This window comes from Notamacropus eugenii, chromosome 1 (genome assembly GCF_028372415.1).
Source record: "Notamacropus eugenii isolate mMacEug1 chromosome 1, mMacEug1.pri_v2, whole genome shotgun sequence".
Taxonomy (NCBI): domain Eukaryota; kingdom Metazoa; phylum Chordata; class Mammalia; order Diprotodontia; family Macropodidae; genus Notamacropus; species Notamacropus eugenii.
In genome coordinates, this window is record NC_092872.1 from 78,345,916 (window position 1) to 79,418,152 (window position 1,072,237).

At 42.3% G+C, this 1,072,237-nt stretch overlaps 27 protein-coding genes, 3 long non-coding RNA genes and 3 pseudogenes across 126 annotated transcripts; 15 read left to right on the forward strand and 18 right to left on the reverse strand.

The window, feature by feature from the left end:
* Window positions 1-7,700: 7,700 nt before the first annotated feature.
* On the forward strand, window positions 7,701-18,626 carry DNAJB5 (DnaJ heat shock protein family (Hsp40) member B5). Of its 2 annotated transcripts, none has more exons than XM_072606617.1 (4): window positions 7,701-7,814; window positions 12,533-12,777; window positions 16,263-16,864; window positions 17,114-18,626. In XM_072606617.1, the coding sequence occupies exons 2-4, from the start codon at window positions 12,567-12,569 to the stop codon at window positions 17,345-17,347; spliced, it is 1,047 nt and encodes a 348-aa protein (XP_072462718.1). In that variant the 5' UTR covers window positions 7,701-7,814; window positions 12,533-12,566; the 3' UTR covers window positions 17,348-18,626. The 2 variants fall into 2 exon arrangements, with proteins under 2 accessions (XP_072462718.1, XP_072462715.1); XM_072606614.1 differs by lacking the exon at window positions 7,701-7,814 and adding an exon at window positions 8,529-9,206.
* Window positions 16,133-55,379, reverse strand: LOC140502462 (uncharacterized). Of its 2 annotated transcripts, none has more exons than XM_072606609.1 (4): window positions 55,248-55,379; window positions 38,572-38,608; window positions 25,659-25,722; window positions 16,133-25,428 (listed from the first exon to the last, which is right to left on the reverse strand). In XM_072606609.1, the coding sequence occupies exons 1-4, from the start codon at window positions 55,299-55,301 to the stop codon at window positions 19,062-19,064; spliced, it is 6,522 nt and encodes a 2,173-aa protein (XP_072462710.1). In that variant the 5' UTR covers window positions 55,302-55,379; the 3' UTR covers window positions 16,133-19,061. The 2 variants fall into 2 exon arrangements, with proteins under 2 accessions (XP_072462710.1, XP_072462709.1); XM_072606608.1 differs by lacking the exon at window positions 55,248-55,379 and adding an exon at window positions 41,487-41,766.
* Window positions 44,958-48,225, reverse strand: LOC140529003 (small ribosomal subunit protein uS7m pseudogene; annotated as a pseudogene).
* Window positions 55,380-55,406: 27 nt separating the features above from the next.
* On the forward strand, window positions 55,407-60,273 carry SPATA31G1 (SPATA31 subfamily G member 1). Of its 3 annotated transcripts, none has more exons than XM_072606611.1 (2): window positions 55,407-55,664; window positions 57,372-60,273. In XM_072606611.1, exons 1-2 carry the CDS (start codon window positions 55,464-55,466, stop codon window positions 60,270-60,272), a joined length of 3,102 nt encoding a protein of 1,033 aa, XP_072462712.1. In that variant the 5' UTR covers window positions 55,407-55,463; the 3' UTR covers window position 60,273. The 3 variants fall into 3 exon arrangements, with proteins under 3 accessions (XP_072462712.1, XP_072462713.1, XP_072462714.1); XM_072606612.1 differs by having other exon boundaries at window positions 55,424-55,759; XM_072606613.1 differs by lacking the exon at window positions 55,407-55,664 and adding an exon at window positions 56,671-56,930.
* Window positions 60,274-83,695: 23,422 nt separating this feature from the next.
* LOC140502520 (transitional endoplasmic reticulum ATPase) lies at window positions 83,696-124,643 on the reverse strand. 6 transcript variants are annotated; one of them, XM_072606619.1, is made up of 29 exons: window positions 112,189-112,631; window positions 110,059-110,149; window positions 109,561-109,692; window positions 108,963-109,153; window positions 108,488-108,647; window positions 108,061-108,191; window positions 106,243-106,389; window positions 105,809-105,960; window positions 104,685-104,751; window positions 103,912-104,255; window positions 103,497-103,585; window positions 103,102-103,281; window positions 102,622-102,745; window positions 95,799-95,910; window positions 95,474-95,646; window positions 94,065-94,207; window positions 93,286-93,416; window positions 92,522-92,653; window positions 90,993-91,095; window positions 89,925-90,058; window positions 89,701-89,836; window positions 89,308-89,420; window positions 88,521-88,685; window positions 88,314-88,436; window positions 87,824-88,036; window positions 87,312-87,620; window positions 86,874-87,029; window positions 84,738-84,892; window positions 83,696-84,368 (listed from the first exon to the last, which is right to left on the reverse strand). In XM_072606619.1, exons 1-29 carry the CDS (start codon window positions 112,444-112,446, stop codon window positions 84,263-84,265), a joined length of 4,470 nt encoding a protein of 1,489 aa, XP_072462720.1. In that variant the 5' UTR covers window positions 112,447-112,631; the 3' UTR covers window positions 83,696-84,262. The 6 variants fall into 6 exon arrangements, with proteins under 6 accessions (XP_072462720.1, XP_072462719.1, XP_072462721.1 ...); XM_072606618.1 differs by having other exon boundaries at window positions 103,102-103,272; window positions 112,189-112,461; XM_072606620.1 differs by lacking the exons at window positions 104,685-104,751; window positions 106,243-106,389; window positions 108,061-108,191; ... (3 more) ...; window positions 110,059-110,149; window positions 112,189-112,631 and having other exon boundaries at window positions 105,809-105,920.
* An 89-nt stretch (window positions 124,644-124,732) lies between these two features.
* Window positions 124,733-135,266, reverse strand: PIGO (phosphatidylinositol glycan anchor biosynthesis class O). Of its 6 annotated transcripts, XM_072606633.1 has the most exons (12): window positions 135,172-135,265; window positions 133,116-133,615; window positions 131,163-131,306; window positions 130,728-130,851; window positions 129,970-130,129; window positions 129,401-129,580; window positions 129,010-129,144; window positions 127,620-127,875; window positions 126,886-127,092; window positions 126,325-126,539; window positions 125,739-125,809; window positions 124,733-125,437 (listed from the first exon to the last, which is right to left on the reverse strand). In XM_072606633.1, the coding sequence occupies exons 2-12, from the start codon at window positions 133,612-133,614 to the stop codon at window positions 125,308-125,310; spliced, it is 2,121 nt and encodes a 706-aa protein (XP_072462734.1). In that variant the 5' UTR covers window position 133,615; window positions 135,172-135,265; the 3' UTR covers window positions 124,733-125,307. The 6 variants fall into 6 exon arrangements, 5 of the variants coding, with proteins under 5 accessions (XP_072462734.1, XP_072462731.1, XP_072462733.1 ...); XR_011966550.1 differs by having other exon boundaries at window positions 126,325-126,543; window positions 127,620-129,144; window positions 135,172-135,266; XM_072606630.1 differs by having other exon boundaries at window positions 124,733-125,217; window positions 127,620-129,144; window positions 135,172-135,266.
* A 496-nt stretch (window positions 135,267-135,762) lies between these two features.
* Window positions 135,763-136,801, forward strand: LOC140502713 (uncharacterized). The gene is made up of 2 exons (XR_011966552.1): window positions 135,763-135,922; window positions 136,172-136,801. It is a non-coding gene; the product is annotated as an uncharacterized lncRNA (long non-coding RNA).
* Window positions 136,511-140,609, reverse strand: STOML2 (stomatin like 2). Its single transcript, XM_072606655.1, has 10 exons — window positions 140,418-140,609; window positions 139,765-139,902; window positions 139,406-139,505; window positions 139,034-139,092; window positions 138,852-138,953; window positions 138,506-138,640; window positions 138,016-138,160; window positions 137,819-137,898; window positions 137,323-137,451; window positions 136,511-136,816 (listed from the first exon to the last, which is right to left on the reverse strand). The coding sequence occupies exons 1-10, from the start codon at window positions 140,460-140,462 to the stop codon at window positions 136,679-136,681; spliced, it is 1,071 nt and encodes a 356-aa protein (XP_072462756.1). The 5' UTR covers window positions 140,463-140,609; the 3' UTR covers window positions 136,511-136,678.
* A 60-nt stretch (window positions 140,610-140,669) lies between these two features.
* On the forward strand, window positions 140,670-145,514 carry LOC140502706 (uncharacterized). The gene is made up of 4 exons (XR_011966551.1): window positions 140,670-140,777; window positions 144,497-144,746; window positions 144,855-144,948; window positions 145,424-145,514. It is a non-coding gene; the product is annotated as an uncharacterized lncRNA (long non-coding RNA).
* ATOSB (atos homolog B) lies at window positions 143,145-159,558 on the reverse strand. 13 transcript variants are annotated; one of them, XM_072606637.1, is made up of 13 exons: window positions 159,116-159,238; window positions 158,020-158,113; window positions 155,252-155,563; window positions 153,338-153,444; window positions 152,468-152,627; window positions 150,112-150,254; window positions 146,608-147,561; window positions 146,112-146,170; window positions 145,788-145,893; window positions 145,459-145,617; window positions 145,093-145,161; window positions 144,791-144,966; window positions 143,145-144,572 (listed from the first exon to the last, which is right to left on the reverse strand). In XM_072606637.1, exons 7-13 carry the CDS (start codon window positions 147,484-147,486, stop codon window positions 144,419-144,421), a joined length of 1,602 nt encoding a protein of 533 aa, XP_072462738.1. In that variant the 5' UTR covers window positions 147,487-147,561; window positions 150,112-150,254; window positions 152,468-152,627; window positions 153,338-153,444; window positions 155,252-155,563; window positions 158,020-158,113; window positions 159,116-159,238; the 3' UTR covers window positions 143,145-144,418. The 13 variants fall into 13 exon arrangements, with proteins under 13 accessions (XP_072462738.1, XP_072462740.1, XP_072462745.1 ...); XM_072606639.1 differs by lacking the exons at window positions 152,468-152,627; window positions 153,338-153,444 and adding an exon at window positions 159,445-159,558 and having other exon boundaries at window positions 159,116-159,145; XM_072606644.1 differs by lacking the exons at window positions 152,468-152,627; window positions 153,338-153,444 and adding an exon at window positions 148,281-148,404.
* A 17,860-nt stretch (window positions 159,559-177,418) lies between these two features.
* On the reverse strand, window positions 177,419-179,063 carry LOC140523308 (alpha-aminoadipic semialdehyde dehydrogenase pseudogene; annotated as a pseudogene).
* Window positions 179,064-183,088: 4,025 nt separating this feature from the next.
* UNC13B (unc-13 homolog B) lies at window positions 183,089-527,987 on the forward strand. 6 transcript variants are annotated; one of them, XM_072606704.1, is made up of 40 exons: window positions 183,089-183,431; window positions 255,240-255,269; window positions 299,045-299,144; window positions 321,065-321,182; window positions 322,404-322,527; window positions 332,899-332,972; window positions 337,495-337,552; window positions 381,363-381,597; window positions 395,457-403,568; window positions 406,304-406,627; window positions 408,350-408,440; window positions 482,130-482,176; window positions 486,000-486,078; window positions 488,653-488,727; window positions 488,979-489,198; window positions 495,056-495,283; window positions 496,098-496,239; window positions 497,329-497,498; window positions 498,482-498,597; window positions 500,280-500,443; window positions 501,253-501,403; window positions 502,901-502,969; window positions 504,515-504,604; window positions 505,033-505,164; window positions 507,900-508,027; window positions 508,702-508,787; window positions 514,246-514,372; window positions 514,561-514,657; window positions 514,980-515,123; window positions 515,536-515,613; window positions 516,117-516,194; window positions 516,500-516,588; window positions 516,832-516,984; window positions 517,152-517,275; window positions 517,501-517,557; window positions 517,923-518,003; window positions 519,885-520,032; window positions 525,677-525,769; window positions 526,118-526,277; window positions 526,395-527,987. In XM_072606704.1, the coding sequence occupies exons 1-40, from the start codon at window positions 183,410-183,412 to the stop codon at window positions 526,678-526,680; spliced, it is 12,900 nt and encodes a 4,299-aa protein (XP_072462805.1). In that variant the 5' UTR covers window positions 183,089-183,409; the 3' UTR covers window positions 526,681-527,987. The 6 variants fall into 6 exon arrangements, with proteins under 6 accessions (XP_072462805.1, XP_072462761.1, XP_072462775.1 ...); XM_072606660.1 differs by lacking the exon at window positions 395,457-403,568 and adding an exon at window positions 394,583-394,633 and having other exon boundaries at window positions 183,107-183,431; XM_072606674.1 differs by lacking the exon at window positions 395,457-403,568 and having other exon boundaries at window positions 183,107-183,431.
* LOC140502745 (uncharacterized) lies at window positions 505,456-511,046 on the reverse strand. 2 transcript variants are annotated; one of them, XR_011966557.1, is made up of 4 exons: window positions 510,939-511,046; window positions 510,144-510,255; window positions 508,403-508,937; window positions 505,456-507,781 (listed from the first exon to the last, which is right to left on the reverse strand). It is a non-coding gene; the product is annotated as an uncharacterized lncRNA (long non-coding RNA). The 2 variants fall into 2 exon arrangements; XR_011966556.1 differs by having other exon boundaries at window positions 505,456-508,937.
* A 1,978-nt stretch (window positions 527,988-529,965) lies between the features above and the next one.
* LOC140502759 (phospholipid-transporting ATPase FetA-like) lies at window positions 529,966-691,243 on the forward strand. 19 transcript variants are annotated; one of them, XM_072606760.1, is made up of 31 exons: window positions 530,069-530,154; window positions 563,105-563,187; window positions 565,114-565,190; window positions 578,094-578,189; window positions 579,903-579,953; window positions 598,082-598,140; window positions 609,102-609,215; window positions 610,025-610,123; window positions 613,403-613,464; window positions 616,601-616,673; window positions 617,206-617,276; window positions 618,367-618,449; window positions 619,075-619,233; window positions 622,388-622,476; window positions 638,431-638,627; window positions 652,068-652,276; window positions 654,897-654,940; window positions 660,713-660,878; window positions 668,061-668,249; window positions 668,813-668,928; window positions 672,650-672,814; window positions 674,677-674,788; window positions 680,679-680,784; window positions 681,340-681,487; window positions 682,047-682,230; window positions 683,096-683,319; window positions 684,409-684,492; window positions 686,572-686,817; window positions 686,969-687,107; window positions 688,799-688,929; window positions 690,060-691,243. In XM_072606760.1, the coding sequence occupies exons 3-31, from the start codon at window positions 565,148-565,150 to the stop codon at window positions 690,255-690,257; spliced, it is 3,657 nt and encodes a 1,218-aa protein (XP_072462861.1). In that variant the 5' UTR covers window positions 530,069-530,154; window positions 563,105-563,187; window positions 565,114-565,147; the 3' UTR covers window positions 690,258-691,243. The 19 variants fall into 19 exon arrangements, with proteins under 19 accessions (XP_072462889.1, XP_072462913.1, XP_072462923.1 ...); XM_072606763.1 differs by lacking the exon at window positions 563,105-563,187 and adding an exon at window positions 547,849-547,972 and having other exon boundaries at window positions 530,075-530,154; XM_072606750.1 differs by lacking the exon at window positions 563,105-563,187 and having other exon boundaries at window positions 529,987-530,154.
* LOC140502880 (ADP-ribosylation factor 1 pseudogene) lies at window positions 627,202-629,331 on the forward strand (annotated as a pseudogene).
* A 61,185-nt stretch (window positions 691,244-752,428) lies between the features above and the next one.
* Window positions 752,429-796,195, reverse strand: CIMIP2B (ciliary microtubule inner protein 2B). Of its 3 annotated transcripts, none has more exons than XM_072606918.1 (6): window positions 795,930-796,195; window positions 780,883-781,100; window positions 780,489-780,685; window positions 780,297-780,348; window positions 780,003-780,191; window positions 752,429-779,572 (listed from the first exon to the last, which is right to left on the reverse strand). In XM_072606918.1, exons 1-6 carry the CDS (start codon window positions 795,956-795,958, stop codon window positions 779,460-779,462), a joined length of 798 nt encoding a protein of 265 aa, XP_072463019.1. In that variant the 5' UTR covers window positions 795,959-796,195; the 3' UTR covers window positions 752,429-779,459. The 3 variants fall into 3 exon arrangements, with proteins under 3 accessions (XP_072463019.1, XP_072463012.1, XP_072463022.1); XM_072606911.1 differs by lacking the exon at window positions 795,930-796,195 and adding an exon at window positions 781,682-791,858; XM_072606921.1 differs by lacking the exon at window positions 795,930-796,195 and adding an exon at window positions 781,682-791,849 and having other exon boundaries at window positions 752,429-757,929.
* RUSC2 (RUN and SH3 domain containing 2) lies at window positions 757,091-779,422 on the forward strand. Of its 2 annotated transcripts, none has more exons than XM_072606729.1 (11): window positions 757,091-759,071; window positions 772,954-773,640; window positions 773,980-774,165; window positions 774,428-774,571; window positions 774,983-775,059; window positions 775,365-775,539; window positions 775,715-775,820; window positions 776,985-777,031; window positions 777,418-778,210; window positions 778,451-778,588; window positions 778,687-779,422. In XM_072606729.1, the coding sequence occupies exons 1-11, from the start codon at window positions 757,091-757,093 to the stop codon at window positions 778,886-778,888; spliced, it is 4,536 nt and encodes a 1,511-aa protein (XP_072462830.1). In that variant the 3' UTR covers window positions 778,889-779,422. The 2 variants fall into 2 exon arrangements, with proteins under 2 accessions (XP_072462830.1, XP_072462838.1); XM_072606737.1 differs by having other exon boundaries at window positions 772,954-773,607.
* Window positions 796,196-797,634: 1,439 nt separating the features above from the next.
* Window positions 797,635-804,390, forward strand: TESK1 (testis associated actin remodelling kinase 1). The gene is made up of 10 exons (XM_072606887.1): window positions 797,635-798,797; window positions 799,020-799,141; window positions 799,236-799,284; window positions 799,616-799,762; window positions 799,957-800,039; window positions 800,314-800,404; window positions 801,195-801,278; window positions 801,452-801,541; window positions 801,784-801,901; window positions 803,082-804,390. The coding sequence occupies exons 1-10, from the start codon at window positions 798,078-798,080 to the stop codon at window positions 804,005-804,007; spliced, it is 2,430 nt and encodes an 809-aa protein (XP_072462988.1). The 5' UTR covers window positions 797,635-798,077; the 3' UTR covers window positions 804,008-804,390.
* CD72 (CD72 molecule) lies at window positions 802,436-813,299 on the reverse strand. Its single transcript, XM_072606900.1, has 9 exons — window positions 813,073-813,299; window positions 811,883-811,990; window positions 811,529-811,603; window positions 810,727-810,816; window positions 808,764-809,114; window positions 806,682-806,857; window positions 806,035-806,126; window positions 805,152-805,280; window positions 802,436-804,664 (listed from the first exon to the last, which is right to left on the reverse strand). The coding sequence occupies exons 1-8, from the start codon at window positions 813,152-813,154 to the stop codon at window positions 805,157-805,159; spliced, it is 1,098 nt and encodes a 365-aa protein (XP_072463001.1). The 5' UTR covers window positions 813,155-813,299; the 3' UTR covers window positions 802,436-804,664; window positions 805,152-805,156.
* A 35,266-nt stretch (window positions 813,300-848,565) lies between these two features.
* On the forward strand, window positions 848,566-854,246 carry LOC140502943 (uncharacterized). 5 transcript variants are annotated; one of them, XM_072606928.1, is made up of 6 exons: window positions 848,566-848,652; window positions 851,188-851,596; window positions 852,064-852,120; window positions 852,810-852,854; window positions 853,458-853,553; window positions 853,650-854,246. In XM_072606928.1, the coding sequence occupies exons 2-6, from the start codon at window positions 851,257-851,259 to the stop codon at window positions 854,003-854,005; spliced, it is 894 nt and encodes a 297-aa protein (XP_072463029.1). In that variant the 5' UTR covers window positions 848,566-848,652; window positions 851,188-851,256; the 3' UTR covers window positions 854,006-854,246. The 5 variants fall into 5 exon arrangements, with proteins under 5 accessions (XP_072463029.1, XP_072463031.1, XP_072463027.1 ...); XM_072606930.1 differs by lacking the exon at window positions 848,566-848,652 and adding an exon at window positions 849,523-849,611; XM_072606926.1 differs by lacking the exon at window positions 848,566-848,652 and adding an exon at window positions 849,618-849,831.
* On the reverse strand, window positions 854,157-856,898 carry SIT1 (signaling threshold regulating transmembrane adaptor 1). 3 transcript variants are annotated; one of them, XM_072606937.1, is made up of 6 exons: window positions 856,772-856,898; window positions 855,875-855,935; window positions 855,615-855,750; window positions 855,413-855,471; window positions 855,240-855,301; window positions 854,157-855,144 (listed from the first exon to the last, which is right to left on the reverse strand). In XM_072606937.1, the coding sequence occupies exons 2-6, from the start codon at window positions 855,906-855,908 to the stop codon at window positions 854,902-854,904; spliced, it is 534 nt and encodes a 177-aa protein (XP_072463038.1). In that variant the 5' UTR covers window positions 855,909-855,935; window positions 856,772-856,898; the 3' UTR covers window positions 854,157-854,901. The 3 variants fall into 3 exon arrangements, with proteins under 3 accessions (XP_072463038.1, XP_072463037.1, XP_072463039.1); XM_072606936.1 differs by lacking the exon at window positions 856,772-856,898 and having other exon boundaries at window positions 855,875-856,001; XM_072606938.1 differs by lacking the exons at window positions 855,875-855,935; window positions 856,772-856,898 and having other exon boundaries at window positions 854,812-855,144; window positions 855,413-855,509; window positions 855,615-855,746.
* A 4,634-nt stretch (window positions 856,899-861,532) lies between these two features.
* On the forward strand, window positions 861,533-866,106 carry CCDC107 (coiled-coil domain containing 107). 3 transcript variants are annotated; one of them, XM_072606934.1, is made up of 6 exons: window positions 861,587-861,851; window positions 861,936-862,069; window positions 862,154-862,217; window positions 862,301-862,382; window positions 862,465-862,571; window positions 865,912-866,106. In XM_072606934.1, exons 1-6 carry the CDS (start codon window positions 861,629-861,631, stop codon window positions 865,992-865,994), a joined length of 693 nt encoding a protein of 230 aa, XP_072463035.1. In that variant the 5' UTR covers window positions 861,587-861,628; the 3' UTR covers window positions 865,995-866,106. The 3 variants fall into 3 exon arrangements, with proteins under 3 accessions (XP_072463034.1, XP_072463035.1, XP_072463033.1); XM_072606932.1 differs by lacking the exon at window positions 865,912-866,106 and adding an exon at window positions 862,663-864,390 and having other exon boundaries at window positions 861,600-861,851; XM_072606933.1 differs by lacking the exons at window positions 862,154-862,217; window positions 865,912-866,106 and adding an exon at window positions 862,663-864,390 and having other exon boundaries at window positions 861,533-861,851.
* ARHGEF39 (Rho guanine nucleotide exchange factor 39) lies at window positions 862,961-867,667 on the reverse strand. 4 transcript variants are annotated; one of them, XM_072606925.1, is made up of 9 exons: window positions 866,800-867,667; window positions 866,593-866,687; window positions 866,384-866,504; window positions 866,121-866,236; window positions 865,234-865,304; window positions 864,943-865,071; window positions 864,663-864,771; window positions 863,357-863,445; window positions 862,961-863,202 (listed from the first exon to the last, which is right to left on the reverse strand). In XM_072606925.1, exons 1-8 carry the CDS (start codon window positions 866,929-866,931, stop codon window positions 863,370-863,372), a joined length of 849 nt encoding a protein of 282 aa, XP_072463026.1. In that variant the 5' UTR covers window positions 866,932-867,667; the 3' UTR covers window positions 862,961-863,202; window positions 863,357-863,369. The 4 variants fall into 4 exon arrangements, with proteins under 4 accessions (XP_072463026.1, XP_072463025.1, XP_072463024.1 ...); XM_072606924.1 differs by having other exon boundaries at window positions 862,961-863,199; window positions 864,542-864,771; XM_072606923.1 differs by having other exon boundaries at window positions 864,542-864,771.
* A 14,043-nt stretch (window positions 867,668-881,710) lies between these two features.
* Window positions 881,711-890,102, forward strand: CA9 (carbonic anhydrase 9). 2 transcript variants are annotated; one of them, XM_072606939.1, is made up of 11 exons: window positions 881,711-882,185; window positions 884,056-884,085; window positions 884,605-884,775; window positions 884,990-885,132; window positions 885,238-885,330; window positions 885,823-885,889; window positions 887,622-887,779; window positions 888,153-888,318; window positions 888,413-888,439; window positions 889,362-889,443; window positions 889,909-890,102. In XM_072606939.1, the coding sequence occupies exons 1-11, from the start codon at window positions 881,804-881,806 to the stop codon at window positions 889,970-889,972; spliced, it is 1,383 nt and encodes a 460-aa protein (XP_072463040.1). In that variant the 5' UTR covers window positions 881,711-881,803; the 3' UTR covers window positions 889,973-890,102. The 2 variants fall into 2 exon arrangements, with proteins under 2 accessions (XP_072463040.1, XP_072463041.1); XM_072606940.1 differs by having other exon boundaries at window positions 885,826-885,889.
* Window positions 890,103-891,485: 1,383 nt separating this feature from the next.
* Window positions 891,486-902,997, reverse strand: TPM2 (tropomyosin 2). 9 transcript variants are annotated; one of them, XM_072606961.1, is made up of 12 exons: window positions 902,881-902,973; window positions 902,298-902,347; window positions 901,907-902,024; window positions 901,388-901,589; window positions 900,319-900,444; window positions 896,939-897,072; window positions 896,714-896,831; window positions 896,442-896,512; window positions 895,666-895,741; window positions 895,211-895,273; window positions 894,954-895,023; window positions 891,486-891,677 (listed from the first exon to the last, which is right to left on the reverse strand). In XM_072606961.1, exons 4-12 carry the CDS (start codon window positions 901,499-901,501, stop codon window positions 891,595-891,597), a joined length of 855 nt encoding a protein of 284 aa, XP_072463062.1. In that variant the 5' UTR covers window positions 901,502-901,589; window positions 901,907-902,024; window positions 902,298-902,347; window positions 902,881-902,973; the 3' UTR covers window positions 891,486-891,594. The 9 variants fall into 9 exon arrangements, with proteins under 9 accessions (XP_072463062.1, XP_072463051.1, XP_072463049.1 ...); XM_072606950.1 differs by lacking the exon at window positions 895,666-895,741 and adding an exon at window positions 896,102-896,177; XM_072606948.1 differs by lacking the exon at window positions 895,666-895,741 and adding an exon at window positions 896,102-896,177 and having other exon boundaries at window positions 902,166-902,347.
* Window positions 902,998-911,458: 8,461 nt separating this feature from the next.
* Window positions 911,459-949,924, reverse strand: TLN1 (talin 1). Of its 15 annotated transcripts, none has more exons than XM_072606987.1 (58): window positions 949,835-949,884; window positions 941,836-941,998; window positions 941,383-941,480; window positions 940,954-941,083; window positions 940,694-940,846; window positions 940,300-940,442; window positions 940,018-940,145; window positions 936,367-936,427; window positions 935,600-935,704; window positions 935,219-935,374; window positions 934,709-934,810; window positions 934,469-934,545; window positions 933,793-933,973; window positions 933,585-933,698; window positions 933,374-933,482; window positions 933,010-933,218; window positions 932,689-932,787; window positions 932,352-932,402; window positions 931,608-931,775; window positions 931,036-931,330; window positions 930,178-930,344; window positions 927,630-927,758; window positions 927,242-927,358; window positions 926,972-927,085; window positions 926,489-926,623; window positions 926,110-926,238; window positions 925,823-925,925; window positions 925,428-925,636; window positions 924,824-924,943; window positions 924,376-924,573; window positions 923,981-924,120; window positions 923,643-923,736; window positions 923,399-923,488; window positions 923,182-923,304; window positions 922,286-922,429; window positions 921,670-921,831; window positions 921,301-921,441; window positions 920,969-921,150; window positions 920,740-920,872; window positions 920,313-920,414; window positions 920,062-920,232; window positions 919,813-919,962; window positions 919,603-919,704; window positions 919,396-919,515; window positions 917,741-917,887; window positions 917,477-917,643; window positions 917,086-917,269; window positions 916,879-917,004; window positions 916,678-916,794; window positions 914,413-914,598; window positions 914,198-914,305; window positions 913,545-913,650; window positions 913,204-913,328; window positions 912,963-913,088; window positions 912,789-912,851; window positions 912,502-912,684; window positions 912,185-912,313; window positions 911,459-912,065 (listed from the first exon to the last, which is right to left on the reverse strand). In XM_072606987.1, exons 2-58 carry the CDS (start codon window positions 941,963-941,965, stop codon window positions 911,934-911,936), a joined length of 7,683 nt encoding a protein of 2,560 aa, XP_072463088.1. In that variant the 5' UTR covers window positions 941,966-941,998; window positions 949,835-949,884; the 3' UTR covers window positions 911,459-911,933. The 15 variants fall into 15 exon arrangements, with proteins under 15 accessions (XP_072463088.1, XP_072463085.1, XP_072463068.1 ...); XM_072606984.1 differs by lacking the exon at window positions 949,835-949,884 and adding an exon at window positions 949,493-949,508 and having other exon boundaries at window positions 941,836-941,995; XM_072606967.1 differs by lacking the exon at window positions 949,835-949,884 and adding an exon at window positions 949,044-949,289.
* CREB3 (cAMP responsive element binding protein 3) lies at window positions 949,265-955,485 on the forward strand. Of its 4 annotated transcripts, XM_072607017.1 has the most exons (11): window positions 949,265-949,553; window positions 949,879-950,055; window positions 950,678-950,815; window positions 950,958-951,126; window positions 951,266-951,336; window positions 951,511-951,603; window positions 954,141-954,247; window positions 954,353-954,421; window positions 954,553-954,637; window positions 954,765-954,846; window positions 954,977-955,485. In XM_072607017.1, exons 3-11 carry the CDS (start codon window positions 950,678-950,680, stop codon window positions 955,270-955,272), a joined length of 1,110 nt encoding a protein of 369 aa, XP_072463118.1. In that variant the 5' UTR covers window positions 949,265-949,553; window positions 949,879-950,055; the 3' UTR covers window positions 955,273-955,485. The 4 variants fall into 4 exon arrangements, with proteins under 4 accessions (XP_072463118.1, XP_072463137.1, XP_072463127.1 ...); XM_072607036.1 differs by lacking the exon at window positions 949,879-950,055 and having other exon boundaries at window positions 949,383-949,553; XM_072607026.1 differs by lacking the exons at window positions 949,265-949,553; window positions 949,879-950,055 and adding an exon at window positions 950,143-950,351.
* Window position 955,486: 1 nt separating this feature from the next.
* Window positions 955,487-974,614, reverse strand: GBA2 (glucosylceramidase beta 2). Its single transcript, XM_072606997.1, has 17 exons — window positions 973,941-974,614; window positions 969,105-969,196; window positions 968,705-968,820; window positions 962,437-962,655; window positions 961,997-962,236; window positions 961,305-961,407; window positions 960,810-960,963; window positions 960,515-960,640; window positions 959,109-959,281; window positions 958,857-958,961; window positions 958,572-958,679; window positions 957,341-957,492; window positions 957,083-957,189; window positions 956,761-956,903; window positions 956,509-956,624; window positions 956,218-956,409; window positions 955,487-956,115 (listed from the first exon to the last, which is right to left on the reverse strand). Exons 1-17 carry the CDS (start codon window positions 974,225-974,227, stop codon window positions 955,807-955,809), a joined length of 2,742 nt encoding a protein of 913 aa, XP_072463098.1. The 5' UTR covers window positions 974,228-974,614; the 3' UTR covers window positions 955,487-955,806.
* Window positions 974,615-974,704: 90 nt separating this feature from the next.
* On the forward strand, window positions 974,705-981,994 carry RGP1 (RGP1 homolog, RAB6A GEF complex partner 1). 4 transcript variants are annotated; one of them, XM_072606998.1, is made up of 9 exons: window positions 974,705-974,799; window positions 975,359-975,493; window positions 976,017-976,153; window positions 976,630-976,713; window positions 976,817-976,966; window positions 977,350-977,496; window positions 977,859-977,986; window positions 978,235-978,424; window positions 978,926-981,994. In XM_072606998.1, the coding sequence occupies exons 1-9, from the start codon at window positions 974,723-974,725 to the stop codon at window positions 979,147-979,149; spliced, it is 1,272 nt and encodes a 423-aa protein (XP_072463099.1). In that variant the 5' UTR covers window positions 974,705-974,722; the 3' UTR covers window positions 979,150-981,994. The 4 variants fall into 4 exon arrangements, with proteins under 4 accessions (XP_072463099.1, XP_072463101.1, XP_072463100.1 ...); XM_072607000.1 differs by having other exon boundaries at window positions 974,724-974,808; XM_072606999.1 differs by having other exon boundaries at window positions 974,748-974,799; window positions 975,324-975,493.
* Window positions 979,276-980,392, reverse strand: MSMP (microseminoprotein, prostate associated). Its single transcript, XM_072607049.1, has 3 exons — window positions 980,275-980,392; window positions 979,907-980,015; window positions 979,276-979,576 (listed from the first exon to the last, which is right to left on the reverse strand). Exons 1-3 carry the CDS (start codon window positions 980,390-980,392, stop codon window positions 979,396-979,398), a joined length of 408 nt encoding a protein of 135 aa, XP_072463150.1. The 3' UTR covers window positions 979,276-979,395.
* Window positions 981,995-1,016,943: 34,949 nt separating the features above from the next.
* NPR2 (natriuretic peptide receptor 2) lies at window positions 1,016,944-1,035,651 on the forward strand. Of its 3 annotated transcripts, XM_072607060.1 has the most exons (23): window positions 1,016,944-1,017,169; window positions 1,017,697-1,018,414; window positions 1,019,358-1,019,563; window positions 1,025,405-1,025,518; window positions 1,025,825-1,025,960; window positions 1,026,775-1,026,869; window positions 1,027,357-1,027,489; window positions 1,027,728-1,027,812; window positions 1,028,368-1,028,488; window positions 1,028,848-1,028,922; window positions 1,029,127-1,029,204; window positions 1,029,388-1,029,492; window positions 1,029,596-1,029,667; window positions 1,031,681-1,031,840; window positions 1,032,072-1,032,227; window positions 1,032,487-1,032,655; window positions 1,032,828-1,032,974; window positions 1,033,263-1,033,386; window positions 1,033,621-1,033,689; window positions 1,034,527-1,034,701; window positions 1,034,776-1,034,874; window positions 1,035,094-1,035,185; window positions 1,035,364-1,035,651. In XM_072607060.1, exons 2-23 carry the CDS (start codon window positions 1,017,748-1,017,750, stop codon window positions 1,035,427-1,035,429), a joined length of 3,144 nt encoding a protein of 1,047 aa, XP_072463161.1. In that variant the 5' UTR covers window positions 1,016,944-1,017,169; window positions 1,017,697-1,017,747; the 3' UTR covers window positions 1,035,430-1,035,651. The 3 variants fall into 3 exon arrangements, with proteins under 3 accessions (XP_072463161.1, XP_072463178.1, XP_072463169.1); XM_072607077.1 differs by lacking the exon at window positions 1,028,368-1,028,488 and having other exon boundaries at window positions 1,016,992-1,017,169; window positions 1,027,357-1,027,493; XM_072607068.1 differs by lacking the exon at window positions 1,028,848-1,028,922 and having other exon boundaries at window positions 1,016,992-1,017,169.
* A 101-nt stretch (window positions 1,035,652-1,035,752) lies between these two features.
* Window positions 1,035,753-1,037,756, reverse strand: SPAG8 (sperm associated antigen 8). Its single transcript, XM_072607092.1, has 6 exons — window positions 1,037,009-1,037,756; window positions 1,036,739-1,036,907; window positions 1,036,530-1,036,575; window positions 1,036,312-1,036,423; window positions 1,036,085-1,036,144; window positions 1,035,753-1,035,942 (listed from the first exon to the last, which is right to left on the reverse strand). The coding sequence occupies exons 1-6, from the start codon at window positions 1,037,459-1,037,461 to the stop codon at window positions 1,035,823-1,035,825; spliced, it is 960 nt and encodes a 319-aa protein (XP_072463193.1). The 5' UTR covers window positions 1,037,462-1,037,756; the 3' UTR covers window positions 1,035,753-1,035,822.
* Window positions 1,037,757-1,039,344: 1,588 nt separating this feature from the next.
* On the reverse strand, window positions 1,039,345-1,044,621 carry HINT2 (histidine triad nucleotide binding protein 2). Of its 2 annotated transcripts, none has more exons than XR_011966762.1 (5): window positions 1,043,957-1,044,598; window positions 1,040,115-1,040,255; window positions 1,039,884-1,039,988; window positions 1,039,681-1,039,753; window positions 1,039,345-1,039,498 (listed from the first exon to the last, which is right to left on the reverse strand). XR_011966762.1 is itself a non-coding variant. In XM_072607104.1 (5 exons), exons 1-5 carry the CDS (start codon window positions 1,044,538-1,044,540, stop codon window positions 1,039,407-1,039,409), a joined length of 483 nt encoding a protein of 160 aa, XP_072463205.1. In that variant the 5' UTR covers window positions 1,044,541-1,044,621; the 3' UTR covers window positions 1,039,345-1,039,406. The 2 variants fall into 2 exon arrangements, 1 of the variants encoding a protein (XP_072463205.1); XM_072607104.1 differs by having other exon boundaries at window positions 1,044,469-1,044,621.
* Window positions 1,044,622-1,072,237: the final 27,616 nt, after the last annotated feature.

Here is a 1,072,237-nt window from a genome sequence, read left to right on the forward strand (position 1 = left end):
TAGGACTAAAACTAAGAATCACCTACCCAGCAAAACTGAGTATAATACTTCAGGGGAAAAAAAATGGCCTTTCAATGAAATCGAGGACTTTCAAGCATTCTTGATGAAAAGACCAGAGCTGAAAAGAAAATTTGACTTTCAAACACAAGAATGAAGAGAAACATGGAAAGGTAAACAGCAAAGAGAAGTCATAAAGGACTTACTAAAGTTGAACTGTTTACATTCCTACATGGAAAGACAATATTTGTAACTCTTGAAACTTTTCAGTATCTGGGTAATGGGTGGGATTACACACACACACACATATACACACAGAGCACAAAGTGAATTGAATAGGATGGGATCATATCTTAAAAAAATGAAATTAAGCAGTGAGAGAGAAATATATTGGGAAGAAAAAGGGAGAAATGGAATGGGGCAAATTATCTCTCATAAAAGAGGCAAGCAAAAGACTTTTTAGTGGAGGGAAAAAGAGGGGAGGTGAGAGAAAAACATGAAGTTTACTCTCATCACATTCCACTAAAGGAAGGAATAAAATGCATACTCATTTTGGTAGGAAAACCTATCTTACAATACAGGAAAGTGGGGGAGAACGGGATAAGGAGGGTGGGGGGGAGGATGGAAGGGAGGGCAATGGGAGGAGGGAGCAATTTGAAGTCAACACTCTTGGGGAGGGACAGGATCGAAAGAGAGAATAGAAGCAATGGGGGCCAGGATAGGATGGAGGGAAATATAGTTAGTCTTACACAACACAACTATTATGGAAGTCATTTGCAAAACTACACAGATATGGCCTATATTGAATTGCTTGCCTTCCAAAGGGAAGGGGTGGGGAGGGAGGGATGAAAAGAAGTTGGAACTCAAAGTTTTAGGAACCACTGTTGAGTTCTGTTCTTGCTACTAGGAAATAAGAAATACAGGTAATAGAGTATAATGCTATCTGGCCTTACAGGACAAAAGAGAAGAGGGGGACAAGGGAAGGGAGGGATGATAGAAGAGAGGGCAGATTGGTGATAGGGACAATTAGAATGCTCAGTGTTTTGGGGTAGGGGTAGGGGACAAATGGGGAGAAAATTTGGAACCCAAAGTTTTGTGAAAATGAATGTTAAAAGTTAAATAAATAAATTTTTTAAAAAATGTAAACTCATTAATGGCAAGGATTATCTCAGTTTTGTATTTGTATCCTTAAAGCTTAGCAGCATGCTCTCTATAAAGTAATCACTTAATGCATGCTTTTTCATTCATTCATTCATGCATGTATGCATTCATCCATTCATTTATTCATTCGTCTCTTGGTGGTCAATCTTTTGATGATGAGCATCTCTAGACATAGCTAGTCTGGCACTTAGTGTCAGGCACTGGGGCTAAGCAGTTTACAAATATTATCTCATTTAATTTTCACAACAACCTTGGGAGGTAGATGCCATATATTACCCCCATTTTACAGTTGAGGAAACTGAGGCAGACAGGAGTTAAGAACTTGCCCAGGATTACACAGCTAATAAGCATCTGAGGCCATATTTGAACTCTGGTCTTCCTAGCTCCAAGACCAGCACTCTCTCCACTATGCTACCTAGCTGCCTCCAGGAAAATATATATGGCATCCTGTTCCCACATTTAATTTTTGTGAATCAATGTTATGTCCAGGCAATTGTGAGCAACAAGTTTCATTACAGTACAATCACTCTTTGGTTATTTTGTTTGTTTCAAAATCAGGAATAGATTTGTGCTGAGCCATTCCTGGCTGTGTTCCTTTATGACCAATACCATGACATTTGGTTAGATACAAGGATTACTGTGTGAATGGGGTTAGTGGTCGGTATGTGAATTTAGGGATTGCTCTGAGCCCAGAGCTGGAGATCAAATCTTCATTTGCAAAGCAATTCATGCCATCACTATAGACATCATTTTCTACTGGATTTTGGAAAGATGACCTATTGATTTTGAGAAAGAATATGTCTGATTGTGTGGCTGTGCCTGGGTGAAATGTGCTTGATTTTAAGTGTATGTGTGTAAGCATAATTATCTTTGCATTCTCTCTGGATGGTGCATGCTTTGTAGGACTGGGTCTGCGATACAGTGTACCTGTAACTACGCGTCTATTTGTTCTGATTTGAAAGCCTCAGGGTCTGGAAGCACTTTGAAGATCACTGTCTGATTGAGATCTGGGCTCTCTATAGAAATAGAAATATAAGTGCCCTTTCCACTGTACCTCTGGACTCTATATATAAATAAACAAACAAACAAACAAATGTTCTGAATGTAAATGATTTGGGAACTGACAGATGCAGGCAATTAGTGGCCAAACCTTGTCCATTCTATCTCTACAATATTTCTCACATCACTTCTCTTCATTCACATGGTCATAACCTCTGGTTCAGACCTTCATCACCTCTCACTTGCGTTACTGCAATAACCCAACAGGTCTCCCTGTCTCTCCCACCCTCCAATCCATCCTTCACAAAGCCACCTAAAGCACAAGTCTGACCAAGTCACTCCCCAGCTCTAAAAGCTCCTGTAGCTGCCTCGTCTGTAGGATCAAACTCAAGCTCCTCCATTTGACTTTTCAGGCCCTTCACTCTCTGCCTCCAGCCTCCCTTTCCAGACTTATTCCCCTCTTTCCCTCACTCACCATTCTAGCCAAATGGGCCTGCTGGCCGTTCCCTGTAAACAACATTCCTTCTCCACTCCCTATGCCTTTGCTTGGGCTGTCTCCAGTGCCTGAAATGCCCTCCTTCCCTACCTCATTGAATCCCTCAAAGCTCCGATCAAGAGCCCTTACTAGAGGAAGCTTGTCCTGATGCCTCCAGTTTGTATCCAACTACCCCTCTTCCCTAAAGGTGGCCGAATGTTGGGACTCAGATACTGTTATGCTCCTGGTGGATTGTCTTATTTCATATATATTTTGTTGTATATGCATGTTATTCCCTCCTTCTCCAGCTCCTTCCCCCTCTCCTCTATCCCCACCCCCAGCTTTCTTCTTCAGGAAGCAAATGACTTTCATTTTTGCTTTGAATCCACAGTGCCTAGCATAGTACCTGGAATTTAATAAATGATTTCGTTCATCTGTATATAGGGATAGTGGATAAAGTTGTAGCCAGATTTAGGGGTCAATCTCTTACCAGGATCAGGCATATGATATTTAGACTCAAAGCTCTCAATTAGGGCTGAAAATAGCGGCCACTTTGTGGCCAAGGCTTGGAGTTAGTCGCTAGAGCTGACTTCAGCTGTGGATTATATTAGGTGACATTTTTAGTCAGCTTAGATTGGTCAGGATTAGGAATATATTGTTCAAGTTCAGCGATTACTCTTTGACTGGGGCGAAAGGATCAGACTACGGAAGGAATTCATAAATTAGCATATGGCTAGGATTAGGAATCAGTCCGTGGCTGGGGTTATAAATCAGTCTAGAGTCAGAGTAAGAGGTCAGTTTATAGCCTTTTCAAGGTGGTCTCTATTGGTAAATTAGAAGAGGGAAAAGGAAGGTGGTGAAAAAACAGGTAGTGGAGGGAGATGGGACATATTAAAGACTGAAAACAGCCAGGAATGGGATTCAGCCAACACCAGAGGTATGAACAACATCCAAGAATCCTAACACTTAGCCCCTCCTCAGGGAGGGGAACTAAATTGGGTAGAGGAGAGCTTTTTCTCCACTTTTAGGCCTTATCCTTCCAAACCAGAGCTTCCCAACCACATCTTGGGTCAGGGCTGAGTTGGGGAAAAGAGGTCAGATATAAGATAAAGGACATAACAGTCCCTTCAATGGTGGAAAAGAATCCTTTAAATTTTTCCCTACTCCCTATTTCTTCCCTCTTCCCTCTGAAGGAGTTGGGGCTCATTTCTCTTTGAGACTGGGCAGGTAAGGACAATGTATGGGGATTCGGGCAGCGGAAATGGACAGATAGGAGGGACAGACAATCTCCCAGTCAGTGCTGATAGAAAAAGGGGTGGAGGAAAATGCCACAGGCGACTCTCCCTCTCCCTATGATTGCTTCATCTCCCTTGACAACCAGGGCCTTGGCAGCTGCTCCACCCGCCCCCAGAACTTAGCAACCGTGGGAGCCCCTAGCAACTGCTGCCATGGCAACAGGGTAGGAAGCTGAGTACAAGCTGGGTGATGCGGCCCTTGGGCACCCCCTCAGAGCCCCCCGCCAAATGTGGGGTGGACTCAGGAAGTTATAGGGAAGCAGTGGGAAGAAAGACGGACAGGCCCCAGAACTCATGATATCCTGGTCCTTTGCCCCAAACTCAAGCTTTCCCTCTGCTCCCACCTTTAGATCTCCAACATTATTAGTTTCAAAGGGATTAGAAATGGGGGCACAGAGGTCTGAAGTGGTGCCATCTCTTACAACTGCACACAATATCACAGAGATCATACATGCAGAATCACATATAATGTCATATCCACTCATAACAGACACAGTCACCAACACATGTTTACATATTCACATTCATTCTTTCACGCAGATCTACAACCATACACAAAAGTTGAATGCTCAGGCACACACAATTACACAAAATCACCAGCAAGTAAATCACACAAAACAGATGTATCACATCATTCAAGTCATACACAACCACAGATGGCTCAGAGACAATAATCTACACACAGGCACACTTAATCATATCATTACACAGTGACATAACTACACAATCACAAACCACACACTCTGGTACACAAAAACATACTCATAGGCAGATTTATTTAATCACATATACAGCGTCAGAGTCAAGTAGAGTTAATAACTAAAGATACAATTCATCAGGGAAAAAGACAAAAAACAGATACAAGTTCACACAAATCCTGTTCTCACGTTGCCCCTTCACTCTATCGCCCCCTGTTCCCATCTTCCTTTACTGGCCCTCTTTCTTATCCTCTAGCACTACCCATACACAGACAAGTGACACGTGTGTGCCAGACAACCTAGAAATCCACCTTTTTGCCCTGACCCTATTACCACACCACTAGCCTATCTGCTCTGCCCTAGTTCTCCCAAAGCTGTCACAAAGGCCCATACCTAAGCCCCTTGCCCAGATTGTCAAAGAAGAGTGCCCAGGGCAGGGCAGCCTATAATACTAGTGTTTCTGTCAGATACACACAGGTGTATCTGTATGCATAGACAGAGACCTAGCTGTATAAGTACACACTGACATGCATATAAATTGAATCTACACAGGCACATGAGCACACTGAATCTACACTGGCATGCACACACACACACACACACACACACACGCGTATTATTAAGCCCTCCAAATCAGAAGGATTGAGCAGTCAGTTTAGAGGATTTGTGAGAAGAACCAAACAGGAAGCATCCAGGTCAAGACAACTCCTTATAACCTTTACTCACAGCTAGAAAGTGGTACCAGGTCTTGCCCCCCTTCCCGTCCTGCACCTCTCACCAAAGCACCCTTTTTACCCCATCACCTTCCTCATTTCATCGTCCCTTTCACTTGATTTCACCCAATTCTGTCTGCTCCCTCACTCTCATCTTCCCTTTTCCCTCAATCTCCCATCACCTGCACCATTTCGTTACACTCCTCACTACCCCACAGAAATAGATGGTGGTGAACAAGGGAAAGTCAAATGAAGAAACCTTCTGGGATTCAGATCTCACTTCCATCTCTACAATGCAAACCAGGACCGGGTACTTTTAAGGTCTCAGGTTCTGGCTCAGTCTAATGGGCAAATTGCTTTTTCCTTGAATCTCTTGTCCCTGGAAAAAAGAAGAGGATGGAAAAAAAAAAGAGGCCCCTGCCCTTAGGGAAGCAGTCGGCATCCCATCTCCCTGGTCTGCCTAAAGGTCCCTCTGTCTCTCAAGGTGCCCCCATCCCCCTCTTCACCTCCCCACCCCCTCCCACGCCCCCATCTCCCGCTGGCACAGATGGGCCCTGGGAGACAGTGACGTGTGCGCCAGGCACTGTGTCTGCTCAGGCAGCTTCCGATGGCAGCCACCCCCGCAGCTCTACTCCCCCAAACCCCAGGGATTGGAAGGGGGTAGACAGGAGGATGGGAGACAGGAAGACAGGAAACAGGAGGATGGGAGATTAGGGGGTAATGAGATAATGGAGGAAAGCAGGGTTGAAACAGGGTTGAAAGAAGGGCAACTGAGACAGGGGGGAAGAGGATATAAGGTGAGGGTTAAGGTCAGCGATGCTACATCTAACCTGGATCCGTGTCAAGGCCGGGGAATCTGAGGCGATGTCAGCGTCAGGATTCAGAATCTACATTTGAATCTGTGTAGGGAATCTAGGTTTGGGTCAGAGTGGGGAATCTGGGTCTAGGGAGAGGTGGAGGGTTATAGGACGTTAGAGATGAGAAATATTAGACCCAGAAAAAGTGAAATGATTTATTTGCCCAAGGTCACAAAGGCAATAAATGAAAAAGGCAGGATTTAAACCCAGTTCCTGTAATAGAACTCTTCTGAGTCTAGGTAACAGCGAGAGGATGGGACCAGGTGAGGGCGAGAGTTAAGGGGCATCTAGGGGCTGGGTCGGAATCGAGCACAGGGAGGGATCTGGAGTGGAGCCTGGGTCAAGGTGGGGGATCTGGGACAAGGCTGTGGATAGGGATCCGGGTCGGGAGGGGGTTTGGGGGCTGCATCTTGTGTCGAGAACAGAAGTGAGGAGATGAAACTGGGTTACGGTCCGGGTTACTGGGGTACGGGCAGGTTCTGGTCGGGGGCTAGGATGACGTTGAGGAGCTGCCGACCCCATTAGAGGAAGGCAGGGATGCCCTCACCCCCACTCTCTTTCCCCAGTCCCTAATATAAGCGCATCCGTTACGGGTTCCCCGAGTCCCCAGGCAAGTCCTTTAATCAATTCAAGTCATCGCCCATTGCTTTAATGCCCTCTAGGCGACATGCACTGTGTGATACGAAGAAAAAAAATGGAAATAGAGCCTGCCCTCAGGAAGCTCGTTGTCTGCTGGACAGCGACTGGGAGTGGGGGCAGGGACCGGCGGGAGGGGAACCTGAGACTGGATTTGTGGGCGGAGTCAATGTGGAGTTCCCTCACTCCCACTCCTGCCATCGTCGACCTCTTGAACCCATACCATGGACTACAGCTCCCAGGGTCCATTGCGACCCAGCACCCATTTCCCCACCCCCCACCCCTCCCCCGAGAGGCTAATGTTTCTTTTGAGGGGAGGAGGCAAAAACACCCCAAAGCTCGATCTGAGGCGGTCTCGGAGGGCAGGGGTAGCCGCGTTCCCTTTAAGTCCCGCCTGTGACGTTGCGAGGCTTCCAGAAGGTTCTCTAGGGACTAGTAAGGCGGCCGGCATGTTCCAGCTCAAAGGCCTGTCAATTGCGCTGGTGGAGAAATGCCAGCACTAACCAGAGGCGGGGCTAAGCCCTTCATGTGGACCAATGCAATCGAAGGGCGGATGAAGAGCCCGCCTTCAGCCCCCTTCACCAATGAACTTGGCTAGTGGGCCAGGAGGCGTGGTTGACTGACTTCTGAGAGCTCCAGTCAGAAGCCTGGAATTCGAGCCTTGTGCAGAGGAGGGGTCGGCCGCAGGCCGTCGTTGAAAGTAGGCGTCCGTCCCCCCACGCCTCCCTGTGCCCGCTTCTCGCTCAGTACCGTCCAATCAAGTCAAGGACCGTGCTGAGTGGCGGGTGTGCCGCGCAATGGCCGGCGCGGGGGCGGGGCCCTGGGGGCGGGTCTCCCCCCAGTCCACCCACCCTTCTCCTCTCCGTCAGCGGCCGGTGGCTTCGGTCCCGGGTGGAAGCGGTGAATCCGGGGGGAGGGGACAGGACGGGACGGGACAGCGGCTCAGTCTGACCGACCGCGGCGGCGCCCGCAGCTTCTCACCGGTGAGGGCGCCGCGCCGGGGCCGGGCGGGGGTCGGGGGGGTCCTAGGGCCGCGGGGTCTGAGCTCCAGAGGAGCCGGAGGCGCTGCTGGATCCGGTAGTCGAAGGGGTCTGGGGGGTATCTATCGGTGGGTCTCGTGCGTGGGAGCCTAAAGAACCGATCTGCCGCCGGGTGGGAGGCCGAGCACCTGCGCCGCGGGGAGCTGCTGGAGGGCTGGGGGCCGTCGTCGCCGCCGCCGCCGCCGCGGGGACAGCTGCTGGGGTCGGGGGCCAGGGGCAGGGAGCCGCGCCGCCGCTGCCGGGAGCTCGGGTTCCAGGACCTGCCGAGTCCACCCGGGAACGGCAAGTCCCAGGGGCGCTCCCTCCCAGGCTGGACAGCTGATTGCTGACCCCTGGTTGCACCCCTGAGTGTCCAGCTGCCTGGGGTCTGGGAGAGCCCGAAGGGAGGAGAGGGAGGGGAGGACCGAGGGGACTGAAGACTAGACATGCCCCACCACGATAGGGCCCCACAGTCCTCCCCTAGGCTCCCAGTGGGGGTGGGAGTGAGGGGCTGGCAGGGCGAGGAGGGGTACGGTGGAGCCGGGGGCTGGCGCTAGGCTGGGGGTGGCTGGGAGCGGTCCCTGTCACTGTTGGGCCCCCCCTACCATCCCCTCCCCCGCCAGCCCCGCCTTCCCCCTGCCCCACAAGCCCCCAGTGACATCACCACTCTGCACTCAGCCATTCACCCTGGCTGTTGGACTTAGGGATCCAGGGAGAACCCTAGCCTCCCCCCCACTCTTCTCGACCAGTCCCCCGCCCCCACCCTTCCCGGAGCGCCTTTTGTCTGAGGCTGGCCCCACCCAGAGACCAATTAAGGAGGAGACTCTGCACGTCAAGTGACTTCATTGAGCAGGTTCTTGGTGATTTGGGGTCAGGCTCTCCCCGTTGAGTGAGGATCCACGCTGCTCCTCTCCATCTCACACTCACAATCATATACGGGCACACACACTAATCCACTCTCAAGCACAGTTATAATCTCAAATACAGCCAGCCAGTAGCCACACGAGAGACTGCTTCTCTGGATTCCTTTCTCCCTCCTCACCCTTTGAGGTCTGACAGTCACTGACTCTTCAGTGGGAAGCCAGAGAAAGACATGTGGCCCTGAGGAGGATCTGGCTATTGAACTACCTGGTGGACAGGTGGGTGAGGGCAGAGAAGAGGGGTATTGCTGGGCATGTTTAAGCGCACCGGGCTCTCCTGCGCACCCCCAGCTGCTCCCCCAATCCAGACAAGAGGAGGTTTCCGGAGCTTCCCACACTTCTGGGGAGAAGACTTCTTAGCCAGCTTGATGTTTAAAATTCAGCTGGAGCCGTTAAAACTGCGCGCATGGACGCTGAATGGGTTTGTAAAGTTTCGGTAAGTCCCTTTAAAAAGTATTTTCACCTTCTGCCTCGATGGCAGAAAGACATTCATCCTTTCATCATACCTCACCATTTTTCACCTCAAGTGTCTGGTATTTCATTCACGTCATATTCATCTTCTGATATTTCATTCTCTTATATCTCCCCCTTTTCCACCTTTTTTCTCCCCCATATCACATCCTCCCATATTTTATTCCTTAGGATTTCATAACTCCAATATATCATCTGTATCTTGTATCCCCTCATCCCATCTTACATCCTCTTAATATCTCACATCTACCATATCTCAATACCCTCGTATATCCTGATATCTCCCATCCCTTGATCTTCCATATCTCACAGTTCCTCATCCCCCTATATCCCCTCATTCCCCAAATATCTCACAACCCCTTGTCGCTCATATCTGGCAATCGCTCTTCCCCCCATATCTTTTATCCCTGATCTCACATCCATTCATCCCTCCATATCATATCTACTCATCCCTCATATATCTCTCATCTATTCATACCTCACCTTTTATTTAACGTGCTCCTATATTATTCCCCATTCCTCCTATTCATATCATCCCAGTCATACCATTCTTTCATATCTCACCCCATCTCACACCCTTCCATTACACATTCCAACTTACATCCATATTTCACATCCCCATCTATCTTGCCCTTGCCATTTTTATTTCATTTCCCCATACCTGCTTCCAGTATCTTATCAAAGACTTATTTTATCCTTCCCTCCTTTCATATCAACCCTAGTGGTCCTGTTCCACAAGACCTTGGAGATTCTTTGTCATCTGAGCACATGGTGGAGGAGAGAGGAAAGGAAAGCAGGGCCCCTCTAAGCTCTTACCTGCTAGCCTGGAAAGACATGCTAAACTTGCTGGAGGGGAGGGGGGGGTTCCAAAAAAGCCTGCCCTTCATTTCTCCCCCACCCCCAGGGAGAGGGAGGGGCGGTGGCATCGGGGTTTCAAGGGCCCTTTTGAGCTCAACTTATTTGGCAGTTGGGCTCAGAGGTAACATGGGGACAGCATAAGGATGCTGAAGATTAGAACCTGTTTTGTTTGTCCTTTGACATGGAACTGCTGTGATGCCTCACCTGTGAGCTGGCATTGGTGGGTGGGGGAATGACACCCAGGCCCTGAGTAACCATGGGGTGGGGAGGCCTGGATGATGGGGGAAGGAGATGTGGGCTGGGACAGAGATGACAGCACTCCCCCTGCCAGCTCCTTCTCAGATTTTACTGCTGCTTCCGAAAATGGCTGCCCACCCCCAGATGCACTTTCTTTTCTGTGTGCCCTCCCTACCCCACTTCCCCCACATGCCAGTGATTCAAAATGGCAACCCCCAGCTTGTCGCGTGGGGGGCCGCCGGGAGCTGTGCAGTTTGGCATGACGTGCTGGTGGAGGGAGGGGTGCCCGGGTTCATATAAATGCTTCTCTTTCGTACAAAGAGGCTCCCAAAGGCATGAGTCAGCCCAGCAGCTGCCAGCACTGTGGGGGCAAAAGCTACAGCCACTGTAGCCCTGCTAGCCCAGGGCCTTGGAGACAACACTGCCTCCTCTCCTACCTGAGAGAGGTAGCTTACAGGGGCTGATACCCTCTCTCCCACTTGCCTTCCCCCTCCCTAAGTCCCCCTCAAGTACTGGTGCTAGGAGGTCATGAGGGCAAGAGGCAGTAGCTATGGCCTTGGCCCAGGGCATTGCTAGAAAGGCTCTGCCCCTGCCCTGGCCATTGGCAGTGATTGTGCTGTGCTTTAGAAGAGCCAGAGAATGACTTTTGGCTATTCCCCAAACAGAGCCCCAGCCAGGAACAGGAAGAAACCCTCTCCTCTCCACAATATGCACATCCCTATGGACACACACATGTACATGCACTTGTGGTGAAGAGCAGTGGAAGCTATGACTGCCCTATGCCATCGGTGACCAGATATCCCTTGATCTAGGCCTGGCAGATGAGGCCAATGGGGAGAACTGGGGCTTTGGCATTTCATGCTAGGTAGACACTGAAGGCTGGAATTGAACCTGGGTAGGCCAACTTCACAGGGCAAGATGTCTGAAACAGGAGGGAAGGACTGTCCCCTGTAGGATTAGGTAAAGGGTGGGCTTGCAGACAAATGAGGCCAGAATAGGAGGGAAAAGGAACTTCACCTCTCCCAGGTTGCCTCTGCATCAGAATTATGCCCACTGTGTGTGTTTTTTGGGGCAAAAGAGTGGAGTAGTGAATGAACTGAAGTGCTACCTTAGGGCAGGGAATTGATCCTCATGCTGATGGAGACAGAAGTTCCTAGTTCCTTTGGCAGGGGCTGTGACTCATCCTGTCTTCATGGACTTGTAGGGATCAAATCACATATGAATGTGAGGTTGGGAATGAGCAGAATAGAACAGAAACCAAGGAACTCTAATGGGATCTCTTACACCCATGGCCTAGCTTACCAAGACAACCAGCTAGCTCAGGGATGGGCTATATGCCTCTTCCCCCAGGAGGCTTTTGGAAGAATATTTTCATAGAATCATGCCAAAGTTCCAGTATTGGCCCTTTCAGTCCAGCATTCAATCCCAGATAGGTGCTACCATCTAATTCTGCATCCCCCTGGGGATCACAGCATCCCTGGGACAACCCAGCTGGGACAACCTAGCCCAAGATACCTTCCCTTCATTTCTTGTCCCTGTGTGGCATGAGCCAAATTTAATACTAAGTGAGCTATATACCCCTTTAGCAGTATTAGCCACTGTTCTCTCTCTTCCCAGCAGGTTGTGGGAACTAATTGTTAGCCTGTATAACCTTACTAAACATACTTCCTACCCTCTTCTATCAGCTGGTTTTCTAGAGATCCAGTGGAGAGATGCCTTTGAGGCACTGGTGCACAACAGACGTCTTTGATCTGGACAACTCTGAGACTTGACTAATGAATCAGGTCTCAGCTGGGCCCCACAAAGTAGGCCACAGCCTCCTCACTTTCCAGCTCTTGCAATTCAGGGCCTAAAGCCAAAAACATGCTCTATTCAGCCCCTGAGCTGGAAAGGGCCAAGTGATTGTGGTGATGGTGGGAAGAGCTTCTGGAAGTTAAAATTTAGAGCAGGAAAGGTTCTAGTCTCAGCTCGAACACTAAGGAGTCAGGTGACCTTGGAAATGAGTTCATTTTCCTAGGCCTCAGGGTCTGATTCTAAAGAACTTTATTATTCATCTAATCCAACTCTCATTTTATAGATGAGGAAACTGAGGCCAAGACAGGAGACTTGTCCAAGGAAGGGTAAAATCAAGGGGGAGGTCAGAAAGGGGCCAGGAGACTGAGGACTGTTTTAGATCTGGCCCTGGGCTTCTTTCAGGAACAAGGAGGCCAGTACTGGTCCAGTTGCTGTAATGGGGAAGGATTACTATAAGATTCTGGGTATCCAGTCTGGAGCCAATGAAGATGAGATCAAGAAAGCATATCGGAAGATGGCCCTGAAGTATCACCCAGACAAGAACAAAGAACCCAGTGCTGAGGAGAAATTTAAGGAGATTGCAGAGGCTTATGATGTGCTGAGCGACCCCAAGAAACGAGCCGTTTATGACCAGTATGGGGAAGAAGGTAAGAAAGCCCTTAGCTCCTCAGCACCTGGCCCCGGGCAACCCTGTGGGTGAATGGTACCTGTTCTCACTGAAGAGAACTGTGTGACCCACTTCCTTCTGAGCTCCTTAACAACAGGGCAGAGGCACTGCCATTTGGGTGCTGAGGCTGAGAAAAGGGTCAGAGGAAGACTGCCTCATTGCTTCCCTGAGCCTGGTGACCCCACGTGCACTCTGGCTTTGGCAGGCTAGGGCTAAGACTCTCACTAATAGCAAAGGAAACCAGCTACTCTGAATATTCTAAGCCCCTGGGACCCATTTCCTTTACCCTGGATCCCCTAAACTCTCTACTCACCACCACCATTTGGCCAGTCTTCACAATTTAAGGCCACACATAACACAGGCACAGAAGTAAGACACAGGATATGGCCACTCTGAGGCCTGGGCCTGGAGAGTCTTCTCCCAGCCTTATTAGGCCATCCCTGAAGTCAGTGCTGCCCCATTGGATGGGAAAATGGGGAAAGGCACATAACATTTGTATTCATCAGCATAGAGTTTTAGCCTCTGAAGGCCTCTATATAAACAGACTGGGGCCAGGGAAGAGTGAAAGATGTGGCCTCTAGCCCAGTATCTGGCAAACACAGGGACCAAGGGCACCTGAGATCCTGAGGGAAGCAATCTGCCTGCCTGCCTGCCAGGGTCAAACAGGAGCCGAGAGTCACTGCTAGGACCAGGTCTGGAGTGTGGCAGCCAGGACTAACCACATTTTTCTTTTCCAAATTAAAGAATGGTGCTATCAGGGGGTATCTATCTACTCCACAATTCCAGAGCTCCCCTGCTGCTGTTTTGGGGAGGTAGAGATTATCATTGGCATCATGCCCTCGGGGCATGGGGTAGCCAAGAGTAGGACAGCAGGTTTATATCAGGGAGTAGGAAAAGCCCAAATAAAGCTGAAGGAAGAGTGGCCCTGGCAGTACCCCGTAGCAAATCCCACAAGCATGATGTAGCTGCTAATTCTGGTCTTTTCAGGGCCCCATGGTGCCAGCAACAGACACCTGTTAGGCTATATTAAGACAACACTGTCTCAAGTGGAGCCTAGGGCTGCCCTCCCCAAGAGGAACCTTCCTTTCCTTTCTCTGCCCTCCCCTTTCCCCTTGCCTACCTCTTTCTCCCAGTCCTTTGGACACTCCCTTCCTAGACCCACCACCTCTCTCTGATTCACTAGGAGTCTCCCAGAATATCCAAAAAATTACAAGGAATACCAGAGCAGAGTAGTGTACAACAGAGGTGTCAAACTCAAATAGAAACAGGGCCACTAATCCATACATAAGGATCCCTGTCCCTGCAGGTCACACTGACTGTCTTAAAATGAAATATTATCTATCTCTTATTATAATTTTTACTTTGTTAAATATTTTCCAATTACATTTTAATCTGGTTTCTGGCAGGACTAGAGTGTTGTATGTACACTCCACAAACCACCATGTGGCCAGGCCTGAGAATTGCATCCACTCCAGGGTCCTGACCTAGGCAAAAGTCCAGCTGCATGGGTAGGAAGGGAAGAGGGAGGGCGCCTCCCACCTCTCTCCCCTGTGGTTACCAAGTTTGACCCATGGGTCCCTATGGCTTATACCATATCAGGGATTAGAGGTGAGGCAGTTCCTAGAGAGATGGTGACCATGGAAAGTCTCTGGACCCACCCTCTCTTTGCTCTCTCCCTTTTTACACCCCTACCTATCTTCTTTGGATATGCTGACTCTCCTTCAAGGAGTGGGGAGGAGGTGCTGGACTAAGACAGTGAATACCACTTACCCTAGTCTGCCAGAGTGCCAGAGGCTGGTAGTATTTCTGGCTGCCATTCCAGGCTGCCTCCTCCACAGCCACCCCCACAAGAAGCCTGTCGTGCAGACAGACCAGGAGCTGTGAGCTGCGAACGGCTGAGGACAGCCTGTTCCCAGCCTGCCTATTGGGAATCCCAGGAGGAGGGGGGGGGAGAGGTTGAAGTCTTCACTCTCTTGATCCAAGAGCCCCCAACCTTGATTCTTCCCCGAAAAGTGAAACCTAAACCAGTCCTCATGACCCTCCAGCCTTTGCCAGGGAAGTAACAGGCTAATTTGGGCTCTGCCTTGCAGGAGGGGGGATGGAAGGAGAGGAGGGTAAGAAGAGTGCAGTAAACCTGCTGGAAACTCCAGGTGAAAGGCTCCCCCCAAAATTCAGTCCCTACCGCTCTGAAACCAGTGTGAGGAATGAAATTACAGGAAGGGGGATAGCCAGCCTTTGACTTCCCAGTTAAGTGCCACGGCACATGGGAGTGAAAAGGCCTTATAATGCCATTTTGCCATTCAAATACTTGGTATGGGGCCATGGGCAGCATTTGGAAACCTCCAGAAAAATGATTCCTCCTTGCTATGCTCATGAATATATTCAGCAAGTTTGTTCCTCTGGGCCCTGAGGCTTCCCCCCATAGGGACTGGAGAGGGAGGAGGATTGGTCTTCCCCACCAGTCATATCTCAATCTGGCTCCCACTGTTGGGGAGGGGGTGGGGTGGGCACAGAGCTGCTAGAAGCCTTTTGTGCGCCCTAGGCAGTGTTTGAAAATTGCTTCCCCTTTTGTGTTACTGTTCACCAGAAGCTTTGAGCCTCCACTGTAACTGTAACACATGCCACTTATCAGAAAATAAATACCTAGCTGCTGTGGAGAATGGAATTTTCTGACATTAAAAAAAAAATCTGCTTTTACTAAAAAAAAAATTAAATACTCAAAATATCAGCTACTAAAAAGTAACCCTTGGGTTTCACCATAACTAGCTACCCACCTTGCCTACCCTTGTTTGCCACTGGGGAGGGGCAAGGAAACAATTAGAAAGTCCACCAGCAACCCTTGTGTATTACCAAGGACCTTTCTTGGAATCATTACCACCCTCCTCCACTCCTCCACTTCATGGCCAATGAATGTCCTCTTCTCTTAGGGGCTAAACAAGAATCTAAGAGTTATTTTTCCTAATTCTCAGTGTATGAATCAGAGGCAAACAACACTCAGCCTCTCAGGTTCCATCTCTCAACCAGTTTGAAGGAAGGACTTTGGACTGTTTGAAGGGCATGAGAGTTCATGCGGTACACAGAGCATCACAGACTTGTCCGGAGAACTGGGTTTTAATCCTATGCTTACTCGCCGGGTTACTTGGGACAAATCATTTCATGTCTCGGAGACTCGGGTGGATTAGACTAAATAATGAAGCTTCTCTAAAGATGGGAGGGATCATTGTTATCCTCAAAATCAGAGAGTACTTTCCACACAAAGCAGAGAGCTGCTAACCTTTCCCCAGCAGTCTTTTTCAAGGGAAGGGAGAAGGATAATATCCAGAGAGCCAGCAGAGTATCAGGTAGCTCCGAGGAGCGATCTGTTTAAGGGTGGGGGGTGGGGATGGGGTAAGAGGGCCAGAAGCCCAACTGGAGGATGTTCTTCTGTACTAACCTCCCCTCCACCCCATCCCCCTCCTTGCCCAGGCCTGAAGACCGGTGGTGGCAGCTCTGGAGGTTCTGGGGGTTCCTTCCACTACACCTTCCATGGCGACCCTCACGCTACGTTCGCCTCCTTCTTTGGTGGCTCCAATCCCTTCGACATCTTCTTCGCCAGCAGTCGTACCACGAGACCCTTCAACGGCTTCGACCCTGACGACATGGATGTGGACGAAGACGACGACCCGTTCGGCGCCTTCGGCCGCTTCGGTTTCAACGGGCTGAGTGGAGGCCCCAGACGCCCGCAGGAGTCCCTGCACCCCCGGAGAAAGGTGCAGGATCCCCCTGTCGTACACGAGCTGCGCGTGTCCCTAGAAGAGGTCTACCACGGTTCCACTAAGCGCATGAAGATCACTCGGCGGCGCCTCAACCCAGACGGACGGACGGTTCGCACAGAGGACAAGATCCTACACATCGTCATCAAGCGGGGATGGAAAGAGGGCACCAAGATCACTTTCCCCAAAGAGGGCGACGCCACGCCGGACAACATCCCCGCCGACATCGTCTTCGTACTGAAGGATAAGCCCCATGCCCACTTCCGACGAGATGGGACCAACGTGGTCTACAGTGCCCTAATCAGCCTCAAGGAGGTAGGGTGGGACCTCGTCCGGGACTCCCGAGCCAGAGGATGGTGTGGGATGGTCGGGGATGGGGCTCTCCCTAAACCCCCCCAGCTCCCTGCTGGCTAGGGTCTATAACCACCCCAGCCCTGTCCCCTATTTGCTTGCCTTTGTCCGTGCAGAAGAGCCATGAGGGTGCCATGCCCACCCCCCACCGCCCTTCAGAAACCCGTACCCCCTCCTCTCCGCCTCGCCTTCATCCCCTCTCCTCCTCCCCAGGCGCTGTGTGGCTGCACTGTGAACATTCCCACCATCGACGGCCGAGTGATCCCCCTACCTTGCAATGACGTCATCAAGCCGGGCACTGTGAAGAGACTGCGCGGGGAGGGGCTGCCCTTCCCTAAGGTGCCCACCCAGCGGGGCGACCTCATAGTGGAGTTCAAAGTGCGCTTCCCGGACAGGATAGCCCCGCAGACGCGACAGATCTTAAAACAGCACCTGCCGTGCTCCTAGGCCCAGCCCCGGGGCCGGCTCCGGCCTCCGCAGCAATACCGCCCTCCGGCCGGGCTCCGGCCGCCAGACTGGCGACCCCGCCGCCCTCCCGCCCCGCGGGCAACCTTTTTCTAAAATGCAAAAAAGCCACTTTTGTTTTCAGAAAGGCTGTGCTGTCTAGGGTGGGAAGTGAGGGGGGGAGGGGGGGGAGGGCTGCCCCGGGGCCAGGGGGCGCTGTTTTTGTCCCAAGCTTTGAACCCAGTGTGACTGCTCCCGATGGCTGGAGAGTGACTTGACTGTTACCTGACGATCTGATCTGTAGAGGTTTCCTATCCAGGCCTGTAAATAGCATGTCGTTCCCCTACCCGCTGCTGAGGTCCTTCCTACCCTCCTTGCTCGCCCCTTCTCCTGCCAAACGTTGGGAGGGGAGAGGGGCACAAACAGGACACTCTTACCCCACCATCACCACACGGGGGGAGGGGGGAAGGATTACTATTCACGTGTACTCAGTCATGTACACTTACATACCTTCCCACATATTTGTGCACACTTACTCTGGGATTGGGGAGGGGGGTGGGGAGGGCCACTGAGCACGAGACACTTTGTATTTACCAGGGGTGGAGTTTGCTGAGCTGCCCGTGGAAGTGGGACTGGGAGGCAGCTCCGCTTCACCACACATGCCTCAAACACTCTCCCTCCTTGGACAGCCACACCTTCCCCATGCCAACCGGGCCTGCAGGCTGTGAGACGTGGGGTTGGGCTGAAGGGAAAGCGCCTGGGTACCACCTGTGTTTTAGGCTTAACTAAGGGGCCGGGGACGGAGGGATTTTTACCTTTTTGTACTGGGCAGCTCTTTGGTGCTGCTAGCCTTGATCCAAAAGGAAGGGGATTTTGAGCATTCCCCACCTTCTGGGAATTCAGGGTCACAGCAGCGATGCCCTGGCCTCCCTGCCCCAGGGCTTCAGCCTTGCCAGAGCCCCTAGTCCACTCCATCTCCACGCTTCTGGGGTCCATTCCCTGGCCTATGGAGCTGTACTTGTCCTGTCCCTGGAGTCTGGGGAACCCAGAATATCCCATCTTGCTGTTCCACACTGTACAACTGTATATTATCCTGGACAGCAGGGAACCCTGGAGAAGGGGTCACTGACTCTGGCCTGGTCTGTGGCTCACCCGAAGGAACCAGGGTGGGGGCTTTCTTGGCTTCTCTCATTTGGATGAGCCCCTGAATGTTTTTATAGTAGTTTTTTTGTATTTTTTTGTAATGACAGTATTATGAAAAAAATAAAGTATTTTAAAAATAGACTATCTGTGAGCCACGGCACTACAGGGAAATGGGGGTGGCAAGAAGGGAAGGAAGAGAGGAGAGGGAGGGAGTATAATGGCCTCTCAACCACCAATCCTCTCCCTGGCTTTTCCCCCGCCAAACTTTTAGAAACCAGTTAGGAGGCTCCCAATCACCAACTCCAGGTGTGAGCTGCCCCCTAGTGGCCAACGGATTATTCCGAAGACCCAGGAGCTGACCTCAAAGGGCCTTCTTGACCAAAAGGCTGCTTTCAGCATGTATCTCTTAGGCAATCCAACTAATTCTCCCCTCGCCCTGACTACCCAAAGCAATGCAGCAAACACCGGTAGGGGACAGAAAACAGCTACTCTTGTTAGAAGAATAGAATGTATTTAGGAAGGATAATGCCCTTAACACAAATGGTAACCATTGAAGGTCAAATAGCGTCACGTGTCATGAGAACAAGTCATCTCCTGGGAGACTGGATTCTCTTGGTGGGAGCCAGAATACTCCATACTGAGGAGAAGGGCCTGGGGATCTCCTGTGAAAGGAGTAGGGTCCCCCAAAAGGTGGCTTGGGATAGTGCTGGGAGTGTTCTAGAGTCCTGGAAAACCTTGACCCTCTATGGCGATATCGGAACTGATCTGAAGAGACAGACACCTCACTAGCAATGGAAGCTAGTGTCTCAGGATCTAGATGCTGATCCCTGAATCTCACAGTTTTCTTCATTTTTTTAACACTTTTCTCCCTGTCCTGGGCCTGCCTCTCCCAACTCAAATTCCAGTGGCCTTCGGAACCTTTTCCATGGCCTCTTGACTTACTGTTACCTGCCTGAGCCCTAGCAGAGGAGACTGCCCTGAGCTCCCAGGATTTACCACCAGTGGGCTCTGCCTGGGTCTCCAGGATTTGGAGCTCCCTTTCCTGTTGCTGGTTCCCTTCAAAATCATACAGCTCATCCATCAACCCCATCTTCTTCTCTAAGATCAGACCAACTACTGTCATATCTTCTGGAATTGGAGGAATCCCATTGCCAAAAGGAATCCCACTCCCTTTGGAGGGAGTCTTGACCATGAATGTACTTTGCTCAGTGATCTCATCTATGGCTGCCTCTTTCCTAGGGATAGGCTCTTTTGTCCCTCTGATTTTCTTCTTAGGACAAAGCCACTTGAGGAAACTCTTTATCTTCTCTGCTAACTTGATCTCTAAAGGGATTTTGCGCTGGACTACTCCCTTCTGCTTTGAGAACCCTAAAATTCTGCTCCTAGGACCCTGAGGTGGCCCCCTACTATTAGAGGTGTGACCCTTCAATAAATCAGGGTCATCTTCCTGTCGTTCATCCCTCATTCCCTGCTCTATTTGGGATTTATTGAGGCTCCCTTTTCTCTGAGATTGTGTCCTTTGTTTGGCCTGGCTTTGGCCTGTGATCTGAGATGGAAGTTTCTGGTACTCTGTCAAGCTGGGGCTTTTTCCTTCCAATTTCACAAGAGTACCAGGTCCCTGAATATCAGTCATATCCTCATGCAATTGCCCCAGAGAGTATGACGGAGGGACCTCAGTGGTCTGAAAACCAAGACCATGGTGCGGGACCAGAGAGTTCGGAGTATGGTTCTCAGAGTAGCTGTGTTCTACTACTCTCAGGTTGAACTCCTCCTCATCAGTAAGGTGTGGGTTAAAGATAAGGCAGCTTAAATCCTGGGTATCCAGGGTTCTTAGAGAGAGGGCTTGTCCTTCCGCCAACTGGGTCTTTTCTTTGCTCACTCTCCCATGTGAAGGCCCTGGAAAACTTTCAGAGTCTTCAGCTACCTCAGAATCTTCCAGCTGAGGAAAGGAAGGGATCTGTCTTCTTGTGGCCATTTCTCTGGACTCCCTCACTCTTAAGGGAATTCCCAAAACCTTCTCCACCATCCTTTTCTTCAGGTGAAAATTTAGCTTAGAGAAACTGATGGATTTGTTTAACACACAACAGGAACTCTTAAGGAGGCAAATACTTTTTCCATTCTCTTCTCTCTCTTCATTCTTCTTGATGAAGGGAAATACCCTTTGCCCCTGTATTCCCTGTCCTTGAAATTGCTTCCTGAAACTGGGGGCTCGGTCCCTCTGTCTTGGAAGTAAAGCTGGATGGTTCATATTCAACTCTAAAATTTCCCTCCTAAACCCTGCCTCAGTCATGTGCCGTCTGGGTCCTCTATCCATTAAGCCAGGTCTAGGGGAAAATGTATTCTCTTCCCAGTCACCCCCAGCCTGAGGTGCTTCCCACAATTCCTTCCCAATATTCCAGGAAGCCTTCTCTGCCTCTAAGATATCTAAAACAGCAGTTGAGGCCTCTCTGGCAACACCACCTACCCAGATTTCCTGATGGTTTCTTTCCCCTACCATAGTATCAGGCCCCAGGCCCTTGCCTACAATAGGGGAAGAAATTTGAATTGAGGGATTTTTTAGTTTAAACAGGTAGATGGATTCGAGGACCTTTTTGGGCAGGCCCCACTTTAGCCGAATATGCATATGGCGAATGTGGGATTCAAGGATGTTCTTAGTCTCTGGATCAAGGAATGAAATGTCCTTGCATGGCTCTACTTCATAAACCATTTCTTCAGTGGGTGAAGAAGCCCAAGGTTGGGGCTGTGGTTGAGGTTGGGGTGGTGGTTGAGCCTGGATTTGTGGTCGGGCCTGGATTTGTGGTTGTGGTTGGGGCTGAGATTGGGTTTGAGTTGCTGTGTCTTCCATAGATAGAGCCATAGGGACAATCTCTTTCATTTTCAGTTGTCTCTGTGGTGGGTGAGTAGGCTGTAATGATACAGACCGACCCTTTGCACTGGCCCAGGAACGGCTCACACTCTCAGGAACCACCTTCTGCTGGATTGCCACACTCTTCTGAAGAAAATGCTTCTGCAATGCCTCCTGTTGGCTTGGGGATGGACTTTTATCAAGATCACTCTTTGGGCTCTCCTCTGTGTGACGAGCTGGACCCATCTCTGGAATTACTGCTGATGTCACACCTAAAACAGCTGTTGAGTCACTTACTGCATCTTTTTTGTCAGAGCGCTTGAGGCCCTGGAATGTAGAAGGCTTGGCCTTTCTAGGCCTTGCTGAGCCTTGTTGAGGTATGGTCTGAGGCACAAGGTGTTTGATAGAGTCTTCAACCCTGCGGGCCAGGCCCCAGTGGTGTTGGACAAGTCTCCTTTGGAGATGGGTCTCCAGTCGTTTCTTTACATCTTTGGATAAGAAAGAAAGCTCCTGGGGCCAGTTGGAAATCTGCATCTGGGGGCAAGGGGACTTATGGACCTGGGGCAGCTGGAGAGGCAAAGGGTTAAAGGCTTCATGAGATCTCTGAACAACATGGGGCACACCCCATAAGGACTGGAGCTGTTTCTGCAGCAGGTGCCATTCCAAGGCCTGGAATTTGGGCAAGTAGATAGTTGGGATCCTTACTGTGGTCTCTTCAGGGTCAATTCTGAAGGTCCTGATTTGGGGTAGGGATGTGGAAGGAGATGGGGTTGGGGGTGAGGTCACTGGTGGAGTTGAGGGTGAAGGTGGAAGTGAGGTTGTGGATAGGGGTGGAGATGGTGGTGAAGATGGTCGGGATGAGGTTGAATATGAGGTTGGAAGTAGTTTTAAATGTTGGATTGAAGAAGGCAGAGTAGGTCGACTTGCTGAGTTGGGCAGGTAGAGGTAGGAAAGATCATTGAAGAAAACTAAGGGATTGTCCCCTGGTGGCAATTTGATGGTGGTCCCTAGCCAGGATGGGGAGCTAGACCCCATGTAGGTTGTCACCAAAGATTCACTGTGCAGAGAGGGGAGACCCCAGAAAAGCTGAATACATTGTCGATTATGACTCACTGTGTTTTCAGGACCCCACCCAGGCATGGAACAGAGTCTGTTCAGGAAATGAAGGGTGGTAGGGGATAGGATCAGGGATACAGGGTTATGGGGCTGCTGAGAGTTGGGCATCTCCTCTGGTTTCACACTATTGACAAGGGACCCTTCAGAATGCAATAAAGACTGGTCTGCCCCATGGGCACTACAAGACTGTTGATCTGGGGTCCACAGATCTTTAACAGATGACTGTGTGTCTTCCAGAACTAAAGACACTTTCTTCAGTTCCCTGCTATGGAAACATGATGAGAGATCTGGCCTAGGTTTGCTAGGTGGTTCCTTTTCCTTCCAAATATGGAGTGCTCTCTTTTCTGTGATGTGCGTCTCCAGGAGCTCCTGGGCACTTGGGCTGAGGAGTGGGACTTCATTAGCTTCTGAATGCTTCTGGGCTCTGGCATTTGTAGCCTGCTCAGAAAGCTGTAGTCGAAAAGGAACCAAGTTCTTCTGCCTCTCTGAGGTCTTATTGTCACCTGGCTTTTCCTCTGGCACAGGAATGGGCAGAGTCCCCTTCTGTTCTCCCTTTTGTCCCCTTTTGTAGGGTTCTGATAGGCCAAGAGAAAGGGGCTCCCGTTGGGAACCCCAGGGTACCAAATAAGGAAGCATTAAGAACTCTTGGGAATTCTGCCTTTGAGAGGAACCTGAAGAGGTTGAACATGATTCATCAATGTCAGAGGTCAGTGGAGCTGAGATCATCAGAGGAGCATCATCTGTGGATAAGACTTTTGGAATGATGCTTAGAAGGTCTGGTTCTTCACACGTAGCTGGTGCTAAAAGAAGATTTGGGGGCCTTGGAGTGGGGGAAGATTGTTGGGGAGGCTGGAAGGCTACTAGTGGGGTGGGATTCAGAAAGATGTTGGACTCCTTGGTGTGCATATGGTCCACCAAGGGTTTTCTACTTGGTGTGGGAGTGTGAGCTGGTGAGGAGGGGTGGTTCAGTAATGGCATGTGATTTACAGGATGGGAACGGGTCATGGGAGGACTGTGGACTACAGGAATGGTTCCAGCTAGTGAAACTCTAAGAACCTGTGAATGAACTGTTTCATGTAAGGTGGTGGTGGTGGCACCTACAGAAGTGGTTTGAGTTGTGGGATGAGCATGGGCTCCAGAGGGAATGCAGAACAATGAGGATCTAAGAATCTGTGAGCAAGTTTTCTCTTGTAAGGTGGGGGAAGCCTGTGAGAAGGTAGGGGTCACAGAAGTGGTAGGAGACGTAGAAGAGATACAGACTTGAAGAGACGGATGAACCACAGAGGAAGTACAGATTGTGGAGGAGGAGGTAGAAGCCTGGGGAGGGGTGTGGCTAATAGATCCAGTGCAGGTGGAGGGGAGATGGACCACAGAAGAGGTAAAGGTGTCTTCAAGTGTTCTGGCTCTAGATGAAGTGTGGGCTAGAGAGGCCTTTGGTGCTACTGATGAGGTATGGAATCTTGAGATCCTGGCAGGTTTTGTTGGTGGGGAGGGAACTTTTAAGGAGGCTATTAAAGGGGTAGGTGGAGGTGAGGAGGAACCAGAGCTCCTTGAGAAAATGGGGACCATTGAAGGATCGTTTGAGGAGGTAAAGGTTGATGAATGGGTGGGGGCTAAAGAAGGAGTAGAAACCACAGAAGTGGTGTAAGTTCTTGCATAGTTGGGGTCCACTGAGGTGGGATGGGCCACATAAGGAGAGTGACAGAGTTGGGGATGTGCCTTTAGGTAAGCAGGGTCTATTAAAAATGAGCGGTCTAACGCTGACGCTGGCGCCATGGAGGGGATGGAAGCAACAGAAAGGGTGGGAGGGACAGAAGGGGCAGAATCAAAAGGAGGGGCGGGAGCAAAAGAAGGAGTGGGAGTAAAATAGGGGGCGGGAGCAAAAAGGGGGGCGGGAGCGAAAGAAGGAGTGGGAGCAAAATAAGGGGAGGGGGGTACAAAAGGACCAGGAGCCATGGGAGGGACAGGAGTCACAGGGAGGGTGGGAGCAAACGATAGGGTGGGGGTAATAGGAGGGGTGGGAGCCAAAAGAGGGGTGGGAATGATGGAAGGTTGGGGAGCCACAGGAGGGGTGGGAGCTAAAAGAGGGGTGGGGATAATAGAAGGGGGAGGAGCCACAGGAGGAGGTGCTGCTACAGGAATGGAGGGAGCCACGAGAGCAGGGGGAATCACAGGAGTGGGGTGAGCCACGGGAGGCCGGGGAGCAGTAGAAAAGGTGAGAGCCACAGGAGTGATAGTAGAAGAGATAGGAGCTGAAGATGGAGGAATGGTGTCTGATTGGAGATCCAATAAGGAGGTGTGGGTAATGCACTGGCTAGCTGATTCCTGGGGAATCCTTGGGTTGGCTGAAGGAGCAGAGACTGCTGGGATGTTAGGTTTTGTGGAGGGAGTTTGGACCACGGGTGGGGCCAGTGAGAGATTTGGCTGCAATGAAGATTTGAGAGCCCCTGAGAGTGTAGGTGCTAACGAAGGGTCCAAGACCACAGGAGAGGTGGTTTCTGTGGCAGCGTCCGTCGTCAAGGAAGTGCGGACAACAGTGGAGGTGTGAGCCAGTACGGATATATGGGTCCTGGAAGTAGTACTGGACTGTGAGTAGGTTTGGACCCTGATGGGGGATTTGGCCTGAAAAGGAGTGGTAGCTGAAGACGAGGAATGAGGCAGGGAGAAACTAAGGTCCATTGGGTTGATGGGAGAAAGTGAAAGGGTATGAGCAGGTAAGATATTGGTGGCAAGTGAAGAAGAGGGATTCACTGAGGAGGTGTGTGCTGATACTGTGTTCTGTGAGGGGCTGGGGACCAGCGAGAGGTTGGAAGGCAAATTTAGAGATAGATCTGATGGCAGGGCCCAGGAGGCCAGTTCAGGCAGAGTGGATTTGAACAGCAGGTCAGCCTCCAAAGCCACAGAATTGCACACTTCACAGCAGGGGTCTGTGCATAGCATCTGCCGGACTCCGCCCTTCTCAGAGAGGTTGGCTTTGTGGCTGCAGGAAACAGGAATGCCTAGCTGAAGGCTGGAGAGGGTTGAGGGGCAGCAACTAGGGAAAGGGCATTTGAGGTAACCCGGTCTCTCCTGTTTCCCCCCTCCCATTCCCCATCCCATAAACCCCCTCACTACATATCCCCCTCATTAAGTCTTTCATTCTCTTCCGCCCCCACCCCCATGGACACAGAAACCTAGAACTGATGTAGATGGGAAAAGGGGATAGGTCACCTTTTCAGGATAGATGATGGCAGCTCCCTGGGGCTATCAATTTCTTCCTGGTAAGCTCTCCAAGCTGTGAAACCAGAAAAATAATTTAAAATTTACAGCTGAAAAATACATCTAGGTTGTGTGCTGGGTGGGGTAGAATTCTAGGTGACATGGAAGGGTCAGGAGATACATTGGGAGTACACACTCCCTGACAACCCTATGTTAATTCCCAAGTTCCAGTGGGCCAGGATAGGGCAATAAGCCACTACCCTGCCTTCTATTGCCTTCATTCCCAGAATAAATGAAAAGCAGGAAATGTGTTGTCCATATTGTGGTTTGCCCAACTCAGGAAATTGCCCCAACTTTGGTTTCCTTCTGATGAGCCCCTCCTTTGGGAACTTCCTTCTCTCAGAGGCACAGGTCGGCCAAGGACCTCCAGAGACTGGAGATGACATCCTCACTCGAGAAAACGAAGGAATCAGAATTGGGAAACATGATGGAGGCATTTGAGTGAGATCAACAAATGGAAAAACAGAAAGGATATTGTCACCCAAGTATTGTTATCTGGCACCCAAAGAAAGAAAATAGATAAGAAATTTCAGAATTTTCAAAATTCAGAAATTTCAAATAAAAGAAATTTCAGGAAATGACTAGATAGTTCAGTTGGAACAGAGGTCTGCCTGATCTACAGAGGGGCTGGATCGGTTTAATTCAAGCAGCATTTATTAAGGCCTACTCTGTGGATATACAGACAAAAGAAAAAAGAAGATGTCGGCCCTCAAAGAACTTATATTCTATTGGAGGAAAACAATATGTACGGGTAATTATATTTAAAATACCGACAAAATTAATTGAAAGGTGAGTTGTTCAAGATAGATTTCTTCCTATTTAGGGTGGCTTTTGAGGTAAGTCTTGAAGGCATAGTGGGATTCTAAGAGGGGAAGGGAAAGAGAGAAATCATTTTCCATAGGTATTCCAGGCATATGGAAAAATCTATAGAAAGGCCCAGAGGGACAGACAGAGTGTCCCATATGGGGAACGAGAAGTGGAATATTTTAGGCTTAACATGTGTGAGGGGGATTCATAGGAAATCAATCTGGAAAGACATGATTGGAGCTAGATTGTTAAGGGCTTTAAATGTCAATCGGGAGCTGTCATTTTATTCTAGAGGAAAATACCCCTCTTCCTAATTACCCTGTTTAGGGCAACTCCATTCTTCCAATTATCTAGATCTGAAAGATCAGAGTAAGAGAACAGGTATTTATATAGCACTTACCATGTGCCAAGCACTTTTTTTTTTTACTTTTACTTTTAATTTTTTTTCATTTTCAACATTTATTTATAAGATTTCCAAATTTTTTCTTCCACCCTCCCCTCCCCCTTCCCTAAGACAGCATGCAATCTGGTATAGGTTTTTTGTGTACAATCATATTAAACATTTTCACATTAGTCATGTTGTGACTAAAGAATTAGAATAAAAGGGAAAACCCATAAGAAAGAGAAAAAAGAGAAAATAGTGTGCTTTGATCTGCATCCAGACTCCACGGTTCTTTCTCTGAATGTGGATAGCTTTTTCCATCTTGAGTCTTGTGGGACTGTCTTAGATCATTATCTTGCTGAGAAGAGCTAAGTCTATCAAAGTTGGTCATTGTACAACGTCACTGTCACTGTGTACAACGTTCTCCTGCTTCTGCTCACTTCACTCAGTATCAGTTCATTTAAGTCTTTCCAGGTTTTCCTGAAATCCACCTGCTCATCATTTCTTATAGCACAATAGTATTCCCTTATATTCACATACCACAGTTTGTTCAGTCATTCCCCAATTGATGGGCATCTCCTCAGTTTCCAATTCTTTGCCACCACAAAAAGAGCTGCTATAAATATTTTTGTATATGTGAGTCCTTTTCCCTTTTTTTATAATCTTTTTGGAATACAGATCTAGTTGTGGTATTGCTGGATCAAAGGGTATCAGGGTTTACAGCCCTTTGGGTATAGTTCCAAATTGTTCTCCAGAATGGTTGGATCAGTTCATAATTCTACCAACAAAGTATTAGTGTTCCTTTTCCCACATCTTCTCCAACATTTATAATTTTCTTTTTTTTGCCATGCTGGCCAATCTGTTAGGTTCGGTATGGTACTTTGGCAGTTGTTTTGATTATTAATCAATAGGAATTTAGCACATTTTTTCATATGCCTATAGATAGTTTTAATGTTGTCATCTAAAAATTGTCACATCCTTTGACCATTTATCAGTTGGGGAATGACTTATGTTCTTATAAATTTGACTCAGTTCTCTATATATTTTAGAAATGATGCCTTTATCAGAGACACTGGCTTTAAAAATTAAGCACTTTTTTAAAGCAATATTATTCCATTTGGTCCTCAAATAACCCTGTGTGGCAGGTGCTATTACTATCCCCATTTTCACAGTGGAGGAAACTGAGGCAAACAGAAGTTAAATGACTTGCTCAGGGTCACACAGCTAGTAAGAGTATGAGCTCAGATTTGAACTCTGGTCTTCCTGAAGCTCTAGGCCCAGCACTCTAGAGACTGCATCACTAGATGCTTCTACCATTTTCAAATATTCCCTCACATCCAATAAGTTGCAAAGTCTTACTAAGTCTACCTCATAACATCTCTCTTTTCTCTACTTGAAGTTCTATCTCACCTCTCACCTGGACTATTGCAATAGACTCTCCTGTGTCTCATTTCATCTCTGATCCATCCTCCATACAGCTTCTAGATTTATATTCCTAAGGCACCTGACCATGACACCACTGTGCTCCAAGAGCTCCAATGGTCCTCTTACCCTTCAGATAAAAATGCCGGTTCTTCTGGTCAGCATTTAAAGCTATTCATAATCTCTCTCCAAACTAATTTTCCAGATTTAGGTATGACTCTCCTTCACATGCAATGGTCTGGACAAACCAGTCCATTTACTGTTTCTCTCCCAAAAGATTCCATCCCTCTTCTGATGTCCCTTCCAACTCTCCAGTTCTGTTGTTCTATTAATTTCTGTACCTTTGTGTAGTCTGTCCCCATGCCTGGAATGTTCTTTTTCTTCTCACTATCTCCAGGAATCCCTTCCTTCCTTTAATGCTCAGCTCAAATGCTACCTTCTACATGGGGTCTCTTCTCATCTGCCCAGCTACTAGTGCCTCTTCCCCCTACCACTTCCACCCCAATATTTACTTTGTATTTTCTTAAATGGTTACATATTTTTCTCAATAAAATATTAAGTTCCAAGAAAACAAAGACTATTTTGGTTTGGGTTTTGGGGATGGTCTGGGGTTTTTGTTGCATCTGCAGAACTTGACACAGAGTCAGTAGCCCTTGGTACTTGTTAATTATTAATTACTTGATTGACAATCAGCCTTATGCTTTAGAAAAATCAGTTTCACAACTGTTTGAAAGATAGGTTAGAAGGAAGTAGAAAGGAAACCAGTTGATCAGGAAGCCATTATAATGGTCCAGAAGACAGGCAACAAGGGACGATATAAGGATGGTGTGTCCATGTGGGAGACTTAAGAAGGGAATGTTAGGTTCAGGAAATGTTTTGGAGGTAATTTCAACAAAACTTGGCAACTGGTTGACTATGGGGGGAGGGGTAAGGGAGAATCAGAATTAGTTGAGACAGACTCCAAGGTTGCAAAGTTGAGTGACTGGAAGATATCAACCTTTAGGTTGGTGGAAGGATTTTTAAGGAAAGGTAATAAGTTCATTTTGACCATATTAAGTCTGAGAAGGCTATGGAACATCCATATAGATTGAGATACCCAGTAGATAGCTGGAGATGTGATTGTATTTGTCCTTCATTTTCCAAGAGGACCATGACATCAGCAAAATGATGACATGACTTGCAGTTGACTTTGATTTGAGTGAGAGAGGGCTGTGCAAGGTCACCAGCCTCACTTTCTCCTCCAGAGACATCTAGATCCAATGATCAGATATTCATCAGGATGACTGGACATAACCCAGGACGCAATGGGACACCCCAGCCTTTTTAGACTACGGATTTTCAGGTACTCACTTAGAGTGAGGTATTGCCCATTCAGTAAATAGGCCTCTTTAAGTAGTAGTCAAGGGATGACCTATTTAATTAGAAAAAAGAAATCAAGTTGAGAGGGAAAAACCTACAGGGTTGCTGTTCCAAAGAGAAACAGTTACCATATGCCAGGAGGGACCAAAAAAGCAGCTATTCAGTAGAGCTATTGTGGTCCAATCTATGGGCTTCAGAGTGAACTGGGTTTAATGTTTTAGGAAAGAAAGAAAGAAAAATAGAAAGATAGAAAGAAAGAAAGAAGGAAGGAAGGAAGGAAGGAAGGAAGGAAGGAAGGAAGGAAGGAAGGAAGGAAGGAAGGAAGGAAGGAAGGAGGGAGGGAGGGAGGAAATCTAGCCAGGAAACTCCAAGTTAACTGGGCAGCTTCTGGCCACCAAAATTTACTTTCCTTTTGTAAAGGAGAAGGAAAGGGAGAGGGAGAGGACTAGCTGAGTTACCCAGCTAGCTAGGTCCCCATTCAGGCAGCTCAGTCTACTCACAGGTTGTGTTTGTCCTTCGTTTTCAAAGAGGACCATGACATCAGGATGATGACATGACTTGCAGCTGACTTTTGATTTGAGGGAGGGAAGGCTGTGCAAGGTCACTAGCCTCACTTTCTCCTCCAGAGCCATCTGGAGATGTGATATTGCAGCTCAGGAGAAGGATGAGGACTGGCTATCTAGTTTTGGAAACCATTGTAATAAAGATAAAAATTGAACGAATGGGAACTAATGAGACCGCCAAAAGCAAGTAGAAAGAAAAGAGAAGAGGTTATAGGACAGACTCTTGGGGAACATACATGAAAAAGAGATGACTAGAATTATGATCCATCAGAGGTGACTGAGAAGGAATAGTCAGTCAGGAAGGAGGAGAACCAGGATAGGGCAGAATCATGAAAAAAACCGAGAGGAGACAGTACCAAGGAAGAAGAGATGGTCAACCGTGTTACACAATTTGGAAAGCTCAAGAAGAATGAGGATTGAGAAAAAACTATTGGATTTAGCAATTAAGGGATTACTGAACCCAGTGACAGCTTTTGGGCATATACCCAAGTAAATTAAAGACTAAGATGAAAGTCCAATATTTATTCAAATACTCGTAGCAATGTTCTTCACAAAAGCAAAGAATTGGAAATAAAAAATGATGGGATATAAGAACATAGTAGAATGCTATTGTGCAATAAAAAATGACGAATATAAAAAAAACCAGAAAAATGAGAAGAGTTGTAAGAACTGAAGCGGTGTGAAATGAACAAAGGCAAGGCACACACATACACACACATATATATAATATTTATATGTACATATATGTGTGTGTGTATGTTTGTATAGATAGATATACGTATGTAATGACCAAAACACTGTACATGAAAAGGTCCATAAAAACAAGTCAAACTGAGTAAGTAAAAAGCTAGTGATGACCCTGGGGGACTCCCAGGACTGAATATTGTATATATTGTCAAGTGCATCTACTGGGTCAAAAGTTTTTGCTTAATTATTTTTTTATTGGAAAGGAGAATTCAGTCTTGATGAGAGGAAGATTTTCTTTTTCAATAGAATGTACTTAATCACTGGAATGGGTCTGGGATCTCATCAATTCTGAGTATTCTATCCAATGATTCAGATCACAACCAATCCTCCAGCACCTGTCTATGTCCTACCAAAAGTTCATAATAGGAAGTTTACATAATAGGAAGGCTAGAGGCCCTCCTCAGTTTCACCTGATGAGAGTACCACTGGAAAATTCCAACTGTCCATCTGTTATCTCTTGCCCTCCATCAATCAACAAGCATTTATTAAGGAAATCATAATACAGATGATTTTCAAAACTAGCTATGTAGCCATCATCACTCTTCTGAATGTGTGCCATTCTTCTGCCTCAGGCCAGGCACCATGCTAGATGTTAGAGAAATAGTCAATGAAACAAACCCTACGCTACAGGAGTTTACACACCAAACGGGGTTGGTGACAAGTATAGTTAAGTATTTAATAAATGATTCATCTATCTGTCCCCGGGGTTCAGGTACTGAGAACCAAGGGCCATATTGGGAAGGGGGCAATTTTCCCACATATTTGCAACTCTGTGGACTTTCATTAGCCATTCCAAAGTTCAAAGCTTCTCTCTTTTACCCTGTCTCTCTTGTACTCTGCCTTTTTCTACCCAGTCTCCCAGAAGTCTCTCTGACAATCAGAAGTCATGTTGCACCACGAGAGTATCCTTCAAGGGACCATTCAATGTACCTGGGGCCTGGGGTGGAGGAGTTATAGCTATATTTGTATTGCTTCCCACCTGACTCCCATATGGATAGGAAGAGACTCAACCAAATAAGGCATTTGAGGTGACTCCAAAAATAAAATAGATTATTTTAATTACATGAAATTGAAAAGCTTTACCCTAACACAAAATCAACACAACAGGATAAGAAGAGGAGCTGGTAACTGAGGGGAAAAAAAATCTTTACACCAATATCTCTGATAAGAATCTGATATAGACATAGAAATAGACATAGATATAGATATATGTAACTAAAAATAATAAAAGCCTTTCTTGATGGATAAGTGATCAAAGGATAAGATCAAACAGTTCTGAATAAAAGATTGCTTTCCAAGTAACTAATAATAAAAGAAATACAAATCAAAAGAACTTTGAGGTTTTACCATACACCCAGCAAACTGACAAGGATGACAAAATATGGGAGTAGTCAGTGCTAAAAGGGTTATGGTAGGCACCCACACATACACATATAGATGCATACATACATATACACTTATACATACACTGACAAACAGTTAGTAGAATTGTGAATTGGTCCAACTATTCTGCAAAGAAATTTGGAATTGTGCTTTTTTTAAAAAAGTGACTGAAATGTCCACACCCCTTTGACCCAAATATCCCACTGTTAGGCATATACTACAAGATGTTCAAATGGAGAGAGATCTAATATGCACCAAAATCTTTCTAGCAGAACTAGAAAGAAAACAGATGACCATTGACTAGGGAATGGCTCAACAAAATCTTCAGGCTATGCATGTGATGGCATGTTGTTCTGCTGTAAGAAATAATGAATATGCTGAATACAGAGAAACCTGAGAAGACTTCTATGAACTGGTAATAAAGTAAAATAAGCAGAACCAAGAAAACAACGTACATAATGGCAACAACAATGAAATTGAAAATGGAAAGAATTAACAGCAAAGCAATCAAAACAGAATGCTCCAAAATATAATGACCAAGTTCGTCCCAAAAAATGAATTATGAGGTGGAAACCCCCTATTATGGGGTTTGAGGTATGGTTGACTTACCTTCTCTTTTCAATGATAACAAGCTCCGCCCTGGACTGCAATTCGGATATTGATTTCATTTTCTTCCCCTGGGAAGAATGTATGCAGTGTGTGTGTGTGTGTGTGTGTGTGTGTGTGTGTGTGTGTGTGTGTGTGTGTGTGTGTGTGTTCGAGCTCATGAACTCTTGAACACACTAAGCACTCTCTCTTTGTCAAAAGCATCTAATTTCTCGGCACACCTTAATGATTTCATCCTTCCAAAGTGGAAGACTCCATAAGGAGAACTGCTGTTCTGGACCTAATTCTCACCAACAAGGAGTATTCGGTTGCTGAAGTAGAAATAGCAGCAACTGATCACTCCACCTTAGAATGTATAGTAAGGAAGAAAAATGGCTAGGCATATTTGACACACACTTGAGATTTTTAGAGAGTATGTCATTTCAAAACAGTCAAAAAAGGAGACATAGTTTACATGCCGCTGGGAAATAAGATATACAGGCAGTGGGGTATAGAAATCTATCTTGCCCTACAAGAAAATAGAGGGGATGGGGATAAGAGAAAGGAGGGGTGTGATAGAAGGGAGGGCAGATTGGGGGAAGGGGTAATCAGAATGCATGCTGTTTTGGGGTGGGTGAAGGGGAGAGATGGGGAGAAAATTTGGAACTCAAAATCTTGTGGAACTGAATGTTGAAAACTAAAAATAAATTAATTTTTTAAAAAATGAGACATAGGAACACAAATCATTTAGAGCTTTAAGGTCATCTAATCCAACCTTTTTGTGTCACTCCTAGTTCCTGGGCTGTGCTTACAGATAGCATTGCTATGGAGATGGAGGCAACATTTCCAAGGAGTCACACCCCAAATATTCAATGCAGCCAGTGAACCCACAGCTTTAGTTTGTGCAGCTAAGGCCAAATAAATACTGGGGAATGCAGACGAGGTTTGAGACACCCCAGTGATCTTTGGATGACATCACTGGGCAATTGGTCAGGAAGCAGAGGCAGAGGTGGGAATGAGGCTGCCGCTGGCCATGGAATGAGGTCATCTTCTTCTGGTTATTTATAACCAGAAGTACTTGGGGGGTGGGTGAGTCAAGGAATGCTTAATAATGGAGAGGGGAAGGGAATGCCAGATGACTCTCCTCCACAAATGGCCCCTGAATGCAGCTGTTCCCTGGGCAAACATGAAATTGAGAAGTCCAACCTTGCCCAAAGCCTGCCCTTGGGAGTGAAGACGGCAGACCCTTTTTTTAAACCAGAACAGCACTCAGCTGATCGAAGTTTTTGTCCTGTTCTGTCTTTCATCTTGATTTCCTGTAATAAATGCAGTCTAATCTTTAATGTATTGGGCTTTCCTTTCGGGGGCCATGGAAAGTTGAGAAAGATAAGCATGTCAATAAGAAGTAAAAACCAAATAGAAGTCAATTCTGAATTTTATATATATATAATATAACATTCTGAAATGTTATATGACAATGGTTTTACATTTTTAACCGTGGGGGTCAAACTGAGATAGAAATAGGAGCGAAAACAATAGGAGATTGTGATCCATCCAGGCCCTGGGAAGCACCCAGTGTTGGTGGTCACCCACCCAATCTTTCCTACTCTAAGGAACAGGTGCGTCTGCATAAAGCAGGGTTCTAACCCAAGAGGTCCATGGATAGATTTAAGGGCATCCATGAACCTGGATGAGAAGAAAACTATGTATTTTTATGTAATGCATTAAAATTCATTATTCTAAGGAGGAGTCTACAGATTTCATCAGACTGTCCAAGAGGTCCATGATGCTAAAAAGCTAGGAAAATTTCCTGTACTTGTCCACAACAGCAACACCACTACTTCCTCTCCCTTCACTTATGTTTTCTGTTGTAGTCTTTGGTCAGGAAAGTACAGAATTTTAAAAGTGGCTAATAAAAATAATTTAGCAGCTAACATTTACAAAGCACTTTAAGGTTTGCAAAATGCTTTACAAATATTAGCTTATTTTATTCTCACACAAATCCTGGGTTAGTAAGTGCTATTATTAAGCCCATTTTATAGATGAGGAGCCTGTCCCAGACAAGAGTTAAGTGACTTGCCCACGGTTACACAGCTAGTAAGTGTCTGAAGCTAGATTTGATCTTAGGTCCAACACTCTATCCATTGGGCCATCCAAATGGGAAATAGTATGAGAGTTGCTAGATGCCTAAATGAACTCAAGTCATCAGGCTAAGACTAAACACATCCAACAACACTGAATTAGACAATATGATTGCTGCACAACTGTCAGTGATCTTTAAAAGACCATGGACACTTTGACCCACATATATCACTACTAGACAAATAGCACAAGAAAGTCAAGAGAAAGGAAAAGGTTCCATTTTTACCAAAGTATTATGACAGTATTTTTCATAGGATTATAGATTTAGAGCTGGATATGTCTTTAAAGGACATTGAATCTAACTTCTGTATTTTACAGATTATGAAACCAACAGAGTTGAAGTGATTTGCCCATGGTCACACAACTAATTAGTGATGAAAGTGAGATTCAAACTCAGGTCTTTTTGACTCCAATTCTAGTCCTCTACCCACCATGCCCCTTAGCAGCCTACCATGCCACTGAGGTGCCCATCCATTGGGGAGCAGCTGAACAAACTGTGATACAAAATCTAATGAAATGTTATTCTCATAAGAAATGATAAATAGGAAAAATTCAAGGAAAGTGGGAAAGATTCATATGAAATGATGCAGAGCAAATTAAGCAAAACCAGAATTAGTTACATGAGAACTCTACCAGGACAAAGGAAAGACAATGGAACCTTGAATCAACACAATGACCAGTTGTAATTTGCCAGGAGAGGATGCCTACCTGCTCTCCATGGACTATCAGTTCAGAACAAGGCGTATACTGTCAGACTTAGCTCATGTGTTGATTTGTTTCACTTATAGGAATGGTTCCATAGCGAGAGAGGGAAGCCATAAGGAAGTGACAGTGATATAAAAAACTGATATATTTTCTTTTAAAGAGTAAGCATGGAAAATGGAAGAGTTATCAAGGAAGTGGAAAAAGACAAATGTCCTGACTTTCTAGAAAGGGAATAAATACAATGGAGTCTGCAAGCTATCAACCAGTGGGCTTGATTTAGATTCCTGACAAAATTCTAGAACGTATTATTCAAAGTTTGGTTAACAGACATAGAAAATAGGAAACAGGAATCACAACAAGTGAGAATGGCTTGACCAAGAACAGATTGTTTCCTTTTTTAAAAAGAAGTAAGTTGTATATATGGTTTACTTAGACTTTACAAAACAGTTGAAAAGTGCTCATGGTGTTCTTGGGGACAAGACAAAAAGTTGTTGTTTTGTGGCTTGGCTGGATCCAAAGAGTAGTCAACTCAGGAGGAAGGGGAGGGGAGGAGAGAATAAGCATTAATTAAATGCCTACTGTGTACCAAGTACTATGCTAAACACTTTACAAGTATCTCATTTGATCCTCACAATAATCCATCCTACATTTGAGGAAACTGAAGCAGAGGTTACGTGACTTGCCCAGAGCTACACAGCTAGAAAGTGCCTGAGGCTGAATTTGAACTCAGGTCTTCCTGACTCCAGGTCCAGCACTGTATCAAGTCCTATGGATTGCCCTAGTGATCTGTGTGTGGTCCTGTTCTGGTTGACAGTTTTATCAATGACTTAAGACATAGAAAACATGTATATTCTAATTTACAGATGACATAAAGCTAGAAGGGATCACTAATACATTGTGTGACCAAGTTGGAATCCAGAAGGATCTCAACAGACTAGAATGCTGAACCAAAAGCAGTAAAGTGAAATTTAATAAGAATGAATGCACAAAGTCTTATACACGGGTTCAAATAATAAACTTCACAAATACCAGATGAGAAAGGCACGACTAGATGAAAGTTCATTTGAAAAAGATATGAGAAAAATGGCAGATATTCAACAGGGAGTAAAAATAGGTCTGGGAGTGCTATGGGAGAAACATTCCCCGTAGTGCAATGGAACTTAGTTGGGAAATCTAGATTCTGGTCTCAGTTTTACCACTGGCTAGCTGTGTGACCTTGGGCTGATCCCCTTACCTTTCCAGGCCTCATGAAATGAGGGGGTTGGAATAGATGATCCATCAACCTCTCAAATTCCATGATCCCATGAGACTCTTTTTTAAAGGTAAGTGAGGAGAGTAGATCAGAAGTTCAGGATAAGACATGTACCCCTTTCCACTTCTTCTTCTGAAAATAGCTTTCTGCTTTATTCAAAGATGGTTTCCATTTCTTTTTAGCTCCAAAGTTATAAGACCATGGTTGACCTTTCAGGAACATTTGGAACCCAAAGATGTCTAAATATGTCAGCTCTGACTTAGTGGTGACGTATATATGAAGAGCAAACATATCATCCTGCCCCACAAGCCCAGATGAAATCAATGTTTATCCAACTGTAGTTGTGGAAAGTGGGAGGGGAGAAGATAAGGAGGGAGAGGGATGAATGTATAGCAGCTGATAGATACTATAGTGGGCATGTGAAACATTGTGGAGCTAATTCATTTCTTCTGGTCAGATTCTTTTTTTAATGGAAACCTCCTACTTTTGATGGATTTGTTCATTCAATAAACATTTAATTTATGGTTGATTTTTCCTCCCCCCCCCCAAAAAAAAGATGAAAAGTCAATGGTAGAATATAGCTGCTAAAGAAATAATTTCATACTTGGGTTCCATTAAGAGAGGCATGTGGTCCAGAACCAAACAGGTGATTAGTCCCATTCATACCATGCCATGGCAATATAGTGTTCAGTTCTAGGGGCTGCATTTTTGGAGGGTCATTGATAATAAGCTAAGGAAGAGCCTCAAGGTCATGCTATGTGAGGGATTAGTCTTAGGGTCTTCCCTCTGAGATTGCTTCCAATTTATCCTTTCTATATCTTATTTATACATAGCTCTTTTTTGTGTTAACTCCCTCATTGGTGTGTGAGCTCCTTGAGAGCATGAACTGTCTTTCTCCTTTCTTTGGATCTCCAGAGCTTAGCACAGTGCCTGGCACATGCCAACCACTTAGTGCTTATTGACTGACTGGAACAGTCTGGAGGAAAGGTTTTTTTGGGGAACGTGATAACTGTCATCTAAAAGACTTTCATGTAAAAGAAGAATTAAACCTTTGTTTGGTCTCAGAGGACAGAACCAGGAGCAATGGGCAGGCAGGTATACTGATGCAGATTTAGGCTTGACATGAGATAGAACTTCCTAATAATTATAGCTGCCCCAAACTGGAATCAATTGCCTTGGAATTTTGGATTTCCTTTCACTAGGTTTCATGTAAAACCTTTATGACCATTCATTGCATATGTGGTACAGGGGATTCTTGTTTGGGGGTGGGTTGAGTTAGATAGTCTTTGATACCCATTCCAATTCTCAGAGTCTGTGACTGGGGATGGAAATGGGAATAAAAATTGAGATGGGGATGAGGATAAGGATGAGGATGAGGATGGGAAGGTGAAATATGGTTGGGATGGACATGGGGTAGGGGTAGAGACAAGATGAAGTGGACCTGGGAATGAGAATGGGGATGAGGTGGGGATAGGCTAGAGCCTTAAGGGGATGAGGACAGAAAGCATAGGACCTTACCTCTCTCTGCAAATTCTCTGCTCTTTGGTCTAAAACGCTGAAAGACAGAAATGAGGAAGGGGTTGGGAATCTGTCTGAGTAGTTACAGAAGTCTCACCTAGAACCAAAACCCTTCCCCAAAGGGCCTAATCTCCCAGTCTGATCTTACTTACAGCCTCCTGTGCATGGAAAAGAATCAGCACCAAGGAGGCTAGGCTAAAGGAACGGGGGTAAGGGAATTCCTGATTTGACTCCTGGGCCATCCAATCATCAACAACTTCTTCCAAATAGCATCTAATTATAAATTAGAATTCTCTGATCAGGCTGTTTACTTTCAGAGATATCCATAGGTATAATAAAGCATTTTGCAACCAGTAAAGCACTCTGTAAATGCTAGCTACTATTATTATCATAAAGCATGCACACCTGGCCTATGCTTTAAATACACCTGTGAAAATATCCTCAGAGAACCTAATAGTCTGAGACTCAGGAAATAATAAATAAAATTAAGGGAACTTTCAAAGCTATAAGGTGAGAAAAATATACCCAACCACCATTCTTCCCTCCCACTACCAACCAGAAAAGTTCCTGGGCTAATGGAAATTACTTTTTTTTTTTCAGATTAGAAGCTCTTAGGTCCCCCAAGGCCCACTCACCACATCCATTTTTCCTCCGCCATATCTCTCACAACTTATCTCTTCTCCTTTCTACTCATGACCACTACCCAGGTCCCCATCACTTCATACCTGGATCATTGTACCTGTGTCCTATGCATTCTCTAAGCTTCCAATCTGCTACTTTTTGTTTTAGAAACAAAATGTTTTATTCAGTCATTTCAATTCTCACCCCACCACCACCACCTTACCCCCATCTTGATCAACCCAATGACAAAGAAAAGCAAAAACCTCTAGTTTAGTGACCACATCTGGCAGTGGATACAACACTCTGCCCTAGAATGAGTCAAAAGGCAAGATTTATATGCTTTATGGGGCCTTTACCAGTTTTTCAGTTACTCCAAGTTCCATATCCTTTTTGTCATCACAGCTCATAATGTTATCTTGGTCTAATTTATTTTCTTTTTCATCAGTTCATGTGAATCTTCCTATGCTTTTCTCAGTCTCTTCCTGTGTGATAATCCATTACATTCACCTACTTTTTCTCCATCACTCAATCTACCATCCCAGTATCTTTTCTGGGTTAGGAAAAAAGAGTAATGGTGAGGAGTGGGCATATGCCCAATAATAATAGGACCACTCAGTCAAAAGGTATAGAAGGATTGGATACTTCTATTGTCTAATTCCAAATCACTATATTAGGTGGCTGAAGTCGGAGTTCCACCAACAGTAAATTAATGTACATTGTCTTTCCATTGTTTTTTTACCATCTTTGCCAATTTGTATGATATAAGATGGAATCTTGGGTGTTTAAATTTGTATTTCTCTTAGTATTAGTGATTTGGAACACATTTTCAAATGGTTCTATACCTCGCTTAGCCCATCTTTCATAAGACTGACTGCCATACTGCAGCTATATCCATCTCTGGAGCAATTTGGATCTCTACTGCCTGCCTGTCTCTAAAGGGTGGAGAACTACTTTGTGGGTTACAACAAGCCCTTAGTTTAATTTCATTCCAGCAGAGCCCCAACCACAGGGGTCTTGCTGTCCAAGAACCACCCACCACAGCCATTCCTACTGTATCTGTCACATCTCTTTCAGAGCAAATACCAACAGCAAATCTTCCTTTATATTCTAGGTAGTTTCAAAAGGCTTTAAAAATTCTTAGCATGAATCTCCAAAAAGACCACAAGATGGCGATATTACTTCAGAAAACATAGCTCTTTTCTCTGGTTTTCTGAGATTATCGTTTTAGTGTTTCGGTCCCTCTAGCCGCCTCTTTCTTCTTATAGAACTCATTGATTATTTGTTGTCCTTTCTTCGACAGCTTTATGTTCTCTCTCTGTCTTTGTTTGGAAAAGCTGTTAAAGAATATTTCCTTCTCACATAAAGTATAGTGACTTTTTTCTTTGAATTCTTCGTGATTTTTTCCCCTTAACTTGCTTCCTGCGCATCAGTGAGGTCTCTCAACAATAAAACAAAATTTAATGTTGAACCATACAATGACCAAGCTTGGCCCCTGAGGAAGAGATGAGAAGATGATAGAGGCAGAAAACCTGGAGTATGGAGTGTTGTATATCCTGCCAAACACAATCTGCTGGTTTTGCTGATATTCTGTGTGTGTGTTTGTGTCTCTGTGTGTGTGTGTGCCTGTGTGTGGTGTGTATGTATGTGTGCATGTCTGTGTGTGCGTGTGTGTGCGTGTGTGTGTGTGTTAATTTTTGTTACAAGGGAAGGTTCACTATGGAGGAACCAAGGGGAGTGGTATATTCAAAAATGCAACAAAAAAAAAAAGACATTACTAATAACACTTAAAATAATAACAAATAAAATTCAAAGTTACTCCCCCAAAAGAAAGAAGGTTCTTAGTCTTAGGCCTATAAGACTATGGTGCCTGTCAGACCAATAGATTTTCAAAATCAGATAAATCTCCCATCAGATAAATGCCTGTCTTCCCTTTCCTCATCTCCTATAACAACCAGTACAAACATCTAATTGAGGCTTGAAGAATGACTTATGGGGAATTGGTCTTCAAGAGACTCTGTGCCTTCATTTAGGGACCCTTTCAGTGGATGCTAGGTCACTCAACTTCAGGATTTTACTCTCACTCTTTATCAGACATTCTCTGCCTCTAAAAGGATCAAGGCCCTTCAATTATACCTAAGTTACCCAGGGGAGTCTGTGTAAATTTAGGGAAAGAGTTTTAAAAAGCAATGCTGAGAAAATGAATTCGCTAACCTGAGTCAGAGTCAACCTAGAAGATAAGGGAGAAGAGTGGAAAGAGAGGGAAAAAGAAAAGCTAGTCTCCAAAGGAGACCTACCTCTCTGAAATGTCTGTTCCTCCTAACACGGGGTACAAATTGAGACCGTGAGAAGCGATAGATGCACGCAAGGAAGAGCATGAGGCAGCAGAAGTAGAGGACTGAGCCAATACCCCCAACTGAAGTCAGTACTTGCTTCATCAGCATATGTACTATATCCCAGATCTCCCCAAAGTCATTTAATAAAAGGTTACTGGCATCCATCTTCTCTAAGGTGCAGCACCAACAAATGACAGAGAATATCTCACTCTACGCAGAGTTACAGCTCTGCATCATAGGGCTCTGGAACTTGGGTCATGGAGACTGTCATAAAGGAAAATTTCTAGGAAGGGGGAGGGGGAGATCAGAAGAATATGGGCAATGCTCCTCCTCACATCATCGTACCTCCCCATCTTTCCCCTTTCCTCCCCACCCTTTTTCTGGGCTCTGGAACTTCCTTAGTTAGCCACCATAATGATCTTACCTCCAGCTACCTCCTCCAGGGAGTTTTCCCTGATTATCTTCTTCTATTTTCTGTCTCACCAGAAAAACCCCCTGTGTCCCCTCAATGTGTTCATGTAATCATAATGCCATTGTTTTTGAGGTAATTGGGGTTAAATGACTTGCCCAGGGTCACACAGCTAGTAAGTGGCTGAAGATGCATTTGAACTCAAGTCCAATGCCTTATCCACTATGCCACTGAGGTGCCCCAATCATAATACAGTTATAACCCACAGCTCTAGATTTACATAGACCAGGTTCAGTCTTGGGAAAGAGGGGAGACTTGTACCCAAATCCTAATTCTGCCTCATTTTGCCCCACCAAGAATTTTCTCTGGAAGCCTCAGAAGATCACTCATGTCGAGGGCTGATATAAGTTAAAAGGGTCTCCAGTTCCCATGAAAATATTCTAAGAAACTATACTGAACAAATGAGAGCTTTTATTTTACACCACAGAAAATGAAACATTATGAAGGATTCAGTGGTTCATAAAGAGTAGCTAGAAAACTCCCCTTTCTGTGATTCCCTTCTTCTACCCCAGGAATCTATATCCTTTCCCATCTTTATAGCATTCCCTTAAAGGTTTGCATTTCCTCTAGAAGGAAAATACTAAATAGGAAACCCCTCACCTTCCAGTGAGTACTACTTTACATATCAACACAGTTCTCTTAGTTTTTTAATCTTTAGATTAGCTAGGTGTCCCTGGGCAAGTCATTTAGCCTTGTTTGCCTCAGTTTCCTCATCTGTAAAATGAACTGGAGGAGAAAATGGCAAGTCACTGTAGTATCTCCACCAAGAAAACCCCAAATAGGGTTATAAAGAGTCAGATAGGACTAAACAACAGGAAAACCAGCCTTTTCTTCTCTGTCCCTTTATTTTATCCTAAGTCCCACAAGAACATCTGTGTGAACTGGAGAAAAAAAAAGTGTAATAGAATGTAGAATGACATAGAACAAAGGGAGAAACTGAGAAGAATGAATTAACTATGAAGGAACAGGGAGGAGAATGGAAGGGGAGGGGAGGAAGCCCTTCTGTAGGAAATCTGACTAGGTCCCGTTACGTTAAAGAAGTGCTTGTTCCTCCTGAACTGAAGATGATAGACAGATTTATTGAAGTGGTAGAGGAGGAGAAGCAGCAACATGCTGCCCAGGAGGCAGAAGCCAGAGCCAATGCCTCGGACATTCAGGACCGGTCCCTGGAGTGGTTCTATCGTATTCCAGGTCATTCCAAGATCCCTCAGGATGAGGGGACCGGCTTCCGTCCCAGTCAAAACTTAGTATCCACCAAGACATCTCGGACACTGAGAATGCCCCACCCTAGCCTGAATTCCAGCTCTGCATCACAGGGCCTGTGGAACCAAGGCGAGGGAGAGTGTCATGCAGGACAAGAAGGGGGCAAATCAGGAGGTCGGGGATAATGGTTCACACACACATCCTTTTCCCTTATACGCCTACTCTTTGTCTGGATTCTTTGAGGCTATCAAACAAAGGTAAAGGTTCTCCTTTGTGACTTATGGGAGTGCCCTCCTATATTGGGTTTTTAAGATAATGTGAAAACTGTTTAGGGGTCGTTTTCTTCCCCCAACCCTTAACTGGAGAGAGGGAATTATATCATTAGATTAACTCAGGAGTTCTTAGCCTTTTCTATGTCATGAACCCCTTTTGGCAATCTGATGAAACCTTTGGACTCCTGAGAACAATGTTTTTAAGTGAATAAAATAAAATACGTGAGATTACAAACAAAACCAAATATATTGAAATACAGTTATCAAAAAAAAAATTTTTTTAAGTTCACAAACCCCAGGTTAAGAACTTTGGGCATTAAGTAATATTAATGAATTCATTTTAGCTAATTAACATGAGCTGAATACCTTAATTCTACCACTGATAACCTGAATGAGAGTGATTCTGAATATTAAAAAGTTTAATTTGGCAGTTTTCTGGTGGGAAAGATATAATTGCCTGAGACCATGTGCTAGAAGAAATGCAGATCCAGAGTGTGCCAAGCTAGGTAGCTAGTTGAAAAAAAAAAAGAAAGAAATTAAATTCACTATAACCTGTTATGGTAGGGAAAGGGGGGTGGGAGGGGGAAATAGAGATGGGGTAAGGTAAGTGCTATTACCATCCCCACTTTACAGTTAAAGAAACTGAGGCAGATAGGTAAGTGACTTGCCCAGGGTTACACAGCTAAAAAATGTCTAATGGATTTGAACTCAGATCTTCCTGACTCTAGGTTCAGTTCTCTAACCACAGTGCCATCTAGACTTGTGATTTTTTTTTACACAGGGAACTCCTAGATAAGGAAATTTCTTTCTTTCTTTTCTTTTCTTTTTTTTTTTTAGTAGTGCTAGAAACCGGGTTTATTGGGGTTTTTTTTATAACTTTTGGGCAAAAATGACTTGGGGAAACAAGAGTATTTTGTCCAGACAAGTTTTAATGGGCTGCTGACCAAAACACTGGTTCGGTGTGGGATTTAAAAATACATATACACATAGATAAGTAATTTATTAGGAACCAGCATTGGACTTTTCTAGCAAATGTTTTCTAAAGTGAATGCTGCTTCTTTTTTACAAAAGCCAAAGGTTCATCTGGAATCGAGGCAAAGGAAACAGCTTTGCTCATCTGTGGAGCCCAAGCCAGGAAGAAAATGTGACAGATGGGGGAGGGGAGCCCAAAAGGATGGCACAGCTTACATAATTCTATACTCACATGCCTCCCCTACACATTTTACCTGTCTTTTACCAAACGGTACTAAAGGGATGCTTTACTATAATTCCGGTTAAGAATAACTGAGGTGGCTGGGCTACAAGAGAGGAAGTTTGAAGATGTTGCTTTCTAAGCTCTAAAACCACTCCTCAATTTGAGACCTGCCACCTCCCCCAGTGGTAAAAACTCAATGACCTTCCTCTACTCAGGTTGATCTTCCCAGCAGCAGAAGGGCAGAAGGGTGGAGCAGTGGTACCAGATTCTCATGGCTCAAGCCCTCCCACGCTCTACCACCATCAATAGTGGGCAAAGGCTCGGTTAGCCTCTGCCATCTTGTGCAGGTCATGTTTCCACTTGACCACAGAGCCTTGGTTGTGAAAGGTCTCTAGTAACTCATGAGACAGCTTTTCTGCCATCAGCTTCTTCTCCCGGAATTCTTGAATCATCTATTTCACGGCCAAGAATTGCCAGTGTCTGTCAGTCAGAGGGACTGGGACCTGATAGAAGCAGCCACCTTTAAGGATGCTGACCAGTCAGAGGATAGGCTGACAGTTCCGTAGGTTCTGGTGGAAGACGGTGAAAGGGTTTCATTCAATGGTCTTCCACTCCTCAGCTTTGGCTTCATGGTATTTTTTTTAAGTTGCTTCCTCTTGAGGGTTTCCAGCGTCTCAATTATCAGGGACCTGGCCAGTATTTAGTTTCCTCCTTTCATCATCCTGTTGGTGAATTTACTGATTGCTGGGTCCTCAGACAAAGAGCTTGTCTTTGATGCTGGGGAAGCTTTGAAGATCTGTGTGGTTCTGAGATCCTACTCAAACTTCTCCTTTTCTGTCAGCTCCTCCAAGGGCTTAAGGTAGTAGTCTTTCCCAAATTGGGGTTCTTTATAATTAGCATCATAGCAGCTCCATTTCACTTGTGTCCATCTGTAAAGGGGGAGGGTGGTCTGTGTGATCCCCAAAGTCCCTGTCTGCTCTTGCCCCTGGGGTGAAGCCAGGGCCCTACCTGCCCCTGGGCCAGGCTGCGCCTAGCAGGACTGAGATGGAGATGGAGATGGAGGTGGTGATGGAGATGGAGAGGAAGATCTTGGCCTCCCTCCCTCCCCATCATCCCCCAGCCTGGGGCAGGTTCCTCAGGGACCCGGTGCCCAGAGCCACCAACAGGCACACACTCAATAAGGAAATTTCTTCTATCAATGCCAGTCAGTATCTTCTCTGCAATTTATAATCTCAGAGAAACGTCAGGTTAAATGACTTTCCCAAGGTCACACAGCCGGTATCTATCAGCAGCAGGTCTGAATCTAAATTGTCCTAGTTTTGATGGCATCTTTCTACCCACAATATCGTGGGTTTTGCATCATTTCTCATTTTGTATACTGTCTTTTTCTTTGTAAATAAACCATGACCTACAGGGACTGGGCTACCTAGTTATCATGACAACCATTGACTTACGGGAGGGGGAAAGTATGATGAGAAGCCGATGTGCCAGATCTCTAAATTCAGGGACCAGTGAAAATCTGAAGTATGATGCCTGAAGATGGGATTTACAAAGAAATGAAGGGGGGAAACCTTAGGGCCAAAATTCATGTGTTGCCTAAATAGGGTTAAAGCTTATCTGTGACCTAGATATTTTACAGTAAGCAACTCGATTTAGGGGCGTGGGAGTATCCCCAAGATTAATGTCTATTTTCTATGAATTACTTTACCAGGCAGGTGTACTGGACACAGAGGAAACCTGTTTGCTGAAAGGAGCCAATCAGGAGCTTGGAGTGAGTCAAAGTCTTGCTCACTCCCAAACGCCTTAGCTAGTGTTCTCTGGCTGACCTTGCTGAGCTGTACCTACCCCCACCCATACCAGCCCTGCGGTCAATTATTCCTGCAAAACATCCTGCTTCTGGGTTCCACCTGTTCATTCTTTACCCTAACTCCTCCCCCAACAACCTCCCCTTTGTGGGTTTCAAGCATAAATTGCCTCTACCTTTACCTCTCCTAGGCAGTGGGCTCCTTTGTACTTGTACTTTGCATCAGAGCACTAGATGCTAGAAGCTGATTTTCCTCTCAATAAGATTTTTCTGCTGTGAGCTCAGCTTGCAATCCCCTGCATAATGAGGGGTGGGCCCCCTTGACAAGGGCAGTGCCGATGATACTCACTTATCCTACCTCTCCTAGAAAAGTTTCCCTGATTACTCATCCATTTTCCAAATCACCAGCAACATCTCCAAGGGCAAGTCAACGGCCCCTTATGTGTTATAATTGTCAAAAATAGTTTACATAAATGACATGATATATCAAAAATCTCTTGAGCCCCTGGGGCAAAATGGTAAATATAAAGTGTCGATACACCAGTTAAATCTGCTTTTGTATTTACATTGAAGTCAATGAGTTTCAGCATATAAGATGTCATCACTTTGCAGGATTCTTTGTCCATTCATTCCCATTTGCTTTTCCTTTTATGTGGTTGTAGTTACTTTATATCTTTCTTCCAGGTCTTCTTTTTCTACTTTGAATTATTTCATAAAACTGTGCCCTTTGATCTGAATGGGATACATGTCCTTTCCTTTTCCACTAAGAGGTCCCTCTCAGCTCTGGTCCCATGCAGGTGCACCAGGTTCAGCCCTTGGGGAGTCTGACCTTCTATGGAGAGAGGGATTGAGCTCATTCTCTGGTTCTTTATATCCCAAATGACTGCAGAGATGCAGGGAAAAGTACCCCAAATTTAGGTTTGGCTAATATCTAGGCTCTCCTCCAAAAGGGGCAGTCATGAATCATGTATTGTCAGCTATTTCGCATACGTGAAATAGCACAAGAGACTCATGAGCATGCATTAGCAAAGATTTAAACAAGAAACAGTAATAATTTAGTGCCGTTATACTCTCCCAGAATTTTGATATTTAAAACATCAAACATGAAGCAGTTTTCAGGACCCTAGTTGTCCCAATTCATATCAACTCTGCCTTGTCTAAAACACTCTCTCAAGGTCTATATCTCCTGGCAAGTCAGAGGTAGAGCTCTTGGTCTATATCTTCTGCCCAGATGAGAGGTAGAGCCCTTTCTCTTGCTGGTAGCTATCCTCTCCAATGTAGAAACTCCCCCTGCCTGCAAGTCAAAATCAACTGAAGGACCTAGAGTTCCTCAACTGAGAAATCCGAGCTTTCCAGATATCTTGAATTCACAAGATTGCCTCCAAAGTGAGAAACATCCCTCTCAAAATTGTTGCTCAGTCCTCTATACTCAACAGAAAAAAAGGATAGAAGAAGCAACCCCAAACCCAGCTTGGGCTCATCTAAATTAACCCATTGCATTAAATACTAAGGGCCTATAACCACCATGCTGGTTATAGATCACCAGACTCCTCCCTTTGGCTGACTGATATTCCTGCTTAATGAACAATGAAAGTAGCTGCTTTGTCATCCCAGAACTCAGGTCTTTCTGCACTGAACCTCATGTTTCCCTGGACGTTGCCAGGAGTTCTCAGTACCCATTCTATAGAATGACCTCACTGGACCATCCCTGAATATGCAACCCCACCACCACAGTTATATTCCTCATACTTGTCCATCTTAATTACCTTATTTTGGTACATTAATGATGGAGCCATGTGATCTGAACCCCTAAAAGGAAAAGACCATGCCTTTGAAAGCAGCGCAGTCCTTGAATTTTGTCATACAGTTTACTAGCCCAGATCAATGCCTTTGCCCAAGGTCCACTCCAGTCCACCACTTAATTAGCTTCCTTGCCACTCCTTAATCCCATCCAGATCTTCTCACAGTCTTTTTCTGTATAAAAGTACCAATCTTAACCCCATTAAATTGTGCAGATTCACTAGGAATCTCACCTGCTTCCATTGGCATCACAAATATGACAGATTTACTAGAAATCTTGTCCTAGTGTCATAATAAGACCTCACTACTCTGACCAAAGGGCTTGAATGGGTTGAATTCTCCCAAGGCACCCCCATCCCCAGCACCCCCAACTACAACATTGCTATACCACAGCTTATTTAATCCCTCTCTTAGTGCTGAGCATTGAGGTCCCATTCATTTACATGCATTTACAGATAAAGCTGCTGTGAATCATTCTGGACAGATATTTATTTTTTGTTGGTGTTTTTGATAACATTTTTCAAGATATTTTCCCAACGATGAAATTATTGGGCCAAACTGGTCCACAACTATATTTGTTATTTTTAATAGTATTAATAATGATATTTTAATCGTAATCATGTCTTAACAGGATATATTTGACAGCGAATTTTTTTTTCTGAAAGAGAAATGTGTAAGATTATTACGAAGCTATTTTCTCATGGAAAAAGTCTAACCAGTAGGTGGCACCAGAATTTATCTGGTAGCTACCTGCATCGTGGGTATGGTGCTCAGGGCAACATCAACAGGTTTATTGGATTAGTTTTGTGAACTCAAATCTTTAAAATGTTGACAAATCCAATGTGTGAAGGTGTTATGCTTGACCGTGTTTATCTGTTACAGTATTTGTTGGGTGTTTTTTTTAAATGGGTTGGGGGGATTTTGGAGAGAGAGGAGACTATAGATGGCAATGTGTGCAAAAAACAAACCGTCTAAGATAGAAAAGGGGGACACAAACATTTTTAATGCTCAGAAGAAAAGAAAAGGAAGTTCAGAAAGAGACACGGATAAGCAAGACAACTTTTGTCAACCTCAGTCCTTGGTCCATCATTTTATTTCTCCCAAAGTTGGCGATGTTGAGGTTTAGGAGTGCTGGGAACCCAAGATAGAGATAGGCAGGTCCTCCCAAATGAACTGGACCCAAGCCTCCTTTCAACCAAAGATAAGATTTATTAAAATGCCAATAGAGGGTGGGCACAATTCTAAAAATCCACCATATTGTTCAGGCTCTTAAGGAATCTAAGCATTGGCTAGACACTTAAGGAATCTGCACATTTGTGGTGTTTGCATCCACAAGGAAGCCTGATTGAATCCGAGCCCTTTAATGGAGGCAAGATGGATTTTATATACAGAAAGACCGTGGGAAAGATCTAGGAGTGGCCAAGTAGTCTGGGGTGACTGGAAGATAATGGAGAAGGGCCCAGAAAACCAGGGATTTGGGGCTGGGGGGTGGGGTGGAGCAGGGTGATCCGGAGGTAACAGACAAAGAAAGGCTGGGAATTGGGAGATTAGGTGTAGGCCACAATGGAAGGCCAGTTGAGAGGAATGGTTCAATGCCTTGGGTAAACCAGAGACTTGACCAAGTGGGAAAATTCAAGGAGAGTTCAGGGGAAAGTTCAAGGGGGAGTTTCCAGGTCCCATAAACAAATGGGACCCAAATTCTTTCGGGGTAAGGGGAGAAGGTCTAGCCTTGAGCCTGTACCCCATCATTGACAGATATGCATGGGAGGCAGTCTGGAACTGGGCTCCCGTTGGAGCACATAGTTTTTAAACCTTTCCAACAGGGGCTGATACCATTTCATCATCATTTCATTTCAGGACAGAGGAAATACCTCTTCAGTCAGACTGGCCCAGGATTTGGGCTATCTATACAGAAGATTCTGTCTTTACTCAAGCCTGAGCGGAACACAATGGGACTTCTTTACCTTCGACTAAATTGAGAGCTTGGGTCAAGGCTTGGCCAGGATAAGGAGTCAATGTAATCTCATTTTCAGAGATGTCCTTCTAAAGAAAAACTGCACTTAAAGTCAGGACTTTGCAAGAAGGGGACTGGGGGAAGATCTGAATCTCCAGATAATGATTATTAAAAATCATTTTTCATGCTTTGAAACTAGGATGCTAAATGTATTATATACTGTGTAAAAAGCAAGCTGTATGTAATGGAAATTCATGGTTTTATCTGTAGTCCTTTTTTTAAATTCTTTTTATTTGGAAGTCCCCATGTTTATCGATGTCTGTCAAAGTCAGAATGACTATATGTGTGTGTTTATATATGTATGTCTACATTACATACTTATACACATAGATACATATAACATTTTTTTTAAAGGAACACTTATTGCTAGACAGAGAAAATGGAACATTTATCACTTACTATCCAAAGATATTAGTGAAATTGATATTCTAGGGATATTGGTTATCCAGTGATAAAAGTGTGATTTCATGTTCTTGTAGGTTTTCATTCTTTGTTTTTGCAAAGGAACATTGCCATCACAAGGCAAGTGGATTGCTTATGGATTGAACTTTAAATGAGGCAGAGTTTAAGTGAGTTATCAGCTGTCCAAGTCCATGACAAGACAACTGGCTAAGGCTCAGGATGCCTTTCCAAATTAAGGTATTTCCCAGGTCTCAGTTTGTCTGAGGCAAAGCCCATCCCCTTGACTAAGGGCTAGGTAAGAGATCAGACAAAAGATGGTCTAATTTACTGTCACAAGATATCAGTCTGAGAGGGTAAGACCCTCAAGAGTTTCTGGCCAGAACAGAAAACAACTGCTATTTATTTATACTCATTCTAAGCCATCACAACCTAAACAATGAGCCACAGAGGTTTGGGTTGGGTCTGTTACTGGCCAGTGAAAGTCAGAGTCATTTGTGATTTCATAATAAAAAGTTAAAGAGTACGCCAAATCACAAAACTAATAACTGCCATGAAAGTGGACCTGGAGTCAGATAGACTTGATTTCAGATCTGGCCTCTTCTACTTGCCAACTGAATGGTCTGCTCTCCCCATTCCCATTCCCTGGCTCTTGGATTCATTCTGGGAGTTACCAGAGCTGAGGCTAGGGAGCGCAAGGCTTTGACATTGCTAATGAGGTGAGCAGGGACAAGTTGCTTGAACAGTTCAAATCTCAATGAGATCATTCATAAATTGACAATCATAATAATTGTACACTACCTTCCAGGATTGTAAAATTTAAATGGCTATTTTTATGTGGTTTCATATCATCATCCTCAATCATCATTATCATTATCGTCACCATATGGAGAATTTAGGTCCTTAGGTAGATACCAATCCAGTCTATAGTACAGCTTGGGTTGAGATACATCATATGAGGAGATTTCCAAGATTTCATTTAATTCTAAATTCTATGGCTTATTCTTAAAAAAAAAATTGCTGGGGAGAGGTAATCAGGGTTAAGTGTCCAAGGTCCAGATAACCCAAATTTGGGAGCTAGTCTGATCAAAGAGGTATTTCCTCTGTCCATAGATGAAATGAAAATGAAACAGCTCCTATTGAAAAGATATATAACCTATGCACCCCAACCCCTAAATGAGCTCTCAGTTCCAAACTCTTAGCTCCCATGCAATGCTTAACCCCCCACTTTGAGAGAAATGGAACAAGGACTACTCAGAAAACCTAACTCTGTTAGTATTTCTTAGTCCCCACTTTTGGAGGCTGACACTGCTAAGGAGTGCTTTAGGAGTGTTTTCTATGTCTTCTTTCAAACCATGCTTGTTCTTAATAATTTTGATTTTTTTTGGTATGCATGGTCTCTTCTTTCTATTTATATTGTTATAGTCAATGCGTGTATTCTCTGGTTTATTCTAATTAATTTTTTTCAAGATAGGGATGCTAAAATATGATTTTAGGCCAGCCAAAGAGTAGGGAGAGATTGAGATCCTGGAGATGAAAGGGAAAGCATGGAAGTGAAGTCCTCTATGAAAAAAAAATAAAGGCAGAGATAAAGATAATTCTTTGAGGCTAAATGACTTCCCATAGGGATCTAGAGAGTTGGGTTTAAAATATATATATATACATATATTTATATATACATTATTATCAACATAATGTAACAGGCTTACAGGTAAGCCCCTCCTTTGTTCATGGTAGATTCCTGGGACTCATATAAAAATTCAAGACTAAATCTGTTTCTAAGTGAGACAACATGCAGAAGACTTGTTGATGCCAAGTTGTCATCCATTCAGGCCCTATGGAGAACCACTTTCACTAGGAGCTACTGAATCATCTAGAGACGTTGAGATAGGAACAAAACCCAGAGGGAGAGAAGCAATCAGCCTATAAGCAATTGTTAACACCTTCCAGCGTGTCAATCACAGTGCAAAGCCCTTTGCTAGGAGCAAAATCACAGACTTGTCCTTGCTTGAGAGATCAGGACAGCCAGCATTGATGAGTGGCAAGGAAAGGAGACACGACAGAGAGAATAAAACACACAGATCTTAGCCCTGCTGCAGTAAAAACCAAGTTAGGGCTTCAGGTTTACAGGTTGTTGTTGTGTTTGTCCTTCATTTTTGAAGATGACCATGACGTCAAGATGATGACCTGACTTGCAGTTGACTTTGATTTGAGTGAGAGACAGGGTAAATGGAAATTAAAGAAAGACCTAATGCTTAATTGAATTCCTTAGGCCTTTAACTTGATGCTACTTGGCTATTGCTAATGTCAACATACACTCTAAGACACAAGAACAATAGTTAAAATTTCTACAGCACTTTTTGGTTTAATATTATATCATTTGATCCTCACAATCCTGGTTGGTTGGTGCTATTATCCCCATTTTAAAGATGAGGAGCTTGAGGCAGACAAAAAGTTAAGTGATTTACCCAGGCTCTAACGGCTAGCTGGACTCATCCTGAGTTCAAATCTAGCCTCAGACATTTACTAGCTGTGTGACTCTGGGCAAGTCACTTAACCCTGTTTGCCTCAGTTTCCTCATCTGTAAAATGAGCTGGAGAAGGAAATGGCAAACCACTTCAGTATCTTTGCTAAGAAAAAAATGAAAAGCAGTCACAAAGAGTCAGATACGACTTGATACAACTACTATTTCTAAATAAACTGATCCTGTAGCTGGGAGAGTTCAGAAAGATTTCCTAAAATAAAAGTACCTTGGTTCAAGTTCCTCTCAGTTTTCTCTAGAGGAGTTGTCCTTAACCCTTTTGTGTCATGACCCTTTTGGTAGTCTACTGAAGTTAATAAACTCTCTCAGAATAACACTTAACACTTAAAACAAAATACATTGGAATGCAAAGGAAACCAATTATATTGAAATAGTTATCAAAATAGTTTTAAAAGTTCAGAATTCTTGAAGGAGGTTAGACACATAAATTCAAGCACTCACATGTTCACACTGGTGTGAATTTTGTGTCTTGGATCACTTTGGAAAGTGTGTCTCAGCAGCCCAGACAGCATCCTTGCCCATCGCTACCATAGGAAGGGTTTATATTTATGATTATGATTTTGTACGTTAGCAGATCAGTCTAGGTTTGGACAGTCATAGCTACCTTGCTGTATAATTTGTAAATAGGATATACAAATTTAGAAGTATGACCTTTAGAGTTTTGTTTTTTTTTTTAAAGCAGGGAGTGCATTCAATTTAAAATGCTTATCCATTTTGTATGCAAATACTCTAAAGTTTTGTACTTAACAGCTTTCTACCCTAATGTATCTGGTTTCTTTTTAAGAAAAGAATTTGTGTATGTGGAATAAACGTTCATTCATAATTATCTTTGCAAAATTTTAAAAAGAGTTCATGGACCCCAGGTTAAGATTTTCTGGGCTAATGTTTAAAATATAAAATTATTATAATATCTTCTTTTTTCACAATTTGATTTGTTATATGACCCCCACCTTCTTAGTAAGCTTATCTCCCTCCTAACATTGAGAAACCCCAAAGGAAAACACATTCCCATTATAGTTTAGAATACATCTACTTGTGAAGAGCCTTGAAAGGGATCATAAACTTAGAACTGAACAAGGTTATCTACTCTAACTCCATCTTATAGATGAGGGAAATGATTACTAATAACTAATGATTTCAGAAGATTCAGAGTTCCCCACCTTTCTCTATTCTCATTTCAAGACCTCAGTCATGGAGAGTTGAGCTAACTTCTTCTATCTGATCCCACCCAACCTTACAAGGAATCTCTAGACTTAGGTGAATTCCATTGAGTCAAGCTTGGACAGAAATAGACACTTTTGTCTAAATTGGATGGAGATGGACTCTTTTGTTTAAGTTGCCAAGGCTGGATGTGGTCTGGGTATAGAGACAGGCTTCCTGTCCATGATGTCACTCTCAACCCCTCATTTATTCTCTCATTAATTGTCAACCAATCCGGTTTGATTACTCTTGGAAGGGTATATAGACTGAGCAATGATTGTCTTTGATCTAAGAGAGACAGCCAAAGGACCATCCTTTTATTAATAAGCATGCTGACCTTATTGATAAAATTATTAAGTTACCCAGAAACTATGTCTCTCGAACCTTTTTAATCACCACATAGTTGGGAAATTGAGAGTCAAAATGGTAAAGGGCCTTTCCCAAGGTCATGTCGTTCAGTTTTATCTGACTCTTCATGACTCCATTTGGGGTTTTCTTGGCAAAGAATGTTTTGTTATTTCCTTCTCCAATTCATTTTATAGATAAGAAAACTGAGGCAAACAGGGTTAAGTGACGTGCCCAGGGTCACACAGGACACAGGAAGTGTCTTAGGCCAGATTTAAACTCAGGAATATGAGTCTTCCTCAGGTACTCTATCCACTGTGCCACCTAGCTGCGATGTCCAAGGTCAAACAGGTAGTATGTACATGTAAACATTAGATCCAAGATTCAGACCTAGGTCCCCTGACTCCAAATCCTTCATTCTTTCCATGGTACTTGTAGCTAAGGTAAATCTGGTGTAGCTAAAAAATAATGGAGAGTACCTGAAAGTTTTGGGGTTTTTTTGATGAAGGAGTAACATGGTCAGATCTCCGCATTAGGAGTGCTTTTGTTTGCTGTATGAAAGTCAGATTAGAGAAGTGACATACTCTAGAAGAGTTCTTCAAGCTCCAACATTCCTTGATTCTGTAGAATATATGACATCAGTGGAATGTGTTGCTGTTTCCATGGGCCTCTGTGAGAAGATGGAGTGAGTGAGAATGCTCACAGCCAAGGCCCAGCTTGGACTGATCTGGGGGGGTATAAAGGAAGTTCTGCTGCCATTGGGGTGCTCCCAATGTGGCTGCAGTTGCCCCCAGAGTCCTGGGAACCTGCTGATCCTTCTGCTGTTCCTGATTTGGCAGTTTCGGAGAAATCGTCACCAATGGCTCACAACCAAGCAGGATAGGGGTCAAAGCAGCGTGAGTGACTGCCATCCCCCATTCCCAGACACAAAGTGACCCCCAGACACAAAAGGGCAAAGTGGATTATTGCCATCCCCAAGACCCAGGACAGGGTGAGGGACCACTTTCTATTGGATATAAAGCAAAGTAAATGACCACTGATCTCCCGGACATAAATCGAGATAATTATTGATGTCTCATTACAGGGCAGGGTTTGTGGCCACTGACCACCAAATATGGTAGGATGAGTGACCACTGATTCATAGACAAGGTACAAGGCAAGTGCCTTTGTGGGCACCACATTTTAGGAAAGACATTGAAAAGGGAGGTAGCAGAGTAATGCACAGTGAGAGTGAGCAGGAGATTTGGGATTAGAGGACCAAAGTTTGAATCTCAGTTCAGTTACTTGTCTATGTGATTCAGACAAGTTATTTAAGTTCTTTGAACCTCAGTTTCCTCATCTGTAAAACAAGGAGATTAGACTAAATGACCTCTAAGTTATCTTCCAACTTCAGATCTATGATTCTATGACCCTAAGCTAGCCAGCAGCCCAAGGATAGGACAGTGAAATATCTTGTTAAGATCATATCATCTGAGTATCCTCTGAGGAAACAGGGAAGGTTGAACCTAGAGAAGAGGAGGTTGAGAGGGGAATGATATCCATCTTCATGTAATAATACTAACTACTATCATATGGAAGAGGGTTGGACATAACTCTGCTGGGTCCCCAAGGGTGGAACTAGCAACCAAGTGTAGAAATTTCAAAGAAGCCAATTTAGACTGGGCATAAGGAAGATTCCTAGCAATGAAATCTAACTCTGAGAAGAATCTCTTCCAGCTCTTAGATTCTGGTGATTCTGCCATCACTGGCTCCCAGAAACGGAGTGACCATTGACTTTAAGACAAAGTGAGTGACCACTGACCCATAGATATAAGGCAGAATGAGAGACCATTGACTTCTGGACATGGGGTAAAAAGGAGTGACCCCCCCCCCAGTGACCTCTAGGATACAAGGTATTGTGACCACTGACTCCAAAATAATATATAACAGAGTGAAAAATCACTCACTTCCCTCAGACACAAGATTCCTTCAGAGTGAGAGATTATTGACTTCTGGACACAAGGCAGGGTGAATGACCATTGACCCCTTCCCCAGGCACACAGGGAAGAGTGTGGGATTGTTGACTTCTAAACACAGGGAAAAATGAGTGATCATTGACTCCTAGGACATAAAGCAGACTGACTCTGTTTCATGTGACCACCAGCTCCGAAACATAGGACAGGGTGAGTTACAGTGACTTCCAGATGCAAAACAAGGGAGAGACTCTCGACCCCTGCACACAGAAAAAAAGATGGCTCCTAGGACCCGAGACAGGGCAGATAGAGTTACCACTGACCCCTAGAAATAGGACAGGTGAAAACCCACTGACCCCTGACATGGAGATGCTCCAGTGACCTGTAACGCCAAGACACAGTACAAGGTGATTGTAGACCAGTAATAAGGCAAAGGAAGTAACCATCAGACACACTGTAGAGTGACAACTGCCCACTGGGCACAGGGTACGTCAGGTAACCACTGCCCTCCTTGACACATGGAAGGACTGTGTAAGTGGCCACTGAGCCCTGCCCCCAGACAAGGGGCAGAGGAGATTGAGTAATGACCACTCTCCACCCCCAGGCATGCCTTCCACTCTGATGTCATTCACTTCTCCTTCTGCTCCCTAGGTCCTTCCATTTCTATTCCCTACCTCTCCTAACTTCCCAGAGAGAGCCCAAAGCTGGCAGCCCCAGAGGGGGAAAGGAGATCAGTTCCACAAAGAGGAAGAGGAAGAAGACAGAGAAGAGGATGAAGAAGAGAAAGAGGAGGATTTGTTGAGACAGATGAGGCTAGATCCTCAGTGGTATTTCCACCCTAGGAAGATGGAGGCTGAGCAGAAGGCCTCTTTCTTCCAAAAAGAGACCTTAGGGACACTGAATGAAGATGTGGGGAACCTATACCCCTCAATCTTGGGTCCCCATGGGGAATACCAACCCTTTGTGGGTTCTAAAGAATTCCCAGTTAAAACGGTGATACCAGAGCTGATGCCCAACTCTCACTACCTTCACAGCCCTACTAACCTGATCCAGGCCCCCACCTCTCTTTGTCCCCTATCTACTTCAAGTGCCAAGGCAAAAGAGAGTATCCAACTTTTCTGGGGTCTCCCTTCTCTTCACAGTGAGTCCTTGGGGGCCATTTTCCCAAAGTCATATTGCAACTTTCCCACTGGGGCCACTAACGAACAGTTGCTTTCAGACCCTCCCATTATCTTCTTCAATGAGTTTTCTTACCTCCTCCTGCCCAACCTATTAGTTAAAACTGTGTCCCTTCCTCCCCCATACCTGTCCTTGAGCTCTCCCCTCCCTGTCTTGCATGGAAACTGTGAAGTTGCAGAAATGGCATCCCCTGAGTTCCCAGATGGACCAGAAGTAGCATGGTGGGCCTCTGAGTCCCAAGACCCAATCCTAGATCCCCAGCTACCTTTACTTTCTCCCCAACATTCCCCAGTGAAGCCTCAACAAGTTGACTTTATGGAAGTCACAAAAGTGATGACTTCAGATGCATATGATGTCCCTGGGCCCCAGGATGTACAACAGAGTAAACTACCCTGGTCCCCCAAATCTCCAGCCCAAACCCTCAGTCCACCCTCAGTCCTCCTTCCTGAACCCCAAGGTCCAGTGGAAGACCCCAAAGTGATAGTCTCTGAAGTCCTATTGGGGGACCAATGGCAGATCCAGTTTCCCCAGGACCCTGACCCCTCAGCCCCAGCCCTCAATGCATCCCCACCACAACTGCTTATACCTCAGGAAGCTAGCCTCATGGGAGCCTGGAATGAGACTGCCCCCATGATTCTGCATGGGCCTAAGGCTTCATGCTATGACACCCAGCAAAGTGAACTCCCTTGGGATGTTGGGACTCCAGCCTCATGCCTTAGCCTACCTGAGCCCCAAGGAACTGATCCCACAGAAAATCCCCTTATGATTCCTCATGTACCTGAGTTCCCATGGTATAACATGCAAGAGAAAGAACCTCCCTGCCCTGCTGCACCTCTAGCCCCAGTGCTTAACATGAACTTGCAGAGTGAGCTGCAAGGAGCCAGCTTCATAGAAGTCCCAAAAGGGTTAATCCCAAGTTGGGACAGAATGCAGACCCCTCCTCCTTGGACCTCAGGCCTGTCTTCTTTCCCCCAGGCTGAACCCCAAGAAGTCAACTCTGAGGAAAGTCCTGTCCCTTCAGCTAGTCCAGTGCTCCCAGGATGGGGAGTCCAGCAAACACATCTTCCCTGTACCCTAAGGCATAATACCCCTCCCCCGGAGTCCCCATCCCAGACCTGGCCTACCACTTTGAGGGTGCCAGCTGAAATGCGAGAGGATGAGCACCACCCACCAGGATCCTTCACAGGAGCTATGCTCCCAATGTCCAAGATAGTGACCTCCATACCCCAGGAGGAAGGAGCAATGGGAGAAGCACCTCTCCACAGCCAGGGCATCCTGGGTCCTGGGACTGAAGGTTGTCCCTGGATCAAAGAACCCAGAATCCAGCTTAAGAAAGCCCAGTGTAACCCTGGTTCCCCTTCCCTAGCTCCCAGTCCCCCATTCCCTGGTCTATTTTTTCCTAGGACCTCCAGTCAACAAGATCTCTGTTCTCTGGCTACCCCCTTCTACCCCACAACTTGTCAGATTCCGGCTCCCAACCCTACCTCCCAAGGGGCTCTAGGAACCCTGTCTTCTAACTATGCCCATGTCCAAGCAAAGGCTATGTCTCCAAATGCTCAGCCCCTACACTGCCATCCTCCTGCTTTCCCTCAGCTACTGCTACAGGAACTTTCTAGAGATGGGCAAGGCCCTGCCAGGGAGGGGAAAAAAGTCCCCTTGATGCCTCCCCAGACTCCTGACCTCCAGGCCACCAAGGTCCCAGAGCCCCAGTCCCTGAGTCAGTACAAGGCCAGGGCAGCTACCAAAAGGCCATGTGCGCCCAGGAGGGCAATACGAGAGGGGTCTGAGAAGTCAGATCCACCAGCCCCAGACAAGAGTCAAGCCCAAGCCTCAGTCCCCAGTCGGAAGAGAGAACACTCTAGGAAACCTAAGGCTGGAGACCAGGGAGGAGGGGACGCAAGGTGGGGAGCATCGCTGTCCAAAGGAAAGAGTCACTCCTCAGAGGCCAAGAAGCTTACAAGTCACCTTCCTGCAAGAAAGTCCTTGGTGTCACCACATCAGGCAAGCAGGAATCTTTGTCAGACCACTTCCCACCTGGATCTACTTCAGCCTTCTCCTAAGGCTGAGACTTCCCAAGTTCTGCCCTCACAGAGCCCTTCAAAGGGTCAGAGAGTGGGTGGTGGTGACAGCTCAGACTCTAGACACCAACAGAACCATTCCCAAGGGGGAAAGTTTCCCAGGAGGGAGGCAAGGAAAAGGAGCTCTTCTAGTTCCTCTGGCCCAGCTAAGAGAGGCCTAAAGAAGTTTCTAGAAGGACTTCTGAATAGCCTAAGTCATAGCCAAAGAGATCAGTCAATGGAGTGTCTGCAGGCAGTAATGAAAATAGCCCAAGGGTCTAGGTCTAGTCAAGCCCTGCGTCTGACCCCCCAATAAAGAGAGATCTTGTGTAACTCCAGTGCTACTGTTTCTTTCTAGGCCAATTCTAGAGATCAGGGTGGAAGAGAAAGGACTGATTCCCTGTTAGCCATTTGGGTTCTGACCTTTACATTCAAAAGATCCTTGGCTCAGAAAACAAATGCGAACTTAAGTGTTTTGAAACTTTGAATTTTTCTCAATCACCAAGCATTTACTTTCTCCCCCCTGCCCCCAAACCCTCCATTATCCATGGAAAAATAAAAAAAAAACCCTTGTAAGAAATATGCACAGTTAAGCAAAACAAATTCCTACATTGACCATGTCCAAAAACGTCTCATTCTGCCCTCAGGCAGCTAAGTGGTGCTGTGGATAGTTGGAAGACCTGAGTTCAAATCCAGCCTCCCACATTTACTAGCTGTGTGACTGTAGGCAAGTCACTTAATCTCTGATTGCCTCAGTTTTCTCAATTAGAAAATGGAGATAACAGCATCTACCTTTGGGGGAGGTTGTGAGGATCAACAAAGATGATAAAAAGTGCCTGACACGTAGTAGGTGCTGTATAAACGCTTATTCCCTTCCTATCACCTCTCTGTCAGGAGGTAGATAGCATGCTACATCAGTCCTTTGGAATCATGGAAGGATGGTTGACCGTTGCATTGATCAAAGTCTTTAAGTCTTCCAAAGTGGTCTTTACCACGTTGTAAAAATCATTCTCCCAGTTCAAAAACAAGCAGTTTTGACCAGCTCGGCTTTACAGGAGTTGCCGTTCCAGCCATCCTGAGCATTGACACCATTCCTACTCTGATTCTCTTTTCCTCAATGTAACTAACATCCTGGAAGAAAGACATGCCCCAGATCTTCTCCCATGACCTCTCCCCTGGCCCAACTTGTTGAAAAACTTTGTCCCTTCCTCTTCCACTCTGGCCCTCATGCCTCCTCTCCATATCCTGACTGAGAACTGTGAGGTCAGAGAGCTGATAGCCCATAGGTTCCCTGCTTGAGTCCTAAGGTCCATTCATTGTTCTTAACTATTTCTGAATTGAAGGACTCCTGACGGTATCCTTATAGCCCAGTGCTATGTTTTTCCCTCCTCCTTTGTTAACCTGTCCTTGTTCCTGTCTTCCTTATGTGTCTTTACCATGAAAGTAGATGGTGGGGGGGTAGGGGGAAAGGGTGATCCTTGCCTCATGCGCACATTAATTTGAGAAAATCTTCACCCTAATTTGAGAGCATGTATCCTGGGTGTGTATTTTGGCATCTTGTTAAAAGGAAAACTGGCAACTTCAGATTCATTTCTAATGACTGGAGCTGTCTCTAAGATGGCTGGCTAGCTGAATTTCAGGAGAACAGGTTCTCCTTGTAAGAAATTCCTCTTAAGCTAGCCTGTAAAGGAAAGTAAAAGTTGTTACTGTGCCCTTTTGCCTCTTTTTTTCCTTTTCAGAGGACAGACTAGTGCATAGTAGAGCTGGGGGAGGACAGGGGCTGGGTGGGAGCCTGAAAACATATTGCCTCCTCCCCTCCGGACACTGGTAATGACCACCTTGGGTAGATGAGGTGGATGAGCTCATCTACATGGCCTGCAAGGAGAGAGCCTAAGAATGGACTTTCTCAGCCCAAAGATGGCAATGGCTAGGGTATGGTTAGATTTCTTGAAGAAGCACATGAAAGAGGCAGATATGTGCATTCCCACTTGACCTAAGAAGAATATCATAAGTGATGTTCCTGAAACCTAGCCTTTTTTTGCAGGGGTAGTGGTGGGGGTGGAAGGAGAGTTCACTTTCCTAGGTAATATGAATCCTACAATCTAACCCAGTCAGAGAAGGATTTCCTGATCAGTGGCAGCCATGGGGTTGCCTTGTGGGTAAACCCAAGTGAGAGAGACTTTACCTATATATCTGTCTGCTTTTCTCCTCTAGTTCAGTCCTTAATCACTTCTGCTTAGACTATTTAAAGACCATAATTTATGAGTTCTTAACTTGGGGTCTGTAAACTCTTTTTAAAATATTTTGATAGAGGACCAGAGTCAAGGTGGCAGAGTAAAGGCAGGGAATCACCTGAGCTCTCTCCCAAACTCTAAATACCTTTAAAAATGACTCTAAACAAAGTCTATAGTAGCAAAACCTGCAAAAAGATGAAGTGAAACAAATTTCCAGCTTGACAACTTGGAAGGTTAGCAGGAAAGGTGTATCAGGATGAGGGAGGAGTACAGCCCAGCACAGGCTGCGCCAGTGCAGACTGGGCCCCAGAAATCACAGAGAAGGCCTTGGGGTGACTGACTGAATCACTAGCAGCAGTGATCATTTCCAGACTTCTCAGTTCGTAGAAGCCAATGACCACTTAGAAGGTCAGCAGGAAAGGTCTGTCACAGCTGGGTAAGAGAGGAACACAGTCTAGCACAGGCCAACAGCACAGCCCTGGCCCCAGCAAACCAGGAGCAGACCTTGGGAGTGACTGAGATGGCAGTGGCAGTGGCTACTTCCAGAGGTCCCAGCCCACAGATGGTAAGGACATCAAATAACTGGTCAGAAAGAGATTACAGAGGTCTTTTTGCTAGCATTGAGAAAGGACTCTATTGCTTTGCCCATACTTGGATCCGGGTGGCAGTTCTAGGGTGAGGAGGAGTACTGGCATAGCAGAGCTTGTGGCCACAGTAGAAGGGGGAGCTTCCTCACAGATGCAGGGTACAAAAGAGTGCTTGTGGTCATTTATAGACCAGAGCACAGGTCAGGAGATCAATAAATGTCTCTCTTTAGATCAAACCACCTTGAAAGAATTGAAAACTTACAGATCCCTAGAAGTATCTTTGAAAACAGCTGCACAAAACTCCTGAAGCTTGGGACAGTATACTCTCCACCCTGGAAGCAGAGCCTTACTTTAACAAAGACTTACAAGTCAACTAATTGGCTGGGAAAATGAGCAAACAAAAGAAAAAACTGACTACTGAAAGTTTCTATAGGAACAAGGAAGATAAAGTCAAAGCTCCTACATTCAAAGCCTCCAAGAAAAACATGAATTGGTCTCAGACCATGAAAGAGCTCAAAAAGAATTTTGAAAATCAAGTAAAGAGAGGCAGAGGAAAAATTGGGAAGAGAAATGAGAGTGATACAAGAAAATCATGAAAAATGAGTCAAGAGTTTGGTAAAGGAGACACAAAAAAAATGCTGAAGAAGAAAACACCTTAAAAACAGATTAGGACAAATGGTAAAATAGGTCCAAAAAGCCAATGAGGAGAAAAATGCCTTAAAAAGCAGAATTGATCATGTAGAAAAGGAGGTCCAAAAGCTCACTGAAGAAAATACTTCCTTAAAAATGAGAATGGAGCAAATAGAAGCTAATGACTTTATGAGAAATCGAGAAACATAAAAACCAAAGCCAAAAGAATAAAAAAATAGAAGACTGTGAAATATCTCATTGGAAAAACAGCTGACCTGGAAAATAGACCCAGGAGAGGTCATTTAAAAATGATTGGAATACCCGAAAGCCATGATCAAAAAAAAGAGCCTAGACATCATCTTTCAATAAATTAGCAAGGAAAACTGCCCTGATATTTTAGAACCAGGGGATAAAACAGAAACTGAAAGAACCCATCAATCACCCCCTGAAAGAGATCCCAAAAGGAAAAGTGTCAGGATTATTATAACCAAATTCCAGAGAACCCAGATCAAGGAGAAAGAAACAATTTGAGTATTGTGGAGCCACAGTCAGAATAACACAAGATTTAGCGGCTTCTGCATTAAAGAATCAGAAGGCTTGGAAGATGATATTCTGGAGGACAAAGGAGCTAGGATTACAACCAAGAATCACCTACCCAATAAAACTGAGACTAATCCCTCAGGGGGGAAAATGAACATTCAATGAAGTAGAGGACTTTCAAGTATTCTTGATGAAAAGACCAGAGCTGAATAGAAAAGTTGACTTTCAAATACAACACTCAAGAGAAGTATAAAAAGGCAAACAGGAAAGAAAAATCATAAGGGACTTAATAAGGTTAAGCAGTTCACATTCCTACATAGGAAGATGATATTTGTAATTCATAAGACCTTTCTCATTACTAAGGTAGTTAGAAGGGGTATATATAGATAGAGGACACAGGTGTGACTTGAATATGAAAGGATGATAACTAAAAAGTAAAATAAAGGAGTGAGAGAGGAATGTACTAGGAGAAAGAGAAAGGGAGAGGTAGAATGGAAGTAAATTATATCACATAAAAAAAGCAAGAAAAAGCTTTTGCACTGGAGGAGGAAAGAGGGTAAGTAGGGGGAGAGAGTGAGCATTAGAACTGGCTCAAAGAGGGATAAAATACACAATGGGGTATAGAAATTTATCTCACTATAGGAAAGTAGGAGGTAAAGGGGATAAGAAAAGGGCAGGGGGTGATAGAAGGGAGGGCAGATGTGGGGAGGGGGTACTAAGAAGCAAAACACTTTTGAGGAGGGACAGGGTGAAAGGAAAGAGAGAATAGAATAAGCAGGGTGGGCAAATAGAATGGAGGGAAATATAGTTAGCAATAATAACTGTGAAAAAATTTTGAAGCAAGTTTTTCTCATAAAGGCCTGATTCCTCAAGCATATAGAGAACTGAGTCAAATATACAAAATTGAGAGCCATTCTCCAATTGATAAATGATCAAGAGATAAGACCTGTTTTCAAATGAAGCAATCAAAGCTATATAAAAAAATATTCTAACTCACTATTGATCAGAGAAATGCAAATTAACACAATTCTAAGGTACTACCTCATACCTATTAGATTGGCTAATAGGACAGAAAAGATAAATGACAAAGGTTGGAGGGAACATGGAAAAAATGAGACTTTAATGCATGGTTGGTGGAGTTGTAAACTGATTCAACCATCATGTAGAGTAATTTGGAACTATGCCCAAAGGGTTATAAAACCATGCGTACATTTTGATTTAGTAATACCACTACTAGGTCTAGATCCCTTAAGAGAAAACAAAAACAAAAAGGAAAAGAACCTATATATACAAAAGTATTTATAGCAGTTCTTTTCTGGGAGTAAAGAATTAGAAGTTGAGGGAATGCCTATCAATGGGGGAATGACTGAACAAGTGGTGGTATGTGATTATAATGGAATACTGTTGTATGAGGATGCTCTCAGAAAAATCTGGAAAAACTTGCATGGGTCAATGCAAAGGGAAATGTACTGAGTGCAAAGTAACAGCATTATTGCAAGATGATCATCTGTGAATGACTTAGCTATTCACAGCAATATAATGATCCAAAACAACTCTGAAGGACTTAGGATGAGGAATGCTATCCATCCTCAGAGAAAGAACAGATTGAAGCACACTTTTTTTACTTTATTTTTCTTGAATTTTTATTTCTGGTTCATGTTTTATTTCACAACATGCCTATTATGAATATGCTTTGCATGACTATATATGTATAACCTATATCAAATTGCTGGTCTTCTCAAATGAGGGGGTGGAGGTGGGGAGGGAGGAAGGAAGAGAATTTGGAACTCAAAGTTTTAAAAATGAATGTTAATTTTTTTTACTTGTGACTGGGAGAAATAAAATGCTAAATAAAACTTAAAAATAAAGTATTTTGATAAGTATACTTTGATATAATTGGTTTCCTTTGTAATCTTCTGCATTTTATTTTAGGTATTGAAAAATATTATTTTAAGAAGTTCATAGCCTTCACTAGACTACCAAAAGGGTCCATAATACAACAAAGTACAAAAATTGAGTTCCCTCACCAATGGTTGGTAGAGTTGTGAACTGATCCAATCATTTTAGAGAGTAATTTGGAACTATGCCCAAAGGGCTACAAAACTGCATAATGTTTTACCAGCAATACCACTACTAGGTCTATGTTCCAAAGAGGAGGGGAAATGACCTATTTGTATGGCAAAGAATTGGAAATGGAGAAGATGCCCATCAATTGGGGCTGAATAAGTTGTGTCATATGATTATAATGAAATATTATTGTGCCATAAGACATGATGGATTCCAGGATTTCAGAAAAACCTGGAAAAATCTATATGAACTGATGCAAAGTGAAGTGGGTAGAACCAGAAGAACATTGTACACAGTAATAGCAATATTGTATGATGATCAACTGTGACTGACTTAGCTGTTCTCAACCATACAATGATCCAAGACAATTTCAGAGGACTCGAGATGAAAAATGTTGTCTGTCTCCAGACAAAGACTTGATGGAATCTGAATGAAGATGGAAGCATGTTATTTTTCACTTTCTGTCTTTTTTTGTCTTTTTTATGTCTTTTTTCCTTTCTGTTTGTGTCTTTTTTCACAATATGATTAATATGGTCCTACATTTCGCATGATCAAACATGTTGAACCTATACCAAATTGCTTATTGTCTCAGGGAGAGGAGAGGCGAGGGATTTTCCTAAAGCACAAGAGTAACCAAATCATGGCTTGTTTCTCAACAAATTCCTGTGGCTCACTATTACCTCTAGGATCAAATATAAACTTACTCTGTTTGGCAGTCAAGGTCCTTCACCACCTGACTCCTACCTACTTTTCTGGTCTTATTATATATTGTTCCTTTTCACAAATTCTACAGTCCAGGCAAACTGTCCTTCTTACTCTTCCTTACACATTCTATTTCCTGTTTGTGACTCTGCACTGGCCCTGTCTTGTGCTTGAAATTCCCTCCTCTTCACCTCCACATCTTTGTATCTCTAATTTCCTTTAAAGCTCAGCTACATTGCTTCCTTCTATGTGAAACTTTTATTTATCCCTCCCCCCCCGCCCCCCACCCCCCACCCCCCACTATTGCTAGTCTCCCTTTCAACAAGTTTTATGGAGCGTATTGGGAAAGTTTAGGCAGTAGCTTCCCGGGAATAATAATTAATCCCCACATACATACAGGAATTTACTGTGGTAGGGTGACAAAGATGAGGAATCATACAAGAGAGAAAGGATGGGAAGGGGAGGAACCCAGGAAAGTGGTGAATTGCCTGAGATCAGGAATTCTGAGCTGCAGGAGAGTTGAATCTATGAGGTATCTACAGTGGGTAGAGAATCAAATTTCTGACCTGGACAAGTTAAGGGAATGTAGGGGAGGCAGAGAGAGAGAGAGAGAGAGAGAGAGAGAGAGAGAGAGAGAGAAGGAGAGAGAGAGAGAGAGAGAGAGAGAGAGAGAGAGAGAGAGAGAGAGAGAGAGAGAGAGGAGAGAGAGAGAGAGAGAGAGAGAGAGAGAAGGAGAGAGAAAGAGAGAGGGGGGGGGAAGGAAGGGGGGAGGGAAGGGAAAAACATTAGAGTCAAAAGATTTGAGCTCCAATTCCACTTCCGTCATTACTACTTAACCACTGTGTGATCTTGAGCAAGCATCATGACCCCTCTGGGCCTCATTTTCCTCACCTGTAAAATGAAGCTTGAACCAGATAACCTAGGGCATCCCTTGCAGCTCTAAATTTATGTTTTTTTGAAATAGTGGAGGAAAACAATCATGTCCTATTAGGAGGCTGCCTAATTACCTATCTTTAACAACTGTGGGCAGCTAGGTGGCCTTGGAACCAGGAGGATCTGAATTCAAATCTGGCCTCAGACACTGTGTGATCCTGGGCAAGTCACTTAACCCTGTTTGCCTCAGTTTCTCATCTGCAAAATAAACTGGAAAAGGAAAGGGTAATTTTTGCCAAGAAAATTCCAGATAGGGTTCCAGAGAGTCAAACATGACTTTTATAGCAGCAATATGGTAATTATCCACTAATACTTAAAAACTACTTTCTAGCTCTTTGAAATGAGAGAGGATGAGGGGGAGCCAAGATGGCAGAGTAGAAAGATACACATATGCTAGCTCTGAACCCACAGCCCATAAAATACCTCTAAAGAACTCCCAACAAATTCTGGAGCAGCAGAAGCCACAGAACAATGGAGTGGAGGAGATTTCTGTTCCAGAGAGACCTGAAAAACTGACCCAAAAGGTCCATCGTGCACCGGACCCAAAGCCGAGCCCAGGCCATGGCACCAAGGGAAGCAGATCTGAGAAGGCTTCAGGGACAGAATCTCTAGCGGCCATGCAGGTCCCTCCACCCACAGGCAGCAAAGGTCAGTGAGAGGGTCTTTTCGGCTTGCGGAGAGGGGAGCGGGGTGTTCCCATAACTCAGGCCCCCTCAGGAGGCAGCAGCGGAGGAGGCAGCAGACAAGGGCTCCCAAAGCAGGCAGGAGCCAGGATCCATTGTTGAAGGTCTCCACATAAACCCCCTGAGGGAACTCAGCCCCACGTGGCGGCCCTGCCCCCACCTGAGCACCTGAACTTAATCTCACACTGAATAGCAGCCCCACCCCCGCCCAAAGCCCTGAGGCTGGAAAGCAGCATTTGAATCTCAGACCCCAAGTGCTGGCTGGGCGGATCTGGAGGCGAGGTGGGGGTGGAGAGGACACTCAGAAGTCAAGTCACTGGCTGGGAAAATGCCCAGAAAAGGGAAAAAAATAAGACCATAGAAGGTTACTTTCTTGGTGAACAGATATCTCCTCCCATCCTTTCAGATGAGGAAAAACAATGCTTACCATCAGGGAAAGACATAGAAATCAAGGCTTCTGTATCCCAAACACCCAAAATAAACATTCAATGGGCTCAGGCCATGGAAGAGCTCAAAAAGGACTTCAAGGTGGAAGAAAAACTGGGAAGAGAAATGAGAGAGATGCAAGAAAAGCATGAAAAGCAGATCAACAGCTTGCTAAAGGAGACCCAAAAAAATGCTGAAGAAAATAACACCTTGACAAATAGGCTAACTCAATTGGCAAAAGAGGTTCAAAAAGCCAATGAGGAGAAGAATACTTTCAAAAGCAGAATTAACCAAATGGAAAAGGAGGTTCAAAAGCTCACTGAAGAAAATAGTTCTTTCAAAATTAGAATGGAACAGATGGAGGCTAATGACTTTATGAGAAACCAAGAAATCACAAAACAAAACCAAAAAAATGAAAAAATGGAAGATAATGTGAAATATCTCATTGGAAAAACAACTGACCTGGAAAATAGATCCAGGAGAGACAATTTAAAAATTATGGGACTACCTGAAAGCCATGACCAAAACAAGAGCCTAGACATCATCTTTCATGAAATTATCAAGGAAAACTGCCCTGAGATTCTAGAACCAGAGGGCAAAATAAGTATTCAAGAAATCCACTGATTGCCTCCTGAAAGAGATCCAAAAAGAGAAACTCCTAGGAACATTGTGGCCAAATTCCAGATTTCCCTGGCCAAGGAGAAAATATTGCAAGCAGCTAGAAAGAAACAATTCAAGTATTGTGGAAATACAATCAGGATAACACAAGATCTAGCAGCTTCTACATTAAGGGATCGAAGGGCATGGAATACGATATTCCAGAAATCAAAGGAACTAGGACTAAAACCAAGAATCATCTACCCAGCAAAACTGAGTATAATACTTCAGGGGAAAAATTGGTCTTTCAATGAAATAGAGGACTTTCAAGCATTCTTGATGAAAAGACCAGAGCTGAAAAGAAAATTTGATTTTCAAACACAAGAATGAAGAGAAGCATGAAAAGGTAAACAGGAAAAGAGAAGTCATAAGGGACTTTACTAAAGTTGAACTGTTTACATTCCTACATGGAAAGACAATATTTGTAACTCTTGAAACTTTTCAGTATCTGGGTAGCTTGTGGGATTACATACATACATACACACACACACATACACACACAGAGACAGAGAGTACAGAGTGAATGAAATAGGATGGGATCATATCTTAAAAAAATGAAATTAGGTGGTGAGAGAGAAATATATTGGGAGGAGAAAGGGAGAAATGGAATGGGGCAAATTATCTCTTATAAAAGAGGCAGGCAAAAGACTTTTTAGTGGAGGGAAAAAGAGGGGAGGTGAGAGAAAAACATGAAGCTTACTCTCATCACATTCGACTAAAGGAAGGAATAAAATGCACACTCATTTTGATATGAAAACCTATCTTACAATACAGGAAAGTGGGGGAGAAGGGAATAAGCTGGGTGGGGGGTATGATGGAAGGGAGGACAATGGGGAGAAGGGAGTAATTAGAAGTCAACACTCTTGGGGAGGGACAGCATCAAAAGAGAGAATAGAAGCAATGAGGGGCAGAATGGGATGGAGGGAAATATAGTTAGTCTTACACAACATGACTATTATGGAAGTCATTTGCAAAACTACACAGATTTGGCCTATATTGAATTGCTTGCCTTCCAAAGGGAAGGGGTGGGGAGGGAGGGATGAAGAGAAGCTGGAACTCAAAGTTTTAGGAACAACTGTTGAGTTCTGTTCTTGCTACTAGGAAATAAGAAATACAGGTTAAGGGGTATAGAAAGTTATCTTGCCCTACAGGACAAAAGAGAAGATGGGGATAAGGGAAGGGAGGGATGATAGAAGAGAGGGCAGATTGGTGATAGTGGCAATTAGAACGCTTGGGATTTTGGGGTGGGGGGAGGAGAGAAATGGGGAGAAAATTTGGAACCTAAAATTTTGTGGAAATGTATGTTAAAAGCTAAATAAATAAATTAAAAAAAAAAAAGAAATGAGAGAGGAAACTCACTCCTACCGTACTTAGCCCCAGCCAGAACAATAGGTAGCCCTCTAATAAATCAAACAACTGGATTAAGAAGAATTACAGGACCTGGACTCAAAACTGATTTGGAAGGTCCAGTGTTTCTTCCACTAGGTGGAGATCAGGAGAAAACTAAAAGACAGTAAACTTGAAATGGTGAATAGACCTTGCAAGTTCTGCTTCCCAGAAGAAAGAGGAAGGGAAGAGAGCCTGATCCAAGATCCATCAGTCCCTTTCCCATTTTCTGAGTCCTTTAGCTACCCCAGCAGAAGTGGCAGTGCAATCAGCTACCCTACCACTGCATTCAGCTATGAATGGTTATAAAGAATGTCCCACAGGACTCCCATAAGAACTATTCACAAAACCACCTGCGCTCTCATCCCCCTCTAGGCAATTCTGTGCCCTGTTCTCCTACCAAACATATGCAATTTGTGTAATAATCATCCCTCACACTGGTGGAAAAGTCACCATCTCCCTCCCCTCCACTTCCCCTAAGGGCTGGCCAATGTCCCTCACCAGTACTAATGATACTAGAAAAATATGAGATGGTCAATTTGAGGATTAAGTCAGGTCTTCAGGGCCAGATTGGCTCCACTGTCTGGGTCTGTCTTCTAGTCTCTGGCTACACTTCTCTGAACCCAGCATCATTTTGCACCAATGGATGCCACCCTCATGTTACCAGCTTCCCTTGTCACAATCCTTAGACATACTGGTCTCTTGTGACTAATCCTCTACTACAAGCTTTCCATTGTTTTTTTAAACTGGTCATGTTGAAACTTGCTGGACCCATGCACAAGGCCCAAGGGGACATTGTTCCAGAAGTAAACATAGATTCTGTTCTGTTCTGGATTCATTGCTTTTACAGTTGTGTTTTATCAAAAGTCTTCTCTCTGTTTACACAAAAATATAATTTTAGAATTTTTCTCACTGGCATAGGCATTTTTCATACTGATTATTTTCCTGAAATTAAATTATCCTTTCATTCTAGGTACAATTCCCACTTGGTCATAATGAATAATTTTTTAATATGCTGCTACGTTGTTTACCAATATTTCACTTAAACTTTCACCTTAATGGTTATTAATGATATTGTCCTATGGTGTTCATTTTTTCAGTCCTGTCTCTTTTCAGTATTGAGGATCAAAAATTTGTTCCTTTTCCATATAAATAGGCAAGCTATGAATACAAAGTGTTATTACAGAGAAGTCATGTATCTAACCAAGGACCATAACATACTGAAGAAAGGAAAGACATTCCATACACTGCGTCCTACCAGATCTTTTCTTATAAACAGGCTGACCTTGAATTGGAGGGGTTGGCCCCTCCTTTTGACCAAGTTAAATCTCTGTCCAACTCATATAATATTCCCATATACTCTCAAAAGCCCACCCAGTTCACCAAAAGACATTCACTTTACAGAGGAAGGAAACTGGAAAAATGAAATTATTTTCCTGAAGTCCAGTTACTGGTAGAGCTTTCATTCCCCAGATTCAAAGGCGTGTCAACCAAAGGGGTTGCTCTAGGCCTCTAGATCTGATAGATCCCAAAGCCTCATTTTGCATAGGAATTGCCTTGCAAGTAATGATTCTTATTTGGGGGTAGGATGGATGAGAAGGGATGTCACTGAGGGCCTTACTTCTGCCCTTGGGCAGGTGCTCAATTGTTCTATGCACGTTTTCTTACTTCTTCCAGTCTAAGTTTTATTGCCAATGTGTGTGTATGTGTGTGAATGCACACATACACACATATATAAATATATACACACATATACATGTAAAGAAAATTTTAAAAATTTTAGCCTCCTTTACCATATTTGTCAATTGATTCTATCTCCATCACAATTCTTTCCATCCTTCAAGACCCAAATCAAATACTACTACATCAAACTTTGCAAAGCACTGAAGCAGAAAAATAGCATTAGTTTGAAGTCAGAAGACCTAGGTTTGAATCCTGACTATCACCAACTAGTGATATCACAAAATTTTAACGTTAAAGGGGTTCATAAAGGCCATCTGGTCCAATCTGAACATAAATCCCTTCTAATGCTTATCTAATTTGACAAATAGTTGCTCTACTAGAAGACCTTGCAAATTAAATGAGAACCAATTGCCACCTGTGATAGTCCATTCCACTTTTCATATATTTAATTATAAAGAAGTCTTTCTCTTACATTAAACTAATTTTTAAAATTTTTTTTATTTTAAAATAATTTTTATTTATTTTATTTTTAGCTTCCCACAACTTTTTTTTTGTAGCTTCCACAATGTCATAATATAACTTTTGTAATTTTCACCTACTTTTGCCCTATGGGGCCTAGAAAAATAAGTTCACTTCCTCTTCTAACTATATATATATAGCCTCCTTTACCACTTATGAGTCATAATTGGTGCTTCCATCAAATTCATCTACCTCCTCTCCTTCTCCATTTCTATTTCTGATACTTTCTCCAGGTTCAGAGAAATTCCAGTTTAATTTGCATGTCCTGGTTCAGCTACCACAAAGGAAGGTGGGAAATAGAAAAGCAAGTGGAAAAAGCACTAGTACTGTGTTCAGATCCTGCCTCTGATGCTTGATACCTGTGTAACTCTGAGAAAGTCATTTAATTTCCCTAGGGCTTGGTTTTTTGTTCAGTTGTTGTTTAGTCATATCTGACTTTGTGACCCTATTTGAGGTTTTCTTGGCAGAGATACTAGAGTGGTTTGCCATTTCCTTCTCTAGTTCATTTTACAGATGAGGAAACTGAGGGAAACAGTTAAGTGACTTGCCCAAGTTCACACAGCTAGGAAGTATCTGGGGTTTGGTTACCTTATCTGTAAAATGAAGGAATTTAACTAGATGACCTATGAGGTCCATTCTAATTACCTTTCTAGCTGTAGGTCTATGACTCTTCAGATAACTGGAGACTGCTATCATGTCTCCCCAACTCTTTTCTTGTCCAGAATAAACATACATGGTTCCTACAAAAAAAAATTTCATAAGGCACGAACTCAGGACCCTTGACTGTCATGTTTGCTTTCCTCTGGACACTCTCCAATTTATCAATGTTCTTACTTTAAAATGGCGCACCCAAAAGGGAACTCAATTACTCAGGTGTGATCTAACTAGAGAAATGTCATATAACATTTTGAGGCTTCAGTTTCCTCATCTGTAAAATGGGGATAATAATGTCCATCTTGTGGCTTCATTGGGTTGTTGTGAGGATCAAATGAGATTCTCAATAGGTTCTGTCCTCAGCTATAGGTTCTATCTAGCACTTTTATCAAGACTACATCTGGATGATAATATGAACATGTAGTTACCAGTTCTGTAGATGCCACAAAGCTGAGAAGGCTAACTAAAAAAAACAAAAACAAAAACAGCCTTTGATGACAGAATCAGGATCTAAGTTAATAAGTCAAGATAGGAGGTTGAATATAATGTATTTGTCCTTCGTTCTTGAAGAGACATCAAGATGATGATGTGAATGAGGAAAGGCTGTGCAAGGTTACCAACCTCACTTTCTTCTCCTGACCTATCTGGATCCAGAGCCCTCCCACATTCAAATCAGTCAACTACAAGTCATGTCATCATCTTGATGTCATGGTCCTCTTCGAGAACAAAGGACAAACATAACCTGTGAATGAGTAGCAGCTCTCCTCCTCCGTCTCCTCCTCCTCCATCCCACCCACAAAAGCTGCCTTTTTCCCTCTGGGCTTACTGGTTACATTTCTCGCCCAAAGAATTTAATGAGATAAAACTGAACAGGATCCTCACACTCCTTTACCACTTATTAGTCATACCTGGGGCTTGTATCCAGTTCAGCTACCTCCTGCCCTTCTCCACTTTTATTTCTGACACTTGCTCCAAATTCAGAGAAGTTCTAGTTTAATTTGCAATGTCCTAGTCCATTGACCACACATGAAAGTGGGAGATAGAAAAGCAAAAGGAAAGAAAGTGGGAGCATCTTTCCTATCCTCCTCAAAGCTGGGTTAGTCCATGGGCATAGCGGGAGGCACCTCACCCAAGTGTTGTAGAAAAGAAGAGACACAGGAAGAATTCCCCATGACTTAATTGAGCAGGGAGGGTGAAGCTGTGGGACCTAAATTTCAGAGCAGAAAGTTCTGAAGGATCTAGATAAAGGTGTATCTTGAGGCCTTCCCAATTGAACCAGATTAAAATATAATTGGGAAATCTTTAACAAAATAAATAAAAATATATCAAAACAAAAATTGATAATGTTAATTAGGTGGCACAGTGGATAGAGTATTGGTCCTGAAGTCAGAAAGACTCATCTTCTTGAATTCAAATTTGGTTTCAGTCACTTACTAGCGGTGTAACCCTGGGTAAGTCATTTAACTCTGCTTGCCTCAGTTTTCTCATCTGTAAAATGAGCTGGAGAAGGAAATAGCAAACTCCAAATGCCAAGAAAACTCCAAATCAGGTCACAAAGAATCAGACACGACTAAAACAACTAAGCAACAACAAAGTCAGTAGGCAGCCCACAATAATCCAGAGACATTTTGGCCTTAACTATCTCATTCTGGGAGAGCCAGAGTAGTATAATAGAGAGCTACTCTCAGAGGCAAGAGAGACTTCAATTCAAGCCCTGCCTCTGATTCATACCGGTGGTGGGACCCAAGACAAGACACTTAATCTAATTTAATTCCTAGGTGCTTCCAGAAAACTCTTAAGACTAGAATTTTTAGGGTAGGTGCCAATCTGCTCCTGGAGAAAAAAAATTTTTCACTTGAACCAAAGAAATAATAGTTCTGCTTTCCCTCCTCTTCCAAATTATCTATTTTTTCTATTTTGTAAAATTTATGAACAGTGATTACATTTCCAGGGTAATGTAACCTTACCATGTAAAGATAACCCTCCATGGAATATCTAGAACTGACACTATCTCTTGGAGGCAGTGAGGGTTCAGTAGGGAAAGAGCAAACAGGAAAGCAGGACAATGGAAGAAGAGATGGCCAAGGTGGTAAGCATTTGCAGGAGATCCAAGTAGAGATGAGAGATCACAATGCCTGCTGAAAAATGTTCATCCTTCATTTTCACTTGAGAGTGAATTGGAAGGTGCAGATGCAGTGACGTGCCAATGGCCAAGGCCCGCACATCAAAATCCATAGCAATAGAGCAACTCAGCAACAAGTGAGACATTGGACCCTGTGAAGTGAAGCAAATTTAGGTCTTGCAGCTCACACCACATCCAGGGAGTTACTGAGCCATGTGGATCAAGGAGCTTTGACCCACAGGAAAGAAAGGGGAGGGAGTGTCTCAGCTCTCTAGCATACCCCAAATTCTTCCCCTTTGGCAGGAAAAGGGACACATAAGGTAGCTCTAAGTCAGAAGAAAAGCATAGGTCACAGTATAAGTGGAGGAGGACCGCTGGAAATGGAAGATTATTTTCTTGACTACACAGGGTGTTCTAAAAGCTTTAGTGCAGCTGTCAGTTTAAGGAGCTATTAAAGACTTTTGGGACACTATATGTGGGCTCTAACATGAACTCTTTCTGCATTTTTTATTGCCTTAAATGCGTCATATCTTCATTTTTCTTGTCGCCCCATTCATCTCCTTGTGAAGGACTTGTTGGAGCTAGAGCTCTCTCTTTAGCTTTCTGCTTTCATTAGAATGGCAACTGGTACCTTTTTTTTTTTTTTTTTTTGCATATGTGTGTGTGTGTGTATGTGATTTTAGATGGAAGAAGGAATGGAAATTTAATCTACCTGCCAGATTGTGGGTGGGTCTTAATATTGTTCAGATCTACATGATGCCAGCTGGGAACCTGTTTCAAAATCTTCACCCAGACCCTTGGAGACACTACTACAAGCCTATTGATTTTTCATACAAGTGTTGAATATTGGAACCTTACAAGTTCAAAGAAACCTTGAAGGTAATCTATCCAAAATGTGAATTTCCCATCTCCAACATCCCTGACACACAAACATCCAGCCTCTGAAATGAATACCTCCAGTGACAAAAACTTACTCAATTTTGGGTCACTATAATTATAAGGAGTTTCCTTTTTAAGCTGAAATCTATCTCCCTACAAATTCTACCCTTTGGTTCTAATTCTGGTCTTTGCAGTCAAGTAAAATGCATCCAACCCTCCTCCTTAATTTGAATATCCTTCTCATAGCGATCATTTACCCCCCTCTCCCATACTTTATCTTCCAATATTCAAGATAAAAACATCCATTACAGTCCCTTCAGTCAATCCTTGATTCCATCATCCTGGTCACTCTCCTTTGTACAAACTCTGTCTTGTCAACAAGGGGGCTAGTTGTCAATGTCCTTTATAACACTAATGCCCAGAACTGAATGCTGTACTCCGAATGCGGTCTGGCTAGAGGAGAGGGTGGTGCGGTAGTACTGTTATCAATACTTTTCTTCCGGATGGCTGCTGGAAGTCAGGCATCACTTATCTATGGCATTCTCCAAATCTACTATTCTAGTCAACTGATCTTTGGGATCTGTTATTTCATCAGCAGCTTCTATGAGTTCAAACTCCTTCCAGGGCAGAGAAGGTGAAGGAAACTGTTATGACATTTATGAAGCACTCTGAGACACAATAAAACAAAACTACTTGATGCTTCTTGTAACCAAGTCCTTATCGGCAATGTGCTGCAACTCGCTTACACCCACAGTACATCTCCCCATTCTGTCCTTTGGGGAAGGAGTTGGAACATCTACCCCATGAAGACTGGGCCAGTTTTTCCTTAAAAGGCAATGAAACTGTCTTCAAGATTTTACCAATCTAGGGGACAAAGTCTGGGATGACTGATGTAGCTTCTTGATTGCACAGCACATAAAGAGTGTGTGTGTGTGTGTGGTGTGTGTGTGTGTGTATGTGTGGTGTGTGTGTGTGTGTGTGTGTGTGTGTGTGTGTGTGTGTGTGTGTCGAGAGAGAGAGAGATGGTCCTCTCTCTCCATGACATTCCTTCAGTATGGTATAGTGCAGGGGTGGGGAACTTGCAGCCTCAAGGCCACATGTGGTCCTCTAGGTTCTCAAATGCAGCCCTTTGATTGAGTCCAAACTTCACAGAACAAATCCCCTTAATAAAAAGATTTATTCTTGAAAACTTGTACTCAGTCAACAAGCTGAACCCAAGGACTTAGAAGGAAGGCCACAAGCTCTCCACCCTGGGTACAGTGTAAAACAGATATCAGACTTGTAAAGGGCATGCAAAACTCCCTGTGCAGCCTAAACCAGATTAAAATGTAATTGGGAAATGTTTAAAAAAATAAAGATACGACATAACAGCATCTACAACATTGTTAATGTTAATTTGTGGTTTTCTAAGTTAATATGCAGCCAGAAGAGATCCATTTCCATTTCAGTTTGACAACACTGACAAAAAAACCAATAAAAACCATCCCCAAAACAATACAGCAAAGCACCCCACTGCTTCTTAAGGCAGAGGATTAAAATTCTCCCTCTGACCCTTTGTTATCTTTGAGCCTGCCACTGCGGCAAATGCAAAGGCAGGGGAGCTATAACCGGAGAATCAGTGCTGTATCTTTGCCAAACATTTTTTTCACATTTGTGAAGTAAACCGGACGAGAAACCAGTTTGTGCCTTCAGTCCACCGCACCGCATTACTATTATGTACCCAGGCTCCTCTGCCAACTGGTCTAGTCCTGACACTTGGCAACCCCCTCTTAAAGACTGTAAGTGGGTGTACATGCAGAAGGGTTGAACCTTTGCTCATGTCACTCACTGGCTGTATCTCTCAAGTTCTTGGGGCAGGTGGGTCTTTGGTGGTTTTTTCCTAAAGGGAGCAGCGGAGGGTTGTAGTTCCTGGCAATAATAATAAACTACAAATAAAAATAAGCTTCATTTAGCCAAGAACAATCAATGGGTGGTGGTATCTTTGTACAGTAGATTCTCCAGAATGTCTCTCCTGAATCCTGAGAAGAGCAAAGAGGAATTACTCTCTTACAAATGCCTGGCCCCAAACACATATACTTGGGAATTCACAGGATGATACTACTCCTGGTCCCCACCATGGATCTCTGACTTAAAGGACCCCAGACACCTTGAGCCCCTAGCTCCAGGTCACCCCGAAAATGGGATAGGGAGGCAAAAGTACAGAATGCATAGTCTTGCCACACAATAATACTATATAGTGCCTACCATGTGCTGGGCACTGTGCTAAATGCTTTATAATTACTTCATCTGATTCACATAGCAACTTTGGAATGTAGGTACTATTATTAGACCCATTTTACAGATGAGGAAACTGAGGCAGACAGAGATTAAGTGACTCACCCAGGGACACATAGCTAGCTAAGTGTCTCAAGGCCAGATCTGAACTCAGGTCTTCAAATTCCAGGCTGGTTGTCTATTCATTGTGTCACTTCAATGCCTCTAGAGCCTAATTATCAACAGACTCCTTTCCTCTATTTCTCATCCCCCATTAGGGATTCTCATACGCTTACAAAGGGAACTACCATCGAACAGTGATGGAGTATAATACAGGAGGGTAGAATATTCCAGAGGATGAGATCATAATACCAGAGTGCTGTAATTCCAACAAAAAAAAAAAAGGAAAGGGGGACCACAGATTTAGAGATGGATGGTACCTTAGAGGCCATGGAGCCTAGCATTTTAAGTTTATGAGGAAACTGAGGCAAGGAGAGATTTGGCTAGGGTTTCCGAGTAAGATTTGAACCAAGGCCTTCCTAGCTCAAAGAAATTAGTCATCTATCCACTATATCACACTGGTCGTGCAATGGTATTTCCATCAGTCCACATGTGCTTATATAAACATACGATGGCCTAAGATAGATAAAGGCAGACAGGGTCAAGTCAGAAGTTAAGCCAGGAATCACCTTGGCCCACCTCTCTTAAGGAATAATCTTTGGTCAAGCCATCCTCTAGTTTCTTACATTTCTTGGAATGAAAATGAGGCTAGGGGAAAATCATTGATTTAAGATTTAATTAATAGACAGGAGCTAGACTTCAGCAGCTAGGTGGTGGCACAGTGGATAGAGCACGAGGCCTGGAATGAGGAAGTCTCATCTTCCTGATTTCAAATCTAGCCTCAGACATTTGCTGCCTGTGTGTCCTCTGGCAAGTCACTTAACCATTTTTGCCTCTGTTTCCTCTCCGTAAAATGAGCTGGAAAAGGAAATAGCAAACACCTTCAGTATTTTTGCTAAGAAAATCCTAAATGGAGTCATGAAGTCAGTCAATGGATACGACTGAACAACAGACATTCCTAACCCAAGAGTTCCTAACCTTTTCTGCATCATGGACTCCTTTGGCAGTCTGGTAAACCCTATGAATCTTATGTTTTTAAGTGCACAAAATACATATGATTAACAAGGAAACCAATTATACTCAAAAACCAAACAGAATGGAAAGTTGTTTTTTTTTTAAAGTTCACAGACCCTGGGGTTAAGAAATCCTGCCCTAATCCATTCTTTTACCTTCTTTAAGCAGGATAGACCCTAAAAATAAGGAAATATTTCCTATTAACATTCATCCATTCATGTATTACTCTACTAGTCACTGAAGACATTTCTAACATAGCGTGTGGCCTCAAGGAGTCTGAATTGTCAGAAGACATATACACAAATAACTAGAACAGAATTTAAAATATATGAAAGATCAGAGAAGTAGAGATTCTGGGTTGGGAGATCATTATTTATCTGGAGGGTAGGGATATGTAAACCAAAATTCATGGATGTGAGATTTTTGTAAAGGGTATTTTAACAGTTGGCAATGTAGAGAAAGTCTATTCCAGGGATGTGAGTTGGCCAACAAATGTACTTAATGGGGCAAAAGATGACAGAAATGCCTAACAGTCCAGTTTGACTGAACGTAGTGTTTGAAAGAGTAACTGGAAATAAGGAACCACTGTGCATGGCAGTCCTATGATCACATCATGCATTAGGAAGTCCATTTCAATAGTGGCATAAAGGATGTTATCAGAGAGGTGCTTGAAAAGTGGTGGAGAACTGATCTGAGATATTGGGGGCAGAGACCATGAGGAGTCTTACTTCAAAAAAGACAGACTGGGGAGTAAGGACTAGAGGGGCTGTTGGCTGTAGGAGTGAAAAGGAGAGGACATATGAAAAGATATAGCTTCAGCAGAATCAACAGAACTTGGCAAATGACTGGGAAGGAAGCGGGGTACCAAGAGATGAATGGTCAAACTATATGAACATAAAGTCCTCAAAAGAATTGCAAAACATAAAAGGAATGTTCCAAATCACTATTGTCTAAGCCACGAAGACGACAGAATAGGAAGTCAACGTCAGAGCAGTTGTGGAAAGAGGCACCCTAATGAATTTTTGCTAAGCTGTGAATTGAGACAACTATTCTGCAAAGCATTTTGTAATTATGTGAAAACAAGTGGCTAAATTATCTAACCCAGAGATTCCTCTGTTAGGTATAAAGCCCAAGCTGGACAGTAACAGTAACAAAATACTTCTAGAACTATGTTTTGTGATAGCTATGTAGATGCCCATTGTTTGGGGAATGGCTATACACACTGTGGGACATGAATGTAATTAAATATTCTGTAACCGATAAATCCAAATAGACAAGTTTGGAAAGAACTTAGTATGAAATGATGCAAAGTAAAGCAAGCAGATCCAGAAAAACAATATACATAATTGCTACAAAATGTAAAATGAAAAAGCCACAAAACAATCCAAAACGCTTCAAAATTAGAATGACCAAGCCTCGCGCCAAAGAAGAGATGAGAAGATATTTCTCTTCATTTGTTTGCAGAGGTATGGGGACCATGGATATGAAACAATGCATAGGATATCAGAGTTTTCAATATGTTGATTTCTAGACTTCTATTTTAAAAACTATTATAAAAAAGATGGCTCTCTGGAAGGTGAGGATATCAGTAGGAAATATAAGTGATGTAAAAATTAAAGATATCAAACAATTTTTTTTAAAGCTAGATAGAGATGAGAGGGGAAGGAGTCAAAGATAATTCTAAGTTTTTGAGAATGGATAACTGGGAAGACAGGAATAGGGAAGTTAGGAATTAGAAATGCATTTGGTAGGAAAAGTTGTTTTTAAGACATGTTAAGTTTGGGCTGTCCAATAGGCCTTTGAGAATGCAGGAGCCCAGGGCCAGAGTCTAGAATAAATGATTGATTAAAAGGCATGACAAAAGCCAAAGTAGATGAGAGCCCAAGGGACTGTCATTTCTCCCACCCCTATTAAGACTATAACTTGCTAACAAAGATTTATTTTTCATAATCACTGACCCCTAGCCCAGAATCTAAAGGCTAACAGCTACTATTCAACCCTTCCATGAGCTCCCCCTTCTAATCACCAGCACAACAGCATAAAGAGTGTTACCCAAGAACCATCCTTGGGCACCAGGGACTGTCCATTGATATCTCGCTCACTCAAAAACCAGAGTAAGAAAATATCAGGATTATAAGTGTGCACCCCATTCCATTAGGAAAAAACTTTCATGAGTACATTAATTATCCAAAGCCAAAACATCATCCTCCCTGATCTAAAGAACTGAGCCCATGATCTTACCTAGAGACAAAAAGATAGCACTTCTTTCTGGAAAATACTTAAAATACAACTGAGTCTCCAGTTTAGATTTCACTACTTACCAGAAGTCTAAATCACAATCTGAGATTATTCATCTACAAGATGATCTGCTCATACGTAGTCCATCTTACACCACTCACCTCACATTTTTTTGGAGAAAGCATTTTTTTAAACTGTGAAGAGGTATAAATATAAGTCACTTAGCTCAGTGGTAGTAATGTGGCAAAGGGAGCAGCTTGAGTCAGGAAGACCTGAGTTTGTCTCCCCTCAGACATATGACAGTCACAGCCTGGCAATGCGTGAGGCACTCAAGAGGGTTCTCATAAGTTTGTAATTTCCATTTCTTACCGGGAAACCCTTACGCTAAAGGTTCTAAAACTTTTTGGTCAAAGGAACCCTTTACACTCTTAAAAATTACTGAGGATGTCCCCCAAAGACTTTTCATGAGTTACATCCATCAATATTTTTAGAAATTATGAAAAATTTTGACCTTGCAAGACCCCTGAAAGGATGTCCGAAAACCCAGACCAAACTTTGAGAAACACTGACTTACATCAGTAAAGTAGACATTATGGAGAAAGATCCATATTAAAATGAATTGCCTGAACTACTAAGCCTACCTACAAGTAAAATAAAATTGCCTCAGTTTATTTGCTTCAGGTAAAATAAATGCCAATACAATCTTCCCTGGAAGGGCTTCACAGGATTGACATTTCTGTGATATCTCTGAACTAGCATATCTTAGTTCAATGCAGGTTTAAAGTAAGACACGGTCTTTTCCAGTCTTAAGGGTTAAGGCCCTGGAGGCTGCAGGCATTCAATTAAGGACCAGAACTAAAGTTACGTAGAAACAGGAGCCAGAATGACAGAATGACAGGGAGAAATTCTAATGGTGAATTATATACCAACAAAGTCAATACTTTGCCTTGGTCTCATACTAACAACTTACCTTGTATTTTTCCTTTTGCAACTGATTTACTTTCCTGGGTTCCCAACAACATTTTCTGATTAATGGGGAGTAGGAAGGCACAAGGAAAAAGAATATATTGCATTGATCCCTAATAGTGGTCCACTTCCATTACCCAGGCTCAGATTCCCCCAGGGAAATATAAGCAGCAGAACAAGAGAGGGTCATTTGCTTTTTCAAAAACCAGTTCCTTCACACGGTTTAGACTGGGGAGAAATGATGACCGAATGAGTCATGGTTGTCCCTCCATCCCCAACCAACGAAATGAGAAGACAAAACAGCTCTGGAAAGAAGTTCTTCCCAAGTCTTGCCTGGGTTTGAGGCACTACCTTAGTACCCTCCCTCCCTACATGTATAAGCCAGGGGAAGATACCAGAAAGAGCTTCCAGGGGAAAGAAGGAGGAGCAGGGGCCAGGACTCAGGCTGTGTTTTGACCCAACGTTTATTGTCCTTTTACAACATGTTTTTGGTTTAGAAACTGCTTGTGATTAGTTAATTTATTTTTCCAACATTAACTCAAAAGCATGTAAAATAAAATGAACCTACTCACTATGTAAACACCCAGCAGCTGTGGCCCTTATCCTGGTGTGGACGGGGAAAGAAGGGACAGCATGGGCAGCATGGAGTGAAGTTCAGGCGCTTTTATTACTGCCGGGGGCTGGACGCTGGCTCCCTTGCTCACGCCCCACACAGGCCACCCCGCCCGCTGTACCCCACCCCAAACTACAACAGAAATGGCGCAGGCTCAAGGCCCCGAATTCCCTGTTGGTAATTCACTCTCCGCCTCCCAAATGAAAATCGCTTTTATTTTATCGCTTTTGTTTTGTATTTTTTGCAACAGAAACCCCCTGTCCAGAGTCTGACTGCAGCTTAACTGTTCGGACTGAGGAATGGAGCAGGCCCTGGGTGCCTCCAGTCCCTCTCAGGCAAGAACCTCCCTCCCCCAGGGACCGAGGCCAGGCCAGCTTGCTCCGTGGCCAGCCGCTGCCGCTTAGCCATACAGGTCATCGTCATTGTCTTCCGTGTACACGTTGCCTCCTGTGCCTCCTCCACTGCCCTGGCTGGGGCCAGCCCCGCCTTGGTTCCCTGAGGGGAATCTGCAGGCCAAAAGAGCTTCATTAGGACCTGGTCAGAGGCAGCCTCCTCCAACCCTAAGAGACTATCTAATCTGACCCATTTATTGATAGGACCGAGGGTAAATAGCTTGCCCAAGGTCACATGGAGAGGGAGAATTAGAAGCCTGATATGGGGTCCAGGCAAGTTCTGCCATGGGCCAGGTCCCTTCTACTGTACCTTCTTTCTCTGGCCACCCGCCCAGCATGACCAACTCCCAAGCAAACAGGTGCTATTCCATCTTTCTTTAGCCGGTCCATTTTCCCTTTTCCCTCCCAATGGTCTAGAATGTCTACAAGCCAACCCCCAAGTTCCTGTCTCGGATTTCACCTCACAAATCCCATCCCTCTTACCTGAAGCTGCCAAAGCCCCTGCTCTGCTGAAGGGTCTGGGCAAACATCTCATATTTCCGGATATCATTGTCACTGACAGAGCGGCGGGCAAAGCGCATGGCCTCTTCAAAGTGGTCCCGGCGGATCTCAGGGACTGGGTCATCCTCTTCTACCTCCTGCAGGGTTGAAAGAGGTGAGCAGGGGTTAAGGCCTATTAGGGTGTGCCAACCTCGGCTCTCCCTTTCTGCCCCCTTCTCCCTTAAAGAGCTCAGGGCAACTAGCACCTCACACCTGGTAACAGAGGTTAACCCAAGATAAGGCCCAGGATCCAGGTGGGTCCCACAGTCTTGCTGTGCTATACAAAGACACAGCATGAGGGGCTACTGAGAATCATGCCTAATGCTGTCTTTAAAATGGCCAAACACCCTCCAAATTCTCTGTAGTGATCCATTACATCAGATGGGTAAAACCTCCTGGGCAGCTATATAACCTTCATGATTTGCTCACCTACTTTGCAAAGTGTGTGTTGGGGGGTGGGGGTGTAGGTGTGTGGGTGTGGGTGGTCCAAAAGAGTGATTCCCCCAGTGTCCCACTCAGAGATTTGGTCTTCCCAATCCTGAGGTCACAGCACTCTTATCTACCATACAACAAGGATGCCTCTCAAAAATCTCTCTGCTGACTGGACAGAAGACAGAGACAAAAATAACTATAATTCATGGCAGAAGGTGGCAGAATAAAAAAAATGCTCTGAGAATTTAGGGGGAGGAAGCAATTCCTTACACTGCTGGGGACTGCATAGAGAAGCTGGCATCTGAGCAGTGATTTCAAGGCAGGATAAGACTAGGAAATGACAAGCAGTATGTTTTGGTTACAAGTCAAATAATTTAAGTCAAAGAATATTAAAGTTGGAAGGAACTTTACAAAAAGAACAGTATAACATGAAGTCAGGAAGTTACTGGATCCAGACTATGGAGGGTTTTAAATAATAGTTTAGAGTTTACTTGGTAGACGAGTTTTTCATTTTTGTTTTTCCAATATGGTCGGGCATGTGTAACAGAAAGATGACCTTGGCAATGGTGTAAAGGATAGATTAGAGTGAGGCAAGACTCAAGAAGAAAAAAACAAAAAGTGCTTTCAACTATCTAGGTGGTCACTGGAGTTTGAAGCAGGGTGGTGGGTAGTGGGAGAATAAAGAAGGGGATGGATTCGAAATACCACCAAAGAATCAAGACAACTTAGCAATTAACTGCATGTGGAGGGTGAAGGAGAATATAGAGTCAAAGATGACTTGGAGGTTTTGAGGTGGATGACTAGGGCAATGATGATGATGATGCTATAAATATAGGAAAATATATTCCTATATTTAGGGGTGTGAGGGGGTGGGGAAGATAAGCTGTTCAGTTCTGTTCACACTGAGTTCATGCAGAAGATATGTTACAATAGAGTTCGAGAATGAGTTCAGGATTAAAGATACAAATGTAGAAGTTATCAGAATAAGAGTGATAATTGAAATAAACTGAATGGCTAAAATACCCAAGGGACAGAAAGCAAAGTGGACAGATAAGGCCAGAGGAGGAGAAAAAAAGGGACTAACAGAGAGCCAAAAAGTCCAGTTTAAATGTGAGGAGGGGAGCTATATCCAGAAGGACATGTTCGTTTGTCAAGTACAACATCAAGGTCAAGGAAAAGGCAGAGTAAAAAAGCCACTGGGTTTGGTGATGAGACAGCTGATAGCTTTAAAAGCCATTTCAGTAAAAGCACTGGTGAAAGCCAGATTATAAAAAGCATTGAGGAACATGTGAATAATGAAGTTACAGCAGCAGTTTGGTGAAGGGCTAAAGACAGAACAATAGCTTGAAGGATATATAAAGGCAAGGATTTTTCTTTCAAGGATTAGTACTTTCCTTGGTAGTCAAATGGAGAAAATTAGTGTAAGAGAAGGAAGCTTGGAAGTGATGAGATCAAGGAGTTGGTACAATGGAACAAAGGAATACATGAAAACTTAAGGAGGCTTTCACTAGAGGAATAAGAGACTGCCTTGTCTCCCCATCAGAATGTAAACTCCTTGGTGGGAAAAGTCCTATAATATATATGCCTCAGGAGCACAGTACTGTTCCAGTGTTCCTTAAAGCCTGATGAAATGGGAAGAAGACTTACCATGGCAGAGGGGTTGGTCTGCCTTTCCCGCTCTCGTCGGATCTCACTCTCAATGGATTCACGGATAGCCAGTTTGCAAGCACGCTGGCAGATCTCTGTCAGGTCGGCCCCAGAGAAGCCGTTAGTCATCTTGGCCAGGAACTCTAAGTCTACATCCTGTACAAAGTCAGAAAGCAAATTCAGCACTCAGACCTGAAGTCCCAAACAGAAGGTCCTCCTTCCCCTGCTTCACCCTAATTCTTCCTTGTATAATGACCATCCCAGACCCTGAAACCAGAATTCACAAGAAATTTACAAGGGCTACCTAAGGAATACTCCAAACATGGTCTAAATATTTCTGTTGGTAAAACAATCTGGGAGGACCACTTTCTCACCACACCAGGCTGCTGTAGGAAAGAGACATGGTTGTCAACTTATCCCCCAATCCCTCTAACTCACCTTGGCAACAGGTGACTTTCTCAGGTTGGCCTTAAGAATTGCAACACGGGACTTCTCATCAGGCAGAGGTATGTAGATGAGCTGGTCCAAGCGTCCAGGCCTTAGAATTGCAGGGTCAATGATATCAGGCCGGTTGGTGGCACCAATGATGAACACGTTCTTCTTTGTGGACATACCGTCCATCTCTGTCAGGATCTGGTTGATGACTCTGTCAGCAGCACCTCCTCCATCTCCAATGTTGCCACCACGAGCCTTGGCAATTGAATCCAGTTCATCAAAGAACAGAACACAGGGGGCAGCTTGGCGGGCCTTCACAGAAGAATGATGTGCAGAGATATGAACCCTTGCATAGGCACTCACTCCTCCCTCCCAAAGACTCCTTCATTCCCACATCCAATGGCTTTGGTTAGATAATGCTGAGATGGTTTCATAATTCAGTTTGAACACACACCACCCAGTCAGTTTGGAAATCCATAGGGTAAGTAAGAGTCTTGATCCAACACAGGGCTTACCTTGTCAAATATCTCACGGACATTGGCCTCAGACTCGCCAAACCACATGGTGAGAAGTTCAGGACCCTTGATGGAGATGAAGTTTGCCTGGCATTCATTGGCGATAGCTTTGGCCAATAGGGTTTTTCCACAGCCAGGGGGTCCATAGAACAGGACACCCTTGGAAGGTGTCATACCAAACTTGAGGAACTTGTCTGGATGTTCCACAGGGTACTAGATGAAAAAAGAGCTCAGAGTCAGCCTTTAATATGAGGAATTGGGAAGAGAGATTAATCAATAAACACCTCCCCTTCTGGGAATAGAAAAGCCAAGTCACACACCCAGTTTGTTTCAAACCAACAGTCTCTCACATCCAGAAAACTCAGGTTCCATTCCAGGCATCCAAAAGTAGGCTCACTTGCTACCACAACCCCTGGAGAGTAGGTACTAGAAGCCTTACTCACCATTCTGCAGAACTCTGTACCACTCCTAAACTTCAAGACCCCCTCACCTGAACGAGCTCTTGAAGCTCCCGCTTGACATCCTCCAGACCACCAATGTCCTCCCAGGTCACCTGTGGCACCTCCACAACAGTCTCCCGAAGTGCTGAAGGATTGCTCTGGCTCAGGGCCCACTAGTGCAGGAGGAAAGAGCTGGAATAAGACTGTTAAAGGAACAGAAGGAGAAAGAAAGAAGGAATTATGAGGGGTACCCTTACCCGGAAGTCATCCATGGTGACAGCCAGAGAGTTCATGACTTCAGCATCAATGGTCTCATCCTCCAGGTCAATGAGGTCCATTTTCTTTCGAATGGCCTGCAGTGCTGCCTCTGAACAGAGGGCTGCCAGATCTGCACCTACATGTCCGTGGGTCTCATTGGCCACCTGTAGGCAAAAGGATTATGTGGTTAGAGTCCACCTCCATACCAGAAGTCCTCTTACTTCCTGATTGTGCAGCTACTGTTTGAAAAGAAGGCTGCTCTCACTCCATACATGCCAGGCCTCCTGGAATCTCTTGCTTATTTCCTTCTCCATAAGTTCCTCCTGCTATGATGTAGTCCCCTAGCCTTCACCTCTCAGGACACAAGGCACTAACAGATTTGCCTTCAGGATTTCAACTGTTCTATTCTCCAAGTCACAAGCTGCCCATTACTGCTCAGGGGACACTTTACACTTGTCAAACTCAAGGCTCTCAGTGACTGGGGCCTTGACACACATCAATGTTTCCCTTGCCACAGTCTTATTTTGACTGTTACCCACAACACACACCCATGCTGAGTAAACTTATTTCAAAATAACCTCAAAATTGCTTTTCTTTCCATACAAGTTCACTGAAGATCACAGTTTAGTTCCCAAAGTTCAGGCCTCTAGCTATATCTCTGGTCCAATAAGTGCTCCACTTCAACAATCTACTAGAGTCCAGCTCCAGAGTCACTGGGGCTCAGCAAACTCTCCCCTCATCCTTCTTGTAGATCCAGATCCCTCTGCTTACCCCCTAAGGTCTTACCTGTTCTAGGTCTACATCATCCGCCAGCTTCATGTTCTTGGTATGAATCTGCAAAATCTCCAAGCGTCCTGTGGCATCAGGAATTCCAATATCTACCTCCCTATCAAATCGACCTGTGGGGATGTATGTATACACAACTCAATCCTGGGCTCTGGTCACATGTGCCTGCCCCCTTCCCAATGGAAACGTGGGTAGAAGGGAGGGCGCCTATTGTTATGTGATCTGGGGAAGAAAATAAAAGGGGAGGAAAAGGGAAAGGGACCAGAAGTTCAGGAAAAGCAGTGGCAGGAATCTGTTACTACCCAGCGCAACATGCTAGATCTTAAGATCATACATATGATCCTATGATCACCTAGAGAAGAGCATTCATCAGAAATACCAAGGGATCATTACCAAACCGTCTAAGAGCTGGGTCAATGCTGTTGGGTCTGTTGGTTGCTGCCATAACGATCACATGCGCTCTCTGTTTCAAACCATCCATGAGAGTCAATAGTTGCGACACGATTCGACGTTCTACCTCTCCATGGGTCTGTCAAAGCACAAGGTCCCTGGTCAATATGGGCAAGCTTATACCCCAATTTCCTTCACCTGAGTCTTCTCTCCCTTAGAGTCCATACCTTCTCTCTCTTGGGAGCAATGGCATCCAGCTCATCAATGAAAATTATGGCAGGAGCATTCTTCTCTGCCTCTTCAAAAGCCTTCCTCAGGTTGCTCTCTGACTCACCAGCCAACTTGCTCATAATCTCAGGACCTGAAGAGATGCATCGTGCAAGCAAGGATGAGGTTGGTTTCTTCTCCCCAAAGAGAGGAAGCCACAGGATCTGTTCACTACCCTGGCCCAGGCTCTGTCACAACAACTGAGAAGCTCCTCCAGTCACTTCTGACAGACCCTAGGCTGGGCAAACAGTCAAGACCATGAAGGAAAGCCACACTGCTCATTTTTCCCTGCTATGAAAATGAGACGATGAGGATGCTACAAGAAGAGGAAGTTAAAGGAGACAAGTTGGTAACAACTGGCTTGCCAGAACATCTGCCTGAGAATTTGATGCAGTGGTCACTCCCTACATCAGGTTACTTTTCCTATGACCCCTCCCCTCCATCCTCAGAGGATGCAGGACCAAGTGGATGATGGAGTATTCATGGCCTCCCTGACCTTACCCAGGTACTCTCATCTGTCCCTAAAGAGCCAATTCAGCATTCCCATATAGCTAGGGCAGATAAGGAAATAATTCTAATTTACCTGCTGACTCCCCCCGCACCCCCCAAACTGTTATTTGTCCTCCTATTTCTTGAATTGTAATAGAAGACAATCCTGGAGGCAAGGACATACAAAACACAATTAAAAGAGCCCTTCAACGCATGCCTATAACCTACTAAAGCCATTTGCCTTCCCTGGTAGGGTGTGTATTTGAATTAAGTCACACCCTATCAGGAGAAGCAAATGCCCTATGTCCCGTACCCCCTTTCAGAACCAGTGGTTCTTACCTCGGTCTCAGGTTTAACTAAACTGAGGGGGAGGAGTCGAAGGAAAGAGAGTGAGTGAGTGAGGAGTGAGTGAGTGAGTGAGTGAGTGAGTGTGTGTGTGTGTGTGTGTGTGTGTGTGTGTGTGTGTGTGTGTACACATGATGAGGAGACATCACTAAGAGAAAGATCCAACTCATCTAAGAAAGAGCCAAGTAACTCACCATTGATCAGAAAGAAAAATGCTCCAGTCTCATTGGCCACAGCTCGAGCAATCAGGGTCTTCCCTGTGCCTGGAGGCCCATAAAGCAGGATGCCCCGAGGAGGCTGGGAACAGGCACAGAATAGGTTAAAAGGAGTTAAGCTAGCACCCACACTGGTTCTCTTCCCTCCCTCAACTCTATCTTTCAGAAGTTTAGCAAAGGCTCCTCATATTAGGGATGGGATGAAAAGCTTAAACCTGACAACAACAATGAGTCCTTAGTAGCAAAAGCAACAGTGTGACTCACTATTCAGCCCAGAGGAGTAAGTTGTTCACAGTGAAGGCACTGGAAGGGGAGAGAAGACAGGGAAAAGGTATCAAAAATTCTGGGGCATGAACTCAGAGGGTTCAGGAGCTAAGAAACCTTAAAAGTAAGACACAATACTTTGGAAAACTTTAGTCAAAGATTCCAGAAACTTCTGGAACCAAAAGGTGACCTCCTCCCCAGACTTCATGAAGGTGACCATATCAGGAAGAACAAATACCAGATCTTAGAGGTCTCTAAGGATGCAGGATCCAACTCTCCATCACTGTCCCGTAACCCCAACCCTTGATAAATTCTTCTAACCATCATCTCTATTAAGCCAAACCCATTAAAAAGGATCTTAGAGGCCACCTGATGCCTGCATTATCATCAAGATGAGAAAACCAAGACTCAAAGAGGTAACTTTGACTTGCCCATTGACCTAGTGTTTCCTTCTCCATGACATGAGACACAAGAGAGTAGCAGCTCAGTACTCCCTCACACAAACCGCTCACCCACCATAGTACAATCACTAAGTTGTACATGCATTCATTATTGAGTTATGTACTTCATGCAAGAAGCTGTGAGGAATATACAGATGAATGACACAGTTCCTAAGAGCTTTCAATCTAGTAATCCCAAACTTTTTCTTCTTCAGGCTAATCATCAACTTTAACCTAGATGATTTTCCCATTGCTGTACTTCTCTTTGACCCCTTTCTCTAAACCCATTCCAGTCCTTCCATGACCTGACTTGGATATAATATTCAAATTAGGGATTCACCTAAAGACTACTTCCTGGCCTCCACTCACCCCATTTCTTCTAAGTCAATATTATGTTAGGTTATTAATTAAAGTGTCAGTGTGGAATCAGACTCAGTTTGTACTCTGAACTCCAGGACTCACATCTACCTCTATCCAAGGCAATCTTTCCCAAAGTATAAACCTTGGGATCCTACCCCCATAATTACATGCTTATTTTTACACCCACTTTTCTAATGACCAAATTTATTTCTGTCTTCTGAAAGACTAGGAAAATCAGGCTAGTATCAGAACCTAAAATTTCCAGAAGCATATGTAACCAAGGCATTAATAAAATGACTGCAGACCAACCCTTCTATGGGATACTACTCACTATCCCCCTGCAATGTTTTTCACTCCCCCCTTACTTTTCATTCTTTCACAAAGTACAACTTGAAAAAGCTCTCTTCCTGGGCAGGGCCTTATCTGAAGGCAAAGGTCAAATACCTTTACACCAATGGCCTTGAAGAGGGCTGGATGTCTCAGTGGTAGCTCCACCATTTCCTTTATCTGAGCCAACTGTTTCCGGCAACCACCAATGTCATCATACCCCACTTCATTGAGGGATTCCTCTTCATCCTGGGTGAAATGAAGATGTTAGCAAGACCAAAGATTCAAATTCATCCAATGTCAGAATACATGGGGGTATAGATTATTTCAGAGAAAAGGAAGGCCTTGAGAAGAACAGATTTCCATAAGATATCCTGGTCCTGGATCCAAGAGATTCAAGGGAAATTTCCCCTAGAAAAATTCTCTAACACAGCTATTTCTACTGGCTGATGAAAACAATTCTATTGGAGCTTCACTTCAAGAGTTCTAAAGGTATTACTCCTGGAGAAGTTAAACTCACTGTGATCCGAGTATCTGTCCCCAAGTGTTTCTTCTCAAATTACCCTATCCAATTGTGTTCACTACAAGAAACCATCAGCCCCAAAGGCTACATTCTTCTGATTCTTGGCCCACACCAAAGCCCTTACTTCGATACCAGAGGTAAAACCAGGGAAAACTATCCTTATCTCAAGGAGCAGCTTAGCTTGGGCCCATACCTGAGGATGGAACTCTTTAGCCCCTCTAACTGCCACCATATCACTCCCAACCTAAGAACATTCTACTAACATGAATTCTCTACTCAACTTCCTCAGTACCCCACTCCAAACCATCCTACACACTCAAAAAAATTGATGAGCTTTCACCATAAGGGTACAGCTTACCTCTCGTTTGATGGGCTCCCCTTCACAATGGATCACTGTATCTGGAGCAACAATGCAGTAGGGGCTGGGATCTGTCTCCACCACTTTGAATTCCACAGCACGCATTCCACCACGGACAAGGAAGATGTCACCTGTAAGATCATTGTAGTATATAGTTACTGCAGGTAATAATAGTACATGGATAGTAAGCTAGAAAAGACCAAGTGTGAGTTCAACCACTAACACTGAGACCCAGAGCTCGGAAAGCACGTGGGTTCCCGTGTCCTGACACTTGGTTAAGGGACAGAACATTCATCTGGACTTAGAAAAACCTCTTTGCCACTTGGATACCCTGTACAGAAGAAGGAAGTCTTTCCAATAAATGATCAGTTTTTGCCATAGATGATTAACAGCCTAGACTTGAAACCAAACAAGGAAGAATAGCCAGTATTAGACTTTCACATAATACAGGCAGGAGGAACCATATACTCACTAGGAACCAGAATTAGGCAAACTGGCAAAAACCTTACCTAGGAAGGGTGTTGAGGGCCACCTGGAACCCAACCACCACCAAGGCCTAGCCTGACCTAAGAGAAATAAAAGAAGTAGCTTTCTCTCCTGGGGTACAGGATATTCCTATCTGAGTGGGGGCAGATAGGTGTGAGAAGTTAGAGAGGGAGGTCAGGAGTTAAGCATCTTCTAGAGGTCATGGATATCTGCACCAAATAACCCTACCTATAATCAAGGCACTGCTATGAAAATGGCTCTACTAGTTTTATTTCCTAAAACCCTTAACTTACCTTTCCGGATGGGTCGATAAGCTTCCAGGAAGTACGGCTTGAGGTACACCTCAAAGAGATTGCCGGTGATGCCTTCCACCGTGTCATCGATGGGCAGCACATGGATACGTTTGCCGTACTTCACATCTGGGCACGGCTGGATGCTGAGGACGACAAGCAGACTCCACGTTACCCACCACACTGCCGCCCCAAGCACTGGGTGTCGGAAAGGGCCTGGTACAGAGAGCTGATGGCAAGTGAAAGAGAAAAGGCAGGGACGGCTTTAGGTGAAGAGAGGTAGGAGAGTGGAATGGGAGGGAGGGTAGGAGAAAAGGCAGGAGCTGAAGCAAGACATCATACACCCAGGGCCCTGGACTCCGAGGGGAAGAGCGAATGCCAGAAATTCCAGATGGGAAGCAAGATTAAGGATAATGACTCTTACTGTCACTCAAGGGAAGCAATATGGGGAAAAAAGAGCAGCTCTTCAAAGGGAAATTGTTAACCTCCTATCCCACTTCCCCTTGATGTCTTTCATGGCCTCACTTAACAAGGAAGTTTGGACCAGGAGTGGGAAAGTGTAAATGAAAGAATAGTCAGTTAAACACGAGAAACAGAGCCCCAATAACAGTCATTATACACATGGATGCAAATATACCTCCACTCTATGTGTGTCTCAGAAGCATGCCTAACGGATCTCTTTAGCCCTAGTCTCCTAAGAAAAAGATTAGATGACACTCATAGCCAGGAGAAAGTAACTAAATACACCAAAATGAATTAATACAGAGAGTGAGAACCCTAGTGTAAAAGGCAATGTGAAGATTTCAACCAAGGATTGGACAGAGGAACCTGACTGGAACAGAAAGAAAAAGCAAAGGAAGGTCACTAGAGACCACTCAACCATGACCAGTACTACACAAGCCTCTTCCCTGTGACAGCTGGTTTTTTCTTAACTGATTTCCCTGGGGTCAAAGTCTGACATACACAGGCTCTCTCTTTTATTCATCATCACAAGATTCCTAAAATTCTTGGCTAATATCCTTCCCCTTAGTTCTCTACTACCCAGCATAAGAACACAGAACCCTCAGCACAAGCAGAGGCAGAGAGACACTGCAAGAAAAACTATTAGTCTGGGTCCCTAAGCAAAGTCACAAAGCCCTGGTTTTCTGTGAAATAGTGAGACATTCAATTTGAAGCCATGGTGTAGGAGAATTTACTGGAGCCAATCTCACACCTTTCACAATCATCAAAGTGGTTGCTGGGAACTTAGGGTACCTGAATCTTCCCTCCTCAACCTTGAATTGAAGCTTCAAGCTCCCTTCCATGGTAGAAAGGAATGTTTATGATAGGCTGACTTGTACCTATATAGTCCTACCCCACTGCCCAGATCTCTTTCAGGTCTCCCTCATTACAGGCCAAGGATCCTCACACACCTGATGACATCCCCCAGGCGCACTCGCAGGTTGTTTCGGACAACCCTGTTCATGCGAATCTTCTCATCTGAGCATGTGTCATCAGAAAGGACAATGCACACAGCTTCCCGTCTCTTTTTGCCTTTAAGCAACACTGTGTCACCTCGGAAGAGCTGCAATTCATCCATCTTGGCCTAGAAACAGCATGAGAATCACTGGTCAGTAGGTGGCAGCCCCAGTGAGTAAGCACTAGTCCAACTACCTGCAGCCCCTGTCCCTGCTGACCACTTTTCCCATTAATGCATGAAGTATGGCTGAATAAAACAGATCAGCAATATAAATTTACCTGAGACAGGGACACCACACTGTTGTCTTCATTAATAGCTTCATCAACAATTAACCTATTGGGGCGGTTCTTCTGCTTGAGAATAGCTGTTGATAAGTCATCTGCCTTTGAACTGGAAAAGGAAAATCAGTTAGACTCCAAGGCCACATCACTCTTACCAAAGGGCAGTAGTTTTCAAAGTATGTTCTGGAAACCCTAGGGGTTCCTGATAGCTTGTCAGGGAGGCTTTAAAGTCAAAATTATTTTCACACTACTAAGATGTTTTAATTTCTAATGCGGTAAATGCTGATAGCTATAACTCATATAAACAGAAGTTCTCTGGGGTGCTCAATACATTAGAGTACAGTCATAATAACAAGTTAGAAGAGACAAAGCCCATAAACTAAGCATGAACACTGACCTATGCAAAACCCATCACCACAAGTTTTCACAGTCAGTTTACTGTGGGTATATACAAGTGTTTTTGCCTCAAAGACAGAAAAAGAACATAAGAGACCTAGCCTCAAAGGTTAATAATGATACTGTTAGCTATGCACGCATTTGTTCACAGCACTGTTTAAATTGCTACGTAAGAGAAAAGTTCTTATAGATTTGGGTGGTCAAGTAGTATGGCACTGGTCTTATAAACCAAAGATTATGGGTTCCAACTCCATCCATTAAAACTTCTTTAAACCAGCAAATTTTGGGGAGGCAATGTATGGGATAGAGCACCAGACCTGGAATCAGAAATAATGGGTTTGATTCCTGCCTTTGGCAAGCCACATAACCCTTCTAACCCCAATTTCTGCATATGGAAAATTATGACCCTAGCTTCAATGACTTTTGAGATCCCTTCCAGTCCATTAGGTTCCAAACAGAAAAGTTTAAAGTAACAATTTCCCCCAGGTCTCAGAGAGGACCCTCTTTCAGGCCATCTAGGGCTTTAAACCCCTCAAAAAGATTCTCAATACCCCATAGTCTTCTACTGTCAGGACCCCATTTTAAGCCTTCCCTAATGACTTCTATCAGCAACTGTAATAACCAGTCCATGGACTATATAAATTAGCAAATTTGTGAAAAAATAAAACAACAGAATGGATTAAGTCTGAAGTGTCCAGAAAAAAAATTCACTCCAGATGCACAAAACCATCTTGGAAGTCAACAAAGTGCTACTAGGCAAAGAAGTTTCACAGGAAGTTGAGGTACAGGACATAGCTTAACAGAGCTAGTCAAATGTCAAGTGGTTGAAACTAAGAAATAAAGAAACAGGTGAATTTCTCCTTTTCATCTAGGCCTAAAAATCAAGACTGTCAAGGATAAACTAGCCACTCATTCTACATACTTCATAAAAATTCAAATCCTACCAAGCCCTGCTCCAGCACCAATCAGCTAAGCTTAGGGATACTGTTTGATTTAATTTGGACAGGACTTTGGGAAGGATTAACCAATTCCTTTTTGATCAAGACATAGAAAGATAACCTTAAGCCCAACTGATGAAGGAAAAAAAAAAGCTCTTACATCATAACTTACACGTCTGTTGGGCGATACTCTCAGATTTCTGCATTCTCGCTCACACACACACACACACACACACACACCCCTCAATAAAGCTGTAAGACTTTTGCTAATTCTTTCACATAAAACACAACTCTTGCAATGAGCACCCAACCCAACACTATTAGCAGAAAAACCCACCTATGCAACTAATGTGAATAATGTTCTTCTAAGTCAGAGAAGAGAATTATGATTATGCTGAAGGATCAGTATACCTACTGCCAAGCAGGATTTAAGTGCCAGCTCAGCAGGCACTGAACCCAACAGGGCCCTCTTCCCCAACCTGCCCCTCCCACAATAGGGACCAGAAGTCAACTGTCTCTAAGGTACAGCCATCTTGTTGCCTTACTAATGTAATTGGAGCAGTAGCATAAAATAAAGGGGCAAGGGGAATGAACATAACTTTTAAAAATGCAAAAAATGCCATTAGGGCAAGTTTGTGCTGTAAGTTACCAATAACCCTAAGATAAGACTGGCTTCCCCAAGGGCAGCCTGCCTCTCCCTCAGAATGAGGTCAAGTGGGCTGCTAGCCCCTAAAGGGATCCAAAGTCTATGGTCATCTAGTCCAATCCCCTTTTACAGATGAGGAGTCTAAAGCCTGGGGAAGCTAAATGACTTGCCCAAGGTTTCACAAGGAGTAAGCACTGGCAACATTTTGAACTCATGTCCTCTGACTCTAGAGCCACTGCTCTCTAACCTTTTACCACGCTGTGTCATCATCCACCAGCCTTAGCTTGACTCAGACCCTAACCAAAGTCATCCTGGGTCCCCACTCGGGGCTCTATGACTTCAGAGGACCAAAATGAAGTCTGAGATAAAAGCCACAAACATGAGGAGGGTTCTAAAGAGCAACATGATGATTTAAAAACCAAAGGTTTATCTGAAAAGTCAACAAGTTCTCCAGCATGATAAAATAAATGCTGAGGGGGTAGCCTTACAAAGGTATTTAACAGAGAATCACTACAGTAACTAAGCAGTACTACTAAACTACACCTTACTTCAGAGAGAAAGGGCAAAGAAGAGTAGAACTGCAGTAAACAGGGAAGTTACAGTAAAGCGCACTGGACTTGGGTCAGGAAAGCACAAATTTAAATTCTCAACTATTTTCTAGTGGATAAAAGGAGCATAATAATGGCATTTCCCCTTCCTAGGATTGTTGTGAAAATCAAATCAAATGTATATGTATATCACGTCAACATGTACCAATCGCATACTACGCGCAAAGCCCTGCACCGGGTGCTGGAGATGCCGAACAAGACGAAAAGGGCTTGGCAAACCTTAAAGGACTACGTGAATGCCAGGTAGTATTAAAACGTCCCCAACGCTGGAAAACTCCGATACACTTACTCTTGGAAGTGGCGAAGAAGGGCAGAGGACGAAGACTGCCTCTCAGCCCCGGGCGCTTACAATTTATTTTAAACCTCACATCCCTGACTCCGGGCTAAGAGGGGGTCACGGATGCCCAGGGAACGACGTTCTGGGCGGACTTCCTCACCATAGGGAACACTCCCACCAACAAAGCTGGCAGCTCGAGCCGTCCCCACCTCCGCCAACACCAGTGGCAGCCTCCATTCAAAGACTGGTAATAAATAGAAAGACTGAGACCGTGACGGACCGCGGGGAGAAGAGAAAGAAAGGAATAATACTTCCGCAGCTCCCAAGAAAAGGAAGCCAGATTCTCATCTGCATAACAAGAAGCGAGCAGGCCATTTAAAGGGGCCGGAGCGGTGCCCCACCCCAATCGATGGGCTCTCCCCGCCCCCTAAAAAGCGGCAAGTCCGGCTACGACCACGCATCCGGAAAGTGATTTTAGCACCAAGATGCCCCCCGCCTTCGCCGGCGGCGTGCCCCCCGCACCGGGCGTGCGCTCCCCAAAGGAGGTAATAACCTCGCCAGGCGGCCTCAGTAGCCGCCCCGGCACGGCCCACTTAATTTCCCCCAACGGGCCAGTCCTCACGTGGCCCGCCCCCCCACCCCCCCGGCCGGCGGCGCTGGGCCCGGCAGCGCACAAGCACCGGCCGGGGCCCCGAGGAACCACCTCCTCCAGCCGAGGAAAGCCCCGGCGCCCTCGCACACCTCCCCCTCCTCCCCTCCTCCTCCGTCCGCAATCGGCGCGGCTCCCCCAGAGGACGAGCGCAGGGCAGGTGTCCTGGGCCCAAAGCTCCCGGCAGGCGGCGGCGGCCCGAGGGCCGCACTAGGCCCAGTGGGGCCGGGCCCCTTCCTCCGCCCACTGCTCCCGCGGGAGCCGCCGGGGCCTGCATGACACAGCAGGATCGGGATCTGGCCCGGGCCGGGGCTCCCAGCGTCGCGTGCCCGCCGGGCCGGGCTCGAGGACGCGCGCTGGAGAGAGGCGGCCCGCCTGGCCTGCGGCCCATCCCCAGCGAGAACCGCGAGGGGGGCAGGGGCCTACCCGGCTCGGCTGCCCGCCCGAGGCCCGGGGCCCGGGGCCCATGCGCGCCCCCGCGGGGGGAGGGGACGAGCAGGGGAGACACTTACTCGGCTCCCGAGGCCATGGCGCGCGCCTGTCTCCCGGCCGGCGGCGCGCGGGTAACGGCTACGAGGGGCTGGCGGCGGGCGGCTGGGCCCGGTGGGGCTCGGCTCTCCCAGGCGGACGGTAGCGGTTCCTCCGGGTGGGCTCCCTCTCGCTCTTCCCACAGAGGCGGCGGTGGGGAGGGCGGGTGGCTCGGGCTCCGGTTTCGGGAGAAGGAAGCGCTGGCGACTACGGCGGCGGCTGCGGGCGCTTCAGGGAGACTGAGCCGAGAAGAGCCGAATCATCGGAAGGGGAGAAGCACGCGGCACAGCCAATCAGCGCCCGCGCTGCTGGCCCCCTCCCTCCCCTCCGTTCCTCTCCCCGGCAACCCGCCACGATCGGCCAATCAGAAAATTCATTCGTAGATCCGCGCCCGCCCCTGGGGTGCAACACGCCTGGTAACGCAATGGTCATTGGCCACGGCGCTACGCTTCCTCGGCGTACTAGGAAGCGCAGCCAATTAACAGGAAGGACGACGTCAGATGGACAGGCGATAGGAGGGAGCTTGCTTTCTCTGTAGTGTACTCTCCCACTTGGCCCCAGTTCATTGGCTCCGAGGGTTAGCGCTCCAGGGTTTCCCAGCCGACGTTAGCACAATGGCCTGGGTCCTCTTGCCTACCCTATTCCGCTTATCGACCCACACTCCAACCCATTTTATTCCTGTCACCCATCGCAATCCCCACCTGCTTTCCAGGCATCTCTAAATCGTACCAGTCTAACTGCCTTCGCTTTCCCTGGAAGATTCCCCACCACCCTCTAACCCTGAGCCCTAATCTTCTGTCCTATCATTCCAATCCGATTTTGTCCAAAAACCAGTCACTTCAGGCCTCTCACTGACCTCATTGCTATAGGCTGTCACCCAGAAGCCCACGTACCCTTTAACCCTTGCGTCACTCAAACCCTGACCTGTCCCTGAGTCCCCTGACCCCACGGCTCTGCCTCAGACTTCAGAATCTCTCCCTCCACCTCCCCTCACTGCCCCACCCCCCATGCTGTGTGCACTTTCCTTTGGTTTAATTAGGTCATCTTCTCACTCCCCAGCCCAAATATTTCTCGAGAATAGCCCAAAACTACATATCCCAGCATACACCGCATGCCCCTTACTCCTCCATAACACTGCATGCTGGGACTTGCAGTTCTTGACCCCAAAACTAAAGTCACCTTTGAACCTAGGCCCTGACACTACTCCTGTCCCAAGAATGGGGGAGGGGAAGGTAGCCCTTCTAAAGCACCAGCCCGCTGCCATGACTTCACCACCTGAATTTTCTCCTTTCTCTCTCATTCATCCTCCTTTTCATAATTTCTTCTCCCTGGAAATCCCCAAGTAACTCTTGCTTTCAGTTCTAGACTGGCTTTCTCCCAGACCTGACTGCTGCAGACTGATTTTAAGGAAGTACGGTGAAATAGAAAGGGTGCTAGATCTGGAGTCTGGAGACACGGGTCAGAATTTTACCAGCTGCGTGGTTCAGCTTCTTCACCAATAAAGGAGATACCACACAGCTGCCTCACAAGGTTGTGAGGAAGCGCTGTGCAAGCCTCTAAACATTACATAGATGTCAACTGCGACTACTGCTGGCCACTGGGTTTCCCTGTATTCTGCTTGGTCTTCTCCGTTAGACTGGTTCATTTTGGAGGACAGGGATCATGTTCCCTTTTTATATACTGCCCTAAGGTCTAACTCAGGGCTCTTAAGAAAAGAGACAGGTCAGAGTGGCATAAAGACCAAACTTCAACCTGTAGGGGTTTTTTTTGGTCTTTGTTTTTCTGATACTATCTTCACTGAAGAATAGAAAGGAAAAACCATGACCTCACAGTCATCACTGACCTTTCAGGAAAGCCCAAATTCCTCTCTCTCACACAGCCAATTTATCCTGGGTAGCTTATTCGTTCATATTTGTCTGCATGCTCATGTCTTTCACGTTCCTGTGGGCTCCTTGAGAGCAGGGACTGTCTTTACATTGTGTGTGTATCCCCAACACAGCACAGTGCCAGGCACATAGTACTCACTTAATAAATATTTTATTTAGTGACTGACTGATCACCACCACAACACACAAATGCTCAAGTGTTACTACTCAAGAGGTAAGTGAAGGAAGAAATCCGATAAGGATAGGGGAAATCTCCTCCAAGAAAGAATCCCTTGGAGAGTAGGGGACTGTCTTCCCAGTGTGGCCCAGTGTCCAGAGACAAGCACTTACATGCCAGAGGTAAAGAATAGGGACAGACAGACCAATGGAAGATTTTACTGGAAAAAAGGAAAGGGAGTAACAGGTACCAAAAAAATACAGTGATAAGAAGACTGACATCTAGAAAGATGGGAAGGGGACAGAGTGATCCCTGAGACTCATCTCTTTATCCCTATGCTCCCCTCCACTTTGAGTGTTGAAGGAGAATGACCAAGAAGATCAGCCAAGAGACCAGGGACATGTCTTTCCCCAGCCTTATTGAAGTCCCAGCCCTAGGCCACTCCTCCTAGCCCTAGCCACTCCTCTAGGCTAAACTAGAAGACAGGCCCAAACAGAGAAGATCTCTGGGAAGCCAGGATCAAATGACCATTAAGGTCATGTGGACCTCTGCAGTGATTTCCGAAGCTCTTGCAAGAGGGACTCCTGCTCAGTGATTCGAATCCGGCTCATACAGAATTCTAAATACAGAGGGAGAAGACTGGAGAGAAGGAGAGGAGCATCAGAGAGGAACAAAGGCAAGATGGCTCCCTCTGGGTCCACCCCCACAAGCCCACCTACCAGCCCTCAGTCTCACCCCTCAGAGTCATCCTGTTGCTGGTCATCCTCGGCCTCTAGCCTCTGATAGATTGCAATGGCCTCTTCCCTCCGCTCTAGCCTCCACAGGACATGCAGCAGATGTAAGGAAGCATTTCGGTCACCTGCGTCACCCCCCCAATCTTCATTAGTTTTTAAAAAATTCCCCACAAGAGACTTCCCCCATTATATATCACAGAACCCCCCAGAAGTTTCCACCAGCCTGCCCACAATAGATATAAGAGCACACCAGTCCTACACACAAGCTGGCAAAAGAGAGAAACATATCCACAACACACATGTATCTGTGATCACACCTGCAATGCCCACCTTGGCACTGTCCATGTGTCTGTGTAAATAAATATACATTTCATATGCCAGCATACATACTCTACGTGCAAAAATTGGGCACTACTATACATCCCTCCGGACATACCTATACACACACACCTCTCCATGAGACCATGCCACCCATCCATACCTGGGAAAACCTGTACACCAAGGAGGAAATCCTGTAGAGCCCGGGCATCCTGGCCTCCTGCTACCCATTCCAGCCCTCGGCAAATTAATGTCACCGCTTTCAGCCTCTGAAGAACCTTCACAGGTGGGTGGATCTCGAAAAGGAGCTCATCTTCACTGCTGGAGATAACATCTACCCTCCCTGACAAACAAGTCAGGAACTTGCCTCACAGCCAGAAAGTTCTCAGGCAGCTCAACATCCATACCCTGTCTCTCTGGAGCCCTGTTCCCAGTTCATCTATGTCTACCCATCTTAGCAAAGCCTCTCTCTGGAGAACACCCCAAGCCCTCTACAGTATCAGAAGCCACAGGAAACCCAAAGGTAGTGGGAAAGAAGAACTAGAAATTGGGGCTCACCTCCACTGGAACCTTGATCTATATCTCCACCTGCATCTTGATCCACAACCCTGTTCAGAGGCTGCACTCGGAAGAGTAACTCAAGGCACCTAAAAGGGACGAGATAATGTGGGTCATGGATGCCTGTGGCAGTTCAGTGAAAGTTGGTGAACCTCTTCTCAGAATGTTTTTAATTGAAGGAAATGCTAATTTTCAAGTAGAGTTTAATGAAAATAAAGATGTATTTCCCCCCCCTCCCAAGTTTATGGAACCCTGAAATCTATCCATGGACACAGATTCAGAACTTCTGCTCTACGAAGGAGACAGCATATGGGGCCAGACTTTTCTACCCAGAGTCCCAAGAATCCCATGTTAGTAAAAAGTCCCACCCTGCCACTTCCATTCCCACCTACTATACACTGTATTCTCCTCTCACCTACTAAACTCCTCCAGGGCTTTCCTCCGGTCTCCCAGCCCAGCATGGGCCTGACCCTGAAGTAGGTGGGCAACTGAGGCCCACAACAGGCAGAACAGATGCTCTGAGGGATTCTCAGAGAGAGGTGGGACTGAGGATAGAGCAGACCTGAGGCTAGGCTCCCCTTGACCCAGCTGCAGTTTCTGGGGGACCAAAAGTGCTATCCGGCTAAGGAGTTCTTCACACACAGTCAATGAATCTTGGAATCTGCCCACAATAATCAGTGCTGCTGCCGTCTCCAAGAAGATCTCAGGTACACGAGGAGCTTGAGAACCACCAGACAGGAACACAGAACCCTGCGTACCCTGAAGAGATATCACCACCATTTGTGACACTTCTCTGATATTGTCCATACTCTTTCCTCAGACCCAGGCCTTGTGGACTGAGGAGCAAAGGTCTAGAGATTCATAGTTCCCTTCCTAGCCTTTAAGGGACTCCTCCTTCTAAGCTCTTCTCAACATTCCCCTCCAGGAAGCTTTCCCAGACTCAGCCTACCTCAGCCTTGTAGCACTTAGCACAGTGCCTGGTTAGCACATCCAGTGCTTAAGCATAGTGTCTGACACATAGTAGGTACTTTATCCCCAGACCCTGTACAGTGCCCCACATGGAGTAGGCTAATTGGTTAAGAGATCATTCACTTCATGAGAGGAAGATGGAGCTATTCTACTATGATCCAGATGGAAAACAGGCATATAGCTCTTTTCTATCATTCCAGCCCAGCCCACCACACACACCTGTGACACTGATCCATCCAGCAGTAAGGCCAGCAGGTCCAGGTATTGCTCCACAGCCTCCTCACTCCTAAGGATCCATAGCATGGTGACCCTCTGCCCCCTCTCTCCCACGGCTCTGTCCTTCCCACTACCCTCCCAGGCAGGAATGATCCTGACCACCCATGTCCCAGTGACTGCTGTTATCTACTATATGGATTTTTCAGGACCATGACTTCCCTTCTTTCCTCCCCCAGACACCATTTCTGAGTCATGGCCCTGCACTGGAAGAAGGCATGCTCACATTTTGTTTCTTGGCGTTTAATTATTCAATGGTTAGCAAGAAAAACAAAGTTTGGGGGGAATGGGGAGAAGAGAGAAGGAAACAAGCATTTACTAAATGCCTACTATGTGCTAGGCACTATGCCAAGTACTTTACAAATACTACCTCATTTAGTACTGACCAAAACCCTGGGAGGAAGGTGCTATCACTATTCCCATTTTACAGCTAAGGGAACTGAGGCAGACAGAGGTTAACTGGCTTGCCCAGGATCATTCAGCTGGAGTCTAAGATTGGATTCTAACTCAGATCCTCCTTCCTAACTCCAGGCCCAGTGCTCTACCCACTGTGCCGCCCACAATTAGAGCTAGGGGAGGGAGAGAGGTCTATCATCTTCTGTTCAAGTTGAGATATACGTGGTGTCTGCATCTCTAACCACCTTACACCGGAGAAATGGGGCAGGATCACAGGATAATGAAGTGAGAAGGCAGAACTGGGGGCAGGCTGAGGACAGGGGCCAGGAAGAAAAGATGCTGGAGGAAGGGTATTTAGAGGCAGTCTCTCATAGAATAAAAGCTCTTGGGTAGACTTGGGGTGCTTGCTCCAGTTCCATCACTAATTTGCTGTTTTTGACCTTGAACAAATCAGCTTTTTCTGATGCTGTTTCCCCACCTGCAAAATAAGGGGGTTGGACCAAACAGCTTTGAATTCCATTTATCTTTGTACCTCCAGCACCGAGCACAGTGCCTGACCCTACAGCTATCATCACTGCACCAGTGTGTGCTGACTGATGTTACCTCTAATAGTCTATGGTCCAATAGGATCAATGGAGCTAGAGACAAGGAGAAGAAAAGGGATACACCAATACCTGCCTGTCTGGAGACATCTGCTTGCCAGCAGGTGTTTGGCCTGGCTCTGGGTCCCACAGTAAAGAGAGGAGGCAGGACTGGGTGGAGTGATCAGAAGTTCTACCCCAATAGGGAATAAGGGTGGCCTGGGGCTGTGAGGAATACTCAAAACCTGTGAGAAACAGTAGATGGTAAAGAAGGGCCTGACCCTACCTACCCATCCCATGGAATGGGATTGCATTCCTGTCTTTCTCCCAAGGATGCTGTTCCCTGCTATGGAGCTAGGAGCTATAGGGCTTCCTCTCTTCCTACTGAAGCCTTGCCTCCCTCCAGCACCCAAATGCCCAGGCTCCCTGCCCTGAGGGCAAATGAGAGAGACTGTCCAGGCTGAGTGGGGCAAAGGGGAGCCCCAGATCCAGAGCACCAGGCTGGACTCCCAAACCCACAAGCACACCTCTACCAGTAGCTTTAAGCTGTCCAGTTCAGCTGTGGTGTGGCCAAGCTGTCGATAGAGTTGGGCAGCCTCTAGGAGAGGAGGCCCTTGGCCCGGGCCTGCTTTTAGAGCCTCAAGAAGATGCAGGAGTGCCCTCTGTGGATGGCCCTGGGACAGAGAAGGAGAAAGGTAGGAAAAAGACATGAAAACAAGATCCCAGGTCACTTGCTGAATCCCCTCTTTCATGAATCCTAGCCTACCCAGAAAACCTTCCTACTCCATGGAGCCCCTACACCGAAATATATGGGTCCCTGCAGAATCTCAGCAGAAAAATACCTGAGGCCACTTTGCCCACCCAATCTAAAACTGAACAAAGATCCCCCTCCATAACATACCCAGCACAGGGTCATTCAGGGTTAGTTTGAACACTTCCAGTGATGGGGGACTCACTACCCCCTGAAGCAGCCCATCCCACTTTTGGACCACTGTAACTGAGATGAGGTTTTTTCTTCCATTCAAGTCTAAATCTACTTCTGCAACTTCCACCAAGTATTTCTAATTCTGCCTTCCAGGAAACACAGAACAACTCTATTTCCTCTTCCAAATGACCACTCTTCAGTATCTGAAGGCAGCTGTCATGTCACACATAAGTCCTCTCTCCTCTAGGCTCCACATGCTCAGATCCTTCAGCCTCTCCTTAGACACTCTCCATCCCCCAGCTGCCCTCCTCGGGATATTATATCCTCTGGGTATTTCTAGTTTATCCACGTCCTTCCTAAAATGTGGCCGTCAGAACTCCACATGGCACCCCAGATGCCAGGGATGTGGCATTGCCTCCAAGGCCTCACTGTCATGCATCTCTCACTGTGCTCTAACACTGGCATCTCCTCTTTATCAACGTCTTTTCACATGGGCGAGTTGTTCTGAGCAAACAATTCAATGGACGTCTGCTAAACGCCCAGGGGCTGTCTGCCTAAAACAGGGATAGTGCTAGCACCTGTCCCACAGAGTGGTTGTGTTTTGTTTTGTTTCCTAAACAAGCAGACATACAAGTACAGAATGTACATGAAGTAGTATGATAGTTTCAAAAGCTGACGTTAACAACTGGGCACAGTCAGGAAAGGGCTCCTGCAGGCGGAGGCACCTGAGTTGTGCTCAGAGGAGGCCCCAGAGTCCACAGCGTGAAGGGGAGGAGGCAAAAGCTGAGCTGCGTGGGAGATCTACAAGGCCAGCTTGCCTGCAAGTTCAAGTGTGTCAAGGGGTACGGTAAGACTGGAAAGATCCAAGGAAGGAGCCCTTTCAAACCATTGTCCAGTCATGTCTTCTCCACCTTGTACTTATAGACACATGGACTCTTTAGACCCAAGTGTCAACATTACATTTCATTACGTTAAATTTGGCCCTAGCCTATCTGGATTTAACTGAATCTTGACTGTCACCCAGTGTGGCAGGTATCTATCCCTTCCAGCTTTGTTTCATCTGCTAAGTGTGCCACTTGAACCCAGGTTATTGTGATAAAAATGTTAAAGAACACAGAGCCAAGCACAGATCCTTGGGCCATTCCATATTTAAACATCAAACTATTAATTACTCCTCTTGGAGTCTGGCCATTCAACAAGTCCTGAATTCACCTATCATCTTCTATTGTCTAATCCATATCATTCCACCTTTTGCAAAACGACAGCTTAAGAGACTGACAAATACCTTTTAAAAAATCTAAGTATATCTGCAGCATTACCCCGTCTAGTAGGAAATGAGATCAGTCCGATGACCCCCAGTGTCACATGAAGCTCAGCCTCCTCTCCCCGCAATGGAGGGCCTTTACCATTTTCCCATTACCATTTTCCGAAGGCAAGCTCCCAAAGCTGTGTGGACTTGAGCCAGCACAGGACGGGGACACAGGCTGAATGCTGCTTTCTGCAGGTTGCTCAAGGCTAATGGCAAGTTCCCCACATGAAGCTCTTGAAGACCTGGGAAGTATCAGGAGGGAGATCTGTTGAAAGGGGCTGGCACTGGGGGTGGGAGGTGAGGCTGAACCCTTGGGGTCTAGGTTAGAATAATATTCATACATGAAAACCTACGAAGAAGAAAGGGAAGGGAAATGAAAAACGGGGAAGTTAATTGCAAAAGAGACTGAGACCTCCACATAGGTGAGGGGCATATGCTTGGCAAGAAAGGGGAATATGCTCTACGAGAGGAACTCCTTGGGGCTAGAAGAATATGTAACTCATTTCCCTTTATGTCTTGGGGCTGGCTCTCTGCTCACCTTGGTGGAATGCAGCTGCTGTAAGAAGGACATCCCTCAGACTCCTGGCATCCTGCAGGGTCATTGGAGCATCCACCTCTTCAGCAGGAGGGTCCCACACACTTAGCAGTGACAGCAGGTCCTCAGTAAGTCCAGGGAGAGGAACCCCACTCTCTTTGCACTTGTTTGGTAAGAAACTGGGGTCAGAGACCCCAAAAGGCCCAGAAATCCAACCAACTCTCTCCCAGAGAACCCCTACCATTGAGCCACAGGGGGAACTCTCTTCTGCCCTTCCTCTCCTTTCACTAACCCAGCCTCACTCCAATCGGAGCCCAAAGCTCTTACATCTCTGCTTCCCCAAATATATCCCATATTGGGGCAAGGTATACTCAAAAGGTCAACACAATGGAGAGGTGCTCAGAATGGAAAAGGGGAGAATTCGTGGGGGGCAAAGGATTGGGAAAAGGAGCTCTGGACATATACCACTATTTCTCACCTGGCTATTCATCATGGTACACAAGAGTATAGCTAGGTCTCCAAGATGGTTATCTGTCAGCCATATGGCTCCTTGAAGGCCCACCAAGTGGTGTAGTGGGGATAGCATCTCAGAAGGTGTGAAGGGGCTTTCAAAGATGGTCTTCCAGAAGTCCCCTGACTGGGGCAGTGGCACCCCTTGGGCATTCAGCACTACAGAGCCATATAGGGTTAGAGTGCACTTAGAGAAGCAAAGACAACTTACATGATCCTTCCTCATGTCAGCTCACCCCTTTCCCAGATAAATTGTGGCTTTTGCTCCCCCATCCTTCGTTCCAACCTGTCCCACAGAAGGGTCTACACTCAAGAATGAGGAGCACAGAAGCTCATCTATGAACAGAAGTCATAGGTTGTTGTCCCATAGACAGGCCCATAGGTAGTTGGGGAGAGGGACTGAGAGAACAGTTGAGAGTCTAACCAAGGTTTAAGGAGAGGTTACTGTGAAGTGTATGTGTGCTGGGGAACTGGGAAGTTCCTGGTAAGGGAAAAATTGGTTGGTGGTGGTAGTGGTTGTCAGAATAGTGCATCAGTTGGGGAATGAATCAGCATCTGGCTCTCACCTCTTTCCAGGCCCTGTTGGATGTCCAAAGCATGATCCTTCATGAATCGTTGGGCCAAGCCAACCTCCAGGGTCAGGGTATTACCTAGGACAGTCAGCTCCAGAGGAAGGACAGAAAGAGCTGAAGGCAGCCCTAGAGTCATACATCAGGAATCACTAAGAGCTCCTCGAACCACACCTTCTCCCCTGTCTTTCCCCAGAGTCAGTAAATTCCCCCTTCCAACAAAGAGAATTTCTACCACCTCCACTTAAAAGGCCTGAGCCTCACATCTGGAAATCTGGCCCACTCTAAATGAACTACCTTCAACTGAGGCAAACCCCTCCTACTGCACAAAACTGTCATTTGAACAAAATCAAAAACTCCCCAGGGGTGCAGAAACTAGGCTCTCTTATTCCCTGTTCCCCAAAAGGGATAATCTCTGAGAGTCCTAGAGACTAAGACCCCTCACTCTTAATGTCCTTCTTCCCCATTTTGATTCCATCCCCACTACCGTCATACCCTGTAGCCTGCGGAGAAGCCCCCTGAACTTCTCAAGAATGTGATGAGCAGCTTGCTGCTTCAAGGACTGTCCAGAGTCCCGAGCCACCACCTGATAAACAAAAAGCTATCACTGGAGGTAGTCCCACCCCCAACCCCCACAGCACCTGAGCCCTGGGAAAGGGAGAAGCCAGAGACTGAGGCCTAGGTTCCAGGCTAGTAATTAAAGATACCTCTCTTGGGTATGAGGCCCTGAAACTGTCTAGGCTGCTGTTTCTCTGGGGAGAGCAGAGGAAGGGTCCAGCAGGGGGCAGAAGGAAGGGTTAGATGGGGGATCCAAGCTGGCATGGGTCTTTAGTGGCCCACCTGGGTGGTTTGGTGAGAGGGTCAGTGGAAAGCTCACAGCAGACCTCAAGAAGGCACTCAGTGAAAAGCACTGGGAATACTCTGAGGGGTGTCAGTCCCTCAGGTAGGGGAGAAAGCTGTCAGTGGAGGGAGTTGTGGGAGGTGGGGCCCTAAGTGCCCAGGAAATTGTGGGTGGGGGGACCTGTGAGTGCAGAGGAGCTGTCCTGGGGACAGGCTGTCAGTGGGAGGAAGTGTTCAGTGGAGGGGGAGCTGTCATGGGGGGGTTATGATGGAGGAGCTGTCATGGGGGGCTTATGATGAAGGGGGAGCTATCACTGGGGGTTATGATGGAGGGGGAGCTGTCATGGGGGCTATGACGGAGGGGGGCTGCCAATGAAGGGGCTTATGACGGAGGGGGAGCTGTCATGAAGGGGTTATGATGGGGGGGAGCTGTCATGAGGGGGTTATGATGGGGGGGAGTTGTCATGGGGGGGTTATGATGGGGGGAGTTGTCATGGGGGGGTTATGATGGGGGGGAGCTGTCATGGGGGGGTTATGATGGAGGGGAGCTGTCATGGGGGGGTTATGACGGGGGGAGCTGTCATGGGGGGGTTATGATGGGGGGGAGCTGTCATGGGGGGGGTTATGATGGGGGGAGTTGTCATGGCGGGGTTATGATGGAGGGGAGCTGTCATGGGGGGGTTATGACGGGGGGCTGTCATGGGGGGGTTATGACGGGGGGCTGTCATGGGGGGGTTATGATGGGGGGGAGTTGTCATGGGGGGGTTATGACGGGGGAGAGCTGTCATGGGGGGGTTATGATGGAGGGGGAGTTGTCATGGGGGGGTTATGATGGGGGGGAGCTGTCATGGGGGGGTTATGATGGAGGGGGAGCTGTCATGGGGGGGTTATGACGGGGGGGAGCTGTCATGGGGGGGTTATGACGGGGGGGAGCTGTCATGGGGGGGTTATGACGGGGGGCTGTCATGGGGGGGTTATGACGGGGGGGAGTTGTCATGGGGGGGTTATGACGGGGGGGAGCTGTCATGGGGGGGTTATGACGGGGGGGAGCTGTCATGGGGGGGTTATGACGGGGGGGAGCTGTCATGGGGGGGTTATGACGGGGGGGAGCTGTCATGGGGGGGTTATGATGGAGGGGGAGTTGTCATGGGGGGGTTATGATGGGGGGGAGTTGTCATGGGGGGGTTATGATGGAGGGGGAGCTGTCATGGGGGGGTTATGACGGGGGGGAGTTGTCATGGGGGGGTTATGATGGAGGGGGAGCTGTCATGGGGGGTTATGACGGGGGGGAGCTGTCATGGGGGGGTTATGACGGGGGGGAGCTGTCATGGGGGGGTTATGACGGGGGGGCAGCTGTCATGGGGGGGTTATGACGGGGGGCTGTCATGGGGGGGTTATGACGGGGGGCTGTCATGGGGGGGTTATGATGGGGGGGAGTTGTCATGGGGGGGTTATGACGGGGGGGAGCTGTCATGGGGGGGTTATGATGGGGGGGAGTTGTCATGGGGGGGTTATGACGGGGGGCTGTCATGGGGGGGTTATGACGGGGGGGAGCTGTCATGGGGGGGTTATGACGGGGGGGAGCTGTCATGGGGGGGTTATGACGGGGGGGAGCTGTCATGGGGGGGTTATGATGGGGGGGGCTGTCACTGGGGGTTATGACGGGGGGGGCTGTCACTGGGGGTTATGACGGGGGGGGTGCTGCCAGTGCGGGCAGCTGCGGCAGGAGTGGGCGGGAAGGGGGCGCTGCGCACGGGACAGGGGAATGGCTGGGCCGAACCTTACCCGCCACTGCCGGACCAGTCCGTCGTTCTCCTCTCTCCACAGAGCAGGGCAGGCGGGGGCAGCCGCGGGCGCGGCGGAGCCTGGGGACATGCTGCCCCCGGCCGCCGCCGTGGTGTTTCTCGGGGCTCCTCCCGAGGCCACGTCCGGGCCGGCTGGCAGAGCGGAGACGAGCTGGGGGAGACGCGCTGGGGGAGACGCCTCGCGGACCCGGGGGGCTCCCGAGGCAGGAGGGAACACCCGGGAAGCAAGCTTACACATGCGCAAACCGCAGTCTGGGGTGGGCTCACCGGACGTGCTCCCCGCCCACGCAGGCTCCCAGGTCGCAGCGGATAGGCCAATCCGGTACAGTCCGCAGCTGTGATTGGCTGTTAAAGAATGGGCGAGGCCCGCGGGAAACTCGAGGACGGCATGGTGGGAACGCCTCCTCAAGGAAGAAGGTCTATTAAACTATTTAAGTATATGGTGGATGATGTTGTGGGGTCGATTGCGAGGTCAACCTAACCTCCCCTCCCCTCTTCGCTTCTCCTCGCGAGTAGCCAGGGGTAAAGAAGTTCTGTCCCTGAACGACCTCCCTCCCGCCCCCAAACCATACGTCCCAACATGCTTCAGGAGTTCACTACTTTTCAGGGCATGCTGGGAAGTGTAGTCTTGAGTGGATAGCTGTGCAGGCTTGTTATTCCTGGGGACCGAAGGCCTGAGTCACCAACCTGGCACTTCACCAGCTCCTGCACCCACCCACTAGAGGGCAAACCCTTACACCACTTTTTGTAGCTTCCCCATTCAAACTCCCACTCCTTCCCAAGTCGCATATCCTGTCCCCAGTAAATCACATTTCTCAACAGCTAATTACACTTAGACTTCAGCTTCCTCACCATGTGCCCCTTGTAACCTGGAATGCCATCCCCTACAGAAGCTTTCTTCCGACTGACTTCCTAATGTCCAAATGCACTGCCTTGGGTACAATGCTTACTCTCTGACCTCTACTGCTTCTGTCACTGTCGAGTATCCTTTCATTCTTGAAAACATCTTCATTTTCATTTAGACAGTAGTAGTAAAAGTAGCATTTCTATAGCATCTACTAAGTGCCAGTCACTTTGCTAAAAACTGCAGAAATATTATCTCATTGGAACCACAGAAGAATCCCGGGAGGTAGGCGCTATTTATTATCCTCATTGTACAGTTGAGGAAAATGTAGCAGACAGGTTAAGTGACTTACCCAGAGTCATACTCCCAGGAAATGTCAGAAGTCACATTTGAACTCCAGTCTTCCTGACTCCACACTCAGCCCCTCAATAGGTGGCACAATGGGTCAAATGCGGTATTTGTAAAGAGCCTACACAGCGCCCCTTACACAGGGGCATGTTAGGTGCTTAATAAACACTTGTTCCCTTCCCCATTGGTCACAATGCATTCTGTTTAATTCAATTGATATTTATTCAATTCATCATGGCTAGACCAGCAGTTGTTCTGAAAAGGACTGGAGGTAGGGGGGATTTTGGTCGATTGCAAACTCAGTATGAGTCAGCAGTATGATGTGACAGCCAAACATGAATGGCACCTCTCGCTGCATTAGGAAGTGCACATGAAGGGAGGTGATGATACTGCTATACTTGATCCTTATAAAGTTTCATCTGGAGGATTGTATTCAGTTCTGGGCACAGAGGTTTAAGGATAGTGATAAGCTGGAGTGTCCAGAGGAAAGTAACCATGAAGGACCATGAGTTCATGACATATCTGTTGAGGTTCAGGAGTGCTCGGGACCCCAAAACAGTGACATGCTGGGTCCTGCCTGAATGAATTCCACCCAAGCCTTCTCTTAGTCAAAGTAAAACAAAGTTGATTAAAGATCTGCCATAGTGGGTAGACTCTTAAGGAATCTTAGCATTTGTGATGCTTGTATTGACAAGCAGGCCTCAATGACTCTGAGCCACTTCATGGAGGCAAGATGGATATTATATACAGAAAGACTAAGGGAAGAATACAGGGTTGACCAAGTAGTCTGAGGGGCCCAGGGATGGTCTTGATGGGAGTGGTCAGTAGCCTGAGGTGTCTAGAGGTCAGAGTATTATCTTGATGAAGATCTTGATGAGAATGACCTCTAACTTAGAGAATTAGATTTTGATAGGATTGAGGGTGGGAAGTAGTAGAAGGAAATCAGGAGGTAAGAAATTTGGGCATAGAGATAATGAAAAGCTTATAGCCTCAAGGGAATGCCAGATCAAGTGAGGAAGATCCAAGGGAGAGTTCACAGGGGCTCCCAGAGCCTATACCCCATCAATATCCAGTGAAGGAACTAGGCATGTTCAGCTACAGAAAAGAAAACTCAGGGGGATATGATAACTGTGTTCAAGTATTCGTGGATGAGGAACTAGACCAGGAGTAATAAAGAGGTAGGAGTTAAAAAAAGGCAAATTTAGGTGCATTATAGGGGAAAAAAACACAAAACTTCCTTAAAATGAAAGCAGTCCCAAAGGTTTATCTCAACAGGAACTAGATTCCCACTCCCTGGAGGTTTTCAGGAAGTGGAGCTTTTTTAATGTATAAGTTTATCTTAAATGGATGCTGAGAGTTCTTCCAACTCTCAAATTCCATGATTCCATAATCAATCAACAAATTTTAACTGCCTACTTTGTGCCTATGAGAAGCAGCATGCTATATTGGTTAGAGAGATTCCTTAGGCATTCAGCAGACCAGAGTGTAAGTCCTGCCTCTGAAAAACACTGACTGTGACCCTGGACAGACCACAACTTGTCAGTGCTATAAGCAACTAACTATCTACGACTGTAAGTTTCAGAGAAGCTGCTGACCAACATTAGTAGAGGGAGATTCCTCATACAGGAATTCTCTGTATCAGTGGTTCAGGCCCTATCCCTATCCCAATTCTTATGTGTCATAGACTCTTGCTAAGTACAGGGGAATATAAAGATAATAGTGAAAAGGCCCTTCCCTAAAGGAGTACATATTCTACGTTGCTCATACATTGGAGGACACAAGGCCCCTGCCTAAGAGCTGCCTTCTGGACCCTCCTGGCTTAAGAGTGATTATCAGCAGTAACTGTTGCTGTTTCCCTCCCAGCCTGATGTCGATTTTTTCTATGCCTCACAAAAGGGCCGGCTACTTCTTGAAGAGACCTGTTCACTGAATGGGTGTGATCTTACCCTAAGTGAGTTCCTGAATAGACCTTGGCCTAAAGGGGCCAAGGTCTCCCATTGCATCCTGGGTCATCTCCAGTCATCCTGAGGAATATCCAGTCACTGGATTCAGATGGTTCTGGAGAAGTGAGGCTGGTGACCTGCACAGCCCTCCCTCCCTCAAAACAAAGTCAAGTCCAAGTCATGTCATCATTTCTCTGATGGCGTGGTCCTCTTAGAGAACAAAGGACAAACACAAACACAACAACAACATATTCTATCAGAGAAGACAATGTGAACACTGACAAATACACACGCAAAATGAATACAAGGTGGCTTTGGGAGGGAGCACACTAGCATCTGGGGGAGCAGTTGCCAGTATGTAGAAGATGGTACTTGAGTTGTCTTAAAAGAAACCCCCGTAGCTTGGGGTGAGACTGCCTGGTATAAGTGACAGCTAATATGGAGAGAAGAGGAAACTGGATTGTCATGTGGGTAGAAGAGTAAGTAGGTAAGTTTGGCTGGACCAAGGGAATGGAGGGGAGTAAGGTGTCAACAGGGGTGGAGTACCTGTGGCCTCAGGGCCTCATAGTGCCTTCTAGGTCCTTGGGTGTGGCCTTTTGACTGAGTTCAAGTTTTACAGAATAAATCTTTTTATTAAGCAGATTTGTTCTGTGAAGTTTGGATTTAAAGAGACACACTTCAGGACCTAGAGGGTCACAGGTGGCCTCAATGCTGAAGGTTCCCCACCCTTGTGTAAGATGATGGGAAAAGTAGGAAGCGGACAGGTTATACAGAAATTTAAAGGCCAAACAGAGTTGTTTATATTTGATCCTAGAAGGAAGTCACTAGAATTTTGTGGGAGGTGGAGAGGAGGAACAGGAGGATGTAAAATAGTAAGACTATTCACTTAAAAAACTCACTTTGACAACTGTGTGGAGGATGGAATGGAATGGGTAGAAGCTTGAGGTAGGGGGTAGGAGGTAACATTGACCTAAACCAGGGCAGTGGCTATAAGTGATAAGGAGAGGATTTACTCAAGATATGTCAAAGAGAAAGAAATGACAAGATCTGAAAACTCTATGGGGTAACAGAGACTGAGGAATGAAAACTAGGTAGTACATCAGACAATAAGCAAGTTTGAGGTAAGTGTGGGTTCAAGGGAAATGATATTGAGTTCTATTATATATATATATTGATTCTGAGATAACAATAGAACATCCAGTTCAAAATATCCAATAGGGAATGGTAAGAACTAGAGCTCAGGAGAGAGACTAGGGTTAGATATATCCATTTGGGAGTCAATGACTCCCAAATTGACTCCCATTTCCATAAAATGGTAATTGAACGCATGATAGCTGATGAGGTCATCAAGTAAGTGAGTATAAACAGAAAAGAGAATACAGCCTATAACAGGAGCTTCAGAGGTAAATGCATATTTAGTGTTCTGGAGTTTCAGTGATTGAAGACTTAGGAAAAGTCAGCTAGGCAGAAGAAAATGCAGTGTTCAGAAGCCTTAGGTGATCAATAATGTCAAATACAGTTGAGAGATCAAGAAGGATGAGATCGGAGAAAAGGCCATTTGACCTGACAAACTATCAATGAAACTTTTGAGAGAGGAATTGGAGTTGGGTGATGAGGTCAGAAGATTGCAGAGTGTAAAAGGAGGGGAGACTGAGGCATAGAGTGTAGGCAGTTTTTCATAGGAGTTTAACTAAGGAGAAACATAGGATCATAGCAAGGATGGAGAATTCTAGTGAGGGTTTTTTTAAGATGTGAGAAACATGCATTCTTCTAGACAACAGTTATAGGGAGAGATCAAAGTTTAGAGAAAGGGGAATAATAACTGGGGAGGGGAAGAGTTGAGGGCAAAAAGATAGGATAGTGGATCAAGGCTAGATGTAGAGGGCTTGGGCTTGGTAAGAAGGGCCACTTAAGAGTCTACTATTTGCAAAGCACTGTATTAGTTGTGGGAACAAAGCAAAAAAATTTAAAGTATTTTAAACCTCAAGGAGTTTGTATTTTACTAGGGGACAGAACATATAATCAGATTACAAGGTAAATTTAGGAGGGAGAGAGAATTAACAAGTGGGCAGAACAAAGAATGCCCCCCATGGATGCAATGCCAAGAGGTAGCACCAAATGAGCCTTGAAGGAAGCTAAGGATTCTAAAAGGCAGAGGTGAGGAGGGAATGAAGGCCTGTGGGACAGCACAAAGGTTGGAGGTGGAGTATGAATAATCTACTTAGGCTGGAACATAGAATGAAGAATGGGGAAATTATTAAAGGCTAGCAAGGTAGGCTGGAGCCAGATTGTGGAGAGCCTTAAATGTATTTTTATCTTGAAGATAATGGTGAGCTACTGAAGGTTTTTGACTCGGGGGAAGGGGTGATATGGCCAGATTTATGCACTAGAAAGATTATTTTGATATGTGTGAGAATGGATTAGAGATAGAAGAAACAAGAAGCAAGGAGCCTAATTAAGAGGATTTTAACAAGATGAGCGATATGCAAGGCAGTGGCTACGTGAGTGGAGCAAAGAGATGAAAGATGCTGTAGAGGTAAAAAATCAACAAGATGACAATTTCTCCCACTTCCTACCAGCTGCACTGCTTTTGGACTTCATCATACCTTCCTGCCCCAGAAAAATCATTTATCCTGCATGACTGAATCCCATCGGTGACCTCTGCCCTTCTGACTGAGGGGTGAAACAATGAGCTCCAAAACTTCCATCTAAGGAGGGGGCCTCTTTCCCAGCTGCCACATCACTTCTGAACTTCATCATGGCCCCATACTGGGTTCTTTCCCTCCTACCCTTTTCAGCTTCCTTTGGTGTTGTCTTCCCCAATTAGATTGGAATCTCCTTCCAGGCAGGGCCTATCTTTTTATTCATGTCTGTTTTTTCAGCACTTAATGCAGTGCTTGGCACACAGTACTTAAACGTTTATTAACTATGGAATAATTGGCTGGGTGTGAGGAAAAAGAGCAAAGAGCCAAAGATGACCCTCAACAATGACTGGAGGGATGGTGGTACTCTCAAAAGGAAGGAGTGGGCTGAGTGGAGGAGTGAGAAAATTGTTTCTGTTTTGGGAGATGTTGAGTTTCATATGCTCAGAAGTCATTAAAATGGAGGTCCCCCAAATGGTAGCTGGCAATTAAGAGAGATTATGGATGGATATATAGAGGGATTTGATAGTTATCTGTGGAGATGATTTGAGAATTTTAATAAATAATTACACCTGTTCTATGTCAAGTATTGTGTTAGGTGCTCAGAATACACATACAAAAAAATGACCTGGTCATTGTTAAAAATGAAACAATCCCTACTTCCAAGAAATTTACTGAATCCAAGAGTTTTCCCAACCCACCTCTCTCATAATTTTCTTTCTGTGCACCTCCTATTTCCAGTTACCGAGGGTCATAGCTTCAGTCATCTTTAACTCTTCCCCTTTCTCACTCCCCACTTCCAATCAATTGCCAAGACTTGACAATTACATGGAAAATATAGAGAAAAAAGAGATAAGAAGATTCAGAACAAAGCTTTGAAGATGACAACCACAGTTAAGAAGCAGGACGCCATCCTGTCTCTCCTTGCTTTGGATGTCTTCTTCTCAAGGCTAAATTACAAGTTCTCTTCTTTTTTCCCCAGATCACATTTTCATAGCCCAAACTGATGTAACAGGAAAGCTATCAAACACCTTGACCTCTGAAACCTCAGCTTTGGTTACTCAAAGTCTGGAAACTAGGAAGCGTTTCAGAGAAAAGCACAGTTGTAATAACAAATTAAATGGGAAGATCTTTCCCATCCATTAAAAGGTTCATGTGACATGCTTAAATCACATGGAAGCCTAAGTCACAGGTGGTGGGAGAAGCTTGCTGAAGGAACAGGAAGGGTAGAGCAGAACTGAGAAGTTGGTCAGGCTAGTCAGAGCTGGGAAGGGCACAGGCAAGCAGGCCCAGCTTGTGGGAAGGAGACTTGGGAATGGATTTGTTCCCTGAAGTAATAATGTGAATTGACTTCTTGGTTACTATGACAGATTTGGCCTTCTGGTGTCTGAATAAATGTTTTTCTTCTGCCTTCTATATGGAGAGTCTGTTGTACTTTGTGATTCAGAACTATGCTGGCATATTCATAGTCACTGCTAGTGCTGTGAACATTGCCTTGGCAATACAACAGTCAACAAGTTTTAAGAAGCGCAGTCCTTGTTACCTTCAAAGTGGAGGATCTGATTTCTCTTGAAATGTTCTGGATTTACAGACACCAAGATATTTAAATTCAAGAGTGAAAAAAGGTAACTACACACAGGTACCCCACACCCCTTATCTCTTGTACCTAGACCTTACAGGGAGATATAGAACAACTTTTTCAAACTTTTAGGATGAAAAGTCGTTGCTTCTGAAAGGTAAGTTTGAGTCCCATAGGTTCAATGTTTCATTTACAAGCACTAGATGGTATTGGTTGTTACAGATTTGAGAACCATTACATTAGATCTGACTCTATCCTGCTCTCCTTCCCTCCAAGCATATATGAGCTCTCTTTATTTATGTATACACACACACAGAGCATATGAAAAAACAGGCAAATATAGGTGCTAATGGTGGAGTTTTAGGTACACAATATAATGATTGACATAGCTCAGAAGGATTTCCAGGTTGTCTCTCCCACAATATTTTCTTACTTCCCATAATAGTAATCTTAGGTTAATTTCCTGACAAGATTGTGTATTTAATAGGTAATATGTTGCCACTGAAAGTTTCTGAAAAGGTGAATTACATAGGGATGTACTTTAGGAAGATTACCCAAGAGAGGAAGTAAGATAAATTGAATGACTGAGGCCAAGATTAGCATGCTGTTGTATGTTGCTTCTCTCCAAGAGAGAATGAGTGCCAGAATGACTGATAACAATGGGCATGGAAAGTAATGTGATTGGAGAGACGTTAAAAATACGGACAGAATTTGGTCACTGATTGGATGAAGGGATTGTTCAGAGAAGCTAAATACAATATTGAGGTTTCAAGCCTGAATGACTGAGTGTGCCATTGATAGGAAAAAGGAAGTCAGAATGACAGAATCTCAGACTCAGAAAGGATCCAACCTGTACCTGAAAAAAATCTTTTCATGACACTGCCTACAAGCGTTCATCCAGCTTTGTCTGAAGACTTCTAATGAGGGAACACAATAACTACCATGTCAGCCATTTGGATTTCCTATTATTATTAGTTTTTTCCTAACATCAAACCCAAAGCTATGACTTCCTCCCATTGTTCCTAGTTTTGTCTTACCGGCCAAAAGAACAAGCCTGGTCCCTCTTCCACATGATGGACCTTCAGATGTCTGGAGGTGGCCAACATGTCCCTACCTGCTTGAAGCTTCTATTCTTTAGGTCAAAAATTCAGTTCCCTCAGGCAATCCTCATACAGCTTCATCTTAAAGACAACCACCCTTTCAATCACAATTTTTCAGTCTAGATAGTACAGGTTGTCAAGATCCTTCTCAAAATGTGGTCCTCAGGAAGAAACATGGTACTCAGTTCAACAAACATTTAGCTACAACAGGACAATCACACTTCCTTGCGTTCTGGACACTCTGCTTCTCAATGTGGTCCAAAAGCATGTTAAGAGTTCTCGGTTATTATGTTACACTGTTGACTTTGAGATGTAAGATCATTAAAAACTGCAGATCTTTTCCACACAAACTGGTTTTTAGAAATGCCTCCTTCCATTTTGTAATTATGAAAATAATTTTTGAATCTAAGTGTGATAGGATTAGTAATTTTCCTATATAGCCTTTCTAACTCTAATATAACTTCTTCACCTCTGTGCAATCTGATTGACCTTGGTATTCCTAATGCACCTTCCTAGTCTAGGGGCATAAAAGGTCCCAGGTACAAGTAGTGGTTACTTCTCGGACTTGGTGAGCACCTGAGATGTCACCAGTCACCATGTCCTACTGACTGACTTGAGTTTCCAGATGGAGATGAGGGCCTATGTTCAGAAAAGCTCGTGCCAATTTATCTTTGTTGCACATCCTTGCCTGTCCTAAGGCAAAGTAAAACTCCTCCTTTGCTAAATGTTCAGTGACTTGCAAGTGTCTCATTTTGTCCCAAAATGAACCTGAACTAAGAGAATACTGGCTTTAGAAAGCCCCTCCCACACCACCAAGGGTCAGGTTTTACTTTCGTTTCTATCAGAAGCCTAGAATCACTGCTAGAACACTTCAGAGGTTATCTCGTACAACTCATACCTTGCCAGAAATAACCTCCACATCCCTGACAAGTGGTCTTCCATGCTAATTGGGGACCTCAAGTAAAGGGAGTACTACAAAGGCCTCACCTCACTTTTAGACAGCTCTATTGCAAAATCTGTCCTTTCACTGATGTGAAATATAGCCTTTAGCTTCTTCACCCTCAGGCAAATTGGAATGTCTGATTGTTTTTCAACACAAGCCTTCAAATAAACAATAATTATGACTCCCCCTCACCAGTATTGTTATCTTCTCTAGTCTAGATATTCCCAGTTCCTTCAACCTACTTCCCTTTTCATGGTATGGTTCTAGGCCACTTTACCATCTTGGTCACCTTTTGGTGCTTGTTAAAGCGTAGCCCCAGAACTGAACACAATAGTCCAGGTATGGTCTCACCAGTGCAGAGAATAGGGAGACAATCACCTTTCTTGTTCTTGACATAATTTTTTTTTCCTTCAGCCTTAAGATCACATTGTTTGTCTCATCTAACTATAGAGCAAGTGCTAAGGCTGGAGGCCCTGGACTTTCTGTTCAGGCAACTGACTTAATAGGAATGAGCCTAACATATGGTACAGACACATAATCTGCAAAGGTTCATCTTCTGAATGGGTATTTTCTTTTAAATTGACCTTAAGGATGCTAACAGATGAATAATCAAGGGTATCAGCTTGGAGGAAGCAGAAGGGGCACAGAACACAGCCACTGGTCACAATATGAGGAAAGAGAAAAGGAACAGTAAACATCTATAAATCATGCAACTCCAGAATGGTATTTAAAGAGCACTCAACAGGGTCAGGAGATGTGTTCTAAACTTGGTCTTGCCACTAACTCACTCTATGGCTTTGGGCAAGTTACTTCCTCTATAAGACTATATAATCTCTGAATTCCTTCCAAATCTCACATTTTGAGACAATCCCCTAACTCTATCTCCATTTTTCCCCAAATCAGACTCTATGAAGGGATTCTAATGATTATCTGTCTCATAATCCCAGAGAAGGCTGTAATCGCTTGAGTTGGAAAAGGCATATGTTATATCCTAGAGTTTAAGGGAACACTATCGAATCTTCTCATTGGAGGGCAAACTGGACTAACTTCAATATAACCCAACATCTCCAGCACACAAAAAGCACCAACTTTTTCTCTTATAACCATGTCCTCTGAACCTCTAAGTGTTACAATGCCTTAAAATAACAACAGAAGAGGCAGATAACCTATCCCCATCCGTCCCAGTTGAGGACATTAGAGCCAAGAATACAGTCAGTATCCACATACTATAAGGTTCTCGTATGGCTCATACAGCTGCCTCTCTCCTCATTTGCTGAGTAGCACACCATCAATCTAGTGAGGCTAACCTATGGATTTATATACTACCCCAATAACAGTGCTATAAAGGCTGAGGAAAGGAAAGCCTGAGTCTCTAGGCTAGGAATTCTTAACCTAGGGTCCATAAATTTGTTTTTAGAAACATTTTTATAACTTTATTTCAATATAACTTGTTTCTCTGTTATACTATGTATTTTATTTTATGCATTTAAAATCATTATTCTAAGAGGTCCATAGGCTCCATCACAGCTAGTAGTCCATCACACAAACGTTTAAGAACCCCTGCTCCAGCCCACCCCTTTTCCTTTTTCTTGAACCTCCATTCACAACTCCCTGCACTTTGGGATATAGAACTAAATTTCATCTTATAAGCAGCTCAGTATTTTAGCCTATCAAGATGGATTTTGGATTTTGGTTGTGATCTAACATATTAGATATCTCTCAGATTTCTAATGTCTGCAAATTTAATAAGCATGTCATTTATAAATATAAATATAAAGTTATAAATTTATAAAAATGTTGAATAGTGCAGGATAAGAACAGATTCTTGGAGAGCTGCACTAGAGACTTTCCTCCAAAGTGACACCCAGTCCATTATTGACTACTTTTTTTGCATCCAGTCATTAACTCAATTCCAAATTTACCTAACTGGATGGTAGTCTAATTCACACTTCTCTTATTCACACAAGGATAGCATGACCGCAATTTAAATAAATCAACTTACCTCTCTGGGTCTCAGTTTACTCATCAGGTGATAGAATGCTGGGGCTGGAGTCAGAAAGACCTGAGTTTAAATCTGGCTTAAAACTCTTTCTAGCTGTATGACCCTGGAAGAATTACTTAACCTATGTCTTAGTTTCCTCAACTATAAAGTGGAATTTATAATAGCACCTTCCTCCCAGAGCTGCTGTTAAGATCAGATAAGATAGCATTTGTAAAGTGTCTAGCACAATGCTTGGTACACAGTGGTACTTAATAAATATTTGTTCTCCCCACAACCTCACCTTCATAAAATTGAAAGTGTTGGACTCAAGGTTTTTTATTTTTCCTTACGTACCTTTTGTAGATTTTTGCACAGTAGGCACATAAACATTTGAATGACTGAAAGGAGGATAAGACAATGTGTAGCCAGATGGTGGAGCACTTTGAGGAATTTACAATAGACAACAGGAAGCTAATGAAGACTAAATTTCAAGTAGGTGTCAAAGCTTTTTAGGAAGATTATCATAAGATCATAAATCTGGAGATAAGAGACCTTAGCAATCAGCTATTTCCTAATTTTAAAGATAAGGAAATTCAGAACCAGTGAGAAGCTATTTACTCTAAGACAGACAAGTCGTACATACCCAGGTAAGGGCAGAGGACATCATGGAGAAGGGAGAGCCTTCTAACAGGGAGACCAGTTAAACCAGTGCAGAAATTCAGATGAAGGGAATGAGGGCCTGGACTAGGTTAGGAACAATGAGAGTGAAAGACTCAATCATATGTCAGTCTCATGCTGTTCTATGACTCTGTGTGAATCTTATTCTTCCACCCAGCATGCCCCACCCCACCCTCATTCCTCTCCCCCTTCAAAATGTAAACTTCCTAAAGGGAGGGCCTGTACCTTCTTTTGTGATATCCACAGCATAACCTCACATGGTGCCCACACTGAGTATTGGTACTAAGCAGATTCACTGAATTGAGGGAGTGAGGGCTACAGACCCTGGGGGGGTCTGCAATGTGGCAGGAGAGAAGCTGACTGGGACAGGACAGAACTGAGTACAGGCAGTATTCCCTCCCAGCGAAGTCCCACCCCACAGGACAGAGGTATGTTCCCTCCAGCATCTCTCTTTCTTGCACACATACACATTTCTCCAGTGTTTTATTTCACTCTGGGCACACATAGCAGCTTACTTCCCCCACCAGGCCCTCACCCCAGATTTCTCCAGTGTGTCAGGGTCACATTAACCCAATCTCATTGAGGGAGAGGCAGAGTCATTTTGCTTGGTCAGGCTAAGAGAAAATCACTGGAGAGAACAGGGTCAGGCCCAATGTTTCTATGTAGCTGCTTGGCCTACTCCAGCCCTTCCAGAGGAGAGAATTGCAGCACAGACCTGAGTTCTCTGCCTCTCTCCAATCCTGAATATGAAAAGCCCAGTGAAGTCACTGCTATCATCTGGCTCCACAAGTGTGTGACCCATTGCTACAAGCCCCCTGAGAGTGGGGTACACACTCTGTCTGGAGTAGAGGATGCTGGTGACCCAGCTACAACCAGGGCAGTACAGGTCTCCACAGAAGTGGGTTGAGTCCAGCCAGAGGTCCTGCTCAGCAGGTTGTCTCAATCCTCGAACTGTAGGACAAGTCACATAAAGGTGAACTCAGGGCTTACTTGCCCTGGGAGAATAAGGGAAGGTTGGTCCCAAGGTCCAGGTGACAAAAGCTACCTCTCCTGGGACAGAATGAGCTGTTTGAACCAGGACCCCACAGCTCTGTCCACCCACATCACCAGGGCCACACCCAGAAGGAGAGCTAGACTGCTCACCACAAAACCCACAGCTTCAAAGATGAACCTACAAGCAGAGATGCAGGGACATTAGGATGATGCACCAGGATAGGGGGACATTAATAGAAACTAGTAGGTTCAGTGAAGGCTAGCCTTTTCTGCCCATTCTCTCTCCCTCCTTACTCTGACACTCTGGAAGGATATACCAGGTCACCACCACCCATCTTGTAGAAGGTACCTCTCTCCATTTGCCTTTTACTTTGCATCTGAGCAGAAAGAAACCCAACGAAAATCCTCCACCCATCTTCTCATCCAACTGTGGACCCCACCCACCCTATATTCCTCCCGTATTGAGAACAGTCACTCACTTGGGAGCAAACACCTTCCAGACCATGAGATGCCTCCGAAGTATAGAAGCTGCCAGAACAGAGGCTAAGACCTTGAGGGGAAGAGGGAATGGATAAGAGAAGCGTGAGGATAACTAGGATGGGGGATGGAAGTATAAAGAGGAAAAGAAAGATGAGAGATGAAACTCTCAGAGGAGAAAAGCAGAGGTGCCTATCATAGAAGCAGCACTGACTCATGTTCTGTGGGCCCAGCTTCTACTTCAGACTTGTCCACTAACTTGTCCACTAACTAACTTAGGGAAGTCATTTAACCACATGAATCACAGCCACCTCATGGATAAAATGGTGATTTTAAAAGTTGTTAAAATTCTGCAATTCCTCATCTCATCAGAGTCCTGCATCCTGGGGATAATGCTAAACAAATTACTGCCCCCTCACTTTGAGAAAGAAGTGATAGTACTACTTTTTCCCCCAAAAGCACCAATAGGGCATAAAAAACCAGACTGTAAAGTGGTATATAAAAGTTAGGAATTACTAACTCTTCAGCTTCCTTCCCTTGAAATCCCCAGCTGTATCAGTTAAAAGCATACCAGTTAATCATACCCACCTGTATACCTAGGATAAAGAGGTACTTGAGGCCCAGCTGCAGGAGAGCAGCATTGAAATGGTAAGGGGCCTCCCGGAGACGCATCTCCATCAAGGGCTCCTCCTCCTTTTCTCCCTCCACCTCAGCCCCACTGGGTAGGGGCTTCTTCTTCTTCTTTTTTGCAGAGCCTTGGCCCTCACACACAAAGGGCCAGAGCAAGAGCAAGGGGCAGCCAACTGCCTCCGAGGGTGAGGGAAACATAAGTCTGAGGTTATCTTAGGTTTCATAAACAAGCCTTGATCCCCACAGGACAGCCCCACCCTGATAATTCTGTGCTTTAGCCAGATCAGGCTAGGGGCTTGACAAAGGATGAGGCTTCTCTCTAACAAAAGAAGTTTCCCAGGGGCCTGTGTCTCATCATTCCTTGGCCAGAAGTTTTACCCATTGAACAAATGAGATCAAAGGATGGACAGAAACAACAAGGTGCTTCCCTCCACCTTTGTGCCACCACTACCACCACTGCCCTCTAGAGTCTCAGGCTCAGTCCCAGGAGTAAAAAATGGAGGCTGGGGGATGAGATACCTGAAAAAAGAAGGTGGGAGGCAAAAGTGTTGGCCCCCACGAGCAGAGCAGGCAGCACAGGGGATGAACCATGCCCCTCAGGGAAGCCCACAAAGGCAGCATTCCAATGGATAGCTGGAAAGACAGGTTGATGGCCTGTGGAGTAGAAGGTCTGAGTGGCTGTGAGAGCCCAAGCGGAGATGGCTAGCCACGGCACAGAAAAGGGACCTGGAAGGAGACACACAACTCATCACCTTAACATTGTTACCCTGCCCCCCCACGCCACAATGTCACATGATTTCCCTGTACCCTGCTACATGAACATTACTTCCTATACTCTGATCCTGCCCCCCACCTTGCATCTGCCTCCTATGCCTAGTCACCCTGATCTAAAATGCCCCTTCCTCCCATAAGGTCACAGCCATAGACAAATGGTCACCTAACTGCCTAGAGAACCAGTGGGGTACAACTTCTCCAAAGGAAGCAGTCTTGGAGAGGGTAGGGGGCAAGTGTGGAGCAGGGGAGAGCACTTGATCCCTTCTTCCTCCCAAATTCTGATAGCCTTTGAGATCTAGTGAAGGCAGCACCATTATGGAATGAGACCAGATGTAAAGATCACTGAAGTAGGCCTGCTATTACTAAGGATAGGACAACTTCTATCCCAGCCTCGCTGGTTCACCTGGGAGTGTAGCTGTCCCAAGGGCAAGGAGATGGATATTCTAAGGGAATCTACAGAGGACAGCCTTGCTGCCTACCAGAACTTCCAGCAGGGGTCCCAACAGCAGCGGCGAGCAGCTGTAAGAGTAGGAAACTCTGCAGGAAGAGGATCAAGAAGGCGAGGCTGATCCGCTCAGTGTGCAGCAGCAGCAGTGGGAAGGCCAGCAGGGCAAGAGCGGTCACCACGGCAGCAGAGTATACACTCCCCAGCCCGTAGGCAGCCACCGCCATTGATGTCTGGCCCCCACCCCCGGTCAGCTTCCCCCTCAGTGCCTCCTGCATTCGACGGTAGATCTGAGGGACCACGTAGTCCAGGTCAGCCTGGGAGGCTGGGGGTCCCACAAAAGGGACAATGATGGGGTTGGAGCTACTTGCCCCAGTCTTGACCAATACTGTGACAGGCTGCCAGAGTAGCAGCCCTAGTCCTATGGCCGCCAAACCCAGTACAGCCCGTGGCAACCCTACCACAGCCCCAGACACCAGGGCTTGTAGCCTGGGAGGTGCCTCATCTGAACCTGAGGCCAGTGCCCAGTGGGCAGCAGTCCCCAGTGCCATCAGAGGCAATCCCCAGCGCACAAAGAGGACTGGAGGTGCAGGGCTATTAAGATTCCCACAGCGGCGTAGCCAAAATCGTACAGATAGGACCAGCACTCCTAGTGCCCCTAGACATGCCCCATACCAAAGGTTCTTGGCCTGGCCACCACCCATTGCAGCCAGAGGAGCTAACCAAGGTGATGACTGGCAAACAGGTGTCTCTTCTGGGCAGCGATGGAAGAGACTGGAGAGGCGTATACACAGGAGCAGGCCAACCAGTAGCCCCAGGGCCCGTGGACCCTCCCGCCGCATTGTGGATGGTGTGGGGGAGCTGAGACAAGGAGCTGTGGGCCACCCTGTCAGGAGCCGGCCCTCCCAATGCAACTGAGCCACTAGAAAAAGGGACAGTGAACGCAAAAGGAAGGGGGCTGCCCAGGCCTCAGCAAGGACAAAGCTGTCAGAAAAGAGGGCAGCAGAGCGGAGGCACAAGAGCACCATGATGGGCAAAGGGCCTGGGAGAAAGACTGCCATTGGCAGCTTCCCCCTCGACTTTACAGCCCACAGGAAGGTCATGAGGGAGATGGCTGCTCCCCCTGCACACAACAGAGTTGGCTCTAGCCCACTCCCTCCTGCCATCAGTCCCCCAGCTAGCAAGACAGTCCCTCCCAGACCCCAGGCCACAGACCTTAGGAGCAGGTAGTGGAAAGGGAAGTCAGGGGAGTTGGCGAGCCCAGAGGTCACTAGGCAGAGAAGGCAGGTGGAGGCCAAGAGTACAGTGCCCACTATCATTCGGGCTGGGCGGAAGCGAGCCCATGTCTCTGTGCAGGCTCTCCGCGCCCCCCGCAAGAACAATCTCAGCTGGGAGATCAGAGCCTGTATGTCGGCCTCTCTGACCTCTTCAGCCTCCAGCTGATCTAACAGTCGCTCATATTCAGAGGATGCAGAGGAGAAGAGGTTCTGAAGGCGCTGAAGCTCCTCAGGGGGCAAGTCCTGGGCAGCTAATGAGTAAGCATGAAGAAATCGGGATACCTGGGAGAAGGGAACGTGGAAGAAAATGGGAAAGAGAGGTATAAGGCATGGGATGGGAGTGAAGGGGGAATAAAACAGATGAACAGACCTCCAGAGAGCCCCAGGGATAGAATCCACACCTTATATGGGATGAGGAGGGACAGAAATGGGTCAGAGGAAGTATGAGGATGACAGGGTCAGCTTGTGGGCTTTTGTTCAGGTTTATAACTCCTAAGCCAACCAAGTCCCTGTCCCTAGGGAGCGCTAGCCCCTCTACCTGTTGGGCATTGAGATAGTAGGCTGAGGCCTGGGCAAGAGCTGTAGCAAGAGGCTGAGTATCTCCTTCCCCTGAAAACAGGTCCACCATCACTTCTCCTATGTTTCCAAAAGGTATGGGCAGGCCAAGCAGAAGGGCCAGGGTCGGCACCAAGTTCACCTGAGGAACCACTTCTGGGTCCTGGAGGCAATAAAACCAGAGGGAAGAATGAATCAGTGGAAAGGGCAGAGGGAAAAGGTGAAGAAGAAAGGCCACTTTATAGTCCTAGCTTAGAATACAAAGATGGAGAATGGGGGAAAGAGCATTTAAAGGTGATAGAGATGAGTAAGAGTGTGTGTGGGGGAGTAGGATATCTAGAGAGAAGGGGGAAGTGATAGGAAGGTGGTGAAAGTATGAGGAGAGCAAAATTATATCTGGAGGGGATAATGTGGAGAAGGCTTGTAAACTGTGAGGAAGAGGATGAAACAGTCACCTAATGGACACTGAGATCAGAAAGAGAAAAAATTCAAGGGGGCCAAAAGGAAACAGGAAAGACCTAGGCAAGAGAACCAATGGTTTACTGCACTTACCTTCAGGGGAGTCCTGGAGAAAAGGGGCAAAGGGCTGTAGAGAAAAAGCGCAGCCATGACTTCTGGCTTGCTGTCCCCACCATGGTCTCCTGTCTCTGTCATTCCATGATCTCCAGCCACCACCAGCAGTGTATCATTCTCCAGTCGCTCCACAAGGGTCCTGATTGCAGGGCACCGAACAGTGGGGAAAGAGAAGGGGCCACCGGGAAGATCCTAGCCTGGTGACCCCTGGCAGTCCCTAAAGAGAATTCTCAAGGATTTGTGGTTTTACAAAGTACTGTTACCTTGTTTGACCCTGACATGATAACTCAATGAGGCAAGCAGAGTAAAACACTTTCCTATTTCACATATAAAGAAACTGAGGTTCAGAGAAGTTAACTGTTCAGTCTAAAGTCCCATAAGTAATTAAGTTCCATGACCCTCAGGCTAGTTTTCTATGGGATCCAACTTACTCCCCAGAAAGATGAAACCAGGGACAGCAGAGTATTAACCAAAGTCCGAGCAATGAATTTCTGGTCCCATAAGAACTTCAACAGAGACCCAAAAGATACCCAGAAAACTTCTCCCTCTCCCCCAACCCTATTCCCACACCATACTCTCCCCCGGAGAAAGGAAGGCAGTCTCTCTGATCAGATCATGCTCTGCTTCAAACTAAAACACACACACACATACCATTTCCTAGGTTACTACTATTTCTGTTCCATAATCAATTAGGCCCTACCTCCTGCCCACAACTGAAGTTCTCTAGTACAACTTACTGAAGCATCTGGTCCATCTGGTTGAGCTTCTTGGCCATCTCAGGATGGTGGGGACCATGTTTGTGGCCACAATGATCTACACCCAGGAAGTGAGCAATCAGCAGGTCCCAGTCACCTCTGTCCACTGAAGAGACCAACACTGAGAAAAAGAGCCTTATATCCCTCCTCAATTTCCCAGTCTTTAATATTTCTCTACCAAGGGACACATATTATCCTTATCACCCAGGGCAGTACCATCCAAAGGACCTCAAAGCATTACATCTTTGCCCCTCTACATACTGTAGCTCAAAATCAGATCCTATGTATGTCGGATCTATTTCACAAATTGAGTACTGGCACTAGCTTCTGAGAACAGGACCCAAATATAAGACTGATCTATCCCCACCCCTCCCTTCCATCAGAGTTGAAGTCTGGATCCCAGTTGGGATTGCTCACTGGTAGGGTAGAGGTGCTCCAGAATGCCATTGTCCACAGTGTGTAGATCTTTGACATTGAAGGATGGGAAGAAGAAAGCTTGAGAGAAAGCTCCTGGGAACAGGCCCTCCCAAGTGTCGTCCCCCATAAAGACCACTCGTTTCCCTGTGGCATTGGGAGAATCAGGGAGATGTCAGGCACTGAGCAAAGGAAGGGACCATATGAAAACTGTTTTATAGTGCTGTTTCATTCTACAGTTCCCTCTTTTTTCCTTCTCCCACCAACACAAATCCTTTGCTCTAATCATGTCAGTCTGCTCACAAGGCTCACTGTCACTCTTATACCCCAGCCTTTGCTTACATCATTCATCATCTGTAATACCCTCCCCTACTCATTGTTTATCCAAATCCTAACCATCACTACAAATGCATTTCCAGTTGTATCTCCTCCAGGATACCATACTGGCCATCCTAATCCACCAAATATCTGGAATGATGATTCTAGTCCGATAAAGCATAAATACCAAATGACATCAGTCAATGACCACAAACAATCCCATCCATCAAACAGCTCACATTTCTTTTATTGTTCTCTACAGTTCATCTAACTGATGGCACTGGGGATATTTCATAAAAGAAAGTCATTTTCCTCAACTCTGCTGTAAATTCCTTGGAGGCAGGGACCATACCCTTATTATTGCAGCAATTGCCTGAACAAAGCTTAGCACAGAGCTGAGTACACAACAGGGACTCAAACTGCCTGATAAAGTGTAGAGAGACAGATAAAACAGTAGGAAAGAAGCCCAAGATAAAGAGGAAAGTGGAGATTCTGTGAGGAGGAAGGTAAGGCATGAGAGCAATCTGTGTAGTATATTGGAAGAAGGAACTGGAGGTAAGATTGGAAGTAAGAACACCTGTGACCTCAAGTCACAGCTCTTCCACAAATTAACTGTGTGATCTTAGGCAAATCCCTTCACCTGACCAGCAGAGTTCATCCAGAAAATGAAAAAAATTCATCCAAAAAACTGAACTAGATCAGAGGTGGTTCTATGTTTTTTGTGTGCTATGGACCTCTTCATCAGCCTGGTAAAACACATGAGGCCTTTTTTAGATTAATGTTTTTAAATGCATAAAATGAAACACATAGGATTGCAAAGAAAATAAATTACATTTAACACAGTTAACAAATATATATTTTTTAAAAAGTTCATGGACCCCGGGCAAGGAAATCCTGGACTAGTTGGTCTCTAAAGTTCCTTGCCACACTAACCTCTATGTCTTAACAGCAGTTCAAGTGCTTTGAGTTTATACTCAAGGGGTCTGAGCTTAAAGTTCAATGTGAATCAACAGTGAGACCAAAAAACCAAAAACAACCCTGTGATTTTAGGGTAAATTAAGAGAAATATGTATAGTTTAAACACCAGTAACTAAAAGAAATATAACCACAGGAGGTAACTGTACTCTCATTGTACTCTCTGGCCAAACAACACTTGGGAATGTTGTGTTCCCTTTTGGGTACCATGACATCAACATTAAAAAGGACATTAACAAACCAGTATACGTACAGAAGAGAATGACTAGAATAATGTGTGAAGGTCTGAAAATCATTTCCTATAAAGATGGATTAAAAGACCTGGGGACATTTAACCTAGGTAAAAGAGTCTAAGGAAGGTGTAATAGCTATCTTCAAATAGCAAAGGACTATCACAAAGAAGTATGTTTACTTTGTAGTTGCAAAGAACAGAACTGGGCACAACAGGTTTAAGTTTCAGAGGTAGACTTTCTGATGATTAGCATTGCCTTGGAAGGTCATTACTAGGGGTATAAAAGCAAATCTGGATGGCTACTTGTCAGAGTGTTAGAGAAGGGATTCCTCCTTGAGTGGGAGTTTGGTCTAGATGGTCTCTTTCAACTCTAAGATCCTAAGAAGTTAACGTTCTAAGATTCTAATATTCCATAACCTTATTAGACTGACCAGTGTTGTTGAGCTGAGCAATGAGGTTATCTTCTTGGATGGCATAGCTAGCAAAGTTGCTCCCAGCATCAATGAAAGTAGGTAAAGAGCCTGTGGTGAGGGCCTTGAGTCGTTGCATGGTGGTGGTGGGTGGATCAGCCAGGAACCGGTAGAGGCGAGCATGTTGTGGCTGGGTTTCCAGAAGGCGCTGTATGGAGCCCAGTCTTCCTAGGAAAGGCTGCGGGGCAGGAAGGCCACCTGGCCAAGGCTGCACAAAATCGAATCGAAGTGCATCTATCAACACTACCACAGCTCGGGAAAATCGGGGAGCTGTCCAGCAGGTCCCTGGCTCACCGCGGCCACCTCCCACCAGAGGTCCCTTTCCAGGCAGTTCCTGACAGCTGCTATGATTGGTAAGCTCCAACCGGGTGAGCAGGAAGCCACTGGTGAAGAGGGCAATGCCAGCATAAAAGAGGAAGCAGACCCAGGCCAGGAAAAGAAGTACCAGGGCTTTCAGCATTCTGGAAATCAGGAAGACAGACATACATTACTTAGGTTCTCACTTCTTGCTCACTGAAACTCTTGTGCAATCTCTCCTTCAATCTCTCCCTTCCTATATTTCTCCCCACACTGTTCCTTCTTCTCCCACCTCTCTGTTTACCCTCCTGTAAATCTTCCAAGGCAGACTAATCAAGGACAGTAAAGGTGCAGAAAACAGGTCCTCCCTTCTTCAATCAAATTCCAGTTCAAAGTCACTACCTAACAAGCCTTCCTTGAGCCCATTCTCTAACTCAACAGCACAACGTCACCTTCCATTCCAAATTTGATGGACTATTATAATTATTGAATACAAATAATTCTATCCTGCTTGACATGGGCTGTCTGTAAAATTGACTAGATGGCCTCTCTGGTCCCTTCTCACTCTAGATCTATGGATCTAATGATTCCCATCAGACTTGAGAAATTCCTCCTAGTGAGGGCCTCCTTATTCTTTGGTTAGAAATTACCTACTCTAGCAACTGGGCCTATACCAAGAAAGCAGGAGATTAGGTAATGATAATAATAGCGCCTATCTCCTGGGGTAGTGGTGAGGATAAAAGCAAAACATGTGTAAAGTGCTTTGCCAACCTTAAAGTACAACGTAACGTTAGCTATTATAGTATTGTCATCAGACAGAACAAACCTCTGACAGTGAGGGTTGGATGATGCAAGGTGGCATGTGTCTGATTCTTAAAAGCAGTACTGGCTGAAAAGAGGGAATGGGTGTTCTGAGCATACAGGACCCCTGTCTCGCATTTTATCGCCAATTATGGGGTCTAGGACCATACTACATAAGTAGCATGAAGAAACTGGGATACCCCGAGAGAAGGGATGGCGGAAGGGCAGCTGTGGGCCGGGGACGGAGGGCGCACCAAAAGTGAGACCCAAGACATCCCCAGGAGCTCCTTCTCTCTAACCACCGACAGGTTCGGGCAGTCGCAGCGCGGGGCCCTCGGCTCGGAATGCTCCCCCAGAAGCCCCGCCCGCCCCGCCCTCTGGGGTTCAAAGTCACCCTCAGCCGCGTCCCACGCACAGGCCACACCCCCACCTGGAGACAGGAGGCACGAGGGACGGGGAGGGGAAGCGGGTGGAAGATCGCCCAAGGTGGAGGTCGGGGAAGGGGCACCCAAACACACCAACAGGAGGAGAGGGACGGAATGCCTGGGAGGAAGCGGGGTGCTGCGACAAGGCCGCTGGGGACCACGGCAGGGACGAGAGCTGGGGGGTCGGGGGGGAGTGGAGCGCCTTAGGAGCGTGGGTGACAAGGGGTGGGGTGCGGGCGCATGAGGACACGGAAGGGGGAGGGATGGGGGGCAGGAGGGAGCGCGCGAAGGGAAGGCCGAGGACCGTCGGGCACACCTGCGGCAGGAGGACGACGGACAAGGAGGACGGACGGGACGTGCAAACACAGGGACCCCAGCTGCCCTCCCCGCCGCGGGGAAGGGGGTCAGGAAGCTGGGACTACCAAGGGGCGTCCCTCCCACCCGGCCAGGGGCACCAGGGGTCCCCGGCGAGATCCCTGGGAACCCTCAGTCACCTATGAGCAGCACCGCAGGCAGCCGGAAGCAGAGCGCTAGGAGCCGGAAGTGAAGCCTCGCTTCCCCAATCCCCACTTCCCCCGCCCACACACCATAGAGAAGAGCGCGGACAGAGCTAGAGTGGAGCGCAGTGCCCGGAGCGCCCCCTGCCGAGGACACAGAGGCGTACACAGAGTTGAGGGAGCGATGGAGAGAGACTAGAGGTGGGGGTGCCAGGGAAAGACTGGGGGCCTCCCAGAAATCACGAGTGGTGAAGGGATCTTCTTTCTAGTCTTGGCACCCCCAGCAGCACAGTGCCTGGCAATAGGAGGCACCTAATAAACGTTTCTTAAATAAATTGTGGGCTCCAACTCCTTCCTCACCTCCAAATCACCATTTTAAGTTGAATTGTGAGGTGAGGAAGTTCTAAAAAACTTGAAGGTCCTTTCATACTGCACACTTCCCCAGAGATAGCACTTGTCAAGCCTGTGACACCCCAAATGGCTATACTCTGGCCAAACCCCTCACTAATTGGGGGCCAAACCTCCTTCTAAATAGGGGCAGGAGGAAAGAGATTAAATGAGGAATCGTGTGGCTTGTGTGGAGGGGACTCTTCAGTTGTCTTCTTTTCCCTTCCATCAGTGTTCATGCCCTTTGCCGTGTCCAGCTCTAATTAGGTCAAACCTCAAAAACAAAGGGAGAGGAAGGAGAGGCTACTGCAGAAATCAGGGTGAAGCAAAATCAGGCCCCTGGAGTGGACCTATATGAGAGGTAAATTGATGCATATGTTTAGTTAGGGTGGGATTGGTCTTAAATCTGTGGAGGTGGAATAAAAACAACAGAGTTCCTCATACAAACATATAGCCTCCTCCATAGGCAGTTGTATCCCATAAATTTAACCTCTGATCTCCCAAGGCAGCATAAAACAGAGATTTTTCTCTGTGCCGTGCAACATACCCACTCCTACATGGGTAAATGAGAAAGCAGGGGGCTATAACAAGGATCCCACTTTCTGCCCAGGTCTTCTCAGCAATATGATGCAGACCACAATCTCCAGCACGCATCATGAGTGAGGCCACTCAGCATGCTGGGAAACAAAGTCTAGTCCTCCTCCACTGACAGTTCCTTATAGGAGGAAGAGTGAGTGGAATGCAGAGGCAGTATGGAGTTTCCAGTGTTCCTTTTAAACCCTCACACCTGCCATACTTGCCATAACAGTATCAACTTCTGAAGGAAGAAAAATGCTCCCAGACCCAACATGAATATGGAGTGTGCAGAAGAAGGGTGACCCACGGCCCCACAAACTGTAAAACCAGTTTCCTGAAATTTCCCCAAACTCCACAGCAATGAGGCTGCTTCTTGAAGGTGTCCCACTAGATGTGTTTATTACATGATTAAAGTTCAAATAAAAAATAACCAAGATCTTGGCTGAGGGATCCAGAAATGTTGCGGGCAGGGGGTAAGGTGGGTCCTAGATCAGCAGCCTCCCCCAGGACTCCCAGGTTCCACAGGCCAAGCCAGGTTCTGCTAACTCAGTTTTACACGATCCAGCTCTTCTTCCAGACCAGTGCTCGCACGCTGGGCCACCCTGATGCTTCCATCAGAGGCTGAATTTGGTGCTTCAGTTGTGGAGGTTTTGGCAAGGGCTCCATACACACCCATAGCCTGGGATTGGAGACAAACAAGGTTATGAGACTGGAGTGGGTATTACTGGGTCTAAAAAATAGGGCAGGGGACAGATTATGGAAATGGGGGAATAAGAGACAGAAATGAAGGAAACATAAAGATATGGGAAACCAGGGAGAGGAGATGCATGTAACTATTGTAGGCAGAGGACAGACAGTAAAAACCTTAAGCTTGACTCACTCACAGGCTGAGAAAGAGAAGTAGGAACTATGGTGAAGAGTCATTCATATATGTGAGGTGGGGAATGGGCATTTCATTGGGAAGGAAGGTACCCAACTTGAAAATGAGAAGGACAAGGCTATCTGCTGTCTCTCCAGGAAAATTTAATTCTTTTTGATTGTGGATGTGAACCTCAAAAGGCCTTCAGGAAAAGGGTGAGAGATATTGGAAACAGTCTCTGGAGGGCATCTCCCTGGAGTGACCTCAGAGACTACTTCAATTTCTGGTGGAATTTAGCTAAAATGGGGATGTTGAGGGATTCTAACCTGAGCCACCATGCTGGTGACATCTCCAGGATTAGAAGGTAGTAGGATGGTGTTGGAATCCTTTGCCAATTTGGAGAAAGCGCTGACATACTGTTCTGCCACTGTTAGGGAGGCTGCTGCATCTCCATTCTGTAGTCACCAAGGGTACAAGGTCAGGAATTGCAAGAAATATAAACAATACATAAGGGGTCATTGGGAAATGAGATTAGGAAATATGGGATAGGTGACATCAGGGGTCAGAGGAAACAGGAAATCAGGAGACCACAAGGATTTCGAGTCAGAGAACATAGGTTTAAGGATGCATTTTAAGAATAAGTCATGGAAAGTGGGAGGTCACAGATCATAGGAGATGTGAGGTCAGAGATGAGAAGTTCAGGTTAGAGGGACCACAAGGTCAAGAGAACCCCCAAAAAGTACATAGGGGAGCACCTGTGGCTGTCCTAAAGAAGGTGTCAGACAAGGAATCTCCTACCTCATCTCCGATTAATTCACTCACTTGTTGTGTCAGAGCTGATGCCAGGATCCGTATAGCCTCAGCTTTGGCCTTTGCTTTGGCCAGCACTGCACTGGCCTCTCCTGGGGGAGGCAAAAGCTCTGTGTCAGGGCAAGGGAAAATGTGTTCCTGGCCAGTCACTATAAGGACACTATAAGTCTGCCCAGATCATACCTTTCTTTACTCACACCATCACTGACCTGCTGCCTGGTTGATCTGCTCAGCTTTCTCTGCCTCAGAGGCCAAGATCTGTGCCTGCTTCTTTCCCTCAGCCACATTGATGGCAGACTCCCGAGTTCCTTCTGACTCAAGCACTGTTGCACGTTTCCGACGTTCTGCCTCTACCTGGAAACAGGGCCATCCCACCCCACGGTCACTGAGATGACAGACCTAGCTCTCAGGCTATCAGGGATAATACTCAGAGACATAGCCATGCTCTTTCATCCCAAGGTCTCAGGGGTGACTGAATTTGGGGGGTTGAAGAACTTGGATGTGGAAACCACAATCCCTGCAGACAGAATCTCCCCAAGAAGATGAAAGAGCAGGGATTGGGGCTAAAAACCAGGAAATCCGTTGCCCTCCTCACTAGACATTTGAAAAGGATGGTTCTTGTCTCTATAACCAAAGACCGTTCTAGGGTTTCCTGCTCTGGGTTGCCCCACCTTTCCCAGAACCAAGCCTTCCTCCAACCTGCATCTGCATGGACTCCTTGACTCGAGGAGGTACATGGATGTCCTTGATCTCATAGCGGAGGCAGCGGATACCCCAGTAATCAGAGGCCTGATTGATGGCATCTACAATACTGGCATTCAGTGATTCTCGTTCCTGGTATGGAAGAAAGACCACAGGTAACATATTTCCTCAGTAGGAGCCCTGTCCTAAAGAGCAAGGATAGGCAGACAACCTGACACCCTTCCTTGACTCCCCCTTACATCATCAAGACACCAAGGGAAGACTAAATACAGCAAGGTATGTATAAAAGCACCTTTACACTCTTACCCCCAGTGACCAAAAGCTGTGACCTGACTCCACTCACTCGGAAAACTTTATCCAACGAGAGCTTTCCAAGCTCACTTCTCATGGTTGTCTGGGCCAGCTGGGTAACTGCATACTCCGGATCTTCTACACCATAGCTTGCCTAGGGAAAGGTTGGTGATAAGGATCATGACATCCTGAGGGCACAAAAAAATGCCCACAAATTTGGAAGTAGGAAAGCACCTTGTAAGGGTCCATGATGCGTAAGTAAAGGACTCCATCAATCTGTAGCGTCACATTATCTGGGGGAAGAAGAAGGGAGCAGGTCAGGGTCTTTTATCCCTTGGCTTCCATTCCATACCTCTCTGTTACCCCTAAAGCCCCTCCTTCCCTCCCTGCTGTACCCTTTCTCATTTCATTTCTTCCTTCCCCCTTTCATCTCCCCATCATGACCTCCCAGTTGCTTCTCAGTTCTCCCATGTTCAGAGTCATTTATGTTCACATTAACTAAGAGTTGCCCACACTCGTTATAAATATAGGATGACAGTGGTCGCTCTCCTTTGAGCCTTGGCACCCTCCTTGTGCCTCTTGACCAAGGAAGGGTACCCTCCTCACCAAGGGTTACAGCTGACTGTTCAGGCACATTGATGACAATCTCCTTGAGGCTCTGGACATATCGTATTCGATCCAGCACAGGGATTAGGATGTTCAAGCCCTGGTTAAGGATGGGAGGAGGAATCAGGGGCTGTGGCAGGAATTAAGACCCTGAAGGAACAGTCCCTACCCTAGAGCATTCAGTCTGTGGGTGCTTCTAGATAACCCACGAGTGTGGTCTCCTCCACTGAGAGAAAAGACTGCCGTACCTTTTCTATTTGTACCCCCATTCCTTGGTACGATGCTTTGCCTACAGTAAGTGCTAAATAAATGCTTTATTCGTTCTTTCGCGATCAGTGCTTCCCCCCCAGCAATCTCACCGGCTCCAAAATACGGTGGAACCGACCCATCCGCTCCACGACCCACGCCTCTTGCTGGGGCACGAACAGCACCACCGTATTTCTGGGCAGGCCCGAGGCTGCACGGTGCTGGGCGGGGCCCAGCCAGGCTCTGGGGCGCTGGAAGAAACGAGGGTAGACATGAAGGTGCGGGCCAGGACGAGGGGCAAGGAGGAGCCGGGAGGAAAGGGGGGAAGCGACTCCCGAGCCTGCAAGATGCAGCCCTGACAGGGGTCGGCTCCGCGGCGCGGGGTACCGGCTCCATGGCGCGGGGTACCGCAGGCCGAGAAACGCTCCCGGAGGGGGCGGTAACGGCGCTGACACACGGGGTGCGGCTCACGGCCCCGGGAATCTGTAGCTGGGCCTCCTAAAAGGATGGGGGGATGGGCACGGGGCGGCCGGGGGTGGGGGTTACAGCAGGAGGAGCCCCCAGGAAGGCACGAGGCTGGCCGCGGCAGGTGGCACGGGGGTGGGCGGCCGGAGGTGACCCCGGCCCACGCGTAGGGGTGTGATCTCTGACCCCACGGTTTTCCCTTAACAGCGACCTATCCCGCCCCCACCTTCCCCAGGGAGTAAAGGGAGGAGGGGCACGACCTCTGCCTCCGCTCCCCTGCGGTCGTGAGCCTCATTCTCACCTTGAGCACCAGGCCCCCGGCCCCCCGCGCCACGCGCACTAGCATCTCCCACCACCGCCACGGCCACGGCCTGACCTCCGGAACCACCGAGACTCGGCCTAGAACGGCGCCTCCCCGTCGCCGGAGCGCGTGCGCCGCCTTATACGCCCCTCCGGAAACACTTCCTTCTCCCGCTTGGGCTTGAGCCAATCACGGACGCTCGGCAGTGCAAGGCCCAAACGGTTCCCCGGAAAGCGGCATCCTTACCAAGATGGGTTCCGGAGCTGACTCCTGCCCCGCGCCGTGGCCCGCTGCCTCGGACGCGCAGGCCCCAGCGGAGACGGTCCTCGGGTTTCCAGCCTCCCTGGAGGAAGTGTGCAGGTGACCTGGAAGGCCAGACCCCTAACCCTTCTCCAAACCTCCCTTTATTCGCCTCCTGAGATTGTTGGGCGGTAGGGGGAGGCGGGGAGGGTTGCTGCGGTCTCCCAAAGGGAGGCGCTATTGCGTTGCCATGGTGATGACCCGTGCCCCTCCCCCACACCAGTGACCGGCCTGGTTCCCCGTTGCTATGGTGACCCGGCATCCTCAGTTGCCTGGTGACCGAGTCTTGGCGTCCCCTCGCCGCCGGGCTTTCTCTCACCAGAGTGGGCAGAGCCCTGAGGGCCACGCAGCTCCATCTAGAGCCCCAAGTGCTGGATCTCCACTTGTCGTGCCTTCGTTGTTTGTCCTGGCGTAATGGAGCCAACCTTTCATGCTCGGACCTCCCCCTGAGCCCCTAAAGCCTCACCTCTAGGGCCCTTCCCCTCATCCCTCTCACCCCTGCCCTCTCCCCACTGCCAGAGCTCCCGGCTGGACCCTGCACAGTCTGGCACGTCACATTCCTAGCCACGACCGACGCTCCTAGACCTAGACCCTAGATCCCAGACCCTAGACCCTAGACCCCAGACCCTAGACTCTAGACCCTAGATCCTAGACCCCAGACCCTAGACCCCAGACCCTAGACCCTAGACCCCAGACCCTAGACCCCAGACCCTAGACCCTAGACCCTAGATCCTAGACCCCAGACCCTAGACCCCAGACCCTACACCCTAGACGTAGACCCTAGACCCCAGACCCCAGACCCTAGACCCTAGACCCTAGACCCTAGACCCCAGACCCCAGACCCTACACCCTATACCCTAGACCCCAGACCCCAGACCCCAGACCCCAGACTCCAGACCCTACACCCTACACCCCAGACCCCAGACCCTACACCCTACACCCTAGACCCCAGACCCCAGACCCCAGACTTTAGACCTAGACCCTAGACCCCAGACCCCAGACCCCAGACCCTACACCCTGCACCCTAAACCCCAGACCCTACACCCTAGACCCCAGACCCCAGACCCCAGACCCTACACCCCAGACCCCAGACCCTACACCCTACACCCTAGACCCCAGACCCCTTACTGGGCTTTCCCACACTTCTCCTGCGGTTGCAGATTCCTGGAATGTTAAATTCCCCACAGTCCTGCCCCCACCACCTTTCCCGGCTGGATTCTTGCCCATCATTTAAAGCCACTCAGATAATATCGATTGATTGAAACCTTTCTGTGTTCCACCCTTTCCAGCCCCCACCCCCCAAGTTGGTTTCCTTTACCAATTTTATTTGGCTCAGCCCATCCTTAGGTTGTCATTGTCATCTCTCCCTACTTGGTTCTGAGCTCTGTGTAGTATTCATAAGGTTGTGTTCATATTTCCGTGGGACCAAATTGTCGCTAGGGGATGGTGGTATTAAGGGAGACAAGGTCAAATTTAGCCTGGGACACTTCCTAGTTATGTGACCTCATCTGTCCAATGGCAAGGCTGTCATGAGGATGAAATAAGATACTTGTAAAGTACACAGTGCACGGCCTATAGCAAGCCTATATAAATGTTCCTTATTATTAGGGGAGTGGAGTCGATCCCTCTCTAGGGTCTGTCATAGTTTTACATACAGAAGGTGTTTAATAATTACTGAATTTGAACCACTGGGAGAACATCTAGATTAAGGAACTAGTTTCCAAAAATTGAGATAATACTCCAGGCATGAATGAGGCCAAAGAGCCAATTACTTACGCTCAGCGTAGAAGTTCAGATTTATTAATGTTGAGACCCTGAGCAAACAAACATGGCAGGGTTTGGAGCAATCTCATGCTTCCCCTCCTTCCAACACAGCTAGGTGGTCAGAGTGGACAGAGTGCCATGGGCTCAGTCAGCTCAAATGTGACCTCAGATCTTTATTAATTGTGTGACCCTGTGTAATCTGCCTCAGTTTCCTTAACTATAAATTGAGGATCATAATAGCACTTATCTCGAAGGGTTGCTGTGAGATGATGAGGTAGTATTCTTAAAAGCATTTAGCACAGTGCCTGTCACACAGTAGGTTCTATATAAATGCTAATTATTATTATGAAACACCCAACCACGTCCTTCCAGAGATAGGTCCTATCTTGTTTCATTGAATACTCCCCAGCTTTCAAGTCTGTTTACTATGTGCCTTATGATCTTGAAAAATGAATTTCATCACTCTAGGCCTACTTCTTTTATAAAATGAGGGAGTTACAGATTTTTCTCTAAGGCTCCCTTCTAACATTATAAGTTATGCTAGGAAAGCACCATTAAAAAAGCCCTGAAGAGTTTCACAATATCTGCCCTTGATCAGTCTCTTTCATTCTTCCAAGGTCTGTATTCCCCACTCAATCTCCATCAGAAAACGTAAGGTTCAAGTCATGTCTTCAAACAAAAATTTATTAAATTTCTTTTTCTTTTCTTTTTCTTTTTTTTTTTTAAGAAAAGTACCAGGTACAATTTATTCCTCTGATTTTCAAGTTTCTGGAAATGCTTGTTCCCCTAAACTCATCCCCAGGAGGCAGGGCTGGGGCTGAGCTAGGGTCCAGGATAGGGTACAGTCCAGGGGGAACAGACAGCCAGCAACCACAGCAACCACAACACAAATGTGCAGGGGCTATTCCTCCCCCAAGCTGAGGTAGGTGGGTCAGAGTCTAGGGCTCAGCCTCTCCCCAGGCAAGAGGTGGGAAGGAGGAGAGCCCTAGTTCTTGGCTCTGACTCTGTTCCCCTAGCCATGCCTTTTCTGCCCCAAACACACACACTCACTGTTCACTCAGGACCACATACACACACACACTCACTGTTCACTCAGGACCCCAAGGGTGGAAGGGGCAGATGCTAGGGGGAGGAGCAAATTGGAGTATAGAGCCCACCTTCATCCTCATTACTACACGCACGCACGCACGCACACATGCACGCACGCACACATGCACACACACACAACTCACATTTGGTTTCTGGCAGGCATCATGGGGCAAGGGAAGGGAGAACAGGAAGTAGGGAAACTAGGTCTTTGGCTACTGACCCAGTCTCTTCAGGATAACACCTCTACTCTGGCCCTCAGGCACATGGAGTAAGGCCACCCCCATAGCATTCTGCTCTCCTCTCCTCTTCCACCTAGTCTCACTGCCCCTAAGGGAGGGCAGCTCTTTTCCTCTTAACAGAGATCAGTATGCTCAAGCCTGGAGGTTAGGGGAGTATTTGAGATGGGTGGAGCAGTGTCAATTGTCAGGTTTTGGAGGTCAACAAAGCCATCCCAAATGAATAAATTATAAATTAACAATAAATAAAACGCGATGGCCCCCCCCCCCCCACAATGGGAAGGGAGAGCTGCGTGAAGGGTGATGGGCCTGTGTCCCCAAGGTCTACAGAGCATGGAGAAGGCCCCACCCCTTACAACTCCAGACACCATCTAGGGTAGTGGCTGTGAAGCCAAAAGGGAGGGGAGAGAGTGCGGGTGAACCTGGAGCAGGGCATTAATTAGCTGGAAGATGGAGAACAGGAGTTTCAAACACCAAATGGTCAATACTTCAGCCTTGAGTACAGCTGTCCCTTTAATTCAGGCCTGGAGGACCTGCCTCTCTCCTCAGGCCCACTGAGTCCAAGACTGAGTAGGCCGGTGTCCTTGGAAAAGCCTGAAATCATCAGGGCAGTCAGGGCAAAGGTGAATAACGAGGATTTTGGGGGGCCTCTGTCAAGGCCTGCAGCTCATAGGGGAGCCCTGTGTCTAGTTCCAGGCTCCGGCGGGAGAAGAGCAGGCGGATGTCCCCATGTAGGTACAGCCGGCCAGAGCGAGAACTCCGGAACCTGTTGTGGGTATAAAGGATAAAGAACCAAGATGAGAATCCACATGGACAAGGGCCAAAGTGAGGTCTGAGACAGGAGAAGATGACTGGATTGGAAAACTACAGATGATCAAAAGGGAAAGAAAAGAATTGGGGAAGAGATATGAAGACATAAAAAAAGCCTGGATCAATCAAGGTAGGAAAGACCTGAGTTTTCCCTACTATATCCTTGACACCTACCTGAGGTGCAGCAGGTAGCAGAGGAGGCGGCGAGTGGGGCTCACACTCCCCTGCTCACCCACAGGCACCAGGAAGAGTCGATGGCGAAGGAAGGTCACATGGGCAGCAGGCATGTCCGAGAAGTCAAAGGTCACAAGGAACATCTTCACCACCGTCTGGTTAGGATTAAATAAGGTCTAGGGGGCAGGGGGAAAAGGGTCAAGAAAAATTCCAGGGGGCCATCCCCTCCCACACTAAACTCCACATTGTGGGGTTAGGAAGGGCCTACTACCACCCATCTTCTCCCCAAGGGGCAGACTCACCACTTGAACGGTGCCCGCCTTGGGAACGCTATAGCCCTTCCTCCCCAGAGGGTTCAGGTCCACGACGCCCTGGGGATTCCAGAGGAGCCATGGAGCCATCAGCTAAGACCAAGGTCCCCAGGAGCCCAGAGTCCCCCCTTCCATCTCAGTCCCCCAACCTCTCATTGCTAGAACCCACTCCCTCCTCAAAGCCATGAGCTCCACATCCCTTTCCAATCACCAAAGCTCTTAACCCCAGACGTGTCCATCAGATTTCAGAGAGGGGAAGGAGGGGAAAATTTGGCAAAAGCTGATGACTGTCCTGCCACTCTCCTTCCCTTCCCCCTCCTAGGCCTCCCATAACCTTCCAGATCAAGCAGTCCTTACCAGGAAGGGGGCAGGGGCACTATGCTCAGAGACATCAAAGAAGGTGACAGCAACAGGCAGGGTGACATGCTGGGGACAGTAGGAACCACTGGCCCCAATCTCAGCAGTGAAACCCTCAATGTGGCCAGATGGTACAAATCGACCTCGAAGCAATGACTCCTAGATGTCAATAAAGGACAGGGTATTAAAGGAGAAAAACCAACTTTTTCCCACCACTTCCTTAAAACAATTTCCCTAGGGCACCTCTCTCCATGGAAATCTCTCCCCTTACTAATCCTTCTCTCCCCCTTCACACCTAAAGCCTTTCCAGAACCCAAGGGAGTCAGTACCTCAAAATTGCCTAGCAGGGTACGGCTGACGGCAAGGGTAGGAACAGGGGGGGCACTGGGAGAGATCAGCAGGCCTGGCCCCTTCCGGAAGCTTCTCAGGGAGCTCCTTAATGGGGGAGAGGAAGAGGATTATTCAGTAGCTCCCTTTCCCTCCAGCTTCCCTCCCTACCACCTTTTCTCTACCACTATAGCATCCATCCCATCTTCCCCCCATCCCCAGGGGCTTATTGGACCAAATACCCATGACCATCTGCAGAAAGAGAAGGAGCAACCTTGTGCCAGACTGGCATGGAGATGTTATAAGAAATAAGGTCAAACACTCACAGTTTTAGACGTCGGGCACCTTTCAGCCTTCGCCCTGTAGGACTGCAGTCTGCCAATCCCTGCAAAGGACAAGGAGAAGAAAAGAAGGCCAAGACTGTTAAGAGGAGGAGAGTCAGAACATGGGGTGAGGGAGGGAGGTGGGGGCTCAGAGGGCAAAAATTCCCATTCAGGACAGCTCTGCCTAAACCAAACCAATATCCTCAGAAAGCATTAGGAGAAAACAGTCAAGGTCAAAGTATGAAGATGAAACAGGACTTAGAATATCTGCAGTGGATGTGTGGGCAGAGACGGAACATTAATCCTGCCCTTTATCCCCAAAGTTCACCCAAAGGGACACTAGTTCCAGAGGAAAGTCTCATGTCGTTATACATAATGGCTTGATTATTTACATAGGGCTAGATGGATTGGATTAGAGCAGCACTCTCTGACCAAACAAATAGAGGGCAGTTACAAGACAAATTACAGCTCCATGCTTCCTTTCCAGCCTAGGGCTCACCTGCATTGGCTCCCTGGATATGGGCAGCAGGTGGTTCCAGAACGGCGCAGCTTTGGCATCAGTACTTCGGGCAGCTGGGGGAGGGCCAGAAGGAGCTGCCCTGTGCCTTCGGGGGGCTGGTCCCTCATCTCCAGAGTTGGCATCAGGGGCCTCTCCAGCTGGGAGCAGCCTCCGCTTGGCAGGACAGGGCCCTGGGGGGGCTGGGCCTGGGGGAGTATGTTCAGGGCTGTGTCCATTGGCGGTGCCAGGGGGTTCCCCAGGCCAGGGGCTGCTCCCATTGCCCATCTCAGGTCCTCGGTCCTCTTCCCCTTTCTGTGCAAGACTGTGCAAATCAGCATCAAGTATGTGCAGCTGGCCAGGTGGTGCCACTGGCCCAGGGGCCTCCCCCAAACCCCCTTTTTCCCCAGGCCCTGGGGGGCCCCAGTCTCTGATGTGCAAAGTGCTATAGGAAGCATGTGGTAGAGGCCCAGGGGAAATCCAGGCTCCTGCAGTCCTAGGTGGATTTGGGCTGTCCCGATGTTCCACAACCTGGAGGCCTCGGTGGGAGAAGTGCTGGCCTGCCCCTCCAAGCCCCAGGCTGAGCCCAGCATCCAATGGCCCTACTGGGGCTGGCTCTTCAGGGGTCTGTCCTTCCCTACCCGCTGTTCCTGGACCTCGCTTTGCCTCTCGGACACCTTCAGTAGGGGGTCCTGGCCGCTTCAGGGCCCTACGGGGTTCAGGAGGGGAGAAGACAGACACCTGGTAGACTCCCTGGGACACAGTCCCTCCTGCTTGACTGAAGCCCATGAGTAGCCCACCCCTCTGGCCCCCCTGCCCAGCTGGGGGCTGGGAGGGGCCAGGCTCAGGGGATGGCGTTGGTTCCACCTGCACGTGGCGCATGGAGTTCCCCTCAAGTCAGAGCAGTTCCCCCAGGAGGCCTTTGCTTTGGGCCTGGGCTGGGGGTCCTGGGCACATCTGGAAAGTAAGAAGAAAAGGAAGGGAAGTTACTATCCTGTTCCAGATCTGCTACTTGAATTGCCCCTTTGTACTATTAGATGGTCACTGGAAGCAAAAGGTATATGAGTAAAGGTCATGTCCATGACTTTCAAATCCATTTCTACATCTCTGGTCTTTCACTTGGACTTTAGGCCAACACACCCAGCTGCCCAAAAGACCTCTTCACACTGAACAGACCTACAATAAAACTAATCTTTAACCTGAATTTTTTACTCTTTCTCATCTTCCCCATTTCTTTCCATGGCAACATCCTCCTCCCAAAATCAAGGCTAGAAATCTAGTTGACATCTTCACTTTCACCTCTTTTATTTAATTTGGCCCCTATTCATCTTTCCTTCCTCACACCTGACCTTTCTTCAATATTCCCAGGGCTACCAACCTAGCAGCCTACCTTACCTTATAATTTATCAATGCAATAGCCCCTTACCAAGTTTTCCTGCCTCTAGTCTCCCCTTGCTCCATGCTGCTGACAACCCTTCCTAGAACATTGCTTTCATCACGTCACCCCATGCTCAAGAACCCTATAGCCTCCAACATCAGATCCAAAACCTTGGCTTTCACAGGCCTCCGCTGATTGGCTCTCTTCTCCATCTCTATCCAACTTTTTATCTCCCCAATACATACATTCTGATCAAGCAGAGACAATCTATTTACAGCCTTCCTTTCTGCTTCCTTACCTTCGATACGAGTTCTCCTTTTACAGCATCATGAGACCTTAGATTCAGTGCTGGAAGGGGAATGGGAATCCAACTCCTTCATTTGACAGATGTGTGGAGACTGACTCCTCTTAGGCCACTAAAGCTGGTGTTTAAGGCAAGATTTAAACTCAAGTCTTCTTGACTCCAAATACATTGCTCTAGTATCTATAACTCCACCTAGTGCCTTACTTTCCAGCTAGCTAGAAAGCTCTTTATCCTCTTCTCTACCTACCCAATTCTTAGACTTCTTCAATACCATATCAATACTCATCACATCTATAAAACTTCCCCAAATTCACTGTATCCTATAATGCACCTTCTTTAAGCCTTCAGCATACAGCTTGTGCCACATTTCCCATATGTTTGCCCACAGATTATCCTATACTTGATTCTCAGTTGTTTCATGCATTTAGTTTTCCCCCTAATTAGATTCAGTTCAATATTTATTAAGCCTTTACTTTGTGCAGGACATTGTGCTAGGCATTCTGGTGAACACAGATGTTAAAGAGACATGACCTCTCCCTACCCACAATGAGCTTACAATCTAGTTGGGAGGGAGAGGAAATGATAGTTATACAAATAAACATAAGACAAGTTAGAATAAAATTGCTATGAGAAAGCAGAAGGAAAAGTATATTTCCAAGGGTGGAATTTTTTGGGGGGGTTGGGTGGTGTAAGGGGAATAGGAAATCAAGGCAGGCATTATAGCAGAGCTAGTACCTAAACTGGGTTTTAAAGAGAAGAGGGATTTTAACAGAAATATGGAGTGGTGGGGAAAAGGAGATATAATATATTATAGGCAGAGAGGACAAGTGTAAACAAAGGCAGTGAGTTAGAGAACAGCTAGAATGAATTTAATTGGAGGGGATAGTACATAAAAAGAAATAATGGAAAACATGACCAGAAAAGAAGGTTGAGGCCCATTCTGTGAGGGCCTGGAACCCCAGGATAAGGATCTTGGAGTTTTGGTCAGCAATGAAGAGGTCTTAAGGTTCTGTTTCAAGGGCAGAGGCTGTATCTTTCATTCCTCCTGCATCTCTCCTAGTACCTAGCATAAAATGAGGCATGCAGAAGATGTTGTTTAGAGTAGACATCCCTCACAACACTCCTCTCCTTGAACCATTCAAAGCCAGTAACAACATCCTTTTACTCCAGTTCGTGCCTTTTCATATGGTAGTCTCCCTACCTGGAACACCTTTTCTACTCATGGAAGTATGGTGTATCTCTTCAAGTCTAACTTGAAATTCACCACCTTCAAGAGGCCTTGCTTAATCCCACTTCCCCATCACTCCTATGACTCTTTATCTACTGCAGTCACTGAGAATGTCATCCATAGCACAGCCAGGTCCCACTTAGTTTGAATAGCGAACTTCCCCCCTGGAGTGGTTCCATGTATTTGAATCCAAGCTTACTGGAAGTTATAATTATGTAAAATATGTAACTGGTTCTAGTTCAATGGAAATATGCAATTACTTGGAGGTGGGGGGAGGAGAGGAATCATCATGTGCACTAAGAACCTGGATGGAGATGATTTTGTCCTCGATGCTATTTTTAACTTTTCTCCAGTATCTTCTTGCCTAAGGCCTCCATCTAGACTAGAAATTCCTTGAGGGGGAGCACTATCCTTTTCTGCATACATGCAGTTCCACACTTAGTATGTGCCTTCATACACAGAAGAATATCAGGAAAAAGAGAACTGGCCTTGGCCCAAAAGGATTTTCCGAGTGAGGAAGAAATCCAGTCCCTGTCCTGGAGGAGAAAGATATCTTTATTTAAGTATCTATCCATCCTTCTGAGACCCAGCACTCACCACGCTGCAGGGGGGCCCTTTCCTGGCTCTCTAATCCCCCTTTCCAACTGCTCTTCTCCACTAGCTGGTAGTCTGGCCCATGCCCACTCCACTGGCACGGTCACTGCCACCATCCCGGGCAGCTCCTTGGCTCAAATGGGACTCTAAAGAGAAAAGCAGAGAGATGAGACAGGATTCAAGTCAAGGCCACAAGGCCAGGTTCTCTTTAACCAAACCTCCCCTCCCTAAGAGAAGTAAGGAACTCCCAATGACTGCCCCCAAACTGGATTTATTTAGGTTATTGAAAATAACATTTAGAAGGATTTTAAATAGGTGAGGGATTGTTATGTGAAAGAGGGATTAGATTTATTGTAATTCAAAAGGCCAAACTATGATCAGTAGGTGGAAGTTTCAAGAAGGCTGATTTTGGTTCAGTAGAAATAGCTTTCTAATTAGGTCTACACAACAATGAAACAGCCTTCCTTACGGGGACGGTGATTTCAGTGAAAGCAGAGGTTGATTAGGCACAGGTAAAGAGATTCTTGAAAGTGGAACTAGACTATGACCCCTAAGATCCCTTCCAGCTCTAAGATTCTATGCCCAGTTCCAGTGGTAACTGGTATAATAACCAAGCCTGTCTGAGCCTCAGTTTCCCTACACCCCTGCCAAGCCATCCACCATACAGAAAATACTAGACAGAGGCAACACTGTCCCCAGTCTGATTCCTCCTGTCAGCCTCCAGAAAGAAACTCCATACCTAGAGCACCAAGGCCATAGAGAGGTCGATTGTCTCCACTACCGTTCCCCCCATCCCCCACTTCCCAAGTTGCAAATTTCCAGACAGTTTTCATCCTTTCCTAGCCCCACCCCCACCCCTACTCCCTCTTCTCAGCCCCATTCAGGGCTGGGGCTCCTCCCAGTTAGACCCTACCCTTCACTTCCCCCACAGCCTTCACTTAGTTCCCTGGCTCTCTAAGCCAGCGCTCTGGCAGGCAAGCTGTCTCTAATAGGTTCCCAGGCAGCCTGGCTCTTTAACTGGAGGCTGTTCCCAAGAAGAAAGTAGTTGGTGTTTGAGGGAGCTAGAAAGGACAGTCATTCCCAGGGCCTGCCCCTCCCCCTAGGGCACTGTAAACCAAAGATAAGGCAGTCACAGAAGAGGGCAGCAGTGCTGGGCTTCGGCCGAAGATACCTAAACCCCACCCCCTTACTTCAGAGGGGAAGGCCTCCACCCCACCCCAAAATACTCATACACAAACTCACACAAACAACTTCAACTCTGAAGGTGGGGTCCCTTATACTCCAGGACAGTTGTGTTTACTATTTAGGAAACAACCTGCACACTAAACGCAATTTCACACTCACTAATTTGTCCCACATGTGTTAAGACCCACACCTATCCTCAGCCCTACCACCTGGCTAAATAAATCCTACACTCTAGAGCCCTAAGAGCAGGGACTGTTTCCCTTCAGGTAAGGCAAAACTGCCTACTTTGTTCCTAACACAGGTGATTCCCCTTCCCTGGAAATCTAGGCTATCTACCCACAGTTCCCCTTTTCTTCTACAAGTCTGTCAGTCCTACATCTCCTCTCTACCTTTCCAAACCTTATCCCATAGTGAGGTGAAGCTGGGATCCATTGGACCATTGAAAAGGTCCAGGGTTTGGATCAGGGGGACTTGACTGTCCCTGGAAGGCAATGGTGAAAGGAAGTGTAGGAGGGCGACATCAGTATGGACTAGTGTCAGACAAGTTTTTATGGATTAGGTGGAAATTGAGCTGGACTTTAAATTATAGGTAGAGTTCCAATAAGAATTCCTTAACTGCTCCACCTCCTAAGGTCTGTTAGAAGCTGAAGGTTCTCTCTTTAGCACAATTCAGGATTTTAACATTTCTGGGGGGCAGGGGTGTCTCCAAACTAAATTTTGTGTTTTCTCTACTCTGCCCTCCCCTCCCCCAGCCTAGCACTCCCTTCACAAAGAAGATGCTAAATGAATATCTGTTGCATCGAATTCTTCTCCACCCAGCTAACGTATGCCCTGAGGAAAATGTCCTCAGCCTTCACCCCTACAGCAATTATTTCAGGTCACGCCCCCACCCCCACTCAGCTTCTGACTTTCCAGGGACTCGGTACACATCTCCTAGGGAAGCCAGGTGATGACACGGTGCCCCAGGTGACCCCAGCATTCTTGGCATCTGATCATTACCTCAGTGCCCTTTGGAGTACCAGACCCTTTAACCAGACCCTTCCTGCTTCTCTAAGCATGGAGCCGGTCTGGATGTAGACCAGGACTCTAAGCTGACTCATAAGGCCGCTTGGGAGGGGTTCCTCTGTGTGTGGGGGAGGGAGGATGGGATTCAGTGGAGAGGCATGGACCTCACCCTCTGTGCAGGAGGTGGGAGCCCAGAAACACCAGCTGGTGTCAAACAGCTGTGCCCGTCTGTGTGGACTGCAAGGACTGCAGCTCCCAGCATGCCATGGGCACGTCACCAAAAAGGACTACAAGTCCCAGAACGCCATGGGAACAGCACTTTCAGACACCTGCTGGGGCCAAAGTGAGAAGTACTGGGGGAGGGCAGAGCAGGAGCCTAGTCCCAGCCTCTTCCTTCCTCCCCTCTCTTCCCCTCACCATAAACTTTAAACCTGCCCACTTCTGCTCTTGACCAAGTCAGCAAAGAAGGGGGGGAGGGGGGAGAATATGGAGAATGGTTCTGCTACCTGATCAGTCAGGGAAGCACATATTCAGAGAGCTAGCTGCCAGTCTTTCCCCAGGATCTCTCCTTCCTTTTAGCTAGGTTCCATTCTACATCTCCCTCCTTGCTTCTGAGTTCATTCTCCCTTATCCAATTAGACTACGACCTTCCATCAACATTCCAGGGTCCCCAATCTGAACTTCAAATCCCCAAACCAAGTTTCCTAAGTCCCCATCCTCTGCTATTAACCACATACCCCAGACCAAACCACCCCAGCCCACTTTTCCTCATCACAGTCCATTCAGGTTCTTCATCCCAGCCCCCAGAGTTGATTTCCAATCTTAACTTCTCTCCCATTCCAACCTCTCTGGTCCTTCTTCATTCTCTTCAGACCAGATCTTCCAACCTTCCACCAGGCCTTCTGATTCCTCTGGCTCCTTACACTTGGTCTCGGCAGGTTCTCCCCACCACTGGTCTCTTAGGACCCTCCCCGCAAGTTGTCCTTATTTAGAGGAGGTCTCCCAGCTGGACCCCTGAAACGCAGCCCTGCAAACTCACCCCGTTCCCAAACTGTCTCAACTGCGGCTGCCGCTGTTGCTCCTCCTCCTGGGTCCCCCTCCCCTCTGCTGGCCCCCAACCCAGACAAAGGGTGGATCGGGCTCAGTCTGTGAAGAGGTACGGCGCTAGCGGGCTCGGTCCCCGGCACTGGTCCCAGCTCTCGCGGCCCCCCAGCTGCTGTCGTGCCCCTCCCAGCGCCGGTCCCTCCCCGGGGCCGCTCCGGCTCCGTGCCGCCGGCTCCGCGGCCCCTCTGACTCACAGGCCATTTCCTACCAGCTGATGGGACCGCCCCGCCCAGCACCCCCCAGGCCCAGGGCCCGTCCACTGCACCGGACACGCCCCCTCCTCCCGACCACACCCCTTCAGCAGGCCACGTCCACGTTCATTGGTCCGTGGGGGGCCGGCCTCCCCCCGACCTCCGTTGCAACCACTTCGTCAGGCACGCCCTCTCCTCCAGTCACAAGTCCATTGGTCAGTAGCGCCGCCAGCCTACCCAGACCAACCCCGCCTCCTACATTAACCCCTCACCCGCCATGGGTTCCCAGCTGAGCGTTTCTTTCCTACCCTTTACCCTTTTAGGGAAAGATAGCTTTGGGAGCACACAAGTCCTGGTTTCCCTGGAAGCTGGAGACCTCAATCCCACTTCTGAAGAAAATGGGAGGTCCCTGAATTTTTCGAGACAGAATTAAAACAGCTCCTAAGAGGGGAACCTGCATCCAAGTCACACATCTGTCTCTTTTGGCCTACTTTGAGAAAGTTACTGAAACTCTCAGTGCCTCTGGAAATTCGCTATGACTAAATCGCAAAAAAGATGCCAATATGCATTGGTAGAGGGAGTTTCCTCACCTGGAGTCCCTTATACCTAAGAAATTATAGGTCTGAACAGAAAAGAGGACTGATTTTTCACTTAAGCAGAGCCCTGTCCCACCCCTAGCCTTTTGACCTACCCCTCTCAGCATAAAGCTTTGGAGCCTGTGGGTACTTTGAAGATTTGGTGAATGACCTCAAGGAGCTCTTCTAGGTCACACTAGGATGGAGGTGAATTTCTGACCTCCAGAGGAGGAAAGATGTTGCTCAGCGTGGACCCCATTTCTATCTCCTCTTTCCCTTGTGTTTGGGTCCAACAACTCATTGCCAAGTTGGAAGAGGAGAATGGAGAAGAGGTGGAGAAGGGGAGAGAAGGGGTAAGGAGAATAAAAGGATAACTTGTGTGTCACTGAAATCCTCTGGCCCCCATTCCAAGATTAAAATGCCCCAGAGGACCCAACACTAACTCCATAACTTGTCCTAGAAATCTTGGTCACTGGCTCTGAGGAATAAAGTACATACCTAGATAGTATAGATTGAGGGAGCAGTTGGGGGGAAGAAGAGGGCTCATAGCAACATCAAAGCAGAAGGAACCTGGAGAAGCTGCCCTGCTCTCAGTGGTGGAGCTCACCTCCATGACTCACAGCTCCCTCGAAACTCTCCGCCCTTTATCTACCTGAGTCACCAAGGCCCCGGGCCTAGCCCAGGCCTTGACTGATTAAATGATGGCGCAGCCCTCAATCCCAATCAAGTGCCCTCTACCCCCAAACTCCTCCCCCAAGTGTCTCCTCCTGAAGGCAGTTCTGCATAAAAGCCCCCATTTGGTTCTAGTTTGTGGGGCAGAGAAAACCTTAAGGCAAATCATGTCTATGAATCTGCAGAAAACTCAGAGGGGAGAAGTTGAGAGCAGAGGAAGAATAAAGAAAAAAAATTATCCCCTTCAAAATACAAAACCCTTCTCTGTTAATATAGGCATACTAAACTGCTCCCAATAGCAGTGAGAGATCAGCCACCTAACTCCAAAGGCTTTAGGTGCACAAGGGTCATTTTCAGGGTCAACCCAAGGAGACAGTTAGCACTTTTCCTTCCCAGGCACCTAGTCCTTACATTATTTTCTTCACTTTGTCATTCACTTTGTCATCAGCTCTCCCTTCCTGGTGGATCCGGCAGAAGAGAAAGAGCTTCAGGATAGGGTTTTCTATCCGGTGAGATAACAAAGAGGATTGAGAAGGTTCATCCTTCCTCCTTGCCCTGCCAGTTACTCCACCACCTCCACAGACACCACAATCTGGCCTTAAGTAGTATCAATGATGCTGATGCAAGAGGAACCCAGAAAAAGGAAGATGCTGAATGGGAAGCCTGGGGGGAAGGTGGAGTATTCAGGGTAGGTTCCCTAACAGGTAAGGAGGCATTCACAATCTGAAAGAAAAAGAAGCTTTGCATTAGGGTTAGGGAAACCTATTCCTGACAGAGTCCTAGCTTAAGCCCTGACTGACCCTCCCCCTCTTCCCCCCCATACCCTTAAGGGTCCCAGGAGAGGGGAATATTTTACTTTCTACTCTCTTCCTCCTATGCAGAAGAAAGGAAAGTAATTGATCCTCAGAGCAACCAGGCTTCCTTTTACCCTGGTCTGGGAGAAGGCAGAAGAACAAAAGTTGAGTCTCAGTCATCTCGGTCTTGCTTAACCTACCCTATAACAGCAAAGAAGAGGGCCAAAGAAACTCACTTCCCTGTAGTAGCTTAATCCACTCAGAAGGATCCTGCTCCCAAGGAGATATAATAATCTAGGACTATTCTCCTCCCCCAACCCCATCCTCAAACTAATACCAGATAGGAGTAAATCCCACTGAAAAGGTACTGCCTTCTTCCCCAAGGTCATGCCTATGCTGTCCTCAAGCCAGTATCACTAGTACTCACTCATCCAACTCCCTGCTTGTTCCAATCTAGTTCTACTCTCTCTATGGTCATTTAAGGGCAGAAATAACAACTTGTTTAGGGGAGAAGACAGAGATGCTACCTGGGTTCTAGTCCCTGCTTTGTTACTATCTTGACTTTGAACAAATTATTTCTTCTCTCTGGGCTTGTTTCCTCATCTTTAAAATAGGATGTTAGACTAGATAATCACACCTTACATGTGCATAATATACTTTGAAAAGCGCTTCACTAATCATTATGTCATTTGAAACTTACCACAATCCTAAAAGATAAGCAGGGCAAGATACCAATTATTCTCATTTTACATATGATCCCTAAAGGGCCCTTGAAGCTCTAAATTCTATCATACTCTAAGTTACCCATTGCCTAACAAGATATTCAGACTGTCTGTCTCTCCTACCAAAAAGAGTGGACATTTAGGTAAACCAGCTCAATCCCACCTTCCCCTTCCTCTAGCCAGGGACCACACTTCTAGCATTATCTAACAGGATCTCTGATGCCCGGCCCATTTGGGCAGCCTGTGCATTCCCCAGAAGCTTCTGAAACTGGTAAAACCAGGCTATCACTACCCTCTTCCAGTGATCCCCTTCCCCCAACAAGAAAGCCAGAAAATCTTTCTGCCCTAGGCCCACCCTCTCTCTAAGAGACAGTCGGGGAAGCAGTGTTGCCATGGCAATCTGGTCGTCCTCATCAGGCCTCAGCCTGTTTTCCCCACCCCCCACCCCTCCCCCCCACTAACCTGCCCCCCTTTGTTTAGGTCTAGGGCAGTCTTGTCATGTCACTGACACCATAGGCTGCTTTACACATGCATCATTCATCTCCTCCTGAAGCATCTCTTGCCCCCAGCTAAAACCCCTCCTCATACCCCACCCCCAATCAGAAAGGGAAAATCCTTTAATGCCCTTATGGAACAGCCTTCAGTACCATACCAAAGTCTCCATAGGGATCCAAGAGTACTCACACCTAGGGGAAATAGGGCCAAACATTACAACCAGTAGTGGTTCTTGCTCTACTAGGTGGGTGGAAGGAGAGAAGAGTTTTTCAAAAAAGAATGCAACTTCCTTCTTCCCTTCTATAGCTGATGTTGAGAGCCCCACTCTCTTCTAGGGCTCATGCTCTAAGGGAAAATAACCTTTGCACTTACAGAACATAAGCTTCAATGTCTCCCACAAGGACCCAGGACATCCCAGAGGGTGGGGCTGAGTGAGTATTCAGCAAGTGGTAGAGGCCTGGTTTCTACCCAGAGAGCTCCTGGCCAGGAGAGGTCTGCTATAATGAGAAGGGTTGGGCCCTATGGACACAGCTTGGTACTGTGGAAACAGTACTAGATCTGGGGTCAAAAAATACTGGGTTTGAATTCTGGCTCTGCCACTTACTACCTGTATGACTTTTGGCAAGTCATATGAATTCTCTAGGCCTCAGTTTCCCCATCTGTAAAATGAGAGGAGGGGTGGTTCTAGATGACCTCTAAGGGTTTCCTTCCATCTGTAGTTCCATTGATCTGTTACCAGGGTCTCTGGGTCCCAAACACCTGAAAACAAAGCTTGCCCAGGGAGAGCAAGAACCAGCCAAGTCCCAGGCAAGGAAGGAAGTGGAAATGAACACACCCAGAACAAAGGGGCAGGGCAAAGGAAGGTCCGGGACAGGGGGCAGGGAGGACAGGGACCAAGGCTGATATTGGTGAGGAACAGAAAATGGGGGTTGAGGGAGGCTCTTAAGAGGAGCTGGGTGCTATTGAGAGTAGGACCAAGTAGAAAATGGAGGATGAGTGAAGAACAGATGTTGGGCGGGTGAGAGGGAGAAGGCTCCCTAGAGATATCATGGACTGAGAAAGAGACTTTAGTCATTATTGGATAATCTCACAGTTGGTAGAAGTGATCATTCCTCAAGCCTTACACAGGGCATACTGACAGGATCCCCCCCGGGGCAACAGTTCTCACCCATGTGAGAGCTCAGCACCCCCCAAGGCCAGTGGGGCTTTGTGCTGAAAGTATCTTCTCCCTCCCTGGTCGGGGTTTCCATGGGTACTGGGAGCTGAGGAGAAAGTAGGGGCACTTTGTGGGCACAAAGCTTGCTAACTTTCACTACTGCCCATTATCAGTCTCCTACGAATCAACCCTTACCCTTTCACTCCAGATGTATCCCTCCCTCAGTTCCTCTTCTACTTCCTTCTTCCTTCTGGAGTCCCCTCATTTTCCTCATGCATACACTCCTGCCTCCCCACTATTCTGTTCTTGTAAATTCCAACATATGGCCTCTTATAATATTCCTATTCACAAAATACTGCCCTACTCCTCTCCCCTTTCTGACGCATTCCCCAACTCTCCACCTCCCTCTCTTATGCCATTAAAGCCCTCCCCTTCCAGGCCAAACCTTTTTATTTTGTTCCCCTCTTTCTCACACAAAGGAACCCCTTCTCTTCATACAGTGATGTCCCAAGGGATCTTCCACAGGTTTATCCTTCCACCTTACAGAGTCATATATCCACCCCAAGCACCTTCTCACTGGGCCCCTTCTGCCTCACTGGGATTGGGCTAGACAGGGCTGCCCCTGAGACTTGCCAGATCCCCCTCCTCACACAACTGACCCCACCTTTCACAAGCCCCTTCTCTCTCTTCATATCATTCTATCTACAGGCTCCTTTTCTTTTGTCATACAGACACTCTATTTCCCTCTTTCAAGCAGCCCTTCCATTTCACTCCACAGACCTCCCCCTCCGCCCGGGATGCACCCCCTAAATACCTTCACTTCTTATTCACAGCCCCCTCCACAACCCCGTTCCCGCCTCAGTACCCACCTCCAAAGCCCCCTTCCTCTCCTCCTATAGTCCCATCCTCACAGACCCCTCCCCTTTCTATCCCAGCGCCCCCTACAGACCCCTCCCCTTCCTCACACAGTACCCCACCCCTTCCCTTCCTCAAAACCCCTTGGATCCCCTCCCCCCTCCAGCTTTCCCACAGACCCCTTTTCCACCTAGCCTTCCCCATCCATCTTCTCCCCCTTATGCAACAACGCCCTGCATCCCTCCTCCCTCACCTGTAGCTCCAGTGGTCGATCCCCTTGCACCTAGTGAGGGGCAGGGACAAGAGAACAGGGGGGTGGGGGCGGTTACTGAGCAGCCGCAGCCTCTGCCACATAGCCCCTCCCTTCCCCTCCCCCAGGTCCGCCCCTTCCCTTCCTTCCTCCCTTCCCCGATCCCCGCCCCTCTCCCCTGCAGGTTTCCCCCCTCCCCAGCCCCGCCCCGTCCATCCCTGACTCCGATGGGCCCCACCCTGCTCCCTCGGACCCCGCCCCGCTGCCCGAGCTCCGCCCCACTTCCCGGGCTCCGGCTGACCGCTCGGAGGACTGGACCCCTCCGGGCTCACCCTTGGGCTGGCTCGGAGGCTCTTGATTGACAGCAGCGGTCTAGCGGCCCAAGCCGGCCTCCTGCTGCGCTGAGCCAATCGGCAGCCGAAGAGCGCAGCGACACACGGGGACTGCCTCAGGTCCCGCCCCGGCCACGTGCGGCTTCTGTGATGACAGATCGGGAGGGGGTGGGGCCTGGCCTTTGAGAGCTGAGCAGGACCCCGAGGGGTGGGGCTGGAGGCCGGTAGCCTGCGGGCAGTCCTGCGGCGTGTCCGGGCCAGTGTAGGCGTGTTGTCCGGGACTCGCAGGGTCACCTGTGCTCACGCTGCAGCCCGTGGGGCCCAGGTGAACTGGAGCACGAGCCTGCCCTCCCTCTCCTCTGCGTCTCTGCCCCAGCCTGGTGCAGAGGGGTCAGGTGCCCAGGAAGGGGAGATTCAAGTTGTAGCAGGGGCTGTTAACTGGTTTTGGACTCCGATTTATTCCTCAAATTAGCTCTAGAGTTGAGGAACCTGCGGCCTCGAGGCCCATGTGGCTTGACTGAGTTCAAGTTTTACAGAGCAAATCTTTTTATTAAGGGGATTTGTTCTGTGAAGCTGGCTTCCGTGTAAGAACCGCCCTCGAGGACTTCCTTCGGCCTCGAGACCACAGGTTCCCCATACCTGACTAATCCTTTCCATTTGGAGGCGCTGTCCAGTGGGGTAGTGTAATTCCTTGTAGGGAATCCTTTATGAGGCAGGGGATTTTATTTGCACAGGTAATGCTAAAACCTCAAAGCTGAAATAGAGGAACTCCTCTTAGTACAATTCCTTACGTCTTTGAAGATGACGGAACTTGACACTCAGAAACCTTAAGTGACTTGCCTGTGGTCATACAGGTCCCAAGTCCTCTGGTTGCAAATCATGTTCTTTTCATTATACCATGCAATTCAATAAACATTTATTAGGTTCCTACTATGTGCATAAAGCCCTGTCCTCCGTGCTAGAAATAGGCTTACATACTCAAATGAAAACCAACTCAGCTCTGGCTCTCAGGGAGCTTGCAATGGAATTAGGGGAGGTAAGACTAATAAATAAGATACAGATAAAAGGTGTTAAAGGGGAAAAAAGACATCCAGACCAGGAACTTCTCAATTTTTCTTTTTCTGTAGAGTCCTTGTTTTCTTTGTATCCAGTGAGATATATATGTATGTATATATGTGTGTAGGTATATGTATATATACACATACATACATATATGAAGAAAGGCTACTTTGTATTCAATAAGGCTTTCAAATGAATTTCACTGTTACTAACCACAACAGTTGAGGATGTGTGGAACAGTGGATAGAGAGCTGACGAGCCTGGAATCAGGAAAACAAGGGTTCCAGTCCCTCTTCTGATACATTATAGCTTTGTCCCCTTGGCAAGTCATTTGATTCTGTGTGAGTGAAGTAACTCCTTAGCACTTATCTATTAAAACAGGGACAGGCTATGATCTTCATAAGTGTAGGAAGTGCTTTACCCTGAGGAAATTGAAGATTCTTCCTACCACCACCACTGCATCTATATAAAATGGGAAAATGGTAATATATGCGCAAGAAATTATATATATTCATCCTACCGAAAATGTTTGTTTACTCATACGCTGAGTCATCTAATGAGATTCACTCCTTGCATTGTCTTGGTCCATCTCTCCACACTCCCCTCCCTCCACCCCCATGCTTCTGGTGTGGGCCCTTGATCTACAGATTAAGAACTACCAGTCTAGACAAGGGCAGCTTGGTTTCGAAGTGGATAGAGTGTGGGGTCTGGAGTAAGGAAGATCTGAGTTCAAATCCTGCCTCAAACACTATCTGTGTGACCCTGGGTAAGTCACTTAAGCCTGTTTGGGTTGTTAAGAAACCCTTTCAGTTTCTTCATCTGTAAAATGAGTTAGAAAAGGAAATGACAAACCACTCTAGTATTTTGGCCAGGAAAACTCCAAATGAGGTCATGAAGAGTTCGACATAACTGAACAATAACAAGTGTAGACAAGTGAGAGAGGCAGCTAGGTTGCTCAGTGGATAGAGCACTGGGTCTGGAGTCAGGAAGACCTGAGTTCAAATCAGGTCTAGATACTTACTAGCTGTGTGGCCCTGGGTGAGTCACTTGACCTCTGTTTGCCTTAATCCACTGGAGAAGGAAATGGTAAATCACTCCAAGAAAACCCTAAATGGTAAATCAATAAAACCCCAAATCACTCCAAGAAAACGCCAGAAAACCCCAAATCACAAAGAGTCGGACATGATTGAACAACAACCAAGTATAGACATGATGCTACATTGCCACGGATGTGTGCACTAGAATCGAAAGAAGTTGGGCCTCTGCCTTGCATCAGTCTTAGGAGCTGTGTGAATGCAAATGGAATGGAATAAAGGTGAGGAAGTGTCTCTGGCAGCCTGCTAAATAGCTTACCCTGGGATGCCCATCTCCCAGCTGCCTGAAGATGGCAGCATAGGGCAATACAAAACAGCAATGAAATGAGGGCTGGCCTGAAATTGAAATCCAAGAGACTTTTTTTTAAGAGTATCCCAGAAGGTATGTAAGAGTTTATAAGACTTTTGGGTAAATGTGTATATCTGTGTGCATCTGTACAATTCATAGTATCTGAGTGATTGTGTGACTCTAGAATTTCATTCCGAAGTGATTGGAATTTTGGGTGTTATAGGTTGGGGAAAGGGAAGAAGCATTTATATGGTGCATATTATGTGCCAAGTACTATGATAAATGGTTTTTTTAAACAAATATCATCACATTTGATCTTCACAACAACCCTGGAATCTAGATACTATTATCTTCATTTTACAGTTAAGGAAGCTGAGGCAGACAGAGTTTAGGTGACTTGCCCAGGGTCACACAGCTGATAAGTATCTGAGGATGGATTTGAACTCAGGGCTTTTCCATTCCAGATCCAGTGTTCTATCTATTGCATCCCCAGCTGCCCAAATATATTCTAGGTAAGCTTTGTTCCCAGCTTTGGGTTTCTATCCTCACCTGATTTCCTATATTTCCAGTCCTTTCTTTGCTTAAGGAAGCCTGAATTTTTGAAAACTGGAAATAAAATGAGTGTTGGCTGTTTGAGTAGGGGATGGTAGGCCTCCTTTGAGTGAAGGTCTACATTTTTTTCTTGAATGAAGACTCATTTCTGGTATACCACCCAAGTGATATCTGCTTGATGTCTCAAGCCTTTGGGTAAGAAATTTAGGACAGAGTAGCTGCCCATGGGGCTTCTCTTTTCTTCAGATATTCATGCTTAGCCCCAGAGATTTTACAGGTCCACTGTCTCCCTTTCCCCTTTCTTCTTCCCATTCCAATCCAACTGTCACAACAAATTCAAAGCTCCGTGTATTTGTTGTATTTCTAGAAGTTTCCATTCTGAGTCAGTAGGTTCTTCAAAAGGAGTGTTGAGGAGGGGGTAGAAGGAAGGAATATGTCAGTTCCAGGAGTTGCAATTAATTCCTAGGTTTTTTTGATAACTTCTTCATATTGACTCTTATCCTAACTAAACCCTAGGAATAAGGATTAAATCCTGACTGTAGGAGAAGTCCTGGTTTTGCCTGAGGAGAACAAAATGAACAAACAACCCCAAAAGTCAATAGGTGTGATGACCCTTCCTTGAGCGGGTGGGTGGTTCAGTGGACGGAGTCCTGGGCCTGGTGTCAGAGAGACTGAAGTTCAAACTGAACCTCAGAAACTTACTAGCTGTGTGATCCTGGTCAAGTCACTTAACCTGTGACTGTCTCAGTTTCTTTAACTGTAAAACTGGAACAATAATAACACCTACCTCCCAGGGCTGTTGTGAAGATCAAATGAGATAATATTTGTAAAGTGTTTAGTGAAATTCTTGGCACATAGTAGGAGCTTTAAAACAGGTAATAATAAGTAGGAGCTTGTTTCTCCTTTCCCCCATCCCCACCCCTTGAACTATCAGTTAACCTGCTCATGGCTCTACACCAACCAATCTATCAACAAGTGGCACAGTATTTTATTTAAATACATTACTACTCCTGCACTATCTTTTAAATTTGTCTTCTCTGTATCTCCTTTATTTTCACATAGCAAACAATCTAGTAAGCCTGCCTAAATTATCTCAATAGTCTCCTGACATCATGGTATTATTTCTTCTTCTTGCCTCTCCTCATTCCAATCCATCCTTTGCACTATGACTGTAGAATTATTCTTTATGCACAGATTTGGTAGTCCTCCCTGTCACAACTCTTCAGTGGTCCCCTAATTGTTTATCAGATAAATTTTAACTCCATCCTACAACAGCGATTCACAAAGGGTGGGTAGAATATGAGGGTTCTTTCAGAGTTCTAGAGTATTGTGTGGAACTTCTACTTGAAAGCCAATGAGAATGCTCAGCTGTTAGTATGCTCAGTGCAAAGAATAATACTGTGTTGTGAACAGCAGAGTAAGAAAACCAGTGGCCTAGAGTGCCCACCATTGTCTAACTGTGTCTTGCATTATGTTTCAAAACCAAAGTTCTGTGCCCTGACTATGTCCTTCACTCCTCTCTATCTCTTCTTTTGCTTACATCATTCCCTATGTCTGAAATAGGCTCCCCTATCCAGATCTGTACCTATTGAAATCTTATCAGTGCTTAAGCATCCAGTTGAAATGGTATTTCTTTTAAAAAGTCTTCCCTGAACCCTTCAGTTAGTTGAAAATCATCTTTCCTTTTTCAGAACTTGTACTAGCTCTTTTTATTTATCATTTTCCCTTTTGTAGTATAGTTATTTGTAGATGAGTTTGTCTCCTTTAAATGATGATCTAGCTTAAAGACGCCACTTGGCAGATGCCATAGGGGCTGGTGATCCACACCCTTCTAGTACTGAACCCTGTCATTGTGGTTTGCCTGGGGTTTCTCCCTATTTTTTGTTGGTTCATCAAAACCCCACCTGATCTACTCTGGGGACAGTGTTCCTTTTGGACCTTATCTAGGACTTCTTTTCTCCAAACAAAAAGTCATGTAATGCACAATCACAAACTGAGTATAGGACAAGTAATTTATTCTCACTCAGAAACTAATGACAAGACAATCACAAGGTCCACCAGTAGAATGGTTAAAACAGAATTTAGTAACAATTTATTACTACTAGTACAGTTGGTACCAGGAGACGAATAATCATTGTTTGTTGGGGGTTTTAAAGGATGGTTAAATTAGTAGTGTTATATTTTACCATGGCATTGTTCAAACAGCTTGATCTTTTTGGCTTTCTAGATTTCTCTAGCCATCAGCCGCTGCTACTCTGGACACACTAGCAGGTCATTCAGGACCTTTTGGGTTTTTTAGCAAGAAGAAGATTGTCACGTGATCCCATCCGGTTGCTGCTTAGTCACTTAGGAAAGGAAACAAAAGAGAGACAAAGGCGAGTCCAGAGAGTTAAGTCCATATTCCACATGGGGAGTGGCAGACCCCAATACGATTATGTTCCTCACTGGAGATACATCTTGTCATCTGGAAAGAGGTATCCAAGAAACCAGCAGCTAGAAACTCTCTCTTCTTTTAACATCTGTGGTCATCAATTCTTCCAGCTTAGCAGTCACTTAGGCAACTGCTGACTCTCTCTGTCTCTCTCTCTCTCTCTGTCTCTCTCTCTCTCTCTCCCTCCCTCTCCCTCCCTCCGTCTCTCTCTCAATATGGATATAAATATACACACATATATACATACATACAACACATACACAAAATCAGTTAGGTGGTAGAATGCATAGAGTGCTGGGCCTGGAATCAGGAAGACTCATTTTCTTGAATTCAAATCCAGCCTCAGACACTTACTAGCTGTGTGATCCCTGTTTGCCTCCAATTCCTCATTTTTAAAGTGAGTTGGAGAAGGAAATAGCAAACCACTCTAGGAACTTTGCCAAGTAAACTCCAAATGGTGTCAGGAAAAGTGGGATATGACTGAAAAATGACTAAACAACAACTTTCCCTCTGTATACATATATATGAATACATACATATATGTATGTATGTCTGCATGTGTATATATACTTACACATACACACACGTGTGCACAAATATCTGACAGTGTTCTGTGTATGTATAATGGACCAGATATGCTATAAGTTTTATCCATTCTACTTTAATCACATTTTTTTACTCCAATGGCCACCACCCTAGTTTAACCCTCTTCACCTCTGTTGTTGAGTCTTTTTCAGTCATATCTGACTCTTCATGGTCCCATTTGGGTTTTGTTGGCAAAGATCCTAGAATTGTTTGCTATTTCCTTCTCTAGGTCATTTTACAGATGAGGAAACTGCATTTGCGCAGGGTCACACAACCAGTAATCGAGGCCAAATTTGAATTCAGGAAGAGTAATCTTGACTCCAGGCCTGGAGCCATTCTACTCATGTTTTCACTTCTAGCCTGGATTACAACAGCATCCCAATTGTTCTACCTACATCCATTCTCTTCTCTCTTTAGTTCATCTGCCACATGGCAGCCAAACTGATATCTAACCTATTTTTAATAATTCACAAATATTTCCATTATGATGATGTGGTATCTTCAAATAACTCAAGGCCCTAAAATTCCCCAGATTGTAACCCATCTCTGATTAGATTGTTGCTTAAAGCTCAGAGAGGTCAAGAGATTTACCCATGATTACATAGCTAATAAGCCTCAGAGGCAAGATTTGAACTCACATCTTCTTATATTCTAGGTCCAGCACTCTGTCCATTATAATACACTGTTTTCATATAGTAGTTATCTAATAAATGTTAGTTGTATTGAATTAAATTATGGATTAATTGAAGAGTTAATTTGGAAGCCTAAGTACGTACTTTTTTTAAGCAAACATGAAAATAAAAAATGATCATACATAAAACTACAAACGGTAGCTCATTTACAATTTGTTGAAAAACACATATATTAATGTGACATGTTTTAGACTTCATGTGATACTTAGAGGGAATCCCATATAAGTAGTAGAATGGATAGAGTGCTAACCCTGGAGTTAGGAACACTTAAGTTTAAACCCCACCTCAGGCACATACAGCTGGTCAAATCATTTAACCTTTGCCTGCCTCAACTTCCTCATCTGTAAAATGGGGTTAAAAATAGCAGCAACCTCCCAGGATTGTTGTGAGGATCAAATATGCTCATATTTTTTAAAGTGCTTAGCATAGTACCTGGCACATAGAACATGCTTAAGAAATATGTGTTCTTTTCCCTGTGCTCCCTTTCCTCTTCCCATTTGGGCCACTACTATAGTGTAAGCAGTCCATATCAGCCAACATACCGCCATTCTTCAGACTACAGAAAGACATGGCATCACTTTATCATTTCCCCAAGGAAGAAGTTGGACAGTAAGTGTTAGAAAATATAAGCAACAAATCAAGTGGTTCTGCCAGAGGTTTTCTGCTGTACTCATTCCATGCCACCACAATGGCTCTCCTGTTGATGGGTCTGCCTACCTCAAGTCTGTCGCCACTCCAATCCATCCTCAATTTAGCCATGAAAGTGATTTTCCTAAAATGCAGGTCCGATCAAGTCACCCCCCGCACCTCCCCCCCCAGCCCCCAACTCCAACGCTCCATAAACTTCAATGGCTTCCCATTGCTTCTAGAATCAAATACAAAATGCTCTGTGCAGCATTCAAAGTCCTTCATAGCCTAGTGTCCTCCTGCTTTTCCAGTCTTTTTACACCTTACTCCTTGACAGTCTTCAATCCAGTGACATTGGCCTCCTGGCTGTTCAGTGAGTAAGATAATCCATCTCTCGACCCCAGCCATTTTCTCTGGCTGTCTCCCATGAATGGAATGCTGTCCATCCTTTGCCCTGACTCTGACCTCCCTGCCTTCCTTTAAGACCCAACTAAAATCTGGCCTTCTACAGGATGCCTTCCCCAAATTTTCTTAATTCCAGTGCCTTCCCTCTGTTAATCCTGTATACAGCTTACCTTGTATAGATTTGCTTGCTGTCTCCCCTATTAGACTACAAGTTTCTTGAGGGTAGGGACTGTTTTTTGCCTCTTTTTTTGTGTACTTAGTACTTAGGGCAGTGCCTGGCACATAGCAGGCACTTAATAAATATTGATTGATTGAAGTAAAAAAAGGTCATGCTGGTAGGGCTCTGAATTTAGACCAGAGCAGGCATTTCTAATCTGGGAGCCATTAACTGTTAAAAAAAATATTTTGATAACTGTATTTCAAAATATAACTTATTTCTTTTATTATCGTATGTATTTTATTTTATGCATTTAGAAACATTGTTCTCAGGCATCCATAGGTTTTACCAGACTGCCAAAGGGGTCCACGACACATGAAAAGTAAGAATCCCTGAAATGAAGGTTGATAAAATACTACTCCAAATATCCAAATATAAAATGTGTACTATGGCTCAGACTCCTTAGATCATGTCTTCACTTTCCTCTCATTGCCAACAAACTCCTCAGCTTCTAATTCACTAGGACAGAAGGAATCAACAGATTATGGCCCCATATTCTACTTAATATGTGAAAATTTAAGGAAGAGAGTTCTGCTCTCCTGCTTTGAAAACTCTGCCTCTAAACATATCCTTCAAAAGTGTCAGGTTTGATCTCTCAGCTTTTCTTTTTGGAGTGTTAGATGAACGATTTGAAGTACTCACTCTCCCTCCAAAAAAAAAAACAAAACCTAAACAAACAAAAGTCCAAACACTATAATTAGTGAAACAAAACAACTCATTAATGTAGGTGTTTGATAAATGCAATTCCCTGATCAATCTGATGAGCTTATAGAAATGATAAACCTTTATTGGGACATTAACTGCATCTCCCTGTGGTGTAAATGAGTTGAGTCTGAATTGATTGGCTCTTGGAATCACCCCTTTTTGCTTGGTTTGTAAAATGAAATGTTAATTGAAGAATGAAGTCCTCTTTTAAAGAGAACAGAGAGCATAACAGTTAAGAGTGACTTGGGTAGTCCCATATTTTTAAATTGTCTCTCCTGGATCTATTTTCCAGGTCACATTTGTGATACTTCACATTGTCTTCTATTTTTTCATTCTTTTGGTTTTGTTTTGTAATTTCTTGGTTTCTCATAAAGTCATTAGCTTCCATCTGTTCCATTCTAATTTTTAAAGAACTATTTTCTTCAGTGAACTTTTGAACCTCTTTTTCCATTTGGATAATTCTGCTTTTTAAAGCATTCTTCTCCTCCTTGGCTTTTTGGACGTCTTTTGCCATTTGAGTTAGTCTATTTTTAAAGGTGTTATTTCTTCAGCATTTCTTTGGGTTTTCTTTAGCCAAACTGTTGACTCGCTTTTCATGATTTTCTTGCATCTCTCTCATTTCTCTTCCCAATTTTTCCTCCACCTCTCTTATTTGATTTTCAGAGTCCTTTTTGAGCTCTTCCATGGCCTGAGACCATTGCATATTTATTTTGGAGGTTTTGGATGCCTTGACTTTTAGGTCTTCCTCTGATGGTATGCATTGTTCTTCCTCATCCGAAAGGACAGAAGAAAATAACTTTGAAGCTGTCTTTGGTGTTTGTGGGTTGAGTAATCTGGGAACCACAGCTGTTCCCTGTGATTCCGCCCCCCCAAGGCCTACTCTGGTCCTATTCCTGCGCCGCCGCAGCCGAGGCTGGTCTGGGCTCTGTGGGCTGTGGCATGCCCTGCGCCTGGTGTGATAGACCTTTGTTGTTGACCTTCCAGGCTGCCTTGGGCTGCAAATCTCTTTCACTCTGTCATTTTGTGGCATCTGATGCTCTAGAATTTGTTTAGCATCATTTTTTAGAGGTATTTTATGGGCTTTGGGGGGAGAGCTTTTACAGGTCCATCCTTCTACTCCACCATCTTGGCTCTGCCCTCATTAAGAGTGACTTTGGGACCCAAGGAAGTCCTGCTCTACCCCCAGGAGCCACTAATGGCTATGTTAAGGAAGAGTTTTATGGGAATTCTACATGGTCCAAGAGAAAAGTTTCTAGATTCCAATTTCGTGAATCCCAGCATCCTCAAAGGGAAATGGGAGCCTTCCTGGATAATGTTGAGACCTTGGAGAGCTATAGAACCAGCCTTCAACAGAGAGCAGGGGGGTCATTTCTGTACAATACTGAATTCTTGGAGAATTTCAGAATCTAGCCTTTCAGAGAGAGAAAAGTATAGTTACTGAGCAGCACTAGCTTTGAGGTTCTTTCTCTAGTACCCTCACATTCAAAAATTCTGAATTCTGATCTTATAGTAAGGGGAGGGTTTGTTCCTGGGCAATGTCATTCTTTTGGGGAGAAGAACAAGTAGCTCAAGGAAAGGACTAAAGCCTTTACAAGGATGAGTAAAAAAGCTCAGACTTTGCCAGTTCCTGCTACAATGAGTTATTTGGAGAGAGTAGGTCTAACTGGGGAAAGTTCATTTTCCTTCCAGGGGAGTTTAAGCTCTCAAGATAGTATCATTAAACTGGAAATCTATATGGTCCCTGGGGTGAAAGTAGGATTAACCAGAATCTCAGAGGGATTGCCTATCTAGTGAGTCCAAGTGTTTTACCCATTAAGGGGATTTCAAATCCTTATGTTAGTTTCAGTAAGTCTGGAAGCATGTATGGTTTCCCAAGGTGATAAAGGGACTCACTGGAATGTTAGGGGGTTGTTTCCTTAGCAACTTCAATTTGTTTCTGTTCTGAGGGCAGTCAGACTTGCATGGTGATGCTATAAACTTGGTGGGGGTAGGAGGAGGAAGTATAGTATCCTGAGGGCAAGTAGAAATCACTGGAAAGGGAGGAGGACTTTTATTAATTGTTTAGGTGAATTCTTTATTAAGGTTTTTCTTTATTTTTTTAAAACATGAGGGTTAAAAAAAGATTGCCTTGTATCTATTATATTAGTTTTTGCTTTGAGTTTCTATCTACTACTTTGGAGAGCTAAACATAAGCTATTGATGTCCTCTTATATTTTCTCACCCATCAGTTCATCAACTGCCCAAACTCCCATTACCTCCATTTTCACTCTACCTCAGCCAGATAGATGGGTGGTCCTATCAGATCAAAATATCCCATAATCATTCTACTTCTGTGAACCAGAACTCTGAGGTTCCTCTTTTAACCAAGACCTCTTATTCTTTAATCTCTCCTTCCATCTCAAACCTATCCTTTTTCCTCACAATTATTTCTAGTTCCTCATCTTTTATCTTTTTCCAGTGTGTAAAGAAGTAATTCTTTCATACAGTTAATCACAGAAAAGGGGTCAAATAAACTAAAAATGCATCAATGCTAGGTGATGTCTTTATGAAGTATAAATTAGTCCCTTGAGGGAATCAGAAAGAAAAAACGCCACAAGATCAAGAGTGACAGCCCACAACCCCAAGAAATCTTTAAGAGTTGGTTCAATGAGTCCAGGAGAGAAACACAAAGAGAAACAGCTTATGATGAGACATGGAGCTGATGGAGTGGAAGCATAGACTCAGGTGACTACCACAGAGAAAGAGACCAGGTCTCTGGGAATGAGGCTGGTTGGGCAGATTGAACAAAAGGAATGTCAGAACAGAAGCTATATTGCTAAAAATCTCCCTAGTACTACAGATCCCAAATTTGTAATCCTACACATTCTTTGTCTATTGAGAATCTTTTGTGAAAGGTTAAAGTCTTTCCTTCTGGGCACAAGGAATGTCTGTTTACCTTTGTTTTAAATATTTGCCTTGCATTTATATGAAGTATTAAGTATAGGCCTTTGCTAGTCTGAGTGTACTTATGAGACATAAGGCAATTGGTGGTGGTGTTGGGAGTGAGTATCCCCAGGGAAGAGTAAGATCTATCACAGAGGTGTTGTTGCCAGAGTGCTATGTCTGGTTGGAGGATTAGAGTGACAAATAATAGAATTACAGAACATTTAATAAAACTTCACAGAGTAGAGAAGGAGGATTAACTATACTGAAGTCAAATTGTCCAACACAACCTTTCACCCCTCTTCTGGCTTCTCTTTCCTCCCTTCACCATCTTGACCATATGGTTGACCAGTTCAACCATATTCTATCAGTTATCCTTCCTTGACTTCCTTGCCCCCTTTCCCTTATTAATAGTCATGCCTTGTCAAACTCCAAACTTGGGTTACCCACATGGTCTTCTTTCTTTGTTTCTACCCATCTGCTACTGAATACTTTTAGAGAAAGTAACACAAATGTTGTTCTTATTGAGTTATTTTCAGTTGTGTCTGATCCTCTGTGACCCCATTTGGAGTTTTCTTGGCAAAGATACTGGAGAGGTTTGTTATGTACTTTTCCAGCTCATTTTATAGATTAGAAACTGAGGCAAACAGGGTTAAGTGAATTGCCCACAATTACATAGCTAATAAGTATCTGAGGCCAGGTTTAAAATCAGGAAGATGAGTCTTGCTGACTCCAGGCCTGACATTCTATCCTCTGTGCTACCTAGTTGTCCCAACACAAATGTAATCACTAGAATTTATATCATCTAATCTCCCCTGAGTCCTCCATGTTGGGCAGCAGTTCTTTTACTTTTCCATGATTAACTGTCACATTCACCACAGAAGCTATTTTGAACTACCTCCTCCTTCTCTCTCTCAGCAGAAGACTTCACCTCCTACCTTACTGAGAAAATAGAAATAGGGAAGTTTGGAGGAGTGCTGGGTTTGAGGGAGCTGGAGTTTTAATTAGTTCTGTGTTGGATGTGTTGATTTTGAGATGCCTAGGAGACTTCCAGGTGGAGATGTCTGGTGGGCAGTTGGTGACATGGGACTGGATCAGTTCAATAGAAAGATTATATAGAAATTTAGACATCATCTGCACAAAGATACTTGAACCTATGGAAGTTCAGGAGATATTCAAGAGAATATATCTAAGAGAAGAATCCCAGCTAAGTCCCTAGAGAACATACTCTCTAAAGGGATAGGAGATAATAATAACAGCTAAAATTTATATAGTCCTTACCATATGTCAGGCACTGTGCAAAATGCTTTACAATTATTATCTCATTTCATCCTCACAACAACCTTGGGAAATAGGTGCTATTATTATCCCTGTTTTACAGGTGATGAAAATGAGTGGTTAAGTGACTTGCTTAGGGTCATACCACTAGTAAGTGTCTGAGGTTGGATTTGAAGTCAGGTCTTCCTAACTCCAGCCTGGCATTCCAATCTACACTGCCACCTAGCTTCCCCAATGGATGATGGATAAACATTCTCCCACCAAATTAATTTCTCAGTGTGGCATAGCCAATGGAAGAGTTAGTTCTTCATCTGAAGAAAATGGAATTTTGGTTGCTGGGTTAATTCATTGTTGGACTGGGTTAGACAGACCTCTCCTCAGTGTGTGCTAGATTGCTGTGGCTACTGGGGAACTCTGCTATGGAGTCTAGTTGTTTTACCTCTGATGGTTCTTCCTTACCTCTGAAGTCTACCAGGTCCTTACCTGGTCTATTAAGTCTCTGATGTCTATTCACTCAAGATCAAAAAGAAGTAATACTCAAAAAAGATAGAAGATATGACACTATGAATTTATGACTACATAGTAACCTTGGGTGGGGAGGGAGGGGGAGAGAGAGAGAGAGAGAGAGAGAGAGAGAGAGAGAGAGAGAGAGAGATACTGGGGGGTAGAGAGAATTTTTGCTTGTATCTTTTGCATACATATTCACTTCTGGCTCAGCAGACATTAAAAGAGTTTTCACCATGATACAGTAAGTCAATAAGAAACAGATATTGAATACTCATACATTCTCTGGGGTTAGAGACCCTTCATCATCATGTGGAAGCAGGCTCACCAAACCTTCACAGAGATTGCCAGAAGGCAAAACATGCTGCACATGCTTCAAGAACTTGTGTCTTATAGGTCAATTACCCTCCCTTATCTTGGAGAATGACAGGTAGTGGCCTAGTCTCAGGGCAGGACTCTCTAATGCCCTTACTTTCCTCAGGATTGGGGGGCACACCTGAGCCAAGCTGATTTTAAACTGTATATGCTCATTTTCCTTTAATATCCGTTAGGTATGGGGTTTCACATCTCTAAATGCACTAGCTGCACTCTCATGATGATTTCCTATCCAGATTTCTCACCCTACCTTCTAAGCTTCATTTCTCACCAGCTGTGCTCTTTTGGACTGGACTCTATCATGGCCCCATCATCAGGAAACTCATCTTTCTTTCAATATTTTGTACTTGCACCTCATTAGTTCACTCTGCCTTTCTGATTGGAGGGCTGGAGAGAGCTGAGCAAAGAACTTCCCAAACCTCCCTCTAAAGAGAGTTCCTAAGCCAGTCATCTCTTCATTTTCCATGAGCTTTACTTCTTTGGACTGGACTATTTCATGACCCTATTAGCTTAGTACCTGGAACAGGATATTGAATAAATGTTTATTGATTGACAGCATAATTTAGGGCTTCCCCTAATATTTTTCGTCTAAATTTTTCCTGCCTCCTTTCCTCCTTGGTATCTAAAGAAGGAATTTTTGACCTAGGGATCACCTTCAGTCTGGGTGCCACCAGACCTTGACCTCTTGCCTTGCTCTCATCTCTTAAGGAGCTTATGCCATGCTCTTTTGTGGTGTAAGGCTTCTGGGGATGTAGACTTGAACCTAGCAAAGCTAATTTTTTCCCCCATCTGTTTGCAGTTTGCTCCAGTTTTTCCTTTAGGAAGGAAGGGATTGTGTAAACCTTTGTAAAAACATCTACTGCCTCACAGGCTTCCTGTTTTTGAAGACATACGGACCAAGGAAATAGCCCCTATCTTGATTCCAGGCATCTGGAAGTGTGAGCAACAGGTAGGAGGCAGGCCTGACATAGCTGGAGAAACAATATGTGAACCTATGAAGTTCTTTTAAACCATACCCTCTGAGAGAACAGTTCCTGAGTATCCACCCCCACCCAGTATATCCTTGCAGGGCCAGCCCCAAAGCATTTGAGTAATATCTAAGGAAATGAGAGAGTAGTCAACAAAATACTTTTTAAAATGTCTTTTTGACATCTTTTATTTTTATATCACAGTCATTTCTGGATGTATTCTTCCTGCTTCTTCCCTCCCCCCTACTTCTACTGAGTCTTCTCAGTTAAGCAAAACCAACTGACACAATGAATGAATCTGATAGCGTATGGAATATTCAACACCAGTAGTTTCCTCACTTCTCTACTGTGTGGAGGAAGGTGCTTTCTCATTTTTTATTCCCGTAACTGGTTATTACAATTGATAAGCATTTGATTTCACTTTTCTAGTCATTGTGTATATGTTATTCTATTGGTTTTACAACATCCTCTTTTTCTTTTCTACTTTTTATATGAAAATGTGCTCTTTTTTGTGTTTGTTAAATTCATTCTTCATCAATTCCTGCAACACTTGTCATGTTTCTCTGAATTACTCATATTTGCGATTTACAGTACAATAACATTGCATTACATTCATAGACAATAATTTGTTCAGCCATTCCCCCCAATCAATAAAAATCCACTTTGTTTCTAGTTTTTGCACAAATGCATCTAAAATCTACTCTATATATCTTTACCTGGCCTTTCAAGATAATTTTTATTCCTTTAATATCAGCAGCATTTACAAGAAAAGAATGATAGAATCATGGCATCCCACTTGGAAGGGATCTCAGAGGTAATTTGGACCAATTTCTATTCAAATCATGATTCACATCCAAACATTTTTGACAGGGAATCATCCCCTTGTGATAAAGAGGTTGAAATTATTGTCTCAAGTGAGGTTTTTGCAACATTTCTACACTCACAAAATCATAGAATTTTAGAGTTTGGAGGAATTTTTAGAGGCCATCTATTCTAACCTATATGTCCATTCTATTTATCCATGTTCACCTTGTCTCCTCAGGGCCCTAGAATCTTAGAGTTGAAGGAGATCTAAGAGGTTATATAGCCCAGACTGCTGCCCATGCATGAATTATTTCCATAGTGTCTCTGATAGTGGGTTATTCAATCTCTGCTTAAACACTTCCAGTGATGGGGGAAACTCCACATCCTAAGGCATTCCTTCAGTGGTGGATAGTTTTAATTATTATCAGATTCTTTATATAGAACTAAAAATCTACTTCCTTTTAACTTCTACCCACTGGTTTTGGTTTTGCCCTAACTGAGCTGCACAGAATGAGTCTGTTTCCTTTTTCTTCTCAGCAGCTCTTCAGTTGTTTGAAAAGAGCAATAATTTTCTGGCTAGGATTCTCTTTTCCAAGTTAAACAGTTCTATTTTTTTTAACCCTGGGCAATAAAGAAGTGCATATCTTTGAAATTTTTTTGTTTTTGTTCTGAATTTGACTAACATCAAAAAAAGAGAGAATATTGCCATACCAAAAAAAAAAAAAGAATAGAGAAAAGGATTATTATACACAAAACCAGGAATCACTATTGCATACAGATTGATTTTTTAAAAATATGTAATAAAGTCAATGTTACTTTCAAAGTTGTCCTATTTATCTGTGTTTCCTTCTGTACTTTTTGTTATACTCTGTACATTAAGAAATGCTTCAATTATCTTTTTTCTTTCTTTTATCCTTTTTGGGGGCAATACTATCAATAGTTCCCCTCTCATCTGAAGTCTTCTTCCCAATTAAAAAAAATTCCTTGTAACTAAAACAAAACCAAAACAAAGCAAAATCCATGATTCTTGTAACTATAACCTTGATTCCTAGCCAAGCCCAGAATATTTTGTATGAGACTCTTCTGATAGGTAGAGAGAATGCTGACACGACATTGCTTTACCCTGTGAGAGGAGGAGTTGGTTTGAGAGCTTTAGAGAGAAGAGATTTTCTTATTTTTTTAAAGAGAAAATATTTAATTATTTATTATTGCTAGGAAATTCATTCTAGAAAGAAAGTATTTTAAGTTAGTTATATGATATTATCTTAGTGTCCCAAATTGGAACTTTATCTGTCTCTTAAAAAATACTTGAAATTAGCACTGTACAAAAGAGGCCACAGCAATTCAAGTCATAAGGCATTCCAGGAACATAAGCAATATATCTCATTGAGAAGTTACTGGTAAAAACAGCAATTAAAAATGTAAGCAACTTCAAACCCCAGTACAGATACCATCTGTTTTAGGCACAACAGTTTGAAAAACCACTGTACACTGCACAAAAGAATATGAGAGGCCAAACTTTAAACAAGAATTATACACAATTATTTAGAAAAATCATCTGAATGCTGCTTATCTTCCTATAGAAAAAACTCTTAAGTCCAACTTGATCAAGGTTACTTGCCTAAGATGACCTGAAAATGTGCATGCCTGATTGAAATATAAAATATTAGTATTATCATGATATTTTTAGAACCTTTCATATAACTATTGTTAGCATTTACAGTTACACTCTAACGTATAGGAACTTATATTGGAATCCTTAATCATATGGAATCTCAATTAGTTTCAGTTATAAAAAGTGAAAAACCTGGTGATCAAAATAGATTTTCTTTATAAAATTTACAGAAGTTTTATTTCAGTGATATTCTGCCCTGATTGTAAACTTGAAGGGGAGGAATTATGTTGGGCCTATATTGTAGAAATCTACTTTATATTAGAAATCCATGGATCCACATGACTTCAAGACTAAATTGATGATCATCACAGTGATCTGTGATGAGACCTATATATACCTCTAAATCTGCATGTAGTAATATTTATTTCATATTATCAACAGTACCCATCACAATACTTCTAAAAATCTAAGCCACCATGGTATAACACTTGTCAATACAATAGAGGAGACTTTCACCATCAATTTCCTGTTTACAAGATTCTTTGATAAAAATGGTAAGTTTTCACTCGAAGTGACAGGAATGACTATAGAAATAGGCAGGTTAAAAAATCTGTTTTATCTAAGGTCTCTTATCAGAAACATGGTTATCACTTCCCCCTGTCCTGCAAATATTGTTCAAGTTTATTAACACTTATTTTCTTTTCAGAACGGATTAGTCAGATTTTCACTTTTCTTAGGCAAATGAATGTGCTGATTTTAAATCCAAGATTTGCCTTTAAAAAAGAAAATGGGAATTATGAGCAATTCCAATCCATTCTTCAATAAATAAATGCCTTCTGTTTCTTTTGCAACTTTATTTTCCACTTTCAAATAACAAAAAGAGGCCCATGATTTGTTATCATCTTAAAAAGGTAAGTGTGGAGGTCATATAAACCCAAAACATTGTTACTGAAACTTGATTCCTTGTGCCAGAGGAAGGTCTTTACTGTAGTTGATGGTGCAGGTAGATAGTCTCATATATTACTTCCATGAATCACTTCCCAATTCTCTGCCACCACCAGTATGCTTCTCACCTCCAAATGCACCTCTAATCTCAGCACCACTTGTGGGAATATTGACATTTATAATGCCACAATCTGATCTTTTAAGGCCCAAGCCATTGAAAGATTCTACCCAAATCCTTTGTGAAGATACTACTTGAATGACCCTGTTTTACTTCATTATTCCATGTATAGACCTCTTCTTCATTCTTGAATTTTAAACATAAAGGATAGGAGGAAATGTCTTTCTGTGCACAACGGACACATCATGATCAAGACCAGTCACAATTGTTGGCTCTACGTAATTTCCAGGGCGATCTGTAGTCTTCCCACCATAAACCACCATGCCACCTTGCTTTTTGGCATCTTCCACTGCACCAAGGAACATGTTTACTGCCTGTTTGGTGAGGAGGGGCCCATAGAGAACATTAGAGTCCCATGGATTTCCAATACGAATTTGTGGATATGCTTTTTTAAGCTTGCCCACAACTTCATCATGGATGCTTTCATGCAAAAACAATTGTCTAGCAGTTGTACATCTTTGGCCCGCTGTCCCCACAGCTGCAAAAAGAGTCAAAGGAACAACTAAATTGAGGTCTGCATCTCCAGAAACAATAATAGCATTGTTTCCTCCGAGCTCTAACAAACTTCTCCCAAACCTCTCCTGTACCATGAATGACACCTGTTTTCCCACTTGGGTGCTTCCTGTGAAGGGCAGCAGATCTACCTGGTCATCTTTGGCCATTGCTATGACAATATCAGCACCACCACATGTCATGGAATAGACTGCACCAAGTAAATTGTTGTCTTTCAAAACTTTGGCTACTATCTCTGTGACAGCTACACTAATGAGTGTACATTAGCTACACTAATGTTGGTGCTCCTTTCCAGAGGCAGACATTCCCACAAATCAGAGCAATGCCATTATTCCAGCCATACACAGCTACTGGGAAGTTGAATGTAGTGATAATTCCGACTAAGCCCAAAGGATTCCACTGTTCAATGAGGGCATGGCCAGGTCTTTCTGAAGGCAAGATGGGTCCTCCAGTCATTCATGATAAACCAACAGCATAGTTGCAGATATCCACATACTCCTGAACTTCTCCAATACCTTCCACTAAGATTTTTCACATCTCCAAAGATACCAAGTTTCCTAAGATTTGGATCTTCTGCTGCAAGTCTTCCCCAATCTTTCTTGCTATTTCTCCTTGTTTAGGGGCTGGAATATCTGCCCATATTTTCCAGGTTTCTTTGGCTTTCTTTAGTGTTTCTTCATAATCTGCCAGAGTGGCCTGATGGACTCTTGCTATAGGCTCATTGTTAGCTGAGCGGTAGCTTGTAACAACCTCTCCTCTTCCGCGCCAGGCCCCATTATATATGCTTTCATTTTCTTCTTTCAGTCCTAGATCTTTCAACCAGGAATACTGGGGCTGATGGATCAGCAAAGTAGACATAAGGGCAGCAGATTTGTGGCAGTACCTTAAGATCTTTCTCCGTCTTAGGATGATTTTCCCAAGATTTTCTTTTTTGAAAGAGATATTTGTTATGCCAGACTCTCTTAGGGACCAAGTCCAGGCAAATGAAGAAAGAGACATATTTTGGAAGTGGCAGACATGTAGGAGAAGCTGGCTCCTTCCAATCTACCTTCCTAGAGACTTAGAGAATTATCCCTTGGGTGAGATTGGGACTTCTTTTTCTTAGCTTAAGGTGAGATACCTTGTTTCCAGCAGCAGAGCTCATTCATGCTATGTGTTTATATTCTAAACAGTGTTTCTTTCTGATTTCTGTTGGATATTTGCTTAAATATATTGGTTTACTTGCTATTCACTATTTGTGATGGTCTTTTATGCAAGATGGGAAGCATTTGATGGGAAGAAATCAAACTGGTAAGTTTAAGCAAAGTTTAAGGAGGAGTGGCCAAGGAAGCTAGAGGCTTTTATTTTCAATGTTTTACCTCTAGATAAGAAATATTTAGGAGGGCATATAGATATAATTCCAGTTCAATAACCCTCCCAGAGATTGGGGAACAGATCTCAGTTGGTGGTACTCCAGGGCTTACTCACCTCTCTCCCTGGAGGCCATTGCCAGTCATCCTGACACATGTCTTGCCACTGGACTGAAGGAGAGAGTGAGGCAGATGACTTTGCACAGCCCTGCCTCATTTAAATCCAATTCACTTGCAAGTCAAGACATCACCCTCCTGATGTCATTGATCCTCTTCCAGAAAGAAGGATGAGCAACTACAACAGCCTTTCTCCCTAGCTATTGTGCTGGCTCTCTTCCTCTCCTCAGAGGGACTTCAGACCTCAACTTATATCTGAGCCACATTTATACAACTATAACCTCTGTCCCAAAGTCCATTAGCATAGGACTCCCTCCTCATTGGTGGAGATGAATGTCCTGCCCTGTGTGAGGAACAGGTCAGAGTTGCCCTCTTCAAGACTTCTCAAACTTCAGGTTTTCCTTGAACTTTGAGGCACTTCTGGCTTCCAACTTTAAGAAAGAAGATGGAAAGAAGCCAACCACTTTACATTGCTGAAGGAAAGGACTCTGGGAAAACACGAGAGGAGGCAGCAATCTCCATCATATCTCTATTCCCAGCTAGATACAGTAGAGCCTTCAGGAAGTTTCCCCTTTGGGTGAGATCCAGAACCCTGTCTTGATTGAGCTGAGTTTTCTTGCTCCGAATAGGACAGCTCTTTCACCCTGCATTGTCTGGTTTATGTTCTCCTGTGTATGCCTTCTTTGATTTTTGTTTTGCTACAGTTTGAATAAATGAGTTTTCTTTGCTATTCACTATGTGTGTTGGTTGGTATTTGGTATTCCAACTGGTATTTGGTGGGAAACGGGGCTAAGCCTTGGCTATGGAGCTTGAGGTCCTTCTTTCCCCCAATAATAATCAGACAGAATATTCAGAAGTTAGATTGAATTATTATTAACTATTAAAGGAGCAGATAGATATAATTTGATACCCCCTCTTTCTGAGGAGAGCAGAATGACCTCTGGCTCCAAATTCCTGCTTTTCATTCTAGCAGGAATTAAAGTCTCCCTTGGAGAAGGGTAGGGACAGAAGAGGCTGGAGATATCAATTCTGTCTCCTTTCTGAGACAGGTGGTTCTCTCTAGCTGCAGATGTCTTCTATACAACCAAGGTGGATATACCCATATGATTATATGGGCAGCATAAACACTACATAACAAGCACAGTCAAGCAAAATTAATTCACACCTTTGCCATGTCCAAAAATGTATGTCTCATTTAGTTCTTTAGGTCTGTTGCCCCTGTGTTAGGAGGTAAGTACTATATGTCATTATCTGTCTTGATTTAGATGTATAAATCCATGTATATGTTATCTCTTCCCTAACATGTAAGAAGCTGTTCAAGATTAGGGCTATGTCACCTAGAGTGCTGCAGTAGCCTTTAGATTGGTCTTTTTGCCTCACTTCTCCCTACTCTTAATTCATCTTCCATACAGCTGACAAAGTGATTTTTACTAAATTGTAGGTTCTAATAGGTCTCTGTCCTGCTGTATAAACTCTATCTTTAGGACTGAACATAAGGCTCTCTATCTTTAGGACTGAACATAAATCCTCTGATGAACATTTAAGGTTCTTTATAATCTGTCCCCTTCTTTTCAGTCTTAGAGTAGACCTAGTCTAGATGCAGTGATATAGGTCTACTTGCTTCTCCTCAAGTGGGACTCTCCATCTTCCATTTCCTTGCCTTTGAATGATTGTCTCTCATCTCTGGAATGATCTCTGTCATTACTTATACTTGGAACTCTGATTTTCCTTCAAGTTTCTGCTGAAGTACAACTACACTATAAGAGGCCTTTTCTGATTCTAGAATTGTTAGTTCTCCCCCTCTCCACCTCCCCTCACTCCAGGAATTACTTCCTATTTACTTATTCATATACATGTTTTCTTCTAGGAAAAGGCAAGCTCCTTGAAGGAAAGACACCTTTTGTCTTTGTATAGCCAGCCTACTGCACTGCCTGGTACATAGTAGGTGCTTAATAAATGCTTGTTGAAGGGAGAAGAGGACAAGATACAGCCACAAATAAATATAATTCAAGTTAGAACACGAGAGATGCCACCAGAGAGTTCCAAAGTGCTGTAGAAATTCATGAAGAGTAAATGATTTACCTAAGGCGCCACAGTCTTTATAGTTTTTCAATAGGGAAAGAGGAGGTACTTCTTTCTTACCATTCCCCAGACAGGGATACAGAGGCACAGAGAGTGGAACATAACCTGGTCAGGCCCTCTCTGCAGGAAATCAGAAGTCAATTTTTCTTTTTCCAGGGGAGAATATTTCTAGGGGTTTCTGAGCTCTCTCTGTTAAAACAAATATTGCTGAGTAAGTATGATTATCTACTCCTTCAGCCCTGACAGGCGTGGAGAAAGGAAATAAGGAGAGTTTACAATATCTGAACTAAAAGGGATCTAGTTCCAGTTGTGGAAACGGAGACCCAGAAATGTGAAGTGATTTCCCCAGCTTCTTCACTGGTCCCCAGTCCCTGAATTTTCCGTGGTACCATGTTACTTCTGCCAATCATTTTTATATTTTATTTTTTGCCTCACTGCTTGACCATTTTTTTTGGACTAAATACTAACTCTCCGAAGCGGATAGAGCACTGGTCCTGGAGTCAGGAAGAACTGAGTTCAAATTCGACCTCAGACACTTATTAGCAGTGTGACTCTGGGCAAGTTACTTAACCCTGTCTGCCTCAGTTTCCTCATCTGTCAAATGAGCTGGAGAAGGAAATGCAAACAACTCCAGTGTCTCTGCCAAGAAAACCTCAAACTGGGTCACAAATCGTCGGATCCGACTAAACGACGGAACAGCTTCCTGAGAGCGTTATCCTGAAGCTGGTTCTGAGGGGGATGGGCCGTCGTCTCTTCCGTTATTCCTTAGTGCCAAGGCACCTAGGAACTTTAAGGAAATGCACCTGTAGAGAGAATAAACCCCGCCCAAACAAAGGCGACAAGCTGAGATTCTTTCTAAAGCCTGGTAACCGGCCTAAGGGAGGGGGTGGTAGAAGCTCCATCCCCGAAGTGGGCGGATCAATGGACTGCTAGGCTCCTCCTCCTCCAGGTGAGGGGAGAGACTCCACCCCTCTTTGCTTTGGAGGTACGCCCCTACCCTAGAGAAGCTTGGGGGCGAGTGGGCCGCTAGGGATGAGAGCATGTGCGTGTGCATGTGTGCGTATGTCTGCGTGTGTGTTTGTACCTGGGCTGGTTCTTCGCCGAAGCCACACCTACACGGTGAGCCATGCAAGACCCTGCCCCTGCCCTGCCAGACCGGCCGCCCAGGGGGCGGGGCAGGGCAGCCTTGGGGCGCTGATTGGTTAGGGACAGGGTGGGCCGGGGCGTGGTGGCGGGGCCCGGACTCCGCCGGGCTCTGGAGCTCAGCCTGGAGGAGGGAGGAGGGAGGAGGGAAAGGAGGAGGGAAGAGGAAAGGGGGGAGGGGGAAGGGGGGAGGGTCGAGGTGTGGGATAGGGCGCGCTCCGCCGGCTCCCTCCTCCCTCCGAGATGGCGCCGCGGCGCCTGCCCCCGCCCCTGCCCCTGAGCCTTCAGCCGGTGGTCGCGGCCGCCCGGAGTCCACTCCGCTTCTGAGGCGCGGGACCAGGCGGGGGGCGGATCTCGGGGAGCAGCCGGCACCGCCCGCTCGGGGCGGGAGCCATGAGGAGCGGCCCCAGCCGGAGCCGGGGGGCCGGAGGAGAGCGGTAGCCGGAGCGGCAGCGGCACCTGCTGAGGCGGAGGAGGAGCGGGCAGCGGCGGCTCCGGCCGCGCCTCTGCCGGACCATGTCTCTGCTCTGTGTGCGGGGTGAGTGAGGCCGGCACCCCCGCTTACCTCCCTGTCCAGCTCCAAACTTAGCGGGGCTGGGCTGTTAGCCCCCTACTCGGACCCTTGGGGTGCTGGGCTACGGCGGCATCCATCCCACCTGAGGTCCTGGGGGGCGGGACTATTGTTGGAGACCCCTGCCCAGACCTCCGGGGTGCTGGGCTACGGCGGCATCCATCCCACCTGAGGTCCTGGGGGGCGGGACTATTGTTGGAGACCCCTACCCAGACCTCCGGGGTGCTGGGCTACGGCGGCATCCATCCCACCTGAGGTCCTGGGGGGCGGGACTATTGTTGGAGACCCCTACCCAGACCTCCGGGGTGCTGGAGTACCGTGGCATCCATCCCACCTGAGGTCCTGGGGGCGGGGCTGTTAGAGACTCCTACCCAGACCTCCGGGGTGCTGGGGTACAGTGATATCCATCCCCCCAGAGCTCCTGTGAAAGCTTATTGTAAGATTCTTTCCCCACTCCCACCCCATCTGAACTCCCGAGGGAGCTGAGAGATGTAAGATTTTGGCCTCTTACTGACCCCCATATGAATACCTGCAGCAAACTCTTATTATTATAAGATCATTCCCATCTGTACACTTTGGGGAGATAGGTTTTTGTAAACCCATTCCCTCCTCAACATCTGAACTTCGACCTCCACCCCCTTCAAACTCTTGAAGAGTTGTAAAATTTCCCCTTTCCCCAACTCTTGGGGAGTAGGGTTGTTATAGAGTGGCCTCCCAAACTGTTAGGGAACCAGGTTACAGTAGTTATTAACTGAAGTTTATATACTACAAAGGTTGCAAAGCATATTACATAATTTATTTCATTTAACTTTCACAACAGTCCTGTGAGGTAGGCACTACAGGTCTTTTACTGATGGGGAAACAGGTTCGGAGGTTAAATGACTTGTCTGTCCACAGTCACACAATTAGTAATTGTCCATAGTCATACAAATAGTAAATTTCAGAGGTGGGATTCAAACTTAGGCTTTATGACAGCTTGTGATATGTAGTCCCTTTTCCCCCATTAAAAAAAACAAACCAAAACAACAGACCACCCCAAACAAATTAAAAAAGGCACAGTAATTCTAGTGGAGTGGTATTTTTCATTCTTGTAGCTTCACTCCTGGAGAGTTAGAACGCTATTTTTTTCCTTTCCTGTTTCTTTTTAGACTCTTAGGGAAGACAGTTGTTAGTTACTGTCAGTTTCCTGCCCATTCCAAGCTTCTCTGTTATATTATTGTTGGCTAGTCTATAGCTGCATCTTTCTATGTCCTGCCTTGCTGTCCAGTGGTTGATGGTGTGGGCTGGGTCCTGGAGTGATTAATAAATTGACAAGGCTCATTTTGCATCATTCCTGCCTCCACCTTTTCTTTCTCCTTTCTTCCTCCCCTACCTTTTTGAAGAAATAGGAAAAAAAACTGACAGCAACTTTACCCTGAGCTTTATCTTTTTTTTTTTTTTTAACAATACAGCTGTTACTACTAGATAAGGAGTAGTATGACCCAGTGGAAAGAGCACAGAAGTCAAAAGAAATGTTTTGAATTCAGCTACCTACATACGTGACCTTGGGCAAGTAACTTAATCTCTGGGCCTTGGTTTCCTTATTTGTAAAATGAAGAGGTTGGACGAGTTGACCTCTAAAGTCTGTCCTAGCTACAAATCTACGATTCCCCCTCCCTTCCCTCCATTGTTTTTCTGGGTTTATACTCCATCTCTTTTCTCATTTCCTCTTCCTTTTGTAAGACTACAGTCTAGATTACTCCCTTGCATGATTTGATCAGGTGTTGTGAAAGACTGTCCTTTCTGGGAAGAGTGTAGGAAGGTGTGTTTTACTCTCAGTCCCTTCAGAACAACTCAGGGGATGAGAATCCCTGTTGTAATTTCACTAATGACTTCTGCTGTAGTGGGTACAGATATTAGGAGGTAAAATGTGCTTGAAATTATCCAGGATATAGTTTTTGGTTTTAGGAGGTTGTATATCTGGTTGCAAAAATCAAGTCACCTGTTGCACCTGGTCTTAATTTACAACTAAAATTTGGAAAGTTCATTGATAGCATTCATTGATAACCACTGATAGCAAAGACCTCCTGACTTATTCTGTGTTCAGAACAAGGGGCAGATAAGTGACTTAGCTGTATGAAATTTCCATTCTTTATTTCTTCATGGAACCTCTAAGTGAGTGCTCCATTGGAGAATTTTAGATACTGAAGTGTTGTTTGGCTCCTCTTGATCCTCTCCCCTCTGCTGGCAGATGGGAACTTCCCCCCTCCCCCTCTCCACTCTGCTCTCTCCCACGGGATTATTAAATCCCCATTAACCCAGTCCCCAAACTGGGCCTTGGCTATTTCTAGAGATTACATAACACATTGTGGTTTTTTTTCTTTTTCGTTTTAATCTTGATCTTTCATTGATGAGGATTTTGCTTTGATTTTGGTGTGTTTTCCCCTCAATAACTAGAGATTCTTTGTTTACCGAGAAGGATTACTGACATCTAAGCAACAAGGTTTGAGTCGAGAAGACCCTCATAGTGCACCCAGTTTCCTTTTGTTTGTGTTAAGGACGACAGTGACAAAAATCCTGAATGATTTGAATTAGTCTTATTCTCCTGCAGTAATTGTGTTGAGCGATACTACTTTAATTACATAAAGCTGCCTATGCCTCTAGTGATTATGCTACCAGAGATAGAAACAGGTTGCCTCAGTAGTAATCAAAGCATGATAAAACTAATTCTTATGACTGGATTATCAGGAAGAAACTTTCTTAAATCCTCTTAGATTAATGAGAAAGTCTTGCTTAGATTTCAGTTTTCTTTGGTCCCTAATTAAAGTTTAGCAATTCTTGGCATGTGGAAATTCTACCTTTTAGAGCACTTGGATTGTTTCCATTGTCACGTTATTTTATTTCTGTGCCTCTTATTTTGTCTTCCGTCTGGTTACAAACCTCTGTGTAACAACCCTGTGTCACAAAAGATTATTAGATTGTGGATCAAGTCACATTTGTATATAGTGATACAAATAGAGATCAAATATACAAATTTGTAAATATAAAGCTATATCTCTACATACAAATTAAAGCAGCTATCTTTTAAGGAAAAGGTCACTTTAATGTGTTACTTAAATATCATGGAAAAATGCTTTGGGAATGGAGAATAAAACAAAATTCCTTTCAAAACTCAATTATTATATTTAATCTTGATGGGGATACAAAGGACAGGCAGATGATGTAGTGGCCAACTTGTTGATCTTGGAGTCAGGAAGATCTGGTTTCAGATCCCACCCCCGCCACTAGCTGTGTAACCATGGGCAGGTCATTAAAAACTTCTCTGAGTCTGTTTCCCCGTTTGTAAAATGAGGAGTTTGGACTATGTCCAGTTCTAAGCCTGTACAGTGATAATGCTATGAATGTTAAGTATACCCTAAAAGCAACTTTCTGTGGTAATAGTACACAACTTTGGAGTAGCAGTAGTCAAATGCAAACAATAGCTAATTTACTGCAAAAACTAATTGAAAGTATCATCATTGTTGGTGCATCAGTTTTTGTTCAAGTATCCCCCTTAGATGAATGATGGAAGATTCCTTTTTCTTTCTACCCCACCCCAATTAAATCAGTCATAAAACCTTGTTGACTCTTCCTTCCATATAACTTCTGCCATCCTGTTTCATCCTTCTGGCCATGTATGCTTAGATGAAAATAATAGATTTGTTTAAAAAATAAATTTTTATTGACATAATTTGTATTTATCTAATCTAAATTTCCCCTGGACTCCCCACCTACCCACTTTCCCTTCCCAAAGAGTCATCTGATATGACATAGAATTTTTTTTTAAAGAACAGCTACAGTAGGCTTATAATAGCCCTTCTAGTCTTTCTCCAATTCATCCTGCACATCTAATCTGAGACAAGCTATTTGTTTGCCTTGGGCAAGGTTTGAAAGTTGAACTCCCCTGTATTTTAAAAGTATGCCCCCTGTACACTGTTTTCATTGAAAGATTTGAATCTTCACTGTAATACGTGACTTATCACAAAATAAATACCAATATGTCATTAAAACTAATTTTTTGGCACTAAAAGTGTGCATTTATTAAAATATATTTAAAAGCATATTTTGATACCCTTGGTAGCTACCTTTCTCGCTTATAAATAGTCTTATTACTATAATAAAATAAAGTGCCACATTCATGGTGAAATTTCCTTGCTCAACCTTTAATAGCTCCTCCCTCACTAGAGGGTTAAGCCAGTTTCTTAACCTTGGATTCAATCTGACCCCAAACTACCCCTCTAGTTTTGTTACCCACAACTCTTCTAGAGGAATTTTTTGCTTTGCCTTTATTGTCTATTCACTATCCCAAAGCCTGTCTTTTTAATTGTTGACTTTGGACATCGCTCACGTTATTTTCATAATGTGGAATCTTCTTTTAATTATTCTTCCTTTATCCAAGTCTTATCCATCTTTTAAGACAGTTTTAAACCTAACATTCACTATGTAGGCTTTTCTGACTTCCTCAGCCCACAGGAATCTCTTCTTTCTTTGAATTCCTATAGAACTTATTGTTCTACTTAGCAGTTAATCATGTGCTGCTTTTGATATACCTTGCATTGTTTTGTGTTGTACAGTATAATCTCTGTGATAAGGGCACTGGTTAGACCACGTATGGAGTTTCATGTTCAGTTATGGGCATCCCATTTTAGGAATGATATTGACAGATTAAAAAGTGCTCCAAGAAGGGCAACTAGGATGGTGGTGAAAATATGGAAGCCCTGGTATATCCATTTGGAACGACTGGAGAACCTGGAGATATTTATCCTGGAAAAGAAAAGAGGGCTAAATGGACATGATAGCTGTTTTGAACTATTTGAAAGGCTGTCACATGAAAAGGAATTTGACTTATTTTCTGTGACTTCAAAAAGCAGAATGAGGATAAATGAGTAGAAGTGCTAGGGAGGCAGATTTAAATTGAATTTAAAGATGCATTTCTTAATATTTAGAGTTGTCAAAGAAAAAAAGAATGAGCTGCTTTCTGGGGTTCATTGGAAATATTTAAGCAGAGTCTGGAGGACTATTTCGTTTAGAAAATACTCCTGCTTTTGGCGGGAAGTTTGATTAGATGATCACCACTGGCAAGGAATTTATATTTGTGTTGTGCTGGACTAATCCTTAGAAGCTGAAGATATTTATCTTTAACCACTCATTAAAAATACTTGTGTAGATATTACGGTAATTAGTCCTTTTTGGGTGCCCATTCTACTCACATGCTTACTTGTTGATATATTCCAAATGGGTGCAGGTAGGTGGTGGTGGTGCTATTGCCAGAGAGTTCACAGAGCACCAAATGGCACAGACAAACTATGAGGTGTTCTTACCTAATACTTTCACATCCTAAGGAGTCTCCAAGCAGCCACTGTGACTTTAAGTTATTATTAGTTCTTTGGGTGGTTTAATCTCTCCTACCAGATTGTTCAGTTGTCCAAGTAGAGAAGCCTTAATGTGAAGGAAATAGTCAACATTGGTGAATGAATATGTTTCACAATGTATGTTGATACATTGTGGAATGATTTTGTGACACTGCTTAATCTGAACAAAATTGCATCAGCATTTTCTGCCACAATATGGAATGCTTAGGGCCTGAGAATCCTCAGTGTTCTCCAGCTTGGGATGTCTCTTTTTAGAGGTCGTTTCTTTGTTCCAGAGCTGCAGATTCAAGCCCTCCAAGAGTCATTCTGAAGGTTAATGGGACTTCCCACAGTGAGATAGATACTATGTTGAGTACTTTTACAGGGAAGGTAAAGAGTTTGGGAGGAGGGTATTCTCAAGAAGTGTTGCTCAGACTCCCTGAGAGGAGGAAAAATAATGACCAGTGAGTACCACCTGTGATAAACCCATTTTTGTTTTAATTTAGTAAGTCTGAGAAGGCAATTGAATAGATTTGGTATTAATTAGCAAATTAGGAAGACTACATAAAACTGAGGTTATTTTGTGCTATTAGATTAAAGTAATTGAGATTATTTAGCTAGAAAAAGAGAAGAGTGAGGGAAAACTAAATTTTTTAATCAGTCTTGCACAAACACACCCAGTGTTTGTCAGTTTTTAAAAACTAGTCTGCCCCTCAGTGAATATTGAATGGTAATTGATCCAAGCAGACTAACAACAAACCTTTTAATTTTGATTACTTGGAAATACCTGGTAAGCAAATTTACTTGTGATAATTTATAGTAGGTCTGTAGGAGTGTATGTGTACACTGTAATGAAATAGTTCTTCCTATATGGTTGAAGATTGAATGGGATTATTTCTCTATGCTTACTATATATGTGGCATTATAAACTTGCAAGATGTTCTGGGTGAGCAGGTTGGATGGAGGGGTATGGATAATGTGGGGACTATAAGCCATGACTCACCATTTGAAACTTGGAAAAGCAGTGGTGCCAGCAAGGAGTTGGTGAAGATGTGAAATGTCAAATTGAACTTGGTGGGTGTCAGTCAGGGCTATCCTTGCAAATATTTAGGATTCATGGTATCTAGAAGCATATACTATGGAAGTGGCTCCAGAAGTGACACTAGCTTGAAAGTAGAAAGGAGCCGGGAGTCAGGATGGAGATTTTGGGAGACTAAACTGATTGGAGCAGTGGTTTTCTATCGAGGAGTAATGGGAAGTAGGGTTAGACAAGTAATATAGTATCAAATTATGAGTGCCTTACTGATAGAATAAGGGGTTAGTATTTGGTCTCATAGGCAGAGAGAAACCATTGTAGATTTTTGAACAGAGAATTTATTTGATGAAAGCAATGCTTTAAGAAATATTGATTTGTCATCAGCATGAGGAAAGAATATCAATCAGGTAAGATGTAATTGGAAAGAAGTGGACCAGTTGCTTAGGAAGACATGCCAACTGCTCTATTGGAACCTATTATATATAATATATACACACATATGTATTTATACATATATACACACATATATACATACGTGTATGTATACACACACATATATAAAATACACACACACAAATACAACTATAAAAAGATTTAGGGAGGAAAGACCTCCAGGACTATTATAGATCTTCTCTGGAGAAATTATGGGAAAGGCATGAGCAAGAATTGTTCAGGTTGAGAAGGTGCTGGTACATTGCAATCTGTTCCTTTGGAGGAGTACCCACTTTGACAGATTATAGATTCACTGAGGTAACAAGGTGTTGCTACCAGCATACAAAGTGGATCAGAACTGGGGGAAAACTGGAAGCCCTAAAATTTATAGCTGAAGAGATTTAGAGTAGACATGAATCAAAATTTCATGGTGAGCACTGAAATGGATTACAAAAGGAAGCTTTCCAAGAGATTAAAAACAAAACACAATAAGATTTATGCCCTTCTGCCTAGAATAGTTTAGGTGAAGCTTGTCTAGGTAAAGGAGTGATAAACTGGGATCACTGGCTGCTTGAGATGTTCCATCTTAGGTTTCTGTGAATCTGTTCTGTGGCTATCAAACAGTAGAGTATAGTGGAGGCATTTGATAAAATATTGTATTCAATTCAGTAAATGAATATTTCTTGTTACTTGTTCATTTTTCTGTTTGTATTTGTGGCAAATAAAATTTGATTTCCCTTTAGGCTATTGCTTGTTGTTTGCCTTTAATTCTCGAAGAGGAAGACTATTGCTATGCTCAAAGTATGAAGGTAACCTATTGGACTAAAGGGAGAAGAGGAATCTTGTACACAACGGAAGTTTGTGTTTTTGTTTGTTTTTTACCTGGCTGGAACTCAACTTCAGTTTTTTTTCTATGGATGATGGAATCAGGACTCAGTTTTCCATTTGGGTTTATATGTAAAGAATTTGAAATGAGGATGGGGAGGGAAGGGAATAAGCATTAAGCACCTACTATGTGTCAGGTACTGTGCTAAGCTCTTTACAAATATTATCTCATTTGATTCTTACAACAGCCTTATGGTACACTAATACTCTGTTGGTGCAGCTGTGAACTAATTCAGTCATTCTGGAGAACAATTTGGAACCATGCCAAAACGGCTATAAAACTGCGTACTCTTTGACCCAGCAATGCCACTATTAGTTCTGTACCCCAGGGAGATCAAAGGAGAAGGACCTCTATGTACAAAATATTTATGGCAGCTCTTTTTTGTGTTGGCAAAGAACAGGAAACAAGAGGATGCCTCTGTAAGTGAAGTGAACAGAGAGAGAACAGCAGGATATATTGCACAGATTATCAGCTATGAAAGACTTAGTAACCTTCAGCAGTGAAAGGATACAGTGATCCACCACAGCTCCAAAGGACTCATGCCGTACAATGCTATCTGCCTCCAGATAGGGAGCTGATGGACTCAACTTTCAGATTGAAGCATATTTTCCCCTTTATTTCTCTTGCTTTCTCCTCTCCGGCCCCCAGCATAGCTAATGTGAAAATGTTTTGATGTCTATGTATAATGGGTATCATTTTTCATGTCCTCTCAATGTATGGGAAGTTGGTAAAAGGAGGGAGAGAATTGGGAACTGAAAATAAAACAACTGCAACTACTCTATGAGCTAGGTGATATCCTCATTTTACAGTTAAGGCAGATAGGTTAAGTAACTTGCTCCGGGTCATACGGCCAGTAAGTGTCTGAGGTCAAATTTGAACTTGGTTCCTGGTTCTAGGTCCAGCACTTTATCCACTGTGCCACATAAAATGTGAATCGGGGAAAACATACTTGTCATAAGAAATAACAATTCCATATAAAAGAAAATCTAATTTTTATTTTTCAGTGGCTGTTTCTGTTACTGAGTTTTTACATAGTAAGGACTTGTTGGAGGCTCTAGAGACCAGATGCGTTTATAGATTGCATTGTGTCATTGGTCTTTTCTTGCAACTGTTTGCCTTATTAATTTCTCAGTGTTTACTTGTGAGTGATAAAGGGATGGTGGAAGGTAGAGGGCAATGAAGATGATCTGCCTAGCAACTAGGGAAAGGGTGGAGAGTAGAACATGTGAGAAGATAACTCAAGCAAAAGTGAGGTGGGATGAAGGTGGTCAAATTATTTAACTGGCTTATAAATTATTTCTATATTGAAAATGAGCTAGGCCCAGATAATTTGACTTTGAAAAGGAGATGAACTAGAGAAAGAAAATACTGCTTGTTAAATTATGGTAGATAAATATATCATGCAGATCTAAAGAAAATAATCCCAGTACTTCCTTTCCTAAATTGCAGAAGTGGGGCAATGTGGATATAGAATATTGAATATATATTCAGACTTGGTCATGAACTGGTTTTGAGTAACTTCTTTTTCCTTTTAAAATCTTTGTTACAAAAGTAGATCGTATATTTGGAGACATGATATAAAAACAAGAGGCATCAAGATGAAGAGAACAGGTGCTATTCTACTGCTTTTGTTAAGGATACTAGAATGCCTATCCAACACGATAATAACTGAGATTAATGTGGGAATCGGGTAAAAAATCCTTGGCAAATTGAGTTAAAGTGTATCTTGACTTTTCAAAGGCCTCACCCAGCCTTTGGATAAATCTCTGGCCAATAAGAAGAGTAAATATTGTTGATGGATTTATAGACCAGAAAACATCTGTAGAATCCACAAAATACGACATGTACCAAACTAAGCAGTGTGGTTTTGTGGAAGTAGGAATCGTTCCACTGCACAATCCACTTCCTCCGAGCTTCTATTTTCTTATCTGTAAGTGATGATAATACTTGCCTCATCTCACCCAGATAATTATGAATATTATATTAGGTAATGGATGTGAAAGTGTTTTGTGAAAACATGTACAAATATAAAGCTATATCATTACAGACAATAACAACTGATAATTTAAGCATGGTAATACACAGTGCTTCTTTGGGGAGAAAAATTGGAATATTAAGTTAATAACAGATTTCCCACTTGGTTCTACATAGATAAGGGCTGGCTCATCATTTGGAACTTGCAGAAAATAGTAGGGGAATTGGGACAAGTGTGGGACCAGGTCAGATTATAGTGATGTGTGCCACATTCTATGTGGTTTTTGGTAATTTATTGAGCCTTATATTAGGAATTTACAGGAAATGAATTTCTGGAAACTAGACATTGACTGTCATGCACCCCTGAGTGCTAACATTTTATTAATATCTATTTCTTACTTTACATTCCTTCATTGTCTTGTAAGCAGGTTGGATTACATTATGCAAGAAGCTCTACTTGCTACATTTGTGTATATCTTTTCTTTCCAAATGAATTGTAAGGTCCTTAAAAGTCTGTTTCTTTTCTTTTTTTTCCTATCCCTTTTAGTATCCAGTGTACTGCTTTGTGCAGAGGAGACTCTCACAAATGCTTCCTGAATAGGTAAATCACATGGTGAACAGGATGGTTATAGTCTGAGCAAAGTTATGAAAAAGTTCAAGCTAGTCTGCAGGACCCACAGCCTCCCATTTCTACATCTTCTTCATCCATCATCCTCTCCCTTACTTTCAGTCACTTCTTTCACTTATTATTTAAAGCACTTAGCAGACCTTAACACACAATATAAATGTTGTTGTTATTATTATAATTGCCCATTAAAACCCATTCACAGGAAGGGACCTGACAAACTCACTCTAAGGTATACCTTTTTCAGTGGTATTGTATTTAACCAAAAGACAAAGTTTTAAGCTAAAGAAATTGATCTCCTCCTATAGAGTCTCAGGCAGTAATGAAATCTGTAGAGAGATGGGTGTGGGTATATATATGTCTCTTTAGCTCCTTGAAAACATATTGCTAAACTGTTGTTTACTCTGCCTACACATAAGGCCAGTCTTGTATCTTAGGTTTCAAGGATTTAGAACTAGAAGGTTCATCTAATTTATTTTGTAATTTTATAGATGATGAAACTGAACCTGAAAAAGACTAAGTGACTTTTCCATGGTCATGGAAGTAGGAAGTGGCAGAAATGTTATTTGAATCTGCCTTATGTTCCATATCCTGTGTTCTTCTCACTATATGATAGTTGCCTCTACGGAAGAAACTTGTCCTTAATTTCAGTTCACATTGGGCAATATTCTTCCTTTTGTCAAGAGCCCTGGGCTGGTTTCCTGGTTTCTTTTTTAATGGAAATTTTCCTCTACTTCCCTCTCCTCCTACCCCACCAAAAAGCCCATCCTGGATTCTGTTCTCTTAAGGTAACTTTCTTGTGGTAGCTTGGCACTGAGCCTTCCAGAATCGATCAACCTTTTAGATCTCATTCCAATGACTTGACTCTCCTTATTTTCTTAGAACAAAATCATACTTGCTCTCTCTCTCTCTTGCAGCATCAATTTCCTTTTGGGAATAGATCTCTGACTCTAGACTCTCCTCCCCTGGGGAAGTGTAGGCTGATGTATTTTTGTTTGTGACTTCATATATGTAATCATATTGCTCTACTAAATTAAGGTTAAATTTTTCTTGAAATATAACTAAGAATTAAAAGCTACCTATGTAGCTTATTTTCTTGTGGTGTGGATTCTAATTGTGAAGCCAGGATTATAGTACATAGGACTTAAAGAGTAAGAGTTGACAGTTTATGAGAAATTAACTGATATTTTAAATGTACTACTTGTGTTCTTTGCTTCAGTTCAATATCAATCATAAGAAAATGAGGTATTTAAGGAAAAAAGCAGAAAAATCGTAAGCTTCAATTTTCTTTGGATAGGATCATAAACTTTGTTTTCTAGCCATACTTGGAGGATATTTTCTCAAGATTTCTATGGCTCTCGAAAGTCTTCAGGTAGGACTGAGCTATACAGGTGATAGAACAATTTGTGTCTGTGTGCTGGTGGTAGATGTGTCTGTTTTTTAGATTATTAATCCTGAGGATCATAGATTTAGAACTAGAAGATTCCTTGGAAGCCATCTTGTTTAATCCTGTCATTTTACAGATGAGGAAATTGAGGTTCTGGGAAATTAAAGTTATGCTCAAAGTCGTACTGGTAGTATCAGAGATGGGATTTGAACTTAGGTCTTCTGACTCCAAAGTCCCATGTACCATGTGGGATTTCATGTTAATTAATTTGACTTTGTATGTATCTGTGTTTTTTTAGTCACTTCATATAGGATAAAAAGATCATGGATTTCGACTAGTTTAGAGCCAAGATTCAACGCCAGGTCCTCTGACTTCAAACCAGGACCTTTTCCACTACATGACTCTGCCACCAATCATTGATTGTCCCACACTTCTTCTTCCTACTCTCCTTCCCATTGATTAGACAGCATATGTTCAGGAAATGTAGACTAATTTTAACATCTTGGGCAATGCATAAAAATGTCTTTTAGGGCCAAATATAAACATTTTATATAGGTCTGTGCTATGACTTTTCTTTAGTGGAGTGAAATAATCAAGACTTTGCAGAGTCTCACAGTTAGATGGAATATCTTAGGCCAGGACTGGGAAACCTGTGGTCTCAAGGCCACATGTGGCCCTCTAGGTCCACAAGTACAGCCTTTTGACTGAGTCCAAGTTTTACAGAACAAATCCTTTCATTAAGGGGATTTGTTCTGTGAAGTTTGGATTCAGTCAAAGGGCTGCACATGAGGACCTAGAAGGCCACATGTGGCCTCAACACCACAGATTCCCCATTCCAGTCTTAGGCCATCTACTCCAACAGATAACTTGAACAATCATCTTCTCTAAAACATATCTGACAAATGGTTGATTGTTCAGCCTTAGCTTGAAGATTTCATATGAATAGGAACCCACTACCTTCAAAGACAGCCCAGTCTACTCTTGGGCAGGTTTAATTATTAGGAAGTTTTACTTTGTATTGAGCCAAAATCTGCCTCTCTGTAACTTCCATCTATTGTTCTACTTTCTGCAGCCGAGCCAAACAAGCCTGGTCCTTCTTCCGCATGGTAGCCTTTAAAAACATAATGAGAGTAGCAGACTCCCTTTCCTGGTTAGATCTGAAGACCCTTTATCATCCTGGTCATTCTTCTCTGGACATCCTCCAGGTTATTAATGTCTTTCCAGAACTAAATACTGACCAGGAGAGAACGGGAAATGAGCTGTCTTTTCTTTCCTTGGTCCTAGAAACTATGGTTTCCATAAAGTCACTTTTGCTTTGTTGGATATTGTATCATGGTATTTACTCTACTGAAACCCTCAGATCTCTTTCAGATACATTGCTAGTCACTTAATCCTGTTTATATCAGTTTCTTCATCTGTAAAATGAGCTGAAGAAGGAAATGGCAAACCATTTTAGAATCTCTGCCAAGAAAACCCCAGATGGGGTCGAAAAGAGTTGGACACACTGAAAAGGAATGAGCCACAGCAAACTAGTTGGGATTTGCATTGATAGAGGGAAGATTGCTGTGCTGAAAAAATCCCAGATCATTTGAGTAAAGAAGTATTTGATAATTTAAACAGATTGTAGGCAGAGTTAAAATAGTGAAGGCAAATAGATGGTTCCCAAAGTTTGTTGTCTTAATCAACAGATAAATCAAAATTACTGGTACCACAGGTATCTTCAAGTTAGACTATGTTGAGTATTTGGAAGAAGCTGACTTTGCAGGGTGAAAGAGATTGTTTGTCTAAGGCTCCAGATATTTCATTGGTAGGCCAGGTTGGGCCAGTTTTATTCTTGTGAAGTATAGCATATATTAAAATGATTAATTTGTAGGTTACATTGACATAACCAGTGTAAGATTTGTCAAGCTTAAGTGTCACCTTCTATGTGAAACCTTTCTTGATTCCCTTTACTCGTAATGTTCTAACAAATTACTTTGTATCTCTTTTGTATCTAGCTTTTCTATACGTAGGTACACTCCTCCCAGCTCGCGTTAGCACTGGCATATTTGGTCCTCAGAGGGTATTCTAAAAGTAATCCTATGGATGGTTATCCTTGTAATGTTGTAGCTCATAAACCCTCACTGCTGTGATTCTCCTTTACAAGTTAAACTCAAGTTTTTTTAGAAAAGGTATTTACTGAAACAACATAACAAAGACAATAATTACAAAATATTTCCCCATCAAAACTTGGGGTACATTCTTCTGTAAATATACCTAGAATATGTAGGGGACAAGAGTGGGCATGAACTTAAAGTAATATGGTATTTGGGCATTGGTGTAGGAAAACCAAGGCAGTTCATAACTCTTGATAATATTTAATATAAATTTTAGACTTTAATACAGGTCAAAGAAGAGCCTGGACCTAATAGTCTCCTTTGTTTAACTTAGAGGACACCTTTTGATGTCAAGCAAACAAATGGGACTTCCTTACTGACCCTTCTTCTGGCGTCTTAGTGATAAGGCCTGGGTTGTAACTTCAGCTTTGTCAACTCTGTTAAGATACCACAACTTCAAAGGCCTGTGTAGGACAGGAAGCCTGGTGGGATTTTCTTATCATACATCACCAAAGACATATGTTTACCATAGCCTGGAATTGCAAGGCCCAACAGATACTACTTTGTTAATTGTCTTGTCTTACTAAATTTATGATTTTTTTAACTAAGAGAGTTCCTTTCTCACGGCAAAACGTATATAAGCCAGAAGATTTCTGCCCTGGGTAGCCAGAACATCTTTCTGGCTCCATAATGCATTGTGTTACCATTTCCTTTAATAGGGAATTGATTAATTAATTAATTAAATCATAAAATTATGCATTTAGCCTGTTGTCTTTTCTCTAACCAAGTTTTCAGGTTAACCCTCTGGAAGAGTAGAAACTCAGTGACTGTTCTTTTGACTGAGAGTCCTTCTGACGTTTGCTGTGGGGTCTCATGTGCTGGTTGAATAACTGTGCTACTCCACAGGCTGGCGCCTTACCAAGCTTGTCTGTTTCTGGAATAGACAAAGCAGGTCACTTGTCTGTTGGTCTACTGTCAGACTGGGCAGGGCAGATGATACAGCCACTGTAGTTTTCTGGACACGTTGATATGTTGGATTTCCTGAACTCCCACTTTGATGTACATCTAACAGCCTTCGCTACTTTCAGCTTCTTGCTGGGCTGAGTGTTGTTACCGTGCTCTCTTCAGCTAGAGTGTTGCATTCTTTTTTTTCAGCTGATCTGATAGGGTATTCTTTCAACAAGGGCAGGGACCTTTAGTCTAGAATTGGCAGAAGTCCATGCAGGACTTGTCTCTGAGCTTGGCCACTTTCTGAAAAGGAAGTCTCATGTTCCAGAATCCTTTTTGGGTTTGAGAAAGTTCTCTCACTGAGGCAGTCTGTTTTCTAAGGGTGATCAGTCACTTAAACTTTGAAAAGTCCTGTCCAGTCTTATTCAGGGGAATGGGTGGGGACAAAAGTATTAAGACGGTCTGTGCCCTTCATGAAGTTCTTTGTTTTATTGGTTTCTTTTTATGTGAAGTTGAGCCATTCCAGCCTCAGATCTTTTCTAAGGCATACAATGCTTAATTGATATCTGAAAGCCTTCTCTTTTACTTTTTCATGTCTCTTTTTCTTCACATACTTGTTTTTCTTGAAAGAATGTAAACTTTTTGAGTCTTTGAAGTGAAGGACTGTTTTACTTTTATCTTTGTATCCCGACATCTAGCACAGTGCCCAGAAAATAGTAGGTACTTAATAAATGCACCTTGAATGGCTGAATGTTCAAGTAAGCTTGGGGATGATCTGATGAAGGCACTGACAAGATTTAGTTCATTTTAGGTCTTGGAGGATGCGTATTGAAGGAGTTGGAATGGGTATGAGTTGAAAAATCGGGTGAGTATGAATAGGGAAGAGCTTAGAGCATCAAGTCATTGAAAAAGTAGCAGTGACTATGGTGGAAGTGAGGAAATCGAATTACTTAGAAAGTGAAGGTTATTGGTCTGTAGTCTACAAGCAGTGAAACTTTTGGTAACAACTTAAGAACAAACTAAAATTTTAAAAAATGATCACGATAACACCTTTCTATTGGCTACTTATACTTCTCACAAGCTTTCATACGCAGTTAAGTCATGTGATCCTTCAAAATTGTGAGAGCCTTGAAAGGACTGTGTAGTTAAAAAAAATCTTTATGTACTTGCCATAGGGGTTCTTAACCTTTTCTGTATCATGTTGTCCTTTGGAAGTGTGGTGAACTCTTTGAATTCCTTCTTAGAATAATGTTTTTAAATGCATAAAATAAAAAAACCTTATACAATTACAAAGGAAATCAGTTATATTGAATTTTTTCCTCCCATCTACGTACACAGAACCCTAAAATCTATACTTGAGCCACAGGTTAAGAATCTCTGACTTAGAATAAGGATCTATATAAAGAATACTTAATAAGTATTTGTTAAATTGAATTGATCCTTCTGCCAACCCTAGAAAGTAAAGGTGGTCTTTATCATACCCAGTTGATACTTGTAGCATTAATTTGATGGTCAGTGTTAGAAGTGAGCCTGTCTAACAAGCCCCCAACAGTGAGAAACATGCTCACCTTGAACAAAGGACAATATCTATTGTGAAATCAGAAAAGCTCTTATTAATCTTTATGTCCATTGCCCCTGAATGGACCGGTAGCCTCCCCAGTAACTACAACATGTTCAGAAAGATGGAGCTTCTTATACTGTTTTCTTAACTTTGGATCTCCTGCGATACTGTCCCCTGGCCATGTGACTCCATGTTCTCCTCTCTGATAGGCCCTTCCTCATATAGCTTCTTGAGCCTGTGCATTAGTTTCTGACCTCTAACCTGTCCATGCTAGGCCACAGCCCTTATCACCTAGGACTGTGGAAAATAGAACTTCCTTGTTTCCCCACAAAATCCCCCCTTTTTTCTTTATTAAAATTTCTGTTTCCCCACCTAAATCTAATCAATACCTCCTCATATTCTTTCCCCTATGAATTTTTCCCTTCATCTATCTCCCCTTCATATGAATATGGGTAGGTAGCAAAGTTGACTGACGCATTGATAAATTACAAGGGGGCAGTCCCCTTTCATAAGTACAAATACAGAGATTCAAAATACAAAGGTACATCAATGAATTGTCCATTTAGAGGTTCCATCTCATACAGCAGATCTGGGGAGGAGCATCATCTGATGCAGTTTTCTGGTCTGGATGCTCCTTCAAGCCATCTTCAGCATAACATCTCCACATCTTCTTCCCTTTATCTTCTTGTAGAAATCCAGATGTCCACTGTCCTACAAAACTGACCTTAATACAATTTTAGATGACCATTTTACTCTTTATACTTTTATACTTTACACTCTTATCACTCTTACAAAATCAAAATTGAAACTTTGGTCAGTTGTCATGATTAAGAAATTCACATTAGTACACAGTTTTTACATTTCACATTAATTCACTATCCATTTCCATCAGGAGGATGAGATTTCTTTAAGGAGTCAATAACAGGCTCCAGTGCTTACATAAATACAATAAATAATCATTTTTAACACAGTACATATCACATCGTAAAACAGTTTTACCTTCTGGTCATGTGATGCTCCTTTTAAAGCATTTACAATATGGACCACAAACCATTTTTCTTTTAACATTAACCAAATAAGACAAAAATAATGACTGTGTATGCTAACTTCACAAGCCCTTGACCTGATTGTCTCCATACTATTACTAAGAGTTAAAGGACCCTAAATTTATTATTGTTGGTCTAAAATCCTAAACCTAATAGCTTAATTTTAAACTTAACCTCAGATATTCCCCTACCAACAATCTATTATTTAATAGATTTGGTATTAAGCTTATAAAACTTTTGATTATAAGAAATTACCACTAAGAGCAGGGACATTACAGGGAAACAACATCTCCCTAACTTTGTGTCAATTCCAGGCAAGAGTAGATTGACAACTGGCATTTAGCCAGGTTTAAAGTCTGCCAGCTGTCAGTGGGGAAACTGAGTCAGGAGAATCCTACCTCAGTCCAGGCTGAACAGCCACTCTCTCAATCTTCCCATGAGATCACCTTTTTGGAGTTCATACCAGCATCTCACAGGCTTACTGGCATCATGGATCAGTGGTTCAGACAGTCTTTGTTGCTATCTACACCTGGCATTAGATTCAGAAGAACGGTCAGTTAATAGTCCCATAAAATTTTAAAATAGCAAGCTCCAATAATCAGTTTCATATATGACTGTAATTTCGCATTGGCTAAGGAACATCTCTTGAAACAAGTCTTAAGTAGCTTACATGCCTTTCTATACTTGTTCTGGTTCCTGATTAAATAACAATCATAAGATCAAATTAACCATTAAAATGTTATTGGTTATTGCTCTAATAGATTTACATCTGTTTCCCAAACTACTCTGTCCCTTTGTAACCATGCTCAATCTAAAAGAATGAGTGATATGTATGACAAGTTCAAACGCTACCTTCAGCTTATGTTCATGAAATGAATTCAAATCAAAACAGACATTTAATTTTTCTATCAATGTAAAACATTACCAGCTATTACCTGCCTCTAAGAAACTTAGACTGAAATTCTTTTCCCCAAACTGAAAGTGTCTCCAATTTAGTCTCAGTAATTAATTCAGTCAGTTGTATTTACCCAATTGGTCTTTGTAACATGTAAAGACCTTATTCCAAGTTGGGGCATTTGTCTATTACACCAAAGAGTTTTAGTCCTATTTGTCTAAAAGGGCCCTGGAAAACCTCACCTTGAAAACTCCTTGGCTTTCCCGCATGAACTGGCTCTCCTGAGGCCCATGAGCTTTTCCCTATCACTATGCCCTATCAATCCAAATCTCCAAGTTACTGGCCACTTCTATCAAGAACCCCCAGACCACCTGGGGCCACTCCTGGACTCCTCCCTCAGTCCCTCTGTAGGTAAGATAACAAACGTTGACCTTCTTTAGCTGAAAGAAGGCTTGGTTTGAATTCATTTGAGCAGGACCCAGCATGTTACTGTTTTTTGGGGGGGTGGCCCCAAGTACCCTTAACCTCAACAATTCCATACAATTATAGTTAACTTTAAGTACCAGTCTTGTTCTATGGAACAATGACACAACATCACATTTTGGTTTTCTTTTCTTTACCTAATCATTCCCATTACATTCAGAAAGAATATTCCTAGGAATTTTATCTTTCACAAGACCATATCAGTGTTCGGCCTTGAGGCCGAAGGGCTACCCGAGTCTTACCTTACCTGTCGCAGGTCTTTGGCGGCCAAACCGGATAAATGTATTGAGAGAAGAGACTTTCCAGAGTCGAACAAGGGTTAGGCTTTATTCAGGGTCTTGGTTACATGTGCAGGGTGAATTCTTCCTCAGGAGAGAGGAATCCTCCTCCTCCCAAGGAGGCAAAGATCGTACAGCAAGAGAATGGGAGTGGGAGAGGGGAGGGACCCTCTGCCCTTTAAGGGCCCCTCAGCTCAAAGAGCGCCTTCAGGCTTTCCTGACCCTACTTAAGCTGTCCCGCCGCATAGTTTGCACCTGAATACCGTGCCTGCTCTCAGCCTTTAGCTAGTCAACAACAGGTGTGCTCAGACCATGGGTTAATCTCAAGGGTGGGATGCTCTTCCCAGCAAGTTTCCCACAGGGAAGAGGCGGAAATGCACGAGATAGCCTGTATCTCATGCCTCAATTCCCAGCTGTTCCCTGGGGGGCCTCATGAGAACTCTGAGGTTTTAGAAGTCCTCACCTTTACCTGCCCGAGACTGTCCACATGAAACTGAGCTTACACCCCCAACATATCAGAGTGCCCATTTACCCAATTGATTGAAAACAGCAAGATTCCACTACTTGCATTGTGCTTACATCTTAAACTATCTGATATGATTATAGAAACATGCCATGAAGATGAAAAGCAAGGACCTAATAAGATATCATCTCTACTTTATAGTCAGACTCAGAAATAATCAAGTGGGAAAGTATTCCTTTTTGAAGGAACATAATGGGGAAACTGAACCAGAAGGATCCCATCCCAGACTGAGGACAGGATTGTGCCCTGAGGCAAACTTGTGCCTGCAAAAGTGACATTCCTCTCTGAGTACAGTCCCAGAGGCTTATGCATTAGATTACAGGTTTCACTAATGAAAAATTTTACCAGGACTTATATCTTAAATCTTAAATTTGTCCTAAAAACCAATCACTAGAGATTATTTATCACCAAACAAATTCCTTATTTAGGAACTCCCCATATAAACAGTTTACACTTTACATAAGAGATTACAACTTTAACAAAGTGAGGGGCCACACCACTTGGGTAATCATTTTATACTCTTGAAGTGTTAGGGACCCTGGGTGGCGCTCGCCTCTCCTTCGATCAATAGGAAATAGTTAACATCTCTTCTTTGAGCATCTCCAGTTCAGATTAGATCTTAAGAAGTCTTTCTGTAATGACTGGATTTCAAAAGGAAAGAGGGATGGGACCAGGAGGCTTTTTGTCTAAAAATTATCACAATGCTTCCTGGATCCTTAAAACTCCTGGCCTCCCTTATCTTGCCCCTTATCTTCCAATCTTCCTAAAACCTTTATAACAAATTAGCTTACAAATATAGATTTGGTATGTAGGCTTTTCAAAAATCATACAAAAGATTTTTCAGAACATTTCTTCATATAACAAGTATCTTCCTCTTTTAAGAACAATTTACAATTTATCATAAAACTGTCGTGAACCTAATTGGCAAAAATTTTAAGATCTAAAACCAAGGCCTTTGCACATTTGCGCGTAAGCTTTCCTTTACAAACATACTTTGGTAAATGCTTGATTCATAGCAAAAACAATTTTAGTTAAAATTTTCTTCTTAGCAGAAGTCAACTTTTTAAACTTAATACATCCTTATATGAAACAGGCTTGAAAATCACACCCATATATAAAAATATATATGTATTTTTTTCTAAGGATTCTCATTTTCTCAATAGGAATTCTGGAACACAGGAACTCTTATGCAGAATTCATAACAGCTTCTTTAGCCAATTCATCATTAATTTAACAATGCAATTTATAATATAACAACATTTAGATTTACTTAAAAATTTAAACTATTTAAGTTTACTTAAAACTTAAAAATAAGCTATTACTCATTCTGATGAATGAATTTCCATATCACCTTGCACGGTAATTCATCTCCTTACCACCATTTGAGTACACTCTGTCACCCTGATCAGATGTCATCTCAGATTTGATTGAGCTATTGATTATATTAAATCAAGTTACATGATTTTTCTGCCTTCTTAAAATACTTCCTGACACTCACTACTTACTGAAACCATTTGAAAGTAACCCATCCCAAACTGTTCAAGCCTTCTTATCTGACTTTCATATCTTCAATCAAAACCCTTATTCTTCTTTCCAAATCTCTCAATCCCATTACTCAGATTATCCAGTTCCTCCCATCTTAATTATAACTGTCTGCACTGGAATCCCCTTCTATCTTAAATCTACCATTATATAGCAAACATCAGCATTTTCACTGCTTATTTATAACCAAATATAAATTTCAAATTATCACATTTCTATCACATCCTTTTAAAACCTCAATCTATATATAACAAACTCCAAATTTAAAAATTGTGTAACAGCTACGTTAGATTAATGTTGCATCTAACATATACCCACCCTTGTGTTAAGCACTTTACAATCATAAATGCTGAATAATAATATCTTTTTCTGCTGAATCCTGATAGGAAGAGTATTCTCAGATGCTGCTTGTTATTCCTTCAGGACAAATTTTACCTTGAAATCATGTCAAACCTGGATTTATAATCACTAATGAGAAACATTTTAGCACTCTTTTTGAAAAAATAGTCTTGCTGCTTAAAAGGAAACTTTATAACTTCCCATAATCTCTTTTTATTCTACTTCTTTAAAGAACTGAAAAGCCATTTCCAGCTCCCCTCCCCTTTCCCCCTCTCCAAAGTCCACTAGACTAGGAGCTTTCCCAATTAACTCAGACTGGGAGAGGGTAACCTCTCCCTTGTGCACATGATCTGAGCAAAAGGACAGAGTTAATGCTTCTAAAAGAAATCACTGAAATTCCAAAGTGAATTTGCAATTTTAAACACATTGTCTTCTGTTATCTGATGTATTTACTTAATTTAAACATAATGTACAGATTTTAGCTTTGCGATCCCATTAAATCAAAACTCAACTTTTCACACCAGACTGCCAGTATTTTACTCTGCTGATTTCCATTACAAAAGAGATCCTTTAGGTGAGATGGGGAATGGTCTGCCACTCCCCTATCTGAGGTGGGAAGACCTTCCCAGATTAAAAAAATACATTTTGAATCAGATTAATTAAAGAGCCTTTTTACCCAAGCAAAAGGGCCTAAATAATTTAATATTGACAAAGTGTGACTTCTCAACATGAAGCTTGGGAGCTTTATAACTAATAGTAATAATTGCATATACAATAATAATATAGTACACAGCTTTTAAATGTTTAAATCCAATAACCTTCCATAACTTTGTCTATTGGTTTCCTAATCAGGCTAAACATTTTCTTAAGTGGGATGGGGGGAGGGAACACATGGTATGAGCACATGGATACTCCACCATCCTACCCATATCCGCCCCATCTTTTATGTTTCAAACGAACTAAATACTCATCATTTCTTCCAGTTTCTTTGTTCTTTAAGAAGAAACTTAGAGGTTAAGAATCTAACAATTTAACTTATCTAAAGAGCTACACGTTTTTAAAGTTAAATACTCTGTGGAGAGCAAAAATCTTTCTTTTCACCTTCACAAACCTGGCCAGGGTTTAGAATGCAGAAAGATATTTTTTAAAACAACTTTCAAAAAGTTTTCAAACTCTCTATTAACACCATTCATGCCACAGATCAAGCCAAACAGTAAAACATCTTTTTTCTCTCTTTCCCTCTCTCTCTCTCTCTCCAGCCCATTCAGTCCTCTCAGGCTGCTGTGATCAGGGAGGGAAAGATTAAGAGATATCAGAATTCCAAGGAAAAAGTCCAGCTACAGCCCTAGTTATTCTGGCTGGCTGCATTTACAATTTAACAGTACACTTCACAAAGACAAACACAGAACAGATAGAGCATTACAGTTCCTCTCTTTTTAGGAAATAAACTAATTTTAGATTAGACTGTTCAAAATTCAGCTGTTCATGTCAATTTACTCTGACTGATTCCAAGCCAACTTCAGAAGAATCCTTCCCAGAATCTAGATTCTTTCTCTCCCCTCTTTCTCTCTGCTCTCTCTCCAGAGCAGACAGCAGAAGGAATATAGCCAGTATTCCTTCAAATGGGCTTCCGAAGGAATACCCAGAGGATTATTCATCCCCTCCCTGGTACCATTATCTTAAGAGCACTCACTTCCCATTTTAGGACTTACGCTCTGAAGGTCCTGAAGGAGTGATCATGCCTAAGATGCTGAGGCAGACAAAGCAGTACTTAGCCACTGATTTTCCTTCCCTTGTTCAAGTCCCCCCGACTTATGCTGCCTCTGCTCATGCAATCCATTGTTTTAGCTGCATTCCTGAGTTCACAACAATTCCAAACAGTCTCGGAGAAGTTAGCAGTCAGAAGAGGGGAAATGTGCCTATGGGTGTTTGGACCACTGAAAAAAATCAATGGGTGTGCTCCCATCCCCCACAAGCAAGATTCCATCCTAACCTTTCTGATGCTAAAGATCCTGGATGAGCCCCCAAGAATTGTTAGAAGTGAGCCTGTCTAATAAACCCCCAACAGTGAGAAACATGCTCACCTTAAACAAAGGACAATACCTGTTGTGAAATCAGGAAAGCTTTTACTAATCTTTACATCCATTCCCCATGAATGGACTGGTAGCCTCCCCAGTAACTACAATATGTTCAGAAAGATGGGTACTGTCCCCTGGCCATGTGATTCCATGTTCTTCTCTCTGATAGACCCTTCCTCACACAGCTCCTTGAGCCTGTGCATTAGTTTCTGACCTCTAACCTGTCCATGCTAGGTCACAGCCCTTATCACCTAGGACTGTGGAAAACAGAACTTTCTTGTTTCTCACAGTCAGTTGTATCTTTTCCATTTTCAAAAAATTTGGAGGTGTGATTTTCTTTATTTTTTACCGATACCTTTCATTTTTATATCACTTTCATTTCCAAACATTGCCTTCTTCCCTCAATCAGAAGGTCATCCTTTATAACAAAGGTTAGCAAAAGAAAATTCAGCAAAACTTAACACATCATTCCTGATGTCACAGTATATACAGTGTTCCACATCCGTAGTCTCTAACATCTGCAAATGACAAGTGCAAATCTGGGGCAAGAAAAACTTGGGCATTATAATTATATAGTGTTCTTCTTCCTGCCTTGCTTCTTATTATAGTCATTCTATCTGTCTCTTTCCTGGTTTTACTTTCGTCATTGCAGTAGTTCATGTAAACATTTCCATATGTCTCTGAATTTTCCATCTTAATAATTTCTTATAGTGATATAACATTTTATTATATTCTTGTATCACAGTCTATTTAGTCATTCCTCAATCAATGGGTACCTTCTTTGTTTCAGTTTTTTTGCTATCACAAAAAAGGTTAGAATGAATTTTTTAGTACAAAGAATATAATTTCAGTCCCTTGATTTGTAGGAGGAGCATAGAATAGACATTGTTTATTATAGGATCAAGTTGGAAGGGACCATTTGTTCCAATTACTTTATTTTCAACTACTTTCATTTCAATTGAAGCTTAGAGTGATTTGTTCAGGGTTATGCAAGTAGTGAATAGAAGAAATGGCATTCAAATTCAGGTCCAGAACTAGAGTTTATTACACTGTGCCAAGGTCTTACCAATTTTCTAGTTAAAATATACCAGAACCTCTGGTTTTGGCATACCCTAGACTTGGGAAAATTGCCAATGACACTTGGTGACCGCAGATGGGCTGGACTAAGGTGGCGATCTAACAATTCATTTAAAATAACAGGAAGAGCACCTAAACCTTCCTTTGGGAGCTGTTTGAAAACATGGTGTTTTTCCTTGTGACCAAAAAGCCAAACGGACAGGGCAATGTGGGAGATGGTATTAATTATTGCATAAATATTCCAGTCTGCTCACTATTAGGAGCTTACTTTAATGAAATAAACTTACACAGAGAACTAGTATTTGAAGACTTCTTGTCTAACAGTTATTTATTCTGTTAACACCTGTTGCTTGATGGAGTAATTTTGCTGTTGCCTGAGGAACTCCAATTTATATTCCCTTTCCTGGTCTGCCCTCCTCAGGGTGATGACAGATGCTCTTGCATCTGTATATCTGTGAATACTCTTTCCATATTCCATTTAGAAGTTTTGAAATTTTGCAATATGAAATATTTTTCTTTTCCCTTTCTAGAGATCTGTGTTGATCCCTCAATAGCTTTGCTATTGACTGTTAAAATTATGTTACAGTCTAACTTAGGTTGTAAGCTTCTTGTGGGCAGTGATTTTATTCTACATAGTACTTCTATGTAGCCAATACAGGATCTCTAGCCTAGTACTTGGATCCACAGATATGTACTCAACAAATTTTTTCATGTGTATTTGTGTGAAACGGAATTTAATGACTGCTGGCTTTTCTTCCAGAATATTTAATAATTATTTCTTCATCTCCTATGTAATTAACATGTTTTATTTTATAATGTGGTCATTTGCATACACAATATCTCCCCCTCACTGGGCTGTAAGTTTCTTGAGGGTAATGTTTGTCCTTTATTTATCTTTTTATCACCTTTAACGTCTGGCGTAGTGCTCTTCTCCTCACAGATGCTTAATCAGTGTTTATCATACTAAATCAGAATAATGAATTTTTATATTGTTGGTATTATAATTGTAACTGAGTTACAAATGGAGTTTAGCCTAATGGTTTTATGAACAGAACTTTGGGCACCAAAATTAAACCATCAAACTGGATGATTCAGTTGGTCCTGTCCTCATTTGTCTTCTTCCTCAGGTGACTGAACAGCTAAAGCTTTTAGCAATTGTATATTGTAGGGGAGAGATAGATGAACAGTGTATCAATGTATAATCAAGCTGAAGTTATTTCTCACAAGTGGCTACCATAGAAACCAGTTTGTATATTAAGGTAAACTGTGCTCTGGTTAAGGTGTATTTATTTAGGGGGAAAAAAGAGATAAATTATAACTTGTAGTATGATTACTTTAGAATTAGTCATTGGCTTTGTTTCTTGGCTAATTGAGGTTTGACGTAAGTGCTTATTGTTTATCTTTTGTTATGAGAAGGATTTTATAACTAATACATTTTGTTTTTATAGAAATAGTAAGATCTTTTATTGTATAGGTGACAAATTGATTATTACTGAATATGTATTCCTTTGATTATGGTATTGCTGTTCTTGCTAAATTACAGAAGATAGTTATGCAGTAAACATAATTTTCAAGAGAATAGCAATGAAAAGTGTAGCAAATAATAGAGGGTAATTAATAGTGAACTCAGTTAAAGACATTAATGCATTGCACATAGGAGATGGTGTATAAATGTTTGTTGCGCTCAAAAGTCTGTGAACAGTATGAATCTAGAATATATCATTCCTAAAAGTTTCTGAAAGTGTAGGACTGATAGCACTACTAACACTTGGCAAATTTGTTCTGATTTGTTAGAAGTCTATACAGAGGTGAATTTTCCCTACTGCATCCCTACATATTTACCTTTGTTCGTTGAAACATTCACTGAACTTCTGATATGGTCCTAGTTTCTCCATCCAAGTCATATTCAGGTAGCTCCTGGGGGAAGCAGACTGGAGAGTTTGGCCCTGGTCCCATTCAGCTGTGTTTGTATAGAACTGGCCTTGATCACAGGGCCTGTAAAAGCTTTTTGTTAACTTAAACTCCTCTTGGGTATGGAAGAACTATCTTTCTGAAAAAATCAGTAGAATAAAAAAAAAATTTCTTAGGAAGATAATTTAAGGATATAGAGAACAATGAGTTTTCTAGGAATTGAGGATAGACTGATACAATTCCAGGCTTTCCAGTGAAGTTAAGAATTAATTAAACTACATATAAATATGAGTTAAGATGTATCCAAGTTGGGATTTGGTTTCATCAGAATGCAGTTTACAAAATTTCAAATGCATAAAATTGATCAATCAGTTATTTATTGGATGCCCAATTTATGTCCAACACTGCGAAGACAATAGAAAATTAATTTGTTTTATGTAACTTGAAGTTTGAACTGTAAGGAATGTTCAGTCTAAGTATTAAATTTAGAAAAAAAGTATGAATCAATCAGTACTGTCCTAATATGTCTCCTTAGGGTCATAGATCTAGAGTTGCAACAGAAATGAGATATGATCCAATCCACTACCACTCCTTTTATATAAGAGTAAACTGACTTGCCTACAGTCATCTAGGTAGTAAGCTTCAGAGGGAGTATTTGAACCCAGGTCCTTTGACCTCAGAGCAACAGCCCTTCCTATTGTATTATACCATAGTGATTAGTAAGTATAAGGAAGAAATAGTGAATCAGCCTTGTTGTCATCTGCAGAATCTGATTGATGCTTTTGTTTGAAAGGAGCCATTGCATATCCAGAATAGCCTAGGTTCAGCTGGGATTAGCTAATGTATGAGTGAGTGAGAGAGAGAGAGAGAGAGAGAGAGAGAGAGAGAGAGAGAGAGAGAGAGAGAGAGAGAGAGTGTGTGTGTGTGTGTGTGTGTGTGTGTGTGTGTGTGTGTGTGTGTGTAATTCTTATGGCAAGGTCAGACCAGCAGGAATTGTGACTAGATATATGGAGAGTGCTTGTGTTTAGAACTGATACATAGTTCCATTCTAATCCAATATAGATTTAACTACCAACTGTGTGCTAGTCTCTGTTGTAGGTCCTGAAGATACAAAAACAAGACAAAAACTAGTCTCTCCCTCCCCCCTCCCACCCCAGAGCTTTCATTTAGAGTGAGTGATGCAGGATTCAGCATGTATGCAGATAAATGTATGCATGATAATTGGAGGAGGAAGAGAGTTTTAACAGAGGGATCAGGAAAGACTGCTTATAAGGATGGAGCACTTGAGTTGAGACTTGAAGGAAGCCAGGGATCCTAAGAGATAGAGGTGAGGAATGAGAGATAGATTCTTTGCCTGGCGAAGGTACTTGTGCAAAGAGTCTGGAGAGGGAATGTTGAGGTTGGGGAAGTTTGGGTGGAACGTAGAGCACCCAAAGGCAACATTGTGAAGTAGCCTGGAAAGGTAGGCTGGAGACACATTGTAAAATGCTTTACATGCCAAGCTAAGACATTTGTATCTTATCCAAGAGGCAATAGGGATCCTCTGAAGATTCTTGAGTAGAGAAGTTACAGGGTCAGAGTTGTGATTATTCTGATAGGTATGTGAAAGAAGATGGATCAGATAATGTGGAAATTGGAAACTGAGAATCTAATTAGGACCCTGATGAGAGGTGGTGAGGTTGTGAACTGGGGTGATAGCTGTATGAACGGAGCAAAGGTGGGAGGAGGAGAACGAGCATCTATTAAGTACTTACTATGTGCCAGGCATTGTACTAAGCCCATTACAAATATCTCATTTGATCTTCACAATAATCCTGGGAGGTAGAGGCTATTATTGTCCTTATTTTGTTCTTGTAGTTGAGTCATTTTTTAGTCACATTCAGCTCTTTGTGACCCCGTTTGGAGTTTTCTTGGCAAAGATACTGGAGTAGTTTGTTGTTTCTTTCTCCAGCTCATTTTACAGGTGAGGAAACTGAGGCAAACAGGGTTAAATCACTTGCCCAGGGTCATACAGCTGGAATCTGAGACTGGATTTGAATTTAGGTCTTCTTAACGCCTCGCCGGGTACTTTGTCCACCGACTGCTCCCTAAGTAGGCGAGAACAAGTGCTCTTTCCATTCTTGTACATTCCATGTACAAGGAAATATATTTTAGACCTCCCCCTCCCTTACTTTGTAGCCTTTCCTTACCTATAGAGAAAATGAGGAACATGATGATATTTACTGCTGGTGCTTTTGACAAATGAGTAGCACAGGATAGGAAAATTGTAAATTGCTCCAGGTATGCAGAATAGAGTTATCCCTTCCACATCATGGGGTTAGGGATGCAGTGTGCATACGATCGGGAAAATCCATGTAAAATTTTTTGGCTCTCTGTCCATACAGGAGAAGAAATCTGAATTTTTTCTTTTTCTTTTATAGGATATTGATGTTATACAATACTGCAAATATGTTTTATGCATTTCTGAGTTTCTAAACTTTTTCTGTGTTATCTGTGGCTTCTGCAAAACCCTCAAAAAGTTTCCATTTAATTTCTTATGCCAACCTGAGATTTGCTGAAACCATGATGGGGAAAGTCACCATGTGGAAAGGATATCGTGAATCCAAACGATTGTTCTCTTTTTACAAGTCATTAGCTCCTTGTCTATCTCTTATCTTCAGAAAATTCAAATCCAGCTTCATGTACTGATAAGCTGTGCATTTAACCTTTCTCTGTCTCAGTTTCCTCAGCTGTAAAGTTGGGATAGTAATAACTTCTACCTCTCAGTGTTGTTGTAAGACTCAAATGAGATAATATTTGTGAAGTGCTTAGTACAGTGCCTAGCACTGTTGTTGGTGGTGTTCAGTTGTGGCTGACTCTTCGTGATCCCACTTGGGGTTTGCCCTTTTCTTCTCCAACTCATTTGACAGATGAAGAACTGAGGCAAAAAGGATTAAATGACCTGTCTAGGGTCACACAGCTCTAAGTATCTGAGGCCATACTTGAATCCAGGACAATGAGTATTCCTATCTCTAGCCCTGACACTCTGTCCACCTCCCTACCTAGCTGCCCCACCTGGCACCTGGTAGATACTTAAGAAATACTTATCCCGTTCCCCTTTCTGTTTTCCCATTCCTTCCTTCCCCTTCACTTCTGAACAGGTAGCCTGAGGTGTTGCCGGTGACTCTCAAAGGAATCTCGAAGTCAATCTAAGATAATGTAATTCATTTGGAGAGTGCTTATTTATGAATAAATGGGTCTGTGATGTCATTTCTCAAGACATAAGAACCACCATGTTTCGCTTAAGAACCATCATATTTCAGTGGTAAATATGCCACTGAATGGAGAAGACCAGCTTTAGTATGAGTAGGTGATATAGGAGGATGGGGTTTTCTAACAGAAAGAGGTCCAAGTTCAACCTGGCTTCTAGTTCTGGACCTGTTGCCTGTTGCTAAGTCACTTGACACCTTTCTGCTTCATTTTTCTCATTTGTAGAGTATTAATGGCTACCCTACCTACCTCATAAGATAACATAATTTTCAGGGGATTAAAAGATCATGCAGAAGCTAAGACACTGCTTTGTGTTTATTGCCTGCTCTTCTCCCAGAAGCACTCTATACTTCAGCCAGCCTGAATATACTTTTCCTTTTCTGTTTTTGAGTCTTTGCTGATTGTTTCCCCTTCATCTACAATCTAAACTCTTTCTCCAGGTGCTATCCATTCAAATCTTGCCATTAAAAAAAAATTCAGTCCAAATGCCACTTTGTTCTCAAAGCCTTTCCTAGTCACCATGCCAGAAGGGAACTTCACCTTTTCTGAGTTTCTGTAGCATTTTAACTATACTGTCCTTAAAGGGAACCAGTCCATATAGGGTTACCCTATATTTTAACTACTTATGTCATTTCTCTCCTACTAGATTGTGAGTTCCAAAAGGGCAGGAACCATATCTTCTTCTATTGTTGTAACATGTGACTGAACCTAGTGGCTTGCACTTAGACACTCAATACATTATGTTTGGATGAATTAATGCAATCTAACATGTAATCTGATTCAATTTAATAACTCTTGATTAAGCATCTACTATGTGTAGGCATTGGGAACATGAAGACAAGAAGGAAACATTTCCTGCCCTCACGGAACATATAGTGTACTGGAGGATATTACATATATATGAATAAATAAATACAAAGTATACACAAATGACACAAAATAACTTCAAGAGGGAGAAAACCATAACTATGAGGGATTATTAGGAAAGGCCTTATAGAGAAGATAGCATTTAAACTATGCTTTGAAGGAACATGGGAATTTAGAGTCAGAGGTAAGGAGAGGGTACTTAATCCAGAAAACTGCCTCTGCAAAGACAGAGACAGAACAGAATGTCATGTGAAGGGAGTAGCTAGCAAACCAGTTTGACTGCAATAGAGAATGCATGAAAAGGAGTACAAGGAACTAAGGTTGTAAAGGTGGATGGGAGCCAGATTATGGAGGGTTTTAAAATGCAAATTGAATATCTTGTATTTTATCCTAAAAGCAAATAGGGAGAAGTTTTTGGAGCAGGAGAGTGACATAGTCAGATCTGAATTTTAGGAATATCAATTTGATTGCTGTATTGTTGTGTTTGTCCTTCATTCTCGAAGAGGACTATGACACCAAGATGATGACATGACTTGTAGTTGACTTTGATTTGAGTGAGGGAGGGCTGTACAAGGTCACCAACCTCACTTTCTTTTCCTGAACCATCTTGGTCCAGTGGCCTGATATTTCTCAGGATGACTGGAGATGGCCCAGGATGCAATGTGAGACCCTGGTCCTTTCAGGACTAGGTCTTATAGCTTTCTCATTTTGAGTGAGATACACCCATTCAATGAATAGGCTTCTTTAAGTAGTTTCTCAAGGGATGACCCCTTTAATAAAAAAAAAAATCAAACTGGGAGAGGAAGATCCTCAGGGTTCCTGGGTAAAAGAGAAACAATGACTATTTAGTTATTACATCCACTCTGTGCTAGGTGGGTGGGGACTTGACCAGTCTATGAGCTCCGGAGTGAATTGGGTTTGAGGTTTGATGTTTGAGCAAGAAATGTAGCCAGTAAACCCAGAGGAAAAAAGGGAGGAGGAGGAAGAGGAAGAAGGAAAAGATGATGATGATATTGGAAATGTGAGACACTGGAAGCTGGGAGCAAAACTGTAATTTAAGAGGGGCCAGGCATGGCTTTGCCCAGAACAGGTAACTGATAGGTCCTGACAGCATCTTCCTTCAGGGTGTGAAGCAGCCTTGATTTTCACTAGTGTCTTCAACAGGTTCCCCCTTTTTTTTCTTGCCCAACTCTACTTAATTAACTGTCTCTGGAGTCTCACTGGTACTCTTGCTCTATTACAGTCTCTTCCAACTGGTCCTGGTGTCCATTCTGGAGATGGCCTTGAAACAATAACATGATATGATGGCTGGTTATTTTCAGACCTATGATCATGTAAAAGATATTGCTTCAAACACAGGTTGTAGAAAGATGACTTTCAGAATTGCAGAGGGCTTCTGTGACACTTAGTTCTACTTTATTATGGTACAAAACTCTAAATTTATAATGGAGTACATAAAATCATTCGTATTATAAAAATCATGGAAACAAACATTTTAGGGACTATTACTGTGATTATTTTAAAGACTGCCTCAAAGGCCAGGGGATTTCAGCATCATTCTTGGAAAGCGTTGTGCTTGTGAAATCTTTGTGCATTTTGATAACCGTTTGGATGACATCCAAAAATGACTGAACAAATTTAGAGATGACAAAGCTGTTCTCCATGTACCCCTGTTAGAGAGGAATCCAGCTGACGGTTTTGTGGGCATTTCTGCTATACTGAAGATGAAAAAAAGAATTATTTTAAAATGTAAGATAGGGTAATATCTCAAAGCCTATATGGACGGAAACAAATGGTATGTGGCTCAAAAGAGGACGATGCTTCTAAGTAATCACATTTATAAAGTAAAGATCATAGGAAGAGGTACAAATTGTCAAGTTTAGCTCTCCCCATGGATTCTTTCCAAGTTGTATATTGTTATAACCTTTGACGTGAAAACTTTTTCTGTTGATCCAAGACTTGTCCTACTAAACAATTTTAACTAACAAACAAAATAAGCAGAGTAGACACTTTGAGGTTTCCCAGAGTGTACTTACATCTGTCCTCTCCCCCCTCCCCCAAGCCACACGCTGCTTCTCTACACTCTTTTTCTTTCAGTTGTTTGCCACAAATCTTAATTTTGCTAGTTACTACTCTGTCAGATAGGCCCAATAATTGGACTATATAGTTTGTAAGGTTCCTTCCAGCTCTAAATCCTAAAGTGATTAATTGGTACAGATCAGTCAAGGAAAATGAGGACTGAGAAAATTCACTGGTATTGAAAATGATTTTGAACATTAGCATGACCATTCTCATCGCTTACCCATTTTCATGTTCTGCCTGTGACAGTAGCAATGAGGATGATTTTTGGGAGGTCATGGCTAATTCTCCATGATATCAGCCTTAAAGAATTATGAACATTCTCCAATAACCCATTATAAATCCAGCTTCCATGAATTAAAAAAATAATCTTTTTATTCTGAATTTAATGAACACCAAAAAAAGATATTTTTTAGCTAGTTTAACAGATACAGATAAAGAGGATTATATATGAAAATGCAAATCTGTATTCATCCTGCTTGCATTAAAAAGTATATAATAAATTCAGTATGTTACTTTCAAAGCTGGCCTGCTTGTTAGTATTTCTTTCTGAACTTCCTTTTTTAAAAATTAATTTATTTCTTTTCAGTTTTCAACAATCACTTCCACAAGTTTTAAATTTTCTCTCCCTCCCTTCTTCCCCTCCCCAACACAGCATGCAATCTTATGAGTTCTGCACAAACATTCATATTAAACACATTCTCACATTAGTCATGTTGCAAAGAATTAAAATAAATGGGAGAAACCATGAGAAAAAACAAACCAAAACAAAATATAACACAAGAGAAAACAGTCTGCTTCATTCTGCATTCTGATTCCATAGTTCTTTCTCTGGATGTGGATGGCATTTTGCTTCAAGAGTCCTTTGGGAATGTTTTAGGTTGCTGTGAAGGGCTAAATCCATCAGAAACAGTCCTCACACACTGTGGCTGTTACTGTATACAGTGTTTTTCTGGTTCTGCGCCTTTCACTCAGCATCAGTTCATATAAGTCCTTCCAGGCCTCTCTGAAGTCCTCCTGTTCATCATTACTTAACAGCACAATAGTATTCCGTTATATTCAAATACCACAACTTGTTCAGCTATTCCCCAGTTGATAGGCATCCCCTTGATTTCCAGTTCTTGGTTACCACAAAGAGCTACTATAAATATTTTTGTACATATGGGACCTTTTCCCATTTTTATGATGTCTGTGGGATACAGTCCTAGAAGTGATATTGCTGGGTTAAAGTGTACGCACATTTTTGTAGCCCTTTGGGCATTCTTTCTGAACTTCTTTCGTTTCTTTCCTGAATATTTTTTCTTTTTTCTTTTAGGTAATTGGTGTTAAGTGACTTTCCCAAGGTTACACAACTAGTAAGTGTCTGAGGCTGGCTTTAAACTTAGGTTATCTTGACACCCGGGCCTGCGCTTTATCTATTGCATCACCTAGCTGTCCCTTTCCTGAACATTTTTGAAAATGTTTCAAATATCTTCATTTGTTTTCTATGTTTGTATTTATAACATACTTTTGAATCTATATGGTGCATTGTAAGGTCTGCAGTTAGGAAGATCTGAATTCAAATCTCGCCTCAGACACTAGCTGTGTGACCCTGGGCAAGTCACTGAACCCTATTTACCTCAGTTTCTTCTTCTGAGAAATGAGCTGGAGAAGGAAATGGTAAACCACTCCAGAATCTTCACCACGAAAATTCCTGTTTGCCTCAATTTCCCTATCTGTGAAATGAGCGGAGAAGGAAATGGCAAGTCACTTCAGCGTCTTTGTCAAGAAAACCCCAATTGGGGTCATAAAGAATGAGATGTGACTGAAAAACAAACCACCACTTTTGAAGCTAATTTGTGTTTTTATCCTCCTTATGTTCTCTAAATTTTGTTTAAAATAGTATTCCCTTTTATTTAAGAGCAAAAGAATATCTAAATTTTCCATGTAGGCTTTAGGAGATGACTCCCCATTTCTAGGATCTGAGACTTAATGAATGTATCTGTGTATATCCTAAATCTTTGATGACTTAATAGACATAGATAATTTCCCTATTACTATTCAGGCCTTTAACCCTTGAAATCTTATTTTCATTCTCATCACTACTGAAACTCCTCTCTCAAAGGTCATTAGTGATTTACTAATTATCTAGGTAAATACCATTTATCGGTCTTCCTTTTCTTGTTTGTAAACTTGATATTCAGTGACCATTCTTTCTTTAAAACTGATAGGTCTCTCATTATATAGATGAGGAAAAAAGATTTGAGAAGTGAAGTGATTTGCTCCAGGGCACACAGTAGCGAGAAGCAAAGCCAGGATTCAATAGGTTACTAATACCAAGTCCAATCCCTTTTCCGCACATTTTGCGTGCACACACACACACACACACACCCTTTCTCCCCATGGCTTCATTATACTGTCCTGATCCTTCCTTTACTCTCTGATCACCATCTTTCTCTCCTGCATTGGAGTCTGTCTCCTAAGGATGGACATTATTGGAATCACATAATCGTAAAACATTATGACTGCAGGAGCCCTTACAGATTGGCTAAATTCAATTCCTTTTATATATGAGTAAACCGAGACTCAGAGAGTCTAAGTGACTTGTCATATGGTACAGCAGTGACACTTCATTGTGGTCTGTTCTCATGGATTCAGATGTCATTCCATACAGATAATTCTTTGTGATGCTGTTGCTTTTAACCTCAGTACTTGGGTCTCCTTACTACGTAGATTTATGCATCTAAACTGTAAGGTGATTCTTTTCTTTGCAGTGGATTTAATACTGCTTTTGAATATGCATATATACATATATTGTGTGTATGGGTGTATTTGTATGTGTATATCTTTGTTAATATAGATGAACATAGCAACATTATTAAACAGCACAGCTGAGAATTAGCTGATAGACAGTGGCAGAGGGAGGACACTGGACTAGGGTTAGGAGTCCTGGATTATAGTCTGACCTTTGCCCCACACCAGTCATATCACCTTAGAAGAGAATGTGAACATCTTTATTTCCTCTTTTGTAAAGATACTACTGCCTCTCCTGCCCTGTTTATGTCAAAGGATTGTGGGGATCAAATGAGATAATGTATGTGAAAACACTTGAAAAGCTATGAAGTGCTACGCAGATGTGAGGTGGCAATGTTATTATTTTAATTTCTCTTATAGAGCAAATTTAGCATTTCTTTAGAAATGAACAGCAGGGGACATTTTAGCACCTTTTCCAGTGGTCTTTCATTACTGTCTAGTGGGGTTTAACTCCAGAATTTTAATAAAATTCTATCTCTAGGGTTCTGCGGTCTATCAAACATCATTTGCCCTAGTGCAAAAGATTATTTTGAACCATCACTATTAGTTGGGATTTATGCAGTGTTTTAAGGTCTACAGCATTTACATACCTTATCTTATTTGATCCCAACAATAATCCTATGAGGAGGATACTATTATTTTTTCTATTTTGTTGATGAGGAAACTGGGCCATATAGTAGTTAAGTGACTTGACCATGGTAACACCACAAGCATTGGAGGCAGAATTGGAACATAGGTTACTTCTACTTCCAAGGTTAATATTCTTTCCACTCTGCCATGCTGCCCTTCTAAGGAATTTTTGTGATTGTCCTCTTATAGCCTGTTACTGAAGGGATTCTCTACCTTTCACTTTCAATCAACAAGCAGTTATTAAGCATCTTTTATGTCCCAGGCACTGCAATAGGTTCTGAGGATACTAAGACAAAAGCTGGACAGTCTCAGTCATCAAAGAACTTAAATCTTACTAAAGGTAGCTAAGTGGTATGTAGAATGCTGGACTTGGAGATAGGAAGACCTGGGTATTTGTTAATTGTGTAACTCTGAGCAAGTCATTTTACATCTCTTAACCTTCGACTGCCCATCAGTAAAGTTAGAATAATGACAGCATCTGCTTCACAGCGTTATTGTGAAACTCAAACCAGTGTAAAGCACTTTGTAAACCTCAAGGTGCTATATAAATGCTAATGATCATTGGTTATTATTATTATATGTTCACATATGAATACAAATTAATTTGGGTGGAAGTTAACATTTGGAGGACTCAGGAAAGGCTTCTTGAAGAAGGTGGAGATGAGCTGAGACTTGAAGAGAGCTAAGGGTTTCAAGAGGTGGAGGCAGGAAAGAAGAACATTCCAGGAGTGGAGGAGAGTTTTTTTTTTTTTTAAACAGAGACGTGAGATGGAATGTTACATATACGAAAAACAAGACTAATCATAACATTTATGCAGTAGAAGGCAAGAACAGGAATAATAAAAATATAACAGTGTACATTTTCTCACCAACGTATATAATAACTGTGGAGCAGAGGAGGCACAGAAACCTAGCAGAGAGGCACACGAATAGGAAAACCCAAGTTTCTGAGGGGGGACTTTAGATGACAGACTTTGATGTGCTTGGTCTCTTTAGAAGGGAGTCTGAATAATTTTTCACCTGATTGGGGAAAAAAAACTATCTATGCCATCTGTTTTGCTTCTGATCCTCATACCTTTCCTGCTGGACAGTCACTTCTCTGCCACTTTTGGGCAGCTGAACCAGTGACGTGCTCCTTTAGCACACAGCCACTCTTGATAGGGTGCTGAGAAAAGTGTTACACTCTTTCACTGACAGAGGACTACTAAGTTTATCAGATCTGTTTTGGGACTTTGTGGTATTTTTCCCTCTCAAGCTATAGATAATGATAGGGCCATACAGCCTTTCTCCAATCAGCTCCTCAAATAGCAGGGGTGTCTGTTTTCACCAGTCAGCTCTCAGCAAGTCTCTGCCTCTGCTCACAGCAAAGCAAAGCAGATGTAAAGCCTGTCTGTGTACCCCACCCTCTCTGTATCTCCTTCTCAAACTAGTGTCAGTAAAGGGCTACACAGGCAATACTTGAGAAGTTTCTCCTCTCAGGCTGTGGATGGTGGTAGAAGGAAATAGGCCCTTCAGGAAGTAGCACGTCTCAAATTTCTTCCAATAAACTACCAGCAGTTCCAGAGTTTATCATGCTTCATGCATCTCTCTCAGTTGACTCAGTCTTTCCCCGGTCATTCAGCTCTCAGCAAAGCAATGACTCTTCCAATCAGTAGAGCATGACTGTCTCTGGTCAGCTGTTTCAGTTTGAAGCAACTCTTCTCTCCTGTGGCATCTCTGATTCTCTTGCACTCAGCTGTACCTTCTACTTCAATTGTTACCTGCTTGTTTCTTAGGCTCTCTTAAACTTAGTGACACACCTCTAATATATAGTATGAAACTGAAAAATTCTATCTTTCTGTTAAGTGTGCTTCCAACAGTTCTTATATAATCTTCCCATAGCCCCCATGGTTATACAGTTTATAGTTTCTTAGTTTTAACTTTCAAAACTTTGACTCATGTGCCATGCAGCCATCCTTACCTCAGACAGTGCTCTGCTGTCAGATTCTCCCAGTGTATTTATCTGACAGTTCTCTCAGGTTTTCAGCACAGTCTCTGTTTCTCCTCAACATTTTACCTGAGAGGCTATGTTTCTTTTCAATCTAATTTTATTAGTTTTCTTACACAAGTGTTCTTTTTCTGCATCTTTCAGCAACTAAAATGTCCACACACAAAATGTATATAGTATCTTAAGTTAGCACTGACTATCCCTCTAGTTATTTAAGTTGTTCTTCATTTCTTGAAGTAGTATTTTATAATTGTAGTTATACAGATCTTAAGTGTGTTTGGAGGGATTTACTCCCAAATACTTTATCCATTTTGTAATCATCTTGTACATGACTGTCTGTCATTCCATCTTTGATTTTGTTATTGCTATAGATAAATGCTATTTAAATTTTTTAAAAATTACAAATGGAATAACCAAATACAAAAACAAACACACATAGAGAGTAAAATGTGTAACATGTTACCCTGCCTCTTTTAAGCAAAGTAAGACCAAACTAATAAAAAAAAGCAACATTTGTTCTGTGTTCTCTAAAGTGTGTGTGTATTTGTATAGTTGTAGTTAATCATGTGTGCTGTTCTGGTTTCACTGATCTCCTTTTCTTACTTTGTTTTACTTTTATATGCCTTTTGCACTTTATAGGTCTTTGAAACTGAGATTCGGAGAGCTTGTGACATGTACAAAGTCATGTGGTGATGGGGTGGGGGGACAAAGCTTGGACTAGGTTCCCAGTCAGCCACATCATGGTACTGATTACATAGATAGTTAATATATAGCAATTAAATTAATAGCAGTAGGGGTTGGGGATAGAAATTTTATTGTGATTACCAAAAACTTATTGGAAATTCCTAGAGAGTAGAGTGGAAAAACCATAGAGTCAGAGTCCAGGTTCCATGTCTTCCACTAATGAACTATATGATCTCAGAGAACTTACTTAATCTTCTGAGTCTCACTTTCCTAATCTGTAAATTTAGGGAGTTGGAATTAGATTAAAACAGTGTTTCTCAACTGCCAGTCTGCAAAACTTGGTGTGCAAAACTTTTACTCTGCAAGAAATTCCTTTTCAAAACCTATAAATTTACAAATATGACTTTTCTTGCATCTTTTTCTATTTACGGCTTTCTCTTCCATTTTCTTAGGCCCCAACCCTTTGAGCCAAGGCAAGCAGTGGCATTGAAGCTGTAGAGGGAAGACCTGTTCTTTGTGAAGATAGATATTTTAGTGGCCCTCAGTATACTTTGAGTTGTGAAAAACTGGATGCAGATGATCTCTAGCATCCTTTCAAGCACTATAAGTCTACATTTCCAAGAGGAATCCTGGCCTCCTACTTTGCTTCTGTTCAAGGCTGGTCATGGCTCATGGTGTAGGTGGAGTCAATGCTAGCAATAGTAGGTTGTCTGGAAGGCCAGTTTTTTAAAAAATGATTTTAATATTATTTTATTTTCTCATGTAAAGACAATTTTTAGCATTCATTTTTACAAGATTTTGAGTTCCAAATTTTTCTCTCCTTCTCCTCCTCTCTTCCTAAAATGGTAAGCAATTTGATATAGGTTATATATGTGCATTCATGCAAAACATATTTCCAATATCAGTCACAGCTGTGAAAGAAGAAACAGACCAAAAGGAAAAAAACATGAGAAATATAAAGTGAAAAAAAAGTGTGCTTTTATCTGCAGAGTCCATCAGTTCTTTATCTGGATATGGGTAGCATTTTCCATCATGAATTCTTTGTAATTGTCTTGGATTATTGTGTTGGTTGTTTTAATTTGCATTTTGCTAATCAAAAGTGATTTAGAGCACTTGTTCATGTGACTATAGATAGCTTTGATTTCTTTGTCTGAAAGCTGCCTGTTCATATCTTTTGACCTTTTAACAATTGGGGAATGGCTTGTATTCTTATGCGTTTGACTCAGTCCTCTATATATTTGACAAATGTAGCCCAGAACACCTGTTCTTGGGTGTTCTATGTAATAGCTAGATCATGTTCTAACCAGAAAACTTGAATAACCACTTGAGACAGTGAAGAGTATGTCATCTCTAGAACTAAAAACTTTTAACTGTTAGTTTTTCTTATATAACTGTATCTGCTTTAAGGTAATATATTTCTATTACAATTGTAAAGCTTAAGGGGCACAGAAGGGTAAAGGTGGTGTCAATTAAATAACTATGCTAAACAAACTGAATACCTGGAGTAGATCACAGATTTGGGGTTGGTGTGTCATGATCCAGAGGCTCAGTTTTCAATAACATAATTAGGCTTTTGGTAGGGCAGTTACAGATGTGGTAGGACTATAGGTGATAATGTAGTACAATAGTATGTAGATAATTTAGTTGGTTCCCCTGCAATAGTGATCCCTTTGGGATTTTTTTTACCTCTCCAGGGAGGGAACTTCGTAGGTAGCACAGTGACTAGATTAATTACAATACAAGCAGTGGCCCTATATCCTCTGTCCTTGTCTCATTGGAGACATGTCCCTCTGAGCTGCATGGATATCTTTTGAGTGGTGAGAAGGCAGCAAAATGTGGGTAAGAGCAAAAAAGGTCTAGATTGAGAGTTGACAAGCTTTAATACATAGGCATCCCTGGATGAGATTGAGTGGGGTGCCACCAGTCTCCCTAAGCTAGGTCATCCTTGATAAGATTGGCTATCTTGTATACATATATGGATTGGCTATAGATTGTGTCCATGAGGGCTACATCAGGCCTTAGCTGATCTTTTATACTATGCTACGTGATATAATCTAGTTACTAACTCTTCCTACTATATCTGAATCTGTTCATTAGAGGCTATCTTTCACTGGAGATACCTTCCAGAATTATCCTAAGAAGTCTTCGTATTAGTCCAATAGGACACTGAGTGCTGAGTGATTTAGAGGATTCCTTCATCTTTGAAGCAATTGAGAAAACTTTATTTTGAGACAGTCTGAGGGCATGCATGTGGGTTAAAACTAATGTGAAGCTATAGCTCTAGTTGTAGGAAGCTAAAGTTTTTCTGCATTCTTGGAGAGCTTCTTGAAGGAACAGATAAGACAGGATACAGACTGTCATAGACTGAGTTCTTTCCTTGACTTGGGATTAGAGAATTTCCCTGTGTGACCTTGGGTAAGTCCTCTCTGGACTTCACTTTTCTCATCTATAAAAGGAGGGCTTGGCTTATGTGAACTTGAAGGAGTTTCCTTTTAGCTTTAAATTTCTTTGATCTTAAACAGGATCTTTCTAACTCTAAACATGTCAATTCAAGGTGAATTCTTTCCCTTGTTTACCTGATCTTTCCTCAGAAGGTGTTAATTCCATTCATAGGGCCATATTTTTTTTATGTTGTAGGCATGATGTTGATAATGGCCTCTATGGTAAAAGGAGAAGATGGGGATATCATTTTCCAACTGTCTTGACTGGAGGCAGCCCAGGGTTCTAGAATAGATGCTGTTGATTGGGCACTGTTGTTGTTGTTTCATGTCCATACATTTTCCTGAAGCAGCAGAGGGCAATAATGGTTTGGTTGAGCAGCTAATCATAGGAGTTATGCCAGGACCATGGGAGCTATGCCAGGAGAGGTAGAGAAATTCGTAGTTGACACAAACATAGGTCATATGCCTTTTGGCAATCTGTTGCCATTGCTCCTAAATTCTTAAAGGGACAATAGTTTGTTGAGTCCCAGGACCTGATATTTGACCCAGAAGTAAGGAAGGATACACAATTAAGGAACAATACAAAAAATTTACTTAGAGCTGTAATAACAGTGTCAGGAAAGGTTAAGTTCAGAATGAGCTGAGATTTTTGGAAAATGCTAAGGATGATTAAAAGGACTTTTAAAGGTATGTTTGGAACAAGGAGAGTAAACAGAAAGATGAGGTACCACTTGGGGAAGATGGTACAGTGTTAACAGGTGACAGATAAAGAAGTATTATTCAAATGTTATTTTGCTTTCCCTTTCTCTTTCAAAGAGAGTAAATTTCAAACTGAGCAGAGGAAAGTTAACGTTAGTTCCCACTTAACCAAGATAAATGAGGGGATATAGCAAGAAAGCACTTAAATATTTTAAGTAAAGTTGTGTCTCTTGGTCCAGATATATTCCAAGGAACTGAAAAATTAAAAAACTTCAGATATGATCACTGAGCTATGGGGGAATAGTAATTCATATTTCTAGCTGAGTCTTCTAATTCGTGTATGCCTTCTACCAGTTGGACTAGAAGTCTTTAAGTTTGTCTCGCTTTATGATTCTATCAAACTATTATCCCCATATTACAGATGAAAACTGAGGCTTAGAAGGGTTATTGCTCTGCCATAGTCACATGCTAAGCGTCTGAGCTACAACTCAAATTCAAGTCTCCTGACTCCAAATTGAGCTCTGTGGTCAGTACACTGAGTGTGTACATTCAGTACAGCTGCTGCTTATTGTGCATGATGCCAGAGGCATTGGTGAAAGACGGGGGCCAGACAACAACATTTATCATTTTTACCCTTTTGTAAAACAGGAACTTTTTTTTCCACTTCCAGAAAAAATCTGGACTGGATTATTATTCTTTTGACTTAGTTCACTTACGGAAACAGTAAGCTCTAGGAGCTAGTGTTGGTTGCTAAGAACAAGTCATGACCAATGAATCACTTGGTCTTTTTTGGTACTTATAAGACTGCTAAACTCAATTGAGCAAACAGTTATTAAATGCTTGTGTTCTGGGCACTCTGCTGGGTACTGGGGATACCAAAATAGAAACACAATAGTCCCCTGCTTCCAAAGAGCCTACAATTTTACTGGTAGAGAAAAAAATATGTAAAACAAATAAATAATGCAAAAAAAATAGAGGAGCTAGAGAATCACTAATCTTTAGGAGGCATCAGGAAAGGCTTCATGGAGGAGGTAAAAATTGAGTTGTCCTTTTAAAAATTTTAAGTTTTTTCAGTGAATAAAAATCTCTTTTCTTTTTTTCCCACCTCCCTACAATGAAAAAAAAACCACAAAACTTTTGTAACAAATACGCATACTTAAGCAAAACAAACTCCTATATTAGTCATATTCCCTAAAAATATACTTGTGAATTAAGTCTTTTGTTTTTTTGGCCTCTTAGTGATTTATTTATTTTTTGGAAACATAGTATTTTTTTTCTGGTTTGACATAAAGTTTTATTTTTTTTGACATTTTATTTTTTTTAAATTTATTTTCAGTGTTTTACAGTCACTACCATATAACTTAGATTTTTTCCCCCTCTCTGCCCCCTACCTCCTCCCTCCCTTCCCAAGACAGTATACAATTTTATATAGGTTTTACATAGATATTACTATTAAATACATTTTCACCATAGTCATGTTGTGTATAAGAATTAAAATGAATGGGAGAAATCATATAACAAGCCAAAACGTAATACAAAAGAAAATGATCTGCTACATTCTGCAATTGAATTCTATAGTTTTTTCTCTGGATTTGGAAAGTATTTTACCTTAAAAGATCATTGGGAATTTTTTAAGTCCTTGCATTGCAATGAAATTCCAAGTCTATCAGAAAAAACTCTCACATGCTGTAGTCGTTGCTGTGCACAAAGTTCTCCTGGTTCTGCTCCTTTCACTCACCATCAGATCATATAAGTCTTTCCAGGCCTCTCTGAAGTCTTCCTGTTCATTATTTCTTGTAGCACAATAGTATTCCATTACATTCATATATCACAATTTATTCAACGATTCACCAATTGATGGGCATCCCCTTGATTTCCAGTTCTTGGCCACCATAAAAAGTGCTGCTATAAATATTTTTGTACATGTGGGACCCTTTCCCATTTTTATGATCTCTTGGGGATACAGTCCTAGAAGTGGTGTTGCTGGGTCAAAGGGTGTGCACATTTTTGTAACCCTTTGGGCACGGTTCCAGATTGCTCTCCAGAATGGTTGGATCAGCTCACACCTCTACCAGCAGTGAATTATTGTTCCAACTCTCCCACATCTTCTTCAGCATTTATCATCTTGCTGTTTTTTCATGTTAGCCAGTCTGATAGGTGTGATGTGGTACCTTAGAGATGTTGTTATTTGCATCTCTCTAATCAATAGTGATTTACAGCATTTTTTCATATGACTATAGATGTCTTTAATTTCTTCCTCTGAAAACTGCCTGTTCATATCCTTTGACCATTTATCAATTGGTGAATGACTTGTATTCTTGTATATTTGACTTAGTTCTCTATCTGTTTTAGAAATGAGGCCTTTTTTACAGACATTAGTTGCAAAAATTCTTTCCCAGTTTTCTGCATCCCTCTGAATCTTGGATGCATTGGGTTTGTTTGTGCAAAAACTTTTCAGTTTAATGTAATCAAAATTATCTGTTTTGCACTTCATAATGCTTTCTATCTCTTGTTTAGTCAAAAATTCTTCCCTTCTCCATAAATCTGATAAATACACTATTCCTTGCACCACTAATTTGTTTGTACTATCAGTTTTTATACCTAGATCATGTACTCATTTGGACTTTATTCTTATGTACGGTGTTAGGCATTGGTCTGTGCATACTTTCCGCCACACTTTTATCCAGAAACTGATTATATTTTAATGGACAAGAAAACAACTTGCTACTGATAAAAGAAGTCATTCCTGAATAGGCCTTGTTTCTCCCATCAGACTTGCTAAAGTAAAGAGCAAAATTAGCACAAAGATAAGAGCAGGAATTAAAAAAAGATATGATATACAATTAAAAGAACTCTAACCTGATCTAGTTCAACAAATTGCTACCCCAAAACACAAATGTATCTGTGATCTCACTGAGTTGCAGGTTTCTTCCAACAACACAGATTGGGATCCATCCATGTCTGCCCATTTTGCTCATCTCTCTTTCTAAAAATTTAATTAATTTATTTTTAGATTTCAGCATTCATTTCCACAAGATTTTGAGTTCCAAGTTTTCTCCCCCTCTCTCCCCTTCCGCCACCCCAAGACACCATGCATTCTGATTACTCCTTCCCCCAATCTGCCCTCCTTTCTATCATACCCCTCCCTGCCCTTATCCCCATCTTCTCTATTTTCTTGTAGGGCAAGATAGATTTCTGTACCCCATTACCTGTGTTTCTTATTTCCCAGTTAAATGTAAAAACAATTTTTAACATTCATTTTTAAAACTTTGAGTTCCAACTTTTCTCCCTTCCTCCCTCCCCACCCATCCCCACTGAGAAGGCAAACAATTCAATATAGGTTATATATGTGTAGTTATGCAAAAGACTTCCATAAAGGTCATGTTGTGAAAGACTATATTTCCCTCCATCCAATCATGCCCCCCATTTATTCTATTCTCTCTTTTGACCTTGTCCCTCCCCAAAAGTGTTTACTTCTAATTACCCTCTCCTCCCATTTGCCCTCCCTTCCATCATCCCCCCTCCCGCACTTATCCCCTTCTCCCCCACTTTCCTGTAGTGTAAGATAGATTTCCATACCAAATTGAGTGTGCATGTTATTCCCTCCTAATGCCAAATATGATGAGAGTAAGCTTCACTTTTTCCCTCTCACCTTCCCCCTTTTCCCCTCCATTGAAAAGGATTTTTCTTGCCTCTTTTATGAGAGATAATTTGCCCCATTCCATTTCTCCCTTTCTCCTCCAAATATATTCCTCTCTCACCCCTTAATTTTATTATTTTAGATATCATCCCTTCCTATTCAACTCGCCTTGTGCCCTCTGTCTATATGTATATAGTCCCTTCAACTACTCAAATACTGAGAAAAGTCTCAATATTATATTATTATTATTTTATATTATATATTTATATTATATATTATCTTTCCATGTACAAATGTAAATAGTTCACCTTTAGTAACTCCCTTATGATTTCTCTTTCCTGTTTACCTTTTCATCCTTCTTTTGATTCTTGTGTTTGAAAGTCATATTTTCTATTCAGCTCTGGTCTTTTCATCAAGAATACTTGAAAGTCCTCTATTTCATAGAATGACCATTTTTTCCCCTGAAGTACTATACTCAGTTTTGCTGGGTAGGTGATTCTTGGTTTTAATCCTAGTCCCTTTGACTTCTGGAATATCATATTCCAAGCCCTTTGACCCCTTAATGTAGAAGCTACTAGGTCTTCTGTTATCCTGATTGTATTTCCACAATACTGAAATAGTTTCTTTCTGGCTGCTTGCAGTATTTTCTCCTTGACTTGGGAACTCTGGGATTTGGCTACAATATTCCTAGGAGTTTCTCTTTTCAGGTCTCTTTCAGGAGATTATCAGTAGATTCTTTCAATATTTATTTTACTCTCTGGTTCTAGACTATCAAGGCAGTTTTCCTTGATAATTTCATGAAAGATGATGTCTAGGCTCTTTTTTTTGATCATGGCTTTCAGGTAGTCCCATAATTTTTAAATTGTCTCTCCTGGATCTATTTTCCAGGTCAGTTATTTTTCCAGTGAGATATTTCATATTATCTGCTATTTTTTTAATTCCTTTGGTTTTGTTTGGTAATTTCTTGATTTTTCATAAAGTCATTAGCTTCCATCTGCTCCATTTTAATCTTTAAGGAATTATTTTCTTCAGTGAGCTTTTGGATCTCTTTTTCCATCTGGCCAATTCTGCTTTTTAGGGCATTCTTCTCCTCATTGCCTTTTTGGATCTCTTTTGCCATTTGAGTTAGTCTGTTTTTTAAAGTGCTATTTTCTTCAGCAATTTTGGGGTCTCTTTTAGCAAACAGTTGACTCATTATTCATGATTTTCTTGCAGTCACTCTCATTTCTCTTCCCAATTTTTGCTCTACTTCTCTTACTTGATTTTTAAAATTCTCTTCCATGGCTTGAGACCAGTTCATATTTTTCTTGGAGACTTTAGATGAAGGAGCTTTGACTTTGTTTTCTTCTGTTTGCATGTTTTGGTCTTCTTTGTCACCAAAGTAAGATTTTATAGTCTGATTCTTTTTTTGGTTTTTTGCTCATTTCCCCAGCCATTTACTTGACTTCTAAGCTCTGTGTCAAAGTAGATCTCTGCTTCTGGTGGGGGTATAGGGGTGTACTGTCAGCCACTGGATTCCCCCATAATCTATGGGCCTAGAGCTCCAGAAACAGTCCCTGCCTTTGCCCCTGCTGCTGCTGTGGCTGCCTCACAGGTTCCTCAGTCCCCTCCCCACCCTACCACCCTGGGGCTGGGGCCTGACCACTCTACTTTCCTACACTGGTCCCACAGGCATTTCCCATTGACCTTCCAATTTTTCCCCAGCATTTTTGGGGTCATGAAGTCTGGAAACCACCATAGGTGTGAGAGATTCAGTCTCCCTAAGGTTTGCTCAGGTCTTGTGTATGCTGGCATGGCCCATGCTGGACTGCGCCCTGTGTCCTGCCCCCTGTGTGGCACAGTGACCTTCCCAGTGACCTTCCAGGCAGTCTGGGGCTAGAGATTTGCTTCACTCTGTCGTTCTGTGGGTTCTACAGCTCCAAAATTTGTTTAGAGCCATTTTTTACAGATATTTGACTGGACTTGGCAGGAGCACTCTAGAAAGTGCTTGCTGTTACTCCGCCATCTTGGCTCTACCCCCTTGTGAATTAAATCTTGAAGGAACTTGAGGATTCTAAGAAGAGAAGGTGAGAATACAGAACCTTTTAGTCATGAAGAGCATCCTCTGTGAGGGTATAGGACCAGGAGAGGGATATCAGGCTCAGGAAATGCCTGACACATTGACTCTGTGACAAACAGTAATATGACATAATCATAAAATGGTAGATAGGAACCAGACTACCAGGGGTATCACATACCGGGAGACGTTTTCTCTTAGAGGGAGTGGAGAGCTCTCCAAGATTTTTGAGAAGATGAGTGTCATAGACCTCTCACATGCTGTATTTTATGTGAAAAATACCTAGAAAGAAGAGGGTGGAATAGTATGGAGAGAGTGTGGGCCTTAGAGCTAAGAAGGTGACCTAGTTTAAGCCTTACCTCTGATCCATGCTAGTTGTGTGACTCTAGGCAAGTCATTTAACCTCTCCATGCCATTGGCAACTCTCTGTGACTGTAGATTATTGAGTAGTTGCTGATATGCTTTGCTAGAAGGAGGGTCCTCACCAGGAATTCCCTATACTGATGAAATCACAGGTCCAGTTCTCTGATTTCAGGGAGGTGAGTGGCTGAGTCCTTTAGGAAAGGAATTTGTCTGTATACCAGAAGGATGGTAATCTACCAAAAGTACCAAGGACAAATTTGTTCTGCACCTTCTCCTATACCCTCTAAAGTCAAATGGGGCAGCAAGATGGAATGGATGGGATATAAGAGAACAGAATGTAATTCTGGCTGCATCACATGTGTGATCTTGGCTATGACATCTGACTTCTCCACATTTCTTCAGGTAGCATTCTCATTTTAAAGAAAATTCTGTTACCTGTTTTCTTACCCTTTAGCGTGTTTGTGGATGGCATCATTGCTTGTTAGCTCTAATGTGTTCCTCTTTTTATTATGAGAATAATCCACTTTGAAGCCATAGAACTGTACTGATAGACACTAGAGTTATGATATCTGTTCTGTTGTTGCTCAGCACTAATTTAGTTGGTTTTAAAAAAATTACTTTTGCCCTTTTTTATGATTTTATCCTTTTAGAAATTTTTTTTTTTTTTGCTGAATAAGAAAGACTGTGGGTGTTTAGGGAACTAGGTCACTGGCCGCAGTTGTCTGTGCAATGTCAGTGTTAATAGGATTACTTTCTCATAATCTCATGAACGTGAATTAAATATTTGATTCTTATCCCCACTGCTTAGCTCAGAGAAGCAGCTAGAAGAAAGACTTGAGAAATGAAGCAGCAGGCCAGAATGGGATTTGATGTAGCCCTTCTTTCTTGAGTCACTGTGCTTTAACCTTGTAGAATCCATTCTCTCTCTCTTTTCTCCGTGATGGGGGCATCTTGAAATGCACAACTTTCATTCTCAGGAGGGGAGTTTAAGGAAACTCAGCATATTAAAAGGATTCATTCATTTTCCCATTTTTTCTCCCTAAATTCATCCCTCCTCAAAACTTTCCTATTTCTCTTGAGGGTACCACCATTCTTCCAGTTTTATCCAGTGTTGAAATCTTGAAGTCATCCTTCTCTCTTGAGTTTCTCTCATTTCTCATATTCAGTCTTTTGGTAAGGCTTATCAATTTTATGTCCCTGACATCTCTCATGTCTATTTGTGTGTGTGTATAAATATATAGAGATATAGAGATATAATATATGTACAAATATATAGTACATATTTATGTATCACATATATATACATATAAAGGCATGTACACAAATACACACATATATAGATATACGTATTCAGTTCAGTTGTGTCCTATTCTATGTGACCCCATGTACAAAATCCAGATTTTCTTGGCAAAGATACTGAAATGATTTGCCATTTCCTTTTCCAGTGTGTTTCCATTTTACAAATGAGGAACTGAGGCAAATAGGGGTTTAGTGACATGCCCAGGGTCAAACAAGCTAGTAAGTGATTGAGACCAGATTTAAACTCAGGTCTTCCTGACTCCAGAACCTGTGCTCTATCCACTGTACCACCTAACTGCCTCATCTATGTCTATATGTATGTGTGTATATATATATATATGAAACGTTTTTAATAAATAAATAAACTACACCTGCATTCAGGGCATCCCTGCAAAGGGTATTAGATAGGAATAGACTTTCTGCAGTAGATCACATCTTTATAGTCATACAACTGAGTGAAAAAGAATGCAGCATCCTCTAAGGAAAGAATGAGGGAGAAGGAATAAAACCAGCATTTATTAAGTATGTACTGTACCAGGTAGTATGTTAAGCACTTTACAAATACCTCATTTGATCCTCTCAACAACTTTGAGAGGTCGGTGCTGTTATCTACATTTTACAGCTGAGGAAACTGAGGCAGACAGAGATTGAGTGACTTGCCTAATAAAGTCCCACAGCTGTTAAATGTCTGAATTTAGATCTTCCTGATTCCAGGTCTTGCAACTAATCACCGTGCCTCCTTGCTGCCTTTGTTTTTGTTTTTTGTTGATGATGGAAAAAAAAAAGCATTTGTTTCAGAAATCTCCACCTTTTAAAGGCTTTCTGACAAAGCATCTTCTATATATAACAGTTGTGGGTGGAAGGCAGAGATAAAAGGGACTAACTTTTGCACCACTATCTGCATTATCTGCAGGTAATGATAATCAGAATACAAAGGAACATCTAGCAATTCTAGAACCCAATGCAAATTCGTTGAGGGAACATGGGAGTGGAGGTTTATAGATCTGATGAGAGATCGCAGGGCCAAAGAGACCATAGGAACAACAGGGCCTTTTCTATTTTAGGAAAGCCACCAGCAGAAACAGTGTGGGACTGGACTAAGGAAAGTTCATCTGGATTGCAGAAAGAATCCTATCTCTACCAGAATGCCCCAGTAACACTGACAATTACAGAAATTCCCCAGGAAAATTGTTGTGTAAATCTCTAATACCAGCAGCACAATTTGGGGCACAGAGGACAGTCAACCCCCCTGGAGTTATGGTCATGCTAGAAGAAAAGATTCTATCCCTTAGAATCCATGGTACTCCTCGCAACATGGCCTATGACCCACAATCCCCAACCCTATCTATGTATGACCCTGGAGAAAGCAGGAAAGATGGGAAAGAAAAAATAAAGCAATGGCCTGAGACAAATTCAAGGAAAGGCATACCTCAAAAACTAGACTCTAGGAATGTGGACCTGAGACTGGGTACTGGAGTAGAAGCAGTTTCACTCATTGTTGGCATCCTGGGGCAAATTCCCCAATTGTCCTTCCATGATTTATAGTCATATCAGTCAGTACAAAACTCATTAAAAGCTAACTTTATTTGACAAACTTAATAGCATACTGTAGTACTCCGCTACATCAATGAATGGATCTGTGATCTCATCAATGTTGTCATTTCTCCCAATGATAAATTTTGCAACTCATCCATACCTACCCATCCCATTGGACTCTTGTACACATTCTCCCATAATTCCACTGGGGGACAGATGTCTTGATAATATGAGAGTACCAATGGAGTACACAAACTGTCTATCAGTTATCCGTTGTGCCTACTATATTACTAGCCCATTTTCTTATTTTGGTCATAGGATTCTTTGGTAACATCTATTATGCTACTTGCTCTGCATAAATATTTATTTATAATTTATTATACCTGAGCTAGCCCATCATGTATCACTCCATTATCCTTTGGATAATGCTCACCTTCAGTTTTTCAGAGTCTGTAGCATTTCATGACTTGCCAAAATATTGACATTAAAAAGATGAGCATTTCTTTCAAGGCTAAACTAGGAGTAATTAAAAGAATTATGCACTTATTTTGCAAATCAGTATGTTTTCCTCGTGTTCATTTCTGGATGCAATTCATTATGCATCTGAAGTGTTTGTCTTAGACATATGCTGAAGGATGAGCTCTGTCGTTTACACAACTACACTAAACATCATAGTCTAGAAAATAGTCATTCTTTATCCACTTGGCTTTCCTTTGTGAAGTTATACCAAATTCTTTTGAGTAATTATGGATATTATGCTTTACAACATTCCAGGATTTGATGCAATCAGTATGATGTAATTCACAAACTAGAGCATGTGGGAGAACTCACAATCTAGAGGGAATGTCTCTGATTAGGACTCTGCCTTCCACCCATAACTGCTCAGCACCCAAGGGCTCTTTTGCTCATAGGTGGGCCATGACATCTTTTGCCTCCCTAATATGTCAAGGCCATGCTACCACTGGTCCTTTGACTAGCTCAGTATCTGCCACATTTCCATTTGAGATAATTTCAGTAGTGTTACCTATAAGATGAACTTGGATATTGCTAGAATTAATAATGAAGCAATTCTGACTCTATATATTGCTGTTTGTGTGCATGGATGCCATGGGAAACATGCCAGTCAATGCTTAAATTGTGATCTCTTATATAAAATTTTACTTTCACTCAGCAGGTTAGATTTTAAGTTATACTAATTGTGATAGATTCGCCATTCTAAAGGTTCTGAAAGAGTATAAAGATTTCCTTACATGGAAACCATCTTTGTTGGGAGTGTGGGATACGATGTGAGTGGAGAACAGATAACAAGAGATATGCAAATAGCTACTTTAGGTTGAGGTAAAGGAGAGAGAGAGAGAGAGAGAGAGAGAGAGAGAGAGAGAGAGAGAGAGAGAGAATATGTATGTAGTGGAGGACAAAGAGAGGAGAGGGAAGAAATCATGAACAGAGAAGTACACCTTAACTGTTGTAGTACAGCTGTGGACTGCTGGTAGATAAGAGCATCTTTTGCAGCCAGGAGCACGGCATGGAGGATGGGTTGTTCCAAGCAGAATTATTAGGTAATATGAATCAAACAGCAGACGTACTAGGCTTGGTAAACAGTGGCTAAAGCCACACACCAAAGGATGGTCATTTTACAAATGGCATAAAGAGTGTTAAACCTTAGGTACATTTGTTATTTACAGTATATCACTTTAGAATACGTGCAACAATAGGTTGTCTGACCCTGTGACTATGTCTTTATTAGCGAACGTGGTAAATAACATCAATGATGCAAGAATTAAAATTCATTGTTTCTTGATTACCTGCCTCACATGTTCTTTGTACATTTTAAAGAACTATATAAATATAGGCCGTTATTATGACTTTGGATAAAAGTACTTTAATGCTGTAGACATTCATTTTGAGAACACTCAGGAATGAAGGAAAAGCTAACACAAAGACTCATCGCACCATTGAAAGTGTTTTCATTGCTTCTTACCTGAAGGTGAAGAAAAACAACCTTAAGTATTGACTCAATAAATGCCTGTCTTTTGTGTCAGTGATATTTACACGTCAGAGCAAATTGTAGTCAATAAATGAAGCATTGGTGGTAAAATAGTAAAGCATTTATTAAATGCATGCTAAGTGCAGAATTCTGTAGGGGAATACATAGAAAATTCACTATAGTTCCTGCCTGTCCTTGGGGAATTTATAGTCAGTTTGGAGATGCCAAAGCAGACACATGAGATGACATGAGACACGTTGCAAAAATCCTTATCAAGGATAAAATGCAAATGATCAGGGTTTAGTTGACATTGATAAAGGAAGCTTCTTGGGGATGGGAGGCTGTATGTAAGGAGAATAGTAAGGAATATAGAATAAGGAGAATAGAGGTCTTTTAAAAGGTGTTTTGGTGATAAGCTTTACTACCATGTTAAAAGGATAGGTTGGCACTAAGCTTTGACTGCTCCCATTTCTCTCTCTTCCCCCATGCCTTGGTAGAGCATGCCCATAGGTCCTTTCCCCTCCCCTTGAGACAAACGCCAGTAATCCTAGGTGCAGAATCTATATAGGCCTATGTTTACAAGAAACTAGAGTAAGCTTCCTATTCTATACCTCTAAATTCATAGTTTCATCCCTAAGTCTTTTGCACCAGTTTCTGATGAAGACATAATCCTCTTTGCCCCAAACTAACTCCACTGCTTGTCTTCGTGAATCTTTACCCTCTTGTCTCTTCCAGAATTGTATCCCTTTGATCGCCCCCTCTTTCTAAGGCAGGTGATGGGACAGTGAACAGAGTTCTGGGCCTCAAGTCAGGAATTTTAAAATTGACCTCAGACACTAACTATGTGACCCTAGGCAAACCACTTAACTTCCACACTACCTCAGTTTTCTCAACTGAAAAATAGGGATAATCATAGCACCTACCTCCCAGGGTTGTTTCGAGGATCAGATAGATAATACTTATTAAAAGATGCTTAACACAGTGCCTGGAACAGAGTGTATGCTATAGAAATACTTATTCCCTTCCCTTCCCTGTCTTCAGTCTCTCTCCATCTGTAAGCTCCTCCCCATTGCCTGCAAACATGCTTGTGTTCCCTCTCCCACATTTCCAAAATGAGCTTCATTTTATTCTACTGTTACCCTAAATGTCCACCCTTCTGCCACTCAGCTCCCAGAAACAAGCCGTCTTCATTCATTGTTTCTGCCACCTCTCTCTCATTCACTTCTTAACTGACTACAATTTGGCTTCTCTCCCCCAGTTACTGTTGAATTTTCAGTTGGTAAATTGGATGTTTTCTCCATTCTCATACTCAACCTCTCAGCAGCATGTAGCACTGTTGGTTATTCTTTTCTCCTGGGTCTGCTCTCCTTACTGAGTTTTCAAGATACTGCTTTCTATTTTGTCTTCTTCCCCATCTGACCATTCCTTTGATGGATGACTATCTCCTGTCCCCATAGAGTGGATAGTCCTTAGAGCTCTTTTTTGGGCCATCTCTCCAACTCTCTCTACTGCTTCCTTTTTCTTCCTTTCCCTCTTCTTCTCTTTCCATCTCCCTCTTTCCTCTCTGCTCTCCCCCAAGTGCCTTCCTTCCCCTCCTGTCTTTGTGCATTTTATATGGTCTGATCCTGCCTCCCTGACAATGCCTAGAATGCCTTCTCACTTTATCCCTGTTTCTTATACTCTCTACCTTCATTTAAGGCCAAACTCATATGCCATCTGATCCCCCTATTTGGTAGTGTAATCCTTCTTCAAATTATAATGTGTGAATGCACATACGTATGTGTGTATATATATATGTGTGTGTGTGTGTAAACATATATGTGATATATAAAAATATATACACATATACCACATATATACACTTATATGCATATATCCTTGAAATTAAAAGATAAACATATATACTATATAACAGTATACTATATATTAGTCTTTTAATTAAAATTTGACTCATCTTTTAATGAAAAGTTAAAAATATATATTACTTAACATATTACCCTGTAACATATTAGTTGTGCATCATATACCCAATGTATTTTATACTCACACACATATGTCATGCTTCAGTCTGTGTTTAGTCAATATCAGTTCTTTCTCCGGAGGTGGATCGTGTGCTTCATCTTTAGTCCTTTGGACCTTCTTGTATTGCTGAGAAAAGCGAAGCCATTCACAGGTGTTCATTGAACAATGTTGCTGCTGCTGCATACGACTTTCTCCTGGTTCTGGTTCTGTTCACTTCACTCTGCATCAGCTTATATAAATCTAGGTTTTCCCGGAGTTGTTCTGCTCCTCATTTGCATTACAATCATATACCACAGATTGTTCAGTCATTCCCCTTTGGCGGGATGGGCATCCCTTTGATGTCCAGTTCTTAGGCAGCACAAAAAGAGCTGCTGTAAGTATTTTTGTACAAAATAGGTCCTTTCTCCATTTTTTGGAATGTCTTTGGGATACAGACCTGGGCATGGCATTGCTAGATCAAAGGGTATGCACAGTTTTGTAGCCCTTTGGGCATGATTCCAAATTGCTGTTCAGAATGCACAACTCTACTGACAATACATTAGGGCCCCAATTTTCCCACATCCCCTCTAACATCTGACATTTTCCTTTTTTATCATATTAGCCAATCTGATAGACGTGAGGTGGTGCCTCAGAGTTGTTTTATTGTTCATTTCTCTGATCAGTAGTGATTTAGAGCATTGTTTCACATGACTATACATAACTTTGATTTCTTTGTATATATTTTTAATTAAAAAGTAAGTATATATAACATAAATACTATATATTTTTAATATGAATATAGACATGTGATATATATGCATAGAGTACATATATATGTATATATACACCGCAAATTATTGTGTGTGCATATGTATGTGTACACATGTATATACATATACATGTATATCTATACATATATACATGTACATACATATATGTGTGTACACATTTCTTTTAAGTGCTTGTTCAGTAGAACAGAAATTCCCTGGAAGGTAGTTAACTGTTTTTCATGTTTATGTTTTTGTGACCCCAATGCCTTGCATAAAGTAGACACAATAAATGGTGGTTCTCTTGTATTGGCAATACCTATTAGAACCAGTATGTATTGAATATTTTGCATTCTGCCTCTTATTTTCCATGCATTCAGCAAATACTTAGAGTCCATTGGACACTTCATTTAGTATTGTGGGAGAAACAAAGATAAGTGATTCCCAACTTCAGACTTGCCGTCTAATAGGGTGTGATAAGACATAGACACAGATAAATATCATATAAATTAGAGTAAGTGCCTGAGAGAGTATAAAGTACTATTCTGTTGGAGGAGGTAAATATGGATTACTTTTATTTATGAGGATTAGGGAAAGCTTTTTATAGGATTGTAGGGTTACTTGAACTGGATTGTTTGAGGGAAAATTATTAGTTGAGTTTTGTATTTGTTGAATTTGAACTGTGGAACATCTGGGGAGAGATTCTTTGTATGTACCCAGAGACGGAGGTTTGACCTTTAAAGAGATCAAGGCTAGAGATATGGATTTGTGAGTTATCTATGTAGAAGAAAAAGTTGAAGCTATGAGAGTTAATATTCCTTTTGTATATTGTCTTTCCTTATTAGATTGCAAGCTCCCTGAGGGCAGGGAGTATCTTTTTTTATATTTGTATTCCCAGCCTTTAGTACATGCCTGGCACATAGTAGACTTTTGATAAACGTTAATTGGCTGACTGACAATGAGATCCCTGAGGGAGAAAATGCAGAGAAGTCTAAGGACAAAAAAGCTTGGGAAAACCTGCCTTAAGATTTTAGGAAAAGGTTAAATAGGTGAAAAGAACCCTTTCAAATTCATCAAGCCTTTTATTAAGTGTGGTCTCTGAAGGCTAGGAAAGGGTGAGTATTCAGAAGAAGGTGTCATGCTACAGAGAAGGGTCAAGGAGGATGAAAAAAAGGCATTCTTGGACTTGGGCCAGTAAGTTATTGGTATGTAGGGGAAAATAATTAAAAAGTGATTGTAAAAAATCATTCACAAAATTTTCAAGGCTTTCCCTTCTATTTAGATGGCATCTTATTCATTTTTTATCATTTATTATTTTTTTTTCCATTTTCCTACAACAGATAATCCTCACTACTATCAAAAATGTTTGAAGCCAGGGTAATAGATTCAAGAAATATTCTTTCCAATATGGGTTCCATCATTAGAAGCCACTTAAAAAAAAACTATAGTACTTATTGTGTATTTGTGGGAAATAATGAAACATATCCAGCTTAGTAGTATCACTAGATCAGTCTGGGAGAGGAACTCCCACAGGGTTTCTGGTCAAAACAGAAACAATTGCTGTTTACGTTCACTCTGAGACTTGGGGCCTGAACAATAACCAAGTGTTCTCAGATTGATTTTTTAAAAAAAACTAGGTAAAAGAGGCCATTCTTTGCCTTATTTCTTACCTAGCCTTAATCACTGACTGGTGTTGCTTCAGTCAAACTGAGACTTGGGGAAGACCTTAGCTTGAAAAAAGACCAAGGTTTCCCCTCTGCATCAGAGCCATCTCCAGTCCTGATCGATATCTAGCCACTGGTCCAGTGTGACTCTGGAGGAGAAAGTGAGGCTGGCGACTTTGCACAACCCTCCCTCACTTAACCTGATGTCGTGGTCCTCTTCTAGAATGAAGGACGAGCCACACCAAAAGGGCTTAATAAAGGTTTTTTTCCTTGCTGTCTTCCTCAGGTGTAGAACACGCATTCTCGTGTCTGTGACTTTCAAGTTTTGCTTGTGCTTTGCCCTTCTGTGTACTTTCTACAGCATATTAGTTTTCTCATCCTTCTCTGCTGCCCACCACTTGTCCTTTTATCTCCTGTGGGCCACACTAAATTGGACTACGACTTCTAAAATTTCTTTTCTTAGGTTTGTGCGGTGTTTTGAATCGAATATATAGGTTGTTAAATGAAGGATATGAGCATTTAATGTTGGACTTTGCTAATTAGGATCAATCTACCTGTCAGATCTATGGATAAGGGAAGAATTTATGATCAAACAAGATAGAAAGAATTGCTAGATGTAAAGTGGATCATTTTGATTACATTAAATTTAAAAGTTTTTACACAAATAAAACCAATGTAACCAAGATTAAAAGGAAAGGAGAAATCTGGGGAGGGGTGGAATTTATAGCAATTGTCTCTGCTAAAGAATTCATTTCTCCAATATATAGAGAACTTATTCAAATTAAAAAAATACAAGTCTTTTCCCAGATGTTAAATGGTTAAAGGATGTGAACAGGCAGTTTTCAGACAAAGAAATGAAAGTTATTGTCATGTTAAAAAAATGCTTCTGATAACTATTGATTAGAGGAATGCAAATTAAAACAACCTAAATCACCAGCATTCCTATATATCACAAACAAAACTCTGCAAGAAGAGAGTAAAATATACCCCATTTAAAATAACTCTAGACTGTATAACATACTTGGGAGTATAAAATATCTGCCAAAACAAACCCAGGAACTATATAAACAAAATTATAAAAACTTTTTATACAAATAAAAAATTAGATAAAATAAACCCACATAAATCATTGACACTTCTATATATTACTAACAAAACCCAATAGGAAGAAGATAGAAAAAGAAATTCCATTTAAAGTTACTGTAGACGTTAAAAAATATTTGAGAGTCTTCCTGCCAAAACAAACCCAGGAACTATATGAATACAATTATAAAACACTTTTCACACAAATAAAGTCAGATCTAAATAATTGGAAAAATATCAGTTGCTCATGCGTAGGCCAAGCTAATGTAATAAAAATGACAGTTCTACCTAAATTAATTTACATATTCGGTGCCATACCAATCAAACACCAAAAAGATTTTTTATGGAGCTAGAAAAAAAAATTAACAAAATTCAGCTTAAAGAACAGAAGGTCCAGAATATCAAGGGAATTAATGAAAAGAAATGCAAGGTAAGGTGACCTGGGCATACCAGATCTTAAATTATATTATAAGCAGCAGTCATCAAAACTACTTGGTACTGGCTAAGACATAGAGTGGGGGGATCAGTGGAATAGGTTAGGTACGTAAGACACTGTAAGTCAATGACAATAGTAATCTACTCTTTCATGTACCCAAAGACTCCAGCTTCTAGGATAAGAATTCACTATTTGACAAAAACTGCTGGGAAAACTGGAAAATAGTATGGCAGAAAATGGATGGAGACCAACCCCTTATACTGTATACCAAAATAAAGTCAAAATGGGTATGTGATTTAGATATAAAGGCTGTGATACTGTAAGCAAATTAGGACAAGGAATAGTTTACCTGTCAGATTTATGGAGAATGGAGGAATTTATAACCAAACCAGAGATAGAGAACATTATGAAATGCAAAATGGATAATTTTGATTACATTAAATTGAAAAGTGTTTGCATAAACAAGGCCAATGCAACCAAGATTAGGAGGGAAACAGAAAATTGGGAAAGAATTTTTACAACCAGTATCTCTGATAAAAGCCTCCTTTTTAAAATATATAGAGAACTGAGTCAGATTTATAAGAGTAGAAGCCATTCACCAATTGATAAATGGTCAAAAAATATGCATGGACAGTTTTCAGAGGAAGAAATGAAAGCCATATGAAAAAATACTCTAAATCACTATTGATTAGAGAAACGCAAATCAAAACAACTTGTAGGTACCACATAATTATCAGATTCAGTAACTGTAAAACAGGAAAATTGTAAGTGCTGGAGAAGATGTGGGAAAATTGGAACTCTAATTCATTGTTCGTGGAGTTGTGAACTAATTCTGGAGAGCAATTTGGAATTGTGCCCAAAAAGGCTATAAAATGTGCTTACCCTTTGACCCAGCAATATCACTTCTAGGGCTATATCCCAAAGAGATCATAGAAATCGGAAAAGGACCCACATGTACAAAAATATTTAGACAGCTGTTTTTGTGGTGACCAAGAACTGGAAATTGAGAGGATGCCCATCAACTGGTGAGTCACTGAACAAGTTGTGGTATAGGAATGTAACGGAATGCTATTGTGCTATAAGAAATGATGAGCAGGCAGACTTCAGAAAAACCTGGAAAGACTTATATGAACTGATGCTGAGTGAAGTGAGCAGAACTAGAGATTGTGTACAGAAACAGTCACATTGTGCAGTGATTGACTTTGATACTTGATAGACTTAGCCCTTCTCAGCAATGCAAGGACCTAAAACAACTACAAAAGACTCATGATGGAAAATGCCATCCATATCCATCCATATCCAGGGAAAGAGTCTGAATGCAGATCAAAACATACTATTTGCTTTCTTTTTTGTTTTGTTTTGTTTTTTCTTTCTCATGGTTCTTCCCATTCATTGTAATTCTTCTATACAACATGAGTAATGTGAAAATATGTTTAATAAGAATGTATATGTAGAGCCTATATCAGATTGCCTGCTGTCTTGGGGAAGGGGGAGGGGAAGAAGGCAGAGAAATTTTAAAACATATGGAAGTGAATATTGAAAACTAAAACTAAATAAATTAAAAACAAATAAAATCAGATTTAAATAAATGGAAAAATATTAATTGTTCATGGGTAGGCAGGGCCAATGTAATAAAAATGACAATTTTACCAAAACTAATTTATATATTCAACTCCTAAATTAAATTATTCCAAAAATTATTTTACTGAATTAGAAAAAGATAATAAAATTCATTTGGAAAAACAAAAGGTCATGAATATAAAAGGAAATTGGTTTAGCACTGCCAAATCTCAAACTGTATTACAAAGACATGATTAACAAAACTATCTGGTACTGACTAAGAAATAGAAAGGCAGATCAATGGAATACAGTGGACATACAATTTACAGAAGCAAATAAACTTAATGACTTTGTATTTGACAAGCATAAAGACTTAAGATTTGGGGATAATTCATTATTTGATAAAAATTATTGTGAAAACTAGAAAGCAGTATGGCAGAAACTGGGCATGAATCATTATCTCACACCATTTACCAAGACAAGGTTCAAATGGATACATGATCTAGATATAAAAAGAAATTTTACAAGAAAATGAGGACATGGAACATATTACTTGTCAGACTTATGGATAGGTGAACAATTTATGAATAAGCAAGAGATTGAGGGCAAAATTAGGCATAAAATGGATAATGTTCATAAGTTTAAATTAAAAAGGTTTTGTACAAATAAAACAAATATAGTCAAGGAAAGCAGAAAATGGGGAGAAATTTTATAGATAGTTTATCAGATTAAAGTTTCACATATAAAATATATAAAGAACTTTGTCAAGTCTGTAAGAATATGAGTCATTCCTCAACTGATAAATGGTCAGTGGATATGAATGGGCAGTTTTCCAATGAAGAAATCAAAACAATTTATGGTCATATAAAAATGCTCTAAATCATTATTGATGAGAAATGCAGATTAAAACAACCTTGAGATACCATTTTACACTTACCAGATGGCTAAAATGACAGAATGGGGAAAGTGATGAATGTTGGAGATGATGTGGAAAAATTGGGACACTGATTCATTGTGGGTGGAATTGTAAAATGATCCAGCCATTCTGGAGAGCAATTTGGAATTATGCCCAAAGAATTATTAAACTGCCTATACCCCTAGACCCAACAGTACCACTACGTGGTCTGTTTCCAAAGATAGGGAAAAACCAAAAGAACCTGTGTGTTCTAAAATATTTATTGCAGCTCTTTTTGTGATGGCAAGGAATTGAAAATTGAAGAATTCCCATCGATTTGGGAATGGCTGAATGAGTTGTGGTATATGGTGGTGATGGAATACTACTGTGGTCTAAGAACGATGAGCTCAATGATTTTTATAAAAACATGGAAAGACTTGCATGAATAATGAAAAGTGAAATGATCAGAATGAAGAGAACATTGTATACAATAATAGCACATTGTTTTAAGAATGACTGAGCAAATAAATGATTTTGTCTGTTATGAATATAAAAATAAATTATAAGGGAAATATGAAAAAATATACTATCTACATCCAGAGAAAGAACTAATAAATAGAAGTAAGTATAGAATAATTCCATATATCTATATCTATATCTATATATGCATCTTTGAAAGGAATAGCCAGTTGTGCGTAGGAGATTTGCAATTTCATGTACAATCATCTTTTTATTATACTGTGTTATAGAAATGCCTTTTTGATTCCATAAATTAAAAATAAATTTAAAAAAATTACAAAAACCCCTCTGTAGTACCACTTCACTCCTACTGCATTGACAGAAATATGACATAAAAGGAGAATGACAAATATTGGAGGGGATGTGGAAAAATTTGGACACTAATGCTCTTTTGGTGGAGTTGTGAAGTGATCCAGTCATTCTGCAGAGCAGTATGTAACTATGCCCAAAAGGTAAACAAACTGCATACCTTTTGACTCAGTAATCCTACTACAAGGTCTGTATCCTATTTTTTAAAAAGAGGCGAAAGGACCTATTTGTAAAAAATATATTTATAGCAGCTCTTTTTGTAGTAGCAAAGAATTGGAAATTGAGGAGATGCCCATCAATTGGGAATGGCCAAACAAGTTGTGGTGTGTGATTCTAATGGAATACTCTTGTGCTATAAGAAATGATGAACAGGATGATTCCAGAAAGACCTGGAAAGACTTACCTGAAGTGATGCAAAGTGAAATGAGCAGAACTAGGAGAACGTTGTAAATAGTAGCAAACAAACTGTATGATGAGTAACTGTGAGTGACTTGGCTCTTCTCAGCAACGCAGTGATCCAAGACAATTCCAAAGGACTCATTATGGAAAATGCTATCCATTTCTAAAGAAAGAACTGATAGAGTCTGAATGTAGATTAAAGCATACTGTTTTTCACTTTCTTTTTTCTTGGTCTGCATTTTCTTTCACAGAATAACTAATATGGAAATATATTTTGTGTAATTGCAATGTAAAACCTATATCAAATTGCTTACCATCTTAGGGAGGGAGGGAATTTGGAACTCAAAATTTTTAAAAAATGAATGTTGAAAAATTGTTTTACAGGTAATTGAGAAGAAATAAAATATTTTAAAAAATTAGGATCAGTCAGTCAATCACCAAATATTTAAGTGCCTACAATGTACCAGATGTAGAGATACTGGAGACTGGGGATACAAAGACAAAAATAAAACTGTTCCTGCATTAGAAGAACTTTCATTCTTTTGGGGGAACAACATGAACACAAAAAAGTAGGTATCAAATATACACACAGAGTAAATTCAGGGTAAATTCTGAGGTAGGAGAAGTTACAGTGGAGAAATCAGAAAAGCTCTCATGTAGGGGGTAGTATGTGAGCAGAATTTTAAAGGAGTTTATAAGAGGCATTGGTGAGAAAGGGGTGCATTTCAGGCATGAGGGAAACCTATGCAGAGGCACAGAGATGAGCAGTAGTAATTCATGTCTGAGAGAGAGCAAGGACACAGTTTGACTGGACCATAGAGTGCATGAAAGGGAGCTATGTGTGCTAAGTCTGGAAGGGGAGGCTGGAGTCAGATGGTAATGGGCTTCAAGTGTTAGAAGATTTTGTATTTTATCCTAGAGGCAGTAAAGCAGTCCCAGGAGTGTCTCCAAAAGGGGAATGGTATGTTTGAACATGTGCTTTAGGATATTAGTTTGGCAGCTAAATGAAATAGTTGTACTAGTTGATCTTTTAAGTCTATTGTCAGCTATAAAGGTTTATGTGTAGAATTTCTTCAAAAGTCTGCTCAAGTAACAACCTTCTACGTGACATCTTACCTGATCCTGCCAGCTGCTAGAACGCCACCCTCCCAATTTACCCTGTTTTGATTATAGTTATTTATGTGCAAGGGGCTTCTCCTGATAAAATGTAGGTTTTTAAGGTCAGAGTACATAGTAAGTGCTTAATAAATGCCTATGTTTTGATTGGTTGATGCCTCTGTGCTTCTTATTATCTCTAACATGATTCCATTTGTTCTTCCAAGTCTTTGAACAGTAAACTTCACCTGTTTTCTGCCTATTGAATATCTTTAAAAATATTTTTATTAATGTATTTTGATTGTTATACATAATACTTTCCTTTTAAACAAAAAAGCAGAATATTTAAGGAGAACTGACTTACAGTATGTAACATTGACCAACCGTGGTCCACCATCTCTCAGTGAACTAGATGATATGTTCTCACATGAATTATCAGAACCATTAATGATTACTTGCACTTGATTTGTTGGCTTTTTTTTGGTCTTTTGATGTGATCTTCAGTTACATTATTTTGACGTATTGTTCTCTCTGTTCTGTTTTCTTCATTCTGCATCAGTTCATCAAGTCTTTTGAGACTGAATTTCCTTGAATTCCTCATATTTACCAGTCTTTGTGTCAGTGAAGTATCCTATTACATTTATATGCCACAATTTGTCCAGCTATTTCCCAACTAACATGCACCAATTTTCCTAGTTTTTGTTGCTACAGCAAGAGTTACTATGATGATTTTGCCATATGAGTATGTTTTAGAAGCTCTTTTGTTCTTCCTTCTCTTGTTTTCCTTTAGGAAACTAAAGTGAGAAGAGCAGCCACTTTTTCTCTTACTCCACCATATTCGATCTGTCTCCAATGTCTCATTTTTACCTTTGTAACATCTCTCATATATCCTTCTACTTTCTCCTCTGTTGCTGCCACCACACTGGTATAAGCCCTTATAACCTCATACCCAGACTGTTGCAATAGCCTCTTTGTTGATTGTCCTGCCTCAAATTCGTCTCCATTCCAGTCCACTCTCCTCTCAGCTGTCAAAGTGATCTTCCTAAGCAGAAGTTTAACCATGTCACTTCCTAATGTGACACTGTACTCCATTTTCTGACAGGTCTAATTGTTGGGAAGTCCTACCTAGCTACCACATATCTCTGTGAAACTTAGGATCATAAAACATCAACTGCATGTCACCAGATGTGGTAGTAATGGCCTTGAGGGTTGATGACCTCCTTCTCTTTGACCTTGGTTTGATTTCCTGAGCAGAGAACTTCATTAGGGCCAAGGGGAAGGAAGTACACTTGAGGATAAAAATTATTACTCAGGTGTGAGATGGGGGATGACAAGACCCACATAATCCCTGAGTGTCTCGTGTCTATGGATCTGTTCTGTGATAACTTTAGGATTTAAAAACTACTGTCGTAAGCGAGGAGAGAAAACTCCTGTTTCACGTGGTGGGAGGAAGAACCCTCTTGGATAGGTCAATTTTGGCTCCATTAAAAAAAAAGAAAATAGGTAGAAAGAGAAGCCTGGCAATGAAGAGAACACAGCGGACTAACTAGCAATTTGAGTCTTGGTCCTGTTCTTTTTCTAAAGTATTTGGGATATTTGTTTATTTTTGACTCAGCCTCAGACCTGGTCAAAAGGAAAGAGGGAAATTGGGATTGTTTTTAGGTCGCTCTGGAGCACAGGTCCCACATTGGGATAATAGAAGGAAATCTCAGCTCTAAATAAACCCTGTGACTGTCCAGTGGTGGATCTGGACCACTTATTTTGTCTTTGTATCCCCATAACTTAGCACAGTGTCTGGAACAAAGTAAACATTGAGAAAAAGCTTGTTGCTTGATTGTCTTCATGCTAGAAATATATGTTTCCCCAGATCTTAGGAGACAAAGAGTAAGTTGGAACTCTTGGAAGTCAGAATGAATTTCCAGGACAATTTTTGTACAGAACTAGAGCCCTAGAATTGGCCCCGAGCCAGAACTATGTAACCTGAAGGGATAGTAATTGTTGGGAAAGGTTCTGACCGGTTGAACAATTATTCATTTTGGGTAGCTCCTCTTCATCCCTAGCGAGCAAGCAGTTCTTAGTTCCTGTGTCAGTCTGGTGAAGGATACGGACCCTTTGTCAGAATAAGGTTTTTAAGTGCATAAACTAAAATATGTAGGAAAATACAAGGAAAATAGTTGCCAAAATATGTATTTTTTAAAAACTTCATAGATCCCAGTTTAAGGACTCTTGCTGCAAAGAGTAGATAGAGCAAGAAAAGAGGTACAGATATGGCAGCAAATGAAGTTTGATAACTGAAGAAAGACTTTGGGCAGAGGACTTTTTCCGTTCCATCACAGACTTCTGTGCATAGAATATATCACAATATCTTTAGCTGCCAATTCCCATGGGGAGAATATATACATGCAACGTTTTGTTCCAATCCCTGTGCTGGTACAAACAATGGATGCCATATGTCTTGAGGTGTTTCTTCCCCTGCTGAAACCAAGCTGTGGAAAGGAGAAGCACATTCAGATTAAATCTTCATTTCCCTGACTTGGTTACAAAATGCCTCTCTTATGTCACCCATCCCTTATCATATTTTTCTTTCTATATGAAAATGAAGTAATTTTTATAAAAATGAAGATTTAGGAAAGTTCATTACATTACATATTAAGTTATTTTATAGTCCTATATTAATTACTTCAAGTAACTTTGTTGTATTCCAGCAACAATTCAGTGGATTTAATTTCCCTGGCTTTTTGCTCTTATTTTATACTTTCTCTCCTTGGAGACCTGGTCCATGCTGATTACTCTTTTTTGAATATTCATTGGGTTATCAGACCTTTCTATTTGACTATCTCATTGTCACCTTAACCTAAACATGTCTAATGCTGAATTAATGGATCATCTTTATACCTCCCCCTCCCCCAAATTTGTACCTTCTCTCAGTTTCCCTATTTTTTATCAGCACCACTGTCGCTGATGTTTATAACCTCAGAAGTATCTTCGATAAATTCCCCTTTGTGTTCCATATATCATATCATTGCCATATCAAAAGTTTTTCTTTCAGAAGCAATAAATGCTTTTGTCTATAATGTCACACATTTGTTTTTTCTTTTCCATTTCTGCTATCACCCTAGTCTACGCCATCATCGCCTTATGCTTGGTTTGTTGTAATGGTCTTTTAAATGAACTCCTACCATCCCTCTTTTCTCTCCTTTATCCATATCATCTTTGCTAAAATAACAATTACATTATATTCTCCCATATTTAAAAACAAACAAACCTTCTATGATTCTCCATTATATCCTGTATAATATTCAAATATGCCTGTCTGCCAAGGCCCTTCATAATTTGGTTTGAACCATATTCTGCTGGAATATCTACTGAGAAATATTCAGCATTCCTTCTTTCCCTGGCTCTCTCACTCATTCCTATAAACATGAGGTGGCTGGTACTTATTCAATAAGTAGTGGAAGTCTATAATCCTGTGATTAAAACTTATCTTCTGTGTCTGCAAAGCAATCTTTTTTTTTTTCAGTGGAAGGGACAGAATTTCTGAGGTTCTAAATATTTTAGAGAAGGAAAGACAGAAAAATCTAATATAAAACTGGTAGGAAAGTAACAGATGAGCAATGAAAAAGATCTGTCAACGATAGAAGAGATGTCACAGGCAGTGCATGATTAATTGGCGTTTGAATTACATTATGTAGATAGTTATTGCTAAAGTAGTTCAGAGGAAGGGAGGCATTCCTTCAAGCTGATGTTGGGGTGGGGTGGGAAGTGGGGGGAGGGCTTTACAAAAGAGCTGAACTTGAGCTCTGCTTTGGATTTATTTATTGGGGAAAATTATAGTCACTTGGGTCCTTCTATGCCTTTGTTTTCAGAAGTCTGCTTTGATCTTCTCTAATGCTGAATACATTTATTAGTTGACTGAAAGCCATTTGAAGTTTGCCAAATTCTTCCTTTTTACATAGATGCATAGGTTCCTTTTGATGGGCTACTATCTTTATATGACTTAATATAAAACTCCCTTTGATCATGTTTCACCAATTTGCCTTCTAGAAAGAACTGCTCTCAATTTCTGCTTTCATAGCTGTGTAATACTACTGATTTTCAGTTCATTTCTAGGAGTTTATCCTCAACTCTTCATTTTATAACATTTTTCCTATGCCTGTCATGTGATGCTTTCCGTTTAGATATTGGAGCTACAGGGCTTTCTGAATGTGGATGAGTGAAGCTAGTTGGTAACATGAAACATTAATCAAATATTCACAAGTGCTTTGATTAGTAAAATGCACAGGTGTTTCTGTTTCTCTGTTTTTCTTATAGGTCATGCAGTCTGTGTGGTTCTGTGAAAAATCCTGGTGTAAGCAGGATTGGATCAAGGACTGGCCCTACCACTTAATATTTCTGTGACCTTGGGCAAGTCCCATTACCTTATCTCGCTACTCTTTGGTTTGCCCATTTGTAAAATGAGGGGGCTGGATTAGATTTCTAAAATTCCTTTCAGATATGTATGTGGTTGAGGCAAAGAATGGAAGTGTGTAGCACTTGCAGCTTTGGTAAGAAAGGGGACATGAAGCCCTCAAAAGTATTCCAAGTTACTCTTTAATTTGAGATTTATTTTATGTAATTGTGGCCACTACTAAGAGATATTTTATTTGTTCCATGTTGGTGAATTACCAGTCCTTTAAATCATGTTGGGTTTATTTAGTGTGTAATCTCTTGGGCATCTGTTCCACAGTGGGGAGGAGTGGGATTAGAGGCTTGGGGAAAAAAGGAATGTATGAAACAGTATATATATATATATATATATATATATATATGAAACACACTAACTGAGGAGCTGTGGTATAGTGTGAGTGGAATCTCCTCTTTCTTGCCTCTTTTCCTTCCCTACTTCTTTCCCTTTCTGGCTCCTGTTCATAGGATTATTAGAATGAGGAAGAAAGGAAGGATTTCTGTGTGCACAGGAGGAGGGGATATCTATGCTAATCAGATCACAAATCCATCTAAGTATCTAAAGAACCTTTCTGTGGGTGACTTTTGTTCCTTTTGACAGTTGTCTTTAGCGATGATTATAAGAGAGTGTGTGTGTGTGGGGGGGGTGCGAGGGGTGTGGTAGGGTTAGCTTAGGATAGTTTTGGAGCGATAAAGGACAGTTGTATGTGTGTCTGCATTATTCCTGCTTACATGCTGATATTTAACATGATTGCATGTGGCTAAGGAAGGAAATGTGATGTGAATAAAATTGTTGAGCACTGATTATCCAGTTGAAATTGAATAGCAAAAATTTTTGGATTCTACACCTTCTAGAAATTCTTTGGGCCCAGGAAAGATCGATAGTAATGATAGTGATAAATAATGACTCATATTTGTATAGTGAAGTACTTTCTTCATAACACTCCTGTGAGCAGATAGGATGAGTATCACCCCTCTTCTACAGATGAAAAAACTCAGACTTAAGGAAGTTGTGATTTGTCCTTGGCTTATAGCTAGCTAGCAAAAGGTAGATTCTGGAATAAAGGATATTAGAGATGATCCAGGATTTGATGATTTTGTATAGTGATCACCATACAGATGGGAGAAAGTAATATAAATGAATTCAACAAACATTTATTGAGTAATGCTATCAATGAACTAAGCATTTATTAATACTATGTGCCACTTGCTGGGCTGCTAGATGCTGAATATACAAAGAAAAAAATAGTTGGTGTCCCTAAGGGAACTGTTATCATGTGTACATATCATTATTTCACTCCATCTGGGCTAATCCCCAGTTTGCTCTTACAGATTCAGTTGGGAGGCATGATTGCCCCAAATTCATGGTACTTCATGGGTCTGTAATCCTAAACTATATAATTCACTAGCCCCTACCAGTATGTTTTCTTTCAGTAGTCAGCCCATTGACACAATTAATTCAAAGCCAAGGTAATTACTGAGATGACATGGTAACTACAAAACATTACCCCCCATAAATCTGAGATGTACACATTGGTAGGAAAAGTGGATTCATTGACCTAGTGCAGTAGTAGAGAGATGGATACCTAGGGAACATATATAGCTAAGTCAAGTCATGCCTGTTTTACTGCAGAGGCCCACTGCCATTTCCTTCTCCTGAGAAGGTTGTTTAGTTGGGCTCCATGGGCCTGTACCTCTCTTCAATTCCACATTTGATTAATAGGAATTTTTTTTTCATGATTCCCCAAACTTACCCTCCTGCCTCAACTGGGCTTTCTCCTGGTTAGGTATGGGGTATCTTACTAGGTGAGTAAGCTATCCTAATGAAATGAGTAAATGAGATGTCATGGTAGAAAAATAGTCTAGAGATGGGGAAGAACGGGATGAAATTCATCTACTGTGACTATATAGAAAGGGAAAAGTGTGAGTCAAGGCTGTGAAGGTAGGTTAATAATCTGAAGTAACTTGGAAAAGAGTATTTTCCTCAGCATTTCTTAAAATCTTCCTTAGATGCTTCATCATGACAGGAATATGATGTTAGGTTTCCAAAGTCCATGCTGTTGAAGCATAAGCTCTAGCAGGTAGCATAGCAGTGAGGAGAAGTGATGAACCTGGAGTCAGGAACTCCATGATTCAGATCATACTTCAGACACTTATTTGCTATATAACCTTGAGTAAGTCATTTATCCTTTCTGATCCTCAGTTTCCTCATCTGTAAAATGAAAGTACTAGAAATGAGACCTTTAAAATCACGTCTAGCTCTTAGTCTATGGCTCTATGGCCCTACCAAGTTAGAAGAACTTCAATCATGGGCCTGGTTGTGGATTACATGTCAGTTGTCTAAAAGACAAGCCTAACTAAAGATGCTTACCTGGTTTGGCTGCCGTGTAGTGAATTTTTCAGGAAAACAACTTGGGTATACTTAGGCATAGAGAAGTACCATGGGTATTTAATAAAGGGGAGTATCCCCATCATTTGCTGATCAACTTACGAGTCTTCAAAGTAGAAATATTAAAATGCTTCCCTCCCAAATAATCTAACTTTAAGTTTTTAGAACATTATAGCTTAAAAAAAGTCACATCAATTTCAATGTCAAGTTAAAAATTAAAAAAACCTAAAATGTATTTGAATGAAAAGAACTTATTTGATAGTTAGAAAAGGGGGAGGGAATCCAAGCCATTTGGACCTATGTGTGAGAAAGGAAAAGTCAGAAAAAGTACATTTATTGCCTGAACTGGAATCTGCCAACTGAAAATGTATTGATACTCTCAGTTTTCTAATATATGTTTTCCAAACATAAAACCAGACACCAAGAGCTGTAAGAATGGAGGTAAAAAGGAAAGAAAGGGGATGACAGTGGTTAAGCTCTCTTGCTTTTGCCCTTAGTTTCAATGGGGAATTTGCATTATATATTTCTACTTCACTGGAGAGAGGCTATACTGGGAGTTGCCATTTCTACTTTCTGCAGATACAATAAGAATGTGGTTATATCCGAATGCCAGTATGAATATACCACAGAGTGTGAAAAGGGGAGTAATGTATAACAAAATTGGAAAGGTAGCATGAAGCCAAGATCTGAAGGGTTTTTAAAAAGCAAGTAAAGAAATTTATATTTGATTGTTAAGGCAATGGAGAACCATTGAAGTTTATTGAGTAGGGAGATGTCATACTTAGATCTGTGCTTTAGGAAAATCAGCACTTAAGTGATAACCCTATGACTTCTGTTAATTCATCTTTTGGACTAATTCACTCACACCTGAGTTATTTTTGGGGTGATCATGTAAATTAGAATAATGAAATACTGTATGTAAAATGCTTTGCAAAGTACATAGATGTATTGTGTCAGTTATTATTGGCTAATGTAATTGTTATTTTGGTATATTTTTCAGTCTTCTGTCAATGTTAGTAGAGTGTGATTCCAGATAGCTATTGTAGCATTTCCAGACCCCTTTCTTAGCTATTCTTTCCAATGAATTAATGATGCCACTCTTTTCTCAGTGTTATGGCCGTATCCCTACCCTTGACCTTCCAATGTTCCTGGCTGTTCTGGCAATAGCCTCTCATTGTGATGTTAGGAGGAATCCCTTTCTATGTCAACAAGTGGCAGTTCCTTCCATAAGGGCCTGCTCTCCTATATCCTTTGCTTGCCCCTATTTTCTTCCCCTTGGGTGACTGTTTGTGAAGACTTATGGAGTGACAGACCCAACACTTCTGTTTTAATCTTGAGTTCCCTATAGTTACATAATTATATGATGCAATGTCACGATCTGTGACAAAGATGCTCACTCTGTCCCTTCTTCTTTTGCAGTTAAAAGAGCCAAGTTCCAGGGTTCCCCAGGTAAGGCAAATTTTATATTATTCTACTTTTATTCTATAGTAGAACTTGATTTGGCCAAGTTGTGGTGTGCTGTGTATCTCTTTACAGGGTTCTTATTGTTAAGTTATCTCAATGCTTAGAGTGTATTGACTTTTATTTTAACCACTTTATTGATTCCTTTTTGTTTTTGGTACCATCCATTTCTCTATATACTCTTACCTTCTCCTTTGTAACAAGGAAAAAGATTAATCAAAACTGGCCAACAAAATGACTACCAGGTCCAGTAGCACATGTAACATTCTGTACTTGCTAGTCCCTCGTATCTCTTTAGTGAGAGAAGTGTCTTTTCATCATCTGTTCTCTGGGATTAAGATTGGCTTTTGCAAGTAATCTGAGTTCTGATAGTTTATTTGATGTTTACGTTTTTGTCATCATTCTGCATATTTCCCTCCTAGTTTTTTGTTTGCTCTCTCTATTAGCTCATACAAGTTTTCCCATATTCTTCTGAATTCTTAGTTCATTTTTCTTTATGGCACAATATTATTTCATTGCATTTCTCTTCCACAATTTGTTCATTCAGTTGATGGACCTTCCTTGCTTCCTTTTCTTCTATGTTTCCAAATAGTTTTCCAGAACAGTTGGACCAATTTATAGTTCCACCAATAGTGTAGTAATATGTCTGTCTGCCAACAGCCCCATCACTACTGACCGTTCTATCTTTATCATCTTTGCCAATTTAATACATGTGAAGAGAAATATTAGCTGTTTAAAACTGCAGTTGTCTTATTATTGATTTGGGGCATATTTTTTTCATGATGACTTGCATTTCTTTGTTAAAAAATATCATTCATATTTATTGACCCACTTATCTTTCTATTGGATAATTACACATATGTCAAATCCTTGTATATCTATTTTTGTTTAAATTTTTTGTTTATTTTTAGTTTTTAACATTAATTTCCATAAATTTTAAATTTTCTCCCCCTCCCTCACTCAATCCCTCTCCATGACAGGATGCAGTCTGATATAGGCTCTACATATACATTCCTATTAAACATATTTTCACATTAATCATAGAAGAATTAGAATGAATGGGAGGAACCATGAGAAAGAAAAAAACGAAACAAAATAAAACAAAATAGTTTGCTTCGCTCTGCAGACAGACTTCATAGTTCTTTCTCTGGATGTAGATGGCACTTTCTATCATGAGTCCTTTGGAATTGTTTTAGGACCTTGTATTGCTGAGAAAGGCTAAGTCTATCAAAGTCAGTCATCACACAATGTGATTGTTACTGTGTACAATGTTCTCCTGGTTCTCCTCATTTCACTCAGCATCAGTTCATGTAAGTCTTTCCAGGCCTCTCTGAAGTTCTCCTGTTCATCATTTCTTACAGCACAATAGTATTCCATTACATTCATATACCACAACCTGTTCAGCCATTCCCCAGTTGATGGACATCCCCTCAATTTCCAGTTCTTGGCCCCACAAAAAGAGCTGCTATAGATATTTTTGTGCATGTGCGTTCTTTTCCCATTTTTATGATCTCTTTGGGATACAGTCGTAAAAGTGGTATTCCTGGGTCAAAAGGTATGCACATTTTTATAGCCCTTTGGGCATAGTTCCAAATTGCTCTCCAGAATGGCTGGATCAGCTCGCAGCTCCATCAACAATGAGTTAGTGTTGCAACTCTCCTACGTCCTCTCCAACATTTAACATCTTCCTGTTTTGTCATGTTAGCCACTCTGACAGGTGAGATGTGATACCTCAGAGTTGTTTTGATTTGCATCTCTCTAATCAATAGTAAATCCTTGTATATCTTGCATGTCAGATTTTTGGTGGAGATGTAAACATTTTCTCCATTTGACTGACAGTTTCTCTTAGTTTACCTTAATTGATTTTGTTTACACAATGATGGTTAATTTTACATAATTAACATCGTTTATTTTGTCTTTTGTGACCAAACTTCTCTGTGTTCCTCTGTTGTAACTATCCCCCATCCCCTTCTTCCTTTTCTTTTTAGAATACCTAGTATTTTCAGCTTAAATAACACCCCCTACATGAAATTTTTCCCTTTTCTCCCCAGTTGATAGTGCTGTCTCCCTAAAATGATCTTTTATCTATTTTGCACATAGCGTCCCATTGTATTGACAGATTGAGGCTTCAGAGAGTACCTGAAATTTCTAGTAAATGTAGCCCCTTATCCTCCATCCAATGTGCTCTTTATTTTTAATCAACCAGTAGAATTCTTTTAACTTTTTTAGAAAAGGGATTCGTTGAGAAGTTAGAGAAAGGAAAGTAGTTACAAACACATTCCTTTCCTCTTCCTACACTGCACACATAAAAGCCCTGAAGAGAAAGGGCTTAATTAAACTACTCTGGTAGTGAGGTTCATATGTAGTGGTCGCTTGTGATCAAGAGATACCTCTTGATTCCTGTCCCCAGAATTCCTTTTCTCTCTTTGTGGAGTCCTTGTGAGGTATCGTTTAGGTTTAACTCTTTAATGGGCTCCAAGGATCAGTGCCTTTCTAGAATACTTAACTAATAAATACTTCTCCATCACCCAGGCTCATGATCACTAAATTACTGTCATCCTTGAATGATTGACTATCTTTCCACCTCCATCTATAGGTGCTTCTGTTGTGAGGGAGCATCCAAAATGTGGTTCCTACTACTACTGTGTCTGTTTACCAGTAGGACCTCTGGTTCTGATGAACCTCAGGATCTCCCAACATAGATCACCACCTGGACAGCTCTAACTCTGGTTACTCCTTCTCCTAAGCTCAGGATAGAATAAACACAAGAGAAACAGAAAGTACCTCATGTTCATGGACACGGTAGTGATTGACTGGGACATAAGGCAGTAATTCCTCCCCTCACATTCAGCAGCACATGGCAGTTCTTGCCTCATTCCCCAAAAGTGAGGAAAAAAGAAAGAGATCTGCAGGATGCTCTTTTTGTATTTGAACTCAGTTCTGGTTCAGTACCCCCTAAGCCACCTGTTCTTCTAGCTCTGCGTCCAGCTAGAGGACTTTTCATCAATATACAGTACTAGCTCCTCAGTCACAAATGGCTAGGTATAGTCTCTCTCTCAACTTGCCATACAATTGCCTAGGCTGGAGGGAATATCAATGTATGCTTCAGGGACATTACATGTATATATGCATATATATATATATGTACATGTTGTACAGATAGATTGTAAAGTCTTTGAGGGCAAGGACTTACTCATTTTTGTCTTTGTATCTCCAGTTATCATCATCATGATAGCTAGCATTTATACAGTGCCTACTGTATACCACACACTATGCTAAATGCTATACGAGCATCTCATTTGATCCCCCCAATAACCCCAGAAAGTAGATGTTATTATTATTCCCATTTTACAATTGAGGAAACTGAGGCAAATGGGTTAAGTGACTTGCCCAAGGACCCAAAGCTAGGAAGTGTCTGAGGCTAGATTTGAACTCAGGTCTTCCTCGCCCAGAGTTACAACCACTGTGCCACCTAACTGCCTAGCACAGTGCCTGGCTCATAGTAGGTGCTAAATAAATGCTTATTGATAGATTGATCCGCTCTATCATTCTTTAGTGAGTTCTTTCCCTAACCAAAGTGCTTACAATTTAACAAATCGTATTTATTATCCAGTTCTCTCTTATGGTGTATGCTTAGAACAGATCCATAGCTAATCACCGAAATCAGAGAAATTGGAGGAAGATACCTAATTGTGTAATCATTTTCTCTTCGTTTTTTTCTGAAGCACTCAGCTTCCCTAAGTAGTGCTGCATCCAGACACAAAGCTCTTTGAGATGTTGGAAGAAATTAAAACTCAATTTATATTTTAATCACCTTTGATTTTTCTAAAGGAGCAAATAGCCTGCTGTGTGCCCAGGGACTATTCAGTGATAATCAGGTATGGCTGATTATTCAATCAAAGATAAGTAGCATGCAGACTCAAGAAGTTGGGGACTGGATAATGAAATATGGTAGTAAAGTTATTGTTATGTCTCGAATTACTATTTTATTGAATGTTAACTGTCTGCTTTCTCAGTGATTAGGGTTACTGGTAGTCTGGTTAGATTAGTTTTCATTTTGCAATTATTATTTTGGTGTATGAAGAGTGGGAAGGAGGAAGGAGGGGTGTGAGATGAGTTTCTATAAGGATAACCCCATTCAACTAATCCTGATACTTAGAGGTCATGGAGAGGGTAAGTAAGCACATGGATAAGGACAGGGCTGGGGGCATTCAGCATTTTAAAGAGTATTTGAGATGGGACCGTACTGAAGGCTATTTAAAAACACACACAACACACCAACCAAACCTCAGTCATCATAGGATGTGGGACACTATTTTGGAATTGGTTTATATTAAGACACCAAGTGTGGGGAAGATACTATTTGTATGACCTTTAATGGTCACAAAACACTGTGCATTTATTCAGTTTATAACACAATACCTTTAATGCTTATTCCTTGTAGAGTACAGTGCTACATGTTGTTAATTCCTTGATGAAATCAGATATATTCTTTCTGCTCAAAGAGCTTACAGAATCTGATAGGGGGAACAAAATATACAGAAACAACTATAAAACAAATCAGACAGTTAAGGCAAAGGAAAATTGGTACAAAATACCGAGAGAAAATTGAGAGATTACTTTTATCTTGAGAGAAAGGGGCAGGGGAATTTCTTGAAGGAGTGTGGTACCTTGGTTGAACCATGAAGGAAGGGACAAATTTCAAAAGGCAGAAATATGAGGGAAGGGGAAAGTCTCTTTCAGGAATATGAATGGCATGAGAAGTGTGGACAGCTGTGTGTGTGTGTGTATGGTGAATAATCCAGATTTGCTGGAACTTAGAATACTAGAACTGGAGTGCTTACAAAATAGTGAGGCTGAAAAGGTAGCTTGGAGTCAGACTGTGGAGGGGTTTTGAAGCCCAGGATAAGAAGTTATTTATTTGGAAGGTGATAGAAAACCGATGAAAATTTTTAATTAAGAGTAGTGAATGGGGAAGATTACAAAGTTTTCATGGATATCAATGTGAAGGATAGTTTGGTTGGAGGGGAGAGACCCTGATGGCCAGATGACCAGTTGAGAGGACATCATGATAATCCAAGTGAGAGATTATGAGGGACAGAATTAGAATGGTAGTTATAGAAAAGTAGAGGAAGTGGAAGTAATAGATGGAAGAGAGTCAAACATGATTGGTGCTGGGAATATGCCCATGATAAGAGGCACCATGGTATAATGGATAGAATGCTGGACTTGGAATTAAAAAGCTTTAAGTTCAAACCTCAGTTCAGACATAACTTTTATTAGCCTTTTTAAAAAAATAATAAGATGACAATAATTTGTACTGTAGCACTTACCTCACAGAGTTGTGAGGAACAGATGAAGTATATAAAGTCCTTTGTAAACCTTTAAGTGTTCTATATTATTTTAACTGGTAAAAATAAGGGACGGGACAAATTTTGAGAGAATAATGATGTTTGGACATGTTGAGTTTGAGGAGTCTGTGATATATACAGTTGGAAATATCTATCAGACAGTTGGTAACAGATGATCTTATTTGATCTGTGACTTTAGGAGATAGGTAGCATAAGTAGTATTATGCTGATTTTATTGTTTTTATTTTCATACTTTTCAAAAATAGATGTAGAGAGCAGATTTTATAAATCATAGCTCAGTGAGCAATTTAGCTTATTGGAAAGTTGATTCACTCATTTTTCTGTAAATTTGTTGGCACTTCACAGGTTTGGATTTTCAGGCATAGCTTCCATATGTCCCTGTTTCATTGAAGGTCAACTGGGCAACCCTTGAAAAGTTATCTTCTACTTTTGACTTCTGCTTGTCTTCTCTGTTCGTAGCCTCTCCTTTCTATACTCCCTTCTTCCATTTTTGTCAGTCTCTCTCCACTTCAAGAACTCAGTGGGTGATGTTTCTTCACTCCATATTCTCTATCAAAATAGGATAAGACCTAATATCAGTCACTAATACTTGTGGACTCATTCATTCATTCATTTCTTTCATTCAGCATTTATTAAATACCCACCATGAGACAGGAATTGTTCTAGGCATTGAAATTACAGAGACCAAAACAAAACTAATACCTTATTTACTCTGTATGTCCTGCAGCTTCCTTTGTATTTTAATCTAATAATCATGAAGAAACATATCTTTTTCTAGTTCTACCATCCTTGCTTTGCATTTTTCCTTTTATCCATAACTATTTGTTCATTGTATTAGAGGGTTCCCGGCCTCCCCTGTTTGCTAATTTTCTTTTACCTATAAGAGATCATATTCTTGTGGATGGCTTTTTGGTTGCTCTTTAAGACTGTGAACAAGTCACCTAACCTCTCTGAGTCTTAGTTCCCTCATCTGTAAAATGGAGATTAATAATATCTTTAGTCTTTACCTCATAGTACTTATTGTGATTCTTAAGTGAGCTAAGATATGTCAATTGCTTTACAAACTGTATGGTACTATTTAAATACCATCTAGTATTATTTTGTTTTTTCACCATTACATATTAAGTAGCCATCAATGAACTATGTTAAGTAGAATTTTTCTTTTAAATAACAACTTCCAATTACATTCTTTTTTTGTTTCTTTATTTTTAGATTACGACATTCATTTCCACAAAATTTTGAGTTCCAATTTTTCTCCCCATCTCTCCCCTCCCCCCCATCCCATAACACCTTGCATTCTGATTACCCCTTCCCTCAATGTGTCTTCCCTTTTATCTCACCCCACCCTTTCCATATCACCATCTTCTATCTTTTCTTATAGGGCAAGATAGATTTCTATACCCCATTATCTGTATTTCTTATTTCCCAGTTATATGTAGTAACAATTCTCAACGTTCATTTCTAATACTTTGAATTCCAGTTTCTCTCCCTTCCTCCTTCCCCACCCATACCCTCTGAGAAAGCAAACAGTTTAATACAGGCTATATATGTGTCGTTTTGCAAAAGACTCCCATAATAGTCATGTTGTGTAAGACTAACTATATTTTCCTCCATCCTACCCTGTCCCCCCTTTATTCTTTTCTCTCATTTGACCTTGTCCCTTCCCAAAAGTGTTTACTTCTAGTTACTCCCTTCTCCCATTTGCCCTTCCTTCTATCATCCCCATCACCCCACTTGTCCCCTTCTCCCCTACTTTCTTGTAAAGTAAGATAGATTTTCATACCAAATTTAGTGTGCATGTTATTCCCTCCTTAAGCTAAATGTGAAGAGAGTAAGCTTCACTTTTCCCCTCTTACCTCCTCCCTTTTCTCCTCCGTTGAAAAAGATTTTTCTTATCTCTTTCATGAATGATAATTTGCCCCATTTCATTTCTCCCTTTCTCCTCCCAATATATTCCTCTCTCACCCCTTAATTTTATTTTTTTTTATAGATATCCCTTCTGATTCAACTCAACCTATGCTCTGTGTGTGTATGTGTATGTATGTGTGTATGTGTGTGTGTGTGTATGTATTATCCCTCTACCTACCCAAATACTTAGAAAAGTCTCAAGAGTTACAAATATTATCTTTTCATATAGGTATGTAAATAGTTCAGTTTTCATGCTTCTCTTGATTCTTGTGTTTGAAAGTCAAATTTTCTCTTCTGGTCTTTTCATCCAGAATGCTTGAAAGCCTCCGTATCATTGAATGACCATTTTTTCTCTTGAAGTATTATACTCAGTTTTTCTGGGTAGATGATTCTTGGTTTAATCTCAGTTCTTTTGACTTCTGGAATATCCTATTCCAAACCCTTCTATCCCTTAATGTAGAAGCTGCCAGATCCTGTGTTATCCTGATTGTATTTCCACATTACTTGAATTGTTTCTTTCTAGCTGCTTGCAATATTTTCTCCTTGACCAGGGAACTCTGAAATTGGCCACAATATTCCTAAGAGTTTCTCTTTTTGGGTCTCTTTTAGGAGGTGATTGGTGGATTCTTTCAATATTTATTTTGCTCTCTGGTTTTAGAATATCATGGCAATTTTCCTTGATGATTTCATGAAAGATAATGTCTAGGCTCTTTTTTTGATCATGGCTTTCGGGTAGTCCCATAATTTTTAAATTTCTCACCTGGATCTATTTTCCAGGTTAGTTGTTGTTTCAGTGAGATATTTCACATTATCTTCTATTTTTTCATTCTTTTGATTTTGTTTTGTAATTTCTTGGTTTATCATAAAGTCATTAACTTCCTTCAGCTCCACTCTCATTTTTAAAGAACTATTTTCTTCAGTGAGCTTTTGAACCTCCCTTTCCACTTGGCTGATTGTGCTTTTTAAAGCCTTCTTCTCCTCATTGACTTTTTGGACCTCTTTTTCCAATAGAGTTAGCCTATTTTTGAAGCATTTTTTGGGGTCTTTTTTAGCAAGCTGTTGACTCGCTTTTCAAGCTCTTCCATGGCCTAAGCCCATTGCATATTCATTTTGGAGATAGTGGATGTAGAAGCCTTGACTTCCTCTGATATAATGCATTGTTCTTCCTCATCCAAAAGGATGGAAGGAAATACCTGTTCACCAAGAAAGTAACCTCTGTGATCTTATTTTTCCCCCCTTTTTTGGGCATTTCCCCAGCCAGTTACTTGACTTCTGAATCCTTTGTCAAGAGGAGGGTCCTTGGGTTCCTCCTCATCCCAGGACCATGATCAGGGCTGAGATTCAGATTATGCTTAGTTCCCCCAGAGGCTTTAGGCCCGAGTGCTTCACAAATGGATGCTACTGCCACTGCTGTCTGGGGTCAGTACTGAGGTGGACCCTGCACCCCTCTCACCCAATTGGGAAAGCCCTCTCACTGACCTTTGAAGCTTCCTTTGGCACTTGTGGGTTGAGGGATCTAAGACCTTCCCTGCTGGGGATTCTGCCCCGGAGGCCTGTTCTGGTTCTGTTCCTCCCAGTGCTGCATGGCTAGGGCTGGGCTCCACTCCACATCTTGTGCAATAGACCTTTTCTGTTGGTCTTCCAGGTTACCTTTGGCTGGAAATCACTTTCGATCTATGGCTTCTACTGCTCTAGAATTTGTTGAGAGTCATTTTTTATAGGTATTTTGTGGGCTGTGGGGGAAGAGCTAGAATATGTGTGTCTTTCTACTCTGCCATCTTGACTCTGCCCCCCAATTACATTCTTAGTAAGCATGGTAAGTTTTAGGCTATTTATCATGTATTGCCAGGTTACTTCCCTGAAAGTTAATTCTCTCAACAAGCATTTATTAAGTGCCTACTCTGAGTTTGAGGTGCCTCTAGAAATGTCCAATACATAATAGTTGATGTGAGATTGAAGCTCAGGATAGAGGTTGGGGCTGCAGATAATAGATCTGAAAGTCGGTGTCGTAGAACTGATAATTGAAATCATGAGAACTCATAAGTTCACCAAAAGAGAGTTTATGAAGAGAGAAAAGGTCCCAGAACAGTTTTAGGGGACACTTGCCACTGGGGGATGGAACAGAGATAATGATTGAGCAAAGGATGCTGAAGACAGGTAGAATAACCAACAAAGATTAACGTCTCAAACTGAGGGAGGGTAGGGAATATCCAGGAGGAGGAGATAATTCACAATGTCAAATGATGTAGAGAGGTCTGGAAAGAAGAGGACTGAAAAAGATCATTGGCATCGTTAAAGAGATTAGTTTCAGTTGGGTGGTGAGATAAGCTAGAATTCAAGAGTTTGAGAAATAAGTGAGGGGAAAAATTAGAGGCAATGGGTATAGATGGATTTTTTAAATAGTTTGTCTGTGACAGGGAGGAAAGATATAAGAGAGCTTGAGAGAGGACCAAGTGGGAAAAAAAAAACCCTTGTAAAAGATAGGGGAGACCTCAGCATGTTTGTAGGCAGCAGAAAGGGAGCAGTAAGATTGAAGATTAGAAGTGAGTTTGCAGGGGGAGGTATGAGAAGAGACAGGAGGGTATGGGGTCAGTAGTACAAGCATAGGGGTTGACTTTAACAATGTGAAGAGCTATTTTTTCCACCAGGGACTGGAGTAAGGAAGGATAGAATTAGGAATGTTGTTAGGGTGGGTTTTGAGAAGGGGGAGTTCAAGACGCATGGTCTGTATTAGTGAAGAGTGGGAGGAAAAGAGGGAAGTGAAGGTGTGTGATGCTTGAGGGAAGACACTGGTTTTTCTCCTTTCAAAGCAATTATATACTTTTCTTTTTAAAGAAAGCCTCAGAGAAAGGGAGAAATGGAATGGGGCAAATTATCTCTCATAAAAGAGGCAAGCAAAAGACTTTTTTAGTTTGGGGAAAAAGAGGGGAGGTGAGAGAAAAACATGAAGTTTACTCTCATCACATTCCACTAAAGGAAGGAATAAAATGCACACTCATTTTGGTATGAAAACCTATCTTACAATACAGGAAAGCGGGGGATAAGGGGATAAACAGGGTGGGGGGGGACAATGGAAGGGAGGGCATGGGGAGGAGGGTGCAATTTGAGGTCGACACTCACGGGGAGGGACAGGATCAAAAGAGAGAATAGAAGTAATTGGGGGCAGGATAGGATGGAGGGAAATATAGTTAGTCTTATACAACACGACTATTATGGAAGTCATTTGCAAAACTACACAGATTTGGCCTATATTGAATTGCTTGCCTTCCAAAGGGAGGGGGTGGGGAGGGAGGGAGGAAAAGAAGTTGGAACTGAAAGTTTTAGGTACAACTGTCGAGTACTGTTCTTGCCACTAGGAAATAAGAAATACAGGTAAAGGGGTATAGAAAGTTATTTGGCCCAACAGGACAGAGGAGAGGATGGAGACAAGGTGTTTTGGGGTGGGGGGAGGGGACAAGGGGGGAGAAAATTTGGAGCCCCAAATTCTGTGAAAATGAATGTTAAAAGTTAAATAAATAAATAAATTTAAAAAGAAAAAGGAAAAAAAAAAAGAAAGCCTCAAAGCCAGGATGACCTGAGCTCAAATTCTGCCTCTGACACACATTAGCTGTGTGACCCTGGGTAATTCTCTTAACCTTTCAGTGGTCTATGCAATTCTTCAAAAAAATCAGTTGCAGAGGTGCTGATCTGTATCGCTAAAAGTAATTTTCCTACCTGGACGTTTCCTATACAGATAAAATCATAGATCTAGTCCTAATTTCTTAATTTTTTATTGCTCTCTCTTGCTTTTATATTGGCATTATCTTACAACATGTACCTCCCTTCTTCCACCGAAAGAACCTTCCTTTTAAACGAAGAATAAAGGAGAGGGGGAAAAAAGAAGTCCAGCAAAACTAACCAGCACATCAATTAAGTGTGACAGCATATGCAGTGTTTGACACTCATAATCTCTTCCTCTCACTCCCATCACACCAAGTAGATGATGTATGCCTGTTGTCCAAACTATAGGCAGTTGAATTTATATTCCATACATTTGTTTCATTTACATCTATATCTTGTATAGGCAGTGCACAATGACAATGAGCTGGGCCCCAAATTAAGCAGGAATATGAGAATGAGCTGGTTTGCCTTTGGGAAATTGTACTAATTTCCTAATAACTTCTAATAACTCCATACTTCCTGAAATGAAAGCCTTTTTGAAAAAATATTCTCCTTCCACTGATGCTGTGTGGCTTTGAGTCATGGAATACCAGTCTCTGCAGAATTAAAGTTGAGGGTCATTTTTTGGGCGATTAAGGGGTGCATACTGGCGTTAGCAAATAGTTACCCATGAAAAATGGTGCAGAAGTAACCTACAGAATGTCATCAGAGAGATAGGTACTTGGACAAAAGGTGAGAGGGTCACAGAGTCAGCATGAGGGATAACAACATGTTTCATTGGCATTGCCAGCAGTGTCAAGAGGACTAGAGGAAGGGCGCCTCCAAGTTGGGTTGATGCTCATGTAAGATTTATGAGGGGACTCTGGGCAAGAATCACATAAGATGAGAGGGCAGGGATGGGTTATGATCTTCATGGATCATTGAAGAGATTGAAGAGCTCATCTCATTGAGCTCTAGTCCATTGAATTATTGAAGTAAAATGCCTATTCATATGCATTGACTACTCACAGACGATTGGTCATTACTCTTCTACACTTATATCGATGTGTTTTCCATAATTTCTCTCAATCTACTTTTGGCTATGTTGTTCATTTTGTGGATGTTAAAAAATTTCAAATAATTAAATGCACCTATTTTTGGTAGAAGAAGGCAGTATCGTATAATGGAAAGAATGCTGTCTCTGGAATCAGAGGACCTGTATTTAAATGCCAGCTCTTAACACTTACTACATATATGATCTCGGGTGGCCATTTCACTTTTTTGACCTTCATTTCCTCATTTCTAAAAAAAAGGAATTTGGTCCAGGTACACTTTGAAGTCTCTTCTAACTCTTAATCTATGATCCTGTGATATTTTGTCCCTAACGATTTCTTCCATTTGTTACATAAATTAAAAATTCCATTTTCCCATTTTGAGACGAATGTTATTTTTCTTTATTTTAATTTTTTAATGGGTTTTCTTTATGTCTAATTCATTGAACCCATTGGGATTTCTTTTTTTTTTTATTTTTTTTATTTTTTTAATGTTTAACAATCACTGCCATACAATTGTGATTTTATCCCTCCCCACCCACCCCCCACTACCTCCCTCCCTCCCCACGACTGCATACAATTCTGTATAGATTCTACATATACTTTCCTATTGAGTATATTTTCACTATAGTCATGCTATGTAGTCAGACTAAGATAAATGAAAGAATCCGTATAACAAATCAGAACATGATACACAAACAGATACACATACACAAACATGATCTGCTACATTATGTGAGTGACTTCCATATTTCTCTCTCTGAGTGTGGAAGGCATTTTGCCTTGAGGTCCACCATTGGGATTTTTTTTTTTTCAGAAGTTCTTGTGTTATTACAAAAATCTAAGTCTACCAGAAAAAACTCTCACACACTGTGGTTGTTGCTGTGCATAAAGTTCTCCTGGTTCTGCTCCTTTCACTCAGCATCAGGTCATATAAGTCCTTCCAGGCCTCTCTGAAGTCTTCTTGTTCATCATTTCTTATGGCACAATAGTACTCCATTACATTCATATACCATAATTTATTCAGCCATTCCCCAATTGATGGACATCCCCTTGACTTCCAGTCTTTGGCAACTACATAGAGTGCTGCTATAAATATTTTTGTACATGTGGGACCCTTTCCCATTTTTATGATCTCTTGGGGATATAGTCCTAGTAGCGATATTGCTGGGTCAAAGGGTATGCACATTTTTGTAGCCCTTTGGGCATAGTTCCAAATTGCTCTCCAGAATGGTTGGATGCGCTCGCAGCTCCACCAACAATGAATTAGTGTTCCAACTCTCCCACATCCTCTCCAGCATTTATCATTTTCTTGTTCTGTCATGTTTGCCAATCTTATAGGTGTGATGTGGTACCTCAGAGTTGTTTTGATTTGCATCTCTCTAACCAATAGTGATTTAGAGCATTTTTTCATATGATTATAGATAGCTTTAATTTCTTCCTCTGAAAATTGCCTGTTCATATCCTTTGACCATTTATCAATTGGGGAATGACTTGTATGATTATACATTTGGGTCAGTTCTCTATATATTCTAGAAATGAGGCCTTTATCCCCGAGCTTAGCTGTAAAAATTTTTTCCCAATTTACTACATCCCTCCGGATTTTGGTTGCATTGGGTTTGGGGGATTTCTTTTGAAGAATATATTGTGACTTGTTACTTGTCATAATACTATCCAGTTTATTGAATGATGGTTCTTTTCCCCAATGCTTAATATCTGTGAATTGATCAAATATAATTTTTGTATATGCTTGATTCTTTTTCAGCAATCTTTATTATTTTCCTTTGATTTATTTTCTCATTTTCTTGACTGACCAAGACCAAGTAATTGTGAGAATTACTACTTTTATGGTGTGTTTTAAAATCTCACAGGGTGAAAGCCTCATAATTCCACCTTGATATCTTTGCCTGTTTTTCCCCTACATAAATCTTTCTATATATACAGCTCTATACTTCAACTCCTTGGTATTTTGATTGTTAATGCATCATATGTATGTATATATATGTATATAATTTTGGGAATTATTGATATTGCATTTTCTTAGCCATGTGTACTTTTGTCATATCTATTTTAAATTATATTCTTATAAATGTCTTCTGTATGTCATGAGAAGTTGATATGTAAATAGATAAATTTTATTAAGTGATAGTTCTCTTTTTATATGATTTTTTTATTAGTGGCATATGAGAATGAAGATAGTTTTTATGCTGTATTCTCTACATCCTTACAAGAGTAATTTATTATCTCTATTTTTTGTTGATCTTTTTGGGGTATTATCATGCTATTTGAAAATTTAACTTGATTGAACAATGATTTATTAGGTGCTTACTATGTGTAAGGCACTGTGCTAAGTGTTATGGGGTATACACTTAAAAATAAAAACACCCCCTGTCTTCAGGAAGCCTACATTCTGTTGGTAGTGGGGAGGATACTACATATAATGGGCAAGTAAGTACAAGATGGAAGTTAAAGGATTGAGAAGTAAGTATGTGATGAGAAAGTGAAGGCAGCAAGTATAGACTATACTTTCTAGGGGTTTGACAAAGCAGGTAGGTAGGATGTGAGATGATGTTGTTCAGTTGTTTCAGTCATGTCTGACTCTCTATGATCCCATTTTGGAGGTTTTCTTGGCAGAGATACTGGGGTGGTTTGCCATTTCCTTCTCCAACTTGTTTTACAGATGAAGAACTGAGGCAAGCAGGGTCACACAGCTAGTAAGTATGTGAGGCTAAATTTGAACTCAGGAAGATGAATCTTCCTGACTCCAAGCCCAGCACTCTATCCACTGCACCACCTAGCTGCCCCTATGAGATAACACCTTCAGGAAATGTCAGGTTAAAAGTGAAGGTTGTTATTTTTTTAAGGATGGGCATGTTTGTTGGTAAGTTGGGAAGGATACCCAGTAGAGAGGGAGAAGTTGAAGATTAGAAAGAGGGAATGACTGAAGGGCTAAGACTAGCTACCAGAAGGAATGGAATCATGGGCATAAGGTGAGCTTTCATATGGAAAAAGACTACTTTTTCCTTGGAGGCTGGACTAGAGCAAAGGAGAGGGTAGGTGAAAATGTAGAAGTCATATAGGTGAGATGAGTGAGCACATGGTGATTGGTCTCAATAGCCTCAGTTTTATTGTGCTACTCATTGACTTGGAGGGATGAGGAGATGGTGTTTGGGTCTTAAGAAAAAATTTGGAACAGATTTTGTGGGGAACATGATAGTACATCAAAGACAAATGAAAGTGTTGTCTTTCAGTGGGGAGTGTCCAGTTGAGGTTAGTTAACATGAATTGGTCATGGATCCAGTCAGCATTGTTGTATGACTCCCTTGAACATCATTAGCAACTCCAGAATAGGAGAAGGTAGTTGGCGCAGGGTATTACTGGTAGTGGGATAAAGGGGAAAAAGCCAAAGGGGTCCAGGACAATGGACTGTTGAACTGATTAACTATAGGGACCAAGACTATGAAGGGAAAAAATCAGGGCCATAGCAGGGAGAACAGACTAGGATAACAGAGAGGACTGAAGGGCACAGTAAAGATAAAGCATAGGTTGATGAACAGTGAGGCAGGGAGAGAGATGAAAAGATAAGATCATGATCAGAGAAAATTATTTCTTTTCTTAAATATACAAAAGAAAGACAATTTAATAAGCATTTTAAGATACCTCAAAACAGTGTATTTTAGAGACCAAGAAATAATTCAATTTCTTTATTCAGCTTTCTGTTACATACTATATTCAAACTTTAGAAGGGTTAGTGAGCTAACATTAGGTTACAATGTTTGGACATATATATATTTTTTTATTTAACTTTTAACATTTATTTTCACAAAATTTTGGGTTACAAATTTTCTCCCCTTTTATCCCCTCCCCCCCCCAAACCCAAGCATTCTAATTGCCCCTGTGACCAATCTGCTCTCTCCTCTATCCTCCCTCCCTGCCCTTGTCTCCGTCTTCTCTTTTGTCTTGTAGGGCCAGATAGCTTTCTTGACCCCTTAACCTGTATTTCTTATTTCCCAGTGGTAAGAACATTACATTTGATCCTAACACTTTGAGTTCCAACTTCTTTAGCTCCCTCCCTCTCCACCCCTTCCCCTTGGAAGACAGGCAATTCAATATAGGCCATATCTGTTTAGTTTTGCAAATGATTTCCATACTAGTTGTGTTGTATAGGACTAACTATATTTCCCTCCATCCTATCCTGTCCCCCATTACTTCTATTCTCTTAAGATCCTTTCCCTCCCCATGAGTGTCGACCTCGGATTGCATTCTCCTCCCCATGCCCTCCCCTCCATCCTCCCCCCCACCCTGCTTGTGCCCCTGTCCCCCACTCTCCTGTATTATGAGATAGGTTTTCCTATCAAAATGAGTGTGCATTTTATTCTTTCCTTTCGTGGAATGTGATGAGAGTAGACCTCATGTTTTTCTCTTGCCTCCCCTCTTTATCCCTCCACTAATAAGTCTTTTGCTTGCCTCTTTTATGAGAGATAATTTGCCCCATTCAACTTCTCCCTTTCTCCTCCCATTATTTCTCTCTCACTGCTTGATTTCATTTTTTTTTTTAAGATATGATCCCATCCTCTTCAATTCACTCTGTGCACTCTGTCTCTATGTATGTGTGCGTGTGTGCATGTGTGTGTATGTACTCCCACCCAGTACCCAGATACTGAAATGTTTCAAGAGTTACAAATATTGTCTTTCCATGTAGGAATGTAAACAGTTCAACTTTAGTAAGTCCCTTATGACTTCTCTTTGCTGTTCACCTTTTCAAGGTTCTCTTCATTCTTGTGTTAGAAAGTCAAATTTTCTTTTCAGCTCTGGTCTTTTCATCAAGAAAATTTGAAAATCCTCTATTTCATTGAAAGACCATTTTTTCCCCTGAAGTATTATACTCAGTTTTGCTGGGCAGGTGATTCTTGGTTTTAGTCCTAGTTCCTTTGACTTCTGGAATATCCTATTCCATTCCCTTCGATCCCTTAATGTAGAGGGTGCTAGATCTTGTGTTATCCTGATTGTATTTCCACAATACTTGAATTGTTTCTTTCTAGCTGCTTGCAATATTTTCTCTTTCACCTGGGAATTCTGGAATTTGGCCACAATGTTCCTAGGAGTTTCTCTTTTTGGATCTCTTTCAGGCGGTGTTCTGCGGATTCCTTGAATATTTATTTTGCCCTCTGGTTCTAGAATCTCAGGGCAGTTTTCCTTGATAATTTCATGGAAGATGATGTCTAGGCTCTTCTTTTGATCATGGTTTTCAGGTAGTCCTAGAATTTTTACATTGTCTCTCCTGATTCTATTTTCCAGGTCAGTTGTTTTTCCAATAAGATATTTCACATTATCTTCCATTTTTCGAATCTTCTCGCTATGTTCTGTGATATCTGTCTTTCTCATAAAGTCCTTAGCGTCCATCTGTGCCATTCCAGTTTTGAAAGTTTCTTCATTGAGCTTTTGAATCTCCTTTTCCATTTGGCTAATTCTGCTTTTGAAAGCATTCTTCTCCTCATTGGCCTTTTGAACCTCTTTTGCCAATTGAGTTAGGCTAGTTTTCAAGGTGTTAATTTCTTCAACATTTTTTTGGTTCTCCTTTAGCAGGGAGCTGATCTGCTTTTCATGCTTCTCTTTCATCCCTCTCATTTCTCTTCCCAGTTTTTCCTCCACCTCTCTAACTTGATTTTCAAAATTCTTTTTGAGCTCTTCCATGGCCTGAGCCCATTGGGTGGGCTGGGGCACAGAATCCTTGATTTCTGTGTCTTTGCCTGATGGTAAGCATTGTTCTTCCTCATCAGAAAGGAAGGGAGGAAGTGTCTTTTCTCCGAGAAAGTACCCTTCAATAGTTTTATTTCTTTTCCCTTTTCTGGTCATTCTCCCCAGCCAGTGGCTTGACCTCTGAATATTCTCCTCACACCCACCTCGCCTCCTGATCCTCCCAGCCAGCGTTTGGGGTCTGAGATTCAAATGCTGCTTCCAGCCTCAGGGCTTTTGGCGGGGGCAGGGCTGCTATTCAGTGTGAGATTAAGTTCAGGTGGTCAGGTAGGGGCAGGGCCGCCTCTCAGGCACAGTTCCCTCAGGGGGTTTATGCACAGACCTTCCACAATGGATCTAGGCTCCCGCCCACTTGGGGAGCCCCTGTCTGCAGCCGCCTCTCAGCTTCTGTCTCCCGGGGGGGCCCGAGCCATGGGAACACCCCACTCCCCTCTCGACCCGCCAAAGTCACTCTCTCACCGACCCTCATCACCTGTGGGTGGGGGGGCTTGTGCCGCCGCTGGATATCCCGTCCCTGAAGCCTGCTCGGATCTGTACTTCTCGTAGCCCCGGCTGCCGCAGGTCTGGGCTGGGCCCCGCGTCTGCAGCGGGACGGACCTTTTGCGAGAGGTTTGCAGGTCCCTCTGTGGGTGGGGGGACCCGCGTGGCTGCAGGATATCCAGTCTCCGTAGCCCGCTCGGATCTTTTCCTCACGGTGTCGCGGCCACTGCAGGGCTGCCCTCTGCTCCCAGTCCCGGCGCCCAGTCCACAGCGCGAAGGACCCCCCACGAGAGGTTTGCAGGTCTCTCCGGAACAGAAATCTCCCTCGCTCCAATATTCCGTGGCCTCTGGGTGCAGAATTCACCGTGAGTTGGTCCCCTCTAGCCGTTCTGTGGGTTGTGGGTTCGGAGCTATGTGTATGTGCGTCTTTCTACTCCGCCATCTTGGCTCCGCCCCCCGTTTGGACATATATTAAGGATGTTATTTCTCTCTCCCTCCCTAAAATAAAATAGAAGTAAACTACAATGATTACTAGTTCTAGCTTGAAGGTCTAAGGTATCACAGTATTGATTATACTTAGAAGGGAAGACAATCCTAAACTTCCCCTTAAACAGCATGTTTATACCATACATGTTTTTTTTTTAAAAAAGTGATTTAACAAAAATAAAGAGAACGCATCTGAAAATATACATCAGAAGGAATGAAGACATCAAGCATTTTCTCAAGATCTCATACAAAATAACTTATTCAGACTGGTCTGGAAAACATGTTCTAGTTCCATGTTTTGGAATGCTTAAATTCACTTCTTCCATGCATGATGTGTCATCATCTCCTTGAAGAGATGGCATTTCCTCAGTTATAGCTGCCCTTTGACTTCTGGAATATCATTCCAAACCCTCTGATCCCTTAGTGTAGAAGCTGCTAAATCCTGTGTTATTCTGATTGTGTTTCCACAATACTTGAATTGTATATTTCTGGCTGCTTTAATATTTTCTCCTTGACCTGGGCACTGTGGCTACAATATTTGGCTACAATATTCCTAGGAGTTTTCCTTTTGGGATCTCTTTCAGGAGGTGATCTGTGTACTCTTTCCATTTCTATTTTACCTTCTGGTTCTAGAATACCAGAGCAGTTTTCCTTGATAATTTCTTGAAGATGATGTCTGAGCTCTTTTTTTGATCATGGTTTTCAGGTAGATCAATAATTTTAAAATTATTTCCCTTGGATCTATTTTGTAGGTCAGTTGTTTTTGTAATGAGATATTTCACGTTGTCTTCCATTTTTTCATTCTTTTGATTTTATAATTTCTTGATTTCTCCTGAGGTCATTAGCTTCCATTTGCTCCATTCTAATTTTGAAGGAATTATTTTCTTCAGTGAACTTTTGAACCTCCTTTTCCATTTGGCCAATTCTGCTTTTTAAGGCATTCTTCTCCTTATTGGCTTTTTGGACCTCTTTTGCCATTTGGGTTAGTCTATTTTTAAAGGTGTTATTTTCTTAAGTATTTTTTTGTGTCTCCTTTAGCAAGCAGTTCACTCATTCTTCATGATTTTCTTGCACCGCTCTCATTTCTCTTCCCAGTTTTTCCTCTGCTTCTCTTACTTGATTTTCAGAATCCTTTTTGAGCTCTTCTATGGCCTGAGACCATTTCATATTTTTCTTGGAGGCTTTGGATGGAGGAGCCTTGATGTTGGTGTCTTCCTCCTGTTGTATGCTTTGATCTTCCTTATCATAAGAAAATACCTTTCCACCAAGAAAGTAATCTTCTGTAGTCTTATTTTTTCCCCCTTTATGGTCCCCAAGTTTCAGGGGTTTTGTGTAGCTGTTTTCAGAGATATCTCTTAGGACCTGTAAATTTTCAGTTCTTCCAAAGTGGTATGATCAAAGGAGAGGTGTTTATTCCTCTCCTGCCCTGCGCTTTGGTGTGTGAGCAATCACAAGCACTTTTTTCTGCCCTGGATCTGCGAGTAGGATTCCCCCTCCACAGCCACCACCAGCTTCACCACACCAGCATTCCTCCTTACTCCAGCATGACCACCCAGGACTATGACCCAGACCATTTGCTCAGTTCTCCCACCATCTGTAGACAGAGAACCCCAGAAGCAGTTGCCACTGCAGCAGTGGCTACCGCCACCCTTGGCTGGGGCTGGACCACATTCCTTTCTCACCCAGATGAGAGAGCTTTCCCACTGACCTTTGAAGATGTCTTTGGCGTTTGTGAGTTGAGAAGTGTGGAAATCGCTCCAGTGATTCAGCACCCTGAGGCCTGCTCTAGGCCTGTCTGTGCCAGCACAGCCCATGTTGGGCTGCCCTTTGCCCTGAACCTGGTGCAATAGACTTCTCCTGTTGGCCTTTCAGATTGTCTTGGGCTAGAAATCTGTTGCTCAAGAATTTGTTTAGAGTTGTTTTTACAGGTATTTTGAGGGGTTTGGGGAGAGAGCTTAGGCAGGTCCCTGCTTCTACTCTACCATCTTGCTTCTGCTCCCCCAAAATTATTATTTCATTTAATCCTCACAACAAGTCTGTGAGGTAGGGGCTATTATTATCCTCATTTCACAGATCAGGATACTGAGCCTGAGAAAGGTTAAGTGACTTCCCCAGGGTCACACAGCAACCTAAAACTGGATTTAACTCATGTCTTCTTGACTCTAAGCCAGGTGCTCTATCCAGTGCATCACCTGTCAAGTAACTTTGTTGTTCAGAGCAGGAACTAGAAGGGTTGATGCTAACGATGGATCTCCTCTAAGCACAGTTCAATCTTTTAATTGGCATTTATTAACTTCCAATTATTTGCCAGGGCAGCCAGGTGGCACAGTGGATAGAATGCTGATCCTGGAGTCAGGAAAACTCATCTTCTTGAGTTCAAATCTGACCTCAAACACTCACTAGCTGTGTGACCCTGTGTAAATAATTTAACCTTGTTTTCCTCGGTTTCTTCATCTGTAAAATGATCTGAAGAGGGAAATGGTAAAGCACTCTGGTATGTCTGCTAAGAAAACCCCAAATAAGATCACAAAGAGTTTGACATAACTGAAAATGACTGAACAACAACATATACCAGGCCCTGTGCTAAGCATTAGGGATACAAAGAAAGAAAAAAGACAGTCCCTGCTCTCAAGGACCTTACGTCTACTGTGGGGAACAACATGTCAACAACTGTATGTAAACAAGATATAGACAGAACAAATTGAAGATAATTTCAGAGGGAAGACAGCAAGATTAAGGACTGCGAAAGGCTTTTTGCAAAAGACTTTTTGCAAAAGGTAGGACTTTAGCTGGGACTTGAAGGAAGCCAGGGGAGCCAGGAGGCAGAGTTGAGGAGGAAGGGAGTTACAGGTTTTGGGGGACAGCCAATGAAAATGCTTGGAGGTGAGAGATGGAGTGTCTTGTTTGAGAAAAAGCAAGTAGGCCAGTGTTATTGGGTTGAAGAATATAAGGTATAAGAAGATCAGAAACATAGAAAAGAGTCAGCTTATGGAGGGCTTTAATAGGTCAAGGAACTTTATTATTTGATCCTGAAGGCAATAGAGGAGTCACCAAAGTTGATTGAATGGGAAGGAGGGGCTGTTACATAGTGAGACTTTCACTTTAAGAATTTTAATTTAGCTGTTTTTCTTGTCTTTGTTCTCATTAGGGTAATTTCTAGGTCTTTTATAAGCACACCTTGGGACTGATGTTAGAGTACAAATATGATGGCTCTCTGTTTGATGATGTAAAGAACATTGTAAAAGAATCTTTGTAGATTTTATACAATTTTCTTCTGTTTGTTGTCCTGTCATTTTGATGCATAAATGTCCTTTGTTTATTTGACTCTCTTGTCAAACTAAAATCTGTTTTATGGATGAGATACTACCCATCTTTGACTAGTACCAAAAAATACAGTTTCCAGGTCCTGGCAATATGAGTCCAAGTCATTTTCTAGCCTTTGTCATATTACTCTTCTTTATATATTTTATGTTTGGACAAACTAGACTGTTTGTCTTCCATACTCTTCCTGCCTTGTTTGTGTCTTTTCTTACGTACTTGTCTTCCATGTCTAGAATGAATTTCTCATGCTCCCCACAATCTTTCTCTTTTTAAGTCCCTCCCTTTCTTCAAGACATAACTAAGATGCTACTTACTCCAGGAGCTTCACCTGACAATCAGGGAAAAGTGATCAATTTCTCTTTAAATTTCTCTTAGCATTTTCTACAATTGCTTTGTATTTATCAATCTCTCTTATTATCATAGTTATTAGGCTACTTGCTTTTTCTCTTAGATTAGAAGCATCTTGACGATATATCTATTTCTATGTCCTTCACACAACAGATGCTTATTAAATGTTCCTACCACAACTTCTTGCACATGATAGATGCTTAACAAATGGTTGTTAAATTGAATTGTTTGAAGTCTCTTTGCTGCTTTTGATAAACATTTAGTTTAGTAATATAGGCTGTTTGCAATTTCCCTCTTAGAGAGCATGAGCAACATACTCAAGGACACAATGAAACGCAGTCTAAAGAATTATAAAATTGATGTAAGCAGTTAGAAAAGGATGATAGACAAAATATTCATTTGTCAGATGAAGGGTCCAAGATAAGTAAAAATATTCGATTATTCCAGAAGCACAGGCATACTGAAAAACCTGTTTCCTAGGCTGTGCTTAGTAACCATTCCAAGGACAGGTAATTAATTGATTGATTAACAGGCTGACCATAAATGTAACGAACACTAAGAAGGCTGCTGGTCAGGCCATAATTTTTCACACTTGTGTAACAGAGCAGCCACATCTTAAAAAACAAGTTGCAAAATCCTTATCTTATTTATATAACCAGTACATAAATCTTCTTACTTGGTCAGTGGCCTGGAACATAGACAGAAACCAGCTTCAACCTGGAAGGTAAAAACAAAATTTGAAAAGATAGAAAGATAAGGGAAAAAAAAGAATGAAGCTTGGTGGGAGGACAGCTGTGGTTCAAGAGAGAAAGAACTCTGAAGTTGGAGTCAGAGGATCTGGGTTCAGACTTGTCCTTCCCATTTATCTATATGACCTTAGGCAAGTGACCTAACCTTTCTGGGGTTTAGTTTCTGAATCTGTAAACATGAGGGAGTTGGATCAGATGACCTCTCATATCTCTTCCAGCACTAAAGCTATAATTATCTTAAAACCATGCATTTTGGTAAACCTCACCTTCTTCATCTTTTGTTCTAGCCTAGGGGTTCTTAATCTGGGGTCCACAGACACCCAAGGGTCCATCTGTTCTTTCATTGATAGATGGGGGGATGTCTGTGAATGTAGGTGGGAAAAATTACACATTCATTTTCACCATCCTTTGTCTTCCATTGTAATTTTATATGTCTTAAACAATTAAAAACATTCTGTGAAGGGGTCCATGACACAAAAAGTGTTAAGAACTCTTTTTCTAGAACATCTCCTAGGTCTACCCTTATTAGAGACTTTGTAAGGGCCACTGTGAAACTCATTTCCATATTGAACCAATCTCTTGCACAATCAGCTACTTCTAATGACTAAAAAGAATGCATCTCTGCCTATTTGAGTTCTGTCTCTTTGGATTTCCTTAAAATGCCTATTTTCTGTCTGAGGGGTATCTTCATCTCTAAGTCATTTTTTGAAGGAGACAATTATTTCTGAGTTCAGTGAATGAAGTTATTCCTTTGACCCATGTATGAGAGAATTCCTGTTACAAGAGAACTCATCCGGAGGAGCCAAGATGGCCGAGTAGAAAGATACACATATGCTAGCTCCTAACCCACAGCCCATAAAATACCTGTAAAGAAGAACTCCCAACAAATTCTGGAGCAGCAGAAGCCACAGAACAACGGAGTGAAGGAGATTTCTGTTCCAGAGAGACCTGAAAAACTGACACAAAAGGTCCATTGTGTACTGGACCCAGAGCAGTGCCTAGCCCTGCCTTGGCTGCATGGCACTGAGAGGAGCATATCTGAGCAGGCTCCAGGGACAGAATCTCCAGCGGCCATGCAGGTCCCTTCACCCACAGGCGCCAAAGGTCAGTGAGAAGGTCTTTTCAGTTTGCCGAGAGGGGAGTGGGGTATCTCCATAACTCAGTCCCCCCTCGGGAGGCAGCAGTAGTGGAGGCAGCAGCAGAAAGGGGCTCCCAAAGCAAGCAGGAGCCCTGATTCATTGTTGAAGGTCTCTGCATAAACCCCCTGAGGGAACTCAGCCCCACGTGGTGTCCCTGCCCCCACCTGAGTACCTGAACTTAATCTCACATTGAATAGCAGCCCTGCCCCTGCCCAGAGCCCTGAGGCTGGGAAGCAGCATTTGAATCTCAGCCCCTAAGCCCTAGCTGGGTGGATCTGGAGGCAAGGTGGGTGTGGAGAGGACACTCATAAGTCAAATAACTGGCTGGGAAAATGCCCAGAAAAGGGAAAAAAAATAAGACCATAGAAGGCTACTTTCTTGGTGAACAGATAGCTCCTCCCTTCCTTTCAGATGAGGAACAACAATGCTTACCATCAGGGAAAGACATAGAAGTCAAGGCTTCTGTATCCCACATATCCAAAATAAATATTCATTGGACTCAGGCCATGGAAGAGCTCAAAAAGGATTTTGAAAATCAAGTTAGAGAGGTGGAGGAAAAACTGGGAAGAGAAATGAGAGAGATGCAAGAAAAGCATGAAAAGCAGATCAACAGCTTGCTAAAGGAGACCCAAAAAAATGCTGAAGAAAATAACACCTTGACAAATAGGCTAACTCAATTGGCAAAAGAGGTTCAAAAAGCCAATGAGGAGAAGAATGCTTTCAAAAGCAGAATTAACCAAATGGAAAAGGAGGTTCAAAAGCTCACTGAAGAAAATAGTTCTTTCAAAATTAGAATGGAACAGATGGAGGCTAATGACTTTATGAGAAACCAAGAAATCACAAAACAAAACCAAAAAAATGAAAAAATGGAAGATAATGTGAAATATCTCATTGGAAAAACAACTGACCTGGAAAATAGATCCAGGAGAGACAATTTAAAAATTATGGGTCTACCTGAAAGCCATGATCAAAAAAAGAGCCTAGACATCATCTTTCATGAAATTATCAAGGAAAACTGCCCTGATATTCTAGAACCAGAGGGCAAAATAAGTATTCAGGGAATCCACTGATTGCCTCCTGAAAGAGATCCGAAAAGAGAAACTCCTAGGAACATTGTGGCCAAATTCCAGATTTCCCTGGTCAAGGAGAAAATATTGCAAGCAGCTAGAAAGAAACAATTTAAGTATTGTGGAAATACAATCAGGATAATACAAGATCTAGCAGCTTCTACATTAAGGGATCGAAGGGTGTGGAATATGATATTCCAGAAGTCAAAGGAACTAGGACTAAAACCAAGAATCACCTGCCCAGCAAAACTGAGTATAATACTAAAGGGGAAAAATGGTCTTTCAACGAAATTGGGGACTTTCAAGCATTCTTAATGAAAAGACCAGAGCTGAAAAGAAAATTTGACTTTCAAACACAAGAATGAAGAGAAGCATGAAAAGGTAAACAGCAAAGAGAAGTCATAAGGGACTTACTAAAGTTGAACTGTTTACATTCCTACATGGAAAGACAATATGTGTAACTCTTGAAACTGTTCAGTATCTGGGTAGTTGGTGGGATTACACACACACACACACACACACACACACACACACACACAAACACACACACACACACACAGCACAAATTGAATTGAATAGAATGGGATCATATCTTTAAAAAAATGAAATTAAGGGGTGAGAGAGAACTATATTGAGAGGAGAAAGGGAGAAATGGAATGGGGCAAATTATATCTCATAAAAGAGGCAAGCAAAAGACTTTTTAGTGGAGGAAAAAAGAGGGGAGGAGAGAGAAAAACATGAAGTTTACTCTCATCACATTCGACTAAAGGAAGGAATAAAATGCACACTCATTTTGGTATGAAAACCTATCTTACAATACAGGATAGTGGGGGAGAAGGGGATAAGCAGGGTGGGGGGGATGATGGAAGGGAGGGCATTGGGAGGAGGGAGCAATTTGAAGTCAACACTCTTGGAGAGGGACAGGATCAAAAGAGAGAATAGAAGCAATGGGGGGCAGGATAGGATGAAGGGAAATATAGTTAGTCTTACACAACACGACTATTCTGGAAGTCATTTGCAAAACTACACAGATATGGCCTATATTGAATTGCTTGCCTTCCCAAAGGGAATGGGTGGGGAGGGAGGGATGAAGAGAAGTTGGAACTCAAAGTTTTAGGAACAACTGTCGTGTACTGTTCTTGCTACTAGGAAATAAGAAATACAGGTAATGGGGTATAGAAAGTTATCTGTCCCTACAGGACAAAAGAGAAGATGGGGACAAGGGAAGGGAGGGATGATAGAAGAGAGGGCAGATTGGTGATAGGGGCAATTAGAATGCTTGGTGTTTTGGGGTGGGGGAGGGGACAAGTGGGAAGAAGATTTGGAACCCAAAATTTTGTGAAAATGAATGTTAAAAGTTAAATAAATAAATTAAAAAAAAATAAGATGAGAACTCATCCTAGCTCACCTGAGATTGATCACATCATCAAGTTCTCTGATGACCCAATTTTCTTCTTCCCCTTCACCCTACCAAAGGTATGATGTTGCAGAATCACAGAATATTAGCAATATAAAGATTCCTAGGGATCATTTGATAATGATGATGGCAATAATAATAGCTAACATTTATAATGCTGTAAGGTTTGAATCTCTAATCCAGTGCCTTTATTTTATGGCTGAGGAAACAAACAGTTCCACAATACCTTAATATCTTTAACAAATAGTAAAAATAACAGACATAAATTTCCATCAAAGGAAGAGGATGATTATTCCTTTATACTCTTTTTTGATGGCATATAATTTCTTTGAACCTCTTCTTAGTTGGACTGATCCAGCTGACTGACCATTGATAATGTGAAGAACATAAAGCCCTGGTGACATGTCAGTGTTCTTCTGTATTTACTAGGTACGATGTAGAAACAGGATGTCTGGTGGTCATGCAGAACTCCATGGTGAATTCCATCTTTATCCAGAGCCCGTTATGCATGATGTCCCTTCACTTTTTTTGGCCAGAATCAGCCTTTCATTTTTTTTTTTAAATTTCAAAGTCATCACGTTCCCTTCTGATCTGCTCATCACTTCTTCCTGTTTGAAATGTACCTCCAGTAGTCATAGTACAGAAGGGATAGCTGCGTTTTTGGAATGATCCTATTAAGGAACTGAGTGAGGTCTCTTGTTTGCCATCTGCTCCAAAAAGTCAAGATGTTATTTCACAGAATGGCAATTTCTAATTTCATCATGACTTTAGCTCTTTTGAACCTTGAAAGGTCAGTGTCTCTAAATCAGTGAGTATATATTTTTTTAAGATATCAACACAATATGGATTAAAACCCTAAAAACAGAGGGGTGTTACTACAGTATTTAAAATGACTCCTGATTATCTTACAGTACCAAAATAATTTAATCCAGTAGTTAGATTGGGTTTGCCTGAGGTGAAGACAAAAATGGCTCAGCAAGTGTACTTGTAGCTTTTTCCTTACTTGATCTCTCTGGAAGGTTCTGTAAATTCCATTGTCATTGACGTAGTACCTAAATCTGGAATGTTTCTGACAGTTTTGTTAAGTGCCTTTTCCCACCACTAGGACTCTGGGTATTTTAAGTTATACAATAAGTAAACTGTTAAGCACCAAAAATTACACATCAGATGTTGCATGTGAAGACATTCTAAGTTGTTGAGGGGACAGTTTATATGTACGGTTAGGAAAACTACACTTTAGAAACCTGACTGTTAAGAGTCATGGAATTTGGACTCTGTAGAAAGAGAAAGAATGGAGCTGGAAATAAAGATTTGGGAGTCTTTGAACAGGATAGATCGCAGGATCATAGATTTAGAACTGAAATGGACCTTAGAGATCGCTGAGTCCAGCCTTCTTATTTTATAAATAGGGAAACTGTGGTCCAGTGAAGTGACTTGCTCAAAGTCATACGGCAGGATTTGAACCCTCTGATTCTACATCCATTGCTCTGTGTATTTCACAGTCTCTTCATTTTCATTTGTTTGTAGATGACAAATTTTGTAACTCCCAGAGGAGTTGCAATCTATAGCAGTGGAAGTTAACCACATACCAAGGAAATCATACCCCAATCTTATCTTTTATACAACATAATCACATATGAGCTATTTGCTCTAGCCAACCTGCTGGATTATTTATTATTATCATTATGCCTCTAAAGTTGTCCTGGGCTTTTCTGCCTCTGAGTCTCTTCATATAACTTATGCATTCTTCCTGCTAAAAATGCCCTCCCCTGATTATCTGTACCCATAGGTAATTTTCAAACCATCATTCAAAACCCACTTGATTTCCACCCCTTTTCCTTTACCATTCTTGTTCATAATGTTCTTTCATCTAATTGTTTATTACTGCTTTTTATTTTAAATTAACTTTTCATGTGTGTGACTTAGCTTGTAAGCTCTTTGAGGGCACGAATACTGTTTTATGTTTTGTGTCTTTCATATTAGAGTTGGTAGCAGTTCAGGACTGACTAGCAGGTTTCTGACTCAGCAGGACCCATCTACCAGTTTTCTCAGGTCAGATAAATAGAGAAATAGACAGAGTTTGAAAAACTGCATAAAAGTCACAAGTCAGATTGAATCCATGTGAATCAGAAAATGTTGGACAGTCTCAAAAGTCTATGTAGATGGAGTTTGGATTCAGTATCTAGCAAGTCAGAGATAGGGCAATAGAAAGCAAAGAGACAACCTGGAACAGAAGCTGTTATTTTCAGCCCACATTTATACTTTTAAAAAATATTTTATTTTTCCTCAATTACTTGTAAAAACAATTTTTAATAATCATGTAAAAAATTTTTGAGCTCCAAATTTTCTTCTTCCCTCCCTCTCCTGCTACATCTTTGAGAAGGCAAATAATTTGATATAGGTTATACATGTGCAGTGATACAAAATACATTTTCGTATCAGTTATGTTGTGAAAGAAAACACAGACCAAAAAACCCCCAAGAAAAGTAAATTCTTCAGTCTGCATTCAGACCCTACCAGTTCTTTCTCTGGAAGTGGATAGCATTTCTCATAGTAAGTCCTTCAGAATTGTCCTGGATCATTGTTCTACTGAAAATAGCTAAGTCATTCAAAGTTAATATTGTGCTACTGTGTGCAATGTTCTCCTGATTCTGCTCATTTCACTTTGCATAAGTTTATGTAAGTCTTTCCGGGTTTTTCTGAGAGTATCCTGCTTATCTTTTCTTATATCAAAATAGTATTCCATCACAATCATATACCGGTAACTAACAAGCCATTCCCCAATTGATGGGCATCCCCATAATTTCCAGTTCTTTGCCACCACAAAAAAGAAGCGTTATAAGTATTTTGGTATGTATAGGTCTTTTTCACTTTTATACTTTAGACTGTATGTTTTAGAGATAGGGATGTGGAGTGGGCAGGAGAACCAGGACTCCCAAGTGTATGCTTGCTTCTAGAGAGAGGGTGAGAAATCCCACAGGTATAGTTTGTCCTTGATTAAAACAGGGACAAGTTATTAGATCTCCTAGGAGTTTTTCCAACAGTGTACCTCTTGTCCAACTGTTTTCTATGCAGTAGGAACTCAATAAAAATTTAAGTGTGCTCCCATAGGTGTGTTCTCAACAATATCCTGGTTGTAGGAGAGTATCCCTTTAGTATAGTGCAAGGACCATTTTTTTAGTCTACAAACTCAGTTTAAAATAGATCTAGTTCTGTGCTGATGGAGATTTAGATACTAGGTTTATGTTAATATCCATCCAAATCATGAATATCAAGTGTCAGAGAGAGCTGCCATTAAGACTCCATTGGTCCTTATTTTTATTGGTTGGGCACCTTCAATTTCTTTCCAATGTGGCATGTAATCTTGGTCCAGCCTGCTTCCTCAGGTATCTGTCTGACTTGCTGGCTCAGGAAGGAGTGAAATCAGAACATTGCTGACCTCTCCTTGGAAGACCATTCCTCTGGGAACCACTTTCAAGCTGTAAAAAACCATCTGTTACTATTGCTTCTGTGGAAAACTCTTTGTGGCTGTGCCTACAAAGCAAGAGTGCTAGTATTATTCTCTTGGTAATAACTGTCTTTATATCCGACACTGAAAATACTGTTCTGCCTACTCCCAAATTCTTTCATTTCTCTACACAGAAACTGCTTCAAGCTCTTAATAATTTTTCCTTGGTTTCTTATTTTTCCATATCTTTAAATAATGACTGATATTTATATAATATTGCATAATATTTTGAGCCTTGTTGTAGTCCTATTAGGAAAATACCATGGATATGATAATCTACACTTATTTGTTTTCCAGATGAGTGAAACTGAGCTTAGGATTGTTAAGTGACTTGACCAAGGTGACCCAACTAGTGAGTGTCAGATGCAGGACCAACCATTCAGCAAGCATCTGTTAAGTATTTAACGTATGCCAGGCTTTTGATTAGTTGCTGGGGATATGAACACAGTTAATGAAATAATCCCTACTTACAAGAAACTTACATTTGAACAAGGACCTGGTTTTCCTGACTCCCAAGTCCAGTGCTCGGTTAGGTATCAAATTGGGTATAGTATGCTTAGAATGATAACCACTATTGGAGCAAAACTTTTCATTCCTAATCTATAGTCTATGTCCTAATATAATTGACTGGCATGAATTGCTCCCTATTTGGAGATATGGGGGTCACTGACTGAATGAAAATGAATAGCACCTGCTTTGTTGATTGTTCATTTCAAATACAGTTTCTCTTCCCTTATCCTGCTTTTTCTCTACCTGATTTTCCTATCTTGTATTCTGTAGAAATGCAGGATTCTCATCATTTAGTTATGCATAAATGGCATCTGTTTTAACGGATTAGATTTTGAAGAGTAAACACAGAAGAACTGTGGCTATTTGGTGTATAACTTTCTTTGCTTCATAGTGTACAAGTTCTGGGAAAAAAAGCCAGTCAAAAGTAGAATAATAGATGTTCATCAGAGTAAAACCAGATCCAGATACTAATGTAATCAGCAAGTCCCACTGTAGTGGGGTCTCTGATGTGTACAGGAGAGATGACATATTTCTACCCTTTTATGTATTCTCTGGTACATATATATATGTATGTATGTATGTATATATATATATATATGTATGTATGTATCACCATGTCTGATGTTTATGATTTATGCAGTAAACTAGATAGAGGGCAAGTGCTGGTTGCTTCATCACACCACTCTCATCTGCTGAACATATCTGTACTGCTTCATTTTGGATCACAGGAAGAACTAGGAAGAATGGGTAAAAGTTAGAGGAGGATCAGATTTTGGTTTCCCATGAGGGGAACACTTCCTAACAGGTATCCAAAAGTAGCACGGGCTGCTACCCTCAGAGTGTTGACTTCTCATTCATTGTATATCTTCAACCAAAGCTGAATGACCATTTCTTGGAGATGTTCTAGAAGGCACTTCTGCTTCTGTTGTCTTGGGAACAGGTGTTATCACCTAGTTGGGAAAGGTATCATCAATCTAGTAGATCGAATCTCATGCCCCTTACTAGTGTCCACACATATGTTAGGACCCATAGATTCCATTCATGAAATGTCAGTATGACTCAGGGCAGGGTGGTATAAATTTGATTGTATCTTATATAGAAAAACCTTTTCGTTTTCTTTCTTTTTTTTTTTTTTGGCTGATACCTCTGTATTTTCCTTACCTTTTTGTCAGAGGTCCTAAAGCAGTGTTTGATTAAGACATGGGATGGTTGAAGTGAGGTTTAGAATGCCTGACTCTTGATAATCAGTCTATGGGCTGGAATCTGTGAGACTCTTTCATATGTATATTCCTGGAGTTAGAGAGCCCATACCTCTACACAAATGGCCATTGTCTACATAGTTATTGTTCCTTGGGAGTTTGGACAAACACATTCAGGCAGCAAATAGCCAAACAACAACAAAAATTCAAACCCAGAGGTTCCCTTAAGTCTGTCCATAGCCTAAGGACGGTGCTAGTATACACATTCGCCCTAAGAGACAAAATGTGCAGGGAAAACAATGTTAGATTTAGCCTTAGGAGACCTGAGTTTGAGCCTTGGCTCTGCTTCTTACTACTTGTGTACTAATTTTGAGCAAGTACTTGAACTTTCCTGAGCCTCAGTTTCCTTCCTAATTATAAAGTGAAGAGGTGGGACTGAATGATCTGTAAGGTTTTTTATGATCCTGTGACTTCAAGTCTAGATCTCTACTGTACTCTACTGCTGCATTTATGAAGTCCCTTGTGTGCTGTAGTGCTCTAGTGACACAGGCCTCTTAGCTGTTCTTTGCACAAGACACTCTAGATTCTGAGCATGACTGTTCCCCATGTCTGGATTCACTCCCTCCTCATTTCTGCTCTCCTGGCTTCCCTGACTTCCTTTAGTTCTCAACTAAAGTTTCCCCTTCTGTAAGAAACCCTTTTTGGTCTCCTTCAATGCTAGAACCTTCCATGGCTGGTTATTTCCAGGTTATCCTGTATATCTCTTGTTTGTACCTTGTTGTTTGCAGTTGTCTCCCCTATGAGGTGGAGAACTTCTGGAGAGCAATTACTGTGGTTTGCTTTCCTTTGTGACTGGAGCATTTATTAGGCCTTTAATTAAATATATATTGACTATTTATTGTCGGTGATGCTAGGGGAGATACAAAGCTTAGGTATTATAGTTCCTGCCCTTTTTGAGCTCACAGTTTCTTAAGGGATGTAACATTCACAAAAAATTAAAATACAAAGCAGAGAGAGACAGAGAGACAAAGACAAGCAAAATGCCATGGTGATTAGAGGAGGGGAAAGTCATTACTGAGAAGTAATCAGGGAAAGCATTCTGGAAAAGGGGATATTTAAGTTGAGTTTCAAAGAATTAATAGGCAGAAATGGAGAGGAAGGACTTTTAAAAATTCTTTTCTATTTTCTGACTAGGCAAAGATATTTAATTTGTTTTATTATTTCATTGCAGATGATTCTAACAACCGTTCCTAATAGTGTTTTAAGTTGACTTTTAAGTTAGTATTTATAACAGTCTGTGCTTAGCTTATCTTGTTACAGCCAAGTAGTTTTATATGCATTTTACTCTTCCCTGTGAGTTTTGGGTTTTTTTTTTGTATTTTTGAGTGCTTCTACCCTATCTTGGAATCGTTTTCTCATTTTCACAAAGTTCTGTGTTCTCGTCTTGTTTCTTCCCTTCCTGTTTTTGAAATCATCACTATACTTGGTAGCTATTTGTTTGACAAGGGTCTTTATGTAACCCTAAAACTAACTCTAGACTCTAACAACTCTAACCCTAACCTTAAAACCTTGAATTTTTTAAATAATTAAAAGGAGCAAATGTGATAAGTTTCTTAGAGTTTCTTAGAGGCTGTAGAATAGGTTAGTCTGGAGGGTTGTTTTAAGACCTAACAAAGAAAACCGACTTTAAGTGAAGATTTACAATTCTTTTAGTGTTTTGAGACACAACAGAATTACAGAACTGAGTGCTCTAAACTACATAATATAAGCTCCAGACGAGCTCAATTTGAATCTGATGTAACTTAATTTACAAAATAATAATTTGTTATTCAGTTTGTCTAGACCCCAGTTTAGTCACAAAATTAAATTATTCTTTCATCTCCATTTTGTAAGATGGGAATAAGTGACTCTGGTTTCATTTTTGACTTCTCATATGACCTTAGGCCAAATCACTTACCTAACCTGTGTCTATTCATACATAAGTAAAATTGGGAGGAATTAAACACACACACACACACACACACACACACACTCTCTCTCTCTCTCTCTCTCTCTCTCACACACACACACACACACACACACACAAAACCAAACATTGACTCTGTTGCAGTTGGTTCCTGGTTCTTGCCTTTTAAAAGGAAAGCATTTGAAATCACTAAAACTTTCTGGACCTCTTGCTTTGTCTCCAACATTAATGTACTAAACAACTGTCTTTAAGGGCGTATTGTGTGTAAAGCTCTGTAAAATGAAATTTGATTAGGTGATCTCAGCCCTTCAGCTAAAAAAAATCCATGGTTCTTGGAATATTCACATTTGTTTGGTTTTTTACAAATATTCCTCTGTGCTGAAATATGTACTTCTTATATCATAACGTTGATATTCTTAAAAAAAAAACTTATTGTCAGCTTTGAGTTACACTTAACATTAAATGGCATAATTCAGCATATTCTTCTTTTCTTTGCTTCTACTCCATAAGAGTTGAGTCTCCTTCCTGAAGCTCTATCCCCTAATATTATGTGTATGTAATAGACTCCAGCCAATCTTTTTGAGGGCAGTAAAAGCTGCCTTTATACAAATGCAGGGGTTGGTGAGTTTATAAACTCTGTGTGGCTAGACAGAGACGTGTCTATTCACATATACACACACATATTCGGTCCATTTCCTCTTACCTATGGTCCCTCTCCCTTCACTCTCCATTTGTGCTATTGGAGCTTGAGGGTACCTTTAGAACTGAATCTCTTGAGGACAGAGAGGGGACCTGCTGTAGCCTTTCTGTGGCTAATTCTACTTTGATGTATGAAAAATGCAAGAGACACACTTTATGGATAATTAATCATTTCATTAATTATGATTAGTGATTAGTAATAAAAGGATTGGTCATTTGACTGTCTCTTGTGAACCAAAGATGGATCATGGTGGCCTTTGCTGCATATATGCCCTTGGAAGAGTGGGTGTTCCAGACAGATGGCTATCAACTCTTGATTGGTTAACAGTTAATGAGAGATTGAATATTATAATGAGAAGTTCACCTATTCTAATGAGAGGCTGGGGGACAGGACATAATTGATTATATCACTCTTAAGTCTCAGACATCCCCAGCTTTGGGCAATGTTGACAAGAATCTATCCCCACCCAAGCCTGAGAAGAGCACAGTGGGCTTCCCCATTTGAGTGAGATCTGAAGAATATTGAGGAGAAAGTTAAAACCAGTCTCATTATCAGCGGTGTCTTTCAGATGTTGGCTGAATAACCTACAAGGGACTCATGTCTGAATGAAGAAATAGGAAAGAAAATAATCCTGGATCTCCCCAGCAGTAAATGGTAGTTAATATAAAAAAGAAATAGTCATTTTTCTCACTGACTTCCGGCTGAGTAAGCAGGCAGGAGCTCTCAGCTATATTGAGTTTCTACTCTCAATCCAGGATGAACTTGCACCTTTGACCAGCCTGCCCCAGCTTTCTCTGCCCAGATATGTTTATTCTGGTCTCCTGTTTTAACCCAACTTTCTATCTTGTGTTCTTGTTCCTTGGTCTACTTTATTGATTATAATCCTACTAGGATTCCTAGGTTTACATTTTAATCTATTGATATTGATCAGAACTGTTGTAATTGCTCTCATTCACTCTGAAGCTCATTCTTGGCTTAACTAAACAGTCATTTAAGGAATATTACCCTATTGGTGACATCCTGATCCCAGAATGATTAGTAGGCACACATTCATTCATTCAACAAACATTTACTAAGTGACTACTCTATGCCAAGCACAATGCTGAGCTCTGGAGATACAAAAAAGAGGCAGTGACAGTCCCTGCCCTGTCTAATGTGGTCCCCCTTACCACCTGCCAGAATTACTGCAGTAGTTTCTCATTGGCCCCCTTGTATCCAGTTCTTCCTTTTGTCACTCTGTCCTCTGTACAACTACTGCCCATACCATTTTTTTCCTTAGGGAGCTTCAGTGGCTCTCCACTGCTTTTAAGATCAAATACAAAATCCTCTGTGTATTTTGCATTTAAATTAACCCACCTGATTTGGTTCCATTCTCACCCTGTGTTTCCAGGCTGACTACATGTTACTTTTCCTCATTCACTGAATGTTCCAGATGCAATTGAAGTTTCCCATATGTGAAATCCCATTTGCCTTTTTCTGTGCCTTTGCACTACAATTCTTTTCCTCCAAGAAGCCTTATCTGATTCCCCCATTTGTTACTCCCACTCCAAATCATTATGTAGTTATTTTGTATATAACCTATATTTTACCCATCTGTGAACACACTGCCTTCCCCTGGTGAAATATAAGCTCCTTGAGAACAGGTACTGTCTCACTTTTGTATTAGTATCTTAACACCTAGCACTGTATTTGACACATAGCAGAATTGTAATACATGGTTATTGATTAGACCCTGACACTACAAAAGTAAAGATATAATCCTTGAGCTCAAGGAACTTAAAAGAGTGACATGTACATAAATTACCGTGCAGGGTGGAGTATAATGAGTTTAGGGTCAAGATATAAAGAATTCAAGACAAATGTAGGTGGGAGAGAACTTGCCTCCAGGAGGATCAGGGAAAAGGTGATAGATATCTCAGCTGAACCTTGAGGGAAAAGAAGGCTTTGGACAGGCTTGAAATGAAGGAAGGCATTCCAGATTTGGGAGACAGACTACATTAGTGCACAGAGGCAAAAAGTGGTAGCTGGAGCTTGGAGAAGAGCTCTTAGTCCTGTCTAGCTGGAATATAATTGTATAAAGCTAGTTTTGCAAACAAAATGTAAAAGTGGTAATACACAGTTTCAAATAAAGTATGGAATAAGATAACTCCACCAAAGAAAGCATATAAAAAAACAATAAAAATTATGAGAGACAGTGTGGCAGAGTAAATAGAGAGTTGGCCTTGGAACCAGGAAGACCTAGGTTTAAAGTACTGCCTCAGACAACACTGTGTAGCCCTGGGCAAGTCCAAGCCTTTCAGTATTCCAGGCAAACTTTATAAATTATAGAAAAGATGCAGGCCTGCACTGGTAGTGGGAACCTTCTTACCTTGGAGGTCCCTAGACCAATGAACTCGCAGGTTCAGTCTCTAGTCTAAAAATGATTACTATGATTAATATAAAAATGTTCACTGACTTTGGACCCATTATTAATTGTTATCTTGTGAATCTTTCTTTATGTATATATGTATACACACATGTATATATAATTTATTTTTAGTTATCCACATTCACCTCCATAAGATTTTGAATTTTAAATTTATTCTCCTTACCTCTCCTCCCCCCTCCCCAAGATGGTGGGCAATATGATATAAGTTCTACTTATACATTCATATTAAACATATTTTCACATTAGTCATGATATAAAGAAGAATCAAAACTAATGGGAGAAGCCATAAGAAAAGAAAAAAATAAAACAACAAAAGAAAAGGAGAACAAATAGTATGCTTCCATCTGCATTCAGACTCCAAAGTTCTTTTTCTGGATGTGGATAGCATCTTCCATCGTGAGTCTTTTGGAATTGTCTTAGATCCCTGAATTGCTGAGAAGAGCTAAGTCTATCACACAGTGTGGCTGTTACTGTGCACAATGTTCTCCTGGCCCTGCTCATTTTGCTCATCATCAGTTCATATAAGTCTTTTCAGGTTTTTCTGAAATCCACCTGCTCATCATTTCTTACAGCACAATAGTATTCCATTACATTCATATGCCACAACTTGTTCAGCTGTTCCCCAGTTGATGGGGATTTCCATTTCTTTGCCACCACAAAAAGAGGTGATACAGAATATTTTTGTACATGTAGTCCTTTTCCCATTTTTATGATCTCTTTGGGATATAGACCTAAAAGTGATATTGCTGGGTCAAAATAGCCCTTTGTACATAGCTCCAAATTGCTCTCCAGAATGGTTAGATCAGTTCACAACTTGTGGATCTTTCAATAAAGTAGCTTAAAAAATTCATGTGCTTGGCCAACTACATATATAAAATTAACTGAATAATTAATTACTAAAATAATTATTCTTTATACTTGCCCAATCTGCCAGGATATATGCACTTTTAAAAAAAGCATATTTACCTGCTAAAATTTTAAAAATTTATTTCTAGCATTCTTTTCATTTTATATTTTGAGTTCCAAATTCTCTCCCTCCCTCCCACCCGTTTCCCCACTGAGAAGGCAAGCAAAATGATATCAGTTATACATGTGAAATCATATAGAACATATATCCACTTTAGCCATATTGCAAAAAAACCAAAGGTAGAGAAAATGATACTTTAGTTTGCACTCAGACTTCGTCATTCTCTTTCTAGAGGTGGATAGCATTTTTTCATCATGAGTCCTTTGGATTTGTCTTGGGTCATTATATTGCTGAGAACAGCTAAGCCATTCACAGTTGATCATCATCACAACATTGCTGTTATTGTACTCGATAATCACCTGATTCTTTTCACTTCATTTTGCATAAGTTCATATACGTCTTGCCATATTTTTTTTTTCTGAAACAACTCTCCCCCCCCCACCATAGTTTCATGTAGCATAATTGTGCTCCATCAAAATCAAATGTCATTATGGGGTCAGCCGTTCTCCAATTGATGACTATCCCCACAGTTTCCAATTCTTTGCCACTGCAAAAAGAGCTGCTATAAATATTTTTGTATATATAGGTCTTTTTCCTTTTCCCTTGCTCTCATTGGAATACAGACCTAGTAGTGGTATTTCTGGGTCAAAGGGTATGCACAATTTTATAGCCCATTGAACATAGTTCCAAATTGTTCTCCAGAATGGTTGGATCAGTTCACAGCTCCACCGAGAGTTTATTAGTGTACCTATTTTCCTTCATCTCCTTTAGCAGCTATCATTTCTGATAGGTGAAAGGTGGTATATTAGGGTTGTTTTAATGTGCATTTTTCTAGTTAATAGTGATTTAGAAAATTTTTTTATATGTCTTTTGATAGCTTCAATTTCTTCATCTGAAAACTGCCCTTTGACCATTATCAATTGGGAAATGACTCTTATTTTTATAAATTTGACTCAGTTCCCTATATATATTTGAGAAATGAATCAGAGAAATTTGCTGTAAAATTTCTGATTATCTCTTTTAATTAGGTTTATTTTTGCTTTTGTTTTGTCTGAGATCATGATCGCTATCCCTGCCTTTTTTTTTACTTCAGTTGAAGCATAATAGATTCTGCTTTAGCCCTTTATTTTAACTCTGTGTGTGTCTTTCTGTTTCAAGTATGTCTCTTGTAAAAATAACATTGTTGAATTCTCATTTCTAATTCATTCTGTTCTCTGCTTCCATTTTGCAAATGAGCTTATCCTATTTGCATTCGCAGTTATGGATTCTGTGTATTTCCCTCTATCATTTTCTTCTGTTTATCCTTCTGACTCTTTTTATCTTGTCTCTCCTCAAAAGTCTGTTTTTCTTCGAACCACTGCCTCCCTTAATCTGCCCTACTTTTTATCATTCCTACCTCCCTCGTGTTCTCCTGTCCTCTTCCCTTCCTGTTTCCCTATTGGGTAAGATAAATTTCTATACTCAACTGAGTGTACATATATATTCTTCTCTCTTTGTACATATATATATTCTTCCCTCTTTGAAGCAATTCTAATGAGAGTGAGGTTCACACATTGCCCGCCATCCCTCCATTTTCTCCTCCTCTGTGAAAGCTCTTCTTTGTGTGTCTCTTGTATGTGAGATTTTTCCTTTTCTCCCAGTGAGTCCCTCTTTCTCACTCCTTTATTTGTTAATGAGATCATTGCAACATGATCAACTCACACTCATGTCCTCTCTCTATGTAGACTCCTTCTAACTGCCCTAATAATAATAAAGACCTTAGAAATTACATGTATTATCTTCCCATATAGGAATGTAAGAAGAAGAATGTAAGAAGTTTAACTTTATTGAGTTATGACTGCTCTTTCATGTCTGCCTTTTTATGTTTCTCTTCTGTCTTCTTATTTGAATGTCAGATTTTCTATTCAGCTCTGGCCTTTCCATCATGAGTGCTTGAAGTGCTTTATTTCTTTAATTGTCAATTTTTCCCCTTGAAGAATTATACTCAGATGATTCTTGGTTATAATTCTACCTCCTTTGCCTTCCAGTGTAAAGCATTCCATTCCTTTAATATAGAAGCTGCTAAATTTTGTGTCATTTTGACTGTGACTTGAAATATTTGAATTGTTTCTTTCTGTCTGCTTGCAATATTTACTGATCTGTAGATTCTTTTGATTTCTATTTTACTCTCTGGATCTAAGATACTGGGGCAGTTGTCCTTTATAATTTATTGAAATATAACATCTAGGCTTTTCCTTTTTTTGTCTTCGTCTTCATCTTCTTTTTGCTTATGGCTTTCAGACAGTCTAGTAATTCTTAAATTATCTCTGCTGGATCTATTTTCCAGGTCAGTTGTTTTTTTCCAATGAGATAGTAAACATTTTCTTCTTTTATTTTTTGACTTTGTTTTATTGTTTCTTGATGTCTCATGGAGTGATCAGCTTCTACTTGCCCAGTTCTAGTTTTTTGGGGATGATTATTTTCTTCAGTGAGTTTTTATACCTCTTTTTCCATTTGACCAATTTTGCTTTTTAAGGAGTTCTTTTCTTCAGTGAATTCTCATAACCTCCTTTTCCATTTGAGCTGTTCTGCTTTTTAAGGAGTTGTCTTCAGTGAGCTTTTGTGCCTCTTCTTACCATTCAGTTTTTTTTTGAGATGTTATTTTCTTTGGTATTTTTGTGTGTGTGTGTGCATCTTTTACCAAGCTTTTATTCTCTTTTTGTAATTTTCTTGCATCACGCATTTCTTTCCCAGTTTTTCTCTACCATGAAAGATCTTTAACTCTTCTTGGAATTCTTGTTGGACTTGTGTCCAGTTAGGATTTTTCTTTGAAGCTTTGATTGTAGTTGTTTTCACATTGTTATTTTTTTCTGAGTTTATGTCTTAGTCTTCTTTGCCACTGTAGCAGCTTTTTATGGTTTTCGTTATTGTTGTTTGCTCATTTTTCCAACCTATTGCTTAACTTTGACATTTATGTTAAAGTTGGACTTGCTTGTGTGTGTGTGTGTGTGTGTGTGTGTGTGTGTGTGTGTGTGTGTGTGTGTGTAGGGGGTAGTTAGGCACTGTCTCAAGCTTTTTGCCCTGCTGTCTTCGGAGCTAGTTCTTGGGGTGGTAGTGGTCTACAAGTTTTCATGGCTTCCAAGATGGTGGGATCTGGGGAGAGATGTAATCATTGATTTCCTTGTCTGTGCTCTGGTCTTTACTCAGGAAGGTCCCTTGTTCACTTGTAGTTCTCTTGGCCCTGGACGTATGATCAAGTCCCCTCCTTTCCTGCAGCTTCAAATGCTAGAAAGCACTTTTTGCCTTGGAATTATATCAGAAGCAGAGCGGAATAGTGGGTAGAACTGACCTTGGAGTCAAGAAGACCTGGGTGCAAGTTTTCCTCTGACTCATACTACCTGTGTTAACATGGATGAGTCAGTTTCTTAGTGCCCCAGACAATTCTCTAATACTGTAAGTTACAGCTGACCATCTTTTTGTTTGTATTTATCCATCACTTGGCACAGTTCCTGACACAAAGTAAGTGCTTTATAAATGCTTGTCGCCTGTGAAATCACAGATCTAGACCCTTTTCTCCCCCAAAAGAATCTCAAACAACTTAACAACAACCCCTAGAAAATTATAGTATGAATTTTTAAATGGATCGTTTATGAGCTATTAAGGAAGAAAGTAGTGACCGCTAGGAGCCAGCATGAGCTCATCCAGAAAGGACCTTCAGACAGTTAGGGAGGCTGTTGCTTTCTCTTCTAAACTATTTTTTTTTCTTTCTAGCTCTTTTCTTCAGAGATTTTATTTCATTTTAAAAAATCTTTTGCTTCATTTCTTTGAGGTGTTTTTATAGGCCTTGAAGGAAAGGGAAAATTTATTTTTTCCCCTCTGTTTGCTGTGGTAAGATACAGTTATTTTCCTTCTTTTGGGGTATGTGTAGATCTATAATAATTTCTTATACTTGTCAGTGTATTCTTTGTTTACTCCTTTAGGACTTTGTATCACAGCTAGGGTCTACCTTGTGTTGAGTGGTTGGTCCAGTTTGGTTCTAACCTGGATTCCTGGGCTGACCTCCATCTCTCATAGTTAGGGCTCCTGGATTTTTGAGGTTCAGAATTCAGTATCTTCAGGGCCCTCAGTGGCATCTCAGGATAGAATGTTAGGGATGTGAGAGCCCCTAGATTGTTCCTATATGAGTGCTACCATAGTTTCTAGTTGCTCCCTCGGACTTGTAAGATCTTCAATGTGAATTTCTAATAATTTTAGGACTTTTTCAGGGGAGCCCTGTGCTCCTGCTTTCTCAGGTCCACTTCTAGTCATGCTGTCACATAGCCCACTTGTTTACCTATACTGGCTTTGACTTTTATGGTGGCCTCCTCTCCTGTTGTCTGTGGGCTTTTGGCTGAGGTTTGTGTTTGGGTCATTCTGAGGTAGAAATTGTCACCAACTATAGTTTTTAATTGGATTTCTTGATTATTATTTGATCAGGTGCAAATTTCAGGTTTTTCCTGGATGAGGTAAGTAGAAATTGAGCTGCCTGCTTCCATTCAGGAAGGCATGTTGGCTGGAAATTTTTTTTTTATCAAATGCTTTTATCAAATGCTCAGATGAATCATATGTGCATGATTCTAAAATGTTCAGAGTATATGCTTTGGTTGACTTGATTATATCAGCCTAATTTTCCGAAAATGTGTGAGAAGACTGATCTGGTAGTTACTGCGAGGGGCCTAAGGCAGTTCTCTCCTATCTTTGAAAAAGTTTACTGAAGATGGAAAAAATCTTATTATGGGATGTCTTTGTGGAGATTGCTAGATTATTGATAAAAATAATCATATAGCCAGAATTTTCCTAGTTAGTACAAATTTTAAGTAAAAAAGTATATTTTTAATGAGGCTTGCAGAAAGGGAAATTCTTTTTTAAACTACATGTCCTGATTTTTGGCTTGGAAAACATGTCCCTATAATTGTAGAGGAGTACTCAGAAGTATAATGTAGAATATAGTCATGCTCTTTAGTTTACCCATGACTAAGTTGACTAAATTACTTCCTATGCCATTTTTTGCATGGCTGTTATCACAAATTATCTTAAAAAAACTACCATGGACCTTATGCATAAACAATCTCAAGGACTTCTTATTGCTAGATTATCTTAGAAGAGAAGTTAAGTGCTCTTTGGGCTCTGAATAGTTAGACTTCCCTTTCTATTGTGCCTTATTTCCCTACCTATATTTATTATGATCTCTGTAAAAGCAAATCCAAGATAATATGCTTCTTTGTTATTTCATAGTATCCTACTTACCACAGAGGCTATGAATATTTGTTGATTTGATTTTCTTTCCAAGGTATTAATTTAGCCATATTTTCCCTTTAAAAAGTGAATAATTTTCAGACTTTTAAATATTTTCATTGGAATTTAATTTCACTTTTCCATGAAAATTCTGCTATGTTACACCTCATCATGACATAATGGTGGCCTGTATTCTTGAAAGCTACGCTGATGGAGTGATACACTATGAAAAGACTTTAAGTGCTGGTCCAGAAATATTCTCTGTCCTTTGAGCACCAGACTAAGTTCAGAGAGACATGTGACCAGAAAGTTGGCAGTCAAGTGGTCTATTTTTTTTACCATGACAATTCATGAAAATGACTATTGGGGCATGGAAAGGTTTGATGTTGCACTCTTGAAATTCACTTAACTTTTGAAGTATTAATTAAAGGCTTCATGGGACTTATGTTGTAATAATTAACCTCTTCAATCTTCAACTTTTGCATCCTTTTCTTTAGAGAAATTTAATACGTATGTAACCCTGAAAGTACAAAATGTGAAGAGCACGACAGTCGCAGTTAGAGGGGATCAACCTTGCTGGGAACAAGATTTCATGTTGTAAGTATCCAGTGGCAGCGGCTGCTTATGTATTCCCTTACCCCTTAGAGTACAGAAATGGAGACTTGGGGCTTGTTCTGGGTAGGATTTTTGTTTTTGGCATTATTCAAGCATTTGTTATAATCTTTAAAATTTTCAGTACTATCTTTGGCAGATGTAGGATGAGATGTAGGAATAAAGATAAATGCACTTATCATATAAATGTATTTCTTATCATATTGGCACACTGAATCGTCATTCTGTCCGGCTTTACCAAGCAATAGCACCACAGCTGACATTTACGTAGTTCTTTGAAGTTTGACCTTTTATCATGTAGACATTAAGGTTTCTTCTAAAAAGGGCAGAGAAAGAACATGTGTGGAATATTGGTAAAATAGCTGAAGAAGAAACACAACACATTACAGAAAAATGCTTAAGGAGGGACGTGGACTGTTTTGTGGACTGAAGACAAAATTGGTCTGCAGATAACTGTGCTGAGGGAACCTGTCTGAGAGAAAAGTTCTAGCTAAAGTAAAGATGAATATAGTGTACTGTACCCATCAGCTCATTTGCAAATTACTTTCAGAGTTTTGAAGGAAATAACTGATAAACTATAAATCAAATAACTGTTTGGGGAATATGGTATGGTGTCTGTTGAGGTTATATGAGGGAAGGAGAGAGAGGAGAGGAAAAGCTGTTTATAGAAGATAGAAATTTGACAGGAGCTAAACAACACTGACAACAGGAGCTGTTTGATTGGATGAAAGTGTTGGAATCTAACTGGAGAATGGCTGTATCCTTTGCTATTTGAGGAGCTGCCTGGGCTTATTGCCTTCTAGACCCATCTCTAGCTTTAGAGAGGGGAACCTTCTCAGGGATGTTTGTGTTACTCCATTACCCTCAGTAACTTAAGAGAAAAAGGAGGAGAGGAGGAAAGGTGAGCTTTACTCTTTTGCTGGAAACTGTGTATATATATATATATATATATATATATTTGCTGAAAGAGCACACATCTTTTTCAATACCATGCCAAAGGTTCTTGGGTTAGTGGAAAGTGTCAAAAAAGTGGATTTGTTCAGTAAGAGAACTGTGAAGACTGGAAGGGGAATAGAGTAGAGAAATGTTTTAATGAAGTAGGCAATCTCTAAAGGATCTCAAGGACATCAAAGCCTGTAGCACAGATTTGTGAATTGTCTTAGGACATGGGTTTCTCTACTTATGTGCTTCACTACTAGAATGCCACAGAATGTCACGGACATAAATGCTACATTATTGTTGCATTTACATTTTATTCAGTAAATATTAGGATTCTTTTTTGTTACTTTCTCGTTTAGTAAATGTTATATATTTGAGTTAATAGTGTTATTGTGACTGATTTTGTATGATGAGAAGCATACCAGTGGGGACTCAGGAGTTACTGTGAAAACAGTAGGAGTGTATCTCCCCCTAACTCCCTCATACACAAACTAGAGCTACCCTAATGACCCTGAGAGTTGAATTGTGGCATGGTTGTGGCTCTGACTGGCCTCCCTGCTTTGAGAAAACTCTCCAGAATGACCAGAGTGGAAACAGGTTAGAGATGAGTGAGTCAGCCCAGAGGGAAAGAAGGGATGAAATGTTAGCACTGTGCCCAGGCTATGTCAGTAAATAATATGTACAGAGTAATTCTTTGCAGGGAGAGGCAGGAGTGAAGGAACCAGTATATTGGTAGGTCATAGTAGTTCTCATGTAGGAGGTAGCAGTTGAAGTAAGCTTTGAAGGAAGAGAGGGATTCCAAGAGGTAGAAGTAAATGAAGAGAGAGCACCTTTTAGACAAGGGAGAGGGGCAGGAGGTGGGGCAGCCATGTGGCTAGAAGAGAGCCTGTGCAAAGGCACAAAGACTGGAGATGAGATGTCATTTATGGAGAAGAGCAGAGCAAGGAGGGCAGTCTGGAAATGTGAGGGGCACAAAGTGATTTAGAACAATTCTAGAGAGCTTGGCTGGGGACAGATTGTGGTGGCTTTAAATGGCAGACTGAGGAGTTGGTATCTTATCCTGTAGTAGAGGCAGTACGGAACCACTAGAGCTTCTTAAATGATTGAGTGACATGGGCAGGCCTCTGCTTTAGGAATATCATTTTGGCAATTGTGTGGGAATAGTTTAGGCCAGCGAGAGAAGGGATGAGTTGAGGCCAGTGAGGAGGCCATTGCAGTAGTCCAGATAAGAGGTGATGACCTAGACTAAGATGATAGCTTTATGAGTGAAATGGAAGATGGTAGATTCAACAAGAGAGGGCAGATGGTTTACTGAAGAGAGAACTGAGGTTCTGAGAAGTTAAGCCACTTGCCTGATACTCTGCTATTTTTTCCTCTAGTATCTATTAATGAGATGTCCTAGATGAGCCACAAATTTCATTAAGCTGTGGTAAAGAAATATTCTGGTTCTTCAGTTATCCCATTGTTCAAAGTATTAGAATCCTGAAATCCTTAGATGATTCAGAAGACCATTAGGAGAATTTTGAATCTGCAAATGAGAGTCGTTACCTTTAGAAAGTCGTATCTAGAGAACTGCTAAGCAGAAAACCAGAGCTCTTACGCCTGTGGAATTCTACTGAGGTCATATAAGTGTAAGTGTTGAAATACCACAGCCATCTAGATTAACACAAATGGGTAAACATGCAAGGATTTATTTGTTAAAAATAAATTACCTTGGAACTTCAGCCAACTGTTTTGTACTTTTGGTTTTTCTTTATTTTTACCATAGGAAAAAAAGTCCTGATTTTCCTGCTCTAGAATCGGGGAGGAGCTCATAATGGTGCAGCTCAAGAGGCCTACATTTTTCAGGGATCAATCCTATCTTGTGAATTTTTAGAACATTGCTGCTTGAGATTTTTTTTTGTTGTTGCCATGTTGTACTTTCATTATTAAAGGCAAAACTAACTCAATGAAAATGTCAGTTTGGAGATACTTCTAATTGATAGTGCTCATTTTGTTGAAAAAATATAGCCTGGAGTTTTACTCTTCACTTAGGGTCTGTGAATTTATTATTTTAATATTTTGATAAGTGTATATCAATATAATTGGTTCTTTTGTTATCGTATGCACTTCATTTTATACAGTTAAAAATATTATTCTGAGAATGGCCTATAAGTTTTACCAGTCTGCCAAAAGAGTCACACAGAAAAGGTTAGGAACTCCTATAAAATTCTAGGACATATTACTAAAGAGGTGACTAGTGATGATCTAGAAAAGGCAACAGTGACCATCAAAAACAGATCTTGATATAATATTTCCTTTTTTTCAATTATGCTAGTAAGCTGGTAGATTAGGGAAATATAGTTTATCTATATTTTATCAAAACATCTGACAATGTCTGTCATGCTTTCTAATGGAAAATATGGTAAAATATAGTAGACCCAGCTGCCTGAATGGGGACCCAGCTAGCTGGGTAATTCATCTCCTCCTCTCCTGCTATCTCCCTCTCCCCTTCCTTGTCTCATTAAAGGGGCTGTCCCCTGACTGCTTTTTAAACAGGACTATTCACTGTGAATGGGCATTACCCTAAGTGAGTACCTGAATAGGCCTGGGCCTAAAGGGGCCAAGGTCTCCTGTTGCATTCTGGGCCATCTCCAGTCATCCTGATGAATATCTGGTCCCTGGATCCAGGATGACTCAAGAGGAGAAAGTGAGGGGCTGGTGACCTTGCACAGCCCTCCGTCACTCAAAACAAAGTCAAGTTCAAGTCATGTCATCTCTGGTGGCATGGTCTTCTTCAGAAATGAAGGACAAACACAACGATAACAACAATAGGCTGAATATATTAGGAGAAATCTTAGGATACAAATGTCCTATGCTTGGTTTCAGAACATCACTTTCATGAATACAACATGGAGGAGGTACGGCTAGATAACTGTTCATTGGAAAGATCTTGGGGTAGGAAGGACGATTAGTAGATTGCAACCTCAGTAAGAGTTAGTAGTCTTGTATTGCAGCCAATAAACATCTTGGGTTTCATTAAAACAGACATTAATTATATTGGGGATTAGGTACATGGTAGTCCTATTATATTTCGTCCTGGTCAGATGGTATATATTGTGTTAAGTTTTGTAGGAAGGACATTAATTTTAAAAGTTGGAGAATATAGAGAGGAGTGAATAGCTTTGAGATCATGCTACAACGGGAGAAGAATTTATATAGAAGGGACATGATAGCTGTCTTCACGTATTTGAAAAACTATCAAATGGAAGAGAGTTTAAATTCTGTTTTTCTCTGCCTATTTATAGAGAATAGAATTGGGAACAATGGGTAGAATTTACCAAGAGACAAATTTGGGCTTCTTATAAGGAAAAACTTGCCAGTAATTAGAACCATCCAAAATTGAAATGGGCTGCCAGAGGAGGTCATGGGTTTTCCTCTGTTGGATGTCTTCAAGCAAATGGTGGATGACCATGTGTCAGAAACAGAAGAAATTCTTTTTCTCATATGAATTAGATGGCCTTTAAATTCTTCTCCAGTTCTCAGGTTCTGTGCATCTTTCATGTTTTCCTTTTATTCTCTAGGTAATTGGAAGATAATGAAGTTTTTTTGAATAAAGCAGTGACATGATCAGACATGCACATTAGGAAGATTACATTGGCAATGGTATGAAGCATGGTTTGGAAAGGAGAGAAAACACAGCTAAGGAAATTAGTTAGGAAGCTATTACAATACTCTAATATATAATATTCTAAATAGCCTAAACTGTAGTGGTGCCAATGTGAATTGAAAGAAGGGGAATAAATGTGCAAGGGATTATGGAGATAAAATTGTAAGATTTGGGAACTGATGAAATGTGGTGGAGAGGAGTACAAAGGAAAGGCAAGAGCCAAGAATGACTGAGATTTTGAAACCTGGATGATGGTATCATTGGCAGAAATAGTGAAGTCTGGAAACAGGGACAGATTTCATTTAGATATATAGTTTGGGGACTTATAGGTAGTAATTGAAAGTGATAATTAAAGCCAGGAGAATGGATGAAATCACCAAGGGACAGAGTCTAGAAAGAGAAGGGATGAGGCTAAAGACCATACATTGATGGAGAGAGGATGATTAGCTACTCTTTTTTAAAATTATTTTTTATTATAAACTTAATAAATAAGAAACATGAGCATTCCAGTATATAAAGAAAAATTTTAAAAGGCGTTGCAATTCAACTTCTGTTATGTACAGTTTATTTTCTTTTGTAGAATTCAAATTTAATATGGTAGCTCTAACATTGCTCTGCTTTTCCTTCTGCTCAAAACTGAGGCAGCAAGGCATAGTGGATAAGGCACTGGATTTGGAAATAGAAAGATGTGGATTAAAATCCTGCCTTAGATATTTACTAGCTGTGTGACCCTAGAAGAGTAGTTAACCTCCCTATGCCTCAGTTTCCTCATCTGTAAGATGAGAAAATTGAACTCAGTGACTTTTACATTACCTTTAAACTCTGCATCTGTTCTTCTTATCTTTTTTAACCTTTTGTGAAAAAACTTAATTTTTTTGCATTCTGAGTTCTGAACTGCTGTCTCCCTCCCTCCTCATCCCACACTAGAGAAGGCCTCCCTCCCTCCCTCCCTCCATCTCTCTCTCTCTCTCTCTCTCACACACACACACACACACACAATCATACTTGGTATTCTTCTGTTTATCAATTCTTTCTCTGGAGGTGCATAGCATCTTCCCTCATAGATCCTTTGTAGTTGATTTGAGTATTTATAATACTCAAAATAACTTAGTTGTCCACAATTATTTTTCAAACATTATTGCTATTACTGTATGGGATATTCTCCTGGTTCTGCTCATTCCATTCTTTGCTATTTCATGTAAGTCATTACATGTGTTTTCTAAGATACACCTGCTCATTTTTTAGAGCACACTAGCATTCCATCATAATCATATGCCGTTACTTGTTTAGCCATTCCCCAATTAATGGGCATCCCCTCAATTTTCAGTTCTTTGCCACCACAAAGAGAGCTGCTATAAATATTTTAGAATATACAGATTTTTTTGTCCTTTTTCCCTGATCACCTTGGGAAACAGACCTAGTAATGGTATTGCTGGGTCAAGGGGTATACAAAGTTTTATAACTCTTGGGCATAATTCCAGGTTGCTCTCCAAAATGGTTGGATCAGTTCGCAGTTCAACAAAGAGTGTATTAGTGTCCCAGGATCCTCTCATCTTGTAAGATGAACTAATCTTAATGGAGAAGGAATAGTCTTATTGGCATGAGGGAAGTGAAATAGGAGGGGGGAAATGCAGTGAAAGCCAAGAGAAGAGGGAGTATTCAGGAAGAGTAGGTGGTTAGCAGTCTGACATGCTGCAGAGAAGCTGGGGAGAGTGCGGCCTGGAAAAGATCATTCAATTTGCAACCAAGATGTCATTATGGAAACTGTTTTCTCTACATTTATCAGAATGGTGGGTTTGAAGCCAGAATGGAAAGGTTTGAGGAGTAGGCAGTGAAGAAGTGAAGGCAGTTAGTATGAGTCAGCAATGTGACTTGGAAGCCAAAAAACTGAATATGATCTGAGGTTACATTAAGAGACATAGAACCTTTAGAACAGGGTGATCATCTCAATATATGATATCCTAATCAGATTGCATTTGGAGTATTTTTGTTGAGTTCTAGGTGTCACATTTTTACAAAGGTTTTAAAAAACTGTAATACGCACAAAAGAGGATGACCAGGATGGTACTAGGATTGGAGACCACTATTCCATAGGAAGACTTGTTGAGGGAATTTAAGATATTTAGTCTGAAGAAGAGAAGACTTTGGAAGGGGGAGACATGATAGTGATCTTTTAGTACCTGAGAGGGGTGTCATGGAGAAGAGATACTAGACTTGTCTTCCCTAGCTTCAGAGGATAGTACTGGGTGATGGGTAAATGCTGTAGAGAATCAGATGTTCAGCAGACTTTAAACAACATTTAGATGTCCAAAAGCAGAATGGTAATTTGAGGAGGGGGAAAGAATAACTAGGATTAGAGAAAGCTTAATGGAGTAGGTGGTAGCCTTGAAGGAAGATAAAGATTTTGAGGGGCATAGATCAAGAATGAGTACATTTTAAACTTGTTTAAATGAATGGAGAAGGCTGGTAGCATGTCTTGTATGGGGAAGAGTGCAGTTCACTTTGACTGGCAAATTGGAAACCGAGAATAGCTGAGGAGCAAATATAGTAGTCAAGGTTAGAAATTATAGGGACATGAACTAGGGTGATGGAGAAAAGAAGAGAAATGCCAAAGATATCATGGGGATTGAATTTCTGAGTCAGGCAGTGTGGTGTAGTAGATAGAGCATTGTATTTGGATTCAAGAGAATCTGGGTTCAAAACTCGCTTCATATATGTACTAGCTGTTTGACCCTGGGTAAATCACTTAACTTCTGTGCTTCTGTTTCCTTTTCTGTAAAATAAGGGAATGGGACTCACTGACCTCTTGATCTCCCTATCTATAACACTGACTTGGCAACTGATTCAGTATGAGGTATCTGACTTGGCAAATGATTGCATATGGGGTATGATGATGAGGGAACAATCATGGATGATTGAGATTATGTTCCTGGGTGAGTGTGGGAGGATGATAGTACTTTCAATGAGAAAAAAGGGAGTTTGGAAGAGAATCTGATGTGAAAGAAGAAATATAATACATTGTTCTTTTACTTTATTACTAACAGGATTTCTAAGTAGAAATGTTTTAATTTAGCTATGGTAGTAAGTAATCAGACTCATCTATCTAGGGGAAACTGTTAATTGGGAGTTATTTGAAGGTTCATAAAATGAAATGTTTTTTAAATAATAAATTTCAAGTACATGAATAGATGTGTCATGATTGAAATAGTTTTTATTTTGAAAGACAACTAAATTACGAGTTATATAGTTTATTTCATTATGAAGAGAAAATATGTGTATGGTATTAACTTTAAAAAACCAAAACTTTTAAATAGAATATGAGACCCCAAAGACCAAATACATGTCTTGTTTAGACTGCCATTCTAGAGAAAATGTAGGAGTACTTTTGGACCTGGCCCAAGGTAATTCATGGCAGTTACGGCACTGCAGGAAACTTGTATACAATGTGATAATGGTTAATAATACCTCTACAATTCCCTGAACGTATTGATGTGGATACTCCCCCCATTGGTACAGATGGCAACACATCTTTGCCTGTCTTTCTGTAAATCCTCTATGCAAGATCTATTGAAACCTCTTGAAAATTTTTTCTGCTTTTTAAAAATCTTAAACATATCAATGTAACACTTAGGCTGTCCATCTGTTGTCAGTCACATATGATATATGACGATGACCTGGCCACTTCTTTTTATAGTGATCCACCTCCAGGGTGATGTCTTTTAGGCCATTCCTTATCTGCAAGTCATCATCGGTAGTGTGCTGCAACTTACTCATATCTATTATGCATCTTTCCGTTACCCTTTGAGTCACCTAGAAATTAGATTCTTTTAAGTTGTGGTGTCCCATGATTTCTAGTCATATTGGTGTCAGGTTTTTGAGGTAGTGAATATTTTGAAATCATTGAAATTATCGTACAATTTACGGAGGACATTTCAAGTCTATCTCTTCTTTTTATTCAAGTCTAGGCCATCTCATTGTCTTTGCCTATACATTTTTAGGTCAAAGCAAAACCATTTAATAAACTAGTATGGAAAGTAGCAGTAGGATATTTCCCCTGTAAATCTTGTGGAATACACAAGTACAGAAATTTCACACACACGTATTTGCATATAGATTTACATTTTCATGGATTAACTTAGTGCATTGCTCAATCAGTCAATATTTATTTAGTGTCTATTAGGCCCTGTGGTAATGGGGAAGACAACATACAGATATATCCAAAGCAAGCTATATAGGATAAACAGGAAATAACTAACAAAGGGAAGGCTTCTGGTAAAAGATGGGGTTTTAATGAGACTTAAAGAAATCCATGGAGGTCAGTAGGTGGAATGGAGGAGGGAAAGCATTCCAGGCAGCTAGAGAAAATGCTTGGAGCAAAAAGATGGAACATCCCTTGTTTGTGGAACAGCTAGGAGGCCAATGTTACTGAATAGATGAGTATGTATTGGAGAACAAGATGTAAGAAGAATGAACAGCTTGGAAGGAGCTAGGTTATGAAGGACTCTGAATGCCAAACAGAACATTTTGCATTTTGGAAGCCACTTAAGTTTATTGAGTGTGTAGGAGTGGGGTAGGTGGGGTGACATGATCAACCTGTGCCTTAGCCCTTTGGAGGGATGTTGCAAAGGTGAAACTGAAAGGCCTTGGCAATAGCTTGGATGTGAAAGGTGGGAGAGAGTGAAGAAATCCATGATGAGGTTTTGAGCATGAAGGACTAGGAGGATGGTGTAGTCCTCTATAGTAATAGGGAAGGTAGGAGGGCAGGAGGGTGGGATTTTGGGGGAAAGATAGTGAGTTTTTTTGCTTTGTAAATGTTGAAACACTAGGTAAATGACTGCTACTCTTATTAAGTGTCTATTGTTTGAAAATAGTCTATGAAGACCTGTCCATTCCCTTCTTGTTTTCAACAAACATATCCTTGATACGTAATCATAAAGATTTTATGATATGTTTTTAAAATTGATGCCTGAGTGCTGTTAAAATTTTGTTGTCTCCAGTAAGGAGGCTCCCTAATATACTTGGTCATGGCCAGCCACTCTTTCTGACTTTATCTTCTTTACTGTCCTTGCTATTTACTCCTAGTACACAGGGTACAGAGAGAGTGGATTTCAGATGTGGTGGATCTATCATTGCTAATGTTCTGCCGTTAAAAAGTCACTGATGCCATGGAAACACTACGGAAAAAAAGCCACTCCTCAATAGATAAAGGGTCAAAGATGAGAATAAACAGTTCTCAAAAAAATTCCCAAATTATTAACAACCATATTAAAGAATGTTCCAAATCCCTAATCATGAGAGAAGCATGAATCACTATGACCCTGAGGTTTTACCTCCCACCCAGCAAATTGGCAAAAATGACAAAAAAATTGGAATGTTTAATGTTGGAGGGGTTGTGGGAAAAATAGGCACACTAAGGCATTGTTGGTAGAATTGTGAATTAGCATGAATGTTTTGGAAAGCGATTTGGGATTATGCAAAAATAGTGACTAAAAGGGACGTTGACCCAGAGATTTTATTTCTAGATTTATACTCCAAGCAGGTCATGATAAGAAGAAAGAAGCACCACTTTTTGTGATAGCAAAGAAATGGCAACAAAGTAGGTGTCCATTCATTGGAAAATGGCTAAAATCGTGGTGTATGAATGTAATGGAATATGCATTGTAAGAAATGATGAATATGACGAATACTGAGAATCATGGAAAGACTTACATGAACAGATGAAGAGTAAAGTATACATTGTTTTCTTGGTTCTGTTTACAATGTAAAAAATCCAGCCACACACAAAAAAGTGAATGTTGCAAAATTACCAAAACAAGCATGGTTCCACAAAAGAGGGATAAGAAAGCACTTTTCAGCCCTGTCTCTTCTGAGATGGGAGGCCTGTCAGTGTGATACGTTGTACATATTTTCAGACTCTTTCAATATATTGATCAGTTATGCTGATGCTTTTTTTGTCTTTAAAAATATTATTTTTTATATGGAACGGCTCTCAGAGAGGGGGAGGGGAGAAAAGTGTGGTGATGTAAAAATCAAAGGCCATCGATAAATACTTTTTTAAAAAAGGAAACTGTGGCAAATATATTTAATTTTACTTGTATTTGTTGTCCTTCTATTTTAGCTGTGCATATATTCTTGTGATGATCGATTGAATGCCAGTCTTTTAGGAGGCTTAATTTCCCCTCAACTTCTTTTTGTTATTTTTGGGGTGATACTGCTTATAATCTTCCATCCTCTTATGTAATGTTTGGAAAATGAGATTGTGCTTTAAATTTGTTATGCAGGGCTGCCTTTTTTCTCTCTTTGGACAAAAGATTGTGTTTCCTCACTGACAAGGTTTGAGGATTCCTCTACGCTTCCTCATTGTGGTGATTTTTTCCCCCCGATTAAGGAAGCTTTTCTTGAACTGGTAATCAATGCATCTAGTTAATGCCTTTGCTTTTTATTCCTTTAAAGTTTTATTTTTGTAGCTAACAGCTTAAACAGTCAAATTAGAGTGACTAGAATCACATGAAATTGGGGGGAGTATCTTTTCATTTTTCTTCCTTTAGTCTAATATAGTGTTTTTGATTTTTGTTGATCAGATAGCAAACTGACAACTGATTGGCAAATGTCTACCGTTATGAGAGATTTCCTTTTAACATTTATCACAGATCACGTGCATGGTAGTTGTACTATTAGTATTGATTGAGAAGTTTTTGTGATGACAAAAAGCTGCTACATATTCTGTAACACTTTAAAATGAATTTGTATATTATCAATCACAGCAGTTTCTATGCATGGTGGGAAAATAATACATATGTGAGACATAATTTATTCATCTTTAAAAGGTATGTTTGCTTACTTTTTCTGAGTCGCACTGAATATTTTGTTGGTTCTAAATAAAGATTAAAAGGCAGCATCTAGAGAACATATGGCGTTGCAACTCTCTTACATAACTGTAATTCCAGCAACTTTGTCTCCCACCTATGGTCCTTGATCCACAGGTTGGGAATCCTCGATGGGGTTAGTTTCGTTGTTTGTAATTTTGTTTGATATTCACCTTGTCTAGCCCCCAACAGGTGTCTTTTTGAAGAAAGTGTACTATGAAAAAGTGGTGCAGCAGCCTTTTCCTTGGTCTCCCTGCCTCAAGTCTGTCATCATTCTAATTCATGCTACCCCCTGCTACCAAAGTAAATTTCCTTAAGCATACACCTGACCATGTCAGTCCCTTACTTCATCAGCTCTAGTGACTTCCTGTCATCATTAGGAGAAAACATAAACTCCTCTCTTTAGGTATTAAAACCCTGTTCCACTTGGCCCTGATCTCTCTTTTCAGCGTCGATGGGCATCCTGTACTCTGTGATTCAGCCAAACCGACTTTCTCTCTGTTCCTCACTCGTGACATTCCATCTTTTATCTCTGTGCTCTTGCCCTGGACATCTCTCATGCCTGTAGTGCACGTCCTCTTTACTCTGCTTCACAGACTCTTTCTTTTCCATCAAGACTCTGTTAAAGTATTTGTTTGTGCATGAAGTCTTTCCTGATTCTCTCCATAGTCCAGCTAGTCATACCTTTCCTCCCAAACTGCCTTATATTTAACTACTGTGTATTTATTCACCCTCTCTATATTTTGTCTATATGTGTGTGTATATACATACACACACAGACACACTGACATACATGTCTTCTTCATTAGAAAGTTAATGCCCTAGGGATTACCTACTTGTCACTGTCAAATGAGACAATGCCTGTGAAAGAGCCAAGTAGCCGTAACTTGTCATATGAATAATGTATGCCATCAGAATTATTTTTATTGTACTCAAATTATTATGTATGGATTTTATGGACAGATGATTGAATAAAACATAATTCACTAGAATAGAGATTAAATTATCTAAAACAACTGGTAAGATTCTGGGTATGAAGTTAGTATTTAATAAATGCTTAGTATATGAATGAATATACTAGGTAGAATGAGAAGTAGTATAGTGGAGTGAAAAAAGCACTAGAATTTGCAATCAAGAGAGCCCTGGGTTCAGATACAATACAATGGCTGCACTAGCTGCCAGACTTAACTGAGGTAATTCACTTAACCTCTGAGCCTCAACTTCTTGATCTGAAAAGCAGTGGTGATAATACCTACTAAAGTACCTAACTCACAGGTTTTTGGGAGGTTCAAGTGAGATGATGTTTTTGGTTAAAGTCAGAGCACCGCAGAAATATCATTTGTTATAATTATGGTTATCCATTCATTCTTTTCCTATCCTTCTTTAAAAAAAATTCAGTTCTCTCCTTCCTTCTTCCCCTCCCCCACCCATTGAGAAGACAAGAATAATAAAATCCATTCTAAATACACAGACATGCAAAATAAATATACTCACTAGCCAGGTTGCAAAAAGAAAGAAAGAAAGAAAATGAAGGAATGAAATAGAAGAAAATATGCCTCAATGTATACTTCATCATGAGTCCTCTGGAATTATGGTTGATCATCATGTTTATCAGAACTATTAAGTCTTTCGGAGTTGGTTATCTTACAGTATTACTTTTATTATACAAATTGTTCCCTTGATTCTGCACACTTTTCTTAACATTAGTTTATACAAGTCTTTCTAAGTTTTTTTTTTTTAAACCATCCCCTTCATAATTTCTTACAGGATAATAGTATTTTCTTGCATTCATATATTAAAACTTGTTTCAATTTGTTTTCTCAATTAATGAGTATCCCCTTAGTTTCCAATCCTTTGCTACCGCAAAAGGAGCTCCTATAAATATTTTTATACATATGGTTCCTTTTCTTATTTCTTTGATCTCTTTGGGGTATAATCCTAGTAGCAACATTACTGGGTTAAAGAATATGTATAGTTTAGTAGTGTTTTTTTGGGGGGATGGTCATAGTTCCAAATAACTTTCCAAGATGATTGAACTACTTCACAGATCCACCAATAGTGCATTAATGAACCTGTTTTCCCATAGCCCTTCCAGCCTTTGTCATTTTCCCTTTTTATTATGCAATCTCATGGGTGTGAGGTGGTACCTCATAGTTGTTTTAATTAGCATTTCTCTAATTATTAGCAAGTTAGAGCTTTTTTTTCATATAGCTATTGATAGCTTAGATTTCTTCCTCCCAAAACTTCTTATTCACATCTTTTGCCTATTTATCCATTGGAGAATAACTCTTGTTCTTATAAATTTTACTCCATTCCTTACATATCTTAGAAATGAAACCTTTATTAGAGAAATATGCTGCAAAGATTTTTTTCTTAGTTTCCTGCTTTTCTAGTGCATTGGTTTTGTTTATGTAAAACCTTTTTAATTTCGTGTAATCAAAATTATCCATTTTACATCCTGCAAACCTTTCTGTCTTTCATTTGGTTGTGAACATTTCCTATAAAAGTGTCAGGTAATTTCTTACCTGCTATATTAATTGGCTTATTATATCAGCCTTTTATGTCTAAATCATGCACCCCTTTTGAGCTTGTGGTACGAGATGCAGGTCTGCACCTAATTCCTGCCAGGCTATTTTCAGTTTTTCCCACAGCTTTTGTCAAATAGTGAATTCTTGCCTCAATAGTTACAATATTTGAGTTTATCAAACACTAGGTTATGAGGCTCATTTGCTTCTACATGTTGTTGTTCAGTTGCTTTATTCATGCCTGACTCTTTGTGACCCTATGTGGAGTTTTCTGGGCAAAGATGATGGAGTGGTTTGCCATTTCCTTCTCTAGCTCATTTTACAGATGAGGAAACTGAGGCAAACAAGGTTGAGTGACTTACCCAAGGTCATGCAGCTAGTAAATATCTGAGGCCAGATTTGAAATCAGGAAGATGAGTCTTCCTGACTTCAAGCCTGGTACTCTTTCCACTGTACTATCCAAATACCCAGTTTCACTGATCAATCTTTCTATTTCTTACACAGTACCAAAATGTTTTGATGATCGCACCTTTGTAGTATGGTTTGAGTTCTGGTACTGCTGATCTCCTTGTTTTTTTCATGAATTCCTTTTTTATTTTTGACTTTTTGCTCTACCAGATGAATTTTTGTTATGCATTTTCTAGACCTATAAAATAATTCTTTGAAATTTAACTAAGTAAATTAATTTAGGTGATATTATTAATAAGTTTAATTGGCTTACCTGCTCATAAACTACTAATATTCCTCCAATTATTTAGATCTGTCTTTATTTGTGTAAAGAGTTCTTTTATAATTGTGTTCATGTAGTTCCTGAGTGAATCCTAGCAAGTAAACTCCCAAGTTGTTTTAAATGAAATTTTTCTTCATATCTTTCCTGCTAGGTTCTGTTCGGTGTTAGTTTTTTGTTTTTGTTTTTGGCCTTCAATAAAATATGATGATTTGTGTGGGTTTATTTTTCTGTCTTTCAGCATTGCTAAAGTTAATTATTTTGATTAGTTTTTTTAGTTGACTAGAATTCTGTACATAAACTATCACACCATCCGCAAAGAGTGATAGCCCTAGTTGCAGGCAAGACAGCAGAAATGACATGTGTCTTATTCTGTTCCCACGTGATTTTTATTTCTTTAGCTAGGTTTCTCTATTTTAAAAGTTTTTCATTCTACAAATCTTGGAGATTAAGTGTTTGGTAAAGTAGCATCTATTTAAAATATTATTATTATATTTTCTTGAATGAGAATCTCATTATTGTGAGTTTTCATGAATAAACTAGAATTGGGAAGGAAGTTACTAAGAGCTGTTCCTGTGTCAGAGTTGTACTTGCCCTTATGGATACTTGAGTAGGTGAAATATTTTTAATGAAAATACTCTGAAGCAGAATTATCTTTTAGCATAGGTACTTTTGCATGACCATTTCCCCTTTTTCACCTGGCCTTTCCTGTTTTGTCGGAAAAGATGTTAAGTCTAAAAGGCATTGTTTCTAGGTAGTCTGTAGGGTAATCACAGTAAATTCTTTAACACTAAATCAGTTCATGTCCATCAGACACATGGTTCCCCTAATTCACTGTTGGTGGAACTGTGAACTAATCTAATGATTTTGGAGAGCTATCTGGAATTATGTTCAAAGAGTTATTAAATTGCCTATACCCTGTGATCCAGCAATGCCACTACTAGGTCTGTTTCTCAAGATGATTAGGGGAAAAAGAAAAGACTCTATATGTCCTAAAATATTTGTAGCCATTCTCTTTGTGGTGGCAAAGGACTGGAAATTGTGGGGATGCCCATCAGTTGTGGCATGGCTGAACAAGTTGTGGTATACGATTATGATGGAATAATGCTGTGCTATAAGAAGTGATGAGCTTGATGATAGAAAAATGTGGATAGACTTGCACAAAATAATGAACAAAATGAGGAGAACCAAGAGAATATTGTATATAGTAATAGCAATATTGTTTGAAGAACAACTTTGAGCAACTAAGTCATATTGATTATTATATATACCCAAATTAACTACAAAGGACCTAAGAAGGAAGATGCTATCTGTATCCAGAGAAAGAACTAATAAACACACATACAGACACACATACACACACACGCACACACACACACACACACACACACACGGTAGCCATCTCTAGTGAGGGGGAGGGAAGAAAAAAATTACATGGTTATTATATATTTAAAATAAATTTATTATACATTTATAAATTATAAAATTATATATCATATATAGGACTTTATAAATTTATTATATATTTAAAATAGCAAGCTATACATAGTAGATTTGTAGTTTCATATGCAATCGTCTTTCTATTCTATGTTATAGAAATGCTTCTTTTATTTCTTAAGTTCAGAATAAAATAAATTAAAAATAAAACAAAACACAGGGACCCCAGACTTAGCTTATTCTTTCCCTTCCCCTGAATAATGCCATTGGACTGGTGCCATCTTGTGAAAGATTTTTGGGACTTTAAAGTTCTTCTGAGGTTGACGTCAGAACCAGAGGAGTCTTTTTCTGGTATGACTTAGAACATTATCCTCATTTTATTACTTCTCAGTACGTTATTATTTTGGAAAGTCATATCATTATGAATGCTTAAGTAGGTGACTGTGGAAAAGCTAGTTCTCTGAAGGTATGGGTCAGAGTATCAGTTAGTAACATCTTGCAGTGACTGGGGGATTAGAGCTAGTAACAATTATTTGAGATTATACAGTAACCAAGTGCTGAAGATTATTTTATTTTTCATATTGCCACCTTTGCTTCTGTAATTCCACCCATTCTTCCTTTCTTGATATTTTACCTCTAAAAGGTTTGTGAGGGGGAGTGGGTGTGGGATCCCGAGTTGCAGTCATCTTTCAAACTTCATTAATATTTGAGATACTTATCCCCATTTAGTAAGTGACTCATCCAGAATCACTGAATAACATTAACAGTCTCTGGAAAAAATTAACTGAACTCTAGATCTCTTAAGATTTTTTCTTTAGCAGTTCGTTACTATTTCCAACAAAATAATACTTTAAACTAAGCAGCTTGTATTTTCAAGAAAGAGAGAAAATGAACAGTTAAGTGGGACAATGGAAAGACAACTGAGTTCAAATATGGCCTCATATATTTACTAGCCATGTGACCCTGGCCAAGTCACTTAACCTGTTTGCCTCATTTTTCTCCTCTACAAAATGGAGATAATAATAGCACCAACCTCCCAGATTCTTGTAAGGATCAAATGAGAGTGCGTTTGTAAGTGCTTAGTGTGGTACCTGGCCACACTGTCTAGTAAGTGCTATATAAATGTTAGCTATGACGATGATGATTTGTAAATGATTAAAAGTTGGGGTTTATGTTTAATATTTCTTTTGCTTTTAAATTTTAGGTTTCAGATACTTACCTTTGAGTCAAGAAAGGGACTCGGTAGCCTTGGAATGCATTAAGATTCAGTTCTCCTGCATCCCTAAATTAAGGGAGAGAAGAGATAGAAGGAGTCAGTCAGCCAGTGTGTAAAGGAGTTACTGGTGATTAGCTCTATCTACAGTCTGTCATTGCCAAGTGCAAGTAGCTGATTTTCTTTTAATTCAATCTTCTGCCCATCAGCCTATTGAGAACAAATGGTGTTCTGCCTAAAAATGTCTCTGTTGGCAATGTGGATGTTATTTCAAAGTAACCCCTCCTCTCCCATTTTTCAGTTCTCAAAGCATTTTGCTTTTGCAGCTACTCAGCATTCAGAGACAAGGGGGGCAGGGCCACGGTGGATGTACCTTCTCCTAGATAAACATCTCCAGCAGCATGAGACAGAGGGCCTCCTACTCAGTCTAGTCATTACTTACCTTCTTCTCCTACCTTTCAGTGAAAAGCTGTGGCCTAGGCCCAATGGTGAATCTTCTTTAGATTTTCCTTGCATCTTCCATTATCTTGCATACTTGCTGACATTTTTTGCCACTTCAAGGACTCTGGGTTCAAGTCAAGAAGCATTTATTAAGCACCTTTTCTACACCAGGCATTGTACTAAGCCCTAGTGATACAAATAAAGGCCAAAGACTCCCAGGCCCAGCTCTCAAGGAGCTCATGGTCAAATGGAGGAGACTACGTGCCAACAACTAAATGCAAACAAAATGTAGCCTGGATAAAATAGAGATAATCAATAGAGAGGTAAGGCACTAACTGTAAGGGAAATTGAGCCTGATTAAGATTAGTTGTGCTGAATTGTCACTAGCTATGACCTCTTTACCCAGAGTTATGCTCCTCTTACTTTCTCTGGTCATTTCTTTCTCTTTCCTTTTATCATCAACTTTTTTTAATGAACAGTCTAAGGATGAAGAAAGCAGAGGGAAAAGGATAATATACAGAGTGACTGCAGTTGTAAAAATGAAGGGTGAAGTAGCAACAAAACTCAGACAGTCAAAGCTAAAATGTAGATTTACTGCGGTTGTAGGGATGGAGATGGGAAGAGAGCTGCAATTAACTTGGATCTTAGACTCCTGATGAGGATTACATGGAAGCAAAAGCCCAAATACTGGCAGCAGGAACAGGGAGATTAATCAGTGTACCATGCTGCAGTCAGGAAGAGAGGGGTCTAACTCTCCAACAAAGGCGTGTGCTAGACTTGAGCAGGCCCTAAATCTGAGCAGCAGAGCTTCAGATAGGAGGAAGCTGTCACTAATCACAAGAGACGCGATCCGAAGAAGTGTCGTCACGTATAAGGGTGCACAGGACGTACTGTGGTTTCTTGTCTTACATGGGTGACACTCGTTATCAGGCATACAACAAATGTTTTTGACTTCCAGGCTCATTACTGAGTTCTGATAGTGCTAAAATTGTTGTAGACTTTAGGTGATTATTGACCAGCTGTGGTACACGTGGAGTCTGGGATCCTGGTTCATTTGCTGATTCTTTCTAACCCCTCAGAAATAGATTTTCCTTCTCATTTTAGAAGTTGTGGGTGTATTGGCCATCTAGTCCAAATCCCTCATTTTACAGATGAGGAAAATGACTCAGAAGGGTTGAAGCTTGCCCTGGACCACATGGGGAAGTAAGTGGTAGGCTCAGGTTCCAGACTCAGATCCTCTCCCCCAATTCTAAACACACTTTACTAGGCTTCTTCTTCTCCCCACCCCAGCCCATAGTGTCTTTGCATCCTTCTGTTGCTGACTTCCCTACTGTCTCAGAAGAGATTTCTCTCCTCTTAGAATCCTCCATCTGTGTCCTTTGTACTTCTCCTAAGCACTGCGTTATGAATATTCATCCATTCCCTTTTCAATAATGTTAATTTTATACAATCTTAGAATTTTAGAGCCAACAAGGACCTTAAAGATAGCATACTTTCCTTGTTTTCAAACATGTATAAAACTGTTGGAAAATGCCTTCGTTTGACCTTACCTGCTTTATAGGATCACAACAGATAGAACTGAAAGGGACCTTAGAGAATATCTAGTCCAACCCCATCTCCTTTTACAAATAAGGAAACTGAGACCCAGGGAAGACCCACAAAGTGAATACACAGTTTATAAGTTCATATCTAATCTTATTGCCTGTTCCTAGATTGAAAGCACCTCAAGGACAAAGAAGGTAATAATATTTTATTTTTGATCCCTCACTGTCAGAAGCTATAGTAGGTGATTAATAAATGTCCATCAAATAAAGTCTTGCTTTTTGTTCATTATGTAAAAATTTGGAGCCCTGGCTAGGGTAAGGTCTTTTAAATACTTGTGAAGTATGTGATCTCTTAGATTGGAGCAGCTCTCACTTACTCTGAATCTCACATTCAGTTAGCCCAAGTTTTAGGTACTTTGTGGGTCAGAATTTACTCCAAGTCATTACTTGTGAGCCTCTACCAGTCTGTTGAATTTTACTAGTAACACAGGGACAGAGTGAGAGGGCCTACACATAATGGGGTAATTTGCTTTACTATTACAAAGCTGCTAACATTTTCTGTTCATGTCATCATGTTGCTTTCTCCAAACCTGCTCCCCACCAAGCAAGCCTTCTCAACCCTGCTGAGTCTCCATTTCCTCAATCTGTAAAATGAAGGCATTGGACTCAATGGCCCATATGTTCACAGTTTCTAAAATAATTAGGAGGGAATTCTGGTTTTTTTGAGGGGTAACAAGAATCAGGAGTTGAACCAACATTCCAGACTATCTAGACTTTCAGTGCTCTCTGCTGAGCTTTAAAGGTTTTGCACCTCAGCTACGCCCTGCTGGGTGCTCCCACTGCTTCCCTCCAAGCTTCAAGACTGTCCCAACTGGTCTTCAACATAAATTCAAAATCACCTAATGATACCCTGTCCAGCATTCACTAGAGATGGCAACCCTCTTCCATCTTCTTGCTATTGTGCCCCAGCTGGAGTCCTCCCCTGAGGACTCAGTGCCATTTGCTATTCTGATGTCATCTCCTGCCAATATTGTGATTAGAGAAGCCTTTATTCAGCAGAGCAGAGGTAGAGCTTTCCTCATTTAACCTTCTCAGCCAGTGGCTGTAAAGTTCTTCTCAACCAGAAGGTAAAAAAGGTCAGGCCAAAATCAGTCATGTTCTTTGATTCTTTTACATGAATCAACCAGTATCGATTAAGTACCTAGTTTGTGCCAGATACTTTGCTAGGTGCTGGTATTCCTAGAACTCTTCTTAGATTCTATCATGCTTCTCTGACTAGGCAGATATTCCTTTTCCCTCTCTGTTTCCTCAGATAAAAGAATCTGAGTAATACTGTGGTGAGGGCAGTTTTTAATCTACCACTCATGTTTCTCTGTTCTCCTCAAGCAGAAATGACTGTGCTCTCTAGAGAAGACTGAAAAGGCTGGTGACCTTTGTCCTGCTTCCTCAGGAAAACTTCAGCCTAGTTAGTCTCTCTGAGGTTTCTTCATGCATACATTCATAGAGATGGTAGTTCCCAGCAGTTAATCTCTCAACCTGTCTGCCCCACCTAGTATGGGGCTTTTTTTTCACAGTGAGAATAATTGCTAAATGTTTGTACTTCTTGAGTCAACTGGGCAAATCACTTACTCTTAGTTATCTTAGTTATCTCATCTGTATGATATGTGGGGAGGGGGCTCGATGCCTGCTAAAGTCTTCTCTAGGGCCCAACCTCTGATCCCATGATCCTATGACCTGTAGAGGTGAGGTGTGTGGTCTCATTCTTATGAATCTCTAGGATGTGGATGGGCCTGGAAAGATATTAGGGAGAGAAATGGTTTCTTTATCATCAAGGACAGCTGTGAAATAATAGTCGAAAGAAAACTGGATCTGAACTCAAGGAGACTGGTTTGAGTTCTAGCTTTGCCAATTGTGTGCTACCACTCTTTTGGGATTGTTAGGAGAATGAAATGAGAGTATAAATGCAGAAGTGCTTTGAAAAATACAAAATATATAAAGTCAGATGGTGGTGTTTAGGTTTTTTCATGTGTATATGTATCTATACACACATATGTGGTGTGTGTGTATGTATATTTTGTTTGTTTGGACCTATGATTATATAAATTATGCACACTAGAAAACTTCCAGTTTGGAGACCTACACCAATTCATTGGCAGACAGATGGGCAGCTGTCTGTATTTTATATTCTTAGAAGAGTTGCCTGGGTCATCAACAGGTTAAATGATTTTTACATGGTCATAAACTAATATAATTGCAGCAGGGTCATAAATACAGGTAGGTTTTCTGGACTTTTAAGGTTTAATTCTCAACACACTACCCTGTCCTGCCTTTTGTGTATAAAAGTATAAAATATTTATACATTTGTGTATAAATGTATAAAATATATATCAGAATTTCTGAGACTATTCCTCCTTAAAAAATGTTCAACAGAGGGCTTCTGAGTTTCCTTCCATTTCTAGATCTATGACTTGTGACGTATGTAAGTAAGAAGTAGGTAGGTTTTGTTGTTGTTTTTTTTCATAGTGTCTGGATCTCCTCAAACATCTATTTTTTCTTTCCATTAGTGAGATCAGTCGCCTGGACCTGGGTTTAAGTGTAGAGGTATGGAACAAAGGCCTGATTTGGGACACAATGGTGGGCACTGTGTGGATTGCATTGAAGACCATCCGGCAGTCAGATGAGGTTAGTTATCTGTGTTGCCTTTCTTTGGAGTTTGTCTTGGTGTGAGGTTAATTCAGTTCTCTTCTGCCTGAGATATCATTCCTCTTTAGTAAATAGAAATATCATTTCATATATGAGAAACTGATTACCTAAAATTCAACCAGAGTGTGTGTAGAGTGAATGTGGAGCCATCTTGAGCAAGAATCTGAAAGGCTTGGTTAAAGGGTTTCATACTAAAGAAATGCCCTTCATGAGCCTTTTGCACCATGTGGAGATGCTAAAAATCTTGTAGGGATGAAGCACGGTAAAAACTACTCTATTTAAGCCAAAAGAATTAGAACAGAAATTCTTAACTTTTTTTAACTAAAAAAAAAAAAAGAAAGGTTTTTCGTGGACTCCTTTGGCAAATTCTGATAGAAGTTATGACCCCATGGAGAAGACTTTAGCGGGCATCAAGCCCCCTCCCCACATATCATACAGATGAGATAACTAAGATAACTGAGAGTTAGTGATTTGCCCAGTTGACTCAATCAGTACAAACATTTACAAACAAAAGGAAATGGATTATATGGAAATATACTTATTAAAACACATTTACAGACTGCAGGTAAAAGATCCTTGCGTTAAAGGAAAGTCAAGGTGAAGAGTAAAGGAGAATCATGATTGCTTTCATAGAGCATACATGATTCTCAGAGACTCCTGCTGATGGGATGCTTGGGTGCATGTGCTTGGACCCCAGTTCTAAAATCACATTTCCCTTTAAAAATCACATTTCTCCCTAGCCTCAAAATACTACTTCAGGCAGTTTCTCCCCAGCCCAAGGACATAGCCTGCCTCAGCAACAACTGTTATCTCTCTTCCTGCTACAGCAGCCAGCTACACCTACAGAACCAACTATATGCTGACTGAACTGGTTGTGCACTGGGTCATAATGACATTTACCAATCACATGTATCTTAGACTTGGACATACGTATACTCCCTTACATTTATCTTGTCTAACAAGACATTGATGAGAGCCAACCCTCACCATTAGTTGACTTAGTGATGTTTCAGGCCTAAAACCACACCTCCAGGTAGCCCTGCCCTCCTTGGGCTATTTCCTGATGAATTTTGGGTAAAATACTTTTGCAGTAGATACTAAAAGTGCATGTTCCTTTAAGAACTGACTACTCCTTAACCACTGCCTAATCCCAGCCCAAAAAGGACTTTAAAGTTTAATCTTAGGTTTGTGCTCATTTAGGAAGGCCCTGGGGAATGGTCTACTCTGGAGGCGGAAACATTAATGAAAGATGACGAAGTCTGTGGAACCAAGAACCCAACTCCCCATAAAATTCTGCTAGACACAAGATTTGAATTGCCTTTTGGTAAGTACGTTTGGTTATGGTTTTGACCAGTCAGCACACATTTCTATATTGTTTTAGAGTTATTCTAACAGTTATTTGCATGTATGGATATCTTATCTCCTCAACAACGTTTTATGCTGTCTTCAGGGCAGGGAGGCTTCTTGCTGAACAAAGATTGGCCTATTGAATTGACTTTTCAAAATGAACTGAGGTATGAGACCTCATGAGAGCTTGCTTTTTAAGAAGTTTAGTTTGGTAGAAATATTTATCATACAGTCACTTGTGTTGTTCTACAGATGCCACCTTTCCCAGGAGCATCATTAATTTGTTCTATTTTAAAACATTTTAATTTATTTATAGTCTTGAAATCTGCATGTACATACATTCTGTTTCAGATTTTCAAGTTAAAAAAAAAATTGAGTAGTGCTAATAAATAGCACAGTAACTAAAAAGACAAAGACCAGCTGTTGTTTCAGAGACTTTTTATTTTCTGAGCTGCCTAGGAATGAGAATTTCAGTAAGAATAGCATTTTTGGGCCCTGTATTCCAGAAGAGGCTAAGGTTGCAGCAAGGCCTTAGGGACTGACTTTCAACATCACCTCTAAGAGGAAAAGAAAACCTTCCATTTATTTCCCCATCAGAGAAGATCAGAATCTTGGGGTTTGGCTCAGACAGAAATGAAACCAAAAAAAGGGTTGATACAACTGGATGGGAGAGATTTAGAAACTTATTTTTAGAAGAAGCTAGAAGGGAACTCATTCTAGATGAAAATAAATGCCATGAATAACACCAGCATGGAGATAAAATAATCCCCCACTCTAAGCTAATCAGCATTACTGAAGTCGGTTTTTGGAGGAGACTTCTCTTAGGGGTGCTTCTGCTGTAGCAGCTGCCCTTGCAATGGCTTTGGCCTTCCCTGCTCCCTCATGCTTGGAGGAAAGGGAGCTAGCTGGAGGGTGGTGTCTCAGGACGAAAACTCCCCATGAATTTCCCTTTCTAAAGTCACAGTCCCTTCTATGGTCATATGACCATAAGACAGAGGACCAACGTATCAGGTTCAAGTACAGGTGCAGAAGGAGAAGCCTGTGCTGTTTGTGTTGAAGCTGATGGTGGCTCTACAGCAGGTGACTCTGAATGATCGTACTCTTTGTGAAGCGCTTGGTGGTGGCAGTTGGTTATGGGCCGGTGAATATCCGTCCCATCTGCCCCTCCCCCCCAGACTGCTTTTGGAAAGAGAAGGGTCAGAGACCTTGTGGTTCTTAATTGCTTTGACTGCCTCAGGGCCTCGTTTACTTACTTTGTTGTGGCCACCACCCATTCTTTTTCTGTTCTAACCCAAACCTCCCTGCAGTTTGTCTTCCTGTTATATTTGTAAACAATTTTGGTTCCCAGCATCAGGTTTGGGGATGTTTGTAACATATTCAATAAAAAACAAATATTTGTTCAGTACTTTTTAAAAAAAACATTATTCATTCTTTCAAAAAAATTTTAAGTTCTACATTCTTTCCCTTTCTCCAGCTCCTCCCCACCCATTGTGAAAGCAAGCACTATGATACCCATTATACTTGTATAGTCATGCAAAATGTATTTCCATATTAGCCACATTGCCATAAAATCAAGAAAAATAAAGTGAAAAATGATATGCTTCAATATGTACTCAGAATTCATCGGTTCTCCTGAAGCATTTTTCATCCTGAAGTCTTTGAAATCATCAGGGTAGCTGTGTCTTTCACAGTAGTGTTAAGTACCTTCTCTATATGGAGAATTATTCTAGACATTGTAGGATATACAGAAAGAATAAGGTGGTATGATCCTTGTCCTCTTGGAGGTCTGCTAGAAGAGCTTAGGACAGTGCTTGGAATATAGGTAGTGCTTAATAAGTGCTTGTTGACTTGAAGGAATGTGGGTAAAACAGAAAATCTTATGAATGATTATTTCCCAAGTAATTCTGTAAGATACATATGACAGTCATGGAATCACAGGATCATAGTGCTAATAGGAACATTAGAGGGCAGAGTGCTTCTGATAAAATTAGAAATGCACTCCCACAGAAAGGAATGCTGCAACAAACGAAAAATGGCAGATAAACCCATATTTGCTTTGTGTTTTAGAACTAGGTGCTTTGGACCTCTTCCCCTACTCTACTAGGCTTCTAGAGTCAGCCTCTGTCAGCCTTCCCAGTCCAAACACACATCTCCCATATCTAGCAGTTACTTGACTCCACTGGCAGAGTTCCCAGTTCTTAAATCTATTCTTTCCTACCTGGGCAGTTATGCTCTCTAGAGGAGCTAGTTGGTAATATTAGATTTGATCAGGAGAATCATAGAATATTAGGAGTTGGAATAGCCACGAGAGCTCATTTCACTCCTCATTTAGATAAACTGAGGCCCCAAAAGGTGAATTGACTTGTTTAAGCTCAATCTATCACATGTGCCTTGTACCTAATAAATATATATATGAAATTGTTTAACTTGAATAATATATAAATAGATGTTTAATAAGTATATATGTTTACATAATATATATATTTTAAAATATATAAATATATATGTTTAAATTGAATTGAGTTGCTGATAAGACTAGAATTAGAATTCAAGTTCCCTGATTCCTAGTTCAGAATTCTTTGCACTATACCATTCTCAATCACAACCTGAAAATTGCTTAAACTCTGAGGTAAATTTAGGACTTGGTGGCACTTGTTTCATCAAGTGCCCAAGGGCCCATTTCCTGGGACCTTTGATCATCTTACCTTGTAGTGCTGTGAATAAACACAAGAAAAAAGATCACCATGAAGATAATTGTGGTTTAAGAAACTGCACCTTTTGCGGAAGTTAAAGAAGTAGAAAATTCCTATCAGGAATCTGACAAGATCCTCCAAAGTATGGAGGATCCGAACCAATTCAATATATACCTTGACATTTGGTGATTTCAGTTCAGAGATTTTAGGTGGGGGAGAATGACAAAATGTTAGAGAATATAATTTGGCATCAAGAAATGAAAGAAACTAAAGGCTTGTAGGTTATTCAGATGCTTCATGCCTATATGGTATGAATACTGTCTTCAAGAGCGTAATTGGAAGTTGTCAGACATTTTAAGAATCCAACTATGTTAGAAAAAGTGAAATTTACTACAGATGTGAAATGATTAGCTCCTGACGTGATTCATTTTTCATTCAGCTGCTTGTGTGTAGTCAGACCACTGACTGCTTGGAGTGAGCCAGCATCAATATTTTATTACAAGAAAAGATGAATTGGGGGTGTAATGGTTAGAGTGCTGGACCTGGAAGTAGGAAGACCTGAGTTCCAACCCAACCTTAGACCTTTACTAGCTTTGACCCTGGGCAAGTCACTTAACCTGTCTCAGCCTCAGTTTCCTTGTATGGAGGTAATAATAGTAACTACCTCCCAGGGTTGTTGTGAGGATCAAATGAGATGATATTTATAAAATACTTGGCAAACCTTAAAGAGCTCTATAAATGCTGGCTATGAAGATGATGATGATAAAGCCACTATATACAATTAGAAGAGCTTTAACCTGGTCTGTTTAAACAAGCTTTTATCTCTGAGAAACAGGAACTTAACAAAAGTAAAGACATGGACTTTAAATATGACTATTTCTTTGAGAAGTTTATTGATTATAAAAGATAACTAGAATAAGGATCAAATGGCCCAGAAATTGCACCAGCCAGCGACCCCTTGTGCTCCTTAGGGAGTGGAAAGGCAGTCAAAGGAAGCACCAGCTTGGTGTACATGTTTATTTGCATAACATTGCAGAGGAAGGTAATAGAAGACCAGAAGCAATTATCAACTCCGAAAACACTGAAAAGAACTGGGAGGTGGGGTGAGGAACAAATTTTTTCAGAAATCTTGGTGTGAGATCCAGCTAAACAAGATCATTCTAATGGAATTTCTAGATGAAATCAGAAAGAGAATAACAAGTAACTTTGAAACTGAAGAAATCTCTCAATATTTCCATAGTGACTGATGTTCATCATCAATCGTAGTGGAAGCAAATTTCTCTGATAAAGGTCTAATATGCAGGGAATTAACATAAATATAGAAGAACGGAAATCATTCCCAACAGATACATGGTCAAATGAAAAAAGGATACTGTCAGTAACCATATAAAGAAATGCTCCAAATCATTAATAAGAGAAATGAAAATTAAAGCATCTCTGAGCTTCTCCCTACATATGTCAGACTGGTGAAGATTACAGAAGAGGAAAGCATCAGTTGTTGGAGGAAGGACAGGTACATTTGACACCGTGTCAAAGTTTCTATGGGTTGTTATCATCTCTGTGCATATACTTTCCAAATCTGTATATCTAATTGTAATCTTTCTCCTGAACTTCACATCTACATTACCAATTGCCTGATGAATAATACCTCCATCAAATTATCCTTTAGGCATCTCAAATTCAGTTTATTGAAAACCAAACTTATTATGTTTTCCCTCCAAACCACTCCTGCCTCCAAATTTCCCCATTTCTGTTTGGAAGACCACCATCCTTCCAGGCCACCCAGGTTTGTAGCCTTTGAGTCATTCTTGTACGAGCCTTTTCCCTTATCCCACATCTGGTCGAGTTTGAAAAGATGATTCTCTCTCCACACTTATTACCTGTTTCCTTCTGTCTTCTTACATGGACACTACTGTAGTTTAGGCCTTCCTTACCTCTCACCTAGATCACTGCCATAGTTTAATTATAATTAGTTCCTACTTTTAATTTCTTCCCTTTCTAATCCATCTTCCACATAGATGCCGGAATAATCTTTCCAAAGTGTAGATCTGACCAGGATACTCCTCTTAAGAGGCTTTATTGTCCCTCTTACCTCTAAAATAAAATACAAACTTCAGTTTGTCACTGAAGCCTTTTACAATTTGCTGTCAGCTTACCTTTTTAAACTTACTTCATACTATTTCCTTTCATGTATTCTGCATTCCACAAGCTGCCTTACTTGTGGTTCCCTGAATTTGATGTTCCATTATTTGCTATGGGTTTCTGACCGTGTTAGATGAGAGTCTTGAGGGACTAAATGGGGATAGGAGGAGGAAGGGTTAACAGAGGAAACAAATTTACAGAAAAGTTTAAAGCCAAAGGATAGAACTGAACTTAAATTGGCCTCTGTCACCTTCTGGTGTAGTCTGACTGAGAGCAAGATACTACCATGTTGATAGTCACTCAGATTCCCAACCTCAGGAATTATCCTTGACTTTTCCCTCTCTTTTATCCCCTACATCCGACCAGGTACCAAGTTTGTGTGATTATGCCTCTGTACCAATTCTTGGGTCCATCCTTTTCTGGCCAGTCACATAGCCTCAGCCCTTGTTCATGTCCTCATCATTTACCATTTGGATTATGGAGTTGCCTCCTAATTAACATGCCTACATCAATCTCTTCTTTTTTTTTTTAATCTTTTAATGCATCTTCCACACAGCTGCCAAATTGAAAGTCCTAAAATACAAATATGCCTTCATCTTCAGTGGTTCCCTAGCCTTTGGGATAAAATACAAACTCCTGAGCCTGGCATTTAATGTAGCTTTCACCTATTGTAAGTCTTATTCCATAGCATTCCCTTTTGTGATCTCTCCATTCTAGACAAACTGACCTTTTTGTGCCTTATACAACATTCTGTCTTCTCCCTTTCTGCTTCTGATCACTGTGTCTAGAATGTACTCTCCTCATTACTGCCCCTTAGAAGCCCTAGATTCCTTCAAAGTACCAGTGTCACCTCCTACACTAGGCCTTTTCTGATCCCTCAGTGTTCAGCATTCTTTCTCCCATGAAACTGCTTTGTTTTCATCTGAGTGTGTGTTGTACCCCCTCTGTACTTTGTAAGCTCTTTTCAGGCTGGGACTCATGTTGTTTTTGATGTCACTAGCACTTAAGCACAACACCCTGACGTATATGGTAGAGGGTGTTTAAGAAATTTTTATTGAATAGAGAAATATCAGAAAGGATTTGCTTGCCAAATAAATATCTTCCTAAACATTCCGTTAAGATTTTCACATGAAAATACTGCAGGCTTTTAAAGAAAATCCATAGTCTAACTCTTCTCTTTTAACTAACATTAAAAATAAGCATGTTAGTAAGCTCCATGGGGAATTCTACCTTGCAGGACACAGATAGATTCTGTGACTATGAAGGCAATACTGTTTTACAAAAATATCACTGTTTCTAACTGGCTGACCTATAAAGTTTCAAGAGCTGAAAGCAGTCCAAGCCAAATTTTCTCATGGTTATAGCTCTGGTTGAATCATCTTCAAGTTGAACTTTAAATGACAATTTTAGCATTAGCTCAGGAGCAGGATATAATGAAGCTGGAATTGTGAACTCAAAAAGAGTCTATGAACTCAACTGGCTATGGTGATCAAAGAAAGTGACATACGAAACTAAAGTGACCCTTGCCTAATGCCCTGGAAGGGTCACTTAGACCTGGTATTGAGTGTAAGAGACTCTGCCTCCAAATAGCATACAATAAAGCTTTTTCGTTCCTTGTGGGGATGACTTGGGGATTTCCTAGATTGTTTTCTCAGGTGAAGAAAAGATAGAGACTGGAGAGAGTGAAATTAGATAAGGGTCAACCTCAGTAACAGGATCCTTAACTGGAAAGCAGTGTGAAGGAAAATTGCACAAAGGGATGCTTAGTGTTGGTGTCTGGCAAGAATATCATTGAGGTGAGCTCTGCCAGTGGCACAAGGCTACCCACTGGATGTGAACCCAGGGGAAAATAGGCACAGGTTGAAAGAATGGACTAAGTGCTTTAGATGCAGCTGTGTAGAACAGTAAAGCCCCTAAGCACTTGCCAAATGCTGGGGATACAAATAGAAAGGAGAAGACAATTCAACCCCCCAGGGAGTTTATAGCCTGATGAGAGGAAAACACACCACATGTAGAGGAGTGGTGGCAAGGGAAGAGCATTTCATTTTGACAAGTTATAGGGATGGTCAGTGAAGCTATCAGGGAGTAGATAGATATGCCTTTCCTAGGGGCAATGAAAGTTGAATGGATTTGGGTTTAAGAAATGGAAAGAGTGATGGGCCCATGGCTGAGAACTAGAGTGAGGCATGGTTGGGAACTGGCCCAGATATAAGTGGATAATAGAGGTAATCACCAGTCAGCATAGTGGGGCTCCTCCTCCTGACCAAGGTTAGAAAGTAGAAAATTGAGGAGTGGGGAGTGAGTTAGTATGAAGCTGGTCAGTGAGGGAAGGGAAGGATGACTGGGGCCAGGCTTGAACTCGATGTAGGAAAAATGCAGGACTGGAGCTCTACAGAGAAACTGTGGCTAGAAATATAGATTTAGACAGTTCCCCCAAAGAGATGCTTACTGAAGTCATACGAATGAATGAAGAATCTCTTCGTAGAAAGATTTGAACATTGTCAACTTAGAACTCTTACAGGAAACAGAATCAACCAACTATGAAAAATCACAAGTATTAAAGATGAATTAGTTGGGGGTACCTTGGATAATTTGAATGTGTTTTTGATAAAATGTAGAGCTAAGAGTGTGCTAGATTTTTTTATATCCTTAATTTTACTAAGAGGTGCAGTTTCAAAACACAGATAACATATGTATATAGGAGATTCTGGGAAAATGCTCTCTGTAACATCTTCCTTCTATCCATCTGTCCATTCATTAATACATCCCAATCATTTCTGGATATTCCCACCTTTCCTCCCCCACCCAGGCTTTTCTTGTAACCTAATAATGAAACAAAACAAAAAAACTTCATAGTTAGTTGTAGCCATTTGATACAGTGACTATATTTGATAACACAGATGACATTCTACATTCATAGTCTTCCATATCCCTAATGAAAGAAATCAGGCACATGTCTTCATCAGCCCTCAGGGGACAAGATTATGGTTATAAACATGGAGTACAGTTTCATTTTATTGTTCCTTTTCTTTACATTTCTGTAGTCACTGTGTATATCGTTTTCCTGATTCTGTTTTCTTTGCTTTGTGTCAGTTTATTCAGGTCTTCCATTTTTCTCTGAATTCCTTATTTCTGGCAAATAATAGTATTCCATTATGTTCATATTCCACAGTTCAGGTGTTCCCCAATTGAGGAGCACCCATTTTCATTTCCAGTTCTTTGCTATTACAAGAGTGCTGTTATGGTTATTTTGGCATGTTTCTTGTTCAGTTGTTTCTGACTTTTCATGACCCCATGGACCAACTCTCTATGGGGTTTTCTTGGCAAAGATACTGGAGTAATTTGCCATTTTCTTCTCTATTTTGGCATGTACATTACCTTTATTTATTTATTTTTTTGCTCTGTTCCAGGTGTAGCCCTCATACTCCTGCACTATTTTCCTCTCCCTTCCTCTCCCCCTGTAGGATAAAAAAATTATCTTAATAATCCTTATTTCCTTTTGCATAAATCTTTATGTTTAGTTATAAATATCGTTTATTGCATGTTTGTTCCAAGAGGCATGTGTAGACTCTCTACTGTACTAGAAGTATAGTAGTACTAGATTCCTAGAGAATGTCCCTTGACCTAATGGAACTTATATTTAAGACAGATGTGTTAATGAAATTTCATCTCCTCTAAGTAGTAAGTCAGCTAGCATTTAACTGCCTTCTGTGTGCCAAGCACTTTACTAAATGTCCAGGATGCACAAAAGAGCAAAAAACCGATCCCTTCTCTCAAGGAGCTCACAGCATGCCAACAACTATATACAAAAAAGATGCATGTGTGCACGCACACACAAACACACACACACACACGATAAATTAGAGATAATCTCAGAGGGAAGACACTAAGGGACTGGGAAAGGTTTATTGCAGAATGTAGGATTTTAGCTGAAACTTGAAAGAAGCCAAGGAAACCAGGAAGTAGAGATGTGGAAGGAGTGTAATCCAAGAATAAGGGGATAGCCAGTTAAGTTACCCAGAGTTAGGAGATGGAGTGTTGTGTGGGAGTCAGCGTCACTAGATTCTAGAGGACAGTAAGACTGGAAAGGTAAAAACAAAGGGCATTCAAGGCCGCAGAGGATTTTATATTTGATCCTGAAGGGTAATCAGGAGTCACTGGAGTTTATTGTGGGGGGAGGCCGTGAAGAAAGTTGTGTGTTTGTGGTGACATGGTTAGACCTATGGTATGGGAAGATCAGTTTCACAACTGAGTGAAGGATGATTTAGAGTAGGGAGAATAACCAGAAGGCTGTTGCAATTGTCTAGGTGTGCAGTGTTGAGGGCCTGCGCCAGGCTGGGTGGGAGATGTTGTAAAGCTAAAATTGACAAGATAGACTGACAACAGACTGGATGTGAAAGAGAGAGGAGTCAAAGGCCCCGGTAATAGTGATGATAGTGGCTAGCATTTATAGAACACTGTAAGTTTTGCAGAGTATTTTATGGATATTCTGTCATTTGATCCTTAACCACCCTGTGGAGTAGGTGCTATTATTATACCCATTTTACAGATGAGGAAACTGAGGCTTGTCCAGGGTCACACAGCCAGGAAGTGTCTGACGCTGGATTGGACCTGACTTTTCCTGTCTCCATCCTTAGTATGGTCTCCATTATTACCATCTGTTATTAAAGGAAATGGATGAAATCTGAACCAGCCTGAAAAGTTGCAGGGTTTGTTATTGAGCTTAGAGAATGTTTTCTCCAGGGTGGAGAAGCAGCATGTTCTCCTAGAAGGATCAGCGTGCTCTGGATCAAGACACCTGGGTTTCCAAGTCCGAGCTTCACCACTTTTAGGCAATGTGCTTTAACTCTGTAGGCTTCAATTTCCTCATCTGTAAAATGGGAACGATAATACCTGCTCTGGCTACTTCATGGTTTTTTCCAAATTGTTATGAAATGGAATAATGAATCTGACAGCACTTTGTAACTCTAAAGCACTGTAGAAATGACAGTTCTTATTGTCGTTACCACTGCTGCTATTGCCAGAACCATGCCAAAGTCACTGGTGGCAGAAAGGAAGTTTGTGCGTTATTTTCAAAATGCACTCATTTTTGTTATTTCTTCTTTGCAGTTGATTTTTGCCTTTTAATTGAAAGTGGGCCCAGTTGAATCATCTCCAAAGTTGACTCAATCTATTTGATGATGTCTATATGTTCTGTCTTCATGGTGCTGAATGTATTGGTCATTTAAAAAAACGACCAATTAAAAAAATTTAAATTTAATTTAAAAATTAATTTAATTTTAAAAAATTATGAAAAAATTAAAAAATTGCCTATTGTTATAAACTACAAGAGATGTAAAAACTAAATCAAAGCATTAAACTTTTTTAACCCAAGCCAACTAGTCATGAGTTGTTTTTGTTTGTTTTTTATGTCAAGATCTCAGCTTTCTAGAATGGGAATTTGTTGGGCCTGTTTTGACTTCAAGTGATAGGATAAACTAGCTTTTGTCTTTGTCTTTTTCTTTATGTGACAGATATTCCAGAAGAAGAAGCCAGATACTGGACCCACAAGCTGGAACAAATCAATGCTCTGGGGACTGACGGTGAGGTAGGGACTGTCATTTCTGTAGTACCAAGAGGGATTGGAAAACATCTGGGGTGCCTACATAATGTAACTAGGGGTCCTGGTATTTGGCCTTAGTAACTGAAGGCTTGAGGACAGATGGGTCTTCTGGTGGTCAGAATGCTTTTGGCCAATAGGAAAAACAGAGATGCCATGAGTGAATGTTCTTGAATGGTGGCATGGATCCAAACTGTTAGGAGATAGGGAGACCATAGAGAGAAGAGACCTGACCCAGAAGACTTGGAAATTGTGCAGAGTGAGAAATGCAGTTAGAGTAAGTATGGCTCCCTGTCTGTCATGGGGAAGTAGTGTGGAGAGTGGGCATGCCTTTCCAGTTACAGGGGCTGGGGAAAGTGCAGAAAAGGAGAGACAATGAGGAGGGGAAGCACTGTTCCTGGCTATCAGAAAAGAGAGAAACAGAGTGGTGTATGTCTCTGCCATCTTTAGCTGAACTGTCGAACAAATATTCAGTAAACAAATATGCTTACTTTGTGCTAGGCATTTTGATAAATGTTAAGAATACAAAGAATAAGTGAAAAGAGCTAGATTTCATTCTAATGGGGAAGACAACATGTCCTTATATAGTTATATATGCAACACACACAAAGATAAAAGTAACTTTAAAAGCAGTGGCAGTTAAAGAGCCTGGAAGGACATCCCGCAGAAGATGGTACTTGGACTGAGTCTTGAAGGAGGAATTATAAGGAGTTGAACATATGGTGGGAGAGTGTTCTAGGCATGGGGAAAAGTCAGAGCAAAGATATGGAGGTGGAGGGTAGACTGTCTTGTGCAAGTATGGCTGACTCCTGGAGGGCATGGAGGAAAGTAATGTTTGAGAAAAAAGGATGAGGTTGTGAACAGTTTTAAATGCTGAGTGAAGGACTTTACATTTAATCCTAGAGATTATAAGCTACCATTGGCCTTTATTGAGTGACAAGGTAACATGGTCTGATCTATGCTTTAAGAAAATCATTTTGGTCACCATGTAGAGGATGTACTGGCATGGAAAGAGACTCGAGAAGCAGGGAGAACAGCCTGAAGAACATTGTTCAGTGCAGAGATGATGAGGCTCTGAACTGGTGTGAACAGGGAGAAGGAAGAGCATGTGAGAGATAATGTGGAGATTAGGCAACTGACTGGAGAAGTGGGGTGAGAACGAGTGAGGAGCTGAGTATCGTGACTGAGAGAATGGTGGTGCCAAGCACCGTCTGAACAAGGCTCAGGTTTTTGGGAGAAAACATGAGTTTTGCTTTGGGTATGTGGAGCTGAGATGCCTACAGTACAATTCAGTTTGGAACATCCAATAGGCAGTTGGTGGTGTGGAATTGGAAGTCAGGAGAGAAAGTGTAACTTTTGATATGTAGATTTGGGAGTGATCTGCTCAGAGATAACAGTTAAACCCATGGAAGCTGATGAGATCATCCAGTGAGAGAATATAAATGGAAATGAAAGTAGTCCCAGGACAGAGGTTTGGGGAATACAATTGCATGGCATGACATGCATGAAGATGCAGCAAAGGAGACTCAGAAGGTCTTCATTCTCAAAGAGGACTGATGACATCCAGAGGGTGGTGTTTTGACTTGCAAGTGAATTGGATTTAAAGTGAGGCAGAGTTGTGTGTAGTCATTAGCCTTATTCTCTCCTCCAGAGCCACTGGAGTACAGTGACCAGACGTAGATTAGGATGATTGGCAGTGGCCCTGCATGTAGTGGTAGACCTTGGCCTAAGAAGGAAGAACCAGACAAATAGGAGAAGGATCAAGAAAACAACATCACAAAAAGTCATATTGGAGAGAGGATCCAACAAGAAATGTAGCCAATGGTATTAAATACTGTGGAGATTCGGAGGGATAAGAATTGAGGTGGAAAAAACCCCATTAGATTATCTACCACTAACAGATAAAGGAAAACTTTGGAGAGAGTATTTTTAATTGTATAATGAGCTCCAGAGCCAGACTGCAGAGGTTTATAAGAGAGTGAACAGCATAGGCTTCCCTTGTCCCTCCCTCCAGAGGTAATCTTTGGATGCTTTCAACTGGCACATTGTTTTCTGTGTTAAGAAGTTCTGTGCAGTCTTTTCTGTATTTCTTGCATTATGGCCGTCAGGTTTTTTGACTTTTCATGCTCTTTGGGGAATCCTATGATCCTTAAAGTTGTCTTTGTATCTTGTCTTTGAAATCAGTATGTTTCGCTTGTATAGAGAATATATCTTCTAACGTTTTTGCCTTTCGATTTTCTTGTTCCAGATTGTCTTTCCTTTCCCCTGATTTTTCATCTTGATGGAGATGAATCTGGAGAGCTTGTTAGCCCACAGGCCTTTCTCCCTAGATTTAGAACAAACGCTTTGTGATGGTTTCTTAATAATTAAAGTCATATTCTTTAACACTAACCTACTTCAGCTGGTTACAGGGGCTGAGTTATAGGTAATTTACAAGGCTCCTCTAATGGATAATAAACTCAATCACTTGTTTTGGCTGTAGAGTCTTGAGGCAAGTGAAATGCCTTATGGTGCCACTGTGCCTTTACTGCCAGTCTTTGCAGTGGCGCATGGGTGCTGTATGCTGCCTTCAAATACAATATTATCTTTTTTCCTAATCCTGCAGTCTCCTCTAATTCATTTAGGATCTATCTGGGCTCTTTATCTAGGATCTTTTGGAACCCCTATCTTGAAAGCCAAATTTCCATAATCTATAACTGGCTGAAGTGCTTCCTATGTGGCCAGTTGCCTGCATATGGACCAGTAAGGAGTAGGAACAGAGTAGTCCTTTATAACTGCTTAATAAATAAGAAAATACTGAGGGTTTAGAACTCTTTCATCTTTTAGGTTCAAAGCTGATTTTCCAACTTTGAGTGGTGGATAGTAAAGACCTTTTCATAGATAGAACAACTTTTGGTTTTTATGTTATTATTCTGGCTCAGAATTACTTGTTTAATAGTACCTGAGAGAACAGGAAGTACTGAAAGTAGGCCTCAGGTAGGGAGTGGCAGAGAAGAACCTCCCCTGAAGGGATTGTTGGCATCTTATACAACCCAATAAACATTTGTTAATATAAATTGCCATGACTAACATTGGACAGAACAGGACTATATTGAGCCTCAGGGAATTATCTCAGGCCCATGTATTATTTGGAACGAGTCATTAGGTTTGTCTTCAGGAGCTTTTCATAGTTGAAGCAAAATAGTTTTACCAGTACTTTCATGTAGTGTGATTTTAAAATGTCTTTGGCCTCTGATCATTGCTTTCTGAAAGAAGGAAGTAATAACCTTCCCTTTTGCAGAAATACAAATCTAAAGATTAATTGGGCATTGTATAATCTGATCTTAACCTACTTCTCCTACCATATTTCCCTTCCACGTATCCAGCTAAACTGGTCACCCCACTATTTCCTGAGATGTGATGCCCTTGATTAATCCCTTTTTTCCTTGTCCCTTCTGCTTCTTCAGATACTCCCCATTCTTCAAGGTTTTGATTCAAGCACCTTTCTCTTGAAACTTCTCCTGATTTTTCTTGCCTTTAGGGCTCTTTTTCTTTCCTCAGTCCTCTTAGCTTTTGTCTGTACCATTCATTTCACAATTATTTGTGAACTGCCTCGGATTCTAACCCTAAATGCTCTCTGAAAACCTGTTTTTTTGTCTTGAGTTCTTAGTTGATTTTTGTACTGTTGTTGAGCTTTTCAAGATTTATTTTTCCTTTCCACTGAGTTCTATAAAGCTCACTGCTGGCAAGGACCTTCTCTTAAACACCTTTGTAGAAGAGTACAGAGCACAGAGTTGAGGCAGAGAAGGTACCCAATGAAAGCTTATGGAATGACTGTTAGGTGATAAGAGGCTGTCAGATTGGTTCCTCAACCATAGCTGCCTGATGAATGTTCACTTGTTTATGCTTAAAAGACATTTGAGCTCAGCCTGGTCCATAAATAGCCTGTAGTCAGGCACCTGGTGAATCATCCAAGGTAAAATGGGGGATCACTTGTTCTTGCCACCTTGTACCTCCACAAGGAGGTTCCCAGTGCCCTGGGAGCCCCTCTGTTTGGTAGAAAACTGTGCTGTCCACTCTGAGGACCTGCTTCACTTGGAGGCCTCCAGAGGAGAAACCAGGAAATCCGCTGTTGTCCTGCTATGTCTGCACCTTGCAGAGTGACCAGGGGAGGAGGTGGTAAGAAAGAGAAGGAGACTGTCAAGTGAACAAACATCCTGCTTTCCTGTCCTCTTTGGCCCAGCCTTTCCAGCTGCCTGAGGGTTGTGAGAACACTTGTGTCCCAACAAGGCCAAACTCACTTGAGCTGTCTCATTGGGAACGTGTCAGCTTGCTATAGGACACTGGTAGGGAAGAAACCTTGCAAGAGATCTTCTCCCTAAGAGGGAAGGAGAACATTTCATGGAACATTCTATTTCAATTCAATGCTAGACTTTATCCTAAGCGAATACTGAAGAAGTAGCTGTGATTTTTTTTTGCCTGTCATGTGTTGGACCTCTTACACGATGTGTTTTTCTTCCCCTCTCTCTAGTATTCCTTCCAAGAAGAAGGCCAGAAGAAGCTACTGCCCATTGCTGCCACCCAGTGTTGTGAGTGAGAAACTGTTTTCTCTTAAACCCTATATAATTTCTCCCTACCCTTGCATTCGCTTCCCTGGCTCTCTGCAACGAACAATTACATTTGTTGGGAGGAGTTGGAGTGGGTAGTAGACCAGCAGAAATTTCATTTTGCATACCTGTACCCACCTGTTGGCCCTGGGATCTCTGGGAGGACAGGTTGTTCGCCAGGGAATAATAACCCTGCAGGGAATGGTTGTATCCTTTTGGGCGTATGACAAAGGAAAAAAAATGACCTGCAGGCTTTGTTAAGTTGGAGATAAAGCTAAAGCTCAGCCCCACTGCTCTTTCTCCTGCTCTGCTCACTCCCATAGCAGAGCTGTGTAAGGGCCCAAGTAAAGGCTTCTTGATTTTGCAGGGTTGGGGAGGGGAGCAGCGAAATCCCATTCAAAGCATACTATCTACTAGGATGGTGGGAGAAGTTGGATAGTTTGGAGACTTGTAAATTGTGGTGTTTTGTGGTCATGGCGATGATACTGGTGGTGAACTAGGGTTGAGTAGTGATTTTTTTAAAGGAATACTATGAAAAGCTTCTCAAATGACTCCTTTGGCCTTGGTGAATTTTTGCCACATGCAGGATTTAGGCAGTCCTACTGTTTCTGTTGAATGAGTGAAGGGAACTTATCCTTATTATCCCTTCACTGAATTCTTTTCTTAGGAAGGGTTTTGCATTATTTTTTGGTAAGGACAACAGTCTCAGGACTGGAAGGGACCTCAGAGGTCATTTAGTTCTATGGCTGTGGAATATGTCTTAGGCTGTCACCTGGTCGTTCTTCTGCATGGATTTTCACTGTCTGTCTTGGTTTGGAGGGAATGCTTTATTAGGAAAGGAATGGTACTGGGAAATAGCTGTTAAAAAAAAACCCAAACCAAATCAAACAAAAGCCATCAATAAAAAAAGCCATCTGGTTCAACCTACCTGTGTTTAGGATTCCCTTCTATATAAATGAGTTCATTTCATGAGGCATATAAAGGCCAACGGTGATGTGCCAGGCATTAAGTGCGTGAGCACAGTAATAGTGATAATAGCTGGCACTTACATAGAGCTTTAAGCTTTGTTGCATACTTTACAAATAAATAGCATCTCATTTTATCTTTATGACAGCTCTGTGAGGTATTTCCTATACCCATTTTACAGATGAGGAAACTTGAGGCAGACAGAGGTTGTGACACAGTTAGCAAGTGTGTGAGGTCTGATTGACTCAAAGTCTGGCTTTGTCCATTGAGCCACCTGTGTACTGCCTCATGTCTCAACATTTCCTGCCCTTGAGGAATTTGCATCCTGTCAGAGGAAAACAGTGGATACCTAGAAAACGATATACAAAATGTGTATAAAGTAATAGACATTTGGGGACAGGTCTAATGTGAAGGGCTAACAATGGAGCAGGGGTTCCTGAGGGCACAGTGGGATAGGGACAGAGGAGGATTTAGGGATGGCATTGGTGGTGCTAAGGAAGGGAGCCCAGTGATCTTTTCTTACACTTTGGAGTAGCTTGACGTAAAACAGTGGAATGAAATTAAAAAAAAATTTTGTTACTGTCTTTTGTTTTTATATTGTCTACCTTTTCCCCAATCTCCCTTCCATCCCAGAAAGCCATCTCTTATAACATAGACTTTTTAAAAGGGGAAAAATTGTTCAATAAAACTAACTAAAATATTGAAAAAAGCCTAAGATTATATAGTGTTATATGCTCCTCATCTCCCATCTCTGTAAAGAACTGAGGGGAGGAGACTTTTCATATTTATTCTCTGGGATCAAGTTTGGTCATTATAATTTTATATTATTAAATTTCAATTGTTGTACTTTCCATTTATATGATTATAGTCATCGTGTATGTTGTTTTTGTTGTTATTTCATTTGCATAATTTTGTGTAAGTGGAATGGAATTTAATGAAAATAAATGTACAGACCTGTGTTGGGATTCAAGGAATCAGTCACACAGGTGCTGAAGCGGCAGTGTGGCGTAGGGTTTGGTTGATGCTTGATTACTGAGGGAAGCTTAGTCTGAGCCAGTACGGCGGCACAGATATCCAAATAGCAAATACAGTAAGAGAGGCATGGTATCCACACCAAGGTAGATAAATCTCACTGCACTCTTTGCTTGCTTTGTTACATCTGGAGTATTGTGCTCAATAACAATGTTCAGTTTTAGGTACTACAATCATTTTTTTATTTTTCTCTTCTTTTTATTAAAAATGCACTTATTATTTGTTTATTTTTAGCATTCTTTTTTAAATATTGCTAATGTTTCAAATTCTCTCCCTCCTTCTTGCCCCTACCCTACCCATGGAAAAGGCAAGCAATATAATATCAATTATACGTGTGAAATCACACAAATATATATTTTCATATTAGCCATGTTGCAAAACAAACAAGAAAAACAAAGTGAAAAATTATGCTTCAGTCTGCTTTCAGATCTCATTTTTCATATTCATATGAATTTCAAACATATTCAATTTTATATTCAGATTTCATAATTTATGCAAATTATGCAAAAGTTCCTTGTCTGGAGGCGGATAGCATTTTTTTATCATGTCTTTAGAACTGTCTTGGATCACAGTAGCTAAGTCATTCATAGTTGATCATCTTACAGTATTTCTCTTACTGTGAGCAGGGTTCTCCTGGTTCTGCTTACTCCAGTTTGCATCAGTTCATATAAGTCTTTCTAGGTTTTTCTGAAAACAGCTCATCTTTTCTTATAGCACAGTAATATCCCTTTACAATTCTTAGCCATCATAAAAAAAAGCCGATAGAAATATTTTTGTACAAATAGGTCTTTCCTCTCCCCTCCCCCACTTTAAAATCTCTTTGGGATGTAGATAAGGGTACACAGTTTTATAGCCCTTTGAGCATAGTTCCAAATTGCTCTCCAAAATAATTGGATCAATTTACCACTCCAACAACAGTGTATTAGTACTCCAATTCTCCCACACTCCCTCCAACACTTATTATTTTCTTTTTTTGTTGGTGTTGTATTTAGTTTTTTATAAGCAGGAGGTGATGCCTCAGAGTTGTTTAAATTTCCATTTCTCCAATCAATAGTGATTTAGAGCATTTTTTCATATAATTATAGATAGCTTGATTTCTTCTGAAAACTGCCTATTCATATCCTTTGACCTTTAATCAATTGGAAAATGGCTCTTTATTTTTATAAATTTTACTCCATTCCCTACATATTTGAGAAAGGAGGTACAATATTTAAAGAAGACCCGATTGTGTCCAGAGGCAAGACACACAAGTAGAGCAAAGGATGTGAAAATAGTGCTTTATCATTGATATTTGGTTTTTTGAATTGTTGAAATTTGACTTTTTTTGAGCCATGTCCTAGCTAAAGTAACTGGTAACATTTAACCTGAAGAAAATAGGACAAGACTTGGGGGTGTGGATAGAGAATATAATGGTAATTTTCTAAATATTTAGAAGGTTGTGATCTCAAAGAGAGAACAGACTTATTTTCCCAAAGGCAGAAGTAATAATATGTATAATGATTTTGTGATTTCTTTGGTATAGCCTATAGTCTTAGAGAGCTGTTAAGATCACTGAGAGGCTTTTTTAAAAAGTCAACAAATATATACGTTTATTTATATATATAGAAAGAAAACATTGATAGTCTAAGAAGATGTGATGTATTGTCAATTACCTTGACCTGAGGTATAGGGAAGATTGGTTGTATATCTTGTATCTGCCTGCTCAGGTAGAAAGGAAAGAATGAAATTTTGCTAAGTGCCTATTTTTTAAGATTTAAGTTAGTAGAAGAGTGGGGAGGAGGATGAGCAAGGCTGGGTGATTATTTTCCTAGGAGCCTTTGCAGGGGGAGTGGAGAAACAGGACCCAGTATTTCATTAGACCAGGAAATATGGACAGAGGAATCTGCTGGATTGACTCGTACGAGTATGGGCTCTATTTGTGCTGATTTGTACCTGAGCTAATCGCTAGTTATATCTGCTGTAATCACAAGCTGGGGTGTATTGCTCAGTGGAGAACTATGGTAACACCATCCCCTGCTGCTCAGAAAGACAGTATCCATAACTAGATGAGGGAATCACAGTATTCAGTGTCAATGAACTCAGGTATTTCTGCCCTTTAATCCTTTTGCCAGCTTTTTCTGTTAATGTATTTCTTTCCTCAGTCCTAGGTCACGCAGTCATAGGTAGAACTCAAGCCTAGGTTTTCCTGGTTTTCAGGCCAGCTTTCTATGTCATGCTGTTTCTAGATAGTACTGAAAATAACGGTACCATCATTTCATATTTCTAGAGTGTTTTAACATTTGAAAAACATCAATGTTTTTCTTCACATCAACTGTGTGAGGTGAGTAGTAAAATATCCAGGAAGATCAATACAGGAAGGCAGACTTTGACTCAGCATAAGCAAGACTGTTCTATCAATTAGAGCCAGTGGCAGTTTTTCAACAAGTGAAAGGGTGATTTCCAGCCATTGATCTGGAGCAGAAGGGCACAGTTGGAGAAGTTGGAGAACCGGGCCATTTTTGTGATCCAGTCATGAGAAGAGAGGTGCTGAGTCCACAAGCATGAAAGAGAAGTCCGAGAAGGGTTATTCTGATTAGCTGATTAAGATCATGTACAAAGCAAACTAATATGTGGGGGTGTCCACAATTGAGAGTGTGTTGTTGTCATTTAGTTGTGTCAGATTCTTGGCAAAGATACTAAAGTGGTTTGTCATATTCTTCTCTGATGTATCCCCATTTGCAGATGGGAAATTGAGGTAAATAGGAATTAAGTAACTTGCCCATATTCATACAGCTAGTATCTGAGGCTGGATTTGAACTCTGATTTTTCTGACTTCAGGCCAGGGCTCTATCCACTGCACCACCCAGCAGTCACACAAATGAGAATAGTCAGAACCTACAGATATTAACAATGTCTTTGTGACTGCAGACCTTTTGAAGGTGCAAAGAGATTCTTTTGGTCCTGAACTTCCTGGTATATATGGAAGCTGGACTCTAATGCCAGGTTGAGTTCTGATACTACCAATGGAAAGTGATTAAGGAAAAGGCACTTGGGAAGGGATAATGAGGTACTGGTTTACATTCACCTTACAGAGATCTTCTCAGGTGTGGTGGTTTAAAAAAATTGTGTGTGGGGGGCATAGATGAACAATCCCAGAAATGATTTTTCCCCTTCTTCCTTTCCAGGGAAATCCCCCTTGGAAATGATCTTGTTTAGTTAGAACAGATGGAGATTGGGTGATCCCTGTTTGTCACTGACATCAACACTGAGGGGAGGGGTCAGTTTAAACATTGGCCTCAGTCCTTGTTTAAACTTAAAAATAGCACTTTGTATTTCCCTTTCTAGCAGTCCTTCCCATCTATAGCCATGTTGGGTGTGGCTTAGAGGTATTTTTTTTCTCTTAATGATATCCCTGATGTCAATACCTCAGCTCCTGATGGCCTGTGTTTGCGCATCCTCATTTTTTAATGAGGGCACAAATGATATCTTCTCCAGAGCTAGAATAAATCTTAGAGGTCATTTTGTTCAACCCCCTCATTTACAGAGGAAGAAACAGCCCCTGAAAGGTTAAATGACTTTTCCATGCTTATAGAGGTTGTTAAGAGGCAAAGCTGGAATTTTAAGTCTAGTTCTCTCACTGGAAATAAAGCACATTTTTCATTATACCTAACACTCTTTCCCCTTCTGCCATTCTCAGGAGCTATTTCCAGGCACCTCCTTTAGGATTATAGATTCTTTAGGAAAACAGCAACTAGATTACAAACAGTTTTGGCTCTGTTCTGTTTTAGTTTTGTTTGCTGAAGGTTGATGTTCATGGACAAAGACGGTGGGGTGATGTATTTGTGTAATTGAAGGGTATGAAAGTCTTCCTCTTTTTCCTCCTCTCATTACTTCCCTTTATTTTTGATCTTCTGTCTTCTGATCAATCTGTCTTCTCTCTGTCAAAAATTAGATTTGGCCTTCAATTGTTGTGGAAGGACTACTGCATAGCTCTGTTTAAACTTGTACTATTAAGCCTATGAAAATCAAACTCTCTAACATATGAATTGGCTGATGAGTTGCAATTCACAGTTCTAAGATTATCTACCAAATGGGAATAGCCACAAAAGCATTGGTGTATGGCATTCAAGGTTCATGCTTTTTCACTGTATTCTAGCTAGCCCCTTGCTAATGTAATTCCAATTCTGCTTTAAGGTCAAGAAGGAAAAATATTCTCCACATGTATTCCAGGCAGAATGGACAAATAAAGTCTGAAATAAACTTCTGTTTTCTTTAGTTAGATGCACCATGTTGAAAGAAAAGATCAAGGTAAAATTGGTGCCTTGGCTTTGTTTATTTTCACTGTTTCCAGTTCCTCACTACCTAACCATTCTTTTTTTTATATATATGTATTTAAAATTTTATTTATTTTCAGTGTTCTACAATCACATACCATATAACTTAAATTGTTTTCCCTCCCTCCCCCTCCTTCCCTTCTACCTCCCCCCTCCATCCCTGAGACAGCACACAATTATAATTATATAGGTTCTATACATACATTTCCTATTAAATACATTTTCACCATAGTCATATTACATAGAAGAATTAAAATGAATGGGAGAAATCATATAACAAATCAAAACGTAATACAAAAGAAAATGATCTGCTGCATTCTGCGACTGAATTCCATGGTTCTTCCTCTGGATGTGGAAGGCATTTTGCCTTAAAAGACCATTGGGAATTTTTTAAGTCCTTGCATTGCAATGAAGTTCTAAGTACCAGAAAAAATCCTCACACACTGTGGTTGTTGCTGTGTACAGAGTTCTCCTGGTTCTGCTCCTTTCACTCAACATCAGTTCATATGGGTCCTTCCAGGCCTCTCTGAAGTCTTCCTGTTCATCATTTCTTATAGCACAATAGTATTCCATTACATTCATATACCACAACGTATTCAGCCATTCCTCGCTTGATGGGTATCCCCTTACCTAACCATTCTTTAAGCTATAATAATCTGATTTCTGTCCCACCACTCTGCTGAAACTGCTCTCTGCAAGGTTATTAATGATTTTCTAATTACCAAATCAATGACCTTTTCTTAATCTGTATCCGTCTTGACCCACTCCTTATGGTGTTTGCCACTGTCAGCTCTACATTACTTAAAACTTGCTTAGGTTTTCATGAATACTTAAGCTTCCTGGTTCTCTATCAATATCTTTGACTCTTCCTTCGCAGCCTTTATTTTCTCTTCTAGCAAATGTGGCTATTCTCCAAGGTTCATATAGTCACCAATCAACCAACAACATTTTATTAAATGCCTGCTCTGTGTCAAGCATTGTGCTAAGGACGCAAAGACCAAAAAAAAAAAAAAAATTCACTGGGGCAAGTCACTTCACTCTTCTATAAAATTCACAGTTTGACCAAGAGTTTTTTTGGAGGGGAGGGGAGAAACTAAGAGATTTTAAAGAATTCTCCAAACTCTAATGTTCTTTTTCTGTGCTTATGATTTTCAACTCCCTGCTAGATATTTCCCTTTGGACATTTTGACATTGCTTCTAACATAACAAATCTAAAACAGAATTCATCTTCTCCCTCTAAAACTGACTTTCTCCTCTTGGCAACTGAATTGTAATTAATGGTCAGTGGTATTTTAATTCTCCTAGTAACCCAGGCTCCAAACTCAGAGGAATATTTGACTTCTCTCTCCCTTTTGCTTCTCACATTCCTCACTCACTAAATTGATTCTTCCCACGTGATATGTCTCACATCTCTACCTCCTTTTGTTCTGGTCCAGGACCATATCACCTTATATTTGAACTACTACAATGGTTTTCCAACCCATCTCCCTGCTTCTGGTTGTCCCTACCTCTGAGCCATTCTGAATGCCACCACCAGTATAATTCAACAAATAATTTACTGAGTGTCTACTATGTACATCTCACTGAGTACTGAAGTGCCACTTCTTTGTTCAGGAAGTTTCAGTGCCTTACGATTATTTATAAAATAAAGTCCAAATTCCTTAGGCATTTAAGACCTTCCATCATGTGGGCCCAATTTACCTTTCCAGTTAATCTCCCACTTATCCATTGCCCACCTTCTCTTCACTCAGAGGAGCTTGTTCTTCCCAAACATGCTATCTTTTTTTTCAGTCTCCCCTTCCTCCTTTATCATCTTCTTTTATCTGGTTCCTATCTATCCATCAAAGATAAGCTCAAATGAACCTCTACGATGCATGTCTTTCCTGATTGCTTTAAGCAGCCTATGGGGATAAATCTCTGACTTTCTTTCTAGAAGACTTGTTAACGACAGCACTCATGTGGTCCTTACATGTTTTCTTGTTTTCCTATTTATATTTTTATTTATATGTCATGTCCCGACTGAACTGCAAGCTCCTGGAGATCATAAACTATGGCTTAGAAGGAAAAATGTTTGGTGAGCCTACTTCATGACTATTCATGTTCATAACAGTAATGGAAGATTGGTATAGATTGTGATGAGATCCTTCAGCTATTAGACCTCTTTATGTGCGTTTTTTTGGTAGTATCTAACTCAACAATTTATTTTCAGGATTAGTATTACTGAGGAGGTTAGAAATCTAAATCTATAACTGTGTTTTATCTTTAGTTCTCTTTGACCTCCCCCTTGGCGCCCTTTATCTTGCTCTCATATCTCTACCTCCCAGAAAACCAGCTCCCCTTTCTCCTTTTCTTCATCGCATCAAAAAGGCTTTGATCAAGCACCTCTCTGTACTTGGTGCTTTGACTGGCACTGAACAAAAAGCAAGATAAATTCAAAACTTGGCAGTTTTTGAGTAGGCAAACCTGATGGCTTAAAAGGTCATATAATATAGACAGTTAAATAAATCCTGAGTCAGAATTAAAATTAAATGCTTTATACAAGTAGCTGCTAAGAATATTTTGGAGGGTGAGGAAAGGAGTCACAGGAGTTGTCCAATGAGACAAAATGGAATTAGAGAACTGGCTCTTTTCTAGTTCAAGAGGGGAAGCATTCGTGGAGGTGATTTTCTGGAACTGCTTGAATGGAAGAAAGAAAGGGAAGGTTCAAAGGTGTAGAATGTTTTAGATTGTGGGTGCCATTAAGAAACCTCAGGGCCAAAGGTGTAGGTGGTAATCTATTCAGGGAAAGTCTATTTGAATGAATAAAACAGTATTTAGCACTTATTAAATACAACACACTATGTTAAATTTTGGGGACACAAATTCAAAAGACAGATAAGCCCTCCCTTCTGAAAGGGGAGACGATAGTATTATTATTAATAATGTCAATAAATAATATTATATCACTGTAAGATTTGCTAAGAGCTGAGATATCACAGTTGATATCAACAGTAAGTGCTATTATTTTTCCCATTTTTGAGAAAATGGAGCCTGAGAGGTTAAGTAACCTTGCCCATGCTCACCCAGTAAATGTCTGAGTTAGTTTATGAACTCAGGCCTTCCTGGTTCCTAGTCCAACACTCTGTACTTTGTATTACATAAGTTGGTACAGAGTCACCTCACAGGGTACCTCAAATTGGCCAGGGAAGGGTGAAGTCACAGGGTTGGTGGGTGGAGCCCAAGGGTAAACAATTGGCACTCTCATTTCAGAAACAATGGTAGTCTGTATTTGACTACTTGGCTCTGGATCCACCTAGAGGTGAGATGAGCTCAGTTTTTAGGGTGAGCCCTATTGCCTTGTCTCCACAGCTTTAAAAAGGTTGACTCTTTTCCACCATCACTCCCTCCTTCAGCCAATGGTCAAATTTTAGTTGTGATGAAGACGTGTATGTACTCCAGATGGCTTTGGACTATGTCACAATTTGGCCAAGGTTTATTTTACCTTATTTTTTAGGTAGGTCTGATCAGGCAAAGACTTCTCATTGTTAAATTTGTTAGCATCTGCCAGAGAATCATGGTAATACAGGGTCAGGACGAAGACCAGGAAGTGCTTCAAATTTTTATTGGAATTTTTGCAAATAGATTTTGGTCTTGTATTGGACCATTAAGAATTTGCAGCCCTAACTGGTTGAGATTGCTTTCATAGATTTTGTCTGCTCTCCAAAACTGGTAAATTAGCTCTTCTGTGCAGGGCTTGCAGAAGAAAGCCCAGGGGTGGTTCTGAGAGAATTCCTCCTGGGTGTATGGGTTCTTTCCTGAGAGCCCGGCAGGTGGTGTGTTGCCGTCTCTTCATCAGCCAGGCTGTGAAGCTTGCATAGACGCCAACGGGCTGACAAAAGTCTGCTCTGTTCTCTTTCTTCAAAGCCTTGATTTTTATTGTTGCTTCTGAACAATTTGTCAAATCCAATGTCAGATTTCATCAGTTGGGGTAGTAGGTGATGCTGTACATTTCCTCGGATTGCTCCTGGCAATGACGAGTTCCATCATAATCAGTGAATCTCTTTACCCCCTCCCATCCTGCCAGCCACGTCCACCTCTAAGACATATCTGGCCAAGGGCAGAGGTTTCCTTCCATGCAAGTGATTTTGCCTCTTTTTTTTTTTTTAATTTTAAGGAAAGCAACTATTCTTCTTGAGGAGAGCTATCACCACTTCTGTCTTAAACTGGGTACCTGAAATTTCTAGATTTTTTTTTTTTAAGGGATTTGGGAGACAAGGAAAATCTAGACAGAAATCCAGGCTTTTATTTTTAAAATGTACATATCATCCCATGCTTCACTTTAGTTATTAATTTTGACCTTTTAATCAAGTATATCTTTGACCAAGAAGGCTGACATGTAAGAAAATGGACTGATTTGAGTTTTCATTTCTTTTATTTCTCTGGTCCACCCTTTGGTAGAAAGGAAATACACAGTGAAATTATCAAAGGCAGAGAGATGAAACAGATTCTATGGCTAGAATTTATAAACTAGATCTGCTCCTGAAGAGTTGAAAGCCTGTTGCAATTGAATAAAAATTCTATTTTTGGTTGGTTGAAACAATAGGTTTAGTATTTGAACTACTGTCACAGTGAGCTCATCTTTCTTAATCAAAGACTTGCAGGCTAAATAATCCTAATTCCTTTCGTTTTTTTCTTCTATTTTTCAACCATCTGATCTTTTTCATTATTTTTGTTGGTACCTTTTACACATTCTTTGTGTTTGAAATTATGCTATTTCAACCTGGAAACTGGGCTCTTGTTATCAAATACTAATTAGTTTCTAGGGAGCCAAGTTATACAATATTCCAGTTTTGGAAACTGCACAGCTACTAACAATACTGTACGTTTCTTGTGACACATTTTCTATGAGCTTCTAACCCTTTCTTGATTAAATTTTTTTTTGGAAAGCCTGCAAATATTATTGTAATTTGTGACATAAAATCATCAATGACCTCAGTTTTCATTTGGTTCTAATATAGTGCTGCCAGAATATTTCTGCAATTCTATAATAAAAATGTGTTTTATTATGTCTCCTATGAATGAAAAGTTTGGCAGTAGGAAGCTGTGAACTGAAGAGTTCTTAAAGTGCTCACATTTTGTCTGAAATGTTTTTGTTTTTTCTAATTTATTTATTTCTAGTTTTCAACATTCATTTCCACAAGATTTTGAGTTCTAGATTTTCTCCCCATCTCTCCCCTCCATCCATCCTAAGACAGCAAGCATTCTGATTACCCCTTCCCCCAATCTGCCCTCCCTTCCATCACACCCCTCTCCCTTCTCTTATTGCCATCCCCTCTGTTTTCTTGTAGGGCAAGAAAGATTTCTATACCCCATTGCCTGTATGTATATCTTATTTCCCAGTTGCATGTAAAAATAATTTTTAACGTTTGTTTTTAAAACTTTGAGTTTCAACTTCTCTCCCTTCCTCCCTCCCCACCCATCCCCACTGAGAAGGCAAGGTATTTGATATATGTTATACATGTGTAGTTATGCAAAAGACTTCCATAGAAGTCATGTTGTAAAAGACTAACTATATTTCCCTCCATCCTATCTTTCCCCCCATTTATTCTATTCTCTCATTTGACCCTATCCCTCTTCAAAAGTATTTGCTTCTAATTACCCCCTCCTCTCATTTGCCCTCTGTCTGAAATTTTAATATCTCTTTGGATCTGCCTTAAATCTTTCCCCATTTTAGTTCATCCTCTACTGAGCTGCCAAAGCAATTTTTCTAAAGTGAAGATCTGACCACATCACCTTCTCACACCCACTCAATAAACTTAAGTGGTTCCCTATGACCCTCAGGATCAAATAGGAAATTCCCTCCCTCCCTTCCTTTCTTTGTCTTTTCTTCCCTCCCTTCCTTCCCTCTTACCTATTAACCCTGGGTCTCACTTAATATTGAAATTTTGTCCTAAAGGCCACTGGATTTTAAAGGATAAAATAAAATCTTCCCAGAAACCCTAGAAAAATAATTAGCTTAACTGAGGAGTGTAGTTGGCAGAAGCTACTGGAAGGTAGCATTCTTTTTCTTCTGGTGGAAAATTCTTTCATTTCTATGGCGCATGTGGATTTGCAATAATTAGGGCTTTTAGGTACCAGGTCAAACCACAGTGATTGAGTTTAGTGGTAAATGGAATGCTATCAGTCAGATCTTTAAGGGATTTCCAAGAGCTAGTTCGGTTGCTCATTTTTGTCTTAAAAAAGTGAAAGACTATTTAGTGATAAAGTAACATAATCCCAGTGGAAGAACTACCATCCATCTCTAGATTTCTTTTCTGAAGCTTTGAGATTTGAGAGGAACAATGAAGGGAAAGCATATATATGGCAAGTCCTAGGTAAAAATGAGATGTCAGTGCTCAGCTTTCCATTCCCATCTTTCCAAAGGCCTATTCCTAGTTGCACTTTGGTTTTTTTTCTTTTTCACTGTTAACATCAGGAAATAAGATAAGGGTAGGGATAGAGTGCTATGGAAGAATTAGGTAACTTATTCTCTATCCCCTCAAGGAGCTTCCAGCCCAGTTATGGAGAGAGTGCAATGACTCAGAAGTATTTGTAGTTGTTTCCCCATTCTGTAGCATATTTTGAGCTGTTGCCCCCAGAAGATAGATGTATAGATAGAGATATAAAACCGAGTTACATATTATTTCCCTTTTGGATGTCTGAGAGGAGTTGTTTTTGTTTGGTTTATTGTGTCAGACAAGATTTTATAACAGTTTAACTACTATATTAACTATTGTGTTGGCGTTAAAATAACCTCAGCAATTCGACCTCCATATTACCATGTTAGTATGAATATAGGTGGCCCCCAAATATGGGCTCCACCCTTAAAATATTATATACTTATGCATCTTTTTGAGTAGAAGAAGGGAAGCATAGTAGAAAGAGAGCCAGCCTTAAAGCCAGGAGACCCTGAATTGAAGTCTTGCCTCTTATAAATACTGATTGTGAATTGAAGATGATGATACCTAGCATTTATATAGTACCCACTATGTGCCAGGAGATGTGCAACCTGAGGAAAAGGTGCTATGATTATCTTTATTTTATGAATGAGGTAGCTGAGGCATAGAAAGGTGAAGTGACTTACCCAGGGTTACACAGCTAGAAAATGTCTGAGGCTAGATTTGAACTCAGGTCTTTTTGACTCCAGGCCCAACACTCTGTACACTATGGTGTCATTCCACTGCCTTGTGTGACCCTAGCCAAGTCTCTTATGATCTCGGTACTCTAGACAACCCTCTAAGACTATAACAATGAGAAGATGCTAAGCCTGTATTGTTAGAAGAAGTTTCCTTTCACCAGTGAAATCCAAGGTCTAGTCCCTAGTTCTATCTTTGTTTTTTCCTTTAGCAAAGGTGTTTACTCAGATGGTATAGTTAGGACAATAGGTACAAAGTATTTCTTCCAGCTCCAGGGCCATAGTCTCTTCTCATACCTTGGACTTTAGAGAGAATGGTCCCAGAATGATCACAGGTTTTACACAGCATTATCCTCACCAAGTTCATGTCCAGATTCGACACTGTAACCTCAGTCGCCCCTGGGATGAGTCCTGAAGGTCACTGTTCTTCAGGGCATCAGTGCTTTGCTGGTTGACAGTATGGACTATAACCCCCAGAGTCCTAGACCTTGGGAGGCCCCTGGAGGTGCACTTTCCCCACCTTCTGAAACTCACACAGGGGCTAATCCTCCAGATTAATCTTCTTCACAAAAGAGTAAAAGAGAAAAAAAGGAAAATATAACGATAACTTTATATTTAAAAGGAATTGCAAGTTGTATATAATAGATTTGGAGTTTCACATGCAGTCATTTTTTTTATACTGTGTAATGGAAGTTCTTGTTTTATTCCATAAATTAAAAATAAAATAAATAATAACTGAAAAAAGAACACATTGTAAGGCAAAGAACTGAAGCTCCCATTTTACATATTGGGGTGATATTGATATCCAGGTCTTATCTATCCAGATATCTGTCTCCCAGATGGGAGAAAGCCACATATCTCTCTTCTTATATCATTATCTCTTACCAGATACCATTAGCAACAGTGTCAAACCAAGGGTAGAGATTTACCAAGCTGGAGCAGCCAAACAGAATGCTATCCTTATCTTTTTTAAAAGGGGAAATATATATGTATATGTTGAAAAGTATTATCAATTGTAAGACACATACAGGTTTAATACAGAACAGATTGGAGAAAGTATAGCTTAAATTTAGATTTATACTTTAAGAGGTCTATGATTTCATTTACGTTAATACTCTTCACCAGCACAGATTGCAGCATTTTAGCAGATAGTCATCAGAGAGGCAGCATGGACCAGTGAAAACAGTGCTGGGTTTGAACACTAGCTAAGCTGCTTCCTTCCTGGGCAAATTAATTAACCCCTCAAAGTTTCAATTTCCACCTCTTGGTAAGAAGGGTAAGAAGACTAGATGACCTGTAAATTCCTTCCACCTCTAAATCTATGAGTTTGTGATCCTAAATGCAAAATGCTTAGTAATAAGGTAACAGAATAAGGAAGATATGAGAATAGTAGAGAAGTTAACCTAGGAAATCATCCAGAAAGACATGAGTCTTGTGCCGCATCTTGAAAGCTATTGTAGAATCTATTGGAAAGAGCCTCAAAAACCATCGAATCTAATCTGCCCTTGAATAAGAATTCTTTCTACAACATCCCTCATAAATTGTTATCCAGCCCACCTTTCTGGAGCATAGATTTTCCTTACTCTCCCCATCCCTCTCCCCATTTTTCTACCCAAGCACAGGTCCAACTCTGCCACCATCCCTCTTTTTTTCTCTTCCTCCTCCTGTTCCTCTCCCTCCCCCTATTATGTTCTCTTTCTGCCCTCGGGTTCCATTGCTCCACTCCTGCAGTATGATGCACATGCTGTTAGTTCCCAGGCAGACCCAAAGTTCCTTCACTCAGACTTTAGCACCAGGATTTCCCTGTGTTCGAGAGACAGGAAATAAGTGGATACCCTCAGATCATGGAGGAGAACTTAAAACCAAAGAATCCTCATATCAGATATGGGGGAGAATGAGCTTTTAGACTATTGGAGAGTTGGACATTTCTTTTAAAATGTATGTGAATTTCACTGGGGAGAAGGAGGATGAAAGTAGTGCTTAGTATCATGGGAAACAATTGGCATTGATACTGATTATAGATACTGGAGAACTAACAGAGAAGAGAAGTTCTAAAGATTTAGTTTGTGTAAAAGTAAAAATAATTACAGTCATTTACATCAACTGCTTACCATTTATGTCTAATTGCTGTGCAGCACAATAACAATTATGTAAATCATTAGATGTGTCAGATAAACTGGTTTAAGTATTATTTGATTACTATACTAGACCTCTGCTAATACAGTAGTAGTATCCTTTGTAGTTTGTTGATCATACAGCTTGGTCATCTGTTCACAATTTAAAACAGAGTTTTGTTGGGGAGCTGTAGAAGATGGTGAAGAATGAGTAAAGGAATGGTTTCTAGAAATATTAAATAAATATAGGGTTACTTCAATAAGCAAATACTCTGGCAATTAAGCTTTTACAGTGTTTTTAAAAAGCAAAAAAAAAAAAATCTTGTTGAATACAGCTGCAATTGTGATGTCATGGAAGAGCATGGACAGAATCAGAAAACCTGACTTTCAGTCTCAGTTTTGCCACTGTGTGCCCTATTGCAAACCACAACTTCTCTGACTTTTAGTTTCTTTAATGATGCTTTTAAAGAGCCTGAAATGTCCAAAGAAAGAGTTTGTGTTTGGTCCTAGATCAAGGTTTCCTAGCCTCTTCTAGGAGCCCTTTGGCAGACTGGTAAAGCCTATGGATCCTTTCTCCAAATCATGTTTTTATGTCTTTGTTTTTTCAATAGGGAGTCACTAGAGTTTATTGAACAGGGCAGTGAGATGGTACACATACCAGCTAAAAATAAAATGTAGGATGGTATGTAATTAATCACAAAATAGTCTGTGGAACAGACAGTAATGAAAGAGTTGTAGAAATTATGATCTCTACAAGTGGAGAAATAGAGTGATGTTTTTTAAATGCACAAAATAAAATACGAAGGAAATCAATTATATTGAAATGCAGTTATCTATATATCTACATATATGTGTATGTATATATATACATACATGTATATATATATACACACACATATAATTAAAATGTAAGTTCATGGACTCTGGGTTAAGAGTCTCTATCCTAGAAGAAAAAAAAGAAGTAAAAATAAACACTGGGGTTTATTGAACAGGGAGTAGGTCAGACCTTCACATTAAGGGGGTGGAATGCTGTGATGTCTCAAGGGTTTTTTTTTCTTTTCTCAGGAGAGAGAACCAACATTAAACACTTGAAACTTTGCAAAGGCACTGCAAGCTCACTGTGAGTCAGCAGTGTGATGCAATTCCCTCCCCCCCAAAAGTTATTGCAGTTCTTGATTGCATTAATAGAAGTATAATATTTAGAATAAGAGAAAATATTAGATGTACTGTTTTCTGTGCTAGTTAGATCACATCTGTGTACCATTTTTTAAGAGGGCTGTTGACAAAACTCAAAGGGTTACCTGGATGATGAGGAGTCTGGAGAACTATGACACAAAGAACACTTGAGGGAACTGGGGGTATTAGCCTGGTGAATAGAAGAATTAGGATGGAATATGATAGTTCTCTTCAGATCTGTTGTGGACTGTTAAGCAGAACAGTTTGTTATCCAGAGGCATGGCACTCCCATGGGTCAGATGGGCCAGGCAATAAGTGCTGACATCAGCAGCCATGAGAGAAGCAAGGTAGTGTCCACCAGAGAGACACGCTAGATGTCAGATCAGGATCAATATTCTAGCTGCCCCACTAGACCAAGAATTAGGGGCTGAGGTCAACAACAAGTATTCATAAACTCAGGCAAGGACCTTGTCCCTCTAAGGTCCAGCAGCAAGAAAGAACTACAAATGTCACGGTAGTCAACAGTTTGCTTCATCCCATTAGTTTTTATATGCATCATTCGGAGGCAAAGACCAGTTCCTAACTGTGACTCTCCTGAGGCTTCTAAGTGAGGGTTGAGACGCCCCAGTTGTAGTGATGACAGAGAGTATAGGGAGAGTGTGGGGCTGCCAGGCTAACCTTTTTTACACATTACTTTTATCATATCACTCTCCTATGGAAAAACTTACAGTCAAATCATAATCGCTAGCATTTGTATAGGATTTTGAAATTTGCAAAGCACTTTACATAGGTTATCTTTTGCGGTCCTCAATCATGGAAGGGAGATACTATTATTGTCCCTGTTATACAGATGAGGAAACTGAGTCTGAGAGAGATCAAGAGACTTGCCCACAGTCTCTCACCCAAGGTTATGCAATTAGGAAGTGTCTGAGGCAGGATTTATACTCAGGTCTTCCTGAGTTCCAGTCCCATACACTATTTATGGGACCACCAGAGCTGCCTCTAATTTCTGCCTACAACCAAATCCAGCCCTTGGCTTTATATAAAGCTTGGCTTTACAGGCCCTACTACTTAGTCTCACTCTTCTTAAGCTATCTAATATCATAGTATCCCTGAGCAGCCAACCACTACTCCATTTAGGATGACTGTTATATTGTTTTTTTGAACATGCGATGCTCATTCTTGTATCTAGAGGTTTATGTTATTTCTACCATCTAGAATCACCTATCCTCCACTTGCCTAAATTCTATTTTGACACATTAGGAAATATTATCATGTTTTCTATACTTAGCTTTGCAGATTTTGGTCTTCCAGCCTCCAACCTTTTTCCACCTTAATTCGTCCTCCATACCACTGCTAAAGTGCTTTTTTCTAAGGCTCAGATCTATCCATATCAGTTACTGGCAATGACTTCTTATTACCGCCAGGATCAAATATAAATTCCTTTGTTCAGCATGTAAAGTGCCTGGCCCTTCTTCCCTTTCCTTATCACACACTCTGTCGGCTGTACTGGCTTGCTCTCAAAGAACTCCCATTCTAATGGAGGAAAACAATATCTATGGAAGCTTTCAGCTGCAAATCAGATGGAAAGCCCCATAGGACTCGGGGCAAAATAGAGGTGAGTGCCTCTTCTTGAATATCGTTTCCACTGATAAAAGCATATTGGTTTATCATGCTGGAACATTTTAGAGTATCAAAAACTTTGTCTTTAATGGATGTGACTGTAGCTTCTGCAGGAGCAGTTGCTAGCCTGCATTTGCATCAAAGTTGCTCCCAAGTTGATAACCTTGGACGTTTGGCTGCAAGGCTTTTAGCTCTAGGATTCTGAGCTGCCTCTATCATGGTCCAAGTGGAGATAGTGGTCAAGGTGGTGCAGGTGCTTTGACTTGCCTGGCACATGCTGCCTCCTCTCTCTCTGTCAGGGTGCCTCACTGCTTTAGGCAAGTTGTCTTGCCTGCCCTGTGTATGGCATGGCATGGCATTTAGTGGAGATAACTGGCCCCTTCTCCATGGGAATTGCCTCCCTCCATGGCTTTGAAGTCTGAGCCAGTAGCTGTTGATGGCAGTGATAAGGAAGGAGGACCCCTTCTCCACAATGATTTCTCCCCTTAATGATAGTTTCAGGCAGTGGGCTGGAAGCAGGTTCAGTGGCCCAGGGGGTCCTACTATTCACTAGTTGGGGGACTGCCTCTACAGTGTAGATGGATGATAACCTTTATTCCCCCTGCCTTAGTTGACAGTCTTTGTGAGTTAATGTGTCTGAAAAAAAATCCATTATCTAACGACTAGCCCTTTGGTAATAAACTTTTCTGAACTTGTCAAACCTGGGCCTTAGGCCACAGGTATTATTAGCTAGGGTAGTACCATCAAGGAAGCACTGCCTCTAAATCTCACCCGTGATAATTACTACCTTAGTGATTTTAGGCAAGTCACTTAATCTCTGTGGGTCTCAGTTTCCTCATCTGTAAAATGAGGGGGGTAGAACTAAGTGGTCCCTTCTATAGTTCTTTCTCATTTATCTTGAGATTAGTTACAGACCCAAACAAAAATACCAGAGTTGTGCTCTATTTTGAGGAAACACAGGGTCACTTCCACACCATGATGAAGCACTGGAATAAAACTCTAGTAGAGGTAACAGATTTAAATGATACACATAGAACAAGTTGTTTGATGTACAGTTTGGTAACTTCCTCATTAATCCTTAAGAGTTATTAATCATAGCTTACTTTAAATCTGTCCTATTGTTACATCTTGAAGTCTTTGCTTGAGATCAAAAGCCTTCTCTGCCTGTCAGTTTCAGGCTTTTGGATTACAGTGCCTTCAGGCAGCTCTGCCTTTCAGCTCTCGGCTTTGGGTGCTTTGAGTAATCATTCATTCTTTCATTCTCCAAATATTTACCGTGTCTACAATGTACAAAAGGGAGAGGCACTTTGCTAGCTGTTCATTCCTCTGACTTCCTTTTTTCCCTGCCCAATGCTGAAGTAATACCTCATTTATTTCAGTGCCATCTGGGATCCCTCTTTGATTTCCCTCTCTGGGATATGGCTTCATTCCTTTTACTGTCACCATCTCTACCCATCCTTCAAATCTTCCCTCTTTTGTGAAGTCTTTCCTCATTATTTCAGCTCATACAGATATCTTTCCCCTTTAAATCTGGGTTTAGCAAAACTGCTGATGAAAATAAAATTAGGAAGACAATGATATTTCACAGTGCTTTCTCAGCTGTAGGTTCTTTTCTACTGTTTTCTACGTGAACACAAATAGGGCAGTGATTGTTTCATCTACTGTCTTCAAAAGAACAGGAATGTTCCACATAAGTATATACCATTATTATCCTCTGCAAACTAAATGGCATCCAGTACAATTTAGTAATTGAAAGGGCAGTCCAGTAATTGAAAAGACAGATGGCAGTTCTCTCAGAAGCTATGACAATGTTATTAACTTGCTCTGGCATTCTGTTGTCATGGAGAAATTAACTAGTGCTGGACCATTAATTGGTGTTTGCACATGAAGCAACTGGGTTGCTTGGGCGTGTTGCTTCACAATTATCATCATTATTTTAAAATATGACCATTACTGATTCATGGGATTTCATGTAGCATAAACAAGGTGAAATAGATGAGACAAGAATGCTAGTGTGGTACAGAGAATGAAGAAGGAGGGCAAGATGGTGGCAGTTTTGGCTCCCACACTATGGAGATCACTCTTCTTCCAGAAAGTGCTTTGGTTCAAGAGATGACCAAGTATGGTTTATTTCTTACAGAAGGTTTTTCTCCCTTACGTGTTTGGTGAGCAATTGGAATTCATGGGCTATGTTCTGATAGTCTGAGATCACTCTGAGTGTGCAGTGGAGAGAGGAGTGGGAAGAAGGGACATTTGGAAGGGCTAATCCAGAAAGTTATATCAGGAAGAAAGTTCTTCCCTTACTGTTGGAGAAGGAATTAAAAAATAGGCTTGCTGAATCAGAATCATGTAATGGTTTTTGGAAGGAAAAAATGAGTTTTCAAAATAAAATCATCTGCTTCCTCGTCTTTTATATGTGGTGCATATTTGAGGTTGGGAAGTGGTTGGATTAAATTATCTACAGCATCTTCTGTACTGCCATAGTGGTTGTTATATTCAGTCATTTCAATCATATCCAACTCTTCGTGACCCTGGTTGAGGTTTTCTTGGGAGAGATAGTGGAGTGGTTTGCCATTTCCTTCTCCAACTCATTTTACAGGTAAGGAACTAAGGCAAATATGGTTAAGTGATTTGCCCAGGGTCACACAGATAGTAAATGTCTGAGGCTGAATTTGAATTCTCTTCTTCCTGACCCCAGGAACTGCGCTCTGTCCACTGAGTCATCCAGCTGCATTCTATATATGCTATAATGGTACACAGACTTTAAGAATCTGAACACCATTTATAGGATTTCCCTGCTGCAGGCTGCTATGTAACCTCATTAATTGCTTGATTGACAATCTTTTATTAGGCTGTAAAATGACTCACTCAAGCAATTTTTTTTTTTAAGTTTGACTAGTGACGCAGATTACACTATTTTTTTTTATTACAACTCAAGAAGTCAGGTGCATAATCTTTTTGCTACATTCACTCATTCATTCACCCATGCATCAGGAGATGAGATATATGGCATTTTGAGGTTTTACTGTCCATTGCATTGTGGCAAGTCAGATATGCTATGGGATTGATGGCAGAGCTCATCTCATGCTTTTTATTTTACTGTGGGTAATTAGTATAACAGCACAGATTATTTAAATTTCATAGTCTATCTGCTTTCATCACATACCTTGATTGAGTGGTAGGTATTTCTGCCAGAAGAAACTATCTTCACAGTCTCCAATGTTCTTTCTGCAGAGTCTCACTTTAAAAAGGATATGCTCATTAGCTCCTCCTGATTCTAACTTTTGGTCATGCATACCATCACCCCCACTCCCAATTAAGCTTTGTAGTATGTTAGCACAATATTTTCTGCATCATCATTGCTCTGTATTTTTTATATTGGCTCTGCAGTCTTTTAGTTAAGCTTTTGTATGCATTTATTATTGTATGCATTTATCATTATGTAATATGCTTGCATATTACACATTATGAATTTATCATTTCTATAGTCATAGTGTTCCATCATGAACTTATTTAGTTTGTGATCTGGGATATTTGCAGTCTAATTTACAGTTCCGTCCTGATTCTACAAGTCTTTCATAATCTCATGTATATCATTTTGTGTCTGCACGTCAGTGACACAAATATCTAAGATCTACAGTGGCTGTCCCAAAGACTTGATTATTGCCATAGCCTGTTGAGTTGAAAGCATTTCCTGGGAGAACCAATTGTGAATTCTGACACTATCTTTCAGACCCATCATTTCTTTGCTAAAGCAGGTCTATAAAAACTAGAGTGAATAGTTTTAGACTTATTATGCAACTCACCTTCACTCAGTTAGTGGTAGGCCATTAATTGGAAGGGATACCAGCAGTAACAAACCTGCCTGATGTATCATGAACCGTCTTAGGATGTTGACAGATTTCTCAAGGCGATTATGGTTCGTTAGTACCTGCCAGAATCCAGAACTACTGAAGGTATCAAATACTTTTATAAAGCTATTGAATAAGATGTGGAGACCTGATGTTCTTCCTTAGATTTCTTTTTTGTTTCCTGTGGGACAGAAATCATATCTGCTATACCATTTTGTGATTCAGAGCCCTTAGTGTTTAACAACTGCAAAAGGTAATATAGGATATTGTCTAGGGCTCTTCTGGCAGTGAAAAGAAATTAAGTGGAAATGCTTTTTTAACCTTTTATTCTTGAAAATAGCAGCACCTTGGAGTTCATATAGAATCTCCTCAGCATTATTTGTATAAAGGAAAAAAATAGTCTGTCTTCCTGACTCATCTACATTGCCTTTCCTCACCCTGAAGGAGATGGTCATTTAGGGATGGGGATTAACCAGCCTTGTCACCCAAGCATCTATGTTGATCAACACAGGCTGATTTCCACAAAGATTATGATAAAGTTTCATATCCCTTTTGCTTTCTTCATCTTCAGTGTGGAAATAGTGGCATAACGGATAGAGCGCTAAACTTGGAGACAGAAACACTTGAGTCCCGATATTTATGCTGTCTGACCCTATGCAAGTCACTTAACCTCTCTGAGCTTCAGTTTTGTCATCTGTAAAATGTGAAAATAATGGCACCAACATCAAAGATGCATCGTGAGGATCAGATGAGTTCCTTATGAGATATGTAAAGCACAAGTGAAGTGAGCAGAACCGGGAGAACATTGTACACAGTAGCAGCAACATCGTGCAATGATTAACTTTGATAGACTTGCCTTTTCTTAGCAATGCAAGGATCTAAGACAATCCCAAAGACTCATGATGGAAAATGCTATCCCCATCCAGAAAAAGGACTGTGGAGTCTGAATGCAGATCAAAGCATGCTATTTGCATTCTCTCTCTCTCTTTATTTTTTTATTTCTTCTTTCTCATGGTTCCTCCCATTTCTGATTCTTCTTTACAACATGACTAATGTGAAAATATGTCTAATATTAGTGTATATGTAGAGCTTACATTAGATTACATGCTGTCTTAGGGTAGAGGAGGGGAGGAATGGGAGAAAAATTTGGATCTCAAAATCTTGTGGAAGTGAATGTTCAAAACTAAAAATAAGTGAATAATTTTTTTTAAAGAAAAGATATATAAAACACTTTGCAAAACTTAAAGTGCTATATAAATGCCAGCTATTATTATTGCTAATATTACTGTTATTATTATTAGGGAGAAAGCTGTTAAAATGTTGCTGTCTCTCTTGGATTCTCTCCCTATTCATGATCTTCTTCAGAGGCCAGTCAGTAACAAATCTAGAGATTATGTGATTACCTTAGTCTATAATGATCTCTTGCTGCTTCTGACTTGTATGCCTTTTGGACTTAGTAAGCCTTACAGTCCTGTCATGTACTGCCTCATTAGTTCACTCTTTCATGTGTTAGCCTTATTTCCCTATCTAGATAATAAACTCCATGCAGGCAGGGATGGTATGTTATTTCTTTATATCTCTCATGGTGCCATTCATATACTAGACACTCAATAAATATCCGTTGTCTGAATATGGTAGGGTACTTTATCCTTTGTTTAACTTGCTTTGGCAATCATAAAGCAGTAAGTATCTCATGTAGTTATTGGTAGCAGTATCTGCAGATCTACATGTACTTAAGAAATTGTAATCCACCCTTACAAGTCACTGAGAAGCTCTTAAAATCTTAGTGCCTTTGTTTGAGTCCGTTCACTTTACTTGCTGAACATATTCTGGTCCCTAGTTCCTATAAGCATAAAATCTCATTTGCAAGTATTGGGTTATTGTTACACGCTGAGCACCATGTTTCGTCCTGTGAGCCGTAGAAGAGTAGTTTAAAGCATGGTCTTTGCTCTCATGAAGCATACATTCTAGGAAAGCAGGTAAAACTAAAACATCTAAAGAAATCAGAAAACAGTGAGGTGCCAATTTATGTAAATAGTGGTATTTAGGAATTTGTAAATGATGTTATTGATTGTAAATAATTTTATGTAGGAATTCAGAAAAGAGAAAGATTAATGGGGTGTGGAGTAATCAAGGAAGACTTTCACAGAGGAAGTGGTACTTGTGAGAGTCTTGAAAGTTAGGTACAATTTAGATAACAGAAAAGTTGGGCAGCGCCATCTAGGGAACGACAAATGGGAAAGAGCATGGCATGATCAGGAAATTGTGAAAGGTGGAGTTGCTTAATATTTGTTGTTGAATTGGATGATGAAGAGTAGTTAGAAATGAGGTTGGATAGGTAAGGTGGGACTTTTAAATTGAGGAGTGCCTTGAAAATTAGTATTTAGTTTGGACTTGATGTAGTAAGCAGCAAAATGTTATTGAATAGGAGAGTGAAATACTGGAAGCAGTATTTTTGAAAGTTTATTCTCTCCCAACCTCCATTTTATCAAGCATACTATCACCAGACTACAGGAAGGGAATGCAATTAAGAAACTGTTGCTATGGAGTAGGCAGGAGGTGATGAGGCTCCAACTAGTAACATGATCTTAGAGTTCAAAAACACCGTAGAAGTCATCTTTTTAAGCCTCAGTTTACTCCTCAATAAAATAAGAAACTCACTATATGATCTCACTACTGTTCAGATTCTAGGATTTCCCTTTCTTTATAACATCCCTGAGAAAGTGATCACCCAGGTTTTACTTAAGCATTTCTAAAGGTAGAAGAACTCATTGCCACCTGGGGCAGTCCTACCCATTTTTGGACATCTTGTTTTTAGAAAATTCCTCCTTATTTTGAATCTTCTAGACAAGTTTGCTCATTAGCTTTATGTGCTATGAAACTAAACAAACAAAATTCAATTCTTCCACATGATGATGTGGCTTTTGATATATTTGAAAATAGCTAATGAGCCACTCTAATGTCTTCTCTTCTCCATGCTAAACATCCTTCTATCGTTCTGCATTTGACGTGTAAGCACATATAGATGTTACACACACAACCTTTGCATTACTGACACTTTTCTAGCCAATTGGCTTACTGGTCACATGTGGCGGCAATATGTTTTGAGAGGAAGGTGCAAATATGAGTCATTTCAAAAGAAAGAGATAACAAGCCTTGGTGTTAGATAGGGGTGTGATGGAAAAGAAAGAATCAACAGTGACTCCTGGGTTTCTAGCCTGGGAAATTGGAAGAATGGTGATATCCACTGCAGATCTGAGATTGTTGGAATCTCAGCAGTTAAATTTAAATGTGGAAGAAACAGTCATGCTCTGCTTTTATGTCAGTGGAACGTTTCAAATACTGTTTGCAGAGAGTGTGAGTGACATATGTGATCTGGTTGTCCTAGCATCTGGACTTTTAGGTCCCACTGTACTAGAGGCTTATTGTGTATTCATTGGTAAGAGCTGTAGTATGTGAACAGAAGATGTTCCACTCCCTAGGGAAGTGGATATCATTACCTCTCTAATTAAAATTATAAACTTGAAATCCATTTAGATTGTGGGAGTCCATTTAATATGTGTGAATGCCCATTTTGAGAATGTTGTTCATTTTGTATTAAAGCTGTTAGAATGCTCAGCATTACCAAGGGAGCACATTTTAACATAGCCTTTTCAAAATGATGTGTTTTATAAAATGTCTTCTATTTCCCTGGCTTACTGTGAACTTATAACCTGGTCATCAAAGGGTATGTGTGCAACAGATCATTGATTGAAGGAGAAGTAGCAACTGTGAATTCTGCAAATTAAAATAACTCTGAAGTTTTACCTCATACTCAGCAAATTGGCAAAGATGCTGAAAAATGAGAATTGTCAAAGTTGGAGTGGTTGTAGAAAGGCTGGCACGTTAGTGAACAACTGGAGTTGTGAATTGGTCCAGTCATTCTAGAAAGCAATTTGGAATGATAAGAAAAAGTTACTCTAGTGTTCATACCCTTTCACAAAGAGATTCCATTGCTAGACGTGTACTCCAAAGAGGACAGTGGCACAAATATAGGCCTAATGTACAAGACAATTGTTACAGCAGCACTTTCTGTAGCAGCAAAGAACCAGAAACAAAGTAGATGCCTTTCAGGTGGGGCATGGCTAAACAAATCCTAGTACATGAATGTAGTGAAACATTATTTTCCATATGGAATAGCGCATATGATAAATATAGAGAAATATTGGTAAGACTAATATGTACTGATACAAAATGAAATAAGCTGAATCAGGAACAATAAACATAACAATATAAATGGAAAAAACGACAACAAAACAGTCCAAATGAAATGCTAAAGAAATGTTATGACCAAGCTTGGCCCATTATAAAAATACATGAAATGAAGAGATATAAGCCGGTAATAATGGTGGCTGTTGCTGGCATTTACATAATGCATGAAGGTTTGCTAAGTGCTTGGTGTGCTGTCTTATTTGATCCTCACATCAACCCTGTGAGGCAGTTATGGTTATCATCATCATACTCATTTTATAGATGAGGAAATTGAGGCATAGAGAGGTTAAGTGGCTTCAGCAAGGTCACACTTAGTAAGTGTCTGAGGTAGGATTGAACTCGGGTCTTCTGATTCCATGTCCTGTGTTCTATCCACCGTACCACCTAGCTGCTCTTGGGTGCAAACTGTGGGTGTGGAGCAATGGACATAATGTCTGACTTTTTTGATATGTTAGTTTTGCTTTACAATTTTTTTGCCCATTTCTTATTCTTTGTTATAAAAGACTGCCATCTGGGGGGAGGGATGCATTTGGAAATGAGGTGATAACAAAACAAAAGATATCAATAAAAATTATTTCTGAAAAAGAAACTGATTTCTCTCAAGGTTCTAGGGTAGTACTTATGACCTCTTTCAAATTATTCAAAAAAAAAGATAGAGAATTTGGTGCTTAAAGCTGCCAGTGAGGCAAAGGGTATGTTTAGTGTTGTAGAACTAGATTTGGAATGGGAAGAATGGGATTTAAATCCTCACTCTTTCACTTCCTACCTGAATGACCTAGAGTAAGAAAGGAAGTCTCCTTTCAAGGCCTCAATTTCTCCATCTGCAAAATGAGGACAGGCATGCATGATCTTTAAGTTCAGAAGCTATGATCCTATGTCTGAGGACTACCAGCTCTGAGCCCTGGAAAATGAATTTCCTCCACCTTAGAGGCTGTTGGATTCTTCATGGGTGGGGGTTGTTGGGATTTTTCTGGTGAAAATTTTTCTGGTTCTGTGCCTACTGTTCACTTTTTCTGCCACAGATCTGGACTGGAGACAGTGTTCAGTTCAGATGCCAGTTTCTTTTTTAAATATGCTTTGAGCAACACACTAGGGCATTTCTCATTTTGGGTCCTGAGGCTAAATGTTGATTCCACTTCTAATTAATTCTTCTAAGAAATCTCTTTGTACAATATCTAGGGCAGCACCATGCATAATAAGGCCCTTAATAAATGTATTTTGATGACAGTGGTGATTCTCAGAGCTTTCTTATGGCACCCATGTATGGAACCAAAGAACCCTGAAAATGAATAAGTTGGAATATGTTTGGTCACTTCTCTGACTCAGTTTGCAGATTTGCACCAGCATTTAATGTAGCTACAGGGGGAAGGGTGGGGAGAGACATAGGCATAAAGTTCATCTTTCTTTAATACTTCAGCTCAATAGTGATGAGTTGTGTTTTGAGGAAGAACTGGAAAGACTTAGTTATAAAAAGACATAAGAAATACCAGCACTTGGTCATCCCAATTTTCCGTGTAGAGCAGGAGGGGATAGGATTGTAGAATCATCGAATTTGGAGTTGGAAGAATCTTGCATTCCAGGCAGTTCCCTTGATCTCTCACCCATAGGTTTCTCTAAATCTTCTTGAACTTATTTTTCTGTCTGGTCTGCCTAAACATTTTGGTAGTGAATTTCGTAAGTTTACCCCTCACCCTATGAAGCTGTTACCTTCTTTAGTTAGATAATTAGATATTGTGATGTCCCTTTCCTTTATGATGCCTTCCTCAGTGACAGATTCCATCCTGCCTGGTTTTGGGTCTCCTTTTGGGTCTTGGAATGGGAATGCTGGACTGGATTCAAAATGGAAATCCCCTTTTGATCTTTTGACTTTCTCACTTGGATGACCATCCTACTATATGGGAGAAATCTTTCAAATGCTTTTTTATGTGTTGTATCATTGACCCTCAACTAATTATCATGCATCAGATGGATTCTTATGGTTTCATGCTTAATGTAAGGTGAAAGCAATCTGATTACATTAGCTATACATACTCCCTTCTTTTGGTAAAGTAACCTTATTAAATGGGTTTTGTTGGTTTGTTTTGGCAAAGCTTTTTGTGATATAAAAGGATAGAGACATTTATTTTCTTATGAATTTTATTTCCTTGTGGGCAGCTAGGTGATGCTGTAGATAGAGTGCTGAGCCTGGAGTCAGGAAGTCCTGAGTTCAAATATAACTTCAGACACTGAGTAACCGTGTAACACTAGACAAATCACTTAACCTCTGTTTGCCTCTGTTTCCTCATCCATAAACTGGGGATAATGATAGCACCTGCCTCTCTGTGTTGTCAGGATCAAATGAGAAATTTGTAAAGTGCTTGCCGCAGTGCCTGGCATACAGTAGGTGCTGTGGAGATGTTAGTTATAATAATTATTAAAATTAGACTGCTTGCAGCCTGGAATTATAGTTATTTGACCAAGAGTCCAAAGGTTAGGATCAGGGTATGTGAACATGTATGAGTGTGGGCCTTGCATGTATGTGTTCTTGGGAGGGGGGTAGGAAGGAGTGCTACAGAATTTTCAGTAACATGGTTCGCATGTTCCATGTAGGGTAGAGAGCCAGTTTTCTGGGAAATATTTAATTGTGATTTTTGCCTCAAACATAGAAAAGTATTTGAGGCAGAAGTGACTGAAGTCATATCCTAGGCACTACCAGAAGTATCTAGGTAACCGTGGCTAGAGTTTTAGACTTGGAGTCAGGAAGACCTGAGTTCAAATCTTACCTCAGATACTTATTAGCTATCCTCCCTCTTTCTCACTCCCCATATCTAATCTGTTGTCAAATCCTGTTAGTTTCATCTTCTTAACATCTCTCCAATACACCAGCTTCTTTAATCTGATATTGCCATCACCCTAATCTGGGTTCCTATTTCCCTGTACCTGGACTATTGCATAGCCTGCTGGGGTGGAGGTGGGGGTCTACCTGCTTCAAGTCTCTCCCCAATTCTAGTCCATCCTTGATTCAGCTGCCAAAGTAACCTTTCCATATCAAAGGTCTGACATCTCACCCCCTACTCTGAAAACTCTAGTGCCTTGCTATTACCCTCCAGGATCATACGCAAAAATCCTCCATTTGGCATTCAAAACCCTTCAAGCCTATACCCTTATCTTTCTGGGTTTCTTATACTTGACACCCTTCATATATTTTGTAATCCAATGTTACCAGCCTCCATGTTGTTCCTTAAACAAGACACACTCTATCTCCTGACTCTGAACATTTTCTCTGGCTGCCCTCTGCTGAAGGCTAGAAAGATAGAGCAACCCCAAGACTGCAGTTCTCCATGTGGGCCATCCAGAAAAGAATTCACGGACTCAAGCATTCTTGAGGTCTAGGTAGTAAAGATTTATTATGCTTTTCAGCAGGTAAGAGTTCTTACAGAAACTGCAACCTTAGAGGGACACAGTTAAAGTTTATATAGGATATTCTACAGTAAGATATGTGCCAAACATGCTACCTAGGTCATTCAGGGAGGGATTAGGGAATGATTAATTCTTAGAGGAACATGCACTTTTAGTATCTACTGCACAGGTGTTTTACCCAGAGTTCACTAGGAAATAACCAATATGGTTTTAGGCCTGAAATGTCTCTAAATCAACTAATGGTCAGGGCTGACTGAGGAATACCCAGGCTGCCCTCATTGATAACTTGTTAGATGTGATAAACGTAAGGAAGTATACATGTGTTTAAGTCTAGGATGCATATGATTGGTCAGCGAATAGTAAATGTCATCATGACCCAGTACACAGCCAGTTCAGCCAGTACACAGCTGGTTCAAACTAATAAATTCTATAGGGGCAGCTGGCTACTGTAGCAGGAAAAGAGAGATAAAGGCTTTGCTACACGCAGGCTTGGGCTGCGGAGAAACTGCCCAAGGCAGTATTTTGAGGTTAGGGAGAAATGTAATTTTTAAAGAAAAATGTGATTTTAGAATTGAGGTCCAAGCACCCCATCATCCCCCACACCTGGAACGTTCTCCCTCCTCCTTTCTGTTTCCTGACTTCTTCAATCCCAGCTAAAATCCCATCTTCTGCAGAAAGCACTTCCCAATCCTCCTTAATTCTAATGTCTTCCCTTTACTGATTTTTTTCAAATTTATCCTGTATATAAGTTGTTTGTACCTAGTTGTTTGCATCATTAGACTGTGAGCTCCTTGGGAGCAGAAAATATCTTTTTGTCTTTTTTTGAATCCCCAGCACTTAGCATTGAGCCTGCCACACAGTAGGTACTTAAGACATGTTTATTGACTGAGTAAAATTCTGGGCACATCACTTAACCTCCTGAGGACCTTTATTTTTTCATCTCTAAACAAGAAGAGTAATAATAGCACCTGCTTTCCCAGGTTATAGTGAGGATCAAATGAGATGTCTGTAGAATGTTTTACAAACCTGAAAGCAGAGTTCTTGAAAAGAAACTCTCTAGCAGTTCTCCGAACAACACACACACACACACACACACGCACACACACACACGTACCCATGCACATGCAGGAAATAGCCAACTGACTCTTTGTGACCCCATTTGGGGTTTTCTTGGCAGAGATACTGGAATGATTTGCCATATCTTTCTTCAGCTCATTAAATAGATGAACAACTGAGGTAAATAGGGTTAAGTGACCGGCCAGGGTCACCCAGCTAATAAGTGTCTTTGGCGCTGTTTGAACTCATGAAGATGAGTGTTCCTGACTCCAGGCCCAGCTGCACAGTGTCACCTACCTGACCTCACAATATTCCTAGCTAACCTAGTTTGTGATACTTTATAACCCAGCCTGGCTTTTTGCCTTTATTTTTATTCATTGGCTGCATGAGGCATTATGCTGAAAAAGTTGAAATCTCTGAGTTTGCGTTTTTTCAACTTTGGAGCCAATTATAGGCAGGGGCTGAGCCCCCTTCCCAGAGTGGTGCCCTTCAGGAAAGGGATTCCCGGGGCACAAAGTAATTATTTTATATTCAAGGAAGGAAAGAAGGCATTGCAGCTTGCCTGCGGCAATCTTGGTTGATGTGCACATTCTGAGGTTTTACATGATTATTTGGTTTCCAGTTTTCTTTTCAATTAAGTAGTTATTCTCAGACAGTTGCTGTTGCTATGGAAACTGTGCTACTGACTAAGAGTATTTTCTTAAAGCCATACTCGCCTCAAGCATAGGGTACTAAATATTAGGGCCCTTGTGATGAAAAAAATACAGTGAATCTTTAAGGATAAGAAATGGCAAATAACCCATACCTCCTCTTTCATAGAGGGGTTAGAGAAGAAATGCCCCCCTCAACACAGGGAAGAATTTATAGATTAAAGTGGGTTCTGGGTTTGGAGTCAGAGAAATGGAGTTTGAATCCAGGCTCTTCTGCCTACTCTGATGTACCTCAGACGTAATTTCACCTCATCTCTGAAATGAGGGGGTTAGATTAGATGAACTTTAAGGTAGCTTCCTGCTTTAAAGTATGATCCTGTTATGCTGTGATTTTAGAAATCATAGATCAAAATTTATTTTTTAAATTTATTTTCAGTTTTCAACATTCATTTCCACAAAATTTTGAATTTCAAATTTTATCCCCTTCTCCCCCCACTTCAGGAGAGCATGTATTCTGATTACCTTTTCCTCCAGTCTGCCCTCCCTTCTATATCTCCCCCCCCATCCCTTTCCCTTCTATTTTCCTGTAGGGCAAGATAGATTTCTATAACCCATTGCCTATATATCTTATTTCCTGGTTGCATGTAAAACCAATTTTTAACATTCATTTTTAAAACTTGTAGTTCCAGTTCTCTTCCTTCCCCCGTCCCTATCCACCCCCATTGAGAAGGCAAGCAATTTGATGTGGGTTATACATGTGTAGTCATGAAAAAACACTTCCATAATAGTCACATTGTGAAAGATTAACTATATTTCCCTCTATCCTGTCCCACCCTCCATTTATTGCATCCTCTACTTTGACCTGTCCCTCTACAAAAGTGTTTGCTTCTGATTACCCCTTCCCCCAATCTTCCATCCCTTCTATTATCTCCCCTTTCTTATCACCTTCCCCTTTGCATTCCTGTAGGGTAAGATAAACTTCCATACCCAATTGAGTGTGTATGTTATTCCCTCCTGAAGCTAAATCCAATGAAAGGAAGGCTCACTTATTCCCTCTCATCTTGCCCTTCTTCCCCTCCATTATAAAAGCTGTTTCTTGCCTCTTTTATGTGACATGATTTACTATACATTCTATCTGTCCCTTTCTCTTTCTCCTAGTACATTCCTCTCAACACTTAATTTTCTTTTTTAGATATCATCCCTTCATATTCATTTTACCCTGTGTACTCTCTCTCTCTCCTCCATACATACATACATACACACACACACACACACACACACACACACACACATATACATATATTCTTTTCAACTATCCTAATACTGAAAAAGATCTCATGAGTTACAAATATCATCTTCCATCTAGAAATTTAAACAGTTCAACTTTAATAAGTCCCTTATGTAATTCTCTTTCCTGTTTACCTTTTCATGCTTCTCTTGATTCCTGTATTTAAAAGTCAAATTTTCTATTCAGCTCTGGTCTTTTCAGCAAGAATGCTTGGAAGTCTTCTATTTCATTGAAGTTCCATTTTTTCCTCTGAAGGATTATACTCAGTTTTGCTGAGTAGGTAATTCTTGGTTTTAATCCTAGCTCCTCTGACCTCCAGAATATCATATTCCAAGTCCTTTGATCCCTTAGTGTATAAGCTGCTAAATCTTGTGTTATCCTGATTGTGTTTCCACAATATTTGAATTGTTTCATTTTGGCTGCTTGTAATGTTTTCTCTTTGACCTGGAAACTCTGGAATTTGGCTACAATGTTCCTAGGAGTTTTCCTTTTGGAATCTCTTTCAGGAGATGGATTATTTCCATTTCTGTTTTGCCCTCTGGTTCTTGAATATCAGGTCAATTTTCCTTGATAATTTCTTGAAAGATGATGTCTAGCTTCTTTTTTTAATCATGTCTTTCAGATAGTCCAATAATTTTAAAATTATCTCTCCTAGATCCATTTTTCAAGTCAGTTGTTTTTCTAATGAGGTACTTCATGTGTCTTCTTTTTTTTTCATTCTTTTGGTTCTGTTTTATAACTTCTTGATTTCTCATAAAGTCATTAGCTTCCATTTGCTCCATTCTAATTTTGAAGGAATTATTTACTTTAGTGAGTTTTTGGACCTCTTTTTCCATTTGGCCCATTCTGCTTTTTAAGGCATTCTTTTCCTTATAGACTTCTTTTGCCATTTGGGTTAATCTAATTTTAAAACTGTTATTTTCTTCAGCAGTTTTTGAATTTCCTTTAGCAAGTTGTTGACTCATTTTTCATGATTTTCTTGCATCACTCTCATTTCTCTTCCCAGTTTCTCCTTTACTTCTCTTACTTAGTTTTTTAAATTATTTTTAAGCTCTTCCATGGCCTGAGACCAATTCATATTTTTCTTGAAGGCTTTAGATACGGGAGCTTTGGCTTTGTTGTCTTATTCTGGTTGTATGTGTTGATCTTCATCACCAATGACGTAAGATAATACCTCTTCACCAAGAAAGTAAGAATCTGTAGTGTTTCTTTTTCCCCCACTTGTTCATTTTCCCAATTACTTGACTTTTGAACTCTTTGTTAAGTGGGGGGCTCCAGAAGTAGCCTTCAGCAGTGGCCACTGCTGCTCTGAGGCCGGGAACAGACCATGCTCCCCTCTCAGATAGGTGGGACATCCTTCCCATTGACCTTCAAATGTATCTTTTGTGTTGGTGGGTTGAGAAGTCTGGAAACCACAGCAGCTACCAGCAATTCAGTCCCCTAAAGCCTGCTCCAGTTCTGTCCATCCTGTGTGTCCCACACCAGACTGCATTCTACTCCTAGCCCAGTGAGATAGAACTTTCCTGTCAACCTTCCAGATTGTTTTGGGCTGGAAATTCACTTCAGTCTGGCATTTTGTGACTTCTGCTGCTCTAGAATTTGTTCAGTCATATTTTACCGAGTTTTTGAGGGGTTTGGGGGAGAGCTCTAGCAAGTCCTTGCTTCTACTCCACCATCTTGGCCCATAGATCAAAATTTACAGCTGAAAAAGACTTTAGATTCATTGCATCCAACCCCCTCATTTTAAAGATGTGAAAACTGAGTCACAGAGAGGTTAAATTGCTTTATCTGGATTGCATAGCTAGTAAGTATCTAGGGGGTTCAGGTAATGAGGAGGATTTGAACTGAGATCTTACTAGTTCCAAGACTGTGCCCTGTGGTCAACTGATTCTATGCTTGCACATATTTTTTTCTTTAATTTGGAAGTAATTAGCATATTTGTTAACTTTTATTTCCTGATCTTTTTATTTTAGGGCAGTCCAGGCAGTGAATCAGACTGTTTGTTCTATGTAAGATCAAGCTCTTCTTTCTTGCCAATGGAGGGCAACAGAAGTTTGGGAATGGGTAGGCCTCATTCTATCCCTCTGTCCCATGCCCAGAATGACTAGCCCTTTGTAGTTGTGGGGATTCATTTAGGGACTTTCAGGAGCCAGTGCTTCACAACTCCAGGATCTTGTTAGGAGCTTTCAAAGCTCAGATCTCTGAAGCTCTTATCGGGAACCAGATCAAAATTTGGAGGCTATACCTAAACTGGAACCAGGTCCCATAGATCCGGAATTTCAGGTAATTTCTTTCCTACCAGCAGTCTTCTGTTGACCTTCTTATGGCCCAAGATGACTTGGCCTTATTCCTTCTGCCTGTTCTCAACAACATCTTTGGCTGTTATTATATACTAGTTGCCCCAACAGAGTTCCTAATGGAATAAGCATTTGGCTTGTTTATTGAGTTATTTTAAGGGTATAAAAAAGAACAGTGATATATATTATCAATCATAATCATTCTACTAAGTAGTTGGTTAACTGATTTTTTTTTAAATCAGAAAGTAATAAGGATGTGTTTGTTGGAAAGTGACTGATATGTCAAAACAAAATGCCTCAGTAAAAAAAAAAAAGAGTATAAATGTTGTCTGTTTTCATGGAGTCTTTGTAAAGGAGTATTAAGTTCTAAGTTGAGTTACTTTGGGATTCTGACAAGCAGTTGATGTTCTAGTTCTAGGAAGAACTAAAGGTGAGTCACTTAGTGTATATGCACCCTTGCCACTTCCAAGGCTTCTCACTTCATTGTTTGTGGTAGTCCCAGCCATGTTGTAGAATTAAAAGATGAATAAATGACCATCAACAAAGATTTCCTTGAAGCTGAGACTTCCCAGTCTGAGGGAGATCAATATAGATAATAATGTGAGCTGATAATAATGTGACTGTGCTCTGAGAATCACTCTAGGCTAAGAAGAGGTCTAAATTAGAAGAAGCAGTAGTTTTGGGTTGTTTTTCCATATCTTTTGAAAGTGACTTGGGAATGACCAGGAGACGTATGTCTTGGGGAATAGTCTTGATGCTTAGGAGAAACAGGTACCTTGTAAGTTATGTGATATCAGTGCTTTATAAGCGGTATTGATGACAAGTCACAACCTCTCTGGGTCTTGGTTTTCTCATGTAAAATGAGGAGGACTGGACTGTATGTTTTTCATTGTAATTCGGTGATTCTGTGTCTAATAAGATATTTTACTGGAAAAAATAGTTTTTTCGTTATTTCTGAAGTTTCTTTTTGTTCTTCTTCCTTGCTGCCTATTGTGGTTTCCTCAGGTAACTGGACCTCTCTGGGATGGGGAGAACCGCAGAGTATGTAACAGTTTTAATTCTTTTTAAGTTTCTTAGTCCTTCCTTTTATCATTCTTCTCCCCCTTTATGTCTTCCTACTCCCAACCCCAAGAATCTAGCTCTTCATGCATACAAGCCTGATACTAGGTTATCTTTTCCTCATTTGTGTTTCTTGGCATAACTGCTTGAGGATGGAATGGCATGTGCACTGGTGTACTTCCAGTTGGGCTTCCTAAAAGCTTTTTGTATCAATCTTAAAACCAAATTGACAGTTTCTATAGCTAACAAGAACTCCTCTGCCTGACATGTCTACAAGGTACTGTCTGCACCAACCAGAGTGCAAATCTTCACATGTGATAACAGATTCATGGTTTGGGAAGCAGATGCAATGACTGGTGTCCTTGTAAATTTCAGGTAGGTTGAGTTCATCTCCTGCATTCTACCTCAGCTGGAGAAAATGGACTGAGGGCAAGGAAGTGGCCTATTGGTCAGTTTTAAAAACAAACCCACTTGGCAAGATGACTGAATGTATTTCTGGCCAAAGTCCATTTTTTTTTTGTAGCAATGAGTGAGATGGCCTTCACTTCTTCAAAATTGCCTAGTTTTAACAGACATTTCCAGCAGCCTAGTTTGGCATCTTTGATCTGAGAACCCATAAACCTAAATTCTGTCTTTTCAACAGAATTCCTAATGCAAGACTGGCTAAACCCTTTGTCTGACAATCCTAACTTGGTCATTCCACTGGTTAAGTTCGGTCCATTAAAGCAATCTAACAGAATGTGGTCAGAAAGATGAGTTCTGGGCTCTAAATGAATCTTTTAAAAAAATTTTGTTTGATTCTAACCCAAAACATTTGTCACCGTCACTGTAGTCAGTTTTACTCTGCTTTTGGGTGACTGAAAGTTTTAAAATATAATCATGGAAAAAGAAATTGAACATTCAAGGAAAATTTATTTGAGTAATGGTTACTCATTATTTCCAATATAGCCTATGCTTTCCCATCTCTCTGCCTTTTCTTATGCCATGTTTTCCTGCCATGTGCAATGACCTCTCTCTCCCTCTTATCTTCTTATTCTCCTGCAGGCCCAACTCAAATGTGACCATAAAGACTTTTCTGACCTTTCCCAGGTGAATGTGTAGACTCCTGTGTCATTTTGTGCATGTATTTATTCAATTGAGTTCAACAAATACCCATTATCTGCTGGGTTTATCACATTGTAATCACTTGGAGCCATGTGTTATCTCCTTTACTAGCTTATAAATACCTTAAGGACCAGTACCATGTCTGATATGCTTTTGTACAGCTCCACAATGCTAGGCACACTGCTTTGCATGCATTACGTGTTAAGTAAATATTTGTTGTGTGGATGAATAAGTGAACAAGTGAATTTTCTCAGTCTGGTGGGGTTCTTTTATGTCCCTAGACTGGTCATTTGTAGACCGAAGCCTTTGCCTTCCAGTTAGATGACAGATCCCAGTTTTGGTTGGGACTGTTCTACGGTCCCACAGTCTTTTTTCAGTATAAATAGTTCTTTCAGCTAACTTACAGGAGGGGAAGCAGTATCCTTTCTGAACAGGAACAAATCTCTTAAGCAAATTGGGTGGTTGTGAAATTTCCCCATCCAGTTCTTCCTTTGGTATGAAGCCATTATTCAATTGGTCCCAGAAGAATGATGCCAAAAGCATGATCTTTGGAGGCATTTAGGATGAGAGAAGAAGATGTAGGTAGATCCATTAGCTCTTTTCTTTTCCCCTCTTCCTCTCCTTTCCACTCTTCCTGCTTTCCTATTCCTTGTCTTCTCCTTCCCTCTTTTCCTTTCTATTTGCTTCCAACTTTGCTTCTGAGAAATTAGCCTTTACCTCTTTTGTTTAAACCATATTCTAAGCTTCCTTGGGAATATTGGGCAATCCTTCCAGATTGTCAAGGGAACAAATACTGAGCAGTGGTGGAAGAAGAAACTGAGTTAGTACATGGGTCACTTGTCTTGAGCCCAGCACTCCTACTGAGGATCTTAATTCTCACTGCTGAATTTGTCTCTGAATTTGTTTTTTTTTTGCTCCTTCTTAACCCTGCTTCCTGGAGCAGATGGGGCTTATTTGCCATCCTCCCCGACCCCCGCCCCCCCCCCCCGCCCCAGGCCTTTTCCCCTAAAGATTCTCTTAACTGTCATCTTATACATGTTCTAATACTCCCTCATGCCAAAGTGTGTATTTGTGTCTCTGTTGTATCAACCCTACTTTTCTTCCCCACAGAGAAGCTATTGAGCTGTCTGTATGCTTGAAGAGTCCAGAACTGAGAGAAATCCCTCTTTTCTGCATCCTTTCCCTTTACATGGGCACTAAGCTCATAGAAAGAGAAACTGATTTTATTCCCTGATTTTTTGGGGGAAGAGGGGACTTGGGGGGTGCATTTCAAACCAACAAACACATCAGGGGATAAAATAACCATGGCCAAGGTCTCTCTTTCCTTGCTAATGCATGTCAAGTTTCTTGAACAGCTTTTGTTGACCAGGTAAAAGTACAGGTTTCCAAATTTAGATGCCTTTGAGTTCTGGCTACCTGCTATTTTAAGTCTTTGTTGTACTGTATGTGCCTGAAGAGGCTGTCTTGTTTCAGCTAGTAAGTATTAACAATGTAAAGTTCTTGAGAGAGAGCCTTTCTGTCTTGAACGATTTCTTCCCTGAGATTTTGGTAAGCCTCTTTTCATTCTTTAATGAAGCTCATAGGAAGGCTTTGCAAATTGGAGAGCAGAACAATCTAATAAGCCCTTATATTATCCCATAGCCCTTTGAACAAGGCATGTTTTAGTTATGTACACATAAATACATTGTCTGCCTTGTGGAAGATATCCTGTGACTGAGGTGACTTACTCAGTCTCCAGTGCCATGCACCACTAGAATATTGTCCCAGACTAGTCACAGTGACCTTCTCACATGGTAGCTTTTTCCCCTGGAGAACAAGAATAACTTTCAACATCTCTTGTGCCTTTGAACAGATTGTGGGTATAGTTTTAGTCAAGTCTTTGCTGATTTCTTCAAGATTGGAAATTCAGATCCCAGGTATTGACACTTTTTTTTACAGTGTGGACATCTAAAAGGGTCTTTAGGGTACAGTGCAAAGTGTGCTGGATTTAGTGTCAAAAGAGCTAGGGCCAAATCTTGGTACTGCCATTTGGGAGGCCTTGGACAATCATTTAATCTCCCTGGGCCTTGGTTTCCTCATTAAAAGAATTTAGTTCAACGAGATGATTTTAAAAGTCTGTCCCAACTCTAAATCTGTGATCTTCCATGTAGCTTCCGAATACTAATCTCTTCACTGTGCATCATGCTAACTAAAGACATTGGTGGATAATGGTATGTATTGTATGCTTTGCATATATTGTATGCTATTGTATATACAGGGACAATTAAAGCTGTAAGAGGGATTCCCAACCAAGACCTGAAAGGCTGTCCTCCTAAATTTTCTGATATAAGGGCATTTGTGAGCAAGATAAAAAAACATTTTTAAATTTTAAATCCCTCTAAGAAGCCAAACGTTAATTTGATATATTCCACCAGAATTTTAATACTCAGTTTTTGAAATGGGAAGAGTTAATTCCCACAAATGACATGACATCTCAGTAAATGATCACTGAGCCCCACCTCTACCATCTATAAGTTCTATGTCAGGTATCAATCCCATGAAATAATCAGTGATGAAGTACTTTGTAAACTATAAAAGCTCTGTAACTTTTTATCATGAGTAGTATTGAGTGACAATTTAAAATGTTTTTCAATCTTTTGAAATCCTATTTATTTTGTTGCAATGATGCTGTTGGTTTGCTCAACAGATGGCTATTAAGTAAGAATTTCCTAATGGTATAGTAAGGAGCAGGAGTCTGTGTGATACCTTTACTCTGAGGGCAGGCAGATAGACCTGATTGCCTTTGGAAGAAACTGAGAGTTAACCTTGAGACTTCAAAGCTAGATCTATGTTTTCAGTGAGTGAAAACAATGTAAAACAATAGGCTTTTATGAGTGTCCTGCATCAATAAAGCATTCTCCATCTACAAGTTAACGTTGCATGTGGGAAGAATGTGTGGCTGGAGATATCATTGAAACCAAATCTCTATTTAAAAACCTGTGACTGCCCTTATTTTGATCCCGGCCCAGCTTGTCAGAATTAATCCCATTAGGTGATTGACAGAAGAATTTCACACGGTTATTCTTCCATGTCAGATAGTCCCGTGGGGATGAGTCATGCAAACTTGCCTTGCAGCTTTTCAGGCTCTGTTTAGATCTGATGGTAATTTTCAGCTAATACTGTGGCTGTGGTTATCCTGGTGGTGGTCAACATGGGTCTTGTGGGCATTCCTTTTTGTTTTGTGGTTTGTCTGCCCTTTTTGTGGGCATTTCTTCTTGTTTTGTGCTGCGTCTGCCCTGTCCTTTTCTCTAGTTCCTAACTAGTAACTTGCCAAAGAAGAACTAATTGCCTGGGACCACTTCTCTTAGACAGATGAGTAGCAGATGTCAAAGGTAGTGTCAGAAATGGCTTCCTTTTTTAAGAGTGACAACAAAGAGCTTCTATGTTGAGCTGCCTTAAAAACACAGTATAATCAGCCTTTATTTTTGCACAGGACTAAGTCTGACTGTTGTGCATTTTAGCTGACACATTTACAAAGGCTGTTAATTTTAATTTCACCCCATGAAGTGAGAGGCAGAGAAAATTCAGTTGAATAGTAATCTTTGTTGTCAAGTAAACTTGGCCATGTTTTCAACATCATATTGAATGATTTAATTTACATTTTTTTCCCACTTCTCCCTGATTTCAGCCCAGTACTGCTCTCTCCCTCAGAATACAGCAAAAGGATGATTCTTTCTGAGCTGAGTTTAGAGTTTGAGGAAACATTTCTGAAGCTAGACAAGTCAGATTCAGGCAATAAATATTATGTGTTAACTGCATTCCAGGCATGGTGCTAATACCAAAAAAATAAAACAAAACAAACTCAAGCAAACCCACGAAAGACAGATCCAGCTCTCAAGAGATCATAGTCTAGTGGGGGAGATAACATGCAAATATCTACGTACAGACAAGATAAAATAAATCATAGATAATCTCCAATGAAAGGCACTAAAAGAAAGAAAGACCGGGAAAGACAATAAGATTTCCGTTCCCTGAATTTTAAACTGATTGTTCTGAATTCTTAGGGCTTAGTTTGGATTACGGTACCTTCAGGAGCCCTCACCATTCTTTGGTTTCTGCCAGATATTTACTTTGATAGAATTATTCAATATATACATTTAAAACACCTGAGTGAAAATTCATCTTCAGACATTTATTAGCTGTGTGTCCCTGGACAAGTCACTTAACTTTTGTCTACCTTAGTTTTCTCATCTGTAAGAGGGGCACAATAATAGCACCTATCGCTAAGGACAGTTGTGAGGACAAGATGAGATAACATTTATGTACTGCTTTGTAAGTATGTAAGTGCTGTGTAAATGCTATCATCCTCCTCCTCTTCTTCATACTGATGTATTGGAAATCTTTCTTTAGGTCTCTTTGTGTTTTATAGGTACTAGAGCAATACTTGGGCTGATGACCAGCCCATCTCTTCTTTTACAGTCATACATTTTCTTGATAATATTCCTTATGCCACTTCTTGCATGTGGATCATTTTTGGAAACATTACAAACTAATTGCAACCTTCATGCATTATTCCATTGTCTTCTGGGTCACTCACATCCTTTATTTTTCAGAGATTATATTATTCCAAGATTCACAGCCACATATTATTTCCAGAAGAATTTTTGTATGTCTCAAGTCTAGTTTTATCTATTCTTTTCTTCTTCTAATTTAATTCTAAACACAATTCATTGTCCATTTGTGATGCTTGAGCATTGCTGAACACAGTGCCTTGCACATGGTATGGTTGTTGTCCTTCATCTTCAAAGAGGACCAAAATAACATCACCACGATAAAGTGAAGTTTCAGTGTGTCCAGTTGTGGCTGATCAGACCAATACGAGCTCGGGATGCTCTACCACAGGTTGGGCACAGATAGTCCGTGTGAATATTTGGGTAGATATTTCAAATTTGCACCTGGTAGGTATGCAATAAATACGTATTAAATTGAGTCCATGTACTGTGGTCCTAACAATAGAAATTGGGGAAAACAAGATTTTATTATTTCTCCCCAAAAATGATCAAGATGACAGTGATTGCCACTCTATATGGCTAAATTCTCAAAAGATTTTTACAAAAATGAATGAGATCTTTGCATGTATTAATGGCAGCCTTGATGGAGTTCTGAAGAGGAAATAGGCACATTTTTGCAAATATTTTCTGTAGCAGATTTACATCTTTACAGCTTCACAGTTGAACTAAAGACAGAGAATAAAGGCTCCTTTTCTCTTTATCATTTATCAATTATTAAAAACCAAAAAGGGGGCATTACTCTTGGTAGAGAAAAATCAAAATGTTAATTTTTTTCCTCCTAAGAGTCTCATATATATGTATATATATACACATATATGTCAAGATCATTCAAGATTCTTTGACAACACCAACAACCAACTTTTTAACAACTATCTGAATATTAATGCCAAGTGAAGCATAAAACAGGTTGAATGTATGCAGAGTAAAGTGGTCGCCACTGAAGTGGATGTTGTCTTACCAAAGTCCAAAGTGAAAAGGGATTCCCTATACATTAGGGATTGTTCAGTAACCGTGTCTGGGATCCACAGGTCTGTGGATGGATTTCAGGAGATCTGTGAAGTGGGATGGAAAAGTTATATCTTTTTACTAATTTCTAACTGAAATTAAACATTTCTTTTAGTTATAAATATAGGTAACAAATATTCTGGGAAGGGGGCTAATAACACAAAAATTGTTAAGAGCTCCTGTAGATGATTAAATCCTCCCAGTGCTCCACTTTGCAAATGATATGCTGATTTATGATCAGGTGTCTGTAATGGGGGATCCATGATTGCTAAAAAGAGATTACCCAAAAATTCTTATGGGAGAGGAGAGAGACAACTAAATAGACAAAAATGCCCATTGTCCAGACCATGACATTTAATTTGTGAAAATGTCAAACCAGAAAATTCTGTCTTCCTCTATACCAAGAAAAGGATGCACCAAGGTAGGAAGGACCACCCCTTACTACCTCTTGTCCCCACAAACTTTTCTTGTTTTAAATGGAGAGTATACACAGTTTATTGGAAAGAACATTAAACTGGAAGTCAGATAATGTAGATTGGAATCTTGGTTCTTTCATTTAAGAAAAGTATGACTTTGAGGTTGTTCATATAAGGTCCTATGATTTTGAGTTGAAAGGAATCATAGAGCATCTACTCTGGCTCCTTCACTGTATGGATGAGGAAACTGAGTTCCAGAACAGATCTGTAACTAGACATGTTTGATAATTAGGGAGTAATTTGAATAGGAACAAAGGATGGAGCCACAGAAGAGTTTTTGTTGTGGATGAAGTGGTATCTGAGCTCACCATGTGGCCACATGTAGTCTCATGGCTCAGGCTTACAATTCAATGATTTGAGAACAAGGAGGCCTTGAAGGACTAAAGCCTGAGGACTAAGTATTGTGAACTAATTGCAATTATTCCTCAGCTTTTGAGGACGCTGACAGTGCTGTGGATGATCGAGACAGTGACTACCGCAGTGAGACCAGCAACAGCATTCCTCCTCCATATCATACTACTTCCCAACCCAATGCCTCTGTTCACCAATTCTCCGTGCCAGCCCAGTTGCAACAGCAGCTGCTTCTTCAGGGTAGCTCTCGGGACTCCTGCAATGACTCCGTTCAGAGCTATGATTTTGATTACCCAGAGCGGAGGGCTCTCAGGTGGGTACTGTGGGTGAAATTGTATGTGTGCATGTGCGTGTCTGTCTGCATCTATCTTTCTTTCTGTAGTAAAGTAGAAAAAAAAAATCACTACCTCTGGAGGTTGAAGTACTTCCCACCAGAGGCAGCTAGGTAGCAAAGTGACTAGAGTGCTGGGCCTGGAGTCAGGAAGATTTGAGTTCAGATCTGGCTTTGGATATGTACTAGCTGTGTAACCCTGGGTAACTCACTTAACTTCTGTTTGCCTTAATCTACTATAAGGAAAACCCCATAAAGAGTGTGGTCCCTGGGGTCACGAAGAGTCAAACATGACTGAATAAAAACAAAAATTAATTCTACTTCTGATATTTGCTACCCATATTATTTTGGACAAATCAGTTAACTTTCCTGGGCCTCAATTAATTCATCTGTAAAATGAGGGGGTTTGACTAGAGAACTTCTCCATTTGTGATCCTATTTCTCTGCAATAACTTCATCTAAATAGTCCCTTGATGGGAGGAATCTGGGAGTTATAACTGAAAATTCAGTTGAAAATACAGAAATGTGACCTCCCAAGGTCACCCAAGGGTGCTTTGTATAGAGTGTCTGGACCTATTCCTTTTCATCAAAATCTTTCCCTGGGAACTTACTGAAAAAAAAATGCCCCAAACTTAGGCCAGTTCACCATACCATGAGGGTGGGGATTGGCCTGCAGTGGTATGGAAGAGCCTGCATGTGGGTAAATTTACTGTACTAGATTCAGCAGCATTACTTGGAAGTCTCTTTGTTTACAAACAATCTAATTGAGCTAATCTCTTCTGTTTCTAAAATAAAAGCTTCTATCTAATGATCTTATCCTGTTGTTCATCTTGCCACACTGTCATCAGTGGAACAATGGGCATCTGTTTCTAAGAGAATCGATCATTTAGGCTAACCTGGTTTAATATTCTCTTTAAGGATCTTTCCAAGGAACTTTCTTCACATGACTATCTTAGAACTAAATTCTGTTTCTTTGTAATCGAATCATAAGGAGCCACAAAAAGGCGTCTCCCTAGAGTTAGCCTCTTTTAAACTGTATCTTGTACATACATGTAAATATGTATATGCTGTTTCCCCCATTGTAGTGTGAACTCCTGGAAGAAATGATTATTGAATGATTGGTTAAATCAATTAGTCATTTGGTTTCATTAGTTGGTCACTTGGTTTCTAAAAGTTTTAATTGTTCTTGGTAGTTCATTTTAGTTCCTGTCTCTCCTCCTTCCAATGCTGATGAGATACACATTCACTGGAATTTCTTCCACTGAGATTATAACTAAGCTTATGAAGGATGACAGATATTCTAGTTTAAGCTTGAGTCATAATGTCCTTTCATTTGCTGAGCTTCTCTTACTTGGGAGGCAGAGACATTTTGAAATTCATTTCTGTAACCTTCAGTTTCTGTTCTCCTAGAAGAACAGAAACTTGGCACCACAGCCTTTCCAGTTCCAGGTAAGGGAAATCATTCAGTCAATAAGAGTCTACTGAACACCCCTGGATCCTCAGCACTCTACTAGGTGCAGGCTAAGAATCACTAAAAGTGTAAGACAACCCTCTCCTGAAGGTCCTAATCAGGAATTAATTGGGGATAAAAGACTAAGACACATTAAACAATTAGAGAGCAAGGAAGTCTTAAATTCTGTGGTATTTCCTATCAGGACTGTAGGAGTTCAGAGAAGAGAAGAATCTTTGTGGAGTGGACATCTAGGGAACAGTCCTCCTTATTTTGCTGTAAAAGTTCCCTTAATATTCAGTGATTAAAATTGAATACTTTAAAAAACTTAGTTGAAAATTTCCTATATAATTTTAGAGTAAATCACACCATCAATCAACAAACATCTTAAAGTGTCTGTTATATGCCAGACACTGTGCTAAGCCCTGAGGACACAAAGGCAAAAACAGTCTCTGTTCTGAAAGTGTTCGCAATCCAAAACGCACACACACATTGTGATGAGAGGGGAGGCACTAGCAATTGTGGGTGAGAGATGCATAGAAATGCTTCTTGAAGAAGGTGGAACTTGACCTGAGTCTTGAAAGGAGCCAAAGGAATACAGGTTGCTGAGAGGATGAGGGGGAACATTCCAGACATTAGAGACAGCCAGTGAAAATGACCAGAGTCAGGAAATAGAGCATCATGCTGGCAGGAGTTGAGAGCTGAAGAACCTCATTTTTTGCATTACTCTATATCAATATTGTCAGGTAACTTTCATGAATAACAATTGCCTGCTTTTTGAATTCTTAAATAGATTTAAGAATTATGGAAAATAGCAACACTCTATTATAAAATACCCTGATTAATTATTTTTAATTGATTCAGTATACAAGATTGCTGTTAGTTTAATAATCCAATGATCATAATTTGGAGAGTAAGATAATCAAAGCCTTTGACCCAAGTTAGTCATTAATTTATTTTCACCAAACAATTATTAAATAGTCACTCTGGGTATGGTACTGGCTAAAGCCACATGCTACCTGCTATCTTTGAGTTACAAATGTCAGTTTTTTGAAAATAAGAGTAAGAATGGGTCCGTATTAATGTAGAATGAACTGTGGATAGATTATACCAAGGAAGAAATGAACCAGACTCATCAACTAATTAAGGGACCTTGAAAATCATCTAATGGAAAGAGAAGGTCAGACCCAGGTTCAAATCCTTCCTCTATCACTTAGTTCCTCAAGGCCATAGTTCATCTGTAAAATGAGGGATTTAGAATCTTATCTTTTTTTTTTAGATGAAGCTATTTTTTTTTACATTTATTTAGTATTTAATTTTTTCCCAAGTTTCATGTAAAAACGATTTTTAACATTTGTTTAAAAAACTTTGAGTTCCAAATCCTCACCCTTCCTTCCTTCCAGGTTAAGCCACCCACCTCAATGAGAAGGCAAGCAATTCCATATAGGTTTTACATGTACAGTCATGCAAAACATATCCATAATAGTCATGTTGTAAAATAAAACATAGACCAAAAAAGCTGTCAAGAACAATAAAGAAAAGTATGCTTCAATCTGTATTCAGGCACCATCAGTTCTTTCTCTGGGGATGGATAGCATTTTTCATCCTAAGTCCTTCAGAGTTGTCATGGATCATTGTATTGCTGAGAACAGCTAAGTCATTCACAGCTGGTCATTTTATAGAAATATTGCTATTACTTTGTACCCTGTACATTTCACTTTGTATCAGCTCATGCAAGTTTTTCCAGGTTTTTCTGAGAACATCCTGTTCATCATTTCTTAGAGTACTACATCTTAAAGCATTCCATCATAATTGTATACCACAGCCTGTTAAGTCATTCCCTAATTGGTGGGCATCCGCTCAATTTCTAATTCTTTACCCCCAGAAAAGAGCTACTGTAACTATTTTTATACATATTAAGTCCTTTTCCTTTTTTAAAAATCTCTTTTGAGATATAGACCTAGTAGTGGTGTTGCTAGATCAAAGAGTATATATATGCATGGTTTTATAGGCCTTTGGGCATAGTTCCAAATGGTTCCGTAGAGTGCTTGAATTAGTTCGCAATTCTGCCAACAGTACATTAATGTCTCATTTTTCTCATATCCCCCTCCAACATTTGTCATTCTGTCCTGTTAGTCAAACCAATAGGTATGAGATATAGTACCTCAGAATTGTTTTAATTTGCATTTCTCCAATCAATAGTGAGTTAGGATATTTTTTTGTACCACTCTAGATAGCTTTAATTACTTCATCTGAAAATTGATTATATCTTTTGATCATTTATCAATTGATATCAATTTATATTGACAAATTGATATCAATTTATATAATTAATATCAGTTGATATCAATTTATCAATAAAAGATCATTTATCTTAATTCTATAACTTTATGACATAATATAAAATTTATAGCATCTCTAACATATAAATATATCTAACAATATGCATATATAGACACTAATATATATTATGAAATATATATATATGCTATCAACATATAACATATAAATATGTTAGAGAAATGAGGCCCTTTATGAGAGAACTTGCTTCAAATTTTTTTCACAGTTATTATTGCTAACTTTTTCCCTCCATCCTATTCCCTCTACCTCAGTTTATGCTATTCTCTCCTTTCACCCTGTCCCTCCTCAAAAGTGTTTTGCTTCTGACTACCCCTTCCCCCAATCTTCCCTCCCTCTCCCCTTCTGCTTTCCTGTAGGGTAAGATAGATTTCCATACCTCATTGCTTGTATATCTTATTCTCTCTATGAGCCAATTCTGAGAGTAAGGTTCACTTCTCCTCACCTTCCTCCTCTTCCCCTCCACTATAAAAGATTTTTCTTGCCTCTTTTATTTGAGATAATTTACCCCATTCTGCCTCTTTCTTTTTCCTCCCAGTACATTCCTCTCTCACCCCTTAATTTATTTTTTAGATATCATCCCTTCATTTTCAAGTAACACCTGTGCCCTGTCTATATACACTCCTTCTAACTACCTTAATAAAGGTCTTTTGAATTACAAATATCATCTTCTCATGTAGAAATATAAACAGTTTGACCTTATTAATTCCTTATGATTTCCCTTTCCTTTTTATGATTCTCCTGAGTCTTGTATTTGAAAGTCAAATTTTCTGTTCAGCTCTGGTCTTTTCATCAAGGGTGCTTGAAAGTCCTCTCTCTCTTATTGAATGTCCATTTTCCCCCTGAAGGATTTTACTCAGTTTTGCTGGGTAGGTGATTGTTGGTTATAATCCTTTCTCCTTTGTTCTCCAGAATAACCTATTCCAAGCCCTCTGATCCTTTAATGTAGAAGCTGCTAAATCTTTTGTTATTCTGACTGTGACTCCACATTACTTGAGTCATTTCTTTCTGACTACTTGCAATACTTTCTCCTTGACCTAGAAACTCTGGAATTTGGCTATAATATTCCTGGCAGTTTTATTTTGGGATCTCTTTTGAGAAGTAATTGGTATGTTCTGTCAGTTTCTATTTTACCCTCTGGTTCTAGAATATCAGGGCAGTTATCCTGATAATTTCTTGAAAGATGATGTCTAGGCTTTTTTTTTTTTTGACCATGTCTTTCAGGTAGTCCAGTAATTTTTAAAATTATCTCTCCTGGATCTATTTTCCAGATTAGTTGTTTTCCCAATGAGATATTTTACATTGTTTTCTATTCTTTCTTTTGGCTTTGTTTTATTGCTTATTTTCTCATGAAGTCATTATCTTCCATTTGTTCCATTCTAACTTTGAAGGTATTATTTTTTTCTGTGAACTTTTGGACCTCCTCTATTTGGCCAGTTCTGTTTTTTAAGCTGTTGTTCTCCTTGTTGACTTTTTTTTTTTTAACTTCTTTTGCCATTTGTCCTAGTCTGTGTTCTTAAGGTGTTATTTTCTTCAGTATTTTTTTGTGTCTCCTATACCAAGCTGTTGACTATTTTCTCATGATTTTCTTGCATCACTCTCATTTCTCTTCCCAAGTTTTCCTCTACCTCTCTTACTTGATTTTCAAAATCCTTTTTGAACTCTTCCTTGGCCTGAAAGTAATTCATATTTTTCTTGGAGGCTTTGGATATAGGAGCTTTGCTTTGCAATCTTCTTATGATTGCGTATTTTGATTTTCCTTCCTTCTGTAGTCAGAGTTTTTTTCCATTGTTTGCTCATTTCCCTAGCCTATTACAGGACTTTTAACTCTATGTTAAAGTAGGGTTCTATTCCAGGGTGGAGGGTGCACTCTCCAAGCCTCAGGGGTTTTGTGCAGCTGTTTTTAGAGATGCTTCTAGTAAACTGTAAGTTTTCAGTGCTGGAAAGGTGGTATGATCTAAGAAGAGGTGTTTTCTACTTTCCTTGCCTAAGCTCTGGTCTATGAGTGACCACAAGCAATCTTTTCTACCCTAAAACTGTGAGGAGAGTCCTCCCTCCACTGTTGCCACAAACTCTGCTATGCTAGTGCTTTTCCTTGCCCTGGGAACTGCCACCCAGGACTGGGACCTGGATCCGAGCGTGGGCAATGCAACAGAGTCCTTCCTCAGTGCTAGCATAGACACTCCTATAATCTCCTTCTGACCAGTTGTTTGACCCCCTTACTATCTGTGGGAAGGGAGCCCTAGAAGCAGCCACTGCTGTTGTGGCTACTGATTCAGTCACTCCCAAGGCCTGCATCTGGACAGCTGGGGCCAGGCTATGCTGGCAGAGCCTGTGCTGGACTGTGCTCCACTCCTAGGCATGACAGACCCTTCCTGCTGACTTTCTAAGGTCTCCCTGGAGTATGTGGGTCAAGAATTCTGAAAACCACCACAGCTGCTAGCAATTCAATCACCCAGACGCCTGCTCTGGGCTCACCAGGGTCCAGTCTGTGCTGGTGTAGCTTGCGCTGGACTGCACTCTTCTCTCAGCTTGGTGCAACAGAGCTTTCATGCTGACTTTGTAAGTTGTCTTGGGCTAGAAGTTTGTTTCACTCTCTTTTTGGATTCTTCTGCTCTAGAATTTGTTTAGAGTAATTTAAAAAAAAAGTATTGGGAGGGTTTTGGAGGAAAGCTTAGGCAAGTCCCTGCCTTTACTCTGCCATCTTGGTTCTGCCCCTTAAATCTGTAATCTTATGATCTAGTTCAACTCCCTTATTAATGAGAATACTAAGTTAGTTTGCTACAAAATCAGGACATAATACAAGGGGAAGGGAGTCATAGGTGAGAAGTTCTGAGACTGGGACAGATCGAATGAATTCACCACTTTACCAAATGAAGTTCCAGGAGACATGAGAATTCAGCAGACGTGGACAGATTCCTAGTATTTGCCAGCAACTAAAAGAACTGTTTTCTTCAAGCCTCTGTCTTCTAAGCTTGCTTGTCCAATAACTAACGAACATCTATTGGTAGTGATGTTATCATGAATAAGTACACAGTCTCTAGCCTCATGGAAATTTCAGTTTATTAAGGCAGATAAGACTCATATACAAATAACTCTAATACAAAATGGCATCTGATAAGTACATAGGAAAATATTTTTAAAGTCCTCTGAGCATTCAAGAGGAAAATTTATTTCAAGTGAGGGGAATGGAAAATTTCATAAAAAAGGTTACATTTGAGAAGGGCATTGAAGGATCAATAAGCTTTCAAAATGTGGAAGTAAGTGGTGATAGTGGAGAACAAGGTACATTCCAAGTACAGAAGGGAGTCATGATCAAATGTTTTCAAGTAGGAAAACTGAAACAGACAAGGCTAACTATGTCAGCATATTATTATTGGTCCTAAAGTGCAAGTGTATAAGGAGCAGTACTAGAAAGTCAAAGCAGTTAAGCCTGTCTTAAACTGACCCGGGGAAAAAGAAAACCTGCAGGACCAAAGTTGTAGCAAGTGGTTTTCAGAAGCAAGCATGCATAACCAGAGAGGACAAAGGAAGTCCGGAACTGGACCGTGTTGTTCCTGACTTTTTGTATGTACACCCGGAACTAGAGAGGGCAAGTAAGAAAGACAGGGCTCCTTGAAAGATTCTAAAAAGGAATGAAGGACTTTGCCAAAACCTGGCAGCAACACCTCCAAAGGAGATGGGGGAAAAACAACTAGCTGTGGCTCCTTGGCTCTATGGACTACTGATAATAAGAATCTGCTAGAAAAATGACCCATTTGATGACTTTCAATTCATATTACCTAACTATGACATTTTCAAACAACACAATTTCTACTGATTCCCCACAGAGAGGATCAAGCTATATGAATTTCTTTAGTGCTTATGGAGAAACCTTATCTTTAGTCACAGGTAACACAGTTGAAAACATAACTGACATAGGGAATGGTATAAAATAAAAGAAACCTGGTCACTTAACACTTAGCCTGGTGTCTGGCATGTAGTAGACCTTTATTAAGTATATGTTAACGATTATTGAAACTTAAATATGCATATTTCATCACACCATAGAACTTTAGAGTTAAGAGGGATTCCACAGATCACCTGCTGCAGTCTCATGCCTGACACATTAATAGCTTCTTGTGATACATGAAAAACCTGACAGACAGAGTTTCTGAGTAATTTATAATCAATTTATTAGTTAGGCTAGCTTAACTATACTGATGGTCATTGGTTTCTCTTGGAAAACCCAAGACAAACCATGGAGAGGTTGAAAGCTTTAATGTACTTTTAGAAAAGGGAATGCCCCTGACAAATGAAAATCAATCCTTATAGGCTGACATTTAATGAGGAGGTGAGATAGAAGTCTTCAGTTTTTCCTGCTGAGAATGTGATTTGATCTTGAGACTCAGTGCCCTCCAGCAATCTGAAATCCATCTCCATTCAGACCACTCTGGTTGGCTTTCTCCTTGAGCTTGGTTACCTTAAATTCTAATGGAGGATTATAAAGATGGAGTTCATTTCCTCAAGGCAAGAAATGCCTAGATTGGATTCTGTTCATACTCTAAACAGAAGTATGGTCAAAATTGAAGAACTCTTTCTGGAAGGAAAGTTAGAGCAGTCCTATGAATCGACTATGTCTTTCAGAGACTGACTGACCTTTTATAAGGTCTGGGCCTTAAACAATGAAATGAAAGGAGAAAAATCTGGATTCTGATTTAATAATTTTTTATTAATATAATAATAAAATAATAATTTCTCTCACTCTATAACATCCCAGGCAGGTATTCAACCTATTTGTTTTCAAAACTTCCTGTCACAGATAACTCTTCACCTCGTATAGCATTTCATTTCATGTGTATACAACTGTAATTGTAGGAAATTCATCCTTACCTTGAGCAGAAATCTGCCTGCCTAACCCCTATTCATTGGTCTTAATTCTAGGCATAAGCAAAGTAAGTTATATCTAATGGAATGCCCACCAGGATCTGGATTCAGAGATAGATTTCAGCAAAACATTTGACGAAAAACTCTCATACAATGCTGATGGGTAAAATGGATAAGAAAAGCAACAATGATAGAGCTTTATGGTTTGCCAAACACTTTACTAATGTTTTCTCATTTGATCTTGTGAGGTAGGGCCTCTTCTTATTGCCTTTTATTTTATAGATGAGGACGGACATTAAGTGACTTTGCCCATAGTCGCACAGTTAGTAAGTAACCAAGGCTGGATTTGAATTTCGGTCTTCCTAACTTTAAGTTCAGTGATCTATCCATGATGCCACTTAGCTCCCTGGACGAGAGTTTGGGCTCAATGATAGTCTAAGTTAGGTAGATTTGGAACTGATTAAATGACAGTACCTAAAGTATAATCATTAATAGGTCAATATCAGTTTGTAGGGAGTGCTGCAGTAGAGAGCTCCTGTGATGTGTCCTTGTTCATCTTCATAAGTGCCTGAGATGATATACTTGTCAGATATATAATTGGCACCACAAAAACTGGAGGGATGGCTAATTTTGTGATCTGTGACATCCCGTATTTTGTTAATTTTGTTTTAAAGAGATTGCTAATATTACACAATGAGAGTGGATGACCAGTAAAGAAGATTTAAATGGGTCTTTTACTGTAATTTTTCATAATAATTTATATATACTATTGCTGGTTAGCTCAGTGTGTGAGAGCTACTAAGGTCAAGGTCATAGGTTTGATGTCCTCTTGACCTAGTTAATTTTGTTTTGTTACGTGGCCATAGACTGTCTCTCTAACTCTCTCCAGGTGACTTACAAACATGTGCCTTTGATCACAAGGGGTACCAAATGAGAGCTGATGGATCTGTACAAACCCAACTTAACTACCAGTGGCGTATTCTCATTCTTCATTCTCCTTGACTCCTGTACAACTTTTGACGCTGTTGATCAGCGACTTCTAATTGACTTTTTTTTTCTTTTCTTGGTTTTGAAGACACTACTGTCTCCTTGTTCTACCTCTAACCACTTCTCTTGGTCTTCATCTTCTTCTTGTCCTTTAACCCGGTTGTTTTCCAATGGCCTCTTTTATTCTCTTGTTAGACTCTCTTTGCAATTTCATTCATTCTCAAGGATTCAAATACTGCCTTTATGCAGGGAACCCCCAAATTTATATCTCCAGACTGGATCTGTCTTTCTTGGTTTAGATTCACATTTCCAACTAGCTGCGCAAGCTTTCACATGAAAATTCCCCTGTCACCTCAGACTATTTATATGTCTCGAACTGAGGTTTTTACCTTTATACTTAATCTTATTCTTTCTGATTTTACTCTTTCTGCCTATGCTACTTGCATTCACATTGTCTTCTGTATTAGAAAGTTTGGGATTGCCTTTTACTCTTTCTTTTTCCTCGTTTTCATCTGCATTTTCTTACCAAGTTCTATCAATTTTACCCCAATAATATCTCTTGCAACATTATCTCATGTTTCTCCTCCCTCCACTTTCCTACGGGTTATATCCTCTGTTACCATCTGTCAGGACAACTGGAATACAAATTTACCGCCTCTCTTCCTCCCTCCAAACTGTCCTTCCTGCTGCTGTTAGAATAATCTTCCTTACATATGTTTCTCCACTGCTTAAAAACTTTCATTGGTCTCCTATTCCTTATTGAATTAAGATCAGACTCATTTGCCTGACATTCAAGGCTCTCCACAATTTGGCACTAACCTAACTTTCCATCCCTCTCTTATATAACTCCCTTTCATTTCATGCTCTAGCCAAATTGGTCTACTCCTTGTCTCCCTCACATTCCCTGATTTCTCCTCCCTGTATAACTTTTGTTCATGTTATTCTTCATTTCTGAATTGTCCTGATAACCTCTTGAGTTCCCTATCCATCCTTTAAAGCTCAATTTACTTTCTACCTCCTCCATGAGGCCTTCCTTGATCATACCTAGTCAATAACTAATTTTCCCATAGGACCTCATGTGGTACTTTGTTTTTAAAATTATGAAACAAACTTAGCATGTAATATTGTATATTATAATAATCTATGTCTGTCCTATGTCCCTACTAGTTGACAAATTCTGTGAGAACAGGGACTGTCTTATCTAAAAGTGGTATCTCCCCCAGGACCTCATATGTCTTACTGATGTCTTGTTTTTACATTACAAACATTTAAATACAAGGAAAAAATAACAGATTACTCCCACTCTGTGACAGGTCTCTTGTAAGAAAATAAAACTAAAGTTAAATAAAACTAGTAGTGCAGTGACCTCATCTGAAAATGCATGCAACTTTTCACCTCCTACCTTTCAATTTTCTTTAAACTAACAAATGTATTTCCTCTCACTCTTACTCCATTAAAAAAAACAAGAAAATTGCTTATGACAATAAGCAGAGTCAAACGAAAAAGGTCTCTCGGTGACTGTAAACTAAAGTGTATGGCTAATTCTTCACTCTCAATCCATTGCATCTCTGTTATAAATAGCATGTGTCTTCATTAGTTCTCTGGAATCATGAATGGTTGTTGTATTAAACATAGTTCTTATGGCTTTCAAACTTGTTTGCCTTTACAATGTTGCAATTATTGTATAAATTGTTCTAGTTCTACTCATTTCATGCTTTTTCAGTTTATAAAAGTCTTCAAAATGGTTCATTTTTTTGGTATTAATGTCCTAACATAAATTATTCCTCCTATTCTGCTTACTTTACTCTGTTCAAATAAATTTTTTCTTCTATAAATTTTCTGGCTTTTTGAAATGATCTGTTTCCTTATGTTTTACAGAACACTCTATCCCATTCATATGCCACAACTTATTTAGTCATTACACAATTATGTAGTTAAACCTCAGTTTTACAGATGAGGACATTTTAAGTCCTAAAAAGGTCCAGCTACTGACTCACGATCCCAGAGATAGTACTTGGCAGAACCAGGAATTAATATGTCTCTTCTGATTCTAAGCTCTGCAGTCTTTCTTTAATATGTGGAAATGCAATTAATGCTATCTCCAAATGTGATTTTTTTTTTTTGCTTTAAAATTAAGCCTATTCATTTGGGTCCTTGTAATTATCATTTTTTACACTGGGGGATGGAGTTGTACAATTCATTTTTTTCGTACATGCTAAGGATGAATATCTATCACAAATTTCTGGGAAACCTTTAAAATATTTTCCAGAATGAACTTCTTTTTTGAGTACATCCAAGTACTTTTGAAACATAGTGACTTGTGCAAAATTAAAGGTATGACTGTCTCTTCATTAAAAATGTTAGCTAATAAAAACTCAAATCGCCAAATGTTTTTATGTATGCACTATATATAAAATAGTGCAGTGAACTGCTTGGCATCATTGTGACTAGTTTGGATTGATGTAGGTACTTGAAAATACTAAATACTATTTCTTTACAGATATTCTCTAGAACAAAATTTGTGGTAAATCATCTGGGCTTTCTCCTGTGATTCCTGATTAGTAAATTTTTGTTAATATGCTTGATTCTACAATTAGACTCAGTAATTATTTTTAAATAGCTAAATTGTTTCATTCACTGAATAGTGATCTGAGAGGCCAGGAGGAGCATATATAGATTTCAAACCTTTCTACCCTTGGTCAAACATCAATTCCACATGATGTGATATGTGAAGGACGCCTTTTTTGGATTTCCTGAATTAACTTGCTTCATGTAGCCAACTTTCCTTCCTTTTATTTTGATTTACAGTACAAACACTTGAAGAGCTTAGTGACTAATAACATTCCTCTTTACTCTTGTTTCTGTTTACTTTAGAGACAATAGATTGTAGACTCTATCACCAGTAGGTGTCAGTTCTTTTGTTGAGTATAATAAGTAGATATGCTTCCTGGGAAGCAAACAGTCTGTAAGTTTGAGAAGTAGTTTAGACGTCAGTTGACAGCTTAAAAGCCATTTGTACTTGCAGTTTATTTGGCTGTTGTGGAGTGACATAGTGATATCTAATTTCTAATATGACTCCAGCTATTGATATGCAGCCTTCTGTAATTTAGTTAGATTTCACAAAGAACAGGAGTTTATTAATATTAGTTTGTCAGATTATGACATTTTGACAATAGTTTTTGTTTTGGTTCTGATAGTGTAACACGTTTGATAAAGTCTGGTACATGCTGACAAGCAATGATTATTTTCGTTGTTTTAATTTTTTTTTTCTTTTCCTTTTTCCTTTCCTTTCCTTTCTTTTTAAAGTCATGCTTTAGGTCATATCCCTGGCTATATGGACTCTGAAGACTTACTTAGGCAAGTGGGCAATCATATTGGTGTTTCTTTAAACTTGAACTTGTCTTTTATAGCCATATAACTATTGGGTTAATTGGGTAAAAACCAATGAATGTAGCATAGGTCTGTTTGAAATAATTAGCTCCAATATTATAAACTTGCAAATTTATTTCAGGCACCAATAATATAAATTTATTTTGTTTTTTCACTGAAAGAATTAACTTTAAAGCCTAAGAGAGACAAAATGTGGTGTATGCATACATGAACAAATTTTTCCTTTCAGTTATAATTATCTTTTTCAGACTTAAATTATTCTCTTTAACTTCATAGGAATGACATTGCTTTAGGAATTTTAATATATGTTTTCTTTGAACAGCATTTACTGTTTTATTCATTTTGATTGTTTCATATACGTTGTACAAATCAGATTGACAACATAACTTTTATCTTTCTTATAGAATATTTATTAAACTTTTTTTCTCCTTTTCTTTCCCTTCCTTTACCTTTTATTTTTCTTCTTATACACCAGACAAGATTCAGTAGTTACAAATGAAAAAATTAAGATCATTCCAGCTTTCTCCAGACCTGGAGATGAAGAACAAGAGGACATATATGAGAATTTAGGAGAGCAATTCATAGAAGGATTTTTAGAAAACAGTCATAAGAATTGGCAGGAAACAAAGCTAAAAGAAATAGAAACCCTTTATAAAACTAATGAAAATGATCACCATCAAGAAAAAGCAAATCATAAAAATTGGCAAAAGGTAGAACTCCAAGAGCAACATAGAAAATTTGCTATCACACCAAATTTTGGTATTGAGTCAGAAATACTTCCTGTTTCCAGATACCCTAAGGAATATAATACAATCGACAGGAGAAGAAAAAAGACACTTAGATACAATAGTTGTGAAGACAGTGAAAGAAGTCAGTATGATCCTAGAAGCTTGCAATCTCATGATTCTATCTCAGGTACTAAGGTAATAAGTAAATCTGAAACTAAAAATAAATTCTCAGGATATGCCAGTGCTGAAAAATACAACTTTTGCCACACTGAAAAGAATAAACAAATTTACCCTATTTTGCGTCCATACAAAAATGGGCTTTTAGTTAAAAGTGGCAAGTGTGCTACCAAGTTGGAATGTGACGACTATGGCTATTCAAGTTGTCTTGAAGCTTGTGAAAAGGTAATTAGCTTAGAAGAGCCCAATCCTAAATTTACTCCTGTAGGTACCCCTGAAGAATCTGATAGCAGTGCTTCTGATGAACTGCATTGTTCCCTTATTTCACCTGATGAGCTGCATAAACTAGCTTTACTTTCAATGTGTCCATCAAATACCTGCCATTATGGAGAGTATATTGAAAACTCTTATGTAAGAAATCCAGCATTCTCCCCACAGAGAATCAGTTATGATGCCAAAATACATAAAGTTAAAGGAGAAAATATGGGAGGTCACATGCAAGAGTTGGTGCCATCTCCTACTGAGGAAACTCAGGAGGAATATGTTGATACCATGGATGAATTACAGTATTTAGTGGAAACGGTGTCTGAGTACTTAGCTGAAAAGGAAGAAGAAATCAACAAATTTAGTTCTCTTTCAAAAACCAAAATAAAATATGAACAGAATAGCACTTTTGATATTGTAGATCAGAAACCACCAGTAGAACAATTACCACCTTTCCCCACTCAAGAGAGGGGCAAGGACTACAAAGTCAAGACTCTTCCCCTCCCTGAGTTGACTGGAGTGAAAAACACAGTTAGCTCCTTGTTCAGTTCTTTCACTGAAAAGGTGGGCTCAGGCACAAAGCATCTCTCTGTGTCTGTGGAAAAGCTTGTTTCCTTAGTTCCTGAGAAAGCAGAAATCTCTCCTCAAAAGGAAAATAATAGTTCAGATTCTAGACCTCAAGCCAATTCATTATCACCAAGCCTAAAAACAGGTGACCAAACAGAAAAAGACCTTTCAATGCATTCTCCATTACTCTTTCAAACAAGTGACAATGCAAATGCTGTCAAATGGGATACAACCTCTGAAAATGATTATAAAAATACTGAGAGTGTGACTCAGAGTCTTCAGGATTCATCAGAATCCATCAGAGTCCAATCAGATCCATCAGAAAGTACTATAAAGGACTCACCTTTCTCACAGACTCAGAGTTCAGTCATGAGCTCAATTTTTAATATGATAAATCCATTAAAGTTGTTTTCAGAAAAGGAAGAAACAAAAAAAGAAGTTGACCAGTGTATTCTAACAAGAAAAGAAAGCCACTTAAAGATTGAAGATGAGTCAGAACAAAAGGAAGCTACTTTAATAAATGGCAATAATTGCAGTCTAGTGTTAGATGCGAATTATAGAGAGACTATTGGCCAGCTCCAAGTTCATCCATGTGAGGATTTGCCATCTTCAGGAGTAACCAGTGAACTTCTAGACCCAGTTAGTTCTTCCTGTGTGAAAGGAAGCTTAGAAAACGTTTCAGAAGGAGAAACATGTACATTTGTACCTCACTTATCAAGTCAGCAAGAAGTATGTGCCAAAGATATGCCAGGAGTTCCTTGTGGATCAGTTTGTACAAACGAAAATAAAAGGAATATAAGTGAAGAGACTTCTTTACCACCTTTAAAGCTAGACAAAGTATCTGATGACAGTTTTTTCCTTAGTCCATTAAAAAAATCCTTTAGTCAGTTTTTTCTTACTTCCCCTGAATCATCTTTAAAAGAAGCTTCATTTGGATCCATGGAAGTCCACCAGTCTGATGTTTCAGAAAGCAGTCCAAAGAAAGATAAACGCTCATTTTCCTTCAGTGGGAAGCTACATATTCCATTTTGGGGCTCTCTTGGTAGTTCCGAAAAGCAGCAGGATTTAAAGGAAAATGGAAGCATCTTTCCTTCTTTATTTAAATTTGCTTCCACTGACAACATTACAGCCCCTCCAAATCAGTGTTGTCATGACCCACCATTAGTTGCTGCTGAAGAACCTGAAAACAGTTGCCCAGAAGTTTCAAAAAATAGTTTAACAAAATCTGATTCAGTTGAAACTATTTCCAATCTTTCAAATGAGTTTAAGGATACACAAAAAATCCACCAAAGTAAGCACAAACTAGAAGATGGAAATCAATATGATAAAGATACCTTGAGCACCCCTATAATTGTACCCAAAGAATGTAAAGTTTCTAATTTTTCAGGAGGAAGTAAGAATTTAAAGCAAAAAACGAGAACCTCAATAATGTCAGATTCTTCATTAGTTTTAAATGCTGACTTCTCAAAATCATCATCAGCCTGTGAGACTAGAGAAGACGAAGTCATGGTTGATACTTCTAAGAAAAGCACTAGACAAGACCTACTTTATGGACAGTTGAGATTTTCTTCTGAAAATTCGCTCAGTCCACAAGAGTTAAATGTGAAAAATGAAAGTCCCCATCAGAGAAATAATAGCCCAGGTTTACTTTCTGGAATATTTAAGTTTGCATCAAATGAAAATGTCATAAATGGTAAACCAAATAAAATAAAATCCAAGTCTCTAGATTTCAGAAAATGGTTGGATGTAAGTAAGCATTCTAGCTTTGATGAAATGCCTGTGAACTCAGATGAGACTATCAATCAAAAGAATCATGTTGAAAAGCAAGAGGCTTCTAGCAATTTGAAAAGCTTCTTATCTTTGCCTGAAAAGAAAGATAAAAGCATACAAGTAAGTGAGTCTTGGATAGATGAAAACCCTACAACAACAAATAAACCAAATGAAAAGTACCATGTTTCTTTTGACTATCCTCTTTCTCATAGTATTCCTAGTGCTCAACAGGAACTCATGAAGAAATCTTTATTTAGAGAGCAATTTCCTCACCAAATTCCTGGGCCAAAACTACAAGAAAATCCAAGAGAGTTGAGTTCATCTTTACTGAAGACTAAAATTATCTGTGCATCAAACTACTACCAGACTTTTGAGGACATGAATGGTCCTTTGAGTTTTGAATGGAATTCTGGCATAAAAGACTTCTCTGGAGATCTCAGTGAAACCATGCAACCAGTTTATTATGTTTTAAAGCAAAACACTCTTCCACTAGCTGAGGTTTTCTCCTGCTCTCAGTCAGATAGTTCAATAGCTAATCTTTGCCCAAAAGACCAAAACACAAATACATTGGAATGGAGAACAAATCTGGATGGTGTTGACTGCAATGAGTTGCCGTATGAATCACTTGACCAGTTAGCATTTCACGAAGACTATTCATTAAAAGGGAGTATGTGGGCAGCTAACTCAGTGAATGGGAACTGTAGTCATTTTCCATTTTTTGAAGCTAATAATAAATATTTGTTTGAAGAATTACCCATTGACTTAAGTTATTCTTCAGGTTATAACCATACAATGTGGACTCTAGTTGATCAAGAGTCCTTAAAAATGGATGAAACTTTTGCATTTTTAAGTTTTGATTATGAGTACCATGAATGGTTGTCATGGCTTGAAAATGGAATATGGTGGCCATCAGAGGATGGGGAATATGGGCATTATGTGTACAGTGATGGCCAATATATCTATTGTCTGCTCACTGATTCTACTGGGCAGTATGTATATGTATGTGGACCTGATTCTTCTTTTCAAGAATATTTGGATTATGATTTCCAGATGGATGCTATATCAAATGCTATGTTAGATGATAACATGATTGCTTTATGTGGCTTCAAAGTCCTTCTTGGTAGTGAAGATGAATTATTGTGGTGTGGTGAAGAGAAACCATTAGATGATTCTGCTGATAAGCCTCTTGATTTGTCTATGGCATTGCAAAGAAGTGACAAATTAATAAATATAAATTTTGAAACCTTTTCAGAAATGTTTGAGGAATCAGCGTATTGCCAAAGTGATCAGCCATTAGATTTTTCAGGATATAAATTTAAGAAGTTCAAAGTAGCTTTGGAACATGAAAAAGAAAGATATGAAGATCATGAGGAGATCCTTGATCTGCGAAGTCAGTCCAAAAGACTTAGGAGTAGGGATTTAAATGGAGAGACTCAGATGAGAGAGAAAGATAAAAGGCAATCTATAGATGAAAATACATCAAGTGGAAATTTTGATTTTCATATGCAACAGGCTTCCTCTAAACTAGCTGTACCTTTGATTCTTCCTGAAAACACAACCACAAGTCCTAAGGACATAGCAGAGAGATTGCCCACAAAAAAAATGACTTCTTTTTTTTCTACTTTGGGTGATTTGGTGGGAAAGACTTTGAATTATGATAAAAATGAATCTGTAGAGACTTCTGCCATGAAGAAAATGGATATAGAGTTACAATCAACTGAATTACCAAATGATTACCCTCCAAGTGAACTGTTTGCAGTGAGCTCGAAAATTGTGGAAAAAACTCCTCCTGAGAAAGATGCAAAGAGACAAGTCATTTCTAATATTAGTTTAGAAATTAGTAAAAATCAAAAAGAATCATTACCTGTAAATAAAAATACTCATGTGAAAAAGCAAAGTTTGCTAAGATCAACTTCAGAAGTAAGCCAAATAACTCCCGATGTTAAATCAGTTGGAAAAGAGCATAAACTTATTACAACTGATCCTATGCTAAACTCTTTTGGATCTGAGTCTGATAAAAATAAACAGAAAGAATGTAAACTTTCTGAGAGCCAATCTTCCACAGAACCAGAGGGAACACTATTTAAAAGTGCACTGAAACTTTTTGGTCGGGGAGAAGATTCTTCTGTAACTACAGCAGCAGATAAACCGCAGGCATCTGGATTTTTTGACTTTTTTAAGACCCAGAGTAATAAGGGCAGTTCACCAAACCCAGAAAGTAATAGTGGTAAAGAAGGAAAGGCACAATCATCAGAAAAGAGAGAGTCTATAGGTATTTCATCTCTCTTTGGTTCCCTTGGGGATCTCTTTAAAGCAGATGTGTCCCCTTTACAGTCAGCTGAGAAAGTCTCCACTCCTTCAAGTATTGATAGCCAAGAAATGATCACACCAAGCACTAATATCATGCAACCAGCCAGTCAGGATGACAATGTACTTCCTTCCACACCTATTTCTTTATCAAGAAAACCTAGAGCTAGAGTCCTGAACAAACAGACCACTATCCATGAGAGTGGGCCAAAGGAGCCTTTAATTGGAGAGAACCAAAGGCAGAATAGTATAGGAAAAGGTGTATTTTTAGAAGATCAGCCACTGAGTCCAACTCCCTGTATTAACCATCTTGAAAAATCATCCAAAGACTCTTCATTGGAACATGGTGGAGATTTGTCTTTAGTGACAATGGAGGATTCAAGAGATAATCAAAAATCTTCTGATGCATTGCATGGAATTAGTTCAAGCAAACAAGATGAAATTTTTGACAAAGAAGGGAATTTTTCAACCAAGAAAAACTCCACATCAGAGCCAGAGTTTCCAATGAGCAAGAGTATATTCTCTTTCCTGACTGAATCAGAAAAATCTAGAAAGCAAACTCCTGCTACTAGCCCAAGTGCTAAATATCAAGAAGGAGAAGGGTTATTTAAACTACCTTCCTTCTTTTCCTCGAGGGGCTCTAGCAGTAAGAAAAATGTCTCTCAGAGTAGCTCCAGTTTGGGTTTCTTTAATTTGTCTTTCTGGGATGAAAAGCAGCAAAATATCGTTGAGAAACAAAACTTTGTCAACGTACCTCCAGTTACTTCTCAACCCTCTAAGCCACCAAGTGTAAAAATGGATAGGCAAGGAAATTTAAATGAAAACATGGATATCTCACCCATGGAGGCACTACATGAGCAGAAAGAGGCTACCGGTACTCTCCTCAGCGGCACCAAAGATGTCACCTCTGATGTCGTCAAGTGTCATGGAGAAACAAAGACCTATTCACCAGATTCTCTGTCTTTGAGTTCTTCATTCCAGGTTGTCCAGTTACAGAAAGATAGTTCTTATTCTCCAGAACCTCAGGAATCAGAGAAAACATTCCTTATGGACAAAGAAATTACAAAACCCCTTATGGAAATGCCTTATGAAAAAGAAGGTTTGGATCAGAAAATCTCTACTACTGATTTTCTATGTGACTCCTTTTCATATGATATCCACATATCTGAAAATCTAAATGATCTTAGTGATTCTACTAACATTCAAAGAAATGAGAATTTTACAGGGGACCATTTGAATTTGCCAAAGAAATCGCTTAACCAAGCAATTGATAAAGATAGCTTTCAGCAAGATCTTGAACCAGCCACTTTCTCTGATCAGTCTGTGAATACATTGAGTTCACAGAACAAACCTATAGAAGTCCCAGAAGGAAATTCAGTTTTGGATTCTTCAACAGAAATATTTTCAGGCTTCATAACTAAAATGAAATCTTTCTCTGGGAGAATGAGTGAATCTCCCAAAACATTCTCTGGACTTTTCTCCCCATCTCAAATGACAGAAGGAGCTTCTCAGTCTCCAAAGAAAAGTTCCTTCTTTGGTCTTTCATCCAGTATATCATCTCAGACCCTCACAGGAGATTTGTTTAGCATATTCAAAGGTCCCAAGCCAGAGACTCATGGACAAGATCCACATTTCCAGATGAATTCCCAGCTTCCAGAAAATTGTCCCAGAGAGATTGTGGAATCAATACCCAAAAAGGAAGCCAAGAAAGAAGAAAACCCAGAAGCTCTTCCTTTGGAATCAGCTGTCAATGACCCTAAAAGTGCAGGGGACAGTGAAAAGTCAGAAGCTTTGACAGATGGCTCTAGATTGGAAATTGAAATAGAGGAAAATAAAACTCTTCTAATTGAACCCAAAGTGCCTGAGTTAAATGCTTCTGATTCTTCCATTTTGGGGAATGATGCTGGGATGAGGTTATCACCTCTGAGTAATGTAAAAGAGAATGAGGCATTGCAAGGTACCAACATGGAGCACACATTCGAAACAGAGAATACTTCAGTTACGTTACAAGTAGATACAGACCCTGCCTGCATAACCAACCAGACTCCCCTTCTAGAACAGGTGCTCATTTCTGAACCTTCTCTAAATCACACTCTCGAGTTGGTGTCAGACCTGCCATCTGCTCAGACAAGTCAAGACTTGTTGGAGTCATGTTTAAGTAATGAATTAAGGACTGAATATACTCAGGATGATCAGGCAGAAGTCAGTTTGTATCCAGCCAGCCCAGGTAGCACATCAGAGACCAAAGGACAACTGGAGGAACAATTAGGAATGTGTGCCATCCCAGAAGCAAAGGAAGATACTGGCCAGTCCCATTCCCTGAAGAACCCACCTGCTGTTCCCCCTTCAGAAACAAGCCATCAGAAATCTATGTTTGACATTCCAAATGTGCCCCATTTGCCAAAATTTGATTTCCTGTCCTCTGCTGCCAATCATGGTAAATCACTTGGCTCTTTCTTTTCTCCTTCATCCTCTTTTGGGAGTAGAGCATCAACAGAGTCTGGCTTCATGTCAGGTTTTAAGAAGTTTTCAGTTCTGTTTGAAGGAAGTAGTGAAGAAAAAGGAAATGCAGTAGATAGTGGCTTAAAGCTAGGATTTGGAAAGAGTCTAGATGTTTCATTTCTGCGGCAAAAGGAGAGCAAAGGGAGAACTGCTCAAGGGGTTCCAGAGGCCCTTCCTACAGTCTTAGTAATAGACAGTGGTCAAGGTCATAGCCAAAGTAGAGACAATATGGCTACAGAATCTCTTGATGTATCTGCAGCTAATGTTGAATCAGTTTTATCCTCCAGCAACCTGGAGGTCATGCAGAATGCATGCATCAAAGACCTTGCAGGGCCTGAAGTGGTTAATAACAAGCAAGAAACTCTAGTATCTGAGGAGCATCTTCCTAGCAGAACTGTCATCTCTTCCTCCATGGATCTCACAGAAGAGGAAAGCAAACTTTGCCCTGAATCTGAGCTACTTCAGCAGAAGGAGAAGCAAGAGCGAGACATTTTGCCTGACGGAGGGCTTCTTACCAATGGTGACTCCTCATGCAAGCCTCAGCTGACAACATTGAAAGGGATCATGGAATCAGTGACTGAGAAAAGGCCTGTTCTCCACAAAGGCATAATAAATGGTTTCAGGCAATTGACCATTTATAATGCAAGTGATGTAGAAGTAGATCTAGGACTCTGTGTTATCACTCATAGCCTTATTATTATCCTGCCTACTTTCTTATGTCTGTGTTTAATGTTAGAGGTAGGTAAGATAGATAGTCAATGTGTCAGCTTCTCCAGCCTGTTACCTTTTTACTTGTGGTGCTTTTGTGTTAGCTTATCTTCCCCGTTCCCTCTGGGGCTGTGCTCCTGGGTATACAGCCTTGAAGAGCTTAGTCATTTTCTCATTTGCCTCATTTACTGACTTAAAAGAGTCTGCTGCTAAAGAGCCTTACTCTGATGCTTTGGGGGAAAAAAATCTATATTGCATAATGAATGAAAAATAGGGTCAGTGTGGATGGCAGGGAGGAATATTACTAGGAAAAAATCAAGTATTCCACATGAGTATCAGTGAAAGTGGGCCTGATTATTTTGTTGAGTCTAAGCTACTTAGTCAAAACATCTCTTGTTCTGTATTTGGGGGACAATTTTTTAAAGTCTTCTCACTTTTCAGTCTTCTACGGTACTTCCTCCAGTGGCAGTGAAGGTGCTAGATGCAGCTGGATGTGATGTACAGTAAATAGTGACAATAATAATTCACATTTATATAGCACTTTAAGATTTACATGGAAAATCTACACTACTCTTAACTCATGTCCCTCAGCTGCTCAGATCTATTCTTCTCCTTCCTTCCATCAGCTTTTGGTTAGGATAATGGGCCTTTGATGTCCTTTATCTAGCTGTCACTGCCCTTGGGCCCAAAGAAAGTTATAGAGCCCAAGGGAATTCTCAGGTGAGCTGGGTCAGCTCTTCTCACAAGGCTAGAATGCTGTCCTTCTAGACAGTGGTAGAAGAGATGGACTTGTCTTTTGCTGTTCCTATTGCAGGATTTAGGTACAAGGGACAGTGTTGGTTTTTTGGTTTTTTTTTTGCAGGAGAGGCACAATCAAGTGCAAATTAAGAATGTTGCCTTACCTTTTGTGCCCAGACCAACTGAACTGGAATGATTATATCCTTTGTAGAAGTAGAGACCAAGGTTGTTCAATTTATGCTTAGGAAAATGCTCAGTGCAAACCATGACATAGCTCTTTTCCCGGCAGCATTAACCAGGGTTATTGGGAGTGGCCCAAGGATACTAGTTTTGAAAAAACACTCTAATTTCTTTCTTTCCCATTAGATTTTGCTCTCAAAGTAGGTAGAAGCTTGACTGCCTCTGTCAGAAAAGTATCTTGCCTGCCTTCCTCCATGGGAAATTCACCTGGTTCTGTTTTTACAATGTCTTAGCCAGAAGAAAAGAATGATTGGGGCTGGGAAGAAATAAACTGACCTGTGCTATAGCTGGTCTTTTTTATATCCCAAATCTAGATTTTTCACGTCCTGTTGAATTTGTGAAGCATCCCTGGGCTTCCCAACAGGAAGACAGAAATAATAAGAGGACATCTTATTTGGCCTACCAGCAATGGGCTAGCCTGCTGTCATCCTTTGAGTAGAAATGCATTATTTATCTCTGAACTGTTTGGTGTGAAATTCCAAAGATAGGACAATGCTGTGGATTTGGTTAGTGAATAGTCAACCTAGGTTGTTAGCCTGAGGTAGCTTTCTGCTGTTTCTATTTTTCCTTCCATGCTGCCCACCTTGCCATTTGTTCACTGTGCCAACCCCTTCCTCAGCTTCCTTCATTCACCATAATTATCTCCTGCTGCAAGGTGAATTGCTTGTGGGGGAATGGAGGAATAAAGTGTAGAGGAAGATAATATGAATGTTAACACTAAGGGTAGGGGTAGGGTGAGGAGATCTGTGAGCCTGGTACAGGAATAAAGACACCTGACTTGGTTCTACCTTTAAAAATGGAATATGCCCAATTCATCCAAAGATGGGCCGTGTCCTACAAATAGATGAGTGACCTACTGTGGGAATGCTGTCTGTCATGGATATGTGTTTGTGATTCTTCCATGATAGTCAAGATTTTTAGTTGTTTTATTCAATATAACAAGATCATCCACTTGTGGAGTTCTTTCCATGACTTATCTCAGGGTGTGACTGACAGCAAAATAACATAAGAATTAATAAGAGTAACATAAGAATTAATTATTTACATTTTCTTTGGAAGGAGAAAAGGGAGACTCCACTTCCATGAAACAAAAGTTTTCTCAAGGGATCAAGATCAACTGAGGTTCATTTGGAGAAATAGTAAAAAATTTATACAATTTTAGATCATTCCACTTCCAATGTTCTAACCCACTCTGTGGGAAATGGAAAATGAACATAAAATTGAATTCATGATAGCCATTGGATAAAAGTTTCCTGAGAAGATTGTGAGGTAGAGGGAAATATTTAGGTAAAAGTGTTATACTGTTTTAAATGATTCTTGATCTTGTCAATAGAAATATAATATGCAGGTAAGATAGTCTTTGAAACTGGATACAAGGCTGATGTTAAAACTTTTGGAGAACCCAGGAGTCAACTCCATTTTATGTTTTTCCTCTACTGTAATTTTTGTTAATTAGAAAGTAGTTCTACTATACTGTGAGGTCTTCCCACTGAGAACCCTAATGTGAAATCCCCAGTGCTACTGTATGAAAGCAACATTTCCTCTGTTGGTTCTTAAGCTCTGCCTGGGCACTAGTTTATATTCATTTCCTTTTTCCTGTCTAACTTCTGACTGTGTTTTCCTCTTCTTCTCACAGCCCCACTGGCAGTAGTAGGTATGGTTCCTCCTGTAATGTGAGTCAAGGAAGCTCGCAGTTGAGTGAGCTGGACCAGTATCATGAACATGTTCATAGCTCAGAGCAAGATGATGACCACCGAGAAAGGGACTCAGTTCATTCCTGCCACAGTACTGGAAGCTACACAAAGGATGGCCAAGCAGGCTTCGGGGAACAGGAGAAATCGCTGGAGGTGACCAGTGAAGCTGAGAAGGGAAAAGCTTGTGAGCCAAAGGAAATGGTTAAAGAAGATAAAACATCTCATCTTCCCTTACAACTGGAGCCACATAAAAGCCCCCAGGAGAGGTAGGTGATTTTTACAGCAAGGGAATTTTCCCAGTTTGCAGATCTGACTCCATCATGGTAAGATATTTCTTCTCCATTCCTTCCACCTGACTCCTTCCCAAATCACATAAAAACAACCTCGTAGATCAGCTGTTGGTGGGCTGAACATGAGTCCCTTAGACTTTTGTAGTCTGTTGGGATGCTGCCGTTCCATAGGTGGTCACTTTATGGGGTCATCACTGCTTTCTTGTGCTGGCAGGTCCTGACCTTCTGATCTACCTCAAATTAACTTCTTTGGTTCCAAAACTGACCCTAAAGCTATTCAGAAGTGAAAAACATTGGGGAATTACCCTAGAAAGTAAGAAGAGTTTGGCCACTGTTGGCTGCCTTGTGGATTATTTTTATGGATTCAAATTCTGGTATTTCTTAAATTCTGATAACTCAAGACACAGCTATTAAAAGTCATTCAGAAGGTCTTTACTGACTCCTCTTCCAGAAGAGCATAATCTTATATTAAGCAATCTGGACTTATAAGAAAGAAAATAGAAAACTTGACCTTTTCAAATCCATATAGGAGCTAAGCCCATAAATAGTGTATTGTCACTGCCAGGCAGCATTAGTCAGTTGGGTAGCCAGGAGTAGCTGACAGGTGGTGGAGGGGGGGTGGTTGAGGGTGACTAAAATACTTGATATTTTGAAGCAGAATAACAAACTCTACCCATCCCTCACCTTGAGTCCTGGAGCAGCAAAGACCAGTCACTTGACAAGTGCATGTGTAAAAGAGAATGGCATGTCTATCATGTCCCAGAGCTAACTCTAGTTTCGAGTACTTTTCCAGAAAAACAAAGCTGCCTTTTGTTTTCTCCTTCCCTCTGTCTAGTAAGCATCCACTCTTTGTGAATATTCACCAGACAGGGATAGGGGAGAAACCAAGGAGGCTAGGCTTTGGTATCATACTTCCAGTCAGCAAGTGGCCCACATCTAGATTAGACCAAATATCCTAGCCTTGTTTTGAATAGTGGTGGGGACTGTGGTAGGACAGGTGTTAGTATGGCTGGATGCTGGACACTTCTCTGTTATCCCAGGGTTGGGAAGAAGGAAGTGAGTTACTGCTAACTGAACATTATGTACTGTCAATAATAGGAAATGGGACAAAATGATCTGGCCTAATGTAATATAGTCATCTCTCCCTACAAGATTTTTGGTTATCACAATTGTTTGCTTCACAGAGAAAGTTCTTGAGGCTTGAGAAGTTCTTTCTCTGACTTAGAGAAAGTTAATGGCAATGATGGGGCTGAAATCCTTAGTATTAGGACTTTGTGTTTAAGATAAATGTCGACAACCATTCCATAGTGTCTAAGATCGGTTGTCCTTAGACAAGGGACATTTGACTTCTCTGAGAATTAAAGAATTTCTCCAGTTGAGGTGGAGAGCCTAAGAAGGAGGGGGATGCAAGTGGATCAATGACAGGTTCTTCTAATCTGTCTAAATGGCTCTGATCACTGAGTTGCCATCTCATTGCCCATGGCATAGTTTGCCAAATCTCAGTCTAGTGTTTGGTCTCCAAATAGTGAATAAAACAGGGGTGTGTGAAAACAGTTGATAAACAGTAAGCTATGGAAAGAGTCAGATGAATGTTGCTATTTGATTTTGGATGTTTCTTAGTTGTCGTAACTCTTACTGAATATCCTTATTTTGTGGGATGTTCTGTTTCTAAAAGAGCTTTTTTGTTTTTGTTCCAAGTTGTCCTGAAGAGAATCACTCTTCACCATTTACCCAAGCTAGAGCACATTGGATGCGAGCGGTTACCAAAGTCCGACTCCAGCTACAAGAGGTAGGGAAGCTACTGGTGTGGTATGGATTAAAACTTCTTATCCTTTATGCATGAAAAACTTATGGCACTCATTGAGGGCATTTCTTGGTGAGAATGTTGGAGAATAAGAAAATTGTTAGTTTTATCATACACTGCTTCCAAGAGGACTTGGTCAAAAAGCTGGGAATTGGAAGGGAAGAATCCATGAGATCTGAACTAGTTTTTAACCCCTCCCTGAGTGTTTTGGGGTGACAAGGCATTAGCTTTCTTCTTATCGCTATCAAAACAAGAAAATCAAATGAATATGATGTCTCAAGAATATGGAGGTGAACTTAAATGCTCACCTCCAGAATCATAGTTGCTTAATCAAATGTACCTGTGATATCATCAATTCAGAAGTTCCCTCTAATGCAACAGATTGCAGTCCATTCATTCCTGCTCATCATGTATGTATGTCTCTTGTTTATGTCCTCCTGCATAGTCAGCAAAGGAGGGGTCCCCTCCCCCAGTATGTGAAAGATTTTCCTTAGTTTATTCTGACATCATAAGAATATCAGAGGAGCACTCTGTCTGTCTACTTGTCATCCCTTGCTTTCTTATTCACTGGTTATTTGTGAATTACATATGGTTATATGTCTTCTTTCACCCACCATGCACCTTTCCATTGCTGTCTGTGTGAGATTCATTTTTAATTCTATAGGGATAATTGAATTTCATATTTTGGTGCTATATGAGTAAAATTTTAGTATTGACAAGATGGCCCTTTGCTTTCACTGGAATCTTGGGGTCAATAAAGGAAGTTTGCCTGCCAGTCCTTCTTGTCGTGTTCCTATCTGGGTCCATTTTGTTGTCCATCTGTACTGTCTGTCTCAGAGGTGCATCCTGTTAAACTATTGCCACAGAGTATCCTTCCAAATGCACATTAAAATTTGGGTATTAGATATTCTTATATTTCCTTTGTGGATGGTCAAGTCAAACTCCTTTGAAGAAGAAAAGAGAACAAAGATAGGGAAAGCAGCCAGATTGGACTAAGTATATATTAAGGAAATCGTGCTAAGAAGCAACACAATCCAACAGGGCATTGAAGAAGGGAAGATATCAAAAGTGCAGGAAAAATATCAGACTTTATTAATGTCATAAAAAGAACCAAAATAGCATAAGCAGTTACCATCCTACACACCTCCTCTGCTGTCCAAGATCCCATTGTGTTTCTTGTTGATGGTGAAGCCTTTGATTTGGCAGAACAAATTTTCACCTTATAGACTGTTTTACAAAGTGTCTCCCACCCTATGTCAGAGTCGTTCAAGACTCTTTAAAAGATGTAACAGCAGAAATAGTCCTACCAATGATCCTCTGATAATAAGCAGGTGAGACATAAAACAGGGAGAGAGATATGTGCTTGCCAAAAGTGTTTGCCATTGTAATGGAAGAGGTAGAGTGCTGAGTCTACGTTAAAGAGGGATTCCAATGGATAGGAAGGTCCTTCTTATGCTCCTGTTTGCATGTGGCATTGTGCCAATTACATCAGTGAAGAACACTGCAGATCCTCCTAGATGAGCTCTTGATGGACTTTGACCCAGCCATTGTTGTTCACAAAGTCGTTTTATTCTGGTCCAATCTAAATTCTTTTCTCAGGGTTGTGGGACTCTGCAAGACTCTCGCAGTCAAACCATTTTTTAATTTATTGGGGATTAAACCTTTTTGACCAACTCCCTGATTCTGGGTCTTTAGCTGTTCAACATCTGTTTTCTGTGAATCTCCTTTCCTAATTTCATTGTTCAAGAGCCAAGACATCACAATTGGAAACATTTGATTTTATTAAGGCAATAAATTTTTGATTAAAAAGTGAGAGACCTTGTATCCAGTGGCAGATTTGAAATTTTTAGGAATGTGCTAACTTTACAGTCAGGTAGGAGAGTCTGGCATTTTTTTCCTTGTGCCAACAGTAGGAGTTATCACTGCTCACAGTTAGGAGAGGAAATCTGCAGAGAGCCTCTGAAAAGACAAGATTGCCTACCATGATTATAAAACAGCAGGACCCTTTGTTTCTGGGTTGTGCCTGAGAGCACACTTTGTTGCTGTCTCTTAGGAAGTACTGAAAGACCTTTACATGAACTACCTTGCAAAGGAAGTTGTGTCTTCCTAAATCAGATGTTTGTAAACTTTCTCCATTAGTATTCTTTGCTCATTCACAGGAGAGCATGAGCCCCAGAAAAAATGGTGGAGGAAGGCCTTTATGAGGCCCATAGCAAGACTATCAGGTTTGTTCCCAATTTTGGAGTTTAGTGTTGCCTAATGGTAAATGGAATGGTTTGGGTGTCTTGAGTTCTGACTCTGTCTCTGCCACTAACTGGCAGTGTGACTTTGGGTTCTTCCTTGGGTTTAGTATTCTCATTGGTCAAATGAGTAGATTAGATTAGAGGACCTGAAGAGTTCTCTTTAGGTTTTCAGTACCTCTCTCCTGGACTATTTCAATAGCCTTCTCTTTGATCTCTCTGCCTCAAGTTTCTCCCCATTTCAGTCCTTCCTCCACACAGCTGCTGAAGTGATTTTTCCTAAAGCACAAGTCTGACCATGCCACCCTCACCCCACTTAGCAGACTCCCATGTCTCCCTGTTAGCTTTAGGATCAAATGTAAACTCTTACTTGGCATTGAAAGTTCTTTACAACCTAATTCCTTCCTATTTTTCCCATCTCCTCACAAGTTACTTCTCTGCACTTACTCTGTGTCCTTTCACACTATTGGTCACTCTCTCCTAGATATTCTCTTCTCACCAGGTTTTTGGGATAGCACTGTCTGCTGGTTCTCCTCCACCTATCTGATCACCCCTTCTCAGTCTCCTTTCAGATAATGCCCTCTAACTATAGTGCCCCTCAGGGTTCTGTTCTGGGCCCCCTTCTCTTCTCCCTCTATGCTACTTCACTTGGTGATCTCATCAGCTTCCATGAATTTAATTACCATCTTGATGCTAATGATTCTCAAATCTACCTTTCCTGCATCAAGACTCTTGGCCATTCCCATCCATCCTCCATTCAGCCACTATGGTGATTTTCCTAAAATGCCGCCCTGATCATGTCACTTACCTTCTCAATAAACTTCAGTGGTTTCCTATTGCCTCCAGAGGCAAATACAAAATGCTCTGTTTGGTATTCAAAGCCTTTCATAGCGTAGCCTTATCTACCTTTCCAGTCTTCTTACACATTACTCCCAGACACATACTCATCAATCTAGGGACATTGGACTCTATAAATAAGACACGCCATCTCTCAGCTCTGAGGATTCTCTCTGGCTGTCCCCCATGCCTGGAACACTCTCCCTCCTCATCTCTGCCTCCTGACTTTCCTGGCTTCCTTTAACTCCCAACTAAAATCCCTCCTTCTACAGGAAGCCTTCCCCAGCCCCTGTTAATTCTAGTGCCTTCACTCTGTTAACTATTTCCTGTTCACCATGTATATAGCTTGCCTTGTATAGATGTTTACATGTTGTCTCCTTCATTAGATTGTAAGCCCCTTGAGGGTAGGGACCGTCTTTTGTCTCTGTATCTCCAGTGTTTAGCACAGTGCCTGGTGCTTAGTAGGAGCTTAATAAATGTATATTGATTGATTAATTGATGTTCCTCACACATGATTCTCTGTCTCCTGTCACTGTGCCTTTGCATTGCCTGTACCCTGTGTTTAGACTGCTCTCTCTACTTACTTTTACCTCTTGAAATTTGTGTTTTGTTCCAAGACTTCATTCAAGTACTACCTTCTACAAGAGCTTTTCCTGAAAGTCTCTTTCCCTCTAAACTCCAACTACTAGTGCCTTCCCTTCTAAGATTATTTTATAGCTATGTTGTTTGCATCTTGCACGTACATACTTATGTATATGTTATCTCTTCCGTTAGAATATATATTTCTTGGAGGCAGAGTGTGTTTAATTTTTGAGGTTTTTTGCACAGTTCCTGGCACATGATAAGTGCTCAATAAATGTTTATTGAGTTATTTATTGATTCAAGATATAATACTCCAGCTATAACCTTCTTAAATTTTCTCCTGTTTTGCAATCAGATTGTTAATGTATTATAATGAAATTGCTACCGTAATGTTGCAGTAAGTGTAACCATCAGACAACAGTTCAGCATGTTTCTTGTCCTGCTTCACTTTGATCAGTCCCAGGCTCCCTATGCCTGTAGCTACCCCATATGCTCTGTCTTGGACCAAATCCTCCTGGACCAGTCTTAGCTCCATTAAGCTTCATCCCAGGCTCTTCTTCAGCCTCCTCCCTCTCATGCTTTGTGCCTAGAGTATCTCTAGCTGCTGTGCTCAAAACCTATATCCAGGTGCCTCTGGATACCTATGACTGCCTGTACTTCACTTCACTGCTTTGAGAATTCTATGGCCTCCACTCACCTAGTGCACTTTAGCTATTTGATCTGGCCCTAGACCCTAAACATCCCATACCTCTAATCATCAGACTTTCCTTCCTGACTTAATTACACTCCCTTTAGTCCCAAACCATTCCCCAGGCCTCTCCTAAACATGGTGCTGCCTTAGCTCTACTTCATGCTAAAGTACCTAGAGTTCTCTGCTCTTTTCTACATTGTGCTCTGTCCTAGCCTTGCCACCTCTTTCCCTGGGACCACCCCAGCTATCCTACCCTGGTCTGCAAGTGATATATATATATATATTACTGTGTTCCTTGGCCTCAGTTACCCCTTTTCCTATTGATTTCACTCAAACTGTATTTTTGTAGACACATTCAATGGAAGAAAAAGTATGGCTATGTAATTTATCCTGAGGAGAATGAGTTACAGGGATCTGTTGGCTTTGTGAATGCAAAGTGCTATAGCAGTAACTAGCTTGCTTTAACTGTCAAAGTGTATTCTTTCAAGGACCTATTCTGTCCTTCCTTCCTGCCCAATCAAATAATAGGTAGCCTTTGGAGATACTGAGCACTTTACCATCAGCTCAAATGGAAGGGACTTCTGATGGAGTCTGATGCCTTTCCGGTGGCATCTCCCACCCAAGAAGAATTTGCTTCCTGATACTGATGCTGGACAGGTGCCTTCAGGCCTAGCCCGCAGCATCTCTTCCTTGGTGACCATGTGAACAACACTCTTTTGGCTTTTTCTGTTGCCTAAGTAGAGACTTCAGAAGTGACATCTGAGCTTAGTATTTATTAGAAAGTCAGGGCTTCTAAGAGGTAAGGATAAATTGAAGTTTAGGCACTAAATCAAGCATAGAAGATGAAACTGAAGACAGATAGGGAAAATGAATACTGAAAAGTGACATCATTTTATACGATCATGGTTTTAGAGCTTAGGCATTGTATAGTACAGTACTCTCACCTTACAAATGAGGAAACTGAGGTCCAGAAAGTTTAAGTGACCTGCCCAATGTAGCACAGGTTGAAACTGGGAGAACCAGTACTCAGACCCTAATCTTCTGGCTCCAAATTCAGCACCCACGAATCCAAATCCAGCAATGAAATAAATTAAAATTGGTTGAAGGTGCCCTTTCATGACCACATCTGTCTCTTTAGATGCCATCATTTGTTTGTGTCATTAGAATTTTCTTTTAGAGAACATGGTATCCTTCTTAAGCAGACTTCCCATGAAGAAGCTTAGATCATGATGTCATACCAGCCCTTTTTCAGATTTGGCAAGCACTATGTGCCAGGATCTTTGCTAGGTGCTGGAGATACAAAGGCAAACACGACATGTCCCCTGCCCTCAAAGAGCTTACATTCCATTAAAAGAAATTAGATAGAAAGTTAAGTACAAAATTTATACAAAGCAATTCTCAGGGAAAGGGCCCAGGTCTTTGGGGAAATTATTCATGATAGAACACGGGTTCCAGAATGGGCAGTGCAAGAGCAGGGAAGCGAGGAAGAGAGGACAAAGGGGCTGTACCTTTCTTCCAAAATCTGGAACATGTATCATTTTATCTGTCTTATGAAACTCAAGGCCGATGTGGTTACTTGCTCCATTTCTTCTCATCCTGATTGGTCAGAATAAGGGGAGAAATATAGTTTTCCCTGGTTGCTTCCTCTGCCTTCTGAAGTGTGCCAACATGTGTTTTTCAGTGTCCTTCTTTCAACAGATAATGTTCTAGATGTTTAGATGAATTTCCTCCTCATCGTTCTGTCCTCCTTTTAAGTCCATTTTTGTGATTTACTTCTGTGTCTCATAATCTAATTCCTTCTTCTGGCAGTGTTGAGCTGGGGTGGCAGTGGGAGGTTTATAATATACTTCCATTACAATATGACTTATGTTTTTACTCCTTAGCTCCCTATCCGGATGTCTCCTCCTATGCCTCCTCCTCCTAACAAATGGATTTCTATGTGGCAGTGTGATAAGAAATGTCACTACAATGCCCCTTCTGTCCAATTAGTTATCATTATTATTAGGGCAACACTTCCAAGTCACGTATATAATTTCACATTAGTTATGGATCATTTTCTCTAATTGGAGTGGGGTGCTGCCAGTTCATAATTAATACTCAATTAAGATCCTTTGTTGAGTTTTGTAGGAGATAAACTAGGAGACTTGTCACATTTGCTACTTTATGAACAAACCCAGGTTGATGCATTAACACAGATTGGGCTCTAAGTAAGGGAAGGGGGCTTTGTTTTTATCTGGGCAATTATACTTACTTTAAAAGGGACAAGTTGAACCATTGCATGAACTTTCACAACGAAGGCTGATGCTCCCTGTGTTTGTCTCTCTCTGACCCTCTGCGTGTATACCACATACACCTATGCAGGCCTTAAATGGTCAGACAGAGGAATACAGGCATTCACTGTGAAGGGGTTGTGAGTCATTTGGTATCAATTAGACCTCAAAACAGTATGTACTGGTCAGTTTTTAATGAGAACACACTGCTGTAATTGTTCTTGGTTTTGTCAATTGACTCAGCATGAAAAATATACCTTGAAAATTAGATTGCCATCCACCTTTGCTGACCACATGATTGACCAATGAGTCGCACTATTGTTCCTACATCCTTTCCTCCTGCTTCACTGAGTGGCCAAAGATTGGCTAGCACCAAGAAACAGACACCTGTTTTCACACACAGCATGTATGAATCAGTTTATGACAGGCAATATATTCTTTTCTGTTTCTCTTCCTTTTAGAGGGGGCCAGTGGGCTGGATGTGACTAGCTGCTTGGCTGGCAGGGGCTAGAAAAAGAAAACTGTCAGGTTTTCAGCTGTCCTCATTGCTCTACAGCAGCTTTACAGACATGGAGAATGGGAGAACTATGTCTGTGTGCCCTTTCTGGGTATCCCTGTTATTTTTATGGTGAAAAGAAGGATTTAAAGGTTAAAGCCATTGAAGAAAACTTGGCAATATCAATCCATCAACTTATTTTTGACATTATTTTCTCCCAAGTTTCCAGTTTTCCCCAAAACACCTTAATTTTTGTGGTATGATCTAGTTATGGGAGATTGGCGGGGGGGGGGGGGGGGGGGGGGGGGAGTACTTAAAGCTGGTGAAGCCAGAGCCAAAGGAGCAGGCTTCAGCCAATTAATATTTTTTTAAATAAACTTTTATTAATATCTTTTGTTTTCACTTTGCCTACATTTCCCCCTGTATTCCTCTCCCTCCCACAACCCAGAGAGCTATCCCTTATGACAAAGTTTTGTTTTCTTTTTTTTAAAGAGAAAAAGAGAAATGAGTCAGTGTTGTTTGAACAAGGACTGCTGTCCCCTCTTAGTACTAGACAAAACCACTTAGTCGGTTCCCCAAACCTCTTAGCAGTCTTGGATAGCCTTTGGGTACTCTGGAGAAAGATTTTTCTTTATCTTAGCAGAGGGTCAGATACACTGTTAAATTATTTATGACCTAATGTAATATTATGACCTAATATTCTCTACATATTATATAAAAATAAATTATTTTATTTAGCCGGTCTTTCTCTTGATAGGCTTTTCTCCAAGAGAGCTGAGGGAGCTAGTAGCAACACTGTGTTGTGGAAAAAGCCCTGGCCTTTGAATGAAAGGGCCTTAGTTCCTCTCAAAGATCCACTCTTTCTGGTATTTCTATAGACACCAGACTCATTCGAAGGTTTCTTTATGTCTTTGCTCATATACTCCACTCTGTCACCTCTCCCTCCCCATTTCCCTTCTCTGGTAATGACAGGAAGAAAGAAGAAAGAAATCCCTATGAGGTGGATTTGTTGGGATATTTACGAGAGGAGGGGATACTTGAGCTGTACCTTAAACCAAGGGTAGGATTTGAATAGCTGGAGAGAAGATGGGGGCTGGGGCAGGGCATGGGGTAGCCTATGAGCAGGGACATAAAGGAAGGTTCAAGGGAGTCTGTTGTTCATAGAAAACCAGTCTGCCTTGAGCTGACATCCAGCAAGGGAACAGCTATGGGGTTCTTTTTTCTTCTTTTATCCTCATTAATCCTCTCTCCCATGAGAGTTCCTTTCATGTTGCTGTACTGGAGCCAACCAACAAAAGTTTGCTGCAGTACATTCTATAATGTCTAGTATATAGAGAGAGATGCATATAGATGTGGAAATAAATATGGAGATATATATGGATATGCTTGTTGCTTTAGGATTTTTGTAGGTACAAATGCCAGTTTGCCTCTGGGAATGTGAACAAATTTATATTACTTGATAAAGGGATCATACATACACACCTCTCTCTTTCTCTGTGTGTGTGTGTTTATTTGTGTGTATGTGTATGTATATGTGTGTATGTATGTGTGTATGTACATATGTATGTATTTGCTGCTAAATTGATAAGTTGAGGTTTTCTCCCCTAAGGTCACAATTCTAGTACAGTTTCATCTCATCTTACTCAGCATTGCTATACAGAATCTCAAGGGAAAGTTATAAATTCTATCAAAGACTCCATTGTCCTTCCCCTTTCCCTCCATCCCAGCCCTCCACTCCCCCCACTCCTTCCCCAGCAAGCCTCCAGCCATTTCCCTTGAAGACAGAAAAAGCTATTTAGAAGATAAAGAAAACTCCTTAGGATACTTTGAGTACTTTTGCTTAGCTATGCAATTCATAGCAATTTCACTGTTTTGCCCTAACTGCAGTGAAGCTCTCCATTTAAAACTCTGATAATACTCATCTCAGCCCAAATGAAATTTTTCGAATCACCTCAGTTCCTACAGATAAGATTGCCACATCCTAAGTGAAAATAACAAAGAAAAAAGCCTTTAGATCCTTCATGGGCCATCATGTTTAGCTAATTATTGCCCCAGTATGCTGGGAAATAGAAAATTGAAACATTTTACTGACATGCCCCAGAAAGGACTTAAAAAAAGAAAAAAACTGATGAGCCATCTTTGGTACTAACACCTGGGCGTTGTCCCTCCCACCCCTGCTAGCCATCTGTGGTGTAGCTTCCCTTCTGCAGTGCTGTTTGCCCTATCTTTTGTGCTAACCTCTTCTGAGACTTCTGGGTATTGTCACTCAATCCCCAGCTGATCTGGGGCCCCAGGCCACTGTGCTATCCAAACAGTTGGTTGCATCTCCCCCCACACCAGTTATTTGTAAGTATTTGTAAGTAAGTTATTTGAAGTAAGCTACCTTCCTTCCCCATCCTTTTTTTCTATTAGTTGATATAATATACAGACTTTTGTGCTGCTTATATTATTGGGAGAGATACAGACCTGGGGAACATCCTATCTCATTTACAGCCCTTTGTAGCTAACCTCACTTGGCTGCACAGTATCCTTTGCTATACCTTATTAAGGTAAATGATGCAGAGGTATTCTGTTTATTTTTGTGTCAGTTAAGTACTTACAGAATCATTCATCTAGAGGGCAATTGCTGCTAAATGTAGGAATTAAAATGAATGTGAGAAGCTCATCAAGTCTTTTTAATTATTTTCTGTGAACCCCAAAAGTAACCCTCTCTAATTGGAAAGGGGAACGCTAATTCAGATGCATATTTATCCCTGTAAGTGAAAAAGTTATACTGTACAATCTATCCCTAGCACCCAGCATAGGACTGGGCTGGCAATAGGCTTTTACCAATTTCTGTCAATTGCTTGATTAAGCAAGTATGTTGGATCTCCGGGCACAGAGTTTGAAGCGTAGATTGAGTAGTTTCTGCTTTCGGGAAGTTTACAGTCTAGAAGAGGATTTGACATCAGCAGAGAATCTCAGAAGAGGTCCCAGAGTTCATTTGTCAACAACATGCTTTCTTACTATTTCATCATTTAATATAGGTAGTTATACTACATAATATTACTTAAGTACTTTAGAAAGTTACAAAACCAACTGTGCTCCCCTCTTCCTAGGCATCAGGCTTGCAGCTTGGGTGTCCACCCCACATATCCAATCGGTTGCCAAATATTGTTCCTTCCACCTTTACGATATCTCTTGTATAGTTGTTAATAATAATAACAGTTAACATTTATTCAGTCCACTAGGGGCCAGGCACTGTGCTAAGTGTCTTACAATTGTTATCTCACTTGATCCTCATAACAACTCTGGGAGGTAGGTTATATCATTATCCCCATTTTACAGATGAGAAAGCTGAGGCAAACAGGTTTCAGGGTCTTGCCCAGGATTACATACATAGCTAGTAAGTGGATTTGAATTCAGGTTTTCCTCACTTCAGGCCCAGTACTCTAACCACCTGTACCACCTATAGGGCACTTGCTCTCCACTCACACAGATACAACTGGTTCAGGCCCTTGTTACTTCTTGCCTTTCTGGTCTCCCTGCCTCAAGGTTCTTAGCACTCTAATCCACCTTCCACTTGACTGCCAAGGTAATTTGTCTAAAGCACTGGTTCTCAAACTTTTTGGTCTCAGGACCCTTTCACTTTCTTAAAAATTATTGAGGACCCCAAAGAGTTTTTAGGTATGTATCTATTGATATTTACCATATTAGAAATGTTTTAAAAGTAAATATCTCTTGATATTTACCATATTAGAAATTAAAACTGTTGTTAAAATATTTACTTGTAAATTCATAGCCTATTTTAATGAATAGATAACTATATTATCCTAGACAAAAATGAAGTCAGAAGAATGACATGGTTTTACTCATTTTTAAGATATCTTTTTAACACCTGGCTTAATAGAAAAACAACTGCATTCTCATAACTGTATTTGCATTGTCAGTTGTTTTGGTTAAAGTATATGAAGATAATTCAGCCTCACACAGATATGTGGTTGTAAAAGAGAATATTTTAATAGCCAATAACATGAAAATAGTTTGACTTTGCAGACCCCATACTTTGGGAACTTTACAACCTGGCCCTCCCCTACTTTTATAGTTTTTCTTATTTTTTACTTCTCTCTCTCTCTCTCTCTCTATATATATATATACACACACACACACACACACACACACACACACACACACACACACACACACACACACACACACACACACACACTTTATAACTGACCTTCTTGCAATTCATTGAACATGTAACTGGGAGACTGGCCAATAAGTCCCACCCTTATGAGCCTGCATAGAGTATATACATATTTAGCTAATGCAGTACTCCACATGGCAGCAGGCTTTCTAGCTTCTTCTATATGGAAAATTGTATCAGCTGAGCAGACTGAATATACTCTATTTAGGCTGTATCTACCCTTCAGGGTTCTGGGGGTAGCCTGAGGAGTTGGAATGCCTTTTCTTTAATACCATTGGCTCTCAACCCCCCATTTCATTTATGTTTCCTTCACTATTAGTCTCCAGTGACTATAGCCCCAGTTCCATATACACTATTTAACATCAATGAACTTTTCCAAAAGGATATTTCAAAGATATGGCAAGAACAGAAGTACAAACATTTCCCCCAAACACTTCAGGGATACACTCCCCTCTACTTCTTCGATCTCTGGGGAGAGAGTGGGCCCAGAGCATACTGGCTGTATGTGGGGGTTTGCCTGGGACAGCATTAGAACAGAGAATTCCAACTCCTCCGAGCTGCCCCTGGAACTCTAAGGGGAAGATATAGCAGCCTGGTTCTGGGATAGTGAGCTCAGAGAATACTTGCAATGAGTTTAACTCTCTACCTCCCTGCTTTTGCACTGGCTGCCTCTTCATCTCTCTGCCCCTTAGCGTCCTTGGCATCCTGTCAAATTTATCCTTCTGCAGGAGGCCTTTCCTAGTCTCCCCCTCACTCCCCAATCTGCTAATGCCTTATAATGTTCCTCTTATATTGCCTTCCATCTAATGTCATATATCTATAGGTATATTATACATGAATATATCATATCATATATGTATATCACACAAACATACATATGTAATATAGATATTATACACACATTCTGTATACCTAGTTACTTACATGTTGTCTTGCCATTAGAATATAAGCTCCTTGAGGGCTGGGATTGTTTCTTTGTGTCCCTAGGATTTAGCCCAATGCTTGGCATGTAACAGGTGCTTAGCAAGTGCCTGTTGATTGACTGTGAACTCAGAGAAGATCATTATCAACCTGAGAGATCTAGCAATGCTTCTTGGAGGAAATAACATTTGAGTTAGGTACAAAGGGTGGTTAGGGATTCAACCTGCAAAGAAAGAGGGAGATTCACTCCAGGCACCTGGAATTTCCTAAGCAAAGGCATGAAGGTATAAGAGCACAATGTATGTTTTAAGGAAGTGTTTTTCAGTTTAATAAAGCATTTTTAAGCACTTCTTATATACTAGATACTGTTTAAGCACTGGGGATACAAATACAAGGGGTGGAATCCAGAGCCAAGGCAAGAGTAGGAGCCTTCCCCAAATGGTATCCCCAGAGAGGGAATCACAAATGGAGAAGAAGGTCGAGTGGATAGCGCGCTGGCCCTGGAGTCAGGAGGACCTGAGTTCAAATCCAGCCTCAGACACCTGACATTTCCTAGGTGTACGACCCTGGACAAGTGATTTAACTCTGGCTGCCTCCAAAAGAAAAGAAGAAAAAAAATGAAAAGAAAACTCCAGGTTAGAGGTTTCTCAGGGTAGCAGTGCAGCAGGTGAGGAAAAAGAGATGTAGTCCAGAGAAAACTGAGTGAGGCCAAATGGTGGTTGTCTTTCCCCAAATAGTGGGTTTAGGCAGGGAATTATCAATAAGAAGAGAATCCCAGGTCAGATGTTTTCCAGAGGGGCAAAAGTTTGATACGAATATATAAAATGGCAAAATTGATATGAGATAAATATGAGAATAGTGAGGACAAGGTGTAAAGTTGTGGTGCACCTTGAATACCAGGCAAAGTGAATTTGACCCACTTGGTGTCAATGGGCCAGTTCTTTCACTACATCACAAGGAAGCTGCCCCCAAGGGGTCAAGACAGAAATCTGGTGGACTCGGGCCATGTTGACATAACCTGGTCATCTCGGGGCATAAAAACTCCTATTCCCACAAGAATCCCTGGCCCCTCAGACTTGGGGGATGTCCCAAGTTGGGTCCAGTAACTGCACCCTTAAAAGGCAGCTGTATGTAGTGATCCAGGTAGATATTTCTAAGAGCCCATACTACTACCCTGTAAGTAACACTGCTAATGTTAGTGTCAAAAATAACCACAAAGTCATGAGAGATTAGGTGAGCCATATTATTTACAGAAATAATGTAGTGAGAATTCAGTGAGCTTAAGTTGTTAGCTCATTGCCTGTAAGATCCCAAGAGTGGAGTTCATGGCAAATATGTGGGGAAAAATATGGGAGAACTCCCAACACAGTGCTCTTCTGGGACATTATATGTTTGTTCCCATGTGCCTAGAGGTACTACTCTGTTGTGGCTCCTAACTGGAGGCAGGTGGCTAGGGGAGGGTGCCTCCAGAGAGTTTTCTCACTAGAGGGAGGGCTCTGGGCTTATTTCATGACAAGAGCTAGCTCTCCTGATTTGTGGATTTGGGTTTTTTGTTTGTTTCTTTGCCACTTTTGCTATCTTTTAGCTCTAAAGCCTGTATATTTGGCTATGCAAAAAATCTGATACCCATGAGTCTGGGCTGCAGCACAAAGGCAGGCCTGACCCTTGAGAGAGTTCTTCCCTCAAATCTCTGCTTTATAATCTCTCTCCCTGCTTATATTACACTATTCAGCTTCCCCCAGGTCTAAATGAAGTCAGCCTTGGAGCTCCTGTCAATCCTTCCACACATCCCACCTCCATGCCTTCTCCTACTCTGTCCTTTCCACCTGGATTGCCGCCTACTCCACAGACACCAAATTATCACCTCCCAATGTTCAAATCTTGATTTTTCCTCCTGGAGATTTTTTCAAATAAGGTTTACACTCATGTCCATCTCCACCCACTCTACCAATATGGCTGCCTGGTTATCATCACCATCAACTAGCATTTAATGGAGTACCTGCTCTGTGCTAAGTATAAATCATGGTTCATGCCCTGAGTAGCTTAGTTGAGATGGGAAGATAGGACATCTGTTTAGAAAGATGATTAACTTTACATGACAGCATATGATGAATGCCTGATGAGGGATCCAATCAATATGTATGACAGATAGAAGGAAGAGATTGTGGCAGGAGTAATTAGGAGAGGTTTCCTAAAGGAACGTAGAGGACCAAAAGATTGTATTGTTTCAAGTTGGAAGGGACCTTATGATAATATAATGCAGCCTCTTCATTTTATAGATGAGGAAACTGACACCTAGAAAGACACAGCAACTTGTAGCATGTTATAATGCGTGTTCATCCTTTGTTGCCGAAGAAGACTATGCCATCAGAGAAATACTGATGTGACTTGCACTTGACTTTGTTTTTTGTTTTTTTTTGAGTGAGGGAGGGCTGTACAAGTTACTAGCCTCACTTCTCCTCCAGAGCCATCTGAATCCAGTGACCAGGATGACTGGAGATGACCCAAGATGAGGCTATTGGGGTTAAATGACTTGCCCAAGGTCACACAGCTAGTGAATATCAAGTGTCTGAGTTGAGATTTGAACTCAGGTCCTCCTGACTCCTGCACTGGTGCTTTATCCATTGCACCCCCTAGCTGCCCTGTTATAATGGCAAGATCACTGTCTTTGTAGTCAAGAGAAACCTGAGTGTGAATCCTGGCTCTGATACTGATACCCTGATACAGTCATGTAACTCGGTGAATTAAACCTCTCTGAACCAGTTTCCTTGTTTGAAAATGATGGTAAAAATACTTGTGGTATATACCTCATAGAGTTGTGCGAAAAGTGCTTTGTAAACTTTTTAAAGTGCTATTTATATAGTTAGAAATCATTTTGTTAATAGATTTTATTCATATCTTTTGTTTTTCATCTCTTAGATCTCCCCTCTTCTCCTTTTCCCTCCAGAGAGCTAGCTCTTACTATAAAGAATTAAAAAGAAAAAAGTGATAAAAATTAAATAAGATTAACCCATGAATGAAACAAAATCTAACACTATATGCAGTGTTCCATACACTTCTGCAGAAGAGTGGGGGAGGTGTCTTCTCATCTCTCTTTGTGGTAACCAAGCAGTCTTTGTCATTTTGCACCACTCATTTTTTATTGTTTTATGGCAGTTCTTTCCATTTACTTTGTTGAAGTTATCATGTCCATTGTTGCCCAGGCCCTAACCAGCTCGTATTTATATACGGTGCTTTAAGGTTCAAAGAGCACTTTACATAGATTATCTCTTTTGTTTGTCACAACAGCCTTGTGAGATGTGTGCCATTAATATTCCCATTTTACAGATGGGGAAATTCAGGCAAAAAAAAGGTTAAGTGACTTGTGTAGGATCATGGAACTAGTCTCTTAGGTAGGGCTTCCTGACTTCAAGCTGGTTGCTCTATCTACCATACAACCTACCTATATGAATGTAACTGAGGTATAGCTTTTGCTCAGTGTCACATAGGTATTAATTAGAAAAATTGGGTTTTTTTCAGGACCTTTAGTGATTTAAGGAGAGAGAAAGGAGAAGTTCATTTCAGCCAAGGAGATATTGTAATCAAAGATATAGTAGCAGGTGTGGATGTCCATACTATGTACTCAGGACCTAGGTAGACAATCTTGGCTAAAGTACTGGATTCACGTAGGAGCATATCGAGAAAAAGACACTGGAGAGGTAAATTAAATAAGGGCCAGATTGTGGCAGGGTTTTAGGGCCTAGGTAAGGAATTTAGATTTTATTCAGTAATAAGGAGTCACTGAAGAACCTAGGGTAGAAGACTGACATGTCCCAAGTGTGGCATTTTAGAAAAATTAAGCTGACACTGGTGTTCAGGATGAGTTGTAGTGAGGAAGGGCTAGAAAGAGAAATAATTAGAAAAGTGTTTTACTATAGGTATGGAACAGTGTACATATTTTCATATATTGATTTTTTTCTTATTTTTTTCCCTTTTTTCCCTTAAAAATTATTTTTTATATGAGATAGCTATCTGGGAGGAGTAGAACAGGGATACAAGGGGAAATTTAGGTGAAGCACAATAAAAATATTAATAAAAATTAATAATAAAAAGAAAAATGTTGCTATAATCTAGATTTGAAGTAATTAAGGCTTAAACTAGGGGAAATCTGTGTTGCCTGTAATATATCATAGTGCTAAAAATAAATCTGTAAAGCCACATGTATGTGCACCCCCAATGTACTTACTTTAAAGAGTCAAACTGGTTAGAAGGTCAGTTTGAAAATCTCTTCCCACATAAATGGAAATCAGAATTATAGGATTTATTTTGAAAGGGGTAATTTACTTCTTTCAGTTACACACAATCCTTGATTGATAAATTTATTGATAAGTTAGTTGTTTAGAACTCTGAATGTATTTTCTCACAGAAATAACATTACAATTGTATTTGGAAGCTATTGATTGGGTGTTTATGCTAGAAACAGTGGAGTATTTAAAGACATTTAAGACAGTTCTTACCCTCAGGAAGTTTACAGGTAGAAGGGACAACCTAGATCATTTAGCGCAGTCCTTTTATTTTATAGATAAGGAACGAGGCTCAGAAAAGTGAAGTGACTTTCAAGGTCAGTCATTCAGTCAACTAGATTTTATTAAAACACCTTTGGTATACTAGGCACCATGCTAAGTGTTGAGGATACAAGAAAGGCAAAAGACCATTCCTCCTCTCGAGGAATTTACAGCCTAATGGGGGAGACGACATGTAAACAATTATGTGCAAACAAAATATCTAAGGATAAATTAGAGATAATTAATGTAAGGAAGGCACTAATATTAAGAAGGATTGGGATGGGCTTCTTTCAGAAGGAAGGATGCCAGGAGATGGGGGAGAGGAGATAAGAGTTTTCCAGAAGTGGGGAGCAACCAGTAAAAATGCTCAGTTAGAAAATGGAATGTTATATGTGAGGAAGCACAAGGAGGCCAATGTCACAGAATTACAGAGTATGTGGTATGGGCAGAGGCAGGGGATGTAAGGTGGAAGAAGACTAGAAAGATAGGATAGCCAGTTAGTGGCAGAATCAAATCTATTACCCAGCTCCCCTGCCTAATAAAGGGGAATAAAGCAATAACCTCGGTTATGAAAAGGGACCAGCTCTTAAAGCTGGAACCCAGATCTGATTTTACCCAAGGTTCCTTTCACTATGCTTGGTTGTTGTCCTTCATTCTCAAAGACGATCAACATGATATCACTATGCTGGGGTTAAGGTAGAGTATGTCCAATAGTGATTGATTGAACTAAGACGAGCTCATAAGTCTACCATATGAACATTTGGAGTGGTGATGTCTCTAAATTTGGGCATCTCATGTTTCCTTTGAGCTACTTCAATTCTACGTTGGTCATAGGGCACAGCACTTTCTTTGACTGGAGCATGCCATGCTGAACAGTCCTGTGCCAGTGTCTCCCATGTCTCACAGTTGATGCCAAAGTTCTTCAGAGAGATCCTGAGTGTCCTTGTATCGCTTTTTCTAACTTCCATATGAGCAGTTGCCTTGTGTGTATAATAGTCTTTTAGGCAAATGTATGTTTGGCATTCAGCCAGCATGGCCAACCCATCAAAGTTGTACTCTCTGCAGTAGAGTCTGAATGCTTGGCAATTCAGCTTGAAGAAGAACCTCAGTGTTTGGTACCTTATCTTGCCAGGTGATCTTCAGAATCTTTTCTTAAGATAATTTAAATGGAAACAATTCTGTTTTCTGGCATGGCATAGGTAGACTGTCCAGGCTTCACAGGCGTACACTAATGAAGTCAGCACGTGGCCCTGTAGACCTTTAATTTAGTAGACAGTCTAACACTTCTTCTCACCCTCACTTTCCTCACTTTTGCCCAGGTTTCTTCTAAAGGGCCATACCCTAGAGCTGCTGGAATGATAACACCTCACTGCTTGTTCATGGAAATGACGGTATGAGACCTGAATCCCTAAAAGGGAACCTTGAACTTTCCCACAAATTTCAGCAGCCCAGATCCCTGGCATTTGCCTGAGGTATCCAGCCCACCTCAGTATAATCCTTTCAACTGTCCTTTCATGGACCCCCTGACCAAGCCCAGCCCTTCATTCTCTGTTACCTCCAGATCACCTCAGGCTTCTTGCTGCTCTTTGATCCCATCCAGATTTTCTCACAGTCTTTTTCTGTATAAAAATATCATTCCATCCTCATCACTTCCTTAAGAATCTGGCCTGCTTGTATTGGCAGCACAAATACTGCAGACTCACTAGGAATCTTGCCCACCCAATTAGTGTCTTAATAAACTTGCTATTTGAACTGAAAGAAGGCTTGAGAGGTCTAATTCTTTTGAGGCAGATCCACTCTGCATTTTGGGGTTCCTAGCACCCCTATACCACATCAGAAAGAAATTATCCCATCAGGGGAAGAATCAACTCTCAAAGCTTAACACTGACCTGGTCATGTCTGAGCTTCTTATGATATGTAGGTATTTTGATTCCATACTTGTTGATTCCGCATACTTGTTAGGAGCCTACTCTGTGAAAAGCATTGTGCTGTCATCCACCCTTTAGCTTTCCTGAGCCTATATTATTTCCTGAATCTTAAGGATTATTATATATGTGCAGCTTGGAACTCTTTATAACTTATAGAAGACTGTGTTCCCTGAGATAAGGGAATTCATATTAATGTGGGGAAAAGAACTCAACATCTGAGATCTTATATCTGTAACATTTGTGATGCTAAAAATACCTTATCTGAGATCATAAAAGTACCACCTAACCTGATGTGCAAACTTCCTCTCATGGGCAAAGTTTTAACTTTTTTGGAATTTGGATAGACCTGGCAATAGGCCTGGTGGAAAATGCTACCATTTGAGGGGAACATCTGAGGAGCAGCCTGAGTTGCTTCATGATTCAAAACACAGCCATCTTTGGCCAGTTCATAGGTTCTAGACCATGTGTGGATTTTGAACCACGCAAAAATGACTCAGGCACTCAAGGTTTTTATATTAGAAAATTTGGTGGAAGAAGTATGGGAAACAAGGAAGTAGAAAATTTGGGGGAAGGAGAAGGAAACTGGATCTGTGATTCCACTGCTCTACAGAACTCCCACCAAGGAAACCCCTTGTGCTAGTGCACATCTGCACTTACTTGGCAATTTTTATTGTCTTAGTGAATTACCTGAGGACGCTGAGAATGTATGTGATTTGTCTGGAGTCACACATCTAATATGTGTCAGGTAGGACTTGAACCCATGTCTTTTTGGTCTTCCGAGGTCAACTCTTTTGCCGCTATGGAATATTAGGTACCAAATAAAGTTGGGTTTTTAGCCTCAAAATAAGCTCCTTTCTTTCTCTCCTTGGAGCTTGTTAACAGAGATTAGGAGAGACTTCCTTTACTTCTTTCCTTAACATGTTTCTCCCTTTCAGATATTGCACACGGTATGTAGAAAAAAGAACCTGTTAGGTCCTTTTATTTCTCACTGGGAAAGTGCCACACTCTACTACTTATCTGTGATGGATGGGTTATGCAACCTTAATGACTCCTGGCCAGGGTCCTTTGCCACCTTTGCGTATTTTTGGCTGTTGTTCTCCAAAGGCTCCCCTCCCTTTGCTTTGCTGGGTCTTGGGTCCTGCCTGGGGCCCAGAAGCAAGGCACTTTCTGAAAACAAACATTTCTCCTCATTTCCTTTTTTATTTATCCTCTAACTCACTGTGACAAGCTGCAATGATGTATTTGGTGTGAAAGGGCCTGAGGGCCAAGATGTACAAATGAAATGTCTTCTCACTTTTGTCCATGGGTTCAACACTCTTAAGCCTTTTCTAGGCGTAATAGAACAGCATTTTGCTTTGAGTTGTGAAGGTTTGTCGAGACAGGGGTATGTGTACGTGTCAGGCTTGAGACAGCAGCCTGCGTCTTACAACTTGAGCAGAGGCCAGGCTTCCCTGAAGCTGCCTTCTATAAGATCCCTTTAGGATTTGATCATATGGGTCCAAACTGCCATTCTTCTGTATGAATCTCTGCCTGACATTCAGTCTAATGGATGTCCTCCTCCCCAGCACCTCTAGTGACTTTACTCTTTCCTGCTTCCCAGTCCATCTCCTCTGCTATCACTTCACTTTCTTCTCTTTGTGAAGAACTAGTTTACCTATTCACTGTCCCTCTACCCTCCATCGTGCTGCTGAACTGAAAGCCTGACTCACCTCAGCCATCTGCCTTCTCTTCTCCCACTTGAATGCTGCTGAACACTTGGAGGAAGTCACACAATGGAGACAGCTACAAACTTGTTATCTAATCTGTCCTTCATTCTCTGACTGACCTTCACGTTCCCTACAACAATTGTTCCCACAACTTCTCTCTACAGACCTTCTATTGCATTCACTTCATCCCTCCCATCAGAGGACTTCCTTTTTACAGAAGCCATGAGTCATGAGCTCACTTTTCTTTCTTATTATATACTTCATATCCCCTTCCCCCCTCCTTTGCTAGATATAGTCTCTGATCTGAATAAGAGGCATCTTCCTCTGTGCCAAGGCCAAGCCCTCTGCTTTTATCCTGGAGCTCATTCCTTTCCATCTCCTTAGAGAACTTGCCTTTACATTATTTTCTTCTCCCTCTTTTCTTCCCCAACCCCTTTCTCTTATCTTTATTTTTTCCTTTCCTTAATGCCTAGTACAGAGCCTGGCCCATAGTAGGTGCTTGGTAAATACTTGGTGATTGTTTGAATAATATCTAAAGCTCCAGAGAGATAAAAAAGAATGAAGACTGAGAAAAAGGCTTGTTGATTTTAGAAATTAAGGGATCATTGGTAACTGATTATTGACTTCTTCCTTGCCAATTACATATATGCTCAGGTTATGCCTTCTTTGCTGCCTACAGATTACTCCCTTCTTTAAAAATTCTTCATTTGACCCTGCTGTCCCTTTAATCTATTATCTAATATTTCTTCTCCCTTTTAGTGCTCAACTTTTAAATAATCTTTTACACGTTGCCTTCATTTCACCACCCACTCACTTCTCAGTTGCCTGCAATATGACTTCTGACCCCACCAACCAGCAGAAAATGCTCTCTCCCTGGTTACAAATGATTCCTTCATTTATAAATCCAATAGCCTTTTCTTAGTTTCCATTTTTCTTGACCTCCCTATAGCTTTGGATACAATTCAGTCGATCAACAAGTATTATAAAGTACCTATTATGTACTAAGGATTCTGTTAAGCATTGGGGGTACAAAGACAAAAATATATATGTATGTGTACATGGTGTTGTTCATTTGTTCAGTTGTGTCCAAGTCTTTGTGACATCATGGACCATAGCACACTAGGTCCTTCTATCCTCCATTATCTTCCAAAGTCTGCCAAGCTCATGTTCATTGCTTCCATGACACTATCTGTCTATCTAATCCCTTCTCTTTTTGCCTTCAGTCATTCCCAATATCAGGAGCTTTCCCAAGGAGTCCTGTGTACTCATTATGTGGTCGAAGTATTTCAGCTTTAGTGTTTGTCCTTACAACGAGTAGCCTGAATTAATTTCTTGAATATTGGCTGATTTGATGTCCTTGCTGTCCAAAGGACTCTTGAGGCTTCTTCAGCACCACAGTTTGAAAGCATCAATTCTGCAGTGCTCAGCTTTCCTTATAGTCCAACTCTCACAAGCATACATTACTGTGGAACAACCGTAGCCTTGCCTATGGTGAGCTTTGTTGGCAAGTTGATGTCTCTGCTTTTTAGTATGCTGTCCAGCTTTTCCATAGCTTTCCTTTCAAGAAGCAAGCATCTTTTAATTTCATGGCTGTAGTTGTCATTTACAGTGATCTTTGAGCCCAAGAATACAGGATCTGATGTGGCTTCTATTTCTTCTCCCTCTGTTTGCTAGGAAGTAATGGGATCAGTTGCTATGATTTTAGTTTTTTAATGTCTAATGTTAATTTCAAGCCAGCTTTTGTTCTATCCTGTTTTACTTTCATCAAGAGACTTCTTCACCTTCTGCCACCAGAGTGATACACACACACACACATACACACACCCACACATCTGTATATTTGAGGAAGGAGAAAGAAGTGAAAACTTAGAGGTTTAGAGAAGGTTTCATAGAGGAAGTAGTACCTGGACTTGCAACTTGAAGGCTAGAATTCTGAAGCAAAATGAGGAGTCCATTCTAGACGTGGGAGGGACAGGTTAAAGCCAGACTACTGTAAAGGTACTTCCTAAGTGGTCTCTCTCCCCATCGAGTCTCTGTAATCCGTTTCTCACACAACTGAAAAACAATCTCCCCAAAACACAAGTTTCACTACATCAGTCATCTGCTTAAAAATAATCAATGACTTCCTGTTGCTTACAAGATGAAATATATACAGTACTTCTTGGCCTAACTTTTAACGCCCTTCATATTCCAGCTCCCACCTACTTCCCCAGACCTATTTTCACTTTACGAGTTCTGTTTCAACCAAATTTATCGGATAACTCTTCCCAAACTTGGCATTCCATTTCTTACCTCTGAATTCTCACAAGCCACCCCATATCTGGAATGCACTTTCTCTTTGTCTTTGCTTCTCAGATTGTTTATTAACATCAGAAACTGGAAATAACATTAATAAAAGAGGCTTTAATATTTGCCTTGGTGTTAATACCCTAAGGATTATGGGACTTTTTAGTCTGACTCTAAACTTAAACCTTTCAGTCAGGGAATAAATATTCATTAAACACCTACTATGTGCCAGACACTGTGCTAAGCACTAGAAATACAAATGAAAACAAATACAGTTCTGAGCCTCAAGGAACTTGCAGTCTAATGCCGGAAAGACAACACACAAGAGGAAGCTGAAAGTGGGATTGGGGTTGAGGGGAGGAGGTGCCCACTAATTGCAGGTAATGTGGCTACAAATGGTACCCTAGATGTTAAGAAGAATATTAAGGGTTGCTTTTCCAGTACTTTGCGAGGCCCCTCCAGGGTGGGTGGGGGGGCTCATTCTGTCACTCATCCTGTAACTTGGGAGCACCCTACAGTCCTTTTCCCCTTATCTTGAAATACCAAAAACTTCTCCTTAACCTGTAACAAAAGAATTGCTTTTTTTCTCCCTTATCCTGTGTTCCTCCTGACTCTAATCCTTGACCTGTGTCCCCCTGCCCTTATATTTAATCTTTAACCCACCATAAAACCCTAAAAACCTTCCTGTCCTTAATCTTTAACCATAAGAAGACCCTAAAAATTTGTAGGCTGTATAACTTTCGGTCTATATAAGCCTAGTCTCACAAATATCAGTACGTTTTACTCAGCCCTGTGACTACAGTAAAAGGTCTGTGTGCTTTTTCACATAAATAAAAGCAACTCTTGATGTCTAAGAGAATGATGTCTAAGTGAATTCTTTCATACTCAAACCACTCTCCCAACTTTGACCTCATCACAGGGACATGATAGAGAGTTCTAAAGAAATCTAAAAGCAGTGTAGCTGGTGGAAAATGAGGAGAAAAACTTCTAAGCACCCCTCCCCCCATCACTTTAAGTAGAGGCCTTGGCACTCATGACCCTGCCTTCTAATCAGAGGGGCAGAGGGTACTGATATGTGAGCACCAGCAGATTTAACAGGCTTGGCTATTCTATATTCCATTGAATTATCTCCACTATTAGAATGTGAATTTCTTGAGAGCACAAATTGTCTTATTTTTCTATTTGTTTTTCCAGAGCTTAGCACAGTGCTTTGCACATAATAAGTACTTAATAAATAAATGTTTCATTTATTCAGAATCCTTATCTTCCTTCAAGGCTCAATTTAGGTGCCACTACTTCTATGAAGTCTTCCTTGATCTTCCTGGTTGTTAAGAGTTTTCCCACTTACTCCTTGTAAGTTTTCTTTTGTCCTATACTTATTTGTGTACATTTTGCATCCCATCAGTGAAATGGAAGCTCCTTGAGGTCAGACACTATTATTTATTTTCAGTTTTGTGTCCTTGGGGTCTAAAACTGTGCCTTGCATTTAATGTTCATTTGACTGAATTGCCAACTGTAGGCCAAAGAGCTTGGCTTCCATTTCTTGCAAAATTCTAGATGGATTATCAAAGAGCTGCTTCGTGACTATCTAGAAAAGGAAGGAAGCATCGTAAAGTACAAGCATGACTACATCTAGAACAAATCATGCCAGACTAACCTGGCTTTTTTAACAGGATGACTTGACTGGGAGGTCAGGGAAAAGCTGTTGATAATAGTTTACCTAGATTTTAGCAAAGTGTTTAATAAAATATCTCATGCCACTCTTGTGTAAAGATGTAAAAATGTAGGCAAAAGATCAAGTGTAGTATCTGAGAGGAATAGCCAGACTGTAGAATGCATGAAAGGATAGGGGAGTAATGTCTAATAAACCCAGAAAGATGGTATGGTAGTCAGATTGTGAAAGTCTTTAAGTGACAAATTTGCTTTTTATTCTAGAAGTAATAGGGAGTATGGGGATTTTTGTTTTGAGAATGATATGGTCATACCTGTATTTTAGGGATATTAATTTGGCAACTCTGTGGGAGCTGAATTTGAGAAGGGAGAGATTAAATGGATGCAGGAAGCCCAATTAGGAATCCATGTTGCAATAGTGCAGGTAAGAGGAGATGGAAGCTCAGGGTGATGTCCATATAAGTGGGGATGGGAGAAATACTGAGGCCAAGATCTGGTCACTGATTCTGTGAATGTGAGGGAAAGAGAGGAATGGAGATGGATTCCAAAGCAGGACATACCATAAACATTAAAAGTTATGAGAGAAGTTACTGTTTTTCTGTTAATAACTAATTGTTAAATTAGGATTAAGGTTTTTCCTTTCTGTTTCCTCATTCAGGACCCAGCCCCTGTAGGTCATTCAGCCAGTCTCTGAAGGCAAGACTGATAGATGAGATTGCCCAGATTCTCAGGGAACATGCTGTAGTCTGCACCAGACCCCATCTAACTAGGAGATCTTACTTCTATTTAGAGTATAAACAGAATCTAATCTAGTTATATTAAATCCTTGTCCTTGCACCCCTCCATTGGAGTTTAGGGTAACCCAGCTCATAAATCAGCCAGAGCAGTCTGGGTAGAGATGGATTCCTTTTCCAGATTGCTATAAGTGACTGAGTCAAGCCATATTCTCAGACTGAGGAGTTGAATGCTTTTAGCCCACATCCTCATTTGAAAAGCTACCTCCTTGTTATTTAAGCATTTAATGATCTCCAGCCATGATTTTGTCTTTGGTTACTTAGAGAGTCCACTGGCTGTCAATTTATTGTCAACTAGCCTAATTAATAAATTGATTATTAATTACGCAGAAACTCTGTCTCTTGGGCTTTTCACTCATCTCAGTTACATAATAAAATATGTAAATAACAATCGACAGCAATAGAAGAGATGTCACAAGGCTATGTGATTAAATACCAAATGAATAGTATAGACAGTAATTACTAAAGGAATCCATAGAAAAGAGCTATCCTTTCAATCTGGTGTAATCAGGAAAAGGTTTATGGAAAAATTCCCAGGATATTCTAAATTGAGAAGATTGTATGATGCCAGGAAGCTCTAAGAACTTATTTCTGGGACCCAGAAACTTGATATTGGCAGGAGGGAAGAGTTTATTCCATCTTTTGTTTTTATACTGATAAACTGGGCATGGCATAGTGAATAGGGTATTTGATCCAGTAATATCTTGCCTCAAATACTTACTGTTTGTTTCTGATGAAGTTACTTAACTTCTCTGTGACTGAGTTTCCTCATTTATAAAATTAGAGGGTTAGAATCCATGATTTTTGAGATTCTTTCCAGCTCTCAATCTTTGATTACAAAGCACTTACTGCATGGAAATTAAATGGCACCAAGATCTTCTGTAATACTTCTAGAGCAGTGGTGTCAAATAGGAATATGGGGAGGGGGACACTAAATGGTGTATAAGGATCCCTGCAGGCTGCATTTTATTTTAGGAAATTATGGTCTATTATATTTTTACTTATTTTATTAAATATTTCCCAATTACATTTTAATCTACTTGGCCACATTGTAGAGATTTGCAGTAATGGACTTTGAGTAGAACCTTCTGTTCTGGAGGGAATCAATAGGTTTCATTTTTTTAAAAACTTCTACTCAGCTTAGGTTTACCAATAATGTGCTCCAAATAAGGTCCTGAAACACAGCTGGAAGGTGAGTGACATGAGGTTTTGAGTGAGTGAAATTACAGGAATGAGTCTAGGCAAGTACTCTACCTAGAATCTTGAGACTTCTTACTTCCTATTCCTGGTCACATTCCAGGATATTGAGCAGATGTGTCTGTTCAGTACGCCCCCAGAGAGCATTCAGAAATAGTCCTTTGAACATAGGCAGAGATGACGGGCAAGAAGAATCTTTTAGATTAAAGCTAGTGTCCTGGAGGCTGTTGTAATGAGGGATAGGCTGATGACTCACAAAGGTGTCCAGGGTGGGTGTTCTGTGTGCTGAGACACAATTTCTGAGAACTACTTGGTGAAGACCTGACCTTTAAGCTAAGAAGGTGACTAATGCTATCTGGGGAGGGGTAGTATAGACAAGGAAGCTAAGGAGGTCAAGTGGAAAGTGACCAGAGCTGTTCCTTTTATTCTTAGGTCTCATTCATTCATTTAAGAAGCATTTGCTAAGCTCATACTATGTGCCAAGGAGTGTACAAGTCAGAATTAGTACAACTACAATACATACAACAGAATGAGTCCCTGGGTTTGGACTTGGAATCAGAACCTTGGTTTCAAATCTCTGCCTATAAGACCGTGGAAAGTCACTCAATTTGTCTAGATTTCAGTTCTCTCATTATAAAATGAGTGACTTGGCCTAAAGGATCCCTCAATCTCTTCTACCTCCAAATCTATGATCCTGTGGAATAGTCCCTGCGCTTAAGGATCTTGCAATTTCCTGAGTGAACTAGGTTTTAGTACTTTCAGATAAGACTGCCTTCTATATGGTTTCCTAGGACCAGGAATTTACCTCAAGGATGCCACCTTCTGAACAAACTTCTTGTGACTCAAAAAGAAGGAGGACCAATGAAATTCCTACTAATAGAGGAAGTTCCAGGGCCTGATGAATAGCAGCACCCAGTTGAATTTATACAATTTTAAGGGAGGCTGTTCTTCAATAACTTTACTATAATATCCCTAGGCCAGCAACTTATTGGGGGCAGCTGTCTTTTGTTTCCTAATTTCAAAACCTTAGGAGGTGATTAGACTGACCATACTCAGTTACAATTAACATAGATTTATTAATTACTTAATGCCATTTATTGTAGTATAGTGGATAAACTTTATCTACTATAGTCTCTATAGTCCAGTACTGGGCTTAGGAGTAGAGAAGATCTAAGTTTGGGTCCTGCCCCAGATATTTATTAAATATCTGACTCTGGACAAGCTTTATTTTCCTTGTATGTCAATTTCCTTATCTATATAATGAGGAAGTTGGATTTATTAACTTTTAAGATCTCTTCTAACTCTAAATCTATGTTCCTATGATAGTCCCATGTTCCATCAACTTATCTTAATGACCTGCTGAGCTAGAAATGAATTGATTGAAGGGGACAGGTTTGGAAAAAGTTAAAACCCTTCTTTTTTTTTCTTCCCTCCTCCATCTCCCTTTACTAGGAGCAAAAGGTCCAGTCTACGGGGCAGAATAGCACCAGTGAGCTTGCCTTCAATTCTTGGCAAGATTCTTATTATTAAAAGGATAGTTAGTGAACATTTTAAAAGAAGTGGTGATTATATAGAGCCAATGCTTTCTAACAATTATAGCTATATTAAGATTAAGTGGGACAGGTACACTAATGCACTGTTGGTGAAGTTGTGAACTGGTCCAACCACTCTGGAGAACAAATTGGAATTATGCCCAAAGAGCAATAAAACTGTGACTATCCCTAAAGAGATCAAAGAAAAGGGAAAAGGACCCATTTGTACAAAAATATTTATCACAGCTCTTTTTGCGGTGGTAAAGAATTGGAAACGGAAGGGATGCCCATCAATTGGTGAACTGAACAAGTTGTGGTATATGATTGTGATGGAATACTATTGTTTTATAAGAAATGATGAGCAGGATGGTTTTAGAAAAACTTGGGAAAACTTATATGAACTGATGCAGAGTGAAATCAGCAGAACCAGGAGAACATTGTACATTGTAACAACATTATAGTGATGATCAACCATGAAAGACTTAGCTACTTTGAACTAGACAACAATCTAAAACAATTCCAAAGGACCCATGATCAAAAATGCTGTCCACCTCCAGAGAGAGAACTGATGGACTCTGAAGACTGAAGCATACTTTTTTTTACTTTATTTTTCTTGTTTTTTTCCTCTAGTACGGCTAATATGAAAATATGTTTTACATGACTTCACATGTATAATTGATATATTGCTTGCTTCCTCAACAGGCAGAGGTATGGGAGGGAGAAAGATAATTTGGAACTCAAAGTTTTAAAAATGTTAAAAAAAATTTTTAAAGATTGAATGGGCTGATTCTGAAAGTAGCTTTCCCTTTCACTAGAGATCCGCAAGCAAAGGCTGAATGACAAACAACTTGTCAGGTAGGTTCTTGGTCAGTTACTGGTTCGAATAGATTGCCTCTGAGTTTACTTTAAACTGAGACTCTGATTTTGTGATACTCTGCATTATTCAATAGTATTATGTTCACATCTGGGTGCCGTATTTTAAGAGGAACTTTAAAGTTTAAGCCTATATAGTGAAAGGTATTTTTTCCCTAATTTTTCCAATTTTATCGAAGGAAGGATTAAAGGTTTCATGTTGAAATGGTTAGCCTGAGGAAGAAAACAACTTAGTGGAGGCATAATAGATCTTTCTAAATATTTGAAGAGCTGTTATTTAAAAGAGAAGCATATTTATTTTATGCTATTTTGAAAGAACCATAACCAGTGGGTAGAAGTTGCTAGAAACAATTTTTTTTTGCTAAATAAAAGGGAAACTTTCTATCTCTTCAAGAATTAAAAAACGAAATGGACTACCTTGAGAAGTAGGGAGCTCTTTATTGCTAGAAGTGCTCAAGCAGCAGCCTCACAAGTGGATAACCACTTGTCAAGGATATTATAGAGAATATTCCTTTATTGAATAAGAAGTTGGGCTAGATGAAGTCTAACTCTTTCAGCTGAAAAGAATTACAATGCATAGCTCTTTGCAAATTAAATTAGATTCAATTTAGTAAAATATTAAGCATTTACTGTGTGCCAGGCATTGTACTAAGTCTGATGAATATCTATAAAAACAAAAGGAAAGATAAGTCTCTAAGGAGCTTACTTTTAAGGGGGGAGTGGGGTAACAACACATAAAGAGAACTGAAAAGGGAGAAGAAGGGGAGAGGTACCCACACAGGTAAAAGTCCAGAGCATCAGGAGCAAAGACAGGATAGAAGTGAGAGTGGTCAGCCTGGGTCCTTCCTCAAATGGAGGTTCTAGGCAGGTCCAAGTGGAGGAAGGGGCCACAGAGGTGGAGGTATATTCATTATGAGCAGGTGACCAGGATTTGTTGTTGTTGTGTTTGTCCTTCGTTGTCAATAAAGACCATGCCATCAGAGAAATGATGACATGACTTGCGCTTGACTTTGTTTTGAGTGAGGGAGGGCTGTGCAGGTCATCAGCCTCACTTCTCCTCCAGAGTCATCTGAATCCAGTGACCAGATATGCATCAGGATGACTGGAGATGGCCCAGGATGCAGTGGGAGACTTTGGCCCCTTTAGGCCAAGGTCTATTCAGGAACTCACTTAGGGTGAGGTAACGCTCATTCAGTGAATAGGCCTGTTTAAGAAGTAGTCAGGGGATGGCCCCTTTAATAAGACAAAGAAAAAATAACTAAGTCAAACTGGGAGGGAAACAGCAATTGCCAGCGATTATCACATTGGTATCATCTCTAATCCATTAACATCAATTAGTTTTTCGCAGGGGAATTTTGTTGAAAATAATGCAGTAAGGATCAAAGTACCAAAAGATCTACACAGACCCCTCCAATCATCCTTCCCACTCCTCACGCTCTCTATCAGGACACACTCTCCCTTCTGCTACTCCATTTCTTGAGCAGAGTTGGCTCAGATTTAAAGTGTGTGCTATGAACATTCATCCCACCAAAATCTTAAGGTGTTAAGATGTTACATAGCCTCTGGACAGGTTGCTCCCCTTCTTGAAAGGTACAGCATCTCCAATGCCTGATTCACTGCTGGATTGGATTCTGCTTGTTCCTTCTCAGTGCTATGCTCCTCTCAGGGGTTGACTGCTGGCAAATTTTCATGTAGACTCCAGTTTCCTGACCTTTGGTAGCACTCTCAACTTTTCAGAGCTCACAAGGTTGTAGCCCAATTCTCTCCAACTCCAGCACTCATTCACTTAATAGAAGAGAGAACAGACAAAAAGGTAAAGAAATAGAAGTACCATGTGTTCGTGAGCTACACGGTAACCTAAGTGGGGAGTTAGGGCCAATGGCCAAAGATCCCTTTTATCACCACTAGGAAATTTGGTTAATTAGTGCCTCTTCTATGCTCTCTCAATTCTGGCTCAGCTGCTGATCAAAAGACTTCATGCAGTCCACAGAGAAGAAATCCTAGGGAACAGGGCTTGTTCTTTACCCAATATCATACACTTCCTTTATGTCTAATATTTTTCGCTCAGTACTAAGAACTCACATTTATATAGCATGTTAAGACTGATAAATTACTTTCTTCATAACAGCCCTGTGAACTAGGTAGTATAACTATTATTATCCTCATTTCAGAACCAAGAAAACAAAGAGTCTAAGTAATCTGACTATGGTTTCACAAGTAACTGAGTGTCAGAGCCTGTATTCCAACCCCAGTCTTTCATAATACACTTCTTTTTGAAACAGACCCACCAAACCTTCCACATGAGCAGTCAATAGACGGACTCTATTACATATTTTCTCGGGACTTGGCCCTCATTGGCCAATTCTGCCAATACAAAATAGATTCTGTGATGAAAGGCTCCTCCCCGCCCCCCCAAAAAAAGGAAGGAAAGAGACTGAGTTTCATTGTAGCTAGTGGGAAACCTTATTTTTAGAAGTGCTTTAAACTCTATGTAAAAGAGTTTCATATATGCTCTTCCTTCCTATTCTCTATCTGTTGAAAGTTTCATGTTTTCTTAGTGATTATAAAGTTGAAAATTAAAAAAAAACAGCTTTGTAACTGTCATTTCTCTTCCAGTGCCTCTTACCCTGCAGCTAGTAGCAAAACTATGTAGAAAGGCTCTGTCTGACTCTGAGGAAGCCAGAGGAGGGGGAGGTTTGGCCACAGTCAGTCTTGCTAGGATTTACTAATGCTTGTGGAAGCATAAACCTGGTTCTGTCGGTGGGGTACAAATCAAGTTTCTTCAGGTTCATGGAAAGAGTAAGAAAACACTTCAGAAATGCAATTAGTAGGGGAAGGAATTCCCTCACAGAGTTTCTCCTTATTCTTTGAAATAATCCCTGAAAATTAAGGAATTGGACTAGATGGTTCTTAATGTACCTTCAGGCTCTGAATCTGTGACTCATTATCTTTAATCTAATTAGCCACACCAAAGGGGTTGCAATTTGAATTAATGCTGTTTATGGTCAAGAGGTTTTTCTTGAAACAAACAAAAAAGCTGTTCAAGTTTCCCAACTCTCTTATTTTTTAAAACATTTATATTGACAATTTATTTTTATGTCATATGCTCATTTTAATTCCTGCATTTGGTGTCAAGTACCTCTCTAAATGTGTGATTAGTGATAAATCAGCACCCATGCTAGGAAAGATAAAGGGAAAAAATGCACAAAACTTAGATGCCCATATGAGATATTTACCAAAGGATATTTTATAAAGTAGATAGACTGAGGTCTCAAAAGGGCTGGGGATGAGGGCTCAGGGATGGATTATCAAGGAAAAGTGTTTTGAAAAAGGTAAGACTTTGACTTGGCCCTGAAAGATGTGTAGTATTGCACAAGCTGAGAGGAGCAAAGGAGTTCTTCTATGTGAGGGAAACAGAATTTGAACAAATGTATGCCATGTGACCTGGAAGAGAAATAAAGCTAACTGGGTAGTTTCTGAAGTAATTCATAGTATGTGAGAGCTGACAGCCTGTGATGTCAGAGAGAAAGGTGAGAAAGAATTAGTTATGAGACCTGTAGGAATTTGTAGGATTTCAGATACAAGAAATGAGGGAGAATAAGAAATCAACAAAAAATCCATGAACCAGAGGTGGAGATGATACCCCATCAGTAGATGTGGTATATCAGGAGGTGAAAGGCCTACAAGTCCTAAAACGTCACATGTCTGCGCTGAAAGTGGTTTCCCAAAATTCTCTTGGCTAACCTCCTACCTCAATACAATTAGCCCACATACATATCTGTCTTCTCTTTTGAGAATTATCAGAGGAAGCAATCTTAGCCATCATTATTCTCAGACTTTTTGTTTGCTTATCTTTAAAAAAATCCTTGCCTTTCAGGTAGTTCAGCCTAGCATTTCCTTTTTGTTGTTCAAATAGTAACTGGAACACTGGGGAAAACTGATTTTGAATATCTGAATTTTTGGATCTGGGAAAGGGACCAATTGTTCAGCATTGGGGGAAGACTTGTTTTGAAGTAAAGAGAGTACTCCTGAGGCAGGAGCATGAGAGAGGTCAACTTTCAAAGTATTATGCCAGCCCCTTGAGGCCACTGCCAGCTCTGTAGTAGTACCTGGCCAAACATCAGAATTGTTGGGAACAGAGATGTAATTCCTTGGTGAATCCACTCTTCTGACCCCCTTACAGCTCTTTCTTTTAATTTAGGTTAACTGAAAATGGGGACCACTTATATTTCAGCCAAGTAGAATTTGTTTTGGCTTGTTTTTTTCCTCCTTCTGTTACTGCTTACATTTACCACCATGACTGTTGTCATGACTGTCTTTATGACATCTGACAATTTTAAAAGAGTTCATTCTGAATTCCAGCTTCAAGGAATATGTTCTCTTTCCCCATTCTAATTCTGCTTTCACCGTCACCCCCCAAAGACTCTGAGAACATATTGTAGCCAAGGGGTAAAGTTGTCTCAATTTGTAGATGAAGCTTTTATAGCTGAAGACAAACAGGTAATTTGTTACCAAATTCTTCTTTTAAAAGTATTTGTTTATTTTACATATTCCTTTTAGTTTTGAGTTCCAAATTCTCTCTGTCACTCACACTCGCCCCTCACCCCGTTGAGAAGGCAAACAAAATTATATCAGTTATACATGTGAAATCATGCAAAACGCTTCCATATTAGCTATATCACAAAAAAAAAATAAAGAGAGAAAATTATCCTTCAGTTTGCATTTAGAGTTCAATCAGTTCTCTCTCTGGAGGTGTATAGTATTTTTTCATCATGAATACTTTGGAATTGTCTTAGATAATTGTATTGATCAGAGTATTCAACTCTTTCACAGTTACAGCATCCTTGTAATATTGCTTTACTCTGCACAATGTTGTCCTGGTTCTTCTAACTTCACTAGGAATCAATTCATATCGGTGTTGCTGTTTTTTCTGAAATCATTGTCCTTGTCATTTCCTGTCACATAGCAGTGCTCCTTCACATATTATGTAAACCTAGTGGTATTCCACAACTTGTTCAATCATTCCCCATTGATGGGCATCCCCTTGATTTCCAATTCCTTTCCATCACAACAAAAACTACTACAAATAAATTTGTACGTATGACTCCTTTTCCTTTCTCTTTGATCTCTTTGGGGCAAAGATCTAGTAGTGATATTGTTGGGTCAAAGGGTATGCGTTTTCATAGCACTTTAAGCAAAGTTCCAAATTGTTCTCCAGAATGATTGGACCAGTTAATTATTCCACCAGCAGTTTATTAGTGGAACTATTTACCCCTCTTCCGTTCAGCATTTGTTATTGCTGATAGATGTGAAGTGGCACCCCAGAGTTGTTTTAATTTGTATTTCTGTGATTTAGATGATAGTGATTTAGAGCATTTTTTCATGACTATAGATAGCTTTGACTTTTCCTTCTGAAAATTGTCTGTTTATATCCTTTAACCATTTAGCAATTGGGGAATGGCTCTTATTTTTATAAATTTGACTCAATTCCCTATATAAAGCCTTTCTCAGAGAAACTTGCTATGAAAATTTTTGATAATACTTCATTGTCTATGGTACCTTTTAGCAAAATGTAGTTTTTAAAAAAAATAGATCTATTTTTGCTTTTGCTTTGAGATCATGATTGCTGTGCCTGCCTTTTTTATTTCAGCTGAAATGTAATAGATTCTGCTCTAGCCCTTTGTTTTTAACTCTGTGTGTGTTTCTGTTTTTAAGTGTCTCTTGTAAACAATACGTTTTTGGATTCTGATTTCTAATTCATTCTTCTATCCACTACTGTTTTATGGGTGAGCTCATCCCATACACACTTAATGGTTCCTAACTGTATATTTTCTCCTATCCTATTTTCTTCTTTTTACACTTCTCTATGTTTTTTTTATCTTGTCTCTCCTCAAAAGTCTGTTTTGCTTCTGACTACTATTTCTCTTAATCCAGTTGTTTTTTTATCACACACACACACCCATATTTCTTATCCCCTTCACCTCCTAATTTCCTATTGAGTAGATTTCTATACCCAACTGAGGGTATATTTATTTTATCAATAAATAAATAATAATTTATAAATAAATAAATAGATATATTTATCAATAAAGTTCAAGCACTGCCTGCCACCTCCTCTATTTTCCCCTCCACTATGAAAGCTTTCCTTATACACCTCTTTTATGTGAGATAATTTCCCCCATTCTACTTTTCCTTTTTCCTTTCTCCCAGTGCATCCATCTTTCTCACCCCTTCATTTAAAAAAATTTTTTTTAGGGATTGTCCAACATTATTGGCTCATGCTCATACCCACTGTCTATGTACTTTTTTTCTAACTGCCCTAAAAATGATAAAGTTCTTAAGAGTTAAAAGTATCATCTTCCCTTATAGTTTATATTTGTAAACAGTTCAACTTTATTGAGACCTTTATGATTACTCTTTCATGTTTACTTTTTTATCTTTCTCTTGAGTCTTGTGTTTGAATGTCAGATTTTCTAGTCAGCTCTTGCCTTTTTATCTGGAATGCTTGAGATCTATCATATCTACCTTATCCAGAGTTTTATTCACCACCTTAACTTCTTCCTTGTATATTTTGAGGTTAGATTTATCAAGTTCAGTGAGAGGGAGATTGAGGTCCCCTATTAGTATAGTTTTGCTGTCTGTTTCTTCCTGGAACTCCCTTAACTTCTCTAAGAATTTGGATGCTATACCACCTGTAGCATATATGTTTAGTAATAATATTGCTTCGTATGTCTATGGTGACTTTTAGCAGGATATAGTTTCCTTCCTTATCTCTTTTGATTAGATCTATTTCTGCTTCTGCTTTGTCTGAGATTAGGATTGCTACCCCTGCTTTTTTTCATATCAGCTGAAGCACAATATATTCTGCTACAACTTTTTACTTTTACCCTGTGTGTATCCCCCCATTTCAAATGTGTTTCTTGTAAACAACATATTGTTGGATTATGATTTTTAATCCATTCTGCTATCCACCTCTGTTTTATGGGAGAGTTCATCCCATTCACATTCACAATTATGATTACTATCTATGTCTTTCTGTCCATTCTCTTTCCCCCCAATTTATGCTTTTAGTTCTCCCTTCCCCTCCACAATAGTTTTAATTTTTGACCACAGCCTCCCTCAGCCTTGCCTCCCTTCTTTCAGCCTCTCTCCCTTTTACTCCTTTTTCCCTTACTAATTCTTCCCTCCCTTTTAGCCTCCCGTCCTTTTTTCTGACCCCCTTTCCCCTCCTACTGCCTATAGAGCTAGATTTTTATACTTAACTGAGTTTGTTGTTCCCTCCTTGAACCAAATCAGATGAGAGTAAATCTCAATGCTCATCTCTCTCCCCTCTTTCCCTCTACTGTAATATATTTTTGTGCCTCTTCCTGTGATGTAATTTGCCTTTTTTTGCCTCCTCCTTTTCACATCTCCCTTTGCACCCTTAAATCATATTTTTACCATCACATCATTTACTTTATACCCACTTCCTCTATCTATGTATATTACTTTTATATATCATAATAAATACACAGTTCTCAAGATTAACAAGTATGGTCTTCCCTTACAGGGATGTAAACAGTTTGCCCATATTGAATAACAAGTTTTTTTTTTTTTCCCGTTTACATTTTTTTATGTCTCTTTTGAGACTTGTGCTTGAAGATCAAATTTTCTATTGAGCTCTGGCTTTTTCATTAGGAAGGTCTGGAAATCCCTTATTTCATTGAATGTCTATTTCCTTGCCTGAAATATTATGCTCAGTTTTGCTGCATAATCGGTCCTTGGCTGTAGTCCCAGTTCCTTTGCCTTACAGAATTCCTTCGATCTTTTAATGTAGAAGTTACAAGGTCCTATGTGATCCCGACTGTAGTTCCTTGATCTTTGAATTGTTTCTTTCTGGCTGCCTGCAGTATTTTCTCCTTCACTTGATAGTTCTGGAATTTTGCCACAGTATTCCTTGGTGTTTTCAGTTTGGGATCCCTCTCAGGTGGTGAATGGTGGATTGTTTTGATGACTATTTTGCCCTCTGAATCTAGAACCTCTGGGCAGTTTTCCTTGATGATTTCTTGGAAGATATTGTTCAGGTTCTTCTTTTCGTCGTGGTTTTCTGGTAAACCAATAATTCTTAGATTTTCCTCTCCTGGATCTATTTTCCAGGTCAGTTGTTTTCCCTTTGAAATATTTTAGTTTTCTTCTGTTTATTTATTCTTTAGATACTGTTTGACTGATTCTTGATGTCTCTTAGCTTCTACTTGCCCAATTCTAATTTTTATCAAATTTTTTTCTTCAGTTAACTTTTACATCTCCTTTTCCATCTGTCCAGTTCTTCCTTTTAAGGTGTTATTTTCTCCATTTAATTTTTGTACTTCCTTTTCCATTTGTCCACTTTCTCCAGTTAGGTTTTATACTTCCTTTTCCATTAGTCCAATTTTCCTTTTAAATTCTTCCGTGATTTCTTTTTTTGTATTTTTAAAATCATTGGCCAGTTTTTCTTCCACTTCCCCAATTTGGCTTTTAAAATCCTTCTTGAGCTCTTCCAGGAATGCTCTTTGGGCCTGAGATCAATTTATATTCTCTTCTGGGAGTACAGTCTCAATGCCGATGTCTTTGATATTTGTGTTTTACTCCTTGTCCACATAGGAAGATTCTATGGTCTTTTCTTTTCTGGTTTGCTTCTTGCTCATGATGATCACCCTTTTCCTGACTTTTAAAGTGGATCTCTGCTTCTGGGGCACAAGGGGCTCTGTCCCACTGTACTTGTGCTTAAAACTTGTGGCTTTGTTTATTGTGGCCTCTGGTTTTTTCATGTAGAATCTAGAATGCTGTAGCTTACCTGTGGCTGAGTTGGCTGATATGCCAAAGTAGAGGCTAGGTGAAATCTTTCTGAGTTTCCCTGGAGCTAGCTGAGTTAAGTGTGGGAGAGAGGTGGTCTGACCACAGGAGGTCTCCTGTCCTGAGCACAGGCAGGCTCAGTGGTTGGTGAACTCGTGTTTGCACTAGTGTCTTCCCTATTCCCTTGACTGTGCTGAGGCATGCTTGGGGTCTTGTTGTTGGTGATTGTGGGCTCCACTCCCCTGGGGCTCAGGATCTCCTTCAGGTTCGCTGATGTGGGGCTATCTGAGACAGCTCCAGTCCTGTACTGATCCCCTTCAACCTCAGCAAGAGGGACCCCCTTGGTGATTTTCCTAGCCTCATGGGCTAAGAGACTGTTTACCCCTTTGGCTGATCTCATTGTTCCAGGATTTTTCCTGGGGAAATATTCTCTGGGTTTTTCAAGATCAGCAAGAGGAAGAGTAGAGGATTTACTGAACACGCCACCATCTTGGCTCCCAGAAGTTCAAGTAGGTGACTTACAGACATTTAATCTGTGGGCTGATAGTCTCAGGAGAGGCTGCTGCAAGTACTTGGGATTCTGCAGTTCTTTCTCTCTCAGTTCTACTGGACTTCTGTCCTGGGTTGACGTGTTTGAGAATACACTGTGTGACTGCTGCTTCCGATCACCCAGGGATTCCTGCTTAGCTTTCCTATGGTGGAGTCTGCTCTGGTACAGCCTGTGCACTGTGCACTCCTCCAGTTCTGTGCAACAGATCCTTCCCATCAACCTTCCAGTCTGTCCTGGGCTGAAAATCTGCCACAGTCTGTCTCCTGTTGGATTCTGCCACTCTAAAAGTTGTTCAGATTCTCTTTTTAGAGGTATCTGAAGGAGCTTGTCTTACAGCTTAGGTGATTAGTTGCTCTTACTCTGCCATCTTGGTTCCACCTACCAAATTACTTCTGATAAAAGTAGTTTTAGAAAGGACTTATGTGTATTCTGCATTTCTATCTGATTATAGATATAAATTGTCCTGATTCAGCTATCCAAAAGTGTTCTTCACCATTTCATTTTTTAGAAGGAATTTTTAAAAGTACTAATGATGTGACAAGCTGAAAATCACGAACCTAACATTAATGAGGTATTTGAGAGGAGCAAGGAATTTAAAGTGACAGCACTGTCCAGCTTGCTTGATATGGGTAGCAGTGTTGCTCTGCTATCAATGGGGTATTGGCTTTAGGACAAATGTTCTCTCAATGACAGGACTTGTGGCAGACTGTATAGCCAGTGGAGAATGCTGGCTAGGAAGAGAGGGAGTGTTGAAGCATATTGAATATAACACTTAAGGCAGAGACAAGTATGTACAGAAAGCTTTTTATACATCTTCAGTGCTATATAAATATGAATTATTACATTTATTGTAATAACTATCGGCAATGGACGTGAAAGGAGTTATGGCAACTTTTTGTTCTTTATTTTAAAAAGTTATTTGGCATTGTTTTTACATTATTGTTGTTTCCCAATAACCCCCAGTCTCAAAGTATGCTTCCTTATATGAAAGAAAAACAGTTAAGACAAATAGATGGACATATCAGCGATGTTTAACAGCATATATGGCGCTCTACATGTGTAGTCCATTCTCTTTTCACTGAGAGGAAGGGATATATTTAATCATCAGACCTCTGAGATAAAAATTGGTCATTGTATTAATCTGCATTCTAATGTCTTTCAGTAGCTTGTTGTCATTGTATATGCTATTTTCCTATCTTTATTCTGCATCAGTTCATGGAAATCTTCTCTTGTTTCTCTGAATTCCCCGTACTTATCATTTCTTATAATATTCCTTTGCATTTGTATGTACTACTTCAGCTATTCTGTAGTCAGCAGACACTCACGTATCAGTATGATGTAGCGGGGACAGAGCACTGTTTTTGTAGTTAGAAATATCTAGATTCAAATTCCCCTTGTCATCCCCATCAGCTGTGTGGCCATGGACAAGCCACTTAAATTCTCTCAGCCTTGGTCCTTATCCACAAGAAAAGTCCCTTCTTCTGGGTTATAGTCAGGCTCAGATGAAACAATAGTTATATAAAGCTTTAGTAATAACAAATCAGCAAAGAGAAGAAATAAAACCTCAAAAGTGGGCCCACTTTTTCATTTGTGAGAAGCTATATTTTTGTTGAATTTTGTGAACAAACTGAGGTGTCAAGGCCTAGAAAAATGATGCTTGTGTCTGCCATCCTCATGCTTGTTCTAGCAGCTGTGGGCTGTGAGGAGGCAATGCCACCATTGCCAGTCTTGCTATTGCCAATATCAATCTTCTCTTTGTTTCCCTAGTACTGAACTGGCTTCTGCTTTTCCTGGAACGAGAGCTTCCAGCCATATGGGATGACCATATCCATTTCAGCCTTCCTTTGTTGGAGATCCTGTGTTATGGGCATGAAAGAAATTACCATCACAGCCTTACATAGGTTTCCATGCTAATGAGGTCTCCTATACTGAAAAAAATAAACTAATTCAACTTTCTTATTTCATAGATAAGGATACTGAGGCCCAGAGAGTGAAATGACTACCTCAGAACCAATAGTGAATTAATAGTGGAGCTAAGACTCAAACCCAGCTCTCCTTGCCCACAAAAGTATTTGCAACACATGATGGTTGACTTTGACTTCTCCATCAAAGGAATGATTGTGTTTATAGTCAGCGGTTGGGGGAGTAATGAGGCTGTCTCTATAGATCATACTCTCTATGGTTGGGACCAAGAATTTCCTCTTTGTAGAATAGAAACTGGAGAACGAGTTAGCTGATGAAGCTTGTCCATAAGAAACTGATGACCATTTCTTAATTTTATATCCAAGTCTTTTCAGTCCAGAATGGTGTCTGACTATGTTGTAGAATTAAAATTTGTCAGCACTTCATGATCCTCAGGTTTTTAAACATAGCACAAAGAATTAGATTTCTGGTTATTTGGCAGCCGTGTGATGGCTCATTAGGTGCTGTGACATTTTGTAAAGGATTTGGACTAGATAAATTATCACTCTTCTGTTGTTGTTCAGTCATTTTTCAGTTGTGTCCAACTCCTTGTGACTGCATTTGGGATTTTCTTTTTTTTTTTTCTTTTTATTTATTTATTTATTTATTTATTTATTTATTTATTTATTTATTTATTTAACTTTTAACATTCATTTTCACAAAATTTTGGGTTACAAATTTTCTCCCCTTTTGTCCCCTCCCCCCCCCAAACACCAAGCATTCTAATTGCCCCTATGACCAATCTGCTCTCTCTTCTATCATCCCTCTCTGCCCTTGTCTCCATCTTCTCTTTTGTCCTGTAGGGCCAGATAGCTTTCTATACCCCTTTACCTGTTTTTCTTATTTCCTAGTGGCAAGAACATTACTCGACAGTTGATCCTAACACTTTGAGTTCCAACTTCTCTTCCTCCCTCCCTCCCCACCCCTTCCCTTTGGAAGGCAAGCAATTCAATATAGGCCATATCTGTGTAGTTTTGCAAATGACCTCCATAATAGTTGTGTTGTATAGGACTAACTATATTTCCCTCCATCCTATCCTGTCCCCCATTACTTCTATTCTCTTTTGATCCTATCCCTCCCCATGAGTGTCGACCTCGAATTGCACTCTCCTCCTCATGCCCTCCCTTCTATCATCCCCCCCACCCTGCTTGTCCCCTTAACCCCCACTTTCCTGTATTGTGAGATAGGTTTTCCTACCAAAATGAGTGTGCACTTTATTCTTTTCTTTAGTGGAATGTGATGAGAGTAGACTTCATGTTTTTCTCTCACCTCCCCTCTTTATCCCTCCACTAATGAGTCTTTTGATTGCCTCTTTTATGAGAGATAATTTGCCCCATTCAATTTCTCCCTTTCTCTTCCCAATATATTTCTCTCTCACTGCTTGATTTCATTTTGTTTTAAAGATATGATCCCATCCTATTCAATTCACTCTGTGCACTCTGTCTCTATGTATGTGAGCGTGTGTGCATGTGTAATCCCACCCAGTACCCAGATACTGAAATGTTTCAAGAGTTACAAATATTGTCTTTCCATGTAGGAATGTAAACAGTTCAGCTTTAGTAAGTCCCTTATGACTTCACTTTGCTGTTCACCTTTTCATGGTTCTCTTCATTCTTGTGTTTGAAAGTCAAATTTTCTTTTCAGCTCTGGTCTTTTCATCAAGAATACTTGAAAATCCTCTATTTCATTGAAAGACCATTTTTTCCCCTGAAGTATTATAGTCAGTTTTGCTGGGTAGGTGATTCTTGGTTTTAGTCCTAGTTCCTTTGACTTCTGGAATATACTGTTCCATGCCCTTCGATCCCTTAATGTAGAGGCTGCTAGATCTTGTGTTATCCTGATTGTATTTCCACAATACTTGAATTGTTTCTTTCTAGCTGCCTGCAGTATTTTCTCCTTGACCTGGGAACTCTGGAATTTGGCCACAATGTTCCTAGGAGTTTCTCTTTTTGGATCTCTTTCAGGCGGTGTTCTGTGGATTCCTTGAATATTTATTTTGCCCTCTGGTTCTAGAATCTCAGGGCAGTTTTCCTTGATAATTTCATGAAAGATGGTGTCTAGGCTCTTCTTTTGATCATGGCTTTCAGGTAGTCCCATAATTTTTAAATTGTCTCTCCTGGATCTATTTTCCAGGTCTGTTGTTTTTCCAATGAGATATTTCACATTATCTTCCATTTTTCCATTCTTCTCTCTTTGTTCTGTGATTTCTTGGTTTTGCGTAAAGTCATTAGCCTCCATCTGTGCCATTCTAATTTTGAAAGAACTATTTTCTTCAGTGAGCTTTTGAATCTCCTTTTCCATCTGGCTAATTCTGCTTTTGAAAGCATTCTTCTCCTCATTGGCTTTTTGAACCTCTTTTGCCAATTGAGTTAGGCTAGTTTTCAAGGTGTTAATTTCTTCAACATTTTTTTGGGTCTCCCTTAGCAGGGAGCTGATCTGCTCTTCATGCTTTGACTTCATGTCTCTCATTTCTCTTCCCAGCTTTTCCTCCACCTCTCTAACTTGATTTTCAAAATTCTTTTTGAGCTCTTCCATGGCCTGAGCCCATTGGGTGGGCTGGGACACAGAAGCCTTGATTTCTGTGTCTTTGCCTGATGGTAAGCATTGTTCTTCCTCATCAGAAAGGAAGGGAGGAAATGCCTGTTCGCCAAGAAAGTAACCTTCTATAGTCTTATTTCTTTTCCCTTTTCTGGGCATTTTCCCAGCCAGTGACTTGACCTCTGAGTATTTTCCTCACACCCACCTCACCTCCTGATCCTCCCAGCTCGTGTTTGTGGTCTGAGATTCAGATGCTGCTTCCAGCCTCAGGGCTTTTGGCGGAGGCAGGGCTGCTATTCAGTATGAGATTATGTTCTGGTGCTGAGGTCGGGGCAGGGCCCCCTCTCAGGCTCAGTTCCCTCAGGGGGTTTATGCACAGACCTTCCGCAATGGATTCAGGCTCCCGCCCGCTTGGGGAGCCCCTGTCTGCAGCCGCCTCTCAGCTTCTACCTCCCGGGGGGGGGCCTGAATTATGGGGGCACCCCACTCCCCTCTCGACCCGCCAAAGATACTCTCTCACCCACCCCTGTCACCTGTGGGTGGAGGGACTTGTGCGGCCGCTGGAGATCCCTGCATTTGGGATTTTCTTGGCAAAAATATTGGAACAGTTTGCCATTTCCTTCTCCAGCTCATTTCATAGATAAGGAAACGAAGGCAAACAGGGTTCCATGACTTACCCAAGGTCACACAGTTAGTAAGTGTCTGAGTGCAGATTTGAACTCAGGAAGATGTCTTCCTGAATCCAGGACTCTGTCTATCTACTGCACCACTTAGCTGCCCCCATCACTCTGCTAAGTTTCTTCTTTTCCTAGTTACCACATGCACTCAGATGAACAGGAGAGGATTCAGGAACAAGGTAGTTTTTTTTGGCATTAGATTCTTCTCACTTGTGTTTTGCCTTATACAGTTTCTTAAGAAGTTTCATAAAGGAGCAGTAGTATTGAAAAGAAACAGGGTTTTGAGTCACTTAAATCAAGTCAGTCTCCTTGTGAAGCAGCAGAACAGTCTAACCTATTAGATTCCAGCTTGGTCAAAGTCACATGCACCAATCGCTCTATATTAAATTTTCCATATCTACTTAAACTTTGGTTTCTTTAGTAGAGAGAGGAAAGCAACAATGACCATCACACATAAGACCTGAAGAACAGCAGAGAATGTCTACTTGATTGAATTTGTACTTAAAATGTGTACTTGATTGAAAACATTTTGAATTTGTCTGTGTCCATGTTGTTCCTCAGCTCCCTTCACCACCAGAATGTCACCTCTTTGAGGTCAGGGACTGTTGTTATTTTTGTCATTGTATTCCCAGAGTCTGACATATGACAATTGTTTAATATTCATTTGATGAATGAATGAATGCATTCTGACTCTTGTAGGTAAGTGGAGGTGCCAGTTGGCAATCGTGTGGATGTTCAGAATGGCAACTGATGCTACAAACTTGATAATGAAGAGGTTGACACTATATTGCTTGATCTTCAGGGATCTCTAAGGCCTTGGACCCTAGGTGGAAACAGACCCTTCACTTTCAGCTCAATCTGGTTCTGGGCTTGGACAGTTGACAGATTGATTTTTGAGAGACAAGTGAGAGAAAGTTTATGGGATATTCTTCCAATTATCTTTCAGTTATCACTTAGCTGGTTTTAGTTAAAGGTGGCATTTAATATGCCAGGTGGCCTTGTGACTACCCCACTCTTGAATCTTTGGTCTGCCTGCAGTTCTGAATCTTCCTTTAGCTTATTTTCCCACAATTTTGCTTCAGTGTCATTGTCATAGAATGAATTTCCATCTTGACTTGTCTATCTCTAGGCAAAAAGCCCTACAAGTAATTTAAATTGTGAACCAGACCTTCTGTATGTCAAAGTATGTCAGTAATTCCAGATGAATGCCTTTTTTCTTTCTTTTCCTTAACCCAGTCTGTCTTCCTATACAGTATCTTATTTGATCCTTACATCAGTCCTATGAAGGAGACAGGACAAGTGTGATTGTTGTGTCCTGTGTTGTATATGTAGGAACATGGTCAATAACCATAGTTTCTTTGAATATTAGAGCTGAAGGGTAGGTTATTAGTTATCTAGGTCCTGTTTTTCAAATGCCAGGACTGAGGCCAAAGCAATGAGGATCTTTACAGAATCAGTATTCAAACATGTCTCTTTCAATTGAACCATACTGCCTTAGTCTAAACATTCATTCAGATGTTGATCAAGGTTAGTCTCACTGCCCTATGGAGAACAAGATTTCTTCGAAGAGAGTTGTCTGTGTTAGATCTTTAAACATGGATTTGTAAAAATCAGAATGTTAATAGGATCACGGATCTAGAACAAGGAGGGTCTGGCCCCCTAGTTTATGGAAACTGAAGCTCAGAGAAGTCAAGCTGAAATATCCCTATGAGGAATGAGTGCCTTCAAACATATACCTAGAGAGTCTGTGACAGGAGTCCTGCCTATTTTTAGTTTATTTGAAACCATGAAGAAGGGATTTAAAAAAAGATGATGGGATGTGCTTGATACTCAATTAGCTAACTCTTACCTGAATGGGTACATAGTAAAGCTGCTCAGGGAGATTAGCTTCAGAACAAAGAATAACCTTTTAATCAGAAATTTCCCGTGGATGTTCAGAGAAACTTTCGTTGAAGTTTTGCAGTAGATGAGGCTCTCAACTGTCAGTCATTCATGGGACACCCCAGGGAATGCAACTGGAAGAGCCTGGCCATCTTGACCTGATCTTTGTCAAAGGATTTTCCATCTGGATAGATAGAAATTTCTTTTAAGGCATAAAAAATGAGTGTGTAGCTTATTCCCAACATCCTCACCCTCACCCTAAGTATACTGCGACTCGTTATGCTATGTTTCACTTGGACATCTCATACACGCTAAGCACCTGTCCTGAGAAATTCATTCAATTGCTTTGTTAAAATGAATGATCAGACTCATGCCTGCCTCTTAACTTCATACAGGATGCTTTTTGCAGACTCTGCTTAACTAGAGCAGGTGGCCTGTGTTTTCCAAGGGGAAGAGATGTGTATGCTCCCTTGGAAGTGCCCCCAGAGACTAGGGGAAATCTTTCCATGGCTCATGAGCCAGAATTAATAATAATTCTGGGCAATAATAATAATAATTCATATCCACATAGAACTCTACATATCAATTTTCACAACTCTCTTGAAGAGTTAATACAAGCATTGCTATCCCCATTTTGTGTGAGGAAATAGGCAGAAGAGTTTAATTCTTAGACCTAGTTCTTATATTCACATTAATTCTTATATTCATGTAACTAGTTGAATGGAGGAACTGATAGTTGAACCCAGGTCTGTTGAATCTAATCCAGGTTTCTTTGTACTATGCTGGTTTTCTTCTTCATGCATCCAGTAAGTTCCTAGGTCTCCTGGGCCCAGGGAATCTGGATTCTGGCTCAAGCAAGAGAAATTAATTTGATCTAGTTTTTCTGTGTTTGGTGGTAGGAGTGGGGGTGGAGAGAGAGAATTCAGATTTAATGAGCCTTTTCTGCATTTTTGTGCTTCTGACTCTTGGCCATACCTTTTTTCCCTGGGTGAAGTCCAGGGAACTCCATAGCCAATTGACTATGAGTTCCACTGAAATCTGACAGTATTCAAATTTTTGTTACTCTGAATCTGGAAATAGTTTGGTTTTTTCTGTCAATCCTCATCTTCCCTGTCATTCTGCCAGCTCCCAGCTGGGTTGCTTTGCTGCAAGGAGTTGGCAGCATAATTAGGTGGAGGGTTCAGAAATGAGCTGTAGGGTTTTCTTGGAATATAAATTTCTTACATCACATGAGGGGGAGAGATGTAATTGGAAGAAGACAGCAGGGAAGTGAATGCTATCACTGTAATCAGTGCTTTTTTACTTGTAGGTTTAAATAAGTTAAGTGAATTGGTATTCACTTAAAAAGTTGTTTTTACGTATTGAATTAGGTTGTTGGAGTCTTCGCTGAGATGACCGAGGTCCCTGCAATCTAAATACCAAGTCCCAGGATTAACAGAAGTGCTTCCTATGGGTGCAGAGTTCTGGGGGCTCATTCTCATATCAGTGGAGCAACATTTTTTTTTCTAAAAGCTTGTTTTCCAGGATCCTATTCGTGGATTGTGAGTGGGGGGTGGGGGAAAGACAATGTAAAAAATTTTTGTATTTCATTTTAAATTACTTTTGAAACTTAGGAAGATAAAATAGGTATTTTATAGCACATAAAGCTTAACTGTACAGTACTAGGTGAAACTTGAAACTGAACAAAACTGCAGGTGTAAAATGCAGAATCCTTTATTGCATCGGTGAACGCAAGTTGACTACTGCTTTGTATCTGTGCACTGCTAAAAGGGCTTGGTGGTGGGTGGATAGTACAAGTCACATTTTGTAACCACATTGGAAGGAGAACATGACTGTAAACTGGAGAGGTGTTTATTACTTTTACAGAGCTTTAACCTTGAGATTGAAATATACAGTGTACCAATTTATAATACAGGCCTTTCAATAAATTTACCAGTATGTCTATTGGTAGGACCAGCTTTTAAAAAAAACATTGCATATAGATCATTGTTTGACCTGCAACTTTGATCTAACTCCTATCCCTCAAGGACCCTGGTAACAAGAAGGCTTCAGGGGTTCTGGGACTCTGTGAGACCAGTTCAGAAGTTTGTAAAATTAACAGTGTCTAGTCCCTCCGTCTCTCTCTCTTTTCTTAGTACTAGCCTCTCTTTCCTCACTTCAGTATTAACTCTGTAGTTAACTAGGTTAATTATATTTTTTCAAACTCCACCCTTGATTCCTTTACCCCTTTGTCTTTGCGTTTGTACCTTCCCCATCTCAACCCTGGATTCTCCCTCTCTGTGTGCCCTTTTTGCTCCTACTCTCAAGCTACTGGGTGTAGCTAGAGGTAGTCAAACAACCATGATGACTGCATCAATTACAAATTCAGCTGTTCTCTTAAAGACAAAAATCTTTGAAAGGCTTAAGAATTCCGAATGGCAGTTACCACCCACAAATTCAAAGTTTTTCTCACCTCCTAACAGAGAGGTAATGTATTTAGGGTACAGAATGTGACATTTTTTGGACATGGTCAGTGTGAGATAACAGATATGTTTATAACAAATATATCTCTTTCCAGGGTATTATTTTTCTTTTCTTTTTCCAAAGGGGGTGATGAGGTAGGAAGGAGAGAAAACTGATTTTTGTTCATTAAAAAAAAAAGAATTAAAAAAATCAAAGCCATCTATTCTCAACTGGGCCCTCATTGCTGTGAAGCAATAATCATTTTATACTTTCCAGACTCACTGCCACACTCACTGAAGAAGTTCTTATAAGTCTTCTCCTCACTCTGGAAACCTTCTATGTTACCCTCACCTCTATATTTGCCAAGGACTTCACTTCCTGTTCTGCTGAGAAAATTGAAGCTATCCATTTTGACCTTTTTCATCTTTTCTACTCTATTTTTCTGAATCTTCACCCATTCTCCCCTTGTTCTTTTATTACATTCCCTGAGGAAGAGGTAACCCTTTTCCTTGCCCAATCTAACCCTTCTACATGTACTTTTGATCCCATCCCTCTTACCTTTGAGAAACTCTCCTTTTTAATAATGTTTTCTGTGATTTTAAATCTCTCCCTATATCTGCTAGCTTCTTCCTTGCTGCCTACATACGTGCTCAGTCCTTATTCTCCCTCTTATTCTTCTGTAGTTTTCAGCATTGTTGACTATCTCCACCTCCTGAATATTCCCTACTCCCTTGCTTTCCATGACACTGTTCTCTCCTGAGTCTTTCAGTTGTCTAACCATTCCGTCTTGGTCTTGACATCCTTCATTCCTTTTTTTGTGAAATGCTTAACATGGGTGTCTTCTATAGCTCTTTTCTGGTTCCTCTTTTCTTACCTTCTCTCTGTCTCTGTGTGTCTCTCCCCCGCCCCCTTCCTTTCTCTGTCTCAGTGATCTCAGCAACTTCCATGGGTTCAATTTAATAGCTTTCTGATGATGACTTCAGATTTGTATATCAAATCTGAATCTCTCACCAGAGCTTTAGACCCAGATCATTGTAACTCAGCATTTCAAAAAGAGAACTCCTCTTCTCCGTTAAATAACCCCACGCCAAAATTGCTATTCTTGTTGAGGTTATCATTATTTTCTCTATCACTTGTTTGCCATTTTGTAATCATGCATAATTCTTCCCTCTGTCTCATCCCCAATATCTGATTGCTAAGTCCTCTCCATTCTATCCCCATGATTATCTCTTGGATCTGTTAAAGCTACTCCACTCACACTGCTGCCAACCAGGTGCGGTCTTTTCTCCCCTCTTGTTTGGACTATTTCAGTAGCACTTATTGGTCTTCCCTGCCTTTGATCCCTCCCTTCTCTGATACATCTTCCATAAAGTCACCAAAAGAATCTTCCTAATGTAGATGTCTAGCAGTGCCCCTTACCTACTCAAAAATCTTCAGTGATTCCCTATTATCTCTGAAATAAAACCTAAACTCCTTAGCCAAGCATTTTAAGTCCTTCTGTAAATCTGGCTCCAACTCAAGTTTCTAACCTTATTTCATATTTACTTCCCTTTATGTATTCTGTGTTGCAACCAAACTAGTTTACTTATTGGTCTCCATTTCTTTGTGTTTGCCTATACTATTCTCAATGCCTAGAATACACGCCCTCTTCAATTAACCTAAACCCATATCTTTTATGAAGCCTTCTTCAACTATACCCTTTTCTGTCTTCTTTTTAATCTTAAGTGTCTTCCAATTCTAAAACCTTTGATCCTAGGTCAGGATATACCAAATTTGTAACGTCTCAAAAGATCAACATAGGTTTAATGGTAGGGGTGAGGAAGACGAGTGGCAAAACCCCTTGTGCCAGCCTGGGTCCTGCCTTTTCCCCCACCCATGCCAGAAAGCATCTTTGTGGGGCAGTATGTGGAGATTAGACTTGGAGCCAGGAAAATCTAAGTTGGAGTCCCTCAGACACTAAGTACCTTTGTAAATTTGGGTAAATCATTTAATTTCTTCCAGCTTCCTCATCCTCCTCCCAACCCCCTAATCCTTTATAATCTCAATCCCAACCCTCCCTAGTTCCTATTCCATCTTCCCTTTTTATCATGCCCTCTGGATTGATTGTTTGTTAACAAGCTGCTCTTCATTTTTGACCTCTTTCTTTCACATTCCTTCATTCTTCCTTTGTTCAATAAAACTTAACTTTTTCCTAAAGACACAGTAGCTATTGGCATCCTCTGTAAAATTGACCATTCCTTTTTTCATATCCCTTGATACACGGGACCAAAAAGAAGTCATCATACTTCTTGTTCCTGACTTCTATTTTCAGACTCTGGCAATGGTCTGCCAGCATCACTCAGGACCCATCTCTGTTCATTTCGAATTGACTCCATTTTACCCAGGTTTGGGTTACTATCATCTATGACTCTTTGGTTCACTCTCTCTCTCTCCCTTAATAGGTTCAGTACCTGGTTCATGCTCTTCTTCTGACCCATGCTGTCTTTGAATGCCTTGACCTCAGCTTCTTCAGTGACCACAACCGTTGTTTTCTGTCAACCTCAACCACTCACAAAAGTGGCTCAGTCTTAGATCTGACACTGCCTTACTCAGCTTTATTTGTTCCAGGCGGCAGAATTTCCAGCTATGATTGCTTGGAATGCTCAGGTCTCTGTTTCTCCAGTAGACAAGTATACTTAATAGGTTGGTGGATAAATGAATGAACAATGATTATCTTGTCACAGTAAACAATCAGAAGATTTGTGAAAATGCAATTCAAAGCTTGGAATGGATATCTTAAAAAAAATTCTTTCTGTTGAAAACAGAGGCCCAGTTTTTGATAAGAAGAAAGTAAGGCCAGCATTTTATTCCTAGCATCACTGGGCCCCAGCCTAGTCTCTGCTTTTTTAGGGCTACTGTTTTGAGAGTATTCCTTAGGACATAGGCAGGTGAATATGGAGTTTTTTAAGCTGGATTCTTCTGGGCTTTGGCAGTCAACCACAAATTCTTTTGGATGCCTTATATTAGGGGAACCTGGAACAGCTATCTTGTGTGCAGTGCTGTGAGTGGGTAGAGGGGTGGACCTAGAATTAGGAAGATTTGAGTTCATATCCAGACTCAGACACAATAACTGTGTGCACTCATATCCATCCATCCTCCCTCCCTCCCTTCCCATCTTTCTCAACAAGGTTTCCCCCTTGGTAGCTTGAGTTAGTGTTTACATTTCTGTAAGAATGGAATTTCAATGACTTTCCATTTAACATTAAAGCAGTAACCATTGCTCTTCACAGGGGTCTTTCCTTCATCTCTGCTTCTTCAGTTACAACTCTGGTTCCTTCACTCTCTTTTGCTTCATCCAATCCTGCTTATTATGTCTCACATCTTTTCCTCATTTCTAATTCTCATTCCTGGAGGAAGCCAGATGACACAGTGGATAGAGGGCTGGTCCTGAAGTCAGGAAGACCTGAGTTCAAACCTTCCTCAGACAGAGCTCTGTGTGACCCTGAGCTATTTATTTATTTAACCCTTCTCAGTCTCAGTTTCCCCATTTATAAAATGACCATAATAATAGCACCCATTTCACAAGGTCAGTGGAAGGATCAAATGAAATAATATATAAGATCTTTAAAAGAACACTTACTAATTTTTTTGACAGTCCACTCAGCTTGTGCAACTGCATGTAAGGAATTTTAAAAGTAAATTGTAAGCAAACCTGAGGAAGGATTGACAAAATTGAATGTGGAGAACTTGAGTTCAAGTTCCAGAATGATCACTTATTCTTTTTGTGACCTTGAGCAAGTCCCTTAAATGACCTGAACCTCAGTTTAGTTTTTTTATATGAAACAAACGTGGGCATTGACATTAGCCCAGATGACTCCTGGGTCCCTTCTTGCTCTAGTTCAATGATTCTCTGTCTCCAGTTGCTTCTCAGCTTCTGTATAGTTCATTTAAGAATCAAATAGTTGATCCTTTAATCTTTTGCTATCTCTTAGTGAAATCTTCCTGACCTAAAGAAGGGTGGCTTCTATAAAATCAACGTATCAGTGATTATTTTGCCCTATAAACATAATCAATCCCCAAAGCTAAATAGATGGGTAATAAAGGAGGAAAAGGAAGGGTCATCTGTCTCTCTGGGTAGCTTTCTCTCTCCCTCTCCCCAATCTGTGTATGTGCATAAATTTTTTTTTCCCCAAAAAGACAGGAATGAAGAGAGGAAGGTTGGGGGAAAGAGTAAGACATATATATAGCGAGACACACACAGAAGGGTGTGTGAGAGAGTGAGCATGGTGGGGCGGGTTGTGGGGGGGCGGGATGTGTATGCTGCCTGCGCCCTGGAAATGTGTGAGAAGGGCTGGTGCTGTATGGGAGGTTGCAGGCAGGAAGCAGCTGGAGAGGAGGAGGAGCCGCGGCAGGAGCAGGAGCTACCCTGCTTTCTTTCTCAGTCTCAAAGCGCCTGAATCAATTGAGTTAGAATTACAGATCAGATCCAGCTGAAGTTTGGCTGCCTGTCTGCAGTGGGGAAAAAGAGCGGTGATTCCAGTGAGTGACCAGAAGCCTCCCTGGAGATCCTTCATAAGACGGAATTTCCTGCCCTGCCTTTCATCTGCTGGATTTCTGGGCTGTGCCCTATTTCCTATCATCAAGTTTGCAACCGCTCCTCGACAGGGAGGCTGCTTGGCACTCGAGCCTGTCGGTTGGGTGCAGCTAACAGTAGCTTCTTCATTCTTCTTGCCAGGCATGCGATCAGGAATGGGCTTTGTCTTTGTTAGAAAGTTCATCATGTAGCTTCGGTGTACCATTGACAAGTAATTCTCCAGGATGCCTTTCTTTTAAGAGAAATCACTTGCGTTCTGTAGTTGAGCTTTATTTTTCCCCCATTTTCTTTAATCCTCATTTTGATTGTAGTAGCAAGGTAAGTGTTGTGGAGTACCATTGGCTATACACAGCAAACTGGGACAGGAACAAAATATTATTGAGAGAGAGTGACTGTGTTCATTATATAACCAGCTTGGGGATCTGCTACTGTGGATGTCATTCTGGCCAGACAGATGTGTCAAGTTTGGGCGCTGAGAACAGCATCTTTAAGTAGGCAACATGTGTATAGATAATTGGGTACCTTGTTTTTACATATAAAAGGCATTCATTAATGATGTGCGTCTGTATACAGAAGTGATTTTCCTTGTTTATCCACATGTATGCTGATAGATAACCTGTCAATTTCATATGTACCCATATGTTTATATAGATATAATTCATTTTCATGTGTGTACATGTGTATGTGTATATATATACATATATGTATATATGAATGGTCTGTGTATTGTGTGTATGTGTGTGTACATACATATATATATATTTCACATACATATCCATACAAATATAAGTTTCCTGTGTCTCATGGATATATAGTAATAACCATACATCTCGTGTATGCACGTGTGTATGTGTACAAATAATCCAATCATGGGGGGAAGACCATCAACAATTAACCCATCCATTGTATATTTGTATACAGATAAGTTATCAATTATATGTATACACAAATATGTGGATATAGATTATCCACCTCAAGGAGTGTTCATTTGTACAAATAAACTATTCATCTATGTGTATGTATAAACTGGCTATATAATATATATGTTCCTGTGTACAAATAATCCATTCATTTCATATGTGAGCTTATATAATCAACTTATCTTGTATGTGTATACATGGGTGCAGATACTCCATCCATCATCTCACTTGCACAGTGGTACTTGGTATATCAATTGAGCTGAGGTTGTACTGTTGTCTGTAAAAATCTCTAAGACGGTAAAGGAGGGGTAGGGTATTCTTTATAATAACTGGGTTTACCTTGTGATTAGACACTGGAGTGGGGTCATTCCTAGAGTGGATATTTCCCCAAGGAATCTAGAGGTGTAGCAGGACTGAGGAAGGTGAAGTCCTAGAGGTTTGCTACTTTGGGCTTTTATAATGACTTGAAGCTAGATGGGTAAGATGCAATAGCCAGAGTTGATATATTGAATTGCCAGCTGGGAGTCAAATAGATAAGACAGGGATTTATGTGAGGCACCAGGAGGCAGGCTTTTACCATTGAGTCTTAAGGTCCATGTAGGTCCTGGGATGAAAGCTTATCTAGTTGGACGTATCCCTCTCCCTGTGCTGTTGCTGAGTATGGAGTATGAGTGATTCAGCCAGGGAATGTTTCCTCCAGAAGAACTGGTGGGCTGGGAGTGAAGAGGGACTGGTGTTTTCCCTAGGACTCCATGAGACTGAGTATTGCAGTTGAATCTGGTCTTCCTTCAGAAAAACACAAAATCACTTAATCTCCCTGAGCCTCAGTTTCCTCATCTAAAAATGAAGTTGAACCAGATGGCCTCTAAAGTTCCTTCCAGCTTTAAGTCTAAAATTTAAATTTAAAAATTCCTATAAAGATACTGGAGTGCAGAGAGATTGAGACTTTATAGGCTTTTAGAAGGCAATGATGCTGAGAAAAGAACTGCATCTCTAATCAGAAAGTGGAATTTGGGGGGTAGTATGGACAGGACCATTTTAAAGCTTAATTTAATGTAGCTACAGAATTGAGGTCTGGTGGGCCTTGACCCATGGTCAAAGAAAATGAAGTCTGTCCCCAGTCAAATCGCCCGCAGCCTATTTCAGGGCTGTTGTTATCCACCATTAATTAGCCCATATAAGCAAATGGTTTAGGTTTATTAGCAAAACTATTATTACTAATAAACTAATAATCCTCTACAATTGTCTAGACTCTAGTGTAAAGGTTCTTAACCTTTGTGTGTGTGTATGTGTGTCATGGACCCCTTTGTTGGTCTGGTCTTCTTCCCAGAACCTTATTTTTGAATGCACAAAATTAAATGTATGTGACTACAAAGGAAACAAATTCTGATTTATCAAAATATAAAAAGTATTTAAAAAAACAAACTCATAGGACCCTGGCCTAAGAATCCCTTGGTCCCATACTTTACAATTTACAGAGCACCTACATGTTCTCATTTATCTTCACAACAATTCTATGAAGAATGTACAGCAGGTACTGTTACTCTTTTGTGCAGATGAGAAACCTTATGGGACTTGCCCTGGTCATTGATGCTGTTTACTGTCAGAGCCAGGATTTCTGCTTTTCCCTCCAGAGTCACTATGCTCCATTATTGCTTTTGATGAGAATTTTTCCTCTGCTTTGGAGCATGGAAAAGTTGTTCTGAAAAGAGAGATGGGGCTGCAGAATTTCCAGGTTCTCAGAGTTGTACAACCAGCTCAGTGATCAGCCATTTGAAAATGCTGGGCCTATTCTGTTTGGAGCAAGGGACTTCCTTTGGCCAGTTGCCACACTGTTGGGTCTGGGTCCAAATCACTCATGTAAGTCCATAAGACTGAGTCTTTCTCAGCTTTACCAGTTTCTCATTTGCCATGTGTTTGGGTACAGAATTTCTAAAGGCACATGCTTCCTACTCGTTCAGGGTTTGAGAAGGTGGAATGGAATGAAATTCTAGGGTCAGAGATCATCTTAGCCCTCTCTGAAAGCCAGTGCTTCTGGTAGCACCAATGTGTAGGATCTGCTTTGGACGCCTGTCCCAGACTTTTATCAGCATGGGTTGTTGGGGTTCCTAAGGCGTGAAAGGACTTCAAGTAGGCTTCACATTTATCTTTCTGCTATGACTGCTTTCCTCTCTGGGGAGAGGATTGTATGGGTGAAAATCAAACACAACTTTCTGAGGGCAAAAATTCTTAAACTAAAGGAATTTTACCCAGGCTTCAGGCCACAAGCCACATAAGGGTAGCTAAAGGTCTGCAGAAGATTAATAAAGATTCCTTAAATATACATTATTCCATCTCTCAGCCAAATAAGGGGCGGATGAGGTAGAGGTGACTTTACCACTATAGCAGAAAAAATCACCATGTTGTCATATCCTCCTACCAACATGAGCATACCAAAGATACATCAGAGACATTCACTAGCTTTACTGCCATCTTCATTTCCTTTTTTGGCTCCTAGGGAAGGTTGGAGGAGAGAGGAGATAGAGAGGAAAAAAAAACCAAGTAGCCTAGAATGCTTTAGGGCCTCACAGTCTCTCTCATTGGTGAGAGAATCTTAGCTTGGGATCTTAGGAAAGAAAGAAAAAAGGAAGGAAGGAAAGTAGGAAAGAGGGAAGGAAGAAACCATTTGTCTAGAAGTAAGCACTCAATTCGGGAGGCAGAATGGTATAGTAGAATAACACTAGGCTTGGACTAATATTTTTGCTGCCAATGACTCCGTGATCCTGAACAAATTACTTCTCTATCTATATATCAATTTCCTGCTCTATAAAATGAGAGGCCTGAACTAAATGATTTCCAAGATTCCTTCAAACTCTAAAGTTATAGGATTGATTATGTTCCTGTCCCTGCCTATGCCACAAGGGTCAAGGAGAAGATGGGACATAAAGCAAATCTTGGGCGCTTTCAGGGAGCTGGCAACATAAGTTGATGGGAGGAAGGCAGGAACAGAGAGTTAGGATGGGAATGACTGGGAAGGTAAGGAGACTTCATGAGAACATTGGTTGCCCAGATGAGCAAAAGGTAGGCCCAAGGTTGGGAGGGAACTGAAGACTCATTTGATCTCCTTCACAGTGTGGTCTGCAGTCAGTCCAGTCTTACAGACTGTGTAGGGTATGTTGGTAGAGGTGGTCTGGAAGTTGCTAGGGAGTGGACTGGCCTCCCTTTATTAGGGCCTGTCAGCTCCAAGTGTCCCCTTCTCCATCCAAGGTTGGTTCCAAAGTATAGTAAAAGTGGGTGGATTGATCCTTTTTGATTAAAGTTAATCACTGTCCTCTATTTGAGACCCTTTGATTTTCCTATTCAAAGATGCCCAATGCCTTTCAGGACCTTGGTAGGTGAAAAAGTCTCTAAGGCAGTTGGGTAATTGAAAGGGATGGTAAGAAGTATGTTGTACCATGAATACTTTCAGAAAGAGGGAACAGCAAGTCATTAACTACCACTGACTGGGTTTTTTACCATCCAGAGCTAATTCTCTAAAAGGATGTTTTTCTGGACTTGACTAACATCATGGTATAGTGGAAAGAGGACTGGCCTTAGCTTCCTCTTCTGAAAAATGAGAAGGTTGGACTAAGTGACCTCTGAGGTTCCTTGTAGCTCTAAGTCTATGATCATGTGATCTGTGATCCTCTAAGCTTGCCTTTGGTTCTTCTAAGGCCACATCAGTAGCTTCTTAAGGGAACTTTTTAAAAAGATTCCCTGGAAATGGGTGATTGCCCTAGGTGGGGGCTGGGAACAGGTTGCTATGGCAGCCCTGACTGGAAATTTCCTGCTCCTCTCCAGTGTGAGAAATCAAGCAACTCTTCTGTGTTGATATAAGAGGTGATAGGAAAAGTATCTGCAGCACCTTTGATTGACTCTGCTCCTGAATTTCCAGAAGGGGAACCAGGAAGAGAACCTGAAGCAGCTTGGGTGCAAGAGCCTCTCTGGCCTGCTGTAGCCCTTCTGCTACTTGCATTGTAGAGACATTCAGTTGGCCTAGGTAGTTTTCACCTCCAGAATTAGAGCAAAGTCTGAAATAGCTATCTAAACAATGGGGCAATTTGGCAAGAGATCCAAGCCTGTTTATAGATCATAATAAAGAGTGACACAGAATTACATGAATCCTCACTGAGGTCCTGACCAATCTGTTTACAAAGGTGATAGCCAGGAAGGACCAGCAGGGATCTCATGGTGGATATCAGTGTCTGCAGTTGCTCATCTGTGTTGCTGGTGTTTGGAACCATCTTGGATCTGATCTTCATTTCTGATCTCTGCACTTTTGACTGAGGTTTTCTCACTAATTATGCATGTCAAATATATTCTCTGGAGAAGGTCAGGGAGAATAGATAGATGTAGTTAGGCTCCAAATGCTAGCAAATGTTTTCTTTTTACCTAAATCTAATCTAAGGAGGATTTGTAAAATGGACAGTAGAAGCTCTTGGTTCCTTAATTTTGTGTAAAATAGTACTTTTTTTCCTTTTCCCTCCTTTTCACCTTCCTCCCTCCCCTCCCCTCCTCTCCCTCCCCTCCTCTCTCTCCCCTCCCCTGTCCTCCCCTCCCCTGTCCTCCCCTCCCCTGTCCTTCCCTCCCTTCCTCTGTCCTCCTCTCCCCTCCCCTCCCCTTCTTTCCCCTCCCCTTCCCTATCTTCCCCTCCCTTCCCCTGTCTTCCCCTGTCCTCCCCGTCCTCCCCTCCCCTCCCCTGTCTTCCCCTCCCTTCCCCTATCCTCTCCTCCCCTCCCCTGTCTTCCCCTGTCCTCCCCGTCCTCCCCTCCCTTCCCCTATCCTCCCCTCCCCTGTCCTCCTCTCCCCTCCCCTGTCCTCTCCATCTTCTTTTCTTCTCTCTCCTATTTCTCTGTCTATCTGTCTGTCTCTTTCTTTCTCTCTCTCTCTCCTCTTCCATAATAATAGCCTACTTCAAGGTTTTGCAGAGAACTTCACATATAACACCTCGGTTGATCCTCACAATAATTTTGTCAGGTAGATGGCATTATTACCCACATTTTTCAGATAAGAAAATTAGGGTGCAAAGAGATTCAGTGACTTTTCTAGGGTCTCAGAGCTAGTTAAGTATTGAGGCAGGTTCTGAACTTGTTTTCTTGCCTCCACATCCAGTATTCCAGCCACTGTTGCCTCCTAGATGCCCAAAGAGACTGCTGGAACAGACCAGCTAGCACTCTGCAAACCCTGAGGCTTTCTTCCTGGGAAAAGGATCATCCCATGGCACAAGTGGGGAGACCCAGAGCCAAGTCTCAAAAAGGAGGCAGATAAAGGGGGATAGTTCCTGAGGAACGAAGCATCTGTCCTTTAAAAAGTAGGCAATAAAGGAGGAGGAGGAGATGGAGGTGGTTATTTTGGTCTGTGTGTATTCAGAACTGCATCCCTGCCTAAGCCCTAAAGATCTATGGTTCCAGTGATGAAGAAAAAACAACTTTTTCTCAACCAGAGCCAGAGAAAGCTGTAGTTTTGGTGCACACTTTAGTGGCATTTGGATGAAGCAACAATGAAATAGCCAATATCTGCTGCTCTGATGGAAATATAACTTTATCTGGGAGTTAATAAAGCAGCAGTTCTTCCCCTTGTCTATGTCATGGACCTCTTTGGCAGTTTAGTGAAGCTTAAGTCTTTAAAATAAAATAAATAGGATCATAAAGGAAGCCATTCATATTAAAGTACATATTAAAGATTTTTTTTTAATTAATGGACCCTGGGTTAAGATTACTCCTGTGCTAGATGGAGCTGGAAATTGATTAGCTTCTCAACCCCCATACTCCTGGCCTAGGTTTTGCAATGAGAAGCTGCTGGTTGGTAGCATGGTATAGAGTGGCAGCTAGGTGGTGCAGTGGATAGGGCACTGGGCCTGGAGTTGCAAAGATTAATCTTCCTGACCTCAGACATTTACTAGCTGTGTAACCCTGAGTGAGTCATGTTTGTCCCAGTTTCCTCTTCGGTTAAAATGAGCTGGAGAAGGTGCCAAGACAACCCAAATGGGATCATGAAGAGTCAGACTCGACTGAAGAATGATTCAACAATAGGGCAAAGACAGGGAGACCTGGGTTCTAGGCCTGATTCTGTCACTAATTCACCATGTAACGCTGGGTAAGTTGACTTAACGTTTTAGGGTTTTATTTTCCACATATATTAAATGATGAGACTGAACTAGATGACCTTTCAACCCCTATATCCATGACTGAAAGTAACTTCTTAGTGTCTAGGCTCCCTTTGTGCTGATATTCTCATCCAGGTTCTGATGGCTAACCTACATTTAATTCATAGGCTCTAATTCTAGATAGATGAAAATAGATCTTGTTAATTTTTTTCCCTCTGAGACTAGAAAATGCTCCTGGAGGACCTGAAGGCTCCTCCTAGCTCCAAGCTAACTCTCTCTGGTCCACTATGCCTCAGTGAAGAAAACAGGACACAGACTCAGTCTTTCAGGAACTGTCAGTAGTACAAAGGACACTAGAATCCTGGTTATATTTGATTCATCGTATAAGTGTCTGGCTAGCTGGAGTGGCCATCCACATCCTGGGAGGCTATGTCAGTCACATTTACAGCAGCATCAGATTAAGCTCCTCCCTACCAGATTCATTGTAGAATCAGTGCTGTCCTTTGCTGGAGGGGAAGGTTGAGGAGGGTTTGCCACCATGCCAGAACAAGTCATGAGAGCAGGTTTTGTCCTTCTCTTTTTCCCTGTCATGACTGATGTCCTTCCATACATTTCTGTGTCACTGAGGGAGCATTTGCTGACACATGCCCTGGCGCATCTCCTAGATTCTCAGATAAACCTTGCTTTGCTTTCTCCTTACTTTTGCATCAGGTTTTTGGGGTTGTTTTTTTTTTTTTTACTTTCTTTTTGTATTTGGAAATAATTCCTTTAAAATGAGGTCTTGTTGAAGCCCAGTCCTCCACAAAGCAGAATTCATAGTAAAGTCACAGTAAGTTCTCTAGAGAGAACCCTCTGAGGAGTTTGGGCTTCTGAAAAAAGGTCATCTCACTCTAAGCTATTTCTGCCTGTAGGATGGATCCCAGCGATGCTTTAGTAGTTAGCCTCATCTACTTTATAATTCATAGTTATTGAAGCCTTCAAGGTTTTCATGACACTCAAGATAGATCACATCATTATGTAGAATGAAAGAAATTTCCTGTGGAGTAACTCGAGCTATAACTTGGCTCAGTTATCAGTGATGGAACAAAGTGCAAAAAGTTCATTTTTACCTAACCTAAAACCTTTTGTCACGCCACATCAGAAGGTTGTGCTTTGTGTTGGTTGATGATGCCGGAACCACTGAGAGTCTTCATTTTCTTTTCAACTAGGAGTTTTGGTGAGGACTTAGGAATTCAAAGATATACTTCAGTTTTCAATCACATGCAGCCTAGATCAGTCATCCTGTTTGGGTTCATGGGTGTTGTCTCATTTTGTGCCATCTTTTGTCTGTATATTTGAACAGTATCATTAAAATGTATGTTGGTAACTATGTAATTTGAGCTCCTTGCATATTCATTCAGTTCAATTCATTCATTTGTTTATTCATTCTTTGGGTAGTCCTTAGTTCTCTAATCTTATGTGATTTTAATATTAAGAAGGCACCGTTACTCTGAAGCCACCAGATTTCCTTCCTTTATCCCCTAAAATTGTAGGAAATTTTACTCCCCAAAATGAAGGAGGTCCTGGAAGACTTATCTGTATCACAAAATTTGCTTTTTATTTGGCATTAAAAACTGCAGTGAAGACCAGGGTTTGAGAGCTGTAGGCCCAACATTCTTAGCTAGGATTTACTGATAGTCCTGAACTACAGCAGGAACCCTAAGAGATGAAGCCAATTCTATAGACTGCATCTGATGGATCTAGGTTTTCACTATTGCATTTTATTTAACCTTGCTTCTCTTTTTATCTTAGTGCATTGTTTTTCCTCTCTTAATAGTTACCTGGTAAGAAAGTCAAGCTGGGATCCAAAGGCATGTGTTGGACTTGAGAGCTAAACACATCTCTTTTGGGCAGCATGATGCACCGGCCTCAGTGCAGCTGCCAATGATGTTTGCTAGGAATAGATTGAAAAGATCAGGACGTGGCATTGCCTTTCCAAGAAAATCTCTAGGAAGCATCCTGGCCAAAAAGAAGGGGAAGAAGCAAAAACCCCCTCAGGCCCTGAGGGAAAAAATGAAGAGGTTATTGCAGGAGCCTCAAGAGGAAAGCTCCGCACACCCAAATACCTGCTCAGAGCATTCCTCAGCTGATTCAGGGTCAACTGTGACAGTTTGTGACATCAGGAATAAGCCCTCAAGCCCTATTGGGGCCCCTCCTCAGGACAGGAGTTTGCTGCCTACTTGCTGTGGGCAAGTGGTCACAGTTAGCAGTGGGAAGGTAGAAATGACCTGCAGTGATTGTTTTGGGCAACACACTAACCCTGGGATAGATGGAGCCCAGTTGGGTAAGAGGCAGCTCAATCCTTCAAAGCCTGACTCTGAGGACCTCTCCACTGCGAGTCCTGCCATTAGCCAGCAGGAACTCCCCGAAAGGGAAAGACACAAACCCTTTCCATCCAGAGGTGACAGCCCTAGACAGCAGCCAGAGCCCTCTGGAGATGTGGTGGACTACATTGTGAAAGAGCTACAAGGGATCAGCCGCCTCCAGTTGGAGATTGCTGAGCTTCAACAGCACCTGAGCCTGGTTAAGGGCTCTGTGGATGAGGTATCTAGCTGTGTGGATTCAGTGCTGAGTGAGATTGAAGGATTGCAGGTGGGTGGCAGTCCTTCTATAGCCAAAGCTTGTGTAACAGGGAAACCCAAGGAGTCCCATGTGGAAAGCCCCAGGGAGGAACCCACCTTGTATTTTTATGGCCTTCCTGAGCAAGATGGGGAAAATACCACAGAGCTTGTGAACAGCTTCCTGGCCAAGCACCTCTGTGTTAATGGCATCCAGTGTAGCAGGTACATCAGGGATGCTTACAGGGCCAATGTGGCTATGGGCAAGGCTCATGATCCTAGACCCATGATTGTCAGGCTTGTACACCCAGAGCAGAGAGACTTCATTTTGCAGAAATCAATCCTCTTACAAAGTGTAGGGGTCCAGATTGCAACACAGGAAGAACCCGACTGGTCAAAGGGCTGGAGCCCTCAGATGGAGTCCATTTCATTGTTGCATCAAGGACTACAGGATCATCGCTGGCGCTCTTTGAGCCTTGATGAAGGGGTTCTGCATGCAGATAAAAGGGACAAGGCACAAAAAACAGATGCCAATTGGGTCAAAGCTCAGAATCAAAGTTGTTATTCCCAGGGCCAGAAGCTTTGTTTTCTACCCAAGGTCACCCTAGCAAAAAGAAACAGTGTGGAGTCTGGGCTTTTGGAAGAAGCTGAGAAAGCGGCCCAAATAGTCTTTTGCAGCCATGGAAACCAGACTGGGCCCCAGAGGGAGGCCCTTTCACCTATTTTGCAGGAAACTAAGGGCTCTCTCTTAGAGTTCATCCCCAAAAAAGAAGATTCCAGGAAGGCACAGGAATTTCCAGAGCAGAATTGTGAGAGACTCTTGCACACAGGATTAAAAGAAGTTGAATGCAGCATTAGGGAGGAAGCCAGCCACTGCCCATCTCCCGAGGGTACCAAAGCAGAGAAAGGCCACCTGTTGGGTTGTGGAACAGGACTTGAGATTCTAAGCCGAGAGCAATTAAATTCCCTTTTAACAGATGAGTCCAGAAGGCTAATGACTCTAAGTCGTGAAGGCATGATGGATGAAGTTACCATAGGACCTGAGGCTTTCAAAGACATGGTTCATATTGACTTAAATGAGGAGGAGGAGACTGCTGTGCAGGTCCTTAGGGATGTTTTGGATAGCTCCACATATGTTCTGGATGCGTCACAGGAAGATGGAGATGGCACAGACGTGAAGTTTTACACAAATAAATTAGGAAAAGCAATTCACCACTTCAAGTCAGCCCTTCAGGGTGTATTTCAGAAGCTGGAGAGCAGTGATTCCTTCAGTCCTGAAGGCCTAGAGAGCAATGAGAGTGGCTCCCAAACTGATGACAGTGATGGGCTACTGCAGATGTTGAGCCCAGGGGGAGACAGAGACTACTTGGTGGAAAGCCCCTCGAGCAGAGGGAGTGAGAGCTTGGCTAGCGATGCTGCAGCCAGTGAATTGGTTGTTTCTAGACATAAAGAACAAGTCAATCTGGACCATAGCAGTCTTTCTCCTGCTTCTAATGACTCTCTGCTCTCTTGTTCATTGCCATGTTCAGATTTGGATGTCTCTTTAGGACAGCTGAAGCCCATGTGCAGCCTTGGGGATGAGACTTGTTCAAGGCCTCAGGAGCCCAAGGATGGGAAGTTGAGCCTAGATCAGGTGTGTGCAGAGACCATATACCTCAACAAGTGCATCAACAACTTCAAAAATGTACTGAGAGAAAAGAGACTGACACAGAAGAGACTTTCACAGGAATTAGTTAAGGAAGCAAACTGTCTTTCAGCTGAAGAAATACATTCAGGTACATTAAATCTATTATGGTTAAGACCTTGGCTTGTTTTGCAGCATTTTCCTTTGGCCAGGACTGGGCATTTGAAAGAGTGTGGGGGTGGGTGGACTTGTCTCAGCCTTGCTGTTCAGATCTCTAACCATCAAAACCCACCTGTGTTCAGAAACCTTCACTAGGTCTGAGGAGAGAGAAGAAAGGGATGCAAAAACAGTAAGAGGAAAAAATACTTGTCTACAGGGAGTTCCCAGTCTAATGGAGACAAGAGTACATATACATGCAAGAATCAGATGGGTCAGGGATAGGGACTAGACCTGTAATTTTATAGGTATAGGGAACTTGCAGGTGGGGAGAACTCAAGTAGGCATCTTATCTTTAGTTATAGTTGCCTAGAGCACTGAGAAATCTTAGTGACTTGCTCAGGCTCACACAAGCCAGGATATGTCATGGGCAGGACTGGAACCCAGATCCTGGCTTGGAGGCAGGTTCTATAGCCACTGTTGGATAGTAGCTTCTCAAGAACCCAAAGATAAATACGAATAAGAGCCAACTACAGAGTTGTTTGGAATTATTGTTAGAACAGGACATCCACAGTATGTGGTTGTAACACAATTTAGCTAAAATGAAGACATGGTTGTGAAATAGGTCTGAAGTCCAGCCTTCCAGCAGTAAAATAGAAAGTCAAGTGTCATTCATAGCCCCTTTTCTCCATTTCTTTCCTATTCTCCTAGTCCCTGACATGATATGGTTTGGGTTTATTAAGTGGTTTAAGAAATTATATGAGGCTTTCTGGCTAGGAAAATGAGGATGAGTGATGTAGAGAAAAGACTTAAAGAGGAGCAATTCAGGAAGAGTATTTTGTCCAGTAATGACAGGACGGAAGCTCCATTTTCCTTTTTGTTTAGAGAGCAACTGCTATACAGAGATCAGGGTAAGTACTTGCTAAATATATTTATTCCATTTGGGGCGTTATACCTAGATTGACAAAGTACCCTTGTTCTGGGCCATCAGCGAGAACACAGAAGTAGCTTTGTGAGTATAACTGCCATCCCAGGCTCAGCCTGCTTGGGAACATAGCTTGGTAGTGTTAAGGGGAATTTTGTTGAGATAATGTTAGAGTGAGTAGAACTGGCTGTTTTTGTTTTGAGGGGGAGGATGCAGTGGAAGGATCACAAGTCTTCACTGAGGAGGTGGGTGCTGTTGTGAAGTGTGACAGTGTTTTTAAGATTATAGTGGGCTGGTGTGAAGAGCTGTGAAAGAAAAAGAAGAGGATGTAGGCCTGGTCCTCAAGGGACTTACAGTCTTCCTGGGAGACAAGACTCACTCACATGAAACAGTAGCGAACCATATCAGTCAGTCAGCATTTATTGAGTGCTTCCTGAGTGCCACGAAATGTGCTAAGATCTGAGGATACAAAAAATGGCAAAAACAATTCCTATTCTCAAGGATCTGTTCTAATAGGAGTTGTAACATACAAACAAATAAGTATACCACCCAATTCAGAGTATGTGGAAGATACAAGGTGATTATGGAAGATGACTCTCCTTATGTGCTAAATTATTTGATACAGATCAAGTCTATGGTTCAGGCTAAATCACTTAACCTCCCTGGGTCTCAGAGTATTTATCTGCCAAATGAGGTTGGGGGGACAGAGATTGGGGTTGTTCCATGTAAATGATCATTAAAGTCCTTTCAAATTTTAAAATTCTCTGATTTGATAACTGTAAACATGGTAGGAGCTTTTAGAAACAGGAGAGCAATGAGGCTTAGAGTAGTGAAAGAAGACTTCTCAGAGAAGAGACCTGAAGAAAGGACAGAATCTGTATAGGAGAAGGCAGAAGTTTTAGGTAAAAGGAACAGTGTGCGTAAAAAAAAAGCATTAATGGCACTCATGGGATGGTGCGCAGACTGACCTTCATAGAACAGAAGGCGAGTGGATTGGTTATTAGGGAGATCTACTGAAAACTCCAGCGGCGCCCTGTTGCCTATAGGTTTAGATGTAACCCTCTGTTTGACACAAATCTCTTCCCAACCTTTTCCCTTCCTACTCTTCCAGTCTTCTTACCCTTGACTCTTCTGGTACTCTACAATTCACCCATCCCTTCTGGTCTCCTCACTGTGCTATACACAGAATATGGTAGCTGTCTTTTTCCTCATATCTTTGCATGGTCCTCTATCACAGGTCTCCTTCAGGACTCAATTCAAGCATCACCTTCTACGTGAAGCCTTCCCTAGTCCTCCCAGTCAATGGATCCTCTCTCCCAAAACCACATTGTATTCATTTTGCATATTTTCTGTATGTATCTATGTGTATCAATTGCTTTCTTCATTAGAATTTTAGCTCCTCAGGATTGGAGAACTATTTATTTTTCTCTGCATCCGTAGCATTTAGCTTATTGCCTGAAACATAGTAAGCACTTAATGTTTGTTAATTGGTTAGGAGGTCAGATTATGAAAGGCCATCACATGAAGAGTTTGAATTGGATCCTACAGGAACCTGGGAGCCATTGGACTCTTTTGAGTAGATCATTTATCTGATGAAAACTATTGTAAACAGATTAATCTGGCAGTGGTCTACATCATGAATCAGAGGAGAAAAGAAAATCAGCTTTGGGCCAGTAGAGTGTGAGATGATGAGGGGCCCAGCCTTAGACAAGTAGTAGTGACAATGGAGATGAGGGAAGGGTTGGGTTAGTGGAAGAGCAACCTGACTGCTTTATAAAATTCTTTAAGTGGGTTCATCATAAAGGCCTAAATTGGTCCTGAAAAAACTGTTCCTGTGGGGTGGGGGTTGGAGTAGAGGAGAATATGTAGAGGATAATAGCAGGAAGAAGAGAACACAGGCTGCCTCTTTCTCACCTCCAGCTGCTTAAGAAACCAAAGATAAGGGAAATGCCCATCATCCTCCCTCCAAAGAAAGATGGAACTGAAGTTCTATTGGAGAGTCAAACGGGGAGAATCACATCTTATGTTTCATCCCAATTACAAACGAACTGCTATGCACAGTGTTGATTTTGGAAAATAAACTTAGGCAAAAATATCAAAACTACCTTCTTTGGCTGATGATTGGACTTTCCAAAGAGTATGACTTTATATATCAGTGATATGCTCCAGGGATGTTTTCTCCATTTCCATAAGGCTACTCATTCTGTAAGGACTGAAGCTTGTCTCACTTTGAGATCAGGGATCCATCCACAAAACTAACTCTGCCCAGATTCTGGCTAGGTAGTACTTTTGACCTGCTCCTTTCTCCCTTTTGTGTGTTGTATATATTTGCCCATGGTGAAGCAGCTGTCCTAGAGGAGAGAGTAGTTTTTATCTCACGAAATGAGGGGGCTTCAAGCCAGAATAGGGATTCGTGACAAACATAATTTCTTCAAACTTGAATTCATGCAAATAGCATATGCTCTACTCCTTTGCTGTCAGCTTTAAGGGAGACAGACCTGTGTACAACCAATGCTCTAGCCTTTTTAATGTACTACCTTGACCATTTTATTCTCCTCTTGCTTCATTGCCTTCAGTGGTTCCTTATCACCCACTGAATAAGTCCAAACTGCTTGACTTTTGACATTCAAGGCCCTTCACAGCCCCAGAAGCAGAGAGGGCAATAGAGAGGGAAGGAAGCTATCCAAATCTTAGACATTCTTCAAGGCCAATCGAGTGTCATCTCTTTCATGAAGTCTTTCTTGACAAATCCCAGCTGCTATTGCCAGATTTATGTTTTGACCTGGAGGCACCTTTTTTAGCTGACTGAATCCCAGAGTACCAACTCCATCCAGACAGCCAGCTGGTTTTGGATGGCACACTGATGTGAGGCAACACTGGGGTGTTAGGCCAAAGTATTCCAAAGGATTGTCTAAATACACTAATTTTAGAGTAAGCAGGTAAGGCAAAGGAAAGGGGGAGGCAGGTACTCTATACATGAATATTCACTAGATATTCCAGCTGGCTCTATATGCATATTTCCTTTCCTTGGATGGAGGCCTAGTCTAACTTGCTCAAATCTCACTAATACGGAACTTAGCACATTCTACCTTGTGTTGTAGCTATGTCTACATTTTATCTCCTCTCCTGAACTGTCACATCTTTTATTATATGTCTTTCTCCCCCTCAGGTGTCTTGCACTTAGTAGGGTTTCAATAAATATTTATTGGATAAGTGAATGAAATAGTGAAAGAAACCTAAATGCCCAACTGGCAGACCTCCTTTTGAGTAAATGGGCAGGACCCTGTGGCAAGACTCCTGGACACTCTTCTGAGATGCAGTGATCCCTAACTTTGGGAAGCGTGGGCACAGGCTCTTCTCACCGTATAGCCTTATTGATCTCTTTTGTACCGGCTGAGAAAATGAGAGAGATTTTGTGGATACATTTAAGATAAATTTAGGGTGAAAGGAGAGGAGAAAGAAGTCAAATGGGCTTTCTGAAGGGGAAACGAAAGGCAATTCTCATTAGGCCCTAGGGAAGAAACATGCAAGAAGCTCTCTTAGTCCAAGAATTTGGTCTAGGGAAAGGTCTCTATGACTGAAAAACAGAACTAACCCTCTGGTCTTTCTGTTGCATCAGGATTCCTTTACCATATTCTTTCTTATATATTCACTAGAGCTGGCAAGCTAGGTAATATGCCCAGGCAATATCTGATCATCCACTTTCACTGGAAGTGGAGTGAGGGGAATTGGGGAAACTTCAGTCACTCACTCTGATGTCTTCAGGTGGCCTCTGGCCTGGTCTTCTGTTGTTCAATGCTTCTGTTGTCCCAGGACAACCATCATAGTGATGTTTCTTGAAGGAATAAATGAGAAAGTAGGACGCCCTTGGCCCTGAATGAAAGTAACTTGTCCTTGGGGTGGAGTTGGCCTGGATACTGCAGAAGAGCCTGCCTTGCTTCAGAGCTCTGAGGCAGGAAGTTTGAGCTTCCCTGGAGGAGTAAGCAAAGCAGGCCCTGTCTTCATCTCTCTCAGAGGAACAGTAGGAAGAGGGAAACAAATAGGCCCTGTGTCCCAAAGTGACACATCAACTCTACCATTAATGCAGCTTCTGAAGTTCCTGCTTTCCCACCAGCTGTTGATCAGAAAGTAGCTATTTTCCCAGGCAAGTTTCACAAGAGAAAATTTAGCTGAGGTGACCACACTCACACCCATGAAGCAATTGGAGGACAATGGTGTGTTGAACTGTGAGAACTGACTGAATGTAAATAGGAGTTCAGAGAAGAGATAGAGCAGTGTGAGCCTGAATAGTTGGGGAAGGCTTCATGGAAGAGATGGGATCTGAACTGGGCCCTAAAGGGAGGGTAGGATTTGGACAAGTTGAAGGAGGCAGGAGTGAGGTGGGACATTCTAGGTCACTGGATGATATGACTATATTATTTGTTGTTTAAATAGGTAGGAGGTACTTTTTTCATAAGAAACTGTCTTGAGTGGTTACTACTACAAACTCAACCCCAGGATCTAGAGCTTCTCAGTTGAGTTGTCAAGATTCCAGCTGGGACATGTGGGTGAGATCCTATGGATGGCTTCTATTTCCTGATGGGTGAAGGATTCAGCTATAGAGTGTATTTGACCTAAATCTAGAATGAGGTTATACGGCCTCTGAAAAAGCTATGATTCTGGTCTGAACACCCTTCTGGGTAGTGTTGGGTCTGTGATCGCCATTCCTCTTATCCCATGAGTATGTCTCTAACTACCTCACTCTAATTGATGGAATGAATACCATGGAGGAGAGAAATGAACACAACATTCCTATCCTTTCATGAGAAGGTCTTTCTCTAACTTTGTCCCTGAGGAGCTGACAGGGGCATGTGATGAATTGAGGGGATCAGGATGGGAGTACATCATTCTAAATCTCCTTTCCCTTCCCCTCCCAGCTCCCCAGAACCCAACTATCTCATCCTTGGGCTTCTTGGAGAGTTGGCAACCAGTTTAACGTCTCACTGATGTGCAGAAATTTGCTCTAATCTCTTTCCTCTCTTTTCCTCTTTTTATCTTCTTTCTTTTCCCCTTACAGAAGGAAGGCAACAAGCTCTTCAGGTCATGTCTCATGGCTCTTTGTTTGTCCCCCAGCTGGGGTGTGCATGCTTTGTGCATGCTTGTGCCTGCAAACACTTTGTGTCCTCTCTCCAAAAGTGGTGTTAATGCATGTTCAGACGCTTTGTGTCCTTCCTGCGTTCAGCATGTTTGGTTTCTGGCAAAAATTCTTGGGTAGCAAATAACAATGTTTGGTGCAGGAGCCACCAGGTCAGAAAGAAAACTTAAGCTTCCATTGACTTGTTTGTTCTATCAGAGGACAGAGGGAGGGAATACACATTTCTATAGGGTCTGCTATATGTGATAGGTCCTTGTGACAAACATCTCATTTGATTCTCACAGTAACCCTGTGAAGCAGATACTGTTATTGTCCCTATTTTACAGTTGAGGAAACTGAGGCAGAGATTAACTGACTTACCCTGGGTCACATATCTAGTAAATGTCTAAGGTTTCATTTGAATTCAGGATCAGCACAGAATCTACCAGTAATCAGAACTGAGGACTTTGAGGGACTACTGTGCTCTTCTACTATTGCTTCTTTTAATTAAAAAAATTGTTATTTTTGTAAACGTAGTTTAAATTTCCTCTGGTATTCTACCCTCCCCCTTCTCAGAGAGCCATCCCAAACAGCAAATACATTTTCCATTACTTCTTTTTGGAAATTCTTCACCTGGTGTTTGTGTATCCTACCTAGAGCCAAGACTGAGGATAGATAGGGCGAACAACTTCCATGGGTGCCCCAGAGAGACATACGTAATCAAGAATGTTTTTAAATATTTATTCTTATAAACACACCCATTTGCAATGCCAGAAAGCTCCACTCTTAATGCTATTTATTTTGTGATAAGTCAAGATGTTTGGATTAATTTTCAAAGCCTCAGCGTAAAGACCACAACACAAATGGGACATAATTATCCGTCACAAGGCACATACTTTCAAACTTTGCCCAAGTTACTCTTAGCCTAACTCTTGAATCCTTCACTTACCTTGAGTGCACTCACAGCCAGAGCTTGGCATCTTTGTGCCTACCTCTCTCCCTCTCCTCACCTTGCCCGTTGGAGTGTTATTTCACATACATTTTAATTGCCAGGAGTTTAAGCCTGAGGGCACCCAAAAGGCTGCATGGATGCTGAAGTTTAGGGCAGGTTGGGCAAGGAGAGAAAGGGAAGGAACCGTAGCCCTGGTACTTTGCTCTGCAGTTGGCTCCCTTAGTACAGTGTTTGCCTTTGGTTTGCTGAAGAGACTTGGAGATTCTGGAACATGTTTTCACCCAGACTAGCAGACTCTAGCAGTTTGAAGTGTTTGTTTTGACTCTTCACATGCTAACTTTCTCCAAGTGCTTTTTTAGCTGTTCCTTTCTTGCTTTCTTTGAAATTCCTTCTTTCAGCATCTCACTTCAGGATTCAGTAGAATCGCCAGAGAGAATGATCCAGGTTTAAAGACTGGTGCCGATCCTCCTTAGAAGCCTTTGATCAATGCCTAAATTGTATATGATGGTATATGATTGTTCTCAACCCCCAGTGTGAGTCCTGGCCAGAGCTCAGAAACCTTTCAGAGTTTGGTACCAGTGAGGCAGGTCCTAGCCAGTGGCTTTGAGAAGGTAGTGAATGAGTTCATGTGCTGAAGGTGGGATATGTTCAAGTTAACACAAGCCACGCCATGGTAGGAGGTTAAGGGGAACCTAAAATAATTCAATGGATATCTGGGCCTTGAGCCTTAGCCCCTGATTGGAGCTTGGCCTTTATAGTTCTGCCTGCTTGCCCTGTCCTTGACAGCCTGAATGCCCTGACCTATTCTGAGACTGTTGATAGATTTTCTTGTGACCTCAAATAACATATCCTTTGGAAAGTTGGGGAGTGGGATGCAAGGAGAGCAGCTGCTCATTCCAACCCTTACCCTCTTGGAGAGGTGGGTTTAGGGCTCTCTACTGAGCTCTCAGTTATGCACCCTCCCCCTCATTATCACCCCTCCTACCCCCATCCCCCATCTTAGGTGGTCCTGGATCCCTGGTGAGCTCTTAGCTGTACATCGCTCCCATCCCCAGGTGGTCCTAGGGCCAGTCCCCTCCCCACTCAGCTGTGTATCCTTCTCCCATCCCAGGTGGTCCCAGGGTCTCCTACCAAGCTCTCAACTGTGCATCTCCTGCCTACCCCCCATCCCTATCCCAAGTGGGTATTTTTTTCTGGAAGTGTTCATATGTGAGCCAGGCAGCTTGGTTTTTCAGGTCATTTTTCCCTTTGACTTTCTCAGTGGCCCCAGTTCCTGATAAAAGGTACAAATGTTAAGAGGGTAGAGAAAACACCAGCTTGGCACTGGAAAATAAATTCCTGCCTTCTGTCCTCCCCAACCTGTTCTTCTAATGAGCACCAGCTCTGGGACCTGCCTTTGCATTGTTCAGGTCTATTTGGGAATCTCTGGTAACAGATCTTCCAGTGAAAAAGAAAGTCATCTGGTGTGGTGGGAGGTGTGTGTGTGTGTGTGTGTGTACGTACTTATGCCTCTGAGCCCCAGCTTAGCCCAGGGAAGCAGATGGATTAGAAACAAGCTGGCTACTGAATGACCAACCCTCAGCAAGGTCATGCCAGTCTCCAGGAGCATGAGGGAGTTTATGGACCAAGACCGGGACTGAGGCAAGAGATAAGGGGTAAGTCCTACTTTCCCTTGAGAAAGGACAGAGAAATACTTCTGAGCCAAGCTCTGGGAAAGTCTGGATGTTCCCATTATCTATTGCTCCGGGCCTGGCCTACAGCAGCAGCATTGGCCTCTAGCCTATGTTTGCAGGAGATAGTGAGATCCCAGTGGTGGCAGCACACATTAGATTGTACCCCCAAAATTGTGAGGAGACATGTTCAGGTTCTCACGTCTTGGCTTTTGTTCCTGGTGGGTTCATTCACCTATATTCTCTTTTCCACTAAATTTAAATGACTTTAGTTCCAAAGCTATAAAACTATAAGTTGTTTTAAATTTGCTGTTTCCTTCCTGGTCCCTGACAGAGTTCATTGGCATTTATCTCCCTTTGGAAGCCAGCTTTGCATATGATTTGAAGATCTGTAGTTAAGTTGCTCTCTATGGTCAAGACCAGCTTCTCCCCCTCCCTTCACCACCATCACCACCATCACCACTACACCACCATGACTGGTTTTCAGCACAGCCATCTGGGCTTTCCCTAGGAGGGTATACCCTCATAGAAGAGGATAGCTGGTCTGAAGGAGGCTAGTGCCCATACTCAGCTCGGCCTTAGGACTGTCAATGATGGTACTTTGTGGCACCTGTTTCAAAGTTAAAACCTCTGCCCCATGGTCTACCTCTCTGTGGCCAAGCACAAAAACTGTCATGGCTTTGGTCCCCACTATAATCTCTAGCTAAGATAATTCATTCAGCAATCATCTATTGAATGCTTACTACATGAGAAGTGCTGTGTTGGAGTCAGGTGAGATACAGAAATGAAAAGGATATGGTCTTACTCTCAGGTAGTTTCCGAAGTATGGAAGAAATCAACCTTTGATCAAAGGAAGGAGCCTTGGTTTGATGTTGGTTGAAGTTAGAATCATTTTGTTTATCTTAGGGTCTTTGTCTTCATGCTGAGATGAGCCTTCATCTATAAATTTTTTCCCTATCTTTGGATGAGAACCACTTAGGGATGTTCTTATCCTAAATAAAGCAAGAATCTTCTGTGAAGTGTGGGGTATAGCAGAGAAGAGTGAAAACATTTTTTTCTGATTATTTTTTCTGAAGAACAGATGCACTGAGCAGACTCTTGAAAATCTCTACTGAAGCATCCAATGGGTAGCTACCCATGGTCCATGTCATTACAACCTGCCTTTCCTGGCATCAGGCAGAGATATTTTGGGGGTGGAGTTGTTATAACCAGGCACACATTGCTAGTGGCTGTGTCTCTGTGTCTGTGTGTCCATATGTTTGTGTGTTGTAAGTTGCATGAACAACATTCTAAGAGAACAGATTCCTGGGTCTCCCTCCACCTGTCCTATTCCCAGCCTAAGTTATAACTAAAGTTTTGTCCTTCTTATGATCTAACTTGACTTTTTTTTTCTTTTCTGAAGGCTCCTGATGATGGTGACCCCTCCAGGCAGCTGTGGCTCCCAGGCGGGTAAGCGCTTCCTGAGATGTTCTTTTCCTAAGATGTTTTTTTTTTTTGCCTATATTTTATATGAGGCAGAAAATAGGGCACTATAGATTGGTTCCCATGACTTTTCTTGATTTCTGACCCCTGGTGTCACAACAGTGAGTAGTACAGCACATTGGAAGAATGGAGAGCCAGGAAAAAAAGTTTCATCTACAAACACTTTCTTTTTGATCACCACTAACAAAAAAAATAGCTTTCAAATCAATGTTACTTAGAACCAAGTCAAAGAGAGGAGAATCTTGGGGCCAAGGCCAGGGGAATCCTAGGGAGAAAAAGGACCTTTGCCTTATGTGGGATTCTTTGCTGGAATAGATCCTTGAACTGGAAGAGACCATGAAAAAATCTGTTCATACACTGACCTTTGAAGCAATTAGATGGTTAAGCCACTAGGTTCATCTCCTCTCTTCCAGAGCATCACCAAGTACAATTCCACTCTCTTCATTGGCTGCCTATCTGCTAATATTTAACTTCCCTCATACCTCTTAATAAATTCTTTCTTTAAAAAAAGGTTTTATTGGTATTTGTTGCATTATAAACGTTTATGGATTACTCTCACTTCACATGAGGTCTCTTGTAACAAAATAAAACAGTTAAATAAAATGAATAATACAGTGACCTCATCTGAAAGTGCATGCAGCATTTCACATCAATAAATCCCCTCTTTTTTTATTTAACAGAAACGCTTCCCATCCCCACCTCACTGAAATAAAAGAAAAATTTCTTGTAGCAAATATGCATAATCAAGCATGACAAATTCAATGACTGCATATGTGTATAAACATGTCCCATTCTGTACCCTATTTGTCATGTCTCTATAATGAGTAGCATATTAGTAATTTCTTCCTTATTTCCCTAAGAACCTTTTTTTTTCCCTTTCAGACAATTTCCTCTTATTCACAACCCAGTGATCACACTTCTCTCATCCAAGTCCTCGACATCCCTAAGAAGGTCACTAAATTCCTTCTTAGTCCTGTCTTCTCTAGGTTACACACTCCAAAGTTGCAGACTTCAACTTGCCTCCCTGAACATATTCCCCATTCTCCTTCTCATCTTTGCCCCCTTTTCACTGACTCTCCTGACACTTACTACCTATTTGACCTTGGGCAAGTCAAAGCCTCCCTGGGCCTCAGTATCTTCAACTGTGAAAATGAGGAGGTCCTATTGAATGGCCTTTAAAGTCCCTTCTGACTCTGGTTCTATGATCTTATTGTCTTTTATAGAGGTGGTCAGGCCTAAAAAATATCACTTAAATCAGGACAAAGAACACATTCAACACAGTCCTTACTCATTCTGTACTTGTTAATGCATCTGAATGTCATATGGTATTATGTCACAGTAGTACTACGGTAGTGTCTTAAACTGTTTGTGGTCAGCTCAGCCCTTTGAAATGTTTTCTGATTTCCTAGTGATTCCATCTGGAATTCCTTGACTCAAGATGGTATGTGTTTAAGCTATTTTCCTATGCAGCTTATTAATATCATATTAAATGTTGGCTAAGGCAGAGCTAACTCCTGCAGCTAGCTGTGTCTGTATCCTTTTACTCAAGCCCAGTTCTTTGGCTTGCCTCTGGTTCCCCAAGAAAACCCTAAAGTTCTGACTTCCTGTGGTAACCACAGATTCCCTCTTTTTCCCCAGTAGCCAACATCATCCCATGACAGTCCTCAAAATGAGAATTCCAAACATGATTTCAACTAGATTCCTGTGAAATTCTCTTGAAATTACATGCATGATCACTTGGAAATTGAACAGAGCAGTAGCTTCAAGAACCAGCGTTGATGGTGGAGTTATCATGTGGCATTCCATACTGAGCCTTGGTCTACCCTTACACCTATATTACCTCTCCTCCTTCCAAGGTCCCAGAGTCCCAATGGAGAGAGCAAGGGACTAGACATGATTTAAAATCTAGTAGTCATTGTTTTACTACCAAGTACTAATAGCAACCTAACTCTGAGGCAATATGGTATAGTGGCTAGAACTCTGGACTTGGAGTCAGGAAGACCTGGGTTCAAAATCCCACCGCAGCTACTCACTATCTTTGTGACCCTACATAAGTCATTTAACCCTTCTGAGCCTTACCTATAAAAGGAAGAAGTTGGAATTAGTATCCTTTCAGTTCGCTCCCTCCTTTTTTCTCTCCTCCCTCCTTCTCTTATTCCCTCTATCTTTCGTTCCTCCTTCCTTCCTTCCCTGTTGTGTCCTTCCATCTCTATCTCCCTTCTCTCCTTTTCTCTTGCCCACCACTCTTCTTGTCCACTAGAATCTGACTCCAATGCTGCCTCAGCCAAGCACAGGCATAGCAGTGAGCCTGCGTTCTTCTGGCTGTGCCAATGGAACCACAAGATCTGGTACACCCCATTAAGCTGGAAAGTCTTCGATCATGTGTCCATTGATGGCGTATGTCTGTTATCTTAGGAGCAGCCTTGCTGAGTTTAAGGTGCCTTACAACTCTAAACTTTAGTTTAGTTGCCTGATAGTGAATTTATAGAGGATTTCTAATCTACATCATTGGTGTGTAGAGGAGTGTTTCTGTGCTATCAAAATTACAGTTCCTTGAAACACTGAAACTCTACTGCTCTGTATTGTCCTTTGTTTCATGTGAGTAGATCTATTTCCTAGATGTATTGTATTGTATTGCTCCTTGAGGGAGCTTGTTGAACTGAATATAAGAAAATCCCCTGTTTCTCTATCCCCACAGTTTGTTCCCAGCCTATCCCTAGTACTGTCCCCAATGCCTAGCCTCCATGTGTATAGTAGTGACTCTTCAGGAGTTATGAGCCTGCAAAGTTGAAATAAGACTGTATCACAAGTCCCATAGAAAGCTATATGCAAAGTGCTGAGGATATTAGAATACCGTGTTGGACAGTGATTTCGGTCTGTGCATGCCAAGACTCTGTTTCCTACATATAAGCTGCCCACTCCCTTGGTTGCCTTTCCTGGTTCTCTTGATTTAGAAATGTTCCCCAGGAGGACAAGCGTGATGATTGTCTTTTTTCTTCTAGCTGTTGGGAATGTAAGGAGGGAGTTGAGTCATATTATAAAATTCTTAAGGACTCATCTCCTAAAACTGTCCAAATCATACCTTTTCTTAAGCAGGAATTGCAGTTGGGGGCCAGTGCCTGTGACCCAACCCTAAGAGTTGACTATGGAGTTTTACAGTTTGAAATTGTGGCTTCCAGGAGTTTATTCCTTCTGTGAGTCTTTCACTAGCCAGAAGCCATAGATTCAAGAACTACCCACTTGATGATCAATAGATTTACTCAGAGTCCATCCGTGTGTCAACCGTGTCCACCATACTAGGTTTGGTGGAGAATTTTAAGAAAAGGAGAAAAGATGGTCCTTGCCTCATGGCTCTCACAGTCAAATTGAAAAGAGACTTGTGCATGCAGCAAGTAGTAAACATAGCCTACAAGAAAGGAAACTATTCAGCATAATATTCAGAATCAGATTCCTAACAGTCATCTGTTCATGCCACATCTGAAATGTGCTGCCTGGGGAGACACTGAGCTTCCCATTGTCGGAGATGTAGAGCCTGAGGCTGAATGACCACCTGCCAGGCATGCTGACTCCTACATGAGCTGGGAAGTTGTCCTGAAGGACCTCTGTGGTTTCTTTCACCCCTGAGGATCTGTGCTTTTATCTCCTTTTGCCAGCTCTACTGAAGGCCTTTGGGCAGTGGAGAAAATGACAACAATACAACAAACCAAACGAGGTAAATGGAGTGGAGCTTCCTCACATCAGGGGAATATTAGTTCTGAATTTCCCTCTCCCTTTCTGTCTCTTCTCCTAGGTCGGCTGGTGGGCTCTATGGCATTGACAGCATGCCAGACCTGCGCAAAAAGAAGCCACTTCCCCTTGTCAGTGACTTGGTAAGAGTTGTTCACACCTGCTCTCAGAAACAGACCAAGATACAAGGGATCTCTCATTGAAGAATCTGACATGTGTTGGTCACTTGGTCTCACTTTTTATGATGACTGAGTTCCCAGCAATGGCCTGATGACAATTTGCTAATGACTCTTTTGAACATATACTAAATAGCTCTCGTGGAAGAGACTGGCCTAGTTGGTGCTTGACCCTTCCCAAAAACATGTTTTGAGAAGAAACCTCAGTACATGGCCTCAGTGGGGCCCAAGTCTTTCTGGGAACACATGTGGAATGGGATCCTAGCCCATCAATGGGGCAAATCTGGGAAATGAATCTTCAGTGACCCTGTTTTTTTCTGGAAGCACATAACTGGCCTCAGAGGAGCCCTTTGCCTAACCTCTATGTATACCCAGGAATTGTACTCTCAGCTGTCCTCCCTGGTCAGGATCTATCATTGGGATACATTTGGGCTGAATACTAGGGGATTAGCCTCCACACTTTCTAGGTTTTCTGTAAGACTCCTAGATTATATTGAATTGACATTTGCCCCTTAACTACATACCTAGAGACAGAGTTTGAGGATTTGTGCACTTGAGGGGTTAGTTTCCTACTTGGAGTAGTAAAATTTATCTCACACAATTAGACTTCCTATAAAACATGAGGGTTTCTGAGGGAGTTGGCTCTGAAGCTGAAAGGTCAAAGGATTCCTTCCAGTCTTTCCTATTGCACTAGACAAGGTCAACCCTCTTCTCCCTAGGTCTTCAGGATGAAACCTTTTCCTCTCCCTTCCTTTTCTTTCCTCCCTCCCTTCCTCCCAGTATATACCTCTGACATGCCCTTCAGTCAGGTTTCTGGGGCTAGAGTTTCATTGCCATCTAAGCTTTAATGGTTGGGTGACATGCTTCAAAGTCACACATTGAGTAAGGACACATTCAGACCCAGGTCTTATGCCTCCAACTCCAGATTTCTTTCCACTACATTGTGTTTCCTCTAGAGATATGTGCTATAGAGACTCCGCTATGTCTCCTCCAAGGTCGCATAACAGGTTCTTTCCTACTTTCTGCTAAGAATCAATGAACTCCCCTTCAATTTTTTTTTCTCCTTTCCTCCTCCTTATACCTTTCCTCTTGTAACTTCTTCTTGGGTGCTAGTCCAAATCCTATGACATGGGTGGAGAATTTTGGTCCCTATAGCTGCCCAAGCCAGTAGTATATTTTCCTATTGGACTGAGGGGTTGAGACTTTGTCTGTTTTAAAAGAAGGTAAAACACAACCGTCTCTGTTTTGAAACCACTAAGCTCCTTTTCCAGATGACTTCCTTTCTTCTTTCCTTTCTTTCAGTTACGCCTTCAAGCCTGGTTCTCTTCCTGCTCAGTCAGACACCAACTATCTCTCTCTGGAGAGGGTTTGCCTAAAGGCCCCTTCCTCCATGAAGGGTACTTCTTGCCCTTCTCAGGGATTAGGACTCTGGATTTGTCCCTACTGTGCCTATGCCAAGGATTAAGAGACCTGTAGAGGTCGCTCTGGCCCCTACATTTAGCCTGCAAAATCCTCCTTGGCTCTCCTGTCCCTTATTCTATCTACATGGGCTTTCCTTTCATCCTTTCTGGACCTGGTTTTCTAGGCATAATATTGGACCCTTATCCTGTCTCAGCCAAGAACCTCAGACACTGTGATACCAGCACCTCTAGTCCTTTATGTTACAAAACCCTGTCCTAGCACAGAATACAAGTTCCTGAGGTCTAGGTTTGAGACAGGTTTGTCTGAGAACAGAAGGGGTTTTGGACAGAAGGTCAGTGGCAAACCCTGCTTGGTTTATGGGACATTAATATCCTATTGTTCCTTTCTCTGCTCTCCTCTCAACAGGCAATGGTGAGTGTTCTCAGAGTTCTCTCCCTCCTTAACATCCATAGACCATACCATTGTGTATCCTTTCCCAACTTTTCCTCATTTTAGTTTGATATTATGAAGTGTGCTTGTAGCCACCACTTCACTGACATAAACCAGCCCTTAGCAGGGCAGGTGACTGTCCTTGGGGTAAGGCCTTAGGACTCGCTGGAAGAGCAGCTGGCATTCATTTTTGGTTGCTTTCTTTGCTGCCCATTGGATTTCTGAATGCTGTCATTTTTTCTGGGGGCTTTGGGTCCTAGGGGTTGGTACCCCTAGGTAGGGGTGAGGAGTAAGTAAAACTCCGAAGGGTGATTTTGGAATCACTGTTTTCAGTTATGATCACTACATGTGACTTAGACACATTCAGATACAAGTTTCTGAACCTTAGCTCTTGTCCACAGGCAGCTTTAGCTCTTGTAGCCCTGAAGAGGAAAACATCTTAGAGCAATGGGGGAAAACGAAGCCCTGTAGACTATGTGCCTCTTAATAGTTTGTGGTATTCCCTAAGACACTGAGACAAGGGAAAGCCAGCAGGAAACTTGGCTTGGGGTCCTATTTCACTGGAATTTGGAAGCAGTGAATGACAGAAGCCTGTGTTGGGAACAGAGTTGAAAGGATCCAGGCTGGTAGTCTGGTTCCCTATATCTACCCCAGCCTTTGACATGGTTGATGTGTTGTCTCTTTTCACAGTCCCTGGTCCAGTCCCGGAAGGCAGGAATCACTTCTGCACTGGCCACACGGACCTCCCTCAAAGATGAAGAACTGGTAAGCATTAGTTGACTTTAAGCTACATTTCTGTTCTGGTCTGAGTTTTGGGCTCTGGATTAGACTGGGCCAGGCCAAGCTAAGACCAATGACACTATCACTGGTAGCTCCTTTACCAGGTCTGAAGGGAAAGCCAACTTCTCCTAAGAGTCTTGATTGGTTATTTAAAAAAAAAAATCTTTGCTCTAGGATTTCCCTTCCTAGAGCTAAAGGCAGCCATGATGGGGTATGGCATGATATATGTTTTTCAGAAATCTCACGTGTACAAGAAAACTCTTCAAGCCTTGATCTACCCTATCTCCTGTACCACTCCTCACAACTTTGAGGTGTGGACAGCCACCACACCCACCTACTGCTATGAATGTGAAGGCCTTCTGTGGGGCATTGCCCGGCAGGGCATGCGGTGCACTGAGTGTGGGGTGAAGTGCCATGAGAAGTGCCAGGACCTGCTCAATGCTGACTGCCTACAAAGTGAGTACTGCTGCCTGGGCCCACATGGACTGGGGGTGGGCTGAAGATGGTGAAGGCTCTGGGGAGGCAGCATCCTCCGTAGTGACTGTTCTAGCAATGTGATTTCTCCTTGTACTATTGCCAAGGGGATGCTCTGGCATGGTCCTTCCAGGCCCATTTGAACTGAAGTTCTTGCACCAGGAACTCCTTAGGCAGAGTTTTGGGGGTATTGTTATCTAGTGACTGCTTTTAATACTCTCCCAGGAGTCCCTTGGAAACATCACTGCTGGTCTGCTTGGGTCTTGGGGGTGCAGTTTGTGGTGGGGAGAGGATGGGCAGAGGAATTGTACCTGAGAGATGTGTTCGTACTTCACTGCCATCACTTCCCAAATGGCTTCTGTAAACTCAACCCAGCATAGCCACCAAGGAGGCAGAAGAGTGCCTATGGTAAATAGTGGGCACATGGCTATGGGACTGTCATGATATACCTCCCACAACCCAGGCCCAGGAGCCAGAAAAGGTAGTAGTTACTCTAATTCATCAGTAGGGTCTCCCAGACAGGAAAGCCAGGGGTAGAAATTCTCAAAGAACCAAGGTCAGGAGAAAATGTACTCCTTTGTGCTCCAGACTTCCCAAGTCAGTGACTGGAACTGTAGCTTTGTTAGATATGGGTTTTGGAAAAGTGCTAGAGCTGAGAAATTGGAAAAAGGAAAAGTGGAGAATTCATTTAGAAGGAAATGGTGAAGGAGATGGAGTCTCCTCTCTTGTTCTGTTCTCACTGTGGCTGAGTCTGAGTAAGAGCAGGGTCTGGGTCATTTGGGATTCTTCTGTCCTCACCTTCAAGCCCAACATGAAAGCTGTTTGGAAAAGAGGGAGTTGATTTATTTGAGCTCTCAGATTCTTACAAATTAGGTTGTTCTCCCTTTTCCATAATAAAGATGCCTGAAAATGAAAAAGAATGTTAAGGCACAGAGCCCTCTTGACAGTGTAAATCCCCCAGGCATATTCTGTGGTACTAGAACAGATAAATGTAATGGGGATTAATCAGGAAATCTCAGAGGGGTTGGGCATGGTACCTCATGGAGGTCTTCAAAAAGCTTTTCATCCTCTTGAAGCTTCAGGAAAAGTCAAATCAAATTGGACTGATTGCTACTTTTCAGTTAGCTCAAGGGATTCAGGGCAATGGAACAATTTGTGTGTAAAACATCCTGAACACGATCAAGTGTACAACTTGGGGTTATTTACCATGAAAGTACTACTCCAAAGAGCAGTGCAGTTTCTTAGCTACAGTGTTCCAAGGTCTAAAGACCTGGGTGAAAATTCTCACTCTGCCACTTATTATTCGTGTGACTTTGGGCAAGTCACTTAATTTCTCTGGGTTTCAGTTTCCTCAGTTGTTAAAATGAAAGGATTGGATTTGATAACATTGAAGGTCTATTCCATGTCTAAATCTATAATTCTAAGGATCCTTTGCATTTCCATGTGTTCCTTGCGTGATAAGCACTTGGGAAGAGGTCAAGAGCCTACAGGTTTGTCATCTCTGTTTCCCACGAGTCTGTGTGGGTCTGTGGTTAGGACTATTACTGCCCCAGAGCCCAAACACGGTCTATTCATAGAAGGAAAGGGGTCTTTGTAATGAGGGTAGTGTCACAGATTCAAACCTAGTGTGTCTTACTTCAGCAGCTGAATTCAGTGCCCTATCACCATAGAAAGGGATGCCTGTAGCATGCACAAGAATATATCACACCGTTTTTCCTCTCCCATTGGGCTGCCAGTTTTCTTCATAGCTATTACATAATGTTTCTGAAAGAGAGCGTTGCAAAGTGGAAAGAGCTTTGGATTTGGAGTCAAAGGACCTGTGTTCAAATCCCAGCTCTACTCTTCACTAATGTGACCCTGGATAAGTCGCTTAACCTCTCTGGGGCCTCAATCCGTCTTTTTGTCTCTGATTTGAGGGGTTTGGATTGGATGAACTGAGTTTGATTACAGCTTTAATTCTGTGGTCCTGTAATCATGTTTTCTTTTCTCCATGACCCGTTGTAGAATGGGATCTAATCTTTCAGCTTCTTCCTTGCTTTTTTGTCTCTGATGCAAGCATCAAGTCCCTTGTGAATTTCTAAGGGTTTTTTTTCATTGCTAGTAACACTTAAAACAGGTCGGTGGTAAAAATAACAAGTGTGGAAATTACAAGAAACCTTCAAAGTCTCACAATAAAGTTTATCACTAGTATTCATGGGAGTGTATGTAAAGATAGGCCTGATCTTAGCTCCTCTCTTGGCCTTGTCACTAGCCCACCTTCCTTATTCTTGCTTTGAGAGCAAACAAATATCACCCAACCCTCTACGCATTTTTTATTTTTAAGACCAAATCCCAGTCCCTTTTCCCTTCAAGTAAGGAAGTCTTCATCATAGACTTTCTCCATTTTTTCTTTCTCATACAATTCCTCTAGAATCAAAGAAAAATGTAGATACTGGTGGTATGCTTCTTTAGTTGCCTAAAGTACTCAAATAATATTAACCTTAGAGGAAACTGATGCTCTTTAAGTCTGCATTTTCATACTTCACTTGGATAATTTTCTGAGAAGTGCCCTATGGATGAGGTATGAATGTTGAGGATTTCACTTGTGTTTCTAGGTTATAGACTATTTAAAGTATTAGTTCTTTGAAAAATTCCTCTCCTGCTGCTCACAGAACATAGAAATGTAGCCATGGTGTCATGGAGGGGCAGTGAAACAGCGAAAACAATACTGGGTCTTAAGTCCAAAGAGCCAAGATCCAACCCCAGCTCCTTTACTTACTAGTTACATGGTCTTGAACTATTTGTATGATCTACTTCTCAGTTTTCTCATCTGTAAAATGGGGATAATAATGCATGTACAATCTACTTGGTTGGATTGTTATTGGGAATACACTATGGAAACTTCAAAGCACTCTATAAATACGAGTAGTTGTTGCCATTGTTGTGTAAGAAATGGATGTGCTACTGAAGTTAAAGGGTCCAAAAGTGGTGTGTGAATGAGAAAATCACAAGAAAGCATGGAAGATTCTTTAGGGAGTATATCAGAGGACAGTTTGGCAGAGTTAACCCACCGTGACAGGATGGGGACAAGGTGATTATTACTCTATAAACACTGGCATGAGTGGAACCAAGTTTTAGGTCTAGCATAATGACGTTGGTTTCCAGGCTGCCATAGATGGAGCTGAACCTCAGACCAGACGCCTTTGCAAAGTTAGGGCCAGGCACTATGTCTGAGGTTACCCTTAGGCTAGCTAGCTGTATGATAACATCCCTGTTCTTCTGGCCCCAGGGCTGCATTTCTGCACAGATAGGGCATTTGATGTTTTTCTTTCCTCTGAGGCCTTTTCCTCAGCTTCAGTTTGGGAAAGCAAAAGTTTGGATGGGACCGTAGCTACTTTTGCATTCCCTTTTGGAGGAGCTGGGTTCCTAGCTTCCAATGAAATAGCCCTGGGCAGGACAGCTGGCCTCCTGTGAGATTGGATGTAGGTGAACTTCATCAGTAGGGGGTTCTGAACTGCTGTAGACTGTTAGGATAAGAGATTGTTCCTTTTATCTCATCTGGAAGAGAACATAGGCAGAGATATTTGAGGGAGACAGGTATGTTAGTTTCTCCCATGGGAAACCTAATTCCAGTCTCATACTATGGAGGAATTGTAGGTCCATTTTAGTTCTCAGAGCATCCTGGGAAAGCCTTAGTAGCCTCTCTGTGACTATTGAATGTCTCTGAAATGAAATCCATGTGAGATATGACAGCCAGTACCATTTCTAAGGAAGATGACCTCAAGCTGTATCCTTTTCTTTGTTTATACTGTGTCCCCACAGCTATAGGAGTCCTTCAAATGAAACCCTATACCATGAATGAAGTTGGACACAGGATGTAGGAGTCCTGTAGAAGAGTAGGGAACCCAAACATAAATACTGAAGTACTTGCTGAATGAGGATATCTAGACAGAAAGTATAGTCTGGACTGGCAGCAGATCTTGTTGCCCAGTAGTATTGGGTGCCCCAGTGAGTGGCTAAGCTTCTGAAAGCTGATAGCCCAGGAACATTTGAAGTGATGACAGGAGGTAGTTTTGATTCTAGAAAACTCACTCTGGAATCACAAAGAGAGAGGATCACAAAGAGAGAGGAATTTGACTCGTAAGGAATTGGTATTATAGTGCCAGGGAAAATTCTGAGGGTGCTAAGTGCATGCATAGTAGCCATCTGTCACCATTCTTTCACTTACCTGAGTCTGAATCAGTACCATCTTGGCCACTTGTGGATCTGACATTCATAGGAAAGAAACAAAAACAAAATTAAAGGACTTGCTTTATAGGACCATTAAGGATAGACCAAAGTGAAGCATCATTTTATAAGGATGTCCGAATTAGTAAACAAGTATTTATTGAACAGTAGGTCCATATTAACCCTATTCTAGGCACTGTAGGGGATACATAAGAAATATAAGACGTAATATCTGCCTTTATGAGGCTTATAGTCTAGTGGGGAAGCAAGGCTTGCAGGAAACTACAGACAGGCTAGATGTTGGAAATTTACTTCTCAGATTTTGTTGAAGTGATGGCACACTGTGAGGAGAATGTTTCACATAGTGTCACACATGATCAATGTGTCAGTTTGTTTTACTTAATTGAATTTTCTTTATTACAAAGAAAATCTTGCTGAGTTTGGGTAGAAGGTCATAGAGGGGAAAGGTCTATTGAGAAATGACTGTGATAAGAAAACAGTGAATCTAAATTAAAAAAAAAAATAATAGAATCGCAGCAGCTAAGTGACTCTCTTGAAGGGAGGGCAGGGGAGAAGAAGGGAGTGCCAAGAAAATGAGGTAGGGTAGTTGGATAGGGACACATTATAGAGGGCCATGAGGGTGAATTTAGGAATTCAGATTTTGATGGTAGACATTCGAACACTATTTAAAGATTTTGAGTAGAGGTATGATATGGTAGAAGTAAACTCTTATGTTTCTGGCTATCTAGACACCAAATGCTTGAAGTGGGTGAGAGAACCAATGAAGAACCTGGTACAGGCTCCATTTTTAGTCTTGATTTTTAAGCTCCTACATGTTGGCAACCTGGGTTGCTTCTTTTTGTGGGCTCCTGCTGTCTTGTCAGTATAACCCAAGGTTAAATTGCATGGATCCACAGACTGAACTGTCTCCATCTCTGGAGTAGTTATTCTTGGTGCTTTGGTTATTAGAACAAAGATTGGAAATGTGCAGGTCTGTACTTTGTGCCCACTGGGAGCCAAGCCCTGTTCTAGGCTATGGTATGAGGGAGACAGAGGAAGAAAAATAGGTGATTTCTGCCTTTATAGAACTCATAGTCTAGCTGGAGACAAAAGCTCACATGTATGAAACAATTCTGTCACTTCTCCTTACCTCCCCTCCGCTAGTTCAGAAGTGCTGCTTCGAATGCCCTGCATTTGTATTTATCTTTATTATGACTTCAAGTAAGGATTGGATTATTAGTTACTGTTGTGATACCTCAAGCCCATCCCAGAACCTTATTCTTAGGCTCTCTTCTCACTAAACAGTTAGATTCCATCTCTTTAGCTCATCTGTACCTGAATCACTCAAGGGACTTGCTGGCCTCCGGAGCTAGGGAGGATCTGTTCTGATATGAGGACGCTGTTGTTCCTGAGCAGCATAGGGATTAGCCTTTAACCTTGAGACAAATTCTCCTTTGTGTCCTAAACCCATTTGGACTGTCCTCATGGTATCAAACTGAAGAAAAGGAGTTACTTCCAGGTCTAGAAGCCCACTCTATTCCTCAGCTAAACCTACACCCGTCCATCCTTTGTGCCAGAAACTTGCCTTTGCCCCAACTAGGCATGTTTATTGAGATTTCTGGCCACCTCTCAGGGGCAGCAGAGAAAAGCTGCAAGCATGGAGCCGAGGACCGGACTCAGAATATCATCATGGCTATGAAGGATCGCATGAAAATCCGTGAACGGAATAAGCCAGAAATTTTTGATGTTATCCGAGATGTCTTTACTGTCAGCAAAGTCGCCCATGCGCAGCAAATGAAAACAGTGAAGCAGAGCGTGTTAGATGGTACCTCCAAGTGGTCAGCTAAAATTACGATTACTGGTAAGGGGAGAGGTTGGGGTTAGGGCACAGAAGGATATAGAGGGAAGTGACATTGGGGGTAAGGAGGGGGAACAGCTGGAATGTTGCAGATCTAATCTGCAACACTGGTAAAAATAGGGAGAGGGTAAGGAGAAATGGAAAGGTTGGTGGGTGAAAGATGATTATAGAGCCTGGGGAGAAAATAGGTACAGGGAGTGATGGTAGGAAAAAAAAACAGATTCACTGAATGTATGCTGTATGTATGGTTACTGCTCTCAAGGAGTTCACTTTCTCCTTAGGGAAACTTCCATGGATGAGGAAGTAAATAATATTACCAAAATTAAATTACAGTGCAAGAGATAGCACGAGACAGGGCATGATTAATTATTAAGTAAATGGCGCAGAGGTGGAAGATGTTGAGTTTGGGAAATAAGATGATGTATGGACTTTGTTAGTCAAGAAAAACCCCACAGAAGAAGAGGAATGGGACCTGCTGTGGACCTTGAATTGGTCTCATGTTTGCTGAAGGGGACTATAGTGAATGATTGGCTTATAGGGAAAGAACAATCTCTCATCCTCTTAGAGAAGTAAGTAAAATAATAGAATCAGCATTCCATTTTAGGAGGGGCATATCTTAGGAAAGGAGATGAGTAGACAAGGAGAAATAGTATTGAGTGAGAATGTCTCTAGTTCTTGTCTTGGGTTATCCTCATTGTGGCTGAGCTTCTCAGCAGATGATGCTCCTTGTGCCAGAACTAGCCTGACTTTAGGATGGTGTTGTGCCCTGGGTAATCATGTTTTGTAGCTTCATCCTTGTTCCATGCTTACCTTGCAGTGGTATGTGCTCAGGGCCTGCAGGCCAAGGACAAGACTGGCTCCAGTGACCCCTATGTCACCGTGCAAGTTGGAAAAACAAAGAAACGAACAAAGACCATCTTTGGCAACCTGAATCCCGTCTGGGAGGAGAAGTTCCATTTGTAAGTGGCCAAGGAGGAAGGCTTAGTTTGGCTGGCAGAACTGAGAGCTACAATGTGCAGAGCTCCCAAGAACAGGGAAAGACCTATTTTGCCATTTTCCTAGAACTTGAACAGGATTGGGGAGGAAAAGGAGAACGTGGGAAAATAAAGCTGATTCTTCCCTACTTAATTCTGGCTATGGCTGCTGCTGTTCCTTCTCCCACATGTTTCACCTCCAGCTTCCAGTTAACCCTTGCATCTTCAGCAGACATAACACATTTCCCTGGTGTAGCCAAGAAAGCTTTTATTGTACTGCCTGGTGACCTACAATAGCAATCCAGAAAGAATGACCATTTGTTGGGTGTGCTATTGAGGGGATTCCTGTTCAAGCATTGGTAAAATTAGATGGCCAATGATGGCCCCTTCCAACTCTGGGAGTATTTCAGGGAAAGGAAATTGAAAGACCTCCCCTTCTGAATCAAGTTATTTCTGGTTTGTATATGGAAGCACAGAAGGAGGTTCATTTCTCCTCAGTTTCTCTGTTTCTACTCCCTCCTTTGAACTCATTTTCCCAACATTCCAAGTAGTGCTGGTGGCCAGTAAGCCTTGGGTACTTGATCTCTCCTTTCTTCACAGGACACTTAGATATAGTCTAAAGCTATTGACTTTCAGTGACTTCCTTGATCCCTGGACAGATAACCCTGGATCTCCCTAGAGCCCATCTTCTACCCTTCTTTCCAAGGCAATGAAAGGATTGGGCTAATAGATAGCTTATTCCAGATCCCTTCCCAAGTCGCAGAGAAGGCATTTGTCCTCTGCATTCCCTCTAGTTAGAAAATATATCCTCTTACGTAGAATTGGACTGTTCTACTCTACTGGAAAGACTCATTCTCTAATAGGAGCAAAGAAAGACAGATTGACATATAACTGAATACATCAGGAAAGACAGGCTGCTCTCTGACTCTCTTGTTTGCATCATTCAAGATGCTCTGTGCAACTTGGTGGTTGGGTGGCAAAATAGAGAAGGTGAAAGCTGAATGTCAGCCCATAGGCATGTGTGCTGAATGTTAGGTAATTCTCCTTTGTGGCCTTCTTGCTATACTCCCACAGTGAGTGCCATAACTCTTCAGACCGAATCAAAGTACGAGTGTGGGATGAGGATGATGACATCAAGTCAAGAGTGAAGCAGCGACTGAAGCGGGAATCAGATGACTTTCTTGGCCAGACCATCATTGAAGTGCGAACCCTGAGTGGCGAGATGGATGTCTGGTACAACTTGGGTGAGGAGCTAGGCTGAGGATCTGGGTATTTCTTTTGAAAGAAGGAGAAGGCCAAGGGAAATTGTTTGGGAATAAACCCAAAGAACCCTGGGATAAAGGGAGGACTTTAACAGAAAGCTGCTTGGGACCCCTCTATCACCACTGAGGCAGATGTTGGTGAACTTGGCAGGGAGATTGTTCTCATCACAGGCCACTTTTACTATGAGCACCTAATCTAGTTTATCTATCTATGCCAGTTAAGTTGGGCCCTACATTTCCAGGACTATGCCTGTCCCCTTCATGGCTTATCTTAGTCTGGACCATTATCCTTCCAGCTACCTAAGATCTGTCACCCTCAGTCTGCTAAGCAACTCATCACTGTGAAGCTGAGGAAGGGGAGGAATTTGGGAATCTCTCTCCATTGTCAAAGAGCTTTGTCTTTGTAGAGTCTAAGGCTCTGAAATGATGGATGTACAAACTTTCTATCTGCAAGCCATCTCTGACTAAGAGATTGAATTGTTTTGGGTGCCTAGCAACCCTTGTTATCTTCCATTACCATCTCATTCTCCCTATTACCATACCATTCTCTCCTTTCCCCTGTCATGTTTCGGGTGCCAAGACTGAGAATTGTAAGTCAGTAAAATACTAGTAACCATCTTCCCACTTGTCCTGCGCATACATGCCCAGCTTCACTGAACCATGATGATCATAACCTAAGAGGGGAGAGGCTTGGGCCAGCTCTGATTGAATTTACCCTAAGTTTCAAAAGCCCCTTTGGACTCTGACATCTAAACTAGAAATTTCTAGTTCTCCCTGCATCTGCCTAACTATGCTTATTGGGCTACATGTCTTTGTAAGGATGATTACCTTCTTTAGATTGTAACCCTGGCCCTCATTCCAGAAGGCCTCTTCTTTCCTTGGACCCCTACACCAGGGTCAGACATATCTTGCTTAGTTTGGGTATTTTTTGAAGGTATAAGTTTCCTGTCTCCTTTCCCTTCTAGAAAAGAGGACAGATAAGTCTGCTGTCTCAGGAGCAATCCGGCTGCATATCAGTGTGGAAATAAAGGGGGAAGAGAAAGTAGCACCATATCACATGCAATATACCTGTCTCCATGAGGTAAGTCAGCCCCAGGCAGAGCTCCTTGCTTACCCACCCACACCTCCCTAGGAAGAAGTCCCCAAAGGTGAATAGCATGATCTCCTGGGAAGAACAGGGACTGAGTGGCTAGAGATCTGGGGGCTGTTCTTTGTTGGGTTGGTGGCTGACTACATAACCTTGGATAGACTAACTAACCTGTGCCTGCATCTCCCAGATGTAATGTAGGAATATTAAGCCTTGCCTTCTGTGGTAAAATTAGGCAAGAATGACAAAATTTCTATGAAGTTTTCTAGTCCCTCACATCCCTGGCCATCTACATCCTTCATACTCCCAACTGGAAATAAAGTTTTCCTTTTGGACTCTTTTTTTTTTTTTTTGGTAGGAAAGTGTCCCAAATTCATGTTTGTCAGATCAACTTCACCTAGCTGTACCAGGTCATAAGAGGGAGCAGCCCAACTATGCCCATCTGTTTGCATTTCTGGTCCCTGTAGCTCCTGTCCCCTAGAACAATAATGAAACTTTCCTTACTTCCATTTTCACCCACATCAGTGGCCACTAGAGCTCTTGGCTTCAACAAAGCCATGTTCCCATCTCTCTAAGGCCTTAAGCTAGGCCTGGAGCCAGATTTGCAAGTTACTGGCTCCACTAACAAGGACATAGCTATTGCTTGGATAGTGTTAGAATTAGTGAGGCTCTTTGTTGCATGATTCCCCCACCCCCACCCCTACTCCCTCCATCCCTCCTGCAAGTGTTGAGTCTCTGAAGTGGTTTGGAGTTTGTGTGGTTGCCTGGGGTTAATGAAAGAGGGCAGCAAACTTTACAGTAATGTTAATGCAGTGCACCACACTGTGGTGTGGAAATTACACAAGGGAATCATTTGCATGGAAATGTTAGTTGAATCCATGGCAGCTGACAAAACCACTGAGAGAGCACAGTGAGTACTCAGATCTGTGTTTTAGAACCATCAATTTAGCAGCTAAATGAATGGGAGAAAGGAGAGATTGGAAGCAGCAATATTATTTAAGATACTATTGTAATGGTATAGGTGAAGAAATAGTAAGGATATGAACTATAAGTTCTGTAAGTGGAGAGAGGGGATGGATGTGAGATATTGTGTGGAGAGAGAGTATTTGTAAAACTTTGCAAATTATAAGAAATGGAGAGAGAAGGAAAGAGTCAAGGATGACTCTGTAGCAAACCTGGGCAGCCGGAAGGATGGTGGTACTTTTGACAGAATTAGGGAGGTTTGGAGTATGGGTAAGTTTTGAAGGGGAAGAGGAATTACATATGGGATACATTAAGTTTGAGATGTCTATAAAGCATTTAGTTGATGATGTTTAACAGGCAGTTGGTAATTCAGGACTGGAATTCAGGAGAGAGAAGAGGGCTGGATATGATGATTAAGCCATAGGCATAGAGATCATAATTGAACCCATAGGAGCTAATGAAAATCACCAAGAGAGAGATTAGAGAGAGAGAAGACCCTGTTCATCAAAAACAAGAGCCTAGAGAGTACCCATATTTTGTAGGTAGGAGGAGGATAATGGTCCAGCAAAGGAAACTAAGAAGAACCAGTCCTACAGGTAAGAGGAGAACCAAGTGCTTTGGTGTTGAAGTTGTTCAGGAAGAAAGGCTGGTCAACACCAAGTAGCAGAGAGGTCAAGGAGATGGAATTCTTCGCTTCCCTTTGTCTCTTGCAGAACCTGTTCCATCATCTCACAGACATCCAGGGCAGTGGAGGAGTCCGGATCCCGGAGGCCAAAGGGGATGATGCATGGAAGGTTTATTTTGATGAGACAGCCCAAGAAATTGTGGATGAATTTGCCATGCGCTATGGCATTGAATCAATATACCAGGCTATGACGTGAGATTCAGTAGGAACTCTAGGGGAAGGGGTCCTGATCACTTGAATGCTAATGAAGTGATACTCACAAAATAGATCGCCCCTTAGTAAATGGGAGCAACTCACAGCTGAGACCACCCAGCACTGCCAACCTCTGGCTCAGTCTTCTTTTCATGGTCATATTTACCATTTTCCTTAGGGTGGAAAGGGAAGAGGGGTATATATCTGTGACTATTTCCAGGGCCTGAATATGGTACAGGTATGCCACTGCCCTCCTGGGAGAGGAGAGATGAGGGATACATTTTATTGCCCTGGATCCTGAGGAAAAGAGGTGGTATATGTCACTGCCCCCATCATTCAAAGAGGGTAAAAGAAGTTTATATGTATATGCTGCTGCCCCCAAGACCCAGAAGAGGAAAGGGAAGGATATATGTGTATGTGACAATTCTAGTAATCTAGGAAGGGAGGTATGTGTGTGCGTGTGTGTATATGCAAGTCTACATGAGTGTGTAAGACCACCCTACCTTCTTGCCCTAAATATATAGTTAAGGAATTGATCTATAGAGAAGAAGAAAGCATCTACTGATTAGGTTACCTGAAGTTCCCATAACAAGGATTTGTTCTTGTGATTAGAGATAGGAGTAAGGCTTGTCAGGTAGCTGATTCACTATTGCCCATCGGAACCAACTCAGAGCAAGCAGGACTTGGCAGCACTATGCAAAGTCATCGGCCTAAATGGGAAGGATGACTCTGAGATGATTGTGGGGGAACCTTGTTAAAGTATCCTGGTATATAGTACTGGTATAACTACAAAGTCTGTATTTTCTTAGGCACTTTGCATGTCTGTCCTCCAAGTACATGTGTCCTGGTGTGCCAGCAGTGATGAGCACCCTGCTTGCCAACATCAATGCCTACTATGCCCATACCACAGCCTCCACCAATGTCTCTGCCTGTGACCGCTTTGCAGCGTCTAACTTTGGGGTGAGTGTATGTATACATATGAACAGGCCCAATATTTTCCATCATTTATTAAGTTTGTTCTTGCAAAGACAGTTCCATAAAAGTTATATTTTTTCTCCTAAGGGGCTATGTCTGGAAGTCAGGTCACTGTCACCCATTGAGTGGTGATGTTTGCTTCTAGCTGTAAAAACCACATAGATAGGGCTCATCTGAGATGTCAACATTTGCAACTACAAAAAAAGAAAAGGAAAAGGAATGCTTCTACATTGGTGTTACTTTTTTCATAAAAGAAAGCTGGTAAAATCTCAGCAAAAATTATTTGAGAAAACACAATAAGAAAGATTTAAACTAAGAAATATGATGGGGCAGGATTGAAAGAGAAGCCTTTAAAGATATCAGCTCATTTTTAAAAAATATCATCCCCCAAAACAATAACATCCTCATCCAAAGTCTTTAAAGAAAAGATAGATGACCACTTGTTGAGAATGTTGTAGATTCTTGGTCAGGTATTGATTTGTGTTGATGGCTTCACTCAGAGATTTTTTGATTCCTCCCAGGAATGGTTTCCAGAACTGTGGCTCCCTCACTAACTCATGACTCACCAAGCAGTGGCCTACTGGTTGCATGAGCTCCCCGGTGAAACTCATTGTAGTAGCATCATAGTAACCCTTCTAGAGCTGTCAAGCCAAGTCAAGCCAACAAACGTTTACTAAGTGCCTTTTCCTGTTTGCCAGGTGCTTTGCTAGGCACTGAGGATGTGAACAAAGGCAAAAAAGTGCCTGTTCTCAAGAACTCTCAGTGTAGTGGGAGAGACCACATGCAAGCTACTACGTATAGAAAAAATGTAGACAGCATACACTGGTGATCATTGCAGAGGAAAAGCACTTGCCTGAACGGGGATGGGGAAAGGACTCTTACAGGAGGTTGTATCTGGCTGGCTCTTGGAGGGAGCCAAGGAAACTAAAAGGCATAGGGGAGGAAGGAGAGAATACCAGGTATAGAAGAGAGCCAGTGAGAATGCCCAGGGTTAGAAGATGAAGTGTTTTGTGCAGGGAACGCCAGAGGCCAGGATGAGAAATCTACTGTTCTCTCAATAGATCTCAGAGGCCCAATTGGTTAGAAATGAACTTCAACATGCGATTTGAGTTTCCTTTCTCATTAATGGAGGAACTGAATTGAGTTGTCCCTGAAGGATTAGAGATGCTGTGAGCCTTGGCCTGGCTGCAGCAGTAGGCCTCTGTTCCTAAATCTGTATCATGTACAAGAAGCCATGTCCACTCCTTGTACCTCAGTTTTCCCGTGATGAATAGCTTGAGCCTCCACGGGGCTGCTTAGCTTAAGTGCCTCAAAGAAAATCTAGGGAATCTTGAAGAACCTGTCCTAAACTTGTATCATTGCTCCCTAAGTCAGAGCCAGAAAAGGGCATCAGACTCCTTCTTCTCTTCCCTCACACCGTTGTGCTCCTGAGGGCTCAAGACTAGGTAGTCACAGCTGCCGTTGTTTCTTCTTTTTTCACAGAAAGAGAGATTCGTGAAATTGCTGGACCAGCTGCATAACTCATTGCGAATCGACCTTTCCACATATCGGGTGAGCAGAGAGTCCCAGGCTGGCCAGCTGGCAGCACCTAGTAGAAGGGACAAGAAATAGGACTATTGGGTATGAACTTTTGACTGAGTCCAAGTTTTATGGAACAAATCCTTTTATTAAAGGGATTTGTTCTGTGATGTTTGGATTCAGTCAAAGGACTGTACTTGAGGACCTAGAGGGCCACATGTGGCCTTGAGGCCACAGGTTCCCTTCCCCTGAAACAGTGACAGACAATACCTGGAGGTGGCTCTGCCAGTTTGAGGGATCACGAGGCTGCTGGGTGCTGCACCTGTGTACTCTCTAAGCCTCAGTTTCCTCATCTGCAAAATGGGGATAACAGTAATATCTATCTCACAAGACTGTTGTGAGATCCAAAAAAGATAACCTGTGTAAAACTTTAGAGGGCTATAAGCATCTTGACTGTTCACCCTTCCCTACAGAGCGTCATCAACCTGTGTGGCCAGTGCCACTGATAGCCACAGGTTATAACACTGTGTGAAAGTGAAACAGGCTTCAGCTAAGCCACGCTATAGTTCTGCTGCCCCAGTGTTGGCTCTGACGTTGCTTTCTATGCTTTGGTTAATTCTGTGATCAGGTCAGCCCTACGGCTCAGCTGCCAGATTTTAACTCCTTCATTTAAAGGCTCCACCCCTTCCTTCCCTTTCTCCTCTCTATATCCCCTGCCCAAGGGAAGCCTACGCCATTTGGCCCATTGGTTTTTTTAAATTGTTATTTTTTTCAGTTATCAAGCACTTGGCTTTTTTTCTCCTTCCCATCCACTGAAAAAATAAGATATATCTGTATCTTATGAGCTTTAGAGAAAGAAGGGGAAGCTTGGCTCAGCCTGGAGCTTTGCATACATGTTGTTTGTCCCACAACAAATCAGAGCTAGAGCATGAAGGAGAATGGCGAACCCAAACCATTTCCCCAGGTCTCCTTGATCTGAACAATATGGGCTTTACTACTTTTCTTAAAATGTAGTGAATTCTAAGAAAAGCAGACACACCCACATTTAAATACAAGTGCAAAAACGCCCTGTGAAGTCAAAGGGACATGAGGTTTGAATGATGTGCATGCCTATTCCCTTTCCATTTGCATGGATAATTGGGAGTTGATAGTATGGTATCTTGGGGTATCTTGTGCTATATGGCTTGGCCTTTTATAGTTCCCAAAATGAAGGTTAATTTGTTTGTGAGATCAGGCTTCAGTGAACAGTCCCTTCTAACCTCATTATCAGCAGTTAGGATCACCTTCCTGATCTCCTGTTAAAGTCTATTCTAATGTCAGAAGGGATATATGTGTATACATAAAATACACTTAATATTGCTCTAAATATTTATCACAGCCTTTTTCTCTGAGGAAAGTGTTGGGTTCAGGAACCCCTTAACTTAAGTAGGAAGGGGGCAGGCGGAGAGAAGTATATTAGACAGGATGTAGAGAAAGTTCAATCAGCTTAGGTGACAGAGGAATTATTGAGTTGATGTTTCTTATTTGCTGAATTTTTTCACTGTTATCTACATTTGGTTTCCATAATAATAATTTTAGAACAATTTTCCTGCTGGGAGTCCAGAAAGGCTTCAGGACCTGAAATCCACTGTGGATCTTCTCACCAGCATTACCTTCTTCAGAATGAAAGTGAGTGTCTACGGTTAGGCTGGGAAGTTTTTTGTAAAAAGGAAAAACTCTTGGTCAGACTTGAGCCCCTCGGTCTCTGTCCTGAATGGGGTGGGAATGCCTGGTACCTTCAGAGACCCAAATTCAGGAGAAGTTTCTTATTCTTCCAGTCTTCCCTTCCCCATACCTTATTTTTCATGAAAATACTGTAATCTGTGGGCTAAAAGGAGATGAGAGCCTGTGTTAAATAATCCCCCATGGTAGCTCCATCCAAGGGCATAATCTGGTATCTAAGGGAAAAGGATGGCTAGGCAAGGGAATAGTGGAAAGAAAGCTTTTCTTAAGACTGACTTAGGAGGGAAAGAAAGAAGCTCCACCTCCCAGGTTAGCAAGGTTGGGTATGATTTGGAGCCTAACTCTAGGGTCTTGTTCCTCTGGGTCCGTTATAGGTACAAGAGCTGCAGAGTCCACCACGTGCCAGCCAGGTAGTGAAGGACTGCGTGAAGGCCTGTCTGAATTCCACCTATGAATACATCTTCAACAACTGTCATGAGCTATACAGCCACCAGTACCAGACTGAAGTGAGAAGTTCTAGACACTACCTCCTTTCTTTCCCCCTTCAACTTCTACTCCCTGCCTTTCTTACTGGTGATTGATCTGTCTTTTCCCTGGTTCTGTGGCCATTTGGATTTTTGGTTTGTTTTTTTAAATAGTATTTTATTTTTTCTAATTACATGTAAAGATAGTTTCTAAGATTCATTTTTGTAAGATTTTGAGTCCTAAATATTTCTTCCTCCTTCCCTTCCCTCCCTCCTTCCCAAGACAGCAAGCAATCTGATGTAGGTTATATATGTGCATTCATGATAAACATATTTTCCCACATTAGTCATGTTATGAAAGAAAAATCAGAACAGAAGGGGAAAACCACGGAAGAAAAAAAAAAGAAAATAGTATGCTTCAATCTGCATTCATATTCCATAGTTCTTTCTCTGCATATGGATAGCATTTTCCATCATAAGTCTTTGGAATTGTCTTTGATCATTATATTGCTGAGAAGAACTAAGTCTATCATAGTTGATCATCACACAATGTTGCTATTTCTGTGTACAATGTTCTCCTGGTTCTGCTCACTTCACTCAGCATCAGTTCATGTAAGTCTTTCCATATTTTTCTGCTCATCATTTCTTATAGCACAGTAGTATTCTACTACATTCTTATACCAACTTGTTCAGCCATTCCCAATTGATAAGCATTCCTTTAGTTTCCAATTCTTTGTCACCACAAAAAGAATTGCTATAGATATTTTTGTACATGTGGATCCTTTTTTGCAGTCTCTTTGGGATACAAACCTAGTTCTGGTATTTCTGGATCAAAGGGTATGCACAGTTTGATTGCCCTTTGGATTCTCTGTGGTCTTTGTAATGACAAGCTAAGTATTTGGGCTAATAATTTTGCAGTTTCAGCCTTCAGTTTCTTGCAGACACTCAGATGGGTACTATGTAAGATCTATGATTTATTTACAATTAGCTTGAAACTACCTTGAACAGTTACTGATATTTTTTCTAATATGTTTTCAAAAGAGACTTGTGGTTTCAAAATCTTGAGAATTCAATTACTTTCTGTGGTTCTTTCTTTTTCATTCCTGAGATGAATATGTCCTTTGAACTGTGATTGTTGAATAGTCTAATTGAACTTCTCTTTGATGTTATTGAAGAATTCTTCATTGATTCCAGCCTTTATCAGATATTTCTTTGATTTCATTAATTTTCTATTTATACCTGACTTAACATGATTTGGGCTTTCTCTTTTGGAGAGATGCCCTTAGCCTCTGGCTAGACTCTTTACCTGTCAGCCAGGCAGCCTAGTTTCTGAGTTCTGGCCTATAGTGAACCTCAATTCCCAAAGTATCACTTATAAACCATTTGATCTTTTAAACTTGGGTAGTAATGCCTTTTTTCCTTTTCGTACCTAATGTTCATAATGTCTCCTAAAATCATGTTAAGTCCATAGTAGGTTTCTTGACTTCCTCTTCTGCTAGATGAATGACTATAACTGGGCTGGAATCATTTGGACCTAAGTAGGGGTTCCCTCAAAGATCCTCCCTATATCAGGGCTAGGTCTGGCACTGCAGGGCCAACCCTAGCACTTTACTTATCTTATTGGGGTAAAAAATGTTTCCACTCCATCTAGGAAACAATCACTTCTCCCATCCCTGAACATTTTTTCCATTTCTTGACAACCTCTACTTCATTCCTTTTCTTTCCCTTGTGGCACAGTGGAAAGGGCGCAAGCTCTGTGGGTAGAGTTAGAGGATCTGGTTTCAAATCTTGCCTCTGATGCTTAATTGTTTGTGTGACTTTGGGCAAATCACTCAGACTCCGTGGGCCTCAATTTTCTCATCTGTTGAATGAGAGGTTTATGCTCGATCACTTCTGAAGTCCTTTCCAATTCTTCCAAGTCTTTCACACTATCATGTTTCTTCCGCCCAAAATTGGAGATGCCAGATGAATCCAGCTCCTACTGTGTTGTCCAACATTCTAAAGTTCCCCATGATAGATTTGCATTTATTATTTTTGTCATCATTGCCTCACTACCATACTTTTCTCACTACTCAAGTCTGATTGGTGACTTGCCCCTATTTTCTTTAAGCCTGTCATTGAGGTTATTCACACTCAACCTTTCAGGGCTTCAGACCTTGCTTCTTGAATCCAAAGGGTCCCCCAGGTGTCTTCTGGGCAGCAAGATTTCTCTCTGGCTATAGAGACAATTTCATGAGACAAACTAGACTGTGCGGTAGTTATGGATCAGAGGCTGGCTGATAGAAGGGATCAGGAGAGGGTCAGATAGAGCAGATAGAGGGTTGGAGCACAAAGCCCAGTAGTACTTCAAGGACTTTGAGCCCTCCTTTATCTATGGGAATGGTGAGATTTCCACACTGTAAATTCTAGGAGCTCCTAGACCCGTCTAAATAATCACAACTTACTCCCTGAGTTTCTAATTTTCCTTTGTACTCACTGATGTCAGTCCTTTTGTACTAGAAGAGGAGACTGGGTTTAGATGAAGGAATGTGGGTCAGTGCTACAGAGTCAGACGGGAGCTCCTGAGGATCTGAGGATGCAGCTGTTGTAGACCAATGAGAGAGGAGAGTTCTGTGCCCCTGGGGAGGAGGCAAGGATTTGGATCATGGGGATGGAGTCCCTGGGAGAAAAGAAGAGACTTTAGTTGAGAAAGAGATGGGTTTCCTTCTTAGAGGAGAGGCTATGGGGTCTGTGGATGTTGGAGGTAGTTCTAATATTGCTGTGATTTCTGGAACCAGAAACAGGAACTGCCTCCGGAGGAGCAAGGCCCCAGCATCCGGAATCTGGATTTCTGGCCCAAGCTCATTACCCTCATTGTGTCCATCATCGAGGAAGATAAAAATGCCTACACACCTGTCCTGAACCAGTGAGAAAGCACCCTTCCCTATGCGCAAACCCCAGCCGCACTCAACCCTACTCTGTCTGTCTTTCCTGTCCCTATGTGTTTACAGTGCTGCCTCTTCTTCCCGTCCATCTGTCTGTCCATCTATTCCCTGTGTCTGTCTGGTTAACTGCCTTGACTAGGGCTTGAGGTGGGTTCAGAGAAGCCACCAGAGGAGGGTGCTCCTTCCCTCTTTGGCTGAGCCAGCTACCCTGGGGTTAGAGGCCTTTTGGGTTATATGTTCTAGATGTGCTCCGTGGAGACCCGTTGACCCTGTGTTCACTAATATGGCACTTACCTTACTAGACCCTCTCTCCCCTTTAGGACCTCCCTTCCTTTCTTTCCTTTGGGGTATCATACCTCTTCTTCTTGAGGCTCTTCCTTTCTTCTTCCTCAGAAGCATCCTTTCCCATGAGTGTAGGCCTCTCCTCTGTCCCCAGACTGCTCTTCAAATTGGGCCTCCCTACCTCCCTCCTTTGGCTCTTTCTTTTCCCTCCTCCTGGTCTTCCTCTGTCTCTACCTCCAGTTTCCTCACTGGATTTGTACATTCTCTGTCCTGAATTTTTTTGATTCAGAACTCCCTTGGGCCAGGCTCTCAGTGACAGAGCCAACCAGGCCTTGTATGGTACTCTAAATTTGAAACCCCTTCCATTCTCCAGGTTCCCCCAGGAGCTGAATGTGGGCAAGGTCAGTGCAGAGGTGATGTGGCACCTGTTTGCCCAGGACATGAAGTATGCATTGGAAGGTAAATAGTTAAAATCATCTTTGTCCTCTCTCCTTCTTCTCCAGAGCTGCTATTCATTGTTGTTGGCTTGGCCTTGTGAAATGAAGACAACTCCATCCTCAGTTGATTTCACACAGAAATCTCATGCCAATAGGATTGTTATTGAGGGTCCTGTGGTGAGAGAGGGGAAGTAGGTTGATGGTTTTGCTATTTAGGACTGAAGGAGACATTAGAGTCTAGGAGCTCCATAGTGTAGTTTGGGAGGACAACACAGATGGGGATTTCCTGACCCAGGCTTCCCAGGGCTAGATCCTCAACTCTCCACTTGGTATGGCAGAATCCAAGACCAGGATAGCCTTCCTTCAAAGATGTCCCCTCTCCCATTCCCAGGAGACAGGCTCCCAACACATTTTTCCATTCTCATCTGTATCCATCTGTCCTGATGTTGCCTATCACCTGTGTATCTTTGTATCCCTAGTCTGAGATAGTGGGCTGAGACAGTTTGATCAGAGGAAAATATCTTTTTACTCAGTTCTCAGTATAGGGTAAAGATGAAGCAGGATTTGGACAACACTGAGGGCTGAAGGAAGAGTGGGTTTGGGTGTTAGTCTTAGGAGAGGGCAATATTGTTGGAAGCAGGGTAGTAGCATCATTTCCCTGTCATATCATGGCCATGGTGAATAGAAATATAGATACAGAGCTATAAAGGACCTCAAAAGTCATTTAATTCACACTCCCAAATAAGAAACTTGAGTCTAAAAAGATGGAGTCATTTGTTCAAGGTCACACATATAATAAACAGCCAAGTTAACATTTGAACCCAGGTCCTTGAACTACAAATCCATTGCTTTCCATAGGGTCATATTGCTCACATGTTCCCTATCTTCAAGGAACCTACAATCAGTCTAGTGGGAAAGATAAGATATAAATATATGGAAAGTTAAATACAAGAAAAGAAATTAATTGCAATTCAATGCAAACATTGAAGAAATATCATAAGACATTCCAAAGGAATTGTATGAGCATAAGTGCTTTAGTTCAGATGAATAAAAAAAATGTTTGAGACTGTTGTGGGCAGGTAAGACTGAGACTTTATAGGGAAGGTGGGACTTGACCTCATTCTTGAAGGACAGGTAGATTATGGGTAAATGGATTGGAAAGGGAAGGATATTGCAAGAGACACAGGAATGGTGTGGGCAAAGGTTTGGAGGCAAGGACTCAACCTTTAGTCAGGGCTGCCCCCAAAACTATCTAGGTGGATGCTGCAATGACAGTTGCAGTAGTAGGACCATAAATTAGAGTGCATATAACATATAGTACTGACTGTCCCTTTGCAGGACATTTCTAGCACTCTCTTAGGATTCTCCAAACACTTACATGATCCAGCTATAAAGTAATGAGGCTGATTACGCAAGTCACATACTGTGAAAATTTACTCATTACTTTAGAGGCATGAGTCTTCCTGGACAACCACGTCCAAAGCTCAGTGCTGTGAAAGAGAAAACAAAAAACAGCTCAGCAGATGTTTATTAAAAACGTAATTTAGGCAAAGCATTGTGCCTGGGGATACAAAGCCAAACATGAAGAGTCTCTACCCTCAAGGAACTTAGATTCCTCTGAAGAATATGTGGTATTGGCTTTGGAGTATGTAGTGCTACAGGACATAGACATGCAAAACAGAGAATGATAGGAGGCTACATATACTTAAGATCCAACATGAATAGTGGTGGTAAGAGAGACCCACAGGCTCTGATGCAGTGATGGGAGCCCTGGATTCAGAGTCACTGGACTTGGGCTATGCTACTTCACCGGCTACATGATCTTTAGCAAAGCTCTTCACTCCTTTGGGACTCAGTTTCCTCATCCATAGAGGGAGAGGGATTGGGTTAGATGGGCCCTTAGATTCCTTCCAGGCCTAAATTTATGATTTTATGAGCTTAGATTTGTATAGCATGTTCAAGGTTATCAATACTATTGAGGCTCAAAGAAAGAGGAGATCAATGTGGGCAGGGAAGCTTTCATGGAGACAATGCTTAGAGGTTTGGTGGGATTGGAATAGGCGTTCCAGGGCAGGAAGAATAACAGGGACAAAGGATCAGGAACAGAGGCAGCACAGTGGGATAGAAAGAGCCCTTAGAAGCTTGGGGTTTGAATATAGACTGTGCTACTTACCCAGCTGTAAGACCATGAACTTGGTGAGTACTTGGATGTAGAAGCTGAAAAGAAAGGGAGGCATCTAAGTCGCCAGTAAGCATTTGAGTGTGGGAGCTGGAAGAATGATGCGTCTCCTAACAGTCAAAAAGGGAAGTTGGAAATGAAAATGAATCATTTCAACTGATCACATGTTTAAGATCCAGGAAGTAACTGAGACCGTGGGCTTTAAGCTCAGCCCAGAGGTCAGGGATGGAATGTAGTCCATCCTAGAGGTGAGAGGTAAATCTGGAGGAGCAAATGAATAGGGACAGAGGATCACACCATCACAGTCACCATTGTAAGAATAAGTCATATTTACGTAGCATTTGAAAAACCTTGTATGGCATACAAAATTCAGGCTCAGCCAAATAAATGAATTGTCCATGTTCAGAACTGAGAGTCAGGCTCAAGCCTTCTGACTCCAAGTTTTGATGTACTTTCTGCTATACCGACACTGCCTTGCCCAAAATGTTAAAGGAAGGAATTGTAGAGAGGTTATCCAGTCAAAGTACTTCATTTAAAATATGAGAAAACTGAGGCCCAGAGAGGTGAAATTGCTTGCTCAAAGCCCCATATCTAATTATTGTGTAGAAAGAGGACACGAAGGATATGGGAGGAAGAAGGAAGTAAACTCTTACCACTGTTGACCTGGATGATCCCCAAACCTTAGAAACTGTAGCACGATTCCTCTGGGACCTCTCAGAGCGTTTTCAGAGATGTGAAATCATGCTTAGTTCTTACCCTAAATAAAGTACTTTAAAGTACCCTAAGTAAAATATTTGAACAAGGCTGCTCAGAAGCCACTAGGTATAATAGGGAAGAGATTAAGTCAAGAAATTCTTTAAGGCAGGAAATATGCAAATAAATGCATACCTTCAAGACTTAGGTACCTGAGAGAAGGCAAAGGTGGGGATTTTAGGAGCTCAGAACCATGGGGAAGTCCTGCTCCCTACCTCCACCATGGTTCTGGATGGGAGGCAGAAATTGGTTCCTTCAAAGAGACTAAGCAGTGCCCCACTGTTTCAGGGTCAGCCCCTGTAAGGAACAGGTCCTTCCAAAGGTCATCTAATCCTTACGCTTCTTGGATAAGGGCCAGGGAGAAGAGGGTTGGGGAGTAAGGCACATCTTGGCTGGGTATAACTAGACCCTGAAGAGGCTGCTCTGTCATCTACCATTCTGTTTGCATCATTCACTGTTGTCTCTGCTCTGTCACAAGGACCTCCTGGTACTGTCTTTCGTATTCGAAAAGTCCTCTTTCTGGGTGGTAAGAGCTTTCCATTGCTGCTCCTTTGCCTTTAGTTTTACAGCCTTTCATTTTACCTCCTTCCCTTTCCTTCCTACCTCTGCATAGAGAAGGCCCCAGTTGCTGGGCTTCAGGAGCTAGTAGCACTGCCTGGCACTGTCTTAGAATGAAGCCCTCAGGCCAGGAGCCACCTAGGCTGTTGGGCCTGGTCTATGAGGGCAGGCTTTGGGCTAGAGCTAGGGTTAGGGCTTACCTCAACCTAGTATTGCCTTTGTTTCCTCACAACCACCAAAATTTCCCCTTGTCCTCTTTCCAGTGCCCCCTACCCTTTCCCCAGTACCTCACCTCTTTTATCTAGGCCCAGTGATGAGAGCCAGAGTGGAGAGGGGCCCCATTGAGGTCTCTCCTTCTGAGCATGTGGGGCATGTGTTCTAAGAGGGGAGGAGGGAGCTACAAATGGCCTTGCACAGTGCACTCATGGGATTTCATCTCACTGAGAACTTGTTTCTCTGGGGAGTACAGCTCCCCATGGCCAGTATTCCTTTAATCTGAGGGGAAAGAACCTCATTCTCAGCTCCCACAAGGAACAGGATCTTCCAAAGGTCATCCAGTTCTCTTGGACCAGCTTTGGCTTTAGGAGAGATTGAGGGATGCAACACTGCCTTATTGGGACTGAATTCTTTCTAAGCAATAAGTCTAGAGTTTTGTGAGTGATCTGTAGCCCCAAACTCCTGAGGTTAAGGCCTTGAAACATCTGTTCTTCAGGCCTTTCTTGTGCTTACAAAAGTGTACTCCAAGCTCACTATCACTTCACTAGGCTAAGCTGGTGTTAAAAGCTAAGGGTGAGTGTTTGTGCGTGTGTGTGTGCATGCGTGTGTGTGTGTGTGTTGGTGTATATGGCATGACTGAAGGCCAGAGAATGGATTATTTTGAGGACTATGTTAAAAGGAAATGGCACAGAATCAGATGTGCCAACATTTTAAGATACACTAGTGTCTCAAAGCAAGACTGAGAGACCCTTGAACATAAACAGGGATCTAAAAAAAAAAAAAAGAACAAAAGGCAACTTTCATGAAAATACACAGGAAAGGATGCCTGGATTGAAAAATCATCCCTCTTTGCCCAGTTTGATCAGGATGCACATTCATAGAATACTACGTGAGCCATAATTTTGCAGACAATGAGATAGAAGTATGGCTGGACAATATTGATTTGAGGGATCAACTCAGCTGACAACTGAATACTAGTCTAGCACACAGACTTTGAGTGTGTATTATTCGCTAATGCTTCTCTCCCACTTTTAAGATTTTTTTTTTTTTACCAATTTACATAAAATGGCAATCCTTGTCCAGGTCATGTTTCTTTTTTAAATAGGTTCAATTTATTGCTGAAAGAGAGAGAAGATTAATTGTAATGGCTGTCTCCACAGACAATAAAGCATTTGCAAGCCTTAGAGCACCATGTAAACATGACTTATTAGTTATTATTAACATGCAGCCACACAAAGGAAACATGTACACCCAGTGACTTACTAATGAAGGTGTTGTGAGCAGAGCCACTGCCCCCAATTCTCTGGTTAGACAAGAGTGTATGGAGGTGGTGAATCTTTGTTTCGACATACACAGAAGGTCTCTAATGATGCAGTGAGATGCTTTCCTTCTCCAGATAGCTTGCACACCTCCAGCTACTTAATTCCCATTTTCTACTTAAATTTTCTATTAAATAGCTTTCTGTGGTGTGTACTTGCATTCAGACATTTTAGACATTCTTATCCTCATACTTATCTTTAAATTCTGTTCATCTTCTATCTCTTGTGTGTGCGCATGCGCACGTGTGTGTATATATGTGTGTGTGTGTGTGTGTGTGTGTGTGTGTGTGTGTGTGTGTGTGTGTGTGTGTGTGCAGATTGTCAGAAAAGGATCACAGGGATCCCTTGTCTCTGGGAACATTCTCTTGAGTGCTTCAGCTGGGCCTGTTACCTTCAGAGCTGACAACATTATAGCCATGGTCCCTACCAATTGGCTTCAACCTTGTCTCCCTCAGAGCATGAGAAGAACCGACTCTGTAAAAGTGCTGACTACATGAATCTGCACTTCAAGGTTAAGTGGCTTCACAATGAATATGTTCGTGACCTGCCTGTCCTCCAGGGGAAGGTGCCTGAATACCCAGCGTGAGTCAACCTGCAGGAATTGAGGGGTCAGGGAAGGTGGTTGGGGCTGAAGAGAAGGAGGATTTAGGCACTCAACCAGCAGGGAGAGAAGGGTGAGAGGGTGCCTGGGCCTGGATAGGGGTGGGGCAGAAAAGGAACCAGGAGTATAGGGTAAGCTTCTCTCATTGGTCTCCCTGCCCCTGCTACAGGTGGTTTGAGCAATTTGTGCTGCAGTGGCTGGATGAGAATGAAGATGTGTCCCTGGAGTTCCTGCATGGTGCTCTGGAGAGAGACAAGAAAGATGGGGTAGGTCAGGATTGAAGGGAGCTTCTCTCTTTTGAGGTGATGGGCTGGAGAGTTCTGCCCAGTGCCTAACTACCTGGCAAAAGCCCCTTGGATGTGGGGGCTGTTCAGTCCTTTGCCTTTGGGCATAGGGGTTTTGTCATCCAACATGTATCATGGAGGAATGGGAGGTCTGTGAAATCCTGTTCTGGGGTTGCTAGCTAGGAAAAATGACTTGTCATTTTTCTTGGGTGACTGGGAGGCTGAGGGACCAAGGGGCCTTTCCTCTTCCATGCCCTAGCCCCGAGGACTATGGGGAATGACCCTGTGTCTGGCGCTTTTTTAGTTCCAACAGACGTCAGAGCATGCGCTGTTCTCCTGCTCCGTAGTGGATGTCTTCACACAGCTCAACCAGAGTTTTGAAATCATCCGGAAATTGGAATGCCCAGACCCTGGCATCCTTGCTCATTACATGAGGAGATTTGCCAAGGTAATCATCGTCTCTGACCCCTCCCCTCCTCAAAGGCTTTAGTCTCACATTGCCCCTTCTGCTTCCTGCTTTACAGGTCTACGAGGGTACAATTATAAGAAATGATCCCAAGTCTGTGCCCTTTTGCTCATGCTTAATGCTGGGATTAACAGGCCCTTAGAAGCTTGGGTAAATGGACATTGGACACTGCTACAGGGTTACCAAGTAGGGTCTGCACAGATTTTTTTTTCCATCTCTTTCAATTAATCTTTGTGTTTGGGGCTCTTTGGCTGTTATGCCCTTTGGGTATAAGCAGTGGTAGGTAATATTTGTGTGGGGTGTACCCTGTGGCTCTCCTTCAGGTCCCAGCTTGGGCTAGAGCAAAGCTGACAACTCCTGTCTCTGCCCTCCCTCTATGCTTTCCTCTCTATAGACCATTGGAAAGGTGCTGATGCAATATGCGGACATCCTAGCCAAGAGCTTCCCCTCTTATTGTGACAAGGAGAAACTGGTAAGAGGCAACCTCCTCCAAAGGGAAGGGGTTTTTTGGCTCCCAAAGAAAAGAGCAGAGTCCTGGGGAAGTCATGTTGCTGGATTGATGGCTGACCTGCTTGGAGGAATCCTCTGCTGTTCACACTGCTGACCCTTATGCCCCTGACTCCCTTATATTTCAAGTCCCAGCCCTGTAGTCCTAGCTTATCCACTGTCAAGCTTCATTCATTTGTTTTCATTGTAATTCCACCCTGGTCTGAATTTCTGTCTGATGTTTACAAGCAGTAAGTGTAAGAATATTCTTTGTTTCCCTCCTACTTTTCCAGTATGTTGAGCAGTAAGAGGTCTTCTGTCTCTCCTGGAAAGGTTGACACTAAAATAGGAAGTACACAGACCAATCTTCATTACCACCTCCTTGTTTAGCCACTATGTGCTTTGAGGAGACTACAGATCTAGTGACCCGTTTGTCCTTCAATGCTTGGAAGTGGGGAGGGTCTCAACAGCTTTACCCTGTTTTCTTAGCCTTGCATCCTAATGAACAATGTGCAGCAGTTGAGAGTACAACTGGAGAAGATGTTCGAGGCCATGGGGGCCAAAGAGGTAGGGCCTGAAGGGTAGACTGCCTGCTTCCATTCCTTCCCAAAAGGCCAAAATAAGATGCTGCTGTGGGGAGGGGCGAGGGTTCTCTCCTGACTTGGTGGGAATGCCTGACCCAGAGCTAAGGTTAAAGGGCTGGGGGGTAGTTGGGTGGGGGGTGGTAGAGGTGGCAGAGAGGAGAGACTGAGGTAGTAGAGAAGACAAGAAGACACTGCGAAGGTTGAGTTGGGGGAATGGAGGACCCTCCTGGTTGAAGAGGGAAAAGAAATAAATGTGACTATAGCTGGGCCATTCTCCTGTGTTTGTAGCTAGATCCTGAGGCAGGAGACAACCTGAAGGAGCTTCAAGTAAAACTGAACACAGTTCTAGATGAACTCAGCACAGTATTTGGGAACAGGTGAGCGTTCTAGGCTACCTATCTTGGGGTGCTCTCTGCCTCTGTCCTAAGCATCTTCCAGCCCTGTCTCATAATGGTTGGAGTCATTAAGAACTTTGTACCCCCCACTATGGGAGTAAGGAAACTGCTGGGGCAAAGTTCCTGGGGCAGTTGAAAGAACAGGAACTGGGTGGGAACTTCCCCTTCAAATCTCCAAAGGGCAGAAAAGAGCAGAGACCTGAGCTTTATATAGTGGGTGTTTAGTTTTCAGACAAGGATTGATGAGTGCGTTCGACAAATGGCTGATATCCTGAGTCAAGTGCGTGGCCCAGGGAACGTGACCCCCAATGCCAGAGGCTCAGTGGCTCAGGACGCAGATAGTGTGCTTCGACCCCTCATGGACTTCCTTGACAGCAAGTGGGTATAGTATTTGAGGCAGTTCTCTGGAGTGGGCATTGGCTGTGAGGGCAAGTAAACCAAGGGAGACTTTTGGAGAAATATAGGGGGAGGATCTCTGAGGTGAGTTAAGCCTCTCTTGGCCCCTGTCCTTGCTATTCTTAACCTGATGCTCTGGCTTTCCCCAGCCTCACTCTCTTTGCCACAGTATGTGAGAAGACAGTGCTGAAACGTGTGCTGAAGGAGCTGTGGCGAGTGGTGATGAACACAATGGAGAAAACTATTGTTCTGCCGCCACTCACAGACCAGACGGTGAGGCCTACCCCTGCTTATAGACTGGATGATTGAAAGAGACACCCAGAATATGAATGATTCCCCATTCATCCATTGTAGTTTACCAACCAGATAGTGAAGCACTCACTGACCAGACTGTATTCTCTCTGTACCCATTCAGAGGACCAGGGTATTCTGTTTTCTATGGTTAGAGTGTGTACGTTTTTAAAAATTAATTTTTGTTGTCCTCTCCTTTCTGCTCAGGGTCCCCAGTTGATCTTTACAGCTGCCAAAGAGCTAAGCCATCTCTCCAAACTCAAGGTATGATGCTCTAAGTCAGGGCTTGGAGGTGAGGATGGGTATTTTGAGTAGGTTGGGGGGTGGTTGGGGGAGCAGTATCATGGATACTAAGTGTGGCACTTAGAGAAGCACCTAATTGTGGTATTCAGGGGGAGTAGTTCATTTCCTAGGTAACTGGCCCTTCCCAGGAAGATAACAGTGATAATCATTTTTGCAGCAATCCAAATGGGTTGGAGTTCAGGGATGGTGGAGGAGGGAGCTTTCAGCTGTTTAAACTGAAGAGGATGAAAAAGGATGTTATTGTGGAGTAGTATGTTGGCAGAGGGTGGTGAGTGGCCATTCCTTTTAACTTCTGATCTCCTGTCTTCCTGTATCTGGGATTCTAGGACCACATGGTACGGGAGGAGCCACGGAATCTTACCCCAAAGCAGTGTGCTGTCCTTGACCTTGCATTGGATACCATCAAGGTGGGATGAAAGACTCTTCCTGATTTCTCTCCACTTGATCCCCCTCACCCACTCCCTCCTTCTCTTCACAGCCCAACACGGTTTTGCCTCCACTGAGTCAGGAGCTTCCTACATCCCTTTTTCCCAGCTCTGCAACTTGATTTCACAGTAACATCAATAAGAAGTTAAGTTAAATTTCACCAAAACATAGTAAAATCTTACCATAGTGGTGACTGATTTTTGGAGAAATAAAGCCTCTCCACTCTCTTAATGGTAACTTGAAGAGTAGCCCACCTGGAAACCTTTAGTACTTACTCCATTCAGGAAGTGACCTTTTCTCAAGGGGAGAGATGGTAGGTAATTGGTGTTGCTTTTTCCTGACTTTCTGGGGGCCCAGACTTTCTGGGTGATGCCAAGGGAGAATGTTTGAAATTGAATGGTGAGTTGACACACATCAGGAATGCCCTCTCTTTTCTCGTACGTACACCCTTGTTCCATCAAGCTTGTCACAAGTCTTGGAAGGGGAAGGGGCATATGAGGAATGCCTTGTCCCTGCCTTGCCCACTAGATCTGACTCTCTACATCAGAAGAATTTGGGACCAAAGGGATTTCTATTACCATTAAAAGCATCATATTGCCTCAGGTCTAACTTAAACTTTTAGTTAGAATTTTTGTCATGTACAAACCAAGTGCCCGCTGTGATATTGGTTGGGTTTGCCTCTCTGTTGTTGCCTCTAACTGGAGAACTTTTAAAGACATTCTTTAGTTTTACTAGGCAATGTTCCTTCTCTCCCCAAGTCCAGCATTCCTTAACTTAAAAAATGAGGGAAAGAACACCAATTTTTCTTATTAGTTCAGTGACCCCAGTTACCTAAGAACTGAAGTCAATCTTATCTATGAGATATTAATAATAATAGCTAATGTTCATATAGTACCTACTATGTGTGACATTTTACTAAACCTTTTACAAATATTATCACATTTGATCCTCACAACAGTCCTGGGAATTAATTGCTAGATGAGAAAACTGAGGCAAATAGAGTGACTTGCCCAGGGTCACACATCTAGTACATTTCTGAGGTCAAATTTGAACCTAGGTCTCCCTGACTTTAGACTCAGTGCTCTATCCACGGTGCCACCAGCTGCCTCATGATTGCATCAGTCTATGTGTGTGTATATGTGTATAGTTTTAAAGTCATGCTACTACCCTGGTCAAGAACCTTCAGGAGCTCCCTATTGCCACTAGCATAAAACATTTTTCTTGTCTTTGAATTCAAAGACTTTCATATCTACCTTCATCTTACCTTTTCAGGCTTATTTCACATTACTTCACACACTAATCAAACTGGCCTTTTTGCGTTTCCCTCAAGCCTCCCACATCCATGCTTTTTTTTTGGTTGTACTCCAAGATTGGCTCCTTATTCATTTCTGCTTCCTGTCTCCCCTCAAGGTTGAGCTTAGGAGTTATGGGATGGAATCTTTCCTGGTTGTTAATGTTTTCTACCTCTTCCATTATATGTGTGTGTATACATACACACACACACATATACACATAGACATGTATGGGTGTGTGTGTGTATATATATATATATATATATGTATATATATATATATATACATATCACAGTGTTTTGTTCATAGTAAGTGCTTAATAAATGCTTATTGGTTGGAATTAGATGCTACAGAGAGGATTCCTATTGGATAGAACACCTCTAAAGTCTCTTTCACCCCTTAAGAGTCTATGATTATGGGTATTATTCTGGATGTGGCGCTTACTGGAGTAAGTGCTACCTTCTGTCTTCTGTTTCTCCTCTCCCTTCTTCTAACCTCACTCCTAGCCCCTTTCCATAAATCCTATATCTAGTGTTTCTGAAGCTATAATGATAATTCATTCCCTTCCAGCAATATTTTCATGCCGGTGGCAACGGACTGAAGAAAACATTTCTTGAGAAGAGCCCAGATCTGCAATCCCTACGCTATGCCCTGTCCCTCTACACACAGACCACAGACACACTTATCAAGACCTTTGTGCGGTCACAGACTGCCCAGGGTGAGGCCTCTGAGGGAAGTGTCCCTCTCATCTGTTTTATGTACCACAACCTCAGCCTCCATCCACACACCCATTTCCCCAAGGACTTAGTATCTCCACCCACTCCTCCCACATATCTGTGGTACCTACCCTCTACCCTCCCTGCAGCTCACAGTTTCGTACCTTTGAAGCTTTGTTCTTGACCTCCAAGCCCAAGGCCATTGACACTTGCCCTTTGCCCCCCTCAAGGTTCAGTGTCCCCTGTGCCTTCAAGGGCACAGTGTTTTCAGAATCCCTAAATCCTTAAGGGCTCATTATCCCCTTCCTTGCAGCCAGATTAGAGACATAGTCTCAAAATTTAATCCCTTCTCTCCATAATTTCCCGAATTCAGCCCTACTTATCTTTTATCTGCTCTAGGCCTCAACATTTAGGGCCTCTCACTACATTTTTCATTCATTTCATAGAAGTCTTTTTCCATTTCCTATTCATTCCTCAGCCAAGATATAGACTTTCCAAGATTGGCAGCAGAATCTTTTACTACAAAACTATTGGATGCATGTTGGCTTCTGTGCCCAGTTTCCTTCTTCCCTGGGAGCCTCAGAGGGACACTGAAGGGAGAGAAGCTCTTTATTTATAGCCTGGCTGGGGAGAGTAGGGAATGGAGGAAAACTGTAAAATGGTCAAAATAAATGTACTCAGAGCTCTGAGGACTGAAGGCTTGAGTAAAGAAAAGGTGAAGAGATGGGGCTTGCCTAAATCTAGAAAAGCATGGAAAGTGGGGGAAAGGAAAGAGGAGATTTTAAACTGGTTTTAGAGGGTAGGGGAGACATAAATAAGGGAGGAAAATAAAGGGAAAAGATATTTAAAGACTAAAGATGCCCCAAAATATAATTGAATGCATTGAGGGGAGGGGCAATAAACCAATAGACCTGTATAGAATCAGAGTGGTTGTGTTGAGGAATGAAGAGATATAACCGTATGTTGGTGTTGATACTTATGCGTATGCATGTAAAACTTTGAATTTTGGATAGAGCTTTGAAGGTCTGGCCAAGGAGTTGAGGTTTGATGGGCTGGGGAATAGGGAGCCATTGTAGGTATTTGAGCAGGGAAATGACCTGGGGCGGGGGCGGGGCGGGGATTGGTGTAGAATGATGGCTACAGAAACTCTGGGGACTAGCCAAAGCTATTTGGATACAGCTAGAAGGGAAACAGTCAGGGGTTGCAAGGGGATGGTATGAGAAACCTGGAGAAGAATGTCTGAGGAGGCACAGAGAGCACATACTCCCCTCTCTCAGGCCCTCTTGAGATCACCTATTATTCTATAATCCTCTGCTTCTTGGCTAAGCGAAGGCAACAATACGTCCTCCTCTTCGCCCTGTGTTTTCCTGTGTTCCAACTATTCCCTTTATAGACCTTGGCAGGGAGAAGACGTGTCCCATAATCTTAGTTCTATTACCCTATCCACCTTTAAGCTGTGGGACTCAAGTCTTTACTCCCAGATGGATCCCTGAGCCAGCTCCTCTTCCCCAAATTGAGTGAGTTAGAGATAAGTCTCACCTCTGCCCTCCTCAAAGACCACTGAGAAATGGTGGTTTCTGTCCATTTCTCCAACCCTCAAGGGTCTAGAAAGTCAGGAACCCTGAAGATTTATATGAGTCCTTAGAGATCGGCTTGATCAATCCTCTCCCCCATATTTTATATTTGAAGAAACTAGTTACACTTTAAATTCACTGCCCCTTTATTCTGTCCTCTCTGCTGCTTGCCATCTGACCAGGCAGCTGATCTCTACTGCATGACCAGAATTCTGTCTTTGATGGGGGACCTCTGCTATCTAATCTCGTAAATTCCAGGACTATTTTTTCCTTTGTAAATAGTTACTCTGATTGGGTGTACCTGATTACTTTCTAATTACTTTTCTCTCTCTGTTCTGCTGCTGCTGCCAACACCGCTTGACTTTTCTTTGCTAACACAGTGCATGATGGGAAGGGTATTAGGTTTACTGCAAATGAGGACATACAGCCGGAGAAGGGTATGTTATTACCTGACGTGATCCCAAGAACATCAACCAGGCCTCTCCTTTTCCCTCTCCCTCTTCACAGTGGACATGTGTTGCTTATGCCAGGGATGGGGGTAGGGTGCTAGTGAGGGGCAGTGGTGGAATAAAATAATTCAGAATCTCTGTTCTGTGTCATGGAAATATGAAATATTTTGACAGCCTGAGAGAGGCTTAACAGTTTTACCCTGGAGTTTTAGACAGAGAGTAACGCTAGTGGCTGTTCCAGGAGGCAGCCTCTTCTGTTTATGCGTTCCAAATTGGAAGCAAAGATGGAGAAGGAATCCTAGACCAGGCCTGAGCTTTTCTTATGTTTTTTTTAATATTCTAATTTTTTCTTTTGGTCTTCTGGGTCTTTGGGAGCAGCTATTGTAAGGCAGGTTGAGGAAGGCAAGATTTTCACTCATGATGGGAGGTGGAGCCAAGTGTACACATGGTCCCAATACAGATCTCAGGGTGTATGCACTTCTTAGGTCAGGCCACAAGATGGCACAGTGATTAAATGAAAACATTTCAGAATTTCAGTTTTAAAAGAGATGTCAGAAAACATCTCAAATAACCATTCCCTAAATCATCTCTCCCATAATATACCTGACGAGCGCTCTCCCAGTCTTTGCTTGAATTCCAGGAAGCAGTAACCCGCTCCCTCTACAGGCAGACCATCCCACTTTGGGATAGCTCTAATTATTAGGAATTTTTTCCTTATATCAAGCCTAAATATACCTCCCTCCAATTTCCCTGATTACTCCTAGAAGGCAGAATGAGAGCTTTGACTGTTTGCATTTGTATTATCAAATCACAAATACCGCCTGAAGATGTGGGGCAAACATTCCTTCTATGTCTTTACTCAAGTCATTGATAGAAGTTGTTAAATAGCAGAGTGCTAAGTAGACATTCGTGAGCTCTATATTTTAGAATTCCTTACAAGTTCATACTGAACCATCAATGACTACCTTTGGTCTTTGGTCAATTATCTCTGAATTCATCCAATCATACTGTTGGCTAGTGCCCGTCTGTTCTTCCTACAAAGATACCGTAGAAGCTAAGGCTTTGCTGAATTCTAGGTAACCTATATCTATAACCTTTCCCTCATCTATCTATCAACTTGATCAAAAGAGAAAATAAAGTTAATCCAACAAAACCTATTCTTGATGATCTCCTGATGGCTCTTGATGATCACCAATTCTTTTTCCTCAATGTTCACTAACCATACTTTTGGTAATACGTTCTAAATTTTTGAGGGGGCGGGGCAGAGTTCTAAGTCAAGTTCTCTGGTCTATCAAGTGATGACTTCCATTTTTCCCTTTTTATTTTTGAAATTTCAGATGGACATGTTTCTTTCACAGTCTTGTGGTACCTCTCTTGTTCTCTAGGATCTTTGAGAGACCATGCTCCATATTCACAGCCACCAGGTTTTTCAGAACCCTGACATATAGTTCATTTGGATCTCATGTCTAAACCCCATTTAGGGAAGCCAGGTCATCCCTTATTATCTCCCTGCTTCTATTGGGTTTCAACTCCCTAGGCATATTTTGCTCTGAATTTTTCAGTCAAAACAGCATTCATCCTCCTTACAGAAAAAACAGAAGTACATAAGGGGCAAGTGGCTCTGCTTTCTTTCCACCATAGGTTATCATTCTGTCCATCCTAACCAGCAGCAGTCCTGCACATGCTTTTGATATGCCTTCCCTCCTTTTTCTACCCCCACCCGCACCCTGCCCCCAATATAGTTCAAAGTTGTTTTTGTCTTTCTTAGTTTCTTTGTGGTTATTAATCGTTCTGAGATTTGGTACTCGTGGTGCTATTCGTACAGGACCATATTTACCTTCGTATTCCTCCTTCATTACTTGCTTCTGCTTCCATCCAAGATGGTTGATGAATTCGTTATGAATTTGTGTTATTGTCTCTAGACAATTTCCCTCTGAGAATTCTTTTTCTTCATATCTTTGTGTCTTCAGAATGTCATTCTTGAAAGTTTCCTGTCCTTTCTGGATTGACTGCCTCTGGAGAATTTTAAGCTATCCTACCCACCCTTTCTCTGAAAGCTTAAAAATTTATTCTCCAAAAATTGAGGGTGTATGTCAGATTGTGCCCAAGTAACTCACAGATACTATTAGTCACTTGCCCACAAGGTTCCAATCATTTTTCTTTAAGCAACATGTTCCTTGCTTGTGAGAATTAACTCCAGATTTACTGTCCTCATTATTCATTTCTCCATCTTTTGGGAGGTTGAAATTACTGTTAGGGCAAACCAAGAAATGACGTTTTTGGAAGAGAGATCCAGCAGATGTCAGGATATTGGAAGTTGTCATGATTTCTTTTCCAAACTCTTCAGTAATTTCTTCTTTCCATCCAGTTCATATGTAGCTTATACTTTTTATGACTATTAATTGTTTTTGCTTTTATTGATCTTTAGCCAAACGCTCTCCCCCTTGTTTCCCCTTTCTGGTTCCTGGATTTCTTTACATGGGTTTGTTATCTTAATATGTAGTGCTCCTCCCCCTCAGCCATTTTCTATGTACCCTGTTCTTTTTGAGTAAAATAGACCTTTGCAAGGCCATATTCCATTTAAGGGTCTCAAGTCTCAATCAACTTTGTCTTGAAAATTTTCCTCTTTGTGTCAGGATTTGCGTTTCCCCTTACTTGTTACCAGTGCGTCTATGTTTACGTATAGGCGTCTGAGACCATGTGTCTTAACGTTGACTCTTTTCTTGACTTTTGACTTGTGTGAATTTCTGCCTTCCCTCCCCCATCCATCTCTGTTAATGTTCTTCTTATGGCAGTGTAGACGCTATCCATAAATCTTGGTGGATGTACAAAGACAGTCTTCTGCTCCCTTCCTTTTCAGTTGAAGGTCCTTTTGGTTAGATTTGCAAGACTCCAGGCAAATGTCTTATTAAAGAACTCATCTTGGGACTGGTTTCCCTGTCAGCCTGCTGCTCTTCCTATGTTTTAGGCTGGGATTTAGAAGCCCAAATTTGGTTCTCAAACATCATCATCTTAACCCTTTCCAAATCTACCCTTCCTCCAGTTGTCTGTCATTTGTGATGAAAATCCTCCGTATTATCCCAAAATCTTAGTGTCTTGCTCAATATTTCATAATCCTGAGTGATGTTTTCTAGATGTCTTGTTGCAGTCTCATGGAAAATCCCTGTCTAGCCATTCCTGCAGCCTAGCCAGCCTCTTGTGTTTGCACCTTGCCTTCAGAAGTGGTTGGTAGTCTACAGGTTCTTCTACTGTGTGTCTTCAGGAGAATGCTGTAGCTTGGGAACCAAGAATATTCAAGATTCTAGCAAACTCCTGGTGAATCAGAGAGAACTGGCCAGGCAACAAGAGAGCCATATCCATATGGAATTATCCTCTTAGAGGGGGAGGAGGACACAGGGATTTGCATTATCAGCCTTATCTTCACTTTTCCCTTCCTTTCCTGCATTATATGCTCCCCAGTGGCTGCTGCAAAATGGTTGCTGCTTGGTTTTGGGGCTGGGTAGGAAGGGGGACTGCCTGTAGCTCTTCTCTCACTCTGGGTTCCCAAACATAATGGTCTTGTTGAGGGCTACCCCAGCCCCAAAGTCCCCATTTGATAGCTTTGGGGGGCTTATGCTTCACAGGGTCAGGTGTGGATGATCCTGTGGGAGAAGTTTCCATCCAAGTGGATCTGTTTACACATCCTGGAACTGGAGAGCATAAGGTCACAGTGAAAGGTGAGAAGGGCAAATGCTATATGCATGGGCATGGAGGGGGAAATGACAAAGGCCAGGAATCCTTGTGACAAGGGTGAGAAAAGGAGGAGGTTAGGATGAAGGGGGTCCCTTCTCTTTCCCAGCTGTGGATCTTCATTGAGCTGCTAAATTTCCTAGGTTCTTTTCAGACTAAACTCTCCTTTCTTGATTCCTTGGCACAGATCAAGTCTAGAATATACACGGTGTCTACCTAATGTCCTAGAATGTCTTCCTTAGTTTCTCTAGCATAGCAAGGGTGTGGGAGGTGTGTTGCATGGTCTGTGGGGAAGTATTCATATGATTCTAACTGGACTTTCTCCATTTGGGTAGTGGTGGCTGCCAATGACCTCAAATGGCAGACAGCAGGCATGTTCAGGCCCTTTGTGGAGGTGACCATGGTTGGCCCACACCAGAGTGACCGAAAAAGAAAGTTTACAACCAAGTCCAAGAGTAACAACTGGGCCCCCAAGTACAATGAGACATTTCACTTGTGAGTGGGGAATATTTTTCAAGGGGGGAGAACAGCCTAGGGGTGAGGGGAAGAGTGGTTTGTGTGGGGAAATTCAGTTGCCCCAGCTAACATGGTCCCTCCCTCCTGTGCTAACAGCCTTTTGGGGAATGAGGAAGGACCAGATGCCTATGAACTTCAAGTATGTGTGAAGGACTACTGCTTTGCACGTGAGGACCGGGTGCTGGGACTAGCAGTGATGCCACTGAGGGAGATGGCAGCCAAAGGTAGCTGTGCCTGCTGGTGCCCCCTGGGCCGTAAGGTCCACATGGATGAAACAGGCCTGACTATTCTCCGGATCCTGTCACAAAGGAGCAATGATGAAGTGGCTCGAGAGTTTGTGAAGCTCAAGTCAGAGTCTCGCTCTTCAGAGGAGGGGAGTTGAATCCATTATCATCCCATGTGCCAACTTAGGTGACTGTGCCTGCCTTCCTTCTCATCATCGATTTCCCATCCCTCTCCCTGCCAGGCTCATGGACGTTAGCTGTGTAGGAACCTTTGAGCATCTGTAGCCAAGAGGTTGATGTCTGATTTTTCAGGAGAAATTCTGGGTAAGGGAGTCCTGCCATAGGGTGGAACCTAGAAAGGGACGGCCAGTCAGGGACACAAGGACTAGGCTGCCAGGGTAGCCAGCTAGAGATTGTCCATAAAAAACAAACCAAAATCTCTGACTGTGTTGGTCTCAAGAACGTTTCCTGAAGGATTCCCTCTATTGATGTCTCAACATACACTTACACTTTTCCACCTCACTTACCCACACTCATCCTCCTTTCTTATCTCTTCTCTCCCCACTCCCAACCCCATTTAAATGTGTCCACACTACCCATATGAAGAAGTAGGATCTAGAATGATAGAGAATGAATGTCTGACAAATAGGGTAGCTGGTGAAATCCACAGATGTGCCTGATCCCTCTAGTTCAGGGAAACCTCATTGGTAACCCTGAGGATGACACCAGGAGCTGAAGTGCCTGAGCAGAGGCTGCTTTCATCTTGCTGCTGCAAGCCCCAAGGATAGAAGTATGTCACGAAGAACTGGAAGTTGCCAGGGATGAATTATAACACCTGCCCTCCTCCTCCCCACACACACTCCTGGGCCTTGGCCTAAGAGCAAGTGCTGTTGCCCTTTATGCTTAGTTCTTAACACAGAGTTTCCAGAAGCTTTTTAAATCGTCACAATCAGAACAGATTCACATGGTGCTTAGGAGCCTGGGACGGTGTCTGGGGGTTGACCCAGCCCGGTTTGCTGCTATGAATGGGAATGAACGTAAGCAGGCCAACATAAGTAAGAGGGGAAGGGTGCCTTTCTTTCTGGGCTAGATCCTGAGATAAATCAGTGACTGCTGGAGTTGCATTTGGGAAGAGTTTTCCTGCCCCATACGCCTTCTGTAGATGGTGGTGTCCCACTGATAAGTGGGACTGTTTAGTCCCCATTACCCCACCTGGCCAGCAGGTAGGACTCTTCTTGGATTTTTTTTTTTTAATATAGACTTTCTTTAGACACTTGTATATGAAGTGGGACTTGGATTTCCCTGGCATGCTTCTAGGATTCTTGGGAACTTGGTGTTGTCCACAGATACACTGCCCAAAACACTAAATGAGAAATGAAGGCATTTTTGCTGTTGTTAATCATTGTATGTGCCATTGTTGCAGGAGATTATAGGATAGTCTTTAATAAATTATCTTTTAGCAGCATTTTATGTGTGGTATTTTTTGATAAAAATGCGTAAAAAAGTCATGGAAATCTTGCGGGCTATTCATTTTTAAATGACTGATAATAGGTCAATATAATGACCAAAAGTTTACCAAGTACTTTGTATAGATTTCGTTTGATTATCACAGCAACCCTGAGAGGTGAGTGCTGTTATTGTCACCCTCATTTTACAGATAAATAAACTGAGACACTGAGAAGTTAAATGATTTACTCAAAGCCATGCTAGGGTCAGAGGCAGCTTTTAAATGGAGGCCTTTCTACTTCCAAGTACAGTGCTGACTACAATACATAACCTCACCAACTTTTGCTGTTACTTCCCAGTTCAGGTTTAGATGAACACCAAGGAACCAAGGAACAGGCAGTATGATGTAGAGCAGAGGTGTCAAACTGGGGTAATGGGCAGGCTTGCCTGAGCTAGATTAAAATGTAATTGGAAAGTGTTTAACAAAATATATTAAAATATAATACAATATAGACAATGTTAATTTGTGATTTTCTAGGTCAGTATGCTGCCTAGAGAGCCATTCTTTTTGACTTTGACACCACTGCTATCATGGATACAGCACTGGACTTGGATCAGGAGGACCTGGTTTCAAATGGCACCTCTGACTAGCTTTGTCACCCTGAGCAAGTCACTTAACCCTGCTTGCCTCAGTTTCCTCATCTGTAAAATGAGCTGGAAAAGGAAATGGCAAACCCACTCCAATATCTTTGCCAAGAAAACCCTGGTCATGAAGAGTCAGATACAACTGAAAACAGCAGAACGCAGGCTGTAGGGGAAAGTGAACTACATAGTTTCCTGGAGCCTCAGAGGGAGAAGGGAACCAAATCTATTGTGGAGGGACAGGGTTCATGGCTGTGCCTCCTGCTGACTGATAGTTCCCAGAATCGCAGCAGGGGATGCCTGGATTGGGTGGTGACTATGTGCCTCCCGTAATCATGTGTCATTGTACCAGCTGTGTGAAAGACACAGGATGCTAGGGCTCAAAGACCTCACTTTCTATGGGAAGACGCAGGCTTTGGGTATGGATAAGCCAGAAGAGAAGAGGCCCTGGGAATCAGGAAAACCTCCTGAAAGGCGGCGGTGGGTCCAGCCCTGAGGGAGGCTGCGGACCCTGCACTGGGGGCAGGGAGGAGGAGAGGATTTCTGGGCATGTGGGGCAGAGCTAGGATTATAGTAAGAGCCCATACTTGGCCAGCACTCCCTTTGGGCGGCCTTTACAAGGATCTGACTTAATTCTCACAACAACCCTGGGGTCTAGGCGCTATTACCTTCGTTTGACAGACAAGGAAACTAAGGCACTGAGAGACTAAGTGACTTTCCCAGGATCGCAGAGCTGGTAAAAAACAAACCAAAACAGCTGCTTTCCCTTTCCACCGCCCCACACTGACTCGGGGTATTCCCATTTACGACGACTCTTAAGTTAAGCAGGTGACTTTGGACACCTGGCTTCAAATTGGAAACCTGCGAAAGGAGAGGTGAATTTGGGTGGGAATGCAAAGGTGTACAGAAAAGGGGCGGAGGCCGCGCCTGCGTACTGCGCCTCGTGTGGGAGAATCGCGAGGCGTCGGCTGTGAGGGGCGGAGTCAGCGGAGGCCGCGCCTGCGTACTGGGCCTCGTTTGGGAGGATCGAGAGGTGTCGGCTGTGAGGGGCGGAGTCAGCGGAGGCCGCGCCTGCGTACTGAGCCTCGTGTGGGAGGATCGAGAGGTGTCGGCTGTGAGGGGCGGAGTCAGCGGAGGCCGCGCCTGCGTACTGCGCCTCGTGTGGGAGGATCGAGAGGCGTCGGCTGTGAGGGGCGGAGTCAGCGGAGGCCGCGCCTGCGTACTGGGCCTCGTTTGGGAGGATCGAGAGGTGTCGGCTGTGAGGGGCGGAGTCAGCGGAGGCCGCGCCTGCGTACTGGGCCTCGTGTGGGAGGATCGAGGTGTCGGCTGTGAGGGGCGGAGTCAGCGGAGGCCGCGCCTGCGTACTGGGCCTCGTTTGGGAGGATCGAGAGGTGTCGGCTGTGAGGGGCGGGGCCAGCGGAAGCTGCGCCTGCGCCCTGAGCCTGGTTTGGGTGGGAATTCTGAGAAGAAGGCGTCGCGGGCGACAGGGAGTCCCAACCCGGAGCTGGGTTTGGGCTGGATTTGGGAAACGTCGCTGGCGACGGGTGAGTGACGAGCGGCGGCCCGGGAGGGTCCTGACGGCCTCCGCTGGGGGAGCTGGGGGTGAGGGTGGAGGGCCCATCTCCCTCAGTGACCCCGCTGCCCCGGGGACGCCTCCCCCTCACAGGCCACAGGAAGCGGTGCCCGCCCCCCCCCACCCTGGGCCCGGGCCGGGGTCCCTCTGGGCAGCCACAGCCTTTACAAGCCGCGTCACATCTTTCCTCGTTGTGAGGCGTGGAGGTTCGAGCCTGAATAGGAGTAGGAATTTGGGGGTGGGAAGGGACCTTAGAGGTGATCTGATTTGCCAAGGGGTAGGCACGCATCAGAACTAACCCGGTGGACAAAGCTGTTCCTAGAAATTGGGAGGCCAGGTGTCCAGGGCCCCGCCAGTGGCAGGTAACCGAGCCGGGATCCAGGTCCGGGGCACTTTTTACCGTAGGAGGCAGAAGTCAAGTCAGATCTACCTGTTTTAGAAAGACAACCTGATCCATTTTGGGGAAGCAGTATTCGAAGTACTGAACCCCGTAACTCTTATTTTAGACAAATGCACTGTGAGCTTCCCTTTTGGAGAGAAGAAAGAAATGACAGGTTACAGAATCCATAAATGATTTATTATTTGTCGTGGGGGTCATGTTTTTGGTTATAATCCCTCCCCCGCAAATTGGAGGTCTTTACTTGAATGGGAATGCTCATATCCTGTACTATTATTAAGGGCTGGTCAGAAATATCAACAGAGCCTTTTGAGGGCCAAAAGACCAGTCAAAATGCTAATGAATTGCTTTTGGAGGAGAATAAGGATGTGTTTTTAATGGTGACATTATGGAAAGTTCCACAAAATGAAAAAAACGATCAGAGTATAAGTCCTGAAATAAGGTTTGCCATGCTTTTTATTGCCTGTTGATACTTGACAGTTTGAAAAATAATGGTGATAGCTTATAAATACATGCATAGATACACATATATATGTACATATGCATATATATTCCTGCATCTGCCTTTTAGGTATCTGCATTGGATATCCTTTAGGCATCTCAAAATCAGCACATCTGAAACAGGACTTGTCTTTCCCCTAGAATCTTCCCCTTTTCCCAACTGTATTATTCCTATCAAGGGCACCACCGTTTCCCCAAGTTATCCAGACTTGCAGCCTCAGTATTAATCCATTCCTCACTCAGAGTCACCTTGCACATCCAATTTTTGTCAAATCTTGTCATTTTTGCCTTCATATCATGCATATCCTTTTAGCCCCCCTAGGTGCAGACTCTCATCACCTTATACAGGTGCTATTAAAATAGACTTCTGGTTAGTTTCCCTACCTCTGTATATAAAGAATGGGAGAGCCTTCCGAGCAGAGATCATGTGTTTGTCTTTTTGTATCTCTGGTCCTTAGCACAGTGCCTGATACAGGAAGTGCTTAATAAGTGCTTGTCAACTAATTGAGTGCCATGTAGAGATTAAATTGAATATTAAATATGTGTAGAGATGGAGAAGCGCACAAGGGACATTTAAGTTTTGATTATTTGGATACCTTATTGTTCAGTTGAATGATCATCCTTGCCTCCTGTTTCTCCTTTTAAAAATGTTTTCTGTCTTTTGATCATTCTACTATTCTTTAGTAACCCAGAGGAAATAACTGATCTTTTAGGCAGCAAGGGGGCATGGTGGATAGACCACTGGGCCTGGAGTCAGGAAGACCTGAGTTCAAATCCAGCCTCAGACACCAGTGTGACCACAGACAAATAACTTAACCTCTGTTTGCCTCAGTTTCTTCAACTGCAAAATGGGAATAATAACAGAGGTAATATTTGTAAAGCACATAGCTTTTCTGTCATTTAGTAGGTGCTGTATAAATGTGTATTCCCTCTTCTTACCCGATCTAAGCTTTACCCTGATATTGCAGTTTGTTAAGCATTTAGAAATAAAGTATCATGGAGATATAAATTATGTATAAAAATAAGGATTTAATTTTTTTTCTTAAGCAGAAGATAAAAAAAAACCTTTGTATATACAGAGACTAAAACAGAAGAAAATGATTGAAAAAGTAGGATGGAGTTATATTTTAAAGTGCTTTAAAAGTGTTAATTTAGGCTGTGGAGTTTGCATTTAGTCCTAGAGGCAATAGTGATCCACTAAAAGTTTCTGAGCAGAGGAATAACATGAATAAACTTGTTCCATGAGAAAATTGTTTTGGCAGTTGTGTGAAGGACAAATTGTAGAGAGGTAAAACTTAAGCCAAAAAGATAAAAAAGAAAATTATTACAGTTATGGAGATAGAATCTATATGTCTTGGCAACTAATGGGGGAGTAAGGGAGAGGAAAAAGTCAAGGATGAGGATCATAAGGAGCAAACTCTTCTTTACCTCCTTATATCACAACTTCTTATTTCACAACTCCTTAACATCATTTCCCACTATTTCCTCCATTATTACTCCAAGCTCCTCTTGAAAGATGCCTTTTCTCTTGCAAAGTCCAATCCTATTGTTTATACCCTGGATCTCATTCCTTCCCATCTTCTCCTGCAAATCGCCTCCATAATCATCCCTTCTTTAATTTTTCAGTCCTTATTCAATTATTGGTTTCTTCTCAACTTCCTATAAATAGACCCAAGGTCTCTTCCATCCTTTGGGGAAAAAACATACTAAATCTTACCATCTTTGCTAGTTGCTTCTAACTCTTCTCCCCTTTTTAATCAAACAGCCATCTTCCTTTCCTCATTCTCTTTTAAGTTCTCTGAAATCTGACTTCCAGCCTCAATATCCAATTAAAGCTGCTCTCACCAAAGATATTTTTAAACTGCTATATGTAATGGCCCCTGCTTATTTATCCTCCTTCTTGATGTCTCTGAAGCTTTTGGCATTGTTAATCACCCTTTCCTTTTTTTTTTTTTTTTAACTCTTTCTGGGTTTTTGTCATAATCTGTTGTTACCTGGAAATTCTTTTCTTTATACTTCCTTACTTGGTGACTTTATAAGCTCCCATGGGTTTAATTTTCCTCTCCATGTAGATGATGCCCAGATCTATATATCTAGTCTCTTTCTTCAAGAGTTCCAGTCAACAATTGTATGTTGGTCATTTTCAACTGAATGTCCCGTATGAACTTCAAACTCAGAGTGTCCAAAGCAGAACTCATCTTTTCCCAAAAACCTGCCCATCTTCCAAACTTCTCTTTTCATGTCAGGAGTGCCATAATACTTGTAGTCATCCAGGGTCACAGTCTTGATGTTATTAACTCTTCACTCTTGCTTACGTCACACATCTGATCAGTTGCCAGCTCTCGTAATTTATAGCTTGTGTGTTCGACCCAGAGGCCGAGGGCTACCCGAGTCTTCTTACCTTTTGTCAAGGTCTTTGGTGGCCAACTGGATAAACGTGTTGAGAGAAGAGACTTTCCAGAGTCAAACAAGGGTTAGGCTTTATTCAGGGTCTTAGTTACGTATCCATATGCAGGGCGAAATTCTTCCCCAGGAGAGAGGAATCCTCCTCCTCCCAAGGGGCAAGGATCATACAGCAAGAGGATGGGAGCAGAAGAGGGGAGGGACCCTCTTCCCTCTAAGGGCCCCTCAGCACAAAGAGCGCCTTCAGGCTTTCCTGTCCCTACTTAAGCTCTCCTGCTGCATAGTTTGCACGTGAATACCATGCGTGCTCTCAGCCCCTAGCTAATTAACAACAGGTGTGCTCAGACCACGGACCAATCTCAAGGGTGGGATGCTCTCCCCAGCAAGTTTCCCACTGAGAAGAGGTGGAAATACACAAGATAGCCCGTGTTTCACGCCTCGATCACCAGCTGTTCCCTGGGGGGCCTTGTGAGAACTCTGAGGTTTAGAAGTCCTCACTTTTACCTGCCCGAGACTGTCCACATAAAAACTGAGCTTACACCCCCAACACTTGTACATATTGGTTACAAGGGTTTGGCTTTTTTTTTTAAGTTCATTTTTAGTTTTCAACATTGACTTCCGTAAGATTTTGAGTTTCAAATTTTCTCCCCCTTCCTCTTCTCCCCCCTCCCCAAGATGGCGTGCAATCTGATATATGCTCTACTTACACATTTATAACGTATTTTCATATTAGTTATGATGTAAAGAAGAATTAAAACCAATGGGGGGAACCACGAGAAAAAAGAAACAAAACAACAAAAGAAAAGGAGAGCTAATAGTGTGCTTCTATTTGCATTCAGACTCCAAAGTTCTTTCTCTGGATGTGTGTAGCATTTTCCATCTTGAGTCTGTTGGAGTTGTCTTAGTTGCCTGCATTGCTGCGAAGAGCTAAGTCTGTTAAAGTCAGTTGTCTCTAAGTGTGGTTGTTACAGTGTACATTGTTTTGGTTCTGCTCATTTCACTCAGCATCAGTTCATATAAGTCTTTCCAAGTTTTTCTGAAGTACGCTTGCTCATTATTTTTTTTCCCCCCAAATTTATTAATTTGTTTTCAGTTTTCAACAGTCACTTCCATAAGTTTTAAATTTTCTCCCCCTTGTTCCCTCCTCCTTCCCCTCGATAGCATGTAATCTTATATGGATTCTACACATACATTCTTATTAAACACATTAGTCATGTTGCATAGAAGAATTAAATGAATGGAGGAAACAAAACAGAAGAGCAAACAGTCTGCCTCATTCTGCGTTCCGATTCGATAGTTCTGTCTCTGGATGTGGATAGCATTGCTGTAAGGGGCTAAGTCTATCAGAAACAGTACTCACACACTGTGGCTGTTACTGTGCATAATGTTCTCCTGGTTCTGCTCATTTCACTCAGCATCAGGTCATATAAGTTTTTCCAGGTTTTTCTGAAGTCTGCTTGTTCATCATTTCTTATAGCACAAGAGTATTCCATTACATTCATATACCACAACTTGTTCAGCCATTCCCCAATTGATGGGCAGCCCCTCAGTTTCCAGTTCTGGGCCACCACAAAGAGAACTGCTATAAATATTTTTGTACATGTAGACCCTTTTCCCATTTCTATGATCTCTTTGCGATAGATTCCTAGAAATGGTATTGCTGAGTCAAAGGGTATACACAGTTTTATAGCCCATTTGGCATAATTCCAAATTGCTCTTCAGAATGGTTGAATCAGTTCAGAATTCCTCCAGCATTGCATTAATGTTCTAATTTTCCCACATCTTCTCCAGTATTTATCATTTTCCTGTTTTATTATGTTAGTCAGTATGAATGGTGTGATGTGATACCTCACAGATGTTTTGATTTGCATTTCTCTAATCAGTAGTGAGTTAGAGCATTTTTTCATATGACTATAGATAGCTTTAATTTCTTCCTCTGAAAACTGCCTATTTATATCCTTTGAACACTTCTGATAATTAGGGAATGACTTATATTCTTATAAATTTGACTCAGTTCTCTATATATTTTAGAAATGAGGCCTTTATCAGAGACACTGGTTGTAAAGATTCTTTTCCAGTTTTCTGTTTCTCTCCTAATCTTCGTTGCATTGGCTTTGTTTGTGCAAAAACTTTACAATTTCCTCTCATCAAAATTATCCATTTTACATTTCATAATGTTCTATATCTCTTGTTTGGTCATAAATTCTTCAGTTCTCCATAAATCTGATAGGTAAACTATTCCTTCCTCTCCCAGTTTGCTTATAGTATCAGCCTTTGTAATTAAATCATTTTGACTTTATTTTGGTATACAGTGTAAGATGTTAGTCTGTGTCTAGTTTCTGCTATATTATTTTCCAGTAGTTTTTTTTCAAATAATGAGTTCTTATCCCAGAAGGTGGAGTCTTTGAGTTTATCAAACAGTAGATTATTGTATCTTGTGTATCTAACCTGTTCCACTAATTCACCACTCTATTTCTTAGCCATTACCAAGTAGTTTTGATGATGGCTTGGTTTGTTTTTCAGAGGGGGAAGGTAAACATAGCAGGAGAATAAAGGGGTATGATAGATAGGGTAGGGGTAGGTTTCCCTGTCTCTTAAATGACAAGAATACAGAAGATAAGCCAAAAAAACAAAGACAAGCAGGGCAGCTTTGAAAGTTACATGTATTGAAAGAAAAACAAGCTCTACATGATAAAGATTTGAAGTTTCATATGCAGTCTTCTGTTATTCTGTGATTTATATGCAAATGTTCATTTTATTTGCTATTAAGTTCAGAAAAAAAGAAAAGGAAAAAAGATCACATGTATAGTGTGCAAAGAGAGCAGAGAGTAGTCAGGATGAAGGGAGTCTAAGTTAATAACCACATTAGCTGAGATGAGATATGATAAAGGACTGAAACAGGATATAGGCATACCTTGTTTTGTTGTGTTTCACTTTATTGCACGTTGTAGATATTGTATTTTTTACAAATTGAAAGTTTGTAGCAACCCTACATTGAGTAAGTACTATTTTTCCAATAGCATGTGCTGATGTCATATTTCTGAGTCACATTTTGATTACTTAATAAAATATTTCAAACTTTTTCATTATTATTATATCTTTTATGGTGATCTGTGATTAGTAATCCTTGATGTTATTATTGTAATTGTTTTGGGGTGCCACGAACTGTGCACTCACCAGATATTGCCCACATCTCTCTCCGTCTCCCTATTCTCTGAGACACAATATTGAAATTAGGCCAATAAATAATCCTACAACGACCTCCAGGTGTACAAGTGAAAGGAAAAGCCAATTGACACAGCATGTCTTATTTTAAGACATTTCTACAACCACCCCAATCATCAACAACCACCACCCTGATCAGTCAGTAGCCGTCTGGCATGGAGGCAAGACTCTCCACCAGTGGGGGAAAAAAAGATTGTGACTTGCTGAAGGTTCAAATGATGGTTAGCATTTTTTTAGCAATATAGTATTTTTTAATTAAGGTATGTATGCTGTTTTTTTTAGACATAATACTACTGCACACTTAATAGACTACAGTATGGTGGAAACATAACTTTTATATGCACTAGGAAACCAAAAATTCATGAGAGAGGGAGGGGTCAAAGAGGAATCTGAGATTTTAAGGCTGGTGACAAGTAGGATAGTGGGAACAGGAACAATTATAAAGAGTTTGAGGGGGGCGAAGAGGCAGATTTTAATGAAAATATGATAAGTTCTGTTTGAAGATATTTGAAATACTGTTGATACATCCAGGTGGAGATTTCAATAGCAGACAGGTGAAAATTCGGAAACTTTATAGTGGAAACAGCATCGGACTTGGAGGTTCTGTTTATTAGTGTGACTCTGTGCAAGTCATTTAACCCCCAAGACCTAAAGACCTAAGTTTACTCATATATAAAAAAGGGATTTGGGACTAGAAGATCTTTAAGATTCCTTACTACTCTCTCATTCTCTGAGTCTAGGAAATACATCATTGGCACTTTAGGGAGAATTAAGGGCTCAAGATATAAATCTGAAAATAATTTAGTTAAAGGTGGTAATTGAATCCATGGAAATATATGCTGCCTTCAAGGGAGAGACTATATAGATAGCAGGGAAAAGGGACTAGGATAAAATTTGAGGAACAAATTAGTTACTTAAGGCATCAGTTTATGCTATTTTCAGTATCACAGTATTTTCTTAGAGTTTTCCATTTGTGCCCAAGAAACTCTTTTTAGAATGTTCTTGTTATCTGAATAAGGTATTTTGAGGTAGCACCTCAGAGTCTCAGCTGGTTGATTTCATGTTTAATTTGTAGGTGTTGCTTCTCTTAGGTGAAATATTAAAAAAAATTTTTTTTCAGGTAAATACCCAACTCATATCTCCATAATGCCTGAAGTCTTATGATTAACAGTTTTGTTTGCTCAGTGCTACACTGTGCTATGTTCTGCCACAAAGTCAAGAAATAAGCCAGATGTTTTCTGAGGAGTCATTAAAGAGCTGTACCTCATGAGATCTAATGAGAAGCTGCCTCTAATTTTGGACATCTGAGAAACTTTCCATATACCTGCAGAAAATCCAGCAGGTTTTCTACCTGACCTGGTTGATAATTACATTTACTAAAAAAAAAAAACAAAACAAAAACAGAAAGAAATCCCAAATTAGGAAATCCAAACTCTGAGAATTAAGTGTTTTGTAGAAATTTTTCACTGTAGTTTTCTTTATAGTACTTTGTCATACTTGGGGATAGTCTTTGTGGAATTAAAAAAAAAGACAATGGTGAAAGGAACATCCTGATTAAAGATCATCAGGTAAGTGATTTAATTTTGAAGATTTTTTGAACAAAGACTTCATGCCTGCTTATAAACATTGACCAAAGTTATGGATGAAAATGTTTCTAGTCTGTGTGTACTCAAAAAAGCTGACTGAAATTTGCTGGAGTTTGTTGGCTGAAATTTCACTAAGAGTGTAGAGCAGTAAAGTTTCATTAGTAGGTGTGACATTGAACATTCCTTTCTTTCAAAAAACATAATGGCTTCCTAGGACAGGGCTAGAAGAAGAGTCATTTTTGTTTATTTCGTTTTCATTCCTCTAGTATTGTCCTAACTCTCTTCTGCCCAATATAAAATGTTTTGCTTTTTTTGTGTCAGGTTTGACCTTGGAGTGTACAGGGTGGGTCATTTTAGACTCCGGACACAGTGAGAGAGATCTCTCATTGCACTCTCAGTTTATAGTACTCTCTCAGATTTGGAGAGCTTTTTTGAAGTTTCCAGATGTTTCTCAGATTCTTTGGATATAATTGAACCAATATTCATCAAACAGTTGGATCTTAATCCTAGTCATAGGATAATAGATTTTGAGGGAAAGGGGAACAATTTACCCAATCCGAGTCCCTCAGTCTACAAGTGAAAAAAATTAAGATCAAAAGAGGTCAAGCAATTTACCAGTGGTCACACACAGGTTAAAGCTAAGTTTTCCCAAAAAGTTGACTTTGTTGGGAAAAGAATAGTCAGAAGAATCAAGAAAGAGCAGTGGTAAAGAAGTCAAGGATGAAGACTCTAGGAAGAGGAGTTATCAAAAACTGCAGAGAGATCAAGTAGATTGGCAGTGACCTTGGAGAGAACAGCCATTTAGATGAGCACTTATCAAAGGAGACTGAGAAAGAGTGGTCTGATAGGGAGACAGAGAACCAGGAGAAGATGATGTCTGGAAAACCTAGAGAGAAGAAAGTATCAAGGAGAGAAGCGTAATTAATCAACACTGCTGATTTCACTACAAAAGCTGTAGGGAGATCCAGGAGTGAAGACTGAGAAAAGAACATTGGATTTGGCAATTAGGAATCAGTGATAACTTTGGAAAAAGCAGTTTTGGTGGAATGAGGAGCCAAGTAGATAGGGCAAGATTGAAGATAAGTGAGAAAATGGGGGTGACAGAGGGGGGCAGCCTGTTGGAACAGATGGGATGAAATAGGTTGTTTGTGCAAAAGAGTTTTGCCTTGGCAAGAAAAAGGACTATCTCATTATATGAGACTGAAGTGAAGGTGGAGATAGTGGCAGAAAGCATCTGAGTGATATGACACAGAGAAGAAGGAGCTCTCGGTGAATGGCCTCAATTTTTTCAGTAAAATATGAGGCAAGATTTTCACCTGAGGGACTCAGGGAAGGGGGAGCCATAGAAAGTTTGAGGAAAGATGAAAATGTTTAGAAGAGTTTCTGTAGAAAATGGGATAGTAAGTTGATATAGTGTTATGAAAGGACAAAGCAGCAGTGAGGATCCGGTTAAGGTTGTGTGACAATATGCCTGTAGTGAATGCATCAGAAATAGTTGCCTGATTTTCTTGCTTTGTTCAGCAGTATTTGTATATGAACAAAGACAACCAATGGTGGGAGTGATCAAAGTCTAAGGCTTAGCAGGGCACCAAGACTTGAGTGAAGACTTTTCAGGGCTAGAGGAGGCCTGGCCATATTAATATACATTAGGGAAAGATTCAATATTTATTGAGAGATTTGTGATTAGAGAAAGAGAGGAAATGATTGATGTGACAAGCCAGAGGATAGATGGGGATTGAATTGTCAAGTTATAGGATCAAGATTACGATGGGATGGAAGTGAGGCCAAAGCAAGAGTGATGGACTGGGATAACAGAAGTGGATAGAGGGACTGGAGGTCATGGTGTGGTTTAGGACAGAGGACAAAACTGAAGGAAAAGAAGTTGTAGTTGGTGAGAAGAATTTCAAAGTTTTAGGTTATGGTGATTGAACAGTTTCATATATGTGTATATATATATGTGTATACACACACACACTAACTAGGTAGATCAAAGGCATGACCATCTCTGAGTGTACCTCAAGCAGAATGAAAGTAGAAGTCGTGGGAGTTTAAGGAGGTATTAACCTATTAAGATTTGGGAGGCTAGAGTGTTCAAGGAAACAACAATGTGTATACTGAAAGCCTCAAATATGAGGTCAAAGGTTGGAATGGAGAGGAAGACTGAGGGTCCAGTATTGAACTACTTGAGAAAAGAGAGACAATAATTTCAAAGTTGGTAGATGGTCAGGATGAGGATTTAAGGTGGGTAATGTAGATGGAGTGAACCTTAAAGAAAAAGCTACTGCTGAGTGATGGTGGCAAAAGGACACTCTGGAAACAAAATTAAGGAACAAGGAATATACATACTTGTTTTCCTGGCCAAGTTTTCAGGGGGCACTACAGAAGCAGCATCTAGTACTGGAAAGGATTGCTAAGGATGCAGTGGCTTCTGGGGAGAGTCATATATCTGTTAGTGCAAGAAAATGGAAATAATGCGTTAAATTAAGAGATTTGGTATAAATGAGAGTTTATCAGCAATAGAGAGGGAGTCCTAGACAGTCCAATGGAATGGGAAAGAAGGAGATATGGACTGTGAAAAAGCCGAGATGGACAAGAATGAGATATGGGGAAAGAGAAAATGGGGATAGGATTTTTTTTCATATAAGATATTGACTCTGAATGATAGGGATAAAGAGAGCAGGAGATGGTAATTTGCCCTTTATTGTCTGGAGAATGGATAGTTCATAAAGGATATTCTTCCTCTAGGACGGTGGTGTCAAACTCACATAGAAGTGGGACCCCTAAACCTTATATAAGGATCTGCGCTGACCACATATTTACTTAGAAACTTCACATTAACATTCTCTCTTTTCTAATGTATTTTTATTAATTTTGTTAGATATTTTCCAATTACATTTTAATCTGGTTCCATTCCATTATGGAGTATTGCTGGTTATAATGCAGATATTTGACACTGTTCTAAGGTACACAGAGTCAGTCAAGTCCCTTACTGGCTCTGATTCTTAAAAGCATAGAATTTCTTATAGTTATGAGACTCAGTGATACAAGACAAATAAAATGATATTCTCTGGGGGATAAATTAAACTATCAATCTGTACCTATTTTGGAGCCTCTTATCAAGATGTCAGGGAATAAGGCATATTTGGTGCATGTATTCCTCTCCAGAGCTGAGTTCTAGTTAATAAATGTCCCCCTTAGTACCTTTGGGAGGTTTCTTTTCAGAATATGTGGAATGGGTCTTATTTTTACTTTGGATGCCTAGAGGCTGAGGTCTGAGTTGCTTCTGGTCCTCTGTTTTCCCATCTGCAAAATGAGGGAATTGAACTAGATCATTTCTAAGTTCCCTTCTAGTTTTATAGTCATAACACAGACATGAAGGAGCATGGCAGGGTAAGTAGACAGTGAGAAGAGAGATGGGCTACGTGGAAGGGCAGGTGAATATTAGGGAGAAATGAGATAAAGTGTGGCAGTACAGGGGGGGCAATATTGTAAAAGGCATTGGAAGCCAGGGAAAAATCATGACTTCAGAGCTGGAAGAAACCTTTGAGGTCACTTAATTCAGCCATTTAAAAGATGAGGAAACTGAGGCCCAAAGAGGTGAAGGAGAGCACAAGAGTCAAATTCAAACCCAGGCCCTCTGACTCCACGTCTAGTCCTCCTTTTTGCTACATTGCTACCAGTAGTTAATAAAGCTATGGGCAGTTTTTAAATAAGGAAATAACTTGGAGAAGATTGTGTTTTTAGGAAGAGTGATCCAGTAGTATAGAGAAGATTGAACGCAAGAATGTCAGGGTAGATGCTGTGGTACTGCTTCAAACTGAGTGGGAGGAAGGAATGGACATGAGAGACACAGCAGCTCTGTGACCTTGAGGAAGTCACCTCCACCCTTAGTACTTGAGTTTCCTCATGTGAAAAATTTCCCATGATGATTTCTAAAGTTCTTTCTTGCTCTACCATTCCGTAATTCTGAGATGGTAATGTCATATCAGGAGCTGTGTTGTATTAAGTTTTTGTATCCCTGGCACTTGGCATAGTGCCTTGACCACAGTTGATGCTTAGTAATGTTTACTGAATTTAATTGAAGTGAATTAAACTGGGTGGGGTGCCAGATAGACTAGAGGGGATAAATGAATGATTTCTTCCTCACAGGATCACTTTACATATCTCTTGTATGTACTTTTCTTTTTATTTTTTATGTTTATTTGTTTACATGTCTTCCTTCCCCGTAGTAGATCATAAAGTCTTTATAGGTAAAGCCTGTGTCTTATTTATCTTATATTTCTCCTTTGCCCAGTGTATTGTATATAGGAAATGCTTAATAAACATTTATTGAATGTTGAACATATGAAAGATGGAGGCTGAAAGGGAAGAAATTAGATGACACTAACAATTCTAGTATAGAAACTTTTTTTAAAGACAAAAGAAACTTTATTTAAGGGTTCATGGATAAGCAGTATGACTTAACTGTGGATAGCTGGGAAACAACTACAACCAAATGAACAGTGTAGCCATAGCACAATAAAAATAAAGTTATTTTTTAAACAAAGACTTCAAGCTTTCCAGAAGTCTAGGAGGCAGCATCAAAAGCAGTGAGAAACATTTTGGAGAGAAGTCATTTAACAAAGGAGTTATTTCATAAATGATCAGTGTGGATATGGTCTGTACGTACGAAACAAAATTCACCATCACAATGGTGTGTTCTTAAAAAATAGAAGAGGATTGCTGATAATGGAAAGGCAAACTCCTATCGCATTCCCTGATCACCCTTCCTGCAGGGGCTGGCAAGAAGAAGGAAGCAACTACCCCTACATTTTGACGGGATCAGTTGAGACAGGCACAATTTGTGTATTGCCCTAAGTCTCCTCAAGTCTCAATAGAGGACAGCTGAGGCAAACACAGATTCCCCTCAAGCCCTTAATGGGAGCTGATCAAGGCACACACAGCATTCCAGCTTGTGCATTCAACCCTAAGGTTCCCCATTCACTGACCAGTGTTCACATGCTTTATAGGGCAACAAAGAAGGCATATTGCCTGTAATAGCCTCACAAGTTTACATCACCTCATCCCTTTATCTCACTGCACAGTCACAGTGGATGTTTATATTGTTTATCATTATATAATGCCGTGCAAGCGTGATGGAGATGTACTGAACCGTAATTATGAGAACTCATATCTAATACCTGGGAACAAGAGATTGTTATGGCTATGGATCCTGAGAAACTGAACTCTAAGAAAGAATAACAAAAATCCACTTTACACACCCTAAAATCCACCTTACTTACACCAAAATCCACCTTACATACACTAAGAATCACCTTACTTACACAGACTAGGAGATATGTTAGGAACTTCCAGTGGCACCTAGTTAGGTAAAATAGCACCTTGGAAGAGTTAGGGAAATGGACAGATATAAATGGGGCCAAAAGAGACCAAATGCAGGATAATTCTCTTGAGAAGGAGGGAGAAAAGCAAAGATATGACATTGGACAAGGACTGCCTTTTATAAGTGTGATCAAAATATGCCTCGGGATAATTATTAAATTAAAAACTAAGTGCAAGACAGGAACATAGTTTAAAAAAATATGTGGTGCTAGGATATATGAATTTCTCATCAAGAAATTCTTTCCTTTCTAGACACATAGGCCAGAGTTTGGAAAAAACATTTAGTCTGGAGTCCAACAGTTGGAATGCAGTATGATAAACTTGGAGACATTTTGCCCAGATTTATTATTATTATTATTTTTTACAGAAGTGATTTGCTATAGTGGAAAATAGCATTGGATTTGGAGGTAGTCAGTTAACATTTATTAAGTATCTACTTATATCCAAGGCAGTCTGCTAAATACTGAGGGATATAAAGAAGGGCAAAAGACAGCCAGTCTTCTTCTCTCAAGGAACCCCACAGTCTAATGGGGGAGAAAGCATGCAAGCAGCTGCTTTTAAACAAGCTACAAATTGGAGAAAATCAACAGAGGGAAAATGAAAAGACATTTTCCAGTTTTGACTTTGCTGTTCACTAGTTATGTGACCTTGGATAAATCATTCTGTTTTTCCCTGCCCTGGCTTTCTACATCATTTTCTAGCCCCACTTCTATAATTCTACTATTCTTGTAAGATGGGTCACAAGACACTACAGTATCAGAGCCAGAAAGAGCCTTAGAGATCCTCTAGTCCAGTGGTTCTTAGCCTGAGGTCCATGGCCTGGTTTTTAAAAAATATTTTAATAATTATTTCAATACATTTTTTGCATTTTTGTATTTAAATTACATACTCTTTTGCATTTTAAAAAACATTATTCTGAGAAGGGATCCATAGGCTTCACCAGATTGCCAAGAGTGTCAAATTGAGCTGTTCAATAAAGAGAAAACATAAAATGCCCAAGAAATGGCTATATAGTTCTTATAGTTGAAAATTTGAAATGTAATAATTTATGTACTTTGTTTTAGGCAGGGTCTATATAGCACAAAGTTGCAAAGAACTGGACCTTAATAAATACACAGAAGAAATATGTGCTAGAGGCAACATAACTTTGAGGGAACTTGGGGATCTGTTTGTCTTAAAGACAGGAAAAGTCCAACTGAATGGAGAAGATCCATATTGTTTACAGTGTAGAGTGGCCAGTGGTTTAGGTGTGGCCTTAAAATTTCTGGGCTGCATTTCTCCAGTGGCCCTACTTTAGTGAGCCATTGCCCAGGTTGAACATGGTCAGTAGTGACTCATTCCTTAGCAAGAACTTGTAACTGAAGTACTGAGTTGAGGTGACCAGTGATGCAGAATGCCAGGCTCAAGGTGCCATAGTTAAGTTGGATTGAGTTTTTTAAGGAGGAAATTAGTGGAAGAGGATAAGGGCCATACAGAACTCAAATGCTCCTGCTAGCTGTGTCTTTTCGGTTCTCAGTTGGTGGATGCTGAGGGTCCTCATTTCCTCCTTTATACATATAGTGCTGTGAGACCAAAAGGAGGGAAATGGAGCTTTCCAAGTTCTCAACTCACCACTCTATATACAATGATTAAAACCACATCAGAGTTCTGGGGATCATTTGGTTCTTGAGTCAAGCCCATTGCACCCTAAGCAATGACCATGAGCTTTCCTAAAAATGGCCAAAAAATCAAGAAATCTTTCTCTTTCCTCTAAGATGAGAAACTAACATGTTTATGAGGACTCATTACCTACCTGGTTTCCTCTTCCTGGCTGGGAGAGATAAGATTCTGAAACTTGTTTAGGTCACAGGTGCTCAGAGTACTTCTCGCTAATATACATCCTTAATATCTCAATGCTTATTACTTTAAGCAAACTATTATTCTTTCAACTACAGTTATTATGGCTTTATCTAAGAGAAAGTGGGATAGTCCAGTGGAATGTAGGCAGTGGCCCACAGGCATCTCATACTCAGCATATGAAAAACAATTCATTATCTTTCCCCCAAAATATCCCTCATCTAACTTTCCAGTTACTATTTAGGATATCATCATCCTTCCAGTAGCCCAGGTTCTCAACTTTTCATCCTCATGGTCATCCTCAGCTTCTCATTCTCAAACACCTCACTATCAAATCAGGTGGTAAATCTTGTAATTTCTTTGTCTCCAACAATTCTCACATACATTCCCTTCTCTTCACTCACAGCTATGACCCTAGTTCATGCCTTCATCACCTCTTTCCTGGACTATTGTAATAGCCTTATAACTATTCTTCTTGCCTCAGGATCTCTCCCAATTCCAATTTGTCCTCCATTCAGAGACCAAAGTGATTTTCCTAAAGCATAAGTCAATGTCACTTTTCCTCTCTATCTGCACCCTACTTAATAAAATCCAATGGTTCCCTCTTACCTCTAGGACTAAATATAAAGCCACTTTCACAACCTGGCCTCTTCTTACCTTTCCAATCTTCTTATACTTAACTCTTCTCCATGTACTCTGCAATTTAGCTATATTGGTTTGCTGTCTTCTCAATACTCCATCTCCTGTATCCATTTCTTTTTTACAGTATCTTCTTGTAGTGCCAATGCAATTATTCACAGCATCTGTGGCATCCATGAATATCCCAGCACAATTCTGAATCACGAATTATAACAGACTCTCCACATGGAAGACAGAACCAAAACATTTATTCAGACACCAGAAAGCCAAATCTGTCATAGTAACAAAAATCTATACACAATAAAAATGCAGAGGACAGCACCATCCCCAAGTCTTCCCCCTGCTAGGCTTCCCACAAATCAGCTCCATTAAACAAATCACAAGCAGGCTCCCTTAAACACAATCACAAAGAAAGTCTTTCACTCAGACTAGTCAGCTGCCTACTTGCCTGCATCCGTCCTAACTCTGACTGCTCTCATGACCAGCTTCCTCTCAGCTGTGCCCTAGCTCCACCTCTTCCTGTTCCACCCTTCAGCAAACTCCACCCATTACAGGCTTCATGTGACTCAGACTTCTGTATGACCCAGGCAGGTCACATGGGCCAATTAATGAATGGGAAAGATCTTCCCATTTAAATTACCATTACACTACTCTATGCCTGGAATGCTCTCCCTACTCATCTTTGCTTCTTAGAATCCTAGAATGGCCTTCTTCAAGACTCAGTTCAAATGCCACCTTCTGCAAGAGGCTTTTTCTGAGCTTCCCTGTTCCTAAAGTCTTCCCTTCTGAGGTTACTTACCATCTACTGTAGAGATAGATATTGTATATGCCTATTATGTATGTGTCTGTTGTCTTCCTTCTCTCTTCCCCATGATTAGAATGAAATTTTCTTGAGGGTTGGGGCTATTTTTGATTTTTTTTTTTTGTATTCCAATTGCTTAGCAGCCTAGTGCATAGAAAGTGCTTGTTGATTGATTGAGATAAAAATATTACCTTCACAAGGTCTCTTAAATATACCTCCTCTCCTCTGATACTGCCACCACCCTTCTGCATTCCCTTGGGAGGGAATCCAAGGGAAGAGGATCCAGATAGGTTCTCATCACCTCATGCCTGGAGCATACTTCAATAGAGCACTGGGTTAGTCAGTCTTTTATAAGTCTCTCTCCATACTAGTCCATCCTCCATTCAACTGCCAAAGTAATTTTCTTAAAGCATAGTCCCAACCCATGCTCAATAAACTCCATTGGCTCCCCATCAACTGTAGGATTAAATATGAAAACCTCTGTTTGGCATTCAAAGCCCTTTATAACTTAAGCCCCCCTACTTTTCCAGTCCTTTTATACCTTACATGCTACAGTTCTACTCTTTGATTCATTCGCACTGGCCTCCTGGCTCTTCCAGAACAAGACACTCCATCTCTTAGCTCCAGGCATTATCACTGGCTGTCCCCCATTCCTGGAATGCTCTCCCTCCTCATCTCTACCTCCTGGCTTCCCAAACTTCCTTCAGTTATCAGCTAAAATCCCACTTTCTACAGGAAGCTTTTCCCAATCCTTCTTAATTCTAATACTATCCCATTTCCCATTTATCTTGTATATAGCTTGTTTGTACATAGTTGTTTACATGTTGTATCCCCCATTAGATTGTGAGTTCCTTGAGGACAGTAACTGTCTTTTGCCGTTCTTTGTATTCCCAGGGCTTAGCACAGTGCCTGGCACTGAATAAATGTTTATTGACTGGCTGACCAACTGACTGGAATGATAGGGCAAACAGATCACTTTGGGAAGGTTTGCATACCGCCATTACACCAAAAGGAAAAGGTAACTCAAAGATTATGTAACTCTTTTCTTCATAAATCTCTATGAAAATGATTTATGCATACCCTGGTGAGAGAAGGGAAGAAGATTTCATGGATCATTTGCTATAGCAGAAAACGTTGTTACGCTAATACAGTTGCTTGAAAAGTGTATAAGAATACAGATTCCCCTCGTTTTATTGTTTCTTAGTTACAAAAAAGAAAAGCAGAAGTCAAAATTTAGTACAGCATAGAAAAACACATTAAGGGTATTCTTCTAATAAGTTACCTCCCATGCATATGCTAATGTATAAAGCTGGTCCAGTAGCAGTCAGTACTGTGGGGCAGGTGATATATAAATCATCCAATACCCTGTTCTTCAGCGTTATATCCTAGGATCTTTTGTTTAGGACAAGGCCAGTTAGGTGGCATAGCGGATAGAATGCCAGGTCTGAAGTCAGGAAGACTCATTTTCATGAGTTTAAATCTGGCCTCAGACATATATTAGCTGTGTGACCCTGAACAAGTTACTTAACCCTGTTTGCCTCAGTTTCCTCATCTGTAAAATGAGCTAGGGGAAGAAATGGCAAAACTTTCCAGTGTCTTTGCCAAGAAAACCCCAAATGGGGTTATGAAAAGTTGGATATGACTGAAACAACTAAAGAACAAAAAGCCATTATCACTGTCACATTGTCCCATCTCACTTTTAAGCTCTGCTCAGCCTGACCCAGACTGATTAGCAGTTGTTTAATTCTCAAGATGATAATTAAGTATGAAGTTTAATCAGATTAGATGAAAGCATAATAAAGATCAAATGCAGTAGACACATGCATCAGAAAGCACAGTCTTCACTCACTTCCAATTCTGTCTCTCCACCTTTACTCCGAGACCAAAAAAGAAAAATTCAAATAGGAATCTGGTTCTCCCAACAGGAAGACATAAGAAATCAGCATCTGATTATAGACATACCCACTTTACAATCCCAGCATGAGACGTAGGGAGAGAACCAGTCTTAATTTGCAATAGATGATTTCTTAGGAACTATGGAGCACTGGATGAACTTTGCTAATTCTCCTAGTCACAGTTGCATGGATGAACAGGAAAGCAAGATTGTACCTGTTAGTCCTTGGAATTCCTCTTATTGGCAAGAGAGACTTCTTACTAGTACTTTCTAGGCCTACCATGGGGCCATCTCTAATCGTCCAGATCTATATCTTGTCATTGGACTAAGATGGCTCCAGAGGAGAAAGTAAAACTGGTGACCCTGTGCAACCCTCCCTCACTGAAATCCAATTCACTTGCAAATTATGGCATCAACTTCCTGATGTCATGATCCCCTTCAAGAAGGAAGGACAGATCTAACTGTACTACATGGAACACTACTGGCTTTCACAAGTCTAACATTAAGGGCACTGTTAGAGCTATGCTAACTCCCTAAGACACAATTGTGCCTCATCTTTCTTTTTCAAGAACTACATGCGCCTCTTCCCTATCTGGTGCCATGTCTTCAAAAATAACCAAAATTGGCCTGGGCCTGGAAATCCCTGTGAAAACAGTATTTTAGAATTACACCAGAGCTATATACACTAGACTCATACATGATAGTGTAATAGTGAATTATAAAGATTATATTGTCAGTCAGCAAGCATTTAGTAAGCTCTTACTATGTGCCAGGCACTGTCCTAAGTGCTGAGGATACACTCTCTCTGCAAAAACAACAACAACACAAAAAGCAAAGAACAAAAAGAACTAGTCTTTGCTTTCAAGGAATTCACAGTCCCACGAAGAGATAAAATGAAGACAGTTCTATAAAACAAAGTGCATTCAGGATAAATTGGAGATGATTAACAAAGAAAAAGTACTAGTATTAAGGGGGATCAGAAAGGTTACTTGTAGAGGGTGGGATTTTAGCTCAGACCTGAAAGAAGTCAAGGAGTCCAGAAGACAGAAATGAGAAAGGAGAGCATTCTAGGTGGGAGACAATGAGTGAAAATGGCCAGAGGGGCTAGTGTCACTAGATTGCCAGAGTATGAGGGGGGTGAGTAAGGTATAAGAAAATTGGAAAAGTAAAAAGGGATCATCATGAAGGGCTTTGAATTCCAAACAGGATTTTATATTTGATCCTAGAGGTGATAGGAAACCATTGGAGTTTAATGGATAGGGGACTGACATAGACCTATGTTTTAAGATCAGTTTGACAGCTGTGTGGAGGCTGAACTAGAGTGAAGAGAGACTTGAGGCAGAGAGTCTAACAATCCAGGTGTGAGATGATCGTGGGCAGCACTAGTGTCAGAGGAGAGAAGTTACAAATGTAGAATTGACAAGACTTCATGATGGGAGTTGAGAGAGTGTGGAATTGAGGATGACACCTAGATTATGAATCTGAGTCATGGTGAGGAGGGTGGTATCCTCAACAGTAATAGTGTACATATTATTCAGTGAGTCTCTGATTTATGGTTGTAAAGCCGGACAAAAAACAGACATAGCCAAAAAATAAATCTTCCAAAGATATGCACCTATGTTTAGGAATGTGTTTTATAAAAAGTTTAAATAGAAAGCAAGGAATCCTTATAGATGGGAGGTTCCTCCAGATCCTCCTGTTAATAGATATTTCTGTGCTGATTTACTGAAACTCCAGAACAATATAATGTCTCCCCAGTGAGATCCATCATCACCCAAAACACATCAGCTTAGCAAGCTACACAGGAAAAACTCAACAGCTCAAATCCTGTCTCATATTGAAATCTTGTTCACAGTGTTTATGATTTTGGGAAGTAGTGTGCTACAGTGGAGAATGCTGAGTTTGCAGTCCAAGGACTTGGATTGAAATCTTGCCTCTGTTATTTATTACTTGTGTAAGTGGACAGATCACTCACCTCTTTGGGCCTCAGCTTCCTCATCTGTAAAATAAGGTCATTGGATTAGATTCCTTTTCCTCTCTCTTCTAGTTCTAAACCTATGATCCTATGATCTAATGAAATGAAGCCTCCTTATTGCACAGATTATGATGAGCAATTGGATAGCCAGCCCACCAAGTTGGTCCATCAGTAACTATATTTTGGGTGGGTTCCATAGATAGACTATGAGTTGGGTAAAGAATTGAATGGAAGGAAAGTGGGATAGATTGTATTCAGGAAATTGTGCAGTGCTTTCATTGATCCCAAACTTCTTCCTGACAAAAAAACAAACAAACCCAACCAAACATCTTTTTAGTACCAGTATTTGTCAGGTGATAACTGCTGCTGCTGTTGTTGAATCATTCAGTAGTGTTCAATTCTTTGTGATCCCATAGACCATAGCATGCCAGGCCCTTCTATCCTCTGCTGTCTCCTGAAGTTTGCCCAAGCTCATATTCATTGCTTCCTTGACACTATCCATCTCGTCCTCTACTGCCCCCTTTTTCTTTTGCCTTCAGCCTTTCCCAACAGCAGTGAGTCCTGTCTTCTTATCATATGACTAAAATATTTAAGCTTCAGCTTTGGTATTTGACCTTTCAGTGAACAGTATGAATTAATTTAAGTATTGACTGATTTGATCTCCTAGCTGCCCAAGGGACTCTGAAAAGTCTTCTCTAGCACCACAATTTGAAAGCATTGATTGTGCAGTGCTCTGCTTTCCTTATAGTCCAACTCTCACAGCCGTACATTGCTATTGGGAAAACCATAGCTTTGAGTATATGGACCTTTGTCAGCAAGTGTGATGTCTCTGCTTTCTAGTATGCTGTCTAGATTTGCCATAGCTTTCCAAGGAGCAACCATCTTTTAATTTCATGGCTCCACTCACTATATGAAGTGATCTTTGAGCCCAAGAATATGAAATCTGATTTGCTTCCATTTCTTCTCCGTCTATTTGCCAGAGAATAATTGGACCAGTTGCAAAAATCTGGGTTTTTTTAAATGTTAAACTTCAAGCTAGCTTGTAGCACTCTCCTCTTTCACCCTTATCAAAAGGCTTCTTAATTCTTCTTTCTTCACCATCAGAGTGGTATTGTATGCATATTTTAGATTGTTGATATTTCTCCTGGCAACCTGAATTCTGGGTTTTGATTTGTCCAACCTGGCATTTTGCATGATGTATTCTGCATATGAGTTAAATAAGGTCACAACATTCATACAACTTTGTCATACTCCTTTTCCAGTCTTAAACCAATCAGTTATTCCATTTTGGTTCTAACTGTTGCTTCTTGTCCCGCATACAGGTTTCTCTGGAGACAAGTAACATGATCTGGTACTCTCATCTCTTCAAGGACTTGCCACATTTTGTTGTGATCCACAGAGTCAAGGGCTTTTTAGTATAGTCAGTGAAACAGAAGTAGATGTTTTTCTGGAACTCCCTTGTTTTCTCCATAATCCAGTGAATGTTGTCAATTTGGTATCTAGTTCTGTGCCCCTTTAAAAACCAGCCTACTCTTCTGAAAATTCGTAGTTCAAATATTGCTGAAGCCTAGCTTGCAGAATCTTAAACATAACCTTGGTGCCATGTAAAATGAATGCAGTTGTTCAGTAATTTGAACATTTATTGGCATTGCTCTTCTTTAGGATTGAGACATAAACTGATCTTTTCCAATCCAGTGGCCAAGGTGAAGTTTTCCAAATTTGCTGGTATATTGAATGCAGCACTTTAACAGCATCATCTTTTAAGATTTTAAGGATCTTAGCTGGAATTCCATCACCTCCACTAGCCTTATTGTTATATGCTTCCTTAGCCCCAGGATGTCTGGATCTAGATCAGTAACCACACTATTGTGGTTATAAGTGATGTTAAGATCTTTCTTGTATAATTCTTTTATGTATTTTTGCTACTTCTTAATCTCTTCTGCTTCTAAGTCTCTTCTGTTTTTGTCTTTTATCATATCTGTTTTTGCATGAAATATTCCCTTGACGTCTCTGATTTTTTTGAAGAGACCGCTGATCTTTCCCTTTCTAGTGTGTTCTTCTATTTCTTTGCAGTACTCATTTAAGAAAACCTTATCTCTCCTTGCTATTCTCTAGAATTCAGCATTCAGTTGGGTATATCTTTCTCCTTACTTTTTGCTTTCCTTCTTTTCTCAGCAATTTGTAAAACCTTGTGAGAGCCATTTTGCTTTCTTGCTCTTCTTTTTCTTTGGGATGTTTGTGTTGCTACCTCCTGCAGAGTATTGCAAACCTCTGTCCATAGTTCTTTAGGTACTCTATCAGTCAGATCTAATCTCTTATCTATTCTTGACCTCCACTTCATATTCATATAGGTATTTAGGTCATACCTATATGGCCTGATTTCCTTCTTTCTTCAATTTACGTCTGAATTTTGCAATAAAAAGCTCATGATCTGATCCACAATCAGCTCCAGGTCTTGTTTTAACTGACTATAGTTTCTCCATCTTTGGCTATCAGGTATATAATCAGTATGATTTTTTTATTGACTGTCTGGTAATGTCCGTGTGTAGAGTTGCCTTTTTGGGTTTTTGAAAAAGAGTGTTTGCTATGACCAGTGAGTTATCTTGACAGAACTCTATTGGTCTCTGCCCTACTTCATTTTGTACTCCAAGGCCAAACTTACCTGTTATTCCAATTATCTTTTGATTTCCTACTTTAGTATTCCAATCCCCTATGATAAATATGATGTCTTTTGGGGGTATTATTCCTAGAAGATATTGTAGGGCTTACAGAACTAATCAACTTTGGCTTCTTGGCATCAGTGTTTGGAGCATAAATTTATATTACTGTAATATTGAACACTTTGCCTTGGATTTGAACAGATGTCATTCTGTCATTTTTGAGATTATGCCTCAGTACTGCTTTTCTCACCATTTTATTGACTGTGAGGGCTATTCATTTCTTCTTTGGCCAGCCACTTCTATTAGTACTGAAGTTACTTATAATAGTCCTCCACTCTTCCGCAGTTGGACATCTTTGGACCTGAGGGGCTTATCTTCCTAGGTCATCTCTTTTATCATTTTAATACTGTCCATGGGGTTTTCTTGGCAAATAAACTGGAGTGGTTTGCCATTTCCTTCTCCAGTGAGTCACCTTTCATCAGAACTCTCCACTATGTGTCCGTCTTGGGTAATTCTGCACAGTATCTTCCTGGAGCGTATGCAAGCCCCTCTGCCACAACAACGATGCGATCCAGAAAGGGAGGTGATACTGTGTACCAGTAAATGAAATGTTGTTTTCTATAAAGAATCAAAATTGTAGCTTCCATGAACCAAATTGATAAATGCTACAAAAATACTCATGCTGTCATTTCCTTTTCTTCCCCCATCCTTAACTTTTACGTAATTATGGAAGTGAAAACAAATGGTTAGAATGATCAGCATCCAGTCAGTAAGTTATAAAGAATTGCACACAGAAAATTGCATACTTTCAACTATTTCTATATTCCAGGCACTGTGTTAAGCACTTCACAATTATTAGCTTATTTGATGCTAACAACCCTGGGAGATGGCTACCATTATTCTCTGCTTCATGATAAATGCCAGAGGGGTTGTGGGAAAATAGGTACATTAATGCATTGTTGGTAGAGCTCTGTACTTGTCTAGCCTTGTTAGAAAGCAGTTTGAAACTATGTTCCCAAAGTTATGAAACTGTGAATACCTTTTGACCCAGAAATACTACTATTAGATGTATACCCCTAAAGAAGTCAAAGAAAGAGGAAAAACACTCATGTGCAAAAATATTTATAGCAGTTCTTTTTGTGATAGCAAAGAACTAGAGACTGAGAAGTGCCCATTAGTTGAAGAATGGTTGAAAAATTATGGTATATGAAAGTGATATAATACTATAGTGCTATGAAAAATGATGAAGGAGGTGATTTAAGAGAAACCTGAGAAGACTTGTTTGAACTGATACAAAATGAAGTTGAGAAGAATCAAATGAACAGCATATATAATAATAGTACTGTAAAGACAAAGAACTTTGAAAGACTTAATACTTGACTCAGCCCAATCCCACTGATTGCCCCTGCGTGGCCCAGCCCCCTCCCACCTCCTCGCACCACCACTCAGCAGAATTGCCACTAAAATACCAATGTTTGTGGTGCAGACCAACATGCTGCACTCTAGGGTACCCAACTCCTTGCTGAGCAAGCTCATGATGCAGCCGGCCAAGGCATGGGCAAGCCTACTCAGTACATCACATCTTGATGGACAAGCTGATGGCCTCCAGGTGCTACTTGAACCGATGTGCCTCTCTGCAGCCTGCTGAGCATCAGCAAGATCAACGGACCCAGAACAAGGCTTACAGCAAGCCAAGCACCTCAAAATTCCTGGGGACAGGATCTATATTAATTACTATGACATGAATGCAGCCAACATAGGATGGAACATGTCCACTTTAGCCTGAGCTCTCCATTTATGTGCACATCCTGGGCCCAGGCTTGCCCCCCTTTGCTGTCTGGTCACTCTCTGGTTCTTATGTAGTTGAGAAACAAAAAAATAAAATGCTTTTAGGTTCGAAAAAAAGAGACTTAAAAACTCTAATCAGTGTAGTGACCAACCTCAATTTCAGAGGACTCATGATGAAACCTGCCATCCATCTCCCGACAGAGAGGTAATAAACTTAGGTAGCAGATAGACATGCTTTTTGGGGATAGGGCCAGTGCAGGAATTTTTTTTCTTGACCATGCATATTTGTTACAAGAATTCTATTTTTCTTTTGTTTTTGGGTGGGGGGAGTGAGGTGAGAGGGAAAGAAAGTGTAGTCAGTGATTTTACTAGTAACCTCATTTTCACTTTCTTTTGCTGACTGATTTGTGTATTCATAGCTATACATAGTAGAGAAAAAATGAGAAGCTGATATGCTCAAGTTTGTGGAGTGGCTGATATCCTACTAGGAGCTCCACTGATCTTGTTCACCTTTCCTTTATAAAGAGCTGCCGTGCATTTGTTTCATATTTTCATTATTTGACTTTAAAACTCAAGTTTTGTGTTGCAGTTATGCTCTCAAAGTGTAGTATGAATCCTTTGGGCTCTAAGCCCAAGCTGCAAAGTCAGTGATGCAGCTTAGTAAGAAAATAAAGGTGTTACGTAAACTTTGAGGCAGAATGTCTGTAGCTGCTGTTTGCAAAAAGTTTGGTGTTAATTGTTGAGAATAAAATTTCTAGAGGAAAGACAAAGACTGCCGAGGTAGATGAGGCAGGCTCATTTATTTTACATCCTTGTGAGTGTGTTGCAGCCAAGGCACACATATATCTACACAAGTGAGAGCAAGCTAATTTATCCTGTCCTGAAATGCCAAGTCCCTCCCTCATTTCCTTCTTTGCTGAGTACTTTGAGGTATACAACTTCCTGGTATGCCTATTCCACTACTCCCTTGATATGTAGCCCCTTAACCTCATTCATTGCATGTACATTCAAATGAGCTTTAGCTCCTCCCAGGGAGAAGTTAATATTCATGAAACAGTTAAGCATGCGTGCTTGAAGCCTAGCTGACCTACTTGTCCTGTCCTAACCTCAAACCCAGTTAAGACTGGTTTCTGGTGATTGGTTTCCTGTTTTTCCCCTTATTCTGAAAATTGTTTTTGCAGAGAAACATAAAAGAAAAAAAAATCCTTTCTTTCATCTGTGTGGAAACATAATTTTTATATCTTACAATAACTAATCAATGATTCATTATATCTTCAAAAAGGAGGAAAGTATTCATAAACGTAAATCCACTCCAGAAAATGCTAAAATAGCCTCTTAACTCACAGATGAGGGAGTTGAAAAAATGGAAAAGCAGCTAAGTGGGTAAATGAGATTAAAGGTGGTTACCCCTGTCTTCTCACTGCCCTCATGAGGCTTAGCAAGCATCCAGTCTTCCTCCCTGCCTCACTGGGCTCCCAGAGTAGCAGGCCCCTGAGGAATAGTTCAGTCACCAAGTGGGAAGAGAGATTAAAGATGGCTGATTGTCTTTTTCCCTTTTTTACTTCACGGGTTCTTCTGACATCACAGCCCCTGCGCTTCCCTGTCATGCATTTCCTCTATTCTTGCCTGCATTTTATGGGTTATTTCATGGTTACTGTGTTAGGAAAAGTACATATTATTAAAGTAGTGTTTTGTTAAAAAGAATTGCATACCGAAAAGTGTATTTTTAGCAATCTCTAGCTAAAGATTACAGTTTTTGGTGGTCATAGGAACCTACTCCCTTACTTCCATAGGTTCATTGTATTAATATTCATGTTTTTAAATTCCTGGCAATTTTCTAAGAATATTGCCCCCTGCAAAAGTTGAGGTTGACTATGGATTTTCATTAATTGAAAAAATTTTTTAAAGGAAGTAAAAAAAGGGGGGAAGATGGAGCCAAGAGGGTGGAGTAAAAGCAGGGACTTTCCCTTACTTTTTTTTCCCCCAAAGCCCTCCAAATACCTGTAAAAATGACTAAACAAATTCTAGAGCTTTAGGACCCACAAAATGACACAGTGAAACAAATTCCCAGGCCAAGATAACCTGGAAAGTCGACAGGAAGGGTCTTTTGCACCAGGCAGGGAGCAGAGTGCAGTCTTGTATGGGCCACACCAGCACAGATGGACTGGAGCAGGCCTCAGGCAATTGAAGCATTGGCAACTATAGTAGTTTCTAGACTTCTCAATCCACAAACACCAAAAAGGTCAGTGAGAAAACCTTGTGAGAACTGGGTGAAAGAGGAACCTCTTGTCTGGCTGAGTTCAGCCCCAGCCCCAGGTGGTGGGGGGTGGGGAGGAGTGTGTGTGTGTGTTTGTGGCGGTGGCAGCTGCCAACAGAAGCAGTGGCAGGAACTGCTTCCAGAGCTCTAGGCCCACAGACAGTGAGGGATCAAGCAGTTGATACAAAATCCCTGAAGCCGGGACAGTACACCCATCCCCACCCCAATTGGAAGCAGAGTCCTACCTTGAAAAAGAGTTATAAAGTTAAGTGTTTGGCTGGGAAGATCAGTAAATATCATAAAAGAACTCAGACTATATAATCTTACTTTTGGTGACAAGGAAGATCAGGGCATGCAACCAGAGGAGAACAACAGAGTCAAAGCTGTTACATCAGAAGCCTCCGAGAGGAATATGAATTGGTCATGGGACATGGAGGAGCTCAAAAAGGATTTTGAAAATCATGTAAGAGAATTAGAGGGAAAATTGGGAAGAGAAATGAGAGTGATAAAAGAAAATCATGAAAATCTAGTCAACAGCTTGCTAAAGGAGACCCCCCAAAAATACTGAAGAAAATAATACCTTAAAAACTATTTTAAAGTAACCCAGATGGCAGAAGAGGTCCAAAAAAGCCAATGAGGAGAAGAATGCTTTAAAAAGTAGAATTGGCCAAATGGAAAAGGAAGTCTAAAAGCTTACTGAAGAAAATAATTCCTTCAAAATTAAAATGAAGCAAATGGAAGCTAATGACTTCATGAGAAATCAAGAAATTGTTTTTTTAAAAAACCCCAAAAGAATGAAGAAATAGAAGACAATGTGAAGTATCTCATTGGAAAAAATCACTGACCTGGAAAATAAATCCAGGAGAGAGAATTTTAAAATTATTGGACTGCCTGAAAGCCATGATCAAAAGAAGAGCCTAGATGTCATCTTTCAAGAAATTATCAAGGAAAACTGCCCTGATATTCTAGAATCAGAGGGTAAAATAGAAATGGAAAGAATCTTCTGATCACCTCTGGAAAGAGATCCTAAAAGGAAAACTCCTAGGAATGTTGTAACTAAATTCCAGATTTCTAAGATCAAGGAGAAAATAATTTCAAGCAGCCAGAAAGAAACAATTCAAGTATCGTGGAAATACCGTCAGGATAATACAAGATCTAGTAGCTTCTTCATTAAGGGATTGAAGGGCTTGGAATACGATATTCCAGAGGTCAGAGGAGCTAGGATTAAAACTAATAATCACCTACCTAGCAAAACTGAGTATGATCCTTCAGGGGGGAAAAATGGACATTCAATGAAATAGAGGACTTTCAAGCATACTTGATGAGAAGACCAGAACTGAATAGAAAATCTGACTGTCAAATACAATTACTAAACTAGAATAGACAATACATACATACACACATATGAAGCCAGAAATAGTAAATACATCCTTTACCTACCACAGCCCAATGAAAACTCTGAAGAAAGAATCGAAATTATTTGGAGACTACTAGAGGCAGCTAGATGGTTCAGTGGACAGAGTACTACGTGTGGAGTCAGGAAGACTTGACTTCAGATCCAGCCTTAGACACTTAATACCTAAGTGACCCTGGGCAAGTCACTTACCTTCTGTTTGTCTTAATGCATTGAAGAAGGAAATGGCAAAACAATCTAGCATCTTTGCCAAAAAAATTTAGACATGACTGACCAAAAAACATTAAGCAGAGTCAAGATTGTGGAGTGAAAGGAAACATTTTTCTGCCTGGCTTGCCCAGAACATCTCTTCAAAAAGAACCTGGAAAATCCACTAGATTGAATTATGATTGAAAAAGCCAAGAAAAAATCATAGCAAGTCATTTTTCTAGTCCAATCCGGCTTAGGGATTCAGATAAAGAGGTCCAGGGTAGGAATCTTAGAACAAAGGAGACTCAATGGTTCAGTCACTCTGAACCTGCAGAACCTTCCAGCAGGCTAACAATGACAGGGTCCAGCAGCTGAACCTACTGAACTCTACCACACATAAGCTACCATTCCCAAACATGAATAAGAAATTATAAAGGGCTAAACAAGGTTAAACTGTCTACATTCTTATATAAGGATATCATACGTGTAATCCCTCAGAACTTTATCATCACCAGTGGTCTTAGAGGGAGTAGACAGTAGACCTGAGTATGATTCAGTTATATTTAGATGATCTCCAAAGAAAAATGAAAGAATGGAGGAGGATAGACTGAGAGAAGGGAGATGGGAGAGGAAGACTGAGGGCAATCTCACATAAATAGAGTGTGCAAAGACAAGTCTATGTGATGGAGGAAGAAGTGAGTGTGGGACAGCAGGTAACACTTGACCCCACTTTCAATAGAACTACTTCAAGGAGGGAAGAATAAACATACACACATTTGGGTACAGAGATTCTTCTTACTCAGCAGAGAAGTAGAAAGGAAATGCTATAAGCAAGTGGAGGTAGAATAAGAGGGAGAGGAGATTAGGGGAGACAGGAGTCAGAAGCAAAATAGACTCTGAAAGGTGAAAGGAAAAAAAGAAGGAAAATCATAAGAGAATAGGATGGAAGGAAATAAATAGCAATCATAACTGTGACTGTAAATGAATTGAACTCTCCCATAAAATAGAATAGAATGAATCAGAAATAAGACTTCAAGAATATATTGTTTTTCAGAGAAGCACTTTAAAAATAAAGATACCCAGAGAGCTAAAAAAAAAAAGGCTGGAGCAGAATCCATTATGGTTCCATTTAGGTAAAAATGGTAGGGGCAGTAATGATGATCTGACAAAGGAAGAGCAAAAATAGACTTAATGAAAAGAGATAAACAGGGAAACTACATTTGCTGAAAGGTACCACAACTAATAGTAATTCTAAACATATACACACCAAAAGGCATAGCATATAAATTATTTTTTTATTTAAATTTATTTAAGCTTTCAACATTCATCTCCACAAAATTTTGGGTTCCAAATTTTCTCTCCGTTTCTCCCCTCCCCCCACCCCAAAATGCCAAGCATTCTAATTACCCCTATCACCAATCTGACCTCCCTTCTAACATCCCTTCCTTCCCTTATCTCCATCTTCTCTTTTGTCCTGAAGGGCAAGATAAATTTCTGTACCCCATTACCTGTATTTCTTATTTCCTAGTTGCAAGAACAATACTCAACAGTTGTTCCTAAAACTTTGAGTTCTAGCTTCTCTTCGTCCCTCCCTCCCCACCCATTCCCTTTGGGAAGGCAAGCAATTCAATATACGCCATATCTGTGTAGTTTTGCAAATGACTTACGTAATAGTCATGTTGTGTAAGACTAACTATATTTCCTTCCATCCTATCCTGCCCCCCATTGCTTCTATTCTCTCTTTTGATCCTATCCCTCCCCAAAATTGCTCCCTCCTCCCACTGCCCTCCCTCCATTATCCCCCCCACCCTGATTATCCCCTTCTCCCCCACTATCCTGTATTGTAAGATAGGTTTTCATACCAAAATGAGTGTGCATTTTATTCCTTCCTTTAGTTAAATGTGATGAGAGTAAGCTTCATGTTTTTTCTCTCACCTTTCCCCTTTTTCCCTCCACTGAAAAGTCTTTTACTTGTCTCTTTTATGAGAGATAATTTGCCCCATTCCATTTCTCCCTTTCTCCTCCCAATATATTTCTCTCTCACTGCTTAATTTCATTATTTTAAGATATGATCCCATCCTATTCAATTCACCTTGTGCTCTCTGTCTGTGGTGTGTGTGTGTGTGTGTGTGTGTGTGTGTGTGTGTAAATGTAATCCCACCAACTACCCAGACACTGAAAAGTTTCAAGAGTTACAAATATTGTCTTTCCATGTAGGAATGTAAATAGTTCAACTTTAGTAAGTCCCTTATGATTTCTCTTTGCTGTTTACCTTTTCATGCTTCTCTTCATTCTTGTGTTTGAAAGTCAAATTTTCTTTTCAGCTCTGGTCTTTTCATCAAGAATGCTTGAAAGTCCTCTATTTCACTGAAAGACCATTTTTTCCCCTGAAGTATTATACTCAGTTTTGCTGGGTAGGTGATTCTTGGTTTTAGTCCTAGTTCCTTTGACTTCTGGAATATGATATTCCACGCCCTTCGATCCCTTAATGTAGAAGCTGCTAGATCTTGTGTTATCCTGATTGTATTTCCACAATGCTTGAATTGTTTCTTTCTAGCTGCTTGCAGTATTTTCTCCTTGACTAGGGAACTCTGGAATTTGGCCACAATGTTCCTAGGAGTTTCTCTTTTTGGATCTCTTTCAGGCGGTGATTGGTGGATTCCTTGAATACTTATTTTGCCCTCTGGTTCTAGAATCTCAGGGCAGTTTTCCTTGATAATTTCATGAAAGATGATGCCTAGACTCTTTTATTGATCAAGGCTTTCAGGTAGTCCCATAATTTTTAAATTGTCTCTCCTGGATCTGTTTTCCAAGTCAGTTGTTTTTCCAATGAGATATTTCACATTATCTTCCATTTTTTCATTCTTTTGGTTTTGTTTTATGATTTCTTGATTTCTTATAAAGTCATTAGCCTCCATCTGTTCCATTCTAATTTTTAAAGAACTGTTTTCTTCAATGAGCTTTTGAACCTCCTTTTCCATTTGGCTAATTCTGCTTTCTCCTCACTGGCTTTTTGAACCCCTTTTGCCAATTGAGTTAGCCTATTTTTAAAGGTGTTACTTTCTTCAGCATTTTTTTGGGTCTCCTTTAGCAAGGTGTTGACCCACTTTTTATGCTTTTCTTGCATCTCTCTCATTTCTCTTCCCAGTTTTTCCTCCACCTCTCTTACTTGATTTTCAAAATCCTTTTTGAGGTCTTCCATGGCCTGAGCCCATTGAATATTTATTTTGGATGTTTGGAATATAGAAGCCGTGACTTTTATGTCTTTCGCTGATGGTAACATCTGAAAAGATGGGAGAAGATACCTGTTCACCAAGAAAGTAACCTTCTCTTATTCTTATTTTTTTTCCCTTGTTTGGGCATTTTCCCCAACCAGTTACTTGACTTTTGGGTCCTTTGTCAAGAATAGGATATACTCTGGCAATCTCAGTTCCTCCAAGGTGGCACAATCAAGCGTGTACTGGTCTGGACGCAGAAAGAGATATTTGTGCCCAGAATCTTAGCAGTTATCTCTCCACAGTCACCTGGCCTCCAGTTCCGCCAAGTCAGCACTGGCGACTGATTTTCAGATAAGCTGCATGGGCAGGGCCGCCATTCAGTGTGAGACAAAGACCAGCTTGGCCAGGGTCTCCACACAGGGCTGAGGTAAGACTCAGCTCTTCAGTGACCCCAGAGGTTTTTACACTCCAACAATGAAGTGTTCTGTACGGGCTGCTGTGCAGCCTCTGTGGCCGCTGCCTGCTGCCGGAGCTATGGGAAGGCCCTTCTCCCTTCCTGGCCAGCTGAAAATATTCCGTCACTGACCTTTGGCGCCTGTGGGTTGAGGGGTCTGGAAACTGCTGCTGCTGGGACTGGGGATTCCGTGACTGGAGATTCTGCCCCCAAGGGCTGTTCGAGAGCCACACTGTGGCCAAGGCTGGGCTGGGCTCTGCTCCACGTCTGGTGCAACTGATGTTTCCTGTGGGTCTTTCAGGTCACCCTGGGCTGGAAATCTCCTCCACTCTGTTGTTCTCCACTTCTGCTGCTCCAGAATTTGTTGAGAGTCCCTCTCTACAGGTATTTTATGGGCTGTGTGGGGAGACCCTGCTTATGTGTGTCTTTCTACTCCACCATCTTGGCTCAGCCCATAGCATATAAATTCTTAAAGGAAAATTTAAATGAATTACAAGAAGAAATAGACGGTGATACTATAATGGGAGGCAGTTATGGTGGTAGTGCTGTGGAAAAACAACACTAGAATTTACTCCTTTCTGACATAGATAAATCTAACCTTAAAATGTATTTTAAAAAGTTAATGATATGAACACCATTTTAAAAAGCTATATATGATAGATTTCTGGAGAATACTGAATAGAAATAGAAATTGAGTGAAAATAGAAAGGACTTATGCATGACAACTCCACAGAAACTGTATCTGCTGTGCGTTATAGCAGAAAACCTCATAAACAGTGCAAAAATGCATCAATATTAAATACATCTTTTCCCAGCTATAATGCAAGAAAATTTATGTTCAGTAAAGGGCATCTGAAATATAGACCCAGAAGTAGGTAATTGGTGACTGAACCGCTAGATGACACCAGGTATTGCCCTCACAGATAGGTCAGCATACCTCAGGATCTTTTTCTTTCCCAGTGCTTCCTGCCCTGGTGTTCTGTCTTGGCTTCTTTCTATCCCCAGGCCCTGGAATGCTCCAGGTTTCTCTTACTGTTGCTACTGTCAGGGTGCTATACTCCTGGCCAGTATCCCACCCTTGTGTCAGAAAACCCATATGTCTTAACTGCCCTGGACTGGAAAAATTACTCATTGAGTTTTTATTAGTTTTTCTAATCAGAATTTGGTCTGGCATAGTATGCTGAATGAACTAGACAAAATTGTTTCTCCTGTCACTTCACCATGTTGAGTTCTCTTCCTCCCTTCCTTTTAGAAAACATTTGATTCTTTCTGTAATAGAATTGCTAACAATCAGATGCAGCTGAAATTGGTTTAATTTGCATAGATGATATAATATTGGTTTAGACTGGGTAGGTTACATGACATTATTGGAAAGACTTAGAGTGGTATGCATTTGGCTTTATAACGTAAAGCATATAAGGTAGCTACAGACATGAACATGAATAGGAACATATACAAATACTTCTTATTGTATCTAATAGAGTTGGCCTTTCTTTTAAAGACAGATTCCATAAACCTAAATCAGGAGTTAACAATTTTGGGCAGCTCTACTCTGAAAAAGCTCCATATAGATGTCTGAAGATACTATGGTTTTGTTTGTTTTTAAGAGAAGGGATCCTGAGCCATGCTGGCTTCTGTTAGACATTGGAATATGATTCACAGTTCCATTTGGAAGAAAATCTCATTGCTCAACACTATTATTACAGACCTGTCTAAGACAATTTATTAGTTTACCTAAGCATCATTGCTAGGAAAGAGAGAATGCCAAAAAGGTGGAGTTTCCTCTTTTATTGCTGGGGCTTTCTCTGCCACAACAACTGTGTTATTTTATATTGATCAGGAAACAAAGACAAAATTCTACAAAAAGCTAAAGCAAGGATAAAAAGTTTAGTTGGCAAATGCTTTGTTTGGGGTGACTCAACTAGTAATGAAAATAGCTTCATTTCTTGGCTCCTATTTAACCAGATTGAGAGTGATTAAAGAGGAAATACCCTTTTGTTAACTAAAGGAACTATCTCTTAGTGTATCATGGTTTAAATCAAAGAAGTTAACCTTTTGTTAATGTGGAGGAGATCCTTAAGTTTTCCTGGAAGACATTTTTCTAAGTATGTACTTCTAAACATTAACATATCTATTATTGTATTTAAAGAGAATAATAACTAAAGGCATATAATTTTTAAATGTTAGTATGTGCTACTTAAAAATATGCTACATTCTATTTTAAGGGTCTGCTATTAAGCTTCTTAAGCGCAGGTATGATTTGGACAGTGTCTGCATTAAGAATTCTATTTTTTTCTATTCTTAATTCAGAAATCTCATGGAAGTATAACTGCAAGTGTCTGGGATGCCACTATTAAAAGTACCATTTAGAAAACAGAATGAAATTGGTAAGTATTTTTGAAAAGTACAAAGTGACAAAGTATACTGTCTTCTTGGCCCTTTTTGAAGTATGTCACTCAAAAAGGAAAATTTTGTTTGTATCAACAAATACTTTACATTTTTTGATTGTATACCTTGTAAATACACACACGCACACACACACACAAGGACAGTAAGTAAAATTTATGGCATGGTATTCATTTGAAGTATTGGCTTGTATGTGCAGTGTCATAGGTAAAATCCATCCTAAACACTTTAATTATCTGAATGCATGATCCAACCTACCTGATCTACTTGATTTCTTCTAGGACTGCCCCTACTACTCACTAGCTAAATACCTTCTAGCAGAGGGATAATATGACAAGCCTAGGCAGTTTTTCCTGTACTCAACATGGTATTTCACTATGTTCCAGTCTAGTCTTAAGAGAAGACATAATAATCAGATATCAAAGTATGAAATTCACCGTTTACATTTTTGGCTCACTTTCACCAAGTATTAGGGGTATTTCACTTTGTCAGGTTTCTTCCTTCAACACCCACGGATTCAGACATTTAGTAAGTTGTGATCACATAACTTCCATAACATGGAATATACATATATGTGTATGTATGTGTGTGTGTATATATGTGTGTATGTATGTATGTATATATGTATATGAAAAATGCAGAATCAGATGGGGACCACTCACACCAACTACGAGAATGAGAATGGAGTTTAACCAAAGTATAAGCCCTCAATACAGAAACTAAGTCTGAAGATTTGAGAGTAAATAGAAGAAAATACAGAATACAGTGAAGAATTACTTTAAAAGAAGCTCAAGTGGAAAACTCAAAAGAACAAAATAAATCCAAGTAGAGCCTTAGAAAAAGGAATACCCTTACCACAAGGACAACAAGAATACCTGGAAGAGATTAAATGAGAGCTACAAAATTTACGACTAAGGACGAAAGTAGATGAATTGAAAATCTATAAAATTAGAATAGAACGAACAGAAAATAGTGACTCTATGAGACATCAAGAAATATTAAATCAAATTTTTTTAATTGAAAGAAAAAAACAGAAGAAAATGTAAACAATTGACCTGGAAAACAGAACTAGGAGAGAGAAAAACAAATCATAGGATTACTTGGAAATCATTAACAAAAAAATCTTGGATACCATATTTCAAGAAATTATAAATAAAAATTGCCTAGGTCTCTTACAACAAGAAGGTAAAGTGAAATAGAGAAAATCCACCAGTTATATCTGTACAGAAACCCCAAAATGAAAACTCTTAGGAATGTTATAGTCAAAATCCAGAGTTTCCAGGCAAGTAGCCACAAAGAAAGAGTTAAGTACTAGGGAGCCACAATCAAGATCACACAAGACTTGTCAACTGGTTTGACGAAGAAGAGAATTTGCAGTGTGATATTCCAAAAGAAAACAGAGAAAAGTGTACAACCAAGAGTAATCCTATGTGTCAAAACTGAGTATAATCCAACAAGTGGTGTGGGGGGAGGAAATGAATCTTTAATAATATTAGAGAAATTCCAACTTTCCTGATGAAAAGGCCATAACTGAGTAGATGCTTTGAAATGGAAAAGAAAGAGATAAGAAAAGTCTAGAAAGGTACAGACTTTTGATCAACTTGAAGGCACACTGTTAACAATAAATTATTTTCATGCAGGGATCATAGAGAAAGGTAAGCAAGATAAACAGAGGGTCTGGGGGTGGTTGTCTTTTATTTGGATGGCTTTCTTCTCCTGAAGGAGAAAATATGAGGAATATGGGATTTAGGAAGAAAAGAAAAGGAAAGGGAGGGAACACAGTATCTCAAATAATAAGGATGTTTAGGATGAAGATCATGCAAACAGGGAAGAAGGGATTAGGGAGGATGAGCATCCCATGAACATTGCTTTCCCCTGAAGTGGACAAAGGAAAGTAAAACATCCTTACACACATTCATAAAGAAAATACATTAGAAATACATTGAACTCAACAGGAAAATAGGTAGAGACATGGAGGGTCAGTTCGTCAATAAGCATTTGTTTAGTGCCTACTAAATGCCAGGCACTGTTTTAAGTGCTGGAAATACAAAAAAGGGGGAAAGACAGTTGCTGCTCTCAAGGAGTTTACAGTCCATTGGGAGAGACAACGTACAAATAACTGCATACAAATAAAATACATATAGGATAAATTGAAGATGATTAATAGGGGGAAAGTTGTCTGTGTTCATCCTTCATTTTCAAAGAAGACCATGACATCAGAGAAATGATGACATGACTTGCACTTGACTTTGTTTTGAGGGAGGGAGGGCTGTGCAAGGTCACCAATCTCACTTTCCCCTCCTGAGCCATCTGGATCCAGTGATGAGATATTTGTCAGGTGGACTAGAGATGGCCCAGGATGCAATGGGAGAACTTGGCCTATTCAGGTACTCACTTAGAGTGAGGTAGCGCCCATTCAGTGAATAGGCCTTTTTAAGAAGTAATCAGAAAATGGCCCCTTTAATGAGCAAAAGAAAAAAAAAAGTAAATCAAACTGGGAGGGAAAGAACAACAAGTACTATTCATAATCACTGTGGAGCTAGGAGGGTCCCAAAAAGAGCCATTAAGTGAAATTTGGGCAGGGACCTCTTATTTAGTGCAATGTATGGGCTTCAGAGTACACTGGGTTTAAGGTTTTGGGAAAGGGAAGGAAGGAAGGAAGGATGGAATTCTGGCCTGTAAACCCCACGTTAACTTGGCGTCCTCTGGACATTCAAATTTACCTTCCTTTGGAGAGAAGGAAGGGGGAGGAACAGAAGGGAGCAGATGAGCTGAGTTACCCAGCTAGCAAAAACCTCTTTTTGGACATGTCTAGAACATATATCTCAATATTTATGCATTTTTGGGTCATCACCTCTCCGGCATGTTTAGGATAATATATTTCATCTTGGGCTTCTGGAATCGTGTCTTATTAATGAAAATTGATAAGAATTCTAAAGTGTTTTCAGATTTGTTTTTCTTTAAAATATTGTTATTGCATAAATTCTTCTCCTGGTTCTACTCATTTTATTCTGTACCAGTTCATATAGATCTTCCCATTTTCCTCTGAAGTTGACCATTTTATTATTATTGTTGTACCTTACTGGTGTAAAAATATTCTACTACACATTTATGTACTAGAATTTTTTATCTGTTTCCCTATGGGTGAGCACTCTTTTAGGATTTGGTTTTTATTGGTTTGCATATTCATGCTACTCCAAAAAGAGCTGATGTAAGTAATTTCTGTACATATGAGTCCTTTTCCTCTTTTTTTGATCTTTTTTTTTTTTTTGTGATACAGGTCTAGTAGTATTATTGCCAGATCAAAAGTCACAATTTAGTGACTTTCAGGGCATTTTTTTTTCAAAGAAATCGAAGCTATCAGCAATATGAAAAATGCCCCAAATCACTGATAATGAGAGGAATGTAAATTAAAGCAACTATGAGGTTCTAGCTTATACTCATCAGATTTGTAAAGAATACAAAAGAGGGAAAAGATGGTTATTGGAGGGACAGTAGGTGATGTGCAGAATAGTACATATATTTCTAGACATGAGCAATGTAGGAATTTGTTTTGCTTGGCTATGCATATTTGTTACAACAACTTTGTTTTTCTTTTTTCCAGTGGGATTGTAGTATGGCAGTGTGGAGAGGAAAAAGGTTAAGATAGGAAAGAGGAAGGAAGGAAAAAAGAAAAGGATGGGGCAGGGCAGGGGGAGAGAAAAAGTCACTGAGAGGTTGTTTTAATGCTAGGAAGAAGTACTAACACAGATTAAATGTCTGTAAGTCACCTACTTGAACTTCCAGGAGCCAGGATGGCAGAGTGATCAGTAAATGCTATCCCCCTCCCCTTGTTGACCTTGAAAAACCCAGAGAATATTTCCCCAGGAAAAATCCTCGAACAGTGGGATCAGCTGAAGGCATAAACAGTCTCTTAGCCCATGAGGCTGGAAAAATCACAAAGCTGGGGTGTGGGGGCCCTTTTGCTGTGGCTGAAGGGCACCAGTGCAGAACCAGAGCTGTCCCAGACAGCCCCACCTCAGCGAACTTGGAGGAGATCCTGAGCCCCGAGTGGGGTGGAACCCACAGTTGCCAACACCAGGACCCCTTCTATGTGTTCTTCCTTCATTGCTGAAAAAGACCATGCCATCAGAGAAATAATGACATGACTTACACTTGACTTTGTTTTGAGTGAGGGAGGGCTGTTCAGGTCACTAGCCCCAATTTTCCTCCAGAGCCATCTGAATCCAGGGACCAGATATTCATCAGGATAACTGGAGATGACCCAGGATGAGGCAGTTGGGGTTAAGTGACTTGCCCAAGGTCACACAGCTAGTGAGTGTCAAGTGTCTGAGGTGAGATTTTAACTCAGGTCCTCCTGACTCCTGCACTGGTGCTCTATCCACTGCACCACCTAGTTGCCCTTACCAGGACCCCCGATGTGCCTCAGAAGAGCCAGGGTAATCAAGAAGACACTAGCGCAGATGGGGTTCACCAACTGCTGAGCTTGCCTATGCTCTAGATCAGCAGAGGAGACCTCCTATGGCCAGACTACCATTCCCCCACACTGAATGCAGCTAGCTCCAGGGGAACTCAGAAAGACTTCACCTGGCCTCTATTTTGGCCACCAGCCAGCTCAACACCAGGTAAACTGCAGCATTTTAGCTTCTAGCTGAAAGAACCAGAGGCTACAATACATAAAGCCTCAAGTTCTAAGCACAGGAACTATGGGACAGAGCCCCCTGTGCCTCAGAAGCAGAGATCCACTTTAAAAGCCAGGAAAAGGGCATTCATCATGAGCAAGAAGCACAACAGAAAAGAAAAGACCTTAGAATCTTCCTGTGGGGACAAGGACCGCAGCATGAATACCAAAGAGGTCAGCATTGAGATTGTACTCCCATCTGAAACTTCAGAAGGGAATATGAACTGGTCTCAAACCCAAAGAGCATTCTTGGAAGAGCTGAAGAAGGATTTTAAAAGCCAAATTAGAGAAATAGAAGAAAAACTAGCCAACGATTTTAAAAATATGAAAAAAGAAATCACAGAAGAATTTAAAAGGAAAATTGGACAAATGGAAAAGGAAGTACAAAACCTAACTGGAGAAAATAACTCCTTAAAAGGAACAATTGGATAGATGAAAAAGGAGATGCAAAAGTTAACTGAAGAAAACAATTTGATAGAAATTAGAATTGGGCAAGTAGAAGCTAAGAGACATCAAGAATCAGTCAAACAGAATCTAAAGAATGAATAAATAGAAGAAAACTAAAATATTTCAAAGGGAAAACAACTGACCTGGAAAATAGATCCAGGAGAGAAAATCTAAGAATTATTGGTCTACCAGAAAACCATGATGAAAAGAAGAACCTGGACAATATCTTCCAAGAAATCATCAAATCATCTAGAACCCAGAGGTTCTAGATCCAGAGGGCAAAATAGTCATTGAAACAATCCACTATTCACCTCCTGAAAGGGATCCCAAACTAAAAACACCAAGAAACATCGTTGCCAAATTTCAGAACTATCAAGTGAAGGAGAAGATACTGCAAGCAGCCAGAAAGAAACAATTCAGATATCAAGGAGCTACAGTCAGGATCACACAGGACCTTGTAGCTTCTACATTAAAAGATCGAAGGGATTGGAATATGATATTGGAATATGATATATATGATATATACCATTGGAATATGGTAAGGCAAAGGAACTGGGACTACAACCAAGGATCAATTACCCAGCAAAATTGAGCATAATATTTCAGGCAAAGAGATGGACACTCAATGAAATAAGGGATTTCCAGACCTTCCTAATGAAAAAGTCAGAGCTCAATAAAAAATTCGATCTTCAAACTCAAGTCTCAAGAGAGGTATTAAAAAGGTAAACGAGAAAAAAAACTTGTTATTCAATATGGGCAAACTGTTTACATCCCTATAAGGGAAGATGATACTAGTTAATCTTGAGAATTGTATGTTTATTGTGATATTTATTGGATATACATAGAGGGAGTGGATATAAATTAAATGATGTGAAGATAAAATGTGATTCAAGGGATTATAATGGGAAATGTGAAAAGGAGGAGGCAGTAAAAGGTAAATTCCATCACAGGAAGAGGCACAAAAGCATATTACAGTAGAGGGAAAGAGGAGAGGGAGATGAGCATCATTTGAGATTTACTCTCATCTGATTTGGTTCAAGGAGGGAATAATAAATTCAGTTAAGTATAGAAATCCAACTAGCTCTATAGGCAATAGGAGGGGAAGGGGGAAATAAAAGGGAGGGGAGGCTAAAAGGGAGGGAAGAAGTAGTAAGGGAGAAGGGAAGTAAAAGAGAGGGGAGGGTTGAAAGAAAAAAGGGAAGACTGAGGGAGGCAGTGGTCAAAAATTAAAACTGTTGTGGAGGGGAAGGGAGAAGGGAGAACTGAAAGCATAAATGGGGGGAAAGAGGATGGAGGGAAAGACACAGATAGTAATCATAACTGTGAATGTGAATGGGATGAACTCTCCCATAAAATGGAGGCAGAAAGCAGAATGGATTAAAAACCATAATCCAACAATATGTTATTTACAAGAAACACATTTGAAACTGGGGGATACACATAGGGTAAAAGTAAAAAGTTGTAGAATATATTGTGCTTCAGCTGATATGAAAAAAAGCAGGGGTAGCAATCCTAATCTCAGACAAAGCAGAAGCAGAAATTGATAAGGAAGGAAACTATATCCTGCTAAAAGGCACCATAGACAATGAAGCCATATCATTATTAAACATATATGCTCCAAGCGGTATAGCATCCAGATTCTTAGAAGAGAAGTTAAGGGAATTACAGGAAGAAATAGACAGCAAAACTATACTAGTGGGGGACCTCAGCCTCCCCCTTTCTGAACTTCATAACTCTAACCTCAAAATAAACAAGAAAGAAGTTAAGGAGGTGAATAAAGCTGTGGATAAAATAGATATGATAGATCTCTGGAGAAAATCAAATGTGGATAGAAAGGAGTATACCTTTTTCTCAGTCGTACATGGCACATAAACAAAAATTGACCATGTACTAGGGCATAAAAACCTCACAATCCAATGCATAAATGCAGAGATAGTCAATGTATCCTTCTCAGATCATAATGCAATAAAAATTATATGTAATAAAATACCATGGGAAGATAAACCAAAAATTAATTAGAAACTAAATAATCTAATCCTAAAGAATGAGTGGGGTTAAACAACAAATCATAGAAACAATCAGCAACTTCATTCAAGAGAATGACAATAATGAGATGACCTACCAAAGCTTATGGGATACTGCAAAAGCAGTTCTTAGGGGAAGTTTTATATCTTTGAATGCCTACATGAATAAAATAGAGAAAGACGAGATCAATGACATGGATATGCAGCTGAAAAAGCTAGAAAAAGAACAAATTGAAACTCCCCAAGTAAATACCAAATTAGAAATACTGAAAACTAAAGCAGAGATTAATAAAATTGAAGTTAAGAAAACTATTGAACTAATAAATAAAACTAAGAGTTGGTTTTATGAAAAAACCAATAAAATTGATAAACTTTTGGTCAATATGTATAAAAAAAAGAAAGAAGAAAACAGATTACCAATACCAAAAATGAAAAGGGTGAACCCACCTCCAATGAGGAGGAAATTAGAACAATAATTAGAAATTACTTTGCTCAACTGTATGCCCATAAATTTGACAATCTGAATGAGACAGATGAATATTTTAAAAAATATAAATTGCCCAGATTAACAGAGGAGGAAGTTAAATAGTTAAATAACTCCATCTCAGAAAAAGAAATTGAAGAAGCCATCACTGAACTCCCTAGGAAAAAATCTCCAGGGCCAGGTGGATTTACAAGAAAGTGAATTCTATCAAACATTTGAAGAACAGTTAATTCCAATACTACGTAGACTATTTGGGAAAATTGATGGAGTCCTGCCAAATTCTTCTTTATGATACAAATATGGTTCTGATACCTAAACCAGGAAGAGCCAAAACAGAGAAAGAAAATTATAGACCAATTTCTCTAATGAATATAGATGCAAAAATTTTAAATAAGATGTTAGCAAAAAGAATACAGCAACTTATCATGAGGATAATATATTATGATCAGGTAGGATTTATACCAGGAATGCAGAGTTGGTCCAATATTAGGAAAACTATCAGCATTATAGATCGTATCAGCAACAAAAACTAACAGAAGCCATATGATTATCTCAGTAGATGCAGAAAAGACCTTTGACAAAATATAAGACCCATTCCTATTGAAAACATTTGGAGAACATAGAAATAAATGGAACCTTCCATAAAATAATAAGCAGTATCTACCTAAAACCATCAGCAGGCATTATATGTAATGGGGATAAGCTAGATGCATTTCCAATAAGATAGGTGTGAAACAAGGATGTCCATTATCACCACTGTTATTCAGTATGGTACTAGAAATGTTAGTGTTAGCAATAAGAGAAGAAAAAAAATTGGAGGAATAAGAATAGGCAAAGAAGAAACTAACTTATCACTCTTTGTAGATGATATGATGATATACTTGGGGAATCCCAGAGAATCAAGTAATAAACTACTTGAAATAATAAACAGCTTTGGCAAAGTTGCAGGTTACAAAATGAACCCAGATAAATCATCTATATTTCTGTGTGTTACTAACAAAGGCCAACAGCAAGAGTTAGAAAGAGAAATCCCATTTAAAGCTACGGGAGACACTATAAAATATCTGGGAGTCTACCTGCCAAAACAAACCCAGGCACTATTTGAACACAATTACAAAACACTTTTCACACAAATACAATCAGATCTAAGTAAGTAGAAAAACATCAGTTGCTCCTGGGTAGCCTGAGGTAATATAATAAAAATGACAATCCTACCTAAATTAATTTACCTATTCAGTGCCATACCAATCAAACTACCAGATAATTATTTTCTAGAGCTAGAAAGAAATAATATCAAAATTCATCTGAAAGAACAAAAGGTCCAGAATATCAAGGGAACTAATGAAAAGAAATGCTAGGGAAGGTGGCCTAGCCCTGCCAGATTTCAAATTGTATTATAAAGCAACAATCATCAAAACCCCTTGGTACTGGCTAAGAAATAGAGGGGTACACCAGTATAAAGGGGTAGACCAGGTATAAAGACTGATACTATAAACAAATTATGGGAGCAAGGAATAGTGTATTTGTCAGATCTATGGAGAATGGACAAAATTTTTTTTTACCAAACAAGAGATAGAGAACATTATGAAGTGCCAAATGGATAATTTTGATTACGTTAAATTGAAAAGTTTTTGCATGAACAAACCCAATGCAACCAAGATTAGGAGGGAAGTAGAAAACTGGGCAAGAATTTTGCAACTAGTGTCTGTGATAAAGGCCTCAATTCTAAAATATATAGAGAACTAAGTCAAATGTACAAGAATACAAGTCATTCCCCAACTGATAAATGGTCAAAGGATATGAACAGACAGTTTTCAGAGGAAGAAATTAAAGCTCTCTACAGTCATGAAAAAAATGCTCTAAATCACTGTCACTATTGATTAGAGAGATGCAAACCAAAACAACTCTGAGGTACCATATCACACCTATCAGATCAACTAACATGACAAAACAGGAAGATGATAAATGTTGAAGATGTGGGAGAATTGAAACACTAGTTCTTTGTTGGTAGAGCTGTGAGCTGATCCAACCATTCTGGAGAGCAATTTGGAGTTATGCCCAAAGGGCTGCAAAAATGTGCATACCCTTTGACCCAGCAGTATCGCTTCTAGGACTGTATCCCAAAAAGATCATAAAAAAGGGAAAAGGTTCCACATGTACAAAAATATTTATAGCAGCTCTCTTTGTGGTGGCTCAGAACTGGAAATCGAGGGAATGCCCATCAATTGGGCCAAACAAGTTGTGGTATATGAATGTAATGGAATACTATTGTGCTATAATACATGATGAACAAGAAGACTTCAGAGAGGCCTGGAAGGACTTATATGACCTGATGCTGAGTGAAAGGAGCAGAACCAGGAGAATTTTATACACAGCAACAACTACAGTGTGTGAGAAATTTTTCTGGTAGGCTTAGCCCTTCATAGCAGTGCAAGGACCTAAAAAATTCCCAGTGGGCTCGTGAGACAAAATGCCTTCCACATCTAGAGAAAGAACTATGGAACTGGATTGCAGAATGAAGCAGACCATTTTCTCTTGTGTTGTGTTTTGTTTTGTTTTATGATTTCTCCTATTCATTTTAATTCTTCAGTGCAACATGACTAAGGTGAAAATGTATTTAATAAGAATGTATGTGTAGAATCTATATAAGATTGCATGCCATCTCTGGGAGGGAGGGGGGAAGGAGGAAAAAATCCAAGATATATGGAAGTGGTTGTAGAAAATGAAAACAAATAAAATAATTTAAATAAAAAGTGCTAACAACCAGAACAGCTTTAAAAACTGCAGCTGGAATGTGTTAAAAAGCAAGCTAGACATAATGGTGATCTGCAGTTGCATGTGAAAGCCTTTTTATCTATTCTGTTATATACTTAGAAATGCCTATTTTATTTGGTCCAGAATTTTAAAAAATAGGGGAAAAAAGCTGTCTTACCATTTCTCTTCTCTAATCAAGAGACTTCTGTGGCTACTTACTGCCTTTGGGATGAAATACAAACTTGGAATTTCAAGCCACCCATAATTTGGCTTTAGATCCCATCCCTGAACTGCACTCCTTTCTCACCTCTGCTTCTTAAAATCATTGCTGTTTTTCAAGGTTCAGTTCATATATCACCCCATATGATGGAACCCTGCCCAGATTCTGTTGGTTGTGGGTACTCTCACCTTCCTCAAATAATAATGTCTATGTTTATCTGTTAACAAGTATCTATCCACCAGTAGGATGTAATCCTTAAAAGCAATAATTGTTTTCATTTTCTCTTTCTATGCCCACTTCCTAACATAGCACCTTTCACATAATAAATGCTTATTTTATTATATTTAACTGGATAAGTAGGAGGTTACTCAGAAGCGTCTCCAGAGCTTCTCTAGCAAGTTCAGGTGGATGGTAAAAAATATGTATCAGCCAGCACCCCTTTTTCAGGGATCCACTTCAGGTAGGGTATGGGGGATTGGGACCCGATATGATTTTCCACTTGCAACTTCTATTCAGGGCAGCCCTCCTAGAAACTCGGGGACTTTTTCCTATTTTTCAGTTATTAGCTGTAAAGACTAATGGATCCTCAGGCAGAGAGTGTACTGGTTGTCATAATTGTATTCCAACCTAGTCCCATCTGGGGCTTTCTTCTTTTTTTCTCTCTGTTTTCCCTTCATAATTTCTTCCAGCATTTTATAGTTTCTGGTACAGAGTAACAGCTTGATAAGTGCTTGTGGATTTCCAGAACTGTTGGAGTGATAGATCTCTTTTATTTCTCCTTCACTGTAATCATTTCTCATCTTGTCTCCAGAATATTCATTTTCCATATTTTATAAACATGGGCCTTTTTCCTTAGTGAATTTGATTCAGAGGTCAGATTTTTTTTTTAAAGATTGACACTTAAAGGAATTTTGGAGGAATAAAACGAAAGTATAGACTATAGAATTATTAAGTTTCAGAGCCAAAGGATATAAAACTAAACTATCCCTTTACTTCAACATAGTTTCAAGCACAAGCTTTCTGGGTTAACTAACCTGGTACCCATTTGAGAAAGGAAATTGTTCTGCTGCAACCTAATTTATGGGTTTTTTTTCTATTCCAAAGGTAGAACCCCATCTGACTTTTTCCACCAACTCTTAGTGTTTAGTGGTCAGTGTTTTCAGATATGTTTTCAAATATAATCAGGCCTGCATCATAGCAAAGCTCCTGCTCTTGCCCATTCCTTTAGTTAGTCATGCTTCACTCCCTGCCCCAAACGAGGGCTCTCCTGGAAGCTCCTCACAGGTTTATATTACCCTATAGACAGGACAGGTACAGATATACCACTAAGAGCTATTATCTGACTCCAATTTCTCTACAGCTGGTAGGTAGTCTTTCTCAGTTGGCTTAGCAAATTTTCCATCACTTCTTTTCTCTTGAATTCTGACTGCTTTCCCTGTGTGCAATACCTGGTTACAGTGGTCTTTGAAGAGACTTCACTACTCTCTTGGGCCTCTTTGAAAACAGACAAGTTGCCTAGCCTCTTATAACTACCTTTTGTGTAGTACCTTTCCATCAGTCTTCTAATTTGTTTGTTCCCTGAACACCAAGGTGGTGGTGGTTGTTGAGTAAAAGTCTGTTCCTTTGCTGAAGTTCTTGCCAGTGAACTTAAGCATTACACTGTCTGTGTCCTTAGAAACTCTTTTAGGCTGAACTCATGGCTCATTGATAAATTTCTTTTATCCAGTTTTTTCAACTGAGAAATAAGGTCCTTATTATAATCATTTGCATCTTCTCTGTCTTCTGAGATTCCAAAGCATTGGTCAAAAAGTAGATGTTATTCCTGCCCAAATATCAGCAAGTAAGGTTTAAAGCCTGTAGTGTCATCCCTGGTAGAATTTCATGCATGTACAGAAATGCTATATACACATGCTCATACTGTGAGAAAACAATATGAATTTGAAATTGCCTTCCACTTCCCCTCTCCCTTCCTTAGCCCTCCATCTCTAATACTTCGGCCTTTCCCATATGATATACACGCCCCTCATCCCCAGTCTTAATCTTGACTTTGGTTCTTAAATCTCAAAAAATTATAGTGTTTAGAACTTAAAAGAATATTAGAGATCTTTTGGTCCAACCTCCTCATTTTACAGATAAAGAAACTGAAGCTTAGACAGTTAGATGAATCTTTTCCTACACTCTTCCTTTTACCCTGTGCCATGATAAAAATTCAGGTTTCAGTTTATGCCTTTATATTCTTTGGAATAATTTTTTTCCCTCTGCTGTCATCCCTAGGGGTCTGCTTCAGGAAGGAATTTGTGAAAGGAGAGGACAGAGAATCTCATAACAAGGATGTGGTATCTTATGGAATTTCTCAGAAAACATGGAAAGGTACTTATAGACTTGGAAGGAGCAGAGAGAGGCTTTATCATGAAACCACAGAGTTAGAGAATCTCAGAGTTAGGAGGAGTCTTAGAAGTAGTTCAGTCTTCTCATTTTACAGAGGAAGAAATTGAGCCTTAGGAAGTTACTTGCTAAAACCTAAGTGATTGTATTGAGAAAATGTCAGGACAGAATAAATGTTGTTCAGCTTCAAACATCTCGATGAGGAGTAGACTCTAGAGAGCCGTACAAGTTCCTTTCTATCTCAGAGAGAGGGTTCCTACAGGTAAGGAAGAGACACTAGATTCAGTAAGTCATTTGTTTGCATTCAGACCATTCTTACTGGGAAAAATTGGTAGGGAATTTGGCACATGGGCTGATTTTTTTTTTGGCATGCAGTTATTACTAGTAGTACTGACTGACCCTTGTCAAAAGTTTTTGACAAGGTCTATGCAAGACATGGTGGTACGTTACAATCTCCTTAACCCCCCCCTTTTTTGCCTAAAAGTTAGAAATGTTTTATACTACTTTTCAAAGTTAAACACATATTGTATCATAATACTTTGAGCTAGATGCACAGCTGATTTTAGAGTTATAGAGAACCCTTAGCAACTCACCATATAAAATCCCACCATGTAAAAAATTTGCAGGCCTAATGGCATGTAAGATTTTGTGCAGTGATAGAGAATTCAGTTGAGCATCTCAAAATGTATATGTCCAACAAGTTATGTGAGATTGCTAAAACCTGAGGAAATAATTCAGAGCAACTGTCAGAGATTAGAGAAATAATTTGTAGATACATTTAGGAACCAAACTACACAACCCAAGCATGGGGAAAGCAGATGAAGCAGAAGTATGGCAGAGAAAGACCTCAGAATTACAGTGGACCACAGGCTGGTTATAAATCAGCAATATGGGAATGTGATTGAGGAACTGAAATAGATCCTAGGATGTAATAACAGTAGTATGATATTTAAGAACCAGAAAGTGGTTCTTCTGAATTGGTAAAATTATTTTTGTGTATTACATGAAATTTTGGCTTCCATATCTCAGGGAGCTTTGAAAGGATTAAAGGGGATCCATTAGATAAGGGCTACCCAGACTGATAGTCTGTGGAAATGCTAAAGAAGTCATGATTATATGGGCTAGGGAAATAAGACTGAGGAACATTTTAAATGCTATCTACAGTTGTGTGATTATTTGTTCATGAGAGAGGAGGAAGAAATGAGGGCATTCATTCTTTTTTCCAAAAATCTTCTTTAATTTGGCAGTTCTACAGTAGCTTGAGAAAGGGGTTAGGAGTAGGGTGGAGATGTTTGCAGTAAAAGATAGTAGGACCATTTGGATAGAGGCTCACGTTAAACCTCAAGGATTATTTCACCTTATCATCAGGTTCTGTTCTCATCTTTTCTGATCAGAAATTTTATTTGATAAGTTCAAACAAGTATAATAAGGCTCATTGATTTACAAGCCAGTTAGCTCATTTATAAGAGATATATCTGACAAGACAACTTACTAGCAGTTTGTATACGGCATTTTCTTTTGGAGATTATATGTATTTGGGAGATCAAATTTTAGGTCAGGAGATCAATTTATTCTGCTTAGAATACGTTTTACTTTTATTGTTACTATGATAGTATGACAAGCAAGAAATAATCTACTTAACATTTTTCTTTCTAAATTTTTCTATGATTTATAACAATTTCCCCCAATTTCCTGAAGATGGTAAAAGTGGACTTCCTGCCACTAGAACCCTGACTAGAACTAGGAAAGGTAGGCAACCATCAAGAGTACAGCATCTGGGGTGGGGAAGAAGGGGGTGGGGGATGGGGGTGGTAAAATGAGGGATATTATTTAATATTAGTTTTTTAAAAAATAAATTACTTAATCCTCAAAAATTGTGCACATGTGTTTATTTTATAGTAAGTCCAGTTATATGTGTTTCAGTAAAAGTTTGACGCCTTGATGAACAGTAACATAATGGGCATAATTTTCCAGTGGGGAGAGGGCCATGTAATTTTCATACTTTGCCTAGAGAACATAAAGGTCCTTTTCCCTCTTCTGCCCAAGACCCACCCAGAAAGTTGTAGAGCTTTAGTTTTATAAGTCTTCAACAAGGATTTTTAGTGCCACAACTGGACAGTTTGGGTTATATTAGGTAGAAGTGTTTAATGATTAGAATGATTGTCCCTTTTATTGACGTGGTGTATCAGAGAATGAGAAATTTAGTTCTTTGATATTTTATTTGTCTTCCAGGAGAGGGTAGAGCCTCTTCTAAGTGCTATCTTAGGTTCTTGGATAGAGAATGGACACTTTCCTAATGAAGCTGACATATTGTTGAAGTTTCATCTCCTCTAGGAAGTCTGTCTTGAGCCCCCAACTTCTCCCTTCCTTCTCCAACCCAATAAATTTGCTTCTCCTTGATTTGATAATACTATATTTCACTAGGAACTAAGATGTACAGTATTTGTCTTGAGTAACCAATTATCCTGACCATTTCTGTCAGTTCAAGTCTGTCCTGGATCTTGAGTAACCTGTTATCTTGAACTATCATTATCAACTAAGTCTCCCTGAGGGCAGAGCCTGTGCCTTTCTCTCAGGTCATTTTTGTCCCAGGTAAAGTTTGGTTGTGTGCAGAGAGTCTTGTGAATCTGAGGCGGAAGAAAAGAAAGGAGGAAAGACGAGGAAAAGAACAACAATAGAACAGAATTCTCAAAAGGACTTAGTAACAATGTGTGCACATATAATAGTTTGTAACGTGTTTTTAAAAAGCTTTTTAAAAGTTTTACATTTTTCTATTTTGGGGACTTTTTTCTTTATTACAGTATTACTTAGAAAGTCTTAGACAAGAAAGCAATAAGGGAACTAATTTTGCATGAATTTATTGAAACACTGGTAGTTTTCCTTTTGACTTTTATCAAGAGCTAGATTGAAATCATGGAAGATAATATTTGGGATAGGGATCCATTAATCAAAGTGTCTAGATGGAAGCAGTTTTTCAGTCCTATCAGAATTTGTTGTTGGAACTCCATCATGAATTAAGAACATAAGAGTTCTCAACCCCTTATTTATTTTGCAGAGATGAGAGAGACTTTGAAATTTGGGAATGCATGTAATGGCTTTTCATGTTCCATTAAACAATTCCTTGAGAGTAGGGATTGTTTCATTTTTTTGTATCTGTATTCCTACCCCCTAGCTTATTACGTAGTATAAAGGAGGCACTTATTTAAATACTTGTCAGTGATTTAGTCTGGAGCTCTGTAATATGTCTGTGATTCATGTTTCTTTTTTCACCGTTGATCCTAGTATAAACTCAGATGTTGATGATTAGTTCCATTATCCATAGGAACTAGGGGTTGGGAGGAGTAGAGGGAAAGGAACATTTATATAGCACCTACTATGTGCCAGGCATTTAGCTAAGCGCTATACAAATATTACCTAATTGAATCCTTACAATCTCCTGCAAGGTAGGTGCTATTATTTTATCCATTTACAGTTGAAGAAACTAAGGTAAACAGGTTAAGTGACTGGTCTAGGATCACACAGCTTTAAACCCTGGGCTTCCTGATTCTAAACCTTAAGGTTAGAGGTTTCAAGATGACCCAGATTTGAGTTAAAAATGTTATTTTAAAATCATTATAATATTTCAGGGCAGTAGAGAAAGGAACTTAGGAGAACAAAATTCTAGATCTAACTCTGCTTCCAGCTTACTGTGTATCCTTGGAAAAGTTATGTAACTTCCCTGTATCACTCCTTTCTCATAGGGTTATTTTGAAAAATAAAAGGTATTTTCTGAGTCTGATCTCTGAGCTGGTTCCTTCCCACATTTGGGTACACTTAAAGTTGACCTTTTAATCAGGTACTGGAGCCTCTGTTCAAAGACCCTGTTGTATGAGACTTTGAGAACTAAGAATTTCTTCTTGAAAAAACTGCCCTAAGCAGCTTCATCTAACATTCTGGTAATTCTAGGCTGCATCTATTTCTTGGCTGTCCCACCTGGAGTTCAGTTGCTTCCTATATGCTTTGTTAAGGTTTATTTTAAAGAGAAAAGTTAATATGCAAGAATTACAATCTATCTCATGTTTTCCTGTAACTATAACAAGAAATAGTAGTGTGGAAACTTTTGATCATCTGCATTACAACTATCTGGTACTACAACTTATTGAATCTACAAGTTCTGAGCTAGATACCCTTTGGGAACTGAGTTTTGACTTTGTCCTGGCATTACACTATGTTCAAATTAGAATCTTGGAGTTCCATGCCTGAGTCCTTTTTTCATAAGTTCCTTATCCTTTAATCCTCAATTCTTTACCCCAACACTCTCTATTCTGGTTTGAATCTATCCAACTTCACAGTCTTTTCTTGGATTTTCTTATTACCAAGTTTTAAAATCCACATCCTGCCTTAATCAACTGAAAAGCTTCCTGATATTGGTCTGGTGGTATGACTTGCTTTATCATTACTCAACACTAACTGGTGTTTAGAATACTAGCTGCCTAGTATTTACCGTCACTTACAGAATAGTGCAACCCAAATCCAATTTTCCCTCCAAATTTTGTCAGAATACCCCATTTCCTATCATAGCAAGAACATAAAAAGGAAGGAAGATGTGCTTTTACTGTTCTCCTATGTTTGAGATGACTCTCAGACAACTCATTCACAGAATGTCAGTTGGTGTATCCTCTAGTGTCCAACACTGGCCTTCATCTCTCTAACTAGAAACACAAAACTCTTCACCTATTCGTGATGTGTTTCTGAGGTCTTGTAAGAGAAGAATATATTAATATTCTGCTTTTGAAGTCTTTTGCATTAATGTGATTATGATCTTTCTTTGATAGATTGTATAATCTGATAATGGTCTTTCCTATAGATACATATTAGCATTTTCCATTTTTAACCAACACCAAATAATTCGGATAATTTTTTTAATGTAGGAATGGAAGATCTATTCCCATTCATTTCTACTTTTTTTCCCATTGTTTCCCTTAATAATATAGATCTGTTGTTCCTACAAATGAATCATCATTTTATTTAGCTATGCAAACTCCTTTTGGTAGTTTGATTGGTTTAGTATTGAATCTGCCCACTAATTTTTGTAAGATTGACGTATGTATTTTCATTTGCATAGACACTGAATGTCCTTTTAGTTATTTTCAGTTTCCTTAAAGATCATTTTGTAATTGTATTTAAATGTTGAGTGTGCTTTAGCAAATTGACTCCTTTTGTGGTTATTTTGAATGGTACTTCCTTTTCTAGTACTGCTTCATGGGTTTGAAAAAGCTGTTGATTTTTGTGGGTTTATTTTGTAGCCTACAACTTTATTGCAATTTAACTTACTTAAGGACTTCATTAGTTGCCATTCAAGTTTCAGTCTTTTCTTTATCCTTATTGATTATCATTTGGTTTCATTCTGCTCCCTTAAGAGTGTTTTTAATATATTGCCTTTCTGTATTTATTTTTGAGCTCTTTTATTAATTCAGGGTCAGTTTTTGTGAATTAGTGCTGAAAATTGTATATTCCCCAAATTTCCCATTAGATAATTACTGTCTAATTTCTTATTATTTTCAGTTCTATTAACTTACTGTGCCTTTTTGATTCAGTGTATTGCATACTTATTCTGTTTCCACTGATTAATCTATCTTTTTTTTTGCCAGTACCAAGATTGTTTTAAGGATGGCAGCTCTGCAGAATAGTTTTGATGGGGTAGAGGCTCTGGGAACCCCCTTGAACTCTCCTGGAATCTTCCCACCTGATCTGGTGCTCCCCTGAGGAGCTTTTCATAATTTCATAAGCTTTTCATTATTGCTATGCTCAAATCTCTGTTACCTCTGGATTGCCTCTGGCTACTTCCCATCCTTGATCCTATCAAAAACTCGTTCTTTTAGTTCCTAGACTCTTACCTCTAATCACCCCAGACTACTTGGCCACCCCTAGATCCCTCCCGAAGTCTTTCTGTATATAAGATCCATCTTGTCTCCATGAAGAGGCTCATATTCAGTCTGGCCCACTTGTCAATACAAGCATCACAAATGTTCACATTCCTTAAGAGTCTACCTAATATGGCAGATCTTTAATAAACTTTGTTTTTCTTTGACCAAAGGAAGACTTGGGTCAAATTTATTCACGCAGGACCTGTATGTCACTATTTGGGGGTCCCAAGCATCCCTAAACCTCAACAGTTTGAGACTTGGTACTATTAGGCCCCCTTCCTTCCCACTTTTTTTCTCATTAATTCACTTGATATTCTTGACCTTTTATATCTCTAGATGAATTTCGTTACTTTTTTCCAGCTCTGTAATTTGTTGGTAGTTTGGTATGGCACTAAATGAATTTAGGTATTATTATTTTTATTACAGTAACTCAGCCTGCTTTTGAACAATTAATATTTCTCTAGTTATTTTGATCTGTCTTAATTTGGGTAAAGAGTGTTTTGTAACTATGTTCATAATAGTTCCTGTTTATGTCTTGGCAGGTAGACTCCCAGGTATTTTATACTATTTTTTGTCATTTTAAAAGCAATTTCAATTTCTATCTCTTCCTGATGGATTTTGTTGGTAATAAACAGAAGTACTCATGATTTGTGTGAGTTTATTTTATATTTTGTAACTTTGTTAAAGTTGTTTATTTCCTTTCCAGTTCTTTCTTTTGTAGTGCTCATTTCTTTTTTTTTCTTTTTTCTTTACCATTCTCTGTTTTTAAAAATTATTTTTAGCTTTTTAAAAAAATTGTCTCTTCTGGTTATTCTGGATGGACTTATGTCTATTTCATTTTTTCTTTGAGGTTTTGCTTGTAGATGTTTTCTAATCATTCTTTTCTTCTAGGTTTCTGTTTTTAGCTTTCCTGTCACCATAATGGCTCTTTACGATGGGATTCTTTTTTTACTTCATTTTTTCCAGCCTACTTTTCTTTTAAGTTTTACTTTCTTCAATTAGACAAGATCATTCTTCCCCCCTTCCTAATTGAATGCAAGAAAAACAAAATCCATTACAAACATGTACAGTCATCAAAAAAAATTTCTTCATTGATCATGTCCTAAAAAACAATTTGTTTCATTCTGCCTTTTAAGACCCTCACCCCTTTGTATGGAGATGAGCAAAATGTTTCATTATTAGTTCTCTGAAATCCTGCTTGATTGTTACACTGATAAGAGTTCAGCATAATTGTATTCCATCACCTTTATATACCATATCTTGTTCAGCCATTCTCCAACTTATGAGCAATCCCTCATATTCCTTTTCTTTGCCACCTCAAAAAAAGATGCAAATATTTTTGTACATCCTTAGAGGTTGTTTTGTTTAGGACTAATCCTTCCCTTGACTTGCTCTCCTTCTAATTTTCCCTTTCTTCTTCTTCCCTTTCCTTCCTCCCTATTGAATGAAATGTATTTCTGTACCCTATTACGTGTGTGTATTCTACCATCTTTTAACCATTTCATACCAGAGTGATGTTTAAGGTTCAGATAATCCCTCACTCCCTTCTCTTTGCTTGTATAGATATCTACTTAAGTACCCTGATTATGTGAGATAATTTTCCCTAATCCTTTCCTTTTCTCCCTGCCCCCACTTCCCACTGTAGTCCTCTTCTTCCCTCTTTCCAGTCTTCTCTTAAGATAAAACAGAATCAGTTCAAGGCTTTATCTAATTAGACTGCCTCTGTGACCCCTGATGATTAGAGGGCTGAGAGGAGACACATATATCATTTCCCCATATTTCAATTTATCCTTGTTTAGTCCCTTATCAGATATTGTTCATTCATTTTTATCTTTTCATGTTTCTCTTTGACTTGTGTTTGAACTTCAGAGTTTCTCCACAGCTCTAGTCTTTTCATCAGGAATTCTTGGAAATCCTCTATTTCATTAGAGGTTCATTTTCCCCTCTGTAGCATTATACTTAGTTTTGTTGGGTAAGTTATTATTGTCTATAAGCCTGTAATCCTTTGCCTTCTGGAATATCACATTCCATGTTCTATGCTCCTTTATATAGTGGTGGCTATAATCATGTGTGACTATCACTGTAGTTCCTCAGTATCTAAATTCTTTCTTACTTACTATTTGCAGTTTTTTTTTCTTTGACTTCAAAGGTATGGATTTTGGCTGTGATGTTCCTGGGACTTTTTATTTTGGGGTCTCTTTCAGGAAGGTAACTATTAGATTCTTTCTGTTTCTTCTTTGCCCTCTGGGCAATTTTTTTAAAAATAATTTTTTTTTTGAAATATGATATCTAGGCTCTCATTTTGGTCACAGCTTTCAGGTAGTCCAGTGATTCTTAAATTTTTTCTCCTTGATCTGTTTTCTGGGTCAGTTGTTTTTGCTTACATTATTACATTTCCTTACATTTTGTTCTGTTTAAGCCTTTTTAGATTTCGTTTTAATATTTCTTGTTGTCCCACGGAGTCAGTGGTTTCTGTTGGGTCCATTCTAATTCTCAAAGAGTTTGTTGTTTGGGCAAGATTTTGTACCTTTTGTACCAAGCTTCTAATTCTTTTTCCAATTTTTCCCTTCAGTACTTTCATTCCATTAATTTTTTAAAATAATATTTTCCCCTAGTTGTGAACTAATCCAACCATTCTGGAGAGAAATTTGAGATTGTGCTCAAAGGGCTACAAAACTATATACCATTTGATCCAGCAATACCACTACTAGGTCTGTATCCCAAAGAAATCATAAAAAAGGGGAAAAGACCCACATGTACAAAGATATTTATAGCAGCTCTTTCTGTGGTGACAAAGAATTGGAAATTGAGGGGATGCCCATCAACTGGGGAAGGCCTGAACAAGTTGTGGTATTTGATTATAATGGAATACTATTATAAGAAATGATGAGCAGGTGGATTTCAGAAAAATATGGAAAGACTTACATGAACTGATGCTGAGTGAAATGAACAGAACCAGGAGAACATTGTACGTGGTAACAGCATTGTTATGTGATGACCAACTTTGATAGACTTAGCTCTTCTCTGCAGTGCATCAATCTAAAACAATTCCAAAAAACTCATGATGGAAAATGCTATGGAGGCTGAATATAGGTCGAAGCATGCTGTTTTCTCTCTTTTTTTCTTCCTCATGGTTTTTCCCTTTTGTTATGATTCTTCTTTCACAACACACACACACACATTCCCTCTAACTACCCTAATACTGAAAAAGGTCTCATGAGTTACAGATACCATCTTTCCATGTAGGAATGTAGACAGTTCAACTTTAATGAGTTCCTTAAGGCTTCTCTTTCCTGTTTACCTTTTCATGTTTCTCTTGATTCTTGTATTTGAAAGTCAAATTTTCTGTTTAGCTCTGGTCTTTTCAACAAGCATGCTTGGAAGGTCTCTATGTCTTTGAAATTCCCTTTTTTCCCTTGAAGTATTATACTCAGTTTTGCTGGGTAGGTGATTCTTGGTTTTAATCCTAGCTCCTTTGACTTCTGGAATATCATATTCCAAATCCTTTGATCCCTTAGTGTAGAAGCTGCTAAATCCTGTGTTATCCTGATTGTATTTCCACAATACTTGAATTGTTTCTTTCTGACTGTTTGTAATATTTTCTCCTTGACCTGGGAACTCTGGAATTTGGTTACAATATTCCTAGGAATTTTCCTTTGGGGATTTCTTTCAGGAGGTGATCGGTAAATTCTTTCCATTTCCATTTTACCCTCTGGGTCTAGAGTATGAGGGCAGTTTCCCTTGATAATTTCTTGAAAGATGATATCTAGGCTCTTTTTTTGATCATGGTTTTCAGGTAGACCAATAATTTTTAAATTATCTCTCCTGGATCTATTTTCCAGGTCAGTTGTTTTTCCAATAAGATATTTCATATTGTCTTCTATTTTTTAATTCTTTTGGTTTTGTTTTATAATTTCTTGGTTTCTCATAAAGTTTCTAGCTTCCATCTGCTCCATTCTAATTTTTAAAAAACTATTTTCTTCAGTGAGCTTTTGAACCTCCTTTTCCATTTGGCCAATTCTTCTTTTTAAAACATTCTCCTCATTGTCTTTTTTGGATCTCTTTTGTTATTTGGGTTAGTCTATTTTTAAAGGTGTTATTTTCTTCAGCATTTTTTTGGGGTCTCCTTTAGCAAACTGTTGACTTGCTTTTCATGGTTTTCTTGCATTGCTCTCATTTCTCTTCCCAATTTTTCCTCCACCTCTCTAACTTGATTTTCAAAATCCTTTTTGAGCTCTTTTGTGGCCTGAGACCATTGCAAATTTTTTTTGGAGGTTTTAGATGCAGAAGCCTTGACTTTGATGTCTTCCTCCAATAGTATACTTTGTTCTTCCTCATCTGAAAGGATGGAAGAAAATGCCTTTTTGTCAAGAAAGTAACCTTCCATAGTCTTATTTTTCCCCCGTTTTGGGCATTTTCCCCAGCCACTTACTGGACTTTTGAGTCCTTTGTCAAGTGGAAGACTACACTGTACTACCCTAGGCTTCAGAGGTTTTGTGCAGCTGTTCCCTCAGATATCTCTAGGGACCTGTAAGTTCTCAGTTCTTCCAAGGTGGCACAATCAAGGGAGAGGAGTTTATTCCTCTCCTGGCCTGTGCTCTTGTCTGTGAACAACTACAAGTACTCTTTTCTGCTTTGGAACTTTGAGTAGGATTCCCTCTCCACAGCCACCACCAGCTCCACTATGCCAGTGTTCCTCCTTACCCTGGACCACCTCTGAGGACTGAGACCCAGATCAGCCACTCAATTCCTCCAAAGTCTTTAGGCTGAGGGCTCCAAAAGTGGACACTGCTCCCGCAGTGGCTGCTGCTGCCCTGGGGCTAGGGCTGTTCTCCTCTCTCACCCAGGTGAAAGAACTTTCTTATTGACCTTTGAAGCTGTCTTTGGCATTTGTGGGTTGAGAAATCTGGGAACTGGAGCTGCTACCCATGATTCCATGCCCTGAAACCTACTCCAGTCCTGTCCATGTTGCATGGCCTGGGCTGGGCCATGCTCCTCTATGAGCCCAGTGTGATAGACCTTTCCTGTCAGCCTACCAGGCTATCTTGGGCTGGAAATCTCTTTCACTCTGTCATTTTGTGGCTTCTGCTGTTCTAGAATTTGTTTAGAGTCATTTTTTAGAGTATTTTATGGGGTATGGAGGGAGAGCTAGAGCAGCTCTGTTCTTCTACTCCACCATCTTGGCTCCCCAAAAGATAAATATTCTAAGAGGTAGAGATGAAAAGGGAGTACATTTTAGGCATGGGTAATGGGCTATGAAAAAATACAGTTGCAGCAATTGACACTTTGAGTTAAAGGAGGAGCTCTCAGGCCAGCTGGGCTAGAACATAGCATGCCTAAAAGGAGGTGATGTGAAATAAAGCTGAGATGGTAGAATAGAGCCAGGTAGTGAAGGACTTTGACTGGAAAGCTAAAAAAATTGTATTTTATCCTAGAGGCAATAGAAAGTCCCTGAAGATTTTTGAGGTGAGTTACATAGACTCGGGCATTAGGAAAATTATTTTGATAGCTGTGATTTTGAGAAAGAAGAGTCTAAATTCAGTCTAGACCCTAGAAGCAGGGAAGCCAATTAAAAGACTACTTACAATAATTCATGTAATAGCTGATGAGAATCTTAACTATAATGATGGTAATGTGAAGTCAGGAGCAGAGGATTCTGATGTGAAAGATGTTAGGTGGGTAGAATTTACAGGACTTCACAGAATATAGAGGGAGTGAGGGAAATGGAAGAGCCAAAAATACCTCTGAAGTTTTGATTCTGGGTAGCTTGATAATGAGGGGGTCACCAATAGACAGATATAGGGAAGTTGGGAGAAAGGTCATGTTAGAAGGAAACAAAGATGTAGTACTTCAGAGTTGTTTTGATTTGCATTTTTCTAATCGGTAGTGATTTAGAGCATTTTTCATACGACTATAGCTTTAATTTCTTCATCTGAAAATTGCCTGTTCATATCCTTTGACCATTTATCAATTGGGGAATGACTTGTATTCTTACAAAATTTGACCCAGTTCTCTATACATTTTAGAAATGAAGCCTTTATCAGAGACACTGATTGTGAAAATTATTTCCCAGTTTTCTGCTTCCCTCCTAATATTGGTTGCATTGGCTTTGTTTATGCAAAAACTTTTCAATTTAATGTAATCAAAATTGTCCATTTTGCATTTCATAATGTTCTCTATTTCTTGTTTGGTCATAAATTCTTCCATATTCCATAAATCTGATAGGTAAACTATTTCTTGTTCTCCCAGTTTGCTTATAGTATCAGCCTTTATATCTAAATCATGTTCCCATTTAGACTTTATTTTGATATATAGTGTAGGATGTCAGTCCATGCCTAATTTCTGTCATACTATTTTCCAGTTTTCCCAACGGTTTTTGTCAAATAGTGAGTTCTTATTCCATAAGCTGGAGTCTTTGGGTTTATCAAACAGTAGATTACTATAGTCATTGATTACTCTGTCTTTTGTACCTGACTTATTCCACTGATCCACCATTCTGTTTTTTAGCCAGTGTCAAGTAGTTTTGATGATGGCTGATTTATAATACAATTTAAGATCTGGTATGGCTAGGCCACCTTCCCTAGCATTTCTTTTCATTAATTCCCTTGATTTTCTGAACCTTTTGTTCTTCCAGGTGAATTTTGTTATTTTTTTTCTAGTTCTATAAAATAATTTTTTGATAGTTTGATTGGTATGGCACTGAATAAGTAAATTAATTTAGGTAGAATTGTTATTTTTATTATATTAGCTTAGCCTGCCTATGAAAAACTGATGTTTTTCCAATTATTTAGATTTAACTTTATTTGTGTTAAAAAGTGTTTTGTATTTGTAGTCATACACAGTTCCTGAGTTTGTTTTGACAGGCAGACTCCCAAATATTTTATGTCTGCAGTAACTTTAAATGGAATTTCTCTTTGTATCTCTTGCTGTTGGATTTTGTTAGTAATTTATAGACATGCCAGTGATTTATGTAGGTTTATTTTATATCCTGCAACCAATTCTGCTTTTTAAAGAGTTCTTTTCTTTGGTGAATTTTTGTGCCTCTTTTACCATTAGTCCAATTCTGTTTTTTTAAGGTGTTATTTTCTTTTGTATTTTTTTTGCCTCTTTTACCAAGCTGTTAATTTTCTTCTCCCAGTTTTCTTGCATTACTCTCATTTCTTTCCCTAATTTTTTCTCTACCATTTTTATCTCTTTAATTTAAGAATTCTTTTGGGGTTTGTGTCCAATTAGCATTGCTCTTTGAGGCCTTGCTTGTATCAACTTTTTTCATGCTTTTGTCTTCTACTAAATTTGTATCTTGGACTTCCCTGTCACCATTGTAGCTTTTTATGGTCAAGTTCTTTTTGTTGTTATTGTTGTTTGATCATTTTTCCAGCCTAATTCTTGACTTTAAACTTTGTGTTAAGGTTGGGCTCCACTTACCTGGGGGTGGGGAAGCACTGTCCCAAACTTCAGGCATTTTCATGCTGGTGGCTTTAGTACTAGTTCTGGGGGTATGCAAGTTTTTGGTGCTTCCAAAGTGGTCTGATCTGGGGTGAGGTATACTTACTGCTTTTCTGGTCTGTATTCTGGTCTTTACTCAGGAAGGGCCCCTGCTTCCCTATAGTCACAAGGGCTAGTGCTTCTCTTGGTCCTGGAACTGTGACCAGATCCTCTGTTCTCCTGTTTCCACAAGTGTTAGTACTCCTGTCTGCCTTGGGACTGCAACAGAGGCTCCTGCTTCCTTGTAGTCAACCACAAGCGATCATCTCTGCTCTGGAACTGCAATCCAGAACTGTGCATGAGCAATAGAGTTGCCAGTTAGCACCAGCAAAAGGGTCCCTTGTAGTCTCTTTCTGACCAGTTGTTCAACCCCCTTATCTTCTCTGGGCTGAGACTCCTGAAGTTGCTGTTGCTGTGTGCCCTCCCGGTCAGCCCACATCCCAGTGTCACAGACCTCCCCTATGGACCTACTAAGTTGTCTTAGGAAAAGTTTCTCATCCTGACCTTTTGTTGGCTCTTCCAGTCCAAAATTTGATTTGATTTGTTATTTTAAAGTTGTTGGGATGAGAATGTTGAGAGAATGCAATGCATTGCTGCCTCTACTCCCCCATATTGGCTTTGCCCTTTGTGTTGCTATAAGCACCAGGTTTCTGCTGATTCCATATCTCGTGCTATTTCTTTTGACTTCTTAAAGCCCAATATAGATTTGGTTTGCCATAGTTACTAGGATTTTAAACTCCTCTTGAACCTGCTTTCTAGTCTAATTTCCCATTGTGGTTCCCTGACTGAAGAAGACACGTCCATGTCCATTGCAAAAAACTCCTTTTCTGGCATTCACGTCATCCAATACTAATCTTACAGTTGCCTCTGTCCTTCAGGGGTCAGTGATTCTAGACCTTGGAACTTCTGTGGAGGGAAGAGGAGAGAACCTGTGGCCTCAAGGTCACATCTGACCCTACAGGTCCTCAAGTGTGGCCCTTTGACTGAATCTAAACTTCACTGAACAAATCCTTAATAAAAGGATTTGTTCTGTAAAACATGGACTCACTCAAAAGGCTGTACCCAAGGACCTAGAAGGTCATATGCAACCTCGAGGCCGCAGGTTCCCCAGCATTGTATCCCATCCCTGATTTGTTTCTCTCTGTCCTTATTAATTTGCCTGAAGTAAATTGCGTAGAAGCCAGTTGCTGATTCTTTTACAGCTATCTTTTCTCTGGTTTAACGATGAATAAAGCTAGAACTTGGGCAGAAGTCTAAAGAAAAACTAGCATAAAAGTGAAGTAAAAAAAAACAACCATAAAAACAGTATACATGAATACATGATGATTGCAACAATATAGAAAAACAGAAACAACAAAAACTTGAAACCTAACATTTTATACTTACAATGACCAAGTTTCACACTAAAAAGGAAATTGAAATTTCATCTCCCTCCCTCCCTCTCTTCCTTGCAGAAGTGGGAGACAATGGCTATGGGACTTTTTATGTCCTGTTGGATTCAGTTGATATGTTGACTAGTTTAACAGAACTGGTTTTTTTCTTTATAAGAGATAACTATGTAGGTAAGGGAGAAAGGACAGATATATTAGAAAATAAAGGATATGATACGAACAACAGATATTGCAAATTTTTTAAATAAAAATTTAAAAACAAAAAGGTTGTCTTAAGAGTAAATTCCTATACCCAGCCCTGATGACTCAGTTGCCCAGGGACCAGACTCTGATTCCCTATAGCCCCCCACAAACCAACAGGATTTTGCTAGTGAAACCTACTCTCTGAGGTACATGGAGTACAAAACGTGTACTTTGAACCAGTACCAGTAGTCCTAACCCAGAGCATGACACACCACTCAAACTTGGTGATGTGGGATTCAACCATTAGATTCAGGAATCCTTAGCAAGTAGAAAATAAAGGCTCACTTTCATTTAAATCTCCCAAAGCTATCACTGAAGAAAACCCTCCACATGCTGAAGGAGGAACTGATGTGAAAGATAATTAGCAAAAGGTAACATAACTTTACTATATTTTATAGGTAGCATTGGTCTGTAATCTTACCATGGTCTGTGGAGCTCTTGCATGCCAAGATGGCAGCACGCAGTGGGAGATATAGTTTGTCAATATGACATGCTAGTTCCACAGAATGTCTGGCTCTATCTGCTGAATGTATTCTTCTGAGGCTCAAGTAGTTCAGTCATTTATGGTGTTCTTCTGATAAGGTGGGGAAGCATTTATATGTATGTATGAGTGTGTGTGTGTATACACATATACATATATGTATAAATGTTTCACCACCATACACATAGATATATATATACACACATATATTTGTTTATTTATTTATTCTAGGCTAGTTTCTAGGTTTAGAGGCCACACAACCTTGGTTACAGATGTCATCATCCCAAAAACCTGTTTCATGTCAGCTCCCTCCAAGGGACCAGAAACAGACTACCCTTTTCTCTTGTTTTAAACCTTTAGCTCCCTACAGAACCATCCACCAAGTTACTACTTTCTATTTGGGGAAAAAACTCTAATCTCAGCTCATTAGTAGAATAGAGATGACTGGTGGGCCCAGAGCCAGTTAATGATCATTGATTTCCTAGCTCAGGTTTCTTTTCCAAATTGTCAGTTTCCAAACAACTATCTCTAACCCATGAGGAATTAATCTACAACGTAGGTGAGGTAGTTTTGCAGTTGACCACTGTGTGGCAGCTGAGAATCAAGTACAGCTAATCACACATGTGTTGGGAAACCCTGAAGACTGAGAAACCAGCCAAAGAAAGTTCAGAATTCTTCAAAGGATATTGAAAAGATATATTCAGATCCTGGGCAAGGATAGGATAATTAGAGATACAGTAAAGGACTAAATCAGAATGCACTGATAATTAAAGGTGCAAGAGTCCAGATCAAAGGTCAATGTAAGTAGCAGACATTACTGGGTGTGGCCACAAAGCTAGATATATGAGGATCCTGTGTCAAAGGAGGAGCTCCTGAGCTAAATGAGAAAGCTGATATATATCAAGGTCAAAATTACTAGAAATAAATGCATTCGATATTCTACACAATTTGCTCTCATGTCCTTTCTCTCCTTTCCCTTTTAAAGCTGGTTTTGTCTAGCAGGAATTTAAGTGTCCTTTTACTTGGGAGGCTCTGGTAGGACATGGCACATTATCTCTTTGATGACTTAATACTCATTTACTCTCTCAGAATCCTTACCAACTGACTCCAGAAATACTTGGGTTTAGTTGTGTAAAAGCGCTAGTAATTTTACCACATTACGTAAACTCTTTGCCATTTTTTACTAATCATTTACAACAGCAACAATGACGTATCTTATTAGATTAGCAGGTTAACTTCAGCATTAGTTTTATTTGCTTACAACAAGAAAGTCTCCTCGCTGTACTCAACTCTTTAGAATGTCCATGGATGTATGAATAATTAGGGAAGAATTCATTCATTTAACAAACCTTTGTTGTTTTCCTACTGTGTATAAAGCTCTGTGTATGTTGGGGGATGTGGGGTAGGGAATGGGAGAGATTTGCCACTGAGTAAAAAAATGTTTTAAGATAACATTAGAGAAACATGTACTTGTGAAGATGAAGAGCTATGATCTAGACAGGAATATAGTTAAATGGATTCAGAAGATAGCTGTTAATAATAGTTCGATGTGAACATGGTAGGAATTGGTTGATCAATTAGCAAGCATTTATTAAGCACTTACAATGTGACAAATATTATACTAAGTACTAGAGATACAAAGGAAAGAGCAAAAACAAAATCATCATCCAATGAACTTAGGTTCTGGTGGAATAGACAGCATGTATATAAATAGGTATATAAAAGAGTCCTATAGAGTATTTACATGGTAACCTGAGAGAGGATGGTGCTGGTATAAGGGGACTAGGAGATGCTTGATTCAGACGGAAGACCTTGAGCTGTGTCTTCTAAGAAGCCAGAAATTTTAAGAAATGGTAGCTAGAAGGAAGAGTATTCCAGGCAGCACAGAGATAACTAAACTCAGAAGAGTACAGGAGATCACCAAGTGAATAGAGAGAGAAGGCCCAGGAACAGAGCCTTGGTGTGTACCTACAGTTAGAGAGCATGACAAAGGAGATTGAGAAGTAGCAGTCATACGAGTAGGAAGAAAACCCAAAGGAAGAGAGTTTCTGGGGAGAAGAGGGGGTTGGAGAAAAGGTAAATGATGTGGCAATTAAAAGATCCTTCTTAGTTTTGGAGAACTGAGTTTCAGTTAAATGATGACATCAGAAGCCAGATGGAAGAATGTTCGGCCTAATTGCCGTGGGCTACCTGAGTCTGCTTACCTTTCGCAGGTGTTCGGTGATCAGCCAGATAAACGTATTGAGAGAAGAGACTTTCCAGAGTAAAACAAGGTGGTAGGCTTTATTCAGGGTCTTAGTTACGTATCCATATGCAGGGCGATTTCTTTCCCAGGAGAAAGGAACCCCTCTCCTCCCAAGGAGCAAGGATCATACAGCAAGAGGATGGGAGCAGAAGAGGGGAGGGACCCTCTTCCCTCCAAGGACCCTGCTGCCAGGGGGGGGGGGCCCCTCAGGCTTTCCTGTCTCTACTTAAGCTCTCCCAGCCACATAGTTTGCAAGTGAATACAGTGCGTGCTCCCAGCCCCTAGCTAATTAACAACAGGTGTGCTCAGACCACGGCCCAATCTCAAGGGTGGGATGCTCTCCCCAAAATGTTTCCACTGAGAAGAGGTGGAAAAACAAGATAGCCCATGTTTCATTCCTCAATTCCCAGCTGTTCCCTGGGGGCGGCCTCATGAGAGCTCTGAGGTTTAGAAGCCCTCACCTTTACCTGACCCGAGATTGTTCCCGTGAAAACTGAGCTTACACCTCAACAGAAGAAAGTGTAAGAGAAGATGACATGCTCATCAGATTTGTAGATTACACTAAGCTTGGAAGAATAACTAAGGTAATGGATTAGGGTTAGGATCCAAAAAGATCATGACAGACAATGGGCTGAAATTTAAAAAAAATTCAGTAGGGATGGGATAATCATGGCTAGATAGAAGTTTGTCTGAAAAAGATCTGAAAATTTAAGTGGACTTTTTGCTCAATAAGAATTCAATAGAGTAATGTGAAAATGTAGGTAAAACCATTTGCCTATATTGAGAAAAATAGTTTTCAGGAATAAGCCAGTGATAGTACCACTGTACTTTGTCCTTGTCATACCTCAACTGGAATATTGCATTAAGCTCTGGGCACTGCAAGTTAAGAAGGACATTGACAAGATAGTGTCCAGAGGAAAGCAACCAGTATAGTGAAAGATCTTGAGTCCATGAAACTGGGAATGTTCTAGCCTGAAGAGAATATCCAAAAGGAACATAGTAGTTTTGTTCAAGTAGCTGAGCTATAATATGGAGAAAGGATTAGACTTTTTTTGTTTGACCATAAAAGGCAGAATCAGAAGCAGTGGTTGAAAGTTGTAAAGAGATAAATTTAGGCTAGAACTTAACAGAAACCTCTTAATTAGAACTGTTCAAAAGTAGGATGACTCTGAAGTCCCTTCTCCAATCATAAACACTCTTGTTCTGTGATTTTATGATCCTACTCTCAAATAGCTTGCTATTTAATAGAGGAGGTGGCTTGTATTTAAATAATAAGTGCTGTATGATCTCTTCTCTGTGAATAAATAATAAAAAGATGTTTATTAAGTGCATGCTATGTGCCAAGCACTGTGTTAAGAGCTGCAGATAAAAACAGAAAAAAAAACTGTCCCTTCTCTCAAGAAACTTATATTCTAATAGGAAACAACACGTATAAATGGTTTCAGCTGCAGCTCAGATGGAACTACCCAGTCCGGTTAGGGTACAATAGCTAAGCAGGTGGTAATGCATCTTCTTTAATGTTATTTTCATTGATAGAGCCACATCTGTTTCTGATCTTGAATCATCTGATAAGGCCAAAACTTTGGTAGGGAAGAACTTTCTTTTCTTGATCTTCAGTAGCTGTGGCTGCTGAGGCAGCAAGGGGATTCAGCACCTGCAGAGGTAATTTCCAGGTCTGTGTCCTAATAAGTTCATAAAAGGCAGACCGAACGCAGACTTTTGGAAAATGGACAGCCTTGGCAATTTTGCCACATTAAGGTACAGTAATCCAAAAAGACTGAGTTGATCTGTTCCACAAAAATATCAGTATCTACTGCTGACTCTGTGAATTAGGAAGGGAGAAATGTTAAGGTGATGAGTGGAAGGGGTCCATTAGGAAACTTCACCTTCTTTTGACTGTACTGTCTTCCTCATTCAGTAGACATGAAAACTTGGAAGTTTTGGCTTTCTTTTAGTAACATCTGTACTAGATGGTTTCACTAACTTTTGGTATTAAGAAGTTATGGGAGAGAAAAATCACATTTAAACTTAGGGATCCTCTGTCAAAGAGATTAGGTACCTAGCAGCCTAGGGCTGCTTCCACAGATGAATATTCCATTCATCTTTTTTTTTTTTCTCCTTTACAGAGCAAGAAAGGCATTTGCAAGCCAACAACAAAGAATTCAATGAAAAATTTGAATATGCGGTGAGTTTACAGCTTATGACAGTTTGAAGTGATGGCAGGAAGACCAGGACATTAGCCTGCAGGACCTTTTACTTGTGTGACTAGGTCCTGGAAGATGAGGGGAACCATTAATCCATCAGTCAGCAAGCACTATTACTATTTGCCAGGTACCATACTAGGTACTGGGGATACAAAGACAAATAAAACTGTTCCTGCTCTAAAGGAGTTTATATTTATGAAGGAAACAACATATATACACATAAATAGATTAAAAATATTCTACATAAATGAAACATAATGGGAGAGATGCTGGCAACTGGGAGGATCAGGAAAAGCTCCTATAGGAGGTGGTTCTTGAATTAAACTTTTAAGGAGACTTGCATAGAGTTGGGAAATTCCAGGTATGAGGAAATAGAGAGCTAGCTTATCTAGAGTCACAAGATAGGAGATGGAGGGCCAGCAAGCAGGCCAGTGTGGCTGGAATGTACAGTGCATGAAAGGGAGTAATTGGCAATCAGTCTGAAAAGGTATCCTGGAGTTGAATTATAAAGGCCTTTGTATGTCCAAAAGAGGAATTTTGTTTGAGCCTAGAGATAATAAGAAGGTACTAGAACTTCTTGAGCAGAGAAGTAACAGGTCAGACCTATGCTTTACGACTATCACTTTTGTAGCTATGTGGAGGATTGATTGGAAAAGGGACCAACTGGAGGCATGGAGAGGTGAGATATAATGAGAACCTGAACTAGGTGGGGGAGGGAGGTATATAAGTGAAGAGGAGAGGGACATGAAAAGTGTTTGGAGATGGATTTGGCAACTGATTGGATGAGTGTGAGGATAGGTAAGTAAGAATGAAGAGTAGAGGATGACTTTGAAATGGCAAATCTAGGTGACTGAATTGATGGTGTACTGTTGACAGAAATAAGGAAGTTAAGAAGAATCAGTAAATGAGTGAATGAAAAGCATTTATTAAGTGCTTACTGTGTACCAAGCACTGTGCTAGTGCTAGAAAAACAAGACAGTGGCTACTCTTTAGGAGCATATATCAAATTGAGAAAGACAACATATAGAGGTTTACTTATAGGGTAGATGAAAAGGTTCTCAGGGTGCATTAGCAAGGTCCAGGAGTTTTTAGGGTACATTGGAAGGTCAGGAGGAAAGGCAGGCTGCTCTTTATGTTTAATCTTATCAGAGAGATTATAGTTGATGATTCCCCAGGCTTCTAAATAGTGTAACCAGTTGTGTCTGCCTAGAGCAGGTTAGGTGAGAGTGACTGAAAGGGTCAGCCCATGACTATAGGGAAGGAAGGGATGGACTGAAGGGTCAGAATGGAGTAAAGTCATTGAATTCCCTCCCATGCAGATGAGGATTCTGTGAGGGAAGGGAGAGTCACTTTCCAGTTGGGAAGGGGGAAAGAGATGATGACATTAGCAGGAAGGGTAGGGGGAAAGGTTTCTTAAGGCAGCTGTTGCTGCTGGGCTTTTTGGTACCCAGTGGGATCTGGGCAGCAGGTGACTTGGGGCTGGATCAGTTTAGGGGCGGAGAGTTAAGAAATTCTGTTTTGGACATTTTGAATTTAAGATACCTGTAGGACATCAATTTTGAAAGACTCAGTAAGTTGTGATACAGGACTGGTACTTAGGATAGACTGGGTATGAATATATAAATCTGGAAGTCATTTGCATAGATATAATTGAACCCACAAGAGTTGATGAGATCATCAAGAAGGAGAGTAAAGAGAGAAAAGAGATGACCCAGGACATCTTATTCCAATGTCGCTGAAGTTAAGGAAATGGGATTCTAAAGCTTTGAGTCCTAGATCAATCACTGCCCCACTCAAAAACTTCCAAGGAGAGGGATTACAAAGAAGACTAGGACAGAGTTTCTGCACATCTCTAATTAGGAAGCATTCTTGACCCATAACTCTTGTGTGAAATCTGAGTTTGAACTATACCTCAAAGAAAGCACTCAAGAAGTCTAACTGGCTGCAGAAGTCATTTGCCCTTTTCTCTGCTTACTTATGTCCCAAGCACTGCTCTCACTTCTTCAAGGTACCTCTCTCCTCCAAAGGTGGCTGAGCAACTTTGTGCAAGTCTGCCTTACCTAAATCCAATTCACATGCAAGTCATGACATCATCCATAATGTCATTGGATCTCTTTGAAAATAAAGGCCAAACAGCCACAACGGCCTCTCGCTGTTACAGATAACAGAGAACCCTGCTGTCCTCAGGAACACTTGGCTCTATCCATACCCACATCCCACTACCTTTGTAGTCAGAGACAAAAACAAAACAATCCCTGCCCCCAAGGAGCTTACATTCTATCTAAGGAGACATATCTGAGTGGAGTCACTAGCAGCTGGGGTGTGGCAGGGGGAGGGGGGGCGGGGAGACTAGGAAAAAAACCTCATTTAGAAGGATGTATATGAACTGAGTCTTGAAGAAAAACAGGAATTTTAAGAGACAGAAATGAGAGACTGAGCATATTCCAGGCATGGAAGACAACCAATACAAAAACAGGGAATGTCATTTATAGGCCTGTACAACTAAGTGGGTGTACCGGAGAATTGTATAATACCAAATAAAGGAGTTCACATTTGATGCTATAGGTAATAAGGGAGCCTACCTAGAGTTAATTGGAGCTTTTTGAATATGATCAGATCTGTGCTTTAGGAATATTATTTTGTGAAAAATATGGATTAGAGGAGGAGAGACCTGAGACCAAAAGAGAGCGTAGAGAGAAAAGCCAATTCAGGACAGAATCTTGGGAAGACATCTCAATCAGTCAATCAACAAATATTTACTAAGTGAAAGCAAGGAAGAAGAGCATTTCAGGCAGAGGGGAATCTAATAAGGATTTTTTAAGGATAAATAAGACTTGGGCATGTTTGTATATACCACAGAAGGAATCAGTAGACAGGGAAAGTTCAAAAATTAGAGAGGGGGATGTTGATTATAGACATATACATAAGACATAGATATATAGGTAGTCTGCTAGAGAAGATAAAAGGGGAGGGATCAAGGATTGATGTAAAGGTCATGTTGAGAAGAATGGCCAGCACTTTATCTAGCCTGCAAATAGGGTTTGGGACAAGGGTGACAATCCAGCAATACAGACAGAGAAGTAGCTGTCATAAAGGTGAGGTGAGAAACAGAAGGGAGTAGTGTTATGGAAACCCAGAGAGGCAAGAGGAGTAACCAGAATGGGTCAACAATGCCGAATGATGTGTAGAAGTCAGGAACCATGTGGACCGAAAAAATAAGTAGATTTAGCAATTAAGATATGTTTGGTTACTTCTGAAAAGGAATTTCAGTTGAGTAATGAAGTCAAAAACTATGATACAAGGAGATAAAAAGTGATAAGTAAGAGGAGAAAAAGTAGAAGCAGTGAGTATAGATGGATTTCTGCAGGAGTTTAGCCATGAAAGGGAGAAAAAGTATTAAGCAATAGCTTAAGGGTCACTAGGACAAAGCAAAGGATTTGGGTTTTTTTTAAGGAGGGGGAAGATCTAGACATAGCAAGAGAATTATTGAAGGTTGGGGAAGACGGTGAAATAATTGAAGGGACTGGGGGCAGAGCTACGATGGCAGAGTGAAAGCAGGGACTTTTTGAGCTCTCCCCCAAACCTCTCAAAATACCTGTAAAAATTGCTCTAAACAAATTCTAGAGCTGCAGAACCCACAGAGAAAAACAAATTTCTAGCCCAAGACAAGCTGGAATGCCTACAGGAAAGGTCTGTTGTACTGCACTAAGAGAAGTCCAGCGTGGGCCACCCCAATACAGACCTACTAGAACAGGCCTCAGGAGAATGAATCACTGGCAGCTGTGGCAGCTTGCAGACCTCTCAACCCACAAACATCCAAGTCAACTTAGAAGGTCAGTAGGAAAAGTCTGTGGGACCTGGGTGAGAGAGGAGCATGGTCTAGTCCCAGACCCAGGGTGATGGTGGTGGTGGCAGGAGTGGCTGCTTCTGGAGCTGTCAGCCCACAGATGGTGCAGGGATAGAGCAGTTGATCAGAGGGGAATTGCGGGGATCTCTTTGCTGGCTTTGAGGCAGAATTCTCTTGCTTTGCCCTTGCTTGGATCTGGGTCACAATCCTGGGTGGCAGTCCTGGGATGAAGAAGAGCGCTGGCATGTGGTGGAGCTTGTGGCAGCAGTGAAGAGGGAATCCTCACAGTTCCAAGGCAGAAAAGAGTGCTTGTGGTCATTCACAGACCAGAGTACACACATGAAGAGGAGTAAACACCTCTCCTTTTATCATATCACCTTGGAAGAACTGAAAATTTGCAGGTTCCTAGAAATATCTCTGAAAACAACTGTGCAAAAACCCTGAAGCCTGGGACAGTGCACTCTCCATTCTGAAAGCAGAATCTTACTTTAACAAAGATCTAAATAGTCAGGTAACTGACTGGGAAAATGAGCAAACAGCAGGAAAGAACAAATCAGACTGTAGAAACTTACTTTGATGACAAGGAAGATCAAAAATACACCCAGAAAGAGACAACAAAGTCAAAGCTCCTACATCCAAAACCTCCAAGAAAAATATGAATTGATCTCAGGCCATGGAAGAACTGAAAAAGGATTTTGAAAATCAAGTCATAAAAGTAGAGGAAAAATTAGGTACAGAAATGAGAATGATGCAAGAAAATTAAGAAAAATGAGTCAACAGTTTGCCAAAGGAGAACCAAAAAATGCTGAAGAAAATAGCACCTTAAAAAATAGACTATCCCAAATGACAAAAGAGGTCCAGAAAGCCACCAAATGGAAAAGGAGGTCCAAAAGCTCACTGAAGAAAACAGTTCCTTACAAATGGGAATGGAGCAAATGGAAGCCAGTGGCTCTGTGAGAAAACAAGAAATTATAAAACAAGACCAAAAGAATTGAAAAAGTAGAAGAAAATATAAAATATCTCATTGGAAAATCCACTGACCTGCAAAATAGATCCAGGAGAGAGAATTTAAAAATTATGGGACTAGCTGAAAGCTATGATCAAAAAAATAGCCTAGACATCATCTTTCATGAAATTATCAAGGAAAACTGCCCTGATATTCTAGAACCAGACAGTAAAATGGAAATGGAAAGAATTTGCCAATCACCTTTTGAAAGAGATCCAAAAATAAAATCTCCTAGGAATATTGTAGCCAAATTTCAGAGTTCCCAGGTCAAGGAGAAAATATTGCAAGCAGCTGGAAAGAAACAATTCAAATATTGTGGAAATACAATCAGGACAACACAAGATCTAGCAACTTCTTCATTAAGGGATTGAAGGACTTGGAATATGATATTCCAGAGATCAGAGGAGCTAGGATTAAAACCAAGAATCACCTACCCAGCAAACCTGAGTATAACTTCAGGGGGGAAAATAGTCATTCAATGAAATAGAAGACTTTCAAACATTCTTGTTGAGAAGACTAGAGCTGAATAGAAAATTTGACTTTCACATACAAGAATCAAGAGAAGTGTGAAAAGGTAAAGAGGAAAGAGAAATCATAAGGGACTTACTAAAGTTGAACTGATTACATTCCTACATGGAAAGATAATATTTGTAACTCTTGAAACTTTTCTCAGTATTTGGGTAGTTGGATGAATTATACACACACACATACATACACACACACACACACACACATATACACAGAGGGCACAGGGTGAGTTGAATAGGAAGGGATGATGTCTAAAAAAATAAAATCAAGGGATGAGAGAGGAATATGTTGGGAGGAGAAGGGGAGAAATGGAATAGGGCAAATTATCTCTCATAAAAGAGGCAAGAAAAAGTTTTTTCAATGGCGAGGAAAAGGGGGAAGGTGAGAGGGAAGAAGTGAAGCTTAGTCTCATCACATTTGGCTTAAGGAGGGAATAACATGCACTCTCAATTTGGTATGAAAATCCATCTTACACTACAGGAAATTAGGGGCAAAGGGGATAAGTGAGGTGGGAGGATGATAGAAGGGAGGGCAAATGGGAGGAGGGAGTAATTAGAAGTAAACACTTTAGGGGAAGCACAAGGTCAAAAAGAAAAAATAGAATAAATGGGGGGCAGGATAGGATGAAGGGAAATATAGTTAGTCTTTCACAACATGACTATTACAGAAATCTTTTGCAAAACTACACATATATAGCCTATATTGAATTGCTTTCCTTCTCAGTGGGGATAAGTGGGAAGGGAGGATGGGAGAGAAGCTGGAACTCAAAGTTTTAAGAAAAAATGTTGAGAATTGTTTTGCATGCAACTGGGAAATAAGAAATACAGGTAATGGGGTATAGAAATCTGTCTTGTCCTACAAGAAAAGAGAGAAGATTGGGGATAAGGGAAGAGAGAGGTGTGATAGAAGGGAGGGCAGATTGGGAGAGGGGCAATCAGAATGCATGGTTTTTAGGGCTGGGGGAGGGAAGAGATGGGGAGAAAATTTGGAACTCAAAATCTTGTGGAAATAAATGCTGAAAACTAAAAATAAATTAATTGAAAAAGAAAATAGACTATCTCAAATGACAAAATGGGTCCAAAAAGCTGATGAGGAAAAGAATACCTTAAAAAGCAGAATTGGCTTAATGGAAAAACAGGTCCAAAAGTTCACTGAAGAAAATAATTCCTTGAAAATGAGAATGAAGGTAATGACTCTATGAGAAAACAAGAAATTATAAAACAAGACCAAAAGAATGAAAAGTAGAAGAAAATGTAAAATATCTCATTGGAAAAACCACTGACCTGGAAAATAGATCAAGGATAGAGAATTTAAAAATTATGGGACTACCTGAAAGCCATGATCAAAAAAAGAACCTGGACATCATCTTTCATGAAATTATCAAGGAAAATTGCCCTGGTATTCTAGAACTAGAGGATAAAATGGAAATAGAAAGAATCTACTGATCACCTTCTGAAAGAGATCCCAAAAGGAAAACTCCTGGGAATATTGTAGCCAAATTCAGAGTTCCCAGGTCAAGGAGAAAATATTTCAGGTAGCCAGAAAGAAACAATTAGAATATTGTGGAAATACAATTAGGATAACACAAGATTTAGCAGCTTCTACATTAAAGGATTGGAGGGTCTGGAATATGATATTCTGGAGATCAAAGGAGATAGGATTAAAACCATGAATCACCTACCCAGCAAAACTGAGTATAATTCTTCAGGGGAAAAAATGGACATTCAATGAAATTGAGGACTTTCAAGCATTCTTGATGGAAAGACTAGAACTGAATGGAAAATTTGACTTTCAAACACAGGAATCAAGAGAAACATGAAAAGGTAAATAGGAAAGAGAAATCATAAGAGACTTATTAAACTTGAACTATTTATATTCCTACATGGAAAGATATTTGTAATTCATGAGACCTTTCTCAGTATTAGGGTAGTTGGAGGGAATATACATATACATACATGCATGCATGCATATATTATTTTATGTTTTATACACACACACACACAAACTTATACACATAGACAGAAAGCACAGGGTAAGTTGAATATGAAGGGATGATATCTAAAAAATAAAATTAAGGGGTGAGAGAGGAATGTACTGAGAGAAGGAGAAAGGGAGCGGTAGAATGGAATAAATTATCTCACATAAAAGAAGCAAGAAAAAGCTTTTACAGTAGAAGAGAAGAAGGGGAAGGTGAGAGGGAATGAATGAAACTTACTTCCATAGGATTTGACTGAAGGAGGGAATAACATACATCCTCAATTGGGTATGGAAATCTATCCTACCCTACAGGAAAGTAGGGGAAAAAGAAATAAAAGAGGGAAATAGAGCAGATGGGGAGAGGGATAGTCAGAAGCAAACACTTTTGAGGTGAGATAGGGTCAAAGGAGAGAACAGAATAAATGGAGGGTGGAATAGGATGGAGGGAAATATAGTTAGTCTTTCACAACATGACTATCATGAAAGTGTTTTGCATTACTCCACATGCATAACCCACATCAATTTGTTTGCCTTCTCAATGAGGATGGATGGGCAGAGAGGAAGGGAGACAATGTGGAACTCAAAGTTTTAAAAATGAATCTTAAAAATAGTTTTTTATATGCACCTGGGAATCAAGATATACGGACAGTGGGGTATAGAAATCTATTTTGCCATATAGGAAGATAGAAGGGAAGAGGATTGGGAGAGTGTGATAGAAGAGAAGGCAGATTGGGGGAAAGGGTTATCAGAACGTATGCTTTCTTGGGATTGGGAGGGAGAGGAGAGATGGGGAGAAATTTTGAAACTCAAAATCTTGTGGAAGTGAATGTTGAAAACTTAAATTAATAAAAATAATTTTAAAAAGTAAGTAATTGAAGGGGCTAACTACTAGAGGAAATGGGAGGGAATATGGGTCAAGAACGCAAGTAGAAGGTTTGGCCTTGGTGAGGTGAAGGTCCACCTCTCTGTTGGAGACAAAGTAAAAGAGAAGAGGATATGGTGTAATTTTAAAAGATTTCATCATACAGAATAATGGAGAAGAGAGTTCTTCTGATGGATAGTCTTGATTTTCTCAGTAAAAATATTAATTGAACTGTGCTGGAAGAGGAAAAGGGGGTTGTGTAGGCAGCTTGAAGAAAGAAAAGTTTTGAACTAGCTATCGTCAGGAGTTCAAGTCAATTGGGGAAGAATAAATTGATTGCCATTAAGCTGTAAGAAACCAATTGAGATTAGCAAACATAAACTTGTAGCAGATCTAACTGGCACATTGTGTGCATTTCTCAATAACACTCATCAGCCTGTAAGTAGTAGCAGATAAGGCAGATGTTACTTGCCTTTAGCAAGGCAAAGAGGGACAGTAAGGGGGCAGATGATTTCAGAGTTGTGGACAATGCATACGTGAAATGATTAGTTATAGCAGATTTATCTTTGTATCCCCAACACATAGTACAGTATCTTTCATAGAACAGATGCTTGATAAATGGTTGTTGGTTTTAAATGAATAAGGTCAAGATTGCCAAGGGAAAAAAGTGAAACCAGAGCAAGGGTTTTGGCGTGTGAGAACACTAAGGAATAAATTCACCGGAGGGCATGGTGAGAGCAAAGAACAAACTTAGGAGTGAGGCACAGAAAGAGATGAAGAGAAAGAAATGATGATCAGATAGAGGAATTTCAAAAGATTTTGATCATGGAGATGGAACATTTGAGGGTGGTGGTAAGATCAATGATATGATCATCCCTGTACGTTGTTGAGGTGAAAGACCATAAGATTTGAAAAAGGGAATGAAGTGGGAGGCCAGGATGTTTTTTAAGGGTTATCAGCATGTATATTGAAGTCTCTCCAAGTATAAAGTAAAAGTAGAAATGAAGAGAAAGTCTATGAATCATCTTATGAATCTTGACTTATTCTTCTATCTGGGGCAGCTAGTTGGTGCAGTGGGTATAGCACCAGTGCAGGAATCAGGAGGACCTGAGTTCAAATTTCACCTCAGACACTTGACAGTCACTAGCTGTTTGACCTTGGGCAAGTCACTTAACCCCAATTGCCTCATATCTAGTCGTCCTGATGAGTATCGGGTCACTGGATTCAGATGACTGTGGAGGAGAAGTGAGGCTGGTGATCTGCACAGCCCTCCCTCACTCAAAACATAGTCGAGTGTAAGTCATGTCATTATTTCAGATGGCATGGCCTTCTTCGGCAATGAAGGATGAACACACACCTCCATTCTTCTATCCTGTTCACATCTTTTTGGATACCAAGTCTGTCTTTGATATATTACTCACTCAGCTTTGTGTGATTGGGAAAATTGATAAACATTTCATTTGAGCCTTCATCCAAGTCATTGATAAAAAGTCAAATAGTATTGGGTTAAGTACAGAGCTATGTGATCATGATCCCCAGTTCATCCAAGTACTCCCCTAAAATGCAATAACATGCAGGCTATATCTTTTTGTCTTGTCTTTAAATATAATAACCATGAAAAACTGTATCAAATACCCAACTAAAATCCAGATATGCTATGTCTCCGGCCTTCCCCTGGTCTCCTAAGATGACATTAGTTTGGAATGACTTATAATATGCTGGAAAGGAACTTAGAGATCATCTAATTCAACACCTTCATTCTACAAATGAAGAAAACCAAGGCCCAGCAAGGTTAAATAATTTGCCCTGGCCACATTGGTAGTAAATGGCAGTGCCAAGATTTGAACCTGGGTTCTCTGACTCCAAATCTAGCTTTCTTTCCACTACATGAAGCTGATTTTGTGTACTTAGCAAGCCCATTTTGTCCTCTAGTAATCATTGCTTTTCCTTTCTAAGTATCACATACTATTCAGGTTTCAAATACCCTTCCAATCCCACTCTGGAAGGAGTTGGTATGATCAATGGATTGTCATTATTTCTGTGACATTAAAGAGTATGAGAACATTTGTCCCTGGAAAATAAAGACACAAAAAGTAAGATTTCTGAGGTGAAAGAGCTCTGTAGGAGTCAGCTAGAACAGGTTTGGTGTCGTGGGTAATAATGCCTTCCCCACAACTCTTACAAGAATTCAGTGCTTAACAGAAAGTCCTAGGGTATGAAAGATATTACAGGGTTGCTGAAAGAAGGAGGGATTAAGTAGGTTAATTGGCTAGAATTATATCTGGAAGTGGGAGTTTGGGGGAATTATCTTACAGCTGTAGTACCAACAGACAGAGGAGTCTGGACCTTGGGCAGAGACACATCCTGCCATGCGAAATAAGTTTTATGTTCTTCATCCTACCTGTCCCATCTTCTGGGGCTCCCAGGACCCCAATTAAGAGAGGAGATAAAGGGGGAAAAAGAGTAAGCTCCTTCCTACCTTTAGCAGTGCCCAATGACAGTTAAATAGGAGTACATCTATCCAAGAGTTAATTTCCACTATCACTCCTGTGTTCCATTTCCTCTTTGTTATGGCTTAGAAGGTATATGCGCTTCTGTGGAGGTTGGCGAGGAGAAGAGGGAGAGCTGTTAGGGGGAATCTCTGTAGGGAAAATCCATCCCTGAGGAACTGTCTCTCTTTTTTATACAAAGCATGTGTTTTGTTTTGTTTTGGTTCCTGCAGAACAATGCCATCAAGACATCAAAATACAATTTCTTCACATTTCTGCCCCTGAATCTATTTGAACAATTTCAGAGAATAGCAAATGCATATTTCCTCTTCTTGCTGTTCCTACAGGTATTTGGTGAATGCTTTTTCAGTAGTTTATGTTTTTTGTTTGTTTTTCAAATGATATTTTATCAGCAAGATCTTCAGAGAAAGACCAAAAGGTACCTTTTTCTGTCTGGATAAGTTTAAACAGGGTGAACCTGGGAACCAGGTGATCTGCATGGGCTCAAGGTTTTGCTACATGAATCTGTCCAAACCTGAAGTGAATAAAGCATTACATTTTTATGTATCCATAAATGTTTCTGGACCCCTTTTAACACATAATTCCTCCATGTGGCCCTGTTGTGGGATCTAATGGTCCTAGCCTGCTAAGGCCCTGGAGCCATTGACATTGCCAAGAAGGATAGGTCTAGGTAGGCACAAGGTAACTGTCTAGGTAGGGGAGACAAGAGAGAGAAAAGGACAAAATATAAAGGTTAGAGTCTTCTGCAAACCAGTGACAAATTTCCTCCACTTTCCTTCTCAGATAAGCAGTATACTTCAAATTTGACCTAGAGGATCAGAGTTTTACTGTGCTCCACCTCCCACTTCACTGTTTTTTTTATCATTAAGAGGTCCTCCATGAAGGGAAACAACACTTAGCTGCCAAAACAAGAGCAGCTGAGCCCGTATAACAGTTTTAGTGGCCACCTACAAACATTGTCTTCTTTTTTACTTGGAATTGTATTTGTACATAGTTAAGGGATTCTGTGCTGAAAAGTCCAGAATCTCCATAGCCCCTAGAAGAGTGTGATTTAATCCATTATCTTAAAAGGTGTCCCAGAACGTGTGCTACCCCCTCTTCCTTTCTAACACTAGGTGCCCTTTCTCTCTTGCAGTTCATTCCACAGATAGCGTCGTTGGCTTGGTATACAACAGTGATCCCTCTGGCATTAGTGCTCTCAATGACAGGAGTGAAGGATGCCATTGATGACATGGTGAGGTGACTTATTAGGCCTCTTGTTTTCTGTTGAGCTTTCCATGTCTGGCAGGGCAAGAAATACTTTTTAGAATTTCCCAACCTGTTATGGGGGAGAAAAACTAGTTTAAGATTCATCTATTTCCTCCTCTAGGGGAAATTTCTATTCATAAGCCCCTTTTGCTAGTTTAACCTTGAGGCCCACAGGAGCTGGGGTACTGTGCTACTCCCTGTTCTGTATGTGGGCGTGTAGTTTGGATTGAGTGCAGTCTTAGGGAGCCTGGCCTCTATTGAGGGGGAGCTCTTTTTTGTCACACTGCTCAACTCCTTTAAAATCATCCACTCTGGCACCTCAGGAATGATTTTAGTTATAGCTTAGTTTAAGTCTAGGGTATTGAAAAAGATACTCAGTGTACAGTGTGATTCAAGTATGGGACAGGTAATGTATTCCTACACACACAAGAAATACTAATTCTAAAAGACTCACAAGTATATATTAACATAACAGAATTCAGTAACTTATAACTTCCATTACAGTATGCTGGAAGGCTGATATTTATGCCACATGAAACAATTTGCAAGAATGCTAATTAAGCATTTTACATTTTATCTTGGCTCTTACACTGTCCAGAAAAACTCACACTACATGTCTGCTGCTAAAATGTGCAAGCTCAGGCTAATATTCTTGTTGGTGGTCAGCCTTTCTGGGGCAGAAGTTTCTTCTACCACCAACCAGATACAAATTAATAGGACCCATGGCATCTGTACCTTCAGACTCACAAGGTTGCCTTCAAGCCTACTATATATGTGCATCTCATGATAGCCATTCACTTAATATCAGGAAAGAATAAATACAAAAGAAGCAGCCAAATCCAGGCTTTTGCTTGCCTAGGCATGAAATATGCTTTTGGATGACAGTTTTCCAACTGTAACATGTCAGTTGTCATGTTCTCAGCCAGCTGGAGGCCAGGGTAGGAGAATAATGGCACCTTACCCTCTCCTCAACCTCCTTCTGGGAAAGCAACTTGAAATTCTCCTGATTCGATTTACAGCCAGAAAGGCAGACAGAGGCAAAGGGGCCAGATAATCCCCTTTGTACATCCATTGAGTCATCATCTCTTCTAGCTCCACAGCCAATAAGAGGACTCTTTACCCCACTCAGATTTTAGCCCCTTATCCATGCATTGCACACATGGCTGATAGCAGGCCCTTAAATTCCAGGCCCAAAACTAGGGATGTTACTTCTGTGCATACTCTATGGGATGGTCCTTATAAGCCAATTCAACCTCACTATATCAGAAAGTCAGCTCAGAGTCTCTTAAGACTGTGTGCTTGAGTGTTTATGGCTTAGCTCTAGGTAGAGAGGGACAAGGCAGTGTTATTCTTCCCCGGTACTAGTGTATAATAATGACTGAGAAGGGGCAACAGACAGTAGTCTGGAAACGAGAGAAAGGTCACCAAGTTGAAAGGACGAAGAGAACTGCAGGCATGATGGAAAGAGAAGCAGCCTCCAGGGAATGGAAAAAGTAGCCAAAGTTATAACCTGAGTAGCACAGGTAGAGGGGGAAGGAGATGTCTGGGCATGGAAGGCAACTGGTTGCCTCAACAGGAACCCTGTAAAAGACAATGTCCCTAGAAGTTAGTGTAGCTACATTTGGGGACACATTGAGAGCCAGGACACAGGTGAAGCAGCTTCATATTACTCATTAGGATCAAAGTTATTTAAGATGATTTCAGGCTTGTCTTACTTAGTTATATGAGAGGCAGAGTGGTTGTATTGTCATAGTATTGAATTAAAGGAGATTGGGACAGAGTTAGAGATCCAGGGAAGTTCCTTTACCATCAGTGGTCTAGAGGTTATAACTTTCTTTATCCCTGTATGTGAGTGATTGTAACTACTTAGAATTTCTTTCCATAGGATTTGGAACCCAGAATATTTTTCCTATGTAAATATATTGGAGGCAACACGGTCCCTAGGACTCTGTGACACATGTGCTTCTCAGATCACAGAGGAAACCACCATGTGATATAATTTTAGTCTCTACTCACGAAGTGTACGTGCTCAAAAGTATTAAACTTTGACTTTACCTACTAAGGCAGTGTTGAACCAGAGAAGCAAGCTGTGACAATGTTGAAGACCTAAAGTGAACTGCAAAATGCATGGAGGAATTCCCAACCATCACCCCTCAACATCTGACCCCTTTGTGCTTCCTTCCCTTCTCCTGTCTTTGAAATTTTTCTCTAGACTTTGTTTCATCTGTTCCTTATGATTCTCCCTAACTCATGTTCTCATTTTTTTCTATCAGGCCTCTGTATCTCCATTTACTCTTTCCCCATCTCATGTTCTCCCCTCATCCTATTTCATCTTCTTCCAGTTTTCTTCCTTTTAGATCCTCTTCTTCTTCCCCTCCCCATTTAATACATATCCTCCCTCTCCCTTTCTTCCTCTGATGTGTAGTGGAAAAAAGACTAGTCTGAGAACTGAAAGATGTCCCTAGTCTTTCACTGACTTAACAATATGACCTTAAATAAGTCACAACCTCTCTGGTCCTTGTTTCTTCTTATGGAAAATGAAGGGTTGAACTAAATGAACTTTTAAATTCTGTGTCTTCCTGATCTCTTGTCCTTCTTCTCTACTTCCCTTTTGGCCATTCTCCTGATCATATCTGGGATTTATCAGAGTTCTTAAGGAAAAGGTATATAGGTAATTAGGTTCCAGGGTTAAGTAGAAACATTATTCTATAAGACTGGGTTTGAAATATCTGTCTCAATATCATTAATGGAGGGGGCCAAGTCACAGTGAAGACCGTTGTTCTCCCTCTGTAGATATTTCCAATGTTTGACCCATCCCTGGCCATCTGAAAGATCTTACTTACATAGGTCATTCCAATATGATTTGGGAAGCTTGGTCTAAGAGTTAGGTTTATGCCTTCCATTGGGGTATGGGGGTTGGGGGATAACAGGAATATCACATGGGACCTTCATGGTAAAGACCAGGACCCTGTCATCATCAAACTCAGCCTAGCACATGGAGAGAGGGTGCTATCGTTGCTTTACCCTGTCACTGCTCAATCCTTGCCACTGACCAGCCTTCCTGAGGTGTTTTCTGAAACAAGAAGTTTAGAAACATAGCAAGTTTGACAGTGGCAGTATAAGAATAGATTTTTTTAAACTTTGAGCCAGTGTCCAGAACATTTTTCCATCCCATGCAAATGCTTCTGAATAGTTTCCCCTAACTCTAATTTTTTAATCAAAATTTTACTATTCTTTTTTGAACATTTTTCTTTTATGTTTATAGTTTCGGCACAAGAGTGATAATCAAGTCAACAATCGACCTGTCCTGGTGCTAGTAAATGGCATGTAAGTGCTTGTGATTGGGGGCCTGAGGGGCAGCAAGAATGAGACAGGTATTTCTTGGGAAGAGTGACAATCTTGGATAACATGGCTATGTTCATCATATTTAGGGGGGTTGTCATTAGAGAAATAACACGTACCCTCAGGTAGGTAGTGTATTGGATAAAGTATTGGACTTGGAGTCTGCAAGATGTGAGTTTCATTCCTGCCTCAGTTGCTGGCTATGTAACCCTCAGCAAATCAATTAACCTCTCTATTCTTCATTTTTCTCACATGTTAGATGAAAGAATTGGACTCTAAGGTATCTCCTAACTCTAAAACTGTGATCCTTAGCATAATTCATTCCGGTAGCATTACCTAACAGTTTTTAATATCCATTCATTCCACAGTAATATTTCACGTACATGTACGAAGCATTATACTTAATGCTACAGCGACAGACAGATGATAACAACATGGCTCCTGCCACCATGGAGTTCATAGTGTAAAAGGAGAAATAAAACATATACATCAGTAACTACAATGTAGAGCAAATACAGAATGTTCCAGAAGTCTTAGTGCCATTTTAAGCTCAATTGCTTAAAATGGCACTAAGACTTTTGGAGTACCCTGATTAAATACTTTGAGAGTGAGAAATATAGTGTACTATGGGATACCAGAGGAGACAGTTTGCTTCTGTGGGTTTTTCCTGGTAGTCAGGTCATTTGATTCTTGTACTGATTTCCTTGCAGGAAAACAGCTTTGGGAAGTAGGCCTCAAATTATTCCATATCTTTGATACTGTCAAAATGGAAGTAATAACACTAAACCTGGAAGCTGGTCTTAGAATTCCCTCTGGAGATTCCTTTCAGTTCAACAACCATAGAGCACACCTAAAGCTCCCAGGGCAGCCATTCAGGAGCCTCATATTCCAAGCAAGGCCTCAGGGATAGCACTCAGGAAAAAGTCACACTGGAACCTAGGGACTGATTTTCAGATGCATACTAATGAGAACAGCCTGAGGGTTATGCTGAAGAGGGCGACAGGGTCTTGGTGCAGCCATTCCTAGCCCAGGAGTCATTAACCCTGGAGTCTAGTCCTGGATCCGTCACGTACTAGCTTTACAACCATTAGCAAGTCACTACACCTCTCTGAGATTTGGTATTGTTTCTAAGAAAAGATGGGCAAGGCTAGATAATGATGTCTCAAATTATTCCCAGCTCCACATCAAGGAGCAGCCCCTCTCCCGCCCCCCCACACAGATGGAGATTTGGGAGAGGTACATTTCAGGTGAATGACCATTGATAGTATCTCAACATTCTTAAGAATATGTATATATACACATACTTACATACAGTTATTCCTTCTCCGTTGCAGGGGTTAGCAGCACAGAGCACCCTTGCAATCTGGAAAAATCTGTAAAATTTTTTGACCCCTTCTTTGTAGCAAAGAAGAAGTCTGAATTTGGGGGGGAGGGGTATTTACAGCACCTTGTTGTAAAATTTGGGTCATAGGCTCAGCGTCATCTCCTGACCTTCATTTGTCATCTGTAGCTGCAGCAAAATTCCCAAAATATCATTTCTTACGCCTACCCAAGATAAATGGAAACCACAATAGGGAAAGTCACAATGTGGAAGGGATAACTGTACATACACACACACATATGTAAATAGAGAAGTTTTGTGTGTGGATGATATCAGGGGACCACCAGACTACCCTGGGGACAGGGTTTTATATATAAAATGAATCAAGATACATCTTTGGAGTAGTTGGTAGACTGAATGATTGATTTCTAATGCAGTAAACTTGAGACCAAACTGAAGGTCCACAGAGCTCTGAAATTCCCATATTATTAGGACCTATATAGTGGGACCTAATCTTGCTACAAATAGCTTAAATGACTTCTTGAACAGGCTTTCTCACCTCTTAAGACTTCTCGAATAAGACCTGGAAGGAAAAGCCAAGGCCTCCACCAGTGGGGTTCACTGGGCTTCTTTGAGAATGAAGGGTGAACAACGACAACATAATTTCTATTGTGATTGCACTCATACAGAGAAGTATATTACATCAGGCACTTCCCACATCAGAGTGAGAGGGACCACATTCTGAAATGCAACAACTAATGATGTTGCATAGTTGTAGCATCCTGAGGACTCCCAGAGCAGGAAAATTAATCTGGTGAGCAGCACTTCTGAACAGATGCATGAGAACCAAACAGTAACAGACAGGCTCTGCAGGACAGTAACTACAGTTGCCAAGGAAAGGACTAGATAGCCTTCAAATATAGAAGGCAAGAAAAGAACTACGTAAGCAACAAGTTGGTCCCCATTACAGTAGCACATAAAGGATGTTGTATGAACAACCATAGCTGTCGAGAGCAATTACTGATTAGAACTGTCACAATCTCCCCACTCAACACATTAATCATCTCTGTTATAAGCGTAGCCTGTGTTACATGTGCTGTGGGGAACAAATGATGCCTGTGATGACCTTAGCGTCTAGTTAGGGAGGTCCATGAATATGGTGTATATTGTAAGTGGCGTAAGAGTTCAGAAGAGAGGGAGATTCATGATAATTGGAATAGTAAAAGAAAAAACCAAAAAAACCTGGAGGAGGTAGAAGTCTAAATGTACCTTCAGGTATGGACAGAATTTAGCTAAATATGGCAGAAAGAGGAAATGTTGTGGAAAACTGAGTCAGATTCTTTTCCCTTGGGAACCCCTAGACTATGAAGATAGGAGGATTTGTGTATCTACAAAGGACTCCAGCTGCAGAAGCATTTTCCCAGTCTGATGCAGACCAACTGGCACTGTCTTGCCTCCCAAGGACATCAAGGGAACCCAGCTTGGGGTGCAAACAAATTATGTCCCTGTGGCAGGACGACTTTTGTCACTGACACATCCTGGGCCTTCTCCATGTTCTGGATCTAGTGTTTCTAGAAAATATGGCAACTCAGAAGGAAAAGTTCAGGAGATCCTTCAACATTGTGAAGAAAGTATTCTCTAAACTATAGTGTAAATGTGAGTCTTTTATTCATCAGAACTCCACTAGAGTTTTAAATCCATTCCTGGTACAGTCCCGGCCCCATTTCAAGCATCATTAGCTTCCAGCTGGCCCAAGAACTGAGCCTGAGAGTAGCCATTTAAAGGGTTATTTTCTTTCAGGGTGAAGGAAGAAAAATGGATGAACATCAAAGTGGGGGATATAATAAAACTACAAAATAACAGTTCTGTCACAGTGAGTATTTATTTGCCTGTAACTTAGTATCTTTTGGTTTCATTGTGCTCTACAGCTGCTTTTGTCATCCTTGTCCATAAAATAGTCTTACCTTGTAGCAAACGGATTAATGCATGCACCTCTGAGAAACTTTGGCTTCTCCCCATTTTGTTCCATAGCTTTAACCCAAATTTGAGTATTTATTGGAGAAGGGGAGGCAGAGAGGTTACTTTTATAGAGAATTTGGGTTGAATATGACAAGACAGGGTACCAGTCTAAGGAAGTCAGTAATGTATATCAAGTCCTTGAGTTGCAGTCACCATCTTTGACACACCATCCTTCTGAAAACCTCGCTGCCATCTTTCCTCCCATCAACACTATTGGCTATATAATGTTGGCAAACTGCTCCATTTCATACAGGGTTGTTGTGGCAATCAAATAAAAACCAAGTATATAAGGATATTACTTTGTAAAACTATGAAGGTCTGTACATATGGGAAGGATTATTCTTGTTAGCATTATTCCTTATCTTCTTTAACTTCTCTAACTTCAGGCAGATGTGCTGTTGCTCTCCAGTAGTGAGCCCTGTAGTCTGACCTACATAGAAACTGCAGAACTAGATGGGTGAGTATTCCAGCCCGTGGTGCAGTTAGGGTCACAAAGCCAACAGCGTCAGGTATCAGTGACTCCAACAGGTCTCTGTTCGATATGTGTCAAGAAAATGTTGCTCTTCATTAGGAAAAACTATGATAATGTTGAAGGATAAACAAGTTGTATTTCCAGGTGCCCTGGTCAAGAGAATTGTACAGAACGTTCTTGCTTCAGGTAGGGGTTGGACTGAATGGCCTCTACGGCCTCCTCTTCCCTAGGTGGGACGTGGTACTCCTCTACCATGGTCACCTCCACACTAAGAGGTAGCCTCATAGCAAGACTTTTTTTAAGAGTGTTGAAAATATTTTGGAAAGTTTGGAATTGTTTTCACAGAGCTTAGATGTAAAAGCTTTGAAATCATTTAAAGAGTCTACATCTACATTCCTTTAACGTTTAAAATCCTGTAAAAACTCTTTCTCCAATCCTCCCTGTGTCCATTAAGTATTATAAAGCATCTTTAGTTTTTACTTCTATTACCATTCCTTTACTCAGATGCCTATTAATCACTGAACAAGTATCCATAAGATTCCCTTTGGGTTTGTGTGAAGTCACAGATAAGCTGGAGTTTCAGCCCTTGAGTTTGCTGTGCTAAGGAACCCCAGCCTTCTTATAGGAACCTTACCATCTGTTTCTAAGCCTGATCTCCAGGGCTCTCTTTGCTTGCTCTTCAGGATCTCTAGTTCATCTATCTCAGTTTGAACTCAGGGACATAGAGAGAGGAGCTTGTTAGTGGAATTACAACTTCACGATCAATGCTTAGCTCTTCAGAACTGTTTAGTATACTTACTCTCAGGAAAGAGCTGAGGTTGTGGTCTTTTTGGGGCAGAGGAGCATGACCCAATTTCATTTTAAATATAGCTTATTTTCAGAAACCCCTGTAGGTGAGTATGAGTGCATTGATGTGTGCTTCTTTTAGTTCCCTCACACACATACATACACATGTGTATGTGTGTATACACAGAGAGAGATGGGCAATAGCTTGTATGTATAATTTTATTTGTCATATGTTAATTACAAATATAATTATATATATTAACATATGTGTGTATAATTTTGACTTCAGGGAGACCAACTTGAAAGTGAAGCAAGCCCTGACTGTTACCAGTAACCTGGAAGACAACCTAGAAAAACTGACCACCTTTAAAGGTAAGTTAGGAATTAGATTGCTTTTGGAAATTGTCAGGCTATTTCATTATTTCAAATTTAGATCTTTTATGTATTGGTGAAATTGTGTTCCGTGAACTGTTTGTTATTCAGTTCTTTCTCTGTGTATGTGATGAATACCATATGCAAAATTCATTCCTTCTGATATCCAGAAAGCATTGTCTTTCTATAAGGAAATAATGAATTGTGAGTACCCAGAAATTGTGATGAAAAATGTTGGGAAGAGGGGTAGAAAATGTTTACTTTTTGTTGTTTAGTCATTCCTAGTAGTGTCTGACTCTTTGTGATCCTTTTGGAGTTTTCCTGGCAAATATATTGGAGTGGTTTGCCATTTCCTTTTACAGATCAGGAAACTGAGACAAACAGGGTTAAGTGACTTGTGCAGGGTCATATAGCTAGTAAGTGTCAGAGGTTGAATTTGAACTCAGGTCTTCCTAACTCCAGGTCTGGCACTCTACCTACTGTGTCACATAGCTACCTCAGCACATATTTAGGAAACGAAATAATTTATTTCTCTGCTGCTTGTAGGTTTGGTCTCCACATCTCAGGACTTACATGTGATTTCCTCCATGAGCTGGAGCTCTCTCATTCCTTTATCTTTCTTCAGGTGAAGTCAGGTGTGATCCTCCCAACAACAGACTGGATGAATTCACAGGGATATTGATCCATGAGGATGAAAAGTATGCCTTGAACAATGAGAACATATTGCTAAGAGGCTGCACTATCCGCAACACAGACTGGTGTTATGGCCTCGTGGTTTATGCTGGTAAGTTTCATTGAATGTCTTTGCCAAAGCTATAACCTACAGGATGCCATTAAAATGTGGCCAACTTTGTCAGTACTGTTTTCTTCAAATGGCAAAAACAGAATACTTTGGCTGTGCTATTCATGTGTGTCCATGTGGGAGGTCTGAAATTCCTAGTGTCTTTAAAAAAAAAAAAATCCCCAATATTCTAGCTTCTGCATTAGAGTCTTTTTGTGTTGAGCCTACAGGCCACACATTAATCTTTTCAACTATTCCTAGATATGTGAGGAAAAGTAAACATATCAAAGAGGTATAGATAGGAAGAGGATATATAGCATTATAAGGTGGGGGAAAGAATTCATGTGGCATATTCATGTGGACAGTACATATACAGAAAATATTCTAACTATATCCTCTATGGAATATCTATATAGTATCTAACTGGAGATAATATATACATAACCAGTATCCACAAGAAATGAGAAAGAGGGGACATGATACTGACCTCAACTCTTTGATAGATTTGTGATTTCATTGATTTGGATGATCCAAATCATGCAGATCATAGTGCATCTATATCTGTCCATCCTGTTTGTGTATTATCCATATCTTCCCTTAAATCTGCTGTAGGAGTCCTCTCAACATGCTAAAAGTTTGTCTCTAGATATCTTGATATTTCATGGATACCAGTAGAGTATGTGAGATCTCTATTAGTAAACCCTTAATGTTGCGTATCTTTTTTTTTCTAGTTATACACCACTCTGATAATAGACATTTATGTCACTTCTGTGAAATTTTTATATATATCATGTTTCAGCCTTCCTAAGCTCCATATATTTTTCTTTTGCCCATTGAGTAATGTTTAACTTCACTTCTTTGGAAATTATCATATTGCTTGACTCTCAGTCATACATCACTGGAATATTGCTTTAAAAAAAAAAAGTGGGCACTTGTTTTCCAAGAGAAACTTGAGGTCATTTAAAGGACTTCAGTTTCCCCAAGGTACTTCAGTCCATTCTCCTTTTCAATTTCAGACCGTGCTAATTATTGTCCATTTGCAGTGTTATCTATCCAACCATATATCATATGGGGAGAGAATACATCTGTTATATGATACTATCAGTAGCATCCTCTTCCAAGTAGAGGCAGGAATTTTTCCAGACCATGAAATTGAGGTAGAGAAAGGGAAGACGACCCTTTCTTCCCCTCAGTGCTTCATGTCAGTGGGCTGACCATTGACTTCAGCTGGGTAATGGAACAACTTGGATTTGTCACTTCCTTAACACCATGGGAGCAGAAGTTAAAGTTCTATGAGCTATAAAAGAGAATTTAGTAAGAGGAAGAGTCTTCATACCCTTCGGAATACTATAGCTTTAGAGACTCTGTGATTCAATACTCTTATTTCCTTTTCTCTTAGGACCCCATTGACTGAAATGGAAGGTAAAGAGGTTCAGTAAAACAGTCACAACCTAGGTCAAACACTTGGGGCCACTTTCCTAGTCTGCAGGGCCTTGTCTCTAAGGTCCCCACCTAAGAGCCAAAAAGATGTGAAATAAACATGTTCTCTACCCCTCAAATTCTCGTTAACCAAGTAGTAATAACTTGGAAGAAGACAGAAGCAGCCTCACTGGTGTTTACTGAGTTACAGTTTCTACATCTCACTGTAGTTTGGCTCTGTGGTTTCTGGGGTATGAAAAACTCTGTGGAGCCTAGGGGTCTCAAATGTCAAGAAAGGAAAATATACTTTTAATGAAGCTTTACAAAAAGAATAATATCCTTTGTGTTCTGATTTTTGGCTGAAAAAAATATTACCACCATGTTAATGTAACATGGTTCCTATCTCTGTGATATTTAAATTATATCTGCCTTCTAAGGCAGGTGTGGGGAGGCACATGTCTCTAAAGATCCTTTGGGAAAGTGCCTCCTATAGACCCATAGCCACATTTCTATGTCTTCAGGCTAACACACCTGGATGAAAGAACAGTACTGCCTTTTCAGGGCAGTGATCCATCTTTGATTTCTACCTGATTCACTCAGCTCTCACCTGTGATTCCAGCAAACTCTAGCATGCACAATGGCCACATATTTGCAGATGGGCCAAACCCAATTGAGGGGAACCAGCAGGTCCCAGACCTGTTGGTGAGTTAGAGGGATGTCTACCCCAAGCACATGAAGATTTTCCCCACAGGAATAGATAGATGAGAACACTTTGTTCCAGCAGCCATAAAGTTGCCTGAAGCAGGCACTGTGGAATGCTTGGAGCTTGCTTGGTCAGGTATCAAAGACACCAAGGTCATCCACTGCATCCTGGGCTATTACCAATCATCTTGATTTTTGTCCTGCCACTGGATTTCAGTAACTCAGGAAGTGGGGGAGTGAGGTTGAAGACTTTTCTACCTCACAGATCTAATTCATGCAAAGTCAAGAAGTCACCCATGATGTCTCTGGTCCTCTTTGAAAACAAAAGACAAGCAACAATTCACATAATTGATGACCAGGAGGAATAACAGTCAGATAATGAAAGGCCAAATGAACTGGCTTCTTTTCAGATTTTTCCTCTGAGTTTTCCATATTGGCTCTTCCAGCTAGAATCTCTGGTGGATGGTTTTCAAAGCTATTCCTGTTAACCATTGAGAGTTTGCTACCACATTGTTCCTCACCACAGAGGTCTAAACTCTCTCATCTCTATTCTCAGCAAGCCCTTCGCCTCCCCAACAACTTTGCTCTTATACTCCCCGCCTATTTCTTCACTTACTGTGGAGAAGCTATCTCACTGGTTTAGAAATTATGGACTGAATTGTCCAAAAGTTTGTAGTTCCCATTGTCAGGAAATTTTCTTGCAAAAAAAAAATGTTCAGCCTGTCTAGAAGTGCCTGTCTATGGAAAACATCAGGTTCTCAGAGCTCAAGAAAGGAAGAAATACAAAGTTTCTATAGACATTTGTTGTTCAATTGTTCAGTCATGTCCAACTCTTCAGACTCCATTGACCATACACACCAGGCTTTTCTGTCTTCCAATTTCTAAAGACACAGCAGGTACTAAATTTAGAAATGTGATTTCCATAGTGTGTGTTGGGGACAAGTACCTTTCCCCAGGGCCTTGTCCTCTTTCACTGCTTTTGCTTGATTCTGAATAAAACAGGTTATCCCCCAAAATACGCCTGTGTTTGACCTAGGTCACGACTCCAAATTAATGCAGAACAGCGGAAAGACTGTCTTTAAACGGACAAGCATAGATCATCTCATGAATATCCTTGTGTTCTGGGTAAGTCAAAGAATCTTCTCTTCCTTCCTTTACAAGTAGACAGACTGTGTAGGACTAACTAATGTTTCCAGTGTGTGTGTGTGTGTGTGTGTGTGTGTGTGTGTGTGTGTGTGTGTGTGTGTGTGTGTGTGTGTGTGTGTGTGTGTATAAATATGTCAGGAAGGAAGGAGCACATTATAAACCTTAAAGTGCTCTGTAAATGTGTTAACATTAAGGTCTTCTTAGACTTACCTCTCAGAGTTGCTGTAAGGATCAAATGAGATAATCTTTGTAAAATGCTTATTTTTAGCACAATATAAGGAGGTGGAGGATGGGAAGGGAATAAGTATTTATATAGCAACTACTGTGCCAAGCACTATTCTAAGCACTTTATAAATATTGTCTCATTTCATCCTCACAGCAACCCTGAGAGGTAAGTTTAAGAGAAAGTTAGCACATTTATACATTACTTTAAAGTTTATAACGTGTTATCTTAACAAAACTCCTTTGAGGCAATTAGCAAAAGTATTATTGTCCTCCTTTTACACCTAGGTACCAATTAATGTCAATAATGAAGGGTCACACTGTTTGAATTTGCACTAATTGAAGTTATATGTATATGTAAAATATGGTCATTTATTCCAGCGCATTGGAAATATGCCATGGAAATTTTGTAACATTAGTTTTTAATTTGCTTATCAGCATAAGAGGAAAAGATAAGAAAAAGGTATTTCTGATTCAAGTTTATCACAAAATAACAAAGTAGTTGCAGAAAGTAAAGTTTAAAAACTACATTATCTAAAGATGAAACCCATATTAACAATATGATGACAATATCATTATTGTCATTTATATTATGTTAGCAGCATAAACTGAACTGTCTTCCTAACTCTTAATACATATTGGTAGTTGCAGAGGCTGTATTCACATTTTCATGAATTTGCATATTTGCATTCTGACACATGAACCAACTGTAATTAGATGACCTCAGACATTGTCTAAAATCACAATGCACTAAATGCAATATTGTTGTCGTTGCAATATATTTCAATCAGTAGGCTAAAATGTCTCAAGAGCCATCTTCAAAAACTGCTTTAATAACCCATGATTTCTTATTTCACCTGGAAGTGTTTGATGATTATAGTCTCTCAGAACCCAAGGATTTCAAGACCAATAAAAAGTATGAGTTTTAATTTAAAATCCTCTCCTGCATTACCTTCCAGTAAAAATATTAGATAATCCTTGGACATTCTAAATCCAAGTTCAGTGTTTCTTTCCTTTTTTGAAATGTAAGTTATGGAAAGAAACCTTTTCTGGAATAAGCCTGTTTCTTGTACATTAAAAATTGATCATTGTATATATCTTCAGTTCTTTTCTTCAAAACATCAGGATGCTGTCCGTCCTCAGGTTCACTGGCCACTTCTCTGGTGATTTTAACATTGTACAACTGAACTAGATTGAAAAAAAAAATTTTTTTTTGTTACATTTTTAGTTCCAAACTGACTCCCTCTCTCCCCACCTCACACTAGAGGTCACCATTTGACTTATTATATACGTGTATGTGTGTGTGTCTGGGTGTCTGTGTTGTATGCGTGTGTAAGTAAAATCATACCATACATAATTCTATTTATCAGTTCTTTCTCTGATGAAGTTAAGCAGCATAATAATATAAGGAAGATAGCATCTTCCTTCATAGATCTTTTGTAGTTGATATGAATATTTATAATAATCAGAATAACTTAGTTGTTCACAGTTATTCTCTGAGCAGTATTGATATGACTGTATATAACATTCTCTTGTTCTGCTCATTTCACTCTTCATTATTTTATGCAAGTCTCTCTATGTACTTCTAAAATCAACCTGCTCATCATTTCTTAGTACAGTGCTAATATATCATGTAATATACCACCACTTTAGCCATTCCCCAATTGATGGGCATCCCCTCAATTTCCAGTTCTTTGCTATCACAAAGAGAGCACTATAAACATTTTAAAACCTAAGTTCTTTTCCTTTTTCCCTCGTCACCTTAGGAAACAGACCTAATAACGGTATTGCTGAGGTATACACAGTTTTATAACTCTTTGGGCATAATTCCAGATCACTCTCCAAAATGGCTGGATCAGTTCACAGTTCCACCAACAGTGTATTAGTGTGCCAGTTTTCCCACATCCTTTTCAATATTTGTCATTTTCCTTTCAACCATTTTAGCTAATCTGATAGATATATCTCAAAGTTATTTTAATTTGTATTTCTGTAATCAATAATGATTTAGAGCATTTTTATATATAGATAGCTTTGATTTCTTTATCCCAAAACTGCCTGTTCATATTCTTTGACTATTTATCCATTGAGGAATGGCTCATTCTTATAAATTTGACAAGGTTCTCTAGATGTTTGAGATATGAGACACTTATCTAAGAAAATGTCTATGAAATTTTTTTCCAAACTTTCTGCTTTCCTTCTAATTTTGACTACATTGGCTTTATTTCTACGAAGTTTTTTAATCTAATGTGATCAAAACCATCCATTTTGCATCTCACAAAGCTGTCTCTCTCTTATCAGTTCACAAATTCTTCTATCCATAAACCTGACAGGTAATATGTTCTATGTTCTTCTAATTTACCTATGATATCTCCCTTTATATCTAGGTCATGTATCAATTTTTACCTTATGTTGGTAAACAGTGTAAGATATTGGCATATACCTAGTTTCTGCCAGATTGCTTTCTAAGGTTATTTCAGGGTTGTCACCATTATAGCATAACCAACAAATGCTCATCCAGCGAAGAAGAACTTACTTCTTCATAAGGCAGCCTATGCTACTTTTGGATAGCTCTGTTAAGCAGTTTTTCTTGACGTAGAGCCTAAATTTCCCTCTTTTCACTTTTCACCTATAACTCCAAGTTCTACATTCTGGGGCTAAAAAGAGTCTAATCTCTACGTCAGAGGATAGTACTTAAAATAGCTGAAGTCATGCTGCCCCTAAGACTTCTCTCCTTTAGACTTAATATCCCTAGTTCCTTCAACTAGTCTTCATTTGGCTTGAAATCAAGGCCCATCTCCATATTGGTTGCCTTCTTTTTACTTAATGCTGCTCTCTCCAAGGTCATTCATGACCTTTTTGTTTTTAAATTCAGTGACATTTGTTTCAGTATACATTGCCCTTGATCTCTCTGCAACATTTAGTACTCCTGACCACTGTCTCTTTCCTTGGATACCATGACACTGTACTTATAGTACTTCTGTTTCTCTGATTTCCCTTTTCTCTATCTTTACTCCTGGTTCTTCTTCCTCTTCCTATCTCTTAAATGTCAATTCAGGGGGTGGAGCCAAGATGACCAAGAAGAGTCAGGGATTCACCAGAGCTCCCCCCCAAAAGCCTCTGAACAATTTTAAGTAATGCCTCAAAACAAATTGTGGAGCAGCAGAACTCATGAAAAGACAGAGTGAAACAATTTTCCAGTCAAAAACAACTTAGAAAGTTGGCAGGAAAGGTCTGTCACACTGGGGTGAGAGTGGAGTGCCATTCAATTCAGGCTGCACTAGTGCAGACTAGGCCCCAGCAAACCAGGAATGGGTCTTGGGAGTGATTGAATCAGCAGCAGTAGACACACTGTTTCCAGAGCTCTTCGCCCATACATGGTAAAAGAGTCAAACAACTGGTTAGCAGGTCTCTTTGCTAGCACTGAAGCAGAACTCTGTTGCTTTGCCTATATTTGGATCCAGGTACCAGTCCTGGGGGGCAGTCCCAGGGCAAGAAGGAGCAGCAGTACACTAGAGCTTGGGGTTACAGTGGAGCATTTATTCTTATAACAGTTTCAAGGCAGAAAAGAGTGCTTGTGGTCACTCACAGACTACAAGACAGGCCAGGAGAGTAACAAGCACACCCCTTCTTAAATCATATGATTTTGGAAGAACTGAAAACTTAAAGGTCCCTAGAAGTAACTCAGAAAACATCTGTACAAAATCCCTGAAGTTTGGGACAGTGTACCCTCCCCTATGGAAGCAGAGTCCCACTTTAGCAAAGAGTTAAAGGTCAAGAAAATAATACCTTGAAAACAGAATAGGTCAAATGGCAAAAGAAGCACAAAAATCCAATGATGAGGAGAATGCTTTGAAAAGCAGAATTGGCTAAATGGAAAAAGAGGTACAAAAGCTCACTGAAGAAAATAATTTCTTAAAAACTAGAATTGAGCAAGTAGAAGCTAATGGCTCCATGAGACATTAAGAAACAAAACAAAGTCCAAACAGTGAAAACAATAGAAGATGATATGGAATATCTCACTGGAAAAACAACTGACCCAGAAAATAGATCCTGGAGAGATTTTTTAAAACTTATTGAACTCCCTGAAAGCCATGATCAAAAAAAGAGCCTAGACATCATCTTTCAAGAAATTATCAAGGAAATCTTCCCTGATATTCTGGAACCAGAAGGTAAAATAGAAATTGAAAGAATTCACCAATCACCTCCTGAAAGAGATCCCAAAATGAAAACCCCTAGGAATATCATCACCAAATTTCAGAACTCCTAGGTCAAGCAGAAAATATTGCAAGCAGAGAGAAAGAAAGAAATGATTCAGGTATCATGGAACCACAGTGAGGATGACACAACATTTAGCAGCTTCTACACTGAGGCATTGGAATATGAGGGCAAAGGAGATAGAATTACAAACAAGAATCACTTGCCCAGAAAAACTGAGAATAATAATTCTTTGGGGTGGGGGGGTAGGGGTGGGGAAGAGAAATGGATATTCAGTGAAACAGAGGACTTTCAAGCATTCCTGATGAAAAGAGCAGAGCTGAATAGAAAATTCAACTTTCAGATACAAGACTCAAAAAAAGCATAAAAACATAAACAGGAGGGTGAGAAGACGGGAAGCCTGAGGCTCAGGAGCGAGGAGGTTTCTTTTGCCAATGTTTAACACATCACTCTTGGACCATGGGGAATATATTTGCTAACCTTTTCAAGAGACTGATTGGCAAAAAAGAAATGCGGATCCTAATGGTTGGTCTGGGTGCTGCAGGAAAGACAACTATTTTGTACAAACTGAAGCTTGGTGAAATAGTAACTACTATTCCCACTATAGGTTTCAGCATAGAAACTGTAGAATACAAAAACATTAGCTTCGCAGTGTGGGATGTAGGTGGACAGGACAAGATCTGACCCCTGTGGTGCCATTACTTCCAGAACACACAAGGACTGATTTTTGTGGTTGACAGTAATGACAGAGAACGAGTGAATGAGGCTCGAGAAGAATTTATGAGAACGCTGGCAGAGGATGAGCTTAGAGATGCTGTTTTATTAGTGTTTGCTAACAAACAGGATCTTCCCATGAATGCAGCTGAAATCACAGATGAACTTGGAATGCATTCTCTTCGTCACAGAAACTGGTACACCCAAGCCACCTGTGCCACTAGTGGGGATGAGCTCTATGAAGGACTGGACTGATTGTCCAGTCAGCTCCGAAACCAGAAATGAATCAATAAAAATTTCTCCTCCCTCTTTCCTTCTCTCCCTCTTATTCCTATTCGCCCTTTCTTTACTCTCATGTGGCAAACTGTGCTACTTTGTGGTATTGAGTGCCAGAAGCTGTTTTTTCCTACCCTTTGTCACAGTATGTATTACACTATGCTGTAAATGTAGCAAATACAAGCCTGAAAACAGGTTTCTTACTTAATGTAAATAGTTTTTGTTTGCAATGGGGCAGTTTCTGGCACTCCTGTGCAATATTATTCCGCTTTTTTTTATTGTAAAAAAAAATCAACTCACTGTTTATTTCTGGGAAGGGATTTTAAGCACATTGACACTTGGGGTGATGGGGGTTAATGTGCAGCAGGAGAGTTGAATGCTACTATTCCTACTGGTTTGTGAGATCTGTGTTGAGATCCATTTTGGTGGCTGGATTTTAACCTGAACTCAGTGTATTTTTTTAAGTAGTAAAAAAAATAAAAAATGACAAGTGAAACACTTGAACACACAGAGCAGAGAAATATGCTTAGTGTAGGTTTTTCAGTAACAACTTGAATACCAGACCGTTGTAAATTTGTCTGCAGTTTCTCTTTTGAAACTTGAGAAATGATGGTAAAAATCAAACAAGTGATCAGTTTTGCATGGTTAAAATACAGATCCATGTAATGCTATGTCTTTGGATCTTTATGTATTTCTTAGAGTTTGTGCTTGTATTTGTGCTCACATGGATACTTATTAGGAAAAAAAGCTTTGAGGTTGTGGTTCAGAGCAGGCTGCACATTGACAGCATTAGATCTTCAATCATAAACCGTTTATAACTAGACTTTTTCCCGCCTTGCAGTTCAGGTCAGGCAGTGATTAGTTCTCCATCACACTTGAATAACTCTTAGAAAGGACACAATTATGGCTGGTTTTAAATATTGAGAAGCGCTTTCTCATGTATTTGGACAACAAAAAAACCAGCCTTTAATTTTGGTCAAGCGTGTGTGTGGTGCTTCTGTTTGAAACCTCTCCACAGTAAGCACAGCCTGTGTTAGCCCCAAAGCTTGGCTGGAGATATTTCAAAAACAGTCAAGAACACCAGGTATTTCTCTATGGTGTCTCGGTTTTGAAAGAAAATAAATTGAGCATCACAGCTTGGGGAGTCGTTCCATTCTAGAAGTATTTGGTCCTGTTTTGGAACAATCCCCCTATCTGTATATGTGTGAAATGTCCTTTACTACCTGTCATTATAACAACGGTTAGATTTGCTATCTGAAAAACAAGATCTTTACTTTTTTTTCTTTTGTATTTTGATAAACACTGAAGAAGCTGGAGCTGTTAAACTTTATCTCAGGAAAAACTCAGATCTGATTTGTTTGGTGTTGTGGAAACTCTTACTGCTTTCAATACACAATTAGTAATCGACTGTTTTGTATACTTGTTTTCAGTTTTCATTTCGACAAACAAGCACTCTAATTAAAGCTATTAGAATAATATCTCTGAACTATTAAAAAAACATGAATAGGAAAGAGAAATCATAAGGGACTTAAGGTTAAACTATTTACATTCCCACATGGGAAGACAATACTTATAAGTTATAAGAACTCTCTCATTATTAGGGCTGATAGAAGGAATAGAGCACAGGAATGAATTAAATATGATGAGATGATAGGTTAAAAAATAAAATTAAGGGAGAGAGAAAGAGGAATACACTGGGAGAAAGGGAAAGGAAGAGTTAGAATAGGGTAAATTGTATCATAGAAATAGGCATGAAAGAATTTCAACTGATGGGGAAGGTGACAAGGAATACTTGAACCCTACTCTCATCTGAATTGGCTTGAAGAGGTGATAACATACACACTCAACTGGCTATAGAAATCTGTCTTACCCTGTAGGAAAGTAGGAGAAAGGAATAAGAGAAGGGGTGTGGGTGCTAATAGAAGGGAGGGCAGATTGGGGGAGGTAGTAATCAGAAGCAAAACACTTCTAAGGAGGGGCGGGGTGAAAAGAGAGAGAGAGAATATAATAAGTGGGGAGAATAGGATGGAGGGCAAAAACTTTCTAAGTAAATTTTGCCGATTAAGGTCTTATTTCTCAAATATATAGAGCAGGCCTGCACAACATAATGCCCACCACCAAAGGATTTCAGGTGGCCCACTGTGCACTCTCTTGTTTGTCACATGACCCTCAGCAGCCAACCATCATCAGTCTGTCCCTAGTTTAACCTGTCTGTGGCCTGAAGAAGTTTACAAGTTGTGCAGGTCTGATATAGAGAATTGAGTCAAACTTATCAAAATAAGAGCCATTCCCTGATTGATAAATGATCAAAAGATATGAATAGTCATTTTTCAGATGAAGTAATCAAAGCTATTTATAGCCATATGAAAAAATACTCTAAATCACTACTGATTGGAGAAATGCAAATTAAAACAATTCTGAGGAACTACCTCACATCGTTAGATTGGCTAATAGGACAAAAAAGGAAAATGACAAATGTTGGAGGTAGAAAATTGAGACACTAATGCACTGTTAATGGAGTTGTGAACTGATTCAACCATTATGTAGAGCAATTTGGGACTATACCCCAAGGTCTATAAAACCAGCATTGACTTAGCAATACCACTACTAGGTCTGTATCCCAGAAGGGATAAAAAACGAAATGGAAAAGGACCTATAAGTACAAAACTATTTATAGCAGCTCTTTTCTGGTAGCAAATGATTGGAAATTAATGGGATGCCTATCAGCTGGGGAACAGCTACACAAGTTTTGTAGTATATGATTGTGATGGCAAAAAGAAATGATGAGAGCACAATGCTCTCAGAAAAACCTGGAAAGGTTTACATGAACTGATGTAAAGTGAAATGAGTAGAAATAGGATCACGTTGTACACAGTAACAGCAGTGTTATAAGATGATCAGCTGTGTATGACTTAGCTCTTCTCAGCAATGCAATGATTCAAGACAATTCCGAGGACTCATGAAAGATGAGGAAGGAGAGCATTCCAGCAGGGGCAAAGGCACAGAGACAAGAAATGAAGTGGTAAGAAGTCCAGTGTGACGGGACTGTAGAGCTGATGAAGGGAATAACATATAATTAACCTAGAAAGGCTGATTAGAGCTAGGTTATGAAGGGCTCTAAATGCCAAACAGAAAACTTTATCAGAATTGATCAAAATTCTAGAGGTGAGTCAATGGAGTTTATAATCATTTTAGCAGCTATGTAGAAGGAAATTAGAGCAAAGACTTGGGGCAGAGAGACCAATTAGGATGTTATTGAATAGTCTACAGGAATAGAACGTAACAAAAGAATGCTCCATGAAAACAAGGACTGTTTAATTTTCTCTTTGTATTGCTATCGCCTTTGTATTACAGTGATATATAGCAATATAGTAGGTGATTAATAAATTCTTGTTGAATGATTCTATATTGAATGATTCTATAGACAAGAGATGGTTGATAAGGGCCTGAACTAGAGCAACAGCCATGGGGGTAGAAGACATGTGAGAAACAAGATTTGGTAACTCATTAGACACATGGGGTAAGAGAATGAAGAGCCAAGGATGACACCTAGGTTGTGAAACAGGGTGATTGGAAGAATGGTGTTACCCTTAAGGGACAGACTTGGAATATACGCAGCTGAAACAGCCTTTGCTCTTAAGGAGCTTACATTCTATCAGAAAAGATACCACCTACATATGTAACATAAATATAAAAGAAATATGAAGTAGTTTAGTGAGGGAGGGCACTGGTATTCAGAGAAATGAGAAAAGGTTTCATGTATTAAGTAGTATTTGAACTGAAGAAAGTCAGGAAGCATTCCAGGCATGGGGATCTCCAGTGCAGCTGCAGCATAGACTGTGAAAGGTGAGTGATACATTGTTGTGTTTGTCCTTTGTTCTTGAAGAGGACCATGGCATCAAGGTGATGACATGACTTGCAGTTGACTTGGATTTGAGTGAGGGAAGGCTATGCAAGGTCACCAACCTCACTTTCTTTTCTGGAGCCTTCTGGGTTCAGTGGCCTGGTATACATCAGGATGCAATGTGAGACCCTGGCCCTTTTAAGCCAAGGTCTTACCACATTCTCGCTTTGAGTGAGATATACCTATTTAATGAATAGGCTTCTTTAAGTAGTTACTCAGCGGATGGCCCCTTTAATCAAAAAGAAAAAAAAATCAAACTGGAAGGGGAAGACTAGGAAGGCACGTAGGAACCAGATTGTGAAGGGTGGTAAAAAACCAAACAGTTTATGTTTTATCCAAGAGGCAATAGGGAGCCACTGGAATTTATTGAGGAAGGCAGTGAGATGGTCAGATCTGAGCTTTAGGATTAAATAGTGAGTTCTGTTTTTAGACATGTTGAATTTGAGATTCCTACAGGACATCCAATTTGAAAAATCCAGTAAGAAATTGGTTATGTAAGACTGAATCACTTAGAAGACTGGGACTGAATGTATAGATATGTGAATAATCTGCATGGAAATGATAATTAAGCCCATGGAAGCTGATGAGGTGATCAAGAAAGAGAAGGGGCCCCAGGGCAAAACCTTAGGAAAGAGCCAAAGAAAGTTAAGAGGCAAAATATGTGTTACGATCAAGCAAAGGATACTGAAAAGAAGATAGGAAGGGAACCAGGACAAAGTAGTATGACAAAAACCCAGAGGAGAAGTGTCCAGAAGAAAAAGATGGTCAGCGGTGTCAAATGCTGCAGAGAAGTTAAGAAGGATGAAGGGGAAGGAAAAATCATTAGATAGAAAGTTTCTAGCATTTATTTTTGTTTGTTGTTCAGTCATTTAATCCTGTCTGACACTTCATGAAGCCATGGACCTTGGCACTTCGGGCCCTTCTGTCTTCTAGTGCCTCTAGAAGTCAGTCCAAGTTCATGTTTATTATTTCATGCTATTATCTGTCTGTCTCATCCTCTGCTGTCCACTTTTCCTTTTGCCTTCAATCTTTGCCAGTATCAGGATCTTTTCCAGTGAGTCCCGTCTTCTCATTATGTGGCCGAAGTATTTAAGCTGCAACTTCAGTATTTGACCTTCCAATGAATAATATCCTGAATTAATTTCTTTTAAGTATTGACTGATTTGATGTGCTTACTGTTCAAGGGACTCTCAAAATTATTCTCTAGTCCCACAGTTAAAGCATTTATAGAGGATGCTTTAAGGTTTGCAAAGCACTTTACATAAATTATCTCATTTGGTCCTCACAACCCTGTGAGGGGTTTTCCTATTATGCTTCCTTTTAAAATTTGAATTTATTTCAGTGGAATTGATATATTAGAGAACAATTTAAGCAAAGCATGGATTTTGAATTTGCTTATTTTCAGTTTCATCCTTAAAAAACAACAAGAACACAACAGAAAACTCTTACCATTTCACAGTAATTTCCAGGCTACAGCCATTCTGATGCCTTCCACAAGCAAACTTCAGGCATTTTTCAAAGTGATAGGCCATACTTATTGTCTGTCTTCATGTAGGCACAGGAGGGCTGGCCTGAGCTCCCTCCACCACGACCCAAGCAAGGCCCACCTTCTGATGTGACCTCATCCTGGAGTTGTGGTCAGAAGAGGTTCCACTCTCTCTTGTAGCTGTCACCTGCCAGCCTGCATTTGGGGCAGGTCAAGCTCCCCTAGGTAGCAGACACTGCCACTATTTATTACAATATTGTGTATTTCTTAACCATTTAGCATGTAAAAATGGTGCCACTCTTTTCATTAGGTTTCAGTCTGTTTTTATGTGTTATTGACAAAATCTCTGTGTTTTGCCCCAACCCCATCTTTCCTATAGATCCTGTGGTTTTTTATTTCATTATTCTTCATAGTTCTCTATTTTTAGGAACACATATGACACACTAATAACAATACTGACTGAGTTATTATTCTGATTTTATAGAGGAGGAAATAGACTGAGAAAGTTTGTTAACTTGCCCAGGGTCAAATAACCAGGAAGAGTCTGAGGTGGGATTTGAACTCAGATCTTCCTGATTTAGTAATTTGGAAGTCATTGGTTTAAAAATAATTCAGCAAAACTAATCAAAATATTGAAAAAAATCTGACAAAATATGTAGTGTTTCACACCTGTGGAGTACTACCTTTGCAGAGAATTGGGGGGGATGGGGGAGGTAGCATCTCTCCTCTGTACACCTGTTTTTTGCTCAGTAGAAGCAAGTGTTCTTAAAATCCTGTGCAACTTTTACCACCTCCTGAGGGTGCAAGGAAAGTTATCATTTCTATAGCCCCAACTGACCAGAAGAACTGACTCAATTCTTTCACACTACTCAGATCCAACCTGTTTGGGCCCCAGGGGGCTACCCCCATCTGACATCACATAATAACACATATAATTAACTGCTGTCTGATACTGTTTTCATGTTACACCGTGTTCTCTCTAAACCACATATTGCATTTCTGTGGCACTTGCCACCTATTATAATTAATTGAATTTGGGGTTCCCCAGTGATACAGGTTGTGTGGACATTGTTCCTTGATGGGATGGAAGTTAGAGTGACCCATGGAGATGGCGGGAGAGCTCCAACTCAAAGAAATAACAGCTGACTGTATCTGTGCTGACAGAAGGGAACCAGATAACCCCTACACTGTTGTAGGCCTTAATATTTTATTGGGAGCCCTTTGGTTCCCCAGTATAAAGAAGATAGTCTTGGTTGAGATGTCCCACTAAGTTAATGTTGGTTGGATGTGTTGTCTTCCCCCTTATTTAGGAGAGCTTAGGGTCCCTGACTGGGGGAAGGGCCCTGAGAGCAGGTATTGAAGCAAGATGGAACTGTCACCATTGTGCCAAGAACCATCCCTAGGGATGTATGGCCACCAAGAAGGGCCTTTTGGCCCCATGTATCACTCGACAGAAAGAGCTTGTTAAACTCCTACAGTTGAAGGTTGAAAAACAAATGTGGCATAGGGGATACAGTTCTGACCTCAGAATCAAGAAGAGCAGAGGTCAGGCTTAAACTTTGATACACATTCACTGTGTAACCCTGGGGAATCACTTTATCTCTGAGTGCTTTCAGGAAACTCAGTGATTCTAGGTTACAGGAGAATTGCTGATCTACATTAATAGAGGAAATTTCCTCCTCAGAGATCCAGACAAAAAAACGCTGCCCTAATCTAGGAAAATGCACAACCTTTCTACAGATGTCTAAAGGTCTGTTAGATGCTGTCATACATATGTACATGCAGTCCTGCCCACATGCTTCCTTCTCTAGAAGAGCCTAGAAAGTGCTCAGAAAATGTCAGACTCAGACAAATGACCAAATTTTGTTACCAGCATCTCACTGCTGCTCTCCCAGCCTTGTATACATGCTGTGAAGCAGGGAGATGAGGACCCCACCTCTATTGTCCAGGACTCTTTCAATTAGGGCTCAGTGAAGTCAGGGCTGACCAGCTCCACATTCGCCCAGGCTCTCAGCATCTCAGTTCACTGTTTTTCTCTCCCATTTCACACACCAAATGGTCTTCTCACTCAGTTATTCTACTTACTTTTTTAACTCCCAGGGTCACTCACTTACTCCTTTACTATTTCCACGTTCCCTTTGTCAAAGAGGAACAACTTTCAGACTCCCAAGAACCTTACACAAATGCTAGTTCTTTTCCTTTTGCCATACCTACATTACCTTCCAACCTCCAAAAATAACAACAGCTCCAAAGTTTCTAAATAAAAACCATGGAATAACTAGAAGCTGTGGGTTGTGGTATGTTCCCAACCCTCAAACTGGCAGCCTTAAGACACAGCTGTTCCTGCTTGACAACCGACTACTCTTTATTCAAGACTGGTATTGGAAGAAATTTTTATTGTTAGGATACTTTAAGCACTAGGAATAAAGACAAACACAGTCCCTAGCCTTTGGAGGCTAGTTGGAGAGATGGGATGTATACCTAAAACCTTAAACAGAAATGCCAGATGGCGCATGCCAAATTTAAGTAAATACTACAAATGACAGAGTAATCTATTGGGTATCTACTACATAAGTCCTGGCAAATTTTCCTCCTAAATAAAATTATTCACTAAGTGAGGCAGACTCTGGTTGAATGCTCCATTTGTCTCTAGTGAAGTAAAAATTCAGCTTCATCCAGTGCTCCTTTTTGCCAGGGAAAATGGGGCAGAACATTCTCATCTTTGGTCATTTAAACTTAGTCAGTGAGGAAAATGTTTATGGCTATAGGATGTGGTGGTTGTTGAGTGATCCAAAGTGTTGAGCTTCTCAGTGGAGAACCCCAAACACTGAGTTCAATCAGTGCTTGATCTGGAAGTAAAGGTGCATAAGTCCACCCTGGCAAGCTCATGTAAAGTCCCTTAAGCTCTTCTGGAACTTAACCACCAAGGTACCCTCATGATAGTCCTTGACCCAAGTGAATTCAGGACGTGCTGAGGTTGAGATTTTGGCATCCACTGATAAGAGAGTTAGGAGTCCCTGAATAAGCATTGTGCCTGTTTGGCTAATTTGTCCCAACTGTAGGTGTACCAAGTCTATTACTGGCAGATCAGTTCTACTAAACCTGATTGAAGTTTAGTAACTACAAATCTTAGATTGTGGAGAAGAGTCAAATTTGAGTTTTTACAACAGTATATCTCTCCATGGCTAGTGATATCTGGGAATGTGTGCTGTTGTTTCAGAGAAAGAACTGATGGCGTCTGAATACAGATTAAAGCATACTATTTTTCACACCTTTTTTTTGGTTCATTTTCTTCCACAAAATGACTAATATGGAAATATGTGTTACATGATTGATTGCACTTGTATAATCTGTATCACATTGTTTACTGTCTCAGGGATGGAGGAAAGAGGGAGGGAAGAAGAAAATTTGGAACTTAAAATTTTTAAAAAAATGAATATTGAAAGTTATTTTTATATGTAATCGAGGAAAAAAAACAAAATGCTATGTAAAAAATAACATCAGCTGTCCAAAACTAAACTCATTATATTTTCCCTTAAATCCTTTTCCCCTCCTCCCCTTGCCTCCAAACTTCCACTTTACTGTCAAAGGTACCACCATATTCCCGGTCATTCAGGCTCATAACCTAGGTGTCATCCTCAGCTCCTCACTCTCTCATCCCCATATTTAATCACTTGCCAAGGGCTGTCAGTTTTGCCTTTGTAACATCTCTCATATATGCCTTCTCCTCTCCTCTGACACTGCCACCGTCCTGATGCTGGCTCTTATCACCACATACTTGGACTGCAATAGCCTGGTGGTTGGTCTTTCTGCCACAAGTCTCTCCCCACTCCAGTTCATCCTTCACTCAGTTGTCCAAGTGATCTTTCTAAAGTACAGGCCTGACCATGTCCCTCCCCTACTCAATAAACTCTACTGGGTCTCTATCACCTCCAAGATCAAATATAAAGTTCTCCGTATGGCTTTCAAAGCCTTTCGTCACCTGGCCCCCTCACCTTTCCAATCTTGGATCCAGTGACAACAAGCCTTCTTGCTGCTCCTTGGAACAAGACACTTCACTGCCCTACTCTGTCTTCCCCCCTTTCTAACCCCATGCATGGAATGCTCTCTTTCATCTTTGCCTCCTGGCTTCTCTAGCTTCCTTCAACTCCCAGCCAAAATCCTATTTTCTATAGGAAGCCTTTTACAATCCCTCCTAATTTTAGTACCTGTTCTTTGCTGATTACTTCCAGTTTATCTTGTAAACAACTAATTTGTACATAGTTATTTGCATATTCTCTTCCCTATTAGATTGTGAACTCCTTGAGAGCAAAAATCACCTTTTGCTTCTTTTTTGCATCCTAGTACTTAGCACAGTGCCAGGCAATACCAAACTCTTTCTCTTTCTACCCCCATGATGATCCTCTTCTATCATGCCACTGCCTTCTAAAAAGTTACGTCTTAGACCACTGTCAGGAACAGCCCTAAGTTTTCTCTTAACTTTTACATTTGAGTTCAGTGTCTCCTTCGGAGAATATCCCAGGTTACCAGTAGTAAATGACTTGCGGAGCTTCTCCGAACTGATTGCCTCTCACGGTTCTGCTTGCTAGGCCAGAGTAGTCCTACACCATTCTGTCTGCATAGTGCCACACTTCACAAGTAAAGATGACCTGCCATCAATAGGATATACACTGTGTATATGAGTTATGTCTCTAGCAGGACAGTGGAGATAAGTTTCCCAGAGCCATCTATACTCTCTCCTGGTTCCCCTTACAAAAGTACACATTCATAGGATGTCTGGATAGGATTAGGAGTAGAATGTGAATGGAATGGAGTAAAGCTAACTGGCCTATAAAACTGTATACCTGTCAGCTATAGACAATAGCAGATTAAATTCTAGGACCTCAGGTAGAACTTAGAAAAGTATCTCTCAGTACTAGCACCCCAGAAATCTCTTGTGTCCCTGGGGTGAGGGGCTTTTTGTGCCAGTAGTCTCATTGCAATGGCCCTGCATGGTCCTTTCTCCCAGAATCTGGCCATAAAGAGAGAAACCTCCTGAAAGGAAGACATTCAGGAGATTGTCTGGGAATGCCAACACAAGGGGTTTTGAATCTTTTTTTTTTTTAATAATTTACAGATTTTCCTGTTCTTAGTTGGCATGTGTTTCATCCTGGCAGTTGGGCATGGAATTTGGCAGACCCAGAAAGGTTATTACTTCCAGATCTATCTGCCTTGGGAAGAGGGAATCGATTCCGTAGGTGTTGCCACCTTCCTCACATTCTGGTCATACATCATCATTCTCAACACTGTGGTGCCAATTTCCCTCTATGTCAGGTATGTGTGCCTCCCTACTTCCTGTTTACTCTGGGGGAAGGAAAAGGTTAGACTGTAGTAAAACAACTACCCTCACTCTTCCTACTTTGGGAAAAACACTACAGAACTGGCATTTATTGCTCAGTGAATGCTCAAGGCTTCTGCTTTGGCTCTCAGAAATTGAGTACCCACAAGAGCTTTATCTTCTCAGTAGAGAAGGGATATGTACCTCAATTTTTCCTGAATAATTATCCAGAAAAATGTCTGCATTTTTCAATAGAAATTCCCTCCCCAGAGGATAAGAATGCCCCATCCTCACCTGACATTCCTAGCTAAAGGCAAGGAATTTTCAGGTTTCTTTCTCATGATGCCTCATTTCTACCCAATAAATATTTATTGACTATTAATTAACTACCCATTATTTTCTGTATTAGAAAGAGGGGGAAAAAATGTAACAGTGAGGACACACATTCAGGAAGGTAGACTGGCCTCAGACTTTGGAGAGCAGCCCAGGACAGATCTGACTGAAGATCACTGTGCCCCTGTTGTTCTGATTTCCACTATAGCCTTCCAGAAATTTCATAGTTCCTCACATCAATACCAGTTTCTTAAGGTCTTGGTATTTTAAGAAGGAGCTGACAGCCAAGAAGTTGTATTTCCATATATATTATACTTACTACCCTGGGGCAGTTAGGTGGTGCAGTGGATAGAGCACCAGTTCAGGAGTCAGGAGTATTTGAGTTCAAATGTCACCTCAGACACTTGACACTCACTAACTGTGTGACCTTGGGCAAGTCACTTAACCCCAATTGCCCCATCCTGGGTCATCTCCAGTCATCCTGATGAATATGTGGTCACTGGATTCAGATGGCTCTGGAGGAGAAGTGAGGCTGGTGACCTGCATAGCCCTCCCTCTCTCACAACAAAGTCAAGTGCAAGTCATGTCGTCATTTCTCAAATGGCACGGTCTTGTTCAGCAACAGAGGACGAACACACACACACACACACACACACACACACACACAATCTAAACTCTGGATTACTTCAGTAATTACTTTATGTCATTCCCCTGATCCATGGGGCGTCCATGGGTTCCCTGTTGATTAGGACAAAGTCTAAACTCTTTAGCTTGCTATCCAAAGACTTCCCAGTAACTGGCCTACTTTTCCAACTTCCACACTCCAGCATTTACCTCTTCGATGTGCCTAGTCAGGGGCTGATTCCCAATTGTATTCTGCAGATACCATGCTCAGTCCCAGTTCTGTACTGTAACTCATGCTGATTTTCTTACTTGGCTTATCCTTCCTCTCCCTTTAACTCAACTTCCTCTTTGCCAGTCTAGATCTTATTCACATTCTTCAAGGTTCTGCTTAGGCCCCCTTCTCCAGGAAACTTTGTAAGCAATAGGAGTCCATTAAATGCTTTTGAGCTGGAGAGTGACATGATTAGTACTGTGCATAAGGAATATTAGTCTGGGAGCAGTATAACAACAGACAAGAGAAGGAAGAAACTGTGGGCCATGAGACAAGTTAAGAGGCTACTACAGTACAGTTATCCCTTACACATCATAGTTTTGATGTATCTCAGGTCGGCATAAGAAATTAAATGGGAACTTTTGGGAAGTTTGTGGAAGCCACAAACAATCTGCAAAGGCCAGCAGATGACACCAAAAAGGTTTAGGAACTCAGAAATGCATAAAATATATATTGGTATTATAAACACCTCATAAAACACTTCTGTGGTACAAAGAGAGGACCAAAAACTTTGATGTGGATTTTCCAAATTGCAGTGGCACCATGCAGGGTAAAAGGGATAAGTGTAGTCAGTAAGTCTGTATGGCAAGAAGAGCCCATCTAGGGTGGTAGCAATTGGGAATACAAAGAAAAGGCTGAATGGGAGAAATGTCCTCCCCCAAGAGCATCCATTCTATAGCATCCCTGGAAGGTTATCATTTAGTGACTTCAGCCACCCACAAGGATAGTCATACCTTAGATATCTGTATCACCTATAATTGTGCCTTCTGTAATCCTGAACTTTAAATTCTTCTTGCTGATCATAATGCCCTATCTTTCTATCTCTCCCTCTACTTCACTAAGTCTTTCCATGTCTCATTACTCTTTCCCACTCTCCTAGTTCATCAGACCATCTCTGACCCCACTTTCCTTACAGTTTTGGCTCTATTGTTTACTTATTTAATGATAGAGTGTCTTCTGTTTTTGAATCTCTTGTTTTCTTGCCCTGCACCTCCATTCCCATCCTGTCACAGTCCTCAACTCTGAGTCACCCCCATCATCCAACTTCTCCATTGACTTCCTCCAGTGGAAGAAATCTTACAAGCATGTTTACCACCACAAACGCATGGTTTCTAATGTCAGTTTTGCCTTCATAACTGACCTTATCCTATCTCCTTAAGCCCCCAATTACGTCCATCTCCTGCCCTTCTTCTCTTGCAGAAGATCTTGCTTCTGACTTTTCTGAGAAAATAGAAGCTCTCTATTGAGAATTCCCAAATCTCCCTTATTCCACAGTTCAAAACCCCTCTTCCTTGTTACTTAGCCTCTCTTCCTTTGCTTCTGTTTCTGAGAAAGTAGTTGCCCCTCTTCTTTCCAAAGTCAGCCTTTGTATTTGTCTTTGACTGTTCTCATTTCCCCTCAATTTATGGAGGAGTTTTTCTACACTTCTCATCTTTAACTTCTCCCTATCTACTAGCTCCTTTCATTTGATCTACCTTCCCCTCAAGATATATCTCTTCTCATCTATTCATGCTGCTTCCATTTCTTCATCACTCTACTGAAACTCCTCCCTCAAAGATTACAAATCTTTTAATTGTTTGACCCAGTGTTCTTACTCTAGATCTCATCCTTTACCTCTCTTCAGCTTTCTGATATTATTGATTACACCCTCCTTCTGAATATTATTTTCTACTTGGTATAAAGCCAGTGCAATACCCATAGCAGCCGCTGTGAATATGCATGCATATTCCAGGGTAGACGCGCAAAATATAAATAACTCTCCTCCTCAGAGACAGAAGCCAAGATATTTATTCAGATACCAGAGAGCCAAATCCACCATAGTAACAAAGAAGTTCATAAACACCACCAATCCAGGGAGCACCACCATCCCCAACCCTTCCCTCAGTTAGGTCTCCCCAGAAACAAGCTCCCCTGGGCAGAATTCCTCCCTCTCTCACTAGCTCCTCTGCCTCGAACTCTCCCAACTCTGCCTTACTCTCACTTCCTGCTCCACCCATTCAGCAAGTTCCTCCCACCATCTACTCAGGCTGTGGGCTGGGTCAAAGTTCAAAGCAGGTCACATGGGCCTGTTAAAGGGCAGGGAATAGATTTTGGGATTAGGAAGATCTAGATTTGAATCCAACTAAAGAAATTTACCAGGAGCTAGTTACAACCTTTCTGAGCCTCAGTTTCCTCAGCTATAAGGTTAAGATAGTAATGGAACATATCACACAAGAATGTTGTGGGGATCAAATGAGATAATTTACATAAAATGTTTTATAAATGTCAAAACAATACCAACAATCACTATTTCATGATACTCTTTTCACCTCTCAGGTTGCTCCTTATCAGTATCTTTTATTTATCATCCTCTTTCTTCATCACCACTTTTGCATGCTTGTCCAATAAGACTTTATCCTAGTGAACTCATTAGCTCCCATAGTTTCAGCTGTCATCAGTGTGCAAATGACTCCCAGACTGATACATCCAGTCTTAACTTCTCTCCTGAACTTCAGTCCTCTGTTGTCATTTACCTGCTGGGCATATGTACCTGGACGTTGCATCAACATCTCAAACTCAGCATGTACAAAACAAAACTCATTATCTCAGCCCTCCTCCAGACTTCTTCATTTCTGTTGAGAGCACAACCTTTCTCCCTGGGTTAGGAACCTGGGGTCCTACCCTTGCAGTTTCCCTTTATCCTTCTCCTTCACTGTCATATCCATTATTTTTTTATTTTATTTCTAAAACATCTCTTGTGTCTGTCCCCTTTTCTTTATTTACAGGATCACCACTCTGAATGGAGCCTTTCTCACTTCTCCCCTGGACTAGTGTAGTCACCTTCAGCCTTCCACATCTCTAATCCATCCTCTATAGAACAATCAGAATCATCTTCCTAAGGTACAGATCTGGCAGTGCTCAAAATCCTTATAGAGACGGTTTTCTATTGCCTCTAGGATAAAATGCAAATTCTCTAACCAGGCATTTAACCCTAGCTTCCTCATCTGGCTTTAGTTCATATTACTCCTTCATATGTGCCTCCTGCCAACTAAACTGGTCTTGTAGGCATCCCATATCCCACCCTCTTGCTAAATCCATGCAATTTATTCCTACCAATCCTCTCCCAATCCCTGTTGCTGTCATCTGCCAGTCAATCTCCAAAGTACTTTACTTCTTCAAAGACTTTTAGCACCTGGCTGACAGTCTTGTTTTTGTGTGTGTGGTGTTGTTGATGTTGTTTTTGTTTTGTTTTGTTTACCACATACCCTGTCATCATCCTCAGGGACTTCAGTATTCATATTGAGGCCCCCTCTAACACCCTGACTACAAAGTTCCCCAGATTCCTCAGTTCTGAAGACCTCCTTCCCTACACCACATTAAACCAAACCCTGGCCTTGTTATGCATACTACCTCACCATGTTAATGGGATTATACTACCTGTAAGATGCTGGACTTTGAAATCTGTTTTCTAGTCTCAGATCTCCTGACTCTGTCCTGAGGAGAGTAACCGGTTTTCTTCTGTCCCAAACAGGAGAAAGAAGTAATCGGGAGATTTAGAGCAGATGAAGTTTAGGGGCTTAGAGACAATAGAAGCATGTGACTGGCTGAAAATGAGCAAGAGAAGGCACTGTCAGAGATGTAAGCAGGGTCAAAACCAAAAGTTCACAATTATCTGAAAAGGGAGTTGTTGAGAGTTGCCTTTAGGACTTCAGCTTGCAAAGAGTACAGAAGCAACAAACAGATATGGAGTCCAAGGAGAAAAGAAATATACTGGTAATTTGTTGCCTTCAGGACTATACAGATGTATGCAAATTTTCAACACAGCCATGCTTCAGTCGCACCCATTTGTGCAGACTCCTATCTGTTTAGGAGCAACTCACGCCATCATTGCTTCCATTAACCTCTGTGGCAGCTGTGGATAAGCAAGCTCAAACATACCACTATCTGCAGAATTTACCAGGCAACACACAAAAGCAATATGGAATCCCCAACCCTACTTGTTCTCCCAGTCCATGTCTCCTACCTTTGCGTCATTACCCAACAATGACTCTGTGTTCTGACACTAATTATTCATTTGTCTTCATCCTACAATCCCTTTGTCCTCTGACCCACTAATACTTTAGCCTAGAAAGCCCCATTTGATTCCTCTACCCTGATCTTAGATTCCTGATAATCACTGGAAAAAGTCACAAAACTGAGCTGATTTCATTTTACTCTATAAATTTATACTGCATAACTCCAAGTAGTCCCTCACTACTCTTTAATGGTCTTTTCTCTTAATGATTTTATATATCAGTAGCTATTCCAAAAGATTTCTCCTCTCAATTTCCTGGTGGTTTCCTTATCCCCACCCCCCAGTCCAGCTACACTTAGAACATTTGATTTAGTTTCCTATTCCTCTTATAACAGTGATTTATAACCAGTAATTTAAAAAACTTGGTTTTTAAAAAACAATATTCTGATAACTATTTCAATATAATTCATTCCCTTTATAATCCTACGTATTTTATTTTATGCATTTAGAAACATTATTTTGAAAAGGGGTCCAGAGACTTCAGCAAACTGCCCAAAGGGTCCAGGACACAAAAAAAGTGAATGACTCCTGACTCTGAAGATTAAAGTCATCTGGCAGAAACTTCCCCAGCAAGCCTTCTTAGTCTTCAAAATTTCTCAGCATCATAACAGATAATTTCCTCCTTTTCTCATGGTGCTGAGGAAGACATTTCTGTTTCTAAGTCTTTATTCTTGTATCCATCCCCACCTGCCTCCTCTAGGACCTTGCTCCAGCAGTTATCCCTTCTCATGCATCTTCATCTCCCCTTGACTGACACCTTCCTATCTGAATACAACACGGTCAAGTCTTCCCCAATCCTAAAATCCTTCCTTTGACCATTCTCTCCTTTCCAACTACTATTTCATCTCTTTCCTTTCTTTTACTACCAAACATCTTATATACGTTGTCTATAATTGGTCCTCCATTTCTTCACCACCTATTTTCTCCTCAGCCTCTTATAACATGCCTTCTGTTCCTATCACTCTACTTTAATTGCTCTCTTTTGTGTCTCTGCTAAAGCCATTTTCCATATTTAATGGCCTTTTTCAGTCCTTGTGTTCCTTGACCTGTTTGTAGCAATTGATCCTACTGTCCACTCTTCCTTTGAATACTGTCCCTTTCCTTATGTAATGTCTGTAACGTCACTCTTAAGACAAATAGGGTGGAATCTCAACTCAGGTGTCACAGGTACCATACCATACTGTACATAGTGCTAGACTTGGTATGAATTAGAAAGGTGTGGATTAAAATCTTGTCTCTGACCCATATTAGCTAACACAAACTCTCCAGGCCTCAGTTTCCTTATCTCTAAAATGAGGTTAATAATACCTGTAATACCTACCTCATAATGCTGTTGTGACTTTCAAATGGAAATGTATGAAAATGACCTGTGAAAACTTTAAAATGTACTACAGATGTCAGTAATTATTATTTCTAGTCAGGGTTGCACCTGGTCTTCTTTCTACTCTGGAATGGAAACTCAACAGCCACAGTATTTGAAATGTCTCAGGAAGAGAAGGAAGAAGAAGTACAGATACACCATCAGTGTTCTGCTCCTGATCCAGTTCTGGTTCACACTTCCATTCCCTTTCCCTTGCCTACTCTCCTATGCCTATTCCACAGCTGTTTTCTCTTTAGGTCAGCACATTAATGGAGTTCACAGCAGTCATGTAAAATGAAATATTCCCTAAATCACCTATCCAGCTATAGCAGCATCCTTCTCTACATGTTTCTTAGGTCAGCTCTTATTTCCACTGCTAAACCAAGTCTGCTCGCAGAGTTAGGAGTCTGATATTCACTGGAAATAGTAACTCCCCTTCCTTCTTAAATACCCTCGTTAACTAGCCCTTATACATGGCAGGAGAACATCATAATTATTCACATCACAATTCGCCTGCCTCCTGCAGCGCTCTTGTGTCTCTAGTTACAATACTAAACACCATATTCTCAAGTCTTATTGTGTCTCAAAATGTCTGTAGCATCTGTCCCCTTGTTTCTGTTCCCTGCAGTTCTTCCTGTCTTTCTTCTCCTTGTTCGGTGCCATCCTTCATACCATGCCAAATTATTCTTCCTCATGAAGAGATTTGATTATGTCACTTTTCTCAGTACTCTCAGGAGCTTCCTAATGCCTACCAAGTAAAATTCATATTTCTTTGCCTGGCATTCAGGGTCATCCCAAAGCTATCTCTACCTTATGCTTTATGTCATATTACTCTAATGTATACCATGTTCCAGACAAACCAGACTACTCTCTATCACCCACACATATCTCATTTTCATGTTTCTGGCCTTTACTCAGTTATTCTCTGCTCCAGAAATACTCTTCCTCTCCAACATCCTTTAAAATCCAATTATATATCACCTCTTCCAGGAAACCTTCCCCAATACCTGCCCTTCTGTCAGTAATACTTCTCGCTTCCTTACGTCTAACACAGCATTTTGTTTACTCACCTTCTGTATTTTTCGCATAATGTTTGGTGTTGTGGTTATTGGTGGATGTGTCATATTCCCCTCCAAGGTTGTGAATCCTACAGGGGGCAATGGTTATATCTTATCTATACTTTGTCCTTCCCCTAATGCCTTAACACAGTGCTTGGTACGTAGTAGGAACTTAATAAAGATTTGTTGAAATGGGCAAGGATGTGGGAGGTGGTAGAGACTGACAGATCATAATAATGTTGTAGGGTTTGACAGTATAGTCTTGAGTAAGAGCAGAGGAAGCTAGTAGATGAAGAACTGCAGGAGGCAGGTGAAGTGTGTTGTGAATTGCTTTGTAGAGGGAGGCAGTTAGAAGATAGACTGACAGTTTTTGCTTCTCTCTTTTGATAACCTCATCAATTCCCATGGATTTAACTAACATTTCTATGAACAATTCCAGATCTTTGTATCAAGCCCCTGCATCTCCCTTGAGCTTCAGTTTCATACTACCATTTACCTACTGGACATTTCAGCTTCATTGTGTCAAAAACCAAACTCATTGCCTTTCTCCCCAAACCCTCCCCTCTTCCAGATTTCTGTTTCTGTCAGTAATACAATCATCCTTCTTGTCTCCCTGGTTCATATCCTCATCATTATCCTCAACTTCTAAAACTTTCTCATCCTAGGTATCAAACCAGTTGCTAAATCCTGTTGCTTTGCCCCCAAAACATCTCTTATATCTGACCTTTCTCTTTCCTCATCCATATACCACTTTAATTCAGACTTTCATCTCCTCTCACCTAGAGGACTATTGCAACAGCCTCCTAATTGGTCTCCCTGACTCAGGTCCTTCACCAGTCTAGTCCATCCTACACACTGCTGCCAAAGTAACTTTCTAGAAGTGACTATGTGACCCATCCCCACTCAGTCAACTCCCATGCCTTCCTGTAGTCTCTACAATAAAAAAGGAACTTCTCTGTTTAGCTTTTAATATCTTTCACAGCCTTGTTTCAACCTGAATTTCTACCTTCACTGGATTTTACTCCATCTCCCATACTCTGCCATACAACCAAACTAGCCTCTCTGTTTCTCATATACAGCACTACATCTTTCATTTCTGTATCTTTGCTTTGACTATCCTGTAGACCTGGAATGTCTACAGAGTCCCTCTATTCTTTAAGATTCAATTCAAGTACCATTTTTTGTGTGAATCCTTTCCTCATCCCCCTAATTACTACTGCCCTCTTGCAAAACTATCATATATTTCATGTTTGTATATTTATGCTTATTCATTTTATATTTATGCTATACATATTTACATATGTACTTGTCCTCCCCACTAGAATGTTAGCTCCTTGATAGAATGGATTATTTCATTCTTTCTGCAGTGCATTCTTCTTGCAAGAATCTCTTCTTAACTTTGAAATTCTAGAATTTCTACTTTCCAAGTGAACTAACTTTAGGTTTCCTCTTTTGCAGTATCCTCTGTAGCCTATTAGGTTGTACTCTGCCCTCTCCAAAATACTTCCTTTTTAGTTTTCAACATTCATTTCCACAAGATTTTGAGTTCCAAATTTTCTCCCCATCTCTCCCATCCCCCACCCCAAGACACTATACATTCTGATTACCCCTTCCCCTAATCTGCCCTCCCTTCTATCACACCCCTCCCTTCTCTTATCCCCATCTCCTCTGTTTTCTCATAGGGCAGGATAGATTTCTATACCCCATTACCTGTATTTATTATTTCTCAGTTGCATGTAAAAACAATTTTTAACATTTATTTTTAAAACTTTGAGTTCCAGCTTCTCTCTCTTCCTCATCCCCACCCATCCCCACTGAGAAGGCAACCAATTCAGTGTAGGTTATATATGTGTAGTTATGCAAAAGACTTCCGTAAAAGTCATGTTGTGAAAGACTAATTATATTTCCCTTCATCCTATCCTGTCCCCCATTTATTCCATTCTCTCTTTAGACCTTGTCCCTCCCCAAAATGTGTATTTCTAATTACCCCCTCCTCTCATTTGCCCTCCCTTCTGTCATCCTCCCCGCATCCCACTTATCCCCTTCTCCCCTATTTTCCTGTAGTGTAAGATTTTCAAACCAAATTGAGTGTGCATGTTATTCCCTCCTTAAGCCAAATGTGATGAGAGAAATCTTCACTTTTTCCCTCTCACCTCCCCCCTTTTCCCCTCCATTGAAAAAGCTTTTTCTTGCCTGTTTTATGAGAGATAATTTGCCCCATTCCATTTTTCCCTTTCTCCTCTCAATATATTCCTATCTCATCCTTTAATTTTATTTTTTATATATCATATCTTCCTATTCAACTCACCCTGTGCCCTCTGTCTATATGGATATAATCCCTCCAACTACCCAAATACTGAAAAAAGTCTCAAGAGTTATAAATATGATCTTTCCATGTAGGAATATAAACAGTTCAGCTTTAGTAAGTCCCTTATGATTTCTCTTTCCTGTTTACCTTTTCATGTTTCTCTTGATTCTTATGTTTGAAAGTCAGATTTTCTATTCAGCTCTGATCTTTTCATCAAGAATGTTTGAAAGTCCGCTATTTTATTGAGTGACCATTTTTTCCCTGAAGTATTATACTCAGTTTTGTTGGGTAAGTGATTCTTGGTTTTAATCCTAGCTCCTTTGACTTCTAGAATATCATATTCCAAACCCTATGATCCCTTAATGTAGAAACTGCTAGATTTTGTGTTATCCTGATTGTATTTCCACGATACTTGAATTGTTTTTTTCTAGCTGCTTGACCTGGGAACTCTGGAATTTGGCTACAATATTCCTAGGAGTTTTTCTTTTCAGTTCTCTTTCAGGAGGTAATCGATGGATTCTTTCAATATTTATTTTGCCCTCTGGTTCTAGAATATCAGGGCAGTTTTCCTTGATAATTTCATGAAAGATGATGTCTAAGCTCTTTTTTTATCATGGCTTTCAGGTAGTCCCATAATTTTTAAATTGTCTCTCCTGGATCTATTTTCCAGGTCAGTTGTTTTTCCAATGAGATATTTCACATTTTCTGCTATTTTTTCATTCCTTTGGTTTTGTTTTATAATTTCTTGATTTTTTTCATGAAGTCTTTAGCTTCCATCTGCTCCATTCTAATCTTTAAAGAATTATTTTCTTCAGTGAGCTTTTGGATCTCCTTTTCCATCTGGCCAATTCTGCTTTTTAGGGCATTCTTCTCCTCATTGGCTTTTTGCATCTCTTTTGCCTTTTAGGTTAGTCTATTTTTTAAAGAGTCATTTTCGTGAGCATTTTTTTGGGTCTCCTTTGGCAAGCAGTTAACTTGTTTTTCATGATTTTCTTGTATCCCTCTCATTTCTCTTCCCAGTTTTTTCTCTGCATCTCTTACTTGATTTTCAAAATCCTTTTTGAGCTCCTCCATGGCCTGAGACCAATTCATATTTTTCTTGGAAGCTTTAGATGGAGGAGCTTTGACTTCACTGTCTTCTTCTGTTTGCATGCTTTGGTCTTCCTTGTCACCAAAGTAAGATTCTATAGTCTGACTCTTCCTCCAGTTTCTGCTCGTTTCTCCAGCCATTTATTTGATTTTTGAGCTTGTTGTCAAGGTAGCTCCTTGCTTCCAGTGGGGGTGGGGGTGTACTGTCAGCTGTTCAACCCCCCCATAATCTGTATGCTTAGAGCTCCAGAAACAGTGTCTGCAGCTGCCCCTGCTGCCACTGTAGCTGCCATGGGTTCCTCTGCCCCGTCCCCACTCTGCCACCCTGTGGCTGGGGCCAGATCACTCCATTCTCCTGCACTGGTCCTTTTCCCATTTACCTTCCAATTTATCCTTAGCATTTTGAGGTTATGAAGTCTGGAAATCACCACAGGTGTGAGAGATTCAGTCTTCCCAAGGCCTGCTCAGGTCCCCTCTGTGCACTCATGGCCCACATTGGAGTGCTCTTTGCTCCCAGCGTGCCACAATAGACACTTCCCAGCAACCTTCAAGGCTGTCTTGGGCTGGAGATTTGCTGCAGCTCTAGAATTTGTTTAGAGCCATTTTTTACAGGTATTTCACTGGATTTGGGGGGAGCACTCTAGAAAGTTCATGCTGTTACTCTGCAGGGCTCCACCCTGCCTCCAAAATACTTCTGAGCAAATTCTTCTGTGGTTTCCTGAGATATTATTAGCAATTTTCTTTATTAGTAATGAGTATTTTCTCTTTATTAGTAATTTTCTGAATTTTCAGTAATCCTCATATTGCCTCATTCTGATCTGTCCTGTGGCTATGTTGCTTTGTTTTGTAGTGATTCTCATGGTGTAGTAAGGTGCAGGGGATGTTCTGGATTTGGAGTTAGGAAAACCAGATTCAAATCCTGACTCTTCCACTTAACTGCTTTACATGGTAACCTTAAGCAAAAATTTAACCTCTTTGGGCCTCAGTTCCCTCACCTATAAAACAAGAAGGTTGGACAATATGTAACTTACCTTTCAGTTTTAAAACTATGATCTTTCCCTTTTCCCACTTTTGTACAATTTTGTTCCATTTATTTCTTGCCTCTCTGATTTTTTTTCCTCTTACTCTTCAGAGAGTCTACTCCTTCATTGATATTTTCTATCATCTGTTTTGCCTTGCCAGTTATCATGTTCTTTTTAAATTCTTCCTTGAGCATATTCTAAACCATTCTGGGGATTCTTGAGTACGTATGTCCATTCTCTCTTCTAGAGCTATAGTTGTCATAGTTGCCATGTTCTGTCCTTCTAGAAATATTTTTCTTAATTTAACTCTGTAGTATTTATTTATTCATTGCTTTGGAATCCCATTTTTTAAATTCATTTTTTCCATTTTTCTGTTGGATTTCCTATGAGATTTTGTGCTGTGAGGATTTTTTTTTCTTTCCCCATCTTTTCGTGGTTGTCATTATTTTTATCCTAAGATGATATGTCTTTGTTTTGAGGTGGTACAGGAAAGCTGGGCCTAGCCACAACTGCTTTCTCTGCCAGCTTGCTAAAATTCCCCTCCCTCTCTGTTGTTCTCTACTCATTTCAACATTTTGCTTTTTGCTGATTCCAATGATGTTTAGTTCTCCTATACTGTTTTCTCTTTTCTCCATTAAACATTAAATTCAAGGAAAAAAATATTGTGGAGCAGAAAAGACTGAGTTCTCAAAAGGTTCTGCCACTGAACTGTGAAATTCTGTAATGTCCTACCAAACTGGAAAGACTTCATGTATAAGCCTAATGATAGATTTTGTAGTCTAAGGATCAGCCTAGCTAGATTTAGAGAGTCTTGTCACCAAATTAGTTGGGGATAAATTTTTCAGCCACAGCAATTCTTGCAAGTCATAGATAATTTGCAGTCTAGATCAGTAGAGGGAACACAAACACACCCCAGTGAAATCACAGATTCTTGAAGTATTAAAGTAAGTTTGTTCATAATTTTTTTCTCAAAATCTTTTTGAGTGAGTTAAAATTTTATATTTTTCAGTGTTTATTTCTCCATGCAAGCTTCTCACTCAGCATTCTTTGGCAATCTCGGTATTGCAAATTGTTGGAGTTTTTCCTTTGTGTCTCTTATATTTAATTACATAGATTTTTCTCATTGTTTCTCAGATTAATTTTATTTTTCATGTTTCTAGAGGTTTTGTTAGATTTAGGTATTTCTCTAAATTTTTGTTGAGCAGGTTTAGAAGATTTCCCTCCCTTACATCTGCTTACTCTGTTGTCTTCTAAGGAGCCCTGGAGCAGGACTTTCCATCTCACACTAACCAGAGTTTTCTCTTCCTTTCTCCTCAGTGTAGAGATAATACGATTGGGCAACAGCTTCTACATCAACTGGGATCGAAAGATGTTTTGCATCCCAAATAACACACCAGCCCAGGCCCGTACCACAACTCTGAATGAGGAACTAGGCCAGATCCAATATGTATTCTCTGACAAGACGGGGACACTGACTCAGAATATCATGATTTTCAACAAGTGCTCCATTAACGGGCGGTCATACGGTATACACATCTTACTTTCTATCAGAATCCTTTTGTTACCAAGCTATAATCTGGTATGATATTAATACTCTTCGTAAATCATCCTACCCTAAAATCAATAAACTTAAATGTTTGTATGTGCTCCAAATCAGCTCTAGCTCTACCTTTTATCCTTTTCACATGGCAAAGAAAATACATCACTACAGCCACTCTTCTCTGAGTTCTTCCATGGGCTAAGTCCTGGGGAAAGTCAATAAAAGGGAATAGCAGGGGGAGGCAGAAAGATGTTCAGTGACTCTGAGATTCATTGCCTGATTTTATAAACTGTGGCAGTTGTGATTATTCCATATTCCCAAAGCTAAAGTATATGTGTGTTGTATGGCTCCTGCCTAGGAATATTTAGTACCATGACCTTTTTAGTAGGAAGGGGAAGACTTTATATTTTAAAAAAGGACAAAAGAATAGCCACAAATTAGAGCATTTCAATACTTTCTTGTATTCCTACTGATTGCCTCTCATGGATCATTTTTGGTCAAGATATTTTCATATTTTGAGAGAGATAAGTACTTTAGTTAATGTTACAGATAGAATCAGAGGTTGAATAATAATATTTGCATTACCTAACTCTCAAGATTTTTAGGAAGATTAATAAAATAATATATATAAAATGCTTTGCAAACTTTAAGGCACTGTGTAAATGGTGGGTCCATGGAGTATTACTTAAATGAACATGTGACCCACCTCCCATACCAAGAATGTCTAGACTGTCACCTAATTAATCACAGATCTTTGTTGTTTGTCCTTTTTACTCAAAAAGGACTGATGACATCACAGTGTTGGGTTCAAGGTAGAATGTGTTCAACTGTGTCTGATCAGTTCGTTACAAGCTTGGAAGGCTCTACCATAGGTTGGGCACAAATAGTCTCATTGAGGGATTTGGGATGGAAATGTTTCTACGTTTGCACATCTCACAATTCTGCTTTGGTTTGAATATATGTAATAATTATATCTAACATTTATGTAGCACCTCAAGGTTTGCAGAATACTATAAATACATCATTATTATCATTACTATTAAATTATCAGATCTTTATAACTCTTTTAGTTAGATACTAAAGGTATTATTATCTCCTTTTTTACACATGAGGAAACTGAGACTCAGAAATGAGACTTATCAGAGATGACTCATTCATGGTCACACAACTACTAGATGTCAAAAATGGAATTTGAACTCATGCTTTTTTGATTCCAAGTCCATGCTCTTCCACTGTACTAGATTGCTTCTCAAGAAAATAATAATAACTGACATTTTTATATTTTGAAGTTTGTAAAGTGCTAGATAGTGCAGTGCTGCTAGATGGCACAGTGGAGAGTAACTCATTTTCCTGAGTTCAGATCTGGCCTCATACTAGCTGGATGACCCTGGGCAAGTCACTTAACCATATTGGCCTCAGTTTTTTCATCTGTAAAATGAGCTGGAGAAGAGAATGGCACAAACCATTTCAGTATCTTTGCCAAGAAAACCCCAGATGGAGTCACAAAGACTTGGACATGACTGAAAAACAATTGAACAAAAAATGCTTTACATGTATTGTTTTATATGAGTCTTAACACAGCCCTGTGAGATGGATAGCTGCAGTTATTTATACCTGCTTTACAGTGCCCATGATTATGCAACTTATGAAAAAAATGACAAAAAAACATATGTCAGAGGTCAGATTTAAACCCAGTTCTTTATTACTTCAAGTTCAGCATTCTGCCATCTATATTACATTGCTTGTGTGCTAGCTACATGCTTCCTCTGAATACTTGTAGCCCCTTTAAGGATCTAAATCACTGATGAATCGTATAGGCCAGACCAGCACAACTTGGTAGTCGATAGGGACCAAAATTAAAATAGCCTAAACTTCTTCAGGCCGCAGATAGATTAGACTAGAGACAGACTGATGATGGTTGGTAGCCATGGGTCACATCACAAACAGAAGAGCGTGCAATGGCAATCCTACATTTTTTGCAAATTCCCCATTTTTTCCAAATCCTTTGGTGGACTACAGGCAGCCTGCAGGCTATATGTTATACAGGCCTACTATAGACTAATCCTATTCAGAGTCATAGCTTTGTGGCATCTACATACATTGTACAGTTACTAGCTTAAACTTACTAAGTGAGGAAAGTGTAAAATGATAAAATTAAGCCAAACTTTGGAGGCTATCCACTCCAGTGCATACCTACATTCTCTCTAAACTGTCCCTGAGAACTGATCTCATGTATTTTCTGCAGGGTGACTGAGAAACTTCCTGGTGCCAACTGTTTCCCAATTGTCCATTCACTTTCACTTAAGAGAGCAGAACTGGGTCCCTAACTCTCTTCCCATTAATGACCAGGGTTTAGAGAGGGAGGAAAAGGAGAAAATTCACTGATGAGCTTTTAAGGGAGGTTTAAGTGTGAATCAAGTACTTGAAGATCTAGGAATAAAAGAATCATGTGCAGGGACCTTCTGGTTCTTTTAGACTTCTTTACCCTCCTCCAAACAGTTTACAATACATTACTTGATTTTTTAATTAGATTTTTGGTCTGGGTTGTAAGATGTTTAGCATATAATTCTGTGTCAGAATGACATTCAAGGTCCATTTCCCAACAGGTGATGTCTACAACATGACTGGACAAAAGATAGAAATCACAGAGGTAAGAGATGAAACCATAGTTCCTTGAGAAATTTGCATGCAAATTTCAAGACCTGGGCCAGTGCACAACAAAATGATCCCCTGACGCAGGCCTAGTCCCTGAAATGGGTACATGTCCAACTCTATGACATGGGTGAACACATACCACTTTGACTTCCATAATGATACTGGATCCCACAACAGTGGGATTGGATCTCACCAACCCCAGCCCCCAAAGTCCTTGTGATGCGATCGTGCACATCTCACTTTGGGGAATGCCAGCCATTAGAAGAGAGATTGCCTACTTCAGTTTACTCCTTGTACGTAGGTTTTATTGAAGAATGAGTTTGTTCCCCTGGCTGGATAGCAAACCTGGAGACCGTAGGTAATTAGGCAACAGCATTTGTTTCTGCTTCCTTCTCTCCCAGTATCACCCAATTGATTAAAAAGTTATCAGGAAAGAAGTATAAACTAACAGAAGAGGAAAAGGGAAAAAAAAAAGAAGAGACAGATATTTGACTTCAGGTCAGCCAATACTGTGCCCAAAACAGGAAACAGGAAAAAAGAAAAAGTACTGTAATCTAGAGAAGAATCATTCATATCAAATAGTTAAATAGCAATAAGACATAATACAGTATTATTATCTGTAAGTAGCATAAACAATGTTAGAGGTTAGAAATAGAGACTACTTTGTGCATCAGAAGGGTTAAGAAAGGCTTTGTGGAAGGAGGAGGTAAAATATGGCCTATGTCCTAAAAGACAAATAGGATTTGAACAAATGGGGAAGAGAAGGCATTCCAAATGGGGGGGGGAGAAAAGCATGAGAAGAGACATAAAGATGGAAATACATATGGAACAGAAGGAGAACCCAGCCTATTTAGTAGGAGGAGGTGTTGAAATTATTGGGAAGAAAGAAAAAGTTAACAAATATTTATGGAACAGCTGCTATATATCCAAGTACAGAAACCCTTATCCTCAGGCTGTAATGGGAAAGACTGAACCTACACAAACAGGACAGTTGTTCAGTACTATAAATACAGAGTAAAATTGGATTTCAGAGAATGAGAGAACTTTGTTGGGGAAAAATCAGAAAAGGTATCATTGAGAAGCTAGCATTTAAACCAATTTTTGAAGGATGAATAGACTTACAATGGTTAGAGAGGAGGAGAAAAACATTAGAAGTATCAGACTTGACCACAGGCTGCCCTCAGATTTCCTGAGAGTAGCCTAAACCAAATTAAAATGTAATTGATAAATATTTAATAAAATATATAATACAACAAAGAAAACGTTAATTTGTGATTTTCTGAGCCAGTTTGCTGTCCACAGGGAAATCCTACTATTTGAATTCTAAATTATGAAGGGAAAAGCATCAACTAAAACAAAGACATACAGAGGTCATGTCTACTCAGGGAAGATTAATAAGCACAAGTTAGCTGAAGTGTATAAAACTGGGAAGGCAGACTGGAGATATGTTTTTGGACAGGCTTGCTCTCCAGGTTTGAGGAATTTGCCCTTTATTTGACTAGCAATGGAAGCCACTGGAGTTTTCTGGGCAGGGGGATAATGTGGTCAGAGCAGTTTTTAAGAAAGATTAATCTGATGGCAATAAATAGGAAGGATTAGTGGAGGTAGGAGTGGGGTTTGGAAGGGATAATGGAAGCAAGATCATTTAGGAGGCCATTAAAATAGTACAAGTGTGAGATCATAAGAACTTGCCTGAATTCAGTTAGTACAAGTAGAAAAGAAAAGAAGGGACAGGTACCTGAGACATATAAAAGGTGAATCAATAGAACTTGATGGCTGATAAGACTTGAGGAGTGAGGGAAAGATAAAAGTCAGTCATAACTCTAGATGTGTCATTTCAAGAAATAGGAAAGTAAAGAGGAGCTGATTTGTGGGGGAAAGATGATTACTTCTAATTAGGTTATGGTGAGTTTGAGGTAACGATAGGGCATTCAATGGAGCTGTCCAGCAGGCAAATACATCTGTAGAGCTGGAGCTTAAGAGAGATCAAGGCAAGGCATATAGATTTATTAAGGTGATAGGGGATGTTTAGGGGTTGAATGAACTCTGAGGAAGAATATATAAACACAGAATAAAGAGAAGGCCAAATACAGGACTGAAATGAAAACATATTTCACGGGTAAGAGGAGTAAGAGAGAATAGAGAAAGTGATCAGAAAGGGGGGAAGAGAGCAATCCTAATAGAAGAGCTTAATGAAGGAGAGAATTTGTAAGAAGGGGAGTGTTCAACAGTGACAAATACCCCAAAGAGTACAAAAACTGAAGACTAAGAAAGCCTTGGGATTTGTGGATTAGGATGATACTGGTTACTTAAGAGTGCTTTTTACAGTGGGCAAAAAGGGTTGAGGAATGAATGGATCAAAAAGAAGCAGATATGCTGATTACACTTTCAAAAAAAAGACTGATGGAAGGAGAGTGACAAGACAGCAGTTCACGGGACAGCATTTAAAGAAAAGTGTGTATTTGTTTGTTTTGTAGAGAAACAATCTGAACACATTTGTTTGTAGAAGGGAAGGACCAAGTAGAGAAGGAAAGACTGAAAATGCAAAAGAGAGACAGGAGATGGTTACTAGAATGAGTTCTGCTGGACAAAGGAGAGGATGTAATGACAGGGTAAAGGGCCTAGCAGATCCCTGAAGCAGCAGGATGATAAAGCTCAAAATGAGCTTTAAGAATTAGGTAAGGGCACAGAGTCAAGAAGATGGAGTAAAAAGATGACCTGCTCTAGCTCTCTCCCCATAGCCCATAAAATACCTGTAAAAAATGACTCTAAACAAATTCTAGAGCAACAGAAACCACAAAATGAGAGAGTGAAACAGATTTCCAGTCCAAGACAGTGTGGAAGGCCGACAGAAAGGGTCTATTGCACTGGGCTTGGAGCGGAGCGCAGCCCAACCTGGGTCACACTGCATGGACAGGACTGGAGCAGGCTTCAGAGTACAGAATTCACAGGTAGCAGTTGCAGTTTCCAGATTTCTCAGCCCACAAATGCCAAAGACAGCTTCAAAGGTCAGTGGGAAAGCTCCTTCACCTAGGTGAGAGGGGAGTGAGTTCTGGCCCCATCCCTGGCCCCAGGGCAGCAGCAGACACTGCAGAAGCAGCATCTACTTTTGGAGCTTAAAGACCCTGGGGGAATCGAGCTGCCAATCTGGGTCTTAGTTCTGAGTGGCAGTCCTGGGGTGATGAGGAGCACTGGCATGGTGGAGCTGGTGGAGGCTCTGGAGAGGGAATCTTACTCACAGATCCTGGGCAGAAAAGAGTGCTTGTGGTTGCTCTCAGACAAGAGTACAGGCCAGGAGAGGACTAAACTCCTCTCCCTTGATTGTGCCATCTTGAAAGAACTGAGAAATTAGAGGTTCCTAGAGTATACCCTCCACTTGACAAAGGACTCAAAAGTCAAGTGACTGAGGAAATGCCCAAAAAAGGGAAAAAAATATGACTTATAGAAGGTTATTTTCTTGATGAAAAGGTGTTTTCTTCCATCCTTTTGGATGAGGAAGAACAAAGCATACGATCAGAGGAAAATATAAAAGTCAAGACTTCTACACCCAAAACCTCCAAAAGAAATGCAGCAATTGTCTTGGGCCATGGAAGAGCTCAAAAAGGATTTTTAACATCAAGTAAACCAGATGAAGGAAAAATTGGGAAGAGAAATGAGAGCAATGCAAGAAAATCATGAAAAGCAAGTCAACAGCTTGGTAAAGGAGACCCAAAAAAATGCTGAAGAAAATAACACCTTTGAAAATAGACTAACCCAAATAGCAAAAGAAGTCCAGAAAGCCAATGAGGAGCAGAATGCTTTAAAAAACAGAATTAGCCAAATGGAAAAGGTGGTTCAAAAGCTCACTGAAGAAAATAATTCTTTAAAAAATGAGAATGGAGCAGATGGAAGCTAATAACTTTATAAGAAACCAAGAAATTATAAAACAAAACCAAAAGAATGAAAAAATAGAAGACAATGTAAAATATCTCATTGGAAAAACAACTGTCCTGAAAAATAGATCCAGGAGAGATAATTTAAAAATTATTGGTCCACCTGAAAACCATGATCAAAAAAAGAGCCTAGACATTATCTTCCAAGAAGTTTTCAAGGAAAACTGCCTTGATATTCTAGAACCAGAAGGTAAAATAGAAATGGAAATAATTCACCAATCACTCCTGAAAGAGATTTCAAAAGGAGAACTAGTAATATTGTAGCCAAATTTCAGAGTTCCCAGGCCAAGGAGAAAATATTACAAGCAGCCAGAAAGAAACAATTCAAGTATTATGGAAATACAATCAGAATAACTCAGAATTTAGCAGCTTCTACACTAAGAGATTGAAGGGCTTGGAATATGATATTCCAGAGGTCAAAGGGCTAGGATTAAAACCAGGGGAATACTTCAGGGGGAAAAAATGGAATTTCAATGAAATAGAAGACTTCCAAGCATCCTTGTTGAAAAGACCAGAGGTGAATAGAAAATTTGACTTTTAAATACAAGAGTCAAGAGAAACATGAAAAAGTAAACAGGAAAGAGAAACCTTAAGGAACTCATTGAAGTTGAACTGTCTACATTCCTACATGGAAAAATGGTATTTGTAACTCATGAGACCTTTTTCAGTATTAGGGTAGTTAGATAGAATATATATATATGTAGGTGTATATGGGTATGTATATATTATATTTGTGTATATACATGTGTGTATATACTTGTGTATATATACACATGTGTATATACATGTGTGTATATACTTGTGTATATATACACATACATATATAAACATATATATGTACATACATAGAGGGCACAGGGTAAGCTGAATATGAAGGGAGAATACCTAAAAAAAATAAAATTTACTGTTGAATGGAATGTACTAGGAGTAAGAGAAAGGGAGAGGTAGAATATAGCAAATCATCTCACATACAAGAGGGAAGAAAGAGTTTCTACAATAGAGGGGAAGAGGGGGGAGATTAAAGGAAATTGAGCCTTACTCTCATGGGATTTGGCTTAAAGAGGGAATAACATACACTCAGTTGGATATGGAAATCTATTTTACCTTGTAGGAAGGCAAGGGGAAAGGGAATAGGAGTGGGAAGATAATAGAAGGGACAGCAAATTGGGGAAAGGGATAATCAGAAGCAAACATTATTTTGGGAGGACAGGTCAAGGGAGAGAATGGAATAAATGAAGGACAGGATAGGACAGAGGGAAATATGGTTAGTCTTTTACAATATAACTATTATGGAAGTGTTTTGTACTATTACGCATGTATGACCTATATTGAATTGCTTGTTTTCTCAATGAGAGTGGATGAGGAAGGAGGGAGAGAATATTGAACTCAAAGCTTTAAGAATGAATGTTAAAAATTGTTTTAGCATGCAACTGGAAATTAAGCTATACAGACAATGGAGTATAGAAATCTATTTTACCCTACAGGAAAATAGAGGGGAAGGGAGATGGAAGAAGACTGGGTAATAGAAGGGAGGATAGATTGGAGGAAAGGGTGGATGGGGTACATGCTGTCCTTGGGTGGGGGGTGGGGAGAGATGAGGAGAAAATTTTGAATTCAAATTCTTGTGGAAGTGAATGTTAAGAACTGAAAAATAAATAAATTATATATTTAAAAAAAAAAAAAAGAATTAGAAGGTGATCAGAGGATCCCTAGGTAGGAAATGTCTCCGCAGACCTAGAAATTAGAGTATCTAGATCAACTAAAAAATTCAAGCATTTCCCTAAAAGACATTGACAGTTGCTGCTAGAATAATTGTTCTTGCCTTTGTGTTCCAGGAAACAGAGAAGGTTGACTTCTCCTACAACAAACTGGCAGACCCCAAATTTTCATTTTATGACAACACTTTGGTAGAAGCCGTAAAAAAGGGAGATACTATGGTCCACCTTTTTTTTCTCTCCCTCTCACTGTGTCACACAGTGATGTCAGAAGAGAAGGTGGAAGGTAAGAGAAGGGCTGGAACCTGAGGTCATATGATGTCCAGTTACAAAGTTCATGGGGCCAGGCTTTGAGTGTTCAAGATAAATCCCTCCAATTGAAAATCCCTGCAGTTAAAGATTCTGTCTATTGTGGGGGCACCAAGAGATGATTCAAGATTGCTCTCCCTGATAGTATCTTGCAATTTAAGTGTGTCCCTAACATATTAATTTCTTATAGTAGCTCATTATATCTCCATCATTTTTAATGATCTTCTGTCTAATCTTTATCTGAAGTTATGTGTAAGGTGTTACTGTAACGTAGTGAAACTAAATCTTCCATAATCTACCAGAACTTATACGTCCAAATGACTGTTGTCCTTCAAAATGTCACATTTAGAGATTACCTACCTATATGGTTCTTTGTAAACCTTAGAGTGACAAATAAATGTGAGTTGCTATTAACAGTCATAATTATACTTACTTCAGTACTACATTTAAAGAATCTGTGATATCTTCAGTATAGGTCCTTTGCTTCCTGACAGCAGCTCTTCTCCATGCCTTAATTAAATTTTCATGAATTTTTGTAGTTGAAAAAAATAATCAGCTGCCAATGAACCTCTTGGTAATGAAGCTATTTAAACCTAGGCTGACAGAGAGAGAAAGAGAGAACATCAGTTGCTGAGATCTTAATTAAACATTCCTATAGGGCTTTAAAGTTTACAAAGAATTTCCTCACTGCAAGCCTGTGAAGTAGATAGTACAAGCGTTGTTACGTCTATTCTACAGGTAAGGAAACTAAGACTCAGAAAGGTTGCATGACTTGACTCCTGGAATTGTAATTCCAGGTGCTGTTCTTAGTATTGGAAACTTTCCAGTCAAATAGGGCCTGAGAGCTGGTGTTCTACCTGCATAACCTTCATGAACATGGTGTTACCTCATTAATGTCATGAGGCGTTGGAGTAGGGTTTTCATGAAAAAATAATAGCAGTAATAATAATAATAATAGCTCCCGTTTATATAACACGTGATTTTCAAATTAATTTCATTTGATTCTTCTGTTAGCCTAATGAAATAGGAAGGATAAGCAAATGCCTATTTCCATCTTACTGATTAGGAAATTGGAGACATGATGCTCCCACCACGAACTTATCTGCATGCTTTCAACATAGCACCCTTCCCAACTACCTGCCATTCCAGAACAGCTCTTCCCCTCCCCGTTCCCCTTGCTTATCTGTATGCATTTGCTCAGACACACCAGGTTACCTGACATTTCAGGTATTCCATTACTCTGCTTTTCCCCTTCCTCCCTTTCTTCTGCTTCCCTTCCCTCTATCCTGTCAAAATGAATATAGACCAGACACCTAACCCTACTGGGTGCTCTGGCCAATCGTAAGAAATAGAGTCTATTGGGTGCATTACCCCAATAAATGCCTTTATTTAACTTGGAAAAAAAAAAGAAATTGAAGACAGAAAAGTTATATGACTTGCTCCAAGTAATGTAACTCATAAGTGTCAGAAAACAATAGAATCTAGATCTTCTGACACTTGGCTTAATGCTTTTTCTGCTACATGACACTGCCTGTCTAATACTACCGTTGAAATAATCCCATTACTCCAAAAATTTTTGACTCCTTCAGAATCAGTTTATGAATTTACATGAAAAAAATTCATCTCATTGCTTTTTATTCATTATGTAAGAATATTTCTAGCAGGATCAAATGATAAAATTTTAGAATTGGAAACACTATCAGAAGTCATTTGTTTAAACCATTCTCTATAAATCATAAAGCTCATCTGTAACACCCTTAATCTGTATTTGTAACATTTGTAACATCCTTAACAAATGATCATCAAGCCTCCATTTGAAAATCTTCTGTGACAGTGAATTTAATATCCTGTCAGACCTTCTATTTTGGGACATCTCTAATCATCAGGAACATTTTTCTTTACAGAGAAAACTCATCTACCTCCCCATAACATCCACCCATTGGTCTTTGTTTTGCCTTTAAATCTGATCCCTCTTCCACATGTTAAACTTCCATATATCAACTCTTTTATCTAGACTAAACAACTCAAGATCCTTCAGCTTGTCCTGCCATGGCATAGTTTCCAATTCACTTGCCATTCTGGTCACTTTCTTCTGTAAGCATTTCATCTTGTCAATGTCATTTCTAAACTATCGTACACAGAACTGAACAAATCATAATGCAGACAAAGGAAGGTGATCAGGGTGGTAAGGAAATTGATAACTATATTATTTAAGGATCAAGGATGCTTAACTTGGATAAAAGAAGATTCAATGAGGCACATGATAGCAGTATCCCAGAAGTGGTCTCACCAGTCCACAGTATTACAAAATTATCATCTTCTTTCTTGTTCCTATACTTTTAATAATGTGTCTTAAAATCATATTAACTCTTTTAGATGCCCCATCATACCAGAGATGGCAATATGAACTTGCAATATGTTACAGTCCTGAGGTGTTTTTCTTTTTTAAAAATAATATTTCATTTCACTCAAATTACATGTAAAAATAATTTTTAGCATTAATTTAAAAAAATTTTTAAATTCTAAATTTTCCCCTATAGAGCCAATATGATATTCACAGCATCTATGGCAGCCATAAATATGCTAGTGCAACTCTGAATCATGACATACAACAGACACTCCACATGGAAGACAGAACCAAAGCATTTATTCAAACACTAGAAAGCCATATCCCAACATGAGAAAGCCAAATCCATCACAGCAACAAAGAAATCCATTCACAATAACAATAGAAGGGACACTACTATCCCCAAGCCTTCCCACAAACCAGCTTCCTTAAACAAATCACAAACAGGCTTCCTTTTTTAAAAAAATTTGTTTTCAGTTTTCAACAATCACTTCCATAAGTTTTAAATTTTCTCTCCCTTTCTCCCCTCTTCCTCCCCAAGACGGCATGCCATCTTATATAGGTTCTACCCATATGTTCCTATTAAACACATTTTCACTTTAGTCATGTTACACAGAAGAATTAAAACAAATGGGAGAAACCATGAGAAAAACAAAACCAAAACATAACAAAACAGAAAACAGTCTGCTTCATTCTGTGTTCCAACTCCATAGTTCTTTCTCTAGATGTGGAAGGCATTTTGCATTGAGTCCTTTGGAAATGTTTTAGGTCCTTGCATTTCTTTGAAAGGCCAAGTCTATCAGAACCAGTCTTTGCACACCGTGGTTCTTACAGTGTATAATGTTCTCCTGGTTCTGCTCATTTCACTCAGCATCCATTCGTATAAGTCCTTCCAGGCCTCTCTGAAGTCTTCCTGTTCATCATTTCTTATCATACAATAGTATTCTATTACATTCATATACCACAACTTGTTCAGTCATTCCCCAATTGATGGGCATTCCCTCAATTTCCAGTTCTTGGCCACTACAAAAAGATCTGCTATAAATATTTTTGTACATGTGGGTCCTTTTCCCATTTTTATGATCTCTTTAGGATGCAGCCCTAGAAGTAGTATTGCTGAGTCAAACAGTTTGCACATTTTTATACCTGTTTGGGCATAGTTCTACATTGCCCTCCATAATGGGATCAGCTCACAGCTCCACCAGCAACGAATTAATGTTCCAACCTTCCCACATCTTCTGCAACATTTATCATTTTCCTGTTTAGTCATGTTAGTCAGTCCCATAGGTGTGATAGAGTTGTTTTGATTTGCATCTCTCTAATCAATAGTGACTTAAAGCATTTTTTCATATGACTATAGATAGCTTTAATTTTTTCCTCTGAAAACTCCCTGTTCATATCCTTTGACCATTTATCAACTGAGGGATGACTTGTATTCTTGAAAATTTGACTCAGTTCTCTATATATTTTAGAAAGGAAGCCTTTATCACGGACACTAGTTGTAAAAATTATTTCCCAGTTTTCTACTTCCCTCCCAATCTTGGTTTCATTGGCTTTGTGCAAAAACTTTGCAATGTATTGTAATCAAAATTATCCATTTTGCATTTCATAATGTTTTCTAGCTCTTGTTTGGTCATAGATTTCTCCATTCTCCATAAATCTGACAAATAAACTATTCCTTGCTCCCCTAATTCGTTTATAGTATCAGCCTTTATACGTAGATTGTGTACCCATTTGGACTTTATTCTGGTATAAGGTGTCAGGCATTGGTCTATGCCCAGTTTCCACCACACTATCATCCAATTTTCCCAGCAGTTTTTGTCAGACAATTCTTAAGAGTTAAAAGTATCATCTTCCTGTGTGGGAATGTAAACAGTTTAACTTCATTGAATCCTGTATTGTTTTCTGTTTCTTGTTTACCTTTTTATGCTTCTCTTGAGTCTTATATTTGAAAGTTGAATTTTCTGTTCAGATCTAGTCTTTTCTTCAGAAATCTTGAAAGTCGTCTATTTCATTGATTGTCAGTTTTTTTACCCTGAATAATTTATGCTCAGTTTCATTGGGCATGTGATTCTTGGTTGTACTCCTAGCTCCTTTGCTTTCCAGAATAGCGTATTCCAAGCCCTTCATTCCTTTAATGTAGAAACTGCTGAATGCTGTGTGATGCTGTCTATAGCTCTTTCTGGCTGTTTCTTTCTGGCTGCTTTCTGTATTATCTCCTTGATCTGAGAGTTCTGGAATTTGACTGTAATATTCCTGAGAGTTTTCATTTCAGGATCTCTTTAAGAAGGTGATTGGTAGATTCCTTCAATTTGCATTTTACTCTCTGGTTCTAGAATATCAGGGCAGTTTTCCTTAAAAGATGATGTCCAGGCTTTTTTTGTTTTTATCATGACTTTCAGGTAATCCAGTAATTCTTGAATTACCTCTCCTGGGTTTATTTTCCAGATAGTTGTTTTTCCAATAAGATATTTCACATTTTCTTCTGTTTTGTGTTCATTCTTTTGATTTTGTTTGATTGATTCTTGATGTCTCATGGAGTCAGTAGCTTCTACTTGCCCAATTCTAATTTTTAAGAATTTATTTTCTTCATTTAGTTTTTGTACCTCCTTTTCCATTTGGCCAGTTCTACTTTTTAAGGAATTGTTTTCTTCAGTGAATTTTTGCATAGGGGTTGACTTTTTTTTCATTATTCTCTTGAATAACTCTCATTTCTTTTCCCAATTTTTTTTCTACCTCTCTTTTTGGATTTTAAAAATCCTTTTTAAGCTCTTCAGGCATACTTTTTGGGCCTGAGACCAATTCATATTTTTCTTTGAGGCTTTTCAGGTAGGCATTTTGACATTGTTGTCCTATTCTGAGTTTGTTTTTATCTTCTCTGTCACCACAATAACTTTCCATAAATCAGGTTCTTTTTTCAGTTTTTTGCTCATTTTCCCAACCTATTTAGTGACTTTTAAAATACGACTCTGCTCCTGGGGCAGCACTCTTCCAAGCTCCTTGTGCTGGGGACCAGGGGCCTAGCTTCTGACCTGCTATATCATGGCCTCCAGGCCTCACTGCTCACCTGTGACACTGGGGACTGAGGTCTCACAGCTGGCCTATTGTATCACTAGAGTACTACGTCAGCTCATGCTCTGTAGTAGAGCTAGGGGACTTCAGCTGGCTTGTCCGGACTCTGCCTGCATTGGACTGTGCTCCCCTTTTCCCTGAGTAAGACAGACCTTTCGTACAGTCCTTCTAAGTTGTCTTGGGCTAGAAAATTTTTTCGTCCCATCCTTTCATGTGTTCTGACACTCTAGAATTCGTTTTGAGGCATTATTTGAAGTTGTTTGGAGGGGAGTTGGAAAGAGCTCAAGAAATTTTTTGCCTCTTCTCTGCCATCTTGGCTCTCAGTACATTCTGTACTGATTGTGGATGTAGGGCACACTGTGTGATTTCCTTAGACCTGTACCCCCTCGCAATAGCCCTGCCTTCATGGGTCCAAACATAGTATTATTCGTAAAAGATCAAGTTAGAAATAACTGAAAGACTGGCAAACCTTTGTGCAGCTTCAGTCCTAGGAAACACTTCCTCTCATACAACTGCTTCACCTTCTGGTCCCTTTCTCTTTTAGGGGAGCTGACTTTCTTCTACTCTCTGGCTGTCCATAACCCCCAAAGATGTCTCTGTTGGAGAGTCTCATTGAGAGTCTCTATGTCTCCTTTGGATTCCATGCCTTTCCCTTCCCTATCAAATCATTATTGAACTTGCCCTTTGTAGCAAAAATTGACTATGCTACCTAAGAACCAGTTATTGCAACTGAGGGCCATGAAAGAAGATCCATGAATTTCTATCTAAAATGTGAGAAAGGCAGGCATAGACATAAGAATCAGCCCAGGGACCCCACCCATTGCTTGCTGTTTGTGCCAGCATGTGTTAGCATGTGCTAGCTCAGCATGCATGTGGTGGTTATTTCAGAGATTGCAATTCTGGGCCCATATTCAGAGAGCAGGTCATTGCAGAATTAACTGCCTCAAGGGACTCTTCCCCTGCAATATCTGGCAATTTTGTCCTTCATGTGGCATAATGGAAAAAGCACTGAATTTAGAATTGGGAGATATGAATTTGAATCTTGCCTCTGGACCTTACTAGCTATGTATAATGAATAGTACATTATTTAACCTTTCTTAGCTCCAGTTTCTTCTCCATCTGCAAAAGAGGCATAGTGATTGCATGATATAACCTATTGTGAGAAAAGCATTTTATAAATTTTAAAATTCAATATAAACATAAATTAATATAGTTATGAATCATGTTTTCTCCCCTGGGATTGAAATAGCTGCCAATACATCAAACCAGAATAGGCATATGGTGTCTTCTGTGTATTCCAGGGGGCAGGGTCCATTTATCAATCCCCATTGTTCTGTGTGTCTGTTTGAAACTAGAAGGAATCAGAGCTTGGGATAGTCACATCATTGGTGGGTAGATGACCTGGGATCAAAGTTGCCTCTGTATCCTAAGTTCTGAGATATTTGCTAATCAATTACATGACTTTATCCTCACATTTTTGATAGTCCAGCCTGTACCTACCCTGTTCTGAGTGAATAAGTTGCACTGTATTTAGAAAAATAGTGGCTCAAACAGGCTTAATTTTCAGGTGGTCATCAAGATTAGGAATGTGGGAGAAAGAAAGACCCAGAATTGGGGGGCAGCATGGGCCTCCAAAACTGAATGTGCTCCTGAAGAGCTCATGCAGAACATCACTTCAGCCTAGGTAGGCTTCCAGGGTTCATCCCTAATGCTTCTGGCTCTCTCCTTTCTTCTCTCTAGGAGAACTGGTATATCAGGCACAGTCTCCTGATGAAGAAGCCCTTGTCACTGCTGCCAGAAATTTTGGCTTTGTGTTTCACTCTCGAACATCTGAAACAATCACTGTAGTGGAACTGGGTATCATAAAAGTCTATAAGCTCCTAGCTATCCTGGACTTTGACAATGTGCGAAAGCGGATGTCTGTGATTGGTAGGTGCCCTGGTCCCTCTATCATATATATTCTGTGGGTCTGTCTTTGTTCCCTTCCCACACACATACGCTCCAGAGCTGCCCCACTCGTTGGTACTCCAGAGAGCAACATTAACCCTGTTATTCTCAGAGTCAAGTCATCCCTTAAGTCCAAATTTTCAGGCTCCTTACAAAGCAGAGAGAAAACCTAGAGAAGCACACATTCTGGGGCCTGATGAGTAGCTGTCCACTCTCTGCTCTTAGTAAACTCAGACATCAGTCTGGATTTTGTAATTGATAACTTGGGCTAAGAATTGATATGCATTCTTGAGTCTTCTGAAAGATAAGATTCCTTAGTATGATTAAGGAATCCACTTTTCCCCATGTGATGGCAGTGCCCTTCAGGTACCCACCAGGGACTGAAGCTGTGGCCATAATCACTTTCTTCACAGTCTCATGAGCACTGTGCCAGGATGGCACTAGATCTCACAGCCAGTGGCCTTCCCCCTCTTCCTTTCCAGAAGGGTGACTCCTTAGCACACCAGAACTTGGATCATGATGCCCTTTGTTTTACTTGTTCATAGTGCAGACACCCGAAGGTAAGGTGGTGATGTTCTGCAAGGGAGCTGACACCATCATCTGGGAATTGCTCCACTCATCCTGCACACCCCTCCAAGATGTAACCATGGAACACTTGGATGTGAGTATAGCTGGATGGATCATGTAGGCATCTGAGTATCTCTATGTATCTGTACATATGCATATTTTGGGAAACTGGTGAGTCTGTGTCCATGCACATATGTATACTTGTATGAATAGATATGTATCTTTATAAGTGTATATATATATGCATGTGTGTATGATGCTTATATATCTGTTAGTGTGTGTTGGGATGTGATTGTATTTTTGCTGCTCTGTGTATGTCTGTGTTTATGACTCCTTGTGCCTCTGTGTCTACGTACATCTCTCTCTGTAATGGGAGTGAGGAAGACCAAACAATCTGAGCCTTTCCAACTCTTAAGTTTTGTGAAAAGCAGAGTGAGATCACAGTTCAATTCATCAAATATTTCGGTGCTGTGTGAAGAATATGATAGAAGATACTGGGGAAGATACAGAGATGAATAAGCTCTGGTTTACTGCCCTCAAGGAGTTTATAATCTATTAGAAGAATGTTAGTAACTGAGTTCCTAGGGCAGACCCTCACATACTGAGAAGCACTGGGACCAAAACTTGGGGTGAGGAAAATGTCCCTAGTCCAGGAAGTGTCTGAAGGTATATATGGCAAAGTCAGATTTGTTGTGCTTGCTTCCCACTAGGAGGTTAGGGACCCAGTCTTTTACCATCATTCTCCTATTTTTACACAAAGGCTGTCCTAGGGTACTTGTGCTTTGGGTACACACACACAAAAACACACACACACACACACTCCCATTCTGGGCAGTGATCCAGGGAACCATCAGTAGAGATGCTCTTCTCCCAGTTGGTGCTAAACAAAGACATGAGTCTCCTATATGTGTGTATGGATGAGTATGTGTATATCCCTATCAGCAAAGAAAAGGGGATGGAACTAATCCTTCACTTCTCCCCCTTCTTTTCTGTCCTTTCCCTTAGGATTTTTTTATGACTTAACTACCCTTAAAGGCTACAAGTGAAGTTCACTTTAACCTGATTTTACCTATATGAGGAGGTAGGAAGCACTGATTTCCCTAAGCCTGTACCCTTTTACAATAGCTCTGCTATCATGAATCCAAATATGGGATTGCTCATCAGGGAAAGACAGACAAACCTTTAGGCAACTCCAGCTCTGAGAAACATCTCCTTTTCATCTAACTGTTTCACCTTCTCCTTCAGGGGCCCAGCTACGTCTTTCTACCCTTTGGCTGCCTGTAACTCCAAAGATACCCTATCATGTCTCTTATAAATTCTGTGCCTTTCCCTACCCTATCAAATCATTATTGATCTTTTCCCTTGCTTACAGAAATTGACCAATTAGTTAGTTGGCAATCTCCTTTCATTGGCAATCTTCAGATACCCACTAGAACTCTCCAGGGAGTCCTCAAAATGTCCTAATGAAACTTTCCTTATTAATATACAGTGTGGTCCACAAAGCTACCTGATCAATAAAACAACTGAGAAGGAATCTTGCTTTCAAACTATCTGTACTGAATTTTGCAGTCTAGAAGACCACAGACAACCATAGTTGAAGCAAGAAACTGGAAAATTCCTCCATTCTCTCTAGAAATTTTGTCAGGGAGATGTTGGGCCAAGATTTAGTGGACTGAGGTGGGCTGGAAGACTGCCTAGATCTGGGATCAAAGGTTGTGTTAGTCCATTGTCATGTGGAGTCAGCTGTTTACAAGGTGAGAAATGCCAGCAGAATGCTGTCCACAGTTGAAGTTTGGATAGAATAAACCAAGAAGGTGAAGATTCACCTTATACACTAGAGCTCAAAAAAAAAAAAAAATCAACATATTCACTGCCTGGGCAAGTCAGAATGGAGAAATTACACTTTTTTTATGAGTTCAAACACAGAAACAGGCCAGATGGGCAAGAAAATTCAAGAAGCATATCTAAAGCTCATACATAGTGGACACTCTCTTCTTGAATTCCTGAGGGGTTTGCATGGGGATGAATTGGAAGAATCAGGGCTAGACAGAGCAAAATGAGGTCAAGAGCAGCTTGCCTTCTGATTGAGCTTCTACCTGCTGATGCCTCAGTGTCACAGGAGTCATAGTTCTTGGTCTCCGTGGGACTGAGTTTATGGGAGGACTGCAGATGGGATTAAGCTGTTGGGAGAGACACAAGGCAGAGTTATCTTCACTTAGATGCCTTATTTTCCCTGGCAGGGTGGCATTTTCCCCCTATGTAACCCTGCTCCTAGTTTTACCCTCTGAGCCACACATAACAGGTATGAGCCTTCTTCTATATGACAGTTCTTCAGATTTTTGAAAATAGCTATTATAATACCCACTCCTAAGTCTTCTGTAGGATAAATATACCCAGTTCCTTCATAAAATCCTTAGATGTCATGGTTAATTTCTTTATTCAGTTCCCAGCCTTCAAAATTAGGGATATAGCTTTTTAGCAGCTATTGGACTGTACTCCCTCCAGCTCTGTGGATCAGCATATAGAGGACTCAGGCTTCTTCATTAGTTTTTATCAGAGCCAGGACTAGACCTGAAGCTTAAGAATGAGTGGATCCTCAGGTTAGCCTGTACCAAGGTCATAGCTGATGTGTCGTACATTGCTGTGGGAAAGTAAGCTTGAAGTTATTGTGGAGCCTTGAGTTACAGTGGTTTCCATGACCTAGATTCATCATCCATATGAAAGGCAGCAGGCTATCATCTCCAAGGAAATGAACTTCATTCTCAGACTATAAAGGAGAGCATGTAATGCACACTGTGAGCATATGCTGATGTTTGGTTAATTCATATCCTGATGCAAAAACACAGCCTTAGGGTCCAGCCACCCCTTTACAAGGTTATGAGCACAGCAAAATAAATTGGGACTCAGAGAGGGAATAGTGGTGAGGCAGCACCTCTATCCCCTGAGTATTTGCTATGAAAATTCACAAGTAGGAGATGCAGGCAGCATGTTACTCTATACGCATGCCTGTATCAGACAGCAATATGCTGTCAGTCCCAACGCCAGTTTTTGTCATCATCATTACTTACTTCCCAGGTAAACTTCCTCTAGGTCTCCACTTTTTCCCTATCTTCCCAACAATATGGGGATGCCAGCGAACTCTCAATACCCATGGACACCATACACCTATAACTATTCACAGAGAAGAAAATACACTTAGCAAATGAATGTATCATGCTTTCGTTTACCTTCTTTGGGTAAAGCAAATGTTTTCTAACATTACAGCAGAACTAACATGTTCATGTACATTTGCTCTTCTCTCTTATAAACAAAGATGATATATCAGACACTTATTTTGATTTATGGGTCCAGCAATGGGGATCAGTAGCATTGAGCTGCATCCATTCCTGTCCCATTGTCTTTATGGCCCAGTTAGGAATCAGTCCAGGGGCAGATTAAGTCTAACTGGATAACACAGGAATTAAATCCAGGAGCTTGGTCTTTTTAGTACCCTTCTTAAATCAACTGAGATAACTAACCATATACATCTAAATGTGTCTTTTATGTATAATAAACACTTCTTTTTAAACAATTGCACATGAACTTGAATATTAATATTAATGGTAATACAGAGGATTTTATAACATCTTTCTTCCTGGGAGGTTGGTTGAGACAATTAAAATCCTCAAGCTGCCTGACACTAATCCAGGGACTCTGTTCATCAGGTGTGCAATCTTTCTTTCTTCTGACTGGTGGAGAAATTCTGGCACTTGGTAGTTCCTACACAGAGGACTCAGTTCTGTCCTGACCTCTCTGGGAACACATATGTCTTCCAGGAATTCGCCGGTGAGGGCTTGCGTACCCTTGCTGTGGCCTTCCGAGAGCTGGATGAAAAAGTATTCCAAAGCTGGAGCCGAAAACACCATGAAGCCAGCACTTCCCTGGAAGATCGGGAGGAAATGTTGGGACTTGTCTATGAAGAGATTGAAAAAGACATGATGGTTGGTCTGAGGGAGCAAGGACTAGACTTCTCCTGGGAAGGAAGGCTCAAGGGTCAGGGGAATGAACCATGACTATAATCTGTTGAGTCCATGTAACAATAGTAGGAAGATAAGAGAAGGGGTCACTGTTTACGTGAGTTATCTCAGTACCCTAGTCATCTCAGGCTTTCCATTTCCTCATCTGTAAAATTAAGGGGTTGCACTACATGGTCCCTAAGATTTTTTAGCTCTACAACTCTGATTCTATGATTCTTTGACAAAGCCACTACAATAAAAAGTTCTGGGAAAACATCAGAAAAGTACTATCCCCTAAATCTAAATGAATTTAGAATTTCCTGGATAATTGAAATCCTCAGATGATCTAATAATAGACACACTTTAATTTTGAAGTTTTACTCCTTTTCCCTAACTAGGTTATTTCCTAACCACCTTTGAAGCCAGATAAGGTGATTCTGGCTTCTCCCACTATCTCTGCCTTAGCTCTTTTTCTGATTAAGGGAGCTAAGAGAGGGGATGCAGGAATTTACATAATCCCCACTGAGAAGACAGAAACAATCCATGTTATCTTTGAGCTAGGATAAAAAAAAGCAAATGAGTATCAAACAGGAATATTTAGAGTGAAGATAAATTCCAAAGGTGACACATCTTCCTACATGGTCAGTTCTTGAGAGGTATGTATCTGCATTGAACACGGCCTGCCCATCTAAGGCCCCAGCAGAAGGATCATCTGCCCAACCCTTCTGATTAAGCCTCTACATTTCCAGGCTTATGCTAGGTCCTGGACAGTAGAAAAAATAGGCCATGTCACTATGTAGTTGGAGGGAAACTTGAAAATGTCTTTAAATCTTCATGAAACAATAAATAGATGTGTAACAACAAATATGTAAACTGAGACTAGAGCAGGGCCTAAAGGATAAAAGGACTGGTTTAGAAGTTTTAGAAGAAGCAAGTTCATGAAACACGGTGGAGCTCTTAATTATTCTCAGTGGAATAGAAAGCTTAGGGTACATCACTTTTATAGACATAATAATAATGATAGACGTTTATGTGGCACTTGGCATACATTATCTTATTTGGTCTTCATAAACACCCATTGAGAGAAGTGGGAGTGGTACATATATCTCCATTTGAAAGAGGACACAGTCTAAGAGAAGTTTAAGGACTTGGCCAACATTGCACAGATAGTAAAAGGCAGAATCAGGATTTAAACCAGGTTTTCTGAATGTAGTCTAGTGCTCATTCCACTTATACCATAATGTGTGTGATATAAACTGGGTATGTGTCGAAATGGATGTTTTGAGAAACAGATGTATTTTAAGAAGATGTATATTTAGGAACAGATGGTGTGACAGTTTATTCTGAGAAGCAGACATGAAACATGGTATTTGTTGAAAAGTAAAAATGATCAAATGAAATGATATTTTTAAATGCTTAGCATGATGCCTGACACATAGCATTATCATTATTAAGCAAGTGATATATGTTGGTTGCTGAACTGAATTCAGTACCACAGGATGCTTTCCAATTTCCCCAGAGTAGTCATTATGCAGGATCTCTAGGAGATCCAAATCCATTAGGAAAAGCCAGCCATTTCAACAATTATATTTCAGTTGATAAATAACACTAAACATCTTAGTGCCTTACCCTCAAACACATAGCTGTATATCAGTGAATACAGTTTAAACCAAGATGACCAGGGTATAGAGAATGCCAAAGGATGGAGGCAAACTGATTTTAAAACTTTTAAACAGACTGACCTATGGGAGTTGAGGTAAGAGAATCCTTGTTTGACCTCAGTGAAACAAAACTTACACAGACTAAAGTGGCCTAGCATGAATTCAGATCTGCTTTTTCATTTCCAGCTGATAGGTGCCACAGCCATTGAAGACAAATTGCAAGATGGAGTGCCTGAGACAATAGCCACTCTGATCAAAGCAAATATTAACATGTGGGTTTTGACTGGAGACAAGCAAGGTAAAGACAGCCTACAGGCTAACAGAGAGTGCTCCCTGAACTCTCCCCAAAAGCTCTAACCCTCCTTCAGATCACTCCTTCCTTACTAAGGGCCTCCTGTGCCTCCACTGTAAACTCCACTACCTCTTGGCCCAGTCTAAATTGGGAGACAGGACTCACCCTCATGGAACAGAAAATAAAACTGTGGTCTCATGGGCAGAGGTCCTGCATTTCTGCCTGTTTGTCAGACAGTTCTGGATATTCTACTCTCATCTCAAAGCATAAATGTACAAGATCAAATTATCACCTTTATCAACACACCCCACCCCTTCCCCAATTTGGCATCCTTCATAACTGCTTCATTTTTTCTCTTCCACCACTATTCTTTCAATTACCTAGTCTTAAAAAATCTGTTATCTTTGACTCCTCCCTTTCTCTAATCCTGCCCAACTTACTCACCAAGTCCCATAGATTTTTCTTTAAAATATCCCACATCCATACCCTTCCTTTCCATCCCCATTATCGCTAACCTGGTGTAACGTCAGTGCAATACCCACAGCAGCTGCTATGCATATGCATGCATATTTTCAGAGTAAATTCACAAAATATAAACTCTCTTCCTCAAAGACAAAATCAAGACATTTATTCAAACACCAGAAAGCCAAATCCATCATAGTAACAAAGAAATCTATACACATTATCAATGCACGGAACACAGCCATCCCCAAGCCTTTCCTCCATCAGGCCTCCCCACAAACAAGCTCCGTTAGGCAAAATCACTCCCTCTCTCCCTCCTACTAGTTGCTCTGCCTTGCCCTCTCCCAACTCTGCCTCACTCTCTTTCAGCTCTGCCCTTCCTGCTCTACCTGTTAGACAAACTCCTCCCAACATTGGCTCCATGTGACTCAAGCTGTGGGCTGGGTCAAAGTTCAGAGCAGGTCACAAGGGCCTATTAAGGGACATCATTAAACCTGGTCATAATCCTCATCACATACTTTTTGGATGATTAACATGATGACAAGTATGAGGCTGTTTTAACTGATTTTTACGAGTGCTTTACTTTTCTCAAAGCAAAGCTTTCTATTGAAAAATAAATAAATAAATAGACCTCACACTCTACATTTCCGGCTCAGCCAAGCCACTGCTTTTTATTACTTATAAATGAAAGAATAGACACAATTCAAAGCGTTCAGAGGGAAGATAGGTAGAAATTCATGGACAAAAGAGCTTCAGGAGAAGTCAAGCCAGGAGATATGGGAGGTGTTGAAGGGTGATATTCTAAAGACAGAAAGGGAAACTATTCCAGTGACCTGGAAACATGGGATTTGTCCAATGGGAATGCACGAGGAAATCACCAGACAACTTAGATTTTCAAAAGAAATGTACAGAAGGTGGGAACAAGGCCAGGGAACAGAGCTGAAACAGAAGAATATGCACAGCCCTATGAAAATGTCAGTGACACTAAAGCTCAGAAAGCTGAGGCTGGTGAAGGAAGCTAATAAAAACAAAGGTTGGCTACATCAAGGGGGAAAAGGAAGATCAAAAAAGAGACAGGGCCTTTATTAACTGGCAAGATGCTCAATTCTGATTTCATTTCTATTTTCTTTGCAAAGGAGGATGCTCTTTCCACCAGAAATGACTGAACAAAAATCACTAACGGAGTTAATACCCAAAATAAGTGTTGAAGAAGAAAAGAGTAATACTATACCCTTCTGTTTTAGGCAATAGTCTACCAGACAGAATTTTTATTCAATTTAACTTAATTCTAAATCTAGGCCATTTCTAACTTCTAGAGAGAAATGACCAACTGGCATTGTCCCTGCAACCCTCCATCTACCTCCCATACCCTCATACATATCTACCCCAAGATGATTTGAAATAACAAGGAAAAGACTAAAATATGTTAAAATATAGTTTGGGGTTAACATTCCAGAACAATAGCTAATACACTATCTAATTCCTACCTGGATAACTCTTCTCTAAGATTGTTAGTATCTCCTTCCAGTGGTCAATATGGCAGTCTTTTCTAAATAACCAAAGAGAGCCTGTCTCTTGGTTTGGTCATAGGCTCTTTGCTTCAGGGAATGGGGAAGACAGAAATCTAAACAAGTCTAGAGAAAAGTGATTACCTTTAATCCATTTAAGAGGAAGCCCTCAGCTTTTATTTTACCCACTTCCCTAAAGGGAAACATTTGGAAAGGGTTTTTAAACTAGAGAAAATACTATTTCTGAATATTTTCAATTGAAATAAAAATGACATTTTAACATGCTTCACAATAAATAAGGAAATAATAAGAGAGCATCCAGCTGCCTTTGATGAATTCAAGTCACCTGGCCCAGATGAACTGTATCTTGGTGTAATGGGTGAAATCTGAAATAATTGAGGAGACAAAGGTTCAAACTTCTGAGCATATCAATTTATTAAGTAATGCATGCCAATTGTATAACATTTTGGGACCAGGCCTTCCTCACCTTGGCACTTGATCCCAAATACAGGAAAAGACATTTTTATGCATTAAAAGAAAATGATTAGCAAGATATAAACCAGGATACCAAGTAGGTAATCTGATTGCTAATTAGAGGAAAGATTAGGGGCTTTCTGAGTTGGGAGGAGGAGAAGAAAAAATAGTTGCAATTCCCTGAAATCAAAAAAAGAGGTGTCCCACTCCCCGTCAAGTGTCTGTTCAATCAAAGAAACAAGAAAACAGTACAGGGCCAATTTTCAGATAAAACATGGTTTGCTTGAGATGTCCTTGTATCAATGTATGGATCTGACTGGGTTTCTAGTTAGCAAAACCTAGGTCTTTAGTTAAGGGTCTCTAAACAAGAGATCAGTTTCTCAGCCGTGCAGGGTCAAACAATGCAATAAAGTTTTCTTACAAGACAGAAATTGGACTAGACCCATAATTGAATACCAAGCTAGATCCAGGATGAAGTCAGTGTGGTTCCCTCAGTTCCCACATGGGGTACTGAAAGAACTGCCACGTATGAATATTCAGCTGCTGTCAATAATATATGAAATATCATGGAAAACAGGAGTAGTATCACATGATTTGGAAAGGGCAAATATCTCAGTTTTCAAAAAAGGAAAAATGTCAGAGTCTAGATATTAGGCCAATGAACTTAATGTTGATTCTTAAAAGATTACAGAATATATCACTAAAGAGAGATGACTGGCAGATATCTAGATAGTATTTCAAAGATACAGAATTAATCATGCCTGATTGACCTCATTTTCTTTTTTTAACAGTATTGTTAACCTTGTAAATGAGCAGAATGCTATGGATAGTTTATGTAGATTTTAGCAAAGCTTTTTATGAAGTACCTCATACTGTTGTGGAGAAAATGGAGAGATGTGGATTAGATGACTTAGTTGGATGACTAAAATAAAATAGTAATTAATTACTTAATGATTCAATATGGAGGGATTCCTGTCAATGACCATTTGAGCTGGGTTGCTGCTGAAGTCCCTTCCAATTTTCAAATTCTATGAGATCATACAACATTCAGAGAACAGAGTTTTCATGTCATAAAGAAGCAATTCCACCTTGCTGATCAAGGCAGGGCATTTTTCTTAATAATCTTAGGGAAACAAAATCAAATGAGCATGGCATAAGGTTAGCTGGGAGAACAAGGAACAAAATTAGAAGACGGATGAGGGACTAAAGTGCTGGAAGTGTCCAGGAAGCTCAAAAGCCTAGGAGGGTTTTCGAATATTCTAAGAAAGGTAAAATGTGTAAAACTGTGTATACCCTTTGACCCAGCACTACCACTATTAGGTCTTTTTCCCAGGATCACCAGGAAAAAAGGAAAAGAACCTATATGGTCTAAAATATTTATAGCGACTCTGTTGGTGGTGGCAAAAAACTGGAAATTAAGGGAATGCCCATCAATTGGGGAATGGCTAAACAAGTTGTGATATATGATTGTGATGGAATACTGTTGTGCTATAAGAACTGGTCGACTTTAAGAAAACAAGGGAAATCTTGTATGAAATAATGAAGAGTGCAAAACCAAGAGAACGTTGTGTACAGTAACAAGCAATGTTGTTCAAAGAACAGCAGTGAGTGACTAAGCTATTCTGAGTTATTATCAATACTCAAATTAGCTACAAAGGACCCAGGAAGGAATGTGCCGTCCACCTGTAGAGAAAGAAATGTTAAACAGAAGTATGCACCATATGGTTTTACATGTGTATGTGTATGCGTGCACATGCATGTGTACATGAAATGGCCTTCTCTAATGCAGGGTGGGGACGGACTGAGGGAGACAGTTCAAAACGCAAAATGTAACAAAAAAATACATTTAATATAATTTAAAAAGAGAAAAGGATAAAATAATTAACAATTTATTGATGATAAATTGACAAGTGCCTTTCCATTGTTGTGCTTGGATATAGCTTACTTTCTAATGAGAAGGCATTTCCTTATGGTTTTTTCAAGTTAACAATGCCTGGTCTTCCCACAGCTTTAGGAGGAATGCCAAACTCTCTAGAATAACAATAAAAACAAGGCAAGGTTAGGTTCCACACCACCCCATGTCACTTGCAACATACGCAAACACCTTTACCTGGGTTTGTTTTTCTGATGTGGATTTGTGATTTCACTGGAGTACAGAGCTCTCTCAGTGTGGAACAATCCCTCCATGGATTTAACTGAACAATTTATCTTTAACTTTAATAGTTTTTATGGATTACATGGAGGACAAGTTACATCAAGAAGTTGAAGGGACTTGTCTAGGGCCAAATATCTAGTATGTATCAGAGAAAGGGTTTGAATCTAAATCTTGACACAAAGGCCAGCTCGCTATTCACCATAATGATGGTAGGTAACCTGGCACCTGGAAAATTACTACATTTTCTGTCATGCTTTTAAGACCTTTGACACCTACCATTTTATCTCTCACAACCCTTCAAAACATGCTCTTTACCGTTGTCAGCCCAGTTTTCCTCACTGTGCATAGACATGCTTACTCCTACTTCTGTACCTTTATTAATCTTGTTCCCCCTGCTTGGAATGTCTCCTTTCCATCTTCTAAGATCCAACTCCAAATCCTGTTTCCTTCTTGCAATCAACTATTCCAATTCACAGAGACCCTCTCTCCCTTGAATGTCTAAAATACCTATTGTCTACACAACATAATCTAGCACTTTATTGGTCTCTAATTGTTTCCTGAGCAACAAGGTGGCACACTGATTAGAATGCCAGCTCTGAAGTCAATAAAACTCATCTTCTTGAGTTGAAATATGGCCTCAGACATTTACTGACTGTGTGACCCTGGGCAAGTCACTTAGCCCTGTTGGCCTCAGTTTCCTTATCTTTAAAATGAGCTGGAGAAGGAAATGGCAAAACATTCTATTATCTTTCCCAAGAAAATCCCAAATGGGGCACAAAGAATCAGATTTAACCAAAAATCAATGGCAGATTGTTTCCTTATGGATTTGGCCCCTCAAATAAATATGGGGAAAGAAAAGATGCTCCCCCAGCCTTATATGATATCCCATAGCATTTAGCCTGTCATTAACCTGAATGATAGATGTTTAACACTGATTGAAATACTGGGCTAAGAAGTAGACTACAAATACTACTAAAGGATTTTAGAGAAGGGAAAAATCAGTGTATGCATAGGCAGTCAGGGAAGGCTTCATGGAGGATATCTAATAGGAATGTGCTGATAGAATAACAGCCTGTCTATAAGAGGTAAGCTAATTCAGCCATTTGGTGACACTTGGACATTATCCAAAGGTAATATTGTTTAAATGCCCTGCCATGGAATAATGAGTGAGGTCTGAGCTCCGAGGGAATAACTGGCCAAGCATAGGCTTGGCCTGATCACTGAAGAGGGTGGGATGTCTCTTTGGGTACCTTCCATGCTTCTCTATTCATTCACTACATAATCTCCTTCTCTATAGAGACTGCCGTGAACATTGGCTACTCTTGCAATATGCTACATGATGATATGGATGAGGTATTCGTTATAGAAGCCAAGTCGAGTAGCATGGTCCAACAGGAACTCAGGTACTGACAGGAGGGCAGCCCCAGACACTACCATTCTATGGCCAGGTCCTGCGTCAGCCAAGCAAATTGGCATTTAGGTGTTCTATCTTCCTGTGGCTTTACTCAAATGTAGAGTCTGGGAAAAGCTAGACTGAGAACCTTTTGGCAGAAAGAGGACAAGAAAGTGGGGAAGAAGGATGGGCTATTGAGAGGAATATGAAAGAGAAAATAGGTATGGTGACCTCTGGGGTGCCCTGGGTATTGAAAAAAAGAGGTGATATGGGGGATTGGGAGGACCTACTGCAAAGGCTGGAGAAAGTTTGACTATTTGTAAGGATATGAAGGGTTAGGGGTCAAGATGGGAAAAAAAATAAGTTCTTTTAGAAGGACGTAAGAGGGAAGTTGGGAGTATTATGGAGACTAGCACAGAGGAAGGGTTTGGAAAGAAGTAGATACTGGTGGGCAAGCATGGGTTTAGAGTTGCCCTTGGGTCCTAGGATCTTGAAGGAACTTTTGCCATTCCAGGGAGGATATTTAGACATAGAGCAGTTCTGATCAACCATTCTTAACTTTTAGGTCAGCAAGAAGTAAGATGAAACCTGGCTCTTTATTGAGAACAGACCCAGTAACTGCCCTCCTTGCCCAGTCAGAAACAGAAGCCTTCATCATGCCTGAAGAAGTGGCCAATGGTAGCTACGGCCTAGTCATCGATGGCCACAGTCTGGTGAGCAGTGGGAAGCTGTGACCCTTCTCCTTTCCATTCAGGGAGCCCATTTAGGAACCTGTTGTCATACACATACACTTATTTTTCCCAAGTAATACCCCAAAGCAGGAGTAATTGAGAGAGCTTAGAATCGTTCCCTTTCTCTGAAAATATCCTCCCTCAGAGAACAGCTAAGAAGAAGCTGAGAATAGGCTTCTTTCCATCTTAAGCTTCTCCATCCACTGCAGTCGCCACATCCTGGGGACCTCAGGTAGAATCTATTTCTCCGGGTCCAGGAGGTATCTTCATCTATGAACCAGCCCATTGGTTTCACCCTGAGTAGGATTCTGTAACATTTGTTTTCCTGTGGGTTGGATCAGAAATGAGGGAACACAGACCTGTCCTTGTGGCTTGTTGAATATTCAAAGGCAGATCAGAGCTTGGGCTATCACACTGAAAGTATTTAATTTAATAAAGCCCCATATGTATGAAGGCCTATCCTGAAGGCCTATCAAAAAGAGTAGAGGCCAAGGGTTTACTACGTAGCCTGTTGAGTAAATGTGTATATTTGGGGCCACAGGCTCATGCCCTAGAGGAGAACGTGGAGTTGGAGCTGCTGAGGACAGCTTGTATGTGCAAATCAGTGATCTGTTGCCGTGTGACACCTCTGCAGAAGGCCCAAGTGGTAGAACTAGTGAGGAAGTACAAGCCTGTGGTGACACTAGCCATTGGTGATGGAGCAAATGATGTCAGTATGATCAAAGGCAAGTGGGGTTTGGGGAGGCAGGCTGCCCTGCCCTTCCTTCCTTACCATTCAAGTAGCAGTAACATAGGAAGCAGGAGCACCCAATCTAACTTTGAAGGCAGACAGGGAATCTGAAAGATAGAAAGGGCGGGGGAGTGGCACAGGGGGAAGAGAAGGGCACCAGGGCAAGCATGGCCTTCTTGGCCTGGGGGATGGCTTGTGTGAATGAATGCAGGTGGAATATGGAATTCCAAGTAGGAGAAATAGCGATAAAACTTGAGGGGAATAATGTAAAATAAGCTAGGGAGAGAGGGTGGAGCTAAATTGTGGGAGGCCTTGAAGACCAGGCTAGGGAGTTTATATTTTATCCTAAAATCAATAAGTTTTTCACTTGGCAAATGATACAGTCAAGTCTCTGCCTTTTAACTAAGACAGTGTAGTGTAGAAACAAACAGAAAAGTCCACCAATTACTGTCGGAAAAAAAAATTAAGCTTCCTCAGAAACTGGTATTTCAGTGCTTATGATCAGAAGAAAATGCCTACAAATATATAGAGGAGCTTAAAAGTTCCTTTAACTCTTTTTCCAATGGGAAAAAATCTGCATTAAAAGAAGAAATCTGCATGCATCAGATAAGCTTTTCTTCTACTATACCAGGGATAATTTTATAAATTTAGCTTAGTAAGGGTGTCAAACCCTAGTTTTCCTGACTGGCAAGTCCAGCACTCTATACAATATGTCACACCCTGTCAGCAGGTGGGCTAAAGGTGCCAAATGGGTTCAGGTGAGGGCCACATTATGCTTTTAGTACTCTTTTCCACCCTGAACTAGCCTAGGGCCCTGGAAATAGATGCTGTAGCTGAAAAACTGCTTGGTTCTCTTGCAGCTGCCCACATTGGGGTGGGCATCAGTGGCCAGGAGGGGATGCAAGCTATGCTTGCCAGTGACTTCTCCTTTGCCCAGTTCCGGTTTCTGCAGCGCCTACTCTTCGTCCATGGTCGTTGGTCCTATATCCGGATGTGCAAATTCCTCCGCTATTTCTTCTACAAAAATTTTACCTTCACACTGGTACATTTCTGGTATGGCTTCTTCTCCGGTTTCTCTGCACAAGTAAGTTAGGCAACAATGCTACAGTACTCCCAGGCATGCCTTCAGTGTGATCAGGATAGATGTTAATGTGAACTCTCTGACTTGTGGGCTTGACTTTCAGTGCAGTCACCAGTATCATGACCATGGTCTACCCTAATTCCCTCACTCTCCCCTAAGCTAATTACCTGTTCCTTACTAGAATCAACTTCCTTACATTTGCAACTGAAATGTTTCTGAATCTGAAAATTCCCAGAATTCAGAGAAGCCCCTATGAAGGCCCTGGGATAATGCAAGCAGGGCTTGGGGGGATAGGTAGGAGAGGAAGGTGCATTAGGCCATTCAGTCCACTGTTTTGCCCAGCCCTGGACTCCCAACATAACATTCCATATCCTGAAAATGCTAAATCAGAATATAGTGTTCCCACATCTTCATTACTATCACAGGAACTTCAAGACTGTCCTTGGAGGAGACCTGAATTGATAAATTAGGAATGGCCTTAAGAGAGGGCTTAAAACTCATTCAGGGGCACCATACTTCTTGCCACTCCTGATGTCTACTTCTTCCACCCCTTCCAAAGCTAGAACTGGACAGAGATTTAGAAGTGGTCCAGGAAGAAAGAGGAACTGGGTTAGCAGCCATTTACATGGGTTATACTAAATTTTGGAGCACTGGAAAAAGAAGCGTTATATGGGGAGGCAGGGAGGGAGTCAAGTCTGTACTGCCAAAGATCTCTAAAAGCCTGTCTGTCCTGCCCTCTCTTTCCCCTCAGGAGATAAGCTTTATAATCAATATTTCTTTATTCCCAGATAGATAAAACCTTGGACACTTCCAGGAAAATCTATATGTAGTCTCCTAGTTTTGGAGGAAACTAAAAGCCTACCTGCCTTCTACCTTCAATATGGCTACCACCCAGGCAATGGGAGGAAACTCTTAGTTTGGAAAAGATCAGAGTATCTAGAAAGCTGGGGGTGGGGGAGATATAGATCAGGGATTGGCTTTCTGCCCAGTTAAGATCTATGAAAGGCATAACTGTGCCAAGGGAAAAGAGAATTACCATATGAGATATATAAGGACAGATTAGTCTGATTTTTCTCTTTGGTATCTCTGCAGACGGTCTATGATGAGTGGTTCATAGCTTTATACAACTTGACCTATACATCCCTCCCTGTCCTGGCCATGAGCCTCTTTGACCAGGTAAGACCCAGTCACAATCCCCAGGCAATACCAGGTTCCTTCAACCACAGCCAGAACTAGGAAGGGGGAAGGGTTGGCTTTTCAGGTGAGTGAGGCCAAGTAAGGTCCATAGTAACTGGAAGTGAGCTTCTAAACAGTTCTTCTAAACTGAATTTTTCTAAATTGAATCATTTTAAGTACAGCAGGGGAGTTGGAAAAACCTGAGTGGATCTTTTTATAAAAAGAACAATTCTTCCATAATATAAGAATCACTACCCAGATGTATCTGTTATGTAAATCTAGGTTGTCTGAAAGTATAGTACACAATTAGAAAGAAACATGGAAATTATGGTATATTGTAACTGAGTCCCTACATGCTGAAGGGATACAGTGTAGAAGACAAGTGAGATTAACTGGGATAGAATTCCTGAAGGAAGAGGTTTCAGAGGGGAAGAATACTGTTTACTGAAGAGGAGAAGTGAAAAATGTTGCAGGCTTCTATTAACCTATTCCATCTGCCTATAATTGTCCTACTCCCTATAAGCGCATCAGAGTTTGGCTGGAGTAGAGAATCACATAAGGAGTATAAAGATGAGATGGGATGAGGCAGAGAAGGTTGAGTGAGAGACCCTGAAAAAATAGTCTGAGAAATCTGCATTTGTTATGAGTAATGGAAAGTCACCTCTTTTACCTTGGTCTGGAATTCCTCTCTGGAACTCCTTAAAGGTCTGGAAATTCTAGTGTAAAGACCTGCTTCAGAAGTAGCATCCCCCAGTCCTGATTCACAGGGGCAGAATCAGAGCCTCTGTAAGAGAGTCACAACTCAAATACATACATAGTAAGAGACAACCTGGGGTGGGGAAAAGAGCATGAGACTTGGAATCATAAGAGGTCCTGGGTTTGAATCCAGCCTTCTGTACTTACTAGCCATGTGAAATTGGGAAAATCATCTCCTGTCTGAGAACTTCCGTTTCCTGTGTATGAAATGGAGATAACAATATATAGCATTCCTACTGTTGTGGGGGAAGTGTTCTGCAGATGTTACAGACACTGTGTAAACTGGAACTGAAGGAAGGTTCCAGGGCCCCTGCAGCCCTAGGTCTTCATTGGCATATTAGAGTCAGAGGAATTGGGTTCAAATCCCAACTCATCTACTTACCACTCATGTGATGCTGGGCCAGAGTTTCCTCCACTGGACAGCTCTAAATCCAATGATCCTACATCAGTCTCAGCCACCACTACTCTTATTCTTTGTTAGGACTAACCAGGGCTGGGGCTTGCATTGACCTGTCTCCAACTTACTGAACAACATTGACTCAGAGGTGTTTCCAGGAAGAGCCCCATTATACTCCTGCTAAGCTACTGGGATACTTAGCGGGGGAGGGGAGAACAGAAGGGAAGACTGTGGTAACCTAGCCTTTGGGACAATAGGAAGACCCACCACTTTATAGGCCCCTGCTCCTAGCGCCTTCATGTACATTCTTTTATTTGATCTAACAACCCTATGAGATAGGCAAGAAAAAGAGGAATGATTATCTTTATCTTAGAGTTATGGAAACACCTCCAAGATTTACATAACTAGTGATTAGAGGACTTTAGGCTAGAACCTAGAGTTCTGGCTACAGGGCAGGAAGCGCTCCAGCTACTAAGACCACATTGCTTCTTCCAGATAGATGAATGCAAAACTGTAGTAACATTTGAACCTGGGTATCCCACCTCTATTGCCACCCTTTTCTCATCCTGACTCTTCTTACTCTACTTTGAACTTCAGTATGGCCTGAGGGCACAGGGCTTAAGGAAGGACTGTGGGGACTTTTCTGTTTTCATGTTCCTGTTTCCTCAGATTGTCCTTGTGGAATAATTCCTAGTATCATAATTTGAAGGAGCCTTCCGCCCTAGGGAGGTATCTTATCCTGAAATGTAGATCCCTAGGTCCTAGGTGGTAATATTCCTGAAGGTGGGAATACATCTTGGTTGGGAGAGGAGGGGGAACCTCTCTTCAGCCCTAGTAGAAGATGAGTAGGAAAGATTCATAGGAACTGCAAAAGATGCTCAGAAGGTGGTTTTCTTAACTTCATGGCTCCAAACCCATACTTGCAGGATGTGAATGACTTGTGGAGCCTCCGATTCCCCGAGCTATATGAACCAGGCCAATACAACCTCTACTTCAACAAGAAGGAATTTGTGAAGTCGATATTGCATGGCATCTACAGCTCCTTTGTGTTGTTCTTCGTCACCTATGGGTCTACTTACAACTCAGTGCAAAGCAATGGGAAGAACATCTCTGACTACCAGTCTTTTGCCTTGATAGTGCAGACCTCCCTGCTCGTGTTGGTGACTGTGCAGGTGTGGTGGTAGAGGTGAAAGGGAGGAAGGGAGACTTATGGATAGGGGAGGGAGGAGTAAAGGTGCCAGTTGTGGGGAGATTGATGGGGGAGGAGGGGGAGGCTGGCCTATGGCAAGGAAAGGGGCTGACCCTCAGGTGGATGATTTTCAGGTGGGTCTGGAGACAGCCTACTGGACAACTGTGAACCAGTTCTTCATTTGGGGCAGCCTGACCTTATACTTCAGCCTAATGTTCCTCCTTTACAGTGATGGCCTGTATCTGCTCCTCCCTCACACCTTCAGATTCATGGGTGAGCTTGGGTAGAGCTCAGGATGGGGCTTGGGACAGGCTTAGGTCAAAGAATGGGGATTTCATAAGGAAGGAGACTCAAAGCTATTTAACTTCACCCCATTGGGCTATAGGGTCTCATTATATAACCCCCCCACAAAATAGTTCTGAATCCTGGACCAGCTCTTGCTCCTTTTCTCCAATGGACCCTAGAGCAGCGCTTTTAACTGTGGGTCACAACCCCATATGGGGTCACAAAAAATTTGCCAGCAGTAAAAGGTTTCTGAACATCAACAACCAAAAATTAATTAAAAATCAAACGTAATGAATTAGAGGTGTTTCTAGGAGCACTTGCCAAATTGCATCTAAGCAACTTCACTGCAGCCTTAGTTCTGAACACAAAGCATGTGCACTTTGCACTGCACATGCCCTCAGATCATGCAGTACCAATTAATGCTGCCTAAAGGAAGAGCTGTTGCAAGTGGAAAAATTTTAAGAAGCCCTGCCCTAGAGACTGGCCAGTTTATTATTTCTGTTGTCTCTGATCAGTTTTTCCTCCTCTGGATCCCCCTGTAAAAAGGAATACAGTGCACCATTCCCTTCCTCTCCTTGAAGCAAGCACACTTGGAAGTTTTCTAAACATGATATGGAGGGGTAAAGATAGCAAACATAAAGAAAGTTACTTCACAGAACTTGTGATCTCCTCGGTGTGGATACTCAAATCTGTAGGTGCAGATCACAATCTAGCTGAACTTTTTCATCCTGTGTCTCTTGTGTGTCTGCCTAAAAACCCTCCGTGGGAGTCTACTCATGATGAAAGCCTTTCTTTAGATCTCTTGACATTGTAAGGATCACAACAGAGCACCAAGCCACCCAAATTATCCTTCATTCGTACTACATTTTTTGCTACCCCCTCCGCCATCAGTGAGGACAATTAAAGAGTTATTCAGCTTCTCAAGAGTGGTGCTCAATGGAATGTAAATACCTGGTTTATCTTAGTCTCTGTTTTTGCTCCTTTTCACTAGCTTATTTTCCTTATTCTGGTCTTTTGCAAGAGCATAACCCCTATCTGACCTCCTTGTCATCTTTATTTCTTCTTTCTAAATAGGCTTTTTTGTTGTTGTTTATTAGGTTTTTAAAATATTCATTTAGTAATTTATTTTTCCCTAGTGAGATGTAAAAACAATTAACATTCATTTTTAAAACTTTGAGTTGCAAATTCTCTTCCTCCCTTCCCACCTCCCTCATTGAGAAGGCCAGCAGTTCAGTATAGGTTATACATATGTGGTCATGTAAAACTTACCCATAATGGCCATATTGTGTCACCTTGGTTTTCATCGCTGATACCCACAGGTTCTTCCTCCCTTCAGTAGAGAAGTTTCCCCTCCTCAAGTCTCCCTTGTCATCTTCTCTTTTGCACTGTGTTTTGACAGGCAAGACAAAGACAACCACAGGTGCTAATGGGGGGTTTATGAGTGTACAGATAATTCAATTTAGATTCATCTACAATCCGAAGGAAACCTCATCAGTGTTTGTCTCCATCTTATGTCCCACAGAACAGTCATTCCCTGCCCTGCCATTGGGTACTAATATTCCTCTGGAATGTTGTCACTACCCTATAACCAGTATATTCTCTGTCCTCAACTTCTACCCTCCCTTCCCAAGTACTTTGATCCAAGCTCTCCTCTGTGTGTGGGGGGGTGGGGTTTACAGGCACAGCTCGGAACACCCTGATCCTGCCTCAGGTCTGGCTAACAATCCTTCTCACCGTGGCCCTTTGTGTGCTGCCTGTGATCCTGTACAGATTCCTCCGGATGGAATTTTGGCCCACCAAAGTTGAAAAGGTAAGCAAAAGAAGGGTAGGGAGGTGACAGATACATTGGTACCCCAGGCCCCCATTTTCTTTGCCATGCCCAATCCCACAAAGGCCAGGCCTTTTATCCATTGCCCCAGCAAGCACCTTGGGTGTTTTGTTTGTTTTCCAGTTTTTCTCGATGAGAAGCCCAGACTGACTCTAGAATAGGAGCATGTGTTTGCATGTAGGTCCCATTGTACTGTAGAGGTTTGAGTTTTCAAGACATCCCTTCTCCTTCCTCATATACCCAGTTCTCTCTCAGAGTAAATTCAGATTCTAAGGCCCTAGAGCTGAACCTCTGGTTGAATGAAGCAGGATAACCTGGAACACTTGGCCTCCTTGGGCCTCAAAAAGGACAACCCAGGGAAAGTTGCTGGTTTGAAGACCAGGGGAAACATTGCATTTCAGATGTCTTTGTAGCCTCTGGTGCTCATGTTTTCCTGAGACCCATCTCTTCTCCTCATCTTTGTCTCTCTATGGATTGTGTCCCTCCTCATATAGCTTTTTCCTCTGTGATCATAACCTGTGTCCTGGAAGTCCACAAGCCCCCATAACTATGGTGATAGCACTTTTAAGACCATTGCATTGGAAAGTCAGTGGTCCTGATTTCAAATTCTGGCTCTGCTACTGACTCATCATGTAACCTCAGGCAAGTCAGTTCCCCTTTCTGGGCCTCATCTGTAAAACAAATGGATTGGACTAGGTGATCCCTAACATTTTATGATCACAGGATCATAGATTTAGAGATGGAAAGGACCTTGGGGACCATCTAATACAATCCCCTCATTTCACAGATAAGAAAACTGAAGCCCAGAGGGATGAAATGACTTATTAATCAATCAAAATTAATTTATTAAATGCAAAGCATGTGTCACACAAGTACTAAGGAGAAGTATTTGAACTTGGGTCCTCTGACTATAAATCCATTGTTCTTTTCATTGTATCACAATGCCTGACATCTGCGTAACCTGTGATTCATTTTTCCTTGTTACCTGTGTCTGTCCAGCTGGTCTATGCTGCCCTTGAGGCCCAATTAGGGCCTCATGCTGCCTGTGAGCCCTTTTACTCATGAAATATTCCTCTCTTTCCTGCCTTTCACCCCTTGCTCTTGGACTCTAGGTTCTCAATAAGATCCGTGAATGCATGAAGAATCCAGTACCACCCCCAACCAAGACAAGATTGAGACGCACAAGTTCCCGACGTTCAGCCTATGCCTTTGCCCACCAATCTGGGTTTGGGGCACTCATCACTTCAGGAAAGAACGTGAAATCAAGGGCACCCTTTGGCTTTGGTGATAACTATTCTTCTCATAAATGAAAGATCCTGGGGGGGTCACCAGGACCCCCCCAACTCTATCCATGCACCTGATTTGGGGAGAAGGATCAGTCTCTAAGAAACCTGCCAATTGAAGAATCCCCTTTCCCCTCAGCCCTTCATTTCTCAGTGGTTAGAGAAGGGGGCTGTACATCATCCAACCCAAATGTCTGAGTTACTGTTCTGAGGAGCAGCCTGATGAATCTTTGCCAACCACCACCCTGCCATCCCCCCCCCCCCAAAAAAAACACTCCAGACAGAGGCATCAGGGTATTGAAGAGAGTCAGCTGTCAGGTCATATCTGGGCATGTTGATGCCATCCCTAACCAAGGACAGAACTTTAGGAAGTAAGATGAAAAGTCTTAATATGGGGCCTCCAAGAAGAAAGGGTGATACCTCTGTACTCTTAGGGATCTAATTGGTTTCTTCCCATAAAAAAGGCTACTTCAGCCTGAGAAAGGAAATTAAGTATCACAAGAGCTCATTCAATATTCCCTACAGTCTCACAGTAACATAACCCCTCTCTTCCCAGTGATCCCTGCCCCACCTTCCTGCAAGTCCCATACCACCATAAACTTCCCTCTTTCCCTAAAACTCTGGACTTCTTCCCCTGGACTTAACCTAACTATAACCTCTCTCTGGGAATAACTCAAAGAATACTGTGGCACTAAGGGGCAAATCCTGGCTTCTGGAGACCTACCATATGGGCTAATGTGGCACTTTAGGAATTGTGTCTTTGGAGGGGACGTCATTTCATTTGGGGTAACAGAAGAGGTAGATGGCTCTTTGATCCCTTCCATCCTAAGGGTCCCTGGCAGTTGAGAGTGAAGCTAGTTTGATAATGTGCCTGTTGAAGTTTGGGCCACAGAGCTAGTTAGGATGGGGAGGGCCCTACCATGAAGCCATTTTCAAATTTATTTCTTGTGAGAGATGAGAGTTCAATCTTGGTTGTGCACTGTTGTCTTCAGTAAAATTATTTTCACAGGAAATTATATATACTTGAGTGATCCTTTATTGTTTAAATTCTCTATCTGGGAATGGACAGGTCTGTATGGCTCGGTGGGGCTAGAGTAATAGAGTGGGGAATCAGATTTGTCGTCCAGTCTCTCCTTGGCACTCCTTCCTCCCTCCCTCTCTCTCAAGGTGCAGGGGGGATATTTTTATTTGGCTGCCACCCTCCTTCTTCTTTCCTGAAGGCCCCAGGGGCTAATAAGCCAACTCTCTTCCATCCACCCTATTGTCTTCAATCCCTATTCCTCTCTACCTCTTGTCCTTTCCAGAAAGTAAAAAGTGGCATCCCCACCTTTGTGGTACTCATTTCCTCGGCCTAAGAAAACGTACACAGTCCTATGACATTTTCTAAAGGTTTTTATAAATAACCCCCAGGAAACAGACATGGTAAAACAATGGAGAAACAGAAAGTTACAATGAGAAGACTTCTAAAAAATCTTATGTTTCTTTATCCAAAGCACTCACTAATGGGTAAAGGGAGCTTTGCTTGACTTCACTGGGTTCCATCACTCACTTATCTCTTAGTTTTTGTTTCCCAGGAACCAGTCATGTCTAGCCCATCTCTCTTTTATTTCTGGAGGTTTTCTGGACCCTTTCTCTGAGGTTCTTCTCCCCTCCTGATTCCCATTTCACTTGGTGAGATACCACCTATAGAGGATCTCTAGATACAAAAAGAGTTCAAGGAGAGCTCCAGACAATTACTATCTCAGTATCTTCTAGATTCACGTAACAAAAGCGCCTTCGGCCACTCTCTAACACTGCCTCTAAATCCTTCTCAGCTCATGTCTGAGGTGTCCCCAACACCATTCTGTCAATCTGAACATACCCCTGCGTGTTCATCTTTTTCTATCCAATATCTTCCTATATATCTAACTTGTCTTTATTGAGCCTCTGCCTCTTTATTTCCACTGCCAAACCTGGGCTGACTCCCCACCCTGAGACAGGGAAGCAGTTAGATCCTATATCTGGAAGCAAAAAGAGATACACAATGCCTTTGGTAATAAATATTCTCTCATAAATGAAAAACCCTAAGATCTTTCTCTCAGTTTCATCATCAGATGGTAAGCTAGGGCAGAGTCACAGAGGTGTGGCACAGGATAAAAGAAGAAAAGATTAGTTTGGGAGGAAACAATATGCAGTGAACTGTATGGAAACCCACACAAGTCTGTTGACACAGGCCTCAGAGCCCTAGTCTTCTGCGGGGCACAGGCAGAAGAGACTATTTCATCTAGACAGTCTATGTGTTTTATTTAGCTGGCAAAGAGCTAAAGAAAGACAGAGGACAAAGGGAGAAAGTGACCTTTCCAAGGGCCACAGTATAAAAGATTACAGAAAGGCAGTGAAGGAAGTTAAGGCCTCAAACCAGAAAACAGCTTTGAGATCTATGGAGGGAAGAGTGAGGAGGGACTTTTCAAGTCAGAACCACTTAGTCTAGGGTGAGCAGTTCTGAGAATGACCAGTATTGCTGCATGGCAACTCTTTCAACTCTGACTGTGACTGTTCCACAAACCTTCTCTTCTTTCTTGAAGTGCTCAATTCTCCCTCCAACTCAAACTTTCCAACAACAGGCATCCCTCAATCTCCCTTTTCCACTTTTCTCATCTTTTCAGTGTCCTCCTCATATGTCTTCTTCACTTTATTCTTAGCATATCCCTTCATTTTTACCTTAAATATCATATCTTCCAGTCTCCTCTGTCACCTTGTTCCATCATCTTTTTTCATACATCTTCAATTTATCCTGCTCTGTCTCTTTCTTTGTGGCCTACAGTAATGATAATAATGACTCATTTATATAGAACTTTAAAGTTTCAAAGCACTTTCCTCACAAAATCCTGTGGATTAGGGATTAAATTAGCATACAACCATACAGTCTTCCCTTCATTTGCCTTCCCTGAGCTCCTGTCCTCTCCTTCTGGTACCCCTTTACTGCCAAACTGCTAGAGTTAGTCCACCTTTACTGCCTTCCCTTACTCAACACCCACACTCACTACTGAACCCCTTGCAATCTGGTTTTCATTCTCCCCTCTCTAATGAAACTGCTCTCTCCAGCATCACTAATAATTTCCTTATCTCTGAATGGGCTTTTTCTGTGGCATTTGACAATGTGATTCACTGTCCTGTAACAGCATAATCCTCTGATTTTTCTCCATCCTCTCTGGCTACTCCTTGTCTGCCTGATCTTGCTGGGCCGTACCATCCTCCAAGCCTTGAAGCTTGTTCAGAACTGCTAGCTATCCATGTAAGTAATATCAGATTGTAAACTCTATTCTAATCCCTCTTCACTCAGCTTCCTTCAATTTAATCATCATTTTATGCAAATGACTTACAAATCTTTATCTCAACTCTCAAACTCTTTTCAGAATCCTCTACTTCCAGTCACCTAATGGATATTACCTCCTAAATATCTTGAAGGCATCCCAATATTTCTAAAACTGAAGACACCATATTCTGCCCAGATATAACCCTTCTCCTAACTTCTTCATTCCTGTTAGTGGCATATTTGCAATTTTCTAGGCTCATAAACTTACCAAACATTTTTGTTGGTTAGTTATTTTTCAGTTGTGTCCAACTTTTTGTGACCCCTTTTGAGAGTTTTATTGGCAAAAGATACTGGAGTAGTTTGCCATTTCTGACTCCAGCTCATTTGAGAGATGAGGAACTGAGGTAAACAGGGTTGAATGACTTCCTCAGCGTCATATAGCTAGTGAATGTCCGAGGCCAGATTTGAACTCAGAAAGATTCCTCCTAACTCTCGACCCTGCACTCTATCCACTGAATATCCTAGCTACCCTTATCAAACATATAATCAGGAACTCAGTCCTGATATTTCTAGTCTTCCCTTTCTATTTCCACTGGAAATAACCTAGCTTACCTCTCATCTCTTGTCCCCTTAGAAAAATGGGATAGCCTCCTAATTGGTCTCAATCGATCACTCTTCCATCCTTCATACTCCTGCATAAATATTCTTTCTAATGCATTACTCATGTCACTCCTCTGTTCAAAAACTTTTAGCAGTTCCCCATCGCATTTTAAATAAAATATAAATTCCTGACCTTGGCACATAAGGCCATGTATTCTTTTCCATCCTATCTGACCAGGCTTATCTCATATCACTTCCCTTCATACATATTTGCATTCTAACTTAACTGGACTACTCTCTCCCCCATCTCCACATATTTGTTCACCCCACACCTCATATCTGGAATGAACTCTCCCTCAGCTTTATCTGTTGGAGTCCTCCTTCCAGAAGGCCCAACTCAGATGCTACGTCTATGAAGCATTCCCTGCATATCCCAAGGTGAAAATGTTTTCTCCCTCCTCAGATTTGTATTTTGCCCAGAATTCGTCTTTGTACTTATCTTACTCTCCCTTGTGTAATAGCCATTTGTATATTTGCACCAAATGCCACCTCCCCCATGAGATTGTAAGCTCTTTGAGAACAGGACCTATGTCAATCATATACATAACTTTGTATTTCCAACACCTAGCAGAGTGCTTTTCACATTGAAAAGCACTTAATAAAAGTGGGCTGAATTGAATTGAATTGAACTGAATGACTGAGCAATCATAGAGGGAAATTATTAAACTAAGCCTAAGACTTCTAGACCCTTAATATGTCATTGGAAAAACCACTGACCTGGAAAATAGACCCAGGAGAGATAATTTTAAAATTATTGTCTATTTGAAAACTGATCAAAAAAGAACCTAGACATCATCTTCCAAGAAATTATCAAGGAAAACTGCCCAGATATTCTAGAACCAGAGGGTAAAACAGAAATGGAAAGAATCCACCAATCACCTCCTGAAAGAGATCCCAAAAGGAAAACTCCTAGGAATACTGTAGTCAAATTCCAGAGGTCCCAGGTGAAGGAGAAAAGCTTTAAAAATGAATGTTAAAAATTGTTTTTGCATGCAGCTGGGAAATAAGTTGTACATGCAATGGGGTACAGAAATCTATCTTGCCCTACAGAAAAATAGAAGGGAGGGAGATGGAAGAAGGGGGATGGGGTGATAGAAGGGAGAGAAGGTTGGGGAAAGGGGTGATTGAGGTACACACTGTCCTGGAGTGGGGGCAAGGGAGAGATGAGGAGAAATTTGAAATTTTCTTGTGGAAACTGAACATTGAAAACTGAAAATAAATAAATTTTACATATATATATATGTATATATATGTATATGTGTATATATATATATACATATACATATATATGTGTGTGTGTGTATATATATATATATATATATATATAAAAGTAAAAATAGAGAGTCTACCTAGATAAGAGAGGGCAAAAGTTCTGTTACATCTCAATGATATTAAGAAAAAAATGGAAGGAGGAAGGAAGAGGAATACATGGGATGGGAAAGGAGAAATAGTAAGGGAATTTATAATCAGGGTGCCAGAGTAAGTATCTATACTGACAAAAGGTGGGGGAAGGGAAAGGCTGACACATTAACCTCATTCTTTTCTGAACTGGTCAAAAGACAGAATAATATACACACATAGAGAGTTGAGTACAGAAATACATTTCATTCAACAGGGAAACAGGAAGAAAAGAGGAAAAAGGGTAAGGGAGTATAGATTAAGAAAAAGATTAGTCTTAAGCAAAACAGATTCTAAGGATGTACAAAAATAAGGATCTTTTTGAGGTGGTCAAGAATGGAAATTTGAGGGATACCCATAAATTGAGGAATGACTAAACCAATCACAGTTTATAAAATGTGATGGAAGACTTGTGCTGAACTCTTACTAGCATAACAATCAACCAGAATTCCCAAGAACTAATGATAAAACAGGCTACTCACCACTTTATACCAAGCTGAAATATTTAGAATGAAGAAAAAGACAACTTTTTTCCCCTGCATGGCCAATGTGGAAATTTGCTTTGACTATCCATATTTGTAATAGGTTTCATTTTTCTTGTGTTCTCAACTGGAGGTGGAGTTAGAAAAAAGATCTTGACTGATTAAAACAAAATATTTTTTAAAGGTGGGTGAAAGACCCTTTTTTTGGGGTTGTGGTGATTGAGGGAAATGTATTAATATTTTGAGTTCTTAGGAGTCAATACCTGTTTAAGTGCTTATGGTAGCTTCTGTGGTGGTTATTGTGGATAGGGCTAAATGGAAGCCCTTGGAGTTGCCTGATAATTAAACAATACCACGTCCTGGTGTGTGGTAAAAGATACTTCTTCTCTAATAAGGGAAAACAAGGAGGCCAGAGTAATTTTCTATACATACTTCTTTTATAGTAATCCTGTAGAGCTGGTAAAAGTAGATGGTACTGGGTAACTTGCAGCCAATTCCTGGGAGTAGAATAAAATTGTCATGCCAATTGCTGTGGTTAATCCTGACCCTATGCATGTGATAGACTAAATAACCCAGGCCCCTTTTGAGTAGGGTTACTGATCTTACAAATGACTTTTTCTCTATTTCTTGTGGATGAGACCAGTCAGAAGCAATTTCCTTTTACTTGGGAAGGAACTCAGCATACATTCGCTGTCCTTCCTCATGGTTACTTGAATTGTCCTTCATATTGCCAGTTGTGCAGGCAGAGATCTGAAAGACTTCCTTCTTCTTTAGGTCATTAATACCCACAATCTGTATTGATGATCCTGGATGTAGTCCATAATAAGCTACTGATACACTCTCCTCCCAGTCTAAAAAGGAAGCTCAGAAATTTATTGGACTCCGGATCCTGGAGAATCCATATTTGCTACGTGGGTGTCCTGATGGCCCTCATTGACAGAATCACTAAAGAATGGGGCCTGGAATAGTCTATAGCTTTAGTAGATCTAAAGAGGTCCATCTAGCAGTTTTTCCTCCTGGCTCTTCATGATCCTATGGGGAAATTCTTGGAAGTCTTTCTCCACAAGGACTGGCTACCAAAGGGTGGTTTCTGGAGCCATAAACTCTCCAAAGCAACCACTTCCTAAACCACTTATGAAAGTTTTTTGACTGTTATTAGGTACTAGCTACTATTTAATGGATGATCCAGGGTTACACTATTATGAAAATTGCCCATTATGACTTGGGTAATACAACATGGTGCCTCTACCAAGATGGGTAAGCCACAAAGGGCTTCCACTGTTAAATGTAAATGTTATGTTCAAGATCATGCTCAACTGGGCATCTCAGGTATTACTGCCCATTATTAATGGGTTATGTCTTCTTTGGAGGCTTAGTCCCAACCCCAAGGCTTTGCCTCCTCTTTTTAACCAATGGGTCCCTGTGAACGAGAACTTAGCTCTCAAGGAATGTTTGTTCCTGGTTCACTGATAGCCCAGCCATTTATGAGAGAGGTATATGCAATTGGAGAGTTAACAGTCCAGAAATGGGAGACAGACACTCTGAGGGATGGGAGTCCTGGCAAGCTGTCCCAGTGTAAGCCCAACAATTGCTGGTAGTAACTAGTAGTTCCCATTAGTTAGCTGCCAGCTGTGTGGCTAACACATGAGATAGTCTTAAGCAATAGGGTAAATAAGATTTTTATTTATATCAGTTCCTGTTCAGTGGCCATAGTCCTGGTTGAGTGTTCTGGGGCCTGGAGCAAAGTGAACTGGACAATTAAAGGCGCTTCATTTTGGTGTTAGGATCAATGAAGGACTTTCCCTGATGCCTCCTGCAATTAGTGCCTAAGAAAGATGAATTGCTTTTGGCCATCTTCCCAGTTAACCCTTTCTAGCCTTTCCACATTCCACCCTGTATGAAGTTACTCAGGCCTTAAGGTTTCTGACCCCTAAGAATGCCCCATACAACTTCAAGAAATGGTTTAGGTCCCCCTTAAGTAGTCGGTTTTCTTTCCCCTAGGATGGTTCAGGCAACTCCTTAGAAAACATTTGAAGAACCAAAAGGTAGAATTATTGGGAGGTGTTTTGCTTTTTAATGATATTAAGGGGGAGGTAAAAATCATAGGGTATATTAACTGGAAAACTGGGATTCCCCTGGAAAAATGGGGGATCTCTGTGCTAAGTTGTTGGTAATCTTGAGTCTCTGCATGAACGTAAGGCAAAGTCTTCATCTAATATCCCCATAAGAATAGGGAGCTCCCCGTTAGAGAGATCTCTAAAGGAGCCAAAATTTGGTGTCAATCCCCAGAAGAAGCTCCAAGAGAGGAGGAAGTTTTGGCTTGAAGCCTGGGAAACACTGAGTGATGGTGAGTCAGGGTGAGTCTCGGCATTAACTCAGAGCCCAAGACAGGCTGCATGCCTGAGGTCTGAGACCTATTAGCTGCTTTGATCCAGATGGCCCATACCTGTGCTGGGGACGGGGCTGACAGCTGTAAGTATTGCCATTGCCTTATCATCCCTGCTATAGATCTGATATTCCAGAGTTGCTCCAGGTCGCTGCGGTTGTTTTTATCAGATCTACTTTGAACTTTTGCAAGGCTCTTTGAAATTGTTTTTATCTTTTTAGTATCTGTATTAACCTCTTCCTCTAATGCTGCATTATGAAGTCAGACTTTTTAAAGACCTATTTTAGTGGGGGAAGAACTCCGAAAAGAATGTAGGCCTTTGCCACTGAGAGACATGATTATTCTTCTATGATTAATAACCAATTGTTAAACTAGGACTGAGGTTTTTTCCCCTTTGTTTCCGCATTCAGGGATCAGGCTTATAGTTCGGCCAGTCACTGAAGGACAGGGCTTTGATGAGATCGACCAAACTGTATGAAGAGAATCTAATCCAGGTGACTTTCAATGCTCACGTGCATTAGGCTCACACCCCTGAACCTCCCCCACCCCGCTACTGAACTTCAGGCGGTCCGGTCCGGGTAGCTGGAGGTGGCCGAGTCTCATTATCCAATCGGCTCCCCAATCAGGGCGGATCAGCTCTTCCAAAGGTACTTGAGCATGACTCCTCCCTACGCAGGGGTCACGGCAGCATGGGTCACGGATGCCCCTGTGCGTCCGCCTCCCCTGCTGGATGGCATTAAAGATCCGCGCAGCTTCCCTCGCGCGCCCTCAGTGCCCAGCACGCGGAGTCCGTCCTGGGCGAAGGAACAAGACTGCATAAACCGAGCGCACCTCTCTCCCGGAGAAGCCCGGGTCCCGTATGCCCCCAGGTCTCTTCCTTTATCACCGGGCGTTTCCTGGCACTCCTCCTCCCCACCGACACAAGGGGCAGCCTGCCACCCTCCGGCTGGCACAAACAGCCAAGCTCAGGCCTGGAAGCGGCGCGGGAGGTGAAGCGGGTGGCTGCTAAAGAACTTGGCGAGGACATCCAGGGCAAGCTGGCGCCCCCTAACTCTCCACAGCTCCTGCTGAGGGCGAGGACACACGCCTCCGGGCAGCTTCAGGACTCTGGGACCACAAGGTCCGGGGGCGAGGCGGGAGGGCGCCGCCCGGCGGGGAGCTTCACGCCCGCTGCAAAGTCCCGCCCTGGCGCTGTGTTCGCACGTGGTGAAGGGCCTGGCAGACAGCTGCAGAAGGTGGGGCTAGGGTTGGCCCCGCCCCCGACACGCCCAGGACAACTCGGGCGCGTGACCGGCCCACAGAGGCCGGACCAATCGCAAGGGGCGCTGGGCGGGGAGGGGGGGGCCGGGCCAGCCAATCACGAGGCAGGGAGAGGGAGACTGACCCAAAGGGACCGCACTGAGAGAAAATTCTCTCGAGCTCTATCCGCTCAACTGTCTGGGGGCCTGGCCCGGGAAGACTGACCGACGGGCCGAGAAAGAAAGAAAGGCTTGGGCGGGGGGAGGCCGGGACCGCACCATCCGTACCGCGGCCGGAGGGGGAACCGGCCGAACCACCAGCCTGACGGGGCGGGAGGGGACAGCCTCAGGGCGGGAAGACGAGTCCCCGGCGGCGCGTGACGGGGCGAGGCGAGCGTCGAGGTAGGAGCCGCAGCCATCCCCTCTCGGAGAGCCCTCTTCCGCCCCGGGAGGGGGAAAGGGAAGCGCCCCCAGGGAGGAGGGGCAGGAAAAGAGAGAGGTCCTGGTCCCCCCCGAGGAAGAGAGGCCCCGACCCCCAACCCCCCCAGAGGAAGAGAGGCCCCGGCCCCCAACCCCCCCAGAGGAAGAGAGGCCCCGGCCCCCAACCCCCCCAGAGGAAGAGAGGCCCCGTCCCCCTACCCCCCCAGAGGAAGAGAGGCCCCCTGCCCCCCCAGAGGAAGAGAGGCCCCGGCCCCCTACCCCCCCAGAGGAAGAGAGGCCCCCTGCCCACCCCAGAGGGGCTCTTCCCGTCCCCTCAGAGAAGTGCCTGTGCCCTATGAGAGTCTCACCCTGCCCTCTCAGAAAAAGAGGCACCTCTGTCCCCTAAGAGAGGCCCCACCCGCTCAGAAGGTGAGGTCCCCTAGGTCTTCCCAGAGAGCCCCAAGAGGGCTGACTCTTGTGCTGCCCCAGCCCCCCAGCCCCCCACCCCCCCTCCACAGTGGTCCTTCTTCTGTACTTCCCTTATATTCCCCGACCACAAGGAAACAATAGATATTGTCCTCAGCATCCCAACGTGATCCTTCTAGGGAGCTAGCTGCTACTAAACAGCTAACCAGGCCGTGCCTGCACGGTTGGTCTCCAGGTAAGCCTTCTTCTCTCCACCCTCCATTTGTGTGGTTTCATGGATTGCTAGGAACTTTCTTTCCCAACTGCCCTAAAAAGTGTGGTTCAAGTATTATTATCCCCATTTTGCAGATGAGGGATCTGAGGCCCAGAAAGGCAAAGGACTTGCCCAGGGTCACACAATAGTAACATCCCCAGGATTTAAATCCAGATCTTTTGACTCCAGGTCCATGTCCCTATCCACTGCACCATTCTGTTCACCCCTCTTGCTTGTCTTCTTGTTCTCTAGGTAGACTGAGTATCTGGACAGACGTGCCAGGCTGCCCTCTGGACACTTAGGACCGTTAGGGAGTCCAAAGATAATGGTCTTCTTTTTCATTTGGCAGCTACTGTGAACAACTTTATTTTCCCTCCCCCTGATCAGGGGGGACTCTGCTCTCTGACCTTTTATCCTGAAAGGGTGGTACTTAGCATCCTTCCATCAAAGCCAAGAGCCAGGAAAGAGTCTTTTTATGTAGACTGTGCTGTGGCTGCCTAGGCCTTTTAGCCTGTTGTCTAGGTTGAGGAGTCTTCCTGTGATTCTTGAGGGGAGAAGCAAGGGATTTCAGAGCCTTGAAACTGACTCCTTTAAATCCAGAGCAAGCTGCGGGGGCCAGGGTTCTCCACACAAGGGAAGAAAGAGAAAGCGTTGTAGGTTTGCCATTTGTGCTTATACCCAAATCCTTTCATTGAATATAAATCACAGTTTTTTGATGCCAGTATCAGCCTTTTTCTTTAGGTGCCTTTAAAGAAACAGATACTGCTGAGGTTGTGATCTGTGTTTTTTAAGCACTCTTAAAGCATACAGTAAGAAAGGGAATAACCTTAAATGACTCCCTGAGCTGTATTAGTAACATGGTAAATCATGTGGGAATCTCAGAAGCAGTCATTCTTTACCCAGTGTAGCGGATGGATCTTAACATATAGAGATTCTTATTGGGCTGCTGGCACTTTGGACAGTTAGTCAAATGATATACATTCTTCAGGATCACCAGGTACTTTGAATGAAGGACCCCTAACGCTATGCCAAGAACCAAGATTCATCGATGTTCCTCCACACTGGAGATAGAGGGGTCGAAACTCTCCAACAGCAGCAAGCAAGCCCAAGAGTGAATGTCTCATGGTCATTAGAACCCTAATTGGCCAGCCCAACTCCTGAACTATACTGGGCTATTCATGTTCTAGGAGAGGGCATAGATAGTTTTACAGAGAAGTAATTCTAATCAAGTTTAATAAAATTAGCACCTTAGAAGATGATACGTTGGGAGAACAGAAAACTAAAACTTGTTTTGTCTTTGATTTCAAGGAGGAAAAATTCTTTCAAAATATTTAACAAAGGCAGATAAAAGCTACATCACAAAATTTCAGATATAAAAGGTTCTTCATTCCAGGAGTTAACCTTTTTTTTCGTATCATGAACCCCTTTAGCAGTCTATTAGAGACAATGGACTCAGAATAGTTTTTAAATGCACAAAATAAGCTACATATAGGATTACAAAGGAAACCAATTATATTGAAATAGAATTTTTATCAAAATATTTTTAAAACAAGTTCATGAACCCCAGGTTAAGAACTCCTGAACTAGTCCAGCCTATCCTGAATCACCAGCCACCTATTGGATTTTTCCAGTTAGATGACTTGTAGGCATTTTAAATTCAGCGTACCCAAAACAGAACTCATTGTTGTTCATTTTCAAAGAGGACCAGTGACATCAGTGGTAATGTCACTGAATCCAGTGGCACAGGTCAGGACAACTGGAGATGACCCCAGATGCAGTGGGAGATGTTGGTCTTTTTAAGCTAAGGTCTTTCCCCAGGTCTGAGTTTGTCTTAGGCAACACCCATTCAATGATTTAAGACTAGGTAAGAATTGTTATTGTGTACAATGTTCTCCTGTTTCTGCTCACTTCTTTTTGCATCAGTTCACGTAAGTCTTTCCAGGTTTATTTGAAATCATCCTGCTTGTCATCTCTTATAACACAATAGTATTCCACCACAATCATATACCACAACTTGTTCAGTCATTCCCCAATTGATGGGCATTCCCTCTGGGAATGACTCTTTTTATTAATTTAGTTCAGTTCCCTACATATTTAAGATATTATGTCTTTATCAATACAGAGAAACTTGCTGTAAAAAAAAATGTTTTTCTTCAATTTCCTGTTTTTTCTTTTATTTTTGGCTGTATGATTTTGTTTGTTTAATATAATCAAAATTATCCATTTTATATCTAGTAGTGTTTTCTGTCTCTTATTTGTCATAAACTCTCTCCTTATCTATAAATCTGATAGGCAGTTTTCCTTGCTCCCATAATTTACTTATGATATCACCCTTTATGTCTAAATCATTTATCCATTTTTACTTTCAGTCTATGCTGAGATGTTGTTCTATGCCTACTTTCTTCCAAATTGCTTTCTAGTTTTCCCATCCTTCTCCCAGATCTACTCATTTCACTTTGCATCAGTTCGTATAAGTCTTCTCAGGTTTTTCTGAGAGCGTCTAGTTCATCATTTCTTAGATCGTAGTAGTATTCCATCACAATCACGTCACATCTTGTTCAGCCATTTCCCATTTGATGGGCATCCCCTCAATTTTCAATTCTTGGCCGCCATAGAAAGAGTGGTTATAAATATTTTTGTATGAATAGGTCCTTTTCCTTTTTGTCTTTTAATCTTTTTAGGGATACAGACTAGTAGTGGCATTGCTAGGTCAAAAAGTATGCATGACTTTATATGTAGATCTTTGGGGCATAGTTCCAAATTACTTTACATAATGGTTGAATCAGTTCACAACTCCACCAACAGGGCATTAATGTTTCATTTTTCCTATATCCTCCAACATTTGCCATTTTCCTTTTCTGCCCTATTAGCCAGTCTAATAAGTGTGAGGTAGTACCTTGCATTTCTCCAATCAATAGAGATTTAGAGCATTTTTTCATATGGCTATAGATAGTTTTGATTACTTATCTGAAAACTGTTCATGTTTTTTGATAATTTCTCAATTGGGGAATGGCTCTTATTTCTATAAATTTCATTTGATTCTCTGCATATTTGAGAGGTGAGACCTTTGTTAGAGAAACTTGCTTCCAAAATTTTTTGACAGTTATGATTGTTAACTGTTGCCCTCTATCCTATTCTCCCTCCCTTTATTCTCTTCTCTCTCTCTCTCCTTTTACTCTGTCCCTCTTCAAAAATGTTTTGCTTCTGCTACTACTTCCCCTCCTATTTTCCTGTAGGAGTAGATAGATTTCTATACCCAATTTAACTGAGTGTGTATGTTATTTCCTTTTTGAACCAGTTTCAGTGAGAGTAAAGTTCAAGCATTTCCCACTACCTCTCCCGTCTTCCTCTCCACTGCAAAAGCTCTTTTTTGCCTTTTTTATTTGAGATAATTTACCCCATTTCTTCTTTCCCTTTCTCTCAATGCATTCCTCTTTGTTAACCCTTGATATCATTCCATCATATTCAACTCCTTCCTGTGCCCTCTATCTGTATATACTCTTTCTAACTGCCCTAATAATGAGAAAGTTCTTATAAGTTATGTGTCATCTTCTTATGTGGAAATGTAAACAGTTTAACCTTATTAAGGCCCTTATGATCTCCCTTTTTACCTTTTTATGCTTCTCTTGAGTCTTATATTTGAAAGTCAGATTTTCTGTTCATCTCTGGTCTTGAAAATCCTCTGTTTCATTGCATATCTATTTTTCCCCCTGAAGGATTATACTCAGTTTTGCTGGGTAGGGGATTCTTGGTTGTTATCCTAGCTCCTTTGCCTTCCAGGATATCATATTCCAAGCCCTTCGATTCTTTAATGTAAAAGCTGCTAAATCTTGTGTTATCCTGACTGTAACTCTACCATACTTGAATTGTTTCTTTCTGGCTGCTTGCAGTATTTCCTCCTTGATCTGGGAGCTCTGGAATTTGTCTATTTGGAATTTGAATTCCTGGGAGTTTTTATTTTGGGATCTCTTTAAGGAGGTGATTGGTAGATTCTTCCAATTTCTATTTGACCCTCTGATTCTAGAAAGTAAGGGCAGTTTTCTTTGATAATTACTTAAAAGATGATGTCTAGGATCTTGTTCTATCCTGGCTTTCTGGAAATCCAATAATTCTGAAATCATCTCTCTGGAGTCTTTCCATGAGATTTTTCACATTGTCTTCTACTTTTTCATTCTTTTGGTTTTGTCTTATTGTTTCTTGACATCTCATGGAATTAATAGCTTCCACTTGTTCAGTTCTAATTTTTAAGAAATTATTTTCTTTAGTGAGCATTTGTACCTCTTTTTCCATTTGCCCAGTTCTACTTTTTAAGGAACTCTTTTCTTTAGTGAATTCTTGTGCTTCTTTTTTCATTTGGCCAATTCTACTTTTCAAAACATCCTTCTGATTGGATTTTTGTGCCTGTTTTACCATTTGGCCTGTTCTGTTTTTTAAGGTATTATTTTCTTCAGTATTTTTTTGTGCCTCCTCTACCAAGCTGTTGACCCTTTTTCATTGATTTTCTCTCATCACTCTCATTTATCTTCCATGTTTTTCCTCTCCCTCTCTTATTTGATATTCAGAATCCTTTTTGAGACATTCCATGCCCTGAGACCAACTGACATTTTTCTTTAAGGCTTTAGATATAGATATTTTCATCTTCTGAGTGTGTCTTCGTTGTCACCATAGTAACTTTCTGTAATCAGAGTTTTTTTCTTTTAACTCATTTTCGCAGCCTATTTCTTGACTTTTAACTCTTTGTTAAAGCGGAGCTCCACTTCCAGGGTAGAGAGTGCACGGTTACAAACTTTGGGGGTCTTGTGCAGTTGTTTTCAGATATACTTGTAGGGACCTGTAATCTAAGGAGATGTGTGTTTACTTCTCTTCTGACCTGTGCTTTGGTCTGTGAGTGACCACAAGCAACCTTTTCTGCCCTGGAACTGTGACGAGGGTCTCTACTCCACTGTGGCCCCAAGCTTTGGGGTGCTTCTTGCCCTGTAACTGCCACTTGGGACTGGGACCCAAATCCGAGTATGGGCAAAGCAACAGAGTCCTGCCAGTGGTGCCCACAAAGAGACACCCTGTAATCTCCTTCTGACTAGTTGTTTGACCCCTTACCGTGTGTGGACTGAGAGCTCTGGAAGTAGTGGCTGATTCAGTCATTCCTAAGGCCTGCTCTTGGTTTCCTAGGGCCTGGTCTACTCTGAACTGAACTTCACTCCACTCTCACTCCAGCAGGACAACTTTCCTGCTAACTTTCCAAGTTGCCCTGGGCTGGACAATTGTTTCACCCCATCCTTTTGTGGATTCTACTACTACAGAATTTTTTTAGGGCATTATTTAAGTTTGCCTTTTCTCAGCCATCTTGTCTCTGCCATCAGAATTCATGTTCACCACTCTGTTTCTTAACTAGTACCCGAGTGTTTTGATGATTACCACTTTGTAATATAGTTTGAAATTTGTTACTGCTAAGCTGCCTTCCTTTATATTTTTTCATTGATTCCTTTAATATTCCTGACCTTTTGTTCTTCCGGTTGAATTTTATTACTTTTCTAACACTATAAAATAATTCTTTGGTAGTTAGATTGGTATGGCACTGAGTAAGTAAATTAACTTAGATAGATTTGTCATTCTTATTATATCGGCTTAGCCTACCCTTGAGCAATTAGTGTTTCTCCAGTTGGTTAGGTCTGTGTACATTTGTGTGAAGAGTATTTTGTAATTGTGTTTATATGGTCCCTGTGTTTGGCAGGTCAATTCCCAAGTATTTTATATTGTCTATAGTTATTTTAAGTGGAATTTTCTTTTTCTATTTCTTACAAATAATAATTGCTTGTGGTTTTAGATAGATTCTTCTTGTCCTTTTAAGAAAGGCTTCATCCCTTCTCTCCATTGTTATGGCTACAAGCATAGCTCAGGCCTTCACAACTCCTCGCCTGAGCTGCTGCTGTGGTTTTCTAATTGGTCTCCCTATCTTTCTTCCCCTCCTACTTGAGTTCATCCTCCGTAATGCAGAAATGTGTGACTTAAAGGCAGAAAATTCAAATTCAAATAAATAATTAAAATTTAAGCATTTATTTTGTACCGACTTTGTAGAAAGCATTGTTATGTTCATAGAAGTATAATTTAATCAATTTCCTTGTTGGTCTTCCCTATCTTTTCATCTTTAGCTGTGACTCTTGATTCAGTAGTACTGCTGATTTGCAGTGATTTTATGTAAACCCACACAAACAGAAGATACGGAATTGTGACAAAAGTACTTTCCTTTGCACATAGTACAATCCATGTAAAGACTTTTCTTTGATTTTGTGGCAAATAATGCCACAAATTAGACTTGTATAGAATATATAGACTCCAGTCTTACTACTCTCCCAGACCACATTCTCTTAGCAGATAGAGTCTCCAGAGCAAGGCTGTTGCCTCCTTCAGAATTCTAGAGACATCTCTTAGGGATAGGGAAAAGTGTTCTTAATACTCAACACAAAATTCCAAAAATGGACTCCCCAGACCACCACATAAATTAATACCAGGCAGAATATATTGTGTATGCCCTTAGAAATTGGGCTTTCCTTGACTACTTCCCCCCACCCCAGTTACCCTTGTAATTAGTTGGACCTACAGCCATCATTCACAGGGATGAGATCCAACTGGTTGGCTTGAGTAATGTAGCTAGGCAGTTTCTATTCCATGGTTATATTGGTTAATGGTTCCAAATGAGCTGTTTGACTTTAGCAAAAAGCTTGTTAAATGCTCTCTCCTGGAGGTTTGGGCGCCCAGTCACCTGTTTTAAGTCTTGGAGTAAATTCTTTACAAGAGGGTCTTGATTTGAATTTATTTAGCAGCTTTATTCCAAAAAGCCCTGAGGATTATAAACTTATGGATAGAACATTAAATATTAATATTAATATTAACATTCAGAGTTATAAAGTAAAAAAAGTTAGAAGGGATAAGAAATGTAGGCAGCAGATTCCAAACTTAGGTCAATAATGGAATCCTCAGTCTTAGCCTAGGACTTTGGTAACAATTGTCTCTGAGAATGTGCCCTTCTGGCTGCTTTTTCCAGGTCTGGAACCCAGAGCCTCCTAGGAAGGAGCTGTCTGTGTCTGTGTATTACTCTTTGTGGGTGGGGCCTCATGGCCTGGCCTTGCTAGCTAGAATGCTTTGTTGGCAGGGTGGTTTGCTTGTCTTTGTACAGAAGCTTTGACCATAAATGGAATAAGCTCTTTGCTGCCCTCAGATGACCCTAAAGGGACTTCAGCTGGAAATGGAAGCATAAGCTATAGTTTTCTCTGCAATTCTCCTAGGGTAGACTATAGTTTATGTTAGCCAACTACCCTGTCACCAGTTCTCGGACGCAAAAAAAAAAAATCCAAATTTTTCCTGAGTCTCTGGTTTTATGCCTAAACAATGTTCCTGGAGCTGTAGGCAGAGCAGCACCCAGTCACAGAATAAAGCCTCTTAAGTAACCCTGTAGACTGCCCTTTTTAGGGAAAAACAGACTTCCCAAGCAAGAACTGGACTTTTTGGTACACATTCTGCATTCTTCCCTAGCTACTCATCAGTCCATCAGTCCCAAGAACAATCCCTTGGGGTACAAAGTAAAGGGCTGAGACTCAGAGAAGGATGGGGATAGGAAAAAGTATGGAAAAAGCAAAGGAGACAAGTAAGAGGAAGTGCGGGGAGAGGCAGGGAGCCCCTGTCACTGCCTGGAACATTCTGTTCTGGTTCTAATATAGTTGTGTTCGCTTTGGCTCTGGTCCAGTGGGAGTTCCAGAGCTCAAAAAAAAAGTGAACTTGAGGGAGAGCTGAACTTGTAGATATTCCTTCACATGTTCAGTACAGAAGCCAACTGCTATGCTTTATTAATCTCATTCAGTACTGACAAGTCATGAGATTGGAAAAGTCTGTCTTCTTGTATCCTCTATAGTCCAGACAGAAAGAAATTTGCCCTAAGGCTTCAAAAGAGAATGTCATAATGATAAAGGTGTTTCCTTCCTGTATAGTTATTACAGAGAAACCCTTTTTTGAACCCTGAATTCTATTACATAATTTTGAGGGGTCTGGGCAAGCAGTGAATAGTTGTGGGAAGTTCCATTTCCTAAAGCTTATATTATCAATACGAAGAGAGAGCAGCTACCAAATCACAAATGTTATTTCTTCAGTGCCTGTAGCTGTGACTGTGGCTTGCCAGATTGGATAGAAGTCTTAGTGTCCACAGATGCAGACAAAATGATCCACATGCAAGCAGTCACGGTCATAATGCTTATCACTTGTGGGGTAGGATATGTGTGTATGTGTGTGTGTGTGTGTGCATGTATATATGTGTGTGTATATATACTTTCTGCATTCTTCCCTAACTACTCATCAGTACATACACACACATATATACACATATACATGCACATACATACTTGCGCACACATATATAAATGCAGAAAACACAAGGACTTGGAATAGCCCATAATTGGATGATACGATTCTCTCCACACTTGTAATGAATCTTACACTACTACCACCCCAAGGGGAAAATCTTCCAGGCCCAAAATATAGCCCTCTGTAGTTTGTATTTCATTCTAAAAAATGAATTTGGTGTTGCTAGAGGCAACTCCCCCTCACTTCCCCCATACATTTGGGGAGTCTGTTTTCATTCTAGAGGCACATACAGGCTTCTAGCTTTATGGTACTACCCTAAGGGCTTGCATTCCTCCCAGAGAAGATAATTAAGTTGAGGATGTTGCAGAGGGAAATGCCTTTCCATCTGACCTGGCCATAACAGACACCAGGGTTCAGATCTTTTGCTTCTTCATATCCAGGCTTAGTCCTTTGCTGCCCTTCTACCTTGCCCCCAACCATGGTATCCTGTTTCTGAAAAGTTAGAGCTATCTAAAAGTTCTACTTCTCTTCCTGATAATATGGTCCAGAAATTGCCCTCTCCTCTTGCTAGGAAGTTGGCATTCAGAACTCCATCACTTTCCTTCTCTTAGAAGGGAACTCCCTTCTCTAAGTCTTCCATCTCTTAAGCCACTGCTTCTCCACAACTAGGGTCCGCAACTCTCTTCTGGGCCAAAAGGGTAAGAGCACATGCAACTTTGGTATTCATCCGCCTCAAGGCAGTGATTAGCAGCTTTGGTGAAGAGACTATTTGTGCCCACTTGCTACTAAAGTCAATTATCAGTTCTGATGTTAAGGGAGCAGGTCTCTTAGAATTTCTTCATAGGGCCAAAACACAGGCCCAGATCATTCAAATGAATGCTAAAGTGAGAAGCCAGACTACAGCGAATTAAGAAGAGAATGCAAAGGAAGTAGAGGCACATATTGTAAATGGTCTTCTCAGAGAGTTTAGGAGAAAGAGGGAGAGAGAAGAGAGAGATGACAAGATACCTGATAGGGATGATACAAGCTGAAGTGACTAATAGTGAGAAGCAATGGAGGGAAAAATAAGTTTAAGGAAAACGAGATGAGACCCAGCAAAGCAAAGCTATTCTGTAGGCATGTGAGGATGAAATTGGAAGGGATTTTTTTGAGGATGGGGACAGATGGGTTTGTTTTTTTTTAATAGGCAGTAGAGAAGCAGCCAGTGGAAAGGGAGTGATTAGTGAAGAATAGGGATGATAGAAAAAGGCAGTCTGCTGGAGAAGACAGGACTCAGTGGAATCATTTGTGTGTGAATTGGGGCTTGATTTGGCAAAAGGGGCCACCTTATGTGAAGTGAAGGGGAGGAGATAGTGACAGAAGGCATCTGGGTATATGAAGAGGAAGATATAAGACGGGCCTCTTAGCAGGTGACCTCAGTTCTCTCACCTTGAGCCATTTGGTTCTAACCTGTGTTGGGTCAGAAGTTTGTATTGACTTCTATGGTGGGATATCTGTCAAGTCTGAGGGGCTCTGATACCTCATAGGCTGGGCTTTTATGCCCAGGAAACCACATGAGCAGTTTGAGCCTTAGCTCCTTAGACAAATCAAGACTCAAGAATGACTTCTAACTTTTATGAGAAAAAGTAGCCTAGCCTGTGTGGCAAGGGGTCCTAGTATATGTTGTTCCCACTATATGTTACAGTGGGGGTAGGAGGTGGATGAAGGATGGGGGACAACACTAGAGTAACAGTAGCAACCCACATTGGCTAATGTGCTGCCTTCCTTAAACCTATAGGAAATCAGGATGTTATTTTGTTAATTATCCAAAGAGAATTACATATATTCAAGCCACCAGTCAATTGTCCTATCCATGTTACACTGGAATAGCCTCTCTTAAGAGCTGCAGTGCTTTCACTGGCCACCAGAGGGCACCTAATTTGCAATTGTTTCTGCTGTTAAGATAACAAATGAATGTCCCAGCCTGGCTAGACTGCCTAACCAAGGGATGATGAAATATGACTTTGAATTATTGGAAAATCATAGGAAAACATGACTTCATCTACACTTCACATATAGAATTTCCTTTCCCAATCACTGAACTTATGCAAATTCATAGGATACAGTCACTTAATTCACTGTGGCCACATAGGCTATTATACATAAAAAAATTAAAAGAAAGTAGTTAAGTGTTCTTAAACTCTGCCCAATCATTTCCCCAAAGTCCTTCTACCCACCCTCCTCTTTCCCTTTCGAGAAAGATCCCAAAGTTCCCACTTCTACCAGTTGTGGAGCAAGAATAAAGGAATACGTCTGAATAAGTACAGGATCCCAGTTTTGGACCTCATTTAAGATAATTTAAACAGAACAAGAGTAGCATAGGGAGAGAGAACCTTTCAGTCTATTTTTCTGTTTCTCCAGAATACCTTTTCCTCATCTCTGCCTGTCAAAAGTCAGTTTCCTAAACCTAGCTTACTACTTCTCTGGGCTTCAAGATAACTAATAGTCTGGCATTCCGAATTGCTTCTTAATCCACTCCTCCAAGTCTGCTCCTAATCCTCTCTAGTTGCTTCTGCCACCAGTTCTAATCATATCAGTCAGAAGTAAAAGTGACAGGGGTGACTACCACTTACATGAGAGGCAGGGAGTCTTAGTCTCACTGTCATATAACTCTTATTTCCAGTACTCTATAGAATGCTCCCAGAGTCACCACTGGGCCACATGTTAGGCAAAGAGCCTCACAGCAACTCTTAACCCTCTGTTCTCTGTGTGGGTGGCAAGATGTCATTCTCAGGCACAGGAAGAAAAAAAAATAGAACTTTAGAAATTGTGTGGTCATGCCCAAGGGTGTCCCATTTTTTAGTGTCTCTCCAGTGTTTCCTTCTATTGGAACTTCCCAGGGCCCCTTTTACTTACATCAGAGATGAGACATATATATTACAAACATCTGCTGCACTTATTTCTCATTACCACCCCTTATGTTCCCTCCAAGCTGGATGGTTCACCTTTCCTTAACCTCTACCAAAAAGTACATTTTTGCTTTAAGTAAAATTAGAAAACATAAAGAAGTTACAGGTAAATGAAATGTTCCTGTCTAGGTTTTGGAACTAACTTACTATGTGACTTTGGGCAAGTCATTTCACTTCTCTGGCTGCAGTTTCCTCATTAGTAAAAATTAATAATTGTGATCCCCCAAATTCCTATTACTCCTAAATTATATGAATCTTTCAGTCTATTTTTCTGCCTCTTTGTCTCTTCTGTTTCTCCAGAATACCTTTTCCTCTTCTCTGCCTGTCAGAAGTCCTTCCCATTTTCAAACTCAATTGAAATGTTACATGCTAGACTTCTTGATTCCCCTCCAGGTTTTTCCCTCCTTTGTGTAACTGTAGGATTTTGTATTTCTCATAATACTTTTCAACACTGTCAGAGTGTGCTGATCTCTTCCCACCTGGCATTTTTACTTATAGTAATTTGTCAAAGAAACATTCTACCTTGTACTCTTGTTATTTGTGTATGTGTTCCATGATTATATTCTAGATTATAAACTCTGTGAAGTTAGAAATCGTGTCTTATCTTTGTATTTACTATTTTACCTAGCATATTGCCTTACACATAGTAAATTCTGAATAAATATTTGTTGAATTCAATGGAGATGAAATCAGAGGAACCAGCAGAAAGGCATGATCTTTGGACTTGAGTTACGTAAGTTATCTTTACAAATAAGGTTACAGCTGGAGGCATCATTCCATCAGGAACCAGAGTTTAAAGTGGTCAGTTCAACTATGCTGTCTTTTCCCGTGTCCTTTTTTCCTATCAAAGATCTTGCCTTTCCAAGCACCAGTCTTAGCTTACTCCCACAATCCACTGCCTTAAGCCCTGGTCATATGTTACTGAATGAAGCTGGAGAAAATGACAAAACCATGCTGACTGGATCCACTACAAATTTATAATCTTAACTCTTACTGTGGCAAGACAAGCCCTTTTCACCTCCCTGATTGACTTACCATAGCAGTTTTTCCAAAACTTTTCATCCATTCTCAAACCTCTCACAGGTCCCTCTGTCCCTACCCTTTCAGCTGAGTACCTTGTCAGAGATTTCACTGAAAAAACTGAGTCCATTGACCAAGAGTTCCCTCTTCTTCTCTGTTTCTTACTTCATACCACTCAGATGCTTTTTGTCATCATCTCCTCCACTTATTTCACATAATGAAGTGACCTTTCTCCTTGACAGGGCAAAATCCTCTACATGCACAAGTAATCCCAATTCCATGCTGTCTTTTCTAGCAGATTTCCCCCTCTATCTTCTGTACTTCCTCATTTGTCTTCAGTCGATCCCTGTCTACTGCCTGCTTCCCTATTGCCTACAAACATACCCATCTCTCCCATTCTCAAAGAAAATTCATTTTATCCTTATTTCTGTAGCTGTCCTATATCTCTTCTCCCTTTTGCAGCTAAATTTGCTCAGCAGGCTATTTACAATATATACCTCCACGTTCTTGTCATCCTCTTCTTAACTCTACAGTTTGGATTCTGGCCTCATCATTTAACCAAAACTCTTTTCCAAAGTTACTAACCATTTCTTAATTGCCAAATCTAATTACCTTTTCTCAGTCCTCATCTTTCTTGACCTCTGTACAGGCTTTGACACTGTTGATCACTCTTTTCTCCTTGATACTCTAGGTTTTGGGGACAGTGTTCTCTCTTATTTCTCTTCTTACCCATCTGACCATCATTCCTTCTCAGTCTCCTTTACTGGATCTTTATCAAGGTCATGCCCACTAATGATGGGTCACTCACAGGGTTTTGTCCTCCTTTTATATTGTTTCACTTCGCAGTATCATCAGTTCCTAGCATTTAAATTATCATCTCCCTTCATATTATTTCACTTCATATTATTAGTATGTATTCTATTTGTATTCTTCCTTTATGTTTCTCTTATTTCACTTAGTAATCTCATCAGCTTCTCTGGTTTTAGTTATCATCCCTATGCAAATAACTCTCCGAACTATTTATCTAGTCCTAATCGTTCTGCTGAGCTGCAGCTAGGTGGCTGGAGCCTGGAGTTAGCAAGACTTGAGTTCAAATCTGACCTCATTCACATACTAGCAAGTCACTTAACCTCAATTTACCTTAATCTGTTGAAGAAGGAAGTGGCAAACTACTCCAGTATCCGTGCCAAGAAAACCCCATACAGGTTCAGGAGAGTCAGACACAACTAAACGACAACAAAGTCTGCTGACCTCTAGCCCCATGTCACCAACAGCCTTTTAGACATCTCAAACAAAATGTTTCATGGATGTCTTAACCTCACTATGTCCAAAATTGAGGTCATTCTTTCCTTCCAAACCCTCCCTCTTCTTACCTTCCTTATTATTGTCAAGGGTATCATCATTCTTCCAATCACCCAGGCTCAAAATCTGGGTGTCATCTTTGACTCTACTTTCACCTCCCCATATTTAATCACTGATTAAGTCCAGTTATTTCTACTATACAGTTCTCAAATATACCCCTGCTCTCTTCTGACAACTGCCACTTCTTGAGAATAGGTCCTCAAACTCACACCTGGACTATTGAAATAGCCTGTTAGTTGGTCTCCTTGCTTCGAGCCTCTATTCACTCTAAGTTATCCTATATGAGTGACACTGGGTTCCTTGCTTGCCATGACACCATCTTGAGACTGAGCATTTTCAGTGGCTGTCCCCCATGCCTAGAATTATCTTCTTCATCTCTACCCCCTGATTTCCCTGGGTTCCTTCAAGTCTCAACTAGTGCTTTCCCTCTGACATTATCCCCAATTTATCTTAAATGGATATATCTTATTTGTTTATAGTTGTTTGCATACTGCTTCCCCCACTAAACTGAAATCCATGAGAGCAGGGACTGTTTCTTTGCCTTTCTTTGGATCCCTTTTTATTCCTAAAACAGTGCCTGGCATACAGCATGCCCTTAGTAAATGGTAGTTGACTGCTTGGTCTATGAGGGGATTCAGTGTTTGCAACTGGAAGAGACAAGAATCTTCCTCAAATACTTGAAGGGTGCAAGGATGATTGTAACAGACACTTGGAATAAAGTTAGAACAGCTAAAAAATCACAGGATTCATGTTAGTTAATCAGTAAACATTTATTAAACACCTCTTATGTGCCAGGCACTCTGCTAAACACTGGGGCTAGCGGAGATAAAATACAGTCCCTGTCTTCAAGAAGTTCACAATCTAATCATCTAAGGGTTAAAAACTGGAGTGAACAGGTATGGTTCAGAGGTGAGGAAAGAACTCTCCTAGGCCAAAATCATAAAGACCACTAGGAAGAGCAAAATACTATAAATTAGTGGTGGCAAACTCAGATAGAAATGGATCCCTGCTAGCCATACACTGACTTAGAAAACCACAAATTTAACATTATCCGCTATTTTTATTTATTTTGTTAAACATTTCCCAACTACATTTTAATTTGGGACCCAGAGATCCAAATCACAGACCTGTGAGTGCCACATTTGCAGGGATGGTACGAAAGTACTTTGTAAAATACTTCACAACCATGAAGAATTAGGGGGAAGAGGCTAGAAAGGGCAACGGAAGGGAAACAGACTCTAGGCCTCCCTGCACTGGTATTGACCTCTGCAGTTGATTGGAGTCCAGTTGTTCCACCTTCCTAGGCCTGAAATCAGAAAAGAAGAAAAGGACATGGAGTATCCAAGTGTCAGAGCTGATCTGCTCCAACCTGCCCATATGCCAACATTAGTATTATTATTATTAGTTACTTGAGGTAATGAGGAAATAGGATGAAAATATGCACATGGACTTTCCCTACCCACACATAGAACAAAACAAGGGAAGGGAAGAGGCTTGCAGCCATGGATAAACCCAATGGAGAGTGAACAAACCATCCTCCTCTCTGCTAAGCCTATTAGCATCAGGAAATCCATGTTGCTAATGACAATTTTAAAATACCAATTACTATAGCAGGATGATTTCAAAGATCCTGCAGCTGCTTCTTCAAGGGTGTGATGTTTACTACTGTCGGTCTCTTACAGTGGGGTTAGGTTGTCCTGAATTGTAATTCCCATAGGCTTTTATTAGGCCACAGACCTCATAGATCAGTAACTCACTTATCAATGTGATGTAGCAGAAAAAACACAATTCACAGTCAGAGGATTTTATATCACATTTCAGCTCTTCTACTTCATGTGTGATCTCAAGTAAGTTGTTTAACTTCTCTGAATCAAGTTTCCTCATCTCTCAAATGACAGGGTTGAATTAAAGTCATCTTTTAAATCCCTTCTAACCGTAAATCTTCTGATCCTGAATTTTGAGGGGTTTTTTCTTTCAGTCAGTGTAGTCTTATGGTTATCCATTAACATGTAATTGGTGAATTTATTGGGAATTCCAGGTGAGGAAATGCCTTATACCAATATAGGTCAAAGTTACTCTGCATCTTGTAGTTTTATAGAGCTGCTTAGGACACTGTGAAATTAAGAAACTTGCCAGTGTCATGTAGCTAAGAGGTGTCCAAAGGCAGGACTTTGAACCCAGGTCTTTTTTAATCTGACCTTCTATCCATGAAGTCAGATTATATACAGACATATATTACAAGTGAAAGTGGGCCAATATCTCCACTTGGAAAGAATAAGTAGCATATTTATTTAAGGTCCCATAGCATATTATATAAAGGCATTGCCTGGGCAATATGGATATCAGACTGGAAGATGGAGCAGATTCCAGTAGAGGGCTATATCACTATTGCATAAAATTAATATGTTCTGCTAAAATTTAAACACATCATTTATAGAGACACAGCATGGTGTAGTGGATAAAGAGCTGGTCTCAATGTCAGGAAGACCTTAATTCGGGACTGCTTCTGATACATCTTGGCTATGTGTTGAAGACACACCAACTTTCCAGCCACCCAGGTTCAAAATCTTGGTGTCATCTTTGACTCCTTACTCTTACATATCCTACATATCTAATTATTCTCCAAATCTTTACATTTTTGCTTTTCCCGCATCTCTCACATCCTATGCCCTTTTTTTCCAACTCATAACCACTTCCTTATTTCAGGCCCTCATCACTTCTCACCTAGACCATTGCAGGAGCCTTCTGATTGGTCTCCCTGCCTCATAATCTCTTCCTGCTCCCTTCTTCCTCCACACAGCTGCCAAAGTGTTTTTCGTAAAGGGCAGGCCCAACCGTATCCTTTCCTTACTCAGTAAATTCTAGTGGCTTCCTATCACTTCAAGGATTAAATTTGAGCACCTCTCTTTGGTATTTACAGCCCTTTACTCTCTGGCACAGCATTATTACACTTTACTTCCCTTGTTCACTACGGTCCACCCAAACTGACCTTCTTACTCTTCATCATATGAGACAGTCCATCTGCCATCTCTGTGCCGTTCCACTTACTGTTACCCTCGATCTAGAGTGCACTCCTTCTTCACCTCCACCTTGCTTTTATTGCTCAGGTCAAATGTTACTTTCCACATGAAGCCTTTTCCAGTCACCTCAGCTACTAGAGCTTCCCCCCAATTCCCAGTTGCCTTATATATATGTAAAATCTCACAGCCAGAGATAAAGTGCACATGCCTGAGACACCCTCTCCCACTAAGTGCCCTGGTTTTCAGATCACAAGGACCTGATTCAGTTCTGAGGGTGCCTAACCCCTAACAGAGCAGATTAAGATCTTGTACTCTATGCCTCATTCTGTTCCCAGTAAAGAACCTCTGAGAAGATCTCTTAGAGCTTAGGTTTAGTCTACTATGTCTAAGATTCCCCCAGAATGGATTAACAGTCTCTTCTAGAAACATGCTCAATACATAAAGTAGATGAGGTACAGGGCAGCTATATTATGACTGTTATTATACTTTCCTGGGAGAATGATACTTAAAACATTGAAATTCAAAACACTTTATAAGACTGCTGAACAGACATATCATCTTCATCTTAGCTCTGCCTTGCCCAAGCAACTCAATAAAGCTTAGTCCATTTTGGCGAGCTTGGCTTAGATTTATCCTCCTGACAGTGGTCATCTCCAAAAAATTGTGGAAATCACCTCCCACTGGGCAAATAGCATCTTGGTCCAGGAGCTTGGTCCTCTCAAACTCAAAAGGTTTTTACCAAGCTAGAACCAGTTTAGTCATCTGTGGTCAGGGAAAGAAGCACAAAGCAGAAAAGGCAGCTGGGGCCCTGAGATCTAGTATCAGATTTTCCCAGACAAGCACATGTTCTTCCTGTCATAAGCAAGTGGCCATCATCTCTTCCAAGGAGAGGAAGAAACTACCCCTTCATCCTCTCCATCCTCATTGGAAGTCCAAAGGAGAGGCTCAAAGAGTCCTAACACACTCTCCAGATGGGAAGAGAGTGATCATAGAAATTGCCTTTCTTTTTAAAGTTACCTGAGTATTGAACACAGTTCTTCCTGTGGCCAGTCCTCTTACACAGCACTCACTGCCATCATAGGGACCAAGATACTGCCAGGAAGCAGGGCTGCATCATCCCAAAGCAAAAGAAATGCAACACTGCCAGTGTAGGTGTGTCAGTAGGAAGGAGCCAGTACACGTGCTCATGCTAATCACCCCAGTTACATCTATTTTGTATATATCATAAATACACATTTCTATTTTCATATCCTCTCCCCTGATGGATTATCTGATCCTTTAAAGGGCAGGAACTGACCTGTATCCCAAGTGCCTGGCTGGAAATAGTTCATAAATGTTGATTGATTGTGATCCTGGACATGTCTCTTCGTTTCTCAGTGCTCCAGCCTGCTCTCCAAGACTTTATAACATTCAGAGCAGCTGCCAGTCTGCCTTGGGAGAGAGAGATTGCTCCTCAGGTTTCCATTACAATGAAGAGAGGGAGAGAGCTTTAACAAAGGGGTGAGGGGCACAGGATCAGGAAGAGCTTTCCTCTGAGAGGAAGTAGCTCCTAAACCGATACTTGAAGGAAGATGAGAATTCTGAAAGATGAAGGAGAAAGTACAGTATAAGTATGGGGGTCAACTTTGCTCATGAGTGGAAGTGAGAGATGAAATGGTTGAGTTTTGAGAACAGCTAGAAGTAATCAAATTGTCTGGAATGTAGAAAGAATAAAGGCGAATAATTTGAAATAAGGTTGAAAAGGCAGATTAAAGTCTGAATGTTAAGGAAGTTTTATATTTTATTCTAGAGGTAATAGAGAGTCATTGAGGATTTTTGAGCAAGGGAGCACCAATTATCTATTCTGTCTTGTCAAAGTTATGTTATAATGAGCATTACACAGCAGTACCAGAAAATGGACAGTCATCTGAGGCCTGGCCTACATTTCTTTTCAGAAACTTCCAAAGGTTATAGAGATAAAATTATTCATGGTGGTGAAAGTGACATCTCAGATAGGATTTTCGGCCTTTTTGTGTTAGTGAGTTCCACCTCTAGTCTACCCCATGAAAAGGCTCCACCTTAACACCTACCCCACCAGACACTAGTGCTCTCCCACTGAACATTTGATCACCTGGTCATTGCCCTAAAAGACTCAGAAAATAACTGGGGTTTGGGGGGTGGTGATTTAAAAGCAGAAATAGAAACACAAAGATGGCTTGTGATTTAGCCTGCACTCCAGGAGGATAATGCAATAAGTGAAATTCCTGAAGAGCTTTTTGAAGCTCTGTGTATGAGAGAAATGAGCCAGTCTGTCTGCTCCACCAGACACCCTCCCAGAATGACCAGGACACGTCCCTCAGTGGCTCCCTTCACTGGAAGCAGGGAGGGAGCTGGGAACTGCCTCTGGGATTTCTGGATCAGCCCTAAAATGGGGAAAGGGCTTTTTTGCTCAAGGCTTTCAGGAACAGAACTTTGGGATTTTGGCCTTAGATACAAAGGCCTCCTTTTTCTGAAAGGAGATAGTTGTCCCAAAGGTTTTCAGCTGGCGGAAAGTAGTAGTCAATGAGGAGATCAGCTTCTGAGTTTACAGAATTATAGTGTCACTTAGAGGCAGTACTGATACTTAAAGGCAAATTTGGCATTTCTGCTCTATTCAGTAAGCATTTATTAAATTCTTATTGTATGTGAGATAAGCTAAACCAGGCAAAAAAAATATATTGATTATTAAAGAGTAGAGGTTGATTTGGGGTTTCAAACCACAAAATTGCTTATGCCCTGACTAGACCAAAAAAACAAAAACAAAAACCTTTCTCACTTGAGGGCACTTTCTCAGCCTGTTAGACAAAGTCTTTTTATAAATCTTACTGGTAAAAGCTGAATCTCCTCAAGTTTAGGATGCTAGTGAGTGTCCCAGGACCTATAGGTAAAGGAGAAAGAATGAAGGGTAAGCTCCTCTGCCCTAGGAAGCACTGAGAACTTCCCTAGAGCAGGGCTTCTTAAACTTTTTCCTCTCGTGACCCCTTCAGTGCTTCTTAAACTGTGAGTCATAACCCCATGTGGATTATTAAACTCACAGTTTAAGAATCACTAGCTAGAACAAATGAAGGGAGAATTTCCTTTTCTTGAATATTTCCAGCTTTTCCCTAAGCATAGGTATCCTTAGGCTTAGTGCTCTTTTTCTCCTCACTACATACTCTCTTGGTATCCTTATCACTGATTATCTCTTGAATCTGTATATTCAGTCCAAATCTGTCTCCTAAAGTCCAGTCCCACATCACTGACTCCCTGCTAGATATCACCCCCTGGATGTCCAGTCTGCATCTTGTATTCCACATGTCGAAAATAGCACTCATCATCTTTTGTTCTGAATTTGAATTTTCCCATTTATTAAGGGCCTACTACATGCCAGGCACTGGAGATACAAAGACAAGTCTACCATCAAGAAGCTTACATTTTGCTGAAGGGTGGGGTGGAGAGTGCAGTGTGTATACAGTTAAATAAAATTAAAGGGGGAGCTTATACCTGGAAAGAGAGAGAGGGCACCTGAAGCATCAGTCAGGGATTCTTATCAGGAAAGGTGATAAGGGAGGATGTTACAGGGAAATGCAAACAGGCAAGGGAGGAACTGTCCAACTCAGGAAACAACTTCCCCATACAGGGCATTAGTATCTTATCTTCCTTCTTGGTTCAACTCAGGAGTCATCTGGTGAAGCCTTCCTTTATATGCCTAATTGTTAATGTCATCCCCTTCTTCAAATTATCTTGAATTGATTTGTACATAGATTGTAACCCATCTTCCAGAAAAAATATAAACTTCTTTCAGGAGGTAAACTGTGGATTCTTTCGATGACTATTTTGCCCTCTGAATCTAAGACCTCTGGACAGTTTTCCTTGATGATTTCTTGGAAGATATTGTCCAGGCTCTTTTTTTCATCATGACTTTCTGGTTGACCAATGATTCTTAGATTTTCTCTCCTGGATCTATTTTCCAGGTCAGTTGTTTTTCCAATGAGATATTTCACATTTTCTTCTATTTTTTCATTCTTCAGATTCTGTTTGACTGATTCTAGATGTCTCATAGAGTCATTAGCTTCTGCTTGCCCAATTCTAATTCTCAATAGATTGTTTTTTTCAGTTAACTTTTGCATCTCCTTTTCCGTTTGCCCAATTGTTCCTTTTAAGGAGTTACTTTCTCCAGTTAGGTTTTGTTCTTCCTTTTCCATTTGTCCAATTTTCCTGTTTGTCCAAGTTTCCTGAAGAACTGTTCTCTTCAGTGAATTCTCTTTTCATATTTTTAAAATTATTGACCAGTTTTTCTTCTACTTCTCTAATTTGGCTTTTAAAATCCTTCTTGAACTCTTCCAAGAATGTTCTTTGGGCTTGAGACCGGCTCATGTTTCCTTCTGAAGTTTCAGATGAGAGTACAGTCTCAATGCTGACCTCTTTGGTATTCGTGTTTTGGTCCTTGTCCCCATAGAAAGATTTTATGGTCTTTTCTTTTCTGATTTGCCTCATGCTCATGATGCTCAGCCTTTTCCTGGCTTCTGAAGTGGATCTCTGCTTCTGAGGCAGAGGGGGCTCTGTCCCATAGTTCCTGTGCTTTGTGTCTTGTGGCCTCTGGTTCTTTCAGCTAGAAGCTAAACTACTACAGCTTGCCTGCTGCCGAGCTGGCTGGTGGCCACGACAGAGGCCAGGTGAGGCCTTCCCAAGTTTCCCTGGAGTTACTCTGGAGCTCACTGAACTGCTTGAGGTGTGGAGGAGGAGCGGTCTGGCCACGGGAGGTCTCCTCTGCTGAGCTAGAGCATAGGCAAGCTTAGCCGTTGGTGAACCCCATCTGCCCTGGTGTCTTCCCGATTCCCCTGAGTTGCTGAGGCACACCTGGGGTCCTGGTGTTGGCAATTGCAGGCTCCACCTCCCTGGGGCTCAAGATCTCCTCCCATTTCACTGAGGTGGGGCTGTTTGGGACTGCTGTGGTTCTGTACTGGTGCCCTTCAGCCACAGCAGGAGGGACCTCTCTTTGCGATTTTCCTAGCCTCAAGGGCTAAGAGACTATTTTTACCCCTTCAGCTGATCACACTCTTCCAGGATTTTTCCTGGGGATATATTCTCTGGGTTTTTCAAGGTCAACAAGGGAAAGGATAGAGCATTTACCAATCACTTCACTATCTAGACTCCCAGAAGTTCAAGTGACTTACAGACATTTAATCTGCTGGCTGATAGTCTCAGGAGCAGCCACCTGGGGATCTGCAATTCTCTCTCGCTCACGTTCACTGGACTCCCATCTTGGGCAGATATGTTTGAGAATCTGCACTGTTGCAGCTTCAGATTGCCCAAAGCTTCCTGCTCGGCTTTGCTATGTTGGGGTCCCCGCTGGTACTGTCTGTGGGCTGTGTGCTCCTCCAGCCCCGTGCAGCAGATCTTTCCCATTGGCTTTCCAGGCTGTCCTGGGTTGGAAATCTGCCATACTCTGCCTCCTCTTGTATTCTACTACTCGAAAATTTGTTCAGATTCTCTTTTGAGAGGTATCTGAAGGAGTTTATCTTAGAGCTTAGTTGAGTATGAGCTCTCACTCCAAAATTTAAATTTCTTGAGAGCAAAGACTTTTTTTGTCTTTGTAGCCCCAGCAAGTAACATAATCTTTGGTGGAATGTTTGTTGAATTGAATTGAAATTTCCATTGCCCTTCAGTAGCTTTGATTAACTCATACTAAGGTTATAAACTTTCAGATTCCCAAGAAACTTGCCTGCTTACTCTCCAGATCAGAGACAGACCATAACAGGCTCCCTTCTGGAGAGCCCTGAAAATCCCAAGGCAGAGGGCACTGTGAAGTCCAGCCTAGCCTCCCAGCAAGCAGCCACTATCGTACAAAGCACCTGCTTTAGTAAAACAGGCATCTCCTCCCTCATCCACTTGAAGAATGCCCAACAGTTATAGCCTGCCCTGCCAGTCTTAAAGTTTGACTACAACTCATCTGGACAACAACCCTGGAAGGTTGGTGAGTTGTTGCATTTTATTGATGAGGAAGCTAAGGCATGGACAGTTCTCAGAATCACAGATATTAAGCCCCCAAGTTCTCCCAGAGAAGCTAGGAGCACAGCCAAAAATGAAATCAAGTTTCCTGCCTTGCAGACCAGTGCTCTTAACTGCTGGGCACCATGCCTCTGTCCTAGGCATGGCTAGCTTCCAGGCAGAAATGAGATCAAATCCACATCTCCACAGAAGTTTGGTTGTTTCTGAGGTTATTTTTTTTCCTATGGCTTGAAAGTCAGAAAACCTTCCTGGAGTGCCTGTCCTTTATTCCCCTCAGACTACTCCAATTCTTGGCTTGTTGATTCTGTCACGGTGGTGAGTCAGCTGTGGGTGGAAAGCCCAGGAGTCACCACTGATGTGCTCATTTCTGCATTCCTTCATTCCTGCCTGGTGTGCTGTGCATTTTTGTCATTCCCCAGGAGCGTTGTATCCAACATGTGCATGACTAGTCATCAAGACACTCTGGCTTTCAGGTCAATACCCCTGCTGCCCCACAACTTCACCTGGTGGGAATTGGAGGAGTCTCTAATAGGGAGCTTCAGTACTTTGACATGGTGGGCTAAGAAATGTGGGGGCCCTGTCTCTGGCCTTTAAGGGCAAACAAATTTTCAGGTGTGGCTTCATGGGAGCTGGCTGCCCAGGATGAAGAAACACTTCCTCTGTGTTTGTTCCCTATAATTGTCTTTTTTGGGTAAGTAGAGAAAAAGTTGCAGCCAAATAAGTTGGAACAAAATACACTCTTTTATGATGTCTTATAAGCATAGCTACAGTAGATTTTTTTTCCCTTTCTTTCTTTAAAATATCAGCACTCATCTTGCAGATCCTCTGTTTTGGCTGTGGACAGTTCCTTAGTGTCTCCTAGGAATCTTTCTGTGTTAAAACAAAGTACCTTTTTCTTTTCTTTTTTCTAATCAAATCCATAAATATTAATTGAGCAAATAATCTCCATGACTCACAATCAGAGTCTTTTAACTAGAGGTCATGGGACTAAAATTCCTGAACAATGACTCTCAAACTGAGGTCCACCAGAGATCTGATGACAAAGCTTTCTGGATGCTGAACCTCAATTCAGCCTCAGACAAGCTCAGGACGAGTCCTGCCCCTAATCTTCATTACTGCTTCTCGTGGGGTATTTACAGAAAGACTCAGTTTTCTCTGGAGACCAACTCAGCTGTCCTGGTTCCCAGTGGCCCTAGAAAAGCCCAGGGCTGCTCTTGAAGTAGAAAGCTGCCCTGGATTTGGGCAGTAACCAGTAGAACTTGATGCTGACGCCAGAGTGTAAAAATAAACACCTCCCACAGTGTCTTCTCAACTCGTTTGGCATCAGAGCTGCTATTATTAACCTGAAGGCCTCACAGGCAGATGTGATGGACAGACAACAGCCTGGACGAGACGCATCGAGCCAGACTGGGAGTTTGTTGCCTTCCACTCACACCTGGGGGGGCCTGATTCAAGGCCCCAGGAAAAGTGTGGCCAACCGAAGAACATGCTGCCCATCAGGTAATGTCAGAAGTGGGCTTTCCAGCTCTGACCTCTTGGTTAGAACCCCTCACACACCTTCAGAGAGCCTTATGCTATTTATGTAATAGCTGAATAGTGAGGGAATGGTGGGGGAAGGGATGGAGTGTTACAGAACGATTGATGGGACTGGTGAGGGAGAGAACAAATCTTTTCCTGCTGGCACTTTAAAAGGTTCTCTCTTCTAAGCCTCTCTTAGTGTTTGAAAAGTGTAGGAATGAAGAGCAGGGTTTCCTCTCCTCATCCTAAACTCCAGCAAACACCAAAACTCAAGATGCCAAGTGCCAGGCTAGTCCTCCTGGATACCCTGGGAATGATGCTGCTGCCTGCCTCCCACCCCTGAGACTGGAATCTCACTCTGGGAGCTCCATAGCAGCATTGGCTTACAAACGACATTATATAGTCTTTGGAGACCTGAGCACTATATCCTACCTTTATTTGGTATTTTATTCTTCCATGGTGGTAGAAGGGAGGTTATTGGGAAAAAGGTAGGGACTCCAATGACCACCTGACAAAAGGTGACCCTGAGTCAAAGATGCACAACTCATGTGGCAGAAGTCCAGGTACCTGCATCTCCAGCAAATCAAATCCCTCTGTCACTGAGTGGGCTAATGGAAGTTTAGAATTCTTCTGGGGTAAATAAAGGCAGATAGCAATAGATTGCTGGTCTGGAATCAAGAGGATCTGAGTTCAAATTCAGCCCCAGACACTAGCTATGTGACCCTAGGCAAATAGGGTCACATATTAATTTCCTTCTTTAGTGGATCAAGGCAAATAGCTTAATTTCTATTTGCCTTGATCCACTAAAGAAGGGAATTGCAAACCACTCCAGGATCTTCCTAAGAAAACCCCATGGACACTAAAGGGCAGCTAGGTGGTGCAGTGGATAGAGCACTGAGCCTTGCATCAGGAAGATCTGAGTTTAAATCTGGCTTCAAACACTCACTAGCTGTGTGACCCTGGGCAACTTACTAAACCCCCATTTGCCTCAGTTCCTCATCTGTAAAATGGGGACATACTGGAGAAGGAAATGACAGTATCTTTGCCGAGAAAACCAGATCTGTGGGGTCACAAATAGTCTGACCAGAGGACAACAAGAAAGGGTCGATAGGGGCAAAAAACTCGCCTCCACAATGCAATTGGGAAAGAGCTTTGACCCAGGAAATGGATCACGTTGGCTTTGGGAGCACAGATCCGTTTTCTAAAAACCTTGGCTCGATCATCTATCTGGGTGGTTAGTGCTGCTGCCATGGGCAGAGGGTCTGGGAGTTGACCCTTGGAGCTGAAGATTGGCTTCTTTTGCCTATGTGGGCATTGTGAACCGTGGGGAGAGGAGTATGTGAGTGAACGCCAGCAGCTTCTCCCGGGCTGCCCCTCCCATCTTTGCTCTCTCTGTAACGGGCTCTGTGTAATCCAATCTAGATTCTTCTCCTAGCCCACTTCACTGCGCATCTGTGGCCCTTTATTTACAGCGGAGCTTCTCGTGAACCAATTGGGCAGCAGCTTGCCCGTCTGCACGCCTCAGTCCACTGCCTAGGGGGAGGGGAAAGAGAGAACACCCGGCCTTGCTCCTAGGGCCTAGAAGCGGCAGCATTAACACCCTTAGAAGCAAGAGACTAGCCTCTCAGGACAGACAGCCTGAGAAGAGCTTGGCGTGGACAGTTCCTGCCCCACCCATCCCAGCTCCCGAAGTCAGCTCTGAAAAAAGAGAGCTGCAGCCCTGAACCTCTAAAGCAAGCTTAGCTCTGCCTCTCAGCTCACACCCTTGGGAAAGGGCTCCTCTTCCTGCAAGGATCCGTGCTCTTTGCCGTTTGCTGCCTCCCAGATCTGCACTTCTTCATCCATTGAGCCTGGCTGCCGCCTGCATTCTCCATCCTTACCTCTGAAGAAAACATTCTAGGGCCAGACTCAAGGTAGGCCTTGCCTCTTCTAAGGCCTAAATCCCTGTGGCTTTCCTCTTGCCCTGGAGGGGACAGAGGTTGTAGCACCAGGTCCCTGTCTTCGGGGACTTAGCAGAGCTGTTTATATTTGTGGCAGTTAGAAACTAAGGCACCTGGGAATGCGGGGTGGGGGTGGGGGAATTTTATTCCTACTTTGCTTGTGGAGTCTTTCTCTTTGGCCCCTGGATTTAGTGTGGTTCCTGATAGAATCTTAAGAGTTCTGCGTGACCTGAGGTTGTCTGGCTTAGGTCTCTGGCCTTAGGCAGGAATTACCTAGTGAGAAAGTCTGAGCTACTCAGGCTGCCTGAAGCTTGGGAAAATAGTTTGCAGCACGGCTGCAGGAGATAACTGTCTCTTTTGTGATGGGAATGACTGCCCTTGGGCAGAGCTTGTTGGGAGTGGTTTGGAAATCACAGCCTGCCTATTATGGGGATAAAGGGAAAAGTATAGCCCCCCCATTCTGTATCAGTTGAAATTCAGAATAGCAATTCCATCTGTCCATGGCTAGCCTTCCATCCTGGAGGCTAAAGGTTTGGGGGACATTGGGCCTACCCCGCTAGCTCTATTTCTGATCGCAGTCTCCATGACTGTGATTTTAATGAACTGTCCTTTGCCTGCCTCAAGGAATTTGGTCAGATTTATGTGAGGTCACAGTGTCTGGGCCTTGAGGAGAAAGTGCTGGACTTGGAATACAGGATTTTGTTGCTCTGGGCAATAAGCTAAGGTTGGTTCTTTGAGGGAAGCATCCTATTCTACCTAATAGGTGGTGATAAGTGGTTTAGGGGTGGCCTTCTGTGGTGTCACGTTTTGGCTCTTCAGGGAGGGCTTTTTAGTCTAACATCAACCTTCCCTGTGAGCTCCTTGAGAGCCACTAGATAGGAAATGAAATGAAGGTATTTTACAGATAAATATCTAGACTAGGTGTGATCCTGTGATTCTAAGGGAGAGCTGTACAATAATTAGGAAGCAGCTGGGTGTGGGTGGGCTGGTCGTTTAGGCTGGGGATCTCATTGCACATTCTCAGCATGCTGGCCTCAGATTTGAGTCCAAAATAACAACACCCTGGTTGGGTCCTTGGAGTCTTTGCTGCAGCAGCTCCCTTCTGCAGGGAGCAGTTTCTTCCCAACTATAGGAAGCAGGAGCTGACCTCAAGGCCTTGAGTGGGGGAGCTTGGACTCTTCTATTGTCATCACCAGGTGCCCTTAGGTACCTAATAGACGATTTCTTTTGCTCTCTGCTGGCAACCTAACCCTCGAAAAATCTTAGGGTTCAATAGTTTACCAACAATGCTTTAGCCCCCAAAGTTTGTCTCCCACTCCAGATCTAGCTAGGGCTTCTAGAATTAGAAGAGCAGGCTGATTGATGTAGGATATGAAAGGGCTTTTCCCATTAGCCAGACCTACAGGAGAACACCCTTTTAGAATGTTTTTCAGTAGCTGGTCAAGAAGGCAAATCTTTCTCTTGGGAGAGTCAGCAAAGCAGTGAATGATTACCCTGAGATCATTACCACACCCTAGATTTCAGACTTCAGCAAGACTGGATTGAAGTGCCTGCTGTTTGTCCAGCCCTTAGTACCAGTGGATTCATTAGAGGCTTTCAAATGGCAAGAAAGGGGAATTAGCCCTAAACTGATGGATAATCTCTTGCCTTTTGTCTGATTTCCAGACCTTGCCAGCACCAGTTTCCAAGAAACTTAGGACTTTCTTTAAACCTCAGAATTGTTTTTTCTGTAGAGCTTTGGAGAAGAAGTGAGATTGCATGGACTGTTTTATAAGTGGAGCTGACCTCTAAAGCAGAGGTTTAAATCTGTGGTTTGAGGGAAACAATATGATAGAGTAGAAAGGACACTGAATTTAAAATTAGAGGACCAGGGTTCAGATCCTGGCTCTGCCAAGCAGAAATCAGCCTCCCTGGGACCTACTTTTCTCATCTATAAAATGAAAGGATTGTATCAGATAATAATAGATGACAGTTATATAGTACTTTAAGGTACTCAAAGTCAGTGCCTACTTTGAGTCAGGTGCAATTTAAGTCACCCCTCTTCTATGAAGCCCTTCTTGATTATCCTGACCGACAGTGACTGACACCTTCTCTGAACTTCTATAACACATATTGCCTATGCCACTCGTGAACAATTTAGTTACTGCAAACTAAATGTTAAGGTGTTTTTGGAAGCTCCACGGTGCCTTTCACAGTGTAGGAGTCACTAGAGGTTATTAACTGATAGGAAGATATGATCCCTATCCTCAGGGAACTCCTAATCAAATGGGCAGAAACAGAGTATGTCATGGTTTAAATTGCTTTTTAGTTAATTGGTCACTTTTCTCCTTTGTTGATGGATTGGTTGCTCAGACTGGGTAAACATTAAAGCCAAACAAGGAATCAAATGGAAACTATCTTCACCCAGAGGTAAACTAACCTCAGTTAACATAAAGAGAAATTTTTTCCATCAGTTTGAAATGTGAACAGCCACCACAGTTCTTACTTCTCTTACTTCTCCCCAACAGGTAAGAGGAAGAGTAGTGTTTGTCAAGCCAAAGGCAGTGAACTGCTGAGATGTGAAATGCTGCTTACTTTCTTCTTAAGAGTTTGGAGTTGACTTATGTGGGGCCCCAGCTTTCTGATGCATTTGTAGGAATTACAGTTCAAACTCTTCTTGTCCCTTCCTCACTCTCTGTGTCTAGATCTAGTCCTGTTCCTGACATCCAAGTTTAAGTTAGCTGGGGCCTTCCGTAATAATAGTCATTCTCAAAGCACAAATTTCTGTTCCTTTTTCTTGAAATATGCAGTGTCACAGCAACCCATTAATTTCCAAAGTAAACTTTCCTTCAACTGATATACCTAGATCACTTTCATCTTGACCTTTCTTTGCTTCTTTTACCATTGAAATGTTCCTTTTCCCAAACATACCATCATTTTGGTAAATTAACAAAAAACTTTTTTAGATTTTCCCTACCTTTTGTGAATAATCAAGTAGCATATCCTATTGAATGGAAAAGACTTATCACTTAGCTCTAGTAAATTCATAGCATTGAAAAGTGGGTGGTTCTATTCTGTGCTGAGTGCTCTACCTTTCTCTGAGGACCTTGGCAACCTAGAGAAACTTTTAAAGCCTCAAGTTATAAGAGGCCTAGCTCCCTACCCTGTAGACTTTAATTAGTGTTACTCCTGGCTCTCTCTTCCTACTCCATCCCTAACATGGCTTCCTTAAGCTACAGAATGCGCCCCTGGACTCAGGATCCTTCCCTGAGCCCTAGTCAGAATCTCCTCAGAGAGACAGAATGATCTCATTGTTTTTTACAAGCTTTACTATTGTTCATGCTCCCCTTATCAGGCTATTTAACAGGGGTATAAATATGCTGATTCAGTGTGCTCATCTGTGACCTCTGGACATTTTTCTGTCATTAAATATAGTCGTCGCTATCATCGTTAACATCTCAAAATATTTATGTCACCATTACTGTGCATCTGCTATATATAATCTGTATGTGACTAAGTAACAAGGTCATAGCCTTGTTATAAAGTTTACTGGTTAAGTTTAAAAGTTTATAAAAGTTACACCTTTATATATATATAAATTTATATGTATATATATATAAGTTTACTGGTTAAGTTTAAAAGAGTCAAGTCAATATTAAGTACCTTCAAGAAGTTCAACACAGGTAATAATAATAGCTACTAAATATTTTTTAAAGACTTTCATTTGCTTTGCTGTTTGGAGACAATTTTATGAAATATACTTTTTCCTGCTTTATAGTATTAGTAGGGAAAATAAAGTTTCATGTTTATATAGCACCTTAACATTTACAAAGCACTTGTCTTACAACAAATATATGGCATAGGTAATACAAATATTATTATCACCCTTTTATATATAAAGAAACAGGGGAAATTATTATTTGTTGTTGTTGAGTCATTTCAGTTGTATCCTACTCTTTGTGATCCCATTTGCGGTTTTCTTGGCAAAGATATTGGAGTGGTTTGCTATTTTCTTCTTCAATTCATGTTACAGATGAAGAAACTGAGGCAAACAGGGTTAAAGGACTTACCCAGATAGGGTCACACAGCTAGTAAGTGTGTAGGGTCAGATTTGAACTCATGAAGATGAATCTTCCTGATCCCATGCCCAGTTTTTTATCCAATAGCTATTAAATGTCCAAGTTGGAATTCAAATTCAGGTCTCCTGTTTCCAGGGACAGTGCTAGTGCTACTGTACCATTTGGCTTATAATAACTGAGAGAAAAAGCAGGAAAGTTTGGTGGAAATCAGGAGAGAGAGGAAGTAGAAAAGCAACAGACTGAGTAATTTGGGCTGTTTAGTGATGGGGACATACCCTGAGCACTGGATTAATATCTTGGGCATGGCCTATAGGTGTCTCAGGACAGCTTTATTCCCTGATAAATTTGAGCTTTGGGAAGACTAAAAATTACTATCTGGCCCCAATTGATGCTTGCAGTTCTTTAGAGATCAAAAAAGGAATAAGACATTTTGTCTCATCTACCCTTCTAGTTTTGGTGCTGACTGGAAAGCAGGTTTGAGTACGAACAGAGAAAGGATTACCCTTGGTGTAATAATACAGGTCAAGAAGAGACCTCATCCTTTCAGTGCTACCATGATCAGAAAGAACCATGCCTATCTAAGACCAGAAATCACACAAGCTTCATGGTATAAGAGTTGGTCCAGAAACTCAGGGAACAAGGATCTCCATATGTGCCAAGGACCATAGTTAGCCATTTCAGATGTGAACTGGGCATGAAATAAAGAAAGGCTCTGTTCAGTATTATATACAGGGTGAATTTTAAAATTCCCCCCTCTCTCATGAGTATATGCACCTTTCTGTGAGATTAGGAAATGTGAGGTCTCCCAGTAATGACATGTCTGAGTATTTTGGGGTTTTTTGAAGGACTTGTTTCCTACACAGAGAGCCATTGTGTCAGGTGGGAACTATGCCAGACAGTGTTGCTTATTTGGGGAAAGCAGTCACATTTCCTCAAGTGACTGACTGAACACACACACACACACCCCACAACACACACACACACACACACACACACACACACACACACACACACACACACACACACACACACACACACACACACACACCAGAAGTGCTCCAGTCACTTAATCTCAAGGGATCTTGGATTCCAGGACATTAGCCTTCATAGACTTCCTGGACAAAGGACATGATGATATTGAGATAAGCTAGCTATGTAGTCCTATGTGAGGAAATCTCCTGAGGAGAAACCCAAACTGCTCTCTGACCTAGAAGCTAGAAAATGGAGAAGAGGGCAAATGGGGACCAGGGAAGAGTAAAGAAAATACTAGAACTGTCATTCCATGGCCATGATTCATTGCAGTCATTGGTGGGAATAAATGACAGAAGTAGATTGAAACCTTCCTCTGATGGTAATACCAGAAGGTCCCTACATGAAGAAGGGGGCTGTGCATAGAGAAAACCCATGAAAAGATTCTTGGAAGGAAGGAGACATAGCATGATATAACGGAAAGAGTCATGGACTTGGAATCAGGAGGGTCTAGGTCCACATCATGCCTCTAACACTTAACTACCTATGTGACTTCTAGGAACACAGAGCAGTACAGTGTAAAGAACACTGGTTCTGGATCTGACATTGATTCAGCTCCATCCTCTGAAGCATCACCCGAGTGACCTTGAATGAGTGATTAACCTCTCTGAGACTGTTTTATCATAAAATGAGAGGATTACATTAGGTGACCTCTTAGGTCACTTTCAGCTCTAAATTCTGTGACCTTGAGCAAGTCATTGAACTTCTCTGAGCTCCAGTTTTTCATATATTATAGGGTTATCATAAGGATCTCAGGAGATTATGTAAAGTACCTTGCAAACCTTAAAGACTATATGAATGTTAGCTATTAATTTCCTAAAAACTTCTTTGGAGCTTTCTGCTCATCTCAGGCCAGTTCCCTGAATGTTGATCTATCGGACCTGCTTGACCTGACATTCAGCAGCAGCATCAAACATTTGCTTAGCTTCTATCCTATGCAAAGAGGACTCATTAATGTACAAGATATGGTCACTGTCCTCAGGGGCTTACAAATCTTGTTGGAAATACAGGATATACTAACAAAAACATAAAGAATGATATAGTGTGTATATGTGTATGTATGTATGTATATATATATATATATATATTATGTAAAATAGTAACTTCCAATGGAGAACACAAATAAGTGTTAAAGGATTTAAGGTGAAATAATTGGTGAATATTAATAGGAGATTCTAGAGGGGGTGGGAGAGGACCTTAAAAGAAAGAGGGGACTTAGACAAGTAGAGAAAAAGAGGAAAGGCAATTCAGGCAGAATAGTATGAGCAAAGACATGAGAACCAGCATGCATATGACACATAGGGATGACAGGAAGTGAGGAGGCTAATTTGGCTGGGTGTAAAGTATCAGAAAATATGGGAATAGTAAGACAAAAGGTTTAAGAAGATCAGAGCCATGGAGGCCAATGTTCATGAACATGATGTTTTCATAAAATCTGTATGGTTTGTGTGTATTATGAATTTGAAGACAAATGTCTAGAGACATAGACCAGTCAGAAGACTGCTGCTACTGCTACTACAGTAACCTAGTTATATGGATCAGAACCTAAGATAGTGACAGAGAAAATGGAAAGAAAAGAATAGATATGAAAGATATTACAAAGGAGAAAAGGAGATGATTTAGTAAAGTTCTCTGTGTGTGGGTAAGGAAAAATAAAAGTCAAAGATAACTCAAGTTTTGAGACTAAGTGACTGGAAGAAGAATAAAGCCATCAACCAAAATAAAAACGTCCAGAAAGGATGCAGGGTTTGGGGGGGAGAGCAATGATAAATTCAATTTTGGACAAGTTGACTTTGAGATGCTCAGCCAGGCCAGTGATTTAGGTTCAAAGGTTAGAATGTAGTGAGGCATGTATTGAAAAGGGGGAAGCTAGGTGGCTCAGTTAAGAGAGTGCCAGGCCTGGAGTTGGGAAAATTCATCTTCCTGAGTTCAAATCCTTTCTTACACAATTATTAGCAATGCGATCCTGGGCAGGTCACCTAACTTATTTCCCTGTTGAGTGAAATGTATTTCTGTATGACTTGTGTGTGTGTGTCTGTGTCTGTGTGTATATCTGTGTGTGTGTGTGTCTGTGTGTGTCTGTGTGTTCCTCCTTCTTTTGACCCATTCAGATGACAGTTAGCTTCAGTTGTCAGCTGCACTCCCCTCCCCCAACCTGCTACTCCTTGTTTGTGTGGATGTCTGTTTGTGCACCCTTTTTATTTCAGATACCTTTCCTCTCTTCCTTTCTCCACCTCCCCCCCCTTAGTATATTCTTCTTCCCCTTTCTATTCTTTTAAGATCTTCAGTACATAACAGAATTACTCCCAGGCCTTTTCTAATTAGATTCTCTCTATTTAAACCCTAATGAAGATAGGGTTCAGAAGGGATATATGTATTATATCTTCATATTTAGATGTAAGCATTTTATCCATTAGCGCTTTATCATTGTTCATTCATGTTTACCATTTTATGTTTCTGTCACTCTGTTTGAACTTCAAAGTTTCCTCCAGCTATTTTTATCAGGAATGCTTGAAAGTCTTCTGTTTCATTAAAGGTCCTTTTATCCCCCCTATAGAATTATACTCAATTTTGCTGTGTATTATTTTTGGCTGTAAGCCTATATCCTTTGCCTTCTGGCATATCATATCCCAAGTTCTCCACTCCCATGCAGTGGTGGCTGCTAAATCACATATAATCCTGATTATGTCTCCTTGATGCTTGAATTTATTCTTTCTGGCTACTTGCAGTGTTTTCACTTTGACCTGAAAAGTCTGATTTTGTCTGTAACTCTCCTGAGAGTTTTCATTTGGGGATTTCTTCAAAATGGTGATTGGTAGATTCTTTCATTTTCTACTTTTTCCTCTGGAAATTATATTTCTTAATATAATATTTAGGCTCTGCTTTTGGTCATGGTATTCCGGTGAATCTTAGTCCAGTGGTTCTTAATATTTTCGTCCTTATATGTTTCCAAGTCAGTTGTTTTTGCTTTACGATCCTTTTATTTTCTTCTATTTTTCCAGCTTTTTTACTATTACTTGTATCATGAAGTCATTGACTTCTATTTGGTTCATTCTCGTTTTCAAGGAGTGCTTGGGTAAGATTTTCTGCCTCTTGTGCCAAGCTGTTAATTCCTTCTCCAGTTCTTTCTTCCATGACTCTCATTCCTTCTCCAATTTTTTTCCTTAAGTTGCTCTCATTTTGTTTATAAAAACATTTTTAAACTCTTGCTTTATTCATTCCAGGAATTCTAGTTGAGTTTGTGCCCACGATGTGTTTTTCTCTGAGGTTTTGCTTGTAAATGTTTCAGAGTCATCCTCTTCTGCATTTGTGTCTTGAGTGTTCGCCACCATAATTGGAAATGGCGATGGAGGTCTTTTTTGTTTGTTTGTTGCACATTCTTCCAACCTGCTTCCCAACCCCAGACTTGAGGTTAAGGCTGCAGCACTTCTGAAGGAAAAGTCTGTTGCTGCTTTCTGGGAGTATTAAGTATTGTGTTATTCCAAAAGTCAGGCTGGGTTTCTGCAAGCTGTCAGCAGCTTGTCAGCTGCAAGTTGGATTGATCTAGGGCAGAATCTGATTGCTTCTGTCTGCCCCACTCTCTGCAAGTTCCTGACCTGGGTTTGGGTCTGAGCAAGAGCAGACTCTACTGAACTTTACCCTTGTCAGATAGCTAAAAAGATCTATCGGTTCAAAGTGGCAGAATTGTTGGCTCACCTTTGGACAGGGATTCCTGCCTTGGTTATTCTTTTTCAGTCTGGGCTAATGCTGGAAGTAAAACCCTGCTCTGAGTCTGGGATCTTAACCACGCTGCTGCTGCTGCTGCTGCTACTACTACGGCTATTGCTGGCTTTTGAACTTCATACTTTCTCATTACACTGGCTCAGGGCCTTTCTCCTTACACAAGCCCCCTTCTCATTCTACCCTAGGAGTGGACAATAAATCTGTCATTTGGCACCTGTTCTCATTGCAGTGTCCTGGTATGGATCTTAAGGACAGTTCAGTCTGAGTCTGAGACCTCCTGTTATCCTTGTGCATAGTGGTCTGGGTATTACACTCCTGGAATGACTCTTTCTTTTTTTTTTTTTTAAATTTAATTTTATTATTATTATTTTTTAATGTTTTACAATCACTGTCATAAAATTAAGATTTTATCCCCCCCCACACCTACCCCCCACTACCCCCCTTCCTCCCCACGACAGCATACAATTCTGTATAGGTTCTACATATACTTTCCTATTGAGTACATTTTCACTGTAGTCATGCTATGTAGTTGAACTAAAATAAATGGAAGAAATCATATAACAAATCAAAGCATGATATACAAAAACACACACACACACACACACAAACATGATCTGCTATATTCTGTGGATGAATTCCATATTTCTTTCTCTGAGTGTGGAAGGCGTTTTGCCTTAGAAAACCACCATTGGGATTTTTTTTTTTAATAAGTTCTTGCGTTATTACGAAATTCCAAGTCTACCAGAAAAAACTCTCGCACACTGTGGTCGTTGCTGTACACAAAGTTGTCCTGGTTCTGCTCCTTTCACTCAGCATCAGATCATGTAAGTCCTTCCAGGCCTCTCTGAAATCTTAGTACTCCATTACATTCATATACCATAATTTATTCAGCCATTCCCCAATGGATGAGCATCCCCTTGACTTCCAGTTTTTGGCAACTACAAAGAGTGCTGCTCTAAATATTTTTGTACATGTGGGACCCTTTCCCATTTTTATGATCTTTGGGGATATAGTCCTAGTAGCGATATTGCTGGGTCAAAAGGTATGCACATTTTTGTAGCCCTTTGGGCATAGTGGAATGACTCTTTCTTCAGGGTCCACAGACTTGTCTCTCTATGCCAAGCCAGGCTGGACAAATGCCTCACTGTGACTTTTTCTGAATTTCCCCATCAAAATTTGATCTAGTGAATTTTCTAGATCTGTTTGGAGAAGTTTGTGGAAGAGAGTTCACTGTACGACTTCCAGTCATTCTACCATCTAGGCTCTACCTTCTGTCTTTCACCTTAACTTGAGCAAAAGCGCTCTTTTCCTCAGCAGTTTTTTCCCTACTTGGAAAGTATACCAGCGGACCCTGGGAAGGCGCCCTAGTGTAATTGTAACCTGACTGCCAGTATTATGCACCCTTTTCAAGACACAGTGATTTGAGGATATAGCTTGTAGGCCCTCTGTAGTGCTGCAATTAGAATAGCCTGAGATTTGAGAAAACCTGGCTATAACCCTAAGGAGACTTGTTCTAACAGTTCCTCAAATCTGGGTATAAAGATGTGGGGTAGTTTTGAAAAATCAGATGTGTCTGGGGGCTGGGGAGAGGGAATTTCAGGGATATCCTACATTTGGGGAAGGCATTACTGCCCCAGTCCTGTATGTCTTGATATAAATTTATTGATACTCTTACAAACTGATCATCAATCATCATCTTGTTCACCTTGTGTTTCAAAAATCATACACAAAGCTCTCTTGGGGAAAGAGTATGACTCCCTCCCTACCTACCATAGTGGGAAGTCACCTTGTCACCTCCCATCATCCCCAAAGTATCTTATTTATGTAGACATCCCTATTTGCCAGCTGCCCCAAACTCCCATTCAGACTTCACAATTTGATTTGCCTAGGCCTATATGGTGAATCTGGCAGTGAAGACCCATAGTTAAAGTCTGACACCATTAAGATGGGGCTCTCACACCCAAAGACATGATCTACTTGTATCTGAAGCAAATTGGTGATAGAAAATGGAGAAGTGGTGAGATGTGACTATAAATCCAGTCCATGCTACACATTTTTAAAAATTTCATCCCTTGCCTTTCTTTCACATTGGGAAACTAGAGAGGAATTCTATTCTAACTCTCCATTTTAACCACCTAAAAAGGAACAAAGGACAATAACCATCTTGGGCCTCTTATTAGTACCACTGACTTTGCAAGTTCTAAGCCAATGAAATTCTGCAACTGAAAAAACTCTGAGCTGCCTCCATTAGAACATAACCTCATTGTTGTTAACCTAGAATACTTGGTTAGAGAGAAAAGGCAATAGGCTAAAGGCATACATTTTATAATTTAATAAATTAATTAATCAATTCCCTATTAAAGATAACAGTAACATAATGCATTATGGAGCCAGAAATGTTCTGGCTACCCAGTGCAGAAATCTTCTGGCTTATATACATTTTGCTGTGAGAAAGGAACTCTCCTAGTTGAACAAATCATAAATTTAGTAAGACAAGACAATTAACAAAGCAATGTTGGTCAGGCCTTGGGATTCCAGCTGGGTAAACACATGTCTTGGTGATAAAGAAGGAAATCCCACCACTAGTAAGTAGCAGGCTTCCTGCCCTGAACAGATAACTGACATAGGAAAGAGTAAACAAAGTTCAATAGAAATTACGACCTAAGATGTCTATATTTTCTTTACCATTCAAGATAGTGTCTTAGGTTAAAGGTCTCCTAAGGAATGTAGAGTCAGCCTTGGCTGGCTTTTGCTGACGTAGGAAGAGGCACTCTCTGAGTTTACTTCAGAGAGAACAAAGAGATTATTCCAAAATTTTATATTAAACATTATCATTGTACTACTGGTTAGCTTTCTGTTTAAACTTCTCAATCTCCCTAGTCCCTTAATGGTTAAATAACATACACCCTCTGAATCCCCTGTGGAGGAAATCAGTCCCTGGAACCTAAAGCTTTCTTCCCTGCCTGCACTGGTTCCCAATCCCCTTTTGTTCCTGTTCTTTTCACTTATACCCTAATCCTGGCAGGGTTTAACACATTCTCCAGAGAAGCCTCTGAGTCAGAGATCATTCTTCCATCGGTGGCTCATCAGTCCCCACCGCAATTAGCACTGCACTCTTCTGCACTCTTTTGCGATGCTCTTACTAGATCCTTAAACTGCTACTCTGCTTTCAAGGTATGGTCCTTAAAGATCTTAAGTTCCTTTATCTCTGCCTCTAATTGTCCAATTTACAAGAGCAGTTTCTGTCCATTTTCCTTATGTTGGCAGTCCAACTTGAAATAAGAGCCAAGGAATACTTAATTTTGCTATATTTCTACTTTCCTTCTCAAGCTCCTTAAGCATCCATCAAGCTGCCCCTAAAAAGTAAATGGTACCTTCTTCTTTACCCCACCAAGAGGGTTCCCGATGTACCTCAAATAATTCTGCAGCTGCAAGAGTACTTTGTATGGACATCCACTCACTTGAGGATCCTTATCTTCTGCATTACCTTTCCCCTACTTCAATAAGAGAATCAGCCATGAAATCATTGCAAACTAGTTCAAATAAGGTGTCTTTACCCTTCCACTGACCAGCTGAGGTAGAAAAGGCATTACTTTGGGTTTTGGAAATTCTGCTAAAACCTCCAACACCAATTCCCCTTAGATTAGGTCTTGCCTTAGGTGGCAACGGTGGCCACCTCCTTAAAGGACTAGCCCATCCTATATAAAACAGGTGTCATTCCTACCACATGAGACATGCAGGTGGAAATGTCTGGCAGGCAGTTGAAGATACTGGAATGAAACTCCAGAGAGGAATCAGGACTGAAGAGGTATGTTTGATACATATCTTGATAGAAATGACAACAATGAAAGTGAATGAGGAAGAGTACATAGAGAAGAAAGATAAGGATAGGATCTTTAGGGATGCTTGCATTTGGTGGTGGAAAAAGGTAGTAGGAGGGGCAGCTAGGGGGCTCAGTGAAAAGAGCACCTGCCCTGGAGTCGGGAGGAGCCGAGTTCAAATCTGGCCTCAGACGCTCTTTGACACGAGTTTTGTGACCTTAGGCTAAGTCACTTAACCCCAATTGCCTTGCCTTCTCCCTTCCAAAAGAAAAAGAAAAATGAAATGGAACCAGATGAGGAAAAGATGTAGGAAGAATAGCAAAACAATATGGTGTGGAAGAATTCCCAGGCAGGAGAAAGTTTTAAGAACGTGCTAAATTCCAAAGAGGATGAAAATTTTAAAAATTTTCAATGTTAAATTTTCAATGTTCAAGTCCATTGGACAAGTGATTAATCTTGAGAGAGTGTATTCATTGATGGGCATCGAAGCTGTATTTCAGGGGATTGAGGAATGTGCCTGCCCTTGGGAACAGTGAGTATAGACAGCTCTTATCAAAAATGTTGAAGAAAAGGGAAGGAGAAACAGATCTCTACCTGGTCAGGGTCTTTCTGTCTCCAGGAACAGCAGTCAATTTAATTCTTAGTCTTAATTCCTGTGAGAGTCCTGTATACCTCCCCACCCCACTTGCCCTATGCAGCTTTAAGCTCCCTGAAGTCTTTACATCATTTCCTGTTTCTCTTATCCCAGTTACTGGTGCTCTCACTGGCAGAAAATGCCTCTCAGCAGCCTGCTTTTCTGCTTACATCTTGATGGACTTGACTCTTCTGCCCCCTTGTCTGACATTGGCCCTAGGAATTGCTGTTAACTCTTTTGGAAAATTCCCGTCCCAATTGATCTCTTACCCTACCCAAGTCTCCCCCAAAAAGCTAGAAGACAAGTGTCATCTTTCATAGAATATGGTTTGCAAATCTGTCTTATGTACTTATCATATTTTCATCATAGATACCATTGATGCAGATATGAAGATTATAATTTTTTAAATGGCTAGAGTTGAAAAAGTAGGCATATGTATTAGTAGTTATTGATATTTTCTCAAGTTGCCTTATTTGGGTCAATGAAATCTAAGTTTGGCAGGGGTGGTTCCATGCCTTCAGTATTCTTCCCCATTTCAGGTACCTTGACAATAGATTTCTCAAATCTCTCAAAACTAGGTTACTCTTAACATGGGTTTCTTCTCTAATCCAACTGCTTTTTCCACAATTGTTTTCTTCAGTGTCATGTTTACTTTCTCAAATAATCATCTGAGACTGACATTACAGTACAACTGTGGTGGCTCCACTGTCTTGGTGGTGAAGAGATTATTTTAAAAATCTTTATAGATGTTTTCTATTTTTTAATCTGTTGGCCTTCTTCCAATTGCATCCTCACATGCCTTCAGAATGACTTTGCTTAGTTGGGTCGTCTTGCCTAGTTTTTCTTAAATTTATCTTTCTCTACATTGCTTCTCACTATTAGTCATTTCTGCTTATATCGTTGTTTTACAAACAAGTTTATATTCTATGCCAACGTTATGCTTGGCTGCCATATTTCGTTTCTTGTTTAGGTGATATGTTTGCTGACTGGGACAGTTTCTAGTCTCTTGGTCTCCTCATTATAATAGTTGATATATATCAGTTAACGTTCTTTAGGAAATTGCTATAACCAGTGTCAAAATTCATTCCTCCATTTGGTTGACATTTTTAAGCAACAATAACCTTTTTAAGGGTCAGGTTAGAGTTTTAATTGCATATCTTTTCTCCATTTTATTCTTTCCTCAAGATTTGCATTAATTTTGGTCCTTGCTCTAACTATAAACAGGCCACTGTTTCAGGAATGACTCCTGTATCAGTGATAAGTAGTTTCTTATCTGATAAATTATAATTATATTCCTTTTTGTGATATTATTTGCTTTTCAACAAGTTCAGCATCTTTCAACTGTTATAAATATATATTTATATGTATATATTATAACATAGATGTAAAGCTTTGGTGTAGTCTGTAAGCCTTTGATGTCTTATGTTTCTTATTCCTGAACTGTATTTTCTAATGTGTTTTTTGCCATCGTACCCTATGCTCATCTTTGCATTGAAGTCTCTGTGTATGAAAGTGTATGTTGGTACAATATGGAATTTAGTGAATTCTTCATAGAATTTCTTTATCCTCAGTCTCTGCAACAGATGTCAGTTCATAAACTGTATTTTCATAGTAATATCATGAGTATTTATCATGGACTTCATAATACAAGATGACCAAGTGTCCCATGAAATTTTGTAAAAATACACTTCATTTGCTTATTTTAACATATCTTTTTTAATTTAAGTTCCCAATTAATTTCTTTCTCTACAGCTCTTCCACAGTGCTTTGAGAAGACAAGCAGTATACCAGTTAGACAGATGAAGTCATGCAAAACATATTTTCATATTAGCCATATTAAAACAAATATAAAGTATGCTTCAGTTTGCACTCAGGATCACATCAAATTCACTTCAGTTCTCTGGATATAGATAGCATTTTTCTTGAGTCCTTTGGAATTGTCTTGGATCACTGTACGAATCAGAGTAGCAGAGCCTGTCACAGCTGATCTGGTTCAGTGTTCTCCTGGGTTGTGCTCCCTTTGCTTTGCATCAGTTCATAGAAGTCTCACCCTGTTTTTCTGAACCCATTCCCTTCATTCTTGTAGTCTAATAGTATTCCATCACAGTCATATACCACAACTTGTTCACTTATTCTTCAGTTGATGGGCATCCCCTCAATTTCCAGTTCTTTGTCTCCACAAAAAGAACTGCTATAAATATTTTTTGTGTATAGATGTATGTTATATATTTGTACATATAGATCCTTTTCTTTGATCTCCTTGGTGTATAAACCTAGTAGTGTTATTGCTGGGTCAAAGAGTATGTACAGTTTGATAACTCTGGTCATAATTCCAAACCGTCCTCCAGAATAGTTGGAACAGTTCACAACTCCACCAACAATGCATTAGTGTACCTATTTTCTATTAAATATTTTTATTTTCTCTAGACACGTATTAAGACCAACTTGACCAAACAATCAATAAGCTATCTATTATGTGCCAGGCATTGGGATACAATACCAAAACAAGTAGTCACTTTCCTCAGAAAGCTTACGTTCTACTAAACTGAAAACAATGTTTACAGATAAATACTGAATATATACAAAACTAATATTCAGCATTGGCACATTTAAGGGCACTAACAGCTCGGGGAATGAAAAAAGGCCTCTTGAAGGGAACCAAAGGCTGTAAAAGACAGAGATGAAGGAGAGCATTCTAGACGTAGGATATGGCCTGTATTGAATGGTGAAGGCAGGAAGTGGAAGGTTTTGTGGACATCAGGTAAACCAATTGGACTGCAGTGTAGAAAGTAGGTGAGAGGGAGCTCTATGTAATCAGTTCAAAGATAAATGCTAGGGCCAAATGGTGAAGTACTTTGAATGCCAAGAGAAATCTATATTTAGTCCTAAAGACAATGGAGTTACCAAAGCTTTTTGAATGAGGGAGCAAAATAGGAAGATATGTACTTTTAGAATACTGGTTTGTCAGCTGTATAGAATTGGATTGGAGAGGGAGACCCATAATATCCTTTATTTGGTGCAGTTAGATGGCACAGTGGATAAAACACTTGACCTGGAGTCAGGAAGACCTGAATTCAGATGTGGCTTCAGACACTTAACTAGCTGTATGACCCTGGGCAAGTCACTTAACTTCACTTTCCTCCAGTGTAAATTGGAGGTGATGATAATAGCACCTACCTTCAAGGGGTGTTGTGCAAATCAAATAAGATAATAATTGTAAAGCACTTAGTATAATTCCTAGCATGTAGTAAATGATATATAAATATTAATAATTATCATTATTTGCCTCTCCAAGGAATATTTGTGAATTATCCTTAGTTCACATCAATTTAGCTGCAATTTCCTTTTGTCCTCTGGTTCCATTTATATCAAGAAATGTCAAAATTAATACAGTAGAGTTTCTTCCATAATATAGCTAGTTCTTGGCCACTAGACAAGAATATTACATTTAGAATACCAAAAGCTAAGAATATTTTCAGATGGACTATAAGCTGTCTGACTCTTAGCACCTTCTACCCTGTTTCCCCTCATTCTTCCATCATGAAATAGGAGTGGGCTCTGTGGACCTGAGGCCAGTTTTGTGTGTCTTCATTTCATGGGTTGCGTTCTGCTATAGGACAAAGGAAGGAAATATTAGTGTCCACTGGAATAGCCAAGAAATACTTTACTAGTGGAGGTGGGAAGGATGATGTACAAAATGGAGAAAGGATAGAGAGGAGCATTCCAGATTGGGAAGGATGTTATGGGCAAAGCTATAAATGGTGGGAATGAGCAGTATATGAGAGGCATCACGAGGTCTGCTTGACTAGAGTGGAAGGCGTATGTTGGGCTCCAGGGGAAATAAGGTTGGGGAGACAAAATGGAGCCAAATTACAGAGGGCACTAAAAGCCAGGGCGAGAAGTTCCCATTTGATCCTATTATCAATAGAAAGCCAGGGAGAGGCGGAAGTGATCGTGACCCAAAGTGATATGAATATTAGATGGATGGTATAGGGAGAAATGGGAAGCAGATTAGAAGACCTCTTATGTTTATAATGTGACAATTTATATATTTTGCTTCTGACAAATTAATAATTTCTTTAGGATACATTCTTTGGTATCTCATTAGAAGTCCTGTAAATCTTTCTTATAAACTCCAGGAAGACTTTTTTTAGTGATGGCGCCTGTATGTAGGTGTGGTAGGAGGTCTGTGGTATAGTTAAAGTGGGCCAGACCAATAGAACTGCTGTCCTGTCCAGCAGGAATAAATTCCTGAAAGCTAACTCTCCTATGTCACTGAATCACAGAATTTTAGAATTAGAACCTCAGTGTACATCTAGTCTAACCTATATGCCTAAAATAATACTATTAACACACACAACAAATAATCATCCTGCCTCTGCATTAAGACTTCCAATTACAAATTCATTACCCCTCAGGAAAGCCCTTATAGATAGCTCTAATCATAAGAAAGTTTTTCTTAACATCAAACTTAAATATACCTCTTTGTGCTTTCCAGTGATTGACCTTGGTTCTATCCTCTAGGGCTAAAAAGAGCAAGTGCAGTCTCTTTACTTCTTCCAGATAATAGTTTCAAATACTTGAACACAGCTGTCATGCTCCTCCCCTTACTACCCGCTCCAACTCATGAAATGAAACAACCAAAAACACCTCTTGTTCAGTCCTCTGTTCAGTTTCTCCAAAGTGATTGAGAAGGTGAGAGTTCAGTGGCTATCACCACATTCCTCTTCTCTGAACTTGAAGCACATCCCTATCCCCTTCCCTACCAATCTCATGGGGGCAGATGAAGGGGAAGGCAAGGAGAAGAATGGTATAAGACAGTATAGGACTACTAAACAAGTTCTATATCTCTAAGCAGGTATGCTGAATTCCTCTAACCTTTCCATGGGTTAGTTATGGGGTCCAGTCCTCACTCCCAGTACTTTCAGGGCTGTGCTCCTCAGTTCTGAGCACCATAGTTTAGAAAGTACTCAGCCCACAAAGACTGGTAGTAATGGGATGAAGGCTTTCTTAAAGTACAGAGTAGGGGAAGTCTGGGTTTACAAAAGTGTGGTAGTAGTCACACCATGAACCCCAGCTTGCCAATCAGTTTTGATTGGTAGTTGTTTCATTTCATGGGAGAGCAGCCTTTCCCCTCTTCATTCATTCCCTCATGCTGTGACTGACTGATCGATAATGAGCTTCGGGGCAGAGCAGGGCAAAAGTAGGGCTAGGAGCAGGTTTGGGAGATGTGAAGTCTTTTCCTTCTCAGCACATGGTCTCCATTGTGATTGGGAAGAATAGGGAAGTAAGAGGGGGTGGGGAAGGCTTAGCCTGCCCTGTCTGTCACAATCCTGAGTGAGCTTAGAGTTCCTCTTCTTTCCTCCTCTATTCTCCCCACCCCTCTCTGTCCTTGGCCCCAGCTTGTGCCATATGGTCAGTGATTTCTTACCTAAGCCTTCAGGCAGGTGGCTAGCAGGCTGAGACTCAATGACCTGGCCTTGGTGGCCATGTGGCACTATGAGAAGGGTGCCAGATTTGGAATCAGAGGACCTTAGTTTGAATCCCAGCCTTGTCATTTGCTACCTGTAGGACCTTGGGCACTTAGGTCCACTTAATCTCCCTGGATCTCAGTTTCCTCCCTGTAAAATGAAAGTTTTGGACATGGTGGCCTCTAAGGCCTCTTCAAGCTCTAAATTTCTGGTGCTGTGATTCTGTGACTACAGTAGATCCAGTCAAAGTTGTGTTACAAGAAACACCAGGGTAAGGACTTTGGGACTAGTGTTCTTTCCTGTCTCCTCTCGCCTCAATAAGACTAACCAGGCCTGAGACTTTCTTGGTCTCTGAGGATGGAATCATAGTCAAATAACAGGGTGTGATAAGATACAGCACTACTACTTCTTGTAAATAGAGTTCTTCTGGGCAAAGTTGCTGGAGTTTCCAGGATGACAGAATGTCTGCTGTAGACCCAACCAGCCCACCCCACCCTTCCTCTTTATTCATAGAGAGTTGGTCTTGAACCATAAGAGAAAGGGCAGAACTTCGCCTGCCAGAGACCCACCCTCCCACAGAGCTCCTTCCTGTGATCCAGTAGTTAGCCCCTTTTCTCAGCACACTATCCCTTAACACCAGACCTTTCTCTAGTAATTCTTTGGCTCACTTGAAGAAGCCTCCACCTCCAGCTGCGATGACTAGGGGGCATAAAGCTTGGCTCCACAGTGACTAAAGACAAAACTATAATATTGGATTTAGGGAGAGTTCTCTTTCTGTTGCTGTAAGGGATCCCTACTGCAGGAAAGAGAAACCGAGCCCCATGTTGGGGCAGGGGGTCATTCCTAAGGTGAGGGACACAGATTACTGGAAAGTCACCACCCTGTGTCCCTACTAACCTTCCTAGAACAGACCTCCATCTCCTAACTGCTCAGTTGCAGTTTCCTCAGAAGTTAAGGCTGACTACATTTGGCTAAGAGATAGGGATAGCCATCTCCCCCTAAGAAGCCCTTTTCTCTGGTTAAACTACCAACCACAGAGAATGAACATGTGTTGCTATTTGAATCCTGTTCCTTGGTCCTAAGGGCTTGGTAAACTTCTAGAAATGACTGCCCTGGAATTAATCCAAATATCCTTCCTGTCTCCCCATCCCCTGCACCTCATCTCATCCACATTTTGGGCACACTGAGGTTAAGCAAGGGAAGGGGTCAAGGGAGAGGAAATGAGGTACCACTCAAAGAGGAAAGAGAGGGAGGCTTCCACCTAAGAACTGAAGGGAGGGACTGAGAGAAAAGGAGCGAACACAAGTCTGTCTCCATCCCAAGTTCTTTCCCAGAGACCTCCTAGGGAATGAGAAGGGCTGGGCTCAGCCCACCCTGCTTCCTCCTCTGCTGCTCAGAAAGAATCCTCCATCCAGTTCCGCCTGCCCTGGATCTCTGACTCCTTCCTCCTTCCCCTCCTCCCCCCTGGGCTAAGAGCCCACAGGGACTGACAGGGAGGGAGGCTGAATGGCTGTGCTGTGGGCATGCCTATTCCTTCCCTTTCCCTCTTCCCTCAGCAACAACGTCACCGCAGCAGCAGCGGCACTGGCAGCAGCAGCAATAGCAGCAGGGACACTGGGGATGGAATTGCGCAGCCCCTCTGTCTGAGCAGGGATGCAACTGTGAGGAACAGAAAATAAAACTGAGGAAATCAACCATATTCCCTTAACCAGCCAGGGCAGAGCCATCAGGAAAGAGAAGCTGAAGGCTCCTTACAGAGGTACAGCTGGATGGGGAGGGAAGGACAGGGAGGCTTGGATGGTTGCCTGGTTTTTTCTTTTACATCCCTAGGTCCTGAAGCCTGTCTTTGTCTATCTGTCTTAGGGTTGGGAAGATGGGGTCAGATAAAATAGCCGCCAGAACTCCTAAATTGTGTGTGTGTGTGTGTGTGTGTGTGTGTGTGTGTGTGTGCGCACGCATGCATGGTGTGTGGTGTGTGGTGTGGGCACACCCGTGCACAGGGATAACAGGCAGCCAGGCCAAAAAGGATTTGTGCTGGTGCTGCCCTGTCAGTGAGGTAGAATGTCTTCCCCTCCCCCCCCCTTCTGCTGGCCAAGACATCAGTATTTGTTTTGGTTCAGGGAGTCGGGCAGCTCCCTCCATCCTACTGCACTCTATTTGGGAGAGGTAGACATACTCAAAGACAAAAGGCTGGAATATGTGTTAGAGAATGCTGCCAAAGGAAGGCTAAGTCTATAACGTTCCCTGGTGTAGGGTGGCCATGAAAGATTAAACTATCCATCCTCCTGATTCTATAGGGATCAGAAAACCCTCAGTATAACATCTCAGTATAAGTGTTCTCCCCTGAGTACTGAAGAGGGATGCTCTGATGTGTGCAGAACAGCCAACAAGGGGGGTTGAGGGTAGAGATGGATTGGGGTGGGGGATGGAGTAATATTCAGGGCAGCTAACCAGAAAGTCATTAACCTGAACGGGCCCCTGTTATCACAGACTCCCAGTGAAATATAGTCCCTTCTTGCATCCTTTTCCCTTCCCCAACCATGCCCCTTCACTCTGCCACCTGCTTTCCTTTAGTATATAATAAGTTAGCATTCCTATTGAGGCTCATGTCCTTGCTGTCCAGGGCTCTCAGGCCAAGGTCACTGAAATCTGGGACCAGACCCAGTGTTCTAACTCCTGTTCCCTATTTCATTTACTACCTTTCCCTGAGGATGTCAGAACTGTGAGAAAGATAAGCAAGGGGAGATCCACTAATAGGCACTGGGACAGGCTGGAAGATAACACTGACTATAAGATAGGGCCTTCCTCCCCAACACTAAATACTTTTTTAGCCAGGAGTGGTCCCGGGATGTCCTATCAGTCTGAAAGAAGCTCTCATGACGTGGGCTCACCCAGGAATAGAAGGAAACAGCTGAGTTGCATTGATGGTAGGGAAAGTAAAGGAGGCCTGGTATAAAGCTCTAACTATTAATTTTACATCTCAGACAATATCAAAAATTTTCACAAGCCCCCTCCCTCTACTTATTCTTGTGGGGCATCTGAAGCAAGCACTTCACAGACCTTACCTCTGTTACAACTTTGGCCTAAAAGGAGAAGAGCCCCAGGGAGGGTGTTGTGGTCTCTCCTGGTTGCAGTCTTTTTCCCTATGATAGTCAGTAACATGCTACCAAGGAGTTCTCATTAGCTGCCTGTAAAAGGGGCAAGCCAGGGATAGAGAAAGTGCCCTCCCTGATCTGGGGATTTGAGACTTGTGGTCTTGTGTTGATTGAACCCACAGTTTGACATCTAGCCTGGTTAAAGTTATTAAGTCAGGCAACAAGCATTTATTAAGCACTTACTATGTGCCAGATACTGTGCTAAGTTAAACATAAATACAGGCACTGTTCCTACCCTTAAGATGCTCCCATTCTTATGTGACAGACAACACGTAAATGTCCCCTTGTTTTGGTATCCCAACCCAAGAACTCTGGGAGTTGAAGAAAGGTTATGTGTGACTAGGGCTCTCCTTTTCTAGAACCATCTGCCCTCTAGGAAGAAAAACCAGGTCTACTCTGGATGAGAGTACATCAGGTTAGTCTTGGGGAGCCAGAACAAACTCTCACTGGCCAGTAGCTGACCTAGAGTGCTCAGTTGGATAGGTTTCCTGAAGGACAGTGAATTAGCCTTCCAGTAACATCTCCAATGTGCCCTTTGACCCAGCCTACCCTTATCCTGGGGGTGGCTTTTCCTTATCAATATAATTTTAGCCCTTGGCCTCAAACTCTTGGAGGAAGTCACATCTGAGGTCCCTAAGCAAAACTCTTGAGTAAACATTTTTCAGATGGGAAATGGCAGGGTGGCATGTTGAGAAGGCATGATCATGAGCACTCTTTGGTGAAGCAGCTAGGGCGCTTGTCAGGGAATCCTCCATAGTACCTTCTCCATACCAGGCACTGCACTAAAGTTCTGGGCATACAAAGAAAGGCAAAGGACAGTCCCTGTTCCCAGTGAGGTCACAGTCTAATGGGCAGCCACATCTTAAGAGAACCTTGATAATCGAGAGGAGGAAGATGATAACCAAGATGATAAGGAAACTCAATATTGAGTCATATGACTTTGGAGGAACCAAGGATACTTATTTACCTTGAAAAGGTAAAACTTTGGGGGGGATTCATAATAGTTGGCTTTAAATATTTGTAGGATTATATGAAAAGTCTGTCTCTATTTTTTTCTAGAGCTCATTGTCCTTTTGGTAGCTTTAGACTAGCAGGGGTGGGGACCCTGTGTCCTCAAGGCCACATGTGGCCCTTTAGGTCCTCAAGTGCAGCCCTTTAACCAAATCCAGACTTCACAGAACAAATCTAATTTCAGTTAAAGGGTTGCACTTGAGGACCTAAAGGGCTCCATGTGGCTTCAAAGCCACAGGTTCGCCATCCCTGGACTCTAGGGGTTGATATCCTACCACTGTCAACCACTTGCAAAGTCTCCAGCCAGGTTCTTAGACTTTACTGATCTCTATCAGTGTTCTAGGGATTCCAGATGTTTCTTGCAGTGGATTCTTGCCTTTGGCTCCACTGCTTTCATCTTCTTTCTTTTTTAATGTCGATCTTTTTTTAAAATTTTTATTCATTTTGAACTTAAGTACAAAAAGAAAAAAAAAAGACATTTCCATGTACACAGCACAGAATAAAAAGAGGATTCAATATAAAACCATGAATTTTCATGTTTGCTTTTTTTGAAAAACTATTATAAATATCACACATCATTTTCAAAGCTTTTCTATGTTTCCTTCTAAGTTTTCTTCTGTTCTCTGCTTTCTTATTTTTTCTCCCTCCCTCTACACCATGCCCTAGAGAAAGTTACCATCATTCACAAATATGTGTATATATGCAAAGCCATACCATACCTATTTCTATTTATCAGTTCTTTCTCTGAATGCGGATAGTATCTTTATAGGTCCTATGTGGTTGATTTGAGTACTTGTAATACTCAAAATGACTGAGTCATTCAGAGTTGTTTTTAGAACAGTATTGCTGTTTCCATGTACAACATTCTCTTGATTCTGCTTGTTTCACTATTATTTCAAGCAAGTCTTTCCATGTTTTTTCTAAAATCAACCAGGTCATCATTTCTTATAGAGCAGTAGTATTCCATCACAGTCATTCTGTTTCACTGAAATTGTTAAATTTATTGGCATGTAATTGGGCAAAATAACTCCTTATAATTGCTTTCATCTAAAATTCCCAAATTACTGAGTCCCATCTTAATACATTTTGTGAATCTTTCTAGTCCCTCAGCATTTTAGCCAACTCAAATTCAGAGCACTGCCACAGCTAATCCCTAACCTTCCCTCTTCTGCAACTGCAACCAGAACTGAGTACCTGACTTTGGCATCTTCTTCCTCTTTTCCAGATTCTAGTCCCCTTACCACTCAAATTATAAGACTGTTTCCAGAGTTTAGATACTTAATACATGCTAGCTGACTCACTGACTATTTAGAAAGGAAAATTATGTATTCTCTTTTCAAAGATAATATTAAGATTATTAGAAATACATATAAAAGGAATTTACTCCCTCCCAGACTAGATGGCATTTATTTTGTCTTTGTTTCCTGGTGTCTGTCCTTCACCTCCCTAGGACTGGAGCCCCGCACCGTAGCATTTGCTCTCTCTTGACCCCAGAAGAGAATCAAATCCTTGAAATCAAAATATTCCCATGCCATTGTGGAGGAGTTCATTCACTTGACCTCCCCAGATCAAATTTATTAGCTAAGTCTACAATTCCAGGGTCACTCTCAACCAATTGATTGCATGACAATTTAATGGGATTCCACCTACATTCCTACTTAATCATTGGCTACTTGATGACCACCTCAGTGCCTTGCATGTCATCTATGCTGAGCAAACATTTGTTGAATGAATAAAATTACACTGAGCAGAGCTCAGAGCTGCCCAAAGTAGAATGGCCTCTCTAGAGAATTAGTTCCAAGTCAAAGGGAGTGATTAAGCCAAGGTGGGCTGATTTCGTGTCAAGGATGTTGTAGGAAGTATTCATGGAGTTGTAGATTTACAACTGAAAGGGACTGTAGAGGTCCTGTTATTCAGTCTCCTTATTTCATACATGAGGAAGCAGCCTCAGAGTAGTCAAGTGACAACCGTAATCTCGGAGGCAGAGCTGGTATTCAAACCCAAGTCATCTGACACTGAATCCAGTGTTCTTTCTATGCTGCCCCAGTTGCCTTCATTTGTAGGAATATGGTAGTACAGTTTTTATAGGATCTCATCTAACTCTTAGGATTCTGCAACTCCATGATGACAGCTGATGAGAAAGGTAAATTCATCTAGCCAGACACATTGCTTCTCTGCTTAAGTAAAAGCAATTTTACATGTTATTTAATGGCTGGGATGTCATCAGACTTTCAGGGAGGGTTAGAAGAGTGAGGAGTAAAGGGATCAGTGAGACTGGAGTTGATTATCAGGGCCAAGGATTAGACAGACCAGATAAGAAAAGGCCAAAGAGTGTATATTGTAAACATCTTTTCCAAAGGAGGGCAAATTGGGAAGAGATTGTATCCCCCAAACCCATGTCCAGATAGGCATCCTAATCCCTGGGGTACCAAGCTCCCTTATAGAAGCAAAGGAAAAGAGGGACCCATGGCATTGCATCATGGGGTCATTGAAAAGTTTCATGTGTCTAAAAAGCTGGGGTGGGAAGTAAAGTCTCTGTCTTTCAGGGAAGGTGATGGTTCTGTTTCCTCCCCCCCCCCCCCCCCCCACCTTCTTTCTCAGTGTGGAGGAATCCGATCTAGGATGAGATATTTAGGAGTTTGATTATGAATAGAGAGGAAGGTAAGTGAGACATAATCAAAAAAAGAAAAGAGAATTTGAAGTGTACTCTAAGTCATCAACTAGGACCTGGGCATAGGAAGACAGACTGTCAGAAAGAGAGAGTTGATCATGAAACAAACATGGCCAGCAGTGGGAGGAGGGAAGGGAGGAAGGGATCTGCATGTGTACATGTACTGAGGTATGTGTTCCAAACATATATATTCCCTTTGAGTTTGTTAAGTAAAACTGCCTACTGATAGGGAAGACCTTCATCAGTCCTGGCTCCAGCAAGCCCCTTTTCTACCTCAGTTCGGCCATTGGCTTTAAGGGAAAAAGCTGCTTCATTACCTGGCACAGAGACCTGAGGTCATTTAGCAGACTTCTTCAGTCAAGACTAATCTTTCATCTCTTGTTGGGTAGGAACAAAAACTAAGGCAATAAGACATCAAACCCCTCACCAGAACTGAGACCTGGAATCATTCAGTCAGTATTTATTTAATGCTTCAATAAGCCATGAACTCAGGGTTTAGACCCTGGGTGGAGGCTCCCAACATAATTCTCGCAGACAAATATCAAAAGGTGCTGTGCCCCACTTATATGCTTGTAGCTGTGAAAATGCAACATGGCTTTAAAGGTGTTCAGTAGCAATTATTTTAAAAGACCGCAGGATGGAGATGTGACTCCATGAAATTCTTTCTCTCCATCTTACATCAGTACTCCTCTCTTTGTCTGTTTTCCTTTTTTCCCATTTTTCCTTCTCCCCATTATCCAGTAATAGACCAATATATTGGCTTGAATTGTATTTTGTCATGTCTATTCTATGACTGCCATGGCCAAAGGAGTCATCAACCTCTTGTCACCTTTTTGGAAAGAAGTTTTTTTTTTTTTACCTCACTATGGGTTCTGTCAAAGGAGGAAGAATAGAATTTTTTTTGTTTTTCTAGAAAAGAAAGTTGATAGACAGACAGGCTGACCTATCTATCTCTGTTCATATATAACTAACTCTCTCTGTGTTTTTCCTAAGGGTCAATGGCCTTTAAGAAGTAATAATAATTACAGCAACAAAAATAGTTTTAAAGCTTACTGAATGCTTTACATTATATTATCCCGTTTGATCTCATGAGATAGATGCCATAGATAATATTATCCTCATTTTACAGAAGAAGAAACTGAGAATTTACATAACTTGCCTATGATCACAAGACAATAACCATTCAGCTTAGAACTTGGGTCTCCCCTGACTCTTTCAAGTCCAAAGCTCTTTCTGCTAGACCCTAAGTAAGTGAATTGGAGCAGTTAACCATATGTATTTAAGTGCCTTTGCATCTTTCTATTGTACATTTGTATGTGAATTTATATACCCCTGACTGATATAGTGTTTGTGTACGAGCATGTCACCATCTATGTATTTTTGTAGGTCTCTGCATGTTGTGTGTGTGTGTTCCCTGGGGATGGAATTAATTACAAGCAATCCCAGATGAGGATCCTGCAGTGTGGTTATGACTCTGTAGAAAGAGGTACTACTATACAACCATGATACCTGACAGAAAACTCTTATCTATACATTTTTACATATATCAACCCTGTGAAGTAATTTCCATGGGATCTCCAGTGACAAGGGGAACAGAAGAGCACCATTATCTATGTCCCCATGAGCCATTTGGACTAACACTTGGAAGTGATGTAGTTAGGAACATATGAAACAGGAAAAGAACCCTCCCCATTGTACATCTTGAATACTCCCTTTGATGTGGAATAAAATGTTGCAATGCATTACATGTGACTAGATGTGCTCATGCGTGTAAATCCACAAGAGTTAAGTGTTTAAAAAAACTTGGAAAGGAGTAGCAGTAAACAGGAAATGACAGAATAGAAAGGTGATGAGAAAAGTACCCTGAAATAGAAGATAGGAAAATAGTAACAGGGGAAGGAAAACAGGAGTGAGCGAGCAGTAAATTGAATTAGAGATTCTGTTGGAGTGAAGACTGTTTGATCAGGTATAGACTGAGAGCTCAGAGACAGGAAAACTGGAATTGGAGGATTGGTGGGAATGGAGTTTCAGCCTCAACCAGGTAATAATAGTTAGCATTTATGCAGCACTTATTTAAGGTTTGCAAAAGTGCCTGATAAGTCTTATCTCTTTTGATCCTCACAACTACCTTTCAGAGGTGGCTGTGAAAGGAACTGAGGCTGAGAGAGACTAAGTGACTTGCCTAGGTTCCAAAGCTAAGTAAAGGTCTGAGGTAGGATTGAAAGCTAGGTCTTCCAGATTCTAAGTCCAATACCCTATCCATGGCATCATTGAGCTAATGACCAAGAAGCCTCTAGAATAAACTTTTTTTTTTCCATTTAATGGTAATTTTACTTTTTCCAATTACATGTAAAGATAGTTTTCATCATCTATTTTTATAACACTTTGAGTTACAAATTTTTTTCTCCCTCCTTTCCCTCCTCCTTCCCCAAGATGGCAAGCAATTTGATATAAGCTATACATGTAATATCATATTAAACATATTTCCACATTAGTCATGTTGCAAAAGAAGAATCAGAACAAAAGGGAAAAACCACAAGAAAGAAAAAGAAAAAAGAGAAAATAGTATGCTTCAATCTGCATTCAGATTTCATAGTTCTTTTTCTGGATATGGATTGCATTTTCTATCATGGATCTTTTAGAATTTTCTTAGATCACTGTATTGCTGAGAAGAGCTAAGTCAATCAAAGCTGGTCATCACACAAAGTTGCTGTTACTGTGTACAATGTTCTCCTGGTTCTGCTCACTTCACTCAGCTAATTGATGGGCTTCTTCTCAATTTCCACTAGAATAAGACTTCTTAACTATGTCAGTGTCAAATTGAGGGAATGTCCATCAGTTGGGGAATGACTAAACAAGTTGTGTTACATGAATGTAATGGAATACTATTGTGCTATGAGAAACAATGAACAGGAATATTTCAGAAAAACCTGGAAAGACTTACACGAACTGATGCTGAGTGAAGTGAGCAGAACCAGGAAAACATTATACACAGTAGCAGCCACAGTGTTTGAAGACTGTTTCTGATAGACTAAGTCCTTCACAGCAATTCAAGGACCTAAAACATTCCCAAAGAACTTGAGGCAAAATGCCATCCATGTCTAGAGAAAGAACTATGGAATGGGAACGCAGAATGAAGCAGAGTATTTTCTCTTGTGTTATGTTTTGGTTTGGTTTGGTTTTTCTCATGGTTTCTCCTATTCATTTTAATTCTTCTATGCAACATGACTAATGTGAAAATGTGTTTAATAAGAATGTATGTGTAGAACCCATATAAGATTGCAAGCCATCTCGGGGAGGGAGGAGGAGAAAATTTAAGCCATGGAAATGATTGTTGAAAACTGAAAATAAATTTTTAAAAAACTGTGTCATGGACCACTTGGGCAGTTTGGTGAGGCCTATGGATTCCTTCTCAAAACAGTTTTTAAGTACAGCAAATTAAAAGCATGAAGTTGCACAAGAAAACAAATTATATTGAAGTATAATTATCAGAATATTTTTCAAAAGATCTACACTTTGTTTTCTTAAAAGAGAGCCCATGCTAAACACTGAAGATGGAAAAAAATATTGAAAGATAAACATACAACATGTGATATTATTAGTCTCTCAGACATTGTGCTTAAGTTCCAAAAGCTAAGATGATGAACATTTTTGAGGATACTCTTATTGTCCACTTTTCCATCATAGCTTCTTGGTTCCCTATTAGAGCCAGTAATATTTGTTGTTGAAGACTTATCTGCATTTTTTCTTTTTGGAATAACTAACAGAAAATGGACAAAATTTCCTAGACAATGAATATTAAAAATCTCTATTACATATTGGAACTCGAGAGGTCAAGCCTGTAAGCTTGCATTAATTTTCAAAGAAGTACATAAAACTGAATCTAGGTCCTCCCACAACATATTTTATTCTTTCAGGAATAAGCCCTTATGGTGTAATAAAGTTCTAGATTTGGCAAAGGAGAACAAGAGTACAAGTCTGAACTCTACCCCTTATTCCCTGTTTCTGTCCACAGACCCCTTAGGCCTCAGGTTCAAACTCCTGCTTTAAAGAGAGTTAAGTTCTGGTTCAGGGAACCAGGTTGAGAAGGCCCTGGGATGTAGTCTAGGACTTAGATAACACAGGGGACAGACAGCTCGAGACTATGATGGCACAGAGCCTGCTGTGTTTGGGATTAAACTGTATTGGTTCTAATCTTTACTCTGTGACTTATTACCTGTGTAACTTTAGAGACTTCCCATCTCTGGGTCTCAGTTCCCTCATCTGTAAAATGAGAGTATTAGACTAGATGATCTCAAGTCCCTTCCAGCTCTAAGTCTTATGATCCTAGGATCCTTCCAGATCTTCTGTCCCTGAGAATGGGGCAGGGTTCTGTGTATCCTGGGGGGTACAGAAGAGAAGGTTATGTTAGGTATGGTGGGAAGTTCTGTGTGCTCCTCACTTGTGGCAAGGTGACATTGGGTTCCTTTTCTCTCTTTTTCTGTCTCTCCAGGTGCCAGGCCTTCCTGATGAGATGTGTCTTGCCCCAGAGGGCTCCGGGGGCAGTGTCTGGGGCCATTGATGCCCTCAGCCGAACTTTCCAGAATGGATAGTCCCCCCAAGCTGACAGGAGAAACCCTCATCGTCCACCATATTCCCTTGGTGCATTGCCAGGTTCCTGACAGGCAGTGCTGTGGGGGTGGAGGTGCGGGCAATGGAAGTACAAGGACCAACCCCTTCTGTCCACCTGAGTTGGGCCACCCTGACAGAGACCTGACACAGGCTGACTCTCTGCTCTACAGTAGAGTGCTGCCTGCCTCAGGAGGTGCTGTTGGGCCTGGGGATGGTCCTAAAAGCAGGAGCCGAGATGGGAGAGGTCCTGGAGTTCCTAAAAGGCATAATCCTTTCCTAATGAAGGAGGGTGAGCCAGAAGATGCATATGGAGATTGCGACAGTTTAACCCAACAGTCCTTTCACCTACATGGAAGTGGACAGCCCCCTTTCCAGCTGGCACCACTTGGCCCCAGAACAGGGAAACCCTGGGGAGCCACAAGCAGTCGAGCTGGAGTGATAGAAGGACAGGAGCAGGAGCCTCTGAGCAGTTCAGAAGCACAGAAGTGCAGCCGTGGGCATCATTGTCCCCCAGAGCTGGAGGCAGAGACCATGGAGCTGGATGAGGGGGGTGGCCCTGGGGCCAGTGACAACTCTGGTTTTACCTTCGACCAGGAGTGGAAACTTAGCTTAGATGAATCCCCAAGGAACCCAGGTGTCCGAGTCTGTGGCTGTTCAGGCTCAGGATCCCGACGCTGTCGTTGCAGCAGCACATCCAGCCAATCGGAGGTGGCCGATCAGTCCATGGGCTATGTTAGCGATTCTTCCTGCAACAGCTCAGATGGTGTATTGGTCACCTTCAGTGCCCTCTACAACAAGATGCATGGTCACTCCCGTGCCAATCTCAATTCCGCCCCTCTGTCCTGCAGTGACTCGTCCTTCTGTAGCCACTCAGACCCTGGAGCCTTCTACCTGGACCTGCACCCCTCCCCAGCTGAGTCCAAGATGTCCTATGAGTCCCATCACCCCGACAGTGGGGGTGGAGATGAGGGCTGTGGCTGCCCTCATGCATCCTCCCCTGAACTAGATGCCAACTGCAACTCCTACCGCCCACACTGTGAGCCCTGCCCAGCTGCAGCTGACCTCACCGCCTGCTTCCAGAGCCAAGCCCGCCTTGTGGTGGCCACACAGAACTACTACAAACTTGTCACCTGTGACCTGTCCTCACAGTCCTCCCCCAGCCCTGCTGGCTCCTCCATCACCAGTTGCTCAGAGGAACACACAAAAGGCAGTCCTGTTCCAGTCTCAGGCCAGCCCACTGAATACTACCTATTCCAAAAGCCGGAGGCCCAGACGGAGGAGCAAAAGGACAAGACTTCTCCAGCAGAAGTGGGTTCTGGGATGGGCCCAGATTTGATAGAGGGACAAGTATATGTCAACGTGTCTCCTCCCAACCTCAGCATTGGGCGCCAGCGTTCCCGTAGCTATGACCGAAGTCTGGAACGGAGCCCCCCAAACAGACTGGGGTCCCTGGAGCGCATGCTGAGCTGCCCTGTTCGTCTGAGTGAGGGGCCCTCCTCGTTGACTGGGACTGGCTCCCCACCCAGACGGGTCACCTCCTTTGCTGAACTGGCCAAGGGCCGAAAAAGAGGTGCAGGCTCAGGTTCACCTCCCCTGCGGTTGAGCACTGGCGACTCCTCCCTGGAGTTCTCACCCATCCCTGAGGCCCATCGGGATGGGGCAGGCGCACTGGATGAGGGTGCTCGCTGTAGCCACAGCCTACCATCTCTTCCCCTTGGACTCTGCCTGGACCCCAGCAGCCTGGAAGCCCAAGCTGACAAGGGCTGCAGGGATGGCCTCCAGCAGGGTCCCCAATCCAGCGAGTTGCAACCCACCAGTTTTGGAGCTACTGGGCAGGCACCCCTGGCTCTTTTGGTGGAGCCAAGTTCTCCTTTCCCAGGGATCCCAGCCAGCAGCCACGCACAGAGGGATATAAGAGCTAGAGCTGACGGTAAGGATTGGGTAACCTAGTTGAACCACAGCAGTCTGGGATGTCAAATGCCAGTACATTGGGGGACCATTCCTGGCTCTGTCTATGGAATACCTGAATAGAGTCTGGAGTAGAGGGAAAAGATGGAAGACTCTAGGGAAATAAAGAACTTTGAGGACACTCCCAGTCAGAAGTATTCTAAAGATTCTGAGGTAGGAGGTGCTATGGGAGAAACACAAGTTGTATAAAATGCACTTTCTGTATTTAGGGGGCCAGCTGTCTAGTGGAGGACATAGGAGCAACACATATGAGACAGTTAGATAAGAACACCTTATTAAATTATCAGGTTTCCAAATGCATTTAGAGAAGAAACAGATTGGTGTGGGGGAATCAGAAAAGTCTTTCTAGAAAAGACAGGACTTGAGCTTTGCTTTGAAGGAGGTATAGGGATTGGATGTGCAGACAGGCTGGGTGGAGGGCATTTGTAGCTCAGGATAAATGAACTAAGGTACAGAAATGAAAATAACCACAACATGCAGCCTTCAGGAAAACACTGAAAAGACTTGACCTGACTGGAGTGGATGGAGGGCACATGTTAGAAAGCAGGTGAAATCAAGTTGGATAATTAAGGGTAGAGTAAGATTAAGGAAGCCCTTAAAATCCTTGGGTAAGAAGTTTAGACATGATGAAGCAGGCAACAGACAGTCAACATAGGTACCTAAGCAGGGCCGTGCCATGATGAAAGCAATGCCTTAGGAAGACCAGTCTAGCATTGATGCACAGTCTGGGTTAAAGCAGGAGTTCTTAACCTTCCTTGTGTCATGGACCCCCCTTCTGGCTGGCTGTTGAAGCCTATGGACTTCACCCTTCTCAGAATAACGTTTTCAAATGCATAAAATAAAATACATATGATTACAAAAGAAACTATATTAAAATACAGTTATCAAAACATTTTTAAAACCAAGTTCACTGGCCTCAAGAATACTTGGATTAAAGGAAGAGTCAGCCTGCTGCAGAATTGTTAAGTTTGTCTTCATATTTTGACTGCCTTTCTTTTTCCCTATCCCGCGTTCTCTCCTCTGACTACCTTTGTTCAGGCACCCAGTCATCTGGCTACCCCAAGCACCCGTTTTGACACCCCTCTCAGTAGTACTTCCTACTGCAAAATCATCCCCTTCCTTCTCCCAGCACCCCATTTAAACTCCTCCTCCCTTAGAATAACTGATCCAACTAGTTTGGAGAAAAGCTTGTTATCGATGTGTGACCTTAACAATCCACTGTCCCTCTGTGGGTCTCAGTTTCCCCCTTGGCATAATGAGGGAGCTGGATTAGAGGATCTCTAAGACCTACTAAATTCTGTTATATTAGTAAACAAATTCATATCAATGAACGATAGCTTGATGTATTAGCTCTGCCAGCAGCATTTACTTTTTAAAGTCTGCGTTAACTCAGCAAAAAAAAGCAAATCATAATGGCAGAATTTTTTTAAATGGTTTTGAGCAAGGATGACTTTACAAAATTCTTCAAATCACATTATCACAAGTTACAATTACCTATACGTAAGAATGACTAGAGCAGGGAGATCCTGGAGGTAGGGAAACCATTAGTATGATGATCCATGCATAAAGTGAAGAGGGCCTAACATTTCATAGGTAAAGTCTAATAATAATTGTAGCATTTATAAAATGCGTTATGGCTTGCAAAGCACTTAATAAATATTAACTCATTTTATCCTCACAACTCTGGGAGGTAGGTGCTGTTATGATCCCCATTTTATAGAGGAGGAAACTGAGGCAGAAGTTCAGTGACTTGCTCAGGTTCACACAGCTGCTAAGTATCTGGGGCTGGATTCAAATTCAGATCTTCCTGATTCCAAGTCCAATGTTCTAGTCACTGTGACACTTGTATGCCTGTGATTGTAAGATTTATCATCTGTGTGGAATGGCAGTGCTATTGACAAGACAGTGAAGCTTAGAGACAGCTAATTTGGAGGGAAATGTAGAGAATTCATTTTGAATATCTTGAATTCACATGTTCATAGTATCTAAATCTGGAAGGGGCATCAGAGATCACATAGTTCAAGCCTCTTCCTTACTTCATAGGTGAGGGAGTCTGAGAGGGGTCACATAAATAGAAAGTAATAAAGCCGAGATTGAATTCGAGTCCTTTCAATCCAAATCCAAAGTTCTTGTTGCACCATATTGCCTCAGAGGTAGTAAGTACCTTTCTAAGGTTGAAATGATAGCAAGACACACAAGTAAAAAGGTCTGGCATTCAGACCACTAGACACACTTGAAGTAGGTCCTTTGATCAGGGAGTGCATCTATTGTCCCAAGAGTTGACACTCTGGGACCTAGGATGGACCTGAAGCCTTGAGCCCCAAAGAGCCACCCTGATACTTGGAGCTACTCCCATGCCCCTCTAAGGCAACAGTTCTTTGTCGGACTCTAAAGCTGTTCTGTTGCCCAAAACTATGTCTTAAAAGTTAAAGAGATTTAACAGTCCATAAAACACTTTGCCCAGGGCACGTACAGTATAGCTAAAGATATAATTTTTTTTATTCAGTTGTGTCCAACTCTTTGTGACTTCATGGACCATACTGTCCATGGGATTTTCTTGGCAAACATACTGGAGTAGATTAAACAAAGGTTAAATGACTTACTCAGGGGCACACAACTAGTGAGTGGCTAAGGCCAAATTTGAACTCAGGTCTTCCTCATTCCAAGCCCAGCACTATATTCATTGAGCTGCCTCATACACAAAGTATGAAAAATGGAAAATTTTTCAATGACCTGTATTCAGTACATTTGTCTTTTTTCCATGGCCAAGTAATTTCTAGGCCCAAAGTGTGAACTGGTCTCCCTCCTAAAAGAGAAGGTAAAAGGGCTTGAAGAATTCTTCACCATTCTCCACAGAAAAGGATCTGAACAGGCAGAAGGGTAACATTAACCTGTGTCAGAAAATTAGAGAATATGACACAAGAGAAGACTGTGTTCTCTTGCTGTGTATTCAAGATGTAAGAGAAAACTGCCCAAGACTTGTCCAATCAGCTGATCACTTCCCACTTCTGGTGACTGATGTAGACACAAATGGTGCTGCCAGAAGGAAGGTTGGAATAATTGCTAACAGTCATGAAGTCTTGGGCAAGAAACTGAAGACTATGGGCACAGGGAGTGTTTTTATGATTTCTACATGATCATACAAGACAAGGGAGGGAGATTTAATAAGATAAGATAAGGGAAAGGGAGATTTAAAATTTGAACAACTGGTTGAGAAATTGGTATCTGAGAATAGGATTTGAATTTCTAGGTCACATCTTAAAATGATAAGCTTTGGACCAGGGAGGAAGCACACATATGCATACAAGGACTAAGATTATCTCTGACTGCAGTCTGTGAATTTAATTCACAAGGCATTAAACTGAAAAAGAAAACTAGTTATGTTTCTAGCTAGATACTCTAGAGAGTGACTGCCATATCAGAATAATGGAGAATCTCAGAGTTCATAAGAAATCAAATGCAAAAGAGAAAGCAGCCAAGCGCATGGTTTAAGATTCCAGTACACAAATGTACCAAATAGGAGTGAACAAAAGGCAGATCTCAATGTGAGGAAACAAATTTGACCTCATATAATGAGACTTGGTTAGGGTTGAGAGCCATGGCCAGAATATGGCTCTGGGAGGGTATGCCCTATTCCAAATAGTAAAATAAAGTTTAAGAGGAAAGTCAAGTAGCATTAGAATTTTAAGATGGACTCTTGTGGGAGAAAAAAAAATCAGGCCCAGCCTAATGGAAAGCATTTGAGTGAAGAACGGTGGAGGCAGAAATAATTGCAAACCTGACATAGAGGCATTCTATTTTAGTGAAGGGGGAGGAAGGTGATTCCGTTGTCCAAAAGAAGAGGAAATAATTTCCTCATTTGTCTTAGTGATCATTGTGGAACCAGTTAAAAGAAGTGCTATTCCAGACCTGATTCCCAGCAAGGAAGAAATGGTTGTTCAAGTAGATGTTGTGAAAACTTTGGGAGGGAAATTGACTACTGCATCACAGCCTTTGTGAGAATGAGAGGAAATTCTGGAAGACTATTTCCACAAGGATTCAGAGGAAGGATAGGAAGGATACTATGGACTGAAAGTCCACAGGGCAAGCCAGCCCAGGAAGAATGAAAAGCTCTCAGTAATGAAATTCTAAAGACAAAAACAGTTCAGTGGAGTTGAAAAAGTGAGATATCAATGTTTGGGTGCTTAGAGAATTCATGAACCAATACACACTTAAAATAGAAGATGAAAGCAAGGGCTAGTAACAGGATAGTTTTGTTTTTTTAACAGCTACTGGGAGCAAGAGAAAAAGTTTAGGAGCACTGTTCCTAGTAGAGGGGATGATGACAATGGCTGTTAATGAGAAGGATGAATTACTAAATTCTCACTTGCTTCTGTTTTCTTATCCAAAGAGAATAGTCTGGGCTTTGAAGGACACTTCATTGCAACCCCAGGTTCATAGAAACTACTTGGGATAGGAAAAGGAAGAGGCTGGAAATGAAGGGCACAAGCATTTATTAAGCACCTACTATGTGCCAAGCATTGTGCCCAGGGTTTTACAAATATCTTATTAAATCCTCACAATAACCATGTGAGGTAGGTGCTGTTGTAATCCCCATGTTACAGTTAAGAACATTGAGGCAGACAGAGGTTGAATGATTTGCCCAGGGTCACAAAGTTAGTAAGCATCTGAGGCTGGACGTGAAACCAGCTCTTCTTGATGCCCAGCTTAGCACTCTCCACTGTACCATGTAGCCACTTCATGAATGATTGCTGAAAGGTTTTGGATGATTTTGAACAGTATTGGAAAACAGACGTTCCAAAGGTCTGGAGAAGAGGGTGAAGTCTGCAAACTTCTACTCCTGGAAGAATTCTAGAACATGTTATAGAAGAAATATATTAGGACCCTAGTAAGATATTTCTGAATCCTCTGTTGTGTCTCATTTATATTCCTTGCCAAAGCTAATACTTTATTAACAAATTTAGCTCTTTGATAAGATATAAACTTCCTCCTAACCACCCCTCACTTAAGGCCTTATTAAGACTGGTGATGGCATTATGGCTAGCCATACACCTGAACTATGTATGCCCTACTTGACTTTCAAAAGAAGACTGGTGAGACAGATGTGGAGAACCTGAGCTGAGAAATATTGAAAAGAAAGGGACTACATACAGAGACTCATGTTGCATCACCAGTGGTGGAGCAATGAAGATGTGTTGGAACCAAAACCAAACTAGTAGCTATGACAACTCAAGCCTGCAGCAGAGGGTTGGCAGTGGCAGAGCACAAGAGAGATTCCTGATCCAAGCCCTCTGGACCCAAAGAAGTTCTTGGATAATTCTGAATCTCTGGGCTAAATAGGAACTGGTGTAGAGGAGTATCAGGAGACAGAAACATGATGTGGAAAAGTAAACTAGAACTTTCTCTTTTACTGGAACAATGAATTATGACTATGCAAATCCAAGAAAAGAGATCGACTCCATAGTAAGTTATGGAGGAGGTAAAACTCACCAGATGGGCTCTCAGCCTGGCCTAGGAATTTGTGTTATCTAGGATCCCTTCTTCTTATTCCAAGAGTTTTTATCTAATTCTTTTCTTTTCCAAAAATTCTTCCATCACACCACCACTATTTCTCTATTCTATGACTTCCAAGTTTCTGCAGCTACCAATCTGTCCGAGGAACTCCTCAGTAACTTGCCACTGCCTCCGTCTAACACTGTATCTGGGACCATGTAGCTGACTAGATGTTCAAAGATGTGTAGACTTCCTTCCCCTCTAGGGCTAGCTGATAGCACAGGTAAGTGGATTTGGAAGTGGTTGAATGACCAGGTCTAAAGAAACTAAGTGAATAATAATAGTTCAGTGCCAACTTAAGTATAGGTGAGCATCCTTGACCCTGTGCCATGTAATGTATCAGTTACTTGAATAAAAGCAAAAATGGCTTGTTCAAAAAATTTGCAGGAGATATAAATCCAAGAAGATCAAGTAATATGTTGAACAACAAACTAGAAAAATGGGCTAACTCTAACAAGATGAGATTTAATATGAATAAATGTGAAATTAGAAGACTCTACTTCATAGTCCAGAATGGAAGAGAACTGAGTCTCTGCATGTTGTTCTTCTGCTCTCTACATCTCTCATGTCTGATTCTCCCCATCTGTCTCTCTAACTTTGCTTTCAAAGGCTAAGTCTGAAGCTCAGACTATAACTAGCCATGACCCTGTCATTCTTAATGGGGTAAGGAGAGCATATAATGCCAGATGGATTTATACTTTATCAAAGAGCTAAACTAATTTTAATAAGGAGTAAACTTTGTCAATGGATTAACACCTTGTAGGAATTTAAAAGGGATTCAGAAAGTCTTTACCAGGTTCCACTTAGTCATGACTAAAAGGGATGATTCGTGATAGAGATATAAGTAGATGAAGCATGTATTAAGTGTTTACTATGTGCCAGGCACTATACTAAGTTCTGGGAATACATATAAAAGACAGTGCTTGTCCTTGAGAAGCTTATATCCTAATGACAATATGGATGATAATGCATAAAGGCCAGCTGCAAAGGGGAAGGGATAACATGAGTGTTGTCCAAGTTTTAAAATACTGTCTGGGAAATGGAAGCCTTGCTCTGAGCAAGATACAGTAATAGTTAACCTTTTGGATCCTAGTGTCACAAGGGCAGAATTACTGGCAGGAGGTGGGGTGGAAGATAGATACAGCAGATAGCATGGTTTGAAAATGATGCCCAAGAAGTAATGTCTAGGACTGGAAAGGAAAGTAGTGATTGCTGTAAACCAGAAGTACTTCTTCAAGTGCAGCCATGCCAGACTAACCCTACCTCTTTTTTTGACAGGATTATTTCAGTATTAATCAGGGAAATGTTGCAGAGTATAGATTTTAACAAAGTATTTCATGAAGTCTTTTATTCAATTATAAGATAAGATGGGAGGATGTGGAAAATAGCCATTATTTGTTCAGTGTCCATTTGGAAGACCTGGTTAGTTTAAATCCTCCCTCTGACACAAACCAGCTGCATGACACTGAGGCAGGTCACTTAATCACTTTGATTTAGGCAGCTGTCTATGACTGAGCTGCCAGGAAGGTGCTGACTTGCACTGGAGAAGTTTCTCCATTCAGTTACCTACAGCAATAAAATCACAGACCCCGTTGCTGTCACTATCTCTACGTGGAAAAAGGTCTCCAGTGCAATCCCTTAGGGGTTTTCCATGTGGAACACTTATTTTCCTTGGTTGATAGGAGAAAAACTGGTAGTTGTGAGTGGAAGGTTACAGGGAGGGAAATTTAAGCTTGATGTAAAGAAAAACTTACTAATAATTAAAGCTATTCAAACATAAAATAGGCAGCCTTGATCAGCAGTGCACCAGTCTGCCTTCTGGGTTCTTAGTTGCTAGTCTATTTCCCACTGGCATTAGGCACTTTGAATTATGCCCATATAGAGGGCTTGACTAACCCTGATAGGACTATGAATATATTGTATCCCATCATTCATTTCTGTCTTAGTACAATCTGTCCAGGGCCAAAAGTTCAAGGTGGAGCTTACAGACAGAGAAGCAGGGGATTCAAGTATAAGACACTTCTGTTCTCTTGAAAACAGCGTCCTTCAGAATACAGTTAACCACTTTAGCCCTTTGCCCAGCTGATCAACAAGTTTCAAGATTTTGCTAGGTCTCTGTTGTGTGCCCAGCCTTGTACTAGGTGCTATGGGTAATACAAAGAAATCTAACTGGGAAGGTAAGAGATGCACATAAAATGACAGTGAACAATGCAGGTATTATTAAATGCTGAATTATGTGTTTGTGCACATAAATCCTACAAGACGTTGGAAAAAGAAGACATTCATGAGGGCTAGAAAAGTCTTTTGATTCCTAGTTCCAGATACTTCCTTTGGTTCTCAAAGTTACAGTCATTAACTTGTCCCCTGCCTCTCAGAACTGATCATCCAAAGCCCACTTTATAAAATCTGCAGTAATGACATACAATTTCCACTGACAGTAATTCAAGTTTTTATAGCAGAGCATACTGTGTTCTCACTACTGTACTAAAGCTGTGTACATTCAGAGAAGCATAAAGCACAGTCTTGCAGCCTAATATAAGAGCTAAGACAAATACGAGACAAGCTAACTAATAGTACATTATGGTACGTGGCTGGTATGGACAGAAATGAATTCAGAGAAGAAAGTTACTGTGACCTGGAATGACCATTGAAAGCTTCTCAGAGGAGGCAGGACTTAAGCCAAGAAGTGAAGAATAGGTAGGATTTAGATAGGTTATGGGCAGGGAAGTGAACATTCCAGTTCAGTGGAGAATGAAATGAGCAAAGGGGTAAAGTGTGCATGCATTTCAGAGAGAAGGAAAAGATGTATTTGGAGCACAGGGTTATAGACAGGCTTGAATGCCAGGATAAGATATTCGGACTAAATCCTGCAGACAGGGAGCCATTGAAAGTTTCTGAGCAGGGGACTGAAATGATCCGAGTAGAGTTTTAGGATAAATAGAACATCAGCTGGAACTCTAGCTACAGAGCACTTTGACTAGCATAGTTTATGAGGTATGAAGTTTCAGTGTCTTTTTCTCTGCAGCAAAAATTGACCAGTTTAGATGCCAGAAAAATAAGTATTAATTAAATATTGATTTTTCTAAATGTATTAAAAATAAGTAATTATTAACTGCTTACCATATATTGTGCCAGGCACTATGCTAAGCACTGGTGTTATGCAGAAAAAGCAAAAACAGTCCCTATCCACAGGCTCCAAGACCAAAAGGAATTTGAATTGGGACTCCTGCCATGTCTGATGAGATTTCTAGTCCCTTCCAGAGCCTGTTTTCTAGTCTTCACTCTGAATTTGAAGACTATTCCTTAGACTATTCCTTTTGGCCCTGGTATGGCACTGACTTTTTACACTGTTTTGTAATCACTGGCCATCTTGGAAAGTAAGTTAGAGGACTAGATTGTCCCCAAGATTCTGTTCCTGAAATTGCCCCCTTGTCTCCTCTCCTAGAGGTCCTCTCTAAAAGACCCATTTCTTTGTTTTGTTCAGTTTGTCCAAAGAACTGTATATTTAGTAGCAGACTGTTGACTGATTCTGCTTTGAGTGAAAACCCCTCTTAAACCCTGGGCCTAGTCTCACGAAAGGCCAAATGGCCATCAAGGCAGGTGCACTATCATCATCTTTGGAGCCCGCATCAGTATTTCAGTTACCCCAGTGTCCCCACCCTCACCTCTAGGAAACTTTCTTTTCTTCTAATTTCGAGGTTTTTGGTGTTCCCAGTGAGACCTCCCACTGAGTGCCATAGGCAGGGCACATATCCCAAGTATGAAGGATCCAATTCAGGTTATCAGTTCTGTCTGCTTCTCAAGTAGGGTTATTAATAATAATAGCAATAATAATATAGTTCTTTACATTTGATAGTGGCTTGGAATTTACAAGTTGTTTTCATGTGACGTATTTTGTGACAAGAGGCCAGGTGGGTATTTCTAGAGACTGATTTTTCTAAAAGCCTGCCTTTATAATTTTTATACCAAATTGCTTTGTACATATAGTATCAAAAATTATCAGTTTCTGCTAAAAGAGGAGTATTGTTCTGTTACAGTCTCATTCTGCTAAAATAGTAACTTGACATTTATGTAACATGTTAAATATGTTATCTCATCTGGTTCTTATAACAATCCTGTGAGATAAATACCACAGGCATTGTTCTCCCCATTCTGTAGATGAGAAAACCTCCACTCCAAGAGAGGTTGGTTGTGATTGGACCAGGTTTCCCACAAGTAGTGTCAGCAGGGGAATTCAAATTCAGGCCTCTTCCTCCTCAAACCCCATTATACCACACTGCCTCTTTAAGATCAGAAAATCTGATGAATTCTTCAGGTGCCTTACTGACAATGGCATCTTTCAAAAGATTGAAGAGACTTTAAAGAAATTTTTTTGTATCCCCTACAAAAGAAGTAGGGGATTTGTATTGTAAAAATGATTTGTAAAGTAAAGGAATTAGGAAACTTGGGGAAAAGTAAGTGTATCATTTTAGAATTTCCAGTGGAAAAGAGAACACTGGATAGTCATATAAATACATAAAGGAAGCAACTGTCAAAGGTTCAAAGGAAAGATATTTGTGATGCTAAGGGCAGAGAGTACAAAAAGGAAAGATGGCTCAAGGGAATGGATATGCTAACATTTATAAAAATCTTAAAATCAGAAATGATCCTAGAAGAAAAGGGGAAGACTTCCGAAAATAAAAATGTGGCTACAAAAGATGCTCTCTGATGAGCTCAGGTTTTGACAGCACATATGCAAAAGACAGAGGGATAAACATGTGACCAGGAATAACTACAGAGTGGCCAGCATGGATCCTAAGAAGGCTAAAACCAGAATGAGCAAAGGTTTATGAGAAAAGCTGAAAATAACCCCCAAAAAAGTTGTTAAAACTATGTTCAGAAAGAAAAGAAAGGGCTGGACCCACAGCTTAGAGCAGGTTACAAATTATTGTTGTTATGAATAGAGTAAGTTCAATGAACAGAGAAGAACTACCCCACTTCTACTTTCCTTAAGTATTTTCTACCTTGGAGAGTGATCTTCAGACTAGAAAGAGTGGAAACAAATTATGATTAAGAGATAATTGAAGCTCAAAACAGGCGTGGATATAGATAGTAGAGAAGATTTAACTCTTTTAAATGAATTTTCACCGGGCCCAAATGAATTACACCCTAGGCTTCTAAAAGGGTGTACTGATATGATTAGTGACACTGAGGAATAATGAAGAATGGAAAATATATAAGAAGGCTGCTGACAGTTAAATGTAATTTCAGTTTTCAAAACAAAGTTTGGATTCTAGAAACTCCATATCAACAACAAAATTCTAAAACTAATTATGAAACAAAAAGATTTTCTGCATTTCAAAAATGAAGCAGTGATTTCTGGAATTTAGCATTTGGTTCATCAAGTCATGCCAAATTAACTTCATTTCATTTTCTGTTATTAGACTGTCATTGTCAGGAAATGTTTTTATTATCATCAGTCTATCTTAAATTCAAGGCACTAAAATTATTATTGAATAATGAATGGTGTTGTCTGATGTATCTCAATTTAGTTTAATACATATTAAGTACCTATTGTATGCAAAGATACAAAGTTTAAGTTTACAATCTAGTAACTTGATAATGTGTAAAAATACCAGTAATACAGATTAGTAAATGATAAATGCATAGAAGGGGGGGCAGAGTTAGGAAGGCCATTGACCAACTGGAGACATCAAAGAATTCATTAAAGAGGTTTTAATGGAGAAGAATTTTAATTGAGTTTAAACAAAAGAATAGAAAAATTCAACAGGCAGAAGTGGTTGAGAGAAACGACATTCTAGACATGCAGCGGGGAGTTAAGCACAGAGTCAAGTATATGAAGAGGATTCATATGAAAAAAGACTGAAAAGATAGAATGGCCTCTTTTTGCGGAAGATCTCAAAGTCAACATAAGTAGTTTGAACTCTACTCACTAGGCAATAGCCATTTCAGGATTGCCCAAAGACTAGCCAAAAATAATTGATTAATGTGGCCGCATGGAGGATGATCTCTAGTGGAGTGCCTCAAAGAGCTTTTTTTTACTTTGTCTTACTCAATATTTTTATCAGTTTGGATGTAAAGATGGATGGTGTGCTTATGAAATGTGAAGATTATACAAATGTACCTAACAAGTATACTACAAGTTTAAATATGATGAGCAAATACAAAATCCAGACAGAGTGTCCCAGAAAAAATTAAGGAAGGAGAGACTACTATCACCTAGAAAAATCAGAAATAGTTTCACAAACCAAAGCATACCACAGGGTGGACCAGATCTAACATGATGATAAGTCGCTGCTTTTAGATTTTCAAAATTAATTTTACAAGGAAAAGGCAGGAAAAATAGATAAACAACAATTCATGTTAGATAACACATGCAGATGCTAGAAAAAGCTACAACCTTAGACTACATTAAAAGTATAAGAAGCATAGAAATTTAAAAGTTATTAGGCTTTCTGTACTGCACTGATATGACCATGAGTGGAATATCATGGTAAGTTCTGAGCATTATGTTTTTAAAGGATTAATGACAAAACTGAATCATAAGAAAGCAACTTAGTTGGTGCAGCATCTGGGAATTATTCTAAAAGGAACAGTTGAAGGACCTGAAGAAAACTTGAGGATGAGTAGCCTTCAGACATTTGAAGGCTGTCACATAAAAAGGGGCTTAGACTTCTTTAATGTGCAGAGAGAATATAACAGATGGATAGATGTTAAAGATTTTTTTTTACCTCAATACAAGTGTAGCACCTTATCTAAGATATTCCCTCAATTTATATTTACAACACTGGTGGGTTGGGTCCCCCAGAGGGCAACTGCAACTCCCAGGTTCCAGGGAACAGTCTGTGAATCTGCACTTCTACTACAATAGCTCATGAGCCCCCACCAGTGTGCTTCTCAAAAATAGTAATTCAGTAGACACAGTTGGTTGTTAGCAAAAGCATTTAGTAAGAAAGTAAAAATAGTAAACACGAAACATACCCCACCCCCAAAACCTGGGCCTCACTGTCTCACAAAAATATCATTCATGAGAAGAGTGGGCTGAGATGAGGCACACATAAGAGTAAACGTATATGGCCAAGGAAGACTAGAACTACAGGATTCTCTTTTTCATGAAATTGTCATGGAGTTCACCCATCTCACCTTGGGTTCATCATCTATCTTGAGTGGGGTTGATTATGTGGGTTCCCATGGGTTCCCTCTCTTCACAGTTGAACTTGTGATTTCCAGAGTTAGCTCTTTTAATTCCATATCTGCTCTCCTCTGCTTCAAGAGATTATGCTCCTTGAGGCTGCTTTTGGCCACAAGTGACTGTCTCTCCTCATGTGCGTCTGTCTACAGAGTATGTCTGCTTCTTCAACTATGTCTCAAACTCTTGAACTGACTTTCCAACTGCTGGGTGGGGGAGCCTCTCATGACTAGATGTAATGACCAGTAGGGTAGTGGAGGAGGGAGATAATCCCCCCCTGCGCAGTTCCTTCTCAGAGACCTTCCACAACTGCTAACTCTTGCCTAAAATGCCTCAAACAGATGGGGCATAGTTTAAGGGTCACTTGGGTTCGTGACTTCAGTGACGTTGCTCTCTTTTGAGTCGGTCAGAAAAGTATTCATACTTCATAAAAGAGTAACAAAGTGTTAAGATCCCCCGACTACATCAACTGAAATGGCAAGGTGACCAGATCTTTCCTTTACACATTTAGGGTTAAACTAGATGACCTCTAAGGTCCCTTAAAACTCAATGCTAGGACTCTAGATTGAGTATGAGAGGCCAGGCTAGGAAAGGAAGGAAAACCAGTTTTGGAGAGACTATAATGAGTTCAGTTTTAAACATGATGATTTCCAGGTGAAGATGGACTATCTAGGTAGAAATATATGACAGCAGTTGGAAATAGGGGCTAGAGCTCAGGAGAAAGGAAAGTTGAAGCCTTGGGGGGCATGTTGAGGGGGACACTGAATAGAGGAGCAGAAGAAAACTGATGCCTGATCTTTGTGGTAAACCTGCATTTAAGGGGAAGGAAGGAAGCAAAAAAGCCAGATGAACAGCAGTAGAGGGGAGTAAGAAGGAGTTAGCGTAATGGAAGCTAAGAGAGGAGAAAATTTCAAGAAGAAAGGAATGATCAAGTGTCCCATGCCACAGTTATATTATCTCCCATCTCTCCAGAGTCTGGTGATGTTACCAGTTCCCACAAGGTTTCATTTTCTGTCCTTGCCTCATCACCATTTTTTTTCCTCTCTAGTCTCATTTAGTCTCATTTTTCTACTTCTTTGATTCCTCTCCCTTCTCTTTACAGGAGGCAGTGCTGAAAATCGGCCCATCCTTCGCTACAGCAAGGAACAGCGACCAACCACCCTGCCCATCCAGCCTTTTGTGTTCCAGCACCATTTCCCTAAACAGCTGCCCAAGGCTAGGGCCCTACACAGCCTCTCCCAACTCTACAGTCTCTCTGGCAGCAACCGTTCACAACCACCTGTCCTGCTGGCCTCCACTTCCCAGGGCTCTGCCCTGGCCCCCTCAACACAGCCTCCTGCTCCTGCTCCCCGAACAGTGGATGGAGCTGCCTCCCTCCCTGAAGAAAGCACCAGAAAGGCTGCACCTGACCCAGACACCTCTCGGCCATCCCCTCTGGGAAGCTATTCTCCCATCCGAAGTTCGGGCCCCTTTGGGCCCAGCACCGACTCTTCCTCTGCCTCCTGTTCTCCTCCTGAGCACACTGTGGATGGCCCCCCACCACGAAGCCACTCCTGCCCTGCCGCAGCCAACCTGATCCCTGTCCGGCAGGCCCTGATGCCTGGCCCCGCCCACCAGCGGGATGCCACCGAGAAGCTACCACCAGAGCCCAGCCCACTGCTCTCTGAGTATCGGCTCCATGGGGCAGGCAACCTGTCCCACCTGGGTCCCGCAGGACCTAGCCTGAGCCGAGCCGAGAGCCTGGCCCGGGGAGGTGGTGAGGGCAACATTGCATCCCGGCTTAGTAATGGTACTCAGCATGTCTCTCCAACCCCTCCCAGCAATACCCATACACATTTAGAAACATCCACAACATACCCTGTGGGGACAGTTCCCACCCTTCCTAGTAAATGGGGAATGGCCCTTTGCCCTTCCTTTGGGTGGTCCCTTGAAGAACATCTCAGGACCCAGACTCCCTCTGGTCAGAGGTCGAAAAATATTTGGAACCTTTTCCCCTGATTAGGAATGTCTCCTTCTACCCTAGCACTCCACAGAACCCATGAGACAAGCAATCTGATGGGTGGAAAATGTTGGTAATCTTTAGTTAATTTTCCTTCTCTGTCTTCTTTGTTTTCTTGCCATGCCGCAGCCAACCACCTATCCCCTCAAGCTCTCAAGTGGCGAGAATATAGGCGGAAGAACCCACTAGGGCCACCAGGTCTTGGAGGAAGCCTGGACCGGAGGCCACAAGAGACTCGACTGACCCGGAGAAATCCCATTTTTGAGTTCCCTGGACCCCTCAGTGCTGCAGGCCACCCACATTGTCGATTAAATGGTACATCAGTGAGAAGGAGTGTATGGACTTTTGCAGCTGAAAGCTTGAGAGGAGTCGGCTGGAGATGAAGCCAGCAAGCTAGTCCCAGGGCACAAATGCCAAATGACGCAATCCCCAGGGATGAGCCATAGGGATAAACTAAAAAAGGGGGATTCATGAAGTCAGGATCAGGGGGAATTAAGTCGGTTAAGGTCAGCATCAGGACTGAGATCAAAAAGTTATAGCAAGGATTGGTTGATTGTCTCTCCCACTTTCCTTCCAGGTCAAGCAGTGAAGCAGTTGCCATTGAATCATACTGACTTCTTCTCTGACCCCTTCTCCTTGGCTGAGAAGCCACCAGCTGAGTTCTGTCTCTCCCCAGATGGCAACACAGAAGCTGTCTCCATTGATCTATTACAGAAGAAAGGTGGGAACCCACCGCCACTCCCAACTTGGGCCAGAGGCATTGCTCTCAGTGCCACCCCCCACCCTTATCCTAAGTTAAAAAGATCCTTGTCTCTCCACAAACCCCCTAGATCATCTCCTTGCCCCAAAGTTTATCAGCCTAGTGCATCCTAGAGTAGGGAGAGGGAGAGAAAAACAAAAAAAAAAGCTGCTTGTTTAATTGTATGTCTATATGCATACATTAAAGTCAATATTCTTAGTGCAGAATTACTGGAAATACTAGAGTTTATGGGACCCTTCCCATCCTGGTCCTTGTGCTCTGTCTCTATGAGGTCCCTATCATTGTTTCTCACTATCCTTGGACAATGTTGGAAGCAGTTACTGTGCTTGGGGGTCTCCATCAGCAGAACCACTTTATATGTCTGTTCTCCAGGATTAGTGAAGGATGTTAACACTGCTGTGGACCTCATCGTGGCACATTTTGGCACAAGCAGGGATCCCGGGGTTAAGGTAAGAAAAAAATGAGTAGGGACAATTACGTCCTGATCTTTGTGACCAGGGAGAGGGGAAACGTTTCTTACTGAGTTGCCCTATTTTCATCATACTTTGCTCCTTCAGGTTTGGCCCTGGAATGTATGGGGGAAAGAATGATGGTTTGGGGCTGTGAAAGTGGAGAAACTAAGGGAGATAATTAGAGGGGGCTAAGGAGGAGACCAGCAGTGGGCTGAGAGCTTCATCTGGAGTCACTCCCCTTCCCCTCTTCAGAATCTCCTGTATCTTCATCTCTCCTTACACCTATCCTATTCCTTCCTCAGGCCAAGCTGGGAAACAGCTCTGTAAGCCCCAATGTGGGTCACCTAGTGCTGAAGTACCTATGTCCAGCTGTTCAGGCTGTGCTGGGCGATGGGCTCAAGGCCTTTGTGCTGGATGTCATCATTGGGCAGCGCAAAAATATGCCCTGGAGCGTGGTTGAAGCTTCCACACAGCTTGGTATGCAGTAGGGTGGGGGAGGGGAGGAGCTTGAGGGAGAATTTGAGAGGAAGGGAGGAAGGGAAAGGCTTGGGGAGGCACAGGAAGATTATTAGAAATGGGACAACTTGGGAGGCACGAGGTGCTGAATTCTGTACCTTTGAGACCAGACACCTCCTTCCCCGGATCTCCTTAGGTCCATCCACCAAGGTTCTGCATGGCCTCTACAACAAGGTCAGCCAGTTCCCAGAGCTCACCAGTCATACTATGCGCTTCAATGCCTTCATTCTTGGCCTTCTCAAGTGAGTACATGATCACATACATTCACCTGATACACCTGAGTTTATGAACCCAGCCCACCCCACCCCTGCAATCCTACCACTGAATAGAAGCAGAAAATTCCTGGGCAGAAACAAAGGTACCAGTCCCACAACTAGTCGCATGCTCATTTCCAGGGTTCTATCTTACAGCCTCTCCCTGGTATACTAGCCCCCTTTCCCTCATACACACATGCCTTCCCCAACAAACATAGCTGGAAATCTCTTCAGTTTATAAACCCACAAAACCAGCTTGAATGCTTAAAATGAAGCTCATGCAAGACAACCAAAGTCCAAAGAGGGAGTGAAGAGCGCACTGTCTGGATAAAGTTAAATCATGTGACTGGCCAGAGGCTGTATCCTCGACCCCACCTGGAACCTATCCAATCTCTTCCCCAGATAGAGGCCCCTAAGCTCTCACTGGTGGGGCCAACCGACCGCAAGTTCTGCTGCCCCTCGGAGCTTGTCCTTATCTCTTGATCCAGAAAGGATAAAGCCTCCTCCTGTGGCTTTTGTGTTGAGCTTCACCCCATCATGGAGATCTCTCTGGCTCTTCCTAATCCTTAGAAATCCTATACTGTCCCCTGGAGCATTTATCTGTCCTATTTAGTTTACCCACTTATTTAGTTCACTAGCTGGCCGTTGAGACTATTTCTACCCTCAATAAAGCTTAGTTCCACTTGTTTCCATGCTTGTACCAGGCTCTGGATCACAAGTTGCCATATGGACCAATGAGAGAAGCCATCTTGATTCCTCATTCATTTGTTCACATTGATAAAAATGCTTGTGCACATCCAGAAAACGACTGCCTTTTAATCTTGCATAGTTCTACCCTTCCCCCATCCAGCCACTAAGTTTTTAATTAATTCTGAGCTTAAAAAATAATCAAGCCCACCCTTCTGTTCATTGCTGCTCCCTGAGGTTACCAGCCCTCCCCACTATGCATGTGACTGAATGACTTATGATCCCAGGTGCCCCTCAGCCCCCACAGTCCACCAGTGGTCTTCCAAGACATCACAACAAGTTTAGATTGCTTTCAGCATAGTCCTGTCAAACTTCCTTGTATCTGTCTCACACGCTCCTTCTATACAACTACAAAGCTTAGGGTGCAAGCTCAAAGCTCAGACCTCTGTTCTCATCTCCCTTCAGCATTCGTTCCCTGGAGTTCTGGTTCAATCATCTCTACAACCATGAAGGTAACACCACCACCACCACCCCCAAAATATGCCCTCAAACCCCAAATTTTGACCTAACCCTATAGATTTCCTAAATTCTGCACCACAGTCTACTTAGAGGCTGGGCAGACTGAGGTACCTGCTCCCTTTCCCTGTGTTTATCACTAAGCAGAGAACTATTCCATGTACTCCAGTCCCAGCCCGGGTAGGAAAGAAATAACCCAAGACTCTAAGCTGTAACTCTCCTGAACCACTGTTGGCCTGTCCTGAACACACAATAGGAATAAGAAAGGAGCCAAGGCCTGTGGGGCCTGTTCATTGGTGTACCAATGCCTCCTCTTCATACATACCCTGTTAACTCTTGTCTGTCTCTGGCTGGGTCCTCCACCCTTCCTTCTTCCTTGCAGATATCATTCAAGCCCATTACCAGCCATGGGGTTTCCTGAGTGCGGCTCACACTGTGTGCCCAGGACTGTTTGAAGAGCTGCTGCTACTGCTGCAGCCTCTGGCTCTGCTACCCTTCAACTTGGACCTGCTGTTCCAGCATCGGCTCCTCCAGAATGGCCGGCAGCAGCAGCAACAGAAAGAGCTGCTTCGTGTGTCCCAGGGACTGCTTCTCTCAGCCCATTCCACTCTGCAGCTGGCACGCTCCCGGGAACAGGAGGGCCATAGGGGCACAGATGGGGCAGCCCCAGGGGAGCGGGTGAAAGGGGTGGGTGCCCCAGCAGGAGGCGAAGAGGAAGAAAAGGTTGTAGCAACTGTAGCAGAAGTACAAGCAGGCACAGGGCAGGGGGCACGGGCACGAGGTGGGCAGTCTGGCTGGTGGTACCAGCTCATGCAGAGTTCCCAAGTCTATATCGATGGCTCTGGTGAGGGCTCCAGATTCCCCCGGAGTGGAGAGAAGAAGAAAGGAGCAGGAGGTTCCCAGGCCCCACCCCCCCGAGAAGGTGTGGTAGAAGGGGCTGAAGCCTGTCCCACTGCTGAGGAAGCCCCAAGCCGAGACAGAGGCTGGCCTTTCTGGATGGGGAGCCCTCCAGACTCTGTGCTAGCTGAGCTTAGGCGAAGCCGGGAGAGGGAAGGGCCTGTAGTCCCCCAGGGAGGCAGTGAGGAGGGGACCCAGGAGTCCACTACCGGAGGTATCAAGTGGGGACACCTCTTTGGCTCCCGGAAGACCCAGCGAGAGACTCGGCCACTCAATAGGTGAGAGCAGTCACAGGATACAAGGGGAAGGGATGGGGCAAGAAAAAGGATAGATTTGAGGTTGAGGGCACCTTGGGTATAGTGAAAATCCAAATGCCTCCAAAGGCATCATTGCTCAAGCATAAAGTTGGTCAGTGATAGAGAGATACAGGTGTTAACACAAAGGGCAATGCTTGGGGGAGGCCCTAAGGCTCTCTCTGTTGTCCTCTCCAAGTCTTTCTCCACTCTGTCCTCCCACAGGCTGCCCTCAGAATGGCTAAGCCTAGACAAGTCAGTGTTCCAGTTGGTGGCACAGACAGTGGGTGCCCGCCGAGAGTCAGAGTCCAGGGAAAGCCCTGAAGATACACCTGCCTTGGACCTGCCCCCTAACTTGCCCTGGTGAGCATGGAAGGAGGTGGGAGTGGGGATGGATATAGAGCCATTGGCTGGAGCCATTGACTGGAGTGGATTTAACTTCTATTTCTTTCTCTTCCCAGTGAGGTGCAAGCACTCTGCCACCACTTGGCCACAGGGCCTGGGCAACTGAGCTTCTGCAAGGGGGACATCCTGCGGGTGCTGGGACCAGCTGGGGGTGATTGGCTTAGGTGTGGCAGAGGCTCTGACACTGGCCTGGTGCCCCTAGCCTATGTGACACCAACCCCCACCCCAACTCCTACCCCTAGGGGCACCCAAGATTGAGGCCCTTGTGCATGCTGGAGCCCACCAGGCACCTTCACTTTTCCATAGGGACTCAGAGCCCAGGATGGGGCACAGACTTGGCTTCTCTAGCTCCCAGGGTCCATCAGCCTGAAGGGCCATGTCTGTATACCCATGCCTGCCCTCCCCATATGCTCTGTATTCATTAATCCCTCATAATCTGTCCCAATGACCCTGGCCCAGACCACCCACCACCCACCCCAAGGAAGAAAGGACTAGGCCCTGGGATGCCAGGACTTCTTCAACTCCTTTCCCCATCTTCTGGCTGGAAAGTACCTAGCTGTGAGGCTAGGGTACAAAGAGAGGGGCTGTGGAGGGGCCCAGGGAGCACTCTGGGCTGGTCAGTGCTGTGGAGAGGGGGGAGTTAACAGTATTGGGGCTGGCCCCTCCCAGCCCCCCCCAGCTGTAAATAGGCTGCTGCCAACACCCTGGCCGTGTGGGGGAGGGCCCAGGCCAACGTTTATTTATTTATTTATTATGCATATTAATAAAAAAGGTGCTCAGCCTCTGTCCCTACTCCTCCCCCATCCTCAGACCTCTCTCCCCACCCCCTTCAGTATGCCTGGTGTTGGGGAAAGTAGGATTGGAGCTGCTTCTGGAAGTTTCTGAAGCTCAGAGCCTCATGGGTGAGAGTCCCATAGGTGTGACCAAACTGGAACTTATAGCCTGTGGAGCCAAGGGAGGCTGTCACACAGAGCAGAGACACAGAACAAAGATGGGGGTTGGGGGGGAGGGGGTCTGGTGCGTGCCTTGGAAGCATTTCCTCTCAGCCAGGCTGCCCAGTACCTCTCTATTCCCAGACACCCCCAGACTGTCCTTGCTAGTAGAGAAAACTCGAAGAACCTCTCAGATCAGTCACTGACTTGGACCTTCGGTCAGTCCTCTTTTGGTGCCTCAGATTGGAGAAAACGATTGCCAAGATCTGACAGTTTGTAACTTCACGTGAAACTGATGTTGCATCCACCCCATCTGGTATTCTATAGCAGTACCAACCTGCTTTAACCCAGGCTTCTAGGACCTTTATTGTCCTGTGCCTCTAACTCCCCAAAGCTTTCGACCCTCCCCATCTGATTCAAACTTCTACCCCAGATCTCACCTGGCACACCCTTGTAGGAGGGCACCACATTCCGTAAGTAGGTCCTGGAAATGCTGGGAAGAAGCTTATCCTCCCTCTGGCCCCTGGCCCCTGGGCACATCTGCCCAAATTCTTGCAAAGCCTGATTGCTGAGGACAGGGAAACTAGAGCCGAAGTGGAAACGGGCTCGGGGCACATATCCAGTAAACCCTGTGAGGAAAAGAACATCCAGATTCTAAGAGAAGGGTTCCCCTCTCTCTCTTCATCCCTCTGGAGTGTTCTGCATCCCCCCCACCCACCATACCCATTATTCACCTGAGATGAAGAACTTGTTAGGATCTTTGTCATCCATGGAATAGGGGGAGGCCTGAGGAGACACCAAAGGAGATTGGGAACAGAATATCATACACACACAGATTCTTAGGGTCTAGGGGAGCAGACACCCTTGGGCAACTTCCCCCTGAAAGGGTAAGAAATGAAACCCCTCTCCCTCCCCTACCGCCTCACTTTGAGTTTTTGCTCCAGTTCCAGCTTCAGGTGCTTTTCTAGCTTCAGCTGCTCATCTTCTGGCTTAGACTCCAACTTCTCAGCCTCTGGCATCTCCTTATACCCTGTACCTAGATGGCTAGTGAAGTCCCTCAAAGCTTCAGCCCAGACCTGAGTGCATCTCTTGGCAAAGATGTGCTGAGACCGGGGCACAAAGCCTAGAAGGCCATATTGAAGATGATTAGGGAGTCCTATCTACAGGGAAGAGGAAGTGAATGCCCCATAAAGGCAGTGAGGAAAATAAGAGCTAAATATTAAGGGAATGTGCCTATTTCCCTGGGGCTTGGAATGGGGGAGAATGAGTTTTATTCATGTATCCTTTTCCCCCAGTGGCAAATATTTGAAATGGCCATACCTGTGTATCCTGGAATCATGCCAAACTTAATCCTCTCATGTCCATACCAGGAATGTTCGTCTGCCCTAGGATGTCCAGGATTATTGATCGGGGGCAGAAGCATGCGGTGGGCAGGGGGCCAGGGCAGGCCAGAGGGACCAGACAGCAGCAACTGTCCAGTTAGTTGTCCATAAGTCTTACCCAGGCTGAACCCAAGTTGTGGGCAGTGTCCAGTATACCTACAGTATGGGGTTCACCCACTCAGTCCCTGCCCCTAACATCCTTCCATCATCCCCATATTTCCCGACACCACCATATACTACTGTGGCAAACATGATCCCTACATATATCTGATATCACCATATCCTGCTACCCCATCCCTTCTCTGCATAGAAGCAGAAGAGAACAATTTGCCAGGCCTCAACTGTCCCTTATCATCCAAGGTGAGGTAATTGGGCTTTTCGTATTTTGTTTTCAGTGCAAGGAAGCTGGAGGGATGAAACAGGCTACCCATATTTCAGACCAAAGGGGCCCTTGGCTCAGTGGCCATGTTCTCCAGCTGTTACCAAGGAGATGACAACATGCCACTGAGGATGGGGGCCAGGAGATAGCTGTCACAATTTCCCTGCTTCACCATCCTGTTCGCCGGATGGCAGCTCCAGCCCTGGGTCCTTCCACCCTAGTTTGTCTTCTAGGCCTGATATCACTGATTTAACCATTACCACCACCACTCCTCCCCACCCCCAACAACACTCCCAGCTGCCTATTCAATACCCCCACAACCTTGGGTAAGGGAGTACTTACAGTGGAGAAGTCTTACCCTGGGATGTAATAAGGACCCCGAGGTGGTAGCCCTGGGGGGAAGGCAGAGCTGGCCATAGCCCTGGACTAGAAAAAGGCTCTCTTCTCAATCAGGCTCTGGCCTGTGTATGCCTGTTGTGTCCAGGGCTGCAGGGCAGGGCTAGGGGGAGTGGGTGGAGCAAGGGGAGGGACTTGGGAGAAAGGAACAGGTTGCCTTAGAGTCAGACAAACACCCCTGTACAGTAGTCCTGTTATATATGTAGCACACGGGCCACACCTAGCCCAGGGTAAGTCAAACCCTGATGCAGACACAGCCTTATCTGAAGGGATAGGATGTAGTAGAGATGAGCATTGTCCTTGCAATTTAGTTCAATCTCTGAGCCTCAGTTTTCTCTTTAAAGTGAGGATAATACTTCTTAGGCAATCTACTTCACAGGGTAAGTGAGGAAAGTGCTTCAAATGCTTTGTGAATGAATGCATTATCAGAGAGAACACAGCCTTCTGTTACCCTTGTCTTGAGTCAATGGAGTTAGAGGGCACCTTTCACAAAAGAGAGGATAGGAGCCTATCCCTGCCCTGAGCAGATTTGTCTACATCCCTTCTGGAACTCTTAGTGCAAGGAGGATAACATAATTTTTGTCTTTGGAAAGACCCTGATCTGTGGTGATGGGACACCCAGGGAAGCAATCTGATTCACTGAGGAAAGATAAAGCAATTATTTGGGAGGCACAAGAAGGAAAGGTAGAAAAAGAGGAAGGTGGGACTGGGCAGGATTGAGTGACTACTGAAGAGGGGTAGTATTTTTTAAATTAGGCATAATTCAATAAGAGATTAGTGGTCATTATATCACCAGTTCTGTGCTAATTCACTGTAGGGGATTCATTATGACACTTTGTCCCTGATCCTCAAAAGAGTTTACAGTCTCCTAGAGACAAGCTATGAGCACATAAAACTTTGTACAACTTTGTATTTGCACTAATTGGCCAAAATTAGTGGTAATAGACAATAGCTGTTGAAAAGAGAAGAAAACACTGAAGTGGAGCAGGTAGGTGGCAGAGCGAGGAAGACTCCTCTTCCTGAGTTCAAATTAGGCTCCAGACACTAGCTGTGTGTCCTGGGCAAGTCACTGTACTCAGTTCCTCAACAGTAAAATGAGCCATAGAAGGAAATGGCAAACCACTTCAGTATTTTTGCCAACAAAACCCCAAATGGGGCCACGGATACAACAGAAAAATGAATAATGAGGATTAAGGTAAAGAGGTTTGATCTTAAGAGTATGGAAGGAAGCTTTACAGATTCTGGGGAAAAGAAAAGGCTAGGAATTTAAGATGGGGAAGCACCTGACCACATGTGGAGTATTGAGCTCAGTTCAGGGAGCCACAGTTTAAAGACACTGAGGAGCATCTGAGGGCAATCAGGATGATGAAGGACCTTTAATCCATGTCATGTAAGGACCAGCTAAGGGAACCAGAGATGTTTAACCCAGAAAAGAAAAGACTCATGGAGGATGTGATAGCTGTGTCTGAGTTCAGGTATTTGAAGGGCTGCCATGTAGAAATTACATTTAATCTCTTTAGCCCCAGAAGGCAGAATCAGGAGCAACAGAATGGGCTGCCTCGGGAAGTAGTGATTTCCCTCTCAATGAAGGTTTCCAAGCAGAGGCTGGATAACTTTGTTGAATATGGCATAGTAGGGATTCCTTGTGTGTATGGATCAGAAGACTGCCGAGGTTCCCTTGCAGCTCTGAAATTGTGTGTCTGAAAACTGTGGGTTCATTTTATTTGGAGGATGTTCCATATGATTGACACCTGGGGCATTGCCCAAGTCATTTGGTTCTCTGACTTCCCTAAGCCTGCAGAGAGACTCTCTTTTATCAAGCAAGAAATTGGAATCTCCTTGAGGTGGTACTGTCCTTGGGTTACCAATCAGTAGCCTCATTTGAGTTTGTCTAGTATATGTAGGTGAGCCTCTCATGCCACCAAGCCATGCAGTTAAATGCACTGAGGCAAAAACTCCTGGCCAGGATTCAGTATTGGTCTAGGGAATGGAATGAAATATTTCTCAAAATTATTTAAAAGTAGGAAATCTCAAGTTCTGTCCTCACCTCATATGTGGCCTTTCAAAATGTCAAACAGCATTCACAAAACATTGGCATTCAACATGCCACAGGTATGTAGTGAGGCCTACTCAGGAAACCCAGGGAAATTGCAAGAATTGTTATGTTCTCCCACATGGAGCCCTTAGAACTCCTCCAGATTAGCTTCATCCAACACCTATACATTGTGGAAAGGATTAAAGGAGGGATTATATGTCTGGGACTCCAAGATCAGCGGAAAGTACACTGGGTATCTAGAGTTAGATTTGGATCCCTACCTCTGTAAGTTATGTTATGTGCAACCTCTGTGGACTTATGTTTACTTATCTGTAAGACAAGGGGGTTGAATTCAGTGGCCGCTAAGGTCACTTCTAAGTCTATGCCCCTAAGTCATCTTCCCCTCCAACTCTCCCATCAATGGGCTTTTCAGTAGGGACCAGTCCCTAGCACTCTGAATCTACCTTGAATGATCTGAGCTCTGCAATCTGAGTCTCAAAGCACAGTGAATCTGTGAAATGCTTCATTCTCTGTGGTCAGCTGCCCTGTGACCCTGAGCACCAGAAGACAATCTCTGGACACATGGGCTCAAATGCTGCAGCTGTGTAATTTCCATTGCAACCCAGGAATCCAACTCCCAAAAGTCTACTGCTCTTGCCCACTAAGTGATAGGCCAGGAGCCCCAGTCCAAATGCACAAGTTCTCTGTTCCCTGTCATCTGCATGATAGAAAGATTTTCTCAAAACACAAAAGGAAGGAAGAGGAAAAGTCCCATTCTGGAGTCTGTGTCCAGATCTCATTTCTCTCTCAAACATTTCTTCCTGTTCTAGAATACATGCTTTCTGAAGCAGTATCACCCTGTCTGTGAATTCACATACCCCAAAGCTTATAGAGAGAAGGGAATGGCGATCAACCACAACATTCTACCAGTCATAGAGTCATTGGTGTAGAAATGGCCTTACAGGAAAGCTAGTCCAACCCATCCCCACCCCTACCCATTTTACAGATGAGAAAACTAAGACCCAGAGAAGGTAAATATCTTGCCCACAGTCACACAAAGTAGTATCAGAAACTTAAGAGAGGTTAAATGATTGAGTTATCTTTTTCTGTCACCAGATTATTATTATCCTGGACCCAAAGTAGATGAGGGAACAGTCTAGGCACAGGTTACACTCAATTCCATACATAGGGTCAGTCATCCTTATTTACAAGTGGATAAATCAAATGCTTCCCTACATGTGATAAAAGATAATGGAAAAAATATCTCCCTTAACTAGGCAACAAAGTGCTTCATATTCTACCATGACTTCCTTTAGAGGACATACATATCCTTGGGGAGGATATTTGTTGGGTGTTGGGAAGAAAAGATTTCAAAAGATTCAGAGAAAGGATAGGTAAGCCCAAGTGGCCTAAAAATCTAAGAGGGATATTCTGAATACACACACAAATGATTCCAGTTAAGAGAAAGAGGAGACACTGTCCAGAAGAACCCAATGTGGGAGCATAGGCCCTCCACTGACACACTGATCTTAACAAGGCAAGTAGAGAAGATGGTGAACAAGAGTAAGTAACAATGACTGAGTAAGGCCTTTAAGGGTGTCAGAAGCACCAAGACCTAGAATGAGCTTCATGAGGCTGACAATGAGCGCTAAGGACATTAAAAACATTTTAAAGCTGTTCGGAAGCAAGAGGAAAATCAATGACTAGGGATGGCTATATTATTAAAGGGATAGTTTTATGAGCATTGGAAATGAAAAGTAATAATCATAAAAAGGTTGGTGTGGCTTCATCCCAGAGCAGGTCATGCCAAATTAAGTTCACTTTCTTTTTTTGATGGGATTATTGAAAGGTTAGATCAGGTGAATCCTGTAGATATAGTGTAGCTCAATTTCAAAAAAAAAACATTTAGCAAAAAAAGTCATAATTATCCGAGCAAGATTGAGAAATATGAATTAGATGTAAGTAACACAGGTAAGTGACTTCAAACCTGGCTGATTGACTGAACCCAGAGTCATCAGCAGTCATTAATAAGTAGATGACAACTTGAAGGAAAATCTCTGAAGAAGGATTCCAATGCCATTCAGCCTTTTTGTCAACAATGAAATGAAACCATAAAGGACATCTTGTCAACACTGCAGGTCACACAAAGCTGAGAAGGAGAGCTTACACACTAGATCACAAGAGTCAGAATCCCAAAAAGATCTTAAGACCTTAAAACAATGATTCAAATCTAATAAAATTTAATTCAAATTTAAATGTAAAATTCTACAGCTGGGATTCAAGAAATCAGCTCCATAAGTATAGTTTAAGGGAGACATGACTAGTAAAACCTGTGTGAAAAAACTTGAGGATTTTAATGGATTCAATGGTCAGTATGAGTCAGCAGTCATGATACGGCAACCAAAAAAGCTAATGCTATCCTAGGCTGCATAGTGTTCAAAACAAGGGAAAAATAAGTCTCCCATGCTACTCAGGTAACAGCACTGTGTTCAGTTCTGGAAACTGTTTTAGGAAAAATTACTATGTCCAAAAGAGGGTGACCTGGATTGGTGAAGGGAACTGAGACCACGGTATACTAGGACTTGTTTTGAAAGAGCTAGAGATGTTTACTTGGGAGACAAGAAAACTTGTAAGAACCTAATATCTCAGTTAATTGAAAGGCTGTCACAGAAGAGATGTTAGACTTATTTCGAGTGACCTAGAGAGCAGAATTAGGAATAATGGGTAAAAGTTGCAAAAGAGTTTGACATTAGAGAAAAACCCATGAGCTATCCAAAAGTTGAATGAACTACCCATAATATTTAGTAAGTTTTGATCTCACTAAACATTTTCAAATGGAAGGTGAACAATCAAGCCAACAAGTCATATCAACAAGGATTTATTAAGCCTTTGCTAAGTCAGGTACAGTGTTAAGAACTAGGGATACAAAGATTGCCTGGTTATTTACAGGTTGTTTCCCCCTTGAAATATAAATTCTTTAAGGACAAAACTTACATTTCAACGGGAAAAATGACCTATAAATAACTAGGTAATCAGAGAACAGAAGGCAGCCCTAGGGACCAGGAAAGGCCTCCTATAGAAGATAGAACCAGCAAGACAGATACATGTATGTCATAAACAACCAGACGTCAGAGTATCCAGGAGGAGAAAGTGATGCAAGTCTGCAAAGAGGTCAAGAAGATAAGGACTGAGACAAGGTCATTAACTTTAGCAATGAAAAGATCTGGAGAGATTTTAGAGGGAACAGTTTCACTCAAATGATGGAAGGCAGAACCAAATTGCAGAGGGTGTAGAAAGAAAACAAAATGAAGGTGCTGAGTTTAGCCATGAAGGGAAAAAGAGATATAGAATAATAACTAGTGGGGACGATAGGATCAAGGTTTTGGTTTGATGGGATAGGGTTTTGGTTTTTCTGTTGGATTTTTTGGGGGGTTTTTTTGTTTTTGTTTTTGTTTTTTAAGGATGAGGGAGACCTGAGCTGTTTGTAGTAGGTATCAGAGTAAAAAGCCCAGCAAAGGGAGATATTAAGGATAAGAGAGTGGAGTTGATAGTAGGGGAAATTTGCTGGAGAAGTTGGGAGGGTGCATGTAGAGGGGCTGGCCTTGGCAAAAAGAAGCAATACCTCTTTTTGAGATTGGAGTGAAGGAAGAGATAGTACAGAAGATTTCTAAAAGATGTAAGGTGAGGAAGAGAGAAGAGAGAGTTTTCAGCAAATGAGTTTCATTTTTCATTCAGTCATGCGGTGAAGTCCTCAGCTGAGAGGGTGGTCAAGATTGGGAAGCATCATGGAGGTTTATAGAGACACAAGACTGTTTGGAGCAGCTGCTGTAGAGTGGGATAGTGAATTAATGAGAAAGGAATAGAATGTTTACCATTCTGCATTGAGGGCCCAGTTGAGATTGGATGGCATATTTGTAGTGGACTCAATCAACATAGCTTCATGGTTTCCTACAACTTCTTTCAGCAGATGCATAGGAGCAAAGGACATTGATATTGGCAGTAATCCAGAGTTGAGGTTTGGAAAAGCATGATTGGTGAATGGAAAAAGGAGCTAGAGAATGGTCTGGGAAAGCACTAAAAGGTTAAGGGAATGGAGGTCACATTAAAGGCAAAAAATATGTTTAGGGATTTTAAGGCAAAGGGAAGATGGAACAGTAAAAGAACTAGCTTGGACTAACTAGAATTGAGAATTCTTATTCAAGTATATGTTGAATAAGTTGGCCTCTGAGGTCCCTTTCCATGATTCCATGATTCTGAAGGTATGATAGTAACACCTCAGCATGAATTGAATTAGAATACTGAGCCCTGGTTAAATGTCTGGGAGTCCAAGAAGAGGAGGCTTAGAGCGGCAAGATTTGGTTTGACTATTTCACAATTCTGACACAAGCTGGCTCTTGGATATGGGCTATGCTCACATATGGTCAACTGGACATGACTCAGATTATGGTGAAAATTAGTCCACCAGTAGGCCTGCTGATGGTGTGAAGATGATCTGAGTTCTTGAAGATTATGTCAATGATTCAAACTCTGAAAAGTTCTATATCAAGTTGAAAGGTTTCATTCAAATACAGACTCAGTGATAGGTATGACTTATCTGAGGACCAGATTAGCTAAATTAGAAAAGGAACATCATACAAGGTTGGTCTCCCTGAAGGCAATAATTTATTTTAATCACAGAAAATCATATAGACTAAGGTACAGGAGGATTTGCTCTATAGCAGTGAAAGGAGTTAAGTTGTATCTCCCTGAAATATTGAAGTTTGGTTAGAACTGAGTACAGTTTGTGTTGAGGTTTCATGATGTGTTGTGGTGGAACTGTCTGAAAGGATTCAGAGGAGTTTGTTAAGAGATGAGGTAATGGACGAGGGGTCCCATCTAGGGTTTGGTGGTTACCCTCCAGCTGGCTAGCTATTGTGGTCCTGTCTAGTCAAGGTTAGGTGTTGTGGTCCTGTCTTGGTCTAGATGGATGCTGTGATTGTGACTGACTACAGGAACACACCTGTTTCTGTGAGAATGGGTCTGGGGCTCATGACTGGGTAGTGGCTGGGTTCCCATGCCTGCTGTTTCTGTGAAAACTATGTTTCAGGGACATACCTGCTCTTCTAGTGAGCAGTGAGGCATATGTAAAGAAATTAGGACATTATCTGGGGGAGGGGAAGATGGGTACAATGGGCCTATAATGAAGTTAGACTACTTGGGCTGGGGGCAGCTCTATTAGGACTTCATCAGTTTAGACTTGGGATTAAGGCATGAATGAGGTGAAGAGTAAGTCATGGGTTTCAGGCACGGTTAGGGCTCTCTTACCACTAAGCAAGGGAAAGGAAGAGAAATGGGATTGGGAGAGAAAGAAAAGCAGGTAGGGCAGGAGATGAGAAAAGTGACTGACTGTTAGATAATGGTATGTTTGAGATTGGAAACTAAATATGGTGGAGCCAGGGAGGGAGGAAGAAATGAGGAGTTAGCATAGCATATTATTTAGGGAGACAGAAAGCTCAAGAGGATTTAGAACTAGAAGGGAACTCAAAAGGTCATCTCTTCCAGTTCCCTCATTTTACAGAGGAGGAATCTGAGGCCCACAGAGAGGAGCTGACTTGTCCAAGTTCTCATAGTACGTAGCAGAGCCAAAATTTAAACTCAGATCTTCTGACTCTGTATTCAACACTTTTTCCAACGTACAACATTGCCTCTCCCTTGAAAAAAAAATAGGCCAAATTAGGTGTGCTGAGGTTAGAGTTGTGGTTAGATTTGAGATTAAGGTCCAAAATAGAAGGAAGGTTATGATATGTTTAAGGAGTGGTTCAGATACTTAGATATAGGGTGAATATTGGAAGAGTTGGGGTATCAGAAGAGAAGACAAGCAGAGAGAGAGAGAGAGAGGCAGCAGTTTGGGTTAGGGAAGGAATTAAGCCACAAATTAGAGATCAAATTTGGACTACAGTTAGGATATAGATATAGATAAGATAGAGAGCTCGAAAGAAAGAAAAAAGGATGGATGGGTGGATGGATAGATAGATGAATAGATAGATAGATGATAGAAGGAGCATGTATTGAGCACTGATTACGTGCTGAGCACTCTGCTAAGTGCTAGGAATACAAACACATGCCATTGTCGAGGAGTTTACATTCTAATGGTGGGAAGTAACATATACAGGAACTAATAAAACACAAAGAGATTGATTACACGTCAGTCCAAGAGTTGGCAGACTTTCAGAGGAGACAGTGAGAAGAAATGTCCTTAAACATCAAGGCTCCTTTCCCCAAGAGTTTCTTCCATTTCTCTTTATCCTTGTCTATGCCAGACCACTGAGGAAATTGAATGTCCCCTCTAACCCTTAAAGACAGGTGTCAGCAAAATCTCTTAATGCAGGACATGGTGGCAGTCATAAAGCTTTACTAAAGAATAAAGGGAAAATATATTTAGGATGAGGGCCTTCAAAACCTAGAAAAGAGTTGAGAGGGACATATATTCATATAAAAAAAACCCAGCAATGTCACTAAGCTGGAAGAAAAGAATTACCTTGACCCTTAGGCTTTTCTTTGTTCAGATACAGTTCTTTCCCTTTCCCCACCATCAATTTGCACTGGAGATGAAAAAATTCTTGGAGTTGAGAAATTAGGGGATATCCCCCCAAGCCCCACCAAGTCAAATAATTACCCTTGACAGTTTTTTTTGAAGTCAGTTTCTAACTTGATGCTCACTGGGTACAGTTTGTCATTTGGGAATTAAAACTGGGAGCCGTAAGAAATTTCTGACCCTAAAAAGGAAGGCAGGCCTCTGACAAAGACCCCTATCACTGGTGAGCAGAAGCAAAGATTAGAAACATAAATTTAACCCTGAAGGCACTAGTTGGATGGGACCATTCTGTGTTGGAGAGAGTTTGGTTCCTAGGACAAATCCTCTCCTTCTGGGGAGATATTACTTATTCTAGCAAAGACTTTCTGAGCTAGGGTTTTTTCCTGTAGTCTAATGACTGGTGTGAAGGATTTCTGTGTCTCTGAAAGAACCAGAACATAAGAGAACGTCTCTATACCATACGCTTAAGTAGCAGTGGCAGAGCCCAGTCTTCAGCTTATGACAAAGAAGTAGAATGTCACCCTCATGATGTCATCGGTCCTCTTCGAAAACAAAGGACGAACAGCGGAGCCTCAGCCAAGAAGCCCTCCTGGGGCCAGAAGGTAGAACCACAATGTCCCTGTAGTGACCACATGAGACCATTGAGGAGAGCTCCTAGCAGAGACTTACTGCCACTACAGAACAATAGGGAGCAAACCTCCCAAGGACAGCAGGAAGCTCAAATTGTTCTTCCACATACGCCTCCTGGCTCCATTTTGTATGTGACTCTCCACATGCGTGCCCTGCCACAATGGACCACACAGAGTGCATCCACTCTTTCCACTAATAATGTGTGTATTTGTAGGAGTCCATGTCTAAGGTTCTCCTAGGGGGTAATGCTTTATTGATATGCTTATCATTACACTATTTCATTAAATCACTTTGCTTTAACTAACTGCATCCTCTGGTTGACTAGCAAAAGTAGACATAGCTTGTAAGCTATGTATGGTTCTGAGTAACTCTAAACCTAGTGAGGCATCTAGAGGGCCACAGTGGATGTAGCTCTGAAACTGGAATCAGGAAGACTTGAGTTCAAATCTTGTCTCAGAGACTTAGTAGTTTGTATGAACCTGGACAGCAAGTCACTGGACCCAGTTTGCCTTAGTTTCCTCATCTGTAAAATTAGCTGGAGAAGGAAATGGCAAACCACTCCAGTATCTTTGCCAAGAAAACCCCAAGTGGGATCACAAAGAAGTAGACACAAGTAAAATGACTGAACGAAAACTTAATGGGGCATCCTTGTTTGGGGAATCATGATGAATGAATCAGATGAATCAATTAACAAGCATTTATTAAGAACATATTATTATGTGCCAGGCGTTGTGCTAAACACTGGGGCTATGAAGAAAAGCTTGTAAAAACATGGTCCCTGCCCTCAAGAAACTCACGTTCTAATGGGGGAGAACTATGTAAATACGAAATATATAAAAGACAAATTGAAGATAATCGATAGAGGAAAGGTACTGGAAATGGAGGAGAAGGACCCCAATAAAGACCTCTTGCAGAAAAGGAGATGTGAGCTGAATCTTGAGGGAAGCAAAGAGGTGGAGCTGAGCTGGTACAGAGACAATCAGTGAAAAGGCATGGAGTCAGATGGAGGGTCATGTATGATGAACAACAAGTAGGTCAATGTTACTGTATCATAGAATACTTTCTAAGGTATAAGAAGACTGGAAAAATGGGAAGAAGCCAGGTTACAAATGGGTTTAAAAAGCCAAACAGAGGATCTTAAATTTGATCCCTGAGGTCATAGTGAGCCATTGGAGTTTACTGAGTAGGGGGTGGTGGGGTGACATGATCAGACTTTGAGAGTTGGATGGAGTACAGACTAGATGAGAGACTTGAGGCAGGGAGACAGTCCAGGCATTGCTATCTGTGCTTCATTCTCAAAGATCATAAAATCAGGGAGGTGATGCCATGACAAGCAAGTGAACTGGATGGAACTGTGGGAGTGCTGTATAGAGTCACCAGCTTCACAAGCCATTTGGGTTCAGTGGCCTGATATAGATCAAAATGACTGGATGCAATGGGAGACCTTGGCCTTTTTAAGCTAAGGTCCTTGACAGCATCAATAAAGTGATGAGGGCCTGCATGAGGATGGTGATAGGGTCAGAGAAGAGAAAGGAAGATATATGGGACAAGTTGTGAAGATAAGATTTGACAAAAACAACTGACCTAAAAAACAGAATGAGGGAAAAAAAATTCAGATTTATCACACTTTCTGAAAACCATGACCCCAAAAAAGAACCTAGACATCATATTTTAAGAAATTTTAAAAGAAAATCACCCATACTTCTTAGAACCAGTGGATCAAACAGAATTAGAAAGAATCCACCAGTCACCTCCTGAAATAATGAAATGAATGAAAATTGCCAGGAATATAAGAAAAAATCCAGAGCTTCCAGGTAAAGGGAAAAATATTGCAAGAAACCCAAAAAAAAGAATTCTGAAAGACCATATTCAGGATCAGCAGCCACCATGATAAAACAGCAGAGAACTTGGAATGCAATACTCCAGAAGGCAAAGGATGTGGGCTTTCAGCCAAGAATAAGGTACTTAGCAAAACTAAGTACAATGATATTGGGGGTGGGGAATAGGTCTTTTAATAGAGGACTTTCAAGCACCCCTAATGAAAAGATCAGAGCTGTGGAGAAATTTTGAAATTCAAACACAGCAGTTTAGAGAAACATATTAAAAAAGGTAAACATGAACAATGATAATTGATTAAACAAGAATAAACTGTTCATAATCAAATATTGGGATATGATACATGTGTCCCCCTCTGAACCCTATCATCATTAGGGGTCATAGATGGAATCTAATTAGAAAAGGCCTGAGAGTGGTTCTATTATGTCTTCAATGGGAAGAGAAGGGAAGAGGAATGATGGGGGGAATGGGGGAAGGAAAAGGAGGTTAGGGGAAATTATATAGAATGAGCAAGTAGACATCTCTACAAACAAGGAGGAGGGGATGAGGGGAGCAGCTGACACTTGAAACTTCAGTCTCATCTGAACTGGTCAAAAGAGAGAAGAATACACACACACATACACACATATACATACACACAAAGTTGGATAGAGAAATACAGAGAAATAGGAGGAAAGGGGGGGAAGAGAGGAAGGGAATTTGAGTGAGGGTAGATTAAGGGAAGGATTAGTCCTAAGAAACATACTCTTAAGGAAACACAAAAAATATTACCATCTTTTTGAGGTGGCAAAGAAAGGTTGCCCTTAAATTGAGAATAGATGAGCAAGTTATAGTTTCTAAATGTGCTGGAATACCTTTCGTGCCGTAAGAAAGGATGAATGGGATGATTTCAGAGAAACCTGGGAAGATTCAAATGAACAGATGCAGAATGAAAACGGAAACAATTCATACGACAACAACACGCCAAAAACAATTTTGAAAGAATTAGAAACTTGTCAACATAATGGGAAACGCAACTCTGCTGCTGATGAGACAGACTACTCACCTCCTGAGAGAGAGGTAAGGGACTCATTTTTTTTTGGACATAGCCAATGTGGAAATTTGTTTTGCTTAACTCTATACGTTTGTAATGGGATTTGTTTCTCTTTTGTACTCAAGTCACGGTGGGACGAGAAGGCAGATTTTGGTGACTGAAAAAATAATTTTAAAAAAATTGCAAATCTTCAGGCCCATCCTTATCTATTAGGTGCCAGCTATAAAGTGAAACTGCTCCAGATTCACCGAGGGCCCAACACCTCTCTAGCCTCTTTAATCCCTCCAGGTCCTCACCTCCAGCTACATCTTCCTCTCTCTCTTTTCTTTCCAGATATTCTCTCTCTGTCTCTCTCCCCGGTCCTCCTGTTTTGTCCCAGTCCCCTTTCTGGGCTTGCCAATTTCACGAGTCTTTCCCCGTCTCTGTCTTTCTCCTGCCTCCTTTGTCTTGTCAGTTTCTGCGTCCTTGTCTCGGTCCTGCTCAGTCCCTGGCCCGAGGGTGGTGTCTCTGTCTCTCTTTCTTTCTCTCTCTGTCTCTCTCCCCGGTCCTCCTGTTTTGTCCCAGTCCCCTTTCTGGGCTTGCCAATTTCACGAGTCTTTCCCCGTCTCTGTCTTTCTCCTGCCTCCTTTGTCTTGTCAGTTTCTGCGTCCTTGTCTCGGTCCTGCTCAGTCCCTGGCCCGAGGGTGGTGTCTCTGTCTCTCTTTCTTTCTCTCTCTGTCTCTCTCCCCAGTCCTCCCGTTTTGTCCCAGTCCCCTTTCTGGGCTTGCCAATTTCACACGTCTTTCTCCTGCCTCCTTTGTCTTGTCAGTTTCTGTGTCCTTGTCTCGGTCCTGCTCAGTCCCTGGCCCGAGGGTGGTGTCTCTGTATCTCTCTCTCTCTCTGTCTCTCTCCCCGGTCCTCCTGTTTTGTCCCAGTCCCCTTTCTGGGCTTGCCAATTTCACACCTCTTTCTCCTGCCTCCTTTGTCTTGTCAGTTTCTGCGTCCTTGTCTCGGTCCTGCTCAGTCCCTGGCCCGAGGGTGGTGTCTCTGTCTCTCTTTCTTTCTCTCTCTGTCTCTCTCCCCGGTCCTCCTGTTTTGTCCCAGTCCCCTTTCTGGGCTTGCCAATTTCACACCTCTTTCTCCTGCCTCCTTTGTCTTGTCAGTTTCTGTGTCCTTGTCTCGGTCCTGCTCAGTCCCTGGCCCGAGGGTGGTGTCTCTGTCTCTCTTTCTCTCTGTCTCTCCCCACTTCTTTCTCTAATCATTTTTTGTCTGTCAGCCTCTGCTTCTCAAATGTTCTGTCTCTGCCAGTCTTTGTCTCGGCTTTTCTGCCCTCCTCGGTCTGGGTCTCGGCGTCCCTCTCTCTTTCGTCTGTGCCTGACGGTCTCCCTCCCTCGTTCCTCATCCCCTGGGCTCTCATCTCCCCTCTATCCCTGGGTCTGTTTCGGTGCCAGACTGGTTCCCTCCTCCTTTTGGTGGTGCCTGATTCAGTCTGCCCCAGCCTTTTTCTGCTTCTGAGTGTCTGTCTCCATCTCTGCACCTCCCTGCCTCCGTCTGTGTGTCTGTCTGCTTCACAGCGTGTCTGTCTCCACCTGTCTCGGTGCCTGTCCCTGCCTGCGTGTCTGCATCTCTTCCCTGTCTGCCTTTCTGTCTCCTCGTCTACCTCTCTGTCTGCCTCCCTCCTATCTTTCCGTCTCTCCCTGTCTGTCTCTCCCTTTGTCTCTCGGGTCTCTTTCTATCTCTCTGTTTCTCCTGCGTTTCTTTCTCCTTCCTCTGTATCTGTCTCTGTCTCTCCCCCGTGTCTGTCTTTCTTTCTCTCCGGTATCTCTGTCTCTCGGTCTCTCCCGTGTCTTTGTCCGTCTGTCTCTCCAGTATCTCTCTCTCTCCCCTGTGTCTTTGTCTCCCAGTCTCTCCCCCGTGTCTGTCTATCTGTCTCCCCGGTGTCTCTGTCCGTCTCGGTCTCCCCCGCCCCCTCGGCCCCCGCCCCTGGGGCTCCAGCCCTGGCCTCCAGAGCCTGCCAGCCGTAGGGCGGGAACCGCCTGGAAGCAGCAGGTGGCGCGAGGGCGGAGGTGGACCCTGAGCCGTAGAGCACGGGGGGGGGCTGGGAGGGGGGAGTAAGAACCTACCCAGCAGCCGGTGACGTCACTGACTTCATTTCCACTATTGGCTGCCCCTTCCCTGACCCTGAGGAGAGCCGAGGAGGTTCGGGCTGGACTGGATCGAGTTGATCCTGCGATGTTTAAGGCGAAGAAGCCCCTGAGCTGAGCCTGGCACCGGGCAGTCTGGGGAGGGGGCACGAGGAGAAAATAGGGTATCTGCCAAGCTCAGGAAGCCTGCTCTGAGAGGGCACACAACCACCTGTTACCGCCGGCTCTCAGTGGGAGGAGGGGTCACAGTGAGGGGAGGGGTCACCTTCAGGGAGGGGTCACAGTGAGGGGAGGGGTCACAAACGAGGGGGAGGAGTCGGGAGGGGAGTGACGTCACTAGGTAGGACACAGTAGGACCACACGTTAAGCCGGAGGGGTCACTTTCAGGGCGGAGGCTTAGCACTGAAAATGAGGATTCACACCTTCGAAAGACGGGTCACATTCAAGGGAAGGAGAAGGAGTAGGGTCAGCCTAGGCAGGAGACGAGTCTGTGCCTCCAGAAGGCTCTAGGAGACTCTCCATCCCCCAAGTGTGACTTCGGAGCTGGGAGACTTGGAACACACATGGAGGACCAGGCCAGGTCCAGAATTTAGGATAAACTGAAGAAATGTGACTGACCAGTGATGGGACTTGGAAGAGTAGGGAACATAGGACCCAACCGGTGACTAACCCCAGTGAAAAAGTAGGAACTTCCATGGGAATGGTGGGGTCAGCACACCTAAATAATTAAAGGGACCTCTTTATTTCACAATCACTTGTTAACCTGTTACCCCTTTCCCCTTCAGAAGAATGGTGGCTCCTCAGATAGTACTTTAAAAAAACTGACCATAATTTCCAATCATTACTCTCAAAGCAAGGAAGCTTCCTCCCCTTATGTCAGGGTAGGTGAAAGCCTGGCATGATTGGCACTGAGGTGCAGTGAACCTGGTCACGTTGGGGTTAGGAATCCTCAGTTTGATTCCTCCTGTTATTATTCTGACTGTATATCCTTAGGCAAGTTATTTTAGCTCCATGAGCCGAAGTTTCCACATCCACAAAATGATGAAAAAATGGGGATAAAAAAAGGGTGAAGAATTAGAAAACCTGAGACTGGGCTCTAATTCTACTTAAGATACTTTGCATGCTTGTGATCTTGGGCAGGTCACTTAATCTCTAAAATTCCATTTCCTTATCTCTAAAATGGGAATAATACTTGCATTCCTTGCACTGTGGGGGCAATACGAAGAAAGAACTTTGCAAACAAAGACTATGTAAACACAAGTTATCAGTAAAATGGGAAGGCTGGACTTCGGAACTCTGATCAATGCAGTGACCAATTAAAACTTCAGCTGGCTGACCATGAGGATGTTTCCCACCTCTTGGCAGAGACTGAATGCAGTAGAATAAGACATACATTTTCAGAAATTGGTCAACGTGTTGATTTGGTTTGCTTAACTATATTTACTTGTGGCGGAAAGTGTTCAGAAGGGGGGGCCACGATAATAGTGATGCAAAAAAAGAAAAGATTATCGATGAAACTTTTTAATGAGGGGATCAGAAGGAAGTTCTCAAGGCGACAGAAACAAGATAATTCCGTTGCTGCCATCTTAAATGAAACATAGACTTAAAAAAACAAACTGCACAAGGAGTTTTCAGTTTCATATACAAATCTCTTCTGTTCTTTGTCTATAAAGTTGATCATAAAAAGAACATTTTAAAAGTAGAGTTGAATCGGATGATATCTAAAGAGGCTTCCAGCTCTAAATCTATAATAACGTGAAGCCCTGTCTTCCTTTTCCTCATCTGAAGAAGGCATTTCGTGAAACTTACAGCAAGCCATGACACCTCAAATGAGTTATTTGTAAGATGCGAATAACCACACTGGCACTCCTGCCTGCCCGGGCTGTGGGGAGGAAAGCTCTGTGCAATCTCGCTACCTAAATGAAAGTTACATTATTGTGGGAATAATGCCTACCTCACTAGGGGTTGTGAGATCAAAGGAGCTCGTGTCAGGGCGAGGCACCGCCTGGCACCTTGTGCCCCAGGTCTCTGGTCCCAGCCGCTCTAGCCTGGCCCGCCTGGCCCTCACTCTGGGGCCCAGGCCCGGGCCAGGAGACGAGAACAAAGAGGAACCCAGCAGCAGCAGGGATGGAGGCTAGACCTGGGGAGGAGGCTCCGGGGCGGGATGCTCCGGGCGGGAAGGAGTTAAGCGCAGGCCGGGCCCCGCCCCCCGCAGGCCGCAGCGCCCGAGCCCCGGCGGAGCCTGAGCCCGAGCCCGAGCCGGAGCCCGAGGAAGGAGAAGACGCCGGCGGCCTCCGAGCCCGCCACCCCGCGGGGGAGCGAGCCCGCCCGCCCGTCCGGCGCCTGGGGACTGTCGGGCCGGCCCGAGCCCGGGGCCCTAGCCCCGGAGCCGAGCGGAGCGCCGCGGAGGGCTGGGCCGGCCCGGCCCCGGGCTGCCAACTCCGGGGGCGGGCCCGGGATTCCCGGGATCCCCCCGATCGCCCCGATCTCCGGGCCCCGAGCCCCGGCGCCGCCCCGCCTCCCCCGGCCCGGATCCCCCCCGGGGGATCCGCCGCGAGCCTCCGGCCTCGCCCAGAGGCCCCTGCCGGGTCCCCGGGGCCCTCGCGATGTGAGCCAGGGGCGCGAGGTCCGGCCATGGCCGGAGAGCGGCCCCCGCTGAGCGGCCCGGGGCCCGGGCCGGGAGAAGGGCCCGGGGAGGCCGGGGGGGAGGGGCCCCCGGCGCCTGGGGGCGGGGGCCGCCCCTCCTCCTACCGGGCACTCCGCAGCGCAGTGTCCAGCCTTGCCCGGGTGGACGACTTCCACTGCGCGGAGAAGATCGGGGCCGGCTTCTTCTCCGACGTGTACAAGGTGCGGCCTGGGGCAGGGGCCCGGGAGGAGGGGGAGACCCTCGGGAGGGTGGCAGGGGGAGTGTGCCGCGGCTGTCGGGGGATAAAAGGGTGGAGGGAGCGGAATGGGGGGACCACGGGAAGAGAGCGCTCAGGCTGTCAGTGGGGAGCTGCTGAGCCGGGGATCAGCTGCTGAGCCGGGGATCGAATGGCCTTCCCCCCATCCACACACACCTCCCCCCAGGTCCGACACCGACAGTCTGGACAGATCCTTGTGCTGAAGATGAACCGGCTTCCCAGTAACCGGGGCAACACGCTGCGAGAGGTGCAGCTCATGAACCGACTTCGGCACCCTAACATCCTGCGGTGAGGGCGGAGAGCTGGGTTCCACAAAGCGGCTACAGGACTGGGACGAGAAGGTCTTTTCTCTAACCCCACTCTCCTTCCTGTCTTTCCCCAGGTTCATGGGGGTCTGTGTGCATCAGGGGCAACTGCACGCCCTAACGGAGGTGAGGAGAAGGATCTGGGTAGTCAGAGATCCAGGAGCAACAGGGGAGGGGGGGGGGCTGTTGGAAATGTGTTAAAAAAATAAAAACAAAAACCTGAGCCCTGTATTGTATGGGGACCTGGCAGAAAAGTGATTGGGGAGAGAAGTGACAACATTCGTGTGACCCCTCGGCTGCACTCCTTTGTTTTTGACTTCGGTGCAAAGAACTTGCCCAGCCACTCATCTTATCCTGCAGAATTCCCAATATCCCGTACAGGATTGGAGAGGGACCTGGAGCACAGCCCAGGGCTCCTCTGACCTCTTTGTGCTCCCACAACTTCTATGTCCTATAGTACATTAATGGGGGAACCCTGGAGCAGCTCCTCAGCTCCCCAGAGCCTCTGACCTGGCCAGTTAGACTCCGCTTGGCCCTGGACATTGCAAGGGGCCTCCGATACCTACATGCTAAGGGAGTTTTCCATCGGGACCTCACCTCCAAGGTAGGCTCTTTCACTTTGAGATTAAAAAAAAAATGAATAAACACAGGGGATAAGGGAGGTGTTGGAATTGGGAGGATTGATGAATATGGACAGGAGTTTAGTAGGCATGGGGGGGTGGGGTTGTTGGAAAGGTATTGGATGCATGATGGTGGTAATGGGGGTGTTGGTGATGTGTATATATGTATGTATGTCAGAACTGCCTGGTACGCCGGGAAGAGGATGGTCTTACAGCTGTGGTGGGTGACTTTGGGCTGGCAGAAAAGATCCCTGTGTACAGGTAAGGTGACTAGTTCTATCTCCTCCTGATAGCAGCCCACCAAAAACCATCCTTAGTCCAAAAGTATGTCACATATATACATATTATATATATAAAATATTCTACCTCATCTGCTAAATGCCTCCTATCAAAATACCTGCCCCATAGAATGCTCCTAATGGAACTGTCCCTTGAAAACTATTTCCCTGAGGGTGTCAGGCTTTTGGGGTGGCTCATGGTATCCCTTTTGTGGTGGTGAAGAGACACTTACAAGGAAACCCTGCTCCACTGACAGGGAAGGGGCAAGGAAGGAGCCACTGGCTGTGGTTGGCTCCCCATACTGGATGGCACCAGAGGTACTTCGAGGAGAACTATATGATGAGAAGGTGAGACCCCCACAACTACCCCCCTCCTTCTTCAAAATCACTCAGGACCCTCCCTGAGGGGTAGTTTGTGTCCTATCCTCCAACCAGAGGAGTCTGCCTTTGGGGCTGTCCTGTGTGAACTCATTTGGCAATAAGGTCAATGTAGGCAGAGCTTGTCTCTCGTCTAAATTTTGTATTTCCTTTACCAAGCTAGTACAGCATTCTGTATGCAAAAGGTACTTTATAATGTAATGAATAAATGAATGAGAAATCCCTTAGCACCGCCTCTGGACCCTTCAAAGATCTTTCAGATTGATTTTTCTAGCTACTGTCTAAAGAGTTTTCCCTTTGAGACTGCTCCAAAAATCTCAAAAACCTCACAATCTCTCAGAGTCATCCCAGACACTTTAGAGACCTCTAAGGCCTCCCACATAATTTCCCCTCCCCTTGTGTATACTACTTGTGATTCCCTCAGGGATTCTGATATTAGAGCCCCAATATTTCCCTGGCCCCATCAGACACACACACACACACACACACACACACACACACACACACACACACACACACACACACACACACACACACACCCATACACACACACACACCCATGCCCTAGCCAAAACCTACATTCTTGAGCCTTTGATCTTCTGTCTTTGGCCAAGAGACCCAGGGATCCCAGGGATCAGACTGGAAGATCAAGAGTCCCCACAAGTTCTCCCACCCCCATATACTTCTGCAGTGGGAAAAAGGAGTTGTTAATCCTATCCTGTGTTTCTCTCCCTCCAACCCCCTTCCCTCACACCCGTAGGCAGATGTCTTTGCCTTTGGGATTGTCCTGTGTGAACTCATTGCCCGGGTCCCTGCTGACCCTGACTACTTGCCCCGAACTGAGGTGAGTACTGTTGGATGAGGAGAGGAGAGGGGCAGCATACCTTTTCCTTTAACTAGGGAGAGCTTCCTGGAGGAGGGGACTCTGAGTGAAGGATAGGGGCTACCACCCAGGGTTTGGCTGAGGGAAGGCTGAGAAGCTAATTGGGAGGGGGCCTGACCCTTCTCTCCTCTCAGGATTTTGGTCTGGATGTTGCCGCTTTCCGTGCCCTGGTTGGGGAGGACTGCCCCCCGCCGTTCCTCCTCCTGGCCATCCACTGCTGTAGTGTAAGAGCCTTTACTTCTCCCATCTACCCCCAGACCCCCACACCTTCTCCCCACACACAGAAACTTCCATGATGACAATCCCTTGACCCTTTGGCTTCACAGAAAGCCCCACTTCCCTCCTTTAACCAGGTTCATGCCAGGGCCTACCGGTACTAACCTTAAAGGTTGTTGGGCTTGGGAGGGTGGGTCTTTCACTGGGAAGGAGCCTTTGATGAGAACTTCAAATTCCATCTCCTCTCTAGATGGAACCTAGTTCCCGAGCCCCCTTCACCGAGATCACACAGCATCTGGAGCACATCCTGGAGGAATTGCCTGGGCCTCAGAGTCTGGTGAAGCCAGCCCCCTCTGCCCCAACCCAGGGTAAGGGAGAATCAAAGTGATACATGGGAGCATGGGGGTTGGGATAGAGAACCATCAGGCATCCTGATGGGCAAAGAGGAATCCATTTCATTAAATGAATTTCTTTCATTAAAACAATAAGCCCCTATCCTGTGTGAAGGCATGAAGGATGCACAGTGCCTGTCCTCCAGTCCCTCCGACTGGGGAAAGCAAGCACATCACAGAGAAGTCAGAGAAAATCTATGTAAAATAAAAAAAGTAGCAAGTCAGGGAGCAGAGGGCAGCAAAGCCTCACTTCTCTCAATGTCCTTAATTGTCTGGGAGAATCTGACTTTGCTCCGATGTTTTATGTGTTGTGTGATGGCTTTTCATAGAGGGCTAACATGGGGGTCTCCTTTTTCCTCCTTACTTGGGAGGCTGGGAGTAGGAAGGAGAAGGTGGGAGAGGTGGGAGGGAGGGATAGAGATGGAGTAGCAAAGAGAAAGAAAGAAAAGAAAGTTGACAAAACAGTTTTTTTTAATTTACAGAACAGAAAGACTAGAAAGAATCACAGGATGACTTTGAAAGTTATTTGTTGAATTTATCATTTCTTTTTTAAAAGCAAGCTTTACATAACAGGTCCAACAGTTTCATATGCAGTCCTCATTTCTGTTCTCCTCTGTACCCATTTTATTTGCTGTTGTTAACTTTAGAATAAAAAAAAACAAATTAAGAAAAAGAGAGAGGGTAGGGTAACGTAGTGTAGTGGAGGACCTAGGTCCAGATACCAGTTCTTCTTAGGCAAGTCATGTAACCTCTGTGGACCTCAGTTTCCTTAACTACAAAATGAGAGAATTACACTAGAGGAGAGATGACTTCTAAGCTCTCTTTCCATTCTAGATCCTACTCTGAAAGTCAGTCAGGATGGGCAGGTAGTCATTGGGGTACAGTGAGGTTCACTTAGGACCTTTCTATTTGCTAGCCCACAATCCATCCTCTCTTTAATGATATAGGGACTGCTTTTCAGGTTCTTTTGAGCTAGGGTTTATGAGTAATGGGAGGAGAATTACTTTACAAAGGGTAGTTCCTGGACCCTCAGATTGATCACAAGGAGGTTTGTCAGGGTTTGTGAGGGGCTCAGGAAAAGGTTGGGGAAGTCTTTGGAGAAGGGGGATTGTAGCTAGGGGCTTGAAACCTTGACCATCACTTTCTCTGTCCACAGCATCAGCCCCAAGAGATGGTCCATCTGCTGCTCCTCCTCAGCACTTGCCTCTGCCCCCTGATCCCCGGCTTGCTCGCAGCCGCTCTGACCTATTCCTTCCGCCATCCCCAGGGTTGCTCCCTTGCTGGGGAGATACCCAGACTCGAGTCAACCCCTTCTCACAGAGGGAAGACCTTTGGGGTGGCAAGATCAAGCTCTTGGACACACCCAGCAGAAGGGCCATCCCCCTGTTGCCACTGCCCACTGCGACCCCAACTCCAGTGACCACACCTGAGCCTCTGGTTCAACTACCTTACCCCCGCCCCCTACCAGAAACCCCTGCCCGAAGATGTCGCTCTCTACCCTCCTCTCCAGAGCTGCCTCGCCGGATGGAGACTGCTCTCCCTGGGCCTGGCCCACCTCCCGTGGGCACCTTTTCTGAGGACAGAATGGATTGCGGGGGCAGCAGTCCTGAAACAGAGCCTCCAGGGCCCAGGCCCTGCCCATCTCCTGCTGAAGTCAATGACAATTTCATCAGCACCTGTTCCTCAGCCTCCCAACTCTGGTCCTCCAGGACAGGACCCTCCACAGGACTCCTGATCAACAACAACCCTTCGCCTGTGGTAGTGAGCTCCCCTACAGGCTGGGGTGGCCAACCCTGGGGCAGAGCTCAGCGAAGCCTGCCCCAGGCCACAGCCCTAGAGCGGACTGAGCCTCCCACCCTGCCCCCAGCTGTGGCCCCCAGGGACCCTGAGGAGGGGCTGCCCTGCCCCGGCTGTTGCCTTGGCCCCTTCAGCTTCAGTTTCCTGTCTGTGTGCCCCCGACCCACACCTGCTGTAGCCCGCTACCGAAACCTGAACTGTGAGGCCGGCAGCCTCCTCTGCCACCGAGGGCACCATGCCAAGCCGCCCACGCCTGGCTTACAGCTGCCTGGAGCCCGCTCCTAGCAACAGGGATGGGGGAGATCTTGTCCCTTGTGCCCTGAACTTTGATCTTCAGAAGGCTGATGGAATATCCCTTGAATATAACAGAGCCTGGGCAGTGCCAGCCTCAGCAACCCACTCCCTGCCTCGGTTCAAGACTGAAGTCTGTCTGCTCTTGGGCAGTGGTGGCTGGGACAGAACTGGTAGTCACAGGACAACCCTCCCCAAACCAGCTTGGACTCAAAGGCTAGAGCACTCCTTAGCCAAACCCCAGGACCCTCCAGGGTCCAACACGGCATCACTGACATGGACACATGTGGTGTGGCTAACACACAAGACTAACACACGAATTATTTAAAAGTATTTCAATAAAACTGCCTGGCTGGCTCCGGGCCGCCCGCACCCAATCTGCCCATGTATCCTCTTCGCCCTCCTCCCTTCTAGAGTGAATACCTCTCATGGAGGCCCAAGACTGGGCCACGGGCCTCAATAAGATGCTAGGTTCCAAATCCCTCTACTTGAGGCTCGTTCCCCTCTTCCCAGGAGTGGTTCAGTCTCACTTGAACAAGACTTGAAATAGAGGATGGGATCGGATGTGAATACTGGCTTAGAGAAGTGTTTTTAGTCCTTAATCTAGGCACTGATTAGGCCTCGATGACTTAAAGAGATGAATCCCTGGACCTGGAATAGGGACAGGGAGGAGAAAGAGGGAGATTTCAATGATAAGATCTGAAAGAGTAGCACTCCAGTGAGACCTCACCCTATTGCCCCCTCCTACCCCCCACAATTTCCTGACCTGAGGAAATGTCTAAAACTCCCCTTTTTCCTCTCAAAATCTGCCAGAGAACTTCACTGGGCTCCGGCTGACCATCCCAAAGGCTTCCTATAGTTCTGGTCTTGGATCTTCATTCCCCCCCCACCCCAAAAATACACAGAGTATGAATTTGCCCCCTGCATATACATACTCTTGCTTGCCCATTGCCCCCAACAACATCACCACCCTCCCTGGAGGCTGGGATTAGAACTTTGGTAATCCTAGGTCTTCTCTGTACATTCTAGACCCCTCCTCTGAGAGAAGGGGTGATCTGAGAAATGAGGGTGGGCGGCCATGGAACTACAACCATCTAGTGACTTTAAGCCTCTGTCTGGAGCTGCTCCGTACATTTACCCAGCTCAGTTGAAGTAGTCCTCCATCTCAGCAGGAGGCGTGATGGCTTCTTTCTCACAGATGAAGGGCAAAGTCACTTCACAGGAGTAATATGAGTAAAAGTGGCGTCCCAAAGATGAACATGTATTTCTGGAGAGCGATCAAGTAGAGTTGGGTCAAGTTCTGGCCATTCTTCACCCCAAATTCCCTGATCCCACCTTCTTGGTGATTCCAACCTTCTCCCATTCCATAGAGTCTACTGAAATCACTACGGTTAACCCCTCCCCCAACAATAGACCAAGCCCAGGTCAAGAGGAGAGGGCAGGGTGGGGGAGAAGGGGGGAGGTTGTTATAGGAGGGGTATGGAAACAGGATAAAGTGACTGGATTAGGTCTATGAAGCAGCAGGGTCTACAGGGGGCTTTAGAGTCCCCTGTACCATCTGGTACTACAGTGAAGAAACTGGGAGAGGAAATGGGAATTATCAGATAATCACTTGAGCTATTCTAGACTAAAGCTCTGCCCACCTGGCACTGGTTTGGGGATCCTGGAATACCCACTTCTCAAGATGGGGCCCCTGAAATTCCCACTTTGCTTTCTCACTGGAAGGGTTCCTCACTGCCCATGATACACTCAAAGCTGACCCAAGGGGATCCTGTGGTCACTCACACCTGGGAGCATTTTGGTCAAAGACACTATGTTAGGATGCCTGGGTTCTTTTTGATCCTGCATAGGGCTTCATGAGCTAGTTCACTACCCTTGGTTGTTCAGCTTTCCCCTACTCCTAAGAGGGCTCTTGTTGAAGTCACACCTATCCATGGACTGATGTGATATTGAAGTAAAGGAATTGGGGAGAGGGGAGAGCTGGTAGGGGTACATATTTACTATGTCTATGGGAAACTTACTGATCTTGAGTTTGCTTGTACGTTTCCCGTCTTTGGACCCAGAAATCAAATAATTTTTCTCTGGTTTTATCTGTTTCTCTGTTTATGAATTCCTGGTGTGAAAGACAGACTGGGTTATGTAGAAGAAGTCCAGAGGAAAAGATAGGTAAATTTGTGGGACAATGATGACACCTTGGGGAGACCTTCTAGTCAGGGGAGCCATGCCTTCATGGTACCAGCACAAAAGGTGAACTCCCATCAGTGGCTGAGACCTGCTGGCCATCTTATCCCCTCCCAGTGGCTCATCACTGCCTCTTTCAAACATAGCCTTGAAAACCCTGGGTGAACCCTATGATAGGCCCTGCTTCTAGCTAGGGAAGGACACTTACTAGACCCAGGCCAAGAAGGTGAACCAGCTCATTCACTTTGGTCTCACTCTGTAAAATGAGACTCCATGACCCTAGTTCATAAGATTGAGGACCAATGGGAGAAGAGCACATGAGTGTTATGGCAGCCAAAGACCCCTACTGCCACTGCCAATCACCCCAGAGAGGTCATGGAGCTGTCCAGAGAACTCTGACAGTACATGTTCCATTTTGCCAATACTTCTCATTCTGCTAGGGGATCAGAACCTATGTAAGAACTGGAACAAATGAAGGAACTCTTACTCTGTCATCCCATGCTGAAGGAACAAACAGCTTTGAGGACAGAGTTTGACAAAACAAGTCACTCTGCCTCCAAGTCTTCCAGATGTTTGAAATGTACAGGCATTTCTTCTTTAATAGTATCCACCCCAACGGGCAGCAGTATTCTGGGAACTGATGAAAATATTTCAACCCCTGACCTAGGAAGAAGATCACAGCACTGGTTTAGGTTGGAAATGGCTCCTTAGGCATCTAGGTGACTCAGAGGATAGTTCTCTGTATCTGGAGTCAGGAAGACCTGAGTTCAAATCGTCCTCAGACATGTCCTAGCTGTGTGACCCTGGGCAAGTCATTTAACCTTCATTTCCTCAATTGTAAATGAGGATCATGATAGCTCCTACCTCCAAGGAAGAAGGATCAAATGAGGTGTTTGTTTAGCACTTAGTTTAGTGCCTAGCACATCATAGGTAATAAATGCATGTTGCCTTCCTTGTTTCTTTTCTTCTACCCTCCCCACTCTCCCCCTCCCCCCACAGTTCTTTTCTATGACTGATTAGGCAGCATAGGTGGTAATGACATGGCCCTTAGGGTTACATCTTGGCTTCTTCTCAAACTTCTGGTCCACATGGCCTTTCCTATTTTCCTTCCTCTCCCCATTTTATCTGGAGGTCATCTTTATAGCTGAATAAGTATATAGACTTTTCAGAAAATATTCACAAGTTCTATCCCAGTTAAGCCTCACAAAAGTCTTATGAACTTTCCAAATATTATCTCATTTGATCCTCAAAACAACCCTGAGAGGTAGGTGCTATTATTATTCCCATTTTACAGTTGAGAAAATTGAGGCTTAGAGAGGTTAAGTGACTTTCCTAGGGTCACATAGCTAGTAAGTGTCTGAGGCTTGATTTGAATTCATGTCTTTCTAACTTTAGGTCCAGTACTCTAACCACTGCACCACCTAGCAACCTATAATAGCATGGTAGACTTTGAGTCAGGAAGACCTGAATTCATACTAGACCTCAGACACTAGCTGTGTGACCCTGGGCAAGCCATTTACCTCTCTGAGTCTCAGTTTCCTCAACTCAGATGATGCAACAAGATGAGTATCCTCATCCTGTAATGTGGTGATGATAGCACTTCCTCCACAGGTCTGTTGTGAGATAATATCTAAAAAAGTGGTTTGCAAACCTTAAAGTGCCTTATAAATACTAGGTGTTATTGTTACAAAAGCCACATTCTTTCTCCCAATAATTCGCTGCCTTAACCCTAATCCCACTTTATTTCCCTGACTCTATTTCCCACTGCTTCTCTACAGTAGGATCATGGATGGAGAGCTGGAAGGGACTTTAGAGACCCTCCAGTCCATTCCCCCATTTAGCAGAAGCTTAATCCCGGAGTGTCAAAGTCTTAGCCAGGTCATAGCCAAGGTTACAAAGGTCATAGGTTATAGAGATTCCTGGGATCTCAACCTAGATCCCCTCTCCATTGCACCATGCACTTCCCATTACCTCAGTGCTACAGCTAAACAGGTCTCCTCACCAAGCATGTTTCATGTTATCTAATCTCCATATATCCTGGATGGAAAACCCTTCCTTTCCTTTATGACCGTCTAAATCTTACACATCCTTCAAGGTCCAATCAGTGAGAGTGGTAAAGACAAGGAAAAGTCCAGGGAGAGGGCAAAGAAAGAATCACCAAGGTTGAGGGGCTGGTTGCCAGCCAGATGGCACCAGTCTATTCCACCCATGTGACATTTGTTAACATTCTGCCCTGTACTAAGTAATCCATCTACTTGCTCTTTTTCTCACTCCCCCTAAACTTTAAACTCTTAGAAGGGCAAAGACTATGTCATGCATCTTGATGTTCCCCCCAGTACTTAGCATGGGATCTTGCATACAACATGCTCAGATATTAAATGAATGGATAGGGAAATATCAAAGATTATTTCGAGGTTGAGGTTAAAGAGTTATTCTAACTTCTAATCTACTTTTTTTATCATTACACCATACTTTTGTCTCCCCACATGTTCTCCACAGTTGTCTTGCTGGTCCCTTATCAGCTCCACCACCAACCTCCCTTTCCCTACCCATCCACCAAACTTCATACCGTTACTTCGGAATGGACACCTGAAAAGGGTCTGAACTTTCTTCAGCTCATTCTGCAAGGTTTTCAGTTTTTCTTCCAGGTTTCTCTTCTCCTCCATATTGTCCTTCAGGTTCAGTTCTGTCTTATTCCTTTCCGACCTGCAGGTCAGCAGGTAGCCCTCAGCAGCCTGGTGCTGTTCCTTTTCTACCTTCAGGTTCTGCTGGGACTGGGCCAGCTTCTCCCAAGCAGCCTGCAGATCCTTTTCCTTCCTTGACAACTGGATAGCCCCCATTTGGAGCTGCTGCCATAGGCTACCATTGCTGACCTCCAGGACCTGTTTGGTGTTTCTAAGCTGGTGAGATATCTGCATATCTTTTGGACACAGAAAAGCAGGGAGGGTGAGAAAAGTTGAGTTCATGGTTTCTACAACCTTATAGGTATTTATCATTTTTCTCTACCTGTTTCTTGCAAACTTCAAGACAACTTCCCTCTTTCAGCTGCTTGTCTCACCAAAATTGGGTTATGAAGTTCTTGTGGGTTTAATCATGAGGGTTTAAGGAGCTAAAGGCTGAAGAAGGAGGTGGATCTAGGAAAGCACAGAGCTATAGGGACCACTCCCACAATAGACATTCATAAGGCACCTGCTATATATAGAGTACCATGCTAGATGCTGAGGAATGTACAAGGTTTAGCCAAGGCATGGCCCCTGCCTTCATAAATCAATTGCTAATGAACTTATGGAATTATAAAATGGGGCAGGCACACCTGGTTCTTTGGGTACACACCAGGAAAGACCACAGTGGCAGTGGGAAGTAAGGCTGCAATCACACTTTAATAAGGCACAGAAGACATAGGGAAAAATGGCATAGAAAGTACAGAGTGATGAAAAAATCAGAGGAGAGGATGTAAAGGCAGATAGCAGAAAGAAGAGAATGGGGAGGGGAAAAGTCACAGAGTAATTTACATCACCATGGATTCAAGGTAAGAGCTCTAGGTAGCATGGACTCAATGGAGATGGAAAAATGCTTGGTGGAGGGGAGAGAGGAGTTTGAGGTACCATTTTTATAGATTTTGTGGGGGGAGATAGACTCTCATACCTGTGCCACTTTGAAGTTAGTTCATTAACATATCCAAATCACCTCAAAGTTGTCGTTAAAACTTTAACGTTAACATATCCACACCTTTGCAAAATTATCAGCACTATTGTCTTAGTGGAGATGTCTAGAACTTATCGGAGACTAACACATCATAGAACTCAAAGGCCCCGCAAAGCCCTGATTTAGCACATATTCCTAGCATGTGATTGTTAGTTAATGTATGATACGGTTTACAAATCATGCTCCTTTGATCATTGGGACAATCTGTACATGACTTCCAGGTTCCCCTTCGTAATCTTACTTACTACTATTACCACTGTATACTGGCTACTTGTAAGCTTATTCATTATATGAACCAGGAACAACTTTCGAAGTTCTCTCAGGAATGTAAGCGAGAGGTGGTTGGTGATTCTGGCAGAGGGATATATCTCCGGAGAGGCAGAAAAGGACTAGAGATAGGGAAACGAGAGGTTTTACATCCCTTCCCAAACCATCCCCATTCAGGGTGACTATTAAAATAAGTCACCGGGGGGGGGGGAGTGAATAAAACCAGGAGAAAAATTTATAGCAATAACACTGTAAAAACAATTTTGCAATGACTAAGAGCTCTGATCAATGAAATGATCAAGTCTGATTCCAGAGACTAATGAAGAAGAACGGTGAGAGGGAATGGACTCGTGATGGAGAATGAGACATATATTTTTGGACATAGCCAATATGAGAATTTATCTTGCTTGGTTATGTATATATGTTTCAGGGTTTTATTTTGTTTTGTTTGATGGGGGTTAGGGGAAGAGAAAAGGGAGGGAGAAAAAAAGAATGCTTGATAATTGGGGGAAAAGAATTTACTATTTTAAACATACGCTACAAGAGAGGACCATACTCACACTGAATGCCCAGGCTGATAGTAGCAACCCCCAACAGCAAACAGGTACCTAGCAGGCTCAGGAGAATGTATGGTATCCAGGCCACAGGGCCTGAGGAGAGAAAAGTTGGTATAGTAGGCCAGTCTGTGTTTGGGGAGGGTGTGGAGGTTTACAGGAAAAAAAGGGATAGTTTTAGAAGGGGTCAGTTATAAGGAGGGAAACCTTATAGGGATAATAAGGGTATGTGGTAAAGCCCTTTATAAGAAGGGGATTGGGTTAAGGTACTGGTTTGGTGGGCATTGTAGGGAGGGAAGGTGTTTAAGGGAAAGGATGATAGGATCAGGACGAAGGTAGGGTAGGTGCTCTTATAAGAGGGGGTCATTATGTGACTGAATTTTCACCCCCAGGACAACAGGGATCATCTGTACTAGGCTTTTTCTCCTTTTCATCATCTATTCCCACCTAGTACTGGGCATCGAAGGATCCTCTCCTCCATCTTTCTTCCCCTGGCCATTGCAGTGCTCCATACTCTAGTCCAGCTCTGCTAGAGGGCAGTCTGGGGTGTGTGTTCCAACTGCTCATACCCTAAGGATGGCCCCAGAGTACTACTAACTACTCAGTCCTAGAAATCCTCTCCTGAGGTCCAATGGCCTGTGTTTTTAGTCATCGATCTTCCTTTCTTTTCCTGCCTTTTTCTTTCTCTTAAAGGCATCTCCTCTTCTTCCCCTGCCCCAATTCTATGTGTTTCAGGATTTCCCTGCCCCAAAGTGCTCCCACCCCCAGACTCAGACCGGCCCCAAAGTGCTTGGTGATTATTACTTACAGGGCAGAATCCTCCTGGCAATTGGTGATGTCACTGAATAAGGTGCAGTCACTGTCTTTTCTGTTTTTTCCCCTCCTGGGAATAGAAGGGTAAATTCATCTTCAAAGTATCCCACCATGGCTATCCCTCTATTTCTGAATCTCCCTCATCTCTCTAACCACCTCCCTGGGTAGTCTCATTTCCTCAGGGACATGTCCATCTCCCTTGGCCCTAACTCCATCTTCCCCAGGTATACCCAGGATCCTCTCTCTTCTCCCCTCTCCCTAAAATCCCTAGGGACACCCTAACACTCCTCCACTCTAACCCTACATGTTCTCAATAAGCAGTCCCTTCAGAATCTTCTGGAACACCTACCTGTTTGTCCCCCAAGTCCAGGCTGAGTGGGGCTAGAGAAGCCATCCTTGGCTGAAGGCACCTGCACATTTTCATAGGTGAGCTCTCCATCCTCATCCACCTCAGGGTCTGGAAGAGGGGGGAGAGAGATGAGGAAATGGTTAATTAGGCATGGGGTCAGTATAAGGGGGTTAGTCATTGAGGAGTGTTGATCAATGATGATAATGGGGTCAATAGTGTGTATGTTCATCCTTCATTGCCAAAGAAGACCATGTCATCAGAGATATGATGACATGACTTGTACTTGACTTTGTTTTGAGTGAGGGAGGGCTGTGCAGGTCACCAGCCTCACTTCTCCTCCAGCGCCATCCAGTTTAAAATTAAATTATTAAATTTAATCATTAAATTATTAAATCCAGTGAGCAGATATTCCTCAGGATGACTGGAGATGACCCAGGATGAGGCAATTGGGGTTAAGTGACTTGCCCAAGGTCACACAGCTAGTGAGTGTCAAGTGTCTGAGGTGAGATTTGAACTCAGGTCCATCCTGACTCCTGCACTGGTGCTCTAATCCACTGCACCACCTAGCTGCCCCAAGGGGTCAATAGTAAGATTTAGGGGATGGGACCAGCACAGGAAGGGTAATTAGTCATTAAAAAGATGAGGCAATGGCATAGGGGTGGGAGATGGGTTAGAAAAGTGAGGATAGCATATGGGAAAAATCGCTGACAATGAGGCAGAGTCAGTGTGGGGGCATCAGTTAGTAAACAGTGTGTGGTGTCAGCATAGGAGAGTCTGGTCACTGAAGAAATAGATTCATCAGTGTATGTGTTGGGTAGGAGGCATAAGTCAGTGACCAGGGCGGGGCACAGGGAGAAATGCCCAATCAGAAAAGGATGATCAATCAATCAATAAACATTTATGGATTACAAGGAGATAATGGAAGATTAACTATGTGAAGGAGGATGGACTATAGGAAAATGGTGTCAGGAAAGGATGATGAACTATAGGGAGATGGTATAAGTGAAGGGGCATGAAGTATTGGGAAATGGAGTTAGTGAAGGGAAACTGACTATAGGGGAGTGGGTTCAGAAGAGATGGGGCATAAAAGGAGTCAGCTTCAGAGAGGGGAGAATACCAGGAGGATGGAGATCAGAGCAGGGGATAGTATCAAGGCTGTGTTAAGGTTGAGAAATTCCAAGGACTCTTACCCTGCTTCAGCCTAGCCGAAAGGGTCTTCTTCAGAGGGGATTTCACAAAGCGAAGATCTGCATAGGTGATAGATTCAGCCATGGTCCTGAGTTCCTTACTGTCCCTCCCCTCCAAGCCTGTCCCTCCCTCTCTTCCCTTTTTTCCCTTCTTCTCTGTCTCCCTTTTTCTGTGTGCCCCCTTCTCCTTATCTGATCCCCCTCCTTCCTTGCCCCCTTTATGTCTCCTGCCCTCAGTCCCTCTGAGGCTCTCTGCCCACTCCCTGTTGAGAGCATGTCACACTGCACAGTTCTTTACCAGATGATTTTTAGTCACAAAAGAGGAAGATATTAGAAATTACCACCCCCATCCCCCCAGCTGGAGTCAGTAAAGCAAAAACTGGGGTCAGCTCAGAAATAGAAACAGGGTAGGGTTAGTGATAGGAAGGGAGAGCACAGGGGATGGAAAAATTGAGGCTCAGGGGAAGGAGCAGGTTCAGAGGGACCAGAGGCAGGGGAAGGGGAAACTGAGGCTTAGAGATGGGAACAAGCTTCCAGGAAGCCTTCCCTGATTAACTTCATTCTGTCCTACTCTGACCACCCATATCCACACCCACCCCTGCCCACCAATGCCTCTTACTCTGTATTTTCTGAGCACTTAGGGACTCTAATCTGTCTCCCCAGCATATAGACAGACTCAGTCTATGGGTAGTTATAGGGACCATGTCATCAGACTTGAGGGTCCCCAGGGAAATGTCTGTGTCTTTCCAAGCCAACTTCCAAAGAGGGAGACTCTTCCCCCCACTTAATTTCCTAGGATGGTGTTATCAGAACAAGATTTTCCTCAAAGTTGGGAACCATATTTCCCATTTTTCATTATGACTCCTCCCACAGGATTATGTATGCAGAAGGTGCTTAATCAAAGATATTGGTTTACTGACTGTAATGGTAGTTCTGTGTTTGCCAACACCCAGCACATGCAGTCTCCCAGGTCAGATTCTCAGGGATGTGAGACTAGAATCCTCCAGGTATTTGGCACCTTGCAAGGACTCAGAGGACCAAGGACCAAGTCGTCCCCCTCTAGCAATCCTGCTTAGGGTTCTTTCCTTCCCCATCTCCCATTTCGGTCATGCATGAATGGTCTATTGACAGTCAGAGATAGACCGGAATTTAAAGATCATTTCTAGACTAACACTTTCATTTTGTAGGTAATGAAATTGATATTCTCACTTAAAGTTGCTGCTCTGGTCCTGTCACTTCACTACCCTCTATCCAAAAGAGGTTCAGGATGCTAGAATTGGCCCCCAAGTGTCCTACTCCAGGTTCTCAAGACTAATCAATCAACCATAAAACTTTATTAAAAACCTATTAAATCCCAGGTGATCTGCTAGGTACTGAGAAAACAGAGAAAAAAATAATTATTTCCTCCCTTCAAGGAGCCTATATTCTATTGGAGAATAACCCCTGGAGTGGAAGAAATTGTGTACCTAAGAAGTGGAGGGGACTGTCAGTCATGGGAATGGGGATAAAAGGGATGTGAAAACAGCCTCAACGGTTTGTTTCTGAAAGTGAGAATATAGTCACAGAGACAGAGATACAGAAGTGGGGTAACAGGGGGTCAGCGATGGGAAAAACCCCACCCCCTTATTGGGTTGTCCCCCACCCCCATCCCCTAGGCTCCACCCTTCATGCAGCTGTGGAGAGGGAGAAGGAAGAGGAAAGAGATCATGATCACATCTAAACAACATTTTAACAAGTGACCAATCATGCATGGGACTTTGACAGGTCCTGATAAATGCCTCTGAGTGTGTGTGTGTGTGTGTGTGTGTGTGTGTGTGTGTGTGTGTGTGTGTGTGTATAATGTATTAGACTTTGTCCATGTCTAAATATACACAAAGCAATAAGGTTTGCCCCTACATATAAAAAGGCTTTGGATCTCATCTCCCTTGGGAGAATGATATCACTCTGGGGAATGGTAGCCTCCACATGTAACATGGTGGGGGTGGGGTAGGGTGGAGGGGACAAGATGTCCCTATATGGAATAGAGTGAAACATGTTTAAGAAGACACTGGTGTAGGTATGTAAATAGGACAGTAATGAGTGAGGGAGTCAGGGGAGTCCCACCCTCTGTAAACATCCTTACCTACCTACCAGTAAGGGGCTGAAAGGAGAGATGGGATGTGGGGCAATGAGCATACCAATAAAGGAATCCAGAAGGAATCATGTAATCCCTAGGGAAGACAAATCTTTCTCCCTGCTCCATCCTAGGATGACTCATATCTGCCCCACGGAGCTTATCCTCTAGTCTAGAGTGTGTGCATTAAAAAATTCTCTTCTGGTTATAATCTCTTTCTATTTACACTCCTGTATGTCACTTCAAGCTGACCAATGGATGTGGTCATGGAGTGCTCCAAAAGATTTGTTACCTGTGGATGGGACACTAGAAACCATTGCTTTCCTGCCTCTCCACTGGCTTCTCACTAGAGGCTGGACTTACCTCCCACTTTTTTTAAATTTAATTTTATTATTATTTCTTTAATGTTTTACAATCACTGCCATAAAATTAAGATTTTATCCCCCCTACACCTACCCCCCACTACCCCCCTCCCTCCCCACGACACCATACAATTCTGTATAGATTCTACATATACTTTCCTATTGAGTACATTTTCACTATAGTCATGCTATGTAGTCAGACTAAAATAAATGGAAGAAATCGTATAACAAATCAAAACATGATACACAAACACACATACACATACACACAAACATGATCTGCTACATTCTGCAAATGACTTCCATTTTTCTTTCTCTGAGTATGGAAGGCGTTTTGCCTTAGAAAACCACCATTGGGATTTTTTTTTTAATAAGTTCTTGCGTTATTACAAAATTCCAACTCTACCAGAAAAAACTCTCCCACACTGTGGTCATAGCTGTGCACAGAGTTCTCTTGATTCTGCTCCTTTCACTCAGCATCAGATCATATACGTCCTTCCAGCCTCCCTGAAGTCTTCTTGTTCATCATTTCTTATAGCACAATAGTACTCCATTACATTCATATACCATAATTTATTCAGCCATTCTCCAATGGATGGGCATCCCCTCGATTTCCAGTTTTTGCCCACCACAAAGAGAGCTGCTATAAATATTTTTGTACATGTGGGACCTTTCCCATTTTTACGATCTCTTGGGGATACAGTCCTAGCAGCGATATTGCTGGGTCAAAGGGTATGCACATTTTTGTAGCTCTTTGGGCATAGTTCCAAACCGCTCTCCGGAATGGTGATGAGCTCACAGCTCCACCAACAATGAATTAGTGTTCCAACTCTCCCACATCCTCTCCAGCATTTATCATTTTCTTATTCTGTCATGTTTGCCAATCTTATAGGTGTGATGTGGTACCTCAGAGTTGTTTTGATTTGCATCTCTCTAATCAAAAGTGATTTAGAGCATTTTTTCATATGATTATAGATATCTTTAATTTCTTCCTCTGAAAACTGTCTGTTCATATCCTTTGACCATTTATTAATTGGGTTACCTCCCACTTTTCTCAGACTAACTGGTTTCCCCCACCTACCTCCATCTGCATTGCTTACATAGATATGCAACAAGGGTTAATGGCTATATAATTTCTCTTATATAAAGGGGAACTATACCATAATTAACAAAACAGCAAAAGGGAGGCTGTTCATTGGATGTAGAGTGATTGGCATGAGGAGCTTCTGACTATGGGAGCAGAAAAGGGCTTTTCTGCTTAGATTTCTCCCCCCATGTGGGGAGGAGAGAGAGGTAGATCTTAAAGGTGCTGCTCAGTTAGAAAAGTAGCATATTTCTCCAACTCAAGCAGAGGAGATAATATCTCTGGGGGTTGCTAAGGTTATCTCACCATTCATTGTCCTTATCAGGACCACAGACACCATCAGTAGTTACAATTCGGTGGATTGTCATTGTCCCTGTAAAGTGAAGACCTCGGAAGAGGCTATCTTTAGAGGATATAAAGGAGTTATCACTTATTCTGTTTGGTTCTTCATGGGTCAAAATGGCAAATGGGCAAATTTAGGCTTGAAGGAAGAAAAAGTTTCCCAACAATTAAAACTATCCAGAAGTGGAATGGTTTACCTGGGAGGGCAACAGTTTCCCCTTTTACTGGAGGTCTTCAAGCAAAGACTAGTTGACCCTTCATAGAGTACTTTGTAAAAGGGGACTTTGTTCAGGGATATGTTGGAGTGGATGACATTGGCGGTTCCCTCCAAGTAAATTCAACTAGCTTACATTAACTCTGGCACTAAGCAGTGGGGATATTAGGGGACAAAAAGAAAGATAGTCCCTACCTATGAGAAACTTACATTTCAGTAAGGAAAAAACAACACATAAAAGAAAGCTGAAAATTGGAGGGAACGGGATGTATTGAGGAAGGCGTAATGGTGGAAGAAGAAGTCTGGAATATCATGAATAGGTCCCAGAGAGGAATGAAGGAATCAACATGGTTAGCCTTCAAAAGGAGGTTTCAGGAGGAAACAATCATTCCAAGGAAGGGACCATGGGGGTGGAGGGATTTTCCCATATGAGAAGGCTAATGGAGTACAGAGATAAAGGCAGCATCCAGGACAAGAAGGCTACAGGAGCACAACAGCCAAAGCAGCTTCCAGAGCAAGGGAGACCCTGGAGCTTTGTGGAGAAAGAAGTCCAGAGAGTCACAAGTACACTCCAGAGAGGTATGGAGTAGAGATTCCATCTTAGATTGGAAATCTGAGATTCTGTGATAGGGTTTCTCTCAACTATAGATATGGATATGATGTGACAGTAACATTTTAAGGGTCTCAGAACACTGGAGGATATGAATGTGTAGGTGAATGTATAATAGGAGCACATGTCTGTGTGACTATGTTTCCCTAGATTAGCAACCTGTCATCCTTGACTCTCGATAAAATAAACCTATATAAATCATCAGCATTTCTATATATTACCGACAAAGTCCAGCAGCAAGAAATAGAAAGAAAAATTCCTTTTAAAATAACTGTAGACAATATAAAATACTGGGGAATCTAGCTGCCAAGACAAACCTAGAAACTACATGAACACAATTACAAAACAAAAATTTCTCACACAAATAAAATCAGATCTAAACAATTGGAAAAATATTAATTGCTCATGGGTTGGCCTAGTCAATACAATAAAAATGACAATTCTACTCAAATTAATTTATATGTATATATTATATATAATTATATTATATAATAAAAATATATAATTATAGAATATATATTATTGATTATACCAACTAAACTACCAGAAATTGTTTTATAGAGTTGGAAAAAATAATAATAAAATTCACCTGGAAGCATAAAAGGTCAAGAATATGAAGGGAATTAATTTTTTTTAAATATGAAGGAAAGTGGACTAGACACGCCAGATCTCAAACTATATTATAAAGTAATAACCATCGAAATGATCTGGTACTAGCTAGTAATGAGTTGGAGGATCAGTTAACTAGATTAGGCCAGAAGACACAGTAGTAAATAACCATAGTAATCTAGTGTTTGATAAACCCAAACATCCAAGCTTTTGGGAATAAAAACTCAGTATTTGACAAATACTGCTGAGAAAACAGGTTGGTAGAAATTAAGTACAGACCAACATCTCACCATATAACAAGAAAAAGTCAAAATGGGTACATGGGTACATAAAGGGTGATGCCACAAACAAATTAGGAAAGCATGGAATAGTTTATTTCTCATATCTATGGAGAAGGGAAGAATTTATGACCAAACAAGAGATAAAGAATATAACTAGATAACATAAAATAGATAACTTCGATTACATTACATTAAATTAAAAAGCGTTTGCGCAAACAAAACTAATGCAACAAAGATTAGAAAGACAGCAAAAATCTGAGGAAAAAAATTTTTACAGCAAGTATCTCTTTTAAAGCCTTCATTTCTCAAACAAATATAGAGAACTGATTCAAATTTATAAGAATACAAATCATTCCCTAATTATTGTAAGTGGTCAAAGGATATGAACAGGCAGTTTTCAAACAAAGAAATCAAAGCTATCAATAGCTATATGAAAAAATGCTCTAAATCACTACTGATTAGAAAAATGAACACTGAAGCATCTCTGAGGTACCACCTCATACCTATCAGATTGACTAATATGACAGAAAAGGAAAATGAAAAATGTTGGAGGGGATATGGGAAAATTAGAACACTAATACAATGTTGGTTGAGTTCTGAACTGATCCAACCATCTGGAGAGCAATTTGGAACTATGCCCAAAGGGCTATAAACCATGCATGCCCTTTGATCCTGAAATACCTCTACTAGATCTAGATATCAAAGAGATCAAAGAAAAGGGGAAAGGACTTATTTGTACAAAAATATTTATAGCAGCTCTTTTTGTGGTGGCTAAGAACTGGAAATTGAGAGGGTGCCCATAAATTGGGGGATGGCTGAACAAGTTATAGCATATGATTGTAATGGAATACTACTGTGCTATAAGAAATGACAAAAAAAACTTCCAAAAAAACTTGGAAAGACTTACATGATCTTATGCAAAGTGAGATGAGCAGAACCAGGAGAACACTGTACACTGTACACAGTAACAGCAATATTGTGTGATGATCATCTGTCAATGACTTAGCTGTTGTCATCAATGTAATCCAAGACAGTTTCAAAGGATTCATGAAGAAAAATGCTGTCCACTTCCAGAGAAAGAATTGATGAATTCTGAATGCAGATTGAAGCAAACTATTTTTTACTTTATTTTTTTCATAGTTTTTTTGGTCTGTGGATTCTTTCACAACATGACTATATGGAATATGGAAACATGTATTGCATGACTACACATGTACAACCTATATCAAATTGCTTGCCATCTTGGTGGGGAGGGTAAGAATTTGGAACTCAAAATTTTTAGAAATAAATGTTAAAAAGTGTTTTACATGCAATTGGGGTAAAACAAAATATTATTTTTAAAAAGATTGGGAAGTATAACAAAGTTGTCTATTGTCACATTTTTTTAAACTTTTATGCAGAGTATATTGTGTGAAATGCCAGGATGGACAAATCAAAAGCTAGAATTAAGGCTGCTGGGAGAAATATCAGCAATATCAGATATACAAATGATATGACTCTGATGGAAGAATGTGAAGGTTTAAGAAGCCTCTGGATGAGGGTGAAAGAAGAGAGTGTAAAAGCAAAAACAAAAAACCAAGATTATGGCAACTGGTTCCATCACTTCCTGGTATATAAACTGTGAGCCCATGACCATAACTGTCTATGGTCTGAGAGAGATGGTCATCCTCTTATTAATAACTCTTTTAACTTCTGGCCTTATTAATAAAATGATTAAATCGCTCAGAAACTATGTCTCTTGAAACTTTTAAAATGTCACACTTTCAAATTGTGGTGCTTGAGAACACTTTTGAGAATCCCTTGAACAGCAAGGAGATCAAATCAGTCAATACTTAAAGATATTAATTCAGATAATAGTCTGAATTGAATGACTGAATACATTGGAAGGTCAAATACTGAAGATGAAGCTTAAATACTTTGGCCACATAATGAAAAGATGGAACTCATTGTAAAAGACCCTGATGGTGGGAAAGATTGAAAGCAAAAAGAGAAAGGGACAGCAGAGACTGAGAAGGATAGATAATGTCATGGAAGCAATGAACATGAACTTGGACAGACTTTGGGAGACAGTGGAGGATAGAAGGGCCTGGTATGCTATAAGCCAGAGAGTCATGGGAAGAGTCAAACATGATTAAAGGAATGAACCACAACTTTCTGACTCCACCTAGCTGCCAAGTACCTTATAAATGCTCATTGGGTTGACTTGACCCCACATTTCTCAAATAACTCAGACATAGACACATATCTGTAACCATCTTTTATCCTGAAGCAGGAGCTGGTTGCATCAGCACCATGAATCCTGCTTAGAGAATCCAGCCTACCACATGGAAAGCACAAAACCATAAGAGAAAAAAATAAAAGAAAAGATAAGCTGATAACCTTTCTCCCTTCTCTGCAGAGGTGAGAGACTATGGGTGTAGAATATTGCATATGCAGTCAAACTCAGTTGATATATAAGTTTTGTTAAACTGCTTTTTTTCCTCTCTTTCTTTTTATTCTTTGTTACCAGGGATGACTCACCGGGAACGCGAGAAGGTAAAATATACTTTAAAATGAAGATGATACTAGTGAACTGTTTGTGGAGCTGTGAACTGGTCGATCAGTCCTGGAAAGTATCAGTAACTGTACCCAAACGGTGCATACCCTCTAACCCAGCTGTACAATTACTAGGTGGATAGCCTCAAAGAGATCAAAGAAAGAGTGAAATGATTTGTATGTACAAAAATATGTATAGGATTTCTTTTTATAATAGTTTAAAGTTAGAAAGTAAGGGGCTGTCATCATGTACAGGAATGGTTAAACAAATTATGGGATATGAATGTAATGGAATATTACTGTGCCATAAAAAATGATGAAATGAAGAAAAAACTGGAATGACCTCTATACCCTGATGTAGAGTAAACTAAAACAATGTATATACATGATAGCAACGTTAAAGAGAAAAATAACTCTGAAAAACTTTAAAACTTTGATTAAGCCAACAATAACTGTACCAAAAGAATGAAGATGAATCATGCCACTTACCTCTTGACCATGAGATGATGTATTTAAAATGCAGAAAGAGACATAGATTTTTAGACATGGCTAACATGGGGATTTGTTTTGTCAGACCATGTATGTGAACACTGAGTAATTTATTTTCTGGGCTTGATTTTTTTAAAAAAATTGCCTAATTGGTGGGGAGGTTAATACAAAGGACAGATTGACCAAAAATATTTTTTTAATGAGAGAAATTATTATTAAATAACCAATTATTGGGGAGATCCACAGTTTTCCCCCTACTTATTTCCTCCCTTCAGAAACCAGAATCCATTGTTGATGGATAAGATCCCCCAGGTACATACTTTTCAGTCCTTGGTGGGAGAGCCCACTCAACTAGGAAATCTTACAAAGAATTTGATCTAAGGTGAATTCTGGCCCATTGTGTTCTACTCAGGCATGGGTAGAGGGGAGATCCTTTGTCTAGATTGCCTAAAACCACAACCCTCCCCCCCAGTCTGACTTGAGTCCATGAATAACATAATCCAAGTCATGTCTCCCAGTCCCTCATTAAAATAAGTCCACCTCTCATTATAATATTCATTCTTCTTATTGTCAACTAATCATAGTTGATTACTACCCTCAGAAACATCCATTCTTCAAAGGATATAAGCATTGAGAAGTTTGCATGAGGAATCTTTGGCATTCGAAAGTGTCACTGATCCTTTTTATTAATTATCTGCTAGCATAATTAATAAAACGATCAATTACACAGAAATTATGTGTCTTAAACTTTTCATATGCCATGAAAGAAGAGAAAGTGGTAGAGTTAACCAAGTAACAGACTTCCTAAAAATTAGAATAAGCCAAACAAAAATTAATGCCTTCCTGCAACAGAAATATTAGAATAAAATTAAAATACTGAAAAAGTAAAAGAAAATGTAAGATATCTGATTTTAAAATTGACCTGGAAAACAAATTGATAGATAATTAAAGAATCACTAGACTCACTGAAACCAATGATTAAAAGTCCTGAACACTATATTTCAAGAAATCATAAAGGACCAAGATCTATTAGAAGTAGAGGGTAAAGAAAAGCAGAACCCATCTATCACCTTCTGAAAGAAACTCTGAAAAGAAAAGTCCCAGATTATAGCCAAAGAATCTAGAGCTCTAGCAAAAAAGAACAAAACAAAACTATAAGCATCCAGAAAGAAGCATTTCAAGTACCAAGAAAGGCAATCAAAATCACACAAGACTTGGAAACTTCTACCATAAACAAGCAAGAGATCTTGCAATATAATATTTCAAAAGGCAAAAGATATAGGCTTACAACCAAGAATAGTCTACCCTGCAATGCTGAGTGTCAATGCTGAGCCCTAATGGAATAGAGGATTTTCATACATTTCTGCTTTTTTTTTTTTGAAAAAAGACCAGAGTGGAGTAATAACTTTGAAATATAAGCACAAGAGTACGACAAAACCTAAAATGTCAATTTACTTGAGCAATTGGAAGGAGCCATATGATGATGCAGTGCTAACATTCTATGAGGGGGAGAAGAACCAAGGATCCCTTCATGTTTTTGAAGAGTATTGAGGAGATTAAATAAGAAAACAGAGGCCAAGAGAGTGAATTTATTCTGTTCTGAGGGTTTGAAGAAGGAAAAGAGAAGGGAAATAAATGGAATACACTAATGTGGAAAGGAGAAAGAAATAATGCCAATAAAAAAGAGGAAGTTTGAAACATTTTTACGTACAGAAGAAAACAGATAGAAGTACAGAAGGAAGAACAAATAAACAGAATAGTTTTGAAAGTAACATATAGAATTCATTATACACTTTTTAAAAAAGCAAGCAGTATGAAATGGAGATTCAGTTTCATATAGAATCCTTTTGTTTTGTATTCTTCTCTGTGTATTGAAATGCTCTACTTTTGTAGCTTAAGTTTATAATAGGACAAAAAGAAAACAAGGTACAGATCAATCAAAAGCATTTGCCATGCCTTGAGCACAAGCCAGGCAGCATGCTAAGCACTATAAAGCTACAAAGACAAAACTAAATCAAAAGCAAGAAATATCTAATTTTTGAGATAGTAATTTGTAGCGTGACTTTGGAGTGTATGTGTATATATGGGAAGAGGACAGTCTGTTTCAGCAGTTTGTCTGGAGACTATAACCCTTGACCTAGTGGTGACACTGGAGGACACCCGAGGAGGATATAGAAGAACCTACCAGAGACGTGCCAGGAACCTTCAGGACAACATCAGCCTGCAGGTCCTCCAGCAACCAACGTACTGATCCATTGGACTTCAGTGATAGGCATGGTTCTAGGCCAGGAAGGAACTGCCTTCCCTATCAAAGTCAACATGGATGACTGTCACCTAACAAGCAGTGAAAAAGGATGAATAATATAATGGGAGGGGACAAGATGTTTCTCTTCACCTTTGTGACTCTGACACTAAATATGCTTGAGATAAAAGCATTTGGAGGGCATAAATGAGGTTTCAGATGTTATTAGGAGTGGTGGAGAGCTGCCACTCAAGAGTTTTAGACAAACATTGAGTATTTGTTTTTACTACAGTAAAGAATCTAGGAAACTAAGAATCCGTATGTCACTGGGGCAGGAAAGGCGTCAGCAGCTGGAGATTTCCAATACTATGCCTTTCACTTCTGATTTCACTCAGTTGTGGTACCACTGTCACTCTGCCACTACTCTGTGTTGAACATAGAGGTCTGGACTTTCAGGCTAGGGATCAAAAGAGAAAGTAATTTGACACAGCTGTCTGTCCCTTGACAGAGAGGTGGCTCAAGGAAAGGGGAGAAAGAAAGGGATTCAGAGACAGTGTGGTATACAGGCAAGGAAGTTAGATTTGAAGTCAGGCTCTCAGTTCGAAATCTGGCTCTGCTTCTCTGGATCTGTTTCCTTATCAGTAAAAAAGAAGGGATTAGACTAGATGATCTCCAAGGTCCTTTCTAGATCTAAGCCTCTGATTCAGTGATCCTGGATGGGGGTCACCTGGTGAATTTTCTCACTTTGCCCTGTGCTGGGTTAGCTCTAGATAGGTCAAAGATCCATGCCATCACCCAGACAACCCTCCTGAACTACATTTGACAGCAGATTCCAAGTCCATTCGCTATGACTTGAGTCTTGGTTCCTGAGTTCCTCCAGACTTTCTGCTTACACTTCTAGTGAGACAAGCAACAAATGTACACTCCTTGTCTTGTTCAAAGGGGAATAGAAGTGAGAAACAACAAATTCACACTGGACATTTCCAAGAATTCCTCAGTCCAGATCAAACCTATGTCTAGGGGATTTCTGGGGTCTGGAAGAATGGTGGGCCTGAAATGCCATTTGCCGATGTTTTATATATTTATTTGCTTACTAATACTAGGCTAATATAGTAAACACTTCATTTAGTGTCCAAGCAGATTTGGCTACTCCTATGGAGAGCCAACTCCATTATGTCAAAGTCAATTAGGGATTACCAAAATATACCAAGTTCTAAAAAGGAGACAGGCTTTCACAACAGGGGCTCAGAGTTATATTTTAACTAAATAAAGCTACAGATCCACATATTTCATAAGTCGGCATCACCCCATAGAGATAAGTAGAACTGAGGGATGCATCAATAATTCTATACAGAGCATAGCATGTAGTGCTTCTGAAAACCTGGTCATGTAAAAGACATCAGCCTGAATGTGGAATTACCCACTGTCAACATCACCTGGTGGTTAAACAGTAAAATGAATACCACACACACATATACACACATATATGTGGTACTGAGTGAGAGACATGCAGTTTAAATAGGATGGGAGCTAAGACAAATTTATTAGGAATAATTCTTAAACTGTTGTTCAGTCATTTTTCAGTCATGTCCAACTCTTCATGACCCAAGGTGGGGTTTTCTTGGCAAAGATACTAGAATGGTTTATCATTTCATTCTCCAGTTCATTTTATAGATGAAGAACTGAGGGAAACAGGGTGAAGTGACCTGGCCAAGGTCACATAGCTAGTAAGTGTCTGAGGCCAGATTTGAACTCAGGAAGATGAGTCTTCCTGACTCCAGACCTGGCATCCTATCCACTGCACCACCTAGCTGCTCTAAACTTAAATTACACTAGATCAATTTGTAGAAAGTCTAAATGCCAGCACACCTAGCAAGTCCCCTATGCACATATGCAAAGGGACTTGGGACATAGATTCAGATAAGATACTGTAGGTTCCTTCACTAAGGGAAGGAGCTGGAATATCTTAAATTCAAAGAACATTATCTTGTGGCTTACCATAAAATAGCATTCTGAATAGTTTTCTGATCCGACCCCCAGGGGACTCATCATATACCATTCGCCACCTTGTTTGAGAGCATATACTTTGCCCTCTACTTCTCTGCTTTTCCATCTCTCAGTGTAAATGTAAAGGAGATTATTCTATGAAGAGGAGTTTGGAGAACTTTCCATTTTGAACCCAATGAAGATGCAAAAATCACAGTCCAAAAGCCATTGAACTTACACATATAGAATCCATAATTAATACCTAACATTTGATGGGGTTTGAGCACACATTTCATCATTCCTTTCCAGTGAACACTGACTCAAAAGCATTTCTTCAGTTCAACTTAGATCTCAAAAAGAATAGTCAGATCTGAATCTGGTACAGATGAAAAAAATAAAGACACAGAAAAGGAAAATAACAAATGTTGGAGTGGATGAGGGAAAATTGGGATGCTAATGCATTGTTGATGGAGTTGTGTACTGATCTAACTTAACCATTAGGGAAAGCAATTCAGAACTATGATCAAAGGGCTATAAAACTAAGCATACCCTTTGATCCAGCAACATCTGGATTTGGACACCAAAGAGATTAAGAAAGGGGGGGAGGGAAGGACCTGTTTGTAAAAAAAAAAATATTCATAGCATCTCTTTTTATAGTGGCAAAGAACTGGAAATTGAAGGGATGCCCATCAACTGGGGAATGGCTGAAAAAGTTGTAATATATGATTACAGTGGAATATTACTGTGCTGTAAAAAATGAGGAGCAGGTAAATTTCAGAGAAGCCTGAAAAGATTTACATGAACTGATGCCGAGTGAAGCAAGCAGAACCAGGAGAACATTGTACACCTAGCAATGCTGTATGATGATCAGCTGTGAATAACTTAACTGTTCTCAGCAATACAATACAATGATCCAAAACAATTCACAAGGAAAAATGCTGTCCACCTCCAAAGAAAGAACTGATGGAGTTTGAATGCAGATCAAAGCATACTATTTTTCATTTTGTATATTTTTTCATGTTTCTTTCCTTTGGGTCTGTGTCTTTTCACAACATAATTAATATGATAATGTTTTACATGATTGCCCATGCATAACCCATATCAAATTGCTTACCATCTCAAGGAGGAAGGAAATGACGAAGACAGAAAAGTGTTAGAGTAGAGCAAATAGTATGATTTGTAGAACAGACCATAAAGAAACCAACCTGGAGACAACAGCATACTGTTGTCGGAGCTCTAAATTGGTCCGACTGTTTTATAAAATATTTAGGAATTCTACAAGTGTTGCACCTGGGTGTGGCGGCTCATTGAAAACTGCAGGCATCCAGAGTTTTTTCTCTTACAGTCTCCGGGATCTTTTATAGGAAAAAATTATTATGAAATCATTTTTTCAGTTATGTCTTACTCTTTGTGACCTCATTTAGTGTTTTCTTGGCAAAGATACTGGAGTGGTTTGCCATTTCCTTCTCCAGTTCATTTTACAGATGAAGAAACTGAGGCAATCAAGGTTAAGTGACTTGCCCAGGGTCACACAGCCAGTCAGTGTCTGAGATCACATTTGAACTCAGGTCTTCCTGACTCCAGGACCAGCACTCCTTCCATATCCACTGCACCAGCTAACTTATACATAACTTAATACATAGCATTAAGGTATGTAACATAAATGGAACACCTGAAGTCATTCTAATGTTTCACTCTAAGGTGGAAAGGGAAGAGGGAAACATTTAAAAAGAATCACCATGCATTGCAAGGAAGATGCTAGAGACACCAGAGATAGCCGGAGAGATGAGATAGAATGCAGTTATACACTGATCTGTGGGAGTGAGTAGGGATTCTTCCTAGTCTAGGGACCAGCTTGCAACGTCATCAGACCCAAGGTTGTCAACCAGGGAGTAGAGTTCATCATTCACCATCAGGCATATTTGGTAAGGGAAAAGACTGGCTTAGTGAGAAGGGGATTCTTTCCTTCACTTACCTTTGGGCCTATTAGACCAAGGAACACTCAGCAAAGAGCCATGGGGTACATTTAACTCAGAAGTGATAGGGGAAGAGTACAGAGAAGGGAGGAAGTTAAAAAGTTCTGGTTAACACATGGCTGTGGTTTTCTTAAGCCATAAGAGGCTTATTTTTTTAATTTAATAAATTTAATAATTTACTTAATAAACATAAAAAAGGAATATTTCTATATAAAAAGGAGAATAGAAAAAGAGAACTATATGTAAAACTGCAAGTCTTTATTGTGTCTAACTTGCTTCCTTTTTAAAGTATATGAAAAATTCAACTTGCTAATTTCAAAATTCTCATTCATGTCAGTTCCCTTCTAAACTTTGTCATCCTCTGAGCATTTTAAAAAATGCTTCAAACATTGTTTTCTTTCCTTTTTTTTGCTAGCTCCCCTCTCCCTTCCCAAACTCCATCTCAATGAAAAAAGAAAAGAAAAATACAATTCTTGTAACAAAAAGCATAGTCAAACAAAAGAAATCCATACATTTTCCAAAAATGTATGTTATCTTCTTCACCCTCACATTAGCTCTCTGTCAGGAAGTGGGTTACATGGATCAAAATCAGTCATCTAGAGTCTCGGTTAGTCATTGTATTGATGAGAGTTCTTAAATCTTTAAAATGTTATTGTTATCATACACATTGTTCTCTTGGCTGTGCTCACTTCAGTCTGTATCAGTTCATGTAAGTGTTCCCAGGCTTCTATGAAAATCTTCTGAAACAATGATATTCTGTTACATTCATATGCCATATTTTTTCAGCCATTCCCCAACTTGATGGGTACTCTCCTATGTTTCCAGTTCTTTGCTATAGCAAAAAGAGCTGCTATAAATATTTTTGTACATATGGGCCCTTTTCCCATTTCTTTGATCTTTTGGGGGTATAGGCCTAATAGTGGGATTGCTGTGTTTAAAAATGTGAACAGTTTAGGGACTTTTAAAGTATCATTCCAAATTGCTTTCCAGAGTGGCTAGACCAGTTCTCAACTGCCATCAGTTTTTCATTAGTGTGACTTTTCCCATAGGACCTCCACTGTCACTTTCTTTTTTTTTACATCTTTGCCACTCCAGAAGATGTGAGGTAAATCCTTAGAGTTGTTTCATATTTGCATTTCTCTAATTATTGGTGATGAACTCTTCACTTTTCCACAATGGGAATGATACTTTCTTCCTTGTGCTTCCAATTTGTTTATGAAGTGACCTTTTTTCTCTAGGTTACGTATCCATCTGGAGATTACTGCGTGTAACACTAGAAGTCACTCTTTCATTAAGTGTGTGTGTGTGTGTGTGTGTATGTGTGTGTGTGTGACACACACATACTCTCTGGGGGAGAAAAGGAAAGAGAAAGGAGAGGGGGAGTGGGGAGGGAAGGGACAGTGAAAAGAGAGAAAAAGAGGAGAGGGAAAGAAAGAGGGAGAGGGGAGGGAGGTCAGACTAAGGAGTAAAAAAAGCGAGGAAGTGAAAATGGAAGAGTATCTTTTCTAAACTCCACCCACCTTCTTCCCAAAGCTACTCTCCCCGCCGCTGCCCACCGCTATGCCTCAGTGGGCCAATCCCCCAAGACACATCAACAATGAAAATTAATATCTTGGGAAGTGAATGATCCCAAACTCCCACTTAAATTTCTGCATTGGGGAGATTATTACTACTAATAAAAGCAATGAACATGGGGCTGGGGTTCCAAGTCAACTAAGGAAAAAAAATTACCCAGTCTGTATCCTTCTATGTGACTAAAATTAGCTTTCCCTTCTCTGCTTTATACTCAAACTGAGAATAAAGAAACCCAAGTACATCCACATGCCTGGGTCAACCACAAAAGTTTATGAAAAATTAAACTAGGACAGTAAAAATATATAATGAATAATAACATAATTAATAATTAATTAATAATATAATTAATAAGTGGGCTTGAACCAAGGACCAGTTGAGTCCAGCATTCTTGTGCCTTGTTATTCCTCCTGGTGCCTTTCGCTTCTCCTTGCTGGCTTGAGTGAAGGAACCGTATATCAGGATCTACCCTTGGTGCTGCTCCTATTAAAACAGCTCTCAGCTACTTTTCAACTGATGTAGCTCAGGAAGGAATCCTCTTTTCCTCTCTTGATCTTTCCTCTTTTTCCCAGGATTCTACATGTCCTGACTCTTCTCTCAAAACAAACCTTGGGAAATGAACAAAAACTCAAAATCCACGAATTCTCTACAGGTCCAGGCTACAGAAGGCTACACCTTCTGTCTATGGAGGAGATGTTACAGGGGTATACGGTGTGAGATCTAGATTTTAACTTATGGTGCAGTGGATAGAGGGCTAGGACTAGAGTTAGGAAGACTTTGGTTCAAATCCAGCCTCAGACACTTAGTTGTGTGACCCTATGCAAATCACTTAACTCTTTTTACCTCATTTTCTCCATCTGAAAAATGACATTTTATTCCACCTTCACAATTTACCCTTCAAAGACTGAGTTAGTTTTGCTTATAGTTAATCCTTTCCTTAATCTATTCTACTTTTTAGTCCTCCATCTCCTTACTCCTAGTTCCTGCCTGATTCCCCTTACATTTAGTATAATTCTAACTTTAACATCAAACTCAGAATGTGGGTATTCAGCCCTCCTTTCTCCAGTTCAGATGAAAGTGAGGTTCATGTGTAGCCAGAATTCCTTATACCTTCTCACATCTTTGCATGGTCTTCTTATCACAAAACCCCAATTATATGAGATAGTAAATTCTACCTTTTCCTTCTACTTTTTTTCCCCTAGTGTATTCCTTTTTTCCTTCTCTTTCTTTTTTCTCTTATGATCATCATAGTACAGTAAAACTACCCGCACACCATCTGCTTTAATTACTCCCTCTATGACTCTTGAAAATTGTGTTTCTTTTCCTCATTTGAATGTAAACATTTCATCATCACACAGACTCTTCCAATTGCTCAAATGCATTTACCTTCTGTGTCTTTACTGACTCCTAAGAATCTTTGGTCTAGTCAACAAGAATACATAGAAGAGGCTATCAAAAGTCATTTTTTAAAAAATGCTCCAAATCATTAATAACTATCTTTTTTCCATATTTTTAAAGTCATTGGTCAGTTTTTCTTCTGTTTCTCTAATTTGGCTTTTAAAATTCTTCCTGAGTTCTTCCAAGAAGGCTCTTTGTGCTTCAGATCAGTTCATACTGCCTTCTAAAGTTTCAGGTGGGAGTACAGTCTCAATGTTGACCTCTTTGGTATTTGTGTTTTGGTCCTTGTCCTCATAGAAAGATTCTATGACCTTTTCTTTTCTGCTTTGCTTCTTACTCATGATAATCACATCACCCTTTTCCTGGCTTTTAAAGTAGATCTCTGTATCTGGGGCACAGGAGGCTCTGTCCCACAGTTCTTGTGTCTAAAACTTGAGGCTTTGTGTGTTGTGGCCTCTGGTTCTTTCAGCTAGAAGCTAAAATGCTGCAGCTTACCTGGTGCTGAGCTGGCTGGTGTTGGAAAGCAGAGGCCAGGTGAGGCCATTTTGGGTTTCCCTGGAGTTACCCTGGAGGTAGCTTGTTCAGTGTGGGGGAGGGGTGGTCTGGCCACAGGATGTCTCTTCTGCTGAGCTAGAGCATAGGCAAACTCAGTGGTTGGTGATCCTGTCTGCGCTAGTGTCTTCCTGATTCCCCTAGGGTGCTGAGGCATGCCTGGGGTCCTGGTGTTGGCAGTTGCTGGCTTCATCCCCCTGGGGTTCAGGATCTTCTCCCAGTTTGCTGAGGTGAGACTGTCTGGGACAGGTCTGGTCCTGCACTGGTCCCCTTCAGCCACAGCAAGAGGGACTCTCCTTAGCGACCTTTCTAGCCTCACAGTCTTAGAGTCTGTTTACCCCTTCTGCTGCTCACTATTCCAGGGTTTTTCCCAGGGAGATATTCTCTGGGCTCGTCAAGGTCAACAAAGGAAGGGAAATAGCAATTGCCAATCACTCCACCATCTTGACAAATCAAACAGCAAATTAAAGTAACTCTGAAGTTCTACCCAACACTGATCATATTGGCAACAATACAAAAGAGGAAAATTACAAATATTGGAGAGACCACTAGAAAATAGGCACACTAATGTGTGAAACTATGAAGTGGTCCAGTCATCTGGAAGGCAATTAATAGGTCAATAAACTGCACAACCTTTGACCTAGTAATACTACTATTAGAACTATACCTCAAAGAGATCAAAGAGAAAGGGAAAGAACCCCTATGTACAAAATTAAAAAAAATTATGAGCTCTTTCTGTAGTGGCAAAAAATGGGAAACAACAGATATCTATCAATTGGGAAATTAATAATAGCCAACATCTATATAGTGCCTGGTATGTGCCAGGCAGGCACTGTACTAAGTGTTTTACAACTATTATCTCATTTGATCTTAATAACCACTCTGGGAGGCAGGTTCACTTATTGATTCAATAAACACTTATTAAGCTTCCATTTTGTGGCAGGCCCTGTACTTAGCACTAAGGATACAAGAAGAGGCAAATACAGTCCCTGCCCTCAAGGAGCTTATAATCTAAGGGGGGGAGGCAATAAGCAAACAAATATTCACAAAGCAAGCTATGTACAGGATAAATAGGAAGCAATTAAAAGAAGGAAATTAAGAGGAGTTGGGAAAGGCTTCCTGGAGGAGGTGGGATTTTAGGTGGGACTTAAAGGAAACTAGCTTGGTCTACAGTCAGAGCAGAGGAAGGAAAGTGTTTCAGGCATGGGGGCCAATCAAAGAAGCTGCACAGAGCAGAGAGGTGTCTTGTTCATGAGCCCAGTGTCATTGGATCATAGAGTATGTGTTGGTGAATCAGGTATAAGAAGACTAAAAAACTATGAGGAGGTCAGGTTATGAAGGGCTCTGAATGCCACAAAGAGCTCCTGGAGGCAACAGAGAGTCACTAGAGTTTATCAAATAAGGGGCAATGTGATTAAACCTGCTTTTTATGAAAATCACTGTAGTGGATGAATGGAGGATGGATTGCAGTGGGGAGAGACTTGAGGTAGGCAGATCCACCTGCAGTTGTTGTAGTAATCAAAGCATGAGGTGATGAGGATCTGTACCATAGTGATGGCAATGTCAGAGGAGAGGAGGGGGCATATTCGAGGGATGTTGCAAAGGTGAAACTGAGAGATCTTGGCAACAGCTTGGATATGGGGGATGAGAGAGTAAGGAATCCAGGATGACTCCTAGGTTGCAAACCTGAGGAACTGGGAGGATGATGTGGGCCTCTACAATAATAGGGAAGGTAGGAGGGGTGGGGGAGGGCTTAGGGGGAAAGATGAGTTCTGTTTTGGACATACTGAGTTTAAGCTGTCTACTAGTCATCCAATTTAAGATGCAACTGAATCAGAGGCAGTTGGAGATGTGAGTTTGGAGGTCAGCAAAGAGATTGGAGTGGCACAGGTAGATTTGAGAATCACCAGCATAGACATTGAAATCAAATCCGAGGGAGCTAATGAGAGAGCCAATTGAAGTGGCCTACAGAAGAAATGGCTCTAGGGACACCTGCGATTAGAGGGAATGATCCAGAGGAGGATCCAGCAAAGGAGAAAGAGGAGAAGAGATCAAATAGATAGACGGAAAACCAGGAGAGAGTGGTGTCCTAAAAACCTACAGAGAGAGAGAAAGTATCAAGGAGGAGAGAGTGATCAGCAGTGTCAAAAGGCTACAGAGAGGTCAAGAAGGATGATGATTGAGAAAAGACCATTGGATCTGACAAATAAGAGACTATTAGTAACTTTGGATTAAGTGGTTTCAGTGGAATAATAAGTTTGAAAGCCAGAGTGTAAGGGGTGAAGAAGAGAGTGAGAGGAGAGAAAGTGGAGGCAACTATCATAGATGAACATTACAAGGAATTTAGTTATGAAAGGCAGAAGAGATATAGGACAATAGTTAGTGGCAACAGAAGGATCAGTTGAGGGTTTTTTCAGAATAGAGGAGACAGGGTCATGTTTGTAGGTAGTTGAGAACAAACCAGTAGAGAGGGAGAGATTGAAAATAAGTAAGAATGGGGATGAAAGAAATAGCAATCTATTGGAGAAGAGATGGCATGGGATCACTTTAACAAATAGATGGGGTAGCCTTCATCGTATGAAAGAAAGGATCAAGAGAGTGACAGAAGGCACCTAAGAGATAGATGAAGAAGAAGGGAGAAAAGGGAGTTCATATTGAATGACCTCATTTTTTTCTGTGAAACATGGGGTAAAGTTCTCAGCCAAAAGTGAAGGGGAGATGTAGAGGGCCAGGACTGATGGAGTCCGGAATGTGAGGTACTGTCCAGGTTTTACTTGAGACTTGTACTCCTGATATGCAAGGATGAGAACATCCTGACCCTGCCTGTGTACCCCAAGGTTGTCTCGCCAGAGGAACTAGATTAGGAAGTAAAAGAAGTAAACTAAAAATGTTCTCATGGAAATAACCTTGCTTGCTTGAATGTTCTCATGGGAATAACCCTGCCTGCTTGCCTGTAGAAAAACTATATAAACCCCTACCCTCAGATGAATAAACGGGAGTTGTCCTTTACGTTCCTCTCCTGACCCTGACTCTTCTTCGTCACTGCTTCACTGAACCACTCGGGGATGCTGGCCATCCCCCACAGGGAGAGGGAATCATGGGACACTTGAGAAGGGATGAAAAAGTTTAATAGAGATGATGTGAAGAATGAGAGAGTGAGAAAGTGAGGAAGGTATAGTAGTATTGCCTAGAAGTAGGGAGGGCCCAGTTGAAGCTATGTAACATAAATTTGAGAGGACTCAGTCACAATAGTTGTATTATTTTCTCCACCTTCTTTTAGCAGCACATATGTAGGTGCAAAGTGACAAATGGTGGGAGCAATCCAAGGCTGAGGCTTAACTAGGCATAATCAGCATTATGATAAGGAAATGAGGGATTCAAGAGAAGAGAACTGTGCAGAGTTGAATTAGTTCACCAAGGAGTCAAGATAGGGAGAATAGCAGAAAATAACTAGGGCAAGGAGATAGCCTGAGAGAGAATTGTGGGGTCAAGGAACTGGAAGTCACAATGAGTATGAAGAGGAGGGTTATAGAAAGGATAACAGAGGTGAAAAGTAAATAGATTATGGTAAGATAAGGGGATCCCAGAATTCTTGAACATTGAGATGGTACATTTCTGGGTGAAGGCAAAATTGAGAGTATGATGATCTTTGTGTGTGGCAGAGGTCAAGTGGAAGAACAACTCATTGGAGGCAGCAGAATGAGGAACTGAGTGGTTAGAATGTTTGAAGGAGAATCCATATGTATGTTGAAGTCCCCTAGTATGAGGGCAGGAGTTAGGAAGGAAAGAAAAATTGTAAACAAGGTATCAAATTCATTGAGCAAGAAAGAAGAGTGACCTGAGGGTTACCAAGGGGTTACCAGGATTTTGATTGGGTAGTAGATATTAATAGCTAGAACCTTAAAGGAAGAGAGATTGGTGAGTGAAGGGGGAAAGGGGAGGAAGAAGGAAGGGGGAGGAAAGTAAGGAGTATTTCAACTTCCCTGCCTTGACTAGTGAGCCAGAGTGCACCCGGTACTGGAAAGGGTATCCAGGGAGGCTGTGTCATGAGGGGAAAGCCAGGTTTTAGTAAGAACTAATAGGTGAAAACAATGGGAGAGGAATAGATTTAAAATGAAAGGAAGTTTGTTGCCTATGGAACAGGCATTCCAGAGGGCACAGTGGGCAGGCTGGGTGGAAATATTATAAAGTTTTGGGATGGGAAGGTTGAAGGGGATGGGAATGAGGAATCAGGTAGTAGGAGGTATGGAATAGGGTTTGAATGATACCGTACAGGAGTTCAGAGTCACTGGGATGTGAAGAGCATGACCAGGTATAAGAATGGTCATCATTGAGACAAAGGCAGAAATCTGTACCTTAAATGACAGGCACAGCAGGAGATGGGGAATCTGAAGTTGAAGGGAGAGCTGCTCTTCTTTTCATTGTAGGTTCTCCATATCCTAATAGGGAAATTGGGCTGCCAGCAGCAGGCGGAAGATGCCTTGTGGTAGTACATAGGGAAGTGGTTAATTTGGGGTAAATAGAAAATTCCTCACTGGACACTAGATGAGGAAGTAAAAGATGTAAACTAAAAATGTTCTCATGGGAATAACCCTACTTGCTTGCTTGTAGAAAAATTATGTAAACCCTTGCCCTCAGATGAATAAACGGGAGTTGTCCTTTACGCTCCTCGCCTGACCCGTGGTCTTTCTTCTTTGTCAGGGGACATGCTGTACCAAATAGGGTTCAGAAGGCTCAAGGGGCTAGTACACCTGTGGTCTGAGGTCTTCTTACCTGAGGAGGCTAGTCTGGAGGTGGCAGAAGGGAGTGGAAGATTCCTTATGCAGAGAGAAAATATCTCCCGCTTGTAGCTTTTCCCCATTTTAGGGATGAGGAAACTGAAGGCAGATGGAGGTTAAGTGATTTGCCCAGGGTCACACAGCTATGGGGCTGGATTTGAACTCAGATTCTCTTAACTCCAGGCCCTATGCTCTACCCACTGTGTCACCCAGCTCTTTGCCCTTTATAACTAAATTCCTTGTGAAGTCCATCTATGATAGTTGCCTCCACTTTCTTTCCTCTCACTCTCTTCTTACATGAATGTAATAGAATACTATTGAGCCATAAGACATAATGAAAGATAAGGTTGCAGAGAACCCTGAGAATGAATGAATTTGCATAGAGTGAAGTGAACAAAACTAATAGAATAATGTGCATAATAACACTGTAAAAACAGATAACTTTGAAAAACTTATGAACTTTGATCCACACAATGATCAGTCAGGATTCCAGAGGATTGGTGATGAAGCATGCTACTCACCTTCCAATAGAGAGGTAATAAACTCAGGGGGTAGAATGACTCATGTATTTTTCTGACATGACCAATTTGGGAATTTGTTTTACTTAGCTACCCATCTTTGTTAAAAGAGTTTTGTTTTTAAGGGAGGCAGAGGAAAGATGAAAGGAAGAAAAAAAACAGATTTTAATTGAAAAAATAAAATTAATTTTAAGAAAAGTATGCTTAGTAGTGCTTTATTCCATTAAAAGTCTAATGCTCCCCACCTCCTGTAATGTTACACTCAGTGTTGTCTCAGGCGAGTCACTCTTGTCTGGAAGCCTTTAACTAAAACTTTCTGGAATAATGTATTCCAAGTTCTTCTCTTCTTGATGGATAGCTTCCATATTTTATGTGATTCTGACCTTGGCTCGCTGGAACTTGGACTCTTTTTCTGACTGCTTACAGTATTTTTCCTTTGACCTGGACTTTCTTATCTTTTTTGGTAGATAATTTTATTTATGATTTCTTGAAATATAGTATCAAGGCTTTTTTATAATTGGAGTTTTTAGGTAGTCTGATGATTCCTAGATTAAGCTTCCTGATTTGTATTCTAGATCAGTCGTTTGAGATAGGAGATTCCTTACATTTTCTTCCATTTTTTCAGTTTTTCAGTTTTGCTGTAATATCTTGTCTCATGAAGTCATTGATGTCTGTCTGGTGCAATGTAATTTTCAAGGAGTCTTATCTGAGTAAGGTCTTATACCTTTATTACTAAGAGATTTATTCTCCTTCAATTCTTTCTGCTAGATTTCTCACTGCTTTTCCTAGTCTTTTTTCTAGAACTCTCTTTTCATTTAGAATATCACTTTAAAATTCTTGCTTCATTTCTTCTAGGAATTGCAGCAGAGCTTGTTGAAAATCAATAAGTTTATTTAAGGTTTTATTTATAGATATTTTGAAGTTATTTTCGTGGTTTTGTGTCTTAAGTGTCGCTGCTTCTATAATACATCTTTCTCTTTTTTTTTTTTTTATCACACGGCATATCTTCTATACATTCATTTGTCCAACCTTATTTCCTGAACTGGGCTTTGGCTCTGTGCACTTGTGGAACCAGTGGTACAACCTTATTTGGTTCTGATCTGTATCATCTGTGGTTTGAGTAATGAGGGCTCTGTTCTTCAAGGACCTCATAAGGAAAGAGCTCTTTCCAGCAACTGGCAAAAGGACATTTGGTACCAAGGATATCTGATCCAGAACATGCCCTGATTATTGCTATCACCAATTTAAGTCCCATAAGATTCCCAAGTTATGAATAGGGGTCAAAGAGACATAGTGTCAAGTTCTGGAGTACTTGACTAGACCATAGTTCAGGCTTCAATCTCCTTGCCCTTGGGTATACATCAATACTCTCCAAGATTCCTTGGGTTGCCCCAGTCTTCAAACTGTCTAAGCCTTATTCCTGGGCTGGACTTTTCTTTCTTTAGCGCATTTTGACTTTCCAGGCAGACTCAAGTCGGCAACATGCACTTGATGTCAATTCTCCTTAGATTTACTGACCATGACTTGTCCTGGTTTTTGTTTTGTTTTGTTTTGCTTTTCAAGCCTTGCTAGAGTTATTGTGAGAGAGCTGGACTGTTTTGCTTTCACTCATTCCATGATGTTGAGAAGTGTCTTCAGTCATGTCATGGCTTACTATTGTACCTTTCACTTTCAATCTAATTCAGCAAATTTACTTTAATCTCCTTATGTCTTAGTACTCTTTGGGGGTTTTATACAGTTGGGAAAGCAGTTGAAATCCTGTGAAAATGAGACATCTGAAAAATTAGTAAATTCTCATTTGGAAATATTCACATATTAACCAGAAATTTGGGCATAGCAATTAGGAGGACAATGGACTAAGCATATTTAGTAGGTGAACAAATCTTTCTCTTATTTTTTTTAGATTCTAACTTTTTAAAAAATGTATTTGTTTTCAGTTTTCCACAATCACTTCCATAAATCTTAGATTTTCTGCCTCTCCCTCCACAATATGGCATGCAATCTTATATGGGTTCTACACATACATTCTTATTAAACACATTTTCACCTTAGTCACGTTGCATAGAAGAATTAAAATGAATGGGAGAAACCATAAGAAAAAACAAAACATAACACAAGAGAAAATATTCTGCTTCATTCTGTGATCCAAATCCACAGTTCTTCCTCTGGATGTGGATTTTGCCTCAAGAATCCATTGGGAATGTTTTAGGTCCTTGCGTTGCTATGAAGGACTAAGTCTACCAGAAACAATCCTCGCACACTGTGGTTGTTGCTGTGTACAAAGTTCTGGTTCTGCTCCTTTCACTCAGCATCAGTTCACATAAGTCCTTCCAGGCCTCTCTGAAGTCTTCCTGTTCATCATTTCTTATAGCACAATAGTATTCCATTACATTCATATACCACAACTTATTCAGTCATTCCCCAATTGATGGGCATCCCCTTGACTTCCAGTTTTTGGCCACCACAGAGAAAGCTGCTATAAATATTTTTGTACATGTGGGACCCTTTCCCATTTTTATGACCCCTTTGGGATACAGTCCTAGAAGCAATATTTCTGGGTCAAAGGGTATGCATATTTTTGTAGCCCTTTGGGCATAGTTCCAAATTGTTCTCCAGAATGGTTGGATCAGCTCACAGCTCCACCAACAATGAACTAGTGTTCCAACTCTCCCACATCTTCTCCAACATTTATCATCTTCCTGTTTTGTCACGTTAGCCAATCTGATAGGTGTGATGTGGTACCTCAGAGTTGTTTTGATTTGCACCTCTCTAATCAATAGTGAGTTAGAGCATTTTTTCAAATGACTATAAATACCTTTAATTTCTTCCCCTGAAAACTCCCTGCTCATATCCTTTGACCATTTATCAATTGGGGAATGACTTGTATTCTTTGAACAAATCTTTCAAGACTAGAACTTAGAAGGTGTTCACACTTGCACAATGGAAGAGCAAGAACGCTTGACGTTGCAGTGTTACCTGCTGATTTGCATGGATAATTTCAAGTTATGCCCTACTGTGTTCAAGAAAGAATGGTTTCTCCTATGTGTGGGCAAGGGATTAATTCTCATATACTCAAGTTTTGTTCCCTAGAGGGCTCCTATCTGATGAGAAGGGGCAGAAGCTGAAACTCTACAATGAAGTGGTTTCCTAGACTATACACATACAGTATCAGGAAACGTTGTTGCTCCTCAAAAAGCATTCATTCTGTGATTCCAAAAGCATTGGGCAAACACGAGTCAAGAAAGAATCCTAGAGTTAATAAGAAACTGATTGTATTGACTCAAGATGACAACAGGATGTCACTAAGAAGCATGAAGCCCATGCTGCATCTTTCACTGCTTACGTAGAAAGTACGAACATAAACAAGCCTTTGGAGCTTATCTACAAGGACTTTATCTCTGGAAGCAGATAGGAGGATTGTAAATTGGAACAAACCACCTTTCCCTCAATGCCCTGGCACACTGAACCAGGAACCAAAGAGCTTTCTAGACATACTTAGGTCTCATGAGAGGAAATATCTCTCTGTATACAGATTCCCTGCTAGGATTCACTTTTACCAAGGTAGAGACTTTGAGAGTAATCTCCTAAGGAAACTGTTGGATTTGGCAACATGAGAGTCATTTCGAGCTGAAGCCATGGCTAGGTGATAGACTCCTTTTAACCAGTCTCTCAATAGAGAAAGATATGTTATAGTAAGAACAAAGAAATGTCATCATATATTAGTATATTATATATAATACTATACACATAATATGTATTATAATGGAGATATGCTATATAACAGTGGTACATCTGGACAAGAAATTCCACATGTTGACTTCACTGAAATTTTTGCTGAGATCTCAGTGTTCTTAACGTTTATCAGAGTACAATTGAAATATTTCAGGCTATGATTCTCCTTGGGGACAAGAAGGTATGGTTCTAGCCTCCTTGATTTCTTGCCAAAATAAATATTTCCACAAGCAGCTTGTTCTCAAAGTTTCTGCGTTTGTCAGAATGAATGCTTTAAGGGAATCCATATGCTAAGAAATACTTCTTCCATAACATGTTAACTACTGTGGAAACTTTCTGATTTGTCATTGCATTCTGCCTGTGTACACCTGGTAAAATAATCGGTCACCTCTGAAATATGACTTTTCTTCTTAATATTTCCTTCAGAAATTAAAATGTCAGTGAAGAGATTAGACAAGGGAAATTTAAAAACAACAGATTTTGAACAGTGTTTGATAAAGTAGAAAATATACACTATCTAGGGAAAAGACTCCTTTTTTAGTAAAAACTTCTGGGAAAACTGGAATGCAATATGACAGAAATTAGGCTTAGACCAACACCTTGTACTATATTCTATTACAAGTGGATGTGTTACTGTAATATTAAAGATCAGACTATACAAAATTAGAAGAGAAACAGATATATACCTCTTATAGATAGGAGATGTATTCTGTTTTTCTTTTTAAATATTTTTTTCTAAAATTCAGTATTTATTTTAAAAGTTATTTTCTTTTTAAATTTTGAGTTTCAAATTCTCTCCCTCCCTCCCACCCTCTTTCTCCTCTAGTGAGAAGGCAAGTAATAAAAATATCAACTACACCTGTGAAATCATGTAAAATATATTTTAATATTAATCATATTTTTTTTTAAAAGCAAGAAAAATAAAGAAAGTGAAGGAAGTATATTTCAATGTGCACTTAGAGTTATCAATTTCCTCTCTGGAAGTGAATAGCATTTTTCAACATGAGGAGGAGATATATTCTAACATAAACAAGAGATAAGAGGCAATTACAAGAGATAAAATAGATAACTTTGATTACTTGAAACTGAAAAACTGCTACACAGACAAAATCAATACATTTAAGATAAAAAGGAAAGTGGTTGAAGGGGAGGAAAAACAAAATTTCTCTGATAAGGGGAAGTATCTGATAAGTGTCCGATGTGTATGTGTTTGTACATACACACATATATTATACACATACACACACCATCCATCAATAGATAAATGGTCAAAGAATATGAACAAACAGTTCTCAAAAGATTTGTAAAGCATTTACAACCAGTGAAAGAATGTTTCAAATCACTAATAAGAGAAATGCAATCAAAATAATACTGAAGTTTTACTTCACAGCCAACAAACTGGCAAAAATGACCAGAAGTGCAACAGTTAGTGCTGAAGGGTTGTGGAAGGATGACCATGTTGTTAGTGAAGCTGCAAAATGGTGAAATGCTTTCAGAAAGCAATTTGGAATTATACAAATAAAGTGAATAAAATACACACACCCTTTGAGCCAGAGATTCCATTATTGAGCTTATAGCTCAAGGAAGTCGTCAATAAGATAATTTACAACATTTATAGCTATATTCTTTGTGATGGCTAAGACTGGGAAACAAAGTAGATGTGATTAAACAAATTGTGGAGCATAAATTTAATAGAATATTACTGTATATGAATTGATGCAGAGTGAAGTAAGCAGAGCTGAGAAAACAGCAATAACTACAACCGTGTAAATGAAAATAGCAAAAATCAAAAGTAAATGTAACAAAATTATAAAAATCATGCAGGACTCAAATGAAGAGATTATGAGAAGATATCTTCAACCTACCCTTTCTTAGAGGTAAGTGGTTCACATATTGCACGTTTTTGAACTTTTTCAACATATCTATCGGCTGTGCTGATTTTTTTCCCCTTTAAAAATACAATTTGTTGTTATGAGATGGTCCTCTGGGAGGAAGAAGAGGGATGTGGGATAACTATGGTGATTTAATAAACAGAAAATATCAATAAAAGCATATTTTTTTAAATGTCAGTGAAGATAAGTTCCAAAGGCATGTTAATAGTCATATTCTTTAAACATAAAGCACAATTTTCTTTGCCCACATCAAACACAAGTCTCACACTTCTGGAAGTGAATAGTACTTTTTCATGATGAGTAGGAGATGTTTTCTTAAACAAATAAGAAATACAAGTCACAAACTTCTGGAAGTGATCTGCTACCATCATACAGTGCTTTCAAGGCCATAAAGGAAAATGCCCTGAATGCCTGTTGTTACTGGTATCATGTATAGGATCAGGTACAGTAAAGCATTCCCTTGGAGACCATCAACCTTCTCCTATCATCTCAACAACAAAGCACCTTGTAGGTAATGCACCTTGAGTTCTCTGTCTTCACTCTCTTGATTCTTGGTTCCTATCACTCTCATGGTCCATCCGTCATCTGATCTCACAACCAGTCCCCCAAAAGACAACTGAAGCAAAGAATTAAACAAGGTTCATATGCCATGCTGGCATGCTGTCTAGTAAAAATCTTAAACTCTCAGCAACATGTCTATATTTACAATCTTCATTACCACTTTTCTGTAGGGGAATGGTGTGGACCCTTAAGTGACTGACAAAGAGATCATGCTTACTGGTTTTGGAGTTCATTGAACTGCCTTTCTTTTCTCTTCCCCTCATATTGTCTGAGAGAAGAGTTAAGGGGGAAAGGGACTGGCAAGTTCCAAAGATAAGGGGAGCAAATTCTCTGAGGAAGAAAGGTGGAGAAAGAAGCTGGGATGGAATTCTGCTTGATCTCACAAACAGCAACCATTAGCTTTGTTCTCATCCAACTGGCACTGTATTATACATTGCCTCATCGAGCCACCTCCAAGTGACTCTTATTCAGTTTCCACAGAGCATCTACTCTCTTTCTGCCCTACCTCCATGAATGGTTTCATGAAGGTATTTCATTCACAGCACCATCATCATCATCATCGTCATAGTTAACATAGTTAACAGTTAACAGCTTTACAATTACCATCTCATTTGATTTGCAGAGCAACCCTGGGAGGAAGGTGCTATTATTATCTCCACTTTACAGATGACGAAACTGAGACAAACATAGGTTAAGTGACTTGCTCAGGGTCTCACCAATACTCAGTGTAGGAGATCAGATTTGACTTGATTCCTCCTAACTCCAGACCAAATTCTCTATCTACTACAGTAGGTGTCCACAAATATAGAGCTGCAAGGGGACTTTTGAGGTCATGGCTTTCAACCCCATCATTTTGAAGATGGATCAGCTAAGACCTAGAGTTGTCCAAGGTCACACAGGTAGCACCTGGTGCAGCCAGGGTTTTAATTCAGATCCTGTGATTTCAAGTATGCACTTTCCACTGCCCCATGGTTCATAGAGACAATTCACCCATGCTCTACTTTCTTTCACATGACACAAAAAGCTTGGGATTTCCTATGACTTTTTTTCCATTATTGTCTGTCCATATGCAAGCTCTAGGCAGAAGTTCCTGCAAGAATAAAGAAAACGGAAACCCAAGAACACAAAGGACCAACACCTCTCCTACCCCATGCTAGCGAAGGATGCTGGAGGAAGTCATGAAACCATGTTAGTGTGGTCCAATGCAGATGGTTATTTAATCTCAACTCAACCTGTCAATTAATCATCTTGCTCCTCCCTAACTGATTTTCTACCATAGTCCTCAACTCAAACTTTCTTGAAATAATATAAACTCCCTCTTCTACTCTGCTTTACACCCCCAATACATTGGCATTATCTCTCATTATCTTTTATAACACACTTTGATGAAAAGATATTCCTTCTCAACAGCTCTTCTACTTGTCGGCCATAGCGGATGGATGCTTTGTGACTTGACTCTAATATCACCATGTCACTTTGCTCCTCTTCCAGAACAAAGGACAGTCACCACCCTAATCCTATTCCCTCTGGTTTCCTCCTTCAGATTTTACCTTACGATCAGTTCCTATCTCTCCCCCTAATCCTCAATTTATTCTTTATGGGCTAATTCTCCCCTGTTTATAAATATGTTCAGGTCTGATGCTTAAAAATACCTAACTTGACTTTATAATTCCCTCAAGTTATTTTCTAATATCTTTCTTCCTTTTCACATCCAAACCATTAGATAAAGTTATATTTATAGCTGTTGGTTTCACTTCACTCATTCATTTCTCAAGCCCTTGCAATCTGGATTCCAACCTTCTAACCATTCAACTGAAACTGTTACCAATGATCTCTAATCATCTTTGATTCTTTTATTCTACATATCTATTCAATTAACAAACTTTGTCCTTTCTACCAATGCGGCATTTCTTGTATCTCTCCAATCACATAACCACTACCCCAGGATAGTGCCTAGTCACTTTTCTCCTGAATTATTGCAATCCTTTCATAATTAGTCTCCCTGTCTCAGGTTTCTCCTATATCTTCCATTTACCTGCCAAAGTAGTAGTGCTAAAACACAGGACTGACCATATCACTCTAATGGCTCCCTATTAATTCTGGCATCAAATATTTCTGCTGGAAATTTAAATCTTTTCACATTCTGGCTGTGGTCAACCTTGTCAGAGTTATTGTATTAATATTATTATATATCATATATAGTAATATTTACTATAACATATTAATACTTATCATATATATATCTATATCCCTTTCACACACTCTTAATTTTTGGCAAAATTAACCTATTTGATGGAACAGCCATATAGATGATGAGGCAAATGAGGTAAGCCAAGACAGAAAACATCCTATGCTCTTCACCTTTGAAATCAAAACACTTGGAGTCTGGGGAGAAAAGGTGACCCCATACTAATATAGTATCTAAATTCATGTAGTGAAAACCAGGCATAGAAGACTGCATGGTGGAAGCCGAAACTTTAGATTTTGCCTCAGAATAGCCTCTGTTCTGGAATCTGAATCCTGTGCTTCTATAATTTTGGTTCTGTTTTTGAAAATGTTCTTTAAATGAGTAATCTTTCAGGGTCATATGACTTGAGAAAGAGGGTAGAATCTCAAAGAAATGGAAATGAGGTCATATGAAATTTATGAACTATCCTAGAAAGATAGACAAGGAAAGCACTGGGAACAGCCCAGGCTAGCAAAAAATGGTATTTCATATTGGTTGGTTGTTGTCCTTTGTCCTCAGACGGAACCAAAATGATGTCCCTGTGATAAAGTCAAGTTTCACTGTGTCCGACTGTGGCTGATCAGACCAACACAAGCTCGAATGCTGTACCACAGATTGGACACAGACAGTCTGTGTGAACATTTGAGGTGGATACTCTAAATTTCTGCAGCCTATGTTTCCTTTGGGCTGTTTCAATTTTGCTTTAGTCACTTACCTTGGTACTGTACTTTTCAGGGATGTACACGTTGATAATGAGATTGACACACACATTGCCAGAACTAGCTCAGCGTTTGGGAGGCTCTGAAGTCAAGTATTAGATCGCCTACCAAACTGAAGGTCTACAGAGCAGTTGTGCTCATCTCATTGTTGGATGCCTTTGAACTGTTTCATGTATATACCAGGAGACAGATGGGATAACTCAAGCTATGAGCACTATCTAGTGGTTTGATTAGCTAGCAACTCACCTGAATAGTTGGCACATGCCTAATAATTAAGGTGAGGCTGCCTGAACCTAGAGTGTCCCCTGGTGGCTTACTGAGACATAACACATACTGATGTTACTGATAGATGAAACAGTGGTACTGCCGATGTCAACGTGAAGCAAGTGTTCCAACTGTTTTTTTTAAAGTCCACAAGTACAAGGTGATCATGGAATAGTTAGATAACAACATGGGAAAGATCCAGGAATTTAGCTGACAGCAAACTTAATATACTGTGATGTGGTGGCCAAAAAAAGATAAAATACTCTTGGGCTGTACAGTTGAGAGGACAAAAGAAGTCCTACTTTTGGGTTTCAATAGTGGATTATCATCTCCTCGTTCCTAAAAACTTTAGTTTTAGTCTTTTGGCCATTAGTCACACTATTGACTTGTGTTTGGCTGCTAAAAACCCAAGTTTTGTTCTTGTTTGTTTTTAGAAAAATCACTGATTGCTATAAGGAGTTCACATGCTTATAGACAGATAGCCTATAAATAAGCGTACCTGTGTACACACATATATAATTGTAATTCCACATATACATATATCTTTGAATGCACACATATGTACATATTTACATATTAACACACAGACAGAAGAAAGAGAGCAAGCTTTTGGGAAATTACAAAGTTCTGATGATCCAAAATTATCAAATGTTAACCCATTCTTTTAACACTAAGGAAAAAAAGAAAGAAGTCTTTATTAATGTTATAATTACTAATTATATTTTTTAGAATATATTATTATTTATAATTAATTACCATCAATAATTAATAACTAATTTTAAGTGCCTACGTGTCAGTCACTGAGCTAACTGATTACAAATACTATCTAATTTGATCATCACAACAACCCTGGGAGTTAAGAGCTGCTATTATCCCCATTTTACAATTAGGGAAACTGAGGTCAGATAGAAATTAAGTGACTTGCCCAGGATCACACAGCTAGTAAGTGCCTAAAGTCAAATTTGAACTCAGATCTTCCAGATTTCAGACCCAGAGAGAGCTCTATCTACTGTGTCACTTAGTTGTTAATATTCTTCTGGTGGAATTATATGGCTTCAAGTCATAGAATAATATATAGTCTCTAAAGAATTAAAGTTTAAGAATACTCAAAGGACAAAGGAAAGCTGAATAGTGATTATGAGCAGACTGTAACACTAGGAATTATATAGAAGCAGTATAAATGAGGTCATTAAGGAAATATTTGATCAAAAAAATTGACCACTCATATACTGAGAGCAAGGGATAATCATGCTCCAGTGATATATTCACAAGAGAACACAAAGACAAGGTACCCAGAGTTTGAATGGACCTTCTGTGATAAACGTATGGGAAGACATACACAGGATGAGCAAGCAGGGAAGGGCTGGAAGGAATGTTCACATCAATGAGATCCCAGAACACTTAGGATATTGAAATAGTGCTATCTTATACTCTGATCAGACTATATTTAGGGGGTATTACAAAATGCTGACCAATCATATTTGGTTTGGAACACTGTGTTTTAGAAAGAAAATTTCTGAAGGGGGCTGGAAGATATAGATGAAGGGCATGAGTAAGCTCTGGCAAAGAAGTGAGAAGCCTCTTCTTTGGCATCCTATGGGAAGGAAGAACTGAGAGGAGATGCCAAGGCATCTGGAACTGGGGAAGAAGCTGTCTGAGAGAGGTGACTTCTCAGTAAAAGAAGAGTTGAGTTCATCTCCTGAGATTGTGATATGTGGGAGTAGAACTGAGAGGTTTGGGAGTGTGGGGAACATTTCTAACAGACACTTTTGGGAACTCAAAAGTGATTCAGAAAAGGATTTCTGAGCAATGAAGATCTGTATTGAGGGAACAGAATATGAATTCAGAATGGATTCAGTAAAAACTTCTGTAATTCTCATCGTTAGAATTTGTTGGGGACCTTAGGGGAGGAAAAAATAGCTGGGAAGGAGAAGAGAGAGGTTATGTGTGAGGAACTGTTACAGTGGTATAGATGTGAAGAGAGAGGAGGGAGGGAGGAAAGGAGGAAGGAAGGAAAGGAGGAAGGAAGGACGGAAGGAGGGAGGGAAAGAAGGGAGGGAAGGAGGAAGGAGAAAAGAAGGAAAGTTCTTAGGAAGTTAGGAAAGGAGGAAGGGAGGAAGGAGGGAGGGAAGGAAGGGAGGGAGGGAGGAAGGAGAAAAGAAGGCAAGTTCTTAGGAAGTTAGGAAAGGAGGAAGGAAAGGAGGAAGGAAGGACACGTGCAATGGGAAGGGAAGGGAAGGGAGGAAGGACCCTGGAAGCAGGGAGACAAGTCACCAAGCCGTGCAGTAACGCCATGAGGAGAGATGGAAGGGATACTACAGGACGGGATGGCTGAAAGGCTGGCCTGGCTGCTGCCAGGACGACTACAAGGTTCTGAGGGGGACAGGAAGAAAGACGAGCCAGCTGGCCCAGACCTCTGGACGCTTGTTCCAGGGTCACTGACCATTTAAGGCTCAGGTTTCAGCGAGCAGCTTTGGCTACTTGAAGATCAAAATTAGAGTTCAGATTCAAGTGTTTGCGAAGTGAGGTAACAGTGTAAATCAGTGAGACAGTGGGGGGGGGGGGGGGGAGGGGAAGAAGAAGGAAGAGGGAGGGGGAGGGGGAAAGAGAAGGGATATGGGGGAGAGGAGGGGGGGGAGGGGGAGGAAGAGGGGGAGGGGGAGGAAGAGGGGGAGGGGAAGAAGGGAGAAAGGAGAGGAGGAGGGGGGGAGGGGGAGGAAGAGGGGGAGGGGAAGAAGGGAGAAGGGAGAGGAGGGGGGGGGAGGGGGAGGAAGAGGGGGAGGGGAAGGGGGAAAGGAGGAAGGGGAGGAGGGGGAGGAGGAGCAAATGCAGAGGCCGGGATTTGGAGCCCAGATCCCTGGGATCGAATCCTGCCGGTGCTGGTTACTTTCCGTATAACTTCCGCCGGGCTTCAGCTGACTCGTTTAGTTAAAAAAAAAAAGACCTAGCACCTTCTCTTCCTTTTTTTTTTTTTGGCAACATGGCCAATGTTTTGCATGATGCCACATGTATAGCGGATGTTCCATTTGTTACCTTCGCAGTGGGTGGAGGAGGGGTGGGAGAGAGAGAATTCGGAACTCAAAAGATTTTTGTTTTTTGTTTTAAAAATACATAGTTGTGTTTTTTTTATCGGGTTGGACCAGACGGCCTCTAAGATGTCTTCCAGTTCTAAATCGATCATCCTTTGATCCTATTACCTTATTTACAACGGCGTGATGCAAATTTTAAAGAAAAATTAACATCCCGGGGAATCCCAGGCTCTCAAAAATGAAGTGGAGCGCAGTTAGGGGTCCCCAAATCATCCCCGACAAGCCGTCACGCGGCTTTACCACGTGAAGAACACCGGGGAAAGGAGACACCAGAGACGAGACCAGGACTCTATTTCCCAGAATGCTAGAGGGTGGAAGACTTTTCGAGACTTCATTTCCCAGAATGCCTCGAAAGAAAGGCGTTCCCGGGCTCCATTTCCCGGGACGTAAAGGCCCGGTGTGTGAATGGTGCGGGATGAGGGGGGTGGGGAGGTCACACATGCGCAGTGTTGCTTCCGTGGCGCGGGGCGTCTGTGCGAAGACGCGGCAGGCTTGGCACTCGCCCCAAAGATAGGGAGGCTGAGGAAAGGGGCTGGGCTTTTGGCAGGAGCCCGGCCGAGCAGGGTTGGGCTGCTGCTGCAGGGAGGGCGCGGGTCCTCCTTCCCACACTCCGGCAGGTACCGACCCAACCTGAGCTGGAGACCGCCCCACCCATCCCAGGCTGGCGCTGCCCCGGGGCGCCCCTCCCCCCGCACGTCCGGACCCAGGCATGCCGCCCCTCCCCCACACCCCACATACACATCAGGCACATCCCTGGGCCTGACCCCTCCCCCGCCCCTCGCGTCCCCCCCTGGCCCCGCCCCCAGCCCCACAGACACCCAAAGCACTGGACCCCGCCCCCAGCCCCAGCCCGTCCCAAGCCCCCTTCCTCCGCCCGCCTCCCGCGCACACGGCGCAGCCCCAGCCCCGCACCCTCGGTGACCGCCGGGCTCGCCCCTCCCCCAGATTGCTCACATCCCCTGTCCCGACCCCCTTCCTCCCCGCACACGCTCCCCTGCGGGAGCCTCAGGAATGCAGATTCCGTCCTGCGCTCCCTGCCCCCACCCAGTGCACAGCCACGTGTCTCCCCCGGACCGTCCCGTATTTACACAGTCCTTACAGACAGGTGGGGCCCTCCCATCCCCCCCTGGCCCCCTTCCTTTAAGCCCCAGCCCCGGGCATGCTGACACCTACCCCGTCCCTCGGCTGCCCCCCCTTCCCCTGTACACCTCCCCTACAGATGTTCTTTCCCCCAAAGCAGCCCTTTACCTGGCTTCCTCCCCAGGTAGGGTGACGCCCAGCATGCATCCTGGACTGTCTTTACTCCCACCTTCCAGTTGTAGCCCCAAACACCCTGACCTCAGCCCTCCTTCCCTGCGCCCCCCATCCCCACCAATGCCTGGAAATTCACCTTTGGAGGGGCTGAATTGGGTGCCCCCCTCCAGATCTTCCAGCGGTCCCCACTCATGTGCACAGCCTGATAATTGATTACCTCTCCTTTGGAGACCCTTCACACTTCTGAGAGGGTTAGCTCTTCAGCCCCTGAACTATTCTCCATCCTAGAGACGCACTCTTGCTGGAAGTCCCCACACACTTTGTAGCTCTATGTTCAGGCACCCGGAATTTCCCTCTTGGGACTCCCCATATTCATTTCTCTACTGGAAATTCCTAGCAGGACTGTGCTCCCTCTCGCCAGGTGTCACACCTCACTCCTCCTACAGGTAGACTGCTACCTACCCCATAGTGGCCACTCTTATCTCTTGGACGAACCATCTCAACACCACCAGCATTGTGTTTTGACAGCTACTAGATCTCTTAGCCCCTCTGGTACTTCCATTTCCTTCCCCCCAGATTCCTTGAACCTCCCCACATGTCAACCAGTGAACACATCTCACATCAGACCATTTTCTCTCTAGTACCCCAAATCCCTTCTCATGCTCCATTTGTCTCAGCCAACCCACCTGAGTCTGCTTGTCTTTATCTGTGTCCCATAGGCCATCTGTGACAGCTCCCTCCCCGGTCTCTCCTTTCTTGAGGTGCCCAGTGTAGAGAGAGGAGCCTGAATGATGCCCAGGGGCCGGGCCTGGACCCAACAGGAGATCAGCTGCCTCCTGACCCTGATCCAGGACTCTGGAGAGGTCACGTTGCTCATGGCCTCTACTTCAAGGCCTAATGAGGCCTTGTGGCAATCCATCTCCCAAGGGCTGGGGGCATCAGGCTACGGTCGAAGTGTGGCTCAGTGCCGATCCAAGTGGAAGGCACTGAAGCAAGCCTTCTACTCAGAATGGGAGACCAGCCGCCAGGCAGGAGGTCCCTCCCCTCAGCCCCCACCCCACTACCGTACCATGAAGAGGTTGTGGAAGGCTGCAGGAAGGCCAGTTTTTGGAGAGCGTCGCCTGCCAGGTAAGGGGATACCCTTGGTGACAGGCCTCAGAGAGACTCACCAGAACTCAGAGGCACCACATTTTGGGGTACCTATCTGAGGTTTCTTTATGGAACCCTCAAGGCTAACAGGAAAAGGAGAAGGGTTGTACTTGCCTTCCCCCACACTCTTGGCTTATTCCTAGTCCTGCCCAACTCAGATCTGGTCAAACTCCCACCTGGGAAGTGCTGTGCTCAGCTGGAGGCCCCCACCAGAACTAAGCTTCTGTTTGAATGGGTAGGTGGGGAATGGAGAAGGGGAGGCATATTTGAGCCACAATCCTCTATTGAGTGCCTGCCATGTACCAGACACTGACTTTGAGAATTCAAAGACAAAAATAAAGCAGAACTCATGATGTAGTCTTGAGAATGATGCAGAGATTTCTGGAATTGGTGGGGAGCGAGGTGCCCTAGCTTTAGGCTGACACCCTTCTCTCCCAACTACCCAGGTCCCGACACAAACCTTGAAATGGGACTAACACCTTGTACCAAGAAAGAATCCACCTGTGAGTATTCCCAGGAGCGGCTGTGGAGAAGAAAGCTGAGATTGAGGCCTGTGGGACTTGGGGGGGAAAGCAGAACTGAGACCAGCGTTGGTGTGCCCAAGGCAGGGTTGGAAAATCCCTTCCCCCTGCTCCATCAGATACCCAGATCAACACCTATTAGGTGCCTCCTGGGTCCTTGGCACTGAGCTGGCTGTTGGAGATTGAAAGACAGAAATGAAACAGTCTCTGCCTTAAAGAAGCTTCTGTTCTTCTGGGAGGAAACAACCTAATTTGAGGAGGACGAGACAACTAGGAGCTGGGTGGAGGGTGGGAGGGTGGTGGTGGTGAGGATCAGGAAAGGTTTCATAGAAGAGGAGGTGGAGGTGCCTGAGCTGAGCTGTAGAGGAAACTCAGTGCACCAGGGCTCTGGGCCTTCTCCGGAGGACATGTGACATTGCAGACTTAGTGCCTGTGTGCTGCAGCAAACATAATTTTCTGAAATTTCAGTATGCACATTTTGTAAAATGTGCTCTCTTTTGCATGCTTCCTCCGCCTAATTGGGTTATATGCTATATGCTATATAACCCAACTGACTAGCCTTTCCCTAACTCTGGCACTTGAGGGGATACATGGGGAGGTTAGGTTAGGAGATCCATGGATGGGGTCAAGGTTAGGGTCGGTCAATAAAGCTGAATGTATCTGTCCTGCAGCTCCTGAGGAGAAGCAGACCAGCCCTGTCCCCTACCAGATTCCAGGTGAGGCTGATGAGGTTCCTTTTCATAGGTGACTGGGGGTCCTCCTAAGGCCATCCTGGGCAGGGAAGGACACAGTTCCAGCCGGGAGGGCATGAGGCAGTAATGGAGAGGAGTCTCCAGAGGAATGAGGGTATTGGGGAAAGAGGAGAAGGGAAACATGAGGAAGAAAACCTCCCTGAGGGGTGGGAGTGAGAACATGGAATTGGGGTGGGGGAGTCTCTTGGTGGAAAGCAGTAGCATGAGGAAAGGGTCCTAGAAGATCACTGGGCTTTTTATGGGCTATTCCCCTCAAGTTCTTAAGTACCACTCCTAGTTTTCATCTCAGGTGGTTACCTCCTCCCCCCACCCCCAAGCTCTTCAGAGCCTATCTCATTATGAGGGAGTCAGCTAGCTTTGCCCATTGCTCCCTTCTCTATCCTCAGGGGAGCTCAGAACATCCCCTACCTTGGAGCCAGATGAACAAGGTGGGGTCCTGACTCCACTGGCCTCACACGACTAAGTTGGGAGTAAAAAGGGACAGAATCCTCATTGCAGTGGAGATGGAACTCAACAGGGCTTAGCGTGTTTTGTTTTGTTTTGGTTTTTTGCCTCTTCTTACCCTAGAAGAGCCTCCAGCCTTGGTGCCACAGGTTCCACTTAGACCAGATCTAGTCCCTCTAGGAGCCAGAGTACAGCCTAGCCATTTGTCAGGACTGCAAGGTAAGCTTCATCACTCCTCCCATCCTCTGGGGCTTGGGGCCTGGTTATAGGCATGGCAGATGGAAGCCTTGACCTCCCACTGGTGCACTGTTGCAGGCCCTGGGGTGGTGAGCCTCCTTCAGAACATGCAAGAGCTTCTAGTGCAGATCTTGCGAACATCAAGACAGCAGCAAGCCCTGCTCGAGAGCTTGGCACAAGACACCGTCTCCCACCTGCACCTTCTGTCTGATGGCCTGGGCCAGATGGGCCAGACCTTGCAGGCCCTGCTGATGCACAGCCCCAGCTGGCAGAGTCCCCGGTCCCTGCTCATGCCCACACCCACTCCCACTCGACCTCACTCTCCTGCCCTGGGGCTGTACTCTGCTCATTCCCCCTCTATTCCTATTGCCTCCGACAGCCCCTGCTTAAAGGAGGAGACCATCTTACCCCCACCCAGGTTTGCACCATTATGAATCTGGACCCATTTCCCCCAGGCTGTGGCAAGAGCTCAAGTCATTAAGACAACTCCTCTCACCTCCTTTTTCCTGCTGGTGAATACAAAGTCCCTAGTTCCCCACCCCAAGTAGTTTGTTCTCAAGACTGGAGACTTTGATGTAAATGTCCTCATATTTTAGAAAATATTTAATTTAAAAGAGAAACATGCATCCTTTTTTTTTACAGTGAGAGATTATTTGATTAAAAAAATCAAAATAACAGGAGAGGGTACTGTGCCCCTGACTCCACCCTGTTTTTTCAGTTTCTTGGAACCTGTCTTAGGGGCTAAAGATGAATGTTGTGGGCTTCCTCATCATTTTGCTTGTACCTGGCCAGAATGACATTTGCTCAGATGTACATGTAGGCATCCTGGCTCACGTTGGCTCTCACATCTGCTTGCTATCTGCTGCTCCCAAGTATACATACATGTTCTTGCATAGATGCTCCCAGGCACTTGTGTTCTCAGATGCACACAGATATGTGTGCTTGCCCCCCCCCCCCAAAACACCACCACCACCACTTCCTGTATTTCTGAAGAAACTAAAGAAATATAGTTGGGGCCGGAACTGGTTAACCTCAGAGGGACAGAGATGGGAGGGGTTATGAAAGCAATATCCACCCAAGCAGGGAGAGTTTGAAGGTGGAGATGGTCTCATGTCCTGTCTCCTAGGATAGACAGATAGGCTTCTGTCTATTGGGGGTTAATTTCCGGTACTCCAAAGAAGCCCTTCCCTGACTGTGTCCCATGGGCATAACTCAAAGCAACTGTGGACTGAAGGGGATAGTCAAGATAGGCCTTCTTCCTGTGAACAATGACCTTTTTCTTCTCTTCCCTCCCCCCAAAATGCATCTGATGCTTAGATCTGGTCTTCCCTCATCCATCTCCTGGCTGGCTATTGGCATAGTCCTCATCAGGAAAGGCTGCTCGTCGGGTCTGGGAGCCCACAGAGGCGTAGAGTTCAGGCTCTGGGAGCCGGGGTATAGGGGCAGACTGCTCAGGCTCCAGCATCATCACTACCTCTGAGTACTTGATGGGTGGCCCTGTGCTGGGCCCTGGGGGCCGTCCCTGAGGAGGCTGCAGCTGCAAGCTGGCATAGCACATTGCTTCCTCCCTTGCCTAGGGATATAGAGACAGGTTAGGGTATGTGAAGGGGACCCCAAGATCCCCTCATTCTTAGATTCCCCACCCATTGTACACCAAGTCAAACTTACTCTTGGGATGTCTCCTGCTGATTGCTCCTGTAGGATAGGTCCTGGCTTCTGTGGTAGCCGTCCTGAGACAGGATGGAACAAGACCCTTATTCATGAATTCTAAGGCCCTCTATCCTACCGTTATCACTTGCCCTGGAAACCCCTTTTCCTTACCCCACTTCCTTCCCTCTCACCTGTTTGCAGGTATGTCAGGTTCCCATAAAGTGGTATCTCTTCCACAGGTCTCTTGGGGCTGCAATATAAATGGAATGGGGGGGAGTGGATGATGTTCTGGAGTGAACAAATAAGACAGATGGTGTAAGTTGGAGTCTCTGAAGGATTAGGGGTGCCTGAGGGAAAGGCCTCTGTCCAGTGTCTCTCACCCACAGTACTCACCTTTCCTGTCCCTGGAAAGCCTTGTTCTTTTCTCTGGTCCATCGGACTAGGTGTTCAGCCAGTGCCAAAAGAAGCAGCAGGGTCACCACCCCTAGCAGAGCCCACAGCCCAAAGGCACAGTGCAAGCCCGGGAACCCTGAAAGCAGTGGTCACTGGGTCATCACCACACCCTCTTCTTGGCCATGCCCTCCTCCCCCAGCCATCCTATCCCCCACCTCCAATCTGGTCACACCCTTCCGCCCACCTGTCCCCTGCCTCACCAGCTGTAACATTGATGCACTCTTTCGTATTCATTAATGCCAAAGATATCTGGGTCTGAGCCTGCCAGGAGAAACAAGGTCTGCTCCTCAGTCCCCCGGGGCCAGGTTGCTCTAGGCTCAGAGCCCCAGCAGTCTTTCCCCTAGGACCAGGTTCACCCTGTCCCTGCCTCAGTCACCCTGTTTCCTGAAGCTCAATAACAGCCACAGCTGCGAAAGCCACAGGAGCTTCCTTCCGGAGCAGAGAGATGGGGGAAATGCCCCCCCCCTCCCCAGCTGTGGGAGTCCGATTAAATAGCTCCTGCTCTCACCCCCTTCTCTTCAGTTTGACCTAATTGCTCCTGTGGAATATTGAGGGAAGATATTCCATGGTGACTTAAAGGCAGGAGATTTCAGCTCTATTAACCCAGGACACTGGCCAAAGCCTTCTTGTACATGTCTTGCCTTCCTGTCACTGCCAATCCAAAGTGAGCAGGCCTTGCAGTGCACTGGAGGCAAGGAACAAGGAAGGATGGAGAGGAGGGATGAAACTCAGGACCCTTCCTGAAAACCACTCATTACTAGAACCACCTAGCTCAGTTCTCCCAGATTAGAAGGAGCCTCCTCTCCCTCTTACCCCTTCTTTAACCAAGTCTTTTCCAGTTCCATACACTACAGCGTATCTACCATTCCCAGAATACTCAGTTTAGACCTCTCCCCCACTTTCTTTGAATTCCAAACTGGCCTCCCCTCCTACCAGCCTCTTCCCATCTGCAACATGCAGTCCAGTTAATCTTGCTGATATACAAGTCTGATGCCATGACTCTCCTTGCCCTTCCTCAACCACATTTCAGCAGCACCCCAGTAAAACGTCCACATCCTCTTTATTCAGACCCCAGCCTTCCTTTTTAGCCAACTCACCTTAGTTTCCTCTAACGTCTAATCAAAGGACAGGGCATAAGCTTCCTTTAGACTTGGGTAGTGATAAACAGGGCAAGTGATGAGCTCTGGTGTCTCCAGGCTCTGCATTCATCTTTTCCCCTGCTTGGGGATTTCCTCTGCCAGCTTTCTGGTGCTCAGTGCTACCTTCTCTCTGACCTCCTTTCTCTGACCTCCTTTCTGTGTCACTATGGAGACAAGTAAGACACATCATTCACCTCCCTCAGCTACTTTTGATGTCAGTGGGACAGGTGAGAAGGGAAGCACAACCTCCTCAAGTTTTCTTTTCCCTTAAATTGCATTTCTTCATCTAGGCAGAGGATTAATTTAGGATGCTGGGGGAGAGGGAGGGATGGGGCAGTGTTGGGGGACAGGCACTGGGCCAAAAGCTTCTTGAATAGGAAATGGCATCTTCTTGCGTTACGGCTAGTGTGGTGCTTTCTAAGCTTCTGTGGACTAGCCTGGGAACTAAAACTCCTTATGATATTTTTATTAGAAGAAAATGGAGTAAAAGTTCTACGTCCCCTATTTGCAAAAGAACAGTTGAACTATTGTTAAACTTAGGGACAGCCTGTCTGGAATCTCCCACTAACAAGCTCTGGACTTCTCTCCCTACTTCTGTTCATTCACCAGTCAATGACTAAAGTGATTTTCCTAAAACACAGGGGTAATCACATCATGTACCCTACCCCAGCCACTCTGTCCTAGTCTCCCCATCTTAACTCCTTGATGAACCTGTTCAATTTTACCCTGTCCTCTTCTCTTGAACTCTGGCCCCTTTATCACATTGCCCATTGCACCCAACCAAGCCTCGGCCTTGGGTCACTCACACCTTTGGTTGCCTTTGTGCCTACACGCGTGCTGCTGAAAGAAGATGGAGAAAGTCACGTGACCGTTCTGACTGGACACATGTATGATAGGCAGCATATCTGGGCCACCATTGCTACAAGACTTACCGTACACCTCCCTCCTGCACTCAGTAGCCCACTCTCTACAGCAGCACTTTTAAACCCCTTCTCCCTCTTCCCCGTCTCCTATCACTCAGGGGCCTTCTGTCACTCTCAACTCCTTCACCCCTGTTTCACATGGAATGACCTTATTCCTTACCAAAGCCAAGCCATTTACCTGTTCAGGTGATCCTGTTCCACCCCATTTCCTCCAGTGGATCATCCCCTCTGTCTTCTTGACTCTTTCATTCATTTTCAGTTTTTCCCTGTCTGCTGACTCGGTTCCTTTTGTTGTCCCATCATTCCCACTCTGCCTGGACTCTTCATGACCCCATTTGGGATTTTCTTGGCAAAGGTACTGAAGTGGTTTGCCATTTCCTTCTCCAGCTCATTTTACAGATGAGGAAACTGAGGCAAATAGGGTGAAGTGACTTGCCCAGGGTCACACAGCTAGTAAGTATCTGAGGCTAAATTTGAACTCAGGAAGAGGAGTCTTTTTTTAAATTTTTAAATTTTATGTATTTTCAGTGTTCTACAGTCACTACCACATAACTTAGATTTTTTTTTCCCTCCCTCCCCCTCTTTCCCCCATACCTCCCCCCTCCCTCCCGGACACAGCGTATAATTTTATGTAGGTTCTACACATAACATTTCTATTAAATAATTTTCACCAGTCACGTTGCACAGAAGAATTAAAATGAACGGGAGAAATCATAAAACAAACTAAAAGGTAATCCAAGAGAAAATGACCGGCTACAATGTGCCATGGAACCCCATAGTTCTTTCCCGGGGTGTGGGGAAGAGGAGTGTTCTGGACCCCAGACCCAGCGCTCCGTCCTCTGGGCCGCCTGACCGCCTGGCTCCTTTCCTACTGCCCACGGACCGGTCCACGTCCCCCCAGCCGAGAACCCCTCCCCTGGCTCCTCCATCGCCGCTCTCCGCTGTCGGTAGGTGCTTCCACTCTCTTCCTCCTGGCTCCTTACAGTCCGGGTCCCCCCACTTTTATTCTTTTATTTAGTTTTAGTTTCCAACGTTCTCTTTTCTAGGATGTTGAGTTCTGAATTCTTCCCCCCTCCCCAGATGGCAGAGGCTATACCTGTGCGATCACGCTAAATGTTCCCACGGTAGTCACGCCGTGAAAGGACTCGGGACAAGGAGGAGACAGGCGTGGGCTCTGGCCTGCGTTCAGACCCGTGCTTCTGTCTGGAGCGGCCTTAGACGGCGGCATCGCCCAGCGCCGCCAGGTCTGCCAAGGCTGGTCAGTGCCAGGTGGCCGTGGCCGTGCCCGGCGCCCGAGGCGGCCGTGGAGGTGCCCGGCGCGCCAGGCGGGCGTGGAGGTGCCCGGAGCCCGAGGCGGGCGTGGAGGTGCCCGGCGCGCCAGGCGGGCGTGGAGGTGCCCGGAGCCCGAGGCGGGCGTGGAGGTGCCCGGCGCGCCAGGCGGGCGTGGAGGTGCCCGGAGCCCGAGGCGGGCGTGGCCGTGCCCGGAGCCCGAGGCCCCCACGGCCGTGCCCAGCGCGCTCGCTTCCCTCAGCGTCAGTGCGTGGCGAGGTCCGCCTGCTCGCCATTTCTCATGGAACGTAATGCCCCGTGATAATGTTTAATATAAAATTTTGGAATAATCTTTGTTCTCTCTGAAGCAAACTCAGAGCATTAATGCCTCTTCCTATGTCAGCAAAAGCCAGCCAAAGCTGACTCTGCACTCCCTGGGAGACCTTTAACCTATGACATATCTTGAATAATGGGTCTTTCCTTTGTATCTTATCATCTATAGACACATACTATGTTATGGCACATTAATGGTAAAGGAAAAATAGGCATCCTGGGTTTCTATTGAACATGGTTTGCCCCTTCCTGTGTCAGTTACCTGTTTGGGGCAGGAAGCCTGCCACTCACTAGTGGTGGGATCTCCTTACCACCTGGGACGTAAGTTTACCCAGCTTGGAATCTCAAGACCTGACTGACCTTGCTTTGTTAATTGTCCTGTCTTACTGAATTTATGGTTTGCTTAATTAGGAGAGTTTCTTTCTCACACAAAATGTATATAAGCCCGAAGATTTCTGGCTCCATGATGCATTATGTAACTGTTTTCTTTATGGGGAATTGATCGATTAATTAATTAAATCATAAAATGTACGCACTTAGCCTGTTGCCTTTTCTTAACAAGCTTTCAGGTCAACACCCGTTACGGTCCCACGCCCCGGCTCGTGCAGCCCCTCCTCGTGGGTGGGCATCCCCTCATTCCCGCTCTCCATCACTGCCCAAAGAGCGGCCGTAAATATCCGTATCCACGTGGCTCATCGTGCCCTCGAGCTCCTCCGGGCAAAGCTCCCAGGGACCTCTTGGCTGCCCCTTCGGGGCCGCCGCCGGTCACTCGCGGTCTCCTGGTTTTCCTCCTGTCCTGCCTCGGCCTCCAGATCGTGCCCGCCGGCCTCGGGGCTCTGCCCAGGGCCGCCTTCTCCCTCTGTGCCGCCTCACCTGGGGATCTCCTCTGCTCCCGTGGACGTAAGTTACCGTCCTCCCCTCTTTGCCAGCCTCCATTCAGGTCTCTCGGAACAGAAGCTCAGGAGACATCTTAAACTCAGCGCACCCCAATCAGGACTCATTATCTTTCCCCTTAAACCTCTTTCCTATAGTCCCCATCCCTGTAGAGGGAAAGGCCCTCTTCCCAGCCCCTCAGGCTTGCCAGCTGGAGCCGTCTCGGACGGCCTACTCCCACCCACATCCCGCCTGCTGCCGAGGCCTGCAGGCTGCTCTTTGTTCCGCCGCCGGCCTTCGTGACGCCCGCTGCCGCGTCTGCCGGCCTCAAGCCTCTCCCTACGCCAGGCCAGCCTCGGTTCATCCATTTCAGTGATTTTTCCTAAAATGCAGATCATCTCGCGCCCCCATGCACCCCCGCAGTCAAGCTGCAGTGGCTCCCTCCTCTCCTATGGCAAGCATAGAATGCTGTTTGGCATTCAAAGCCCTCACAGGCCCACTCCCGCCTGTCCAGTCTTCCAGCTTGCTTCCTGCCCCTTCCTCTTTGGTCCAGTGACACTGACTGGCCTTCCGGCTGCTCCACAGACGGCACTGCCTCTCTCGGCTCCCTCAGATTCCCTCGGGCGGTCCGCCACGCCTGAGGAAGCTCTGCTTCCTCGGCGCCAACTACTGACCTAGCTGGTTCCCAACCGAAACCCTACCGCGGCCTTCATTGTCCCATGCTTGCTTTGCGAACATTTGTATATTATCCCCGCTCTGGCTTGTAAGCTCCTTCAGAGCAGGACGTGTTTCGCCTCATCTTGCATCGCCTCGCATCGCTGTATTACCCAGAGACTCAAACCAGGTGAAAAACAGCAGACGCGCTGAGAATGAGCCCCGTTGAGTTGGTGCGCGCCAGGGCGCACTGCCTGCGTAACTATTCTCTGGACTAGGGGAGGCCTCGCCGCGCTCCTTCCGCTCAGCGCCCCCACAGAGGTGAGGGTGCTTCTCGGCGGGAGAGGGGAGCTGCGGCATCGACCAGCCGCACATGCGTGCGGGGCACTTTCTGCCAAGGGTCCGGGGACTTTCCCCTAGGCGCGAAGATTGGGAACACGTCCCCCGTTTGTAGCCTAGGAAACAGGCCTTCAGCAAGCGCCTCGGCCTGGGTGCGCTACACAGGATTTATAAAGACCCACAACATATACGGCCTTTTATAATGTGGTTAGACTGATAATAATTTCCAGACTCCCCGAAATGAAGCCTTTTACTTGAAGACAAAGTGAAAAACTAACAAATCGCGAAAAAGTCATGGAAAGAAACAGGATCCCTGGGATATTGGAGAAATAAAGGAGACCAGCATGCACCCGGAGACAGTTAGTAGAATAGTTTATGTAAATGAAGGCGTTAGCCATTCTCTTCCTGAGCTTGCTCCCTTGTTATGGGCAGGGCCAACGGGACGCACGTACGTGTGTCGTCACGGGCTGCGTCCCTGCGTCCGCTTCCGCGCTGCTGGCCCTCGAGTCCCGACACGCACCGCCCGCCGGACATGCCGGCCCCCGGGCCCTGCGGCCCGGCGTTGCTGCCGGCCGCGCTGGCGCTGCTCCTCCTGGCCGCAGCGCTCCGGGTCTTCGAGGGCGGCACCGGACCGCGGCCCCCCGCAGGTAATACGCGGCGGGAGGAGGGGAGGGGAGGGAAGGGGCGCGGGCGGAGACGGGCGTGACCCCGACTGTGGCCTCGCTCCGCAGGGGAGCCGGCCCGGGACGGGCTGCGGAGGACGCTGGAGGAGCCGCGGGCGGCGGGCCGGGCGTGGGGGCCGCTGCCCCTGGGAGCCTTGTACGCCGTGGGCGTCCTGGCCTTCGTGCTGCGCCGGTGTCTGCAGGTGCCGGGGCCGGGAGGGGGCTGGGCCGGCGCCGGGAGGGGCGGGTGCGCGGCCGGGGGACCGAGCTGCCCTGCCTCGTTCTAGGGACGAGATGAGGCCGAAGTGTCCCCGGAGGAGAAGCCCGCCGAGAAGGAGCTTCTGCGCCGAGGTGAGGGCCGGCGCGGAGATCTCGCTTGGCGGCACGCGGTGACCCGAGCTCCGGGTGTTCTGATTGTCCCCCTTCCTCCCCAGAAGAGCAGCTGGCTCGAGAGCTCGCCAAGACGGAGCAGCTCCTGGGAGGCCTGCTGGACCAGCTGGACCCTCTGTTTGAGCGGTGAGGGCTGCGGGCCGCGCCGGGGGAGGGTGGCCGCTGGGCACGGAAGGCAGGGAGGAGGCCTGACTGGGCGTCTCCGCAGGGTGGACGCCCTGGCTGGAGCGCAGCAGGACCTGCTGACCCTCAGGCTGCAGACCCTCAGCCAGCTGTTGAAGGACAAGGGGCTGGACACCGCCTTCGCTCCCCAAGGTAGGGGCCCTTGGAGTAGGATGTCAGATGTTTGGTGTCTGATGTTATCTGACTTGAGGACTCATGCTACCCCCTTCCCCTCCACACGCAGAGTACAACCCCCCTATCCATGAGGACCAGATTGCTGAGGAAGATGATGACAGTGACCTTCAGACTGGGGGCTGGGGGGAGGCACCTGAGGAGGGAGTCACTGAGGCCTGGGCTCCAAATGTTTCCTGGGGCCAGTTGGGGGAAAATGGGAAGGAGTGGGGGCTCAGGAGGAGGAAGTGGATGGAAGAGGCCCAGGTCATACACTGAGAGAGGGTGTAAGTCTCATGGGTTAGGGAGTGGGATCAGTTTTAGAAAACTCAGTAAGGAATCACAGCTCAGATTGAAGGATGCAGGCTCTCTCCAAGTAGCCAAGATGTTTTAATAAAAATTAAATTTATTCCATTTAAGTATACAACTTGATCATCCAAAACATGTGCACAGTCAAACATAAATATACATGTCATACACACATCACCATATTCTTTACCACCAGAGAGTGGCCAGTCACACATGTCCTAGGGATGCTGAGGCCTCAAAGCAGTCAGACTTGCCATGTCTAACTGCAAACAGCTGTAAAGTGCTCTTCTACCTTGTGTGGCTGCTGTAGAAAAAGACACTAAATGAGCCTTCTCCCCAGTCTGTGAATGAGAATACCGGGAGCCAGAGAAAGGTAGAGGCCATAAATGGTGAGGGGAAATACAATAACTGCACATGGCTAAACCAGTCCTTAGAACCAGAGGAGATGGGAGGCATACCTGATGGCTGCAGTCAGACTGTGGTACCATCGGGATAGTGCTTCTTGGTCCGTGGACATGAGCAGCAGCTTTTCATGGGGAAAAGAAAGCTGGGGGATGGGAAAGAACATCTAAGTTGCCTACCCAGAAAACAAAGTCCTGAAGCTAATTAAAGCCAGTGCTACCTAGGGAAAGAATGGTTATGTAGATGCATTTAAGGATTGGACTTGTGATGCAACTGATAGAACTTCCACAAGAGGTCTGTAACTTCTCTACAGTTTACAGCCACAGAGTTGTCTGCAGTAAGGGTTGGTAAATTATAATTCATGGGCTAAACTGGCTGTTTTTTTCTGTACTTCTCTAAAACCTTTATTTAAAAATGTAAAGACTGTTCTTAGCAGTACAAAACATTTACCGGTCCATTTGCCAATTCATGTTCTAGGGTACTACAGTTAAGTGATTTGCTCAGTCATATATATATATATGGGATTTGAACCAAGATCTTATTTATTCAAAGGGTAGCTCTCTTATCAACAGAACCACGCTTCCTGTCATGTACTATTTGGTAGTGGTAGCAAATAGTTAAGGTCCGAATTGTATGGAAAGGGATGAGGACAGGACCTTATTCCTTAACCCCTGGAGAAGAGTTATGGGAAGGAGTACTAAGAGGGTGTACAGTCTTAGTCTTTGAGCTGGAAGCATTCTTAGAGATAATCTAGACCAGCTCCCTAATTTTACAAATGAGGAAACTGAGGTTCAGAGTGGCTATCACTTGCCCAAATTCATATACAAGCTTGTGGTAGAAGTGGGACTGAAGGCCAGGTGCCTTAGTTCAGTGTTCCTGTGCAGCATCTATAAATTTTAAAAGAAATTCCTAAGAAGAATCTAAATAAGTTACTCAGGGAAGTTTGGGGCCCTATCTCTTGTAGAATTGTCAGATTGGCCACATTTGCCCTTTACAAATTAGGGCCTGATTTACTGTTCTGTTGATTGTCTAGACTTAAAGTGATAGCTGTTAATAATGCTGCAGATTAAATTCAAAAGTGTGTCTTGCATGTTTTTTTGGGTTTTTTTTAAGAGCAGATGTTTTAACATTTACCTTGGGGGAGGGGGTAGTTGTTGGCCTAACCTAGGGGCTGAGAAAAGAACTATGGGCTTACCCCAGAGAACAGTCTCCCTGTCCCCACCCCCAGTCTCATGACTTACACTGAGCAGTCCACCCCCTGATCCCCCTGAGTGACCAAAGATCCTTTGGAGTTGACATTGGGCCATGGGGTAAAGGGCCTGACAAACAAAGGTCCCTCCATACAGGATATGTAGAACAGACCGAGGCTTGGTCATCAAAAGTGCATCAGAGAAGAGGAAGAACATCCGAGACTTTGGTTCCCCTTTAGGGGGGACCACTAGTAGCCAGCCCTGCCGGAGGAACCAGCGCCCTGTGATAGAGAGAGAGAGAGAAGGGCATGTTAGCATCCTTCACAAAGACCAGGGATGACACTGAGGTTGTGCCCACTTTTCTAAGAACAAGTCTGAGCTGTTTCAGGAGAAGGATTCTAAAGGTCTGGGTGGAACAGAGGTACCAGAGGGGTATGGGTTAGGGCTCTGACCTTTGGTCAGTCCTTTAGCGTGACGTCCACTGAGTAAAGTCTGAATACGTTGGAGCTGCCGGCCATTCTCGTGTTCTCGACCAATAGCACTAACCTTCTGGGTGACCTCACTCAACTTCTGAGCAGCCTCTAAAATGATACCCCCCCAAATACCACTTGATTAATAAAGCTGGAAACAAGGTATTAAGGAAAGAAGAAAAGGAAAAATGAGACTAAAGATCAGGGTTCTAATTGTGAGGCCAGCTTTGGAGTCTGGAATATGTTAATGTTGTTGACCCAGGGCAAACATACTTGTGAGCTGTTGATAGTCAGAGTTGTCAGGACCTGTATTTTCAGCCAAAGCTACAACCAGGTTTTCATATCTGAAACACAAACAGACTGAGGTTTTTGGAATATTAGCCCTGGAAAAAGCAAACCTACCCAATCATCCATTACTCAAAGGCCACCTTTCCACAAGGCAAATTGTTAATGACACATCTCGTTTCTGCATTTCCTGGCTCAGAAGGGAACGGTTTCCTGCAGGTCTGGCTTGAAGCTTCCTTTACTTACTCTGTTCTTACACCCATTCGGAGCTCAGAGTGTGCGCTCAAACCTTGTCCTTCCGTCTAGGACTAGAGGGCACTCTTTCCCCATTTCCCTGACTATAACCAAGATGGAATTTCAGAGATATTTACTGAACTCTGGGGAGAGAGAATGAGCAGAGGGAAAGTTCTACAGAGGATTACAGATCACCAGCCCTTACTTCCCTGAGGTTACTTAAGTCATAATCTTGTTCATGTTCCCTAAGGACAAGAAGAGCTTATAGGCAGCATAACCAGACCCTTGGGTACGTAAATCGCAGTGCTCCATTTGGCAGCCAAAAGAGTTAGCTGAACCTAGTCTTGATAACGATAGCTGCCTTGTAGTGATTTGAGATTTGCGAAACACGCTAGGTCAGTATGTACTACTAGTGTTATTCCTATTTTACAGACGTGGAAACAGGCCGAGAGGGATTAGGTGACTTGCCCAGAGTCACAGTATCCGAGATAGAATCCACACCCTGGTGTTACTGACTTAAGCCCGGCACCTTCCACCTCCGTGGGACTTTAGGCTTGGAGACTGGTTCAGTATCAGGGTGAGGGTCAGTGAACGTAAGTCAGCATCAGAGCAGGGCTCAAGGTGGACTTGGGGTGACTTACTGTTGGAGACGCTGCAGTGGTAAGGGGAGCAGGTCCACGAGCCGGAGGCCCCCGAACTCCGGACGCCCCTCCTGAAGCCGCACGAACCTTCGGAAACGCTTCTTCTTGAGCCATTTCTAAGTGGAGGCCACAGGCTGGTGTTGAGGCAGCCTTCACAGCAACGTGTGCCTACATAGCTCCCCATGCAGACGCAACGTTCTGGGACGAGGGCCTAGGATACGTGTGGAAACGGAAGTGGGGATGCCCCTGGGAAAGGGAGGTACCTGCAGGGTGGCGCTGGCCCGCTCCTGGTTGGCAGCAAAGCGAGTGTAGAGCTCCAGGTGGCGGCAGAGCCCGGCTAGGCCCGCTCCCCAGCGCCCAGCCTCCAGGTGCGGGAGCAGCTCCCTGCGGAGGGACCACAGACTGCCGTGCCCGGCACGCTCCGGCACGCTCCGCGCCCGCCCTCCCCCGGCCCCTCGCTGCCCGCACTCACTGGCTGGCGGCGTGGACGGCTTCCCAGGGTCCGAACACGGCCTGCAGCTCGGCTGGGCGCAGGGTCCCTTTAGCTCTCAAAATGCACACAAAATACTGGGGAGGGGAAGGAGAGGCCCGGGGTGGGCACGCGTCCCGCGGCAGGCCAGGGCCGGGGGGCGGGGTGGGGGTGACGAGCCCGGCCCCCCTTCCCCCCGCCCGCGCGCACCTGCAGCACCAGCCCCAGCTGCTCCTGGTAACGCCGCTCGGTCTCCAGCAGCTCCAGGGCCGTGCGGCCGCGCTTCCTCTCCCAGCGGGCCCGCTGCTCACGCACCGGGCACCGCGGCCCCGGGCTGGACATGGGGAGACTGCAACAACCCCCCCACCCCTAGGTCACCGGGATAAAGAGACCCTGGCCTCCCGCTTCCCCCTCCACTCCGAAAACCACAGGTCCCCGCACCCGCCAGGATTCAAATTCCAACCGCCACCGAAGGAGGCGGGGCCGGGGTGGGAATTTCGCACTTCGCCCCCTGTCGCCGCGGAGGCCGAGACATCGCTGATGCTGCGCATGTGCCAAGAAAGCCTCGGGCTGCCGTCGGTTTTCCCGCGTACGCATGCGTACACTCCCCCCACGCCCCTCCCCGCCCGGTCCGTACTCGGGTTGTTCCAGCGCGGGTGGGTAGGACCCGGCTCCCCGCCCCATCCCAGAAACTTGGCTCAGTCCGATGGGGCGAGGGCCAGAAGCGCAGTCCTTTGGCATCTTGTGGGGGAGCCGAGCAGCGTGGTGGTTCGTAGGGATCAGGAGGTTCAGAGAGGCTGAATGATTTTTCCAAAGTCACCCAGCTGGCCAGGGGCTGGGCCTCCGGCCCCGTGCCAACGCTCTTGCCATTAATTCCGCTGTGCCCAGCATTCAGCAGCTGCCTCACAGGCGAAGACCGAGGCGGTCTGGGTTTCCAGGGACGTTGTTAAGCGTCCTTGGAGCTGCCCCGAGGGACGGTGCCCGGGGTCCCAGGCCATCCTGGCTCTCAGGCCGCGGCTAGCCGGGGGCACCTCGGCCCCTGCCCCTCCGGACCCCTGAGCCTGCCCCAGGCTCCTCCCGCGGGGCCGGCACGAGCACGCTTGCGATCCAGCCCCCTTATTATGCTGGCGGGGAGACCGCAGTGCGGGGTCACCTCAGATGCCCACCCGCGGGGAAGCGGCCTGGAGCTGGGCTGGGCTGCAGGAGCGGAGGAGTAAGAGATACAAAGTAGCGAGCGTGACCTGCCGCGCCCCCGCGCCCGCAAAGGGGCACCGCGAGCCGGAGGAATGTACAAAACCAGCAGACACTCCCACCCAAAGCTTCCCTTGCTGGGCGGTCACAAGCGAGGTCCTTTGTCCTCATTTTCAGACTTCTCCGAGGTTTTCATCAATTAAACTGATTTTTCCCTCCTTTCTTTGTCTTTAAAAGCTATTGGTTATGTGGGATGATGCTCTGGAGAGGGGGCGGGGTAAGGGCACTGGGGAGGACCATGCACGTAAGAAGCCAGAAAACATCGATAAAAACTGGTGTGAAAAATAACAAACAAACCACGCACCCAGGGCTTCCGTCTCCAAATCCAGTGCCCTTTCCGGTGTGCCGTGCTCGAAGTCCGTCAACTAAAGTAGGCCAGATGACCCTCAACTTTCTCAAGCTATTAACTCTGTTTTAATCACCCTTTAAGGTTTACAGAGCATTTTCCTTACCACCCTACGAGGTAAGTGATGTAAATATTCAGCCCAAACAAACATGAAGTGCCTGTTCTGATACCCGTTTTGGAGATGAGGAAATGCGGTTCAGAAGTCTCACTCAGCACCACACAATGATACCTCCAGGACCAAAAATCCAGGTTTTCTGATTCCAAATCCAATAGGCCAAGATGCCCTTCTTAAAAACAGCTCAAATTTTTAAAAGGTTTACAGGTTGACAATGCATTTTTTTTTGGCACAGCAACCCTGTGAAGCAGACAGTGCAAATATTATTATACCCATTTTCTGTGACTCTGAGTGACCCAATGGGAAAGATGTATCTGAAATCAGAAGGACCTAGATCCAAATCCCACCCCTGAAACTTATTAGCTGTAAGGGTAAGTCACTTCAAATCCCTGTAAACCTATATGTAATGAAAGGTTTTTAACCTTTTTTGTGTACTGGACACCTTGGGCAGCCTGATGACACCTTCTCAGAGCTACGTTTTTAAATGTATATAAGGAAATCTTTTTATTTCCTTATTTAAGATTTTAAATGCAAATAAGGGTTGCCAAGGAAACTATCAATATTGAAGCAGAGCTTGTGTGTGTGTGTGTTTACAGATCGCAGGTCAAGAACCACAATAAGGCATTCCTTCTCACTAATGCTCCTGAGCTCAGTTTGGCCCCATGGATCTCTCTAGGCTTGAAGCCCACATATATTCCTTTCTGGCAGGACCCCCAGCACCAGAGCCCCTCCAGACTGATTTGGAATTTTCCTGAGTGCTCCCTGTGGAGGAAAGAATTTGTCTCTTCCACCCCCCTAGGCCCACTTTCTGGAAGTCTCCTTATTGTTTGCAAGCTGGCTTTGGGTGATTTACCAACATTCCTACTTAATCCTATGACTAATAATTGACTAATGCTTTCCCATATATTTTAAGGGTCCATGACTTCCTCACTGTGGGGGTTACTTGTAATTCAGATCGTAAACTTTCCATGCCTTAATTTGACAAGCTGAAAAACCATCCTCCCCACTTGGTTCCTAAGTTTGAGGCAAGGGCCTCTCCACATGTAGCTGGGCTGGTCCTTAAACAGCAGACTTACATTCTGCTTTAAAGGCTTGTCCTCAAAGCTCTTCCAGCTGGGAAGGACCTGTTGGAGCATGCTTTCCCCTGCTATAACTTTCCAGAGCTCAGGTTCACCTCCCCACCAAGATGAGGAATCTTGGAAGAGGAGGAATAATTTTAAAAAAGCTTCTTACTCTGACACACAATGCTATCCATGATCTAGTTCCAACCTGTCTAGCATTGTTTTATGCTTCTCTTAACTAGCCAAACTAGTCCATTCTGCTCCCCTTTCTTATCCTCACCTCTTTTGTCCCTTCACTTTGGCTTATGCTGTGCCTGATGCCTAGAGTGGACATCCTCTCATCCTACCCTCTCCACCTCATCCATTTCCCTCTCTGTTGAAGTTCCCTCTTTTCCTTGAAGGGTCTATCCAAATTTCACCTATTCCATTGTGCCTTTCTTGATTCCCCTCCCCCAATCACCAACCAAGGGAGGGCAGTCAGAATACTCCTTGCTCCCCATTGCTACTTCTAGGTTCTCCCCCTACTAATATCCTTCTCTTCCTTTGAGTTTCATTCAATGCAAATTTATCATCCAGTCAATATTCTGATACCTGTTATTTACCAACTCCTAAGACATCCCCTTTCCTTCCTTAATAGTTCAATACCAAGCTCACAATCTTTCTCTCTACCCCAACTTCTGCCCTTATAGAACAGGACTTTCAATATGCATAGAAATACTCTCAAACCCTAATTTCCTAGCTCTTCAATCTCCTCAAAACCAATGATCCACTCCTTCACTCCACTTCAGCTATACACAAAGATGATCAGTCATATCCTTGACTTTGCCATGACCCATAGGTATTCCACTTTCATGTCCATGAACTTCCTTTCCTCCCTTCTCATCTCACATCATTGAAATACCTTTCTGCATCATCTCTGCCTTTACCCATTTCTCCCATGAAGAAATGTCCCTTCTCCTTGCCAAAGCAAACGCTAATACATGTGTGTGATCCCATTTCATCCCATCTTCTTCATCCCACCTAGATTTCCCACTCTATCATTCCCTCTTTCACACTAATCTTTCATACTAAGACAGTCTCTTACTGTCTGCTGGCTACTTTCCTGCTGCCTACAAACCAAGCCCATGTCTCTCCCATCCTTAAAACAAAACAAAACAAAAAACCCTCACTTGTTTGCCCATCCCCTCTAGCTACCTTCCTATATCTTCCTTCCCTTTCATGGTTTACCTTCTTGAGAAAGCTGGTTATAATTGATGCCTTGACTCCCTTTCCTCTCACTCTTTTCATCTCTCTACAACCTGGGCTTCCAACTCCATCAAATAACTGAAAAAGCTCTCTCCCAAGTTACCAGTGTTCTCTTAATTACAAAATCTATTGGGGTTTTTTTCCTCAATTTTCCTTGACCTTTCCTTGACCTCTAACATTGTCCATCACCCTTTTCTCCTTGATACTTTCTTCTCTTTAGGTTTCTCCTCCTCAGTCCCTTTTTTGCTGGATTTTCATCCAGGTCATGCTGGATAAAGGGGAAGGTATTCCCCCAAACCCTAGACCCTTTCCTCTTCTTCCTCCACTGTTTTATTTGGCGCTCTCATCAGACCCCATAGATACAATTAACATTGACTTGTCATTCTCATTTTTATACAGATGATTCTCAGATCTATTGGTCCAACCCTACCTTTTCTCCTGACCTTCAATTTCCCATCACCAAATGCCTATTGGATACCTCAGACTGGATGTTCTGTAAACATCTCAAACTCAACATGTCTGTTTCTCCAAAATAGAATTCATTATATTTCCTCCTAGAGCCTTCTCTCTTCTTAATTTGCCTATTAATATCTAGAATACTACCATTCCCAGTCACCAAGGCTTACGGCATCTCTCCTCTTCAACTTAAGTTCATATCGCATATCCAATCTGTTGCCAAGCTCTTCATTCCTACTTCTACAACCTCTCTCATATATGTCCCCTTGTTCCACTCATACAACCACCTCCCTGGTGCAGGTCCTCATAGCCTCTCATGTGGACTACCACAATAGCCTTCTAGTTGGTGGCCCTGCCTCAAGTCTCTCCCCACTCCACTTAGTTGCCAATGGAATCTTTTCTAAAGCATGAATCTGATCATGTCAGCTCCTATCGAACAAATTCTAGTGGTTTCCTATTCCCTCAGGATCAAATATAAAACCCTCTCTTTAACTTTTAAAGCCTTTCACAACTTAGCTCCCTCCTATTTTTCCTACCTTCTTATGCTTTGCTTTCTTCATGTAGTCAAAAATTCAGCAACATGGGTCTACTTGCTGCTCCTCACAGATAACATCCCCTTCCCCCAACTTTTTGTCTTTTCACTGGATGTCTCCCATGTCTGGAATGCTCTTCCTCATTTCCACCTCTCTGCTTCTCTGGCTTCCCATCTAGAACCTCACCTGCAAGAGGCCTATGATCACCAGTCATGAAAGGAGACCACTGAACTGTCAACCTTCCCACAGAACTGGGCATTCATACTCTGCCCCTCGGGGGAGATCCCCCAGTTCAGCAGATCAGAGTTTCTCCTCTGATCACCCCTACTACAAATATAAAGGAAAAATAAAGCCTTTTAAAACCTGGCCCCTTTCTACCTTTCAAGAAAAATATGATAGACCTGCCTCCCCCTTTTCTTTATCTTTTCCTGGCTGAGAAGCCAGACCCAAAAGCAACAGAGCAGAGATGTGTTTGAGAGGGAATCCAGTGCATGCAAATGGTCTCTTTTCCTCCATAATAACCAGCTTGGGACAAAGAAATACAGAAGACTTCTACATGCTGATCAATAGCTTTCCCAACCAGAAAGCCCAAGGGCAGAGTTTTTGAGAATGTCAAAAAGTCAAAAAAAGAATGTATCAGTCCAAGTATGGGGAGCACTGCTTAGAAGATGTGAGGGCTCACATCTCACATTTGGACAGGGTAGCTGTTGGAATGTTACTAAATGCCAACCTCTAGGTCTAGAGGAAGGAGAATTTCTACAGTATTTTACATACACACACACACACATTTATGTAGTTTCCTCCCCCCATTACATGTTAATTTTTTGACATTTGCTTTTTTTTTTTGATTTCCAAATTCTATCCCTTCTTCCCTCCACCCTACCTCTGAGGGAAAGCAATAAAATATAAGTTATACATGTGCAAACATGTGAGACATTTCCATAGTAGTCATTTTGTACGGGAAGCCTCAAATAAAAGAAAAAGAATGAAAGAAAGTGAAAAATAGCCTGCTCCAGTCTATATTCAAACAGCATCAGTTCTTTCTGTGGAGGTGGAGAGTATACTTCATCATTAGACCTTTGATATTGTCTTAGACCACTGTATTTCTAGAGTATTTCTTGGAATCTGGAGCTAGTCTTCTAGCCAAAGAAGGAAGATATCTTGGATAGGGACAGCCTTGGAAGTTGTCTCATGGGTAACCCCAGGTTCTAGAATCTTGGAATCTTTTCTTCTAGTTAAAGAAGAGGGTTTTCCTATATAGCGTTATCCTAAAATCTAACCCTCTTGCCGTAAAAGGGAGTAATTGGACAGCCGTGGCATCTGCACTGATAACAGTCCCCAGTTTCAAGTGTCCTAGAATTCAGCCAGAGAAGGGAGCTTTCCTAGGCAGAATCTAGGCTTTTTATCCAGACACTTATTGATCAACACAAGTCTTGGAGATTGCCTTGGTAGTATACCCAAGTTTGAAAGTCTGCCTCTCTGAGCTTCTGAGAGAGAAGATTTCCTGACCACTGTGTATCCAAGAGAAAGATGAGTATAGCCCACAAGGCCCCAGGTAACCAGAGAAATAGGAAGGGTTAAAGCCATGGCTTGAGGGTCAAGAGATTGTAACTGCCACACCTTCTATTCCCAGGAACGATTCAGATAGTGAAGGGTACAGGAGATTGTCTATCCCGTCATTCCAAAGTGTTTGCTTTCTGGGGAAGTCCAAACCACAGGGGGCACTATGAGAATGGAAAATCTAAACAACCCGCCAGGATGCCAAAGGGGTCACAGTGACAAATCCCAAACTGAACCTCTTCTGAAGCGAACTACTGTGAGAGTGTGGCATGTTTTAGTGTTACATGGGGTTCCTCCGAATATTTTGCATTTTTTTATATTTCCTGTTGGATGAAATAAATGCTATTGTGGAGGTGTATTAAAAATATTTTTAGTTCAACTGAAAATAATAAGAAATAAATATTTCTCTAGTCTAAGTCTCTTGCAAACCTTTCCCTTTACGAAAGTATGTAGAAGGCTTTCTTCTATTTAAAACAGATTACAGAGTGGAGCTTTATTTACCTCTTATCTTACCCTCCCCTCTTCCTAACTTCCCTGTTCTGTCCAGGGTACCACCATCCTCTCAGTTACCCAGGCTGGAAAACTAGGTGTCATCCTTAACTCCTCCCTCTCTTTCACAGCCCACATCCAAGTCAAGTCCTGCTGTTTCTGCTTTTGTAACATCTCTTAAATATTCCTTTTTCTCTCCTCTAACGCTGCCATCACCCTGGTGTACATAGACTCTCATCACCTCATACCTAAACTAGTGCAATAGCCTGCTATTGGTTTTCCTGCCTCAAGTCTCCACATCATTCTATCCCTCACTTCATTGTCAGATTGGTCTTCCTTAGGAAGACTTTCTTAAAGTGCAGGTTTGACCATCTCACCCTCTATTCAATAAACTCCTGGATCAAACATAGCATCCCTTGTTTGGCTTTTGCAAGCCCCTCCTTGCTTACCAGTCTTTTAGACCTTCCTCTCTGTGTACCCTCTGTGACTTATGCTGTCTATATCTGCTTATTATTTCCCCCAAGCAGATTCTGAGTTCCCTGAGAGTAGGGATTGCCCTTTGCCTTTCATTACACCCCTAGTATATTAAAGTCATAATGCCTGGCCCATAGGAAGTGGCACTTAGTCAATACTGTCTCGGTTAGATCTTTGCCTTCCCCACCCCCTGAGGCAACTGGACTACCAGATAAATAGTGTCTTCTATTACTCAGCAAGAAAAGGACTGTGATAATAATATTGATACTGAATCCAAGAGCAGGTCGGTGTCTTAGTGGATCAAGTGCTATACCTGAGTCAAGAAGACCTAAGTTCAAATCCTGACTCAGATGCATACTAGTTTTAGAACCGTGGGCAAGCCACTTAGCCTTTGTTTGCCTCAGTTCCCTAAACTATAAAATGGGGTTAATAGCACCCACCTTCCAGGGTTACTGTGCGGATCAAATGAGATAATATTTGTAAAGTGCTTAACACCCACCGTGCCTGCAATCATATCTATATGTGTGTACATACACGTGCATAGCTGCGTGTATGTATGTAGTGTGTACATGTATTATACACATGTGCCCACATGTATGTGTGTCTATATATTACTGTTGGATGAAATAAATGCTGTTGTGGAAGTATGTTTATATGTGTATGTAAGTGTGTATATATATACATACACATGTACATACACATATGTATATACATATATACATACTTTGTGGGTATGTGTGTAAGCATGTGTGTATATGTATACATATTTATATACTCCTACACACAAATATATATACGCATACTTCCAAAACAACATTTGTTTCACCCAACAGTAATATATATGTACCCTATATAAATGCTTATTTCCTTCCCCTTTAATCCAAAACTGTAATTTAACATATTATAACCATTTCCTTGTTCAAAATTCCTATAGATGTTACTTCCAATTATTTTGGAGTAGAACAACGTCTGAGGATACGGGGGGGATCATGGCAGTTTGGACGTCTCTCTCTCTCAGCAAGAATGTTTGGATTTAGAGTCATGTTAAATTGAATTAAATTGTTCCTGGAAGATTTTTACCTGAAACTCAAGAGTATCATGTTAATGTTTTATTTTGTTTTTTCCCTTTGACACTGCCCTATACCCAACGTGAATTTTTTTTTAATCTTGATCAAGACTTGTATGGAAGCTGAGGATCCTGTTGTCCACATTTATGGATACCTAGACACAAGCTGTACTTGAGAGATTTTCCTAGAATAACTCTGGGAGGGAGCCATGGGCTAAAAGAGAAAATGACCTCTTTGGGAGTCAGTCTCTGAGACTGAACCTTGTTTGTTCGAATAAGAGCCCTGAATCATAGGTGGCAGCTTTTGTATCATAATTTTTTTTTCTACTTGTCCTTCCTTCTATTTTACTGTATACTCCCTGAGGGTGGGATACCTATCATATTTATCTATGTAGCCCCAGCACAGGACTCTCCAGAAAGGAGGTGCTTAACAACTGGGTACAACTCCCTTCCCCCTTCCCAAAAAAGGAAAAGAATCGGAAGAGATAGCCATTGCCCAGCAAACAAAATAATTCGACCCGATATTCACCCTTAAGTTTCAACAAAAGACATCTGCTTACTTTCATAAATGCCTCCTATTGGCAAAGCACCGTGCCAGGCACTAGGAGAGATAGGAAGACAGATAATGCCCAGCCTCTACCCTTAGCTAATAAGAGGATATGACACATACACAAATAACTACTGTAGAATACAAAATGGAGTGCATGAGAAAAATGCAGCTAAAGCTCTGAGAGGAAAGGATCATTCTATCTTCTCCCCCCCCCCCAAATCTCCTCCTCTCTCTAGTTTCCTCTACCTTCATCAATGCCATGATCTTCTCTCAATCACCCAGGTCTGAAGTCTCAGGGATATCTCTGACGTCTCTCTCCTTGGTCCTATCCATCAAATCAGTCACCAAATCCTGTAGCATCTCTCTTGCATCTTTCCCCATGTTGATAATTTCTTCTTCTTCCAATGTAGTTCATTGACTCCTGCCTGGACTATTGCCTTCTCATGGATCTCCTGCCTGCTAGTCTTTTCCCCTCCAACCTGTTCTATACACCACTGCATGTCACTACCATACTTAACCTACTGAATAAAACTCAAATTCCCTGTCTTGGTATTCAGGCCCTCTACAGTGTCTCTGCAGCCTACTTCTCCAATCTTATCTCCCACTAATACCCATCATATATTCTCTGTTCCAGCCCAATTGCTGTACTAGGCTTCAGCCTCAGAGTTTTGGTCCCCTTCTGTTCCCCGTGTCTGGAGGCCTTTCTCAGAATCCTACCCATCCTTCTAGGTCCATCTTAAATGCTGCTTCCTTTGCAAAGCTTTCCCTGAATTACTTAGATTGCTGTTTTCCCCTAGTCTAAAATATAGTCTTTCCTCACCTAGGTGGTCCAGTGGAAAGAACATTAGACCTCAGATCATAAAGACCTGAGTTCAAATCCTGATTCAGACACTTACTAGTTGTGTGACCCTGATCAAGTCACTTAACTTCTGTCTACCTTAATTTTCCCATCTATAAAATGGAGATGATAATAATAGAATCTACCTCCCCGGAATGTTGTGGAGGTTAAATGAGATAATATTTGTAAAGTGCTTAGTGTGGTGTTTAATAAATGCCTGCTTCCTTCTTTCCTTTTTTTTCCACCTGTTAGAATTCCTGGCTTCCTTCAAGGTTCCACTCAAACAGTGCCTCCTACATTAGACTTGTCTTGTCACTAATGTTCTCCCTCCCTATGTTAGTGCATATGAGTTATATAATTAATTATCTGCGTGCATGTTGTTTCCTCCCAAATGAACTCCTTGAGGGGAGAGATCATGTCTTATTTTTACTAGCATCTCTGTCCACTGCTTAGCATAATACATTCCATATATTAAGGAGTCATTGCTGAATGAATTTTAGGGGCTAGAATGGAAAAATATCAAGAATGACTTCCTAGCAAAGGTGTCGTTTTAGCTGGTTCTTGAAATATAGGTAGTATATTTCAATAGGAAATGGAGGGGAGGAGGGGTGCAGAGAAGTAATACGGGGCCTGAGCACTGCAGCGGTGGTTAGAGTGTGATTAGGGGCTCAGAGTCTGGAATCCAGGCCTGACCTGGGGCCAGGGTCCCCATAGTTTACAGATCATAGGACCATGCAACTCCTTCCATGAACCCTTCAAGCTTCCATAAGCAGATTCATGAGATGATATGTTTAAACAGCGTAACAAAAACATCCTCACCTGGTGACCAACCCTTTGTCGATGAGTCTCTCCAGACCTGGACAACAGACAGACAGACTCATCCTTGCAGCCTTTCCATCTCTCTCCCTCCTTTGAACAAGTACTCTCATGGGGCAGTTGACCGTGTAGGTGACTTATCTCTCCCACCAGAAGTAAGCTCCTTACTTGGGGTGCACTTGGTCTGGACTGAATAAAAACCTCTGTCCCAAGTGACTGGAGAGGTGGCAAGGTTTGAAGTTACTGGAGACAAGATGGTGAAGGCATTGAATAATTGTATAGACTCACCTTTGAATGATGTTGAAGACTTAACCCCATGGTCTGCTATTTCTTGCTGAATCAAGGCACAGCTTTAGTGTTATAGCTGTGGTGGAGGAATATAGATATGGTGTGAACAAGTTCTAAGATTATCCTTTTCAAGTTAGAGCTGGGCTGAACTTTTTTTAATCTGTAGGAGGACAAAAATGATTGAGGGTAATACAGAGCAGATGAGAGAAATGAGGATATACAAAGTTGGGAGCTAAACAAAGGCATACCATAACCACATTAAAGGAAAGCAAGCAATTTGGGAAGATTTCAGAACCCTGATCAATGCAGTGACTTCAGACAGGGGATAATAAAGCTTGCTTCTGGCTTCTTAGCCAAAAGGTGATGGATTAGAACTACAGGAGACATCCACTTCCAGATATGACAAATGTGTTACTGTGTTTTGTTTGTAACCTGTCACACACACACACACACACACATGCACATGCACACGGGAACTCTTCTAGGAGTGATGGGGAGGGACGAATTAGTGGGAGGTCACAGAGATACAAAACAAGAAAACATCAGTGTAACACAAAAAATTCAGAGAAAAAGTTCAGAATGGGACACAGGAACGAACTGGACAATTTCATTACTACTAAGTTGAATTGAATATTAACTTCTTTTAGAACAAACTATGTGACACATAGTTTACGGGTGCACACAAAATTTACTTTTTTGATCTTTGGTTGAGGGAAGAAGGGTCTATGCTGAGCACTTGTTACAAATATCTCATTTGATCTTCATAACAATCCTAAATGCTGTTTTCATCCCCATTTTACAATTGAGGAAACTGAGGCAAACAGAAGTTGGGGGGATGGGCTAAAAATTAATAGGTAACTGATGTCAGAAGCCTGGCATATGTTTTCATTGTTCCCCCAGAAGGAAACAAGGTTTTCCATAGTCCTTCTCAGTAGAAAGATCTGGTCTATCCATAGCCTTTAGAAGTAATGACAAGTTTCCAGAAGCAAAATAGAATTGTAGGCCTAGAATCCTGATCCCACAGTGACCAGAAACCAAGGCCCAAGAACTGGAGGTATGACCTTCATGGCTAGAAGTAAGGCTCTTGAGTAACTGCAAACGTTGCTTCAGAGTTACTCAAGACACAAATCCTAAATGATTGGAGATACTGCTCTGAGTGATCCTTGACTCACCAAAAAGGGAACTCCTAGGAGTCCCAAGGCACTAGAGCATGGCCCCTAACTGAGACACACTCCAGAGTTGTTTAAACACATCAGAAGACACAATTTGAGTCTGACCCCCTTATAGATGGCACCTTATAGATGAATTTCCTCATCTGTAAAATGGAAAGGTTGAACTAGATGACTTCTAGGGTTCCTTCAGGCTCTAAATACAATAACTTAGAGACGTAGGGGAAAATGATGCTGTGTGGCACTGTGGAATCCAGCCACAAAGGACAAGGGAGACCATGCTGCATGTTGCTAGATGTCTGGGTTTTAGGGACCAGACACTTAGCTTCAGCATGGTAAAAGATATGATACTAAATGATTGGAGATACAGTCCTAGGAAAAGAGGCCCACCCCACTCTTCCTCAGTCACCAGACTGGCACTATGGTCCAGGATGAGGGTGAAGTATGGGGAAATTGAGCTAACTGAAGGGATTAGGACAGCAAAAATTAATTTGGAAAACTGAGTGAACCACACTGACTCCATCTTGTGACTCAATTCTGGAGCTATTCAATTATGGATCTAGTCCAAATTATGTCATGTGGGAAAACGTTATTCAATTGTAGAAACTGGGAGAAAATTTTATTGTATTGTTTGAACGTAGCCCCATGTCACTGGGAAGCTGGACTACCTCTACCTGATGCTTAGAGACCCTTAACCAAAGACCTAGATTATGCTGACCAGAAACTCAGTCAGATCCAAAGAAGTTATCTCACAATTGTATATCTCAAGCCCTGCCTTATGTTTTATCTGAAAACTGGCCCCAGGCTGATGAATCACTTATTTTTCCACGTTCCTCTGATTGCTTACAGACACTTGTGGGGAGTGGGACATTCAGAGAAATGTGCTATTACCCCCTCTAAGCTTGGAAAGTCCTTAATCTTTCAAATCCATATGTTCAAGAGATCAAACCTTTATTTCCTCAGTCTCATCTTTCACTTGACACAAGTAGGATGAGTAGATGAGGAGTGACTACTCAATAGGGGCTGAATGCATCCAGTCCAACCCGTTGTCCACTCAGAGAACATATTCTGAGTTTCCAAAAGTGAATACTGGCTTGGGGTCAAAGTTGACATCCTTACTTAGGCAGTATAGTGGCTAGGGTGATACATTGGTATCAAGAAAACTTGAGTTCAAATCCAGCCTCACACACTCACTCACTCACTGTGTGACTCTGGGCAAGCCACTTAACCTCTCTCTCAGCCTAAGGTTTTCCTCACCTGTAAAACATGGATAATAATAGCACCTGACTCACAAAGTTATTGTGAGGATCAAGTTAAGTAACATATATAAAAGTATTTTAGAGATGTCAAGGTAGGGTATAAATGCTAGGTGTTGTTACCACCATCATCATCGTCATCGTTGTCACTGTTGTTGTCCAGAGACTGAAGAGATGTAGAGTTAGAAATATTGAGAGAGATAGAAAGCAAGAAATATTCTCCACTCTTGTGAGGGAGGAATGGAACAGAGCAAGAGAGAGGAAGAGGGAAGCTGAGGGTTGGGGGAGAGGAAAGGGAGAGACTATGAATGATTAGGAAACAGGAAGCCATATTGAGACAGACCCAAGAAGACAGAAGGGGAAACCAAGGTTCTTTCTGGTCCAAGGTCACAAAGGAAGTAAATGCTGAAGTTAGGACTTGAATTCAATTCTTCTGTTTCAGAGTTCAAAGGTTCTTCCTACTATATAGTACCATTGTTTAATTAGTTAGTTAATGAGATTGAACAGATAATGGAGTCAGAGGATTTAAGTATGACTCATGCCTCCACCATTTCCTACATATGTGGCCTTAAACTCTATGGGGCTTATTTTCCTTATCTATAAAATCAGGGATTTGAATTAAATGATTTTAAAGGTCCCTTCCAGTCCTAGATATTAAGACCAAGGGACAAAAGGCAAGACAGGGATAGACAAAGTGATACAAAAGACAGAGACGCAGGAGCACAAAGGTCCAAACACTAGCTAGCTAAAGGATTGGCTTCTCCGGGGCTCAGTTTCCTCCCCTGTAAAGTGAGAAGGAGGGGCTAGCTGATCCCCAAACTGATCTAGTTTAAGGGTCTGTGAGACCCATAGACACAGATGATGCTGAGGTAGAGACAGATGCAGATACAGAAAGTGAGGCAGGCAGGCACGAAGACAGAGAGACGAACCAAGACACAAAGCCACGGTAAGATAGTCAGAGATAAGAAAGATGGATTTACCCCCACCACAAAGACGTCAAAATTGATGCCAGCATTCGGTGAGGCAGACTCGGGTGCAGTCTCACACATACATATAGGGACACATACAGGGACATAGTAATCACCCATCCAGAGATATATACAGATGTGGTGAGATACATGTATGTATTGAGACAAATGCACAGAGATTCCTCACATCCAAAGACACATTCCTTCACATGTATCACAATTCAGGCTCCTTGTCCAGCCTCTGCCCCTCCCACACCTCCCAATTGGATCAGTCAAGTCCTATATGAGGGCAGACCCCACCCCCATTCCCCCCCCCAACCACCTCCACACTCCCTTGGCTTGGGAAACAAAAAGATCTCTGGGCTCTTTCTTGCTAGGGACCCTCCCCCCTCCTTCTGCTCCCTTTGTGTCCCATTAACTGAAGAAAGAGTTAGCTCAGGCGGGCGGTTTTGGTACCAGGAAGGAGAATGTCCTGTGCACACCAGTGCCTTGCGCTAAGAGCCCAGCCTAGAACCCTGATAAACTTTGCCTAAGCACACACCTGCCCTGCCAAAGCTCACTGCATATGGGGCAGTGGGCCAGGCCAGGAAGACTTTGGTTCCATCACTATAAAAGGCCTCTCCTTGTGAGTCACTCTGCTCCCCTGCCCCTCCCCACACAGCTCTGGCTCTGCTAGCACGTACAGACCGTAGGCACCACCACCAGGGGATTCACCTCCCAGTCTGCAGGCAGCATGGCTCCCCCTTACCCAGGCTGGCTTTCCCTCTTGTCCCCAGGGAGGGCCCCCATCTCTTTGCTGCTGCTCCTCCTGTTTCTGGTCCCTTCCCACCCTTACAGCATGTTGGGAAGTGAGAGGGACTCATCTGAAGAGGAGGGAGAGCCCCCTGGGGCAGCGGATATGCTCCAAGAGGAGAAGCCACTTGGAGAAGAGGAGCTTTCCAGTGAGGGAGATTCACCTGGACAGGATGAGCCATCCAAGGAAGAGGATACACACAAGGAGGAGGTCCCACTCAGGGGAGAGGATCCTCCCAGAAAGGAGGATCCACCCACTGTTGAGGATTCTCCAGCCCCTGAAGATAAACTTGGACCTCACAGGAACATCCCAGAAAAGAAAGGTTAGTTCTCCTTTGTCTGTTTCTGCCCCACAATCATCCCCTTGTCTTACCCCCTCCCCAAGGAACTAAACCCCAGGGTTCAAGTATTTAATCCCTCCTTTCATGAGAGGAAAGAATGGGAGTGAAAAGAGTAGAGCCTGCTTTATATTGGGGCAGAGGAATGACACAAAGGGAAGAGGTGGGGGGAGGGAAGGAGAGGATGAAGGAAAGGGGCTTAGGGCTTTTCAGTTTTATCTAGAACCCATATATTCTGCAGGAAATGGTATACCTTTGTTTCTCCCAATAACTTTTTCTTTCTAAATTCATCAAGGAGAGAGAAAAAGGAGGGGGGAAAGAGGAAGGAAGAGAAGAAAGAAGAAAAGAAAGGGAGGGAGAGAGATGGAAGGAGGGAGAGAAAGAAGGAGGAAAGGAAGGAAGAAAATGGGAAAGTTTGAACTGGGAAGGGTTGGAGGGGAGCAGAAGGAGTGAGACAGAAGAGGGAGAAGAAATGAGAAAGGAAGAGGAAAAGGAACAAAAACTAAGGAAAAGGTAAAGTAAGGAATATGAGGGGTGGGCAAAGAGGAGAGGTTAGGAGGAAGTGAGGAGGTGAGAAAAGAAAAGAGGGATGGGCAGCTAGGTGGCACAGTTGATAGAGTCAAGAGGACTTGAGTTCAAATATGGCCTCAGACACTTACTAGTTTTGTGACCCTGGGCAAGTCATTTAACCCTGATTGCCTCAAATAAAAAGAGGGAAGGAAAGAAGAAAAAAGAAAAAAAGGTGAGGAAAGAGAAAGAAGAGATAAGGAGAAAAAAGAGGAGAGGGAAAGACAAGAAGAAAAAAGAGATAGACATGAGAGAGAGAGAGAGCCTTTATAAAATGTTCATTACGTGCCTGGCTCTGTGCTAAGAGTTGATGTTACAAATACAAGCTAGTAAGAGAATTCCTATCATTAAAGAGCTTCCGTTGTAGAAGGCAAGAACAGCCTAAAGGGGAATTGTAAAGTGGGGACGGTACAGCACGGTAGGGAAATATGTGTGTTGGGGCTATCCTTGGAGGCCTACTTCTGCTAGGTAGCCAGGGAACCCAGGGTCAGAGAAAGACAAGGAAAAGGGAAAGAAAATAAAAGGGGAGAGCTGAGGGGATAGAAGAGGAGAAGAGGAACAGAGAAATAGGAATGAGATGGGAAGAGGAGAAAGGGAAAGAAGGGAACAGAGAAAGGGGAGTTGGGAAAGAAAGAAGAGAAAGGAGGGAGGTGGTGACAAAGAAAAAGGGGGACAAGAGAAGACAAAGAAGGTAAGGACCCATCATTCAACATGGTACCTGGCAAATAGTTGATTGATTTTAAAAGGAAAGAAAGGGAGAAAAGGAAGAAAGAGAAAAAGAAATGAGTATTGAAATAGATTGACTAAAGTCACGTGGTTAGCGGGAAACCAGAGATCAGCGTTTATTTGTCCAAATCTCTTTGTAGTCGTCATAGGAAGAGGGTACTTACATAATACTTTAGGGCTTGCAGAATCCTTTAGTTTCCTCATGCTAGAGTTTCCTACAGATAAAATCACAGCGCCAATCTCCAGCTGAGGTTCTCAATAATCCTGATACAAGTATCATTGCCCCAAGGATAAGGAAGATGAGGCTCTGAAAGGCTAAGGGTCCCAGAGCTAGTAACTGTCAAGAGGCGGGATTAGAATGTAGGTTTTCTAACTCTAAGCCCAGGGCTAAGTCATGCCGCCTCACAAGAAGAGGGACTGACATGAACAGAAATGGGAGAGAGTGGATGTGGAAAGCAGAGAATTGGGAAAGGAGGTGAGGATGAGACCCGTTGCTTCATCAGTACTGAGTCATTCATGGTTGACCTTGGGGAAACCAATGTCCTTATTCCCATTTTTGTAGATGATGACCATCCACACTGGGGCTATGGAGGTGAGATGTCAGTCTTTTAACACCTTCCCCTTCCCCACTCCACGATCGCCACCTTTCCGTCATTCCCGAGACCCCATGGATCCTCGGTCCTTAAACAGATCATCACTCCTTCCCTCATTCCAGTCTGGTAGCTGCCCCTCTTCCCGAGCAACTGTGAGCCCCCAACACCTCCCATCTCCCTGTTCTCTCCCTTTCCGCCGCCCCTTCCTTCTCTCCTTTTCCTCCCTCATTTCTTCCTCTCTCCCCTTTTCTTGCCTTCTTTCTCTTATCGTCTTTTCTTCTCTCTTAAGCCCCTCCAACATCCAGTACCTGAGTCAAATAACTTGACTTTGCTCCTCCCGACTTGAGCCAATCATTCCGATCTTTGGCCCCCTCCAAACCCCTTGATCCTATCCCTTGTCTCCCATTCTGGCCCCGCTCTCATGCCCCACCCCCTTTAACCGACCCTCAGTGTCACTATCCCCGACCTCCCCCTGATCTCCACCTACCCACCCGAGCGCCTCTTGACCCCGTTCCCAGGAGGCCCCCTGTGGCCCCAGGTCTCCCGAGCCTGCGGGGGACACCTGCAGTCTCCAGTGGACATCCGGCCGGACTCCACCTATTTCAGGCAGGACCTGGTGGCTCCCCAGCTCCACGGCTTTTCCCTCTCCCCGGATCAGCCTCTGAAGCTGCAGAACAACGGCCATACAGGTGAGACCGAATAGGCGGCTGACTTCTCGAGGAGGGCGGAGCTGAAGGGGAGGAACCGGGCTTAGGGTGGGGTTCTGGAGCCGGCAGGGTGAGGTGTTCCTGGGTACCGGGGCGTGGGCACGCGTAAAGGGTGGACCTGGAGTCGGGAGAGGCGATCTCGGGGAGTCCCTGATGCTCCTCTTTCCAGTGTTTTTTCCTGCGCTCTCTTCCCCAGTGCAGCTAACACTGCCCCCGGGATTGTGGATGACGTTGGGCCAGGGCACAGAGTACCGGGCCCTGCAGTTGCATCTGCACTGGGGGGCACCTGGGGTGCCGGGCTCAGAGCACACTGTCAGTGGTCACCGATTTCCGGCTGAGGTGAGCGGTAAGGTTGAAGTCAGAGAAGGGGGTTGGGGTTAGCGGCTGCAGACCGTGGGAGGTTGGGTTTGGGGGTTTGAGGTCAAATGTCAGTTCTCATTCTAGATTCATGTAGTTCACCTCAACACCCGATTTGACTCGATCAAAGAAGCCTTGGGGCAGCCCGGCGGCTTGGCTGTGCTGGCTGCCTTCCTTCAGGTACTGGCCCCGGGGGATGCTGTGTCTGTAAGACCTTGACCCTGGAGCCTGCGATCCCGGTAGCCTATTACCCAGCAACCCTTGATCTGTGCATTCTGTGATGCAGGATGCATGATCCCCAGGGACAATTCAGGTCCTTCACCTCCATAATTCCCTCCCCCCCTCAGTCTTCCCTCCTTCAAGACCCTTGTTCCCTTGATTCCAAGTTCCGCAGCACTTTGCCTGGGATTTCCAATTTCTGCACCCTCTTGAACGCTCCAATCTTTTCCCATTCTCTTGGGACCCCAGAACTTGGTCTTGTAAGGGCCCTTCCTCCTTCCCTCCAACCTCAGTCACTTTCATGGGGGAAAGCCTGGGGGTGGTGATGGAAGGAAGGGCATTGGATGGAAGTTCTTCTGGGACCCCTCTTCCATAAGTCCCCTACTCCCTCCCTCCTCCCCCATCTCCCTCCTGGTTCCTAGTCTTGTGTCCGAATGTGTGTCTCCCCCTAAGGAGGGCCCAGAGGAGAATGATGCCTACCAACAGCTACTGTCACATCTTGGGGCAATTGATGAGGAAGGTTAGTCTTTGCCTTTGTCCATTTCCTCACTCCTGTCTTCATAGGACAATCCTTAGAGAGCCCTTTGCTGAGGGGAGAGATGTGGTCCCTTCCCTCAAAAGGGGCTCAGGTAACAGTTTAAAAAAGACATAATTAGTGGTAGTTTCATTAACATGAAGGAAGACAGGAAAGAAAAACTTATTAGTAAGCACAAAGAAGCAGCATGATATAGGGTGTGGAGTATTGTGGAATCAGAAAGACCTGAGTTCAAATCCTCGATCTGATCCTTACTAACTGTGTGACCATGGGCATTCACTGACTCTCTGCCTCAGTTTCCTCATCTGTTAAATGATCCTTCATTTTAACTCCTGTTCCACTAAATTGCCTTTCCTTCTAACTCTAATTCTGTGATACTCAAGGGCTTTTTACAAACCAAATAAACAGTAAAATCCCAGAGTAAGTTTTATGTTTTCTGGGTGGCTAAGGGTTTAGTTTCCTTAAGCACCACAATTAAATTATCCATCTTGGGTGGATAGCTTTCTAATATGTATTATATTCTTTCTGGTCCTTTTAAACAGAGGGTACAAACAGAATATATCCTTATCTTGATGACTTGGTCAACATTTATTTTAAACTAGACCTGTGATTTTTATTGGAGTAGGGAACTCCCTTTTCTAGGACAGACCAGCACCTGCTCTTTAGTTTTACAAAGTTGCTTGGAGGCACTGAGGGATGAAGTGATTTACCCCTACACACAGCCAGTATATGTCCGAGGCAGAGGACTTGAACCCGGTCTTTCTGACTATAAAGTCAGCTTTCTTTCTACCCTGTCATCATCTCTCCCTTGGATGTCATTAGAAGACTAATTGTACTGTGCTAGGATACCTTGAGGGCCTGTTGAGCTAGAGATAGGGTGACTGCTCATGCTTAATTTGGGGACTTGGGAGATGCAAAGCAGCAGCACCTCTGGACTGATTAAATCTGATTGGATGTGCTTTTTAAACTGATTCTGTCTGCCTCTGATAGCTCCATGCTGCCAGGGTACCAGCTTTCACTGCTGTCTGCTTGGCTGCTTAGATGACCCATTATCCCCACTTCTAACTTCTTGCTCCTTAGAAGCAATCAGATAACCAAGTTTGTTGGGATTGTGCGTAAAATAAGAGTAAATAGGTTCCTATAGAGGGTGTCTGTGTGGGTGCTCTCCTGTACATGGGTTTTATCGCATAAATCTTGAAATACCTAATTTGATTACTGAGAGAACTTCTTTGTTCCTCGTTGCAGATTCGGGAGGGTTTCTTGTGTCTTTACATGCTAAAATGATCCAGAGTAAAGAAACGATCAGAACTGGCTTCTGATGGGAAGCATGGGGTAAAGGGTGCTGGACCTGGAGAGATCTGAGTTCAAATCCCCCCTCTACTGCTTACTATCTGCGTAATGATAAGCAAGTCAATTAGATTCTCTAAGCCTCTGTTTTTCCTACTGTAGAATAAGAATAACATTATCTATTAATATTTGTAAGGATCAAATGAGATCATTTCATATATGGAAAGCATTTTGCAAATTTCACAGCACTAAATTAGTATTATCATACTTAGAGAAGGAATATCTGGTATAGGATGAGATTCTGAGGTACTGAGAGAAAGAGAGACACAGAGAGGCAGAGGTGGACTCAAGTAAGACCTGAGAAAACGGAGGGAGGGCCAAACTTCCCACGATGATCTCCTGTGGGTAACTGCTCCTTCCTTTTGGATAGGTTCAGAGACCTGGGTCCCAGGGCTAGATGTGTCTGCGCTCCTGCCTCAAAACCTCCACCGATATTTCCGCTATAAAGGGTCTTTGACTACACCCCCCTGCTCCCAGGGGGTCATCTGGACAGTGTTCAACCAGACAGTATTTTTGAGTGCTGACCAGGTAGGTCTGTAGGGCAGCATGGAGCTGTGAGTGGGAGGTGGGGAGACCAGAGCCCATGCATGGGGAACATGTAGGTAGGAGAAAGGGAAAAGGGTACATTAGGCCTAAGGAGAATGGGGGGGGCGGCAGTGGGAGGGAGGAAGAGGAGGTAGAGGAGGAACAGTGTGGCCGGAGATAAGGCATAGGGAGGGGTCTCATAGACTTATGATGCAGTAAGTACCATTGAGGGTCTCTGGAAATGGTGGTGGAGAGTAAGACTTCTCATCTCCCCTTGGTTTCTATGTTTGAGCCCTCCCCTGTGACCCACCCCATGACCTATGACTCTTGACCAAATCACTCCATCCTTTCCTTCCTACCCCTTTCTTGTCACTAGCTCCAGATTCTGTCTGGATCCCTGTGGGGCCCTATGGGCTCCCGGCTCCAACAGAACTTCCGGCTTACCCAGCCTCTGAATGGGCGAATGATTGAGGCCTCCTTCTCTACTTCTTCCATTGCCAGCAGCGTGCCACGGAACTCTAGGGGTTCAAACGCTGAGCCAGGTACAGCCTCATTCCCTGCTTCTGTGGATTTTGGTGTTCCAGAATCCTAGCTTCAGGCTCTGACTTTCCCATCTCCTTTTTCTCCCCTATTTAGTGCATGGCAGCTCCTGCCTGAGTGTTGGTAAGTTTTTGACAGAAAACAGCCTTTCTTCCTCCTAACCCCAAGGATCCCCAGTGAGCTTCCTCTGGGTCCTTCTTGGTTGACTGTGGCAGCAACATTGGCCAAGAAAATAGTCCATTCTGCCTTTTTATTCTCCTCTGCTATTATTACCATCTTTGACCTAATTAGGAATCCTATACCTAGCCCCCAGTTTATCCCTGTTACACCCTCCAGTCCAGTGACCTCTAGAGCACACATACTCTGATACTTTCTAAGGATGTGTGTGTATATATGTGTGTGTGTGTGTGTGTGTGTGTGTGTGTGTGTGTGTGTGCGCGCGCGCGCTACTGGGTTGGGGGATTGGGAATAGGGAGGGATAACAAAGAGGAGTTTAAATCAAGGAGGAAAAGTTGAAATTCCCCAGATTTCATGGGAAAGGTTAGGGTATCCATGGATCACCTGGTGCCAGTTTGGAGATCTGAGGGACCTCAGAAGCCATCTAATCCATTTTACAAATGAGGAAACAGAGGCCCATAGAGCTTAAATAACTTGCCCAAGGTCTGGTGGGTTGTAAGTCTCAAGGGTAGGTTCTCTGACTCCTGAGGCAGGGCTCTTTTCCACCGTATTCCACTGTTAGAGGTTAACTTTCCTCTTCCTTCCCCTTGATCTCACCCCCATGCACATAGATGTATGACCCTTCTTGTTCCATTATCCATGCACAGTTGCCAATCCTGCACTTATTTTTTTTGGTAGACTCTGTAGGCAGCTCTTCATAGGAGACCTTGGACATAAATTAGGTTGTTAGTTGCACCAAACACTTAAATGGGATTAATTTGCTTCACATGGAAAAGACCTAATCTGCCAATGACCTTTTTTCACCTAAGAAGCCTCTTTCTCTCTCCTTGTATCCATCACTCCCACCCCCAACATTTCTTTCCCACAGGTGACATCCTGGCTTTGGTCTTTGGACTTCTCTTTGCTATCACAAGTGTGGCCTTCCTTCTATATATGAGGCATCAAAAGAGGTAAAAATGATATTACTTTTGAGTAGGAAGGAATTTTAAGATCATATAGGAAAACCCCCTCAGTTTACAAATGAGGAAATCGAGCCCCCAAGAGAAGAAAAGTGCCCATTATTACACAGCTCCTTTGAATATTATCTTTCATCCCCTGAAACCCAGCTCCTCTTTCCTTATTTCACTCAGCACCTCTGACCTCCTACCTTCTTCCCTAATACTCCACATCCCTTTACCATTCACAGTTTAATCCTCAGATATATATGTATATATATGTATGTAGGCATATCCTGGACAACCCCAGAACTTCCTCTCTTTATCCACTATTCCCTGACCCCAGGGCCTTTGCCATCTTAATTTAGCTGATTTCAAAACCCCTTGGGTCATTTTAAGAGAGCATGCAAATTCCCTGAAAATGAGCACTGATTATATTGGCTTTTGATTAGTGTTTGACCCCGAACTCCTGTTTCCTAGGCTGAGTGTTGCCAAAGAGAAAGTCATCTACCACCCTACAGAGATGACAGACACAGTCACCTAGCCAGGGCTGCAGATTGAGATTGATCACAGAGTTCCAAAGACCTGGGGGTAGGGGTGAGCTCTTCCCCAGCCACTTACTTCCCCTGCAATCCCCCTATATTTTTTTAAATAAACGTTTCTAATAAAATGTCCCAAAGTCTCATGTTATCATCGAACCTTGGAGAAGGGGAGAATGGGATTAATTCATAGTCATTAAGTAGTTGCTACGGTTTCTCCAGGAAGACACGAGGAGGGAGATTTTTGGCTGAAAGAAATCTTCCTAACCAACAGGTAGTTAGGCTAATAAGAGAAATAACTAACATTTACATATTGACTTCATGCTTACAAAGTGGTTTATGTATGTTATCCTCATGACAGTCTGTAAGTGCTGTTATTATCTTTGTTTTATGGAAAAGAGAACTGAGGCTGGGGTCTCATTGATTCATCTGGGATCACCTAGATATTAAGTGTTGGAGCTGGGGTTCAGACTGAACCCTTCTAAGTTACTAAATCCTATGATCCTCTTTTTAGATGTCTACCTGAATAGATTCCTCTCTCTGTTAGCACCCACTGCTAGATGACCTGCAAGGTCCCTTTCAATGCTGAAGTTCTTTCTATGGTTCCATTGACCTATTCCTGCCTTAGGGAGCTACTATTCTGAAGAGGAGATATAAACTCAATCCTCTAGGATTTCTGGGGTTTGTTGGGTAGGGACAAAGAGAGACGGAGTCTTGATGTCTGGAGGAGACCAAGTTGAGTGCACCAATAAAACCCCAGAAGTGATAGTAATTAATTCAACAAGATACCAGGAATTGAGTCATGTATGGGAGCAAGGGGGAGATGGTGGACATCATTTCATGAAAGAATCATGGGTGGTGTATCTTTTTCCTGCTTTTCACCTGATTTGGTATGAATCTGTTTAGTTTCTTGCTATTTCAAATCTTGCTTTCCCTTTCAATTTCCTGCTTATGACTGGCCTCAAATCCCTCAATGGGAGGTGGTCCTCTCTGTCCCTCACTCTCCCTGGTGTTTGAGTCTAGGGCAAGAGGGACGGCCCAGTAAGATCAGAGACTGAATCCACAGTGTCACTACTTCCATGGGGGCTGATTGTTGAGAATGCAACCTGAACATTCTATTGGCTTTATCTGGTTGTTTCTCCCGGAGACTGAGTTTCCTTCCCAGACAAAGGTTCCAGGTTCTCTTTCTCCCATAACTTCCAGCAAAAGGCATAGCTAGTCAGTGACCAAGATCATCTGGGTTTGTGAAATAGTCAGGTTGTAGGAGGATGTTCTGTCCTCCTGTGCCCATGTCTGGGCAAGACAAACCTCCAGGGGAGCCTGTTCCTTTGGAATCTCCCTTTACTCCTGAACACCAGCCCCTCCCATTGTAATCAAGAGAGGGGAAGGAAAAGAGAATCCCAGAATTACTTGACTCAGGTGTTGCTAGAAAAACCATTCAGGTGTCTTTGTTCCAAGTTCCAGAACTCTTTCTGACAAACCTTCCCTCCTCCCCTACCAAGAAACAGCTCATGCTGGTTGAGTTGGTGGTTTTAATGGGTCTGAAGTGTAGGGAAGGGTGCCCTGAACAGGGATGAAGGAAGGGAGGGTAAAGGTGGGGGCAACCAGGTCCACCTGGGCTGGGGCCTCACAGGTTGTTGAGTTCAAGCAGCGTCTGGTCCAGTGTCTGGTGAATCTCTACGTTCTCCTCCTTGGCACTGGCCAAGGTCTCTGTGAAAGGGGGTGGGGGAGAATGGCAGACACATAGGGAGAAACATAAGGGAGTGTAGGGGGAACATGAGGTTTGGGCATGGGATATATGTATTGGACATGAACACAGGAGGAGGACATAGAAGACAAATACAGGAGGTAACAGGACATGTAGTAACAGATGCAGGGGATGTAAGGAGAAGGAAACATGCACAACACATTGAGTCAGGAAATAGAAACACAAAAGGTCATATGGTGTAGACGGAGAAGGAGAAGACACAGAGGGATGCAGAAGACAGGATGGGGTCACAGGAGATGGGATGACAGAGACAGGAAAGGGAGACAGGAACAGAGACACAGACAATTTAGTTAGTCACCTCAGACACCAATGCCACCCCACCCTAGGCATTCGAAGTATTTTATGTACTTAAGTTCCTGAAAGAGGAAACTGAATCAGTTTTAAAAGACAGAGACAGGGACAGGATCAAAGGCAAGAAAGAGATCTTTAGGACAAAGAAAAGCTTGTCCCTTTAGCATTTGAGAGTCAGCTTCACCCATCCCTTCCTGGATAGCACACCTACCACCTGTGCACTTTATTCATTGCCTTGGGCCCCAGGTGAGGTTATGATTGTGTACATTGGGCAAGTGTGAGTGCACAAGCGTGCTCTGTGGGAGAGTAGGGGTGACACTGGCATGGGCCATGAAAGTGCTCAGGGAGATTATGCGAGTATTAAGGGATCAGTGATATCTGTGCAAGTCATGGTTAAAGAGTGATTTCTACCATAAAAGATGACAGGTGTTCTATAGGGTGAGTAGGGAACACAGTGGGGCTCTATACGATTTACAGGGATGCTCAGTGAGACAGTCTTTAATCAGTTTAGGCCATAGGAATACAATAGGAAGATTAGAGGGGTGCTTGGTATGGAAAATTATAAGGTTCAGTAAGGTCACAGGGAGTGCTCAGTGATGGACACTTGGAGTACCATGCCAGAGGTGGTGGTGAGAGAAATATAGTGCAGCTTGAGTTGAAAGTTTATTAAATAGAAGACATAGATAGATGGATGGACAGTGAATGGCAGGTGGGGGTGGGAGTGGGGGCAATGGTGGTTCTGGCCAGACTCCCCCCAGCCCCAGCCTGGTTTTTTGTGCAAGGTCAGCAGTTTTGATTCCTCCTGCTCCATCTGCCCATGAGGATGGAAAGAAGATGAGAAAAGAGGGATAGATCAGAGAGAGAGCCAGGTCCAGGGATTTGGAGCTCAGGTCTTAGAGGGAGGTGATGTCATTGAGGGCGTTGTCCAGCTCTTCACTGATGGCCTTATACTTCATCTTCTGGGCATAGACCTCATCTGGGGTGTATGGGAGGGTGTCAGGGTTGGGGTAGGGGAGAGTGTTGGTGGAGGGATAGAGGTGAGATGGGGAGTTGGGTAGGAAGATGTGAAGGAAAGGAGGAGGATAGGAAGGAAGTGGGTAAAGGAAAGAAAAAAATGAAAGTCAGAGCCAGAGAGAGAAATGGACAGGCCAGAAAATAGTCTGGAAAATCAGGGTTCTAGTCTAGAACTCCTCCATCCCCATCCTCACCCTCCCAGTTCTCCACCTCTGCACCTAAATTGGTCTTCCTCCCTCCCTCTCTTCCCTAAGGGGCTTCTGCCCCACTCATGTAGCTTCTATACACGTGTGGTTTTTTCAAAGTGCATCCTCAATCTCAAAGCCTGTTGGCTTGGTACTCCCTTCTTATTGGTGGAGATCAATGCCCAGTGGAAAGTCCCATACCAATGGGTTTTAGGACTAGGGTTAAAATAGGGAATATGTGAGTAGGGGCAGGTCCCTGGGGGAAGAAACTTGGGTTCTAGATGTTTAAAAAAAATTGCATGTTCTGCATTATTTAACTTATATTTGAAAGTTTCCAGAAGAAGAAAAGGGCAAAACTTGAGAAGCTATTTGACTCTTAGCAAATGCCAACATTGTTGAGCAGAAACCCAGGGGCATTACAATGTACAGGTTGTCTACTCTTTCTGAAGGAGGTGGGCTAGAAGCCCAATAGCCAAAGATGACTATCCCAACAGAGTGGGAGGGAGGGGCATTCTTTACTTGATTCTATGAATTGTAAAAAATTATTTTGATAACTATTTCAGTTTAATTGAGATCCTATATATTTTTATGTTATGCCTTTAAAAGCATTATTCTGAGAAGGGATACATAGGCTTCACCAGACTGCCAAAGGGGTCCATGAGAGAGAAAAATTTAGAGCCCCTCACCCCTCCTTCCAACAAAGGAACACTTCTATCACAGGGTCAGATCTAGATCCAAAGGCACCGCCAATAACCCTCATTTTAGAGGCGAGGAGCCTGAGGAAGTCTTGGCCAAGGTCATCCAACCAGGAAGTCTCTGACTCCAGATCTAGTGCCCTTGCTACACTACCAGGAAGCCTCGGTGATAGCTGTTAATATTCATTAAATTTTAGTTTCAGTTCTGAGCTAATGAGGGAGTGGCTATTTATTTTTCCTGCTTCCAAGGGATTGGAGTGCTGGCAGGCAACCCACCATAAGAGAACAGCCTTTGAATCAGAAATAGAATTTTTACATTCAGGGGTTATTATAGCTGGAAGGGATCTTCTAGGGATTAGTTCAAATCTCTTATTTTTACATACAGGGAAACAGCCTCAGAGAAGTAAAATGATTGTTCAAGGTCACACAGAGAGTTTACGGCAGAGTTAGGGTTCCAACTAAAGCCTTCGGACTCGAGTGATCTCTTTCCACTAAGCTTAGAGTAATTAATGACTAATCACTTGTTAACTTGTAAAGCCTGAGCCAGCAGTTATAAAAGAGAAAAGCACCGAGTCAGAAAGGCCAAAGCTTGTCCTGAGGCCAAGGAGGCAGGTTTTCTGAAAGTTGAAAGACTTTGAATAAAAAGGAAAGTGAAGGTTTATCTAAATGATTGTTGATAACATTGAGTATCTAAGCTAAGGCCAGCACCAGCAGGTACCGGGGTTCTTGTGTTTCTTTAAGTTTTGTTCTAAGTGGTAGTTTTCTCTGAGAGTAGAAGTACAAGCATTGGGAATGAGTGTTTCCTCCAAGGGTTTTATTTTTGATAAAAGGGCTTTATCTCATGTATCTCTACCCCAGTACTTCATCATGATGTGAGGGTAGCCCTGGATTCTTGAAGGATAAGCCAGGACAGTATAAACTTTGGTCATCTTACCGAAGCTATAAAGGGTTCTAGTGAATTAGGATCTAAATGAGAAATAGGGTTTGAACACAGGGTTCTTGTGTGTGGGGCGGGGAGGCTGTTCCCCTTTACCTTCCAGATCATCAATGGTTTTCTCCAGCTTTGCCACAGACCTCTCAGCAAACTCTGCACGGGTCTCAGCCTTGGTGGGGAAGAGAATTGAGGGGAGAGGGGTCAGACACTGAGGGGGCCCTTCTTTTTTCCTCTTACTCACTCCCAGGCTGTGTCCCAGAGGGTCGATTATTGAACGCAAGGGGGCTCAGGATGGTTTCATGGGTTTGAGGAAGTGAATAGGGGGAAGTTGGGGGGAGGGAAGGGGGAGTTCTCACCTCCTTCAGTTTATCTCCCAGCAGTTTAATCTCCTCTTCATATTTGTCTTCTTTGGTGGAATACTTTGGGGTAACACAAAAATGCTCAGTGTCTGTCCCGTCTCCTGCGTGGTCTTATTCTTCCACTGACCCTCCACAGGCTATTTCTCTTGTCCCCTCACCACCATTCCAGGACACACAGTATACTTCCTTCTATGGCTCCTATCTGGCTTGATTCATCCATTCCCTTCTCCCTGAGTCCCAACTCTTCCTCCAGAGGCAGGCTATGACTTGGTTGTCCCTATCCCCCCATCTTCAGTCCTCATTTTAATGCTGTGACCTCCCTCCCCTATCCTTAATCTCTCTTGTCCTCACCCTGCTCCCCCTCCTCATTTCTCTCTAGTCTTCACCACCTCACCCTCAATTGACCCATTCTCACTGCCCACGTTCTCGATGCCCTCTCCCACCCCCTCTACCTTGTCTGCTTGGGCCTCCAGGGATTTCAGGTTGTTGGTAACAATTTTCAGTTCCTCCTCTAGGTCCCCACATTTACTATACAGGAGTGAGAATGTGAAGGAGCCGGGGAGACAGTGGGGGAGACCGATGGGGGTAACACAAAGGAGAGTGATAGGGGCAGGATGGAGAGAAGAAAAACAGAGAGAGAAGACAGGATGGTGAGAAGGGGGGGTCAGGATAACAGGAATGGAGGGGAGATTGTGGGGAGAAAAGAAAAGACTATGAGGGAAGGAGAGCAGACAGATCGGTGACATCAATCCTAACTCAAGCACCCAATCCATCCTGATTCCCCCAAGCGGATGGCAGCACAGCCTGAGGTCCAAAGTGATGAGCAGTGACACAGTGCAAGGATGCAAAGACCAGGGGGACTGCCCAGCCAACCCCACAGGCTGCTACCTCCTCCTCCGAGGCTATCAGGGACTTGAGGGCCTGGTCCATGGTTCGGAGTTCTTCCTCCAGCTGCCGGGCGCGGCTGGGGGGGTGCCATAGTGAGGGGCAGGGAAGCAGGTGAGTGTATGGGGAGGGGGACAGGATAGAACCTATCCCTGAGGGCTCCCAAGCCTGTAATAGGGAGTCCCCCCCCCAATCTTGGATCCTTGTTCCATCACTCCTGGAGCCTCTCCCATCACTTTACCCTCTGAGGGAGCCCCTCACTTCACCTCCCTCATCACCCATGAATGTCGTTACTTCTGACATCCATCCCCTTCTCATCTCTCTCTCCTGGCCCTCTCCTCACCTCTCAGCCACTTCTGCTCTCTCCTCTGAGCGCTCCAGCTCGCCCTCCAGGATCACCAGCTTCCGGGCCACCTGAGGGACAGGGTGGGGGACCCAGGCTTTATCTGGAGGTTTCATGAGGATGTTGGGATGGTTTAGAAGGACTGGGGTGGGGTGGGAGGTCCAAGTGGAGGAAGGACTGATGGAGACTAGGAATTCTGGGGAAGAACTGGGTTAACACTGAGGGAGCCTGGGAGGTTCTGAGGGTCCTGGGGAGCATCGGGAGGCCTTTACCTCCTCATATTTTCTGTCGGAATCCTCTGCAATGTGTTTGGCTTCCTTGAGTTGCATCTCCTGCAGCTCCATTTTCTCCTCATCCTTCATGGCCCTGTTCTCAATGACCTTCATTCCTCTGAGTACAGGAGGAGAGAAAAAGAAAGGATTGGTGTTGGGAAAAGGCCCTTGGCCTTTCCTCAGGTCAGGGGGTCCCCTCCCCTAAAAAGCCAATGGGCTGCTGACCTCTCACTCTCATCTGCTGCTTTCTCTGCTTCCTCCAACTTCTGAAGAGCTGTGGCCAGACGTTCCTGGGCCCTGTCCAACTCTTCCTCTACCAGCTGGATGCGCCGGTTCAGGGAGGCCACATCTGCTTCAGCCTACAGGAGGTAAGAGGTTACAGGTTAGGGACACCTTGCCTGTGGCCACTTGAGGTCAGAGGTCACAGGATCTCTTTTCATTCCTTCCTCCAAGGTATACTTGCGGGTCTGCCCAGAAAGAACCCAAGATTTCCATTCCTCAATCTATGACACAGACCTCCCTTATACTACTGGGAACAGGCAACAGTGGCATCTGAGGACCAAGGGAACAATTAGCTACTATCCTCCCACCCATTTCCTATTTCATCTCCATCACCTACTGTAGTTTGGGTATTCTTTATGGACACAAGATTGCTGGATTAGGGGGGGATGGGGACCTTGACATTGAAATCTGACAGAGAGCCCCAGGGTGACTTACCCTAGGCCCCAGAAACCTCTGACTCTGAATGTCAAGACCCCTCGGCTATGCAGACCCTGAAGGATACATTTTGTGTTGCGGGGTGAACACGAAGAGACCCTAACTTGTCCTGCCTCTGACTGACCCCTCCCCAGTTCTTCTTGCCCTAGGAGAAGAGGCTAAGTGAGCCCTCCCTCCATGCAGGAAATTCAGGCCTCAGAGCTCTGGGCAGAAGGGAGACTTCCCATTTTTACATGACATCACCGGTGCCAGATAAATTCTCCTCCTTAAGTTGTAGCCACTAGAATATTTCAGCCCAACGTAGAAACCCACAAAATCTGAAGACTTGGAGACAGAGGGAGGAATGCTAAGGCAGTGAGATAAAGATACTGAAGTGGATAGACGCTCTCATGGTCATATTGTGAAAGAATGACAAAGCAATCTTGAGATGGAGAGACGCTGAGAATGACTCACATCTGTATATAGCATCAGGTCTATCAAGCGATATCCTCACATTATGAAGTAGGTGGTGGCTTTTATCTCTCTTTTACAGCAGAGGAAACAGACTCAGAATTGCCATGGTCACAGAGCTCATAAAAAGTCAGAGATGGGACTGGAACCTAGGTCCTTGTTCAAAGGGCCAAGAGTCACCAAGATATTAAGGCAGTAAAACTGAGGCAGAGACAGAAACACAGAGACAGTGAGATATCACCAGAGGGAGAGACACTGAGACAAAGACATACTGAGAGAGAGAGAAACAAAGAGATATTAAGGTATAGAGAAAGAGAGACAGTCACTGAGTGAAAGAGGAATGGGCACTGAAATAGTGAGTAAAAACAGAAGCAGATATAAAGGATGGGAGAGACAGAGAGATAGAAACAGAGAGACAGAGAGAGAGGGCTAGGCTAGGACAGGAAAGACCAAAAGGCAGAAGGAAGAGGCACCAAGCGGTGATCACTTGGCAGGAAGGACAGGCTGGCTCTCAAGCAATATCCTCCATCCACGTCCATATGATATTCAGGCTTCATCTTCTCCTGTAATCACTGAGGATGGCTGGGACTTGGCCTTTCTCCCTTTGGTTAACAGCCAGAGCCCTTATTGGTTTCTCCTTTCAAAGTGTACAGATCAGCTTTGATTGCTTTTGTTGCTTTACAGTCCCTAATTTATCCCCACCTGTGACCCCAGTACCAACCAATCCTCCCCCACCCCTGCTCTTGTGAAAGGGGGAGACCTGGAAACAGCCCTTATGTCCTCCATCCTGTGAAACCTGAAAGGTCTCCTCTCTTCTGTCTCGTCTCTCAAGACCTCTGCCTCCAGATACCTCACATTTCATTTGAGGGAGGGGGCAATTAGGGGCAATTGAAGGCAAGGAAATGATTCTCTGGGAAAGGACTCTCTGGAAGCAGATACTTTATTGGAAGGACACTCTCTCTGGGAAGCCAGGATGTCCTCAGACCACTGTCTACTCCTAAAATGCATGAGGGTAATCTTGATTCCATTAGCCTGTTCCACTCTGTTCCTTCCAGCCCCCACTATGTCCTCCCCTGGCCCCACCCCCTCGCCCCAGCTCCTTAGGTTTCCAGGCTAGCCTCCAGTACAGGGTCCAGGGTTATTTATAGGGTGTCAGATGGCTGAGGGGTCGTCTCCCCCCATCCCCCCACCCAGCAGCTGCAGGTCAGTTCCTTCCCTAGTGGTCCAAGGTTGATATGGAACCAAGGGCGTAGGCTGGGGGAGGACTTTGAGAAGTGGTAGAAGGGCACAGGGAATGAAATACTGAGGGATTTCAGGGTATAAAGAATAATTAGCAATAAATTAAAATGTTAATAATAGAAGTAACAATACTAGGATAAAGCAATCTCTGGCTCTTATATTAAGAATAGTAGTTGACATTAAAATAATGCTTTAAGGTTTACAATGTACAGTATCTCATTTGATTCTCCATTTGACAGGTCAGGAAACCGACGCTCAGAGAAGTTGAGTGACTTCCCTAGGGTGTTGAAGCTAATTAAATGTCAGAGGCAAAATTCGAACCCAAGTATCTCCTGACTCCAAATATAGCGACACCACTTGGATCAAGGTATACAAGTGTTTTAATGTACATTATCTCATCTGATCTCACGCCTGTTCAGAAGGAAGGCAGGGTAGAAGTGATTGTTTTCATCCACGAGAAAAACCGAGGCTTGGGGAAGTTAATTGCCTTACCTAAGGTCACACCGCAAGTTTGTTTGTCTCTTAGCTCACAGTCCAGTACCCTCTCCAGTATACTATGATGGGAGGTCTCTGTTAGGCAGAGATATTGGTGGAGTGGGGCTAGGGCAGGGCTGGCCAAGTTGGCTACCCCGACACCCATGGGTCCTGTGTCCTGTTGCCCTGGGTCCTGGCAAGGCCACGGAGCTGACAACTTAATGAGGGTAAATGAGGAAGGGAGCACAAGCCCACTGAAGGGCAGGGACAGAGCCCTACATCAATGTCACTGCCCCTGGCAGTAGGCAGCCAGAGCCAGGGGTCAAGGCCGGGGAATTTCTAGTGGCTCCTCAGGGGCCGTCACTCACTCAGGTAACCTGAGCCAGAACTTGATCCTTTGATCCCTGGTACACCCTCCCCCTTCCTTCCAGTCCCTATCTCTGGGTTTGTTCCTATCTCCTTAAACTCCTCTTTCCCTACCCTGTACCCTGATCAACCCCATATTCCTGCCTTCCTTCCTATTCCATCATATTCTCCATTATGCACTGGAGACTATCTATGGCAATGGTTTACCTATCATTTCAGATAATCTGTCCAGTTGCTCCCTTACTTTAATGCAAATAATCCAAAGCAGAATATGGCTTTTGGGGAGAGCCCTGACCTCTTCCTCTCTGGACTGACTGACCCTGGCCCCGGCTCTTTATCTGATTCACACACATACTCACGTCAGTGGCTTTTTTCTCAGCCTGCTCCAGCTTCTCCTGGGCATCCTTCACAGCCTCAGAGTACTTTTCCACCTCATCCTCTGTTCCCTTGAGTTTCTTCTGGAGTCCCTGCTGCTCCTCTTCCAGCTGGGGATAGACAAATCTCCCATCAGGTTGGGTTGGGACAGCAGGATCAGGGCATAGGAAGTTGAGAAGGGGAGGTGTTGTCCAAACTGTAGAGCATTGTATAGAGGTAAGGGATATCAGAATCCCGGAAAGGTGAGAGATCCTAGATAAGGTCTAATCTAGGGCCCTATCATGTGACCTTCTAGGTCCTTGAATGTGGCTTTTTGACTGAATCCAAACAAACAGTACTTGAGGACCTAGAGGACTACACATGTCCTCGAGGTGGAAGGTTCCCCACCCCTGAACCCCCCAATTTACAAATGAGGAAACTGAGGTCTAGACTTGGCACTAGACTTCGCAGAAATGGTGAATGGTGTTGCAGAGTATAGGTAGCTTCATGAGGGATCTGTTTCACAGCACGATGGTGGGCATAGAGACTAGAAGGTATGGACAAGGAGGAAGGTTTTAGGCCTTGGGGTGTGCATATATAGTACAGTGGGAGAAGATCTTGGGTTGTGTGGGTAAGATATGACAGGGAATAGTATAGGAATGGGGGAATCGAGATATTGGAGGTAGGGCAGGAGAATGATTGAGTTGTTTCAACAGGCTTGGGGTACTTATCCTACTTCAAAGATAATGTCACTGTGAAGGGGGTGAAATGGAGATTTGGGGGGTCATCTGGGGCTTAGGGAGAGTGATGAGGTTCAGAACTGAAAAACGAAGAGGGAGGGAGTGTGTGTGTGTGCGTGTGTAGGGGATCTGGAATCCCCAGATGGGATCCAGAGAAAACTGGAAGGCAATTTGGACAGTTTGAGTGGAAGGAACGGGGCCCACATCAAGCATCCTGGACGTAGAGGGGATGAATTCCAGGGGTGATTTGGTGAGGGTTCGGTCTGAAGAAGGGGCTGAGAGAGCCTAGAATGGAGTATTTGGGGAGGCGCTATCCATGGTTTCGGGGCCCCACCTGCTTGCAGCGGTCTTCTGCTTGTTTCTTGTCGGCTTCTGCTTGCTCGGCTCGGTCGATGGCGTTCTCCTTATCAAGTTTTAGCATCTGCATCTTCTTCTTGATGGCGTCCATGGCTGCGGCTGGGAGTGGGCTGTAGAGGCTGAGCTGGGGCAAACGGACTGGGCGGACCCGGGTCGGCACTGGCCTGGCAGACGGCTGGCTGTATGGACCAGGAGGCACTGAGACGTCCCAGCCCAGAGCCACCGCCTAAAAGGCGGGGAGGGACCGGGCGGAGCCGGGGACCCGGGACCCTCCCCCACAAGCCGCCCGAACCTTGTAGGGGCAGAAGCAAGATCTGGGCAAAAGGGGGAGGGGCAGAAACGAGGTGTGCGTGTAGGGAGGAGGGGGACTCAGGCCGTAGGGACTTCACCTCTCAGGCCCCTACCTCCACAGCTGCCCCTCGGGATCACCCCAAACTTCACTGACACAACTGCCCTCCCCCTTAGTTCTTCCCTGGCCTCGCCCATTGTGAGTGACCTGCGCCTGAGACTCGCGGTCTGGAGTAGAGACCCTGACCCTCGAGGAGGCTAAGGATGGGGAGAAGCCCCTAAGACCAAGGCAGTATGCTCCGAATATAGGCAGGGGGTCCCGGGGTCTGGAGAGAAAAAACACCAAGGGTCAGGGGTCCGGGCTGAGTGACATTGGGCAGCTGCCGCCTGAGGCCCCTGGGGCTATTTCGGGGCGTGAGCTCACTGCAGCTGGCGGGGGGCAGTCACTCTCCCCCCCATCCCCCTACCTCCGCCCTCGGCTTGCAGCAGTCGCTACCCTTAATTTAGATATTATCGCTAAATCCACCCCGGATAGAATGTCTCCTGGGAAGCTGTCAGGAACGGACAACTCTTATTCCTAGCGTCCGCTCTCCTCGTGCCTCAGTTTCCCCCTTGAGTTTGGTATTCTGACGAGAGCAGCTGCGCAGACCTGAAATCGTAAACCTCGGTTACTTCCCCTGACTCACCTCTCTTTTTGGGGACGGGGCGGGGGTGCCTCTGCCAAGGACCTTAGGGAGAAACTGAGGCCGAGAGGGGAGCGAGGCAAACACTGGGGGTTAATGAGGTTGGCGCGGGGTGGAGCTGCGAAGAGCTGCCAGGAATCCGGCCGGGCAAGCTGGACACTGAAGGCGTCCGGCGGGGACGTGTGATCCTAGCCTGAGACCCGGTGTCCTTCCCGCCCAGACCCTAGGCTGCCGGCACGACACTCGCGACCGATCCCTCTCCGTGACAGTCCGGCTTTCCCCGACCTCTCAATTAATGGCCCCTCACACGGGACCGCGGTTGTCCTCCCCTCCCTCTACTCCTTTTCCTTCTTTCCCTCACTTTTCCTCCCTTCCTCCCCCTGGCATTGGGACACACCCCTCCCCCCACGTGCCCAGCATTTTTTCCACGATGCCTTGGGCTGCCCGAGCCCTTCACCCCGGTTCCGACTAGGTGATTGCCAGCCAGCCGGAGCCCCACCTTGGATCTCTGTCCCTGAAGACTGTCATAGGACGGGATCACTCTTAATCTTCTGGTCCCAGGCCCCCCCCCTCCCCCCCATTCCTATTACCCCCTCCTCCCTTCCATCCCACTCTCTCCGGCTTACTCTCCCCTCCTCCTGTCCCTCCCATTCTCTCCGCCTCTCCAGCTCCGCAGGCCAACTTTGCTCTGAAATCTCTTTTCGGCCCTTTTTTGGGTTCATTTTCCGCGGAGAGGCGGGGCCAGGCTAGGGCGGAACAGAGGAGGTGCTAGTACCAGGGAGTCTCTTCTACGCACCCTCTCCCCCCCCCCCCCCATCTCTGCTCTTACGCTAATGAAAAGGGGAAAGCTAGGAGCGACCCCTTGGAAAGAGGGGAAGCATCTCTCGGAGTTAGCCTGTACTGGAATTGGGAGTGGGGTTGGTCAGTTGATCTTGCCATGAAGACAGACCCTTCAGGGACAAGGGTTTCGGTGGGAGTCCACCGGGGAACCAATAGTGGTCTAGATTTTCAGAAGTGGGGGCGGGGGCCAGAGGAAAAGCTGCTTTTATGTATTTTTAGTCTTAATCCCAAGGATGATGAAAAAAGAGAGGATGGTGGGGTTCAAGAGAACTGAGCAAGGTGGGGAAGGAGGTGGCTGGAGAAAGTCAGTGCAAGCCCAAGTCCCAGGGTTCTGGGAGTGAGAAGACATTTAAGGTTGGGAGCTGGCTATCTGACAATGGGAATTCGTGGGAGGGGAGATACACTGAAGATACAAGGTCTGGGTCTTTCCCCACTGCTGACTCCTACTGCCTCTGTAGAAGGAAGTCGAAATGCCCAAGAGGGAGAGAGACATCAGCTAGCCTACATCCCATCCTGCCATGGACCTTAGGAAGAAACTGGGGGTGGAGGGGTAGGATGTGGCAAGCCAAATATTCAGTGCTTAGTGAGATGTTGAGAGTCTGTGTGTAGGTTCAGCGTGTGAGTATATAGCTTGAGTATGGGGACGGGGAGTCATTGAGGGACCCAGGACTGAGTGCTGGGTGGCCCATCCTCTGAGAGGTAGATTCTTGAACTTGATTTCTTAACTACAGTTTCTAGGACTGGTCTGTATAGGAAAGAACTGTTGTTGATCAGAATAAACCAAGATCTCTTATATCCTGCCTTTTGTCCCTGCTTTTGTTCAGACAGCCCCCATGCTTAGAATAGACTCCACTTTCCAAACCTCCCCAACGTCTTCACGTCAAATTCTCCAGCCCACTTTCCCTGCCTCCCACCCAGTTTAAATGGATCCCTCCCTTGAGAGCTCTTCTTCAAATTTCTCCTAACATGTCTATAACTATAAAAAGTCTGTAATGTTTAACCTTATGTCATTACTTGTGTGCAAATCGTGTTCACTTGCCTTCCTCATTAGTCTTCTTTAATGGCAGGAATCCTTTATAAAAGATCTAAGATTTACTGGGGACATTAAACACCATCTAGTTCAGCTTCTTCATGATATAGCTTAGAAAATTTAAGCCCCGAGAAGATAAGTGAGATTTTCATTACACAACTAGCAAATATACAAAGCAGGATTTAAACCTAGCTCTTCCCAGAGCTAAAATCAGAGAATTGCCTGGCTGTATCTTATATTATCTTTCTATTGAAAATGCTTAAGTTGGTGCCTTGTACTTAAAAGATACTTAAAGTTGTTGAAGGAAACTGAAGAGAGGGTCTGGGTGGGTTATTTCTGATTGGGGGCCAGAGGCTAGATGGGATACTTGACCCTATGCACCAATATCCCCATGACTCAAGCTCTTCTGGGTCTGGGTCATCCCTTCCAAAGATTACTTAATTCCTTAGTCTGCAGACATTATTCCGGTTTTCCCTCTACCTTTACTTAGCTCTTTAAATTGTTCAATAGATATTTATTACACACCTTCTATGTGCTATGGACTGGGGGCTACTAAGATGCCTTTCCTAGAGGTAGCTGGTGGCACAGAGAGGCTGGGTCTGGAGTCAGGAAGACCTGAGTTCAAATCTAGCCTCAGATTCTTACTAATTGTGTGGTCCTGGGAAAGTCACTGAATACACCTACCTCCCAGGACTGTTGTGAGGATCACATAAGATATTTGTTTAAAAGCACTTAGCTGTACCTGGCACATAGTAGGTGCTTTATAAATACTTCTTTCCTGTTATATGGATTCTTTCATTTATCTTAGTCTGACTACATAGCATGACTATAGTGAAAATATACTCAATAGGAAAGTATATGTAGAATCTATACAGAATTGTATGCAGTCGTGGGGAGGGAGGGAGGTAGTGGGGGGTGGGTGGGGAGGGATAAAATCGCAATTGTATGGCAGTGATTGTTAAACATTAAAAAAATAAAAAAAAATACTTCTTTCCTTCACCTTCCCATAGAGGAATAAGACCTGGTCTATTCTTAAGGAATTTATGGTCTAATAGGGGAGATGAGGCATCACAGAAAAGAATTATATTAGGAGGTAGTGGGGATTAGGAGGACAAAGGCATCTGGTTGGGTTTGGAATAGGGGGAGGGGAGACCAAAGGTAGCTTCATGAAAGAGGTGACATTTTATTCCAGCCTTGCAGAATGAGCAGAATTCCACAGGTATAGATGAGGTTAAAAAGTTCTGCTGAGGACATGAGTGGGGGAAACCCCAAAGAAACAATGTTCAGATACTTGGAGATGTCAGTGATGTTCAGTCTGATCCCATATGAAGTCTGTTCTCACCCCTGATTTTTAATAGTGTAGCACCTGCTCTAGAAGCACTATACTCCAACTAGGTTTTTTAAATTCATAGACTGGAGTCCCCCAGAATGTGTCTGATTATTGCTTCCTTCAAGGTTCTAGGAGTAATACTGAGGGGGTGAGGTTTCTAGTACTGTTGCTCACAGGCCCCCACTGGTGTGCTTCCCCATTGTTCTCAGTGAGTGGCCTTGATGATATTAGAAAAGGCATTTACTAAATAGTATAGTAAAAACACTTGGTACAAAATAATTCCCTGCAAGGTGATGGGGTGGGCAGGAAAACTATAAAACATGGTGAAGAAGTCATTGTAGAAGGTTGGAATGTCCTGGAAGTAGATGGTTCATTCTTTGAAAAATGAGATGTTTTTGAATGACCATGGTAAAGTCAGTTTCTAGGAATGGCAATGGAGAACAAGCAGCATCCTAACTAAGGAGTCAGGGAGATTAGAAGTCATTGAAAATAGGTGTGAAGGAAGAGGCATGCATTTGGCTGTCCACTTTCTCTATTCCTAGGCTGCTGACTGGATATATAGAGTATATATGTGTATATATACATATATATACCTACACACATGTATATACACATATACATATGTATACACACATGTGTATGTACATATATACATATAAATATACACATACACATAAATATATATATTCATATATTCATACTCTTCTATGCAGGAATGAACTAATGCACTCAAGCTATCACATCTGACTCTTCTTGTGATTTCCCTTTCTAACCCCAGAATATTGATTCTATGAATCCAGAATACCTGGGTTCATAAGTTCATAGATTTAGATACTGGAAGGGACTTACCACCTGGTTTGAATCCATCATTTTACAGATGAGGAAACTGAGGTTCTGAGACATTAAGTGACTTGTCCAGGATCACATAGCTAGTAGGTGTCTGAGGCAGGATTTGGACCCTGTTCTTTCTGACTCAGATTCTAGTGTTCTATCCACTGATGCTTACTATCTATGTAGCTTAGAGCAAATCAAATTAATCTCCTTGGGCCTTAGTTTTCTTATCTGTAAAATGAGAGGGTTGAACTGGATGACTCCAATGGCCTCTTCTAGTTCTATGATTCCCATGATCCTTAATTTTCCTTCCAGCCCCGACACTACCCAACTCACTCTGAGCAGATGACCAGAACTCTTTCCCTATTTAAACTCCCTCAGATTCATTTCTTTCTCCCCTTTTATCTTATTCCTCCTCCTTTCCTAACCCCTTCACCAATGCTTTTGAATCTTTTCTCTTTAATCTTCTGGAAGTCTTTACTCCATTATTTCGTCTCTTTCTCCAGTGAGTAGTGCAATGGCTGGCACATTGTAGGGGCTTAAAAATGTTTATTGATATTTTTTCCATTTTTAGTTTTTCCTTCTTCACTCATTTCTTGCCCCAAAGGTCAATAGAGACCTCCCAAGCAACCATTCCCAGGGAACTTCCTTGGTTTTCATTGTTCTCGATCTCTGCAACATCTCTCCCCCTTGGCCACCTTCTTTCTTGAAATTCTCTTTATATTTTCTTTGACAGTTTCTTCAGTTCTCTTCACTGTCTTCTTTCCTTTTCCAGTTTCCTAAGCATAAAGGGTCCTTGGCCAATCTTCTTTTCTCTCTATAGGATCTTTAGATAAGATGATCGCATCCACTTCCATGCTTCAACTCTCACTTCTATGTAGATGATTCCCCAATCTTTATCTCCAGCCATGTCCTCAAGTTCCAGACTAGCATCTTCACTTGCTTGCTGTGTATTTCCTTTAGTGTTGTAAATTGTAAATATGCCAAAAGGAACTTAGAATTCCTCCCCTCCCCCCCACCAAATGTCCAAGTAGCTTCTGTTCTTTCAGGCTTTCCCATTTATGTTAATAGCACCATTAATTTTCCTCTCATTCAGGATAAAAACCTAGGTCGCATCTTCAACTCTTTCCTCTCTCTCACCCCTTACCAATTATTCAGTTGGCAAATTTTTTTCAAAGTTTTTCTTTTTTCTTCCCAATACCTTTTATAGCATCCTTTCCATTTTCAGTCCCATTGTGAGCACCTTAATTCAAGTCCTTATTACCTTTTGCCAGAACTACAGCAGTTGCCTCCTAACCAGCCCATTCCACACCTGGTTATCAGGTTCATTTTACTAAAGAATGCTTATATCATGTCATTACTTTGCTTAAAAAAACCCCAAAAGTGTTCTATTATTTAACCTAATTGAATAAAACCATTTTAGTCTGACATTCAAGAAGCCTCTGGTATCAATAATGTACCCTTCACTCTAGTCAAGTTGACACACTCATTGATACCTCCTTTCTACTTCTGTCTTTCTCTTTCCCTATCTAGAATGGCTGTTTTCCCTCTCATTGAAACCCTTTGATTTTGTAAGGTCTCTCTCAAATGCCAACTCTATGAAACCTTTTCTTATTTCCAACCAGATGTTCTTTTGCCCCTCTCTGAATCCCTAGAAAACTGTACCTCTCATAGTAAAATGACCTCCTAATCTCCAAATTCAAAGGCTATTTTTCAGTACTCGTCCTCAGTCTTTCTAGAGCTTGTAATCTTTTGATATACCACATTCTCTTTATTCTCCCCCTGTTTTTCTAACTGCTCTTTCTCTGGATTTTTGTATTCAACCAACATTTGGTAGATATAATATTCTTAGCCTTATTTTTAATCTGTACTCTTCCTTGGAAATCTTCTCTAGTTTCCTGACTTTGACTATTGTTTGTTTTTTTTTTGAAAATGACAAAAATCTATAAGTTCTGGTTTCTATTTCTGAACTACTTTCCTAAGTCTCCAATTGTCCATAAAGCATTTCCACCTGAGTGTCTCAATACCACCTTAAACACAACATATCTGAAACTGAGTTTATTTTCTAGATGATCAGATGGTGCAGTGAATGGAGTTCTGGGCCTGCAGTCAGGAACACCTGAGTTTTAAATATGGACTCAGACACTTAGTAGTTATGTGACCTTGGGGAAGTCACTTAAAAAAAACTTTTGCCTCAGTTTCTCCAACTATAAAATAGGGATAATGACAATACCACTCTCCCAGGGTTTCTGTGGGGATCAATGAAATACTATTTGTAAAGCACTTAGCATAGTAGCTTAATGTAGCTTGTTCCCTTCTCTCTCTCAGACTTCTGACTTTATTATTTCTGCTTGTGGCACTACCATTTATCCCATCTCATTTTTGGAGCTTTGTCTTATTTTAAATTTTTCCCACTCTTGCCTCCTATTCAGTTGCCAAGTCCCCTCCATGTCATTTCTCCACTTCTTGCATCTGTTCACTCTTCTCTATTCCCATTATTACCTCAATGTAGGCACTTATTACCCCTGCCTGAACTTCTATATATATTCCTAAAAGTTCTCCTCTAACTCAATCTTTCCTTCCGAAGCCAGAATTTTTCTGATAGGCAATACCTAATCATGACACATCTTTGCTCAAGTCTTCAGCATTGCAGAATCAGAAATTAAGAGCTGGTAGGAACCTGAGACATTGGCTCCAACATTGTACTTGCCCCAGAACTTCCTATATGGTATTTCTGACCAGTGGATGTTGGGCTTCTGTTCGAAGCCCTTCAGTGGATCCATTAGAGCACTGTCTCTAGTTCTCTTGCCGTCAAGATCACTCACTTTTGAACATGCCCCAACTGGCTTCTTGATTCATCACATCCAGAGCTCAAGTGGGTAATTCATACAGATGTGGGGGAACTAGGAAAGAGGGCAGCAGAACTATACCTCCTTGGATCTTGACTCTTAATGCAGCTTGTATTAGCTTTTTTTTTTGGCAGCCACTTCATATTGAGTTTACACGTAACCAACATTCTTCTCCACTCCCCTTCCCTTCCACCCCCATCTCTCTCAGAGGAACTATTGTCTAGATCTGCCTTCCTCAACTTATTTGATCTGGCTCATTATTCTGGCATGTCAGAATCTTTTCGGATCTTGACTCTTCTGTTGGATTTGTTAGTGATCATTACCAGCATCACCAGCAAATCTGATAAATATGCCCATCTGCAATTGTCACTAATTTAAAAAAAGCATAGGGTCAAAGACAGAGATCCTCGAGGCATTCTTAGGAGAGGCTAGGTGGCAAAGTGGTGAGCCTAGAATCAGGAAGACATCCTCCTGAGTTCAAATCTGGCTTCAGGCACTGGGCAAGTCACTAAACTCTGCGTTCTTCTGTAAAATGAGCCAGAGAAGGAAATGGCAAACTACCCCCATATCTTCATCAAGAAAACCCCAAATGGGGTCATGGAGACAGATGAAAAAGGACTGAACTGACTATTGTTCTAACTCTGCCTGGTATTCAAGGTGCTCCATAATCTGATGCCACACTTCCATCAAACTGGCCTACTCTGACACACCTCTGCCTCTATCTTTGCTCACTATCCTCCTTCACCTGCTTAATTCCTACCATCCCTTTAAAATGCCACTCTGATGTCATTTCCTTCATAAAGCTTCCCATGATCCCCCAAGCCAGTGAAGTCCATTCCACAGTTTGGCAACTCTCACCTATGGTTTGCATTATAGTTGCTTGTACCTTAATTCCTCTGTTAGAGGGCAAAGTTTTTGAAGGTGGAGATGGCATCTTATGTAAACTTTCTATCCTATACCCTCTAGCATGAGTTCTGAAAACCTTAAATGTATACATCCTGTTTTCAGCCTCCAGTTTTTTTCATACTTAACTTTCTCCTACTAGACTGTAAGATCCATGGGTGCAATACCCAGGACTCACACATCTTTTTTATACTGAAGAAACCTGTGCGCAAAAACTGATCAAGTGCTTTTTGAACTGGGGAAACTGGCATGTGCTGGGGATAGCTTTAATAGAAGTTTGAGAGACTAGTGGCAGATGAAGCCAGTTTAGGTAGTGACATTTAGTACTCAGCAGCAGAACGGCAAGGAAGGGGAGAACCCAGGAGCCTGAGGGCCAGCTGCTTGTCCCCTGGCCAACAGCTGGTGCTATGAGAATAAGACCAAATGGCCACACTCTATGGATCCAGAGAAAAGCATTAAAGGTCACAGGAGGCATTCAAGTAAAATGGCACCTTCCCTTTGCTTCGGTTTAGTGGGGGGAACTTCCCAAACTAGGTTTGAAAAGAAATATGGGGGCTGGAGCCAGACTCTTATTGGGATGACAGAGCTGTAGGGGCCTGATGTCCCTTTCAGGATCCAACCTGATTGATTTTACAAATGAAGACACAGCCTGAGAAGGAGTAACACAGAATCCTAGATTTGGGCCCTCGAGAGACCTCAGAGATTACTCAGTCTGCTCCACTTGTCTGAGAGGTGAGGTCAGAGTGGACATGAAGCCAAGTCTTGCCAACTCCACCACTCTTTTCTGTCAGACTGCATGGTTACTAAACATAAGAGCTGGGAGTCCAGCTTAGCTCCTTTAGCTCCACCTTTCTACCTTCTATCACCCAATTTCTCAGTTCCAAGAAACAACTTTTTGGAGGGTTCAGGATAATGGGCATGGTTGAGGTGGGGGTGATGATGGCACAGGAGGGCAGGAATACAGATGCATGCCCCTGGAAGCATGCAACAGGGCACATGAGAGGAAGAGTCACAAGATTAAAAGGTGTGCCAATCTCAGGTCTAAAGACTGTATCCTCCAGGCTGGGGAGTGCATATATGTAGAGGCAGACATGTTTAGGGGTATGGTATCTGTGTCGGGGAGACAGGTTTAGAAGCAGTTCTGGTCCTATCAACAGCAATGGCTCCTTAGTCCCTCCCCTCCATAACTACTCCATGATGTCTGGTGGGGGTGATAGGTTGCACTAGTGAGGTAGCCCTCTCCCCTCAAACTTCAGCCTCCTTGGCTAGAGGGCAGTGATTTCAGAGAATCAGGTAGGAGCTGGCGGCGTAACCACCTTTATTGGGGGGGGTGACCTGTTTTTGGGCAAGTGGGAGGGCGGTGACTCTCGCAGCCCCACACATGGCTAGGGTAGAGAGGACAGTATCAAAAAAGGTGAGTGGAGCCAAGGCAGGTGGGGACTGGCTGACAGCCACTGAGGGTGAGGCGGGGGCTGGTGCAGCCCCTGGCGGTGTGAGGTGCAGCAGCGTTAATACTCTGAGAAGGGAAAGGCACTTAGGGAACCCGGGCTGTGTGGAAGGCTGAGCCCTAGGGCATGAAGGCACTTGGACAGGGAAGGGGCAGGGGGAAGTGCAGCGGTGTCAGGCCAGGGCCAGGCCCAGCCCCAGGGGCAGCAGGCACTTTGGGAGCGCTGGGGAGGGGTCCCTCTTGGCACAAGAGGCTTTGGGCCGTAGGCAGTCGGTAGGTACAGTCTCTGGCCTAGGTATGCATTAAATAGAAGCTTCTGCTCTCAATGCTGTCCCTCATCCCGCAGCTCTGACGGCAGAAACTTGTACTGCTGCTGTCGGATCTGGGCCAGCTTCTTCCGAGCTTCTTCCAGCTCCCGCTCCTTCCGAAGCATCTCCTCTTGGGCTGCGATTATCTGGGGGAAGCAGGAGGAGGAGCTGGCTCAGCTTACGGGAAGGGCTGGCTTTGGGAACTGACCACTAGCCCCCCCCTCCCACTGTTCCCAGAGAAAAAGAGCCCCAACAGAGCTCTCACCTGGGCAATGCCTCCAACCATCCTTTCCTTCACCACAACTGTCTCATTCTCTTGGTCTTCAAAGGCCGCAGCCTTCTGGGCTGCCTTCACTAGATTGTCTGAGGCTCGCTTCACTGCATTGCCAGCCGCCTGGGAGGAGGGCAGATCGAGATGATGGGGTGGTCTTTGGGTAATAGGGTATCCTACATGTGGACAGATGGGGCAGAGGAGACCCAAACACAGGAAGAGTGGTCTTTGGGTGACAGTCCAGAGCAATGCAAGCGAAGCAGCTGCCTCGTGCCCCAGGAGACATGGGAGAGGGCTTTGGGGGCTCTCACCTGCAGTCGCTTCATGGCTTCTGAATCCTGATCGGCCTTGACTTTGCAGGCCACAAGCAGCTGGGCTGTGGAGGCAGCCACCTGCTTGGCAGATGAGATGAGCTTCTCCTGACTGGCATGACCCTGCACAGCTGCATTGGCTGCCTCACACAGATTGTTGGTCGCAGCGGCCACCATCCGGGCCTGGGGTGGGTAACAAGAGTCAGATCCAGCTCTGCCCCCTCATCTCCAGCACCCTACCCTACAGTATAACTGCCCCCTAAAACTCATGCATCTTGAGTACTCACAGCAGAAATGAGGCCCTGAGACCACTGCCCATCATCCAATGCATTGGCTGGGATAGCACCCACCTGTGGAGAGAGATGAAAGGGTATCTGGTACTCCACTCTGTCCAAGTCAGACATGAGGGTTTGGAAAATGAAACTAATGTATCCACACTGTGTCCTTCCATGAGACCTTACCTTCCCCTGAGCCACCAATTCCCTCTGGGCGGCAGAAGCTGCCTTCACCAGGGCACTGGTTGCAGCCGCAATGGACTTGGCTGCTTCTAGGATCTGCTCCTCAAAGTTCAGGGATTCATCTGCTTCCTGCAGTGGAATATGAGATTGGAGTGTATGTGATAGGAGAGGCAATGGCTCAAAAAGAGTGTAATGGGGTAGGGATGGAGTTGAGATGGGGACGGGGAATGGGTGAGGGGCTGACCTTGGGCTTGGCACGGGGCTTCAGCTGTTCCAGCTTCTTGGCTGCTGCCTCAATGGCTGCTGCAGCTCCCAGGAGTTCATTTTCGGCAATGACTGTGGGATCGTCAGGATCTACCCATTCTGTTCCTGGGGGGGAGGGAACAAAGCAAGTGGTCATAGACGCTGGAGGGAGTGGACCCAGACCACTAGTCATGGAACTGGGCTTGTGTAGAAAATTTGGTGAGCAGGTGGGCAGGGCTATTTCTTTCTAGATCTGAATGACTCAATGAACCCTGATGAGAAGGGTGGCCCAGGCTAAGCTGCAGGGCTGTTTTCCACCCTGACCCTGGTGTCCTTCCTCACCCTTCATGGCCTCGGCTGCTTGGATGAGCTCAGTGACGGAGCCGGCCACATGCTTGGAATGTCCGGTTAATTGCTGTTTCAGTTCTGGGCTCGGTTTCTGCAGGGTCTGTGGTGATGGTGACACAGGAATCAAATCACCTGCCCAACCAGCTCTTCCCCCCCAGAAACTTCAGATCCTCATGATATACACAAGAGCCCCTCCTCACACCTCTCCCTCATTATCCATTCCCCAAAAAACTTTACCTCCCACCCCCTGACCACACACACACATACACACATCATGCTCCCTTCAAGACACCTCACAGCAAACTCTCCAACCATCATGCCCTCACGTATCATCCAGGCAATGAGGGTAAGAGGCACTCACCGGCTGATAAAGACCAAGAAGAATGAAGAAAGAAGAAAAGAGTGAGAATGGTGAAGGAGGAAGAAGAAATGTCTGTGTTGGGGGAGGGCTGGAGACAAAGCAAACAAAGAAGAGAAAGGGACAGAGGTAACGCATCTTGGGCTGGGAGGGCCCGAACACTGTGGAAGCCATGGGTGCAGTCACCTAAGTGACCTAGTGACCTAAGCATGGTCCTCGGAGGCAGTGGGAAGATGGGAGGGAGAAGGCAGAGGAGGGGAGGTGTAGGGGCATAGTCAGAAGCCCTCACCAGTAGCACGTGGTCCAGCAGCTCGAGGTAGCCATTGGCACACTCCCGGCCATAGTGTAAAGCCCGCAGTCGAACTTCAGGGGCCACATCAGGGTGATAAGCAGCCTCCTGTTTACCCAGAGAAAAACTGTCAGCATCAGGAGCCTCCTCCAGCCACTCCATTCATTCCCAGCCAAGACCCCTCTGCCTGGGCCCTTCAGTCTCCACCAGCACACCTTGCAGGCCCTCAGCATGTCCGCTATGGCTCGGCGGCTCAGGTTGGCTGTGGCAATGACATCTTCCTGGCGACAGGAGTTGCCGGCAGCAACAGCCTTGGCAGTAGCCATGGTGATACCTTTGGTCATTCGTATAAAATCCTCTGGTGTGGAGGTCTTGGCAGGTGGCTCTGGGGAACAGAAAACCTGCAGGGAGGATAAACTCATGAAAAGCTATGCAGCAGTATTCAGATATTCAAATTCCATGTATTAGAGTTCAAGAAGACTCTGATGTTAACGAAGCCCAGAGAAGTGAACTAAGAATGGGAAAGTGATTTCTCCAAGGTCAGAGGGTCAAGCGGCAGCACCCCAGTTGAAGCCAGGTCCTCCAAATCCATTTTTTTTGCCACTGGACTCTAATGAAGAAGCAAATGGATCAGGACCTCTATGACATGACAATCTCTGGGGCCAGGCATGTGGATTCACTGGTTCACTGATCACCTTTAGGAGGCATTCGTTGATTAATTGGTACTTATAAAGCACTTACTCTGTGGCCAGGCACTATGCTAGGCACCAGGGACGAAAACACAAAGAATGAAACAATTCCTACTCAAAAGGTAGGGTTACATTCTATTCAAACCTAAAATAAATGATGAAGAGTCTCCAGTCACAAGGAATTTAAAGTCAATTAAGGGAGAGAAGACTCTGAAAATTCCTAATAGTATATTACACCTTCCCCGGCCTTTTAAAAAACAATGTTTTTAGGTATTTAAATGAGATTTACTGTGAAGTGCCACAAGAGAATATCCAAAGGGAACAGATAGGGTCTGGAGAGGTGGGGAGGCTGGGGGAGAAGCAGGTTGATTGTAGGACAGCAACAGGAAGAAAAGTTTATAGCTTACAGTTCACACCTGCTCTATCAGCTCTAAGATGACTGTGTAAACGCTTCATGCTTTGGGAGGACGTTCCATTATTCTCTCTCTATGACTTACCAGTTGCCTCCCCATGACAATGCAAGCTACTTGGGGGCAGGGATCATTTTAACCCTTCTTGTATCCCCAGCATTCGGTACTCTGGGTAATATGTGGGCCTGGAGTGATAGGTGGGCTTTTCATAGAGAAGAAGGACATGTCAGGTGGAGGAAATGGCATGCACAAAGGCATAGGAGTGGGAGAGCCCTGGATGTGTTCAGACAATGCTGTGTATGATGTTCTGTTTGACTAGAGCCCAGGGTCTGTGTGGGAGAGTAGAGGCCAGTTTGAGCCATGTTCAGTGTCTTGAAAAGAAGGATGAAGCGGCTGGACTTGGTTTGGTAAGCAATGGGGAGCCAGTGAAGATTCTTGAGCAGGTAAGGTTGGGGAGAGGGGAACTGGAGTCAAGAATGCCAGTTAGGGGGCAGATACAAAGGTCTGAGTCAGAGGGCAGTGATGGCTTGAATGGGCTAGGATGCCAGCAGTAGGGATGAATGGAAAGATGGGGAAGGATTTGAGAGATGCTGAAGAGAGAGAGGGAAAGACAGAGAAGAGAAGGAAGAGGGAGGGACAGAAAGAGAGATGGTTAAGATAACTGAAGCTTTTGAGTCTGGGTGCTGAGAAGACAGTGGTATAATGAGCAACAAGTAGGAGAGTTAGAAGAGGAGAGTGTGTGTGTGCAAAGGTGATGATTTTAGAACTTGTTGAGAGCAAACCCAGGAACTGATGGGTATGTAGGTCTAGAACCTAGGAGGGAAATTGGCTTGGTGTATGGTTTGGGGAAATAGCTGGGATGAGATGAACGTTGGAGTTATGGGAGTGGGATGAGATGATCAGAGGAGGGAGTATGTGTGAGTGTGTGTACACACACATGCACGTGTAACACAAGCATGTATATGTGAGCACACATGTACACAGAAATAGTCACACATACACATAAACATGTACACATACACATATAAAACCATGGATGATCCAGAACAGAACTGGGGGAACACCCCTGGGGGTGAGAAGAGGAGCTAGTCATGGAGACAAAGGAACTGGTGAGAGAAGAAAGAGGCTAAACAGGGCCCTGCTGTGTCACGGAGGCCTAAGAAGGAGGTGCATTTAAGCCGGAGGGTTTGGGTCACAGTGTCACGGACTATGGACGATAAGAGATGTGAGAAGTGAGAGAAGCCCTGGGCGTGGTAGTCACAAGTCATTTGGGAGAGTGGAATAATAGGAGCGGAAAGTTTGAGAAGTGAGTGTGGTAGATTCAATTTGATGGCATTTCTGGGTGTCCCAAGCCCCGACCCCACTCCCCAGGCCCTCTCACCGCCAGCTCCTGCCGAATGTGTTCTGTTGTAGCTTCCAGAGCCCGGGTCCCTTTGGTGGCCTCGTCCTCCACAGCCTTCACAGTCTTGAGTAGGGATGTCACATTGGTCACCATCACCTAGGGTAGTCAGGCGTGGGAGAAGAGTGAGAGCCCTGCCCTTCCTTCCCACTTCCTCACCGCACCGCTCTCTCCCTAACCCACCTTGGCAGAGTTCTTGAGCTGCCACACAGCAGGGTCATCTCCCACTTTGCCTGCTGCAGCCTTGGTGGCACTGATAAGATCTCCCAGAGCCTTGGCCACATCTTTAACTGCATTGATCAGGACCACCTGCATGTAGAATGAGAGGCTGTAGCTCAGGGCTATAAGGGAGCAGTTTGGTCAGGGAGAGAGATGGGATTGGCCAGATACCTGGGTCTCAGGGTCCTCGGCACCCAGGCTGGCTGCACCTAGCTTGACCACATCAGCTAAACGGGTAATAGTGCCCACGGAGGACTGGGCGGCCTGGGCCAGCTTCTCCTGGCTTGCAGCTGCATTCTGTACCAGGACCTTTGTGTCCTCCACCAATGCCTTTGCAGTCTTCAGGATGCCCTCCCTGAGAGGAAAATCATGGTGAGCCCCACTCAGTGCTTCCTGTGGTGCTCTGCCCTTCTTTAGTCTGCCCTGTCCCTATGCCCTCTCTCCCTTCTCTTCTCTTGGTTCCCCTGAAGTATTTTCTCTCTCCTATTACAGAACTCACTGGTTCCTCCTTGGTCTATCTTCCAAACCATCTCAGCCCTCCTCCACATCACCAAGTTCTCACCGGTGATCGGCAAAGGTCTCGGCACCCTCGCGGTTGAGTGTTCCTGCTGTGGCAAACATGATGGTGGTGTCAAGGTCAGCAATAATGCCAGACACTGCGCTGGCTGCTGTGATGCAGGCTTGGGTACCACGGTTTCCAGCTTGGAGTGCGGCCAGAACATGGGAGACCTGGAGGCATTGGGGAAGACAGAGGACGTTGTCCTCTGATTCCCGATGGGGAGGGTGCTTAGAACAGCTGCGGGGTGTAAGGAAATGGGGAGGTTACCTTCTCAGACACACGCCGGGCACACTCCATCAGTTCTTTCCTGGTGTAGGCATCACTGGGGCTACACTGCAGGGCACCAGCCTTTGTGACCAGGGCCGCACAGCCATGGCCCAGCTCCTGCACACGGTGCTTGATGTGGGCACCAATCTGTGAGCAGAGAGAAGAAGAGCTATACCAGGAATGCATGGCCCTCTTTTGGAAATTATGAAGTCAATGGGCAGGTCATCTAAGATACTGAGGAATTCATATGGAAGTCAAAAAGGGCACAGGAAAACATACAGGTACTTGGTGGAGTCATAGAACAGTCACAATAGCTACCAGATAAGGCACAAAGTTACGTCTGAGATTTTGAAAAACAGACAAACTCAAACAACCCTGGATATGTAACCTTAAAGACAGAAAATTCTTACATGGAAAATGTCCTATGCTCAAAGGCACACAGAGTTCAGTATTAAATGTGGACAGTGGCTGGGGAAGACGAGAATGAAGAGATCGGAGGCACTGTGAGTCCAAGCTGGCTGAACATTAGGTAGCAGCGATCACTCACCTTTTGGCAGCATTTTTTAATGCACCAAGAACTTTCCTCATGATGATTCTTGGAGGTAGGCAGTGAAAGGGTTACTTCTCTCATTTCGCAGAGAAAGCAGAGATCAGAGGGGTTATGTGATTTGCACAAGGTCTTGTTATTCAGTCATGTCTGACTATTCCTGTTTTCTTGGCAAAGATACTAGAGTGGTTTGTCATTTCTTTCTCTAGCTCATTTTACTGACAGGGAAACTGAGGCAAACTGGTTTAAGCGACTTGCCCAGGTCACATAGCTAGTAAGTTTCTGAAGCCATATCTGAACTCAGGTTCTCCTGATTCCAGGGTTAGCGCTCTAGCCACTGTGCCACCTGGTCACATGACCACGAAGTGTCAGAGATGGGATTCCAATCCATGTCTCCTAAGCCCAGAACTCTTCCATCTGCATCATACTGAGAAAAAGAGATGGAGTCTGGGAAGGCAGGAGTGGGTGAAAGAGGGAATGGACCAGCCATCTGATGCAGCAGGGACTAGACCAAGAAAATCAATGAGGCAGGGAAAAAAACCTTCCACAGGTGCTTAGAGGCTTCAAGAGAGAGCTCAGGTAGACTAAGAATAGAAGCAAGAAGGAGAAAGGCAAAATCTAAGACAGACTTTGTGGGGAACAAAGGAGAGAACACACCAGGCTCAGAAGGGTGTGGAAAATTATAAATGTTGGAACAGGGATGCAGAAATAAGAAATCTAAGTGAGATGGATCCCAAGCTAGAACTCCAGTTTGTCTCAGTGACTGAAGACCCAAGGAGTCTGTGTGTCCAGATCATGCCTTACTTGTAGCAAAGATAATTTCTTGTTGCCCTGATGCTGATTAACCTGGGAGTATTTAATCCCCAGGAAAGGGATGGGACTGTGCTTCAGAAGGGAGACTCAGGTCTTTGGGTGGTAGCCAAGAAGACAAGGAGAGAGGCCCAATTTGCTACTCTCGGCTGGCACAGGAGGCACATGGGGGGAGTATCACAGAGGAGGCTCATGGTAGGTGGACATGACGATGAGGGTAACCTGACAGAATTTCATAGGCTGGGGTCCCAGAGGGGGGAGGGACTGTCACTCAGGTTCCATCTGTTATCCCTGTTACCTCCTCGTTTTCAGCAGCCATGGCTGCAGGCTTGGCTTGTAGGGCGAGGCGGCCATAATCACTGGTCAGCTGGTTGGCCAGAGGGCCGAGCTCCTCTGGGCTGGTACTTGACTTGGTCACCTGGGAAGAGGGAAGAGGAGTTTATAGCAAGACTGATTCTTCCCTGACCCCTCCCCAGGCTCACCTCATCTGCTCTCCTGCACTCACCATCTCCTGTACGTTGACAGCAATAGCTTTGGCGGTCCGTACCATGGTTGTCTGGTAGTCCACAAAGGAACCATCTGGTTCTCCCATTGGTCCCTCATCGAGCTGGGATAGGGGAGGGATGGAGAAAGGAGAGTTCAGAGTTTGCCTCTTGCTAAGACAATAAACTAGCCCAGCCCAGCATGGGAGTTCGTCACCCCACTAATGTGGCACCTGGTTGATCGCTTGTGTGATGGAATCCACCATGCCCCCTACCACGCCAGCTGCGCTGGCTGCCTCATTTAGTGTGGCCGTGAGATCTTCCACAGCTTCTGTGACCATTTGTACAGCCTCTTCCAGAGCCTCCTGAGTGTGGGCTGCTTGCTGTTTGAGGATCAGAACGGAGGAAAACATGGGGCTGCAGTGAGAAGAGTTCTTCTTCTACTTTCTTGAGGTTCCCCTCCCTTCAACTCCTCCCCATACCTTGGGATTGCCCCCTGCCTCTTTGGCTGTGTAGAGCAGCTGGAGGGCAGACTCTGCCAGCGTCTTGGTCTGGTCTAATAGTGCCATCTGCTGGGGGTGGCTCAGTGTCTTGGAGGCAGCACCCACAGCAGCCAGGGTGAGTGGTTCGAAGTACTGGGCCATCTGGGACACCTGAAGTAGGGTGGGGTGAGGGGTCAGCCTGGACAGGGAAGATCCCAGGAGCCTTCCCTTGACTCCCCCTCCCCAGGTACCTTGTGCCCCAGCTGGGAGGCCTCGGCCCGGGCAGCACTGGCCAGCGGCTCAATGAGGTGGGAGATCTCTTGTACTGCGGTCAGCATCTGAGTGTGCAGGGCCTGGGAAGAAAGGGCCCAGCAGTGTTAGCAATCACCACTGACCCAGACAGAGAGACAGAGACATGATCCTGGCCTCTAAGGGTAATAGATGGAAAGAGCCAAGGGAAGGAGTCACAAGACTGGTTTTTTGGAAGGTCTTGTCCTTCAATCCCTAGGTCTATACTGACCTCTCCTACCTACATTCCCCAAAACTGGACTCAGCCCCTCATTCTGCCACTTCCCCTAGCCTCCCAACCTTCTCTCCTCTGTGTACTATGCTGCTTCCTGATACTCCAGGCCATGGACTGCTCTATCTAATCTTTAACAGGATGTGTCCCTGTCTTACCTCTTGGGAGATGCCCTCTCGAGGTGAGAGCTGCTGGCTGACGGCAGCAAGGGATGCCTGGTCCAGATCGCGCAGACAGCTATTCAAGGCTGCAATGGCTGCTTCGCATTCCCGCTGACCTGGAGCTTTGTCCCTGGGAAGGCCACGTCCCCTCAAGTCATTCCTCTCCCTTCCACACGCACCTCGGGGCCCCGAAGAGGTGGCTCTATTCCCCCCACTGTGACCCTACCTCATACTGGTGATGAGCTTCTTGATGGAGTCTGAGACGGTACGAGAGTGTCCAGCCAGTACTGACCAGCTAGGGGGGTCTCGGGGATTGACTGCTAGGGCCCGGGCTGTCTGAATCAGTCCCCCTGCACTCTCCAACATGGTCTTAGCGGAGACCACTATGGGCTCCATGGCAGCTCGGCCCTGGGAGGAAGGAGCAGGTGGTTAGAGAGATGACCCATGGAAAGGGGAGGAGCACTCTGCTCAGGCTAAAGGGGAGTGAATGCTGGAGGGCCACCTGCCCAGGCCCTTATCTCCCACCCCCCACCCCACTCCAGCTTCATCACCCCTTACCTCAGGGCTGATTTGGGCAGGAATGCTAGAGAATTCAGGGTTGGCTGCAAAGGCACTCAGGTTGTCCACGGCCTCCAGCAGAGGGGCTGTGGCTGCCCGGCACTGGGCCCGATTCTCCTCCGTGAAAGCCCCATCCAGAGCCTGAGGGTTGGGGAGGCAGAGTTTGGGGTATTAGCAACAGAGTGTGCAAAGTCTATAATCTCCATCTTAGACTCTGAGTCAGGTGGGTCTTTTGAGAGGGGAAGTTAGAAAAAACAGCACAGGTACTCTGGGTCTGATGACATACAGTATACAGGAAATAGAGGCAGGGAAAGGAGACTGGGTGGAGACCAAAGAAGGAAGATTGGGAGGGAGTATGGCCATGAAAACCTTGATGGTCTTGACAAGGTTGGCAGTGCTGTTGGCCACCTCCTTGGCTGACTGGACAAACTGTCGCTTGGCTGTAGGGTTGGCTGTGCGGGAAGAGGCCAGACGGCAGCTGTTACATAGTGCAGAGGTGTGTTTAGCCACAATGGTGGCAGCAGATAGCACCTGGGGATGCAGAAACCCATGGAGAAGGCAGAATGAGTCATAGGATCACAAAATTCAAAGCTGGATGAGACCTTGGAAATGACTTGAGTCCACCCCCTTCAGTTTACAAAGAAGGAAACTGAGCTTTCAGAACTAAGCTGACTTGCCTAAGGTCTCAGATAGTTAGGAGGGCTAGAATTGGAACTTGGGTCCTCTTTATTAAAGGAGAGATAAACCATGAGAAATATGACCCTAAATACCCCTTCTCTGTTATGGTGGAAGAAAGGACAACACAAAGGGACACCAATCAGGAGGCATTGTGACTGGAAGGGGGCAGAGGCTGCTGTCTCTGAATTGGCTCTTCTTCCTCTCTGGTACCATACACCTGCCTTGGCTTGCCCTGTGCTGCCCTCCTCTTTGTATGGGTCCATTCACCCTTCCTGTTCACCAACCACCAGCCTCCTTCCCAAGTTACCTGGGCTTGGGTGCAGCCTGGCTCCCCTAGACTCTGACAAGCCATCTGAATTGCCTGGTTGGCTCTGGCAAACTGGGTGGGCTCCACTAGCCCCTGTTGTCCTGCTTGGCTATTGGGGTCCGAGATACCAACCAGGTATGCGGCCTGGGGATAGGAAGGCAAAGAAGAAGATGAATGGGGAAGGGTTAGAATGAAAGGTGAAGGGACAGGCTTAGTTAATGGACTATCTTTGGCATTCTCTTCAGAGAGATTTTAATAGCAGCTCTGAGATTCCAAGTGTAGGAAGGATGAGTGACTTGGCTATAGAAGTAAATCTTCTGCCCCAAAATGAAGCAGCCCTGATGCTGAGAGTACCAAAGGAAAGGTCCAGAGGGAAGCTTTTCATTATCTTTCACACTGAGCCCTTGTTGGGGACATCAAGGCCAAGCAGCTATTGGTAAGAGTGGAAATGTAATTAAGAAGCTACTGAACTGAAATGCTTGTAATTCTTTTCAAATCAGTCTACATTATATCCATTTAAATCTGTTGTGTAAATGACAACCTGAGATGGTTTACACAGTAAACTCTTACTGATGTAACTTCATTGAAGAGTTTCATTTTGACAGTGTAGATGGTCTGTGACTCTCTGAACTCCAGATTACCTTAGTGGCTAGCAGTTGAGTGGCCCACACAGATCTGACTCAAGGGGGTGCTAGTACTCTGGGGTGGATACAGAGCTTCTCTGGGGTAACCCGGCCAAGTCTTCCACCCTTCCTGTGATGGCTGGGGAGCATAGCAGGGTTTTCTGTCAGGCCCTCAGGCTCTGGGATTGGGTGGGGGGTTCAGGGTAGCAGGCTGGGTAGAAGGGAGCTCAGTCAGGGTCCAGGAGCCCATGTGGCCAGGGCAGGGGAGCTCACCTGAGCAGCTGCCTCTGTGAAGCCACAGAGGGCTTTGGAAGCTGTGCGGATGGCCTCTCCAAACTCAGGCAGGTTGCTGTTCTTGGCATTTTGGGAAATTCCAGTCATGGCCTCACCCAAGACCTAGGGAACATATATCAGATCCAATGTTTAGAAAGCAGACTAGGTAGGTCCCAACTCCTGCCCCATTACTTCTCCTGGGTCCCTTCCCACATACCTTAGAGTTCTCCATGACGCTATCTAAGCAGCCAAAGTAGGACATATCATTGATGGGCTGGGCTGGGTTTTCCAGGAGCTCTCGTACAGTCTGGGGTGGGTTAGGGAGAGAGAAATGGGCAGGTGAGAGCCTTAACTTCTTTGACTTGTCCCCCACCTCATTTCCACCTTAACCCATGAATATCCTCAACTCCTGTAGCCCTCAAAACACCCCTTCCTCCCAAACCCAGTGGCAGAGGCCTTACCTCCAGCTCCCGAAGGGCATTGTCACATTCTTTCTGGCCTGGTGCCTGCTGGGTACACATGGTGATGAGCTGGTTGATGCTATCAGTGACAGCCCTTGGACAGGGAGAATGAAATATAGAGGTCATTCCTGTATCTCCCCAACCCAGGAATTCCTCATCTCCACCCAATTTCATGCCTTTTACTTTTCCCCATCCCAGGGGACAAGGCTGGCTCTGACCTCCTCTCAACACTTGTCCTCTCCTTCCATCAGACTTTAGCTAGATCTGGACTCTTCTGACCCACTACCACACATACACACTCCAGTGTTGAGTCTACCCTTGTCTTCACTCTTGCTCACCGGGCAGCTGCTGCAAGTTGACTTTTAAGGTTGGGGGCAGCAGGGTCAGTGGATAAGGCCTTGGCTGCCAGTAGTAGTTTGCTTGATGACATGGAAATGCCCTTCAGGTTGGATACCACTTGGGCCTGGTCCTCTTGGCTCTGTCCAGGGATTGAAAGAGAAAGGGGAGTGTCATATGTCTTCTGGTTTTATCCTTTTCCTTGTGGGGAAATGTAAGATATGTATAGGGGGCATGGGCTTGGAAAAGTAAGGACACAGACACATGAGGCTAGGAGATGAACAATGTCTCCCATGGGTAAGTTTCTTCTATTCAGACATTTCCCCCCCCCAACCTATGGTCAACCAGGTGTCCACTGTATCCCAGAAGAAACTGTGGTGTCTGTCCTTTTCCATACCGGAGCCTGTCCAGCCATCTCCACTCCTGCCTCCAAGAAGGTGTTAAAGTCCTTTCCAAAGCGGCCAGAAGCTCGAGCCAGATCCTGGGGGGTACCCCGGGAGGCCTGGACCAACTCTGTGGCTGCTTGGTTCAGTCCGGCGGCTGCTTCATTCAGTCGGCTTTGAGCCTCTTGAAATGTCCCAGTGCTCGGTGGAAGCTGAAAGGGGACACAAAGAATGTCAAAGGGGTAGTTGGGGACTGAAGGGTGGGTGGAGGGAGGATGAACTGGGAGAGTCTAAAGAGAGAGAATTTGAGGAAAATGAGGATAGAAATGGTAAGCAAGAAGATGACTGCATTTCATTGGAGAAAGAAGAAATGAGGGCAGAAGGAAGAGGTAATGGAGGCTCAGTGTGCTGGAGGTTCAAGGCCTGTCAGCCTCTGCTCCCCCACACGATCTCCCTCCTCACCGAGTCGCTCAGCAGGCGCTTGCTGGCGTCTCCAACGGCTCTCAGGGCATTGTCCACATCACGCTGGCCTGGTAGGCAGCTGACACAACGGTTCAGAGCCTGGGTCACTGCTTTTGCCACCTGAAGGAGAAGAGATGGTTAATATGATGGCAATACCCCCAGGGGCTCCTCCACTCTGCACACAGAGTAGTCAATGGTTCTATCTTTCTGGATGGTAGAGCAAAGGAGGGGATCTATAACAAGATCAACTTTAGTTAGACTGGTTAAATGGTACTGAAGAGCTTGGTAGAGAACTAGAATGGATGACATTGAAAGCATTACTCTACAGCCTTTAGCCGGGCCCTGGCCGTAGTTTGACAAAGACTAACGATTTGGACAAACAGGAGTCAGAGAAGCAGCTCATTAGACACCGCTGCTCCTCACTAAACAGAGTGGAGGAATTGTCTACTGGTCCATCTGTCTGTGAGTTGAATTATAGGGAATGCAGGCGCTGAGGATGCTTCTATTCTCAAAACGATAGTCCAGTGTATCTGTGCGTAAAAGGGGTTGGCCAGTGACTTATGGGAGAGACTTTCCCCTTCCCTCCCCTTTCCCTGCCCCTTACCTGGGCTAATCGCTGCTGGCTCTCAGGGTCCCCAGGCCGGCTGGCTGCCTTCTTGGCCTCCTCTATCAGGCTGCTGGCCTTATCCAGGACATCACTGGCTGTGTCAAGCACTGCTGCCTGGACTGCAGGTTCTGATGTCAGGGCCGCCACACCTCTCGCTGCTTGGGCCAATGCGCGGAGTCCTCCTGCCACATCTCGTGCTGCTATGCCTAGAGGGAGAGGACCCTCAGATCTGTGCCAGGACCCCACTTATCTCTGTCCTCCTCGCTCACCCACTCTCATGCCAGAACCCCTGCTTCTTCTCCCTGTGCTCCTTGCTGGCCTGCTGTCACATATCCATGTGGTTCTTATTTTCTCTCCCATCACTTCTTCCTCAATCACATTTGTGCACATACCTGCGTAGTTCTCATTGCCCTGGGCCACCTCCCCCAGTAGCTGGGCAATGGAGGAGCTCACAGCCTTGGTGCTGTTCCCCAGATCCTGTGCACATTTTTCCATCTAGAAGAGAGAGATTGAGAAGACTTAGGAGGCCTCTATGGTCTCTAAGGCAAGAGGAACTGGAGTCACCTGAAGGGTGCGGGAAGGTCAAAAGAGTTGGAAATATGATCTGAAAGATCTGAGGGGACAATCTGAGCATCTGGGGCTTGGAGTACAATTTAGTCTATGATGTACTAGTCCTCACCGTCTCCCCAGGCAGGGGTTTGAGTTTGCCATCTCTAGCTGCTGCCTTTATTTCTTGAAGGTCGCGCTCCAGGCTCTGTACTAGACTCAATGCAGAATCCATTTCCAGGGGACCACATGCCTCCTGAGCCTATAAAGGGAAGGACTCTGGGTGAAGGGGGTGGGGCTACTGTGGGGGATAGACTGTCAGGGATCAAGGAAGAACCCCACTGAAGTTTCAGAATCCAGCCTCCCTCCACTTCTAGCGAATCCTCTCAACTCCTTTCCTCTCACTGAGGCCTCTGGGTTCCCTGCTTTGTATCCTCTAGCTTCCCAACATTACCACCCAAGTCTCCTCTATTCCCTGCTCCAGCATGCATGATGTCCCAACCCCATCACACCTTCTGGGCAGCAGTGCGGAGCTCAGCCAGGGCAGTGCCAAGTGTCTTGGCACACTGACTTAGCTGCATGGCTGATGCCTGGTCCTGAATTGTGGGGACTGAAGCCTTCGCTGCTGATACCATCTTTCCTCCGGGCTGTAGGGGGAGAAATAGGGATGACACAATGGAACTGAAGATATTGTCCTCCTGAGGGTTGGGGGAGGCAGCAAGGACACTATCCTCACAGCGGAGAGGGCCTAGAGTGAGGATGCCATCCTTCTCTGGGGTAGAGGGACAGTATTACATAATGGGCAAACACACAAGCAGAAAAAGCTTTGAACTGCCTTAAAGGAGAGTCACAGGTTTTTGAAGGAAGTATATGAGAGATGGTCCCGTGCATATTTTGGTCCCAGGGAGACCAGTCTCAAAAGTGGTGTGAAAGGGCAAGAGGTAAGGGACAGTATTTGTCATGGCATGGTACAACAGGGAAAGAAGATTCCATACCTGTAGGAAGCTCTGGCTGGCAGCAATGAGGGCAAGTTGGGCACTGGGGCTGTCAGGCTGGGCTTGGCTTCCTCGGACACCCTGCACCAGCAGTGGGATCTGCTCTGCCACAGCCTGGGGGGGCACAGGAGAATGTCATCAATCCCATTCTCCACTGAATGGGACAGGATCAGACGACTACTCTAGCCCCCCATTACATGTGGGGTATGGGGAGACTGCCCTTAGCCCCTCTGCATACTCCCTACTCCCCAAGGCTTGCTGTGGTCTCACCTTGCAGCTCTGCACTAGCAGAGGTTGGGGGCCTGCGGGGCCCTTGGGAGCAGAAGCTGCATGCTGAGCGGCCGCAATGGTCTGGGTAGCTGAGGCTGCAGCCTGTTTGGCTGCATGCTATGGGGAGAAAGCAGTCAGGACTAGTCCCCTCCCATGAAGTTTGGTTATGACCCACCAATCCCACAATGTCTCTCCCTTCTCCCCTACCCTTTCCTTGCCCACTTCAGGACCCTTGCTTGGTCTCTCCAAGCATTCCATGCCTTCCTCTAACTCCTCTCTTGTCCCAGTTCTTTTTCTTCTGCCCATGATTTCTCCCTCCCCTGTATCTCATGGTCAAGCCTTCCTCTCTCCCTGCTCCCACAGTCCCCACTCCCTCTCCCTCACTGACCTCTAGGCGCTGCACAAGCTTCTTCTTGATGGCATTCTGGGCAGCTGCATTGGTCGCCATTCGCAGCCCTTCTGCTGCCTCCCGCAGCCGCTGCTGTTGCTCCTCGCTATCAGGGTGGGCGGCTGCCCCCTGAGATTTATGGATAAATGGACAGATTGTCTCTGTCACCCTGTGCCAGTGATGTCTCTCTAACCATACATGTCCTTAACCTGTTTCAAAAACTGTCTCCTCCAAGAAGCCTTTTCTGACTGATCCCACTTCAACCTATTACACCCCTTGAAGAGCCTTGGGTGTCCTGCCTGCTTTGGCAAGAGAGGAAGGAACCAGGAAACCTAAGGAGACTTAAGCTTCTCTGTGTAATTTGAATAAATCCTACATTAATCTCTAGCAACTATAACAACCTAACATTGCCACCTTTGAGTCCCACTGTCTTCCATAAAAAGATTCTTCTAGAGAATTTATAAAAAATAGAGGGGTGTATAAGATGCAACCCCCACTTCCCCAAAGGTGAGAATGAGCACCAGTCTGCCCCACTTGGCAATGCACAGCACCACCCCCTTCCTGCACTGGTATCCATGCAGGTAGGACTGGACAGTTTTGTCAGGACCTGTCCTAAGATGACCATCCGATGTGAAATGGGAAGAGACATTTCTTGTAAATGAATCTCATTTATAAAATCTCAGAATGATAGAGCTGGAAGGGCCTTGAGGCCACGTATTTCAGAATGTCAGACCTAACTCAGATGCTTTATTCTATAAGTGAAGAAATGCCAGCACCGGGACCCATGCTCTGACCCTTAGTTTTGTATGGTTTGTATTACACCACAATGCCACTCTGTACATATGGTCCTATGTCTCTGCTCTGTATGGGGTCCTAGATGTGAAAAACGGCGGGGGTGAGGGTGGTGGTGTTTGTGTGGGTGTGTCCAGTCTCAGTCATTATTGGTACGGAGTGAGTGGCTCTCAGAGGTGAACAAGACAAAGACATCAGTCAAGTGAGGAAGCCACAAGAGGATGTGAGGGGTTAGGCCTGGTTCCATTCACAGTCACATGAAAGACAGGTATCAACAGGGAAACTGGTAATTTTACAGGAACTTTCCCCTCATTTGTTATCTTTTACCTCACACTCATTTCCCATTAATGAATTCCCTTACCTTAGGATTCCCTTACCCTAATTCCCCCCTCCATTTTCCTGTTTTGAATTATTGAGATTAAAATCCCTTAGAAAATCTTGAAAGCTCTATGTGCCTATTTTAAATATAAGGGTAGGACAGAAGCTAAGAGACGTTCTTATTGTACAATGGGCATAAGAAAGAAACTCAAGGTCAGGAACCATGGGAGATGGTGCCTAAGAAGAATGCAAAGTGTGACTAGGAGTCAGTCTGGTGTTCAAAGTGTCCTGAAATAGGTGACCTCTCAGTTCTTCCAGCTCTGCCATTCTAAGTTTTATAAATGAGATTCATTTACATTTCAGGAAATGTCTCTTTCTCAATACCTTCCTATTTCCCATAGGAAGGTCATCTTAGGACAAAGTTTTCTCTGGGAGAATTTGTGAAACCTTTGTAAACTTTCTCTTTCCTTTTTTGTTTCAGTGATCCTATAGTCCTCTAGGAAAGCCATCTCCTAAGGCCACCACATGAGGATTTTTCTTTTTTGGCCACAACTCATTAAAATGTCTACTTATGCATGGAGGAAGCAGCTAGGGTAGCTCAGTGGACAGACTGTTGGGCCTGGAGGACGTGAGTTCAAACCTGACCTCAGACACTAGTTATGTTACTTAACCCTCTTTGCCTCAGTTTCCTCATCTGTAAAATGAGCTAGAGAAGGAAATGGCAAATCACTCCAGTATCTTTGCTAAGAAAACCCCATGGCATGGAGTCATGAAGAATTGGACATGACTGAACGATTAAACAATAACTTACGCGTGGAAGGGCTATGATCTGTACTGGTGGAAAGAGTACTCCCATTTTTTAAGTACTGAAGTGAGTATTCTGTTGTTAGGGACAGAGACAGGAACAGAATTTGTGATTTCATTGGTACAGAGATCTCCTAGGTGAGGAAAGTCCCTCTACCAATGCAGGCAGCACCATCTCTGTAACTTAATGCCTTAGACAGCTGCCTGTAAGATTAAGTCTCCCTCTTTCCCCACATTTGAAATGAGCATTTTTAATTTCATTCACAATGCTTTTTAAATGTGGTGTAGCAGAATAAGTACTAAGCTGCTCACACTATTTTGGCAGGCCCACTTAATCTCTCTGTGCATCTGTTTTCTCACCTGTAAAATGAGGACAATAACCTCTGCATTCCCTTCCTGGGCTGTCGTGAGGGAAGCGCTCCCTGAACACTGAAGTACTCTGTATGGAAAGGCCTGTTTTCCCTAGACCTGAGAGCCAGGGCTCTGGTTCAAGAATGTCTTTTCTTAGCAGGCCCATTCAGATCAAGGGCTGCCCCTCTCTTGTCCTCTATTTTCTTCCTGGGTCTGGAAGGGGTTCTGCCTACAGGAATTTAGTGGCCCCGTGGAGCTGCCTGTTAGATGCCTGAAGCAATACCTTGGCAGCCTCCACCATCTTCGCTGTGGCATCAGCCAGGATTTTGGCTGCACTGAGCAGTTTTCGTGAATTTTCCAGGTCACTCTCTCCCTCAGCATCAGCCTTGATGGCATTGACCAGGTCAGAGGTTGCTTGGGCCAGAATTCGGGCTTGTCGAACCATCTCTCCTGAAAGGGTCAGGGATGTGGTTCAGCATGGGGAGGCTGGAGCCAAGGGGACAAAGGGAGAAAGGACTTTCTGAGAAGGAAAAGGGGAGAGGAATTGAGGGGAGGTTTGTTCCTGGGCCATTTTTCCCCTCAAGTTTAGCATCTTGGAACAGGTTGGGGGGACCTAAAATCCATTTCATGAGGAAGAGAGAATCTCATCTGGCTCAGGGGCTGGGGTAGGGAATATATCTGGAAGTCTCCAGAGTACATTCCAAAGGAAAAGTTAGAGGATCATAGATCTGGAGCTGAGAAATACCTTAGAGGTAGGTCAATTAGTCCAATCCCTTCATTTTATGAAAACAGCCAGTAGGCCCTCTCCCACCGGGGAGAAGAAGAGTCTCTGAGGGACTATATGGGAACATTGTGGGGATGGGGTAGGGTGAAGGGAGAGAGGAATCTCACTAAAGATCATTAGAGGGAATAACTAGGGAAAGAGAAGTACGTGGTTTTCTTAAGGATCCCTATATGTGACTTAAACCAGAACAGATTTTACTGGGAATATCTGGAGAGGATCCTTCGCAGGGATCTTGGGAAAACAAATTTTCTGGTGTCCTGAGGTGTCTCTCAGGAGAAGGCAGACTTAAGGAAGGGCTATCTCACTCAGTAAAGATCTAAGGATCGAGGTAGTGACATTTTCAAGGGGTTTCCTCACCAGCATCACCCATGGAACTAAAGATGTTCTCTGTGACAGTGAGGATAGTGTCTGTGGCTTGGTCATAGCGTCCAGCAGGGCGCCCTCCTGTGGCATGGGCTCTTACATGCTGCAGCAGCTCATTCAAGGCCTGGGTTACAGCAGTAGCTGCTGCTCCAACACCCCGAAGCAGAGACCCATCTTCTGTGGCTGCTTGGGATGCTGCCACACAGCCCTCTACAGCCTTAGCCACTAACCGCCCGGCCTCCACTAGCTGCTCCTGGCACACGGGTGAGCTGATTGTAGGTGCCACCACCTGCAGACAGATTTGACATCAGGATTACTGTCTGAAGGAAAGAACCTGAACTGCGGTTCACTTAGTGTGGTTCACACTAAGGTGTACTTGGCCAAGGTGAGGTGGTGTGGAGTGGGGAGGGTGGCAGCAGAAAGTTAAAAGGGCCCAAAGAGATGGTGGGACCATTTGAAAGAACCACAAAGAGAGTGGGAAAGGGGGAAGTCATTTAATAGGATGGAGTCCTTGGAATGAGAGTGGACATTACTACCTGGAACTGATAGTGCCCTTTTGGACTCACCTTGGTACAGGCCACAAGTTGGGATGTGGACAGAGCACATTGTGTGGCTGCAGCAACAACCTGATTCTGCAGCCCTGAGTCCTCTGTCCGTTGGGCAACACTCTTGGCGTTGAGGACCAGTGCCGCCGCAGCATTGGCCACTGCCTTGGCCAGCTGCATCAGCATGTCCTGTGGGGAAACAGTAATTGGCATAGTACTACCTAGTGCCCTCAACCCATGATTCTAAGGCACCCAAGTAGAAGTTGATTGACGTCCCTGTTGACCCTGATCACAAGATAGTATGCAGAAAATACCAGCCACCAGAACATCCCCTAAAGCGAATCTGGAGCCCTGAGCAGAACAGAACCAATACAAATAGAAAGAACCCACACCCAAGAGATAAAAGCTTCTATCATTAGGAGACCCCCAAACCAAAGGGAAAGGTTTATGAGGCGGATACACTCGGACAGCAATGGGGGTAGAGAACTGTTCTGTGTGTGCATGGGGTGGAGGGAGGTAGCTGCTCTCGACTCTAGCTCTTCTTTCACTTCCTTCCCTGCTTGAGGGGACAAAGCCCCATTCATTCTCCTTCCTTATTCCATTTCTCTTCCTCCCTAATTTCTGTGCCCAGTTCCTCATTTTTCGTTATTTTGTCCTTTCCTCCTCCTCCCACCAGGAAATGGGGTAGGGACAGAGTGCATTTTGTCGAGTGTATACGGCTCAAGGAAGACAGAGATGAGAAGGCCCAGGCTAGGGGGCCATTACCGTGGGGGGGTCAGGGGGGAATCGAACCCCAGACCCTCTGGGCGCAAACATCTGCATGGGAAATTGGGGAAAAAAGGTCAGCTGGAGAAATAGGTGTGGAGGTAGGTTGGGTCTAAAGGGAATGGGGATTAAAGCTGTCCCCAGTGATGGGGGCAAAAGGATCACAGGTGGGAAGGACAGGGGATAAACTCATTTGCATTTTAAGGGCTGGATTCTGGGGGCCAAAAAGCAGATATTAAGGGCTCATTCCATTAGAAGCAGGGTGTGGGATTCAGGGGCATAGGGGACATTCTCCTAGATAGGGACTAGGGGTGGTATTGAGTTTGCTGTCACCTACCTGGAAGTGGGGGTCGGTGTCACTCTCTCCAATCTGCTGTAGAAGTTCTCCACTGGCTTGTCCCACATTCCCAGCAGCCTGCAGCAAGTTCTGACGAGGCTGAGGGAACCAGGTATTGGTCAGATGCCACTCATATTCCGGCCAAAAATGGACACTCGACCCTGTCCTGTGACCCATATCCAAACAGCCTGTTCCTCCATTCCTCAAAATCTCTAACCCTTAATTAACCATGAAAGTGGCTAACTAGGTACCAAATACCAATTCAGATATGACCCAAGCCCACGGCCCACCTTATGCCACCCAAGCCTTCCAGTCCCTGACCTCAGCACTGGCTGGTTGGGCACTTCGCAGCAGTTCTGACACAGCCCCTGCCAGGCCTTTGGCTGCCTGCAGCAGGGGCCGCCCACTTCCCCCCTCATCTTCCAGCAAAGCGGCCAGCATCTTTACACCTCGGGACATCTCAGTCAAGTTGGAGGAGATTGTAGTCACTGCACAGCCCACTGCTGTGTAGTCAGTCTCTGCAGGATCTCCTAGAGTCAGAAAGGAGAATGTGTAAGGGACAGAGCAGTCAGCAAACTCACAGGGAGTGGCTGAAGTTGTGAACACTGTAAGATCTGCCCTTTTTCATCCCCAGCTCCACTCTATCACACATCCAAGCAGGACTAAAAATCCTTGATCATCATACCTGCAGTCAGATTCACTACGGAGGCAGTGCCAGCTGTGATGGCATCCACTTGAGAGTGGATCTCATGTTTTGACTCATCCATCTTGTTCTTACGCCAGGCCTTGGATGCCTGAGCAAGAGAACAAGAGAAAGAAACACTATGGCCCCCATCCCCACTGTTGGAATTCCAGCATGCCCACCCCTCTGTTCCCAGGCCCCTCCCCACACTTACAGCATCCTGGCCAAGCGGGGGCAGAGTCTCAAAGTCGTCCAGGGTGGCCTGGGCAGCCTGCACAGCCTGCATGCTGGAGTTGATGGTTCCAGTAAGAGCCTGTTGGGCTGAGGTCTAAGAAACAAGAAAAAGGAGGGAAGAAAAGCAAGGGAGGTGAGGCAGGGTTGGGGTGAAGCCTGCAAGGAGCACAAAACAGGGATGCTCTTACCAACGGGGGCATGTGCCCACGGTGCATTTGGCCGCTGGTGATCTGCTGCTGAGCAGGTGGCATGCTACCCGTCTGGAAGTTCTCAGGGCCAGAACCTCCAGTGCGCATGATGGCAGGCAGGGCTACAGAGCCATGCTCTACCCTTCCTATCCGGTTATATTGCTGCTGTAAGACGGTGGACCTGAAAAGTGGGTGAAGGAAGAGATAATAAACTTTTGACTTACACCTCACATTCCATTGTATCTAGGCAGGAGGCATGAGCTAAGAAACTCAGAAAATACTTCTCATCCTTCCAAGTTATACTGCTCTTATATAACTGATCACTGCAGCTAGGGACTTGAGTGGTACAGGGTTCTCACCTCTGTCTCTCATTCTTGGTTATATTATCACTGAAGGGCTGAAATTTAGGGAGACAAGTTGGAGATAATCTCAGGTAAAATACACAATCTCCCTCCCACCCTTAACCTCAACCGACAAATCTTCTCACTGCAGCCTGTACCTGTGCTATAGAGGACATCATACGTCAGGAAAGTGCTGACTTCAATAACTTCCAAGGACGTTTCTGACTCCAACACTGTGACTATGATCCTAGGGACCAACCTTCCTACAGCTGCTGTAGTCATGCCTCTCCCCTAAAAGATGGAGTTTCTCCCCCAAACCTTGCCCCATTGCATACTTCTTGGGAGACACTGAGTCCTCCAGCATAGTAGATTCTTCATCTCCTTCTAGACCAAAGTGATCCTTGCTCTTCTTCTGCAGGGGAAGAGAGGTCAGTTAAAGAAGGGGGAGGGGAAAGGAAGCAGGGGTCTTCTTTTCTAGCCCCAACCAGTCTGGTTCCCCAAGATCATGGGCTTTCTGCCTCCTAGAAGAAGATAGAAGACTCAGGTTCATGGAAGTAAGGGTATGAGGTCCTCACCTTTTTAAGGATAATGTCAATATAACCAGCAATGAGTTGAGCAATCTGCTCTCCTTCTGTTGTCTGCACTGAGTAGTAGCCATCCTGGTAATCTCCAAAGTCCTGGGGGCAGAATGTGGGTGTTCAGGAGAGGCCCTAGGTATATACAAAGTAGGAGAAGACAGGGTGGGGGACTCCTCCAATCTATATAGGATGTGCACACCTCTCCTGTGCTGGGAGCACGGACTTTCTCACTCCCTGGAACTCACATGCACCCACCGAGGGGAATGCTGCCTTCTAGTCTAATTGTCCTGCCTCTTGATGAAGCAGCAAAGGCTGAACTCAAGCAAGCCATGAACCCTATGTCTCTTCTCTACTTTCCAGGGTTGAGCTTTACAGCAGTGATCCACCTGAGACAGGGATGGACCCAATTTGGCCCACTTCTCGCAGGTGTTCTCCCCACGCCCAGTCACCCTGAGGCTTTCCTCTGTGGGTCTCCACAGATCTCCTCTACCTTGAACAGCTCCTCACCAGAGTGAAGCTCTTTGGGGAGGCCGCCCAGCGCTTGATATTCGTAAGGTTCCACTCCTGGATCACTTCCTTGGTCTTCTCATCCACTCGCATCACACACTCTTTGGTGATGCCCAGCAGCCGAGGAACCAATTTGTTTTTACCCTTCATTTTCTCCTGGCAAGAGTCAGAAGGGCAAGCAAGAGGTCAGACGCAAAGCCGTGATGGAGGTGGAGGCAGAGCAACAAGCAGAGTAAAAAGGGAGGCTCTGTGGAGAGCAGGACTTTGTGGGGTTGGAGTTGAAAGAGAGGGAAATAAATGACTGGGAGTTTCCCAACGATAAGGAGGGTAAGCCAGAGTGGGAAATCAGTCATGCAATGGAAACAAATGTTCAGAACTGACCTTGACCAGGAAGAAGGAAACACCGTACGTCTTGAGAGAGCGGGCAAGCTTCACATAACGCACCTTTGCTTCAATCTCGCTCATCTGCCCGCAATTCTTGTGGGCCTAGGGGCATGGGGAAATGAAGGGTGATGGCACAGGGGAGAGTTGGAAGGTTTGGAGGGAGGGAATGCAATAGGAGGGAAGGATGTTTTAGGGACATGGCGAGGGATTGATGGATCATGGAGAGCCAGGATGAGGAAGACAATGGTATGAAGTCAGAGAGTCAGAGAGTGAGAGAGGTGTAATGGAGACATGAAGGTTGATGGACCAGAAGGGAATGGCCAAAGAGCCTGGGTGCGTTATGTGGTGATGGACAAAATATATGTGAGTGGGAGTAGTTAGGGAGTGAGGGAAAGGGTTATGCAGGGATAACAGGTAAGAGGGAAACAGTAAACCTGAGGGGACAGAAAGAAGGCCTGAATGCGTAGTCTCATGAGGTATTCATTATCCCACAGCTTTCCACTGGCAGTGCTTTACACTTTTCAAAGAGCTTTCACTTACATTATCTCTTTTGATCTTTCAACAACCTCACATAGGCAAGTATTATTAACCTCATTTTATAGATGGGAAATTGAGACATAGACAAGTTAAGTACCTAAGATCCCATGGTGGAGTAGGAAGTAGAAGTTTAGGTCTGCTGCCTTCTAAAGCTATGGGGCCCAGAGGTGAGTTCAGAGGAGGGTGAGGGGCAGGCTAGGCCCTTCCTCACAGTCCTCCCCCCTTACCTGAAATATCTTGCGCTCTCCTTTCTGCTTCACATATTCCTTGGGCAAGAAATCTTTCAGGCTACAATAGAAAAGGTGGGGCAGGGGGGTTGGTCAGTCAGAAAGAGGGGCAGGGATGGGGGATAAGCTGTTGGACTGGGATCTATCTGTGCATGTGAGGAAAACATTTTAAAATAGTCTTTCTTTTTGAAGAAACAACACAGACTGGGCCTGGGAGTCAGTCAATAAACACTTATTAAGCACCTACCATGTGCCAGGCACTGTATTAAGCACGAGGGATACAAAAAAGGCAAAAGATGGTCCTGGCCCCTCAAGGACTTTACAATCTAATGGGGGATTCAAGAAGCAAACCAACATGGACCAAGAAGCTATACTTTGGATAAATAGAAGGTAATGAAAGGAGGAAAGGCACCAGAATTAAGAGGGGTTGGGAAAGGCTTCCTGTAGAAGATGGGCTTTTAAATGAGACTTAAAGGAAGCAGGCAGAACAAAGGTTTGAGGGACAGCAGAGAGAATGCCTAGAGCTGAGAGAGTCTTTGTTTGTAGAGTAGCCAGGGGGCCGGTATCACTGGATTAAAGCATATGTGTTGGGGAGTAAAGTGTAAGAAGATTGGAAAGGCAGGTTATAGAGAGCAAAGCAGGGTTTTGTATTTGATCTTTAAGGCAACAAAGAGCCCAACAGGATTTATTAAGTGGGGGTGTGGTGGAATGACAAGGTTGGACTTATGCCTTAGGAAAATCACTTTGGTTTCTGAATGGAAGACTCTGAAACTTTGTGGAATTCTCTCCCCCTCCCTGCTCCAATGGTCCACTGCTGCTGCTAGCAACTATGGGCATCTGATTACCACCTCCCCAATTTAAGGGTCCAGTGTGTGGGAGAAGAGGAAAGGGAACCCAAGATGGAGCCTTTCTTAGAAAGGCGACCCAAAAATAAAAGCCTTAGATGGTTGGACAGGACTCATGAGCACAATAGGGAGTAGAGTTGGACAGTACAGTGGAGCTGAGAGAGAACAGGTCTAGATCCACTTATACTCAAGTAAACCCCTCACTACCATCCCATGTTGAGGTCTCATAATGAAGTGGAGAGGAATGAAATTTCTGAAAATCTATGTCAGCAGAATGAAAACTTTGATGGGGTCCTGGAAAGTTGGAAATACTTTAAGTAGGAACCCTGCAGAGAGTTGTGTATATATTTGCATTCTAAGGATAGGCCTAGCTAGGTTGTAGAAAGCCTCACCGCCAGAGTGCTGGCCACCTGGGATGATTTTTTTATTTAGCCACAGCAACTCATTAACACCATTTACTTAGATGTAAAAAGGGTTATAATCCATATAGGTAGGGGGAACAAACACAACGATTAAATAAGAAATTCCTCAATTATTGTACATTACAACACTTATGCTATGCATAACTTATATTATGAAACCAAGACATTTCATAATTTTCTCTGGCTCTACTTTTTTCTCATCTGTTTTCAAATGGGCCCTCACAGTAGCAAGATTTAATCCTTTTATTTTTTCCTAACTGATTCTCTGTTCCCCCTTATCACAGTGGTCCCTCACTCAATTCCCCCCACCCCCAGTTGACTCCACTGAATCCAGATGGCTCAGGAGAAGAAAGTGAGGTTGGTGACCTTGCACAGCTCTCCCTCACTCAAATCAAAGTCAACTGCAAGTCATGTCATCATCTTGACATCATGGTCCTCTTCGAGAACGAAGGACAAACACAACAACTAAAAAATTTAAGGCCACTCACCATGATCATCTTTTTCATCCTGCAAGTTCTTAATATAATCTATTTCTTCCTTTTGGAACAACTGCTGTCCTCTTGATCCTGTCTTTTTCAGCAGATTGCACCCACAACTATCTCCCTTCTCTAATCTTCAATTTGTCACTAACTACTTGTTCCCTCCAAGTTGCCCAGAAGCATACTTAGGTCTTCACCCTTTTAAAAAAGTCATCGCTAGGCCCTATGTTCCCTACAAACTACTGTCCTATATATCTTCCTCCCTTAATCAGTCAGCTTCTTTGAAAAAGCTGTCCACCTTTGTTGCCTCCACTTCTTTCCTCACAATTTCTTCTAAATCCTCTGCAATCTGCCTTATGACCTCATTTCTCACCTGAAATTCTTCTCTCTAAAGTTAGCAGTGACCTCTTTATTGCCAAACATGATGGCCTTTTCTCAATTCTCATTCTCTTTGACCTCTCTGCAGTACCTGACACTGCTGACTCCTCTTCCCCCTAAATACTATTTAGTTTCTAAGTTTTCACGGCACTGTCCTCTCTTGGCTCTCCTCCTATGTGTTCGACCATGCCTCAGTTTCCTGTGCTGGATCACCACCCATGTTAGGATCACTAGCTGTGGATGTCTCTCAAGGCTCTGGCCTACAGCTTCTTTGGTTCTCTCATCAGCTCCCATGTGGTGAACTACCTCTAGACAGATGACTCTCAGATCTGCACTTCTAGAATTGAGCACCAGTACCATATCCTAGCAGACATTTCAAACTATATGTCCTGTATGTATCTTAAACCCAACATTTTCAACAGAGAACTCATATTTTCCCCTAAACTTCCTTCCCTTCTGAACTTACCTTTTCTATCAAAGGTACTGTTTAATTCTTCCAATCACCAGGGTTACAACCTTGATACTTCACTTTTCCCTTACCCCACATATTTAATTAGCTACCAGATATGGTCATTTCTGTCTCTCCCATAATTCCCTTCTCTTCACTCTCATTATCACTACCCTAGTTTACAACCTCATCACCTGTTGCTTAGACTACTACAATAGCACCCTAATCGTACATCTTTTGTCAAGTCTTTCTGCATTCTAACCCATCTTCCCTATAGCCCAAGTGATTTTCCTAAAGCACAAGTCTGATCAAGTCACCCTATAATGCAGCAAACTCTAGTGGTTCCCTAATACCTATAGGATCAAATAACAACGTCTCTGTTTTGTATTTAAAGATCTTTACCACACAGCCTCTGTCTACCTTTCCAGAATTATTACATATTAAGTCTTCTTACCTTCTATGGCTCAGCTAAACGGTCTTCACACGGAGCCTCATACGCAGCGTCTACACCTCCCTAACAGTGTACTTGGGCTATCCATTATGTCTAGAATTCATTCCTCTCTTTCTTTCCCTCTGCCTCTTGGGATTCCTGACTTCCTTCCAGATTTGGCTCAACTGCCACCAAGGCACAAGGAAAGATCTCATGCCTTGGATGTTACTGCCTCTCCACCACCTGTGACCTTATATCAAACACATGTGCATATTGTCTCTCTTGTTTGAATGTGAGCTCATCTTTTTATCCCTAGTGCCTATCCCAGTGCCTGAGTGCCTAGCATATAAGAGGCACTTAATCAAGGCTTGTTGATTGACTGAATCCTTATAGTTACTATAGCTATATTACCTTGAAAAGGTTATAGGTAAGAAAAAGACAGGGAGATTATATTTCTTTTTTTAGGGATCCCCCCTAAAAAAACTGTATTTGGAAGCCATCTGTGGTAGCAGGTAAGAAGGGAGCAAGAAGGCCCATCTCTGAGTCCAAGGGAGAGAAAACTCTAAAAGGGAGGCCAAACAATGTTTGAGAATCATTCATGGTGGGGAGGGAATACCTAACATCAGAGTAGAGAGTACAGGTGACTTACTCAAGGAAGCCAGGCTTATGCTTCTGCTCATTGTGAGGTCCAAATTGAATTTGGCATTGGAAGCCAGCAAACTCACAGGCCTTGTCAAAGGAGACAGGGTGGGAGCCGTTCAAAATGTCATCTCGTGCCTGAAGAATACAACAGGGTGTTCAAGTTGGACCTCAAGAAGAATCTGTTTGGGTCAGAACTTTTAGCCTAGAAGACATTGACATGCCTTCCTATATAGCACCACTGCTATCTTTGCATCCCCCTTCCCCACCAGCTCTGCCCCCATTTTCACACCTGAACATAGAGGAGATTCAGCTGTACAGGGTCCCGGGAGTCCACATTCTGGTCTGAGTAGAAAAACTTTCTTCGAAGAAGCAACGTTTCATGCTCTTCTACACCTTGTTCCCTCAGTGTCCGCCCATGGTCCAGCCAGTTCACTGGAGCAAAAAGATACCCCCTTTTCAGTAGTGAGACCTATGATAATCATTGGAGCCCTCACTGACAGGGTGGCTCAGAAGTATAGACGGTCCCCTACTGATCCAGTTGCCCTACTCCTTCCTACCTCTAAGCCACTTTAACCCTTTATTGCTCTAGCTGCCTTTCCCTACCTGTCCAGATGCCCCCCCAGGAGCTGCTCCCTTACTTTTCCTTCTCCTACCTCTCCAGGCACCCCTCCCCTACTGCTCACACTCATCATCTGTATGTAGTTTCTGCTTCAGCTTCTCCATTTTCTTCTCATCCCGCAACAATGTCTTATCCTTCCGAAGTGTTCCTGTCACCTCCTCTTTTTTCTCTTCCAGGAGCTCCCGGACCAGGGAGTATTCCTCATGGTTTGTGATACCTGGACAGCGGTGTGTTTAGAAGGGTGAGGGGGAGGCTGTAGGGGTGGCAGGTGGCCACCCTAAATGCCCTTATTTACCCTCTGTTTTCTCCTATCCACCCTCTTACCAATGCGGGCACAGATAGTCATAAGCATATCGGTGACTGTCTTAGAGTCATCTACCATGATGGTCTTCACGGCTCCATCCAGCATTCTGATCTTCAGGGGCCGCTGCTTCTTTCTATACTCCATAGTGTCCTAGGTGGGGCCAGAGAGGAAGGCAGCATCTTAGGCTGGTGGATGGGGTGTTGGAGGGAAAGCAGGAGACAACTTTTTGGTTGTTTCAGTATCCAAAATGTGAGAAACAGTTTGTACAAAGGGGACCAAAGAGGCAATAAGTGATCACAGATCAAAACAGAGTTCAAAGACAGTTATGCTCCCTGCATAAGGAAATGGTCAAAGCCTGGCTCTGGTCAGGTTTGCAGTGGTCAGAAGGGGAACTAGAGACAGGGTTGTAGGGTTTCAAAGACAAAGGTTTGGAAGTCAGAAATACTCACTCCATTTCGGAGCATGTAGTAATCCAGGGCCTTTCCAGCTTCTAGCCAGATACCCTTTTTGGGGTCATCATCCGACAGAAACAGCCCAAAGTCATTTGCTGGAAGAGAGCATTTGTTAATCCAAGCTAGACCCACCTAGAATTCTCCACCCTTCATCCCTATGCCCAAGATGGTCCTACAACCCAGAGGGTTCCATGGTGTACTACAAACCCTTACAGTGGTAGGCTGTGGTTTATTGCCTGCCCCTAGAAGACATCACAATCCCACACCAGGAATAGAGCAATAGTATGGTCAGGGGAAGGAGAGTCCAAACCCTTCCTGCTTAAAGGACGGTATAGGGGAGCCAAATGAAAAGGGACTGGTCGGGTCTTATTAGGAGAGGAGCTGTATAAAGCTGTCCCAGAATTTAGTCCAATGTCCCTGCTTTCCCCCATCCAGTGCCTAGAGACTCACGAGGGCCAGCTAGGGCTTCTGGGATTCGCTCTCTGATGATTCGGCAAGCATCGTAAACCATCGTAGATGGCTCAAACTGCATTGTCTTCACGACATTCCCAATGCTGATTTTCAGTGACAGTGCAACCATGTTGGCGGCTTCTTTTCTTTCAGGCTACACCTGCTGGGTGGTGATGGGATGTCAGCTCAAAGGGTGAGGAACTCTCAGAACAGAGAGTTGGGAGGTTGAGAGATGGTGGTAGGAAAGGTGATAGAGCAAGGCAGGGAGGCTGTTTTCTTTAAGAAGACAAAAAACCACAAATAATCCAAACTCTAAAGAAGAGTACCTTAAAATGAGCGTCCCTAGCTCTAAAACACCTCAGAAAGACAAGCCAGCCTGGAGTCTGCTGCTCAGTGTTTTGAGGGGTTAGCCCCAACATCTAGAGTCTTTGGAGGCCTTTCGGCTATTTTTTTCCCATTTTCCCGCCTCCCATTTCTTTCTCTCCTCTCTCTTTAGCTTTTGTTCTCCATGTCCTGTCTTTTGTTTCTCTTTCCCCCTTTGGTATTTTTCCTTCTTTCCTCCCTTCCATGGAGCTGTAGAGGAGTGTGAAAGTCAAGAAGTTGTTTAATTCAGGTCTGTTGGCTTCAAAGAGTGACTACATGTCACCTGCCCCTGGTACCCTCATGTTTCACCCCTCAGCACACTGTCAACACTTCTATCCCTCCCAAATTCCTAATCCAATCTTCTAATGTTTTTCTCTTCTCACAAATCTCAGGATGAGAATCAAACATGCCCCTGGGGAACCAAACATGTTTGGTTTTTCTGATGTTTAAGTCCTTTCCTACAGTTCACTTGGAAGCTACCTGCTGTTATAATCCGAACCTCTGTCTTCCACCTAACTTGGTTCCTCCAAACTTTCCTTGAGGTCTGATTTTTTTCATGCCTTTCTTCTTTATCCCCTCTCCCTTGACCGTTTTTTCTTTTTCTAACAGTTTGGACTCAAGCAGATCAGGGGCAGCAAGTAGCAAGTAACACAAGGCTCTTTTTCATATGGAAAAATCTTCCTGGCAGCCAGTGACATCACCAAATTCTGTGCAGTGATTGGCTATCTCACTGCTAAAGGAGGTGTATGACCACAGGCTGAAGTAAAAATATCAATTTCCTACTGCCATGACCCCTCTCCAAACAGTTTGTAGGTAGGTGGCTGGGCAAGAAACTGGAGGATAACAGTAGGAGGATTTGGAGGTAGGGAGTTGGGGAGAGATGGAGTGCTGGTAATGATCTGGGAGAGGGAATCATGGAGGAGATAGTCTGAGAGGAAAAGTAGTAGGGCAATTTGGGGACACATAATCATGGGGGAAAGGGGAGAACTCTGGAGGGACAATGCATGATGGGGAAGAACTAAGTTTTTGGCTATTGTAGGAAACAGATTGACCAGAGGTTTCTGGAGTATAAATAGGCCAGAGGACCCTGAGGAGAGAGCCTTAGCCCTGACCTGTGCCCTCCCTACCTTCCCACCAAGATCCCTTCATCCTCTTACAGTTCCTTTTCTCCTCCCACCTTCATCACTGGGTACCATTCCCTGCATTTAGACCAACCTGGTGGTGGGGATACTGACCACACTGGAGCAATTCAGAGAAGCAGGCAGCTGGTAAAATTCAGAGCAGGACTGGGAAGAGCTCCTCATCCTGGCCTGAAAATGTGAACCCTCACGCCCCAGTTTCCTCCGGAGACACTGACTCCCCATCATTTGAGCAGGAAACCACTGAAACCTCTGGTGAGACCCCGATAAGAGAACTGAGTCATGCTCCCCTCTCTCACTACTGAATATGATAAAAGGAGGCAGTGGAAAGAGCACCGACTAGAGTCAGAGGGCTTGAATTCCAACCCCATCTCTGACAATTATTATCTGCGTGACCTTGAACATGTCACTTAACCTCTTTGGACAGCCTATGTTTCCTCATGTGCAAAATGAGGTTGGACTAACCAGTCTCTGAGGTCCCTTTCAGTTCTTCATCTATAATCCCATCATAGGATGAGGGAAGGGAAATGCAACCCTGAGGAGAGGGTCTCTTAAAGATGATTATGCCCAAAAAGCTACTTCCTATCATCCTTCCCCATCTAGCACCACCCCTTTCCTCCCCTCCCCCCCCAGGGAATCCCCCTCCCTCAAGACATTCCAGAGTCACATTCCAGAGGAGTTGGGCAATGGGGGGGGGGGATGGGGAGGTGTCACAACCCAGCATGGAATGGAATGTGTGTATGCTTGAGGGGAGGTGGGGGGAAGTGGGGTACACAATGTACAGGCAGAGCAGTGAAAGACAGGGAGAAAAAGAGGGTAGGAGAGAGGGAGATAAAAACAGGGAAAGAGAAAGAGAGATTGAGGGAAAGAGAGGGGAGATCATGTGTATATGTGAAAGACAGAGACATGGAAGACAGAGAAAGGCAGAGATAGATGAAGACTAAGTCAGAAAGTGTAGATAGGACTGGGGGAGTTATACTTAGTGTCTGTTACCAAATTTGGCCTCTGAGTCTTAACCACGGGGAGGAGGGGGAGCCCTGTGGGTTAGATGCTGACACATCCGGCCTCAGGCTGTGGGAGGCTCATTTAGGACTGAACTGGGCAAGAGAGAAGGACCAGGCCAAATCCATCTAGCTCCCCTTCTTCCATTGCCTTTTTACACGCCCTGACCTTTTCCATATGTGTGTGTATGATACCCTTTCTTTCCCATACACCGAGTTTTCACCAAATATACAGCCCTTAACCTTTCCCCCTAGTCTTCCATGCATTACTCCTACTGCCATTCAGGCAAGTATCTACTATGTAGGAGCTGTTGGGCTAAGTACTGCTGGATATGCAAAGGTGAATACAGTACAGTCCTTGCCCTCAAGGAGCTTCAACTCTAGGGGGTGTGTGTGAGATGAGTCCATAAAGAATTCTAATACCAGATCGGATATAATAATTGATACAAGAGTAATATAAAGTAAGTTCTGGGAAGGCTCAGAGGTGGGGGCAGCCTGAGAAAGTGTTATGGAGAAGACAACATTTTCTTTTTTTAACTTATGGAATAAAGCAGCATTTCCATAACAGTGTAATAACAAAAGATGCCTGAACACGACACTGCACATCTGTGATGTTTATCTGGCTTATTCCTTCCAGTGGGGTACACAGAAGGTAGAGACTGACAGGAGCGAAGGCTGGAATCTAAAGTGCTATAAAAGAGTAGTGGAAGATTAATGATGACAGGAAAATGGGTAGAGACAACTGACTATATAAGAGGATGGTTTAAGGACGTACATAGGGAAATTATAAGGAAAAACCCGGGGCTAGATTGCTGATGGCCTTGAATGCAAGACTAAACATGGACTTTCTAGAGTAGGTAACAGGGAACCCATAAGGGTTTTTAAGTAGTGGAATGACATCATTAATGCTATGACTGGGAAGACTGCTCTGAGGATGGTGTGCAGGCCGGATTAGAAGGAAGGATCTGCTGGAGGAAGGGAGACCAGTTGGGAGATTACTCTGACCTAGGGTAACAGTGGTGGTTAGAATGGGAAGGAAAGGACTAATGAGTAACACTGTAAGGAGGGAGGATTGAGAAGATTTGTTGGGGAGGGGCAAGGGAAGAGTCAATGATAACTCTAAGTTTTTGAGTCCAAGTGATTACAAAAATACTGCTACCCTTCAGAAAATTCAGCAAAGCTGAGGAGGGAGAAGCTGATTTGGTAGGAAAGATGAGTTCAGCTTTGAACTCAGCCCATGGGGCAGCTGGGCAGATACACCCAACAGACAGTTGGACAAGCAGAACTGCATCTTGACTGAGAGGTTAAAGCTTCTCTTTGTAAACACACCAACCTCCTCCTACATAGAAATACTCTGCTTTCCCCTCCCCCTTTTCTCCTCACAAAGTTGAGGACTCAAGAGACCTTGGATTATCCAGCTAGATCTCTTAAGGGGGATGGTCTGAGGCCAGAGGCTGGGGAGAGTATAATACATTAAGTGGCTGGATTGGCCTTGGGGTTAGATCACAGTGCAGTGAGTAGGTGGCTTGCCAAGGGTAGAAATGATATCAGAATATATATAGTCAATTCCTTGGCCAAACTAGGAATGAGATCAGGGTGGGGTCAGTGGCTGGGCCAAGCTCAGGGTAAGACCTGGGTGTGGTCAGTGGCCAGGCTGGGGATGTGATCAGCAGAGACCAGCTTCCTTCTCAGGCCTCATTTCCCTTTTTCTTGTTGGGGAGGGAGGAGGAAGATCTATGAGCCGACCAGGGAACTGGAAGAAGCTCATAACTGGGGAATTGCCAAATTGAAAGAGTAGGGGAGCTCAGAGCATATCCAGGATTGAGGGACTCAGCAGATGGTAAGGGACCCAGGGGGAAGTTAAGTTGGTGGGAATTTTTGCTTAAAAAAAAAATAAACAAAAAAAATAGATACACAGACATGGGGGTGGGGTGGAGTGGTGGTGGTCAAGGAGGATGTGAAAAGCAGGAAGTCATAATCTCCCACCCTCTTGCCTAGTCAGGCCCAAGGGAGGGGGATGGGAATTAAGTGACTAAGGAATGAGGGAAAAATGGGGTTGAACTTTCTGGGCACAAAGCCATTCTCAAACATACCTCATTTTTTATTACCTCAGGGCTGACCAACCTACTCCCCACCCCACAGACAAATTGGTAATACTTTTCCAAATAAGAAGGCAATGAGTCCTTGCCCTTTCCGTGCCACCAAATACTTCCCATTCTATCCCTCACACCACTTGGGAAGCACTGAAACCACTGACTTTGGGTATGGAATGGCCTTTTGCTAGAATCTGAAACCCTGTTACCATGGACACTAAGTCAGAAACTAGAAGTAAGAGTCTGGAGCAACAGTTCCCCACTCAAAGGGGATCTTGATGCTCTGATAACTACAAATGAAATGAGGACAAATGGTCTAAATTAGGGGAATTAAACTCAATTCGTGATTGAGGCACTGCTGTAGGCCACGATCTTTCAAACTGACCATGATCCTAAGCCTGAGTTCAGAATTTAATCCCTGAACTTCAATACTGATTCTGATCTGATCATTGACTCACTCTTACCCTGACCCTTAATCCTAAACCTTTGGACTTATTTCTAGCCTAGTCCAAATAGCTAACTCTCTTTCTGATTCCTAACCATTTAAATCTAATGCTAACCTATGACTAACCAAAACATTCAACCCAATTCCTGAACCCTAATGCTGACTCTGAAAAAAATCACTGACCTTTAACTCTCATCTCCTTAACATTAACGACTTCAAACACTGACCCTAAGTGGAAAATCATTATTTAGTAGATATTCCCAATGGCCTACCAATGATGCCTGAACCAATCACTGACTACTGACGTCTATCCTTAACCCTTACTCACATCCTTTCATCCTAACAATGATCCCAATTTTTGGATCCCTGATCAAATCTAAACTCTATTTGGCATTTAGAGTTTTTACCTTTTCAGTCTTTTCTCTGTGAACTCTACCACGCAGCTAGCCTGGTCTCCTAGCTGTTCTCCAGTTTCCTTGCCTTTTCACTGGTTGTTCCCCAAGCCTGGAATGCTCTATCTGCTTACCTCCAACTCTTAAGTTTTCTCTATTTTCTTCAAAATTCAGCTCAAATTCCATTTTGTGGTGTAGGCCTTTCCAGATTCCCCTAGCTGCTAGTAATCTCCCCTCTCAGAGGTCTTCCTACTCACTCTATATATCTTCTTTAGGTACTTATTTCATGAAGCTTCCTCCTCAGAATGTAAGCTCCTTGAGGGCAGGAACTAGATTTTCTTTTTTGCATTTCTTTGTATTTTTCATTGCACAAAGTCTGGCACACAGCAAGCACTTATCAAGTGCTAGTTGACTCATGGTTGGCTAACCGCCCTCCACAAACACCAATGCCATTCCTAATCCCTGAAGCCTAATTTGATTCTTGGAAGATAAATTCATCCGTAATGCAGACCCGAAACTCAAGTGCTACCCCTGACTTTTAATTTGATTCCTGACTAACCCTTTCCAATTCTAAACCTATGATCCTACAATCCCCAACACTGACCCACAAACTAATCCTGACTATCCAAACCTGTGAATCCTGATGCTATCCCTAATATTAGCCGTAACTTGCCCTCTGTATTCTAACAGTGATCTAAAAAACAAAAATCCTGAGTGTAGAGCTTGCCTATTTGTCATGAGCCTAAATCTTAACCAGGTTGCCCTGATTTCCTTCAAGCCTCAGCTCAAATCCCACCTGCTTGCCCTCTCACTGCACAATGCCTCGCTCTGAGATTATCCTCCATCACTCCGCACTATTTTGCCCGCACACAGACGTCTGCACGCTGTCTCCCCTATCATACTTCGAGCTCCTTTCGGGCGGGGACGCTGTTTTCGCCTTTTTCTGTGCCTCCAGGGCTTGTCACAGCACCCGGCAAGAAGAAGCGCTTCCATACTTGTCGCCCCACAATCTCAATAACCAGTAAGGGCCAGCACATCTCTCCTGTTATCCTCAGGACACCTCCAACGTCCATCGGATACTCGGCTCCAAATTCCAACCCCATTTAACTCGAACTTCCCCCAAACCTGGGGCGCACCTGAGCCTGCATCTCCGAACCTACCCGGCCAACGCCAAACCCAGGCACGCCATCCCGGCTCCGGACCCCGCAGCCCGGACCAGCGAACACCCTCCCACCCGGCCTTGGAGCCCTCCCGATCTGCCCCACCCCACCCCGCTAAGCCCAGCCGGGTCCCCCGTCCTGGCCCGCCTCACCTCCCCCGTCCCCACGATCCGCTCCCCCCTATTCCCGAACCCCAGCTTTACAGCCCAGGCCCGTCAGCCTCGCCCCGCTACCCCATAACTGTCGCCCCCCAGCATCCCGGGTACCACAACTCCGCCCGCCAAGCAGCTGGACAAGCAGGATGGACACACCCGGACCCTGACCTCTCGGGCCAAGGAGGGAGCCGGCGGCGGCGCCCACCCTGACCGCCCTGGCTGCGGACCGAGGCTGCGGCCTCCGCTCGACCCCTGCCTTCCCCCCTCCCCCTCCCCCCCCCCACCCTCCGCCGCGGCCGGGCCCCCTCCCCCGGATCCAGTCCCCTCCCCCCGCCCGGCCCTGCCCCTTCCCGCCGCCGTCCCGTCCTTCCTGGTCCCGCCCCGCGCTCGGCACCGCCTCGGCCCTACCTGGGCCGTGCGGGGACCTCTCGCTCGTTGGCCCGCCCTCCAGGTCACTCACTCGTTCGCTCTCCAGGTTCCCGGGTCCGGGGTCCGGCCTCGCCCTCCCGCCGACTGACGAACTCTCCGCCACTTCCGTCCCCGGAGCGCGTCCCCCCCACCCGTGGGCGGCGCCCTGGGCCCGCCCCTCTACGGCCCTGGCTGCTGCAGGAAGCTGCTCTGGCCCCCGCTCTCTATGCCTGGGAGCCGGCCCGGAGACCCGGGCAACTTCCCCTGCAGCGAGGGCGGCGCATGCGCGGCGCGGGCCGCGGCTCCGTTACCGCGCGCAGCCTAGCGGACCCGAGGCGCACTCCGCCCCGTCTCGCTGTGCTGCGGGCTGCTCTGGCGGGGGGGCGGGGCCTCCCTGGCGGGGGGGCGGGGCCCGGGAGGCGCGCCCCGCGGGAAGCCCGCCTCTCGCCCCCTCCTCAGCCCCAGACCCGCGGAGAGCCCGGCGGACGAAAGCGGACCCACCTGTTTCCCCGAGACTTCCCGGCCTGACCGAGCCCCTCCGTCTGCAGGGCATGTGTCATGTGTGAGTCTCCCCAGCAGACCCGGGAGCTCCCCCTTCCGCCCTCCGCCCCAGGGAAGGGCCCCGCCTGCCCTCTGATGCTCGTGGGGGTCGCTCACGCCCTTCGCGTGGGCTCGGGAAAGTTGGGGACACGCGCGGACAGGGAGGCCAGCGGGAAGCCCCTGTGTGTGTGTGACAGAGGCAGGGAGGGGCGCTCTCAGCGGTCTGCGAAGGGCGTGCGTGGGTGGTCACGGGGACAGCGAACACGTCGTCACTCACACCTTTGTAAACCACCTCGAAAGTACCTGACCGCCGATTCACGTCGCGACCGCACTTTCTGTTGGTGCAGAGGTGAGGGGCCACGGGTGCGGAACGTGGTGTTTGCTCCCCGCCTGTGTTCAATGGAGGGGGCTGGTGGCTGTCAGGAAACGAAAGGCATCAATAAAACCTAAACGAACAAAGAAAACTCATTGCGTGTGCACAGAGCGGGACCGATCGACCTCAGGAACGGAAAGCCTGGCGAGGGGTACGAGGCTCGGGGATACATGACAGCAGTCGGAGTGCGGGCTACATCCGGGCGGGCGTGGGGGAACTACATCTCCCAGCATGCCGCGGCCTTCTGGCTGACGTCATTTTTGTGGTGTTGGAAGGCTGGAGCTGGGTCGGGTTTGGGAGAGGCTGTCCGGGCTGGGGAGAGACGGCCCGAGGGGAAGTAGAACCCCAAATTTGGCCAGTTCGCGTAGAGGTGGAAGGGAGCAGACGAGGGGTGGGGTTGGAAACCTGGCCGAGGAGGCGGAGAAGTGGCCATTCCAGCCCTCCAGGGTAGGTGGGAGGGCGTGCCGGTGCTCTCTGCTTTGGGGGGCGGGGTGTGTGTGTGTGGGGGGGGGGGGCTGGGGCCGGGGCAGGGCCGGGCCGACCCTGGCCCTCTGCTTCCAACGTCCCCCCTCTGGGGCTCTATGATGGGGGGCCGGAGAGAACAGACAGAGCTCCTCCATGGCAGGGACGGCTTTTGCTTTTCTTTGTATTCTCTGTGCTCGGCATATTGTAAGGGCTTAATATGAATGTTGACTGACCGCCTTTCACCTTCTACCCTTTGGAGGGGAAAAGAGGATCAGGATGCGGATGGTGATTCCTTCTCCTTCTTCTAGATGTCCACCATGGAGCCTGTCCTGGACCCAGGTGACAACGACCTGCTGGATTTCCTGAAGGAGGAAGGGGGAGATCTATGGGAAATCCTTGGGGAGAGGGAAGAGGACCAGCAGGATGATGGGATGCTGCCTCCTGAGGTGAGTAGGGGCTGGGCCAGGCTTAGCCTTGGTTGGGGTAATGGTGGTGCTATAAATGAAGAGGAGAGATTCCAAGGAGAGTTGGGACAGGAAGCTGGGAGGAGAGGAGCAAGGCCTGCTTCTGAACTAAGTGGCTGTATAGGTGCTGAATGAGTGGGAAGCAGAAGAATTCCTGATGTCTCTGCTGGGACCCCCCACCTCACCATCCCTCCCAAGTCCTCCTAGCTACAGCTTCATTCACACTGATCACACTTACTCTCTGAGCTGGAATGTACAAGGTTCCTCCCAAGATGATGTCTACATTGACCTGGGTAAGCTGGGAAAGGGGAATCATGTATGCGGGTAGGTAGTGACTGGGAAGGCAGAAAGAGGATTCTGAGGGAGGGACATGGAAAGGGGGATGAAACTAGGAGCCCAGGGCTCTTGGTTCTAATTATTTTCCTCCTGCAGATGATGATGGTCTCAGAGATGTGGCTCAAGAATCAAGGGTCTCCTTGCAGATGGAAGAAATGACACTGCAGGTATCTGGAGGAGGGGCAAACATTAATAGTAAGGGGGAGATGATCACCTCTGATAATATCAGGATGCTTTGATCAACCCCACACTTCTCTCTCCTCAAGCTCCAGATGTCTTCTTCCCACTTTATTTACTCCTTGGTCCCTCCCTGTCACATGTCATTTTCCTGTTTTCTCCAGCACGAGTTTCCTCAGTTGATACTGACAGATGAAGAGAAGAGGCTGCTACAGAAAGAAGGGTTGACCCTTCCTGAGACTCTCCCCCTTACTAAGGTGAGACTCCTTCATGGTCACGGGTATCATGCCTGGTACCATTTGAGGATGGCCATAAAAGGTCTGCTTTTCAAATTTATGGGCAACAAACCTGGGATAGCTAATGTTCCAGATGTCCGAATCACATTTCAAAATACCTCAACAGAAACAACGTGCCCAAGCTAATATGATTAAACTTAGAAATGGCAACTCCAAGTAAGTTCAAGAGGACAATTGCACAAATATAGGAAAGGGGGAGATGTTTCTTAACAATTGCTGTGAAAAAGACTTGATGATTTTAGCTGATTGCTTCAATATGAAACAGCACGGTGAAGTGGTTTCTAAAAAAAAAACTAAGACATTCTGGGAAGCATTAATAAAAGTATAGTATCCTCCAAAAGGAAGCACAGCGCCTGGAGCATAGTGAACACTTTATAAATGCTTGTTGATGAATAGGGTGGCTATAGCATTTGCTGTTAAACTGAATCTAAAAGTGATGATCAGTACGTATGAATGAAAGAATGATTAAATAAGTGCTGGAGGTACAAATGGAAGATGGCCCCTGCTTTCGAGAAATTCACCTTTTGAATAGAGGAGACAACACATACGGAAGCTTTCAGCTGCTAGTCAGATGGAAAAATCCCATGGTTAGGCTGAGTCATTATGGGTTTATTAAGAATATGATGACCAGACTAGACTCATTTCCTTTGATGGGTAGATCAGAATAATGATTTGGACACGATATCTAGATTTCAGCATGGCATTTGATAGCCTTTTAGATAAGGTGGGGAGATAGAACCAGATACAATAGTACAGATAGGTAAATTTGGAATGAACTCAGCTTGGAGGGAAAACTCCAGTGGAGTGCTCGGATGCTGTCTCCTTGGCCTTTTTGTTCAATATCGTGAAGGCACAGATGACCTCTTGACAAAATTTTCAGTGATGGAGGGATAGCTAATATTATTAGCAGGGGGCTAGTCTTTAGATCAATAACCTAAATAGTTTCAGCAGGCCTAGTTTAAGATGATGAAATTTAATAGAAATAAATGTAGTCTTACACTTGGGCTCAAAGAAATCAACCTCGTGAATTTAGGATGGGAGATATATAAAATAGTTGTTTGTCCTTCGTTCTCAAAGAGGACCATGACATCAAGATGATGACATGACTTGCACTTGACTTTGATTTGAGTGAGGGAGGGCTGGGCAAGGTCACCAGCCTCACTTTCTTCTCCTGAGTCATCTGGGTCCAGTGACCAGATATTCATCAGGATGACTGGAGATGGCTCAGAATGCAGTGTGAGACCTTGACCTTTTTAAGCCAAGGTCTTATCACATTCTCACTCTGAGTGAGATACACCCATTCAATGAATAGGCCTCTGACATAAAATAGTAGTTTACGTGAAAAGGACTTGGGTATTTTAGCAAGCTCAATGTAAGTCAAAAGTGTGACAAATCAGAAAAAAAAAAGCCAGTGATCCAAAGTTGCATTATTAGTCCTCATGTCCTTTTGCCCTGACCAGGGCACATTTAGAAGACATCATCTTCAGATCTAAGAACCATAGTTTAGGAAGGCCATTGGGAAGCTGGTGTGTGTATAGATGAATAACAGCTTGTCTTTACACATTTGGACAGTCATTAGCTGGAGGGATTCTTTTTTGTTCTTGGTCCCAGGCAATAGAATTAAACCAACAGATGACATTTACCAGATTCTGATTTAAGTTAAGAACTTTCTAATGGTATATTGTCCAAATGTAGTACAAGCTGCTTTGAGAGTTAGTATGTCCTGTCATGTCTTCAAAGATTGGATGTCCCATTTATTCGGAGTGTGGCAGAGAAAATCTGTGCTTCAGGTAGGAGCTTAAATAGATGATGTAAACCAGGGGTGAGGAACCTCTGGCCTCAAGCTCCCTAGGTCCTCAAGTGCAGCCCTTTGACTGAATTCAAACTTCACAAAACAAATCCCCTTAATAAAAGGATTTGTTCTGTGAAACTCGGACTCTGTCAAAATGCTGCACCTAAAGACCAAGTAGACCACATGTGGCCTAGAGGCTACAGGTTCCCCGCCCCAATGTAAACCTTTCTTATGCTAGGCTTTATGGAATATTATGTTCAGTTCTGGATGCCATATTTTAAAGACATGAATGAGTACAAAATCAATAAGGTGACATGGAAACCATGTCATGAGAACATTTAAAGAGGTTTATAGTCTGGAAATGAGATTTGATTATTTTAAGATGTCTGAAGATAACTCACATAGAACAATTCTTATCCTATGTAGTCCCAAAACTCAGAACTGAGACTGGTGGATAGAAATTAAAAGGAGGCAGAGTTTTTTACATTGTTAGATTTTTGGCTTAATGACAGTTGAAAGAGTTTTGAGGTAGAGGTTTTTTTTTTTGTTTTTTTTAAACACTAGACAAAGCATTAGAGCAAAGGTTTAGATGATTAGGGATTCCTACACCGGTTGAGTTGAACTAAGTCATATCTGAATTACTTTTCAAGACCAAAATTCTGTTACTGATGGATTCTCTCCTTCCTTGTTCCAATCTCTGACTCAGGCAGAGGAGCGAGCCTTGAAACAAGTTCGGAGAAAGATTCGGAACAAACAATCTGCTCAAGAAAGTAGAAGGAAGAAGAAAGTGTATGTGGGAGGGCTAGAAAGTAGGTATGTCAGGGGCTGGGGAAAGGAGAGAAGAGGATGGATGGGGAGGGGATGTCATATTAAAAGGGGGAGATGACTGAGGACATGCTGTTTCCATGGTTATTCCAGGGTCTTGGCTTGCACAGCCCAGAACCTGGAGTTACAGAAGAAAGTGCAGCTCTTGGAGAAGCAGAATTTGTAAGTAACCACAGAACAATTGGTGCCTCAGTTGCCTTATCCTCTTGGACCACTGCTTCAGTGTCATCCTCACGTCCCTCATTCCAGTTTCATTTTCCTTGTGGGTGTTTATGTGTCTTCTATTTTTTCAGGTCCCTTTTGGATCAGCTAAAGAAGTTCCAGGCTTTGGTAGCTGAGATGACAGCCAAACCCACCAGCAAGAGCACCTGCATTGTGGTAAGGAATAAAGTACTCTGACCCTACTTCCCCCACCTTTCCATACCAGCTCTAAGGGTGGGGGGAATGGGATAGGGGACAACACTAAGCATTCCTCCTTATCGCCAAATCTTCCCTAAATCCCTAGGTCCTGCTTTTCTCCTTCTGCCTCTTCCTCTTTCCTGCTATGTATCCCTCTGAGATCCGGGGCCACCAGCCAGCAACTTCCAGTAAGTGGGGCCAAGGAAGGTTAGGGTCTGGGTGTGGGGAGGGACCCTGGCCATGTGATCCTGGTGGTTTGGATTAAGTTTCATCGGCTGTCCCTTGCATTCATGACTCTTTGTGGCTGTCTTCCCACAGTACTGTCCCGTCAGCTCCGGTCCCTTCCCAGCAATAATCACTCTCTTCCTCTGGAGTCTTCTCCTTGGCCAACAGAGGAGAAATCGGAGGTCACCTTAAATCCAGCAGATGTAACTTCTCTAAGCTCAGACAATTCTTCCTCTGATCCTCTTGCTGGAACCAACGATGAACAGATTTTGAAGCCAACAGACCCAACATATTCTACCCTTCTGTCTTCAGAGGCCACAGAGAAGCAGGGCTGGGCCCCTACTACACCCACTGTTATCCTTCGAGGACGGCACTCCAATGAGATGTGATGTAGGGGCAGGAGTTAAGATGTTGGACAGACTGAGTTGGGAATGGAAAATGCCCTGAGTATCGGGGAATCACTGAACAGACAAAAGCTAAATGGTTTGATAAATATACATACTATCTCTTGATACCTTGGGGGCCCCAGGTTGTAGATAGGAATAAAGATGACATATCTGAGGCTGGCCCTCCCAGACCTGAGAATTCATATTACACTCTTACTTGTTTCTGGAGTCTTTTATTTGTGTAGCTATGTCCACTCCCCCATCCAGTCTTGGGTGAGGGGGTCTGGCTCAGGGCATAGGGAGGGGGAGGGGAATAGCTCAATCTTTGTTAGCATTCCATGCAGCAAATAATTGGGGAGTGGAGGGAGGGAAAATAAATAAGTGATTGTGGTGCTTGTGTCTCCCACCCCCCATGGCTCTGCTGGGGGAAGTGGGTGGTAGGTGATTGTCCTGATGGCTCAGGGTTGCAGATGGGAAGGGGAAGGTGCACAACAGTGTCTCCAACTTCCTCCTCTAAACAGTATCTAGGAGTCCCTTCTATCCCAGGTTTGCTCTGGCTTTTGACTTGGTATTAAGTCCCATAGCTGGTGCAAAGTTCTGTCCAGAAGTCACTCCCATGTTCTTTCCACTTGTCTGTTCTGTCAGTCCCATGCCCTGCCCAGAGGCTCTGCCATGCTGCTGTAATGCAAGCTGCATGGCCCAGATGCTGAGTGGTCGCATATAGGCAAGGGATCGAAATACTTGACGCTGGCAATATGCCTCAGGTGTCTGGAATGCCATCCCCAATCGTTCCCACACTGTACGGTAGCAGCCTTCAGCTGTAAGAAAACCCTCTTGGATCAAGCCCTGTTGGGAAAAATAAAGTACAAAGTAAGAATTAAGGAAGGGAATGAATCCTTGCTTTCTTGAGGATTACTTAGGATGGAAGAAAAGAAGGAAACTGATTACCTCCTGGATCATGGTAGCAGCCAGCCCATAGACCACACCTACCCAGACCTCATCAGACTGAACACTGGATGTGTCAGGGACACCATCTGGCTGCATACCATTCACAGCCCCCATGGCTCCACCTGCAAAGCCCTGGACATTCACTTCAAAGATTGTCTGGAGAGCTCGAATCACATGGGGGGTTGGAAATACCTGCCCAGAAAAAGATGGGGTCACTTCCTCCAACCAGCAAAGAAAGATGAGTTTTTTCTTTCTCCCAGAACCCTGACCCATCATATCTTCCTCTCTTACCTCAGTATCCCCCTTTCCTAGTCCACATGCTCTCAGGAACCACTGGCCAGCACACTGGTCAGACATGATAATGCGGGACTGTGGCTGGGAGCTGCTATCGTAGTTATAGTAACGGCCTATTTGAGCAGAGAAGGAAGGCATGGTAAAGCTTCTGATTCACTATTTCTTACCCCCTTGACCTAATATACCCACATCCATTCCAGAGCCAATCAACCCCAGCACATGCTGCCCCTCCCCTGAAGCCTGCCTCACCATTCCAGAGAAGCCTCTCGTAAGCTTCACGACCTCGGCTCAGGATGGACAAGAACTTCTCCTGGACATCTTGAGTTCCACACGTAGCAGCCATTTGGACCATCACAGCTACTGCTGCCAGCCACAGGCCACCACAGTAGGCACTGGCCAGGAATATAAGGTCAGGGTGATACCATCTCCATGCCATCATTATATATACTCAGGATATGGGGTCACAGGTCAGAATAACCCCCCGATTCATTATTCCTGACCAGGAATGTGGGGCTGGAGGCCAGAATGATACTCCACCCACACTGGGGCAATTCTTCATTTCTAGGCATACCTGGGTCCTGTGGTGATCCATCCATCATAAGTCTGGTCTGCATAGCCCCCATTCTCAATCAGGCCATCTTGGTCCTTGTCAAACTTCATCTCAGATTCCATGACAGCCTGTGATGGAGTATTCCAGGGCATCAACACATAAAGATCTGGGTGCACGACAGATCCCACATTTTCTCCTCCACGTCCAGTGACAAGGTGCATGGAATTGCAGTACATGCCTGCACTCCTAGTACATGAGCCATGCACAATGAGGCCTTACCTGGCACACAGGCCACATGTCCCTTAGGAAGCTCTCATTGCCTGTCAGGTAAAAGTCTCGGTAAATCTGCAGCACAAACTTCAGGTTCAGATCCTTCCAATCAGCTGTGTCATGAATTAGGTAAGCATTGATACGAAGCCATGGCTCATCATCTGCCGTTAGGAAATGGGATATGTGCAATTAACCAACCAACCAGCATTTATGAAATGCCTACTATGTATGTGGCACTGGAGATTCAAAGACAAAAATGTACAAGTCTGCTCTTAAGGGCTTTTATTCTACTGTAAGAGATAGGTGCATATATAAAGATTTAGAGAATTATAAGGTTATTTAGGAAGGGAAGACATGAGCAGTTGGGGGGGGGTGGAATCTGGGAAGGCTTCATGCAGAAGGTGGTATCTGAGCTGAATCTTGAAGGAAGAATGAGGCAGAAATGAGGGGTGCATTTTCATTCCTGGCAGGAGGATGGCAATGCTTGGAGTTGGGAGAGAGTGTTGTGTCGGAAGAACCATAACAAGGTCAATTTGGCTAGAAGGTAGATGGTGGCATTAGGAGGCTAGGAAGGTAAGTTGGGCCAGTTTTGAAGGACTTTAAAAGTCAAATAGGAGTTTCTATTTGATCCTGGAGGGAAAAGGGTGCCATTGAGGTCAGATGTGACCCTGTGTTTAAGGAAAATCACTTTGGTAGCGGAAAAGAGGATGGACTGGAGTGGGGAAAGACTTCAGGCAGGGCAATCAACCTGAAGACTATTGCAAGAGTCCAGGTGAAAAGTATCAAGGTCTGAAATAATGTGATAACTGTGTAAGTTTAAGAAGGGAATAAATAAGAGAGCTGTGGAAGTAGCAATGTCAAGATCTGGGTTGAGGGAGAGTGATGAGTTGAGGACAACACCAAAATCGAACACCCTGGAAGACTGGGAGAATGAGGATGTCCTTGACAGAAAAAAGGAAATTTGGAGGAAGGGTGGGTTTTAACTGAAAGGTGCTTAATTCTCGTCTGGATGTGCTGATTTTGAGCTGTCTATGAGAAATCAGTTGGATGTGCCCAACAGGATAACGTGGGCCTGGAGCTCAGGAGAGAGATGAAGGCTGGACAATATTTATGGGGTTCATCTGCATGTGGATGATAATTAAACCCACGACCTTTATAAGGAGCTGATAAGATCAAGTGAGAGTAGAAAGAAATCGGAGGGGAGGAGGGGTTTCCATATTATAGTTGGGAATCCAAATACCTGGGTCCCCCACATCATGGGGAATCACATTTTTCTTCTTCACAGGAGCCGTCACGCCACTCATTAGATATTTCCGCCGTGTCAAATCTTCACTCAGAGTTGCTACAGCTAAGGGAAAATAGACTTCAGTGGTCGTGAAGGACCTTAGAGATATGTAAAGGGAGACTGTGGACATCTGAGGTGTAGGACAGGACCCCAATGTGGGGTAGAAGGAGTGGGGAATGAGGTGTGTCAATATGTATTTATGTATTTTTAAGGGGGTTGTCACGGTTGGGGAACTCTTACCCATGTCATACTGGAGGCTGAGCTCGAGTTTGGGCCACAACATGATGAGGGCAAAGGAGGCATAGAAGTGGACATCGTATGTGTTGTACATGTGGTACTCCTGTCCTGGGAGGAAGAGTCTCTGAATGTCCCTGAGTGACCACATCTCCAAACACTCCCATATTGCTCTGAATCCTTAGCTCCTACCAAACACTGCCCCCTATGCTAAGATTTCCACTTTTCCTCCATGTCCCCCCATATGCTCTCCCATACCCTCAAGATAGGCAAAGCGTCCGTATTCTTGCAGGGTAGGCCGAAGCTGGTTTAGTATCCCACTGAACTCTTCCGAAGTTGTTTCTTCTGTAACTTCCAGCCACACAGTACCCCCATCAGCCAGGAAGTATAATTCATTGAAAAGTGCAGACTTATACCAGGCAGGCAGGGACCTAGGAGGCAGAGGTAGGGAGAATTATTTATATAATATATAATTTTTTTTATTTAAATAAAATTTTAAGTAAAATTTAGAAGTATAAATATGTTTAGAACAGTGAAAAGTTTACCCTTAAACTAGAGAAATGGGTATTCTAGTCATACCTATGGGAAATGGCTGGAGCTGTCTGAGGGAAGAGATGGGCACCTACAGATTAGCAGAGAACCAACACCATGGTAGCCAAGTTTCACTGAAGACCAGCCTTAATAATTAGCAAAATAACATGATACAGCTGACCAACAAGGGCAGAAGAATATACGGACATCAAGATGGATGTATAGTTAAGCCAGTTAATTGGCAGCCCAGATAATAGAAAGAAGAGATTTCCTGATGTGAGAATATTTGCATCTCAGATTTCAAAAGTACTTTCATTCTCTGTGGGCCAGGCAATCAGGGAGGACCTGTGCACCACCCTGGTCCCAGCACCCCACTCCACCCCATCCCATCCCATCCCCCCTGTGATGGAACTATACAGCAATTTGGCCTTGGAAACGTAAGAGAAGGTGAAGAAAATGCAGTGCTCAGGACAGGACAATAAGCCACTATGACGTAGGACAGGGCTTCTTAACCTTTCAGTATTTCAGGCAACTTGGGTAATTTGGTGAAGCCTACAGATCTCTTCTCAGAATAATGCTTTTGAATTCATAAAATAAAACACACATGATTACAGAAGAAGTGCTTATGCAGATATACAATAATTAAAATGCTGCAAAAATAAATCCATGGATCACAGGTTAAGATCTCATGCTCTAAAGGGTGTGGAGAAGCACCAGAGAACCCAGCACAGTGGTGAGGGTCCTAAAGCAATACTTCCATGAACTACAACTCAAGCACCCCAGGGAAGAGGAAGGAAAAAGCCACATGAGCGGAGAGAGAAGCCTCATCACCTCCAAGCCAAAGTAAATAAAGACAAGGCAGGGCTCAACCCACAATCTGTGGGAACCCAAAGACTACTGCGGTTATGACTATAATGAATTTCATTTTGAACCTTCTATGTTTATGCCCTGGAGAACATCCTGGGAAGTGGATGGTGTGAAGGATTCCATAGGCTGAGGGACAAGTAGATCAAGAGCTGTTCTGTCTGTGAGCAGGGGCGGATATGACCATACATCCAGAGGAACCTGCAGGCTGAGCCCAGTAAGGTAGGGCTGGAAAGACTGGCCATGACCTGGAGGCCATCTCCTCATACCTGTCCTCCAGCACAGGGTTTTGCCACGCTGCAATTCTCTCCTCCCAGGATCGGTACTGGGTGAGTGCATGATGACAGAGGGCTGGAGCTGCATTTCCTTCTTGGCCAAAGAACCTAGTGTATCTCCTGAAAAAAGGGATAGAAGATGATCAAGAATCTTTGAGCTGTATGAAGTAACTTCTCCACACTTTGTCGAGCCTCTCTGCATCTCTCCCAAGGCTCTGAGTCTCATCACCACAACCTGACACAATTTCCCCACCCTTCCTGCACCCACCCACCCACTTCCTTCCTTTACCTGTAGTGTGCTTGGCCCCTAGCTCCAAACAGAACCTTGGGCATGTCCCAGGCCAATGCAAATTCCAGCTGGCATCTGCCTCTCCGGGGCAAATGGGCTCCTGCACACACAGCTCCACCTATGCCCTGTCCCTTTTGGGTTGGGGGGCTGGGGCCTAGGGATGACACAGGAATGGTCAGCAAAGGAATGCCCTTAGCCTTGGGGACCTCATCTTCCTACTCAGCCCAGGACTATTTAGGAACCTCTTAATGGAAAGTTTGGGGTAGTCCAGGAGATGGACATGGAAATAAAGTAGGTTCCTGGGCCCTCCCCCACTAGACCCTCCCAATCCCCATGAACGTATCTAGTTACCCTTTGTTGTAACCCTCTTACCAGGGTGGGAGTAATTATTAGATTCTTCACCTATCAAACTATCAAAGCTGGGGACAAGTTTAACCATTCTCTAATCCAGTTAGAACCCCTCATCCCTCTTACTCCCCCTTCTCCCCACCTCACCAGATGGGGAGTCCAATTGTCCATCTAGGAGCAAGTCCTGCCACACCTTCTGTCCAGTGCCATCAGGGTCAAAGGCTGTGATATGAGTCACTGTGGTGTTCGCCTGTCAGGATGGCGCTCTTAGTAAAGGTGGCTAACACCAAGTTTAAACTGTCCCTTGTAGACCAGACTACAGTTCACTCCTGCCCACTCCCATCAAGTGGGAAGAGTGAGAATGTAGGGTTATAGTGAAGACCATAGTGAGGACACTGCCCTGAGGCTGTGCTATTCCAACTGGTAAGTTAGCCAGCACCAATGCACATGGCCCCTTCTATCTAGCCAGGTCCAAACCCTGGGCTATGTTTCACATCCCATGTAACCATTCACCTCAGCCATCTCCTTGACAGTTTTCTATCTCTTGCTCTAGGAAGAGGAATCAAATCAATATTACCATTGCTTCTGGAAGGATCACACTGATAGATTCCTCTACAGCCCCACTTACCAGCCCTCTCCTTTCTCTGGCCACTACTCCCTTATATGTGTTATCTCCCCCTACTAGAATGTAAATTCCTTGAAGGCAAGAGCTATCCTGTTTTACTTTTGAATCTCCAACACTTAGTACAATTCTTGGCACATATGTTACAAGTGCTTAATAAATACCTTGTCATTCATCCATTCATTCAAAGCCCCCACCTTGTCTACTTGATACTCACTGTGAGCCGGGCAGCCACGGCCATGGTGTATGGGTTTGGGGGGTTTGGATGGTGCAACAGCAATCCCTGAACAGTTTCCCCATCATGCTCTAAGCAGAAGGGCTCGTTCCATAGTCCTCCTGGGCCATCATGTCCACCTCCCAGGCCATTCCTCATGGAGAACATGATGGATACTTCCAAATCTTCATCACCAGTGTTCTCCACATCCCACACGAATACTCCTACAGGTAAGCTGCTGTCCTGGGTGGGAGAAGGGAGAGGACAATGAGAAAGTAGATACCCTTTTAATTCCTAAACCTTTTTCCTTCATCAAAGGCATTGTCTTGGAGGAATAAAGGGGTGATTCAAGCCTAGAGAGCTACACTGACAGGCAAAGGGAGCATTTGTGGAAGTGGGTGTTACCTTATTATTATCAGTCTGAGGTCAGGGATCAATCTTACCTGGTAGTCATGTGGGAGGATGGGTGTGATCTGGCGACAGGTCAGTGTGACTTGCTGCCCGGGCAGCTGGTAGACGGTCCAGGCTCGAGGGTACAGTGCATGATAAAAAGCAAAGAATCCACAGAGGCCCCAATTCCAGCTTCGCAGGACATTGGGACGCTCTAAGGACAGGACTTGCTGGTACACAGTCTGTCCTTCCCGCCGTAGGCATACGGTGAACTAAAAAAGGAAGATGGAGTTTGGTTACCTTGTCAACACCTCAAATTCAACATCTCTTAAAATCTAACTTACGTTAGATTTGGGGAAATAGAAGCCCAGGGATCTCAAGTGATTGCTATTAAGTATTAAGCCACATTTTACACCCAAATTCTCTGACTCTGAACCAGATTCGTCTCTCTAAGTTTCCTTTACATATATTTTTTTCTTTTTATTCCCAATACTACCACAGCAGGACAAAGCTACCATGACTGCTTTCTTGGACTTCTTCAAACAGCTTCCTGACAAGTCTTCTTAAAGCCCTGCTTTTGTCATCCTACTTACTCAAAAGCCTTCAGTGGCTTCCCAGTGTCTGCTGCATCAAGTCTCCTTAGCCATGGCCTTCACAACCCAGTCCTATGCTACCTTTTCCATCCTTATCTCCAGCTACTTCCCTATGCAAACCATCTACTGCAGCCAGGATGGTCTCATTGTCCCCGAAGTATACTAGGTATGCTCTTTTCTACCTCCATGCTTTTGCCCCAAGCTGAAATGTTCTACCTTCCACTTATCTGAGCCACACTCATTTTCAGAATGAGAAGGGCTTTAATCCAATCCATACTTAAATAAGAATCATCTCCTTTTCCTTGCTATGGTGGACTTAAATGTCCTCTGAGGTTCTTTCCAAATCTGAGATTCTATGATTTTATAAGAAGTGGTCATCTAGTTTCAGCTGGAAGACTTAGGTCTTCCACAGATTTAAAGAGGTGTAAAGGACCTTAGAAATCATTTAGTCCAACCACCACCTCATTTGAGAGAAAGCTAAAGCTCAAAGGTAGTACATCGTGCCCAAGTTCACATCTAGGTTTTAAACCCAGGCCTTTTGACTCCAAAAATCAATGTTCCCTGAAGAGGTAGCAAACCCACTGTCTCCAGAGGAAGCCCACTTTACTTTTTGGTCAGTTCTAACTGTTTGGAAGGTTTTCCTTAGACTGAACTGAAATCACTCTCTGCAGCTTATTTTCTCCTCATAATTCCATCTTTTCAGATCACACAAAACAAGACTATATGTTTACGATTATCAAGTATGATATGACATAATGTTATAGGCCAAGTCCCACTTGGATCATACTCTCCAAGGAACGCTTATGCTTGTCAACAAGACAGGGAGTTTGGATTTGGACATATTGAATTAAGATATCTATAGAACATCCAGTTCAAGATGTCCAATAGGCAGCTGGAGATGAGAGACTATGTGTTAGTAGAGGGGAGGGCTGGAAAAGCAGATATGAGGATCATAAGCATAGAGATGATGATCAAATGGGAGCTGATGAGATCACCAAGTGGAATAAGAGAGAGGGAGAAGAGAAAAGGGCAGAGCCTCAGGGGACGACCACAGTTAGTGGGGATGATCTGGATGAACACCCAGCCAAAGGAGACTGAGAAAGAGAAGTCAGGTTGGGGAACTGGGAGAGGCAAGTGTTCCAAAAACATAGATACAAGAGTATTACTGACAGTGTTGAAGGATATAGAGAGGTTAAGAAGGACAATGATTGAAAAAAGGCCATTAGATTTGGCAACGAAAAGACTGTTAGTAACTTTGGAGAAAACAGTATCAGCTGAATGAAGTCTTAAGAAGCTAGACTACAGAGTGTGAGAGGTGAGGAAGTAGCGATGGCCTTCTCAAGGAGTGAAGCCACAAAGTGGGAAGAAGTATAGGATGATAACTAGCAGCTGGAATGGATAATTCAAGTAAAGGTTTGATGATGAGAGGGAGACATGGGCATGTTTATAGGCAATAGGGAAACAGCCAATAGACAGGGACAGACTGAAGATGAGTGAGAGAGTGGGGATAACAGAGGGGACAATCTGTAGGAAAAGACAGGATGGAACGAGAGCACTAGTGTGGAGGGAGAGAGGTTTGCCTTGGGAAGGGGAAGGACCCCTCTTCATTGTGAGACAGGTGAAGGACAGAGTAGGAGAAGGCACATGAATGATATGAGATGAGAAGGAGAAAAGAAGGAGATCTCAGCAAATGGCCTCAATTTTTTCAGTAAAATATGAGAGGGTGGAGAGAGAGTGCCAAATGAAGCTTGAAAAATGTGGGAAGTGAGCTGTGGTGAATGGGGTGGTGAGTTGATGAGGAAAGTATAAAAGGACTGCCGCATACTGTAGCAATAAGTACCCAATTGTGATTATGTAATAAAAACTGGTGGTGGACTATGTCAGCATGGTTTAGTGATTTTCTCTAGTTTTGTTCAGCTGCAGTTGTATAGGGACAAAGACAATGAATGATGCAAGTGATCCAAGGCTGAGGCTTAGTAAGGCACAACCGACTATATATATAAAAAGGGCAAGAGACTCAAGAAAAGAGGAAAGTGTAAAGCTGAACTCATTCATCAAGGGACCAAGACAGGAAGGGAGGAGAGTGTAGCCTAGTGTAGGGGTGATAGCTTGGGAAAGAAATGAGAAGTCAAGGGACTGGAAGTCATAATGAAGGTGAAGGGTTTGGAGTTGCAAGGCAGAGAGAGAGGTAAAATGACAAAAACAGACTGTGACCAATCAGATGAGGGATTTTCAGAGCTCATGAATATGGAAAGGGTGCATGCACAGGTGAAGGAAAGAGCAAGGGTATGATAATCTTTGGGTACAACAGAGGTGGGAGCAGCAGGTAATATGAAAGGAGTAAAGAGAGGGACTGTGAGGTTACTGTGCTATAAGAAGTTCATATGTGTATGTTGACGTTCCCTTGTATAAAGAAAGGAGTTTAGGAAGAGGTAAAGGCTGTAAACCAAGCACTGAAGAAAAAGGGATGGGAGGGTGTCCCAGAAGTCCATAGACAAAAGCTTCCAAGATGATAGATATCTGTTAAGTGAACCTTAAAGGATGAGAAGTTACCACGTGATGGTGATAGAGGGAGAACCTGGAAGTGACAATGGGGAGCCAGGAGTATTCCAATTCTCCCACCTTGACTAGTGAATTGGGGGTAATGAGTAAAAGTGCAGCCAGTGCTGGAAACAGAGCTCAAGGAGGCTGTGTGATCAGCAGGGAGCCAGGTCTCACTGAGAACAAAAGACGGAATGAGTAGGAAAAGAAGTAATATGAAAGCAAGTTTGTTGCCTATGGAGCAGGGATTCCAGAGGGCACAGTGGAAGAGGTAGAGGGCTTTGGGGTGGGACATGGAGGGGGGATCTGGTAAAAATGGGAATAAGGGATTGGCAGTGGGTAACCAGGGAAGAGGTTTGAACGATGACTGCTTGAGGGTCAGAATCACTAGGATGGAGAGGGTATGATGAGGAGGGAGCTAATCACTGAGAGAGCTGAGGTACATTTTCATTGTTCATAGGGTTTTAGGACAGGGGGCAGGACTTGAAGCTGAAAGAATGATGTTATTTTCCTTCCTCTATGATAGGAGACATAGCTGGAAAATGGATGGAATGGCCTTTCTCCTCTTTCCTGGAAGAGGGGAAGCTGATGCTCAATGGCATGGTGTTTCTCCACTTCCAGCAGGAGTCAGGATAGAATATTGTCTCCTTTTCTGGAGGGATGTTGAAAATCAGGTGGGAGACCTGGGATGAGGAAATGCTTTTCTTCCGTTACCACATCCTCTGAATTCATACAGGACATGCCCTCCTTCTCAGTGGTGGGATGCATACTTCCCAAAATCAGGAAAAGGTCTTCTGTCCCATAGATCCCCTGCACCTCTCATTTATCTTTATTCCCACTTTTCTTCCTCTATCCCATTGCTGAGATGTTATTTAACCAGTGATTCAGAGAATCTGGGTTTGAGTTTGGGCTCTACCATTTACTGGTGTGCTACCATGAGCCAGTCTCTTAATTCAAATCTCTGCTTCCCTGTCTGTAAAATAGGGAAACTACTACTACATTACCAACCTCTCAGGTTTGTTGGGAAGCTCAAGTGAGCTAATTTATATAAAGAACATTGTATACCTGGAAACAACACTCTCTACCCTCATGTTCTCCACAAGGCCTCCTCCTTGTTCCTCAAACCCACATTGGTCTTTCTGGCCACTGTTCCATGATAAGGCCCACTATGGCTACCACTTACTTTTGGCACTTAAGTCATAGTCTCAAAAGGAAGAGAGAACATGTATAGCACCTTCTAATTGCCATGCAGGCTAAGCACTTTACAAAAATTATCTCATTTGATTCACAACCAACCTGGGAAGTAGATGTTATTATTACTCCCATTTTTACAAGTGAGGAAACTGAGGTAGACAAAAGTTAAGTGACATGCCAAGAGTTATGAAGCTAGTGTCTGGTACTAGAGTTGAACTTAGGTCTTCCTCACACCAGGCCCACTGCTATGTTACCTGGCTGCCTCAAAAACTATTTTCATGTATATTTAAGTCCTGTATCTCCCAAAAAGACCATAAGCTCTTTGATGGCAAAGGCTATGAAGAAATTAACCTTTTTTGGTAGAAGTTATATCTATTATTATTATTATATGTGTTAAGGAATTTTATGTTGCAATACTATTGCGATAGGGATCTGAAAGGTCACTACCTTGGGAACCTGAAGGATGTTATTAAAGAGAACTTTTGGGAGACAGAGATGAAAACCTGACAGTCTCATTTATTGGTTCAGGACCTAACAGTCTTCTTTGCTCTACAAATGAGCTGAGAACTTAAGGCATCCCTCAGACCAGAAACATGAAAAAGTCAACAGGGAAGTTAAGTACTGAAAAGGGAAAAGATAGAGAGTTTCATGTGATGTATAGAGGCTCCAAACGAAAGATGGCCCCTGTCACTGAGGTGATACGGTGCTAGTGGGTATAACACTTAGACCAATAGGTTAAGAATCTGAACTTCATTACAGGGCAGAATCAACCTACAGAACTGGTTAAATATGCTTCAGGCAAACCAAAAAGGACAGAGAAAAAACAGGTTAGAGGTGAATGAATCAGGGGTGGGGAACATGCAGCCTTGAGGCCACATTTGGCTTTCTAGGTTCTCAGGTGTAGCCTTTTGCCTGAGTCCAAGTTTCACAGAACAAATCTTTTTATTAAGGGGATTTGTTCTGTGAAGTTTGGATTCAGTCAAAGGGCTGTACTTGAGGATCTAGAGGGCTCCATTACACGTGGCCTCGAGGTCACAGGTTCCCCACCCCTGAAGATATCAGCATCATCCAGTTCATTTTATGTGAGGGCTGGAAACCAGTGACTAGCAAAAAGGCTAAAGAAGGCAAGGTTAGTGGAGAATGGGCCTGAAATTCAAGGAGGGACCTTGGGGGCCAAATAAAGAAGTGCTCTGGTCATCCAGGGGCCAGGATAACAGGACAGTTCCAGGGCAAAGGAGATAAGGTTGGGGTTCATACCTGAAAACAATACTGAAAGCAGGTTCTGGGAAGGACTGAAATCCCACAAGATTTGGCAGTGGTGACAATCTGAATCTACCTCAGGCTAAAAGCTGGAGTTATCTTTGTCCATCACTCATTCTCTGGCATCTACTCCAAAGAGCTGACATAAGAAAAAGGGGCAGAGTTTATCCTGTAAAATCTGTGCCAGCCAAGCCAATCTTGAGCTAGATGTTAAATTTGGAATCAGAAATCTATACTCTATGAGCTTGTTTGCTGATACACTTTCATCCTTTATTTTTATTTTCCTTGAGTTTCTAAGTTAAAAACTCTAACCTTGTTTCTATAGAACCAAAGAAAACAGGATTTGCTCTGGTTAGGAAGATGAATGGTCCTGGGAGTGAGGTGGCTATGACAGGAGAACCACAATAGCTTGATAAGCCTTGGGAAAGGCCATTTTTAGAGCTAAAGTACTTACTGTCTTAACCCTCGAGGCCTCTTTTCTAGGCTTCTAAGTATATTCTTTCATTCAATACTTCAAGGATTTGTGATTTCTAATAGAGATTGCCATCAAACACAAGGGTGAAGACACGGACAGATGAGGATGCTAATCCTCTCCTACTTGGGCTACTCCTCCTCAGGGACTAAGTCAAAGGTCCTTGTTTGCTCTTGGTGGGGCTCACAAGGAGGCACAAGTAGGCATCTGATAAATTAAATTATTTTCTTTCACATCCTTCATCCTCCCCACTCTCCTCACCTGGTCAGCCATTACTGTTCGGTGCTGGTATATCCCAGGGTTGAGCTGCCATCGACAGAACTGACCCCTCCAGCCACGGGTGATGGTACCACCTCCAATACCACCCAGTGGACAACCTAGAGACAGAGCCAGGGGTCAGAGACCAACGGTTGAAGGGCAGAAGGGGAGGGGGGGAAGGGAAAATAGTGGTACTGAGGTGACAAGCTATACATGAGAGAACATAAAATCATATCTTGTTCACTGGACTATAAGGGAGGAGTTTTTTGGTTTGTTTGTTTTTAAAAGATGGGGAAGTGACCTCTTTTCTCCTTTCCAATTTCCCGCCTGAGGAGGTTGGGACTTTTTCTTTGAAAGTAAAATGAATGAGGTCTTTGCCTTTTCTCCCTTGAGAAGCGCTCACCATAGATTTGTCTCAGGGGAAGGCAATTGAACATGTCTATGAATGGAGTCTTCTTCTCCACCTGTGTCTTCTGGTACCACCATTTAAGATACCTAAGGAGAGAAAGGACACTGACAGGTAAGAGAGGTAGCAGCAACTCCACTTCAAGTTCCCTATTTCCAAATGCCTTTCTACGCATCCTGATAGTACCTCAAACCAAATCATCTTCTTCCCTTCTAAGCCAGTTTCCCAACTTTTCTTATTTCTATCAATAACAAATGAACTCTCAGTCAATCAAGTTAACTTTAGGGACATCTTTGAGGGGATCTGAAGACGGGAGACTCTTCTCTATTCTTTAAAAGATTTACTCTGGGGTGAACTTGTCACATTTTCCCCATGAAATGTGCTTCATATCATCCCTTTCTTTTCACTGCCACCAACTCAGTTCAGTTTCTCACCATCTATGAGCATAGATTTGGAGCTGGAAAAGAACTCAGATGTGATCCAGTCTAACCTTCTCATTTTATAGACGAAGAAAATGAGGCCCAGATAGGGTAAGCGATTTGCCAGAGGTCACATAAGTGGCACAGCCAGGATCTGAATTCAGGTCCTCTTATTCCAAATCTAGTACTCTTTCTACCTCACTACATGACTGCCAATCTCTCCCTTTGCTGCAGGATTAATCTTAAAACACCACTTTCTTCATCTTATTTCTTTAACAAAAACACCTTTAACAGCTGCCCAGCACCTACAGTAGACCAAAATCCAAACTGCTCAGCTTGATATTCAAGGTTCTCCATAATCTGGCCCCAGTCTATCTTTCTAGATTTATCTCTTGCTACTTCCTTATTTGAGACAGCCTGAGGGATTGGGAGGATACATGAAGGTGCCATTTATAGAAATAAGGAAGTCAAGAGGAAACTTGGTTTAACAGGCAAGGTAATTACGGAAATAATGACTGTGTAACCCACCAGTACTTCAAATTCAACAACACTGGTTTTGGATTCAAAAGACCTGGGTTACAGTATGGACTTTGGCACTTGCTATCTGTAGAATCCTAAGTAAATATCCTGAGTTTCCATTTCCTCATTTATAAAATATGGATAATGATATTTCTACTACCCCTCTGTACATTGTAAAATGCTCTATCAATGGGAACTATTGTTATATAAACCGTCACTTCAGCCAGCTTTGGGTTCTCATTGCTTCTACACAATGTTCGCATCCACACCCATATTTCTGCTTGTGATGTTGGCTCTTTCTGAAATAGTCTGGCCATTCTCTCCACTTAATTCAAATCTGGTATTTCAAGGCTGACGAATTAAGTTTACTTTTCATTGTGAGGGCATACACCCAAATATTGGGTAAATGCCTACAGGATGAAGAAAACGCTAGGAGGGAAAACTTTAGAAAATATAGTCTCTCCAAGCAATAAACCAAAAATTAAAGTCTAGTACCCAGATATAGATATAAGTGCAATGTGAAGAAACATTTTTTTCTCTGGTAGGAATTATAAAATGAAATGTTCCATGGAAACAGAACAGGTAAGAACAGAAAATAACAGAAAAATCTGAGGGAAAGATCATTATCTTTCAGATGAGTAAAGGCTTCCTGAAAGACTGGCATTTGGGTAGAGTTTTAAAGGATTAGTAGGAACAATGTGACAAAACCTACACCTATGAAAGGTCATCATGACAATGCCATGAAGAATGGACTGGAGGGAGCAGGAAATGTAGGTGAGAAGACCTGTTAGGAAGCTACTTCAGTAGACCAGCCTCTTAGGAGGGCCTGTACTAGCGTGGAGCCAGAGGGACAGACACCAAGGCAGATTTGAGAGAGATGTTGAGGAACTAGAATCACTAGGACTGATAGGACATGAGGGAGAGGGAAGAGTCAAAGATACTCTCAAGGATATAAACGGGATAGTAGGTGAATGGTGATACCATGTATACAGCTAATGAAGAAGCAAGAAGAAATTTAAAGAAGGTAATGAACCTGATTTCTGAACATAGGTTTTGTAACGCTTAGACAGAAAAGACCTTAAAGAACATCTAACAACTCCTTCTCTGCACAGGTCAAGAAAATGAGGCTCTGAGGGCTTAAGCTATACGTTCAAGATAACACAGTGAGCCAATAGCAGAATGAGGGCTTGACATCATGACTCCAAATCTAGAAGCAGGATAAACAGTACACTCCAAGCAAAGTGAGAAAGAGGAAAACAGAATTAAGATGGAAAGAGATAAGGCATAAGAAATTTGGGGATAGAGTGTGGCAAGGATTTGGGGGAAGGTGGGCTGAAAGATATAGGAGGACAGTATGACTTTAGGGAAAGATAAGAAACAAGTTTCTACCCAGCTGTGGCAGTGCTGGTGGCAAATTTATGTAATACAAACTCAACTGGTGCCTCACTGATGTTAAGTAATACTTTTATACCTCCCTTATTAACTTACTATCGCACTACAGCAGCTCTTCCAAACCTTTTCATCCTTCTTCAAACCTCCCATGCTCTGCCTCCTCTGACTCTTTCAGCTGAGAACTTTGTCTCATTAAGTCCAAGTGCTGAGAATTCCCTCTTCTCCCCTTCTCATCTCATATCAGTCAGGTGGCACTATCTCCTCTTTCACCTGTTTCACATGAAGAGGAGACCCTTCTCCTTCCCAAGGCAAACTCCTCTACTAGAACAAATGATCCCATTCTGTTCTGTCTCCTTCAGCAGACTTCCCTCTCTTTGGTCCCCATTCTCTCATCTTCAATCTCTCCCCATCTACTGACTGCTTCCCTACAAACATGTCTCTCATCGTCAAAAAACCCTTTCTTGAACAACTCATCCCTGCTAGCTATTTCTTCAGTTTGTGGCTCAACTCCTTGAGGTCATGTATAATAAATGCCTCCACTTTTTTCCCCTCTTAATTTTAGTGCCTTCCCTCTGTTGATTACTTCCTATTTATCCCACACATAACTTTTCTGTACAAAGGTTTTTTGCATGTTGTCTCTCTCATTGGACTGTAAACTCCTGGAGAACAAGGACTTGCTTTTCTTTGTATCCCTAATGCTAAGTACAGCGTCTGGCACACAGTAGGTGCTTAGTAAAAGCTTATTGACTGACTTACTGATGACTCAGGAAGTGCACTATTTTTCCTTCCCCACACCCCCTCCTCTCTGATAACTCCCTTTCTTGGGCTCTTCTCTCTCCCTTCATTTTAAGAGCAGCCTAATCATTCCCTGGCTTGTTTGGCTTTCTTTGTAATTTCAGTCACATCATCTAGTGTCACCCTTTGGGCTTCCCTGTTTGCCCCACCCTACATTTTCCTTACTGAGGTACCCCAACTCCCAATCTCATTCCAGTTCCCTGTGTCACAGCTCCCACCCCACCCTGGCATGGGGAAACTGAGGCCCCAGTCTGGATCCAGGATGACTCAAATTCCTCTAAATTCAAGGGTCCAGAGAAGACTTAGTCATGTATATATTATCACTCCTCCTACTCTTCCCCAAGACCTCTAAGATGGACTCTCAGGCTCAAGCCATTCAGGGAAAAACCAGATTAGTGCCCACAAAAAGTATGGAGTAGCTTTCTAACACACAGCTATGGCTAACCAAAGGGAACTGTCATCTTTTCTCTCTACACAAGGTGTTGTGACTTGATCCTATTCAGTAACTGATTGGGAAATGGCAGAGAACTTGAATCCATGCACAGACTTTAGGGTAGGGGTGAGGAACCTGCAGCCTCAAGGCCACATGTGGCCTTCTAGGTCTCAGGGTGTGGCCCTTTGCCAGAGACCAAGTTTTACAGAACAAATCCTTTTATTACAGGGATTTGTTCTGTGAAGTTTGGATTCAGTCAAATCAGTCACAGGTGGCCCTGAGGCTACACGCTCTCCACCCCTGATTTATGGCCTTTAGGGCAGTAGCAACCTTTGCTTGTAGTTTCTTCATATCGCTCTATCTTTTCCCAATCTTAGATATGATCAGTTCTGAGTTTCTTTTTCTACCCTTCTCTCCAGTTGTGTTTTTCCTAATCTGCCTCAGGGTCATATTTCTCTGCCTATCCTGAATTCACCTGTTTGTTCCTTATTTTGAGAGTCATGTCCTCTTATTTTACTCACTCTGTACTGTAAAGGATAGTTATCTTTTGGCTTTCAATCTGGGGATGGGGGAGGGGAGACAGAAAGGAGAGAACCATGGCCCTGAAACCAACCTTGGACAGGTTCTAGGATAAATGGAAAGCTACATTAATGTCTCTAGAAGTCTGTGTTACCATCTAATCTTTTCTTTTGAGGGCATATCAAAATTACTATTATTGATTATTAAATGCAGTTATTAAATTACACGTTATCCACTGAAGCAGCTGGACTAATACTTGTAAGGTTCCTTTCAGCTTTAAATCTATGATTCTTAGAGTCAATGCAGATTGCCTCCCATCCTGACTATTCCCTCCAAATGCAGAAGGTGTCGGAGTGATGGGATAGGAGGAAATTTGGAAGATGTTTACTGTTTGGTGGGAATCTAACTCATGGTACCCTGCATGCTGCCTCACAACAGTCATAAAGTCGGTCCCCACTTCTCTTTCTCTTACCCTGGGTGATCAGCCATCTAAAAACAAACAGAAGCCTAGAGTGAAATTTCAGCCCAAGAGTTCAGGAAAAAGGGCTCAGGAGGGCAAGGTCCAGTGGTCTTAGTTCTGGGCAAGGCAGGGCCCTGAGTTTCCTAGAAGATCGGTGGTCAGCACTGGACGTGCCCTCAGGGCAAGACCCCACCTCTCCGTTTTCCTCCAGCTCAAATGATAACCCTATCCATGGGAAGGAGAAATGTCGGGACCGTAGGCACCCGGGGCGCTGGCCAAGATGCTGCGACACTTACCGGACACCCATGCCCAAGTGCTTCACCAGGTTGCTCATGGAGATGTTGTTGGCATTGAAGGGCTTCCTCTTCTCGGGAAACTCGTGTGCCAAGCAGATGCGCCAGCCGAACCGGGGCAGCCGGTGGCCCGCGGCGGTGCCCTCGTAGGCAGCCATCAGCTGCCCCGGGTCTGCGTCGCTCCTGCCCCCGGTGTCCTCTGGGCAGCCTGGGCTCCCCGTGCCAAGGCCCCCGAAGTCACCCGGCATCCCTCTAGCCTCGGGGGTCCCGGCCCCCAAGTGCTCCTCCATGGTTCTTGGAGCTGCAGGCTCGAGCTCCGAGGCCAGCGTCAGCAGAGTTCGGACCCAGGCACCGTCTCGTCAAGCTCCTGGGCTCGGGCTGGCCCGGGGCGCGTCTCCTGCTTGGCTGCCCTGGGGCTTACCCGGTGCTCCTGGGCAGAGACGACCTGAGCCAGGGCCGCGGAGGAGAGGCACTGAATCACTTCCTCGAGTCCTGGGTGGGAGCGGCTGGACCCAGACCTCCGGGTCATGGGTCCACAGAGGATACAGGACAGCGGCAGGGGAGGGGAACGAACCCCTTTATCGGGCCTCCAAGGCCCCGCCCCGCCCCGCGGGCGGACCGGACGGAGGCGCCAGCTTCCAGCCCCTAGGCGGCCCCGCTTCCGGTCCCCGGGGACCAGCAGTCCCGGACCCCGGATCCCGGCCCCCACCGGCTCCTAGACCGGAAGGGGCTCTTCCTCGGAATCAGACGGGAAGTCCCGCCTCCCGGGCCGGCGCCGACTGCGCATGCCACGTCGCGTTACGTCAGGCTACGCTACGCCGAGCCGAAGGGGACAAGGAAGTGGAGGCACGGGCGGGCCCAGGTAGCCCAGGTTCGGAGGGGCAGCTGCGGGGCCGTGGGGCGGGGCCTTGGACCCGGGGAAGTGCTGCGGAGGGAGACCCGGCGTGGGACGGGGCGGGCAGCGGGGCAGCCCGGGGCGGGGAGGCCCTGGCCGGCCGCGGCCCGCTCGTCCTCCCCGTCCCCAGCGTCTCCCCTGGGGGCCATCAGGTGTCTTCCGTCCCGATGGTCTCCGCCTCGGAGCAGCGGCATCCCATTCCCCGAGTACCCCCGGTGCTGGCCGCCTCCTGTCCCGACTCAAGCCCTGCCTCCAGGTCGCCCTCCGTGCCCGGAATCGCCTGCGGAGTCTTTTGCCTGTGGCTTTCTCCATTAGACCGCAGGGGCCGGTGGTGGCCCTTGGTAGCCCCAGCTCTGGGCCCGAGTGGGCGCTTGTTAACTGATGGCACCACCCGCCCCTCTCTGTGCCCCCTTCCCCCGGCCCCTCTCTGTGCCCCCTTCCCCCGGCCCCTCTCTGTGCCCCCTCCCCCGGCCCCTCTCTGCCCCACGTAGGCGATGCTGACATGCGGTCTGCCTTTCCCGTGCAGAGCTGCTCCCGGGGCCGCCATGATCGAGCTGGTGGCCGAGCTGAGCCGGGGCCCCGTGTTTCTGGCTGGGGAGGCGCTGGAGTGCGTGGTGACTGTCACGAACCCCTTATCTCCCACGGCCACCTCGGCGTCCAGGTACTCACCGCGGACGGGCTCTGCCGCGCCTGTGGCCTCGGGACGGGCCCTTCTTGGTTAAGGTGTCTATTTCGTGTATGTCCCCCACATAGCCATGTGCGGACCTGGGGTGTCTCCCTTGAGAAGAATATAAAATCTTGAGGGCAGGGACACTTATTTTTGTCTTTGAACCCTGAGCACCAGCACTCTGCACCCTTCCTGGTATATAGATACTTAGCAAATTTTTGTTGATTAGTTGACCGTTTTGGTTGTTACACCCTAATCTTTGTGGAGAGTGATGTTCCCGACACTGGACACCCCTTCTGAGATTAAGACTTCTAAGACAGTTGCTTTCTGGAAGTTCTTTGAGGCCTGTGGTTTTCAGGAGCAGGTGTTTTATGTGACTTCAGGATAGAGCTCAGGAGATCAGGGTTCCCTGGGACTGGAGTAAGGGGTGGTGAGGGGAGGGGAGGGGCATGGGCATCCACAGAGTTTGTGGGGATCAAAGACCTGCCTTCTGTAATACTTGTCCCTTCACCAACAGTGAAGCATTGGCCTGGGCCAGTGCCCAAATACACTGCCAGTTCCATGCCAGTGAGAGCCGTGTGGCACTGCCCCCCCCAGACTCCAGCCAACCAGATGTCCAGCCTGAGAGCCAGACTGTGTTCTTGCCACATCGAGGTTAGGGACACGTATCTTTTGTTACTCAGGGCATGGAATCCGCCTTGACTCGATCCTTGTTATCTGAGGAAGTTGGTATTGCTCTATAGGGGTTGGGTAGTGCTGGGGGTATTGTTGCTGTCTCCCGGAAGAGTAGCAGGAAGTGTCAGTATCAGACTCTTTGCCCTTGTCCCCTGGGGTGGTGACTGTCAAAGTCACATGGAGGTGAGATGACATGCCCTGTCATACACTTGTGTGTGACTGTAACATGGGAGGGGTCACTGATGATGCTTGTCACCCAGGACGACAGTAAAATTATTGGATTGCATACCCCTATCATGGCCAAAGGAAAGGATGGCCTAGGAATTGCATGGCATCCTAAGTACAAATGGTGTCATCACTGCTTGGCATCCCCTCCCCACTACTTTCATGGCTTCTTCTGTCCCTGACTTTGTATTTTTCAGTCTCATCCAGTTCTACTGGTCTCCTCTCTCCAGGTGAACGGGGTCAATGCATCCTATCTACTCCTCCAAAGATTCTATTCTGTGACTTGAGGTTAGACCCTGGAGAATCCAAATCCTGTGAGTAGTGTGCTTTTCTTTTTTTTAATAACCTCCACATGCTTCCCCATAGCCTGACAGGATTAGGCATACTTTTTCTTATTCCTGACTTTTCCCTACCTAGATTCCTATAGTGAAGTACTTCCCATGGAAGGGCCACCATCTTTTCGGGGTCAGTCTGTCAAGTATGTCTACAAGCTGACTATTGGCTGCCAGCGGGTCAACTGCCCCATCACTTTGCTTAGGGTTCCACTAAGGGTGCTCGTGTTAACTGGTGAGTGGCAGGGTCATTGGAGAGAAAGGGAATGGTAGAGAAGACATTAGTCTTTGGGGTATGAAAGGGGAAGGACTTAAGGGAAGCTTCTCATTTTCACTAAAGGTGCTATAGAATGGTAAGGATTGGGGTTCCCATGATCTCTTCCCATGTTGGAGCTTTCTGTGTTTCCAGGTACTACCTCTTCACTATTCTGTTCCTTTATAGTTTCACTATTACTTGTATCTCTCTGACACTTTGCCATCTGTTCTGTAGACCCACATCTCCCTAATCTGTTTCCAATCCCCCAGTACTTCTCAACCAACAACCTTGGTTAACTCTTCCAATATACCCCATTCCCTGGCCCATTCCCTTACATACTTTATCCCAAATTCTTTCCCCAGGCTTCCAAGATGCCCTGTTCCCCCAGGATGAGGCTGTGGCTCCATCCAGCCCATTCCTGGAAGAAGAAGAAGTAGGTAGAAAGGACTCACGACTAGCAGAATTGGCAGGAGAGTTCTTGATGGCTGCCACATCCCGTCGAAGTTTGTGTAAGGATATTTCTCCCCATAAAAGCCTACTTTCAGAGGTACCTCTTGAGTATCCTCATAGATCAGTTTGTGAGGAGGGCTGCCTTTTGCTTCAACTTGTGTAAGGATACCTTCCTCAGAAAAACCTTTCTCTCAGAGACATCCCCACGTGTATACTCATAGACCAATTTGTGAGGAGGGCTGCCCTCAAGTCATTCTGGGGCCCAGGAACTCCCCCCCTTGCCCCATACCACCTGTCCTATTTGAGCCCTCTTCCTCCTAGTCTGTTGCCTTTCTAATCCAATCCCGACTGGATCCTTAGGAAGGGACCTTTGCTGGCATGGGAGTCCTGACTCACAGATCTTCATTCCCCCTACCCCCAGATCTATACAATATCAGCGATGGTCGAGGGAAGGTTGGGACCTTTGGAATCTTCAAGTCCGTGTACAGACTTGGGGAGGACGTAATAGGGACCCTGAACCTGGGGGAGGGGACTGTGGCCTGTTTGCAGGTGAGGAGGAGAGAATACCGTGGGGGGAATAGGGGATGGGGTTGCAACTTGGAGTTGACCTGTTTTATATGGATGGGAGGCTGGGAAGGGATCTGTGAAGGTGAGCAGGCATATCCAGGGTGGTGGTGGGGATGGCCTACAGTGGGGTGATATAAAGACTGTGTATGGGTAAAGAGGGCTATGAGTTGGAGCATCCTATCCATTCAGTGGCTACTAATTCCACCTGTGAATACTTTTCCCTGCCTCAGTTCTCAGTGAGCCTACAGACAGAAGAGACTGTCCAGCCTGAGTACCAGCGGCGCCGGGGGGCAAGTGGGGCTCCTTCTGTGTCCCATGTGACTCATGCTCGACACCAGGAATCCTGTCTACACACAACCAGAACTAGCTTCTCTCTTCCCATTCCACTAAGCTCTACCCCAGGCTTCTGCACAGCTATTGGTGAGGCTCTAATAGTGTCACCCCAGTGCTGCTCCCCATCTACTGTGGGATGGGACTACAATTTGTGCATGGGCGGGCAGGACTCACCTTCATTGCAGATATACTTAAGTCCTCTCCTCCCCACCCTTTAGATCCTGTGATTTGCTGAACCACCTCATTCTACTCCCAAACCCCAGCAAACCCTCAGACTTCCTGCCTCTGGGATAATGTTGACTCCTGCTTCCCAACACACTTACTCCAAGCTACCTGAAACTGGTCCCACATACAACTTTAGGTTGTTAGCTGCTTGCCACCTACTGGTCTGAGGATCTCTAGTCTGAACATTTATAGAGGTGTCCATTACTCTCTAACACCAGCTCTAGTTCCCAGTCCTCATAACTATTCTCCTTTCCCCATATTTCTTATCAGTGGCTTCTCTCCTGCCCCCCTTTTTGACTTCCTCCTTATCTTGCTGTTTTCTCCTGTTTACTCTGACCCTTCACCCAATCTTCTCTCTTCCAGTATCTTTGAAGTGGCGGCTACATTTTGAATTTGTGACATCTCGGGAACCTGGCTTGGCACTGCTCCCTCCCATGGAGCAGCCTGAGCCTGTGGTCTGGACAGGACCTGAACAAGTGCCTGTGGACACCTTCAGCTGGGACCTCCCCATCAAGGTGTTGCCCACAAGCCCAACGCTGGTCTCCTATGCTGCTCCAGGCCCCAGTGCCAGCAGTGTTACCATCTGATCTGGGCTCCAATTATCCACTGTGGCACTGCTGTGCTTGGACACAGCCTGAAAGACAGACTCCTACATAGCCCTCTCCTTCCTTTCTGTGGCTGTGTGCCTCTGAGAAGGGACTCCATGGCAGGCATTTGGCTGTCCATTAACTTATTTATTTAGAATAAATTCACAGCTGCTAGTGGTTTCCCTGGAGGTGGCAGCAGCTGTGGTGGGCAGGCAGGCAGGCAGCAAAGTGGATGGTCAGTGGAACCTAACTGGGATGAGGTCCTGGGGCCCCGGAGTCAGGGGTATTGGCTGAGCCCCATTCAAGGTCAGGGGGGCCTCCCCTGCAAGGCAGGTGAGGGTCAGATTTCTGCACCAGGGAGATGTGGCAGGTCCCTTCCTCCCGTCGTACCTCACACCCAGCTGGGAAGTCGATGGGATGCTGGGACCTAGATGAACATCATAGGTAAGGAAATTGCACACGTGAGATGCTGCCTCTTCCCACCAGCCCTGCCTCCAGTCAAACTATTGTATTTCAGGAGCCCTTGTTTTAAAGCAAGAATAGGACTTGACTTCCACCCTGGACATTCTCCTATTCCGTACTTACCTCCTCTCTTCATCCCAATACAATGTAGTCTACATATTCTTCCTTTTCTCCGTGCCTTAATCCATTTTGTCACATCTCATTAATTCTGTATCATCCCTAGTTATTTCCCTCCTCCCAGTACCTTCTTTCCCACTCCCAGTCAGGCACATCATAGCAACCCCAAATCACTTACGTATCGCAGCAGCCCACACCAACAGGGTGTAGGCAGGTGCAGTAGAAGCAGTCACTTCGGAGCCAGGATTCACCCAGGGTAAAATATTTCCCCTCATAGTGACAGGGAGCTGAGGAGGAATGAGGAAAGTTAGCAGGGGTGGCATGCCTTATGAGAAGAGCTTTGCCCTGGAGTGGGAGAATTACGCTACTCTGTAATTTTTTATTTTTGTATGATGGGCAGGAGAGGCATGAGAAAGAAGGGAAAAGTGAGCATCCTTCAGTAAATAAGAAGGAAGTATACTTATCCTAAGGATCAGATGCAGATCATCTCCCCTCAAGCCCCCCAGTTTCCTGTTTCCCTGCTCTTCCCTCTTCCATCCTCTTTACCTTGAGCTTGGAAGTAGCATTTGCTGTGAGCTCCTTGCAGTTGCAAGAGGAGTGAAATCACCAAACAGATGGTTCCCCAGCTTCTTGGGGTCTTCCTAGCCCACTGCCTCAGTGCCATTCCTGCAGGGCTGACTTCCACAGACCCTGCTTTACTGTTCCTCAGAACTTCTGTCTTGTTGCCTCTGGTTCTCTGTCTCCTCTCTTAGTCTGTCTCCCCTGGGCTCTTGTCTCACACCATTCTATGCCTTCTGCTCTTGCAGGCCTGGGGATGTTTATAAAGTGAGGACCCTGGCCCCCTGCTGAGGAAAGCTGGAAAAGCTGTAACTTGGTGTTTCCTGGGGTGAGGGCATGAAAACAAGAGGTCCAGCTTTAACAAGCTGTGAGAGCTGATTCATGTCCCAGCACAGTTTGGGAGGGGTGGGGGTTGGTAGACATGGAAGGGGCACTGGACTGGGCACTTCCCCAGTAAAGAGAAGTGGGAGGGGTGGTGGACTGCTAGGTGGTCTCCAGATCTTTTCCTTGACCTAGAGAGGAGGGAGCATTTTTTCCTTTTTTCCCTCCTTCCCCCACAGTGGGAGGGTGTAGGGTATTGGGATTCCTGCCTGGACCGGAGGGAGGCATTTCCTGGGGACGGTTAGTTCTGTGTCAAAGCCAAACCAAGGAGCTGCAGTGGGGCGCGACGGCCAGAGGCTCCAGGAAAGGGAACTAAGTTTGCTTTTGCCACCTGGAGTGAAGGGAGGTTGCCCCACGCCTGAGATTGTTCCAGAGAAGGGGCTACTACCCTCAGGTGGAGCTTTCATCCTTTCTTCATATCCCTCTCTCTTCCCTTCCTCCCTTAGGAGATTCCCCCCCCCCCCCAAGTCTGTTAGAGTTAGAGAGTGACTTTCCCTTCACAGGTGGGATCTTGACACACAGGTGAGGGCTCTCATTTGTCCTGAGATGAGTTTGAGGTTTTCCCTCTGAGGTAGGGAATATCTGTAACATCCTAGAGATGGATTTCTCCCATCCAGATGTTCCAGAGATGTCACTCCCCATCCATATAAGCAGGCTTCCCTTCCAGGCTAACCAGTGGGAGTTGTACTAAGCTAATATGGACAAATGTACTTGGTTGAACATGAACAAAACAGGCCCTTTTCATACCTCCTAGGCTGGGGTAGAAATGGAAGGTCTTAGGAAGAAAGGAAGTGAAGCCTGGAGATGTTATTTGTCCTAGTGTTTTGTATGTGCCTTATTAAACCTCTCAGAAGCCTTCTGTTTAAGGTATGAGGTAGTCACCAATAAGACTGGTGCTAGAGCCTTGTACATTGGTTGGACCAGATGTAAAGGGCACTGTTTATGCAGATCTATAGTTCCTACTTTGAGAACAGAAGGGGCTATTGTACCCCTTGTAATTCCCCTGGTTAAAACTGTCTTGGCAGATTCTGCCCTTCTATGCTTCATATTACTTGTTCCCTCTATCTCGTGTCCCTAATGTGTCATCTCATTTTTCATCTGTGTGCCATTACAGGATTCCTTAAGGTGGGTAGTGGAGGCACTGTTGTGTAAGGGCAAGAGCACTGAATTTGGAGGCAGAAGATCTGACTTTGAATCCCAGCTGTGTGAACATAGGCCTCTCTAGACCACAGTTCCTTTATAAGATTGTGGGAGGAGGGCAGATGGTTCTGTAAGGTCCCAGCATTGACATGATTCTGTGCTGCCGTCATTAAATTTATGTTCTGGAGCTGCTTGGTCTGGTTCCTGTTTCCCCCTTGACTCTTAAAGCAAAGATTGGTTTAGTCTGAGACTCTCCCAACTTTCTGTAAGTAGCCTTTCCCCTTCCAACTCCAAACTTTAAGGCCGAGAGAGGAGCACTTTTCTTATTCCTTGTCTCTAAATTTTGATTTGAATTTTTTTTTGATTCGCTTTTTTTTCTGTTCTCAACAATCCTGGGTCAAGTGTCTCATTGACTTCTAAATTCCAGTTCCCCCACCCCCATGTGGTCTCCATTCTTTTCAAATGCCACTGCTGAAATTTGAAGGCATTTCACTCATCTCTGACCTCCCAAAAACATGGTTAAAAATTCCATAAATCCACATTTGCTCTATCTCTCCTCCCCTCCAACAAATAACTCTGACTCTCCTTATCTTTAGTTACTGAGCACAGGTTTGGGAGTAAATAAATTTTTTTTAAAGTACCGTTGCACCTCTGCCAGACTTCTGATCTGAAAATCTCCTCCTCAGGGTGCCCTCCATCAGCTAACTCCCCACATTCCAAGAGATCTCCAGGAAAGAGAATACCCTGCATCTGGGTCCTTACCCTTCCCTGGATTAATAGGGAAGAAGGCTAACAAAAAAATTCACCCCCTGAATTGTGTCGAGAAGATGCTGGGTACCAACCTGCAAAGGTCAGCTTGGGGCAGTTCGCACTGAATGTGGTGAATGAATCTAGCCTCTGGGCATCAGCAACTCCATTGACCACTACCTGGAACTGGTAGTCTAAGAGATCTGTGGAGCTTGGGGACTGGCTAGTTGTCCACCCCTACGCCCCCCAAGCTGGTGGCTTGCAGTTTGGGGAAGTGAGGAGAGCCTTGGAGGAGTAGAACTGATTTGTCTAGGAGGAAGCTAGAGGTCTGGGTTTTTGCTGGTCTGTTTAGAAGACGTTCATGTTGGCCTTTGGCTCCAGGTGGGGTGGGATTGTTGGTATGTGGGGGGCGGGAGCAGGGATTGTAGGTAGTTACCGGAGGGTTGGGCATCTGTATTCTAAGGGAGGTTTGGCAGCCGCCCCTAATTGGGGTGGTGGTGATAGGGGTCTTCTAACAGTCTCGTGTGTGTTGTGCCCCTGGTTGTGTCTTGGGTTGGGGAGGTAGAGTTTGGGGCTGGCTGTGCGTGGGCATAGCGGGGGAGGGGCAGTGTGGCATCTTTGGTGTATACGGTTGGGGGGGGGCGCTGTGTACCCGCAGACCGTTAGTGGGGGTAGGAAGTGCGGGCGGGCGTTAAGGGTCTGGGCTCGGCGGGGGGACCTTGGCGCGCGCCCGGATCCGCGGTGGGGGTGTGAGCTGGCGGTTGGCGCGCGCCGGCCCCGCGGGGACCAGGAAAACATCCGCCGGAGGCCGGGCCGGGCCGGGCGGCGCTCCAGGAATCCGGGGCAGGTGCGCGGCTGCTGAGGAAGTGAGCACATTCCGGCCCCCCGGCCTGCAGGCAGGCCGGCTGGCCCTCCGGGTGAGTCAGCCCCGGACCCCCGGCCTGCCGCGGCTGGGCAGCCGGATAGGCGGTGAGGCCAGCCGAGGGAGCGGGGAGCGAGGGCGGCCAGGTAGAGACGGGGCCGACGAGGGCGCGCGAGATAATGGACCTCAGTGCCTCAGATTAGAAATTCGTTAGGCCGCGGACACCGAGGGGCCCCCCGCGGGGCCGGACCGCTGTGTGTTTGCACGGCCCTTGCTGGGCTGCAGAGCTTTGTGTGGGCTCTCTCGGCTTCCACGCTCAGGGCGGGGTGGGCTAAGCAGGTGCTATTGCTCCATTTTCGAGGTGAGTAAGCCGAGGTACGTGGCCGAGCTAGGGTCAGTGGCCCAAGGGCAGAACCCGGACTCCTAGTTTCTAAAAGCCGGTGCCCTTTTAATTTTTAATAACTCTATTTATCGCCTACCTCCTCTCCTCCCCACCCCCTTCCATCCTTGCCCTCAAGGAGCTTATGATCTCACTGGGTTGATAGTCAGCTGGCATTTATTAAATACCTGCCACTAGATAATAGGCAGTCCCTGCCCTGTGTATTCCAGTCTGTTAACGTGCCTTACATGCCTGTGAATGAGCACTTGGGAATGGCTGGCCAAGGAGCCGAGGTAATGCGCAGCCTTCTTAGCTGCCTGTACTTGAGCCTCTCCTCCCGGCCCCCACTCTCTCTCTGCTCTCTTCTTGTGTCTTATTTCACCCACGGTTTAGTCTTTTGTTGAAGGCAAAGATCTCTCCTTCCCAGTTTTCCTTTTTTTAAACACTAAAGCAAAAACCTGTTAAAATACCTCAGAAAGGTGATATACTTGCTTAGAAAAAGGTGGAAAAGCTGTGTAGAGCATTCTAAGGGACTTTTTTTTTTTTTTGGAGATCTTTGAGAACTTCTTGAGATTGGGGATTGTCTTTTGCTGCTTTTTATCTCTAGTTCAGGCAACTGAGCCTAGAGTCAGAAAAACTGAGTTCAAATGTGGCCTCAGATACTTTCCAGTAGTGTGACCCTGAGCAAGTCACTTAACCGCAGTTTGCCTTAATCCACTGGAGAAGGAAATGGCAAACCACTACCCTATCCTTGCCAAGAAAATCCCGTGGATACTATTGGCCTGCTATGGTCCACAGAGTCATGAAGTGTTGGACAGCACTGAACAACAACATCCTTTGCACAGTTCCTGTTATTTAAAAGGTGATTAATAAATGCTTATTGACTGAATTGAGAAATTCTGGTTAGAAGCAGGCCAGATGTTTTCTCTTTGGGGCTCTTAGGGAGAAAAAAGGTTGTAACAGTCCCCAGCTCAGAACAAGAAGTATCCCTGAGGATTTACACCAGCTTTAGGCCACATCCCTCAGAAACCTTGTCTGACTCTCCCTGTTCTGGAACTCCTGTCCCAGACTGTGGGAGGTACCACTGAAGGTGTGAAGCTGGGGAGAGAGGGCAGTACCAGTCCCAAGGGAAGGGAAAATGTGTTTTTAGCATCCCAAGGTGAAACATTTAACATTCCAAGTCATAGGAAGGTTATTATGTATGGTGATTCAGTTTTGCAATATTGTAAGCACAATGTTGTACTTAATGGGTTAAATTTGTGGGTTAGTGTTGGGAATACAACCACTATGAATAACATTTCTAAACAGCTATTTTTTGAATAATATTTTATTTTCCCCCAATTATATGTAAGAAAATTTTAAAACATTTTGAATACCAAACTCTCTCACTACCTCCCTTGCCTCTCCCCTTCCCTGAGATGGTAAGCAATTTGATACAGGCTCTACACGTGCAGTTATGCAAAACATATTAGTCATGTGAGAGAAAATACAGACCAACAAACCAAAACAACACCCCATGAAAGAGAGAAAATGAAACAGTGTGCTTCAGTTTGCATTCAGACTTCATCAATTCTTTCTCTGGAGGTGGATAGCATTTTTCATCATGAGTACTTTGGTGTTGTCTTGGATCATTGCATTGATTACAATAGTTAAGTCAATCACAGTTGATCATCATTCAATATTGCTTTACTATTTACAGTGTTCTCCTAGTTCCGTTCACTCCACTTTTCATCAGTTCGTGTAAATCCTTCCAGGTTTTTCTGAAATCATTCTGCTTGTCATTTCTTGCAATCATGTCCCACAGCTTGTTCAGCTGTTCCCCAACTGATGGACAGTCCTTCAATTTCCAATACTTTGCCACCACAGAGCGGTGCTATAAATATTTTTGTACAAGTAAATCCTTTTCCCTTTCTAATAATCTCTTTGGGATAGAGACCGAGTAGTGGTATTGCTGGATTAAAGGGTATATGCACAGTTTTATAGCCCTTTGGGCATAGTTCCAAATTGTTCTCCAGAATAGTTGGATCAGTTCACAACACCAACAGTGCATTAGTGTCACATCCCTTCCAGCATTTATCATTTTCCTTTTCTGTCATATTTTATGGGTGTGAGGTGGTACTTCAGAGTTGTTTAATGTACATTTACAGCATTTTTATATGACTATAGCTAATTTTGATTTCTTTGTTTGAAAACTGCCTCCTCATATCCTTTGACCATTTATCATATGAGGAATGACTTATGTTCTTATAAATTTCACTCAGTTCTGTCTATATTTGAGAAATAGGGCCTTTATTAGACACTTGTAAAGATTTTTTTCCCCCACCTTTCTGCTTTTCTTCTAATCTTGGCTGCATCGATTTTGCTTGTGCAAAACCTTTTAAATTTAATATTATTAAAATTATCCATTTTAGATCCCATAATGCTCTCTTTCTCTAGTTTAGTTATAAATTCAATAAAATCTTAATGAGGTCATGAAGAGTCAGATGCTACTGAAACAACTAAACAACAAATTTGGGTTGACAGAGATAGGGTTAAGTTAGGGAAAGCTTTCATTATGAAGATGAGAAGTTTTGATGGACATGATCTGTTTTACAGTGAGTAGCCATTATAGGTCTTTGAGTATCATGATGATACATAGTTATTATTTAGAGATAAGTTTGCCTTGCTTGTCAACCACTGTTTTCAATGACTTTTCATTTTTGTTTGACACATTGTATATGTTCAATAAATGTTGAATTGTCCTTTTTGAGTGAGTTGGTTAGGCATGTATCTGTATTCCAATGAATCTGTTAATTTGGTAATTTTCAATTAACTCAATTTGCATATTGTATATTTGTTGTTCACTAGTATCTGACTCTTTGGGGCACATTTGGGGTTTTTTGGTAGAAATAATGGGGTGGTTTGTTATTTTGTTCTCCAACTTGACTGAGGCAACAGGGTGAAATGTCTTGCCCAAGGTCACACAGCTAGTATGTGTCTGAGGCCAGGTTTGAACTCAGAAAGATGAGTTTTCCTGATTCCAGACCTGGCACACTATCCACTGTGCCACCTAATTGCCCATATATTGTACAATAGCAAATTATAAAAATGACTTTGGTAAATATTAAAGGTGAAGTGTACTCTAAGAATAATTGAAAACAAAAAATTCCTTTCCAGCTAATTAGACCAATAAACATGGGGACTAATTGGAAACCTTTTTTTAAAATTTTGTCTTTGATTTAGTCTTATTTTTTCTCACTCTTGTCCACATTCTTGGTATCTCATTTAAAATTATCTTGATAGGACCTTAGCACTTTTTATTTTCTTATTATCTGGCATGCTTCCCTTTATTTTGTGATTATTCTGATTTCCTTTGAAGTGATAGGTTATCATAGGATTTAGAATGACTCATATCACTTTTAACTTGTATCTGTATTACTCTGAGCCAAAAGAGTTTTACAGTTCTTTCCCCCTTCCCCCTCCCTCCACTCCATATGGAAACATGGCAGAAATTTCTTGGAAGCAATTCAGAGTATTGGCACTAATTATAAAATAATTCCATTTTAAATTTCTTTTAAAGCTTTTGGAAAAGGTCCAGGGCTTCCATATGTTATGCAGTGACAATGACTTCTTGGCAATTTTGAGACCTTCTTTCCCCCCCCTTTTTTTTTTTTGAGATAAACTATTTTATTTTAAAAAACCCTGAGAATTCAATGAAAAATTCATTCAAAACAATAGCTTGAGTATCAAGATATAGTTTAAACTCACAAGCATAATTAACTTTTCTATATATTACTAATAAAGATCAGTAGGTAAAAGTAGAAATTTTATTCAAAAATATGAAATAAACCAATAAATGTGGAACTTCACATGTTCGTACACACTCCAGATTTACATAAAATAAGACTTAAACAGTTGGAGTGATTCATTGTTCTTGGTTGGGCTGTGCCAACTATAATAGAAATGCCAATACTACCTAAATTATTTTGTGAATTTGTTGCCATTCTAATTAAACTACTAAGAGAATTGATTACTTTGCAGAACCAGACAAAATAACCATAAACATTTGTTTGGAGGAACAAAATGTCTAGAGTTTTAAAGAAAATAATGAGGGGAAAATGAAAAATTGCCACTCTGAAAGTGTTGTATAGCAGATAGAAGACTAGCCTTGGAGTTAGGATGCCTTGAGTTCAAATCCTTCCTGTTGTGTTATTTGGGCAAGTCATTCCCCCTCTCTGTCCTTGACAACGTATAAGACTATTAAGTTGTAGAAGAATAATTTCCGATCTTTATGGGTCAAAGAAATGTCTTTGCTGAGAGCTACCTATGCTGTTGAAATCATAGATTCACAGGTCCAGACTCTTTCCCTCAAAAAAATTTTTTTTAGGTTTGTATAACTTGAATAATGTTATTCTCTCTTAACACTGACGCATATGTGACTATTAGATCTCTGCTTCAAAAAAATCAGCAAAAGCTATTTTAGACAATAAGTACCACGATGGCTAGTTCTTCTGATAACTCTAAAATGCTTTTTTCCACTTAGATTTTGTTCCATTTTGATGTTAATAATGTATTTGAAAGCTCAGGTTGTAATTATTCCTTTTTGCTCACTAAATCTTACATCAGCTTTTGGCTAAAAACGAGAACATTCTGACCAGTTTACATTTTAATTCCAGTACTCTGTTTTATTCTGGACCTGTTGTTTTTCTATCTTGTTGTTTCAGTCAGCCTTAGCCTATATTAGTAACTGTGTCTCATTCCCTTTATCCTTTGCTTTCATTCCTGTTCTGCTCTGTTGGGCACCTTTAGAGGAAAACTTCACACTGACTTCCTCTACTATAAATTCTTTCTTTCCTCAGTTCTACTCTTTTCCTTGCCAATAAGCGCCACTCCTCCTCCTTTGTTGATTCTCTAACCCACAACTGTTTCTGGCTCATCTCTCTCTTTTAACTCTTTTAAACTCTTCATCCTACTTGTTAGCTCATAATCATGTTAAAAATTTAATGTTCTTTTATATCAGGCTTGTCTATTTCCATAACCTACTTTAGTTAATCATCCCCACTTCTGGTATATGACATCCATTCTTCATCCTTCCCTGTTTGAAACAACTTTATATGCAGTTTTATAAACCCTTGAATCATATCTCCCCATAACTTCAACTTCTTAGTCTTTTCTACTTTATTTCCTTTATGAGGCAGCACTTTTATACTGCAAAGATCACTGATGTGGGAGCTAGAAAATCTGAATTGTTCTTATAGTTCTACCATTAATTAATTTCCTAACCTCAGGCAAGCCACTTTTCCTCACTTGGGTGACAGTTTCATATCTGTAAAATTAATGGGTTGAACTAAAATGAAATATCTTTAAGATTCATCCCAGCTCCAAAATTCTGTGAATGTCTATGGGATTAATTTTTCTTACCTCTGGTACATACCTCTCTTTAGAGATGCTAATGTCTCCCAACATGTAAGGCTTTTATTTTTTTCTTACTACTCAATCCCTTTCTTTAACCCCTTGCAATCTTGTTTCTATTCCATTTCTCATCCAAAAATGCTTTCTTGAAAGTGATCATCTAATTGCTAAATTGAGGGACCTTTTCTCACTCTTTATCCTCTGTAGTCTCTTTGTAGTGTTTAACACTGTTAGCCACCCCCTACTTGAAACGTCTTGCTTTTGACCCTGCTCCAGTTGTTTGGCTATGTCTATGATTACTCCTTATCTGTCTCTTTTCCTCTTCCCATCTACTAAATGTAGGCATTTCCCAAGGTTTGTTCCTTAGCTCTCTTTTTATTTCCATATGCTTTTCTTGGCAGTCTAATCCTCTTCTGTGGCTTCAACTATTGTCTCTTTCCAAATGACTATCAAATCTCTTATCTCTAGTTCCCTACTTTTTTTTTTAAATTTGGTTTTGTGATTTCATTGGTATAGGGGACTCCTAGCTAGGAAATTCTCTTTACTAATACAGCTCTGCAACGGTTTGGTCTTCGAGAGTTAGTCTTGTCCCTTATCACAGAGCCAAAATGTTTTAGAGGGAGTCCTTAAACCCACGTCTTCCTGATTCTGAAGCCAACATTCTCTGTTAAATTTTATCTTGAGCTCTAGCCCTGCAATTTTAGCTGCCTGTTGGACATCACTACCTGGGTAATTTGCCAACAAACTAGCTCTTCATCTGAATTCTTTATTCCTAGTAATGTCATGTCCACTTTGCCATGTACCAAGGTTGTCATATCTCATCCATCTGCAAGTCCTTTTTATTCTCTCTCCCTCCTCTCTCAAACTGATGGTATTCCAACCTTTGTTTTCCTTCCACCTCCATACCTCCATCCTTGCCTTTTGATTGGACTGTTGGAATAGCTTCCGCATGTCTCCCCGCTTCTAATCTTTCCAATCTACCTTATATACTGCTTCCAGTGAAGCATAGTGCTGATCATACTATTCCCTTGGTTAAAAATCTTTATTGCTCCCCATTGTCTACAGAATAAAGTCAAAATTCTTTAACAGGTCATTCAGGGCCCTCCATGCTAAGTTCCCAAATCTACATTTTGGTCTCACTTTGTTTTTCCCTTCACTCATTCTTTGTTGTTGCCAATCTAGGTCCCTAGCCATTCCCCAAATGTAATCCCTGTGCCCTCTGCTTCCTGCCTCTGCTTTTGTTTAATCTTTTCCTGTATTTAGAATAATTTCCTTCCCTTTCCCTGTTTCCTGTATTAGGTTTGTCTTTGTTTCATGAGGCAATGTATTTCCCTACTTACCTGCTACAGTCAAGAGTCCAGCTATCCTTCATAATCAGTTCAGTGTCTAGTTTCAGGCCCAGTTAAACTTCTTTCCCTGTTACAGGCCTAGTCCGGCCATTTCCATGAAGATTTCTTAGATTCCTCCAGCCTGAAGTAATGTCTTTCTCTTTGGTACTAAACTGGCATATTATATTTCTTTTGTGGCATTCATTTCTCTGTATATTGTAGAAAGGGAGTTGTATGCATGCCATCTTTTTAGCTACACACATCATGAACTTTGAGGGATATGAGCTATAGCTTCTTAATTTTTGTCTTCCCTAGTTCTGCATAGTGCCTTAGGCATAGTAGGCACTCAGATTTTTGAGTTGGAAGCGTTTTCCAAATGAACACCTTCTTCAATCTTTTTTCTTAATATCTGATATTATTAGATCATAAACTCCTTGAGCACAGGGACTGACTATCCTTTGCCTCTTTTTGTGTCCTTAGTGCTTAGCACAGGGTTTGGCACATCAGAGTCACTTAATAAATGTTTATGGATTGCTTGATATCCACGATCTTTCACCATAGCACAATTATGAGAGGCAGTATGGCTTAATAGATAGTGTTACTCGACTGAGCCAGAAAGACCTGGATTCATATCTTACCTCTGGCATTTAACTAGTAGTGTGTCCATGGGCAACCTGGTCTGATTATCAGTTTCAACTGTAAAATGAGGACGATAGCACTTGTATCTGCTTCACAGGGTTGATGTGAGATAATATTTTTGTAGATTTCAAAGTGCTACATATGTGTTGGTGGTATTACCATTATAATTATTTTAAAAGTTATTAATTAAATACTTGTCAGGTCCTATATAGAGAATTTATAGACCTATTCTCTGAACTCTTGGTGTGTACAAAAACATTGATATAAATGTATAAATGTACATATGGTTAACAAAAATATTAAATTACAATGTTACAACATGAATATGTATACACAGTGTATATTATATTCTATATATGTGTGACACTATACATGTATAACATAGTACATGTACATGAATGTAGAAGTGCATATTGGAGTTTAAACACAAGGCTAAATCCATACTGGAATAGAGATCTGAGAGCAGCCATGAAAATTCCCTGTCTACATTGAATAGGGGTGAGGGGAAATAGCTCTTCAGAATAATCTGAGAGAATTTAATGAAGGAGGTAAATAAAGTTTTAGGGATTGGGAGAGGTGACTTGGTGGGGAGGGAAATGATGCATTACTAGGGGGTTAGCCAAAACAAATTCTAAGTTCTCTGCCAGCTCTAAAATTCTATGATAAGTGGGAGAGGGTTCCAAGAACTGCTATACTGTGTTAGACCTGGGAGTCTGTTGATATTAGGGATATGTATGGACAGGCCTGCTTTTTCTCCTTGATGTCATCTTAAGCGATCAGGAAGATATCTCCAAACATTCTAATTGGCCTTACCTAGCCTTTGTCAACTTTCCAGTCCTGTCTTGAACACTACTGAAGCTGCCCTTATGATATTCTCTGCTGGTGACTTCTTGGCTGAACCCTAAAATCCTTTGCTAATTTTTCATGACTACATAGCACTCAACATTCAGTAAATCCTAAAAACGATCACCATCTTTGAGTCTCTGAATTTTTCTAGGGTTGGAAGAGTCTGAGGTTTTTTTTATAAACCTCTGTACTTTGACATAGAACTTCATGTGTATCTCATTGTTGGGGACAGAATGTTTTCCTGTAAAGGATTTTGGGCTTTCTATTTAAGGTGAGATGTTTATCACCCTCACTCTCTTCTTCTAATGGTTTAGTTTCTACTTAGCATTATCTTTTTCTGTTTCTAGATGTCTTCCTTATTTATCTTCTTCCATAGCCAAATGCACTGTCTCCCCATGCGTAGCTTGAGTCTTTAGGAACTGCTCCCCATATCTCTGCCCTAGGCTTGACCTTGCAATGCCATAGTTGCTACATTACCCACATTTTTCCCTACAAATCTTCCTCCTGCTTCAGTTTTGCTTCCGCTCTTGGCACTACAGTGCCAACGCAAATAGGGAGGCCACAGGTTACCAGGACAACCAGAGCACAGGAAACCGTAAAGGTTCAGGGCTCCCACAGGCATCACAGACTGTGGCTCAACTGCCTTGATTTCTCCCCAGGGAGTCAGCCACACCTCTCATCTACCTACCTCCTTCCCTTAAACTACCCAGTAGCCCTTGCCTGAGGCAGAAGTGTGTGTTCTCAATTGGCAGATACCCAGGCCTAAGCAAAGAGCTGGGTCTTCTTCATCTTCCACAGATCTGATTCCCCTGCACTGGAAATATGGAGTGGTTTGGGGCAAGAGGGAAGATGCTGTAGGTATTCTCCAGAGTTCATAATGAGCAGGGATCCACTTCTGACTATTTCATTTGTGTCCTTGATGATAGATATTGATTGAAATCGAAAGCTTAAGAATTCTGGGAGTGCATTAGCTTCTTTAGTATTTGTCTTCAGTTTTTGAGTCATGATAGTCCCATTTATATATACTTCATTGGCTTGGATCAGTATTTCTATATCATTGAATTTATGAGATTGTAGAATTAGAATAGAAAAGGGACGTTTGGGACCATCTGGTCTAACCTCTTCATTTTGTAGATATGGAACTGAGTTACAAGGTCACATAGGTTGAAGGAGCAGAATTATTTTTCAAACCCAGGTCTTCTATAAGTCTATGGCTCTTCCTGCTTGAAGCCTCTTTTATAGTTAAACTGGCCTTGAATATACGGCACAGCCTCTCTTGGACCTGTAACATCCAGTCTCATGATTTCAACTATTCTTTACTGTTGATTCCTAGATTACATTTGAATATAACTCTTCTCCCCCTCTGCTCAAGTATTTAATATTTTCTCACTGCTTAAAAGTTATTTCTTAGAATCATAGAACCTGCCCTTGATGAAGTATGTTATCCGCCTTAAATCAAAGTAAATCTGACCTATACAGGAAGGAGTTTGTTTTGCAAACTAGGCATACTTATTAAAGAGTTTTGTTTTTGTTTCTCTTTTCCAGTGGGAAAGGCAGGTGGGAGGGAAAGAAAATGGATTTTTGTTCATTGAAAAAAAATTACATTTAAAAAATCATAAGAGTCCTAGACTAGGTAGGGACCTTATAGGTTAGTTAGTCCAACCTCCTACTGAATATAAGAATCCTTGCTACAGTATCTCTGGGAAATGTAACCTCTGCTTACAGAAATTGTTACAGTTGGACCATTTACTTCTCTCGATTATGATGTAAGCTGTATGTAACACTGAGTTCCTATTGGGACGGAGGGCTTATTCCACTGGTTTGCTGAGGCTAATTGCGCTATAGTCTTATACACACTATGAGAAGCTTGAACAGTCATTTTAACATAGTGCCCTTGCTGGATTTACGCCCTCCCCAACTTACACACTTGAATATTGGATCCCCTGGGGTCAAATACTTTCCCTCCAGATCTAATATGCTTGGTAGTTCTATACCTCTAAAACTATAGCTCTTGAGTTCCCACCAGTACACTAGGAAACACTATTAGCTCAAGGCATTTAATGAGATGATATGGTTAAAAACAGCAGTCATTAAAAATCTCCTTAAATCTGAGGTGCACACAATGTCAGAGGGAAGAGTGGGCATGTCTTAGAGTACACTACTGGAAGGACACACATTGAGGGAGCATGTTTGACCCAGGTAACTCACACCTCTGGTGATAAGGCCATAATCTTCCTTCCCTCGTGGTGTCACGCTGTCTCTCTCAGGGTGTAGCTGCCCATTGGGCAGGTCACAGAGCTAGATTCCTTAGGCCTATTCTTTGCTGCTCACCTCCTAGAGGCCAGGACTGGAGGTCTTCTGGACTCACAGGATTTATATTCCTCAGAACTGTCTTCTACCTCAATTAGTCAGGCTACTGACTTGCTGGCCATCATGTTTTCTGCTGGGTGAGTAGCTCCACTGTAGGTTGCCTTAGCCAATGGGAATGAAGGAGAAGTATTTGAACCCCATTCCCCAAGTGAAAGGGCAAGTTAGGTGGCCCAGTGGATAGAGTGCCCCGCTCGAAATGAGAAAGACCTGAGTTCAAATCTGGCCTTAGATACTTATTAGCTGTGTGACCTTGGGCAAAACTCTTTTTGCCTCAGTTTCTTTATCTGTAAAATGAACTGGAGAAGAGAATGCCAATCCCAAATGGTGTCATGAAGATTTGGATGAAACTGAAACCACTGAATAACCACAAAAATCCCTGAGTGCCGGAACAGTTCCTCCTCCAGAACTGCCCTCATCCATAGCTGACTTCCATCTCAGTTGCTCTCATTCCTCAGAGCTATCTCCTTTGACTCAACTGGCTGTCTTAGAGAGTAAGTCCGCTTTTTAAGGGGAAACCTGAAGTGTGGCCAATCCTTTGTCAACCAGCGATTAGCTGCCTTCTAATTCTATCAGTTTTGACTGGGTAACTTTTTCAAACCTTGTAAAGGGGTAACAGTATAAACCCTTTCTAATTTATTTAAGACCTTAAAAACCTCTTTGTTCAAGATCACCGTTACCTGCTTTTTACTTTCCATGATTACATCAGTTGGGCTAGGGCTGGGGTGGTGGTAAGGGGAGACGAAATCAGTTGATCGGGGTGTCCTTACCTCCCACTTTGAACAATAAGTTTGCTAGCAACTGCTATCAATACAGAAGCCTTACGTTTCCTCCTCACTTTCATTTTAACTACACCACAACTTTGACCTGCTTCAGATGAAATAGGAAGAGAAGAAACTGGAAAGAAGGTGGTTCTCATCTCACTCTGAACTGGACAGATTGCAATATAGAGATGTTAAATTTTTATGCTGTGGCACAGTCATCATCATCATCAAATATTTACCGAGAGCCCACTGTATACATGGTAAAAGCCAAGAAAATGTTCTTTGCTTCCACCACGGATTCCACAAAGCCTCATCCGACGGAACTGTTTCAGATTGTTGGCAGACTATTTCATCCTGGCTGCCTGATGGACGGGGAAGCATTTTCAATCAAATGTTGTACTTCAAAAAATGTAAGAGAAATTTGAAGGTGACAGACCTATAATGGGCTGTTAATGTAAGTGGCACTGTAGTTCTAACATTTGGAGGCCAATGTCAGGGAGAATATTATTATCAGAGGAAAGCGTATAATAGGAAAAACAGAGTTACTTAGATGCTCTTTCCTCTGTCAAGGAGAATGATCTTTTGAAGAAGAAAGATTGTATGAAAAGAGTTAATAGGGAATTGAAATCTAAGATGAAGATGAAGAGAGAGTAAGAGTACTTAGCTGCCCCCAATGAGAACAAGTCACCAGGCCTCGAGGCATTCAATTTCAGAGTACTGAAATCCACAGTAGGTGGTATTAGGAAACCCTTTTCTACTAAAGACTATTGATCCTTCAAATGTGCTGGTGAAAAATAACTTTTGTTTGTGATAACTAGTTTTAAAAGAGTTTACAGGGGTGTTTCATATCCTCTCCCCCACCTCTGGAAAAAAAATACCCATAGTAGCTAAATAATGAATGAGAAATTAAGAATTAGAAGTGAGACATTTCTCAATATAAATAAAATCATAAAAACACAATGGAATTACATAATACTTTCATTTAGAGAAAAGGAAGATGCAAAAAGGAAAGGGTATAAAAGAACAACATACTTGGGTCAAACTTATGTGTCTCGCCACCCAATAATCTACCTCTGAAAGGATCACCAAAAGTGGTTTGGGGGAGGGTTCTAGTCGTCCTAATGCTGACCTTTAGAAGTCTGATGTATAATACAGATTACTTTATGAAGCTATTATGGTTGTGTCACCTATGAATTTCTCTAAAAATTTTTTCAAAGCTTTTTTAGTTTTAGGAACATTAAAAATCAAATGAGTAGAGGCTATAAATTAATATAAGGACAACAAAAAAGGGTTTAATTTTTAGGTGTATTAGGGACAAGAAGAGGATGAAAGAAGGGAGAAGATTGGGATAGATGTGACAATAATAATGAATAATGACTCAAGCTTTTATTAGGCACCAGCCAGGTGTCAGGAATGTTTTAGGTAGGAAGAACTATTCAACTGCTATTTTGCTTCTGTTTTCTCTCCCAAGGAAATAATGGCCATTGGAATAGGAAAGAGAATAAAAATTGTTATTGGGATGTAACCTAAAATAAGTATGAACATTGCAAGAGAGCCCCTAACTGCTCTCAGTTCAAGTTACTAGGCTCTGGTAAACTGAAATAACTATGGGTATAATTGTTGTTAGTGATCTTTAAAAGAATATGAAGAATGGGAGCAGTGCAAGTGGGGAAGGGCAAATGGGAGCTGTAAACTACAAGTGGGTATTCTTGATCTTAATTCCTGGAAAATTATGGAAAATATTGTTAAAGGGAAAATTGATAAGTATTTGGAGAGGGAAGAAATGATTTGTAAGAGCCAACATGGCTCTTATGAACAGGCCATGCCAGACCAACTTCATTCTCTTTTTTGATAGGGTTACTAGATTGTAGACCAGGGGAATGCTGTAGAAATAATAGGATAACTAGATTTCAGATTTCACATGATATTCTTCTAGATAAGATGTAGGGATATAGGCTAGATATTAGTATGATTAGGTAGTTGCTGTACTAGTTAAGTGGCTAGATTGCAAAAATAGTCATCAATGAGCCAATTTCAACCTGGAGGAGGTCTCCAGTGGAATATACCAGGGATTTGCCCTGGCATTTGTGCTGTTTGACACTTTCATTCACCACTTAAATGAGGCCACAAATGTTATGCTTATTGAATTTGCAGATTTCATGAAGTTGGAAAAGATAGCCAAAACTGATCCAAACCAAGATCCAAAAATATCTCAGCAGGCTAGAACAATGGGGATAAATCTAGTACAGTGATTTGAACTCCCAGCAAGGAAACTCTTTACCACTAGAGATCAACAACTTCTTTGTACACTGTTTTCTTAGAGAATTGGTTGGGGTACTGGGAGGTTAAGTGACTTGTCCAGGGTCACTCAGTCAACAAGCATTTATTATGCACCTATACTGTGTATGGAACCATGTTAAGCACTGGGGATATAAAAAAAAGGCAAAAACATGGTTCTTGTTTTCAAGGAGTTTACATACAAATAATTATGCACGTACTAGACGTATAGAATATAAATGGAAGGTAATCTCAGAGGGAAGGATTAATAGTTGAGAGTGGGATTGGAGAGGATTAGGAAAAATCTCCTGCACTGAACTAAATCTTGAAGGAAGTCCAAGAAACCAGTAGGTGAAAGTGAGAAGGGAGAGGATTCAGGCATAGGGGACATAGGTGTGAAGTGGCCAGGTTGTGAAGGCTTTAAAAGCCAAACAGGATAACTGATCCTGAAGATATTAGAGAACCACTGAAATGTATTGAGTAGGGAGGTAACATAGTTATGCCTGTGCTTTAGAAAAATCATTTTGGCAGCTGAGTGGATGAATTGAAGTAGGGAGAGACTTAAGGTAAGGAGAACAACCAGAAGGTTATTGCAACAGTGCAGGCATGAGGTGATGAGGGCCTGCAGCAGAATGGAAGTGTATGAGTGGACAAAAGGGGAGTAGTTGAGATATTATGAAAGTGGAAACAACAAGAAAATAGCAGATTAGATAGATATTTGGAGAGAATATGAGTGAGTAGTTGATTGATGCCAAGATTGTGAGCTTGGATAATTGGGAAAATGGTAGTGCTTTCAACAGTAAGAGGGAATGTGGGAAGAAGGGGAAGGGTTTTGGAGAAAAGAATGAGTTCTGTTTTGAACATGTTGATTTTGAGTTGCCTGTGGGACATCCAGTTCAAAATATCTTAAAGTCAGTTGGTGATGTGCGATTAGAATTCAGGAAGGACAGTAGGGATGAATATAGGGCTTTGAAAATCATTTGCTTAGAGATGATAATCACTGAATCCATGGGAGTTGCTAAAATCACAAAGGGAGATAGTATTGAGGGAGAAGAAGACGACCCAAGAGAGAGCCTTGAGGGTTAGAAACTTATGGTTAGTAGGCATGACTTGGATGAAGCTTTAGCAAAGGAGACTGAGAAGAGGTCACAGGTAGGGAGAGAACGCAGGAAAGAACAATATCATGGAAACCTAGAGAGGAGAGAGTATCTGGGAAAAGAGGGTGATTGATTGTGTTGGAGACTGCAGAGAAGTCAAGGAAGAATGAAGATTAAGCAAAAGCTGTTAGATTTGGCAGTTAAAATTGCATAAGTAACTCTGGAGAGAACAAGTTTCAGTTGAATGAACACATTAGGATGCAGAGGGATTATAGGGGAGTGGGAAGAGGGAAAGTACAGGGATTTTTGATTATAGACAGCTTTCTCAAGTACTTTAAGCTCAAAGGGAAGAGGGAAAAATAGGACAGTAGGTAGTAGATATAGGTCTGAGTGAGGTTTTTGTTTTTGTTTTTGGTTTTTTTTTAAGGATAGGGGTGACTTGTGTATGTTTATAGGTAGCAGGGTAGGAGCCAGTAAATAGAGAATAAAGACTAAGAAAGGGCAGGGATGATAGTGGGGGCAGTCGCTGAGGAAGGGATAGGATCATGTGTGCATGGTGAGGGATTTACCTTGAAAGGGAGATAGATGACAAGAGGATTGCATGATATTGAGATGAGGAGGGGGGGAGAAGAGGGAGTTTTTGGCAAATCACCTCCATTTTTTTTACTAAAGTATGAGATGAGGTTCTGAGCTGAGGGGATGGAGGAGTTCTGTAGGAGACTTGAGGTTTGCAGTAGCTTCTATAGCGAGTAGGATGTTGAATTGATCAGGGAGAATTATCTTGCTGAAGTGAGGGCCAAGTTGAGAATGCTGTACTTGGAGTCAGTCTGAATCCTGCCTCAGACATTTACTAGCTGTGTGACCATGGGGAAGTGACTTGGCCTCTCTCAGATTCAGTTTCCTAATTTGTAAAATAATAAAATCTTGCATACAAGGTTATTGTGCAGATCAAATGCCATAATCCATTTAAAATACTTTGTGAACTTTAACGTGCCATATACATGCTAACTATTATTATTGTTGTTATTAACATAAATTTTAGTGGTCAGGAAACACAGGTTTTGTTTTTCTTCTCATTTTATTTAGAAGTATAGCAATAGGAGTGAAGTATGTAGATGGTAGGATTAATTCAAAATTGTGCTTTTCAGGGATGGGACAAGACACCAAAGGATTTGTGTGTAAAGGATAGCAAAGAATTGAACTGACTCATCAAAAGTTCAAGATAATAATAGCTAACATTTATATAATACTTACTGTGTGCTAGACACAGGCGAAGCACTTCGTTAGTTATTATCTCACTGGATCTTCTTAACTCTGGGAAGATAGGTGCTATTATCCTCATTTTATAGATGAGAATGTTGAGGCTAACAGAAATAAAGTGATTTGCCCAGGGTAGCATGGCTCAGTGTGTAAGGCTAGATTTAAACTTGGATCTTTCTGACTCCAGGCTTAGTGCTCTATCCGCCTCGCTGCTTCAGGAAGGGAAGTACAGTCAGGACAAGCATGGTAGCCTGGGAAAGAATTGAATAATGAATTGAGGACAATGGACAGGATTAGGCATCAGAGAAAGATGGAATGATAAAATATGATCAGATAAAGGATTGTTGGAGTTCATGAATATGGAAGTGGAATTCTTGTGGAGGTAGGCAAGATCAGTGGTATGAGCATCGCTAGTTGAGGTGGAGTGGAACTGAACAGATTGAGGATATTTGAGGGAGTATCAATGCAGGCAGCTGGACGGTACAGTGGTTAGAGTTCTGGGCCTGAAGTCAGGAACACTCATCTTTCTGAGTTCAAATCTGGCCCCAGACTAGCTGTGTGACCCTAAACAAGTTGCTTAACCATATTTGCCTCAGTTCCTTTTCTGTAAAATGAGCTGGAGAAGAAAATGGCAAACCAGTCTAGTATGTTTGCCAAGAAAACTTTTCATAAAGAGTTGGACAGACACTACTAAAATGACTGAACAATTAAACAACAAAATCAATATATATGTTAAAGCTTTCTTCTATGAGAGCAAGAGTTGGGGTGGAGAAAATGATTGTGAACTAGGCACGGAATTCATTTAGTCAGGAGGGAGAATGTCCTGGGGGTCTGTAGAGTCAGCAGTATGACACGGCATCTGCAAAATGAGTGCAGTTTTTAGGCTGTGTTTAGAGAGGCATAGTATCTACAATAAGGGAGGCACTCTGCTCTGATCGGATCGCATTTGGCATATTGTGCTGGCACCACACTTTTTTATATGTATCTAGAGGAGAGTGATCCTAATGGGTGTGTGTGTGCACGTGCGCATGTGTGTGTGTGTGTGTGTGTGTGTGTGTGTGTGTGTGTGTGTGTTATATAACATCAGGATCAGGTGATAGAAACTGGAAATGTTTAGCTGAAAGTGGAAAAGACTTGGAGGGAGGGATATGTTAACTACCTTCTAATATTGGAAGGGCTGTTACATGAAAGAGGGATTGTACTTGTTTTGCTTGGCTCCAGAGAATGGAACTTGGAGCAATGACTGGATGTTTAGAAGGAAAGATGTAAACTCCATAAAACATCACCACCACCAGCTAACTTTCTAACAACTAAGCTATCCAGAAAGAATGTGCCACCTTGAGAGGAAACAGGTTCCCTCTCCCTGGAGGACTTCACACAGAGATTGGGTGATCACTTGTCAGGATTGTTGTAGAGGTGATTTCTGTTCAGGTAGTGGATGGAGTGCTGAGCCTGACAGTGGGAATTCCAGTATTTTTTGGGAAATTAAATGGTTGACTTCTAAGAGCTCTTCCAGTTTTTAAATTCAATGGTTCTTGAGATAGTTTGACTAAAACTGCTTATAGTATCCTGTGATTTGTACAGGGGAAAGTTGTTTTTTTTTAACTTTTAAGTCGTCTTCTTCCTCATGTCTAACACTTATGTTGGCCATTTTGACTGTACAAGCCCATTGGGCTTCTCTTATTATAGGTAGATAATTCCTATAATAATTCCCACAACTCATATCATTTTCCTGATGACCTAGACTATTCTATTAAAATTGCAGTTTGTATTATATTTTTCCTAAATACATTATCTTATTATACCTATCTATATTAAAGATGAGTTCAAATCTGAAGTTAGACACTAACTTGACCTTGGTTAAGTCACTCTCTGTCTCAGTTTCCTTATTTGTAAAATGATGATATTAGTGCCTGCCTCCCAGGGTTGACAATATAATATATGATATTATATGAAAATCAAATGAGATCATATTTGTAAAGTAATTCACAAACCTCAAAGTGCTACATAAAAGTTAGCTATTATCATCATTATTGTTAAATTTTATATTTCTCTCAACCAGCAAATAGCTATTGAGTGCTTTTCCATGTGTAAGACAGATTCTTTTTGAAGATACTCAAAAACATAAGAGCTTGCAATCCAATTGTGGAGATGTATGTTTCATCTTGCAACCTGGTTTATCTACCATTTTATTGAAATTCCTTTTTCAGAGGTCCCCAATGGCTTCTTTATCACCAAGGGCCATGATGTTTTTCTCACTGCTTATTCTTCTTGATCAGTCTGCAGTATGTTTCTGTTGACTCTTCCTCTTTTTGATGTTCTCCTCCCCAGGCTTCTATGGTCCTACACTGTGGGTTTTCTTCCTGCTGTTCTAACCAGTCCTCAAATTCCTTTTATGGATGTTCCCAAAGGTGTTTTCAGCCCCTTTTCCCCTCTCTATACCTTCTGCCTTGCTCATCCATAGTTTCAACTAACATTCTGTCAAATCTACTCTATATTTCTAGTCCTGACTCCCACTTATATTTCTAACTACTTACCACCATCTCCGTCTGGTTGTTCTTTTGGTACTCAACATCTTTAAAATTGAATTTGTTATTTTTTACTTCAAATTGTTTTTCTTTTTTTAACGTTTTCCCCCAAATTTATTAATTTATTTGTTTTCAGTTTTCAACAGTCACTTCCATAAGTTCCAAATTTTCTCCTCCTCCCTTCCTCTTCCTTCCCCGAGATGGCATTCAATCTTAGATAGGCTGTACACATACATTCCTATTAACAAATTGTTTTTCTCTTGACTTAGAATCATAGATTTATAAATTGAAGGAACCTCAGAAATCATCTAGTCCCACCCCCTCATTTTACAGATCAGCAGACTGAAGCCCAGGGAGGTGGAGAGCCCTTCCCAGAGTCACACAGGGAGGGGAACCTCAGAGGGAGTATTTGAATCCAGGCCTTCTGAATGAAGAGCCCGAATATATGTCTGATTCATCCCTAGTTCTCTTAACAGCACCACATTTCTCTCCCTTGTTTTAACCCTTTAGGGATCTTTGGCTCCTTTCTCTACCCTTAATTTCCCTATCTTTATTCCTCTTGCTTCTTCTACCTCAGTTCAGGGGCCCATTGCCCTTGGACTGTAGTTATCCCTTTTGCATCACAACTTTTCTTATAATGGTTTTGATACATCATGGCTCAGCATAAGAAATTAAATAGGAATTTTGGGGAAGTTTGACAGAAACAGCCAATGACAAGTGAAGGCCAGCAGACAACCTAGAGAAAGTTTAGAAATTCAGAAATGCATAAAATACACGTATAGTATTGTATAATATCAATCCAAATTTACAATAAAGGTACTGTAAATACCCCATAAAAGAAGTGGAAAAAATTCAGACTTCTTTTCTTGTATGAAGGGAAAGTCAAATATTTTGTGCAGATTTTCCAGATTGTGGGGGTGCTGTGCCCCTAATCCCTGTGATGTGGAAGAGAGAACTACATTTCAGTAATCTTGAAGGCTTTCTTGCCTTCAGTCCATGAGCTTTAAAACTCCTTGAAGGAAGGGACCATGACTTAGTCCTCTTTCTATCTTTCTCAGGTAGGGGCAGCTAGGTGGTGTAGTGGATAGAGCACCAGTACAGGAGTCAGGAGGACCTGAGTTCAAATCTCACCTCAGACACTTGACACTCACTAACAGTGTGAGCTTGGGCAAGTCACTTAACCCCAATTGCCTCATCCTGGGTCATCTCCAGTCATCCTGATGAATATCTGGTCACTGGATTCAGATGGCTCTGGAGGAGAAGTGAGGCTGGTGACCTACACAGCCTTCCTTTCACTCAAAACAAAGTCAAATGCAAGTCATGTCATTAGTTCTCTGATGGCACAGTCTTCCTCAGCAACGAAGGATGAACACACATCTTTCTCAGCACTTTTTTTTTTTTTTGCTTTGCATTGAATTGGGTCCCATACTACCAGTTGTTTATTGGACATTCCCAACTGGAGGGCCTGTCTCACACAAAACTCTCAGACCTCTGTGTCTTCCAGACTTTCTGGCCAGGATCTCACTATGTTTTCAGTTATCCAGGTTCACAACCTCAGAGTCATCCTTTTCCCTTGTCTTTTTCTTATGTCTCATATCCAGTCAGATCAGCAAGTCTTGTCTGTCCTACCCCACAAACGTCTCTTACATCACACTCCTTTCATGGCTACCACCCCAGTTCAGGAAATCACATTGCAAACCCAGATTATCTCCATATTCTCCCAATTGTTCTCTCTGCCTTCCAGTTTCTCCCCACTTTAATACATACTCCACCAAACTGCCAAATTGATATTCCTAAGATACCGTTCTGACCACATCACTCCCATGCTCAAGAAGGTTCAGTGGCTCCCTATTGCTTCTAGGAACAATAGACAAACTCTTTGTTTAGTTTTTAAATCCTGTCACAATCTGGCTCCTACTTCCAGCCTACCTTTCCAGGTTTATTATACAATGTTTCCTTTCATGCATTCTACAGTCCAGCCAAATTGGCCTACATGTTGTCCCTCAAACATGATATCCCAACTCCCAGGTACCCACTGACTTTGTACAGTCTGTCTTCCATGCCTGGGGTGCATTCTCTATCCTTTCTCTACCCCTCCTAGAATCCTTAGCCTTATTCTAAGCTCAGCCCCAGTACTTCCTTCTCCAGGAAGCTCTTCCTGACCCAGCTGCCAGAGCTGCCCCTGAAATTATCTTGTATTTACTTTGTATATATTTTGTATTTATCTCTATATCTACATATAGATGTTAGTTCCTGGAGAACAGGACTGTTTCAATTTTATATTTGTATACCCAGTGCCTGCCACATAGTAGGTGCTTCATAACTGATTAACTGAATTACTATGTTAATCATTCACCCAAATTAGTCTTCCTAATGCACAAGACTGATCACTTCCTTTCTCAAAAATGTTCAATGGCTTTCCTGGACTCTTGGCTTAGAGTTCTTTCAACTGTACCGCCTAGCCCTTCCCTATATTTCTATGTCCTATAACCAGTCAGTCAACAAGCATTTACGAAGCACACAGATCTAAATGGCCTTCATTCACTTTAGCATCAAAATTTACATAGGTTCATTTTGTTCTTAAATCTAATATTGAACTGTTTTTAAACCCATACAAAACTCACTCAAGTTATTAGTTTATAGAACCCTCTTTTCAGATAGTGGAGGAGTGAAATACAACAAAGTACATGTAAAATAAGCAATATGTTTATGAAAGTATACACAAATAAATCCATTAATAATGGATTAGATCCAAGTCCCAGCTACCTTTATCATCCAGATGAAACCTAGATCCACCCTGTGGGGCTTATCGTAAAAAGCATCTATCACACTTCTATCCTATTCTAATACCATCAGCTGAAACTCAATCCCCAAAGTGGGTGCATTTTATAGCCTCCAGCTGGTCTCAGCCACAGCCAAGGCAGCAGTAAGTCTGAGAATTCATCCTTAAAGTGGTTAAAAGGCTTTCAAACATAGAAAAAGAGCTGACTCCACAGGGAACCTTTGGTCATGGAGAATCCAGCTGGTGGCTTAATTTCATTGATTTTCAGTATATATAGTAAAAACTTTGTTATGGGTGGACAACAAAATCAAAGAATCTACTCTTCTGAAAAACAGTTTGGAATTGTGTAAGGAAAGTCACTAAACTGTTCACATAATTGGCCTACTGGCTTCTAGTCTCTTCTTCCTCCTTTAACCTCCACTGAGTTGCCAAAATAATCTTCCTCAATTAGCAAAGCCCTATCCATGTGACTTCGCTACTCAAAAGCTTTCAATGGCTGACTGTTACCTTGAGGACAGAATACAAATTCCTCAGTCTGGCTAAAAGTCTCTCCCAAATTTGGTTACAAACTACCTTCCCAGTATTAATTCACATTATTTCCCATCACATACTCTCTACATTCCCGACAAACTGAACCACTAATAGTTCCTCTAAGTTAGCATTCCATCTTATGCCTCCCTAGATTTGTACAAGTTTTTCTTCCAGGCCCACTGGAATAAACTATCTCCTCCTTCAAAATTCTCATCTTTCTTCAAGACTCCTACAGTGTCACCTCCTTTGTGAAGCCGTCTCTGATACCCCCAGTTGTTAATGGTCTCTTACTATCACCTCATAGTTATAGATTTCAGAATATATTAGCTCCCCAGTGGAATTAAGCATCTTGAGGACAGGTACTATTTCATTTTCTAGTTTTGTATCCCTAATACCTAAAACAAAGTCAAACATATAGTGGCTATTAATCTGTTTTTCGTGAATTATCTCTTTTTGTTTCTTTGCTTCTATCTTATTTTTTTTTCCACAAAAATCTCAATAGTTGGAAGAGATACTCAGGATCTTATAACCAATCCTTCCTTAAGTATGAATCCCCTCTCCAGAATCTCCATTGAGTGATCATCAAGCTCAGCTAATATGCCTCCAAAAAGAGGGAACTCGTTGCCTCATGGGGCAGCTTACTTATTTGGGGATGGCTATAACTACTAGGAGGTTCCTTCCTTATATTGAGCTGAAATCTACCTTTCTGTAACTGGTCCTAGTTCTGCCCTCTAGAGCTAAAAAAATTGAAAAATACCAAGGATCTTAGGACTTAGGATGATCATATAGTTCAATCTCTTTATTGTACAGGGAAAGAAACTGAAGTCTATTTAAGTGAAATGACTTGTCCAGGGTCGCATATGTAAGTCATAAAGCTGGAATTTGAACCCAGGTCATATTCTAGTTCTAGTATTCTTATTACACCAGCCTGTCTCTCTTCCACATGACAGCCCTTCAAATATTTGGAAACAGAAAGCACTTTCTGTGAGACAGCATGGTATAGCAGACCAGGAGTCAAAATATAGGCTTCCAGTTGCAGTTCTGCCAGTAACCAGCTCCATTCTCCATCTTTACTCTTCTAATTTGAAAGAGAAAATCAGTGTGAAGTTTTCCTCTAAAGGTGCCCAACAGAGCACAACAGGAATGAAGGCAAAGGATAAAGGGAATGAGACACAGTTATTAATATAGGCTAAAGGCTGACTGAAACAGCAAGATGGAAAAACAACAGGTCCAGGATAAAATAGAGTACTGGGATTAAATGTAAACTGGTCAGAATATTCTTGTTTTTAGCTAAAGGCTGTTGTAAGATTTGAAACCAAAAAGGGCTCAAGAAGCACTTTACAAAATACTCCAAGGTCAGTAGGAAATTCTTTAATTAAAAAAATTTGATTAGATCTAAAAAAAATTGATTTAATTAATCAAAAGAAAAAAGCTAGAGAAAATAAATGGGACAACTTGATGAATACAAGTATACTGAAGGATGGAAGGGGATAGCAAGACTGAATAAATTATTTGCCTCAGTTTCTACCAAAAAAGATATTATGAAGACTTCTACTCCCAAATTTTCTTTTAAGGGGGATGGGAAAGAAGGACTGCATTCTCTGATTGTCTGCCCCACCCCAGAGTCCATATTGTCTCAGATTGGTCATCCTTGTCAGGTTGGTCAGGTTGTCTTATCCTTGGCTTGGTCTATCATGCTGTCAGCTAACCCGATGGTTCTTATAATATACTGAGCTCCAAAACAGCTTGGACCCTCATAAAGAGAGTATACAGCCATTATACCCAGATCTATTAGCCCTGTTGGCTGGCTGCCTTATAAAAGAAGAGATAGATGCTTGGTTACAGGAGGAAAAAGCCATTACTGTACTTTGCTTGGGACCAAAACCCTATTGTAGTAGTGCTGTTGCCTAGGACCTAAAGCTCATAAACTACCAACCATTTCTTGCCAAAATGGCAGTCTAATCCCTTTGAGAGCTACAAATTATATTCTGAAGCCTCTTCAGGCCCATTTAAATCCTTTTAGATTTTACTAACCCCACATCCACAAGCTATACCAATCAAATTTCTGTCATCTCCCATAAACATACTCCACACCTCACCATATGATTGCCACAGATCTCTGGCAGTACCACCTTAAACAGCAAATCTCTATTTTTAGTTTCTACCTACTGTATACCTCACTAACCAGGCCTTTCTGCCACATCAAAACACTATCTTTGAACCAGTGGACCAAGATGCATAGGCACCTTATCACATGGGATTAGAGCTGCTTTTCTTTCAGTCCTAGACAGCTGTACTTGAAATGAGGGCTCAGGTAGGTTAGGGGAGAGATCCCTAAGCTTCCTCACCCAGACTTGGTTCTAGAGAAGATATTTTAAGAAGAGATCGATCACTTTCAGTTGGTGAGATCAGGGAAAGCTTCCTAGAAAAGGTGGCACCTGAGCAGGGCCTTAGAAATCAGAAGATCCCAAATTTACAGCTAAAAGGTGCTTAAAAGTCACTGAGTCCATCCCCCTCATTTTATAGATAAGAAACCAAAGCCAAGATAAAGGTGAAGTGACCTGACAAACAAGATGCAAAAATGAGACTGACTCAGACCCCCTGACTCCAAATCAAATATTCCTTCCATCATGCCAACCTGCTTCGATGAAGGTCTGCAACAAGCAGATATGAGGAAAGAGTACATTCTAGCCATGGGATTGAGTTTATTTGAATGCATGATGTAGGAGGACAGGGCAGGCAGACAGAACAGAACAGAATGAGACTGAGAAGCTTCCCACCTTAGCCCAGTGAAAAACACAAGAAATTGTAGCCAGTGTCGGCACTCTCCACAAGCCAACTCTTACTGACCTTGCCTAGGCATTAACTCTTACTGACCTTGCCTAGGCACTAAGTTTCCAGGGCCAGATAAGCCACAAGCCCTATAAATCTGTTCACTTGTTAACCCTGTTCATAATTTCTTATAAAGCACAGTAGTATTCCATTATATTCACAGGCCACAACTTGTTCAGCCATTCCCCAATTGATGGGCATCCCCTCAATTTCCAATTCTTGGCCACTACAAAAAGAGCTGCTAAAAATATTTTTGTACTTGTGGGTCCTTTTCTCATTTTCATAATCTCTTTGGGATATAGCCCTAGAAGTGATATTGCTGGGTCAAAGGGTATCACATTTTTATGGCCCTTTGGGCATAGTTCCAAATTACTCTCCAGAATGATTGTATCAATTCACTACTCCACCAACAGTACATTAGTGTTCCAATTTTCTTACATCCTATCCAGCATTTATAATTTTGCTGTTTTGTCATATTGTCAATCCAGTAGGTATCATGTGGTATCTAAGAGCTGTTTTGATTTGCATTTCTCTAATCAATACTGATTTAGAGCATTTTTTTCATGTGACTAACTTTCATATGACTAGCTTTAATTTCTTCATCTGAAAACTGCCTGTCCATATCCTTTGACCATTTATCAATTGGTGAATGACTTGTATTCTTACAAATTTGTCTCAGTTCTCTATATAGAAATGAGGTAAGGCAGAATTCTTAAGGATGCTTATCTCCCTCAGAGATGATGGAAGAATTTGGGGACTGAATATTTTATTATATCTTTATTAATACTCTGGAATGCAGTGGTTTCCTCTGGGTGTCAATCTGTGGAGCACCTCTAATACCAAATTAAGGAGTCTTGACTTTCATCAGCAACAGGAAATTCATGATTACATAGACAGTAAAGATAGCAGAGCTGTAAATCAAACCACCATTATTTCCACTATACTAAGAACCCATTGAACATTTTTGAGAAAGGGAGTGATCAGTCTTGTGCATTAGGAAGATTAATCTGAGTGAATGATTAATATGGTAATTCAGTTAGTCAGTTATTAAGCACCTACTGTGCAGCAGACACTGGGTATACAAACATAAAAATGAAACTGTCCCTGTTCTCTAGGAACTAACATCTATATGTAGATATACAGATAAATACAAAATATATACAAAATAAATATAGCGTAATTTCAGGGGCAGTTCTGGCAGCTGGGGTTGGGAAGAGCTTCCTGGAGAAGGAGGCACTGGGGCTGAGCTTGGAATAAGGCTAGGAATTCTAGGAGGGGTAGAGAAGGAGGGAATGCACTCCAAGCATGGAAGACAGTCTATACAAAGTCAGGGGGTGAATGGGAGGTGGGATATCATGCTTTAGGGACAGCATTGTAGGCCAATTTGACTGGACTATAGAATGCGTGAAGGGATACATTAGTATAGTATAGTATGTATAGTATAGTATAGTATAGTATAGTATAGTATAGTATAGTATACTATAGTATACTATAGTATAGTATAGTATAAAAAAGTATAATAAAGACTGGAAGTAGGAGCCAGATTGTGACAGGTTTTAAAAACAAGAGTTTATCATTGTTCCTAGAAGCAATAGGGAGCCATTGAACCTTCTTGAGCATGGGAGTGATGTGGTCAGAATGGTATCTTAGGAATATCACTTTGGCAGTTTGGTGGAATATGTGTTGGAGTGGGGAGAAACTGGAAGGCAGAGGGAACAATTAGGAGGTTATGGAGATCATCTGGGCTAGAAATGTGATGTCTTGAGCTGGGGTGGTGGCCGTGAGAGGAGTGTGATATAAGAGGTGCTGTGGGGTTGCTTCCTTGTGGCCTTGGGGAAGTCACTGTATCTCTTTGAACCTCAATTTCCTCATATCTAAAATGAATGTGTTAGACTCAGTAATCTTTCAGATGTTTTCTATTTGTATAATTTTTTTTCCAACCAGAAATTGGTTGATGAAATATGTGCTGTTATGGTCCATTTTACATTTGGGTAAGTATGGCTTTTCTTTTTTGATTCAATTCATTTTTTTCCCAATGGTCAAGCATTTTTTTCTCCCTCCCACTGCCTACCCTCCCATTTGAAAAAAGAAAAACAAAACCCCTCTAACAAATATACAGTCAAGCAAAAAAATTTCCCATATTGACCATGTCCAGAAATGTATATCTTATTCTGTGTATTAGTTGATCTCCTCTGTCAGGATTCTAAATCTTGGTTCCATGGAATCATGGTTGATCAGAGTGTTGATCAGAGTTCTTTGTTATCCAATTTTTTTTTTATAATGTTGTGGTTACTGTAGAAATTGTTCTTCTGACTCTGTTAACTTTACTCTGTATCATTTCATACAAGTCTTCCCAAGTTTCTCTGAAACTATCTTTTTCATCATTTCTTATTGCAGAGGTGTCAAACTGGCAGCCTGAGGGAGTGTGGTGGGAACCATATTAAAACGTAATTGGAACAATAATTAAGAATACAGTCCCACGTGATGTCAATATGTGGTTTTCTAAGTTAATATGTACCTCCAGGAATCTGTTTCTGTTTGAGTTTGATATAACTGTCGTAAAGCTTAGTAGCGTTTTGTTTCATTCATATATCGTCATTTGTTGAGCCGTGCCCCAACCCTCACAGTTTCCAGTTCTTTGCTGCAAAAAGAGCTGCTCCAAATATTTTTGTGTGTATGTATCCTTTTCCTTTCTCTTTGATCTTGTTTGAGTAGCAGGCCTAGTAGTAGTATCACTGGGTATAAATGGGCCTTAACATGAAGATTCTAAAATTTCTTCTTGGACTTTATCAAAATAGCTTAAAATCTAAAATTTAAATGTGCATGTTGATTACATTGTTGCTGTCCTCTATTGAGCCCCATACCATGGGTAAGTTTCTATGTTCCTCTTGTTAAAATGTATCACCACTTCTGGCGGTAGAACTTGCCTGGATCAGATGCTCTGTGGGCCTAGAGGAGCCCTAACAATTTACAACTTTTAATGTCCAACCAGAGAATGTAATTAGATCAAACAAAGGCATTTACTGAAATGACACCCTAAGAGTAGTAGATATAAAACACTGCATAAACCTAGAGCATACTCTCCCATAAAATGGGGACCCCAGAAAGTTCCCTTGTAGAGCAGCACACATATGGAGGAGTCATATGGCATAGGAAACTTACACCGCCAGATCTCAGGTTCAACAACCTTGTTCTCTTGTGATGTCTTCAGGATCTTCCTCCTGGGCACAGTGTCTGTACTCTAGAGATCAGCTCAGTTCTCTGGACCTGAACTTCTCTGGATCTTGATTCATCACAGAAAAGATAACTTTTTCAGGCTTATGTCTTGACTTTTGCCCTCGGTGTAGGGTATGTTGTTTTTTAAAGTACTCTTTCATTTCATTGTGGTTGATGCAATAACTTCTTCACGCCTTGTCGAGGGGTAACACTTCTTTACAATTCATGTAATTCCTTAATATCTTGTTATCTCTGTCACCTGCTCCCTATAGTCTATAATTTTGCCAGATGGGGAGGGGAGGATCCATCTGTTGGGGTGTCCTAGTCAGATTTCTCCCACTGCAAAGGAATTAGCTACTTTCAACAAATTGATTGCAGCGTATTTTCAGCTGTAGGTGATAGGAGTGGAGTCACATTTCCATTCCAGCTTTTTGTCTGATGTATAAAGAGCCAAATGTTTCTAAGACACTTTTAACAATGGCAAACAACAGCATTTCTAGTACTTTAAGTTTTGCAAAGCACTTTACAACAGTCTTGGGAGGTATGGGCTATTAGTGCCCCCATAATTGAGGCAGACAGAGGTTAAGAAACTTGCCAGGGTCATACAGCTCCTAATTGTCTGAAGTCAGAGTTGAACTTCACAGTTAGGAAGGCTCCAAGGTTAGCACTCTATCTTGTACCATCTAGTTGCCTTAATAGGAAGATGATAAATTTTAGGTTTTTAGAGCCAGAAAATCATATATTCCAACTTTAGAAATCATAAATTCTGATCCCTTCATTTTATGAGACCTGATGAGTTTAAGTGACTTGCCCCAAAGTCACATTAGATAGTAAATAGAACTGGCATTCAAATCTAGATCACTGATTTCAAGGGCAGGTCAAGGCTTTTTCTATTACATGATTTCCATGAACCTGCCTTTTAGGATCTCAAAGAAGAATGGATCCTACTCATGTGGTACAAGAACAGAAAAGACATTGTCCCGTTTCATGTAGTTCACTGTTCTGTTCTTGAAAATGCTGAGATATTCTTCATGGCAGAAACAGTTGGTGGCCTCCAAGAGTGGCCTCAGGGTATGTTTAGTTAAATCACCCATAGCTTTTTCACCTTTCGTGTATCTGTCATTTACAGGCTTATAGAAGCCTTTTGTCTATCTTGAATGTTTATGGTTTCATTTTGTACAGCTTCCATAAAGGTACTGGCTATGGCATAAAGAATATTTTATTGTAGTCCGCATTTGTTGAATTGTTTTTTTAGGCCTAGGTGTAGGGGGCGTGGCTGAAATTTGGGTTTGCCTGGTTTCTAGGGATGCTGAAGATGTTCCCGATCACCTCTGCTGACATTTCTCAAACTCCAACACTAGGAGCTGAAAACTGGAGGCCCCACTTCCCTGGAATACCCTTTTGTGAAGCAGGCCTTTCTGAACCCTCAGATAGACCTTTTAGAACACATTACCAGGCAAGTAATTTGGGAGCCAGAGTTTGCTTTTAAAATGTTTTTGAATAATTTTAAATGTTTGGACGATTGTAGAAATTCATTAGCTTAAAAATATGTTAATGCAAGCTAAAATCCCTTAGCATATGGATTAGATTTTACAGATTTGATAAATCAATTCCCACTTTGCTGAGAGGAGGCTGTTTAAAACTAAGGAAATTACTTACACTGAATGCTTCAGTCCGTGTCCACCTTCCTGGTCCAGGGCTTAGTAGCCATTTGTCTTTTGAATTCAATAAAATTATGGCAGTTCTGTTGGCAGGCCCTCAGCCCTAAGGTTTAAATGAAGTTGGTCTGGTCATGGGAGTCTGTCTTACAATATACCTCATCGCCTACAGGGTGACCCTGCCCTTTGGGAATATGTGTGTGTATGTGGGCGTGGGGCACAGTAGTGGCCTCATGGTCTGGGATTATGGGAATCTTTGCCTACCACCCTGGCTCTGGCTAAAAGATGAGATGATCTATGAAAAAAATTTTAAATGAATTCCAACTTATTTTCACAAACCTTTTTGCTTCCTTACCTCTATTCCCTATCTTTTCTCCATATTGAAAAGCATTATTTTGAAATACACCTTATTGGTTTCTCTTATTTCTCAAAGCTCTTCTGTGTCCTTTGTGGCAGGTTCTCTTGGTGTTGTGTCCCATCTGATGTGAAGAAAGAACATCCCAAATGTTCTGATTTGGCATAGACCTGGCAACGTGAGACAGGTGACTGGCATGGGGAGGGAGTACTTATTGCCCTGAAATCTTGGAGGCCCCAGAGGAGGTTATGTTCCTCTTGTCTAAAGCAAACCTGAGAATTCAAAATTCATCTCTGTCTGGGACATTAGGTTAGTTTTAAGATACTTCTGGAGAGTACTGGGGATCAGACTTTGGAGGTCTGGGTTTGGGGTTTACTTTATATTAGTATGAACTTGAACCCTGCTGGTTTTCCTAGAATTCAATTCCTTTGGGTTGTGTCATTCTTGTGGAATTAAGAGTGGTTCCAAACCACACTACCCTCTAGGACCCTGTCTTTCCCTCAGTGTATCTCTGTAACAGACATTCCACATACTTGGATCCAGACCTAGGAATCCAGCCTCTGTCTAGGCTGGACCTTCACAGGGGACTAGAAAGTTAAGGAATATATATGTGGGATAACAGAAGCCACTTGGACCTGTAAGGGTCCTGAAAGCACTCAGGCTTTGCAAAGATTACAGTGAGCTCACCGTATAACTAAAGTTGAATTACCTGAAGCTGGAATTTCAGTCCTCTAGATAGATGATAAGAATAAATTTCAGTGACAGGAATCAGAAGTATAGAAAAGATTTATATCAGGAGCATAAAATAGAATTTGTTCACCAGATTTAAAGCTGTAAGGGACTTTGAAATAATCTAGTCTAATTCCCTCATTTTACAGATGAAGAAATGATTCCAGAGGAGGTTAGTGACCTGTCCATATAGGTTGTTGTTGCTCGTCCTTCGTTCTCAAAGAGGACCCTGGCATCAGGGAGGTGATACCATGACTTATGAGTGAATTGGATTTAAGTGAGGCAGGGCTGTGGAGAGTCACCAGCCTCGCTCTCTCCTCTGGAGCTGTCTGTGGCCAGCGGTCAAATATAAATCAGACCCCTGGTGCAGTGGGCTCCATACATAGCCAAGATGAGATTCTGATTCAAGTTCTCTGACACAAAATGCATTGGTTTTTGTTACATTCAGAAAATTAGCTAACTCCTGTTTCTTCTGGTAGGTTTGTAGGCAGTTATGTGACTCTGGAGTGTCTAGAACCTGTCACTCTTGGCATTAGATTGTACTCTCCTGGATAGCCGGGACTGTTGTTTTGGACAGGTACAATATCTGGCACAAAATGTTGTTTATGAATGCTTAATAAATGTTATTTGCTTAATCTCTGACTATAGTTATGTTTATCTCAATCTGTTTCTTTCCCTCTGGGCTCTCTCCTCCTTTTTCGCTGTCATTCAAGATGAGATGGATTTATTTTTACCTCACTGATTGAGTGCTGATACAGCTCATATGGTTTTGGATTTAGATAACTGTACACCAGATTTGTCATATACCTTTCTTACATTCCCCAGTCCATTGCCTGGTTGGTCGTCAATAAATAACTTAGAATTATTGAATTGAATTTTTCCTGGATTTCCACATTGAAGCCACCAGATGTCGCCTTAATTTCAGAGAAACTGTGTGCTGTCTGCCTGGGAGCTCTCTCCCCAGGGCAGTGACATCTGTTTAACTGTGGCTGGAAGGGGTAAAAATATCAGAGGCAAAAAATCGTAAGATGTGCAACTAGGGCTAGCTGAGGGGCCCTGAGGTTTGGCCTGATTTTGGCCAGTATTCACTTTAGTCGGAAGAAAGTGAGTTTTTCATCTCTAGTTTTTCTCTTCTGAAAAAGGAATTCTTCAAGGTCTCATTTATATTCCCTCCTAGCAGTCATGATGCAATTCATGATATGATAAGCTGTTCTTCAGGGATAGAGCAGGACCCCCAGAAGGGAATTAGACTTACAGGGGGTAAAGAAAGGAGTGGTGGTTCAAAGAGGGAGCACAAAACTGGAAATGAAGACTTTGGGGCCCAGTTCAGCTGTCAAGGACTTGTTGAAGACTTGTTATATTCTATCTTTTACTTAGTTCTGGTTCAACCAAAAGAAATACCTTTCTGGCCTTGGGTTGAACTAAATTTTCATGGTTGTAAGAAAGTCTGCTTAGTCAGCAAAGATAGATTAAGTGCCTGTGCTGCTGAGCACCGTGGGGCAGTGCACCAACCAATCAGCAAGACAAAGGAACAGATACAATATAGTAGTACCTGGAGAGGATCATGTTCAGGGACCATCCAGTGCAATTGGTCGTTTGGCAAATAAAGAAACTGAGGCAGAGGGCGGCTCACTGGCTGGTGGCCAGATAGGTGGTGAGCCCTAGAAGAGGAATATGGCTCTTCCTACCGGCCCACCCTGCCGCTGTACTGCTCCTTTCCCTAGATGAAGTAGTATGGCATGGGTTTGGAAACTGCAAAGACAAGAGAGGAAAGATGGAGCTCACAAGCCTTTGTAGCATAGTAGGGAGATAAGAATCCCACTGAGGTTTGTTGGGAAGCTGAGGGGCCTGTAGGGACCTGGAGATACAGAAAGGAGTGAAAGGGAAGGCCTCGGAAGAGCAGCAGAATATCACCAGAAAGCCTTCTAGGAACGCATGTTACCAGCCAGCCCCTCAAAATAGGGTGTCCTGCAGAAGTAAAACGATGAAGGGTTTAGTGGGCCTTTGGGGTTCTGGGTCGCCTTTTAGAGAAATGGACTTAAAGGGGACTCTGAGCAGACAGACTATTCGGAGGGGGCCCCGGGAAAGTGGGCTCGGGAGAAATGCTTCGGAGAGATTTGGGGGCAGCCAGGCCATTCCGGGTGAGGGGGCCGGACACCCCGTGTGCGGGTCCCCCGTGTGCGGGTGCCCCGAGGGTGCCGGGTCCCCCGAGGGCGGCAGGTCCCCCGTGTGCGGGTCCCCCGAGGGCGGCAGGTCTCCCATGTGTGGGTCCCCCGAGGGTGCCGGGTCCCCCAAGGGTGCCGGGTCCCCCAGGGGCGCCGGGTTCCCCGAGGGCGGCGGGTCCCCCAGGGGCGCCGGGTTCCCCGAGGGCGGCGGGTCCCCCAGGGGTGCCGGGTCTCCCGGGGGCGCCGAGCTGCGGGAGGCCAGCCCCAGTGGGAGGCGGCGGGCGCCGCTTCGGGAGGGTGGGGCCCGAGGGGGAGGAGGAGGGGCTGCCGGGGCGGGGGCGGGGGCAGGGGCCGCGGGAGGGAGGCGCCGGGAGGGGGCGGGCGGCCTGCCCCGGGAGTCGCACTCGGCCGCCACCGGCGCAGCAAGCGGAGACGGGCCCGGGCCGGGCCGGGCGGAGCTGGCCGAGTACACGGGGCCCCGGGGGCCCGGACGGCAGGAAGCGGCGGCCAGCGAAGGCCGGGCCACGGGAGAAGCCGAGCGCCACGGAGCCGAGCCGGGCCACGGGCGGGGCCGCAGCCTGAGACCGGACCAGCGCCCTGGTCCGCTAGGTCAGCCCCCTCGGGAGAAGCCTTTCCCGGAGATTCCCCCTCCGCTTCCTTCCTCCCGGCCCTCCTGCCCCCACATGGACACCCCTGTGCCTCCTCCCTGCCCCTCCCCTTCTCCCCTTCCACCGGGAGGGCGAGCCCCCCGTGCCCCAGCCCCAGCCCCAGGCCCCCAGGCCCAGGCCCCCGCAGCCCTAGCTCTGGCCCCATCTCCACCCCAGACCCCTTTCTGCTCCTGGGCTTCCCTCAGCATTAGACCTCTTTTTCTTCAGCCTCAGGCCCCTCTGATCTCCTCCTTTCGTAGGCCCCCCCATGCCCCTCACCCCAGGCCCTCTATTCCACCATAGCTTCAGGGCATCTCATCCCCAACTCCATCCTTACTTTCCCTCCTGGTCCTTTTCTCTAGCTTCCTATTTCTCTTCTATTTTTGTGCCTAAGCTGTCCCAGCTTCAGTCTCCCCAGCCATCTCCTAGCCCCTACCCTAGCCTTGTTCCTTGAGGTCTCAGGCTGGGGTTTGTGTCTTTCCCTTATAGGCCGAAAGGGACTTCAGAGTTCTGAGGCTGTGGGGCAGTTGCCTTCTCCTCATGGCGCTGCCCCCAATCCTGTTGATGCTGGCAGCTTTGGTGGGTGGGGCACGCCCCCCTGAGCCCCGGAATCTAACCCTGGCAGTGGTGCTACCTGAACACAACTTAAGCTATGCCTGGGCTTGGCCACGGGTGGGCCCTGCTGTGACACTGGCCATGGAAGCCCTGGGGAGAGCATTGCCAGTGGACCTGCACTTTGTCAGCTCTGAGATGGATGGCGCTTGCTCCGAGTACCTGGCGCCTTTGAATGCTGTGGATTTGAAGCTATACAATGACCCTGACCTTCTTCTGGGTCCTGGCTGTGTGTACCCTGCTGCTTCTGTGGCACGTTTTGCCTCACACTGGCGGCTGCCCCTGTTGACTGCAGGTGCTGTGGCCTCAGGCTTTGCGGCCAAGAGTGAGCACTACAGAACACTGGTTCGCACTGGGCCCTCTGCCCCTAAACTGGGCGAGTTTGTGGTGACATTGCATGGGCACTTCAACTGGAGTGCCCGTGCTGCTTTGCTGTATCTGGATGCCCGCACTGATGACCGGCCCCATTATTTCACAATTGAAGGGGTCTTTGAGGCCCTGCAAGGCAACAATCTCAGTGTGCAGCACCAGGTGTATACCCGGGAACCAGGTGGTCCTGAGCAGGCTACACACTTCATCCGGGCCAATGGGCGCAGTGAGTGTAGCTTGGGCTTTCACTTGGGGTTGTATGTAGCTAGAGATAGGCATCTCAGGGGTACGTGGAGGCAAAGTGGAGATTTCAGGAACTTGTTAGTAAAGATTGATACTGAGGAGTCATGTGGACAGCTTTAAGATGGATATGGACAGAAATGGGGTTTGTGAGGGGGAGAAGTGATTATGAAGGGAAGCATCTGGCCATTGTGGTTGGAAGACTAAGGGATATTGTGAAGATGTAAGTAACAGGAGCATGTGGGAATAGTGTGTGAGAGGCTTAGTTGTAGGGAGGAGTGGGGGTATTGAGCTCCATGAGGTTTTGTGGTATTGTCGGAGGTATAGAATGTTGGAAATGAAATTATCCTGTAGTTGTGGATATGATGGTCTAAACTCCAAAGGATACTCCTCCTCTATTTCCAGATGCCTTTTGCTGTATTTAAAATCCTTTTCAAACTAATGTCCTTTGCTTAGGGTGCAATAAGTTGGGTTAAAGTTGAGTGTGTTTGGTTGGCAAAGCCAGTCGGGATTTAAACTTAAAGTTTCTAAGCTCGTGACCCCTAAATTGCACTTTTCCTTCCACCCCTCTTCTCCTTCCCAACCCTCCTCCCATCAGAAGCAGAATGGGGGAACTGAGGAAGTGAAGACTAGGAGGAAGTGGGAATGTGAGAGAGAGGGGCTGGGGATAGGGAGAACATACATCCCTTCCTCCCTCTGGAGGTCAAGCTATGACTTATGCCAGATGTTCCTTATGGCCCCAGGGTACTTTCAACACACTCCTGGGGAAAGAGATGTATGTTCTGGAGACTTAAATGGATTTAGGCTCTCACTTTTCTGCTGAAGGGAATACAGAGAATAGAAAGCTTGCAAGCCCAGGGGAAAGGGCTACTTTGGAGTTGCTGGATGCACTTTCTAAGGGTACTCCATTTTTAAATACCTGCCCTCAGTTGTGTACATTTGTGGCCCCCTGGAGATGCTGCATGAGATCCTGCTTCAGGCCCAGAGAGAAAACCTAACCAACGGAGACTACGTTTTCTTCTACTTGGATGTCTTTGGGGAGAGCCTCCGTGCCAGCCCCACCCGCCTCCGAGGTCGGCCCTGGCAAGACAATCGAACTGGAGAGCAGACCCAGGCCCTCAGGGAGGCCTTTCAGGTAACATGGATGGAAGCTGGAGTAGGGGTAGGTGGAATGTCAGCTGTGGAAAGAGGAAAAGGGAGAGAAGTGTTTCCTGGTAAATTGCTCCCTTCTTCCCCCACCCTATGGCATTCCCAGAGCCAGAGTATGAATTTTATAAAGAAAATGATCCATCCATTTCCTTTAAGTCATTTTCCTGTGACTTTTTATTACTGTGTATGGCAAGGTTCTTAAGATCCTGGCCTGCTCTTTCTTTTGCAACAAATCAAGTTTGTACTGAACACCTACTATGTGCCCAGTTGTGTGTTGGACTTCTGTGGAGAAAATGAAGGGGAAAAAGACACATTCCCTGCCCTTGGGATCTTATTTCCTACTTGGGAAACAAAGTGTACATAGGACAGTTAGCTACTGATGAGGCAGTCTAAGATACTGTGCCAAAACATTTGGTATAGCACTCGCTTTTGGAGTTGAAATGAAGCAGAATTTTGTATGGGCAGAGGTCTCAGCGAAGGCCTCATGATGAAATGAGATTTAAGTTTGGCTTTCAAGGTGGGTCATAAAGATAGAATGGGCTCAGGGATAGAAGCTAGGGAAGATGTGGATAGCATGAGCAAACACAGAGAGGTTAGACATACAGCATATTACGTGGGGAACAGTGAAGAGATTACCTTGACCAAGGAGGGTTTATTGTGGTGAGTGATGTGAAATAAGGTTATATAAGTAAAGTCAGATCATGGAAGGCTTTGAATGCAAGGCTAAAGAGTCTGGACTTTATTTGTAGTAGGGCAGATTCATGGCAAGTTTTTGAGGAGGTGAGTGACATGATCAGAGTTATCTTTAGGAAAATAATTCTGTCAATGGCATTGGGGGTAGATATGAGAGGGAACCACCTGAGTGAGAGACACCAGCCTAGAAGAGGCTATTGCATTGTTCAAACCTCAGGTCATAAGGGTGAGGAGAGTGGTTATGGAAAGGAAGGATTGAATGCAAGACAATATTTTGTCAGATAAATCTCCAGGACTTAGTCATTGGTTGGATATTGGAGAGATGGAAAATCAGCCATAGCCTTGAAGATTTGAGTGTGGAGAGAATTGGAGTACTATTAATAGAAATAGAAAAGGTTTTAGGGGGAGATAGTTTTGGAAGGGAAGATGACAAGTTTGATTGTCGAAGTACTGATTTTAAGATAAAAGCAAGACACCAAAATAAAAATGCCTAATAGGCAGCTCTGTGACTGGGGCTCAGGTGGGAAGGGGAGGGTTGTAAGGACTAGAGTTGGAAATCTGGGAATCATACTCAGAAGTAAGAGTTACCTGCTCTCTTGTTTTTCTCAGCCCAGCCCACCTCTTTTCTCCCTGTTGGCAACATTTCTTTCCCACTGCTCTGTGTTGCTCTGTAAAGCACTTGTACTTTTCAAGTGTGGCTTTGATGAAGGCTTTTGTAAGCCTCTCCTGCTTTTGGAGGTTTATATTCTAAAGTAATCAGACAAAAGCTGGAAGGAAAGGAGAGAGACACATTTTTGAAAGAAGAGGTAACAACTTGAGGTGGAAAAATGTGGAGGATCTTAGACCTATTCCATCTGTCCTGAGAGGACCTAAGGAAACTCATGGAAGCAGGAAAAAAAATATATCTGGAAGATAGGGGAAGTAGGAATGATGGCAATGTGGATGGCAATTGGGCATGAGAAGGAAGAAATCAAGTGAGGAAATAGTGTATGAGAGAACATAGAATGGGGTGGAGCAGAAGTGAGAACAGAGGAAGACAAGATTTGGAACACTAAAGTATAGCTGTGTGCCTCTCTCAGAATGGCAAAATGCCTGTAAAATGAATTTCTGTCCAGACCTTTTGAGATTATTTGTAGTAGCTAGGTGGTATAGTGAATGGAGTCCTAGACTGGAAGCCAGAAAGACCTCCATTCTCTTCCTGCCTCAGACACTTTGTAGCTTTGTGAGTCTGGACAAGTTACTTCTGCTTTCTCAGCCTCAGTTTACTTATTGATCAGGGAGGAAATAAACACCTCACAGGATTGAGAGAGTGAGAATCAGATGAGATAATGCAGGCAAAATGCTTTGTATACCCTTAAAGCTAAGGTTTGTTCATGGAGAAATACAGACAGCTTAAAAATTATTCACATTTGTAAATAGCTTTTGCCTGGACTTGAAAACTGGTGGGTCTATTTTGGGAATTAATTTTAAATACAATATTGAAGCCACAGAGATGTCTTGGAACAGAAGGAATTGAGAAACTGTCTGGAATTGGCCCCTTCCTCCCATCAGACACATACCTAGAAAATTTTGCCTCTGGAAGTACCCATGTAAATAGTACCGCCCTCTGGACTAGGGAAAGTGGGTAAAATGGTAGGAGTTAGAGACAGTAGTCATTGTGGTATTGTGGGGGGAAAAAGTAAAGCAATAGATGAGGAATTAGAATATCTGAGTTCTAGTCCTATTCCAATTTGTGTTCTTGGTCAAGACATTTACTACATCTCAGTCTCAGTTCCCTTATCTGTAAACTGAAAATAATATACCTGCCCTCTCTGCTGTTTTGAGGAACAGATTAGGTAATATGGATGAGAGGGCTTTTTAAAAAAAATGTATTTTTACCACCAGCCGTTGACTTAGGACAAAGTAAATGGTGATATATGGTTAGAACAAGTAATTAAGCAGTTGCTGTTAATTAGCCTGAAAGTGAAGTTTGTCTCTCATAAACTACATATACAGAGTACAGCTGCAGGGACTTGAGTTTAAAGTATGTAAAATTCTATTTCCCACCAAGTTTCCATTGTAATATTGTAGACATGTTCTCCCGGCACCGTTTATCCAACTCCTACCCTCAGCCTTATCCCTGTACCATAAATGTACTTTAAATCCTTTATAATACTTGTCCACACAGGGATGACATTGCCTCATGTTCTCTACTCCCTACTTGGAAACCATTGTGTTTCTTCTCTTGCTAAGTTTAAGTCCTGAGTTGATTGTTCAGCTGTATCCTTGAAATTCTTTCTTTCTTTCTGTCTTTTCTGCTTTTGGCTAGTGACCTGATATGTATTTAAAGAGGGATCTAGGCAGAGTAGATTGTTGGGAGCTAGCTAAAAGAATTTCAAGGTAGAAATTGGATCTGATAGAAGAGAAGGGGTAAGGGTAAAAATGGATGCAGCACCCAGCACAATGTTTACTAGTGTTTCAAGGGTTCTGTTCTTTCTCTTCATGGACTGGGAAGATGTGGGAGGAGGGTAATGGGAATTTTGAGCAACATCAGAGGTACCCCCATGGTTCTCTATGGGTCTGCAGTTGGTGATGACTGTCCAGGTCACAGCTATTTAGTCATGACTCTGGAACTGGTTATTTCTAAGGGTTGAATTGGTAGCCGTTCTCCTTTGGAGAATGTAAGGTTTTATATGACCAAAATGGTGGACATCCAGTTTGACTTGTGTGTACATGGGACTGATTGTTATACATTCACTTGGGCAGCAACTGGACAGGGCAGGTCTAGGATGTATAAAGGAGAGGAGCGGGGAGGGGGAGGCCAGAATTGGGAATTTGCTTAGAGGGGAGCTGAGCAAGCAGGTCACATCAATGGGGTAGGTAGGCTAGAAGTCAAACCTAGGAAGATTAGCCAAGGCTGGGAGAAGCAGGCAGGTACTATGGTTACCTTAGGTAGGTCGAGAGCCCTTTGACATCAAGCAGCATGGCTCAGAAATTGAGAAACAGAAGGATCAGGGACTCAGTGTCTGAGCGGCATGAAATCAAGGAGTATGAGCCTAAGACTCTGGATAATATGAGGTCAGGAGCTAGACAGTGAATCTGAGTAATAGGTACAGGGCACTAGTTATAAGAATAGAGCTTAACACTGAGCTAGTCTTCATAAGGCAGAGTGTTTCCCTGTGTATGTAACTATTTTCCAAGTCTAGATCTGGGCTTAGCATGTGGGCAGACTTGAACCAGCATGCACCTCATAAAAAATGTTTTATGATAGGCATCGATGAGGAGGTTCATGGGTGGATCTCTGTTTGGACAGCTATGGGAGTTTGGTCCTTGCCCCCAACACCCCCAATTATTTCATCCATTACCATTACATCCTTTTCCTTCCTTCTCACCAATATTACCTAGCAGAATTTCCTCTTAGTCCCTAGAATTTCTCAGACATGGATCTTCTTTTTTGAAAAAAAAATTAGATAATACCTTTTGTGTTTATATCAGTTATTTCTGAATATAACACCTCTTTTCTTCCCTGTCTACCAATCTTTTAATCAACAAACATGTATTAAGCATCAGCTATGTGTCAGGCACTATGCTAGAAATAAACAAAAACTATATAGTCCCTGTTTATTCTATTAGGGGTGATGACATAAACATATACAGGGATACACTGAAGGGAATTAGACCCTCCCTTGTAACAAAGAAAAACAATTAAGCAAAAACAACCTATACATATCTTGGGAGAGAACATGGACTCTGAGGGCAGAATATTGTGTACGTTGTCAGATATGGTGATTGTATAGGTTGTTTTTGCTTAACTGTCTTTGTTGCAAGGGAGGTTCCAGTTCTCTTTAGAGTCCACTTCCATATGTACCTGTTGTCTCTCCTGAGAGAATATATAAGCTCTTTGAGGGAAAGGAGAGGGGGAGCTTCGTTTCATTATCTGTTCTTTAGGATGATTTCTGATTTTTAATTTATTCGTATTTTTGGGTGCTTTTAATTATCTTTCATTTATATTGTAGTTATTGTTATGTATTGTTCTGGTTCTGCTTATTTGACTGTATTGGTTCATACAGATTTTTCATTTTTTTCCTTTGAATTATTCATTTGTCATTTCTTGCTGCGCAGAGTATTCCATTATATTCATGTACCACAGTTTGTTTGCTCATTCCCTAGTCAATGGGTATCCACTTTGTTTCCAATTTTTTGCTACCACAAAAGTGCTGCTATAAATATTTTGGTACTTAATGGACCTTTCTTTCTCTTTCTGATCACTTTGGAATATATGCCCAGTAGTGGGACTGGTGGCCTCATGGACATGAACACTTTATTCACTTTTATTTGCATAATTACAGATTATTTTCTTCTTCTCTTTCTCCTTCTTTTCCTTCTCCTTTTCTTTCTCCTCCTCCTTATTCATAGTATTTTATTTTTTCCAATTACATGTAAAGATAGTTTTCAGTATTCCTTTTTTTAATAAGATTTTGAGTTCCCAATTTTTCTCTGTCCCTTCCTCCCTTCCCTCTGCCCCCTCCTTAAAATGACAAGCAATCTGATATAGTTATGCATGTGCAATCATGTTAAAAACATATTTCCACATTAGTCTTATGAAAGAAGAAACAGAAAAAAGGGGAAAGCCATGAAAAACCAAACCAGTGAAAATAGTCCACTTCGATCTGCATTCAGATTCCACAGTTCTTTCTCTGGGTGTGGATGGTATTTTCTGTCGTGGGTCTTTTGGAATTGTCTTGGATCATTGTATTGCTGAGAAGAGCTCAGTCAGTGACAGTTGATTGACTGTTGCTGTTGCTGTGTACAATGTTCTCCTGGTTCTGCTTACTTCACTCAGCATCAGTTCATATTACAGATTATTTTCAGGAGCAGTTGGACCGATTGAATAGCTCCACCAGCAATGTATTAGTATTTCTGTCTTTCCACTACAGCTCCAACATTTACCATTTCACTGTTTTTGTCACTTTTACTCATTTGCAGGATGTGAGGTAAAACCTCAGAATTGTTTTAATTTTCATTTCTCTTATTATTAATGATTTTGATGAACACATTACCTTGTTTTGAGACTGTCTGATTGGATATTTCCTTATCTTTATACCTATCCTGAAGTCCTTGCCTATTCATTTCTCCCACTGGTTCCTTTTTATAGACTGTTTTGGTGATTACATATCGAGAGCCTCCAAACCCTGAATATCAGGAATTCCAGCATCGTTTGCTGCTGAGGGCCCGGACTGACTTTGGTGTGGAGCTGGCCCCCTCCTTGGTAAGGAGTCCTTTTCCTTCTCTGAGGATTCATTTGTACCTCAGAGAAGCCCCTTCCTGACCCAGTCCACTCTCCCTACCCTCCATCTCCGTTCATTTACCCTTAATAAAAAGGCATCTTATCTATGGATCCAGACTATGAATTCTTACCATTCTGCTCTGTCTTCCACTGGGAGGTATTGTAGGCTAGAAGTGGTTCCTGGATGCTCCCCAGGGACTGAGAGACAAAGAATGAAAGGAAGTGGGGGGAAGACTGGGGAGGAGAGAAGAGTATGGGGGCGAGTAGGGCTGAGGTTGCCATTCCCAGATGAACCTCATTGCTGGCTGCTTCTACGATGGAATCCTGCTATACGCCGAGGTCTTGAATGAAACGCTGCAAGAAGGGGGCACCCGGGATGATGGACTTCGAATAGTGAAGAAGATGCAAGGGCGCAGATACCAGGGTAATAATAAATAACTCACATTTATGTAGCATCGTAAAGTTTACAAAGTGCTTTTTTTCCCTAGAAAAGTGGATTCTGGGGTGTTGGAAAGCAGGGAGCAAATAGTGGTACAATGGAAATAACTAGCCCTGAGTATGAAATTAGAAGATGATAGTTGAAATCCACTTGTCACTTAACTACCTGTATGACACCAGGCAAACCACTTACCTTCTCTAGGGTTCAGTTTCTGTATCTCTGAAATGAAGGGGTCGGACTCGGTGGCCTCTAAGGTACTTTTCAATAGTGAATCAAATGAGACATTTGTAGGGTACTGGGCACAGTGCCTGGCACAGTGTAGACATTTATTAAAAGTTTATTCTCTTCTGTTCCTCTAGATTTCTGATACTTTTTAAAAAAATTGGTACTGGATTTGTGATTTCCTTGTTATAGGGAACTCCCATTAAGGAAACTCCTGACAATGTGAAAAAGGCTCTTAAAGAGCTGTCTGGGATAGAGAGGTTAAGTGATTTGCCTAGAGTCACTCAGCAAGTATGTGTTCAGAGGTCAGACTTGAACTCAGGATTTCCTGATGCTGCAGGGCTCTCTCTATCCACTACTGTAGGTTCCTTCTAATGATTGTGAAGAGAAGGTAGATATCAAGATATCGGAGAGCAGGGGATGGAGAGAATAGGAGGGGTTGGTGGGAATCAGAAGCATGGGGTGTCAAGGTAAGGAGAGAAGTGATGAGAGAGGAATATGTAGACAAAGAAGATGAGGGCAGGAGGACCCATAAAAGGAAGGCTATCGGGGCATCCCTCTTTCTGTCCCATCTCAGGTGTGACAGGGCTGGTTGTAATGGACAAGAACAATGACCGTGAAACAGACTTTGTGCTTTGGGCCATGGGGGACTTGGACTCCGGGGACTTTCAGGTGAGGGGGTATGCAGATTTGCTGCGTGTGTGAAGTCTAGTGTCTTTAAATCTGACCAGGAGGCAGCACTGGTATAACTTGAGAACTTGTGATAGGGGTGGTGGTTGTGTTGGGGAGGTCACAAGGAAAGGAAGCATTTTGTATATGATAGAAGATGAGAAGCTGCTGTCTGTAATCCCTGCTTTCTCTCTCTCTCTCTCTCTCTGTCTCTCTGTCTCTGTCTCTGTCTCTGTCTGTCTGTCTGTCTCTCTCTCTCTCTCTCTGTCTCTCTCTCTCTCATCCCCCTCTCTCTCCCTCTCTCCCCCTCTCCCCTTCTTTCTCTCTTTCTCTTCCTTCCTTCCTTCCTTCTTTCCTTCCTTCCTTCTTTCCTTCCTTCCTTCCTTCCTTCCTTCCTTCCTTCCTTCCTTCCTTCCTTCCTTCCTTCCTTCCTTCCTTCCTTCCTTCCTTCCTTCCTTCCTTCCTTCCTTCCTTCCTTTCTTCCATGCAGCCTGCAGCTCATTACTCTGGAGCTGAGAAGCAGATCTGGTGGACTGGGCAGCCTATCCCCTGGGTGAAGGGGGCCCCTCCTTCTGATAATCCCCCTTGTGCCTTCGACTTGGATGACCCGTCCTGTGATAAAAGTGGGTGTGTGCAGGGGCTGGGGGCACAGCCTCCTCCCTCCTCTCCCAAACAGCCCTCTCTTCCCCAAGTAACTTCCAAATCCTTGATTTGGGAACTGCCTCCTTCCAGCTGCCTCCTTTCCTAGCTTCACACCTCCCTTTGAACTATCCTTACCCTTTCTTAAGGCATCTCCCTGCATATCTTGGACCCTTTTCTCCCTTCCCCTCAAGTGACCACATCCTCCTCCCCCCTGCACAGCCCCACTTTCGACTCTGGCCATTGTGGCTTTGGGCACAGGGATCACTTTCATAATGTTCGGTGTTTCCAGCTTCCTCATTTTCCGGTGAGTTCTTGGTGTTACACTGCCCTCTTCTCCTTCACTACATTGTCCCCAGTCTATCATCACTGTCCTTAAAGCCTTAGGAGCAAACCCAAATTCTTAGACTGAACCCAGGAAAACATCCCAAGGGCTAATCTGGTACACTTAAATTGCTCTCCTTTTTCTGCCTCCTCCCCACCTCATCTTTGTCATAATGTGGCCTGTTTGAAAGTGGCATCCCTGGTGGGCATCTCTTGAACATCTTGGCCTATCTACCAACTCAAAAATCAAGAATGTGTTTAGAATCTCCTGGGATTGGCTTCAGTATGGGCTGTTGCCTAGTCTTTGGGCTGATTTCCAGTCTCTGGGTTTGAAAAGTAGTGCATTCACCTGTGAATAAAATTATGTAGAACACATGCCCCCCCCCCCCTTTTTTTTTTGGATACAGCCAGATGTAGTGGTTGCATTATTAAAATCTTTGATCTACCCAGGTCAGGGTCCCTCCCTTGTTCCCTTGCCCCAGTGCTGATGTATGGTGTGGACCTGGGCTGGGCTGCTTGAAGTGTGCTGTCCTTTTAGGAAGCTAATGCTGGAGAAGGAGCTGGCCAGCATGCTGTGGCGAATTAGATGGGAGGAACTACAGTTTGGCAATTCAGAGCGTTATCACAAGGGCGCAGGCAGCAGACTCACACTGTCCTTGGTGAGACTGCTGCAGGTTTGGGGCTTCCTCTCCCTCCTACTCTGAAATCTCCTCTGTCCTCATTTGCATCCTCCTCCCCTACCATATTTCCTTCTGTTTCCTTCCTAACTCTTCCCCCAAGGAGAGCTCTAGGTCCATTCCCAGCTCCTCACCCTCACTTGGTAACTTTCTCTCAGGCTCCCCCCTCTAATAAATATTCCTCCTCCCCCACCCCCATTACATTGCTTTCCTGGTTCCTCCCTGGCTCTGAGCTCTTTCTACCAGCCTCAGCTCCCTGGCCTGTAACGATAGCCCCATGTACTGCAGCTACTGTCCAACCTTCCCTTCCCTCCTTCCCCCCATGTCGCCCTTGGCCCCAGCGGGGATCCAGTTACGGCTCGCTCATGACAGCCCATGGGAAATACCAGATCTTTGCCAACACCGGTCACTTCAAGGTGAACAAACTTCTGCTCTCAGCCCTTGCCCTATTCCCCATGTTCCCTCACCCTCCCAGTCACCCTGTTCTTCATCCCCTCCTCTCGCTCAGCAGTGTGATCAGCTGGGCTCCTTACCCTTTCCCTCCTCCAGCTCCCCAAGCCCCACAGATTCCTTCCTCTTGCTAGGACCTTAATTACTTCTCTGTTCTCCTCCTTCTCCAGGGAAATGTTGTTGCCATCAAACATGTGAATAAGAAACGCATAGAGCTGACACGGCAGGTCCTGTTTGAGCTCAAACATGTAGGTCCTGGTCTTAGGATGGGATGTTAGGCCAAGGGGGGGTAGAGGGAGGAGAGCTGAAGATAGGGAAGAAGCAGACTGAGGATTCAAAAGTGGAGCAAGGCTTAGGGTAGATCACAGTAATTCAGATAACTTGAGATACCTCTGGCCTCTTGTTGCTCCCTTTCCTCCCAATCCCTCCAGATGAGGGATGTTCAATTCAACCACCTGACCCGATTCATTGGCGCCTGCATAGACCCTCCCAACATCTGCATTGTCACAGAGTACTGTCCCCGAGGGAGCCTGCAGGTGAGAGTTAAGGGGAGGTGGGGACTGTGGCAGGCACACGAACCATTGGGGTGAGAGTGTGTCCCAACCGGGACAGGCAGACCCATTTCTGTGTCACTCCTAGGACATTCTAGAGAATGACAGCATCAACTTGGACTGGATGTTCCGCTATTCCCTCATTAATGACCTTGTGAAGGTGAGTCTTCCCTCTGCCGAGGGCATAAACTAATTACTCTCTGGTCCTTTTTCTCTTGCGGAATAGAGATGGGGGGATTAGGTGGGGCAGAATTTTTGTAGGTAAGGGAAAATGAATGGAGAGTTGGTAAGTAGTAACCCTTAGGATGTCACTTTGACCCTTGTCGTCACAGCCTCCCCTGTCCCTCTTCACCAGAGGAGAGCCTGAGATGAAATGGGTAGGGTGGTGATTAGGGGACAACTGGGGCATTGCTCACAACTGACTGGAATAGTTTAATGCTTGCTTGGGCCTGGATCTGCTTCCCAACTTTCTCTGTCTCTGAAAATGGCAAGTGAGTTGCCACCATACCACTACTCTTATCCCAGAAGGGCACTTGAACCCCTTCTTTTTGACCTGTAAGTGCAACCTCCTCTCTATTATTTCACAAGCAGAATCCTGAAGCTTTACACCTTTTCTGGAAAAGGCAAAGCACAAAAGAAAGAGTTTAAAGAGCATGGGGTTCTGAATTATCTAGGTATATACTCTAAAATCGTGGGGTTCTGGCTGGCCTGGCTCTAGGAAATTTCTTTGGCAGATTTTCAGTTCATACCAAGGCTCTCTTTTTTCCCTAACTTGCTTAGATGGGGCTCTAACTCTCTTTGACTCTACTACTTGGGCCTTTCCTGTTAAGGCTGCCATAACTAACTTCTGGTTGCTTCCTTTCTTTACTGTTTGCTAGAGGTTTCTCTTACTCCTGGTTTCAGGAGCTATACTTTCCATGGTTTGGTTTTTCCATGACTTGAGTGTAGATCCAGTATCTTTCCTAAATACATCTAAGTCATCTAACATGACCAGCAAGGCTAGGCAGGCCATGGGAAAAGCATTAAATTTTAAGTTGAGATCTGGGTTCAAACTCCACCATGGATAACGTGTTACTTAGCCTCTCGTTTCCTTATCTGTAAAATGAGGATAATTACACATCTACTACATATCTCATACAATTGTTGTGGGGAAAATGCTTTTTAACCTTAAAGTATTGTGTATAAATGTGAGTTACTATTAATTATATTTAATATGCTCATGAGTCAGTATTTACAACTGGTACTAGTTCTAGTTGCATCATCTCTTTTATCTGGTACCCAGACCCTACTTGCCCAGTAGTCATAGAGTGGGACATATCGGGACTTGCCAAACCCTTTTCAGGGCTCCTCACCCAGCTTTTGTGTCCACCTTCACCTGACTTCCACATGTGGCTCCATGAAGCTGTAGCATGTGCAGCGGTCACACCCTGGCAAAACCTAAGCAGACAGATTACACCAAGTTGAGGATAGTCAGCAGGCCTCAGACCTGTCAGTGAGTTAGGGGAATGTGAAGATTTCCCCTGGCAGAATGGGCAGATGAGAACAAATTGTTCCAAAGGCCATGAAGGTTTCCCAACCAGGTGCCGTGGAGCGCTTAGAGCTTAGTCAGATATTGAAGACACCAAGGTCTTTCACTGAATCCTGAGCCATTGCCAGATCATCCTGACTTTTGTCTTGCCGCACTGGACTTTGATGACCAGAAGAGAGAGTGAGGGCTGATGACTATGCAACTGCCTCTTTATATCCAATTCATGCTCGTCATCACCCCATGATGTTATTGGACAAACAATGGAATCCTATAGTTCATATCATAATGTCCTGTCACTTTCCTATAGTTTACCTGGAGTTCTTTCACTTGGCTTCTGTTCTTTTAATCATCAGAAAGAGGACTAATTTCTAGTCCACAAATCACAGGCTGTTCTTGACCTGTCAGTTGACCTGGCTGATTACTGCCTGACTGTCAGCACAGTTGATTCTCCCTTAGGTGAAATCTTTTTGGGCTTCTCAGAGGAGGGATAGTCTTTCAAAATCAGCTTATTTGATTTTCATAATACACGGTCCATAAAACATACATTGGTGCTAATAGTTAATCCTACCAGGAAAAAGGGCTGGCGTTTCATCACAGACCTCCCCTTCCTTTCTTGGTCCCAGTGACTTGGTTTGTATCCCGCAGGGCATGGCCTTTCTCCACAACAGCATCATTGCTTCCCACGGGAGCCTCAAATCCTCCAATTGTGTGGTAGATAGCCGGTTCGTGCTCAAGATCACTGACTATGGCCTGGCCAGCTTCCGGTCAGCCGCTGAGCCAGACGACAGTCACGCCCTCTATGCCAGTGAGGCCCCACCATCCTAAAGCTACCTTCTTTTTATTTCCTCTGGTTCTGGTTGTCTCCATTTGGGTTAGGGAGGGATGAGAATAATGGGTTGGGCCAAGATGGGGCAGGGATATGAGGTTTTCTCCTATCTTGTGGCCTTGGTGAGTTGGAATGTTATGGGTTTGAATCTGTGAAGACCTGGGTGTTGTCCCATTTCATAACTTAGCCCAGCCCATTTACATTTTACAGAGAAGTTGTGGACAGCTCCAGAGCTATTAAATGGGAGTCGCTTGCTGACTGTGGGTATCCAGAAAGCTGATGTTTACAGCTTTGGGATCATTCTGCAGGAGATTGCACTTAGAAGTGGCCCCTTCTATGTAGAGGGCCTGGACCTCAGTCCCAAAGGTGAGTCCTCTCCTTTTTGTTCCACCCCTTTTTTGGGAAGCAATCAGGGTTAAGTGACTTGCCCCAGGGTCACACAGCTAGTCAGTATCTGAGGCCAGATTTGAACTCATATCTTTCCTGAGTCCAGGGGCAGTGCTCTATCCACTGTTCCACCTAGCTGCCCCAACTCCTTGCCTCTTTTAATGGGGGAATGCTAGAGTGAGCACCCTATAATTTTCTGGGTTCCCCCTTCACCTCCTTTTGCTCTCTACATCCTCAGAGATTATCCAAAAGGTCCGCAATGGTCAGCGGCCATACTTTCGGCCAAGTATTGACCGAGCACAGCTCAGCGAGGAGCTAGCCTTGCTGATGGAGAGATGCTGGGCCCAGGATCCAGCTGAACGACCAGACTTTGGACAGATCAAGGGCTTCATCCGACGTTTCAACAAGTGAGAGGGCATCAGAGGCATTTAGGGTTTCCCTGAGAGTGAGTGAAGCCGAGTCCTGGTTGCTTTGGAGGGGCTGAAGGACTTAAGTGGAGACTCAAGAGAGGTACAGGTGGTATGTGTATATGTTTTGTGGGGGGAAGTTCACCAAATAAAGTGCACTTCCCTTCCCTAGGGAAGGTGGTACCAGCATCCTAGATAACCTCCTGCTTCGAATGGAGCAGTATGCAAATAATCTGGAGAAGTTGGTAGAGGAGCGGACACAGGCCTATCTGGAGGAGAAGCGCAAGGCTGAGGCACTCCTTTACCAGATTCTGCCACAGTGAGCTCCTTGAGAATCCCTTTCTCTCTCCTCCAACTCCTAGGGGTTCTTCTCTCTTATCCAAGACACCTGTGCTAGGTCCCCCTTCCCAAGGAAGCCTTCTACCTAGGATTCATCCTCCCCCTCCAGCTTGCTCCAGCGAGCTCCTCCCTCACCACCATGTTACAGCTATGCCTGTCCTAAGACACTCTTTCAAGTCTTCTATAAGTCCCGCTTCCAGGGTTAGCACTCTGTTTCTACTGCCACACAAAGATGCATAGACACATTCATCCCTTCCACCCTTCCCAGCTCAGTGGCTGAGCAGCTGAAACGAGGGGAGACTGTACAGGCTGAGGCCTTTGACAATGTCACCATTTACTTCAGTGACATCGTGGGCTTCACAGCCCTTTCAGCAGAGAGCACCCCTATGCAGGTGAGAGACTTTTGTAAGCCACAGGATAGAGGGGCCTTTGAGTCTCTGGAGAGGATTGGGGTCTCTCTGGTGGGGACTTGGAATACTTGATCTTAAGGGACTTTGGGAGTGGTATTAGGTTCCCACTGATGTCAGGATTATTTATCCTTGGGAGGGTTGGAGTGCCTTGGGGGAAAGTCACAACCTTTGTGGAGGTCAGGAACTTGAATCTCAGAATCTCCCTGTCTGTGTCAGGTGGTGACACTCCTGAATGACCTGTATACCTGCTTCGACGCCATCATTGACAACTTTGATGTGTACAAGGTGGGAATCAGGGTTAGCCCCCCCAAACCAGGATCTGGCTTCCTGAAACCAGGACTACTTGGGGCTTCTAAACCCCAGCCCCTGTGACAAAGTGTGGCTCTGGGGATGCTATGTATATGTATTCCCGGACCCCTGATTGGATTCTTTGGGAACTCACCACCAGTGGGACTAGTAGCTGCTCTAAGCTTGTCTTTTCATTGTAGGAAACTGTATAGGTCTTGGACTGATAAAGGAATTTGGGGAAAAGAACTGGATGAGAATTTTTGAATCATAAAACATTTTAAAATAAACTTCTTTATTTAAGTTCCTCTGTGGGCAGATCCTCTGTTGGAACTATTCCATAGATCCTTGCTGTAGCCTAAGACCCTCTGCCTAGGGTCAACTCTTAAATTGCTGGATGTCCCTACCTTACCTGTGGTCTGTCATAATGCCCTTGTCCACCGCAACCTCTAGGAGTCTGCTGTTTTGTAATTTGTTAGTTTACTCCATTCCATTCACAGTTCCTAGCTGCAGATGTACATGGTTATGTTGTCATATGGTAGCTTCAAACTTATAGTTGAAGGAAAGGCAGTTCATTTCTACTGTGTGAGAACCTTCCAATTCTTCAGTCTGGATCTCAAACATTAAAGACCAGATGAATAAAACTCCATCTGGTCCTTAGTCTCTCTGTCACCCCATCCCCCTGTCCCCCTTCCTCCTTTCTCATCTCCTCTTCTTCCATCTTTCTGCCCCCTTTGTCCCACCACCCCACCATCTTAGGCCAAACACACACAAATGGAAATGACTGAGTATGCTTCCATGGCACTGACCACCTGACCCTGTTATTTTCCTTTATAGGTGGAGACTATTGGTGATGCCTACATGGTGGTATCTGGTCTCCCTGGGCGTAATGGTCAGCGCCATGCCCCTGAGATTGCCCGTATGGCCCTGGCACTATTGGATGCTGTTGCTTCCTTCCGAATTCGGCATCGGCCTCATGATCAGCTGCGATTACGAATTGGTGTACATACTGGTAAGATTAGTTCTGGCTCCTGACCCCTACCCCCAAGTGGCTGTAGGATCTCTCCAATTTGCCCTTCCCTGTAGGGCCAGTTTGTGCTGGAGTTGTTGGCTTAAAAATGCCCCGATATTGCCTGTTTGGGGACACAGTGAATACTGCTTCACGTATGGAGTCCAATGGTCAAGGTGAGATTTACCACCCAGATCTTCTTTGCCTTTGAGAGAGTTATAAAATACTCTTTATCACCCTATAGGGCTCTTCAATGTAAGATTTTCACTCCCCTCCCCTACTGTTTTGTGTCAAATGGGTAGGAGATGGGGGAGGGACCCACAGTTTCATTTCTTCCCCTTATTTCCCATCCCCAACCTTGGTCAGCCCTTCTCTGATCCTTCTTGGCTTCTTAGCCCTGAAGATCCATGTCTCATCTACAACCAAGGATGCCCTGGATGAGTTTGGCTGTTTCCAGCTGGAGCTTAGAGGAGATGTGGAGATGAAGGTGATTGAGGGAGGACTGGGTGGTATTGGGGGGAAAGGGGATAAAGGAGTAATGTGTGAGACAAAAGGGGACAAAAGGGTACCTGTAAAGTGGGGATAGGGGAAGCACTAGAGCTAATAGGAGGAGGCACTCATGTGGGTGGGGCTGGGGGTGGGGCTTTGATTTTCTACCATCACAGGGAAAGGGAAAGATGCGGACGTATTGGCTCTTGGGAGAGCGGAAAGGACCATCTGGACTGCTGTGACCCGAAATGCCTTCCCCTCTCCTGCTGCCCCCGAGGATCTATGGCCATGATCTTTATTATTCACTAGCCATATGGGACACTAGCACAGAGCACTGTGTGTGCATTTACTATTTGCCCTGGGGCATCTGACTCTGGGGCTTGTACATATTCTCCTTTTCCCATCCTTGTAAATATCTGTATCTAAACCAGAATATTTTGGTCAAATACAAAATTACAAAACCAGCCATGGATCCACAGTCATAACTGAAACCCCTAAAAAAGGGATGAGCAAGTTCAGAACACTTCTTCATCCTTTATCCAATTAGGCAGTCTCAGACAAGGAATAATACCCATCTGTATGATTTATTTCCCTCATCCCATTATCAAATCTGCTTCTCTCCTACCATTTCCCCTTCAGCGTTGAGGGTAGTTCCCAGAGCAGTAGGGTAAAGGCTGGTCCATGGATAGACAAACAGGTGTTGAGAAAGTACAGTTTTTTCGAAATGGGGTACATGTCTGATTATTGCTGACACCCTGAAAAATTCCCTAAGTTAGGATAAGATCTCTTCCCACCAGCCTACCCAACCATGTTTCTATTCACTACCTCTCTCCAAACTTCAGCAACACAACCAGCCTGCCCCTACTTCCCCCAAGGAAGTCCCTTTATTTAACACACCTGAAGCTTTTTGGCTCTTTGCCGCCAGACGGTCTCTGGTTGCTCCTGCAGGCTGTGAGGCTGTATGGGGAAAAGGAGTTGAGGGTCCATGGAGGTGGGGGGAGTAAGTATTTTCTGTCTCATAATTTTCTTGTTACCTTTCCTTCCCCTCCATCCCAATAGCCTCAGTTTCTTCCTACCAATCTATTGAGGACAATAGAGGTGATACTGGGAGGTGATATTCTCACCTTGGTGGGAGGTGGTGGCCCAGGTCGATCCAGCTCCCTCTGATAATCATGGTGTGTTACAGACTCATAATTGAAATACTTTGGTGGATCCATCTCCTGGTCCACTTCCTTCCTGTATAATTGGAGTTCAAGGCCATTCCCTCCCCCCCACCCTCACCCACTTTGTCTCTTCCCACCCAATTCTTCCCCAACTTACCCCCACCCTCCCCATCCCTCACCGGATCTGGTGGTGCAGAAGCAGCTCCAGCATGGCTTCTCTCTTCCCTAAAGGAAGGATGGGACAGGAGGGGAAGGCACGGGTCAGTGGTGGGTACCAGACCAAGGTGGGAGGGATGGGCAGGAGGAACTTAGCCTTTAAGTTGCAAACTTCATTACCACCCGCTCTCACTCCTTCCTGAGGTTTTCTCCCCTTAGTCTTTGTGTGTACCTCGGAGGGCTATCCTAGTATTCCCTGGGTGCTGGTAGGAATCCTGTTGGGTGGACCTGGAGGTCTGGGGGGACAGCTCTAGGGACAGCAGACCCACGTGTCCGTAGCGGTAGCGGAAACCTTCGCTTTCGTCATAATTTAGGACCTCGTCCAGCTCGTTGGTGGCTCTCTGTGGGACCCGAAGCCCCGAGTGACTCCAAAGCCCTCCACGGATCCCCGTGGGTGGGCAGAGCCCCCCGCCCCCAGGAAAAAGAAAGAGCGCTGCACTACCTCTTCCATCCAGTTATGGATGAGGCAGTGGCCCCGCGGAAGCGGCTTCCGGGGCTCCTGGGGCTCCTGGGGCTCCTGGAGCTCCAGGGATTCCGGGCACCAGGGCAGCCCCGGGGCGCCGGGCTCGGGGACTTGCAGAGTCTTCCAGGGGGGCTGCTTTTGGCTCTTAGGCTTCCAGTAGCAGCAGTGCATGGGGGACAAGTAGGGCTGCGGCAGGAAGCCGCTGCAAACCAGCCCGTGCTCCCGAACCAAGCCGGAGTTCGCGCTGCACTTCGGGCCCTGGGGCAACATCCCGGAGCTCTGCTGGGACGCGACCATGGGCTCTTCTCCCGTGAACGCCGCGGCCTCAGCGGGGGCGGTATCGGGGGCCGCCGAGGTCATTAGCGAGGCACCCTCCCGAGGGCCCGGGTCCACCCGGTCCCCTTCGGGGCCTGCCCTTTCAATCGCCTCCATCACCTCCGCCGCCCTCCCTCCTCCACGGCTTGTTAGCGGGTCTCCATGGAGACGGACGGTGACGTCGTGAGATGACGCAGCCCGAGGCTCTGAACGCCAGGGTCTGTCCCAGATCTTCGGGCGTTCACCGGCGAGACAAGCGCCTCCTGGGGCCGCGGGCCCGTCTTCACCCAATCTCTCCCCACCTGGGTGCCGCCGATGCCCCGCTCCAGCGGGCTGAACTTTCCTTTGGTTGGTATCCGGCTGGGATGTGCCGGACAGTTGGCAGAACCATTCAGCAAACACACTACGTGCAGGATAACTACACTATTGAAAGTCAAAATAGAAACTGCCAGGAGTCCCAGATCGAGTGTTGATCAGTTATGCATAGAAAAGATGATTCTGGTAGGAGTATAGAATTAGAAGCTGCTGCCCAGATCCAGATGGGTGGTAACAATGCCCTAGGTAGGAGGTGACAGTGGGAAGGATGGATATAAGAGGTTGACCAGTTCTGTCTTCGGAATCCTGGGCCCTAAGGAGCATTGTAGTTTTAGACATGGCATACTAAAGTCCTGGAGATGCTGTGGTCACCCAGCAGGCTCTCCCTCTCCTGAAACTGCCCTCCGCAAAAGAGGTGGGAATTTTGTTTCTTTGCTTTTGCTTCATATTTTGGTTTCAAGTCTAAATTCAGATTTTTTTTTTTTGCTACCATTATGCCGTGAGGACAATATGTTCCGACTAGCTCAGTATTTGATCCTTGTTGTCTGCCTAGTTCTGTGCTGATGTGTACTTATTCTCTAGGCAAGGTGCTTGGAGTACTCTGGGGACAGCTCAGCCCCCTCACTTCACAGCTGGCACTGACATTAGATAGCTCCACAAGGGAATAAATAGTCTTCCCCACACAACTGGCATGTAAAGTGCTATTATGGTTGTGAATCTCTTTTGCTTCTGAGGTAAAATATCCTTTGTGTTCTCCAGCTTTTTATTTTAATAGCTAATATTTACTGGAAAATAGGATACAGATGGAGAGAAATCCAAAAGCACATACTCAGTGCCAAGTCTTACAGAATAGCTTTTCAGTGGATTGAAAAATGCAATTCATCACCTAACCTCCGTGTTCCAGCCCCACCGTGGCACTTTCATTCCCTTTCTCCCCAGGAAGAATTGTAAACCTTCCTCTTTTACATTTGTTATTTCTAACAAGTGAGATATGCCTTTTGACAATCTCACAGGGCACTTGTCTGTGAAGAAAGTCTTTTGTAAATGGTAAAGTGCTATAGAAATGTGCATTATCATCTTAATATAAAAAAATCTGTTATAGGGACTTCTCTCAGTGATCCTGTTCCGACAGTTAAAGAATGTAAACAAAGAATATTTTTCCCACTCGGTAAGAGGCAACATAGGGTAGAATGACTGTCAGATTTTGGAGTCAGAGGACCCGAGTTCAAATCCCATTTCAGACTTACTTTCTGTGTGACTCTTGGTTAGTCATTCTTAGCCTTAGTTTCCTTATCTGTAAAGTGGAGATATTATAGCACCTACTTTACAGGGTCATTGTGAAGATCAAATGAGATAATGTAAGGTGCTTTGTAAACTTTAAGGCATGACATAAATGTGAGCTACTATTACCATGACATGTGTGATTCTGAACAAGCCCCTTAATCTCTCTGGGCCTCAGTTGATTACCTCTAATGTTCCTTCCAGCTCTAACTCTGATGCTTCCCTTTACCCCAAGCATACTTCACCACAGATCCAAGGGTATCCCTTGGGCACTTGGTGAGAGAGACACTGATGAAAACTTGTATGAAAATGATATTCCTTCCTGTGCTCCACTTTCCCCACTTCCAAAGTGTGGGTTAGAAGAGCTTTGTTCAAATGGCTGAAGGGAGACATGGAATCAGAAATCAGGGTTCAACAGGTTTATTAACAATCATAGATTATCACACCTCCCCCATCTTGTTCAAGGTCAGCCTGGTGGCCACTGAAGCTGCCGGCCCCCAAGTATGTGCAGGTGCAGATGATACACAGATTGGGCTCCCAGCTTCCCATCGTTGATCACTGAAATTGGGTGGGGTTAGGGATGTTAGGTATATAGGTACTGGGGCTGCAGGTTAGAGAGTTTGGGTCAGGGGGAGCAATGTAAGGGCTATATTTAGCACCAAGAAGTGACAGGGGTAGGGTAGGTATAGGTTCAGTGATTAGACATCTTAAGTTTGCAGGTCACAACTTGGATCACTCACCTAACCGGTATCCATCTCCTAGGCCCTCAGCTTTTGCTGTCTGTGCCGCCACAAGTAGTAGGTGGCCCAGGAGCTGGGACAGGATAATCAAAATGGAAGAAAGAGTTAGGGCCAGCATTCCCTAGTCTGTAGTTAATAATCAAGCACCCTTGGCCCAAACTCTGCCCCTCCTAGTTTCCCTATGACCCCATGCTCTCCAACACCTGCTTGTCCTGCTCTTCCGCCTGGCTGATCCGAGGAATAGGCTTCTTGGGAATGACTAGAAGATGCACTGGGGCCTGAGGGGCCACATCTCGGAAGACAAGACACTGGGAAGCAGAAATAGATATATAAAATACAGTAATTGCAAAATGAGGCGCTGATGTGTGTGTAAATGGAATAAGGAGGTGATGGATATGCTCTGAGAGCGGCTACAGAGCTAAGTGGCATCCTACCTGTTGGTCCTCATAAAGGATGTCAGCAGGAATGCTTTTGTCAATGATCCGGGAAAAGATGGTAGGGGCTGCTCCTCCAGGGGCTGCTTGCTGGGCTTTCAACACCTCATCCCCACCAGGGACCCCTGAAGCTCCTCGGACCTGAGATAGGGTCATAGATTGACCCTCGGGTCAGTTAATCATTCAACAAACATCCCCTGACTCCATGTCTTCCCTTATCACCAACTCCCGTGTGTAGTCCTGTGCCAGGCAGCACAGTAAAGAAGAGAAAAAATTGTGCAATCATAACTAAGTACAATTAATGGTGCAGATTATAAAATACTGTAGGAGTCTGGAGAATCAAATGGGTTAGGGTAGTGAAGAAAAGGTTTACTAGAGATTAGATGAGCAGGTGGTGAAGGCGGGTAGGACTTAAGAAGAGAGGAGTGGGAATGGGGGGGAAGTAACCAGTTACATTATTTCACCATCATGATAAATTCAGTCAAATCAGAGCCAGGAAGCTTGGGCAAAATCCCTCTAATTCACTTTAGGCAAATCCCTAGGCACCAGACATCTTGATAGGAACCTTAAATACCTTCAGCCCTTGGGAATATGGAACTTGAGTAGAAATTTGCTAGAGGTTCCATCTGAAAGTTACTGTGCTCCCCAGAAGGCCAATCAGATCTCCTATCCAGGCTTAACTCCATTCTCAGCAGGTTCTGACTGACCTGACCAGACTATCCACAGGGTTTGATTGCATTCATTAAGATACTGCTGATACACACATCTGGAGACGTGAAGACAAAAGGGGTTAAATATCCAAATATATAATAAATATCAGAAGGCCTCTTTATGAAAAGTGATTTAATATCCATTGTCATCTGCACTGCCTGTCCCTAACTAGCTAGGACAACTAGTCACCTAGACTCTTTGAGCCTGTTTTCTCATCTAAAACATGGGGACAAATGAAATAAATATGCATTTAAGTGCCAAGGACTGAGACTATAAATAGAAAAAACAGTCTCTTTTCTCAAGGAATTCACATTCTAACGGGGGAAGACAACACATGTAGGAGAGTTTGGCTTTAGGGTAGATGGCAAGGTCAGTAAGTCCTTCCTTAGGATACCGCAGGCTTCTGCCCCACACCCTCTGAAAGTGGGGAGTGGGCCTATAGGTTAGAGCAGAGTGGAGATGCTGACTTCTACTGGAAAGGATGGGGTTTCCAGAAAAGGAAAGGGAAAATTTTACTGGCTGGTAGGATGGGTAGGAAGGCTCTCCAGGGGAGGGGAAAGTTAGAGATAATACTCAAACTACTTTGTGGAAAATGAATTGAAAAGAACTTTGTAAAGCACTCTATACATTCGAGTTAGTGAATCAGGTTGCTTTGTCTAGACAGCCAGCTCACAACTTATTTGCAAAAACCGACCAGCCAACAAATCATCTCAACTCAAATCTTAGACAATGTCAGGGGAAAGTCTAACTAGTTCAGAATCACTCTAATGTAAAATGTTAAGGGTTTTCATTCTTTTCAAAATCCATGTCCCTAAGTTAGCAAATGGGTGGTGAATAGAACACAGACCCTGGAGTCAGAAGGACCTGCATTCAAATCCTGGCTCAGACACTTGATACTAGTGGTATGACCCTGGGTAAGTCACTTAACCCCGACTGTCTCTACCAGAAAAAAAAAATCCAAGTACAAGGCTTATTTGGGAAACAATAAATAGATTAGCCTGGCTAGGACTGAGGGCAGGTGGTGCATGTAGGAAGACAATGGTAAATAAGGTTAATTAAGGGAAGATGTGCCCATATTGTGGTAGATCTTGAATTCCAAGCTGTTCATTGTACCTAAAATAACACCACTGATACTTTTAATAAGCTTAATTGTATAGTTCTTGAGCACTGATATGGTACTCTGGTATATTAAAACATCACTCTGTTTGTTCTATCAGGCCAACTTGTTAGTAAATTAGAATACCACTTTGAATGAGAGATAACTATTTTGTCCCCTGGCTTCACCCTTAGCTTCAGACCAGCATTTCTGACTGCCTAATAAATATGTAGCATTTTTTAAAGCTATTCCCTTCTTTTTATCCCCACTGAAACTACTGTAAATCCTAATTACTTACACTTTTATGAGTCCCCTAATCAGTCTTTCAGCTTCAAGTCATGATCCCTTCAAATCCACCTCATGAACTGACAAGTTTATTTTCATAATGCACAGGTTTGATTGTACCACTGTGCTCAAAAGCCTTTGATGGTTCCCTCAAGCACTGAATACAACCCAAAGTTCTTAGGCTGCTATATCTACATAATTTGGAAACAAGTTAACTGTTCAGGCTTATCTACCAGTGAGACTTCCACCTAATATTCTATGCTTCAAATTAGACTACTCAACAAATATATCCTGTGCATACCACCTCTGCATCTATGCTTGCACAATTCCCTATGCCAAGAATGAACTTTCCATTTTTGCTCACTGAAATCCCAACCATCCTTCAAGGTTTAGCGCCTTTCCCTGGGCTGACTGCCAACAGGAGTTTATGGAATTGTTCTACTCCGTTTTACCTTTCAGTTATTAGACTTTAAGCTCCTTGAGGAGGAAATGTCTCATTCATCTGACTTTCCCTCAGCCCAGAGCCCTGTGCTCAGTTTTGAGTTCAGTAGTATATGCAATCACTTTCATCACAGAGGAGAAAGTTCATCTAAATCATTTCAGTTCTTCCATGTGTCCAAAGGCAACAAATTTTTCCCAACCCTGGAATGGAGGAATCCTCTCCTGTAGCCACTTTTCAGTTTCTGTTTTCACTGGGTTCACAACCAAAAGAGAAAGAATTATTGCACTGAAACAAATTGTCTGTGGACAGCAGGTAAATGCTTACCCTTATGTAAGCATTTCTGAAGGATGTGTACTAGCAATGGTTTGGGACAGTCTCTCCAAATTATACTGACCCTCCCCTATAAAAGATGGGGGCTACAGGACCAAGCAGTCATCCTCTCTCATGGATCTCCATGGGTCTATAAAACCTCTGAATCAAAAATTAGAGAATTTGATAGCATTTCTGAGATAATCCAAACTTCATTTTCCTTTTGTGTGGTTTACAATAAGAGCCTAATTTTTTAAAATGTTGTACTTAGAAAAAATAACAAAATACATTTGCATCCCTTTCAGCACACTTCTCTCCCCTTAGGAGCCCTTACAGGGTACAAACAGGAAACTAAGCAGAGGCTACAAACTTGGGATAATTCACACATGAGAAAAATATTGACTTTAAAGTTAGTTGCAGATAACTGTAGATGTTCAGTAAATAAATACTTGATGAAAAGATCAAGGGGAAAAAACCAGCACTCAGAAACTTGTCATTTGTTATGGGCCATGACAGGCAGTGTGGTATCACGGAAAATATACTAGAGGGGGAAGACTGGTTGGATATTCATGGGGGAATCATTTAATTATTCTGAATATTTTCACACCTGTAAAATGGGAATGATAATTCTTACTCCTATCACTTTCAAAAAGCTGTATGGAGGAACAAATTAAAAGTGGTTTTGTGGCTGTAAATTGTTATGTAATTGTAAACAATTAATAATGACCCAAAGTAATATCCTAACGGAGCGTGGTCTAATCTTTTTATCTCCGGTGCCCAGCCCACAGGGAGGCCATTACGAATTCTGGATTAAGTGGCTCCACCCCCCAACTTGGTGATTATGAATAAAAAAACGAAAAGGGTTACGGATGAGCATTTGCGTTCACCAAGTTCCTCTTTTCTGCCTAACAGATAATTAAGTCTAAGCCCGGTTAATTGTATACGAGTGTAACAAGCTGAAGGCCCGGCTCTGACCTTGAGCCTGCGTCTGCTGCTTACCACGTGACCTTGAGCAGCGAACGTTAATGGCGCCTTCTAGCTTTGGTTCTACAAGGACAGTCATCCCCCTCTCCCTCCACTTCTGCACTTTTGTGGGGTGAAGGAGAAGATGAAACGTGGCTGATGATTTAGGACGAAGTAGTTTTAAGAGGCAGGGGGTCGGGAAGGGCTTCATGAAGGAGTGAGGTCGCACTCGCCCGGCGCTTTACACGTTCTCTCAGGTCGCACCTGGGCTCCGGAAGGAGGCTGCGCCGGCCACGGAGGGCGAGCCAAGCAAAAGCACCGAGGTGGGAGACGGCCCTCCGCGCGCGGGCAGCACCCAGCAAGCTAATGCGGCACAGAGAGGGCGCCCAGGTCGCCGAGAGGCGGCCGCGTGGCCGGGAGGCGCCCAGGTCCCGAGCCGGGCTTGGGGGGGCCGCGGCAGGAAGGCTCGCTCGGCCCAAGCCGGGGAGAGAAGGGGCGCCAGGGGACTCCGGGCCAAAGGCGGGTGGCGCGCCGCACCCCCTCCTCACCTGCAGCCGCGCGGCAGCCCCGGTCACACGTCGCGTCACACGAAGGGCAGCCCCGCCGAGGGCAGCCGCCATAGCAGCCGCGGAGCCACCGGCCGTGGCGAGCGCCCCAGACCCCGCCCCCGGAAGTGAAACTAACCTTTCCTTTCGTTGGCTGTTCCTTTCACTTCATTGGCTCTCTCCCCTCTTAGCGGTGCAGTCCATTGGCTCCGCCCCCAGGAGCTGTACAGTTCCTGCTTCCCATTGGCTCCAGCGCAGGGTGGGGCGGGCCTTTAAACCCCTTCGGCTCTGTTACCTTTCTCACCGTGAAATGGCCTGTTACGGGCAGAGTTGGAACCGTTAAGAAGGGGGCGGGTCTTTTAGCCCCTAAGGCTCCGCTATTGGAAGGAGGAGCTCTTTTACCCCATTGGCTCTTCTACAAGAGGGGACTTGGGGTGCAGAGGGAACGACCGAGAAACACGGAAAGACCCGGGGAGACCGAGATAGAGATATAGAGAGACGGGGAGGCGGAGGGAAAGGAGAACTCGCTGCTTATTGGCCAGTTTCTCCTCCGCCCCCCAACCCGCCCCCTTCACCCTCAGTCCGTTAACCCCCTCCAGCCTGTACCTGTGGGACGAGGCTTCGGCGCTGGCTCCCTCTTGGAAGAGACCGGCGGCTGTGAACGTCCCATTTTATAGATAGGCTGGTTGTCCTTCGTTCTCAGAGGACCAGCATGACGTCACCGCGATAAAGGGAAGTGCCAGTGCGTCCAACTGTGGCTGATCAGATCGACGACTGTGGCTGATCAGATGGACTGTGGCTGATCAGATGGACTGTGGCTGATCAGATCGATAAGAGCTGCGAATGCTCTACCAGGCTGGGCACAGACAGTCCGTGTGAATATTGGGTGGATATCCCAAATCTGCACATCCCGCCTTTACTTTGGGCTGTTTCAATTCTGCTTTGCTCATAGAGCACAGCGCCCTTTCTGATGTGGGCACACCATGCTGAATGGTCTGTGCCGGTGTCTCCCAGGTCTCCCAGTCAAGTCCAAAGTTCTTTAGAGAGACCTTGAGAGTGTCCTTGTATCGTTTCTTCTGGCCACCATGTGATCGCCTGCCCCATGCAAGTTCTCCATAAAATAGTTTTTTAGGCGAGCACACATTTTGCATTTGAACAACGTGGCCAGCCCATCAGAGTTGCGCTCTCTGAAGCATAGTTTGAATACTTGGCAGTTCAATTCGAGGAAGGACTTTAGCGTCTGGTACTTTATCCTGCCAGGTGATCCTCAGAATCTTCCTCAGACAGTTCAAATGGAAGCGATTCAGTTTCCCGTCATGGCCCTGGTAGGACTATTCATGTTTCACAGGTATACAGCAATGAGGCCGGCACAAGGGCTCTGTATACCTTCAGTTGGGTAGTCAGTAATACCTCTTCTCTCCCAAACCTTTCTTCAGAGCCTCCCAAATACTGAGCTAGCTCTGGCAATGCGTGCATCCACCTCATTGTCAATGTGTACCTCCCTGGAAAGTGAACTTATCCACAGCATTCAAAACTTCTCCATTTGCTGTAACTGATGGTTCCACGTATGGATGGTGTGTATGGATGATGTGGTGGTGGCTGATGGAGCACCTGTGTTTTCTTGGTGTTCATTATTAGGCCAAAATGAGCACAGGCAGCAGAGAATTGATCCATGCTTAGTTTTATCTCAGCTTCAGAGGCTGCATTGAGTGCACCATTATCTGCTAACAGAAAATCATGCACCAACACTCCCTCCACTTTGGTCGTGGCTTGTAACCTTTTCAAATTGAAGAACTTACCATCAGTTAGGGTAGTATAGATAGGTACCCTAAAGGAGACTGAAAAGTTCTTGATTCATCCACCTAAAGAGAAAAAGGTGGCAAAATGGAAAGAGTCCTGGACTGAGCATCAGAAGGCTATTGCCTTGCCTGTAGTACTTAATGGAGGCTCAGTTACTAGCTGTGAGCCCTTGGGCAAGTCGTTTAATGATCACATTCTGTGTAACCACTTTAGGATTCACAGAACACTTTTCTCACAACCTTTGTGAGCAAGTATCATTATTCCCATTTTACAGATGAGGAAACCGAGGCTCAAAGAGGTTAAATAGCTTACATTGCTCCAGGTTATGCAGTAGTGTCAGGGCTATTATTAGACTCCAAGTCTCCTGACTTAGAAGTGTTTAGCTTCCATGAGTCTCAATTTTTCCCCTCTGGAAAATAAGGGAGCCTGGAGAAGAATATATCACCTGGTGATCACTTAAATTTCCTCTAGTTATAGCATTCCAGGCTAAGCGCTGTCCCCCTAGGGCCAGATCACATTCTCTTCCTAGTGAGAACCCACCGAGACTCAGTATCAGAAGATACTGATTGACAGGCACATCCTCAGACATTCATGAAGGTGCTAGGTTCCTTTCTTTGCATCCCCAGCACTTGGTGCAGTTCCTGGAACGTAGTAAGAGCTAGATAAATGCTTATTGACTGACTGGTTACTTTGATGTCACCACCTAGTTAAGTCACTTCGAAAATGCCATCTGAAGTCATCTCATGTCCTACTACCATTACCCTCTGCGGATAGGGCAGAGATTGTAGCTTCTTATTCCAAGAAAGCTGAAAAAAGAGGCTCAAAAAGTCTCAGGGACCTTCCCAAGGAGACATAGAGTTGGTGACAAAAGCAAGACTGGAACCCAGTCCTTGATTTTCTGTGCCTCGGACCAAGTAGGTCTGATCCTTATTCAGGAAATGGAAGAAGCTCAGGAAAGAGACAGATACGGAATGCTGGAGAATAAAAACCTGATCCCTCAAACAAAACTAAATCCTACACTTCTTATGAAACAGTGTATATGCTTGCAGTGAAGAGAAAATGTGTGGGTAATCTGTCCTCCTTTCCCCTTATCCAGCAGAGGCGCACAATGGCCACTAGCTACTTTCCTTAGTATTCCACTCCAAACTGTGGCAAGCCCAGACACGTGAAGAAAGGGTCTGAGGAACTCAAAGGCTGAGCTCAGGACCTGCCATCCAGAGGAAGTTCAACAAAAATTTTCTTACGGCTTGGGGCTTTCCTTAACACACAAATAAAGTAAATACACCACACGGACTGAAATCAATTATTTTATTTTGCAAAACGGTGCGGAGTCACCAAATGAAAATTCGATGCGAAATTACTGCTTCAGAAAGGTCAGGGAGAAGCTGGACTATCTATGTGAGGACTTCAGAGAGACTTACATTTGTCAAACAGGAAGCCTGTTTCAAGTCACTTAACCTCCGTGAGCCTCAGTTTGCTCATCTGTAGAATGGGGAGATGGGTCTAGCTGACCTCTGAGTTCCCTTCCAGCTCTAGAGCTTTTTTTGCCTATGAGCCAATGAAACATACATCATTCAGTATTGAACTCCATCAGTCTTCTTCTTATCTTTTACTGAAATCTGGACCAAGACTGGGTGGATGAGTTGGGAGAAGGGGAGAGGTTTTAAGTGTATGTGTGGGGGTGGGATGGGGTGGGAGAGATGCTCAGAAATGATTGAATGAATGAATTCCTTTTTTTTAAAGGAAAGATCAAACTGAATTCATAACCAAAGAATAAAACTAGAAAGTTTGATAATAATGCTGTTATTTATATAATTTTAAAAAGTTCATATGCATTATTTATTTGATTCCCACAACAATCCTATGAGGCAAGTACTACAGATATTTCGATCCCCCATTTTACAAATGAGGAAATAGGCTCAGAAAGGTTAAGAGACTTGCCTATGGTCATTCAGCCTATAAAGTAGAATTTGAACCCAGGCCTTTGTTGACTCCACAATCAGCACTCTCACAACTATACCACATTTATTGGTTCTACACTTAAAACTTTTAACACTAGTGTAGAAATAAATAATTTGGAAACAGAAGAGGCAACAGTCAAAATAGAAGCCAAAAGCTGGTTTTTTGAGATGAATAAATTGACAATCCTTTAGCCAGAATAAGCAAAATGAAAAGAGAAAAAAGGTAGCTATGAAGACAATATTGCTACAGAAAGCAAACAAAAAAGATGCTTTTTAGTAATACTGCAAATTATTGTATGTTCGTTGTCTTTAACAGTTCAATAAATTCTTTTTGAAGATCTAAGTTTAAATCCCAACTCTGATACTTCATGGATATAAGACCATGGATAAGTCACTTACTTTCCCTGTTTCGTTTTCTGCATTTATAAAATGAGGACATTAATGAAGTACTTGCCTCACAGGATGATTCAGGGGCTCATAGATCTAGAGCCCAGGTCTCTAATCTAATTTTCTTATTTTACAGGCAAAGGAACAGATGCCAAGTAAAGTTAAATGACTTGTCCAAGGTCACTTAGACAGTAAATATCAAACCTAGGATTTGAATCTATATTCTCTAATTCTAGAGCCAATGATATTTCAACTAACCAATCGTGATGTTCAAATGAAATAATGAAATTGAAGGGCTTTCCAAACCTTAAAGTAATCAAGACATTTCATCAATCAAACAATGATTTATTAAATGTTTTTTACGTGTAAGTCTGGGCAGCTAGGTGGCAGAGTAGAGAGTGTTCTGGATCTGAAGACTGGAAGACTCATCTTCCTGAGTTCAAATCTGTCCTTAGATACTTACTAGCTGTATGACCCAGAACAAGTCACTTAACCCTGTTTGCTTCAGTTTTCTCATCTGTAAAATGATCTGGAGAAAGAAATGGCAAACGTCCCTGCTATGTTTGCCAAGAAAACCCCAAACAGGGTCACAAAGAGTCATCTGAAGTGACAGAACAACAGCTAATATGTAAGACACTTAATAAGGTAGTGAGAACATAAACACAAAATGAAAAAGTCTTTGCCCTCAAGGAGCTTATGTTATACTAAAGGGATATAGCAAGTAAACGTAAGTAGGCTAATATTAATAATTTTTACAGAACATTTAGTAAGTCCCTACTGTGTGCAGAACACTATGCAAGACCCTGGAGGAAATTAAAAAAACAAGGTAAAGATAGAATCCTAATAAAGCTGCCCCCAGCCCCAAGATTTTAACTTCCTTTTAGACCCCACTGCCCCTACCTAGCCACTCCCCTCCCCCCCAACTTCTTCCTATATTCCTTACTGCTCACTAGAATAACAGGTGCGTCCATGAACTCATATTTCTCCTAGAAACAGCAGGTGTGTCCATGTGATAGGATCCCAGCTACCCCCTCTAGCTAGCCACTGCCCCAGACCCATTCCTCATATTTCCCATAGAAACAGCAGTTGTGTTCATGCACTTAAGCACAACCACATCCATCTAATTTCAGACTGGACCACAATACTCAGCCAATCAGAAAGCAGCACCACCAGGATACCCAAGGAGGATGTGGAAGTAATAGAAGGGACTTTCCCTAAGTAGGCATCTGCATAGTAATAGCAAAAGCTGTCCTTTAGGTGAACTTATAATGAACTTATCATTATCATACCTACCCCCCCGCCATGGGTTTTTCTATATTTTTTTCTGTATGCATTGCGGGTAATAAATCACATGTATAGTTCCACTATGGCTGGGACCTCTCCTCTATTACCTAATGTCTTAACAACTCCTTCCTGCCTTTTTAATGTTCATAATTTCTGTTATGTAATTGCATCTTTGCCCTATAAAAATCTATCTTGCTTTCTCTGAAGCTGATTGTTCCTCTTGGAACGTAACTCACTTCATTAGAGGTGTCCATCTCAATAAATACCTATACTTTGATTAGAGGCTCTGACTATGAATTCTTTGAGATGGTTCCACCACAACACATCATGAAACCACAACAGTAAGAGACAGTTCCTATCCTTAGGTTATTCATAGTTCATCAGTGGAGTGAGGAAAGATATTTCTTTGATACAAAAGAGCTCATTGGCTTCCTATTGTCTATAAAATATAGAATATTGTCCATAGAATAAAAAACAAACTCTTGTTTCACATAAAAAAAATCCTTCTGTCATCTGGCTTCAAACTTTTTTTAAAATTTAGATGTGTTTCGTTGTTCATATTTCATTTACGTAAAGGACCAGGGACGTTATGGATTATGTCTTGACTTTGTCGTAAATTGTATTTAAGTGAGGCAGAATGGCACAAAATTGTCAGCCTCATTTTCTCTTCCAGAGTTATCGAAGTTCAACATTAGGACAAATGTCAGGATGACTGGCAGCGGCTCAGGATGCAGTGGATGACCTTGGTGTCTTCAATGTCTGACCAAGCTTTCAGTCCTTCGTAGAGCCTGCCTCAGCCGTCTTCACGGCTATTGGAACAAATTGTTCTCATCTCCCCATTCCACCAGAAATCTTTGCCTGCTTGGGGTAGACATCCCCCTAACTGAAACTGATGGGTTTGAGGCCAATTGGTTACTCTCAACTTGGTTTACAACACTATCTCTCAGGCACTCAGCATTCAGGTCAACAGGGCCTCCAATCTCTTTGCTTTGCACTTTCCCCCTATGCCTGGAATGTTCTTTCTTCTTGCCTTGGAATCCCTATCTCTCTTTAAGGTTCAGCTCATGCACCTCCTCTTCATGAGATCTTTCCTGATTCCCTCAGAAGTTAACGAGCTCTCTGCACTTCCCCAATTATTCTGTATTTATGTCGGATATGTTTTAAATGTACTCTTCTGTGTATATGTTGATTTCTATCATTAGAAGATAAGCTTTTTGAGCACAGAAATTGTTTTTGTTTTTGCCTAATATCTAGTATATAGTAATGACTTAATTAATGTTTGTTGAATGAACTGAATTGAATAATATATTATGAATATATTAGAAAGGTTCCAAAATAAAGTACATTATAAGGTTGAGGGGGAAGACCATCACCAACCAAGGAGATCAAGAGAGACTACATATTACAAGTAGCATTTGGGTAGGCCTTAAATGATGCATAGGAATTCAACAGATGAAGACAGAGAGGGAGAATGTGTCAAGTCCAAGAAGCAGCATAAGCCAAAGATCTAGGCCGTGTTTGTACAGATGGCAACGTCTCCAAGGATCATCAGAACTTCATGGTTATCTATGACTCTTGTCTTTTTACCCCATGCATCCAATCACTTTTCATGCTCCTCAGGGGCTACTTCCACAGTATCTCTCACCCATCAATCACCTCATTTTCTCTTCTACAGCAAACACCCATATCTTTTTACCTATCTAGATTATTGTAATAGCCTCCTAGCTGAATTTTGGGCTTCCAGTCTCCATCTGTCTTCATCCTGTTCCTCACAACGTTGTCTGAATAATCTTCCAAATGCATCAATCTCTGAGTGTGTTCTCTGCTCAAAAACCTCCAACGACTTCCCATTGATCACTGAACATCAGATAAATGCATAATCCCTGTATGCAAGCTGAGTCTGATTTACCTTTCTTATTTTGGTAACTTTTCTTTTTTTTTAATTAATTAGCATTTATTTTCTCTCTGTCCTCCCTCCTCTCATAAAAAAGGGAAGAAAACCCCCTCTTACAATAAATATGCATAGTCAAGCAAAACAAATTTCTGCATTGCGTAACTACTCAAGCCTTTTTGGGCTACTTTCCCTTACATATTACGTTTCAGCCAAACTGGATTACTCTTTACCCTCTTTTTTCCCCCTTCCTTTTCCTGTGTCCATACCATTGCTCACATAATCCACCCCTCTCCCCCATGCCTGGAATGACTTTCCTAACGTCCATTTTTTGAAATCCTTCTTTCAAAATCTACCTCAGGTGTGACATCAAATTTTCCCTGAAAACAGCTCCCCTCTGGTGAAAATGATCTTTCCCTTCTCAAATTTCTTATAATATTTTGAGGATCACCTTTACATTTATCTCCTTTGGTGCATAGTTATTTGGGTTTGTAACTTCTCTCCTCCTCTCTGTTTGATTGCAAGAATTTGTTTAGTTTTAGAACAAAGTTTGTTTTGTGTCTGTGTAAGCTAAGGGCAGCTAGATGGCACAGTGGATAGAGTGTCAGGCCTGGAGTCAGGAAGACTCATTTTCCTGAGTTCAAATCTGACCTGATACTTACTAGCTGTGTGACCCTGGGCAAGTCATTTAACCCCGTTTGCCTCAGTTCCTTATCTGTAAAATGAGCTGGAGAAGGAAATGGCAAACCATTCCAGCATCTTTGCCAAGAAAATCTCAAATGGGGTCAGAAAGAGTCAGATATGACTGAAAAATAACAAAGGAATTGGTCTTGAAAGTCTTTCAAGGCCTAGCCACAGAAAAGGCGCCAATGAAGAGGCTCCAAAATTGTAGATATGCCAGACAAAATAGACAAATAAGCAAATAGGCCCCTTGAGTAAATTAAAGAGAACAACTTCTTTGAATAAGAAAAAATTGGATGTGCCTTTGCAGGGCTTTAATCAGCTAACCCCTAGAAGAATTTAGGAGTTTGATAAAGTACAAGCCAGGGACTACTCCATGGAAGAGAACCCTGCTGTAGAAGGGCGGAGGAGACTTCTCTTTCTTCCTTATACTCTTTGGACCATTGTATCTAATGGTAGTTTGACTAGAGGGAGACAGTTCAGAGGCACATGGAGTTTGAGAGATCAAAGGTTTGAGAGTTCAAGGCAGGTGAGGGAGCAGACACAGACACTCCAGATAGACACAGGTATAGAAAGACTCAGGGGAGGAAGCACTTTGAGGAGTAGGTATCCTGATGTCAGAAAAGAGAGCTGGCTATGGACACAAGAGAGCTAGCCCTAACATTTGAGAGTCAAGCTTTGGAGGTAGGTGCCTTTATTATTATTTATAACAATAATTCTTATATATTTTTTCTTTTAAGTAGTATTTTATCTTTTTCCAATTACATGTAAAGGCAATTTTTAACATTCCTTTTTTAAATAAAATTTTTAGTTTTAAATTTATTCCACCCTTCCTCCACTACTGCGTCCCTAAGATGGCAAGCAATTTGATACAGGCTATATGTGTATAATCATGTAAAACGTATTTCCATATTAGTCATGTTATGAAAGTAGAAACAGAATGAAAGGAAAAAACCATAACAAAAAATGAAAATAGTCTGTTTTGATCTGCATTCATATTCTATAGTTCTTTCTCTGGATGTGGTTAACATATTCCATCATGAGTCTTTGGAAATTGTCTTGGATCATTGTACTATGGAGAAGAGCTAAGTCTTTCATAATTGATCATTTTACAGTGTTGCTGTTGCTGTGTACAATGTCCTGATTCTGCTTACTTTACTTTTCATCAGTTCATGTAAGTCTTTCCAAGTTTTTCTGAACTTCATCTGATCATTTCTTATAGCACAATAATATTTCATTATAATCATATACCACAATTTGTTCAGCCATTCCTAACTGATAGGTGTTCCTTCTATTTCCAATTCTTTACCACCAAAAAAAAGAGCTGCTATAAATATTTTTGTACATGTAAGTCAGTAGGTGCTGTTATTAATCCCATTTTACAGATGAGGAAACTGAGGCAAATGGCAGTGAAATGATTTACGTAGGGTCTCACAATTTATAAAGTGTTTGAGGTCACATTTGAACTCAAGTTTTCCTGACTCCAGGCCCTGTGCTAATAAGCTGTCCCATAAACATTGTATTCAAGGAGAAGCTATGTCAGGATTATACAGGACAGAAAGAACGTTTGTGCCCTTCAGTTGTGAGTTGCCTTGACCACATGCGTTCCCTATATGTACACCTCACTATCAGTATACTTTAACTCAGTGTCTTGTCTTCCTATGCATCCTGTGTGATTCAATGGAGGAGAGTACCTCTAGCTTATGGGAGGAGGGAAATTTTTTGTAATTACTGTTCTTAATATGTCATCTTAGTAAATGACTTTGCTAAGAGTTAATTGTGCCTCTACTAGATGATTGCTAATAGAAAGCACACTAGCAGGGGCTCATGAGCTATAGTAGTGATAATAAGGGTATGTATTAGAGAGTATGAGTACAAACCCATAGACTATGCCTCAGAACCTGGAAATAGAGGTCATATTTTGGGGACCCATTGCACCAATACAAGCGTAAGTTGAGGAAAGTATCCCAAAGGAGAAGTTACATATGTGTCATCGATACTCAACACAACGTCATGCATACAATACATGCTCAATAAATAATTGGTAAGGTTGGTTTCATTTTCATTAAATTTGCATGGAGGAAAATTATATAAAATTTAGGCTGGAAAAGTAGGGTGGTGTAAAATTGTGGAGGATTTGAACAACAGGTAAAGATATTTGAACTTTGCAAGCAGGCGATAGGTTGTTCTGAACATTTTAGATGAAGGGATGACATTTTTGCACCATGACCAGATTTATGCATTAGGAAGGATTATTTTGGTAGATATGTGAAGAGGGATTGGAGGAGGTAAAGAATAGATGAGAAAAGACCTGTTGGAAGTCTATTGTAATGGTACAGTCTGGTAGTAATGGTACAGTCTGGTAGTAATGAAGGTCTATGCTACAGGGATGGCAGTGGGAATAAAGAGGAAGGGACAGATGCAAGAGATCATGTGTAGGTGAACCACTCTGGAGGACTTGGTAACTGGTTGAATATTAAATAAGAAGGAAGACAGTTACAGATAACAAAACTAAATGTACCTACAAAGATTAAGGAAATCCAGAGAACAAGTTAACAAAACAAAACCAGACCAAAACAACTTTTCCAGACAATACCCTTGACCACAGCTAGGGGAAGCCAGGACCTTGACTGTAACCACACTGGGGTGCTAGATACGACCTTGACTGTAACCACACTGGGATGCTAGGGGAAGCCAGGGCCATAGCTGAAACCACACTGGGGTGCTAGACAGGATCTTGACTGTAACCACACTGGGGTGCTAGGGGAAGCCAGGGCCATAGCTGAAACCACACTGGGTACTAGATGGGACCCATTTGGATATTGATTTCCCTCAATTTGTCCCCTACCTCTCTGCTCTTACAAAGGAGTTGGTGAAGAAGAAACACATGAGAGTTTAGTCTGAGGGTTCTAAAATGTTCATTGCTAAAAGTGGTTAGTGGGGTAGTAGCCTATACTTTGTATTTTCATGATCTTTCTCAGTGCCTACTTCTTATGCTGATTTCCTATTGGGGGTTCCTGGGAGATGGGGAGAGATACAGGATGGACAAGGAAAGAATGAATTGATTATACAGAGACATCACGGAATAGTAGAAAGAGCAGTTGTCATGGAGGCCAGAGACACAAATGTGAGTCCTGGCTCTGACATTTCTTAAGTGTGTGACCCTGGGGATGCCACTGAACTTCTTTGAGTCTTATTTTTGTCATCTGCAAAATAGGATTGTATACTTACACTGCCTATTTTGTAGGACTGTTGTGAGGAAGACAGGCTGTAAATCTTAAAACTCTTTATAATTTGAGTTATTTTTATTATTTTTTTCAAGTAATCGTACATCCTGAGTAATTGACTGGTTATATTGTCAGCATCAGACCAGTCAACATGTTATAATAAGCAATTAGTCCCATCACTTGCCAGCTTGGTGTTGATTGACATCTGTGGGTGGCATAACATTTCTTTTCTTTTTTGTTTCTTTTTGGTGATATAACTTTCTGGAGACCTCATTACTACAAAATCTCTGCAAATACTACTATGTCCTAGTCTAGATGGCTGTGTGACCCTGGACAAGTCACTTAGCCCTATTTTCCTCAGTTCCGCATCTGTAAAATGATCTGGAAGAGGAAATGGTAGTTTTGTCAAAATTTTTGTCAAATATTATGTCAAAATTCACCAAGACCTAATAATCTTCAGAGTTTTGAAAGGATTTAAAAGCACCTGATTACAAAAACAGTACCCAGTACATTCTTTGAGGTAGCATACTTGTTAAAGTTAAAAATGCAGTTTGTAAGGATATTATAGTCCAATAAATAGAAATTTTTACTTGTTATCACTTAACATATAGAAATGTTAGCTACTAGGTAAACATCTTGCAAATAGATATAAATAATATATAGAGATATGAAGGAAAGCATATCAATAATACAGATATAAAATATATAAAATTAGTGCAGAGAAGATTAAGTTCATACTCAATAGATAAATATAGTTTAATACATCAATACTATGAGGAATTGTGATTTCATTAGTGGGGAATCTCTACTGTGGGAACTTCCTCTTTTTTTAAGAGTCAAATCTTTGAGTGATGCAGTTAAATATCCAGTCACCAATATATAGTGAATTATGAATAATGTTTTACATCCACAAAGATATAATTTTTTAAAGTCCACATAAAAAACCAGGCTTGAAGTCACTAACCTAGATTCAATTCCTTCTCCTTACTGTGTCTTTTGAGTAAGTCATTTAACCTTAAAGTGCTCTACCCAACTCTTTAAGATGCTAAGTTGCAGAAAAGCTGCCAATTCCCATTGATATTAGTAACGTCCTCATCTTGGCGTTCCCTATGCCTCTGAATCACAGATCCAGTTTCTATCTACTAAAATAAAATTCATTTTAAGATAACAAGTGTTTCCTAAGGATTCTATGAAACCCACCCCTTTAGAACCAAATTTAGCAGTATGTGGGGCTCCCTTTTAACACAAATCACATTTTGACTTTAATTTCTTGAAGCTCAGAGAAATTAACTTGTACAACTTACTATAGTAGCACATCTAGGAATTATCAGGGACCAGTTTAACATTAGAAAAAAATAGAAATGTCTTAATTTGTAGAAACAAAGAAAACTTATACATGCATTTTTTAAAAAAAGACATCCCAGAAAGCATTCGATAGAATACAGCATTAATCTTTACTTGAAGTCATAGAATGTTAGGTATACAGGATAACTTCCTAAGTTTAATCAGAATTATAAAGAAGACTTTTTTTTTTTTAAAGCTGGAACTTTAACAAATGAGGAAGTAACAGATGTAATTCTAGCAAATGCAGAGACTAAAGAGACTTGTCTCCCGGGCTACTCTTTTTTAGCCCTGTGGTGGTGGACTCTCTAAGATTCTTTCTAGTACTATGGCCAAATAGTACAAAAATGAAAATCTTTAATTTTTAATCTTTAAAACCTGTGGGCAGGAAAATGGGAGTTTGGGTCAAAATACAAGAATTGGGCTATTTTTTTTTCATTTTGGCATAATTTCTGAGAATATTCTGAAGTATATCCCCCAGATTGTTTTCGAACCTGGGAAGAAAATCAACAAGGAGGTGAGTTTGTGAGTCGTGGTTGTCTCTGTTAAATAGCAAGTATATATTGAGCCCCAAATCTTGAATCTGACACTTATTAGGGATGTGATCTTGGGCCAACCTCTCAGTTTCTCCTACAATTAATGAAGATCTTAATATTTGCATAATCTACACCAGTGGTGTTAAACCCAGGCCTGCAGCACTCCCCAGTGCTTTTTGAACCAGATTGGGAAAAATTAGCAAAATAAAATGTAATAAAACATAATGATTTCCTAAGACAATATATACCCACAGGGATCTTTATGGTTTAGTGGTGCTCCCACACCCATTTCTTTTTGAGTTTGACATCACTGACCTACACTACAGTGTGTTTTGTGAAAAGCCCTTTGTAAACTGGAAAATGCTATATAGATGGGACCTATAATTATTATCAGTTGTGCAGTACTACTAGAATTAAAGACATTAAGCCAGAAATATGATAATGGAAGACCTTCTCAGGAAAGACCTGCAAAAGATGAAATATAGAAGCCAGATTGGGATAATTGGGATAATAAGCTACAAAATAAGTCAGTGGCCCATTTACATGATTCCTTTGAATTTCCTGTTGAAAATACAAAATAAAAAGATCTTCAGTAGAAAATGGGTCAAAGTCAATAGGGGCAAGCTGTTTGCTGTGGGTGGGAGAGGAGGTTGGTGGGTATGTAAGGTCAAGAGAAGTTGAGATCTTACTGAAGAGAAGTGAATGTATATAGGAGTTTCCTCTATTTCATTGAATGACCATTTTTTCCCCTGAGGTATTATACTCAGTTTTGCTGGGTAGGTGATTCTTGGTTTTAGTCCTAGTTCCTTTGACTTCTGGAATATCATATTACATGCTCTTTGATCCCTTAATATAGAAGCTGGTACATCTTGTGTTATCCTGATTGTATTTCCACAATACTTGAATTGTTTCTTTCTGGCTGCTTGCAATATTTTCTCCTTGACCTGGGAATTCTGGAATTTGGCCACAATGTTCCTAGGAGTTTCTCTTTTTGGATCTCTTTCAGGACGTGAGTGTTGGATTCTTTCAATATTTATTTTGCCCCCTGATTCCAGAACATCAAGGCAGTTTTCCTTGGTAATTTTATGAAAGATGATGTCTAGGATCTTTTTCTGGTCATAGCTTTCAGGTGGTCCCATAATTTTTAAATTGTCTCTCCTGGATCTATTTTCCAGGTCAGTTGTTTTTCCAATGAGATATTTCACATTATCTTCCATTTTTTCATTCTTTTGGTTTTGTTTTGTGATCTCTTGGTTTCTCATAAAGTCATTAGCCTCCATCTGTTCCATTCTAATTTTTAAAGAACTATTTTCTTCAGTGAGCTTTTGAATCTGCTTTTCCATTTGGCTAATTCTGCTTTTGAAAGCATTCTTCTCCTCATTGGCTTTTTGAACCTCTTTTGCCAATTGAGTTAGCCTATTTTTAAAGGTGCTATTTTCTTCAGCATTTTTTGGGTCTCCTTTAGCAAGGTGTTGATCTGCTTTTCATGCTTTTCTTGCATCTGTCTCATTTCTCTTCCCAATTTTTCCTTCACCTCTCTTACTTGATTTTCAAAATCCTTTTTGAGCTCTTCCATAACCTGAGACCATTGAATGTTTATTTTGGATGTTTGGGATACAGAAGCCTTAACTTTTATGTTTTTCCCTGGTGACAAGCATTGTTCTTCCTCATCTGAAAGGATGGGAGGAGATATCTGTTCACCAAGAAAGTAAACTTCTATGGTCTTATTTTTTTCCCCTTTTTTGGACATTTTCCCAACCAGTTACTTGACTTTTGGGTCCTTTGTCAAGAGTGGGGTATACTCTGGGGACCTGTAAGATATCAGTTCCTCCAAGGTGGCACAATCAAGCGTATAGTGGTCTGGGCTCAGGGAATGATTTTTGTGCCCAGAATCTTAGCAGAGTTTCCTCTCCACAGGCACTTGACCTCTAGTTCTGCCAAGCTAGCACTGGGGGGTGGTGGGGGTGGTGGGTGGGTTGGATTCAGTCAAGCTGTGGGGGCAGGGCCACCACTCAGTGTGAGACAAAGACCAGCTCCCCCAGTGCCCCCAGGGGTTTTTATGATCCAGCAATGGTCTCAGGCTGCTATAGGTGCTGCCGTGAGAACTCCTGCCACATGCCTGATGTGGCCTCTGCAGGTCGATGCCTGAGGCTATAGCTATGGGAAGGCCCTTCTCCCTCCCTGACCAACTGAAAGAATAAAAACAATTTTTAACATTTGTTTTTAAAACTTTGAGTTCCAACTTCTCTCCCTTCCTCCTTCCCCACCCATTCCCACTGAGGAGGCACGCAATTCAATATAGGTTATATATGTGTAGTTAGATGCAGGATATTTGTAATAGATTCTACTACTAAGAGAATCACTCAGGCTCCAAAAGAATATAAAGGAAATGATTTCTGAGGTAGACTGGAGTCAGTTGTGGAATAGGAATGACTAACCTGAGTCTTCATACATCCCAAATTCCTGAAGAGGGATAACTTTTTATTCCAGTTCTGGAAATCCTGTCTCCTTGCAGTTTCCCACATGTGTGGTTTCTCAAGTTTGAGTCTTTGTTGTTTCAGAAGGAAGAATTTGATAAAGGTTGAATACATACTGGGGATATGGCTGGGTGTAGCCTAATAACCTCAAGAATAGATTTCTAATCTGAGGACCAGGGAAGAGAAACATCCAGGATGGAAGTATCAAGTGGTGACAGGCAGAACAGTAAAATAAGATAAAAATAAATAAAATCACAGAAACCTGAGTGGGAGCTTAGAGTCCAATGTCCCAATACAGGAAACCTCTCTATAGCATCCCTGACGAGTTGTCATCCAGTATCTCTTTGGATACTTTCAGTGGTAGGGAACTCATTACTCCACGTGCCAGCTCATTCAGTTATTAGAAATTTTTTCTATTGGGGTGAAATTTGCCTTTCCTTTAACTTCCAGCCATTCATTGGCCCTAATTTTGCCATCTGGAACCAAGCAAAGAAAGCATAATCTGTTACATGACATCCTTACTAATATTTAACAACAAATATCATGTCTCCTGCTAAAACCTCACTTTTCCATACCCTGTCCAATCCTCAGCTCCTCTTTTTGCTTAAAAGTGGCTGTCTAGGGCTGTAAAACCTGGCAGATTGCAGCTGGCAATATAGTTATGTCTTGACACCTCCTGTATGCAAAAGCTAAAATTAACCATGGAGGTTAATTAATTAGAATCATGATCTCCTCTCTCTTTTTGATTGTGAGTGACTGATAAGAAAGATTATTTTTTACTGTGTGAATTTTTACCCCTGTGTCCAATGGTAAATTTTTACCACTGTGTCCAATGGAAAATTCTATCATAAGTCTATCCATCTTTTGATTAGGCTCTGGAGTTTCCTCCCAGTGACTACTGGTGGCATTTTGAGTATTGAATCAATCAAGCAATTAGCATTTATTAGGTATTTCCTCCAGGTGCTCTAGTCTGTTAAGATCTTTTTGGACCCTTAGTCTATTATCCAATGTGTTCGCTTTCAACTTTGTATTATCTGAAACTTTTGTGAATATATTATCTATATCTTTATTCAAGTCATTGATAAAAATATTAAATAGCATGAAGGTAAAGCAGAGATTCATGGGGATACGCTAATGGAGACTTCCTGCTAGGTTGATGATGAATCATTAACAACTATTCTGGTCATCCAAGTAGTTCTTTATCTCCCTAGTATGAATCTCTCCATTTTCTCCACAAAAAAGTAAAATATACTTTATCCCCTTTCATTCAGAGTGATATCAGAATCTCCCATGGAAATCTAGAAATGTCTATTGTGATTCTAGGTCAGCACCTCATAGCATGGAGATAGAATCTTGAGGGTTTTCCTCACTAAAATCATTGTTTTTTTGGCTAATATGCCCACAACCAAAGTTTACTCTGGGAAATCTCAGGGTATAGTTTCCATCTAGCTCTGCACAGATGTGAATGAAAAGGTCCCCCCAGATACCATATAAGCACTCAAGTTAATAATGTCTATACATATAGCCACATAGTTAAGAAGCTTCACCACTGCCTTTCCAACTTTGGAGTCAGATACTCAACCTTGTGCAAGGGTTGGCTTTTCTGCTTCTACTCTAAGACAACCATTAGTAGCTCTTGTGCAAGAGATTCTCCCCACTTAAGAACTGTTACATTCTCAGGTTATCATCAGAAGAAAGATAGACTTCAAATCACAAAAGTTAAGAATTAATCTAGGAGATGGAGACAAACATGTTCCAGTGATATGAGACCTCACCTGATTTAAGCCCCATTGAAAACCTGTGGGCTATTATCAAGGCTAGACTTGGAAATAAATGGACTGTTTATCAAAGGTATACTTAATATTCATTTTGATAAAATTGTGGTTTTATGATGAAAAATTAAAGAATTTGCATCAAAATCTTGTCAACATAATGCCAAAACATGGCAAATAAGCAATTATATTAAAAGAAAGACACATTACATATTAAAATAATTTTAAAGATGTAAAAATTAAGCAGAAGGGAAAAGGGAGGCCAAAAGGATGCATGAACACCCTGGGGCAGCTCCTTTCCAAACCCTTCTCACAACAGTGGGAGCCAGTTGGTTTAATTTGAGGGCAGCCCACCCATCAATGAAACTCATCCTTTGGGGTCTAGGTAGATGTACCAGGGTGTATATATGTATCCTCCACAAAGAATTGCAATTGAAAGTCTAAAAAGTTCACTACCTAGTAAGCTCATCAAGATGATTGGGGAATTCCCCTGATCAAATGTCTACATTGGCATACCTGCTAAAATGCCTTGTGTTTCTTTCTATAAGTTTTATTTTAAAAATCCTGTTAAAATCATTCTTAGAGTCTGGATTCACAATATAAGTCCATGTAATAGAGGCACATGCATATTCGTGTTTTTAAGATTGCTTGGATTGGGAGCCACCTTATATTTAACATCCCTAATATTCTTGTGACCGGGCTTTTGTCTCTGGAGGGGATGTGGAAAAATTGGACATTAATATATTGTTGGTGAATGTGTGAATGGGTCTACAATTTGGGTTGTAGGCTAAAATACTGTTAATACTCTTTAACCCAACAGTACTTCTACTAGGTTTGTATCCCAAAGAGATCACAGGAAAAGGAAAAAGACCAATATATACAAGAATATTTATTGCAGCTTTTTTTGTGGTAGCAAAGAATTGAAATTTGAGGGAATGCCCATCAACTGGGGAATGACTGAATAAGATGTGGTATATGATTGTGATGGAATACTATAGAATTATAAGAAATGATGAGCAGGGTAGTTTCAGAAAAACTGGGAAGACACCACAACTAATGTAAAGTGAAATGAGCAGAATAAGGAGAACACTGTACACAGAAAGAGCAGCATTGTAATGATGATCAACTGTGAAAGACTTAGCTACTCTGACTAATATAATGATCCAAGACAGTTCTGAAATGATGAAAAATGCTATCTACCTCCAGAGAGAGAACTGATGAACTCTGAGTACAGATTGAAGTATAATTTTTTAACTTTATTTTTCTTGCCTTTTTTTGCAACATGGTTAATATAGAAATGTTTTGCATGATTTCACATGCATAATTGATATTATATTGCTTGTCTTCTGACTCAGTTGGGGAACGGAGAAGGGGGAGAATTTAGAACTAAAAATTTTTAAAAATGAATTAAGAAATAATAAATTTATTTAAAAAAAAGTAATTATAGCCTCCAAGATAAAATACAAACTCTTCAGGCATTAAGAGCTCTTTGTAACTAGGTACCAACATGTATAGATTTATTGCACAGTATTTTTCATTACATATTTAATTTTTTTCTTTTTTTTGTTATGAACTGAATAAACATGAACATGACATTTCATCATACAAAAAGAAAACAAACAAAAAAGGGGATTGTATATCAACTTCTATTACATTTAGTTTGGTTTTTTCCACTGCATACAGCTTAAGGGTTTGGGTTTTTTGCATAATTCAAATTTTTAAAAAATATTATTTTTTAATTGTGAACTTAACTCAAAATGAGTATTTCCATATACACAGCAAAACACAAAAAGAGAATTCTATATAAAACCATGATGTCTCCTTTTCATAATGTCTCACTTTTAAAAAAAAGAATATAATAGGGAGGCAAAGCCAAGATGGCAGAATAGAAAGATGTATATACTCTACCTCTTCCCCCATAGCCCATAATATACCTGTAAAGAATGACTCTCAATAAATTCTAGAGCAGCAGAAGCCACAAAATGATGGAGTGGAGGAGACTTCCAGCCTAGGGTGACTTGGAAGGCCGACAGGAAAGATCTGTCGCACCAGATGCAGAGCAGAGCCCAACCTAGCCTTGACTGTGAGTTGCAGGGAGGAGGACTGGAGCAGGCATTGGGGTGGAATCCCCAGCAGCAACAGTGGCTGTTCACACATCCCTCAACAGGTGCCCAAGGTCAGTGAAGTGGCTTTTTCAGCTGTCTGAGAAGGGAGCAGGAACTCCCATAGCTCTGAACCCAGGCATAGCAGGCAGCAGCCAACATCCATTGTTGGAAGTGTCATTGTAAAGGCCCTGGGGAAATTGAGCAGCTGATCTGAACCTCAGTCCTGAGTGCTGGCATGGGGGAACTGGAGGTGAGGTGGTTGTGGAGAGGAAATTCTACAACTTGCAGATTCTGGGCATAAAAGTTTCTGGTTGCTCCCATATCAGTGTGCAGACTTGATTGTGCCATTTTGGATGAACTGAGATCTTACACGTCCTCAACCCCAAAAGTCAAGTAACTGGTTGGGAAAATCCCCAGAAAAGGGAAAAAAATAAGACTATAGAAGGTTACTTTCTTGTTGAACAGGTTTCTTTCCCCATCCTTTTGGATGAGGAGGAGCAATGCTTATCACCAGGGAAAGACATAAAAGTCAAGGCTTCTGTATCCCAAACATCCAAAATAAACATTCAGTGGTCTCAGGCTATGGAAGAGCTCAAAAAGAAATTTGAAAATCAAGTATGAGAGGTGAAGGAAAAATTGGGAAGAGAAATAAGAGAGATGCAAGAAAATCATGAAAAGCAAGGCAACAACTTGCTAAAGGAGACCCAAAAAAATGCTGAATTAAATAATTCCTTTAAAAATAGGTTAACTCAACTGGCAAAAGAGGTTCAAAAAGCCAATGAGGAGAAGAATGCTTTAAAAAGCAGAATTAGCCAAATAGAAAAGGAGGTTCAAAAGCTCACTGAAGAAAATAGTTCTTTCAAAATTAGAATGGAACAGATGGAAGCTAATGACTTTATAAGGAACCAAGAAATCACAAAACAAAAGCAAAAGAATGAAAAAATGGAGGATAATGTGAAATACCTCACTGGAAAAACAACTGACCTGGAAAATAGATCCAGGAGAGACAATTTAAAAATTATGGGACTACCTGAAAGCCATGATTAAAAGCAGAGCTTAGAAATCATCTTTCATGAAATTATCAAGGAAAATTGCCCTGATATTTTAGAACCAGAGGACAAAATAAATATTGAAAGAATCCAACACTCACCTCCTGAAAGAGATTCAAAAAGAAAGACTTCTAGGAACATTGTAGCCAAAATCTAGAGTTCCCAGGTCAAGGAGAAAATATTGCAAGCAGCTAGAAAGAAACAATTCAAGTATTGTGGAAGTGCAATCAGGATAACACAAGATCTAGCATCTTCTACATTAAGGGATCGAAGGGTGTGGAATATGATATTCTAGAAGTCAAAGGAACTAAGATTGAGACCAAGAATCACCTACCCAGCAAAACTGAGTATAATACTTCAGGGGAAAAAATGGTCTTTCAATGAAATTGAGGACTTTCAAGCATTCTTGATGAAAAGACCAGAGCTGAAAAGAAAATTTGACTTTCAAACACAAGAATCAAGAGAAGCATGAAAAGGTAAACAGGAAAGAGAAATCACAAGGGACTTACTAAAGCTGAACTGTTTACATTCCTACATGGAAAGATAATATTTGTAACTCTTGAAACTATTCTCAGTATCTGGTTAGTTGGTGGGATTATACACACACAACACAAACACACACACACACACTATATATATATATATATGGAGAAAGAGAGAGAGGGAGAGAGAGAGAAGAGAGAGAGGAAAGAGACAGGGACAGAAAGACAGAGACAGAGAGAGAGCGAGACAGAGCACAGGGTGAGTTGAATACGAAGGGATCATATCTAAAAAAATAAAATTAAGAAGTGAGAGAGGAATATATTGGGAGGAGAAAGGGAGAAATGGAATGGGGCAAATTATCTCTCATAAAAGAGGCAAGAAAAAGCCTTTTCAATGGAGGGTAAAAGGGGGGAGGTGAGAGGGAAAAAGTGAAGCTTATTCTCATCACATCTGGCTTACAGAAGGAATAACATGCACACTCAATATGGTATGAAAACCTATCTTACACTACAGGAAAGTAGGGGAGAAGGGGATAAGCAGGGTAGGGGGGATGATGGAAGGGAGGCCAACTGGAAGGAGGGAGCAATTAGAAGTAAACACTCTTGGAGAGAGACAAGGTCAAAAGAGAGAACAGAAGAAATGGGGGCAGGATAGGATAGAGGGAAATATAGTTAGTCTTACACAACAGGACTATTATGGAAGTCATTTGCAAAACTACACATATATAGCCTATATTGAATTGCTTGCCTTCTCAATGGGATTGGGTGGGGAGGGAGGAAAGAAAAGAAGTTGGAACTCAAAGTTTTAGGAACAAATGGTGAGTATTGTTCCTGAATACAGCTGAGAAATAAGAAATACAGGTAATGGGGTATAGAAAGTTATCTTGCCCTATAGGACAAAAGAGAAGATGGGGATAAGGGAAGGGAGGGATGTTAGAAGGGACGGCAGATTGGTGGAATGGGTGATCAGAATGCAAGGCATTTTGGAGTGGGAGGAGAAGAGAGATGGGGAGAAAATTTGGAACTCAAAATTTTGTGGAAATGAATGCTGAAAACAAAATAAATAAATAAATTAATAATTTAAAAAAAAGAAAAAATAATATAATAAATTCTATGTACTGCTTTTGAAACTATCCTGTTTGTCTGTGCTTCTTTCTCAACTTCTGTTCTCTTCTGTGCATTTGAAAAAAATGTTAAATGGCGCTCTTTTGGCATCACTGTTGCTAATGCCTCCTTATCATCCTAACAATTAACCAAGAAGAAGAAAGGGTTTTTGTTCACCTCTCTGTCAGGAGCAGGGTAGTATGCTTCATCACAGGTCCTTGGGAGGCACGGATGATCATGTCTTTAATCAGAGTTCTTAAGTCTTTCAAAGTTGTTTTTCTTTTTCAATGTGGTTCTTGTACAAATTGTTCTTTTTCTGCTAACTTCACTCTGTGTCAGTTTGTACTGCTCAGGATTCTCTGAAATCACCTCTTTCATCATTGCTTATGGCTCTATAATATTCCATTACATTCATATACCACAATTTGTTTCTTTATTCCCTAACTTCTAAGAGGTGATCTAAGGCATACCTATAGGCTCTAGTCATTTTTCCTCCCCCTCCTCTTTTAATTCTCCCTTTAGGATAAGAAAATTGTGACTTTTACCTCTCTGGCATTATTCTCCCTCTTAACCACTTATTTCCCTATGGTTTGATGCATTTCTACACAAAATGCTGTGTATTTCCACTTTTCTTTGTTCATTTCAAAGAACAGTGAGGTTCATCTGATACCCTTTTATCTATGTTGGTATATTCTCATATAGTTCCACCAATTGTATTTTTTCCCACAGCCCCCTCTAAAATATGTTATTTTTCTCTTTTGAATTTTTGTCTCATAGTTGCTTTAAACTGAATATCCTTAATTATTAGTGATTTAGGGCATTTTTTCATATAGTTGTTGATAGCTTGGATTTATATCCTTTGACCACTTATCTCTTGGGAAATAAAAGTCTCTATCTTTTTACCTTTAGGAATATTTTATTTTAAGATCACTCATTTATATGAGAAGTTGTTTAATTTTGTGTGATCCTGATTATAGTTTCCTTGTACTTGAGCTCTTTGGGGAAGCTTGTAGGAATTTTTCCCGTCATTCATTATTTATTTAATTATTTTGGGAGGGGGGCAGAGAAAGACAATTGGAGTTAAGTGATTTGCCCAAGGTCACACAACTAGTAAGTGTTAAGTGTCTGAAGCTGGATTTGAACTCAGGTCCTCCTAACTCCAGGGCTGGGGCTCTATTCACTACACCACCTGGCTGTCCCTATTTATTTTTTAAAAGCATTTTTTACTTTTTGAGTTCCAGACTCTCTCCTGTCTCTTTTCCTTCCCCCCAAAGACAGTAAACCATATATCAATAACACACGTGAAATTGGACAAAACATATTTCCATATTAACCATATGACAAAATAAAAACAACAAAAAACAAGTCCAGAAAAATCATGGAGGTAGATAGCATTTTTTCATTATTAGTTTTTTGGAATTTGTCTTGGATCATTGTATTGATCAGAGTAGCCAGGTCATTCAAAGCTGGTCCTCATGACGACATTATTGTTACTGTGCACAATAATCTCCCAGTTCTCCTCACTTTAGTTTGCATCAGTTTATATAGGTCTTTCTATGTTTTTTTCTGAAACCATCCCCCTCATCATGTCTTCGAGTACAACAGTGCTTCATCACAATAATATACTACAAATTGTTCAGTCATTCTCCAAATGAAGAGCATCCCCTCAATGTCCAATTCCTTGTCACCACAAAAACAGCTGCTATAAATATTTTTGTATATATAGATCCTTTTCCCTTTTCTTTGATCTCTTTGGGGGTACAGATCGACTACAGATAGTAGTTGTTTAACTGGATCAAAGGGTAGGCAGAGTTTTATAGCCCGTTATAGCTCCAGATTGTCCTCCAGAATAGTTGGACCAGTTCACTACTTCACCCACAGTTCATTAATGTACCTATTTTTCTCATCCTTTCTAGCATTTGTCATTCTGATAGTGTGAGGTGGTACTCAGAGGTGTTTTAGTTTGCCTTTCTCTAGTCAATATTGATTTAGGGCATTTACATATGATTATAGATATCTTCAGAGAACTGCCTATTCATATCCTTTGACCATTTATCAGTTAGGGAATGGATCTTATCTTTGTAAGTTTGCCTTAGTTCCCTATATATTTGAAAAAATATGCCTTTATTAGAGAAATTTGATTTAAACTTTTTGATATTACTTCATTATCTATGGCACATTTTAACAAAATGTAGTTTCCTTATTTCTTTTAACTGGGTCTAAAGAGCAAAAGCTTTGTATTTTCTGAGATCATGATTGCTACCCTTGCCTTTACTTCAGTTGAAGCATAATATATTCTGCTCCAGTCACTTATTTTAACTCTCTTTCTGGGTCTTTCTGTTTCAAATATGGATTCTGTTTGGTTATACTCAATTTACTCATGTATATAATAGGAATAATGATACTTATATGGCCTTGGTGATTGTGGTACAGGGAGAGCCAGCCTCTGGGTTCAAGTGCACACATAGTGCCTGGGTGACTGAGCAAGTCACTTAACCTCCTGCTGTCCAGACAACTCTTGCAGACTAATTTTCAGAAAATGTGTTGATTGTCATTAGTAGAGGAAGTTCTGGTGCTTCTTATAGTGCCTGGAATATAATAGATGGCTTCAGGCGACTCAGGAGGAGAAAGTGAGGCTAGTGACCTTGCACAGCCCTCCCTCACTCAAAGCAAAGTCAAGTGCAGGTCATGTCATCATTTCTCTGATGTCATGGTTTTCTTCGAAAATGAAGGACAAACACAACCTGTGAGTAGACTAAGCTGCCTGAGTTGGGACCCAACTAGCTGGGTAACCTAGCTCATCCTCCCCCTTCTGTCTTCCTCTCCCCTTCCTTTGGGGTTATTGGTTAGATGTCCCTCCCTCCCTCTCTCCCTCACTTTCTCCCTTTTTCCCTTCCTCCTTTCCTGTCTTCCTCCCTTCCTTCTCATTCCCAAAACCTTAAACCCAGAGCATTCTGAAGCCCAGAGTTTGGACAACAGTAGGTCCCTGCCCAAGCTCCCCTTAATGACTGGCTTAGAATGATTATCAATAGTAGTAGCTTTTCTTTCCCTCCCAGTGGGATTTAGTTATTTTTTTCTTTTGCTAATTAAAAAGGCCATTTTCTGGCTACTTCTTAAAGAAGCCTATTCACCCAATGGACGTTGCCTCCCTCGAAGTGAATACGTGGAAAGGCCTAGTCTAGAAAGGCCAAGGTCTCCCACTGCAGTCTGGGCCATCTTCAGTCATCCTGATGAGTATCTGCTCACTGGATCCAGAGGGCTCAGGAGGAGAAGTGAGGCTGGTGCCCTTGCACAGCCCTCCCTCACTCAAAACAAAGTCAAGTGCAAGTCATGTCAACATTTCTCTGATGGCATGGTCTTCTCTGAAAATGAAGGACTAACACAATTGGATTCTAGTTTCTAATCCATTCTGTTACCTGCTTCCATTTTAGTGGGTTAACTCTCCCATTCATATTCAAATTTATGATTACTGTTTCCCTTTATTCTATTTTCTTCTGTTAATCCTTAATCCTGCACCTTGTCAAAAATCTATTTTGCTTCTACCCACTCAACCTGTATCTTTTAAACTGCTCTCCCTTCTATCATTCCCCTCTCCCCATATCTTTCATCCCTTTCCCCTTTTATTTCCCTATTGGGTAAGATATATTTCTATGCCCATCTGAGTGTGTGCATATATATATATATATATATATATATATATATATATATTCATTCATTCATTTATTTATTTATATATATAAAATCTTCCCCTTTGAACCATTTCTGATGTGAGGTTTAAGAACTGTTCACCCCCCCCCGCCATTTTCCCTTCCACTATAAAAGCACTTCCTTGTGTGCCTCTTTTATGTGAGAAAATCAAAGTCTATCAAAGATGGTCATAGACAATTCAGCGCTTTCCTGCTTCTTTTGCTTTTATCAAGGTAGAATCAGATTTTTTTCCTTCAGACTAGGGTTAATGGCTTGTGAAGCCCTGGTCTCTCCCTTTCTCATCCCCTCAACTCCATAGCCATTTTTTACATTAATAGAGAGAAATAAGGGCTTAATTAAGTCCAGGAATGAAGTTTTAACAGTGAGATTTTGGGCATCAACAGTAGAAGAGGAACAAAGATTGGTTTTGTATGAGGGGGGCTTTTAGAATCCCTGAAACTGTATGAGAGAGGCAGCTAAGAGATAGTCCTAAGACTATCCAGTTTACCAATGTATATTCATGCCCACCTGATATGTATACATATCTACACTTTTCAATCCAGGTATCCTTTTGTAGGAATAAGCAATTGGTACCCAACTTGGCAAAAAAAAAAAAATAGCTCTATGTTGGATCCCATTTCCTCTCATCACTTGTGCAGGCTGGGTATGGGTCCAGCTCACCACACTGACAAGTAAGGAAGGGACTTGGGACCTAACAGTGAGGGTACTGCACTGGAATCTCCCAACCTCCACCAGTAATTCCCCTGCATTCAATTCACTTTTACTTCTCAGGCAGCATTTCCAAATTCTCTGTCCTACACTCTGGCCATCGTCCTATCTCAGCCTCCTCCCCAACTTGTAGAGCTTTGGACTCTTGTCCCTAGAGCTACTCATTATCCTGATGTGCATACATACACATGCATATACTGGCTAGTGATTCAAATATAGGCTGCACTCCTCCGCCCCCTTCTGGCTAGTTTAAAGCCCAAGAGAGCTCTATTATCGATGTTATCCGTGTTTACCTTTCTACTTTTCTCTTTTCAAAAAAGATAAACATTGAAGAATAAGATGTATACAAGGTGTTCCAAAGGTCTTAGTGTAGTTTTAAGCTTTTAAAGTTTAAAATTGCCCTAAGACTTTTGGGACTCCATAAATATGTGGTGGGACACACATATACACACACACATTCTCTCTCTCTCTCTCTCTCTCTCTCTCTCTCTCTCTCTCTCTCTCATACACACACACACACACACACACACACACACACACACACACACACACACATCTCCCCCCCATATATTCAGACCAATGTTGGATTTTGTAATGTTAATGGAAGAGGAAGATCTTACCCATCCATCAATAGACCTATGTGACCACATATGTACCCCTTTCCCTTGGAACAGGAACCATGTTCCCAGGTCTAAAGGTACATAGGTATTTCAATCACAGCTGTGATACAACTTGAGTCACATAGAGTTCATTGGGGGAGGAATTTGCTTAAGGAGGAGCTTGCTTAGGGGATGCTTGCTTTATGGGAGGGCTTGTTTGCAGGAAGGCTTTCACACCTTTTGGTACTAAACTGAGGCAATGAGTCAGGTGAGTTGTGATGCCTTCTGGCTCTGAGCCTATTAGTTGAAAACTATATATTGGTATTTTATTTTGGGGGCTTGCTCATGAGAAGGACCTTCTGATTCCCTGGATGGGACTCTGAGTAGCCATTTGTTAAGAGCTTCCCCCACCACTCAAATATTGTTACTCTTTCAGTCTGGTAATGTATGTAGGTGTTGTATTACTTGGTTCAGACAGTTGGAGCCCTGACTGTTGAGTCTCTGTGCTAATTTCTCTGCTTGTATTTTCTATACTCACTATTTTCTACATATCTGTAATTAAAGTAAGATTGTTGACTGCATGAAAGTTGTCTTTCCTTCAGAAAAGCACATCAAAGAATCTGTGCTAGTAGGCCTCATCCTGGGTATGCTAAGGTGCTT

Excerpts from the sequence above, each read along its gene's own strand:
- CA9 (XM_072606939.1), top strand. The coding sequence starts at position 881,804 with ATGGCTCCCCCTTACCCAGGCTGGCTTTCCCTCTTGTCCCCAGGGAGG. Across the intron at positions 884,086-884,604 it reads TCCACACTGGGGCTATGGAG|GAGGCCCCCTGTGGCCCCAG; the intron begins GTGAGATGTCAG and ends CCCCGTTCCCAG. Across the intron at positions 889,444-889,908 it reads TATATGAGGCATCAAAAGAG|GCTGAGTGTTGCCAAAGAGA; the intron begins GTAAAAATGATA and ends CCTGTTTCCTAG.
- GBA2 (XM_072606997.1), bottom strand. The coding sequence starts at position 974,227 with ATGGAGGAGCACTTGGGGGCCGGGACCCCCGAGGCTAGAGGGATGCCG. Across the intron at positions 968,821-969,104 it reads TCCCCTGAGACAAATCTATG|GTTGTCCACTGGGTGGTATT; the intron begins GTGAGCGCTTCT and ends CTCTGTCTCTAG. Across the intron at positions 962,237-962,436 it reads TCCTCCCACATGACTACCAG|GACAGCAGCTTACCTGTAGG; the intron begins GTAAGATTGATC and ends TCTCCCACCCAG.
- CD72 (XM_072606900.1), bottom strand. The coding sequence starts at position 813,154 with ATGGCTGAATCTATCACCTATGCAGATCTTCGCTTTGTGAAATCCCCT. Across the intron at positions 811,991-813,072 it reads TTCGGCTAGGCTGAAGCAGG|ACCCTGAGGTGGATGAGGAT; the intron begins GTAAGAGTCCTT and ends CCCCTCTTCCAG. Across the intron at positions 806,858-808,763 it reads GTGTCCATTCCGAAGTAACG|GTCAGGGGTTGAAATATTTT; the intron begins GTATGAAGTTTG and ends TCTTCTTCCTAG.
- MSMP (XM_072607049.1), bottom strand. The coding sequence starts at position 980,392 with ATGGCACTGAGGCAGTGGGCTAGGAAGACCCCAAGAAGCTGGGGAACC. Across the intron at positions 980,016-980,274 it reads ATGCTACTTCCAAGCTCAAG|CTCCCTGTCACTATGAGGGG; the intron begins GTAAAGAGGATG and ends ATTCCTCCTCAG. Across the intron at positions 979,577-979,906 it reads GGTGTGGGCTGCTGCGATAC|GTCCCAGCATCCCATCGACT; the intron begins GTAAGTGATTTG and ends ATGTTCATCTAG.
- DNAJB5 (XM_072606614.1), top strand. The coding sequence starts at position 9,025 with ATGTTTAAGCGCACCGGGCTCTCCTGCGCACCCCCAGCTGCTCCCCCA. Across the intron at positions 9,207-12,532 it reads AATGGGTTTGTAAAGTTTCG|GAACAAGGAGGCCAGTACTG; the intron begins GTAAGTCCCTTT and ends GGCTTCTTTCAG. Across the intron at positions 12,778-16,262 it reads TGACCAGTATGGGGAAGAAG|GCCTGAAGACCGGTGGTGGC; the intron begins GTAAGAAAGCCC and ends CTCCTTGCCCAG.
- RUSC2 (XM_072606729.1), top strand. The coding sequence starts at position 757,091 with ATGCCCTCAGCCGAACTTTCCAGAATGGATAGTCCCCCCAAGCTGACA. Across the intron at positions 775,821-776,984 it reads TTCATTCTTGGCCTTCTCAA|CATTCGTTCCCTGGAGTTCT; the intron begins GTGAGTACATGA and ends ATCTCCCTTCAG. Across the intron at positions 778,211-778,450 it reads GAGACTCGGCCACTCAATAG|GCTGCCCTCAGAATGGCTAA; the intron begins GTGAGAGCAGTC and ends GTCCTCCCACAG.
- SPAG8 (XM_072607092.1), bottom strand. The coding sequence starts at position 1,037,461 with ATGGAGGCGATTGAAAGGGCAGGCCCCGAAGGGGACCGGGTGGACCCG. Across the intron at positions 1,036,908-1,037,008 it reads TCCATAACTGGATGGAAGAG|AGAGCCACCAACGAGCTGGA; the intron begins GTAGTGCAGCGC and ends CGGGTCCCACAG. Across the intron at positions 1,036,576-1,036,738 it reads TACTAGGATAGCCCTCCGAG|GGAAGAGAGAAGCCATGCTG; the intron begins GTACACACAAAG and ends TCCTTCCTTTAG.
- LOC140502520 (XM_072606619.1), bottom strand. The coding sequence starts at position 112,446 with ATGTGTAAGCTTGCTTCCCGGGTGTTCCCTCCTGCCTCGGGAGCCCCC. Across the intron at positions 88,037-88,313 it reads AGCTTCAAGAGCTCGTTCAG|TACCCTGTGGAACATCCAGA; the intron begins GTGAGGGGGTCT and ends TTTTTCATCTAG. Across the intron at positions 87,030-87,311 it reads GAAAGTCACCTGTTGCCAAG|GATGTAGACTTAGAGTTCCT; the intron begins GTGAGTTAGAGG and ends GACTTTGTACAG.
- TESK1 (XM_072606887.1), top strand. The coding sequence starts at position 798,078 with ATGGAGGCTAGACCTGGGGAGGAGGCTCCGGGGCGGGATGCTCCGGGC. Across the intron at positions 799,285-799,615 it reads AACTGCACGCCCTAACGGAG|TACATTAATGGGGGAACCCT; the intron begins GTGAGGAGAAGG and ends TATGTCCTATAG. Across the intron at positions 799,763-799,956 it reads ATCGGGACCTCACCTCCAAG|AACTGCCTGGTACGCCGGGA; the intron begins GTAGGCTCTTTC and ends TATGTATGTCAG.
- TLN1 (XM_072606987.1), bottom strand. The coding sequence starts at position 941,965 with ATGGTTGCACTGTCACTGAAAATCAGCATTGGGAATGTCGTGAAGACA. Across the intron at positions 935,705-936,366 it reads GAGAGCGCAAGATATTTCAG|GCCCACAAGAATTGCGGGCA; the intron begins GTAAGGGGGGAG and ends CCATGCCCCTAG. Across the intron at positions 912,314-912,501 it reads AAGCCATGAAGCGACTGCAG|GCGGCTGGCAATGCAGTGAA; the intron begins GTGAGAGCCCCC and ends CCCTCCTCCCAG.
- TPM2 (XM_072606959.1), bottom strand. The coding sequence starts at position 901,501 with ATGGACGCCATCAAGAAGAAGATGCAGATGCTAAAACTTGATAAGGAG. Across the intron at positions 897,073-900,318 it reads CTGAGAAAAAAGCCACTGAC|GCTGAAGCAGATGTGGCCTC; the intron begins GTGAGTATGTGT and ends TACCTCCTGTAG. Across the intron at positions 896,513-896,713 it reads CCGACAGAAAATATGAGGAG|GTGGCCCGGAAGCTGGTGAT; the intron begins GTAAAGGCCTCC and ends CCTGTCCCTCAG.
- CIMIP2B (XM_072606911.1), bottom strand. The coding sequence starts at position 781,740 with ATGGCCAGCTCTGCCTTCCCCCCAGGGCTACCACCTCGGGGTCCTTAT. Across the intron at positions 781,101-781,681 it reads GGTCCTTATTACATCCCAGG|GTATACTGGACACTGCCCAC; the intron begins GTAAGACTTCTC and ends CCCATACTGTAG. Across the intron at positions 780,192-780,296 it reads TAACAAGTTCTTCATCTCAG|GGTTTACTGGATATGTGCCC; the intron begins GTGAATAATGGG and ends TTTTCCTCACAG.
- SPATA31G1 (XM_072606611.1), top strand. The coding sequence starts at position 55,464 with ATGCTCACAGCCAAGGCCCAGCTTGGACTGATCTGGGGGGGTATAAAG. Across the intron at positions 55,665-57,371 it reads AGGATAGGGGTCAAAGCAGC|GTCCTTCCATTTCTATTCCC; the intron begins GTGAGTGACTGC and ends TCTGCTCCCTAG.
- CREB3 (XM_072607009.1), top strand. The coding sequence starts at position 950,523 with ATGGCAGGGACGGCTTTTGCTTTTCTTTGTATTCTCTGTGCTCGGCAT. Across the intron at positions 951,604-954,140 it reads AGACTCTCCCCCTTACTAAG|GCAGAGGAGCGAGCCTTGAA; the intron begins GTGAGACTCCTT and ends TCTCTGACTCAG. Across the intron at positions 954,248-954,352 it reads GTGGGAGGGCTAGAAAGTAG|GGTCTTGGCTTGCACAGCCC; the intron begins GTATGTCAGGGG and ends TGGTTATTCCAG.
- PIGO (XM_072606632.1), bottom strand. The coding sequence starts at position 133,614 with ATGCTGAAAGCCCTGGTACTTCTTTTCCTGGCCTGGGTCTGCTTCCTC. Across the intron at positions 131,307-133,115 it reads TGCTCAGCTCAACAACACTG|GGAAACGAGTGGTCTTTATG; the intron begins GTCAGTCTAATA and ends CCAATGCCACAG. Across the intron at positions 130,852-131,162 it reads GGAGCACCTCTACCCTACCA|TGGACAGAGGTGACTGGGAC; the intron begins GTGAGCAATCCC and ends TGGTCTCTTCAG.
- LOC140502759 (XM_072606750.1), top strand. The coding sequence starts at position 565,148 with ATGCCACTATTAAAAGTACCATTTAGAAAACAGAATGAAATTG. Across the intron at positions 578,190-579,902 it reads TTCTCAGAAAACATGGAAAG|ATGGTAAAAGTGGACTTCCT; the intron begins GTACTTATAGAC and ends AATTTCCTGAAG. Across the intron at positions 622,477-638,430 it reads TGAATATCCTTGTGTTCTGG|ATTTTCCTGTTCTTAGTTGG; the intron begins GTAAGTCAAAGA and ends AATAATTTACAG.
- CCDC107 (XM_072606932.1), top strand. The coding sequence starts at position 861,629 with ATGGGCAGGGCCAACGGGACGCACGTACGTGTGTCGTCACGGGCTGCG. Across the intron at positions 862,070-862,153 it reads TGCTGCGCCGGTGTCTGCAG|GGACGAGATGAGGCCGAAGT; the intron begins GTGCCGGGGCCG and ends GCCTCGTTCTAG. Across the intron at positions 862,218-862,300 it reads GAAGGAGCTTCTGCGCCGAG|AAGAGCAGCTGGCTCGAGAG; the intron begins GTGAGGGCCGGC and ends CTTCCTCCCCAG.
- UNC13B (XM_072606704.1), top strand. The coding sequence starts at position 183,410 with ATGTCTCTGCTCTGTGTGCGGG. Across the intron at positions 489,199-495,055 it reads CAATGCTGACTGCCTACAAA|GGGCAGCAGAGAAAAGCTGC; the intron begins GTGAGTACTGCT and ends GCCACCTCTCAG. Across the intron at positions 508,788-514,245 it reads CATGAAGTATGCATTGGAAG|AGCATGAGAAGAACCGACTC; the intron begins GTAAATAGTTAA and ends TGTCTCCCTCAG.
- LOC140502462 (XM_072606608.1), bottom strand. The coding sequence starts at position 41,690 with ATGGATGCCAGTAACCTTTTATTAAATGACTTTGGGGAGATCTGGGAT. Across the intron at positions 38,609-41,486 it reads GGAACAGACATTTCAGAGAG|CGTTTTAGACCAAAGAGCAG; the intron begins GTAGGTCTCCTT and ends TCTGTCTTTCAG. Across the intron at positions 25,723-38,571 it reads CAGAGAATTTGCAGAGAGAG|CTTGGAGAGCTTACCAGGAA; the intron begins GTAAGGTCCTAT and ends CTGGTTTCACAG.
- HINT2 (XM_072607104.1), bottom strand. The coding sequence starts at position 1,044,540 with ATGGCGGCTGCCCTCGGCGGGGCTGCCCTTCGTGTGACGCGACGTGTG. Across the intron at positions 1,039,989-1,040,114 it reads TCCTTTATGAGGACCAACAG|TGTCTTGTCTTCCGAGATGT; the intron begins GTAGGATGCCAC and ends TCTGCTTCCCAG. Across the intron at positions 1,039,754-1,039,883 it reads CGGAAGAGCAGGACAAGCAG|CTCCTGGGCCACCTACTACT; the intron begins GTGTTGGAGAGC and ends ATCCTGTCCCAG.
- SIT1 (XM_072606937.1), bottom strand. The coding sequence starts at position 855,908 with ATGAATACGAAAGAGTGCATCAATGTTACAGCTG. Across the intron at positions 855,751-855,874 it reads GTGCATCAATGTTACAGCTG|GGTTCCCGGGCTTGCACTGT; the intron begins GTGAGGCAGGGG and ends CACTGCTTTCAG. Across the intron at positions 855,472-855,614 it reads GCTTTCCAGGGACAGGAAAG|CCCCAAGAGACCTGTGGAAG; the intron begins GTGAGTACTGTG and ends TTTATATTGCAG.
- ARHGEF39 (XM_072606922.1), bottom strand. The coding sequence starts at position 866,931 with ATGTCCAGCCCGGGGCCGCGGTGCCCGGTGCGTGAGCAGCGGGCCCGC. Across the intron at positions 865,305-866,120 it reads CCACTGCAGCGTCTCCAACA|ATATGAAAACCTGGTTGTAG; the intron begins GTAAGTCACCCC and ends TTTGTGTTTCAG. Across the intron at positions 865,072-865,233 it reads TGACTATCAACAGCTCACAA|AGGCTGCTCAGAAGTTGAGT; the intron begins GTATGTTTGCCC and ends GTATCATTTTAG.
- ATOSB (XM_072606639.1), bottom strand. The coding sequence starts at position 147,486 with ATGCGCCACGTGCAGGTGGAACCAACGCCATCCCCTGAGCCTGGCCCC. Across the intron at positions 145,162-145,458 it reads GTGCCCCTGCCCCCTTCCTG|GGCGTCGTGGACCTGAACCC; the intron begins GTAAGGACTGCT and ends TGGAATCCCCAG. Across the intron at positions 144,573-144,790 it reads TGCTACCTGCTGCACCTCAG|GTTCCGGAGTTCTCGCTCTG; the intron begins GTAGGTGTCAAG and ends TACCCACAACAG.
- RGP1 (XM_072607001.1), top strand. The coding sequence starts at position 975,000 with ATGGTCTCCGCCTCGGAGCAGCGGCATCCCATTCCCCGAGTACCCCCG. Across the intron at positions 975,089-975,358 it reads GACTCAAGCCCTGCCTCCAG|AGCTGCTCCCGGGGCCGCCA; the intron begins GTCGCCCTCCGT and ends TTTCCCGTGCAG. Across the intron at positions 976,714-976,816 it reads CCCTGGAGAATCCAAATCCT|ATTCCTATAGTGAAGTACTT; the intron begins GTGAGTAGTGTG and ends TTCCCTACCTAG.
- STOML2 (XM_072606655.1), bottom strand. The coding sequence starts at position 140,462 with ATGCTAGTGCGCGTGGCGCGGGGGGCCGGGGGCCTGGTGCTCAAG. Across the intron at positions 138,954-139,033 it reads GCATCATGGACCCTTACAAG|GCAAGCTATGGTGTAGAAGA; the intron begins GTGCTTTCCTAC and ends ACCTTTCCCTAG. Across the intron at positions 137,899-138,015 it reads GCAGATCAACCAGGCAGCAG|GAGAGGCCAGTGCAGTGCTG; the intron begins GTCAGTGATGGT and ends TGCCTCCCCCAG.
- LOC140502943 (XM_072606928.1), top strand. The coding sequence starts at position 851,257 with ATGATGCCCAGGGGCCGGGCCTGGACCCAACAGGAGATCAGCTGCCTC. Across the intron at positions 851,597-852,063 it reads TGGAGAGCGTCGCCTGCCAG|GTCCCGACACAAACCTTGAA; the intron begins GTAAGGGGATAC and ends CCAACTACCCAG. Across the intron at positions 852,855-853,457 it reads TGTCCCCTACCAGATTCCAG|AAGAGCCTCCAGCCTTGGTG; the intron begins GTGAGGCTGATG and ends TTCTTACCCTAG.
- NPR2 (XM_072607060.1), top strand. The coding sequence starts at position 1,017,748 with ATGGCGCTGCCCCCAATCCTGTTGATGCTGGCAGCTTTGGTGGGTGGG. Across the intron at positions 1,029,493-1,029,595 it reads GTCCCCGAGGGAGCCTGCAG|GACATTCTAGAGAATGACAG; the intron begins GTGAGAGTTAAG and ends TGTCACTCCTAG. Across the intron at positions 1,034,875-1,035,093 it reads TATGGAGTCCAATGGTCAAG|CCCTGAAGATCCATGTCTCA; the intron begins GTGAGATTTACC and ends TTGGCTTCTTAG.